Genomic DNA, 1153433 nt, shown 5'->3' on the forward strand with positions numbered 1-1153433 from the left:
CAAAGAAATGTAAATTAAAATTGGATAAAAAACATTCGTTTAGTGCAGAATATTTTGACTGGAATTTCCAGTGGAATATCAACAGCCCATATCATGCTCTTTCCGGGACAGGTGGTATGTCTACACTGAGACATGGCTGAGGAGCCCGGGCATTGCTTAAAGTGTCTGAGGCTCAAGTCCATTTCTAGTCACCATTTTGGGAAGTCAAACATATGGTTTGTACACATGAGCATACACTTGTCTTGTTTTTTTTTTTTTTTTTTGGATGTCAGGAAGGAAAAGGCATTACCAGGAGTGTTTCCAAGGTACCCTGATGCTGTTAGTTTAGCTCCTAGCACTAGCTGCAGGCTCGGTTCTGTAAAAGTATTCCATGCAAAACAGTGGAAAACATAAATTAATGTTTTAGAATGCAAACAGATATGCGCTTCATTCAAAAAAAGTGATGCTGTGGTTGTTTGTTTTTGGAAGATAACGTTTTGTTTTCTGGGTTTCTACACATAAAACCTTGAAGGATCATAAAGCGAAAGCTAGTGAAACCCTGCATTGGCCTCATCTTGTCTTGTTGTACACACTCTGAGGAGATGCCACAGAGACTGCTTCAGCCCTTTTTTTTTGGTGCTTTTGGAAAAAGAAAGGAAGGGTCTCTGTAAATATCACTAGGCCTGTCTGTCATGACACAGCCAAACACGAGTGGAAATAACAAATACAGTGAAAACCAAACCGAAAAAAATCAAGAAAACGAAATCAACAAACAACACACAAATAAACAAAACTTGTCAACCCCAGGGAAATAACACTGCTTGTGGTTTGTGCAAAAAACCGGTACAATACAGCTTTTCACAGAGTGAGAGTTTCCAGTTCAATTTGGGATGTGTGTGTGTGTGTGTGTGTGTGTGTGTGTGTGTGTGTGTGTGAATTTGCAGTTTCCCCTCTCTCATTTGTCAGAAGCATCAGTGATTCTCACTAGCACGTTGACTTCCTGTATTTGATAACTGCCTTGTTCTGTCATGTGAAGCCAGGTTTTAAACAACGATAGGGACGTATTATTGAAACACGACTACCAGCAAAACACAAGTTGATTGTCTGTCTCCAACCATTCTTTCGATCATGAAATATCTTGGTTCAGATTATTAACCTGAAGGTAGAGTCTTACTGGTGTGAGTTCATTAGGACCGGATGCAGGGGGGGCCGGTGGAACTTTCCAGAGATGATTGGGAAGCCCGGCGGGTCAGGGGGGTGAGCGTGGGTTCAACCAGTGATGACGGGGGGAAGAGCTTGTACCAGCCGATGACCATGCTGGAAAGATCCAGTTCCTCCAACAAGATCTGGGCCACGCCCATAAAGCATTTGTGATCCATCCTGCCGTAGTCTCCCCAGACAATCACCTGCAGAGACAGACAACTGCAGTAAAGCCTGAGCTTCTCTCCTTCATGTGTGAACAGTTTAAAGCAAACTATTCTGTAAAAGTGAGCCAGTGAGGGAAGCGGGGGAAGTGAACATAACTAAGACCAAGGAGGTATAGTAATGAAAAGGTACTATCCTTCAGGTACTCCGAGAGACACTTCACCAGGATTTTTAGATGTGATGGAACGCAAATCACGTTTCCCTGGTCAGTGAGGGTTTTGTCTACATAAACCATGTTAAAAATAAATACGCAAGTTTATGTATATATAAATTCAAAACCGTCTTTAGCAACTACGATCTAGTAAGCAAAGTGCAGGGTCACACAGATATACAAATGAAAATGTGTGCAAGCTAGGAGGGCGAAACAACCCAACTCCCTGTACCATGGGGTGCGTGGATGGTGGAGTATGAGCAAAGGATGAGAATATTCATTAAATTTCTTTTAGATTATGGACTTGTTAGTGAAGGGGCAAGTTGAACAATAATTGTAAGCTGGTGCCCTTGAGGACTTGCCTGACAATGTTGACTTGATCAGAAGGTTAATAAGTCAGTGATCTCACTGACAATTACCACCTTCTGTCTCCTTTTGGTGTCAGGTAAGATTTCCATTACACTTGCTCCAGGTTCTGTTTCCAACCCTTTAATCCCCAGTGGAGGTTCCCAAATGAACTCACTCAACTGCTTTCCACAGGCAGGGATGGTGAATCTTCCCTTTACAATTTACTGAGTAACCTTGCCAAGTTATTTAATCTCTGTGACCCTCAGACATAATCGTTAAAATGGGAATAATTGGAGTCAGAACATTTAGAAAAGGAAGCACCTAACAATGTACCTGACATTCAACCCGTCCTGAATGTTTTCTGGTCCTTTCCTTTCTTCCTCTTTGAATCCCATGTCTCACTCAATGAACTAGTATTGGCATTGGTTGTCCTGATTATCTATCTATCAATTATCTATCTATCTATCTATCATCTATTTATCTATCTACCTAGGAGAGGAAATGGATGGGAAATAGAGCAGAAGTAAAAGGAGAGGATGGAGAGAAGGAAGAAAAGGAGAGTGAAAATTAAAATCTTGTTTTCCATTAGAACCAAAAGATATTTTTGATAGTATATATTACTTATATTGTAAATGAACAATTTGGACTTTATTCGCTTCCTGTTGGACCAGCTCTTCAATGTTGATATGGATAATGGGCCTGTTACAGTGCAAAAAGTCAAACCAGCTATGACTGACCTGAAGGACTTTACCCTGTGGACTTTCGTCAAAAACCAGGGACTGTTGATACAAGGGGTCAAGGGTCTTTCGTGCAATTCTTGTCTTCTTTTTGGCTATGCAGGCCCCGTTCTCCAAAAGATACACTTTGACGTATGGAGCTGAACAAAGGTAACATTAACAGATAAGAAGTTAATCCTTCAAGTTAAATTGTTTTTATTAGAGAATGCTTCCTTAGACAAATAGAGATGCTTGTTGAAAGTTTCCCATTGATTATTTAAACCATTTAAAATTTTCAGTGTTCCATAAATTCTATCCCTTAAAACCCATATGTTACCACTAACGCCATTTTCCTCTTTTGAAGTAAATGCATGCAAAGTTATCCTAAGATTCTGACTGACTTGGTTTATGGCTGGCAATACAAAACAGGTTTATATCTTAAAGCACATTTTATATCTAAAAGCTCATCCTTTCTGTGATTAGAACTGAATTTTTATCCCGCATTTATAAATGGGCAGAAAAAAAAAAAAACTGACACAGCTAAGAAGCCATCATAACTAAACTTTGTCTTAATACAACAAGACTCTTCCTAATATTTCCTGACAGAGTAACTGTGCAAGGAAAGCCCAGATCCACTTTTATGATCCGCTTTTCTTTGTTGTTCCTTTTTTTTTTGCGGTATGCGGGCCTCTCACCGCTGTGGCCCCTCCCGCCGCGGAGCACAGGCTCCGGAGATCCGCTTTTCTTTGATCCACATGAAAGAACATAGAAAAGCTGCCTTGTTAATCAATCAGATAATGAAAAAATAGAGCATGTGAAATTCAAATGCAGCCAATGTTTTGAGTTTTTGCCCATGTGAGACTCTCTTGTCCAAACGGCAACACCGCTCCTTACCAGGTGTGGATTTGGATCCAGGCTTTTGCGTGAGGCTTCGTGCTCTAATCACTTCAACTTCTAATTGGCCTTTTTTATCCTCCATTCCAATTTGTATATCACCTGTGAGTGGAGGAAGCAAAATGTTTCAGCTTCTTTGCAGTCACATGCAGTTAAAAAAATAGAGGTCCATAAGAGACTCCAAATTTCATGATCTTCATAAATAACTAATATTTTGAGCTCCCCTATACCATTTTCTTTCCCTACCTCCAAATCAGGTTTTGAAATGTTTCTCTTCATTTTTCTGGTGCTGATCTAACTTATGGGAGTCTCATACTGGTTTACAAATTACTTAACTGCAACAATACTGAAGCATTTAAGTGATTCTTGTACTCTAATAAGATTTCTTATCCTTTATGTCATCTATTATATAATACTTCTTAATAAGAAGTACAATTATCTGTGTTTCCATTATCTAGAGAAAACCTCCATTAATGTTTTGGTAAATATCCTAGCAATTTCACAAGTTCATTCATTCTTTCCTCCTTCTTCCCTTCCTTTCCTCCCTCCTCCCTCCCTCCCTCCCTTCCTTCTTTCTTTATCTCTCTATCACTATATCTATGTGTCAATCTAACCATCTCTATCTCTCTAACTATACGTGTATCTATGTATCTATCTATGCATCTATGTATCTATGTATCTATCTATATATCTATCTATCTATCCACCATGACCATATAGCCTCAATTTATTGACTGTATGAACCACTGAATGGGCATGTCATTACCTATTTAACCAGATCCCTCTGGATGGAAATACAGGTTATCTACATTGCTGTCATCATAAGCAGCATTAGAATGAACAGCTTTATAAAGAATTTTTGCACCCTTGAGCATTTTTGCATTTCTTGAGCATAAATTCCCAGATTTTAAATTGTTAGGTCTAATTGAATGGACATTTAAAAATGCCATGTATATTGCCAACATCCTTTAGAAAGGTTGTGCCAGTTTGTACTGTGACCAGAAGAATCTGTCTTTCCCATTTCCCACAGCCCACTAATACTGTTATGAGCAACATGCCTACTTTTTGCCAATCTGACATTCAAAAAGTTATAAGTAGAATTTCTTTGATTATTAGGGAGGTTGAACATATTTCTAAATATTTTCAATTTTTATTCCTTCTTTTGTATTGCCTGTTTATGTCCTTTACCTATTTTTATAAGATGCTCAACTTTTTCTGAACGATACGATACTTTATCCCCGAAAACGTTAAATATAATTATTTCTAAGTTGTTGTTTTTTTTGTTTTTGCTTTTTGCGCGGACCTCTCACTGTTGTGGCCTCTCCCGTTGCGGAGCACAGGCTCCTGACGCGCAGGCTCAGCGGCCATGGCTCACGGGCCCAGCCACTCCGTGGCATGTGGGATCTTCGCGGACCGGGGCACGAACCCGCGTCCGCTGCATTGGCAGGCGGACTCTCAACGACTGCACCACCAGGGAAGCCCTCTAAATTGTTTTTAGTTGGTTGAATCATCTCTACTTTCTCAGTTGTGAACTCCTTTTACTTGCCTGGTCCATTGATTAATGCTGTGGTTCTGAATTGTTTATCAGCTTATCGTTTATTGTTTATAATAATTCTGTTTCAGACCTTAGCTCCTGGACTCTTGGGTTTTTGTTTTTGTTTTAATCACATACACACATAGTTTAAAGAGTCAAACTGTTCTCTAAGACTTGTTATTAGTATAAAATATTCCCGGCCTTTCTCTCAACCTCTTGCCTTCCAAAGGTCACTGTTTTCAAAATTCTCAGTATTTTAACTGATTTATTTTTTACTTTTTGGCATTTGCATCCCTATCTCTAAATACTGTACATATATTTTCCTTTTTTCTTCAGTTTTAGATATCATTATTGACCCCCAATTTTGCTCTCTCTCACTGCTTCCTACCCCCACCATATACTTGACATTTTCTGTCATCCTATTCTCCCAATATTAATATTTATATTATGATTAGGCATCATTATTTGTAGCCGAGTGAACTGGAGTACCATGATTACTTCTCATTTCTTAGACTCTCTTCTTCTTTCCTACACCCACTAAGTGTCTTTTAAAAAGCCCTTGCTGACATTTTTATGGATGTATCACTGATTCAACCCCTTACTCTCTCCTGGTTGTTTATCTCTTCCATAAAATCAAGTATATCAGATGTTCTATAGATTCTGTCTTATGAATCTGACATGCTATCGATACAGCTTGGACAGGTTTCTTATAAAGCCCGTTGCAGCTGTTTTATTACATTTTCCTTCACTACCGTCCTGGGTATCCCACCCATTGCTCTCTTGTGTGGAAGCATTTATTTACTGGATGTCATATTCCTCTTTTTTTGTTCACAATTTGTACATTCACTTAGTTCATGTTGTTGAAGTATATCCTCCAATAGCTTTCCGAGCACTGTTGGGTATAAGGAAAATGTTTTGAGGCCATTCCTGTCTGAATATGTGTTTATTCTAGCCTCATACTTACTTGATGATTTGACTGGCAATTTTAGTCTCCATTGGAAATCAATTGTTACCCAGAATTTCGAAGGCCATGCTCATCTTCTGGATTCCAGTATTATTATTATTATTATTATTAATTTATTTTTTTTGCGGTACGCGGGCCTCTCACTGTTGTGGCCTCTCCCGTTGCGGAGCACAGGCTCCGGACGCGCAGGCTCAGCGGCCATGGCTCACGGGCCCAGCCGCTCCGCGGCATGTGGGATCTTCCCGGACGGGGCACGAACCGTGTCCCCTGCATCGGCAGGCGGACTCTCAACCACTGCGCCACCAGGGAAGCCCCCAGTATTATTACTGAAGAGTCCAATGAGAAGCAGAGCTTTGATAGTCTGCATAAAATTACTTTTCCTCTTAGGAAACTTGTGGGGTGTTTGGGGTGTTGTGTCAACCTCTGGTGCTGTAAGATCTCTCGATGATGTCTTTGTGTTGGCCTATTCTCACGCGTTTTGCTGACTACTCTATGGGTTCTTTCAAGCTGGAATCTCATGTTCTTCAGGAAATACCTATCTCACGTGTTGCATACAATTTTCTCCATTTATCATCTTTTTACACTTTACATATGGCATATTTTGCTAGTAGACGTTTATCTGGCTTTGGTCTGGAAGTTCTTTCCCACTCCAAGAGTATAGAAACATTAATTTAAGCGATTTTCAGTATTTTCCAGTGTCTTTCTACACCCCGTTTCTCCTTTACAATTGAGTCCAAATTTTTTAAAAAATTAATTAATTTGTTTTCGGCTGCGTTGGGTCTTCGTTGCTGCGCGCGGGCTTTCTCTAGTTGCGGCGAGCAGGGGCTACTCCCCGTTGCGGTGCGCGGGCTTCTCATTGCGGTGGCTTCTCTTGTTGCAGAGCACGGGCTATAGGCACGCAGGTTTCGGTAGTTGTGGCTTGCGGGCTGTAGAGCGCAGGCTCAGTAGTTGTGGCGCATGGGCTTAGCTGCTCTGCGGCATGTGGAATCTTCCCGGACCAGGGCTCGAACCTGTGTCCCCTACACTGGCAGGCAGATTCTCAACCACCGCGCCACCAGGGAAGCCCCCCAAGCATTATTTTTTTTAAGTTCTGAAGTAGGGAGGTAATTTCATTAATATTTTTTTGCATAGCTAGACACTTATGCCAATCTCCTTGATTGAATAATCCATCGTTTTTTCCGTGCTATAAAATTCTACCCTTCTCCTACATTTGGACTTACTGTAGACTCTCTGTCTTAAAAGAATTTTGATAATTCAGAGATTAATGACTAACTTTATTCACTTTGCATATCTCAAGTTAGAAAAATGCATTAGAAATTAGAATAGTCATTTGAAACCAGCAACACCTGAGCTAAAATGTTGCTTCTCTCTTGTATTACTATTATGCTACTTTATTATATTATTTTTTTTTTTATTATGTTACTTTAGATGATCTTATCAAGCATGAAACATCAGTTTAACTACAGAAAAAAATTATTCTTACCCATTGCAGGGGTGGCGAGGGTTTGGCGGCCAACAAGCTGGGCGGGTCCCAGTCCATCGAGAAAATCACTGAATTGACTATCCGCTCCTAGTCTCACTCCAGGAAATATTAAGCTATTACCAAAAGGACAAAAATCAAGACATTAGATCTTCTAGAATTCTTTTCATTAGTTTCCATTAGATGACGAGTTCTGGTCATGAATCAAACAGTACTTAGGCAATCGGTTTACTTACTGATTCTTTGTATTTCCTCTGAACCAAGCCCACGAAGCCCAGCACTGATTGCGAAAAGGTCTAAACTATCAGTTTAAGACCTGATGTTGTTACATAGTATTGAGCAGAGTTCCCTGTGCTATACAGTAGGTCCTTGCTGGTTATCCATTTTAAATATAGCAGTGTGTACATGTCAATCCCAAACTACCAGTTATCCCTCCCCTGCCTCCCTCCCTAAGTTCACCTGAAACTAACACAACATTGTTAATCAACTATACTCCAATAAAAAATAAAAAGTTTAAAAAAAGACCTGATGTTCTATTCAGGAGAGCTCAGTCATAGTTTTTAATGTAGTAATTTTTCTGCACACTTTACAAATACAAATCCCTATGTAAATGTATCACTGACGTAAGATACGAGGTGCAAAATTTTATGTCATGAACTAATACATAAATAATTGCTCATGAGCATTAAGTAACATTAATGCTAAATGTTAAGAAATGGCTAATAATTTCTTGAATATAGCATAGTACAAATTCTTATTTACAAATCAAAATGTTTAATTTCTTCATTTTTGAAAGAATTAAAATTTCATATTACCTGAGATTTTTATTTAATTCAAATGGAAATGAATTGGTTAACGTAGGTCTATTTCTCACAACACCAGGACTGCTTGGAGCCCCAGCCTACAGGCTCTCCCAGAGTAGTGACTGTGCTCTTGTTTACTGACATCTCCTGGGTAACAAGAACCAGGCTTGTTACATAGTTGGACTTCAATAAGTATTTTTTTGAATAAACAGGTTTCTATAAGGATTGATTGTTTCCAGTGTGCTTTCACACATATTATTTCTTCACAATCAAAGGAATTAGGGTATTAATTATTATCCCATCTAGAGACTATAAAATAAATCTATGAGAGGTTAAGTGGCTTATTCATGGTAAATATTATTAGGTTTGTTAATTTTTACTTTTTTAAAATTTTTATTGGAGTAGAGTTGATTTACAATGTTGTGTTAGTTTCAGGTGTACAGCAAAGTGGATCAGTTATACATACACGTATATCCACTCTTTTTAAGATTCTTTTCCCATATAGGCCATTACAGAGTATTGAGTAGAGTTCCCTGTGCTATACAGTAGGTCCTTATTAGTTATCTATTGCATATACAGTAGTGTGTATATGTCAATCCCAATCTAGATTCGTTAATTTTTATATCCGAAAATAGTGTCTCTAGTTTTCTAGTTGTAGATTGCTTCATAATACTTCAGCAAATATTGGTACTTTGTCAGCAAGTTTAACTACATAACATCATGCCTGCTGATTTTTGTTCTTGGCTGTATCTTGCTGGGAGGACGCATATCACTCATTGGAGCAGATAAAGGGATTCACTAGTTTTAGGAATGGGAAAGCCTAGCATGAACATTAACTTGGCAGAATGTGCTTCATTTTCTGAACAGAATAGAAAAATGCCAGTAAAGTAAAATAAATCGTTAATATTAATTAGTAAAAGATATTTGAATGGTAATAAATAATTACGGAAAACTTGTACATGGTCAATCCCCAAGTAACCCACCGTAGGATACTAATTACTTGTTATCTATCATCTTAGTAAAAGTTCAATTTTACCAGAAAAATTCTCAAGCACCGGAAAATGCAGGTTTTGTGCAAGATCTAGATGAAATGGTAAAAATCATGTCAAGTAACCAAAACAAAATTCTAGTTATATTTTTTCAAAATTAATTAATTTCAGGATTAACTAAAATTCTTTAATCAGAAAAATAATGAAGCAGATAGCTCCTGGGCCTTTTTTCCTAAGGTAAAAATGAATTTGTGATGTTTTAAAAACAAGAAGTTTGAAGTTGCTATTATGAGAACGTTAGACTTACAACAACTTAGAGCCCAAAATAGTTTGGAGAAAAGTAGGAATACGGGCAATTAGTTCCACACCTCTAAGTTTTAATTCAGATTTTGGTAACTGGGCCAGACAATGAATTTCCCATATGAAAGAATCCGTTCAATGTGGCATTTCTACAATAAACATCCGGTCATGGTCAGTTTATTCACGTTCACCCGCCCATTTCTTCATCCCTTTGAAATGTCTGTGTGACCAGGGGCAGAGGTGTGTCCGGCCTTGTTGACTGCGCTGTGACTGCAGGACCCTTGGCCCCGGGCCACGTGGGTGTGCAGAAGTCTCTTACTTTCCCTCGGAGCTGTAACTGTTGATGCTGCCGTCCGTAGACTCCCGGCTCGGCTGCCTCACCATCTTTCTCATCTCGGCTGCCATGCCCGTCTCTGTGCTTCTCTGGATGGTGCTTTTTAACTTCTTGTGGCCTGATTCTGACAGGAGAGAGTAAAAGAAACTCTAAGTTTGTTTTAGACGATTCCCCCTGAATATCGATTGATTCCGCAAGTACGATAGTTAATTATGCATATAATTAAAAATCTACGCAGAAAAGTAGTGTCCAAGAGAATACTCTGATTAATTAAATCTCCTTGCCAAAGGATGCTTTGGACAAGGGGGCAGCAGTGGAAGGCAGACCAGCTGTCTGCATCCCAATGAGGCAAAATGCACTCCTTGTACTACTGCTGCTGAAGTTGTCAACTTCAGTGAAAAACTGGATTTTGCACGAACTGTTCTGTGGAACCTAACAGGTTTCTCCTAATCAGGGATGCTCCAACTGCATAGGGACAAACCTAAATGAATGGACCATGTCCTTTAAAAGAGAAGAGGCACTTGGAACTCAGCGTGAAAAATACCGCTGTGTTGGTACTGCCAGTCCTCACAAAGAAAAAAAAAGCAGCACTTTATTTAAAGATTTTTGCAACACCGTAACATAGACGATCTCACCTGACATGACACAGAGGTAACCTATGTAGGCAGAACAGGTACTATCTTAATTCCAGGCTTCGCAGCTATGCGTGGCCTTTCGACCCAGCTGTAGCCTTCTGACAGCAGTTTTGGGCTGTCTCTCTTTTTGCACTGTGAATCATACTGGCTGATTATTTCCTTGATAAACTCTAAGTTCAGAGCAACTTTCTTGAGCCCCTTTGAAATGCACGAGCCAGTATACTATTCATAGCAAGGATATGGAATTCTAAAACATTTATTTGAGTAGAGCAATATCGAAAGGTTAGACAAACCGTTAGACTTTTACAACCTGCCATGCTTTTTCTACCTACACATTCTATATGCATTTCTCGTTTTCTTTCCATTTTATTTTCACATAGTATCATTTAATACCCATGAATGATATATGAAACATGCTCTATGTACATAACCACATCCATAAAATACATACATATGTGTATACATATAACCTTTTCAGTCCTCATAAAACCCCTGTGAAGAAGATGCCTAAAAACATTCCTAAATAAACTGTATGAAAACTGAACGTTTTCCTCTCATTTTGGGTCACTGCAACACTTTTGTAAATTGTCTAACAAAAGATGTCGTGGCTTATATCCTATGGACTCAATGTGGAATATTCTCTATATAACAGCCATGCTGCGTAAATTGGAATATGTCACTCCCTTCTCAAGATCTTCTGATGGTTTATCAATCAAAATTAAAAGAAAGTCCAAACTGTTATCATGGCTCCAAAATGCATATGATCGGGTCCCTGGTTGCCTCTCAGACCTTCCCTCCCCCATCCCACGTGGTCACTGTCCTTTCCTCAACGCTGCCTTCCTTGCATTTGCTTGGACACCCCAAGCATGCTGCTTCTGGGTGCTTTGCCCCGAGTCTGTCCTTCTGATTTTCTTGTTTATTCAGGGCTCTGCTCCAACATCACCTCCTCAGGGAGGCTTTTTCTTATCCTCATCATTCTTTATCCCCTTGCCACACTTTATATTTCTTCATGACGCTGCTCCGTCTGCTAGTAAAGCTTCATTTGTTTGTTTGTTGTTGTTTCACCAATTTGAAATTAATTTCTACAAGGAGGGGGACGTGGGGAATATCCCTCACCGTTATCCTTAGTATCTCGAACAGTGGTATGAGTCACAGCTCTCACAAGAAAGTGCATTTTCTCATCCCACTAAACACAATTATACAATACGAACAGGTCTATATTCTTTTAAAGATGGTACTGTTTCATTGTATGGTTATGTGGCATCACAATTAAACCATCTCTTTACTGATGAGCATTTGGGATGTTTCCAGTGATTACAGGAGTCTTTATAGAGTACATTTTTAGAAATTGAAATGCTAGTGAATGGGTAGGAATCTGTTTGATCTTATTAACTGTTTCTAACTTGCCGTTTAGAAACCTTGCAGCAACCTTCCCACGGACGTACCCATTTTCTCGCCTATGGCTCTGGACTCTCCACCTGTCCTCTTTCTGGTCTCTGTGTTGCTCACTGGACGTGTCACTGTAGAATCTGTACACTTCCTCGAGGCAGGGACTTCACCTTTGGCCACTCTGGGTGCTGTTTAGCTTAGTTTGCGTGTTTATTTATGTGTATCCTGTGCCTCCTTCTTACATGTAGCTCCTGTATGAAGTCACCGTGTAGAGCAATATTCCATCCCTGCGTGCATATTGGCCGCACCCCACCTGAGGGGAAGGGGCAAGCTCCCAGGGCGTATGACCCAAGTGAGCCAACTAGAATCGTGAAAAATGTTTACCCCAGGCAACCTGAGGCAATAAACGAGGGCAGAACACCAATTTCTATTGAAAATCATGAGGTTGACAGCTAGAAAAATGAGGGCAAATTTTAAATCTATATGGTGGGGGAATACTGAAAACTGGAGAGAAACAGTTAAGAGAATCAGCTGCAAGGGGTTCAGGTTAGAGTATCTGTTCATTCAGTTGTTCATTTATTTACCCATCCATGCAACCATCCATCCAACAAATATTTACTAAGCACCAACCAGGTGTCCCACACTGTTCTAGGTGCTGGGTATATACTGATGAGTGACAGGTTTTCTGCCGTCATGGAGCTTACATATGTGTGTGTATACAAGCAAGGCAATGATCAAATCAACAAATATACGTAATAAGCCTGGTAATCTGTGCTACAGATAAAAATAGGCAGGAGAAGGGGGATGGAGAGTGTCGGGGGCAGAGCAGCAATGGTTTTATTAAAAAGGGGGTCAAGGTCTCATCAAGCATCGGTCTGGAGGACGTGAAGGGACTGGATGGTGGCCCCCACGGCTGGGTTGGTCCTGGTGGCTGTACTGGGGAGGCTGAGTGGCGATGGTCAGGAGGGGCCGCTGTCTGGTCAGCAGCCCCCAGTCCTCGGGTTTCCTCTGCAGTGTTTCCGGTGCTGGTTCTGAGTCCGGCCAGGAGGCTCTGTGTGCCTGGCCATCCAGATGGTGGGGAGAGGCTGTCAGAGCCTGGCCTCTCCTGCATTTCCTAACACTGTTACACGTGGTTGTCATGACATACGTGTTCAATGAATGAAAAGAAAAAATTTAAAAGTGAAGAGTTCTTTATCAATTTGTATTTTTACTGGCGATATCAAGTTTTCTCAAAGAAAGGTGTATCTACAGGGTGTTCCCGAATCCTTACAGCAGTTTTAAACCTTCCTAGCTTTCAAAATGTAACTGCTACACACTTTGCAAAACCATCATTTAAGAGGTTGGTTACTGAACTTTCTTTTATACTTATTTAATTTTGTGGATTTGAATAACAGTTTTTCATTTTAAAGTTTTTGTTTTAGTCCTTCTGAAGATGGCAATCATGGGCCGTTACCTCTCGTCTTACTCATGTTAATAGATATGCATCACAAGAGCTCTGATGCACTAGACAATTGTAGAAGGCCCGGGTAACAGCTGGGGAAACAATTCCAGCCATGAATCTGTCTGATTTATATTCCAAGGGCTCTCTTATTATCCGGAATGTAAGGGCTGGAAGGAACATTGTTATATAGATGTGGAAACTGTACGTTTGGAGAAGTATAATTCATGCAGCAAATATCTGTCCAGCACTTGCACTGGTCCTTGCCTTTTCTGGACGCTGGTGATACAGCAGTGATCACAACCGACACGAACCTCTGCCTGATGGAGCTTACATTCTAGTGGGAACAAAGGCTTGTTCAGCATGCCCCTCGTTAGCCCAGAAGCTGGATGAGAAACCTGATGTTCTGAACCACAGTCTTGTGATCATTCCATTATACCACAGTTTAGGAAAACACAGCGTCTGATCTGATTAATTTTACAAACAGAGCAATAGTTTAGCTACACAGATATTTTCATGTATACATTTTCATAAGGGCTTACAAGTTCATCTGAAAACATTGTTAGAATCACATATATTCTATACAAGTGTATATAATTATTTGTATTCATCTCCCTATAATTATAGCATATATAATATGTTACATATGTCATTTTTAATACCAATATAATGTATTAAACCATTAAATATGTTACATATGTCATTTTTAATACCAATATAATGTATTATAATATAATATATAATGTTATATTATATATATTATATTATATTATAAATATAATATATAATTATAATATAATACCAATATAATGTATTAAACCCTTAAATATTAGAAAATACTGTTATGTCTGTTCAAGATACCACCAGTATTTAATAATTACTTGTATCCACTGAAGAATCATTAACCAGATAAAGACATGAAGTTTGCTCTCAAATGATGTCATGAAACCTTTGACCTGAAACTTCTGTCCTAAGTACTATACAAAGAACAAAAGGATTAGAAAACTTGTACATTCACAAACACACAAAAATTAGTAAAATCCAATTACTGGGGTAAGTGTTTTACACATGCTTTAGAAGAGCAGATTTTCTCTCACAGAGTGTTCCAAAATGTGTCCTATTTATATATGAACTCTCCCTTTTCATATTTAGAGATGCTACATTTAGAAACAACTTATTGACTTATTAATTCATTCTATAAATGCTCATTAAGCACCAAGGGCCTATAATCTAACAGGCATCGTTCTAGGTGTTGGAGCTACGCCAGCAATAAGACAGGATATCACATACCATAAATAACTGAAACAGGTCGGGTAACATGATAATTTTCGACAAATATCACATGACATCACTTACATGTGGACTCTGACAAAAAAGATACAAATGAACTCATTTACAAAACAAAAATAGACTCACAGACATAGAAAGCAAACTTAGGGTTGCCAAAGGGGGAAGGGGGAGGGATAAATCAGGAGTTTGGGAGTAACATATACACACTACTATATATAAAATAGATAAACACCAAGGACCTACTGTATAGCACAGGGAACTCTACTCAGTATCTTGTAATAACCTATCATGGAAAAGAATCTGAAAAAGAATAAATAGGTATATAGATAGATAGGTATATGTATAACTGAATCACTCTGCTGTACACCTGAAACTGACATGATATTGTAAATCAACTATACTTCAATTAAAAAATAAAGATAGCATAAATTAATATAACTTAATAATATAAATTATCGTTTTAAAAATGATAATTTTAGATACTGGTAATCATCATAAAAAAATAAAGAAGAGCCGGTCTCAGTCCAGTGAATTCCTTTTGATCAGCTGGGCGGGGGAGGCCACTTGTAGAAAAGGAGGCCGCCGTGCAAGGGTCTGAAGGAAGGATATTCCAGGCAGAGGAGTAAGAGGCGGACCCTGAGGAGGGCCTGACCTCCCCTGGCGGGTCTGAGACGTGCGCGGGGAGAGGCTGGCGGGGAAGAGGCTGGCGGAGCAGCCCCGTGGGCGGCCGCGGGGACTCTGCGCTGACCGTGACGGGAAACCAAGGCGAGGGTCACGGTCTGATCTCCCTTCTCCAAGGGCCCCTCGAGCTGCTGTGTGGGAATGAACTGCAAGAGTAGGAGTGGAAGAAGCAGGGGACGGGGAAGCTTTCCTACCTAAGGAGAGAGAACACGGCGGTCGCGGTCGCGGCTGGGGGAGCCGCAGTTATACGCGAGGAGGGGCTTTGAGCTTGTCCTGCGGTGGAGCTGACAGCCCGAGCGCGCTCTGGTCCAGGAAAACTGGAACAATCACGAGCGTCTAGGTTTTCGGTTAGGATAACTAGTTGGATGACGGTGCCACTTACTGGAAAGGGAGAGGAACTCGTTGTAGGGGGTCGAAATTCTGAGTTCTCAGGTGGACGTTCGGCGAGGGGCGGGGTCCCCGAGATAGCGGCGCGGAGAGTAAAGCAGGAAGAAGATGTACAAGTCCAGGCACGAGAGTCAGCTCAAGGCTGGAGAGGTTGGGAGGCAGCAGACAGACAGGACGCACCGGCATGGGCATGCAGGTGGGATAAAGACCTGAGGTGCCAGTGTTTAACAGGGAGGCAGCGCAGCGGAGCCCGGGGTACATCCACATTTAAAGGTCTAGAAGAAAATCAAGGCTGCTAAGGGGTCTCCAAGGGAAGACCTTTTAAGGTTTGGAGAAAAAGAGGTACGTGTCGCGGTGCGCAAATCAGAAGAGTGAAGTGTTACAGGAAGTAAAATCATTAAGGCTCGATTACTACTTAGAACTTCAGTACGGAGCAGACACACAGACACGATGACGGTGCCTGCCTCCATGGGTATCACTGATTTCGAGGGGGCCTGGGGGCCTGAGGGCCTGAGGGGAAGCATCAATTAGAAGACAGGGCGAGAGATGAGACTGCAGAGCAGCGCCTGGCCCGTTTCCAAAAGGTTTGCAGTCATTGAGAGATAGTATCTGGAGAGTCACATAGGATGAGAGCAGGTTGTCCATTTTGTAAGTCGTGTGGTATCAGAGATTGTTTCTATGCAGGGGGGAATCGACAAATGCCCAGGATGAAACACAACAGTTCCGGGTCTAATATTATTGGTTGGAGAGGTGGATAAAGATAGATCATGTCCGATAAATCATCTTTCAGTCGGAGCGGTCTCTAATGCCAAACGAATAGTCAATTCCATCCATCAACTGGAAGAATCAGTAAAAGAATACCACCTAATGGATTAAACAACTGGAGTCCAAAAGATAAAAGTAATAATGTCCTGTCAAGTCACACAGAGAAACCTACAGAGCAAGTGCCCCTTTCTGGTGACCCTGAAAGTAACAAATGAGGTCAGCGATAAGATTTACTTTTTTATACGTACAGTGACAAAATTCAGTTATTTTTAACAGAAAAGTTGTGGATAATCTGATGTTTTGTTCATTCACTCCTTTATTGACTGATTCAAGGAACCGTTTCCTGAGCGCTTCGGGCCAGTGCTGTGTATATAAACGTGGAGAGGAAAGAGGCCCTGATTCCAAGCAGCTCGCGGCCTCGTAGGAGCGACTGGCAAGTACATGTTTAATTGTGATTCAGTGTAAGTGCAACACGGAGGATTTATTTTATATCTGTTTGGCTTTAGGTATTTACCTTAGGTAAACCCAATAATACAGAGAGAGGAGGAGAGGGCAAGAAAGAGAACAGTTTAAACAGTGAGGGGTGTCTGCGGCTTGCTCTGCCACTGGATGAGCACATAACCGAGCAGAATCAGGAGGTGAGAAATGCAGACGTTCTCTTCCTTCGCTTTATTTCAGTTCCTGGGGAGAATTCCAGAGTTTATGATGAGCTCTAAAATCGGCTGCCTAAACACAAACCAACTACTTCATCTGCTGTGCAAACAAAGCAGCAGCAAAACAATCCAACTGACAGGACTGGACTCCCTGAGACACCGCAGGTTGGAATCCAAGGGATTTTCAAAGGAAAGTTTAACTCCACGCCGATGGTGAAGGGGGATTTATATTTCAGGCCAAGAGAGCAGCATATGTAAAGGTCCTTGAGAGGGATGCATTTACAGGTTGACCCGAGTTCAGTTGAGTGGTGGGTGCGGCCCGGGAGGCCCTCACGTGGCCTCCGACCTGATGCTCTCGGGATGCATGGTTAGGTACCATTGGGGCAGCTGTTATATGAGTAGTGATGTTATATTAGTACTGATTCTTATTGACCTCGAGGTCTTGGTCCTCCCAGTGCCAGCATTAACCACACACAGCTGTGTGTACTTTGTATTATGCACAATACACCACAGATCTCCAGAGACCATTCTTTACAAGAAAAGACCCAGCAATTCTGTTGGTGTCAGATGCTTTCAGTGTCCACATAGTCGGAAAGTTTTATTAGGCAGTCGGTTCCAACAGTGCCATGGTAGGGTTTTTGGGTAATTTTTAAACAAACAAACAAAAATGTTCCTTTTGTGCTGGGCCAAGGTTCTTGATTATATTTCATCCCATGCAAGATAAGTACAACTTGTAAAAGTTTCATAGGTCTGAAGAATATTTTTAGAACATCGCAAGAGGGTTCTTGGACTTTTATGGTTTCCCTCATTCATTCTCCCGTTTAATGCTACAAGCCATAACGTCTACTGTTTCTCTTTCCTCTTCCCATTTTCCAAAGAGGTTTATAATGAAAGATACACAGTGCTCAAAAAGCTAAAAATAGGATGGTTCAGAATCTTTTTGTGAGATGGATGGAATAAGTGCCCTTGATGAGATTTTCAGAATTCTTCCAGTCTTTCCCAGTGATGTAGCCAAGCTCCCTTATTCCATTCCCATAACCCGAAAGAGGCAAGGTGTTTCCTTTGCCGCCACACACCTTAAGTTCTCTGCAGATATGGCTTTAGAAAAGGGGCTGGTCCGTGCTGATCACTGACCTTTGCTTTCCAGCCCATCTGTGGCTAACAGCTGTTCTCTGGTGAGAAGCCCGCATCGTTCTGACTGCCCAGAACACCTGCCGTCAGACCTGCTTACTCCACTCACCATACTGAGCTTTCCAGGAAAACATTCGCTACTGCGACCTCAGCCTTTCCTCTTGCCCAGCTGGTGAAAACGTGAGCAACACCAAGTCCAAGATGGGCTTTTAAATAATCTGCATATTAAATTTAATAAGGCTGCCCCCAAATATTTAGGTAAAGAGGTGGACAGTCACAGAAACACACCACCTGCTCCCCATCCTGTTCTGGCCAGAAGCGTCAGGGAGGGGCATTCACGTGCTGTACAGCTCACTGCTGCAAACCGCTTGGCGTCACAGCCTTCATTTTCCCAAAGTGTGTCCGTGGCCTGGACTGAACTGCATCCCACTTCCCACCCCCTGCCCCCAATTCATAGGTTGAAGTCCTAACCCTCAGCTCCTTACAGGACGACTGTGTTTGGAGATACGACCTTCAAAGAGGTGATTAAGTTAAAATCAGCCCCCTAAGCAGGCCGTAATGCCACGTGACTGGTGTCCTTACAAGGAGAGATCAGGACGCACAGAGAGGCCACGATGCCCAAAGGCAGCAAGACGGCGGCCACCTGCAAACTGAGGAGAGAGGCCTCAGGGGACACCGCACCTTGATCCTGGACGTCCAGCCCCTAGAACCGTGAGAGTATAAATTTCTGTTATTTGAACCACCCAGTCTGTGATATTTCATTATGGCAGCCCGAGCAAACCAATACATCTAGGGAGTGGATACTGTATAAGGTCATCTTCTTGTTCGATAAATGTGATGATTTAAATACAAGTTAAAGCGCCTGGGGATACATAATCACCTAATTTGTCTGAGGATGAGATTAAGCCCCCAGTACTGGGATGGACTTACTGCAGCTTGTCTTGATTAAAAAGTGATCTGAAGCAGCGGTCCCTGACCTTTTCGGCACCAGGGACCGGTTTCATGGAAGACAATTTTTCCACGGGGGTTGGGGTCGGTTCAGGCGGTACTGGCAGCAATGGGGAGCCATGGGGAGCAGCAGATGAAGCTTCTCTCGCCTGCCCGCTGCTGACCTCCTGCTGTGCGGCCCGGTTCCTACCAGGCCGTGGACCGGTACTGGTCCGTGGCCCGGGGCTTGGGGGCCCCTGGTCTGAAGTATTACGTGGATATGCCTAAATTGTTTATTAACAACTCAATGTTCAGAAAATAAGGCCTCAAATTTATTTGTGACTGACGAGGGATTCATCTCCAAAATATACCAACAGGTCATGCAGCTCAATATCAAACAAACAACCCAACCAAAAAATGGGCAGAAGATCTAAATAGACATTTCTCCAAAGGAGACATACAGATGGCCAAGAAGCACCTGAAAAGATGCTCAACATCACTCACTGGTTATTAGAGAAATGCAAGTCAAAACTACACTGAGGGGCTTCCCTGGTGGCACAGTGGTTGAGAGTCCACTTGCCGATGCAGGGGACACGGGTTCGTGCCCCGGTCTGGGAGGATCCCACATGCCGCAGAGCGGCTGGGCCCGTGAGCCATGGCCGCTGAGCCTGCGCGTCTGGAGCCTGTGCTCCGCAACGGGAGAGGCCACAACAGTGAGAGGCCCGCGTACCGCAAAAAAAAACACAAAAAAAACAAAACTACAATGAGGTATCACCTCACACCAGTCAGAATGGTCATCATCAAAAAGTCTATAAACAATAAACGCTGGAGAGGATGTGGAGAAAAGGGAACCCTCCTACACTGTTGGTGGGAAGGTAAATTGCTATAGCCCCTATGGAGAACATTCTGGAGGTTCCTTAAAAAACTGAAAATAGAGCTACCATATGATCCAGCAATCTCACTCCTGGGCATATATTCAGATAAAACTATAATTTAGAAAGATACATGCAACCCTATGTTCATTGCAGAACTATGTACAATAGCCAAGACATGGAAACAATCTAAATGTCCATCGACAGATGAATGGATAAAGCAGATGTGGCACATGTACACAATGGAATACTACCCAGCCATAAAAGAGAATGAAATAATGCCATTTGCAGCGACACGGATGGACCTAGAGATGATCATATTAAGTGAATAAGTCAGACAGAGAAAGACAAGTACCATATGGTATCACTTAAGCGTGGAATCTAAAAAAACGATACAAATGAACTTATGTACAAAACAGAAATAGACCCACAGTCATAGAAAGCAAACTTATGGTTACCAAAGGGGAAAGGTGGGGAGCGATAAATTAGGAGGTTGGGATGGACTTGTACACACTACTGTGTATAAAATAGATAACCAACAAGGACCTACTGTATAGCACAGGGAACTCTACTCAATATTCTGTAACAACCTAAATGGGAAAAGAATCTGAAACAGAATAGAGATATATGTATACGTATAACTGAATCAATTCGCTGTACACCTGAAATAATAACACAACATAAACCAACTATACTCCAATATAAAATAAAAATTAAAAACAAAGAATGAGCAAATACAGTAAAAGTCCTCCTAGACAAAAAATACCAAAACCAAACCAAACCAAAAAAAAAAAAAACAATTTGATGCTTAGAAAATAAAGCCTCAGATTTATTTGCCCAGGAGTAAAATACATCACATTTAGATCAAATCCATTTTTTAACTCTTCTTTGTTCTAAATTAACACTTTAATTGAAGCTGGATTTCACTTATTGAGTGTAAACCTAGAATAGCTACTTAACTGTCTGCCATCCTGACTGTAAAAATACAACAATACTTCAGGCTGAAACCTAGTAAAAAGCAAATGTTTTATTGCATGTTTCAGGTTTTTCCTCAAAAAAACAAAAGTTTAAACTCAAGGGACTACTATTCAGGGAATCTTTCCTCTCTTCCAGTTTCCAAAGGCAGCCTAATACACTCCACATTGGCTGGATCGGAAACGGTTTGAGGGGCAGCTCTGGAGTCAGACCATCTGGATTCAGGTCCCAGCCCCACCCCGTATTAGTTCTGAGCCTGTAGGCGGCTTACTTAGTCTCTCGGTGTCTCCCTTTCCTCCTCTATGAAATGGGGGGATTGTCTTGGGCAGTAAATGAGACGATCAGGTAAAGCTCTAGGGTCGGTTCCCAGCACTATTGAAGTTACCTACTCTTACCCTGTAAGACCTCAAGGTATTTGGCATAGATTAGGTCTCCAAGCTGAATGACTCTAATTCCCCGTGTTCAACTCAAAGCACAGCTTTCTGTATCTTTCACATATTTAACTCAAATGCTCTTTAGAATGAAGCATAAGTAAGTGGCAACATGTCACAGAGACTCTTCATGCCCCAAGTATCCATCCTTACCCTTCTCTCCAGTGATAGAACTTCCCCCATCCTCCCAGCTAAGGCCTGGCCACATTTCCCTTCCCTTCTCCCCTCTCCATGGGGATATGATGGTAGGAGCTGCAGCAGCCACTTTGAAAGTCAGTATGGGAGCATGTGTTGAAGCTGGCAGAGCCTGGGCCAGCCCCAGATGGGATGGTGCACCGGCACTATTACATGAGGGTCTTGATTAAGCCACTCTATTTGTAGGTGTCTTATTACAGCAGCCTATCCTGTACCACAGTACATAGTATTCTAAATAAAATCAGTGTGGATTTGAACAAAGATAAAATAGTAGTTTTGTGAAGAGTATGCTCAATTCTCTAACTTTAGATCTGAGACTTGAATTACTGAATCGACCCCTGACAGTCTCCTATGTAGACAAATAAGGCTCCTCTTCTAACAAGAGAGTTAGTAGAGAATTTTCTTCTCTGTGTTGTTTCAGAGAATGTGGGGTTCGAGGGGGAGAATCTAGCAATAAATAATGTTAATATCATCATTGTGTCAGGTACTCTGCAGGATACAATACATAGAGGGGTCCTTTCCTAGTAGCTTAATATTTTGAAACAAACATGCACAAACGAGGTTCCTAATTATTGTGTGGCAATGACCTCACTGTACTAGTTACTATGGGCAGAAAAGAGAGTTTGAGATCACAAAGGACATGAGTAAATTTTTTTCTATATTGTATAAAACAAAGTAGGTTCCCAGCTTCTCACCACGTTCCTTCCAACCAATTGGATGGATTTTCATCAACATCGGGATAGTCTGATTTGAAATATGGGCTACGTGGCACATTTGAGATTCTTTTCAGGAATTTCAGAGACCCAGCGGGGCAACTTAAAGAGACAGGTGGGAATTCTTGAGAGAGTCGGAGCCAGGGGTACAGCTGATCTCGGGGAGACTTGTCCTATGTAACCAGGCACCACTGATGGAGAGGGCCCCAGGTTGACTCAAGGTCGGAGCATCAGGCACCCTAAATAGTGGGTGATGGGCCAATTGGGTAGTTTCTTATCTGGGGACTCAGTGTAGCTTGAACCGGCCACAGAGCAGGAATTAATTGTGTTCAGGCTTACGACCTTCCCAACCCACAGCGGAAAATCAGGCAGCACATGTGTCTGTGCATCTCTGTACAGAGGGAGGGACATATAAACTCAGAACAACTTACAAGACAATTACTGAAAGGAAGGAATGAATACTGTCCAGAGAAACGGGACAGAATAAAATGGGTTTAACTAGCTCTTAAAGGCAAAGTTCACGTGAAGAGGAGTCTGTGGTTCCCTCCCACCTTCTTAGTTACGCACATTTATCGCAGGGGCACAAGCCGTGATTTCCTACCAGATGGGATGGATATAAAGGGTCTGCATATCCAACAAACTTTGACAAAGATCAAATTACAAAATGAGTTAATCAGTACAGTTAAGTGCAACCTATGATATTCTAGGCACTAAGAAAAGGTCATCTCAGTAGGACCCTTAAATCCTCCATTTGTGCTTTCCAGGGTCCCGCTCAGTCCCTCTATGGCCCTGCTCCTTCACAGAGGATGGAGTCTTTCCCTCCTCGGAGATCAAGAGGATGTGCCCACCCACCTGCCCACATGCCCCCTTCCACACTAAGCCTCCAGATCCTTGGGAGCCTAGAATTTCCTACCCAGATGGCCCCAAGTCCACATCCAGGGCCAGCCCATGTATCTTTCTGGGGTCCAGCCTCCTAAGGATGGACAGCACCACCAATGTGGATGCCCCAAAGTCCAGGTGGGTGCAGGGCAGGGCCAACGGGTGGGAACAGAAGGGGTGGGTGGAGGTCCCAGCAGGAGATGAGCCACCGCCAAGCCCAGAACTCTGCACAGTCAGAATTCTAAATTGAAACTTGACCTCCTTGGTCATTACAAAGATCTTTTTGTCAGTAGGAAACTAAAAGACCTTTTATTGAGCACTTTGTTAGCTTGGTTTACAATTTTTAAGTGACTTAGGGTATGTGGGCTTCTGTTTCTTGATCAGGCCCAAGCCTAGAGTCTCTCACGGATAAAACTGTCCCACACTTCATAATACAAGGAAAACCTTTCTTTGATTCATGTGAAGGATTATTGTTAGAAAAAAATCTGCTGGGTATTTTTTTTCTTTTTTAAAGTGAGTGAGTTTTTTTTTAATTAATTAATTTAGTTTTGGCTGTGTTGGGTCTTCGTTTCTGTGCGAGGGCTTTCTCTAGTTGTGGCAAGCGGGGGCCACTCTTCATCGCGGTGCGCGGGCCTCTCACTATCACGGCTTCTTTTGTTGCAGAGCACAGGCTCCAGACGCGCAGGCTCAGCAGTTGTGGCTCATGGGCCCAGTTGCTCCGCAGCATGTGGGATCTTCCCAGACCAGGGCTCGAACCCATGTCCCCTGAATTGGCAGGCAGATTCTCAACCACTGCGCCACCAGGGAAGCCCCTGCTGGGTATTTTTATACGGAGTTTTGATCAGACTCTGGAACACTTCAGATAAATTTTGATGATAAACCCCCAGGGGAGGTCTGTGGGAGTCACAGCATCCTGTTCTCTTTCGAGGTTTTCCATCCCATCAGTTCAGGAACCTTGGGAGGGGGGAAGTAAGGAGGAGAGGTGCATCACAACAGTTACTACAGATAGTAATCACTGGGTGTGCATCTCTCTGAAGACTCGCTGCTCTGTCCCTCTGGTTGGTGATCTCCACAATGTTGGGACACTATAGACCCAGAGGGAACATTCCTCACGGAAACGGGTGGCGTAAGAGCAGGGCAGCAGAATTTACACTTCGCAGAATAAAACGGGATGTGCTGGCACATACTGTGATGTCTGGTTTACGATCCTCATATACTTGGCTATTTCTCTAGAGTTTTAATAGTATGTGAAAGCGTTATTTGCTAAGATCTGATTAAGCAGAGAGTCCAAAGAAAACGGAGGCACTGGGATCAATCTTCTTGAAGCTATAAATTTGGAAATTGTTGTCTTTTATTTTAACCCTAAAATTTTCAGGAGAAAGTTAATTCAGAGGCGCTAACAGCCCTCTCTTTTCTTTCGCATTTATAAAATTAGGAGGTAAGAAACACAGGTTGTCAGAGAGACCTCTTTCCTATTGGTAGCTTTTAAAAATAATCCAGTTTTCGTTTTATTAATAAGGACATTCAGAACTTCACTGGTCCATGGGATACTTTCAATTCAGTAGCAAAGATTACAAACATGTTCACTGGCAAACTTCCAGGGTGTCAGCAGACAGAAAACGGTGCAGAAATCTCACACAGGTGGTAACTTAGCTATAAAACGACCCGTACTCACTGCCCTATCCTACCCAGACGTTATCCCACTACCACGGAGACCTGCATACAAACAATGGAGATTGTGTGTGCCATTGCAGGAGAAGCAAAATCAGCTGGAGAAAGTAAGAACTGCTGAAGGTGGCTGTAATCTCCCCAAATATTATCATCTGGAAATGTTTCACTTCAGTTTGTTATATCATAATTGGAGGCTTATTTGGATTTCTGTTTACTAACTATATCTGACTGTACAAATTAGTTCATCAGCTTAATTTCTAACGCCTGTTCTAGAGGATGGGCATAACATTTTTTTAAAAAGTAGTTATATCTATTTACTGAGTGATCAGAAAGGTAATTTATGCTTTAAGAGGAAGTAAAATATATCAAGATTACTAGTAGGCATAGAAGGAGTTAAGTTGATTCAAGAGAACAATTGCAGATTCTGAGTGGAAAGAGGAGAGTGTATTGTTCAGTGGGAGAGGGCAGAGGGAGACAGAGAAGAGAGACCACTTTTCCTGGGGCAAAAGAGACCACAAGAGTGAGGGTGGCCATCAGCACGGCGGATTCTGAGCAGCTGGTCTCTGTAAAGCAAAGCGCTCTGACAATTTCATTTCAGGCTGGCACGGAGATCAAACCATGCCCAAGAGGATGAACAAAACAAGCGGCAAAATGGGCAAGTTAAGTAAACAGTGGTAATTGGAGGCCTGGCCACACAGGTCTTGGGAGTAATTTGGGGGCTGGCTGTGCCCCAGTGATGGAGAGAGTCCACGAGTGACAGGGACATCGCTTATGTACAAAAGGGTCAACGTGGGCCGTTTGAGAACCTGCTGGCTGGCGGCTTCTCTCCTGACTGTGGTTAAAATGTGTTAAATAAATACCATATGATATCACTTATGTGTGGAATCTAAAATACGACACAAATGAACCTATCTACAAAACAGAAACAGACTCACAGATGTAGAGAACAGACTTGTGGTTGCCAAGGGGGAGGGGGGTGGGGGAGGGATGGATTGGGAGGTTGGGATTAGCAGATGCAAACCATTACATATAGGATGGATAAACAACAAGGTCCTACTGTATAGCACAGGGAACTATATTCAATAGCCTGTGATAAACCATAATGGAAAAGAACATGGAAAAGAATGTATAATATATGTGTATAACCGAATCACTTTGCTGTACAGCAGAAATTAACACAACACTGTAAATCAACTATACTTCAATTAAAAAAAAGTATAAGTGTTAAATAAAACATAAAGTTGTACATCCAAAGAGCAAGAGAAAACCCTTAGGAAATAAAAGGAAAATGCCTGTTGGATAGAAAAATTGGTAAATCAGAATATTAAAAATTTGGGGTCTTTAATTTTTACCCTTCTACCATCCATCTTTAGAAAATTAGGTGAACAAGAACTTGAAACATACAATAGGATAAAAGCCTAAAATGTGTGCTGATGACGGGAAACTCTGGTGACCAAGGCTCACCAATCTACACTATGGTGTTGCCTATCTCTTAAGGCATATAAGGAGTTAACTGAACTCTGTCAAGCAGTATTTAAAGATTCTGTGGGTGGGACTTCCCCGGTGGTCCAGTGGTAAAGAATCCACCTCGCAGCGCAGGGGACGCGGGTTTGAACCCTGGTCAGGGAACTAAGATCCCACGTGCCGCAGAGCAACTAGGCACGCGTGCCGCAACTACCGACTCTGCGCACCTCAACTAGAGAGCCTGTGCGCCACAACTACTGAGCTCGTGCGCCTCCACTAGAGAGCCTGCGAGCCGCCAACTGCAGAGCCCGTGTGCTCTGGAGCCTGTGCGCCACCATTAGAGAGAAGCCCGCGTGCCGCAAATAAGACCTGATGCAGCCAAGAATAAAAAAATAAGAATAAAAATAAAAAAATAAATCTTAAAAAAAAAAGATTCTGTGGGCAAATAACAAATGTGCCTCAGCGGACATCTAAGCGTTGAGTGAAAATGTTAACCAAATGAGGGATAGGAGTTATACACATATTATTGACACTAATTTGACATCCTTAACAAAGTCAATTCCTATTTGCCTCTCATGTTTCCTGATATTGCTTATTATTCTCAAAGCATTGTCCTTAACTTGGTTGTAAAATGATGACGGTCCTGATAGTTTAACGAGTTAGAGAAGCATTAGGTGGTAACGACAAAAACGTTTGATTTTGGTTTAGCTGCATATATAGACTGAAAGTGTCTCCCAGCTCCCCAGTTCATATATTGAAACCTACAGTGTGGTGGGACTTGAAGATGGGGCTTTTGGGGGGGGATTAGGTCATGAAGGTGCAGCCCTCATGAATGGGGTCAGTGCCCTTACAACAGAGCCCCCCAAATGCCTGATTGCTCCTTCTACTGTGTGAGGTTACAGCAAAAAGATGGCCATCTATGAACCAGGAAGCAGACAATGCTGGTGCCCTGACCATGGACTTCCAGCCTCCAGAGCTGTGAGAAGTAAGTTTCTGTCGTTTGCAAGCCACCCAGTCTACAGTGTTTTTTTTTTTTTTTTTTGCAGTACGTGGGCCTCTCACTGTTGTGGCCTCTCCCGTTGCAGAGCATAGGCTCCGGACGTGCAGGCTCAGCGGCCATGGCTCACGGGACCAGCCGCTTCGCGGCATGTGGGATCTTCCCGGACTGGGGCACGAACCCGTGTCCCCTGCATCGGCAGGCGGACTCTCAACCACTGCGCCACCAGGGAAGCCCCTACAGTGTTTTTATTATAGTAGCTCAAATCGACTGAGACATTACACCTCGTCAGGTGGGAGCAGATAGACATGGCCAAGATTGTAGAGCTGTAACTCTTTTCCAGAAGGAAAACACCCTGATGTAACTGAAAGCAAACCTGACATTTTTTCACTAGAGCAGAAGTAAATTTATAAGAATATTAAATATTTTTCTTAATATATCTTGAGGCTTATGTGATATGAAAGCAGTACAATAATTTCTTTTTGGCAATACTTATTTATTTTCAGTCCACAGAAATGAGGATTAAAAGAATACTAAAAATAAACACTGAGCTGAAATCCTGAAATGGGTACGACAGGTGGATTAAACTGGTCCATTTTAGAACAGAATAGACCTGAAACTTAGCACCGGCACTTTAAAAATACGTGATCTCATCTAAACTCTTTGTTCAAAGAATCCAAGGTACGGTAAGTAATCCTTCGCTGGGGTCACACAGCTTCTAATGCCACAGTGAAGATTAGAGCCTGAATCTTCTGCTGCAAACTCTCTCTGTCTGGCCTTTACTGTAGATAAAACTTCAATTCCCATTTTGCAAAGAAAGAAAAAGTTTCATCATGAAAGCAGTGAGACGATGAGTGGATTGTTTGTTTCAGAAAGAGCAGACACTGTCACACTCCATTTATTCACCCTTTAACAGGCCAAGTCCAACCTCCAGAGACTTCAACATCTGTGCTACAATAAATTGTTACCTAACAGATGGTGCCACCTGGGTGCAGCCATATATAGTGAACAGGAACCCAATCACTGCAGATTAGACAAGGTCCAGAGAGACGGCTCTCCGTTCTGCAGTTCTGAGAGGATTTTGCTTGCAAATCTAATTCTGAAATACTATAGTAAAAGGCTCTCAATAATGCTTCTTGAAATTACCTCTAAAGAAGTACAAAAGGAGAGAAGTACTGTATGTCCCTGGTACCCTAAATGCTTGGTAAGTTGATTTCAGCTGTATTTCTCTGCAAACCAGCAAATTCACATTTTTTGAAACAGAATAAGAAGTCAAGTTCTAAATCAATCTGAGAAAAACACCACTTTTATAGATTTGAAAACTTCATCTACTTTTTGCTAAGTTAAAGGCAAAAACAAAAAAAAATTGAAAAAGATGAAACTTTGGAAGGCAGCGGTGAAGACAATTATCTCACAAATAAACAATTCTGATGAGAAATGACGTCTGATTTTGTAAAAGTTAAATACCGTGGAAACAGAGACCAGCAATTTCAATTGTTGAATGAGATACTTCTCTTCAACCTTTATATTTTCCTCCAAGGGCACTGCAATACAATGTTGAAACGGAAAGCCATTTTTCTGGTTTTCTTGCAACCTAGGGCATAATAATTATATTCACAAAGAATTCCACTATTTGCAAAATATTTTCAATTTGTTGATGAGGGAACCATGTTTTGACTTACTAGGATTTGTAACCGACAGTAGGAGAGCATATGGCTGGGGGGAAACGCAGGTGAAATATCAATTAAACAAAATGTGTAAGAACTACTAGACCCTCAGATCACGCGCACACACACACACACACACACACACACACACACACACAGGAAAAGACAAAGGAAAGGACCAGCAGCTTTCATTGTTACAAGCTCTTTAACTGTTTTAGATCAAAGTTAAATTGACCAATATAGCTTAAAAATTTCAAGTTTTTCACATCAGGAAAAATGCCCTCTTCTTAGTTAGAAGAAGGCACATTTTCCCTCACATCCATTTGTCTTCCACTTTCCTGGGAAGACCGATTTCTCCTACCCTTCCTCTCTTCCGACTCCATCCTGATCTCTGCCAACGCCCTTGTCCTCCTCTTCTGGGGACCATGGTGCCCCTCCCTCACCTTGGCAGCATCCCTGCCTTTCACTTTCTCTCCTCTTCTTCTCTTTAATTTTGCTCTTTAAACCATGGGACTCTCAAAGTTTCTCCTTCCACGAACTGTCTGCCTTCTACACACTGTTCTCTCATATACGTGCATACCTGGCCACCCTTCATTTCCCAAATAAATGTTGACACTTAAATGGCATCCTTATCGGACTGTGGACTCAAAATTGAAAGGAGCTTGCCATCTGGTGGGGGAGGAAGACATACCAGCGATTCTAATTCAGCAGGATAAGAAGTGTAATTATGCCCACGTGAGTGACAGGACAAAGGACAGACTTAACATCCCTTTCGAGGTGAGTTAAGGAACTTCCCACAGAGGAGGAGATGCCTGAGCTGTACATTGAAGGTTTAAGAAACTGCTGGACAGATCAGCAAGGCACAAGGTATTCAGGACTGTGGGGTGAGGGTCCCCCGGAAGCCTCTCCACTAAGTATCAGAACAGCTGTGCCTCTAATTCTTCATTGTCTGGAATATGCACCTGATTCGTTATGTCTGTAATACCTACCATCCGGAATGTTTTATCTTATTTCAAAACTGTACTTTCAAAGTTCACAGTAAAAAACACTGGCCTTTTCTCAGTGCAAATTCTGTTTGGATCTCTGGCAGCAAGATCCCCCAATACAGGCCGAAATCAGGGAACTACAGTGTTCCCTGACTCACTGGAAACCTTGGGAAATTAGTAATAAAGTATAGCAAAGAGATGGACAGCCAAGGCCATGTGCTACTATGGTTCTCTTCCTAGCTCTTAATCTCACCTTTTTTTTTTTTTTTTTTGTATCTTTTAGTCATCTCTTCTTTCTTTTGCCCCTTAAAAATGGTTTCTCCCAAGAATTCATCTTTGATGTGGAAGTTTCCAGCCTCCTCCAAGGAGCTCCCAAACTCTCTTGACTGACATGGATATATCATCCCTATGTGGGTAACTCCTGTCGTGATTTCTCCAATCTCAGCATCTCTCCTGAATTTCCAATATATTTCTGCCCATTTTCACCTAAGGAATCCTACCAGCCTCTTGGAGTTCATAACATGTTGGAAGTTTCTGTTGCTTTTATGATGTGTCACCTTGGCTAGGCTATAGTCCCTGGTCGTTCAATCCAACACACATGTAGGTGTTGCTGTGAAGGTATCTCGTAGGTGTGATTAGAGTCCATAATCAGTTGACTTGTATAAGGGAGACCATTTCAGATAATCTGGGTGATTTAAAGGCTTTGAGAGCAGAAGTGAGGCTGCCCTGATGGAGATGCCCCATGTGTGGGCCGTAGCTTCAGCCAGGGCCCGCGGCCACCCTGCCCTTCCTGGGGCTGCCCTGTGGATTTCAGACGTGCCCCATGATCACATACTATATACCAACTCCTGGTAATAAATCTCTTAATATATGTCTCCAACAGATTTTGCTGCTCCGGTTCAACTCTGACTGGTAGAAGTTTACAGATCCCCAGTGGTCTTCTCTACTGATTTCCCATTTCTGCTAAAGGGACTGCCGTTTTTCCAAGATCCAACGTGGTTATCTTTGCTAGTGTTACCTTCTATCACCCCTACCTGTTCCTTCCATCTTGCTTCAGTTAATCTCGTCATGTTGAGATTCTTGTCATTTCAGTTGGGTTTGTACAACCACAGCAGACTAACTTTCATAAAGATGTCAGTCTCCGGCTCCCATGTTACTGGCCCGTGTTCCCATGTTTTATCCCCACCAGCTCTGCCGTATTTGCCTCTCTTGATTCCCTGATGGCAACCTTCTGCTCCAGCCAGGCTGCTTCCAGCCTGTTCCTGATTTATGAGCTGACATTTCCTGCCTCCAAGCTTCTCACAGCCCCACCTACCTGGGGTACACCCCTCGCCCTGTCGGCTTCCCCTGCCAGCCCTTTAATTCAGCCTCAAGGCATCTCCGTCTACAACCAGGTCAGACCAGCCTAAGTTGCAGTGACACTGCTCTTTCGATTCCTGGATTAATGGGCTCCTTAGAAGTTAATTGGTAATTGACTATGAATTGCTCTATGAAAACACTTAGATGAATGTGATGGACTTTTAATAAAATCCTTCATTTACAGGTCATTTTTTATCCGAATCTCTCCCCTCAGCATTCTCCTGGTCAGAGTGCTTTGTGAGACACGGCTTTCTTGCAAAAATGTTTAACGAGTGAATTGCTGACTGAATCTTAGAAACTAAAGCTCAGAGCATTGACTACACACCTTCACAGAAGCCCAGAGCGGTTCCTAATAATTGGCCAATCAGATAAAGAAATATTCCAGACCACACTGATCCTGTACTGTTGGTCTTACACCAAGTTTAAAGTGTGAAGAAAAAAAATACACTTTTTTACTTGGGTAGAAAAATAATGTCTTGCTGCCCATTAATAATAAGCAGAGATAAGAAACAAGAAGATGTTTCACTCAGTTGCTTGAAGGTGAGGATGATGTGAAATCAAACAGATGTTAAGATTGCTTTTGAGACAAATGACTTCAACTAAATTGGGAATTAGGGGAGGGAAAGATATAAATTACGACGTATTACAGCCATCCTAAGCATATTTATGCCTTCTTTCCATGGACAAGCCATGCTTCTGAAGTTAAGTGTTAATTGGAACTAAAATTAGGAATTAGTCCCATGTGTTACTCAGAATATAAAATAAACATGTAAACAAAACAGAAACACTGTGGCGAAGACTTTTCTTTGCTAAGGTATAAAACCCTTCATATGCAAGCGTCCTCCATCAGATTATGATTTTTTATGTTTTCTTTTGGTTTTTTTTTTAGAAAGAAGGAAGAAAGAAAGTTACAAGTGTTGATTTCACCACACAGATTATACGCTTAGTCTTTGGAGAACAGGACTGTTTTTGAATATATATAAATAAGACTGCCCTTTTCCAGAGGGTTCTCAGAATGGCTTTGACGCAGCTCTCATGATGACAATACTATACTTGCAATTTCAGCCAGACCTTTTGTGACATCAGCATATGAGTGAATAAGAAAATGAATTAGGAAAAAAAATTACCATACTATAATTCTCCACGTGAATTATCTGAAAGCACAAAATGAGGCTATTTTTGAAATTTCCTTACATTCTCAACATGTATGTTTTCTTCTAATCTAAAGATAGTTAAAACATACTTATTATTTGAGAATTTAATTAGTTTCTCTGAAATACTGCTGAGAACGAACTTCATAAATAGGTAGTCTTAGGACAAAAAGTACAAACTATCTTAAATAACACAGTTGGTAAGAGTCATCAGAAGTTATTCCCACAAACAAGTTACATTTCTCTGGTCCTTGCCTGACTAGAACGCATGAAAGGCAAAATTTTTGGAGCCTTATATGATATATAATTTCAAAAGGTAATGAAAATATACTTGTACATTTCCAAAAATAAATGTCCATATAAAAGTAGTATTTCATTGTGGGTAAAAGGGTTCTGTGATATGCAGAACAGCTGATGCAATTTTAAACACAAATGAAATTGCTTTAAAGAAAAAGATAATTTTGTGATAACACGAAGAGGTATGTTTGAGTTGAAGCACCGCCCAATTTTAAATCCAGCTTTAAAATCCTGTAAGCCTAGGTTTAAAGTTTATCATATTTGGACCTTACAATTTTATACATATACCTATAGTAGCAACATCCTTCTATAAGTACTTCATCCGCCACATCATTTTCACGTTTTTTCTTTTTCATTCAATTGTTAGTAATCTCAAGTATAATACTACCTTTGTTTGCAAACTGTTCACACGGTTTTGAAAGCTTCAGACAAACAGGAATTTGGCTTTTGGTTTTAGTTTTCTGAGATGCTGTACATTAACTAACAAACTCCTCTTAGGACTTAGTAAATTCAGATACAGAACACACACTTACCTCGTGTATCTTGAAAAAATGAAGAATCAGCATTAAGTTGTTCTCAGAGGAAAACTGAAGCCAAAGAAGCTCTGACTTCGTTTAAGTAACTTGTGCTGCCTTGGGAAGGAAGATCGGAGCTCTGGGAAGCTCTACTTTCTCTGTGTCTCTCTCTCTGTCTCTCCTTCCCCACCCCCGCCCCTCCCTCTCACACACACACAGGATGATTAAATTGCTTCTGCCAAGAGTGTTTTTTCCAGAACCTATTATATTATACGACCACGAAGTGAAAAATCACTCAGTAAACTTGCTCTGCGTCATCTCATAAATTTGAAAAACTGCTAAATTGTCACAACGGGAAAGCTGCCTCACAGTCACAAAATTTTAAGCAAACTATATAATGAAGACATATTTAAGTCAAATGAAATGAAGATCTGTTGCTTACTTTATGAAATAGCGTGTTGCTTCCCTGGTTATGTAAGAAATACTGGAGAAGTTAAGCTCAGGGCTAACAGATGATTTCCAGGGTAGACCTCTTGAAAGCGCTTTTGCAGGGGCAAGAGGAAGGTCTCACATGGGTGTCTTGCCCTGTTCCCGCACTTGTAATACATGTGTAATACACTAAAGCTGTCAAAATCATCCCCTTCCAGATGCACTCAGAGGTTTCCTTTGCTTCCTCTGCATCCCATCCCCCTGCCAGGAGACAGCGCCAGGGCAAGGGAGACGGTAAAGCTCAGAAAAGGAAAAGGGCCCAACTTCTGCTGAGCATTTTTTTACACACGGGGCCCGATGCTCAGTGCTTTACACACATTTGCATTAACCCTCGTCATAACTGGCCGGTATTGCTGGGGTTGCTGTATTTTACAAGTATGAGAACTCGGGCTCTGGACTTCGGTAGCAGTTAGTATATGGGAAAACTACCACCACCGGCGAAACCAAACCTCCAAACAAAAGCAAATTCCAACTAAGCCTCCCATGCTTTAAACCTAAGTGGCTTCTTAAGCCCTGTTCATGAGGAAGGAAAAATGGCTGGAACAGAACCATTTTACCACCATTATGTTTGGTTTCTTGGGGTAGGAAACAAACGTTTATTTGAAAAATATGATTTTTTTTTTTTTTTTAGCAGAACCATTTCGGAGTGAGGAGTAAGTTGTCAAAAATAACCAAACAAAAACATTTTAAAAATACTGTTGTTACAGGCAGTGGCCCCAATTATATAATTCCTATAATATCTTAACACTACTTAGTAGGCAAAAAGTTTATTGTATTTTATGAGTAATAAATACGAAATGGACTGTATGTAGCTGCCTGTTTTGTATTTCACCCCGACCGTGTTTCTTCCTATGGTCCCTCCTTGCTTCCAAAATGAGCATGAATAGGTGAGAGGTCGTCGGGTGATCATACTTGCCGGTAACTCAGGACAGTCCTGGTTTGCACCTGCTGTTGTGGCGTATTATTAATAACGTTCCCTTTTCACTCTCAAAGATATTCAGCCTGGATGATAAATTACATAGTCCACAAACATATGTAAGAAGCAGAGCAATAACAAGTTAAATTCAACTAACCCTGCCTGAAACCAGTTCCACGTGATATTCTGGAATTTCATTCACACGGTTGTTCAAGTTACAAGGGGTGGAAACGGCGAAGAAGGGAAGCCCGCGGAACTCAAGAGTCTAGCCTGACGGCTCTGTGCATCTGCCTCCCGGGCCCTGAGGTATGTACCTGGGTCTCTTGCACGAGGAAACATTTGTGCACTTCTGTCGGCACAACCGAAGCAGTTGTCTCGGGGCCAGAGTAACGGAAAAGGGACAAGATTATAAGCGAGCTTTCACATATAAAATGGCACGTGGGCAGTCTTTCACAACCAGCGTGGAAGCCCTCAGGCTGCTATTTTCTTTCCTTTGGATGTTCTTAACGGGGTGGGGATGGCAGCCCCCGCGTGACCCCCTGAGATCCCGCCATGAGACCTCGATCCCTCTGATCAAGTGCAGCTGCCCTCAAAGGAATGATAGGAAGTCATTCGACTTTTGACAGCACAATGCGTCTGTTTGGAGGATCTCTTTAATAAGATGCGTTCCCCGTGAGAGCCAACATGAGGACTACAGAGAAAAGTAACCAAAGGGGTTTGGAAATGGGTGGGCACGAGCCTTACTGAAAACTCAGCATGCATCACGGCGGCACGTGGAGGGGGCCGACAGAGGGGGAGGCTTGCCTGTGTGGAATGTTCTGGACAAAGCCGGAAGGTCAAGAGTGAAGTCGGGCCTGAGCCCCAACGGAGAACGGAAGGCACGGAGAGCGGAGGAAGAGGAGGGGCCTCCAGGAGCAGACCTGCATGTCTGGGCGAACCAGGACCAGGGGAGGTGACCTCACCGAGCTTGCGGCTGGTACAGCTGCCCACCTCTGCCTGTGCTGGTGCCGCAGGAACCCACAGGCCGGACGCCCTTCCTGCAACCCTGAGGGGAGACCCCGGGAGGAAGCCACAGGAGCAGGTGCTGTGGGAGCCTTGCCTCCGGCCCCTTGGCCCTCCCTGTTCCCGTCTGCAAGGATGCCTTCTCCCTGCAGGACCCGTGACTCTCTGCAGGGGCTCTGACTGTGGGACCCCCATGTGGAAAAGAGGCCTCAAGTGCCAGGAAGCTGAGGACCCTGGAAGCAGCGCCCTGTTGATGTTGAGTGGGACTTGCTGGATAAATGCCAGCTTCTCCCTCGGGGAGACGCCGCTATGCTGTCTCCCATAGAATCCCAATGGGATGGAGCCCCCGTTGCTTAGGGCACTCATCTACCAAATAACACACCTTATACTGACTTCCTTTTCCTGTCTCGTTGCCCTGGGATCACCTCAATAAACTACCTGCACTCAAACCTTTGTATCAGGGTCCGCCTTCAGGGAAGCCCAACCTGCACGGCTGACAAAGACAAGCTTACTTTATTTTTCAAGGCCGGAGAGATATGTGGTTTAGCCGATGTTTGAAAAATGTGGACATTTTTTTCTTAGCCGACTGATCAGTATTTTATAACCATTAGAATAACGTAAGTTTTACTTGACGTAAACCATGAAAGACAAGCCTTCCACAGACAGCGTGTGACAAATGCACATATGGCGCAGTTTCCTTCAGGTATTCATCCTCTTTCACAGCGTGGACGTTCTTGTACGGCTGTCCATCCTGACTGTTTCTAAAGGTATAAGTATACTTCCGTCAACCGAGAACTATATGCCCATGGTCTGTTTCCTTGTCCTAATGTTAGCAAACAGAAGTAGAAACTAGATCAGAAGGGAAACTAGAGTGAGACAAAGTTAAAGATATGCACAGACCACACAGAAAACATAAACGATGGCTCTGGCAATCTTAGGGCAAAAAAATAGGGGCTCCAGAATTGAGGTATATTCGTAGGAACAGGGACAGGGGTTGGCCTGCAGCCAGGCTGCAACCAGGAGGGGAGACGCCTGGAGGGGAGAAGTCAACGCTTGATGAGAGGGTGCGTTTCCTTGGAAGCTGGTGCGGAGGTGCCGGGAGCCCCTGTGACCGCAAGTCTCACCGCAACGCGGGGGTGGGGCGGGGGAGGGCTGTATGACGAGCCTCCGCCCCACACCGACAGCAAGCCCTAAATCAGATAACCTTCACAATCAGCTAAAGAAGGCCTAGCGCCATTTAAGGAACTTTCTAACTCCCCAGTTATCCCCTTAACCAGTTCCTTGATGCCTCAAATGCCTGTATTTAAGGAAACTGTGTTCATTATACAATTAGAAATCAAATGCAAACACCTGGTCAAAGAAAGCAACTGTAAATGTGTCTCTCAGCATAAAAGCAACCAATCATATGCTTTTTACCTTTTTTGTGTGTCTTAAATAGTGCTTAATGAGTAACTTCTTAAAAGAGGGAGTCACTGTCGATGAAAAGGCATATATATATCAGAATCCTTTCGAAGAGGAGGGGCTAGTTAATAAGTTTTTATTTCAAATCCAAATACTTGCCTTTATCTTAACTCATATTCTTGCATCTACCCTTGCCTTTTCCCCCTTCCTGGTCCCATGCTCCAAATAAACAGGAAAAGCTTTCAATCCGCTAATCAGATCGTTCCCCATCTTTGTTTAAAACCCTTCCATGGTATCCTGCTGCATTTAAGACGAAACCAAGATCGTAAGCGTGGTCCCGAGGCCCCATCGGACCTGGCCCCAACCTGCTCTCAGGAAGGGTCTCACACCACTCTCTCCCTTTCTCCCTAGACTATAGGCTCCTGACCTTTCACCTCCTCAAAATCCCCATCAGCTTTCCCATCGCAGGTCTTTACCCATAATATTTCTTTTGCTGAAATCTCCTTCCTCTGCTCTGCCCGCCCCCGCCCCCCCCCCCCACCGCCTGGACCACCCATCTCGTCCCTCAGGTCCTGGAGGAAACCTCACTGCCTCCAGCCCAGGTCAGCCCCCCTTGCAGGGCTCTCCCGGGGCCCTACAACCCTTCCTAACACCTAACGTGCTTGAGATGACCTTCTGTGTCTGTCTCTCTGTTACACTGTAAGATCCCGAGGGATCTATTCTGCTTATGATGCATTCTCTGAGTTCAGCACAGTGCCTGCCACACGCTAGATGCTGAATAAATATATTCTGAACGAACGAATAAACAAACCAGTGATGCAAGGTCTTCTGGCCCCAAATTCCATATTCTTTGTGTCATCTCTCTCAGAACATGAGGAATTGGACAATTAAACTGATGGGGAAAAAAATGACACGAATAAAAATGAATAAAAAATTGGTTAGAAACCCAACTTGGAAGACATAAATTTGGCAACTACCTATTTATTTTTAATTTATCCCAAACAAATGGAAGTTTTGAATGAGGAATTTTTATCATGCAGCTGTTTTGTTTGATATATGGATATATAACATAACTGAGGATAAAATTAGTGTGGGTTAAATTTGGTACATATTTATGCCGTTTGCTTTTTTAAAAAGTCTGTATGTGGCGTCACTTTTTTTCTCATTATACATAAGTAGGTGCTTTAGTGTCCAATTTGCATTTGTAATTTTGTTTGCTCATTTTTTTTCTTAAAAAGGCTTTCCATTATCTTCAGATCCTACAAAATCTAAATATGCCTATGGTAAGCGGAATAATGCTCCCCTCATCCCCCAAAAGATGTTTGCGTCCTAATCTCTAGAACATATGCTACACTACCTGGCAAGGAGGAATTATGGTTGCAGATAGAATTGTTTGCTAATCAACTGACCTTAAAATAAGGAGTTTATCCTGGATCTTCAGGGTGGAGGGGAGTATAATCCTAAGGGTCCTTAGGAGAGGAAGAGAGATGCAGGTCAGAGTAAGAGTGACGTGATGACTTTAAAGATGGAAGAGGGCTGCGAGTGAAGGAGTGACAGCAGCCCTCTGGTTCTGGGTGGCAAGGAAGTGGATTCTCCCCTGGAGCCTCCACAAGGAACCCAGCCCTGCCCACATCTTGACTCATTTTGGACTTCTGACCTCCAGAACCGCAAGATAATATACTTCTGTTGTTTTAAGCCACGAATCTGTGGTCATTTGTTACAGCAGCAAAAAGAAACGAATACACTGCCCCTACCAGTGTTATTACTCTGCAAAAGAGACCTCCCTAAATTTTTCTTTCATTTATAAGATGATCTCATGATCCAAATCCTGAGAATAATTATAGGAGGTTTCCAAATCATTTTGAAAAAAACTACCATTGATGAGGATTTCTAAGGCCAGGAAACATAATCTACTATAAATGCTATTAAGTTCACACCTACAGGAAATAGAGTCATTTGTGATTAGAACCCATTTTATGGGTTTATTCAGTACCTAAGAAAAACTGTACACACACAAAAAAACACTGCCTTTTCTCGTATCTTTAGATACACACACACACACACACACACACACACACACACACACGTTTTCTTCTTAAGACTACACAAACCTACATTTAAATCCTAACGCTACCACTGCTATAATTTTTGCTAAGTTGTTTAAGTTTTCTCTTGTGTAAAGCGGAAACAGCTTGGTTTTCTGGAAGAAGTAGAAATGATATATGTAAACTACCTAGGGCAGGATCTGATACCTAAAAGGCAAGTAGCTATTATATTAATAATAACTTGGTATTTATGGATTTTTACATGGAATAACATTGTACTGCCAACCCTCTGTGTTTTCTCACAAATAAGGACTTTGACTAGTAACATTTCCGTATATGCTTGAGAACAGTTTTTAACAGGAAGCCTATTTCATCAGGAAGATAAAGACAGTGCTCTGGTCAGAAGCTAGGTGATAAAATATAACATAAATGAAGCTTACACAAAAGGGAACTTCCAATTAGCATTAATTGCGATTATTGAAAGGGTGTTTCTAACCCATTATTTGACAACAATTAGAATATGAGGAAGGCTAGATGCTACTTGCTGCTTTGAAGGTGTGGTGAGGGGCGGGGTGAAATGCAGGAGAGCAGGTCAGTGAGTGAGCAGGAACACTAACCCACTGCTTAGGAATCTGGAAGGACTGTAACATTTGAATTTGAAGAGTCAACAAAACTCTGATGTGTAGATTTTTCTGTTTTCGCCAACCAAGTCACCCCCATTAAAGCTAACATGCCTACCCGATAAATTTTATACAACTTCTGTTAAAAGTCCATGAAAATGATTGCACATTAAAAGTCTCTCATGTAAGGCTGAATACAGAAAATACAAGATGCTTCCAGAAAGTTGGGTAAAACTAATTATTATTTTTTTTAATGTTTGGTCATTTTCATGATTTTTAACAATAATTTTTCAGATATGTACCTGTGGGAAAAAGATTACTTTAAAAACACAAGAACATATATTTGAAACCCAACCTTGGGCAGTACTTTGCCTTTGTAATTAATGTCTCATGAGCATTATGTATTTCACATGACCCTTGAAGGAAAATTCTTGTCACCTAGACGGGTAACCTTTGTTATTTTACACATGAATTAGAAGAAATGCAAGTCAAAATATAATGATTAACTTCCGTGTCCTCGAAAGGTTTTGGTGACTCCATGGGTGCTAAACGTTAATGTAATACACTTTGCCATTTATGTTACTACTTGAAACGCTCAGTATTAAGGAGGGCCATTGAAGATGTGCCTAACTGTCCAGGTAATATTTGGAAAGGTCATTATTTACAAAAATAAGGTGAATTGTTTTCTACTGAGACGAGGCTCACAGAACACAGATGAATGGGAGGTGGGGATCCTGACTTAGGTGGCTTCTTAAATGCCTTAAGTGACATATTACACTTAAGATGTACCATCTGGTCTGATATTAATGGCTGAGGCTGGGTTATCCACCCTGAGAGGCAGTTATCGTGTTATCTGAAGACACATCTATGTAGACAGCACACAGGCAGGTGTGTACGAGAAGCATGATGGACCAGAAGGTCACGGGCCTCTCAACCTCCACATCTACCTTTTCCCTCCTTTTCTCCTCCCACAAGGCAAAGGGTCTCTCCTCTTGTCCGATTAGACGCTGCCCCCTCCTGCCAGAACCAAGCTCTATTAAGGACATTCCCTCTCCATCTTTTTATCCTAACATTTTCCTTTCATTAGAACTTAAGTATTTCAAAACCTATGCTTTTCTTTTCTTTTTTTTGCGGTATGCGGGCCTCTCACTGTTGTGGCCTCTCCCGTTGCGGAGCACAGGCTCCGGACGCGCAGGCTCAGTGGCCATGGCTCACGGGCCCAGCCACTCCGCAGCATGTGGGATCCTCCCGGACTGGGGCACGAACCCGTGTCCCCTGCATTGGCAGGCGGACTCTCAACCACTGCACCACCAGGGAAGCCCCAAACCTATACTTTTCCCTCGCAAACTTAACGGCCCCTTCTTCTGTGTTCATATCGCAGGAAATTACATTTAAATAATGTTTCCTTTATCTGTCCCCATATAATCTCTAGGTAAGTTTAATATTTTGCAAACAAGAATTTCTCCTGAATTTAGCAAAGCAGCCTGGGCTAATCAGAAATTGTGGGATCTCAGCAGCCCCTTCTAAGTATTTCTTTTGGTTCTCATGCCAACATACAATGTTACTTTGCATTAGAAACACTCAGTGGAGTGTTTGTGAGACAATGACGGTTGCCCCAGAACTGTAAACATCTCTCCATCACTTTCATCAATCCACCTCACCCATCAGACACCGTCTTTAATTATACTGTGCTGAATTATTATATTTTCTGAAGCCTATGCTTCTTTTCATCAGTATTAGCACTATTTTTTCCTAACCCTAACCCTAACTTCACTCATTTCTATGAAGGACAAATTACGTTCCTGTAGTTGCGCAGATCCAGCTCCCGCTTTGGTAACTTGCTGTGCTGTTACCCAAGGGGGTGACCCCCTGCAAATGCATCTCTCCAACCAGAAGTGGCTGCATTTGGGGGAGTCAATGAATGATGTGTGAAGGTTAGGGCTGCACAAGAGTGAGCCACGAAGGGAAAAAAACACTAACGGTTTGCTTTTTTCTTTTCCCAATCTCTGCAAATAATCTGACTCAATATATTTTTGTGCTTAGGAAAAAAATCAACAAAACCTTTAGCGGAATGACTGTGGGATTCCGTGGCATTATACCTGGGACAGTTATTAGCATATTTAGTTCCAGGTTTACGGAAATGCTAAGTGTTGAATAGTACATACGCTTAAAACTCAAGTAAAGGAGGTTTGGATGAAAGTCTTTGAGACTTGCTTAGAACCAGGAGGGCAAATAGAAGTCTTTTCTCAGGAAGATCTGTGGAAAAGATCTGTAGTCCTTAGGCTACAGGCCAAACTGGCTCAGGGTGAATTACTGTTAGCTCTGACCGTCAGATTGCGGTGCTAGATGAGGTCTCCAGCTTGTCACCCCTGCTGTCCAGTTAGTTGTGCTTTGCTCTGCAGCCATGGACTGCACTGAAAACCTCTGCTGTTTAACACCCAGGTATGGACATCTGGCCTTCAGATCCTGGCTAGTGATCCCGGGGAATGTAAGCAGTGTTTTAGAGGATATCTGAAGGCAAGGAATAAGCATGGAATTTAGAGAAGAATGCTCTTCCACATTTGCTAGAAGCTTTGGGTAATTTTTATAGTAAAATATACATGAGTATGTAGTCAATGGAAGGCTAAAGTCTCATGAATTTTTAAGCTAAAACTCAAGACTTCAAAAATCTTCCTTCCTGCCGTTTCAGGCTCTGGTCTCCATGGGCTTTCCTTTGCCTCTAGAGGTGTTTCAGGGGAAGAGTTAGAGCAATGTGGACCATCTCTTTATCTGCCCTAGCAGCACATTCCCAAATTCCAGAAAGCGAGTGGTAGAATTTCAAATCTTCTTGGAGCTCAGTGATTTGGAGTTGAAGTAGTCCTCAGTTCATGCATTCCACAGATAGGAAAGAATTATGTCCTGAAGAGAGCAGTAGGGTCTGGAATCAGCATAAAGTGGACATATCTTAGATATCAACACGACAACTCACTGGATGGAGAATGTCGACCCATCTCTGGGGTATCACAGGGCAGCTTAATACCCTGGACTGGGATCACCTTCCAGATTACGAGGAAGAATTAGGTCAGTGATGATATCCAATCTCCTTTATGTGTGTTGAGACTAAGAACCATCTAGTACACATCGATCTAATCTTCTGGGAAACAACCAGGAGTTATTATGTGCACAATAAGAATGTCAAAAGTGTGTTTTAAAACTAAAAACAGAGCTACCATATGATCCAGCAATCCCACTCCTGGGCATACATCCGGACAAAACTATAATTTGAAAAGATACACTCAACCCAATGTTCACTGCAGCACTATCTACAATAGCCAAGACATGGGACAACCTAAATGTCCATTGACAGATGAATGGATAAAGAAGATGTGGTTTAGGGACTTCCCTGGTGGCTCACTGGTTAAAAATCCGCCTGCCAATGCAGGGGACACGGGTTTGAGCCCCGGTCCTGGAAGATCCCACATGCCACGGAGCAACTAAGCCCGTGCGCCACAACTACTGAGCCTGCGTTCTAGAGCCCTCAAGCCACAACTACTGCAGCCCGTGCGCCTAGAGCCTGCGCTCTGCAACAAGAGAAGCCACCGCAATGAGAAGCCCGTGTACTGCAACAAAGAGTAGCCCCCGTTTGCTGCAACTAGAGAAAGCATGGGTGCAGCAATGAAAACCCAATGCAGTCAAAAATAAATAAATAAATTTAATTAATAATTAAAAAAAGATGTGGTTTATATATACAATGGAATATTACTCAGCAATGAAAAATAATGAAATAATGCCAGTTGCAGCAACATGGATGGACCTAGAGGTTTTCATACTAAGTGAAGTAAGTCAGACAGAGAAAGAGAAATATCATATGATATCACTTATATGTGGAAGCTCAAATATGATACAAATGAACCTATCTATAAAATGTGAGTATGTTTAAAACATACTCACAGACACAGAGAACAGACTTGTGGTTGCCAAGGGGGAGAGGGGTGGGGGAGGGTTGGACTGGGAGTCTGGGATTAGCAGATGCAAACTATTGTATATAGGATTGATAAACAACAAGGTCCTACCGTATAGCACAGGGAACTATATTCAATATCCTGTGATAAACCATAATGGAAGAGAATATAAAAAAATGTATACATGTGTATGACTGAATCACTGTGCTGTACAGCAGAAATTAATACAACATTGTAAACCAATTCTACTTGAATTAAAAAACTGTGTCGTATCAGCAAACATGAGATCATGCTCATTATGACTCAATTTTTGTGAGGGGGGAGGAAAAATGGATATAAATAATGGGTATAGAACTTGAGATATAGAAAATTATGAACAGCCCGAAGATTCATCTAACCATAGCAATCAACTCCCAGCAAAGCATAGATGGTAGACATTTACATTCACTAAAATATCATGCAATCTAAAAGTGGAAATATCCAGTGTCTTTTGACATGGCGTTCTCTAACCCAGAGCATCACTGCAGCACTGTTTATCAGTGTGAAAAACAAACTGCTCACGAGAATGGTGGTTTCAGGCATCTTCACGCACACAAAAGAGAGAGACAGAATTAGGCTCTTGCATATAAAGGAAAGAGAAACAATCAAGGGACAATACTTTTAAGAATTAAAAAATCTTTTCAAGTCCCATTAAATTATGATGGCATTGCTTTACAGGTTATTTTTGCTTTATGTACTTTGAGTGTGAATACATATATTCTCTTGTTTTGAGGCATCAGGGCTTAATTGTAAGAGCTCTATCAAGTGAAATTCTCTATAATAAACTAATGTTCAGAAAAGGACATGTAAACTGTAATCCTTAGAGGATCTGTTTATAAGTACAGAACTGTGTAAACTTTATAAAGGGCACAAAATCCAACACAGATCGACTAGAAAATCATCTCATTCTTCCTTACCCTTGTATCTGCATCCTGTCAAAATTAGAAAGTGACCCATGACTGTCATTTAAAACTTTAAAAGAAAACTTTAGCTAAGCTTACAAAGTGCAAGTATTCCTTCTTCTCTCCATATTGTACTACCTTAGGACTCGATGGTCGTACTTTGGGGGCACAGTCACAACCCATAATAGTTTTCTTCCTCCTATTTGGCCGTGTAGGTTTATAAGCTGTCCTTAGACGTTTAACGTTTGAACATGACACCGAGCTCAAAAAAATGGATTTTCAGAAAAAAGAATGAAAGTCAAAATTGGTAGCTGGGTTCTTTGCACAAAGTAGCTATGCACAAGGTAGCTGCATCAAAGACCTCGGATGGTGTCTGGACTTACTTCTGGTCCTTGACTGTGTGACAAGCCCAAAAAAGGTCTAAAGAACAAAAGAGGTTGCCAAGTCCGCTGGGATGTGGCTACACGCTTTACGGGGGTACATACACAAGGTGGACAGACGAAGCCAACCCGTCAAAATCTTTATTCTAATCTGCAAAAGAATACTAGGAAAATTACCCCTATAGTTAAAACGATCAATAGCAATTCTCACTCTTCAGAACTAACACTGAGCACGGGTTACAGAGCGCGTAAGGAACAAAGCTAAGAATACCCAATGCTGGCTCACATAACACAGTTTCCTTTTTGGCTAAAGTGTAGGAAGTGCTAATGTGGTCCTTACAATTATATTAACCACAGCAAGTACTTAAGAGCTGGATTAAAACTCAGCAGCTTCATAACAGAAACAAATCTAACAAAACAGAGTTCGACCTTAAGAGCTCGCACCAGAGTGTTCCTTAGTGAAAACGCTGTCCCTGTTGAGAGGCAGAATAACCTCGTGGCCAAGAGGGCAGATGTTACAGCCGAACTGTTCGGGGTTCAAGTCCCAGCTCAGCCATTTACTCTGGACTGCAGTGTCCGCACGGGGAAATAGGAAAGATGATAACAGAGCCCACCTCATAGGCCTGTTATAAAGATTAAACAGATATTGATGAAGTAACTTGGAAGAGTGATATATAAATGCACATGCTTGTTGTTTAGAGATATGGACAGGTTCCAGAAGAAATAATGCAGGAGCAGAGCTGAGAGAGAGAAGACCAAGACATGTGTGTCCAGTGATCTGTCTGACCACTTCCCATCATCACCTCTCTTCCAATCCCTGCCCCTGATAACATGTTCACCACACACTGCCGAACTCATGCATGTTGGCAAGTGCTGGTTTTCTGTTTGTTTAGTTTGAAAAAGCAAAGAAAGGGGATTAACATATACACACTACTATATATAAAATAGATAACCAACAAGGACCTACTGTAGAGCACAGGGGACTATACTCACTATTTTGTAAAAACCTATATGGGGAAAGAATCTGAAAAAGAATATATACATATATTCAGATATACAGAATACACACACACACACACACACACACACACACACACACATATTTATTTGAATCACTGTGCTATACATCTGAAACTAACACAACATTGTAAATTGACTATACTCCAAGAAAAAAATAAAATTTAAAAAAAAAGGAAAGAAAAGGCTGAGCTTCACACAGTGGTCTATGTAAAATGGGACAGAGGAAGCCGGATTCCAAGAGTCAGAAGAGGCCAAGAAAACTTGAAACTGAGGAATGAACAGAAACCCTGGGGCCAGTTTTGGAGTTTGACAGGCTTTGAAGCTGGGATCAAGAGGCTCCTGGATCACACCGGCTGTGCATGAATCTTACGATAACGTAAGAAAGCACCAATATTTCCAGACTCTGCTTAAAAAAAATTAAACTCTCAAGTGCTTTAACTAATTACAATGGAAGATATTTGAAGGCCCGTGTGTGAGAGCCAGCTAGCTGTCCATCCCCTTCCACTGTATAAAACTGATGCTAAGGGCTGTTCAGACAGAATCCTATTTCCCAGGGCCCATCCCCTAGCAGGCAGGCATGGCCATGTGGTTCATGACGTGTGGCCATTCTAGGGCGAGGCTTTTAAGAACAGACGTACTTCCTCCATCTGCTTTCATCCTTCTGCTATTTGGATTCAGATGACACAACGGCATGAGATGTGAGGACCTGGCTACCTGAGCCACTGTGTGGAGGAGAGTGGTGTCAGCTACGAGCACCTGCTCATGCTGTTGAATGAACAATAAACAGCATTTTACTGAATTTGAGGCTTTACACGTTTTAGGGTCAATTTTTATAGCAAGTAGAAGTATGTTAACTAAGATATCCAGTTCTTTGAGGATGACAGCACAGTACGAAGGCTAAGAATATAAACGTTAGCATCCTAATGGACCAGTTATTGGCTATGTGACCCTGGGCAAATTATTTAATCTTCCTGAGCTTGGGGTTCCTTATCTAGAAAATGGTGGTAAGAATGGTACCTGGTTTAAATGCTAGAATGAGCCATAGTTCAGTATCCAATAAATTCAGCCTTTATTAATATCTATGAGGCTTATCCTTGTGGATAAATGGATCAGTTGAGTGAACAGAACAAATGAATCCAGCTTTCCAGTAAGCGCGCAGAGGCATTCCTCAAGGTACGAATGACTTGCTTATGGCACTCTCCCCTCTTGTCCCAACACAACGGTCTTGTCCTTGACTTACTCTGTTAGGGGACCTTGTAGACGATGCCCTGATACCTTATGGCCACACCCTTGACCCACAGCAGCTCGTCTCTTCTGCTGGAGCCTGACTGCACACAGCTCAGACAGGACCCCAGGGCACAGCTCAGACAGGACAGTGTGCAAACTCCTGTCTCCCTTCACTTCCCTTTGCCAGCTCCCTCCCAGCGCCCCCAAGGAAATCTTTTCTTCTTCACATATCTCCCCCGCCCCACCCAGTGCTCAGAAAGGACTGCCACCATCCAGAGAAAAGCCAGCACCATTCTGAATATGACTCACTGTTTCGAGAGATTATATAATTTGAGGTATGATCCCTTCTTCATATTCTCCCTTCCCCACGGAAAAATCTAGTAGAATTTAGTAAGCCCACAGATGCCCAGCAAACGCGTTTTTGTGACATGAACAAAACTCTTCGGCGGGTCTGAAGACGGTATTAGCGAAATGAGCCCATCAGGTCGCTGGTGGATCGTCCGCCACACAGCTGGCTGACACTGTCCCCTTCTGGGGGAAGTCCGACCACAAGCCCCACCTAGAGCACGGATGCCTGCCCCACTGCTGTGTTCAAGTCCAGTTCTGCCCTTACCAGCGTGACCTTGGGCACGTTACATAACCTACGTCTCCCTTTCCTCATGAGTAAAAAGGGACTAAGAGCAAAGTAATACATATCACCGAAGAAGCAAAAATAGTGGCACGCTATAGCTTTAGTCTCAGTGTGTAAAACAGTGTGGATTTTATAGTTTTACAGTTTTCTCCCTATAAAGGAAAATGAAATCTGAATGAAATATTTTTCCGCTTATATAAACTTATACAGAAATGACAAAAATGCTAACTGTTGACACTGAGTGTTCTGGGTATGTATAGATAATTAAACACTTCACTAACCACTTTAAAATACCCAGACCACATCGTATGGTGGTTAAGGACGACTGTAGTCCATTCAGGATTCTAGGGCAAAAATACCATCCACGAAGTGTCCAAACAACAGATGTTTGTTTCTCACAATTCTGGAGTCTGGGAAGTCCAAGATCAAGGTGCTGGAAGATCTGGTCTCTGATGAGGGCCCACTTCCTTGAAGACAAGTGTCTTCTCACAGGGGAAGGGGCTGTGAGTCTTTGGGGGTCTCTGTTATATGGTCACTAATCTCACTCACGAGGGCTCCACCCTTATGACCTAATAACCTCCCCAAAGCTCCACCTCCTAATACCATCACCTTGGGCATCAGGTTTCCTTGGAGCCTCAAGGACTGAGGCCCCAGCTCATAGCAAAGACTGAGGCCCTGGGCACAAAGATTCACATCCTCTCTGCCACTTACTAGCTGTGTGACTTCGGGCAAGTGACTTCACTTCTCTCAGCCTTTATTTTGTCCTTGAAAATCCAGAGATAGTCACCATACTATGTCATAGCAACCTCCCAGGACTGTTGAGAGAGTTCAACATGGCAATGCACATCAGGTCCTTTACATAGGGTCAGTCACAGGACATGGCCTGGACAAGTATTACCATTTGTATTAGCTATTGATAATCTCGTGATAGATATCTGTGGAGTGAATGAAGTATTTAGCATCACCCAGCAGTACCACCAGTGCTGAGGGGGAATCAAAACGGTCGCCACTTAAATTCACTGGGGAGCGATTGCTGGTTTCAGGCACTACTGACCTAAAGGTTTAATGGTGGAAGAAAAGGTAAAGCTTAAAACAAAAATGATGGCTTCTTCTTACCCTGGGGATGTGAGTATGACATAACTAAGAATGAACAAGACAACTGCTGGCATGGTATGCCGCTAAAAACAGACTCTTGTACAAATTAAAATTTCAGGTGATATGTATGTAAAATTCAAAATATTTATGCTCCTTGCAGTGGTATTTAATTCTCACAATTATTTTCTGGATGGAAAGAAAGAAAACTTATTAAGAATGTATTAAATCTTGTGGAAACCTTGAGGGATGAAGAGCCTATATTTATATTACTTTTCACTGTAAAACTCATTTTCTTCAGGAATCCTTCTTCAATGAATGCATTTCTGATCTTTCCTCATATGATCAGGCTCTTAGTTTAAAAACTTTCAGTAATTTTGCACTCATGAGATGCTAAGTATGAAAGGCTTTATAAACTGTAAAGTTTTATAAGATGGGCTGTCCTTTGCCTGTTGATACACTAGTGAATGAACTTGTAAACAACTCAAGGGCAAGGAAAGTGCTTTCCCCTTCTTGTGGACCAGGAAGAATACTCAGTGCAGAGTTCTAAAGGGTAGAGGCTTTTCTCAAATGCTTAGCTAAAGGGGATGCAATGAGCGACAACTCTAAAAATATAAAAGCAGAACAAAAGAATAAAGCAACTGGCATTACTTTGAATAGCATTAAGAAGCCGTTTACAGAGTGAAAAGATGTGCACTCTGGCTCAGACTGTGCTATCTGGGCCAAAGAATCTAGGACATGCGGAATATGAATTGAAAAGCCCAGACAGGGGTCTGGGGAAGCAGAGGGAGTCATCAGACCCCGGTGATCACCGACTTATTTTCACTCGGACGCAGGCACTCTCACCAAGGGACCCAGGATTCAGGCCACATACACCTTGAAAAGAAAATCAATACTTGCAGTTGCACTTAGACTAAACTCAAGCATCTCTGGGGAAAATGCTGTATCATCCTGGTCAATGCATTTAATGCAACATTAAAATATATTTGAATTCAGCCTTTATTCTTTCATGTTTCTGCATACAAAATTGGGACTAAATTTTCAAAATTATATCTATGCGAGTAGATGGGTTTTCCCCACAAAAACATAATGCTTTTGAGTGTTTACTTTGAAAGAAACAATAAAGAACAATCCATGAGTAGACAGAATTATTATTAAGCATTATAGAAAGCTGAAAAATTCAAAGTAAATTTTTACTTTGGAGGTAAAATTTTCCTACTCTGATCTTGCTGTAAGTCTCCAATATACATGTCAATTGGTCAGTGATTTGCTGAAGACCTAAGAATCTCCATGAAATTTTATGTAATCTTTCTTAAAATGACTTTTCTTTTTCTCTCTCTCCTCCTCCCTTCTTTCCTCCCTTCCTTCCTTCCTTCCCTCCCTCCCTCCCTCTCTCCTTCCTTCTTTCCCTCCCCCCCATCTTTTGTTTTCTTTATTTTCCTTCAAAAAACAACTGAATAATTGTTTAGGTGTATTTCTTGAGGTAGAAGTTGTAAATAAGATTGGCAGTTTTAACAGCAGGTTGACTCACCTAAAGTCAATCAAATACTCTTGGATGTATTTTCCTGTGGCTTCTAATCAATAGGTTTTCATCTCAAGAACACTCCCTTGTTAGCGGCTTCGCATCGATTTTCAGTTTCCAGAATGCAGAGAGGCAGATCAAGGATTCTTTCTTACACATTCAAATTCAGAGCGATAAAAATATTACATTACCATCTTCCTCAATTTGCTTGTATTTCCCAATTAATATACCTCTACTTCATTAGATAATAGCAAAGTGTTTCAATGCAGCTATGTTTATGTATAAATACAAGTTTACTTAGTTATTACGTAGAATTTATAACCTTTTTCATTTGAAATTTCCTAAGTATAATATGATTATTTACTTACTATTTGATAAATCATCAGAGGTTTTAGAGTTTCCAATTAAGAGCTAAAGAAATGTGCTATTTCCATTTACAAAAACATCCCAGGGTAATGAGTCTGAATCTGGAATACTGACTGTCATTTCTCATGCGGTCCTAGAGTATAAAGTCTGTTAAGCCTCACTACAACCATGACTAATCATCGCGTGTACACATTCTTTAGTTAAAGGAAAAGAATCCTTACAATGTAAATGATTTTATAATAAGTATCACAATGTACTGGCTCAATATTAGAAGTTTTATTTTCCACGTAAGAATTCACTAGCTGACTTGCAACGTAGTTATGGTAGGTCCATTATATGCAGAAAGATCCTCTGTTTCCATCCCCATTAAAAGACAGATTTCTAAAAAAATGGACATCTTTGTATTTCTTACCTAAGTATTTTCACAAGGTTAATGGTCAGACCTTTATTAAATGAAGTGCTATACACGAGAGGGTGTTGAAAACTGTAGCGTCATTATAAATCATCTATGCAAATTTTTGTCTCTCGGTAATTTTCTAATAAAATGGTACTTTATTTGACTTTTACTGTAAAGGTAAAGAAGTTACCATCACAACAATTCATTTACTGTCTCAAAACCTTCAAATGATAATTATCTGTTGTTGTTTATAGAAGGATTAAAACTTAAAAGCAAAAAGGTGGAATTACCCAGTAAAATGTATCCGGATCTACGTCTAGGTGCTTCCGAAGTGATGTATAAGCCAAGAAGAGAAAGAAAGGGAAACGGAGGTGGAAAAATAATAGAAAAATCACTTGTACTTATTAAAAAAGAGATGTATGGATTTCCTAAAAATAACAAAACCCAACGTAGAAGAAAAATTGCTGCAACGCTAAAGGATCAATTAGTCACCATCTGAGCATGATGTTGTAACTGAGCAAACATCACGTCCATCCAATAAACGTCTACTAAGATCCTCCTGCCTTAAAGGCATCAGGCTGTGTGGGAGCAAAACATACCTGCTGCATGATTACTGCCCTGGGGTAGCGCTGAAGTTCATCTTGCGATGAGACTTCCACAGACACTTATGGGGCAGAAAGTATTTAAACAGCACCACAGGAGAACCAAAGAAGTCTTACAGGAGTTCAGAGATAACTTTTAGCCCTGATAGGAAGTTGGGATTTGGGTAGGGCTTGAAGGCAGAGAAGGATTTCGACAGGCTAAAAAAATGGTACAAATGAACTTATTTACAAGACAGAAATAGAGTTACAGACGTAGAAAACAAACTTATGGATACCAGGGGCGGAAAGAGGGGAGGGATAAATTGGGAGACTGGGATTGACACACACACTACTATATATAAATAGATAACCAACAAGGACCTGCTGTACAGCACAGGGAACTCTACTCAATACTCTGTAATAACTTACATGGGAAAAGAATCTAAAAAAGAGTGGATGTATGTACATGTGTAACTGATTCACTTTGCTGTACAGCGGAAACTAACACGACACTGTAAATCAACTATACTCCAAGAAAAATTAATTAGAAAAATAAAAGAACTTTCTAGCACCTGTAACGGTGCAAATAAGGAGGCTTTAAGGTGCATTTTATGATCTCAAGGAAGGGAAGTCTGGCTGGAGCATTGCCGGAAATGAAGTGACACATGTGAGAGAATCATTTACTCGTGTCAAATAAAAAATAAACATCTTTACCAATATTTTTCTATTATACACATCTCCGTGGTTTATGCCTGCAGAATACCTGTGACCTATACTGTAAGTTAAATCTTCTCCAAATCAAATTCAGGCCTGTGGCCTTTCTGTGACCTTGGCAAGACCAGTTTGGGGAAACTGGGTGGGCATAATTCAGACTGGAGTGTGAGGGGGACTCAGCAGCTTGTGAGGAAAGAGACAGAACACAGAAAACTCTTTCCAAAGTTTCATTCACTTCAGACAATCTTTGTGTGCCCAGGCCAGGCTTTGCGCTTTGGGCATGTAATCACCAGTGAAATAAAAAAGTCCCTGAGCTCCCAACTGGGAAAATGAAGTGCTTTTGAGGGAAAGTGCTTTTACTACTTTGTGTCAGCAGCTAAGTCAGGGATCACTTTTTCGGGCAAGGCCGAAGAGCTGAAGATTCTTATCCTTGGGGGGGGGGCGGGGATACGCCTTCATTTGGGAGACTCATTTTGTCTAATGAGAGATGTTATTGATGGGTCCATGGTACAAATGTAAACTCTACAGGAAAAAAACTCTGTAAGGAAAAAAATCAAAATTCCTGGTAGTAGTGTAAATTAACCACTGCCTCTGAGATGCAGGGCAAGTGTTTAGTGAGCTACAGGAATGAACTTTGTTCTCTAATAGAACCAACCGCATTCTGTACTACAGGCATCAAATTCTTGGGCCTGCATAAGAGTTATGAAACTTTCTCTTTAAAGGACCAGAGGGTTAATATTTTGGGCCGTGCGGGCCATATGGTTTTTGCCTTTGTAGCAACAAAGCAGCCACGGACCACACATACACGAATGAGCCTGGAAGTTTTTCAATAAAACTGCATTTATGGACACCAACATTGAATTTCATATCATTTGCATGGGTCCCAAAATATTATGATTTTTTCTGATCATTTGAAAAACCATAAAAATCATGCTTAGCTCAAGGGCCATTAAAAAAACAACAGGCTTTGGGCCAGAGTTTGCTGACCCCAGGCCTCCTAGAGAAAAGGCTAGGTAACAAGGCAGAGAGAAGAGATCTTGGAGCAGGCCTTGCGGGTCAGGCCCGCGCAGCTGGGATACCTCAGGGTGTGCACAGTGTGCTGTGTGCGACCCTGTGCAGTTCCCTGAGGCGGGGCTGACGACCTCACCGGGTCCTCAGAGGGGGACCTGCCAGGAGGAGCTTCGGAAGCGCCAATCAGAACTCACCGCCCTACGAGCGATGCCACTACAACTCTTCTTTACCTACTGCTTTTTTATTTGGTTTCTCAGATTAATTAATGAATTGAAATCACTAATGATTATTACTGAGCCCTTCTTATAGGCCAGGTCCTTTGCTAAACTATTGCCACACGTGTTCATTTAATCCTCACAATCTTCTGAGGTCGGTATGGTTTATTATTCCATTTCACAGTTGGGAAGCTGAGGCTAAAAAAACCCTCCACTGTTTGTTTTGCAGATCTTCTTTCCTTATATTCTGCACCTCCTTCCTAAGCAAGTTCACTGACCCCAGTTGCCATGTATAGGCTGATGATACCTAATTGCCTAGAAAACCTTTCCAACCACTGTCCCCACGGCAACCTGGCCAGAAGTGACAAATTAACGTCCTTTCCCGGCAATTGCTCTCTCAGGAAAGGGCAACACCACACACTCTTATCTCTGAAATCCCCTCGCCATGACCCCTGGATGCAAAACACTGTGATTCCTTTTATACTCATCCACCTTTTTCCAAATCCACTCCGGACAAGCCTTCTGCAATGATGTCCTAAGGGGTCGTCCTATACACATGCGTTTTAAAAGTAAAACAAAGGCATGATCATAGAGCAAAATGAAATATTATGAACCTCTGATTGTTTTTAAAAAGCTACCTAAGAAAGGTAGCTCTCTGTGTGTCCACGCAGCTGAATGAGATTACAGTGAAGTGGTTACAAACATAAGTTCTACTTGACTTCTAAGGGTTGTGTGTTCTCGGACGAGTCATGGAACCTGTAAAGTGACAATAATATTCATAATAGTGTCTCAGGGCTGCGTTTTGAGAGCTAGAGAAATTAATACATGCAAAATAATTAAAACACCAGCAGGCAGATGGTGATTAATAAATAATAGTTTTGATTGTTGATGGTTTTATCAATATTAATAGGAACAATGCATAAAAAGATTAGCTAATAATATACTAATATTTTCCCAGTGAATTTGCAATAAGCAGTGGTATTGTAGGAGTCTGATGGATCTTCTTTTTACTCTTCTGTGTTTAAAACTCTGGCAAAATCATTAGTAAAAGAAATCAACCAAAAAGTCTTTACTGAAAACCAGTCTGCATCAAATGAGGATGCACTGAAATTGGTCATCTGCTGGAAGAATAATCAGACACATTTCTTGTTACAATTAAGCTACCTGACATGTTTTATAACACCCGTTCTGAAATCGATCTCATGCTTAAACATTACCTTAGTACAGTTAACAAGAATTATCACCATATATAATTATCTGAATACTCAGCACTGTGCTTTGAAGTCACCTAATAGACGTGTTTCCTTTCTTCCTCCAAATCCTAAAATCCAAATTAATTATAAAAATTAATTCCACTCAAATACATTTTTTTTTCCGCCAAACCAAACTAAAAGTCTATCCACATAGTAGCCACTTTCAAAATTTATAGTTCACAGCAAGGAAAAGAACAAAAATAGAGCAGCTGGCGTATGTTTGAAAATACTAATCCTTATTAGGGCATCTCTTGAGCAGATGAGTTACTTTAGCTGCATTAAATCTCTATTAACAGTAGTGAATTCCTAAGCCAGACAGCAATGGTAAATAAAAGAACCCGTGCTTACATTCATTTGATGGTTTTGCAGACTCGAGAATCACTTCTGGTACCACAATTGTGCGTTCAGGAAACAAAGAACATGAAACATGATGTTCCTCAGAATGTTTTCCTTGTGCTAGTAAATGAATCAAATAAATGAGGCACAGACAAGGAATTTCAGTTTCAGAAGATTTTCATCCACAGGAGCTTTTAGTTTCTGCAACGTTTGGGGGGGCGCCCATCCTTTGTAAAAATTTTTTGCTTCCATCGTTAAAATCCACGGAGCCAAGAAAACTTTTCTTAGAATGTTCAAAAAGATCACTGTAACCCCCCTTCCCACCAGCTGTATAATTACTTGTGCAAAGGAACAGGCAGAGAGTCTGCACAAAGAAACACTAGATTTAAAATATATAGAACATTTTGGTAAATTGGATTGGTTGGAAAGATTAAAAACAAGTCCTAAGGCAAATTAAGACAATCATTTTCTCAAGGTGAAGAAAGTACGAGGTCCACGCTGGCGCTCACTTGGTTTATTTTCTGACTTGCCTTAACTGTGAGACTTTGAGGAGAAGACTGAAAAAAGATCAGCAGAAGAGGATTTAAAATCTTGGACATTTTCTTGAAATGATTATTGCCTAAGGACAATGTAAATTTAAAAATAATGTCTTGAACTCATGGGAACATGAGCTTATTCAAGCACTATCCCTTTAGGTAGAAGTGGGTTACAGTCAGAGTTTTACGTATATTATTCTTTTCTTGACAGTGGAACAAGGGCATTTTTGTTAGTTTCTATTTGTGATTTCATCTTGAAAAGTTAGAGATATGCCTTGGAAATTCATTAACTCTTATTAAGCTATTTTGAAATCAAATATACATAAGTCTAGCTATAACTCCTTAGAATGCTTATGTTTTTGCCTATATCATCTTGTAGGATCATGAACTCTATCTATATAGTTTGCAACACTCTATGGTCCTTCTGAAATGTTTCATCCCCATGATTAAAATGAAATAATTCATTTCCTTGAGATAAATTGCCAAAGCAAAAAAACAATGTCTTTAAGACCCATATTCTGAGTAAGAGTAAGAAAAAGATCTGCTGGCTGCCTTGGGAAGGGGGAATAACAGAAATCCTCCCTTTTTTTTTTTTTTTTTTTTTTTTTGTGCGGTACGCGGGCCTCTCACTGTTGTGGCCTCTCCCGTCACGGAGCACAGGCTCCGGATGCGCAGGCTCAGCGGCCATGGCTCACGGGCCCAGCCGCTCTGCGGCATGTGGGATCTTCCCGGACCGGGGCACGAACCCGCCTCCCCTGCATCGGCAGGTGAACTCCCAACCACTGCACCCCCAGGGAAGCCCTGGGAAGGGGGAATAACAATAGATAAGAGAAGAGGCAGGGCTTTCATTTCCTACAAGGAGACTAAATCTCACAATGGAAAGAGTCAAAGTAAGGAGTAGACGGCAGCTCCAGACAGGTGAACTTCCAACATGAGCCCAAGAGTCTAGACCTAACCAAATCTCATCTCAGAATCCATGATCTCAAAGACTCCACGATGATCTCAGAACTCCTGGGAGGACTTGGAGGTGCAGAAACTTGGGGAACGACGTGAAAGACATAAGAACGGCCAAGATGAACCAGACACCTGCAGGGCGACACTGACCCCGGTAGGTGTCCCTAAAGCTACTTTCAGAGATTTTGCATCGTCCAAACTCAGGTGGCACGTGGGCGTGGCTCGGCTGTACTGTCACCCACACCAGTGGGTGTCTTACGACACTCTTCCTCATCCTGCATCCTCTCTCCCCATCTGCATCGCCCTGACACGCGCTCCCTCGGCTCCAGGACACCACTGCAATGTGCCTCTGGATCTCAACATTTCCTCTTTTCCATCAACTCAGGGAAAGAACCGTCTTTCCCTCTCTCCAAGGATAACCTTGCGTCCTTGAGTTAACTCCTTTGCTCTTTGCGATTTTGCTCCGCTCCTTAAACTTCTTTGTATTGTATCTTGTATCTTTCCATCGCTTCACCTAGAGGTGCTTTTTCCTCCCGGAAGAACACTCAGATCCCCTTTGTTCTGAGACACACAAGTGCGCACACACAGCCCCACCCCTTATTTACTCCTAATACCCCCTCAATTACAGAGTCTGGTACATGAAAAATACTTAAGAAATGCTGGTAGAATGAATGAAAGACAGACTGTTCACATTGAGCTCTTTCCTTTGAATGCTTTCTGAAGACACGTTCATAACAGCTGCCCGTCTAGGCATCTTCCCAGCCCCATCCATCTGAATAAGGTGGCGGGGGAGCCCTTGCTCTATCCCATTGTAGACCCTCCAGCCCCATCCTCTTGGGCTCCCACTCAGGACAAGAGTCCCATCCCAAGTCTCTGAGAGGATGGTCCAAGGTGGAATGAGGACCGAATGGAGAGAGGAACTGGCTCCACCCCTGGTGGGTCGTTGCACACTGAGGCACACCCATCCTTCCTCACTGCTCCAGGCAGACTGATGTCAGGGGCAACCCTTCTGGCCCCAAATCCGGCGATTTTATTCCACTCCCTGGCCTCTTCCGTCTTTCTGTGGATTAAGCAGCCACTCTGGGAAATCCTTTCCCCTCTAGGATCTGTTTCTGCGCCTCTTTGCTCACTCCCTCTTTCCCTGGATCCCGCACTCCGCCCTCCCATTCCCTCACCAGTTATTCCTGAATTCCTGGGCTTCTCACGTTGTCCTCTCTTCACTCAGGCCCCGCCCCCTTTCCCGAATAAGCTCCTTCACGTCCACCTCCACGGTTCCTTCTCCACCCACGTCACGGTTTTTCATTTCATCCATTAGCCTCACCCTGACCTTTCTGCTTCCTCACCGATTTTGCACATCTTGCTTCCACTTGAGCTTCGGGGAACACAGCTTCCTTTTTTCTATCCTCTCCACTAAAAGTTCTCCATCAAACACTGAGCAGAGGCCCTTACAGGGCTTTTAAGACCTGGCCCCAACCTTTTATCCTAAATGTACTTGCCATGACAGTCCTTTCACACACCTTTGCTTGAGCCAAACTGTGCTCATAGGCTGGGTTGAAAATTTATGGAAATACCTACTTGTGTTTTTCTCCTTTCCACACAATTATTAGCCTCTTAATAATTTCCACAAAATTATTTTATGTTTCCCTGATTCAGGGATTCCTGCAGGAAAACAGGGCAGCGGGAAGGCACCAGTAAATCTTCAGTCTTTTGTAAATACCTAAACCCTAGAACAGATGCTGCTATATGTGCCATATCAGGAGGGCAGAAGAAGGCTTAGCCGGGCCTCTGGAGCCGGTGGAGCCTGTAGGGACCTGGGTCCTGCTCCACACACCCTGGTGTAACACAGGGCAAGAGGAAGAATATACCAGAAAGGTAACATGGCTGGAAGGTATTTTTATATATAGACTCAGATTCCTCTACTCAGAGGGACTCTGAATCATTTTCAAGTGATTTGGACAGGGGAAAAAGAGATGTGGATGGAGGGAAATGTTGGAAAGGCACAAAATATCTATTCTTAAAGAAAGATTTTTTTTAGTATGCTTTTTTTTAGAAGTGATTTTTTAGTATGTTCTTAGTACATGATAATTGACTCTTAATTATTTGACAGTATAACAGAGTCCTGCAACATTTTCCATAATTTAATCAGTGCATAACTACCCAAATCCTGCCAGTATGTAGGAAAAAATGATATGAATCTACTTAACAAAGTATCATCAGCTGTTAATGATACAATAAATAATGATTCTATTAAATGGTTAGGCTACGGTTAGCTCTCAATTCTGCATGTGTTCTTATCCTGGGAAATTTAGACCTTTGACCCATTTGTCTTCCCACTTCCTTTGGTACACCGGGTTTTATTATGTTTGGCATTTGGCTTTACATTTTCTTATTTAGTTCTTGGATTCTTGTTTATTTCAAGTGTGAATGATTTCCTTCCGTCGGGGATGATACTTCTAATTTTGAAACACCCACTGTCCCTGGTATAATCCTGGAGATAGAGTTCTTCAACAATATGAGATAAAGTAAATGAAGTAATTTCTAGTCTATAGTGCTAATGATGCTTTTACATTTATAGGTGTTTTCCTCAAAAAAGCTAAAAGTTCTAATCACGATTTTTTTGTGATCAATCATGGAGGGAAGTTATACACACAAACGTGTACACGTATAACTTAGGGGTACATGGAAACGGCTCTAGAAATGCAAATCTATTGGTTTTAGTCACTTAGACTAAATGAATACTTGTCATTCTTATGATACTTAGTATCATAATTATCTTTACTTGTAGGTAATTACAAGGGTGTATGTAGGGGTGATTGTTCTCAGTAAAGCCTTCATTCATAGTGAGGCAAACCTCACACTATACAGGCCGGGCATCTAAACCTACAAAGGCTAAAACTTCCCTCACATCCTAAAGCCTGGCCCTGCGTTTACTCAGAGCTTCATTCAGTCCCAAGAAGCTCCTGGATCAGGAGCTTTTTCCTAAAATGTCCCTTTCCTTCCATACCTCATGCCCTTTTCAATCTAATTCAGTAGCTGTGTACTGAACAGGTTTTGAGTTACGTGCTTGACTGCTTGAAGCCATTTACCAGCAGTAGCATTTTTGGAAACTTTCCTGTTTCTGTCACTCTCCTAGTTAAAAAATATATTAACAAATTTATTCCTACTTTCATTATGAATAAATACTGTGGTAAAGGTAACTTTAAAATATGAATGTTATTTATACTTGGAATATTCCACATAAATAATGATATATAATTGAAAAGCACAGTAAATATATTGAAGCACACAACAAATTACACAGAAAAGGTAAATTTTATACATTTATATGTCACATATGTAATTTACTATATAAATATATCTGTATATAGAGTTTACTATGCTTTTCAAGTTTTGGAAATAAATTTTACTTATTATTTTGAACAAAGAATCAAATATACTCCGTGAGCAAACTTGTGGCTACGTGAAAACAAAAACAGAAAAACGATGTGCTTGAAATCTCCCATTCTAAACAGAGCTGGTTAAGCATCATTTCTAAATACTTCTTGTTTTCCTGATTATCTATCATCTGTGTGGCAGAGGAGACAGAGCCCGTAATCCAGGGCGCCATGGGGTGGATTGGAGACTCACCGCTGGAGAAGCCTTTAGTTAAAGTCTTTTTTTACATTAAGCACAAGTAAAATTTACATTAAACACAATACATGCTATTCCATAGAACACCCAGCTTGTTTTAATAGATAAGCAATGCTGTTTGCCTCTTCCCAATCTTTGATTAATTGACACCATTAGAAAATCTGTCTCAGTTAAATGGATAAAGCAGGTGTGGCACACACACACAATGGAATATTACCCAGCCATAAAAGAGAATGAAATAATGCCATTTGCAGCAACATGGTGGGACTTAGAGATGATCACGCTAAGTGAAGTAAGTCAGAGCAAGAAAAACGCCATACGATATATCACTTACATGTGGAATCTAAAATATGACACAAACGAACTTATCTACAAAAAAAAGGAACAGAGTCAGACACAGAGAACAGACGCGTGATTGCCAAGGGGAGGGTGGGGGAGGGATGGATTGGAAGTTTGGGGCTAGAAGATGCAAACTATTATATATAAGATGGATAAAAAACAAGGTCCTACTGTATAGCACAGGGAACTATATTCAATATCCTGTGATAAACCAAATGGAAAAGAATATGAAAAAGAATAGATAATATACATACATATATAAAAACAATCATTTTGCTGTACAGCAGAAATTAACACAACATTGTAAATCAACTATACTCCAATAAACTAAATTTTTAAAAATCTGTCTTAATTATCCATGCATTTAGAAGGCCCCCTGAAAAGGCTCACCAGTCTGCGATTAATGGATTCACTTCACACTAAAGACATTTAAATCAATTATATTAGTGTTCCTTAAAATTGGACAAATATCACATAGTTTTCTCTGGGATGATGGACCTGGGGAAGAGAGAGTTGAGTGAAAAATTTTTAAAGTAGAAAACTCTTCTAAGGTTTGTAACTATAAAAACTGTGGTAATACTGAAAGGAAGGGCTGGAAATTCAGATTTGTGACAGGGCTACGCTTGTTTAAGGTAGGCCATCCAAGAGGCTCTCTTATAGGAAATTAAAATTAAGGAATATTTCTTGGGTGAGGACGAATTGGAATACAGATTTGATGATCACATGCAAAAGCTGAAGTAATAAAAAAACAAGATTTCTTAGAATGAGAATTCTGAACTTTCGTGTCTCTTCACAGGAGAGAGGACATATAATCATTGATAAAGGGGGAAAAAATCACTTGTAGAAGAAGGAATAGGGAGAAAAACCAGTGCATCCAGTGAAATAAAGAGCAGTGATAACTGAGGTTTGTCACCACTGGTCACTTGCTTTGGGAAGATCAAGAAGAATGAGAAAACAGGTTATCAAATAAAAGGTACAATTATGATGTAGAAAGAGAAGCGTAAACTCTTATACCTGGGAAGTTCAGAGGATGACCTTCAGTCCAATCCACCCAGTAAACAGGTAAGCCGAGCCCCAGAGAGAAAGTCAGAGTTTATTCCTTGAGTCACGTTGGGCTAGAACTATTTTGTTACCTCGGCTTCGTAATCCTTTTCGCTCCTGTACGTTGCAAACTAATCTTTGAAAGTGGGGTCATTCCATGCACGTTACTAACAATGCAAATTTGGGAAGGTAGGTATTATTCGAAGTTCAGCAATCCCTGTAACTGGAATAAAATTTAAACTAACAAAGCAAAGGGGCTTAGTGTTTCAATGACAATCATTTGAATCTATTACCTACAAAGCTGTGCCTCAGGTATAGTTCTTACGTTTAATTATTGCTGTGCTTTACTCTAAGAAAATGTAATTCTACTCAACCAGGGAAAGATAGAGAGGGAACGCACTATCAGGGAAAATAAGAAGAGACAGACTGTGGAGGCTGGGGAAGAAGATAAGCCATCCCCGAACCTGCAGGAAACCCTGGCTCCCTAAAAGGACATCAAAGAGAATTTCCATATCATCCAAGGGATAAAGTAATCTGAAATCTGGTGGTGAAAGTCCATCCACACCCCACACTGGAAAGCATCATGTATTGCACGAACATTACAAACCAAGAAGCACCACCGTCAAAAACAAAACAAGTAAAAGAAATGAAAAACAACTCCTACTCCTAAGGAAGAAACCTGAGCCCAAGGAAGACAAATGATTCCCCTTCACAATGAACAGCTCATCCCCATGGGATGGCGGAGAGGAATTACCACCAGAAATGCTCGCTAATCGAGGGCCATTCTAATCCTGTGATTTTCAGAGAGACAAACCTCTGTTTTGATAAACAGCTGTGTGCACTAGTTCAATTTTTGAATGGCTCAAAATTCCCTATCTCTAATTTATTTGTCACTTTGTCCAGTAGAAGGCATAATTTAAAATACATACTTTCCAGTCTCTTCAATAAGTGGTGCTGGGAAAACTGGACAGCTACACGTAAAAGAATGAAATTAGAACACTCCCTAACACCATACACAAAAATAAACTCAAAATAGATTGAAGACCTAAATGTAAGACCGGACACTATAAAACATAGGAAGAAGAAAACATAGGAAGAGGAAAACATAGGAAGGACACTCTTTGACATAAATCACAGCAAGATCTTTTTTGATCCACCTCCTAGAGTAATGGAAATAAAAACAAAAATAAACAAATGGGACCTAATGCAACTTAAAAGCTTTTGCAAAGCAAAGGAAACTACAGACAAGATGAAAAGACAACCCTCAGAATGGGAGAAAATATTTGCAAATGAATCAACGGACAAAGGATTAATCTCCAAAATATATAAACAGATCATGCAGCTCAATATTAAAGAAACAAACAATGCAATCAAAAAATGGGCAGAAGACCTAAACAGACATTTCTCCAAAGACACACCGATGGCCAAGAAGCACATGAAAAGCTGCTCAACATCACTAATTATTAGAGAAATGCAAACCAAAACTACAATGAGGTATCACCTCACACCAGTTAGAATGGGCATCATCGGAAAATCTACAAACAACAAATGCTGGAGAGGGTGTGGAGAAAAGGGAACCCTCTTGCACTGTTGGTGGGAATGTAAATTGATACAGCCACTACAGAGAACAGTACAGAGGTTCCTTAGAAAACTAAAAATAGAATTACCATATGACCCAGCAATCCCACTACTGGGCATATACCCTGAGAAAACCATAATTCAAAAAGACACATGCACCCCAATGTTCATTGCAGCACTATTTACAATAGCCAGGTCATGGAAGCAACCTAAATGCCCATCGACAGATGAACAGATAAAGAAGATGTGGTACACGTATACAATGGAATATTACTCGGCCATAAAAAGGAATGAAATTGGGTCATTTGTAGAGACGTGGATGGATCTAGAGACTGTCATACAGAGTGAAGTAAGTCAGAAAGAGAAAAACAAATATCGTATATTAACACATATATGTGGAACCTAGAAAAATGGTACAGATGAACCAGTTTGCAGGGCAGAAATAGAGACACAGATGTAGAGAACAAATGTATGGACACCAAGGGGGGAAAGTGGCGGGTGGGGGTGGTGGTGGGATGAACTGGGGGATTGGGATTGACGTGTATACACTAATATGGATAAAATGGATAACTAATAAGAAGCTGCTGTATAAAAAAATAAAATTGTAAAATTAAAAAAAAAAAGTACTTTCCAGGATGCCAAGTTAACTATCAAAAGGATTTCATGGAAGTCTTTTAGTCTAAGTAAATTTTGTGCCAAGACTTTCGCTCTTAAGGAACAATAAATGGAACTAAGATTATGGCAAGAGAAACAGGTGCTGACAATTTAAATCAGTTCAATATTTTACTTACCTTCAGTTTTCCGTAGTGCTAAGCCTAGTAATGAATTATCTAACATGTATGACCAAATGTTATATAATTTTAGGCAGTTTTTTGTATTTGATAATACACAAATAATCATCCTCCCTTCTGTTTGCTTTTTTCTATATACCCTGAGGATATAAAGCTTTTAAGATTTACAAGCAGTAGAAAATGTCTGAAACTCAAATTTGTATTGACATTATTCTTTGCATGAATCCACTGACCCATTTTTGTAAAGTAAAAATAACTGCTGGGTTTTTACTTGCATTGAAAATAGAACAGTCACAGTTCAATTATTACATTCACACAGCCCCCTGAAGACTGTATTTCAAGTTGCACAACTGACCTTCTTTTCTAAAACAATATGGAGATAGCCTAAATTAGAAGTCACTGTATTATGGAATATTTTGAAAAGGAGAATCCTGTTGCTTTTCTTGTATTTCAACCAATTTGGTTCTTTAAGATTTCTTTGCATTTCCTTGCATATTTGTAAACATGGCTTTATTTATTTATTTTTTTTCACGAAATACCTGACCACTTCAGGGATTGACAAATGATACCTTGTTAGACAGCTGTACAGAAAAAAGCACAAAAAAACCCACACATGGAACAGGTTTCCAGAAACAGAGAAACAAACGTTCTTTGGAAAGGAGAATCCGTACACGATACGATCCCATCCCGAGCCATAGCATGAAGGTTGACATTTGTCTCTCCAGCGAGAACTTGAGATGTGTAAGTTGAATTCACTTCACTCACCTGTTTGGCTTAGCTGGGACGTGCTTCTGCTCCTTCGAGTCACGATGGCAACCACTTTGGCACTCAGGCTGGACCTCCTTTTCTTCCCACCTGTTCCAACAGTGCCCACAGCCGTGTCCGACTGACTGCCATCATTATGCTCCAGTGTGTACATCTCTCCACTCACGCTCGTGCTCTTGGTGATGGCTCTTCCTGAAGTCCCCATCCGTCTGCCTTGCATTTTAGGGGTAAATGAACTATATTTACAAAGTAAAAACATATATGCATCCATAAATTACAGGTCAGCATAATCAGAACTTTAAATCTAACTTATTTTGAAATAATCCGGGCAAAATTTTAGAGGGAAAACCCGGCTGAGTAGTAGTCCTACAGCTATGAATATTCTAAGGTCACATCACCGCCCCCAGTATTTATTTATCTATTTATTTCTTTGTGCGGTACGCGGGCCTCTCACTGCTGTGGCCTCTCCCGTTGCGGAGCACAGGCTCCGGATGCGCAGGCTCAGCGGCCATGGCTCACGGGCCCAGCCGCTCAGCGGCATGTGGGATCTTCCCGGACCGGGGCGCGAACCCGTGTTCCCTGCATCGGCAGGCGGACTCTCAGCCACTGTGCCACCAGGGAAGCCCCCCCAGTATTTATTTACCAGATGTGCCTTGAAACAAGAGCATTTCAAGGCATCATCTATAAACTCTTTGAAGATAGTAAAAAGAAAGGCAACCGAGGCTACAGATGGGGAGGTGTTACTGACCAATGTTGTAAATAATTCCTCTGTTACTTTCAGAGAAAAGCTAAAATAGTTCAATCAGTGAGAAAAGTCCATATACATTTCTGAGGAAAAAATATTGTTCAAAACAGATACTCTTAATTTGCCACACGACAAGGTTTAAAAAATGAAACCAGTGTTTGTTCTGGTTTCTCTTTGGGATTCCAGCTAAGAGGTGTCTCTTTTGCTATCCGAGGCTGAGTGAGTCTCGGAAATGCTGTTCAGGAGACAAGCCCTGCTTCTCCTTCCTCCTTCCTCACCACCTCCTGCCCCATCGCCTGCACGTAAGTTTCCTCTCATTTTCAACTTTCAACTCTCCGAACTCACAGGCTCTGGGTCCAGATGTTCCTTTTTTTGTTGTTCTCTTCTGCCAAACTTACTTGTCTATGTTCTGAGATTGCATCAGGTTATCTGAATAGATCACGGTACTTCTCTCCCAAATGAATAAATTACTGTTGAGAGTTTCAGGTACCGTAGAAGGTTGAGGGAAAATATCCTTTCTATTTGCCAAAGTACATGAGTGTCTGTGAGTCAGAGTTACAGGTAGGGCAGGCAACTGGGGAGGTGGCCAGGGATGGTAGGATTCTTCCAGTCTTTAATTGCTCTGCATATGCAGTTATAGTATCCATTTAGACTATCCCTTTCTTGGTCCAATAAAGACCTGTTTGATATCTCTGAAATGACCCTCTTAATTTTATGTGTCCTCAAAATATTTGCAAAAACTGGCTCACATGACCTTTACCACCATCTTGATTTTCTATATTTCTTCTTTGGAAAAATGAAATGTATTACTGAATATAGCTTCTTTAAGTGATGACATTTCATATGCAAATCAGAATAAACCCTAATATGATTAGAAACAGTAAAACAGAAAGTCTTAGCATCACGTAACATGTTTGTGGCCATCTACACAATGAGTGCTTCAGCAGAAAGGAAAATTGGTGCAGCGGCTCAGAATCCATGGAAAAGACAGGACATTTTGGACCTCAGGATCCCTTCAGGGACAGTGAATGGAAACTGGGACCTGATTTGACAGGAAGAATTTGGAATGTTTAATCCCTAGCTGCGTTTCTTGAATTGGTCCACGTCAACATTCACCTGACAATAATAAGGTATTCATAGTCTTTCAATTTATTCTAGTCATCTTTTCATTAACTCAAAAGTTTTTAAAGCCATTGGCAAGCCTAGTAATCTTGCTATGCGTTTTATGCAGTCTCCTTTTCCAAACGGTAATGATGACAGTTTTACAGACGACCAATTCAACACTGATTCCTGTGGGGTTTATATTCCCAACTTTAGTGGACTTTCTTTCTGGATAAATATTACGGTCAATTGCTTTCGTGTTCTCACCTATTCATTTGAATGTATTTCCTAACTCTGCCACCCTCCTTAAGTGTACTCTTAGTATCTGCTTTTTCTACTATTTTACTAGCACAATTCTGCTGAAGGATATACAGAAATGACAGGATTTGGTCAATTTCACCATCATAATATCCATCTTCAATCAAACACCTGCGAGTTTTTCATCTCCTTAGCACACTCACCACAGTGGTTATTGAAAACCTCTCTCCGGTGATCTTGTTTTTACCTTTACAGTAAAGTATGGATAAACTAACATGTACTGCTTTCTCCACAATATTCCCGTGGAAACAGAATTACATCACAACTCTTAATCTGTATTTTAAAAATCACTGCACACAAAAAAAACTATTGTGAAATTTTAGACAGTGTTGTTTAGGTTATAGAGAAGTTTGAAAGAACAGGGAAATGTTTTCTATAATAGTTCTACTATGAAAATGTATCCAAGATGAGCTAGAAGATTCACAAATCTTTTCATGGATACTTAATTACAGCCATGAAATGTTCTACAATGTCAACAAATAAAAATTCTGAAAAAAAATTAGAGAAAACTGTACAGCAAATGATTACCATTTGCAGGGGGTGAATTAAGAAGTTATGTTAAAAAAAAGTTTTGTGAATAAGTAAGATACAATTTTTCCTCAAAAAATAAAATATTTTGTTTAGATGCTCAAAAGTATTCTTATGTAATCTGAGGACAGTGCATAGCTTCCTGAAGAATCTAGAACACCATATTTTAAGTGGAACGTGTTAGGGCATTTTCCATTCTTCTGTTACCTAACTGCGGGGAGAGGTTTGCAGGGGGGTCTAACCACCCAGATTAATTAAATCAATGTGAAGGTCATAGTCTTAGCACAAATCTACTTCTACTCTCCTATTTCTTAGCCTTCTATTTGTTCTGCTTCAATTGCCTGGAAGACTATTCCTGTCATTTAGATGTGCCTGAATCCTTCAAGATGCACTGTAAGGCTTTCCGCCTTATAAAGCTATTCAGGGTCTCTGTAGAGTCGTGACTGCTGTCTCCCGGCCCTCTGATATATTTTCTATCGGTTACGTTAAGATTTGGACGGTTTATATCAGCACGCACCTTATGCATCACTAATGGTTGTAGCATCCCTCCCATTGCTGTGAACTGATGAAGTTAAAAAAAGGGAATTCTCACTATACAAATAGACTGTGATATAACCCACCTTTAGAGACCAAACAAATGAAAAACCCACCTTCCTTCTTTGACACCCCCTCTCCTAGCTACTGATCTTTTGCTGAAGAACCTGAGTTGTTTGTACGTCCTCTCTCTCTATTCTCTTCTGGACTAAACGGAAGCGGGCTTTGTCCCTGCCGCTTCACCCAATAGCCTTTTCCTTTCATCAGAGTCACCAATTATTCCATGTAGCAAAATCCTGTGGTTTCTCAGTCTTTACCTTCTTGACCTCTCAATACACCATGCATGTGACAAAGCGTTTGATTCTTTGATCGACATGCTTTATTCTCATAGATTTTCCCACCTAGTGCCTCCTGGCCGGACATTTATTCTTTTTTTTCGGTATGCGGGCCTCTCACCGTTGTGGCCTCTCCCATTGTGGAGCACAGGCTCCGGACGTGCAGGCCCAGCGGACATGGCTCACGGGCCCAGCCGCTCCGCGGCATGTGGGATCCTCCCGGACCGGGGCACGAACCCGTGTCCCCTGCATCGGCAGGCGGACTCTCAACCACTGCGCCACCAGGGAAGCCCTGGACATTCTTTTTCACCACTAAACACTGGAGCTCTTCAACCCTCCCAACCCTGACCTCTATTCCCCACATGAGACCTGCTCCCTCGATGTGTCATCTGGTCCCAAGCTTTACATCCTTCTATGTGCTGCTGATTCCCAGGGCTTCTCTCCACCCTGTCTCAGCCCTCAACTCTAGATTTACGTACCTACTTGTGAACTGCTAAGGCTCTCAAAAATGTGCTCAACCCAAGGAAAAAACTGCTCCTTGTCTAAACTTCGTATCACATTAAAGACACTCCAATCACCCAGTTGCTCAAAGTAGTAACTCTCTCCTTTCGGTTTAGAAAAAAAATATCTAAACTTGGAAATGAGATTAAGAAAAAAATGGCCTTACATGTTACTGCCATGTTTAAGGATTAATAAGCTCTCTAAGGGCCTAAGGGCATTTGACTCTCTGGGGGAATGGAACATTTTTTGACTTACTATTTACTCTTATAATAATTACGGTCCCAAAATTTTATAACTCTGTAAAAGTTAGATGTTAACTTGAAGATAACTGATAAGGAGCAAATAACCACTACTTAGTAGTGAGGATAACCTCAAGGTTAGGGTTTTACTGATCTAGAGAACATTATCCAGTTTTGAATCGAACTGAATAATGTTTCAGCATTCCCTTTTTTTTTCCAATGACTATATATGTATGTCTACATGTACATCATCTTAGGAACCAGCTTGTCACCCTGTCAGTGTTCTCACTAATGAGTTAAAACTTTGACATTTCCTATCTGTTTTTCTAACAATTTTGTTTTAATTTTGAGAATTTTGCTTTGAGAGTGTTGGAGGTCCCATCAAAATGCCCAGATGGACTTCTGCTGGACCTCTGAGCAGGGTGCCCCATGAAGGCTCTGAGCCCAAGGATGCCTTTTCCTCGCTCCTGGATTTAATATCAAGAGGCAACAGAACATTACTTTCAGTCTCTGTTTTCTTTTTTTGACTCTGGTTTTGTTTTGTTTGCTGCTGGTTCTGGGTCTTGGTAAATCTGTCTCTTCTTCTGCTCTGTTTGTGATGGATAATACATTCCTCACCAGTAGCAGCAACAATAGGGACTCCGTCTATGGATGAAATCTGTTGGATGGCAGACCTCAGGGATGAATTGAGAGCTGGGTGACGGATGACAGAAAATCTTCTTTGTTTGGCTTTTTGCATGTCTGGTCGTTGGCATGTTACAAAAGTTCACATCATTTAAGAAAATGTCTTGTCCACACTAAAGAACAGCCCTTTAAACTCTAGGGTTAGGTTTCTGTGTCAATTTCTGTCTATGTCAAAGTTGATAAAACTGAAACTGCTAGTTCTCTTTGTGTTTAAAAAATAGTCTTTTCGGGACTTCCCTGGTGGCACAGTGGTTAAGAATCTGCCTGACAATGCAGGGGACACGAGTTCAAGCCCTGGTCTGGGAAAATCCCACATGCTGCGGAGCAACTAAGCCCGTGCGCCACAACTACTGAGGCTGCATGCCACAACTACTGAAGCCCACACGCCTAGAGCCTGTGTTCCACAACAAGAGAAGCCACCACCATGAGAAGCCTGCGCACCACAACGAAGAGTAGCCCCCGCTCGCCGCAACTAGAGAAAGCCCGTGCACAGCAACGAAGACCCAACACGGCCAAAAATGAATAAAATAAATAAATTTATAAGAAAAAACAGTCTTTTCAATTGGTGAAAAAAATCTCTTACTTTCTCTGCACCTTAGAGATAGTGGTTTGGGCAGACAGATATTAACTGAACAGAGCTCCCGTTCTGATTGATCTATGTAGACCAATGAGTACTTACATAATTCTCATACAGTTAACTAAAGAATTCCCAGAGAAAAAAAGAAACTGAACTTCTAATACTTTGAATATGCTTGTCTTTCAAGAAAAATCCATTTTCAAGAAATGGCTAACTCAAAAGAATTTTAATATAAGAATCTAAATCCACAATCAAAGTGAATCCTTTGAGATATCAAACTAGTTTGATAAACTTGGCTTAAAAACCCTTTATGAAAACCACGATGAGAGGCCACTTCACATGCACAGGAGAGCTACAGTAAGAAAGAGATGCCTACAAGTGCTGATGAGACTCTGAAGAAATTGGACCCTTCATGCACTGCTGGTGGGAGTGTAAAATTATGTAGCTGCTTTGGAAAGAGTTTGGCAATTTAGTTAAACATAAACATAGTTAAATTAAACTAGAGTTGCCGTACTACTCAGTAATTCCATTCCTAGGTACGTCCTCAACAGAATTGAAGACATATATCCATACAAACACTTACACAGGCACGTTCAGATCAGCATTATTCATAACAGTTAAAAAGAGAAAACAACCCAAGTGCCCATCAACTGATGAATGGAGACAAAATGTGCTTCATCCATACGACAGAATATTATCACGTATAAAAATGAATGATTCATGTTACAAACATGGATGACGTTGAAAACATTATACTCCATGAAAAAAGCCAGATACCCAAGGCTACATACTGTATAATTCCATTTAAATAAAATATCAGATCCAGAGACAAGTGTGGATTAGTGGTCACCAGGGGCTAGAGGAGGGGGGAGGGGCGTGATGCAAAGGGTTATAGGTTTCTATGGGGGAAGATAAAAATGTTCTCGAATTACACAGCAGTGAAGGTTGCACAACTAATTGTGAATATGCTAAAAACCACTGAACTGTACAATCGAACAGGGTGAATTTTATGGTATGTGAATTATAACTCAAATTTTTAAAAGACAGCATTATGTCTTATTCCAGATTTTATCAGTGTAGTATGTAATACGAGCACAAAATTTTATTTTATTGTTTAAGATTTAGGTTGGTTTTCTCATGAGCAGACGAGTGAATCTGAAATTCCTATATTTTCTATATTGATTTTACTTATTGGATAGGCTAACATTTCTTCCAGGAGCATTTAAGATTGTGAAAATGTAGAATTACATAATAAATAAATTGACCTATAGTTCAGAAAAGACTCTGATATCAACAGTAATGAAGTTGGTTGGAGTGTCAGCTTAAACGTAATCCAGGTGATTAATTAGTTATACAGTGGATTTGTCTCTGAATGATGCAAAGCTTTCTCTTCATCTTTGCAACTTTATAGGATACTGTGGGTTGTAAGGATGTTTTATTTTTATTTATTGAGTTATTTTTAAGTTTTTTAAATTGAAGTATAGTTAATCTACCATGTTTCAGGTATACAGTAAAATGATTCAGTTGTACATATATATGTACATATATATTCTTTTTCAGATTCTTTTCCATGATAGGTTATTATAAGACATTGAATACAGCTCCCTGTGCTACACAGTAGGTCCTTGTTGTTTATCTATTTTATATATAGTAGTGTGTATATGTTAATCCCAAACTCCTAATTTATCTCTCCCCTGCCCTTTCCCCTTTGGTAACCATAAGTTTGTTTTCTAGGTCTGTGGGTCTATTTCTGTTTTGCAAATGTTTCATTTGTATCTTTTTTTTTTAGATTCCACATAGAAGTGATATCACATGATATTTGCCTATGTCTGACTTACTTCACTTAGTATGACCATCTCTGGGTCCATCCATGTTGCTGCAAGTGGCATTATTTCATTCTTTTTTATGGCTGAGTAATATTCCATTGTGTATATATACCACATCTTCTTTATTCATTCATCTGTCTATGGATGGGCATTCAGGTTGCTTCCATGTCTTGGCTACTGTAAATAGTCCTGTAATGAACACTGGGGTGAATGTATCATTTTGAATTATGGTTTTCTCAGGGTATATGCCCAGTAGTGGGAATGCTGGGTCATATGGTAGTTCTATTTTTAGTTTTTTAGGGAACCTCCATACTGTTCTCCATAGTGGCTGCACCAATTTACATTCCCACCAACAGTGCAGGAGGGTTTCCTCTGCTCTACACCCTCTCCAGCATTTATTATGTGTAGATTTTAAAATGATGGCCATTCTGACCGGTGTGAGGAGGTACCTCATTGCAGTTTTGATTTGCATTTCTCTAATAATTAGCAAATAATTATTGCGGAGCATCTTTTCACGTGCCTCTTGGACATCCGTATGTCTGTATGTCTCCTTTGGAGAAATGTATATTTAGGTCTTCTGCCCACTTTTTGATTGGGTTGTTTGTAGGATGTTTTATTATGTCTGCTGTAACTTGCTAGGCTGCTTCATTGCTTGCCTATGACAGACAGCCTGTTATGCTCCATTATCTACCTCCAAGTTTTCTCTACAAAACAGAAGCTTAGGTTAAAAGTTGCAATTAATATGGATGGTTCATTCTAAACTAGAAAAAAGTGACAAAAATATGTGACATATTCAAGGTAGTAGATGTGTTTTTATTTATCAAAGGAAAAGAAGGAAGTTGTTTCTTACAGTAAAATATTGGAATATGAATGTGGAGAGTAAAAGACAAAACTTGGGTGAATACATTAAATTGTCAAAGGTTTGAGGAAAAGTGAATTATTTACCTGGTTTATTGTAGTTTTAAACAGTAGGTCTAAAGAGAAAAACAATAGAACTTTGACTAACTATCTCTATTTGATGGAAATATTCATAATATAATAGGGAAGGTCTATGAGTCATTTACTGAAAAATATTACATTAATGCAAGATTAGAATTTAGTTTTCTGTTAAAATGACTAATTGATCTTAAATATTTATCTGAGAACAAAATTTTTTTAATCAGGGATGGCCAGCTTACCATTAAGGGACAAGAGTTGTACTTCATACGCAGACTGCACACCTACAAAGGCTTCACAAAGAACTGGTCTAGTATTTGTTCCATGGCTTACAGGGTCCTAGAACTACAGGTAATGAAGAAGGTCATATCCTGAACTTTAGCAGAATTTGGGGGACCTCATACTGGTAGGTACTGCAAGGAAAGCCTGGTGGTGATATTGCTTTGGCCCAATTATAAATTACACATATGACTTGGTGTGACGAAACTCACCGTAATATGGCAAAGGTGGGAGGAAAATCTATATGCACTGAATCAAATCAATTATGTCATCAGTAGCAAGATACAGCATTATTTTATGGATTTTTAAGAAAGAAAAATGCTGCTAATTAAACCATGTCATGCCATCCATTGTAAAATACATACGGATTTCATATATGATAAAGTACAGACCAGTGTGCATTGTAGAATCAATGAAATGATGGTAATAGACAATGTAGAAACTCATTTCAAATAAGAATTTTTTTTAAATATTGGTAAAATAATATTGAAACATCATGAGCTCATGTTCCCTAAAATAGACAAAAAAGACTTTGTATTACCCATAGACATGCAAGGGATCAATCATATAAGCAATCAGATCTGCACCTTGGGCTTCCCTGGTGGCGCAGTGGTTGAGAGTCCGCCTGCCGATGCAGGGGACACGGGTTCGTGCCCCGGTTGGGGAAGATCCCACATGCCACGGAGCGGCTGGGCCCGTGAGCCATGGCCGCTAAGCCTGTGCGTCCGGAGCCTGTACTCGGCAATGGGAGAGGCCACAACAGTGAGAGGCCCGCGTACCGCAAAAAAAAAAAAAAAAGAAAAAAAATCTACACCTTTAGTTGCCAGATTTTGGTTCCTTATTCTAATGTAAGGTGGCTGGCATGAAATTTTGGAATAGGATAAAAAAATACGGGCCTGAAATATCTTCTCATCTTCAGAAAGTAAGGATGCTTTCAGGAAAGGCCTAGGAGGTACTATGTAAAGATGATTCCCACTCTTAAATTAAGGACACATTTAGCTTAAAAACAATTATAATCAATTTCTATATCTTCAACACACCAAAAGAACATAGAGGCCTATCATGACTCCACAGTAAGCCTAAAAAGGGACGAGTAATTTAAGGCGTATTAAAAGATGGTTGTAATACACATACATTCACTACACCGTTTACAAAAAATGCTAGAAGTCGACTCAAATTATTTGAGTCCTACACTTTAGTTTGGATCAATATACAAGTTACTAATCACAAATGGTCAATACAAAAGGAACTTGCTGATTAAGAGATCATCCCCAGGAATCTAGCTCATAATTTCCAGGAGTTAAAATTCTGGGCCTGTTGACTGATAACCAAGATGGCGTCAAATTTCCTAAGCACGTCTAGTGGAACTATTTTGATAGCAGGCATCACTTAGAACCAAGGGGATGCGCTTGAGTTAGACCACTATTTATATTCGATCCCTTCAAATGGCCAGACCTTCAGAAGTACTTGTCCCTGTGTAATTCTTATTGAATTTCACCTGCACACAACTGTGGCTTTATGTATGAGGCTATAAGTACTCTTCATATTGGGGACTTATATATTGTTAATTTATTCCTACTTATTTAGTTTATTTCTAATTCATTTACCTACTTAGTTTAATTAGGCACTAGATTTATTCCTAGGTATTTCATGTTTCTGATTATATTGTATTGGTGTATTTTATAAATTTCATGTCCTAATGTTTGTTGCTGGTACATAAAAATACAACTGATTTTTATATACTGACCTTGCATCTAGTGATTGCTAAATTCGCTTATTAATTCTAATAATTTTGTGTCAGATTCTTCTGAGTTTTTTATATGTGCAATCATATAGACTGTGAATAATGACAGTTTACATTCTTCATTTATAATCCTTATTGCTTTTATTTACTTTTCTTTGCTATATTGCCACTCTGCCAGGTCCAACATTGGCTAGGACCATCCAAATAATGTTGAGCAGAGGTTGTGAAAGTGGCTTCAGTGAACTCAGGGGAAAGTGTTCACTCTTTCCCTATGAAGTATGATGCTTGTTGTTAGGTTATGGTAGATTACCTTTAACATTTTAAGAAAATTCTCTTTTTAGTTCACTAACATATTTTATCATATATGTGTAATGAACTTTATTAAAATTTTTTCTGTGTCTTCTGTGATGATGAGAGGATCAGAGGATTTCTTTCTTTCCTTCTACAATGAATTACATAATGTTAAGCCAGTCTCTCACTTACAGAACAAAACTATTGTCTTCATAATGTATTCTCATTCTCTCTCTCAAAATTTCTCTGTCTCATAGAGATGGATAGAGACAGACAGACCGACAGGTAGATCGCCCTGTGACACCGATCAGAAGCCTCCCTTTAACCAGACACTGCAGGCAACACTGGCCCGCGGTGCCCGAGATCATATCCAGCCTGGCTGGGTCCCAACCCACAGGGGATCGAACAGACCCCCGATGTTCAAAAATGTCCCAAAATCCCACAGGTGGAATTTTACAAAGTGATCTCTTTCTCTATCTGGATTCAATTGGCTAAAATTTTGCTTGAGGGCTTTTGTCTAATTGAATGAGAGATTTTGGCCTATAACTTTCCTGTCTTCTCCTTACCAAATTTTTCAAGTAGAGGCTTGACTCACAGAGAGAGTTTGGAAGTATTTCTCCTCTTTACTCTCTGGAAATATTGGGTATGATTAAGAGCATTTATTCTTTAAATTTTTGGAAAAACTTACCAGTGAATCCACCTGGGTCAGCAGTTTTCCTTGTGGGGAGGTTTAAAACAATTATAGGATCATCTTTAATCACAGGAGTCCTCCGTGTTTTTATTCCTTCTTATGTTAGTTTTAGTAAGCTGTGCTTTTCAAGGAATTTGTAGATTTCACCTAAGTCAGGGTTAGGTAAATATTTTAGGCTTTGTGGGCCAAACAGTCTCACCTTCGTTCTTGTAGTGGGAAAAGAGCCACAGATGATATATCAACAAATGGGCACAGATGTGTCCTAATAAACCTTTATTCACAAAAGCAGGCAGTGGGCCAGATCTGGCCTGTTGGTCAGTTCGCTGACTTGATCTCAGGTATAAAACTTATCTGCATAAAATTGTTCATGTCATTTAAATATTTGGTCACCTGCACTGATATCTCCTGTTTTCATTCCATGATATTGGTAATAAGCATTTAGTCCGTTTACGTTTGAGGCAATTACTGATACGGCCAGAGTCAAGTCAACTATTGGCTGTTTATTTTTAACGATCACATCCGTTTGTCCTTTCACCTCTCCTTTTTACCGAGCTAGATTAGTTAGGCATACTTTCCTCCACTATTAGGATCTGAGTTGTGCGTTCTTCTAGTATTTGTTAGCGGCTACTCTCAAGATTAAAGTAATTATCTTATCAGAATTTTCCTGAAGTTAGAAATGTTACTACTTTTAGAATAATGCACGAACTTTATAGCAGCTTGATTCCTTTGCTCCCCTCCCACCTTTCACGTAGGTAGTTTATAGGTGTTACTTGTACACGTCTTTACTACCACTGGGTACTGTTGTTGTTACTATTACTAACTCTCCCTGGTTGTTGTTGTTGTTACTGTTATTATTACTATCTCTCCCCCTATGTTGTTGTTGTTACTGTTATTATTACTAACTCTCCCCAGTATGTTGTTGTTGTTACTGTTATTATTACTAACTCTCCCCAGTATGTTGTTGTTGTTAACTGTTATTATTACTAACTCTCCCCAGTATGTTGTTGTTGTTACTGTTATTATTACTAACTCTCCCCAGTATGTTGTTGTTGTTACTGTTATTATTACTAACTCTCCCCAGTATGTTGTTGTTGTTACTGTTATTATTACTAACTCTCCCCAGTATGTTGTTGTTATTACTGTTATTATTACTATCTCTCCCCCTATGTTGTTGTTGTTACTGTTATTATTACTAACTCTCCCCAGTATGTTGTTGTTGTTACTGTTATTATTACTAACTCTCCCCAGTATGTTGTTGTTGTTACTGTTATTATTACTAACTCTCCCCAGTATGTTGTTGTTGTTACTGTTATTATTACTAACTCTCCCCAGTATGTTGTTGTTGTTACTGTTATTATTACTAACTCTCCCCAGTATGTTGTTGTTGTTACTGTTATTATTACTATCTCTCCCCCTATGTTGTTGTTGTTACTGTTATTATTACTAACTCTCCCCAGTATGTTGTTGTTGTTACTGTTATTATTACTAACTCTCCCCAGTATGTTGTTGTTGTTACTGTTATTATTACTAACTCTCCCCAGTATGTTGTTGTTAACTGTTATTATTACTATCTCTCCCCCTATGTTGTTGTTGTTACTGTTATTATTACTAACTCTCCCCAGTATGTTGTTGTTGTTACTGTTATTATTACTAACTCTCCCCAGTATGTTGTTGTTGTTAACTGTTATTATTACTAACTCTCCCCAGTATGTTGTTGTTGTTACTGTTATTATTACTAACTCTCCCCAGTATGTTGTTGTTGTTACTGTTATTATTACTAACTCTCCCCAGTATGTTGTTGTTGTTAACTGTTATTATTACTAACTCTCCCCAGTATGTTGTTGTTGTTACTGTTATTATTACTATCTCTCCCCCTATGTTGTTGTTGTTACTGTTATTATTACTAACTCTCCCCAGTATGTTGTTGTTGTTAACTGTTATTATTACTATCTCTCCCCCTATGTTGTTGTTGTTACTGTTATTATTACTAACTCTCCCCAGTATGTTGTTGTTGTTACTGTTATTATTACTAACTCTCCCCAGTATGTTGTTGTTGTTACTGTTATTATTACTAACTCTCCCTGGTGTTCTCTATTCCTTCCTCCAGCTTAGAGCTTCCAACTGGGGGCATTTTCTCCCAACATAAAGAGCAGGTCCGCTGGTGATGAGTTCTTAGCTATTTCATTCATGTATCCGTGCACTGTCTGAAGGTTATTTTTGCTGGGTAACATGTACTAAGCATAAACAGTGGGTTGGATGTTTTTATTTTTTCTTGCAGCATTCTTTCCTTTGGTCATTCCATTGGTTTGGGGCTTTGATAACATCTGTTGAAATTTCAGCCAAAATCTTACTGCTGCTTCCCTGAAGATAATCTCTTTTTTTCCCCCTAGGATTCTTTTAAGAAAAGTTTTTTTCTTTACTGTTCAGTACTCTGATCATGATATTGCTAGATTTGTTTTTCTCTTCATATATTTTCAGAATTTGAAGGGTCGTTGGATTTATAAAGTTGGAAAGCTCTCAGCCAGCCCTTCAGGATTCAAGGATTGTTTCTGCACTTCCTCTCCTTCTGGGACTCAGTTACACACTCAGACCTTTCCATCACATCTCACATCTGTCCTGTTCTCCTGAAACTTCTCTTCTTTCTCTTGTGTCAATTTATATACTTTCCACTGACCAGCTCACTAATTCTGTTCTGCTGTTTCTAATATGCCATTAATTAATTAATTAAACCCACCTATTAAATGTGTTGTTAGGGTTTTTATTTTTTAGTTTTAGAATTATTGCTCAATTTATAAAAATGGAGTCCAGGTGTCTGCTGAAAGCATCCATTCTCCTTTGTTTGCCAGAACATATTAATCATGGATATTTTAAGGTCCTTCTTTGATAACTGTATTGTTAGTTTTTAGTTGGTTGGTCCCCTTTCTATTAATTTAAAAGTTTTCGCTTGCCTTGTAAATTTAAATTAGATGCCAGACGTTGTGGGTGAAAACCTACCTACAGAGGCTCTGGATGATATTATTTTCCTCCAACAAGGGTGAAATTGCTTTTGGTTGGCAGAGAGAATTAATCCTGTTCCTGTTCAGAGCTGGGCTTGAAGGTCTGCCCTTACTCGTACTGTGTGACGCTTATTCCCAGTTTGGTCCTTCTGGAATTTGTCCAGGACACCAAAGCGTTTCCCACGCACTTGAAGGGGATGGACCTCTCCCAGCACCGGGCAGCTGCTGGAAGGTCTGCTCAGAAGTTCATCTTCCAGCTGCTGCTGTTTGGTTAATTTCTCGGTTAATTTCTGTGCATGCACAGCTCAGCAGTCATCAAATGAGGGGAATCTGTAGCAAATTTTGGGACCCTCCACTCACAGTTTCCAGCTTCTCTGTCAGTTCCTGAACTGTGACATCTGTCTCTTCAGCCCGGGAAGATGCTGCTTTTTGCTTTGCTCCAATATCTGTGTCACCGGGTTGCAAAGTCCTTCCATAGAAAAAGGCGTACATGTGGCATCACTTCGTGTTCTTTCCTTCTTTCAAGGGTTGCAATCCCTCCAGTTTCTTTGTCTGCTATGTTGCTTCCAAGTGCCGCCAAACAGTTTTTTATTTGTTTGTTTCTTCTTGTTTAGCTTTTGTAGGTTTACAGGCGGGATCATCTGATACAAGCTATCCTGTCACACCTACAGCTGGAAAGGCTGTGTCATCTTATTGCTTATTTTCAGATAAGATTAAAATCATCCAGACCAGTGATGTTATCCAAATCTCCACATGATTAGTAATGAAGATGTATGTGTTATGATTGTGCTATAGCAATTTATTTCTCTGCAAACTACACTGAGTGCTGTTGTCCAAATTGATTCCTATTTACAGCTCCCACGCAACCTGGCAGACCAGTGAGGCTTCTCCTCTGAGCAGATGTCAGCTGCTCCTCTGAGGTATGAAACATTGTTTCAGGATGCCCCAGGTCTAGAACTTTCCCTAGTTCTCACAGATCCTAGGTGCGCATTTTCGATTGGGCTTTTTAAGGCTGTACCATTTATTTTGGGGAACTCTACACTATATTCAGTCGCTGAATAAGTCAGTGTCTAGTCTTGGTATTTCTCCTCATTTTAGTCCAGATTTCACTGAATTTGAAGGCTTTTTTCTATAGTTTATAATTTAAGGATGTAGTTGTCTCCTAGTTTCATAGTAGATGAAATTTTCAGTCTTTTTCTTACAAAGTTTGGGTCATTTTCAGTTGGCAACCAGAGAGGAATAAAAACAACTGTCCTCTGTAATCTTCCGTCTGTGATCATGAGTTCTATGTAGGAAGTAAAATCAATACAATTGATGACTGATTTGAACACAAATTCTCAATGTGAGTAATAAGCTTCCAGAGGTGATCACTGGCTCTTGGTGGAGGTGAGAGGGATAAAGAGATCTCAGTTAATACTATGGTTGTGGTCCTCTAAGGGGCCACAGTGTACAAACACAGAGTACCTGTGAGGTTCAAATGTCCTGTGGGGAGGGCTTTAGGGAAAGAGCATCCAAAAGTCTCCTTGGGGGTTGATAATGGTTCAAAGATTGAGAAACAAAGCATTAGCAGGAGGATTGCGGAGAGTTAAAACTAGGGCGGCTTCCAGCTTTTGACTTGGGAACTAAGTGGATAATGGGGTAGAAAAAATGTAATTACACTGTTTAAATACTAAATACTATTAATTTAATTATATTTAATTAATTTAATTATATTAATTAAATATAATTTAATTTAATATTAAATTATATTAAATAAATTTGTTTATTATGTGTTCTAAGAAATGTTTAGGGACCTTAGTGTTTAGGGACCTTAGGGACCAAATGATGAGTTAAACATATATCTGTGTATTTCCAGTCTACCATAAATTCAGTTAAATATATATGCGTACACACACACACACACACACACAGTTGAACAAAAGCTGGTATACAATATTCAGTAAATAGTGAAACATTAGAAAGTCATCTCTCAAAAGGGAATCCTTCTATATTGTTGGTGGGAATGTAAACTGGTGCATCCACTATGGAGAACAGTATGGAGGTTCCTCAAAAAACGAAAATAGAATTACCATGTGACCCAGCAATCCCACTCCTGGCCATATGCCTGGGGAAAACCATAATTCGAAAAGACACATGCACCCCAATGTTCACGGCAGCACTATTTACAATAGCCAAGACATGGAAGCAGCCTAAATGTCTATCAATAGAGGAATGGATAAAGAAGACGTGATAAATATATACAATGGAGTATTACTCAGCCACAAAAAGGAACGAAATTGTGCCATTTGCAGCAACATGGATGCAACTAGAGATTATCATACTAAGTGAAGTGAGTAAGACAGAGAAAGACAAATATCATATGGTATCACTTATATGTGGAATCTAAAAAATGATACAAACAAACTTATTTACAAAACAGAAACAGACTCACAGACATAGAAAACAAACTTATGGTTACCAAAGGGGAAAGGGGGTGGGGGAGGGATAAATTAGGAGTTTGGGATTAACATATACACACTACTATATGTAAAATAGATAACCAACAAGGACCTACTGTATAGCCCAGGGAACTATACTCAATATCTTGTAATAACCTATAATGGAAAAGACTCTGAAAAGAATATATATATATATATATATATATATATATATATATATACATATATATATATATATATAAAGATTCACTTAAAACCACAGAGCATCTGACATACACTATCGTTTTATTCTCACACAGTCCTGTGAGGCAGGAGTGGCAGGTATGATTCTCATTTTTCAGATGACTATACACATAATAAAATATATATATATATATATATATATATATATATATATATAAAGATTCACTTAAAACCACAGAGCTAGGGATCATGTCTGGTTTGCTCCACACCATACAGTAGGTATCAACTATCCTACCTCCATATAATAGACACCCAATAAATGACTGGTGAATGGGTGAATGAGTGAATGAATAACTAAATAGGAAAATAACTTAAGTTCTACAGAAGCTGTGTACTTGGTGAAGGTCTCAGTGTTGGTTAGTGATAGTATCAAAGCAGATATAGATAGATGGACTGATAGCTAGATATATAGATAGAAGATAGAGAGATAGATAGATAATAGCTAGATGATAGATGTTAGACGATAGATATATATAGATGATAAGTGATAGACAGATAGATAGATGATAGTGGCAGCATATATTTTCAGTTCTTTATTTACTTCTGCATATATAATCTATTTCCTACTTTATTTCCTACTAACTAATCATATTAATTTTCCCTTTTCCACACTCTCTTGCATGCCTCAACTTCCTCACACTTGATCTGGCTACGTTCCCCAATGTCCTTCTTCGTATCTGAGATTCACACCTGACAACTTTCTGGAACTAGAAACTTAATTCACATAAAAGATATAACTAACTACAGACTAAACTAATGCTGTAAGTGTGATACTACAACTAAATCATTTTTATTATTTAATATGTGGGAAACATATCACTAAAATTAGACATTTAGCATGTATTTTATATCACTAAAGTAAATGTAAATAGTAAGAGTCTTTTATAGCTTTATCTTTTATACGTTTTGATAAAATCAAATCAAGAATTTATGCACAGATACAACAACGTATTTTGGGCAGATTTAGTTAAAAGTTTTAGAAGGAAATAATACCTGACAGTGTTTTGAAAATAAGGGTAAATCTCTTTGCAGTGATTTGATCGATAATGACCGATCAGAGTTCCCTTCCGAATCCTGGTTTCATAATGACATGGTAGGTTCTGTGGGCACGTTTCCATCCACTCTGAGCAGAGCCTAACACTAGAGGGTCTGTCAACCCTGTCCCACTCTAAAGGGGGCAACAACGAAGATGCAGGATGACAGAGGCAGCCAAAGGCCATAGAGAACTCTGCCCAGAAGAGTGATCTTTCCTAAGGGTCTGGAAAACACAGCCTTTCAGAGAATTCTTGAATCTGGATAAGGCCTCCTTCTCAGGGTTGTTCTCAGTTGTCATACATAACACCTCTTTATACACGTCTACTCCGACCATAAACATATAAGATCTAGATGACCTGCCGTCCCCATTGGCTTCCCGTCCCCGTTTCCAGCAAGGTTTTCTCCACACCTTAAATTTGCACTTCAGACCGAGGATCTCAGTGGCTGTTACCAGGCTTCTGTCCTGGGTTACACGGGTTGCAGCTGACAAAGGGCGGGGCAGCCTCGACTGGCTGGGCTCTGGATGGAATGAAGTCTACGTGATTTCTCACGGCCGTCAGGCGTTTGGAGCGGGGAAGGCTCACTTCAGTATTTCCTAGAGCCTATGAAAACAACTGGACATCTGCACAAACTCACACACTTACATCTGGGGTTTCTCAGCATCACTCACTGCAGAATAGGGACCTCAGAGGGAGGGGTACTATTGGACCAAACCCTTCTGAAGAGCCAAAGCTCTAGCACTTGTCAGATTTTGCGTCTGTCCATATGGCTGTTGGGATGGGAAACTTTCTAAATATGCCCTCGGCTTCACAGGTCTCATCACTGATGTCATTTTAGCATTGAATTTACTTTTTTTTATTTCTGCCTTTAAAAACTTCACTAGTTTTAAAAGATAGGTGTGCAGAGTGAAAAAGAAAAATAACAACAACAAATCTATGAGCTTTACGATAAGAAAGACCTAGAGTCTATTGACAGCATCATTATTTGCTATTTATGGCCCTGGACAATTTCTTCAAATCTCAGATATCTCATTTTCTCATTTATAAAATAAACAGAAACATCTACTTTGTTGGACGATGGGGAATCATCCTTGTAAACTACCTTCAACTATAAAATAAACAGTAGCTGTCCATGTTATTATTCCAAGCCCATTACCTTACTGGCCATGAAATTCTGATAACTGTGGTGCAGTGGTCATTCTTCCAGGTGTAGCAAAATGGTTTTGTATCAATCTACAGAATGTGAAGGCCTGATATTAAAGGGTTGGGTTTTTTTGTTGTTTTGATTTGTTTGTTTGTTTGCCTGTCAGCATCCCGCACTGGCCATGCTCCCCAGGTCCACTGCCACCGTCTGAATAAAGGGGCCCCCGGCATCCGTTGTGCCCAGCTTCATGTGCTTGGTGTCCTGTCACCTTGGCCACAGCAGACTGAACCGAAGATTGGCATCTGAGTCCAAAGCAGCCTCTAAGGACCTCTTTATTCCAGGATCACTAACTGCTCCCTTAATCTATGGCCCACCTGGGCTCCCTCATTAAATTCCACCCCCCCCTCAAGAATCTCTGCTTGCCTCTGGGCTGTAATCTACCTTTGCCCCCATGTCATTTATCCGTTCCCAGCTTCCGTTTCTCCTCACCATTCAAGGGGCCTTTCTCTGCTGGAGCTCCCTCTTTCCTTCCTCCCTCCCTCCTTTCTTCCCTTGGTTCATTCATTCCTTTCTTCCTTCACCTCCCCCCCCCCCCCCCCGCCCACCCCCATCACTTGTCCTCCCGTGCCTTAGATCTCACCACCAGTTCAAGATGCAATTCTCTTTTCCCTGCCCTGGCATTTTCCCTCTAACTTGGTATATGGTCCCTAGGGCCACAGTTCTTCTTGCTACAATTATTTATTTATTTATTTTGCTTTAAATATTATCCTTTTAAGTGAGTAAATTTTTTAAAAATTAAGAAAATAGTAGCACATTAAATATGAACTACTATTTCTAGCAAAGTGGTAGAGGAGATAGTCTGAAAAATCCTTTCCCTCCCCAATACCTAGAAATGATGGGAAAATGACAACAGATACCTGTTAAAATACAAACCTATGTTCACAGGAAAGAAAGGAAAATCCCTGTGGCCTAAAGACCAAGAAGGGACTGAAAACAGATTGCTAAGTGAGTTATGAATGTCTTGGGAGGCTCTGCAGATGAGAAATTTAGAGCCTTGAGTCCAGGGTCAGAGGGGACTTAGAACTGAAATCCCTGCATGAACCAAGACCCTTGGAGAACAAGGGACAATGTGGGTCTAGGTCTAAGTCCTAAGGAATCTTCACTGGTGGCATTGATTTGCATAAATAAACAAACAATTAAAAAAATACAATGCATATATTTCAGGAAGATGGAGAATGCTTCCCAAATGAAGATCTAAGATGCAAGAAAAATGGTTAGCAAAGAAACTAGAAAGTACGTGGGTTACTCTAAAGCATTTAAAAAAATAACATCCAATAATGGGAGAAAGAAAACAATATATAATTAAAACACTGGACAAAAAATATGCAAATGGTGGAGGGATGGTAAAGGAGCTAAAGTGTATAGAGTCATTTTTTTTCCTCTGGGGGGAGTAGAAGTAATTTTAACTTTTAGATTTATTACTTAACGAAATATATATTCTCGAAATACTAAATTAGGCACTAAAATCATAGAAATAATATAATTTCCAGAATAATAGAGAAAGAAATGAAATAAAAACAATTTGATTCAAAACCAATCAGGAAAGAGGAAAAAATAGAATAATAAATATTGAAAACATAAAACAAGATAGTAGAAAGAATTCCAAATACGTAAGAAATCAAAATAAATGTCAATGCATTAGTTAGCCAATTAAATGATACAGATTGTCAAGCGAGAAGGAAAAAAGAAAATCTAAGTCCAGTTCTATGATGGTTACAAGAGATATAACTCACACATAACTCATACCCTTTAAGAGAAAGACTAAAAATAAAAGGATGTGAAAAGTTAGACTGAACACTAGTTTAAAATTTGTCGTGTAAGACAAAATAGACTTTAAAGCAAAAAACTATTATTAGAGATAAAGAGATTCACTACATAAAAATAAAGAGGTTAAATCACAGGGCTCTCAATTCTGGCTCTACTGCCTACTGCCAAGTAAAGTTAATAGGTTGCTTCATTTTATTTTATTTATAAAATGAGATTATTAACTGTTACACTCCTGAGCCGTTACAGCACTCATGATATTGTGTGCTGTATACATGTGTTACGCAGTCATGGCAAAATATGAAAGTGACACGTGAAATAGGTGAAGTTTCGGAAGCACTGGTTTTGAGTGAAAGGATATCGTATCCATTTCAAATAACAGAATAATTACCACAGAAATATGAAGATTTTCCTGAAGCACCGGTATTTAACGTTGATAACCAGAGCTCATGCTTGGTGACCATTAAAACTGTTAGCTACCCATCCACATAATACTCCCAGGTTTATAATCAGCAGTCAGTTCTCCAACATGCAGATATAAACACATAAACACAGAAGATAATTAGAAACTTAAGAATCTGTTAGAAAATTCCCATTTTATATGTCTTGGCATAAAAATATAGTAACAATTTGACGGCCTCTCAAAACAGTCACCCTGCTATTTGATCGCTAATAGAGCACAGAGCATCCTTCACATAGCTGGTCTATGTGGTAATTAGAGCACATCAAAGACAAAAGGGTGGCATAAGTGGCCCTTGAGGAAGCCCTCATATGCTGTGGAAACTACAGAGCACTGAAGCAGAGTCAGTCAGTGTCTTAGCAAAGGAGTGGGTCTCTTACACCCGAGCCTAGCCTGAATCCAAAGCTGGTACTTCTGGACATCGGTCATAGCCCCAGAGTGAATGCACTGCTCCTGGCCTCTGTGTCGAAAGCCAAGATCACAGCTACAAACATATCCTGTACCGTGAACAGGAACTGGAAGCCCAAAGTTGAAATTATTTTCTCTTTGAAAACTATTCCTAGGGAATAAATTGGTTGTATTTGAAAGCTGCTTTAATATTGTCAATTCACTTTAGGATTTATCACCTATGTTATTTTCCTTGCACTTAAAAGATGTATAAACTTTATACCTTTCTAATAATCTATTACACTGAAGATGTGCTGTTAGCAGTACATAAGTTATCGATAATTTCTTGTATATTGTGGGGAAAATAATAATTAAGCAGGGAGAATTATGTTCTTATTTTATTTAACAACGGAATAGTAAATTAAATGTGTAACTTCCTTTAGGATAATTAAATCAAATTGGAAAGTTATACTCACTGTACACAATCAGTTATGATTTAGACAATATCACAAATAGACAATATCACAAATAGACTAACATGTATTACAAGTAAAGTTATTAATATGGTTTGTTTTTGAGCTTTCAAAGATTTTATTTCAGCTTGACTAAGATACGTTTTTACACCCTCTTCCAAACACACACTAAGACTTATTTTTCTCATTAAAGAAAAGTTTCTAATTATCATTATCTACAATTTCCATTGAACGTGCTCTTTAAAATCTTTTAAATGTTAAAAATGATCTAATTTAATCCTAAGAGAAGAAATAAAGCTACAGGGAAATAGATTTCTACAAATAACAAAAAGTCACGACGTACTTTACAACTCCATGTGTAGAGTAGTTATTTTTTCTCAATTGACAGACATTGTCTCTAAGATCTAATTACAAATGATCATTTCAACAAATAACTCCCATCTTCATAAGATATCCTGGGTTTCTATTCAATTTTGAAAACTTTATTATAACTGACCATTTTTATTGTTTATTATACAGGAAGCATTTCCCTAATACTCTGCTGACCTTCCCAGAATTTAACTAAACATATCTTAGTAAATCTAAAATGAATTGACAGAGTAGAACAGTAAGAACAAAGCAGGCTGGAGCTGTTCAAACTGGACCAGCGCAGCTTCCCCTTAAACTGTCTTAAAGGTTTGCAAGGCACGCCCTCACCAGGAGAATCTACTCACCTGCCCCGATAGCTCTAACTGGCTACTCTAAGGACTGTCGTGTGACTTACAGTCATAAGTCAAGAGTATTTTGTTTATGTTACGGATGTGGTGCGGTATAACAATTCAGATGTGTGGCACATTCAGTCATAAGGTATATTAATAAGTATGGTTTAGTAATTTTACCATAAAGGTAGAGAGCTTTTAAAGGGCACATGGTACAGTCTTTCCACCTCTCTACAGCTTTAATCTAGTCACAGGAAATAATAATGGTCCACTCATCAGTCTTGGACAATTAAAACGAAGAAATGCCATAAAAGAAGCCACTAGAAGATCGCCAAAATATATTTCCTTTCTCGGATATTCAGTATCCAGCATCTTTCACTGTGTTCCAGTTTGTTCTCTCCTCCCCATCAAATCTCCATGTCATTTTCCTTTCTTTTTAGTACTTTTGTAGATCTCAGTAGACTTTGTTTTTCTATAGTACACCAGGCGAGCATGCGAAAGTGTGTGGCTAGCTCTAAGAATTCCCTCTTGGGCACTCCTGACTGTATTCAGTGTCAGTAGGCATAACAATGAATAAGTATATAAAATGAAAGCTTCCTTTAGTATTCTGAGCTGTTAATTGCTCAGATGATTTTGCAGTTAAGTATTTTTCAAATGCCATCACAGAAAATCCAGATTCTTTTTACATGGTATCCCGTATTCCCTTGCTGAGTTGAAGAACTATCGTGAAATAAAGGGATCTTCTGTAATATTTTTCAAGCATAATTGCAATAATAAGATTGATTTTCTGGAAGATATTAACCTAGGCACTCATTCTCTATCACAATTTAAAATATCAAATAATTTAACCTACAATGTTTTAAAATCCCCCAATAAATGTAAGCGTATTTCCTTCAGTATACGCTAATTATTACACCTAGTGACATCACCTTCCAGATTTGAGTAAATTTACAGTTGCAAGATTAATATTTGTGTATAGAAGACAACTCCTCTTAAAAAGCTCTCAAGTCTTTCAAACTACGAATGTAGAAAAAGATAACTGCTTTTGAAAATATTCTTTCAAAAGGAGATGATAAAAAGACCAAAAACTATTTGCATCAAAATCCACTTAGATATAGAAAGGCAACGTTACAGATCAAGGCAAACCTTTGTCACAAACGTGAATGCTGCTGGGAAATTGTTGCTTTTGACAGAACTTCTAAAACTGTATAACATCTGAGAGCAATTATAGGATTACGCTTGCATTTGCTTTTATAGCTTGATTTTGTATAAAACATCTGAAATTTGTCTGCCTGGAAAGAAATGGTTATATGATAAAGATGAAAAAAAAAATCAGAGCTATGTCATGAAAATTCAGCCTCTTTTTGAGGTGAACATCTTCTTTGATGTTAAAAAAAGCATAGAGCACTCAAAAACTCAACATATTCCTTCTGGGCTTCTAGTATATGTGCATTTTTATCATCAATTATGCCACCTCTACTAATATACTTTGCATGTTTTGTGGTTGGATAAGAAAACATTCTTCGAGGAATATTTAAGCCAATACGAAATTAAAATTGTAACTCACGTGCAGAACAAGTCTGAAAAAGTAGGAACGTCAAATCTTTATTGATGTTTATTATTTTGAAGTATTAAGTGTTGATTTTGTCCTGTAAGAATCATCCTAGAAATTACTGAGATTTTAAGTAGTTTTAATCCGTGACAACAATTTTAGAATAACTTTTAATTCTTTATATCTACAAAAGGTTAATTACCCTAATATAAACATTATAGTGTATGTTTTTCTACTATAGTTCCCTGTAGACAGAAACTTTGAAAACATGAAGTATGTTTTAGGCTATTTTGAATGAAGCATTTAGCATGCATCTGCGGGGAGAGATGCCCTTTTTCAATTCACACAGAAACACATGGTCTAGCTGGTCCATCCCCAAATGGTCAAGGTATTTTTTGCCTAATCATTATCTCAAACACAAAAGATTCAGAATATGGCCCATGAGTTCCTAATATTCTGAAAATGACCTTTTAGAGATAGATCATCCAAATATATTTGTATTTTTCAACCTATACACATCTGATAAGTGCTTAATTTTATTCGTCCCCCAAACAGGCTTTTTAAAGCTTTCCGTACAGCCTTTTATCTCTTAGGCAGAAGGGTGCTGATTATCTAAAACAGAATTTCCCAAACTTCACTCAAAAACTATGCAACACATTCATGGATGTCCCTGTGAAATAGGCATTCCAGAATGAAATAACTTTGGTATGCGCTGGAATAAGCAAAGATAAACAAGTTGTTACAAGAGAGAACGTCTCAAAATGTTAAGAACAATAGGGTGTACTATGAATCGTTAACAGGAAAGTGTAGCAAGCAGTGTTTGGGAAACGCTGGCCTATATATCATACTGTGCAGACCACTGCTCATTTCAGATGTGCTTATCTTGACATCTTCTTGGTTCATAGCATACTTGGATAGAAGGCGTCAAAACCACACGTGGTACTTTACACACTACGGTTCTGTATGATACTGGTAGGATCAAGTCAGTGGTTTCTCCCTGTGGTCCTTCAGGAGGACAGTGGACACTTGGCTGACTTTTACGTACTGAGCACTGTCTTCAGGGGATGCTACAGTGTCTTCTAAATCCTTCTAATGACTTCCAGATGAAAACCCATCCAAGGCAATGCATAGTAAAACACTTCCTGTGTCACGGGAAGATGTGAGTGAAGACATATACCCCTGAACAACACGGGTTTGAACTGCATGGATCCGCTTACATGGGGATTTTTTCAATAAATATAGTACTAAAATTTTCAGTCCATAGACCTTTAAATAAACTAAGTGTGGGGAAAATTTTGTGTTCAGTTAGAGATCGCAATATGTGGAATCAAAAGAACTAGGGTTTGAGTCCCGATTCTATCCTAACCATTGTTCAAGGGTCAGCTGTGCAGGGAATCAGGATATAAAAACAGGTTTCAAACTCTTAAACAGATTATAATCTCCTTGAGTATGCGGCCTAGATATTATACTTTCACGAAGTCTTGGAAAATAATAGCCTTTACGCTTGATAGGAACTCAAAAGTTTGCTGGTACCTATTATGAAATGTAAATACATCTATTATTATATTGATCACATTTTTCATGTTTTATCCATGAACTTGAATAAATAAAATTTTAAAACCTATGCAGGTGTTAGTTACTAAAAAAAAAAACACAGAAATGCAAAGCAGTACTATATTGAGAAAAATCATTACTCATAGTGTTATAAGAATTGGGAATATTTAAAGTTGAAGAGCCTGCAACTCTTTGATGTCATTTTTAATCACAAACCCTCCTCTCAGGTTTTTACCATAGGGCTGATGGTGGACCCAAAGTAACTCTGTGTGTGTGTGTGTGTGTGTGTGTGTGTGTGTGCGTGTTGGGGGGGTGTACATGTGTGTCCGTGTGCCTGTGAGGATATTTAGGGGGAAGAACATACATGAAAAGATGTAAGAAGGAAGACCTGCCCCTCCCATAGCTCATCTTACCCTCTTTGCTCCTCCTAAGTGTTCTAAGAAATCAAACATGCACCACATATGAAGAATTCCTGATCTAAAGTACGGGACTACGGGAAAATACTTCTTCACGTTAGCTTCAGGGGAAACTTGTTTAGCCATTAGCTTAACTGACTGCATTGACATAATCCACTTACGTAAAAATAACTGAGCTCAAATGTGCTCTAAACCACAGAGAAGGGAAAGGGAAGCCGGAAACAGGGAAATGCCCTCAGAAAACAGATTTGTCATTAAGAAATTTATTTGCACCCTTCCTGGGTCTACTCCATCCCCACCACCTTCAATACGTAATAAAAGTTATATGAATCAAGGAGGCAAAAAATCCTCTATCTTCTGCTTCTTGTCATGATCTAGTTATAGTGAGTGTTATCTGATAAACTAGCATTTTCCCACAGAGTAACCTTGGCTCCAATCACTACCATGAAGCTCTTTCTCTTCCTTTGTATAAAATCATAGTTCCTTGTTGTTGAGGCCCCTACAATTTCTCTGTTCTTTGCTTTCTTCCTCAAAAATCATACAGCCAAATTTCCCCTGAAGAACCTATTCTGAAATTTCAAGAGAATGACAGTGGACCCACATATTATGCTCACAGTTGGTTGGTAACATGAATTCTGTGAATTAGTCATTCTTTACAGCATAGGACTCAGGGTACGTGGCTCTATTGTGAACATAAAATTACTTCAAGATTTACGGTTTTGTAGTTATTGAGTAAATTGTTTTTAGCGACTAAAAGTGAAAAAAGTCTTTAAGCCCTATTTATCAGTATTCTTGCTAAACCGAATAGGTTTTGAAACATAATATCTTAATAATATTTCAATAGAAAGGAATTGATTATAATCGTTTTTACCCCTCTATCCTAGCAGCTCAATACGGTTACATTCCTCAGCTCTTTTCATTCTTTCTTAAATTTTAGAGAACTTAATATCCTATTAGGACCAGATGCTGAGAATATTCAAAATAGAGATAAAACGTTCTCTTAATGTCTTGATCGATTGGAATTGCTCCTGCAGAATCTCAGTGTGGCACTGTTAATTAACAGTAAGATAATTGGTCTCAATTTGCTTCAACATGTGAGCTAGGTGCAGAGAAATCCAGGAAGACGGAATGCCTCAGGATACATCATCAAAACGTGCGATCATAAAAGGCTTTTGGAATATTAGGAAGATAGTTGCTCCTGTTTTGAACATTTATATTTCTTGGTCCTCTCATCAACCCCAAAGTGCCTTCAGTGAAACTTCTACTCCTGGAAACCACTTAAGAACAAATATAAAACATGCCTTGTCCATACTGAGTCTGCTGTACTGAAAATGGCGCCAGAGTCCTGAGGTCTTTTCCCTTTCGGCAGAGTTATTTGTCTTGTGAGAATCAAGATAACTGTCGGTGATTTAAACAAACGTCATACAAACTTCTTACAGCTCCCCTCCTGTAGAAGAGGGGTGTGTATTTTGTTATCACATCCACCTGAAGGCAGACCAGCTGCTATGTGATTGAAGGCATGATCAACAAACTACAGCCTAGGGGAAAGTGCAGCCCGCTCTCTGTTGTTCTGTAAATAAAACTTTATTGGAATAGGGCTATGTTCACTTGTTTGCAGAGCTTCCGCACCTCAGTGGCAATGTAGAGCGTCGAGACAGAGATTGTCCTGCAGAGCCTGAAATATTTACTATGGGGTCCTTTACAGAGAGAGCTTTCTGACACTGGACTAAAGAATGCTTTGTGGATTTAATCACTTTAGAAGGAACTTTAGAGCAATCTCTAAAATATGACTCTGGTTACAGCCCCATCTTATAGTAAGTACCAAAGAGTCCAGGCAACGTTACACAACACTGAATCAACGCCGAACTCACTCTAGTCCCAGTAGTTTCAATGAAATGTTTCTGCTACTTGACCTGAACTCTGTTTGAGTGAGAACACTCAGGAAGCGCGGTGCATTTTTACCCGGTTTGTACACACAGTGGCATCCACTCACCTGGTCCTGCCCCTGGGCCGCTCAGATTGCTCGGACAGGAAGCTGGTGCTACTGGTCCTGGAGATGGCAGACACGTCGCTGACGTCACTGTCTGAGGATCTGGCGGAGACGCTGTCGCAGCTTCGGTACTGATCTGTATGTACGTTATACTAAGGACGGAAAACAAGAGAGCGTGAGCTCTGTCATCGGAGGCTGGCAAACAGAGACACACATGGTTAGGCTAACGGCTACTCAGCCCACATCAAGCAAAAGTGCACTTTCGTAAACACAGGTGTAGAGTCTAAAAGGGCCCAAACGCTAGCATGATACATGGGTTCCAGTATCACAAACCGGCCCCCTTTGAATGGTAAGGAGTGGTTTATAAGGACTGAATCGTAAAACGAGAGTGTCAATGCTTCGGTGGAAAATGCATTGAATAAATGATTTGCACATACTTAAGACCTCAGAATTGTATTGTTTATTTTTTCTAGTACATCAGTTCATCTTCCCTTGCCTGGGTTTTCATCGTTGCCTACAGATTCCACTCACCTTCTACTCTATCCATGGGGTAGACTGCTTCCATCTGTCTGTGCTTCCTGAGTCTAAAACTTATATTCAATTTACCTACACACTTTCCCTATGCTAAGACATCACATTCTTTCAAATGTAACCAAAAAACACATCTCTCTGCAAAAAAGCACTGACATGAGAGCAGAAGGATTGTGCCAAAGACATTGTAGAGAAGGAGGTAAAGACGGGACTTTGACTTTCTTGCTATTATGGCTTAATTAGTTATTTTCAGGTTTAAACTATCAACTAAGTGCTGAAAGTAAAAAATGGATTCCTATTAAAATTTCGAGATACACTATATCTCATATTTAAATGTGTCTTTATATTTGTCTCTAGTATTCATTACCTGAGGTCTTAGAAAGCATTAGGTGAAAGATGAAAACTTGTGAAGATTTCAAAGCAGTTAATCTACTCTTTTTTTCTACTTCACTCTTAGTGCAAAGAATCACACAGTGAAGAGCTTTATACAGTCTCTATTTTTATTTTTCTATGTGTGTTTTAATCATAATAAATAGGAAGGTTATATAAGTATCTACAACTTTAAAATAACAAATATATACTTGATTTTCTATTGTTAGGTACTGGAAGGTAAGATAATATAACTTCTTATATAAAATAAAAGAACACATAACTAAAGGGACACATGACAAAACATTGGGTATTTAAGTTTCTTATCAAGCATTTATGTCCTAAGGTGTGAAAATATCAAATGTTTGCTAAACTTGTAGAAAAACTCACCCATCCTCTCAGTTCCATATCAAATGAGTTTTAATATATCTAAAATAATCCGAACACTCTATTTCTAAAAATTTGTATAAACAATTGTCTTGCTAAAGAGTACTAAATAAAGTGATGCTAAATTGTAGATCTGTATATACAAAAAGAACTATAAGACAATAATACTTTTTAAAAACTTCTAGAGAAAGGATCATGTTTATTTAATAATCCTTCAAGTGTTAGTAGCTCAGGCCTAGGGTATTTAAATGTTAGTTTTAATTTTTCATCTCTCACGTGTATGTTTTGGGCAAAGAATTTCACATCAAGCATGAAAACAATTTCAAATTCATAGAGTATCTATAAAATTATCTTTCCAAAGAATTTTTTCATAATTGCATGATCTGTTTTTGAAAGCCATGTGCTTCATTATAATCCAAAAGGACATGCATATATGCTATTATGTTCAGAACTGAGCTATTTATATAACTTCATGTATGATTTAAAATTAATATGATTTATGATAAAGTAACATGATAATGTTTTAGCACTAACTTCTTTCCTATCTGATAGCGTGGTGCTGACTGACAGGATTCATTTCAATAAGAACTGTTTTTTATTTACAGAATAGATGTAAAAAGTAGGCTCACACAGTGGAATCTGAATTTAATTCTGTTACTGGGGCACAAACATATTTCCTATATGACTTGTTTCTGAAACTATTTTGCTATGTAAATATGTTATGTGATTATGATAATGTCTCCAAACATTGAAATGATAGCTTGTCCATGAGAGAATATGAATGAATTGGTTTCTAATACAATAAAAATTTGCCCAGCTGTAAGAGGTTTTCTGGCATGGCGTGACCCCAGCACAAATTCTCCCCTTATTTGACAAATGCCAATAATAAGCAGTGTAGACTATAACATAAGATCATGTGAGTGTGCATGGAATTATTTCTCCAACTAAGCAAATCCTCCGTTTCTATAAATCATGTCTTCTTCTCCTTTTTGTCTATAGACTTTTGCTATTCCAGCCACGAGATAAAACAAGGGATTTTAAAAGATTCCAGCCACGAGATAAAACAAGGGATTTTAAAAGACTGTCATATTAAAAATTTTTTATATTGGAGTAAAGAATAACCCACCATTCTGACACCATGTCACAGTTTTCTTCACATTGGTTATTTGAAGGAACAGAAAGGCTTTTATACTCACTTTATACTACTACATCTACTTATTTTCAAAATCTGTTAAAAGTTTGAATAATCACTTTGACTTTTCATCAAGCATGATTCTTTAAATTTCCTATTTAACAATTAAATATTTTAATAGAAATACGTTAATTATATTTTGAGAAATGTAGCCTCCTCAGGAGAAATATACACTGATCACATAGCAGGGAAATTTGTCCTTGATGTGAGGGGAAGCTCTCATAACAGGGCTGCTATTTTCATAAGTAATAATAAACTCTTGGTAGCTGCCTACAAAAACCATCACGTCAAACGTCAATCCTTCTTGCTGTTCTTGGGTTACAGAAACACAAGTACTCTTTAAAATGTGAGGCCTACGTGCAAACTCACTCTCCAGTTATGAACTTTACTCCATCCCCAAGGCATGCGACTCTGTCTAACATCAGTGAACAATTAGCACAGTGTCACACTTCAGAGACACGAAGTTTTGTGTTTTCTCAAAAGCTAAGTTAGTGCTAATTCCTTACTCGGGATGGAATTAGGTTCATTTAATACTTTAAAGGAGATGTCAGGTTTGAAACATCTTAGGAATTATACTACATGTGTCTGGTAATTCTTTGCCCTGAAGAAAATCTAGTTCTGTTGGTGTTTGGTTATAAATATTTTGAAAGCTGTTAACCAATTTCTAATTTGGCAGAATTTCAACTAAGGTGCATTGCTTCATCCAAAATGCCAAATGGATTAAAACACTAAAAATAAGTCAATAAAGGAATAAAGTTCAAAATTTAATGTACATTAAATTTATGAAAATACTGGTTCTCAACTATATCAATAAAAATAGATCTTTGTAAAGTAAATTGTAAAAAGGTTGAGGTAAAAGGCTAAATTTAAGAAAGAAAAAAATGCGAGAGGTTTAACTGGAATTGCTACTGGAAACTATTTAAAAATTTTATTGTAAGCATTCATTAGGAATCTTAGAATTGCAGAGAGTACTTACCTTTTACTTAACATATAAAATTAAAAATAAGCTAATTATTTGTTATCTTATATTTTTTTCCTGTCCTATAGTCTTATGTTTGTAAAGATACCATATCTTTGATCTCACACTTATCAATATAATTTATAATAATTTTATTTATGTAATATAGTAGTATCAATGTATGCAGTAAGAGCAATAGTAATGTATTTGAAAGTAATGGGTTTTTTAATATTTAAATGCAATGAGAGAGGAAAAGGAAAAGAATGTCTGTGCAAATAAGGAAGGAATGATAGAATATGATAATTTAACTGCATGCAAATCAAAAGCCATAGAAGAATCTCTGAATCAAACTGGAGTCATGTGTACATTTCATTGATGTCAGAAGAGGAACGAAGGGCATCTAAGTTCCAGATCAGGAGTTCGTGGGCTCACCACTCCCTAGAAAGTCTTTGTTAATGTTGGGAAAGCACCTCCTTTCTTCTGAGGGGGCCTCAGTTTTCATGAATCTGGTAAATAAGAGAGGTGGAATTGAAGATCATTTTGAGGTATTTTCAAGTTCTAAATTTCTACCCATCAGAGAATTTGGAATTTCCCGACCAAGATAAACCTACTTTTTTTTTTTTTTTTTTTTTTGCGGTACACGGGCCTCTCACTGTCGTGGCCTCTCCCGTTGCGGAGCACAGGCTCTGGATGCGCAGGCTCAGCGGCCATGGCTCACGGGACCAGCTGCTCCACGGCACGTGGGATCTTCCCGGACCGGGGCACGAACCCGTGTCCCCTGCATCGGCAGGCGGACTCTCAACCACTGCGCCACCAGGGGAGCCCGATAAACCTACTTTTGATTTCATTATGAATATGTGTTAGTGGTGATTTAGACTTCTAGGGGACTTCATTTTATAGTTTATTTTTTATTTTGTTTTTGATCAATGGATTAATGATGTGAGGCCTAGTTCAGAAAAGGCTTTCAGTCTTTTTACGCTGATTCTTTATTTATCTCTTCCTTGTTTCCTGCACTGGCTCTGCCTATCCCTGCTGTTCTATTTGACCTCGTCCTTTGACATAATGCTAAGAAATTAAGAAAACATTTCCAGCTTTAAAGATCGTTTCTAAATAAGAACATGCAACAGTGGAGGAAGCAAACCTAACTTATGCTGCTTCCTAATTCTTACTGCATTTGTGGTAAAAGCAAGCAAAAATGATGATGATATCCATAAAGACAGACAAATAGCAGATGAAGTAATAATATCATAAAGAACAAACTGGAGGAAAAACTATGTGGAGCTGGAATCAGCAACTCTGCAACATCAAGATATTTTGCTTACTGATTTTTTCTTTTCTTTACTGATTTTACTTTTTAAAATACTGTTTCAGACTCCTTGGGAGTTGAGCCCCGCTGAATCACAGCGACCTTGGACGTTGTCCAGTTGCAACCCTTCTGCAACTAAACTAAGATATAAAGTGATAAGATGGCATCCAGCACATATGGCTCTATGGTGGGCTGGTGACAAATCAGATTTTGTCACCACCTCCATATTTTTGTGTTAGTCCCTGAATATCTGGCTATATAATGAACAACCTCCAATATTTAAAAATGAGTAGGTTTTTCTAGGTTCATATAACAAGCTAACAACGTTTTATTTAATTTTGAATTTCGAAAAGATCATTACTTCCAAAAGTATTCTTGACATCAGATTAAAACACGGGTTTTCCTGTAGTGGCTGCTGCCACTTTTGTAGTATTCTAAAAAAAAAAGGTTTTTAAATAAAGCAGATAATAAATTTAAAATTGCTTCATGAAGTATAAAATTCTATGCATATTTTAATCAAAATTATCAGATGCTAGTTAGCAGTTTATAAACTCCTTATTGCATCCATACAAAATAATATTGAAATATAAATTAAATTTTTATTCACTTGAAATTGTGTGGATCTCAGTTTCTGAGACTTTGAAATCAGTTATTTTTCTCACTAAAGACAGATCAATAAGAAATCTCACATCACATAATTTCTGTCATTCACTAAGAAATCTCATAGGAATATCAACCTCAAATAGTATTTAAGAGTATAAATCTATATCTTAGTATTTAAAATACAATATTAAGTGATATTCAAGCAATACAATGGCTTAAAATGGCTTCACATATCTTGCTTATTTATGTGAATTTGACCACGACAATCGATCATCAAGTGACTTTCATATCAAGTATTTTCATTTTCTTTTTAAATAAAACATTTAATCCAGGTTAATAGACAATATGTTACTAAACATATCTTGTGAAAATATCAAGAGGAGAGAGGTTATGATGCAAGAGCATCACCTGAAGGATAACCTCTCTCCTGTAACCTGGTGCTCACTGGTCCTACCTGCTACCCATAATGTACTTTTTTACCAGGGGAACTATTGGTTGGTTACTGGTTTTACCTTGGAGTATTGTTCGCGATCAAGTTCTCGACTAGAACCAGACCCTGTTGTCTGCTTAAATCGATGCACTTTCATTTTCATCTGTCTCGTTCGCTCCTCCACTACTAAGCTTGCTGCAAAAACACACAACGGGAGTCTATTAAAACACCGAAGCACCTCTGAAGAACCGAATGGTTTAAGATTGCAATGCTTTTGATACGACTTCAACCAAATAAAATTTCGAAATCACACGATTAACCAAAAAAAGGCAGAAGATACAATGCTAGCAACTGTCGCTCTAAAGAGGAACGTGACTCAAATCACACAGAATGGGGGACACAACGGTTAGTAACAAAAGCTAAGGATTCTATGTCTTTATCGGATATGAAATAATCTCAGTTCCATTCATGAGTCATTAAGTGAAACCGAATTTAATTGTGAAAATATGCTTCCTGTTGAATGAACTGGTTGTTGCTTGTACATATAGATAGAACACATCACACAGAGATACACGTGTTTATTTACATGCATGCACACCATGTGACACCCTCAGCTGCAGGAGTCACTTAAAAACTCTTGTAATGGAAGAGCGCCTGCTTTTCTGAGCCATTCTTATTAAATCCTTCATTTCTACCAGCCGCTTTTCATGAATATTTTCCATTCTTAAAAACGGACTTGCTAAGAGAAAAGATTTGTTTTCTATTTCTGAAGAAAACATAAATGAAATTCACACTTTTTGAAAATGTGATATAGAACTTTAGCTCTTTAATTTAAATTTGTAAATAAACATGTGTATTCCAGTTATGCCTTTATCATCTCCTAAGTAACAGGAGTGATTGTTTAGATGCGAAGAATTACAGCCTTCAATAAAGTATGAGCTATTTTAAGTCAGAATCCATCACAAGCAGCTTGGCTTTAAAACCCTGCCTTTAATTTTTACATTCTTACAAATGAAGACTGAAGAATACAGTCGTGTGCGTATACCTGCGTTGTGAGACCTACGTTTATGTTTCACAACTTATCTCTTGCCAATCTCTGCAACAAGTGCTACAATTTATTTTTAAGTTGTGTATATACACCTGTATCTGACCACAACCCATACTGTTTTGTAATTCATGTACTGGGGCTTCTGCTCAGAGGCCCTGTGATTTAAAGGAGAGTGGACATTTTGATACAACTAATTGAGGTGAGTGCTGACTTCCTGTCTTACAAGGAGTTTATAAAGACACTTGTTGACACATTTTTTCCATTGCAGTGATTAAACATGGCCTGTGATCCCTGATAAAAGGCACTGACACTTGTTATAAAAATTCAGTAAATATGTAGCTTTTACTGTGTGTTCAAATACAGGCTCATAGCCCAGGAGATAAATACATGCTGTGAAATGTGTGGGTAAATGTTTTACTTGTAATTTTCACACCAAGCTGTTAGATGTTTAGCTCTGTTTAAATTCAGTAAATTAGACGATTATCAATCCCTAATGTCACAGTTATGTGGATGAAGCAATCACGCACACTTGCTTTGAAAATGTTGACTTGAGACCGTAAGTGATGACTATTATGACTAAAGGATGGTTCAATAGAGATCTTGAGAAAAGCAGTTCAGAAATGTATTAATTACTTGACAATATATAAGGAGTCATAATAAGTAATATAAAGCAAAATGCTACTCAAGAGAATTAGGAATTGAGACAAGTTATTGAAAAATGTGAGTTGTATTTATAGAAGACTGTATACCCAATGAGAAAAATGTACATGTGTCTTCTTTCTGCCATCTGCCTGTGACGTGGTAGCTCCTGGGTCACCTGCTTCGAGCTTTGAGGAAGTCAAATGAACTGTAATCAGCTGTACTGTACGATTAAAGCTTAAAGCAATTCCAAGTAATCTCTATTTGTGATAAAAGCAGATTTAAATGGTGTTAGCTTAATCTTCTCAGCAAAGATATTAATTTAAAGAAATTTTTGACGTTGATTAGCCCATAGCTTTGTGACCTTTACGTTTAGCATCATGTAATTCTTAGGGGGTCAGTTACTGGACACTGAAAAGATTATTTCCCAAGATGTACTGCCTGAAGCAGCTTGAAGCAGTTCTGGTGATTTAACCTTGCCAGGACAACACCTCATTGCTTTAAATAGAATTACTTAGCTTATGATATGGTTGATTTTAAATCTTTACTTTGCAAAACTCGAAACTAAATCATAAGAACACAGTGGTAGCCTAACTGAAATGAATCCTATAGTTTTTCCCCTCTGGGCTTGGGAAAAAAGCTTATTAAGAAAAGATATGGGGACACTGAATTCCTAGGGTGAGCCTGAGGGATGCAGCAGCTGGTGGCCAAGAAGCCATGACAAAATCAAGCAAGAGAATTCAGATTCTTTTCAAGGCGGTGTGTGATTAGCAAAGTACCTGTGGGTTCCAGCTGCCCCTTAGAGAAGACCACGATTTTCACCTCCAAGAATTAAGGACGGCTTTCCATCTAATGAACCTGGAAGACTCTCCAGGCAGATTGTTTTGTCAAAAGCTAGATACTTTCCGTTATACTTTGTTTTTATTCTTTTCTAAAACCAACTGCATCCAGACTAGCAATTCTGCAGGCTTTTGTAAAGTTTACAAAGGTAAATGCGATTTCCTTTCTTTCTTACTCGTTTCATTTCTTTTTTTCCCTTTATTAAATGTGGTCTTTTTTTTTTTTTTTTTTTTTTACTCTTGGACAAGGCTGCTCTGTGTGTTGTATCGCTCTCAAGAAGACCTGCTGGTGGTGGCGACAGCTGTCATTCTGCTTTCAGAGTAAACTCACTGGGTATGGAAGCAGAGGCAGAACAGACAGGACCAAGGCCAATACCAAAGGAAAATGGCAGCAGTAGCAGGTTTTTTAAAGACTTTAAAAAATACCAACAACAAACCAAATCCCTAAAATGGTTTTAAATGACTTCGCTTTGACCTTCCAAAAACGATTCATGTACTATCTCTGTTCCTAAACAAGTGAAATTTGACCTCTTCTAATCTGTCAAAGAAAGGAAATCTCCAAATTAGTTTTTTTTCAAAGTCGTGACTAGACCCCTTGACTCGCCAGCAAAAAGGTAGTTTGTTATGTCCTCACTGTTTGCTCTCGGATTCCAAGATCAGAAGCAAAATGCAAACAGCTTATCATTGACCTACTCATATCAAAAGCCAGATAATTACATATAATTAACATTAAAAAAACCATTTCTCATTATTTCCTGATTATGTGTACACTCGTGTGTATTCTAAAATAATTGTTTATACACGTGATCATGTTTCAGTAAAATCGTTTTTCGTAAACATCAATGAAGAGGCTTCAGTCTTATTTTGCATTTTCTTTTTCAACTGTATATTGTGGAATAAATGGACATCGTTACTGGATTATGGATGTGTCAATCTAAATAGTAAGAAAAATTTATGAGTTAAAATAGAATATTTGTCACAAGTTTGAACCAGAAGACATGATGATTAAGGTACATGATTTATAGAGAGAATAACAGATATTTGGTAATGATTAGAAATTAATTGAATCCTTGGAATATGATTATCTGTTAAGTATCTCACTAAAAGTAAAATTAACCACAGCCCAGAGAGCTCAAATATCTTAATTTGAAAAGAATGATTACTGATCATTTAAAATTTCTATATTAACAATTTTAATACCAATAGCAAAATTAAAACATGAAATAAAATATTTTCTAATTCTTCCACAAATCCTAGCATTAAACTCACATTTTAGGAGCATTCTGAATACTGCTAGCCTTGGAGACCCACAAAACCACTGAAGTGTCAGTTACTATTCCTTTTTAAAAAGATTTTAAATTCGGGGACTTCTGGGTTTTTTTTGTTTTTTTTTTTAAATTTCAAACACTGCTACATACTAGAGAGTGAAATAACCCCTCTCATTTTCTATGACAAATATAATTATCATGTAATTTCACTTAGTCTTTTAATGAAAATATAGCTTACATATAGTACAGCTATTTCAGTTATAATTGCCCCTAGAGTGATAGTAACGTAATTCATTTCTCCTAGCCCCTAGGGTGTAATTAACATTGTAATTTCATACAGAAGCTTTTTTTTAAGAGCTGGAACTTTTCACTGGGCTTTCTACAAGCTGACTGATGTGTTTGATGTTGAATAAATTGTGCTTTTTAAAAAGCAAATATTAATTTACCTAAAAGATATGTATTGAACTTAATCTGTTTTCTTTAGATCAACTTTACTCTATATCCACTGTTATTTTTAAACTCTGGTATTTTTATCCAATGAATGTACATATATCAAATATCAGCTCAACATTACAAGTAAGAAAGTATAAAACTAGAACTTTTTTTAGAGGTTAAGCTAAAACAATACTTATGAAATAATTTCTTGTCTTCTAAACTCAACGAGAATAACTGATTGCAGCATGCAAGGTGAGAAAAGTAAATACAATTTAAAAAGTAATTTATTAGAGTTTTCTAATGGAAAGTCTTAGGTATTATTAAAAATAAAGACATTAAAATAATTACTTCTCTTTTCATGCCCTATGTTTTGCTATGAATTCTAGTATCATAGATGATCTTTGGTGAAACTGAAGTAGCTGAAGTCATTTGCAAATATTGTGTTTGTGTCTGTATGCATTTTTCTAGATCTATCCCTTTCATAAGATTATTAAATAGGCCTGTGACTTAAAAAAAAAAAAAAAAGATAGCTTAAGAATCATGAATAAATCTTCCTTAACCCACCACTGAAAAATTTCTGTAGTACCACCTTTTCCAAAGAGAAATATGATTTTCTGGGAAACTCCTTTGACTTAGCAGACATTCATGACTTGCTTTAAAATATTGTGAATATTATGATTCTGTGTAATTTGATAATTATGTTAAACATTAAATTTTCATAAATGTGGTTTAAATATTATTCACAAATTTATAATTATATAAATACAATTATTTACAATATATAAATATATATAAAAATATATATGCTCTGCTCTTCAAAGTCCTTAAATCTTTCACATTTCTCCCTATGCATCTAGAAATTAACATGAATTTGAAATTTCAAATGCTTGTGTTTATAGGCAAAAAAGATAATCCATGTAATATATTGTTAAGCCTGTATTTTCAAGTGTTCCAGGTGAAATAGTGTAAAAGAGAATAGGAATAATGAAAATTTCTATATTATTAAATATATTGAAGTAAAAAGATTATGAGTATTTTATTTTCTAACAAGGTTAGCTAGTTCATGTGTCAAAGGTGAAACATGGTAACATTTGCACAGGATAACTAAGCTCATCTAGTTAACTACAAAGTGCTGTCACACTTTATGATAGAAAACTTAACGCCTCTGCTTCCTTGCTGTTACTGATACAATGCGAGTTTGGACAGTCAAGCCCCGACCTTGGTCCAGTGCGTGTCTCAGAAAGAGCGATGATAAATGACTACACAACTGAAAGCTGTCAGGTAGAATTAAACAGATGGAGGAAGCACTTGCAATGTCTCAGTTACTGACAGCACAGATAAAACCCCTTCTCCGAAGCATTTTATTGTCAAAAATCAGTACTAGTGGGCACTCAAATACAATAAACAATAGGAAACGTGAAAATTATAAAGTAATAAAAGATGAAAAAATTTAGCTGACTGAATCTGTAATCATTATAAGCTATGCACAGCCTGAAGAGAAAGAAAGATGTTTTTATATTTGAAAATTCAAGACTGCAATGCTAGTCTCTACACACAGCCTTCTAGACTTTAGAGGAATACAAATTGTTAAGATGTGTGAACACTTTCCATACATCTGGAAGCAATGGAGTGAAATGGTCGGAACTCAGGACTGGGAAAGTTCGGCAGAGATGACAACCTTAGTGGCATCAGCATCCGTCACCGTGGCCTTGATCAGTCCTGAAATCTGTCCATTACGGAGTTTTCATTTGTAAAGGGAAGAGAAAGTAACTTAGAGTAACTTCCCACGGTTGCAGTCTATGACTCTGTATTAGTTCAATAGGGTATTGATATTTTTTTCACATTTTCAAAAAATGGAAAACTACAATGACTTACTCTCTTGTAGTCAATTAACTGATTTCCACCATTTTTACTTTTTTTTTATTTGCCAATTTACCAAAACCATGGAAGTTAAGGGGAAAAATTTACTGGTTATATTTTTTGTTATTTTCTATCTTTTTTTTTTTCCAGTTAAAAGATAATGTAGTCCTTTCATGTTCATCCTTATCTTTGGAGTCATATGAGTATAATAAGCAACTTTGATAGAATACTTACACACCACCTCCTTTCCCCTGACATATACAGTATGTATAAATAAAGATTAAATGTTTAAAATATTTTGACTATACAGAAATGCCAGAAATGGGTCATTTTCCTAGAATAAAATGCATTTCAATTTGCAAGGGTAGAAATGTGCAAAACTGTTTCCCTTGCACCCCTGCATGATTCTCTTGAATGTTAAGGATTATGCTACAGTTACATAAACAATAAAATAAAATATAACATCTATCCAGTATGAGAAACATAAAACACAAGTAAGTAACACATTTAGTGAATAACCACATTGCCTTTAAGGATTTTTAAAGAAAACAGCCTGTGTTTTAGTATAGGTAATTGAAATGGAATATTGACATAGGGGAAATAGGTAATTTGTCTGTATCATCACTCAAATCTTGCTGCAGCCCAAACCCCAAGGCTGTCTCTTGTTTTAGCTGATTTTCACTCCACTACCTGAAACAAAGCTCAGGATTTCCAGACCCAGATCTCACTTTCAGTGTCAAAGTTGCCAAGTCCCAGAGTAACACTGAAAATATTAATCAGATACTGGACAGATAAGGGAGTCAGATGAAAATCTGTCATTTTACCTTGCCCTTTTGTGTTACACAGAGTTAAACAGCTTTTTATTTTTAAAAGTTTTTAAAGAGTTTTATGTTTTGTCCTATTTATTATTTTCCTATATCATGTCTTTGAACAAAATGTCTTTTTTTAAAACAAAACTTTTGCTCATGGTGTTTCTAAACAGAACAGAGGCATTAAAAATTGGCTTTAAAATTCTTCTGTTTACATCTACATTGTAACATCTCTCTGGTTTTAGGCACATGATTTTTTTCAGTCTCATCCCTCTTGCTTTTATTTTTGTTTTGATTAATTTTTTAGAATTTTTATTGGAGTATTTACAATGTGTTAGTTTCAAGTGTACAGCAAAGTGAATCAGTTATACATATACATATATCCACTTTTTTTAAAGATTCTTTTCCCATATAGGCCATTACAGAGTATTGAGTAGAGTTCCCTGTGTTATACAGTAGTAGGTCTTTGTTAGTTATCTTACGTATAGTAGTTTGTATATGTCAATCCCACTCTCCTAATTTATCCCTCCCCGAAATAATGCCATATGCAGCAACATGGATGGACCTAGAGATTGTCATACTGAGTAGTCAGACAGAGAGAGTCAAATGTCACGTGATAACGCTTATATGTGGAATCTAAAAAAAGGGTACAAATGAACTTATCTACAAAGCAGAAATAGAGTTACAGATGTAGTAAACAGTTTTTAAATGTATTTCTGTCTTGAAAGAGAGCACCGTCCTCCTTACGAGGCACCGCTTAGAACATACTCAGCATGCAGAGTAGTCCATGGAATTAAGGTTTCTCAGGGAATAACAGACTCACTCCCCAAGGAGTCGTGTTGTTTATCCCCTGTATCTCTAATATGTTTATCCATCATTTTTCATTATTCCAATTATGCTGATGGCAACAGAATCTATCTTGAAAGGCTCAATGTGGCATAACTACTAAATTCAATGTCTCTTCCCTTCTTTTCTGTAAAAAGTGTTTACAAATTTTAAAGCTTGCAAAAAAAATGTACGATATTTAGGGGAAATGTACAGCTTTAGAGGAGAAAAATCAAAGAGTCTGTTCATGGCTAGATATCAGCCTTTTCTCAGCATCCTCTCCTGCACGACCCACAGACCCCAGGGAGGAAGGGGCAACGATGTTCTCCCTCAAGGGGGCATATCTGACAATTTGACCATTGGCTGATTTAAGTGTTAAATACTTTGAAGTTTTAAAAGTCTTTACTACTATTATAAATATTCACATTTGAATCAGCGGAATGGAAAAAAAGGGTCAAAACCGAGAATTTGGAACTGTTTTACATGGGTCGCTTTACTACGTCCCTAAAGTTTAAAGGGAAGGCTAGAATGACAACCATAGTTCTGGGTTTGTGACAAAAAGAGAAATGGATCAATTAGACACTTTTACTAATGGAGCTCTAAATATTTATGAATAAACATTCATGAATATTCATAGTAAGTGTTCAGGAAAAGCAAAGCCCTAGAAGGTTAAGGAACTTGAAATCTTAATGCACAATAACAACAAATGAATCACCTGGGTCACATGCACCTACTCAGTATGCATCTAAGAAAAATGTGAATAAAGTTGGAATCCTTTTCTACTTAATGACAGTTAAAAAAATGCTGCCTGTATAGAATATACATACAAATTAGTTTACTTATTTTGGCGAAAGTCAAGTTGCATAATATTTTCCTATAACGTGTTTCATAACCATGGTATACTACTAAGGGTGCAACTACTTAAACAATAAATAATGTAACAGAAAATTATTAAAATGATTTTTACTTTTTAATATGAATTACACCTAATTAAGGTTCATGCTAATAGCTCCATAAAAATTACATTTTGCATGACTTAACATTCAAACTGCTCTTGTCAACATTTCAAAAAGCAGATATAGGTAATTTATTTGAGCATTTGTTTAATAGAAGTTTAAAAATTCAGTTGACTAGAGATAACTCTTAAGTGGCCTGGTTGCAATAATTATTATATATTTTATTAGCGAAAACAGGAAAACAAAACGCAACAGATGCTATTTGCCCTTTATTCCTGTTTAAACCGTTTAGTCACTTGAACTCTGCCTTTCATTCTCTGTGTGTGTAAATTACACATTTTTTATGATAAAGGGAATTCATATTTGTAGAAAAGGCAGTATAATGTGTTTTGTTATGATTCCAAATTGCCTCCAAAAGGCAAAAAGTTAATGCACTTAAGAAATACTATCTTAAAGGCATATAAATTAGAAATTTATTATGATAATAACATTTTTTCTCACCTTGAAGTCATTTAATTTCTGGTTCTGTTTTGATCTTCTTATATCATTATTTCGATGCCCCCAAACTACATTCATGGGCTCTTTAAAACTGTCCAAGAAATGTAGCAGAGAGGGAAAAATTGGCTTACTTTTAGAATGAATGATTTCAAATATGCCTATAAAACAGTCTGTGAATCCTAAAAAGATAGGGTCTATTAGTTTCCAACATAAAAGGGGGAGGTAAAGGGTAAATAACCTGCTAGGAACATTTCTATTTCCTCAGTTAACTTTTCAGCCCAAAATCTGTGTTATCTTTGTCCAAATACACTGGCTTCCTGTTCTCAAGGCGCAAGCTTCACCTGAAGAGCACGCCAGGGATTGGAAGATTCAGACGCGCGGCCCCAAATCAGGTCACCGGGGGAGGTAGGGCCCCTAAGAGGGCCTCCCGGTGCTGTGAGTGTAAGATGTGACAGTGACACGAGGCAGGGGACAGAACACGGGCCGTGGGGTCACTGTCCAGCTCTGTCCTCTAGCAGCTTTGCTACTGTGGGCGACCTCGTAACCCCCGTGCCCTCTTTCTATAAAAGGAGTCATCACACCTTCCTTAGGGCTGTGCCCAGGTTATTACCGTAATTACGTGGTATTGATGCACAGTGGGTGCTCGGTCAGTGCCGAATGTGGGAGAGGCTGCCTATCAGAGTGGTTCAGAACGAGGTCTCTGGAGTGAGGCTCGAGCCCGGTTCCCTGTCCTACCACTTCCCAAATGAAGACTGACACAGGGCCAGGTTTCGCATCTCTCTGAGCTTCAGCTCTCCTCCGTTGGCAAATGAGGATATGAAGAGTTATGTCTCAGGTGGTTGTACAAATATGAGATGAATACCTGACATGCTCAGTCAAGTCACTGACATAGAGGAAGTGCCCTAGAAATTCCATCTACCATTAAAAATGTTCACGGTATTTTATACCTCGCTGGAAGTGCTTTGCAAAACATGCTGTACAATTACATAGTGGTTCCCTACAGTGAGGGGCACCAACCTTCCCAGTTCGCCCAGAGCTGTCCTGGTTTTAACACTGGAAATCTTGCATCTTGTGAAACCTCGTAAGCCTCAACGAACTGGGAACATCTTCCAAGTTCGTCTTCAATTCATCAAAAACCAACTCTCCCTAGGGGTCGGTGGCCTGTGCCGTTCGCTCAGCATGGCTGGGCCAGGCCCCATCACCCAGGGAACACTCAAGATAACTCAATTCTCCAATATGAGCGACCCCAGAAAAGATCAGCTCACAGCAGCAGGGGTTCTATGCAAAATAAAACGTTTTCTTTCCTATGGGGCAGGTGAGTCTAAAATTGGACTCTAAAGAAATCTCTTGAATTTGCGTCTGTCTTTTCCTGGCTTCCCAAGCTTTTCCTGCTAAGCTGTGCTCCCTTAAATCCCAAGGGGGAAGGTACAGCATCCTGGGCTGCTCTCTGCCTTCCCGGCGGCATTTGGGGATGCGCCTCTTTGGTGGTTTTCAGCCCTGGGGTGCATCCCGTTGAAGCTTATCCACACCCTGTGTCCAAGGCAGACTTGGTACAGTGATGACACATCTCAGCCAGGACACAGTGACCTTGTTAAAACGCAACGACCTGATGCGCTGTGTAGCGAGGCTGTAAAGGGGCACGCTTCGTACACCCGAGGTTCTACAACCCATGAATTTTGTTTTGTTTTGATTAGCAAATTATAGCTTTTGGCTAGTAATAATATAGAAGGAAGAGCTCTCCAGATGAAGAATTATTACATTTCTCTTCCTTTTGGCTAAATGAATGAGCTCATGACCCATCTCCAACATAAAATTTAATGCTTTTAGCAAACTAAAATTTATCTTGCAAATCTAAATAAGTTCTTCTGAATATAAGTACCAATGTATTGGCCATTTTTGTACTACTTAACCTAAATTTGTGTTTCTGATACCTGAGTTAAAAATGCAAGATAGCCGGAAATCTATGTAAAACCTAGGGACCAAAGCATCTGGATCTCACTGAATAACATTTGATTTTTATTAATATCTATTTATTGCCTAGTATGTCAGACACTTTGCCAGAATATGTATTATGTGCCGGAATATAAATATATGTTTATAAATTCAAACTGAGATAAGTAATTGAATATTATCTCCCATTTTCAATCTATGACACTGAGAGACGTAACACATACCTCAATCTACTCGGAGTTAGGGATATGTGTTTGGGATTTGTGCCTATTAAAATAGGATGCACTAAAGTATAGAGGAAGGAGGTCCAAAGCAAGAGCCCTGGGCTTGCAGTCTAGGTCACATCACCAGTATGAATGGGCAAGTCTCTTAATGTCTCTCAATCTGAGTTTTACCTTTCATAAAATAAGGATGATGGCCCTCTCAGGACTAACTCTGAGGGTTACTATGGGCAACAAATTAACTCAATCACGAATCTATAAATATTGAGTAAATACTTTTATTAAATTATGTAGCATTATATAACTTTTTAATATTGTTAATATTATTTCATTAAGCTGAAAACTCCTATTCAAATATTTAATTATCAAGCCAACAGTAACACCAAATAGGGTGGCCCAAGACAGTCGGAGGAGGTCTGCATCTACGTGGGACTCAAGTCCAAAGACCAAACATCAAATGTGATCCCAAGGACCACAAGGCAGGTCAGCAAGGTGCCGACACAGCAGGCTGAACGGTTTCCCTCCTGTGTCCCTCAGGAAGAAAGAACTGATGGGTGTTCTAACCCTCCTGAGGCCAAGAGGAGTAGCATCCCGGCAGCTACTTCCCAGATGCATGACTGCAGCGGGCCAAATACGCCATAAGGTTACTGCTATTTCGAAGGAAAACCCAAGGATTTTCTATTCCTTTGCACCACAGAAGGTACGACTTAAACCCTTTATCTATGAGAGCAGGGGAATGCAAATAAACAAAAACATATCACAAATATGCTATTCTTTTCCAAAGAGAATCGTTTTCTAGTTGTCAGTGTGGATAAATACATTTTGAAGCAAAAATACTCTTAATTTTAATCTTCTCCTCTTTGATGTGAACTGCTCACCATACAAAACGGTTAATACCAAATGCCTTTCCAAATCACTGCATGGAAAAAGCTATCTGTTAAATAGTTTGGCTCATTATTTCAATAAATACAGTTAGATAACTCATATACTATGAGAGAAAAGGAACAATATTAAATTGTTAAAAAAGTTACATTAATATTTACCTTTTGTGGATGAGTTATATTTTTCTTGTTCTTCAATGAATTAAATGCACATAATGATGGAAACAAAAGAAAGAAATCAGCAAATTTATAGTTAGACATGGAAATGTGAATCAACACAACGGCATGAATAACAAAAATACGTAACATATAATGTGACATGGTAAACTGCAATGAGAAACCATGAGGAAATCTCCGATATGGTACTAAAATCAATCAAAGAAAGAATGAATGCAACAATTTAAAGATTTTAAATAAAAACAGAAACATTGGGGAATTAATATTGTATACTTGGCATTTGAAAAGTATATCTTGCGTTATTTTTTTCTTGCCTTTGAAGAATTGCAAAGTATTACAGCACTCGCTTTACTAAGACATTTTAACCTTAATCCATTGTGACTTTTTATTGTAAATGTACTTAAAAGCATATTTAACGTTCATAACTAACATTTTCATTTAAAAAATGACAGCATTTCAGATAATTGAAAAAGCATATAATAAAAAAATAAATTCCATGTTTTTGCTAGATAGTAGGCATTTTCTCTTCACTGTGGAAAATATTCAGGAACATTTTCCACCTGGAAAAAATATATTTTAAATTAAGTAATCCTTTCTTCCTTCTCAAATTACTGTAATTATATTAAAATATCTCAAAGTGAAATTGTTCTTTGCAGACTGTATTTCTCAGACATTTCTTAAGCCTTTCTCTGCCTCCTTGTTGGTGCACCATTTACTGAGAAATAATGGCCTATCTAGATATTTTGAAGGGGAGTGCCATTAGTTCTAGGTAGCAGAATTAATAACAGAACACATAAAACATAACTGGCACATCAAGTGTTAGTTTATAGTTTATGAATGATCTTTAAATACGTCCTCTTAAAAAAGACAACTAGGTTGCACACACACACAAAAATCACTTGGTTGATTTCAGAAAACCATACATTTTTATGCAACCAATTATGTTGCTTTCAGTCTCACTCTACCTAAGGGCTACATTGTAATACAACATTGGAACATACCCAGAGGAATTTCCTGAAAGTTTTTGCTCTCAATTATCACATACCATTTGAGTTACCTAAACTTTAAGGCTACTTTTTAGCGACTTTATCTCAAAATCTGCATTGTTATCACACCTCTTCTTTTCCCCTAACTATACTTCAACATAATCAGATTCCGTGTAGCAAATAGGCTAGCATTACTAATTTTTAAAAGAAACATTAAAATACTTTTTCAAAAATTAAGTGTATCTTTTCAAATTATATGTTAGCTTTTAAAATAATATAAATTGTTTTATCGCACAAGGAGAGAATAGTAAAATTGAATTACAAGAAAAAAAAAACCAAACAAGAAGCATGCAAACAATCTATGGATCCTAAACAAAATAATGTAGATAATTGTAACCAGAAACTGTGTATGAATAAAATTATTTTATAAGTTCATCAGGAAGTTGTATCACTATTCAGGAATCTAAACCATTTGAAATGTTTGCTCCTAACCAACAACTGCTTATCAACTCAGTTATCTTTTTTAAAAAAGAAAATTACCCTTTGTTAAAAATTAAAAAAAAAAACACAAATATACATAAAAGAAAACTGGAAAGAAGTCAAGTGCGGTAGAACTTTCACTGATTGCAAGTAAGCTGCATTCTGCACCAGTCTTCATGGCAGACAGAAGTAAATTTTAACATATTATATGGAAAGAAAAACATGACATGATTCCACAGCCCTAAGAACATCAATGAAATCCATCTCAAATGGATTAGACAACAGCTAAATTCGGTCTAATCCATGAAGCAAATTAGAAGTTTACTTTTAAAAACATATTCTAGGACACACAAAGATGTCATGTAAACTGTCCAGCTTGAAATAGATCCATAATAAGACGAAGGAGGACAGTATCATCATTTACCAAACACCCCAAAGCACATAGTATTATCACACAGTAAACCAGATCCATTTTACTTATAGAAGAATACATAGTTACAATAATACATGTTTGTTGTCATATTTTAAAGGTTGTATCTATATGACTCTTAAGACGATAAACTTCAGGAACCTCAAGTAGCAAGTGTTTAGGAATGTACTTGTGATATTAACTATCAAAATAACTCCACCAATTTCATCCTCAGTCACTCCTTTCTTCCCACCTCAATTCAATCTTTACAAATTGGTGATTTCTCTGAAAGACAACTGTGAATACGAATATCATAAACAGTAATGTTGACTGATATCAACAACAGAACATGAGCTTTTATAAAAATGTCCAGCACACAATCCATCTGACTTTGTAGAAGCAATTCTTATTTCTACAGAATAATAAAACTATAATCTCACTATATGAGCGTTATATGCAGTACCGTTATATACTTTTGAACCGGAAGTGTTTTAGCAACTGGAGGAAATGCAAAGAATTTTAGAAACAAATGACTTTTTGGATATCAATCTTTGGCACGCTATGGCCAGTAACACTGAGTTTGTAGCGGAACACTAGAACCTGTAGTTCTTTTAGTTGTGCAACAGGAGTTCATGAATGGATAAGTTAAATAAACACCACATTTAAAAAAATAAATTTTAAAACAATTTCATCTAGGCTACTGCTAATTACAGTCTTAATAACATTAATTATGAATTATCTTCTCAAAATGTTCCCAGATAAGAGAAAGTCTGTTAAACACATGAACTGAGAATTCCAAAGAATTCATGGTTATTTCAGAAAAGAAAGTCAGAGTTTCACATAGCCTCATATTTTCCTGATTAAGTAAATGAATACCCTTATAATGACCCTGAATACTAAAGTATGATATATCAACAGGATATATGATTTTAAAAAATAATACAAATCCAGAGTTTACTGTAGCAGCATTTTTGTGTCAATATACTGATACTTCTCAAATCTACACTAATTTTTCTATAACCAAGTACTCTGTGTACAAACTCTGCCTGATCAGTTTTTGAAACAATGTATTTATCTTCTTAGACCACTAACACTTCGGTGATACATTCAGTAAAGCTCTTTGCGTGAGTAAAACACATACCCAGCACCCTCAGTACAGAAGGAAATATACAAGTTTTACATCAGAAACAACCAACACTGTTGAGAAAAATATGCAAAATGTTAACCTTCCAGTTGTTTCATAGGGATGAAGAGTTTCAATACATGATTTAAATAGAAGTCCACTGCGTTCATATTACAACCCCCAATTAAACAGTATTTCACTAAACTGCTTAACAAATCTCTGGTAATATTTATGTGATAACATTTACCGATAACAAATCATTTCACTTACTGAGAAATGGGATAGCACCTTGGGTCACATGAAGAAAACAGTGACCCTTTTAACCTGATATTTAAATCCTCTTAGGCCAGGTAGCTTAGTGAATTTAACTTCCACTAAAACCTGCCCACCCCCCAACATCTCTCTTTCTAGGAAGATAAAACAATGTGTACATGCTTAAAATAAGGGAAATTTAAGTGATGTTAACTGATAAAAAACACTCAAATGTGTGTTCTAAGCCAGTTTTTCACCATCAAACTTCTATAAAAAATACAAGGTATTGCAGGTAAATTAAAAAAAAAAACACTAGCAAAGCCTTCAATACGATTGCCTCATTTAAAAACATTTTTAAAGCAAGGTTAAAAACGTCTTCCTTTAACACATAAAATACCACATGGTACTGAGGTTTTTAAAGTTTTATTTTCTTCCTTTGCACCTTTGGAAAAGGTACCTCTAGGGCTCAGTCTGTTCTTTTAATTGACCATCTAAAATTCATTCATTCACTCACTCAGCAAAAACAGCACATAGGCCACGAACTGTTATAACTTGGTGCCGGGAATAAAACTCTAAGACACTTGACTTCTTAGGATTCATCACACTACGTATCATCAAGATACTATTCTTTCAATAGAAGGAGTATAAAAAGAGGTGGCTCTCAAATCCGAGATTTTGTCAGTGCTCTCTCTATGGATACCTTGTTCTGCACTGCCGCTCCTCCCTGGCACTTGTGGGAGCTGCCTGCCCCGAGGGCTGCCAAAGGCTGTGTCTGCGGGCGGGGACCGCGTCGGGCTGGCCTGCCGGTGCACTCTGTGGGGAGAAGAAGCAGGGCAAACGAAACGATGAAATCCCAAAGGGCCTGACAAGGATCTCTTCCTTCCTACTGTTCCTCTTAAAACAGACGTAAAACCCCTACCTGGGCCTTTGGAAGCAAAATCAAGTCCTTTTTATGATGTGTGTAAAAGGAATATTACCAAAAGGGGCTACAAGAGACAGGGAAATGTCTGCTACGTAGAGTTCTGCAGAATGAATTCCTGAACTGGGCAGAAGGGAACGTACTTCTTTTCATTAACTTTCTATGAAGTTGTGACTTTCTGTTAAGTTATCCATTTTTGGTAGTGCTGGACCTAGTATATCTACTCACAGCCTATGAATCTTAACAACATGGGTAAATGATTTAGGAAAGGCTGTTGCCTATATTGCTACAATTAAATCCATATAAGTGATAAGAATAGTTCTGGCTGCAGACTTTTATAAATTACCATTCCCTTGCACTTTATGTTTAAATAGGAAAAATCTGAACAGATATTTATAAAAATAACCTTGGGCACATGCTACGAACTATCCTGGTGAAAAGATCAAAACTACAAATACAAATTTAAGAAGCGTGAAGATACGTCACTATTGTACGGAAGTAAGCTGACCTCCATCTGCTGGCATTCAAACTTTTTTTTTTTTAACTGAAGAACTTTAAAACACTCTCAGCTTTTACTGAACAAAGATGAAAGTTTTCAATTTTTTTTTTCTAATTCCTCTTACACTTTTTAAAGCAAGTACACATTTAATTCCAGGTAATTTCTTATACAGAATTTCACATAATTTAAAATATATATATATATGAATATGCCACAAACAGATGGAAGGACATAACACAGGCAGATTTAATTTTCGATGATGGCTAGTTGGCAGGAAGTATAGAAGAGAATACCACCAGCACAGTGAAGGTAGATGCAGGTAAGGGAGGGTGTGGAGAGGTTAAGTGCCACAAAGAAAGGATTAAGAACTATGGTGTCATAATGAGCGACAGTGTCAAGAGCTCAGGAAGGTACAACACCACACCAAGACCCAGAGGCAGACACGGAACAGCGACCTTGTCAGGAGCGGAGAAGGTGGCGCCGACCCTCCAGGGGCAAGGTGGTGCATAGAACACAGTGTTCTGACACTAGGGTGCTCACTCGAGCGGGAGCGAGCGGGATGTTTTCCCCTAAGGACTAGCTGATCAGTCGCTCTCGGGGCTGCGTATCCCCTTCTAGAAAGACATGGTGGGAGAACCCTAAAACATTAGGGTCAGAAAAGATCTTCAGTCAGCAGGTCACATCCACTTTGATACCAGCACATCTGTCCAAGGAAAACCTGGTTACTCTTACAAGACAGTGATTTTAAAACCCAGGAACAAACCCATCACACAGTTACTGAAATGGACCTCACATCAAACTGATGCGTTATCGCGAACGTGCACGCCTGGTGGTTCTGAGCGGGCCTGTCTGGACTCCTCCAGTGTAACAAGCCTCTCAAGTCCCACAGGGGCAAAGACTTCTGTCTCTTGTTTCTTACTGAGCTGTATCTCTGGTGCCTAGAACACAGCAGCACAGAGAACAAGAGCTCAGTAGAGAGATCTGGATTTGAATGAGTGAACACAGTCAGGACAGTGAACTCAGGGACACTTCAAGCACTTGCCTTCCAGAAGAAGCAATGCACTGGTGAGTTCTGTGTGTACTTTTACAATGTTCATAATTTATCTCTGCAACAGGGAAGTCCATACCAAATAGGTAGCAAAGGGAAGCTGTCTTCTAAGGTTGATTTAAGTAGACCAACAAATTAAAATGATGAAGTAAGATGGGTAATGCTTCATTTTTGAACGGACTAAATGCAGATGGCTGATATATGGATAAAAATATGTCCTCTGATGTATAAAAGTAGCTGAAAAGATATCTGTCCATACATTGACAGCTATCTTAATATAGTGTTCAAAATTATTATGAAGCCAATTTCCGAATTAAGGACCAATAATTAAAAACCGATTTTTATATGTGACTATATATATATATATATATATATAAATATATGCTTGTTTAAAGCAGACACATGTTTTTGCTTTTTTCAACATTTTCAGTACGTATTTTAAATAAAATGCACATTTAAAATACCTAATTTGTATTACTTTTCATAGTGAGAGAAGCCAAGAAATAACACTTCATCCTTTGGAAAACAATGCTATAAAATTCGATTAAGTAATTTAAAGTGTGTGAGAGTCAAGAATCCATACGGACCACAGGAAGTACATTAATTATTGAGTGATTTATTCAACTTGTATACAGATTGACAATTTTTCTCAAGTACCATGATTTTCACAGGTATAATTATTTTGATTCAGGATATCTCCTCTATTTGCAAAGAATAAAATGGGAAAATGTCATATTTTAGGGCATAAAAAGGTACAGCTTAGGTCTTTAATGTGCATTTTATTTTATCGAGCTCTGGATTAATGCTTTATCAGCCCCTAAGGCAGATCCCGAAACCTGGACGGTCACTTCGATTTCAAAATTAATAGAAGAAAGGACTGACCACACATATTAAAGCTGTTCATTCCATCTGGATTGCCTTCTCACATGAACTCAACTCTACAGAATTAATTTATGTGGGAAGGACCAAGGTGTGATCAAGTCCTTTCCAACGATAAATAATGAGTTTCTATCTATTACTCTTTAAAAGCCATTATCATGAGAATAAACTTCAGCACTCCTTGTACGAAATACACTTGAAAATACTTGCTTTGAAAGTTGGATAGAATAGTTTTTACCCTAGTCCTGAGAAAATTCATGGATCTTGCAATTTCACTAAAATTTTGCTTCATTTCTTAATGCAATTCATAAGCACTAAAAGGACTTCTTAATTGCAACCTGAAATGTGAGTAATTTAGGGGGGCCTTATGTGGCCCCAAACTAAATGGAACAAATATAAAAAGCAATTTGAAAGGCAAATAAGTGGCTTTCTAGCTGAATGTTACACAGATCTTCCCAAGCCACGAGCTTGCAGGGCCGAGAACAGTGCATCCTGTTGGGGGTTAATCATTTTGCCCCAGGGCTGTTTCTCCTTTGACACAAGCTACAAGTCCCTCAGTAACAAAACAGTTCCTGCCGCCAGCCAAACGATGACCAATATGAAAGCGTGGACCCAAGGGGGGACAAAGAAACCACTCTGTCTGAGGAAAACCCAGGAACGTGGCAGCAGGGCTGGATCACAGGAGGGGAAACGGAGGAAAGTGAAAATGCAGAGGCTGGAGAGAGACGAGCAAGGCCTTGAAGAAAGAGAAGGTGGAAACAAGTAGAGTTTGTTTCAGACAAGAGGAAAGGAGGGTTATTCAAGAAATGCTGAGGTTCAGGAGTGAAACGTGAGAGAATCCAGGCTTTTCGATGAAATAGCATGTGCTAAGGATGTAAGGGTGTCGGAGGGAAAGAGATCAAAAACCAGCATGTTAAGGAGTGGAGCGGGGAGTGAGTGAGAGAGAAGGAGAATGACGGTAACAGCTATTCTCACTGGGCATCCACATGGCGCCGTCTACACATGCCAGCCACTAGTGTGTATGTGCGTGTCTAGACGTGTGTGTGTATGCATGCATACCACATACCTACACACGTGTCCTTTTTTGTTGTGCATTCTCACAACAGCTCTAAGAAGTGCTATTGTTCCTATTTTATAGATGGAAAAACTGGGGGTCACAGAGTGACTTGCAAATGGGCAAAGAGCTAACATGATAAAGGCGGGACCCACGCAGGTCTATGAAGCTACAACACTGCTCCCTTTTCTGCCTTTGAGACAGGATTGGTTTCTATATCATGAGATGAAACATGGTAATTTCACATCCCTGGATGCATTGCTAATCTTGTAAAACAAAATATAAATATATGAGCAGGTGTCAAATTGCTTGACAAGATTTAATAGAATCCTTTTTTGAGAGTTTATAGGAACAAAATATACGGAAAATGGTATTTAATTGAACATCTACTCTGCTTTTTATGTCTATACATAATATATTTTTGAAACAAAAATAATGAGGGTTCTAGAGCAACGTATGAATTCCAACCTATGACTCCAGTTCACCATCTCCAAACCCATTGCTAAATATTTACCGCTGAGTTCAACCTACGCCTTCTCTCTTCACCTAAAGTCTTAGGTGTTGTGACTTGAACTTAAGTAAAACACATTTCCCACCAAAACCTTAGGTTGTTAGACATTTCTGTTGCTGCAAGCAGATGTGCAGTGAATTGCTTCTATTGCGGCTTAAAAATAGAGTTCTTTTTTTTTTTAAATTACTTGTTAAAGGATAGACATGCATGTGGTATTTAAGGTCACCATGGTTCCTCCCGTCATGGCCATTTCAGGCTTACACGGACTTTTTTCCGGAGTGTCAGCACAACATAAAATGCATAGGCAAGCAATTCTAAATACCAGTTGTTACCCCACATCCCCCAGTTAGGATGCAGAGAGCAAGTTCCACAAGAAGAAGAGACCCCAGAACAGGACGCGCAGTGGTTCCAGCAATCCACAAAGCTCAACTCACATGAGGGTGAAAAGTTACACTTTTATTTACTAAGGAGCTTCTTCAGAGGGTCTGAAGCTCTATTGCAATGGTGAGGCACCGAAGTCAGAAGCAGGTTCTGCCTTTCTTCTATCTAGAACTGGTTACCATATCTTTCAAAATATTTTCTTACACGTCTGTTTCTCGAAAGGTCAAAATTTTGGAGGCCAAACCAAGGACCTTCAAAAAGTATGATCATCGCAGCAAATTCTGCCAGAGGCCAAGGTGTGTCTGTGTGCTGGGGCTCCTCTGGGGAAGCAATCAACTCCCGAAGGCCAAGAATCAGCATCTGAGCATTCATACTCTGGTCTCAATTCATCTGTAGTTACATGCCAACTCAAGGTATCTTCTAAAGAAGTGAGAGCTAATGTAAACCTAGGCCAATTCTTCTTTTGTAACCAGCTATTCAACAATTCACTCAAACGCCAGGCATGTGATTTACACTCTAATAAAAATCAACAAAGAGCTTTAATTATAATCAAACAAATCCGCATACCTGAAAGGTTTGAGTTTTCTATATCAAACCTACAGCAAAGTAAGTAACGGTAAGAGGAATACGAATAGGGTCCTGAAGCAACCATTTGGCACTAGGAGTCGGCTGAATCCCTGCTGTTCCTCCTAGAGGGAAGATTTGTGCTTACAGACGTGTTCAGTGTTGCACGGCAGATGCTCAGATAAGCATGGGCAGTGGACTCTAGAGTCATCTAACGTTTTGTAAAACAGTATCTTATTGTCAAAAGACTTGTTCACTGAAACTGTAAAACTGCACACAGTAGTCACTCAACTAGTAATTGTTAAATGAATGAAAGAAGCCTGAATGGAATATAAAGAATATGAAACTTTGAGGAAAAATTTCAATCTTGTCAAAATAATTGGAATTGTGTGTGCATGTGACTCGGGGGGCTGTGAATGATGGCTGAAGATTTAAAATCATTTACATGCTGGTAAAGAGACTGCTAATAGCTGGGCTGACAGTAAAGAATATATATACAGTGACGTAATCAGTATTGTTTCATTACTTTCCTCTTATCTATCTGTCCATCAGTCATCTATCTATCTATCTATTTCTCTGTCCATGCATGTATGTATGTGTGTATCAATATTTATCTATCTATCCATCTATCTTTCTGTCTTTCCATCTATCTGTCTCTCTCTTTTCCTCTATGTATCTATCTGTCCGTCCATCTATGTATGTATGTATGTATGTATGCATGTATCTGTCTATCTATCCGTCTGGCTGTCCATCTATCTATCTGTTTCTCTCTCTCTCTCTCTTTTCCTCTACCTGTATCTATCTGTCCATCCATCAATGTATGTATGGATGGCTGGATGTATCTGTCTATCTATCTATCTATCTATCTATCTATCCATCCATCCATCCAACTCTTGTAAAACTGAATTTCTACTCAACACTTTTTTTGGTTCCCAGGATTCTTGTTCCATTGTAAGTTAAGTTCCCTAAATAGTCGATATCTCCACAGACCATTAGCCAGGAACCAATCCATCTCCTCTTCACACACAACCCTTGATGTGACTAATACCGACTCAGTTTTCTGACCTCATCTCAGAGGTAATATCTTCTGGAAGCTCCCCTTTTTGCTGCTCGCTATTTTATTCCTCGAAATTAACACATAGTGGTGTACATATTCGTTAACTGCATGGATCACTGAAGTGTACAGACCCCCTCTCACCCAAGCCTATTGTTAACAGCCTAGCTGGTGTCTTGCATCTTACACCTGGGCCCTTCAATTTACCTTCCAAAGTGTTGTTAAAGTGATCTATAATTCTGGAACTCAAAACTAATCATCTACTTCTCACGTTTAAAGCCTGTCCGTGGCTCATGGATGAATAAGGTAGAAGTTGAAATTCTACACCATGGCGCACGAGGTCATTTATAACAGTCTCTAAGGATTTCTCCCATTTTGTTTTCATCCCTCTCTCCCAACTCCTGATAGGAATCCTATTTTCCCTCCCCAAATGGGTATGGTTTCCCCAAACTCAAGAGGATATGTCAAGGCTCAGTGTTCTCCAATACTGTTCCCTTCTCACAGAACACACTGCTCTTCACATGTACTTTCATACACCTGGATTAGCTCAAGTGCCACCTGTTTATGACCTATTTCCTAATCTCATTGCAGCCACCTCTTTTCCCTGTGTTCTCACTGTACGTTGTGCACACCTCTACGGCAGCAGTGACACTCGAAGGAACGCATTCACTTACAACTATATCACCCTGCATGCTCTCAATCCTGGTTGGGTGAGTGGATACACGTTAATTGGATTTTTTGGTGTTTTTTTTGTTTTTTTTACAGCTACGTAAAAAATCTGTCAGTATCTTGTACCTAAAAGTATTTAAAAAATTTGTGGCAATGAATGAATTGCAAACAAATGATCAGTGATCCCTTAATTTCTATATTAACTCAGCAAATATCTTAGGTTGTAATTACAAGTAGACTCTTAGATTATCCATTCGTAGAGGAGATATTTAAGAAGTTGGCGTCATTCAGATAAATAACAGACGCTCAAAATATTTGCATATTTCAGGTAATACATTCATTGGTAACATTTCAATGGTTTCAGAAACTAAGTACTGATGTCTTACTATGGATATAGGAATGCACTGGATTTAATCCTCTTCAGTAATCGGAATGATCACTAAGAGAAATGCATGAGAATTTTCTTAAGCCCTAAGACTTAAGGGCTGCCTTCAAATTACCCATCTCATTTTTTGAACGAGGCTATTCCCGTATAGGAGATTTCTTTACACGAAGTCTTTAAGCATCACAACTGTGTTTAAGCACATGTCAAATGATAGAGAAGGCGCCCCAGAACATCTCAGGGAAACAGAAGATGCCGCACATCACAACACCAAGCCTACCTTTCTGCATCAGAGGCAGTGCCTTTCCTAGTCTGTTTTTGGGTGCTAGATCTTTCAGACTTTCTGGAGTGCCTGTGGAATGAAATGTTAAAGAAATACAAAACATATGATGAATCAAGCCACGGTCATCTCATACAATGATAAAAGCAATAGACATGAAAAATGGCAACTATTGTACCTAAATGGTTTTGTCAGCCCGTACTTTTTAAAATAAAATGAAAATAGAAACCAGAACTGGTACTGTGTGGAAGACACAAGTTTCCCAACAGGAGACACAGAAGCTGGCACCCCATCAGTGTAGATGCGTTAAGTCTACAGTCTTGAGGTCATGGGGGTTCCTGCTGGCAACTGTGCCTTCCTGAGGAAGGAACAAACTCAACGGTGAAACGCAGTGATGATAAACGTGATGACAGTTGTGGTTTAGGTGCTGAAAGACCACACACGGGGGAAGTGCCCTCCACTCTGACAGGTTGAAACGTGGGGCTACAAAGATGTTCTCCTTTGCTTTTTTTCTCCCCCAAAATTATGAAGAAAAGAGAAGAAAAATGCTCTAGGGAAACGTGTTTGACATAAATAAAAGTATTTAAAAATCAACTATTCAAATTACTTTAAAAATGGTCATAAAGATACTTTTGCAGTCATGTAGCATTTTAAAAACTTAATCATACCTCACAAGTCAAAGAACTAATAAAGTTCCTGATTTACTCTATGTTCTAAAGGTAGGTATGTACATCGAACATTTGAAACCCGAAATGCATTTTCCTATAGAAATAATGCTTATACATAGAGTTTATTTCCCCAAGGCAGCTTACATATGTCCATTCAACCTAAAATGTGTCTGGACTACAATATATTTGAAAGAAAAAAAATATTGTGGTCAAGAAACTCACTTCTTTAAAACAAAACAGAGAAACCATAAAAAACATTATAGTTTATCTTGATAATTGATTGTCTACAATTTATCCTTATTTTTATTTCCTGCTATCCCTTCCTTCCAACAATGTTAAGGAGAAAACTGTCTTTTTTGGAGACATTATTAACATGTAACATCGTACTAGCTTCAGGCATATGACATAATTATTCAATATTTGTGAATATGACAAAATGACCACTGCAATAAGCCTAGTCAACACCCACCACCACTAGCTAGAAATTTTCTTTTCTTGTGATGAGAAACTTTAAGATCTAGTCTCTTGTCTCTACTCCTTTTACTTGTTAAGGCCAGATGCTCTGATATCCAGCATAGGTCCAGGCACAGGGATGCACATCAAAGTGCCAGGTCCGCGTCACAGGGCGCGTGCGCTTCTGGGGATGCTCGTCCCGCCCCTCCTCTCTCCCTGCTGCCACTTGCTCGGCTCACATGAGTTTGCCCTCAAACTCAGAATCTGGGTTTAGAATTCGGGTTCCAGCTGTGTATCCTTGAGACTTTCATGACTCTGACATCTCGCTTCTGAGGTGGCAAAAGGGATGTGACAGAGGAGGGGCATCTCTCCTTACCACGTCCCTAGACTCGTTGGAAATCAGTCCATTCCCCAGGAAAACTCTGGGCTTAGAGGGGTTAAGTAATTTGCTCTCACTCACATGGTTCTTACATGTCAAACTAAGAGTCTAGAATCTCAATGTCCATGAATGCGTTGCATCTGTGGCATAAATGACACTGGATCATAGTAGCTAAAAGCACGGACTCTAGAGCCAAACTGGGTTTGATCTCTACTCTGTTTCTGACCAGCTGGATGATTTGAGTCAAGTTACTTAGCCTCTCTGGGCCTCAGTGTTTTCCACCTGCAAAATGGCAATAATAACACTATCACCTTACAGATTTGCTAACTCTAAATATTTCAGTATTACTCAGTATTTGTATTGTAGTATTTGTAGTTTTTTGCAGTATTACATAGAACAAGGATTTGTAGTGCTTTTAGCATTACTTAAAATAGGAAGAGATCAATGCTATAAAAGTATTATTTAAAATGATAATAATATATATTTGTTTCTTGAAGATAAAGACTCTTATTCATGTGTAAGAGTATCAAACTCCATGTCCCATAACTGTATGACAAATATTCATGCAGAGGCTCATGCATCTAACTTTTGTCCTTGTTTTAGTGTTTAACCCATGGATGCCCTTTTTTTTCCTCTTCAAATGCCACAGAAACGTACTTTACTGAAGATTCTTCTAAAGTTTCCTACAAAGGGCATGTCTTTATAATTCTTCTAACCACTTAAAAGAATCTTCAAGTTGAGTTAAAATGACATTCACTTGATTGTAATAATTCAGTGTAAAGCAAGAATAGAGAAGAAAATAGAAAATCCTACTGTCTTTTCTACCCCAAATCCTAAGTTATAGCTATGAATATACTGTATGTTTAAACACAGCTCTTTCTTGGAATAGGGTCTTATGATACGTTAACAGGAGAGGTTAAAACCATCAATTTATATCCTTGTACTATTTCCCTGAAACTGTTGATCATGTGATCATAAAATGGATCACAGTGAAAGGAACTACCTTCTGCCTTACATTACTCTTTCCTAAGTTCCTCATGGGCAGGAACTGTGTTTGGGTTATTACTGTAACATCAACACCCAGGACATAGTAGCTTCTCAATAAATATATGTTGGCTAGGTGGTTAAAAAAGTAATATTTTGTAATAGTCTACTGGAATTTGAGAATCTAAAAGGTTACGACAAGTAAAAACCTAATCAGGGTTATACAGTTCAGCTTACATCAAATCAAATAAATTTAGACATAAAACTTGGCATTGTTTTCTGGTCTTTGGTAAAACCTAAGATACCATAAATAAGCAATGCCCTCTGGTTACTGCCTTATGCATAATGAGGTGTCAGTCATCATTACTGGCCCAACACATGTTCATCATGATGCAACCAGGCAGCATGGACTCAGTTTTAGAGTCTTGAGGGCCATCAGCATTCAGCTAGTCCATCTACAGCCACCTAAATCTACAGATGAGGAAAATAAGTCCCAGGAAGGTTAAGTGACTTGTCCAAGGGAATATGGGTCTGAGTCAGCTGGTGAGGCACCATCCTGGCCCATGGCCCTAGGTTCCCGCCCCCTCTGCCATCGAGCCTCCCAGTTCACAGGGCACAAATTAAGGTCCTTAAAAGCTATAAAGGTATATTCAAATGTAAGGTGTAACAATAATTATTGTATTATTAAATGGAAGCAAGAGTAATAATCAAAAAGTGAGGGCATTCCTAATTAAGTCTAATTTTCTGCAAGTTCCATTTTTAATTATTATTCTCTATTAGATTAAGTGTGAAGATTCATAAAATGTACTAATGAAAAGAAAGGCAATTGTTAAAATCTGTTTCTGGGCCACTTTCCTTTCCTCATCTATAACTAAATTCAGTTAGAGCAACTCCCTGAAGACATTGATAAATAAAACTTTTCTGAAGATACTACAATTCTATTAAAGTGGAAAATTAACATGCTAATAAGATGAAAATATAGTCTGCTTTGGGGAAAATGTAATAAATTCTACCACATAATGTTTTAATTATAATTAACACTGATATCATAAGAATCTTTATGTCTATATTTTGGTTGCCTATCCAGATGGCTTAATGTGAAATGCAAATCTCTATCATCTTGTTTCCTCATAACTTTGGGAAGGAAAAAATTAAATTTAAACAGAATCTACCTAAACAAGAAATGTTCACATACGGTGAAGATGGATGCATACCATTAAGATATATTTACCCTTTTGTTTATTATTGATATTTATGTATATGACTATAGCCATTAAATAGACTCACTAAGTATTTCAGTACATGGGTACATTTCATTCATTTAAGAAAAGGACATCTTGGAAAAGCACAGATGATAAAGGATGTTATAAAGCAAACAAAAATGATTAGTGATACACTGAATTTATAGGTGGTTCTACATTAACTCTGCATCTACGTGGCAAGTATGATGAATTCTGGAAGTGAAAAAGTGGGTCATTTCTTTATCTTATAAATATTTTAAATGGAGAAAGAAGATTCATCCACTTTGAATCAAAAGAAACCCCTTGATATTTAAGGATAAAGATTCCTATAGGCAAGTAGCTGCTTCCAAGTTGCAAAAGAAATCAGAACTAGATTAGCAGAATAATTTAGGAATTAATTTTAAACACAGTGGGATACTTTAATTTAAACTCCTGGAAAATAATGTGATTTTATCAAATATTTTCCATTTTATTTAAGTCACATCAATAAATTGCCTCCTTGAAAATATCATGTACAATGATGCAAAAACATTCCCAATCAAAACAACGGAGTCAGTAACTTCAAGCCAATGAAGTATCAACATACATCCCAAAATGTACCAAGTAAGAACTATCACCTCACATTTATTAGAACGGTCACTATCAAAACATTGTTTTTAATTTAAAAAGAGTATGTTGTGTTTTCTTGAAAAAATATTTACCAAGAAGTTGAATTAGATGGTGATAATAATATTAATAATAACAGTAATTTATACTTGCCTTTCACTTAAGGATGATGCATTCAACTGTAAGCACTAAACTCAAAACCTCAATGCTTCAGGGATCTATTAAAATACATTTTTTCTAACTTGCCACTCACAAATTTTGGTTAATTTGAAGCCACAAGTAGCTCTCAATTTTACTAAGATTCATAACAGAGTTATGTGCACACGGATTCATAAAAGTTACTATTTATATATTAAAATAATGCCATTTACAAAGAAATACTTTGTTATTGGAGTGATGATTCTTAAAATTTTCAATATTTTTAAAATTTTGCAAGAAAATTTTCACTAGAATTTTAAAGTCACAAACATTCCCTGGGGTTCCAAACTTACGTATTTTTTCCTCATCCTTGTTTTACAAAATCCTACAACTTCTAGGAAAATTCCTCCATCTAGAGAAACATGCTTCCATGTTAATTCCAAATAAAGCTATTGTACCACTTGAGATGACATCAAGATTTCTTACTGTTGAAATTAAATTATGGAGAAATGCTACATTAAAAATTGTGTGTGTGTGTGAACACACGCACTGTGTGAAATAAGACGGCAACTCAATGCTTTCCAACTTACTAGAGAGCTCTCTTAAGCAAATATTTACTTACTGTATTACTATGTTAGTTTCAAAATAATCAAATATGCCTTGATACCGGACATCCAAAGGCGATTATATAAACTGTCACTGATTTTAGAATATTTTTTTTTTAGCAACCAGTGACCTAGGGCAAAAGTCACCTGATGGCAAAATTCTTATGAACATTCACCGTCTCCAAATCTGACGCCATGTTCACCTCATTTGTGAATTGGCAGAAACTTCTGAATGAGTAAATGAAGCTAATAGGAGGTGAAATGCAAGTGTTGTGTTCCTGAGCGGTTGCCATGGTTACCTATGAATTTACCGTCAGCTGACGCGGTAATTTCTCTCTCATTTTTAAAAGCACTTATATATTTTAATAATAAAAACTTATTGTAAATAACATTCTGTTCCCAACAGTAATATATCATAGTATCAAGCCATTTAAAATGTATTTCCTTTTGTTGAACACAGAATTTACTTACAAATAAATCATAATGAAAAGTAAACTGTATGTTCAGAATTATGTATTAGGAAGAGTTTCCTTTAATAATCTTATCTAAAAGGACTATTTCTGCCTCTAAAATCTACCTTTAAAATTACATATAAAATCTATGAAATCAAATAACATAATTCACATGTTATTAAAAGACAACTAATCTTCAACTAATCTTCATCTCATGTATGTAAGAACTAAAACTATTTGGATTTCCCTGTTGCTTATCCTAAACCCAGATAAACTTACATTTATATTCACTACAGAGACCATCACACTTAATCGTCTTATACTCTAGCAATCATTACATAAGATGAAATCCAGGATAGTCTCTTATAAGAGGAAATTCTAAGTTCCTTCATGGCCATGACACTGCTTTTCTTAAACACTGTTGTGACTCTAGCCATTAGAATAGTGCACACAGTAAAGGCACAAAAAAGTTTTGCTGAATGAATGAGTAGCAATGTGGGTGCACATTTTAAAATTTTATTTATACTATTATTTTATATTCTTATTTGAAAAAACTTTAAGTTTGTAATAATTTTTACATTGGAGATTTTACTAATTTTTCTAGTCTCATAAATTCTATCCTAGAAATCAGTTAGCAGTAGAAGGAACTAGATTTAAATTCCAAATACGTAAGTCATATTCACAGGTAAAGGTGTTAAAGATTAAAGCATAATAAAATATTCAAAAAGCCTCCATAAAATACCACCTTGGGGTCCAACATTTGTAAGAGGACTTATTAATCTTTTCTGAGTGACGGCGTTTAGTTTTTCTTTCAAATTGAAATATACTAAATAAGATGTCACCCATGTGATGACTGAATTTCTGCTTCACCAGAAGAGAAGCAGTCAAAACACCCATAACCTTTTGTAGCCAGTTGGGAAACGACATGGCCTACGTATAAGAGCCATCACTAAAGAGGAGAATTGGGTGAACAACGCCCAAGGAGGAAAACAAAGCAATGGAAATACATATTGTGGCACTTGTGACATCACAGCATGAAGTAGATTCAAAGCACTGATGTTATTTTTAAAAACCTACCTTGTTGACTGACCCTAGCCCTGGACAATACTTGGCTTAAAAACACAATATTCATAAAATAGATGAGAACGAGGTATTCTGTCTTAAATCAGGGAATAGGCCCCAAAGCCTAAACTTCATTATTAACAAAACGATGAAGATCAGACCATCAACCAGTATAACAAAAGAACAAGCTCTGCGATAGATTTTAATACATTTTAAAGCACCTGAGAATTTTAATTTAGTCAAGTGTAGACAAAATCAATAGTTAAATATGTTTCTAGAAAATCGAAACCCTAAGACAAATGCTCATTAAGAGAGAACTCTCCCGCTGGACCCGACTTTACTGTGTTTAAACCATGCCCTGTGCGTGCTAGCTTCACTTCAGGAAACATTCTAAGGTGCTTTATCAGAGGTGGATGCATTTAGTTTGGGAATCACCACCTCTTACGCTCTGGCCCCTAAAAGGAAGGCATCATAACCACATGGCTCTTGGCTACCCTCCACTTGGTGGCCTGCCGGCCTCTGGAAGCCACTTGTCTGTGGGGAGGAAGTGACTAGTACCTGTCATTCTCCGGAGACGCATGCTGGATTTGAATCCTGGGGCTAGGAGGCCGTCTCCTATCTAGAGAGGGGGACCATCTACCCCTGTTTGCCCAATGAACAAGACAGGAAAAAACAAGACATTTAGTAACTCCTAAAATAAAAGAATATATGGAACAAGAGGACTGGAAAATCACCCCAAAAAGTCAAAGTGTAGATTCTTTGCTCCATAAGTTACTCTTCATTTTTGCAGGCCTTGGAAAGATAAATGACAATATTGTAGGAAAATAAAACTTGCAGCCTTACATGTGAATAGAGAAACAACTTATTTGGGAAGATGTCTGAAATCTCCTGTGTAATCTTGTTCTTTTAAATGTGGTGTGTGTCTGCAAAACTATACCTACACATAAATACATGTGTATAACTTGACAAAGATGCATCCTTAAGAATCAGGCAGATGCCTGAATAAAACAGATTTAAGAAGCCACCAATGCTTATTTGATACGAGGTCTTGAAATTACTGGATAAAGTGGCAAATGAGGTGTGTGAATTTCATACAAAGCAGAAGCATAGTTTAAGTGGAAGAAATAAAACTACTCTCTAGTGTGGAAACAATAACATGAAGAAATGATTCATGGAGACGCTACCAGTGAAGTCTTAACAAGCTTTCTGGGGGAAAACTGCAGGGTTAGTAACTGAAATGAAAAAATTGTCAGCAAAACCCACTGATGGATAAAAGTGGGAAATACAGATAAATGCCATTGTAAAATAGTATTACCTTCAAAAAATCTTGTTAATCTTTACTTGCAAAGGTATCTGTCCATGGGATAAACAGCTGTTTTCTTATTTCAGCATTTACAAGAATACTGTTTTTATGATTAACAGTTAAATCAAAGTTTGAAACTTGGTTCATTCTTTCGTTAAACTATCTTGAGATTCTGTCTCTGCATAACCACAAATTACAGACATCCGGGCAAATACTGAAAAGAGGCCGTAAGGGACTGGACGGTCCAAATTTGGAAATTTTAATATATTCGATATGAACATTTTAAGCAGGATAATTTCTCTGCGTATTGGCTTCCTCATATGCAACAAGGGATCACTGAATGGGGTTTAAGACTCGTCTAACTATACGATTTTATAATAATCCAAAGAAGACCAGTCGTAACATTTTTTAAGAGCCATCTCTTTTTGCCGTTAACTTGGCTTCGTGGACTTATTACACAATTTGGACAAAAGCAGCAGAGGGCTATCAACATGTGACCAGGATACCTTTAGTCAGCAGGTGCTCTTCTCTGAAAGCCCCTGGGAAGACTCTTTGTCATCACTCAGCCTTGGATGGATGGAAGGAGGGCTCTGAGGAAGCCGTGAAGCAAACAAAGATACTTGAAAGCAGAATTTGGGCAGAAGAGAAAACTGTGTGGCATGTCCTCTGGAATGTGTTGTTTGTGAAATTAAAAACAAATTTGCATTCATTTCAAATTATTGAATGATTTTAAGTGAGTATATAGTTGGTCAATCCAATCAGAAGGCTTGAAAATGTAGCTTTGCACCTTACTGGCTTTTGTTCTGCAGACACAATAAAGAAAAACATTTCTAAAACCGTTGAAAACAATTATAGCTAGTGTTTTTCACATGCAGTTGTACTCAGTCATGAGAAAACTTAAGGTGTTCTTTAAAAATACAGAGTTGATATGTTTTTCTTTAAACATTTTTGAAGGAATAAGTAATATTCACTTGACAAGATTATGAATAACCTTGCTTCCTGAGGCAAAATTCCAGTCCTTGTGTTTATTTAAACATGAAAAGTAAAGAAAAATGCTATAATTATGAAACATGCAGTGAAAGCCATGAAAGAGAGGGTGTACGTTTAGAAACAAGGCATTGTGAATGCAAGCTATTAAAAGGTAAACTTTTAGAAATATTTAGCATCATACATGTACACCTGTGCACTCAAAGTCCTTCTGAATATGCTGATATGCAGTCCCAATAACATAAATGTTTGCTTCACCCTCATATCTTTGATGTGATGAGAGTAGGATCAAATTATACCCAATTTTTGTCCAAAGAACAGACATCACATAAGTTTTAATATCATGCATTTGTGAGCTTGAAATATACTAACGTTTTATATGTTTTTAAAATGTGTCCAACTTCTTTCTCTGTTTCTCCTATCACACAGAAGGACCAAAATTAGAATCTATTCCCTTATTATTGAGCAGAACACACACCTTCCACATCCGTTTTCATGCTAGAAGCGAACATGGCAGGCTACACTGGAGTCATTAATCACGAAACTGAACTAAAACAGCCCCTTCTTGATTTTTCTTCCCAACTGTCTTGCCTGCGGGTTACCTTAGTTGCATTATAAGTGCTTTAATCTCAGGTATTCTAAACTCATTAATTCAGAAACATCTATTTGTTGGGAGCCCATCCTTTTCTCTGTGCTCAGAACAGGAGGGGAAGGGTCACTCTGGTGGCTGTGGAACTGAAGGAACAGGCTGGGGCCTCCCCAAATAAGGGGCTACAGTATCTTGTTCTGCTTTGTTTGGGCAGTTACATCAACTACACCCAGCACAGAATAAGTAATGAATAAATATTTGCAAATATTTAAGTAGATAATAAGAGGATAAGATTTGAGGTTTGGGGGTAATACTGGTAAGAAGTAATAAGAAACTTAACTAAGAAATCAACAGTGGTGGTTTTCCCTGGTGGCGCAGTAGTTGGGAGTCTGCCTGCCGATGCAGGGGACACGGGTTCGTGCCCCGGTCCGGGAAGATCCCACATGCCGCGGAGCGGCTGGGCCCGTGAGCCATGGCCGCTGAGCCTGCGCGTCCGGAGCCTGTGCTCCACGGCGGGAGAGGCCACAACAGTGAGAGGCCCGCATACCGCAAAAAAAAAAAAAAAAAAGAAATCAACACTGGTAAGGGGACCCACCGAGGAGATATAAGGACATAGAACTGACAGTCCTCAGCAAGCAATGAAATGGTTCTTACATTGGGGCTCTTCCCCCCAGCAAGGATATACCTTACAACAAAAGTGCGTGTGTTTAAATGTGTCATTCGTATGTATGCTTGCATATTTACACATCTTTCAGTGGTGCATATGTCCTGGCAGAGCATGGCTAAGCAGCTTAACTATCTAAAAGAGAGATTATATGGAAATGTAAACCATTCATTCCCTAGATAGCACACACAAAAAATATCTGTGAAGTTCTGTCATATTAGACACCAAACCTGAACAGACTAGAGATCTGATTATACAGTACATATTTTTATTGTCTATTCCCATTATTCATTTAGTCCTTTGAAACATTTTCCCCAATCCTATTTTAAGTGAAAATTAATATAGGTGCTTATACTTTGGAATAAAGTTTATTTATTTCAATTGAAGTTACAGTTAAGTTTTAAGTAGGAACTTCCTTTCTCTTAGGCCTCGTGTTTCCATGTGGAGGGAAATTCCTTCAAGTCCTACTTTGGGCCTCTCTCCACCCCAAGGAGGGAGGAGGGGGACTTTGTGTTAAAGAATCAGGCACTGATGACTTAGCCCTTTCTGGATTCCTCCTTCCTAATCAGTCTGCCTGCAAACAGCAAACCCCACAGCAAATCAACCTGCACAGCAGCCCTCAGAAGGCAGAAGCCTCTCGTGGTTCAGAAAGTGTGGCAGCCTCTTGGTGAGTCACCGGCAAGCTTACAACCTGAAGTCTAGCTTCTGAACTTGTTCACTGTATTTACGGTGATAATTAGATCCCCCACCTTGCAGTTCTTGGGTCTAGCTCACAACTGGACACAGATTCGGGAGCAGAAAATATGGGGTGTTTTTTAAGTTCCCCCAAAGCCCCAGATGGAACATGTATTAAGTAAAAAATAATAATGCTATCGCAAGAGATGGCAAGGCCAAATACGATCCCTGACCTCCAGGAGTACAATCTAGTGGAAGAAACAAGCGTGACTAAGTGAAATAGAACGCATGTAATGTTACATGGGCCCAGGAAAGAGAGTTAATAATTCTGCCTGGCAAGGAAAGGCAAGCATGTGCGGGAGAGGTTAAGAGAAGTTTTACAGACGAAATGGTAATTTGACTTCCTGTTTTGAAGAATGAGGAGAATTTTTAGGCAGACAACAAAGGAAAAAGGGTATTTCAATTTTAATGGGAAAAAGACTTGAGACAAAAAGGAACAGAACGATTAATAGAGCTTATGAGAAATTAACGGGGCAAGAATGGCATCGGAAGTGGGGATGGGCTATAGTATAATGAAGCGGGGGGGGGGGGGGCGGATCTGTCTTGGAGATTCTTGAAGGAGAACCGATAGGACTTCCTGTCTCATCAAATGAGACGAAGGAGCAGAAGTATTTCCAGATTTTGTGGATGGTTATATGTCAAAGCTGCCAAAGTACTGGGACATTTCGGAAGAGAAAGCATTTTGCTGGCAGAGGATGTGAGGGAGACAGTGCATTCGATTTCGACTTTTGATGCACACAGGGTCTACCAACCACCGAGAAATTTAGGCCTGGTTTGCAGGGGAGGGTCTGGCATGACCAGTTACAGTGGAGTGTTGTCTCCATATGTATTAGTGTGGAAACGTTTTTTTTAAGCTTATTTATTTATTTTTGGCTGTGTTAGGTCTTCGTTGCTGCGCACGGGCTTTCTCTAGTTGTGTCGAGCGGGGGCTACTCTTTGTAGCGGTGCGCAGGCTTCTCATTGCGGTGGCTTCTCTTGTTGCGGAGCACGGGCTCTAGGCACGCGGGCTCATTAGTTGTGGTTCGAGGGCTCAGTAGTTGTGGCTCACGGGCTTAGTTGCTCCGCGGCATGTGGGATCTTCCCAGACCAGGGCTCGAACCCGTGTCCCCTGCATTGGCAGGCGGATTCTTAACCACTGCGTGACCAGGGATGTCCCAGTGTGGAAACTTTTGACTGATAGACATATAATTTCAGGGATGGGATGGGTGGGGTAAAAGAGGAAAGCTGAGGGGGAGACAGAGACAGGGAGGTTAAGCAGCCTGTAAAGGAGACTGCCTCAGCACAGAGGTGTTAGGGAATTTGTAGAGGATGTTGAAGAAAGGAGAGGTTAGATTTCTGGAAGAGGTCAAGAAAGAAGATAAAACATCCGAGGAAAGGAATCATTCTCCAGTGGCTCTAGAAATCAGTGTTTCTGAACACGTAAGCAACATTCTGCTGTAAAACCCGGGAAAGCAAAGGTTAACAGCAGGCCTGGAACTCACTCCTTCCAGATCAGGGAACAAGGGGGAACCGATAACCTCAAGCTGACCTTGACACAGATGAAAGTACAGGGACCTTGACCAGACCTCCTTGTAAGCATGCAGTGGTATTTGCTAGAGAAAAGATAAAAGAGAGTCCTTATCTATCCAAGGTCTTCAGCAGGGTACAACTAGTTTTTCTAGATCTTTCACTGTAAATGAACCCCAAATTTCCTGACTTCTGGGTCATGACTGGATGGGGCAATGGGGTAACCCCTACGTATTTTTGCTAGTTGTGTAATCAACAGAATATATTATATAATGGAGATGCTCAAACACAGAAATTACTTCCTTTGCAAACAGTGTTTCCACGTGCCTGTCTCAAAATTCATCTGTTGACCTGGGCCAAACCATCCCCGTAAGGGAGAAAAGGTCGGCCTGATGGTTTTGGGGTCCTTCGGGAAGAGAACATGCTAACTGTGCCTGGCGCTCCTTTATCTTGGAGTAATCAGTGAAGTGCGGTGTGGGGTACCGAGTCTGCTTTAACAATTTCATCTTTTGTACTAACACAGAACTTCCTTTGCTTTCAGAGTTAGTGAAGATACTCCAGAAGAGGGCATTAAGTAGGTATAACAGCATACACATGTTCATCAAGATAGTTTAGAATCAGCAAATTGTTTGACCTCGATAGGTTACAAGGCTGTGGAAATACTGATAGGTCACCAGCTCAAGAATATGAAGTTATGTCTTTAACAACTTTTCTATAATATCTTATCTACTATGTATATGTCAGGCATTGATCAGCTCTCTGGTCAGTCACCAGAACTAAGTAACCTGGAAAACTCTCAAAGCTTCCACAGTTCCTACTCTCCTCACGTCCTGTCTGGGGACTTACAGGTGCATCTTCCAAAGAGCACAAAGCCCCCACTGCTGGTCCTACTCTGTCCTGTCTTGAAGCTGCTCAGAGGTCTGTGCGCAGAAGGACGGCATCCTCCACACCAAGACACACCTACAGCATCTGTAAATTTCCTGATGAGAACTCATCTCACTTTATTTTCTTCTTGACAACAAATTGACCCCAATAAGTTAAAGAACATTAGTAACACCAATTCCAGTCCCCTTTCATTTTTTTTAAGGGGAAATTTATTTTTTATTCAATAGATAGAGTGAATGTAAGTTTCAATCATATTTTCTCTTCTATCAAAAGTACGTATCATAAGTGAGTGCACTCAGACCTCACTATGACCTGTAAAAGAATCGTGGCCAGATTATTTGTCTACAGGTTGGCCTGTTCTAAGGGTATTATCAGAGATGAAATTCACCAATACATGGATCTGTGAATTCTCTGGCTTCAGAGCAACAAGAAAACACGTGCTCGACAGGCTTCAGTGACAGAATAAAACTGTACTGTCCAATGTAGTAGCCACAAGTGGTCAAGGAGCACTGTGAAAAAAGGAATGCAGGGCTTCCCTGGTGGCGCACCGGTTGGGAGTCCGCCTGCCGATGCAGGGGACGTGGGTTCGTGCCCCGGTCCAGGAGGATCCCACATGCCATGGAGCGGCCGGGCCTGTGAGCCTGCGCGTCCAGAGCCTGTGCTCTGCAATGGGAGAGGCCACAGCAGTGAGAGGCCCGTGTACCGCAAAAAAAAAAAAAAAAAAAAAAAAGGAATGCAAAATATCTCACTAACAGTTTTTAACTGATTATATGTTAAAATGATAATATTTCAGATATATACTAAAGTATTAAAGTTAATTTCATATTTTAATATGGCAAGCAGAAAATTTAAAATTATGCATGTGGTTCAAACTGTATTTCCCTTAGACAGAACCAATAGAGATGACATTTAAGATGTTAGGGTATCGTCGTAGTCAGAAGATTCCGCTGACTTCATTCTATCCTTGTTTTAACACTAACCAGAAACATATAAGGAAATAATAAGAAGTAAAAAAATATAAAAATATTTTTTCTTGCTACTCTTGTATATATTTTTTGGGGGAAATACACAACAAACAAGAATAATGAAACAATTTCAACTGTGATTTTAGAAGAGCCCATTCAACTAAAGAAGAGCCCGTTTCAACTAAAATTTCTTCTACAAATGTAAAGAAATACAAAAAGTTAGATTCCATGGTTTTCTATCACAAATTTTGCAAATACAAAAGAATACAAAATTAAAAAGTAGATATTTTTAGTAGGATCTTATGAAGACACTAAAAAATGAACATGTCTACCTGTACCAATCATTAAATTCCAGAAATAAACATCTCATAAATAAATGAGTAGAATCAGACTAGAAAGATTGCTAAAGGAAAGCTTTAAGCAGCCTCTGAAGAAGAGGAAAAGTGGGTTACATTAACACAACTAAACATTTTCCCTCAGGATTTGTGAAGAGGTAGTATGCAAATTTCCAGTGAATGACTTCTAATCGAAAAGAGATAACAATTATAACCAAGACTATCAATTCTAACCAAGTTTACTGGAATAGAATGTTCCACCACAATGGAAAAATTAGCTGCTCACACTTAGGAGACAGCGTAGTACATGATCATTGAATTAAAGTCAGAATTATTTATTAATCAATCAATGTAAAGTGTTAAGCAAAATTACGTATGTGTGTATATAATGTGCCTTTATTTTTGTAAGGCATCAGGAAATCTATGATAAACATACTATTTTTTGTTGAAATATAATTTAAGGCAAAACGATCTATATCAAAGAGCAAGTTGATTTAAAAAAAAACCCGAATATAGATGCACAAGGGAAGTATTCTATCTAAATAAGATTCTTGTTTTGCGTTTATGGAAGACTGTAGTTGAACCTATAAATACTATTTATCAGCGGAAGTACTAGGAAAGTGATCTTCCCCTTCAGATAACTCACTGGCCCTCACAACCATATCAGCGTACCGAAGGCTCCCTGAGGAGGTGTAAAGAAAACCACTGAACAGCAACGAAAGGGGAAAAGCAGCAGCGAGAAGCAGTTACAAATCACGTCACGCCATTTGCAACGGCATCCACGGAAATGTGTGTATGTGCTCCCTCTGGCTCCGCCACATACACACATCTCTACACAGGCGTGTACAGAAGGGAGGGGAAATGCAGACAGTCGGCAAGTGAACATGGATGAATAAGCCGTGAGACTCAAGGACACAAAACAGAGTGATAGGGAAAAAAATGACTGTACAAAATGACAGGAAATTAAGAAAGTCTTTATACCTTTCTCGTTCTGGTGAATGCAAACTAGCATCTGGTCTCAAGCAGTTGGTACTAGCACTCCTCGCCCTGTCAAGGGAGGGCTGCAGGTCACTAGTGCCAGTGCATTGCATCCAGGGTGGAGGAGAAAGACAGAGAAAACAGAGAGAGGAAGACCAGTTAGAGAGGAAAGCATCGAGTCCTGTCCCCTTTACACAAAGTGCAGAATCACTGCGAGTCGGTTCATAAGGGTGTGAGCGCTGACAGGATGGCCGTGCACAGTTTTGTTTAGAAAAAGACACTAAACAAAGATTATGCTTGAATTGCTTTGCATAATTTTTTTAAAAGGGTCTCAGACTGAAAAAAATGAGGCTAACACACCTACTTATGAAAAAACTGGATACAGAAAGCACTGAAACAAAATGCCTAACACTTCATTACCAAGGACAGATGCCACACCAAAACAAAATGAAGGACAGCAGAGGAGGAAAATTTTACAACTCAGCTATTTTTGGTTCAAACACTAGACAGGGGAGGTGGACGGTATGACGTCCAAACGTCCTTACCTAACCAGAATCTCATCAGTAAACCTCAGTGCTCTCGAGTGAAAGCATTCATGGTGAAGGGGTTTGGTTTTAGTATGTGCAGGCAGAATTGAGCTCCACAAAGTAAAATCGTCCCAAAATAAAATAATATAAAATCAATTCTCATAATTGAAATCAACAAGTAAAACAACAAATAAATGACAAAGACGACAACGACTAGAAATCTGATATTTGAGTAAGCAGATTTCATTTAGAGAAATATTCCCGCGTAGGTTTTATAATTAAAGCGATTTTGACTTTTTTATTGTGTTTTTAAATTAGTTTTTATTGGACTATAGTTGATTTACACTGTTGTGTTAGTGTCTGCTGTACAGCAAAATGAATCAGTTATACATACGCATATGTCCACTCTTTTTTAGATTCTATTCCCATATAATTAAAAAGTAATGAGCAGAGTTCCCTGCGCCATACAGGAGGTTCTTATTAGCTACCTATTTTATATGTAGTAGACTGTGTGTGTCAATCCCAATCTCCCAATTTATCCCTCCCCCCTTTCCCCCTAAAAGCTATTTTTAGAGATCATGAGTTTTCTCTGTATATAATTAATTTTAAGAGGAAATGCTAATGCTTTATTAGAAAGTAAATTTGCTATTTTTAGTTGGTGAGGGATTAGGGATTTGTTTATGACTGAGGCTCACTGTTATGACGCTTACCTGTAAATATTCCAGTGAGAACAGTTCTCTAACAAGGGCATCTTGGGCGGTAATGTTTTAGAGTGCCTAACAAGATGTCTGGAACATGGGAACGCAGACATGCAGGAAACAGAAAAATACATGTGAAGCGAATTTTATCAGGATATGAAAAAAGTAGGAGACTAGAAAGCTACAAACACAGATGGATCTTTTGTTTTTCTCAGAAAGACCACAATAATTATTTGAAGGTAGGAAAAGAACTGTTAAATATGGAATCATGGACATGTCTTCATAATTAAGATGAAGACTTAAGTTATAGTTTAAAAGCCTTAATTTGAAAAAGATTTGAGAACTACACTCTATGAAGTAACCAACATGAAACTTACTATTTAATCCCTGTTTAATATTATACCTGCTTCTATGGAAATAACTCATAGCTAAAAGTACTAAGCAAATAATTTATGAAATTTGGGAATTAATATGACTAAAAAGTTAATAGTCTAATAACAAGCAAAATGCTGACCAGCATTGCAGGGACAAGGCTGGTGACAGTATTGAAGGCAGTAAAGGAAGGAAGATCAAGAGGTGACTGCAGGGCTTCCCTGGTGGCGCAGTGGTTCAGAGTCCGCCTGCCGATGCAGGGGACGCGGGTTCGTGCCCCGGTCCGGGAAGATCCCACATGCCGCGGAGCGGCTGGGCCCGTGAGCCATGGCCGCTGAGCCTGCGCGTCCGGAGCCTGCGCTCCGCAACGGGAGAGGCCACAACAGTGAGAGGCCCGCGTAACGCAAAAAAAAAAAAAAAAAAAAAAGAGGTGACTGCAGTGGACAAGTCCTTTCCATTTGTCACCTTCTGGATACAAATCCAACAGCAGGTAACATTTATCACCAGAAATTGGGTGGGATGGGTATTAGCTGCAACCAGAACATGAATTCTGACTTGGCAGAAACAAGGCCCAACATCATCTGAATTCCTTTAAAACCTATAAGGAATTCTGGACTGTCTATATCACCAAGGGTAAACTTGGTCCTGTCAATGAATGTTTTGGTAATTTAATAATGTTTCTACAAACTTTAACTGTCAATAATGAAAATCTATTGTCCATTTTGGCTTACATTAAAGTATGATAAAATCAGGAATAGAATAAACATTTGCTGAGGAGATATTAAATATCAAACACCCCCGTGGGTTTATTCATGTTTATACTAATGGTTGATTCAGGAAATCTTTTAAAGCTGTGGTTTAAAATGTATTAAAGTACCACATTCAAGCACAGATTGAGGACACTTTTACTGAAGCAAAGGATTCAGCCTGCTTCACAGACAGAATCTTCTTTTCAACTCCTAAACCTTAGGCAACTGTCTTTAGTAACAAGTTGCTATACAACTTTTCTAAGCAATTGGTTCAAAAGTGAATTTTTTTGGGGGGGTTACACTCTAACAGGGGTCAGCAGAGAATGGAAATAGAATGAAAAGTGGCCACAGTTTTTAGTTTGAAGGTCCACATTGGCTTTGCCATTTATTGGCTGTGAACCCGGATGATTCAAGTCATTAAGCCTTTTTCTACATCTATATCATGGAGGAAATAATCTTTCACAGGGATGCTGTGAGGATTAAGTGAAATAACAGGTACAAAGGGTCTAGGACACAGTAAGGAAGCCACAGCATTTTCTGTACAACATGACTGTCTCAGGAAAGGTTTTATGGAAGAAGCATTTGATAAGGATAACAATGGGGGGCGATGAATTAAACAATATGAGACAGATTTCTGTAGTATGTGACTTTGATATGCTGTGCGTATGAAATCTCCAGGGAGTGGCTTTAATTTGCATAGTTTCCAAAATATGTTTGACTCACAGACTCTTAAATTGGCTGAACTTCATGCGGAACCAACTCCTCGGATCACATTTTTGGAAAAACTAGTTCAGTGGAAAACTTCAAACAGACCTGATTTGGAATCCTTGCTCTGTTACATGTCAAATAAAACTTTCTTAGCATCTTTCCTCATCTGTGAAATGAGGATAATAATGTTCATATGATACAACTATTGTCAGGACATGGAGATAAAATTCCTTAAATAATTACCACTGTGCTTGGTACTCAATGAATGTTATTTTCCTTGTTTACTGGAAAGTAGTAAATACACAGGTTTTATTCTTAAAAGTTGTAAGTGAATATGATAGGTTGTATTCTGAAGATAAGATTTTACAAAATGATGAAACTACTAGCTTATTCTGTTGTGCCTATCCTGTTATTTTACCTTCGAAAGTGGGATGTAACGGAAAGAAAAACAATATATTTAGTGATTCTGTTTAGCTTACTGGTGTGAATGTGTTAACAGTACCCACACGTTGGGGGCCAGGCACACACCAGGTGCCTAATAAATATGAAAGCTTTGTTTTGTTTGTGTTTTACAGTTGCAGTCACCCCAACAGGACTATGAGAAAATTTTCTGAATCTGTAAAGAAATCACTCCTATTAAACTATTTGTCAGGACAACAAAGTAAGGCTGGAGGCTTTCGAATTATAAAGAATTGAGCTGACTTTTTACAATAGTTAGGATTTTACATTAGTTCTCCAGTTTGCAAACAGAACTAACATCCCTCATTTTTCCCTGTGGCATCGCACACAGGGCAGTAGTTATCACTAGCAGAGTTTAATACATGTAAAAAGTGAATTCTCATTCGGGTGATCACGTTCAATTCCTGAGCGGAAGCCCAGGTCCACACAGACACAATAAAGCTGCATCTGTGTTTGCCTCGCAGGTTTTCCGGGTACAGCTCTTTCCTTCTCTCTCCTATTTACTCTTTATGGCCATAATATTTGAAAGAGTTTATCTGTGTGTTGGTTCATTGTCTCACCTAGTTATTCTTTACCTTCCATTAACTTCACATTGACAATAAATACACACGGACTGTATTCTTTGAGTAATCTGTAAAAGGACTTATTTGGGATATGAGATCCAAGATGTAATGAGATGAAAATAAAGTGCTAGGTTCTCAGCTCCAATTTAGACGACAATAACGTATCCCCTCTTCTTCTCATCTTTAAGGAGGCTTTATACCGTTACGTGTCGCTATGGGAAACTTGGTAGTGTAGCATTTCTGACCTGGTGAGGGTATGAAGGGAGGGAGGGCTTAGAAGTTAACAGGTCATATATCTGCACTCTTTATCAAGAAGGAAACTGAAGCTCAGCTCTTAAAAATGAAGTGGTAAAGATCTTATTAAAAGCAAATAGAAAGAAAACAACAGTAGAACCAAAACATAAAAATAAAAGAAGGCTAAAACAAAGTGAACTTATAATCACAGAAACAGTAACACTGCCATGCACAGCGGATCAGACCTCTTGTGTCTAGATGTGTGTGTGTGTGTGTGTGTGTGTGGTGGCGCTCACAGCGAGGTTATAGAATTTTAATTGCAGAAATCGGTTCCTCGGTTTTGGAAATGTGTAAACACATTTACAGCCACAGAGGCTCAGCAGCCTCTGGATTTCAAATACTTTGATAGAAAAGCAGTCTGTCTGGATCAGAATTCAAATATATTTGGAACCTTTTCCACAACCTCCATGTAAAACAAAACCAATTTGAACACTGGGGAAATTAATTTCACGTATTCGTAATAATACCGCTAAGGGGGAGACGGAAGCAGAGTAGAATGGAAAGAGTCATCACACACAGTTACCGTCACCAAATTCCTGTATTTACCTGGTGGTGTGTAGGCATTCTGCACTTCGTCCTCGTTTTGCTCTGGGAAGCATGAGAAGCTCACTGCACAGACAGGATGGGTGGTGAGTGAAACAGATAAGTTATGAGGCATTAAATGACATGGGTTATGCCAATGGTATGCCGATGACAACATGGAAAGGGAAGAAACCAGATTGTCTACACTAGCATATTTGCTTGAGAGGTTAAACAAAAATAAACATGACAGTACTTTTTAAATTTTCAACAATAAAGTACAAACATTATGGTCGAAGTCCTAGCTGTTGCTGATTTGCTATTGTATTTCAAAGTGATTTCACAGAGTATCAAGGCAAAACTAAACTAAACTGAACCTTCCCCAAATAAGACATAGAAATCTGTTTCCAATTCTAGACACTTAGGTATTTTAACAACTTTTAAAAGCCCTATAAATCTGGCTTTTCTGATACTAATGGGAACCCTAAATTTTAAAATTTCTTTTCAGCAACTCAAAGCATGACAGCTTTCATGGCTCTCACAGCCTGTAAAATGCAATATCACTTATTCTGTTTCTCCTTTACCAACTAAGAACATACTTGATCAGGAATGTTTTATCTTAAAACTGATACTTTTTCTACACTCAAATTAATTTCACTCTATTGAATGCCCTGGCCCAGAAGTCCTTCTTTTTCCCCCTCCTCACCTAAATTCATGGTGGCCCCAGTGAATGTCAACAAAGGGACCCTCACCTGACTCCACTCCACCTGAGCAGCGGGGACACCCTCCTCCGAGCAGTGCTCCGTCCCAGTAAGTACCACAACCTCATCTCCTGAAGGTCATGGCTCCATCAGGGTGACAGTTAGGGAGCTAAGAGGCTCTCCTTGAGTTCTGTGTCCTTGACTACACAGCAAAAATCAATCATTGTGTACCAACCTCATTCCCTACCCTTCCCTAAAAGTTTCTACACTTCAAAAAGCCAGAAGACACGATTCAACCAGCTGGGAATTCTAACAACCCAAAACAGATCGTGAGCTTGTGGTCAGGCCCATCTTACAGGAGGGGCATTGGTCTGAGGAGAAAGTCCGCGGGCATGTAGAACCATGGAGTCATAACATCAAACAGATGCAGAACTAAGCCTAAGTACACATCCATAGAAGAAAGAATCCATTTCAATATTTTGTACTTTATAGATATTTTAGGTAACTACATTTTATGGGAAGTAGGTGTACTGAAAAATATGACTGCTGAAGTTTTCACAGAAACTCTGCAATAGTAACTGTCTTTCAGATGGCCTGTACCCAAAAACTTTTTATTGCAGAAAAAACATAATTTTATAATTACATAAATAACATCCCAAAGACTGCAACCCACAAGAAATAAAATATTTGAAAATTGCTTATGTAGACTCCCTTCTATAATTTAGGTTAGTATCTAAGTCAACAACAAACTGTACACTTAAAACTGGCTAAACATAAATTCTGATTTTTTTTAAATGCACCTTTTATGACAATATAATATTAGTCAGATATTTCCCAGGGTTGCATTTCTATTAGAATATCTTAAGAGTTGTTCCTTGGGAGAAGTTCAGTTTTGAATGATGAAATACTTTTCCTGTCTTCTGTGCTATACCAAGATACCTATCATAGACGAAAACAGAGCAAAGAAGACATACAGTGTTGAGATCATAACGTGGACAAATACCTCTCTTGTTCTGATAGACACTGACTGTCCACATCTCCGGGTCTGTGACCAACTGGGCTGCAGGACACATCGTGGTGTCTGGTTGGAGAACGTGACCTTCTTGTTGGATGAATTTCATCTAAACTCCTGAAATGATTGCAAACATTTACATGCATCACAATGTACCACCTTCCCCAAACAGGCTGACAGACTAACAGGAAAGAATGGACGGTAATTGGCAAATAACTGACACGGCTTGAAAAGTGCTGGCCTCATCGCCAAATACATGTTTTAAAGGTATTTATTCTCTACCGTTGCTTTGCCTGTGCTGTATTTCTCTAACCTCCTTTGTTTACTTCCATCAGAAAAGGACCACGATTTTCATCTGCATACTTAGTGAAAATTTCAGAAGTGTATTTCAGGGTGAGATGAAATACAGCACGATATAACTTCCATTTTATATGCTTTTCCAAACATTTAAAGTGCTTCAAAGAGACAATCCCAAATTTCTTAAAAATGCATTCTGCCTCAACCTCATCATTTGTGCCACTTCTCTGCACAGGTCTAATTTATTACCATACAATTTCTCCCAACAGGAGAAAATTAACTAGCAAACAGAATACAAGACAGTTATTCAAAAACTGTGCTTGCAACATTCACTTCTTCCACTCCCTGGGAGATTACCTGAGATTAGAGAACAGAATGTTGCATAGGTTGGGTAATGAATAAAAAGGCATTTTGCCTATAAAGGATTCTGAAAAAAATAACTCGATTGACCAAACCATTATTTCATTTCTGTTAGAGTCTTGTGGCAGTTTGCACTGTATTATAATAAAGAGTACCGTCAAGGATGCTAAGCTCTTCTCGAAGCCTACCTCTGTAATGGCACATTTGGTAAACGGGAACGCGGCCTCCCCTGATCATCGCCACGATGAGGAGATACCGACCGTGATCGGTGATGCGTTGTTCTCTGCTGCTCTGGCACAGTTAATGTTGAAGGTTTGCTTTCTCTAGCACTAGACCTATAACCTACTGGCAAGAGTATACACAAACAACGAGTCAGTATTCTTCTATAGTGTCATGTGGAGACATCAAATGACATAGAAAGCGGCCATTGACCTATGAAGATAAATGCCATGCAGTCAGTATTACCAGCCTTATCGACAAAACTACTAAGTATAGGTACAGAATGTAACATACACGTGCATGAGGACCGGGTACAGTTTGGCTCAAAGGTTATCATGGAGATACTCATGACAAATAGGACAGCTGATGCCTCAGACGTCAGGATGAGTTGGGATACTAGTTTACGGAATGAGTGAGTGACTTTCTTAGCAACACAAATCAAGCACTTGACAGTGAACTGTTACTCATATACAAGTCCATGCTTAGAAATTTAGTGTCTCTTCGAATGTTATTGGAATTTTTCTGCCAAAGGATAAATTATGTTAGTTGGATTTCAGATGGCTTCACTAATAAGAAAATAAAGATGCTACCATACCAATTTTAATTGACAAAGAAGAGCAGCAGGGCTTCACTATAACAAACACTGATTGTGAATTTTGAGGACCACAGATAACACTGCAATTTTCAAATGAAAATAGGGTATGGGTGGAGCTGACTATGGCAATAGTGCAGAACAAATCAACCCTCCGAAAGAAACAATTATCAAATCTACCCCAGACATCTTAAACTATTCCACAAATGTGTTAGTAACCTAACATAATTAAGTTAATACAGTTACTTAAAATTAAATTCTAAAAGTCATTCTCCCCTGAAACCAAAAGGTTTCTATGATCTCTGATTTAGTTAAGATAAAACAGCAAACCATAGTAACAGTTTAATTAATGTTTTCACAGGGTTATGGTTGCTATTATTGGAAGGAAAATAAAAAATTCTGTGGCCAAAGGAAAAATAATGATATTTACAACTACATGAAACGTACACAACCATGAAAACATTAAGTCTAACAGGGTAGCTTGAACTGCTACTCATTTATTTACTTGACAACTCTCACATTATTTTTAAAATATGCCATGTAACATCATTATTAAAGGCAGACTAAATTCTCCAACAGTTTATTTGTTGTGATTGTATAATCTTTTGACTAAGCTTAGAATATACAGAAGGTCTTTAAACATTACATAAAGGCCAATTTGACAATATTGACACCAAAGAAGCTCAGCTATTTTGTTACTCTCTAAAAACATCGGTAAAGGACCAAATAATAGAAACATAAGTGGTATAATTTATAATTTCATTTTACGACAAAGATAAGAGCAATTCAGGTACTATTTTGAATTTCATGTAGAAAATTTCCTTGTTCAGACATACAAATATTAAGTCTAGAACGAAACCAACTAAATTCACATGTCGTGAATTTATTTCATCGTTCAATATTAAAAAATAATGGTGGCTGTTTTAAAGATAATTAATCCAAAGTCTGAATTACTTAAAACATTTTAAATTACAATTTGGTATCATTTGAAAACATCTGGTATCAATTATATTGTAATTATGGAAGGTCAGGATTGAATTGGGAACACCATTTCACGATTTCAGTGAATACTCAAGGTAGAAAAATGGAACTTTTCGATTTGGAATAATTAATGATTCTGAAGTAATTTTTAGAGACTTTAGGCATCTTCTGTAAAAGGGTATACTTCATTTTTTTCTTGGATTCTTTGTATTTACACAGAGATTAATGTCTTTTTTATCCTACCCTAATATGCATTCATAGGCCTTTCTCTGCTTTTTATAATAATTCATTTTTTTATATTATGTTTAGTTTACTGTTGACAACATGAACTCTGCCTTCAGAAAAAAGGTAAGAAGGAACTGCTATGTTATGCTCATTTCAATGTTTCAGTTAGTTCAAAGTTATCGGGTTGTTTTTGTTGTTGTTGTTGTTTCATTTTCTGAACTTGCAGTAATGGTCTGAAAGTTGAGGTTGCCAGACGCCTGGCCTCAGATGAGGGCATTCCGTGTGTGGTTATTTTTATTCTTCTTAAGCAGCTGAAATTACTTATTTTAAGTAACAATAAGGCTATGATAACCATAAAGGTAGTAAGATGTAGCTCTGGAGGTCTCAACTGCTTAAAGGTGGTAATACATCAAACGAGGACATAGAACCCTGTGGTCCTAGAGAAGCCAGGTATTAGGAAGTTCAAGGCCCAGCTGCGGTAGAACATCTAAATGACACTTTCCAGCTGCTTCAGCAAACGTAACCAGAAGCTTCATTGAGTGTGTTAAACACACGTAGAACTACCTGGCATCCACGCGTGAACAAATTTCTCCCTATGCTGGACACTAGGAAATCTGTAATCAGCCTCTTAGAATATCTGGTAATGTATCAACACATTTGTTTATTAACTTATCCCCTCACTTTATTTTAGCTTCTTGCCCTTATTTTACTATCTTTCCTCTTCACTTAAAATGTATTGTTTATTATATCTTTAGAAGCTACCATATACACATTTTGAATCACTGAAGGGCACCCCTAAAATATAAATAAATTCCATTATCTTCTTTATTAATTTATGAAGAAATCTCGGGAACATAAAATATTACTGATTGGCTTACGTAATTTATTAGTTCTATTCTATTAAAAGTTTGCCTCGTTACATTTTAAATGCTAAATAAAAATGGATATCATTTGAAACGACAATTCAGACACTGCTTCTCTATGGTAAAAGGATAACCCCTGATATAAACATGTATAATCATATGTTTATATCAGGATGGAATATAGATATATCTAGAATTCAGTGTTCTTTGGTGGTTCCAAACACTAACTAACACCACTGCAGTCGGTCCTATACTTCCCACTTTGGCTGTTACCCATGTGGTCTCTCAGGGAAAAAAGAAGAAACTCATCGTTTTTGTAAGTATTTGTTGAATTAGCCGTTCATTCATTCATTCATTCATTCGCTATCCGGCCTCATCATAAAAATGTGAAATTTTAGGTGAATAGCCTGTGAGAACCACCCACAGAAGTAAATTCTATTCAGATGAGTAAGAAGTGACAACATTAAGACGAATTAACAGCCAAGATTCTTGTTAGAAAGGTTTGTTGACAAGACCCCTTTCCTACGAGGAATCGTCTGAATTCTACTTAAATATGCCAACGGGTACCATGGAGAACTACCTTCCCCCTTTCAATTCCATAAAGACAATATTCTATTAAACTCTGGGTGAAAGTTTCTGGGTAGAGTGTGCCTAATTATTCTGATCCTTTTCTAAATCAACAAACTCAGAGAGCAAAACAGGAACTGTTATCCACAATGAGCCACTATTATTTCAAACTCTCCCTGATGGTCTGATATCAAGGAGTAATATCTAAGTACACAGATATGCACAGAACCAGATTCATTGTTTTTAAGATATCTGCTACTTTCATACAGTGATCAAAGACAATATTTTCTCTGAGTTTCATGGAGCAAATGAAGCTTAATTTTAGGGAACTCTCCATAATTTTCTCCCAGTTTTAATGAAGTCGTATGTATCTCTCTAAATTGCGACCTCAGTCACTAGTCTTTGTAATGTCTACTGACTTTACCAAAACCATTGCCCTCAAATTAAGTGCATCCCCACCTGAGAAATTATGTAAATTAAGGGAACATCTGTCAATACTGTCCCAAAGAAATGTCTTTAAGAACTCCTATTTATATGCCCCAAGATTTTCTCTTTAATGTCTTCTTATTTGAATATCTCCCCACTCTTCATTAGTAAATAAAGGGAACAGGATTAGTGCCAAGAAAATACGTCTTCACTACTTGGTTTGACTCACTTTCTGACTGGATTCAGATGAGAAACTTAGATTTGAACTGCACAGTGTCACAAAGACTTTACTAATTTATACAATGACAAAAAGACAATGACTTCAAACGAATATTGAATCTTTCTAAAGCATTTCCTTATTTTAAAACATACAGACACATTCTGCGTATAATCAGTGCTGAGCATTTCACAAGAGCGTTAAAAGCTAAGCCATGCCACATGCAGTTTTCAACCCTGCCATGCACCTGTCTCAGTGTATTCCATGGAAGGCTACATTATTTTCAGAAACGGAGGAAGCGAAGTCATAGACATACAGTATAAACACAGGAGAATGGAATTTTTATTACAGAATTAACTCTATCCTTTCAAAAGTCATATTTTCACTTCTGCTCAGAGCATTGTGAAATGATGATTTGAACTTTGTTAGCTTCTAAGGGGGACGCTGACTAATTTAAGTGGGGATGTTAAATGAGTATTTACTAGTCCACCTCAAACTTTCTTAATAATTTGGAAGACAAGTCACCATGGAATAGTATAATCCAGACTTCTCCGTGCTCTAAATCTCCCATATGGGACCCAAGGACGTCTGGAAGCTGGCAGCAAAGCAAGCACGGAAGCACAGTGAAGCCGGCCACGTTCCCCCACGCACCTGGAGGGACCACTCCAATGGCATCATCAACCTCATAGTCTGATATGTCACTGTCACTGATTCGCTGGGACCCTGCACGACAGGAAGGCAAACAGATACCTCTGTGTCCGCTCGGGTCAGGAAATGTGGAGGACATGGTCACATTTTTTTTTAAAGCTAATTACATTCTTACTAAATACTTTCACTTTTGGTGAAGTAGAGTTGATTTACGATGTCTCAGGTGTACAGCAAAGTGATTCATTTATACATATATGTACTACGAAGTTAATGCAGAGCTGATGTTTAAAAAAATATTCGTTATCCAAGGATAACATATTCTCAGCATCCTCATAATTACTGAAGACACATAGAAGGAAGAGGATTTCATAGAAGAGCATTTTGACTCTTCAAATTGTTTTTAATTAAGGTCTATAGCAAAGTGTATACTGTTTTCTACCCAATTATGCGCCCTCCTCTGCAGTTCAGGGAGGATGGGGCTGAGCGGAAAGGTTCAAAGAGAACTTTCTTGGCTGGAACTCTACCGAGTTCATATTATTGAAAGGGCATCAGGGCCCCTTATAAAATATTTATGTTTAGCCCTCAAAATTAGCCATCACACTGCATGAAACATTAATTTTGAGGCAATGATTGATCAGAGAAGCACTAATATGAAGTATTTAATTATATGAGGAAAACAATTTGGTTCCAGATTACCAAAATGAAGCTTCTAAGTTTCATCTGTTCAATAAGAGATTTTGTCATTAATTCAAAAATTAATAAGTACAGAAAAAAAATGTGTTTTCCCCAATCACCAGATGAACAACAGCAAACACACTTTACAATGCTTTTGAAAACTTGTTTCTCACAAATAACAACACTAAAAATATCCAGGAATTATACTGTTATTAAGATGTTCTATGCAGCAACCCACCAATAATGACAAAAATTACCCCATCAGTCAACCAATGAACAGCTCCATCAGGACTGGGCAAAGAATTATATTTGAGAATTTTTAAGCTTTCAGCTGTGGAATTACTCCACTGTACTGTATATATTACTTTCATTGGGAAAATGCAGAAAATGGTTTTGCCAAGCCTCTTTATATAGATGACTGATTATTCAATATTTCGATCTCTAATGAACATTTGAAAAAACACCCTGAATGTTTATCTCGGATTCGATCATAACGACACAATTACTTCTGGTAACTGAAAAGAGCCTTAACCTACTTTGCAGCTTTTTGCTGGCGCTCTCCCCGTGGACGTGTCGCCGTGGCATGAAGGGTGATGGCTGAGGCAGAGGTAGTGAGGATTCATCATGAGTCTGAAGTTTATACCAATGAGGCTCATCATCTAGAAGCGCCGTCTCCAACTCTATGAGGATCTGAAAGGGCAGCTCTCGGGTTAGATCAAGCACCGTTCCCCAAATATAATAAAAGCAGCCATAAAAATGCACATCACAGAAGCCTCGTGAGGCGTCTGACCCGGATCTTCACGACACCCCTCACCTCTCCAAGGAATTCACTCTCCTCTTCTTGCACCCTGGGCTGGTCCCACACGGTTATTTCCAACATCCGTTCTCTGAAATCTCTACGATGCACATGTGAATACACAAAAGTCTGGTTCCATTTTGGCTCTAGTACTTTCTTTACTGTTTTGGTTCGCCTTTTACTTTTATCACTGAAAAATAAGTATGTTTTGTCAATGAAAAAGCAAACGCAAGTATATGCTGCCACCTACTGTAGTTCCATGCAGCGCTGCTCTTGGGATGTTTACTCTCTTTCATTCATAACTTTTAATATACAAGTCTGAAAAGACTATCGAGTTTAATAAGATTCTAGTTTTAACTACAATGTAGGCAGTAGTTACGATTATAGAAATTATAGAAACGCATACACAAAGGTACATTCTAAATGATGTGGCTGTCAAAGACTAATAGATGTGGAAACAAGGTAATGGACAATTTTAAAATTGGCAGATTATTTTAAAGAAACACAAGGCTTGAGGGAATTTCTTTTAGGGATAATATAGTTTATTCCCTCATAGAGAAGTATCTATTACATTTTAAAGCTATAACACAGGTGTATGCATATGTGCAAATTCATCAAAATATATATATATATAAAGTATGTGGAATTTTTGGTATGTCAATTCTACCTCGATAAAGCTTTAAAACATATACGAAACCGTATCCCAAGAGAGGAAATTCTACTTTTTTCTAATTAGCAAAGATTTTTGCATACTTTTTCTAAAATTATTCCATACCTTCTATCTGGAAGAAAATACATTTTTACATAGGGATTCCTGGGACGCCCATCTACTCTTGGGGGTAGATCTGTTGCTTGCAGAACATTTACAATCAGCTGGTGGCCCACTTTGTCATACCACAGCTTCACCTAAGAGCAATGGAGAAAGAAATTAGCATTTGTAAAAATCATGAGGCATTATAATTTCACAAAAAATACTAAAATTATTCTTGAAGAAGGAAATTTCAAATTGCAAAATACAACTGAATTATAGATATTATTTCTGCAAAGAATACCAACTTGAAAGCATAACCATTTTAGAACTTGACTTTTCACGCATTTTAAGTGTGACTTACAAGAGGCGGGCCTGCAGTGTTGATTTATAGTCTCTTATATCATGCGATGGAATAAAACTAATGATAAAATTTTTAGAAAAGACTAAGGGAAGAGGGGGGGATATTGAAATAATTGTCCTTGTTTTTAAATGCTAAATGCCAAGTGTTTGGTGATTATACGTATCTTAATAATGATTATAGCATGACTAAATGCATTCTGCAGCGCCAGCTGTAGTTGAAATAAAATGTTTGATGTTGGGAAGAATATACGCAGGTAACTTGGAAGACATCAGGAAACGCATTTGCTGTATGCCTCTGTACACCAGGTACTGCTGTTTTCTGGAATTTTTTTCTTATTTAATTTTTATAATTAACCTATTACAGATAACTTTTCATGAGAGACGTGGAAAGGAGCAAAGGAAGGTACAATGCGTAAATGCCTTTAAACCAAGCGAAGGCCAAATGGTATTTCTCCTACGATACAAGATACCTCAATAACAAAATCCAGGAACATGGCACACTGAAATATTACCTGCAAACTCCTAATGCAGTCAGTGCAGTATTTGTGCTGGCAGGGGACAATGTTAACTTTAATTTTTTTTTTTAATTTAGAAGTTAGTTTTGGGCTTATGGTTAAGTAAGAATTATGATCATGCGTTGTTTAATAGGTATAGATCAGAATACATTTAAGAGTCATTAGAACAAAATAAGCTAATTTAACATGGGAGTAGTAAGGGGCAGGTTAAGAATTCAAACCCGGATCTGTACCAATCCATACCTCTGTTCCTAATTAATACCAGAGGTGTGTTGTTCATAAACCTGAAATAGGTGGAGTGCATGAGAGATTCCCACACACACACTGAAATAAAAAAGACGGCAGGGCAGATAAAATAGCACAGGGACTAGACAAAGATCTTTAACCTACTAAAAACAGAAGCTAAAACCAGGAAGCGTCTCAAAAATCACAGCAAACTTACAGTTATCTTCTTTGTTTAATTAAAACTAAGAGAAGAGCAGCAAAAACAGACTATAGAAATTCACACATTACCGAAGTAGCACATGATCAACTATTTATAGAACAATGTGAAGCAAGATTTTCTTTTAGTTATTAACACAAATGTCCCGTGTTCTACCATAATCTGAAGAAATGTAGCTTTTCCTAATAACTAGCCATGTTTTCTTTACTCCAGCTTTTCCCAGATCACATATAAAACAACAGTGAAGAAAACTGTAGCTTTTTCACACTAGTATCAGCAACCAAAGTTTCATCAAATGTCTTAAGAAGTTAAAAAAATATCTTAAATTTAAGTTTCTCAGGATCCAGGCTCAAGAGGTTGTTAAGTAAACAGCCCATGACTCTCTAGGTTTATTACATCTAACCAACTACTTACCTTAGAAACTTTTATACAGCACACAAAAAATAACTGATACTTTATTATTTCATGTTATCACTTATCACTTACTGTTCAGAACATCTGGCACACTGTAGGCATTCAATAAATATTTCCAGATATATGAGTAAAAGAACAATCTAATAATAAATTAATGAAAACTGGTGAAGTAGATTATGCTGTTAAATGACTCGGACCGTATCACAGCCTTCAAAGAAAGCCACACATTTTAAAGACAGACTCAGAACAGGGAGCTTATACTAATGGTCTCCAACATGTACCAAAGACACATACAGAAAGTTGTCCTGGTAAGACTTGTGGCGCATCTTTGAGAGCTCCAGGGCTTGTTGGAGAAATTACAGAAATGGAAGGCCTTTCCATCTTCTGAGATTCAAAGGAACTAGAACCTAAAATGAGAAAAAAAAATCAAGTACTTTTTAGTAACATATTTGTAACCTATGTGTGGAGAATACATATTTTTCACGAAATGTTAAATGCATCTGTTACTGGTATAAAACCATAATTCAATGGCGTCCATAAGAGTAGGACCTACTATCAGTGGGATAGTCCTAGAAAGTTATCATCGTGCTTTCTTTGGTTAATTGTCTATTTTAAAGGTATTTAAAGTGATATAGTCAAATACTGTATTTATTTGCTCCACTCTGTAAGTACTGACTTTCTGCGTTTCTAGAGGGTATTGGCCTGTGTATGTTCCTGTACAGCCTCGCATACAGTTAAAGGTTTCATGCTATCAGTGATAAGAAAGATGGTACCCGTTGTGTTAATTATCTTAGGATCATCTACTATGAACTGTCCTCACTGAAATTAAAATGAATGCACATATCATATAATTTATGAGCTGCGTGTAAGCCTAGATAGAATTCATCACTGTTTTAAAATACGATTTACATCTCTTTTGATTTTGATCTTACAGACCAATCTCCTGTCTGAGGATGCTGTCTAGTGATTCATGCGTGGAGGAGGGAGGCTGGCTCCCCACTCAGCCCCTCAGGAGGCTCTTCTCCCCCATTTTAAATGAAAGTCCTCTCTTCCCGGGTCACTGATAAAGTGTCCACAAGCAGCAATATGGATGTCTGCAGAATGCTATTACTCCAGCAAGTATAACCTTGAACCTACAGCTATTCAAAACTTAGCTTTATTGAGAAAACACTATTTATGGACCATTTCCCAAGAGTATGTCATCCACATTTTTTTCCATACATGCAACTTACGTTTAAATTAAATCAGCGTCATTCTGTACCTTCTGAAGACTTTTAACTAGACGAAACAGTGCTATAAAATTCTTTATTACTATGTCTTTTCTATGAAGTATTCTTAGGGTAATTTTCTTCTTCGGTCTCAGTACAATGACACTGTTGCTTCTAATAGTCAGTATGTTTCTAATATACCAGTTTTTTTCCTTTTAAATAACATCAACACTATAAATTATGCAATTGGTTCCATTTCCCTCTTTATATTAGAAAACTCAAAACCAAATCTGGTCTCATGTCTAGCAGGTATGCAGAATATGATGCTATGCATTTGATTTACTAACCTAATCTCCACTTCCTTGTTTATCCCATCCATATATTTTCTATCTTCTTATAACCATCACTTGTTTTCCCCTTAGATCACCTTGTATTTTCTATTCCTATAAGCTGGGTTACATAATAAGCAAACCCAAGTATAATTAATTTAACTCCCATCCAATGCAAGGTAAACATTTGAGTTACTTCCACATTTTTTTTGAGGTACGCGGGCCTGTCACTGTTGTGGCCTCTCCTGTTGCGGAGCACAGGCTCCGGACGCGCAGGCTCAGCGGCCATGGCTCACGGGCCCAGCCGCTCCGCGGCACGTGGGATCTTCCTGGACCGGGGCACGAACCTGCGTCCCCTGCATCGGCAGGCGGACTCTCAACCACTGCGCCACCAGGGAAGCCCCATCATCTTCTTTTATCTGGAGTCCCTTTAATGCCCATGTAGATAACTCAACCCTCTAGCCACAGTCCCCTGGCCCTTTATTTCCACTGAAATCCCCCTCTACTCCACCCACTCACTTCCATGATCATATCTGACACCGTTACGTTGTATTAGAATTATTTATGTGCCTGTTTCCTTCACTGTTCATGACACTGAGCCAATTTCCAATCAACCTGAATAATCCAGTATCACAATGCATTTTCATGTACAGCAAATAGAACTGTTAGTATATTAATTTTGCTCTGTGCATCCTGACTGCTATGATGCAGAAGGTTATTGCCAATAAAGACTTTTGAACTTTTGATAGACACCCCCCCCACACACACACACACACAAAGAGCAGAAAGAGAAAAATCTTAAAGCAGAACTCCTTTGGGTTTCCCATGACTGCCATGATTGCCAACTCATTTACATCATATAACTAAAGGAGACAGTAAATCTTATACTCACTGGACTCCAGTGGAGGATGGGAGCTCTCAGGAATCCGTGGAATGTCACTAAAAGAAACAGGGTATGGTGAAAATCCCGTTAGCTTAAGCCACCCTGTCTGAGGCAATCACAGCCACACTTTATCTCAGTGGTGTGGAAAACCCTTCTGGGTCTTTACAGGTGTGGAAATGGACGGGAGTTACCATAAAGGCAATTTCTAATGTGCATGAATGTCAAACACCACACACACAAAAAAAACTGCAGGAAAAATAAGTTTTTATACATTTAATAGCAAAACACTTTAACATGACAACAATCAGAATAATATTGTGGCTAAAATCACCACAATATTTTTACTACCAAAACAGCAGGTTTTGGAAATAAAAAATGTCAAAGGCAATATTTTATTTCAATTCTAGAAAATCAAAATGACACATATTTTACAAATCAGTAATATGCTTTACAAACACATCTGAAAGAGTTTACTGAATGAAAGGGAGGGAAACATCTCTTGATAATAAAATAATATGGTGAATATCATGGGCAAAGTTAAAAAATGAAAAGGATGGATTGCTTTGGAAATTAAAAATGGTTCAAGCTTGCAACAGAAAAGCCAAAATATTTTATATATGTGTATATATAATTAATATACACATATATAACCCTATACAGAGATTCATATTTCTATGCTGAAGTTAGCTAAATATATGGCCATTTACTAGATGATTAGAAAGTGACTTGTAAGAACACCCACTCCTGACACACTCACAAATTGTTCTGAATAAATATTTAATATGACCTCAGCTTCACCCATTATCCACTGTGGGCTTAGAACCCTAGACCAGCTTAGTTTGGAAATTATACTGTAGTAAACTATTTAACCTCTGTTTTCCAAGATATTTTAGTATCAATGTAAGGAGATTAACAATATGCAAATATTAACAGACAAATTAAAGCAGACTGGAGTTAGCTAGTCCCAATAAAATTATCAGAATATTATTTAAGAATTTCTAACCACTTACCTTGTGAACTAACTTCACTTTGCACTTTTGGGGAGAATTGAAACAAAACTCATTTTCTGTTTGATGATTTTCCTGACTCTTCATTTTCACTTTTTTGTGCAAAGTAATTCTCCTAATCACCTACAATTTATACTTCTTACAAATGACAATTCACCCTGTGTTGTGTATTTTATAAATACGTTTTATTATATATTTATGTACAACTAATAATTCGTATGAAATATATATTTTATGTAATAATTAGACTAATTTTCAATACCTAAGACACAAGAAACCAACTATTTATCTTCTGCTACCTTCTCCTGAATTCATCGAGGCAAATAAAATTCAATTCTTAAAAATCTAGAAACGATATTTTTTGGATAGTACAACTTCTTTGAAAATCAGCCTCAAAGTCAGTTATGAAAATTAAATTTGGAGCTCCAAAACCAGACACAAGCTTTGAATTTTATGTGTCTGTGAAAGAAGAATTATGGAGAAGTCGTAAAAAAATTTTTTAAGTGATTTTGAATTAAAATAGATTTAATGTTCATTGCTTCAGTAATATTCTAATGCATAAATGTCCACTTGACATTTACACAAACTTTCTTATATTGTTCTGCTCACACACAAGGTGGTAAAATAGTTTTAATAACAGTTATAAGCATAAAGGTAGGTTGGCAAAAGAGGGCGGTACCTCAGGACGGCTGATGTCTGTTGGACCATGCTGGTCAATGAGCATGTAAATTACATTTGGAATGCTTCTTGGAATCTCTAGCCCACAAAACTATGACTAAATATCTGCTTTCTGCTTTAAATTAATTACACAACTACATTAAACAATTATTAAATATAGCTAGAATTATTCTTCCACGATTCTAATCATTTCCCTATTAACTGGAAAGTTGATGCTAGATTGATTTTTATTTAAATATAAGCTTCATATTCCCATATTCCTCTGAATTCCACAATCCAAGACAGTTTAGGTGTGGCTATGCAAATAATACTTTTAAAATTAATTTTGCACAACACTAAATATAATGAAAGTGTTATTCCAGTCCACTTTAATTGTCTGTTAGTTCTTTTATTTTTAAGTCATCATGAATCAATGGCGTTTTAGCTGATTACTTTTAAAACCACTATATATTTGAAAGTATTTGGCAATGTGCACAATGGTTGATTTTAAATTTTGTTTTTTATACTTTTGATTCATTTTCCAATTTACTTACCTCTTTTCCAGCCTCATATTTACCTCAGCACTAAAACACGTCATGTAAAACTAGCATAAATTATATAGTGTCACTATTTTTAATAAATCTGCATGGAAATGTACAATACTTCTGCAAATGCCTTCAATATTTACTCTTAATAATCACCACTTAAAATTGGTTATAAGTTTGCCTTTATTTTAGAGTTCTGTATATATATTTTTCTTTGGAATATATGATCATACAGTTTCAGTTCTTTGAGAATTAGGATAATTATATTTTCTGGTATGTTTTGCATTGACATATATCCATGAGAACAACAAAAATTTAAGGTTACTAACTCTTCCAGCATAAAAAGTCTTGAATTAATGGCTCTATAATATTTTAGAGCATACAAAAAAGGGAATAATTTCCAAAAATGTACTCAAACATTAAGCCAACTATAATGAGACAGTTCAAAATGCCTTCCAAAAGATTACAGACAGGCAAAATGAATGTTCTGGACTCTGTGGACTTGTTATGAGAATCTACCAATATGGGAACTCTATACACAGAGAAAATATCCCATTGGCTGTAGATAATTAAATTATGCTGAATACTGGAGTTTCAAAAATATCATACCAATTATTATGGCCAATTAAAATGTTTAAATATTTCAAACTTGCTTGATTTTAAATAAAATCTGGAACTACCCATGGGTAAAGATATAGAAAAAATATTCCATTCTTAGTAGAATAATAAAAAGTGCATGTAGACGTATGAAATGATTACTATTTTAAATATCACAAGAAGATGAGTTTGTTAGTGACTCCCTTTAAGGAAATACTATAATAGTTTAGAATTAATAAAAATAAGTAGTTCTACCATTAAAATAAAATATTTTTACTTTATAGTCCACTTCTGAAAAATACAGATCAATACTTTTTGATACTAAAATTGTTAAATTCTGGAGCTTCTAAAATGTAGTGAAGAAAATTCAGTATTCAAGTTTAAAAATTAAGAGATTTAAAAATTCTAAAATGTATGCCCATATTTGAAGAAAAAACTATCCATGTTAACATGTACTGTATGAATGTATAAACTTCTTTTAAAAACCCTGCTAATACATGTAATTTACTAAACTTAAGAAGTAAGTTTTTTTAGCCTTACCCAATAGGCCTTGAAACAATAATTTCAACTTGAGGTTCTGATTTTGATTCTAAAATAATGTTGTAAACTTCTTCATTTGTAGCTCCCGGCAGGGGTTTACCATTCCATTCTAGAACTTCATCCCCTTGAATTTAAAAAAAAGGGTATTTTTTTACCTTATATATTCTGTTTATTTTTATCTTTTCTTGTTTTTTTTTAACAAAGAAATGCAAAACATATACAAATAATTTAATTGTCTAGGCTCTGCTCTTGAAAGCAAATTGATTGCCATATAATGGCAGCTAAATGGTTCTTCTAGACACTTTTTTTCTTCTTCTTCTTTTTTTTTTTTTTTTTTTTTCTTTTTCTTTCCCCAATAGAATATTACTGGTCACTGGAAACAGCACAATACAATCTACCTTTATCTTTTGAGAAATACCAGAAATCATATAAAAATCATCTCATGCTATGGGATGGAATTAGCACAGCTCATTTGGAAACATTAAAAAATAATAATTAGCAGCATGCCCTCCATATAATAAATGTAGGCGGCTCTATACATGAAAGATTATTAAACGCTGCATAAATCCTGCTTTACTTTTAGTAGAAACAGCAGTTAACATTTGTTAGCATGAATTTCCCAACTATAAGTCATGTTCCATTGCCTTCTCCAGATGCACAACAGAATAAAAATGCATGAAAGGATTTGAATTCATACCCAGAGGGTAACGCAAGGAGCTATATGGCAAGTTACAAAGCAAGCAGATGTAAAACTGTTGCATGACAGTTAACCCACTTCCAGATGTTCATAACACACACGTTCTATACATAATACATATTGTGAGCATTAAAGTAAAATTAGAAAATACGTTTAAAGTAATAAAACTACAGTGCTTATTAAGTTGTTAGATAACTGAAGAGTCATCAAGGAGAGTGCTACGATGTGAAAATACACAATGCAAACAACCTATTATGTTAACTAGAGTTTTCACCAAAGACCATTTGGGAAAAATTATTTATTTTCATAAATATTTAGAGCAGTTTTAGGTCTCAAATGCCTCCGCCCAGTATCCTTCAAGTGACAACGGAGGCTCAGCTGAAATATCCCAGGCTCAGTGATACTTTGGAGTGTCTTAGTTTTTTTTCTTATGTTTCTGCTTATTTTGTTGTTCTCAGTGCCTATAACACTTTAGTAGCAAAGGAAATGTGTGGCAAACTAATGGATCAATATCATCATTGTACGTTTTAAAGCTAACGATAAATATGGAATTGTTTCGTTTTTAGCTATGCCTTTAAAAAAAAGTAGAAAAGTTTTGTTTTCCTAGGATTATTTAAAGTAATCCCCCCCCTCAAGTGTTTGCTTACTCAGAAGTAAAAAAGCAAATATTTGAAAAGCATATAATGCTGCTTTGGTATGAGAAAAGAGTATGGTTAGTACCAGTAGTTAAATCACTTCTGATCGTTTGATCTAAGATGTTACCTAGCAGTTTTTCAAAAAGGCGACAAATACACTTCACTATATTAAAAAATAATAATACATATTTAAAATATATTTGCAGTCTTTTAAATTTATTGACCAAGAAAAGAAATAAAGTTTACAGCACGTGAATGTATACATGTATGTGTGTGTACGAAAATATATTTTCTAAAACAATACTTACCCTGATATTTTCTATTCTACCATGTTCTTTTTGTTTTTCTAAATAATGGATGCAACCCATTACATCAACTTTGCTACCCAGTAATGTGCTGCAATGAACATTTTGCAAAAGCACCGCACTATAAAATTCTTCTATTTATAGCCAGCAACCTGGAAGCATAACTTCCAATATCAAATTAACTTAATGCATGTATTTAATTATTTATAAATCAAGAACTCCTAAACTAGACGGTGGTTTCCTTAACAATATTTATTTATATCTGAGTCCTCTTTTCAGGCAGGGATGTAGATGATAAGGATACAAAGATAAAAGAGACTTTCTCCTGTCCTTAAATTTGGTGGAGGAGAAATACAGAAATGAATACCTTTAATCAAATGTTACAGGCAATGATAGGAATTCATCTGAGGAACAGAAGGAATGCCAGGGAGGAAGTTATTAGTTACTGCTCAGGGGAGATGTCAGGAAACCCTTGAGAACTAAAGCAATTTGACGAGGGCTTTGAAGCATGGTGAGGACTTCAACAGGCAGATCACAAGAGCAGCAAAGCCACCACGGACACGAGAGGCACTGGCCAGGTCCTGGAGGTGGAAACAGCTGCCTGGGTGGACCACCATGGCTGGGGATGAGACGACTGGTAAGGAGGTGGCTGGAAGTTGGGGGTAAACTACAGAGCTTTGACCTGAGCAGATGGTGCCTGAGAGACACTGAGGGGTCTTATTAAGGAGAGTGTCAGTGCCAAGTTTGTGGTTTGATCATTACGTCAAGCAGTGGAGCAGGGCACAGACTTAGGGGAACAGCAGTAGAAAAAGCTACAGCAAGACTGCAAATGCTAAGGTCAATTCGTGGGCTGCAAAGGTCACGCTAATAAAAAACAAACAAACTGTACTTTTAAAGGTCAATGCTGTTTATATGCAAACAGAAGGAAAGTAGTTCCTAAATAATAATGTAAATCAAACAGGATATATTATCTAATTTTTAAAAATATGTTTTTCAGTTACATCAATTGCTTCACGTGAAAAGTACACTTATATGTTTTATAGTTATTTAAGTGGAGCTTCTGACGTTTTAAAGTTTCTCAGACTCTAGGCACATAAGGGTGTTAAGTGAAAATCACTACGAGGGATATATAATATAGAAAAACCCCTTCACTGACTTTCTTAAGAAATTGTCTATTAAAACACAAAGAAAAAACCCAAAAGATATCATGTTTATAATCTGATCTGCAAGTTCAGATTTCTGTAGCTAAAGGTATTTTACACTTGAGTAGGCAACAAGGGACTCATACTTTTCAAGGCTTCTTTTCAAGTCATTAAACAAGCAAAGACTCAGGTTATTGACACAGTCACTCCTGATTGAGTTGTTTTCTTATGGAATCATAAATAGTCCCCGATAAGAAACAATAGTGTACAGTACACATCTTCAAAGCTGTGTCTATAGCAGATGGAGAAAAATCCCTCATTTGTTTTTTCTCCACGTACGATACCTGGAGAGCATGTCTCTATCGAAGAAAAAAATCTAAATGATTTTGAACTGACATCCTGATAACTACAACAAAAATGTCCTTAACAGTCATAGAATATTTTTATAAAGGTCTCAATAATTATAACCTTATGGTATAAAAACTGAAAACACAGTCGAAATAGAAACGTTCTCTTTCCATGTGCTACAGGTTATTAATCCTCACTTCGACAGGTCAGCCTACTCTGTTTTCTCTGTAACTGTCTGGCAAATGGGTGAGCAGACACTCTCACCAAAAGATTTCTACTAAACTCTGAAGTACAGCAAACTGGAGACAATATGTTAATATGATTTTTACTAAAATGAAAAAAAACAGTTTCTTGAAAATAAATTTTAAAGTATGTTGCTACTAAGTATGGTATGTTTCAATATATTAAATGATTTTATTATGTCATATTAAGGTTACAAAGTAACATAATGTAAATTTCCAAATACCAAGAAGTAGCACATCTGCGTGAATACAATCTAGGTCACATTTAAATTAACAAATAATATATTACATAATCTGTGTAAGAAATGGGATTATGATTACATTTTATTAAAATCACTGGTACTGAATAAGTGTTTGGGGACCACTATGAAGAACTTTAATAATTACTATGGCTTATAAAATAAAGGACTAAATAGTGATGTTATCTTTTGCACAGGCTAAACTGTTTTGGATTTTTGTAGCAACATTAGGAAGCCATCTACGAAAATTAGTAATCCTTCAGCATTTTGTGTCTATGTATTTTTACGTAAATAATAAGATTCCTACTCATTTTCTCCAAACTGCCATTGAGGTATAGTTACCTATTTTTGCAGTTAGTTAAGTATCCGTATCAGGAAACAAATCTGTATGCATGCATTAAAATTAGTTATTTACTTATGCATAACTTACCCAAAGTTGAAAACCACCATGCACAGAGCACACATTACTTAACTGTTTAAAAGTGAAACTTTACCTGCTCTCAAGTGTCCAACTACATCTGCGAGGCTACCCTTCTTTACTTTGGTGATGAAAGCACCGAGGCGTCCTACGTCAGTCATTTTCCCTCCAACAACCTGGGTAATTATAAATTTGTAAGTTCCCAAGACTCACACTGAGACATACGTTTCTTTGTTTGAGGAATTAATCCTACAGCTTTTGTGAGGTGTTTAGGGTGGGGTGCAGGAACAGAAATGAAGTGCAATCCATTCGTGGTCAAAGGAGCCTGCACCAGGGACAACGCACTCCCAAAAGACGAGGTCTCCCCCTCTCACCAACAGACAGCAGGTGTTTGACACAGTTGACTAACTGGGATTTATTTTTTCTTTACCCTCTAAATTCACTTGAATTTCTACACTCAGATCATGTCCCAATGTGACGTGAGATGTTGATCTCTTTTGTACGTTTTTAGTAGAATGTAGGTCTAAGACAAAGACTGGGGATTTAAACCGAGAACAGGTCTCTTTGGGGAAGCAGTTCACCGTGGTCCAGAGTAATAGCCTGAGTTGATCTCAGCTCCTGACCACCCGAATGACCTCCTCATCTGAAATATCAATACATATAGGATCCAATCGAACTCTCCAAGTCTGAGTTCTATCACTGAATAATTAACACGCTCACCTGGATTTTCCTCCATAACTAAAATTAAACACATCGGAAAGTTTCTAAGTTTAATTTCTCCCAATGCAGGGGCTCAATGTGTATAATTAAAAATGGGAGGGATAATGTCAAAAGTTCAGGTTGATCCATATTCTTAGGGTCACGCCCAATAGTGGAAGTGATCAGAATTATTTCATAGCAGGAGAAACTAATGATAATAATTAATAAGGTGACATTAACTGAATAACAAATTTTTAGTTGGATTAATAGTTGATGGTTTTGAAGAGGTTAAACTAGCATCCAACTATAATACAATCTCTTGGTAAATAATAATTTTAAAGCAACATCTTTTTTTTTTTTTTTTTTTTTGGTACGTGGGCCTCTCACTGTTGTGGATTCTCCTGTTGCAGAGCACAGGCTCCGGACGCGCAGGCTCAGCGGCCATGGCTCACGGGCCCAGCCGCTCCGCGGCATGTGGGGTCCTGCTGGACCGGGGCATGAACCTGTGTCCCCTGCATTGGCAGGCGGACCCTCAACCACTGCGCCACCAAGGAAGCCCAAAGCAACATCTTTAAATGTTTCTTTAAGTTTACGGAAGCAAATGAAACCATGTGACAACACTCGTACACATGCACACACATAAGAAAACAAAATGTATATATATGTTTTTTCTTACCGAAATTACATCTTTGTAATTTATTAGTTTTTTAAAGATTATATCTGTTAGAAGTCAGGTAATATTTGTAAAAGATACATTTTACTCTTTTGGTATTACCATAAATTGTATTGCACTTAGGAAACAATCTCTTTAATAATGTTTGGTGTTGTTTGTCAGGATATAATAAAATTATAATGTCCACATTATTTAACTTTACTACTTTCCATTAAAACCATTTTAATGTAAAAATTGTCCTTGAACTTTATAGTCAGAGAAAAATTATTTCATTTTCCTGTATTTTATTGCAGCTTCCTAAGACATCTGTATGCCATTTTAGCAAATGATTCTAAATTATTACCCCAATAAAAGTACTGAATATACCATAAGACATCAATATATTAACAAGGTATATTCACTAGAAGAACTTTATTTTGAAGAGGAGGAGAAGATACTTAAAAATCATTGTCAGCAACTTTGCTGAATGTAGTCCACACTGTAGTTCAGCCTTTAAGAACATCATAAACCAGCATACTTACTTTCAGACCCAGTAATGCACCTGATTCTTTGGGCATGGTTGTTCTCTTGTTAAGAATAACGCGTCCAATTAATCGGTCCCCCTCTTTAGATGGCTGCCACGTTACAGGATGCTATTAAAACATGAACAAAGTTACAAAAGATAAACCAGCTGTTTTCTTTCCTACAGACACATAATTATTGGTTGTAGCATGGTGCGATTTCCTCATTTAAGGACACTCTGAGGGAATTCTTTATTCTGGTGGGCTCTATCCTTGACTCATAACAATTTTCTTTTAGTGCTATATTTTATTTGCAATAGGTACTTACTATACTAAATTGTTCTAAAAGTAGTCAGTAACTAAGTACATCTCTAAACTATGGTTCTGAAATGAAATGAATTGAAATTTTAAAATATATCTGCTTACCTAAATCAAATCGATTCTATATTTTGACTTGTTAATGTTGACATCATTAACCAAATAATATCTCATCTACCTACAGCCGTTATTTAACCCTTGCTGTTAGTTACTTTAAAATTGGTTATTATTCAGCGATACTGTTTTTTTCTTCAAAACTGTACTGTCAAATGAAATCAATACTTTCATAAAATGTAAAATGGAGCAGAATAAGATTACTATCTATCATGTATCAGCAAAGGATAACGAACAGCACACACAGTCCCTGAATTCCCAAATCTCCCTCCCAGAATGCTTACTGAGCTAATAGGTGATGTTTCCCGGCTATGCCACGTGGCGGGATCCAGCCAGTAATAATCCAAGTCACCTGCATAGGAGGAAGAGAATGAAAAGTGTAACGGCTTTCACGTGGAGAAGGAACACTTTACACGCAACTTCTTCAATCTGTAAAGTAAAGGGTTATGAATATCATAATCGCGAGTGTGTACATCTCAGGATGATACACACCTGCACTGCACAGCCTGTGACCCGGACGCCCGCAATGAATGTGTGCCACAGATGCACGTCATACGAGGGGAGGGTTATCTTTTACTCTCGGTCCAGAAACACATGAAAAGTACAGACAGATCTAGGTTATTCCACCTCCCTCCCCTCAGAGGACTACCCATGCCAAGGTACAGACTGTCATTAGTGATATTGGTTAGAACTGTATTCACTGAACTAAGTATTAAAATTTAGTGCCTCCTCTTCAACTCTTGTGAACTTCATCATATCTTTCAAACTTATTCTCTGGTCTCTACAACTGGGCACACATTTTTTTAGGACATGGTGTTGAAAGTTAAATGTCCAGAATAACGTTCAGCAAAAGACTCCATACAAATGACAAAGTATTCACTGTGACTTAAGTCATAAGAAAGACTTTAAAAAATCCTAACTCTGTAAACATGAACTTATGAACCTTTAGTTTGATTTTTTTGGCTTCAAAATATAATGTGAAAGAAAGTGTTTGAGAAAAAAAAGTTAAGGGAAAGCAGCAGTGCTGTATTTGCATAGGCAGAAAGGCCAGAGTGGGTAACCATATGAGAATAAATGACGTTTTACATTTTAAATATCGGATTCAATCGATGAAAAATTTTCTTCCAAGAGAAAAATATTAGGAGAGTGAGTAAAGCATGCCTGCTAACAGTGAGATGTCTAGCTCACTGTTAGGAAAATATGTTTTGGATGCTGTCTGTGAAGGTTATAAATAAAGAATTTAATGTAGATGACAGGCATGGCAAATTCAGGCACCATAAAAGAAATACCATAGAAAACGAAAAAAACAAGTTTAAAATCTGCAGGCACAAAAAAATCTATATACTTCAATTTCTTAGTAGAATGATATATATCCTACAATAAATACTAAAATGCTCTTCAAATATGGCATGTAGATAACAGCAGTATATTCTATGAAACTATATTCTGTTAAAATTTACTCCACATGGAGTTCATATCCTTCTCATAATCATATACTTTAAAAGGTATACACGGCTTGGCGACTATAGATTTCTAATATTCTTCTGAACCACCTTAGTTAATGGGATATAAGGAAAGTTGTAAAAGGAAAGGTGTTTTTCCTCCTTTATTTTTACTGTTTGTGAAACTTTGTGTGCTTATTTTTAAAGTTGCTTTGCCTTTCGTATTATGGCACCATTCCTCTTGAAAGAAAGACTATTTATAATAATAATAAAATTAAAATTACTACTCAGTAGTAACTACCAAGATTGTTCAAAAGACTGTTGCAATTCATAAGGCTTTCTCCCTAAAATTTCACAAACCTAGTAATAAGGCTGATGACTCATTAAATGTTGATTCATTCTGAAATACTGTGACAAATTAATAGACCCACTGAGATATTTGTGGGGCTTGAAGAAGAAAAATTAGTCATTAAGGTGGAAGCTGCTTTGAGAAGTCTTTAAGGTTTAAAGAAATGACAAAAATCCTTCCTATTTTAAAGGCTTCAAGGAACCAGTTCATCGTGTCTTGAAGGAAATGACTTAGATCTTAGAAACTGGACTCCTTGGGGTCCTTATCTGGCTCATCTTCCAGCTCCTCGTAGGGGGTCCAACCTTGTTTCACTCACCTTTTCCTGAGCAAATCTAGATATTGGTATCTGATGAATGTCTGCTGGGCAAAAAGGGCTCCTTATATGCGAAGAGCGGAAAGGTGATGTTTCCAATTCAGTAATGATACTGAGCACAGTTGATTATGAAAAGACTGCTTTCAGGCAGTGGTTTTCTGTGGTAAGCTGTGTAGGATAATGATGGTGAATGGAGGGTCTAATTAAACTGGCTTAAGATGGGAGATACATATGTATATATACAGCTTGCCGGGCCATTCAGGTGTTCAGTCAGAACTAATTCTTACATTAGTGCTCATATGAATGGAACCGATTTTGCAGCTCTAGAAATTCTGTTTTTCAGTTTTTGGAAATCTACTAAAAATGACTAATAAATGTAAATCTAAAAGAGACATTAAGTATCTCAGCATACACTAAGAGTTGCATATATTTTAGTACACAATTACACTTCCCTCGCTTTCTGAACAGTTTTTGACAGCTTTCTTAGAACTAATTTCATCACCCATTAAAATATAACATTTTTGCTTAAAGATTTACAAAAAATACATTCTAAAATCTAAATATGTAGTTTTAAACTATATGTGTTTCTTCTTTCCATGTATTATTAAATTGTAAAGATATTATTGATGTTTTAAGTACTCTAATTTGTCTTTATAAGACACATTTCTCTATTATTAATAGAAGTGACACTCAACAAAACTCCCCCCTAAAATATTCAGACTCTAGTATTTCATTAATATAACTCATTTTCCTTGATTATTTTCCTAATAGGTGATTAAAGATATTGGTTGCCAGGTGGCATAGCTACAAAATGATAAATGCATATGGTATTTGCTTATGGAATTGATGCAAAAGCATTTTGGTTCTAGTGCTCGATACAACTGTAAAGGAATGAATTTACTATTGTCACTAATTTAAATCCAGGATATAGATGCTTCTGTCAACTGAAATGGCAAGTTCATAAATATCCAAGTCCAATGAAGTGTTATCATTTGAGCATTATTTTTTCGTGAAAACATGAAAAACAGACTTTTATCCTACTCCTTGTGAAAAAGCAGGTTAATTACACTTCATAAGTAAGCAGACAGCTTTCATTGCACAAATAAAAGTCAGCTAAGGACACATGAGCTTTCTGTAAAGAGAACTACCTCTGCCTCAACCCAGGTCATTATGAAGAGTATGTTAACAATGCATAAACATGCATCTCTATGAGTTAAATTCTTGTACCTTGTGATAGCTAATGTCAAAGCACAGTGGATTCCAATAAGACCAATCGAAGGCAACGAACAAAAATACCTTCTAAATAATACAGATGCATGGTTGAGTCTGTATGGGTATATTAAAACTGTCAGGAGAGAACCATAGCTAATTGCACACATTAAATACCTATTTCACAGTCTACATAGCAGCTACCGTTGACCAAGTGGAATGCCCATCTAATGTGCCAGTAGTCAAGGAAAGGTTATCGACACCAAAGCCTTGAAGCATTAGAAAATCTGCACTTTTCCATCACCAGAAAACATACATAATGTATTTTTAACGTCATTATAATGATGATAAAAGATGGGACTCAAAGCAATTCCAAGATCAATTCACAGTAACTGAACAATTTATAATACAGATCCATAATTTTGCTACTTCTCTTCTCAAAAAATCAGTTGTTCTTCCTACATAGAACAGACTGTCACCATTCAAAACAATTGTAAAAATCATGGACCAAAAATCAGAAGAACCGTCCTTCCCAGAGTTTTCGTACACCTCTTTAAATTTTTACTCTTTTATTTTTGTTTATAATCTACAGCAGGATATATGTTGGGACTCAATAAAATTAGATGAATCCTAGGGTACTCTATTACAGCACAACACTAGACAAATTAAAATATTGGGCAAAAACACATTTATTGTATGTCTATACACAGTGCATATGCAAAAGCCAACTCAGTTCTAAGAACGAGGTTTTAATTTGAGACAAAGTTGGGTATTTTTAACACTGTGTCCCATGATTAGCACACAGGTTAACAAATATTGCTTTGGTTATAATATGATAAAAATATCCACTTTAATCCATTTTAATACTGTACAAGGACATTTTCATAAACAGGAAATAAAATGTGAAGTCTAAGAACTGAGATAAAATCTTAACTTCTGATTCATATCACGAAAATGCCATTTTGAATAGTTTCCTCATATTTTAGAAGTTCATTTTAGAGAGTTCTATGCCTGCAAAGGGCAAGTATATTCACTCCTACCCTGAAATTATATACAATAATGGAGCTAACTGTGAAATCAGTCAGCAATAATTTTCTATACAGCAGAGCCCCAGAAAGCCTGAATTTACCAAGTTTTATTTAACAGTCAGGGATAAGAAACAACTATTATTTAATAGGACTTAGTATCCAGGCACTAAAATAAAATGGGAACATGTATGTGTTAAATTTAATCATTAACCACACAATCTGTGAAGTAATAAATACTATGGGTACGGATGCAAAATCAGTAACTTGTCATTCACAATCGAATTCCTGTCAGTCTAAGTTCCTAGTATAGAAAAGCTTTGGTCCTCAAATATTTTTTGGTGATTTCATTCAGAATCCAAGGTCCACCCCACAATTTGATGGCAAACGCTGTGTAATTAAGTCGCAGATTTGTGTCCCCTGAACGCAAGGCCTGAGGCAGGGCTGGTGGCATCTCCAAACTAGTGGCCTTCAAGCAAAAACCTTTTCAATAATTCTAAGGAACTGAAATAATTCTAAGGAACACCAGTTTCTGGTGCGGGCCCAGGTCACACACACCAACTGTCATTTCTTGGAAGAATTACATTGTCTCCAGCTTTTAGGGATTAGTTAAAAGTAGCTGTTCTCCAAATGCACCTTACAAGTTTCACTTTCAAAATCCTCATTTGTTCACAATGTGCTCTGTTTCTATCATAGAACCAATAATACCACCGTCTCTCTCTCTTTGGTTTATTAATTTGACAGTTCAAGTAAATGCATCAACTCTTAGTTATTAAGTTAATGAGGTGTCAAAGATGTTTGCATTCAGAAATTATTTATATTGAATAGAACCTCCAGAGTTGAATTATCTCTAGAGAAAGATTAAATATTTGCTTGAGGACCTGTGATGCCGTCTCTGTGATTTATAATCTTAGGGCACGGGCAAGAAGGCTGGTAGATGATCTGGGAAAGGAGAATTTTGTAAGCATATTTGGTAGAGGTGGTTATATGTATTGTTTGGCGAATTTGAGAGCTAATTTTGGGAATGTCAACCCGACCACCACACAATTCTACAAAGCAGTTTTGTGCAACTCAGAATCAACACTTCTGGCTGAATTCTGAGCTCCACTGTATCAAGTAATCCCTCAACTGTGGAGATAATAACTTCTATAGCATCCCAGTGTTCTTTCAAGGATAGGATGAGATAATGCACATGAAGTGCTATATAAACTGTAAAGCACCCCAGAAATGCCAGCGTCCATTGGAGTGTAAAAATATACACTGAAAAGTATTTCCAATGATAACACTGATACGTGTTTCTGTCGATTCTAACATCATGTAATAATATTTTTTCTGCCCCACAGTTTACTTTTTTGAAACCTTGACTAGTCAGAGAACCTCCCTATATTTTAATTTCTCTATGAACAGTATCATCTAACCTAATATTTAAAATTATGTTGTTTCTATAAAACATATAAAACCCAGCTGTGGTGTAAAAAGAGCACTGCACTGGAAGCTAGAGACTGTGAGTCTCACCCTAACCTGCCATATCAGGGGCTTTATCGTGACACCATCTCTTCATTTCTATAATCCTCGTCCTCTCCTATGAAGTGGGGATGATGCCACTTCCGCACAAAAGTTCCATGAGGCTTAAATGAGATATGCCAGTTTTGTAAACTGTAAAGGACTTTAGAAATAGATTGCATTGTCTAGTTACATAATCGAGATTAGGGATAAGAAATCACACTGTTAGAGATCAGACTGACAGATAGCCATCATAGCTAAAATACAAGTGGTATCAGTAATCTTTCCACTGGATGACTCGAAATGGGCTTAGAAGAACGTTAAAGTCACTCTGTTTATAAAAATTAATAATTGGCCTGGTATACAACAGAGGCTCAAGGGCTCAGAAGAAAGGAGTATTTCTTTAACCCTGATTGTTACAGGGTGAGAAAAGGAGCCATCACACACAGAAACAGTGGTGGGAATCTTCCTGTTAATTTCCACAAAGCCAGTGGGAACCCGGGGGCTTGAGCAAATGGTTACCTTTTTAGTGAGGTTGTCTATACACTGAGATGTATACAGGTTACCCTAACCCCAAATATCTGAAATAATTAATTTGACCAGGTTGCGCAATGTACCCTTCATCTGAAAATAAGCATTTTGTCATTTCTTCTTTATATGATATTTTCATGTGAGAAAATAAAACGTTTTTGGTGTATAAGCAACATATTTGTGACTGAAATCTTCCATATCACAAAACAAGTAGGCTATTTTATCTCTTCATATTTTTTCTCTGATGACTCAAAGATATCCCTGAAAATGTTTTTTTGAAACCAGTCTGTATTATCTTAAAATTATTTTGTACAGATGTTAGTTATGGAATATATTTTAATATTTATATTAAATAGGTTTAATGTAGGTTAAGCTTATAGGTTATAAGATTCCTAACCTTCTAATATTCCCTTTTTTAAGCTTATATTCCTAACAAAATAATCTACATCATAACAAGATTGATGGTTTTAAGAAAAAAACCTGTCAATTTAAATCTGTAACAGGGTCACTCTGGATGCTGGGGCTTTGGGAAAGCACAGAAAATTTTCTGGATTTACTTTAAATGGCCTAAAAGACATGGAGGAATAAAAAGCTATTTCAGAGCGTAAACAGTTTGATTTTCCTAGTTTTAAAGGTCACATAAATTTATATTTTTGAGACTATGTGAAGTTTCAGGGTTCAGAAATACTCCCACATTGGGCTTCCCTGGTGGCGCAGTGGTTGAGAGTCTGCCTGCCGATGCAGGGGACACGGGTTCGTGCCCCGGTCCGGGAAGATCCCACATGCCGCGAAGCGGCTGGGCCCGTGAGCCATGGCCGCTGAGCCTGTGCGTCCGGAGCCTGTGCTCCGCGATGGGAGAGGCCACAACAGTGAGAGGCCCGTGTACCGCAAAAAAAAAAAAAAAAAAAATACTCCCACAGCAGTGATGTCTGTGTCCTTTACCTCCACATAGACCTGATGCCACAGGCTTCCAAAGAAGTCAGTAAATTCAAATTTCTGAAAGTTTTGAGCAACAACACGGAAAACACATACACACACACACACACACACACACACACACACACACCCCTTTGTGCCCTAGAATAATAAAATAAGGATGCTTATGGCCCTCAGGAAATCTACAGCAGACTGTATTTATTATCCATATTACATAACAATACAAATGTACCTAAAGAAAGGTCTGAGGTCACTGATGACAGTGCAAAAGGATGTGCATGGAGAATAGTTTAGAGAAAAATAAATTTCATGCGTAAACATGGTTTGAGGCCCCACGACTGAGCCATTTCTTCCCCAGAATCTACACATAGAAAGCGTAGCGAAGCACCCTTGGGAGCAGATCTCCAAATTCACAATCTTGGGGACGCTGCTTCCCTTCTCCCATGGCGGGGAGGAGGTTGCTGCCTATAGGAGGGAGGTGTCCCTGCCACCTTCCAACTGACCAGGCTTCCTCTGTGACACTGAGCAATCCATTCACGGGCAGACCAGCTGTCACGTGCAAAGTCTTGGAACAACCAGCCAAGAAACCCTGTGGAAAAAAGCGGGGTTTATTTGTTTTCATTGTCTGGGGACTGGGTGTTACCCGAAGGTTTCAGAAGCTGTAGCACTGGGTGAGGTCACAGCATAGACGTTACAAGAAAGAACTCTGGATGCAAATATCTCTGATCAAGGAAAATGCGAGTCTTTATCCAGACCTCATGCCCAGGCAACCCTAGCCAAACAGTATCCACTGCAATAATCCTGACGGTCCAATCAACTTCCGCCTGCCTTTACATCCCAGAGACAGAAAATTAGAGAGATCAATGGAGATCAATACACTATCCTGGTTTTAATGATATAAATAACAAGAATAATACTCAAATGATGACACAGATGAATTTTGAGGGTATACAGAACAAAACGGAAGTTCTTCTGATACTGCTTACCATTTAAAAATATATTGTGAAGCTATATGCAAAGCAGAAATAGAGACACAGATGTAGAGAACAAACTTATGGATACCAAGGCGGGAAGGAGGGGTGGGATGAACTAGCAGATTGGGACATACACACTACTATGTATAAAATAGATAACTAATGAGAACCTACTGTATAGCACAGGGAACTAACTCTACTCAATGATCTGTGGTGACTTAAATGGGAAGGAAATCTAAAAAAGAGGGGATATATATGTGTACGTATAACTGATTCACTTTGCTGTATAGCAGAAACTAACACAACACTGTAAAGCAACTATACTCCAATAAAAATTTTAAAAAATAATAAAAAATATATTGTGAAGCTATAAAATAGTAGAAAATAAATTCACCCTAGCAAACATTTTGGTAACAGAAAGATGTTTTGAAACCAGAGCTTCTTCCCGCCAAGTAAGTTACCATAAATATTGGGTTATTTTCTCCTTTCTTGTTTTCTTTTCTTTTGTTGTTTGTCTTTGTTTTGGCTATGCAAGCAAATAATTTATAGATCTACTACAGGACGTTTTTTTAAGTTGGAAGTTCCTTGACTGGTGGTGGGAAATCACTCGGCATAGCAATTAGGAGAACATTTTATGCCTCCATGTTACTCTAGAGAAAACTGGTAAGTACACCTTCAAAATTATAGCCACGGGAAAACAGGAAGCAAAACACTGCAAGGTCACTGGGCTAGATCTCTGGCGCAGCACCAAAGCGGTCAAGCTGTCCAATGTCACCACCTTTCAGCTGGGCCCCCACTCCAGGTGACGGGAGCAAGCGATGCAGGTAACAAAGCACAAAGCACACGGAGGGAAGAGGCATCCTCGCAAACACGTGAGCACAGGATACGCACAGCTCATTAGCGAGACATCGCACTTCAGAGGAGCTGAAACCACTGACACGGGAAAGGGATTCTCACCCAGAGGCCCCGAATATTTAAGGTTGGGATGGATGAGTCCAGAATTACATTTCCAATATAGTAATTTCAAAATGTATTCCTCTTAGATTAAACCTTCATACCAAAGCCTGTTCCTTTAAAACATCAGGATGCCTCACCGGCCTTCAAAGTACTCAAGGTGGTTTCTTGACTGCTCACAGGTCAGGTGCCGTCTTGAGAAGGACCGGCTTCCACCTAGGATGCCCAGGACGCTGGCTGTTTAAACAAAGAACTCCACAGTCACCCAGCTGCACTGACATACCCAAGCCCAGATCAGGGAGGACATATGCTGGAACACCCTGTCCCTGGATATTTCTGAAATGTTTAGCTCAACACAATGTGCACAGAGGTCTTGGTGAGGGAGATGCAGTGAATCCATTGAGCTGTTCTAAAATCTAGCTGTGCATTAACCGGACCACCAGCCACGTGCCCGGGCTGCGCTGTATCCCAGCCCTGCCCCACTGTTCTTTTACCATGTTGTCCTTCAACATGTTATGTATTATACAGATCATCACGCAGACAACGCTGCTACTACAGAGCGTCTTCTCCATGAAACCACATGCGAGCAGCGTCTTTCTGGTGTCCGTGTCAGGACGAATCAGTGAGCACTCCTACAACTGGTTAACTTGCATGTTATGGATGCTATACATTTTTAACTAATGACATTTTTCTCAAAGCACATGTATTAGGATGTTCATGGTTAAACCTACAGCTGAAATGTCTATCTTCATTCTGTGTCACGGATCTTTTCTACACGTTTTTTTCACTGATTCCATATGGCTGTATTTTTACATTTGGTAGAAACGTTAAGTCACTTTTGGGACAAAGGTAGACTTTAAAGTGGGAATTAAAATAAAACTGAATGAATAGGCACAAAACATTATTTAATAGATTTATTGTAAACCCTGCTTTCATTAAAGTATAGATTTTTCCATCCATCAATCTCAAAATATCTTTCCTGCCATGAGAAATAACTAAAATGCTAAAATAAATATAAAATAAAAAAATATTAAAAAAATAAATATATAAAAAATAAAATAAAAAAATATAAAATAAAAAAATAAAAAAAAAACTAAAATAACTAAAATGTACAGACGTTAGCTTGTCTTGAGCTTAAACCACAGCATTCAGTAAATAGCAAATCATTGTACCTTACTTGGGAATCTTGCCAAAGAATGGAAAGCAAGTGAAAAAGGCTTCACTTCTGGCAAAAACCAGTATCACAAATCTGAGCTCCCAGACTTAATTCATTCAAAAACCCAGTAGGCCTTCACTCATAATTTTAGTCACAATCATAAGACAGTGTCTCTGGCATTCGATCCCACAGGACCACCGAAGATGCACATTGTAAAAGAGCAAGTAAGGGTTGCTACAGACAAGCATATTGGCGTCAATAAGAATTCACAGGGAAAGGGACAGAGAAATTTAAAAGTACAAAAACAAACTAAACAAATTGGTTAAGGCTCTACATGCCCTCGACATTTTGATACTGTGAGTAGCTCTGAGAACACAACAGTTTTACCAGGCAACATAATAAACTGATGTTAAAACACTATCCAAAACTGGACAGCTACATGTAAAAGAAGGAAATTAGAACACTCCCTAACACCATACACAAAAATAAACTCAAAATGGATTAAAGACCTAAATGTAAGGCCAGGCACTATCAAACTCTTAGAGGAAAACATAGGCAGAACACTCTATGACATAAATCACAGCAAGATCCTTTTTGACCCACCTCCTAGATAAATGGAAATAAAAACAAAAATAAACAAATGGGACCTAATGAAACTTAAAAGCATTTGCACAGCAAAGGAAACCATAAACAAGACCAAAAGACAACCTTCTGAATGGGAGAAAATATTTGCAAATGAAGCAACTGACAAAGGAGTAATCTCCAAAATTTACAAGCAGCTCATGCAGCTCAATATCAAAAAAAACAAACAACCCAATCCAAAAATGGGCAGAAGACCTAAATAGACATTTCTCCAAAGAAGATATACAGATTGCCAACAAACACATGAAAGAATGCTCAACATCATTAATCATTAGAGAAATGCAAATCAAAACTGCAATGTGATATCACCTCACACCAGTCAGAATGGCCATCATCAAAAAACCTACAAACAATAAATGCTGGAGAGGGTGTGGAGAAAAGGGAACCCTCATACACTGTTGGTGGGAATGTAAATTGGTACAGCCACTATGGAGAACAGTATGGAGGTTCCTTAAAAAACTAAAAATAGAACTACCATATGACCCAGCAATCCCACTACTGGGCATATACCCTGAGAAAGCCATAATTCAAAAAGAGTCATGTACCACAATGTTCATTGCAGCTCTATGTACAATAGCCAGGACATGGAAGCAACATAAGTGTCCATCGACAGATGAATAGATAAAGAAGATGTGGCACATTTATACAATGGAATATTACTCAGCCATAAAAAGAAACGAAATTGAGTTATTTGAGTGAGGTGGATGGACCTAGAGTCTGTCATACAGAGTGAAGTAAGTCAGAAGGAAAAAGACAAATACCATATACTAACACATATATATGAAATCTTAAAAACAACAAAAAAAAGTGGTCATGAAGAATCTAGGGGCAAGATGGGAATTAAGACACAGACCTACTAGAGAATGGACTTGAGGATACGGGGAGGGGGAAGGGTAAGCTGGGACGAAATGAGAGAGTGGCACGGACATATATACACTACCACATGTAAAATAGATAGCTAGTGGGAAGCAACCGCACAGCACAGGGAGATCAGCTCGGTGCTTTGTGACCGCCTAGAGGGGTGAGATAGGTAGGGTGGGAGGGAGGGAGACACAAGAGGGAGGAGATATGGGGATATATGTATATGTATAACCGATTCACTTTGTTAAAGCAGAAACTAACACGCCATTGTAAAGCAATTATACTCCAATAAAGATGTTAAAAACAAACAAACAAAAAAACAATATCCATTAGGCAACAACTAAACAAATGACTTTATGGCACATAAACTTTTATAAAAACAAGATGAAACATTTTTCTGCCTTCCTGCTTTAAAACAACAACAGAAAAGACAGTAAGCTGCAATTCTGATGAGAAATATTTTAATTAAGAAAATATAAATGCATAGCATCAATAACAAGGTGGCTGGCAAATATGCAGCATATTTGAAAACGCAGCCATCCAGGGATTTGAGGTTGAGTTCCCAGAGTTCCAAAATTAAGTCATTACTCATCAGTACTAGGAAAAACAGAAACATGTAGTAACTGTTTATCAAAAACTGTTTTAGACTTATCGGGTATTAAAGTAAGGATTCATGCCCTTTAAATATTATTTATTTTCTCTCTTTGAATGTTATATTTTGACATTTTGTGAATGCAGTACAAAAAAAGGAAAATATAGGGTTAATTGCTCTTTGTAAAATGTCCTATATACAGAGTGGCTAAACTGTCTTCCAAAGATTCTTACCAAAATAGATGTCTCTCAAGTAAGAACAAAGCAAAGCCAACAAAGCTATCTTTTCTAGGGGATTGAGTATGTAACAGAATTAAATTATGAAGTTAACAGATACTTGGTGAAAACATTGAAACTGAGTACTGTTAGCACTGATATGTAAGATTTTCAGTGACATTGAATCTGAAAATTGAAATTACCTTTATCTCTTTCATGAAATGGTTAAATTGAATGTTATTTCAATAATGCTAAAAGCAATAATTTTTCACATGTGTTTTCTAATGCAAATTTTATAAATCCATAAAAAAATCTTTAATTTCTCCCAATAAATATCAGCACATTCAACATTGATCAAATAACTTCAATGATCTGAAGAGCATAAGGTCATGATACTGCACCTATTTCCATATAAAGAAACCTATATTGTAGCTAAAATGCCTTCCTGATCACAGCAAGAAGGGGCTGGAGAAATGAATAGAATCTACCCGAAATACCAAGATACTAGAGTGAGTATAATCGTTCCAATGTTAAGAAAAAAATCAGAGTTTACCTTAAACTTTCCCCAAATACACAGAGGCTTATTTAATACATACTTTAAATCAAATTAAAGGCTCATCTCCATTTTAAAATGAGTCAATTAGTAGCATCTCCCAAACTCAACCTCATTTTCTTTCTACCTGGCAAGAGGGTAAGTAGCATTTAGTTTTAGGTAAAAATGCCTTATTATTCATATTTGAAATGTAGTTTTAGAGAACTTGGATTAAGGTAATTGTTGCAACTGTATTTTAATGGCTAAATACTTATTTTTCAAAGGAGAAACTCTCTATTACTCTTGCTTGACTAGTTTGTATTTTCTACTGTGGGAAGGGGCCAAAACATTGAAAGACAACATCTTGCTAGCCTTTACAATTTTACTTTTTACTAAGAATTTCGACAGTTCTGTTTTTGTTTTCCAAAGTGATGTACAAACAGTTTTAATGACAAAAAATTACACACACACACCCAAACACACACACACACACACACACACACACACACACACACACATCTTTGGGCCTGCTACCGTCTCTCTTCAGTGTAATTATCATTGCATCACATTTGAGATCAAATATCTAGATGTGCTTTTAAGTCACAGACACAAACAACGTACCACCGCCATCGACCTTTGTAAAAGCAGCCAGGGCTGGTGGAGACTAAACACAGTGTGTTCAGAGATTCTGTACAGCAAACTCAATAGGCACGACTTCAGGCAAAAACTCCAAAGAGGGATTCTTCTCCTCAGGACAAAACCTGGGTTTCTCACCAGTCCTCTAAGGGCCTTCAGATTAAACCCATATTTTGGAGACTTTTAATTTGTGCTCAGTTGTTGTATTACTTTCATGCCTTCACTGAATAGCCGATAACAGTAAAATCTCATAGACTGAAGCAAACCTTACACAGAGATTTCTATAACTATGCGTCTGAGCTAGAATAAGACTAGGCTCTGAAATCAGAGCATCACAGTATATTGGTCAAAGAGATTTAACTTGTCAGGAAAAAACTAGTCTCTGTCAAGCCGTCTGGAACAGAAACAAGCCCTGGCCGGCCCTCCAGGTGCAGTGAAATAATGCTGGCATGCTTTGTTATATTTGAATTTTCAGTCATTCCTAATCCATTTACCTATATCAATATATCTAATCATTTATTTATCTTGTAGAGAGTTAAGCTTGGAAAGGATTTTCTTTTTCTACTATGACCTGCAATAACAGAGCTCACGAAAATATCAAATGGTAATTAAGTTTTTTTAAGCAACAGCAGTCTGAAGCAGGTCTTCCCAGGCAGGGCCTGGGCCCTGGGGCCCACCTCCAGTGGGCCAGGGTCTTTGCTCACCCCAGCTAGCACCCACTGGCAAGGGCCCTGCCCCTGTCCCCCATTCCCGCACAGTGGCTGGAGGACCTCGGGTTTATCCACAAACTGTGGAACAGAAATGGGTTACCTTCAGGTAGGCAGGACTTTTTCTACCACCGAAGGTCAAGTACTTTGCTTTTGTGATCTTTAAGGAAAGCTTTATAATCTGGGTTATGTGAGCCCTTGTACACGGTCTCTGATTAGACCCAGGAGATCAATACGATTCTTCAGATTGTGTGTAAAGTTTTGTGTGCCTAAGTGTTTTTCTGGGGAGAGCACGTTGCCTCCTCTACTTCTCTTAAGGGTCCATGATCCGTACCCAAATTAAGAGCAAAGGATTCACGAGTCTGGATGAAGGAGTGACTCAGCCTGGGACCTGCTATACTGCCCAGGTGCCTTCTCTCTAGCTCCCGGAATGATCCCCTCCTGCAGGGCCCCAGCCTCAGCGGGAGGCTTGAATTAAGACCTCTATTTAAGCTAGACACTCAGGAAAACCAGAAACCGTACTCAGGGAAAATGAACTTGGTGGTTACATACAGAGGGCAAAGGAATTCATATCAGAAAGCAATTTCGTGAGCTATCAAGACTCTAATAAAGCATGTTTTTAAAAGCCTTGAATATCACTAGGCAAGAGAAATACTATATACCGATGTGCTACTCTTCACTGACAAGTGCCTTGACTTCAAAGACATTTGCTAAAAGGGAAAGTACAGAAGAAGCAATAAACTTTATATAATCGAAATAAGTTATGAGAAAACATACTCTTTAAATAAAAGTAAAGCTTCAAAGTGGATAAAAAATTGTTCCAATTTGGACCTGCTTAGAAGTTAAGAGTAAGCTTCAAGGGCTAAGCATTCTCTAGAGAAAAAAAAAAAAGAGAGAGAAAGAAAAAAACATTGCAAGGCTAACAGCTTCTTGTTACGAAAAAAAAACCCTCCAAAAGCTATCAGTAAGTCTAAAATCTATAACAGATCTTATCCTATTGAGAACATGTTTGCTAGAATCCACCATCTGTTACTATCAATGTGCCCCCTTTCTCTGAAGTCAGCTTTAAAATGTGTTCAATGTTTAGGGTTTGTCAGAATTTATCTTCCAGGTCTTTAAAACATATACAACTCACATAAAACCTCCTCTGAAACAACTCATTTAAATTACCTAGGCATTCAACGTTCTCGGTTGCATTTCTGCAACAAATTGACCAACTCATTACATGATTACGACCATTCCCTTCTTAATGACTAAAGATGGCCTACTTGAAGCAGGCTGTCTAAAAACTGAACCCATTTCATTAGCCTGCAATTTGCAGGCAAGATTATTAAGTCTCCTAATTATTGATATTATTACAAGATAACTGCTAGTTCTTTCATTGATTCCTCGATGTTGTCATTTGACGTGCTTCTTCCCAATCTCCCTGGCCTTAGAAAACGGAGAAGAACAGAAAGTATTTCTTTTATTTATTAACAGTGTCTGTGTATTATCTGGAGAAGTATAGGGAAGAATATATGCTTGCTGTTCACTGAGATTTTCGTCTTTGTTTCCCAAATCCTTCCTTCACTCCTCTGACAGAGCTCTCCTCAGGAACATTCCCAGACAGCACTTGAAAATGAGAATATTTCCTTTTCCTGAAGAGCTTTGCAACCACGCACAACGGCTAACTGCACCACGTAAAGTCAGAAAGTTGGGAGAGACCTGAGCGGACCATCTTCTGCCTGACGGAGAATCACTTTACTCATAAAGTCACTGCCCTCCTGTGTGCATGTGTAGAGACTGTAAGTCACACAGACAGGCTCCTCAGAGCTGGACACAGAAGTCCACCACGCTGTTCACCCTTCATCGCTCACACACAGTGTGGGAGTGGAACCATCCGGGCCTCAGGCTTCCCCTAAGGGTGGCTGTCCGTCACCCAGACCCACTCATGATGACCACGAACACAGGATTCACCATCTTCATCAGCGAGGGACGATCGGCCACCCTGCAAGCACGCAGCTCGATTTGCAATCGAATCCTTCTGTTCTCCCCAAAGCAACATTTACTGTGTCTAGACTCACGGACGGGAACTAGCCCTGGACAGGCAGAAACAACTGCTTCACACTTTCTCGAGGGGGAGGTGGCTGGAAGCTGCTCTTCCAGTTGCCTCTGGGCTGTGGATCCTAAGCTTGCCCTCCGCAGAAGGGGACCTCTTGAAAGTCCTCTGCTGAGAAGAGCAGGCGGAAGCTGCCCTAAGAGCACACACTCTGCCTGGGAGGGAGGACGACCCGCATCCCTGGCAGGCGTCCAGAACCTGCACCTCTGCATCAGCACCGCATTGCTGCCGCGGGACCGCGGCGCCTCCCACCCCTCCCCTCCCTGGGCGGCAGTCTGCCAGCAGGTGCCCTCAGGACACTGCAAACTCCTCAACGCCTACTTGGCAAAAGATTTTCAACGGAGCCCAGAGATTTACCAGTTTAATTCAAAAAGGCCATAAGCTCCCTTTCAGAAAAGCCTCAGCTGCTAAAACGCTGTGAAGGGAAGGAAAGGCCAAAAGAGCTCTATGGTCCCCCTTTATTAAGAAGACTGCACCCCTTTAAAACCTTAACAGCAGGCTCTCTTTCTGCACAGACATCACCATCAGACGATCTTGAGCACCTGAAAAATGTGATTCCATCCCTACTGAGAAGACCAGCAGAGTCTTTATCAAACTGGCAGATGGAAACAGAGACCAGGAGGGCTTGCTCTGTCGTCCAAGGCCACACACCCGAACCTGCCACACCCGAAGCACTGCTTTGCCCTTTCCTTCTTTCTGTCTAGGCTCTCTGGTCCCCTTATTCAAGCAGGTTTTCCTTTAGTCCACAGCTTAATGTCACGTAAAAACATAGTTATTTCCACGATGTGCTCTAAAATCAGGGCTGCTGGTCACGGGAAACCTGGCCTCAGCAACCTTTGTCTAAACACTTCGAAATAACAATCTACAGACAAACTTACAACTTTCTGTTTTTAAGAAGATTAAACTATGAAGCTTTCTGATTTCAGTAAAATTCGGTAAACAGGGAAAACAACTGCCTTGGGTCAATCAGAAAGGAAAATACATACTTTCTAAATTAATTGTCTATTGTACAGATATCAAGTCGAGAGTTAAATACTAAATTGTAGACAACGAAATGTACACTTCAGATATTCATTTAAAACATGAAAATAACTTCATACAATGCAAGTAGAGGATTACCACTGCATTTCAAAATGATAATATATCTGTGTAATTTCCATGTTCAAAGCAAAACATTCCTTATTCTCTACTGATAGAATCTAAATGAAGCATTTTAATATCTTACTCTTTTGGATAATTAAACAAATATTCTGGTAATTTTACATTTATGCATAAGATTAATATTAGAGCTTAGTTTACCTGTTCTTGAGTGCAGTGTATGAAGGAGTAGAAGCTGTAGAAACCCAGCAAACATAACAGCAGCATCAGAGGAGTTAAACAGAGGCTGCTGGCATCAGATCACTAAATTCTAGCTAGCAACGCAGCAAATTCACAACGCAATAAGTAATCCACGGAAGTGCAAAAGAAATGTTAAATAACAGCCCCTGCGGTCCTTGCATTCTAAAAAAAAAAAAAAAAAAAAGCCTGTAGTGTCCAACATTATACAACGGTGACACTAATCAAGGCCATAAGTGCTGCTGTCATCAAAACAGATCTCTGCAGTGTGCAGATTCTCAATGATTACCGCATTACTGATCTATAGTGCTCTGTGCTATGCTAAAGAGGTCCCCACTCTAGCAAACACCAAAACTCCAGTAGGTCCGCGATTAACCGTTTCCTGAAACAATGCACAGATGATGCTACCTTCCTGCAGGCAGAGACTCGAAACGCAGTGGTCCCTTAAAGCCAGCACTGGAGAGAAAACTCAGGCGGAGGCTTGAAGAGGCCCTCCTCTTATCTCCCCAGTGACATTTCATGGAGGCACCCAGGGACTAAGATGACAAAGGCCAGCAGCGGACCCCAGAGCACTCACCTAAGATGATTTGGTGCCAATCTCAAACCCTGGCCATGGTCCTGCTAAGCCCGGTGAAACTCATCGTTCCCTCTTCAGTCTCCTTACCTGAAACCTTACTCAGCCCAAAGACAACTGGCCGAAGGAAGCTTAAGCCAGGAGTGTGTGAGCACCTGCCGGAAGTAGGACACAGCGCTTTGTCTAGCGGTGCCAGCCGGCCAGCCAGGTGCTCACGGGGGATCGTCTCCAGGGGGCAAAAGGACAACCCAAACTGGTGTAGCCGGGAGTCGAGGGGAATGGGGTGGGCTCACAGCTCCAGTATTTTTAAAGATGCAAGTCTCTGATGACTGTGCAATCACAACTCACGGTCCACTAGACTTTTCTTGCTGAGACGGGATCACCATCTTCTCACCAGTTCCCAACATTTCTTGATCTCCCTGGACCACATACCACAGAACAGCTGCTTTGAAATGATGTCACTGCTCCAATGTCATGTTTATTGTGGTATATCATTCAGTTTCCAGAAACAACGAACTTCTCTAGTCTAATCCACTAGGGAATATCATTGAAAAGTCGGGGCAGACTGCTTCTAGCTTGTTTTAGAAGATGAAATGATCAAATGAAAATAGAGAATTAAGACCCAGGTGTTGTTTATTTAAACTAAATGCACTGTGTTTACTTAAATTATAGATACTGGTCAGAAATAATTACCAGATAAGGAAAACATTAATACTGAACTATGGCTCACTCATGGTCACCAAAGCAAGTGCAAGATATCAGCCTGAAACAAATGGACTAATGCGAACATTGTTTTCTCCTCTTAAAAAATACAGCTTTGGGACGTCTACTTAGAATCTTTGTTTTTTTTTTTTTTCTTGACCCCAAACTTCCAAGTACGCTTTCATAAACTTGCTTGAATAAAACAACTGGCCACATGGTTGCTGGTTGGAAAGAGAAAGGGAAACAAACATCAGGCGGATGAATCTCTGTCAAATCTTGTGATAAATAGGCATGTTAATTGTGTTCATTTATTTTTCACAGGCATACGGCAAAGTCAATATTATTTACTCCATATTACAGATGAGGCTCAGAGAAGCCAGTTCACTTGCCCAAGGTCACGTGGTTTACCACCAGCAGAGCTGGGATTTGAACTTGGCTTCGTGTGACTGGGAGGCCCAGCTTTCCATGAAACCTGGTAGGTGGGAGCTGCTGTGATTATATCCGTAGGTCACCTCAAAGTGGTACCACCTTTCGTGAAAGTGCCAGTGATTTGCTGTGGAAACTGGTGAGGCCGGGGGCCGACATTCACCCACCTCCACGTGCCACGTGTGGGGCCGGTGACGATTCTCCACACAGGTTTACGGGGCGAAACTTACGGGGCTTGGATTGGTGTCTTCCACTGTGCCTCTGTCATAAAGACGCACAAACAGCAGGGTCTAGAGACGGACGGATACCAAGGAGAACCAGTGGAAGGAGAATCAAAACCTCCAACAACCAGTGTACCCAAGTCCACCCACTGAGCCTGTCACTGCAGAGCTCGATTCAAGAGTCTGTGGGTCTTATATAGGCTTATAAGGCAACGGAATAAGGCAACGCTTATATAGGCAACGGAATTAAAGCACTTACTTACACCACATGAGGCTATCGTCGTGCCTGACTTTTGAGATATTTCTTTTTTGTATTTCTCTTCTCCTATTTCTTTTTTTCCTCATTTAGCACCTGGAATGGGCTTGTTTCAAATGATAAAATCATTTGAATGCTAGTCATCTAATATCTATACATGTATATATATATATATGTATATATATATAATATATACATGATATACATGTATATCTATTATACATTTATGTTAATTTGCTGTAACTATCTTGAGTCCCCTACATGGTAACTAATTTTATTTCTAACCAAAGATGTTTGATAAACCAAGTAAGGTCTCTGAAATGGTACACACAGCTTTCCTAATTACAGATTCAAAACAGGACCTCAAAATTAGGAGAGGCTAAGGTTGACCTTGTTTTAAAGGACCTTTCACTCATATCTGGGTACCACATACTCCAAGAATGAGTAATGAGTGCCCTTCACGGAGGCCACTGTCCACACGTAAGTAGGAAAAATAATCCCATCTTCATCCGTCAATTCAGAAATTTATGTTAACAATATTTACTCATAGAAAACATTTCTACCACTCTGTCCCTTCTGCACCACCCGTATCCCTCTCTGGGGCTGCATGTTTCCTGGCCTGCCACTCAGCTGTGACACCACTGCCACTCCAAAGACCAGCAGACCAATTTCTCTTAGGAGAGAACGTACGAGACCTAACATCGACCGCAATGGTAAGCTTGCTTCATATATACCATCGACCTACGGCACTGTGGTCAGCATCAAGGCCTATGCTCGTGGAAAGCCTTCAGCTCTTTCACAAGCACTCAGGATCCCTTGCTTGGAAAAAGTGACACAAACTTCCTATTTGGGGACTGATTTCCTGCTAATAATGACTCCAACTTATGTCTTTCTCATTCTTTGTTTGAACAGGCGATCGCAAAGGACAGAAAACATTGACTACAAACAAAAGTCATGCACACAATTAAGCAACTAGTTATTGTTTTCCCTTATTTTCAGAGAACAGTGACATTTAATATTTACATGTTTCTGGACTTAGCTATTACGCAAGAAAACAAATCACAAATTTGATTAGTCATCTTAAAATATTTAGGGCTATCTCGTAAATCTCATCATGGCTTTTCAGAGAGAAAGACTGACGATCAAGTTGGTAGCTGGAAACTTGGCTCTGTTGAGAAAATGGAACAAAATCACATCCTACCTGACACACACTGGGAATATTTACTCAGGAAAGACAGAGAGAAAGGGAGCGTTAAACACAGACTTGCGTCCAACCAGAAGAAACAATGACGTGGGATTCCCACGCCCCAGACTCTGGTCCAGCTTACCGGCACCTGCTCTCGGGGCCTCCATGGTCCCCTCTTCCGGGTCTGCAGCCTTCACGTCTTCCCACCCTTCTGAAGACACGGGTATGCCGGGGGCACACATGACAGCAGCTCGCAGAGAAATCCAGCCTGGGGACTGTCAGCCTGGCTTTGAAACAAGTTCAGGATCAACCAGGAAGCGCACACGGTGGCTCCTCCTGCCTTCAGCTTAGGCCGTTGAACCGCCCAGAGGTCAGCAGCAAAAGATGGAAACGAAGGGATGCTGGTGGAGCAGGAGAAAGTCACTCTGCATGACCGGCTCAGGTCATCGCGGGCACAGAGCAGCTACGCAGGCACCGCCTGGATAGGACACCGCGCGCAAGCCTCCGGGCCTAGTGGCCTGGAGCCTGGTAGCACTTACTGAGCAGAAGCATATTGGCATCTCTGTTGGCTTTTAACCAGATCCACGGGATTCAGGAAATAAGCTCTCTGCCAGATGACACTGCTCCCAGCCATTCCTTCTGTTTACTTATCCCCCAGTCACTCTAACTAGTGTCCTTTCTCCTGCTGTGCGCTTATTTGTGGAGAGGGCTAAATAAAGGACTTTTATGACAACCAAATGGCCATTAGCCCATAGGATGACTTCTTAAAGCACAACTCTTCTGCTTTTGTGCAGTACTGTTAAAATCAATTAAGTAATAGCATTCCTTATTATTACAGCTCTGATTTGTGAAGAAAAAAATGTTTCGCTTCTTCCTGAAGAAATACTTGAGGTTAGGCTATTTTTGTGCATATTATATATTCTTTATATAATATGTTCCTATTACATAAACTTTTTTTTTTAACATCTTTATTGGGGTATAATTGCTTTACAATGGTGTGTTAGTTTCTGCTTTATAACAAAGTGAATCAGTTATACATATACATATGTTCCAATATCTCTTCCCTCTTGCGTCTCCCTCCCTCCCTACATAAACTTTTAAAGGTAGATTCCCTCTTCCTATTGCTGTATTTTCCTAGCAGAGGCAAATACATATATATATATATTTGCATATATATATATATACACACACACACACACACACACACACACACACATATATATATGGCTCTGGGATTTTTTTCCTACTATATGTGACAGGGTACAACATTTCCAGACTATGAAGAGCTATACCTTCTTTTAGATAAGATGCAAACTCCTACTTTATGGGGAAAAAAGGAATTAAGGGATTATATTTTCCTCTACCATAACGAAAACAAGAGGTACACATAACTTTAAGCATACGAATGTGCAGGTAATCATTACTTTTTTGGATTTTAATAGAGATAATGCTGTAAATTGTAAAAGTAATGTATATGCAGGTATTTCATATTTCCTAAAGCATGTTCATGGGTTGTAAAACAAATCTGAGAGGTGACCAGGATGGAGAGCATTACAAGAGAATCAACCATTTATGGAAACAGATATGAAGTAAATACCAAGACTGGTCTGTCCTGGAAACTAAACTCCCACATCATCAACCCAGTACTTCCACTTCACCAAGCTTTCATATTCAAATTAAACTTCACTACTAATACAACAGGTAGAAAATAGAGGTAAAAATTATTACAATCAAATGCCAATATTGTTAACGTTGAAATATTAATCCCATATAGTACTCCGGAAATCAGGTGTTTTTTTTCCTCCAAAGTCCTAGTATTAATTCAAAAAAAAAAATCTGATTTAAAATCCAAATCTCTTACTAGCACACTCTGAAGTAATAATCGATATGTATTGAATTTCTAAGTTCTATATAATACTAGCGTATTAAGGAAAGCAGCACTGAAATACTGCGCAGTAAATGTATATCTTATTTCCCAACAGACTTGTCTATGTAATGTCCTCGACTGCTCACAATTATATCTTATAGAAAAAGCGAGGTATGCTTCCATGTCGACAAATATACTGAGTAATTTTAAATAATGAAGTTATAAACTACATTGCAAACTCCTGATGGGATGTAAGTAAAGCATCTACTTCTCTATGGGGCTACAGACGGAAGACCGTCCCGGTGGAAATAACACCTTGCCACTCTCTCTACTGCTTTTACCTGTTTTGTGAGCCACACTGTATTGTTTTAATGCATCAGCACTTAAGAATCAACAGCAGCACAAACTTTGGGCAGAAGAGGATAAATATATTGTCTGCCAGTCTATACATGTGTAAACCCCATATCCTCTTAGTAAAATCAAGGTTCTTAATCTTTACCAGTAGCAGAGTACATTCTCCATGAAAGTTTATGCCATAAACACAAGTTCACGCTCTGAGATATTTCCATTGACTAAACCCAATCCACACGGACCTCTTCATTGTTTTTCATTTCCCTGTAGGTCTTAAAAGGAGAGTCTATGCTGGACTTTATCTTGTTATTCTTTGCAAGGTGCATTGATCCTTGCGTGCATGCATTCATAATTTCTTTCATCCAGCAAGAATTCTGAACACTGAGTACACTAAGCACTAAAGTAAAGAGAAGAAAGCTAAGCCACGTCTCTGCCTTGAAGGTTGAATGCTATTATTCTTCCCATATTACAAAGCAGGAAACTGAGGCTTCCATATAAGTGACACATCGCATCAGTGGCAGAGGAAGAATCTGAATAACAATAATAATTGAAGCTAATCTTGCTTTAGATCACACATCTTTAAATTTGGAAACTAACGTTCCCCTAGTATTAGTATAAGACTGTGCTCTTGGTGGTTTGTGATTGAGATCAATGAAGCTACACCAGTTAAAAGGCACAGGATGCTACAGGCTGAGGTCCTTCATGAGGCTCTGGCATTGCTCCATGCCTTGACCTCAGAACAACAGTTTATGGAAATGTTAACAGATGGTGCACGATGAAAGTGACCCTGATTAAATGTATTCAGGACGCACTGCGTCCATGAAAGGCAGTGAGAAGTCCTACGTGAAGGAAATTTGTAGCCTAAGTTAGCACTGGCCAAACGTACTGATATTTGAGCACAAACACTTATTTTGGGCATCACACTTACTAAACCTCTCACTGCTTTGCAGAAACACTAGTTGGAGAAATGCTATGTTATTAATACTGTTTATTTTGATTTGTTAAGACACCCTAAGCAAAAAGCAAGGGAGGTAAGTATTGGATTCCATTTTGTAGATTCAGAGTTGATGTTCAGGACCACGTAGACCTTTCGGGCAGTTTCTGTAGTGACAGGCACTGTCCCATGTCCTGCTCTGTCACTGGGATGACTGTGACTCTGCTGTCATGAAGCCCCAGCTCAGACACCCTCCCTTCCTGACCCACATGGGTATACTACCGTATCAAGGTCTCCCATTTACTGAGATCTACATACCACACTGAAAAAAATCTTCTGGGGGATTCTAAGTTACAATAAAACAAACGAAACACAAAGTTCAAATGACATCTTCTGGGAAATCCTAATTGTATATATAATAAATCAATGAAGCAACATTCAAAATACAACTAGGGGTCTTTGTGGGGATAACAGTAGCATTACGGCAGGCAAGGTCAGTTCTAAAGACATGAGAATGAATAAAATGTTAGGATTTGGGGAAATAATATATCTAACTCATTTTTTTTCAGGATTGAGAGCTTCTTTCACACTTGCCACTTCCTGAGTCATAAGGTTGCAACCTATCAGGATTTATAGTTTTCCCACAAGGATATGTTGGATTCGAGAAGCAACTCTGTCTATAAACTGTCCAGCCTGAGAAAGTTTAAAAGGTAGAAAAACACTCAAAGAATGTGATGCTATCAAGTATCTTCTGGACTTCAAATCATCCTGAAATTCTGAAATACAGACATGAGAATCATTGTTTTCAAGTTGTTCTAATGAAACCATTTGCTGTATAAATGAATACAGGTCCCCTAGGAAAGTTGCTGTTCTGTCTCACAGTGTGTGTGTGTGAAAGGGATCTCCCGGGGAGAACTGGTCACACAGCTTTCCTTGATCTATGTCGTCTTCTAAGCTGGCGGTCCTAGGCCTCCCAGACCATGAACCATACCTTTATCCGGGCATAGAATAAAGGGGATCGGAATAGCAAATATGCCAAAATGTCAGCTAGTGGCAGGATATGGGCCAGGGTGCGGTGGGAACATTTCAGGGAGGATCTCTTTAGGGAGATGAGGGGAAAAGACGACTGGGTTATGAAAGGGAGAGTCAAGAGAGAACGAAAAGGTAAATCACTGTTAGGGGCGGTGATTACTTTGTAAGCCCAACTCACCCACCACAGAATGTTTCCTCAATTCATACCCTCTGACTGATGCTACATGTTTCCTAGAGGAGACCTAGCAAAGTAGGACAAGTGGAAACTGAGTGCTAATGCCGTTTGCTGCAAATGGATGGCCCTAGAGATGATCATACTACGTGCAGTAAGTCGGACAAAGACAAAGACCATATGATATTGCTTATATGTGGAATCGAAAATATGACATAAATGAACTTACCTACGAAACAGAAACAGACTCACAGACATGTGGTTGCCGAGGGGGAGGGGGGAGGGGGAATGAGTGGGAGTCTGGGGTTAGCAGATGCGAAGTATCATACGTAGGATGGACCAACAACAAGGTCCTGCTGTAGAGCACAGGGAACTCTATTCAATACCCTGTGATAAACCATAAGGGAAAAGCATGTGAAAAAGTATGTACATGTGTGTCGAACTGAATCACTTTGCTGTACAGCAAGAATTAACACAACATTGTAAATCAACTATACTCCAATAACATACATTAATCAAATAAAATGAAGTGAAATTGAGCGCTTTTCTTGGTGCTGAGATATTTTAAAGGATAATCAGAAGTTGACCATTTCAGCCTAAAGCCTGGCATAAATGCTTCAGCCATTACTGCCCTGTTCTGTAAAACACAGAAAACACGGCAAAAGAAAAAGAAATCCAATTGATAAAGCCCAAACATTGGTTCTCTGGGTGCCATTTCTTTTTTTTTTTTTTTGCGGTACGCGGGCCTCTCACTGTTGTGGCCTCTCCCGTTGCAGAGCACAGGCTCCGGAAGCACAGGCTCAGCAGCCATGGTTCACGGGCCCAGCCACTCCGTGGCACGTGGGATCTTCCCGGACCGGGGCACGAACCGGCGTCCCCTGCATCGGCAGGCGGACTCTCAACCGCTGCGCCACCAGGGAAGCCCTGAGGGCCATTTCTTAGCACCTGTCTATTCTTTGGAACTTAAGCCATCAATTATAAAGGAATGGAAGTCTTTTGAGCTTGAAGATATCACTGACCAAGGACCAAATGTAATGTTAATTTCTTGCCTTGAGATTAAATCACAATGTAGGCAATATCAATTCAGTCTACAAAATCTACCTTAGGAACAGAAAAATGTGATTTCAATTTCTTACAAGAGATTTACTCTTTTTTTTCACCCAGGGTTCAGACAAAAACAAGGTTCCTCATTTACCCAAGGTGTGTGAGGTTTCATATTATTTTTGTTTGCATTGTGGGGGAAGCTCTCGGAGGGTCATGGCCTCGTGCAGAGATGCCAGTTCCAATTACCTGCCTCGTGCAGGGCAGCACTGCCCCTCACAGTCTCAGGCTGCGCAAAGCCCCAGGCACCATGAGGTTTCATTCAACCAGAGGCCTTGTTGAAGCATCGCCCCATGTTCTGACATATATGGTTTTCTAGTTTCATTTCTGGCATTTGGATGTTTCTCTTTTATGCAAATTCAGTGATGCCTTGTTAAATAAATGTTATCTAGATCCACCATTTATAGGTTTTTGGCAGTGGAAATTGGCTCTGTTTGTTTTTAATTTCCTTTAGCTTAGGCAACCTTGTAACTATAAACTGGAAATAGTTTCAAATGGTGTGCTACTTGGCGTTTTCACTTTGATATGATGGCCGTTTAAAATCTGATTAGTAAGTTCAAAATCCATTAAGGGGATATATTTATTTGTCTTTATAGAACTACAATTCAAGCAATGCTATCTGGTGAATAATGATAGTTTTTTCTATTAACCTATGGCCCAAATACATTGATTCCTGCAGTCATGGACATGAGTTATTTCTCCACTAAGAAAACAACTAATTCGAGATAGTCTCATCCACCAGAGGGCAGACAGCAGAAGCAAGAAGAACTACAACCCTGCAGCTTGGGGAACAAAAACCACATTCATAGAAAGAGAGACAAGATGAAAAGGCAGAGGGCTATGTACCAGATGAAGGAACAAGATAAAACCCCAGAAAAACAACTAAATGAAGTGGAGATACGCAACCTTCCAGAAAAAGAATTCAGAATAATGATAGTGAAGATGATCCAGGAGTCGGAAAAAGAATGGAGGCAAAGATCGAGAAGATGCAAGAAATGTTTAACAAAGACCTAGAAGAATTAAAGAACAAACAGAGATGAACAATACAATAACTGAAATGAAAAATACACTGGAAGGAATCAATAGCAGAATAACTGAGGCAGAAGAACGGATAAGTGACCTGGAAGACAGAATGGTGGAATTCACTGCTGCAGAAGAGAATAAGTAAAAAGAATGAAAAGAAAGGAAGACAGCTTAAGAGACCACTGGGACAACATTAAACACAACAACATCACATTATAGGGGGTCCCAGAAGGAGAAGAGAGAGAGAAAGGACCCGAGAAAATATTTGAAGAGATTATAGTTGAAAACTTCCCTAACGTGGGAAAGGAAATAGCCACCCAAGTCCAAGAAGCACAGAGAGTCCCATACAGGATAAACCCAAGGAGAAACATGCCGAGACACATAGTAATCAAATTGGCAAAAATTAAAGACAAAGAAAAATTATTGAAAGCAGCAAGGGAAAAACGACAAATAACATACAAGGGAATTCCCATAAGGTTAACAGCTGATTTCTCAGCAGAAACTCTACAAGCCAGAAGGGAGTGGCATGATATATTTAAAGTGATGAAAGGGAAAAACCTACAACCAAGATTACTCTACCCAGCAAGGATCTCATTCAGATTCGATGGAGAAATCAAAAGCTTTACAGACAAGCAAAAGCTAAGAGAATTCAACACCACCAAACCAGCTCTACAACAAATGCTAAAGGAACTTCTCTAAGTGGGAAACACAAGAGAAGAAAAGGACCTACAAAAACAAACCAAAAACAATTAAGAAAATGGTAATAGGAACATACATATCAATAATTACCTTAAACGTGAACGGATTAAATGCTCCAACCAAAAGACACAGGCTCACTGAATGGATACAAAAACAAGACCAATATATATGCTGTCTATAAGAAACCCACTTGAGACCTAGGGACACATACAGACTGAAAGTGAGGGGATAGAAAAAGATATTCCATGCAAATGGAAATCAAAAGAAATCTGGAGTAGTGATACTCATATCAGATAAAATCGACTTTAAAATAAAGAATGTTACAAGAGACAAGGAAGGACACTGCATAATGATCAAGGGATCAATCCAAGAAGAAGATATAACAATTATAAATATATATGCATCCAACATAAGAGCACCTCAATACATAAGGCAACTGCTAACAGCTATAAAACAGGAAATCGACAGTGATACAATAATAGTGGGGGACTTTAACACCACACTTACACCAATGGACAGATCATCCAAACAGAAAATTAATAAGGAAACACAAGCTTTAAATGACACAATAGACCACATAGATTTAATTGATATTTATAGGACATTCCATCCAAAAACAGCAGATTACACTTTCTTCTCAAGTGCTCACAGAACATTCTCCAGGATAAATCACATCTTGGGTCACAAATCAAGCCTCAGTAGATTTAAGAAAACTGAAATCATATCAAGCATCTTTTCTGACTACAACGCTATGAGATTAGAAATCAATTACATGGGGAAAAAAACGTAAAAAACACAAACACATGGAGGCTAAACAATACATTACTAAATAACCAAGTGACCACTGACGAAATGAAAGAAGAAATCAAAAAATACCTAGAGACAAATGACAATGAAAACACGACAATCCAAAACCTACAGGATGCCGCAAAAGCAGTTCTAAGAGGGTAGATTATAGCTATACAAGCCTACCTCAAGAAACAAGAAACATCTCAAATAAACGATCTAACCTTACACCTAAAGGAACTAGAGAAAGAAGAACAAACAAAACCCAAAGTTAGCAGAAGAAAAGAAATCATGAAGATCAGAGCAGAAATAAATACAAACAAAGAAAACAGTAGCAAACATTAATAAAACTAAAAGCTGGCTATTTGAGAAGATAAACAAAATTGATAAGACATTAGACAGACTCATCAAGAAAAAGAGGGAGAGGACTCAAATCAATAAAATTAGAAACGAAAAAGGAAGAGTTACAACAGGCACTGCAGAAATACAAAGCATCCTAAGAGACTACTACAAGCAACTCTATGCCAATAAATTGGACAACCTGGAAGAAATGGACAAATTCTTAGAAAGGTATAACCTCCAAAGACTGAGCCAGGAAGAAATAGAAAATATGAACAGACCAATCACAAGTAATGAAATTGAAACTGATTAAAGATCTTCCCACAAACAAAAGTCTAGGACCAGATGGCTTCACAGGTGAATTCTATCAAACATTTAGAGAAGACCTAACACCCATCCTTCTCAAAATCTTCCAAACAATTGCAGAGGAAGGAACACTCCCAAACTCATTCTATGAGGCCACCGTCACCCTGATACCAAAACCAGACAAAGATACTACAAAAAAAGAAAATTACAGATCAATATCACTGATGAATATACATGCAAAAATCATCAACAAAATACTAGCAAACAGAATCCAACAACACATTAAAAGGCTCATACACCATGATCAAGTGGGATTTATTTCAGGGATGCTAGGATTCTTCAATATACACAAATCAATCAATGTGATACACCATATTAACAAATTGAAGAATAAAAACCATATGATCATCTCAATAGATGCAGAAAAAGCTTTTGACAAAATTCAACACCCATTTATGATAAAAACTCTCCAGAAAGTGGGCATAGAGGGAAGCCACATCAACCTAATTAAGGCCATATATGACAAACCCACAGCAAACATTATTCCCAATGGTGAAAAACTGAAAGCATTTCCTCTAAGATCAGGAACAACACAAGGATGTCCACTTTCACTACTATTATTCAACATAGTTTTGGAAGTCCTAGCCATGGCAATCAGGGAAGAAAAAGAAATAAAAGGAATAAAAATTGGAAAAGAAGAAGTAAAACTGTCACTGTTTCCAGATGAAATGATACTATACATAGAGAATCCTAAAGATGCCACCAGAAAACTACTAGAGCTAATCAATGAAATTGGTAAAGTTGCAGGAAACAAAATTAATGCACAGAAATCTCTTGCATTCCTATACATCAATGATGAAAAATCTGAAAGAGAAATTATGGAAACATTCCCATTTACCATTGCAACAAAAAGAATAATATACCTAGGAATAAACCTACCTAGGTAGACAAAAGACCTGTATGCAGAAAACTATATGACACTGATGAAAGAAATTAAAGATGATACCAACAGATGGAGCGATATACCATGTTCTTGGATTGGAAGAATCAATATTGTGAAAATGACTATACTACCCAAAGCAATCTACAGATTCAATGCAATCCCTATCAAATTACCACTGGCATTTTTTACAGAAGTAGAACAAAAAAAATCTTAAAATTTGTATGGAGACACAAAAGACCCTGAATAGCCAAAGCAATCTTGAGGGAAAAAAACGGAGCTGGAGGAATCAGACTTCCTGATTTCAGACTATACTACAAAGGTACAGTAATCAAGACATTATGATACTGTCACAAAAACAAAAACATAGATCCCTGGAACAAAACAGGAAGCCCAGAGATAAACCCACACACCTATGGTCAACTAATCTAGGACAAAGGAGGCAAGGATATACAATGGAGAAAAGACAGTCTCTTCAATAAGCGGTGCTGGGAAAACTGGACAGCTACATGTAAAAGAATGCAATTAGAACACTCCCTAACACCATACACAAAAATAAACTCAAAATGGATTAAAGACCTAAATGTAAGACCGGATTATAAAACTCTTAGAGGAAAACATAGGAAGAACATTCTTTGACATAAATCACAGCAAGATATTTTTTGATCCACCTCCTAGAGTAATGGAAATAAAAAGAAAAATAAACAAATGGGACCTAATGAAATTTAAAAGCTTTTGCACAGCAAAGGAAACCATAAACAAGACGAAAAGACAACCCTCAAAGTGGGAGAAAATATTTGCAAATGAATCAACGGAAAAAGGATTAATCTCCAAAATATATAAACAGCTCATGCAGCTCAATATTAAAGAAACAAACAACCCAATCCGAAAATGGGCAGAAGACCTAAATAGACATTTCTCCAAAGAAGACATACAGACGGCCAAGAAGCACATGAAAAGCTGCTCAACATCACTAATCATTAGAGAAATGCAAATCAAAACTACAATGAGGTATCACCTCACACCAGTTAGAATGGGCATCATCAGAAAATCTACAAGCCACAAATGCTGGAGAGGGTGTAGAGAAAAGGGAACCCTGTTGCTTTGGCAGGTGGGAATGTAAATTGATACAGCCACTATGGAGAACAGTATGGAGGTTCCTTAAAAAACTAAAAATAGCATTACCATATGACCCAGCAATCCCACTACTGGGCATATACCCAGAGAAAACTGTAATTCAAAAAGACACTTGCACCCCACTGTTCATTGCAGCACTCTTTACAATAGCCAGGTCATGGAAGCAACCTAAATGCCCATCGACAACTAAATGGATAAAGAAGATGTGATACATATACAATGGGATATTACTCAGCCATAAAAAAGAATGAAATTGGGTCATTTGTAGAGATGTGGATGGATCTAGGGACTGTCATACAGAGTGAAGTAAGTCAGAAAGAGAAAAACAAATGTCGTATGTTAACGCATATATGCGGAACCTAGAAAAATGGTACAGATGAACCGGTTTGCAGGATGAGACACAGATGTAGAGAACAAACGTATGGACACCAAGGAGGGAAAGCGGCAGGGGGTGGTGGTGGTGGTGTGATGAATTGGGAGATTGGGATTGACCTGTATATACTGATGTGTATAAAATGGATGGCTAAAAAGAACCTGCTGTATAAAAAAGTAAATAAAATTAAATTTTAAAAAAATCCCCAAAAACATCACTCTATCAGGCAAGTTTTACCCAAATCCTCAAACTGATAGGTAAAAAAGAAAACAACTAATTCAAAGGGCTGAGTAGAAATGTTAGAAATGACAAAACTTCAAACAGCAAGTTATTAAAGAAAGCACATCGTCAAGGAGAGGTGGAAGATTATTTACATGATGCACAAGCTAATTAATTAAATGCTATATAATAACTTACAGTTTTACCTCATTAATACAAGACCTAATTTCCCTATTTATTTTTATCCCATTTGTTTCCCTTTTTTCTGTTTTTTTAGAAGAACTTTTCAAACCTATTTATGAACTAAACAAAACAAAACATATCAGAACCAGTGATTTCCAAGAATATGAGGTTCCCTCAGTTCTACCTCAATTGAATTTCCAACCAAATCACAAAAGGCAAGCATTTTCTTTGTTTTATACTATGATTAAGGGTCACCGCATTTTTGGTTTGCTTAGTCCTCCCTCAATTAATTAAAAAATTGTCTTCTTAAAAAATGATATATGTGCTTCAGGTCAAGATGAAACACACCTTCTCTTCTGTAAAATAATAAAATATTGATTCCAAAAAATAAATAGTAGTTTTACTATCTCTTATCTCTATGGAAGAGAAAAAGCCTATGCTGAACACACTACTAGGATGTCCTGAAAGGAATGATAACAAACTAATGGTATTTAACCACCCCCAGACTCTCACTGGAAGAATCAATTAAAGATATGCTCTGACAAGAAGAAAAATGAAGGTGGAAAGAAAAGTGAGATATAAAATGTAATGATGAACGTGAAATCAGTTAAACATGTTAAACACATTGGTAAATTTACGTAAGTATTATCTACTTATACGAATGTGTAAAGACAACCTGAACCTATTCTAGATAACAATAACATAGACAGTGGAAAAAACAGTAAATTTAGAGGAATGTTAAAGCTTGCTAAAGTCTTCTTTCACAGGGATAACGATTTAATTTTAGAGTTTTGCTAACAAATTATAAAACTAAGTATTGCACTGAAGAGCTCAGCTTTACATTAAAGAATACCAAAGAAAGGGCTTCCCTGGTGGCGCAGTGGTTGAGAATCTGCCTGCTAATGCAGGGAACACGGGTTTGAGCCCTGGTCTGGGAGGATCCCACATGCCGCGGAGCAACTAGGCCCGTGAGCCACAACTACTGAGCCTGCGCGTCTGGAGCCTGTGCTCCGCTACAAGAGAGGGCGCGATAGTGAGAGGCCCGCGCACCGCGATGAAGAGTGGCCCCCGCTTGCCACAACTAGAGAAAGCCCTCGCACAGAAATGAAGACCCAACACAGCAAAAATAAATAAATTAATTAATAAACTCCTACCCCCAACATCTAAAAAAAAAAGAATACCAAAGGAATGTATAATGCGCTACGCTCTAAAATAAGTGAAAAAGCACATAAAACCACCTGATCAATCTAATAGAAGGCATGAAGAGAAAAAGCAAAGCAAAGGAATGAATGGTAACCAGAAAACTCAAATTAAGCTAAAACAAAGGAATATGTTTACAGTAGGAGTTTAAAAATACAAAGAAGACAAAAGGAAACATAAAGAATGTGTGCTGTTTTATAGTCCAGATATAAGTATACTCAACACTTTGATGTACATCCTTCCAGTTTCCTTTACACATATTATGCAAACATTTTTTTCAAAAACATACCATATAGTATACATACAACTAGCAATGCCTCTCTCTTAACCATCACAAACATTTTATGTCATAAATACAAGAATATAGAACATAATTTTTACACAGCATTCCTTTAACCAGTGCCTCTTTTCCTGGAAATTGATCTGGCTTGCAATTTGTGTATAATACACACTATTATAATAAGAAATATTTACCCATATCGAGCATAAAGTGTTTATCCTGCCAAGACATTCTTTGAGATGCAGTTATATTTTATAAACTAAACATCCCGGATTCCCCGGGTCGTGTAGTACTGCAGTGCGCATTTAGTGAAAGAAATCCACATACAAGTGGACCTACAATTCAAACCCATGTTGTTCCAGGGTCAGCTCTACCTGGGTGGGAAACGGCCAACTCTTTATTCCATCCCCTAAACATACGTTGAGTCATTCTGGATGCTTTTTCCAGTCAAACGTGTCCCTGTATAAATAAGCAATTTTTTTTTTCATGGGATGCTCATGTGATACAAAATAACAACTTTCATGGAAGAACCGGCACTTCATAATGTATGAAGGGTCAGGTCTGAGACTTGGTAAGGTCCTTGAAGACGATGAGGCCCTGTCGTCATAACCTTGACCTCACGTTGGAATCACCAAACAGATGCTAAAAACAACAATGATGACGTCTGGGCCTCAGCCCAGAACCATCAGATCAGGAGCTCTGGGCTTGGGGCCTGAACATTAGCATCTTGTTTACGAAGCTCAAGTGATTATAATCCTACAGTTCTCGACTCAGCCACAGGCACTAAAATAAATCAGGGCCTGACTGCTCACTGATCAAGTCAGACTCCCTTTTGGGGCTGCCTCAACACTTTTTTTTAAATTGAAGTATAGATGATTTTCAATGTTGTGTTAATTTCTGCTGTACAGCCAAGAAACTCAGTTATACATGTATATATATATCCTTTTTTCTATTATTTTCCATTATGGTTTATCCCAGGAGACTGGATATAGTTCCCTATGCTCTATAGTCGGACCTTGTTGTTTATCCATCCCATATATAATAGTTTGCGTCTGCTAATCCCAACGTCCCAATCCTTCCCTCCCCCAGCTCCCCTCCCCTTTGGCAACCACAAGTCTGTTCTCTATGTCTGTGAGTCTGTTTCAGTTTTGTAAGTTCATTTGCGTCATATTTTAGATTCCTCATGTAAGTGATGTTAGATGGTATTTGTCTTTCTCTGTCTGACTTACGTCACTTACTATGATCACCTCTAAGCCCTCCAGGAGATTCTAAAGTGCATCCAAGGTTGAGGATCACTGATATGCTCTATCCCTCTCATTCTGTGGCCCAAGGTAATCCGGTCCTTAAAACTGGGATCAAAGCTGTTCTCTTGATCGGTGGCCTCTGGGCTCTTTCCTTCCACAGGTCTGGAAGCTTCCTGCTGCCAGAAGTGGGTGTCTCCCCATCTCTCATTGCTCAGGCCTATCTCTCTGACTCAAATGCCACATCTATTCTTCCTGCCAAATTCTTCCCCAGCTCCAACGCGAAGCCTCAGCATCCCAGCTTTCCCCCTAGTTCCTGTAACATGTGTTATCTATATATCCTATTTGGTGTCACAGAAATAGAAACACTTATTGAGCACTTGCTGTGTATCAGGGACACAGAGCCGTACCCATCACCTCATTTAATCTTTACGAGGACCCCACAGAATGTGTACAGTTATTCACTCCAAGTTCCTAAAAGGATGAACTTGAGGCTTACCAAGGTTAAGAAACATGCCCAAGGGGTCTAGTCCCTGGCAGTGCCTCAAACTATCTGTGTCTTCCTGATCTCGGACAGCAATCCTCTTCGTAACGTAACTACCCAGTAAGATTCTTGATGATCTTATACTTTCCACAGATGAAAACCAATGGAGACAAACCCCAAACAGGAGTATTTACCATGTTCATTAGTATGAACACAGACAGGCGGAGGCCTGGGTCTCTTCCCTCCTGCAAATACTATTAATATGAACGGAATTGTGTTCTACCAGAATTCATATGTTGAAGTCCTCACCCCCAGTACCTCAGAGTGCAACCATACTTGGAGATAGGATCTTTAAAGAGATAATCAGTTTAAAAGGATTTCATTAGGATGGCCCCTAATCCAACAGGCCTGCTGTCCTCGTAAGAAGAGGAAACGTGGAAACACACAGAGAAAAGACAACGTGAAGACTCAGGAAGAAGACAGCCAGGCACAAGCCAAGGAGAGAGGCCTAGACAGGTCCTTCCATGGCCCTCAGAAGGAATCAACCCTGCCAACACTTAGATGCTGCAGTCCCAGCCTCCAGAACTGGGAGAAAGCAAATTTCTGTTGTTTAGACCACCCAGTCTGTGGCACCTTGTGACAGCAGCCCTAGGAAACTGATACAATCTTACTGTGTACGCATCCGCCGCAGAAGAGTTTATCGGAATTAAAATTAGATCTGTCTCTTGGTATGGAACAGGTGCTTTTAAAAAGATCCAAATGCAGAAGTTCAGCTTAGGAGGTAGAACGAGACACTCAAAGAAGAGGGCCATAGGCAGTAACTATTCAACGCAGAACAGCAGTAATTACTGAGTCAGATGCCCCGTAACACAGGAAGAAGAATGATACACAAGGCAACATCTGGATTTCCCATCCGGCAGTCAGGATCAGGGAGTCAGCATCCAGGGACCCAGCTCCTAATTCCTGGACGGGATCGGTGAGGGCCAAGTGTTAGTTCCAGAGGGACTCGGGCAACAGAATTGGACTCAGCCACAAGCCTCCAGTGACGTGGATCTAGGAACCAAAACTAGGCACAAACCAGGGGCCTGGTCTCTGGAATACACTAGAAACCAGATTGCTAGGGCTGGGCCTCAACTGAGGACAGGACAGCAGCAGGACTGACGAAGTGTCCGTTCTCAGAGGTCTGGTGGGATGGTGTGGGGCCAGGATGCATTCCAAGCTCTCCCAGCTACAAATGGAAAATGGCGGCAGGGGCAGGGAATCCAGTGACTTAACACCCCCCATGTTCCCTTCTCTGTTCAGCAGTGTGTGAAAGGGGAGATTCTTTGTCTCCGAAGTCTCTCTCAGGCCTAACATTTGGTTATGCTGTGAAATTGAACCCAAAGTAAGGACAACATTTTCATTCACTGGAAAAAATGGGTCACAAACACGAAAGTATGATTCTGCATTTTAAAAGGATGTTGAAGCACAAACTTATGAGAGAAAATAGGTGGCACTGAAATCTTCAATATCAAATCTTTTTCTAAACGCACTTTGAAGCGCAAATGTTTCCCCTCAAAATGTCCTTCAGTTGTACATCCATTCAAACACTCCACTTTTAAAATTATAAGCATACATGTCAAATTTGTAAGATTAGTTTTGAAAATGAAATGTAACCCAGATTTAACTGAGTGTCTCCTGATTCCAGAATAGAAATCTCTCTCAGATGTAACTAAAAGACTAATGTTTCTAGCCATGAATTAATTTGGGAGAAATATTATTGGATATAATCAGGTGAGATTTACAGACTTAATTTCTTTTCTTTTTATAGAACTTCTTTTTAGTCAGAGCTCCTGTTTTAGAGTCAAGGAGACTTTCCAGTCGTTTATATATTAGGCAGAAATTGTAACTGAAAAACCCAGCTCTTCACCATGATGTTTCCCCAAATTTTCTTATCTCATATTCTTAGAACATTAGGAATTAGCATGCTAGCTCAGAGCCCCCAACACAGTTATTTGTGTCCCCTCAGTATCTTTCTAAGATGTAAATTACACAGATGATTAAAACAGCTAACGTCCATTTCGTACCCACTGTAAGAAGAAATTAGTTCTCAGACTCCCTGGAAGGCATCTAAAACGAAGCACCTAACACTCTAAATCCTGGCTCTTTCGGTAGTTGAAAGGGAGTATTAAATTTCTCTCTCCCACAGCAACAGTAGGAATCAGTGAAAGATTAATGTATAAAAGGTCAAAGAGAAGGCAAGGCTGTCAGAGTTCCACATAGATCCACCGCTGTTCTGAGGTTCTGGTGGGTAAAATTACGTGAGGTCCCAGAAGACACCAAAACTAGTTACTCACAACTTAATAAAGGGGATGTTAGACAGCAATGTTCTGTTTTCCTGTGTTAATGGATATCAACTTCACACACGCACCTGATGAAAATTAGAATAAATAAGGGCTTGCCATGTAGCTACAATAACTCATTTCCCCTCATGGTCTTTCTGCCCACACTGTCAATTCCACTTCCCAAGCTTATTTTCAAGCGTTTACTTTCTTAGTTGTTCTAATGAAAAGCACTCTCATTTTTAAATAATTTTCCTCTATCCATTGACCACTTTAGTTGGGATGTTATCCATTGATTTCCAATTTTATGATATTATCTAAGTAAAAACCAATGAAAGAAGAGACTTTAGCTCACTGTTATGTTGACATCGTTTTGCTTGCAAAAGCCAATAGTTTTATTTCTCCTTATGCATTTCTATTTTTAAGTGGCCTTAATCCTCTATTTCTTGGCCTAAAATTTGAATAGGATCTTGAACATTTTAGATGAGAATATTCATACACTTATCTCTAACTCTCTGTTCTCCAGATTCTCATATCTGTCAGTTTTACCTTTATTTTAACATGGACAAAATATTTATCTTCAATTGTGTAAAAACAAACAAAATATATATATATATAAACTATATATACACACACACACATATATTCAATGTGGAAGGGGGTTGATTCTAAAAACTGAAAACCAGTAAGTGGCATTTATAATATTATTACATGTAAATGCTCTAGGACCAAGTAAAAACCAGTAATTGACATTTCTACAGATGAACTGTCAGGCTTCCTGTTCACTCAGAGGAAACATTACCTAGGTTAATAGTCAAATGGGCTGCATCAACTAATAAAATGATGTCATATTCTTGTTAGCTTCATGTTTGGACCATGATTTTTCTTAACAGTTTTTCTCCCTCAGCTTTTGACTGTTCCTCTTTATTGCTGAAAAAGAAACAGCCTCTCTTTACCGGGTCGATAACATCATGTAAGTCATTAGTCATTGGATATTTCTTGGAATCCGGGATATTCTCCTCAATATTCTCTTTGGAGCTTCCTGGAAATGATCTCCAGTTTTAATTTCGACAGATTGCTTTCTGCACACGGTGTCATTCGGGGATTTCTTTGCACTGGATTCCTGGGTCAGCTCCACTCTTTCTTCTTTCTCATTTGTCCCACTTTCATGATTATTCTTCTCAGTTTTCTTGAGTGCATACTTTTTTTTTTTTTTTTTTTGCGGTACGCGGGCCTCTCACTGTTGTGACCTCTCCCGTTGCGGAGTACAGGCTCCAGATGCGCAGGCTCAGTGGCCATGGCTCACGGGCCTAGCTGCTACACAGCATGTGGGATTTTCCCAGACTGGGGCACGAACCCGTGTCCCCTGCATCGACAGGCGGACTCTCAACAACTGCGCCACCAGGGAAGCCTGAGTGCATACATTTTTAAATCATTTTCTCATAAGCAGATTGCAAAGTAGGTTTTCTGAGAACTGAGAGTTGACTGATGATTTAGATGTGAATAAAACAGCAGTCTCAGAATGGTTTCCCTCCAAACTTTGAAGGCATTGGTCAGTTGTAGTCTAGAATCCATTACTGATAAGAAGTGTAAAGACAGGCTAACAGTTATTGCTTTCTACACAACCTCGTTTATTTTTTAACATCCAAAAGTTTATAGATTTTTCCCTGTTTCCTTGGCATGTTTACTGTTGTTGAATTTCCTCTTATGTTTATAGCTGATGTCTGGATTCATCCTTTGGGCATCCCCAGGGTTGTATGGGCTTCCCTATGGGTTATCTTCATGGTTGCCTCTTTCTGGACCCAAAGGAGTTTACAGGTTTTATATCAGCTTTTATTTGAAGGTCTCAGATCACGATACTTTACTTCCAGCTTAAGATTAATCCATACCTACAGGCAAGTGTGTTATCTTTAGTCCAGATGCACGGTCTTGCATTTTGTCCAAATATCTCTGCCCAGTGTGATGGGTCTGGGTACCCAGAGCTTTCTCTTTGAGTTTTGGTCATAACATTATTATTTAAGTTAGTTATTTATTATTTTATTTTAAATGTCAAAAATATCTTGCACAGAACATATCTGTGCTTGGGTGGGGACGTTGCTCTCCACCCCAGCTCTCTCGCCTCCTTGGCAAGCTCCTCTGTCCCAAAGCAGCCTACTTTCTCTTTCCATCAACTATTCATATTTCACTTCCTTCCCTCTACACTGGGGTCTCATGGGGTAAGAAAAATAAATGCTTACGTTTCAGCAGCCATTTAAAGAGGAAGCCCTTTTAGGTTGTAATTGTTTAAAGGTTACAATTGTTTTAGTGCCTGTAGCCAAATTCTTACCACAGAACCTGATTTTATCTTGGGGTCTCCTGTCTGTAAAGTCCCCGAAAAGAGTCCTCTGGATAGCCCATAAAAATGTCACGGGGGCAGGAACCATGGCTGTCTCTATATGTATCTATGTTTATGTCTGTATTTATTTATTTAATCACTATACCTCTAGCACCCTGTGCCTGGAACGTCACAAATCTTTATACAAAACTTGTTTAACATCATATAAATCATGTAATATTTATGGAATGTCACATAGAAATTAAAACATGACTACATGAATGATGGCCACCTTCTTTAATTGCAACCCCCCTTGAAGTTACAAGAAAAAGCACTAGGAGCATTAAAAGAATATAAAATGCATTTTCTGCTCTCAAGAAACAGAAGTAAATCAACAACTCCTGGGTAGAACTAAAAGTACTATGTGAGGGCTTCCCTGGTGGCGCAGTGGTTAAGAATCTGCCTGCCAATGCAGGGGACACGGTTCGAGCCCTGGTCCAGGAAGATCCCACATGCTGCGGAGCCACTGAGTCCATGTGCCACAACTACTGAGCCTGCACTCCAGAGCCCACGAGCCACAACTACTGAGCCTGCGTGCCACAACTACTGAAGCCCATGCGCCTAGAGCCCGTGTTCTGCAACAAGAGAAGCCACCTCAATGAGAAGCCCGCACACTGAAAGGAACAGTAGCCCCTGCTCGCCACAACTAGAGAAAGCCCACGTGCAGCAACGAAGACCCAACGCAGCCCAAAATAAATAAATAAAATAAATAAATTTATAAGAAAAAGAAAGTACTATGTGAGCCGTAGGCATTATACTGCTGGAGCCCAAAGAGGAAGCTCCCAGTAGTTTTAGTTTAATGACTAAAGAATAATATAAAGTGTTGCATGAACTAGTTACATTTAAATAATTTAGTACCTGATTGTTGCGAGGGTTCTCAGCTTTTGTTCCTGATTCCACAATGTTTAACTTGTCAGGTACCCAAACTTAACAGTGAATAGTTCACACTGCCCACAACCTACACCCTGGTCCCCTGAAACTGTCTTTGTCTTTGGAGGAAAATTCAACCCTGTAATTAAGGGTTGTCAGTCTCACTTTTCAAGCACTCATTGTTTGCTAGCCTTGCAGGTATCATTTCTTACCAGTCATCCAGGTACCAAATGCTCCGACAAGGACTGCTAAATGATGCTTAGCAGTAACAGTTACAAACAAACCATTTAGCCCTTGTTATAAAGGTTGACCTCAGGAGCCATTCACAGAGTGCTCTAAAAGTTCAAAGGCAACATTAATTTGGGTTGTATTTTCCCCATACACTCCAAGTCAGCAAGAAGGAGAGGATTAAAAGGAAAGGAAATCCTGTTATCTAATGCCAGGCTCTTCTTCCAAGGACTTATACTTCAAGTTCCTTGTAAGTATAAGTGGATTAATCCCCTGATCCAGGCAGCAATGCTCTGCTTCTTTTCAGCACTGGTGCTGCTTCCTTCTCTCATCCACATCGGCACTGCCTGCATCTCTTTCTCCTTAAGCCTCTTGACTCATTTCCTTAGGGGCACAGATCTTCACTAGACTTTGTCCCAATGGATCTTATTACACATTTCATGTAAATCCAATTGCTATCTTATTACAAGTAAGATTTAGTTCACTGTTATTCTTCTGCATAGAGAGATTTATATTAGGTAATTCTTATAATCTAAGAAATGAGAAATGCCCAATTTTTCCCAGTTGGCAAAGAGCGAGCAGTATGAACATTGAACAAACAGCATTCACTTTGAAACATGTGGTAGCTGACCTCAATTTTTAGACAAGCCCACTAGATTGAGCTCACTGTTAATCCGTGTGTGTGTGTGTGTGTGTGTGTGTGTGTGTGTAATTACACTACACACGAAGCATCATATTGACTAGCAATGCTGTGTTGTCTTTCAGATGCCATTTGCTCAGGGAACCTTTTTTTTTCTTTTTAATTGAATGTCTGGACACAAAGCAAAAGTGTATCAATGTATCTGTAAGGAATGTTCCTTTGAGGCATTTATTAAATTGTACTTCATTGTGTAATTATTCTTTTTTTTAAATTTATTTATTCATTTATTTTTGGCTGTGTTGGGTCTTTGTTGCTGCGCATGGGCTTTCTCTAGTTGCGGTGAGCGGGGGCTACTCTTCCTTGCGGTGCGTGGGCTTCTCATTGCAGTGGCTTCTCTTGTTGCAGAGCACGGGCTCTAGGTGTGTGGGCTTCAGTAGTTGTAGCACACGGGCTCAGTAGTTGTGGCTCACGGGCTCTAGAGCGCAGGTTCAGTAGTTGTGATGCACAGGCTTAGCTGCTCCGCGGCATATGGGATCTTCCCGGACCAGGGCTCGAACCGTGTCCCCTGCATTGGCAGGCGGATTCTTAACCACTGCGCCACCAGGGAAGCCCTGTAATTATTCTTTATTATTTCTCTCAACAGAACGTAAGCTCCATAAGGGCAGGAAGCATATTTCTTTATTTTTAACATCAGTATATCTACTGAAAGTGTTAAATCCACATTTGCTAATAAACATACAAACCAACTCAGCATAAGGATAAGGATAAAAATATAAATGGTGAGAATAGTACACACATGTTAATAAATGCCTTGTGCCAGTGCTATGGTCTAAATGTTTGCGTCCCCTCAAAATTACTGTGTTTAAATCTTAAGCCCCCCTAAAATGATCGCATTAAGAGGTGGGGCCTTTGAGAGGTGCTTAGGTCACAAGGGTGAAGCCCTCATGAATGGGATTAGTGCTCTTATAAAAGAGACCCCCCAGAGCTCCCCAGCCCCTTCCCCCATGTGAGGGCACAGCAAGAAGGTGCTGACTTCACATGAGTCAGGAAGAGGGCCTTCACCACAACAAGACCATGCTGGAGCCTGGACCTTAGACTTCCCAGCCTCTGGGACTGTGAGAAATTAAAGTTCTGTTGTGTATAAGCTACCTAGTCTGTGGGTTTTTGTTATAGCAGCCCAAACAGATTAAGAGAGCCAGGCACACGTTAAATATTTACTTTATACGTGTAACTGATAAAGCGAACAAGCAAATGCACGGAATATAGGTGAAATGCAGCTTTTCTCTCCCACTGCTCTTGATATTTACTCCATGGGGATAACTTTCCCTGACCCTGAAGGTCACAGCACGGCATCCGTTCTCTCCTGGGAAGACATCTCTTCCCTGATCACTCTTCCTATAAGAAGAGTGATCAGGGAAATTCACCGGAGCCTGTAAGATATAAAACGGGTTCTTTAACCTCTTCTTTGTATATTTACATGTGGGTGATGATCTCAGCTTCACTGCAGTATTAGATCTATGGCAGACATGCCACAGGCACTGCAGGACAGGAAGAATGCTAACTTAGCATCCTGTTATAGATGCATGAGCTCATTCAAACCACTCAGTAACCTGACAAAGTAGCAACTCTTATCTCCACTGTGCCAATAAGAAAATGGAAACTTAAGGAGGTTAAAAAACTTGTGCAGGGTCACAGGGTGCTGGAGATGATCATGGCTGGTCCCCAAGGGAGCCCTTAGTTGTCAATGGTGGGGCCTGGCAATGAAGTCATTAGTAAATATTATAGATGGTAGAATTTCTAACGAAGGCTGAAATCGGAAAACGTCTATGCTACGTTCATAGACATTCAGAATGAGATCATTTATAAATGAAGAGAAAACAGGGCAGTCTGTATCAGATGATGTCTCCTATGTTTCCGGAGGGGAAGACTGAACCCCAGCTTCAGAGGTGTATAAACCCCAAGTGGTCACCCAAGTGCCCGGAATGAGAATTCCCAAGAAAGGGACACAGCCGCTAGAGGCAGTATGTTCTTCGCATCACCCCAGCCCCATCTCTCCACTCACCCACACCACCAGTCATGTTTCTTTCATAATCTGTTGTTACCGTGAATAATTTTGAATTTCAATTCTAATTCCATGTGTCTTGTGATTTATTACACATATTCAAGAGGAGTTGGTGTAGACCCTTCCTTTAAGGAGTGGGAAAATACACATATATAACTATACCTATACCATCCCCATCGGGGGTTATCTGCACACCCATTAAGCATATCCACTTACATTTTTACTTCACACTTACCTTACGGCTTAAGGGGAAAAAAATACGTGTTCATAAAACAATACTAAGGCATGAAAGGCAGCAAGAAGCTACTCACCATCTGACTTTTAAAAAACCTATAGACCATATGCAATTTATAAACATCAGTGATGAGAAGGCGAGCTGAAAAAAACCAAACTCATCCCAGACACACATGCATTCAAAAGACAGCTATTTCCACTTGAGTTGCAGTAATAATAGCGACAGAGTGAGCTTTCTTTAAACTTTTTTTTTTTTTTTTTGCGGTACGCGGGCCTCTCACTGTTGTGGCCTCTCCCATTGCGGAGCACAGGCTCCAGATGCGCAGGCTCAGCGGCCATGGCTCACGGGCCCAGCCGCTCCGCGGCATGTGGGATCTTCCCGGACCGGGGCACGAACCCTTGTCCCCTGCATCGGCAGGCGGACTCTCAACCACTGCGCCCCCAGGGAAGCTCACAGAGTGAGCTTTCTTAATTGTTCCCAAATATAGTATAAGATTGTTGGGGGATATATATGTATGTACATATATACACACACACACACATATATATAGAAAGAAAGAGAGAAAAAGAGAACAGAACGGTGGGAGAGAGGGTGGATCCACATGCACGCAGTTTGCAGGCAGAGAAGATGAGGAAGTGATTCTCTTTATAAAACATAATACTAACTGTGTAATTTACCGATTCTAAAGCAAGTCAAAAACTGTAAAAATAGTCAGTCACCTCAATATATGAATTCGTTAAGAAAAACACCAAGAACCCCAGCACTACAACAAAGACGAAAACCACAACCACTGAATTTACTGCTGTGGCCAGTTTAAATCTAAGGGAACAGCAGCAAAATGAGGAGAATCTTCAAAACAAACACGTGATTTTAACATTAAATTGAAGTATTTTCTAGACCAGTGCCACTTAAAGGCATTTTCTGGAATGATCGCTCTTGAGCACTAGTGGGAGTGGGGTATTGAATTTTTAATTTTATTTAATTTTAATTAATTTAAATATCTACATATAGCTATGGTATTGTACAGTGCAGGTTTAGACAGAAAAAAAAAAGTCAGCCCATCACGAAATGTTCCAAAATCTTTTGGACTGTAATAGGTAAAATGAAATCTGTACTGCAAAGTTACTACCAAAACACGATATATAACATCTGCATGATAGAAACTTTGTAACTTGTTTACAAATTGTAAGAAAGATTCATTTGAAACTTGAAAAACGCTACCTCTGTGACTGGAGCATTACGCCACTGAAGTGTAAAAGAAGGTACACGTCCTTTTGTCAGCCAAATAAACCCACCCCCGAATAATAACTTAAAAACACAAGACTGTGTACTGAATTTCCCAGGATGAGAGCAACCAAAATCATGAAGAACTCTTGTAACCCCAATTTGGCACACGTGATTACGTTTTTTAAATCCCACTTCCGGAAATATATATATATATATATATATATATATATATATATATATATATATATATAAATAAAGGACAACCTTCCATCCGCTGCGAGGCTGGCCAGAGCATTCCAGGTCCCACTTTTCTCCCCCACTTTTATTGAGACATAATTGACACATAGGTCCGTGGAAGTTTAAGGTGTACCCCTAACGACTTGACATACATAGAATGCCAAATTGACTACCACAGTAAGTTTAACATCCATGCCCTCATCCACTTACAAAAAAAATTTTTCTTGTGACGAAAACTTTCAGGATTTACTTTCTCAGCACTTTCTAATATACCGTAGAGCAGCGTTAGATACAGTCACAGTCACCTTGTTGGACATTACCAGCCGCGCTTCTAAATCCTGCACGCGCGCACCTGCCAGCCAGGCACACGCGCCCCCGAGCACCCCGCTCGCGCCTCGGATCCCAGCACACGCGCCCCCGAACCCCCGCTCGCGCTTCGGATCCCGGCACACACGCCCCCAGCCCCGCACGCACGCCTCGGATCCCGGCACACGAGCTCTCGAGCCCCCCGCTCGCGCCTAGGATCCTGGCACACACACCCCAGCCCCGCACGCGCGCCTCGGATCCCGGCACACGCGCCCCCGAGCCCCCCGCTCGCGCTTCGGATCCCGGCACACACTCCTCCAGGCCCACACGCGCGCCTGCATCCCGGCACACGCGCCCCCAGCTCCGCGCGCTGACCTCGGATCCCCACACCCGCGCATGCAACCCCGCACGCGCCCGAGCCCGCGCGGCGCCGCTCACCCTTCTCGCTGACGCTCTCGCTCTCTAGCTCCACGTCCTCGCAGCTCGTGTACTCCGGCGTGGACACGCCTTCCTCCTCCGAGCTGCTCACCGACATCTGGCGCCGCTTGCCGCCCCTCTTGGCGCGATGCGGCTTGGGCGGAGACGGCCGCACGGACTCGGACTGGTCGGAGCTGAGCGAGTCGTTGCGCAGCATGGTCTCCACCTTCTCGCGCTTGGCCTTGCGCACGAGGACGGCCGCGCCGGGGTCCAGGCGGCTCTGCTTCCGGAGCGGCTCCGGGGCCCTGGGCTCCGGGGCGTCGGCGGGGCCTGCGCCGGGCCGGGGCGCCGGCGGGCTGGGCTCGGCGAGCGGCTGGGCGCCCGGCGCCCGGGCCTCCGCGGTCCTCTCGGCCGAGTAGGCGCGCGGCGAGGCGGGAGGCGAGACCCGGGCGGCGTTGGGCGCGCGCGGGCCGGGCCTGCCCTCGGGCCCAGCTGCCGCCTCGGTGCGCGGCAGGGCCACGTCGCTGTGGCGCCGCTCGTGCCTGGCGCGGGACATCCGCGCGTGCATGCGCATCTGCTGCTCCTCGGGCGGCGGCTTGACCGGGTACCGCGCCAGGTTCGGGTCGCTGCGGTACCGGGTCTGGTACTCCTCCTCCTTCCTCTGCTTCTCGGCCTCCACCGCCGGGCCGTTCTCGCGTTTCTCTGGCACGTCGGGGTAGTCCTGGGACCGGCCTTTCTCGAGCCTTCGGCTTTCCCGCCTTTCCTTGCGCTCCCGTTCTTCCGTGGGCCCCTCCGCGGGCTGCCCAGAGGCCCTGGGCGCGCGTTTCCGCTCGCCCTTCGGGGCGCCTTTGCCATTCTGCTCTGCGAGCCCTGGGGTCTTCTTCCTGTGATGCACAAAGGAACGTCCAGAAGGAGAGCAATGTGTAAAGCTCAAGGCGAAGACCAGACTCCAGAAGCATCCTTGGAAATAATTATTTATACTTCGATGTCTAATTAAAAAGCGAGGTGATAAAAGAACTACATCAAACCTGTATATCTGAGTAACTTTCTAAATAAGGCTCCTTTGTCTCACAGCATATTCCGGGCCTTCACAACTGGCTTTCAGACTTTAAATTATCTATAAATTAACTAGATCATTTTAAAAATCAACATTAATTCAGTAAATGAACAAGTTTTATGAACCTCTGCTTGTGAATCAAAGACTTTAAAATGTTCTCGATAAAAATAATATAGGTAATAATCGAGGAGTAAACGGTAATACACACATATCAGTTCAAAACGATATATATATATTTATATATACCTGATATATATTTGGGCAAAATGTATTAACAATCTCTTATTATAACTGAAACTTTTAAAGCAACGTGAATCCAAGTGTGTCCATTTCAGGAATCAACTCCAATAGCACTTCCTCAATAGTAGAACGCAAGTACTTTTTATGAGATTATGTGCACCCCACCACTTTTTAGGGAGACGGTTAGGAAGAATAAATGGCTGAACCTTAGCCTTCATTTTACCTTCCCCAGGCAAATATAATAGAAATCTTGAAATTTTTGAAATAATTTTTACTTTTTCCTCCCTCTCCCCATCCCTGGCCTACTCCCTCATTTCAGAAAACAGTCCAAAATGTATAGCACAGGGAACTGTATTCAACAACCTGTGATAAACTCTAATGGAAAAGAATATGAAAAAAGAAACCCGTTTTGTGTCCTACTTTTCTCTCCATCCTCTGGGAGGCAGTGGCAAAGATAAAGTAACGGAAGAGGGTTTGGCATTCTGAATATTTAAGCTATACTGTTTAAGATACCCCTTCCAGCCCTTCTGTACACTGGAGTCCATCTGATTCGGGAAAGTCCCAGCATCGACCCCAGAAGTTACAAAAAGGGGATACCTCAGGTAAGCATTCAGGCACTGTATGCTGTACTATGCAACTAAAATGGGGGCAACCAAGGCTCTTTTTGGAATCCCGAGGTCCATAGAGAGGGCTTTCCAGAGAGAACATTGTTTGATTGGAAGTCCAAAAGCAGAATTCATGAACAAAATTTGAGAATAATATACAAGATGGGAAAAAGTAGGGCAGTTTCTGCTGTGGTTTTTCCAAAGTAGTAGTTGCTGAGCTGTGGGGTCAGTTTGAGGAGGGTCTGGTGACGATGGAAAGAAAGGGCAAAGGGTTTCCAGTGGCTCAAAATAGCAAAATAGAAGCATGGCCGATGCTGCTTGAGGCATTTAGATCGCTCGGCCCTTTGAAGTGGAAGGGGTTTTCAGGGAGGGAGGAATTGCAAAGGTAGTATTGCCTTTTTCCAGTGTAAGGGGTCTACTATGAATACAATCCGTCATTATCAAATAGAGTTTTCGTAAGAGTGACGAATGCACTGCAAACTTTTAGTAGCTCATTAAGGCAGAGCTGTGCTTGCTGGAAGTTTCTATTGAGTCAGTTTACTTTTTTTTTTTTTTTTTCTGAAATGCTGATAAATGACACTTACCTTGCAGAGTTTGTGTGAGGATTAAAGGAGACACCATCTGTGAAAATGCTTTATGAAAGGATAGAGTATTATGCAAATGGGACTTCTCCAGTCTCTCTGATTCTTTGCTTCACTGAATAGGCCTTTTCTCACCTCTACCTTAATTGTTCCATTCCCACTAGCTCCTGATGAGTGTACAAAGTAGGACCACGAGTTCTTCAGTAGTTTAAACAGACGGCCATTCCTTCTGTCTTCCTTCTCTCTCTGAAGCAGGCCAACCCTGACTGGTACCCGGCTCTCCTTGCCTTTTCCTCCAGCCCCACGTCCTCATTGTTGTCTTAAGTATTTATATAATCAGAAAGGCTATTTGCCCTTATCAGTCTTTTTCAGCTTTCATCAGAAAGCCTCTTCCTGGCCCTTACTCTTAAATTCTTTGTAGTTTTTCACCCTCTATCTGAAACAGGACTCATATTTTCCCTTTAGAGATTTTACAGCGCCCAATTCTTCCTCTTGTTTAAAAGAGATCATTGTTCCTGAGCCATCCTGAACTGCCCCTTCGATATCTTCATCTCCCCTTAACTCAGCAGTTTCTCACCAGTCCTGCCATCACTGAAGTGGCTCTTGTAGTCTTCCTGTCATGGCCTTTCCTGTTCCGTCTGCCCACCACACGTTCCTGGCTGTCCTATAAACCTGAATTCATAAGACACTCCTCTTTCCTGTGGCTCCCAAAGGACTCGTGTTTGTATTTTCTAGCTCTGATCACATCACCTTTCTGGGCCAGTTCACTGCCCGGGGCTCTGTCTTCTCTCGGAGATGGTGTGGTCTCTTCCCCAGGATCTGTGAGAAAAGGGACCCTGTACAAAGCATCTTTATGCCCTCTGGTTCCTGGCGGTGTTCAGTGATGGTAAACACACGGCGGCTACTGGCTGCATTCACTGGAGGCCACCCAAGGGCCAGCTGCTGAGCACACGTGCTCATGCAACCACTGCAAGGTGCCTGTGACCCCTCGTGGCAGAGCCAGGCCTGGAATCCAGACCTGTTCAGCTCTGAAGTCTTTGATCTTACTGTGTGGGTTTTGTTTGAAAAAGATAGCAGAAGACTTCCGTGGGTCCTACCCTCCCACCCAGTGGAATAAATAAGGGTCACACAGACAAAAAGCAGCCACGCTTAGTGATAACCGTCTGGTCCCCCAAACTCACAGCCTCGGGAAGAAAAGGGCCATGTCCTCCTTGTCAGCACTGTTGCCTAGTGCACGGCATCCTGTCTGGTCACAAATCCACTGTTTTTTTTTTTTTCTTTTTGCGATACGTGGGCCTCTCACTGTTGTGGCCTCTCCCGTTGCGGAGCACAGGCTCTGGACGCGCAGGCTCAGCGGCCATGGCTCACGGGCCCAGCCGCTCCGCGGCATGTGGGATCTTCCCGGACTGGGGCATGAACCCGTGTCCCCTGCATCAGCAGGCGGACTCTCAACCACTGCGCCACCAGGGAGGCCCAAATGAATGACTCAATCGACAAATTGAAATAATCTGATCATGTTAGCCCAGGCTTACAATCCTCTGAGGCTTTCCATTATTTCTAAGATAAAGTCTATGAAATTTAACCTGGCTAAAAGGCCCAATGTGACCTAGGCACTCAGACCCTACCAGTCACCTCTTCTCCACTCGCTCCCCTTCTCTGCTACTCACCCCCGAGCCCATAGCATCTTTCGGGTTGTCCCACCGGCCTTGTTCCTTCCGGCCAGGTGCCAGCGCCCTTACCTGGAGCACCCATCCCGCCCTTCACCTGGCTCATCCCTAGTCACCTTCAAAGCTCAGCGTAAAAGAAATGTCCTCTAGGAAGGCTTTGCTGATGCACCCACACACCCTCCAGTGGGTCAGTCCCCCATCCTCTTGTCTCAGAGCACACTTTCAACTACAGGACTCACTCAAACAGTAAATAAATGGTCCAAGAGCTGTTCTCAGTTCAGGGTTGGAAGTTAGTAGTGCAGGTGGGTGACTGAGTCAGATGACTTGTTTACATCCGTGCATGAAAGACAAGCTTCTCGGCAAAGGTCTCCTAAGGAAGGATACATTCTAGACAGAGACAGCCCAGGCCCAGTGTCGCCTTCCTCATGGGCCTGAGAAGTACCCCTTCCACATAGCCTAGCAGTTAAATTCTTGAAGACGGCTTTGCTCTCCATCTAAGACTTTGCCTTTTGCTTAAGAGTTGATGGCCTCTTACCTGTCTCTGGGAGGCTCACTTCTAGACCTGAAAGAAGCCTGCTTCTGCTCAGGCCTCCCGGCTTGCTGCGAGGGCTCAGCCCCCTTTCTCCTGTCGGGCGGCACGCTGTGGGGAACTTGGTCCTGGGGAGAGGCAGTGGCTGTGCTCAGGGGGGTCTGAGACCTAGATCGCTCCTGCAGCCGGGATTTCTTTTCTCTCGGGGCCTCAGAACCAGCGCCTGTAGCTGTATCGCTGAGGGTTCCATCCTGACTTGCCTGCTGAGGGCCGCTTCCGAAGAACCACGCCCCTGATTTGGTTAAGATTTCTTGTTGCTTTCGACACAAATTGCATACCCACATCACCTATTTGAAGAAGAGAGAACGATATAAATTCTTTGCACTATTTGGAAATTATTTATTTTCATCACACTAAAATATCCCTTAAGGAAGAAAGAATGGTTGTCATCTTTATATTTATCCTTGTACATTTCTCATGAAAATGATCTTTGTACAAATCACCGTCAAGTATATGAATGCCTGGACCGAGATGCATCTGAAATCATAGACTTCTGGGAACCAGGGTAGAGTTTTGCTTGGCATTTCTAACACTATGATTCTGAGTTGCATATTACCATGTATCCATCACATTTTGAATGACTGTCTTTGAAGTTTCATTTAAAATAGCTTAGTAAAAATGGTCTGAGCAGGGTAGTCGATTGATTAGAAAAATGTTGTAGGGCACCATAGAATTAATATTTATGTACATAAACCTCAGTGTGTCATAGGATTTAGAAGGATCTACTCAAAAACCATCCATTATTAAAATCAATATGACAAGATATTTACGTGGAACAAACAATGAAAGGTAGGCACAAAAGAAAAGTTCAGGCTGTATATTCTCTCTAGTTTACCAGCAATCAACTAACCTCAGCTAGAAGAGCTCTTTCGGAGCCATCATTTGGAAACACATCTGCTGATAAATTATAAGATGTTATCGCCACTTAAAATAAATCTGTATAGCTGCTCTCCTCGTGGTGACACTTACAACGAATGTAATAATGGCGCCAATGATGGTAACAGGAGTAATGAATAGTACAATAATAACAGCAACTCCCGCCTCAGTGACTTTTCTTGGATCACACTTCAGTTTTTCCTTTGCATTTCAGAAACAGCACCTCCGGGAAAGGCTAATTACCAAACTCTAGGTCCTCATTTTCACTAATACTGACTCAGTCAACAATTGTACAAACATATCACGTAAGGATGAATAAATCCTCGAAACATTAAGTGAGAAACAATATAAAAGAGGAAAAGAAGAAGCATTGTTTAGTTGGCGAAAAGAAGAAAATGTACTCCTGAAAACATTCAGATGGATACAAAGAAAACTATCACTTGTTATTGTTTACAAGACAAAATAAAAGCTAAAGTGAGAATAAGAAAAAGACAGAGAAAATATATTTTTAAAAAGGAAAATATTGCAGATGAACTGTTAAGAATTGCTCCCTTCCAAGCAAGAAAATTCAAATGAATTTTGAAAACTAAGACCAGCAGAGAGATTTGCTATAAAATGTTGAAGATTGATTATGCTTAACTCATTCCTCTACACTTTCTCGGGTTATGAAATGAAGACAACTCGGTCCACAAAAGCAGTTAATTATAGCATCTGCACAATGTATTAGATCACAGACTTCCCATTTAACGAGATGAACAATGCATAGTATACGCCTGTATCAGAATACAGGATCTATGGAATGGAACTTCAATTTAACATGCTTGCCAAATATGGCTATACTGTGCACAATGTATTAATACCACCATCTCTTAGATATCATTAATAAGGTCCCTCAGAAGTCGTGATTGATTGAGAGTGGACGTATCAAAGATGGCGATACCTTAGGACCAGAACTTCCATCAACAGTGACACTGAGTCTCCTCCGCCCAGACCCTGGATGGGGACAGGTGATGTGCTTCCTCTTTGGCTGCCTCTTTGGTTGACAAGACAGTGATGCGGAGGTCTGAATTCATGGAGTTCAAGGAGATTGGTATGAAACTTTGACTATTTTACAGAAACGAAGTACACATTAAATTTTTATTTATTATACTAATAATAAGCGAAATACTACTCTTTATCAAATTACGTCCTTTTCTACAAAAACATTAAAGTGTATTTAGGATAAATATGAATTTCCTTCAAAACCATACAGAACACAACAAAATTTAAAATTATTACAAAAGTTTCAAAAGGGAATTAAGCTGAATAAAGAGACAGAAAAAAGAAGAAAATATGCACTTCTGCATATTTTCTAGAAAGTTGTTATCACAATCTTAGCTTGAGTGTTTCACAGTTTTAAGTGCTATAAAAATGGATCAATAGAAGGTAATTGCCAGATTTGTGCAGATTCCATGTTTTGAATATGTTACAAGTTTTGAATATGTGCTGCAGGATTGATAAAAGCAAACGAAATATAGTTATTATTTATTTTAGTAAGTTAAAATTACAATTAAATTGTAACTAAATTAAATTTTACTTAAATTTTACAATTCACTTAATTCCATTTTTAATTTATTCAAAAGGTTACAATTAGTAGTTAAGAAGAAGCAGCTGTTTTGATTAATGCATTTAATATTATTCATTCTTTTAAATCTGTGATATTTCCTTAATTTTTGTAGAGTTTTAACACTTAGGAAAACTATTGTTTAATTCCAAATTTTCCTATGTATTATCTTTTTGTGCACCATAATATTTTTAGATTTGTATTTAAAAATTATAAGTGTGGTCAACCTATCTGCCAATTTGAAAGCAAAATTAACTGTAAAAAAGTTCAAATATTTTTATTGAAATACTACCTCCCAATATCCATTATTAGTTATATAAATAAGTCTTGCCACAAAGTTTACAAATGAAAAAGAAATTGCTTATATGAGATATAAAAAAATATGAGATTACAGTAGAATATTAGTCATACCTTTCAACACATTTTGTATCAAACATTGCAGACATGTATAAAAATGAGCTAATTCTTTGCTGAGAAGAAACACAGTTATGTGTGTGAGATAGGTTTCCACTGTCTCACAGTAGATGAGATAGTGGAAAATAGTTGATGACAGAGGAGATGAAAATGAATGAGTTCTCTTTGGTGCTTGTTTTGATGTGTGTGTGTGTCTGTTTGAGTGTGTGTCTGTGTGTGTGTGTCTGTGTGTGTATGTCTGTGTGTGTGTGTGTGTTTCTCCTAGTCTTTTGTTATTGTTACTTCATAGGTTTAATTTTTCCTTTTGGAATTTTATTAAATACATAATACGGATTTATGAAATATAAAATATGATATAAATTGCTTCTTTTTAAAGAGTAAAGCACCCCAATCCCACTGTTCCACTATTAATATTTCAGTTTAGTTTTTCTATACAAATTTAAAACAAATTCCACTGTAACTTGGCATTCTATTTACTCACTTAATATTACAGCATAAATATTTCTATGGATTCTAAATGTTTCTAAAACATTTTAATATTACAAAATATTCTATAGACACTGTATACCATTAGTCTAACCCTTAAACTGCTTACATTCTTTCACATTAATACAGAACTCTGCAGTAAAAAAGTGTTGATCAAACTGTTTTCCTATTTAAAGTCATCTATTTTTTAGAATGTATCAGAAAAGTCAAATTACTGGGTAAAATTTTAGAGTGCTTTTAAGGTTCTTCTGCTATAAGCACTATACAGTAGTTTAGGATTCTTTGTCTATTTTGCAAAATAGCCTCCCAAATGGGTTTTGCCAAATTGTAACCAAAAACCTGACAATATCAGCTCTGGATTTTAAGGTCTGATGATTTAATAATGCCCCCAGACCGTGCACTCTCACTCTCATCAATGTTTCAGATTTAAGATAATATAATGAGATCTCACCTAAATAATCACCAAAAGGCATCTAACAAAGTCATAACTGTCCATTCAAAAACACCTCCACATAAGCACATACAAGCACACCCTGAGAAGTCCCAATCAACCTTTCTAATTCCTTGTTTTTGTCTTTGTGCCTTTTTTCCCCTATGGATAGTTAATAAATCATTTTAAAAAACAAACAAACAAAAACCTAGAACATTAAAGAGAAAGGCCAAGATAAATGTAAAGGAGAACTGATTTTGGAAAAGTAAGAGATAATTCCAAGAATAGAAAAGAAAACTTAAAATGGTGTTTAATTAGTGTTCAGATACCAGAACAAAAAGAGCTCTTGAAAAACAATACTAAGATTGTCAACAACAAAAAACGAATTTCAAAGAAGGAGTTTATTAAAAAGTCAAGAGATAAAAGAATATGAGACAAATTCCAGCTAGTTCCAAAAAGAGAGAACAGAACATAGCAGAGAATGAATTTTGCAAAAATAATAGGAGGCAAATTCCCAGAGTGGAAAAAGTCACTGCATTTTAACAAAAAGAATGGAAAAAGAAATCACAAAGAGACAACATTGCTATAAAATTTCAATACACCAAAGATAAAGAGAAGATCCTAAAAGCTTCCAGAAAGAAAAAGTCAGATCCTTTTCAAATAGAATAGATCAGATTTCTCATCAGCAATATTGAATGTTTGAAGACAGGGAGAAATACCTTCAATGTTCTTGGGGAAAACATTGGAGCCTGCAATTCTATAGATAAGCAATTCATCAAGCAAGTGTAAAAGCAGTAAGCAGTATTTTCAGCATTTGGAAGAACTTGGAAAATTTACCACTCACACAGCCTTCCTTAGCAAAACAAAGTCTTCCAAGAAAGAGGAGGAAATGGGATCTAAGAGCAAATGGTCGTTTGCAGAAAGAGCAGTTAAGGGAAGTCCCAGCGTGAACAGCCCCTTCTGGAAGCTTAAAAAGAATCTTGGAGCAATAGTGCTTTGTGACCACCTAGAGGGGTGGGATAGGGAGGGTGGAAGGGAGACGCAAGAGGGAGGAGATATGGGGATGTATGTATATGTATAGCTGATTCACTTTGTTATAAAGCAGAAACTAACACACCATTGTAAAGCAATTACACTCCAATAAAGATGTTAACAACAACAACAAAAAAAGAAACTTGGAGCAAGAGGATGAGGCTCCTGGAATGAGGATTTCAAGAGTGAGAATAAAGTATCTGAGAAAACAACAGCAACAAAGGACCTCATGGAATGCACAGTGTAGTTTACATAAAGAAACTTAGCTGGCTAAAAGAATAACCCATTTGCATCTGAAGGTAGGAACATTCTCCACCAAGTGGAACAATGTATTGGCCCCCTACAATATCATGCATAATCTAAGCCCACCACTCAGCTCTATGGTGGATAAGAACTGTATTATTTCAAGTTGTAGATGTGCCTGGTGGAGGAAATGAACTAATGATTAGGTGGAAGGACAGAGGGGTGTCTAAATGAAACTTATCCTTCTCTGTCACAGCAAGAGTATACGGCTGGGAGCAGCGTTTACTAGCCCTGAACTTAGATGCTCGGTTGTACCTTGTCTCTCATGAATAAACTTGCAGTTGGGAAAGAATATACTTGCAGAGGATTCTTATTTTTGATATTGATATAATGCTTTCTTCTTTGTATTTCATTTTTATCCACATATACATAGTTACATAGACAGGTATATGCGGTTTGATGTCTAGTGGTATATTTACCTTTCAACTATACTCATAATATATGATTAAAAGTAGAATGGCATACCATGATCATTAACTGCCATTTATTGATAATTTTATCACTTCTGTTCATTTCCATGTTACTAATGAGAATGAACGTTTTTCTCAGTGTTTTCCAGATGTTCATTAAGATATTGACTGCCCCAGCCTTTTGTGTCTTTATCAATTGAATTAATACTATTTTCCTACCCGTTTTAATTGATTTAACTCTTTGAGAGAAAGAGTTTTCATACTGTTACTTGTCATTTCAATTATCTTTCTCTTTGTCAATAAAATGGTTTTTCATTTTATACAGTCTAATCTATTGTGCTCTTCCTTGGCAATCCTTCTGTTGTACTTTAGCCCAGAAAACGCTTTGATAAATATTCGCTTTTATTTTTATTGACTAAATACGGTTGAACATTTTACAATTTACTCCTTGGTCCCTCAGAATTTACTCTGATGTGTGACAAGAGATAGGAATCTAAAGTGGGTTTTTTTTTTCCTTCATAGCTAACTACCTCAACATGATTTACTGGATAATCCTTCGTCACACGACCAACCTTCAAAGAAGACTACGTGTCTAGAGTTAAACAGCGCAGGTTCGAATCTCAGACACACCACTTCTTTGCTATTTACTCAGGCCCCCTCCCTAACTCAGTGCCGTCATCGGTAAACTGAGGATGCTAATAGCTCCTAACTCACTGAGATGTTTGGGGTATTAATGACATAATTTATCTGAATCGCTCAGCACAGATCCTGACAGATAGTAAGTGCTTATGAGGCACTAATAACATGATAGTGCCTAATTATTACTAATAACTAATCATTACCATCATCATTACTTTACTAATCATACATATAAAATCTTTTAGGGGATTTCAGCTGCATACAAAGCCAGCAAGATAAATTTTGTTCCTACAGAGATACAGACGTATAAATGTGAACGTAATTCAACCACATCAGCTGCGTTACATTATACAGTTCCTACACCCTGAGATGCTTTCACACAGGCTGTCTGATGGTGTGTCTCTCATTGCTCTTGTCTGTGTAAAAGTCAAACATTTTTCTTATCTTGATTCTGTGTAGGTCACAGCATGTCACTGAACACTCAACACGATGAAAAGAGCAGAACTGGGGAAGTCACACCATCTCTCTATGTTTCAGTTTACTCGTTTGTAAAATAGGGAAAATAATAGTACTGATGATGTCACAGGCTCTGTCAGGATTAAGTGAGTGAGAGAATATATGCAACCGTGTTTAGCACACAGAAAGCACTCAGTACATATACAAAAACTCCCTGAAGATGTGTCTTCAATTAAATTAAATTATTCTTTATTTTCTGTATGAAGTACCATACTCTGCACATATTTCTGATTTAAACAAATATTTCTGTTATGTGCTAGGCATTGTGCTAGGCTCTGGGGATATATCAGTGAACAAAATGACAAAAATCTTGCCTGTGGAGTTTATGTTCCAGTGAAGAAAACAGACAAAAACAAAACAAAATAGTAAACATACAAGGCATGCTGGATAGTGAGAAGTGCTGTAGAAAAAATAAGAACAGGCATTCTGTGTGGCAGTGAGTGGGGTTGACCTTCAAAATGGCTGGTCGGGGAACATTTCACTGAGAGAGAGTATCTGAGTATGTCAGGCTGTAAGAACAGCAAATGAAGATTTTGAACAGGGGTACGCCTGCTGGTTTCAAGGAACAGCTGGGGCCGAGGCAGTGAAGGTGGTGCGGTGTGGTGGGTTCACAAAGCAACAGGGGTCAGACTGAGTAGGTCTTCGTGAGTCACAGCAAAGACTTTGACTTTCACGACGAGAGTGATGGAAGCTCTTGGAAGGTTTTGAGCAGAGAAACGACCTAACGTGTTTTATGCTTTAATAGGATCCTTCTAGCCACTGTGTTAAGAATTAAATGCAGGAGCTCAGTTGCAGAATCTTTTTGAATTGAATTCTAATACTGCTCTTTTTACTCTCTTTAGGCTCATATTTGCCAGATATGTTTCCTAACCCCTTTAGTTTATCTTTTTGTGTCATTTTGTTGGCGTTGCATCTCTTCATATACAGCACAGGACCGAGTTGTATTTATTTATCTAGTCTTTGTGTTTCAGTAGCATCCAAACATGCACTATCCTTATTTTCTATGTCCTGACTCATATTTTTTCTGGCATTCAGTAACTTTATTGACATTTAATAAATTGTGGTAATTATTATTGTCGTAACCTTAATTTAAGGAGCAGAAACTTATCTGTTGTTTGCAAGGAAAGTATCGAGGTACTATGTGTGAGAATTCACAAGTTCAAATTTATCGTTTCTAGTGACAGAAAGTGTATAAAGTCTCATAAAATATTCTACTGTGAGTAAAATGACTCCTATTTTAGATATTACCTGGTCAATAGATAGCTGGTATTATAGAAATTCACAGGTAATATTAAAGTACTTTTTACTGGTTTATAACACTATATAAGTTTTGTGTGTACAGTATTATATTTTGACTTCTGTATACATGACTGCATGCTCACCGCCAAGGGTTTAGTGTCCATGTGTAACCATAGAATTGACCCCCTAACCTCCTTTCCCTCTGGTAACCAATACTTGTTGTCTCTACCTTTGGGCTTTTTGTTTGGTTTGTTCATTTATTTTGTTTGTTTCTTCGATTTATATTGCAATTGTGAGTGAAATCATGTTATTTGTCTTTCTTCATCTGACTTATTTCACTTAGTATAATGCCTTCAAGGTCAATCTGTGTAGTCATGAATGGCAAAATTTCATCTTTTTAAATGAATGAGTAATATTCTATTCTATATACACAAAACACATCTCCTTTATACATTCTTCTGTTGACAGGCACTTAGATTTTTTCCATATCTTGACTATTGTAAATAATGCTATGATGAATATAAGGGTGCCTGTATTTTTTCAAATTAGTGTTTTGTTTTGTTTTGTAATCTTTGAATAAATGCTCAGAAGTGGAATAGCTGGATCATGTAGTAGTTTCAGTCTTAATTTTGGGGGGAACCTCTATACAGTTCTCCACAGTGGCTGCACCAATTTACGTTCTCACCAGCAATGCATGAGGGTTCCCTTTTCTCCACATCCTTTGATTTCTTTTTTGACCCAATAGTTGTTCAGTAGCATGTTGTTTAGTTTGCACATTTCTGTGATTTTCCATCTTTCTTCTTGTAGTTGATCTCTAGTTTCACAACTTTGTGATAAGAAAAGATTCTGGATATAATTTCAATCTTCTTAAATTTATTGGGACTTGTTTTGTGTCCCAAAATATGCTCTATCCTTAAGAATGTTCCATGTGTGCATGAAAGGAATATGTATTCTGTTGCATTTGGATGGAATGTTCTGTATAAATCTATGAAGTTCATCCTGTTTAATATTTCATTTTAGGCCTCTGTCTCCTTGTTAACTGTCTATCTGGATGATCTATCCGTTGAGGTAATGGTGATCCTATACTAGGTGCATATATACTAATCACAGTTATGTCTTCTTGATGAAATGTCCCCTTTATCCTTATGTAATGTCCATCTTTGTCTCTAGTTACATTTTTTTGGCTTGAACACTGTCTTCTCTGGTATAAGTATGTCTACCTCCACTTTCTTTTGGCTGCCATTTGCTTAGCATATCATCTTTCGTCCATTCTCTTTGAGTTTATGTTTGTCTTTAGAGCTATAGTTCAATCTTGTTTTTTAATCCATCCAGCCACTCTGTGTCTTCTGACTGGTGAATTCAATCCATTTATATTTAGGGTGATTATGAAATGAGAACTTAGTATTGCCATTTTATTTTTTCCTTTCTGTTTGCTCTATATCTCCATTGATTCTTTTTCCTTCTGTTTTTGTCTGCCATTTTAATTTGGTGATTTTCTATGATTTTTTTTCAGTTTCCCCTTTTTTAGTGTTTTCTCACTCTGCTCTGGATTTATGTTTTGTGGTTGCCATGAGATTTCTATAAAACATCTCATAGATAAAGTCATCCTTTTTCCACTGATAACATTCATTTTCATTTGCCTATATGGATCTTAACCTTTTTTTCTTCCCCTTTTATGTTTTTGTTGTCTCAAAGTATCCTATTTTATGTTGTAAGTTTGTTACCAAATTGAAGTAGCTATAATTATATTTAACGCTTTTTCCCCTTTAAACTTTATGCTATAATCAATTGCTTAACAACATATTCTGATATAGAGTTGTAATTTTCTGCTTTTGTCTGTCGATTTATCACCTTACTAAAAGTTTTGTATACTTCTGCTTTTTCCTTTCAGGTAGAAGAGCTCCTTCCAACATCTCTTGTAAGGCACGTCTAGTGGTGATGACCTCCCTCAGCTTTTGTTTGTCTGGGAAAGCCATTACTTCTCCTTCATAAGAGTACCTTTATGAAGGGTAACTTTTCTGGATAGAGTATTCTTGGCTGACAGTTTTTATCTTTCAGTATTTTGAGAATGTCATTCCACTCTGTCTTGGTCTATAGAGTTTCTGCTGAGAAATCTGCTGTAGCCTAAGGGCAGGTTTCTTTGTAGGTGATGATCATTTTTTCCCTGGCTGTTTTAAAATTCTTTCTTTGTCATTGACTTTCAATAGTTTTAATATAATGTGCCTTGGAAAAGGTCTTTTTGTATTGAGATAATTAGTTGTTCTCTTAGATTCATGGACTTGTATATCCAGTTGCTTCCCCAGGTTTGGGAAGTTCTTAGCTACTATTTCTTTAAGTAAACTCTCTGCTACTGTCTTTCTTTATTCTCCTTCTGGGATACCCATTATCCTAATGTTGCACTTCCTAATAGAGTTGGATAGTCTTGCAGAATTTCTCCTTTTTTAAAAATCTTAATTCTCTTTCCTCCTCTACAGGTATCATTTCTAGATTTCAATCTTTGAGCTCACTAATTCTTCCATCTGGTCTGCTCTATTTCCAATGCCTTTAATGCATTCTTTATCTCCTTTATTGAGGTCTTCAGCTCCCAAATTTCTGTTTCATCCTTTTTTAGAGTTTCAATCTCTTTGGTAAAGCATTCTTTCTGTTTGTGAATTTTATCCCTAAACCCATGGAGCTGCCTAAGTTCTTGCTCTTCTGCATTTCTTCCTCCAATGGGCTCCGTGAGAGATCACAACTCCTTTAACAAAATATTTTTGAAGCTTATACAATAAATGGGCAGTTGTTTAATAACTTATACTCATGTCTCCTAGATTAACACAGTATTTGCATTATAAAACATGCAAAATATAAATTTAAATGAATGAGATAAAATATAATAGAATTTGAATTTTATATTGTACCCAAATAAAATTAGAAAACACTAACAAAAATTCTGGGAATAGCCTAATTTTGGAAATTAAGCAACACGTATATAAATATGTGAAGGTCAAAGAATAAATCACAAGAGAAATTAAAATGTGTTTTTTGATCTGAATGATAATAAAATACAACTTATTAAAATTTCTGAGATGTGGCTAAAGTACTTTTTAGAAAATTATAGCTTTAAACACTCCATTCCAAAAGAAACAATTATAAAATCAATGATCTAAGTTTTCACATTAAAACAGACAAAATTAATAAAATTAATTAACAAGAATAACGAAATATAGAATAAAGAAGAAAACAATAGAGATTAAAGTGGAAATCAGTCAAATATAAAATTTAAAAATCAATAAAACCCAGATAAGATCAATGAAATCAGAAACTGGGTTATGATACCTCTTATACGTGGAATCTTAAAAAAAATGATACAAATGAACTTATTCACAAAACAGAAACAGACTCACAGACTTAGAGAATGAACTTATAGTTACCAGGGGGGAAGGGTGGGGGCAAGGGATAGAGTAGGAGTTTGGGGTTAACATGTACACACTGCTATTTAAAACAGATAGCCAACAAGGACCTACTGTATAGCACTGGGAACTCTGCTCAATATTCTGTAATAATCTAAATGGGAAAGGAATTTGAAAAATAGTAAAAAAAATTTTTAAATAAATTTTAAAATTAAATTTAATTTAAAAAAAAAGAAAAGCTGTAACATTCATTTCAGGGATCAGCTTCTATTTCAAATGTGCCTAAATGGAGAGTTATGCATTTAAAATGTGGACTATTTTCATGTAAGGGAAACAAAATAAATTGCACTGAGACCCACTTAAACATTAAAAAAAATAAATAAATAAATAAACTGGCTCTTTGGAGGGAGTAATAAAATTGATGAACATCCCACTTGACTGATTAAGAAAAATAACAGAAAATAGAATTACCAAAAGAGGGGACAGCACCACAGATCCTAGACTCATTAAAAAGATAAATAAGGGAATATTATGAACAACTTTATGCCAATAAATTAATTAACATGGATTAGAGAAATTCCATTAAAATTCAAACTACCAAAACTGACACAGGAAGAAATAGGAAACATCAATTGCCCCATAACTAATAAAGAGGTTGTATTCATAATTAAAAGACAATGTACAATGAAAATGTCAAAACCAGATATCTTTACTGGAAAATTCTTTTAAACATATTTAAAGATATCAAAATGATATCAATATAACATGGACTTTTTTTTACTAAAAAAGAGGAAGATTGACCACTTCCACTTCTGAACTCCTTTTATCAGATCAGCCTAGCCTTGAAGCTAAATTCCAGATACAAGAAAACCTTCCTGTAGGAAAATAAAGTTAAAAACCACTATCCCTCAAAAACATAGAAGCAAAAAGCTTTAAGAAAAGTTTATCAAATATACAGGAAACCTACCACTAACAGTGCATTTATTGTGAAAGTCGAATGTTTTCTACCTAAGATTGAGAGCAAAGCAAGGATTTCTGTTCTCAACATCACTATTAACCATTGTAATAGAGATCATAGCAAATACAATAAGGCAAAAAGAAATAAAATATAAATTTTGGAAAGGAAAAAGTAAACGTATCCTTATGGACAGAAGTCATAACAGTATATACAGGAATTCCTAAAGAATCTACAAAACACTGCTGGAACTAATATCTTGTAGCAGGACACAAATTCAATACACAAAAATAAATTTTAATCCTTAAGGATAAATTTAACAACTATATGTGTAAAAGCTCTACACTAAAATTTATAAAACATTGTTGAGAAAAAATTTTTGAAGACTGCTTAACCTTGGACTTCTCAGCCTCATGATAAATAAATGTCTGGTGCTTAAGCCACCCAGCCTATAGTAGTTTGTTATGATAGTTCAAGCAGACTAATAAATGGAGACATATATCACATTTAATGATTGAAAAACTCTGCCTTGTTAAGATGCTATTTCTCCCAAATAAGAAGCATGAGTGGGAGACCAGAGGTAAGCAGAGAGAAGTTTGGGTATTTTTTTCCTCCAGTAGTTTAGACAGTGACTTCATCCCTCTATAGCTCCCCTTGGATGGCGCCTCATTATACCGCCCTCCCAGGATCCAATAGCACAATTTCTTCCCCAGCTCCTCTAGACCTAGATGTGTTCATGGCTTTCCAGCTTCAAACATCTCAGTCTCTGATTGGATGAAAGCAATCTGCCTCTACCCTTACTTCCTGGAAGAAGCAAAAGTACTTGATTTTGATGTAATATAACAACATAAAAACTTCAAATTACATGGTAAGTTTTTCATGAAAAGTAAAGCATCCATCCAAAAATTACTACATATACCAGGAGGCAATAACACATGAAGAAAGACAGAAAGAGATGAAGACAGAGAGACAGGGGCAGGTAGAGAGAAAGAGGAAGAAGGAGAGAGAAACATGTAATGGAAACAGACCCACAGGAGATCCAAATACTGGAGTTGTAAGACAGATATTCAAATATGGTGTTTAATATGTCCATAAGTTAGATGACAAGATGAAGAATCTAAACAGATAATCAGAAACTATACAAGAAGCAAATGAAAATTCTAGAATTGAAAAAGAGTGAACTTAAATAATTAAGAACTCAGTAGATTGGTATCCTTTCAAATTAGAAAAAATAGAAAATAGGATTAGTGAACTCGAATTAGGATAAAATATGCAGGCTGATGTAGGGAGAAGAAAAAGTATTGAATTATAAAATAAGGATGATCATAAGAGAGTTATGAACCATGGTAAGAAGGTTTAGCATGTGTGTAATTGGAGTCCTAGAAGGAGAGAATATAAAGTATGGAACAGAAGCAATCCTTGAGGCCATGATTTTCCAAAACTAGCTGCTATGGACTGAATGGCTGTGTTCCCTCTATATTCATATGTTGAAGCCCTAATCCCTAATGTGGTTGTATTTGGAGGTGGGTACCTTGATTTTGAACTTCCCAGTCTCCAGACTGTGAGGAATGAATGGCTGTTGTTTAAGCACCCCTGTCCATGGTATTTTGTTATAACAGCCAGAATTGACTAAGACACCAATGAAAGACATAATGCCACAGAGTCGAGAACTGCTGGAAACCCTAAGCAGAATAAAGACAAAGAAAACAACACCTAAGTACATCAGAATACAACTATAGAAAACCAAAGACAAACTTTTAAAACAGCCAGAGAAAAAAAGAAACATTATTTTCAAAGGAGAAACCATAGGATTGATAACTGACCTCTCAACAGAAGAGTTAGAAGACAGTACAATTATATTTTGGTGATGAAGGAAAATAAATGCCAAATGGAATTCTATAAAAGTGGAAAATGTTGGGCTTCCCTGGTGGCGCAGTGGTGGAGAGTCCGCCTGCTGATGCAGGGGACACGGGTTCATGCCCCAGTCTGGGAAGATCCCACGTGCCATGGAGCGACTAGGCCCATGAGCCATGGCCACTGAGCCTGCGTGTCCAGAGCCTGTGCTCCGCAATGGGAGAGACCACAACAGTGAGAGGCCCGCGTACCACAAAAAAAAAAAAAAAAAAAAAAAGTGGAAAATGTCCTTTAAAAATTAAGCCATAAAAAAAAAAAAAAAATTAAGCCATTCTTCTTTTTTCATTTCTTTTCTTTTTTTTTTTGGTCCACTGCAGGAAGGAGGGATCTTAGTTCTCTGACTAGGGATTGAGCCCATGCCCCCTGCAGTGGAAGTGTGAAGTTCTAACTACTGGACCACCAGGGAATTCCCCAAAATAAAGCCATTCTGATTCTAATAAAATGTGAATGTGTTACCAGCTGAAGCACAGAAAAGGATATACTAAGGAGAGGTTTTTAGAAGGAGGAGAAGTATACCAGATGGAAACCAAAATACAGGAAAGAATGGAGAGCAACAATTGGTAAATGTAAATAAATATTTATGGCAAGCAAGAATCACTTAAAATATTTATCTTAAAATAAATCTCAATAATAGCATAAATGTGGAGGTGATATATTACATTCATGTGGTATAAGGTCCTTGTATTTTCCAGGAAGTGGTAAATATATTAATAAACATTAAGCATTAATAATATAATAATAAGATTTTGTGGATAACAAATAAAAGAATGGCAAAATAATGTATTACTAACAAGCTAATGGAAGAATAGAAAGCTAAATACAATTAATTCAAAAGTAGGTAAAAATAGGGTAAATAGAAAATACAAAGGAAGAGGGTAAATTTAACAGTACCACAACATAGAATGTAAACAAATTAATGTTCCAGTTGAAGGAAGAAAATCATGAGACTGGATTTTGCAAACAACCTAACCCAACTATATGCTAGTTAGAAGAGATATTCCTTGAATATAAGGATACAGACAGATTAAATGAAGAGAAAGTAAAAGAAGTATCATGCAAACACTGACCAGGAGAGAGCTAGTGTCGTTATACTAACACCAGACAAAGTAGACTTGATGTAAGAAATCTTACTATAGATAAAAAGCACATTTCATTACAGTAAAAGATTAATCCATCCAAAGACACTCATCTCTAATTTTATATGTATTAACAATATAGTCTCAACATATGAAGCATAACTTGACAAATGAAAAAAAATAGGCAAATCTCAAGTATAATGAGAAATAAACGCATCTCTAAGTAACTGACAGAACACTCAGAATAAAAATCAGTAAGGGTATAAAGAGTTGAACAAAATTTGACCTCACCGATACATACAAGCCGAAGTGTGCTCATTAACTGCAGAATCACAAATGTGCAAATGCATAGGTCTAAAAATGCTCTATATGCTTGATGCAATCTTATCCCCAGCACACAAAAAAATCCCACCAAGTTTTTCTGGAAATGCATAAGGTGATTCTAAAATTATTGTAGAATGCTAAAGTCCAAGAACAAACAAGAAAATCATGAAGAAGAAAAATTTCATATTTAGACTCTTCTTACTCCATTATCCCAAATATCAGGTGACTGCTTTTTTTTAAAGTGTCAGTGTCATCAGGCCAATTGCACAGTTATTTCTTTATTATTTAGGCAGATGATTCTTATCTATTAAACAAATTAGTATAAGATGCCTGTAGTGCAAGCCCTGACAACTGTTTTTAAATTTTTTACAATGAAAATGCCCGACTTAAGCTTTGATTATGGAGGCATCCACTTCAAAAATGGCTGTCTCAGATAAACACCTAGCCAGGCCACCTCCCCCAGCTAAGACTCCTTTGTTTTAGAGATCTTGGTTGATTTGATACCTGACCATTTGGGACCCTTGTTTTTTCTCCTCCCATGATTCAAATTCCTCCTCTTTTGTTTTAAATTCACCCATAAAGAGTGGCTAGTGAAACCCTACACCCCCAGCCCCAATAAAATCAGAACTGCAGGCCAAGCTCTCTTGCAGTCTACCTGTCTACCTGAGACCATGCTGTGTGGTCCCAGCTGTGCCATGTAATTTCCAGGACCTGTAAGTAATAAACCTTGTTTTTCTCTTTCCTGATGGTTATTGCTGAGGGCGTCTTGCAGTCATAATAAGAACCACAAGGGTATGGATTGGCTGAGACAGGCAAACAGCAATTCCTGGAAAAGATTTCACAGTGACCATGTGTCTTGGATTTTGCGGTAGTCTTATATTCATGTATTTTAATTATTTCAATAAATATAGATTAATAAAATGTTAATTACAAGTAGACAAATGATTATGCATTTATAAGAATTTCACATTAGCCAACTGACCAGTTTCTTTTTGCCTTAATTTCTCACATGTTGTTGATACATTTTTGCATTCAAATGACTCTCTAGCTTTGTCATCTCTATTAAACTGCAGCTCCTGGAAAGCTGGGTCTTTTTTCTATTCTTTTCATCCTATTGGGCAACCATCATACACTCTATGCATAATTGATGCTCAATCAATTTCTGTTGAATTGTTTGCTTCCTTTTCACTCTACAAAGTTGTACAATCAATACATCCATCCAGAGGTCAGTTGTCAGTAAGCACAGCAACATGCCGCTGCTTCGAGGGGGCCAGAAACTTCAAGCAAAAGAAAAAGAGAAATATTCTGCTTTTTGTAAAAATGTGTAACTCTTTCCACGTGTAATTATCCTTCCAGCTTGCAAATTTATAGCTGTTATAAAAATATATGTGTGTATATATATATCTTTCTTTCCAGGAATCAGGCAGTCTGCCAAGCAGGGAAAATTCATCTCCCTGAACAGCAAAGATATTATAAATCACTTGTATAATCACTTGCATATTCAAGTTTATAATTAATTCTGGGCCTTCATTAGGTGAGAGTTATGTTCTCAACAGTGTTTCCTGCTGCATCTTTTATACCTACTGTTGCACGCAAATAAATTCTGTCCCCTTTATGCCTTGTATGTTTAGAGATTTGATCATTTTGAAATTAAAAATAGTTTCTGTAACATTACAGAATGTTTCTCTAACATTACAACCACCTGTACAAGCAAACACAAAAGTGCAACTGCTTAAAGCATCATATTTTCCAAAATAATGCATTTAAGGAGATAGCATCACAGTTTGGCAGGACCCAGCTATAATCCTCAGTAACCTCGTCACATAATAATATGATGTCAAAATGATCGTCACATCAGATTAAACAGGTCCATCCCATTAGGTCTGCCTCTTCTACCCTCCTCAGGATCTTTCCTAAGGCTCCTCTAGAACCTTCTCTTTCAGGGCAGCAAATACACAAACCCAGTTTTGTTTGACTGCAGGTGTGTTACTGCTGGCTTTACCGGATTGGTTATATAACAGTATAAGTTTGGTTTTGTGACATAATTTTTTGTAATAAATGTATAAGTTATTTATTTCAGTATTTTTAGAGCTAATAGAGACTAGAAAGTGGTCATGTAAAATTTTCACTTACTTTTTAGTGTATCTTGTTATGAGAGCCCGAAGCTATTGTGGTTTTTGGAAACTTAGGGGTTTATTAAAGTCTTGAGGTACAGTTCTTTCAAATGTCAAAAGTCAGCTCTATCCTGAGGAGACATGTCCTTACTGGCTGCTTGAGAAATCAATATATATCCTGATCCAGGTCTAGAATTTCAGGATGAAAAAAAAAAAAATCAAGTCCCACTCCCTTATTTTGCTAATGAGGAAATTGACTCAGAGTGGCTGTGAATTGCTTAAGTTCTCACAATGCAATTAGTTAGGAGTTTGTGTTTTTGAGGGGGGAGTTGTTATATATTCCTTGCTTCCTAATTTAAGGTTCCCCAGTGCCAGCATCTCCACAAATGCTGTGATAATAACAACATACAACCAACAATTGCACTCCTGCACACACACAGGCTGAACCCCTGTACAAACCCCATCCATATCCCTGTCCTTTGAAGTAAAAGCCTGTTGCTTTAGTCTCCCAGGCCTCCCCTGAGTCTCTAAGGCTGGCTCAGGAGTTACTGATTAGGAATGTGAAGATGTAGAAACAAAGAATAGCTCTTGAGCTGGAAAACTGGTAACAATTTAGACTATGGCAGAATCACGGAAGTCCCATTTCCCTGAAAAATATAGATAAAGGCCTGACACACATTCCTAAGTTGTTTTAGAGGAAGCAGACCCCAACCAGATGAAAACTGCTGACCACAAGCACATAGACCCCAGACTGGTTGGAACCAGAAGGTTGATGACGCTCAAAACTTCACCTTGATGCCAACCAGTCCAAGAACTGTGCACCAGCTGATTGCTCACCCTGCAGCCCCCTCCCTCACAATGCGTTTTTAAAACCCCTTCCCTGAAAGCCATCTGAGAGTTGGGGGTCTTTTGAGCACAAGCTGCCCATTCTCCTTGCTTGGTGCCTACAATAAATGCTGCACTTCCCTTCACCACAACCCAGTGTCAGCAGACTGGCTTCACTGTGGGCTGGCGAGCAGACCCAAGTTTTGTTTGGTAACAAGGCCAGACATACACTGCATAAGAACCTTAGGATATCTGTAGTAGAGTTGATACTGCTGGGAACAGAACCCAGTCAAGACATTAAAGATGTTAGAGAAAATCACGCAGAAGATTTCATGGAGAGGAACACACCACAGTGACTGAGAACCTCCTCTGTCACTCCTCAGTCCTTGTGACCCCGGGGCAGGCTACGCACCCTCTCTGTGCCTCAGGTTCCTTGACTGCATCATGGGCTCAATAACGGTGCCTCCCCCTGGGCTTGTTGTGAAGATACTAAATGAATTAACGTTTGTGAAATACTAGGAGTAATGCCTGATGCATGGTAAGTGCTATAAAAATTTTTGGTAAACAGATTAAATGTGGGGTTTAAAAATGACCATTTCCCATCCAACTCATGCTGTCTTCCTTTAAGTAAAAAGGCCTGTCTTATATATAAAGTCATATTATTACACGGGAAAGAGGGTAGTGAGGTGGAGAGAGAGAGATTGTGATGCTCTTCTTGGATCCAGAAGAGAGTATTAGAGGCAACAAATACATACATATTGCAGTGCTGAGGATTAGCATCTGATACAAGGAAGAATTTATTGACAATAAGAGATGCCAAATATAGCACAGATCATCAGGATGGCATGTTTTTCTTCCCCATGCAGCACAGTTTCAGCTGCTAATCTGAGCAGATTGTGATGAAGTTCAGAGAACATCAGAAAACCTCATGATCCCTTCTCTGTAATTTTTAAACACTGATACCACTTCTTTCAATGTTTATCCTGATTCAGTCAACTACTTTTTCAATTAAAATAGGATATATGTCTTTCCACCTTTAAGTTCATTCAAAAATGCTAGACCAGGATGATTGTCAACTGTATTTATTACAGTCACCAAGGTCAACCTGAACCGAATATAACAATAATTCTGGCCATCATTATTAGGTTGCAAAACCTTGGGAAGCAGAAAAGGGCCTCGGAGGGCAACAGTATAATCTGGACCCTGTGGCCCATCACTGTAGAGCAGCCATCCTTAATTTGAGGGCAAGGGCCATGCATGGAAGCCTGAGAAGTAGAATGGAACGAAAACAAAAATTCAGACTTAGGAGAAGACACGTGAATGGTGATGAGCAAACACAGAGAACAGAGAATTACCTCCTATTTCTGTCTGCTTCAATGTCTGCAAACTAAGGTTGAGACATTGCAATGCTTGTAAACTGAACAATTCTGGCTATGCTAGCTTGAGAAATTTCTACACAATAAAATATATTTGTCATTAGTGAAGGCAAGGGGGTCAAATATCCTTTAAAAGTTTTCTCATAAATGTGAGAAAATCTTCATGCCTCAGCTTCCAAGGTTTCATTATCTCACATCCTGACATATGATTAGAATAGGAGGCATCTCCTTTAGAGCTATCATCTCAAACTCCTTCTCTCCCCAGGAAAGAGTTCAATAGATATACACTCTTCCTTGTTAATTCTTGGACAGAGTGAAATCAGCTCCTTTTCTGGAATTCAGGACCATTGCTGCATTGGTGAGAAGTCATTCTGAGTTATTAACCTTTGTAAAAACGTACTTGACTTTAAAGTAAACCATCTTATTAATGACCAGCTACTTGAATAACACTTAATGGAGGCACAGTGGATAGTTGTACAATGAAGTGTTTTCTGTTGTGTCTTAGCTAATGATTTGCAGCTTCAGGAATGTCAGCTGCTGCAGGGGAAGACATCAGGCAGGCATGAATTTGTCCCCAGAAAATTGTCCCCAGATCACATTTACACTTTTTTTAAAAAAAATATTTTATTGAAGCATAGTTGACTTACAATGGTGTGCTAATTTCTGTTGGACTGCAAAGTGGTTCTTTTTCATATTCTTTTCCACTATGGTTTATTACAGGACATTGAATATAGTTCTCTGTGCTATACAGTAGGACCTTGTTTAACCATTGTATACATAATAGTTAGCTCACATTTAGTTATATCTGACTTTTTCTTTCTTCACTTTTCCCATCCTTTTTCCTCACTCTTTTCAGGATCCATGCATAATGTTATTCTTTAATTGTTAATCTGTGGATGGCTCAGAATTCTCATTCAAGTAATAGGACCTTATCCAGTGATGTGTCATGTATCGCTGAAGTGTCACACTTCTAGCAGAAAAGATGTAGAACTGTGATCATGCAGAAGAGGCATTTACTGCAATAAGGAATTAGTTATGTCCCTCCGTCATATTCTGGAGCCTTCCTCTGATCAAAATGGGGTTTGATCTTCACAGGCAGCCCTGAGTATCAGCTGAGCATCCACAGAGCTTGATGGGAAGGAGGCAAGGTCCTGGGATCATCACCAAGGTTTCAACGTAATGCCTTGCTCCCCCTGCCCCCTAGAGTCATAATCCAAGTCCACGGAAGCTGTGAAGCTCTGCACACAAGTCTGCAACCCATTGTCGGCAGCCTCTTGACACCATCCCTCCCCCACAGTCTCTAAAACTGGTCACTCTTCCAGGGCCATATGGTGGAGACTTTCTTGACCCAGTATTTTGCTCTGGAATCCCTTTAGGATTCCAGTTTCCACAGAACAATTAAAACTGACTTTTCCCTCAAACTCTGCACTTAAACAATTCCATATTTTGATATGGTCTATTCATTGAAAGAGAAACAGGACCAACTCCACATCCCAGTTTTTCTAAATTGTCTTCCTTCCTCTGAAAAACCACTGCCGACCAGCAATTGTATATCTTTCTGCTCATTATTTTGAGATAAACATATTCAAGAGCATTTTATGACTAGTCTACATGTTAGAAACAAATTGAAACAGCTTTCAATAAGAAAAGAAAAAAACAAAGAAAAACATAGCATACCAAGTCACCATTGACAGTTTTCTGAACATAAGTTTATCTACTGCATACCAACCTATCATAAATAGCAGACCCATGGTCACCAAAGGACTTGAAAAAGTAGGTTGCTTCAACTATTATATATAGGATGGATAGACAACAGGGTCCTACTGTATAGCACAGGGAACTACATTCAATATCCTGGGATAAACCATAACGGAAAAGAATATGAAGAGTGTATATGCATGTATAACTGAGTCGTTTTTCTGTACAGCAAAAATTAACGCATTGTAAATCAATTTTACCTCAATAAAATTAAAAAAAATAGTTTGCTTCATAAAACTGTACCATGGAGAAAGCTGTTTGCAGAAATTCTCCTATTTCTAATAAATTAACATTGACCTAGTTTTTACCACGTACTTCAAGTACTAGGTGATTTTTTTTTTTTTTTTTTTTTTTTTTGCAGTATGCAGGCCTCTCACTGCTGTGGTCCCTCCCCTTGCAGAGCACAGGCTCCGGACGCGCAGGCTCAGCGGTCATGGTTCACGGGCCCAGCCCCTCCGCGGCATGTGGGCTCTTCCAGGACCGGGACACGAACCCGTGTCCCCTGCATCGGCACGCGGACTCTCAACCACTGCGCCACCAGGGAAGCCCACTAGGTGATTTTTGATCCCCTCCTAACTCCGTATGCATTATTGCTGGTGGACCTGTTTACCAAAAAAGTCATCTAGTTTCAAGGTTTTATAAAGTTTCTGTAAGTGTTCTCCTGCTATTTATTTCACACCTGCTAACATAATCCTTCCTTTATGATGCTCTGTTTAGTTACCTTGGAAATGATATCGTAGCAGAGCAGAAACATCTGTCATTGCAAGATGATTCCTGCTTAATTTTAAGCTGGAGTTAACCTCATTTCTGTACACATAATGGAAAAGTGTGACGACGCAGACTTCACAGTGACAGAAGTCTGCAACCACTCGTTAAAAAATATGTTTTCCTTATTATTGTATATGATTCTGGGAGTAAATTCTGATGGATTTTAGAAATAAATACCAATGGTTATCCACTTTTCTCACTAAATGGAAAGATGTCATATTACAGAGGAGGAATTTACTGTCAAACCTGTTAAAAGACATATTGATTATTTTGAATGTTCTACTTTCTGTCAGAATATCATTTTAAAATGATAACAAAATATCTCATATTTTGTTCCAAGGAGTAAAGAAGATGTTCTCATTTAAAATGGTACAGTGGGGGAATAAAAATACTCTTTGGGGTTAGGTAAACCCGATTTCATGCTCTTTGAAATACTGTACGTCAATTTACATTTACAGACCTAAGTTTCCTCCTCTGTAAATTGAGGACAGTATACTCAGCTTGCTAAATTTGGGGTGGGTGCTAGAAAAGAGAATTTCTGTAACGTGCCTAGCACAATGCTTGATATTTAGAAGAAGGCTGAATTAAGTTAATTGCCTCTCACAAACTCAGTTTACAAAGTTTAAGATAGTGACCTCTTATGAAACATCTTAAAAATTTAAAAGACCCACTAACAGCTAAGTGAAATGCAGAATTTCACTTTTAATGATTGTTTAAAAAGCAGGATATAAAGCATCTTATCAAAATAATGCAAAGTATAAGTATTTTAGTACTAGAATGTGAGAACTTGAAGGAAGTTTATAGGTCATCTAAGTCAACACCCAACACTTCCCAGGAAAGGGAACTACACTTAGATCACTTGCTCACAGCAATGCATTGGGTGCACAGCCACCTGAGGTGAGAACAGACCACTTTAATCAAAGTCTAGTGATTTACCACTTTCATCAACACCCTCCTTTATGCCAGCAGTACTCTAAGCTCTAGGCACATCAAATTCTGAGATATATATTTTAAAAGTATAGCACCAAGAATCCTTATCCTTAAATGCCTACTGAAAAATCTAGAATGTCAGTCTTTACTCTGCCATGGGTTATTTAAATTGTGTGGTAAAGTTTAAGTAACTTGATAAAATGTCAAAATGTGAGGAAAAATCGATCGGGACCCTCTTTCGTCCCCTTCGTTTGAAGGGAATTTGTATTCTTTTGAATACTAAGTGTGCTGGTCATCATTCAATACTATCATTCTTTGAGAAAATGTAACTTTCTAGTGATATTTTTGCCACAAAATGAGGCCTCTAATTTACCAAGTGTAACAAGTATGGTTTCTAACACCGACTAACCATTTGACTTAGATACACATAGCTTGAAAGTATATTTAAACCTTTTATTGGAGGGGGGGATTGGGAATCATTAATAGCATAAAAGCCCCACAGGAGCTGAGGGACGCCAGGCACAGGTGACCTACTCTACATCGCTGGCCTGGGGAGGGGATAGCACTTCACTCACATCATTCCTGGCCTGTGTCTCTTAGACGGTATCACTCCTCAGAGAATCATTACCCAAACTCCGTAACTGTGTTGTTTGATGGCAACTTTATAACTGTTTCAAATAGTTTATTAAACTCATTCTGAAAATGTTACTGAGAAATTTTCTATTCCTAGAGGCTGTGCAGAATGATCTATCAATATGGTGTTGGCAGTATTGGAATTCACATAACCTATATGGGGAAAGAATCTGAAAAACATAGTTGTATATGTATAACTGAATCACATTGCTGTACACCTGAAACTAACACAACATTGTTAATCAACTATACTTCAATTAGAAAAAAATACTGGAATTTGCACCAAGCCCCAAATACAAGATATTTGTAACCTACTGCTCAGCGATTGGGAAAATTAGTAAATTACTGTTTTTTTCTGCCATTTCCAGTGAACATCACCACTGTAAGGAACGATTCCTCCCTCCTTCTAGACTTGTTCCCAACTTTCTTTTCTCACCCCAAAACCCTTGGGAGGAGTATTCACTTTTACTGAAAAGTATACTTTTTCATCTACATGAAGTAAGAAAACAAGTTCATGCAAGTTTTACTTTATTTGTTATATAAATGTTGATGTCTCTTAAGAACGGAGATACACATACGAACTATGATGGTTATTTAATCTTTGATAACAGGAAGGAAGATGGGAAATGCAACTCTAGATGACTTAATTCCTGGTCTGAACTTCTCTGGTCTGTGAGAGGTCTGATAACACACACACATAACAGGGGTCTGCCTTCTTGCTGGAGAAATGAAGTTGCCTTTTCTCATAAAATCAAACAAAATAAAGATAACCATCCTAAGGAACCTAAGACATTAAGTTTTGAGTATAATATTCACACCGGGGGAAATACTAAAGCATAATATGTAATACTACGTAATAGGGATATTGCTTCTTCTCAGTGCTCTGCCACTTCTGCCAGACAAAATAATAAAGTATTCTTTAAAAATTCTAAATATGCTGAAATACTTTAAACTGATTAGATTTCTACATATCCTCACTACAGACTGCTCTGTCTCTGTTTCACTGTGTTACCCACATAAATTCTGCTTCTCACTGTGCTACCACCAGGCAGGTAGGACTACACGTAAACTAGAACAATAGTGTTTCTTGTTGGTAATCATAAATTTAAAGACAGAGATGTAAAGAGGAGAAAAATCTTTTTTTTTAAGAAGAAAGGTTGATAGTTTAAATGATTTTTTTTAAGTCAAAAGGTCGCATTAAAAGAAATCATGATTGTTTATTATAGATCACTGATTAGAACAGTTTGCTAAACCAATATAGCACCACTTAGTCTGAAATCACATGTCTGTAAGAATGAGGAACATTTTTCCTCTAGCATAAAAAGAAGGGAAGCTGTCCCCAGACTGCTTGGACCAATGCTGTCGTTACTCCACAAAGTTAAGTACAAAGACACTAACTTGCTGTTTTCTTCATGACTATTCACGTAAAACCTTAAATCAACATTCAAATTTCTTACCTTATTTAAAACAAAGGCCTTTAATTTATTTCAAGCTTGGACTTGTTTAGGTAATTTGAAGAAACGACTAAAAACACGTTTCCTGGATTACTTTGGAAGGGTGAGAGATTTAATCTATGATTTTTAAAATAATAAGACTGCAATGCAAACATGAGGGAAATACATATTTTTGGAAAAAATCCACTAAAAATAAAGAAATAAAAGTAAAGATATAGATTATAATTGAGATCTGAAATTTTCCTTTCATAAAATGTCTGATAACTATTACAGTCTAGTTCATTCATTTAACATTCAACAAATATTATTTCAAATCCATATTGTGCCAGGTATGAGTCGGGCCTCAGGGGAGTAAGAAGTCCCTGTTATCACGAAGCTTCTATGCCAGTGGGAAGAGGCAGAGGATAAAGGACACACTGAGAGTACATACCACGTGTATAGGTGAGATAGATAAATAGATAGATGGATAGAGTGTGTATGTGTATATACACACATACACATATATGTTCCTGTCTATAGGCATTTTTATTTAGCTATTACAAAATACAACACTGCTCATCTGTAATTTCCCTAGGATTTAAGCGGGGGTGGGGGAACGTGGGGAAGGGAAGTTTGGGATTAGCAGAAGCAAACTATTGTATACGTATAACTGACACATTTGTGGTACAACAGAAACTAACACAACATTGTAATTCAACTCTATTTCACTAAAATAAATTAAAAAAATATAAAAGTAACTCATGGTAAACTCATTTTAAATGTTGACTGATGATAATGAATTACCCTTCAAAACAGGCTGTACTAACTTTCTTTTTTCTTTACAATGGCCCAACTTTTTTTTTTTTTTAATTTGTATTGGAGTATAGTCAACTTACAATATTGTGTTAGTTTCAGGTGTACAGCAAAGTGAGTCAGTTATACATATACATATATCAACTCTTTTTTCATATTCTTTTCCCGTACTAACTTACTTTCCCACTAGCAAAGTATGGGACTGGCCATTTCTTAAAATCCTCGGCAATACTGGGTTTCATCTGTCTAAGGGTTTTTTGTCAGTCTAACAGTGAAAACATATTTCATTGTGCATGAAAGCTGATTTTTCTTATTGTACTCCTATGTTATCTGTAATATGCTTTACATGAATTTCCTGCTTATATTTTTTTGTTGGTTATGCTTCTTTTGTGTTAAAAAGTGTTTACTTGGTTGTCTTTGTTCTTCCTCTCTTGCTTTCACCCCAAACCTCTGATTTTTAACCAAAGCCAACACCCAGACGTGTATCCCTCCTCAGCTTTCTCCTTATTCATACAAATATATGCAAGCCTACTTTCAAACATATATATTGTTTGGTTTTCATTTATTTGAAGAGACAAGACAAGGTAATTTATGGAAACAAAAGTAGATTAGTGGTTGCCTGGGACTGGGGTTGGGCATGGGGGTTAACTGCAAACGTGAATGAGGGATCTTATTGGAGGGATGAAAATGTTTTAAAACTGATTTGTGACAATGGTTTCACCAGACAGTAAAGGTACTAAGAACCACTGAACCGTACATTTAAATGAGATGAGTTTTATATGTATATTATATTTCAAGTTGTTTTAAAGAAAGAAATATACACATTACTCAGTAACTAACTTTTTTCAAATAACAATATATCATGGATATCACTACAAATTAGTACATAGAGTCTCAAAGTCTATCTTTTCTGTACTTTTGATACACACATATACACAGACTCACGTATGATTTTGCATTACTTAGATCATACACACTTTAATTTTTGCACATATATTTGCACCTTAATTTTAACACAGAAGAGCAAAACAACAAAGCTTTGAAAGCAAAACAAAATCAGGAAACAAGACATCGATTCAGAAAAAAATGTATACATATATATATTTATACTGCATTTAATAGATAAATGCTAATATATTTAACCTACAAGAATGCTTACAAATTGATAATAAGAAGACAAACTAATAGAAAAATGAGTGAAGGTTATGAATAAACAAGTCTCAGAAAATCAAACCCAAATTGCCCAAAATATATGAAATAATGCATAAGCTTAACAAAAGTCTAAGTAATACAAATAACTGAATTAATAATGAAATGTTAACATTCATGCATTATGTTGACAGGAATCAAAAAGAATGTCAACATTTATTACTGGTGGATATGTGGGGGAAGTGTACTCTCAACCACTTCTTAATTATTAAAACGTTTTGGGGAAGCAGTTTGGAAAACCTGTGAATGTAGATATACACATATTGAGTTTTGCATGTTTATTTTATATTTAGGCACCTTACTGAATTTCCATTTGTACACAATTTCCATTTTGGTACACGATTTTAGTCAAAAGATACCCCCTTACTTTTTTCTATTTTTATACAAGTTATTTTATTTTCTTGTCTTATCATATTCACCGAAATGTCCAAGACTAAAATAACAATAGTAATTATCCTGAGTTCTGATATTTACTGATATGGCTTTAGTTTTCATCTATAAAAATAATAATTGCTGTTAGTTTCTGATAAATATTCCTGTTCATATTTAGGAGGCTTTATTATATTTCTAGCTTTCTTAGGGTTTACTTAGAAATGGTTGTCAATGTTATCAAATGCTGTTGAAGAATCTATCGATATGATTATATGACTTTCTCCTATACTTGTTTGATACACTGAGTTATGTTGTTAGATTTCCTGATATTAAAGCACTCTTCTATTCCTATAGTGGATGTTACCTGATCATTCTGTTACACTAAATCTTACACTCAATCTTAGACTGATTATTTTAGAATGGGTGTGTAAAAGGTAAACTTTCTGAATATTTTTATGTCCCAAATGTGTTAATTTTGTACTCACAATTAGTTATAGATTTCTAGATTCAGAAAGTTTGTTTCAGAACATTGAAGATATTGCTGTCAACAGTAAGTCAGGTGACTGTCTGATTATCATTTTTTTGTATATAAACTTTTTCATTTTTTTCCTGAATCCTTCTAGGATTTTTATCTTCACCTTTGGAGTAACAAAATTTCATCCAGGGGTGTTTTGTGTAAATCTTTCCTCAATAATTTTTGCTTAGTACTTGATATTTATCTTTTCAATCTCAAGATTCAAGTCTTCCAGCAATTTGGGAAGAGTTTCCTCAATTTTCATATTTATGCTCTCCATGTTCTCTTTTCTTATCTTCTGGAGCTCCTGTTAATTGTCATTAGACTTTGTTGATTAAGCACCTATGACTGGGTCTTCTAACATACTTCCATTCATCTTTTGCTCTTCATTCATGAAATATTACCTGTTTATATTATAGATCACTGATTCAGCCCTCAGCTCCATCTGCTCTATTGATCAGTTCTATTGACTTTTAAAAACAATATTTGCAAACACATTTTAACTCCTAACTCATTCTTATCTGCTTACAGCCCCTTTCCATAGCAAAGCGTTTTCATGGATGTATGCAAATCTCTTTTTGAGTTATATCAAAGCTCACTTAATCATCTCTGCTCTTTCTGGGGTGACTTTCTTCTGTCATTGTGCAGGTCATAGGGCATTGGTGTCAGTGGGTGAGTGTGTTGATTGGCTTGATTTTCACTACTTGAGCATATAACAGATGTGGAGAAAGGCAATAACCACCCATCCATCCCCAAACACACAAAATATTTCTCAATATTTCACTTACCAAGAGGAAATTGACTGTTCTTTGTGAATTGCCCTTAGCTGTAGCTGCTCCTGCTCTCTTCTATTCATGTCAACTTGGTACACCAAGTTACCTCAGGCTCTGTCTGATTCCCTCTCAGACCCTGACACCTCTACTAGGTACCTTCCTCAAATAAATAAATAAATAAATAGAGTGCAGTCAAGTTCTCATGCATTAGAGGACTTGAGCTTAAGAGTCAATGATGCTGCTGCCTTGTTTTGTTAAGTGCATATGTATAGGAGTAGAGCTGGGAGGTGAGGCAAACTCAAATGTCCTTGACATCCTGAATGATGTCCTCAACTAATTGCACTGATGGTTCCCCCCTTTTTATGTTTTTATTGGATATTACCGAGCATAATAATTAACTCTCTAGCTGTTATCTTGGTAATAATTTTCTATTGCTTGTGTTCGGGGCTGGCATATTGTTTGCTTCTGTTAATTACTTCTTTTGGACTTTTGACTCCAGACCACCACAATAAAGTGAATGTCGTCATAAGCAAGGCACATGAATATTTTGGTTTCCCAGTGTGTATAAGAGTTATCATTATTGCAGACGTAGAAAATGGACTTGAGGACATGGGGAGGGGGAAGGGTAAGCTGGGATGAAGTGAGAGAGTGGCATGGACATATATACACTACCCAATGTAGAATAGATAGCTAGTGGGAAGCAGCCGCATAGGACAGGGAGATCAGCTCGGTGCTTTGTGACCACCTAGAGGGGTGGGATAGAGAGGGTGGGAGGGAGGGAGATGCAAGAGGGAAGAGATTGGGGACATATGTATATGTATAGCTGATTCACTTTGTTATAAAGCAGAAACTAACACACCATTGTAAAGCAATTATACTCCAATAAAGATGTTTAAAAAATACAAGGAATTAAAGACAAAAAAAAGTTATCTTTACCCTATACTGTAATCCATTAAGTGTGCAATAGCAGTATGTCTAAGAATACAATGCACATACCTTAATGAAAAAGTACTTTACTGCTAAAAATGCTAACCATCATTTGAACCTTCATTGAGTCTTAATCTTTTTGCAGGTGGAGGGTTTTGCCCTGATGTTGATGGCTGCTGACGGATCAGGGTGATGGTTGCCAAAGCCTGGGGCGGCTGCGGCAGTTTCTTAAAATGAGACCACAGTGACGTTTGCCACAAAGATTGACTCCTCTTTCATGAGCAATTTCTCTGTAGCCTGCAATGCTATTTGACAGTATTTTACCCACAGTAGAATTTTTTCAAAATTAGAGTCATTCCTCTCAAACCCTTGTGCTGCGTTATCAACTAAGTTTATGTCATATTCTAAATCCTTTGCTGTCATCCAACGGGCTTCACAACATCTTCACCAGGAGTAGATTCCACCTCAAGAAACCACTGTCTTTGTTTGTCCATAAGAAGAGACTTCTCATCCATTCAAGTCTTATGAGATTGAAGCAATTCAGCCACATCTTCAGGCTCAACTTCTGATCCTGTTTCCCTCGTTTCCACCACATCTGCAGTTCCTTCCTCCACTGAAATCTGAACGCTCCCAAGTCATTTATGAGGGCTGGAACCAACTTCTTCCAAACACCTGTTAATGTTGTTATTTTGATCTCTTCCCATGAATCACGAATGTCCTTAACGGTATCGATCATGGTTAATCCTCTCCAGAAGGTTTTCAATTGACTCTGTCCAGATCCATCAGAGGAATCACTATCTACGGAAGCTATAGCCTCACAAGATGTATTTCTTAAATAATAAGACTTGAAAGTTGAAATTACTCCTTGATCTGTAGGCTGCAGGATGAATGCTGTGGCTCGTTTGATCTTCTCTCCAGACCAAGAAAACTTTCTCCATATCAGCCATAAGGCTGTTTCTCTTTCTTATCATCCATGTGTGCACTGGAGCAGCATTTTTCATTTCCTTCAGGAACTTGTCCTTTGCTTTCACAACTTGGCTACCTGTTTGGCACAAGAGACCTAGCTTCCTCACTAAGCTCCATCATTTCTAGCTTTTGATTTAAAGTGAGAGACCTGCAACTCTTCCTTTCACTTGAATACTTAGGGGCCATTGTAGGGATATTAATTGGCCTCATTTCAGTATTATTATGTCTCAAGGAACAGGGAGGCCCAAGGAGAGGGAGAGAGATGGCCGGTCTGTGGAGCAGTCACAACATACACAACATTTACTGATTAAGTTCATCATCTTATACGGGTACTGTTCGTGGCAACCCAAAATAATTAAAATATCACCATCAAAGATCACTGCTCACAGATCATCATATATAATATATTAAATATAATAATAATGAAAAGTTGGAAATATTATGAGGATTACCAAAAGGTGACGCAGAGACATGAAGTCAGCAAATGCTGTTAGAAAAATGGCACCAACAGACTTGCTTCACACAGGGTTGCCACAGACCTTCGATTTTGTAAAAAAATGCAATATCTGTGAAATGCCATAAAGCAAAGTGCAATGAAATGAGGTCTGCCTGTACATAGGCATATTTTTATATTTGAATGTGTATATATATATATATACATATATATATCTCATGAGAAAAATTCAAACATTATGTACTTGTTTTTCTATGTGAAGGTAAAGCTTAAATATTAACCTATCAAGTGAAACTATAAACGATCAGAACCCTAATAAATAAATTATGTTGCACTACTGACAATTTGCTCTTTAAATCATACTTGCTTTGCTCCTGTTAGTTTCATTTTAATGTTTGCCAGGTAGCATACAAATATTTCCAACGTGTATAACACACTTGCAATATTGTCTTAAAAGGAAGATACTGAGAATGCCACGTATAATGATTACAATTATCATTTACTGAAGGTCTAATATAAGCAAAACACTATATTATTGAGAAACTACGCTGTTTGACTCCAAATTCCATGTTCTTTTCTCTACCTTGAGCCGCCACTGGAGGGACAGACAGACTTGCTCGTGACGCAACCACTGAGAAGCGTAGTAAAGTCCAATTGCGATGGGCAGGCCAGCTGGACTGGTCTTCCTTGTTTCGACTGTCCGCTGAAGCTGCCACATACTTCTCACCAGGGCACCTGCTACACTGGAGTAGGCTTTCATTTTTCTTCTAATCTACTTTTCCACACTTGAAGACAAAACATCAAATCCAGCTTTTAATAGCTCTGGATAAACTAAGGGACACTAGGTTCTCTCATGAACCCATAGTATGGGTTTAATTGTTTGCACATGGTAAAATCGTATGTGAAATTCCACGTTATCTTTTTGCTTCCTTCCTGGTTCTTACCTGCTTTTCATAGAGGCGAAGTTGATAGAAGGCTGAGGCGTGAATGAACAAGGTGTAACTTTATTACTAAGCCACACTTTGTGTTTAGGATATAATATGATAGCACACAGCAATGCATAGTACTGTTACCTGGACCAGTGTTAATCAGACTCCATGGATAGGTGTCTCCTGACAGATTATTAGAAATGCAGATTTCTGGGCCCCATCCCAAGCCTACTGACTTAGAATTTCTGCAGATAGGGGCCAGAAATCTTTATTTAACTCTACTCTTCAAGTGATTTGTTTGCATTGGCTTAGATTTTAAACTGCACAGATTTGAGTAACAGCCTTCTCCAACTGAAGCACGGAGCAGGTAAACATGACCTTGAACTATGTGCTGTGACTCATCTGCCTCACCGGTCCCATGAAGATAGGACTAAGGTTGTCTAGATGATCAGATAAAATATATGAAGGTATCACATACACACACACCCCCAAGAACACCAGAACCCTGACTGTACTAATATTATGTGCTCAGCAAACATTAACCCCAAAAGTCTGCCTCTACCATTGGTGATATTTTCAAATGATATGTTCTGCAAATCAACTCTCATTATAATATTATTGCTGTCACTAACGTTAATTTGGTCACATTTGGGCCGTCCTCTTCCTATTCTGTCTTCAGGGAGGAAAGGGTCACTTTCCACTCTGCTCAGTATAGGAGGATTCTAACCCCCGTCACATTTGAGAATGCAGACTGATGACACTCTCCTCGCTAATCACAGTTTGTGTAACCAGCAGATGTAAGGGACAGGTCTCTCTCCACCAAAAGAAAGCAACAGAGTTAAAAAGATATATTGAGAACTCAGTAGGTAATTAATCGATGCCTGAGAAACCAAACTGATCAGTTCTTATTTCCTTCTTACAACCCCTTCTCCTTTATAATTTTGTACTTTCTGAACTGTCAAATTTCTTTGAAATAATGGTGTGGAAATTTTCATAATTTGGTGGAGTCCCTCAAGGTTATTTTTTAAAAAAAATTTTGCCAATTTCCTTTTTTAAAAAAATAATTGTCTGGTCTTCTTTTTCTTGACTAGCATGGGCTCTTTTCCAGTGCCTTAGTGTATTTTCCTCAAGGAATATCAAAATTTTAATCCTTTGACCTTTTTCGCAACTTCCCAGATAGTCTGTGGGACAGAATTTTGCCCCTCCAAGATAAATGGTATAGACATGTGTTCCAAAATATGTTTAAAAATAGTGTGTTATCTGTGGAAGAATAAATGATCACTAAAATAATAAAAACACTAAGATAAAAAAATGTACAGTAACAGAATTATGTTGATGCTGCTGTTGGAGAATTTGGTGGATCAAACTACACAATATCCCCAAAACACACGTCTGTAAGAAGATTATCCATCATTATGGCCTATTTCCATAATCAGGCTCTACCTTGATACTTTATTTTAAAAATGAATGTGGAATATACACAATTTATGCTTAACTGCTGTAGCAACATCGATAAAATATTGACCTAAAAATAATCAAACCTCACAGCAAAGGAATGAATATACGAATTAAGTAAAATGATGCTTTATCTGGAAAATAAAGCTGGTGTACCAAATAAATTCAGAAAAAAAAGTCGTTGGGAATAACTTAACACCACGTAAAAGGAAATGCCATTCAAGCGTATGAAATAATCAAGTGACTGAAATAATCACCTAGTCAGAGAGTTTGGGCGGACACAAATAATGGGCAAAGAGAGAGAAAAAGATAATTTTAAATTCAAGACAGCAAGCAAGAGAAGAAAAGAAATAAAGAAATGAAATTCTTCCTAGAGTAACTGAAATAAAATTTGGGTAAGCCCTAATTACTAAAATCAACTGGTTGAAATTGTTTTTCATTCTTTCTAATTATTTTGCGAGATTCAAAATAATGTGGGTAGAAGACAAAACTTGTAAAGGAGGGTCGTGGAAAAGTTGTATCTTATAATATCTGAACAGGAATCACTGGTAACAAACAGTCTAGCTTAGGGTGTTCCGGCATGAAAGGCCAGGCCCCATTTGGGTTATTATAATTCATGGATGCTCTGGGGACAGTGTGGGTAGGCAGCCATAATGTACTGACTGGATGCAGTCACCATTTTACTACAGATGTCCCAAGCTAACAGAGAAACTCTGTCCACTTTTCAGCAGTTTGCAATGAGTAAAAGAAATATAGTTTAATTGATTTTAAGAGAAAAAATCAAATAAAGGCCCAACTGCATTTAATGAGCAGTAATCATGAATGCTCACTGGGCTCTTTCTCTTCCATTTACAACGCAAGTCTTTACGTAAAAAACATGAATAAAAAAAGACTTATACTCGTATAGTTTCCCAATGCCGGAAGTTTCTTACTATCTTTTTATTCAATTTCTCTGAGCAGTCAGTAATGTGTAATAATATTATTTCCATATTAAAAGTGGAAAACTAAATCCAGAGAGGCATGATTTTTTCCCAGGTCATAGGGCTACAACTCCGGCTAAAATGACCCAACTCCCAGGGGCTGCTGTTATCATCACCCCAAACACAGCCATTTCTTACACCCAAAGAAAGTCATGTGGTACATATATATACAATGGAATATTACTCAGCCATAAAAGGAATGAAACTGGATCATTTGTAGAGATGTGGATGGACCTAGAGACTGCCATACAGAGTGAAGTAAGTCAGAAAGAGAAAAACAAATATCGTATATTAACACATATATGTGGAACCTAGAAAAATGGTACAGATGAACCGGTTTGCAGGGCAGAAATTGAGACACAGATGCAGAGAACAAACGTATGGACACCAAGGGGAAAGAGGGGTGTTGGGATGAATGGGGAGATTGGGATTGACATATATACACTAATATGTATAAAATAGATTAACTAATGAAAAAATAAAATAAAATAATTGCAAAAAAATAAAGATGAGTAAGATCCCAGATACCTCCAAATTTCAGAAAGTTGCCTCTAACTTGATAACCTCTAAGAATACTTGATAGCTGGTCTCTTAGCTTGAAGACACAAGTACAATGAGTTGCATGCTCTTGGCTGTATTAAAGGGTGAGGTTTCTCTCTGTCTTTACAGTCTCTTAGTGGACTGTCTGTGATACACATCACATTCTGGCTTAATGCTTATTCAGTAATAAGACTCTTTTCTTTCTCCACTGCCTTTGTGGAGAGGTTTTCTGGGTTGAGGAGAGACTTTGTTTTTAATTTGATTTCCCACAAAGCTGGACCAGAGGCACAGAGCTTCTGCTTCATAAGATTGCCAGGCTGCAGGTATGGCACTGAGCCTCCAACAGATAGTCTCTGTGGTCGCTGTTGTGGACTCAGGGACTGGAGGGGCCTTACGATGGATGCTCTGGTAGTGTATACATAAGGTGCATGTCTGGGGAGGAGTAAATCTCAATGATTTACTAGGGGAGGCTAGGAGGAGTAAATCTCAATGATTACTGAGACTGAATTTCCTGTTGGCCTCCTAGGATGAAATCTCACCCTCAGAATTAAGTTAAGGGAAGTTAAGATGATTTAAGTGACTTCACATCGTTACCACACAGTTAGTATCACTAAAATTGGGGAAATCAAATACAGTGGAGCGGAATCTTTGCACGCAAGATAATATACACAAGTTAAGGGGAAAGAAAACCTTCACAGCATGTACTGCTATCAGACTACAGCATGAAAGAATGCAGATCAGAGTTGGAGAAGCGAAACTGAAGCTCATAAATTAAACGTGCCTGACGTCTTTTCTTTTTGTTGACAAGAAGTAAACATAAAGTATTAACGTTAGTAATACCGTAAGCACCAAAATATCTGGAAAAAATATTTCTGGTAAAGGGGTGTTATATATTGGGCCGGGTGCCCTCCTCTCAGGTGGGGGGGGGCAGTTTCAGGACATGAAAGCAGAGAAGTTTTGAGAAGGAATTTTGGATTTTCATCCACAAAATTATACAAGCTGGAAAAGCGATCCAGAATTGTGTTCCATCAGAATATCGATTTTACCAAGAATGCTACATATAAATGAAATTTGTTAGAAGAAAGAAAATAAGGAAATCTAAGTATTTATATACAGTTTTTATGTTTTTCCCCTATTGAAAATCAACTCTCTCACACTTAAAAGAGAAAAGGAAGAAGTAATTTTTAGCACTCATAGTTTTATAATACTCGTAACTGTAAAAAGATGATTCTTCCTGAATGCACTGAGAACACCTTCTCATCCTTTTTAACTTGTGATATGTCACAATTTATCAATTTTAATGTAATTTTAATAATTTAAGAGTGAAACCAGGGATACGCATTATAATGAGTGTATTGTCAAGGAAATAGGTTTCTGTTTTGCTTTGTGATGAAACGTAGATATCTTCTTATCACAATAAAAAGTTTAAAATGTTAATCATACATTTAGTTTTAAAATTTATACACCAAGCTTCTTAGGATAATTTCTATTATTAATAGAAAGGGACTCCAGTTGGCCTGCATATTTAGGAATCCATGATTTAACAAAAATAGTCACAGATACATACATATATACATGTACATATATATAAGTTATTTTAGTAGTTTATATAATGCATTGTATTAAAAATTACTGGGACTTCCCTGGTGGTCCAGTGGTTAAGACTCCACGCTTCCAATGCAGGGGGTGTGGGTTTGATCCCTGGTGGGGGAATTAAGATCCCACATGCTGCACAGTGCAGCCCCCCAAAAAATTACTTAACTACAAATTATACATTAATGTTGCATATTTTTATATGTGTATAACATTAGTTTGTTAACATCTATTATTCACCAGTTATTTTGCTAAATCTTTGACTCATAATCAGCTTATTTAATATTCACGAGCCAATGAAAAATGTATCCTCTCTCTCTCTCTCTCTCACACACACACACATACAAACACACGGTTTTAGAAGTAAGAGAAATAGTGGATCAAATTAATAATGCAATGGGACTAATTGCTGCTTTTGGTCTGCTCAGGGCCAATTTGTAGTACTGATCTAAAGATGGTCCTAACGTAGGGTCAGCAGCCTGCAGGCCAAGCCCTGCCTGCCACCTCTATTTGAATGGTCCGGGAGCTAAGAATAACAATTACATTTTTATAACGGCAAGAAAGACAATCAAAAGAAGAAGCGTATTTTGTGATACGTGAAAATTATAGTATGTTTCAGTAAAGTTAGACCGCATCAAGCCACATTGACTCATTTACATAGATTTGAGTTGCTGTGAGACACCTAACGTATTTACTATCTGGCCCAATACAAAAAAAGTTCCCTGACTCTTATAGCATATGAAGATTATGAGAATTAAATAATTCTCAAAAATGTAATTATATGGAGGTTTTGAAACAGTAAATCCTGTGGTTATGAGTCCTTGAAAATGCATTCTGTGTTATCTCATCGGAGTGGAACGTAGTAAAGCTGTCTTCAATCTGCTTACAGTTTTCTTGGTTCTGACAATGATCTATTGATCAAATCCTCATTCCTCTGCTTTTTATGAAATCTCAGCCCACACTCAGGATTATGGATTCTGATGTGACACCGCCCACTGTCAACGTTTGCACTGACTCATCTTGATGACTCCTGTTAGCAACCTAACGAGGGCCCCATGGTGCAAGCTGAGCAGTGAGGGGTGGGTCCTGAGACAGCCCACTGCATCCGTCCGTATAAGACCTGAAGGAAGGGTAGTTCAGGTGACCTCACCTGCTAGAAGATGGGTTGGATTTGTGCCTAAACTCAGACTCTCTCGCCTTCACTCTTGTGTTCCTCGCTCTAGTCCAGACTGTCTCAGTGGGCATCTCAGCAATGTTACAAGAAATAACATTAAGTGGGAATAGAAAAAGATTCATACGTTCCCTAAACAAAAATGTAAAGCAATTGTATATCTACATTCTGTCATTATGAATCACTCCTTTGCAGCAACATGGATGGACTTAGAGATGGTCATACTAAGTGAACTAAGTCAGACAGAGAAAGGCAAATATCATGTGATATCGCTTACTGGTGGAATCTAAAATATGACACAAATGAACTTATCTACAAAACAGAAACAGACTCACAGACATAGAGAACAGACTTGTGGTTGTCAAGAGGGAAGGGGAGGGGGAGGGATGGATTGGGAGTTTGGGGATTAGCAGATGCAAACTATTATATAGACAATGGATAAACAAGAAGGTCCTATTGTGTAGCACAGGGAACTCTATTCAATATTCTGTGACAAACCATAATTGAAAAGAATATGAAAAAGAATGTATATATGTATAACTGAGTCACTTTGCCATGCAGCAGAAACTAACACAACATTGTAGATCAACTATACTTCAATAAAATAAATTTTAAAAAAGAATCACTCATGCAAGCCACAGTTTCTACTTCTAAAATATGTTTAAACATGACATTTATATTTGTATCACTGGAATTAAATATTTCAAAGATAATAATATCTTTAAGGCTTTCTGTGAATACAAACAAAAAAATCAGGTTCAGAAGAAAACACCTTAATTCAAGAAATTAAGAATATGAATAATCTTCTTGCTACAGTTATAGGAAATTATTTGTACTGCATAATACAAATTAAATGACACTGACTTTGCAGTTGAATAAAAAGTAGGAAATTAAATTATTTTATAGCCAACTACTTAAGTAGTAGAATTAGTTACACAGTTTTAGTTTTCTGAAATAAAATTAAAAAGAAACAGCACCTACAAAAATCCTTAAAAATCATAAAAGCATGCAGCAACTTATTACAGAAGAATACTATATTAGCATAATATTCTATTTTTTGCTTAAATGTTTTCTAATGCATTAACAAAAAATCTAAGTTGGGAAAACACTTTTTTTCAAAACACTGACAAGGCTAAATAAAGACAATCTCAAATGTCTGGAATAAATATAATCACTTTATAAAGCTAACTTGATATTGTATGTTTTAATTGGCTTATGAAGGATGACAAAAATGCTATTTGCATTATTGCATTATGTATTTGGGTCACATACTTCTAAAAATAAGCTCCTTATGATAAAAGAGTGAATTTAGAGAACAGATAAAATCAGTTTCTAATAATACCATACTTGGCCAATAACATGTTATTTATTCTATACATATCTAAGAAAATCAATGCCTATAATAAGTACTTGACTTTCAACCAAATTCATATGCCTACCAAAGATACAAATCGAAGTAATTTATTCCAATTAATAATAAAGTACCAACCAAGAAGTGTATGGTTAAGAAGCATTCATGAAATGGAAACTAGATTACTTGCAAATCTTGAATGAATAGTCCCAAACAGAAAAATCTATCTGTGCCCATTCTTCATGCATGTACCATTTCCTACTGAAGTTGGTTCAGATTTGAACTTAGTAAGCTGGAATCTTGTGGGGAGCCTCCTTTGATTCTTTTGAATTCAAGTATCTCCCAGGAAAATAAAATATGGTCCATGTCATCCAAGCAGTTAAAGCAAAGTGAAGGAGTTAAAACATGCCCACAAATAAAATGTGAGATTTAATATACCCTTTAAAATCTGTTATAAACAGTAGAGACTGTTTATAACCAGAGAATTTGTCTTAGAAGAAATTAATCACATCACTTAATTTAAAGTCATGAGCTCTGATGAAGGTACCTTGGATTTCCAACCACATCCTATCAACATTCTGATGGAGAGAAAAATCACTAAACTTCTTTGGCCACAGTTTTCATCTCTACCTATAAAGAACTACTATGACTATCAGTGTGGACATAATTTCATGAAATAATGCAAGTTGGAAATTACTTTACAGAACATTTAAAAAGTACTAAGTGGATTAAAAGACAAATTATAAAGTATATCTTTGGTTCATTTGCATTTGTTAAAGTGTGCCAAGTCAAATTCTAATTCTCTCATTTTCTCTAACCATCACAATACTTTACTTCATTAATGAGAAAGTTTCAGTTCAACAATGAGTTTACACAATCCAAACATTTTCCTTTTGAAAATAATTTCAGGATACATCAGAGAACAATTGCTTTAATTGTTCAGCAATGTTTGATATAGTAATATTTCATACAATATTTGCTTTAAATATAGTGTTTTATTAAAAAAACACTATAGAGTACATTATTTTGTGTCCGGATATGTGTTTTAGGGCAAAGAGTAAAATGATCAAAAAGTGTCTTGCATCAAGCTTTTATTTATATAGCATTAACCACTAATTTGAAACTACTTAAAAAATTTCTCTGATATTATAATATCATTGCACATTTGATGTGTATTTTCTCACTGCAATAACTAGGATCCAAACACATTACTGGATTTTACTAATGGGCAAGTCAACCCAGTAAGAGTTGGAGGTGACAAGAATTCAAGAAGAAAAAATTACTCAGGGTTACATTAGAAGAAACTAAAAGTACTAAATTTTTGAAAATACTCACCAAAAAGAGTATTTTTAAAATCTTTTGTGTTGACTATTCCAGAGTAAAATTAACTTTAAACATTATCCATGCCTAATGTCAGCATAAAAACTCTTGGTTTTTAAACTGGGGGAGGGTTTATCATTCTATTTAAGCTCTAATATTCTTTGTTTAAAAGTTCAACCTTATCAAAATTACTCAATAAAATTTCAATTCAAGAAGGCAATTACCTAATCCTCCAAATGTTATAAAAGTACAAAAGTAAGAATATCTGGATATGTTCTGTGAAACAAGGATGGACACCACGAATAGGTCAGAAACTTTGAGAAATTTTTGGAAGACACGGTCCAGGTAAGAATGGGGATACATGTATACATATAGATGATTCACTTTGTTATAAAGCAGAAACTAACACCATTGTAAAGCAATTATACTCCAATAAAGATGTTAAAAAAAATGTAATCCGAAAAAAAAAAAAAATAGAAGAATCAAGCTGAGTAGGACACGGGTGAGGGAAGGCCGGGATGTGGACAGGTTCCCAGAGGTGCTTAAGTTAAGGAGCACGTGGTCATGGAGCAAGGAGGACTAGGGTCCAGTGGGAGAGAGAGGGCAGAAAAGGCCTCCAAAACCGTGCCATTGCTCTGCACGCTGCCCCAGGGCTGCAAATTTTAATCCCCACTTTAACAAGCAAATAGAGCATATGAAGTACAGCGGGGCTTTGCCCAGTGACTTTCTCAAGGCAGGAGGATGGTGCTGAGTGGAGAACAGGTTCTCTGCCCTGCTGACACGAAGCTCACACTACAGACACTAACTGCATCACAGTCACGGGTAACGTGATGTGTCAACTTGACCAGGCCACACAGTACCCAGATATTGGGTTAAATATTAATTCTGGGTATGTCTGTGAAGGCGTTTCCAGACAAGATGAGCATTTGAATTGGGAGACTGAGTAAAGCAGATTGCCCTCCCCAGGGTGGGTGGGCTGCATCCAATCCCTTGAGGGCCTGAACAGAACAAAAGTGTAGAGAAAGGGAGAATTCACTGTCCCTCTGACTGTTTGAGCTAGGGCTTCAGTGTCCTCCTGCACTGAGGTCAGGACCCCATCACTGGGCCCACTGGTTCTCAGGCCTTCTGGCCTGCACTGGAAGTAACTCCTGGTTTTGCTGGGCCTCCCTACCACAGACAGCAGGTCATGGGGCTTCTCAGTCTCCATAGTTACATAAGCCAATTCCTTATAATAAATCACATATATTGGTTCTGTTTCTCTAGAAAACCCTAACACAATCACATAATTTGTAACGTGCCTATCTAAGCCAGGCATTGTTGCTGGCACTGGGAATACTGCACAGAATAAAACAAAGCCCCCTCTTCGCAGAGCTCACATTGAACAAAGAAACAGGAGGGGAAAGTACTGTGGAGAAAAATTAAACATGACACATAGGAAAGGATAGCATGGTAGGGGAGGTGCCTACAGTTTTATACGGGGTGATTAGAGAGGGCCTCTTTGATACAGTAATATCTGAGCAAAAACCAGAACACAGCTCAGGACTAAGGTATGGGCAGCGTGCTCCAGAAGAAGCAGCAGCTGTGCTAGGACCTAGGCAAGTTTTTGTTTAGTGTCCAGTAGGGACAAGAAGAAGACCACCAGCAAAGGCAGTGAGCAGGTGGGAGATGGTGGGAGAGGGTGCCTCTGTGTGTGGGTACAGATCACGTGGAGTTTGGGTACCACTCTGAGGGGCTTTGCTTTTACTTTGAATGAGATGGGAAGCCAACATGGGGTTTTGAGCACAGACATGAGATGGTCTGTTTTCCATTTTAATATCATCACTCTAGCTAAGATTGGGCTTGGGGAGTGGCATTTTGGGGGCAGAAAGGAGAGGTTGGTTAGCAAACCAATGCAATAATTCAGACTAGATGATGTCTCAGAGCAGGCTAGAAAAGCGGAAGTGGTGAGAAGATGCTGCATTTTGGTTATATTTTGAAGATAGAGACAACAGGATTTCCTGATGGGTTGGATATGAGATATAAGAGAAGAAAAGGAAAAAAAAGAGAGAGAGAGAAAGAGGCAAGTCAGGAGGATTCCTGGGTCTTTGGTTTGTGCTCCTTCAATAATGGAGCTGCTGTTTCCTGCAGTGAAGACTGTGCAGTAAGCTAGCTTGGGGGGTAAAAATGGGAGTTGGGTTTTGCATGTGTTAAGTTTGAGATGCTTCCTGAACATCTGCAGATGCATCTGACTGCCAATGTGAGGTCTCCCCCACCCAGAGGCCCCCCCTCTCTGTTTACTAGGACAATTAGAACTCTGACCTGTCACGGACACTGGGAAGCTTAGAGGGGTCTACAGTGGTCAGAGACAAGTCTGATGAACAGAACTATTGGAGAGAAAGAAATATCAATCCTGAATGATACTGAGGATGTTGCCAAAGGAAAGGGGGCCACCTGGAGCTCAAGTCTGAGTGGCAGACAGTGATGAGGCCAACCAAGGAACCTGCCCTGAATTCCCTGCTGCAAAGCTTCCCCCCATAGCATCACACTCACACCGTCCCAAAACCTGACAGGTGGGACTGTTAGAAAATGAAAGCTTTCTTCTTCATCTAAAGCTAAAATTTAGACAAGGGTTCAATCTCAAATTTTGAGGATGAACCAATGGGTGAAATTTTCCTTTGAGAAAAGTAGGATTTTTGTGAGGAATCAGAGCAAATATTTCCATAAGAAACAGCCATTTTATATATTACAAAAATTGGGGGAATAGTGACATAAAAAAGAAAATCCACAGTCCGTATTGTTAGAGATTTGAGAAAACATTTCTTGCATGGAAACAAGACAATCTCATCTAGAAAATTTTGCTTTTGGATAATTCAAAATTCAGTGGAAGGATTATTATGTAAGAAGAGCTTTGAGATTCTGAAAACTATTAGTAATGGAAGGTGGTGAATATGATGAGAAAAAACATGAGACATCATCTTTTAAGACATCATCAAAATTGTTTCTTTTTAAAGAATAATTTCAAAGTAGAAACACAAGAAGTGTTCACTATATAACTTCTACTATCCTTGATACCATCTTTTTTTTTTTTTTTTTTACTTTTTATTTTTTGGTATGCGGGCCTCTCACTGTTGTGGCCTCTCCCGTTGCGGAGCACAGGCTCCGGACGCGCAGGCCCAGCGGCCATGGCTCACGGGCCCAGCCGCTCCGCGGCATGTGGGATCTTCCCGGACCGGGGCACGAACTCGTGTCCCCTGCATCGGCAGGCGGACTCTCAACCACTGCGCCACCAGGGAAGCCCCTTGATACCATCTTTAAACCATGTCCTGTAATTCATCTTAATACCCCAAATTTACTTTTTACCAAAACGTGAAAATAAAGCAAAGATAGAGAAAACAAGTGAGCCAGACATAGGGCAAAACAAGGGGTCTTCACTTGTACTTAACCCACAAGAAAAGCAGGAGGATAGTCCTTCGTTCTTTAATCTCCAAGAGCATAGAGAACTCAAAGAAAAATAAGAAGAGAACATACTATCCTGGTAAATAGAAAGAAAAGGCTGAGTTGGGTGACAGTGTTGATATGCTTCCTAAAATAGTTCAGGGATAGTGGTGATAGTGGCTACAACAGTACGTTATTGGTCAATAAAAATACTTGATTGATTTTTATGAAAATTTAATTTTTGACAACACAGATGTTTAGAAATTAAATGCACAAAGTTCTTTTTTCTTCCATTATGAAACAATTTAAAAGGAATTTTGGAAACAAAATATTTGCTGTTGAAGTTTATGTAAGAAAAGACTCTATTGCATGTACATATTACATAGCAATGAAATACTCAATGAATACATTTATTAAATGCCATAGTAAAGAAGTATATGAAAACGACTTCTTAAGATCTAGGTTCCTAACTTCAGTATGACTACAAGATTTAGAACATATTAAAAATGTTTTAAGTGTCTGCAAAACTACTCTAATAAGTTTAGAACATATTTTATAAACTTTTAAAGATCTCTCTAAGACAGCTCTAATAAATAGAATATGGGAAATAGTCATAGTCTATTAGACTTGTGGCTTTTAAATAAATAGGCGCAAAATACTTTTGGCACTAAAAGGTTTGAGTAGGGATGTTCATAGAATTACCAGATACTTGTCATCATGTACACTAAGGGGAAGCTTTTGAGAAACTATTTCTTTAATGTGGTGTTCCATAAATATTATTATGCATCAAACAGAACACACACACACACACACACACACACACACACACACACACTTTAATCTGAAACTGTTAAATAGTAAGTTCACAGAAAGAATTTTTTATATGAAATTAAACAGAAAGAGTGCATCTTGGCATGTATCACCATCAAAATTGCATTTGTTAAAGCAATTAGTAGTTGATTCTAAAAGAATAAAATTATATATAAAGATCCTATGGGAAAAAATGTAAATTAATGAATGAAAAAATGAAAAATGAATTAAGTGAATAGATGAGTGTTAACATAGAACTATCAAGAGTCTGTTTGAAAGGCACTTCTAGAGGAGCTCTGTAGACTTCCACTCCATAACTGGTGAAAATTACTTTTTAAAAATAACCATTTAAAGTCCCTAGAAATTATCCAAAGGGCATATAGCAAATGGACAAACATTTATTCAAGAAACTCTACTAAATGTCCATAAGAAAAGTGAGGGTCTGTGGCATTTGAGCTACAACCCACTCCCTTCATCCATCCAAACTCAGCAAGATGGAAGTGCCATCCGTGGGTTCAGCCAAGCACATGGGCTCCCTCTTCCCACAGCCCCCAGTCAAGGGCTATAGTTCCTGCTCCAGCAGGTAAGGTCAGCAGCATATCTCATCCCCGCTTCCAACTCTATTCCAGGCAAGTGCCATTGAGTGGTCAAGGGCTCACTTCCTCCACCCATCTGCCAATCCTATGTTAAAGCTCTGCCTCTGCTGTGGCAGACCAAGGTTGCTGGACCCCAAACACCCTTGTCCCAGCTTGCTCATAGGGTGGAATTTCCACATCAGGAAAAGTACATCAAGAATACCAGGGATTACTGACCTCATCCAGTGTGACACTCATGGAGCAGAGGTGTCTATCTGAGAGAAGCAGGCTGCCATCCCTAACCCCAGCTCCAGAGCAGTGGCATGGAGTTCTGACTAGTGGAAGAGACAAGCCATAGAAAGAGAGAGTTTTGTATCTTTCTCTAAGGGAAATGATTTCATTTGGAACAGAGGTTGGGAACACTCAAGCATAGCACCACTGTTAAAAACAATGCAGATTTTGGTGCTGAGCCATAAGGAGAAGACTGACAGCTCCATGATAGCAACAAGGGAAACAAAAGACAAGCAAGAAGCTTAACAGAAAGAAACAGGGAAGCAGATAAGGAGAGTCTGGAATTGGAGCAGACTTTGAAGACTGGCTTCAATACAAGCAGAATACTGAGATCTTAACTGGGAGATCAAGAAAAGAGAGCAGTGGTTAAAGACTGCCTGGTTAAAAACACCAACATCCCTGATGGGAAGGCTAGAGTGATGTGTGCATGCCAAAGCTGTGCCCACAAGTAGCAACATCAGAGGCTGCACACTGCAGGGGAAATTGGTTTCACTGAAATAGTGCAACCAACTCACTAAACAGATAAAGAAGCAAACAAGCAAAAAAAGGCCCCAGGAGTGGGAACTGGGATCGGTAACCAGATTTGCCAAATATATAATCTAAAATGGCCAGTATCCAACTATAAATTATGAGGCATGCAAAGAAATAGCAACATGCAACTCGTTCACAGAAGAAAAAAAAGGACCCCCTTCAGAGAGGGCCCAGATGTTGGACATACCAGATGAAGACATTAAAAAAAAACTGTTGTAAATATTTTCAAAGAGCTAAAGGAACTATGCTCAAAGAATAAAGCAAGTTATGACAACAACGTCTCATCAAATAGAGAAGATAGATAAAGAGATATAGCTTACTAAAGAAATAAAATGATTCTGGAGTTGAAAAGAATAATCAAAATGAAAAATTTACTAGAAGGGCTCAACATTAGATTTGAGCTGGCAGAAGAAAGAATCCATGAACTTAAAGACAGATCAATAGTGATTATGTGACCTAATGAAAAGAGAGAGGAAAGAATGAAGAAAAATGAACAGAACCTCAGAGAAATGTGGGAAACCATTAGCTGCACCAACATATGTGCAGTAGGAGCTGCCATAATGAGGAGAGAGAAAAAGGGACAAAAAAAAATTTCAAAGCATCAAGGGCTGAAACTTTCCCAAATTTGACAGAAAACACTAATCTGCATGTCTAAGAAACTAATGAACCCAACTAGGAAGGACACAAAGAGATTCATACTTAGACAGTTGCACATCACAGTAAACGTTGAAAACGAAAGGCAAAGAGAAATTTTTGAAAGTAACAGAGAAAATAGACTCATCACACACAAGAGCTCTTAATAAGATTAACAGTTGACTTCTCATCAAAGACAATGGAGGTCAGAGGGACTGGGATGGTATATTTGAAGTGCTGAAAGAAGGAAAAAAGAAACTGCTAACCAAGAATCCCAAAACCAGCAAAACTATATTTCAAAAATGAAGGAGAAATACACTCCTAGGTAAACAAAATCTGACAGAATTCATTGCTAGAAGACTCATCTTTAAGAAATACTAAATGAAATTCTTTAGGCTAGACAGTAATATGAATTCACATGTAAAAAAAAGAACTATGGTAAAGATAATAACAGGGATAATTATGAAAGTATACTTTCATATTTCTTCTTTGTTATCTTAAATTATTTAAAAGTAGTATAAAACAGTATTAATATACTAGTATTGTTAAGTCTATAGCATAAAGAAATTGCATATATTTGGCAATAACAACAGCACAAAAGAGATGGATGGAAGTAACTTTGGACTGGAGTTAGGAAATGACAACAGATGGTAACTTGAAGCCACAGGAAGAAGTTAAGAGAACCAAAAATAGTAAATAAGAATGTTATATAACATATCCTGTAAATGTATACTTGCTCTGATTTCTTCTCTCAGCTTCATTAAAAGATAAAACCATATAAAGTGATAGTTACAACAATGTATTATTGGACTTGTAACATATAGACATAAAATATATAAAAACGATAGCACAAAAAAAGGGAGAAGGGTGAATAGAGTTATGTAGAATGGACATTTTTAGCTTTCACTGGGATTAAGGTAGTATAAATGTGAAGTAGATTCTGGCAAGATGGGTGTAATAGATACATGTATCAAATCATCATATTGTATACCTTAGATTTACACAATGTTACATGTCATTATATCTCAATAAAGATGGAAAAAAATGTATACTGGAAACCCTAGAGTCACTGAGAAAATAACTCAGAAAATACAGTTAAAAATCACTGAAATAATTAAAACATGCCTAGAAAATACTCCATTAATGCAAAATAAAACAGTAAAGGAGGAACAGGGAGGAACAAAAATAAAAAAAAAAGAGAGATAAAAAGCACAATGTAAACTAGGAGACAAAAATACAATCATATCAATAAAAACATTAAATATGAATGGATTACAAATCTAATCAAAAGGCAGATATTGTCAGCCTGGATTTAAAAAAAAACCCAAACCTAAGTATACGCTGTTTGTATAAGACACACTTTAGATTCAAAGACAAATGTATGATTAAATTAAAAGAATGGAAAAGGATATACCATGTAAATAGCAACCGAAACAGAGCTGGAGTAGCTATACAAATATCAGATAAAATAGGCTTTGCTTGCGACTAATAATTTATTCCCCACTAGCGGCAGCAATGATAGGGAATCTATCTACTGCTGAAATCTGTTGGAGGAAGACCTCAGGGATGTATGGAGAGTTGGATGGCTGGTGACAGAAAATCTGGTCATCACTGCGTCTCTGTGTGGGTCTATTTGCATACTGCTGAAAGCTTTCATCACTCAAGAAAATATCCTGCACATGCTGAAAAAAGAATGGTCTTTTAGAATCTGGGCTTAAGCTTCTGTGTTAATTTTGGACCTACGGCTGAATGGTAAAAGAGAAGCTGCTAGTTCTCTCCACATGTTTAAAAAATAGTCTTTTCAATTGGCAATGAAAGTCTCTTACTTTGTGTGCACCCTAGGGATAGCTGGTCTAGACAGATATTAGATTCCAAGTTATCCTAAACTCAACAGAGCTCCTGTTCTGATTGCTTTATATAGGTTAATAAGTACTTATGTAGTTGTAACATAAGAGACATAAAGAATCACCAAAGAAGAAAGAAACCAAACTTCTAATGCTTTGAATATGATAGCTTTAAAAAAAATCTATTCTCAAGAAATGACTCACTTAGAAACATTTTCATGTAAGAATCTAAATCCACACAAAGTGAATCCTTGGAGATATAAAACTCGTTTGATAATTTTGGTTTAAAAACAGCTTTGTGAAAAGCACAACGGGATGCCACATCACTTCACAGGCAACATGACGGCTATAGTAGAAACAAATCCAGGTAGTAACAAGTATTGATGAGAATGTGGAGAAATTGGAACCCATAAATACCATCATGCAGCTGCTTGGGAAAACTGTCAGTTCCTCAAATTGTTAAACATAAGGCTATCACGTGACACAGTAATTCCACTTCTAGGTAAATGAACAAGAGATCTGACCACTTAGGTTCACAGAAAGCTAGGCAGTTTGCCATGGGTTACTCTTTAGCTTTGTGAAAGCTCTGCCTCTCACAGTCCCTTTCCTTAAATTAGAAGGGTTTTCTCTACACCTTAAGAGGCATCTGTATTGAACATTGGTTTGTGAAATTGTAATTTCTGGAAACAGGTTTTATAAAGGTTTTAAACTATGATTTCAGGAGTGGGGACAAAACCAGGACTATAAACATCCCAATGATTAATGAATATTAACAAATGTTTCCAGAATAGTAATGCTAAATTCAAGAGATTAAAATTCTATGCCCCTGAAAAAAAGTGTAGCAAATCCCTAAAACTGATTTGTAACAATTTTTTTATTATTTTATTATTTTCATTATCTAATGAAAGTTTTTACAACTTGATGTTTTACTCCTCTCTCAGACAAGCATGACACAGTAAGAGAAACCTTGAAAAATCTAATCAATTAAATTGCTTAATGAATGTTCTCCTCTCAGTGTACCCTAATATTTCCTTATTAATATGTTTATTATTTATAAACTTTTCTACTTAGGCCCATACTGTCTTTCTGGGCAGAATCTCTAAGAGAACATTCTTGCAAAGAAATCCATAATCAAAGCATCTAGTTAAAAAAGAGAGAGAGAGAGAAACATGAAAGTGGACGCAGGCAAACTCTTACAGTCATTTTTTTCAAAAGATTGAAGGTTGAAAATTATGATCAGATGGCTCATCATACTATGGACTAAATATGCATAATTCTGAGAGATTTTTTTCATAATGAGAATAAATATTTAACACAATCATGCAAATCATTTAAAAAATGGATATGATTCTACTGAATTGCCTGTATTTATCTAACCCTAGTGAGAGTAAAAACAAAACAAAACAATTTTGGTATTTAAAACAGAGTCCATGAAAGCAAAGTTCTTTATTGCTGCCAGAATCAACCTCCCTACAGATAACAACTTGGGGTGAGGACAGTTCCAAACTCAGTTGGTGCTGTCCCATTCCACCCAACCCTTACACTTTGAGTTTTTTTCTATAAAAACATACTTTATCAGCATATCATTTAGTATGATTTCTATAAACAAACACCAATGAAAGGCTATGAGGAGCCAGTTAAAAAAATCATGACTTTGTAAACATTGTACCTCATTAATTTTCTTGATATAAAAAAGTTTCTTTGTACATGATGTATAAAAGGTAGATATGTGTAGCTTTCACATTAAAAAAAATAAGAAAATGGTCATGTTCTGTTTTTCAGAATATTGCTGGCATTTATTATAAAATACTCTTAACATATAACACCTGACACTTTTATTTGCATGAAAATAAAGATTAACTAGAAAGGTAGCAAGTTCATTTTTAGTTGCTTTATTCATCAGCCAGTTACCCCCACCAAACAGGAAATACTGATCAAATTTTACAGGAAGTCCCAAAGGAATTGAGTTTAGAGGATGTAATTCAGTTCACTTAGTAAGACTAAAGTGTTAATTTACTAAAGGAGTTATCTAAAGTTATTACCCTGTCATCAAACAGATGATAAAACAAAGACAAAAACAATTTAAAGATATAACAATTGTAAATATATATGCAACCAACATAGGAGCACCACAATACTTAAGGCAAATGCTAACAGCCATAAAAGGGGAAATCAACAGTAACACAAACATAGTAGGGGACTTTCACACCCCACTTTCACCAATGGACAGATCATTCAAAATGAAAACAAATAAGGAAACACAAGCTTTAAATGATACATTAAACAAGATAGACTTAACTGATATTTATAGAACATTCCATTCGAAAACAACAGAATACACTTTTTTCTCAAGTGCTCATGGACCATTCTCCAGGATAGATCATATCTTGGGTCACAAATCAAGCCTTGGTAAATTTAAGAAAATTGAAATCGTATCAAGTATCTTTTCTGACGACAACACTATGAGACTAGATATCAATTAAAGGAAAAAATCTGTAAAAAATACAAACACATGGAGGCTAAACAATACACTACTAAATAACCAAGAGATCACTGAAGAAATCAAAGAGGAAATCAAAAAATACATAGAAACAAATGACAATGAAAGCATGATGACCCAAAACCTATGGGATGCAGCAAAAGCAGTTCTAAGATAGAAGTTTATAGCAATAAAATCCTACCTCAAGAAACAAGAAAAATCTCAAATAAACAACCAAAGCTTACATCTAAAGCAATTAGAGAAAGAAGAACAAAAAAAAAACCCCCAAAGTTAGCAGAAGGAAAGAAATCATAAAGATCAGATCAGAAATAAATGAAAAAGAAATGAAGGAAACCAAAGCAAAGATCAATAAAACTAAAAGCTGATTCTTTGAGAAGATAAAGAAAATTGATAAACCATTAGCCAGACTCATCAGTAAAAGGAGGGAGAAAACTCAAATCAATAGAATTAGAAATGAAAAAGGAGAAGTAACAACTGACACTGCAGAAATACAAAGGATCATGAGAGATTACTACAAGCAACTCTATGCCAAGAAAATGGACAACCTGGAAGAAATGGGCACATTCTTAGAAAGGCACAATCTCCTGAGAATGAACCAGGAAGAAATAGAAAATATAAGCAGACCAATCACAAGCACTGAAATTGAGACTGTGATTAAAAACCTTCCAACAAACAAAACCCCAGGACCAGATAGGTTCACAGGCGACTTCTATCAAACATTTAGAGAAGAACTAACAACTATCCTTCCCAAACTCTTCCAAAATATATCAGAGGGAGGAACACTCCCAAACTCATTCTATGAGGCCACCATCACCCTGATACCTAAACCAGATAAAAGATGTCACAAAAAAAAGACAACTACAGACCAAAATCACTGATGAACATAGATGCAAAAATCCTCAACAAAATACTAGCAAACATAATCCAACAGCACATTAAAATGATCATACACCATGATCAAGTGAGGGTTATCCCAGGAATGCAAGGAATCTTCAATATATGCAAATAAATCAATGTGATAAACCATATTAACAAATTGGTGGAGGAAAACCATATGATCATCTCAACAGATGCAGAAAAAGCTTTTGACAAATTCATAGAATTTTATTTATGATAAAAACTCACCAGAAAGTAAGCATAGAGGGAACTTACCTTAACATAATAAAGGCCATATATGACAAACCCATGGCCAGCATCATTCTCAATGGTAAAAAACTGAAACCATTTCCACTAAGATCAGGAATAAGACAAAGTTGCCCACTCTCACCACTATTATTCAACATAGTTTTGGAAGTTTTAGCCACAGCAATCAGAGAAGAAAAAGAAATAAAAATCCAAATCGGAAAAGAAGAAGTAAAACAGTCACTGTTTCCAGATGACATGATACTATACATAGAAAATCCCAAAGATGCTACCAGAAAACTACTAGAGCTAATCAATGAATCTGGTAAAGTAGCAGGATATAAAATTAATGCACAGAAATGTCTTGCATTCCTATACACAAATGATGAAGAATCTGAAAGAGAAATTAAGGAAACATTCCCATTTACCATTGCAACAAAAAGAATAAAATACCTAGGAATAAACCTACCTAAGGAGACAAAAGACCTGTATGCAGAAAACTATAAGACACTGATGAGAGAAATTAAAGATGATACAAACAGATGGAGAGATATACCATGTTTTTAGATTGGAAGAATCAACATTGTGAAAATGACTATACTACCCAAAGCAATCTACAGATTCAATGCAATCCCTATCAAACTACCACTGGCATTTTTCACAGAACTAGAACAAAAAATTTCACAATTTGTATGGAAACACAAAAGACTCTGAATAGCCAAAGCAATCTTGAGAGAAAGAAACACAGAGCTGGAGGAATCAGACTCCCTGACTTCAGACTATACTACAAATCTACAGTAATCAAGACAGTATGGTACTGGCACAAAAACAGAAATATAGATAAACAGAACAGCATAGAAAGCCCAGAGATAGATAAACCCACACACATATGGTGACTTTATCTTTAATAAAGGAGGCAAGAATACACAATGGAATAAAGACAGCCTCTTCAATAAGTGGTGCTGGTTAAACGGGACAGCTACATGTAAAAGAAGGAAATTAGAACACTCCCTAACACCATACACAAAAATAAACTCAAAATGGATTAAAGACCTAAATGTAAAGCCAGACACTATAAGACTCTTAGAGGAAAATATAGGCAGAACACTCTATGACATAAATCACAGCAAGACCCTTTTTGACTCACCTCCTAGAGAAATGGAAATAAAAGCAAAAATAAACAAATGGGACCTAATGAAACTTAAAAGCTTTTGCACAGCAAAGGGAACCATAAACAAGAAGAAAAGGCAACCCTCAGAAAGGGAGAGAATATTTGCAAATGAAGCAACTGACAAAGGATTAATCTACAAAATACACAGGCAGCTCATGCAGCTCAATATCAAAAAAACAAACAACCCAATCCAAAAATGGGCAGAAGATCTAAATAGACATTTCTCCAAAAAGATATACAAATTGCCAACAAACACCTGAAAGGATGCTCAACATCACTAATCATTAGAGAAATGTAAATAAAAACTACAATGAGGTATCACCTCACACCAATCAGAATGGCCATCATCAAAAAATCTAGAAACAATAAATGCTGGAGAGGGTGTGGAGAAAAGGGAACCCTCCTGCAGTGTTGGTGGGAATGTAAATTGATACAGCCACTATGGAGAACAGTATGAAGGTTCCCTAAAAAACTAAAAATAGAACTACCATATGACCCAGCAATCTCACTACTGGGCATATACCCTGAGAAAAACATAATTCAAAAAGAGTCATGCGGCTTCCCTGGTAGTGCAGTGGTTGAGAGTCCGCCTGCCAATGCAGGGGACATGGGTTCGTGCCCCGGTCTGGGAAGATCCCACATGCCACGGAGCCACTGGGCCCATGAGCCATGGCCACTGAGCCTGGGTGTCCGGAGCCTGTGCTCCGCAACGGGAGAGGCCATAGCAGTGAGAGGCCCGTGTACCGCCAAAAAAAAAAAAAAAGGAGTCATGCACCACAATGTTCATTGCAGCTCTATTTACAATAGCCAGGACATGGAAGCAACCTAAGTGTCCATCGACAGATGAATGGATAAAGAAGATGTGACACATATATACAATGGAATATTACTCAGCCATAAAAGAGACAAAATTGAGTTATTTGTAGTGAGGTGGATGGACCTAGAGGCTGTCATACAGAGTGAAGGAAGTCAGAAAGAGAAAATCAAATACTGTATGCTAACACATATATATGGAATCTAAAAAAAAAGGTTCTGAAGAATGTAGGGGCATGACAGGAATAAAGACACAGATGTAAAGAATGGACTTGAGGACTCGGGGAGGGGGAAGGGTAAGCTGGGATGATGTGAGAGAGTGGCATGGACATATATACACTACCAAATGTAAAATAGATAGCTAGTGGGAAGTAGCTGCATAGCACAGGGAGATCGGCTTGGTGCTTTGTGACCACCTAGAGGGGTGGGATAGGGAGGGTGGGAGGGAGATGGAAGAGGGAGGAGATATGGTGATATATGGTTATGTATAGCTGATTCACTTTGTTATAAAGCAGAAACTAACACACCATTGTAAAGCAATTATACTCCAATAAAGATGTTAAAAAAAAAACCAATTTAAACAGGCTGTGGGGAAATCCGCAGTATCCCTACATATTTAGACTTCAGAGAAGTCTTTCGATGACATAAAAATTATCATTTTATCTCTCAGAGTGTGCACTTTACACACGTAATAATTTATAATGAGATTATTTTGTACATGCGTCAAGTGCAAAGTGATTCTTCATGGCAAGCTGTTTTCTTTATAAGTACACAATCTCCCAAATTACTAGAGGTGATTTAGGCTAAGAGTGAAGTTTTGAAATAAAATATTGCCAGGCTGCAAAAGATGTGATCATTAATACTTTTCACTGGACTCAGTAAAGAAATATTTATGTCCTAGCTATCCTTAGGTCTTCATAACATACACTAGTATTTTAGTCACTTTATTCACCAATTTAACAAACTAAGTAGACCTCATCATTATTTTATTGAACAAGATGGAGATTCCTTTTAGGAAAGTTTTATTCATCCTTATTAGTCTTTGCTTTCCTCTCATAGAAGCACCCCCTCCACACATCTGTAAATTATAATTTCTCTACGAAAAATAAAAGATCTCAGAGGAATAGGGAAAGAAATAGCAATAAAGTACTTTGCTTAATACTTGGCTATTCTCTTTAACACAACTAAGACAAAATCTGGCTTCAGTTTCCTTGGACCAAAATGGAAATTCATCGTCAACCTCAATCAGCTAAGAAGCATTTTAATGAAATTTTGACGGAGTACTTAAACATAAATGGTAGATATATGCGTTCTGATCAAAGTGAAGATAATAATTGAAAGTGATTGTATTTTACAGGTTTTTTTCATTCTATTTTTGACTGACAACCACAAAATCCCCCTGAATTCTTATTACAGAGTCAGTAATCATAACAAGCACAAATACCCTACCTGTATGGGAACAATCAATCTGGCCAGCCCTACGGAAGTAGCTGAAGTCTGCACAACACCAGCATTATTTATGTACTTAAACTTTTATTCTTTAAAGGATTTTAAAATTACCTACATTTCAAACGTAGACTCATCCAAAGTAGTGTTCATGAAACCAAAAGTGTGATAGTCTAATTATGTTTTTTTCCTCATACAATACATTACACGTATCCCCCGCTTTTTAAAAGTTCCCTTCACTCCACTTTGCTTTTACGAAAGAAAAAAGGTGAGATGTGAAAATTAGCGTTCCGTGTTTGTTTTGGAGTGAGCTGTTATAGAGGTAGTACACACCCAGAGCAGAGAGAGCAGCCCTGCCAAGCTCCTTCCCCAGGGACCGCACTCAGCATCTCAGCATCCAGCCACCACAGCTTTGAAATGTGTCTGTGGGCATTTGTGCCTTATCTGATTTATTTTGTGCATTCGTTAGCAAGATATGTCCAGAGGTAATTGTTTCTTCTCTTTATGCCATTTGGTCTTACAAAAGTTTTCATAGAAAATCTCTATTTTCAGATAGTGGGGGAAACCGGTATTGCATTAAAATAATAGCCCCTAGAATGATCTCACGTACCACCAATGGTACAGGCAAACACATTTAGTGAAAATAACTACCCTATATAATACCCTGATTTCTTTTTCATAGAAAAAACTTATGAACATATACTAACATCAAGTTTAAAAACACAAGTTAATGTTCAGCTTAATGTCAGGTTTGCTGCCTACACACTGCAGTATGTAATCTAAACTTTAAAACAGTTGAACAGAGGCAGCTGAGTTGATATATTGAACCCAAAATACTCATTGCCTCAGTCTCATATCGGGAAATTGTAATTTACACCAAATGAAAGTGTATAGTATGTCTGCAAAGGACAGGCTGATGTAAGATTCCACTTGTCTCCTATCTTACTGAGTACATCCTCTGTGATTTCCAAGACTGATAAGAGTTAAAGGTGACCTTTTACTTCCTTAGGAGTGATTTCAATGCATGAGGGAGAAGAAAAGAGCAAAACTGTGGTTCAATATGACAACTCTGCTACTTGTGTTCTATAGAACAATCATTTTATTCTGAGCTCTTGATTTTAATTTGATCCATTCTCTCCACTAAATCAGTACATCCCATTCCTCCTGCTGTAGAGTTTCAAATCACCCGCCATGCGTCCAATGGGTGATGAGAAAGGTAAGGCCCATTAGACTTTATTGTTCCTCAAGGCAGATGAATCATCCTCAAAACTCAGGGAGCTAAGAGGACAAATGAGCTTCATAATGATTTAAATTATGTTAAAATATCACCGTTCCCATGAACACAAACTACCCAGACTTTATCTATTAATATAAAACTCTGTAATGCTCCTAGATGTTCATTTTATTTTTCAATGAGAGCTACGAATGAGCTCTTCCTAGCATGTAATTTCTTTGTGAAATATAGTGATTAACAACACTAGGTGAAACATTCACTTAATAAAGTTCACAGCATTGTAATAACAAACGATAGAAAAGAAATCATGGATTCTAACCACTTTGTCCTCCTTTGGGAAAGCATCCAAGGAAGCAGAGTAAAGAGAGAGGGAAAAGAAGAGAAAAACAAAAATAAGGCATATATTAATAAACAGATTTTAAGAAAGCAATCATGTGTTACTTTAAAGTATAAAAGCACAGGTAGTTTAAAAAGTAAATATTTATTCTCACCAAAAAATAGTCACTGTTCAATCTTTTGTTGAAAATACACATATACTGATCCTGCTATAGGTTAGGTACAAAAGTTGGGCACTATAATTTCAGAACTTTCGAGAACTTGGATTATTAAATCTACATTTAAATCATTCTTCAGAAAGAAAACTTAATTCACTACCATATTTAGTCCACCTATTATTGAAAAGACATATTAAAATGCATAAAATTTGAATGAATAATTATATCAAATTACTCTTAAAATATTTATAGTTATGACCTGGAAAAATCTAAGAATGGGAAGTGTTTGTAATAAATAAAAATGAGAAAAGAAATCTGTTAATCATTTAGCCATAAATTATCCCACAAGGAAGATTTATTCATAACAAGTATTTCAAAATTTACAGTGTCACAGGAAAAAAACAACTTTATACAATTTTGTGTCCTTTGTCCAAGATTAAATATTTTAAGTTGTGCTTTGTTTTGTTTTGTTTTTTGAATATTTTTTCCAAGATTGAATGGGTTTAGTAAAGATGGATGAACTACATTAGGCCTGCTTGTCTGCTCAAAAGCATAGGTACCTCTTAGCTCAATTTCCTTTAAACCCCTCTCCTGTTTAAAATATGAGTTTGATTCTATGTTATTGGATTGCCTCAAACCTATAATGTGAAGTTAAAAGCATTCAACAGCTATGGGCACTCAGCCCATTTGCACCCTAGCGTTCAGCGTCAGCACCCTTTCAGATTGGACAGTACCCTTACTGTATGAGTTGTTAATATTTTGAATACCATCACAGGTCTCATTTGCAAGAATTCATTCCAAAAAGTGTGTTCAAGAACTAAAGAAGGGAAATTTAACAAATAGGTCCTGTGCACTTTTTATGCACCAGACACGATCTCAATCCAAGCTTGTTTTCGAAAGGCTTTAAGGTAGCATACGAGGATTAGCTAAAGCACATAACTTTTAGGAAGACAAAAGAAAACTTATGTGACCATAAGAACGGAACATAAAGAAAAATAAAAGTTGCATAGATTTGAATTGTTTTAATTCTCATAACAACCATATGAATTAATTACTACCATACAGTTTCATAGATAAAGATGCTGTTGCTCGGAGAAGTTAAGGCTACAAAGAAAATAGTAGGCTCATCTTAAGTTTAATAATGCATCTATTTTACTAAATGTCTTAATTCCCCTAGAAGAGATTTTAGAATAATACCCTACTTACAACTCAAATACACTACCAAAGAATACAATGTTGATGGGTAGGTTCACTTTAATTTTAACTGTGATTTTCCAAATTAGGAAGATATAAGTGTAAACCACCACTTTCCCCCACGAAATTAAAATTTTGACACACTCTTTAAATATCCAAATAATTTTCATAAGACTTAGCACTCTTTTCCTTTTTTAACATGATAGCAAATTTGAAGTTACTCTCACAGAGGCTAATTATTGCTTTATACATGATTGCATTGGGTTAAATTTAATGCCACACAATCTACCTTGATTTTATCTTCATTCAATCTGAAACATATGTTGCAGAAATTCAAGGTAGGTTGTTTTGTTCTGCTTTTTTTGTACAAGAAGAATTGGTGGTAACACGCTTCAAGGGTTTCATAATTCACGATACTAAATCTACATTAACTACTTTCTTCAGAAAATAAACTTACTCCCATAGGTAATCTGTTGGTGTTGAATGGGAATCATTTATCGAGATACACACATACAGAAAGCGCATCTTTTATGAATTATCTGCATCGCTCGTCCCCTGCTCTGGTCACGGGGGAGGCGGGGCGCATCCACCTGTGCGCACCGTGGGCGGCTCTACTCACGTTGTTGGACCGCAGGGACACGCGGCCCCCGCAGCGCGCGCAGAACTTGGTGCTGCAGTAGGAGCACAGGTGGCCGCAGCCATCGGCGAACTTGGTCTTGTGGCAGATCCCGCAGGTCGGAGCATCGTCTTTGTGCTCACCCTGGTAACGCCGTGCTTCTTCCCCTATTTTTCTCACTTGCTCCTTATAGCTTTCAAATTGTTGATGCAATCTCCTGGGCAGAAGAGAAAATGGGAGCAAGCTAAGGGAATGCTGGAAACGGGAACAAAATCACTTTTTCGTAGCAGAAGAGACGTCTAGCTTTTGAACTGAAGCAAAACATACGAAGCCACTTTCCCCCCTAACCTTACCACCAGAGGTAAGAAATGTATTAGCCTGTCTTCTATTAGCTCCATTGGGCTTATTAGCACTGAACCGCATATAAATAGACTCTATATAATCATTCCATATAATTTCCCAACAGTGGAATTCCTGTATCCACTCCGTGACTCTGCTTCTTTGACAGGTGACTTTCAAAGTATTTTTGACTGGGACTCCACATCTTACAACCACAATCATGTGTATATAAGGCAAACGTTATACAAGATTCTTAGCCTAACTCTGTAGAATGTGCTCTGATATTTTCTGTCTTATTCTGTTTGAAGTTTAATACAGATTACTGTTTTTAAAAAATTTGTCACAGTAAATTGGTCCCAAGACCCACGGTTGAAGCATGATGCATACTTGGGAAATGACTATTTTAAACTACATTGCTAGGCAAGCTGTCTTCCATGAAGTATCTTCCTTCACTTCCATTCCTGGAGACATCTGTGTGGCATCAAGTATTCCACACAGGACACAGACTGGACTGTTTATACGTATATACCTATATGTGTGTGTATATATATATGTTACAGTTGAGCTAGCTTAGATCTGTCGCATCATATTACAAGCTCTAAACCATACCTTGCAAATACTCAGATTTTTCCATGCCCCAGTTTTGCTTGATCTCTCCCAGGTCATACGTATGAGAGTTGCTATTACTCTTTATTGATAACTGCTAGACTTCGGGCAACTACATTTGTTGAGGCAAAGTATTTCCCCAAGAACATTCACACTTAATATGGTTGAAGTTTCCTCCGCTCCCCATTAGTCCAAACCCCTCTCTCTCAAACTGCTACAAACAGAAACGGTTCCATGTTCTGTACAGAGCACCGTGACAGCCGGTGATTCTCCAGAGAAAGGAAGCCTTCATTTTGTTGATGAGAACTAAGAAAATTGTCCCAGGCTTAATAGTCATTGGCTCTTACACCAAAAGAGAAACTCGTGGGAAATGTCTAAGCAGATGTATCTGTGTATCTAAGCTCGTTTGCTGGATGTGAGTTTCCCCAGGATCAGAGAACACACATGCTATTGTCAGTTAAGGCAGTTAGCGTGATGCTCCACATCTATGATAACTGTGGGGAACTGGGACTCCCTGGAAACTGCATTCAATAAGTGAAGTCCGAGCACTGCAGTGTTTGAAGTACGGGGATTTCATTATATTTTCATTTTAACATCAACAGCTTTTGAGCAGAACTTTAATTATTACTTTAAAAATTCTCAAATCCCTTTCCTGCTTTGCCAGCTGACACTTTTTTCTATTTTAATTCTCATAATTAAAGCAAACATAGTTGCACTAGCGTATAAAGTAGTTTAGAATCTGAAACCCTTCCCAGTTTAAAGGCCAGCTAATTTCAGTTCAGAGAGGATATTGTGATATTTTATTTAATGCATGCAAGAATGTCTGATCAATTTATTGAAGAGCTGTTTGACCCATTCCAAAATGCTGAGCTGAGCAGACAGGGAGTGCATGAATAAATATTTATTGTGAGAACCACCAAGTCAAACATATTTAAATTATATATATATATATATATAAATGAGAAGGAGAAAGCTAGGCTAAAGAAAAAGCTTCCCTATAAACGTATAATGATACAGAACATGTTTTGGTTTGGGTGCTGGCAAACTTTATGGTAAAAGGCCAGTTTGTAAATATTTCAGAATTTGTGGGCCAGGCAATATCAGTTGGCAACTACTCAGCTGTACTGGTGTAGCAGGAAAGTAGCATAGACAATACATAAATTGTAAGCATGGCTGTGTTCCAATAAAACTTTATTTACAAAAAAAGATGGTAGGCCAGATTTAGCCCGTGCACCTGGTTGTCAACTCCTGATTTAGTATATGATTTATACTAAGGCATAACAGCTTGAAAATCAAAGTCATTCTGACTTTTAAAAATTCAAACGTAAAGGACTTTTATCCATCCTATAGGGTCCAATCAAAAGGCATCTGTTTCAGGAAACCTTTGTACAATATATTTGTGCAGAGCACTGAGATGAAACCTTTCTCTAATGCATCTCATAGCGTTTCCTCTGGTCTCTCACAGGCTACTTAATATTATTTCTACCATATATTATTACTGTTTCTGTACATGACACTTCTCTTCTACCAACAGTAAATAGTGTTAGAAGTGCACAGTTCAGCCAGCTAATAAAAACATACATCCCCATAGTAGTAGCCAATACATCTTTGCTGAATGGAAAAGTCATACATATATATAAATATATTTTTTAGTCCGTCTTGAGAAAAAACAAAAACAAAAACAAATGCGTTTATACTGAAGACTAAATATCCTGGAAAATCTTACTGCCAAAAATGCTGGATAAAATATTTAAAAGGATAACTTTTAATTCATGTTTGAGCTGAGGAGAGAGTATGGAGTTGAGTTCCTCAAAGGAGAAGTATGAAACGGGAGCAGTAATTCCGAGATGATATAGCTCTGAAGCTGACAGCTGCCCTGGGGACATGGACAGAGTCTCTGTGAGCGAGAACTTCAGATTTAACTTTTGCACATGTGACTGAAAATAAAAATTCCAGTTAGGCAGCCACCAAAAATTATTGAAGTACAGTGTATAACATCCAAATCTGGAGATAGAAAAATATGGAATGAGAAAAAAGTCAATCGAAAGAAGATAAGAATTGAAACAAACAAACACAGACAATTAGAAATAGAGCATGTGATGGCAGAAACAATCCAACATGTCAGGAGTCACGGTAAGTGTAATGGACTACAGCATTATGAAAAGACAAAGTTCATCAAGTTAGACTTAAAAAATTCAGCTAAATGAGGTTTAGAAGAGAAATACCCAAACTATAAAAGCACAGAATGTTTTAAATAAAATGATGGAAAAAAGATATTCCAGGGAAAGGGTAACAATAACAAAACAGCAACAACAGCAAAACAAAACTGGTGTAATACGTAAGGCAAAAAGCATTACTTGAGATAAAGAGGGTGTTACTATTAAAGAAGTGTTCATTTCGTGTTGTATGTGACAATTCTAAACTTGATTGCATATAATAACCTATAAAGCCAAAAAATTGATAAAACTATTAGGACAGAGAAATCTACCATCAGAGTAGAATATTTTTACACATCTCTCTCTGTGTGGCTGACAGATCAGACAGATCAAAAATAAATAATGATAGGGAGGTTTGAACAACACAATGAACACGTTTCTATATGTATATGTATACATCTGTCCAGTAAACTAAACTTGTTTTAACTTGTTGAGTGCAGTAAACATACTGAACAATAAATGTACTCAACAAATAAATATTTTTTCATAGAGATACGAAATTTTTCCAGCTGTGGGCCTCAAAAGTAATAGAAATGTTTTTTTTCTTAAGCTTCATGGTGAATGTATGATGTATGTTTTGTTCTTTTTCTTTATGCTTTACATATATGTTACATAATACTCCTGTATGTATGAAATATTTTATAATATAAAGAAGGAAAAATTTATTTCTATCCCATTAGGTATCACTGGCTAACAAATGACTGCTATTAAAGAACTGAAAAAGTGAATGTATTTGACAGCATTAAAATCTACAGAAGACTTGACCATTTATGGAACCTAATTTTAAGAAGAAATGCATATGTTTAACCACATAATAACTTTATGAAGTAGACAGTATTATTATTCCCGTTTTATTGAAACTAATTTTGTTTGGGGCTTTGCTTTATTTTCTACCTGAATATATCATTCTAAATTTGCATACTTTAGTAAAAGAATGAAATTAGGATATTCTCTAACACTATATAAGAAAAATAAACTCAAAATAGTTTAGAGACCTAAATGTAAGACCAGATACTATAAAACACCTAGAGGAAAATGTAGGCAGAACACTCTTTGACATAAATCAAAGCATTATTTTTTGGATCCATCTCCTAAAGTAAAGGAAATAAAAGCAAAAATAAACAAATGGGACCTAATTATACTTAAAAGTTTTTGCAAAGCAAAGGAAACCATTGACAAAATGCAAAGACAACCTACTGAATGGGTGACAATATTTGCAAATGATATGACTGATAAGGGGTTAATATCCAACATATATAAACAGCTAATACAACTCAACAACCAAAACAACCCAATTAAACAATGGGCAGAAGAACTGAATAGACATTTTTCCAAAGAAGACATACAGGTGGTCAACAGGTACATGAAAATGTTCTCAATGTCACTAATCATCAGGGAAATGCAAATCAAAACCACAATGAGATATCACCTCACACCTGTCAGAATGGCCATCATAAAAAAGAACACAAATAACAAATGCTGGAGAGGATGTGGAGAAAAGGGAACCCTTGTACACTTTTGGTGGGAATGTAAATTTGTGCAGACACTGTGGAAAACTGTGGAGGTTTCTCAAAAAACTAAAAAATAGAGCTATCATATGATCTGGCAATACCACTTCTGGCTATATATCTGAAAAAAACAAAAAAAACACTAATTTGAAAAGATACATGCACCTCAGTGTTCATAGCAGCATTATTTACAGTTGCCAAGACATGGAAGCAAGCTAGTGTCCATCAACAGATGAATGGATAAAGAAGATGTGGCATATATACAATGGAATATTACTCAGCCATAGAAAAGAAAGAAATTTTGCCATTTGCAGCAACATGGATGGACTTGGAGGACATTATGCTAAGTGAAATAAATCAGACAGGGAATTCCCTAGTGGTCCAGTGGTTAGGACTCAGCATTTTCACTGCCAGGGCCTGGGTTTAATCTCTGGCCAGAGAACTAAGATCCCGCAAGGTGCGTGGTATGGCCAATAAAATAAAATAAAATAAGTCGGACAGATAAAGACAAATACTGTATGATATCACTTGTATGTGGAATCTAAGAAATACTACAAACTAGTGAATATAACATAAAAGAAGCAGACTCACAGATATAGAGAACAAACTAGTGGTTACCAGTGGGGAGGGGGGAGGGGAAATACAGGGAAGGGGGAGTAGGAAGTACAAACTCTTGGGTGTAAGATGGGCTGCAAGGATGTACTGTACAACACGGGGAATACAGCCAATATTTAGTAAGAACTGTAAATTGAGTGTAACCTTTAAAAATTGTATAAAAATAAAATATTAAAAATACATACATAAATAATTTCACATACTTCAGATCTTATATTGAGCTCACACAAAGCATGAGAATAAATGCAGATTCAACTTGCAAATGAAAGTGTTTCTGGACTCAGGAAAGCGCTCACAGGGAGGAACTGTCCGTTTTCGATCGTGGCTAATTGATGGTATGTGAACAAAGCTGACCATGGAAAAACAAAAGGTCTGCCAATGAGCTCAGTCATGATGCTTCTACAGATGCTATAGTCTCAGTCAATTCTACTTCCCCTCATTTCTCAGCTCCTCTATGGTATTTATTCCCAAAATTGACTTCAAGCGACTGTGCCCTTCTGAAACACTCAAAAAGTTATTTTGGTGACTTGGGAACCCAGTGATGGTCCGCTGAGTGCTGGTACAACTTAGACCGTGGGGTCTTCCAGGCCATGCTAGGTGCACAGGAAGCAATGACTCTTTCCCCAGAGGCCACAGCAAGAGGGTTGGTGAGATGAGGCTTCTTGATTGGGGTCTGAGTGAGGTCTCCGGTTCTCGCTTTCTCCATGGGATGCCTTAGAGGGGCGTTCTCTTCCAGTCTCACCAAAAGTGGGGGAAAATCCAGCCCACAGAGTAGTTCCTAAGGACAAGAGCCACCAGGGGACAGAGCTCTCCTCCCAGAAGGATGTGCCCAAGTGTCTCCCCCCACAGGCATCACTCCAGACCCGGCCGGGACTCACAGCCTCCTGGATGCCATGTCTTGGTGGCCTGGACGCATCTGTACCCTCTTCTCGTGTGCATTTAAAATTCTTCCTTGGTTCCAGCAATGGGCCGTGTTCATATGACTGGTTTGGATACCACCACAGGGAGCAGAGTGAAAGAAGCAAGACTGTGCCGTTTCTCAGCACAGAACTCATGTTACATCCTCACACCTCTTTCTTCCTGGGCTTCTTCCTCTACCTATAGACAGGACTCCCTTATTCTGCAATGAAAGAAAAAGCCCAACCCAAGTCCCCATCAACCTGGCTGACTTATTTCCCAGTGTACTCCTCCTTTTTACCAGCAGAAATTATGAAAGAAAAACAGGAAGGAAGGGAGGGAGGGAGGGAAGAGCGGCCTTCATGACTTCCACTTCTTCAAAATCTACTTATTCCATAACCCTGTGCAGTGCTCTACTAAACTATCTCTTAAAAAAACCAAACTTCATGCCCTTTTCTCAATCTGTATTCCCCTCACATCACTCTGAGATCACTCACTGTCAAGATGCTGTCCTCATAATAAGATTTGCTTCTGGAATCAGGATACTGGTACTGAAACCATAAATAGTATATTTATTTTTTGTATCTGATGTTTTAATGCTTTAATCCATATCAAATATGTGACAGTGTTCTACTATGAATAATGCATGGAAATTCATATTTGACTTTATGGTATTACAGTAAATGCAGGACTGCAAATGTAGAATCTTTTTGTGAAATTTATCTGTACATTTCAATTTTAGAATTAACAAGATATTCTTATTGATTAGCAAGGTCGACAAAATATATGATCACAGATCTCTGATTTAAATTTTCTACAGAGAAAATGGAGAGCATTCTAAAAGATGCAATGCTATCAGAAGAAAAGCATTGATATAGAAACTTTGGTTTTCTCCATGGATGTGATTTTTTCCATTGTTTTACTATGTAACAATCATTGTATTATTTTAATATCTGTGTACTCAATTTAAGAAACTCCAAGATTCCAGTTGTAAACAAGTTGTTTGGGTGGTTAGTGGCACGTATTTGAAGGAAATAAAGATGAATGCCTATAAAACTAAATATCATTCTCTATACATCTAAAATATAAATATCATCCTGGGAATTCCCTGGTGGTCCAGTGGTTAGGGCTCTGTGCTCTCACTGCCAAGGGTGCTGGTTCAGTCCCTGGTCAGGGAACAAAGCCACTTGGTATAGCCAAAACAATTTTCCAAAAAAAAAAAAAAAGAATATATATCTATATCACCCTATAATGCAAAATAAATCATTTAAGCGGGAAGTTATTAATAACATCCTTACCAGTTAATGCGTATTTGTTGATCACTTACTATAAATAGGGCACACAGATAGATGCCGAGTGACTGGTGATGGGGGGATGAAGAGGAATCTCTGTTCATTGACACGGCGCCTCATTTACTTCTGTTTTGTGTTTCTCCTTCCTCCATCCCCAAAGTGGTCAGAAGCTAGAGGACCAAAATCCCACCTTTCTTCCCGGCTCTCCTTGGTGAAGTCTAGGCTACATTTTTCTGCAGTAGGAGGGGATGGGAACAAGTGCTTTGAAGTTTCAAAAGCCAAAGTTACAGGTCCCGAAGGAAGATGAGGGCTTTCCCCAAGAGGAAGGGAGGGGCAGAGACCAGAGCAGTTTGCATGTAGCACCTGAGATGGAGAGCTGCTTTGGGACGTATATACAAGGGTACTGAAAAAAGCAAGCATGGTCTATATTTCCTTTCCCAACTGTGGCACAGAACACATACAACAAGCCACGATCAAGGGCCCATGCCAATAGTGATGGGGAGGTTTAAGCCAGGAGAGTTCTTCTGAGAAGGCTGGATCGCTTAAGTGCCTCCAAAGACCTGGGGGATGTATGGGAAGGAGCCCTGACAGTGACCGAAATTAAACATCGGCTAGCCTGATACCCTGGAGGCTTGTTTTAGAAATTTTTGACATCAAACTCTATTGTTGAAAAACTCACCCTAACCTCAACTCTAAAGCACACTTCTTGACTCCAAGGTATGCACACTGTGCTTAGAAGGTAAGTCATATGTAAACATAAATTAGCAGTTTATGGCAACATATATAAAGAACGGAAAGAAATTGTTCTTTAGAAAATAATAATTCTGGGTGAAAGGATCAGGGAGATTTATTTGGCTTAGCTGGTCCAAAACATTTTCCTAGATGAGTTGGAACTTGAACTATTCTCTGAAATAATAAAAATCTGGCTCATGGTGGTATTAATGTAAGTACTTAAGCAAAGAAATAGGAAAGCATGCTAAGATAATAATAAAGTAATCATGAATGCTCCCAAATATCTCAGAAGTGTAGTTGAAACCAAATCACCTTTTAGAGTCTTTGTGTATCAGCAAACAAGCCTCCACTGTGTATGTTCTAGTGAATGACAGCCTGACAATTATACATAACTGCCCATGAAGTCAAAACACAGGTGCAGTTAAAAAATGGTTTCTTGGTCCCAAAACACAATTGTCCCCTTTTTCGTGAAACTGTCTCTTTGATTCTACTCTGTAACAGAGGGGCAGTAAAATTCCAGTGCACTCCAGGGGTGACTAATTTTTTTAAAAAATGGTTGGAAAGAATGGTCCCTTGTGTCAGAATTGGGTTGAAAATAAAAAAAACATCACAGTCTTTTAAGCAAAAAGGTTAAGTAATAGAATTTGGTGCTATAAAACTGTTGGAAGGGGGATAGAAGTGGGTTCTGGGTCTGATCTCCAGGAATGATCTCCAAAACAAAAGCATAAAACCAGCTACTGAAAGGTCCTCAGCCAGGAAACTGTAAGAACAGGGATCCCGGGCTGCACAGCAGGAGGTGAGCGTTGGGTGAGCGAGGGAGGCTTCATCTGCCTCTCCCCATCGCTCACATTACTGCCTGAACCATTCCCCATTTCCGTCCGTGGAAAAACTGTCTTCCATGAAACCAGTCCCTGGTGCCCAAAAGGCTGGGGACCGCTGCTGTAGAATCAGAAAGCCAGTGTCCAAATGGCTGGAGCCCCACCTCCCCGGCTGAGATGCTCTTGTCTGGACTCCACCACCACAGTCACACTGAGCCGCTAAAGAGACCAGCAAGGTCAACGCCCAGATGCCGCGTGGCCCTCCATTAACTCAGGTTCAGTTCAAGTCTCAGGCCCGTGCATCGGACTAGGGGATCCTAAATCACATCAAGGATTCCAGCTGCAAGAGAATCCATGGAATTTAGTTGTTAGGTTTCTGGCTTCTTCATAATACTCCCTGGAAGGAGTCTGGAACAGAGGTTGTGAGGGTCAGTCTTCCACTTTATCTACAATCTTCTGCTTTAGGTCAAATTTCTTAATTCCTTCCACTGCACCTGAAGTGAGCAATAGCTGAGTCTAGGGATTCTCATTCACCTTCATTCATTCTCTCTCTCTCTCTCTCTCTCTCTCTCTCTCCCTCTCCCCCCAAACACTAAGCACCCCTAATGCCCACTCTAGGAAGCATTTAGCCTCCATCAGGAAATTTCTTTTGATAGATGCCGTCCCCTAAGAAACTCACATACACATATATGTATTTGTGTCTGTCCAGTCCTTTTCATCTAGTAAGCAAATTGCAAGACCACAAATCAAGGTAAACCTCAGACTCAGATATAAGACACACATGCAATCAAACACAAAAAAACCTTCCCTCTGTGGTGATGAGATGCACAGCCCAATCTACCACCTGTGATGAAGACCTTCATTATTCTTAGCCTGCATTATTTCATCGACTTTTTACTAGGCTCTGGCCGATGGCTTCCCTCACTCTGGTTCATCTTTCATACTGTCTGATACACTGAACGAATCACGTCAATCGGCTGCTAAAATATGATTTCTAAGGTAGTCCATTGCTCATCCTGGGATCCAAGGGGATTCTCCTTGTTCCCAATTATCTATCAGCACCTCTCACAAACCCTTCTCATATACCTTAGACCTACCATTGCATCAGATTTTCTCCCTAGTTACCAAACACAGTAGAATCTTACAAACAGCAATTCAACAAACATTTATTGAGCTCCAGCTGTACAACAGGCACTGCTTGAGTCCCTGGGGGTACAAAGAGAACAACATAAGAAGATATGAGTTTCACTTAATTTATTACTTTATTTAAGGCTTTTTGATAAATGGTTCTTTTGGTAAAGATAAATGATTCAGATAAATGATAAATGGTTCAGAAAATGGTTCTTTTCTTTTGTATATGGAGATCAGCTTCCCTACATTAGAGATTATTTTTTTCTCTTCAAAGCCTAATGTACACTGTTGGTAGGAATGTAAATTGGTGCAGCCACTGTGGAAAACAGTAGGGAGGTTTCCCAAAAAAGTATAAATAAATCTACCACACGATCCAGCAATCCCACTCCTCGGTATACATACCTGAAAAATACAAAAACACCACTAATTTGAAAAGATACATGCACCCCAATGTTCATAGCATCACTATTGAGAATAGCCAAGATATGGAAGCAACCTAAGTCCATCAAGAGATGAATGGCTAAATAAGAAGTGATATATATCACATCTATCTATCTATCTATCTATCTATCTATCTATCTATCTAATGGAATATTAGTCATAAAAAAAGAATGAAATTCTGTCATTTGCAACAAGGAAGATGGACCTAGGGAGTATTATCCTTAATGAAATAAGTCAGACAAAGACAAATGCTGTATGATATAACTTATATGTGGAATTTAAAAAAATAAAACAGGGCTTCCCTAGTGGCGCAGTGGTTGAGAGTCCACCTGCCGATGCAGGGGACGCGGGTTCCTGCCCCGGTCCGGGAAGATCCCACATGCCGCGGAGCGGCTGGGCCCGTGAGCCATGGCCGCTGAGCCTGCACGTCCGGAGCCTGTGCTCCGCAATGGGAGAGGCCACAACAGTGAGAGGCCCGCGTACCGACAAAAACAAAAAATAAAAAAATAAAACAAATCAGTGAATATAACAAAACAGAAAGAGACTCACAGTTATAGAGAACAAATTAGTGGTTACCAGCGGGGAGAGGAATGGGAGAGGGTCAAGATAGGAATAGAAGATTAAGAGATACAAACTACTATGTATAAAATTAATAACGTACAAGGATATATTGTGAAGCACAGGGAAATATAACCACTATTTGGTAATAACTTTAAATGGAGTATAATCTATAAAAATATTGAATCACTATGCTATTTGCCTGAAATATCATATAAATAAACATAAATATAGTATTGTAAATCAACTATACTTCAATTAGAAAAAGACATCATGCTGAAATCTGAAAAAAATTGTAATGTAATTTGATCATGAAAATAAAACTTGATTTATTTTAACAAAATGTAAACTTCTAGACTCTATTCACAAAATTAGGAAAGGTTTATGATTTGCTATTATTCTTGACTAAATTAAGCATTTTTTTTTGTTTCTTAGAGGAAAAACTAGTCTTGGTTAAAATGTGTAAATGTATTTTTGCAAAGTTTTCAGATTATATTAAACATATATAATGTAACAAGCTGTTTATAGGTGTTTGGCATATGTATTTCCTTTCTTCAAAAGGAAATGATTACAGCTGCAAATTCACATAATTCAAGAGAGATTACTTTCACAGCAGTGTATTTTCCTTCCAGCCTTGAACTGCCTTTTGCAACCTGAACCCCTACCAAGTATTATAAACATTTAATTTACCAATAACTTAATCTAAATTTACTTAGGTTAATTTTTCACTGATCTGTAGGACCACAATATACTAATTCTCTATATGACCATGTTAGCTTTCTTTTGGTACAAGTTCAAATTATCCTACATTTCACCTTTGTTTTCTTTTTCAACCCTGTGAATGGTTCCTGACATTTAAGAAATCCAGGTGTGGGGAATTCCCTGGCGGTCCAGTGGTTAGGACTCCAGGCTTTCATTGCAGAGGGCCGTGGTTCCATCCCTGGCCGGGGAACTAAAATCCCCCCAGCCACGTGGCACGCCGCCCCTCTAAAGAAAGAAATCCGGCTGTACAGATTTGGACCAAGCCCCTTGCTTCTTTGCTAGGACTTGGGGTTCATAACTTTGGAATCATTTGAACCCCATTCTCAGAGTGAGAAAAGATATAGGAAAGATTCCAACACCTGGTTTTAAATGGAAACATTGAGATTTAGGAAAATAGAGACACAGGAGGGACTTTGAAGATCTCTGGGGAGAAGGATCTCATTTTATAAATGGGAAAACCTAGGCCCATACTTTGTTACTTATACAAGGTCGTAAAACTGGTTTGTGAATAATTAGGTCCTGTATTTCCAACTTTCCACTATACCTTCCTATCTTCAGATGCTTATGTGAATACGGCTGAAGGATGGAAAGTTATTGATTTGTGAGGGACGTTTCCTTGGTGTTCTCAAACATAGTAGGTATCAAAATTATCTAATGGGCTTATTAAAATGCACCTTAACCTCAGGTGCTTCTGAGTCAGTAGGTGTGGGGTAAATCTCAGGAACCTGCCTTTTAAATTGTCAACCCAGGTAATCCTGGTGTAGATTATCTGAGGACTATAAAATAGTAGAGATCCCTACATTAAGGTTAAATTAGAAAATGAAGGCATTTTTTTATACATCCTTCATCCTTCATATTACTTGTTAAAAATACTCTTCATCACGTAATTAAATTTTAATTATAAATGCAAAATTTGGAGGACTGCTTGTGTGAAGAGATGCTGAAAATGTAACTATTACGTTATATAATTTAATGTGATATCCACCATTGTTTAAAACGTACAATTCTATGAATCACAGATATGTACATATTAGTATTTGTAGGTTTTAAAAATAATCATAGGAGGGGTTGCAGGGAGAGAGGGATGAATAGGTGGATCCCAGAGGATTTTTAGGGCAGTCAAACTACTCTGCACGATATTATAGTGGTGGATACATCTCCTTATACATTTGGTCAAACCCATAGAATGAACAACACCAAGGGTGAACCCTAAGGTAAACTGCGGACTCTGGGTGATACTGATGTGCCATTGTAGGGCCACTCGAAACAGATGCACCTGGCGGGGATGGGGGATGTTGATGATGGGGGAGGAGTCTGTGCATGTGTGGAGGCAGGAGGTACACGGGAAATCTCTGCACCTTCCCCTCGATTTTGCTGTCAGCCTAAAACTGCTCTACAAAATAAAGTCTGTAAAAAACTTTACTCTCAAAGAAAGGTTGTAATAATATATACATAAAATGAATCTATAATACATTTATATATAGATAGATATATAGATAATACTATACCTATCCTAAACATTTCAGTAATTCAGAAATTTACCCCAGATATTGTTGAGTAATTTAAAATATTACTACAGGTGAAAAAAATATTTTTCACTTTGTGTTTAAGACCATACTGAGTCTTGAAAACGAGTATACTTTTTACTTATTGCAAATGTCCAGCAGATGGCACTGAAGATTTTTATTTTTATCAATCCATTTAATTCTTAGTTGTTGAAACTGTTTTTCTTGAAAATATTGAATGTGTTAAAATCAAACTAGACCAATCAGCAGGAGGTATAACTTATTAGAAAAAAAATGTGTTTTCAGAGGTAGCTGGAAAAGAACAAAAGAGAAATGTATACAGTGTTGCAATTTCTGCTCTTTTGTGGAGGACCCTCATTCCACACGCCCTTACAGAAATTATGCATTAAGGGTTTTGTCATATATTTTTCTTCCTCGTTTGTTTTGTTTTGTTTTGTTTGTTTGTCCTCCATTTAGCACTGTTAAAGATGTAGTTCACCCAATCAGCATCCCACAGGGTTCTGAAAGCACAGAGAGATGACAGGAGAAAAGAGAGCAGAGCTGATGATTAGCTGTGAGTGTTTTATAGCTTGTTACTTCAGTCAAGCATTTATTTTTAATTCCGTTTTCACTTTACCACAGGAGACCACTCCTGAGTAAGCATCAAGTGAGCATCTCAGGACACAGACGCCCCCTCGCACATGTTAAAATTTTTGTTCCACTTCATCTCCCAAGAAACACCCTCCCTGTGGCTCCTGCATATTGAGTGCCTGCATGTGTAGAAGCTTGTCGTAGGGCCTAGAACTATTCCTTCTAAATGATGGGATAATATCGCGGCTTTCTAACGCTTGAGATATACCAGAGCCTAAACCTGAAAACTGTGCCCAAGAGAGAATCATTTTTATACTTTGATAAACAGGTTACTCATTTAGCCACCGGGGGAAGCACATAATTTCGTCTGAAATCTTTTTCAGCACTTTTAAAAATGTTCACTGCTAATTCACCAAACAGAAAGAGAGAAAGGAGATCCTAAAATCTGATATTTTAAAGAGGACTATTATCATTAAGGCTGTTGGAACTGAGAGATGTAGGTTATTTGTATCACAAGCACCCTCAACACTCTGAAATGGTGACTGGATGACTGACACATAGAAAACTCTTAACATGTCAAAAGTCATTTTCCCTTTGGCTTTTAATGTCTGATAAATTTATGCACACTGAATTTATCCTTCTTATTCGTGAGTTAACCAAGTTTTGCTGCTTGTTCTTTTGAATGATAAAATATGATCTGGGATATGGTGGCTAAGGGGACCCTTTCAATGTAACTTGGACATATACTACCTTATACGTGTAATACGCGATCAGAATAATTCCTTTAAAATGTTAACGGCTCCACAAAGCTCTGTAAGCTTCTTTGTTTCCTAGAAACAAAAGAGCCACAGAAATAAGTGAGACAGGCAACATGCTCTAATTTGCAGACACCTAATGAGCTCCTCTGTGAACAAGTCCTCCCAATGGTCAAGGTTAGAGGTTACCCACTCCAGCTATCAGGTCTCTGTTTGGCCACCAGTAACTCTCCTGACTTGTCTGGTCAGACATTCAGTCTCATCCCTAGAAAGAGTGTGATAAAGTCATGCCAACCCTCCTCTGGGTCTGGAAGGGAAACGGATTACCTGCTTCTTGCCCCAGGAAGTGAGGACACCAACATATTTCTCTGGTTTTGAATTTCGCACACACGAAATACTTGAGAAAACAGCAGAGACAGAGCCCAGGTTTCCTGGGGTCAGATTCCTGGGTGCAAATCTTTCCTGGGCTCTTTCTTGTATCAACTCTGTGGCCTGGCAAGTTATTTTACAGTCTAAGACCTCACATTTTCATCTATGAAATGGGGTTGATAATGCCTACCTACTTATGAGGTTGTGAGGATTAAAACAGCTAATACGTGTAGAGTACTTACGGAGGTACGGACACTAGTAAGTACTCCATAAAATACTGGCTCTTTTTATAAAGTACAGAGAAAATAGTGAACTCAAATCAGATAAAGCATCTGTTTTTGTTCTGTGACATCTAACATTATTTTTTAATGGATTGCAATATGTAAGTAGGATTTAGAATAATAAAATAAAGTAACTAGGTTGAGTTCAGATTTTTAAAAGCAGCACCAGTAAATACCCTACTTTTAGAGCCTAAATTCAATATCTGAGGACAAAGACATTTATTGCAAAAAGGCTTCCTTTTTTCCATTTTTTAAAAGCAGGGAAATATCAATACAAGCTTCCCGGATTCTACTTGCACAGTATAGCGAATTAGTCAGCCATCGTTAGGTACCGTATTTTCTAAGCCATTCTGGAGTGCATTTCAAGACAAGTGACAGGATGTAATTTCCTCCCCATTATATTTGCTAATGGTGACATCTGTTTTCATCCTTTAATTAAAATACATTGTTAATATGCATTTAAGATTTAATGATCGTCTAAATAATATAACAGGTGTTGTAAATAACTTAAGTTCTTTTTTACCCATGAAAGGGAGATCAAAAAGTAGATCGTTCACATGGTTTTGCAAATGTTGAGGCTAAAATTCCAGAGAATATCAGAATAATTTTTAATTTATCCAAATGTATGTTGACTCTGTATCTTTCCCCTGTGACCTAGAACCCTGACCACTACTTAATCAACTCCAGACATCTTCTACCCTCGCCAGCCACTGCCTAGGAATAATCAAGTCTCTTCTAAAACTTACCATCTTATGTTATATTTAGAGGCTAAAAATGTGTCACAATCAGCTTTCATTAATCACAAAGCTAGAAAGAGTCCATTTTCCTCTTCATAATATTGCATTACCTATGAAAAACTTTGCATAGTATCAAGGTACTTTAAATTTGAACTGCATTTAATTCAATAGAATGTGGACAGAACACCTTGCAGTTTTTGTCACTGCAAGCGTCCATCAAATTAAGCATCATCTAACTTCAGCTCAACCATCTGGTCACTATTGCAGAGAATGCTTTGCTATACATCAATGATGAGTAAAACCTTATTGTATACTTTTTTGGGTTATTTCTCTTGAGTATTTAATTTCCTCCGATGAGCATTCAAAACTTAATACCGGGGTCCCGTGGTCTCTGATGCACTCAGTGGTTACTCAGTGGTTACCAAGCCCTGTAGAACTGGAAATCAGTAACTATTTAGAGTTTAACTGACCTGGAAGCTAGTCAGTGGAGTAGGCCAGAAAGTCACCTTGTCATCCTACAGAGGAATCCCTTCCTTTTCCTTCTCTTTAAATTGTATTACTCTGCACTCCTCTTTGGGGTAAACTCAGAGGCATAACTGAACATATTGTAGCCCTGCAGAGCGAAATTCATATTTTACCATCATCTGAGGTCTCTGAATGTTAAGTAATGGTGGTTACTGTTGATTCCCTGCTTCTTAAAGCATAGATGAGGAGGTTGGGGAAGGCGTGGCTGAAAGGGCGGACATCGAGTGAGGAGGCAGGAGGTTAGGGGACACGTCCCAGAGGGCGGACGTGGTGGAGGGATGGCAGGGAACGGGTCTCAGGGGGAGGGAGAGCCGGCAAACTGGTGTGGCTGGAGAGCCCTGGGCGGCAGAGGGGGGCTGGGCTGGGGCAGGCTGCGTCCGTCTCCTGGGTCACCTAAGCAGCTGGCATTTCCTCTGGGTGAAGGGAAGACCCTGGAGGCACCAGACGATGGGATGTAGGTTTTCACAGCATCCCGGTGGCTCCTCTGTTCATAATGAGACCTCAGGATGATGTGGGTTAGAGGCGTGGAGGTCTGGACCCCAGCTCGGGGGCTGCTGAGCCCAGATGTTGCTTCTCCCTTTCGTCTGGCTTCAAATATTCCCAGAGCCCATGTAGGGAGGCAGAGTTTTTTATTTTATTTTATTTTATTTATTTTTTATTGGGATATAGTTGATTTACAATGTTGTGTTAGTTTCAGGTGTCCAGCAAAGTGACTCAGTTACATATATACACATATATATGTATATATATATTCTATTTTAGATTCTTTTACCTTATAGGTTACTACAAGATATTGAGAGTAGTTTCCTGTGCCCTGTGCTCTACAGCAGGTCTTTCTGGGTTATCTACTTTATATATAGGAGTGTGTTTTGTAAATAACTCTAAAAATAGAGTTACCATATAATCCAAGGATCCCACTTCTGGGCATATATCCAGAGGAAACTCTAATTCTAAAAAGACACATGCACCCTAATGTTCATTGCAGCACTGTTTACAGTAGCCAAGACATGGAAGCAACCTAAATGTCCATTGACAGGTGAACGGATGAAGATGTGGTACATATATACAATGGGATATTACTCAGCCATAAAAGAGAATGAAATAATGCCATTTGCAGCAACATGGATGGACCTAGAGATTATCATACTAAGCGAAGTAAGTCAGACAGAGAAAGACAAATACCATGTGATATCGCTGATATGTGAAATCTTAAAAAAATGATACAAAGGCAGACTTTCATGACCATAACGTAGTTTCTTTTTCTTTCACCACTGGTTCTCGGGTTGCATCTTCTACTTCGTGCTGTACAGCTTTTCTCAGCATCGATGACAATTATTGCAGAATCACAAGTGAGGAGCGTGGAGCTTTCTGATGCTGAACGACACCCAAGGAAATTGTCTCTGAAGGAATTCCCGCATCCTCAGAAGGAGATGCAGAAGGATGACGATATATCGTCTCGTGGTTAAAAACACCCAAACTGATTAGATGCCCCATTAGAATCAGGGGTGAAGCACCACCTAGCACCTCCCCACCTGCCTTGTCAAAACTGGCAATTACCGAGGCATCAAGGCCGGCCTGAACTGATACACTGACTCACTTTAGAATCTCAAGTCTGGAAACGTCAGGTTAATATGGTTCCCTCAGCTCCCTTTCCCTTTTATTGCTCTGGAGTCAAGCCCCACGGTCCCAACTTTCATGTCCCTGGCAGGAATGGCAGTCCAGATTAGACTAAATGGTTCTGAGAATGTAGGTTCTGTGTGGAAACAAAAGCAAAACGGCTCTAATTTTAAACATTTTTAAAAATATGCTTTTTTTCTGGTTTTTGTAATAGATTCTACCTTCCTTTGGGTTATTTATAGAAACTGAAACTGTGGGGTTCTGAGAAAGTTAACTTCCTCAAATACGTTAAATGCCTCAGCATGCACTGTGCGTGTGAGTGCACGTGCGTGTGTGGTCACCCGTGTTAGATAATCCAGGATATCACAGGCCTCAGGGACTTCATTTTAACGAGTTTGCCTTGTGCGAGGCTGTAAATATTGATACAGGAGGAACAAAGGGGAAACTGGTCCAGATGCCAAAGACATGCTTTTTCAAACAATCCCTTACATCAGCTCCTGTTTTGTTTTCGTTTTTGTTTGTTTCTTTTGTTGGTTTTGGTTTTATTTTGTTTCGTTCTGCTTTGGCTTGGCGTCTCCTAAGTCTAGGAGTAAAGCTAGAGGGAAGGTCTCAGCCGACAGGCAGTGAACTAAATAAACCTGTCCCAACCCCCGAGCAGACGCCAGCAAATCTATACAGATGCCTGTGGTCCATCACAGACCGGCAGCCAAGGTCTCAGGTGGTGGCACCAGGGAAGCCACAGGGCCTCTGCCTTGTGGGCTCTGGGCGTGGCTGCCCCCATCACCACTGGTTTTACAAAACAGGTACCCTTGCCAACGTGACAAGGACATTTTCCTCAGTAAATAGGCACTCTGCAAGATGGACAATACATGAGATATCAGGCAACGGAACTGGGAAGAGAGAGAGCAATCCAGCTCAGTGTGACTACAGGGGAAGAGGAAGGAAGCTTTTCATGTTAATTACTCACATCTAAAGCCCGGTGTGTACAGTATGTCTCCTGCCTAAAAATAATTTAAACAGCCTGGAGCTAGGAGCACCGCTAATTTGTCTCTGTGTACACCTGCAGCTCACCTTTCCCTGGAATCTGTGTAAAACGACACTGCGAAGGCTGCTTTAACCACACCATCCCAGCTCCTCCAAGGGATCAGATCGCAGGCTTCATGTGTAAATACTCTTGGCTTTAACCATACATGAGTTATATATAGTTTTTAACAGATTGCTTTCAAAGCCCAGACGTTTCTGGTTCTCATTTGAGTTTTGAATACCCTCGTAGTAAACAGACGGACAAGGGTATGAGACAAGGAGTTTTATAAGTTCCAGCAAATGTGGCTATGAGCTAAGGTGAAGCCATCCTCTTCCTTTAAACTCCTTCCTGAGTTTATGAGGCCGGGGCAGCATCTCCTGGGTAAACGCAGGACCACCAGATCAGAGACAGGGTTTGAGCAAAGGCTCTGCCAGCGACTTGGTGAGTGGTGTGTACAAGCGGTAGAGCCTGTCTGTAGAGGTAAAGTGAGGATACTGTTACCCCTCATGATTGTACAGGGATGACCTAGTGCGTATGTGATGCAGATGTGACCCTCAGTGAATCTGCAGTGCTTTCCCCACTTCCCCCTTTCTCATCGGGATGGTTGCTCCTTACTCCGTGTTCCTACAGGGAAGGGTAGGGGTGGGTGATGGAAGGACCAGTAAAGGAAGAAGACGTGGGTTTCAGATCCGGTTTTGCCTCTCCCAACGGGGGGAATTTCAGACAGCCCTCAGCACCGCTGAGCCAGGCTTCTTTATCTCCATAGGAGTGATAAACTCGGACCACGTAGAGTCATCATTCAGCAATCTGTAAGCTCAGCAGATTACGAGTAACTACTACATGCCAGGTGGTATTAGAGGTGCTGGTGATCGAAACACAAACATAACTACGTCTCTGTTCATGGGAAACGTGCATTCAACTGAGGGAGGCAAGTGTGAAAACACAGTAACAAAAGAACCTAGGATAAGGTATTATCAGGTAGCACCGAGGGCTCTGGTGATGAATAAAAGAGGATAAAGAACAGAGCCTGGGGCGGGCCGGGGCATGGTTACAGAGATGGGATGGTGGGCTCCAGCAGGGGTCACAGACAAGGTCACAGTCAGAGGATGCCAGGAACACCTTCAGAGCCATGGAGGCGTTTCCGTTTTCTCCTGACGGGGATGGGAGGCCACCGCAGGGCTGAGTGACAAGCTGATATGGCGAGGCTGAGAACTGCAAGAGTCGCTCTGTTTATTGTGTGGAGAAGAGGCCACCAGTCAGGAGAGTGGCACGCTGCGTGGTTCTTTGACTGGGTGCTTGTGGGGAGGAGGGTGAAGTCACACCGTGGATTTCCAAAGCCGTCATTCCATTGTAAACATGTGTCTTAGCACGTCTCAGGGCTCACTCCATCTTTAACCATTTGCTTTGCTCTGTAACACTAAGCAATTCCTTAACCTCCTTAACCTCCTCAAACCTTCAGTGTTAAGGACATAATGTATGTCCTCCCCCAGATTCACATGGCGAAGCCCTAACTCCTGTGTGATGGTGTTTGGAGGCGGGTCCTTCAGGAGGTGGTGAGGCGTGAACGAGGTCGTGAGGGTGGGGATTGCGTGATGGGGTTAGTGCCCTCACAAGAAGGGGAAGAGGCCAGACCTGGGGACCCTCCACCATGTGAGGGCACAGTGAGAAGGCAGCCTTTTGCAGCCCAGAAAGAGGGCCTTTAGGGGAACCAATCAGCCAGCACCTTGATCTTGGACCTCCAGCCTCCAGAACTGTGAGGACTGAGCTCCTCTCATGTCACCCACCCAGCCTACGGAGTTTAGTTACGGCAGCCTGAGCTGACCTAGACACGGAGTGTCCTCACCTGTCAGTGGAGTGACAGCCCCGTCCAGTCCATGGGATTTTTGTGGGGTGTGCATGGAAGAAGCTGAGTAAAGCCCACCGTCTAGCCCACGTTGATGTGCTTAGTCGATTTCAGCAACGATTAGTGTGACTTCAAACTTCCTCAAGTCGTCATCAGTAATATAAGGGTCGACGCCTGGGAATAATCCTTTTGAAAATTCTTAGAGTTTGCCCGTGAATATGTAACATGACAAGAAATGTAGGTCACGTGCACCCGAACAAATGGGTTACACAGTCACAAGAAACTCAGATGAGTGATTGTACAAGTTTATCTGCAGTTACAACTTTGGGTATAAGCAAAATTAATTGTAGTTTTTCAAATCATGTAGTTTTCTTCATTTTTTCATAAAGAAATGATTTACTTTTGTGCCTATTTGAGTGGATGTTTCAAAAGGCTGTCTAAGAGTAGCCTTCAAGGTAGAATTCTGTTGAAAAAATCCTTATTACTTTAAAAAAACGTACTCAGCATTATTGGATAGGTATAGACTTATAATTTGTTTGGACCTTGTGCTATTTAGACCCTTGAGGAAAGGACTTCTAGAGAATTTGTAGATCTAGGGCTTGTAAATATCTGTTTTTATTCTTCTTTTATTAGTTAAGCAGAATAATAATTTTTAGCCTCATTAAGCATGAGATGACAGGATGAAATTCCTTCAGATCAGAGTCCGTATAGACGTGAAAAATGAAATTCACCATCACCAGAACATGACATAAAGTAGCATCCCTTGTTCCAAAGGACAGTCTGAGTTTCCTCTCAAGATTATTCCTGAATGGGTGGACCTCACCCTTTGGAAGGATCCCCTCCCCTACCCACACGGGCTTTTGCATTTTGAAAGCGCAGAGAGGGGCTGATTTCAACCACACAGCGTCCACTAAGCATCAAACTTGGTGTCTGCAGCATCAGTGATTCAGTGATGGGCAATCGCTTGTGTTATTTAGGCCCGGAAGTCAGTTTGCTCCCTTGGAAAGTGCTCATTGGTCACACCCGGTAGCTATGGAAACTGCAGAAATTATACACACACTTTCATTTCCCCAGCTCAATCATCTTGGAGATGTTGACCTGCCATCAGACACAATGTTTCACTCTAATGATGATTTTTAACAATCATTTTGGTTTTGGTTTTGCCTAGATTTCAAACAAAAGATACATCGACAAAATAAAAGTAACTATGAATGCCAGCTATGTAATGCAATCCATTTATGTGAATGAACGTTGCTCTGTAGGTACCTTTTTCCATGAATCTTTTTAGTAAACCTGCCTCTCTCTTACAGGGGACAACATAAGAAACCACAGGAGAGTGTGTCACAGGAAGGACCCCACTCCTTCCCAGCCAAGTACGGGACTTGGGGTTCTGAACAATTTGGGGGTTACGGGCTTCATCGGCAACCTATGGACCCATGGCAACCAACATCTCAGGTTGATGTTTTTAAGCATAGATCATAAAATAGGTAGAATTATAAAGGAAACAAATTATGTTGAAAAAGTTATCCAAGTATTAAAAGAACACATTTAGAATGTAGTAATATGTGTGGTCACACTCTAAGTTCTTGGACACATAAAGAAGAATATCTACAAAAAATAAAACATAGAATAGCATATACTGATGTTGATTTGATGCGTCCAAGCCGCTGCCTGGAGGATGACTTCCACAGCCTCACAGAGCTGGCCGGTGAGGAGACCAGGAATCAGGGAGGAAGAGAGTTACAGAGGAAAAGGCAGAACCTCTGTGCCCACCAGTGGGTAGAGCCTGGGTCCTGCGTGCTGATGAGGGAAGCCGCTCCCTTTGGACGGTTATTTGACCTGGACCCCAGAGTTAACTGGCTTTCCTTGGTGAAATATAATATGGCATGTTCAAGAGTGAGAAGCAATCAGAGGCTCCACATTAAATGTCATGTGAAAGAAAAACAGCCAGGGAATAAGTGTGCTGTATGGCTCTGGATATCAAAACCCATCATTTGGTATGAGAAGTATTTTTATCTCTACTGAGCTTTTGGCTTGTCTTCTGAATTCATCTCAGAGGAAAATTCATGTTGCATTCAGTGTTTTTCTCTTTATTCTGCTAAGCGATGCAGCTCAGTTTGAACCTTCAAATATTTGTTCTGATTTCATTGAGATAAGTGTTTAGCTCTGGCAAGGATATGATTTGCATTTTATTTGTATGAAGAGCCAATACGGATTCACCCGACAAGAGACATTTAGAGTGACAAGAGCTGAAACACAAAGGATGAAATTTCCAGTTTAAATCTTGCAGGTGCTAAAACACAAAACCCAAACCACAATGGAATGGATGACAAAACTACAAATGCTGCTCAAGAAAGGAGCATAGTCTGTAAAAGACACTGCTGAGTATTTCACAGACAGGGCTCTAAATATCCTTCTGAAAGCCCCAGAAGATATTTCTCTATTGATTTTGCCCTCTCAAAGCTTGCAACACAATAAATAATGTTTTATGTTTCTTGAGGAACCAGCGAGTAACAAAAACTATGTTTAGCTTACCCCCTGGTCATGAGGGTTCTGTCTGCTCTATTCACCGATCCATCTCCAGCAGCTAGGACAATGCCAAAGTTCAATACGTATCTGTTCAGCGGGTGTTGGTGAGTTTTTTAAGCTGGAGGAAGCTTGTCCAAGAAATTTTCAGTAACTCGTCTTGTGGCTGAATCACCTAGGGATGAAGCTGCTGTATAGAGAGGCATCGACATTGATTTTCCTGTTACTGGGCTGGGAGTTCCTTGAGGACTCGAATCTGTATTGTTCTCACCTTTGCAACCTCTTGTATTGCATTGCAGTTTCCCATACTAGGTGCTCCTTGCGTGTTGAATGAGTAATTGCTCCAACACACATTTTTTTTCTCCCCACCATCCATATCTCCTACCCTACCCTCCTTGACTGATATTTTCTCATGCTGGTCCCATCACCTACAGCCTCCGTGTTCTTACCACCACCTACCCAAATTAAAACCAATCTTTGAAGCTCTGTTCAGAGCCCACTTCCTTCCTGAAATCTTCACTGACCTCATGCTCTTTGAACGACCGTGGAATTTCAGGCTACGCATCACCCATCCTGATGTTTGATGGGTTTATGTCTTATTTGCCAAGTTCCTTTGTCCCCCTTTGAATCCACATCATGGATTCCCTTTGTCTCGTTCACAATTATAAACAGAATGTTCTGCAAACAGTCAATGCACAAAGAATATCAAAACGCATGCATGACAATTACTCTCTGGGACCCTTAGAGTTGAGAGAGATCTTACATGTCATTTAATCTAGATTTCCTTCTGATTCTCTGATCCCATCAACAACATCCTGACTCAATTCTTCCAGGCTCTGTCCACACCTTCCAGGGAGATAAAGGAATTACCTTCCGAGGCATATAATCCCATGTTTGAACAATAATCCGTATGAGTATTCATTTATACTGAGCCTCAGTTGCCTGCACTCTACTCCTCCGTCACTGGCTTTACCCCTTTGGCTCACACAGAATAAACCTCATGCTTTTCCCATATAAAATTCATCCAAATATTTGAAGAGTGTTATCTGTATGTCCCCTCAGGCTAAGTCATTTATCATTTGGTGTGATTTAGTGTCCCTTCCCCATCCTAATAGCACCCCTGAAAATATTTCAGATGTCTGTTCCATTCTGAAACTAGGGCACCCCAAACTGAAATAAATTATTTAGGTATAATCTTAGCATTCCCTGTTTTATATACTAAACTTCTGTTTATAGGTGTGTATCACAATCAATTTTTAGTGGTCATAATCACACAACTGACATTTATCTGAACTTCCGTCAGCTAAAACTCCGATGTCATTTTTACATGTCCAAAAGCTAAATTGTTCACAATTGTGTGGTTGCTTTATTTAGGCCATGTAGGACCTGAGTATCTTACCTATTGTATTGTATATTGCTACAGTTTGCCCAGGTCTCCATGGTGTCAAGAACCTTCTGGATTGTAAATATCTCATCTAATTTACTGTTTCTCCCAGATTCATGTCTTGTGAAATATGTAAAGAATATTCTCTTCCCACCACAGGTGTACGCAAACCTTTTCCTGTGAAGGGCAAGATAGTAGATACTTGGGCTTTACAGGCAATACAGCCTCTGTCTTGATTATTCAAGTCTGCAGTGAGGAAAGCAGCCATTGACAATACAAAACAGGGGAGGGCAACTGTGATCCAGTATAACTTTATTTTTACACACTGGAACCTAACTTTCATGTAAGTTTCATGTGTTACGAAGTATGATTCTTATATTGATTCTCTTCAATCTTTTAAAAATGTAAAGGCCATTCTTGCCTCGCAAGCCGTTTGCTGACTCCTGATCTAAATCATTACTGAAAGTGATGTGAATGCCAGGGCCTCTGTCAAAGCCCCTTGCCAGGCACCTGGGAACCTCTCTCCATGCCGGTCCTTCATAACTAGTTCTAAGCAGTGAAACTGATGAAGAATTGTTAGAAATACAAGAGCCAAGGCCCAGCCCCTAAAACCTGGTTCCATGGTTCAGGAGAGAAGCTCAGGACCATGTGTCCTGAAAATGCCCTGGATGTTTCTTCATACAGTACATGTTCTAAAACTGGATTCTTTGTTGTTAACAAGAGTTTTTGATTTTCTTCTGAAGAGTGCCTCTATTGTCTTTTCCGCAAAGTACTGAGAATATAATGGTAAGCAAGATAGACACAGTACCTACACTTACAGACTTCATTCGAGAGGTATATTATGTAGAAATCATTTATTACAATGCCTTTCCCCCAGTTGACTAAAACCTCCTTAGGGCTAATGCCACTGTACCATTCGTAATCAGAGATCATTACGTGCTAACAAATAAAATGATATTAAAAATAATTCATATGCTTTTCCAGTTTACCTTTTTTAAAGTGGCAGATTCAACCTATTTTATAAAATTGTCTGTGTGTATGAATTTGTATATAATACATTGTTCACCATTATACTCTTAGTACCTAGAACCCTGTCTAACACATAGTGGCTGTTCAAGTATGTGAAATGAATAAATGTAAAACAAATTATAGGCAAGTTGCTAAAAGAGAAAACGGGAAGTAGTGGTAAACAAAAGGAACGTGTCACATTAAAACGTGTACTGAAGCTTTAGAAAATGGAATCAGGGTGCGGGACAGATTTTCCAGGGGGCAACAATTCACGTGGTTACTCTCAGCTCTACTTCTGCACCCTACCCCCCGCATTATGCCCCAACACACACAAATGAAACCAAATGAAACCAACCATGGGTCCAAAAACAAAAGAAAGAACTCTTGCATGGCTGCCCTCCTAGTCTAAGATAGACTGTTCAATCGCCTGCCTCAGTTTGCTGGTGAAAAATGGAAATCACGTGACCGGCCCCATGCTCAGATATACTGTGAGGATAACGAGAGGGCTTCTTCTCTGTGGAGCATCAGGAAGAATGGAGTTTGGGAGCAGCACTCACAGGGTGCAGACCGTCAGGGGGTGCGGGCTCGGGAAACAAAGATTGCTTTGCATATGCAAAAGAAACAGAAACAATGGGCTTCTTCTGAAAAATCACGCAACATGTATGTTTCATTTTCCCTTTGACAGAGCACTAACCTGCAGAAATAGAGCTTCCTCAAATAATTCCAGTCTGCTTTCTTTTCACAAGCACTTTTCATTTGTCCTACAGGCTCAACAAAACACCAGAGACGTCAGTCAGAGAACCAGGCCAGTGAACCCTGGGTTGGGGGTTGCCTGCCCCTGTGCCCTGCCCTCACGTAGAGGGAGTAGTTGCTGGTCCAGATTTCCCCTCCGCAGCAGCCCTAAGACCTGCAAGGCACCTGGGTGCCCTGGCCTCTCCTAGAGCAGTCAGACCAGCAGCAGGGAAAGCTAGGTGTAGCCTCCTGTGTCCCCCTCAACTCAGCAGTCGGAATCCTTGATGTCACGTGCAACACACCAGTCTCATCCTGAGGGTCACAACCACTGTGAACCTCCACGGTACTTCAGTCGCCGCACCATTCCCAGACACCTCGCCATCCCCTGTCGCCTGCACCATGCTCTGTATCTGTCTTCTGTTCTGGCCTTTCTTCTTCTTCCGCTTGCTTCTGTTCTGTTCCCCTCGACACCTGGAACCTCATAAGTTCATCGCCGGTTTGCCTCTCCTTGCTCATTGTTGATGCGGCTCCAGCCGCCTCCCTTCAATATTTTCATTCCTGCCGACTGTTTCTCTCTCGTTTACCGCCCCCCGCCCCCTGCCAACCCCTTCACTTCTGCCAGCTTTATTGCCGTCTGCTTTCTCTCCCACACCTGTCTTGTGCCTTCGAGGACAGTTCAGCAGACCCACAACGAGTGCCTAAGAATACAGGAAAGATTTTATACAGTGTTGAAGCACGGTGCATTTTTGTGAGCAAACGTGTTCCCGGTTGGCTTGTGTAACAACCACTCATAGTGTATAGGATGCAAATTAGTTTAAAAAGTTCAAAGCCTACGGACAAAGGTCAAAAGAAAAGAGAGTTGAAGCTGGTTTCTTGGCAGTGATCTGGGACGCAGACGGAGCATAATACAATAATGTTGGGTGTTAGAACATGTCTGGTTCTAGAACCTTAGATACCATGGATCCAAAAAGCTTCTGGCCCTGTGGGATGGTTTGTCTTCTCCAGGCATGAACATTCTGAGTGAACAAAGACAAGGCACTGGCCCAAGCAGTGACATTAGCTAAGTCAACTTTGCTATCAACAGAGTGGAGACCCTTCATTTAAACCACATTCTACTGCCTGATCCCGGGACATAGAAACACGCGTTTGGGCCAGCTCTGAACTTCTGATGATTAGGTCATTCTGGGCTAATTATCCACTTAACCCTCAGTAACCCCATCTGTGAAATGAAAACATTGACTTAATAGATTTCATGAGGAATATCTAAGTAAATGTAAATAGAAGGGCAGAACCCACATCAATGGAGACTAGAACAGGTTCTGACTTTTGTAATATAGAGGGATAACTGTTAACATTTAGGAGGACTCTGTATGCTCCAGACTGTATGTTCTTTCTATTCCTTAACTGTTTTTCTTTTTTTTTTTTGGACAAATCTATATTGAAAATGTACCAGGTGCCTGGTCTGTTGTGGGGGCTGGAAATATAGTGTTGAATAAGACAAGTTCCTGAACTCAAGGGGTTTTCATCCTAGATGAAGAGAACACATAGACGGATAAACGTATCCCACGACCAACAACAGGTGCCATGGTTGCTGAGGAAGAGGCTAGAGAGTGACCAGGAATGGAGGAGGGATATTGTAGATAGATTATCCTGAAAAGCCTTGATCCGGCCCCTCCATCGGAACAATGGATTTGAACAGAGATTAAATAAGGTGATGAAGCAGCTCATGCAACTATCTAAGGGAGAATGTCCTAGACGGAGGGAACACAAATGGAGAGGCACCAAGGCAGTGGTGAGCTTGGTGTAACTGAGTATCAGCCAGAAGGCCAGGGGGGCAGAGGCAGGAGAAGCGAGGTGGGTGGAGGTGGATGCGCGTCTACGACCCGGGTCCTATCATCCCTGATGAGTGGCATGGATTTTATTCAGAGTGGGATGGGAACTGACCTTAAGCAGGGGGGAGACATACTCTATTTAAAAGATTTACAGAATCCCTCTGGCTGCCGTTGGGAGGGAAGAAATCTGTGTAGGGTCAGGAGTGCGGGCAGGGAGCCCCATCAGGAATTACTGCAATTGCTCTGGGAGGCAGGAGGATGGCTCGCGCTAGGATATTAGCAAACAAGGTACTGAAAATGGACAGATTCAGGGGCTTATTCTGAAGGTAGAGTTCACAGAATTTACCGGTGGGTTGGCTGCACGGTATGAATGAATGAGAAGATTGAAGGGTGAGTCCTCAATTTATGACCTGAGGAACTAGGTCAATTACAGAGACTGGAAAGGCAGGGAAGGAGCTTATTTGAGGGAGAAACTTCAAGAGTAGTGTCTAGGTCATGTTAAGTTTGACATGCCTCCTAGATATCCGAGTGAAGATGCTGAATAAGCAATTATATGCGAGTTTCCAGACCTCAGGAAAGTAGGTTAGGCTAGAGATGCAAATATGCAGTCTTGTTTAATGCTCACACAGTTCTAAGATGTGGGAACTATTATTATCTCATTCTTTAGAAGAGAAAACAGGCTTGGAGAAACTACATAATTTGCCTCCGAGGGTAAAGAAAAATTACAATTGAAAGCAAAATAGAAGAAGGATCTCAATAGTTTATAAATAGCTGCGCTCATATCTGGGTTGATTGAGGGGATTAATCTAAGTACAGTTCATAGAAAAAAATCAGAAAATGTATGATACCAAAACAAGTTGGTTACTGGCTGAGATTCAAGTACAGCATTAATTATAATACTGAATGACCTCAGAAAGAAGACTCCAGGTGTACAGTCTGTGAAATGTAAGGACATATTTCATTAAGTCACAGATATAGAATAGGTCCAATTTGCCAATTGTGTACCTGGAAAGCAATGAATAAACTTAAAGAAGCCAAATATTTTTATCTTGGTTCACTGCAGATTTAAACAGATCACTGAAATCTATAAATATGTAAGCAGATAATGATGAATCATTTATCCCTTTTGTGTCTCTAAACTGCACGTAAATATCTCAAGAAAGGAGGCTGTCTAAGCCCTTGGAGTAATCAGAATTCCTCCATGGTCTTTCCTTGCATATTTACAACCACCTTGGAGGATGAGTTGAATCAAACAGAAAGTTCACTTCTTCCTGTACATAAACTTGGTGTATTCCCAGCACAGTATAAATTCAGTTGCACGACTGGGATCCAACTTTCCCTTTCCTCAGCTCCTAATACTATTGTTTCTCTCTGGACATCGTTTCTGATTCGTTTCCAGTAAGATTATTCAGCAACTACTATAACTATAGCATGTTTGGTTAAGAGCATAGTCTCCAGACAGTTTGGATTTGAATCTCAGCTCCACCACTAACCAGGTACGTGGTCAAGGGCAAGTCCTATAACCTCTCTGTGCCTCATGAAAACTCTCACCTGCCAAATGATAATCGAACTTTCCTCACATGGTTATTATGAGGATTAAATGAGATACTATAGGTAAAATCCTTGATAAAGTACCTGGCATAGGTAACGAATCAATAAAGTTTTGCCATTACTGTTGCTGTTATTATTACTACTATTATTTTTACATGTACTTTGTTTTGTTTATTTATTTATTTATTTATTTAACGTTTTTATTGGAGTATAACTGCTTTACAATGGTGTGTTGATTTCTGCTTTATAACGAAGTGAATCAGTTATATATATACATATGTTCCCATATCTCTTCCCTCTTGCGTCTCCCTTCCTCCCACCCTCCCTCTCCCACCCTTCTAGCTGGTCACAAAGCACGGAGCTGATCTCCCTGTGCTATGCGACTGCTTCCCACTAGCTATCTATTTTACATTTGGTGGTGTATATAAGTCCATGCCACTCTCTCGCTTTGTCACAGCTCACCCTTCCGCCTCCCTGTGTCCTCAAGTCCATGCTCTAGTAGGTCTGCGTCTGTATTCCCGTCTTGCCTCTAGGTTCTTCATGACCATTTTTTTTTTTTGTTTTTAGATTTCATATATATGTGTTAGTATATGGTATTTGTCTTTTTCCTTCTGACTTACTTCACTCTGTATGACAGACTCTAGGTCCATCCACCTCACTCAAGTAACTCAGTTTCGTTTCTTTTTATGGCTGAGTAATATTCCATTGTATAAATGTGCCACATCTTCTTTATCTATTCATCTGTCGATGGACACTTATGTTGCTTCCATGTCCTGGCTATTGTACATACAGCTGCGACATGAACATTGTGGTACATGACTCTTTTTGAATTATGGCTTTCTCAGGGTATATGCCCAGTAGTGGGATTGCTGGGGCATATGGTAGTTCTATTTTTAGCTTTTTAAGGAACCTCCATACTGTTCTCCATAGTGGCTGTATCAATTTACATTCCCACCAATAGTGCAAGAGGGTTCCCTTTTCTCCACACCCTCTCCAGCATTTATTTTTTTGATGATGGCCATTCTGACTGGTGTGAGATGATATCACATTGTAGTTTTGAATTGCATTTCTCTAATGATTAATGATGTTGAGCATTCTTTCATGTGTTTGTTGGCAATCTGTATATCTTCTTTGGAGAAATGTCTATTTAGGTCTTCTGCCCATTTTTGGACTGGGTTGTTTGTTTTTTTGATATTGAGCTGCATGAGCTGCTTGTAAATTTTGGAGATTAATATTTTGTCAGTTGCTTCCTTTGCAAATATTTTCTCCCATTCTGAGGGTTTTCTTTTGGTCTTGTTTATGGTTTCCTTTGCTGTGCAAAAGCTTTTAAGTTTCATTACGTCCCATTCAAAAAGGTTCTTGCTGTGATTTATGCCATAGAGTGCTCTGCCTATGTTTTCCTGTAAGAGTTTGATAGTGTCTAGCCTTACATTTCAGTCTTTAATCCATTTTGAGTTTATTTTTGTGTATGGTGTTAGGGAGTGTTCTAATTTCCTTCTTTTACATGTAGCTGTCCCGTTTAACCAGCACCACTTATTGAAGAGGCTCTTTTCTCCGTTGTGTATTCTTTCCTCCTTTATCAAAGATAAGGTTACCATATGTGCATGGGTTTATCTCTGGGCTTTCTATCCTGTCCCGTTGATCTATATTTCTTTTTTTGTGCCAGTACCGCACTGTCTTGATTTCTGTAGCTTTGTAGTATAGTCTGAAGTCAGGGAGCCTGATTCCTCCAGCTCCGTTTTTCTTTCTCAAGATTGTTTTGGCTATTCGGGGTCTTTTGTGTTTCCATACAAATTGTGAAATTTTTTGTTCTAGTTCTGTGAAAAATGCCAGTGGTAGTTTGATAGGGATTGCATTGAATCTGTAGATTGCTTTGGGTACTATACTCATTTTCACAATGTTGATTTTTCCAATCCAAGAACATGGTATATCTCTCCATCTATTTGTATCATCTTTACTTTCTTTCATCAGTGTCTTATACTTTTCTGCATACAGGTCTTTTGTCTCCTTAGGTAGGTTTATTCCTAGGTATTTTATTCTTTTTGTTGCAATGGTAAATGGGAGTGTTTTCTTAATTTCACTTTCAGATTTTTCATCATTAGTGTATAGGAATGCAAGAGATTTCTGTGCATAATTTTGTTTCCTGCTACTTTACCAAGTTCATTGATTAGCTCTAGTAGTTTTCTGGTAGCATCCTTAGGGTTCTCTATTTTACATGTACTTTGAATTCCATGTGCCCCTTACCTCCTTTTCTCTAGGAGAGGAAGGAACAATTAACAGAAGATAAACACTTCAGAAATGTAAAATTCCCAACAATGGTCACTTGTTCAAGTTTTAACATTTAAAATAATTTATTTTTTAGAAATCTTTTGCAATTTCTATTGGTAAAATTAAGCAGAGTTATTCTTTCACAGATGCCTTCTGGAGCTCTCAATGGGGTATTATGATCCAACATGACATAAAATAATTCCTTTTGCCAGTTTACAGTAATCCTTGGTACAGAAGAGAGGCGAACCTTGGCAAGAGTGTGGTACCCATTAGGTACCATAGCCTCACGGTCAGGCTTGGGTTTGGAGTAAGACCTTCTCAGCCCCAAAGGGCTCCTTTTCTCCTTTGTGTTAATCCACAGAAGACTTCCCGGGACCTCTTCACTGGGGTGTGTCTCTGATCACAGATGATGAATAACTGATCGTATCAGCATAATTCAGGTGAACAATATAGATATTTTAAACAAACTTCAGATAAGTACCTTCATGCCATCTCTCTCATATACGGAACATCAATAGCACTGATTATGCTCGTACAGAGGTGACTTTGGTATAAGATGAAACACCCATGTCCACGTTATAGCAAACACGTCTCCAAGAGGCAGGCACTGGCACAGACAGCCACATAATTCAGGCGGTGAACGTCTAAACCCTATCCCGAACTCAAATTCATCATTTTAACTTTCTTTCAAACAGAACCTCACACCTGTATTTATACAAGAGGCTTCTAGGTGGTCCTTCAGGGCCCAGTCCATCCCAACACAGCTTAAACCCCCTCACTGCTGCTGGAAATAAAGTTTTTAAAACTTCGTCGTAAAAGAGATAAAGAAAATTAAAGTCTAGCTTTTTATTTGCTAGACAAAGCCCGCTTGAACAAGGTGACATATACCTGGCCGTGATGGGAACCACATTGTAACAGGCTGCATTCACAGCTCCCTATCAAGTGGGCTCATCTTCCCTTCATGTAAACCTTTTCCTTTCTTCCTTCCTTCCTTCCCTCCCTTCTTTCTTTCCTTCCTTCCTTCTTTCTCTCTCTCTCCCCTCCCTCCCCTCTCTTTCTTTTTGCTAACTTACCAACCTCTTCCTATGTTCCTAGCACCATTCCATGGCTATAGAGATGAGAAGTCAAATGCTTTGGGAGCCCTTCCTCCCTTACAGGCTCTTGTCTCAGAGAGTGGTGAGTGCATTTAACCCTGAACTTGAGTGTAACGTGTGCCATCAGAGGGAAATACAGGACCCCGCAGGAACAAGCAAGGAAAAGGGACCCTGTAGGAAATGGAGGGGAGTCACCTGGGAGGAAATACCAGGTAGGCATCTGCTTAATGGATGAACAGGAAAACAAAAACAAAAACAAAAACCTAAGAGAAGAGAATGAGAAAGAGTGACCCGGGAATAGGAAATAGCCTTCAAGGGCCAAGATGCAAGGAAGTTCAGAGAACAGAAAAAAATTCAGGATGGCTAAACCAGACACCAAGAGGGGCAGAGACAGCTGGAGAGGAATTCTGCCTGAGGATGAACATTCCTCGAGTTTCACCCGTGTCTGATTTGGGGGAGATTTCGTATTTAGAATTGATGCTGGACGGGATTATGACTTTGAATCCAATGTGACTTGTGTCCTTACAGAAAGAGGAAATGTGGACACACACAAGTACACAGGGAAGACGATGTAAAGACACAGGGAGAAAACGGCGTCTACAAGCCCTGGACAGAGACTTTTCTCACGGCCCTCGGAAGGAACCAAACCTGCCAACTCTTTGATCCATAACGGGGATCCCAGCCTGCATAACTAAGAAGATAAGTTTCTGTTCTTTAAGCCACTCCACCTGTGGTACTTTGTTACGGCAGCCCTAGCAAACTGAAACAGATTTCAGTTTTTATGGATAAAGCGGATGCAGACTACCAGCTGGACCAGCTTTGAGAAGCAGGCAATGGCTGCGTCATACAAAGCACATGATGAAATGTGGACTTTCCCCCGGAGCACAGGTGAGCTCCCCACCTGGAGCAGGTACCACTGTGGGTGCAAGGTCCCTGCCCTGATCTGCTGCACACAGATCACCTCCTATTTGATGGGGCCTTTGGGCTTTGCTGCTTCCTTGGTCAGCTAGCTTCTCACTAGCTGACATTTATCAGTTCCTGCCGGGCCTGAAGATGTGTCCCGAGTCCTGCTCTGGGTAACACCGACTCCTGGCTTTTAACCTGCTCTGCGTGTCCTTAGCACAGACTGGGCGACACGACTTTTCATTATTGCCAAACAGACTGAGTGCCTTCCCATGTGCACCACCCCACAGCTTCCGGGGGGCCACAATTTCCAAACTCCCAGCACTTCATTCTTTGCCTGAGGGTTTTCTCTGCCCAGGTGAGAGGGGATGAATGCCCCCCGCCCTGTGACCCACGGGGGCCCCTGCACCCCTGTTCCATTGAGGGAGAGAACCCTGAGGCCTGTGTCTTCATACCTGCTGCCAGTGTTTCTTTACTAGAATTAATTTTGCCCTTTGTCTTTCTTCTCTTACTTGTTACGAGTTGAGTTGTGTCCCCCAAGAAGACCTGCTGGGGTCCTGATCTCAGTACCTCAGGAATAGGGCCTGATTTGGAAACAGGGCCTTTACAGAGTCATCCAGTTAAAATGAGCTCCTTTATTGTGGGCCCTAATCCAATGGGACGTATATAAAGGGGGGATCTGGCCACAGAGACGAACCCCATAGGGATGGAAGACGGTGTGAAGACAGAGGGCACGGAAACACACGTCTACAAGCCAAGAACAGCCGAGGCTACTGGAAGCAGACAGAAAGGCTGTAATCATTCTCTCCCAGCTCTCCACAGGGAACACGCCCTGACAGCACCTACATTCCTGACGTCTGCCCTCAGGACTGTCAGATAATACGTTTCTGCTGCTCTGAGCCACCCAGTCTTTGGGGCTTTGTGATGGCAGCCCTAGGAAATGAGCACACCTGTCTATCCAATTAACTATTTGTACTTCAATTTTTATCTTACGGTCTGCTTAACTAAGATGCATTTCCCTGATTAGATTGTGAGATACCTTAGAAAATATATTGAACATTCTACTGCTTATAACCCTCTGATAACTAGAAAATTATTCTCCATAGAATCAGCATTTAATAAAGGCTTGAAAAGGATGAAACAATCTGTGTCTACAGATGAATGGATAAAGAAAATGTTATATATATATATATTTCAGCCATAAGAAAGAAGGAAATCCTCCCATCTGTGACAACATGGATGGACCATGTTGTGTAATAGGTCAGACAGAGAAAGACAAATACTGTATGATCTCACTTATTTGTGGAATCTTAAGGAACCGAACTCATAGATACAGAAACCAACCTGGTGGTTGTCATAGACGAAGGGTGGAGGGATAGGCAAAATAGGAAGATGGAAACAAAGAACAACAAAAAAAAAAAAAAAAAGAAAGAAAGAAAGAAAAGAAAAGGAAGAAAAGAAGTAAGTAGGAGGGAAAGAAAGGAGGAAGGAGGGAGGAAGCGATAAAATAAAAGGGATCTTAGGATGTAAGTGGTTTGTTGCATGTAAACACAGATAAATGAAGACAAACAAGTGGAACTACTGTTTGGAAAAGGCTGGTTCATAGTCACTTCACAAAGACAGGATTGTCACACTTAGTCATCTCATTACTTATTTCCCTTTAATAAAATAAGAAAATAACAACAAAAATAACCAAGTCCTTGATAAAAAATATCTGGGCATTTTCAGAGTCTTATTAGATGTTGCCTAAGTTTAACTGCCATTCATCGTGGGCAACTCCTCCGCTGCAGAGGTCCACTGAGAGGTTTAAAGGGTCACCGGAAACTGCTGACTTTTCCACCCTGATTCAGGGTCAAGCACAGGTAATCCTTATAGCTCTGCTGGCAGAGCTGTGCTGAATAATTACATTTACGCACATTGTGATGACTATATTGTGAGAATGCAATCGTTTCTGTCTTTTTTTCTTTGCGGTATGCGGGCCTCTCACTGTGTGGCCTCTCCCTTTGCGGAGCACAGGCTCCGGACGCGCAGGCTCAGCGGCCATGGCTCATGGGCCCAGCCGCTCCGCAGCATGTGGGATCTTCCCGGACCGGGGCACGAACCCATGTCCCCTGCATCGGCAGGCGGACTCTCAACCACTGCGCCACCAGGGAAGCCCTCCATTTCTGTCTTTAAAAGCAATGAAAGAATCCCTCTGGGGGAAAAATAAAAATGTTATTGTGTTGTAAATCTTTTCTTAAATGATTTAGATTAAAACATTAAAAGAAAATATTAAAATAGATTAAACAGATTAAAATATTAAAAGAGATTAAAATATTAAAAGAAAAATGTTTTTATTTGAAGTTTATGAAGGTACATGTGGCCTGACACGGGCGGCTCTTCACTTTGCTGTTCTCTCTGAGATGCTGAGCCAGACTTTGGGGGACCCTGGGAGACAAGGCTGGTCTCCACGCTACCCCTCCATCCCTCAACTGCACTCTCCTCACCATAAAGAGGGGAGAAGTGGACGATGCCCAGAACCCAGCTTTGGGTAGAAAGAGAAGCAAAGGAGAAGACGGTCAGAAGGCAGAAAGCTGGAAACGTTTGGCTGCTAAGTGAGTTCTTATAAAGGGATGGGCCTCTCAACGGACGCAAAAGAAGCTGTCAGCATACACTCGTATGTAACATATTCTCAATGTAAGCACACCCTTCCAAGTAAGTAACAAGGAGCAATAACTAATCAAATAAACTGTGTAACCAAAAGGAATATTATAATATTTTATTTTAAAGGACTCCCATGAGCCACAAATTCCAAGCGAAACTTCAAGCTTCACACTTAATTCCGCTAACCTAAAATTTAGCACCACGTTACAGTTTAGGAGTAATAATTTTTCTTACAGTTTGGACATGATACTGTTATATTGTCAAGAAAGATATACCATTGGCATTTCATAATTTCTTCTGAATTATTTTCAGAGGGGAGAGCTCTGAAGAACCAAGCTACATCATGGAAATAACTAAAAAAAAAAAAGATTAAACAAGAAGGTCAAATATTTGATTATAGAAAAGGCTCTAGAGCTCCAACTATCACATATTTCACAAAAATCAGTATTTTAAATACACACTTCTATCCTCTATCTAATGAGAATGCAACTATAAATATCAACATCTGTGCTTCAAATGTTGCTAGTTATGTAGAGAATATTGGAACAAAGAAAACAATTTTCTCATTCAACAAATAAAGACTGAGTCTCAAATAAGTGTAAGGAATTATGCCAAGTAGCTGCGAGATTCAAACTGAACAAGATTTAGACCCTAGGGCTTCCCTGGTGGCGCAGTGGTTGAGAGTCCGCCTGCCGATGCAGGGGACACGGGTTCGGGCCCCGGGCCGGGAAGATCCCACATGCCGCGGAGCGGCTGGGCCCGTGAGCCATGGCCGCTGAACCTGCGCGTCCGGAGCCTGTGCTCCGCAACAGGAGAGGCCGCGACAGTGAGAGGCCCGCGAACCACAAAAAAAAAAAAAAAAAAAAAAAAAAGATTTAGACCCTACCTAGCCGTCGACTTAAGTCTTGATCCCATGTAATTTCAACGCTAAGTGGTATATATTCGGGAATTTGAAAGTCAGACAAATCTGTGATATAAGCGTAGGGGAGGGAAGAACCACAACATATCTTGGCTGCTCAAGGAGATACAATTTGAGATGCAAACTTTTAACTGGATCTAAAACAATGGGTCTGGTTTTCGTACATGGATACGGACGAGAAGGAATCGAGGGAGAGGAAAAGCATCAGAAAAGTGAAGATGTATAAAAGTATAAGCCGGGCTCTGGTAACAGCCAGCCCCACTTGACCAGAACAATGGTACCGAGTGGTGAATATCAGATTATCGAGTCAGAATATAAATCACGGTCCATAGAAGGAGCCATGGACCGTGATGCCCCCGGAAGATAAATCTGGAGGCTGAGTGTAGGTTGCCCTGGTGGGTGAGTGTCTAGGTCAGGGCTTGCAAACTCAGGTGCACATCAGGCCAGGGGCATCCTGTGCAAAGCAGCCTGGGGGACCTATGCGGTCCTAGCTCATAGGAAACTCGGCGGGTCCAAGTCTGCCAGAAACCCTGTTCCTTCAGAACAACTGGAAACCCAGATTTTGATGTGAACTTTTCTAATTCCTGGATGTCAAACAATTCAAAAGGAACTTTCTATTGACTGATGGATGGATTTATTGACTTTCTATTTATTGACTATTGATCTATTTCTATTTATTGACTTTCTATTGACTGATGGCTGAAAGCTGAAGTCAGTCCCTGTGCTGACAGCTTTCAGTGGGTCCATGAGTAACAGAGATGTCAGAATGATCTCAGCATTAATTGATAAAGCCTCAAAGGGGACAGTGACAGCATTATTACATGTGTAACCATTTTTTCTTGCAGGTTAATCGATTGGTAAGTTAGCTTTTAATGCATAGTCGTTAACAAATTTAAGACAACGTGATTTAGAAGGAATTTTAAACTACCCGGTGGAAGCATGCCAGAATTACATACGATTTTTGGTTAAAGGTTTTGGCTGCTGTAAAAATGTTATTTTAAATATATTTTGAATTATAAGAACTTTTTGTACTTTTTCCCCATTTAATTGGAATGATTTCCTAGTTTCTGCAAATAAGGTAATTGTAAATTTAAAGCATTAAGCATTTATTGTTGAATAATGTATATATACCTATGCTGAGAAACATAAGTGGGTCAAGTCTAAATAAATTCTTTAAAGTTTACTGTATTGCCAGTGGTTTCACAACTATTCTCTTGTACCTATTTGTCAATTAAGTCAAGTAAAAATGATTAAGACAAAAAAAAAAAAAGGAAATTTACAGTTTGAATGAAAACAACCTAATGGAATCATTTCATAAGGAGATCAAATCACTGAAGAGATCATATATATGACCACGTGACAATCATGAAGTTAAAATTAAAAACAGTAAGTTGAGAAATAAATAAAATAAAGTTCAAAAATTAAAAAATAAAATTGTTATGTCAGAGTTAAAAAAAAAAAGAGAAGTCAATATGGGCAGTAGCTATGTGGTCCCAAATGAAGATTCATTTACTATCACTATTAATATATTAAAATGATTGATTAAATGAAGAGCTCTATTTTAATCCTTTAAACAACCAATCAGAAGGCTGCTTTTCTCCCACAGCTAGTTTTAACAATGCAAATATTTTCAATACTTATCATATAGTAAAAGAGTTCAGTTGGTACTATTTTAATAATATTTTCCAACCAGCTGCATGATTTCCATGGATTATACGAAGCCAAGTCATCTTCATGCAACTCCCTTTGTGTCTCCTGTGCTCACGTTAAGTTTTTAATAAGTCGTGCTCGGAGAATTACGGACATCTCTGGTAAGAAGATAAAGGAGCCTCTGAATGTCCACAGTCCTGCTCTCAATAATGCAGGAAAGAAGTTTTTAAGGAGAAACCAGAGCCTAGAAGAGGAGACTCACTCTCTGCCTGCGTGTCTGGAGGGCACACACTCCTGAGAGCTCCCCTACCTACAAGGCACGGCTGGAACAAGATGGGCTCCGCAGGTGGAGGTGTTCTGAGCACCTGGAAGCCAGTCCAAGCCCAGAAGGGCTTCCAAAATGGTGAGTCAGTCCCACTGGGTAAACCAGGTCACCAAGATGCTTGTCACTGAGCATGCATTCTCTGAGCCTTTTACAAAATTTTGTTTAAATGATAAAGGTGGGGGTCAACTCTGAAAGGAGGACTCATGGGGAGAGTCTGCCTTCTCTGAGGCCAGTCTGAGGTTTCAGTGGGGATGAGTGAGAAGTTCCCCACAGAGGAGGGGACTCTTGGGAATAAGGTCAAGGTCAAGGTCAGAAAGTCATTTTACAAGTTCAGGGTTTGATTTGTTAAATTTTTAAAAGAGAACCAGTGGGTTTCTCTAACAACTTATTATCCAAACTTCAGGAGAATCAAGCAAGTCCTTTAAAAGTCCATGAGTTTGTTGGACATATTTTGTAAAGGAATCTTGATTTATTTCCTGGGCATCCATGCAACTTGCTGAGTAGCTCGGCATCTGCACAGGTGAGGATTAAAGTGTGGTCCTCAGCTGTCACAGGAAGTGCTCTGCAGGCTGCTCTAAACTGGGGTAAGAATGCTGTTGCCTGGGGCCACCACAGTCTCACGTGCCCGGGACGGTCTCTGAATGACAGTTCTTGTCTTGATATAATGTGACCGGTTCTCCTTTTCCTGTCTCAAGCACCCTGAATTTACTGGATTCAAGCACTGCTGAAGACTTTACTCCAGTTCAACAATGTTTTCAACAGCCTTGTTGGCAGGTAGTTTACCTTCCTCTATGTTTGGCTTGTCTATTGGTTCTATGGCCAGAGGGGCAGAAAGCAGTGGTCTCAAACCATGTCACTTCAGCCCTGCCTGAAATCCACCAACTTAAGGGGCCACCCCTGAATCTGTATATATGAAAATTTCTTCTTCAGCATAGCTTTAGAAAACTATGGACAGACTCTTCTGCATGTTTTGTTATTAGAAAAGGTAATGTAGATTATAAATAGTATTTGTCTTGTTTTCACTGCCATCAAACAGAACAATTTTAGAAATCAGGTGTCTAAATCAGTTTTTCCTAAGTATACTTTACTGTCTAATATTTTAGCTAATCTATTTACTTATTTAACCTTTGTTTTCTTACTTTCTGTTATGTTTAACTGACAAGGCACTTCAACTCCTTTTGTAAACTTTAAAATCCTAAATAAATATAAAAATTAAGGTTTTAAATAAATATTCTAAGTCTTCCTTTCATCCTATAGAAGCAATGACCATCTTTGTGTGTAGAGGACACAGGACTCAGAAGGTTGGCATGGTGGAATGAAGCTGATGGTCAAAAGAGTCATTTTCTGAAGTCAAAATATGAAAGGGAAAAAGTGCCTTGTCATGCTGGTTTGGAGCAGGAAAAAAATCACAACTGTCTCAATTTTGCATAATAATGCAGAGATTCCCTTCAGAGTCCTTTTGAAAATGACTTTGGGCTACTAGTGGAAGGACAGACTCTGTGACTTTAGATTAGAAAATTTACCTCCCAGACTCAGATTCTTCATCTTTAAAATAGGGTTAGCATCTCCTTCACGTACCTTTTTTGAGAACTAAATATAATTATATATAAGGAGCACCCAGGAGCGTGTCTGGGAGCAAATGTTCATTAAGTGGCAACTATTATTCTTATTTTAAAAATGAAAGAAAAGCAGCTCCTTAACAATCACAGAAACTACACCCCAAGATCTCCGTGAATTCCCCAGTTCTCAAATATCCCTCTATTACATCATGCGGAAAGTAACACTTGGGGACTGGCCTCAATACTCACCTGAAACCCTTTCACGGAAGCACCATTGCTTCCTTGCCTTTACAGAATATAATACACTTATTCACATCGCATATATTAACCGTCATGAGATCTGATGTCCTACTCTAAGTTTTGCAAACGTGACTTTATTTCCTGGTTCAGAAGCATTATTTTCTCATACCTCTTCCTGTTCTTTTTTCTTCCAACAACAAACATTAGAGTTTGCTTGATTTCCAGGACAGTTCTTCACAAAGGAGTGAAATTACCTCCCTTTCAAGAGTAATTACAAATGCCTCTATGAGCAAAATTCCTGAGCTTTCAGTGAGATGCTAAGAAGACCTGGGGTGCATGGCAAGCCTCCCTCACTGTTCCATCTTTACTCCTGCACAGGCCCTCTCGTTGTGCAAGCAACCCAAATCTGTGCTCGCAAGGTGACAAAGTACCCCAGGGCTCGTTGGGTGACTCATAAAGAGTGAAGCTAACAGATATTAAACCACAAAATCCAAGGAGCTACTGATTCTGTTTAGTGTTTTTTTTTTTTTTTTTTTAGAAATTTCATAAACACAGAAAGAAAGGCAACAGATAGTATATCTAGCACATTAGATCAAAGGAGATGATAGATCAAAGATTTCTACGGGAAGCAGAGTGACAAATAGGTCCATGAGTCTTGGGGGGAGAAGGGAGGGGAGCCAGACCTCTGCTAAGGCTGGGTGGGCTGCAGGCTCCAGCCAGAAAGAAACGTGCAGAGAGAGCCCTGGGCCCTGGACCTAAGTAAACCTGGAGCCTGCTCTTCAGAATTGGAGGGCAATCTTTGAGGAAGAGCCTAAGGTCACCTTGTCTTGTCTCTGCAGCCAGCGGGCTGTCCCAAGTGGGCTCATCAGATGTACCGCCTGGTCTAGCCCAGCCGACCTGGGGTAACCCCAGCGGCAGCCTCACAGAAACCAATTCCCACCAGTTTGTGGGTGCAACTTTGTGGTTTCCCTCTTCACAGCAAGAGTGTGTATTTACAAACTGCATGCACAGCTACGTTTGTGTTACATTAGTAGTCAAGCAACCATGTAATCAACAGGGAAGAGAATAACACATGTTCAAAAAATACAGATGTTTTACATAGAGCATCTATTCAGTTCTCACCGTCACTTGCTAGCTTGCACATTACTTTTACAGATGAGGAAACTGAGATTAAATGAGTCCCCCAAAGTGGCAGAACCATCGAGGGGCAAAACTAAAATTCGAAATCCAGGTCAGGTGGATCTCAAAGTTGACGATCTTTACAGTTTACCACGCTCACCCTCCAGAGAAATCTAAATGATGGATGTTTTCTCATTTGAATAGATGCAAAGGAAGTGAAAGGAGATCACTGAGTGGTCAGGAAAGGAAGCAGGTCTACAGAGAAGAGAGGCTAGAAGTGAAATGTGCAGGGGTCCCTTGGGGACCCCAGACCCTATTTCTCACTGCTCCTCGGGTCTTTCTTTACCCTTCTTCCTGGGATTCTGCAAGACACTCCAGTATCTCTTAGGCAACCCAGATGGGGTTCTCTGACTCACAAAAGGAAACCTGCTCTCCCCATGCGCCGCTGTAGCTGCCTCTGGGGGTGCTCGAAGGCTCTCGCGTTGTAAGGACCACACTTCACCCTGAGCCACACAGACCAAAATTTCACTTGAGAAAAACACAGCTGTGCTGGAGGGCAATTCAACAGTTTTGACCACTTGAAACTTAACTATACGCATCACTGTCCTATTGATAAACAGCTGTAGAAGTCTGGGACATCTACTATAGATTGTGAAATTTTAGCAAAGCCAAATGCATCATGAAGAATACATAAAAATGATACATTTGTCCCCCACCCCCTTGCTTGTATGACCACTAATCTGTCAGCATCATGTTTTTAAATTTCTTTGGTCATCTAATAAATCTATTGTTGATCACCGTAAGGTATACTAGATTTAAAAAAACAGCTAAATGGCCACTAAACTACCTAATACTTTGCAAAATAACATGCTCATTAGACTATAAAAGGAGAGTGCACTAAAATAATTGTAATTTGTTTCAATACACTTTTTATTCTGACAGAAAGTACATTTAAATTTACTGGGATCTTGAGGTCAATGGCTGCTACTGTCTTGAAGCCGGCCCCAAGTTCCACAGTATTATGACTCGGGATTCTCACCATAAGAGAAGTGTTTCCAGGCTTGTCGCCTAGATCCAGAGCCAATTTTCCCAGGATCCTGCCCCTACAAACCCATAACCATGGCCAGGCATCATGTCCTACAAGCTTTGAGGGGCAGTGGTTAGAACTCAGCCTCTGTTGTGAGACTGCCCGGATTTAAATTCTGGTTCTGCCCCTTCTCATCTGGGACCTTTGACAAGTCACTTAACTTTCCTGGGCCTCAGCTTCCAAGGAGTTACAACAGTGCCCCAAACACACAGGAAACTTTCAACACTGCTATGAGAATGCCATGAAGTCCTTCCTTCTCTCTCCACCCCTATAACACAGAACAAGGTTATTGCCAAGACACTGCCTTGTTGAGAAAAGAAACTAAAATCTCCGGAGTCGAGTTCAAAGCAGGTCCTACGGTTCGTACTCTCAAAGACCAAAGAAGCTCCACTGGCTTCTGGCCTTTGTAAGAGTGAGGTAGAGAAGAGCGCTAGGGCAAGAAAGAGCGGTCTTGTGGAGGAGTTTCTGAGCTGAGATGGCGGTGGCTTCCGCTTTACCCTTCTCTGCTAGTCACCTTCCATTCCTCCAAGGTCAGGGAGCCGGACGCTGCCATCCCGCAAGCTGCGGACTGGCAATCACCTCTAGTCCCCAAGGTGGACCCAATGCCGCCGCCACTGGAGCTGCATGCCCATTGCCTGGCAGGGAGAGGTGGCGATAAGGAGGATAAACAGAACCCTTCCTGATGTCCCCACTGGAGCACCACACGTACGCAGTTTCCCTGAGAACCTTCCCACCACAGAAGCCCAGGGGAAGGCAGGCACGTGGACATCATCCACAGAGGGGAGCCGGGGCGGGGCAGCGGGAAGCCGTGACGGCTCAGTGGGGAGGTCAGACGCATCCCAGATGTCCCTGAGGATGGCCTCTTCCCTCTCCCACTGCCAAGGCCCAGCACCAATGTCCAGAGTAGGGAATAGGGAGCAACAGTGTGAGTGCAGACCATGCCCCACGCCCTAAAGCCCAGGCCATCCACCGCGGGGCTCTACCCTGGGTGCTGGATCCCCAGGAGAGAGAGAAGAGAAGTTGTGGGAGGCTGCACTGCACGTCAAAAGCGAGGCTGAAATATTAAAGAGGATGGACCATCTCACTCCCAACACCAGTTCGCTTCTATTAAGTGATCATGACTGGACATGACAGAATCGGACCCAGATGGCTTTAAGAGACCGGTTCGCAGCAGCAAGGAGAGCCCCGTGGAGCCCCAATGAGGTCATTTTTACTGAAAAACGAGGAATAATTTGATGCCTACACCTCACGAGTTGAGACTTCTCAATCAAAATATTTCTTTTAAAAAACAGCTGTTGCCATTTCCGACACAAGTCGCCACGCACACAGCTGTGCTGTCCCTTCGCAGAACCACAGCGAGTGTGCAAACTTCTGATCCCTAGTTAACCTGTCAGCCTCTTAAAAATCGTTCTTCCTTTATGCGGGTTCTCTAAGTTCGGGGAAGTAGAGTCGTGGGCTTCTCTTTAACCTTTCGGCCTTCAGCGTGGCTTCTTCAGTTTTACACCGAAACATGTGCTTTGGCTCCGATAAGCAAGGTGACTGACATATGAGTAGCACACACTTACATACCTATTTATACACATCTATTGAATATTATATATGTAACTGTATCTAAGTTTATATGTATAATAGTAAATAAGTGCTTTCTCTTTGGAAAAAATTATATAAGTATTAGAATAACCTGCTAAAAATAGGTAGCAAGGATCAATCATGGAAGTGTGAAGAAATGTTACACTTAATCTTTTTCCTTACGTTATCCTTGCTACCTCTCCACAAACAAAGGTCATGTGTCTACATAGAAAACTTATACCCGAGGTCTTTTTACGGGCTGTGGGTGAGGCTGGCATGTTTCATGCTGTCCGGGGACCTGACCCTGTCCCTCAGTTTACAAGGACAAAGCCATCTGGGGATTGAACTTGGCTTTATAACTACAGTTAGATGAGCTAGACTCTATAAACTCCAATTAGATGTTGCAACTTGTGGATTATTCTGCAATAAAAGGTTCTCAGTTGTCTGCTTTCACTGCCAAATTGTCAGGAGTTATGAGTTCCCAGATTCCAAGCTCTAAACTCTTGAGGCTGGTTCCCACCTGATAAGCAAACACACAAGGAAAAACAACAAGAAAAAACATCCCCCCAGGTAAGACAGCAGTTTCCAGGTTCTTGTGTCCTTTCTTGGGGCCTCAGCTGCCAGGCTTTGGACACTCTTGCTTTCTCCATGGCTTGTCCCCATGCCAGGTCCCCTTCACTTGGCCTTTGATGTTCCCACTGTCCTGCTCTCAGGTGCGCGGTCCTTCTGGTCTGCTCAGAACTCACCCCCAGGGCAGCATCTCTCCATCTGCTCCCCTGGGTCCTGGGTCCACCTTTGCCCCACCTTTGCCTGCAGCCCTGCCTTTCTCCCATGTCTCACCTGCCAACTCCCTGGATCACGCCCACCACCAGGGCAGGATGCTGGCAGCAGGTCAAAGGCTAGAAGGTCATATATGCTGGGTTTACAAAGACCGCTGTCAACCCTCCTTCAAGTGCTTCAACTGCACTGAGAAACGAGTAGCTTAATCCCAGGCAAGAGTCATGAACGTAGTCGCTTTTGTTTCTCATAAAGTTTAAAGGTAAGAAAGTAACTTTTGATGTGATAATCACCTGTTTCATCAACATCTTTTTGAATTTTATTTTATTTATTTTTTTATAGAGCAGGTTATTAGTTATCTATTTTATACACATTGGTGTATATATGTCAAGCCCATTCTCCCAATTCATCCCCTCCCTCCCCGCCACTTTCCCCCCTTGGTGTCCATACATTCGTCAACATTTTTATATTTAATCCTCTTTCCCAGCAGGCTGTTGATGAAACACTTCACCCACCAGGCACAGTTCCTTCCTTATGATACTATTACCCACTGCTATAAATAGAGTTTGTCCCTTCTCAGACTTCTAATTTTCTCTTTTGTTTTGTTTCTACATCCTGTAGACATAGTCAAACAAGAGGTATCATGTAACCCTTGAGAAAGCCACATTGAGGACACATTCTGTTGCCAGTCCCGGATGAAAGGAAAAGCTTTCCTGCATCTTTAAAGGACAACAGAGCTCGGGAGAAGAGCTGAGCAGAAACACAGAGGCTGTGTGGCTGAGCCCCACGTTTCATCGGGAAACCCTCTCACTTTGGATGCAAGATCCTCTGAACCACTCCCTGATGCAGGGCTAGGTTTTTATACCGCGACCCAAAATAACTCTTGCTGTAATACAGCAAGTGAGGATATCTTTAGTATTTATTTTGTGCCCCCTGTCCACCTTTCCTACTTAAAATTATTACCACACCTAAGGTTATGCATATATTCTCACCACTGTGGCTGGACCATCACAGATTTTAGGTGTCTCAACAAATATGCTATTTTAACCAAAAGGCGCCAGACGGAAGTTTAATGGCCAATCTTCCCTCATCTCACGAGAAACAGAAGGCAAGTCCAGAGGGAACAATTCAGGTTACACTCAAGGCCAACATAAAGAGTGTTAATACCTTTCTTTCTTCGGAATCCCTTTGATCCAAAAATATCCAAAAAAATGACTGTAGTTTCATTTAAGTAATGTAACAGTGCTATTTCGGAAACACAGTCTTTACATAACACTTTTCCCATCAAGCTAAGAATAAGTCTAACTCTGAATTGTACCCTACTGTAAAGGAATAACAAAAGATTTGGGGAGTAAGACAACCTTAATTTTTTGAGAAAAATGTTTTTTTAAGTTAGATTAATACCACCCATCTCTGAAAGATCTCACTTCTCCTTCCCATTTCCCTGGTTTCTAAAAGTAGAATTCGTACCATGGGCATCATAATACAGATCCTTTTTTTTCCCTCAGTCTATCTTTTACATTTTACTCCTGATTTCCTAGAGCCTCAAAACTCACTCTTAAAACAAATATTTGGAGAGGAAATATTCTGAACCAGAACACTTAATGAAGTTTCTATTTTGAGATCTGAGGTGACTTCATCACGATCTCCGCAGACCTTTCAGACCAGCAGAGGCTGAGGTGACGGCAGCTTCCAGTGGAGGAGGTAACTGACATGCCAGGCTCTGAGTAATGACTTGGAGGTTCTCCCGGCACCTGTGAACTGAGGCTGTCCTGGAAGGCCCACTGTGAAGTGACAAAGGTATCACCACCAAACGAGAATGCCATTCCTTTGTAAAGGAGAACAGAGGTAGTCCTGGTAGCTCTCTTTCAGGCAGAAGTATCACCATGGATCATCTAGGAGCTGCTTGTAAACTGCAATCAAAAGGCGCCTGTCAGAACGGCCCTTCTTTTATAGACAACTGACGCCTTGTACTTACTGGTTAACTTCCACTAAAACATGTAGATCTAGTCTGGTTTCAAGAACGGAATTTGACTCTGAAGCATTGGAAAGCATTAGAGGAACACACGCTGACAAGGATGAGTCTACAGTAAGTTAAAGCCATTGTGTTAAATATAAATGACAAAAATTCAGATTGAGTTTTCTTAGTAATTCCACACTTTTATAGGGTAACTTCTCTCTTCTTATTTTCTGAAATATACGCTTTTACCTCCCACTTTCTAATTTTACTGCTGAAAAGCAGATCAGCCTTTCCTTTATGCTTTCCATAAAGGAAAGCAAACCCCTAATTTTACAAAAATGTGCCAGGGCTGCAAACCTTCCTCTGCTCTGGCTTGCTCTCACACCCTTTTCAAGTCCTTGCTTGAATGTCATTTTCTCATCGAGGCAGCCCCAACTATGCTATGTGAATACACAAATACATCCTCCCCTGTGAGACTTTTGATCCCTTCTCTTTTTCCTTTCTTTGGCATTTATCATCTTCTAATATAATACAAAATTCATGTATTTATTTGGTTTATTTTCTGTCTCTCCCTAATATAATATAAGCTCCAGGAGGGAGGGAGTTTTGCTTGTTTTATTCAGTCTGTATCCCAAAAACCTTGAAGAGTGGCAACCTCTCGTAGTTGTTGAATGAATACGTTGTTTTGCTCTTAGTAGCATTGGGTTTAAATCCACCATAATTTGTTTGCAACCTGGTATAATGGAAATGGGAAGCAATTAAAAACAAAACAAAACTGCCCAATAAACTAAAAGGTTTCGGATAATAGTTCCAATCAGTATGCAACTGATTTTTTTTTTTTGTATGACCCACATAAAAGAACACAGATTTAACTAAGACTTCTTGATTAGGAAGATAATGTTAAAAGCCACCGAATACAACAATGTAATTAATGCTACCATGTTTCTTTTAGTGGCCTAGTGTGAATTTTATGGGAGGAGAATTTGGATTAAGTTTGTTCCTCCTCTAGTTTACTTCCTTCCGCATTGTCAGCTAGGTCAGTGTAGCTGTGAAGTAGCCTCCGTAACTTACGGACAAGGCAGGTAAACTTTTTGAAAGCTGTTCTTTGTTCCATTAGCCCCCTGTCATTATGTTCATGTCTTGAAATTTGGGATTACGGAGCATTTAACTGAGGCAGATTAACAAACTCCTTAAGGCTGGTTTCTGGGAATTAAAGTATGGTAGCCCAGCAACATCTTACGTGGTCATCATTTCTAGAATTACTAGAATTACTCCAGCGCAGAATCCCTCCTCTGTAGTACTTAACCAGGTTTTCAAAGAAATTGTGAAACTGAACGTTCCATGGTTTGCATTTAGATTTAATTTGGAATTGTTGAGTGTCATAATGCTGCCTCTGAGAAATAAAGCTCTAGTAGGTAGTTAAGTCTGATGAGCTTATTCAAAGAATCTCTAAACTGCAATGAGCACAAGGAGGAAATCAATCTCTGCAGTGTGCAGGGTCACACAAGAAAGCTGTAAGCAGCTAAAAGGAGAAACCTGGAGTTGCTTTAAAGAATATCTACTGCTTCTTTACACAGGTCACTTCCAATTACAAAGCATATCATTTTACGTTATAAAAAAAGATTTTTTTTTTTGGTAACTGCACATCCTAATCTTCCTATAATGAACAGAGGTATTTGAGTAATTCATATAAATAGTATTTACTTTCCTGAGTCAGATAACTTCAAAATTTAGTTCCTAAATCTAAAGCTGTTTTTAAAAGTATCTATTTTATGTAAAGACTCGAGTCACAGGAGTGTGGCAGAATATAACAGTTTATCGTTAAAGAAGAGGGAAGTATAACTATCACAGCAGAAATTGTTAGAATGGTCTAAAATATCTATTTAATATGGTCTATCGGCCTGAAACAAATATTCCAGGCAAACATTCTACAAAAGTAAAATTCCCCCAGAACTCTGTGTTTGCAAAAATGCAATTTAAAATTTCAGTTCTCAGTATGACTTCTCTAAAGCATCTGTTTGCTACGCATCTCCAGATCCCAAATTATAGCACATAACCTTGCTAAGCATAATAAATAAAAATATAAATAAACACAGTTGGGTAGGTTCCCCTCAAAGTCCTCCGTCTTGTTGGTAAATATACCTTCCCTCTCGCCCCCGTAGGTAATAAATTCTTTCTAACTCAGGCTAATCTCTCTGAGTAGGCTTGCAGCATTCTCAGAGACCCTAGTCCATCAGCTGTCCTCCTTCTCTGTATCTTCAAGCTCTTCCAGAACTATGGATTCTAGCCTCTAAATGTGGTCGTTTCTTCCATGTCAACAGTCCCCCAACAATAAAACCTGCACCCCGTCTCAACCCCACTCCACTCCCTGACTCACAGACTCCCAAAGGTGCATGAGGACACCACCCAGAGCACTTCCCAAACAGACCTTATGGTTACGTAAAGTCAGAACCTGAAATTAAGGTTCATGCCCACCCAGGCTGGTCCCCGGAGTTCAGCAGCTTTCTGAGAGTTCAACAGACACATGACCACTAATCAGTCACTATTGGTCCAATTATCAAACCACTTATCTGTGAACCAGAATATTTTATTTGCTTTCATACGAGCAGCAGTACTTTTTTTAGAAAGAAAATAATCTCCTATGTTTTCTTCTAATAGTTTCCTAGTTCTACCTTTCAACGCTTAAGTCTATGATCCATTTTGAGTTAATTTTTGCATAGGGTGTGAGGTAAAGTTCTTTTTTTCATTTGCATATGTATTTCCAGCTATTTTAGCACTATTTGTTGTTTACCACTGAATTACCTTGGCACCTATGAAAACTTTCCCAGACTGATTTAATGACAAAAAATTATTTTTGAGCATTAATTATTATGTCACAGAAATACAGACTACCTTTTTGGTAAGTCCTTTTACAAAAGATTTTAATAATGTATTAAAATGATACATTGTTATGTGGAAAAAAAGCTGGAAAAGCAAAAGTATATATACATATCTGGAGCATAATATACCAATATACCAAAATATATGTACAGAGGTTATTGAGTTTTGATTATACACTGGGTACTCTTACTTTTCTTTCTTTTTTTTTTTTTTTTTTTTTTGTGGTATGCGGGCCTCTCACTGTTGTGGCCTCTCCCGTTGCAGAGCACAGGCTCCGGACGCGCAGGCTCAGCAGCCATGGCTCACGGGCCCAGCCACTCCGCAGCATGTGGGATCTTCCCGGACCGGGGCACGAACCCGCGTCCCCTGCATCGGCAGGCGGACTCTCAAGTACTGTGCCACCAGGGAAGCCCTTACTTTTCTTATGTTTAATTGCATTTTCATTTTTAAATAAAATTTTTGAAATTTTATCCATTAAAATTTTTGAATCAGAGATTTCTCAGAGTTACATCTTTAACGCTATAGTTAGAAGAAATAATCAGTATGTATATAATAATAATAATAATAAATAAAATAATAAAAATAATCAGAAATGTAGTAAGTCAACAGAAAAGGGGAAAAATCTAGTTAAAAGTACAATTTTCTAAAAACAATGTCAGATTATATTTGACAATTTCATTGTTAAATTGAATGTTCTCAAAAGAACAGACTTAGGATTTTAGAGTTAAACCAAATGTCTCAACAGAATATATCCTTAAAAAAAATATCAATGAATGATTTAGACACAAAATTCCATTGTGTAATCACACCCAATTTTAATGTCCATCAATTTTAATGGTGACACACCCTACGCACTCATCGGCCATCAGATACTTTCTGCTGGAACCAGAGTGTAAGCAAAACAGCAGTGGATAACGGTTTGATTTTTTTTTTTAAGACTTCTTTTCCTAGATTTTAAGGTAGGAAGATAAAAATGACAACTATGAACTGTTCTATTTCTTTATCATTTCCCTTTTTTCTTTTATAAGAGCTAGTTTTGGCAGAGCGGAACTTGCCTTTTCAGGAACTTCTTATTTTACATTCACAATATCAGTGATGCAAATAATCTTGCAAGTGTATGAGTGTGTGCTTGTGTGTGTGAGTATGTTCTATGACTATGGCATTACACACCACGATTCTAAGAAAAACTGAAACATGGCAAAATTATAATTAGTACCAAGTGGGTGTAGTGTAAGAGCTAAAAACGCAAAGTAGGAAAGTTGAAATTCGTTTTCACATTCAATTCAGGTGCTGTCTGAAATTTGCTTTCGGGTGATTTCTGATTGTTAGAGCACATTTTCCAAATGATTAACAATGCTTCACAGCCACATAGCACAGGGAGATCAGCTCAGTGCTTTGTGACCACCTAGAGGGGTGGGATAGGGAGGGTGGGAGGGAGGGAGACGCAAGAGGGAGGAGATATGGGAACATATGTATATATATAACTGATTCACTTTGTTATAAAGCAGAAACTAACACACCATTGTAAAGCAATTATACTCCAAGAAAGAGGTTAAAAAAAAAAAAAAGAGGTGTGTTGAGAGTCTATTTGTACTGACGGTAAGGTAAGCAAGATGATGAACAATACCTGGAATGGTCCTCAGACAACAAAACAACAAAGAGGCTTTCAAGGACAGGGGTGTTAAGAGCTTAAATATATATTATTAATAAAATTAATTGTATCTTTGAAACATCGAAAAGAAACTTCTAAAATTTAAGATTACATTTAAATTATTAACTTGGTGGGCAAAATTAGGAGTGAACAAAGTAAGGTGAGACAATAAAATGTCTTTTACCTAAAAATATATCCATCCAGAGTTAAGAAAAAGCTAGGTTCCAAAGCTGCATCTAAATGTTATTGGATACATAGTGACCTCCTTGGGACAGCATTGTTAATAGGCTGTAAATGAGAAACATGAGGAACAAGTCAAACCACCTAACTTTTAACATACGTAACCGAACCAAAATTATTACTTTAATGGGATAAGTGGGTTAAAGCAATAGCAAAAGTAAAGAACGGGTCAGTGGAAATTGGGAACACTTATTAAATTTATTTATTTATTTATTTATTTTGCGGTACGCGGATCTCTCACTGTTGTGGCCTCTCCCGTTGTGGAGCACAGGCTCCGGACGCGCAAGCTCAGTGGCCATGGCTCACGGGCCCAGCCGCTCCACGGCACGTGGGATCCTCCCAGACTGGGGCACGAACCCGCGTCCCCTGCATCGGCAGGCAGACTCTCAACCACTGCGCCACCTGGGAAGCCCTATTAAATTTATTTTAACTTCCTGGGATGCGTTTGATGATTAGGTGCAGAGTATGGCACTGATATTCTTTACATGGTAGATTCCACAGCTTGCTGAAGCATCCCATCTCAAAAGGACCCATGTACTTCATACAGTAAGAATAATAATATATAAATAAAAAGTACAAATCTTATTTTTAAACTGCTACATATTTCCCCCAAATATTCTAGCCTAGAGCTCTACCTTTTAGTTCAAGAAATTCTCTGACTTGCCACTAGGCCTACCTCTCAGGGCTGAGTACTTCTAATCTTGCAAAACATGGGCATTGGCCTCAATGCTAAGATTCAAACCCTAGACAAGCATTTCCTAACATCACATTATTGTCACGTTGCCCAGAAAAGTCTATTATTCATTAAGTCCTGTTACTGATCTCACTTTGTTCCAATAACAGATGGCTGGAAACAGAAATCAGACAGCAGGGTCCATCTTCACTTGTCTTCCAATGGAATAACCATGGACAAGGGAAAACGAGGCATGAGAAGGGAATAGAGTTTGTAGAACTGCAGCGATAACCTACTTCTTTTCATTTTGCAGATGAGAAGCTAAAATTCATGGATACTACGCACCTTCTATCCTATTTCTCAGAGCCTGTCAGTAGAATATCCAAAATACTACTTTGAAATGCTCCTCGTGTTAGCATTCAAAGCTAAGCGCTGTGAGCGACACTAATTTGCAGTCTCTGTGAATATAAAGTGACCAATCCTGGCTTATATTCTTTGGCTGTGCAAAAAAGAATGAAAAAAATATTAGGGGAAGTATGATGGTAATTGTATGAGTCAGTATTTCTTTTTCTTTGCTTATTAGCATGGTCATTAAGTCTACCTACTAAAGAACGCCTTATTAGCTATACCAGTTTTTTAAAGTGCTGTGAATTCTTTGAACCATTGTACTTATATTAAATAAATCTATTTGACACAATACACATGGGGTTAAAACTTCATTCGGGCTCTTAAGATCAACCATAATCCACTGGTATTTTTTAATATAAATTAAAAATGCAAACTAATAACTGTTCAAATCACAGAACCAGTTAGAGTGCCTGATACTAAGATATATCGTCCTCAACTCCTTGAGAGGCTGAATCACAGAGGGTCCTAGTGCCTGGGAGGAAGGGGCACTTGGTAAAGGGAAGGGAAGGGTTTCCATATTTTACCCACGTGGCTGACTTGAAGATGAAGCCATCAGTTCTGCTGAATACCAGAGATCATTTGAATAGCACAGAAACTTCAGTGTACTTTGATCAAACGATCTGCAGTTTCCTCATACTGTCAAATGAACATCAGGTAGAAAGGAAGATCCACTTCAGAAAAAAAAAAAAAATTACATTTTCTCTCTTAATTTTTCAGGATTAAGAGAACTACGCCTAATAGTTTTTCCTTTTTGTTGCTGAAAACTATGTAAGAATCATTAAATTGATTTCCCTATGATATATACCAATAAGAGTATAATGTTTCACAATAGACATTATTCAAAATAGGTCAGCTGCTAACACACGCCATTACTTCTAAAACGTATTGACATTTCTTCCTCTTGGAAAGCATGTCCTGAATGGTGATTTCTGAGGAAGAAACGATGGAAAAACGAAAGAGCTTTCTTAAACCATGTTGAAACTGTTAGGAAAAGTCAAATCAAGATGATTTATATGTTGACGTCTTGGTGAAATGCTACTTCAATTTATTTTTAGACTATCGCTGTTAATTAAAAGAAACCATTACTTCAAGTTATAAAATGTAAGTGTATCAGGAGACACCCAAGAGACAGCTAGCACTTTAAACAATCATTGCATAAGGATTCTCTTTATAGCACAGCCAGCTCCAGGCGATAGGGAAACACCTCACTATCTGAACTTGAAATCCCAATGCAAACATCAGAGCTCTACATACACCTCATTCCCAGGAGGCTCCTGCAAAACCCAGAGCAGTGAGAGATGCCCTCCTTATTTCCAACGCTGAGGAGGAAAATATGCAGCTCGGCCTCTCTCTCCCAGCCCGGCTGCACCACAGCTGCTGACTTGCCCACACCTCCTCTCCATTCTCTCCCCTGGCAGGGATCTGATTCACAAACGTTCAACACCTATTTTAAATTCCCACTCTTCCTGTTTCAACGTGATGCTACAAATGTACAGTAGTTCAACTTGAACTTATAAATTTAAAGTATGTAAACCCTATCGGGTCTCTAAGGTGACGGGAGCATTTGAAGGATATTCTTATCTTTCAACATTATCCTGAATTCTGAAAACTGGTTTCCCAAAGGTTTTGAATACCATCCTTTTTATGGTTCTGATGTGACAATGCTTACAAATGACCACAGCTTATCAAAAGACTATTTGAAAAAGAGATTTACTATTCATTTTTGGAATTATCTGTGTCATGACGTTGTGCTTCATGTATCGAGATTTTCCATATCTCTCTTGTTTAACCTTCTTTCCTGAAAATTTCCAGAGTGTCTTTTTGGAAACTGGGAGGGCAGAAGTTAATATTTTGTTTGTTCAACTGAGAACTGAATCAAAATGTACTCTCTCCATGTCCCAGAAGATGCTGGAATCACGTTGTCACGTCAATAACACAAGAAGCTCTTCTATCATGGAGACTGCCTGAATTTCTAAAGAGATGAGCACCTCTGGGTGCAGCTCAGAACAGCGGATGCCTCATGAGGCCAAGGGCTAGAGGTAACCAGCTGGTGATGTGGCTCCAGTCAACGTACTGAAACAGCTTCATGTTAACTGAGGCAACTGAGGTCTCTCAAACTGACCCGCAGCAGAAATGCTGGGGTGAAAACTGTTTCCTCCCTAAGAAAAGAAAAACCTAAAAGGGCACACTGTTGACCCACCAAAGCATTGCTTCAAAGCTCAAACTGTCACGCAGGCTTTGCTAATATGCCATATAAATAGGTTGTTATTATTTTTAACTCTTGGGGCTCTTTTCCTCAAACTCTGCTCAGAGTGACAAATTAAGCTATGTGCTTTAGAACGTCAGAAAACCTGGATTACATTTCTCATGACGAGGATACCAAAGTGTTTTTAGAATCCCTGACTCTTTTTTTATGCCTGCCTATACCCGCCCCCAAATGCCACCGAATGCTGACAGTCACTTCCTTCTCCCAATGGCACCTGCTGCCCGCACACCCACCCACGGGCTGCTAAAATCCTCCTGTCATCTCATCCACATGCCAACATAGAAGGCTGCCTGCATCCCTACCTCCGAACCTCCAAACTGTCTTTGGAATAAGGAAACAAACACACAGAGCTCACATTACAAAGGGGCTTATCATGACCAAGGGATGTGGGCCAGGAAGCAGGGAAGTACTTCACTGTCTTCACAGGCCACTTCCTAAGAATACCAGCCACTGGTTCAGGTCTGCACGTGACACTAATTCAGAGACATCGGTTGCTAGGAGAAAGTTCAGGCTAAGATGGATTAATTAATCTAAAAGCAGACACAGAGGATATACCATTCCCCCTACCCCATTAGAAATTCCCATGTTGGCCACTTCCATTTTTAGCCTGAGAAAAGCTTTTTATATGAGTGACAACTTCAGATGGTTTCAGCCTGTTTGAATTTACAAGACAAAATGCTTTTGGAAGAATATCTCTAGACATTACCCTACTCTTGAAACAACTATTTACCTACTGTATGGCCTGCTCTGTGTTAAAGATGTGATCACTGCTAATACAGAGACAATGATTTGCTCGGATGCCCAGTTACCAGGTGATAGCATTGTCCATGGTTTTATTGGATTTCTCTCAGTGCCAGAGTCACAGAACTGAAGGGAGACCTGATTGGAGGCTCTCACGTGAGGTGCAAACAGAGCCTTGAGGTCAGGAACTATGCTTACTTGCCTTTGTAAGCATCTATCAAAATGCATGGTCCTCAATCCAGGTCTCATCAGCAATGCATACATGACACACAAACCCATTTTTAAGCAAACAAATGGGAAGGATTTCCCACAGCAGACATGATTGGCATCACTGCACACCAAGAAGCTGTTCCTCTCTCTGTCGCTCCATTAGGTTCCTTTTTATCAACAGCTTTTGAAAAACAAAGGGAATTGTGATCTAAATTCAAGCTCTTACATTGACAACAAGTAATCAATAGGCTTCCTAATTGTGAACTTGGGACTTCATGTCTGAAACTACTTGTGATGCTCTGGCACAGACCATGGGTCTCACATAGGACCATAGCTATGCTAAGAGACCAACACAGAGGAAATGCATCTGGAAGATGTTGCCATAAATTGTCAGCAGAATTCTGTGACTTTGAGTATTTCAGGAGCACAAATGCAAGCTCTTTGTCTTTCGGTGGATTATATTGGGTTTGAGTCTACAGAATAACAGCTACCTACTTGTTTAGTTAATTTTCAAGGATGTGAAGTCTTGCTTTATTTAAAAAATAACTTTTTCTACACAAAAGTATGACTTGGTCTTTTCTACCCCAAAGTATTACTGAGCTAAATATAGTCAGTCTCCTCTGTGGCTTTTCTGGAATTTAACACACTGCAGCCACTAATTTTGGAAACCTATCCCAAACTTTTATGGTTATAAACCTCTAATTGGAATTATCCATAGTGGGAAGATACTCTTTCATTCCTTCCCATGAGTGAATATTTGAGCCTCTTGGGACATCACTGAGGAACCTGAATGCTTACAATGTCTTTGGGTTTTTTTCTTTCTTTTTATTTTTTGAATCTCTAAAATGATTGTATAACCTCACGAATTCAAACACTAATTTCCTATGCTTTTCTAATTAATCCTGAAAAGATGAAGGGAAATTGGGGCTGAATCTCAGAAGTGGTATCATTGAAGGCAGTAGGAGAGAAATGTGGATCATCGTCTTTGGTTGGTGAAATTGAGGAGGGGGGACCATTACCTTTCAAAAATTAATAAAAAAAAATTAATATAGCCACACATTAAAAATGCTGAGCGTTATAACCTTGAATCTATTATAAAATCACTACATAATCTATATCTAACCTGAAGCCTTTAATTCCATTCTTAACCACATCTACTCTGACTGCGGTTGGGGCATTAACCTCACCATTTGTGGGTATCTGAGGAGCTAACAATACCAAGGACAATAAATCAATAATAAGTAACCCTTCTGAGACCCTGACCAGTGCAAGACACTGTTAGCCGTGCCCTACAGATATTGCCATGTAATTCCTACCCCAGTTTTTGATGGCGCTATCGTCGCCATGGCCCCCCTTTCTACAGATGAAGACACCGAGGCATAGAGAGGTTACTTGGCTAAAGTAAAAGAGCCAGTTGATGGAGAGACAAGGATTTAAACTAAGCAGCATGGCTCTTGGCTCTTAGCAACTGGCAATGGCTGCCTGGTTGAATGTGGTAACTAATTAGCGCTATTGGAAGTTGCTCGCTATGGTCGATAATGCCTAAGCCAATGCATTTAAAAAAGATATTGCATTCCATTAATTTCCTCCTATTAATTACTTAACAGTTATGCATCTTAATTGCCTATGGAAGAGAAAGCATATACCCTCACATTCACACACCTTTTAGCAAAGGACCAAGAGCTGGAAGACTTGAGATCAGTTTCAGCTCATTAACTTGTTAACATTTTAACTTAACAATAAGTCACTTAACATTGAAAGCTGTGGTTGAACTGTAACAAAGATTGTTTAACTAAGAGATCTTTCATATCTTTTGAGCTCCAAATTCCTAGAATTCTGTAATCTCTTGATATTTGTTCTATCTGATAATGAAGAATAATTTTACAGAGAGAGTTTCCCAGTTCTAAAGGAGCTTTTTTAAAAAAAACCTGAATAAGGAAAAGACACTTGTTCAAGGAAAATGTCATCTCCGAGAGCTGAAAAAAATATTTCCACAATCACCTAGTCTGAGAAACACTGATTCAAAGACTTTGTTTGGTACTATAAAAATGTCTTTTAATTGTGAATCATCTCTGAAAAAGAGAAATTTAATCTTTATTACTAATAAGTAGAGCTACCAGATTTAGCAAATTAATATAGAGGACACTCACCCATTTACACTGGAATTTTAGATAAACAATAACTTTTTAGTATGTCCTATTGAGGGACATGAATTTTAATATAAGGATGTACTGTACTAAAATGTTTAGGGATGTACTAGAATCTAGGGACATGTTAACACATTATTCGTTGTTCATCTGAAATTTACATTAAACTGGGCACCTATAGTTTATCTGGCAACTCTACTGGTATAGGACTTGCTCAGTTGAAGTGAAAACATGAAACCCAAAGAAAATAATTAGAACTTATGAACCACTGAATGTGCATCTGAGTGAGAGAAATGCTGGCCTAAGGTATCAGTTTATTTTTCTTGTTCCTCAAATTTTTGTGCCTACCCAATACCAAATGATCACTTACATAGAGAAAGACTAAATTGCATTTCTGGTTACTATTCCAACATGCTACAGGCAGTAGAATCTTTAAAAAAAACATATTCTATAAGTCCGCCCTCAGAGAGTTGCTGTTCTTTAATCCCCTGAGTGGTTTTCTTTACTCATGAGAACAGTAGTAGAAAGGAAGCGTCCATGAAAGGCAAAACCAAAAGCACCTGGCTATTTTGGAGGAAAGAGACAGCCCATGGGATTTGTCATCGAAAAGAGACATGTGATACAAAGACTGAAACACCTAAGTCTATAGGCCTGAATGATAGTTAGGAATCCAGCTCATATAACTATGTGATTAACACAGTACATGCCTGGGGTAAGGCGAGCAATAGGCATTTGGGGGGAAAAGAGCCCAGTATCCACGCAAAGCCCCATCCTGCCGGCTGAAAGCAGCGTAATACGCACAGCTTTAATATGCATGGTTACTGACCGGAGGGTAGCTAGGCAACAGTGACAGAAAAGCTGTGAATCTAAGTTGAATGAGGTAAAAAGCAACAGCTTGGAAAAAGCAAGAGCCGGTTACCAAGAAACAGGCCAGCCTAGAATGTTATTTTCCTTCTTTTAAAAAAATTTTTTTTGACTAAAGTATGGTTGATGTACAATATTATGTTACAGGTGTGCAATACGGTGATTCACAATTTTTAAAGGTTATACTCCATTTATAGTTTTAAAATATTGGCTATATTCTCTATGCTGTACAATATATCTTTGTAGCTTATTTTATACGTAATATTTTCTACATCTGAATCCCCTACCCCTGTATTGCCCTTCCCTGCTTCCCTCTCCCCACTGGTGACCATTAGTTTGTTCTCTATATCTGTGAGTTTGCTTCTGTTTTGTTATATTCACTAGTTTGTTGTATTCTTTTTTTAAATTCCACATATACATGAGATCATACAGCATTTGTCTTTCTCTGTCTGACTTATTTCACTGAGCATGATACCCTTCAGGTTCATCCATGTTGTCGTAAATGACATTATTTCATTCTTTTTTTATGGCTGAGTAATATTCCGCTGTATATATATACCACGTCTTTATCCATTCATCTGTCAATGGACATTTTGGTTGTTTCCATATCTTGGCTATTGTAAATAGTGCTGCTGTGAACATTGGGGTGCATGTAGCTTCTCAAATTAGTCTTTTTATTTTTTTAGATACATACCCAGGAGTGGAATTGCTGGGTCATATAGTAGTTCTAGTTTTAGTTTTTTGAGAAGCCTCCATACTGTTTTCCACAGTGGCTGCACCAGTGTACATTCCCACCAACAGGGTACAAGGGTGTTCTTTTCCTTCTTTGCTTCCTGGAAAATGCCCACTTATCTCAGAGGACCCAAACCCTGTGTCTCTCTGGAAATCTTTCTTAGCCTTTTGTCTGTCCATCTACACAAATCCCTGCAGGTCTGGTCAGCTGGTTTTCGTTAGGACTCCAGAGGACTTTTTATTTACCCCACAATGTGCCCACATAGCTAGTGTTGCATTATCAGATGGAGCTGGGAGTGGACATGTCTGTTTTCCCCTAAAAGGCAAGGACAATTTGAGAACAGGAGCTGCGCTGCTCAGGAGAATCCCTAGACCCTTCTGAACGAATGCATGAGAATGTAAGTGGTCACATGAGAGAAGAGAGAAATAATCAAGACATAGACTGTAGAGTCTGATATACAAGACGTTTTATTCAGATTCACCTCTCCTCTGCTCTGCTGCTTCACATTAGGAATTTATTTTACACATCTTATTTTTAAAAATTCTAATTTTATTCTTAAGGAGTTGGGGTGAAATCTGACTAAAATACAATAAAGCATTTGTACTCACAGAGGACTTATGCCAATAGACCTCTTCTTAAACAAACCCTCATGAATCAATATAAATCCACGATGTTACAGGGGTAACCTGTCTTCTCTTTCTGGATACCGTTTTCAGCTAAAATGGAAGAGCCTAGCACCCCAGGACAAGCGGACTCCAAAGCCATACCTGGGGGAGCAATGTGGGTTCTCTAGAGAGCTCTATAGGAGGGTCTGGACATGCACCCATGAAACGGCCGAGGGAGATCCTGAGTCAGGCATAATGTGCTCTGAGTGGCAGTCAGTTCTGTGCTTTACTCTTAGTCTCCCATATACTCTGTTCTTTCCGCTTAATTCAGGAGGATTTGTTGTTTTTGAAGACCTCACAGAAATACCGTCACACAGACGCACATTTCCAACATACCTCCAACAAACACCCCCCCTCCCCTCTCCCCTTCCTTCCCTCTTCCTCTGCCTGACCCGCCCCTCCCTCTGACATACCTGTACGCCTGTGCTTACACTGCTCTTTAGACCTTGCGTTTCTTCCCCCTTCCTCTCCTCCAATACACAAGCCTCATTGGTCTCCAATGGACCCTTTAGAGAAGACTCCTGTGAACACACCGTTCATCGTTTTCTCCTGAAGCCGATACTTCAGGTTGTAGTATCAAACATTTGCCCATGGGTTCTCGTTACTGTATACGTGCTTATTCTTCATTCCATCTCTATTGCTATAACTTCAAAGGCAAAGCCTTTCTCTTTTATTCTGCTTCTTTTTTCCTCCTTTAATAACAAAGTATATTGCTGTGTACCTAATAAATGCTCAAGTAATAAGCATTTGAATCATAAAGGACTGAAGTGAAATAAGTAGACGTTAAAGTTTAAGGATTTCAGGATGTCACCACAAATGCATCGTCTTGAGCTCCAAAAGCAGGTTTCACCTCTGCCTGGCAAAAACCACCACATACCTTGAAGCCGGACAATCAGGCTGTGGATTTGTGTTTATTGCTTCCTGACCATTTACCCATACGAAGTTTTGCCAGTCCAATTATTTCCCTCAGATTTTAGTTTACATCAATTCAAGAGAATCTGAATTCTATAATTACTTTTCCATATTGGAGAAGATTTTCTATATTTTTAACCCAGTTTCAAGAATAACACTTCCTTATTTAGAATCACTGGAAAATTACACTTGCACAAGATAGACTGCTATTCTAGGCCATAAATGAAAGTACTTTGTTGGGAGGATGAGTTGAAGAATAAAGAATAGGGTGTGGGCTTTGACAGTAGCATCGCTTAATCATTTATATACTGCTAAATATATAGAGGAAGCGGTGGACACCTCCACCAGACAGAAAATGTGGGGTGGGACCTCTCCTTTTAGCACTTCTGTTAATGTAGCCTCAAGCTGTCATCGTGTAGTTTGTTCTTATTTCTATTTATGGCCATTTGTGTAATCTTTGGTCACATGGAGTGATCACAGGTAACCTAAAGGCTTGCAAGAGACAGTTTCATGATCACAGATATAAAGTGGCTAAAATGATTATGCTATGCCTTGTATTTATTCTACTTGTTTGTTTTTATTCCAACAAGATCTCAAAGCCTTCACGTGAGATGTGTTAGAAAAGAATAGTAGATAAAGAATAGAACTAACCTTACAAATCCGCAAAAAATATATTTAAACTGTTTCCGTGCTATTTCTTTCTTTTCTTTTCTTTTCTTTTTTTTTTTTTTGGCGGTACGCGGGCCTCTCACTGCTGTGGCCTCTCCCGTTGCGGAGCACAGGTTCCGGACGCGCAGGCTCAGCGGCCATGGCTCACGGGCCCAGCCGCTCCGCGGCATGTGGGATCTTCCCGGACCGGGGCATGAACCCGTGTCCCCTGCATCGGCAGGCGGACTCTCAACCACTGTGCCACCAGGGAAGCCCCTCTGTGCTATTTCTTATCTCAACAAATAGATAAGTTAGACAAGGAGAATTTGAACTAAATCTCCTTTCTTTGATCTGTGATATACTTTGCTGAAAATAAGAATGGAAACAGAGGTAAGCAATTGAAAGCAACATCTCCTTAATTTTTCTTTTCTAGCTGTATGATGTAGTTGTGTTTAAGCCAATCATATATATTTTGTATTCAAAGGCTTTTTTTACATCACTGAAGATGTTAAGAAAAATAAACCGTATTAAAATTCTCATTTAAAAACTGAATCATATTTCTTGAAATAACTAAATATAACTGCATCTTTTAAAATTCGTAGTATTTTACAATTATAGAAATGATGGCCAAATATCTGCAAATTATAGCAGAATAAAAACCTATGGAAAAATGTCTTTGCAATTGTAAATATTTACAGAACACACATAACATACTTCTTCCATTACATTTTCACAGGTTAGTTTCAACATCCACTACGCTAATACTAACAGCTTTGCAGTTTAAGTAAAAATAAAAAATCATGAGTATACTCTGCGGAGACTGCAAAGTCTCTGTAGTAACGAATAGAGGGAAAGTCTTTTGGGGTCAAGTAAAATAATGTTAGTAATCTAAGCACCGCATTATCAGTTTCCTTCACGACCACATGGCACCTTCCTGACCATCATAAAGCCAGTCTATGGGGGGTTCTGCGATTCTCACAGCAGGGGAGACGCACAGAAGGTGGGCAATACATGGGTATTTATTGAATCTCCACTTTTACTTAGACTTTTCTTTCAGAATCCAGATAAGTCTAAGGAGTCTATCTGTTTGGTGAAAGAAATATGTATTCTGAGTACTTTTAATCCCTGAAATATTTTGAGGAATATCTTATTTTAATATATGCAAAATCAACTAAAATAACTGAAAAATATTCATGCTTTCTTTTGGTTTGTTAGGAGGGGATCTGGCAAAAAGTTGTGTTGACTCATCACCAATATGACAAGGAGGAAGCTAAGAAAGGAAGCATTTCATTTTCCCTCATGTTGAAAACGGTATTGATTTAGGACAAGCCTGTGAAACATTACTCAGCTTCCACTGTTGGCCTGTATAGAAGACTCTCTAGATCCTCCAACTGCATATGAAGTTCCATATCACAGATTATATTTTCAACACTCTATGTAGGTACAATATGAACATAAGACATTTCAAAGAAATCTTTGCATGGTTAAGGTATAGCAATGAAATAATTATATATATATTTATATATATATATTTTTTTTAGGTCAAAATATTTAATAGTTTGACAAATGTATCTAAATATTTACTTCTTATTAAGTGTCCTTTTAGAAACATTACAGTAGAAATGTCACGGCCAAGAGACTACTTCGCTACGTTAAATAATCACTGTAATTAACACATCCAGGTGGAATCCGGAATGTTTTCCTTCATTTTATAACAGTTTGATAGCCTGTACAACCTGAAGTGCATCCGTTTGATTATTTAAACTTTGTATTTGATCTGAATTCTAAAGACAAATAATTTTGCATATTGTTCTCACTGAGCAAAGGCAAATACACACGGAAGTGAAAACTGATGTCTCTGGGCTACATACTGCCTCAATAGCACAGCAAGAGTAAAAATCAAGACCACTATTGTCTAGACTACCTTGAGCGTCTATGAAATACGTATCTCTAAATTGTGCAAAGCAAATCTCATCATTCTTGAGTTTCTAATATCTTCTCTACTCCGATGAAAAAAATGTACAAAAAATTAAAATAGCTGTCATTGGATTAGTTAGGGCACGGGATATAGTCCCATGCGGTAACTTAATGACAGTAAGAAGCTATCATCAAAAAAGGCTGAAACCAAAGCAATTTCTTATAGCTTTTATTGATTTTTATTTTTTTTTTTGCGATACGCGGGCCTCTCACTGTTGTGGCCTCTCCCGTTGTGGAGCACAGGCTCCGGACGCGCAGGCTCAGCGGCCATGGCTCACGGGCTCAGCCGCTCCGCGGCATGTGGGATCTTCCCGGACCGGGGCACGAACTTGCGTCCCCTGCATCGGCAGGCGGACTCTCAACCACTGCGCCACCAGGGAAGCCCTGTATTAGTCTTTAAGAGCACTGGTGGTGGAGATGTGATCACATTGCTCATTTTCTGTAGCTGACCCTCATCGCTGCCCCTTCAGAGAGGCAGACGTACCTTACCCTAGCCACAGGGCCACTTAAGTGGAAACTTAAGTCTTCCAGGCTAATGAACCACAAGGTCTCCGGGCACAGCTCTGGGCACAGTTCTGATGTAAAGCAGATTTTGTATGGTAGCCAATAAACCAGAAGAATGCCAGTTTGGTCTTAGAATGCACAGAAAATGAAGAAGCCACTTTTTACAGGAATAAATTCTGCCTGTCCAAATTAGCTGCCCTAACTGAACACATGAATACATTTTAAAAGCGTTCATCCTTGTATATGTGAATGATTAAAAATGCTTTCATGTATTGTTCTTCATTTATTCATTGAATTTAGGGCTTGAACTGCAATGGATGGGTAAGAACTATTTCCCTATTTCATTTTCCATGTATTTCAAATTTTCTAAAATGAATATATTTTACTTGAATTGGAAAAATGTAAGTTTTGGGAGATTCAAGAATAATTTAGAAATGACTTCTGGCTACAAAGGCCTTAGAGATTTTTGTAAGAGGTGAGATATGAACTCAAAATGTTGACAGGAGGTAGTACTCCAAAACTACCATTACATAACCTATACACACTATTATATATATAACAGATAACCAATAAGGACCTACTGTATAACCAGGGAACTATACTCAATATTTTGTAATAACCTACAATGGGAAAAATTTGAAAAAGAATATATATATATATATATATATATATATGTATTCAGTTATATATAGCTATATATAACCAAATCCCTTTGCTGTACACCTGAAACTAACATAGCATTGTAAATCAACTATACTTCAATAAAAAAATTAAATTAAATTAAAAAAGAAAGAAATACTAAAATAAGTCCACCAAATACTGTATCGTTTTTTGAGGAGCAGGGTGGAGTGAGGGTGGGAATGATCTTCTGTGGATTAGACAAGATTTTATGTAGAATTTGTCATTTAAAATATTCCTGGAAGGAAGGAACAGTAGAAAATCCGGACAAATTTCTCAGCAAAAGAAAAATGCACATACATTACTATGTATACTATTTCACATAATTCCTGATGCTTGAGGACTTCCTGAAACCTATACTGGGCCTCAGATGGGTAGATTATGCCTTAGTAAAAATAATAGTGGAAAATAAAGGGAGAAAAGAAGGTTAGGGACAGAATTTTGGTGACCTGATAATTCCAAGCCCAGGTGTTTGTACTGTGTTCAGTTGTCAATGAAGAGCCGTCACAGTTTTGGAAAAGAGGTCCTGTCTGATCATATCTCTGCCCTTTTAGACACAACACACTGCCTCTCTGTTCCGGATAATGAGAAAATACTGCTGTTTCTGCTGAAAAATGTGGTAGCCAGCCTCCAAGATGACCACCCAAAATCCACACCTCTGGTATTCAGGCCCTTGTAGAGTCCCTTTGCGCATTGAATGTGAGCTGGCCTGTGTGACCTGCAGAACATGGAGGGCATGATGGCATGTGATTTCCAAGGCTGGTCCTAGAGGCATAGCTTCCACCTTGATTTCTCAGATCGCCTGCCTTGGTGGAGGCTTGGCTCCACCTTGGGAGGACACTCACAAAGCCCTGTGGACAGAGCATCTGCAAAGAAACCAATTCTCAGCACCAACTTGCCAGGATGGAAGTGAGTCACATTATAAGTGGGTTTTACAGTCCCAGTCAAGCTGTAGTTGAATGTCACACAGCTGGCGATGTCCTACTGCACCCCCAAGAGAGAATCCAAGCTGGAACCGCTCTCATACTGCTGCTCCCCCATTACACACATCCTCTCACACTGGCCTCAAACCCCTGAGTCAAAGGGGCCAGGAGAGATCACAAATAATTATAGCTGTTTCAAGCCACTAAGTTTTGGGGTAATTCATGCAACTGAAGTAATAGGCAAGTAATACAAAGAGGTCCTAGCCATCCACTCAACTGGGAGTTCTACCAGACGAAATATTATTTTAGGAAATGAGAGCAACTATGTTTCTGTGTGCACTATTGACAGATATTCTAGTACAGGTAGAGTCATGATGTAGCACAGATGACTTATATCACATTTCAGTTAGACTATCATCTGAAGATATAGGAAAACTTTGATCAGAAAATATTATCTTCGCTTTAGAGAAGCAGTAGACACAGGACATAAGAGTTAATTAAGCTGTTTTTGAGTTTCAACTCTGCCTTCTATTTGGGTAAGTCACATCACTTCTGTTCGCCAGGGATGAGTGATACAGCTGCCCTACTTACCACCATACTGGATCCCTGGGTGTAGCCAAGTTTAAAAGAGCAAGTGTGCACAATAGCCTAAAACAAAGGTAAAGAGCACACAGTGAAACGAGCAGAGAATTTAAGGAACCTGGGTTCAAATCTCAGCTCTGTTAATTACTATATTTACATGACATTGCACAATTCACTCTTTTGGAATTTCAGTTTATTGTTTCTCTCTTCAGAAAAATGGGGAATGATTGTGAGACTTAAAGAAGATAGTGTGAGGGACGGTGCCCAGCACACTGCTTGGTGCAGAGCAGTCTTTGAGGGCCTGTTGGTCAACTCCAAGTTACTTTAGTTCTCTGAAGCTGGAAGTGGGTGGAGGTGTCCACTGTCAGGGAGAGGTGACCAGCAGACCCTGGAGCGTGAGTAGGTTTGCGGCACCCATGTCTGATTGGCTGTACTGACAGAGACAGCTGAAGTCATGGGAATTAAGATATTAATACCAATAACAAATGCCATTTGACGGTCAGCACGTCAGGCATTTTATATTCATCATTGCGTGTAATCTACACAACAACCTTATGAGGTCAAGATCAGCATCTGATTCACAAACGAGGAAACCAAGACTGAACAGCATGTGAAATCTGGGATAGAACCCAAGTTTACTGAACTTAGAACTGGGAGTGCATCGTACTAGAAGAAACTTCCAGAAGAGAGGTAGACAGAAGTTGTAAAGAAATCACAGGAAACAGAAGATGCATCTACACCGAAATGAGGAACAAGGAGGTGAAGGAGGAAGATGAAAAATCAGAAATGACAGAGGGGCCTCGGATTATCACATCAAGTGAAGTAAGTCAGACAGAGACACACAAATCCCATATGATATCACTTACGTGTGGAATCTAAAATATGAAACGAATAAACTTATTTACAAAACAGAAAGAGACCCACAGAAATAAAAACTTACAGTTACCAAAGGGGAAAGGAGCATGGGGGCAGGGATAAATTAGGAGTTTGGGATTAACAAATACATCCTATTACATATAAAATAAACAACAAGGTCCTACTGTATAGCACTGGGGACTATATTCAATATCTTACAATAACCTATAATGGAAGAGAATATAAAAATTATATATATATATATGTATAGCTAAATCACTTTGCTGTACAATTGAAACTAACACAACATTGTAAATTATACTTCAGTAAACAAAATTTGAAAAATAGTCAGAAGTGTGCAGGGAGAAAGACACGGCAAGCGGAACACCTGAGAAGCAAAGTTAAAGAAATCTCCTCCATGAACTTACCAATGCATTTCCTTTAAAGATGATTAATACATAAAAATCATGTCTTATATCCTGACTTTTGTGATAACTAACTTACTGAAACCCCAAAGGTGTGTCATTGAATAAGTAGCTTAGCTTCACTAAGACAGTTTTCTCACCAGTAAAATGGAGATATTTGAAGGGCTCCACCTTTAATAAGTTAGCTCACGGTAAACTCTCAGTATAGTGCCCGAAACATAGTATGTGCTTAAAACTTGATTCTTACTAAATACAATTTAAGGCGTAAATATATTTATTTAAATATATCTATGAAGTAAATTTACATATATAAGTGTTTACATATACATATATATAAAACAATTTAACATGAAATAATTTTGGTTTCAGAATTTCACACAAACAAGATACCAACAAAGTATACTATATAACAATTCTATCTGAGACAAATCAATGAAATTCTTGACTCACTAAGGTACAAAGATCAAGGAAATGAAAAAGCCTTATAAAAAAAAAAACCAAAAGTTTTATCTATATCTACATGTTTCAAATAACATATATTTTAAATAATGTAATAATCACTGGAAGGTTTTCTCTTCTCCTTTCTGAAAACAATGACTAGAAAAGATATTTCATCAATCAGATCATATTTTCCTAGAGTAAACATACTTTAAATCTAGGGTGTTTTAAGTGATAAATCCAGCCACTTTAAAATAGGAACCAAAATCCCCTACAACTACAGAAGGCTGTGAGAAGAATTATTGACATTATATATGATTATATAAAACTATAAAATGCTTGAAAGACTTTGATTACATTAGAAACATATTGTGCTATTTATAGACAACACATAAACGTGACGCTGATCTATATTATAAATTAGACCTAAAATTTACATGTCAACAGCAAGCTTTTAATAACATTTTCTTGCTCTTTTAGGATGTAAAAGAGTCTTTTAAATGATTTAGATAACTGAAATAACACTGAAAACTCTCCAAATAAGATTAAACTACAGTTTTCTATTTTTGTTAGTGAATTTCTCTGCTGAAAGCAAAATGCTAAATCAAAATCACTCCAAACTCAGAGCTGTGCTTTTAAGCAACAGCCTGTGACCCCCACCTGCTTCCACAGAAGGAGAACTCATGATGGGTAAACAGCCAGGCGTAAGTGGATGAAGGAGCTAACACTTACACACTTACATGTGTCTGGGTGGGTGGGTGTTGAGTGTCTCTTAGTGGTTCCTATTACATTGTGAACAGATCACTGAAAAGAAAAGTCTCTGCCCTGCTAGTCCTCTCCTTTCCACCCTGGTCTCCTGTTTTAAGGAGGCATTAATTGAGATATTACTCTTTATCTGCACCTAATATGTTCCTGAAGATGTTTTGGATTGTGAATTTTCAGTATGAGCCTATCTTCCAATATGTTATGTGGGAGAAAGTAATAAAGTATTCTTACCCCTCCAGAAAACCCAATCAACGTCACCAAATATGAGTAAAACCCTCTTAAACATACCACCAGGGAAGCCCCTTTAGTAGGTATTTTGCTTGAAGTTAGCAACAATCACTAAAGCATCGAATATTGTTTTCTTCTATATTGCTACAAATACGTGCTGTAATGTAGATGTACATAAACTATTGGAATGTGATAGAAAGACAGATCACCTACTTCACTCCCAAGCTTTTCCACTTCATATAAGCATTTCAATGTAATAATTTGGACACGGTAATCATGATAATGCCCACCAAGTTTGAACAAGGTAAGCACGGACTCCATCCTATTGGGAGAAAGCTAACTTACACCTACAGTGCACTCCATACTCTACCACCTTCACTCCCAAACAACTTAAATATTTCGCTGTCAATGAATGCAAATTGGTTACAGTAGGTTTTCAATTAGACTGTGAACGTTCTGTAAATGTGTTTTGAAAGTCAATATAGTTATAAATTAAAATATCACATGCTAATAATATTATTATTTTACTCATAACATTGACAGTTTCCTCTACTCCCACTCCTAGCTGGGTTGGGTTTTATGGCAGAATTGCTACTTGTCCCCTAATATCCATTCTTTCCATCTTACATTGTAAGAAAAAATAACCTGTCATTTTACCTGGGTACATGATGGTTTGGAATAAAGATGATATTTTACAAACTCCCTTTGCACACATTCCACTTTCAGGTCAAGGGGATGCATGCAGATGTTCTATATGCAACTTGTGGGATTTACTCTTCAAAGGTTTGAGCGAGTCCTGCAGTGTCCCCTTCCTCCTTCCTGCTGGCTTGATGCAGATAAGTGTATATGAGCAGCCAACTTGGACCATGAGTGACTGATGTAGGGAAAGAAAGCTCGACCCAGAGCAGTAACAGGATAGGAGGAGCCTGAACTCCTGACATTGCGAGGCAACGTACACCTCCTAGCTTGATTTACTGCACCCTTTTTGTACTTGAGAGAGAAATAAACTTTGATCTTGTTATTTGGGGCATTTTGTTTTTATGATTAATCTCAGGTAATTCTAATTCCAAATGACACTGTGTCCTTTCTTTGTACACCAGACATCCTGGGCTTAAGTTTACCACAGAGCTTGTTGCAGGCTATTGTGATTATCTATTTGTCTGGATAAGGACCTCAAAGGCAGACACTGTGCCATCTTTGCATTACCCAAGGACCTGGAAAACAGTACAGACTTGATAAATGTTTAAAAGACTCCTTATACACTATATGGAGTATATCACCGGCAAGCCCTGTTCATCAAAACTTGTCAGTTTCAACACTAAAAGCCCTTACAACAGCAGCAAATTTTTCTTAAAGAAGACTTTCTTTAGAAATACATATTTGAGTGTTTTAATTGCAATAGAAGGAAACATTTATTACGGTTATTTTAAAAGGTTCCTATTAAAATAAATTTCACATTTAGAGTCTTCCTGGGTAAAGAATGAAGAGACAATTCCAACCCAACATCAGCCAGCTGTTTAGGTTGTGAAACGGGGCAAGTTCATTAACCTTTCTGTATCCATGGACATGTTTTTACAAGTGCCGCCAAATTAGAGAGGACTAAGTCATCTTCCCTGTCATATTCATTACAACTTTAATTAGAAAATGGATCTGGAATAGCTTGGAATGAAAAGAAAACAGCTTCTGTCCCTAGAACAATCCTACACACACAGTGGGTTCTCTGCTACGGCACATTGAAAGAATGGTTATTAATCGAAGAGGTCTGACTTTTTAGAAAAGAATGAATTATGTAAAAAAAAGAAGCTATATGAGGATGCTGCTACATTTCTTCTGCTGCTGATAATGACAGCCATCAATGTTACCTATGCTATTTATTCAGGCTTATCCCATGTCTGGCACCATCCCAGGAGCTTTACATAAAACCAACTCATTTCACCAAAAGCAGGGCATACTCACTGTCATCATGGGATGAAGACAATAGGATGTGAGGTTAGGTACCTTTGCACGAGTTCGTCCTGTTACTAGTGTGCTTTTGAGCACTCCCTGTCTGCTAGACAATCTTCTGCGGGTTTAAACATCACACCACACCACTAGCTAGAGAGAGTTAGTATTCACCCTTCACAGGTGTGGACAAGGAAAGGTAGTGAAGGTAAATCGCTTGTCCAACATCACAGCCAGTGAGTGGCAGGCTGGGATTAAAAGTAACACAAGGTAGGAACCCAGAGCCCCACTCCCGACCACTGCGCTGTGCTTCTCTCATGGGAACAGCTAGAGCAGGAGGTGTAACTGACCCAGGCCCATCTTCACTGCTCTACAAACCCCTCGCCGCTGTGTGGAGACCACACACACCATGGGCTGCTCCCAGGCCATCCCTGAGCCAGGCAGGGATGCAAAGGCCAATTTTGTTCCCGGGAGAAAAGGTAGTCCCTCACCTCATCACCGATGTTGGCTTAAAAGCTTTCTAAGAGCTTTGTGGAACCTTCTTTAGACCACACAGCAATCTAGGATGTTTCCACCCAACCTCCCCTCCTTCCTTCTTCCACCCTTCACGAGGGGTCAGATTTGCATCCAATGAGTCTCCCAGCCTTTTCTGACTCTACCTTCTCTCATCCTGGGCATTTCCTCTAATAGGATCCTTGCCTCTGTTCTTGGCATCTGCTTCTCCAGGAACCAGACTGACACAGTTTTGATGAGTTAGTTCTCCTTGGAGCTCTTGGGGAGAGGAATTAGACTAGTTCTCTGGTGAGAAGGGAGGGCACTTCTGTCACTGTTCAGACCCTCCTGAAGAAGAAGAAGCCTGAGAGAGAAAAGCTGGGGTACCTCAGGACCCACTGCATCATCGTTGGCAGGAGGAGCTCAGAATTTGGGGGTTGGTTCACCTCGTCTAACGGAAAGCAGAGTAGGAACCTTCAAGGGGACTTAGCCTCTCCAAGACCTCCATAAGCAGTGTTGACAGCTGCTTCCCTGAGAGTCAGTAAGATCTATATAACAAGGCCTGGTGAATAAGTGGACAGATTCAAGTGTTTGGGGAAACAGGGGAGCAGGAGAAGATTTCCATTAGGATGGTGGAAGGGGAAGACAAATGTCTGTCTGTCTACCCATTCTCTTTATCACTAGATTATAAGAGAGGAGATTTGAAACCAAGAGTCTTATTGTATGGCACTGATTGGGTCCCATGCACAAAGAATCTTTCATACCTTATTGCTTTTAGTATTTTTTTTTTTTGGCTACTCTGGTGGGACTTTTAGGATTTTTTTTTTTAATTTGACCTCACTTCAGCCCAGTGAATAAACCCTAGTGAGAAGTCTTTCATGTATGCTGAGAAGTAAAGAGGTCAGCATCCCTGAGACTCTCATTTCTTAGGGAGGGATGGGTAAACTGAGTCAGAACCCCTTCTGGAGTCAGGGATCTTACTCCCACTGTCTTTTTCCATCTAACTCATGTTCTCCAACTTGCTTCACCAATGTCCTTTTTGGGGGTACCCAGAGCTAGCCCACTAAAGGGGACAGCAGTCCTTGGTCATGTTTTACTGTTGCTTGGGAACTGCATGGGAAGAGGATTCCAGCATTCCTGACTTCCCCAGCACATCCCATCAAGCACTGTTTAAGGGTCAAGTGCATGCTTGAGCTGCAAAGAAGAGAAGGAGTTGACCATTGGGTGGAGACTGGGGAGGACTGTGACAGGGTCCCTAGTAGTGGTGCAGCCCCAGAAGCAGGAAGGAACGAGCTCATTAAGGCAGCAGAAAGAAGGCTAGAGCTGTGGAAATCAGCACCGAGCAGATCAAGGCCACGGTTTTTAGATCATCTTATACACGTTCTGAACAGCTGAAGGATTCTTCCCTAAAGAAACCACTGATAGGTTTTAAGCAAGGAGAACTTAGTTTTGTGATTTTAAAGGTTTACTCTGGCTATTGTGCAGACTATTTGAGAAGGACTTTTTGTCCTTCTTGTGCAGACATTTTATTATTTCCAGTGCCTCCAAAGAAACCAGGAGAAGTGGTCTTCTGAGGGCACAACTTGCATCACAGGATATCACGATATTAGTAGTAGTAATTATGAAATGATTGGTATATTATATTAATAAGAGTAAGAATTATATGCAGAACTTGCTTTAAAACTTTGTTTCAAATAAATATAATTAGTCACTTTCAAGTAAGAACACAGGCTCTGAGAGGTGGAGAGACTTTTCATGGAAGTGATGTAGCCAGGATTCGAACCCTAGTTTTCAGTCTCTAAAGCCTAAGCTCTTTAGGAGTTTGTTTCACCAGCGCTCAAATTTATGGTTGATCTGGTACAGCTCAGCACAAAGAGTACATGAAAGAACAAACCAAACTAGGTCAGGCCCCTACCTTCCACAACTTATACGATAATGGGTAACATCACATCAGGACAAAGGTCCTGGGAGATACATGCAAATTCACATGCCTACATGAGAAAAACTGCAAGAAACAGGATTTCAAAGACTAAACTGATAAAATTCCACCACTCTCATCTCCCTTCAAAGACATATAAGCCACACTCTTCCAGAGAGCCAAGAACACAGAAACCAAGGAGAACAAGAAAGGGAAGGCAGATTTAAGTAAATTCTCACCTTCTTTAGTTAGACTATCAAAGTGAAATCCAAAATTAGCATTTTGATTATTCCCTGTTTTGCATTACCTATATCACAGCTTCCCTCAAATTTAAAAAAAAAATGTAAAAGGGTTTTCTGTAATAATCAACCTAACATGTGCACAGATATTTATATATGACATGATAATTTCACCTGTTTTTCCTCTTTGAAGTTTTTATCTGATCCACACTTTTGAAAGAAATGTCAAGTAAAAACAGCAAATATTGATATTAGTGACTTCATTTGTTGACCAAGTTTTGTGTTGACTGCGATTTATAAATAAATCTCCAATATAATAATAGTTTAATATGTAAATCAAATTCTAAATTAAAGGCCAAGAATATTTTTTCTGAGAACATATATGAGAGCACTCATAAGTCTGATTCCACTCCAAATTTATATAAATATTTTCTTCCTATGAGTTATTTTCATCTATGAGTTCAGAGAATTCTCATACCTCAAACATGAATGAATCCAACAAATAGAACTTTTGGCATGAGATTATAAGAGCCATGCAGTTTGTACATCTCACCCCAGAACTCCACAGTGTATCCACACAGGGCATGACTCACGCTGCTACCTCTAGCTACTGTCTCATCTCATCAGGCAGGTCACCTAATGAGCCATCAGAGGACTTAATGCCCAGAGACTGTGATTGTGGTACTTTCTATCATCCACTGAATCATTTAGCAGCATTCTGAAATTCAGAGCAGAATTCCTGTCGAAATGATAAATTCTTCACTGGGGGGAGATTATCTGCCCAATTGAACAGTGATCTTTTTTATGCCGGCCTCTCACTGTTGTGTCCTCTCCTGTTGCGGAGCACAGGCTCTGGACGCACAGGCTCAGCGGCCATGGCTCACGGGCCCAGCCGCTCCACGGCACGTGGGATCTTCCCAGACCGGGGCACGAACCCGCGTCCCCTGCATCGGCAGGCGGACTCTCAACCACTGCGCCACCAGGGAAGCCCCCTAGAGACACTCTTTACTTGGGTTCCAGGATACCATACTCTCTGTGTTTCCTCCTCCTTTCCTAGCCTCTAAACGGTGGAGTGCCCCAAGGCTCACACCTGAGATCCTGCTTTTTTCTACCAGGGTTCTCATCCTTTAAATGCCATCGGTATACTCGTAACTTTCAAAATAGATCTCCAGCTCAGATGTCTCCTTAGACTCTAGATCTGTGTGAATAACTGCCTAACCTATTTCTCCATCTAGGATGTCTAAAAAGCTTCTCAGAGTTTACAGGTCTACCAGCAAACTCCTGATATTCCAACCTCCCCCTACAACATACAAGATCTGTCCATTTAAAAGATTTCCCTATCTAAGTAAATGAAAACTTAATTTTATATTTGTTCAAGCCAAAAAAAAAAAAAAAAACTTAGTCATCATTGACTCTTCTTTCTCTCACACTCTATATTTCATCTGTAAGGGCATCCTTTCAGCTCTACTTGTAAAATAAAGAATCTAACAGATTTTTAAAACCTAGACTTCTACAACTATTACCAAAGTCATTGCTTCTCAGGGATGTTACTGCAACAGCCCCCCCGGTGATGCTCTTGTTTCCATCCCTGCACCCCTATGGCCATGCTCAGCACAGCAGCCAGAGTGATCTCGTTAAAATTCACCTCTGGTCATGTCCCTTCTGGATTTTTCACACACGATTGGAAAGATGGAAAGAATCACATCTAGAGAAGCCCTAGGTATCATCTCAAGAAGCAAAGTGCAGTTTAAGCAGACCACCATAATGGCAACTGTCTATCACCCAATCACAAAAACCAAATGATTACCACCACGACCGTTCTGGCCAGAAATATACCTCAGCCTTAATGTGATTGTGTTAGAATGAAATTAGGTAATAACTTAATCAAAATATTTGAATATTCACACTGAGCAGGGCTAAGAATGAGTGATAAACACTAACAGAAGGAGAAGACTCTTACCACAGTCATGGTGAATGCACGTGTCACTGCCCAGGTCTAGACTACAGGCCACCATGACTACACCCTAAAAGGTGTGTTGCCATATGCACTCTTCTCAAAAGGCAAATTTTTAAGATTTAATGGACTGAACTCAGTTAATAAAACCAAATATTTTACTTCAGTCCATGAACACCTCAGCATTTCCTCACTAGAGCAGAAATAATCAGGACTCCCAGAGTATGACAATTGTCAGGGTCCCATGTCACTGGCACTTACTCGCCACGTGACAGTCAAGTATGTTTTACTTTCCCCATAATAGGCATCTGAGAAGGGTTTTAATTATCATCCGCATCGTATCATCATCTACTTTGTGTTCACATAAATGTACAACAAATGCCTCTCCAAAATTTTGCGGATCATTCTCCTTTCAAATATGGTTAAAATAACACTGCAGAGAGAATTATTTCTAGAAAGGGACAGTTAGGACCTCCCAACATCCTATCCTCCCTAAAATGAGGACACTGGCAAAACTTGTCAATGTTTTTCAGAACTTTGGAAAATAACACAGCTTGCAACAATCCAGGGAGCAATGATTCAAGAAAAATGGCTGACTCTTGGTAAGGACAGTGTGCTTTATGACAGTTTCACTTGCCCTGTTCCCATGCTTCTTCTCCTAGCTTCACAGTAGCCTTCAAAACCAGCTGCCCCAGAACCAATGCATCCGTGAAAACCGGGAGCCTAGGAGTTAGTTTCTTAACCGGAAAAAGAAGAGCAAATGAAACTGAAAGCAAACAGAAGGAAATAAAGAAAATAAGAGTGGAAATAAATGAAAGAGAGAATAGAAAGACAATATTGCCCTGACACCAAAAGCAGACGTGACCCAAAGAGAAAATTACAGTCCAATATCCCTCATGAATATTTATACCAAAGTCATTGACAAGTTATTGATACTAATGAAGTGAATCCAAGCAACATACAAAAAAGATTATATACCAAGACCAAGTGTAATATCACAGGAATATAGGGTTGGTTTAATATTGGAAAGTCAATTAATGTAATATACCATATTAATAGAATAAAGGACCGAAACCACATGATCATCCAAAAAGATGCAGATAGAGCATCTGACCAAATTCAAAACCTTTCATCATAAGAAAAGCTCTCAGTAAATTAGAAATAGAAGATACTTTCTCAATCTGACAAATGCCATCTATGAAAAACTCACAGCTAATACCACACTTTAAGGAGGAAGACTGAGCTCTTCCCTCAAGATATGAAGAAGACCATCTGTTCAAAATTGTACTGGAGGATCTGGTCCAGGCAATTAGGCGAGAACAAGAAATAAAAGGCATTCAGAAAGGATGGAAAGAATACGTAAAACTAATTCTATTTGCAGAGGACAGGATCTTCTACACAGAAAATTCTGAGAAAGCCATAAGAAACTTATTAGAACTAATAAATGATCTCCGCAAGGGTGTAGGATACAAAATCAATATACAAAAGTCAACTGTATTTCTATACGCTAGCAATAAAACATCAGATTCAACAACAAAAGAAATAACCCAATATAAAACTGCGCAGATAATTTGATTAGACATTTTCCCCAAAGAAGATACACAATGGCCAATGAGCACATGAAGCTCAATTTAACTATTCATTAGAGATTTGCCCATCGAAACCACAAGGATATAACACTTCATACCCACCAGGACACCTAAAATTAAAAGAGATGGACAATAATAAGGCAAGCACGTGGAGAAATCAGAAACCTCTTTCATTGCTTGTGGGATTAAAAAATGGTGCAAACATTTTGGAAAACAGTTTGCTATCAAACAGCATTGCCTGCTACAGAGAAACTGTTCCTGAAAGGAAAAGTCTGTTCATGTGGAAAACTTCACTGTTGTCTTATTTTAGAAATTGCCACAGACACCCCAAACTTCAGCACCCACCACCCTGGTCAGTCCACCTCGAGGCACGGCCCTCCATCAACAGAAATATTACAACTCACCGAAGCCAAGGGTGGTTAGCATGTTTTAGCAATAACAGATTTTTAAATTAAGGTATGTACATTGCAGTTTTAGAAATAATGCTATTTTACACTTAGTGAACTATAGTGTAAACATAGCTTTTCTATGCACTGGGAAACCAAAAATTTGTGTGACTTGCTTTATTGCAATATTCACTTTATTGCGGTAGTCTGGAACTGAACTGGTACGATATCTCCGAAGTGTGTCTGTACATCAAAGAGACAAGCTTCCTCTCAGGCCCTGGCTCTTACATCCCTCGGGATGTGCAGGTACATTGCTTCCTTTTCCTCAAGGCTCCACTTCTGCCTTTTTTAAACAACTGGTTATTCATCCTTCAAGTCTCAACGTAAATGCTTCATTCTCAAATAGGTGTGAATGAACCACCCTCACTGTGTCTTCCTATTTACTATATCCTGTGTTCTTTACCTTCATAGAACTGAATTTTTAAACATTTCTCATTTACTTATTTTCCTATTATTTTTGCTTCCGCTCATCTACATGTTACATGTCAGTAGAGACCGAATCTATCTATCCAGCTCACTCTTGTATCCCCAGGATGAAGCTCAGACCAGACAATCAATGTTTTCTAGATGAATAATAAGTAAATAAATGTTGCTCAGAAGAGCTTTGTTCATGAACACAACAGGCCTTGAATTTCAGAGGTACTTGTAACAGAGGCCAGTCAGAGAAGGGTATTACTCACTGGCTTTTCTACACCTGATGGTTTTTCTAAGTCTACTTACTTATTTGAAGTTAAGGAAAAGAAAACTAATTTCTCAGATGATAAATGATTTTTTGAAAAGCTGGAAGCAATAAACTGTCTCCTAGCAATTGATTCATCAGCAAAACTCACTGCTGAGTCCAGTATTAATTCCTCAGGGGTAGGAAAAAGAGGAGCTGTGGCCCTAGCCCTCAAACTACTTAAAATCTAATCAGCTCGGTGCTTTGTGACCACCTAGAGGGGTGGGATAGGGAGGGTGGGAGGGAGACGCAAGAAGGAGGGGATATGGGGATACATGTATACGTATAGCTGATTCACTTTGTTATACAGCAGAAACTAACACACCAGTGTAAAGCAATTATACTCCAATAAAGATGTTAAAAAATATACATAATTGGAGAATGAGAACCAACATGGTGGACAGTTCATTCAAAGTACAGCGCTGTCCATAGTCAGTTGATATAACGAATCGATATTTGACCTCTTTGTTAGGGGCATCCATTTGGGTTACAGTTGTAAAGCAGTGATAATTTAGGTAGAGAACCCAGATGGATTCTGATGACAAGTTTACACACATTTATGCCCACAAGCAAAACGGCATATCTTATCATTTTAGTAAGTGTGGTAAAATCAGGAATCAGTGAAAATAGAAGGAGATGGTCAGGAAGGGGGCTCAACGGCTTCATTCATTACCCACTTATGTACCCACTCAGGCCGGCAGGCAGGCAGGCGTTCTAGACAGTGCTGTGAGAGGACTGAACCAACTGCCCTTAGGGAACTTACGATTTGATACCATAGAAGATAGGACAGGAGTTATCTAGGTACCAGGGCGAGAGCTGCAGAAATACTCAGGAAACTGAGACACTCAAAGGGCTGCCAGGTCTGACAGTGAAAAGATGCCTGAGCACATCGGGTGGTGCCGGATGGTCCCCCGCACACCCAGCCCACCACACGGCACCCTCATCATCGCCTCCTGAGCTATTTTGAGTCCTCCCTCATCTCTGCCCCTACTTCAGTCACTGAGTCGTGATAAGTCACTTAGGATCTGCCCACCCTGTCGGCTGACTGCTGTGCAGACAGCATAAAAGCAGATGCCTCATTAGGGGCTAGAAAGCACACCTGTGACCTGTGGGTGGGGGGTGGGGCCAAGCATCCCGAGGCTAGAGGGCTCTGCTATGAGCAAGGACAATTGCTCCACGGGTCGTTCTCCCTTTATGGGATTTCTGACATGGATTTAGCTATCTTGTTTCAGGGGAATGAAAGGGTAAACAGCACCCCAGGTGACTTCCTTTCTTTCCTGTGTTCTTGACTTTCAACCTCTTCATCTGTTAACCACTCTTATCCCGCCCAATCCTATTTTTGTTGCATCCTGCCTGATTCTGCCCTTGGGTTACCTGTTCACGCCCGGGTCCACAGGCATCACTGGTGATCTCGTTTCTGGATACACAAGTGGTTTGCCTTTGCTCAGTGAAATCTGATTCTATCACTGCCCCCTCCTCAGGCCTACATGCACATTCCCTGCCTGCAAAGCTGTGCTTCTGGGGCCCCCTGCCACCCCGTGCAACTTTGGTTCTTTGTTCTCATTAATCCCACTGAGGTATTTTTAAACATTTTATCATTAGGATGCTATTTTCAACCCATTTTAAAAAAAATTACCTTCCCAGATGTTGAGAGTATTAGTGCCAGGTCTGACTATAATGATGCCAGAGGTGGTACATCACCCTTTATATTCTGTATGTTTTAGAACATCTTTTTGCTGTTAACTTATTTCTCCTCCAGCTGGAGCCTTCTGACAGCTTCTCTCAGTAGGGAGTTCAAGCAGCTTTTTAAATAGTCCTGAGAATCCACATTTCTGGAAAATGTTTTTCTCTGTGTTCTTAACCTACTACCCTTTGTGGGAAAGTTTACAAGTTATAAGTGAAACTATGAGTAGCAGCAAGATGGACGGTGAGGGGCAGAAAACAGCATCAGATTTACTCTCGGGTCTCTTGCTGACACATTGGCAAGTTTTAGCAAAATTCTCCCCCCTACTGTGTCTTTAGTTTTCACTTTTAATTATTTTTAAAAATCATTTGACTCGCTTACATAATAATGATGTGAAGATAATAAAATGAGCATTTTGAGCTCTTTTGAGAACTTCCATGTCATCATCATCCAATTCCTCTATTTTGTGGAAATTTCTGTACCACATTTTGGGCAGAATAAGATCTTTTTACTATCCAAATACCAGCAAGATGTCCCTTGGAACCGACAGCCATGAGCTCTCAAGAAATGTAGCCCTAGAAAGCTATTTATACGGGTGTAGACAACCATAATGTCTAGAGTTTGTATCCAAATATACAGTAGAAATGAGTATTGTTAGTCAAAGTTTTAGACTCAATCTACCCATGGGAATGAATGCTTGCCTTTTTTTCTATCCTTTATTGAACTCTTGTTATTTAGCAAAAATTTCTTGTCTATGTAATACAATATCATATGATATTATTCCTGCCTTTAAGAACACACTCTATGGACTTGAGGACACGGGGAGAGGAAGGGTAAGTTGGGACGAAGTGAGAGAGTAGCAGTGACGTATGTACACTACCAAATGTAAGGTAGATAGCTGGTGGGAAGCAGCCGCATAGCACAGGGAGATCAGCTCGGTGCTTTGTGACCGCCTGGAGGGGTGGGATAGGGAGGGTGGGAGGGAGATGCAAGAGGAAGGAGATATGGGGATATATGTATACGTATAGCTGATTCACTTTGTTATACAGCAGAAACTAACGCAACATTGTAAAGCAATTATACTCCAATAAAGATGTTAAAAAAAACAAAGTGAAAGAAACAGACCTAAAAAAACAAAAAAGAACACATTCTAGTGCATATGGGGGTGGGGGTAGGGAGAGGAGAAACAGGCATAAATAACAATAAATACTAATAATATTGGTTCTAAAGTGGCAAAGACACCACGTACTGTGATCATAGAGTAAGAAGTGCTTATCGTGGGGCTGAGGTTGTATTTGAACTGTGTTCTGATGTTTGGGGGAGGCTTTTTCAGACACAGAGGGTGGAAAATGTAATTCAGGACAAGAGAAGAGCCAAGTGAAACCTACCGACATGCAAGAAAGCATGAAGAGTACAAAGAGGCGTGGGTGGTGGATGCCTAGAAATGGAGCATCTCTCTGTGCAATGCGGCTGCTTCCCATTAGCTATCTATTTTGCATTTGGTAGTGTGTATATGTCCTTGCCACTCTCTCTATGCCTAGAAATGGAGCACGCGGTCAGCCTGCCAAGGGTCTTCATGGTCAGCAAAGGAGGCTGAGTTTCCTTCTTCAGGTTGGCTGAGATTTCTGGCTTCAGGAAAAGAGTGGAACTGATGACTCTAATGGACACTGGGAAATGCACTGACCATAAGCAGAGCACCTGAGTTTGGGTGTTTTACACTTGGGATGACTGAGGAACATACAGGTAGGGATAGTCAGTCAACAGAACACACAGCATAACCTGCCTGTCATGTGTGTCTGTATGTGTGTGCATCACAGTGGTGGCTGAAAATCAGTGAAGAAATGGTAGAGGGGCATTGATGAACAAAGTCCTTGAAGGAAGCCTTGCGGAAGGGGATCGAGGTAATCAGTACTTGTACAAGTAAAGAGGAGAGAATTTCATAGAGGAAAGAGTTATCAACCGTGTCAAATGCCCAAAGCTGAGCAAGAAGTTTGAAAATGAAAGCAAAACAACTGAATTTGGCAGTTGGAAATTATCTGTGGCTAAAGGGGGCAGGTTCCAACATACTGGCAAGGGCAGCAGCCACACTACCGTAGCTTAGAAGCCGCTTCCTTTGATGAGGTTTGGTTAGAAGACTGAGCAGCGGGGCAAGAGGAGTAGATTGACTGGGGGAGGTTGATTTGTTTGTTTGCTCGCTGAGGGATTGTTTGGATAGGTCAACTTTAAGTGTGACTCTAGGCTGAAGAAAAGAAGACCTGCAAAGATGAGATACTGCAAATAAAAGAATGTAGTAGAAACCATTATACCAAGTCTTAGAAGCAACAGACTTATCAAGCACCAGTTTTTACAAGCTATGTTTACATTCTGTTATTAATACAATACAATTTTGTAACTTGAAATTTTTCTGTATCTTAAACTCAAACAATGAAAAATAAATAATTTCCATCAGAAAGTTTGGATTGTTATTTAAAATTACATCCTAAGAATTTTTTTGTGTGTTTGCCTTACTTATGAACCAGGACATTTTTGTTCCTTGACTTATAAGAAGCCCTATGATAGATTGATATCCAAGATGAAGACAGGGTAGAAGTGCAAACTCACACTGCTCCTTTTTCACCTCGTGCCCCAGTTCTCAGAAACTGACTGAAATGAATAAAAAGGACAACTTAGGTTCAAGCAACTTTATCAATGCTAAAAATTGTGAACATTGACTTACTATCTCAAATTTGAGAAGTGTCTGCCAGATAGAGTATTTCAATTCAAATTGTAACGAGATGATGGAAGCTGACATTCAACTAGCCTTCTTTACAGTAGTAACAAGTCACAGGTAGTGGAAGAAATTATTATTTTTAAAATCACACCACCAATTATGAAAGAGGAAGGCTGGAAATCCCAGCGAACTACAAAAACAGAAATACTCCACCAAAATCATCTTATCCCATTACTGACAAACATCAGTGGTGAGACTGGCAGAAAATTCTGGCAACCCTGCCTGCTTGATGCCATGCTAGCAAATATCAATGTTCTACTAGCATTAGTTTAAAAGAGGTGTAATACTTAAATATATTAATAAAAATGGAGAAATTTTAAGTTACCAAAGAACTATACTTCTTTGTCTCAAAATGCCAGACTCAGGTTGTTTTAAGCTGTCAAAATGCTTTCCAACCCAAGGGGGTTGGGATTCTTGCCAATTTATTTTGCAGAAGAACAGAATCTTACTAGGAAAACTTAACAAAAGGAGCACATATAACAAAAGATATGTATTGTAACCATATTTCCATCTGAATCTCTGTATCTCTATGTGTTCCTCTCACCACTAGTAGCCAGGGCCACCCATATGCTAATGCTAGTAGCATCTCATTCAAGCCAGGAGTAAAACCAGGATTGTCATCATCACTATTATTATCTAGTATGTTCTGGGAGTCCTTTACAATGGATTTCAGTAAGGAAATAAGAAATCTAAATATTAGAGAAAAGGAAATGAAGTTACTGACATTTGCTATTATTGTCTACTTTGAATGCATACCAAATTAAAATGAAATTACAGATTAAAATTTTCTTGAGTTGATCAGTTATAATATATAAAAACATTAAAAGAATTCTTACAGTCAAGGAAAAATACTGTAAAAAGGATTCTGTTTTAAAAATGGAGGAAAACACCCACAAAATACCTGAACTTGAATTGTGAAGAATGTATATTATAAAACTACAGAAGTAATTCACGGATAAAGAAGATGTGGCACATATATACAATGGAATATTACTCAGCCATAAAAAGAAATGAAATTGAGTTATTTGTAGTGAGGTGGATGGACCTAGGTTCTGTCATACAGAGTGAAGTAAGTCAGAAAGAGAGAAACAAATACCGTATGCTAACACATATATATGGAATCTAAAAAAAAAAAAAAAAGGCTCTGAAGAACCTTGGGGCAGGACAGTAATAAAGACACAGATGTAGAGAATGGACTTGAGGACACAGGGAGGGGGAAGGGTAAGCTGGGACGAAGTGAGAGGGTGGCATGGACATATATACACTACCACATGTAAAATAGATAGCTAGTGGGAAGCAGCCACATAGCACAGGGAGATCAGCTCCGTGCTTTGTGACCACCTACAGGGGTGGGATAGGGAGGGTGGGAGGAAGATGCAAGAGGGAAGAGATATGGGGACATATGTATATGTATAACTGATTCACTTTGTTATAATACAGAAACTAACACACCATTGTAAAGCAATTATACTCCAATAAAGATGTTTAAAAAAACCCTATACAACTAATTCAATGCATATTAAATAAATAAGAATTGAGTGGAATGCTATCCTTGATCTGGAATTAAAAGACTCAGTATTTAATGAGGAAATTCATTTACAAATTTAGTATTAATCTAATGGTAAGTTCACTGGAATCTGACAGAATTATTCTAAAGCTCATCCTGGAGAAAAACATGTACTATTGTCAGAATGTGTTTGAAACAGTAAAGGAAAGAGGGACTGTTTACTTTTTTAAGTAGGAGAGTACATTTTTGAGTTATAGTAATTAAAACAATATGGCACAAGCAGAAAAGAGACCTGAAACAAAAAGAGACTCTAAAATACACCAACATACAGCTAGATGCATGATAAATGTGGACTTTCAAACCAGTGGGGAAATACGGATTGATTTATTTAGCTTTCCCTGGGGCAGAGACTATTTCCCAAGCATGATGTTGATGGTTATGAGCAGTAAAAAGCCCCAAGTCCCTTGCTTTCTTGGAGTTTACATCCTACTGGCGGAGACAGGCATAAACACACTGCAAAGAGATACAAAACTTAGGGAATGTAGGGATGTGGTGTGTGCCCTAAAGAAGAATAAAACAGCCCAGGGAGGAAGAGTGGGGATGCAGTCACCAGGAGAGCTTGCTAGGCAAGGGACCCGAGCAGAAAGCTGGAGTCCCGGGGACAGCCTGCATCCGGACAGAGGGCAGTAAACAAGGGTGTGAAGCCTGTGTCACAGTAAATATTCTAAATTTCAGGAACAAAAATAGTAAAACTCCAAACAATGTAGGTGAATGTCTCTACATAACATAGTAGAAGAATGCTCAAAGTATCAATGTCAAATTGAAAAGGGGGCCCAGGGCAACAAGGGATCTCACTCTGAGGGCTGCCTCTGTCAGTTTTCTCAGCAATCATTCCACACAGATGTCCTATTTTCCACCCATAATTCTGGACATGAACAAGTGGCGTCTTCTTTCAATCCCTATACATTTTATTATTTCACCATTAGACTTTTTTGGGAAGAGCCAGTTATTTTACTTGTTTTCTGGAGTAGAGTGGCACAGTACTAACTACAAAAGCAAAGTTTAAAAAAAAATTTTTTTAAGCAATGTTGATATATTTTACTCATTTTGATTTCCAATCGTTTGGTTTAGCGTTAGAAAAAGACTCTGTTTCTAGCCTACATTAGCTAGTTTCTCTCCTGCATATTGTAAGCGTGCTGCTGCCCATAATTATGATAAAATTTCCTTCTTTTCACTCATCCCACATAGAAAGCACACCTTGATTTCTGTGATGAGATAAAATTATTTTCATGTCTGCCGTTCTTATGCAATAACACCGCCTTCAAAACACCTTATTCCCAGAAGTCCTATTTAAGTTTTGCAATGATTTTAACATTCCAGCCTAAATGTTCAGGTTTTAGAGAAGAAATTAATGAAAGGGACAAGCATTTAAGGCACAAGAGCTTTGTTCACACTTCATTAAATATTTTAAATGGCTATTTTATTTTATGGCTCTTGCATTCCCTTTGAATTTTAGCTGGCTTGCTTTTTATCACCAGGAATATTGAATCATTCTGCAAAGAAACTTTGCTACACATAAGTATCACCTAGCTTATAAGTATATATATATATATTTTTTTCTATTTTCCATTATTCTAAAGTGAAGCTAAATTTGAAAACTCATGTCCAGGTTTAATCGTTTTAGGGGAAGGTAAAGGAACTCTTCATTAATATGAAAAAGTTTATTTCATCTCTTTTCTAAAATTATATGAAAGTGAACTTTGCCTCCCTCAAAAGTAATTAATTTGCTTCAGTATCATACTTTCTGTGCTGAGCAGTCACTGGGAAATATTTCAGACAAAATATTGCTATTGCTCTAAGGAAAAAGTGATTTATCAAAACAAATGTAAAATTCCAATAAAACTGCATTGAAGCAAATTGATCTGTCATTCCACATGCAAACTTTAAGTTTATTTGTAGTGACAGACCAGATGGTACCTCTGATTGATTATTGCCCACTAGTTATTAGATTGACACATTAATTTCATTGTTAATTTGAACTTTGTATAATTATCAAACCCACTGCAATTTTGTTTGGCAGATTATGAAGTTGCTTTGCACGGACATTCCTTTTTTCCTGAGAATCTCCCACCAGCAGCATGGAGGTCAGTTCATACTATTTTATTTCATCTCTGTCTGCACAGAGTTTTGTGCCAGGCTGGGCCCTTGTTAAGTACCTTCACAGGTGCTCTGTACAAGCCAGGTGATCAGAGGCACTATGGCTGGGAGGTAAGATGGATTCATAGATGTTTGCCATTTTCTGCCATCTTTATTCACAGTGGCAGAGAAAACACAGCCATTGAAAGAGAAGAGAGTAAAGCACAGATTACAAAGAAGAGCCTTGGATCCTGATGGTACTTTTTTAAAAAAAAATATTTATTTTATTTATTCATTTTTGGCTGTGTTTGGTCTTTGTTGCTGCGTGAGGGCTTTCTCTAGTTGTGGCGAGCGGGGGCTACTCTTCTTTGCGGTGCGCGGGCTTCTCATTGTGGTGGCTTCTCTTGTTGTGGAGCACGGGCTCTAGGCGCACTGGCTTCAGTAGTTGTGGCACGTGGGCTCAGTAGTTGTGGCTCACAGGCTTAGCTGCTCCGCAGCATGTGGGATCTCCCCAGACCAGGGCTCAGACCCGTGTCCCCTGCATTGGCAGGCGGATTCTTAACCACTGCACCACCAGGGAAGTCCCCTGATGGTACTTCTTGAGCTATCCCTGAACCCCCAAGCCCAGTATAAATATTTTCTTAAGCCATTCTAATTCTGCTAACTGTAAATTTGAAAACCATAATAATGAAAGTATACAGAACCTAAAGGTATAAAATATAAGCACTTAGCATTAGTTGGGAGGCAAGGTTTTAACATTTTTAATACCGTTTTGAATTTAGCCATGATGCTCTTTAGGACCAACCTCATTAAGTGAATATGGGGTTGACTTAACATAATAGTATATGTTGAAAACAAAATTTTAGGATTGAAGGTGTTCTGAACTGAATGTATCCCCCCAAAATTCATATGTCAAAGCCCTAACCCTGAGTGGGGCTGTATTTGGAGTTAAGGACTCCAAGGATTAAGATTAAGTGAAGTCCTAAGATTGGCGCCCTGATCCACGTCAGGAATTAGGTTTTAGAGACTGGAGCCCTGATCCACGTCAGGATCCATGTCATAGGATTAGTGTCCTTATAAGAAGAGACACCAGAGAGCTTCTTTTCTCTCTCCATCCACAAGGACCAAAGGGAGGCCACGTGACGACACGGCGGGAACACAGCCATCTACAAGCCAGGAAAATACCCTTGCCCAAGACCTACCATGCTGGAACCCTAATCTAGGACTCACGGCCTCCAAAACTGCTAGAAAATAAATTCCTGTTACACCCACCCAGTCTATGGTATTTTGTTATGGGAAGGCAAGCAAATTAATACAGGTAGACCTCGTTTTATTGCATTTTGCTTTATTATGTTTCACAGATACTGCTTTTTATTTTACAAATTGAAGTTTCCTAGCAACCCCGTGTTGAGCAAGTGTATCGGTGCCACTTTTCCAACAGCATTCCCTCACTTTGTGTCTCTTGTCACATTTTGGTAATTCTTGCAATACATCATATGTTCTCATTATTATTATATTTGTTAGGGTGATCAGTGATCTTTGATGTTAGCATTATAAATGTTTTGGCATTTTTCAGCAATAAATTACTTTTTAATTAAGGTGTGTTCATTTTTTCAGACATAATGATATTGTATACTGAATAGACTACAGTATAGTGTAAACATAACTTCTATATGCACCAAAAAGTTCATGTGACTTGCTTTATTACAATATTTGTTTTATTGCAGTGGTCTGGAGATGAACCCACAATATCTCCGAGGTGTGTTTGTACCCAAGGGATCATGTAGTACACACCCTGTACACACTCACACACACACGCACACACACACATACCATATTACAAATCAAAAAACTGAAAAGCAGAGATAAACAACTTACAGTTAAGTTCATATTGCATTACCGTAAAACAGGGTAGGACTTTATCATTTAATACTTTCATCCTTAGAAGCACAGAGAAAATGTAGTCTGAGGCAGAAATGGTTAAGGAACTAGTTTAAATTTGGAAATTCAATCTAGAAGCAGTCATTTCTAAATTATTTTCTTTTAATTTCCAACAGTGCCTTTTAGGTAGCTCAGTCTTGCAGAGTTCTGTCTCATCTTCTCTCTATATAAGAAATAACAGAGCCCGCATGCCACAGCTAAAGATCCCACATGCTGCAACTAAAGATCCTGCAACAAGGATCCTGCATGCCACAACTAAGACCCAGCGAAGCCAAATCAATATATTTTAAAAAAAAGAAATAACACCCGGGGAGTGGCTCACTGGGCTTCCCCTATATCACACGTCCTTTCATCTGAGGAGCAGGGAACCATGGCTCAGCATGCCTGGCAGAAACAGCATCAGTTCTTCATTGTGAAGAAAATTCTATGACCTTAGTCTAGTTCTTGATATGTTAATGGATCTAACACAGTTCAGAAAATCGATTTCTTTCTAACAAAGCCTATCTCTCAGAATCATTTCTTTACTGTTGAGACACAGAAGCAGAATGATGAAATTTTCCTACCAGCAGTATACACACCTCTCCCTCCCTGGGCACTAAGTATCGCTTTGGAGCTTTGGAGATGGAAGCATGCCAGATAACATAATTTAAGGGAGAAATGATCATACATCATTTAAATATGCTTAAAATACAATCTCCATCCATTCCACTGACAAAACTGGGACTGCTGCTTCTGGTTCATTTTATTTTCCTTTCTTCAAAGCATAGCTGTTGACACTGATGAGCCTTTTGGGTGGCTATCACGGCACAGTGGAGCATTACCAGACAGCTGAGTCTAAAACCTACCATTGGGATAAAGCTCAGGAATGGAGTGAGACTCAGTGAGTGAGTGATGGAACGGTTTAGCACATTCCTTGGGCAATTAAAAATCTGTATTTACACCATGACCAAATGTCCCCATGACATTGTCAACTGACTTGTCCAGAGTCCATCAAAATGTTTTAACCGTGGTGCACCCTGTATTTGATGCTTCCTCGAAGCAGCCACTCACTACCATCACATTTATCCTTCCATCCATCACCTGAACTGTTGATTTATTGGCATGTCCACAAATGGCAGGGTGAAGAAGCAGAGGGTTTCTACTACACGTATTTGATGGAAACATTTTCTCTTTTTCTCTAATAAAATGTTTTACCAAACCCCGAAAGGTTTGGGTTTATCTTTTTGAAGATCAAGTTTATAGTAGTAATACTGAATTCCCCACATAAATCCTCTACATTTAAAACGACAACGGAGGTGAAATAAACAAAAGGAGCTGAGGAATTCCAGTTACTATCTTCCACAAGCTGTCTTGATAAAGCCAAGTAACTAATCACTTTCCACTCTCACCGACTTAGAATTCAATACCCTTGAATCGTAGTTACCTAAGGACCATTTTTAGAAAATAAAGCATTGCCAAAAATCACATAAAAAATGTTTCAAGATTTCTTGAACAGTGTTCATTCAATCCATGACACTGTAAAAGAAGTCAGTTTGTGACTATTTAACTGCAATAATACATAATGTGTACATTTTAGCCATAATTTTACAAAGAAATCCAATTTTAAAAATTCTAAGGAAATATCCTCCACCACACCCCCCTTATGTGAAAGCTTAGATAGAATCCCTTATGAACCAAACAGTGTAAAGTTTATAGATTGAAAATAATGATAAACCTGGAAAGAATAACTGTTTATATGGGTTCAACCTGCAACTTATACAAAACTTTCACTCTTTAGAAGTTCTAAGTAGACATGGTCGGCTGGACTAATTTGTGATTACTTTGTCCTTATACACCAAAGACAGGAAGATGAAGAGGAATTTTACACCATGATTGACTTCTACCCAGGAAATCTTCCCATTTAAAAAGTATTCAACAATTAGTCAACGTGCCAATCATACCAAAATAGCAAAGTTCCTGTTTATGTTTCTATTCTGCTGTCATGAACTTTGGGCTTAAAAACAAACAGACAGACGTCAGCAGATTCCACCTGGAACTTTCTTTTCCTTTCCTCATAGTGTTGGAAACAACAACAAAAATTTAAATTCACAGAATGAAAAGGCCTTGACAGACCTGCTGACAAGTTAATATCTGAACCGAAGGCAAAAGAGTCTTCTTTCTTCTTTAAAATGTTGAGGTCTAAAACTCAAAATCATCTCTTTACAGAGCATGCTTATGTCCTAACCACCTGAATATCAGGAAGCAGCTTCACCTATGACTAGTCAACATCTCAACTGATTTTATTAAATCCAATTTCTCCTTACCTGTCTTCTGTGTATTTAGATAAGAAGAATCTGTTTAAAATGCACTTGCTTTGGATTGGAAGAGTCAACATTGTGAAAATGACGCTACTACCCAAAACAATCTACAGATTCAATGCAATCCCTATCAAACTACCACTGACATTTTTCACAGAACTAGAACAAAAATTTCACAAATTGTATGGAAACACAAAAGACCCCGAATAGCCAAATCAGTCTTGAGAACGAAAAATGGAGCTGGAGGAATCAGGCTCCCCGACTTCAGACTATACTACAAAGCTACAGTAATCAAGACAGTGTGGTAGTGGCACAAAACATAAATATAGATCAATGGAACAGGATAGAAAGCCCAGAGATAAACCCACGCACATATGGTCACCTTATCTTTGATAAAGGAGGCAGGAATGTACAGTGGAGAAAGGACAGCCTCTTCAATAAGTGGTGGTGGGAAAACTGGACAGGTACATGTAAAAGTATGAGATTAGAACACTCCCTAACACCATACACAAAAATAAGCTCAAAATGGATTAAAGACCTAAATGTAAGGCCAGGCACTATCAAACTCTTAGAGGAAAACATAGGCAGAACACTGTATGACATAAATCACAGCAAGATCCTTTTTGACCCACCTCCTAGAGAAATGGAATTAAAAACAAAAATAAACAAATGGGACCTAATGAAACTTCAAAGCTTTTGCACAGCAAAGGAAACCATAAACAAGACCAAAAGACAACCCTCAGAATGGGAGAAAATATTTGCAAATGAAGCAACTGACAAAGGATTAATCTCTAAAATTTACAAGCAGCTCATGCAGCTCAATAACAAAAAAACAAACAACCCAATCCAAAAATGGGCAGAAGACCTAAATAGACATTTCTCCAAAGAAGATATACAGATTGCCAACAAACACATGAAAGAATGCTCAACATCATTAATCATTAGAGAAATGCAAATCAAAACTACAATGAGGTATCACCTCACACCAGTCAGAATAACCACCATCAAAAAATCTAGAAACAATAAATGCTGGAGAGGGTGTGGAGAAAAGGGAACACTCTTGCACTGCTGGTGGGAATGTGAATTGGTACAGCCACTATGGAGAACAGTATGGAAGTTCCTTAAAAAACTAAAAATAGAACTAGCATATGACCCAGCAATCCCACTACTGGGTATATACCCTGAGAAAACCATAATTCAAAAAGAGTCATGTACCAAAATGTTCATTGCAGCTCTATTTACAATAGCCAGGAGATGGAAGCAACCTAAGTGTCCATCATCGGATGAATGGATAAAGAAGATGTGGCACATATATACAATGGAATATTACTCAGCCATGAAAAGAAATGAAACTGAATTATTTGTAGTGAGGTGGATGGACCTAGAGTCTGTCATACAGAGTGAAGTAAGTCAGAAAGAGAAAAATACCGTATGCTAACACATATATATGGAATCTAAGAAAAAGAAAAAAATGTCTTGAAGAACGTAGGGGTAAGACAGGAATAAAGACACAGACCTACTAGAGAATGGACTTGAGGACGTGGGGAGGGGGAAGGGTAAGCTGTGACAAAGCGAGAGAGAGGCATGGACATATATACACTACCAAACGTAAAGTAGCTAGCTAGTGGGAAGCAGCCACATAGCACAGGGAGATCCGCTTGGTGCTTTGTGACCACCTAGAGGGGTGGGATAGGGAGGGTGGGAGGGAAGGAGCCACAAGAGGGAAGAGATATGGGAACATATGTATATGTATAACTGATTCACTTTGTTATAAAGCAGAAACTAGCACACCGTTGTAAAGCAATTATACTCCAATAAAGATGTAAAAAAAAATGCACTTGCTCATTTAAATTCCAATTAGCAGTCCACTGAAAATAAAATGTGATTGTTTGAAAATTAAAAACAAAAAGAAAGCCTCTGCAGCACGTTCTCTGGATAAGCTCTTGTCAACTACAAAGCGGCACTTGCCATCCACCTCTACAAGGATTAAACCATGTGTCACTGCAGCTGCTGATTTTCAACCCCACTGAAAGGAGTTCAGGTGGAGAGCAGAAATGAGGCCCTCTGTGCTCTGGGAAAAACTGGCGGAACAGGTGTTCAGATAGTTAGATATTTTCAGGAGCCAATTTTTTCTGGACGCGGTCCTCTCACTGTGGTGGCCCCTCCTGTTGCGGAGCACAGGCTCCGGACGCGCAGGCTCAGCGGCCATGGCTCACGGGCCCAGCCGCTCCGCGGCATGTGGGATCTTCCCGGCCCCGGGCACGAACCCGCGTCCCCTGCATCGGCAGGCGGACTCTCAACCACTGCGCCACCAGGGAATCCCTCATGAGCCAATTTTATGAGCCCAATTCTTGTATCTCCTCATATCTAGAAAAACACTCAAATCCTTCATGGTGATGACTGCTCCTCGTGACTAGCAGAAACCTTCTGTAATAAAAAAATATGTGCTTGATTGTACGTACTCCCCATTCACCAAAATCACATATATCCTGACCTTCACCCCTACCTCTTTGGAGCAGTTTCTCAGAGCTCTCTGAAATGTTGTCTCCTGGGCTCTAGTCCTCATTTTGCCCCAAATAAAACTTAATAGGAAACTCTCACGTTGTGCATTTCTTTAAAGTCTACACCTTGATTGGCATGCGTTGCATTCCTCTGGAAACCTGGCACCGCTCTCTGCGTTGGTGGAAAGCAGGCAGCCCAGCCTCAGGGGAACCACCTGGCTTTACCATCCTCTCCCTGGGTAACACTGGGCAGTGTGGTCCTTTGATCTCTGAACCTCAGTGTCTTGGCACAAGCAGTGAGGTAGATTGGATGATCCTGTAAACTCTGTCAGCTCTAAAATCTGATTTTTCTATTTGATATGATTTTAAGAGTAAAGGAGAACAGACAGGTTAGCACACCTTTGTGTGAGTTGTGGCAGCTGGAAGTAATTACCTAAACTCTGCAGACTCCTGTTACGATGTATTTGTATCTTCCATTCCGTCTGTGACTCCCGTAAATTCCTACAGTACTTTCTTGTCCATTTTTTTTGCATGTAACATATAATACTCCCTACTTTTTAAGTGTTAGACTGTAACTCTGCTACTAAATTGAATATCCTTGAGGGAAGGGAGCAGATCTGATTTCATGGCTGATCCCTTCACATAAGTACATTTTGTACACAGCACGTGCTTATGTTTGATGAGTAAATAAATGTTGAATAAACTACACTCAACTTTGGGGATACTTGTTAAAGATATAGCCATTTATATAACCTAAAAAAAGGATCTGGGTTTTAGGATGTACTACTAAAAGAAAAAAAAAGGACGTGGTCAAGCAAATGGTAAAGTAAATGGTAAAACGTTAGACATTTTTAAAAACACATTCAGATGGTCTGAGTAAATTGACATAAAATACTGTTAAAAATTTGAGGTTTTTTTCTTTTAATGTAAAAGGACAAGTGACTCAGAACCTTGAGGCAATTTCAAAAATAAAGTCTGCAATTTAAAGGAAGTCATTTATAAAAATAAGGCAGTTACTATATGCCTTTCAGTGTAGCTTAGAGAAGAGAGCTCTAAGTAAAAGGAATAGAATTGAGTTGAGGCTGGTAATTTTTACCTTCTAAAAGATCCACTGCTTTTTCTAGATTCATTCTAGTTCTTTAAATATTATTTAAGATCAACATCTAACATTTTACCCAGAAATATATCTTATAGTATCCTGAGGTATGCTTTCTTAGATATGACAACACTCTGTTATTATCTTAACTGTTTAAAATATATTTCATGAAGATATCTAAGACTATGGCCTGATATTATTAATAGATGCTATTATTTTAGAATCTTACCATCAGACTTGGAATAAGCCCAGTCCCTACTGTGTCCTGGCTGAGCTCTGCTCCTCCAATCGCACTCAGGCTACTCCAGCCATCCTGGGCCACGGGACACTGTCCTTCCCACCTGGGAGCTTGTGTGCCTCCTGCTGGGGAAACTCATGTCCCAGCTTCTCACAGGCTGCTTCTCATTTGTGGGGTCCAGGTCTCTACAGAGGCCATCTCTGATCTCTGTGTTAATGTATGCCCTTCTTTTATTCTCTACTATTGCACCCCACTCATTAAATTCCTAGCTCCTATCACAATCTCTAATTTTTTGATCTATTTATTTATACATATTTGCAAACCTATATCTATATAAGTTTACTGGAGTGTCTCCCCGACTAGAATACAAACTCCATGACAGGAGGGGCCTGATGTGTCCTATTCACCGTGGTGTTCCTGGACTTAACGGAGGTGACTGGTATACAGCAGACGCTCACATATACCTGTTGAATGAATGAATCCATCAATGGTCACCACCAAACATAATCAAGAGTCTGTGGCTCATAAATGTCTTTTCATTTAGATAAAAACAGTTACAATTATTTGTCAACATTTTGTATGCAACTGAATTTTCTGATACTGTATGATAAAGTAAGCTATGCATAAAACGTTACTCCACCTTAAAAATACTCTTCTTGGAACAAAACAAAACTTCCTTGCAGTTAAGGCCATAGTGAATGAAGCCTTGTCAATGCAACAACATGTATTATATAATAAATAAATCGTGCACACCAGTGTTTCCGTGGTCCAAACTTGGAGGGCTCAGATGTTGCTTCTAGAGTTTACTGAACTTCAGACAGTCATAATGATCACAAGAGTTACCAGATATTGAGCTGTGTGTTATGAATACCTGTGGTTTACAATGATTGTGCAATAATTAGAATCAGTTCAGCTTAGGCACATACAAGAGACATTGTTGCTGTATTAACAACTGGACTCTACAAGCAGTACCATAATTTATTTAGCCATTTTCCTATTGGTGGGTATTCAAGTTAATCCAATTTGCTGCAGTAAATGTCCCTGTAGATATATCCCTATATATTAGCATTGTATTTCTGTCAGAAATATTTCCATAAATGGGATTACCAAGTCAAGACCAGGGTATACACCATTATTTTAACATTTTTCCTAAGAAAAGAATCTGGGATATATGAATTTAGGTCTCATGGACTCCAAACAGCTTAGTTAGGCAAAGAAGAAATTGGATGGAATTTTGAGGAAAGAAATGATAAACATATGGCAGTGGGGCTCAACCAGATGTGCCCATGGGACTCAGCCTTGAAAGTAAAGCTGGTGATATAACTTGAGGGCACTTAGATGTAGGAAGGGGGTTACTGCAGGTAGGGTAGCCTGGATCTTGATATCAACTGGAAAAATTTAGAATTGCTGCTCTAGGAAGCAAAGGACATTTATAATTATTATGGTAACATTTGCAATAAGAAGGCAAATGATTAAACAACCTTTCAGAATTGTAAGAAAAAAACCCAGTGGTCTGCTGACCCACACATATTTGAGTCTGAGCATGGTGTTCTTTTCTAGGCCATATGGACTCTGGTAGCCTTAGTTTCCTCAGGAACTCCTTGGGAAACAGAACTAGAACACCTCACTGTTCAAACGCAAATGCTTTCTCATCATCTCAGAATTACTCCTATTATCAAGTTGGAGAAATATCACAACAGCAAAAGTGTGCTAGGGACACAATCAATGACACACCATAGGTCACTTCCTATTCCCAGCCCTTTCTTCTCCCGTCACTGGCTGAAGCCAGAGAGGCCGCCGGGCAGTCACCTTTGAGCCCCTGCCTGATAAGCCCTCTCTCCTCCTTGTCTGAATATCTTTGTTTTCAGTCCGAGCAGATCCTCCTGAAGGGATAATGATATTCTGTAACCCTAGTCAACCAATTGGTCCAACCAAGGTGGTCTTCCCATACCACAAAAGGTCAAGCCTCCAGTCTCTGTGGTGCTTGGTATCTTACAGGAGCCCCTTGGTTTAATAACTTCACTTCTAACATAACAATTGGCCCATTAGAAAAAATGTGGAGGTTGAGGCAGAAGCAAGATAATCTATCATCTCCACCATGCACAAAATCTAACCACTCCATCTTTTTCTTTGTTACTATTTTTACTTCTTCTGCTCATCTAGTAAATATTAATATACTCTGTGGATGTATAATTTACCCTCTTCAAATACTCTGCAGATGATCTCACCTACTCCCAGAGCATCAGTGTCTCCTCTGGGTCAAGGACTTCAGACATCAGAAATCTTCAGATGGAAATTCTCTCCTGAGTCCCAGACCCAGAGTTATGGGTTGGACATTGTTGCTGAGTTGAAAGCACTGTCACCCCGTGTCAATGCCTGACAGTTCATAGCTCTTGTCCATTCCGTTGGTTGGTATCTCATTTTAATTGTCAGTGCCCATACTGTAGTGGTGACTAAATATTTTTCATGTCACGCCTGGTCGCAGCACATCAAAGTAAACATGCCCCAAATGGGCCTCTGCGGTTATTCTCACTCCTCCCAACCTGCTGCACATCGTAAATTTCTCCGGCAGCTAACGCCATTACCGTCAACTCCACTGCCCAAGCAGGAAACTTTTGCACCATTACTACTTTTTCCTTATCCACATCTGTATCCAGTGATCATGTCTGGCTGTTCTCTCTCTAGATATTCCCCATTGCCAGGCATTGTCAAGTCCCTGGTTCACACGCTGTCATCACTTATCTGGCCTCCTATCTAGTTGCCCTAATTCCACCATCTCTAGTTTCTAAACCATCTCTCATCTAAAACTTAAAGTTACCTTCATAAGACACCAGTCGTATTATGTAATTTCAAATCCCACAAAAAATCTCCTGATTTCATCCAACAGGAACATGTAGGGATATATGTTAGATAAGGAATAAGAGTAACAGTACAGATATTATTTTTTTAAAAACCTTCCTATTATGAACCATTCTTTGTGTGAGACATTATGAACACCACTGAAAAAAGACCCAGCACCATTCTACTAGGAAGATGAAACATTAAAAAAATCTAATTGTAAAATATAAGACATCCCATTAACATTGAATTTTTTTCCCCAGAGCCAGGCTGCTTTTATTAATGAGCATTGCCAAAGTTTCAGTGAATGTAAAATCCTAATCTTATAAAGTTATATTGGAAAACAAAAGAGAAATTTCTCAATCTTCCTGTAAGTGCTGTTATAATATTGTGTGTCTGTAATTTCCTTTAGTTTTTAAAAATTGAAGTATAGTTGATTTACAATGTTTCAGGTATACAGCAAAGTGATTCAGTTATATATGTGTGTGTATATGTATATACACATTCTTTTTCAGATTCTTTTCCATTATAGGTTATTACAAGATATTGAGTATAGTCCCGTGTGCTATACAGTAGGTCCTTGTTTTTACCTATTTTATATATAGTAGTATGTAACAGTTAATCCAATGTCACTAATTTATCCCTCCCCCACCTTTCACCTTTGGTAACCAAAAGGTGAAACATTAAAAAAAACTATTTGTAGTAGTTAGGGTTACCAGATAAAATATAAGACGTCCCGTTAAAGTTGAATTTTTGATGAGCAGTGAACAATCGTTTAGTATAAGCACATTCCAAGTATTGCACGGGGCACACTTACACTAAAAAATATTGTTTACCTGAAACTCAAATTTTATTTGCTAAATCTAGCAACACTAAGTGTAGTAAACGATGGCGCATGCTATAGTATAGGTAGGCAAATCACAGATCTACTACAAAGGAGAAAAATGAACGCTGTCTGGAAGGCCTCCAAAGTCTTTAGAAAAGAGTGGACCAGTTGTAATGATTAAGAGTGGTTAATTGGGTGGATAATACGTGTGTGCGTGTCCGTGCATACGCATACGTGTGTCAGACAGCATGAGGGATATTTCAGGCATAGGAGAGAGCATTATAAAGGCAGGAAAGAGCGATTTGACAGAGTGTGTTTGCAACAAAAATAGAGCTGATTTATAAAGTTCTCCAATTTCCGTGGTGTACATCCTCCACCCAGGGCAGATTTCAAGCAACAAACATGGCGTCACTTTGACATGGAGTTGGTAAAGGATGTACTCCTGCAGTATTTCCATCCTGCAGATACAACGGATGTGAGTAACTCAAAAGAGTAAGTAGTCACAGGTAGCAGCATAATTAGGAATGGTAAGTTGTCAGTATTTACTACCTCTGTTTTAATGTAATTTACTTAATTGCAAATTTATATAATTTAACTTTTAATAGTAGCTCTCTTTACACAACCAGCTTACGAAATGTAACAGTTGGCTTTCATGAGAACAGGCATCTGTAAGCACAGCCCTGTGTGTTGTGAGCTGCAGGTAAGTCTGTCTGGTGGAGTATAAGGTGTCTGTGTCTGTGTGAAGGAGGACAAGGGTGGAAACTCAGATGAATGGGGCAGGGGGATGCGGGCAGTGTCCGTTGTCCGACATGCCTTTTATACAACTCCCGTCAGGCTGTATATGGACAGATACAGAAAGATGATGATGATGATGATAGATAGATAGATAGATAGACAGACAGAATGCTGAAGGTGTACAAATTCGACTTAATAGGACTCAACTTACAGAATGTCCTCCCCACCAGTGTGCAATGAAATAAAAGGAATATTGGAGTCAGAGGTTTGAATAGTAACTCCATCATTTACTGGTAGCCAGTGTGAGCATCAGTTTTCTCAAAGCAAAAAAGCAGGAAATAATGCCTTCTTCTGGAGGGAGAGAAAATGAACTGAGCTTTAACGTGGCAACGACTTTGTAAAACAAAAATTGCCAGAAGAAAATCCAAGTTGTATCACCGTGGATCCCACTTATCTTTCCAAGAGAATGTACATTTGCTGCTTCTGTACAAGGTAGAGACACACCCTTATCTCTTATAGTGTGGCTGCACCAGTAAAGCTTTTCTTTCTTTTTCCCTTCCTATTCTCTCAGAGATCATCCTCTTAACATTGGCTTGGAGTCCCTCTGGGCATGTTCAAAAACTTTACCTCTCATTTCCCCATCTGGGTCTCCCTCTATGTCATCCATGAATTACTTAGAATTTCAGAGTAGAGAGATGTTTCTCAAGCCTTTTGTCTTCTCCTCAATCTCAGATATAAACACACTGCAGAAATCAGATTATAAAGTCTCCTTGTTTCTAATACATGCTTGTTACAGCCATTAAAATGATCAGCAATAGCAATTTAGAGTAAACCAACCAATAAGTAAAAAACAAATATTAACACATTTCATGAGTTTTGGCATGTTGCTAAAAGTAGTCAGAAACATGTAAGCAAGAGAAACATAACAGAAAGGAATAAAGATGAGGACAAACCACGAAATCCAGACATTGAATTTTAGGCTTAACTTGATAGGTAACAGCAAACCAAAATACTTTTTTTTTTTTTTTTTTTTTTGCGGTGCGCGGGCCTCTCCCTGTTGTGGCCTCTCCCGTTGCAGAGCCCAGGCTCCAGACACGCAGGCTCAGCGGCCATGGCTCACGGGCCCAGCCGGTCCGTGGCACGAAGGATCTTCCCAGACCCGGGACACGAACCCATGTCCCCTGCATCGGCAGGCGGACTCTCAACCACTGCGCCACCAGGGAAGCCCCAAAATACATTTCTGAATCAGGAAGTAATATGATGCAAGTGGGATTTAGGGAAGAATATCTTAAAAGCTTACATAGGATGTTTTGCTATGTAAATAGCGGCTTCATATCTGTACTTAAAATTGAGATACAATTTACTGCCCCCAAATTTTGTTGAGTTGATAAATATAAAATTTGTGCGGGAAAAACATAAATTAGTCCATTTGGCCCAAATCTGAACATTCAAAATAGGGTCTAGGAAGAAAACACAAAGTACATAGCAAGTCGTCATTTTTCCTGCGAATTTTGCAACCTCACTATTTTGGTAACTGTAACCAAATCCTCGTTTACTTTGAATATTTATTGAACTAGCCTTGCAATTTGCAACGTTATCGAAATAAAAACACAATTCCTATGCCAATATTGAAAGAAAGAACATCACGTTCTTGTCAGTAACAACAAAATTTATTTTGTCCAGATAATACAATACTGAGCCTTTCCCTGTGTAACATAACCTCCACATTTCATATTTTAATGACAGATAGAGATAGAAGGGGAGAACAGGAGGGCTCTAGGCGGCTTCATTTTGGTGTCCAATCCCACTGAGAACTACTGACCCTCTTCTACAAGAATTAGGAAACTAGAGAAGAACTAAAGTGGAGCTCGTAAACTCACGGCAGGTCTAAGACACACACACAAGTAAGAGGTGGTTAAGTGATAGGTGCTTTAGGTAAGAGAGCTGTCACCAAAGCTTGGCAGAAGAATAAATTCTGGGGAGGTGGTCGTTCAGGTCAAGTCTTGGAGTAAATGACATGTGAGCAGAGACTTGAAAGTCAGGTGGGTGAGAAAATTTGGTACTGAAACCAGTAGCGGCAAAGGCTTGGGTGGAGACAGGAGGGGAGAGCATCTTCAGTGAAGAGGGAGTAATGCAACTCTGTGAAACGTCTGAACGGGAAAAGACCTCGTGGGAGGTGAGACAGCCAGGCACTGGACAGCACAGGGGCTGGATTATTCACAGGGCGGCTGCCCTGTCCACAGCTGCGTGGGGTGGTGTAGACTAGAGAAAGAAGAGACAGCAAGGTCAACTAGGTTTCCAAGTGAAAGAGAAGGAGAGTATGGAATAAAAGGATGGCAGCAAGGATGCAAAGAAAGAGCAGGTGTGAGAGCTGATTCAGAACTGGAGCTGATGGGACCTAGTGACTGATCACACCAGGGATCCCAAGGTAGGGGGAGTGGAAAATGACCAGGGGTTCCCGTCCAGATGACTCGGAGGGTGGAAATGGCGCGAAGAGAGGAGGGAAGGTGGAGAAGGATGCGCGTTTTAGGTGGGGGGCGATGTGGAAGGATATGCAGAACTCAGTTTTACTCGGACCAAATAACATGGTACTTGAGCACCCTTAGGTATGTAAGGTGCTGTGTTGGTCGCTACAGAGAGTACAGTAGTACATGAGATCCCACTCATTGTAAGTGCAAAAAAAAAAAAATCTAAATTTAATCTATACACAGAGAGATACACACACAATGAAATCTAACTCAAAGTCACACTTTTTCCAAGTGTGAACTTTTCTCATAAATATGGCCCCAAACTATCCCCTGAGCTCTCATAGTAAATGACACTGCAAAGGACCAGCCCAAGTATTTTAACACTCTTAATGCTTCAAAGGATAACAGATGGTGGAAATAGCTCTCTGGTATGTTAAGGAAAGGCAGAACTAGAAAAATCAAAGGAATGAATGAAAGAGACTTTCATTCTCCTCCCTGATTCTCCATATGTATTCTCTAATTTTTCATGTTTATCAGCTCAGTTTATCATTCACAGTAAGGGGGATAATGGAATCCATTTTGGAATCCGTTGTCAATTGGAACCCATTATTCAAATCAAACCAAATCAAAGTTCAAATGAAAAGAAAGCAACTTATGTCAGGTTGCAATGGTGTAGCACAGTATTATGCATTAGAGCAGATCAAGGACTTTCATAAAATACAACCCCCGCCTTCAAGAAGTGAACACTACAGGTGGGGAGACAAAATACAGAAAAAATATGAAAAGTTAATGAAATATTTTTTTTGAAAATCAACTAAGGCAACCCAAGAAAACATGTCCCAAGGCAGCACATAATTTATTGACAAATGACTGGTATACTTTTTTATTAACATCTTTGTTGGAGTGTAATTGCTTTACAATGGTGCGTTAGTTTCTGCTGTGTAACAAAGTGAATCAGCTATACGTATACATATATCCCCATATCTCCTCCCTCTTGCGTCTCCCTCCCACCCTCCCTATCCCACCCCTCTAGGTGGTCACAAAGCACCGAGCTGATCTCCCTGTGCTATGCGGCTGCTTCCCACTAGCTATCTATTTTACATTGGGTAGTGCATGTATGTCCATGCCACTCTCTCACTTCGTCCCAGCTTACCCTTCCCCCTCCCCGTGTCCTCAAGTCCATTCTCTATGTCTGCATCTTTATTCCTGTCCTGCCCCTAGGTTCTTCAGAACCTTTTAATTTTTTTTTAGATTCCATATATATGTGTTAGCATACGGTATTTGTTTTTCTCTTTCTGATTTACTTTACTCTGTATGACAGACTCTAGGTCCATCCACCTCACTATAACTCAGTTTCGTTTCTTTTTTCCATTGTATATATGTACCACATCTTCTTTATCCATTCATCTGTCGATGGACACTTAGCTTGCTTCCATGTCCTGGCTATTGTAAATAGAGCTGCAATGAACATTGTGGTACATGACTCTTTTTGAATTATGGCTTTCTCAGGGTATATGCCCAGTAGTGGGATTGCTGGGTCATATGGTAGTTCTATTTTTAGTTTTTTAAGGAACCTCCATACTGTTCTCCATAGAGGCTGTACCAATGTACATTCCCACCAACAGTGCAGGAGGGTTCCCTTTTCTCCACACCCTCTCCAGCATTTATTGTTTGTAGATTTTTGGATGATGGCCATTCTAACTGGTGTGAGGTGATACCTCACTGTAGTTTTGATTTGCATTTCTCTAATGATTAATGATGTTGAGCATTCTTTCATGTGTTTATTGGCCATCTGTATGTCTTCTTTGGAGAAACGTCTATTTAGGTCTTCTGCTCATTTTTGGATTGGTTTGTTTGCTTTTTTAATATTGAGCTGCATGAGCTGCTTGTAAATTTTGGAGGTTAATCCTTTGTCAGTTGCTTCATTTGCAAATATTTTCTCCCATTCTGAGGGTTGTCTTTTGGTCTTGTTTATGGTTTCCTTTGCTGTGCAAAAGCTTTGAAGTTTCATTAGGTCCCATTTATTTATTTTTGTTTTTATTTCCATTTGTCTAGAAAGCAGGTCAAAAAGGATCTTGCTGTGATTTATGTCATAGAGTGTTCTGCCTATGTTTTTGACAAATGACTAGTATACTTTTTTTTTTTTTTTCGGTACGCGGGCCTCTCACTGTTGTGGCCTCTCCCGTTGCGGAGCACAGGCTTCGGACGCGCAGGCTCAGCGGCCATGGCTCACGGGCCCAGCCGCTCCGCGGCATGTAGGATCTTCCCAGACCGGGGCATGAACCTGTAACCCCGGCATCAGCAGGCGGACTCTCAACAACTGCGCCACCAGGGTAGCTCTAGTATACTTTTAAAATACTGCAGAAGCTCATCTTTAATTTAAAATTAACCTTCCCTTTCTTCAAGCAAAGGAAATAAGAGTCCACTTACTTCATATATGAGGAAACTTAGGTGCAAAAACTCATGAGAGTAATTCTGTCCATTCTTCTATATCTATCAGATTTTATAACCTCCATGAATGTGTTTCAACTTGGGGTGAATGTCACGGAGAATGTTACTTAATAACTGATTATATATATTATGTCCACCAAACTCCCAACTATTGTGAATTCAATGAATCAAGAACACTGACATCACAGCAAAAGAAACCTATGGAATGGGAGAAAATATTTGCAAATGATGAGATCGACAAGGGAGTAATATCCAAAACATATGAACAGCTCATACAACTCGATATCAAAAAAACTAAAAACCCAATCAAAAAATGGGCAGAAGAACTGAATAGACTAAAGAAGACACACAGATGGCCAACAGGCACATGAAAAGATGCTCAGCATCACTAATTATTAGAGGAATGAGAATCAAAACCACAGTGAAGTATCACCTCACACTGGTCAGAATGGCCATCATCAAAAAGTCTACAAATAAGAAATGCTGGAGAGGGTGTGGAGAAAAGGGAACAACCCTCCTACACTGTTGGTGGGAATGTAAATTGGTGCAGCCACTGTGGAGAACAGTATGGAGGTTCCTTTAAAAACTAAAAATAGAACTACCATATGACCCAGCAATCCCACTCCTGGGCATATATCTTGGAAAAACAAAAACTCTAAGTCAAAAAGATACATGCACCCCAATGTTCACAGCAGCACTACTTACAGTAGGCAAGACATGGAAACAACCTAAGTGTCCATCAACAGATGAATGGATAAAGAAGATGTGGTACATATATACAATGGAGGGTTACTCAGCCATGAAAAAGAATGAAATAATGCCATTTGCAGCAATGTGGGGGTCCTAGAGAATAGTATGCTTTGTGAAATGTCGGAAAGAGAAAGATATATGATATCACTTATATGTGGAATATAAAAAATAATACAAATGAATGTATATACAAAACAGAGACAGACTCACAGACATAGAAACCAAAGTATGGTTACAAAAGGAAGGGGGACAAATTAGGAGTTTGGGATTAACACATACAAATTACTCTACATAAAATAGATAATCAACAAGGCCCTACTGTATAGCCTAGGGGACTATATCCAATATCTTGTAATAACCTATAATGGAAAAGAATCTGAAAGAAAAACTGAATCACTATGCCGTACACCTGAAACTAACACAATATTGTACATTAACTATACTTCAATTAAAAAAAGGACACTACGACATTCTTGTCTTCTAACCTCCTAGAGCACAGCCCAGGATTGAGCAGAAAGGGAGCCATCAGTGGGTCCTCACGTGGATCCTGAAATGAATTACCAGCAGTGCCTGCCTCTGAGCAAGCCTGAAGCTTGGGGTCTGGCATCTTACTGCCTGGCTTCGAATCCTGCTTCGCTATCAGTGGGTGTAGGCACACAAGCGAGTCATTTACATTTCTGCACTTCAGGTTCCTCTTTATAAAATGAAGATAATCATTGTGCTTTATAAAATTTTGTGAGGGTTAAATGCACATGAAGTGCCTAAGACTGAAGAGTATATGATTGCAGTTATTGTTACCACAGTGGATAGAGAACCAGCTAAGAGCGAAAACTAGACTTTCTTCTGCCCTAACCTGATGCATAACTGGTGAGAGGTTCTGAGAATTAGGTATATATTCTTCTCCTTTGTGATGCTACCATATAAAGTAGCTCTCTCCATTGTGCCAGAGAGACTTCTTTCTTATGGATTTCCCTAAGGCAGCAGAAAAAAAAAGTGTTTATTTTAGGGAATGTAATTCCCTAGAGCTACATGCCTTTTCCATTTCCTTATTTTTTCATTAACTTTCCTAAGGAACTCCCAGGCTCAAATTCTTAGATATTTTTTGAGTCTTTCCTCTCTCTGTTCCTTTCTCTGGTCCATTCACTCATCCCCAAAGCCACTGCTTTTCCTCTCAGATGCTCTCTCTCTCATCTATTTCTTCTTAACCGCGATCATTGTTCTTACTATTATTAACTATGTCTGATCTATTTTAATCATCTACTAATTTGTCTCCTGCTCTCCAGGAAAGCCCTATTATCATCCATCATGCATACTTCTGAAAAATCCATCATCCTGAAACGTTCCTTTCAACTGGGTACCTCCACGGTCAGATACTTTCATGTGTTCCTGCAGAGTAAAACGAGGTTCTTGATCCAGGACTGTAAGGATGTTTATAAACTGGTCCCAGCCTTCCTTTATCAGTTTATATTCCCCAACTCCTTTGCCAAACATGCTTCTTGAGCCAGATTGCATATTCAATGCCCCCTTTGCCTGACTGCTTCATTCTCACTCTGAACTGTTACCCAAGTCGTTTTCTTAGTCTGGGATGCCCTAAACTCTCCTTTCTATCCAATGACTACTCAGTCTTGATGGAAATCTGAAGTGCTTCTTTTCCCCCCGTAGCTCTTCCTGACTCCACACCACTCGAGCCACAAGTATTGATTTATATACCCCGCTTTGAAAAAATTCCACATACATTTTTTAAGGAATTCACCTGATTTTTGTAAGGTACCTTTTATACCTACAAAGCCACCAACTTATCCATCTACCTGTCCATCCGTCCATCCATCCATCCATCCCTCCCTCATCTCCAACAGTTAAATTATAAACTACTTGAGGGCAGATCCTATTGCTTAACATTATTTTGGGACGCTTCCCTCCCTCATCCTCTAATTTAGTACTGTATTTAGAACATAGCTTGGGCTCAATAAACATTTTTTTTTTAATTACAGAAAAAATATCAGATAACATATAATTAAGTATTAATATAAATACAATGAAATGCTGAGTATTACTGGCTCTAACAAGTTTTCCTCACCTCCCATTTTGAGTTAGGTTCCTCTGTGCTTTCATGGCAATCTGTAAGCCCTTTCATAGTCTTATCCTCATACTTCATTGTAAGTACTTGTTTACCTGTCTGTCAGCCCAAGTTACGCCTGCTTAATAGCTTTATAAGTCTACAACATTTAATATTTGTGAAATGCATAATAGATGAGCACATTCATTGATCTACCCAAATCATTTTTCACTAAATAAATATTTGTTTGCTGCATAGATTGCCAAGGTCCTGGGCATAATCTTTTCCTTTTATTTAATACCTTCCTTCTAATACCAGCAGAAGTAGCTGTGGGTACAAATTCTCCTTTGACTATAAGCTCCCTGTTTCTGCACAACGACCATCTATTCTCCTGGCAGAGGCAGACCGTTCTTGTCCTGGACAAAAGACTCTGTAGAAGAGCAGAGGAAATAGCAGTGATTCACAGAGTAACCAGGCTGGGCCCTGAGGCACAGCGACTTTCTAATAATAATATTGCCGGTATTTATTTCCTCTCTACGTGAGTTTTAGAAGAGAGGTAGAATTCAGTGATGCTCACATTAATTTTAGTTTATGAAAAGATCAGTCATCCCAGCAAATGTTCATTTTCACTGAGCATCTCAGTGGTACATACCAGTGGTTTTAAATCAGGAGCCTACGTCAGGATAACTTGGGCAAATGATCTAAATACACATTTCCTGGCCTCCCTACTCACGCACAGCAGGGAACACTGGATAGATGATGGGGTGGTATGAGGTGGGGTCTATGCTTTTTAAAAGTCCCCCAATGCTTTTTTTTTTTTTTTTTTTGCGGTACGCGGGCCTCTCGCTGCTGTGGCCTCTCCCGTTGCGGAGCACAAGCTCTGGACGCGCAGGCTCAGCGGCCATGGTTCACGGGCCCAGCCGCTCCGCGGCATGTGGGATCTTCCCAGACCGGGGCACAAACCCGTGTCCCCTGCATCGGCAGGCGGACTCTCAACCACTGCGCCACCAGGGAAGCCCCTCCCAAAGCCTTTTTATACCACTCCTCTCAATAAGAAACAGTAATAAATAAGAAAAGATACAGTCTATGTTTTGACTGGATTAGCCAAAATTTATATATATATAAAGACTTGGTGAATATTTGGTAAATGGATAAAATATTATTGAGATTATTGACTTCCACTTTTGTAGAATAATATTTATATAGTACTTTATTCACAACTCTCTCATGTACTTTACCTCATTTCATACTCAAAAACTCTCAATGAGATAACTAGAAACGATTTTCTTCCTATTCTCCAGATGAGAAAACTAAGGATTTAGGAAGTTAAAAGAACTGGGCCAATGTCTTCCAGCAAATGAGTAGCAGAGCAAGGACTGAAAATATATAGTTCGAACCCTTAAAAAGCTAGAATTTACTCAATATTCCCTGAAGAACTGCAAAATTCTTCTCCTTGGTAATAATGTGGATTACCTGCATATTTTGAATCCGTCCGCTATTATGAACCCAGATAACCTGAATTCTAGACCTAGATCTGCCCCTTTCCTGCCGAGTCACCCTGGGCAAGCCACTTCCCAGGTCCATGTGGGGTCCACCATACGCAGCCCAAGTCCATACGCCCTCCAAGCTTGGTTGTTGACCGTATCATGTGGCTCGACGTAAAGCTGACATTAACTCAGTCGAAGATTTTCTGGAGCTTGTGCAACCTTAGTTTCCTTAGGATATCTTTTAAAAATAATTATTTGGGGGCTTCCCTGGTGGCGCAGTGGTTGAGAGTCCTCCTGCCAATGCAGGGGACACGGGTTCGTGCCCCGGTCCGGGAAGATCCCACATGCCGCGGAGCGGCTGTGCCCGTGAACCATGGCCGCTGAGCCTGCGCGTCCGGAGCCTGTGCTCCAAGAAAGCAGAAGGGATGAAGATCCACTAAGCTGGCTGCTTGGGGCTGGCCCTAGGCTTAAGGTAAACATGACCTTTCGGCTTCCTGATAGAATCAACATGACGATAAAGAATAGGATTCAAGTCAGATGCTCTGCACAAGAGGGGGAAAAATTGCATTTAGCTAAAACATACTCTATTCACAGGAACAAAGGACAGGGACAGTATACAGGGGATAAAGTCCTCCTACATCAGGGTCACCAACATAGGAGCTGCTCAGAGGACCATTAAAAGAGGACCTAGTTCAGTCAGCAAGGGATAATTGGTGAAAGGAATTAATCACTAGTAAATTTCCACAAAACATAGCTGTTACATATAAAACTACTACAGCTCTACTCCTAAAGACAAAAACTCTTTTAATTCCCGAGAAGAAGTCGTCTTCTCCTCCGAGCACTCAGACAGAGATAAACACAATATTATCTTAAAATAGTTACAGCAGAAAGAGGAGCTTTGTATGATTTTGTAAACTGGCATAGAATGACTTGCAGAAACCAGCACATCACACAAAGAGAATGAGGTCTATAAAAGCCACATGATTAAAAAAAAATCCTGTCACTTCCTAATTATAACCATGAATCGGAAATGTCAGTGTTCTCAGTAGTCTCTATTTTCAAGTTACTGGCTGTACTGACTTTATTCTAAAAGACAAAACCATGTTTTTTTTAGTTGGAACTTTTTTCTATTATCACCTGATCAATATGACCCCTGCTACAGTTGGTAATAGAACTATAGACTATGACATTGAATACCTCTTATAGTATAAGAAAAAAAAAGTGAACTTAACAAAAATTGAAACTCATCACATTTTGATGTAAACATGTGGCTGAAAATAGTACAGAAACGGCTGCTTGTCTCTGAATAATACCTTCATTCATAATAAAATACATAATAAATACATACATAAAATAAAATACATAATAAAATAGCTAAAAGATCCTTTGCAAACGAAAACATGATCCCTTTCTTCTTGGCTGAATTTTACTCAGAAAAATGAGACACCTTTCAAAAAAGGAGCAATATTTTTAAAAGTAGTATATATTTTAAAATATTCATTTCCTCTAGTGTATCCAAACACCTACAGAATTATTAAATCTATCCCAACAGAATGTCAGAGCGAAAAAAAATCACACAAGAACAAATTTATTTAAAATGGTGAAGTCTAATCATGTTTCAATTATTACTCAATTTTACTTTTCACCATTTTTCACCTTCAGTACTTGAAGGTCTTTGCAAATTTACCTAAAGTGATAAGGTGTGATTTCTAAATTTGTCACTTACATACGCCATTGAAGATACATTGAAGATACATAAACAGGATGCTTAAGACTTTATGTAAGATGTTAAAAAAAATTAATAAATAAAGTAATTAAATAAATTTTTAAAAAGAAAATAATATTTTTCAATACTCAAAATAAATTCTCTATTAAATAATAAAAAAAGGCTTTATGAGAACATGTTCCTACACACTACGCATTTAATGCACACAGGACCGATCACGCATGACTTGAAGCCCCCTCCCTCCAGTACACAGCAGAAATTCCTCTTCTCTTTCATTGCTTCCAAAGCTTCCTTAAATTCCACTAAAGTTCACTGAATTCCACTTGCTCCACCTCTATGGCCACCAGCAGAGTCCAAACCACCGTCATGTTCTGCCGAAACGACCACAACTGGCTCCCAAAGTCCCTCGTCTTCTTCCCACCCACTGGCCAGCTACATTCGACCATGATCCTCCCTTCTGTGAATGGCTTCCAGAGCTTCTCCACAGACTTACATAAAATCCAAAGGCCTAGATGGAACCCTTGCTCATCTCCTCCACTGCCCACCTCATCCTCGATTTTCTCTGCCCTTCCCTAACCACACTACACTGGTTTCCTTATAAGGTCCACTGCACGTACCATCCTCTCTGTCTCAGTTGCCTTCTGCTGGCTCTTCTCAAGGCCGACTTCTCAACTTTCAAGTCTCTCCTTAAACCTCATCTCCTCCCAGAGCCTTCCTTGACCTTGAGTCTGCTCCCTGAACAGCTTCCCCTGTGTGGTCTCCTTCCCTGCACTTCATTTAGGCTCTGGTTAAAAAGGAAGAGCTTTAACATGTACGTTAGTTTGTTGTTTAGATCTTCTCCTCCTGCATGCTAAGTTCTACAAGGACAAGGACTCTGGTTTGTTCATCATCACCACAAGTGCCTGACGCCAGGCTCTGTGCACGACACAGAGTAAATAAATATTTGTTGAAGGGAGAAGGACTAGGCCAGATTCACTGTAGAGCCAGCAGTGCTTCCCCACCACACACTCTTCCACCAGCTGAAGATGTTCAAGTCCCTTTTGCTCAATGGTACCTTCTCATCCGAAGCTGATTTGTCTTCTTTGACCACACCTGCACTGAGATCAAAATTCAGGAGAATATGGAAAAAATTGAGTATGAAATCTGCAGAACTTCAGGAGCACAAAACACCAGGAGGCTCAGGGGGAGCAGAGGGGCAAGATCAGGGAAAATGGAGAAAAGCGGAGGCTAAATTCCAGCATCCGCTGTCTCTCTCAGACCACTGAAAGGAGCCCCTGGATCCACGACAGAGGTGTGCCTGAGGTGGTGATGGTCTGCCAGTGGGTTGCCAATTTTCAGTGTTAGCCATGGACCTTCTTCCATCTGCTACTAGTGCAAGACACAAAGCTCTGGGCATCAGTACACACAGCCTGAAGATCACGTGTGGTGAGTGGACCTTAAAAGCACAGTGACACAATGACAAGGGCTGCTGTCCAACTGCTTACAACTTCAAAGACAATTTTGTCTACTCTGTTATCTACTGCAATATTGATATATAATTTTGCTGTTAGATACGTGATTTTTAATGAAAAATCATATTTTCAAGTATACACATATATGTAGATTTCCCATACTATTATGGGAAAAGTAAATATATTAATACATATTTTTCTCAGTTATATTTTTGGTCCTCAAGGTTGACTATTTTAAAATTAGGTTAACTATAAGCTGCCACATTTCCATGATTAAATTAATTCTAGTCCCGTACATGTTGATCCTCAGAAGTCCCTATGTTATAATCAAATCTGAACAAAGATTGTTGTTGCTGAAACAAGCCATGCCCTTGAGATCTGAAAAATTATGTCTCTTAAAAGAAAAATATGGAGGCAGGCTCCCTGTCAATTCAAGGTTGACTCATCTGAAGCTGTGAGAAGGGAAAAGAACGGTGTGTGTGACACACATGCCCAAGTCAAAAGCCTCAAGGCAGATGGTACCGGATGACCCAGTCCAAGACGTGAGTTACCACTGCACAGAGAGAACAATTCTGGAAAAGAGGAAGTAGAAGGGACAAAGACCGAGTGGCCAAGGAAAATCCCGAGACTCAACAATCTGAATTTTTATCCAGACATAAATTCATTTTCTGTTAAATGAATGAAATTGATAATTAATTACAGGACTTATAAACATCTAACTAACAAAACAAAAGAAAAATAGGTAAAAATAAAAAACAGTGTATCAAAACCAGTTTCTCAGTTTTTCTAAAGGTAATCAGAGAAACTCAAACCAAAGAATCTCAACAGTATTCAGGAACTTGTATCTACAAGGTCTTTTAGATACTAACTTTCTTTCTGATTGGTCTTTAACTACACAGAACCTAGACTCTGAGGTTACACTGGTAATTTTTATATGATTAAATCAGTCCTGCACACACACACACACACACACACACACACACACACACACACAGAGAGGAGAGAGAGAGAGAGAGAGAGAGAGATAATGTTAAGTTTATTTTCTGAAAATTAGAAAGCAAAAGTATCTATAACCTCAAATCATGAAAGGTTCAAGAGTTAAATAGAATTGACTTTTGAATGTCAGTTGTTCTGAAGATGTGGGGATTTCATATGATACAGTTACCTATACATACATACACAATGATACAGACCCATTACAAATGTTCAAACAAGAAGGAACTTAATAAGCATTTTTAAAAGAAACTTACAACAAAGAGAAGATGATGGCACCACTGGTGAAGTCTACCAAACATCTGATGAAAAATTATCTTTCACAAACTTTTCCTAAATAGAATAGTAGGGAATACTTCCAAGTTCATTCTATGAGGCTAGTATCACCCTGATACCTAAATCAAAGACATCACAGGAAAACTACAGACCAGTACCCCTTATAAATACTTACACAAAAATCTTCAAAAATACTAGCAAATCAAATAAAGCAACAAATAAAATGGATAGCCAAGTGGGAATGCAAAATTGTCTCAACGTATGAAAATAAAGCAGTACACCATATTGATAAGATAAAAGACAGAAAAGCACATTATCATCTCAATAGGTTCAGAAAAAGCAGTTGAGAAAATCCAACATCCTTTCATGTTATGAACACTCAACATACTAGAAATGGAATGAAACTTTCTAAACCTGATAAAGAATATATACTAAAACCCCATGACTAATATCATATTTAATAGGGAGAGACTGAAAGCTTTCCCCCTAGTATCAGGAGCAAGACAGATATGTCTGCAATCACCACTTTTTGACATCTGGATGTCCACATGCAAAAGAATGAAATTGGATCCCTACCTCACACCATCTATGAAAAGTAACTCAAAATGGATCAAATACCTAAATGTACAAGCTAAAACTAAAACTCTAAAACTTCTTTCTTTTAGAAAACCTAGGGGTAAATCTTTATGACCTTGAATTTGATAATAATTTCTTAGATAAAACACCAAAGCTACAGGTAACCAATGGAACAGAGAACTATTCAACTTCATCAAAATTAAAAACTTGTGTTTCAAGATACCATCAAGAAAATGAAAAGACAACTCACTAAATGGGAGAAAATATTTGCAAATCATTTATCTGACAAGGATATAGTACCCATCATACATAAAAAAACTCTTACAACTCAATAATAAAGACAAATAACCCAATTAAAAATGGACAAAATATTAAATCAATATTTATCCAAAGAAGCAATACGAATAGCTAAAGAGCACATGGTAAGATACTAAGCATCATTATTCATTAGGGAAATACAAATCAAAACCACAATAAGATAACCATTCACACACTCCACACCTACAAGACGACTATAACTAAAAAGACTGACAATAACAAGTGTTGACAGGATGTAGAGAAATTGGAATCCTCTTACATTGCTGGTAGGAACGTAAAATGGTGCAGCTATTTTGAAACACAGCGTGACAGTTCCTAAAACATGTAAACATATAGTTGCCAAATGACTCAGAAGTTTCATTCCTAGGTTTATACTTAAGAGAACTGAGAACACACGTCCACTCAAAAACTTGTACATAAATGTTAAAAGCTGCTTTATACAGCATACAAATTGGAAACAATCCAAATGTCCATTAACAGATGGATAAATTAAAAAGTGGTATATACATACAATGGAATACTATTTGGCAATAAAAGGAATGAAGTGCTGATACTTGCTGTAACATGGATGAATCTTGAAAATATTATGCTAAAGGATGAAAAACAGACATAAATAATCGCATATTATATGATTCCGTTTATATTAAATGTCCAGAATAGGCAAATCCACAGAGACAGAAAGTAGGTTCGTTTCTAGAAGCTGGGTTTTGAGGGGAATAGGGAATAGTGCTAGTGGATATTAGGTTTCTTTTTGGAGTGATCAAAATATTCTGAAATTACGTAGTGGTGACAGTTGCACAATTTTGTAAAAGCTAGTAACTTTTACACTTTGAAAAGGTGAACTGTATGTATGGCATATTAATTTTTTCTTAATTTTGAAAAGCAGTCAATCACCAACAAAAACAAAGGAAAACCAAAAAAAGACTGAACAGAAATATGATCTATGTACCTCTCTGGATTCGACTTATTCCTGATCATGTCACCGTCCACAGGAATGTAAACATTGTCTAAACATAGTTTTCCCTTGGCTATATACTCTTTTTCTAGATTTCTGCTTTCACATTCCAACTTTAGCATTTCTAATCTGACCAGCCATCCCAGTTTTCCCAGGACTGAGGGGGGTTCCCAGGACATGAGACTTTCAGCAGTAAAACATGGAAAGTTCCAGGAAAACTGAGACAAGCTTGTTCTTGTCTGATTTTGTATAATTTACTTAATTCCTTTTCTCTTTGTCCTGTGATGTTATCTATCCTGCCCCTTCCATTCTTTCCTTCAAACTGACACCTTCTCCCTGTGCTACTCCTTTTTTTTTAATCTTAAAGTATTTTAATAATGAAGTTATTTCTAAAATTCACTTTTTGGAGACATAAAATTAGTCTTATAGAAGACATACTTTTTAAGCTCTGTAAAACAACTTTGAAATTAAATTAAATTTATCATAAACTATTTTCTATTAAATATGTTTTAATTTTATTTTTTATTGGAGTATACTTGATTTACAATGTTGTAGTAGTTTCAGGCTTATGGCAGTGATTCAGATATATATATATATATTCAAATTCTTTTCCCTTATAGGTTATTACAAAATATCGAGTATAGCTCTCCATGGTATTTCATTTATGTTAATGGTTTTATTATAAAGCAATTGTTCACAAATTAGTATAACTCATCTAAGTCTCTCTTGAGTTTGAGGTATGAATAGCCAACTGTCTTTGGATGTTTCAATCAGAGATATCTTTGGACACTAATACATACATCTAATGCTAAATCTAAACTAGTTTTACTGCCTAAATTAACTCTCTTCCTGACATGATCACATCCACTCAATCTCTTGAGATAAAGTGAGTTATCTCCTCTTCACTTTGCTGTATTATCACAGCTAATGAATCACTGTACCCTAATTACACCACCCGGCAAACATTCTCAAATCTGCCCTACCCCCTACCTCTCCTGCTTAGACCTGCTTCCATCCATGGCTGGAATTGATGAGTAGATAAACGTTTCTCAGACTTTTAAAATCCATGATCACTTTGAAAAACTCAAAAACCCCATAATGTTATGTCAACTTTCAAATATCGTATTAAAAATAAAACCAAAGACAAGACCCAACATGTAGCTTATGTCCTCCAAGTTAGAACAGTGTCCTCTTCTTCAGAGATGTCGGCGCTGCACCTTCTGAATCCTTTATTTCTCTCCCACTCACCATCCGTCACACACGCACTCTCACCCACACAAGCAGACAACATACAGATACGCACACGTGGACGCTCACAGGCTTCAGCAGTGAGTACATGTTGTAAATCATCCCCCACAAGCTGATGTTTTGGGGCCTCCAGGCAACTGTTTCCTCCTTCTGGAGACCGTATTCTAAAACTGCTTCCTATTCAACTACTCATCCTTCAAAATTCATATGAACCGTCGCAGGCTCTGAAAGTCCTTCTCTGACCCCGTCAACCACAAGGAGATTGAATCATTTTCTCTGTTTTAAACATACTTCTAATGTTGCAGATATCATGTAGTAATACCATTGAGTGGATTACGTAATGCTGCCCCCAACTTGGGAAGGAACTGCTTTATCTATGCATCTTATACCTGAGGAATAGCAGCCATCAAACTCAATTTATTGAACTCCACTAATGTTTTCAGTACATTTATTACTTTGATTAAGTGATGACAACTTAGGCAGCATGCTTAAAATATGGGACATTTTAATAACTGAAAAAAGAATCTTCCGAGAGTTTACACACACAGTTATCAAAATATAAAGTATATTGACATGTGCAGCCATCAACCTAGACTTGCAAAATAGAAGATACAAGTGACCCAAGTACAGTCACCCTACTCCCTCTCCACCCACTAATAATCTATCTCTGTTTTCCTACTCACTATGCACAATCAACATCTCCTTCTCCAGACTTCTCATTTTCTCGTCACACCTATAGAAATAGAGTATTTCCACCCACTTATATGCTAAAACTGTTATGGCAAATGCCACCAATGACCCCTCTGTGGCCAAATTCAATGCACATTTTTTTTATCTCTTAAATTATTGATTTTCTGTGGCATTTGCTACTGTTGGGCATCCTTCCTGAGTCCTTCTACCACCGTGGTTTCTCCTGCTTCTTTGACCATTATTTCTCAGCTGAGCCAGGGGAGCTTCTTCCTTTACCTACTCCTTAAGCATTGGTTTTACCCAGGCGCTCTGTTATTTTTTCCAACTCTGTACCCTTTGTGGATGTTATCTAGTTCCCCAGCTAACTGAGTGCTTCAGGTTCATGTACCCAACTTTTTCTTCGACAGGTACCCTTAGGTAATGCACGGGTGCCCCAAATCATCGTATCACAATCTGAACTCCTCACTGCCCAGCTACCCACAGGCCTGATTTGCCTTTTTATCTCCCCATCTCAGCTGGCGGTCCTCAATCAACCAAACCATTGAAATGACAGCCCCCTAAGCGCTTTCCTTACAAAGCATATTCAATTGACAACTAAGCACCGCCTGTCTGCCTTCTTACTAAGCTCTTGAAATGTTTCCTTCCCACACCCTCTGCTACTCCTGTAGGTCAAGACCTTCTCTGGACTGTTGCAATAGTCTATTAATTGACTTGCTTGTCTCCAGCTGTGTCCACATCCTGTTCATATTCCATTATCCCTACTTCTGCCAAAGTAAGTAATATATATTTTATATAAACACACACACAGTGCAAATCTGACTAATTAAAATCCATCAGTGCATCATCATAATTTAAACAAAAATAGGGTGAGCGAAGGGATTGTCAGAAAAGAGGATCCAGCAAGATGACAGCTGCTTCTTCTCAGCCACTCTATTCAGAGGGGCCACCAGGAAAGTCCCACTAGGTGCATGGTAAGTTACAACAAGATTTCCACAACTAAAGTCTACGGAGAGCAGAAACAAAGTAAGAAAAAACATTATCTAAAGTCTCATTGGCAAGGATGCCAATAGCTGTTTCACATCTAATAATTCCAGTTTTAAGTGGACATTGGAATAAGTGGGACCAATTAAAATGGAACCTCAATATGTGGAATAAAACACATCTTAAAATCAACTTTAATTCCTCAAAGAACTTTCCCCAAAGTTGCTTGAATCCTAATATAAGTAAAATGTTTTCTAATGCCTAGAACGTAAGATGGAAAGTGGGGATCATTATATTTTTTATGAATTATCAACCAAAGTTCCACCATCAGGAAAAAGGCTTTATAGCTAGAACATTTATAGAAAAAAATGGCAACATCATTAAGAGTACTTCTTCCAACTTAGAACTTTAAAAAATGTAATTATAAATCATTTTTACTGTGGCTAAATCTAAATTATTTGTATTCCTTGAAAAGTACTGACTAAAGGTAGAAGACAATATTCGAGTATACTTATTGAGATAAAGTCTATAACCCATCTATGGAGCCTCTTGAAATTTATTTACCAAAATTTTTTATCCTAAAACATAAATAATTTTGAATCTGTGATTGTATGTAACATACAAAATATAAGCATTTAAACGTCGTATTTAATTTCAGTCTTTGCCAATGGGAATAAAACCGACATAGCAAAAGAATTACAAAAATTTACTTTTCTTCTCATAGCCTTTTGACAATCTTCTTACTTTATTTTGGTTTCATTTCAAAGAATTCTCAGACAGCTAAAAAAACCTATAGAAAATCACTCTCAAGACACATTTCTTCAATGGCTTTTGCAAAAAAACTTGGAAGGAGACATTTCCCCGGTAGTAACTACTTGGCTGTAATGGCTATTATAACAGCACTGCTGAGACATTTTCAGGAAATGTTTAATTTTTCTTACCAGGAGCATAATTCTTTTCAAAAGATTGAATATATCTTGCTACTCCGCAGAATTTTAAAGCTCTTCAAGTGTCATCTCATCAAAACCCACATTTTCAACATAGTTTACTTATTTGGTTTCTCCTCTAGTTCCCTTAGGTTGGTCATTTAACCCTTCACGTATCCACACTCGGGGTTACAATCACAAAAACAAAACCAATGGGCCATCCCTCTTTTAGATTGTCCCTTACCTTTAAATGACCCAGTGCGAGGTTGGCCATGAACTAGCTATGTACTTCCCTTATTCACAACAAGGAAAGTAGCCCTTTCTGTATCTTTTCTCCATATTCCTAGAGTCTTAGGCTCCGATCCACATACATTCTAAATCCAAAATGTATAGAATTTCTGACACCCTAGAGCCCTAAAAAATGTGTCTCTTTCCTCTAATTAGCTTTATGCTTCCCATATGACATTAGAAACAGCACTTAATAAAGATGCTTGATACACAGAGCTCCTGTTTCCAGATCATTTTATCTAATTCAATAGTAGCTTTTTACCCCCCAGAGACCCCAGAGGAGCCACAGTTCGTACACCCGCATGCAGTGTAAATGAATACATATGTAACCAGTGATGTGTGTAAGAGACGACATTTTCAGTCAATAAAACCAATGCCATACTCACGGTGAAGGCTGGTGGGGCTGGTGTTCAACATTTCTTGGGGTTTTGCAGGCAGCAGGCTTCACCATGTCCCTGACCACACACCTGGGGCGCATGATAGACAGCACAATGCACTATTAATTATAAAACGGGGAGAAACATCTGGAAATTAAACATGGTACTGAAAACAAGTCTAAGGGAAACTCTTTGCAAACCCCTTAATGTTAACCTGGAGTCCCTGGAAAGCCCTGGGGGTTGGAAACCTTCAACTCAGCCTTCCAAGAGCTCAGTTACACCCAGATGAAGTCCGTGCTGGCCTCGGTATTGGATTTCCCTTTTAGTACCAATAAAATGATCGTCAGCAGCCTTCCCCATAGGAGCAAGGCTACTAAAAGCTCTGGCCTCACTGTATGAAGACATCTGAAAGCTTAAACATAGGAACGGCTGTTGTGTTTAAAACGCGCAGGACGTTCTGTGGCTTTGGCTATTTTACTAAAAGACACGGACTCTTGTTTCACACCCTTTATCATACACAGGTCTTTTTCTTTATGAAAAAAGAGATCTGAGAGCCTTCAAGACACCCCCCAAGTTCAAAATCCCTTCAAGCTAAGAAAAGAGGAAGAGTCAGAAGGAAATGTGCATAAATAAAGTGTGTGTATGTATGCGTGTGTGTGTAAAATAAATAGAGAAGATACCTGCATAGTGTGAAAATAAACAGGAAAAGGTCTTTGCGTCTTATGTTCTCCATCAAAGAATAAATAAATGCAGAGGATGGATCACAGCTCCAAAGGGCAGCAAGAGGAGATGCCTTTAGCCTCATGTCAACAGGGCTTACAGAGTGCTGGAGAGATTCATTGGCATAAACAAGAATACATCCCCTTCTGAGGCTGTCCTTGGATGGCTCAGATGTTCCTTCACTTCAAAAGCTTTGAAACAACGCTTGCTTTGAATAGGGAAGCCCTGATCATAAAGCTGGGGCCCTACATCTCAGACTTTGCTACATGGAAAAGCCCCTTAGGACACAGCATTCTCAACCATGAACCTGGTTAACATTCATGGCAGCTTTGACTGCCCTTGGAGGTTTGACTACCCTGCTGATGTTTAAGGCCAGTCATGTTATTCCAGAAGTGGATCAGGGGTGAGGCAGTGGCAGATAAACTGCTTTCTCAGAGCTAAAAGCTGCACGGCAAAATTCTCCACTTCTGAAAGAAATGATACAGAGAAACATCGTGGACACAATGCATGGAAACGTGCACACACACACACACACACACACACACACACAGAGCTCATTCCAAACAAAATCAAGTGAGACTTAGAAATCAATGTGTAATGTGACGAGAAAAGAAAACAGGGCCATTTCAAAGCCTTCCCTCCTGGGCTCAAAGGAAAGAAACACAGTGTTTGTCTAGTGCAAGTGCTAAACTCTTAATGGACTGGTCACCAGTCAAAGGAGGAGAAGGTCACTCAGGCAGCAGGGTTCAGAGAACATTCAAGCAGGCAGTTGCCAGGGAGAAGTAATACCCCAGGGTTTCTGAGCTCTGAAATGTTAATATAACTTACACCAGTACAGCGCTCAGGAAGTTACATTTCATAGCACTGGGAAATCTTTAGCAATTCCCACTCAACTAAAAACAGCCCACGCGGTATGTTGAATCTACATGCACTGGTTTGCGAAAATATCGGAAATATCACCAACTTTGGAAAAAAATTTGAAGAATTGTATCTATGAGAAACCATATGCAACCTCTGTCTTAGTTCATTCCTTTTTTTCTTCCCCTAAAGATTCAGGTATTTAGACAAAGCTTTGGGAAAAAAAGAAATCTGTCACTTAGAGTTTTCCTTCAATATGCTTTTAAGTAACTCTTTCTGAATAAATGTGGAATGTCAGCCAGCACGAAGGGTAGGTTTCTAAGCAAAACGCATTTGTGCGTGTGTGTGAAAGACCATGTCTATGTAAGGAAATTCTCATCTAATCTCAAGTACTCAGTGGTCTTGTTTTAAAACTATAATAGCTGGCATACTTCACCTGTCTGCACATGCTATAGAATCTTCTAAGTAGAAACTTGTATTTCTGAACTTTAAAGTTTCATTGGATAATGAGAATAAACACACCAATACTCAAAAGCAATATACTTAGAATTTAAATGTACTTAATTTAAAATATACTTACTTAAATTAATTAATATATTTTATTTTTAAAAAACAAGAAAAAAACATATTTTTCATACTGACCTATAATCCTAACCTCAGTTCCAGAGTGAGGTAGCTAGCTATTGAATCTGTTTTCATGGAGAAAGCTGTCTGATTGATTCAGATTGCTAGTTATTCAAGCAATTTGAGGGAGCTCTAAACTATGGCAATATGTATTCCTACAACTTCTAATTTGACTTCTTTTAGCTGAAATTGCTTCTAGAGAAAGAGAAGGAAAAAAACCCTACACTCAGAACAAGATACATAAAATAATACAATGCACTCCTCAGAATTTTGTCAGCCTGGGTGGATGAGCATTTCTTTAAAGTTGTAATTGGATTGTTGTGTCTGGCCTATTGCGGTTTGAGGGATAAACCATAATGGTGCTGCCAGTTGTAATATGTGGAAACTGTTCAGCTCCAGGAGTTTCCATTCTCTCCCAGGCATTAGACTTATTATAATAACACGGACCCCTCATACTTTAAGAAACACAAGAGTGTTATGTCAGCAGGTTGTGGTGATCAAGGGTCTTTCTTACGTATGATTTATTCCTTCAGCCAGACTCAAGGAGGCCACAGACAGGCCACAATGCCAACTTCCCAGAACGGTTATGGATGGAGAGACCAGGAGTCCAAGGTGGTGACCTCTTATTCTTGCAACGTCTTCGGTTATTCAGGGGGTTATCAGATGTGGACTCTTCACAGCCTCGGAAGCGCTTGTGAGCATCCCTCACCACTCAAGCATCACTGAGGATTTATGCAAATGAGGCATCCTGCAAGCATCTCAGGGAAGCTCCCCCTGACTCCGCCCTCCACGCGGCTGGGTTTTATGAATGACTGCAATCAAGGCTGAACGGCTGCCAACTGCCCACTCTTCCCTGCACGTACACACAGAGAAACCTGCCCGGCCGCAAGCCTGCAGACGAGGCCGTGGCAACGCTTTCATCCCCCCAGACAGGAATGAAATGTGCTTGCGGAGACTTAAGAGTATGTGAATGAAAAATTCTCAATGCCTTCGAAAAACACAATTTACATAATTACTTTCTCTCTTTTGAGTTTCCATTTTGGTGCCTGCAGTCACCAGCCCCCTTCTGCCTCCCCCTCCCTGCAAAAACTAAAAAACAAACAAACAAAATCTCACTATTTTATGAAATTTTAACTCAACTGAACTTGATGACAGTGTCAGGAGTCTAGTGACTGGGCAGTGAGCTGTCACATAGATGATGCCACCTTTGCATTTCTGTTCACATCTTTTGGGTTTGGGAGTTTACTCGGGTTTCTCCTGTCATTGATGGAGACAATAAACAGTGCTGGGGGAAGTGTATGTGTGCTTGAGGGAATGAAACACTTTTCAAATACACAATCTTCTAATTTGCTGATCTCTGATCAAAAACACAGAAACAAGGAAAAACGGGCAAGAAGAGACCTCAGGGGCTCTGTAAGCAGCCATTTGTTTCTAAAACTCTCATTCAGCGCTCCAGACTCCTCTTCCATAAGACATTACCCAAAAGGACCCAAATATCTGCAAAATTCCTGTCTCCAGCCTGACCCTCTCTAACTCCTGACATCCAACCGTCTCCACAACACTTTTGCTTGGCCTTCCAGCAGGCCTCTCAGAATCAGCATTTCCAACTGGAATCCACCCTGCCCCACACACCTGACCCTCCACGGCCATCACCATCTTGGCTGACTGTAAATATGTTTCTCTAGCTGTTCAGGCCAAAAGCTTTAGACTCAAAGCCTCGTTTCTCTCACAACTGTGTCCAATCCATCACAACGGTTCTCCTTTCCAAAAATGTGCAGAGTCTGTCCATTCCTCCTCTGTCCCCCATGGCCATCCTGGTGGGGCCAGTATGGTCTTTTCCTTGGATTCCCACAATAGACTTCTCCCTGGCTGCCTGAAAGAGACCCTTTGGAAAGATAAATCAGATCGTAACTCCTCTGCTCAAAATCTTGCAGCAGTGCCCCAGTTTACTCACAAAAAATGCCAGAGTCCTTAGAGTATAATCTGGCCTCCTATAACTCCCAGAGTTCTTCTCCTACTATCCCCTCCCCAGCACTCCCCGCCCCATTCACTCTACCCCAGCTGCAGTGGCCTTTTCTTGTTGGTCTTCCTCAGATGTACCAGGCTTGGTTTTGCTCAGGGCCTTTGCACCAGCCATTGTTTCCATTGGGAATGCTCCTCCCTGATACGGGTAAGACTAACCCCCTCACCTCTCTGCAGTCTTGGCTCAAACATCAGTGTTTGGTGGTTCCTACTCTGATTACCTGCTTATGACTACAGTCTGCCCCCACCAGACTTTCAGTGCCCTTCACCTTGCTCTACTACTTACTACATGTGCCCCTCCCCGGGGCCTCCACCCAGGCTGAAATACAAGCTGCTCAGGAGGAAGGATCTCTGTTTGCTTCAATGACAAAGGTCCAGAGCCCAGGACAGGGCAGGATGTAATAGTCACTCACTACATATGTGTTAAATGAATGAATAAGATAAAAAGCTGTTAGTACTCTAACATGCTAAAACACAGTGATCTGCAAGAGATTTAGGTAATGCTTTTTTGCAAGATTACAGCATATTTCTATAAAATATCTGCAAAATATAGATTAATCCATGATCAACACATTTTATGATTTGAATAATCCACTAAATTTGTTTTTATATGGTTTGACTGAGGGTCATTCTCTTTCCAAACAAGAAAAAAAGACTTATTTAGTGTAAAACACTCTTCAGTGTCACATTATTGCTTTGAACAAATGAGACACTATCTAACATTTAGTATACTGCTATTTTATCAAATAAAACTTTAAAATAATTAATTGTACATGAGGTAATTCCTTAATAGTAAAGAGAGAAAATTAATCCCCTTTTCTTTTGATTTTTCTAAACAGGGTAGGAAAATAAGAAAAACTGTTTACTGTCATCTATTATGTACTAAAATGTCCACAGATATTTAGATAATATCTTATTTAATCTTCACACTGCCCTGCAAAGGAGATGCGATTGTCCCATTTGACAGATGAAGAAAAACTGCTAAGATCTAAGAGATTAAATTTATTTTTCCAGTGATAATTGGAAAATGTTGATATTTTAAGAAGCCAAGATTTGTATCCAGGTTTGTTTGGGACCAAAGCTAACGTCCTTTCCATCATTCCAAGGAGCGTTCTGACATTAATACTTAAAAGATAAATGGAAACTAATAAAAATCAATCATGAAGTTACAGAGTCCAGTATCCTCTGATATGTTTCAATATCACTGATTTCATGACATAGGTACATTATTGAAGCTATTCAAATAACCTCACATAACTGAGCGTTCTTGAAACAGTATTCTAGTATTTATTGCAAGACCATATTCTCCAAATATATCAGGAGAACAATGGTGATAGCAGGGTGTCAGTTTGGCTAAATTGAAATGCAGAGTGGCCTTGAGACGAGTGGGAATGTGAAGTGCATGGCATGTCATCTGGTATAGAGAAAAACAGTTTATATAAGAAAAGGAATCAAGAAAGCGAAAGAGATTTAAAAGATCATTTGCGAGACACATATAATTCAATTGATAAAAATCTTTTCAAAAATGTTTTTCAAAGGAGGTCATCAAAAGTGATCTTCTCATCTCCACTTACAAATACTAAAAGAGGAAGAGCTGAAAAATGTTATTTTACAAAATGAATTTTAAAAATTGCATATTCATGTCAACTTAACAGTGAACCAATCAGTATGATGACTGTTACCACTAAGATGAAGACGAGACAGTGAAAATTCTCTACCAGAAGGGGAAAGTGGATGTTGGTATTTTGAAAAGCCAGATGTACTAATCACAGATCATCAGGGCCTGGTCCACCTCTGATGTATATTCAGGGAACCCTCAGAAGCTACGTAAGAGTGACTTTTATTTTAAAAAAGACACGGAGGACAGGCAAGGTAGGTTCCTAATTACAAGAAAAAGGAAACCATTTTTCACAGTGAGTGGTGAGGGCTATTAAACCTCCCTTAACCAGGCCAGGAAATTAGTCACCAAACCAGACACAAAAGTATAGGATTCTGAAATAAAGGTGATTACAAGATACAGATTCACTACAGAGAGTAATGGGTGATTTTAAAGTTTGGAAAAACAAATTTTTCAAAGACTGATAAGATGGTGACCTAAATGGGAAGGAAATCTAAAAAAGAGGGGATATATGTATATGAAGAGCTGATTCACTTTGTTATACAGCAGGAACTAACCCAACATTGTAAAGCAACTCTACTCCAATAAAAATTTTTTAAGTTTTGATAAGAAGGAAAATCATAGGCAAGAGGTCAAGTCCTTGGTCTTCTGGGTTATTCACACCTGCCTGTTTATCACCTCTTATGTCTCTGGAATGCTTATAGGCGTAGTTCTACAAGGTCCTAATATTGCCTCCAATATGGAAGCAGTATGGCCAATTAACCTCTTTTTACCCAAGCTATTATTCTCTGTTAACACAATCAGTTTCTTTCTCCAGACCTTTGGATTTATATCTGCTACCATCCCCCGCATGCCATCCTGTTGACAATTTCCTACTTACTAATCTGTGTGTATTCTCCAACAGTCACCTGCTGCTTGCAAAATACAACACAACTTTCGAAAAATCAAGATCACCAGAAAATACCTTCCACTAAACCTGCAAGAGAGAACGACTTCTGTGCATTCCACAGAGCGGGGGGGGGGGGGGGGGGACCCTCTATCTAGTGAGAAGCACGGGACTTCCAGAGGCAGGAAGCAGCCATAGCGTCAAGGCAGCAGGTCCTGAACCATCCAAGGGTAAAGAGAGAGCAGCTCCAGTGGAAAGGCGGATGGTTGAGGGGAAAGAGGGTGATGTGGAAATAGAGAGTGAGGATAATTGCTCAAATGTCGACAAAAGGCGGGTTTTGAGAAAAGAGGCATGAGGAAGGGAAGACGGTTTTCTATGTCTATGGGCACAATTCTAGGTGAGGGAATTTGCTTTGGGAAAGACAGAAGCTAAAGGGATGGGGGGAGGGGCAGAGGACACGGGGAGGGGCACGGGGGCGGGGAGTGGGTAGGTGTTTAGAGAGGAAACGAAGTTGCTGGGAGACTGAGAGGGATGGCAATCAAACAGGAAACAGGTAGGGGATTTGTTCCCAAATTGCCACCTTTCATTGGACCATAACTGTCGCGTCCATTTCCCCCCAGAAAAGATTCTTGCAGGTTAACGCGCCATGAGATTCATTTTGAGAAGCTTTTGGAGAGTGAAAATCGTCTCTCCACCTCTCCTCCTATTTTTAACTCTTCTCCTAGAGGCAGAAACTTCTGCTCAGAACTCCCTCCTCACTCCTACCTATGCCAGGGGTGGGAAGAAGGCTTGAAGAAGCACCCATCTCCCAGCAGCAAGGCAACAGCATTTATGTTTTCACTAGTGAGAAGGGCTACCACATCTTACAAGCAGGAACGAGTTGGCCATTTCCTCCTTCACTTGCTGAGTGGAGCCCCCAGGGGCCTCTCTTCCCTTCTTCCTGACAGTCCAGCCGTCCTGCAGGAAGCAGCCTGGACAGATCTGGGAGGAGCAGACTCTGCCGTGTTTCTAACTCCATCTGCTTCTTTCCCACTGACCCAGGTCTACTCAAGCTATGTAGGTAAACACATCTGAAGCCTGCTTAGAAGACTTGGTCCTTTAGTTTCAGAGTGAGTTAAAAAAGCAAAAGCAAAATCACCACCACCACCTCAACTGGGAGTGACAGTTCACAGCAGTAAGAGAGAACATCAGAAAACTCAATGATATCTGATTTTCTCTAGCAAGAGAGGAAGCATCATCTGAATCCAGAAATTCAGCCTGTTTTGCGCCTCTTGCCCCCATGATGGTACTTCTCTGTGGAACACCATGTCACAGGCTCTAGTTTGCACACAAAAAAAGCCCCACCCGTTTTTGTTTTCCACTAAAGAAGGCATATTGGTCTAAAAGTGAGTGACGATGATAGTATCATGAAAACGTCTTGGAACCAACATAAGGTTATCTTAAAGGGGAAATTGTTGACAGCTTTTAGTACTTCAGTTCCATTCATAAATAGGTCCTAATACCCCTCACAGCCAACCCCTGTGCCTTACAGCCCAGCTGGGGACCACTGCTCTAACTGCTGGCTCCATCCCAAGCCTGGCGGAGGGTGGTCCCTCCACCTAAACAAACAGCCTCTGGCTTGAATGCCTGAGGTGAGAGAGACTGTTGGATCAGCAATAACAACACCAAGTTAAATGAGAATAGTACCACTCAGAGAGTCAGGTAAGTGAAAAGTGTCTTCATTAAATCCAAAAGGCAATTCAGCAAAACAAGATGAATTTCAAGAAATGGAAACCTAGTCAGATATGAAAACTGCAATAACAGGACAGGAAAAGGACAGAAAGTAATATCAGCTAACATTTCTGAGTGCCTACAGTGGGTCAGGAGCTGAGCTAGGCGTCCCGCATGCCTTTGGCTATGTCATCTGGTCACAGGTCACGTATGGTACTTGCTGTCACCCAAGTTACACATTGGCTTGTACAATATCACCATTTCTTCTTAGAAGCACAACTCATCATTTCAAAAACCACATGCTATCTGTGAAGTGCTTTGTTTTGAGCAAAAATATTATTTCATTGTCATTCACGTTTTAGCACAAGGCACAGGACTGTAATTGAATAGTTCAGGTTCTTAGCACCTCACATCCTCTTGCTACATTTCAGGGTCCTAGAAGAAAAGAGAGTTGTCTGATCATGGTTATCTACAGTTAAATGTCCAGGGTAAAGGGTGCAATTTGGTAGTAAAGGGAGATGAATGGTATTTGTAAGGATTATTGCCAGAGCTTCTTTACAACTAACGATTTTTCTGCTTTTTATTTGTAACACAAAACCATAGCTCTTTAAATAATGATTTTTCGCTAGTTCTTTGTATGCCATTTCTCCACAGGCATTCACTCTCCTTGCTCATGGGGAGCCGGATAGCTAAATAAATACCTACTAAAAGGTCCATAATAGTTCCTTCGTGGGGTTTAAGTTGATTTTAAACAGATAAAATAAAATGGAAAAATGAAACTTGGAAAGGCATTAATGTAATATTTCAGGCATTGCTTTCAATTAATTATAACTACTCTCTCAACTAATTCACCTGCCTGGAAAGTTAGAGAGAAACTGGACTCAACCAGACATGAAAATGTATTGTCCATGAACTATTATAAACATGAACATTCTGTATAAGAAATATGCAATATTCCTTTTCTATGGTAAATGAATGTGTCTTTATTTTGTCAAGAGGCCATGATGCTTCTTTTACTTAAAATATGACAAAAGGATGAAACCAAATCACTTGAGCATGTCAACAGGAACTTTAATTAATACCTGAATGGGATTGCTTTTTGCTCTAAACATTTTTGGCATTTAGAGTGAGAAAATTAAAACATATTGGAAATTACTTTTTCCTCCCTTTCAACCAAACTGAAGAAAATATGAACAGATATTTAGAAAAAATATGAAAGGTATGAGATTTGGAAAGATAATCAAGTGACTAGGACTTTTCATTCCTCACTGATAAGGGCGAACATTCTCCAAGCCCTTTTGACTTGATAGGACTGTCATTACTGTGGCTTCAAATGGGCTGATGCTTCCTGAATTGTCATTTCCAGCCCTCACTTCCCACTATCTATCAGGTCTGAAATCTGTATGTACCTAAAAACCTTTCTAACAACTGAGCCAGAACAGGCTAACATACCAAATTCATATTCCCCCTCCTATTACACTGAAACACCTCACAAGGTCTACCTGGTCATCAGTTAAATATTCCCATTACTGATGTCTGCAATCTCGGCACCCTATGACTGCTTACTTTCCCTAACGGCCAATGAAGCATCGAGTCCTCTGACTATGCCTTTGAAGCAGGTCTAGAAATTGCCCGTTCTCATTTATGTCTACTACTTCCGAAGTCATTTTCTCTCTTCAATGAAAGAATTAATGAAGACCCTTTTCACTTACCTGACCGGGAGAGTGTTACTATTCCCCTTTAACTTGGCGTGATTGCTTGATTCAGTCTTCCTCAAGTGCCATTTGTTCCTGCTAACAGATTCTACAGGGGGCTTCCCATCCCCGCCCACATCAAATACACACACCGCCGTCTACTTCCGGGGTCCCTCGTTCACACGCCTTCGTTCACTAATCTCTTCCTCTTAATTCCTCACAGAGCCTGTTTCTCAAGTACATCTATCTCAATATTCTGGAACATCATTTTGCCACTTCCGTCTCCATTCCATATGCCACATTTCTTACTTAAAGTGATATGCCTCCTTTTCCCTCTCCATTCATTTTTAGTTCTTTCTAAATTCAACTCAAATGCACTGAACACTAGGAAGCCTTCCAGGCTAAGGACTCTCATTTATTCTTCACCAATATCTTCTAGAAAAATTGGTCCTTATGTAGGGATGAGAAATTTTGTTTAATAGCCGCAGCCTAAGCACTGGGAAGACATTCAGGAAATGCGTGCTTTGGAAATAGGACACGACATGGAAGCATGTTCCGTAGGCCTGGCTGGGGACGCTCTGATGATCATGACATCTTTGCAGTCAATGAACAAACACTTACAGGACACCAGCTCTGTGCCATGCACTGTGCCCAATGCTACATCACCACCCCAAAGCTAGTCAGCCTGTTCATCAATAATGGTAGTAATAATAATAACTACTTACATTTATTGAGCATTTATTGCATGTACTCTTTTAAGCTCTTTATACGAATGAATACATGTGATCCTCACAACAACTCCATGTGGTGGGCAGGTTAAATGACCACTTGGTGTAGCATTTACAAAACCCTGTCATGTGTAAGTTGCAACAGTATTCATTCTACAGCTGAACTCTATTAATACACCATTTAAATTCTTTGAAATTGCTTAAATTCCTCCTCTCATTAGAACTTTTTAGTAAATCAAATATCATCTTCACATGCAGTAAAAACAAGATTAAGTGCAGGAATCCAGATTCATAATGCAATGAAGGCTGCTTCTCCCCCTGCAAAATGTTAAATATAATATAAAGTATATTTATTTTGAAGAATAAAACTGTAGTCTATTATACTTTTAATGTATACATATACTGTCATGACACTTAGTGTTCTCCAAGGTCACAAAATAATTTCAATTCCATTATTACATATAAGCAACGTTCACCTAGCTTTTCAGTCACCACTCCCTGAGTCCCAGCTACTCACTACTGGAGTTCCCTTGGAATACACCTCTTATTTACAAATCCATGGGTCAAGACAAACATTAGACATTCTCAAACTCTAAGACTGAAATTCTTCACCCAAATCACTAATTTCCTCTATAGCTCTCACACTTCCACTGTAGGCAAACCTAAAGCCACAGAGAACTCACTAGCCTTGAGATAGCTAACTTTATTGTTAAAGATTTCTGACTATTGGAATACTCTTTTTTTAAATGTTTACTGCAATCTGCCCCTGTTAGCTCCCACACATGAGTCCTAACTCAGCCCTTGAAAAGTCGTGTGGATCAAGTTCGCTGCCTTATAAAAACACCGTCTCTCCATGAATTCAATCTCCTGGCTTCTTTCTCATCAGCCCCTCAATTACGTTGCCTGAGGCATGAGCTCCAGGGACCCACCCACTCTAGCTGCACTTGCTTTTGTGAACAACTCTCTCAAAAGTTGGCTCCCTTTGTTGTGCAATATTTTCACTCTACATCCACAGGAAAGAATGCAAACTCAAATTTTATAACCCCCTCTAATAACCAGGTCCTATAAAAAGGCCAACTGACAGAAGTGAGATTCAGGGGAAATTATGAATGTGTGGCTTCCAAAACCTGGTCATACATCACTAAAGAGGTTTTTACAGAGACAAATACTTCGTGTCCCAGCAGAGGCCTTCAGAGCTGAAGTTTGGGTCCAGGGATTGGCAAGAGAGTAGCTTCCCTGAGCGATTCTAATATATCCAGATAGGCATTTGGAAACTGCTGAGGAATGAGCCATTCAGCTGCTGCACTGGATGCAGTCCTGTCCTTAACGTGGAGCTAAACCACAAGACCTCTCATAGTCCCTCATAAAAGGGCTTTCTCTGAGCTACATTTTAACGTTATACCCTCAGCTTCTATGACAGGTCGATACAAGACATAGCTGTATGAAGTTGGTGTCTGCCTTTACTGTGAAATATTGGTGAGGTCAGTGTCTGTTACATCGTTTTAAGTCCTTTCTGTAAGAGTTTACATTCATCCCACATTCTTGGTGTTTTTCCAAAATTTAGCACCAAGAAAAATGTCATTTCTTGTTTTTTACAAATACCTATCATAATTGCTTTTGGTCAGGGTTACAAGGAACTTAAAGCTTATCATAACAACTCTGTTGACATGGTAAGCATGTTTATAACCTCATTTTTTTTTTTTGCTTATGTTTCAATTTCTATATTACTAATGTTTTATGTTGCAATCTTTTTGAGAAAAGCAAAAAGAGAATCAGAGAAAGAAAAAGGTTAACACTTCATCTCTTACAGGAAAAATTAAAATTTCAATTTTTCTTAAATTTGAAAACTAATATGCCTTAAAGACCATAACTGGCATCTAATATATATGTAATATATAAATGTAATCTGTATAATACATATAAAATCATAATTATGATGATGATGACATCTCACTAAAGCTGACATGTTATACAAAAGTAGCATTTCAGAAAGAATTTCTTAGTTCAGGGAAACATTCCCTAGGAATTAAGTGTTACCACACAGAAAGGAAATGGTTTCCTGGTCAAATAAATTCGGGAAACATTAAGTTAAACAGGTTGAGCAGGTTTTCTTATTGCATAAAATTTCAGAATCTTCAAAATGCATTGTTCTCTGACAACAGACGCATAATATGTAGCATTTCCCAAGGAATAGTATCCAGTTTGGGAGGTGATGAAGTGACACTTAGTAGTTGCAACATGAGAAATAAGCATTCTACGAGGGATAGAATCAATGCTTGGTAAATTATTCCAGATGATAACACAGAATAACAACACTGCACTTAACCTCAGTAGGGAAAGTTTTTAAAGAGACAAATTCTTTGGTTCCCAGCCAAGGTCTACAGAGCTGAAGTTTGGGTCCAGGGATTGGCAAGTGATTAGCTTCCCTGGGTGAAAGTTCATCTTCCAAGTGAGATAACATGGTTTTAGAGTACACATTTTTCTCTATTCTTATCTATTAATTTCACAGAGAGAGGATACCAGAAGTTATGTAATAAATTCTTTCATGATTAAGCATCCAATATCAACTCATTAAAGGGGCAGATTTTGACCTAAACTAGCAATTCTTTCTAAAGCTTTTGTATGTTGGTTGGTTGGTTTTTTACACAGGTAGCAATCAATATACTTATGTAAACTTTAAGAGAAATAAGTAAAAAGGCATAGACAGATGTAGAGAATGGACTTGAGGACACGGGGAGGGGGAAGGGTAAGCTGGGATGAAGTGAGAGAGTGGCATGGACTTATATATACTACCAAATGTAAAATAGATAGCTAGTGGGAAGCAGCCGCATAGAACAGGGAGATCAGCTCAGTGCTTTGTGACCACCTAGAGGGGTGGGATAGGCAGGGTGGGAGGGAGATGCAAGAGGGAGGAGATATGGGGATATATGTATATGTATAGCTGATTCACTTTGTTATAAAGCAGAAACTAACACATCATTGTAAAGCAGTTATACTCCAATAAAGATGTTAAAAATAAATAACTAAATAAAAATTAAAAGGCGTAGAAATCCCAACGTACTTCTTTGCAATTCCTAAGTAAGATGTGTGGGGAATAAAAACGTAATCATTGGAGTAGGTAAAGAATATCTGTCACCCTAAAGAAGAGAGGAAATACTACAAACTCAACATTTTTACTGCTCATACATACATTCTATGCATTTATTTTTCAGGCAAATTAACTGTATATCTTATTTTACCTGTAGAGAAATTTCGAGGTACAATGAGACATTTTCTCTAAAACCACAATTATCTTATTGAAAAATTTTCTAGTTTTTCTCTTATGTATAAAATTAAGTAGTACATTAACCCCAAAGATATGACATTGGCAAGATTGTCTTTGTGTATTTAAATTACCCATAATTTTATTGCTCTGTAACTCAAAATGACACACTTACTTTGGAAATAATATTATAGGTTTTGATACTAAGTAATTAAAAATTACTGATCCTTAACCAATGATAAAAATTTTAAGATTTGACTTCATTAATATTAAAAATTTTGCTCCCCAAAATACACTATTAAAATAATAAATAAGCAAGTCATAGACCGAGAGAAAATATTTACATTATATATCTTACTTATAAACTAAGTATATGTACATATACAGAGCTTGTATCCAGAACATATATTCTTATAAATCAATAAAAAAGCAACCTATTGTATGAGATCTATTCCTAGGTGTTTACTCAAGAGAAATGACAATATATGTCTACAAAATGACTTGTACAAGAATATTCATAGCATGAAACTAGAAACAACCCATCAATAGAAGAATTTATCAACAGGAATTTTGGTATATTCATACAAGGAATGTACTATCAGTGTGTTCAACAGCATGAATGAATCTCAGAAATATTTTGTTGAGCAAAGAAGCCAGACATAAGATTTCTTACTGTATGATTCAATTTTTATGAAGTTCAAGCAGAGGTAAAAAGCAGTCCATGGTGACAAGAACAAGAAAGAAGTTGCCTCTGGGTGGGGTGTGTGGAGTAATAGGAATGTATCTTGTTTTGAGAAGCTGTGACACAGGTGTATATAAATGTCATTATTCATCAAACTGAATACTTCAGATCTGTACATTTCATTGTATGTAAATTACATCTTAATAAAACAGTTAAAAATGAACGACAAAAATAACTGATAGCTCAAAGAAAGAAGGCAAAATTCTCATAATTTAAGGATATGTCATCTTTCATGTAAGTACAATATAATTTAATTTGCTTTGGAAAACAATAATTCCAACAAACAACTATGGAAGTCAGACAATTAATACACTTTTTCAAAGCAAACAATTTATTCCTTTATACCTTGTCAGAACCAGAATGATAAGTATAAATTTAGTTAAAGCTAAGAAATCCCTTTTCTGTGTGTCGAAATATTTTTCATCAAGATGAATTATTACATATATTTGAAGAACTTAAAGCAGCTTTTAAAATAGAGTTCAGGAAAAGGACAAATGTGGCACCATGGTTTAAAAACCATGTTTAAGACATTACCTGTCATACACTATATCTAAATTATTTAAAAGGTAAATTTGCTTCCAGTATTTCACACAAAATATTACTTAAGACTTGTACAAGCATTTATGGGTAGAAAAAAATCCTAAAATTGGTATGTTGAGAGACTCAGTCTACATTTGACGTAGAACTGAAAATATGTCTTATATCGTATGCCTTATGATAAGGCAAATGACATTTCTTTTCTAAGCAATTCTGACCATTAGCTGCAATTTCTAAGAGCAGCATCTTATACCAAAAGTATAAAACATATTTCTTATTAGAAAAATACTGAAAAATGAAAAAAGTCATGAAAATCACATCGATTCCTATTCCTTTAAAGTTATATAAATAAGTGAAAGTTAGCCATCACTATATTCCGAAACTCTTTTGCTATCTCTTCCATAGACATGTATAGTTTAAGACTCTAAAGGCAATACTGTACACAGAGCAATCCTGTAACTCCAGTCTGTTTGGTAGAGGAGAAGCATGAGATGGTGTCAGAGCTGGAATTCTTTTGTTTTTATTAGAGCTGTTGCAACTCAATCATCTCAGTAGAAGAGCAGGTGCATTTGCTTTGCTTTCTTCCTACTGAAAACTCAGCCCTAAGTGGTTTGAGAATCCAGGAGAGTCAGCTGGCAGTCACTACGTGAAGCTATTTCGATGTACCTTTATTCTAAGAGAATGCTTTTTTATGTTTTTTTTTTATTATTAAGGAAATAAACTGATTTTGAAAGGGAAAAGAACAGTGGTAATGGGAGGGTATGAAATAATGGAAAAAATAATGAGAAATGTCAGAATGTTCTCATACTTTCATAGACAATTTAACATCAGTGGATCCACTTCTTTACCCTGAAAATTCTCTTCTCCTCTGTGACTGACTAAATTATTGTTCCCTCTCTCACTCCCATAGCCCTTCTGCACTTCCGTTTTTGGGTTTAGCTATGCCACTTCCTTCAGCATCATGGCAAAGTGTACCTCCTGTCCCTTGGTTTTGGACATGGCCATGTGACTTGCTTTGGCCAACACAACGTTGGGGGATTGGCAAGCTGTGTCAAAAAGGGCTTGAAATGTTCCTGTGCCTCCAAACACGGGGGGTCCGCCCTCTTGAACACCACTACGGTGAGACAAGCCTGAGACACGTGGAGAAAATCTGGAGCCTGAAGCCAGCCCCTTGTGAAGCCCAGCCTAGGTCACTTCCATCCACACAACATGCAGAAGCATCACTGGCTGTGACACTCCAGCCATCCCACAGACATCTGAGAGGTAAGTGCTCAGGTCCTGAGGGTTTTATGGCCGGTTTCTCCTTTCCTCCAGTACAACAGCCAGTCCCCATGGGAGATACCCACGTACACAGTTTACAGATAAACTCCCCTCCCAGTTCCGGTAGGTCCAACCTCTGCCTGGCACGTTCTTACTATACCCAGGCGTCGGGGTGTTTCCTGGTAGAGACCACCCATAGGCCTGTTCTCTGACGATAGGGCCCCACCTCCCAGTCAACCACTTATCACTCTTTCAATATGGTTTCCCGAGGTCCTCAACAATGTCCTGATTTTAGCTGAAGCTAATTCATAATAACATCCATGAGAGTAAGCAACATCTCCATGAAGGTCAGGACTTTGCTCATTTTACTCATGGTCGTATCTCTAGTGCCTAGAAAATTGCCAGGTGCATGATGGATAGGTGCTCAAGACCTATTTGTTGAATACATGAATAAACCCGCTGGATCTTTTTCAGCGTGGATGGTGGCTATACTGAAGCTTTAGTACATTCACTCCAAGGAAAGAATTAGAGCATTCTGGAAGACAAGGGGCAGAAAACTGATAGGGTCACAACGCTTCTCCTGGAGTTTTATAAATAGCCCACGAAGGTTTCCCATCAGCTCCATGTAATAGCACGTGACACAGCGCATCGTCGTGACTCCGTGCAAGCCTGACAGAACTGCCATGTGGACCTCCATCAGCTCTCACCCCACGAGATCTGGGTGGAAAAACACAACAACTGCCCACCCGAATCCAGCTGCCCAATTTTTATTTTATGAGGAGCAAGAAGGTTATTAGACAGGCAATATGGTAGAGCACCGGGGCAAGGAGTCAGAAGAACCGAGTTCTAGGCATATGCCGGCCACTTACTGACTAGAAAATGTTAGGCGAACAACTTTCTGTGTCTCTTTATTGTCGGATACAGTGAGTATAACGACATCCTGGACCCTGTCTGAGAGCTCTTAGCAGTAGCAAATGAAGTGCTGTGTCTAAATTGCATTGAAGACACTCAAGCATTATCAAATTGTACAGTATTGTCTTGAAAATGCATTCTTTAACCCCAGTTGAGATACGACGTTGGAAACAGAGGCACTCCACAGTTGTTGTATGTGAGAATGTAGTTGAATACGCATCATCATTTTTACTAATGGCATCACTAATAGGGGTGTGAGGTCAGTGCCAGGTGGTTCTGAGACAAAGGAAACAAACAAAGAAACACACAACCTCCTGCAACAAGGAGCTAACCAATCTGAAGCTAAAGTAGGACCTAGATTGGAAAAAAAAAATAAGGAAAAAAGTCTGCACTTATCATGTTATCAATCCACTAAAGGAAACACGATCTAAACAGCCCATCAAAGATCAGGGTAGAGAACAGAGTACAGAAGCAGCGTCCTAATCTTCGTGTATGCTTATTCTGATTTCTCATGTTTTCCAACCTTCCCAGTCAACTAACCAACAATATATTTGAATCTTGCATGCTGGTTTTGTTTTTGTTTTTGTTTTTGTTTTTGTTTTTGTGGTTCGCGGGCCTCTCACTGTTGTGACCTCTCCCATTGCGGAGCACAGGCTCCGGACGCACAGGCTCAGCGGCCATGGCTCACGGGCCCAGCCGCTCCGCGGCATGTGGGATCTTCCCGGACCGGGGCACGAACCCGTGTCCCCTGCATCGGCAGGCGGACTCTCAACCACTGCGCCACCAGGGAAGCCCTGCATGCTGATTTTACGAACGAATTTAAATGCCAAGTATTACAACTACTTGCAGTATGATTTCACACTTTAAATATTATCTTGTCTTAGATTTCTGGCTTTCTTGGTAAAGGCAGTCTAATAAAATATGTAAACATGAAAAACAATATGCACAAAAGGCATGTTGCAGGCATTCCTTCTTTTGAGTTTTCTTCCTTCTGTTTTTTAATGAGGAAGTTTTTGTTATTTCATCACCTTGGATAGAATGCATCAGACTATAGCACTTTAAAACTGACTTTAAAGGTAGAAGCTCTCTCTTAGTAGGAGAAAAATATTTTTGGAACAAAGCTTAAATAGCAAATTATTTTTCAAAATAAAGTCTTGAAACTCTTGGACAATTTATAGTTCTCAAACACTCATACACAAATTTTGGAAGGGACTTCTAAAATTATTCTAATAAACCTGCAACTGCAGATTTTCTAAGAAGTTGCTGTTTTTGAATTCACATTTTGACTTAATTCGCTATGACCAGATCCTAATTAGAGACTCACATGTACAAGTCTCCACTGTCAGGGAGGCTGAATGTCTAATATCCAAGCTCTTGGTTCCTTCTTCTAGAATGATTTTCTGGGTTGCAAATTCATAACTAGTATGTTATGTTCTCCCTCCTCAGAGGTTTCCATGATAACTGCTTCCTTAAGTTTTCAAAATTGAGATATAGTTTACATAGAATAAAATTCACTAATTTAAAGTTTAAGGTTATATATACTTTGACAAATGTATACAGCCTTCTACCAACCATCACAGTCAAAATATGGAAAATTCTATCACCCCAAAAGTTCTCTCCTGTATCCTGTGGTCCATCTCCTCCCCTGTTCTCCCCTCTGCCCCCACTCTACCCCATGACAACCACTGATGTCTTTTTTTTTTTTTTTTTTTTTGCGGTACGCGGGCCTCTCACTGTTGTGGCCTCTCCCGTTGCGGAGCACAGGCTCCGGACACACAGGCTCAGCGGCCATGGTTCACGGGCCCAGCCACTCCGTGGCATGTGGGATCCTCCTGGACCGGGGCACGAACCCGTGTCCCCTGCATCGGCAGGCGGACTCCCAACCACTGCGCCGCCAGGGAAGCCCTGATGTCTTTTTTATCTCTATAGTTTTGCCCTTTCTAGAATTATCCAATTTGCAGTCTTTTTGTCAGACTTCCTTCACTCAGCGTAAGGCTTCTGAGATCCACTTGCTGTCCCACGCATCACCATTTGGGTCCCTTGTCGACCCTGGCTGAGTTGAGCAGTATTCCGTGTATTACGGGTGTAGCACAGCTTGCTCATCCACTCACCAGCTGATGGTCATTTTATTGTGCCCAAGGTTTGCTTAGATGAATAAAACTGCTATGAACGTTGAGGAGAGATCTTTGTGAAGGTTTATTTCTTCATTTCTCCTACAGATACACCTAGGAGTGGAACTGGCAGGTTATGTGGCAAGTGTATGTTAATTTTGCAGGAAACTGCTACACTGTTCTCCCAAGTGGCTATGCCATTTTACATTCCTGCCAGCAGCATAGGAGAGTTCCAGTTACTAATTCCTTAACCATTCAATGGATACATTATAATTAACCATTGTGTATAAGACCACAGGGTGACTTGACAATTCACAGCCATCTGAGTTCCTTTAGTCTAACAATTATGGAGGTTATGAGTTTGCCTGCCTCATTTCAATCTTCCTGTATCTCCATGAGGAGAGAATACTTAGTATCTTCATTTTTCAGATGAGAACACTGAAGCTTAGAGTGGCTAATTTACCCTTGAAACAAGAGACAAATCTGGAATGTTATTTGAGGTAGTGTGATTCCAAAGCTCATTGCAGTGTGTAGCAAACACATGGGGGGTTGCCTACAACAATATATTTAATGATACCTGGAAAATAGAGCATAGAGTTGTTCTGTCTCACTCTGTTTTCCTCCTGACCTTTGGAGCAAAAAGAAGTCATACTACACGACTTAAAGGGCCTTTCTTGTTAATTCTCTATGCCCAGACCCAGGATCCAGGAGGTGACATTCCCAAGGAAGCTGACATCACGTTTGCAAGTCATGTCTGTTCTTCCATTCCTACTCCGTATACACCCTGAATCTGCATTAAGATATTTCATTGAAAGTCATAAAAATACACCCATAAGCACTTAGAGGGACCAATTCTCATACTACAAAAATGTCCTCCGCACAGTTTGAAATGCACTTGTCAAATCACCAGGGACCAGATGATGGGTGTACTCAGGGTCCTGCTAATTGCCCCCTGCCTCTGCTTTGCAGGCCTGAATCAGCTATGCCCTCGCTCTATTTATAGGTTTGATGAGTAAACTTAGACTCTTTTAATGCATAAAGACTAAAAACATAAGTGGACATGACTCGGCAAGGTCAGAATTCTAGCCTCTCTACACGTCCCCAGGGCATCCCTGCTCTGAGCGCCCGGAGGAGTTCCCAGGTCACCTTAGCCTGCAGTGTTCTTTCCCACCTTCCCTCAGACCAGCATCGCCCATCCCTCCTACCCTACCTTCTCCCATCTACATCCATGAAAGACCCATGGAATATTACTAGTAATAATTATGAAACACATTTTGCACATGTGTTACGTGTCAAGCACTTTGTTAAGTGCATGAAGAATCATCTTCACAGCACCCTTCTTGTCTCTAATTTACGTAGGGGGAAAGTGAGTCTTAGAAAGCTATGTAGCATGCCAAGATGACACTGATACCAAAGTAGGATTCAGATCCAGGAAACGTTACTCCAGAGGCCATGCTTTCCCCCACTTCACTATGCTGTGTCCAAAGCTCTAGAGTTGGTCCAAGTGTCCGTTGTGGGTATAAACATGTGTCCCCGAGTCAGGGCTTTCGCCATGACTCACGCTGCCCCTCACCCTGCAATGCTTCTCCAACTCTCTTCTGCCTGAGGACCCTTTACCGTTTTCTTCAAGCCCAAATTCCTGTGTTACCTCCTGAATCCTTCCCTAACTCATGTAGAAGTTTCGTTTTCTGTGTTCCTATGTCTCTGCCACCTCTTTCTAGATCTTTCTGAGATGCTTTATCGTAATTTGCTTTTAAGACTGCCTCCTTCATTAAACCAGGAAATCCTCAAGAGCTGAAACTCACTCTCATTTATCTTGCTGTATCAGTCCACATCAACCAAGTTATGCTGCATGACAAACAGCTCCCGAATCTTAGTGGTTGGAGATCATGAGGGCTGACTACCCACAGATTTTGCATCAGCTCAGGCAGATGGGGCTCTGTTCCACCTCCACGTTGCTCTCATTCCAGGAGGCTTCAGGGCACTTGGAGGGAAAGAGGCAAACTGAACACAGGCTCTGAAGTGCCTGTGCTCAGACATATGGACTGTCACTTCTCTTCCTATTTCACTGGCCAAAGCAAGTGTCATGACCATCCCTAACTCAGGAGAGTGAAGGGTAATCCCAGCAAGTGCCTGGAAGAAGAGAAACCAGACATATCTGATGAACGGTCACGATGATCTCATTTAATATTTTCAGGACGTAGCAATATATATATATATATATATATATATATATATATATATATATATATATATATATATATATATATAGCGTAGTTGATGCAGGCTGAATAAATGAACTAAATGGGTATTTTTAACCTGTGATGTATTAAAAACATCACAGATTGTGACTACATGCTTATAATTGAAATATGATTTCAACTGATGTCATCACATTAATCTCATTATTTACTATAATATCTTGAATACATTCATTTCTCCATCTTGAATAGATACACTTACAACTCTTTAATAAGTTTTTAATGAGAGGCTACTTTATGGAGATCAGAGTGTTAGATATTATTTAGGCTTATACCATTATAAAACATAATACCTGTCTACCCTGTCTACTAAGAAAGAGTGTTTACACAAACATGCTATGCATATATATAATTAACATATGTATACATGATATGTACATAATATATCTGTGTACACAAGTGAACGTATGTGTTTAATACATGTCTTTCCTTTATTCAGTCAAGAAATGATTGAGCACCTATGGTACGCAATGCACTGTTCTAAGAACTGGAGTGATAGAAGGGAGAACAAGGTGGACGAGGTCCTGGCTCTTGGGAGAGGACAGAAAATAAGCATCTGATACATAAATAAATAAGGTAATTCTAGGTAATAAGTGCTGAGAAAAAACCCATTAACGCCGGGCTTTGGGAAGAGTGACTGGTGGCGTGGGGATGTGTGTGGCTGGACACCTTTTGTCCACCTCTTCAGATCCAGTGCCTCTACCTGTCCTCACTGCTCTGGGGCTGCAGGGGCTCAGCTACTCAAACCGCATCGACGAGATTCCTTCCCCTCTGGTGCTGGGCTGGCCTCGCCTGTGGCAGGTGGCTGCAGCCGATCAGGACAGGAGGGAACTGTGGTGAGCTGTCCATCTCCCTAGCACCCCACACCCCACGGAGGACAGCAACCCTATTTCTCTAGTGAGGACCACAGACTGAAATGTGCCCTGCCCACGCAGCGCCCTCTGGCTTCACCCTTATTCCTCCAGGGCCAGGGAGGCAGACCCCTACCCCACGGTCACTGGCTCTGGGTTCCTTCCCCATCCCTTGCTGAAGGTCCCATATCACTGCCCCCATCTTTGCAGTTAGTCCTTTTATTAAACTCTCTCCCAACTACCCACTTTCTCACGCCATCTGCCGTAGGACACCATTTAGGTAGAAGTCTGGGAAGTTCACATTCACTGTTTCCAGATGTATAAAGAAAGCACAGGTGTTGGACTTTTCTGTAAGTGATCATATCTTCTGCAGGACCCATTCCTACAGGCGGGAACCAGTGGCCTTCTGGATAAATCATGAGACGTCAGTGGAGCATGGTTGAAAGGGGGCTATATTTGTGATCTGAGGACCCGAATTCCAGTTCAGACTTTATAATACTTTAGCTGAGTATCTCCAGGCCAGGCATCTCACCTGATTTCTGTGTAGATCGCATAAAGTCCACATACAATGGGAGGGATACTTTTTATTGCTATTGTTACAAATCCTTCAGCCTATGACTCAGAGACACCTCCCAGCCTCATTTCCCAGTATTTCCTCCGCGTGAAGCCCTTCTCACTGTCTCGTGACCCTTCTGCCCACACAAAGGGGTCTCCCTTTCCCTCTTCCCTCTGACATCTACCTCAAACCAACTCCACATTTTCTAATACCACTCCATCCTTCACAGCATCTTCAAACGCCACCCTCTTTCACGTGGCAAGAAAGCCAGGCTCCAAGCATCGCTGAGCAGGCTGGCTTTCTGCCTGAAGCACCACCCATGGTGTGAGAGATGGCTCCCCTCATGCCACGCCTTCCAGCAGGGGGCAGGCGAAGCCCCAAGAGGAAGAGGTGCCTGTTTGTAGCAGCACAGTTCTATACTTATACATCTATTTTCTAGCAACGTTTTCTTTTAAAAATATGTCCACAGTATTCACTTAAAACTCTTAATGCAGACTCACACACAACCTATTTTAAGTATTAAATGTTTGCCTAATGTGGTATTTTTATTTGTAATAAGACACATTGTAAATATGAAAATAAACTCAAATGCCTCTCTGAATTTATATTAATCGCAATATGATTTTACCAAGTAATAAAAAAATGCATAAAGGAAGGAGAGGCATCATTTATTTTATGTATTGTATTTTACAGAAGCATGTGTTCCAAGAAAATTAAGAAAAACATTTTCATGAAAAATGCTTTATTGTGACCACCTAGAGGGGTGGGATAGGAAGGGTGGGAGGGAGACGCAAGAGGGAGGAGATATGGGGATATACATATATGTATAGCTGATTCACTTTGTTATACAGCAGAAACGAACACACCACTGTAAAGCAGTTACACTCCGATAAAGATGTTAAAAAAACTCAATTAACAATAATAACAAAAAATGCTTTAAAGAAATTTGCTTTCCTTTATTATACATTAAAACTAGTAGCAAAATAGTCCATGTGTTGAGTATTATAAAATATTTTGAGTCTATCAGTTTGCCACTTCCTACCACTTAATAGGTTTAAGCCATGCAAAAATCTGGATTGGCAATTTTACATTTGAGGGTTGCAACTCAAAGAATGGATCACAGCTTTGGCGTTTAAATACTCCATCAGAAAGGTGATATGCTCAAACAGCTTGGGAGGGAACTAACCATGACAGCTACAATTTTGACATTTATAATAAAGTGCTGCTTTTGAGAGGAGAAATTGCTTATTGCCTGTATTATATGATACGTGCTGAGCAAAGTTGAGCTGCCCTTAAATAACCAGCCTGCATTACGCTGCATCCACTTTAAGAGCCGGGCTTGAACGTGCACAGAATCAGTGCACAGTCAGAATTACTGATTATTAAAGCAGTGCCAACTTTGAGCACAGGTAAAATTCAACAAATTAAAGAGGAAGTTTTGTCCTTTTCAAAGAGTGGATGGCTCCTAATCCTTGCGAAACATTTTTTTTCACAGAAATTGCAAACTCTTGCCCCTCCAAGAACGCTGAGTCTGTGGGCAAAAAACTGTCTAGAGACATCCCAGCAGGAGATGTATAAAGCAATCGCTACCACATGAGGACAATTCAACAGCATCGTTCCCAAGGGAATCTCGTTCTGCTTGGCCACAAACATCACAGGTTTCAAATAGTAAGCATAGCCAGAAAATATAACCAAATTCAGAATTTATAGTTAAAATTTGAGGGTGAAATTTCACCTCTAAACAGCTCAACCTATAAATGAATGTTAATTATTTACAACTCAGTGGCAGATAAAGTTTTTGTTTTGTTTAATAAAGACATCAGTACTATCTTAGGAGTAACTACAGTATGTAAGAACATGTACAAGTAACCTAAACTTTATCTTGACTCTTTCAAATACTAGCTACATTTATTTTTTGAGTCAAGATTTGAACTTACCTCTGATCTTAATACACACATCTTTTCCTTTTAGTACACATTTTCCGTTTTTAATACACAAGTCTTTAAACACCTATGGTTAGTTTTAATATTTACATAAATTTACATTTAATATTTGCACACCTTTCTCATTTGAAATAGTGCAAGTATATTTAGATAAACTGTGCATGAAAAACTACTAATATTCAGACACTCAGAAAAATTATAATATATAAACATCTAATTTTTATATTTAGTACTGCTTAGAATCTTTGATTCTAAGTTATATTTTTTGTCACTTTGGTGTCTTTTTATAAAATATCAAGCAATTTCTGGTAATATAGCAACAGATAATACATTTAAAATATTTCTCCAGGGTTCTAAAAAAGCTACCTGTACCTGTTTGTTGTTTGATAAATGTCACAATTAAATTTAGCACAAAGCAAAAACGCTAAAATACATAATATGATAAAATACGTTGCAGAAAAATAACAAATAATTTACTCTACAAGTTTGAATCCTTTGACATTCAAATAAAAAATCCAGAATCTATGTATTATGTATATAAACAAAGGGAAGTGACACCTATTAAAAATGATATGTGATCACATCTAGAGTGATCAATTTTATGTGTCATTTACAACCTGCTCGTGGAATCTAGCCAAGGGAGGATTAACGAGTTTACTTTTAATCCTCATGTTAGTAACGGAGCAATAAACACAGAATTGGTTGCCTGTCTGACTCAGCACTGAGCTGATGTGGAAGTACCTGGCTAGTCTTATACACAGGTAGAGTAGGCCATCGCCCTGTGCTGTGAGGACAGCTATGACAGGGGCGCCATGAAGACCTGCTACCAGGAAAACTTGTCCCCCTGGCACCATGGTGCTAAGGCTGTCACTGCTCAGCATCTAAAGCTGTTCCAGCAAGGACCCAAGGAAAGGAAGGAAAGATAACTTGGAGAATCAGTGCCCACATGTAATCTACCAAGGATTCGTTTTTCAAAGGTAAGGGGTCAGTGGTAGATAGGGTGGTCCTGTAGGACTGGCATCACACTTAGGAGACTAGTGACCAGAAATTACTGTGGATTTCCTCCCTGGACCCGGGGCCCCTGTTCCCAGTCAGAAAGCCTGGCCTCGGATCGGGGCAGCACCAGGTCGGAGATGTAAAGCACTAGACATGAAAGATAATGCAATGTCCCCCAAAAGCCAAGCAGACGGCTCAACCCAAGTTTTAATCAGAAGAGGCCCGGCAAAGAAGCAGCAATTTGGTGTGTGGAAAACGGAGTCAGCACAGATATGTAATACGGAGCAAAAGGCTCGATCCACGGGCAAGAGATACTGTGGAAGCATGAAACCAAAGGGCTGACTTCTACGTCACAAGAAACAGAGGCAAGAAGGAGGGAGCTCAAAAGAGGACCTAAAAAACCCTGCAAATCAGACCCCCCCCCATAAAAATTCAAATTAGTCCGTGTTCCCAACGGGAGGATTTACCTTAAATTTGGAAGTCTGTGGTCCATAACCTCTAGACAGACCACACAAATGCTCTGTAATAAACCCCTAGAGAGTATTTTGGAAGATGTCCAGTTAAACTCTGGTTTATCATATCCCCCCAACTGCACCACATACCGGTTCATAAAAATAGTAACTACTGACAACGATTTTTCTCCTTAACAGAACTCTACTCAGTTTCCTCTGGATCTTCTTCCCAGCTAGTTCCGCACTTTTGGACTTCTGTGTTCGTCTCTGCATTATCCCAATTCAGCCAGAATCCTGCTATGTGAGTTTAGCCCAAATCTCCTATCCTCCACATCCAATCATCCTTCATATCCAATGGGATTCCCCACCCTCTACATCCCCAACTGACGCCCGGTCCCCCTGGTCTGCCATCAGCAAGACTTCTGTTAGGTCAGTTTAGTCAGAACCTCCATTACCCCGAGGTTTTCTCTTAGTAATTTTTCTTCCACCGACCCCCATCCCACTCCTTGGCTATAAATTCCCACCTGTCTCTGCTGTATTAGGACTTGAACCCAGTCTCTCTCCCCCACCACAAGCCTCCATAAAAACCCAAAAGGACGGTGTTCATAGAGCTTTGGGGTTGGTGAACACATGGAGATTTGGGACAGTGATGTGCTTGGAGAAGGCATGGAACCTCTGTGCCCTTGCCCTGTGCATCTCTTCCATCTAGCTGTTCCTGAGTTACATCCTTTTAGGACAAACCAGTGATCTAGTAACTACAGACATACCTCATTTTACCGTGCTTCATTTTGTCGAAGTTTCGCAGATATTGCAGTTTTGTTTTTTTTTTGCAAATTGAAGGTTTGTAATTATTTGGGGGCACCATAAAAGGTGCCCACCTAAGATGGCAAACTTAATTGATTGCTGAAATGACAGCAAAGGCTTTAGATTATTACATAATCTTAGTTGATAAAGCAGTGGTAATGTCTGAGAGGACTGACTCCAGTTTTGAAAGAAGTTCTACTGTGGGTAAAATGCTACGAAACAGCATTGCAGGCTACAGAGGAATGGTTCCTGAAAGGAGGAGCCAATCCAGGTGGCAGACGTCATCGCTGCCTCACTTTAAGAAACTGCCGCAGCCGCCCCACCTTCGGCAGCCAGCACCCTGATCTGCCAGCAGCCACCAGCACGGAGGCAGGACCCTCCACCTGCAAAATGAGTACAGCTCACTGAAGGCTCAGAGGACGGTTAGCACTTTTAGCAATAAAGTATTCTTAATTTAAGGTAAGTACATTGTTTTTTTTAGACATGATGCTATTTCACACTTTATAGGCACAGTATAGTGTAAACATAGCTTGTATATGCCCTGGGAAACCAAAAAAGCCACGTGGCTCGCTTTATGGCAATGTCTGCTTGATTGTGGCGGTCTGGAATCCCACCTGCAATATCTCTGAGGTGTGCCTGTAAAATCCTTCTCTTAGTTCTGCGAGCTGCTCTAGAAAATTAATCGAACCCAAGGAGGGGGTCACTGGGACCTCTGACCTATAGCTATGGAACCTTATAGCACAGGAACCTTACAGCAGTAGAGTTGGTCAGAAGCCTAAGTGACAACCTAGACTTGAGATTTTCCTCCGAGGCAGGGGTGGGGCAGTCTTGCCGGATTGAACCCTTGACCTGTGGGATGTGACCCATCTCCAGGTCCACAGTGTCAGAGGTGAGTTGACGGCAGGACACCCATCTGGTGTGGGAGCACTGTTTGGATGTGCGTGAAAAACCCTTCCACACAGACTTGGGAGCCAACACTTGGGGACCAAGTTCAGCTGAGAGTCCAGGGGACTGAAAAGGGTTTACGGGGTCACTTCTAATTCCGCTGAACGTACAGAAGCTCCACTTCAGTAAAGGAAGGCTCTCCGAGGCTTCTTATTCTGAGTCAGTCTTGTGATATGGACACACCACTGGCTAGAAGAGTAGCCACTGAGGGGCATTTTGTTCCCGAAAGTCAAAGCCATCATTCCAGAACTTCTCGCATCTACCAGAACATTTTCTACATTCAGCTGTCTGTGTGCTTCATCCCAACCGCACAGTCTAGGGCAGGTTCCACAAAGGAAGCTCTACTTTCCTTCTCAGGATAACTCAGCTCATGGTTCTAGCTCACTGCTTCCAAATGGGAGAAGTGAACTGGACACTGCTTCATGTGGGTGTTGTACTGCCTTCTTTGTCGATTATTTTTCCTTCAGCGGTGCAGGTAGGCACGCGGCTCATTCATTCCTGCAGAATCCTTCCCCACACACTTTGCGGCTTTGGCGTCTCACCACAGTTCCCTTCAACGCGCGACTGTGTTCCATCGGAGCCCAGAAGATTCTGTCGCTGGGATGCCTCAGTATTTCCCTCCTGAGATGTCAGCTGGAGATGTTGCTAGGTCGGTCTCCAGCTCCAACAGCCATGATGCATTATTCAGTATTTCCCACTTTGCATCTTGATACCTTGATGCCCACAATGAACTATTAGTTCATGAAGAGCTCGTATCTGTCGTATTTCAGAGGGAAGGGTAGAAATCATGACAGGGAAATTTCAAAGTCATGTTCATAGAATTTACTTTAAATTTTTGGTATCCTGGCTCTGACAGGGCAGCAGAAGGTCCAGCCAGTCCCTGTGGCCGCAGGTCCCATGTGTACGTGTTCCCATTTTTAAGGGCATATCAGGCTGGGCTCATTGAGAAAGGATGCTGATAGCAATGAACTGGGAGAATGTCAGAAAGCAAATGGGCCACAGGGCAACCTATATGCTTTCAACAGCTTCTTCTTTCCCAGGAAGAGCAGGCTGCCTTGCTCCTGTAGTTCACTCACCAGCCATGTATGTCTAAACCAAAGTGTAGGTCACAGAGAGAAACTTCTGCTTTTTAAACAAATCTTTTTCTAGAGGCTAATTATATGACTATACATTTTTCTTTATTTTTTTCTTATTACAATAATGACAGCACATATGTGAAAATATATGGTATTAAAAAATAACCCATAGCACTTAAATCAGGTAAGATTGTGTTCTGACACATTTGTAATTGGTACATCAATTATCTTTTCTGGTTGACAGACTAAGATGTGGAGTCGGTGGAGGAGAAATCCATTCGACTTAATAAAATATTCATCCCTCATCTCTGTTTGAATTGAAGGGCTTTCAGTATAATACTAAATTAAGTGTTTCTCTAGAAGTGAGGGGAAAGAGTTCATCCTCCAGATTATTCTCTTGTCTCACCCAGAACGGCAAGGAAACCTCCCAGGAAACCAACCCATCTAGCTATCTTTCACCTCTTTCTTGCTCTATTTTATTTTCTTTTATTTTTTCCAACTCTAGCTGCATTTACTTTACTTTGTCCTTTTATTCAATATGCTTGCTCTACCACTGGTCTCAATGTTAACAGTAGTTGAATTTTATAGAGCTTTAATTTTGAGTTCCATCTCAACCCTTGTTTTAGGGGAAAACACACACACATTAATTCTAGAGGGAATGGTGGTCTGCCATTGTGGATAAGCATAATAATGGAAGAGGTTTTTTGAGCTCCAAAAACCAGACAGTTGTGCTAGTAAAACAACCCCATGTTTGGGATCTTTAATAGTAAGCAGTAGGAATCTGACATCATTTGACACCTACAACCTAGGGCTCAGAGTCCAGGATCAAAGTCTGCAGTACGGTTTTTTTTTTTTCCCTCTTCAGTCAGCAGCACTGATATAATCCAGCTAACATAGACTCCCCCTCCTCCAACAGTGACTAATCTATAAATCCCAGTATGCTACTGATGGCCACCCACAATTAGTGTGATTAGTGAGCTATTATATTTATCTCAAACTACAAACATATGCCAATTAAAAGAAAATTTATAAGTAAAAAATATTGAAGGGTGCTAACATTACAACCTAAAAACAAACATGTAACAGCTCTCGAAGTTTTTCAGGTGGCAAGCAGGGTACACAGTCGGGAAGGGGACAGGGTTCAGTAGGGTATTTTTAGGTCGATAATTGTAATACTTGAAAGCTGACACACTGATTCATCACTAACTATATTCAGTGTTAATATGTTTGGCTTTCATATTGTTCATCTTTGGCTTTCATGTTCAGTGCCAACAGATTTCAAACTGCTCTGACTATACACTTGAAACCAAAGACAACAGCCATGTGTTTCAAATGATTTGCTGAAGCAAATACCAGAGGTAATGCTGGGTCAAGTTGACACAAAGCTCTTCTAGTGAACTCTTGGAATTTATTTTTAACTGTGTGAACTAAGCACACACTGATGCTCATGCTTTTACTCCCATACCCCAGAGCTTTCGCACAGTCTCAAGAGAGCACCTAAAACAGTACTCGCCATGGAAACTTGAGGAGGTGAGGGCCAGGGCACGGGGGTGCTCTCCAGGCACTAATTCAAGTACATTTTCACCTGCAGTTTTCATGCGAAGGCATGGGTTTCCCTCTAGCATCCAGTAAGGCCCACTTACTGGATGGGGGCTGTGTTGGGTTTTTGTTTTGCAGACTGTTTTTAGAACATTATTAAATAATTATTTGAAATTATTTCCAATAGTCAGCAACTTGACGGAAGCAGCTCTGGCATCACACGCTGGAGTGGAAATCTGACTGGAACACAGGCCTATGGAACTGTTCTCAAGATAAATTCCCATCTGTTTTTAAATCCAATTTCATCTACTTGTGATTGAGGCAGAGCTGACAGACATTTAGGGAAGGACCTCCCCTCCCTGCCACTGGTATTTGGTCTTAAAAAATTCAAAGATATTTCCAATCATTATTTTCCAGTCAAAAACGTCCATTTGTTTCTAATGTAGTGCAGATGGTCAAACACAGAGATGCTGTTTCTCCACCACTGAACGCTTTGTCAGATAACCGCTATCATATTCATCAAACAAACACCATAGAGCACCCGCCCTGCGCCAGGCACCAGGGCTGGATCTGGGATGCGAGGATTCATGGCTCAAAGCAGCTCAGAGTCCAGGGGTGAGAAAAGGCAGGAAAACAAGGGGGAAATAGAGTGAGACAATTACCGCAGAGGTGGGAATGGACAGACCTACTAGGATCCACGAGAGGAGCTCATGCAGAGGCTGCATCAGAGGCTGCTCCACAACGGATGCAGCCCCAGAACTCAGCCTTGTTCTCTCCCACCGTCTTTCTGCCCTTCAGGGCTTCCTGTTCTATCTGCTTTCTCTCCAACTTACTCCCCACCATCCCCTTCTTTGTAAGCATTCAAAGCGCTGATGTGCTTTTGACGGTAAAAAGTACGTACTGCTAAAATGGATTACTGGCCATCTGAGTCATTGTTCTATGCCCTAATGTGTAGAACAGTGCCTAGCACATAAGTATGTGCTCCATAATTTTCTTTTTTAAAGGGTTAGAGGGTCTTCCCTGGTGGCTCACTGGTTAAGAATCTGCCTGCCAACGCAGGGGACATGGGTTCGATCCCTGGTCCAGGAAGATCCTACATGCTGTGGAGCAACTAAGCCCGTGCGCCACAACTACTGAGCCACACACCGCAACTACTGAAGCCTGCATGCCTAGAGCCTGTGCTCTGCAACAAGAGAAGCCACCATAATGAGAAGCTTGTGCACCACATCGAAGAGTAGCCCCCACTCGCCGCAACTAGAGAAAGCCCGCATGCAGCGACAAAGACCCAACGCAGCCAAAAATAAATAAAATTAATTTTAAAAAAGGATTAGAAGCCCAATAAAGACTCTTTGATTTATGTTCCCTTCTTCTGTCCTTTTCATAATTTTATTCAAATATGTAACTTCTATCAAGTGTATTCCTCCGAGTGTATATACTTCCCCGATCGCACTCCATAACAGATTATTAGAAGATCTTCCCATCCATAAAAGATGAAAAAAATCCAAGGCATGTTGTAGAACATTTGTATGTCAAGATATGTATCCTAGAATTGTATCATCACTAATGATAAATTCATCATTATCAGAAGAGGACAGATTTTCTAATTTGTCTATGAATGGCTATCCTTAAATTCCTTTATACATGGTAGAGTCTACTCATTGCAAAGTAAGATTATATTTCTTTGGGTCAATTCTTAAGATATTCCTTTCAGACTTTCTTTCTGTTCCTTCTTTTACATTTCATAAGCATATTTAAATTAGAGTCTTGATATAAATGTCCTGTGTTTAAATACAAAACATTAAGCAAGTATTTCTCCTGAGGTCTTACATGACCCTCTAAAATGAAAGCGTAATAACTTCCTGATGAAATTATTCAGAAAGTCCGATTTTTGAACTGAGAGAATTAAGCTCCTTAGGGTCAATGGCTCTGAGTTTGGTGTTTTCAACCAGAGTTAGGCATGAATACATGAAATTAGAATTATAAAAATCTATTCCAAAAGTCAAAAAAAATAGTGTCAATGGTACATAATTTACTTATATAAGGATTTATTTATATTTTTAGTGGCTTCATAATAAAAAAGGGTAAACGTGTGGCCAATCTTTGCTTTATATTTTTAGTGGATACTGGTCTTAGTGTTCATGCTGGTTTTGCCTTTAATCCAAGCTGACTTTTCCAACCTGACCTTTAACTTAATATAATCTAAACACTCAGACCAGATATCTTCCGCTTCCGGCTGTGCTAACATCATTTCCATTTGTACATCTTCGGGCAAGCTTTAATGTGGAGGAAGAGGATACTTTTTATTTTCGTGATGAAAAGGAATGCAAACAAAAAGGGGGATTGCAAAGGACAAATACTTGGACCTGATTCACTTAAAAATCAGTAAAATGAGACACAGAAGAGCAGTAAGCTAGGAATCAAGGGAACGAGGATTGTACTCACGTCTCATCATTATGTAAGGAACTACCTGTTGGGCCTTGGTTTTTCATCTGTAAAGCAGGGTAATGGACTGACTAATCTCTAGGGTCCTTCCCCCAGCAGTATAATTCTGATTCTATAAAATGTTCATACGTCCTAAAATCTGGGAAACTATCATAGTGAACATGATAACCCAATGAAATTGGTTTTATTATAATAACCGTGTCATGTGGTAAACATAAATTTATTATCTTTATTTGCAAAATACTCTACAATAAATTAAGATGGATGAGATCATATTTAAGTAGTCTAAATAGTAACTAGAGCTTTTCTTAATGCCATCATTTACTATTACTAAAACCTACACCTTGGTCCTCAGCAGGCACAGAGTGAGAAATGGTGTTATTAGAAAGGAAAATACTACAGAATAATGAACTACATACATTTCAACAGGCCATCTACTTTCTTTTATTAAGACAATTAATCTTTTATTTATTTTATTTTATTTTATTTTTATTTTATTTTATTTTTATTTTATTTTTATTTTATTAAGACAATTAAAATCTTTTATTTATTATTTTCTTTTATTAAGACAATTACTTTTAACAAACCAGTGTTGCCCTAAAATTCAGTTTTAAAATAGCCACTTGAAGCCACAAATACTCGATCCCTTTGTGTGTGTGAAAAGACATCCTTAGTGAGGCCTATACATTGCACTTATAATGATAAAAAAGTATAACACAGGGATAACTGAAGATGTCCATAATAAACTGGAGAATAAAAACTACATAAAAATAGTCTGGCTTTATTTTTTGGGACAAAGGAGCATGGTAAAAGTATAAAAACAAGTTCATGTCACCCTTACATTTCTTATGATGACAATTTAACACTATTTTGGAAGTAAGGATCTAAAAGTATATGATATAAATACAGGGAAATGACTTATTGAAGATAATTATGATGGTAAATATGACAAAAATACTTTCCTTTTTCACGATCCATATCTTCATGTACTCACACCTTTATTCCCACACACTTGGGACTTTCCTATTTCTGAATTTACACAGTGGTGAAATCAAGTCTATCTTAATCTGACAATGTCTGTCATCAGCTATATCATGTCTTGGACCATTAAAATATTATCCTTAATTTCCTCAGATATACAAATACAAATTTGCAAAAATAGCCTGAAATATGCTCTTCTTTCTCTAGCAATTGAACTGGATATTTCACACCAAGGTCTTAGAGTCCTGGAGCATGGCAGAACCATTCTTATTCTTTCCTGAGCCATGCCTGTCCCATTAATTTTAATATTAGGCATTAAACATGATGATACTCATACCTTTAGCTATCTCAATTGAACTTTTAGAATATTTTCTTATAGTTTAGTTTCCAAACTTTCTGCCAGTGTTGATCTGACCCTTCTGGGTTCTTTTAGACACCATCTTCATTCCACACGAAATCTCCATTCTGACGAAAATGGATTTTCATGGAACCAAGTTTCCTTAAAATTACTTCTTGCTTAAATACAAGACAAGCTTTTTAGAAAAGAATATAATAGTTCTCTGAAGAATGTGTTCACTACCATGTTAAAAAAAAATGTCTTTTTTCTTCTTAGTAATCTTCTTTATCATCTTTTTCTCACACTTTCCCCATTTGTATATGATGCACAATCACCTTTCTCCCAGACATTTTTCTTATAGAAAATCCATTTGGAAGTGAAATACATTCTGATATCTCTCCAAATAAAATGTACTTTGTTCTCAATCTGGCTTACAAGGGTTTTACAGAGAGTGAACAGAACCAATCTGTTCCCATGGTGGTCATCTCTATTCTTTAAATACCTTTTACCCTCCTTTGAAGGACCAAAGTCATTCATTCACGAGCCACTACCAATGGAGCGCCAGCTGTGTCAGCTCTACCCCTGAACCTGGGGAGGGGGCTCTGCTCTCAAGGAGGGTCCCCTCTGCCAGGAGACAGAAGCGTGAGTCAAAGAGTGATGCCAATAAATAGAAAAATAAAACGCAACCCTGACAAGTGCTATGGAGGAGAGGTGCCACGTGCAATTACAGCTGGTAACGGGCTCAGTTCTGGGCCCAGCAAGCTGCTGCAATCTCTCCCTTTACTTCCACGAACCAAATTAAACCAGAAAAAGGAGAATTTCAGTCTCATCCAAAAATTTAGCACGTTTTTCACATATATCAAATTCTTGATGACAGACGAATCTATTGGAATTTTTTTCTTGCTTCCTGTCTATTTCTCTCCAAGAAGCATCTCAGTCCAAACAAGCTACTCTTTCTAAGTTAGTGGTTTTCAACATCGGCTCCCACTGGAATCATCTGGAGGGCTTTGCAAAGCCTGGGTTCCACCCGTTACAGATTCTAATTTAATTGATGCAGTCTGGGAATCATGATCTTAAAAATTTAACATGCAGCCAAGATTGAGAAGCCCTGCTGTATGCAGTGCTTTCTACAAATGCAAGGATCTGATGAAGGAAGGCATTATATTAGCTGGTTTATTGTATATATGATTGGTTAACAAATAATGTACAGATACAAACGTTATTCATGGGAAAAGTTTTAGTTTATACATCTTCTTTCTCCTAATTTTCTGTAATTCAGTGATTCGTACTGATTTTAGTATGTATATGAATATGATTATGTTATCTTATACATATTTATATAATATAATCATATTTAAGTTGGAGAAGACCAATTCAAACTTAATTACTTTAGGGGATATATGTTGAAAGATATTCTTTGAGCATTACTTAAAATAATGAAAAGGAGATGCTATTAATAAAGAAGTGGTTAAATAAACATTGTTACATGATACAGTGGGATAACAGTAAAAATAATAAGGTCATTCTACACATTCCAAAGGAAAAGATGTCCAGGATACACTGTTAAATGAAAAAAAAATCAGATTTCAGAACTGTTTGAATGAAACCAGTTCTCGTTTGTAATTGTATGTGTATGTAGGGATGTCTATATAAATCTCGATAAATCTGTTTATAAATACAAAGAGCGGCATCTGGAATCCACACACTGCGGAATGTGGTTACAGCTGAGTGAAGAGTTTCCCTTTTCTTTCATACACTTACAAATTGCTCAGCTTCTTAAAGGAGTAAGCAGGAATTCTTTTATTTGAAAACGCTAGGTTTTGATTCCCACAATTTCTACAGAGCGAGATAACTTGCCAGCTTATAAAGAATATGAAGAATCTTCCTATTCAGTCATAAAACAACTTAGAATTTTATATAAAAGTGTGTAGTTTCAGAAGAAAATTGGCCAAGTGGCAATTTACAAAGGCCTTCTACTTACCTGGAAATGTAATATATCATTCTTCGAATGTTATAAATTGGTGTATAACTTTTATTTTATGATGTGAGGTTTTGTGATCGTGATGCCGAGGTATTCCTCCATTAGCCCCAAGAGTTAACCATTACTCGGTACATGGCCAGAATATTACAGAGTGTAGACTTCCCTAGCAATTAAACAATATACTTTAATACCAAGTAATCAAAGAAAAAAACCTACCAGATATCCACACACCCAAGTTCACAGTCATATATGCCAACTGCGGGTCCTTAAGAATTTTGCTGAATTTTGTCTAATCAGTCAATTAATAACATCTGCCTTTATTCAGCCAAAACTGGTCTTTCAGTTCTAATTCACTGTGACTGTCTATTCATCACAGAATACACTAATACATATTCAACATTGTTTGAGTTTATTATGTTCTGCAGTTAGCTGCAATAATTTTACAAACCATTGCACAGAACTGCAGAATAACAAGTAAGAAAACTGTGAGTCAGTCAGCTCTAGATACTCCAGATGTTTTTATTTGACAGAGTAACTCTGTTGGGCGTATACAGAAGAGCCAGGCTCCACCGGTGTAAACCACCCGGTTACTGAAGGTCAGGGTAGAGCCGTACACGGGGGTTGAGGGGTATTCTCCTCTTCCCCTATTGTTCTATCTTAGAATAGAAGGAAAAGAAATTATTAATTGCCATTCATTTATTTTCACATTTCTTCTGCCTTCTTTCTCCACCTCTAATCAGTTCAGTTAAAGTTCTTTTTTTTTTTTGGCTGTGCTACGCAGCTTGTGGGATCTTAGTACCCTGACCATGGATTGAACCCGGGTCCTCAGCAGTGAAAGTGTGGCGTCCTAACCACTGGACCACCAGGGAATTCCCTAAACTTCATCTTGAAATGGCAGCAACTTGGAGTGGCAATATGGCCAAAAAAAAAAAAAAAAAAAGGCAGCCTTGGTTTGCCACTTATCGGGTGTTATGTTGTGCTTCCCTTGGTTTTCTAATATGTGAAATGAATTTAATAATATTTTATTCACCATGTCCCAGTGTGGTGCCTACAATCTGTGGGGATCCAGGTGGTAAGTAATTAACATGAATATACTGCTTTTGTAAAGTCATGCCATGAAATGTATCTGTATAAAGTTCACGTCATAACTAAGATTGAAGTTACCAGGTTGATGCTAACAAGTAAAAGTATTTGGGCTTCTGTTATACTGATATCTTGAATTCTATAAAAGTTGACTCATTAAATTAGTTGAGGGATATCAACTCTCCCCTTAATGTGCTAGCAGTATTTGGTCTTTGATTCTGCTGATGACATGAGAAAGTGTTTCAGGTTGGATTGTTCAATGCTGAGCAGAGAGGATGGGAACATCTAAAGACTGCATTAGTGTCATGTATGTGATTCTACGATTGTGTTTTTAATGTGTGTTATTTCATACTTGATAATATTTAATCTTTAAACTCGTGTTTACATTATAAATGTGAAACTGACCTATAAGACATCTGTATCAATATATATGGAAAAGTTCCTTAGAAAAGTATATTTTGATTTGAACAACCCGAAGTTCATATCTACACTGGCTGAATCAATCAAAATTTACCAATTCTCCATCTGATTAAACATGTAATGGAGTCTATGCCTGTTATAAAGAAGCACCAGATACACCGGCTTTAAGATCACAGAAATAAAATCTGTAAAAGAATATGTAGGTAAGACGATGACATGGCTGACTAAAGTCAAAACCACTCAGACTTATGCTGATTCTTAGTTTTGAGTGTCTTTACAAAGACCTAACCTTATTTTGGTGTTTAAATTTTTCTCCATTTCTTCAAATTAGATTACATAGAAAAGCAGTTATTATCTTAAACAGGTGGACTATTTTGTGCCTTTGCTTCACTCACAAATTCTGCTGAGGATGTTATAATTTATAATATCAGCCGATGTCATTGTTAAGTGTTTCACCTACACAGTCATTTTTCACAAACCATGTCAAACAAATATTCCAACTTAACAGGACACCAGTTATTTATTAAATCGTTTTTCTCAACTGCATTTATACTTGAATTCCTGCTTTGCAGCCTTTTGACAACCACGTGTCCCATCCATCTTCCCCCACAACTCCTGATTCAAACAAGAGAGAAGGAAAATAGCATTTATCAGATGCCTGACCCTTTCTTAACTTCTTTTCTCGTAAAAACTCTGTGAAGTCTCATTATCTCTATTTTACAAATGACGAGTGGAGCTCTGACTCAGACGTCATCACATTGATTTCACTCCCTTGCAGCTAGAGAGGCAAGGCCAGGGGTGGACTCGCTCAAGCAGAGGGCCCAAATTGACAAATCCAGTTGTTGAAAGGTGTTATCATGCCATAATGAATGATGACAGAGAAACCTCAAAAGTGGAATTAATAGCCTTCCAAAATTATTCCCAATTACCCATCAGCACTGTAAGAAACATATTGCATGTTACCATCTTGTATAAGCAGTTACCATGCGTTGGTGCACACACACAAGAGTATTCAGGAAGCACCCACCGGGTTTCACCTGCCAAGACTGCCCTGCACAGTCCCTGCCACTGAGACCCTCAGACCCTGTTACAGAACATTCTTCAACAGGAGCACACTGAACATCTAAAAATAAGAGGTGGTGTGTCATTGATCAAGGTGACACCCTCAAAGACATTTCTAGCAATATTTTCTTGTGTCTAAAACAAATGAAGGGAGAGGGGAATGCAGAGACAGGAACAAACCTTTATATTTTATTGACTTGTAATAAAGTTCCCTTATGGGGACCCTTTGGTATTCTGGCACAAATGTATTTATTTATTGGTACCTGCAATGACAAGGTTGGTATTTTCCCATGTTGACATTATGTATGTTGTAGAGCTTAGTGTTTGTCTAAGTACAGATCATATGTCAGCAAATTAAGCTTGAAGTGTTTCAACAACAAGAGCAGCAAATATGTCTTTAAAGGTGATGTTACCAGACTGGTTATTGGGTCAGCAGGGCCTGTTTCCCTCAAAGGGTGGCAAGTACTATGAGCTTGGACTTGGTAACATGCCTTCTTTCAAAACAGATTTGAGAGAATATTATTCAGCTACAAAAAGGAATGACATTTTGATACATGCTACAACGTGAATGGGCCTGAAAACCTTATGCGTGGTGAAATAAGCCAGACACCGAAGGATGGATATTGTAGGATTCAACTTATAGGAGGTGATGAAAATTGACAAGTTCATAGAGACAAAAAGGAGAATAGAGGTTGGGAGGTCAAATAGGGGATGGGAGGAGGGGGTGAAGGGGAGAGTTATTGTTTAACAGGTAAAGAGTTTTTATTAGGGATGAAGAAAAAGATCTGGATGTAGACAGTGGTGCTGAGCACTTCAACTTTGTGAATGTATTTAGTGCCATTGAATTGTACACTTATGAATGGTTAAAATGATAATTATTTATAACTGTATTTTACCACAAGAAATAAAAGAATTTGAGGAAGGAGTGAGATGCACACAATGACACGTGCGTGTGTCTGTGTGTGTGAGAAAAGTGGAACTAAGTAAAAATAGGAGAAAATAGGTGAAATTGGGTCAGTACACTTGCCATATGCCAACACAGTGGTTAAAGGTGAGATGCAAATTTTGTTCCGATTTTCTTAACAACCAAAACAAAAATCTACAATATCCATAACATAACAAACAAAGCAACTGCCTGGGAAAAGTAATGGTAAAGAAACCAGAGAAGAGTCACCAGGGATTCTCATAAAGGAAATACAGCATGATGTGGTGGCCACTTTCCTCAACTGCATTTGCATAATAGAAACCAAAATAGGTTCCTTTTTTGTTGGTATTTGTATAAAATGACTATTTTTTTATATTTGTGGTCCCCACTAGAGAAAATGTAGTATGCAGGCAACTTTTTTTAGATTCTGAATGATTCAATAACTGTGCAGGAAAAAGCGTTCCATAATTTGCCATTTCTTTCTCATAAGCAGTTTTGGTTTCCACGCCTGCTAACGCAGCAGGCAGACTTCTTCTATGGCCAAAGTGCAGGTCAGTGAATGTGATTCTCCAAGAGCGCCACATCATGGGGTCCACATTTGTGAGTCACGGTGCCCAGCACAAGTCATAGCAAAGGGTGTAAAGGTGGTTGGAATTATCTGGAAATTTTAATACGCTATATTTGAAAATAAAAGTTGGAAACGTGAACTTCCCTTTGCAAGCAAGTGGCTGAAGGATGGAACGCATTCAAGACCAGAGGTTTGCTTGCAACCTTCAATGAGACCAGAGGGAGAGGCTCCCACCTCGGCTGCAGCAATGAACTTCTTTCCAGGACTACAAGGAGGATGGCCTTGCTTTGGGTTAATGGGGATTATAGATGCAAATCATTACCCACTGAGCTGAAATATGTCTCAGAAAAAGCAAATAAGTCCTTTTTTTAGTTAGAACACTTTACAGTTGACTCTTGAACAACTCGGAGGTTAATCTGTCTATAACTTATAGTCAACCCTCCTATCTGAGGTTCTGCATCTGTGGCTTCAACCAACCACAGACCATAGTGATGTACTCACTATTGAAAAAGATCCACAGACAAGTGGACCCAGGCAGTTTAAACCCATGTTGTTCAAATGTATTTATTGATATTTGTTTGTTTGTAAACAGTGGTTACGTCTTTTTCTAGTGTTGAGTTTTTAGCTAGGAAAAACATAAATATAAATTACTTTTATGAAGAAATACCAAATGCAAATACAAAACTACAGTTGATTTCATTGTGTTTTAATGTTTTTGTGGGAAACGATGAGTTCCATGTCCTCCTCTGCCATCTGATCCCCTATCCAATTTCATTGTGTAAATAAGCTCCTTTGGTGCTGGCTGTTTAGGCAATAGATCAAAAAGTCAACTGGAGAAAGGAGGCGACTTGAAGGATATTTTATTCAGTTTTACTCTTTAGTCTCAGAACAACAATGCCTCATTTATATAAAAACACCTGAGGACTGAGTTAGTTCTCAAAAATAAAATTTCCATTAACTAAAATTTACCTATGAAAGCAGCAAGAGTTTATTCATTTAACTATTTGGGTTTAAAAAATCTGTTTATGTTACACATACCTCTAAATTTTGGGGTCACATGTTTTATAATAAATTTTAAAATCTGGAATAATTTTAGATTTACTGAAAAGGTGTAAAAATAGTAGGGATTTCATTACCCTTCACCCAGCCTCCCTTAATGCTCCATTGTACATGGAATATTATATTAAGAAATTAGCACTGGTGCATGACTATTAATTAAACTGCAGACTCGATTTGCATTTCACCAGTTTTTCCACTACTATTCTTTTACTGTTCCAAGAGCCAATTCAGGGTCCACAATGCATTCAGCATCACTGATTTTTAAACCAATATTTTTAATGTAAATTGATCTTTTCTTAAAGACTCATGTTTCAATATTATAAACATCAATTATACTATACCATAATTTACTGATTCCTTCAGGGTTTGCTGAAATGAGTTGCACTCTTTGAATCTCATACTAACTGGCGCCAGTCAGCTATAAATTTGAGTACATTCTCATGTTCATGGTGTTTGCGCTGTGTTTTCTGTGCTGGTGATAAAATATCGCTGTTGAATTGTTCAAAAAGTTGAAGTTGTTGTGATGGCTGTTATTGTCATTGATGCTGTTTTGCTATCGTCTATCAATTGTGATTTCTTAGTTACAAAATCCAGTGGCATATTTTCAATCCTTGTTTGTAACCTCTTTGAGTCCTTTGATGTAATTAAATAGTGCTTTCATTCAAAAAAAATTTTTTTTTCTTAGATTCAGGGACATTACAGTCTCCTGGGCTTGCTCTGTGGTGACCTCACTCCCCCTTATTTGCCTTAATTTCTGGCTATTTCCCCTCACAGAAGAAAAATGTGTCACAAAGACTCTCACTAGTATTATTTATTTCTCTCTCACACCCACCCTTTCCTTGGCATCCTCACCTGGGCTCACGACTCCTACCATCAGCACTGATGACCCCCAAGAGCCAGGCTTAAACTTCAGATTGCCAGCTGGATACGCTGAAACTGAACTGATCATCTTCCCGCCCATCCTCCGTCCTTTCCTTCCTCTGTCCTCAGTTTACGATGTCATAAATAACACCAACTTCATCATTTTCTGACTCTCCTTTTTCTTCTCCATACTACGTGCATCGAATCAGTTGTCAACATTTATTGACTGAAGCTCTGCTAGATTTTATTAATTTTCCCCATCAATCCTTTTCCAATGTCACTATTTTCCCAACCATGGTGGGTTTTGTAAGTTGTAAACTGAATGTAAATCGCTCTCTGTCTGTGCTGTTAACCTGTCTCTTCCCCAGACTCTTCCTCCTCTCTCCATGGGACCTGGGCTACATCATTTCTCCTCCCAAAGCCCACATCTGATGGCATCATCCGTATGCCTTTAAGTCCTGCTCTCCTCCTTGCTGCCAGCTGAATGAAAAGCCTTTGTTTGGCATTAGATTCCTTTCATCTGGTCCCAGGGGGTTCAGAGTGATAGGAAAAGAACAAATCTACACATAGAATAGGAAGCCTTGGGTCTGTATGCATAATTTAGCAATATTTCTGCAATTGGTATTATAATTATGAAACCAAGCTTCTCAAACAGGATTAAATCAAAGGAGTATAGATGCTCAGATACTCAAATTCACTAGAACCAGAACTCCTTGCTGAGTTCCACTGTATTTTAGGCACTCTGGTTGCACTGCAGGAAACACAAAGGTCATCAACTTAGGATGACCCTGACCCTCATAAAACCTAAATCCAGCAAAAGAAGCCCTATATTTGTAGCATGTTTTATGTTTCCTAATATTCGATTTGTTTGGATTTGAGAGGCCAGCAATCAGAGGCCATTTCTCCCTAAAGAGCTATGTTTGCTCAATAAAGAGCAAAAAATGAATTATGGTGCCTTGGATACATCTCAAAGCTGTTTGGCAAAATGAGATGGAGACTATAAAAATTTCCCACCTGATTCTGATCGTTTTATAGAGCGAGAAATCTATATTTTATAATCACTAAACATTAGGCAGCATTGGCATATGAACATATCTATGTAGCTCTTACTTTAAATACCAATAGAAACATCTAAAAATAAATTGACACCTTTCTTATTAAAGGTTCATATTTAATCTCACCTTAGTTCCCCCTTCAGTTATTGAGAACTAATTCATCCTAACCTTTTCACTTAGTATTTTTTCATTATAAGCTCCTGAATATTTGAAACACACCAAAAAAAAAAAAAAAAAAGACAATTTTATAGTAGAAACGCACTCCATCTGGGCTATGGCAAGGCCTGGAGTTCATATTTTCCTAGTCCCAGAGGAGTATAAAAGTCATCCTCACAAGATGAACAGAAATATATAAATATATATATGAATGTATGTGCGTGTGTGTCTATACATACATATATATCTGTGTATATATATATATATATGTATGTGTGCATGTATACGTATATACATATATGTGTCTGTAAGTGTGTGCATATATACATATATGTGTCTGTGTACACGCATGTGTATATATACATACATACATATCTGTGTATATATCTGTGTAAGTGCATGTGTGCATATATACATATATGTCTGTAAGTATGTGTGTATATAGAAATATATATGTCTGTAAGTATGTGTCTGTGTGTGTATATATACATACATATATATTTGTGTGTTTATATATGTATGTGTGTATATATACCTATATGTGTCTGTAAGTATATGTGTATATATGAGTGTATATATACATTTATGTGTCTGTGTATGTTTGTATGTGTATATATACATACATATATATCCGTGTATATATATATGTGTGTGTGTATCTACATATATGTGTCTGTAAGTATGTGTGTATATATACATATAAGTGTCTGTAAGTATGTATATGTATATATACATACATGTGTCGGTATGTGTGTATATACATATGTGTCTGTAAGTATGTGTGTATGTGTATATATACATGCATGTGTCTGTGTGCATATATACATATATGTCTGTAAGTATGTGTCTGTGTGTGTATATATACATATATGTGTCTGTATGTATGTGTGCATATATACATATAGGTGTCTCTGTGTGTCTGTGTGTGCATATATACATACATGTGTCTGTATGTGTGTATATATACATATATGTGTCTGTAAGTATGTGTGTATGTGTCTGTGTATATACATACATATATATCTGTGTATATATATGTCTCTGTGTATATATACATATATGTGTCTGTAAGTATGTGTGCATATGTGTGTATATATACATACATATATATCTGTGTATATATATGTATATGTGTGTATATATACATATATGTGTGTGTGTATATATCACATCCCATTCATCCTGAAACAGGAAGGGCAGGGGTCTCCATGTGTCCTAAAATGGACCTTGGAGAACCGATCGCAGGTGGTCAGCTGGCCTTACTCCTCTCCCAGCAAGGACGCTCACCTGCTCTCTGAAGGAGCTGGTAGGTGGAGATATGCATGGAAACCTGGTTATCATTTTCTAGCAGGCCTGAGCGGTTGAAAAGGGAGCATCCCTCTCACCCCACACCCTGTGTGAACCTGTGTGCCCTGGGGAGTCCTCAGGAGTCCAGGGGACCAGCAGATAGGAGAAGGTTCAGGGCTCAGGGGAAGGCCGGGACTTCACAGACTGGGAAATGACTCTTACATGCAAGTATCAGAAATCACATGATGCAAACCCATATGTCAGAAATCTTTCTATAAATTTTCTTTTCTTTACTTTTTCTCTTTTACTCCTTAAAGGGAGGTCTGGAGTCATTTCTAAGTCCTTTGAATAGTCCCTTAGCAACCATTTTAAATAGGATTAGATGCGACTGTTCTCTATTTAAGGGTGCTACATTATAAAAATCCCAGTTTAAATAGAAACACCCTGGGGGATGGTGTGTAGAGTATATTTTTCAAACACTTTTAAAGAAGATTATAGAATTTATAAAAAGATAAACTGATTTTCCCAAAACAACATTGGAGTCTAAAAAAATCAGTGTTTGTCAAACTCTACTTGGTGGTCTACCAACTGGCCTGTCCTTCCAGCCTCCCCACCAACCCATGAACATCCATGAAAATTTGTCCATTTGTCCTACTGATGGATGAGATAAGCTGAACTATCTCCTAGGAACATTTTATCATAAGACCCTGTTTACAAGTATTTTTCCATACAAAATTATATTCCTAATAATTTAAATGACATAGAATACTTTACCAAATAAGTATAATAAGTCTTTTAATGCAAACCACACAACTTAGAATTCCAAAGTGTTGTGGCTGTATTAAAGCATTAGCACACAGATTTAATAATCAGATAAAGGTGGCTGTTGGTTAAATAAAAAAAATAAGTCTGAGTTTGTTTCCCTTAAAACGTTCAAACTATATCTGATTGCAGTCAGTTGTTTTCAGAACAAAGGATAGTGCATGAAATTCAAGAAGCTTGCATGAAGTTCATTTTTCACATTTGTTTTTACCAAGGATTTTGTAATAAAGGTATTTGTCTTTTATTTGCAAAATAATACCAAAACAACAAGTCCTTCTTTCCCATGACACTGGGTTCACAGAAGACAGCAAATCCTTCTCTCCCTTAAAATTCTATGTATTTTAATAATAGATTTTTCTGTTGGGCAGTATGATTCAGCACGTGACACATAATACTTACTCAATAAATATTTGTTCAATTAAATTGAATGTTTAAGCTTGTGTTCATTTCTAAGGGCTAATATTTGCCAAGACCTCTGAGAATCTTTTTTTTTTACCATTAAATAGGTTCCCTCTCATTACAAGAAGTCATTGTTTGGGGAGGATTATGGATTACAGCCTTGGGAGTAATGCTATGAAGTTTTAAATAAATAAGTTAGCATAGGAAAGAAGGCCATTAAAGCTAAGAGTCACTACAAATAAATATATTTTTAATAATTGAATAGAAATTATGATAAACCACAGCAATAAAAAGGTAGGATATTTAAATTCTATTCTAGTATTTTAGGTATCAGTGTTTTGTTTTTTGCTGTTTTTGCTGTTGTTTATTTACTTATTTATTTATTTGGCTGCATGGGGCCTTAGCTGTGGCACACGGGATATTTGTTGAGGTGTGTGGGATCTTTTGTTAAAGCACGCGGACGTCTCTCTAGTTGTGGTGTGCCGGCTCCAGAGTGAATGGGCTCTGTAGTTTGTGGCACGCGGGCTCTCTAGTTGAGGCGTGCAAGCTCAGTAGTTGTGGCGTGCGGGCTTAGTTGCCCTGCAGCATGTGGGATCTTAGTTCCCGACCAGGGATTGAACCCATGTCCCCTGCATTGAAAGGCAGATTCTTTACCACTGGACCACCAGGGAAGTCCTGGTGACAGTGTTTTATATTTGCTTTACGGGAGACACAGTGTTGCAGGAAACAAAGAACCCAGGGAAGGAATGAATGGTGAGAAATAAAGAGTTAATTTGAGGGTCAGGGATTTTGTTTCCAAATGTTTCATAACAAAACATATTTTGACTAAGTGAAAAACTTATTACCTAAAACAACAAAAGAACCAGCCCTGGCTCTTTGAAATACATTCTTATATTCCCTTCTGATATAAGTTCTTAGACTACAGAAAAGGCAAGGTTGAGTGCCAGTGTTTTAAACCTATTTCTTCGTCTTCAGATTTTTTTCTATACTTAATTCCAAATTCCCCTGTGTACTCGAATGACTCGTATGACTCGATTCAGGATATGAGCTTGAAGATTTAATAAAAATCTTCTATGAGGGGGGAGCAGCAAATATTTGAGAACGTAAGGCCACTCTGTCTGACACTGAATATGAGCGCTGGCCCTGGAGAGGAGAGAGCATTTCCTCCATTCCATAGACACACCACTGAGAGGAGTTCTCGCTCCAGGGTCTTAAGTGGAGATGTGATGAGGTCAAGTGTAAGAGAAACAGCAAGGCCAGGTTCAAACAGAAGCCCTATCAGGGCTGCAATATGTGTTCCTTCTATACACTGACGTACCCGGGGCCAGAGGATGTCTCATACTTTGCAAGCACCACCAGATTTTTGACAAATAAATGCTCTTCAATGCTCCACCATTAAACTGATGTGTGGTAAGGAAGCAAAGGTTTCAAAATTTTTGCAAGTCTCTGGTGAATGAGATTTTGTGAGAACAAAACTAGCTGATTCCTGCAGAGGTAATCCACCCAATGGATATCCAAGGGAAGAATCTTTACCAATGAACATTTTTATTTCCAGTGCTAAATCCACCAAGAAACAAGAGTATGAGTATCTCAGGGAAGCTTCTTTCCTTTGCTATGGCTAGTTGACCACAAAAAGGTACATTTGAATCCTACAAGCATTTAACTTGTGAGAATTGAACCACATGTATGTGATAGAGATTTAGAAAAGAAGATTGACTCTCATCCACAGAAGACCTCTCCAACTGAGTGACACTGGTAGTCAATGAATCCAACCACACACAGACACACATATTTTATCCAACATGGACCTTAAAGCACAAGCCGACTGCATCATCTGGTGCTCGACAGAGCTGCATCCTCCAGGGCCGGAAGGTGAACACCTGTGTAGATGTGACAGAGAGGATGTGTTTGCCTTCAGTGTGGCTCCTTCCAGAGGAGTTTTCCAAAGTAATTTCAACAATACAGTAAGTCCCCGACACACGAACCTCCAAGCTGTGAACTTTCAGAGATGGGAACGTGCATCTGGTTCCAGCAAGGAACCGGAACCTGTGCCATCCACATCAGGCATGAGTGACATTGCAGCCAGCCCTCCATCTCCTGTTGCTGGCGATCCTTCAGCTCTGCCATCTCCCACCTCCTCCAGTTAGTGTCTCTTCCCGCCTGTTCACTCGATGCCAGCCCCTGTGTGCCAGCTGGTGTACTGGACTACTGTACTTTTCCAGGGACTGTACTGTAAGATTAAACATGCTTTCTTGATTTTTTTGTGTGTGTTTGTTTTTTATGTATTATTTGCATGAAAAGTATTATAAACCTATTACAGTACAGTACTGTATAGCCGGTTGTGTTAGTTGGGTCCCTAGGCTAACTCTGTTGGACTTACGAACGCGCTCTCAGAACGGAACTCATTTGTATGAAGGGGATTTACTGGACTCAAGTTTCGCCCGACCTACTGCACTGCCTTGGGAACCAAAGGCCCAAATTAGAGTTGATTGCACTGTCGTCCTCACCCTTGCAATCTCTTCTAACCCAGTCCCCCTCCTGGAGCCAGACTCAGACGCCAATCGTTCTTCAGAGCTCTGAGCTCTCTCAGGCTCTTCTTTGTTGTTTACTAGCCCAAAGGAGTGGACAAGCTTATTTAACCTTTGGCTTGGGGCAAACTTTTGAGCTATCGGAGGGTACCTTTTATGCACCTTCCCTGAAATATCCAAATCTACTTAGAAATAACCCCAACGAACTTCCTTTGGCCGCTGTGTCTGCACTCTACCCAAGGCGCAGAGCATACATGGAAAGGTACCTCCAAAACGACGTTGTGTGTACCACACACCATCAAAAACGTATACAAAGTATGTCGAAAAGCAATCCTGGATCACAAAGGATACAGAACAGAGCAGAGGGGGCAAGTACCTTGATGAGACCAAGAAAGTGAGCAGGAAGGAATACGTTCAAGTCATAAAACTTGGGCAATCATTCAGAGCGGCAGAAGCAGGCATTTAGTTGACTTCTACCAACGTGGCCTTAAGAAATATAAATCCCTCACTTCATAATCTTAAAAATCTGTTTTAAAAAAACCCAAATGCATATGAAAATTGCCTAGCATTGAAAATTGCAAATTATCAGTATAGAATATGAGATATTCCGAGGGTTTGGTAAGCATACCATGGCCCAGTGTGTATTCATGGACTGGGTATTGTGTACCAACTGGACCCCAGCGGCTGTACCAGCCCCTGAGGTCAGTCCAGGGACCTCACAGACAGCATATAGTCTAAACTATGTCCAGTCCAAAAATACACAAGATTTCACTGTGTTCCAAAGCTTCCACGGTCAGGCAAATACACTGAAACCCTTGTTTTACTTTGTTGTCTATCCGCCTAAAGTTACATATTTAAAAAATATGGAATGTTCTGATTTCACCCTGAAGCCTTGGACTGTCAGCTTAGCTGAGAGTCTATCAAATGGGCAGTAATCTTCCATTTTCTCCTGATCCGGGAACAAATGTGTGCAGAGAAACACCTCTCTCTCTGTTTGATTTCCACAGCCTTCCAGACTGTCTAGCACTGAAAATTTCTTTCCTGTGTGTAAATGAACTTTCCTCTGCTGCAGCTTAGGTCTCTGAACAGAAACCTGGATTCGACCATCCCACTCAGAGCAAATAATCAGTGTTGAGAGAGAGGTGGACTGAGTCTGCATCCAGGTGGCTTCTGTGTTCCGTGGGAGGAGGGCAGAGGGCAGGACATCTTCAATGTGGGGAGCAGGTGCCAGGAAGTACAGTTCAGACTTCAAATTGCATTGACTCAAAGGCTGAGTCCATACTATTTTTTTTTTCTGATCCAACAGCATACATTCTATGATCAGCATTACCAATAATTACAAATCACTTCAGATAAATTAAAAACTCGCTCTGACATGTACATAAAAACCAGACCTTCCTGAAAGTTTAATAAGATCAGCAATAACCTGCAATGTAATGGTTGCTCTTTTTTTTTTTTTTTAATTAATTAAGTTATTTTTTGGCTGCGTTGGGTCTTTGTTGCTGCACGCCAGCTTTCTCTAGTTGCGGCGAGCGGGGGCTACTCTTCGTTGCGGTGCGCGGGCTTCTCATTGCGGTGGCTTCTCTTGTTGCAGAGCTCGGGCTCTAGGGTGCGCGAGCTCAGTACCTGCAGCACGCAGGCTAAGTAGTTGTGGCTCGCGGGCTCTAGAGCACAGGCTCAGTAGCTGTGGCGCACGGGCTTAGTTGCTCTGTGGCATGTGGGATCTTCCCAGACCAGGGCTCCAAGCCATGTCCCCTGCATTGGCAGGCGGATTCTTAACCACTGCACCACCAGGGAAGCCCTGTTGTTCATTTTAACTATTGTTCAGTACACTTCTGCAAGCTAGAGCCAGAACATTATTTTAATTAAGCAGTTAATGAATTAAAATGAATGAAACATTCTTGAAAACTCAGAGACCCTAGAGGGTTAGATTAGAGATAGTAGAATCGGGTCTGGAATCCAGGATTTCCTGAGCTAAGCTGTGACTAGGATGTGGGGTTCCCCACAGATTTCACGAGCTCAGAGTTGGGTCTTCGTCTTTGTCAAGGTGCAGGTCCTCAAAGGGAGGCCACTAAACTCACTCGTGGTTGTGTCCATCCCGTAGCATTAGGAAAAGACAGATTCAGAAACATGTTCGATGAAGGTAAGTAGGAAATAAACCCTAAAGACAGTAGGATCAAAGAGGGAGGAGATATGGGGATATATGTTTATGTATAGCTGATTCACTTTGTTATAAAGCAGAAACTAACACACCATTGTAAAGCAATTATACTCCAATATAGATGTTCAAAAAATATTGGTATATGGGCAATCAAGGAAGTGGAGATTAAATGAGTTTTAACTTTCTCATTTTACCCTCTAATCATCTCGTCTGAGTTGAATACATACTCTGCAAAACAAACACTGACTTTGCCTCTGGGTCTTAATTTTCTAAACAAAAATATATGGTGGTAGGGGAAACACTGTAAAAATGTTAATTACCAGGTACAAGGTTCATTTAAGCTTGAGCAAAACATATTGTAACATCACACTGAAGGGAAAATAATAGGGGGTTGCCCAAACTTTACCAATGACTGTGCAGCCAACCCAGCGTCTTCTTCCTTTCTAAATATGCTGTACTGCCTCTTCCACAGTTTCTGTTTTGTGTACCTGTAAATTAAGTACCCCACCTGCAGCCTCCCAAAAAGTCAAAGACGCTGATTTCACCCTGGGAGGCTGACTCTCCCAGAAGGAGCTCACGCCTATCAGCCTGGCTTCTCTCCTAAAAAGGTTTTCCTTGCAGCAGCCGTCTGGGTGGATGGCTCAAAGAGTTGGGTTTACGCAGCAGGGGAGAGCCCAAGGGCCAAACAAGAAAAATCACTTCTCCCCGGAAATGACTGGCATTGCAGAGGAAGGGATACTTCACCTCTCTCTTCTGGGAAAATTCCCCACCAAGGCTCTCAGATTTCTGTCTCCTGTAATCAGGAGGAAGAGAGAGCAAAGAAAGGAAGATGGAGATAAAGTGCCTAAATTTCCGCCCAAATTACCCATTATTTCTTCCCTAAAGAAAGAGAAACTGAAAGCCAAAGAGTTTCCTCTTTGGGGGTGGAGGTGCAGGAACACCGGAACCAAGAGTCCAAAGGGTAAATGGACACATAGTCGTACACCTTCACATCGTCCAGCCCTCGTACCAACTGGCAGCGTGAAAGATTTAGTGATGCCTGATGGGAAAAAGGCAAACACGTCAGCCTCTTAATTTCAAATTTGAAGGAGACAAAATTGAGGATTAATTCTCAGACTTATATTGATTCCTTTAAGTCACTGCTATATTAAGTATAAAGAAAACTCTAGAAGGAAATGTATCTTTTAGAAAATTTGCATTACATGCTATTACCAGAGTTTCAGCAACAAAACACAGGCTGTTATTATGGGCACTTGATTTTCTCATGAGTTAAAAGCAGGCATTATGATATATGTGGTGTTTTATATATATATATGTGTGTGTGTGTGTGTTTATATATATATATATATACATACATACATATATATATATATGCTTGTTATGAGCTAGAACTTGGTAGTGATAGTTAGATGTTTTTATTATATATTTTTCTGAGTATTTTTATTATACCTTAATCTCAACAAAGGTGCAGAACTGTGACGTATACGTCTTTTTAAAATATTGGAAAACTACTCTCATTACTCCTAATTTTGTATAAAAATATCCACATTATTCCAACTATTCACCAGTATAAGTTCATACTAGCCTTTCATTTAAACAGTGTTTTTGAAGACAATTTTTAATATTTTATTCAGAATTTATTATAAGTATTTACTCAGGAGTACCATTGATTCAATGTGGAAATCTGTTAATTTTTGAAATAAGACAGTCTTGTACAAAGATTATGGTATGGTTGGAAATAGGATATTTGAGCTTCAATCTGTCTCACTGAATATAGACCACATGAATTATATATGTAAATCCCTATGCATTCATCTGAGATTATAGACTAAATAGGTGAGTCAAATGTTTCCTTAGTAAAACAACAAAAGGGAAGAATTAAATCTGCAGGCATAATGCATGGTAAACCTATTCCAAATTGCTGATAAAATAAGGATATTACCCTAGGTGGATAGAAGAAAGCACCCACCTTCTTCTGTGTGTTCCTAAAGCTCAGGTAACCGCATTGTGTTAAAACCACGCCAATGAATAGGGGTATTCCGCCTCAGCACACAGTTGGAACGGAGGCTCCAATTGTGATTCAAAATTCCTTTGTGTAGCATCAACACAGCAAGTTCTGTACTTCTGAGCGGGAACAGGGCTCACACAGCGTAGATGCACCTGTCTTTATATTCAAAGAGATGTGAACACTGGGTGCACAGAATCAATACTATTTACAGTCACACTGTTATAAGTCACGATTATTATAGCCCAAAGTTGTTAACGTTGCCCATGGATGAAGGGCTGTGTCAAAGGCACCATATAACCATTGTTCTCTTGGTTATTCCTCCGCCCAGCCCCGTACCATAGATGAGACCCTGCAGGGACACCGGAGGGATCAAGGTCACCCAGTGAATCCTGGAGCCCGGGATGCACAGCCAGGCCTCTTTGATTCCGAAATGCACACATTCAGGCTCTCCCTCCCCTGCATCCCATAATAATTCCTACTACTAGTAGTGGTAAAACTGCACATCAGACAGACTCTTCTTTATGACCCGCATTCAGTATCTGGTTGTAAGAGCATGACGATGAAGTTTATTTCCCAGTTCCTGGAGCATTCAGTGCTCATGCTGTGTAATCTTGACCTAAATCATTTTTCCTCTATTTTCTTTTATGTAAGCAGGGATAGTAGTAATAACTGTCTTACTTACTGACTCTACAGAGCCAGAAGAAGAAGCAACAAGGATTGTGTACGCAAGCACTCTGCTTTAGGTGCAAATGTTAGTTGTTGATAATACTCGGTCATAAAGAAAGCAAAGTGCACTCTGAGAGGAGAATTTCTTGGCCAATTAGACATTAGAAGTGAGGAAAAAGGAAGTCCAAAAGATGCTCATACCTTGGACTTAAAAAACTTCAAGGAGGTTTGTGTTCCTTCTCCAAGCTAGAAGCCATCTTCCATGGGAAGTGTGGACCCTCCTGAGCTAGTCATGTCCATGCTGGGATTTTCTACATGTCTTCAGAATATTCTCAGTTCACAGTCTCCTTGTCATGTCAGGCAGGGCCGAGAGACAGGGAAAGGGGTTCTAGATCTTATCTGGATGCTGGGGAGGCACTGGCACTCTCTGGGATACGCCAGGGTGACCTCTCGAGCAGGACAGGGGCTCTGTCCCCACAGCCTACGTCAGGGCCTGCTGCATAGCAAGTGCTCAAAGATATTGGTTAAAAGGATGAATAAACCTCCAGAGCTACAAAAGGGGTGAACTGGAATGGATGAGTAGTTTTCAGATATTTCCTTTTGCTGCAGAACTCTTTTCATCTTCAATAAGATCCCCCAAAGGCAAAATATCAAGGAGCTAAGGCCAGGATCTGGGGATGCAGCAGCTATAGCACTACAGCACCTATGTACCCAGACCCTGCCCACCACCCTTCTCCTTGTCTACTCACTATCACTCCCCCAAACTCTGGGGCAAATCCACCAGACAAGTGTGGGAGCCAGTGGTTTGGATACAGAAGTCCCTTGTGACTCCAATTCCATGAGTCTAAATATTGATTTCTATCTTCAACGGGTTGATATGTTTATATCGAGGAAAGTAAACTATTTCCTATCTGGAATCAAGGGGCTTAATTAATAAAATACTGACTTTGTAATCATTCTCAATTGCTCGCCAATATCCACGTGCTCTCTCACATTTCCTCTCCTCTCTCGCAGCTGCCTGGCCCTAGCAAGTGGCCCATGAGCAGTAGTGACATACGTCCATTCGATGCCCCCCCATCCACCTCTTCCCTGACCATGGCCACGTGTTCTGGAGGTCACACTACCTCCTGATGGAAGAGGCCACCCAACCCACAAGGAGCTGTGCAAGTGAGAAGTAAAGTTTTACTCTGTTAAGCCATGAAAACTTGAAGGTTGCTTGCATTATTTTTTCTGACAAATGCATACGTTTCATTTAATGGGGATATTTAGACTGAACACTGAATGGATCTTCTAAAATTCACTTCTCTGTTTTCCGACATGACAAGGAGTCCACAGAGTGTACTGCTTACAGAAGGCAAGGATGGTTGGGGAGCCGTGGTCTAAGTAGGAGGAGTGGATTTTCCAAGAACTCTGTGCCATGGTTGCCCCCAAACTTATGTCACTCAGTGAAAATCCCATCACTGAATATCTTCCATACTGTCTGAGGTTCCAGGTGGATGGTGCTGTTTATAGAAAATTGGTGGGAAGAAATATTATAGAGCTAAATAAAGGTTTCATGAAGGCATACCTTCCCAATTAAATATAGAAAAAAAAATAGAGAAATCAGTTCCCAAGGGAAGTCACCACCCTCCACAAATCTTATTCATTGCTTCGCAGGCACTTCCCAATGTTCTATAGATTGACTTAAAATGTAAGATTTGGGTGATACTGTCCAACTCCCATAAGAGTCGTACAATCTGGACACTGCTAACAATTGATTTAAATATTCAATTTTGCTCATAAATCATAGGTTTATCTTATTAATTAACTTCATATTTAACCTTTGGCTTCCTTAAGTTTTTAGGCAGTTAAGAAATGTTTAACTCTACCAAATTTCTTATTTTGATTTTCAGCTAAAATTATTAAGTGATGCTTTGCAAAGCTGCCCAGATGCCCCGTTCAAGGTGGGGGATTTACTCCCCCATATGTAGGGGGTGCTCTTAGCTGCCAGCCCTCCCTTTGAATTGTCCCCTGCTAACGAGAGCCGGGTCTCCGACGTCCAGGTCCCATGCCCTGGGCGGCATGAGTCCGGTGACCCATCAATGCAAGAATATTGTAACTATTTTCAAAGCTCCCAAGGGGCTGACCGAGGCCTTACTGGACCTGCACTGCAGCCCACCTTCTCCCACGTTCCAACTTGCTGCTTCCCTTCCCAGACAGATGTTAATCCTGAAAGCACTGCTTAAGAAACTTCTTGCACAAGAATTTCCATCTGAGTTTGTTTCTAGGGAACCTGACCGACAGTAAATCTAGATTACTCTCTAACCACGAGGACAGAAAACAAGTCACTGGAGTGGTCAGAGCTTTTCCCATCACACCGTGTGTGCCAGGCTATCCCTCATGGTAAAGGATGTGAAGCGAATCATGTCACTCTCTATTCTGTATCCCCAAATGCATTCAAGTCAAAATAAACAGAAGCATCCTGAGAGAGAGGACAGAACATGAACTGAAGAGACGTGTGTGAAAAAGGAGCAGGACGGTGTATCTTGATAATACAGTGCTCATTTACGGAAACTTCATATGCATGTGCATACACACACACATATACATATTAATATGAATATATGCACTCATTACTGAACTGAAAAATATTTTTTCTGAATGTGAAAACTGACAATACAGACTTGAGAATATCTAGTGTCTCTAGTGTAGAAAAAAGAAGAACTACAAAGCCCTAATCAGGGCTCTCTCTAGGCTGGAAGAAACAGAAACCTACTCAAACTCCATCAAGATGACACAGCCAAGTCTTCAAACAGCCTCACCGTGACTCAGCCCAGAGCTCAGGATCAAAGTCTCTTTGCTTGGCGTCTCGAGGGCCAACAGGCCTCTCTCATCTGCACGTCTCGTATCTGAAAGTCTCCCTCCCGCTGACTCCTCTTGCACGTGGTTTCCTCTGGAATCTCCTGGTACATCCACACTCCTGCTTTCCACCTCAACTATTTCAGGCTTTCGTCCTCACCCTCAAATCTCCAACCCCCATCACTCTCAGAAGATGACTCAAATCCTACTTCCCAGAAAAATAGAAACCATCAGACACGAGGTCCCTCATCTTTCCAGTCACAAATGTACCCCCTCTGTTATTCAAACCATCTTGTTTTCTACATTCATTCCATCGAGTTTCAATCAATATTCTTAAATTTATTTTATTTAAATACTATTTTAAAGAGGCCCACATTAGACCTACCTCTCCTATCCCTCCTGGTATCTCTCCATGACCCTCTTCCCAAACTTCTGGAAAGATTTTCCCATTTTAATTACATGTATTTATCAACTATGTGCATGTATAAAGTTACCAGTGATATCTCCTTGTTATTGAATCGAATAGCTATTTATCAGTTTTCCTTGCATTGGATGTCTCAGCAGAATTAGTTTTTTAGTAATTCAGATATAATTTACATACAGTGAGATGCACAGACCGTAAGTGGACAGTTTGATCGGTTCTGAGGAATGCATACATATGTATAATATACATCCCTATCAAAATATAGAGCATTGCTTTCCCTCCAGAAAAGTGCCTCCTATCCCTTTCCTGTCCAGCCCTCACCCCTGCTACCATAAAACAGAAAACCAATCTGGTTTCGAACATCATGGATTAGCTTTACCTATTCTACAGCTTCATGGAAATAGAATCATATGGTCTGCACTCTTTGTGTCTGGCTTTTTCCACGCTGCGTGATGTTTCTGAGATTCACGTAAGTGTTAATGTATCAGTGGTTTACTCCTGTTCATTGCTGGATAGTGTTTCATTGGGTGAACATACCATAGTTTTTATTTTTTTTCCAGGAAAGTAACAAAATATATTTTATTCATTAATTACTTGCCACATCTCTATTATTATTATTCTTTTCTACATTTATTGGTTCAATAATATTTGATTGCCTCTTTTTAAAAAAAATTTTATTAGAGTATAGTTGCTTTACAATATTGGGTTAGTTTTTAAGTTGCTAGGTTTTAAGTTTATTCTTCTGATGATGTATATCTGGGCTATCTCCAGTTTAGGGCTATTATGAAGAAGGCTGCTATGAACATTCTTGTATAAGAATTTTTGTGAATAAATGTTTTCATTTCTCTCTATAACTAGAATTGCTACCTCATAATGTAGAAGCATGTTTAATTTTTAAAGAAATTGCCAAACATTTTTCTAAGCTGGTTCTACCATACTACGCTTCCATAGACAATGTATAAGAATTCTGGTGAAATTCTTCCTCAGCATTGAACGCTGCCAGTCTTTTTCTTTTTTTAGGCATCCTAGTGAGAGTGTCTTATCCTCCTCGAAATACTCTCTTCCCTTTTATTTGGTTTAACACAATGTCTCCAGGGTTTTACCCTACCTTTCTTTCTCTTTAATGTCTTTGCAAGGTCACTGCCCTCTTTCAGCTTTGAAAAGTGAAGATTCCTTAAGGCTCATTCCTGTATCTCATCACTCATCCTCACCAGTAGCTTCATTGCCACCTATGCAAGGATGCTTCACTGGGAGTTTACATTTCCAGCCATCTTCTCTTCTGAGTTCCCAGCTTATTAGCCTGCAGAAGCCAAATGACCAAGACCAAACTCAGGGTCTCCCTTCCTTTCCTCCAGATACTTTCCAAATCTGGTGGCACAAGTCAGAAGTCTACTCATAGTCAACCCATGAAAAGGAAAAACGTGTGGCTTTTGCTTCCCTAATCTCTCTCCAATCCAAACATTTTGCCAGCCCCACAGAAGCCACTGCTCCTAGCATCTCTCACCTGGGTTTTCTGCAATAGCCTCCCCTGGGTCTGTACACACCCCTGGGCCTTCAATCAATCAGTTCTTGATACTGTAGCCAGAATGATCTTTTAAAAATACTAATAGGCTTATATCATATCTCTCTGCCAAAGCTTTTAGTTCTTTGGATAAAGATAAAGCTCTATTCCATGACCTGGAAGACCCCACGTTGTCAAGCTTTTGCCTATTTTTCCAAGACCCTCTCAGGCCATCTCCCTTTCTGCTCTTCCACGACACTGGCTTCCTTCCACTTTTTCAGACTCACCCCTTCCGCCTCCCACCAGGGACCCTCTGTGCTCCTCGCCTGCTGGGTACCTCACTCCCTATTTGCCTGACGGACTCCTCTTCATTCTCAGACCTTAGCTCGGTCCCACTGTCGTTTCCAGGGAGAGCCATTCCTGGCCAGCCTGATCTCCATCCGAATCTCTGCTTTATATTCGCTGATCAAAGTATCATATATTGTCCTGCATTGCATTCATCAGAGACATTAATTTCACATGGAATTTTAATTTTACCTAAGTAAAATGTACCTCCTCCTGCAAAGATCACGGGCTCTGGATAGTTGTATTAATTTCAGCACAGTATCTGGCACATAATAAATGCTCAATCCATTTTTGTTCCAAGAAAAAAATGAATGGGTATCATTCACTCTCCTGACCCCCTGACTGTTTCTTATTTCTATTTTGAAAGAGAACATTACTAGTCCTTGGCTGGCCAATGAATCATGAGGATTTGGATCATGTCCGTCTTTAGTCCAATTAGCACGGCCAGGGTGGGAGCATATGGAGATAGGGCTGCTTCTTCCAGAACGGCCACTGGGGCAAAATACACAGTAACTGTTGTGGTTACAAAAAGTAAGCAAATCATGTCTAGATCATGCGAATTCTCTGAATGAGATAAAATTAACTTCCTTAAAGAAGACTTTACAGAAAGAACACTTTAGTTTTCAGGTGTATGGGTGTGAGATTTATACGTACAGGTGCATGGGTGAGACGGGAGTGTTCCCAGAGCTGTATGTGGGGTGCCATCCCTTCCCTATCCCCCTGATTCTTTCTTTGAGTCATTGACCAACAGTCTAGCTGAAGCCGAACCTCCAAATGAGGGACAACCAAGGAAAGTTCTTCTCACAATAACGAAAACCACCTGGCTTTCCTAAGTGAAAAAACAAGACGTGATTTCAATCTGTACGTAATTCAAATGCATGGTAGGAAAAGCTATTTGGAATCATAAATAAATTACTGCATATTGAAAACATTGTCTCCTTCAGAGATGTATTAAAAATTAAAAATAAAATGATCACAGTTAAGAAGTATTGATACAACTTAAATATAATTGCAACAAATACCACTGTAAATGGAATCCTTAAATAAAGTATTTCTTGATCCCTGTAAATGACCTACTTATTTTGATTAATATGAAATATAACCAAATTCAAAATCAACAAAGTAATTAGAGGTTGCCTTGGAGTTTTCCATAATAGGATGTAATCTTACAGAGCAGGTAAGTCAAACCAAAATTGAAAGAAAATTAATTGTTTGAATTTGATGGTAGCTAAAATCAAACTGTGGGGAGGTAGTGTGACAGTGGAAAAAATACTGGACCAGGAGAAAGAAAATCCCAAGTCTTACACTTAGCTCTCTCACTAATTAATAATGAAAAGCTGAAAGGATGTCTGGGCTTCAGTTTTCTCTTCTTAAAAGTGGAGTTGGAATAAATCTTCAGTGGCTAAAGCGTGTTATCTTGATTGCAACGCTCATCAGTTGATGGCTTGGAGTGCCCCATCTAGAAAGGTTCTGAGGCATCCAGCATTTATCAGCGACGCTGCTCCATCTTCAGGAAGTTGCCTGTGCATTCTGGGTATTTGCCAGCCCTGGACCAGGCAGCCTCCAAGCTCCCACCCATCCCCATCTCAGCTCGGTCTAGCTGTCTTGTGTCAAAGACCAGTGCTTCCAGGGAGATCAGTTCAGTGCTTTGAGACCACCTAGAGGGGTGGGATAGGGAAGGTGGGAGGGAGATGCAAGAGAGAGGAGATATGGGGATATATGTATACCTACAGCTGATTCACTTTGTTATACAGCAGAAACTAACACAACATTGTAATGCAATTATACTCCAATAAAGATGTTAAAAAAAAAAAAAAAAGAAAGACCAGTATTTCTGTGCCCTGGGTCTTCAGACTGTGCAGCTCAGCTCAGCCAGCATGTGCTGAGGTCCCACTGTGTAAGAGCCACAGGTTAGGCAATGGGAATACAAAGATGAGTAAAAGAAGACACCTGCTTTCAAAGAGTTTAAGTCTGGAAGAAGATGGATAAAGATGTGGTATATATATACAATGGGATACTACTTAGCCATAAAAAAGAATGAAACAATGCCATTTGCAGCAACACGGATGGGCCTAGAGATCATCATACTGAGTGAAGTACGTCAGAAAGAGAAAAACAAATACCATATGATAATCACTTACAGGTGGAATCTAAAAAAAGGATGCAAATGAACTTATATACAAAACAGAAATAGACCCACAGACCTAGAAAACAAACTTACGGTTACCAAAAGGGAAGTGGGGGGTGAAGGATAAATTAGGAGTTTGGGATTAACATATACACACTACTATACATAAAATAGATAATCAACAAGGACTGTATAGCACAGGGAACTCTAATCAACATTCCCTTATAACCTATAAGGGAAAAGAATCTGAAAAAGAATAGATGTATATGTATAATGAATCACTTTACTGTACACCTGAAACTAACACAACATTGTAAATCAACTATACTTCAATCTTAAAAAACGTTTAGAATATGACTTAACGAGGGAGCATTTTTTAATTAAAAATATAGTCAGTATAATACTTTACGGTCATAAGCATCTAATCTAATTCTGAACATCAAATCAGAGAACCCATATTATGCTTTACACTCTTCCTGAAGTTAATGATGTTTTAATTCAAAGGAAAAGTTTCCATTACGCTTGTCTGTCTAGAGGATTAATTTTTAAAATATATTGTTTACATCCTCCAACACTGACATTCAAGCACTTTCAGAATGTTGTCCTTCCAAAAGCCATGAATGATAAATTAAGAGTACAACACACCATCTGAAAATCCTATTTCAATTTCACCTTGTAATATCTAACAACCAGAATGTTCTCCTCATAAATTCTGGCCAACCTGCTTCTCTCAATAGCCAAAACACTCAGCTCATTTTTTGCTTTCAGAATCTGCTGATAGAATTCTCCTGGTTAGAATAAACTTCCCACTCCAGCCACCTACTCATACCCTGTGAATCCATCCAGCAGCCTCAGATGACTCCTCTGTTCCACATCCTCTGGATGGATTCATTCATTCTCACACACTGTTTAGAAAATCCAGGAGCCTATCACATGGCAAGCACTGTGCTCATATGACAGATACAAATGAGAATGACCCTGCTTTCAGGAGCTGACGCTGAGGTGACAGTGTCAGGGGAACAAGGTTACAGAAAAGATGTGCACAGAGGACAAACATAAAACTTAATCTGGAAAGTCCGGGAAGATGTGCCAGATGAGGGGTCATGAGCTAATTTGAAAGGCTATGTAAGCATGAGGTAGATGAAGAAAAAGGAAATTCCTGACAGAGAGGAAAGCACAAGTGGAACCACCAAGCTCTGAGGCAGCGATGGCGCCTTGGGAACGAGGCCCTAAGGCACTGGCAGGAGGCTATGTGTGGACCCCTGAGAGGAGATGCAGGTTACAGATTAGGAGGTTTAAACTTTACTCTGAAAGCAAAGGGGTTTTCCTGATGGGACGTGATCAGATGGATTTTAGAGAGGTTCCCCCGACAGCAGTGTGGGGACCGAAGGAGGTCTGGCTGGTGTCAGGGAAAGGAATTAGGAGGTTACTGCAGGCATCCAGGGGAGCAGGGATGAGAGTCTGCATTCAAGTAAAGGCAATGGAATTGGAAGAGAAAGGAGAAATTCAAAGAAGATGGAATCTGAAGAATCTGACAACAGAATGAATGAGCAGTTGCAATGGTGATCTACCCACAGAGACAGGGATTATAGAAAAGCATCAAGTTCAAGCAGAAGGTCAAGAAATGGATGATGGGTAACACTCAGCTTGAAGCACCTATGGGACATCCAGGTGGAGACATTTAGCAGGTGGTCAGGTACACAAATCCAGAATTTAGTAGAAAATTCCAATGTAGTAACACAGACTTGGGATCATAAACACATAAGTGTGACTGAGTCCATGACTAGAAACTGCATAGAAAAAGGCAAATCAGAAGGAAATGGAATTATAGAAGGAAGCACAAGAAGAGCTCTCTCTCTCTCTCTCTCTCTCTCTCATATACATTCTTTTTTTGTATTCTTTTCCATTATGGTTTATCACAGGACATTGAAAATAATTCCCTTTGCTGTACAGTAGTACCTTGCTGTTTATCCATTTGGACTGTGCTTTTTTTAATTGCACGTGGGACTCCAGGAATCTTCCACCTTGCTATCTTTATAGAAGGCAGGACTAGAAAGCCATCTGACTGATTTTCAATCATAGTTCTACTCAACATTGACGATTACAGCTACAAATACCACGAAATCCCGTTCTAATACCTGTGTCTGGGACAATACTCAGATGATACTATCTTTTCCAGACTGGTATCAAGTTTTTACTCCAGGCTGCTATATATTAGGTCACTATATTTGGCCTAGGGAACATAGACATCCATAAATTGAAATATTCAGCCTAATTGTAAGAAGATTTTGTGGTATTTTATTTTTCCAAATTACATTTTATGACAATTGTTATGATGATTCTGAAGAATATCAAAGTAGGATCTCTTTATAATTTTTACTCTTATCAAAAATGTAATATCTAAAATATATCAGCCAGCTCATATAGATATCCCTTTATTTCAGACACTGGAGTGTAAAATGTATCATTTTCTTCTCAGAAAAAAAAAGGTTAGGAAAGAAGACTTAAGCTCCAATATATTACAAGACAGAGATAGCTAAGGCAGATAAACCTGCTAAGCATTTTTTTTTAAAAAAAGGAAAGCCATTGGGTTACTTTACTTCTGTTTCCATCTCTTTCTACTAAGACACTAACCTTTCTGACCTGGACAGAACTTCTGAATGTGTGTATATATATATATATATATATATATATATATATATATATATATATATATATATACACTACCCTATATATAAGGAAAACTGATACATTGATTTATGAATTCCATAGATATTACAAACACCATCTGCCTAATTTTTCTAAAATGTAAACCCCCTAAATCAAAAATGGAACAACTAGCCACCTAAACAAAGAACTTCTCCTTGCATGTTAAGAGCTATGTTTAAACTACAAGAACGATAATGTGTCGTGTGACATTTGTGCACTGATCACTTACAACTTTGAAATAACTCGATATTCTTCAGACTATACTACAAAGCTACATAATCAAGACAGTATGGTACTGGCACAAAAACAGAAATATAGATCAATGGAACAGGATAGAAAGCCCAGAGATAAACCCACACACATATGGTCACCTTATCTTTGTTAAAGGAGGCAAGAATATACAATGGAGAAATGACAGCCTCTTCAACAAGTGGTCCTGGGAAAACTGGACAGCTACATGTAAAGGAATGAAATCAGAGCATTCACTAACACCATACACAAAAATAAACTCAAAATGGATTAAAGACCTAAATGTAAGGCCAGACACTATAAAACTCTTACAGGAAAACATAGGCAGAGCACTCTATGACATAAATCACAGCAAGATCCTTTTTGACCCACCTCCTACAGAAATGGAAATAAAAACAAAATAAACAAATGGGACCTAATGAAACTTAAAAGCTTTTGCACAGCAAAGGAAACCATAAACAAGACCAAAAGACAACCCTCAGAATGGGAGAAAATATTTGCAAATGAAGCAACTGACAAAGGATTAATCTCCAAAATTTACAAACAGCTCATGCAGCTCAATATCAAAAGAGCAAACAACCCAATCCAAAAATGTGCAGAAGACCTAAATAGACATTTCTCCAAAGAAGACAGACAGATTGCCAGCAAACAGGTGAAAGGATGCTCAACATCACAAATCATTAGAGAAATGCAAATCAAAACTACAATGAGGTATCACCTCACACCAGTCAGAATGGCCATGATCAAAAAGTCTACAAACAATAAATGCTGGAGAGGGTGTGGAGAAAAGGGAACCCTCTTGCAGTGTTGGTGGGTATGTAAATTGATACAGCCTCTATGGAGAACAGTATGGAGGTTCCTTAAAAACTAAAGATAGAACTACCATATGACCCAGCAATCCCACTATTGGGCATATACCCTGAGAAAACCATAATTCAAAAAGAGTCATGTGCCACAATGTTCACAGCAGCTCTATTTACAATAGCCAGGACATGGAAGCAACCTAAGTGTCCATCGACAAATGAATGGATAAAGAAGATGTGGCACATATATACAATGGAATATTACTCAGCCATAAAAAGAAACAAAACTGAGTTATTTGTAGTGAGGTGGATGGACCTAGTGACTGTCACACAGAGTGAAGTAAGTCAGAAAGAGAAAAACAAATACCACATGCTAGCACATATATATGGAATCTAAAAGAAAAAAAAAAAAGGTTCTGAAGAACCTAGGAGCAGGGCAGGAATAAAGACACAGATGTAGAGAATGGACTTGAGGACACGGGGAGGGTGAAGGGTAAGCTAGACAAGGTGAGAGAGTGGCATGGACATATATACACTACCACATGTAAAACAGATAGCTAGTGGGAAGCAGCCACATAGCACAGGGAGATCAGCTTGGTGTTTGTGACCACCTAGAGGGGTGAGATAGGAAGGGTGGGAGGGAGACGCAAGAAGGAGGAGATACGGGGATATATATATGTGTAGAGCTGATTCATTTTGTTATAAAGCAGAAACTAACACACCATTATAAAGCAATTATACTCCAATAAAGATGTTAAAAATAAATAAATAAAATAAAATAACTCTATATTCTTGAGATTAAGAAAACTGCTCACATATCGATCAAGAATGTTTTGCGTGCAGAAATGTAAGTTGGGAGCTAATCGAATAGACTCCATAAAGTCTAGCAAATACAGACAGAGAGCTCCATCAATATAGGAGTTCCCATGTGTGAATATGCAGACCATGCATGAGAGTCCATGAAAAGAAGCTAAGCTGTAGGACATTTACATGACAGTACAGACATCTTAATTGGTTTTCAATTCACATCCCTTCTCTATGTAAATATAATGACTTCTCCCAGACAACCATTATCTGACATAATGATGGGAAATATAAAAATATATACTAAATACTATGTAAATCATTAGCAAGGTATTATCATTTACACTACATAAAGATATCTGTTTGGTTCATTGTGTGTCTTTAATATTGAATTAAACACTTTCCTTTCAAATTGCATGAAATTACTTTCTGTAATATTATCTTATTTTACTATCTAAACTTCAGAAGAATGATCAGAATATTGCATCCTAAAATCCAGTTAAATGTCTTCTCTAAATCACAGGCTGCTCCTTTGCAAGGCCCGAAGAAAAATCTTCAGAGAGAGAGCCCTGCACGAGGTTGCATTCCTCGTTACTATTATTTGAAAAGTGTTTTGAACTTTTAAATTCAACTTTGTCATAAAAGGTAGCATTCCACTGAGAATCCATTAAAGAAAACACATGATTCTCAGCAAAAGCCTTTCCATTTACCAAAAGATGATTTTCAAGATTCTGCATCTACAACTCGCTTGTGTTACTTATTGATAATTACTAATTGCTATATTTTATGACAGTTAACTGCTTAACTTTCTGAAGTGTTAAATGAATAATTTGTTTCAGGGAAAGCAAAATTTATAAAGAGGGAGATAATTTAATGTATCATCTGGATTGAAATTCAAAACTGAGAGAAAGGGGTACTAGCCATAATTACAGCACAAATGTGGCATCAACAGATACTGTCCTGGCAAACCAACATGTACAGCCACTTTCTTTTGAAACATTCTATTTTTTATTTAAATAAATGTTCCTATGTACGAGAAGTTTTCACAAGTTAGCAAAAGATGAAGGAATATCTAAAGGCAATTCTGCAGACCTAAATAGACATTTCTCCAAAAAAGACATACAGATGCCCAACAGGCACATGAAAAGATGCTCGACATCTCTAATTATTAGAGCAAAAATGTAAATCAAAACTACAATGAGGTGTCACCTCATACCGGTCAGATGGCATCATCAAAAAATCTACAAACACTAAATCCTGGAGAGGGTGTGGAGAAAAGGGAACCCTCCTACACTGTGGGAACGTAAACTGGTGCAGCCACTATGGAGAACAGTATGGAGGTTTCTCAAAAAACTAAAATAGAGTTACAATATGATCCAGCAATCCTACTCATGGGCATACACCCAGACAAAACACTACTTCAAAAAGATACTTGCACCCCAACGTTCATAGCAGCACTATTTACAATAGCCAAGACATGGAAACAACCTAAATGTCCATCGACAAAGGAATGGATAAAGAATATGAGGTACATATATACATGGAATATTACTCAGTCATAAAAAAGAATAAAATAATGCCATTTGCAGCAACATGGATGGACCTAGAAATTGTCATGCTGAGTGAAGTGAGTCAGAAGGAGAAAGACAAATATCATATGATATTACTTATATGTTGAATCTAAAATATGATATAAATGCATTTACTCACAAAACAGAAACAGACTCACAGACATAGAGAACAGACTTTGGGTTGCCAAGGGGGAGGTGGGTGGGGAAGGGATGGATTGGGAGATTGGGATTAGCAGATGCAAACTATTATTTACAGGATGGATAAACAACAAGGTCCTACTGTATAACACAGGGAACTATATTCAATATGTTGTAATAAACCATAAGGGAAAAGAATATGAAAAAGAATATACATATATATAAAAAACTTAATCACTTTGCTGTACAACAGAAACTAACGCAACATTATGAATCAACTGTACTTCAATAAAATAAATTTTTAAAAAGTAAGGTTAATTCTGCAGTATATTCCCCTTTCACCATCCACAGAACACTGACCTAGATCAAAATAAATGTAATAAACCTGAAGTAAAAGTGTAAGAATATACATAAGAAAGCCTGAGACATCCAGCACAGAATCTTAAAAAGTTCTTCAACACATACAATCGATTCCATCTAACCCATACCCAACAGTAAACTGATATGAAAGAGGAATTACTACTGGACAAGTATATGGCCCCTTATTCAGCTAATTTAAAGTGAATAACATTAAATCCAGTGACACTAAAATCATCCATCTGTTTCTCCCAACTTTTTTCTAGCAAAAGTTGAGGGAATGACCCTAAGCTAATTTCTCTGCTTACTTTTGAATTAAGGTTGCCTTTTAGGTATTTCAAACTCTATCACTTTGCCCACATTGCTTTTTGTGCTAAAGACATTTACGTGCTATTTAATGAGAAAGAAAGAAAAATGGAAGGAAAGTAAATATAACCTCAGGTCAAACCCTGGACTCATTTTACCTTTGACCTCTTCGCCAAATTCTCACCCTGGTGGCTGAAACCCTGAACACACCTCCCTGCTAGCACGATGTGATGGATGGATTCTTCTACAAGAACCCATCTCCGCGGGACCTCTAGTAGCTGCAATCGTCACAGGAAAAGATGCTCTGGGGATTCTTCTATAGTTTTACAAAGTAAAGTTAATAATGCCACCCTTCCTTGGTACAGCACTTTGAAGTTTAGGGTGCCTCTACCATCATGTTAAAGCCTCGTAGGTTAGAAGGGCAGACATTATCTCTTTCACCTTACACAGGAAGAAACTGGGGTGCGGATGAGTTAACTTATTGATGTTTACACCTATAGAAAGTGTCAGTGTTAAGAGCAGAATCTAGTCCACTGCTCTATCTAACTATCTGATGCTCACCTCCCCTTCCGGTCACGGCAGTCTTAAAATGGTAGGAACTAAGCCAATGTCGGGCTAAGGCAGAAGACTCTCTCTTTACTCTACCCAACAGCCCAATTCCTGACCCAAGTCTCATACCTGACACAGTGGTCTTATTGTTGAACTGAATAACACATGATACTTTGTTAGAAATAGCCTACCGAACATACAAAATTCAGAACAATAGTAGAGAGAAGAGAGAACCTCATGGTGGAGGAAAGATGCGGAGGCATTCGAGAGCACTGACAGCTAATGAGTCAGATCAGAGAGCGCAGGTGCACACGGGGTTAGCCAGTCACCTGTGGCCCGTTCCAGAGCCTGGAGACTGGAGTTCTCGGGAAAAGGCTGGAAAATGCCACTAGCCACGTGACATCTTTCTTGCTCCTTTAGTTTAGTTTCTGCACTCCAGGATCAAATGTCATAAGGAAAGGGTTTGGAAGGCTTTGAGCTAGTTCTGGGAATTTCACTAACAGAAACTAATAAAATAGTCACAAGGTAGACCTCTCAAGAGGTGAGCATATGGGGCAGAGTGAAATATGTAACGTATCCAGCCAAATGCCTAAATGTTAAGCCCCTTCCCCAATGGAAGAGGGAAACAAACCGTAAGAGCCAAAGCTTAATGCACTTTTGGAAAGACTTATAAGAACACTAAAGGTTTGGAGTCCACGTATGTGGGTTCTGGGTTCTATTACTTTAGTTGCCTCGTGCCTCAGGCCAACTTAGTTCAACTCTCAGGACCAGCTCGAAAATACCCAACTCCCATCACAGGACAAAATGTAGAAGTTGTTTAAAGATATAAAATAGTCCATAACGATAAATGAACTGCAGTTCAATGAACTTTACAATCCATGGTACAGCAAGTTCATCCATCTGCATATTGCAGATGTAGGAAGATAGTAATATTATTGCAGGAATTGCTACTTTATATCTTTGCAGGAAGCTGGCTCTTACTGCGCAGGTTAAATTCAAACCACTCTCTCATCTGACCGGTTGAGCGAGTAACACTCCCAAGGTGCTGTGTTTCTATTCAAGTCTGCAGGGGCACCTAGAGCCCACACTGGTTTCCATATTCTACTCCAGACTTAGTAAACTATTTACCTCAGCAATGGTGCCCCTCACTTCTGGTTAAGAAGGAATAAACAGAGGTGAAAGAGAGTCAAGCCAGGTTGGCAAAAATGTGAACTAAGTGTTATGTTTCTTACCCTCTATTCTCTTTGACAACGCCTTACTTCTTTCAATTTTTTTTTTTTTTTTTTGTAGGCTTCTCTTTTCTGAATTTTCTCCATGAGCATTTGGGCATGCACATTTACTAAGACAGGTTGTTGTTGAAAGCAGAAAACTGCAATGGTTCTGGGATAACCTTCCCTAAATGTAACCCTATCCATTAGGGGTGTGAAGGAGACTAGACATTTCCTCTCCCCGACTTTTCTACTTAACACAGCATCTGGGAACATGTAGACACCTGCTCATGCTTTAGCAGTTTCTCAAATTACTCTTTGCTTTTTCTCTTTTCCCTTCTTACCCACCTCTGCCTCAGCAACATGAGAGAATATTTTGGGGTGTAAGACATGAAAATCTTGGCAAACCTCAATGAAAACATGATAACCTACATTCTGGGGACTCTGTCCTCACTCTACCCCAGCTGCCCCCAACTACCTTTCCTTCTTTCCCAGTTGCTAACTGAGCCTTCTGGATACATTTTGGGTCACAATATTATAATTGGTTGGAGGGAGAAAAAAGAGATAGAAAAGCTGAAGGTGCAAGGGTTCTACCCCTCTACTTTGTCTCTCCTCTCACAAAGGAAGTAGGTATTACAGATGTTTGAAGAGCTAGTGGGCGTGAGCTTCCCTGTTAAGCGACAGGGAGAATTCCAAAGTCAATATTCTTTATAAATCAAATCACACAATGAATTGTAGGATTTGTAAGAAAAAAAAAAACCTCCTAGAATCCCAATTTAATTTTCTTGCCCACATGTATACAATTTAAGAGACAGGACTAGAATCTGAACCCCGAATGCTCAGGTCCAACATTAATGGACTTACCATTGTGCTTTTTATTATCTTCAAACTGGGGACAATTCCCTCGCCCTCAATCCACTGGGAAATTCTATTAAGGGCGTGGGTGAAGCTCCAGGGTCTCCTAGAATCAGCAGCTGATCTTCTGAATCAGCCTAACCTGTCAAACCCCTCCTCTGAAACTGAGGGACGAACAGACATTAATCTAAGGAGTAGGTAGGTGAAGTACAGGCTTCTTGTTGGTAAAAGGACAGTGCAGCATGTGGGATGATACTTGGACTTGGAATAAAAGGTCTGGGTTTGAATCCTGGCCGGGCCATATTACGTGAGTAGGTTCAAGGTATTCCAGGAACCCTCTAAGGGCAGGATGAGGATTTGGGGGTTATATGACCCCACTTACCTTCTGCACAAGCTGTTTGTGAGAATCCAAATATACATATATTGAACTTGAACACAGTTCAACTCTTTGGCATTTGGTTCAATAACCATTTAGAATAATGGCCAGCATGAGGTAAATGCTCAATAAATGTTAGTAATTCTATTAAATATTCCCACATGGTTCTCAATTCCCAGCCACTAGCCATTGTTTTCAGTCTCTGCTTCTATGTTTTCTCTTGTCTTGCTACTCTATAGTTCCTTTCTCTATGAAGCTTTTATAAAAATGAAATAGGATTTTAGATCTAATGAGATCTTCTCTGATTTAGGTCCCAGATAACGCAGTTTTCAACCCATGTAATATACTGGCTCTTGGGGTCTGGTGACAGTTACTTGAAGGAGTATTCATGGAGGAGGTTAGGTTTCAAAAGACTTCTAGAACACACACTCACATCCACACCTACACACATCTACACACACCTACACACACACCCCAAAACCCTACCAAGATGAAGAAAGACCTTCTTTCTGCAGGGAATTAAATCAACCATTAGAAATTATTTGCAAGAGTCAACTATTTTTCGTTAGATGGCAATGGTATTTGAAATCAGTGCACTTTGCCAACAAAATGAATTATTTTTAGGACAAAGTACTTACAATTTCAAAGAAAAATTATTCCTGAAATCTTGAGGTGAAAGCAGCTTCATTATCCTTTTCCATTTATACATATTTAAAGACATTATCGAGGCCAAATTCAAGTAGTAATATACAACCAAGGCTGATGAAACTGTACGAGTATATTTTAATTGATATCTTATAACGTTTCTTTGGCGTGTTCGCCCATCAGTTTTCTCTCTTCTCTCTACTAGCGCCTGTTTTTACAAATTGTGAACAGAGAGCACACACAGGAAGTAGGGAGCTCAGCCGATGGCTCTGCAGTAATGACCAAGGGGAATTTTAAGTCTAAATGCTGAGTTACCAGGACTTTCGCTTCGCAGGGCCTGTTGTGGGACTAAATTCTCAGATATGTGATATAACGACTCCGTGCTACCGCCAAAACTCATCTCCAATTGAACGATTATTTCAAAGGCTGTGAAAAGCCTCCTGTTTTCCAGTTTACCTTTCTGCGAAGTTTAGAAAGGGCCACCACCCATGACTCTGTGTCATCAAGTTCCCATATAGGTGTGTCATCTGAATAACCCCTACAGTCCCCAGTTTCTAAGACATAAGCTGCCCTCTAGAAAAAAGTCCATCTCTGTTCCACTAATTTGTGGACAACAAGACAGGCTTCCATGGCAGCACACTGGGATTCCACAACATCCCCAGTCTGCCACCACACAGAAGGCCAAGACGTTAGCAGCGGAGGCTGATTGACAAAGTTAGTGCCGAGGCCTGCGATTGCAGAGGCTGTGGTGTGACAGCAGCACACACTGCAATATTTAGAGAATCCTTGCAATAAAGGAACACCACGTGCGTGCCAGGGAGAGCCGTCATGGCACAGCAGTGGGAAAGATGCTTTTGACGTGAACAGTTGGACGGTGTCCTTCATTTTTATTTGTCCATAGAAGCCTGTAGGATCTGATCCCTCCTGGAACTGCCCCTTCCCCACTTAGAGCCCCTCTCTCCACCAGCCCTGAAACAGCCAGTGAAGAGGAGAGATGCCCACTGGCTTGCCCTGCGCCTTCCCTTCCCACTCAGGCAGCAGCCCATGTTTCCCATCGCCTGCTGGAGGCCTCTGTCCACCTGCTGTCTGCAGTGAACACCGAAAGGAACGGGAGCAAAACTGTGCATCCTGACCAGCAGAAGAGGTGTCCGGGACAGGTGGCGGGAGGCTGTGACGGGTGAGGACAAGACGGACTGACAACCAGACAGACAGACAACAGCACCAGCAGACACCATGCATTACTTCCAGTCTCAGACGAGGGGAAGCCTGCAGCGCCAGGGACCTTCCACCAGGGACAGGCAGCGGATTAACGAGGTTCTGCTTCCTGCACGCCTGCAGGCTTCAAGTCCCTGCTTTTTGGCTAAGAAGGAACAGGGAATCCAGAAACCTGCTGCTCTTCAGAGAACCAGGCCAGCTCCGGCCTTCCCAGTTAATGGCCCCTCTCTCTGCGTCTACGTTAAAAGGGCAGGGATGACTGGATTTCTCCTCTTGTGCTGTGACCAACCCTCACTGCTCTCCCTCAACGCCCCCTCTCCCATCTGGGCTGCAGCTGCGCTAGTGGAGACCCGGCAGGCTGGGGATGCAGCCCCTCCAGCTCTCTGCTGCCAGGCTCTGCTGCCCCAAGGGGGAAGAGGGAAACTTCCCTCCTGTGACAGCATCTTCTCTTCAGGAGGCCATCCCGAGGGTGGGCGGGGGAGAGGCGGGAGGGCGTGCGCTGGGCCCGGGTTGGGGTATGGGGGTGCCGCCCCCCCCTTTGCTCTCCGCTGTAACTCCACAAGCAACAGGCTCCCTCCGGCTCTTCTCTCCGATCTTCCGCCCCAGATACACCTTCTGGCCTTAACGCGGGGAACCAAGGCACAAGTCCCCATCAGGGCCTCTAGATTTCCTCACTGCCAAGTTGAAAACTTTCCCCAATACAGGAGGACCTCTCGGGGAAGGCAGGGTTCACGTCCGGGCAAGGCAGGGTTCACGTCCCCTTCAGCTCCACTGCACGGGGATGGGAGGGAGGCGGGAGGCCAGCACCTTGTGAGCAGTTTCGCCCGAGACTAAGGCAGGTGGCAGGGCATTGTCACACGCGCCTGCCTAGCCAGCCACCAGCCCCGTCCCATCCCCAGACCCAGGAAAACTGGGCGCTGGATGGAGATCCCCTGAAGGGTTGATGGGCTTTAAAGAAGGGGGGATGTGTGCAATAATCAGTCCCCTTATGGTACGGCTTGCACCAGGAAACGAGAAGGCCCTGGAACTCCCTTGGAAACCAGTAAAGAGGAACCTCTATTTCATTCAGGCCAGAGTCCCCATCAGCTTCTCCCATGATTAAAAACTTTGCATTGCCAATGGCATTGTATACGGGGAGGAATATCTGTCTTCACACAGGTATTCCGTGCAGAAGACCCCGAAGCAAAGGTTAGAGAGACGCTGAAGAAGCAGGTTACCAAAGATGGCAACTGCCCAAAAAAAAAGACCCAACCTCGAGCTGTGAGATGAATGAGTAGCAAAATGAACACTCACAATAAGCATTTTTCTTACACCAATACTGACACCCTCGGCTGGGGCAATCCCAGCCGGCTCGACAACTCCAGGGAAAGAAGAGCTATTCCCAGCAGCTCTTCGCCCACCTCCCCTTCCTCCGCTCAGCCTGTGCCCCTCACCTGCTCCCGGCCCAGGGCCCTTCCTTCCACGCGGGCGGAATCGGCTCTTTTCAGCCTGGCACATCCCACCCCGGCTGGCGCCGTCCCCCCAGTCCTCCCTGGCACCTGGGTCCCCAGCCGTCCTTTCCGGGCTCCCGGCTCAGGGCTCAGCGCATCCCCGCCTGCCACCTGTCCTCCCACCCGCCTCCCTGCCCCGGCCCCGCGCCCCCGGCCCCCAGGCGGGCGCCTCCGCCCGCACCCGGCACCCGGCCCGCCTCTGACCCGCACGCAGCCGGTAGGAGCGGGTGACGGCGGGGAACGGCCCGATGGAGGCACGGATGGCGCGGCCGCGCAGGCTTACTTGAGCATGGCTTCTTCCTTCTCCTCCTCTTCTTTCTGCCGGTCCATCACTGCCATGATGATGTTCCTCTCCTCCTCGGTCAGGTGGCTCAGGTCGGGCAGCTCGGGCATCGGGGGAGGCACGGTGGGCGGGCGGGGACCGCGGGGCCCCACGGCCGAGGACATCTTCGCGGCCTGCCCGCCCCTCGGCTGGCCTGGGCTCGGCGCGGGCGCACCTTCCGACGCACGCCCGGCGGCTGCGCCCCTGCTCGGCTCACCGCGGAGCCCTCCCGGCGGCGGCGGCGGGGCAGGGGAGCGCGCGAGCCCGGGCTGTCATGGTCCTCCGCCTCCACCCAGCCCCGGATGCTGCCTTTGTTTTGGTGGCCCTGGCGAAGCGCGGGCGCCCGGGCGCTTCCCGCAGCCCAGCCTCCCGGGCGGGGGCGGGGGCGGGGGCGCGGGCTCGGGCGCGCGGGGGGCGAGGATGCTCGGGCTCGGCCGCCTCCGTCCGCGGTGCGGGAGGAGAGTTTGGGTGTCGGTTAGGCGGAGTCTCGCGGCTCGGCTCCGGTGATGCTGCTGCGCTCGCAGACACGGCCGCCAGCCCAGCCGCTCGGCCCGGAGCCGCCCCGCCCACGGCGCCCACCCGCCCACTCCCGGTCCCAGTCCCGCGCCCCTCCGCCCCCGCGCGCTCCAGCCCAGGTACCCTCACCCGTGACTCATCCTACCTCGCCGGGTCCCCCGTCTCTGTCAGCCTCGCCAGCCCTATTTTTCCACGGGTTGCATTAATCATCATCATCCTCGCTCCATCTTCATCGTGGAGCCTTAGTATTATCGGAGCACCCTCGATGTTCTAAACAGGACGGAACACCCTCTGCATGCATTTCCCCCCTTCCACCGTATCCTTCTCATGTAGTGGTCAAGTGTTCGTAGCCACAACGATGTGGCTTTTAACATAATTTTGCTGCACACACACCCCTCCAACAGCCTGGATTTTCTGGGTCCATTGTACACAGTCTTTCTTGACCCGTCCTCAGTAGGACTGCTCTGCAATGTATCTGAATTGCCCCTCCAGAGACCCCACAGCACGGCAAATCTTTAATTTGTCATTTTGGGCTCTTGGTCGCCCATCGCATCACATAATCGCACTTCTCTGCTGCTTGCAAATGGATTATCTACTCTAATTCCTCTAATGATGCTCCGCTACCACCATGCACTCACTTCTTAGCCGCTGTAGGTACTTCTCAAGAAACACTGATCCCAGATTAAAAAACAAACAAACAAATGAACAAACACACCGCAGCCTACTGTAATGAGCTTCTGCTTAATGCCTGGCCCAATGATAAGCATTAAGGATGAGCTCCTCTCGCTGGTAAAGGCAAAAATAAATAGACAATCCTTTCAAAACAGTTAATGTTATCAGCTTTCAAACCTGGAGACTGAATTTTGCTAATATACTTATAAAAGAATCAATCTAGAGAAAAGCTCAAATCGAACAAAAATTTCTCTTCACAATGGTGATGAGAAAAATTGATATGTTTCTCTCCTGCAGAATTCTTTCTATAATTCCAGGAAGAATCTAGCATTGATTTTTTCCCCTCCAAACCTAACTTTGTTAATAAAGAAGATAAGGATGATATTTATGAATCCTAAAATCTTCAAGTTTTTTTGTGTGTGTGTGGTACGCGGGCCTCTCACTGTTGTGGCCTCTCCCATTGCGGAGCACAGGCTCCGGACGCGCAGGCCCAGCGGCCATGGCTCACGGGCCCAGCCGCTCCGCGGCATGTGGGATCTTCCCGGACCGGGGCACGAACCCATGTCCCCTGCATCAGCAGGCGGACTCTCAACGACTGCGCCAACAGGGAAGCCCCTAAAGTCTTCAAGTTTAAAAAATTTAAGAGCTTAATTACGTGACCACCTGCTGAATGTGGGTGTTGCTTCTACCTGGACACATCCATGTGAATAATGTCGGTAATGGAAGGCTCACTACCACTCAATTTTATCCCTATGTCTAAAGGCCCCTCCTACCTGAAAATCTTTCAACTCCTTGAGACGGCCATCATATGGCCTTCAATTTTCTCCAGAGTAAAGCTTCCCAGTTTACCCAACCAGTAACCCTGTAGCATGATTTCAAATTCTGGCCATTCCGGTCACCTGCCTTTGGACACACTGGTTTTTTTTTCACTAGCCTTCCTGATTAGTGGTATCAAGAATACACGGAAAGAACTGAGAACAGTGCCTGGCACTTAGTAACTGCCTTATAATCATTGTTTTTATTTGCACAGCTTAACATTGGCCTAGCTCTTTGGTAGCCATGTCGATTCTGAGGATGTCTCTGAAATAAACACATAGTCCACTGAAATTTCCAGTCCTTTTTCGTAAGTGTTTCCGCCTAGCCAGATTTCCTTTTTCCTCTAATTAAGCAATTGATGAAAACACTCTAATCAATATCTTCTCTTCATTTTTAAGAAATTATCACTATTTCCCTCAGACCAGCGTATTTTCAGGAGGGAAAAAATGAGTTTGAATTCTGGCTCTAACCAGTGATTTCATGATCTTGGCCAAATCACTTATCCTCTTTGAACGTCTGTTTCTTCACCTAAAAAGAGGGGTAAGGATTACCTCAAAATAGAAGAGGGATGTTAAATGAGAAGTCATATTTGAAGTATTTAGCTACGTGCCTAATACTTTCTAGTTCTCCTTTTCCTTTTTTCTTGCTCTCTCTAAGGGGTGCTTTAGGCCATCTGTCCATGGTTAATGTATGGAGAGGAGGAGAAATGTAGGTGATATATTCATTCTATCAGATGCCTGCAGCTCTGCTGGTCCATGTGGTGATACAACAAAGGCTTCCTCACAAGGTGGACAATTAAGTTGATCCTCATGAAATTCTTCTAAGATGCAGATCAAGAAATGAGAAATCTGGGCTTCCCTGGTGGCGCAGTGGTTGAGAGTCCACCTGCCGATTCAGGGGACACGGGTTCATGTCCCGGTCCAGGAGGATCCCACATGCTGCAGAGTGGCTGGGCCCGTGAGCCATGGCCGCTGAGCCTGCGCGTCTGGAGCCTGTGCTCCGCAATGGGAGAGGCCACAACAGTGAGAGGCCTGCGTACCGCAAAAAATAAAAAAAAAAATTTAAAAAAAAATGAGAAATCCTCGGTAGCCATTACAACTAGCTGAATAAGTTCTTGCAGGCAGGGGCCTAATGAACAATTAACAGTGTTTTTGTCTGCTGGGGCTGCTATAACAAAATACCACAGGCTGCGTGGCCTAAACAACAGAAATATATTTTCTCACAGTCCTGGAGGCTAGAAATTCACAATCAACGTGTTGGCAAGATTGATTTTTCCTGAGGCCTCTCTCCTTGGCTACCTTCTTGCTGTGTCCTCACATGGCCTGTTGTCTGTGCATGCCCATCCCTGGCATCTGTCCCTCTGCTTATATGGACAACATTCCTGTTGGGTTAGGGCCCACACCCTTATGACCTCATTTAACCTTAATCACCTCTTCAAAGGTCCTATCTTCAAATATAGTCACCTTCTTAGGTACAGGGATTAGAACTTTGACACATGACTTTTAGGGGGCACACAATTCAGTCCACTGCACATGGTTTCCATCTATTAGAATTACTTTGGGAAATGGTGATGGATGTGTGTTATCTAGATGATTTAATGAAAAGAAGTCTGGTCTCAATCATCTTTATATTCATAACTCCTTCCTTGCTGCTTGATAACTGTGTGTGAAATCAGTGAGTGAGTGAATGAATGAAGAAGTGAATGAATTGACCAATCAATTAGTAGATGCCATGGTACACCCATCAGTGTCTCCCTTTCTGTCAGGGATCTCACCATCATGGAGGGGTTGAAATGCAAGAGAAGTATACTTCTACCCATTTGCTTCCAGGAAAGCAGAACTTACGTGCGCTTAAGTAAGCAAATAAACACTGAGTAGATGTACCAAAGTGTGTGGCACAGATGATTATTTCTTGAAGATACTCTACAAGAAATACCCTATAAACTTAGAAAAATGTGCACAACACCTCCCTCTTAGAAACTCGCAAGGCACCTTAACAAATAAAAGGTTCTAAGAAGCAATTATTTACTGCAGTAATGAAATGTGTTTTACTCGGTTTGGCTTGGCATTTCCTAAATGTATTTGGACGGTAATAAAACTACCCACTCCCCTAAGGGAGGAAACATGCTTTAGACAAGTATTGGGGAAAATCCCAACTTACGAGCTTGGTATCCAGAGATATTGACTTGAGAGGCCATGAAACTTCTTCTGTGATGCCCCTTGCCCAACCAATGAAGTCTATAGAAAAATGTCTTAAATCTCTATTCATAAGATATGTATCAGATGCCCTTCAGGTCAATTCTAACCTTATGTTCAGGGTACAAGTCAGACGTGATGACTTAGACACAGCTCCTCTCTGGTAAACTTATTAGCTCTCTCTTCTACTGATACTCTAAGATCATCTCTCAGACTATGTCTAAAATTGGACATCCGTGTTACCTGCTAATTTAACTTAATAGCTAAGATTATAACTTCAAAGTGGAAAATCATTGAAATGGGGTCATGTTCATATCCTTACCCTACCATCTGACAGATGTAGTGGGTTTAAAACTGTGCCTCTCCCCTCCAAAAAAAAAAATTTATGTCCACTCAGAACCTCAGAATGTGACTGTATATGGAAATGGGCCTTTACAGATGAAATTGGTTAAAATAGATCATATTGTATTAGGATGGGTGCTAAATCCAATGACTTTTGTCTTCATAAGAGGAGAGAGGCACAGACACCCAGAGAGGAAGACCATGTGGAAACAGAGGCAGAGGAGGAATTGATACACCCCCAGAGCGAGGAACGCCAGGAGACCCCGGAAGCTGGAAGAGGCAGGAAGCTTTCTCCTCTGCAGACTTCAGGGGAAGCGTGGCCCTGCTGACACCTGGATTTTGGACTTCTAGCCTCCACAGCTGTGAGAGATTAAATCTCTGTTGTTTCATGTGGCTTTGCAGCTGGTGGTACATTGTTACAGAAGCCCTAGAAAGCGGATACAATATTTACGTGAGTTTGGATCAAGTACACCTTGCTGAGCCTTCTTTTGCTCATCTATAAAATGGAAATAACACTGTCTGCCCTCCACGGCTTTGGTAAGGTTGAAAGCTGGGCGCTGAGGCTATGGGAGCGAATGTCGAATTTAAGGTAATCGTCCTATAGGGACTGGCCAAGTATGGCGCATGGGTCAAATGCAGACCAAAGCCTGTTTTTGTGAATAAAGTTTTATTGGAGCACAGCCACATCCATTGAGCCATGTATTATCTCTAGCTGCCTTCATGCTACCATGGTAGAGTGGAAGCCACAGAGACCATATGTCCAGTGAAGCCTAAAATATTTACTATCTGCCTTGCTGCAGAAAAGGATTTGTCCACCTCTGCCCCAGCTGCTAACAATGCGGTTGGAAGAGAGAGGCATAAGTAAACACACAAGAACAGCTGGACTTCGGTAATTGTTCTAGAAAATACCTTGCTGGATAGAGTAGAGAGTAAACTGCGGGAAGTGGGCAGTCATGGCGTCCTAAGCAGGGGTCCTGTGAGCAGAGATATGAAGAAGAAGAAGGAATTCCTTAAGAAGGGCTGGGCACAGAGTGTTCCAAGGTGAGGAAGGGCAGTCGACACACGGCCCCAAGTCAGGAAGGGGCAGAGCCCTGGAGGAACAAGAGGTGGGCCAGGGAGGCGGGATCCCTGGGAAGAGAGGAGAAAACGCGGGAGATGAGCTCCTGCAGGGAATTTCTACTCCACGGAATTAGCAAGTGACTCTGCTGTGATGTCAGAATTCTGTATAACTCCAGTTATAATTATTGAAGGGTTTTTAATTTCTGGAAAATAAATGAATTAGGAATATCTTCAACATCAATTGAGAAGCAGTCTTGCCTACCCACTGAACTGCAACATTGAGTTTTGATTTAAGTTATCACCACCTCATCCTAGATATTATTCACATCATTGGCATGGGCACCACCATAATCTGTTACACAAGAACAGTTTCTATATAAGGTGATCATGTGTCCCGGTTTATCCAAGATCATCTGAGTCCATGCTTCCTGTACTGGCATTATTATCAACAGCATCTTCTTTCACTTAAAAGTGTCCTAGTTTGTATGACAAATTATATGGTCACCCTATTTACACATAGTTATAATAATTTGCAAAAATGTCGTCTTTCTGGCTTCAAGGAACATTGGGCTCTCAAATGATTTCACTCAAAGTATTTGGCTGAAACTAGATATCAGATTTTGGCTCAAATTCAGCCAAATACCTATTTTAATCTGATTTTTGGTAACATTCCACTGTTGTCATTTATTTTGTGAGGAACTGAGTGTCTGGGAAGGCCTTTGACCTTGGACTTAGAAGAAGGTACATCATTCTGTTCTCTCCAGAGGGGTTACAACAGCCTTGGACATACTTCTTCCAAGTAATTAATATTCTTTTTATTTTAACATCTTTATTGGAGTATAATTGCCTTACAATGTATTGTTAGTTTCTGCTTTATAACAAAGTGAATCAGCTATACATATACATATATCCCCATATCTCCTCCCTCTTGAGCCTCCCTCCCACCCTCCCTCCCACCCCTCTAGGTGGTCACAAAGCACCAAGCTGATCTCCCTGTGCTATGCGACTGCTTCCCACTACCTATTTATTTTACATTTGGTAGTGTATATATGTCCATGCCACTCTCTCATTTCATCAGAGCTTACCCTTCCCCCTCCGCATGTCCCCAAATCCATTCTCTACATTTGTGTCTTTATTCCTTTCTGACCCCTAGGTTCTTCAGAACCTTCTTTTTTTTTTTTTAGATTCCATATATATGTGTTAGCATACGGTATTTGTTTTTCTCTTTCTGACTCACTTCACTCTGTATGACAGACTCTAGGTCCATCCACCTCACTACAAATAACTCAATTTTGTTTCATTTTATGGCTGAGTAATATTCCATTGTATGTATGTACCACATCTTCTTTATCCATGCACCTGTAGATGGACACTTAGGTTGCTTCCATGTCCTGGCTATTGTAAGTAGAGCTGCAATGAACACTGTGGTACATGACCCTTTTTGAATTATGGTTTCTCAGCGTATATGCCTAGTAGTGGGATTGCTGTGTCGTATGGTAGTTCTATCTTCAGTTTTTTTAAGGAACCTCCACACTGTTCCACATAGAGGCTGTATCATTTCTCCACACCCTCTCCAGCATTTATTGTCTGTAGAAGTTTTGATGATGGCCATTCTGACTGGTGTGAGGTGATACTGCATTGTACTTTTGATTTGCATTTCTCTAATGATTAGTGATGTTGAGCATCCTTTCACCTGTTTGTTGGCAATCTGTATATCTTCTTAGGAGAAATGTCTATTTAGGTCTTCTGCCCATTTTTGGATTGGATTGTTTGTTTTTTTGATATTGAGCTGCTTGTAAATTTTGGAGATTAATGCTTTGTCAGTTGCTTCATTTGCAAATATTTTCTCCCATTCTGAGGGTTGTCTTTTGGTCTTGTTTATGGTTTCCTTTGCTGTGCAAAAGCTTTTAAGTTTCATTAGTCCCATTTGTTTATTTTGTTTTTATTTCCATTTCTCTAGGAGGTGGGTCAAAAAGGATCTTGCTGTGATTTATGTCATAGAATGTTCTGCCTATGTTTTCCTGTAAGAGTTTTATAGTGTCTGGCCTTACATTTAGGTCTTTAATCCATTTTGAGTTTATTTTTGTGTATGGTGTTAGAATGTTCTAATTTCATTCTTTTATATGTAGCTGTCCAGTTTTCCCAGGACCACTTATTGAAGAGGCTGTCATTTCTCCACTGTATATTCTTGCCTCCTTTATCAAAAATAAGGTGACCATATGTGTGTGGGTTTATCTCTGGGCTTTCTATCCTGTTCCACTGATCAATATTTCTGTTTTTGTGCCTGTACCATACTGTCTTGATTACTGTAGTTTTGTAGTATAGTCTGAAGTCAGGGAGCCTAATTCCTCCAGCTCCATTTTTCTCTCTCAAGATTGCTTTGGCTATTTGGGGTCTTTTGTGTTTCTATACAAATTGTGAAGTTTTTCGTTCTAGTTCTGTGAAGAATGCCATTGGTAGTTTGATAGGGATTGCATTGAATCTGTAGATTGCTTTGGGTAGTATAGTCATTTTCACAGCGTTTACTCTTCCAGTCCAAGAACATGGTATATCTCCATCTGTATCATCTTTAATTTCTTTCATCAGTATCTTTTAGTTTTCTGCATACAGGTCTTTTGTCTCCTTAGGTAGGTTGATTCCTAGGTATTTTATTGTTTTTGTTGCAATGGTAACTTAATTTCTCTTTCAGATTTTTCATCATTAGTGCATAGGAATGCAAGAGATTTCTGTACATTCATTTTGTATGCTGCTACTTTACCAAATTCATTGATTAGCTCTAGTAGTTTTCTGGTAGCATCTTTAGAATTCTTTATGTATAGTATCATGTCATCTGCAAACAGTGACAGCTTAATTTCTTCTTTTCTGTTTTGGAATCCTTTTATTTCTTTTTCTTCTCTGATTGCTGTTGCTAAAACTTCCAAAACTATGTTGAATAATAGTGGTGAGAGTGGACAACCTTGTCTTGTTCCTGATCTTAGTGGAAATGGTTTCAGTTTTTCACCATTGAGAATGATGTTGGCTGTGGGACTGTCATATATGGCCTTTATTATGTTGAGGTAAGTTCCCTCTATGCCTACTTTATGGAGTGTTTTTATCATTAATGGTTGCTGAATTTTTTCAAAAGCTTTTTCTGCATTTATTGAGATGATTATATGGTTGTTCTCCTTCAATTTTTTAATATTGGTTATCTCATTGATTCATTTGCATATATTGAAGAATCCTTGCATTCCTGGAATAAACCCCACTTGATCATGGGGTATGATCCTTTAAATGTACTGCTGGATTCTGATGCTCGTATTTTGTTGCAGAGTTTTGCATCTATGTTCATCAGTGATATTGGCCTGTAGTTTTCTTTTTTGTGACATCTTTGTCTGGTTTTGGCATCAGGGTGATGGTGGCCTCATAGAATGAGTTTGGGATTGTTCCTCCCTCTGCTATATTTTGGAAGAATTTGAGAAGGATAGGTGTTAGGTTTTCTCTAAATGTTTGATAGAATTCACCTGTGAAGTCATCTGGCCCTCGGCTTTTGTTTGTTGGAAGATTTTTAATCACAGTCTCAATTTCAGTGCTTGTGATTGGCTTGTTTGTATTTTCTGTTTCTTCCTGATTTAGTCTCAGAAGGTTGTGCTTTTCTAAGAATGTGTCCATTTCTTCCAGGGTGTCCATTTTGTTGGCATATAGTTGCTTGTAGTAATCTCTCATGATCCTTTTTATTTCCGCAGTGGCAGTTGTTACTTCTCCTTTTTCATTTCTAACTCTATTTATTTGAGTCTTCTCCCTTTTTTTCTTGATGAATCTGGCTAATGGTTCATCAATTTTGTTTATCTTCTCAAGGAACCAGTTTTCAGTTTTATTGATCTTTGCTATAGTTTCCTTCATTTCTTTTTCATTTATTTCTGATCTGATCTTTATGATTTCTTTCCTTCAGCTAACATTGGGTTTTTGTTTTTTTTATTATTCTTTCTCTAATTGCTTTAGGTGTAAGGTTAGGTTGTTTATTTGAGATGTTTCTTGTTTCTTAATGTATGATTGTATTGCTATAAAATTCCCTCTTAGAACAGCTTTTGCTGCATCCCATAGGTTTTGGGTTGTCATGTTTTCATTGTCATATGTTTCTAGGTATTTTTTGATTTCCTTATCGATTTCTTCAGTGATCTCTTGGTTATTTAGTAGTGTATTGTGTAGCCTCCCTGTGTTTGTTTTTCTTATTGATTTTTTCCTGTAATTGATATCTAGTCTCATAGTGTTGTGGTTGGAAAAGATACGATTTCAATTTTCTTAAATTTACCAAGTCTTGATTTGTGACCCAAGATATGATCTATCCTGGAGAATGTTCCATGAACACTTGAGAAGAATGTGTTTTCTGTTGTTTTTGGATGGAATGTCCTATAAATATCAATTAAGTCCATCTTGTTTAATGTATCATTTAAAGCTTGTGTTTCCTTATTTATTTTCATTTTGGATGATCTGTCCATTGGTGAAAGTGGGCTGTTAAAGTTCCCTACTATGATTGTGTTACTATCTATTTCCCCTTTTATGGCTGTTAGTATTTGCCTTATGTATTGAGGTGCTCCTGTGTTAGGTGCATAAATATTTACAATTGTTATATCTTCTTCTTGGATTTATCCCTTGATCATTATGTAATGTCCTTCTTGTCTCTTCTAATAGTCTTTATTTTAAAGTCTATTTAGTCTGATATGAGAATTGCTACTCCAGCTTTCTTTTGATTTCCATTTGCATGGAATCTTTTTCCATCCCCTCACTTTCGGTCTGTATGTGTCCCTAGGTCTGAAGTGGGTCTCTTGTAGACAACATGTATACGGTCTTCTTTCTGTATCCTTTCAGCCAGTCTATGTCTTTTGGTTGGAGCATTTAATCTATTTACATTTAAGGTAGTTATTGATATGTGTGTTCCTATTACCATTTTCTTAATTGCTTTGTGTTTGTTATTGTAGGTCTTTTCCTTCTCTTGTGTTTCTTGCCTAGAGAAGTTTTTATAGCATTTGTTGTAAAGCTGGATTGGTGGTGCTGAATTCTCTTAGATTTTGCTTGTCTGTAAAGGTTTTACTTTCTCAATCGAATCTGAATGAGATCTTGCCAGGTAGAGTAATCTTCATTGTAGGTTTTTCCCTTTCATCACTTTAAATATGTCCTGCCACTCCCTTCTGGCTTGCAGAATTTTGCTGAAATATCAGCTGTTAACATTATGGGGATTTCCTTGTATGTTATTCCTTGTTTTTCCCTTGCTGTTTCTAATATTTTTTCTTTGTATTTAATTTTTGATAGTTTGATTAACATGCATCTTGACATGTTTCTCCTTGGATTTATCCTGTATGGGACTCTGCACTTCCTGGACTTGGTTGACTGTTTCCTTTCCCATATTAGGGAAATTTTCAACTATAATCTCTTCATATATATTCTCAGTCCCGTTCTTTTTCTCTTCTTCTTCTGACACAACTATAATTTGAATGTTGGTGCATTTAATGTTGTCCCAGACTGTCCTCAATTGAGGACTGTAACTGTCCTCAATTCTTTTCATTCTTTTCTTTATTCTGCTCTCCAGTAGTTATTTTGACTATTTTATCTTCCAGGTCACTTATCCGCTATTCTGCCACAGTTATTCTGCTATGGATTCCTTCTAGAGAATTTTTAATTTCATTTACTGTGTGTTCATTATTATTTGTTTGCCCTTTAGTTCTTCTAGGTCCTTGTAAAACATTTCTTGTATTTTCTCCATTCTATTTCCAACATTTTGGATCATCTTTACTATCATTATTCTAAATTCTTTTTCAGGTAGACTGCCTATTTCCTCTTCATTTTTTAGGTCTGGTGGGTTTTTACCTTGCTCCTTCATCTTCTGCGTGTTTCTCTGTCTTCTCATTTTGCTTAACTTACTGTGTTTGGGGTCTCCTTTTCACAGGCTGTAGGTTCATAGTTCGTTGTTTTTGGTGTCTGTCAGCAGTGGCTAAGATTTGTTCAGTGGGTTGTGTAGGATTCCTGGTGGAAGGGACTGGTGCCTGTGTTCTGGTAGATGAAGCCGGATCTTGTCTTTCTGGTGGGTAGGACTGCGTCCGTTGGTGTGTTTTGTGTGTCTGTGACCTTATTATGATTTTAGGCAGCCTCTCTGCTAGTGGGTGGGGTTGTATTCCTGTCTTCCTAGCTGTTTGGCATAGGGTGTCCAGCACTGCAGCTTGCTGGTCATTGAGTGGAGCTGGGTCTTAGTGCTGAGATGGAGATCTCTAGGAGAACTTTCACCATTTGATATTACGTGGGGCCAGGACGTCTCTGGTAGACCAATGTCCTGAGCTTGGCTCTCTCACCTCAGAGGCATAAGCCTGACACCAAGGCAATGTCAGCCACATGGCTCAGAAGAAAAGTGAGAAAAAAAAAAAAGAAAGAAAGAAGGGAAGAAAAAAATAAAATAAAATTAGAAAGTTAAAAAATAAAATAATATTAAAATAAAAAGTAATAAAAAAGAAAAAAAAGAATGAAAGAAAGAAGAGAGAAATCAAACCATAAAACAAATCCACCAATGATAACAAGCGCTAAAATTTGACTAAAAAAAAAAAAAGGACAGAGAGAACCCTAGGACAAATGGAAAAAGCAAAGCTATACAGGCAAAATCACACAAAGAAGCATACAGAAACACATTCACAAAAAGAGAAAAAGGAAAAAAATATATATATATATACATATATATAAAGAAAAAGAAGAGGAAGAGAGCAACCAAATCAATAAACAAATCTACACATGATAGTAAACTCTAAATACTAAACTAAGATAAACATAAGACCAGAAACAAATTAGATGTAGAAAGCAAACCCCAAGTCTACAGTTGCTCCCAAAGTCCACCGCCTCAATTTTGAGATGATTCCTTGTCTTTGCAGGTATTCCAGAGATACAAGGTACTTCAAGTTGACTGTGGGCATATAATCTGCTGCTCCTGAAGCTGCTGGGAGAGATTTCCCTTTCTCTTCTTTGTTCACACAGCTCCCGGGGTTCAGCTTTGGGTTTGGCCCTGCCTCTGCGTGTGGGTCTCCTGAGGGCATCTGTTCAGATAGGACAGGGCTAAAGGAGCAGCTGATTGGGGGCTCTGGCTCACTCAGGGTGCCAGGAGGGAGGGGTATGGAATGTGGGGCGAGCCTGCGGTGGCAGAGGCCAGCATGATGTTGCACCAGCCTGAGGCGTGCCGTGCATTCTCCCAGGGTAGTTGTCCCTGGATCCCGGGACCCTGGCAGTGGCGGGCTGCACAGGCTCCCAGGAGGGGAGGTGTGGATAGTGACCTGTGCTCACACACAGGCTTCTTGGTGGTGGCAGCAGCAGCCTTAGCATCTCATGCCCGTCTCTGGGGTCTGTGCTGATAGCCATGGCTCACGTCCATCTCTGGAGCTCATTTAGTTGGTGCTCTGAATCCCCTCTCCTTGTGCATCCCCAAAACAATGGTCTTTTGCCTCTTTGGCAGCTCCAGACATTTTCCCAGACTCCCTCCCTGCTAGCTGTGGCTCTCTAGGCCCCTTCAGGCTGTGTTCACACAGCCAACCCCAGTCCTCCACCTGGGGTCTGACCTCCATAGCCCGAGCCTTAGCTCCAAGGCCCCAACCACACCGGTGGGTGAGCAGACAGGCCTCTTGGGCTGGTGAGTGCTGGTTGGCACCAATCCTCTGTGCGGGAGTGTCTCTGCTTTGCCCTCTGCACCCCTGTTACTGTGCTCTCCTCCATGGCTCCAAAGCTTCCCCCCCTCCCACCCCCGTCTCCACCAGTGAAGGGGCTTCCTAGTGTGTGGAAAATTTTCCTCCTTCACAGCTCCCTCCCAGAGGTGCAGGTCCTATCCCTATTCTTTTGTCTCTGTTTTTTTCTTTTTTCTTTTGCCCTACGCAGCTACGTGGGGAGTTTCTTGCCTTTTGGGAAGTCTGAGGTCTTCTGCCAGCGTTCAGTAGGTGTTCTGTAGGAGTTGTTCCACATGTAGATGTATTTCTGATGTATTTGTGGGGAGGAAGGTGATCTCCACATCTTACTCCTCTGCCATCTTGAAGGGCTCTCCTCAATATTCTTAAGTGTTCTTTCTTTATTTCAATGCTTGTCTCCTGATTAAAAAATCACAGTTCATGGCCACTTTTCATTCTTCTGAAACGGATCATCTTCCATATTAGTCAAACTTAGAATATTTAATTGACACTTTTAGAGAATAATTTCTCCACATTCTCTTCTCTTCCAATTTTCTCCTTTGCATTGAGTAACTTCCTGAGAATTCTTCCATTGTGATTGTGTGTGATGTGAAGAGTGTCCTTCTTAGATGCCCTAAACATTTGTTAGCTTCCTTCTTCTGAGAGTGCCTTCTGAGAGTTTATACTGGTTGGGTTGTGTTGCCAAAGTCTTAATGCCATCCTCCCTGCTGTGTGAGTGAATTTCTCCACTATATAAGATCAATCTCTTTATGGAAAAGAATGACACATTGAATTGTCTAAAAAAGAATGTTAACTTTTACCTACCTACAAAGCTAAAAACATCTTAAGTGGAAAATGGATTTGGAAAATAATTCTGACTCTTTCTTCCCTTCTCCACCTGCACAGATACTTGTGGATTATCAGTCTTCGTCAAAATCATGGGAGGAGCCAAAGCAAATTAGAAAATATAAGAGAAGGAATTTAAACCTAATGCCATATATGATTTTATTTTAGCTCAAGAGGAACACTATCAAGCAGTTAAATTCTTCCCAGTTCATTCCCTCATGCTAGTATCCATTTCACTTCTAAACATGTTCTCTTGCCCTTGGGTCTGCTGCTCTCTACTTCTCTCTACTTCTTCTGAGCAGCTCAGACCTCCACCCACCTTTCTCCCAACTGAAGTTTGTATCTACCTTTATTCATCCTTGGTCATCCCAGGGATGACCACCCCTTCAACTGTACATGTCCCAAGGAATCCAGCTAGATAGACCTTGTAATGCTTTGTGAAGTTAAATATGAATATATAAGATCTAATTATCCTCTGGTTAAGGGTATCTGAAGGCCAGGGTGCTAGAGAAAGTAGTGAACGTAAAGGCATTCATCAAACCACACACACATGTGCACACACACACACACATGCATAACTACAGTGCAGAATTTAACTGGAGTAAAAATCAAGCAAGAGCTGGGTATTTGAAAGAGAGGCATATGACCAGAAACAAGTTTGAAAAATGGATCGGGAGGAGAGATGTTTGTAACTCTTAGTCTATCAGTAAACACATAACTGTATTTTGAGCACATGCTATGTTCAGGGGAATATGCTTGATGCCAAAGGAAGTAAAAAGAAACACGTGCACAGGCACACACACACACGTCCAGCTCAGCCAGGGAGACCAAACATCAAGATATAATGGTGTCAAAAAAGGGGCTGGACCAGGACACTGTTCATCTGGATTCTGGTTCCAGCTCTGCTCGTGCAATCTTGAACAAGTTACCTAATATTTCTAGAACTAAGTTTCCTACTATGTAAAATTAAGGATTCCACCAGAGTTTTTAAAGGTCTAGCTATTGCTCACATTATAAGGAACAAAAAGGCAATAAACAATATATAGCAGGCAGTATTTACTAAATCACTGAAGAACTTTTTTGTGAAATAAGAGTATCATTATAATGGAAAAAAATGTATGCAAGAAAATCAGAAACATTAACCTAGAGAATTTAGTTGAGTCATACCTATCAATTTATCCACATCATTAGCTATTAGGTAAATGCAAATTAAAGCCATGATGAGATATCACTATATACTTACTAGTACATCTAAAATAAAAATAGTAATAATACCAAATGCTGACAAGAATGCAGAGAAAATAGATCTCTCACACATTGCTGGTGGAAATGTAAAATCTTGCAGTCACTTTGGAAAACTGTTTGGCTGTTTTTTCTAAAACTAAACATATACTCACCATGAGACCCAGCAATCACAATCTTGAGGGTTATTCCCAGAGAAATAAAAACATATGTTCATACAAAAAAAAATATGTACAAATGTTCACGGCAGCTTTATTAATAATAGCAAAAAAGTGAGAAAACCCAAAAGTCCTTCTCTGGGTGAATGGTTAAAGAAACTGGTACGTCCATACCTATGGAATGCTAAGCAATAAAAAGGAGTTATATTAATAGTTATATTAATACATGCAACAACTCAGATGGCTCTCAGGGGAATTATGGTGAGTGAAGAGATAATTCCAAAAAGGTCACGTGTGGTATGGCTCCATTTTATAACATTCTAGAAAAGATAAAATTACAGAGATGGAGAATAGTTTAGTGGTTGTCAGGTGGTAAGGATAAGGGAGTAGGCTGGGTGTGAATTACACACACACACACACACACACATGCAAGTACACAAATGTATATTTTTAAATGTTGAAAATGGACTAAGGTCTAGTTAATAATGTACCAATGTCAATTTTCTGGTTTTGATACTTTACTACAGTTATATAAGATGTTACCATTAAGGGAAGCTGGGTGATATACCTGAAACTCTATCTACTAATTTTGCAATCCTCTGTGACTCTATACATATTTCAAAATAAAATCTAAGAAAGCTGATGACAACATTTATCTTATTATTTACCTCAAATGGTGCTCCCATCTGCATCTGTTACTTCACTCTTTGGAGTGAAGGCTTTAGGAATTGATCCCAGTTCCAGGAAGTTGCCTAAACCAAGGGGTAAACTTCATTTCTCTTTGTCATGGGGCATAGCATTACTTTGGCCACAGGGACTGATTCAGGAGTTGGCATGTGGTCCTCGACAGGTAGACAAATTTTGTGGAGTTACATTGAAAATAGTACATCATTATATTCTAGTTGGAACATGCTTCATCCCCACAATAAGTTGTATATATATTTTTAACATCTTTATTGAGGTATAATTGCTTTACATTGTTGTGTTAGTTGCTGCTGTATAACAAAGTGAATCAGCTATACATAAACTTATATCTCCATTTCTCCTCCCTCTTGCGTCTCCCTCCCACCCTCCCTATCCCACCCCTCTAGGTGGTCACAAAGCACTGAGCTGATCTCCCTGTGCTATGAGCCTGCTTCCCACTAGCTATCTCAGCCATAAAAATAAATGAAATTGAGTTATTTGTAATGAGGTGGATGGACCTAGAGTCTGTCATACAGAGTAAAGTAAGTCAGAAAGAGAAAACAAATACCGTATGCTAACACATATATATGGAATCTAAAAAAGAAAAAAATGGTTCTGATGAACGTAGGGGCAGGACAGGAATAAAGATGCAGATGTAGAGAATGGACTTGAGGACAAGGGGAAGGGGAAGGGGAAGCTGAGATGAAGTGAGAGAGTGGCATGGACATATATACAATAAGCTGTATATTTTATCCCTTCTCTGTTATAGTGCTACAACATAAGGAAAGACTATAGTCTAAAGACAGTGATCCTACTTCAAGGTCAAGGTGAGCATAAAAGAATTATGGAACCTGAGTTGTGACATCACTGGTCCCATTCTGTCCTGAGGAATTCTAACATCCGTGACAACAGTGTCATCCCCATTTCCCTCAAAACTTAAGTTCCTACATGTTTTCCTCAATTCACCAAGTTTTTTTCAACAGACTCTACTTCAGACACCTTGAATATAGTACTTGCTGTTTTTAGAAATGTAATCTATACTCTAGTGGATATTGTCAAGTTTCACTGAGATCCTCCTTCAGAACCGAGGCCCTTATTACCCCTCATGTCAGGAGTTTGGTTGCTCACAGATACTTAGACTAAGAAAGCTGCCTCACCTTATCTTCCCTTCCTAGAGGAGGCCCTCATTCAATGACTGGTCAAGGCTGCAGCATACAAAGATCCAAGCTGTTTACTTGGTATAAAAAGGGGGGCATCTTTAGAGATCCCTGTGTAATTGGTAGCGTTCACTTTTGCACCTGTGTGGCCGTTCAAATTTTCTCCCCACCCAATCCACTCTCCTTTGATTCCTCACAGGTGTTCTCAAAAGTACAACACGATAAATCTCTAGCATGCCAATCATAGAGTTTTTGAGTCTGTTTCCCCGGGAACATGAACCACAGCAGTTGCTATCAGGAGTGGTCCAGGGAAGTGGACTTAAAAATGGGATTATGATGCTGACTCCCCTGCTCGCCAGCTGGTGATAAAGAGCCCATCGGAGGCAGGTAGAATGCATATAGTCCCCGTCACTCAGCAGCAATACCATTGTTCAAATTTTCACTGGGCATGAGCTCGGCTGGGACACCAATCCACAGGATGACTCTGACAAGTATGATATCCCTGACATTTGAGAGACATGAAAGAATTATAATTATAAAGACTATGGAATTGGATGGCTGCTGCTGGGTGCGATTGATTCACTGGATAAAGATGTTAAATGACTGAAGGTGATTAATTATCAATTAAAGATCAGGTGTGAAAGTCAAAGGGCAGCCTCTATGAAGAGCCTTATCTCCGGCAGTTAGAAAATAGAAAAAGATGATATTCAGACCAAGACTTAATTATGAGAGTAGTAGAAATCCCTTAGCATTTGAATTCTCAACTTCAGTAAGTCTGCTATACCAAAATCAGAGCCTGAATTGGGAAAGCTTGGATCTCTGAGACATGGGATGAAAACATCTGGGACTATGCACTCAGAAAGAGTGAATCCCCAGAGGACCTTCAACTCTCTGGACAAGTCAAAGTGGCTCACTCTCTTGTGTTAAGTGCTAGGGCTACCCCTGACCTGAAGAGAGATGTAGTATCTCCTATAAGATGTTACTTTGCCTCCCTTCTTGGCCATTGGACCAATAAAAACAGGTTTAAGTCACTATATAACCAGCTGGGGTTTTGTTGGACCTGCTCAGAGAGAACAGGGACCACACCCTGAAGGAGCTATAGGTCTGGCCACCATACACCAGGAGGAGCCAGGGAAGTCCATAGGGGGCTGAATCCTGACTGTGCTGGATCAAGCAGGGCTGGAAAGTCAGAACACTGAGAGCTTATTAACATGGAGATGGACATCCTTTCTCGTGATACAAGACAAAACACCCTGGTGGGGGTTTGGGGAGGCATTGGTGACATATTCCTGGGATGGCCCTTTGAAACATGGAGAAAGTGAAAGTCCACACTAAGTGGGTTAGAAACACCAGAACTGCTGGGGCAGACAGTGGATCAAAAGACACAGAGAAAGAACTTGCTAATGTGGGTATACCATATAAGGCCATAAAAACCAAGAGCCAAATATCTTCTGAACAAGGGCCTGGAGGACACTCCGTTTATCAAAGCAATAACCAGTAAGCTGGTGGAAAGAGCACTATAGCATCTATAAAAAAAAACCTCAGTGGTGGCTTCTTCTCCAGTCCAGAGGTGAGGGTAGGAGATGTATTATAGGACTAGGCTCCCTGACAGAAATAAGCATCAGAGGATCCCAAAATTATAGAGGTCAGGTGGTGTTTAACCATCAGAAACAAAGCAGATACATTATAAGAAGCATCATGGTAGGAGGTGCAGCAGCTATGGAGATGGCTTTTTGCTCCATCTATATAAATACAAAAAATAAGGATTTCCTCCATCTATATAAGAAATAAAAGATAGACAATCAGGAGACAAAGGGTAGCTTCCCTGGATGAGTTTTAAGACTTGGAATCCATTGGTTAAAAATGTCCACATCCCCAGGTATGAAGACTGCAAAGCCCTGACAGGTCCATAATGGTAATGATTCTCCAAATGTCCTACACTCACCCTCTCAGGTACCTGTGCACTAAAACTATAGTTTTTCAGAACTTTTAAATAGAGGATTTGAGTTGACATTGATAATCAGGGTAAGTATCATAAATGACCTCTTTTTAAAAGTAGAGATGTAGGGCTTCCCTGGTGACACAGTGGTTGAGAGTCCACCTGCCGATGCAGGGGACATGGGTTCGTGCCCTGGTCCAGAAAGATTCCACATGCTGCGGAGCGGCTGGGCCCGTGAGCCATGACCGCTGAGCCTGCGCATCTGGAGCCTGTGCTCTGCAACGGGAGAGGCCACAACAGTGAGAGGCCCACATACCGCAAAAAAATAACCCCAAAAAACAAACAAACAAACAAACAAACAAAAAAAGTAAAGATGTAGGGAACTTCCCTGGCAGTCTTGTGATTAAGACTTCACCTTCCAGTGCCCAGGGTGGGGGTTCGATCCCTGGTCGGGGAGTTATGACCCCACATGCCTTGTGGACAAAAAAACCAAAACATAAAACAGAAGCAATATTGTAACAAATTCAATAAAGACTTAAAAAATGGTCCACATCAAAAAAATCTTTAAAATATAAAAAATGAAAGTGGGGATGTATAAAGTCTTAATTTAAAAGAAGAAGTCCTGACACAGGTGTGGCTTATATTCCATCTACTGGATCTGGCTTACTGTGGTTCCCCTTAGTCATTTCCTTAGTTTCTGAATATAATTAAAAGAGACATAATTGGTAGTTGGCAGAATCCCCAATTAGTTCCTTGGCCTGTGAGATAAGAGCTACTGTAGCAGAGAAAGTCAAGTGGAAACTTCTTCAACACTCTCCCACTAGACCCAGACAGTGAACAAAAACAGTATTGCACACTGAGGAAGAATGGCAGAGAATGTGGCTACTTATAAAACCTTAAAGGCAATCTATTGTCTATAGGATGGTTAAACAACAAGGTCCTACTGTACAGCACAGGGAACTATATTCGGTATCCTGTAATAAACCATAAGGGAAAAGAATATGAAAAAACAAAAATAAAAACAAAGATCTTGAAGGCTATGGGATTGATTGGTCTCCTCATGTACTCATTTAATTCACAAAATCCTAGAGAATGACAATGGTCTTGCCCAAACTAAATCAAACAGTAGCCCCAATTTTAGCTGTTTTGTCAGATATAGTAACTTTGCTAAAGCAAGTTAACAGGGCTTCAAGTTCATTGTATATGGACATTGATCTAGTGAATATATTCTTTTCCATTACTCTTCTGGGAAAGAGTCCCAGAAGCAGTTTACCTCCAAAGAAGACATACAGATGGCCAAAAGGCACATGGTACCACCTCACAACAGTCAGAATGGCCATCATTAAAATGTCTACAAACAATAAATGCTGGAGAGGGTGTGGAGAAAAGGGAACCCTCTTGCACTGTTGGTGGGAATGTAATTTGGTACAGCCACTATGGAGAATAGTATGGAGGTTCCTCAAAAAGCTAAAAATAGAGTTACCATATGATCCAGCAATCCCACTCCTGGGTATATATCCAGACAAAACTATAATTTGAAAAGATACATGCACTCCAGTGTTCATTGGAGCACTATTTACAGTAGCCAAGATATGGAAATAACCTAAATGTCCATTGAGAGATGAATGGATAAAGAAGATGTGGTACATATATACAATGGAATATTACTCAGCCATATAAAAGAATGAAATAATGTCATTTGCAGCAACATGAATGGACCTAGAGATTATCATACCAAGTGAAGTAAGTCAGACAAAGACAAATACCATATGATATTACTTATAAGTGGAATATAAAAAATGTTACAAATGAACTTATATACAAAACAGAAATAGACCCATAGACATAGAAAATAAACTTATGGTTACCAACAGGGAAAGGGGGGGAGGGATAAATTAGGAGTTTGGGATTAACATATAAACACTACTATGTATAAAACAGATAACTAACAAGTTTCTACTGTATAGTACAGGGAACTATACTCAATATCTTATAATAACCTATAATGTATAAATGTATAATGGTAAATAATCTGAAACATTTATATCTATATATATATCTCCAAATCACCATGCTCTTCACCTGAAACTAACACAACATTGTAAATCAACTATACTAACTCTACTTCAATTACAAAAAATTTTTAAAACGCAATGGACAAGTGTATCCATGTACACCTCATAACAGGGCTATGTTGACTCCAGTAATCTTTCTGTAATAGATTTCAAAGATGCTCGGACTGTGCAGCCATCCCATAGAACATCACATTTGTCCACGACATTGGTAACATCATGTTAATCAAATTTGAATGAGCAAGGAGTCACAAATACATTGGAACCATTGTAAAATACATGTGCTTCAGAGTGTAGAAGATAAACTAAACTCTACTAAGGTTCTGAGGCTTGACACATCAGTGATGTTTTTAGGGTCTAGTGGTTTAGAGAAAGCTAGAACATTCCAATCCATGTAAAGGGAAATTTACAGCATCTTTCATCTCCCACAACTGATGGGTCTCTTTAGGTCCTGGAGACAAGGTGTTCCACACTTGAGAATAATGCTTCAAGTCAAACACTAGATGACACAAAACGTTTTGAGAAGGGCTTAGAGCAGAAGTCTGTGGATTAAGTCTAGGTTATGGCTCAATATTCCTTCCACTTGGACCAGGTAACCCAGCAGACTCTAGTATTAGAGTATCTAATGAAAGGTACTATATCTTCAGGGAAAGGATGTCATGTCTCACCCTCCAACAGGAGAATCATAATATGGATCTCTGGTGCTTGGCTAAGGCCATCCTATCTGAAGTAGCAAGTTATACACTATTTGAAAATAAAACAAAAAAACAACTCTTGGCATGACACAAGGCCCTGGAAGAAACAGAGCACACTGACCACAGGATACCAAGTGACAATGCAGCCCAAACTGCCCATCATGAGCTGTGTTATACTGGCCCCGTTGTGTCATAAGGTCAGAGGGTCCAGAAGTAATACTTCTAAGACATAAACTATCTGTTATTAGACATAAGTAGGACCCAAGGGCACAAATATGCTGCATGAGCTGATGGCCCCAAATCCCATGTCATACACCAGCTCATGACCATGTGGCATGAGAAGTCCCTTACGTCCAGTTGACCAAGGTTAAAAAAAAGGCTGACATAGCTCAAATGTAGGTCTTCCTTGCATCGCTGTAGGTCTCAAGGGTGACCATGAAAGATAGCATTAAGGGAAAATCTCTTCATAGGCAGAGATTTGGGCAGTACACTTGTTATCTATTCTGTATAGAAAAAGATTGGCTCAAGGTAAGAATATGTAGAGTATCACGGACAGATGAATGACTTAGTGTTTTGCTTAGGGGCCTGGAAGGAGAAATATTGGGGACAAGGGGATCTAGATAAGAGGCCTGTAGACTGAACTGTGAAGGTGGGCACAAAGTCCGAAGGTTTTTGTGTCTCATGTTCACGCCCACAAAAGAGCGCCCATAGATAAAAGTACTAAACAGATGAGCAGACAGAATGATTGAGGCAGTTGATGTCTGTCATCCCTTGTCACTGATGCTCCCAAGGCTGGTATAATAGGCTCATAAATAGAGTAATCGCTGATGTTGAGATGACAGATATGCATGGACCCAAATGTATTTTTTCCCACTCAACAGGTCTGATCTGGCCTCCTGTTGCCAAATATCCAATATTCCAGAAGCAGAGGCAAGTGTTGAGCCTCCAAAATACCACCATCTTTTGAGAATATCAACCAGCCACTTGGATGAAAGTTGATTGCGTTGAACTCTTTGCATCCTGGAATGGGCAGCTATTCACCTGGATGGAATCAACACATATTCTGGTTATGAGTTTGTCTTTCCTGCTCACCAAAGTCCAGCAAGTACACCAACAAAGAGCTTATAGAGTTTCTGAACCACTGACACAGGATCCCACATACATCCAAATAGACTAAGATATCCACTTTATAGCAAAGGGAATGGGCACATGGTCTTAGGATCTACTGGTCCTATTACATACTGTACCACCCCTGAATTACTGCCCTCATAGAATAGAATAAAAGAAGAGTCATTTGTATGTGCTTCTAAGGCTCCAATGTGGAAATAATTCTGTAGAGAATAGAGTGCAATATTCCAAAGTGCAATATGCACCCTAAAATCAATGACCATAATATCATACAGTATCTCTGGTAATCAGAATAAGTCTAGGCATCAAGAGGTTGAAGTGACCCCCCTACACCATCATTTCTAGTGGCCCCTATGGAGAATTTGTGCCTCCTGTCCCCCCATGTTTAGGCTCTGCAGGTCTAGAGGTTCACAGAGAAGGAATATTTCCTGTCAGGGACACAGAAATATTCCCATTAAACTTTAAGCTATGGGTACCTCTTGGTCACTTCCAACTCTTTGTGCCAAGAAACCAGCAATAAAAGGAGTCTATGCTGGCAGACATCACTGGCTCTGGTCATAAGCAGGAAGCTACACAATGGGGGTCAGGGAACATAGTGACATTTTTGACACTAAAATGATGTGCTGGAATGTCTCCTGGGACTCTCCTGTCCTTTTTAATGGAAAATTGAAAAGATCTCTAGCTAAAGCCTGAGAAAAGTATGGTGATCAAGAGACCAGAACTTTTAGGGATAATGGTCTAAGTCATCCTACCAAATCAGCTACTAGACAAGTAAAGGTGCTCACCAAGGATGCTGTGAACTGAGTGGTGGAAGAAGGAGGAGGTGAGTATCATTTATAGCCTCTAGACCACTAACCTTACTCTTGTAACCTTAGTCTTGTAGACTAACCAGGATGTTAGTTACCAAGTGGAATAAACACACTATCAAAGCAAGTGGATTCAAGCAGAAAAAGACGTAGACTGGAGTGGATTCCAGGGTGTCCTCCTAGGTCTCACATTTGGACTGAGGCATGCATTTCCCATCTGCTGGGAGTATTGGCTGTTGATGGCTCACAGAGTCATCTCTCTCTTGGAATTGCCACTGACCTAAGGAATCTGCCTCACGCAAGTTCACACCATCTCCTTGGGGGAGCTCACATCCAATAACTGTCCAATGTAGGCATTCAAGGGTCTGATCCTCTTGCTTCCACTGGTGACATTTCTGAAGGGACTTCTTAGTTTTGGAGTTCCTGGTGGACCTCGACTGAAAACTCTGTTCCAGCTCCCTCCCTTTGCATGCTGTCCAGTCCTCCTTCCTATGTTCTCTCCCAGTGTTGATCCCAAGAACACTTCATAACAAACTCTTTCTGCACAAAAATATCAGATCCACAGTCTGCTTCCTGGGGTACCTGGTCTGGAACCCATGTGCATCACAATCCCAAAGTCTCATGCCCATTCACTCCCATCAGCCTCTCCAGTCTCTGGATCCCCCCACCTCCCCAGGAGGCCCATCTACTCCTCCTTTTGTGGATGGAATGACGGCCGACCAGCCTTGGCTCCAGGATCTTTTGCTCGGATGAAACCCTCACTTATAGGCTACTTTGCCCCTTTTCCTCCTACAGTGTTGACTGTGTATGTCCAACCCTGGTTAACTTTGACTTTCTTTAGCAGGATATTGAATGAGGAACTTTTCTGGTTGGACGGGCCTATCGCATGACATTGGTGGCTGCACCCTCCTTCCACAGCCCATCTTCCTGGCCTTCCATGACATTAAACAGTTTTGGAGCTCTTTCAGTCTCACTGGCTTTCCTTTGCCTGGTTTAACCAATGATTTCTCTTCTCTCTTCTCATCTGTGGTGACACAATTTTTTCATGTGGTCTCTGCCTATACTATTTTATAGGTCTCACTGACTGCCAACACTTCAACTCTTGGGTTCAAGCAAATGACTCTCACATTTCCAGCCTTGTTTCCTCTCCCAGACTCAGTTCCATATTTCCAATAGCCAAATGGCCATGACCCAACCATTCCCCCAAAGACAAAATTCTAATATTAAAGTAATAATAAACTTTTTACCAAAACTAGTTTCTTTCCTTGACTCCTATATTCAAGCATTTTCTTAATGGAAATATTTTTAGTCCCACAGAGTTATCTTTCCTTTACTTATTTATTTATTAATGCTTCTTTTACTAAATAAACTTTTAATGAGCACCCATTTAGTGCTAAAAATGGGAGTACAAATATAACACCTGTCATAATAAAGATTACAACCTAGCAAGAGAGAATCAATAAATCAATCATTAATTACAATGATCAATGGCACTATGAATGAGAGTGAATACACAAGAATCTAACCTAGGTTGCATTTTAAGTCTCCTTCCAAATGAAATAAGGCAAAGACATGTAAGAAATTATAAGAAACAGCTAGGCAGAGAGATGGGGACAGAGGGGATGTCTGGAAAAGCTTTCAAGTGAGAAAGTATTTAGAGGAACTGAAGTAAGGCTAGTCTATGCTGACCAGTACTGCCCCAAAGAACCTCATGCCTCGATGGAAATGTTATGTATCTGCACTGTCTCTCACAGTAGCCACAGGTCACACTTGGTTGTTGAGCACTTTAAATGTGTCTAGTATAACTGAGGAACTAACTTTTACATTTTGTTTAATATTAATTAAATTTAATTGTGACAAGTGACTACTGTGTTGGACACCGAAGATATAGATATTGAAATGACCATTGTCACAGAGAGTTCTATTGGGCTTTGCTTCTCTAAAGAATAGTAAGTATGAGATAAGACTGGGGAGGTAGTTAGGGCCAGATCAAGCGAGGGCCTCATAAGTATCATGAAGAATTCTGGCCCTTATCATAAGGGGAGGGGAAATCACAGCAGAGTTTTAGGCATGGATGATATGGTCAGAGTGCCCTGTACAGAGATTACTCCATGAGGTTTGGGCAGAGGCAAATGGACCACGTGGATGTATTGATAAAATCTGTCACATGCTTAGTGAAGCAGACTGAGGCAGCAAGCAGCAAAATGGGCTCCGATTGAATGAACTATTCTGAGATAATTTACCAACACTTCAGTCATAGTCAGCATTGTCCTTGGCTGAATTGGCATCTTCTGAAGTCTGCAATTACTTTGCTTCTCTTCGATTCATAGTAACTAGTGTTGAGGCTCATCAGACCTCACCATGACCCTTAAATTATTTTTATGTTTTCTGTTTTTTATTTTATGAAGTTTGGCACCAAACTCTTCAGTTTCCACAATGAATTGGGCAGATGAGGAAGTTAACCAACCTCCTCAAGCTGTCTGGCCACATTCAGGAAAAAGAGAGAAAATGATCTGTCAAAAGCAAACTTGGGTGTGGTTATGGTGTCTCTGTCCTCTGGGCCCTTGTACGTGCTTCAACAGTCCTATTGGTCAGGCTTAGCCTGAGGGACCTCCTAAGCCTTTGACTTCTACTTGTTCTCTGTGTCTAAGCAATAGTCTGGTATTGACCCCCGGCTGTCGACACTCTCCAGCTTCCAAGTGTCACCTGTGTTCAGGTGACCTTCTCAACACAGTTGTATATTTCAGACAAAGGTTCCATTTTTTGCTATCTAACCTTTGCTCTATGTTCCAAAATTTCCCAAAACATCTCTCAACCCCCCTCCCTGGTTCTTCCCTTTATTCTCACTTTCTGCCTAAAATTTGAATATGTTTCTAATTGTTAACTCTAATTATAATAATGCCATTATTTCCTAAAATAAGAATTAACTACTCGCATATCAGAACCCATCATTGATATTTTTTGAATAAATACATCACCTGAAGTTGGATTATACTTAAATCATAAAAATATATTTTGTAGAATATTTTCTCATATCAAGGAAAATGCTCAAACTGTCTGCCTAGACAACAAAAGTCTAAATATTATTTTCTTGGTAATGTTTTCAGACCCAGCAACTGAAAAATATAGTGGAATTTACTTAAATATCATGATTTCCAAGAAAGGAACTGACCTAGTTTTTTCTTTCATATGTTTGTAATAATAGAATAGACTTGTTTTACTCAAACTAGGAGATGAGTCTCCCCTGTTGTGATCTAAATATTTTCTAGGAACTATAAAGAAACTCATATTTTAATGCCAAGAAAAGTTGAGGTGATTTTTCCCTTTTCCTCTTTCATCATCCTTATATAGGACTTCATCAAGATAGAATCATATATTGAACCAAATGTTGATAAATGTGATCATCTTGACAAAGGTCAACTTGACCTGATGCATGGAAAATGAAAACAGTTCCTTGTCCTGGTGCCATGTTCATGAGGAGAAATTGGGGTACCATGCAATTGTGTGGGTAAGCACCACCAGTTCACCTGCTATAGCAATTGATAACACTTTCCCTACTGTAGTGATCAGTAGTCCCTGACTTGATTGGATCAGTATGTACTGAGACCCCGTGGTGGTCACTGGGCAGGTAATTTATGGTGGTAGGGAATGAATGATTAAAAACTCCATGGGGACATTCAGGTTAAGCTTTGCCATGTAAAGAACATGGAAGTTGTCACTGTCAACCTCACAACAAGAAAAAATTAATTGAAAGGTAACAACTCTTCATAGAACCATCAAAGAATTGAGGTCACAGAGCAAATTGCCACGGCGAAATCTGGAGAGACAGGAGGATACAGAGACTCACAGCTGAGACCACAGCTCACTGGGAGCAGAACCAGTAACTGGTAGGAACATTTAAATGGTAATTTTGACAAACTGCTGGAGGATGAGTGTAGACTAGTGTGAGAATGAGAAGCTCCTGGAAGCTGCGGTTTTAAGGGAATCCTCCATTCTTCACCTACTTTACCTTAAAATACCCCACCAGGTTCTCACGGTGAAGAGATGAGAAAAATCCTCTCATGGGTCTAGAAGGGGGAGAGAGAAATACCATTTTCAAATATAACCTGAGTGTGCTCCATTACGAAGGGTTACTCTCCAGAAAAACAGATTTTACCACAGCCTTATCCCACCTAGGGAGGAGCATATTTATCCAAACATAGAATCTTTTATCCTTGCTGTCTCACTGAAGGGGAGGGGAAAAGTTAAGAAACACGTGTTAGGGTCACTGCCTAGGGAAACCGGCTCAGTAAAAGAATAAGATTTAATCATAAGAATATAGAGCACCCCCCTCCACTACAGTTTATCACCAAATTAACAGAGTTTCAGTATAATAAGAATGGATTACTAATGCAAGAGCTGCAAGCAAATACATTATTTAAGGAGGAGTTTCTAGGAAGCCCAGAGACAAAAGAAGAGACTGAAACAAATATCCTAGAGGAATTTGAAACATCTGAGGGCTACAGCTACAGAAAACATTTTAATGTTTTCACAGCCCACCTCCTAGTCAAATTAACACAAAATCTCACACTAAAGTTCTTTTACTTTGATTCCTATTACCAATATGTCATATCTGCTTTTAACAAAAAGTTATAAATCATACTAAAACTCAAGAAAGGAAGAATATAAAAGCAACAAAGAACAAATGTAACCAGTGGAAAACAGATACAGATGTGGTAGATACTGCCAATAATGTTTTCAAATGTGAATGGTTTCAATACATCCAATAAGGACAGAAGTTTGTCAGACCCAACTACGTTGTCTATAAGAAACTCACTTTAAATACAGAATCACCTAAGTTAAAGTAAAAGAAACGAAAAAGATATGCAATACTAACACTAATCAAAAGAAAGCTGGAGTAGCCATAATAATTTCAGACAAAATTTCAGAGCAGGGAAATTTATCAAGGATAAAGAGGGGCATTAGACAACAATAAAGGGGACAATTCTCCAAGACATAACAATTCTTAGACTGCATGAATCTAACAACAAAGCATCAAAATACATTACAGAAAAACTGATACAACTTCAAGGAGAAATAGACCATCTGTTATTATAGTGGGAGACTTAAACACCACTCTTGCAGTAATTGATAGATCCAGGAGGCATAAAATTAGTAAGGATAGAATTAACCTGAACAGCACTATCAATCAACCTGATAAAATTAGCATTTAAACACTACATCCTCAATTTTTTGGAATAATATGAGAAGGATATGTATTAGCTCACTTTTAAAAATTGAAATATAGTTGATTTACAATGTTGTGTTAGTGTCAGGTGACAGTAAAGTGATTCAGTTAAATATACACTATATATATTTATAGAATATATATATATATATATACTACATATATTTATAGTGTGTGTGTGTGTATATACATATATATATATATATAAAATGTAACTTTTTTGGATTCTTTTCCCTTATAGGTTATTACAAAACACTGAGTAGAGTTCCTTGTACTATACAGTAGGTCATCATTGTTTATCTATTTTATATATAGTAGTGTGTATGTGTCAACCCCAACTCCTAATTTATTGCTCACCCTCACCCTCTTTCCCCTTTGGTAACCATAAGCTTGTTTTCTATGTCTGTGGGTCTATTTCTGTTTTGTAAATAAGTTCATTTGTGTCTTTAGAATTTCTCTGTAAAGTCTACAGTCCAGGACCTAATTAAACATAAAAGCTTTTTCACAGCAAAGGAAACCATAGACAAAGCAAAAAGACAATTTATGGAATAGGAGAAAATATTGGCAGATGGTATGACTGATAAGGGTTAATATCCAAGATATACAAACAGCTCATACAGTTTAATATCAAAAAAGCAAACAACCCAATCAAAAAATGGTCAGAAGACCTAAAAAGACATTTTTCCAGAGAAGACATACAGATGGCTAACAGGCACATAAAAAGATGCTCAACATTGCTAATTATTAGAGGAATGCAAATCCAAACTACAATGAGATATCTCAGAAATGGCCATCATCAAAATGTCTACAAATAGCAAATGTTGGAAAGGATGTGGAGAAAATGGAATCTTTGTGCACTGTTGGCAGGTGTGTAAGTTGGTGCAGCCACTGTGGAAAACAACACGGAAGTTCCTCAAAAAACTAAAAATAGAACTACCATAAAACCCAGCAATTCCACTCCTGGATATATATCTGGAAAAACAAAAACACTAATGTGAAAAGATATGTGCACCCCAATGTTCATAACAGCACTACTTAACAATAGCCAAGGTATGGAAGCAACATAAGTGTCCATTGACAGATGAATGGATGAAGGAAATATGCTGTATATATACAATGGAATATTATTCATCCATAAAAGGAATGAAATTCTGTCATTTGCAGCAATGTAACCAGACTTAGATATTATTATGCTTAATGAAATAAATCAGACAGAAAGACAAATACTGTATGATACCACTTATATGTGGAATCCAAAAAATAATACAAACAATGTATATAGCAAAACAGAAACCGACTCACATATAGAAAACAAATTAGTGGTTACCAGTGGGGAGAGGGAATGTGGGAGGGGCAAAATACGGGTAGAGGATTAAGAGATACAAAGTACCCTGTATAAAGCATATAAGAAACAAGGATATATTGTACTGAACAGGAAATCATCGTCACTATTTTATAATAACTTTTAATGGAGTATAATTTGTAAAAATACTGAATCACTATGCTCTACGCCAGAAACTAATATAACATTATAAATCAACTATATTTCCATAAAAAATAAAAGTAAAAAAACTTGCAAAATCCTTTTTTTAAAAAAAAAAGCAGCTTGGTGGGATATTTATTGGAGTTGAATTGAATCTATATATCAATTTGGAAAGAATTGACATCTTGACAGTATTGAGTCTACCTATGAACATGGAATATCTCTCCTTTTATTTATATCTTCTTTGACTTCTTTCTTCAGTATTTTGTGATTTTCTGTATATAGATTCTGTACATATTTTGTTAGATTTATATCAAAGTATTTCTCTTTTTTTGTAGTGCTATTGTAAATAGTCCTGTGTACTCAAATTTCAAATTCCAATTGTTTATTGCTTGCATAGAGGAAAGCAATTGTATTCCATGAGTTTACGCTTATTAGTTCCAGGAATTCTTTGCCTGTTCTTTGGGACTCTTTACATAAACAATCGTATCATCTATGACCAAAGACATTTCTTACTTCCCAATCTGTATATGTTTTATTTTATTCTCTAGCTTTATTTCACTAAGACTGCCAGTATGAGATTGGATAGGAGTGATGGGAAGGGATACCCTTGCCTTGATCTCAATCTTAGGGGGATGATAAATGTCCTGCTTTTTACCACTAAGTAGAATGTTAACTGTAGGTTTTTTGTAGATGTTCTTTATCAAGTTGAGGAAGCTCCCCTTTATTTCTAGTTTTTTTCAGAGGTTTTGTTGTACGATTTTTTTTTTTTTTTTTTTTTTTTTTTTGCTGTATGCAGGCCTCTCACTGTTGTGGCCTCTCCTGTTGCAGAGCACAGGCTCCGGACGCGCAGGCTCAGCGGCCGTGGCTCACGGGCCTAGCCGCTCCGCAGCATGTGGGATCTTCCCAGACTGGGGCATGAACCCATGTTCCCTGCATCAGCAGGCGAACTCTCAACCACTGCGCCACCAGGGAAGCCCTGTCGTAAAATTTTTTAAAAGTCCATTTTATCAATATTTCTTTCATAGATTAAGCTTTTAGTGTTCTTAAAATGTCAAAAACATTTAAAATACTTTTTTTCTGCATTAATTGATACAGTCATATCACTGTTCCTTTTTATCTTGTTGATGTATAGCTTCATTATCTGATTTTTGAGTATTGATTTGGCTCATATACGTGGAATAAATCCCACTTGGTATAATTCTTTTTATTCATTGAACTTGATTTGCTGATATTTTCTTGAGGATCTTTGCATCTAATGTACATATGAGATATTGGTCTCCACTGTTCCTTTCTCATAATGCCTTAGTATAGTTTTGGTATTAGGGTAACACTGGCTTCATTGAGTGAGTTAGGAAGTATTCCCTTAGCTTCTATTTTCTGGAATAGAATGTGAAGAACTGCTATGATATAACACCTTTCTCAAATGTTCAATAGAATTCACCAGTAAAACCATTTGGGCTTGGTGCTTTACTTTTTGGAAAGTTACTAATTATTGACTCATTTTATTTAATCAGTATAGGCCTGTTCATATTATATATTTCTCCTTGTATGAGTTTTAAAAGTTTGTGACTTTCAAGAAATTGGTTTGTTTCATTTAACTTATCAAATTGGTGAGCATGGAGTTATTCATAGTATTCACTATATGTTTTGAGCTTTATGACTTAAGTAGTGATGACTGCTCTTTCATTTACGATATTGGTAACTTTTGTTCTCTCTCTCTCTTATTTTTGATTAGTTTGCATAGGGGCTTTATCAACTTTATTGATCTTCTCTAAGAATCAGAATTTGGAATTCCTTGATTTTCTTTCTTGTTTTCTATTTTACTGATTTCTGCTCTAATTTTTATTTCTTTTGTTCTGCTTGATTTTGGCTTAAATTATTCTTCTTTATCTAGTTGTGTAAAGTGGAAGCTTAAATTACTGACTTTAGATCTTTCTTCTTTTCTAATATATAAAACGAATGTTACAATTTTCCTCTAAACACTACTTTGTTGCATCCTCCCCAAATTCTGATAAGGTGTATTTTCATTTTAATTTAGTAAAAAATATTTCTTAATTTTATTGAGACCTCTTTTTGGATCCATGTGATATTTAGAAGTGGTTATTCAATGCCCAAATAATGGGGGATTTTCCAGCTCTCAGTCTAGCATTTGTTTCTCATTTAATTCCATCATTGTATGAGAACATTTTTTGTATTATTTCTATTCACTTGAATTCATTAAGCTATGCTTTATGCCCAAGAATATGCTTTTATTGTTCAGTGTTCCATATGAGCCTTAGAAGAATGTGTATTCTGCTGTTGTTGGATGCAGGCTTTATTTTTTTTTTATGGAAGTATAGTTGATTTACATGATTATATTAGTTTTGGGTGTACAGTCTAGTGGTTCAATATTTTTACAGATTATACTGCATTAAAAGTTATTAAAAAATAATGGTTATAATTCCCTGTGCTCTACAATACATCCTTGTTGCTTATCTACTTTATACAGAGTACTTTGTATCTTTTAATCCCCTACCCCTTTCTTGTCTCTCTCCCCTTCCTTCTACCCACTGGTAACCACTAGTTTGTTCTCTACATATATGAGTCTGTTATGTATTGTTATATTAATTCATTTGTTTTATTTTTTAGATTCCACATATAAGTGATATCATACAGTATTTGTCTTTCTCTGTCTGACTTATTTCACTAAGCATAATATTTTCTAGGTCCATCTACATTGTTGCAAATGACAGAATTTCATTCACATTTTCTTTGTCTATTCATCTGTTGTGGACACTTGGGTTGCTTCCATATCTTGGCTATTGTAAATAGTGCTGCTATGAACATTGGGGTACATGTATCTTTTCAAATTAGTGTTTTTGCTTTTTCTGGGTATATATCCAGGAGTGGAATTACTGAATCATATGGTAGTTCTATTTTTAGTTTTTTGTGGCACCTCCATGCTGTTTTCCACAGTGGCTTCACCAATTTACATTCTTACCAACAGTGTAGGGGTGTTCCATTTTTCCTCACATCTTCATCAACCTTTGTTATTTGTAGACTTTTTGATGATAGCCATTATGAAGGTGTGAGATGATATCTCATTATAGTTTTGATTTGCATTTCTCTATTAGTTAACAATGTTGAGCATCTTCTCATGTGCCTGTTAGCCATCTGGATGTCTTCTTTGGAAAAATGTCTATTTTTTTTATTGGGTTCTTTGCTCTTTTGATATTGAGTTGGATGAGTTGTTTATGTATTTTGGTTATTAACCACTTTGGATACCACCAAAAACCTTTGGATATCCACTAAAAAACTATTAAAACCAATAAATGAACTCAGTAAAGTTTCAGGATATGAGATTAATATACAGAAATACATTACTTTTCTATCCACTAGTAATGAACTTTCAGAATAAAAAAATTTTAAAATCTCATCAAAAAGAATAAAATACCTAAAAATAAACTTAAACAAGGAGATGAAAGACCTATACTCTTAACACTATAAAACATTGAAGAAGGAAATTGAAGATGATACAAAGAAATGGAAAGACATCCCATGCTCTTAGATTGGAAGAATTAATATGGTTAAAATGGCCACACTACCCAAAGCAATCTACAGATTTAGTGTAATCCCTAACCCTGTCAACATACCTATGACATTTTTCACAGAACAAGAAAAAATAATCCTAAAATTTATATGGAACCACAAAAGACCAGAAATTGTCAAGGCAATCTTGATAAAAAATGAACAGATGTGGAGGTATCACCCTCCCAGACTTCAGACTATAATGCAAAGCTACAGTAATCAAAACAACATTGGACACAAAAATAGACACACAGATCAATAGACTAGCGAGAGAGCCCAGAAATAGACCCATGCACCTATGGTCAATTAATCCACAACAAAGGAGGCAAGAATATACAATGGAGAAAAGACAGTCTCTTCAACAAGTGCTGCTGAGAAAACTGGACAGCTACATGTAAAAGAATGAAATTAGAACATTTCTTCACACGATACTCAAAAATAAACTCAAAATAGATTAAAGAATATAAGACCTGAAACCATAAAACTCCTAGAAGATAACATAGGCAGAACACTCTTTGACATAAATAGTACCAATATATTTTTTTAGATCTGTCTCCTAAAACAAAAGAAATAAAAGAAAAAATAAACAAATGGAGCCTAATTAAAGTTAAAAGTTTTTTCACAGCAAAGGAAACCATTGACAAAATGAAAAGACAACTTACAGAACAGGAGAAAATATCTCGAAACAATATGACCAACAAGGGATTGATATCCACCAAGCTGTTTTGTCGATATCTACAAACAGATTCTGAAATTTGTATGGAAAGTCAAAAGACCTAGAATAGCCAAAGCAATACTGAACACAAAAAGCTGTAAGGCTCAGACTACCCAACTTTAAGACTTACTACAAAGCTACAGTAATCAAGACAGCAAGGTATTGCAAAAATAATAGAAACATAGAGAGAAGGAACAGAACATGGAGCCCAGAAAAAAGTCATGTTACAGGCAGCTAATTTTTGACAAAGGAGCAAAGTCAATTCAATGAAGGAAGAATAGTCTGATAAAGAAATAGTTCTGGAACACTTGGACATCCATATCAAAAAGATAAACTAGGTATCAATCATACTTTCCAAAGATATTAAGTCAAAGCTGGTAATAGACCTAAATGTACGATGCAAAGCTATAAAACTTCTAGAATAATGCATAAGAGAAAAGCTTAGTTCTTGGTTTTAATGATGAGTTTTTAGATATCATCAAAAGCATGATCAGTAAAAGAAAAAAATGTTAGATCTTTTCAAAATTAAAAACTTACTCTTGATGAAAGACACGGCTAAGAGAATGAAAAGAAAAGCCAAAAGCTGGGAGGAAATATTTGCAAAACACATATCTCATAAATACTTGTATCCGAAACACACATAGAACTCTTAAAACTCATCAGTAAGAAAACAACAACCCAATTAAAAAAATGGACAAAAATTTAGAACAGACACCTCACCAAGGAAGATGAGCAGATGATAGAATAACATTTGACAACATGATTTGTCATTAGGGAATAATAAGTTAAAACAATGAGATGCACCACACAGCTATGAGAAAAACTACAAAAAAAAAAATCCTAAAAATGATGGCAAGGATAGCAAGGATGCAGAACCACAGGAATTCTCATCTGCTGCTGGTGGAAATACAAAAAGGTGCAGCCACTTTGGAGGATAGTTTGATAGCTACTTACAAAGCTAAATAAACATAGCCTTCAGAAATGATACCTTGTTAATTCAAAATCCAGGATGACTGGGTAAGAAGTAGAAGAGGGCTCTACTCCTGGTAGGAAAGTCTTCCGGAGTAGGTGCGTCACACCTTGCAACTGGACCAGGGCACCAGGTATCACTAGGGATGTTTTCATTCAGGCTGTGGAAGAGCCTGAAAATGCTTTGCTCGTGGACAGCTTGGGTCCACAGCTCTCTTGGATAGAGTAGGAAAAAAGTTATAAGTGGTCATTAGTCCAACTTCCCTATAGGAGTAATGAAAGGCTCCTCACTAGTGAACCAGACCCTCTTTGTTATAAATGGGGGGGAGGTCCCTGAGGAAGGGGCTGGTCTGCATGCCTGGCTACTGTATCACCTGGACTTCACCCCCTCCTGCCACACATACCATTGGGACAGATTTGTTCCAGGTACAGACCCTTCAAAGGAAGGGTATACAGAACAGTGTCTATGAGTTGAATTCATCCCACATTCTCCTACACCTGAGCTGCGGGGGCACAGCAAAATCTTCATCCCCCAATTCCCTGATGCAGCCTGTGATCTTTAACATTTCCAGGCACACAAGGAGCAAGTCCTAACTCCAGAACCAAACTCTCTCTTATACCCTTCTGCAAGCTGCACTAAATACAGTGAAAAGATTTTGACTATTTGTAGTTTTACTTCAACCTACCTGAAATAGAGCCCTGAGCAAGAAAGACATCGTACATACCACAGTTATTAATGCATTCATCAATTAATGAAATATTTGATGAATGCAATTTGGTTGGCACTGTTATAGGGGCTGGTGACACAGAAATAAACAAAATAGGCAAAAATCATTCCTTTGTGGAGTATATATGTAGACAGATGAGAAAATAACCAAATAAGTACAATATATAATATGTCAGAGATTGTGTCTCAGAAAAATGCTTTGAAGAGTAGAAAGTGAATATTGAAAAGTAGGAAGAGTAGGTAGTGAAATGTTAAATAAAGTGGTTGTTGGATAATAAGGCCTCCTGAGAAGATGCTCCTGAGCAGGATCTGAAGGAGGGAATGGAGGGAGCTGCATAGACCACCAAACATGACACAGGATGAGAGCATTAGGAACTTTCTGAGGGAGCAGACGCTGGCTCTTACCATCAAGTCAGATGGTTAGACCAGTGCATCTACTCTGGAAACTGTACTGACATCATCCTGTGGAAAAGTTATTTGCCACTGCTTACGTGATACTGAAGATATGCACCACTGTGGCGAATGAGGTCTAAGTGCACAATATACTATGACTATGTGTAGCAATAAGAAACAAAATATAAGTAACATGGGAAAATACAGGGATATTTTACTGGAAAAAACACTATGCACAGACATAATTTTTGGTTTCTTTATGGAGCAAAATTTTTTCTTAAAATTTTCCTGTAATTACAAAGATACACGCAGGAAGAGAGAAAGCAACAAATTCTTATTAATTCCACTAAGTAAACTCCAGAAGTGCTGTCTGAAATAGTCACACTTTATTTAAAGCTGGTAAAGTAAGTGGTTGTACAGCTATAAACAGGGTGGAATATGCTGTGTGTAGCTTTTATCTGTCACAGAAAATCTGCAAAAAGTAAAGCCAATCATTAGTTAGTCTGTGATGTCACGGAGTTAGTCTTCAGGGTCACCTGTTTCTGGGCCTGCCTGATTTGTGATTTGTTTATTTACGTACAAACACTTACATGGCATTTCTATGTGACAGGTGCTAGTGATCTTCCCTGATGAGACGGTGATAATGCTGGTAACAGTAATGGCTCCCCATGTTGATGGCTGTTGAGAATGAGATATTGTGCTTCATTTGATCTCCTGGGCAATTCCTGGAGGTAGGTGGCAACTTTTCCTCATTTTCACGTGAAGACACTAACATTTAAATAGGTCGTGACAGATCGAAAACCTATGGGATGCAGCAAGAGCAGTTCTAAGAGGGAAGTTTATAGCTATAAAAGCCTCTCTCAAGAATCAAGAAAAATCTCAAATAAACAATCTAAACTTACACCTAAAGGAACTGGAGAAAGAAGAACAAAACCCAAAGTTAGCAGAAGGAAAGAAATCATAAAGATCAGAGCAGAAATAAATGAAATAGAAACAAAGAAAACAATAGCAGGGGCTTCCCTGGTGGCGCAGTGGTTGGGAGCCCGCCTGCCGATGCAGGGGACACGGGTTTGTGCCCCGGTCTGGGAGGATCCCACATGTCGCGGAGCGGCTGGGCCCGTGAGCCATGGCCGCTGAGCCTGCGCGTCCAGAGCCTTGTGCTCCGCAACGGGAGAGGCCACAGCAGTGAGAGGCCCACGTACCGCAAAAAAAAAAAAAAAAAAAGAAAAAGAAAACAATAGCAAAGATCAATAAAACTAAAAGCTGTTGCTTTCAGAAGATAAACAAAATTGATAAACCATTAGCCAGACTCATCAAGAAAAAGAGGGAGAGGACTCAAATCAATAAAATTAGAAATGAACAGGAGAAGTTACAACAGACACTGCAGAAATACAAAGCATCCTAAGAGACTACTACAAGCAACTCTATGCCAATAAAATGGACAACCTGGAAGAAATGGACACATTCTTAGAAAGGTATAACCTTCCAAGACTGAACCAGGAAGAAATAGGAAATATGAACAGACCAATCACAAGTAATGAAATTGAAACTGTGATTAAAAATCTTCCAACAAACAAAAGTCCTGGACCAGATGGCTTCACAGGTGAATTCTGTCAAACATTTAGAGAAGAGATAGCACCCATCCTTCTCAAACTCTTCCAAAAAATTGCAGAGGGAGGAACACTCCCAAACTTATTCTATGAGGCCACCATCACCTTGATACCAAAACCAGAAAAAGATATTACAAAAAAAGAAAATTACAGATCAATATCACTGATGAATATACATGCAAAAATCCTCAACAAAATACTAGCAAACAGAATCCAACAACACATTAAAAGGATCATTCACCATGATCAAGTGGGATTTATCCCAGGGATGTAAGGATTCTTCAATATACATAAATCAATCAATGTGATACACCATATTAATAAATTGAAGAATGAAAACCATATGATCATCTCAATAGATACAAAAAAAGCTTTTGACAAAATTCACCACCCATTTATGATAAAAACTCTCCAGAAAGTGGGCATAGAGGGAACCTACCTCAACACAATAAAGGCCGTATACCACAAACCCACAGCAAACATCATTCTCAATGGTGAAAACTGAAAGCATTTCCTCTAAGATCAGGAACAAGGCAAGGATGTCCACTCTCACCACTATTATTCAACATAGTTTTGGAAGTCCTAGCCACGGCAATCAGAGAGGAAAAGGAAATAAAAGGAATATAAATTGGAAAAGAAGAAGTAAAACTGTCACTGTTTGCAGATCACATGATACAATACATAGAGAATCCTAAAGATGCCACCAGAAAACTACTAGAGCTAATCAATGAATTTGGTAAAGCTGCAGGATAAAAAATTAATGCACAGAAATCTCTTGCATTCCTATACACTGATGATGAAATATCTGAAAGGGAAATTAAGGATACACTCCCATTTACCATTGCAACAAAAATAATAAAATACCTAGGAATAAACCTATGAAGGGAGACAAAAGACCTGTATGCAGAAAACTATAAGACACTGATGAAAGAAATTAAAGATGATACCAACAGATGGAGAGGTATACCATGTTCTTGGATTGGAAGAATCAATATTGTGGAAATGACTATACTATCCAAAGCAATCTACAGATTCAATGCAATCCTTATCAAATTACCAATGGCATTTTGTATGGAACTAGAACAAAAAATCTTAAAATTTGTATGGAGACACAAAAGACCCCGAATAGCCAAAGTGGTCTTGAGGGAAAAAAAAAGAGCTGGAGGAATCAGACTTCCTGACTTCAGAGAATACTACAAAGCTACAGTAATCAAGATAATATGGTACTGGCACAAAGAAAGAAACATAGATCAATGGAACAAGATAGAAAGCCCAGAGATAAACCCATGCATCTATGGTCAACTAATCTATGTCAAAAGAGGCAAGGATATACAATGGAGAAAAGACAGTCCTTTCAATAAGTGGTGCTGGGAAAACTGGACAGCTACTTGTAAAAGAATAAAATTAGAACACTCCCTAAGAGCATACACAAAAATAAACTTAAAATGGATTAGAGACCTAAATGTAAGACCAGACAGTATAAAACTCATAGAGGAAAACATAGGAAGAACACGGTCTGACATCAATCACAGTAAGACCTTTTGTGATCCACCTCCTAGAGTAATGGAAATAAAACCAAAAATAAACAAATGGGACCTAATGAAACTTCAAAGCTTTTGCACAGCAAAGGAAACCATAAACAAGACCAAAAGACAACCCTCAGAATGGGAGAAAATATTTGCAAATGAATCAACAGACAAAGGCTTAATCTCCAAAATGTATAAACAGCTAATGCAGCTCAGTATTAAAAAAACAAACAACCCAGTCCAAAAATGGGCAGAAGACCTAAATAGACATTTCTCCAAAGAAGACATACAGATGGCCAAGAAGCACATGAAAAGCTGCTCAACATCACTAATTATTAGAGAAATGCAAGTGAAAACTACAATGAGGTGTCACCTCACACCAGTTAGAATGGGCATCATCAGAAAATCTACAAACAACAAATACTGGAGAGAGTGTGGAGAAAAGGGAACCCTCTTGCACTGTTGGTGGCAATGTAAATTGATACAGCCACTATGGAGAACAGTATGGAGGTTCCTTAAAAAACTAAAAATAGAATTACCATATGATCCAGCAATCCCACTACTGGGCATATACCCAGAGAAAACCATAATTCAAAAAGACACATGTACCCCAATGTTCATTGCAGAAATATTTATAATAGCCAGGTCATAGAAGCAACTTAAATGCCCATTGACAGACGAATGGATAAAGAATATGTGGTATATATATACAATGGAATATTACTCAGCCATAAAAAGGAACGAAATTGGGTCATTTGTAGAGATGTGGATGGATCTAGAGACTGTCATACAGAGTGAAGTAATTCAGAAAGAGAAAAACAAATATCATATATTAACTCATATATGTGGAACCTAGAAAAATGGTACAGATGAACCAGTTTGCAGGGAAGAAATAGAGACACAGATGTAGAGACCAAATGTATGGACACCAAGGGGGGAAAGCGGGGGGTTGGTGTGATGAATTGGGAGATTGGGATTGACATGTATACACTGATGTGTATAAAATTGAGGACTAATAAGGACCTGCTCTATAAAAAAAATAAATAAATAAAATTCAAAAATTAAAAAAAAATAAATAAAACGTCATGCCACTTGCCCACCATGAGAGCTGGAAAGTATCAAAAGCCATATGCAAAACTCGATCTGTCTGATCATTCCAGTTTTAATCACATAGGAGAAGGCAAAATTAAAACATACCTAGAGGACCAAGGGGCACTTAAGTTATATTTTAGGGGAGTCCTGAATTGAAGGTAAACTGGAATTAGCCATTGTACGATAATCTGTGTGTTGGGGGAAGAGAGAACAGCAGGATGTGGGATGCTCCAGTTCAGAGCTTGGAGAGGACAAGTCAGGCTCTGGCCCGGGGTCGGTGCTGGCGGGTGGGGTCTTCCGAGGATGAATGGGAGAAGCTGCTCCACTCAGGGCTGGCCCGCCTTTCTCCCCGGCCTCCTCATGTTTCCCTTCCCGGGAGTGGGTCAGACTCCCCTCCCTTCATTGTTATGGTAAGTGTCTCTGCGTTAGTCTCACACTACTCTTGGAGCAATTTGCCAAAAGCTTAGTGGCTTCAAACAACAGACATATTCTCTTACAGTTCTGAAGCGTGGGAACCCCAAATGGCTTGCCCTTAGCTGAAATCAAAGTGTCAGCAGACTGTGTTCCCTGGAGGTTCTGGAGTAGAATCTGTCCCCTTGCCTCTCTGTCCAGCTGCTGGAGGCCTCCTTCATCCTTTGGTCCACAGTTCTCACGACTCCAACATTTGCTTCCATTGTCACATTTTCTTCTTACTCTCCCATCTCCTTTTTCCCTTTTAAAGACACTTGTGATTGCATCAGGTTTACCCAGATAATCCAGAATAATCTCCTCAAGACCCTTAACATAATCATGCCTGCCAAATTCGTCCTGCCAAGAAATGAAACATATTCACAGATTTTGGGGGTCAGGATTGTACACACCTTAGGGGAGGCATGATTCTGCCTACCACACTCTGCCTTAGTTTGTATTCTTAGTTTTTGGAAACATTTAACATTTTATTTGACATTTAATAACGTTTCCGAACATCATCCTTTCCCTCAGCCATCTTAGGACACATCCTGGGCCATCTTACTATTTCCCTACTCTTGGTTATGAAGTTTTTAGTCAACTGTACTCCAATAAGTTTACGTCTAAACACTTGATTGTTGGCTTTTTCAAAATGATTTCTTTAATACATATGTCTCTTGGTGTATTAGCCTGGAAAATCAAATCCATGGCTAATCACCAGCAAGGTGACTTTGGTTAGGTTAAAGTTGCAAGTCAAACAAATATATTTTGTCCTTCGGTTGGTCAGGTTTAGACCTAGCACAACCATCCTATGCTTGAAATACTCATCTGGAAAAAAGGAATGCAGGAAGTAATTGTGTGTATTCCAACTGGAAAGAACGGAGAAATTCTTTGGACCTAACCTGCATCTAGATGTTAAAATAAAGGTCACTCACCACATGTCCCAGTCCCTAAGAAGCTTATGAGCACTCAGCCAAGGCCCCCCATCAACCCTGCACACTGGATGATGAGACACATCAGAAGCTTCTTAGTCTATTTACCTGGAGACATGCAGATGCTCTTGGTGGGTAAGAGCCCACTGTGGAGTGAAGTACAGACACACGAGGCGGCATGGATGGACCTTGGAAGCATTAGGCTTAGTGAAAGAAGCCAGGCCCAAAAGAACACATATTGTATGATTCTATTTACATGCAATGTCCAAAAAAGGTTAAATTTATACAGAGAGAAAATATATTAACATTTGCTTAAGGCTGGGGGTGGGAGTGGGAATGACGGCATAAGATTTCCTTTTGGAGTCATGAAAATGTTCTAAAATTAGATTGTGGTGATGGTTGCCCAGTTCTATAAACACTCTAAAAATCACTGAATTGTATATTTTATAATATATAAATTATACTTCAATAAATCTTTTAATAACAGAAAAGCCCAACATGTTGATTATCTACCAAACATTGATTTCTAAACACATTTTATCAAAAAAAAAAAAAAACAACCCTATTGTAGAATGACGATCGATGTGAAGTGTTCTATAAGAGAGAAGAGTTATATGTAGCTTAAATGTTCAACAATAGGGATTAGTTAAATAATTTATGGTAGAGCTAGGTGAGGAGTTTCTGTGTAGAGATGATCAAATCATGTTTAGAAGATTAATGAAATGAGAAATGTGTTCATGGCACATTGCCAAATGAAAAAACAGAGGCTGAAATCTCTATGCCTTATGACCCCAAGTTTTAAATGATGTAATTATAACACGTGTTCACACACAGTGTATGTTGTTCACCCCTTGGGTTATTTCCGTTACTCCTTTCATGGATCTGGACAGTAGTTAGAGTCTTTGGTACTGATGGTTACAACTGTACTAATTCTAAGGGAATCGACACAGGACACCAAGAAGAAACACCCTGCCACTTCCTACTACAAAGTCTTCTAGGCAGCAATGGCAGTAAATAGAACAGTTGAAATATGAGAATTTTAATTGCTGGGGCAGTTGGCTCTGGCTGAGACAACCACTGGGGGAAACTAGTTCATGCCATACCCCAAAGTTCTCTGCCAGGCAGGCCTGCTCATACCAGCCTACACAGAACACAAAGTCTTCCCCCCAAAGATCTCAGACTTTGACCAACACAGATGCCTCCCTGCCAACCAAGATGTTGTCTGCATCTACTATTTATTTCACTTGCAAGTGTTTGTTTTTATCTTCTCATTGAACACTGTCATAAGATCATAGATCCATTGCTGGAACCACAGGAAGTTGGGGAGAATGTTTTAATCACTACAGACACTTCACTACCTCATTCAAAGTATGGTTTTGGCTTCCTGTCTCCTTGTTTGTCTCTTCCTAGGTTCTCATTAACCTGTACATTTCTGCTTTATATTTACTAACTTCTCTCATGTTATTTCTACCAATTAACCTCCATGGCTTACCCTCTCCAGTGCTACAGATTCCCCATCTGATTAATCGTGCCTTTCCAACCTATTTGCACACAAATTACTAGTTAAACATTAAAAGTTTAATAGTGGTTACCTCTGGATGGCAGGACGACTAGTGAATTTTATTTTTTTCTTTCTACCATTTGGCATATGCCAAATAAATTTTCCACACTGTACAACTTCCAAAACTATGTTTTGCAGTTGTAATCTAAAAAGTAATGCCAATTCATTTCTTACCCATATTTCTTTTGCTTCTTAACATTCACAAGAAATCTGCCATCAATAATGGTCCAGTGAAGAGTTTCTTAATCTCATCACGATTGACATTTGGGGCTGGATAATTCTATTTGTGGAGCTGTCCTTTGCATTGTAGGATGTTTGCAGCATCCCTGGCCTCCACTCACTAAATGCCAGTAGCATCCTTCACTTGTGACAATTAAAAATATCTCCAGACATTGACAAATACCCCCTGGCATGGGAGTAGGGGGGAGAAAATCACCTCTGGTTGGAAGCAGAAAATCACCTCTGGTTCTAGCAGTTCCTTCTATGTCCCTTCTACACTATTTCCCTTGTGCATCTTCATCTCTTTCATTTCCCTGTAGACATAGGATGTGGTAGGGCCTGGAGACCCCAGTATGGAAAGGTCTCTGTAGGCCCCACGATGTGCTCCTCCAGAGCCTGAGAACCTGCAAACAATTGTCCACATAAATTCTTAGAACACATAAGTTCTCACAATCCCTAGGTGTTTCCTGTGTCTTCTTCCAGCCCATGTATTTGCCACACTTGGTCAGTGATGAGTATTAAATCATATTGATAATGTCAACAATCAGTAAGGAATGCAGTTCTTGTCACAAATTACAATTCACTATATGGAGCCTTGAAATTTATATATGTATATATATCAGCTACTATACACAGTATTTGCCTCGGCCTGTTTGGGCTGCTGTAACAAAATGCCATAAACAGGGTGGCTTATAAACAGCAGAAATTTATTTCTCACCATTATGAAGGCTGGAAAGTCCAAGATCAGGGACAGAAGGATATATGGTTCCTACTTGCTATGTCCTCATATTGTGGATGGGGCGAGCGGGCCCTCTCAGGGCTTCTTTTATAAGGACACTAATCCCACTCACGAGGGCAGAGCCCTCATGACCTAATCACCTCCCAAAGACCCCATCTCCTAATACCATCACCGTGGGGGTTAGGATTTCAACCTATGAATTCAGCAGGACAAAAACGTTCAAACCGTAGCAGTATTTACCCTTAAACACAGATTATATGTCATTGGTTCTTTTCCTCACTGTCTTTCCCACCTTTTTTCATAGTAAAAATTTTACCTTAAGGTTCTGAAATCATCATGAACTTTAGGGCAATCGATGGGGCACTTTCCTTTGTTATTTGAACATTTGATTAATAACAATGTTTTTCTTCAAATATAAATATCTGGCTTGTATACTCAGATGCATGAATCATAAAAAATAAAATGCTTATAAGTTCAGTTTTAGCAGTTTTAAAATTCAATTGCTTGCTAAATCAATAATTCACAGTACATCTGTAAGAATCATTGCATAATGATCCTTTTAAAAAATCTGTCTTCAAGTTATGCACTGATTTTAAAAATGCTTTCATCATACAATAATACAAATGTTAGGCTAAATTCACTTCCTTTGTAAACACTGAAATACCAGATGCTTTCTATAACTAAACAAAAGCATGAAACTTTAATAATTTATCACATAAGGTACCTAATTTTCATTATTGCATTTGAGTATTGCAGAATGATAATAATGACTTCAGAACTACTGTTCTCTCTGACCCATACAACCTTCCCCATCATCTCTGCCTGGAAAAAATCTATTCTCTCCTCAGATGCCGGTTTATTTCTCCTCTGTCTTCGTGAAATTCTTCAGGACTCCCTGGAGCAGAGTTAATGGTCCCCCTGATGTTACTATAGATTTTGCATCTGTAATAACTCTTAATGCATTGTCTTTTCATCACTTCTTCCTATGTTGCTTTTCCCACTTTACATCTATATCATAACAGAAGGCAGATATCTCTAATATTTTCATCCTTTAATAGGCATTTATTAAACACCTAATTTGATGCAAGCACCATGCTAATAGCTAGAGATACAGAAAAAAAAGAAAAAGAAAAAGAAAAAGTTTCCACTTACAAGTTGCTTACAGTCCAGGAAAGAGACAGTAAAACAGTTACAATACAACAAGAAGAGGGTCGTGGGTGAGTAGAGCATATAGATTGAGCAAATTCTCCCAGATAGGGATTCAGGAGAAGCTCACTGAAAGAACATCTAAACTGAGTTTTGACAAATGAGGAGGCATCATCTGAACAAGGGGAGAGTGGCTCCTAAGAAAATTTGGGGTGGAATCAGGGACAAGGCTTAGCGGCAGGTGGTTCAAGCAGGAAGGTTGGAGATGGGAAGCTAAGCTAGTGGTCTTGGACTTCTCTCTGCTTCATCTGTGCCTCCTGACTACTTGTATCTTTGAAGTTATGAGCAAGTTTTATCTTACCCCTTGAGGAGAGCTCAATTTTGATTTGACAGTGTGATCTTCTGTGTTATCTCAAAATTGAAGAAAAGCAGGTAACAATTGGTTTAGAGATTTAGTTCATCCTAGAGGTGAACATTGAGGAAATCCCTGTTTGATAACAGAAGAGGGGAAGATACTCTCTTGAAAGTAATTCATGAGAGGAGAAAAGTCACTTCATTATACGACTCTTGTGGGAATGGGGAATGGATGTGTTTGGAGATGTGGACAAGGGCCCTAGAAAAGCTTGGCTGAAGCTACAGGCCATGAGAGTCTCGTACCCCAATCTGAACTGAGTTTTCTCCAACAGCATTAGGCAGACTGGGTGCAGGAGCAGAAAACAGAGGACTGCACTGACCCAAGGCTGAGATGTTCTACCTCATGTGTAGTGTATCTGTATTTTGTAAAGATAAAAGTCGAGAAAGTATGGGGTATTGACAAGCATTAAAAACCAAGGTCACCATGATACATAGAACTTGTGCAAAAAAGGCAGCACCACAAATGAGGCAAAGCCATCTTCATGAGGAAAGAATAGATTGCTTAGAAATTATGGTTTACAATATGAAGAATAATTAAGTTAAATCCTTACCTTACACTAAATACAAAGGTAATCTTCAGATAGCTTAAAGATATAAAAGGAAAAGGCTAATGGAAGAAGAAGCAGGAGAATATCTTTGTGACTTAGGATGGGGAAAGGTTTCTTAAACAAGATCCAGAAATAAAAAACTTAAATCACTAAGATGTATACTTTAAATTTATCTTATTGGACAATCATACCTCAATAAAGCTGAAATTTTTTAAAAAATGAAAAAAAAAATGCCAAGGTCACTTTATTCTTTGCACGGCACCCACCATTCCACTGATATGAAATATAAACACAGGTTTCTGCTTAAGGACAAACATAACAAACATATTTAATATATAGAGGGAATAGAAGGATGATCCAACTTCTCTCATTTAATAGAATATTAGCCAATGACATTCTGCAATGAAGCCTTTTAAAGTCATTGCCAAATGTGGGTGGATCTCCCCATAAAAAATAGATGCATTCCCAAGAAATTATGAGCAAGCTTAAGTTTTATCAAGAAGAGTCCCTAATTCCTCCAAAAGGCCTACTGTTGAAAACACTCTTATTAGAACACCTAAGCCAGAGGTTGGCAAACTTTTTATGTAAAGATCCAGATAGTAAAATCTTTAGGCTATGCAGGCCGTGGTGTGGTCTCTGTTGCAACTACTTAATTCTGCCCTTCTATCAGGAAAGCAGCCACAGACAAAATGCAAATGAGTGGACATGACTATATTCCAACAAAAATTTTTGTTAACGTTTTTATTGAAGTATAATTGCTTTACAATGGTGTGTTATTTTCTGTTTTATACGAAGTCAATCAGTTATACATATACATATATCCCTATATCTCTTCCATCTTGTGTCTCCCTCCCTTCCACCTTCCCTATCCCACTCTTCTAGCCAGTCACAAAGCACAGAGCTGATCTCCCTGTGCTATGCGACTCCTTCCCACCAGCTATCTATTTTACACTTGGTAGTGTATATAGTAGTGTATATACCAACTACCATAGTGTATATGGTAGTTGTTTTTCTCTTTCTGACTTACTTCACTCTGTATGACAGACTCTAGGTCCATCCACCTCACTACAAATAACTCAATTTCATTTCTTTTTATGGCTGAGTAATATTCCATTGTATATATGTGCCGCATCTTTTTTATCCATTCATCTGTTGAGGGACACTTAGGTTGCTTCCATGCCGTGGCTATTGTAAATAGAGCTGAAATGAATATTGTGGTACATGACTCTTTTTGAATTATGGTTTTCTCAGGGTATATGCCCAGTAGTGGGATTGCTGGGTCGTATGATAGTTCTATTTTTAGTTTGTTTTTTTTTCGGTATGTGGGCCTCTCACTGTTGTGGCCTCTTCTGTTGTGGAGCACAGGCTCCGGACACGCAGGCTCAGTGGCCATGGCTCACGGGCCTATCCGTTCTGCGGCATGTGGCATCTTCTGGGACTGGGGCATGAACCCGTGCCCCTGCATCAGCAGGCGGACTCTCAACCACTGTGCCACCAGGGAAGCCCTATTTTTAGTTTTTTAAGGAACTCCATACTGTTCTCCATAGTGGCTGTATCAATTTACATTTCCACCAACAGTGTATGAGAGTTCTCTTTTCTCCACACCCTCTCCAGCATTTACTGTTTGTAGGTTTTTTGATGATGGCTATTCTGACCTGAGTGAGATGATATTGCATTGTAGTTTTGATTTGCATTTCTCTAATGATTAGTGATGTTGAGCATTCTTTCATGTGTTTGTTGGCAATTTGTGTATCTTCTTTGGAGAAATGTCTATTTAGATCTTCTGACCATTTTTGGATTGGGTTGTTTGCTTTCTTGATACTGAGCTGAATGACCTGCTTGTAAATTTTGGAGATTAATCATTTGTCAGTTGCTTCACTTGCAAATATTTTCTCCCATTCTGAGGGTTGTCTTCATCTTACTTATGGTTTCCTTTGCTGTGCAAAAGCGTTTAAGTTTAATTAGGTCCCATTTGTTTATTTTTGGTTTTATTTCCATTTCTCTAGGAGGTGGGTCAAAAAGGATCTTGCTGTGATTTATGTCATAGAGTGTTCTGCCTAAGTTTTCCTCTAAGCGTTTTATAGTGTCTGGCCTTACATTTAGGTCCTTAATCCACTTTGAATTTATTTTTGTGTATGGTGTTAGGGATTGTTCTAATTTCATTCTTTTACATGTAGCTGTCCAGTTTTCCCAGCACCACTTATTAAAGAAGCTGTCTTTTCTCCACTGTATATTCTTGCCTCCTTTATCAAAGATAAGGTGACCATATATGCGTGGGTTTATCTCTGGGCTTTCTATCTTGTTCCATTGATCTATATTTCTGTTTTTGTGCCAGTACCATATTGTCTATATTACTGTAGCTTTGTAGTATACTCTGAAGTCTGGGAGCCTGATTCCTCCAGCTCCGTTTTTCTTTCTCAAGATTGCTTTGGCTATTTGGGGTCTTTTGTGTTTCCATACAAATTGTGAAAAATTTTTTCTAGTTCTCTGAAAAATGCCAGTGGTAGTTTGATAGGGATTGCATTGAATCTGTAGATTGCTTTGGGTAGTAGAGTCATTTTCACAATGTTGATTCTTCCAATCCAAGAACATGGTATATCTCTCCATCTATTTGTATCACCTTTAATTTCTTTCCTCAGTGTCTTATAATTTTCTGCATACAGGTCTTTGTCTCCTTAGGTATGTTTATTCTTAGGTATTTTATTCTTTTTGTTGCAATGATAAATTGGAGTCTTTTCTTAATTTCACTTTCAGTTTTTTCATCATTAGCATATACAAATGCAAGAGATTTCTGTGCATTTATTTTGTATCCTGCTACTTTACCAAATTCATTGATTAGCTCTAGTAGTTTTCTGGTGGCACTTTTAGGATCCTCTATGTATAGTATCATGTGATCTGCAAACATTGACAGCTTTACTTCTTCTTTTCCAATTTGGATTCCTTTTATATCTTTTTCTTCCCTGATTGCTGTGGCTAAAACTTCCACAACTATTTTGAATAGTAGTGGTGAGAGTGGGCAACCTTGCCTTGTTCCTGATCTTACTGGAAAATTTTCAGTGTTTCACCATTGAGGATGATGCTGGCTGTGGGTTTTTCATATATGGCCTTTATTATGTTGAGGTAAGTTCCCTCTATGCCTACTTTCTTCAGGGTTTTTTATCATAAATGGGTGTTGAATTTTTTCAAAAGCTTTCTCTGCATCTGTTGAGATGATCATATGGTTTTTCTCTTTCAATTTGTTAATATGGTGTATCACATTGATCGATTTGTGTATATTGAAGAATCCTTGCATTCCTGGAATAAACCCCACTTGTTCATGGTGTATGATCCTTTTAATGTGCTGTTGGATTATGTTTGCTAGTATTTTGTTGAGGATTTTTGCATCTTTGTTCATCAGTAATTAGGCCTGTAGTTTTCTTTCTTTGTGACATCTTTATCTGCTTTTGGTATCAGGGTGATGGTGGCCTCATAGAATGAGTTTGGGAGTGTTCCTCCCTCTGTTATATTTTGGAAGAGTTTGAGAAGGATAGATGTTAGCTCTTCCCTAAATGTTTGATAGAATTTGCCTGTGAAGCCATCTGGTCCTTGGCTTTTGTTTGTTGGAAGATTTTTAATCACAGTCTCAATTTCAGTGCTTGTGATTGGTCTGTTCATATTTTATATTTCTTCCCTGTTCAGTCTCAGAAGGTTGTACATTCCTAAGAATGTGTCCATTTCTTCCAGTTTGTCCATTTTATTGGCATAGAGTTGCTTGTAGTAGTCTCTTAGGATGCTTTGTATTTCTGCAGTGCCAGTTGTTACTTCCCCTTTTTCATTTCTAATTCTATTGATTTGAGTCTTCTCCCTTTTTCTCGTGATGAGTCTGGCTAATGGTTTTTCAATTTTGTTTATCTTCTCAAGGAACCAGCTTTTAGTTTTATTGATCTTTGCTAGTGTTTCCTTCAATTCTTTTTTATTTATTCCTGATCTAATCTTTATGATTTCTTTCCTTCTGCTAACTTTGGGTTTTTTTGTTCTTCTTTCTCTAATTGTTTTAGGTTAGATTGTTTATTTGAGATGTCTCTTGTTTCTTTAGGTAGGATTGTATTGCTATAAACTTCCCTCTTAGAACTGCTTTTGCTGCATCCCATAGGTTTTGGGCCGTCGTGTTTTCATTGTCATTTTTTTCTATGTATTTTTTACATTTCCTCTTTGACTTCTTCAGTGATCTCTTGGTTATTAAGTAGTGTATTGTTTAGCCTGCATGTGTTTGTTTTTATTAACGATTTTTTCCTGTAATTGATATCTAGTCTCATAGCATTGTGGTCAGAAAAGATACTTGGTACAATTTCAATTTTCCTAAGTTTATGAAAGCTTGACTTGTGACCCAAGATATGATCTATCCTAGAGAATGTTCCATGAGCACTTGAGAAGAAAGTGTATTCTGTTGTTTTTGGATGGAATGTCCTATAAATATCTGTTAAGTCCATCTTGTTTAATTTATCATTTAAAGCTTGTGTTTACTTATTTATTTTCATTTTGGATGATCTGTCCATTGGTGAAAGTGGGTGTTAAAGTCCCCTAATTTGATTTTATTACTGTATATTTCCCCTTTTATGGCTGTTAGCATTTGCCTTATGTATTGAGGTGCTCCTATGTTGGGTGCATAAATATTTACAATTGTTATATCTTCTTCTTGGATCAATCCCTTGATCATTATGTAGTGTCCTTCTTTGTCTCTTGTAATAGTCTTTGTTTAAATGTCTATTTTTTCTGATATGAGAATTGCTACTCCAGCTTTCTTTTGATTTCCTTTGCATGGAATATCTTTTTCCATCCCCTTACTTTCAGTCTGTATGCGTCCCTAGGTCTATAGTGGGTCTCTTGTAGACAGCACATATACGGGTCTTGCTTCCATTTCCATTCAGTGAGTCTAGGTCTTTTGTTTGGAGAATTTAATCCATTTACATTTAAGGTAATTATCAATATGGATGTTCCTATTACCATTTTCTTAATTGTTTGGGGTTTGTTATTGTAGGTCTTTTCTTTCTCTTGTGTTCCCTGCTTAGAGAAGTTCCTTTAGCATTTGTTGTAAAGCTGCTTTGGTTGTGCTTTATTCTCTTAGTTTTTGCTTGTCTGTAAGGATTTTAATTTCTTCATCAAATCTGAATGAGATCCTTGCTGGATAGAGTAATCTTTGTTGTAGGTTTTTCCCTTTCATCACTTTAAATATGTCCTGCCACTCCCTTCTGGCTTGCAGAGTTTCTGCTGAAAGAGGAGCTGTTAACCTTACGGGGATTCCCTTGTATGTTATTTGCTGTTTTACTCTGCTGCTTTTAACATTTTTTCTTTGTATTTAATTTTTGATAGTTTGATTAATATGTGTCTTGGCACGTTTCTCCTTAGATTTATCCTTTCTGGGACTCTCTGAACTTCCTGGACTTGATTAATTATTTTCTTTCCCATATTAAGGAGGTTTTCAACTATAATCTCTTCAAATATTTTCTCGGTCCCTTTCTTTTTCTCTTCTTCTTCTGACACCCCTATAATTCGACTGTTGGTGCGTTTAATATTGTCCCAGTGGTCTCTGAGGCTGTCCTCAATTCTTTTCATTCTTTTTTCTTTATTCTGCTCTGCAGTAGTTATTTCCACTATTTTATCTTCCAGGTCACTTATCCGTTATTGTGCCTCAGTTATTCTGCTATGGATTCCTTCTAGAGAATTTTTAATTTCATTTATTGTGTTGTTCATCACTTTTTGCTCTTTAGTTCTTCTAGGTCCTTGTTAAATGTTTCTTGTATTTTCTCCATTTTATTTTGAAGATTTTGTATTATCTTCACTATCATTATTCTGAATTCTTTTTCAGGTAAACTGCCTATTTCTTCTCCATTTGTTAGGTCTGGTGGGATTTTACCTTGCTCCTTCATCTGCTGTGTGTTTCTTTGTCTTCTCATTTTGCTTAACTTACTGCCTTTGGGGTCTCCTCTTCACAGGCTGCAGGTTCGAAGTTCCCGTTGTTTTTGGTGTCTGCCCCCAGTGGCTATGGTTGGTTCAGTGAGCTGTGTAGGCTTCCTGGTGGAAGGGACTAGTGTCTGTGTTCTGGTAGATGAGGCTCGATGTTGTCTTTCTGGTGGGCAAGTCCATGTCTGGTGGTGTGTTTTGGTGTGTCTGTGGCCTTATTATGATTTTAGGCAGCCTCTCTGCTAATAGGTGGGGTTGTGTTCCTGTCTTGCTAGTTTTTTGGCATAGGGTGTCCAGCACTGTAGCTTGCTGGTAGTTGAGTGAAGCTGGGTCTTGGTGTTGAGATGGAGATCTCTGGGAGATTTTCGCCATTTGATATTATGTGGTGCTGGGAGGTCTCTGGTGGACCAATATCATGAACTTGGCTCTTCCACCTCAGAGGCACAGCCATGACTCCCGGCTGGAGCATCAAAAGCCTGTCATCCACATGGCTTAGAATAAAAGGGAGAAAAAATGAAAGAAAGAATGAAAAAGATAAAATAAAAGTTATAAAAATAATTACTAAAAATATTTTTAAGTAATTAAATAAAAAAGAAGAAAGAAAAACCAAACCAAAAAACAAATCCACCAATTATAACAAGCACTGAAAAGTATACTAAAAAAAGAAAAAGAAAAAAGAAATAAAGGACAGACAGAACCCTAGGATAAATGGTAAAAGCAAAGCTATACAGACAAAATCACACACAGAAGCATACGCATACACACTCACAAAAAGAGAAAAAGGGAAAAAAATATATATATATATTATTGCTCCCAAAGTCCACCTCCTCAATTTGGGTTGATTCGTTGTCTATTCAGGTATTCCACAGATGCAGGTACATCAAGTTGATTGTGGATATTTAATCCGCTGCTCCTGAGGCTGCTGGGAGAGATTTCCCTTTCTCTTCTTTGTTCTCACAGCTCCCGGGGCTCAGCTTTGGATTTGGCCCGGCCTCTGCGTGTAGGTCGCCGGAGGGTGCCTGTTCTTCGCTCCGACAGTACGGGGTTAAAGGAGCAGCTGATTCGGGGGCTCTGGCTCACTCAGGCTGGGGGAAGGGAGGGGCACGGAGTGCGGGGCGGGCCTGCGGTGGGAGAGGCCGGCGTGACGTTGCACCAGCCTGAGGCACGCTGTGCGTTCTCCCAGGGAAGCTGTTCCTGGATCCCGGGACCCTGGCAGTGGCGTGCTGCACAGGCTCCCGGCAGGGGAGGTGTGGATAGTGACCTGTGCTCGCACACAGGCTTGTTGGTGGCGGCAGCCGCAGCCTTAGCGTCTCATGCCCATTTCTGGGGTCCGTGCTAATCGCCGCGGCTCGCGCCTGTCTCCGGAGCTCATTTAGGTGGTGCTCTGAGTCCCCTCCCCTTGCGCACCAGGAAACAATGGTCTCTTGCCTCTTCGGCAGGTCCAGACTTTTTCCCGGACTCCCTGCCGGCCAGCCGTGGTGCACTAACGCCCTGCAGGCTGTGTTCACGCCGCCAACCCCAGTCCTCTCCCTGTGCTCCAACCCAAGCCTGAGCCTCAGCTCCCAGCCCCGCCCACCCCGGCGGCTGAGCAGATGAGCCTCTCTGGCTGGTGAGTGCCAGTCGGTACCGATCCTCTGTGCAGGAATCTCTCCACTTTGCCCTCCGCACCCCTGTGGCTGCGCTCTCCTCCACGGCTCCGAAGCTTCCCCCCTCTGCCACCCGCAGTCTCCGCACGCAAAGGGGCTTCTAGTGTGTGGAAACTTTTCCTCCTTCACGGCTCCCTCCCACTGGTGCAGGTCCCGTCCCTATCCTTTTGTCTCTGTTTATTCTTTTTTCTCTTGCCCTACCCAGGTACGTGGGTAGTTTCTTGCCTTCTGGGAGGTCTGGGGTCTTCTGCCAGCGTTCAGTAGGCGTTCTGTAGGAGTTGTTCCACGTGAGATGTATTTCTGATGTGTCTGTGGGGAGGAAGGTGATCTCCATGTCTTACTCTTCCACCATCTTGAAGCTCCTCCCAATAAAACTTTATTTACAAAATCAGGTGGTGGGCTGGACTTAGTCTACAGGTGATAGTTTATCAACCCTTGATCTAAGCTAATGATTTATTTCTTCTCTGTAAAATGAGTAGTCACACTCCAATTTATTCCTATATAAATCTTTATTTTTATGTTGCTTGCTTAAATGAAGACTCACCTGTATTTTAAGTAATATATTAATCCAAGTAATTATAAAATTAAAAGACAGAGATGTCATGATTCAATAACACATAATGAACAGAAATGTTCATAGTTAATCATTAGAAAAATGCTTTTTGGAATCTCTAAAATTATATCTGGAAGGCCTATACCATAATGATTAGCAGATATACTGAATACGGAATGACTAGGTTTCTAGATGGAGTACTATTTCTTGGATCTATGGAGAAATGCTTTGTGGAAGCAGCATAATTACAGATAAGGAGCACAGCATTCACCCAATTTTTAGGGAAATGGTCCTTAGCCTATAATGACAGTTTGAATATGCTCCTTTTCAGAAGAAACTGGAAATTATTATGCCTTAGAGTTAACTGCCATGGTTTTCTACTTGATGTGAGAATAAGTTAAACAACAGTTCAGTAATAATTATACTATTACAGTTCTTTAAAAAAATTCATGCTTATTAGCATGCTTTATCTTGATTTATTTCATGATATAGTCACGGCAAGATAACCAAATGTCCAGGCAGGAGGGAGCTTATTCCTTATAAAGGTGGCACAGCTCCAGTTCTGGCAAGCCTGTGCTGAAGGTAGAGGTGAGCTCCTTAGGGAGAGAGAGTCCCAGAGCCCTGAAAGCAAAACAGAAGCCCCCGAGACTGAAGCCGTCACCAGCATCGGAGAAGGTGTGGGTGGGAGAGGGGACTACCTGGCGAAGGCTTTGGAGGCAATATTCTCAGAGCAACCAGCACCAAGGGTCAGTTGTCTAAACACATGCCCTGAGGTGCTGGCTGAGAGGTTAGTTGTTCTCAGACTCCAGCTCAGAAGATCCTTGATGCCAAACTATTTACCATGAATCGTGACATCATGGAATTTAATGCATTCAAATAATTCTCACATTTCTTTCATGCACTGAATTTTTAATCTCAATTATGATCTCTCTTCTTTTCTTACATGCTATACCTATAAAAAGAGCAGGCGTATAGTCATTCTTTAAAAAGGGAAAAGAGATAAAAAGACACTAGGGCCATGTCTTACATAACAGCTATGTTTCCTCTCTTTTGCATCTTAGCCATTTATTTCTCTTATATAGTGATACACATAATATAGTCATGCTGGCTCAAAAAAAAAAAAATCCCACTATCCTGAGACGTCATGCACAAACATGAGCAGGTATTTTGCAGCATGGCTTGAAATTCTGAACAAGGCCCATAGATCTGACATCTACAACCTGCTTTTTCACAGCACTTTACCTGCCAATACAGGTAAGGTGTCACTGTTTGCATGGGATAATGATATTCATAAGGAATCATTGATTTAAAATACGCAAACTTGTAAGCTTTAATAAGTGGGACACTCTAAAGAAAACATTAGTGTGACAATTTATTCTCAGGGAGTTGGGGGTCGGTTATAAGGAGTTCGAAGGTCAGGATAAACTGTTGCAAGAGACACCTTGGCATGCTTCCACAGGACAGGGAGGAGAGAAGAGGCACATGGGGTCTGGGATGGGAAAACCTGGTACTTTAATAGCAAGTCACACCTCAAAGTCCTTGTAATACTACTGATTAGGCAAAAATAGTCTTAGGATAAAGATGACTCTGTTAAAAAACTTAGTTGATTTATTTTTTAAAATTGAAATGAATAACTTCAGATATCTAGCAAGAACATCTGCAAAAAACATACAGCGAACATCATACTTAATGGTGAGAAACTAGAAGCTTTCCCTCTAAGACCAGGAACAAAGCAAAGAAGTCCCATCTCAGCTCTCCCTTTCAACATCATACTGTTAGTCCTAACTAATGTGATAAGATAAGAAAAGGAAGGAGAGGATATACAGATTGGGAAGAAAGATACGAAACTGTCTTTCTTTAAAGATGACATGATTGGACTTCCCTGGTGGCGCAGTGGTTGAGAATCCACCTGCTGATGCAGGGAACACGGGTTCGTGCCCCGGTCCGGGAAGATCCCACATGCCGCAGAGCGGCTGGGCCCGTGAGCCATGGCCGCTGAGCCTGCGCGTCCAGAGCCTGTGCTCTGCAACGGGAGAGGCCACAACAGTGAGAGGCCCACGTACTGCAAAAAAAAAAAAAAAGATGACATGATTGTCTACGTAGAAAATCAGAAAGAATTGACCAAAAAAACCCACCCTGGTACTCATCAACAATTATATAGCAAGGTTGTAGGATACATAGTTATCATACAAAAATCAATCATTTTTCTATATACCATCAATAAACAAGCAGAATTTGAAATTAAAACACAAAATCATTTACATTAGCATCCTCCAAAATGAAATGCTAAGAAAATATGTGTAAGATCTATATGATAAAAATTAATTCACTACTTGTGAGGATACAAAATGGTACAGCCACTTTGGAAGACCAAATATACTCTCATCGTATGATCCAGCAATTGTATTTCTTGGTATTTACCAAAAAGAGTATGTCCTCATGAAAAGAAGCACACGAATGGAAATTTATTGATAATTGCTAAAATTTGGAAGCAACCAAGATGTCCTTCAGTAGGTGAATAATCTGCATATATCCAGGCAATCAAATACTCAGTGCTAAAAAGAAATGAGCTATCAACCTATTAAAAGACCTGGAAGAAGCTCAAATGCCTATTACTAAGTGAAAGAAACCAGTCTGAAAAGGCTACCTAGTGTACGCTTCTAACTCTATGACATTCTGGAAAAGGCAAAACACTGGGGACGGTAAAAGTATCTACGGTTGTTAGGGGAAGGGATGAATAGGTAGAGCACAGAGGATTTTCAGGGCAGTGAAACTATTCTGTATGATACTACGTGTCATTGTACATTTATCAAAACCCATAGAATGTAGAGCACCAAGCGTGAACCCTAATGTGAACTACGGACTTTGGGTGATGATGATGAGTGTAGCTTCACTGATTACAACAAATGTACCCTCTGTTGTGAAATTTTGATAGAGGAGGAGAGTCTGTATGTATGTGGGCATGATGGGCATATGGGAAATCTCTTAATTTTGCTCTTAACCTAAAACTGCTCTAAATCTATTCTTTTTTTTAATGAGCATGAGACTTGTTAGACGTTTCTTCAAAGAAGAAATACATATAGCTAATAAACACATAAAAAGAGGCTCAACATCATTAATCATTAGTGAAATGCAGATCAAAACCACAAGATACCACTTCACACCTACCGGAATAAAAAAAAAAAATGGAAAACAAGTGTTAGCAAGGATGTGAAGAAATTGGAACCCTGTGCACTGTTAGTGGAAATGTAAAGTGGTACAGATACTACGGAAAATAATTTGGCAGTTCCTCAAAATGTTCAACATAGAATTAGCATATGATCAAGCAATTCTACTCCTGGGTGTATATCCCAAGGAATGGAGATCATCTCTTCCTCTTCCTGCCCACTTCAGGCAGTTCTCCATCTTTTATTGATTTGCATGTAGCTCTCACCTGATGCTGAAAGCTGACGTTAGTGCATTTCACTAAGGCATATGTATGGAAAGTTTACCTGGAGAAAAATTATTGGGAATGGACACATCTTCTGACTTTCAGCAAATAATTTCAGAAAAATATCTTAATCATGAAAGTTTAGTGTTTGATGGGGAATTAAAATTAAGTCCAACCTTTTTATTTTAAAAGCCTGAGGAGGGAGTAGAGTTTTCTGATTGAGAATTATCATTTTAGTTGCTGAAATATCAAAGATAGATGGAAGGTACTTGTTTTTCTGATATTTTCCTATTATATTCTTTATACAGTTTAGTAATTTTATAAGTTGATTAACTCTTGGAAATACAATTTGGGATCCCCCTTTTCTCTTTAGTAGTTATAGTTATCATATGGACAAAACTTATTTTTTCGGACAAAACTTTACATTACATATGTAAAGAACTGAAGATTTTCACTCACAATATTCTCCAAAATAAAGCAATAGTTTACTATTAAAATGTAAAATCTAGAATTACAAATTATTATGATTATACCCAACAAAGCTTTAATGCTTTCTTAAGACATAGGACTTCAGGGAACTTTCTCTCTGCACCCAGTTATTTTGACGGACACAAGAAGTTCGTTGTGGTAAAATGTAACAGTGGCACGGGTTAAAAAAGTATTTCAAAAAAATTTTTTTACAAAAAAGAATGCTCTAGTCATTAAGAGGGAAGTAGAAGAATATTAATGGCAAAAGGTAGTGACTGTGTTCCAATAAAAGTTTATTTGTGGATACTTGCATTTGAATTTTATATAATTTTCAAGGGTCATGAAATACTATTCGTCTTTTGATTTTTTTTCAATCTTTTGAACATGTGAAAAACATTCTTATCTCACCAGCGGTACAAAAGTCTGGTGGGCCGGATTTGACCTTTGGGCCTGATTTTGTCAATGCTTGCTTCAAACTTTCAACCTCAGGACTTGGATAAATGTCCTATTTTGTAAATCCTTTACCAATTCCTTTTCTAGCCACAGCCTGGGTCCCTGAATCAGCCTAAATCAGGCTGGCCGATTCCTGCCAAGCCATCACAAATGTGCCCTGTCACAAGCATTGTTCGCTTCAAAGAGCAATTCCTTAATACGGACAGACTTATTACACAAATAAACAAAATGAAAAGAAAAAAAAAAAAGCAGTGTTCTCAGTCTGCCTGTCAGTATGAACTTATGCTAAAAACAACAACTATATAGTTTTTAAACTCCAAATTAATTTAGGTCTATTCTATAGGATTGATTTTTTATTAGTTCAAAGCAGAATTTTATGTTATTTTGTTTAGATTTCATTTTAATTCATTATTTCTATGGATTGTGTTTTTGTAAATTTCTGATTTTGCCACTTAACATGTTAACCACCCTCCAAATTCTGCTGTGCCCAAATTCTGTACTAAACATGGCATGTTTTTCTTCAGTTAAGTTGATGAAAGAGTAAACACACAGAGCCCAAGACAGAGTTACATGAACCCTCTAATCAAGGCCAGGAATCAACTTCACAATTTATTTCCTTATGTCCACAATGTATTCATAAGAGAATTTTCCAAATGCCTCAAAATACACTATATTTTCAGTATTTTTAGAAGGAAATATAGTTAATTTGGTTAATATGATTTGCTCTTAGAAAATTCATGATGGTTCTAGTAAATCCGTTTTACCAGTATTCACAAGCCATCTGCCCAATAAGCAGTTCTAGAATTTTATTGAGAATCTATGTTTCACATTATTTTGGAATCCACTGTCTTCCTAAATTTTAGAAACTAAAACTTTGTTCATCTCATATTCTATCACCTCTACCTTGATCCATAACTCCATATAATTACCAGCATTGTAATCATATTTTTAGTACCTTGGAATGAAAGTCATTAAATCCCGGAAACTTGAACTCATTTAAAGCAGCTAGGCATAAGGTGTTTTTTTTGTTTGTTTTGTTTTGTTTTGTTTTAATAAAATCAACTGATACAATCCAAAAATATTCCCAATCTGCCTGTAGCTCTCAATGTATCTTCTTGGTCTCTGGTCAGGCTGTCTCTTCCCTTTCCAATCCTGGAAAATGGCCCCCTCCATTTCCCAGAGTGATCTCAAAATTTTAAAAGGTCAGAACCCTTAAAATTCTCACAAGATAACAAGTGTTGGAGAGGGTGTGGAGAAATGGGAACTCTTGTACATTGTTGGTGGGAATGTAAATTGGTTCAGCCTCTACGGAAAACAGTATGAAGCGTTCTCAAAAAACAAAAAAATACGGGCTTCCCTGGTGGTGCAGTGGTTGAGAGTCCGCCTGCTGATGCAGGGGACATGGATTCGTGCCCCAGTCCAGGAAGATCCCACATGCCGCGGAGTGGCTGGGCCCGTGAGCCATGGCCGCTGAACCTGCGCGTCCGGAGCCTGTGCTCCGCAAAAGGGGAGGCCACAACAGTGAGAGGCCCACATACTGCAAAAAAAAAACCACCAAAAAACAATAGAACTGCTATATGATCCAGCAATCCAACTTCTAGGTATTTATCCAAAGAAAATGAAATCATTATCTCAAAGAGATATCCAACCCCTGTCCCCCCACCCCATGTTCATTGTAGCATTATTTACAATTGCCAAGCTATGGAAACAACCTAAATCATCAACAGATGAATGGATAAAGAAATATATATACACACACATGCACAGAGGAATATTATTCAGCCACAAAAAATAAAGGAATCTTGCCATTTTTGACACCATGGATAAATTTGGAGGGTGTAATGCTTAGTGAAATAAGCCAGACACAGAAGGACAAATACTGTGTGATCTCACTTATACATGGAATCTAAAAAAGTCGAAATCATAGAAACAGAGAAGAGTGGTGGTTGCCAGAGGATGGGGGGTAGGAGAAATGGGGAAAAGTTGGTCAAAGTGTACAAAGTTTCAGCTGTGCAGGATGAGTAAGTTCTGGAGACCTAATATACAGTACGTTGACTACAGTTAATAATACCATGTTGTATACTAAATGTTTGCTGAGAGAGTAGGTCATAAGTGTTCCCACCACACACACACAAAAAGGTAACTATGTGAAGTAATGGATGTGATAATTAACTTGGTTGCAACAATCATTTCACAATGTATACATATATTAACTCATAACATTGTACACTCTAAAAAATAAATAAAAATGTTTTTCCTTTATACGCTGTGTCAAATAGAAAACAGTAGCCATAAAGAAAATTTTTCATTTTAGTAGATTTATCATATAATTTTATTAAAGATTGGACTTTGACAAGGTGAACATACAATAGATGAATCTCCACTTCATGTATGGGGATTCTGTAATAATCTCTCTGAATCCCACAGTATGAAAACATCGCTTCTTGTAAGTTTTAAGCTCAGAGTTAGCATGCATTACTTCTGAAACTTTCTGTTTCTGAGCATCTGAAGTTCCTGATCTGGCTCCTGACAGACTGTGATTCAAGGAAGTGACCAAAATAGAAACAGGAAAACTTCACAAATTTAGACTAACCTCTATCAGTATAGTCTCATAAAGATTTGTGACCTTTGAGACCAAGACGTAGGGTTTTTAATCCACACTTTTTGAGACAGGATCTACTAAATGAATTATTAATATTATGTATAAATAATATGAAGGGGAGCCTAAGTCAATGACTTAGAACCAATTTCAAAAGCATTCCATAAGCACGCAATTAGAAAAATGTTGATGTTCTAATTATAAACAATTCTTGTTTAATAAGGTAGGTCAGCTTAGTTCAGTTTTATGTGTGCACTTGAAATGAATGATTTATATTTTTAAAAGATTTTTTAGGATTTAGGCTTCCACAAAATCCCAACTCTTTTTGTTTTCCTAATTTACTCTAGGTATTGTAAATATATCATGTAAGAGCTGCTTTTTGAATACTCGTCAAATGTATCAGACCTAGAAAATATCAATATTGCACTTGGATAACTCACTTTCACTAATACCTACAGTTCCAACACTTGATCCACCCTCTTTTTCTCAAAAGCACACCACTTTGATAGACTAAACTCTACAGCTCCTCCGTGTTGGTTCCATTAGCCTTGCAGCCCTTCACTTCCTATGCTCTGACCCCAAACACAGCTCCTTGGGCAGTAAAGGCTCAGCCATATCTCAACATGTGGACTTAATTCTGATCACCTTACCTCTACAGAATCCACTCTTATTCTCTATCTCCTTACCTGGCTTCTTTTTTCTTATTGAAACCTGCAGATATGTTATACACCCAAATAAATTTTTGTATGTCATCTGTTTTTCCCTAAGAATGTGAGCACAGTGAAGACAAGGTCTTTGTCTTATTCACTATACTGTTTTCAGGGCACAGAACAGAACCTAGCACATAGTAGGCACTGAATAAATATCTGTTCAATGAACAAATGACTGAATTGAAGACATACACCAGGAAGCTGAATTGGGCCTTTCGTTCTGGGTAAAAGATTCTCAGCAGATAGTCTCTGTTTTAAGTGCTTTGGCTCAGAATGTCCCAGAGGTAGTAAAATATAGTAACAGATGTCTAAATACCCGACCACCTCATTTCCTCATCAAGCATGTACTTCTGGAGTCTCTCACCTTAGTCAACCTGGATCCCGCCAGGGAGGTATACACTGAAACAATGACCCTCCCACGGCATCCTAGAACCCCAAAGGCCTTAAAAGTCCTCAGGTGTGTAAGGAAGGGCTTGTAGGATGAAGCAGCCTGTCCTTAATGAGTTATTCATGATTCAGCTAAAGATATCCTGTCTCCAAGGTTTTCTACTTAAGGAAGCATTCAGAATTCTGCTTCCACTTAGGATATAGAAAACCTTAAGAAAACATTGCTCCTAGCCTGGGAAAGAAAAAAAAAATCTGAATAAATTTCACAATCATCATTAAAAAAAAAAACCTTTTATTTCTCTTGTTTTCTCACTTTTTTTCTCTGAGCTGAGGTCACAAAACAAATCAGATGAACTAAGTTCCAAAAGAATTCCAGGGAGAGGTGGCAAACACATTTACCGTCAATAGAACATAGGAGGAGAAGGTGGCATCCCTAAGAACAGGTAAGGAGAAAACAACTACATTATTCACAATTCTTAAAGGCTAAAAGTGGGCTAGCATCATACTTCAGAATCCTTGAGAGCCTCAGACAAAGGAGACTTCTCACCCACTTGCCGTCTCTTTTGCACAGGCCTCCACCTGGGGGAAAAGACCTGAAAAATCTCACACAGGCTCAGGTGCTCAGGGTCAGGAAAGGTTGAGGTAGCAGCAGCAGTACCTGGAGAAGCCCATCCACATCCCAGGCACACAAGAGTATGTGGTGGGCATCTCTAGACCCCTCACTGGCACAAGCTGAAATATGTTGGCCAATGTGGGAAGGTCGGGAAAACCTCCAATTTTCTCATGGAAAAGATACAAAGGTAGGCTGTGGCTGGGGGAAAAGCAGAGATACTGCCCTGACCCACTGTTCATTGATGCCAGGAAAAAGCCATATGCTACTGGGGAAAGGGTAGGACATTTGTGATCCCCACATGACACAGGTAGAGTTTGGTTGCCATAGGAAAATGTGAGAGCAGGAAACCAACCACACTCTAACCCTGCACTTAGTAGGAGAGAACAGTTATCGGCTACTGATGGAGAGGCAGGAACACTAAGACTGCCTTTCTGTGAGGCCCAGGTACAAGGAGTGGAAAAGTCAACACTCCCACTGTCCAGCTCACACAGAGAGCCCCGACCTGGTTAACAGCAACAGCAGTCCACTACAGAAGGGTGGACAGAGCAGGCTGCAGGGGCACACATGTGCAGGGCCTGGTGACATCTGAGGGTGGAAGCAACACAGATGTCACCAGGCCTTGCACATGTGTGTCCCTGCAGCCATTCGCTCCTAGCCCTGGTCTCTCTTGAAGCATAAGGTATCAGCAGTTTACCAATGGAGGAACTGAAACTTACGTGTCACAGAGGTAATGATGCAACTTTATGCTAATGAATTTGACAAATGAAATGAAATGAAATTTGTCAAATGAAATATATGTTAATACATATATTAACAAAGCTCATACTAGAAGAAATGGATGACCTGAAAGCCTTATATTTATTAAAGAAATAGAATTCATTAACAACCTTCCCTCCAAGGAAACTCCAGACCCAGATGGCTTCACTAGCAAATTCTACCAAACATGTAAGGAAGAGATCATACCAATTCTACAAAACTCTTCCAGAAAGTAGAAGAGATAAAACATGTCCAGTACATTTTTGAGGCCAATATTACCCTATACAAAAATAAGATAAAAAGCTACAGAGGATGTCTCTCATGAATACAGATGTAAATTAAACATCTTTAACAAAATGTTAGCATACTGAATCCAATAATACACTAAAACAATAATATATCAAGACCAAGTGGTATTTTTCCCCCAAATATAAAGTGGATTCAACAGTCTAAAATCAACCAAGGTAATTCACCAAATCAACAGACTAAAAAAACCCCAAAAACCAAACAAACAAAAACCATATTTCAACAGGAAGGCATTTGACAAAAATTCAATATCAACTCATGATCAAATATCTTAGCAAACTAGTAATAAAGAGAACTTGTTCAAAAGTTGATTAAAGAAATCTAGTAAAAACCTACAGCCCACATCATATGAAATGATGATAGATTGAACACTTTCCTATTTTAAATTCATCATTGTGCTAGAGGTCTTAGCTAACACAGCAAGACAGAAAAATGAAGAAAGGACATGTGGATGGGAAAGGAAGAAGTGCAAATAAAATTCTAAGAACCTATAAAAAGTTTTCATAACTAATAAGAAACTTTAGCAAGGTGATGGAAATCAAGGTTATTATACCAAAATGAATTATATTTCTACATATACGTGGTGACTTTTGCTTTTATTTTTTCTTACTACCCTGTCCAGGATTTCTGTTTGTCTGTTTTTTACTTCACTTATTTAAGATTTCTTTTGATTATTTTCTCTTCTTTTTCTAGTTTCTTAATTTGACCACTTAGTACATTTGTTTTAAAGCTTTCTGTTACAGACCTTTAAGGATTTAAATTTTCCTTTGAATTTGGTTTATGTAGATGCCATAGGCTTTTATGCAAAGCCTTTTATGCAAAGTCCTCCTCTTAAATTTTTAACTATCCTGTGTATCCTGTAACATTAGTGTTGATTATTCGTTTTCAAGAGGCTAACATTTTTGCAGGGGAAGACCATTTTTTTTGCTTGTTTTTTGTCTTATAGATTGTTATCTATAAAGTTTTTGTTTAAAAATAATTATCAGTTATTAAATTGAACCATATGAAATTACTGACATTTGATTATTCTTGATCTATAAAAATGACTATTCATATCATTCGATCTAATATGTGATCAATTTGGGGGACTGTTTCATGGATATAATAAAAAATGTTTTGAGTATAGGTACACATACATACATACATATACATGTGTACATACATACATGTATATATGTATATACACACACACATATGTTAATAAAATTGAACTTGTTTAAGGAATCTCCAAATCCCAATGCTTTGTTTTCTTTTTGTCTGATTTTTAAGTTCTGAAAAAGATGTATTAAAATCTAAAACCATAAGTTTTTAGATGTTTGCAGAATTTTAGTTTTTTATGTATTTCTAGAAAAATTTGTTTTTTTAAAAAATTTATTTATTTATTTATTTATTGGCTGCAGTGGGTCTTCATTGCTGTGCGTGGACTTTCTCTACTTGTGGTGAGCGGGGGCTACTCTTCCAATTTTGCAGTGCGTGGGCTTACCATTGTGGTGGCTTCTCTTGTTGCGGAGCACAGGCTCTAGGCACACGGGCTTCAGTACTTGCAGCACTTGGGCTCAGTAGTTGTGGTGCACAGGCTTAGTTGCTCCATGGCATGTGGGATCTTCCCAGACAAGGAATCAAACTCGTGTCCCCTGCACTGGCAGGTGGATTCTTAACCACTGCACCACCAGGGAAGTCCTAGAAGAATTTGCTTTATGTGTGAAACCACCATGATGTTTGGGACATAAACTATTTGTAACTATTATTCAATTTGGTGAAGCTCTTAATAATGAGATTAATGAACTATCTTGTGAATGTCAGTCACTCTCTTTACTCAGCCGACTGCTGCTTCCTAGTGGACCATGTACAGTGGCTGTGGAGGCAGTGATGGAGTCCATATGTGGGATGAACGGCAGGGGCCCCTCCTCACCAAGTGTGACGTAGCCACCACCACTGCTAAGGGAGCCCCCAACCTACATTAGAAGCTGGTGCTGAGTCTGCAATAAGTCATCACACCCTGGGGGATCAGCTGCCCCCTGGGCTCCCCACTGTAATCAGTAGACGACATTGGATGCCTTTGATCACAGAAGAGCAGAGATTTGTCTTCATAGCCATCGACTGATGTTCTTGATACAGATTTGTTTTTCCTGGCCACCCCATTTCTCTGTTAGCACTTCCACTCATGGACTTTCAAAAAGCCCAATGCACTGTTTCCATTATTCCCCATAACATTGCTCCACTCGAGGGATTCATCTCACTACAAGGGAAGTGTTACAACTGAACCAACACTCTTGAATTTCAGCAATCTCTCTCCTCACTCTGCTTCTCAGATACTGAAGTCCAGCAGAATGATGGAATGACCCAGAGAAGACTCAGTTATACTCCCAGCTGGGACATCACACCATGCAGAGTTGTTATGCCTTGCCATAGAATATGGTATATTTCTTGATACAATAACAAGTATAAGCCGCTCTTCCTCAATAATAAACACTTCCAGGAACCAAAAGTGGAAGTATTATTTTTCCTAGTCATCTGCACAGAGGTTTTGCCTCCTGTTTTTGCATTCTTGGTCTCTGTTGGTTCAGAGGGCTTTGTTTCTAAGAAACACTTGCATCAGCAGACGCAATAAAGGTCCCAGCAAACTGGAAGCAAATGGGAATGTAAGACAGCATAATTACGTCCCATGGATGCAATATGATGGGCAGTGAGACAATTCTCATAAACAAATTTTCTTACTATATTTTTTCTCTACCCTGGCTCCTCTCCGTGTATTTGTGACACTGTGAACTGCGACTTCTGCTCTGCTCTGTTCCTTCCTCATTCCCAGCACCTGTTCCCAGAGAGGGCAGCCCCTACCCTTGCCATTGCTGCCACTTTCGAGCAGAGGAATCTCAGTCCAGAGGTCTGCAGCTCAGCTAGTTCACTCACCTCCAACCATTCACTAATCAGAAACTTCCTATTCCTTTAGAGTCCAGGACAGTTTCCCCCAAACTGAAAACTCACTAAATAAGCCCCTGGGATTTTTCAATTGTGGAGTTTTGGTACCTAAGTTAGACAAGAAAGACTATCTAAGAGCAAGATGTAAGCTCCAAACTTTGAATTTGAATAGTTTTGAATTTCACCTCAAACTCCCAGAGCTGGACGTATTAAGGCCATGATATTAACTCCACGATATTGTGTAGATTCTCCCTTTCCTTTAGGACTCAGTGGTCTTCCAATCTGACTTGCCCTATAGACAGGTTCCTATGACGCAGAATTCCTTCCTTTCAAAGTTACCAACTCAAGATCAGCTGACACATAGTTAACACAGCCTCTCACCTAAGTCTTTCCCTTTGGGATAACAGTGGCATTGCTCATCCCATGAGCTCCTTCTTGGTACTGGAAGCTTTTCACAGCCAATCTAAAGTTGGTTTTTAGGGTTCTACATAATTTGGTTGTCAGACAGTGAAAACAGAACAGAATTTTTGTTGACGTTGTAACAGGACTTTAGAAAACAGAGTTCGTGAACCATATGTGTCTTCTTGGGAGACCAGAAGGCGTATCAGTACACTTCCAGTCCTGTTACAGGAGCTCAAGTGCCACTGACTCATGCATACATGGGTTTTAAGACAGCTATTTTCTCTACAAGTCATCTGTCCTTTTTTATGTGCTTCTAAATTCCTTGTTTCCTTCTGAATGTTTAAAATTGAAGTCTGACTCCTAAGTGATTTGTTCCATCACTACGAATAATTAAGTGCTCAACTGAGTCTTGTGGACTCAGAGTCTATAGCACTTTAAGAGTAGGGAATAACCCTGAAGACTTCCTATAGGGGTGAAACTTTAGCCCTGCCTTGAATAGATGAGGGGGAGGTAAGGAAGGCATTTAGGGAGAAAGATGCAACATGGACAAAGGCAAAAATGGAGAAGGCAGCAAATCCCTATTAGTGGGCACTAATCAGCTTAGGCTGTGAGTAGGGGAGGGTTTATTTTAGAAAATATTGATGTGAAATATAACATAACATTAAAATAAGCACAGAATATGACAGGAGTTGAATTCCTGTCAATTTTTTTGCTGTTCTTCTACTTGGTTCTCCAAGTTCACCACAAATGAAGGTATTTTTAGTTTATTTTTGTTTTCCTCTCTTAACTCTCGATATTTCATTTCTGTGTGTCCTATTTCTTAACATCCTGCCGTCTGATGGTATAAGATTTCTACTAGTCTTTCCTCATTCTCCTCTTTTATCCATAATAATGTACTGGTTAGTTTTGCATGTTTGTTTAATTTTATATAATATATTATGTATTATTCTCTGGGTTGCACTTTTAGCTCAATATTTTTTCTGAGATTTCTCAATGTTATTGCATATAACAGGAACTGATCAATCTTAATTACCCTATAGTATTTTATTTTATGAATATCCTACAGTTTGCCCATTTTACTTGCAAAGTCATTCATGTTGTTTATACCTAAAATTTAATACCTTTGTATCACAGAGAGTACTTATATAAATATTTCTGCACCTGTTTGTTCCCAGGTGCAGTTTCAGTAGTTTCTGTATTATAGGTACCTAGGGTTGTAGGGTATGTGCATCTCCAACTACAGCAGATATGCCAAATTATAATCCAAAGTTCGTGTAACACTTGCACATGTAGTACATAAGTGCTCTAAACTGAGCACCACATTCTCCTTGATACTTAATATTTTCAACCTCTTTTTCAACTTTTAAAAAACTTTTTGTTCTTTTTTTAATAAACTTTTTGTTTTATGGATTCTCTCTATTGTATTTCCTATAATATTAACTTCTGCCTTTATCTGTATTATTTCCTTCTTCTACTTCCTTTAGATTTATTATATTTTTCTTTATTAACTTCTTGTATTAGATGTTTAGTTCATTCATTTACATAAGTTCTTCATTTTTAATGTATGCAAAGTCTCTAAATACTATTTTAGCTGGACACACACATTTAGCTATTTAATAGTTTTATCACTCAGTATTTTCTGATTTTCATTGATTTCTTCTTTGATCTATGAGTTATTTAAAAGCATATTTCTTAATGTCATATGTATAGAGTTTTTCTAGTTTTACTTATCTAATTTATTACTATTATAGCTGTGTTTTGGTCAGAGAACAAGGCCTGTAAGATATCAATTCTCTGAAATGTGTTCTCACTTTCTTTGGAGCCCAGAAAGTAGAAAGTTTTCCATAATATTCTATGTAATATTCTATGTGTGCTGAAAATAGGATATGTGTTATGTAGTTGTTAGAGTCCAAGATTCTTTTACTCTCTCTCTCTCTCTCTCTCTGTCGCCCTGTGTGTGTGTATTTGAAGAAACTTAAATTATGCTGTTCAGTCTTCAAATCATTACTTATTTTTTATTTACTTGATCTATCAATTCCTGAGAAAATTATGTTAAAATCTCTGCTGTGATTGTGGAATTAACTGCTTTTCTGTAAATTTACTTTATTCATTTAGGAGCTATGTTATTAGGTGCATAGAAATTTATTTTTTTAATAGTTTCCATAAGTTTCTTTTTGTTTGTTTGTTTTAATTTTTAATTAAAGTATAGTTGGTTTATAATGTCGTGTTAATTTCTGACATACAACAAAGTGATTCAGATATACATATATATTATTTTCAGCTTCTTTTCCATTATAGATTATTACAAGATATTGAATATAGTTCCCTGTGCTATATAGTAGGACCTTGTTGTTTATCTATTTTATATATAGTAAGAGTTTGTATCTGTTAATCCCAAACTCCTAATTTATCCCTCCCCCTTTTCCCCTTTGGCAACCATAAGTTTGTTTTCTATGTCTGTGAGTCTGTTTCTGTTTTCTAAATAAGTTCATTTGTATTATTTTTTAGATTCTACATATAAATGATACCATATGATATTTGTCTTTCTCTGTCTATTTCACATAATATGATGATCTCTAGGTCCATCCATGTTGCTGCAAATGGCATTATTTCATTCTTTTTTATGGCTGAGTAATATTCCATTGTATATGTGTATCACATCTTCTTTATGCATTCATCTGTCGATGGACACTTAGGTTGCTTCCATGTCTTGGTTATTGTACATAGTGCTTCTATGAACATCGGGGTGCACGTACCTTTTTGAATTAGAGTTTGAGTCTTTTCTGGATATATGAATTTTCAATAAAGGCTTAGGTTTTACCCATTTTTTTTGTTTGTTTACCCTTGACTGTTCCTAATTGAAAGACAATTCTCTTTTACAATAGAGACACAAAGTAATCTCATTAAGTATTTTAATAGATATTCAATTTATGAAATACAGTTAAAAATATTGAAAATATATGCCAAAACAGAAGCTAAATTTTTAAAAAATACATTGAAGATATTTCATGTTCGAAGATTATCAGAGGACACTATTCGATTTCCCTTTTGCAGTTAAAATATTATTTTACTTATAAACTTTTATTTACATATAAATTTTAAACTATTTGTTTAATACTTAATGCTAATAGACAAAACATATGTAATAGAGAAATTCATTCATTCATTCAACAAGTATTTATTTAATGACTTTTGGGTTCCATGTTGTAGGAATACAGCAGTTAATCAAAGAGGCCAAGTCCCCGATTTTCTGGAGTTTTGTTTTCGTTTTTTTTTTTTTTTTCTAGAAGGCAAGCAGTCAATTAGAGACAATAATAAAATTGATAGATTTGCAAATACATATCTATTATCCAGTATTTATTCAGTCATACCTAGTCAAGAAGGAGAAGACTTCTCAATCAAATCACCCATAATATTATAACCCAGGGCCAGTACCATCTGTAATATTTTGTTAAGATGCTGTCATGACCCAGTTGTGAGGTTCTGGCTAGAGGTTGATCAGTTTTCCTTCTTGAGCAGCCAGTTAAGTCCACACCCCCACCCACTCCCCTTCAGGGCTCACACACTTCAGGGCACTCTACAGCCAACCCAAAAGCCCAGGCAGGGCCACGTACCAGACATCTGGCATCAGCCTCCGTACCACAGGGCCTGCTGAAATTTGTCAAACTAGCCAATGCTAAGCCTGTTTCCCCTGCATCACCTGTTCTTCCCACAGAAACTGCAATAAAAGTGCTTCCCCACAGATCCCTCTCCCTCTGCCCGTGACCAACCCCAGTGGCCTGCAACCTGAGAAGCTGTGCTCTTCCAGGGAATGTGAGTAACAGAACTGTGACACTCTCCTGGCTTCTCTCTTGATCTGGGTCTGGTGTCGCCATACCTTGCTCAAGGTAATATGGTTAAAATACTATCCTATGTGGCATTTTCATGTTGTATGGAAAGCCCTTTGCCTCTCTGTTCTTCCCTCCAGAAGAAATCCATATTGTCATAACATATTAGCATCTCATGGAATTGGACTTAAAAGTTAGTGTACAAATAATTGCAGCTGGTGTTTAAAAATATGTATAACTTTGGTTCACCAAGATAAAAGAGTTGTTTTAGTCAGAATCAAAAAGAGCATAGGGCCATAAAACAGAAAAGCATTTTGAAAAGAAAATAATAAAATGAACACACTTTCCCCACAGAGTGATATGAGCAGAGCTAAAGGAACTCCCTGTGTGCTTCCCTGCTAAGCAGCAGCCCCATGCCCCTCCCAGATCCCAGCATCCCAAGGTCACTTTTGAAAGTTGGAGATGCTGCGTCTTTGGATAGCTTCTCTGTATTTACCACTTAGCCTCCTTCACTTTCTATACATTCCCTCTCATCTTTGTGCACCAAGACAAAAGGCTGTGTAATTGGCACTGTTTTGAAATGTATATTTTTTAAAGGCTGAAAACTAACTTAGCTTCACTTCACTTTAGGTGTTCCTTTTAATATATTTTTAAATATCCAGTTATCTCTTAGAACGATGTGTTTCAGGGTTAGATTTAGGAACACTAAAAATTCAGGGAATTATTGTAATCCAAACCTATGATGTTCTGCTTTAGGATTTCTAAATCAGTCTTTATATCTGGGGAAGTGGTAAATTAGTGTCAGAATTTACTTTAAGGTGAATAATTCAGATAGAGATGAGATAAGCTTTGAAGTAAACTGAGTTGGAGTCATGCTTAAATTTGTGGGAATCCTGGCCCAGAGTTTCCGTCCTTGGTGGTAACTGCCCACAGAGAGTTAATCCACAAAATATGCTGAGGAGGAGTCGGGGGACACCCCCAAACTTCCCCTTCTTTCAAAGCCTACACGTCTTATTTTGCTTCTGGAAAACTTTCACATCATGAATTGTGGACGCAGATGGTCCATAAACCTGAAGGTGATGATGCTGGTGGTCACCTCAAGGGTGGCTTGCAACATACTAATTCACGTTTAGAAAACGTGGAACGCCAGGTACATAGTGCTGGTGGCTGTGGTTGGGCCACCTCCCTAGGTTGCCTAAATGGATGTTGTTTTCTTCTGATCTGTCAAGGCTGTTTGAATAAAGGGCAAGAACAGTGAATTTCTTCTAAGATGGGGATTCTGTGTCGTGGTGAACTTTTCATAAAGGATTTAAAAGACTTTGGACCAGTCTTTCTCCATTTTACAATATTAGGAGCCATCAGGTGAATGAATGAGTTATTGATTTTCCAAAAGAGGTTAAAAAAAGAGTGTCGCGTATATTTTATCAATAAGTCACTGGCACTGCAGAGGTAATTCTTGCTTTCTGTTGTAAACTTGGGTAAGAACCATGCCTTATACTTTTCTATAATTATCTCTTTTCCCATCCTATTTCTAGCACCATGTTTCACACATATTAGGCTTTTAACATGCATTTGCTGAATAAATTATGGTTTCAGAAAATACACTGAAGCCTTTCAGTAGCAATATTTTAGAATATTGAGCTTCTGCTTTGGCTTAAAAATTGTTCTGTTTCTCAACAATTAGTTCTTCACCTTTCTGAAGCTGAAAGGAAAAGACTACCTCGCAATTCTAATTTTCAAACTTTAACCATAATTTAACATGTGAATTTCAGTTGACAGTTGGTTCATGTTTTATATCCTGTTCATTGCAAGCTCTCTAAAAGGTGATATCCAAAAATAAAAATTCAATAAAAGATGTGTGAAAAATAAATGTCACTTGATTTCAGTATTTACCCTGTGATGGAATTCTCACTTCTTATTTCTTGAAGCAGATTCCACTTTTCTAAATGTTGCCTTCCCAAAATAAACATGTAAACAATGAAATCAAGATGACAAATGTACAGCCTAAGAGTTGGAGAAACCTGAAAAAATGAATGCTGCAGTTTAGACACAAAGGACTCAGTCTTGAGCTCACAGAGACATGTGTAACCTTAAGACCCTTAGTTCTAATCTGTCTGCTTACATTATAGACTTGTACGGTAGATTCTCTCAAAATGCAGCCTTATTGCAAACATGCTAAAAGATAAATTGGGAATTTGAATGTCTCCAGGCAAAAAGCACAAAGCAAAACCTTTTGGTCATTTAAGACATGTATATATATAATGTAGAAAAAACATGTGTGTATGCACACACACACACTCAGACTGTGTCTTTAGCAAAAAAGAAAAAGAAATATCATTTCTGGGTTGCATACCTATGCATAAGATATGCATTTTGACCCCACCATCTCATCTAGCTACTTTCTCTTCCATCCTCTGGTTAAACAGTGTACCTGCCTGAATATTTTAACCTAATACTTCCTTCTTAAATCCTTCCCTATCCATCAAAATTATTCTTCCCCTTTCACTCAAAATATTTGGGAAGCACATTCAAAGAATTGTCCAGAACATGGGTGGGGGTGGGAATAGGGAGTGAGGCAGCCCAGTGAGTTGGGGAGACCATCTTCTAATATAGTGTTCAGTCTCATAATTTTCTAGAGCACTCACTCCAGACCCCATAATTTTCCAAACTTCATATTAACATGTAAAATAATTATCTGAAGTAAAACATATCTGCAAAGTACCTAGAATGATGACTGCCCCACAGTAGACACTCAGTAAGTATTTATTGAATGACTAAGTGTTTGTGGAGTAGATAAGTGAACAAAAAGCATATCTTAATGGAAATTGCTTTTATTCGGATGGCCCAGGATGATGGTGTTAACAGAAATAATGAATCTCTAAATCCTGTGTTCTCAACACTGGGCACATCCATTTCAAGTATACAGTCGTCCCCCCCCCCCCTTATCCATGGGGCACATGTTCCAAGACCCCCACTGGATGCCTGAAACCGTGAATAGTACCAAACCCCACATATACTATGTATTTCCCTATGCATACGTACCCACTGGATGCCTGAAACCATGGATAGTACCAAACCCCACATACGTATTTCCCTTTGCATACATACCTATGATAAAGTTTAATTCATAAGTTAGGCACAGTAGATGATTAACAACAATAGCTAATAATAAAGTAGAACAGTTATAGAAATACAATGTAATAAAAGTTATATGAATGTGGTCTCTTTCTCAAAATACCTTGTTGTACTCTTCTTACCCTTCTCCTTGTGACGATGTGAGAGGATAAAATGCCAACACAATGAGATAAGGTGAGTGAATGATGTGGGCGTCGTGATGCAGTGTTAGTCTAATACTGACCTTCTGATGAAGTACCAGGAGGACCATCTGCTTCGGGTGATCCTGGGTCCTGGAACCATGATGATGTCAATGGTTGGGGATCCCAAGAGGAATGACATGAGATTTCCTCATGCTACTACTCAGAATGGCACACAATTTAAAACTTATGAATTGTTTACTTCTTGAATTTTCCATTTAATATTTTTGGATTGCAGTTGAACACCGGTAACAGAAACTGCAGAGAGTGAAACCATGTGTAAGGGGAACTATTGTATTTCTCTTTTAGATTCAGATTTTTCTAGGATTTGTGACAAATGTCACTAACATTTCATGTGAACATATTAAGTCTTTTCCTCCGTGATAGAAAGCTTAGTATTCCAGCATGTGGGAGCTTTAAAGAATTTTACAAATCATACTGCACAAACTCCCCATTTTACACACAAGGAAGCTGAGACCTGAGGTCTCAGTGCTTAGTTCTAGAACCAATACTAATATGTACATCTCCCAAGTAACAGTCCTGAAATTCTTTATTGCTATCTTAGGTCAACATGAAAACACAGAGACCACGGTTAGATGACATATTTAAAGGAAAAAGAATTTTAAAAATGGCATTCTGGAGCTCACCATGTACATTTTATCATCTACTAAATTTAATTCAAGACTTGTACTGAAATATACAAGTCCAGTTTGTGACTGGCAGTGGATCCAATATAACAAAAAGATAGGAGTGAATTAGTGCAATAGTGATCTTATACCTAGGAATAACCAGGAGGGAAGAAAAGATGTTATCCTAAAGCAGTGATGCTATCTTTGGGTCACACGGTCACCACTAGATTATCTTTTCATAAGGTTAGTTGGTTACACATTGAGCAGTGACAAACATTAAAACTTACCTTTTCCAATCTGTTCAAATGATCCCTTCATATTGGATGCTGACATGCCACTTCATCCTCTTGTTTTATAAAGAATGAAGACATCAGAGCTTAAGATAAACTCAAAGTTCAAGCCAAAGGACAAAGGTTTTCTCAGTCCTTTAAACATTTTTTACAATATTAGACTCCTAATTGATGTTCAGAAATAGTGGGGTAAATGAACACAGATAGCAAGGTCAAAACTACAAGGATGATTGTTGAAAGCTTCCCCCTGGCAGCCAGAATGTTCATATTTTATCAGACAGAAGCCAGCTCTCTAATCACGATTCTGAGAGCTTAGTGTATGCCAACTCTGGACTGGGATCAGACTTTAAACACTGCCTTTCTGAAAAAATGCATAATGACCTACCTAAAATTTGATAACACCAAAAGACATTAATGAAAGGATACAAAAGGGATAAATGCCTCCTGGATTGTTACACATCTGTTACCTGAGTGTTTTCAAGGTGTCAGTAGCCCAACAATGCACAACTTGCTTTCATCTGTTTTTCATATTGAGTTTCTGTGTAGGAGTTTACTGAAACAATGAGTCTGCATCCAAAAAGTAAAAATAAAGGTAAGAAGTGTTATTAGGGCTTCTCTCCAATAGACATCAATGAAGAAAAAAGCTATAAATGTGATAAAAATCAGACTCACCTATCACATGCCTCCTTATAAGTGTGATCTTGACTGTCGCCAAGAAGGATATTGATAGACTGCTTCAGGGAAGATCCTTCCTGAGTCACGTTTGCCTCAGCAAAGCAAGACGCTTTATTTAAGTAACCACTTTCATAAATAGATAATATAAGTCATGGTGTGCTTTGGCTTGGAGCACATAGATACTCATATAAGTTACATTTTAAAAATCTCTGCACCCACATTAAAGTTACCATTTATTCATAAGAAGATTCACTTTGTTACAACTTATAAAGTCTTAAGTCTAACATAGAGAAAGCAATGGCTACTGCTATTTTTGACTAGTACTCAGCATCTTTTTTGATTACAACCTTATATTGGTTTTAAGAAAAGTGAAAAGCAGTAAAAAAAAAATCTATAAAATTGAGAAAAGGAGTGTGTCTAAAACTATTTTAAAAATTGGATAATGTAGATAATTCTAGGGAAATTTCATGCCAAAGCGATCATTGACACAAATGGTTTTCTATGAATCAGAAAGCTATCTGACTGGGAAGTCTAAATACAAGAGTACAGGGAAGTAACAAGAGAAAAACATCACATCAATGATTTACAAAGCATAAATTGAATCTGCTATTACCTGCTGTAAAAATACACTGAAAGCTAAAATGATATACCTGAGAGCAAATGTGTGGAAGCAAAGACCAAGTTTTCCTATAATTTAAAAGCAAACTTCAAAAATAAATGTCAGGTCTTTTAAGTCAGGTCTTTTTACTGTAGTAAAAGGGGCTGGAGATTTACCCTCCCACCTGAAATGACCCCAACACCAGCCAAAATATCTGAAAAACCGTTCTCAATTTGATACCAGACATCAAACAACAAAGAGCAACACTCAATGAGAGACAGAAAGCAAATGAGGAGAGTCCTATGATTCCCTAAGCTCACTTTCTTGAAAGAGTTTTCAGGATGTAGTGAAGGGAGAGTTAACCCAGGTGGAGTTTGACAGATGCTCTGAGTTGAAGAGATGGGACTGAAAGTCCAGGGAGACCAACACAGAGTATGCAGGGGTACAGGAAAGGAGTAGACTATACACAGAGAGAACTCTGGAAATCTGCAGAAGGTCCCTTTCAAATATTCAGCTGAGTACTGACCAGTCCACGTGTATAAGGAAACAATATCTGTGCTCACACAGGGCTGAGAATTGCCTGTTCTCACCAGCAAACTGGATTACCTCCCAATTCTTGGGACACTGAGTCAAAAACTCAGAATGTTCTTGTGTACTAGCTGGAAATAATTTGCTCTATACTAACCATTGAAATGTTCACATCTAATGATGTTATAAACACAAAATTAAAGGATACATCTATTTGCAAGAAACTTAGCTGCATCTCAGCACAAAGCTCAAGAATATTTATAAGTATGCAAGAGTGCCTAGCTCCCAACCAAGTAGAATCCACAATCTCTGGCATTCAATCTAAAGTTAGTAGATGTACAAAGAAGGAGGAAACTCTAACCTATAATGAGGGGAAAAGTCAATCAATTGAAACTGATTTGAAACTGAGATACATGTTTGATTAGCAGACAAGGACAGGAAAAGACATTAAAACATATTTCATATGTTCAAAAAGTTAAGTGGAGATATGGATGATGCAAAAATACAAATAAAACTTATAGCAATAAAAATACAATGTCTGAGATTATGCTGGATTGGATTAATGGAAAATTAGACACTGTAAAAGAAATGATTAGTAAACTTAAATACATGGCAAAAGGAACTATACAAAATGAAACATGGTGAGAGCAAAAAGGAATTACCAAATGAAAAGAGCATCAGTGAGCATGGGGCAATAAAGCAGACCAATATATGTGTAATTGGAGTCTCCAAAGTAGAAGAGAGAGAAAGGGGGACAGAAAAAATATTTAAGGATATAGTGGCCAAAAATTTTCCATAGTTGATACAAATTATAAATCCATATGTATAGGAAACTGAACCATCCTAAGCACAGGTAAGGTGAAGAAGATTGCACCAATGCCAATCTAATCAAATTGCTCAAAACCAGTAATAAGCTGGACACACTACATACGGACAAATGAAGATAAGGATGACAACAGATTTCTTTTTAGAAATAATTCAAGTTGATAGGACAGTGGAGCAACACTTTAAAAATACTGAAAGAATCAGTAGTTGCCTGGGAACAGATAGAAAGTATTAGTAATGACTAGACACTGGACTTTCTCATTGCCAGTGTGTAAGGTTGACTAAAATTTAGGGTTGTACAGTTGGTTACATACCAGATCCAGGAAGGAGTAGGCAAGCATGGCAGATGAGACCAGGAACTCCCTTAGGAGGAAAAGTGAACATACCAATTGAGGATGCTTGGAGCTATGAACACCCCCCATCACCACCACCACCCCCCACTGCAAAGCCTAATTTAGCAGTGGTCACATTCTCCTAAGTTTTAATGAAATAAGAAGGAACTCCCTCTAACACCAGAAGATCATCTTAAAGGCATTGCATCATGGAAAATATTAAATTGTCTTTTCAACTTAGCCTCTCTGATTGCAGGAGAAACCAACCATAGCACCTTGACACATCAGCTTGTCTGGGCACTGTCACCAGGGCACTGTTCATGATCTGTCCCTTGCCTCTGCTTTCAGTCCCAACTCAACCCATATTTTAATCCACACCGAAGAACCATGCTTGTTCACAATTCCATGACTTCATATGAAGTCTTTGACAGATGTTAAGACATTTGGATTTTAGTCTGAAGGCAATGGAAGTCTTTGAAGCCTGTCAAGCTGGGCAGGGACACAGTTCATTTGCATTTTGAAAAGATGAGTCCAGGCTTGAGAGGAGGTTGTTTGGACAAGTGAAGCTATGTCTATAAGAACATTTTATAGATTGCCTGTGGTCTCCTCTGTGGTGGGAATTAGGTGATAAATATGCCACAGCATCCCTTTCAAGAAGAAAGAAAGGACAGTTAGATGGGGGTGCATATTTTGACAGGTGGGTAAGTCAAAGTCCTCATGCTCAGTGGGCTCAGAATTTTCCTGTAGCAGCAAATTGTTTGTATTATCTTTTAATGAGAATCTTAGAGGTTTGAAATGATTCTGAGAAGTTATGAGAAGGTAAATAGTTATTTAAGATTTCTAGGCTGCAATAGGGCTGGTGACCATGAATTTTTACTGGAAGCAAACCATACAATTATGCACATATAATTACATTATTTAACAGCTTGACTCTAAAAGCAGAAAAGACAGAGAATGTATTGATTTAGTCTTAGGGGTTGGCTGGGTAAGTGTAGTGGAAATGCCAGAATTTTTTATGAACATGGAGATGACACCAGAAGTCTATGGTTAAGTTTGGAGGAGCAGAGGTGGGGGAGGGGAGTGGGGAAGGGATAGGACTAATGAAATGAGCTTTGGGGGACAGTTCCACACAATTGGTGTTAGACCCACTTCACCCGCTCTTGTTTCCTCCCACTTAAACCAAACTATTGCAACTGCTTCACCGAGGTACATGGTGCCTTTGTCACAGAAACACTTTTCTTCTCAGTCCTGATCTTCCCTGACCTCAGGAAACCCAGATGCTCTCCTAAGCCTGAGACCCACACACAAAATGTCTTTAAGAATGCTTCATCTTGGATGTTTGAGAGGGACCTCAAATTCTCCAAAACTTTTCCTGCCTAACCTGCTCATTGGCCTGGGATTTTAATCTCAGGAAATAGAACCATCATTAACCTAGGCATCCAAGCCAGAAATTTAGAAGATTTTTCTCACCCTGCACATTCAGACAGACCCTAATTCCTGGCAGTTATAACTCCTAAATATCCCTCAATCTCATGCTTTCAGTCTTAAATTGGCAGGCTCGTCTTTTGCAGTGGACACTCTTGACCATTCTTCCTAAAAGGCAAATTATTCTTACCTCTATGGCAGATACTCTACTAGTTTGCCTCATCCACTCTTAACCTCTTTCTCGCTTTTTTGAGACTCCTCTTTCTATCTACCCCTCAAATAATGACTCTCAGACCTTCTGACCTTCCCTTTTTTACACATCCTCTTTGACTACTCATTAACCTCTGTGTCTTCTTAGAATTTACATTTTTAAATGTACACCTAAAAGTTACACTGGCTTCCTGAACTTCAGACTAACTGGCTGCTGGTCATGTTGGACTTACAGGCCCTGGAAACTCAATGTTTCCAAAACTGACAAATTAACACGTTCTCCAAACCCACTTCTCTTTCAATACCCATCGTTTTATGACCATTTCTTTCCTACTCACCTGATGCAACTTCTTAATTGGTCTCCTTGCCTCTAGTCTTGCCGTACTGTAGCCAGAATTGCTTTTCTAAGATGCTAATTTGGTCTGGTCACTACCCTCCTCAAAAAGACAAGGGTAGGGGCTTCCCTGGTGGCGCAGTGGTTGAGAGTCCGCCTGCCGATGCAGGGGACACGGGTTCGTGCCCCGGTCCGGGAAGATCCCACATGCCGCAGAGCGGCTGGGCCTGTGAGCCATGGCCGCTGAGCCTGCGTGTCCGGAGCCTGTGCTCTGCAACTGGAGAGGCCACAACAGTGAGAAGCCTGCGTACCACAAAAAAAAAAAAAAAAAAAAAGACAAGTGTGGCTCCTTGTTACACTTAGATTAAAATCCCAAATTCTTAGCCTGTCTTAAGAGCTTGTCTCTGAGCACCCTGCCATACTCTCCAACAGCATCCATCTCCACTAACCCCACCCATTCTGTGCTCCAACTTCTGGAAACTCTCAATTATGGACTCTTTTCATCTTGTGTCTTTCACACCTTGTTCTCTCTTTCCCTGGAGGTTTCTACTTATTTTCTACTCATTTAGGATGTGGCACATTTTGCATTTTGTAGGATGTAAGTGTCTGAATGCTGACCATCTTAACTCATGAGTTTATACTGAGACAACCCTAAATGAACCAGGCAGATTATACACATGCCTTTATCCCTGCTCAAATACAAACCTCCCCCAAACTGTCAGTAGAGAATTAAATAGGGTTACAAAAGAAATAGTAATACAAAACATTTCCTGAACCTGAGCTGTGAGTCAATGGGTTAAAATGGTCTACCAAAGCCAAGCATGATGAAAGAAAGAAAGAAAGAAAGAAAGAAAGAAAGAAAGAAAGAAAGAAAGAAAGAAAGAAAGAAAGAAAGAAAGAAAGAAAGAAAGAAAGAAGGGAAGGAAGGAAGGAAGGAAGGAAGGAAGGAAGGAAGGAAGGAAGGAAGACATACCGAGGCAATGAATCATGAATTGCACAACATGAAAGGTAAAGAAATTTATCCTCAAAAATCTCCAGTGTAGAACACACATGGATTACATAAAAAGGAATACCAATTAGAATAACATCAGTTTTTTTGAATCCACATTGAGAAGCAAAAGACTTTCAAAATTCTGAGTGAAGTAATTTTCACCCTAGATTACTGTACACAATCAGAATATTAATTAAAGAATGTGGAAGAAGAATAACAAAACTTTTAGATTTGCAAGATATTGAGATCTTATCTCCCATGCATCCTTTCTCAGGAATCAGCTCTAGGTGAGGGTGTGAGCCATCAACACAAGGAAGTTAGCCAAGAAAAGAGGACCCAGGATCCAGGTGTCTGGGGGTTCCACAGAGAATCCAGGCAGAAGGATGCTCTGGGTGCTAGTGTAGGGACGTCCCAGGGTGACAGATGTGAGCAGGCCTGACAGCCACCCACCCACCCACCTTGAAGTGGAAGACTCAGACGTCCAGGAGGTGAAGTCTCTAGAAAAACAATTAAATGGAACATTGAACTTTATGGCAAATTGCATTGAGAAATTGTTAGAAAGTATGGAAAGAATGAGTGATCATTACAAAACTAATCAAATAACAAAACAAGGTAAGTATGGGCTTCAGAATTAACAAAAAATTGTACAAGAAAATAAACTCTGATGCAATATTTGGCTGAGTACAAACAGCATGTGCATAGACATAGTGATTTAAACACAGAATATTGATTTACCTTTATTGGGAAAGCAGCAATGCAGGCAAGAGGTTGCTGGAAAACTATATCCTCTACTCTCTTCAAACAAATACGTCATAGCTAAACTTCAGTAATGAATTAAAAAAAAACAGAAATATGAAAGTAAATGCCAGAGAAAGAGCTACAAGAGTTGAGTGTAGGTGCTTCTGACCATCAAAACCAGGCGACAAGGCAAGGGTGGAGCACAAGCCTGCCATTTAGGACACAGTTCTTTTCAAAGCTATGTAGGTATTAGTTTTGCAAACATCTAAGCAACTATTTTTTTTTCATTTAAAATCCATTTTTTAACTTAAAGTATATTTAATTTAACAATGTGTTAGTTTCAAGCAAAGTGATTCAGTTACATATATATTTTATATATATAATATATATATATATATTTGATAGTTCTAAGTATCACATTTTCCCTCTCATTCTCTTTAAAATGACTTTCAATTTTAAAAATAGTTTTTTTAGATTTTACTCAGCCAATAAAAAAAAAATGAAATAACGCCATTTGCAGCAACAAGGATGGACTTAGAGATTATCATACTAAGTGAAGTAAGTTAGACAGAGAAAGACATAGGATATTACATGATATTACTTATATGTGGAATTTCAAAAATGATACAAATGAACTTATTTGTAAAACAGAAACAAACTCACAGACATAGAAAATAAACCTATGGTTACCAAAGGGGAATGCGGGGGACGGAAGGGATAAATTAAGGAGTTTGGGATTAACATATACACACTACTATATATAAAATAGATAAACAAAAAGGACTTACTCTATAGCACAGGGACATCTACTAAATGTTTTTTTCTTCTTTTTTTTTAACATCTTTATTGGAGTATAATTTCTTTACAGCAGTGTGTTAGTTTCTGCTGTATAACAAAGGGAATCAGCTATACATTTACATGCATCTCAATATCTCCTCCCTCTTGTGTCTCCTTCCCACACTCCCTATCCCACCCCTCTAGGTGGTCACAAAGCACCGAGGTGATCTAGCTGTGCTATGCAGCTGCTTCCCACTAGCTATCAATTCTACATTTGGTAGTGTGTATATGTCCATGCCACTCTCTCACTTTGTCCCAGCTTCCCCTTCCCCAACCCGGTGTCCTCAAGTCCATTCTCTATGTCTGCCTCTTTATTCCTGTCCTTCCTGTAAGTTCTTCAGAACCATTTTTTTCCTTTTTTTTTAGATTCCATATATCTGTGTTAGCATGTGGAATTTGTTTTTCTCTTTCTGACTTCACTCTGTATGACAGTATCTAGGTCCATCCACCTCACTACAAATAACTCAATTTCATTTGTTTTTATGGCTGAGTAATATTCCATTGTATATATGTGCCAGATCTTCTTTATCCATTCAACTGTTGATGGACACTTAGGTTGCTGCCATGTCCTGGTTATTGTAAATAGAGCTGCAATGAACATTGTGGTACATGTCTCTTTTTGAATTATGGTTTTCTCAGGGTATATGCCCACTAGTGGGATTGCTGGGTCTTATGGTAGTTCTATTTTTAGTTTTTTAAGGAACCTCCATACTGTTCTCCATAGTGGCTGTATCAATTTACATTCCCACCAATGGTACAAGAGGGTTCCCTTTTCTCCACACCCTCTCCAGCATTTATGTTTGTAGATTTTTTGATGATGACTATTCTGACTGGTGTGAGGTGATACCTCACTGTAGTTTTGATTTGCATTTCTCTAATGATTAGTGATGTTGAGCATCCTTTCACCTGTTTGCTGGCAGTCTGTATATCTTCTTTGGAGAAATGTCTATTTAGGTCTTCTGCCCATTTTTGGATTGGGTTGTTTGTTTTTTTGATATTGAGCTGCATGAGTTGCTTATAAATTTTGGAGATTAATCCTTTGTCAGTTGCTTCATTGGCAAATATTTTCTCCCATTCTTGGGCTTACATTTTTGTCTTGTTTATGGTTTCCTTTGTTGTGCAAAAGCTTGTAAGTTTCATTAGGTCCCATTTGTTTATTTTTTATTTTATTTCCATTTGTCTAGGAGGTTGGTCAAAAAGGATCTTGCTGTGATTTAGGTCATGGAGTTTTCTACCTCTGTTTTTCTCTAAGAGTTTTATAGTGTCTGGCCTTACATTTAGGTCTTTAATCCATTTTGAATTTATTTTTGTGTATGGTGTTAGGGAGTGTCCTAATTCCATTCTTTTACATGTAGCTCTCCAGTTTTCCCAGCACCACTTATTGAAGAGGCTGTCTTTTCTCCATTGTATATCCTTGCCTCCTTTTACAAGGAGGGTTTATCTCTGGGATTTCTTTCCTGTTCCATTGATCTATATTTCTGTGTTTGTTCCAGTACCATACTGTCTTATTACTATAGCTTTGTAATATAGTCTGAAGTTAAGGAGCCTGATTCCTTCAGCTCTGTTTTTCTTTCTCAAGATTGCTTTGGCTATTTGGGGTTTTTTGTGTTTCCATACAAATTGTGAAATTTTTTGTTCTAGTTCTGTGAAGAATGCCATTGGTAGTTTCATAGGGGTTGCACTGAATCTGTAGATTGTTTTGGGTAGTAGAGTCATTTTCACAGTGTTGATTCTTCCAATCCAAGAACATGTACCGTCTTTAATTTCTTTCATCAGTGTCTTATAGTTTTCTGTATACAGGTCTTTTGTCTCCTGAGGTAGGTTTATTCCTAGGTATTTTATTCTTTTTGTTGCAATGGTAAATGGGAGGGTTTCCTTAATTTCTCTTTCAGATTTTTCATCATTAGTGTATAGGAATGCAAGAGATTTCTGTGTATTAATTTTGTACCCTGCTACATTACCAAATTCATTGATTAGCTCTAGTAGTTTTCTGGTAACATCTTTAGGATTCTCTGTGTATAGTAACATGTCATCTGCAAATAGTGACAGTTTTACTTCTTCTTTTCCAATTTGGATTCATTTTATTTCCTTTTCTTCTCTGATTGCTGTGGCTAAAACTTCCAAAACTGTGTTGAATAATAGTGGTGAGAGTGGGCAACCTTGTCTTCTTCCTGTTCTTAGTGGAAATGGTTTCAGTTTTTCACCATTGAGAATGATGTTGGCTGTGGGTTTGTCATATATGGCCTTTATTATGTTGAGGTAAGTTCCCTTTATGCCTACTTTATGGAGAGTTTTTATCATAAATGGGTGTTGAATTTTTTCAAAAGCTTTTTCTGCATCTTTCGAGATGATCATATGGTTTTTCACCTTCAGTTTGTGAATATGGTTTATCATATTGATTGATTTGCATATATTGAAGAATCCTTGCATTCCTGGGGTAAACCCCACTTGATCATGGTGTATGATCCTTTTAAAGTGCTGTTGGATTCTGTTTACTCAATGTTTTGTAATAACTTATAAGGGAAAAGAATCTGAAAAAGTTATATCTATCTATCTATCTATCTATCTATCTATCTATCTATATATCACTTTGCTGTACACCTGAAACTAACACAACATTGTAAATGAACTATACTCCAATTTAAAATTCTTCATTGAATGAGTTAAACCTCTCAGTGTCATCTGCTTTAGTAAGATCACACAGAGTGTGATCAGCTCGGGGAGGGGGGCAGTATTCTGTGTGACAGACAGGGGGAGTGGAGAGGGAGGGAAAGGAAGATTTCTGTCCTCAGAGAAGCCACCTCCTTTTGGCTATACTTAATTATGTCTTTTTTTTTTCATTTCAAATATTGATTTCAGGGCCCTCAAAGATACTTAGAGTTTCCTTCATGGTGATCCACTGATATTTGATACAGAATTTGAATTTATCACAATTGCAAAATCAAAAAGCCCACTAGCTACATGGTCCCTGAAGACTTACTCTGAACAAGACTTGAAAATCTCTGCTTTTCTAACCAAATACGAACAAAGCTGCTTGTTGTGATTTTCTGTTGCATATCAGGGAATCCACACTGATAGTCTGACCAACAGATTTGGGGCTGAGCTGCCAGGGGCTGGGGCTCATGGGCACCTCAGTTGAAAAGCATGACCATGTTTCAGATGTGTGGAAATGAGAGCATGGCTTGATACAAATAATTTTGCTTAATAAGCATCCTTACTGGAGATAGAAGGATACCACAAATACCTTCTTATCGTCACACAAAGTAACAGTGAGGTAGGTGGTGAGAACAATGGCTCAGCGGGAGCAGTTATTCTGCGCCAGGTAACTGATATTATAACAATAACCCCTGAGAGTTTGGAATTCACTATTTTCAGCTCTTTCCAAAAAGAGAAACTTTTAGAGTGTGTGCACACTTCTCTCCTCTCTTTGGGAGCTGTCTGTCTGAAGGGGAGCCTTGCAGAGATGGTCACTGGCCAGCTCCCTGCTTGGCTCGTGTGCCTGGGGATGCCGCGGGCTCCACGCAGGTGGTTGCCCCTGCCCTGCAATTACAGCCCATTCTCTTTATAAGCATACTTCCCCTTCTCCAGACCTTTCCTTTGGAAGTGCTGAGTAAACCTATCACCTCCAAGTGTGAATGACAGATTCTGTTGTCACCTCACTTAGGGTGGAGTGTTTAATTTAGAATGAGAGAGAGGGCCAAGGATGACTGGGTTTCCTGCCCTGATTTATGGGAGGGTTGCTTGGGGTCAGAAGGTCCTACCCAGTCCCCATCAGATGAGACTTTCATATTCTGACAATGCTTGCAAATGTGGATGCAAACTTCACTGCTGTGCTGCTTGTCTTGTAGAGGGCACTTAAAATATATTTTTTCATTTAATAGAAATACTTACCTTTGAAAACTTAAGAAGAGTGCTTCATAGAGTAAAGTGGTGGGCTTTTCACCTCAACTCAGACAGGATTTCTTGAAGATCCAAGGTTAGAGTTTAGAATCAAGTTTAGACACAAGTAAAAGTTACTGAAGGAGCAGGGAGAGACAAATCTAAGCGTAGGGATTATTTTGAGCAAAAATTCAGAAGCAAGATAGGTGACCCATGTAATATTACTGCCATATAGTACCCAGGGTGAGCATCTTACAACTTCAAAGGTGCCATAAATACTGATGATTTGGCAGCAAGAGCAGCTTCAAGTGGCCTCTTCAAGGTCTGTGGGACTTCTTCACATCTCCCTCTCTTGTCTCTTGCTGCCTCACTCATTCGATTTGTAGGCAGCAGTAAGTCACTCCTCACCCCTCTCCACCCCTAAGTAAGCGGCCCTATGACCTTCTTAGGGGTGGAAATCTAGATCAGAGAGATGAATTTTAAAAAGCAGAACTAAGTGCGTTTTAGTTAGGTATCAGGTTGATAGCTTTATGCTATCGATTAAAGCTTTATGCTTTAATCTATCTATAAATAGATTTCTAGTCTTGCAAATAAAAGACGACAATCACTCAAAAATAAAAACAGCGCATGAAAGACTCAAGAAATTTCATTCCCTAGCATAAGATGAAAACAAAATGGCTCTTGTGGTTGTGCAGGAAAGAATATGCAATAAAAATAGGTGATTTGATCATCCTACAAGTGGCATTGAGACAGATCCTCTTTAATATATGGATGTGGGACTGGATGCAGAGGCTTATAAAATGGAGCTTAGTGTGCCATGCATGTCTTTGTTTCTGGAAACCCCTCTAATCACCTTCAGAGCTAAAGGTGAGAATTGGGTAAAAATAAAATGAAAGAAAATAAATTTTCTATTATCCTTTCTAAAGCTCACACCACCGGCTCTTAGTGACCGACTCACAGCTGTGATCTGCCCTGCCTCTGAGGCAAGAGGTGACCCCTCCCCACTTCCTCCCAGCCTCGGTGCTGTGTAAAAAAGACTTGGTCCACAAAAGCCAACCCGGTCACTTAAAGCATCCCCTCTCTCAAAAAGGACACATACAAAGACTATTTTATGGTTTCATATATTTTTATAAACAGCAGGATATTTAAACCTGACCCATTTTTTCCCCTGATATAATGAATTGTCAGGAATGGCTATACTAGTAGAGACAAAGTTACTTTTATTCCTTGTTGTGTAAGAAAAAAATAATCAAATTATTTGGTCTTTCACTTTGTTTTGCATTTCAACAACCTTAAGAGTTCACATGTTGGCAGTGCATTCCTTCTGTTAAACAAAATAAAACCTATAAAATACAAGTGTATTAACCTTTTTTTGATGACTGATTAATATTGGCTCCTAAGTGGTAGACGTTTTCTACTTCCTTAAAGGAAAAAAGGGAGGAATTGTGATGATAGCAAAAAGAATATGCAATTCAGCTTCGTCAGACTGGAATTCAGAGTCTTGGAATGAAGAGAGATCTTGGAGATCACCTGGTGCTAACTGAACCCCACATTATACAAGTAAGGAAACTGAAAACCTGGAGACATGGAGCTGGAAGGCTGCCTCTCAGGTTTTCTGTCCATGAAGAACTGTCTCTGTTGCCAAGCTCAGGTCCGGCTGCTCGCCACCCAAAAGCCAATAATCAAGGAGCAAGTGTTGGTAGAAAGGAAAGATGCTGTCATCAGAAAAGCTGGCAAAGTGGGGAGAAGGTGGACTCGTGTCCAGAGGTCAGCTCTGGAGATTCTGCTCAGCCGTGACAGTTTTTAAAGGGAAAAACGGGAGATGATCTCAGTGAATCATTAAGGCAGGAGGTCAGATTCTTCATCATTTTTCCACTGCGTGCAGACCTGCTGACTTCTCCTGACCTTCCTTTGCATGCTATCTGGCCCAAGTGGTCTGGCTGCTCCCAGTGGGTCCACCTGCAAATTTTCTAGGGAGAAGCTAGGCGTAGAGATTCAGTCATTCTTTAGCTATTTAATTCTTCATTCTTACTCCTTCTAATCAGGGAAAGGAATCAACAGATTAGTCAAGGCATTGCGTACATTTAGTAAAGCAGAAATCAGGGGCTAGGTTAAATGTTACCTAGTGATCTCATCTTTGTGATGAAGTCTGAGGAAAACATGGATGAACAAACAGAAAAGGGGCAAAGGAGCTGCTTACATTTCCCTGGCCCAGTGTCTTACCTTCTTTAGACACCTGGCTGTGAACAGAGGTTGGGGGGGGGGTGTGACTCAGATGCAGTCAGGGATTAACATGCAGCAACTTGCCTATCATGTGATATACCAGGTTAAATATGATCATGAGGAGGAATGCCTGCTTTTGGGGAATTGAATTCAAATTAAAAGGACACCAATGTCAACAATAAACACAGGTGTTGGCATTCTTCCTAACTTGTCCCCACTACACAGTGGGTAGGCCATACTTCCCTCCAGAGCTGCAGTGCCTAGATTTTCCAAGGTACCTTCAAGATCCACACATACAGCTGTTATGAAAAATTCCCAGTTTCCAAAAATTCTGTGATGCCATCCTATAAAAACACCTCTCTGGTTTACATTGTCCCATATCATTGTTCTGTGTTTTCTATCTTTTTCTTTAAAAGGTAGCAGATAAACAAAAGAGCAGACAACTCATCCTTATGCTGTTAAAAGTGAAAACCAAATAAACAAGCTTTACAGACTTTCTACTCAGTGGCAGATACTGTGTAAAACATTTTTTGCATATGTGCTCTCAATGAATTTTCACAATAGCTGTGTGAAGTAGGCTTATCATGTTGTTTAACAGGTGAGGAAACTAAATTGCAGAATGGTAGAGCTACTTCCTCAAATTCACTTGCCTCAAAAATAAAAAAAGTTCAGTTTGAAACCCGGATCTCCTGTGTTTTAGCTCAATGGTTTCTTACTAAGCCATAATTTTTTTTCTAGTAAGAGCAGATGAATACCATCCCTATGGAAACCCATTTCATACAATGAAGTGAGTTCTTAAGTCTTGTTTGCTGCCAAAATGCTGGACATAAACGTAAAATTTAAATGGGGAAATAAAAATACTGGTATTTCCATTATGCCAGGCTGAATGATACGAATTTAGTAATTCATTATTTGGCAGACGGTACACCGGATGCAACCTTATGTGATGTATTAGTTTCTGAAGTTGTTCATCTTTGCTTTTGTAATATATTAAGAAATATTCTTCTCTGAATAATTTTAGTGATTCAACCTTCTCTCTAATTGTTGACATGAGAGATTCTGACAAAAAAACTTGGTAATGTTTCACCCAGGAAGTAAAATTTGAGCTGGGATTTAAAGAAAGTTCAGTTGCTTGTAATTTCCAATCTGTTACATTACATTTTCTGGCCCTTTCCCCAGGAAAACCTCTGTAAACCAGAATTTATACCAAAACAAAAACCAACAACATATTTTAGTGGAATCAAATAATGCATCAAATAATGCAATCTCAACACTTTAAATATTTCTTTCATAATTGAAATAATTACTCTCATTTTTCACCCTGAAAATATGAATCCTTGCATGTTTGCTCTAAAGAAAGTGGGGCACATCTCTATTATTGAAGACTGCACATAAATAGAACATTCAGATAAGGAATGAGACACTGAAGAGATTATTGTCTGTATCAAAACTACACACCTACTCTGAAGATGGTCTCATTGTAATTAGTTCAATGTCTCTCTGTTTACCTGTTTTTATTTTATCCTCAAATCATAACTAAATCAGCATCCTTAATAAAAGCTGGTCAGGGCACATGGACTATAGCCTGCAAAAAAGGAATAAAAGGGAGCTAAAAATAAACAGAAATGACAATGTTAGATTTCACCAAGTTTAAAACCCCTAAAAGCTTCTTTTCTGATGATGATCTGATTCTCCAGCCCATCATGTTTCAGCAAAGGCTGAACCAAATTACCTCTGCTCTACACCTCACCCCATCTCAGGGTTATGTTTTTTATTTTTCTTTCTTTTTCCTTAGCTCTCAAATCTCCCTGTCTTGATGTCTCTGAACCCAGGCTGGTAATCAAATTTCAACTCCTAGTTGCATCCTTTGCAGGGTAAATTGATTTGAGGAGTCTTCATTTTGGTCTCTGCCTGGACTCGTTAACTCAATTCCAGTGACTCAAGATACCTCTCTTTTCCTGATTTCTCCAATTCAAGTCGGTATCAGCTTCCTAATCCTAGTAGTTAGGCACAGCTTTACACATTTTCTTCCTTGATTGCAATACTTGTTGGATTATGAATAGGATCTAAAGTATAATAGGTCTTCAATAAAAACTGGTTAGACTTTTTTTCCCCAGAAACTTGATGTTCCATTATTAGGTAATACCACTATGGTCAATGTGGTGATTGTTTTGATGTTCAATTAAATTATTCTCTAAACATGTTTATTGAATAACTGTAATAGGGAAGAACAAATCTGACTCCATAATGGAGCTGCTTCTTTTACTTTAATCGTAGCATTCTATTGCTTTTCCTTTGAGTTAGGAATGTTGCCTATAGCCTGAATGGCCATTATTAAAAAATCTAGAAACAATAAATGCTGGAAAGGGTGTGGTGTGAAAGGAACCCTCCTGTACTGTTGGTGGGAATGTAAATTGATACAGTCACTATGGAGAAGAGTATGGAGGTTCCTTAAAAAACTAAAAATAGAACTACCATATGACCCAGCAATCCCACTGCTGGGCATATATCCTGAGAAAACCATAATTCAAAAAGAGTCATGTACCACAGTGTTCATTGCAGCTCTATTTACAATAGCCAGGACGTGGAAGCAATCTAGGTGTCCATCAACAGAAGAATGGATTAAAAAGATGTGGTGCATATATACAATGGAATATTACTCAGCCATAAAAAGAAATGAAATTGAGTTATTTGTAGTGAGGTGGATGGACCTAGAGATTGTCATACAGAGTGAAGTAAGTCAGACAGAGAAAAACAAATACCATATAATAACACATATATATGGAATCAAACAAAAAAAAAGGTACTGATGAACCTAGTGGCAGGGCAGGAATAAAAATGCAGATGTAGAGAACGGACTTGAAGAGGGAGGGGGAAGCTGGGACGAAGTGAGAGTGGCATCGACATATATACACTACCAAATGTAAAATAGCTAGTGGGAAGCAGCCGCATAGCACAGGGAGATCAGCTCGGTGCTTTGTGACCACCTAGAGGAGTGGGATAGGGAGGGTGGGAGGGAGGGAGACGCAAGAGGGAGGGGATATGGGGATATATGTATGCATATGGCTGATTCACTTTGTTGTGCAACAGAAACTAACACAGTATTGTGAAGCAATTATACTCCAATACAGATCTATTAAAAAAAGAAAAAGAATGTTGCCTCTAGCCTGAAATCTACAGAATAGCCCATTCTCAAGGCTCTGACCTTAAGGGTGTGACACTTCTCCATTCATATAGAGATAAAAAGTTGTAGAAGAGAGGATAACATTTGTTTTGTTGGAGGTTTACAGGAACATCTTGACCTGACCTACGGGGACAGCTGCGAGAACAAAGGATAGTACACAAAGAAGTTTGCAACCACTCCCTTCCTTCACCTGGCCTTTGCTGAAACCCGTCAAGGAGTTCAGGGTTTGGGGAGGCATGAGCCACCCGCCTCCTTACATGGCCCTGCAATAAACATTTCTCTGCTCCAAACTCCAGATGTTTTGGTTTGTTTTGCCTCACTGTGGATAGGGCACGTAAACTTGTACCCAGTAACATAATGACTGGAGGAAAATTTTTTTAGATGTGTTTCATTAACACTGAAGAGAAGAGTAGATATAAGACATTAACTTCAAAGAGTTTAAAGTTTCATGAGGGTAACAGTTGTGAAAACAAATCAGTTACAACTCAAAATTCAGTAAAAAATGGAATCGGTGTCATGAGTAGGCAGGTGAATATGAAGTTAAGTTTAGGGGTTTAGGAACATTTAATCAAGGAAGTGGCATTTGAATTGAAACTTAGAGAGTGAACATCATTTAACAGCAAGGCGTGACAATGTTGAAATACAATGTGTGTCAGGATTCTGTGAGGTGTCACTGGAGCTGGGGCTGTAGTAGGAGATGTGTCAGAATTGAATGTCACCTCTGTGAGGATCCTTGTGGACACCAAGCAACCAGAATGAATGGTCTCTTTGTGGGGAACATAGCACACCAGGGGGTATCTGTTCCATTCAACCAAGCTCTGTCTTTTTCCTGGCACGCCATAAATTGCAAGCACTTGTAGAATATGTTTGTATGCCAGGACCTCTTTAGGGGCCACTTGCTCCCTTTTCAAAAGTGGAGGATTTCCTAACAGACAAGGAGATCGGAAGTTTGGTCTCTGCCTTTGGCCTAGGATCTCTCTGGAGCACCTTGGCCAGCATGGAAGGTCTCCCTGCATGTGCTGGCTCCCCCATGGGTACTCTCCAGTGCTGCATATGTACCCTGTCAGAGCCACAGTGTATTTGCTAATCCACTCCCCAGCCTGCCCCTGACCAGAAGCCCAGGATGAAAGGATAGAGTCAGAGAATACCCCCTTCTTCCCACCATACCCTCTTTGTCTCCACTAGTTAATACTCCAAGTGCACATTCACATACACATTCCTTAATGATGGGGTACAGGAATTTCAGAAAGGAATTTTAATATGAAAATAATGAGGTAAAACTTCTAGTTACTGCAGTCTTGCCCTTAAATCTCAAATTCTAAACCGTTTGGAACAATGGGCTCAAAAGAAGTAAGAAGACTTCAGAAAAAAACCCTTTGGAGAGATTGATCAAGAAAGGTGTTTATGGGCTTCCCTGGTGGTGCAGTGGTTGAGAGTCTACCTGCTGATGCAGGGGACACGGGTTCGTGCCCCAGTCCGGGAAGATCCCACGTGCCGCGGAGCGGCTGGGCCCGTGAGCCATGGCTGCTGAGCCTGCACATCCAGAGCCCGTGCTCTGCAACGGGAGAGGCCACAGCAGTGAGAGGCCCGTGTACCGCCAAAAAAAAAAAAAAAGGAAAAAAAAAAAGAAAGGTGTTTACGTAAAAAATGGAGAGAATTGTATCTTAGTCCTTAGATAAGTGGCAAGCTGTATATTTGATACCCAGAATAGGTTATTTTTTAACATCCCATCTCTTCAGTAATGATCATAACAAAAAATAATAATATTAGCCAGAAAAATAAATGCATATTGTGAAATTTTTTTCTTGAGCTTCACATGCATAATTATGTCAGGAAAGAATAAATTTAAAATAAAATTAATATTATAGTACAAAAAGAAAAATACAATGCATTAACACCTTTAATGTATATTTTGAAATATTTATTTTGAAAAAACATATCTACATATCTGTCACAGTACTGAATTATATTACTATTTAACACAAATAACAAATAATAAGAAAAGCAATTTTAAAAGAAGAATACATTTCAATTTTAAAAGTATTAATAAAAGTCAGTGAAGCATTTCACAGGTGAACTAAAATTTGTACTTACCAAATAAAAATATTACCCCTTGCAACTTACACCTGCTTCACTGTTTTACATTTTAAGCACAAAAACATTAAATGGTCACAACGAATAACAGAATTAAAGTAACATCTGCTCTGTTCCTTTGCCCTTATGATCATTGTGCTATCGTTGTTTATTTTTGAATTGTGAAGTTTTGAATTTTGTAGAACTATTCTGTAGAATAGAAGTTGGAGACACAAATCACACTTGAAGCGCACTCAAACTTCTCCAAACTATTGTGAAGTTACTCTCAAAGTGAATCAATGCATTTGAATCTATGTCTGGCAGGGGCTACTGTATACATGGGAATTCTCCCAAATTAATGTCCTTGTAGAATATAATGTTTGCTAAAGGATAAGTAATAACAATGTGCTATTTTGAAGCCCACCAATGTATTATTGATACTCATAAGGTATTACTATTGCAGGTATTATTTAGAATTTAGACCAACAAAAGATTTTTTCCAAGAGGAATAATTTATCATGACACTGTTTAGAATTGTCGAAGCCTGGTGATAATTAAAAACATACATTTTGTCAGTTCTATTATTGCTTTAAATTTCCTACACAAAGTACTCTTCTTACCATCTACATCCAGAGCAGAAGCCCCCATTGCCACAGCCCCAGCTCAAGGGTGACTGAGCTGCAGAAATGGGAATGTTCGGTCTGCTGAGATGTTTGGAGGGTACAAAAGGGATATTGGGCACCCTTGACATCCGCAGCCCAGAATAATAAGGCTACTTGTATAGCCTTTCTATACGCCAATAGGAAAGGTCAAGATTGCAGCTGAAGGCGGGAGATCAGACAATTGGCTGGAGAGAAGCCATCCTCACCAGAGAAGGATGACGTGTGGAGGTTCCCAGAAGCAATATTTAGAAAGACGTCCCATGGAAGAATTCATATTTGTTTACCTGCCATGACAGGCCGGTCCCCAAGGAAGAATTTCAAGCTGCATTTGCTGAATAAAAGTTACTACTCCTTTCCTTCTTATTTCTCTTTCTTGCGGGTCCTCCTCCTTCAAACTCTGACAGAGAAACAGCCTAGTGCATGGGAGAGAGAGAAGTGTAGGACGAAGGTTGAAATTGTCTCCCATCCACCTTTACTCCCTCTCCCTTATGCTGGTCCCCAATCCATAGCTCAAGCTTGGCTCCTAAGGAAGGGAAAATCTTAGAATGGATTTAAACTAGGCTGGAATTTTACTGAAAATGGATCTGTTTTTCAAACCTGAAAGTGACCTATAATCGGTCAAGTGCCGGAGGTCTGACTGAGCCTGTTCCAAGGCAAAGGTAGAGAAAACTGAAGCGTGCCCTTCTGAGCTTAGCCCACGGATATACTGGATACAGCAAAATCCTGTTCCTACACTACACGAGTCTGTGGATGATTCAGGAGGCTGACAACCTGAGACCCTTGCACATCTTTGACGTTGTTCATAACATCTGCAGAGGCAGGAGATCCTTCTGCTTCACGGGCCCTTACCTGCTCCATCAACACAGCCTCTTATCTCTCCAACCAGATGTGGGAGACGACAGCTCTGCCGTCTTCCAGCTCTGCGTTCGCCTCCTTGACGACTCTCGCAGCCCCAAATGCCAGACGAACGGCTTTGCAGAGGGAAAAGGAGAAGATGGTCCCTTTTCCTGCCTCCCTCTTTCTCCTTTCCCAGTGCACCCCACACATGCTCCACGTGGGAGAGCAGTCACCTCAGGTTCAGAGAAGGTCAGCCCCTGACGCTGAGTCCGCACCCGCCTCTCGGGAGCCCTCTGTTCCACGCAGGCCTTGCCCCCCCTGGAGGCACCAAGTGTCCAGCCCCCCTTTCCTCCCCGCTCACTGATGCTCTTCTTAATTCCCTCTTCCGCCTTCCTGGCACCTGGAGTGTTTTCACTTATCTCAAGGAGTATCATGTAATTCTGAGAAAGTCTCTAGGCCAAATCAAATTTTAAAGCACTTGAATTTCAATAACAAATCTATGCTTTGCGGCATTTCAATGAGGGTAGTATACTGCCGGTATACTAGTTTGTGTTAAGACACAGGTGTACATTCCCATTTGTTTATTTTGTTATTTCTTGCAAATTAAAAAAAAAAAAAGGTCGCATTGTCTGAGGAGTGCACTCAAATGTTGCAGAAAGGGGTCTTTAGATGTTCTGGGTATCACAGAGATGGGTGTTAGCTCAGTGAGTGGAATGGAGCTGGAAGGGGGCTGGGAGGAACAAATAAGGCCTTTGTTACATCATGGGAAATATTTCAGGGTTTGATGGGAATTTGCTGCCCCATAACTTTTAAAACTTAGTGCGTTATACATGCGAAGTGTTGTGCTAAGGACTCTGTGTACATAATTTTGTTCCGTATGTGCAACAGCCTTATAAAATGAGCACGACTTTACAGGTGAGGAAACGGAAGCTGAGAAAGCTCTTCCAAGCAATGGTCTGCAGATGCAAACAATTCTGAAACCCTCCATCCTGGGAACTCACCCTAGAGATCTTTCCATAACATGTCATTCTTTTTTTTTTTTCTTTAGCGAAAAAGTAAAAATATTTCTGGTGAGTCTATCTTCCTTCATCGGGGGGTGGGGGGGTGGGGTGGAAACATTGTGTAGGGTAAAGCTACCTTTTATTTAGCATCTTCTGTATTCAGCAACTTTACCTATGTGACTTCTAAGCGTCTCAACTGCTCTGGAGTCAAGTGAAAGTGTGCTGGACCCAGCTCGTACCAGCTCGAGAGTCGATTGTTAAATGTTCAGGGCATTTTCGGAGCCAGTTAATTAATATTATCATCATTAAATAGTAAATTATATACCCTTATATTGAAAATAAATTGAGTTCAAAAGAAAAGTAATAAACATAAAAAACCCATGACTTCCTAGTTATTTTAGTATGCTTTACAGTAAATAATACTCTTGAGGTTCTTTTTTTTTTGCTTTTTTAAAATTTTATTTTATTGTAGTATAGATGATTTACAATGTTGTGTTAGTTTCTGCTGTACAGCAAAGTTATTCATATATATATATGTGTATATATATATATATATATATATATAAAAAATATTCTTTTCCATTATGGCTTATCAGAGGATACTGAATATAGTTCCCTGTGCTATGCAGTAGGCCTTGTTGTTTAGTTGTCCTATATATAATAGTTTGCATCTGTTAACCCCAAACTCCGACTCTATCACTGTCACCTTTCTGTTGCTTTAATCTAATCTTCATCAAAGAAAGAGATAGCAACCATTTATTGCTTCTACTTAGCAGTGGTCAAACCTCAATGTTTATCCCAAAGTCTCTGTATGACTCCCCTATGGCTTCCTCTCCCAATGTTTGAAAAGGAAGAGGACATTGAAAAAAAAATCATAGAAGATGCTTCCTTGTTTTTAAAATAAGGACTCCCTATAACTTTGAAAAAATCTGATTAAAATTGTGCATACGTAAAATATGACAGGCATCTAAAAGAACTTGAAAATGTATATGTACAGTTTGAAGGAACAATAACAAAACAAGCACCTGTGGGCTTTATATCTTCTGCTTTGGGTCAAGATGGAGGAAGGGAGCCCGATTTGTCCTCTCTCCTGAAACAACCGCCGTAAAAAGAGAAACATATTTGAAAAAACACAACTGGACAAGAAGCTGGACATCAGAAAACAAAGGACTGTGATCTGTAAGAGACAGGGAAAAAATGAGGTGAGCCTTAAACTCGTCCCAGCTTGCTGTGTGGAGAGAGGAAGAAGACAGGACTGTCCCAGAGGACACTCTGGACTGGGGAGATGGAGATGGTGTCTGGGGAGACCAAGGTGGTCAGAGTTCACAGAACAAAGCACTAGAGCATCCCGCAAACACATAGGACCCAGAATTAAAAAGTGATTTCGTTTACAATCAAGCAACTGAGAACACATCTAATCAAAATATATACTTAATTACTCACTATTAAACTGTTAAAACTATTGAGAAAATTTAAAGAATACTCAAATGAATGGAAAGGTACACCATATTCATTCATTGGAAGACTCAATATTTTTAAGATGTCGAGACCACTTCACTATCACCGGCATGACTAAGAAAAGAAAAAGGGAAAATCGACAACTTTTAAAAATGTTTGGCAATATCTACTAAAGCTGGCCATGTGCATGTATATTACCCAGCAATGACACTCCTACAGATTCGTGTAACTAAAGTGCATATATATGTTCACCAGGTGTGTACTGGAATATTCTAGGAACTATTCATAATAGCCCAAAACTCCAAACTACACAAATGTGTATCAACAGTAGAACATACAAATAAAATGGAGTATATTTCCACACTGGAAGGCTGCACAGCAACAAGAATGAACAATCTAAAACTACATGCAACAATATGGAAGAAACATAAACACGTAAGATTGATAGATACATGACATAAAAGAAGCTATATACTATGATTTAACTTAGTTAAATACATATACATAAAATTAGTCTGTGTGGTTAGTTTGGGTGTAAGTGACTAGATGGGAACATGAAAAGTCTTCTGTTTCTGCTGTAGCTCTGTTTCTTGATCTGAGTGCTGGGTACATGGGTGTTTTCAGTGTGTGGAAATTCATGGAAAAGTCCACTTTATGTGAACATTTCTATATGTATGTTATGGTTTAATAAAAAGTTTTAAAAGTATTTGGCATCCAAAGTATCAGCTTTATACCACTCTGTAGAAAATGCTACGGTTCTACAACTCTAAAATTAGAAAATGTTTCATAGCCAGAGAAAATAAATAAATAGACATAGAACGATCTTCTAAATAGCGTATTTTAAACTATTTGCTGCAATAGTTGGTACATCGACAAACACAAGTTCACAAACCTACTTCTGTTTTCTGGCAGCCCATTTTCTTTTTTCAAAATTGCTTCTTTTAATTAAAAACAAATAAAATACTTACCATAGAGAATTCCAAAAAGTGTAGAAAGGTAAAGGTAAGATTATATAGATTATGGAAGTAACTTGTACTAAATACAATATTTCAGCAAATATCATTTCAAATCTCTGTATATATATTGTCTATATTTATAATTTATATAGTTCTGGTTCTTTCCTCCAAGTATTAGATGCATACTCTATATTCCATTTTGTGTGCTACTTTTTCATACTAATGGACTATGGTGTGAATACTTAAATGTAATTAAAAATTTTTTTCTAAGCACAATTTTAATGAATATATAAATATCCATCATAATAATACACTCAATTTTAGTTTTCTGTTTTATTATTTGAGAGCATTAATTTGCTTCCAAATGTTTTGTTTTTGTAAAGAACATGGCAATGAACATCTTTGCACATAAACCTTTATTAAATACTGTTTACTTAGAATAAATTTATTAAAGACAAATTATTAGGTTAAAATATGTAATTTTTCCAAGATTCTTCAATAAATGTATATTGTAAAATGATTTTTGAAGGCTTTGGACAAGTACACATTCTCAGTAACTAGTGTTACATTCCCTCTTTGATGGTTAGTGAAGGAGACCATGGCCTCTGACCTTGGGAATCACACGACCAGCGAATGGACAAGATCAAGATATCCACAGGGACACTAGCTCCTTTGCAAATGGTACAAATATCTTGACATTCAATGATTACAAATCTGTCCATCACACATATCAATTGGGTAAATGCTGAATAACTCAAATGAAGAGAGAAGTTAAAGGTGGAAATTATCCTTTAGAGACACTATTTAGCCTATTTTGTTCTGAATCTCCACATTTTTTTCAATTATTTTTCTGTATCCGTTGATTTTTTCCAACTTAACGTTTAAATCTTCATCTTACCCAGTCATTTCCTTATTTTTTATAAGCAAGTGCTGATTTTCTCCTTTTTGATAAACATGATAAATCACGACAGAGAAAATACAAGCAAATATCTGAGAACAGTGTGAGGTGGTGTAAAGAAACTAAAAGGACACCGGAAGCAGAAGTGTTGGAGCCTCTGGCAGCATCTTCCAGGCCCAGCGCTGAGGACCACTTCCCGTTGCTCACCTGCTCCGAGGGAGGGGGTTTCATCTCCATTCCCTCTCGCTGCTCCAACTTCACATCTAAAACCTGGAGTGAAAAGATGTGATTCAGTAGTCTTAAGAAACTGAGTTGGCTCCTTTCTGAGATGCCCTTATCCTGAGCTTTTTCCAGAGTGTGTATTGATAGCCACTGGTCATTTCCATAAGTTGTCTCTAAAATGTAGCTTACAGCCTAAGAAAACTAGAGCTAATTATTTTATTCAAAGAGGCTAGCCTGGTTATAACCAGTGTTGTTAACACCAGCACCTCTGTAGCCAAAAATAAACAGGAGGTAGTTTTATTCACAGCTTTTATTTAGAATTATTTTTCAATTGTTTTTTTCTACCTAAAATACTAGAAATCCTTTCTGAGAAACTCACCCTGATGCCCAATTTCTTAAGTTATATTATAGCTTCAAAAGGGCTGGTCCTGTGCCTTAATTGATCTCCGATCCCAGCACCGACTCTCAGTTTGGTACCCAGTGGGTGCTCAGTAAACATGGAACGGCGTTTAATTTAACCCAGTCCGTCTCAATACCGTACAGTGGAAAGTTAACTCTAAACACCAAGGAATAAGAAAACATTTTCAACTTCGTTTCATACAGGTACTTTAAAAAATGTTAATGGTCATACTGGAATTCCAGTCTAAATTATAATTTTTGGAACTTTAATATAATGTACTATCAGTCTGGTAGTATCTGTATGATGCAAAACTATCTGCAGGTAAGGTGTTCTCTAGCATCTATGGCATTAATATAGTCTCTTTAACCTCTATCAGGGTACATTTAGCATCTCCTCCAGGGAGAAGATGTAAATGCTTTCTCTTTCCCACTCTGTCTCCCTAAGAACATGCCAGTGCATAATAATGATGATGTTAGCACTTGTGATGCAGTCATCAGCTCTAAAGGGATTAGTAACCAAGGAAAAATCATCTCTAAATGAATTCTAATAGAAATCACAAACAATAAATTAAAATAAAGAGAAGGAAACAAACAAAAACCTTCTATAATAAGATCCAGAGTTGGGAAAGTGTGATGAACTAACTTTAACTGATTTTCCTCTTTAAAGGTTCAGACTTGGAAAAGAGTAATCCAAAGTGAAAAATATTATAAAGAAATGAGATATGATGCAATTTATATTAATACTATGCCTGCAGATTTCAGGTCTGAGGCAGCATCTTAAGACATGGAGGAGCACATACGTCTCAAAGCGGGTTGAAAGGGCGGGGATAAGACCAAGTTCAACAGGTCGCCGTAGCACTGCCTCTTCTAAGCCAGCCTTCAGCTACTTCACCTCCATGTGCCACCACTTGTTCTTAATTTCTGTCCTCTCCCTCTCAGGATGTGACATTTCCTGGTTAGCTACTCACATTAGACCCTAACTTCATCCCTTCCAAGAAGCTACTGCCCACTCCACCACCTGGCCACTCTGTTTCTCTGCATGGCCCTTGAATGTTTCTGGTTTTGTCCTGACATGCCCTCTCGTCACCATGGCAACACACAGATGACCTAAGCATCGTGAAAATAACATTTAAAGACTAGGGCATTCTGTGTATAACCCCATGTAAGAAACAAAGGAATCTTCCATATGCCTTTTTTTAATGTTATCTACCTTCCTTTGCATTTTTAACAGGTTAATTTATCTACAAAATATTTGTAACAGAGTTGTGTTATGTGCTAAGTGATATTGTACCCTACTAGCAAGATAACAAGTTAGCCTGCTACAGTTTTATGGATGCTGGCAGAAGACAGCCTGGTTCAGAGACAAACAACTTGATTACTCATAGCAATAGCAGTAGCCAGAATACCAGCAATATACGCCAGTTTCCTGAGCCCCAATTCCACAGTGTGATGTGAAGGAAACCAGGTGATGCTTGTGGGTTGTGTTACAGGAAAGAACCCAAGGTTATGGAACCCCAAACTTTTATAATTGAGAATAAGCCTATCTGCCCTTTGCCCTGGAGGAAGAAACTATATTATAGAGGACAACAAACAAATCTGCTCTTCGATTTGGAGGAAGACGCTACTTTTTTCTTCTAAGACTGTTGTCAGTGCAAACATTCTTAGGAAGATAATCTAGAACAAAGGCAATCAGTACCTCAGCTCACAAAGCAATCAGAAATATGAGACACCCATTGAGATCAGCTCGGTGCTTTGTGACCGCCTGGAGGGGTGGGATAGGGAGGGTGGGAGGGAGGGAGACAGACGCAAGCGGGAAGAGATATGGGAATATATGTATATATATAACTGATTCATTTTGTTGTGAAGCTGAAACTAACATACCATTTTAAAGCAATTATACTCCAATAAAGATGTTAAAAAAAACAAAAAAACAAAAAAACAAAAAAAAGAAATATGAGACACCCATAAAAATTTGCCTCCTAACAGTGAGGTACCAAGATCAGGGCAGATGGGAGAGGTCTGCCCTAGAGCATTCGATAAAGGCAGCCAGCAATTCTAAATAATGTCATTGATAAAATATTCCTTCCTGAAACAAAACAAAAACTTTTGTGGCTCTAAATTTACACTTGCTGCAATTATAGTTGAGTGTTGAGCTTTAATCTGCATGTAATACTCAAATTAGCACATATTATTGTTTATCCTTAAACAAAAATTATATATATATATATATATATATATATATATAAGTTAATTTGAGGAAATTCCAGTTATAAAACTAATCTCCCAATACATAAGGACTCAGTTATATGTCTATATTTAAAGGGTAATTTTGCAACAGTTTAGAGTAATTTGAGGTCACTCAGGGTGCAGTTGTATTTCCAACCCATGAAGGACTATATATCTCAGTGTTTAAACAGTTAATAGCACAATGATGGTAAAAGATGAAGAACTAGAACTTGAATTACTTCAATTCTGCCATTTTATGTGACTATTTAGAGTTTTTAATTGTGTTTAAATTACTTTCCACTGCTAATATCAATCCTTGGGAGAAAAATGTTGAAATTCTAGAATTTATTGTAAAATGAGATTTGACAAATTGTTGTCAATGTATCCTTACATATAAAACTTTTCCTAATAAATTGAGTATCTGTCACTTTCTGAGAAAGAAGGTTTTTTAAATTAAAATTAATAAAAAGTGTTCTTTGATGAACTGTAAGTGAAGATTGATTGACAAATCTACTTATACCATACAATAACATGCAAAAAAATCAATTGTAACAAAATCATTGACAAATTTGTAAAAGATAAGCCTTGAAACAGAAGCTGTAATTTTGTTATTCATTACTGTGACAGACCATTATGTAGGTACAGGTTTAACCCCCGTTTCAAAAAATTTATTGTAATTGAAGAGTATTAAACAATGTGGTTTTTTCCCTTTTTTGTACTTTAAAGTTATTTTATTTTAATTCAACAATTTCACTGGCATGATTATATACATGGAATTGAGTAAAAGAAAAATGTCACTGTCTACATTTCTTTTGTGGCCATTAATATGATTTGTTTCATTTTATGATTGTTACTGAACAGTTTTATTGTATAGAGGAGAGGGTTAATAAAATATATATACTTCTTCTCTGGATGTCAAAAAGCTTGGCACCACCAACAATGAGCATCACAGAGATTATGACCAACCACTTCTCTAAATAAACGGAACTAGGTCTTGCATCTTAAAGAACAAAATTAAAAGTGACTAAAAATCTTAAGGTTGCCATATTCAGACCAGCACTATTTACAGTAGCCAAGACATGGAAGAAACCTAAGTGTCCATCAGTGGATGAATGGATAAAGATGTGGTACATATATACAATGGAATATTACTCGGCCATTAAAAAGAATGAAGTAATGCCATTTGCAGTAACATGGGTGGACCTAGAGATTATCATACAAAGTGAAGTGAGTCAGACAAAGAGAGACAAATACCATATGATATCATTTATATGTGGAATCTAAAATATGACACAAATGAACTTATCTATGTACAGAAACAGACACACAGACATAGAGAACAGGCTTATGATTGTCAAGGGGGAGGAATGGATTGGGAGTTTGGGGTTAGCAGATACAAACTATTATATATAGGGTGGATAAACAGCAAGGTCCTACTGTATAGCACAGGGAACTATATACAATATCCTGTGATAAACCATAATGGAAAAGAATAAGAGAAAGAATATATATATGTATAACTGAATCACTTTGCTGTACAGCAGAAATTAACACAACATTGTAAATCAACTATAATACAATAAAATAAATTTTAAAAACTCATAGCGTTGGCAGGGACTGTAGTTGAGACATTACCTTGCAGAGGGTAAGTGGAATTCTGCGGCACACAGATGTGCTGGAATGATCAGGTTGTTTCTTACAATACCTCTGTAAGCCTAGGCTCCTCCTTATGCGAGTTACATTCTATTTCCCTGCTTATCTGTCAATTAGGAGTCCTTGAAACAATCTTTCTCTATACCCTAATAGTTATATCAGTTACCAAGCCTTTATCGTGTTGTACGTGTTTTATTAGTACATGCCTTATTTCACGTAATTGTCCCAACAATCTCAACATGCAATTATTACACCCATTTTACAGCCCAAATTATTTTACCAAACATCCTCCTTTTGTGAAAGTGAACCAGAAGTGAAAACTGTTCTCTAAAGAGCCCCAGAAAATGCACTGTAGCTTCTACACACGTTAAAACAGATGAGGCAGAATTTGCTAAACTAGTGACTAAAATATGTAAATAAATGGTACATACAACTGGTATATCATCTGCCTTCACTGGACCTATATTTGTTGTTAGAAAAATATACATTACAGAGGAAGTGAATTGTACTTATTACACAGATAGGTAAATTATTGTTATATCAATATTATGTAGATTGGATTTAGACAGAAAAACAACATCACACGTGCGCTAGATTTCTTCTCCAATCAATTTTCCTAAGTTGGATGTTGTTTTATGCAACCTTAAGCTTATAAATATTTTTATTGTTTCTTTTGTCACATAGATATTCATGAAATATTATGTATAAAAAACTAAATTTTCATAAATATGACAGTTTTAAGACCCTAGGAAATAAATTTAGTAATTGTGCTATATCAAATTTAATGAAGCATTGCAATTGTCACCTCTTTATGCTAGCGTGTAATTTAGTCCAACATGATGGGATGAGGAGATGGGCTGATTTTTGCCTCCTCCACCTCCCCCTTTTTAGTGAAAAGAAAGAAACAGGTATTTTTCTTCAAGTGACTGGAAATTACAGGATAAAATGTAAAATACCTGTTAATATTTATAGGACCTAGATTGCTTGATCTAAATAAGATATTAAGAGTTCAATATGTCTTCCCAATGCACAGAAAAATAAACAAATAAGGAAAGAATAGTTCCAAATGTTATTCTACCACATTTCCCTTATATTTTATCTTTGATTGCATTACTTAAACTAGAAACAATGGTAAAAATAAGTCAGTAATAGAAAGGATTAGAAACCTTAATATGTGAGTAAACACTGCTGGAATTCTTCAATAAGTAAAGAGTAGCTATATATATAATTGGATATTAAAGATAAACTCTACTTTGTAAGGAATTTATCACAGTGTTTTAAAGCTCTTCTTGCCCAATTTAATGTGATTTTTACCTCTTTCTAATGATATAAATAATCAATAGTGAGAGAGGAATCGATCTATTCTCAGTTTTGGGGCTAGACAACCTTTGGTCAGTCATCTCCCAAAACCTTTGAAAGGTTCTGAGCTCTCAGGCAAAGATATAGACCCCCAAGAAAACTAAACAGAAGAGGAGAAAGGTGATCAGTTTCTTACTCTCATTAAGATCCTGTGCAGGGCTTGGCTGCTGGAATAATCCTCGTGGCCTGATTTATTTAGAACCCTCTCTCTGGCACACACACATACACATCCCAGAAAAGACTGATGCAGAGGAAGAAAAAAAGTTTGCTAGATCCACAAAAGTTCAGACTGGAGAAAGAATGTAGGACTCAAGGTAATTTGTAGACAGTCCCAAATCTCTCTAGACCACTTGGAAATATACTTGCCTGGAAAGCAGTATGGGCTGAATTGTGTCCCCCACCCAAATTCATATGTTGAAGTCCTACCCCCAGGCCCTCAGAATGTGAATGTATTTGTAAGTAGGGTCTTTAAAAAGGTAATTGAGTTAAAAATGACATCATTGGGGTGGGCCCTAATCCAATATGACTGGTTCTTTTAAGAGTAGGATATTAAGACACACACACACACACACACACACACACACACACACACACACACACACACACACAGAAAGAAGACCATGTAAAGACACAGGGAGAAGAACCATCTCCCAGTCAAGGAGAAAGGCCTTGGAAGAAAACAGCTCTGCTAACGCTTGATCCTTTAATTCAACGAATGTTTTTTGAGACTCTGACATGCACCTTGCTGAGTTTTCAGGCTACATAGGTGAAGATGATAACAAGTCCTTCAACATTACCATCCTTGTAATTTTCACACGATGCCATGTTGAGGGCAGTGAAACCCCAGCACTCTGTTTGTAACGACTGGGTCCCAGGAAGCTGTCTTCCCTCTCATGTTTGTTCTGGAGCTTCTTCCCCTAATCCCTTGTTTGAATTATCCACAACCTCAAGCAGCAGCCCTGAAAGCTTTCTGACTTTTAAACATCTGCACAGATGTTCACCCCACTAATAAAGGAAGCGCAAATGGAAAAAAACAGTAAGATGCAATCTTTTAACCCTTCAGCTATGCATAGTTGGAAGGTGCAGGTTATGTCTAAATTATCTACAGAAATAGTTTCAGAATATATCAATATTATGGTAGTGTTCCTTGAAATATTATAAATGATTCACAGCCACGAGGAATTTTATTTTGCAAATTCTAGATTAAACAAAGAAAACAGGTATTTTTACTGCACTACTTCTCAGAGTTGTTATCTACAAGTGTGTTTAAGGATCTCTACAGCAGTAGTTATCAGTGTTAACTACACCTTAAAATCACCCAGGGAATTCTTAGGAATTCTGATGCCAGGGCCTGACCCCCAGAGATTCTGATTTAATTGGTATGATATGTGACACAGGCATCTCCCTGGGTGAGTTTAATATGCAGGCAAAGTTGAGAAGCTCTGTGCTCTGCAGAAGGAAAGAGACAGGGTTTTGCTGCTGTGAGGCTGAGTGAACAATCACCTCGCAGCATCTTTGAGAATACCGTTATGTTTCATGACATGAATTAGAACAAGGTCTTCTCTAGATTGGATAGGAGAACATTGCAATTTCAACAGTTGATGACACTCTTTCTAGTGGCCCACACTGGAGGCCACTTCTCTTACATTTAGACTTATCAGATGCATTTAATATTGTTGATAATGGGATTTCAATAGTTTGATTATGATTCCTGCTACATCTGCATGTCCAAAGCAGTATAACATTCAAAAGCTGCAGATGGTCCAGGAATTTTATTGCTTAAGGGACCAACATGCTTGAGTATAAATCCATTACACTGCTACAAAAGACAGAGATTGGATTATTAACAGGCATTCACTGACCAGCGTGGCTCAGAGATTTAGTAACAACTTGTCATTCTATCTTTCACCTGTCTAGCTAAGCCAATGAAATTAAAGATCCCCACCTCCCCTACCCCTTTACCCTATGTTCCAACATTTTAATAGCCAAGTAGAGCACTAAAGAAAGAGGACTCATAAATTCTGCTTAAGAACTCCTTCACGCTCAAGTTCATTTCCTCAAGTGTTGCGATTCCCAGTGTACTGTGAGCACAAAAACAGAGGTGTCACCTCCCTGTCCTTTTATGGAGATAACTTCTCCAGCCACATCTGCTTACTCCAATCCTTCTCTTCCTCTAATCTCTCCCATCTCTGTGAGTGATGCCAACAGCTACTCAGTTGATCCGGCTGAAGTCATCTTCGATTTCCCTCTCTCAGGCATAATTCCAACATCCAATTCATGACCACAGTCTCTACTCTCAAACATAACTGAAAGTTCCCTTTTCCTCCAAGTTCTCTTTTTCTCCACCACTAAAGCTTTAGTCCATGCTACCACCTTCTGTCATCTGGACCACTGCTCCAGGCTTTTACCCTGCCCATCTCCTCCCCAGCCCATAAACTACATAAAAGCCATTTTTACTTTTATTCTTCCATTTAATACATATTTATTTTGAATGTACTATGTGATAGCAATAAGTACTCTCTTTGGTCTCGGGGATACACTAAAGACCAAAACAAATCATCATATCCTACACTAGAGGAGATAATATTCTAGTAGGGAGCTAGACAATATACTAGATAAAGAAGTAGCATATACTGTACATTAGTGATAAGTGTAAGAAAGAAATAAAGCAGAGAAAGAGGGATATGAAATGTTGGAAAAGGAGGAGGGAGGTAAGGGTGAAATTTTATGTAGGATCTCAGGGAAGTCCCTTTTACCAAGATGACTGACATGATCCTTTTGAGGAGTAATTCATATCATATCACTCTCCTGCTTAAAGTCTTTTATTGGCTTAATTGAAAATAGAATAAAAACCAAACACCTCAACCACTAAAGCTTCTCCTACTGCTGTAATGCCCTCTCGTGCTCTGCCCTCATTTTCTGTGTTCCAGGCAAACTCAGCTGCTGCTGATGTTCACAGAGATGACTAGCTTTCTCCTATCCCCATGCCATCATGTAGGTTTCAGTACAAAAGTTCAACTCTTCATGTTAGATCACTTTCCCCCTCTACCATCAACTATTCTGTTTCAGTACATTTTTATGATTTTTTATCATCTTTTGAAATTATTTATTTGGTTGTTTGTCTACATGTTTATTATCCATAACTCCCTTAATATTGGAACCAATTGTAAGCTCTGTGAAATTAGTGGTCTCCACAGGTCGGCTTCTCTAGGAGACAGATGATGAAACGCAGATTTGCGTGCAAAGGGTTTACTGGGGATTGCCCTTTGGACCACGTATGGGGATCAAAGAAAGCAAAATTTGGCAGAGGGAGAACTTGAACTGCTGTGCAGTTGGTACCATGGACAGCTCCGGAGTTGAGTTGACCTTCAGAGACATGGCAAATCAAGGCAAGGGGACCAGAACTTCATATTTGCATTGACCAGTGATTGGATGAAGGCTCTCTCCAGAAGGCATAACCCTGGGTGAGGTCAAAGGCAGTTCTCATATAGGAACACAGCTGTGGAAGCCTCAGCAACCAACATCCCAGAAGTAAGTGGAATGAGCTCTCCCACCCAAAGGGGATCTAGATAGTACACTCCAGCTTCCACTGGAGTCCACCCCTTGTAGCACTCAAATTTCTGTTTCACATATTATGCTTGCCATGAAAACAAGACTTCCAGTATTCTAATTGGTCTCTTCCACTAGGAACTCAAAAAAAGAAAATTAGTAGGAAAAGCTACAGTCCCTTGCACCACAGCTGACCTCAGGATTACAACCGATGTTCAATATTTACCTTTTTTACTACCTATTTCTAGGTTCTGTTCAGCTTTGACCAGTGCTGCTGCTGGGCTACATGGTTGGGTGATCCAGACGTCATCCCTCAGAGGTCTGGGCCCTTAACCAGCATGGCCTAAGGAGATTCTGGTTGCTGCATTTTTCCATTTGCCAACAAAACTGGTCAGGAGACTACCAAGATCATTGCCAGTGAAATACCTGAGTGTCAAACACATCATTCACTGACCTCGTTGTGAAACCGAAGCCTTATTTCATCCTAACTATCAAGGTCTACTACCCTTAACATTATGGTGACTCCTTCCTTGACTGCTAGCTTATTGACCGAAGGAACCTGAAGCAATTGGGCACCTGTATTGGCTTCAAGTTTAAAATGACTCTTGCTGTGTCCTATGGTAGAAGTATTACTCCTCTGAGCACTGGAACCTCTAGGCATTTGGTACCCAGGATTTCAGGGTTAGGAGGCACGGAATCTCCAACTTGATTAAAGAGTAATGGCAAGTGGAGCCCCATTCCACCCCTTGGGTCTCAGACCCAGGTATTCTACACACGGGGGACACAGCACCATTAGATGCACAATGATTTAGAGTGTGCACTCCCTCTTGGAGGATGGAGCCCCATTTTTACAGGTTATAGTCACCAAGCTGGAACTTGGCCACACTTTCCAAAGCCATCACTCTATCAGGTCAACAGCTTCTGCCTGGGGCACCATATGATGAAGCCAGTGGACCCCATGGTCATTTGCCCATGGCCAACCTCTTTGTTATCAAGTGGGTCCTGTGGTCTCATGCAACGTTAAGCAGTTTCCCACATTGTTAGACTAAACACTGTAATCTTGGTGCTATCTGCGCCTTGAAGGCATGAAAGGCAGACAGATACCTGATATACCCGTCAATTTTTGTCAAGATGAATTGCCATCTGTAGAAGGGTAAAAGGGTTCAATGACATCAACTTCCACCAGGTGACTAGTTGGTGTCCTCAAGGAATGTTGCTCACCTCAGGAGCCCAGCGATGGTCAGTGCTGTTGGCTTAGCATCAGCAACTTCTTTGTCAGCTTCAGTGTGAGAGTCCACAAGGCTGAGTAGCCTCTACCCCGTACCAGGGTACTCTCTTCATGCTCCTGTGGTGCTAACACTGGGGTGACAGAGGTTGTGTAATGACAACAAACTGAGTCATTCTGTCTTTTTAGAGATTAAGTGTCTTTAAAATTTATTAATATATGATACAAAGATCTTCACACTCTGTACCCTCTTACCTTATTTATGCCCAATAACAGATACAGTACTTCTGTATTATGACAGAAGTACTGTGATTGTATTATGTATTACTGTATTATGATTGCTCCTAGGCACACATAACCCTTACAGAATCCAACTGATAATGCGTAGCTATGGTCACATGATCACTGGTCACTGGTCCCGGGGTCAGGCACTCTGTCTCTGCCAGGATGCAACAGCATTCTAGGAGCGGATTTTTGAATGGCTTGATATTTTCTGCTGGAGCTGGCACGGCCTTGTTCTACAACCCTAGGGGTCTATGTTATGATCCTATTATCTGGAGATTGCTACGAACTCCACATGGCACCCTTCCCACCAAGTTACCTCTAACAGCATGGGGTCTGCTGTGTCCCATGGCCCAAGTGACAGTGACACTTTGAGTGCAGCCAGTAACTCCTGGATCTCTTTCCTCCTCTGGGCCCACTAAAAGCTGTAAGCCTTCCATGTCACTCACTAAACGGGCCTGAGCACTATTCCTAAGTGAGAAATATGCTCCCTCCACAATTTGAGAGCCCAAGGAAACCTACTGCCTGTTACGCGATGGTCTTAGGTATGGGAAGTGAGAAATTCAACAGTATGTTCTTTAATTTGTAGGGGAATATTTCTGCATGCCCCAGACAACTGAAAATCATACATTTCACTGATTTCATGGGCTTCTGACACTCTGAAGACTTTATCTCCAACCCTCTGGAGCACATAGTCTTACCAAAGCCTTCAACATACTTGCCAGTTCTGGTTCTTCTGTTCTCATTGACATGAAGTCATCAATGTAGTCGACTGGCAGACATTCAATGGGTTGTCCGGATGGTCCAGGTGCCCTTGAACTATATCCTGACAGAGGATGGGAGAAGTAACAAGGGCAAGACTGTAGGTGTAGGTGCATATTCTTTTCCATTCCTTGTGAATGTGAACTGCCCCTGGCCTTCCCTCTGGATAGAGATGGGGAACAATGTACTCACTAAGTCAGTACTGGCACTACTTACATTTTGGACAAGACATTCCATCTTTGTTGTGGATGTCTGTCCTGTACATTTTATGATGTTACCAGTATCTCTAGCTTCTCCCTACTAGATGCCCATAGCTCCACCCTAGTCATGACAATAAAAATGTCACCCACCCCCAGCTGAGAGCCACTGTCTTAACTCAACTGCCATATTTAAAACTGAAGCTACAGACGTAAGCTATTATATATAGAATAGACAAACAACAAGGTCCTACTGTATAGCACAGAGGACTATATCCAATAACCTATGTTAAACCATAATGGAAAAGAATATAAAAAAAGAATGTATATATATATATATGTGTGTGTGTGTGTGTGTGTGTGTGTGTGTGTGTGTGTGTGTGTGTGTAACTGAATTATTTTACTTTACAGCAGAAAGAGACATTTTAAATCAAACATACATCAATAAAAATACATAAATAAGTTAAAAAGCTAAATAAATAAATAGATAGCTGAAGCTGTGTTAACCTGTTCTAGCAAAGACATCATAACTGGCAGAGCAATTATAAATGGGTCTACTGTTTACTTGGTTAAGTTTGTGGTAGTTCACTGTTGCTCTCCAGGATTTGTGTGATTTATACAGGGGCCAGATGATGAATTAAATGAGGATATGATGGCAACTCCCTACCCCGTGCATTTTAAGGTCCTTATGAGTGACACAAATCCCTGCCGTTTGTTTTAGGATGCAATATTGTGTTTGATACATTGTCTTAACTTGGGGATGGGGAGGGGTGATGGTGTGATCAGAAGTTTATACTTGGCTCCGATGATAGCTCTTACTCCACAGGTCAAGAAATCAATGTGGGTTTCTAGCAAATACAAAATATGTCCATTCTAATTATACATTGGGGAACCAAGGAAATGATCGTTGGGTGGGTGAGTGGACACATGGAGCCCACGGTGAGCTGAACCTGAGCCAATATTCCATTCATTACCTGTTGCTCATGCACCTCCTACTCTAACAGGAGAAACAGGATGACAAAATTTGGGTAGGTCTCTGAAAATTTGATTTGTCAAACCAAATCCAGTATTCAATAGTCCTCCAAATGTCTAACAGTATCTTTTCATTAATGTGTGGTAACTTCAGTACAGGGCTGCAGGTCTTCTGGGAAAAAGGGAAGCAGGAATAATTATTGTATGCAATGGCCGTGGTGTTGCAGGGACTTTCCTTCTAGAAACCCAGCCTCTCCTTCAGGTGTGGCGTCTACATCTGAAAACTGGATCAAGTCCAGAAACTGGCCATGAGATTGTAATGTTTTATTGGGGTGGCTGGCTTGGCCCCTTAAACATCCATCCTTTCCTCCTTTTATTTGTGTAGATTAAACAAAATCCTTGCTGGGTTCCCGTCTATTTTACTTCTGGGATTATTGTATTTTCTTGAACATCCCCATAGCTTTGTGTAAACCAGGCTCTCTTGGATGGCTTCCTGTGCTCGCTGTTTGTTACAATGATTGTGCAATTGTGCTTACCTTACTTTTGAAAGGTAAGGACCATCACCTGAACTCTAGTATTCAGGACTCTATCCTCCCCTTTTCCTCCCCAGGGTCACAGTTCTGTCGATCCTATGGTCGGACCTGGCCACAGGAAGCAGGCTCCCTTGAGTTCTCAGTGACGCCAATGTCCCTCACCAATGCGTCCCTTATCACTTCGGTGAGCAGGTCGTCTGAGCTTCCTGCATTGTACTGCCAGCTTGCAGGTGTTTAGCCCCTGAGCATGCCCACTTCAATGAGCCTTTGGATTCCCATTCTTGCCATGACAATTCCAGTACTTCTAATTCTGTTATCATAGATCCTTGCTTTCTCCAGGCTCTGAGGATTTCCACCCCAGCAATACGTTAGTACCAACTCCCAAGGTTCTTCCTTCCTAGAGTGTTAAATCCTGTGTAATGGGCGATGGCCTCCATATCAGTAAACTCTCCCTCATTCAGCTTTCTGTTCTGTCTCTTCTAATCTACGATGCTCAGAATCCAGGCGCCTATATACTCTCCAGCTTCTTTACTATGTGTTGGCCGAGTCCCACAGTTCCTTCAGGATACTTATATATATATATATATATTTTTCCTCTTAGCACTTTCCCAGCTAGCTATATGCTGTGATTTAGTTATTGTTCTAAGGGGAGGTGGGGTTACATCCTGAGAGAACATGGATGCCCTGCAAGACAGAGACCTTTGCATTGTCTTCAAGAAGTTGGGGAGGAGTGGGCCACCTCAGCAAAGAGCATAGGAACATCCCAATGGGTTCAGGGATTTAATATTTTCAAGTGCTTCTAGCTAAATATCCCTTTCCATGGCTCGGATTCTCACCTCACTTCAACCAGGGTTTTCATAATAGATTCGTTGAAGTTGGCAAGTCAACACCTTTGTGATTGTTATTATCCTTATAATTAAGTTTTGGACCTGATGTCTCTCAGCTTTTTTCCACTTTCAGACTGAAATTGATGAAAATCTCTGTGTAGGCTGCCAAAGGGGCCCTTCGGCTTTCACATCCTGCATTAAATTGATGGTTAATTGTACTGATCCTTTCCATTGTCTTCCTCCAATACATTTATTGACCACGAACGATAGATAGTTAACTCCCTAGTCCTTATAATTGCTATCTCTCCTTTACCTCTCAAACGAGAGATCGCACCTGCCAGTGCAGTCCCCTACACTGGTATCTCGCCCCAGGTCGCAACTGGAGGAATTTTGAACTGCATGTGTGGGGCTATCCATCATCATCACAAGTGGTAAGGTCTTCCTGGCCAGTCAGACTATTGATTACCAACTCCAAAATATGCTTCCTAAGATTCCTACTGACATTTCTCAAGTCCCCAGGATACTGGCTCTGAAACTTTGAGATACTGAGGAAGAGCTTGCTGTGAGTACTCTTGGAGTACTACTTGGAGGGAGCAAGGGAAGCAGAATTGGGCAGGAAGAGAACCTGGGCTTCACTGCAGTGACAGTGCCTCGCGGCTGATCCCACATGAAGCTCCAAGATGGAATGGCTATTCACAGATGTCCCAAATTAGCACAAGGGAGTCGGGCCTTTGCACCCTTTGCACTAGTACCCCATGTCTACTAGTCATTGAATGTGGGATGCTTGTGGGGAGTAGATGCAACTTTACATAAAGCTGCTTCCACTCATGGAAATTTCTGGAAAAGGACACAGCTGTGAGCCGTCTGCAGCTAACATGTCCAGCAGCTGGGGAAATTAGTTCCTCAGTCTTGAAAAACATCTGGACAGTCAACACAGCATCTGCTAGAGTGAATTTCTCATATTCACTATTGTTTCCCTTACAAGAATAAAGATCATTATGGCAGAAAGGCCAAACTGGAACTTCCTAGAAATGCCCCCTCTTTACCAGTGTAATAAACCAAAAATATTCATATCCCTGGAAAACATGCAAATTAGTGCCACCATTAAAGACTTGAAACTGCTAGTGTAGTGATAAGTGTCCCATTCTCCTTTAACCCTCCTATTTTGCCCATGCAGAAGGTGGGTGGTTTTGTAGAGTGACTGTGAATTACCATAAAATTAATCAACTGCGACTCCAACTGCATCTGGTATCCCAGATGTATATGTTCCAAAGCAAATCAGTGCCGACTCTGACATCTCTTATGTAGATATGATGAAAAATGTTTTTCCTCCATACATATATTCAAGGAAGACTAGAAGCAGTTTGCTTTTCCCTTCACATTCTGACACCAGGAATGAGTCCATTCACATACTGTAATGTAATATACAAGAGACCCTGACTCTCCTGACATCGTACCCAATATTTCACCAGCTCCCTCTCTAATTAAAATATGCTAACTGGACCCTATTAGCTGATGTAATAAGTATTTTAAATGCCTTAGTATGACATATTTGAAGTGTCAGAGATAAACCACACACAAATGTAGGCACGAGCCACCTCAGTGTAGTGGTCAAGAGCATGTTGAGATATTTCTTCTAACATAAAAGACAAGCTGTACCATCTTGCACTACCCACCACAGAAAGGAAGAACGATGATTAATGCACTTTTTTTGAATTGAGGAGGCAACATATTCCATGTTCAAATGTGCCAACTTGACACATTTATCAAGTAACTCATAAGTCTTCCAGTTTGGAGTGAAAAGCAGAGCGAGAGAAACTTTGTAGTAAGTCTAAAGGGCAGTGCATGCACCTGGGCCCAATGACACAGCAAATCCAAAGATATTCAAAATGCATGGCAAATAGGGTGCTGTATGGACCCTCTCACAAGCAGCTATGAAAGAATCAGACCTCTAGGGGTGTTGATCAAATCTTGGCTGTTTTCTGCATATAACCATTCTTTTTGAGAAACAGCTTCTGCCTTATTATTTCGTTCTGGTAGAGACGGAGTACCTAATCATGTGACGTCAATTGACTATTCTACGCTGAACGTTATCTGACCTGCCAAGCCTACTGATGGCCATATACAGCTACAATATATCAACAAATGCCTTAGTGTGATATGTGAAGTGTTGGAGATAAGCTACACACAAACGTAGGCATGAATCACCTCAGTGAGCATGTTGAGATATTCCTTCTGATGTAAAAGACCAGCTGTGGCCTCTTGCGTAGGCTTGAGCAGGTCCAGAAGGCCAAGTAGGTTGTATGAGCACAAGTCTTTGACTCTTTGGCACCAAATCCTGCTTCAATGAATCCCTCCCTCAATTGACACTTATGTCCCTTTGGGGGAGTTTCTTATGACCACTTAATGGAGGAGGAAAAATAATGGCTCTGGTTTCCAGATCCTTGTGCATGAAATGCTGACACTAAATAAGAATGGATATCTGTACTGTTAAAACCCCACTGATAGATGGCCTGAGGGAGAACACTGAAGGGAAATCTTTCAGGGCGAGGAGCTCTGAGTGGTGTATTTTGTTTTCCACTCTGTCAGGAAAGAGATGGTCATAAGTACATATCTGCATGGATTTATAGGCGGTAACTAATGAGTTGGCTGGATGGTCAGGAATTTGGAAAGAACAGCATTGAAATGTGGTAATGAGAAAATCCAAGGAAGAGGCAAAAGAAGGATATCTCAGAACAGGCACAGGAGGTAAGGACTGTTCTGTTCCATATGAATCTTCACCAACGGGCATCTACTACAGAGAAAGCTTTCCATGATAAGACAGACAAATGCATGCTTTGTGTCCATCATTCTCTTTCCCCAAACACTCAGTCCTTTTCCAGTGGGCCATGTAAAAAGTGACCCTCACTAAGCCTGATCCGGCTCCCATTGGGGGAGAGCACCACACCGACCAACAGCAGGAATGAACACTGAGACCCTAATACGGCACAGTGCCTGGGGTACGAGGCAGCCCCTCGATGGCAGGTAGGTTATATTGGACCTCTTCCATCATGGAGGGGGACATCGTCCTCACCAAAATACATACCTGTTCTGGATATATGGTTCTGCCTTCCTTGCCCATCACACATACACCCACACTACAGTCTGCAGAGTTCTAGGATGCCTTACTTACCATTAGGACATTCCAGACAACGTTGTTTCTGATCAAGACGCTAGCACAGCTGCCTGGTGGTCCTTCTTCAAAGGTTTGGGTCTCAGCCTCACAGGGTCACTCTCTGAGCTCAGAGATGCCCCCATCAGGACCACAACAAATCCTCCTCAGAGGTACGAGTTTCAGCTTTGTGGAACTTCTCGAAGTTTCTAAGTTTTAGTTATTTTAATCTTTTCCCTTGTTCCTTCAACCCTAAGGATGGTAGTTGCTTTCTACAGCTGCTCTTATCATGGCACTCAAAACTTTGCTTTGACCTTCTCCAGTAAAATATTATCATTTAATCATCTAGCTAACGATTCTTTACACTACATTCCTTCTGTTCCCATAACTGATGTAACTTCTGTCTCCTGACTGAGCTCTGGTTGATACACACAATAAATATTTGTTGAATGGATAGGTACGTGTATTCCTACTGGGACTCTGCCATACACTTTTCAGGAAAACTGCCCACAGGACTCTTAGTTTGGAAATTCTTATCATCTGGAGTCTTATTTCATTTTTAGATCTAACTTGGAGACCAAAATTTCATGGTTTCACTTCCTTACTGTTCTTTTTGTGATTATCTCTATGTTGGATGAAAGTGTTGTGTTGTCTTCTTCTACAGTTGCTCACCTAAACTAAATGGGAGTTTCTGTTCCATATGAAGTAGTGCCCAGAATCTAGAACCAGTAACAGAAATACACTTCTCATCCTTGTGACAACACTGCTATACAGATAAGCCACTATGTCCCAGAATCACTCTCTATATCAGTGTCCACAAACATAGAGTACATCTTATTACTTAGTGGTAATCAAATGGGCTGCTGATAAATAAATTAATGCAGAGAATTTGGTTCTTAAGCTGCTCAGAACCCTCCATACACCTAAGCATGAGTTTTCCCTTTTTGTAATCTTCCATTAAATGCAATATTGAGAATAATCCAAGAATAATTTTGAACATACAAGTTAATATTACACAAATGATTTCATTTGGGTTCAAAAAAAATTTGCTTCCGAACAATCTGACAACACATTGCTGAATTAAATGTGGCATCTCCCTGGCAAATTTACCAGTTTTTAAATCAGAAACCAGAACAAACTGGAATTTAAAGCAACACCATATGAAGTAAGAGAGAGCCACACACTCCTCTGATTTCTAACCTGTAAGAATAAATTAAATAGAAGCTGGCATTTATGTAAAGCTTAATTGGACATTTAATTTGCTTCTAAACATCAGATGAAGTCTTTGATATGTGAAAGCTAAGAAGGGGGATCGGAGTTAATGCTTCTTAATCCCATGTAAATTGTTCACAAAGATACAGAGGTAGGAAAATAGTCTGCAGGGGAAAACATGCCAACTCTTTGCAGGTGCAGAATTTCTGCGAAAGAAATGCATCAGCCATCTGAAACGCATTTCCCTGCTTTCTTTTGTGTGAAAGAATTTTCCTTCATTTTGTAATGAATTTTGCACTAATCTTGATTTAAGAATGAGCTCCTTAATAATCACTGACTTTTATTTACTAGGTCTGGTGATCATTGTGAAATTGGAGATGGAGCAACTAAATATTTAGTGACTTCAAATAGGAAACCCCGTTCGGAATAATATCATTTCATCTGAATTCTCCCTACTCTTTTCTATGTCCCATGCCTATTCCCTGGTGAACTATTTAAATGAGGCACCCTCTCAGAGAAGAGGATGCTCTTGTAGGAACAGACCACAAGGTGAAGGTTTAGGGAGGACCCCATCATCCCATGACTTGGATGATCGTCTTCCCAGACCTTTATTTTCACCTATTTGGACTCTTCTCACCCTTCCTCGGTTTAACCACTCCCGCCCCCCGTGGGCTTGCACCACTGCCTCTGAGGCTACACATTCCTGTGATTAAAGGACAATCTTGGCTCAGAGAGGTCACCCAGTCACTCACTCACAGGTGCAATATCGATGCCAACCCACTGGCGGTTCCAGTCTCAGTACCTCTCAGCGCAAGGAGGAGTGCAACATTTTATTCTCCCAGCTCTTTAAAATTTTCCACAGGAGGAGAGGCGTGATATTGGTTAAACATGTCACTGGAAACATGTCTCTAGTAAAACAGGTATATTTCTGCAATCCCATTTCAAAGTTAATAAAATACAAAGCAAGAAATGTGCAAAAATAACAGTAGGTTTGTGTTCTGCTCAATAAAAACAAGTTAAACCCAAATTTAGGTCCTAGCCACGTCCTTAAGCAGGCTCCAGTGGTTCCTAGGTACCGCTGCCCATATGGTCTGTGAGATCCCCCACTGTCTTCAGGCCCCCCTGTCTGATGACCAGATGGGCTGGCTGAGGTCCCAGGGAGCAGGGAGGCAGCACAGACCATCCAGTGCCCAGCATCCCAAAGCATCTCTGCCTCGTGCGTTTACCAAGGTGCATTTTCCCTAACTATAGTTTACTTAGACCTATAATTTAGTATATTATTTTCAAACATTTTAACTTTCAGAATACATTTAAGCTCTTTACCCTGATTACACCCAATGTCATTTCTTTGAACACCAAGGATAGAAACAATATATGGCCTAAAATAAAATTTTATTAGCAAAATAAAGTTTTATAATTTTGATAATATTAATTTAAGATTTTCAGGCTTGATCAAACTGTAGTGTGTCTCCTTATTTAATTGTTCAATTAGGTATTCTTTGTAAGAATTTATTTTTAAATTCTTTTCCAGTTACTAAAAAACCCAGGGCAAAATTGCTCAAATGTTTTATCTTTAGCTTTTATAGTTTTATAGTACCAATGAAATTATATATATTATATAAAGTTATATATATTATATAAGAGGGACATGTATATGTGTATATATTAATATATATACATATATGTATATGTATTCTGAGCTTATAGGGAAAGAAATAAGTAAAATGGCTTCAAAGTCTACTATGTGCCAGGCCTATGTCTTGCACTTTTAATATATTATCTTATTTAATTGCTGCAAGGTAAGAGAATTAAGCATAGGGCAATAAGGACATAGAAAATTTAGACTGTATTTCAGTCTGTTATGTTTTGATTTGCCCTTTCATCCTTCAAATAATATATGAGGTTACAAATAATACATGAGGCTCTATAATATATTATGAATTTTGTAGTGGTTCAAATTGAACTTCAAACAGACACAATTATGAGGAAAGACTGAAGATGGAAAGAACAGCAATTCAGATCAGAACTGAGTTCTAATCTCGCTGTGCAGCTCTGAGCAAATGACTTACCTTTCTCATCAGTAACAAACACATTAACAAGACATTGATAGTAATGTAGTGAAGATTATTTCAAGTAACTTATGAAAAGCTCTTGACTCACGATAATCACTCATGCAATAAATACAGGTCCCTTCCCCTTATTAGCTATAATATTTGGCAATTTACACGTACTCTTGGAGAGTCAGTTTCCTGTAAGTATGGGATAATAATTTCTATCCTCAGAGTGACTGTGAAAATTAAAAAACATTATATGTGTCAATTCAATTTAATATACAATAAATTGTTACTTCTGTTACTGTCTAGGGAACGATAGAGCAAGCATTTCTAACTAGAAACCTATGTTATCGAGTAAAAGCCATTATTATTGTAGATATTCTAGCAGTCATTACCTCCCTTTCCTGACCCTCAGAATAAATGTCCTCACGTGTGTTTATACTGTGACCCTGGAATGACAAATCCAGAAGGTTTCAACAGGGAGAGGCTCTCCTATCAGGAACATTTTTTGGTTAAAGAATTCCCAGTGCACTTCTCCAAATGGCTATGAAGAGAGACCTCGCCTAGTATTAGTACCGCCTGATCATTGACAAGTTGAAACAGACAATTCTGCACAATATTCTGGCGAATCACCCCTGCCCTCATGACTGGTCTTGCAGAATGTAGTTACAGTTTAGATGTGCAGACAAAAGGTAACAGTTCATCCATATAAGATTAGATATTCTTCAGAAGTGCTCACCTACTGGCTGTCAGTTTTAGCCACGCCGTCTCAGGAAATCATGTGTCTTATTCAGCTGCGTGTTGCTTGTGCTGGTCCATGGCTGGTGGAATTTACAACTGGTGGGATGTACATGGCTGGTGGGATGGCCTCGGCTTGGTCGGAGCTGGGTGCAGCTGCCTGGCTGGCTGGGTCCCTTGACTCTGCACACACGTCCTCCATTCAGTGTCCTGGCCTGTTCAGTTACCTTCAGCCTCTGTTGCCACAAAGGACCTGATGGCTGACCCTCCACAGCTCAACTTAGCATCCGTGTTCCATGGTAATTCTGGGCAGCTTGGAGAAGTTAAAATGACTCATGCCTTTAATTGCTAACTGAGCCTTCAAGTTGACACTACCAAGCCCTAGGTTGTTTAAGGGAAGCTAAAGAAAGAATTTCCTTCCAGAGTCCAAAACTAAGAGCACAGGCGAGAACCTCTCCCCACCCCACCACCTAGCTTGAGACCCTCACTGATCAACTTTTAGTGAGATGAACCCATAGGGAAAAAACCTCGGACACATACAACTGGTCAGCTCTCTCCTCTGTGTGCCACGATCCCTGGGAAGAGCCTGAGAGTTTCCTCTTACTTTCCCCATGTGAAATTCCTCTTCTGTCTGACTCCAAAGCCAGCTTAAATCCTTAATATGCTAAATTGGAGTGAAAAGAATTTGGGAAATCCTTTTCCAGAAAAATAGCATGGCTTGAAAAGTTATTCCCCCACTCTGTCCAAAATTGCATATTACCTATACCTTCCTCTTTAGATTCATCTTGTTTTAGTGTCTCTACCCCATTTTCTTTCCCCAAAACATGGCTCTGGGCCAATGAGGATGACATTCAGGGTCATGAAAGCAGAGTAAAAGAGACCTATCAATCATTGCTTTTAGTAAACATGGTAGGTCTCGGAATAATGAGAATGGAGGCTGGGAGCCATTTTCTCTGTTATTGTAATCCAGCAGGCCCAGCAAGATGGGGTCAACAGAAGGAACTACACAGAAATGTATTAGCATTAGATACTATTTCTTTTCCTATTACAAAATAAAATCAATCATTTTGTCTATAAACACTCTCCACGGTCTGCTATGTTCCTGGCACTGTGCTGCCTGTTGGTAACAGAGGTATGCAAGGGCCTGCCCTGGAATTCCAGGAACTCACAGTTTGGTAGAGAGAAGAAAGCATCAGTTAGGATAAATGTAAGTCTTCTTGGAGAAGCCTGATGTCGGTGTACTGTGAGATGTGCTCAAGGAGCAGATAAAACACCGTCTTCCTTAACTTCTGTGTCCTCCGCTATCTTTATTACGTGCTTTCAATTCTGTTGAACTCATTTGAATGCTCCAAAGTGTGACCGAGAAAGAAACTTCTCAGTATTGAAAAACAGATTACTAGGAACTTCTCTTACCATTTCTAAGATTTTGAGGTTCTATCCAAGGGAATAGGAAAAATATCTCCTTAGGTTTTCTTCTCCTTGGAGACATTAACAAAGTATTCCCTGTTGCGTCTGAAACATCCAAACAAGTCATCTTCAAAAAGTCTAAGTTACTGAATATGTTCACATCCACTCCTCTAAATTTTTTATACTGTGGCAATATGGTTTCACTTGTCTGCTACTGACCTCACTTGAATAAAAGGGGGGTTTCAATATTTACCTAGCACGAAACTTTAACAGAAGCAAAAGGGTCTCAGGAAACAGAATCACAGCAAGAAGAATCTTTCCAACCAGCAAGTGGGAAACCTACCCTGTGATATTAAAAACACACACCCATTATGAAAAAAACTAGAAATCTATTGCTCCCCAATTCTTCCCTATTAGAAAAAGTTTTACAAAACCAAGGAATGCTCTTGCAAATTTTCAGCCCCAGAGTCACAAGAATATTCCCAAATAAGAAATTTGCTTAGGATTCCATTTGTTTTCACGCTTTCCTAATTAAAAACCTGTCCATGTACGCAGCTAAAATTAAATGATAAACACTAACCAGGGGTATTTTAAAGTTTTAATTTTCAGTTTGAAGCTTTTGAGTTTTGGTCTTCATACAGGGAGAAGTTCTTTAGGGGCTTTACAGCACAGAATTTTAGAACATTTTTCTTCCTTCCACCAGGGAAATAAAAACAACAGGCAGCAACAAGTTTGTGTGTTCGTGTGTTATTGGTGTAAATCTTTTCACTCCCAAATCTTCTGGTACAGAGATTTCATAAGGAATAAAAATGAATCAAGATTGTCCGAACACACAGTACATACTCAGGGAGTCCGGGCAGCTCCACGGGCACGTGGTACTTCATGAAAAACTGTAATGAGAGTTTTGGTACTTCACACAGTTGCTCCTCTGACAATAAAAATGACTAAGCTCAAAGGAATCAGTTCGAGCTGAAACCAGGTGACAAACCTTTGCATCTGCAGATACGTAAGTATAAACAAATATGCCCTTCCTTTAGATATTAAGTAAATTTGGAACTTTGGAAACTGATAACCGACAGTTTGTTTGTTCATTTTTATTGACTTACAATATTATGTTCGTTTCAGGTGTGCAACATAGTGAGTTGATGTTTTCTTACATTACAAAATGACCACCATGTAAGTCTAGTTACTATCTGCCACCATACAATTATTGATTATGTTCCCTGTACATCACATACCCGTGACTTATTTATTTCATAACTGGAAGTTTGTGCCTCTTAATCTTTCTCACCTATTTCAGTCGTCACACCAAGCCCCTCCTCTCTGGCAACCACCTGTTTGTTCTCTGTATCTATGAGTCTGTTTCTGTCTTATGTTTGTTCGTTTTTTAGATTGCACATATAAGTGAAATCATATGGTATTTGTCTTTCTCTGCTTGACTTATTGCACTTAACATAATATCCTCTAGGTCCATCCATGTGGCAGCAAATGGCATGATTTCACTTTTTATGGCTGAGCAATACTCCATTACATAGATAGATAGATAGATAGATAGATAGATAGATAGATAGATAGATGTTGAATTTTGTCACAAGATTTTTCCACATCTTATTTAGAGGACCATATCATCTTTATTCTTAAATTTGTTAATGTGATGTATCACATTGATTGATTTGCAGATACTGAACCACCATTTTAATGTGTTGTTGAACTCAATTTGCTAATGTTTTGTTGAGGATTTTTCCATCTATGCTCATCAGGGATATTAGCCTATAATTTTCTTTTTGTGGTGTCTTTGTCTGGTTTTGGTATCAGGGTGAAGCTGGCCTCATAGAATGAGTTTGGTAACATTCCTTCATCTGAAATAATTTTGGAATCATTTTAGAAGGATAGGTGTTAACGCTTCTTTTAAATGTTTGGTAGAGCTTATTATGGTCCTACACTTTTTTCTGTTGGTTTTTTTTTTTTCTTTATTGCTGATTCAGTTTCATTACTGATAATTGCCCCCTTTGTATTTTCTATTTCCTCTTGAAATAGAAAGACAAAACCTCTTGGGAGATTGTACATTTCTAGGAATTTACCCTTTTCTTCTAGGTTTTCCATTTTATTGACCTATCATTGTTCATAGTAACCTTGTATATTCCTTTGTATTTCTGTGGTGTCAGTTGTAACTTCTCTTTCCTTTCTGATTTTATTGATTTGTGCTTTCTCTCTTTTTTCTTGATGAGTCTGGTTAAACAATTTTGTTTATCTTTTCAAAGAACCAGCTCTTATTTTCATTGATGTTTTCTTTTTCTTCTTCTTCTTTTTTTTTAGTCTCCATTTCATTTATTTCTGCTCTGATCTTTATAGTTTCTTTCATTCTACTAACTTTGGGTTTTGTTTGTTCTTCTTTTTCTAGTTCCTTTAGATGTAAGATTAGATTATGTATTTAAATTTTTCTGGTTATCTAAAGTATCTCTCTTAGAACTGCTTTTGCTGTATACCATAGATTTTTGGCTTGTTGTGTGTTTTCATTTGTCTCCAGGTATTTTGTTTTTTTAATTTCCTCTTTGATTTCCTCAGTGACCCATTGATTGTTTAGTAGCATATTGTTTAGCCTCCATGTGTTTCTGTTTTTTCCAGTTTTTTCTTATACTTGACTTTTAGTCCCATAGTGTCGTGGTCAGAAAAGATGCTTGATATGATTTCAGTCTTTTTAAATATATTAAGACTTGTTTTATGGCCTAGGGTGTGATCAAACCTGGAGAATATTCTATGTGCACTTGAGAAGAATGTGTAGTCTGCTGCTTTTGGATAGAATATTCTATATATATCTATTAAGTTCATCTGGTCTAATGTGTCATTTAAGGCCAGCATTTCCTTATAACTAGCAGTTTAAAGCAAGAAAAAATAATTAGCTTGTTACAGGATGGAATTCCCTTTCCTGAGGTTTTATCTCTGTACCACAGACTCTGCAGCATTTTAATAATTCAACTTCTCAAACTTCTAGTCTACCTTTTAAAAATAAATATAAACAATAATGTTAAATTCCCTTTTAATATTTTATTGAATTGTTTTGATCATAGGTATGGTCAAGTATGATCAAATTTGTCCACAATTCTTCTCATATCAAAATGTCTTTAAACATTTCTTGTTTAAGAATTTCTTAATATAGTCCTTTTAGTAATAAATAAATATGGGGTATTAAAAACAGGAAAGAAAGCTATGCCCCAAGAAGAGCCTCATGTATGCCTCCCTGTTAAAGGAATTGGATCAGTAAACTATTAAGAAACAAACAAAAAAAGGCAGAAAATGTTCTTGGCACACCTGGTTGATTAAATAATTGGTAAAATCTCAAAATGATTGGCAAAATCTAATTCACATCTATAGTTCACATGATAACACATCTACTTGTTAGCTCAGGGTCTTTTAAGGACCTGATTTTTTTAGCCAGTCATTTTGCACTCTCATTCTAGAATTACAGACACTATTGCAGCAGCACTCTCATTCTAGAATTACAGACACTATTGCAGCAGCAGATACAGCAGTTTGTCCAATGACCTAAACACCAAGAAGGGTGTGGCAAGTTTAGGGGTCAATGTGTCCGCCTCCTGAGGGCATTCTGGCATTCGCCTCTGTAGCTGTCGCTTCCTCTCACAGGCTATGTGCATGATGGAGTCTCCTGTTCTGCACTTACCTCTGGGGCTGCCAGAGTCTCTCTCTCATCTCTCTTTTTTAAAATTAATTAATTAATTAACTTACTTTTGGCTGTGTTTGGTCTTTGTTGCTGCGCGTGGGCTTTCTCTAGTTGCAGCAAGTGGGGGCTACTCTTCATTGCAGTGCGTGGGCTTCTCATTACGGTGGCTTCTCTTGTTGCAGAGCACGGGTTCTAGGTGAGCAGGCTTCAGTAGTTGTGGCACGTGGGCTCAGCAGTGTGTGGCTCACGGGCTGAGTTACTCCACGGCATTGGGATCTTCCCGTACCAGGGATCAAACCCATGTCCCCTGCATTGGCAGGCAGATTCTTAACGACTGTGCCATGAGGGAAATCCCTCTCCCTCATCTCTGATGTCATCCCAATGCCTCCAGAGAGAAGAGAAGAATGTGGGTCATCCAAGGGGCTCCTGAATGGAAACCAAAGTCACAGAGAGAGGGAAGCAGCAGAACTGGGAGGAATATAGATGGAGAGAACTGTCACAGGAAATATTTACATTTTTTGGTCCATAGAGCTCATCCTCTTACCTCCTGATCTTCGTATTATTGACTCTCCTACAATGCGAGTATCATGGAAAGAGCTGACTGGCTTGCTTTCGAGTCTCAGCTCTGGCACATACCCACTGACTGAACTTTGACAAACCAGCTGACATTTCTAATTTTTCTTTTCCTTTTCCATATAGTTCAGTGATAAAAATCACTATTTTCTTGACCTCACCAGGCCTGGATCCAGATACAATGAACTTACGTGGAACTTCAAGTATTTTACAAGTGGAATGTTTTGGTAGAGGTCCTTAGCTTGAGAACCGAAGCTCACTTACCATGCAGGGCATTTCCCAGTAATAGGCAAGGCTGGTGAAGGAAACAAATTCAAGATCAGAATATCACTAAATAAAATAGCATCAAAAGAAAGTGGGAAAGGATGGTCACAAAGTGCCAGAGAAATAACCCACCTTACATAGGAGGGATGTTTTTATTTAACTCAAGAATGGGTAAATGGGTTTATGGTATGAGAGCATTCAGAATTATGGTGAGTCATGAGTCAGAATTATCAACTTCTTGTTCTTTGGCTTTCTTTTTCATAGACTCCATACAGATCACTCACTTCCTGGTAGCAAATTCCAACCAGATCCTCTGATTATTACCTATGACCCAGTCACTATCAGTTACTACTAGTACTACTTATCAGATACTTCATACTAGTCATGTAGTCCAATAGAGTTGTAGGTAACAATCTCATTATATTTGTTACAGTGAAACTCCTCTACTTGAAAATATGTTCTATTCTGTCAAATGGAGTCTTACAAATGGTCACCACTGCCACCATCTAGTAGAGTGAGTTCCTTCTGCAAAAGGTTAACCTCATCCATTATTACCTTTAATTTCAGAGTCACCTTTCCTGAGCTTGTTCGTACCCTACTGTGTTCATGTACGATAAAGGGGGTAGGTCTTCTATCTCCGGGTCAGTTGAAATGCTAGAATTGTTGAGAGTCACATGACTTTTGCTGTACAGGACAAAGAAATGTATGACAGATGCTGTCAGTACAGCCTGTGTGAGTGAGGCAGAGCTCCTTATCCTTACCGTAGGGAATGTAAAAGCCTGAGAAGTTTGAAGGGCACGTCAATCAGCAAGCTTCTCAGTGCCCTGGCAGTTGAGTCTCTTGTAGACCAAAGCCTGCATGGCCATTGGTACAGCCCCTTTAACAGCCACTATGTAGGCAACGGCCATGCAATTGGCAAATTATCTCACAATCCTGACCTGGTACCCACCTCTCCTCCAAGTCTCATCTTTAGGGGCACTTCTTAGGATGTGGGAAGGGGAAGAAAAGGAGAAGAGAGCTCTCAGTCCCACTGAAAGTCCTTGAGGTCATCTAATCCTGTGTAGATTCATCTGGAGCTGAAGACATGGGATGCTTATGCTGCACTTTTGAGCACTTCTCTCCAGTTTTAATGTGCTGTTTCTCCTTCCAACAATGGCTCCTCTCTGTTTATGTAACTGTTACGTCCACCTGAAGCCATACTTCCTCCTCGAACCCTTCCCTACCTGCTTCATGTTGCCCTGATTGGGCTCTATCCTCAAATCCTGCAGGATATAGGACTATATCATAACTTAGGGCACAATTTCACTATTTTGAAACTTTCTCAAATTTTCTGTATGCATCTCCAACTAGACCAAGATAATTTTTTAAAAATTTTTATTGGAATAAAGTTAATTTAGAATGCTGTGTTAGTTTCAGGTATACAGCAAAGTTTATCAGTTACACATATACATATATCCACTCTTTCTAAGATTCTTTTCCCATATAGGCCATTACAGAGTACTGAGAAGAGTTCCCTGTGCTATACACAGGTCTTTCTTAGTTATCTATTTTATAGATAGTAGTGTGTCTAAATGCAACATAATCTAATCCAGGGTCTCTCAACCGTGGCACTATTGACATTTGGGACTGGATATTTCTTTTGGGGGTGGGTCCTGTGCATTGTAGGACTTTGGCAGCATTCTTGGGTCTACCCACTAGATGTCAGTAACATCCTCCAGTTGTGATGATCAAAAATGTCCCCAGACATTGCCAAATATCCCCTGGGGTAAGGTTGAGGGCAAACTTACCCTTGGTTGAGAACCACTGATCTACCCTGATTTTGGAATATATTTTTATACTTATTATTAAAATGTAAATTTAGATGTGACACTTGATTTCATTGACCATACTTCCATTACTGAAATTGTAGAGGCTGGCCATTTGCATGTATCTGAAGTTGACTACACCCTTTGGGGGCCTGGAGCCTCTGAGAAGGACATCAGAGTTGAGCCCAAACATTTGGGATGTGTTCAGGTTCTTCCTGGTCAGAAGACCCTAACAGTAAGGAAGGCCAACCAGAGATGATAAACGCCCCTTAAAGTCCAGAGCTGATGGCTGAGCAACTTGGTTAATGCTGCATTGGCTTGAAAAGTCCGATGAAGCCTTTGGAACTGTTGGTGCCACAAGTTTCCCTGGGTGTTTCTACTGCTGGCCTCAGGAATTCTTCTCCATCAGTGCTCCTGGAGTGGTCTTGGAGACCTCTCCTCCCCCCATGCCACTTCAGAGTGCAGCCTCAGCCTTGGTCACTGGTGATAGGTAACCTACTAGGTCCTGGTGCATAAGATGAGGTAGCCCTCAGTCAGCTTTGTGGGCTGCAGGGCTCAGGTGACTGGGCCCTCAAGCTGCATATTCCAGAACTGAAACCCAGTACTGGCTTAAATAGTGTATTGCTCACCGATGAGTTGGTTAATGGCTGAGGCCCAGGAAATTTGTTAGATCTTTTGTGACGACCATATGTCTCTGGTCGATCATTAAGGTCAGAGTCAGCAGGCTGTTTGTTTTATCCCACTCCTGAGCTCCAGGCTTTTGAAGCCCCAGAATTTCTTTCCAGATTCTATTCATAGTACTCTTCTGTCTGGACCCTTAAAAACTAAAGAAATATCTGTTCATTCCGCTTCCTGAACACCCTTAAAAAAGTAGGTCGTCTTGCTGTGTTTTAATTATAAGGTATCCTGTGAGTCTTTGGAAAAGAAGCCAAGTAGATGCTTGTTGTTGTTAGGGTAATTATTTCCTAAAGAATGCACACACTTTGGCTTTCCCAACAAAATAACTCCACAAGACATGTAATTTAAACCTCCATTTTATATTATTCATTGAAATTAAGTAACAGGAGGAAAGCTTATTTTAAATGCTTCTTTAAAACAGGCTGAAAAAGAAAGTCCAGAACTTTTACATATGATTCCTACACATGAACCTTTGCCTTACAATTATATTCATTTCAAATTATTGTTGTCTTATTAAAATCAATGCATCCATGAATGTAGAATGCTGAGTGGCACTATAGAGCACATTTGTATTTCTTTTAATGTGTTTTGCTCATTTACTTTTAATGATGCTATTGTCTTCTCATGATAGAAATAAAGAGATATAAAAACTAGACTCAAGGAAAAAGTACAAAAGTATTTCCCCAACACGGGATTAATCATATAGTTTCACTGGTCATTTCTGCGTGGTCATATATGTCCAAGTCAGGAATCACATGGAGTACTTCTCTAGAGGGTCAGGTTTCTTCTCCACGTGGCCTGTGTTAAATGGGTTCTTTCCAGCAGGGAGTGAAGCAGGTGGTCTATGTCATGACCCTAGGGGTCTCCTTCAGGAGAAGACACAAGAATGTGAAAGACAAAGAAAAGGAAGAATGTATTGATCAGCTTGACACAAATCATCTGGAGAAAGCAATCCACCAAGTAATTGAAAACAGCAGTTAACGGTTTTTAATTTTTATGAACATTTTTGGTCTTACAGACAAATGTGGCAGGAAAATGATTTTTTAAATTACTCATCAAGATTTTCTTTTTTTCTTTTAGAAGTCTCTGAGGACTTTGTGTTGCCCTGACAAAGCTGCTTCCTTGTCCTAAAGTTCACTTTTTGGATGTTCAGCCACCCTGAATGTCAACCCTTTCTTGTCTACAAAGTTTTAGAGCTGTTCCTGTCATTTGCCCCCTCATCTACTCCTATTGAGCTGATAGGAAATGATCAGAAACAGACCCATAGACACAGAAAACAAACTTAAGGTTACCAAAGCGGGGAAGGGAGTGAGGGATAAATTAGGAGTTGGGGATTAACAGACACACACTACTATATATAAAATAGATAAACAACAAGGACCTACTGTATAGAACAGGGAGTTCTACTCAATATTTTGTAATAACCTATGAGGGAAAAGAATCTGAAAAATGTATATATACATATAACTGAATCACTTTGCTGTACACATGAAACTAACACAACATTGTAAATCAACTATATTTCAATTAGAAAAAAAAAGGGGGGGGAAAGAAGGTGACCAGATGTGTGGCTGGACTGAAAGGCAGCACTTTTTTTTTTTCTGAAAGGCAGCACTTTTAAACACTGGTTCTCTCCCAGGTTAATGTCGACCATAAGTTCATCCCAGTCAGTGGGAAGGAATCTCAATACAGGAGTTTAGGCCATTTTATAATCATTTAGGCTTAGAGGGGAAGCAAAAATTGGGGGCCATTTCATAAATATCCTCTCTTATTTGGACACTTCCTGAACAAAACAGAAGCAATATGATCTTACTTGACCAGAGGATTAATAACTTTTGAGGCTTTTGTTTTTAAGAGTAAAAGGACAAAAATTTGTGGATTTTTCTCTTTAGCTAACTGTATCAACAAATGCGTCACTTTTCAATCAATGTAGCATCTTTTCCAAAAAACTGGAATACGCTACCAGTTACTGTGTTCATGTGCCAGAATCTGTGATGAGATTTACGTAATTATTAAAACTAGGAACTGTGTTAAAAGAGGCCTTTCTAGAGTTGCCAGCTAAAATGCTGAACTGTTGGTTACATTTGGATTTCAGATGAACAAGGGATACTTTTTATGTTGCATGGGACATACTTACACTAAAAAATTATTGTTAATTATGGTTTACCTGAAATTCAAATTTAACTGGGCTTTCTATATATTTATTTACTAAATCTGGCAACCCTAAATATTGGACTTTATAGGTTAAATTTACAATGTGGTAGAATTGGGTCCACAGACTTCCAGAGACAGAAGCAAGACTTATATTGGATATGGGATTCATAGCTCAATCACATTAACTAAGTTCATCAAAGTCTATTTACTAACATTAAAAAGAAAATAATGGGTCACTGAAGACCCAAGTTAAGAAGATAGGCCCACACCATCTCTATGAGCTCATTGATTGACACCACGTTTGTCCAGGTTAAACTGATTTTCAGCCACAAAGTGCATAAGGGAATGAGTGAATGTCTTATGGTTTAAGACTAAGACAGGGCTAAGAGTTAATCCCCTAGCTGGGAACTTGGCTATAGGACCTTAATACTTTAAAAAATCTACTGGCTTAAATTCCCTGTTTTCTGAAAGTGCCCAGACGGGTGCTGCTGGCATTTGTCTCTACGGCTCCTTTCCTAAGCCCCCATGGGTTGCCTAATCCCATGTGTGATGCATCCTTCCGTGAGCTGCATTAATAGTTCCCATTATATTACGTCAATTCCTGCTGCTAGAAGAGACAGTTTTTATCCATTATGTGATGATTGTGAGGCTTAACCCACAAAAGGCAACTGTGTTTCTCTTGCTTCTGAATTCTTGAAGAACATTCTGCCCCTCATATATTTCCTGAACTTACTAGACAGGTAGAATTGTTCTAATACTGTTCTCTTTAAACGAGGGCCATGCTGATAATTTGTTTCAAGCCAAATTTTTATTGGTATAATCTCATTTAATGTCCCCTACCATCTTGGGAGGAAGGTAGCACAGTTCTAGAGTAGAAGAATAAATATCTAAATTTAAATGTGTCTGATTGGAATCTATTGTACCAATGTAGCTCTAACTCCCACTTCTAAGTAAAATATTCACTGTGTATTAATATATTAAATTTCTTTTAGTACACTTTTGTACTAAATTTAATATTAAAATATTAAATTTCTTTTAGTGGGAAGCTGCTGTATAGAACAGGGAGCTCAGCTTGCTTCTCTGTGATGACTTAGAGGGATGGGACCCAGGGTTGCGGGGAGGTCCAAGAGGTAGGGGATGTATGTATACATACAGCTGATTCACTTCATTGTACAGCAGAAACTAACACAACATCGTAAAGCAATTATAATCCAATTTAAAAAAATAACAAATAAATAATAAATTTTTTTTACACTGGATGAATTCAGCTTGTTCTGTGGCTGAACCATCACAGGAATCATAAATAAACCGTGGTTTATGATCATGCTGATACTATAAGGAAACGAACATAGGCTTTGTAGTAGAAAAGATGTAGATTAGAATCACAACTGACACACTACCTACTGTTTTATGTTCATTCTATAACGCACATTCCTTTTATCTCTGAAATTGGTACAACCAGTAACGTCCTACAATGATAATCAGAAGTAGTCATACACAAAACAGAAGTGTGCCTTTCAATCAATGGCATCTTAGATTAAATCAATGTCATTGCTAAGCATAAACAAGTTTCCAGGGTATTCTTTTCCATTTTGAGCATCTTGCCTAGTCGAGCTTTGAAATTTTACAGGGTCATTTCTTCAGAGGTTGTCGTTGTTTACTATTTTCTATTTGCTGTAGACACATTGCTTTTTCTCTCTGTTGATCATTTGAATGCATAGGCATTGATCTGTTAAGACAAAGAATCTGTACTCAGGTATGAGATTATCAGCAATAGTCATTTCTTATTTTTTCAGCTATCTTTTATGATTTAAGTGCTCTTAACTTCCTAATGTCAGGACAGGAATAAAGACGCAGACGTAGAGAATGGACTTGAAGACACGGGGACGGGGAAGGGTAAGCTGGGAGGAAGTGAGAGAGTGGCATGGACTTATAAATACTACCAAATGTAAAATAGCTAGTGGGAAGCAGCCGCATAGCACATGGAGATCAGCTCGGTGCTTTGTGACCACCTAGAGGGGTGGGAAAGGGAGGGAGGGAGGGAGATGCAAGAGGGAGGAGATATGGGGATATATGTATATGTATAGCTGATTCACTTTGTTATAAAGCAGAAACTAACACACCATTGTAAAGCAATTATACTCCAATAAAGATGTTTAAAAGAAACTAAAAATAAAAACTAAAAAATTTTTTTTAAGTGCATGGCAAAAGTGTACTAAAATTGAAATCTTTAGGATAGAAGACCCCATCAATACTCAATCATATCGTACCTTTGCAAAAATACAACCCAATAAAGGAAAACAGAATTTTACTCTAGTGCAACGATTAGGTCTTTTCTTTGAGTAACAAAGAACTTTTTTCTTTAGTACTTAAATAGCATATTAAATTTCCAAAGCACTTTATATTCATTAATTATTCCTCTAAAAACCCAACTAGAGAGATGCTTTGAGCAATTTTCAATCATGTTAGTTGGTACCAAATTTAGGGATAAGGAGCAAGGATGAAAGTAATTTGGCTCCTGCAAGGAGTCGTGAGATGTGCAAAACACACACCTGAAAGGACAGTGGTCTGTTGTTATTACTAATTGTTTTGGCCACATTAGAGTTCCCCCATATGGCACATTCCAGAATAAGTTTCTGTCAGAAATCCATTTTTCATGTTATACTTCTTGATTGCTAAGGTATATATGAAAATTTCAGTCAACTGCACGCCCCCTAACAATTAACTAATTAGATTGCAAAAGGTATATGGTACCAAATTGATTCCAATAATGGAGGTGGAAATCAATGTAACACAAATAGCACATCCAGGGGCTTTAAGTTATTTTCTTTTAACGATTTTAGCCGACCCAATTGCATTTTGGTATGTAATATTGATTGAGGGCAATTGTACTCTAATACTATGCAGAGGGTTTGAAATGTTTGTTATGATTTTACTGGGCAAATAGCATTGTTTGTATGCAGTATTGATTGACAGCGTCCCACAGAATCAAGAGACACATTTTGGTCTGTACGAGATTTTGAACACCAAAGATCAGTGCGAGTTCACATGTTTTATTGGTGTAGGTCTCAAATCAGTTTTTATTTGTTTGCTTAAGGAAATCCTAAAAATTTAAAACATAGCTGAGACAGTTTTTATAAATAATATATACTTCTAGAGAGAAATCTGGATTAATTATTCACCATATATCTTATCATTATTAGGTAATAGGTTTGCTCTCTGAATGAACGACTGGAGGCATTAGGCAGTTTTCAAGCTATTCTGTGTCTAAGAATGACCTGGGAAGCTCGTTAAAAAATCAGATTTAAGAGCAAAATGGCACAGTCCCTTGGGAAGACAATTTAGCAGTTTCTTATAAAGTTAGACATACACTGTCCATATAACCCCGTCATCCAACTGTGGGGAAATAAAAACTTATGTTCTCACAAAAACCTGTACTCAAACGTACACAGTGACCTTATTCATAAATGTCCAAACCTGGAAACAACCCAAATGCCCTTTAATGAGTGAATGGATAAACCAACCCTGAGAGAGAAAACTGCTCAGCAGTGAGAGGGCAGAACTGCAGATTTGTGCAACAATGGTATGAATCTCAAAGGCATTGTGAGGAGATAAAGGACACAGTCTCAAAACATAGCATGATAAATGCTCCCATCTATTTACAGTCCTGACAAAAAGCAAAACTCTAGCAACAGAGAATAGACCAGCGGTGGCAGGGGTTACAGGTGACAATGTGATCACAAAAGGGTAGCATGAGGAACATTTTGGGGGTAATAGAACTGTTCAGTATCCTGATTATATTGGTGCTTATATGAATCTATACATGTGTTAAAAATCACAGCACTGTACACCCCCAAAAAACTATGTTATTGCATATTTTTAAAAATTCCAGAATCTCACCTCCAAAGCACCTCAGGAGGTCTGAGGTGGAAGCTAATAATCTACATTTTAGCACATACACATATATGTGCATTTTAATGGTTCTGACAAAGATGGTCCATACTTTAAGAAACACCATTTTAGCAGAAAATGTGTTGGACCGAAAGTTAGAAAATCAAAGTACAGAATCCTGCCAATTGATAGCTGTGTGTCTTTGCATGTTTGCATGCTGTTATAGGTTGACTAGTAGCCCCCCCAAAAAACCCTTTCAAAAAATACTTTGGAGCTCTAACCCCCAGTAACTCAGAATGTGACCCTATTGGGTTTTTTTTTAACTTTTTATTTTATATAGGAGTATAGTTAATTAACAATGTTGTGTTAGTTTTTGGTGTACAGCAAAATGATTCAGTTATATGTATACATGTATCTATTCCTTTTCAAATTCTTTTCCCATTTAGGTGTTTACATAATCCTGGGCAGAGTTCCCTGTGCCATATTGTAGGTCCTTGTTGCTTATCCGTTTTAAACATAGCAGTGCGTACATTTCATTCCCAAACTACCTAACAATCCTTTCCCGCACACACCCTTCCCCCCCGGTAATCATAAGTTCATTCTCTGAGTCTGTGTGTCTATTTCTGTTTTGTAAATAAGTTCGTTTGTATCATTTTTTTTAGATTCCTCATATAAGCGATATCACATGATATTTATCTTTCTCTGTCTGACTTATATCACTCAGTATGACAATCTTTAAGAATATGACCTGATTTGGAGACTGAATCTTCTTTTTTTTAAACATCTTTATTGGAGTGTAATTGCTTTACAATGTTGCGTTAGTTTCTGCTGTATAACAAAGTGAATCAGCTGTATGTATACATATATCCCCACATCTCCTCCCTCTTGCATCTCCCTCCCTCCCACGCTCCCTATCCCACCCCTCCAGGTGGTCACAAAGCACCGAGCTAATCTCCCTGTGCTATGCGGCTTCTTCCCACTAGCTATCTATTTTACATTTGGTAGTGTATATATGTCCATGCCACTCTCTCACTTTGTCCCAGCTTACGTTTCCCCCTCCCCACATCCTCAAGTCCATTCTCTAGTAGGTCTGTGTCTTTATTCCCACCTTGCCCCTGGGTTCTTCGTGACCTTTTTTTTTTTAGATTCCATATATATGCGTTAGCATATGGTATTTGTTTTTCTCTTTCTAACTTACTTCACTCAGTATGACAATCTTTAAGAATGTGACCTTATTTGGAGACTGAATCTTTATAGAAATGATCAAGTTAAAATGAGGTCATTAGGTTGGGTCCTAATCCAATGTGACTGGTGTCCATTCTTTTTAAGATTTCTTTTTTGAAGCAGTTTTAGATTTACAACAAAGTTGAGAGGCAGGTACAGAGATTTGCCATATATGCCCCAACCCCACGTATGCACAGTCTCCCCATTACCAACATTACTCACCAAATGGCACATTTTTTACCAAGGAGGAGCTTACATTGGCATATCATGATCAGCCAAAGTCCACAGTTTACAGCAGGGTTCACTCTTGGTGTTGTACATACTATGGGTTTCAACAATGTATAATGACAAATATCCATCATTACACTATCAATAAGGACCCTGAAGGGGTTTCAGGGATCTCCAGTCCAGGGATGAGAATGATTGCTGTAAAAAAATTGATATCCACTTTGAAGTTTGGGTGACTAAAATTCTGCAGCTAATAACGGTTTAGACACGGAAAAAGGGATAAAGCTCCTCGTTTTACAGATGAGGATGCAGGCATGCAGAGACTTTATCCAGTTACGCTGGGAGTTCTTTCATTCATTCATTTGATTATCTATGGAACACGATATGCACAGAGCTAGGAAAAGAAAAAGTTTCTCATCCCGTGCTCCTTCCACATATGCGTGTGCTCTGCTGTCTCCTAACAAAACCTCAGATCTACCCTTGCATTTATTAGTACTTTCTTGCTTTACTTCCTTGTGATCAAGCTTTTTAAAGAAATGACTGATATCCAATTGTTTATGAAGCCAACCAAAGTGGTACCATACGACAAAGAAGTACAATTGAAAGCATTTGTTGTCCTTAAACTACCAATAGAACTTTTCCATTTCATATGAGCTTCTTTGTAAAACCGGATATTAGGACTTGGGGTTCTGTGGCAGAGACGTTTACTTCTCATTGAATAGCCATGTAATCCTCCCAATTTCCCAGTTCCTGTGAAAGCAGGGGCCATGTGACTGCTATGTAAAGAGACATGACAAGTGTCACTTTTAAATGAAGGCATCTTTCTTTTTACTCTTTATTGAAGTATAATTGAATTACAATGTTGTGTTAGTTTCTGCTGTACAACAAACTGAATCATCTATATGTGTACATATATCCCCATATCTCCTCCCTCTTGAGCCTCCCTCCCAACCCCCATCCCACCACCTAGGCGTCACAAAGCACCGAGCGGATCTCCCTGTGTTATGCGGCTGCTTCCCAGTAGCCATCCATTTTACGTTTGGTAGTGTATATATGTCAATCCTACTCTCTCACTTCATCCCAGCTTCCCCTTCCCCACCATGTCCTCAAGTCCATTTTCTACATCAGTGTCTTTATTGCTGCCCTGCCACTAGGTTCATCAGTACTGTTTCTTTTAGATTCCATATATATGTTTTAGCATACAGTATTTGTTTTTCTCTTTCTGACTTACTTCACTCTGTATGACAGACTCTAGGTCCATCCACCTCATTACAAATAACTCAATTTCATTCCTTTTTATTGCTGAATAATATTCCGTTGTATATATGTGCCACATCTTCTTTATCCATTCATCTGTTGATGGACGTTTAGGTTGGTTCCATGTTCTGGTTATTGTAAATAGTGCTGCAATAAACATTGTGGTACCTGACTCTTTTTGAATTATGGTTTTCTCAGGGTATATCCCACTATATGCAGTAGTGGGATTCCTGGATCATATTGTAGTTCTATTTTTAGTTTTTTAAGGAACTGCCATAATGTTCTCCATAGTGGCTATTTCAATTTACATTCTCACCGAGAGTGCAGGAGGGTTCCCTTTTCTTCACACCCTCTCTAGCATTTATTGTTTCTAGATTTTTTGATGATGGCCATTCTGACTGGTGTGAGGTGATACCTCATTGTAGCTTTGATTTGCATTTCTCTAATGATTAGTGACGTTGAGCATTCTTTCATGTGTTTGTTGGCCATCTGTATGTCTTTTTTGGAGAAATGTCTATTTAGGTCTTCCACCCATTTTTGGGTTGGGTTGTTTGCTTTTTGGATACTGAGCTGCATGCAGCATGGGCTGCTTGTATATTTTGTAGATTAATCCTTTGTTAGTTGCTTCATTTGCAAATATTTTCTCCAATTCTGAGGGTTGTCTTTTCGTCTTGTTTATGGTTTCCTTTGCTGTGCAAAGCTTTTAAGTTTCATTAGGTCCCACTTGTTTATTTTTGTTTTTATTTCCATTACTCTAGGAGGTGGGTCAAAAAGGATCTTGCTGTGATTTGTGTCAGAGTGTTCCAAGTCATCTATTTTTTTTGACCTTTTAAAAATGATAGAACTTTACTTTTTTATTGAAGTATAGTTGATTTATGATGTGTTAATTACTGCTGTACAGTGAAGTGATTTAGTTATACATATACATACATTCCTTTTTTTAATATATTCTTTAAATCATTATACTAAGCGAAGTAAGTCAGAAAGAGAAAGGCAAATAAACCAAGGCGTCTTGAAAGTTGATGCACTCAAATAACCAGTCTCCCTTCTCCTGTGTGGGTGCATATGGAGGCCCCAAAATGAAGGACCAGCCACACCTTGGAACAAATCTACACATGGGAACCTGGTGAAGGAAGGTTGCAGACACATGAGAAATAAACTTCACCATGTTTAGCCTCTAAGTATTTATTTATCACTACAACATAGCCTACACTTTCCTGACTCATATATGGGCAAAACAAGGAAGATTAATTCGATGATTAGAAGTAACCAAATGTACCGTTTAATTAAATGTTTTTGAGTCTGATAACCGTTCTAGTTCCCAGTATTGCTGCTTTCTCTTTTCTTCTAGAGGAAGGAGGAAAATGTGATGAATCATAAACTTCTATAAGGAATGAGAGGAAGCAAGAGTAATCCCCCCGTAGTCTCAAAAATAAACAAGAAGTTAACTAAAAACAAGCAGGCTCATAAAAACACAGATTGTGTTTAAAACATTTGCTTCACCTTTTAACAGCTTAAGAACTCTAAATTTTCATTACCTGTCCCAAATTCATAATAAGACAATATAAGTACAAAACAAAACAAATAATAGGCAAAACCTATATTGATTAGCATCAGAGTCATAACTTCCCTCAAGAAACTTTTTCTATCATCATCTGACAGAGGGAAAATAAATCAAGTTCTATTTGTGAACGAGGACTTCATGTTGTTTAACCAAATTACACAGTAGTCCCCGAAACAGCAGACAGCCCACTAATGTTCATTGAAGGAGTATGATTCTCCTCATGAAGGAACCCTTAAGACAGAGAAGAATCCAACCTTTCACCCTGAGTTACTGAAATGTGCTCTATTTAGAGCCCTTCTGTGTAAAATGTAAATAATAGTTTAAAATTCAATTTTGTTATGTGTTAGTTTTATATTGCCACTGTGACAAATTGCCACATTTTAACTAGCTTAAAAGCAGCACAAATGTATCATCTTACAGTTCTGTAGGCCTGAAGTTTGCCACAGATCTCAGTGGGCTGAAATCACAGTGTCTGTAGGGCTGCACGACTTTTTAGAGGCTCCAGGGGATAATTCATTTCGGTGCCTTTTCCAGCTTCTAGGTGTGCCCACATTCTCTGGTTTGTGACCCCCTCCCTCTATCTTCAAAGCCAGTACCATTGCATCTCCCTGACCCTTCTTCACATCTCCCACTTACTGCAACTGGGAAAGGTCCTCTGCTTTTAAAGGTTCCTGTGATTAGCTTGGACCCACCTGGATAATCCAGAATAATCTTCCCATTTCAAGGTCCTTAACTTCAATCACATCTGAAAAGTTCCTTTTATCACATGTAGGGTAACATACAGGTTCCAGAAATTAGGACATGGACATCCTGGGGTGGGGTGGGAGGCAGCAGCTCTGCCTACCATGTTGTATATAGAACCTGAGGCACTGGAAGAAACACATCATTTGGAACTCAGAGCGTTCTGCTCTAGACGCACTCCTCGTTTCAGGTCAACTGTGGGCAAATAGTTAATTTTCTGGGCTTTGCTTAGGCAAAATATAGATGATACCTCCCCTGGCTAAAGGTAGAAAGTCGGACAGCATAATTTAGTGTGGGTTTTTCTTGCTACAAAATCAGCAATCATATTAGTTCAGTGTGGGGGCTCAAGTTTATATTTGGGTTATATATATATAATTTTTACATTTAATCATTTACACCTCCTTCTTCTACCTCATTAAGCTTCTCAGTAGCCTCCTCCCAGCAATATTTCTTACCAAGCTCCACCTTTCCTAGTTCCTTTCTTTTGGGGTAATAGTCTGCATCACCTGAAAGGGAGCAGTGTTAAACTAGGCAAATGAACCAATTTAGCTACTACTTTGACAAATAATGTGTCTATTGTGCCTTAATTATACAAATAGAAGACCTTGAGAAGTGACCTGAATAGTAGAAATACCAACAGAATGACAACCTTGGTTGACAAGTCACTGACGGACTCTTCTTATCTCAGCAGGTGCTCTGTGGAAAGGTGGCTACAAGGACATTAAGAGAACAAAGGCTAAGCTCAGACTTAAGTTTAAATCAAGTCCCTTCTTTTCCAATTGCCAGTTATATTTGTGACAAATTCCTTAAAACTTAACTTCAATGTCCCTATACCTCAATTGCATCATCTGTAGTAGTACATAATTCATGGGGCTGTTGTAAAGATTAAATGAAATAATGTATATAAAGTGGCTAGAATGATACATGGCATAAAACTACAGTCAATAAATAATGACTGCTCTAGATGTTTTTACTGCTCCTGCTTTGCTGTGTCAACCAAACTTCCCAATGGACTGATGCCCTCATGTCTCTCAGTTCTTCCACATTTGTTCTCCAAGAATTCTTCCAGCATCCATTTATTCTGTGCAAGTTACCAGGGATATAGAAGAGAGAAAACAGATCCGATGCCTCCTTAGTGGAGCTTACGTTCTAGTAGGGGGAGGTAGACAAAAACAAACAAAAGGAAAACAAAAAGAAAAATGGGCACACACAAATAAACACTATTATTTTAGACTGTAATTAGTGCTCTGAAGGAAATAAACAGGGCAGTGTGACAATGAGTATTTGGTGGTCAGGGAGGAGACCACTAAGGAGTGACATTTCAGCAGCCACCCAAAGGATCGCTCTGAGTCAGGCAAGTGAACAGCAAACACAAACAAACCAGGCAGGACAGAGTATGGTGTGTTTGAGAAACAGAAAGGCATCTCGTTGAGCACGGTCTGGGATGCAACAGGGCAGGTGGTATGAGATGATGCTGAACACTTGGGCAGGGGACCAATTTACGGGACCTCGGGACCCTGCGTGAGCACTGAGGGTGTTTGCATTCTAAAAGCAGCAACAAAACGTTAAATCATAGGATTCAAACTTAACTTGCTTTTAAGTATATACATCTTTTATAAAGATGATGGCTGCAAGGGAATAGATTTGGGTCTAGAAAGTAAGAAAGGATGGGTTGGCAAGAGTGCAGTCAGAGAGGCTGTGAGATTATTTCACATCCTGGGGAGAGACTGGAAGATAAATCCAGGATGAGAGGAATGGCTACAGCTCAGAGATACACATTCTTCCTAAAACACTAAGACTTGCCTTAGATTGAGGAGATGAGGGGAAATTTCTCCTCAAAGGAGAGCTTTCAAGGATGCTTCCTAGACTTTTGCTCAAGGATATAGGTGTGGTGGTGCCACTTACTCCATTAGATGGGAAAGAATGAGAGAAGAATTTGGTTTGGAGGATGTTTGGAAAATAGAAATGCTGAGCTCCATTTGGATGTATTTTTGAGCTGCCTATTAGACCTGATAGCAGCATGTTCCAGGTTCATAGAAGTTTTCTAAATGGGAACGACAGTCAATTGCTCCCAAGTCTGTATGTCTTCCTTTTTATACCAGTAGTATCTTGGGTATACCAGTCACCCATCACCCTGCTCTGTGATGAGTGCACCAATTTCTCAGGCCCCACTAGTCTGGGTGAGATCCTGGAGAACATCTTTGTATCCCTAGGCAAGACTCAGTGCCAAGCCTGAAGTACTGGCCCAGGAACTGCTCTGTGAATCGATGAATGCATTGGTGCTTTGTCCTTTAGCTTACCATTTCTTTATCTGAAGATTCCATTCTCTATGAGAAAAGTGTCTTCTCTGAAGATAACTACGGTCTTCTCCAGCATCCCCAATAATTTAGTGGTCACTGCTTCTTTCCTTTCATGTACATACAAAGTTACCAGTAATTTTATCAACAAATTCAAATCTGATAATAGAAAGGACAGCTATTTCCCTGTGGTCCAGGAAGAAGATGGTTAAGTAGAGTGGAGTGCGGGGAAGAGGCACAGAAGATAAAATTTCCATTTGATTCCTGCAATTGGATGGGATTCTTTGCTTCTTCAGGCCGGGCCTGTGGTTCTTATAGTGGAAGGGCAGGAACCACTCTTAGAGTGGATGGTCTTACAGGGGATTCTCATAATACATTCCTCTGCATATCAATGGAGAAGAAGGGGGGCTTCCCTGGTGGCGCAGTGGTTGGGAGTCTGCCTGCCGATGCAGGGGACAAGGGTTCGTGCCCCGGTCCGGGAAGATCCTGCATGCCGCGGAGCGGCTGGGCCCTTGAGCCATGGCCGCTGAGCCTGCGCGTCTGGAGCCTGTGCTCCACAGCGGGAGAGGCCACAGCAGTGAGAGGCCCACATACCGCAAAAAAAAAAAAAAAAATCTATATATATCTATATATATCTATATCTATATCTATATATATATATATCAGGGCAGAAAACCTTGCCAGCATGCAACCCCTTTGATGGAGATTCTCAATGGCTGTTAAACACTCTGGAAGACTTTTGTTTAACTCTGACTGACAGAGAATTCCCCAGATTTATTTGACCTCACAATACTCTTTTTTTTTTATTTTAATTTTTTGGCCTTGTGGCTTGCAAGATCTCAGTTTCCCAACCAGGGACTGAACCCGGGCCATGGCAGTGAATGCCCAAATCCTAACCACTAGGCAGCCAGGGAACTCCCAATCCTTTTTATTTTGAATGACACTTTTTAAAGTACCTGAGAACTAGTGTTTTTGGAACATCTGTAGCTATCACAATAGCTTAAGTGATTGATGAAAAGGCATACTCAGGCCCAGAATACATGTGCTTTAAGAGAAGGATGTAATAGATATCTCCACAGAACAGGGATACAGTCATACAAAAGGGCCAGGTATCAATAATTCCACCTGATTGGAATGAGGCTTCCAGGAAGCCCTGAGAGGCTCCCTCCTCAACCACACTGGCTCTATGTCTGCCTGCTTCTCAGGTGAGGGGCACTTACCTGGACACATCTGTGGCTCAGTCCTGAAGGTTCGGTACCCAGGTGTCCATCCCTCTGCCATGCCTGGGAACCACTCTTGCAACCCAGGCATTCTCCTCAGTTAATATCCCACAGTATTAACTCAGCAGGCTCATCTCTCCTTGTCGCCATAAATTATTCCTTACATCTCAGCCAGAGTAGAACCAACGCCCCTCACCAACGGGTCAATAACTACTTGAACAACTAATGAGAGGATTATTCTAATTAAACCAATCAAAGTAGTCCATTTCCTTTAAATTGGATAACTTCATTCCTTCTTCCATCTGGGAGACACTGGGATCATATTAATTATTATTTATTTATTTATTTTTGTCTGTGTTGGGTCTTCGTTTCTGTGCAAGGGCTTTGTCTAGTTGTGGCAAGCAGGGGCCGCTCTTCGTCGCGGTACGCGGGCCTCTCACTGTTGTGGCCTCTCCCGTTGCGGAGCACAGGCTCCGGACGCGCAGGCTCAGCGGCCATGGCTCACGGGCCTAGTTGCTCCACAGCATGTGGGATCTCCCCAGACCAGGGCTCGAACCCATGTTCCCTGCATTGGCAGGCAGATTCTCAACCACTGCGCCATCAGGGAAGCCCCTGGGATCATATTAAATTAACTCATAAGGATATAAACAATCTTCTCTAGCAACTTACGTCATTTTAGTCTTTTAGAGCATTTGTATGGGCCCATGTCCTTTCCCAAGCTCTCAAGCTGGTTCAGATGAACTCTACTCACTGTTTTCTTGTAAATACTCAGACGATCAGCTTAGGCAGCCAGCAGCATTCACTCCCTGCGCATCAGTTTACATCGTCTAACATGGGCACACCACGCTCCGTCCCTTTCTTGCAGGAAGCAAGAAAGCTTCCTGCTTTCTGCTAATGGCACCACTGCTCATCTGGACTTCTTTTGTCCCAAGATATGGAATCAGATACTCTTTTTTTAATTTGTTTGTTTTGGTTTTGTAGTGGAGAACGATATTAGCTAGAGGTGAACAAGTGCACATGTACAGGTTAGGTGGGGCAGGGGACAGAGGAGCTGTTAGAACTCTCATAACAGAGCACACAAGTAACCATTTTCTCAAAAATCATGAGTCATGGTGATGTTTTAAATTGATATTTCTTTTTTTTCAGGTTTTACATATCCACGAAAGTATTTTTGCCATAGGTATAAGATATGAAGTATATGTCCTTTTTAAGCAAAGAACATCCTAGTACCTTTAAATCTTCTTTTGTGACCATTCTTGATCTCCCCAACATCTCAGTCAGCCACTATCCCACAGTATCTGTAAAACAGTTTTACTGTGTATCCCTAGTGTTGCATCCCTAAACAATACATTATTTAGCTTTATCTATTTATAAGCTTTATAGAACACATATATTCTTCTGTAGCCTGGTTTTTGCTCATCGTTGTTCTTGAGACTTATCCTCATTGACACACGCAGCTGAAGGTCATTCATTTTCACTGCTATACAGATTTGTTATTGTCTGACATACCATGGTTTATTTATTCCCTGGTGGATGGAAATTTGGATTCTTACCAACGTTCTATTCTTACAAATGCTGCTGTTATGAATATTGTTGTATCTATCTTTGGGTGTATATATCAAACAATTTCTTTAGGACATATGTTTCAAAAATGGAATTTCTACAGTAAAAATAAGTGTCCATTTTAAATTTAGGGGGAAACAACTAAATGTTTTAGGACGTATTTTTAAATTTAATATTCCCACCAGTAAGGTATAAAGTGTCCACTTGCTTCCTATTTATGGCAATATTTGTCCATCTTTATGATTTTTGCTAACTACATAAATGTGGAATGGTATCCTGAGTGGTTGAGCTTTTTCTATGCTTATTAACCATTCAGATTTCCTCTTCTGCCAGTTTTTTTGTGACTCATGGACCAAGTGCTCCAATCTTTCTCTTAATCCTTCAAGAATGATTTCATCCTTCTATGTAGATTTTAGACTCAGCTAGTCAATTTCCACTGCAATGCCCTATTGGGATTTTGAATGGAATTATTCTGGATCTATAGCTCAACCTGTTATGTTTCATAAGTGTGTCTTTTTATCCATAAACATCTATCTCCATTTATTAGATCTTCTTTAATATCTTTCAATAAAATATAAAATTTATAATTTTCTCATAAATGCCTTGAATGTTTTGGTCCAGGTTTTTCTAGGTATTTGACACATTAGTTTTTTTTGTATGTTTTTATAAATTACATTTTTTTTGGTGTTTAGAAATGCAATTATCTTTAATTTTGTAACCAGGAACACTGTAAAACTACCTCAGTAGTTGTAATATGTTAATTATGGGATTCTTTTGATTTTTCTACATAGACAATCATGTTAACTGTGAGTAATGGTGGTTTTGTTTCTTCCTTCCCAATCCTTTTACTTTTCATTTATTTTCATGTCTTACTTCACTAGCCAGGGCATTCAATTCAATGTTGAATGAAAGTAATGATAGCAGTTATTCTTTCTTTGTTTCTGATCTAAAATGGAATACTTTAAACAATTCTTTATTAACCTGATATGTCTGCAGATTTATTTAGAGGAACGATTTATCTGGTTATGGAAGTTCCTTATGCATAAAAAGACAATTTAAAATAAAAAAGATTTTACAATGGCCCTTAAACATATGAAAATACACTTAACCTTCCTCATGATTAGAGAAATGAAGATGAAAACATTTCCTATCTATCAGACTCATGAATATTAAAAAATGTGACAATGTAATTTGTAGTGAGACTATTGAGAAACAGGAACTGCCACATATTGCTGCTAAGAATGCAAACCCTTCTTGGAGGTACGATGGCCAGGATGTGCCTTTCCATTCACATGTGAAATGCTAACCCCTAATGTGATGATGTTAGGAGGCGGGGCTTTGGGGGGTGATGAGGTCAAGATGGTGGAGTGCTTATAAAAGGATTGGTGTCCTTATAAAAGGGATCCCAGAGAGGTCTCGAGCTGTCTTTTCTGCCACTTGAGGATACAGAAAGGTGGGCATCTGCAACCAGGAAGAGGGCTCCCACCAGGACCTCATGACACCCTGATCTCAGGCTTCCAGCCTCCAGAACTGATAGAAATAAATGTTTGTTGCATAAGTTGCCCAGCCTGTGATAATTTGTTATAGAAGCCTGAACAGACTATGGCAGAGGGGAATTTGGAAATACCAACAATACGCTTTATGCACTGAATTTACCCTGAAGAAAAACTTTCAACAACCCCAAAGTACATATGCAGCACTGTTTGAAATTGCACATTATTAGTAACAATCTGAACATCCATATATATGAGAATGGATGGATAAACTCTAGCCAATCCACAGAGTGGTGTTCTATGAAGCTGTAAGAAAATGAAATGATCTCTAGGAATGGATACAGATATGTTTCCAAGATACACTGTTAAATTTAAAAAGTAAAGTGCAAAAGATTATCTACTATATGCTATCTTTCACCTAAAAAAGAAAGGGAAATTAGAAAATGTAGATGTGTCTGCTCATTCGTGAAAAGAAAATCACAGGAAAGGTCAATTGGACACGAGTGACAGTGTGTACTGTGGAAGGTTGGGAAGGGCTCCCTAAGATGTCCTGCTCCCCAGAACCTGTGGATGTTACCTTATTTGGAAGAAGGGTCTTTGCAGATGGGAGAAGAATCTTGAGGTGGGGAGATGGGCCCTACATGCAGCCACAGGGTCTTTCTAAGAGAGAGGCAGAGGGAGGTTTCACAGGGACGCACAGAGGACAAGACAAGGGGGAGACAAAGGCGGTGCTTGGAGGGATGCAGTACAAGCTAAACAACTCTAAGGATGCCAGCAGCCACCGAAGCTGGAAGCAGCAAGGAGGGGAAGCTCAGAATCTCACAGAGCCTCTGGAAGGAGTGCAGTTCTGCTGACACTTTAACTTTGGACTTCCGGCCCCTAGAGCTGGGAAAGAGTAAGTTTCTGCCTTCTTAAGCCATTACCAAAATTGTGGTAATTTCCTACAGCAGCACCATGAAACAAATACAGTTACCTACAGAGGCAGGGTGGAATGAGGTGGAAAGAAAAGAAAATGGAAATGGGGTCGAAGGGATGAGGGGAAGTGAGCAGACCTTCCGTGAGCATATTTCTGTGAGCATGTCTTTTTCTGTAATTCTGACTTTTTGAAACACATTAATATTTCACAGACTCAAAAAATAATATGCGATTAAAATCAAGCGAGATGCAGAAGGAACCCCAAATGGAAAGTAAACATTTACAAATTGAGTCTAACTGTATTGTAAATGCATAACATAGCAACACTGAAATGGCGGGAAGAAAAGAACAAACATAAGTAATTTGGGGGAAAGTATGTTGACAACATATTCTGAGACTGAAGATGAAAGTGCTGTACACAAATATTGTGCTGTAGCTAGTAAACTTGTTTTTTAACAAGTTAACTATGTGTTAGCAGTTCTGAGACTAATTGAGGTGAGTCCCAGGGTTGAGAAATAAGCAAATCGTGTGTATAACAATGAGCCACGTTACTCATTGTCAGAGAAGGGTATTTACAAGTAAGGAAAGGAAACTAGATGGATTCTGAGGTGGGGTTGAAATCAATGGTGTCACTATGAATTCATTATTTGTAATATACATTTATAAACAGATGTGTATACATATGAATATTTATTAACATATGTCAATATTGATATTCCCTAGTTCTGTTTGCTGATGGGGGTCTAAAAGCAATAACACCCCAGTGGCAGTGAGCACATCCGGTACCCAGACCTTCATTTTCAAGGGTTGCTCTCCAACAAAAAGTACCAAAGATCCTTGGAGAAATGGCTGATTCTGGGGCTGGAACAGGACAAGTACAATATAAGCCTGAAACCTCTTTTCAATTCAGGAAACCAGAAAAATGTTCAAAAAGTGATGGGGATATTTCAAAGTAGAAGCAAACTCGCAGTGGTTCCCAATGGCCAAAGCTAGGACAATATGAGCAATAGAAGAAATAATGAGAGTAATGAGATATAACTCATAGGGTAAACAAATATTCACAAGTTCATGATGATATCAATAAATAATTGAATAAATGAAAGAGGGAGAAAGAAGAGCTCTTCCTCGCAACAGAAATTTAACTCTTTAAAAAGAAAGAATTGTGCAAGTACATCACCATTTTAGCAAACAACACAGAAATAATTCTTGCAGTAAAACACCATCAATGATATTAAAATTCGTGTGCAAATATACCATGAGATATGGGATATTTACATAGTCACAAAGAATCTCTCCATGAGACAACTATTTATTTACAAAGGGAAAAAGTAGTATCTTTGCAAAGGAAGGACAAAGCAGACGCTACTTTAACAAGTTGGTAAGGAGAGCATCCCCATCAATGAGGCATAGCAACATCACATGTTTACTGAGATGATGCACAGGGATAGCACATCACTTCTCTGCTATTCATGCCAGAAACATATAACTTGAATTTAATCAGTAGGGGGCATAAAACAAATATAAATTAAGGAATATCGTACAAAATAACTGGCCAGTACTCTTCAAGAGTATCATGAACCAAAAATAAAGTGAAAATTATCTAAGATTAAAAAGAGACTAAGGAGATATGACTATTAAATCAACAGCTAATCTTGGATTGAATTCTGGTTTAGAAAAAGTAAATTAGTGGGACAATTAATGAAATTTGGATAAGGTTTGTAGATAAGTTAGTAGTGTTGTGTCGATGTTAATTTCTGGGTTCTGATAGCTGCACTCCCATTATGTTAGATCTTAACCCCTGGGTAAGCTGAGAAAGCATGTATAGAAATTCTCTGTACTATTTTTGTAAGCTTTTGGTAAGTCTGAGCTTGTTTCAGAATGAAGTAAATTAAAAATAATTTAGAGATTAATCCTTTGTCAGTTGCTTCATTTGCAAATATTTTCTCCCATTCTGAGGGTTGTCTTTTCGCCTTGTTTATGGGTTCCTTTGTTGTGCAAAAGCTTTTAAGTTTCATTAGGTCCCATTTGTTTACTTTTGTTTTTATTTCCATTTCTCTAGGAGGTGGGTCAAAAAGGATCTTGCTGTGATTTATGTCATACAGTGTTCTGCCTATGTTTTCCTCTAAGAGTTTTATAGTGTCTGGCCTTACATTTAGGTTTTTAATCTATTTTGAGCTTATTTTTGTGTATGGTGTTAGGGAGTGCTCTAATTTCATTCTTTTACATGTAGCTGTCCAGTTTTCCCAGCACCAATTATTGAAGAGGCTATCACTTCTCTATTGTATATTCTTACCTCCTTTATCAAAAATAAGGTGACCATATGTACATGGGTTTATCTCTGTGCTTTCTATGCTGTTCCATTGATCTATATTTCTGTTTTTGTGCCAGTACCATACTGTCTTGATTACTGTAACTTTGTAGTATAGTCTGAAGTCAGGGAGACTGATTCCTCCAGCTCCATTTTTCTTTCTCAAGATTGCTTTGGCTATTCGGTGCCTTTTGTGTTTCCATACAGATTGTGAAACTTTTTGTTCTAGTTCTGTGAAAAATGTGATTGGTAGTTTGATAGGGATTGCATTGAATCTATACATTGCTTTGGGTAGTATAGTCATTTTCACAATGTTGATTCTTCCAATCCAAGAACATAGTATATCTCTCCATCTCTTTGTATCATATTTAATTTCTTTCATCAGTGTATTATAGTTTTCTGCATACAGGTCTTTTCTCCCCTTAGGTAGGTTTATTTCTAGGTATTTTATTCTTTTTGTTGCAGTGGTAAATGGGAGTGTTTCCTTAATTTCTCTTTCAGATTTTTCATCATTAGTGTATAGGCATGCAAGAGATTTCTGTGCGTTAATTTTGTATCCTGCTACTTTACCAGATTTATTGATTAGCTCTAGTAGTTTTCTGGTAGCATCTTTAGGATTTTCTGTGCATAGTATCATAGGTCATGCAGCTCAATATCAAAAAAACAAACAACCCAATCCAAAAATGGTCAGAATACCTAAATAAACATTTCTCCAAAGAAAATATACAGATTGCCAACACATGAAAGAATGCTCAACATCACTAATCATTAGAGAAATGCAAATCAAAACTACAATGAAGCATCACCTCACACCAGTCAGAATTGCCATCATCAAAAAATCTACAAAAAATAAAAGATGGAGAGGGTGTGGAGAAGAGGGAACCCTCTTGCACTGTTGGTGGGAGTGTAAATTCACACAGCCACTATGGAGAAGAGTTTGGAGGTTCCTTAAAAAACTAAAAATAGGTCTGTGTCTTTACTCCCGCCCTGCCCCTAGGTTCCTCATGACCATTTTTTTTTGATTCTGTACATATGTGTTAGCATATGGTATTTGTTTTTCTCTTTCTGACTTACTTCACTCTGTATGACAGACTCTAGGTCCATCCACCTCACTACAAATAACTCAATTTCATTTCTTTTTATGGCTGAGTAATATTCCGTTGTACATATGTGCCACATCTTCTTTATCCATTCATCTGTTGATGGAAACTTAGGTTGCTTCCATGCCCTGGCTATTGTAAATAGAGCTGCAGTGAGCACTGTGGTACATGACTCCTTTTGAATTATGGTTTTCTCAGGGTATATGCCCAGTAGACAAAGTGAGAGAGTGGCATGGACATATATACACTACCAAATGTAAAATGGATAGCTAGTGGGAAGCAGCTGCATAACACAGGGAGATCAGCTCGGTGCTTTGTGACCACCTAGAGGGGTGGGATAGGGAGGGTGAGAGGGAGACGCAAGAGAGAGGAGATATGGGGATATATGTATAACTGATTCACTTTGTTATACAGCAGAAACTAACACACCACTGTAAAGCAATTATACTCCAATAAAGATGTTAAAAAAAAAAAAGAACAATTGATCGGTAGTGATTCTCTAAAGACCTGAGTGGAGAAGAATTTTGAGGCCTCAACAAGGTATATTGGGCAAAAGCATGATGACTGCTTAGCGAGGTATGCCATGAGAACAGGAGGAGAGAGTGGCACCATACTTGTTTGATTGTATACGCCTGATCTAAATAATTCTTAGTTACTTTGAAAGAGAGACCAGCAAGCTAGCCAAAGAACACTGGATTTGCACAGACTCTGTCTGAATGTTGGCTCCACACATTTTGTTTAATTTTTCATATTTTATTTTAAAAATATTTTACTGTAATAAAATGTTTGTAATTTAAATGTTTTCAATATTTAATGAGCAGCTACTATGCATCAGTCACTGTTTTAGGTAATGACACAAAATGCTGAGTGAAAGAAGCCCTGGGCCCTGCCTTACAAAGTGAGCAAAATATTAAACAAACAATCATAAAAACAAGTGTGCATTACAACTGAGGACAAGCATTAGGAAAGAGAGGGACTAGATGTTATGAAAGTCTGTATTGAGGAGATAGACCACTTACTAGCTGAGTGACCTTGGACAAGTTACTTAACTTTCCTGTGAACCTGCATAAAATGGGTACTAACAATATGTCTTAGGGGTTTACAAAAATTAATTGACAATGTATCCAGTATGTATAATATGTATAGATATATTGAATATAATGTATACACATGTACATATAATTTGTGTATATATATGTACAGATATATGGATATAAATAAACACATGATTTATAGAATTTATACATGTCCACTGAAATATCCTATTTAGTAATTGTACATGAAATGGGGTATTAGTTGCTGTGAATGTATGCAGACATTCTATTTTTTTTTGTGTTATGTCCGCATTCTATGTATTCCTCACAACCTATGTTAGCATGCTGGTGGACAAGGAGAATTGGTATAATTCCAGGAAACAAGACTTTCACTAAGGGAAGAGTAATTATCCCTGACAATAACACAAAATAGCTAGGTAGAAAGAGAGCCCAATATCATGTTGTGGAGTAGCCGAAAATATCAAGAGGGTGTCCTTCCTCCTGGGAGATAAGGAGTTTGCTTAACCCCACAATTAGAATGAGATGATAAAGACACATTAACAGGGAAAAGAGTAAACTAGGAAGGGGCATCTGACGATAGGGGGACAATAGGGCACAGCAGGAAAGAAGGGAAAGGCAGGAGCAAGTGGAGACCCTCCTCCTAACTCAGCCCAGGGAGCCTTGACTCTGAGAGGGACACATCGCAGGATCTAATCCCAACTGTGCTAATATCCACGTGCGTAACCTCAGGGAGGTTATTAATCTCCCTGTGCTTCAGATTCTCGTCTGTAAAAATACAAAACATAGTAGGGCTTCCCTGGTGGCGCAGTGGTTGAGGGTCCTCCTGCCGATGCAGGGGACGTGGGTCCGTGCCCCGGTCTGGGAGGATCCCACGTGCCACGGAGCAGCTGGGCCCGTGAGCCATGGCCTCTGGGCCTGCACGTCCGGAGCCTGTGCTCCGCAGCGGGAGCAGCCAAAGCAGTGAGAGGCCTGCGTACTGCAAAAAAAAAAAAAAAAATACAAAACATAGTAGAACATATCTCACTGGGTTAAATGAAATGATATAAGTAAGATATTTAGAACAGTCCTTGGATCATAGTAAGTGCTATATGTGTTAGCTATTATTATTAATATATTTCTAGTCCTTTAGATGAACGCACCAAAATGGGAATAAAACGTGATAGTGAGAAACCTAAGGTGCTTACACCTGTGATTTCTAGTCATCAAGTAAAATCAAAATTATATCAGGAATGTTTTCAGCTGCAAGTAACAGCATATCTGAGGAACCAAGGCTTAATTAATAAGGACATTTAATTATCTTATATATAATAAGAATAGTGGTAAAGCGTTACTAATTTGGTGCAGGAGCACAAAATATTATTAAAGACCAAGGCTCTTCTTATCCTTCCTATCTGCCATCCTCAGCTTATTGGTTTTTTGCCTCATGATCACAAGATGGCTGCCACAGCCACACACTTAAAATCCCCTGGCTAAGGAGAGTGAGGTTTTCATTGGTAGGAGCTAAACAGGTTAGAATTAGAAATTACAAAATTAGGATTCTGTTAAACAGCAAGAAGGGGTATGGCTCCTGGGTGGGCAGCTAACAGTGTCTAAATGTTTTTTCATGTTTTAAAAATGTTCTGAGTTATCATTTTGAAGGCAATTAAAATCATTACCTGCAGCAAGTTGAAAGTATATAAGTATATATGTATTTATAATATTTAGATACAAAGATCATGATGTGTCTGGATGAAAGAAGATAGGAACACTGTCAGTGCTTTGGGCAAGTTTTCCACAGTGAATTTTAAGTATAATTGTATGCATAAAAACATAGATTTATTTTCAGAAATGCAAATGAAACAGCTGGAATAACTGAAAATAATACCGCTGTGTTTCTTCTATTATCACCCTCCACCATATGTATTATCTGAATGACTAAAAGTGTTTCAAACTGATATTTAAACTAGATCTTCTTCTAAAAATCTGCTCTCCTTTTTCTGCCTTTGTATGCAGCAAAACTCTGGAAAGAGCTGACTCTAGTTTCTCTCTGTACTTCTGTCCTCCCTTGAACACTCTCCAGTAAGTCATGTGTCACCACTGCTCTGTCTAGTCTCCTCTTGTCAATGTCATCAGTTACTTCCATGCTGCCAAATGCAATGGTCACTCAGTATCTGACACAGGTCATCACTTACACCTTAAAACACTCTCTTCATCTCCTGACATTCTGGCTGTTCCCACTGGTCCTCCTCTACTAGATCCTCCTTAGCTTCCAACTTATAACTGTTGGAGATCCTCTTTGGGATCACGTGTAGATCTTTGAGACCTCTTACCTCCTTCAACCACACACCTCCTCGAGATGGTACACCCAGTCCTGTGGCTTTAAATACCATCTCTAATGCCAAATACTTCAAAAATTAGCTCTCAATTCAAAACCTTTTACCTGAAATCTAGTCACATATGCCCAACGGACATCTCAAACTTAACACACCCCAAACTATACTCCCAACTCCCTCACCACCACCCCAAAACTTGCTTGTTACATGGGTTTTTCCTAGAGCAGTATTTGATCCTACACTTTACCCAGTTACTCAGGCTCTAAATGTTGAAATCATCCTTGACTCCTTTCTTGGTTTCCTGCCCCTGAGCCAATCAATCTGGAAATTCCGTAGGCTCTATGTACAAAACGTACCTTGACTGGGACCACTTGTTATCACCTTTATGCTACCCTCCTGCTCCAAACCTCCATTTTCCGCTTGTAGCTACACTGGTCTCCTTACTTGCACCTTCCCCCCCTGCAGTCTGTTCTACACACAAAAGCCAAAATAATCATTTTAAAACAAAAATCAGGTCATATCACTCCTCTGCTCAGAACCCTCCAGTAGTGTCTGATCTCCCTCTGAGTAAGTCCTAAGCCCCTACAGTCACCTGCAAACCCCTGCCTGATCCATCCCACCAGAAACTCTCACCACCTTCTCCTCCAGCCCACGCTACCTTCCACTTGCACCCTACATGTCCCAAATGTCCCATTCATGCCCTGCTCCCTCTGGCTGGCATGGTCCTCCCTAGATGACCACGTGGCTTGTCTCTCTTTTCCTCCAGGCTCCTCTTCAACTTCTTCCCATCAGAAAGTCTTCTCCAACTACTTGTCTAAAATGCTATTTCCTGTTCCTTTCAGTCTTTATTCTGCTGAATTTCTCTCCACAGTCACTGTAACCACTGACCTGTGTGCATGTGTGTGTGTGTGTGTGTGTGTTGTCTGTGTTCTCTGCCAGCATGTTTGCAACACAAGACCAGTGATGGAGTCTGCTTTGTCCACTGCTGTGGCTGGGATGTGGACCAGTGCCTGGCTTCCAGGAGATGCTTCGGTCCATGTGCGTTGAAGTTAGGAGTGAATCAGTGAATGGCTGTTTGCCAGTAACCACTTTATTTGATGACTATATAAACCTCATAGCTTTTGAGTGTTTTTACTCTTGATTGAAAGTCAATGTTTTCAACAGGCTCCTTTGTTTCAAACAGGTAATGAGACTAACCTTTTGTTATGGTATTTAACAAAGTATAGGAGTTCAGGTTTTTTGAGCACAAACCACCTGTTATCCTTGCTTGGTCCTGCAATAAACCTTTCTCTGTTCAAAACAAAAGAAAACAACAACAACAAAAGAACATAGTTTAGAACTTACCTTGTAATTTCCATTAATTTTTTTGTTTTATTTTTACCAACATTATGTTTCATATATTAATGTCTTCTATAAACTGACTTGTTTGGTATAAATGTTCTATTTATTCAAAAAGATCATATTGAAATCATAATGCTTTGAATTAAATCATCTTTGTTATTTGGGGGTCATTTTTCTATAGCCCAATATTTTAATAATCTAATCGAAAATCAACCCAAAATTAAATGCTGTGAGTTTTCTGAATATACCAGTTAACACCTTGAAAACACAAGGTACTTCTTATATCTGTTAGGCCTGACACTATTACATAATTTGTTCCTATTTTATGTAAAATATTTTGATGAACTAGTTTTAGCACATTCTCATTACTGTTGCAGCCCTTATACAAATGTTAATAGTGTTAGGGACATGCATAAACACACACAATAATATCTAAATATATTTCATTAAAAGGTATCTTTAGAAGATGATGGAAAACTAATCACAGACAAAGCTTTTGTTTTCTGGCTACTAGTAATTTCTCACATATGCTAATAAAAATTACCCAAGTAAAAATCACCCAAATGGAAGAGAATTTTAAAACTTGCCTTGGAATGTCTTTTATATCCTGCCCCCCCCCCATTGTTTGTATCCGCTTTCCAATGAGAACATTTTTTTTTATTATAAACTGAAATAGTTCTACAAACTGTCTACATTTCTATTCATGGAACATTCTCTCCATACATGGTGCATCTTTCTCTCACCTCCTCTCACTCAGCCCGTTTCTTCTTCTTCCTTTAATCCACCAGCTTCCTCACTCCTGCTATGACCTTGGACTTACTGATCACTTATCTACTGATTACCTTCTCACATGTCTCTTTATTGTTTGGAAATAACAGTGAAGTTTCTCTTCCTCAGTCTCTGCCCTTTGTTACTTTCCTTCCTTTCTCTTAAGATGATTTCACCTTAATCACTATTTAACTATCCTCTATGCAGTAAATTATCACAACATTTTGGATCTCAATATGAAACTGACTTCACCCCGGTGACTAATGGCAAACTCAAGTCAACATCACTGAAAAAGATGAAGGACATCATTTGTCCTTTTTTATTGTCATTTTTCTGATCTATGTTACTCATTCCCTTCTGTGCTACTCGAACTTAACAAGTGTGGTGTAATTTTAGCCTGCCGTTGTCTTCAAAACTATAAGCTTTGGGCTTCCCTGGTGGCGCAGTGGTTGAGAGTCCGCCTGCCGATGCAGGGGACACGGGTTCGTGCCCCGGTCCGGGAAGATCCCACATGCTGCGGAGCGGCTGGTCCCGTGAGCCATGGCCACTGAGCCTGCGCGTCCGGGGCCTGTGCTCCGCAACGGGAGAGGCCACAACAGTGAGAGGCCCGCGTTCCGGAAAAAACAAAACAAAACAAAACTATAAGCTTAAATCAACTATACTTCAATAAAACTTTTAAAAAAATTTAAACTATAAATAAGCTTATAGATAACCTGTGAATAAGTGCTTATATATAACAAGTTTCTTTAAAATAGGTTAATTTTAATTATAAATGGTGCTGCTGTGCTTAGACCAAAACATACAATTATTTAGAAGACCATAACTGCAAATAAAACAGTGTAAAATTATAAGAAAAATTAGGCTCAAATTATTCTACTAGCAAGGTAGGTCAGGTTACAATAAAATTTCCACATCCTATTGATACATTTTCCCCCTCAGCTTTAAAATCTATGCTTTCCTTTCATCTTGTTTTCATATAAACTTTCATAATTACTTGCTACCCGCTGGGTGTTTAAGCTTGTTCACTAATCCTGCTCAGCTGTGTAGTGTTTAAAGTTTGAAATCCACATTTACAGCCCCAAAGGTGGTGAACTTCATAACAACAGGAGATAAACATCATTTATCATTCTCCATGCATAGACAAGGACAGAAAGTACAGAAAGGGGCTCAGAAAAGCTGTTTTTCTAACTGATGTCATGTGTCTTAGAAGGGGCAGCAAAACGAAAAGCAAGTGTTCTAACCCCTGGACAATAGCTGTCTTTGCCTGTCGTCCCACAGGCGTCTGTAGAGCAGAACATTCATTAAAATAAACGTGCAAACGTTCAGTCAGCCCTGCAGGGATTAGGGTTCCACGGTGACCTGACAAGTAAACAAAATGTATTGTTTCTCTCTCTACATGCCAGCAGGTGCTTGTTCCATTTCTCTTTCTGGGAGATGTGATTTTGCTTTGTCCCCATGGAGTGTTTAGTGACATTATCCTTATGTTTCTGGAGAGAGATAGACGTAGGGGATGTTAGAGACCCCAGTGTCCAGATTGCATTTCTTATTTCAATTGGGTAATCAGGTTGGAGTTTATAAGTTTAGCATAGAAAGGGGGAAAAAAATGCTGAAGTATCATGGTCTTGTCATTTTACCTTTCGGGACCTCAATTTTCTCATCTAATAAAATAAAAGAGATCGACTCAGTAATAATAATCATAGGATAGTAAAAATGAAACCAACCTCTAATGAATTCAGTGCTGACTTCAGGCCAATGATAAATCTTCACATCCATGATCTCATTTAACATTCATAAGAACCCCTCTAGGAGGAGACTTATTATCTCCATTTTAGAGACAGTGAAACAGAATCTCAGAGAATTAGGTCCTAAGATGATAGGGCTGATGAGAGACAGAGGAGCCAAGTCTATACTCATAACTCCCAGGCAGTGAAGCCCCTCATTGCTGCACCACCTCCATGGTTCCTAAGGGTTTGAGGATTAACAGATACTCACTACTGTATACAAAATAAATAAACAGCAAGGACCTGCTGTATAGCACAGGGAACTCTGCTCAATATCTTGTAATAACCTATAAGGGAAGAGAATGTAAAAAAAGAATATATATATATATGTATATATGTATATGTATAACTGAATCACCTTGCTGTACATCTGAAACTAACACAACATTGTAAATCAACTATCTTTCAATAAAAGCATTTTTAAAAGAAAGAATATTTCATTGTTCTTTTCTATTAAACAGACATGGAATTGTTTCCTGTTTTCTCATTACCTGTTGAAACATTTGGGACTTGTTTCCTTAATTATAAATCAATATTTGTTGTTTAACTTAAAGAACTAGGCAAGGGACTGATAAATGGAAAGTCATTGGAAGTTCTTAAATTGATGTTGGATGTTGCTAAATTAAGAAATCTCATCAGTCAGGGAGAGCTTTGTTAATAAAACTTCAATTAAATTAAGATTACATAGTTCTATTAACTGTAGCAATGAAAAATATACTCCCAACAGCTTCTTCCTCGTGAGAGCATTACATCTGAATAACATTCAACATTCAACATTCATTGCATGTTCATGATGCATGCAATTACAAGTTCTAGATTTCTCTCCACAAACATTTAAAATATATGCACTTATTATTATTTTCAGTTAAAGAATATTAATATTACATTAAACATTTTAGTCTTAATGATACCACAAAAAATAACCCACAGCAAATTTTTTTCAATATGGTGTTTAAATTGAAAGAAAACCTTGTTTTTAAAAGTATTGGCGATTGTTATTTTTCTTGCTGGAAGTGACACAGGTATAATACTAAACAGAAGTAATACCTATCTCGATAGTCCTTTGTTTTTGTTTTTTTTTTACATCTTTATTGGAGTATAATTGCTTTACAATGGTGTGTTAGTTTCTGCTTTATAACAAAGTGAAGCAGTTATACATATACATATATCTCCATATCTCTTCCCTCTTGCGTCTCCCTCCCTCCCACCCTCCCTATCCCACCCATCTAGGTGGTCACAAAGCACCGAGCTAATCTCCCTGTGCTATGCGGCTGCTTCCCACTAGCTATCTACCTTACATTTGGTAGTGTATATATATGTCCATGCCTCTCTCTCTCTCTCTCTCTCTCTCTCTCGCTTTGTCACAGCTTACCCTTCCCCCTCCCCATATCCTCAAGTCCATTCTCTAGTAGGTCTGTGTCTTTATTCCTGTCTTACCCCTAGGTTCTTCATGACCTTTTTTTTTTTTCTTAGATTCCGTATATATGTGTTAGCATACGGTATTTGTCTTTCTCTTTCTGACTTACTTCACTCTGTATGACAGACTCTAGGTCCATCCACCTCATTGCAAATAGTTCAATTTCGTTTCTTTTTATGGCTGAGGATTCCTTTGTTTATAAGCAACTAAAGATGAGATTCAGAGGGCCACTAGTTCTAGCCTTAATGCTGAAGTCGTTTCTTATCTTGAATGTAATCTTCATTTTCATACACTTTGATGTTTTTACTATTAAAATTCTGCTGCTGAGGAAAGAGAAATATATTCAAGGAAATAAGTTAGTCTGTATAGATAGGCCATTTGATATTTTTCTTTAAAATAAAATTTGAGTGTGTATGTCTATGTTACAGAGGCAAGGGAAACAGTGGAGAAATTTAAAAAAAAACAACTAATGCATATCACAATTTGGGACTGGGGAATATTTCAATTATTTTAATTTTAATTAAAATATTTTCAATATTTTAAAGTAAAAAGTGGTCAGACAATTCACACTAAGAACTTAGAGTTTCAGTTTACAAATCAAGAAAGCATAAAATCGTGAAAGCATTGACCAAGTCTGCCAGGTAATAATTAAGGATTTGAACTTATTTTTATTCACAATGTCTTTTGAAGAACTTCTGTTCTATTGGTACTTAAAAACAATATTCAATAGTAAATAGAAGGTAACTGGTCCCATAAAATACCTATCGGTCTTAAATACGTACCATGTCATATCAATCTTGAGCCCACTGTAAAGTGCTGTCAACATTCCCAGACCAAAAAAGTGACACAATTGCTTATAACGAATGTTAGTCATGTTCAAGAGGAAGAGATCATCCTCTCTCCAAAAATCTAGATCTTCAACAACTTCCTCTTATGGCCAAAGCCCCATTGATTAGGTTATCAAGCCACTGTTTATCACTATATTAGGCCGGGCTCCAAATCTCCAACTGGTTTCTTGCTTTTTCAAAAATCCCACACATGAATCTCTGCGATCTTTGGCTATTTTAGTGCCAGGCTCAAACCAGACCCAGAGGTCCTTGCACTGCGCCCCCCTGGGTGCTACTCTAATTACTTTATCATTGTTAGGACCCCAAGTCCTGCAATTGCAAGTCTATCTACAGAGAAGTTCCACCCACACATCCCTGAACCTTCATCCCTGCACTGAAAGGATGGTTTCAGGAAAAGATCCAGGGCCGAAAAGGTGAGCCACTGACACTAGAAAAAGGAAAGTTACCCAGAAAACCCAAAGACTCACTACTTGGACATTTTAATCCAAGAGCGTATTTGCATGGCCTCAGGCGAGCAGGCTGGAAAAATACCCATAGCAGCTGCCCCAGGTCAGAACCCTGTAGAGAAGGATTCCTGAGGCAGGAGATGCGAAAACAAGGGAAAATTCAACGTGGGAAGCAAGAGATACAGACGTCAGGGATATCGGAGCGTGAGGCAGAGGAAGAGACGAGGGTCCGGGGACATGGACTCCAAGCAGAGCTCGATGGATGAGGAAGGAGAGGACTCAGCAGAGGATGGTTGGGATTAAAGCCTTCATGTGGCTTCTGCTGAAGGACTTTCTAGTCTTCTCTTCCACCATTTGCTGAAACCCCAATCCTGCTTTCCACAAATTTAATTCTTAAGAATAAGTATGGATTCCAAATGAGGAGATATTTCTACATCTGGAAAAAGGTGAGTTCTGTCCTTGAAATATTATGTTCTGCTTGGTCTAATCAAAGACTGAATAAAATCTTTTGAAAGGAAACCACAACAATCTTTTTTTTTCCTTCTCTTCACAAAAGGGAATTCATTCTGTCAGTCCTGATTCATTAAAACAGATTGGAATTGTGTCTGCTTTGTCTCTGTTGACCTTCATCTTTGAATGAGGCTTCGTAAACTCTTATAATAAACTTCTCCTGAGATTTTCGGCATCAGTTGTGTTTTCCAGGAATTAATTTTTAAAAAAGGATGTTCTGAGACAATCATAAACAGATATTGAGAAACCCTATTTCCTCTTTTTTCAGGGTATTTTATACAATGGAATGAGCTTTGGATAAGAATCAGAATTTAGAATGAATTCCCATGTCTGCAACTTCCTAGATGTTTGACCCCTGGAAAGTCACTTAAGATTTCTGAGTCTCAGCTTCCTCATCTGGCAGGAAAAAAAAAAAAAAAAAAAAAAGATGCTTGCTGATTCAAAAAATAAATAACATAAATATAGCTAATAAACACAAAAACGTTTAACTTAATGGGTCATCAAAAAATAAAATTAAAATACCTGTCAAATTAGCAAATGATCTCCCACATACTCTGTTGGAAACAAAATGTCAGCCTATACCCGGAAACTTAAAAGGGTGGGTGTGATTTGACTCAGCAAATCTCCTTCTAGGACTCTATCTCAAGGAAATCATTTGAAAATCACAGATGACACTTTATTCCCGAAGACAGTTACAAAAATTATTTATAACAGTAGAAAGTTTGAATCTTCCTAACTGTTTGGAACAAATCCAACAGTGAAACTGACCGTAAGGGGTACACAAGAAAGCAGCCTCAGAATGTAATATATGTATATTGATAAATGCACGTGTGGAGGTTAGCTATTGATCTCTAACGAGCAACAGAGATCGTTCAGCCTGCAGAGCTTTAAAATATTTACTGTTTGGCCCTTTGAATAAAACGTCTGCCCGCACTCCATCTGAGGTTAGAAGTCCCTGTTGTAATTTATCTCACTGGTCGCCCCAGCTGCTGAATAGGAAATGAGCTTAAATGTCTTTTTATGTTCTATCTTAACTCCAGTCCCTACTGGTGCATTTGTCAACAGTCTGCAACTGAGAGCTGTGATGGTGATCAAGTCTCTTCCTGAGCTCAGCCCAGGAGGCAGCAGATTGCCGCGGTCAGAAGTGGCCAAGTCGAGTGTCCCAATCCCAGCTCTCAGGAACTTCCAGGCCCTCAACGGAATCACTCATGGTGACCCTACGCCCTTAACCACGGGATACTTCATGCCTCAGAAGTGAGGCGTGACCCCAGCCACCACCCATGTGCTCACAGCTCAAGAAAGAAGACATTGTCCTTCCTGCCCAGGTTGACTGGGAGAAAACCCACTGCATTTTTGGTGATCTTATCCCTACCTATAAGGTTGTCTGACTCCTATACCTGGGACCAGAGCTTGCAGCCCACTTCTCAAAGTTTGGGTTAATTGATTTTAAATAACGTCCACTGTCCAGTACATACAGTGTTATACAAGCTTCTTCCAGTACGCCGTTTGGAGAGGTAAACAGAAGATCAGGCTTGAATATGCCTCCCACCATAATCCGAATCCTGATTTCCGATGAGCAAATTCATAGATAAAAAGAGGGGTGAGGCAACAACTGAAGCAGTGAAGCACACTAGGCTCATTGGCAAAATCTGGCCAGCTGCTTAGTTTGGTTTTGCTTTTGTTTTTGTTTGTAATTGAAATATAGTTGATTTACAAGGTTGCGTTAGTTTCAGGAATACAGCAAAGTGATTAAGTGATATATATATATATAAAATTTTCCATTACAAATTATTGAATTTAGTTCCCTATGCTATACAGCAGGTCCTTATTGTTTATTTTATATATAATAGTGTGTATTTGCTAATCCCAAACTCCTAATTTATCCCTTCCCCCCACTCTGCCCCTTTAGTAACCATAAGTTTGTTTTCTATGTCTGTGAGTCTGTTTCTGTTTTGTAAATAAGTTCATTTGTATCATTTTTTAGATTCCACATATGACTGATATCGTATGGTATCGGTCTTTCTCTGTCTGGCTTACTTCACTTAGTATGATAATCTCTAGGTCCATCCACCTTGCTGCAAATATTTCATTCTTTTCTATGGCTGAGTAATATTCCATTGTATATATGTGCCACATCTTCTTTATCCACTCATCTGTCAAGGAACATTTAGGTTGCTTCCATGTCCTGGCTATTGTGAATAGCGCTATGAACATTGGGGTGCATGTATCTTTTTAAATTAGAGTTTTCCAGATGTATGCCCAGGAGTGGGATTGCTGGATCCTGTGGTAGCTCTATTTTTAGTTTTTTGGGGAACCTCCATACTGTTCTCCATAGTGGCTGCACCAGGTCACATTCCCACCAACAGTGTAGGAGAGTTCCCTTTTCTCCACACCCTCTCCAGCATGCATTGTTTATGGAATGTAGGGGGATGGCCATTCTGACCAGCTGCTCGTTTTGTAAGGTTTTATAGGAGCGTAGCCACGCCCACCGTTTTACTCGTAGGCTACGGCTGCTTTCGTGCTGCATTGGCAGAGTCGAGCTGTTGCAATAGAGATCGTTCAGCCTGCAGAGCTTTAAAATATTTACTGTCTGTCCCTTTGAAGAAAACGTCTGCCAGCACTCCATCTGAGATTAGAAAATGTAGCCTGAGCTTAGAAGCTGGAAAGCTAGCCCCCTGGTGAAAAAGGCAAGGCACCTAAATTGAACCTGCCCTGTGGAATTATAGACAGGATACAAAGAGGCTCAAGGAAACGAGCAAGTTAAAGGAAGGTGGCGGAGGAGACTGACCCAGAAGCTCACCTGTGAAGTTCACCACCTACTGGGGACTGACCAGTGCAGAGTCTGACCGCAGCGGTGATGACACAGGTTCCGGGATTGCTCCTCAGTCACGGGACGCTGGTCTGCACCTGCCTGACTGTGGCCCTTGTCCAGAGCCGCCGTGGGGAGAGAATACTTACACTTCCCTTCTTCAACGATGGAATGGACCTCAGGGGCTGGGCTCCAAGGTGGCGGCTCACCAGGCCATACAATGTGCACAGAATGGGCGTGCTCAAAGGGTACCTTGGTCTGTTTCTCAGAAACCAATCGAATTCGTATTCTGACACCTCCCTCTGCCTTTTCCCTGAGATCACCTCTGAATCCACCCAGAGCGTCCAGTGCACATGTGTAAGAAGCAGGGTCAAGGGAGTGCAAAGGGCCGAGGTCCCCAGCTATCGAGTCCCTCAGTCAGCCATTGAGTCCTCTCTTATTTCCATCTGCAACTTCCCTACAGATCCAGTATCAATCTCTGCTATTTTCCTCAACTCTCAGGCATAAAGGACTCACCCTGTCCCCACACCATGCTGGAGAACTAGAAACTTTATGAGGCTGGCTGGGGTCTGGGTTCAGGGCCACACTGTACTGTTTCCTGGCAATTGTCACAGCCCCAGGAAATTACTGAGGGGTCAACCAGGAAGGGGGGCCCCAGGTTCTGTCTTCTCCCAGATCCCACTTACCCTTCAGGGTCTGTTCCTGCACATACACCCCAGGGTGGAAGGGAGGAAGACCACCCCTCACAGGCAGCTCCCTGCTCTCTCAGAGCCTTTAGATTCCCTCCCTCTAGTCAAAGGAACATTGCTTTTCTCTAAAATTGGGGGCCAGAAAGACTAGGACTGATATCATATTTTTCGCTCAAGACTGTTGTTTATTCCCTTTCATCTATTACTCACAGGGCCTGAGCTCTTGTAACTCAAAAGCCAGAAGTAGCAACTCCTCTCTGTTTTTTGCCCAAACATCTTTTCCCTAAAGCAATGAGTCCAGAATAACCTTTTGCCTTGAACTGGGGATAAAGGAACCGAGTGGAACAAGAAGTGTCCAGTGATATTGTTTGAAATTTGGTTACTATTTCAAAAACATAATCTCACTGAAACCAATTACTCAAGTTATCCATCTCTGGCAGTGGAATACACCAAAGATGATGGTGCCAAGAATCAGTGTGTATTACGCTGCACATTGCTTTTTATACACACACCCCCAACATGTAATCAAACACACAGTTAAAATGCCAAGGGCATGAGGGAACATTTTCGCAATACCCATAAGAGATCAAAGTTTCTATCTATCTAGATCAAGATAGCTACACAGTAAGATACACGTCAAAAATTTATGTATACAAGGACATATCAAGATTTGTGATAAAGCAATAAAAAATAGTAAAGGAAAACATTGGCAAAGGACACAAAGTAGCAACCTACAGAAGATGGAATACAAGTATGTAAATGTGTACCAGAAATATTAACAGTAAATAGGGATAAAATCACTGAGAGATATTAATAGGAACAGAGCTTCCTAGGGCCAACCCTGGTGTACTGACACAGAATTTTGAAGGAGAAGCTTGGGAACCTGCACTTTCACTTAAGCTCTCCCGAATATTTCTAGAGCCTATTAAGGTTTGGGTCCCATTGGTATTGAGGAAATTATACTTGCTCAGAGTCTGACTAAATTAAGGCGACAAATAATCCTACTCGGGAAGCGAAACTTTAAATTCTCTAAAGTAGGAACCAATACACTGTCGACTAGAAGAAATGCACAAAGTGAGAGCTGTGAGTTAAGTTTTATTTGGGGCAAAATGAGGACTACAGCCTAGGAAACAGCATCTCAGACAGCTCTGAGGCACTGCTCCAAAGATGTACAGGGACGGCGGAGGGTCAGCGTTATATATGATCTCAGTGAAGGGGGCACTTGCAGTCAAGCACACATTTTGGTAGAAGCTTGCTGCTAGTTCCTAGGAGCAGATGTCACCATTGACGACTTGAGTGCTTTTCTAGACGTGAGGAGATGCAAGAAATTGGGCTCGTAAAATCTCCTGGAAATATCTAGCTGAAGACCTGTTCTGCCAGTTTTCCCAGAGCACGGAGCGCCTCACTCCTGATCTCCACCCTGGACTCCTTTCAGGGGGTGTTGAAGGTCAGCGGCTGCGGAACTTTATGGCTTTAGTCCTTGTAGAAGCAGATGGCAAGTACCAGTCTGTAGCTTGCGCTGCCTTCAGAAGGCAGACATCACCACACCAACAGCAGCAGTACTCCCAAAGGAGCAGCAGCCACACCTGGAGATGGAGGCTTACGGAGAGGACATTTGCTTTTCACCCCCTGTACTCCCTCAACCTTTTTCTAAATAAAAATGGTAACTACTTCTATTAAATTTCAAATATTCGCATGCCCGCGCATCCTCCTTACCTAAGAAGATTTCTTTTGTCTCAACTGGGAAAGGAGAGCTATAGCTACTGGTATCTAGGTTTGGTGACTTGTACACGCTGCCTTGATTACTTTACAGAATTCCACCGATAGCACGGAAGCTATCTGAGAGCGTGGTGGCTGCCTGAATAAACATATGCCTCACGTGAAACTCAAATATGTGCTCAGTGGGTCGTGTTACTCGGTGCTACCTACATGCGTTCAGAGGAGGTAACACCATGATGACATTCCGTAGAGAAATGTCAGAGTAGGTAACACAAGGATGACATTCCGTAGAGAAATGTGGGTTAGCGTAGCCTCAATGAAATTGTCTGGAAACACATTCCTTTAAAGTGGCCTGCTCTGTGGTAACAATGGCATTTGCATTTATTAACCAAATGTAAACAAGATAGGCTATAAAGGAAAGGGAAATGAGAAACAGGTCTACCATCACAAAATGATTCTATTTAGAGCACTGCCATCACGTCTTGGCAGACATATATTGTTGGCTTCATTCTAGAGCAGATTGCTTTGACTTTTTTCCCCATTCCAAAATTTGGGTGCCAGGCTCTATAACCAGCACATTAATGCCAATGTTTGTTAACTGACCACAAAACAAGAAAAAAAAGTCACACGCTAGTAAACTATAGCTGTGTTTTTAGAACAGCTCTCATCTCTAACCCATAATTGGAAAGACTTCATAAGGGTCTGTAGGAAAGTTCTGTAATGGAAGATTCTAGAATATGCAGGTATACTCACCTGCTCTGCGTCTTTCCTCACCTGCTCTGCATCCAATAATACTGACTCCCTTTTCCATGTTTAAATAACCCTTTGAAAATTCCTCTGTTATTGCACAGGTTATGTTGTGTCATAATCATCTGTTTAGATGTCTGTCTCAGCTCCTCAGTCACGAGCCACGTGAGAAAGCCATCTCTGGCTTTGTTGCCTGTAGCACAATACAGTCTAATAAATGCTGACTAAGGAACTGAGTGATTCCACAGCAAAGGAATAACAAAACCAGGCTTACATATTTAAGTCTAACCAGGCTGTGTAAAAGCAATGAAAACAAACCATCTTACTCAGCGTGTAAAATGGACACCAATAGCATATGTTAATTCTTATCAGACATAAAATTCAGTTAACGTTTCAGTGCAAGAGCCACAGAGTGTGAGTGTTCGTTAAACACTACCAGGTGATTTGCCTTTCTATTTGCACGTGAAGGAGTTCTGAGTAAAGTCTTCTAGAGGTTAACCCTGATGGGGCTGGCTCAAGTGAGCCTACTTGGTGCCAGTGTTAGGCTTTCTTTATTCACTGTAAAGAATCCTCTCTCACCAAAAGCAACAGCAAGAAATATAGATCGGTCCCAAAGATTGTTTTCAACAGGTTTACTGAAGATTTGGAGGGAAAATAGAGATAGTTAACATGCACACACTGCATCAATCAGCTTAATTTATTGATGCTTGACAAATTCCTTATGTCTGTCCCTCCGCAAGTCATTCTTCTGCCCCGCTACTCTCCAGCACTTCCTCTGACCTTCCATCAGCCCAATGGCCTTGTCCTCTGCAAACAAGCACCTTCCAGACGCCTCGCACACAGATCCCCCCTAACCCCCAAACACGCAGCACTACATCCGGGTACACATTGGCCAGCTTCCCTCTAGTTTGACAGAACAACAGAGGACAGGTCATCTTTCAAATAAATAAAAATACCATCATCTCATTATGTCTAAAATTTCTCATGAAGTAGCAGCTAGTTAAATAAAGTTGATGACAGTTAGAAAGTAATTCACTTCTGGTATTGGAGATTCTAAATAAAAAATAGTTATTAAAAATTTAAGTTAACCCTTAACAAATTCTAAATATTCTGAAAGGGACTGATACCTGTTATTTAAGAACTTTTTCTAATTCTAATAATCTCATTATTCCTGTCCCAGATTTACAGGACTAAGACCTCTTCTCTAATAGACTCTAGAATAGCTAGTGTCACAGGAAGAGATGGGGTATGTGTACCACTTAATGAACTTATTCGACTCAATTCCTTTCTTGAGGACAGTGCTAGGTGCAAAAAATGTGATCCAATATTCACTGATAGTAATCTTGAGTGGTAAAAACATGTGTGCCTGTCTTACTTTCCTTTATGTTTTTCTTCATTTAAATCTTTTTTCCAAAATTATTTTCATAACCATTATGGGGTAAATCAAAGATCCCTTCCACCAACACATCGCTTTCTTCTGTGACATGCGGTAACTTTCTTCCTTCGACTTTCCAGACACTCCACTCCCAATCCTCTCCTTCCTCCCCCTGCCCCTCATCTGTAAGAGGTTCTCCAGGCCAATTCTTGAAAATCCCACAAAGAGGGGACCACCTGCAGGAACCAGGTGCCTGAGGAGGTGAGCAGAGCTGGAAGGTAAGAGAAGAGCATTGAAAGCAGTTCAGTTATTCACCTAACATGAGTGTGCTTACCTAAAGAGATGCTGTTGCCAAAGCAGGGGAATAATTGACACAAGCTGGAAACGTCTGTTATCAAGAGTAATTATAGCACAAAGCATTGGGAGATAAGGCTTAGAAGCAGTAAAAATCAGAAATCATGGAATGGCAACCTTCAGTAGGAAAACTCTTATTCCAAAAGTAATCCCTCTAAAAGCACCCTGAGTCTTGGAAGTGAATGACCCCAGAATCTCCAGACTCCTCAGAACTAACAAGGAGTTAGGGCGATCCCCCTCCCCACGCAACTGAACAGAAGAAAATCCTGTCTCTGACAGTTGGTGATGCAAAGCCTACCAGCATAGCCTAATTTAAGGGCAATCTGTCATTATCTTATGAATCAAATGTGTAAGGAAATTAAATATCTTGACATCAAATTCATGTAATACTGATAGTTTCCTAGTGTTACAGCAGGCAGGTAGTTGTCTCACTGTGAGCAGAGAAATGGGGGCAGGAAATCATGCCTTGCAAACAGCGGGGGTCCGAGGGCAGACAAAGAAAAGCAGGAACCTCCAGGCTGACAGGAAACCACACGTTTTGGGTGATAAGCATCCTGGAGGCAGACAAAGAAAGGTGGGGAAAGGCGGGAATCTCCTGCTTCTGAATGTAACCTGTTGCTCATTATACTCTCATTACAATAAAATTAGCCTTGCAGATGAGAAGTTCCCATCATGCCCTGAAGCCATGACACTTCTGATAAAAGCTAAATAAAAACAAAAATCCCTCCTCCCCTTGGGAAGATGGAACTGGGATGAAAATCAGGGAATATGACCCCCCAATCCCTCATTTTATACATATTACTGAGGGAAATTACCTTTTTTCTTTTATGGAAACAGTCATAGCGAAAACTTCACCACACTGTTAAACAGGAAAGAAGATTATTCAAGACTGTTGCAATAAGAGAGAGAGATTAGAACTCCATCTAAACTCGGCTGTAAGCCAGGGGCTGGAGAGTTTTTGCCTTACTTTCTCAAATCTTCATGTCAGGAGGTAGTTTTATAACTTGGAGCAAAGCACCTAAGGAAGTGAGTTCCTCCCCTCCCAGGGTCCTGGGTGATAGCTGCTATCTGATGCCCATAATACCAGCACTATCTTCCTTATGATTGCACTTCAAAGGGATGGCCCCCAGGTCCTTGAGAAAGACATTCCTGAGGTGTAATTCAGGCAAGAGGCCAGGGAAGGGTTTACATACCTTTCAAAGGGGCAGAGAAAGAATTTGCAATTACAAGTTTTCTGAAGTAAATGCTCTAAGAAAAGGGAGGTCGGGGGGCTTAGAGTTAAGACCCCTCAGTCAGTATTTACAGGGCTTCTTTGACTCTCTCTATTCAAAGAGGATAATTCATGCACTATTTAAAAAATGGTCATTAGAGTAATGCCAACCCTACAGCTATGCCTCCTCTTAATAAAAGTTGTAAGATTATTGTCAGTGAAATCCCATTTGGAATCCATTGTCTTCAAATTAATGAAAAAGAAACATGTTTGTTTTCTAAAAGAACTACTTACTCTGCAAAACTATGCAGAAACCCTACAGTGGCATCTGTTATGATTTTGAAATGTTCCTAGGGTGACAAACGTTGTTTAGTGCTGAAAAGAATTTAATTGTACTAAATAGCTTAGAATAAACTAAGTGAGTTTTATTTGGATATATCTTCATTCAGTGGTTCAAGGCATTCATAAAATGTCTGAAAGGTACGTTCAGTTTGGATGGGTGAAAATTTTCATTTTCCCCTTCTTCAGGAGATACTGTAGTTCCATCTCAACAAGTGTTTTAAGCTCCTGTTGGATTAAAAATTGAGTAAGGCTAACACTTGCTCTTAAACTCACGCTAATACAGTAGACCATGCAAGTCACCAAGCCTCTCTAATACAAGGTAGATTGAAATTGCTGCCTTAAAATAATGTAAATTGCCATGGCATTACCAAAAGAAGGATAAATTAAGTCCTATTAAGTAAGTCTCTTCTAGTTCACAAGTACCTTAGTCAAGCATTAAGAGGCTGCAAGTCACATAAACTCCTGAATTCTTTCAAAAAAAAGGATGAAAAACTGGCCAAAGTAAATGGATTTCATGGAACCCAAGGCCAACTCTCTGGAGAAGATGGATCCAGAAACTGGATAATAAAAACACCAAAATTGCTTTCTGTGTCTCTCTGGATTGGCATGGTCTCTTGTTCCTGCTTCTCTCCCTTTATTTTTCTCTTTCTCTGCAGAATGGTTATATCTACTTTGGCAGGCACCAGGCTAAACATGGCTGGCCCAAATCCTAGTTTGCATCACTTTTCAGTTCAAGAGCTAATAAAGAATGACCTATGTCTTGGAGACCCAAATCCAAATACCCTGAAGGGCATGTCTAAGGGCCCAGCTTGGGCCAGGAGTCTATCCTAGTCAACAGATAGCTAGAGGTTAAGGATACTGAGGTGCAATGAGGTTCACTTAGTGAGGGGGTGAAGTGCTCCTAGATGAGGGACACATGAGTTAGGACATTAATGCAAAATATGCCTAAGACAATGAGAGATGCTAGACCAGGAAGTAGTTACCACCTTCCATCAATAGACATATTCTATGGAGTTGTCGCTTAGCAGGGCTGAGGTTCTAAACTTGGCACACACTGAAAAACCACTTATGGACAAAATTATCTTTGAAATATCTTAAAAAGCCCTAAATTCTACCATACAGGTGTTTTTTTGTTTTTTGGGTTTTTTTTTTTCTTCTGTATATAACCCTGGTATCCTATGGAATGCATTGGTTGCAGATAATAGATAACCTCGACTCCATTGGCTTACACAAGGACGAAAACTTGTCATCTCACAAACAAATGGTCCACGGTTCGTAAACTCAGTTGTCCAATGTCATTACAGTCCCAAGGTGCTTTTGGTATTTCCCTTCTGCCATCCTTAGCGAGTCTGACTCTCCCAACTTAGCACCCCTCATGCTCACAAATGGTCACATCAGACCAGGGAATCGATTCATCTAGGAAGATACACAAAGTCTTCTCCTGGTTTGTCTAATTCAAGGAATGCTGTAAACTCTTTCCCAATGCCCCCTACCCTTAGTAGACCTTCCCCAAGTCTCAGTCAGGCATGGGGCAGAGCCCACTCTAAACTAACCCCAAGTAGAAGACTAGAATCAGTGGAGCAAGCTTATAACAATCAGAATTTACTCGGGAGCCACGCTGGGCAAAGCTGGACACATACAGAAGCAGGGTTCTCTCAACCTAAAAGAGGAGGAAATGAATAAAACTCACAAGACTCTTGGCTCCAGGCATGTTTAGTTTAGGTCTGATTTATAAAAAAGAAAAGAGTAAAAATAAACCTTAGACTTCACCAGGTCCAGTGAATTCCAAGACTAGCAGTTGTGTGTGTATGTCTATTGACATCCTGTGACCTGGGGATATTCTTTCTGAATATTCTGGAATATTCTAGAATATTCTTTGGGAACTTATTGTCCAGGCTGCAAGGTGACACTCTCAGGCCCAAGTGATGTTTTAAAAAGTGAAGTAAAACTGCTATTTTATTCCGAAGGTAAATGTCATGAATAAACTTAGGCAGCTTGTGAAGAATCCATGTGGATAGGATGGGAGAGCTATTTTCACTCACCCGATCATTTTGTTACTTATCCCACAGGGGTTCGTGTTTCCCTGAGGCCCTGGAGGGGACTCCCCAGGGAAGGCTGAGGGTTACATGTCATCCTCTTCTCTAAGACATCAACAGGTTCACAGTCTGGTTACTTGAAAATAGCCACACCATTTTGCATCTGTTTGCCCTAAATTCCCACTCAGTTCTGAGAAACACTGCACTATTCTGTAGAAATTTGTGTTCAGGTAGCAAAAAAAGTTTTATCTTAAATTCTTGCCCACATGTCTTACTGCAGATTTGCTTTTTTTAAAAAGTAATTGTTTGTCATGCTTAGTTATAACCTTCCTGAAAACAGGTCTTTGATACTCACAGCGTCAAGTTCAAGGCCAGGGTCACACTGATCAGAAAGTGTTCAGTGAATGAAAGAACACATTTCTTCACCCAGTGCTGCACCTTTACCCAAGCCAGTTGCTTTATGAATTAGTAAATGTCCTTAACCGAACATATGACTCCCTTGTAAAATGATGCACAGTGACAGATACATGTATCAAAGGCTTAATGTTAGAACGAAAGAAAATATACAGTCGGTCCTCAAGGAGAGCAAGACTCCCCAGACCCTAAGTGTGGGATATGCACAAGGACTTCCTCCCAAATAATGCATCTGGGAAAGGGGACAGAAAGAGTAAGTTTTCAGTGGAGACACTTGACAGACGCTACCTCAGCTAGGTGATCAAGGTCAAAAGCAAGAGTGAAAAGTCACGTTGATAGTATGTCCCTTTATAGGACGTGATATTTATGGCACCTTACCTCTGTGATCCTCTTCCCAAAACACAGCCCCAATCTAATCATGATAGAAACACCAGCAAATTCCACTGAGAGACGTTCTACTAATATTATACCTGACCAGGACTCCTTGGAACTGTCAAGGTCATCAGAAACACAGGACGTCTGAGAAACTGTCCGAGCCAGGAGGAGCCTAAGGAGACATGATGACTACATGCTATGTGGTGCCCTGGATGGGACCCAGGAACGGAAGAAAGGAACTTGGGTAAAAAGTATGGAAAATGAACCAGGTAAGGACTTTATTTAATAACAATGTATCACTATTAGTTCACTAATTGTAACAGATGTACAGATGTACAAATATACTAATGTAAGAAGTTAATAATAGGGGAAACTGGATGTAGGGTATGTGGGAGCTCTCTGTACTATTGCAACTTTTCTGTAAATCTAAAACTGTTTTACAAATAAAGATTATTGTTAAAAATTGAAATTTATCCATAGGAATTTGTCATTTTTGTAGAAGTATTGAGATGGGTCACTCGAGGACACGAATGGATCAGCAGTGCAGACACATTTACCCAGGATCTTTACCTCACATAAGTCTGGAGTGGAGAGGGAAGAAGAGAAAGGCAATTGTCAAACGATGTCCTTTCAGTAGATTATCACACACCCCGCCGTAGAGGAATGGATCAATGTCTGTGACCCAGCAAAGAGAGAACGCATGCCTTCCTCGTGGGGAAGAGTGAGTAAAGGGTGAAGCTGGAGGACAGGAATGTCAACCTAGTGGAGGCCACTGCACACAGTGTTAGAGGAGTACCACCCACCGCAGCTGCCCTCCGTGGGCAGGAGGGGCTTGGTAGGAAGACCACTAGCCCTGATTTAAGACCTGGCAGAACTGACCCAAACGTTCCAGGAACTTTTATCTTCTCCCAGAGTTTTGTCTCCTCAGAACTAATAAAGACAACCTTTTCTTGAATGAAAAAAAAAGAAGTATATTATAGTACTGTTCTTCCCAAATAAATTTTTAAAAAATTTTAAATCAGTTCTGTCCCCAACAAACCAACATATAAACAAAAAGAAATGAGATAAAGGGTAAGGTTGTTCAGAGCTGGCTCAACTATCATGTGTATCGGTTATAGAAAGATGACCTTCTAATTTTTTACCTACAGACTTTGCAAACATTGAAAGGAAAGACTGAAAGACTTGGCTAAGTAGACTGAAGGAAAATGCACAGTGTAAGGCAGTGATCCCCCAACTTTTTGGCATCAGGGACCGGTTTCCTGGAAGACAACTTTTCCATGGACAGGGTGGAGGGTGGGGGAGTGGTTCAGGTGGTGATGCAAGCCATGGGGAGCGGCAGAAGAAGCTTCACTCACTCATCCACTGCTCACCTCCTGCTGTGTGGCCCGGTTCCTAACAGGCTGTGGACCGGTACTGGTTTGCAGCCCAGGGGTTGGGGACCCCTGGTGTAAGTGTTGTGAGTTTAGGCTTCATTTAGGGACCTTGCTGAGGACTAGAGTCTGGGAGACAGAATCTCAGTCGCTGTGGGGGAAATGCTCTGAAGACATAGGGGGAACACTTGTTTATATAAGATTTTGGCTGGGGATACATGCAGTCAAACACCCACCTGCCAATGCAGGGGACGCAGGTTTGAGCTCTGGTCCTGGAAGATCCCACATGCTGTGAAGAAACTAAGCCCATGAGCCGCAACTACTGAGCCTGTGCTCTAGAGCCTGCACACGCCACAGCTACTGAGCCCGCACATGCCACAACTACTGAAGCCTGTGCACCTAGAGCCCGTGCTCCACAACAAGAGAAGCCACCACATTGAGAAGCCCATGCACTGCAATGAAGAGTAGCTCCCACTCGCTGCAACTAGAGAAACCCTGCACACAGCAACAAAGACCCAATGCAGCTGAAAATGAATTAAAAATCAGAAAAACATACAAATCAGTAAAAGATTACTGCTAGTCACAGGAACAGATATCTCAGCGTAATGACCTTAGTGACTTTCTATGTATGGGAAGATGCAAAGATGTGAGTTCATTAAAGACCTAAGGAGGCTGCTTGTCCACAGCACAGAGCATCATGTTACTGTCTTTATCTCCTTTCTGAGTGCACTGTCGGTCATGACTGCACTGAGTTACGACTTAATCCTTGTCGGGCTGAGTAGTGAGCAGCGCTTTACTCTTCTTTGATTACAGCTGCCTAATCCAGATGCCTGGTTTTCCCTGAGGAGTCCTCTCATACAGAAACCTGTTTAACTTTGCTTAACCCAGCCTTTTTCAACATTAGTTGAACAGAGAATTTATTTCTCTGGTTATCTCACAATGATAGAATATACGGAAATCCTCCTAAATTAAAAGTTGTAAGAAAACTAGAGTTGGGTCATGACAGTAAATCAATGAGCATATATATTTTACTCTGCAGATAATTCCCAGTAAATAAACAGGTATTGTGTCTCCCTGACTGCCCCGTATGTTCTGACTAAAAATTCCCAGCCTGGATTTGCAACAACTTGAAGAGGAGGAGTGGTCTTTCTCCCTACTAGGAGCCTTCTTCCTTAAGAGGGGAAGATTTGCAGTGTGTGTGTGTGTGTGTGTGTGTGTGTGTGTGTGTGTGTGTGTGTGTGTGTGTGTGTGTGGTTATCTACCTACCACTTTAAAGGTTGGGGATTGCTTGCTCTTTGGGGTTATCTTTGTCACTGCTGCTTCCAACTATTCACTGATCCTTTGTTTTTAACTGTCTGCCCTTGTTGGTCCTTTCTGCATCTTTTCCCACAGTGTCAGATATAGAGGTGGGCGGACAAACATGGCCCCGCTACTGCCCTCTATAAGTTCTCATGGCTAACCAGGCAAGTTTCCTCATTTATAAAAGTTATTTTAAGGGAGTTCTAAAACTTTAGGTTGTAAAGGATCAATATATATTCTCATTTGTCATTCATTCACTTGACAAATCTTTTCTTGAGGACATACAGTATGCCAAGCACCACGGTTCCAGGTACTGGAAATACAGTGATGAGTCCAAGTCCATGCACTCATCCTTGTGGGGGAGACAGAAGGAAGCAAATAAGTGTTGGGGACCTTAAATGCCATAAAAATGAAGCAAGGTAGAGTGGATAGAAATTGGTAAGGAGGGTGCTAGTTTATATAGTGATATCAGGGAGGACACATGGATAAAGCGACATTTGAACATAGACAAGAAGGCAATAAAGGAGCTGGCCATGCAAAAACTGTGGGTAGAAAAAAAAAAGACTAGGTCCAGCAGGAGGGCAGAGCAGGTGCAAAATCTTTGAGGAGGGAGGGTACTTGGCATGTCCTAGGAGTAGCAGAGGAACCCAGTATAGCCAAGGCAATGGCGGAAGAAAGGGGAGCGCTCAGGAGATAAGGGCAGGAAGCTTGTTGGTTGAGCAGAGGCAAATCATGCTGAGTTTCTCACCTGCAGTAAAAACTGAATTTTACTTTGATGCAAAATGGGAAGCCATTATAGAAATTATTGTAAAAATCCTATATGGGGGGAAATGCCATTAATTTCTCTGACTTAGTCATTTTTCTTTTGCATAAAACTACCAAGGTACAACCATCAGCAAGTTTACAATGACACAATATACTCATCAAAATTAAATTCTGAAAACTGTTTCCTCTTGTTCAATATCCTCCCTTTATCTTAGCAGCACCAAAATACTACTACCTTCTCCAAGTGTTACGATATTGTGCCACAGAGTTTAACCCCCCCAAAAAGACGACATTATCCTATCTCCAGCAATGACTTCAAACTTAGCCACTTCTGGCTAATTTTATTTTTATGATTAACCATTCAAAAAGTGTGTATCCTTTCTCTTGCATTTTTATTTCAGATCTCAGATCCTCAAATACTTGGGTTCATCCTGCCTAACCTGCTCAAGTTTCGTATTTCCCAGAATTGCTGTGGTCCAAGAGTCTTCTTTCCTTACAATAGTACTTTTCTTCACTGAGTTCTCTTTTCTGTCTTCAACAGTTACTTGTCCTTGGCTAATGTAAATTACGACAGAAATCCGCAGCATTTCAAGGTAACCTTTTCCCATCAGCCAAGGTTGGTTACCTGCCAAGAAACCCTTGGGGAAACCAAGTTACTTACTAAATCTTGATAAAGATTGGAGAGGTCTAGAAGTTGCTTCCTTCTGTTGGGCAGCATATAAATGTAGCAATTATATTGTGTATCCCAAATTCATTACCAATTATGGGCATATCAGATATTTTGTTTTGGAATGTGGTATGTGTTAATTCACAGAAAAAGAATTCCAAACCCTGCCACCAAATTCCTTCTTCATGTCACTTGAAAATGAGGCACTAAAATAATTACAACCCCTATATATATCCAGGGGATATATGTATGGATAGATCACAAGCCATACATTTTATATAGAAACTGAGAATTTCAAAAGCTTAAAGCGGTTAAGTAAATAGTTGCTTAAATTCTCAGCCAAAACCATCATTTCGATTGGAGAAAGACCACATAGTAAGTTTAATCTGTGACCTTAACTTAAAGGAAGCCATCTGTTGTCAGTTTAAAGTAGCATGAAAGGACTTTTTTGTGTGTGTGTGGACAAGCCCAGATTGCTTATTTGAAATAGATAGATTTCTAATCTTTCTTCAAAAATTTCTTTAAGTTTCATTTTTAATTAGTAACAAAGATGCATAAAATATATCTGTGACAAGTTCCAATTTCTTGTCTTTTGGCTTTTGAAAACTGATTTTAGATAGATAGAGAGAGAGAGAGAGAGAGAGAAACTCCTTGAGGGTCTTTTCTACACTGTCTACCTTTTACCCTCTTAATACAGGCTTTCTCCCAAGTCTATATTTAATATTTACATTGAAATATGGTAGTTGATATTAATGTCTAAAGGAATCTCAGTGCATGGCTTAAAGAAAGAGTTTTAGCCAAGGTTGCAATAAAAGAGCATAAAAAGAGATAATGAAGAAAATACAGCAATGATGTTTCTTCATTCATTCATTCAAAGACACTCTTTGCTGCACTTTACTGGTGCTCTGCTAGGCCCAATGGGGGGTGGAATAAACCACAGGGTTCTGGATTTCAAGTAGCTTCTCAACAATTAAAGATATAAGGTGTACATGTGAGGTGTACTAGACACAAAGTCGGAATTGAAAGGTATATTGAGTGACAACTGAAACATCTGGGACTTAAGGGGAGGTAGAGATGGTTTCCAGTTGAGAATGTTCTAGACGCTGCTTGTAAATTGATGATAATTAGCATAGCTAAGTTAATACTTACCTCAATGGACTGAAGAGAAAATAGAGTGACAGTGATCAAAATTGATTCTCTGGATCCTGTCAGAATCTTACTAAAATAGTGTCAGGAGAAATATAACAGGAAGCCCATGACTAAAAGACACCTTGCTTGGGTGGCTATGATTTGCCAATTAATCAATCTGACAATCTGATCGATGTGATCCCTAAGAGTTTTATATTAGTTTTACTTAGACATTTTGTTATAGATTGTCAATCTTTTTCATTTTTTTTAATCTTTTTCATTTTTAAAGAAGCTGTTTATTTCTAAATTATGCAAACTTCATGCCAAAAATTTTGCAACATTCAGGTTGCTCAGTCATGGCTACAAAACGTCTAGCATGAAATCTAAGGGTGTGCAATAAAATATTTAGCTAGACATATAAAACCCTAGTTAACATTTAACAGGAAACACATAATAAAAATGATGCTAATGAATGTGACTCACGATAAACTTTAGACTTATAAAAAATGAAATTAATGATGGTTTAAAAACATAAAATGATCATTTCAAAGGAATAAAATTAGGTGGGGTGTTTTTTGAATTTTTGAAACTTATTTTATTTATTTTTTTATACAGCAGGTTCTTATTAGTTATCCATGTTATCCATATTAGTGTATACATGTCAATCCCAATCTCTCAATTCATACCACCACCACCACCCACCCCGCCACTTTCCCCCCTTGGTGTCCATACGTTTGTTCTCTACATCTGTGTCTCTATTTCTGCCCTGCAAACTGGTTCATCTGTACCATTTTTCTAGATTCCACATATATGTGTTAATATACGATATTTGTTTTTCTCTTTCTGAATTACTTCACTCTGTATGACAGTCTCTAGGTCCATCCTCGTCTCTACAAATGACCCAATTTCACTCCTTTTTATGGCTGAGTAATATTCCATTGTATACATGTACCTCCTCTTCTTTAACCATTGTATACATGTACCTTGCTCTTCTTTATCCATTCATCTGTCGATGGGCATTTAAGTTGCTTCTATGACTTGGCTATTGTAAATATTTCTGCAATGAACATTGGGGTGCATGTGTCTTTTTAAATTATGGTTTTCTCTGAGTATATGCCCAGGAGTGGGATTGCTGGGTCCTATGGTAGTTCTATTTTTAGTTTTTTAAGGAACCTCCATACTGTTCTCCACAGTGGCTGTATCAATTTACATTCCCACCAGCAGTGCAAGAGGGTTCCCTTTTCTCCACACCCTCTCCAGCATTTGTTTGTAGATTTTCTGATGATGCCCATTCTAAGTAGTGTGAGGTGATACCTCATTGTAGTTTTGATTTGCATTTCTCTAATAATTAGTGATGTTGAGCAGTTTTTCATGTGCTTCTTGGCCATCTGTATGTCTTCTTTGGAGAAATGTCTATTTAGGTCTTCTGCCCATTTTTGGATTGGGTTGTTTGTTTTTTTAATATTCAGCTGCATGAGCTGTTTATATATTTTGGAGATGAATCCTTTGTCCATTGATTTATTTTCAAATATTTTCTCCCATTCTGAGGGTTATCTTTTCGTCTTGTTTGTAGTTTCCTTTCCTGCGCAAAAGCTTTTAAGTTTCATTAGGTCCCATTTGTTTATTTTTGTTTTTATTTCCATTACTCTAGGAGGTGGATCAAAAAAGATCTTGTTGTGATTTACGTCAAAGAGTGTTCTTCCTATGTTTTCCTCTAAGAGTTTTATAGTGTCCAGTCTTACATTTATGTCTGTAATCCATTTTGAGTTTATTTTTGTGTATGGTGTTAGGGAGTGTTCTAATTTCATTCTTTTACATGTAGCTGTCCAGTTTTCCCAGCACCGCTTATTAAAGAGACTGTCTTGGGCTTCCCTGGTGGCACAGTGGTTGAGAGTCTGCCTGCTGATGCACTGGACACGGGTTCGTGTCCCAGTCCGGGAGGATCCCACATGCCGCGGAGCAGCTGGGTCCGTGAACCATGGCTGCTGAGCCTGCATGTCCGGAGCCTGTGCTCTGCAATGGGAGAGGCCACAACAGTGAGAGGCCCGTGTACCACATAAAAAAAAAAAAAAATAGAGACTGTCTTTTCTCCATTGTATATCCTTGCCTCCTTTGTCATAGATTAGTTGACCATAGGTGAGTGGGTTTATCTCTGGACTTTCTATCCTGTTCCATTGATCTATATTTCTGTTACTGTGCCAGTACCTTATTGTCTTGATTACTGTAGCTTTGTAGTATAGTCTAAAGTCAGGGAGTCTGTTTCCTCCAGCTCCGTTTTCTTTCTCAAGACTGCTTTGGCTATTCGGGATCTTTTGTGTCTCCATACAAATTTTAAGATTTTTTTTTTCTAGTTCTGTAAAAAATGCTACTGGTAATTTGATAGGGATTTCACTGAATCTGTAGATTGCTTTGGGTAGAATAGTCATTTTCACAACATTGATTCTTTCAATCCAAGAACATGGTATATCTCTCCATCTGTTTGTACCATCTTTAATCTCTTTCATCACTGTCTTATAGTTTTCTACATACAGGTCTTTTGTCTCTTTAGGTAGGTTTATTCCTAGATATTTTATTATTTTTGTTGCAATGGTAAATGGGAGTGTTTCCTTAATTTCTCTTTCAGATTTTTCATCATTAGTGCATAGGAATGCAAGAGATTTCTGTGCAATTAATTTTCTATACTGCACCTTTACAAAATTCATTGATTAGCTCTAGTAGTTTTCTGGTGGCATCTTTAGGATTCTCTATTTATAGTATAATGTCAGCTGCAAACAGTGACGGTTTTACTTCTTCTTTTCAAATTTGTATTCCTTTTCTTTCTTTCTGTTCTCTGATTGCTGTCGTTAAGGCTTCCAAAACTATGTTGAATAATAGTGGCAAGAGTGAGCATCCTTGTCTTATTCCTGATCTTAGAGGAAATGCTTTCACATTTTCACCATTAAGAATGATGTTTACGGGCTTCCCTGGTGGCGCAGTGGTTGAGAGTCCGCCTGCCGATGCAGGGGACGTGGGTTCGTGCCCCGGTCCGGGAAGATCCCACATGCCGCGGAGCGGCTGGGCCCGTGAGCCGTGGCCGCTGAGCCTGCGCGTCCGGAGCCTGTGCTCCGCAACGGGAGAGGCCACAACAGTGAGAGGCCCGCGTACAGAAAAAAAAAAAAAAAAAAAAAAGAATGATGTTTACTGTGGGTTTGTTGTATATGGCCTTTATTATGTTGAGGTAGGTTCCCTCTATGCCCACTTTCTGGAGAGCTTTTATCATAAATCGGTGTTGAATTTTGTCAAAAGCTTTTTCTGCATCTATTGAGATGATCATATGATTTTTCTTCTTCAATTTCTTAATATGGTTTATCACGTTGATTGATTTGCATATATTGAGGAATCCTTGCATCCCTGGGATAAATCCCACTTGATCATGGTGTATGATCCTTTTAATGTGTTGTTGGATTCTGTTTGCTAGTATTTTGTTGAGGATTTTTGCATCTATATTCATCAGTGATATTGGTCTGTAATTTTCTTTTTTTGTAGTATCTTTGGTTTTGGTATCAGGGTGATGGTGGCCTAATAACATGAGTTTGGGAGTGTTCCTTCCTCTGCAATTTTTTGGAAGAGTTTGGGAAGGATGGGTTTTAACTCTTCTCTAAATGTTTGATAGAATTCACCTGCGAAAGCTTCTGGTCCTGGACTTTTGTCTGTTGGAAGATTTTTAATCACAGTTTCAATTTCATTACTTGTGATTGGTCTGTTCATATTTTCTATTCCTTCCTGGTTCAGTCTTGGAAGGTTATACCTTTCTAAGAATTTGTCCATTTCTTCCAGGTTGTCCATTTTATTGGCATAGAGTTGCTTGTAGTAGTCTCTTAGGATGCTTTGTATTTCTGCAGTGTCTGTTGTAATTTCTCCTTTTTCATTTCTAATTTTATTGATTTGAGTCCTCTCCCTCTTTTTCTTGATGAGTCTGGCTAACGGTTTATCAATTTAGTTTATCCTCTTAAAGAACCAGCTTTTAGTTTTATTGATCTTTGTTATTGATTTCTTTGTTTCTGTCTCATTTATTTCTGCTCTGATGTTTATGATTTCTTTCCTTCTACTAATTTTGGGTTTTGTTTGTTCTTCTTTCTCTAGTCCCATTAGGTGTAAGGTTAGATTGTTTAGATTTTTGTTATTTCTTGAGGTAGGTTTATATTGTTATAAACTTCCCTCTTAGAACTGCTTTTGCTACATCCCATAGGTTTTGGATCATTGTGTTTTCATTATCATTTTTCTCTAGGTATTATTTGGTGTCCTCTTTGATTTCTTCAGTGATCTCTTGGTTATTTAGTAACATATTGTTTAGTCTCCATGTGTTTGTGTTTTTTACATTTTTTTTCCCTGTAATTGATTTCTAATCTCACAGCGTTGTGGTCAGAAAAGATGCTTGATATGATTTCAATTGTCCTAAATTTACTGAGGCTTGATTTGTGACCCAAGATTGATCTATCCTGGAGAATGTTCCATGTGCACTTGAGAAGAAAGTGTAATCTGCTGTTTTTTCATGGAACGTCCTATAAATATCAATTAAATCTATCTGGTCTATGGTGTCATTTAAAGCTTGTGCTTCCTTATTAATTTTGTTTGGATGATCTGTCCATTGGTGTAAGTGAGGTGTTAGAGTCCCCCACTATTATTGTGTTACTGTCAATTTCCTCTTTTATAGCTGTTAGCAGTTGCCTTATGTATTGAGTTGCTCTTATGTTGGGTGCATATATATTTATAATTCTTATACCTTCTTCTTGGAATGATCCCTTGATCATTATGTAGTGTCCTTCCTTGTCTCTTGTAACAGTCTTTATTTTAAAGTCTGTTTTATCTGATATGAGTATTACTACTCCAGCTTTCTTTTGATTTGTATTTGCATGGAATATCTTTTTCCACCACCTCACTTTCAGTCTGTATGTGTCCCTATGTCTGAAGTGGGTCTCTTGTAGACAAAATATATATGGGTCCTGTTTTTGTGTCCATTCAGTGAACCTGTGTCTTTTGGTTGGAGCATTTAATCCATTCATGTTTAAGGTAATTATCGATATGTATGTTCCTATTACCATTTTCTTAATTGTTAATTGGGTTTGTTTTTGTAGATCCTTTTCTTCTCTTGTGTTTCCCACTTAGAGAAGTTCCTTTAGCATTTGTTGTAGAGCTGGTTTTGTGGTGCTGAATTCTCTTAGCTTTTGCTTGTCTGTAAAGCTTTTGATTTTTCTGTCGAATCTGAATAAGGTCCTTGTTAGGTAGAGTAATCTTGGTTGTAGGTTCTTCCCTTTCATCACTTTAAATATATCATGCCCCTCCCTTCTGGCTTGTAGAGTTTCTGCTGAGAAATCAGCTCTTAACCTTATGGGAGTTCCCTTGTATATTATTTGTCATTTTTCCCCTGGTGCTTTCAATAATTTTTCTTTGTCTTTAATTTTTGTCAATTTGATTACTATGTCTTGGCATGTTTCTCCTTGGGTTTATCCTGCCTGGGACTCTCTGTGTTTCCCATATTTGGGTGGCTATTTCCTTTCCCATGTTAGGGAAGTTTTCGACTATAATCTCTTCAAATATTTTCCTGGGTCCTTTCTCTGTCTCTTCTCCTTCTGGGACCCCTATAATGCAAATGTTGTTGCATTTAATGTCATCCCAGAGGTTTCTTAGGCTGTTTTCATTTCTTTTATTTTTTTTTCTTTATTCTGTTCCACAGCAGTGAATTCCACCATTCTGTCTTCCAGGTCCCTTATCCATTCTTCTGCCTCAGTTATTCTGCTGTTGATTCCTTCTAGTGTATTTTTCATTTCAGTTATTGTATTTGTTCATCTATGTTTGTTTGTTTTTAAATTCTTCTAGGTGTTTGTTTTTTCTTTAATTCTTCTAGGTTTTTCTTAAACATTTCTTGCATCTTCTCAATCTTTGCCTCCATTCTTTTTCCGAGGTCCTGTATCATCTTCACTGTCATTATTCTGAATTCTTTTTCTGGAAGGTTGCCTATCTCCACTTCTTTTAGTTGTTTTTCTGGGGTTTTATCTTGTTCCTTCATCTGCTACAAAGCTCTCTGACTTTTCATCTTGTCTACCTTTCTGTGAATGTGGTTTTTGTTCCACAGGCTGCAGGATTGTAGTTCTTCTTGCTTCTGCTGTCTGCCCTCTGGTGGATGAGGCTATCTGCCCTATGGTGGGTGAGGCTATCTAAGAGACTTTTGCATGTTTCCTGATGGGAGGAACTGGTGGTGGGTAGAGCTGGCTGTTGCTCTGGTGGGCAGAGCTCAGTAAACTTTAATCTGCTTGTCTGCTGATGGGTGGGGCTGTGTTTCCTTCCTGTTGGTTGTTTGGCCTGAGGTGGAACCTACCCAGCTCTTTGGTGGGATAATGGCGGACTCTGGGAGGGCTCACACCAAGGAGTACTTCCCAAAACTTCTGCTGCCAGTGTCCTTGTCCTCACGGTGAGCCACAGCCACCCACCGCCTCTGCAGGAAACCCTCCAACACTAGCAGGTAGGTCTGGTTCAGTCTCCTATGGGGTCACTGCTCCTTCCCCTGGGTCCCAATGTGCAGACTACTTTGTGTGTGTCCTCCAAGAGTGGAGTCTCTGTTTCCCCCAGTCCTGTCAAAGTCCTGCAATCAAATCTTGCTAGCCTTCAAAGTCTGATTCTTTACGAATTCCTCCTCCCATTGCCGGACCCCCAGGTTGGGAAGCCTGACATGGGGCTCAGAACCTTCACTCCAGTGGGTGGACTTCTGTGCTATAAGTGTTCTCCAGTTTGTGAGTCACCCACCCAGCAGTTATGGGATTTGATTTTATTCTGATTTCGCCCCTACTACCATCTCACTGGGGCCTCTCCTTTGTCTTTGGATGTGGGGTATCTTTTTTGGTGAGTTCCAATGTCTTCCTGTTGATGATTGTTCAGCAGTTAGTTGTGATTCCAGTGCTCTCACAAGAGGGAGTAAGCACATATCCTTGTACTCTGCCATCTTGAACCAATCCCTCCAGAAAATTAGTTTTGTGTGACCATATGCTACAAATTCTGAATAGAGTTAGAAACCATCACGGAGCAACAAGATTATAGAGACAAAAATTCTTCTTGGATTTGACTCATATATCGCCAAGTGATTCCCCACTGCCTAAGGGTGATCCCCTCCCCACAATTCTCAGTGTGGGATACAAGCCCCTCAACACTCCTGTCCCTACCTCTTTTCTAGTGCCCAGCTATTCTACCCCCCATTTTAGCAAAAGGCGACTTGCTCTTCTGGAAAACCACCATGGGCCTTCCCGCATCATGACCTTTGCAGCTGGAGTAGACACCCTTCTCCACATCTCTGAATGGAGCAAACACATCAAGGCCCAGCTGACCCCTACTTCTGCATGAAGTAAAATAGTCTCAGCTATTACAGGCTTCAACTTGACTAGGTATTATGCAAACACACTCTACAATTCCTGAGGAGCACTGGGGAGACTGTGGACAACATCTCAAACCAAGGAGCCCTTAAAAGACTCAGCTGCCAGGTGTGCAGTGATTCCCCAGGATAATGGACCAGGGGGAAAGAAAGAAAATGGGGACCATGCAGGATAAGGAAGATCAGAGAAAATGAGCTCGCTCAGTCTGTGTGTGTGTGTGTGTGTCTCTGTCTGTCTGTGTGTGTCTGTGTGTGTGGATGGGTGCATGGAGAGGGATAAACAAGAGTGCAAGGGGTCACCAGGAATCCCATTCAGGAGTGTTGCAAATTCAGACTTGGTTCCTATAGAGTTCAATGTTTTCCTATGTTTGTGTGTTCTTGGTTTTGTTTTTTTTTTTTTGTATTTTAGCTTTATTGAGATATAATTCACCTATCACACAATTCACCCACTTAAAGCACACAATTCAGTGGTTTTAATAAATTCATAGACATGTGGAACCATTTCCACCATCAATTTTAAAACATTTTCATCATTTCAAAAAGAAATTCCTTATCCTTTATCCATAATCCCCCCACTGTAACCCCATACCAACAGCCCTAAAGCATTAATCTGCTTTCTCTCTCTGTAGATTTGCCTTTTAAAGACATTCATATGAACAAAACTCTATACTCTTTGGTCTTGTGTGCTTGGCTTCTTTCACTTAGCATTATGTTTTCAAGGTTCATCCATGTTTTACCAGGGTCAATATCTCAGCAGGTGGATCATCCATTGGAAGTGGCAAGCAAGAAACCAGTCCCTACAAAAGGTCCACCCTCTCACGGCAACCTTGTGAGAATTAAGCAAGGTGTGAGGAGCAGATCTCGCTGTCCAGGGAGGACTTCAACACTAGAAAGTATAAACAAAGCCCAAGCCTAGTTATGTAGCCTAGGCCAGTAAAGATGGAGGTGCAGGTGTCTCTCCTGACCTCCAAACAGGAGGCCTCTGGTAACAAAACAAGCTATAGACCCAGCTCAATGATTGTAGTCACTTCCCTCCTCCTGTTTTCACATGATGGACAATAATACCAGTTACCAACAGCACAAAGATCAGGAACAATGCAATAGGCTGTTTTGGTTATTATAATCTATCAACACTATTATCATCATGAGAAATAGAACCACCTCAGCACAGACTTTTTAATGAAGCAACAATACTTTGTCCAATTTGGAAAAGATGTATACATTTTGTATAGCATCTGTTCATTGTTTATATATTACTTAGCTTTCATAACACTTTGTCCTTACCAAAAAGAGACACACAAACTTCTTACCTGAAATTTTGAAATAATGATACCTTTTGACCTACCAGATTCCCATTGATCTTAAAAAGATAGAATACTTAATTGTGCAGGATTTTTTGATTAGTTTACTGTTAATTTGAAAATCATTCATAAAAAAGAGGTGTTCCAAATTCATAATAGTTTTACTTTAATATAAAGTATTAAAAACTAAATATTTGATTAATCTAAATAGACCTTTGTATTCTTTAATGTTTCTAATTCAAAGCTTTCAGTTATATAATTCAACAACCTATGTCTTTTCTCTACTGTGGAGGAATGAGATGTAGAGGGGTCTCACATCCAGGCAGTTCATGTTAGTCTTTTCACTAATATATGATTTTAGGTAAAATTTTTTAATTTGACAATTTTTAAAAACATTATATGACTGAGTTTATTATTATTTTAATGAAAGTTTTGTGATATAATCAACATGTCATAAAGTTCACCCCTTTATCTTGTCCATTTTAATGGTTTTTAGTATGTTCACAAAGTTGTACAACCCTCACCACTGTGTAATTCCAGAACATTTTCATCACCCCAAGATGAAACCTCATTTCAGTCAGCAGTCACCTACATCTTCCACTACCCCAGTCCTAGCAACCACTAATCTACTCTCTGCCTCTATTGATTTGCCTCTTCTAGACATTTAATATGAAAGGAATTGTATAATATGTGGCCTTTTATTTCATGGTTCATCCACATTTTACCTTGTATCAATACTTCACTTATTTTCATGACCAAATAATATTCCTTTATATGGACATACCACATTTGTCTATCCATTCATTACTTGTTGGACCTTTGGGTTGTTTCCACCTTTGGCTCTCATGAATAATACTACTATAAATATTGTGTACAAATTTTTGTGTGGGTGTATGTTTTAAATTCTCTAGTGTATATATTTAGGAGTGAAGTTGCTGGGTCTATGTTTCACTTTTTGAAGGACTGCCAAACTACTTTCCTAAGTGGCTCCACCATTTTACATTCCCACCAACAATGTTAAAGAGTTCCAATTTCTCATAGGCACATGAAAACTTGCTCAACATTGCTAGTTATTAGAGAAACACAAATCAAAACTACAATGAGATACCACTTCACAGCAGTCAGAATGGCCATTATTAGAAAGTCTACAAATAATAAAAGCTAGAGAGGGTGTGGAGAAAAGGGGACTCACCTACACTGTTGGTGGAAATGTAAATTGGTACAGCCACTATGGAGAACAGCCTGGAGGTTCCTTTAAAAATGAAAATTAGAGTTGTCATATGATCCTGCAATCCCACTCTTGGACATATATCCAGAGAAAACTATAATTTGAAAAAATACATGCCCCACAATATTCATTGCAGCACTATTTACAATAGCCAAGACATGGAAGCAACCTAAAAGTCCATTGACAGAGGAATGGGGAAAGAAGACGTGATACATAGCTACAATGGGATATTACTCAGCCATAAAAAAGAATGAAATAATGCCATTTGCAGCAACATGGATGGACCTAGAGATTATCATACTTAGCGAAGTGAGTCAGACAAAGACAAATATCATATGATATCACTTACATGTGGAATCTAAAAATGATGCAAATGAACTTATTTACAAAGTGGAAATGGACTCACAGATATAGAAAACAAACTTATGGTTACCAAAGGGGAAAGTGGGAGGAGAGATAAATTAGGAGTTTGGGATTAACAGATATACACTACTATATATAAAATAGATAAACAACAAAGACCTACTCTATAGCACAGGGAACTATAACCAATATCTTATAATAAACTATAATGTAAAAAAACAAAAGAGTTCCAATTTATCCACATCCTGTCAATATTTCTTATTGATATCCTTTTTTTTATAGCTATGCTAGTGGGTATGCAGTGTTATTTCATTGTGGTTTTGATTTGCTTTTCCCTAAAAACTAATGATGTTAAGAATCTTTGCATGTGTTTATTAGCAATTTGTATATCTTCTTTGAAGAAATTTCTATTCAAAACTCTTGCCCATTTTTTAGTTGGGTTATTAATTTTTTTTAACCATTGAGTTGTAAGAGTTCTTTATGTGTTTTGGGTACCAGTCCCCTGTCAGACATATGATTTGCAAATATTTTCTCCCATGGGTGTTTTCTTTTCAATTACTTGATGGTATCCTTTGAATCACAATTTTTTAAATTTTAATATATTTCAATATATCCATTTTTTCATTTGTCAGTGATGCTCTTTGTATTATCCATGAAATCATTGCCTAATCCAAGGTAATAAGATCACTTTCTATGCTTTCTTAAAATGACTTATAGTTTTATCTGATACATTTTGAGTTAATTTCTGTACATGGTGTGAGGTAGGAGTCCAAATTCATTGTTTTGCATATGTATACCGTGTTGTTCCAGCACCACTTGTTGAAAAGACTATTCTTTTCTCATTAAATTATCTTGACACCCTTGTTGGAAATCAATTAATTGTAAATGTAAGCATTCATTTCTGCATCCTAAAATCTGTTCTATCACTGGCTTGATTACTGTAGCTTTGTAATAAGTTTCAAAATTGGAAATGTGAGTCCTCCAACTTTGTTCTTTTTCAAGATTGCTTTGACTATTTTGGGTCCTTTTCATATCTATATGAATTTTTAAAGTTACAGCCAAAATTTAGGAGCTTTTTTTTACATTCTTTGTGATTTCCTATGTAGATACTATGCTATCTGCAAATAGGGATAGTTTTATTTCTTTTTTTCTGAGTTGTATGTCTTCTATTTAATTTTCTTAAGTTATTGCCCTGGCCATATCTACTAGTATTATGTTGAATAAGTTTGTAACATGAACATCTTACCTTCTTCTTGATTGTAGGTAGAAAATATCCAGTCTTTCACTGTTAAGTATATGTTAACTGTAGGGTTTTGTAGATGTTCTTTATCAAGTTGAAGAAATTCTCCTCTATGCCTATTTTATTGAGATTTTTGTCAAAAATGTGTGTTGGATTTTGTCAAATGCTTTTGCTGCACTGATTCATATGATCATGTGATTTTTCTTCTTTAGCCTATTAATATGGTAGATTACATTGATTGATCTATTCTTAGACAGTGGAACAGTCTTGCATAACTATGATAAACCTCTCTTGTTTATGGTAAATAATTCTTATTGCATACTATATTATTAATATTATATACTGTATATTACATATTGCTGAATTCTACTTGTTAATATTTAAGAACTTTTACCTCTATTCATGAAGGATATTCATCTTTATTTTTCCTTTTTCGTAACGTGTCTGTCTGGTTTTGATATCAGGGTAATGCTAGTTTCATAACATGAATTAAGGACGTGCCCCTTTCTCTTATATTTTCTGAAACAGGTTGTGTAGAACTGGTATTAATTCCTTTGTAAACATTGATAGAAACTATCAGTGGAACTATCTGGACCTGGAATTTTCTCTACTGGGAGTTTTTAAATTAGAAATTCAATTTCATTCATATTACAGAATTATTATTTTTAATATTTTTATTTTATATATTATTATTATTAAATGTATGTATATGTTCTTAACTTTTTAAACTATTTTTAAAAATTTAAAATAAGAAAGTTCCTTTTCTGACCCCTTGACCAACACCTTCTTCTCCAGTAGACTTGGCAGTTCTTGGTCTCTCTCCGACTGGTTACTCACTCTCCTTCCCTCGGAAAGTCATGAGGCTCTGAGTTTCTACCTTCACCTCTCTAGGAATATAGCCTCTCCTATCCAACTTTTTAGGTTACCTCAAATCACCACTCCCTCTTTTAGAATGTCTTCTCTCCTCTGAAAGACACACACCTATTCCAAACAGGAAATATTATCAAGTATTGGCTCTTTTGGTGGTCTTCGTGCTTTTGGTCAAATACCTTCTCTATTTGTTTTCTGAAAAGGAGGACAGTTCTAACAAGATAATATCTAAGGTCTTGTCTAGATTTAAAATTAATTACATGTTTCTAAATACAAAAGCACCACTTTCCTTTGAAGTCAACACCTCTCATTCTATAATGAGAAACTAGAAATCTTTCAGTTTTATATTTTCCCTTCTTTTTGCCTTCTTTATCAAATGTGTCACCATTACTTTCCATTCATTTTTGAAGTGTTCACTGGTCTCTTCCCTGTGGTTGGACCCATCATTTAGTTCCTTCCACTATTTTCTTTATTCTTTCTTTTTTTCTCTCTCAGGAATGCCCTGTCCCTTCCTTCTACTATCTAAATTGCATTCATCTGATATCCCATAACACTGTATCATATAAATATGCACATATTGTATAAATGTATGTACATTTAATGCAAATATTATAAATATGTATTAAACAAATACACTACAAGTCATCAATGTCTTCAAATTTGTCACCTTAAAAAATCATACATTTTTGTTAAAGTAACCCTATATTGGTAACGTCTTTATTGGAATGGCTCTCATATGCTTGGGCATGTATATAATTTTAATGTTCTCAGGGTGAGAATGTAGTCTTAAAACAACAAAAGTTAGTGAAAGTTGTCCATCAAACTGGCTAATAACATTTTCAGGGCTTTTTAAAAAGTGTGTCAATAAGAGATAGGTATTCTTATGTTTTTGTAACTTTCTCTGAAAGCAAATCCAAATGACAGCATTCCAAAATTGTTATGCTGTGGCAATGTCAGCAGACTTAATAGATAGTTTGCCAAAGTAGCCCTTTGAATGACAATATTCTTTTGAATGTATAAATTATATTTTGTATTTTAATCACAACGACCTGCCACATATTATTCAAAAAGTATTTTATACATTATCTTCTCTAAATCTTGGATTATAAGCTCCTCAAGGACATATTTTTTGCCTCACGTATATTTTGCAATGCTTAACATCTTTATTCCTTGTGAGATGGCCTGTGTGTACTACCTGACAAAAGTCAGTGCAATGTGTACAGTGCTTCAGTGTATAATTCAAGAATCAAAGAGATAGCCTTCGTATTGGAAATAACTCTTGATTTTGTTATGAGATTTATGTAATGATTTTGCATTATCAAAGATAAAAGTCCCCAAAGGACAAAGACAAAAGCAATTTTTTAAAAAGAATGAACTGGTAAACTGCATTTGTGGAATTGCTTTTGGATACTGGAATGTACACAAAATGAATTAATAGATAATACTGAAGTGACAGTTTTAATATTATGGTTCCAAGAGCTGTTATGAAACATGCAAAACTAATCAATTTAGATTATTTGGTTTAGTTATTAATTTCTCTTCAGGGGGATTCCTGAATCATTAAACTTAGTAATTTCTATAGCTACAATGGGTATCTGATTAGATGGCTTACCTAATGAAACAGTAAACAGTTTACCAAATTAAAAGCCCCCAAGGGGGAGAAAGGCTAAAATCTTCATCTTTTCAAATTTCAAATGTTTAATCAGGAATACTAGCTATGTAAGGTAGGCTTAATGAAGCTTCATCATGTAAATAAATTCAAGTACAGAGCATGATTTTTTTAATATTTTATTTTAAAAAGCATTACATAAGACAGTTTTGTGATATTTAGAAATGAAGGTTTACAAGAACATAAGACTTGATATAACCATTATAGAGACAAGGTATTAGTTCTTGAAGTTCAAGGAAAAAGCTGAAACTACAATTGTACAATAAATGAGTGCTTTCCCAATCTTACCACATTTATGCCTGGTTCCCTTTAACCAAGTAAACATATATCATGAGTTCCTTCTGGAGGTGTCAGTCACACCATGAAACCCTCTTACAGGAGGGGTTCCCCTCCCTTAATAATCATTTTGACCAGGACTGCGTGATGAATCTGCGTAGAAGCTGACCCCATTGGAGCACTTCTCATCCAAAGCATTGTTATCGAATCAGGTCCACCTGCTGGCCGCTTAAAAAATCAGTACTTGCAAATGTTGGTAGAAAGGAAAGTTGCCTTTAATCAGAATGTTCACAATCTGGGGAGATGGTGGACTCAGCATCCCCCAAAATCCACCACCGAAGATGCTGCTCCGCCATGAGAAAGTTTTTAAATGGAAAAAGGGAAGTAATCTCAGTTAATCATCGAGATAGAGGGTCAGAGTTGTAACCATCCCCCACTGTGTACAGACTTGTGTGCAGCCTTGTCAACTTCTTGTGATTTTTCTGTAGATACTATTTTTATTTTAAATTATATGAGAATATATTTACTGACATGAAAATATGGCATGCCCACAAAATTGTATCAAATGAAAAGAGAAAATGCATATGTTTTTGTATGTACACATTAAGTGGGCACTACAGGGAAATACCTGGATTAAAAAGTTTTTTGCATGTTTGTACTTTCTCATTTTTTGGGTTTTGTTTTATTTTACTTTTTATTGGAATATAGTTGACTTACAATGTTGTGTTAGTTTCATTTCAGTAAAATGAATCAGTTATATATATATATATATATATATATATATATATATATATATATCCACTCTTATTTTAGATTCTTTTCCCATATAGGCCATTACAGAGTACTGAGTAGAGTTCACTGTGCAATAGAGTAGGTTCTTATTAGTTATCTATTTTATATATAGTAGTGTGCATGTGTCAATCCTAATCTCCCAATTTACCAGCCCCCCATCCCCTGGTAACCATAAGTTTGTTTTTTACATCTGTGACTCTACTTCTGTTCTGTAAATAAGTTTATTTGTACCATTGTTTTTAGATTCTACATATAAGTGATATCATATGATGTTTGTCTTTCTGTGTCAGACTTACTTCATTCAGTATGACAATCTCTAGGTCCATCCATGTTGTTGCAAATGGCATTTGTTCTTTTTTATTGCTGAGTAATATTCCATTGTATATATGTACCACATCTTCTTCATCCATTCCACTGCTGATGGACATTTAGGTTGCTTCCATGTCCTGGATATTGTAAATAGTGCTGCAATGGACATACATTGGGGTGCATGTACCTTTTAGAATTATGGTTTTCTTGAGTATATGCTCAGGAGTGGGATTGCTGGTTCATATGGTAGCTCTAGTTTTAGTTTTTTAAGGAACCTCCATACTGTTCTCCATAGTGGATGTAACAATTTACATTCCCACCTACAGTGTAGGAGGGTTCCATTTTCTCCATATCCGCTCCAGCATTTATTGTTTGTAGATTTTTGATCATGACCATTATGGCTGGTGTGAGGTTTTACCTCATTGTAATTTTGATTTGCATTTCTATGATTAGTGATGTTGAGAATCTTTTCATGTGCTTTTTGGCCATCTGTATGTCTTCTTTGAAGATATGCCTATTTAGACCTTCCATCCATTTTTTTATTAGGTTGTTTGTTTGTTTTTTTGATATTGAGCTACATGAGCTGTTTGTAAATTTTGGAGATTAATCCCTTGTTGGTTGCTTCACTTGCAAATATTTTCTCCCATTCTGAGGGTTGTCTTTTTGTTTTGTTTATTGTTTTCTTTGCTGTGCAAAAGCTTTTAGGTTTAATTAGATCACATTTGTTTATTTTTGGTTTTATTTTTAATACTCACAGTTTTGGAAGTCCTAGCCATGGCAATCAGAGAAGAAAAAGAAATAAAAGAAATCCAAATGGGAAAAGAAGAAGTAAAACTGTTACTGTTTGCAGATGACATGATACTATACATAGAAAAATCCTAAAGATGCTACTAGAAAACTACTAGAGTTCATCAGTGAATTTGGTAAAGTTGGAAGATACAAAATTAATATACAGAAATCTCTTGCATTCTTATACACTAGCAATTAAAGATCAGAAAGAGAAATTAAGGCAATGATCACATTTGCCATTGCATCAAAAAGAATGAAATACCTAGGAATAAACCTAGCTAAGGAGGCAAAAGACGTGTACTCAGAAAACACTAAGATAATGATGGAAGAAATCAAAGATGACACAAACAGATGGAGAGATATACCAAGTTCTTGGATTGGAAGAATCAACGTTGTGAAAATGACTGTACTACACAAAGCAATCTACAGATTCAGTGCAATCCCTATCAAATTACCAATGGCATTTTTCAGAATTAGAACAAAAAATTTTACAATATGTATGGAAACACAAAAGACCCCAAATATCCAAAGCAATCTTGAGAAAGAAAGACAGTGTTGGAGGAATCAGTCTCCCTTACTTCAGACTATACTACAAAGCTACAGTAATCAAGAGAGTATGGTACTGGCACAAAAACAGAAATATGGATCAATGAAACAGGATAGAACGCCTAGAGATAAGCCCACACACCTATGGGCACCTAATCTATGACCAAGGAGGCAAGAATATACAATGGAGAAAAGACAGCCTCTTCAATAAGTGGTGCCAGAAAAACTGGACAGGTACATGTAAAAAAATGAAGTTAGAGCACTCCCTAACACCCTAAACAAAAATAAACTAAAAATGGATTATAGACCTAAATATAAGGCTGGACACTATATAACTCTCAGAGGAAAACATAGGCAGGACACTCTGTGACATAAGTTGCAGCAAGATCTGTTTTAATCCACCTCCTAGATGCTATCTTGTTCACCCAGTTTGTTCATGACATTACTGAAGGGGAAGCTACGGAAGAGATCTGGTCATCTGTTAATTACTTACTCTTCAGTTCTACTTCTTTGATGTACTGAAAGAACCAACAAGTTAAGCAAGGTATTGTGTGATCAAAGATTTGAAAGGTGTGCTAGGGCAGGAGATGAGTAGAGCATGGGTGTGCCTGGTTAAGATTAGCAACAAGACAAAGGGGCCTCCTGCAGAGAGTTCTTTTATGCCAAAAGCTGCTTACAGTGTATCTTTTAAGTCTGGTAGCTGGTTAAGTGGGAGGTGAATTTTCCTGTATACAGAAGTTGACTTGTGACTTTTAAGGTACAGGGATGACGGTACTGTGCAGTTCAAAGACATATCTAATAGTAAAGTGTTACAGTTGATAAACAGATAGAAGAAGCTTGAGCTCCTAATGCCAACTGCAGAAAGTTAAGCTCTGTAAAATCCATTTAGGCCAGTGGGGCATTGTTTTTAAAAGGTTAAGCCATTTAGAATGAAGTTCCTTAACTTTAGTCAGGGTTGCCTATTCTTTTATCACACTGATCACGTCTATCTACTCTATTTTTTTTTTTTTTTTTTTTTTTTTTTTTTTGCTGTACACAGGCTTCTCACTGTTGTGGCCTCTCCCATTGCAGAGCACAGGCTCTGGACGCTCAGGCTCAGTGTCCATGGCTCATGGGCCCAGCCACTCCGCGGCATGTGGGATCTTCCCAGACCGGGGCACGAACCCGTGTCCCCTGCATTGGCAGGCAGACTCTCAACCACTGCGCCACCAGGGAAGCCCTATCTACTCTATTTTTATTAAAACTCTCAAATGTGAAATATTTGTACAAATAATCCATATATATTTGGTTTAGTCTGTCAACATTTGAAAATTATTCTGAAATGAAAAGTGTACATACAATGTATTAAGGAATTAAGCTGTTTTGTTTTAAAAGAGGGATCCTTAAAATACTCTTGTATATTTTGGAGATTAATCCTTTGTCTGTTGTTTCATTTACAAATATTTTCTCCCATTCTGAGGGTTGTCTTTTTGTCTTGTTTATGGTTTCCTTTGCTGTGCAAAAGTTTTAAGTTTAATAAGTCCCATTTGTTTAATTTTGTTTTTACTTCCATTACTCTAGGAAGTGGGTCAAAAAAGATCTTGCTGTGGTTTATGTCAAAGAGTGTTTTTCCTATGTTTTTCTCTAAGAGTCTTTTAGTGTCTGGTCTTACATTTAAGTCTTTAATCCATTTGGAGCTTATCTTTTGTATGATGTTAGGTAGTGTTCTAATTTCATTCTCTTACATGTAGCTGTCCAGTTTTCCCAGCACCACTTATTGAAGAGGCTGTCTTTTCTCCTTTGTATTGTATTGTTCTTGCCTCCTTTGTCATAAATTAGGTGCCCATATGTGTGTGGGTTTATCTCTGGGCATTCTATCTTGTATCATTGATCTATATTTCTGTTTTTGTGCAAGTACCATACTCTCTTGATTACTGTAGCTTTGTGGTATAGTTTGAAGTCAGGGAGCCTGATTTCTCCAACTCCATTTTTCTTTCTCAAGATTGCTTTGGCTATTCGGGGTCTTTTGTTTTTCCATACCAATTGTACATTTTTTTGTTCTAATTCTGTGAAGAATGCCATTGGTAGTTTGATAGGGATTGCATTGAATCTGTACATTGCTTTGGGTAGTATAGTCATTTCACAATATTGATTCTTCCAGTCCAAGGACATGGTATATTTCTCCATTTGTTTGTGTCATCTTTGATTTCTTTCAACAGTGTTTTATAGTTTTCTGAGTACCAGTCTTTTGCTCAATCTCCAAAATATACAGACAGCTCATGGAGCTCAATATCAAAAAAATAAACAATCCAGTTAAAAAATGGGCAGAAGACCTAAATAGACATTTCACCAAGGAAGACATACATATGGCCAAGAGACACATGAAAAGATGCTCAACATCACTAATTATTAGAGAAATGCAAATCAAAACTACAATGAGGTATTACCTCACACCAGTCAGAATGCCATCATCAAAAAAATCAACAAAAAATAAATGCTGAAGAGGGTGTGGAGAAAAGGGAACACTCCTGCACTGTTGGTGAGAATGTAAATTCATACAGCCACTATGGGAAACAGTATGGGGGTTCCTTAAAAAACTAAATATAGAACTACAATATGACCCAGAAATCCCACTACTGGGCATATACCCTGAGAAAACCATAATTCAAAAAGAGTCATGTGCCACAATGTTCATTGCAGCTCTATGTACAATAGCCAGTACATGGAAGCAACCTAAGTGTCCATCGACAGATGAATGGATAAAGAAGATGTGGCACATATATACAATGGAATATTACTCAGCCATAAAAAGAAACAAAATTAAGTTATTTGTAATGAGGTGGATGGACCTAGAGTCTGTCATACAGAGTGAAGTAAATCAGAAAGAGAAAAACAAATACCATATGCTAACACATATATATGGAATCTAAAAAAAAAAAAAAAGTGTGGTACTGATGAACCTAGTTGCAGGGCAGGAATAAAGAGGTAGACATAGAAAATGGACTTGATGACATGGGGTGGGATGGCGAAGCTGGGGCGAAGTGAGAGTAGCCTCGATATATATACACTACTAAATGTAAAATAATTAGCTAGTGGGAAGCAGCCGCATAGCACAGGGAGATCAGCTCGGTGCTTTGTGACCACCTACAGGGGTGGGATAGGGAGGGTAGGAGGGAGGGAGACGCAAGAGAGAGGGGATATGGGGATATACGTATAGGTATAGCTGATTCACTTTATTGTGCAGCAGAAACTAAGTATCGTGAAGCAATTATATTCCAATAAAGATCTATTAATAAATAAACATATGAAATGGGGGAAAAAAGTACTCTTGTAAAGGAAATGACATTATGAATTAGGTGAATGAACAGACTCCCTGTGAATGTGTGAGAATCACTTGATCTGTTACTGCTCTTGTCTTTGCCCTGGGTGTCTACACTGCATGCCACTGGGGACCATAGAGTCTGGCAGTGCACACATTGAAAACCCAGACTTTCTCTGTAGTTCAGCCACTTCTATTTGATATTTTGTATAAAATAATACAGTGGCCCTCCACTTTTATATCACCTAAGTTAAACCTATGACAGGACACAGTAATATTGCCAGTGAATTAGACATCATGAAATGACTGTATTTACATGCTAAGTTCAGGTTCCCCTGAACTTTTTCATTAAACAAATCCTACTCTTTACCCTTTCTCTAACTAACTCCACAAGGAAAAAATATATAAAAACAAAGAACATATCTGAGGCCAAACTAAAGCAAATTGTTTTCCAATGTTTGTCTCATTTTAAGTAGATATTGGACTCCTCCCAAGGACACCAGCTTCCCCCCTTGTGTCTGGTATCCCATGACATGCCAGTCTACAGACTGGCTCAGGGCTTCAGTTTATGCTATAAACCACTGCATGTGATCCAATTGGCATATGCAGTTCACTTCATTTGAAGCAAATTCTGTTTTTAAAAACTTTTATTGGATGCAGTTGATTTAAAATGTTGTGTTAGTTTCAGGTGTACAGCAAAGTGATTCAGTTATACATATATGTATATATTCTTTTCCAGACTCTTTTCCATTATAGGTTATTATAAGATATTGACTATAGTTCCCCGTGCTATACAGCAGGTCCTTGTTGGTTACCTACTTTATATATAGTAGTGTGTATATGTTAATCCCAAACTCTTAATTCCCTCTCCGCCTTTCCCTTTTAGTAACATGAGTTTGTTTTCTATGTCTGTGAGTCTGTTTCTGTTTTGTAAATAAGTTCATCTGTATCATATTTTAGATTCCACATATAAGGGATATCATATGATATTCATCTTTCTCTGACTTTCTTCACTTAGCATGATGATATCTAGGTCCATCCATGTTGCTGAAAATGGCATTATTTCATTCTTTTTTTAATGGCTGAGTAATATTCCATTGTGTGTACACACCACATGAAGCAAAATCTTCTTTCAAAAGCTTGAGCTTGTAACATTGTTTATTGAGGCCCCATTTTTTGATAAACAGTGTTTCTATTTACCTTGGAGAAATAGGGCTCCACAAGGACTTTGCAGTAGAAGTTCAATAAGTACTTGAAGTTGAACTGATTCCACATTAATTATTCCTTTGCAGGAAAAGTGGTCATCCAGAAAGACTTCACCTCTCTGAACCAAGGAAGGTAAGACTCTAGATATTTCCAGAGAGCCTAAGTTAACCTTTGCCTGGTTCTTTGTGTTCAGTATTTATTACTGCCTTGTATGTGTTGTTGGGCAAGACAGGTTCCCAAGGAGGCCATAGTCCAGTCAGAGAAGATTCAAGTAAACAAAATCATCTCTCCACAGGATGTCTGCTGAGAATGGTCAGGATGGAAGACTAGAGCAACCGAGAAGGAACACAACATTTGGGAGAAAATGAAGGTGATCAGTCAGGGGGGACTTCTGAGAGGAGGTGACTTTTAAGTCACTGAGTTTGGGGAGGTAGATGTGGAGTAAAGGTAAACTGAATGAGGGAGGAAGTGCCTGGCAGAACAGGAGTGCATGCAGCGCCTTAGAGACCTGGGCAAGGAAGGGTTGCCAAGGGACTCCTGATAACTCAGCTTAGGTAGAATAAGGTGACCGCGGGGGGGGGCTGGTGGGGGAGGGGTGAGGAGTAGGGAAAGGTAATAACTTAATTTGCTATGTTAGGGAGTTTGGGATTAAGCCTTCAGGTGATGGAAAATCGTAAAGTTTTGTGAACAGACCTGATCTGATTGCAGTCTGAGCAGTGCCCTAAGTCATTCCCAGCCTGGAACAGGGGACAAGAAAGCCACTGGGCCAGCGGGAAAGCAGAGCAGTGTAGAGCTTTACTGTGGGGTCTTCACAGTCAGCTTTGAGCCTAAGGAACTTGACTCATGTTAGAATCGCTAGTTGATTTTTTTTTTTTTTTTTTTTTTTTTTTTTTTTTTTTTGCGGCACGCGGGCCTCTCACTGTTGTGGCCTCTCCCATTGCGGAGCACAGGCTCTGGACGCGCAGGCTCAGCGGCCATGGCTCACGGGCCCAGCCGCTCCGCGGCATGTGGGATCTTCCCGGATCGGGGCACGAACCCGTGTCCCCTGCATCGGCAGATGCAGACTCTCAACCACTGCGCCACCAGGGAAGCCCTCGCTAGTTGAATTTAAACATCAGTCCTCTTTCCCAGCACCATCATCCAGGGTCCCAACCATGGATCTCCACACTTCCCTCTATGTGTGTTGACCTCTAATATGGGGTAGGACACTCCCTCTGCTCCAGCAAAGTGCCATGAGGAGAGTGGCAAAGTGCTTCCTGGAGAAAGAGCCTGAGTGATGCCCCAGACAGTCTAGAATCAAACCTTGGCTTTGTCAGCTTTAGCTGTGTGGCCTTGGGAAACCACTTAAACTCTCTGAGCCTTGGTTTTCTCACCTAAAGATAGAAAACAAAAGAGCCGTCTGGGAAAGCTGTAAGAATTGAAGACCATTTATCTAAGGCCTCTAGCATGGAGGGAACCCTCCATGGGCAATGTGTACAATTAACCTTCTTACTCCCATTTGCAGGCTGCTCCAGAGAAGCAGCTGCCTTGTCCCGGGATGAACGTTGTTCTGGCTCCCTGATTGTGGTCCTGACCAGAGCCCCTTCCAGGGAACAGAGACCACGAAATGGAGACTGTCTGAAGCCCTGACTCTCCCAGCTGAGCTTCCAGATATTTCAAAGAATGCAAGCAAGCAGAGTGGTTTAGGAGAAGGGAAGCTAGCACTTCTCTCCTATTTTCACATGACTCTAACGAGGCAGCCCACACCGTTTCTGAGGGTAATGAGGATGTGATCCATAGTTTAAGCAGAAAAACCTGCTTAGAGAAGAAATGGGGGAAATCTACCCTGAGCAGAGAGCTCGGGGAGCTTTGGGCAGAAGGAACGGAGACAGAGACAGAGGGACTTCTATGTGATTGGCTCCCAATGCACATTCACTGAGGACTTTTTCTTCCTTCCGTCCCTAAAGGCAAGAAAATCAGAAAAATCTTTCCCTCTGTCTCTACAGTTGGCATTTTTGCAGTGATCATTAGTAGAACATGTTGGCAGTGGAAGATAGGTTCTGCTTTGCCAGAACTGGCAGTCATTTGTGCCCAAAGCAAATAGGAATAGAAATAATGACACAATATTGTAGTTACCGTACCAGGAGTGAGCCAGCTCTTCTGGGCCTACAGGTTCCATAAGTGCATCGCAGCATCCTCACGTGGCCTGACCTCTGGGCATCATTACACATGTGTGACCAGAGAACAGAGGGGGCAGGGCAGGAGGTACAAATCTGGGACCAAATGCAAGCCGCCAGCAGACTCAGCAGCCCAGAACCGTCTCTTCCCAAGGGGTTTACCTCCTTTAATTGCAGGAAAAGCTTGAAAATTAAGCCTACTTTAACGGAAGTATTAATTGTTAGAAATCTTCCTGAAAGCAGTTTAGAGAATTGGGCTATTTTATCAATAGCCTTTGAAAAAATGTCATATGTTTGATCCAGAATGTCATTTCTAAGAATATACCTTGACATAATCATTTAAAGTACACACAACGATGTTTTAAGTACAAAAATGCATATTATAGAGAGCTTTTAATAAAAAAGCAAACATTTTGAATAAATAGCAATAAACTGTTAATTTAATAAATTGACATTATCCATATTGAATATATTCAACTATTAAAGGAGATTTATGGGACTTCAAGTGAAAATATTTATTGTTTAAATTTTCTCTTTTTCTCACTTCAAAGAAAAGGGATCTACTCAAACTATCCAGTAAGGGGGACTTTTCCCCTTTTCACAGGACACATGTGAAATGAAACTAGCGTGGAATTTTAAAAAGTCATTAGGAACAGAGGTGACTTTTGCAAAAGAGAGAGAGAAAATCAAAAATACAATCAGGAAGATGGTTAATGACACAGCACTAGAAAATTGGGAGAAATGCCTGCTGTCTTTACGACCTCACGCTGTATTGTTCCAGGAGCATTAACCACTGCAGTTAAACAAGGGGAAAAAAGCAGGAAGAATGAATATTGTAAAGTAGGAAACACAATTATTATTATTTAAAAATGATATAATTTTATATTTGAAAATTACAGGACATCATTTCTAGAAAGTAACAAGACAATAAGAAGATTTAGGAAATTAAAACATAAAAAATTATCAGAATGTATAATAAAAAATCAGAAAAGATAAAGTATCTAAGAATAAACATTTGAGGAACCCGCAGGAAGTCAAGTGGCATGGGTGCCTGTGTCCTGACCACAGCGGAGTGAGTGAGGGCTCTGGAAGCCATGATTTGGTCTATTTTTCCTCCATTCTTAAAGTAGTGAAAAATCTCTGAAGAGTTTCTAAAGGAGACCTGAAGATGATATTCTCCCTCTGAAAGGGTAGGCTAGCTGTAAATGAGGAAGTCGTTTTGAGGTAAGCCGCTTAGCTATGGAGAGAGAAGTTTTAGGTGTGGACTCATTAGAATAGTGTCTGCAGTAGTAAGAAATCCAGACAAGAGATACTAGTAGTTTAGACAGGACAGGAAAAACTGTACTAACCTCGTGATGTTTAGGAAACACAATTAATAGGGCTCCGTAATGAATGGGGTACAGGGATGAGTGGGAACAAGCTGCCCGGCTGACTTCTGGCTTTATGAGTCACACAGATGTGTAGATGGGGATGCCCCTTATGTGAGATAGAAAACACTGAAAGAGGGCATATCTTGTTCTATTGCACTTCACTCTATTATACTTCCCAGATATTGCAGGTTTTACAAATTGAAGATCTGCGGCAACCCCGCATTGTCTGATAATGGTTAGCATTTTTTAGCAGTAAAGTATTTTTAATTAAGGTATGTACATTGTATTTTTAGACACAATGCTATTGCACACTTAATGGACTATAGTATAGTGTAAACATAATTTTCATATGCACTGAGAAACCAAAAAATTCTCGTGACTTAATTTATTGCAATTTTTACCTTATGGCAGCGGTTTTGAACTGAATCTGCAATATCTCCGAGGTATTGTAATTCAAATAACTCAAATAGTGTAACTCAGAACTCAAAAACTTATTTTGGCAAAATGATTTCTCTAACATGAGTTTCAATAGCCTATTTTGAAACTCAGAAAACTGGTGAATCATTTTTTTTAGTTCTCTCCTTTACTCTCTTAAGACATGGGATGGCTCAATATTCTGTAATAACCTAAATGGGAAAAGAATTTGAAAAAGAATGGATACTTGTATGGGTATAACTGAATCACTTTGCTTACACCTGTAACTAACACATCACTGTTAATCAACTATATTCCAATATAAAAAAAAATTAAAAAAAGAAACACACAGAACATTCATAAAAGGTTGCTTATGACATAGAACTAAAGTGTCTATGTGTTAAACCTAAAATAATGTCTCAAAAAATTACAAAAGTCTGAAATCATACCTGTCACATTTTGTAATCACAAATCAATAATATCAATAATCGTGGATTAATAAGTTGAATAGTATTGGATTAAAATAATATCAATAATACTGAAGTAGAAATCAATAATAAAAATAGAAAATTTTAAAAAAGACATGGGATGACATCATCTGATGGGGGATTGTCAAAAGGCAATTAAAAGTACATTTAATTAAAAATTAAATTACATTAAATATACATGTATAAATATGCATTAAATATACATCAAAATTGCTTTTTAAAATACATTTAATATGAATTAAAAATACATTTTAGGTGTATCAAAATATTACCATGAGAAATATAAAGCTTCTATTTGAGGAAATTATAAGCAGTAACCTAACGATGCCCTCTTCTGGAGAAGTACCCTGAGACTTAGTAAGAAAAGCAAATTTTATTTTCCTTAAGCATCATTTGAATGTTTTGCATGAGTTTGTATTTCTGATATAGTAAAAAGAGAGAAAAGAAATTGTCATCTTGGAAAAAATAGAGATGTTGCTTTTGTTTAAAACAGAAAAAGGAGAGACGGAGGAATTGTCAAATAGTCATCAAATGCTGGTCAGAGGTCAAGCAAGGCAAAGGCTAGAAAGTGCCCACTGCATTTAGGAACACGGAGGCCGTCAGTGACCTGGTGGAGGTCACAGTCAGGGTGGTACAGAGAGCTCCGGGAAGCAACAGCTTGTGAAGTGGCCGGGGATGGTGGAGAACAAAGCACCCAACCCACTGGCAGGCAGGTGGAACAACAGAGAGTTGGTAGCAAGAAGAAACTGGAGTCTAGGAATTTATTGCCATTGTTTAATTTTAATAAATATGTAAACATGTTTGCATTCTAATGAGGAGGCTATCAAGAGGTGAAATACTAGAATGAAGCAAATTATTAAGTAATTTTTAGAATCATGTAATGAAATAAACCAAGATAAAAAAGTATTATTTCGTGCCTGGATATTGGGATCTAGCACAATTTTGAAGCCTTAAATAAAATGATAGGAATTTTAAAAATTTACTGTAGTGAACAAAGCTTTATTTTATATTCAGAAAAATGAGGACCGTGAACTTGATTTTACAAAAGAAACAAAAGGATGCTGGTCAATGGGGCGCAGTTCTCTGGGCATGAGCTGGGATGCTCGACATGTCTTATCGACATGGGTACCACTCTGTCCTGACTCCTCCTTCCCACTCGGAACTTGACTGATGTAAGAATTTCACACTGCATGAAGCTGGACAGCTAACAGTTTGCAAAATCATGTTTAAATGAAGGATAAGCATTAAAAGATAATGAGTGTTTCCAGTTCCAGATAAGATAGAATACAAATATTTCACCCAACTCCTCTCTGCCTCTTACATCTAAAAACTCTGGATGAAATACATAAAACAAACATCAGAATATTCTGACAGGTGAAAAGAAGGGGTAGCTTTTCTAGGGACCTTGGGACTCAGGGAATGACCTGGCAAGTTCTGGGGTTTTTTCTGCCTCCTAGATTTCTCATCCTGGGCAATGGAAAATTTTGTAAGCTTGAAAGAATAGTGCAGACAAAAACTGAAAACAAACAAACAAAAAATAAAATAAACCTGGCTTCCTTAGCCAGAGGAACTGGAAGGGAGTGGCCACGTAGGGCATCGCCTTTTGGACAACACCGGACACATGCCAGGAAAACTGCCTGTCCCCACCCTGTCTTCTGTGGCAGCTGACATCAGGACTATGTGAGCAGAGATCTGATTACTACCACAACCTGGCAGTCAGGACATGGCTCCTCATCCTGGCGGGCAGGTGTCTGTGAGACCATGAGTGTGTGCAGAGCCTGACGGGCATCCATCTCTGAGCAAAGCAAGGCAGCATCTTTCTCTCTCCTGAAGCTGGGTGTCTTCAGAGGCTGTGTGTATAAGTAGAACCTAACTAATATCTTTAGTTTCGTATGATCGATTAACATCATCTAAATACAATAAAAATAACTTCTTATACCAAGGACCAGGAAAATCTCAAGTTGAATGAGAAAAGACAACCAAAAGAGACAACACCACAGGGGCATAGATATTGGAATTATCTGACCAGGATTTTTAAAAAAGCCAATATCATAAAAAATGTTTAAATGAACATTTATGAACACTCTTGAAAGAAATGAAAAACATAGAAGTGCTCAGCAAAGGAACAGAAGATATAAAGAAGAACCAAATGGAAATTTTAGAGCTGAAAATATAAAAAGAAAAAATATAATAAAGGTTTCCATTTCCAAATTGGTGGAATAACATGACCAATACTTCCACCAAGAACAATTAGAAAATTTAGACAAAAACACAAAAACATCTATTTGAAGGCATCAATGAAATACCAAAGGAGTTAGGACCTGAGAAACTAAAATTTCAGAGAGAAGAGAAACACATTGAGGTAAACATTGTATTTTGTAGCACTTTTCCACTTGAAATATTTACTGATTCTTAAGCTGAGAAAGGAACAGCAGAAAGAGACCGCTAGCATGTAGGTACTTGAGATGAGATTTTGAAAGTCTCCCAAGTCTGGGGAAGCAAACTTGGAGTTCAGGACTGTGATGACAGGCAAGACTGCAGGGTAGTTATCCCAGAGAGAAACAAAACATGGGAAGGGGAGCCCAAGACTCTGCACCATGTTCCGCCTGAAGAAATTCATGGTCTTCCAAGCAGCATAGGGACTGCAGTCTAAGATGCCAAGAAGAAAGTAATACGTAAGTGTCTGGAAAGATGACCAAAGCTCTTGGAAAAACCAAAAAACTAAACAGACAAAAATTAGAGTTCAGAGCGCACCAAGGAAGAGATGCCCCTCCTCCTCATAAACAGCCAAGATTTCCAGGTAAGAGCCAGAAAGGACAGCATCATAGGAATAAGAATACACCTGAGATAGAGTAGAACTCACAGAGCTGGACCAATTCCAATCCAGGTTGCTGTTTTCTAACTGCCTGTAAGAAAGCAAAGGAAATCCTCTCAGGGGATTAAAACAGTGACAAAAGCCTGAAAATATCCCTAATATTATTCATACATATTAGTCAACCTTCAATCAAATACCTTTAGGAGTGCCAAGACACAGGACAAAATAATTAAAAGCCAAGATAAAAGAAAAGCAATAATATATGTCCAGCTAGTCAAGGTATTGAACCTAAGTGACAGGGACTTTAAGATAACAATTAAAAAGTTCAGAAAAATAGTTGAAAAGATGGAGAATTTTATCCTAATATTGGACTCTATTACATAATCAAATCAAATCTATAAAAAATATAAAAATTAGTAAAATGCAAGAGCTGATTTTTAGAAACAATGAAATAGAAAAAATTAAATGACAGATTAGATACAGCAGAAGAGAGGACTAACAAACTATAAGACAGGTCAATAGAAAATGTCCAGATTAAAGGAAAGTAAAAAATATGGAAAATACAAAAAACAGCTTGAGAAACATGTGAGACACATACTTTTAGCATATGTACAATTGAAATCCCAGAAGAACAGGAGACAGAGAATCATAGCAGAAGCAATATATAAAGAGATAATGACCAAAAATCATTTCAAAATGATGGAGTATATCCAGCTGAAGATTCAAGAATCTCTACAACTCCAAAGATGGATGGACTGATAGATAGATAGATGAAAGATAGATGCATATATTCATACATAAAACATATATACATACATATATATCACACATGGGTGCACAGGTACATTATAATTAAACTACTGAAAGTCAAAGACAAAAAAGGATCTTTAAAGCAGTCACCAAAAATGGTATATTATCTTCCAATGAGCAACAATGATACTGAAACTAACTTCTCAACAGCAATGATATAAGCCAGAAGATAGAATTATATCTTTAAAGGGATAAAAGAAAATAACTGTTTGCAAAAAATGTTCTTAAAAATAAGAGCAAAACTGAGAAGAAGTGAGAAAGTTCTTCTACAATGGAACTCCTCTAAAACAAAGACAAAAAACAGTTCTTCATACAAAAGAGAAATGGACCAAAGTGAAAGCTTGGTTCAGTGTAGGAGGGAACTCAAAACAATGGAGAAGTTAAATGTGTGAGTGAGTCTAAATCAATATATTGTCTGTGTAACAATGTCAGTAACACCTGTGTGATTAAACTATATGTGGAATAAGAATACATGACAAACAGCCCAAAAGGTGGGACAGGGTTAGAAAGAATTAAAATGATCTAAAATTTTTACATTGTGTAGAAAGCAATAAAAATAATAATTATAAACTTAGATAAATATTATAATCTAGCCTCAATATAAATAATGGAAATATGGCTAAATACTAAAAGAGAAAAAATAGACAAATCCAAAATCATAGTTGAAGGATTTAATGCATCTCTCTCAGTAATGATGAAACAGGCAAATCCAAAAGATATAGAAAACTTGAACAACAAAATTAGGAAATTTGTTTTAATTGAGATATTTAGAACACTGTCTTCAACATTGGCATTTTTCTTAAACATGCATAGTATATTGACTCCAAAATTAACTGTATATTTGAACCATAGAACAAGTTTCAAAAAAAGGTCAAAGAATTGACAATGTTATACATAAGGTCCTGGTCAATGCAATAAGGTTAGGAAAAAAATTTTTAATTCTAAGAATCTGAAAAAAAAATCTTTATTATTCCCAGACATTTTGTATATGTAGAAAATTCAAAAGAATCTACAAGCTATTTTAATTTGCAAGAGAATTTAGCAACATGGCTAGATATTAAATCATATCTATCTTTACATACCAGCAACATTTAGAAAATGAAATTAAACCAACAAGATAATGTGAACAAACAAAATTAATTGATAAAAGAGAAGGAAGAGATAAAAGAAAAATCTTATATAATTAGATATTGAGAAAAATGGATAAAATATAATATGAAAACAAAAGTAGCATACACAGAACAAATGAAGATATGAAACTTTCTTTAATAAAATAAATATATTCTCAGTGAAACTAAGAAAAAAACCAAATGATAGCAAACTTAAGTTCTGCCAAGGACTAATACCATCTGCTTGCTTTTAATATATTTTTCTATAGTCTTTTATCCTTTATTGGTTTCGTGTTTTCTTCAACTTTAATCTTTTTTCGCAGTGTGTTATTCTGCTTTCAACTCATTTTTTCTAGTTTTAGCCTTTTAAATTCTCAATTTAAATTTTATTTATTTAAATGTTTTAAAGTTTTCTGTTTTGCCTTAAAATATATGCAAACATTTTATCCCACAGCCTCATATAGTTGTTTGTTTTATTATGTGATATTATATAATAACATATATATGTATCCTTAGATTAATGAATTTATAATTTAATTAATGTTTAGCTTCCTCCTCTGAAAGTAAAGTTGATGCTCTACCAGATTTCCCCCTGAAATCTCAAAAACCCAGGAGATACGTGTAGCGGAGCTTGTGGAGCTGGGCCTTATCTGATCCCCCATTTTGAAAGTTAATTGGGAGACGTGTAAGCCCAAGGATGCTAGAATTTGGTAAGACAAGTCTGATGACAACAGTCAAGTTGACTTGGATACTTGTTCCAGAAAAGGGACGTACCTGTGGACACTCCTGGATGCGTTAAAGAACGCCAAGGCCCAGAGGTGAGGTGCTTCTGGGAATAGGCTGATACAATTGTATCAGAGGTGGTTATGGGTCTCGTGAGGGTAGAAGACAGTGAGGGTTGCAAGCTTCACCTTTTTAGTGCTGGTCATTCCATGTTTCTTCTTCCTCCTCTGATTGTCCCTTCCACTCAACCTTCTAAGCTCATCTACTCTTTCATCCTCCTTGTATGACTCCCCACATTTTCCCACAATATCTTGCCTCCAAGCTGTCAATGCTGTTGTCCTGGTGTTTGCGTTATAAGGAGACTTGACCTAATACAAACTTTGATCCCTAAAGTATACCTCCAAGGAGATACATGCATGACATCCTGGATCATATGATTAGGCCAGTGAAGGGAGCTGGGTGAACCAGTGTGCTCCAGAATACACTCGGGTGAAATGACCTTGCTCCTTATTTAAGGAATAAAGAAGTGGAAATCACTCGGGGAGATGATGCACTGTTTAATGTAGACTGGTGTTACCTATGTGTTCCATCAGCCCATTTCTTCATTTACCTTCTGTGTAAGCTATGTAGAGAAAACAAACATGTGATAGTGAAGCTCTTACATGCACTGGAGTAATGTATTAGTAAGACATAAAAATAAAATGCATTTATGATTATGAAAATTTTCATTTTTATTTTATAATGTATTTCCTTATGAGAGCTCTAGAAGTCATTTAGAAAGACACTTCTATTTTTTTATAAGCTTCTCTCTGGAGTCACTGTACTGTGCTCTGCTGTTTTGATACAGGAAATGAAAGTTTTCATTCTGAAAGGAAGCTTGATGTTCTATAACCCACAAGCCATGACAGAATGTTCTAGAAAGTGTGTCATGGCCTTTTTAAACCTCTTTTGATAGTTAATCAATTTCCTCCAACTTACAAGTATCACACAAATATAATCTTTTCCAAAGAACATACACTGAGAAAGAACAGAAATTTGTATAAACTTCATTTTCATGTGTCCAAATGTGGGCATCTCTCAAAAGTAAGTAAAGGGGGTCCAGAATTCTAAATTTCTGTGAAGTTTTGAAATTTTTATTTTTGATTTGTATTTACTCATTATTTGGGAAAGGAGCTCTAAGATACTGAAGAAGACAGTCAATTCTAACAAACTACACAATCAATAGCAATCTTTAACTCATCTCATTTTCTTTACTAAGAACAAATAAAGAAATTTCCTTAAAGAAACTAATATATGAATCAATTTTCATGTAATTATTGTGGAATCCAAAATGCAAAAGACTAAAGGCACTTTAGGACAGTTCTTGAGCCAAAGAACTCTCCCTTTAAGTAGAGAAATTGGACTATCACTGGTCAACTGTGACAGTTCCTAGGGTCCCAGAAGTTTGCTGTGTCCAGTTCATAGTGGAGACCCCCTTCACCACAAAGAGATCTGGCAATCAAGAGGCTTACTAATCTTTTGATATTTCCCTCTCTTAACTCCAAGTGTCTGTGTCAATCTTTTCAAATTTTATTTACTGTACAAATCTCTTGAATTTTCCCTCTGCTTAGTTGTAGTTCCAATCCAAAGCTACAGATTTAAGACCACTCCTGCCACTTCAAATGTAGATTTCTACAGAAAGCAGGTCTCAGATAATAATCATTGCAAAGATCCAAATATTAGTCCGTAACATCTTATGGAAAAACCCAAACGAACTTTTTGGCCAACCCCATACCATGACTATATCTTCTTCCTTGAAAAATTCAACACTTGAAATTAACTAACTGAAACTACCGTGACTAATACATTTTTGACTATACAACTTGTACTGATTTTCCTTTCCCTAAATTACATCAACAAAACTGAAGAAGGAAATATGAGTTATGGGGAGAAGGCAGGAGTTTTAAAAACTCACTTTATTGCGCTGCACCATAATTCACCCAGAAGAGAAGTTTGCTCATTTTACACTTCACAAAGCAGAAGGAAACCATCAGACACCCCATATTATCTGACTCAGTAGTTTTTGGGTGGAGCCCAGGAATATTTATTCAACAAGCTCTTCAAGAGATTCTTATTCCAGCGAAGTTTAAGAATATTTAAAGGTAATATTCCATTGTATATATGTGCCACATCTTCTTTATCCATTCATCTGTCTATGGACACTTAGATTGCTTCCATGTCCTGGGTATTATAAACAGAGCTGCAATGGCATGGATATATATACACTACCAAATGTAAAATAGATAGCTAGTGGGAAGCAGCCGCATAGCACCGGGAGATCAGCTCAGTGCTTTGTGACCACCTAGAGGGGTGGGATAGGGAGGGTGGGAGGGAGATGCAAGAGGGAGGAGATATGGGGATATATGTATACATATAGCTGATACACTTTGTTATACAGCAGAAACTAACACACCATTTTAAAGCAATTATACTCCAATAAAGATGTTAAAAAAAAAAAGAATAAAGGGGTCAGAATGGCTGGAGATAGCAGAATTTTGAAAAGATCCGTTTTGAATGAACATGTCTTTTTCCTTAAAAATCTTACACCTGCTTTTTTCTTTTGGCCATATCTTCAAAGAAAAAATATTTTTTGAGGCCTCTGATGCCATAGAACAAGTGAAGAGAGAAGTCCCTGGGAACGCTGCTGTATCCTTATAGTCTATCGTTCATAACAGCCTGGCAGGCAATGTAGAGCTATAATTATCCTTGAGGCACAACTTGGAAAAATAGTTCACCAATTTTTCTTCTTTTGGATTATTTTCAAGAATATCACTTTTTGTAATAAAGTAACTATTATCACTCAGAAAGATGCTTAATACCATCTACAGAAATTCAGTCTTAGCCCTTAAAGTTCCAGTTTGATCTTCACTCTTGCCTACTTGTCTGAGTCCTGGAAACACTGATCAATGGAAAACAATTTGCCATCCCAACTATAGTAGTACAATTTCCTTGTAGGACTTTAAATCCAAGGTATATCTATATTCATCATTTTATGCATGAAAAATGTAAGAGAAATAAACATTTGTCCATAATATCAACTACTTCTGCTCCTCTAGTTTTCAAGCATTGGCTGGATTCTCAATCCTCTGTTGTTTTAGAATCCTAAGGTTCTCTTTAACAAACAGAAATCTATTCAGATAAAAACCTTCAATCATGTGGCCCAAATGTATAGATGCTATGTAAACTTAGTGACCACCCCCCGCATCTGTCAACCTTGATCACTCACTGCCTCATGCCATGGGTTTCCATATCTTTTTCATGAATTCTCCTTTGCTGGTTATTTTCAGAAACACATTTTTAATCCCCCTTTCTGAATTATACAGTTAATTACCTTTTATAATGATGATTTTCTTGTTGAATGCTAATTTCTTTTCCATCATTTGATGGCTTACCCTTACCTTGGGAACTTGAAATGCATGTCTAGAATCTGAAGTCTCAACATCTTCAGATGTTATACATGTAAACACAATAACGTGAGAAAATTGCATTGTGTTCTATTCCTGTAGTTTGTTGCTATTCATTTGTACTGTCATTGTTTCATTCATGAATACATGAATTAGATTGATCTTTGCTTCATAGGATAAACTGGACTAAAGATAATTAAATAAAATACCTCTGGTCTTCCGCTCTTTAATCCTCCCTTCACCCAACAGCCAGAGTCCCTTATCTAAATGCAGATGTCACCATGACATTCCCTTTAATGACTCCCTCATTGTGTACTTATGTGAAGCCTGAGCACCTTGACATGACATACAAAACCCTTCATATCTTGGTCATATTTGTCTCTGCTCCTTACCTTGTGGTTATGCTTTAGCAAGACATACACTTGATTGTAGTCAAATCAAACACACACACACACACACACACACACACACACTGTGTCCTGCCCCTTTGTGTACAGTCTACAGTTATGTTGGTCCCACTGCCTGAAATGTTTCTTCAACCTGTAAGACACATCTCAAGCCATTTTCTAGAAAGCCCTTCTTGATCCCACTTCTAGATTGAATTAGATGATGCATCTTGTGCTCCCATAACTCTGTGTCTATTTTCTATCCGTGCGTTTAACTCCACTGGGTTCTCATTTTCTATAAGGACGTCTTCTTGCCCAGTATGAGTGAACTCCTGGAGGACAGGGACTCTGTTTATTTGCATGTTAGTCTTCTGGCTGGTATCCATAGATGCTCATAAATGCTTGTTGAATGAATGAATTAAAAAAATCAGTCACTGTTGTAACCTATTGGAGGAAAAGTACTTAAATAAAACAGTTCCCCTGTTGGTAAATAAGCACATATACTTAATATTCAAAGGACATAAAGAATTTTTGTAAGATTCCTTCATAATTAGTGATTCTTTCAGTTATCCATTCTTTTTTATTTTTAAATCCTTAATTATAAAATAAGGAATAAAATATTCTGTCCTCTTTTTTTCAGAGGTAGCGTGGAGGTTGGGGAGAACACAGAGGGTGTGGATTAATGCTGGAACACCTGACTGATGTCCAATCTTTTCATGTCCTGGCTGTGAATTTGGTTAAGCTTCTTAGCTTCTCAGAGTCTTAGTTTCTATGAGTAAAGTGATTACCCAAACGACTCATGAGATGCCATTGCAGATCAAATGCGGTAGATGTGTGAGAAGATAAATAAAAAGTACTTTTCTTCTTCTTTGCTAAATACATCTCTCAGTTCTACATGGCCCCAGGTCGGTACGGAGTTACATTTAAAGAAACAGCTCAACAACAAGAATAATTAAATATTTTTTGAAATGGTCATCTGTGCTCCTCACTGCACGTGAATTTGTAGTCCACAACTTCTTAAAATTCGTTCTTCCGTCCCCATTCTTTCGCACTTGTCTTTTATTCGTATCTGTCCCAAAGCTTCTCTCCTCACACCTCATTCTCAACGCTCCGCTGAAGCTCCACTCCTACCGAGAAAGTGCAGGCTTTCTCTTCCTTCCCTTCTCTCCACCAACATCTTCTCTCAGAGGAGCAGGAAAACACCTAGCCCATGAACAGTCAAACACTTCTAGTTGCAGTTCCTTCTTTATGCATGTGATGCTCAGAGCTCTGGAGAAGATGCGTGTTTTTGCCCACGCAGGGATGGTGGCTCTCAAGATTCTCTGTGAACCAGCGGTGCCTTGATGGCACTAAATTGTCACATCCCAGCTCTCAGCACGGGACCAAGCTCAGGCGCCCCTGTTGCTAATTCATTCGTTCACTCATTCACTCAGTACTTGTAGACACCTATTCTGTGTCAGGCACTACGCTAGCAATGAAAGTCCTGGCCTATGATTTCAAGGACTTCGTAGTGGAAGAAAGATATGTGCAAAGAATGTTTACATCACTGTCTAATAAGTAAAATAATTCAAATAATTAAGCTCCGTTGTTCTCCTTTGTGCTAGGCAGTGTGCAAAGATCTGATGATGTAACAGTGGACGGTATAGACACTAAAGATATAAACTCAGTACAAGGAACATGTTGGGTGGAGTGTAGTTTAGGAGACCAGGTAGACATCCCCGAAGAAATGATAGTTAAGATTTTATCTGAAGAATGACTGAGATTTTGCCAGAACTGAGGCAAAAACTTGGCATGTGTGAAGGCCTAGAGGCTACATAGAGTTTGCACAAAGCAAAAGCTAATAAAAATTTATGATCTCAGAGGCCTACACTGATGGTGGGAAGAGGGAAGACTGGAGGGGTATGAATGCACAGGCCCTGCGCGGCCAAATAAAACCAGCTTTACCCTCAGGGCAGTGGGAAATCGCTGAAGAGCTTTACACAGATTGGATTTGCATTTTTGGAATTTCATCCCCTTGATTCAGGATGGATCGCAGACTACTTTGTATGTTTTTTAAAAATTTATTTGATTGAAGCATAGTATATTTACAATGTTATATTAATTTCTGCTGTACAGCATGATTTAGTTATAAATATATATACATCCTTTTTCATATTTTTTTCCATTATGGTTTATCCCAGGAGATTGGATATAGTTCCCTGTGCTATACAGTAGGACCTTGTTGTTTATCCATTCTGTATATAATAGTTTGCATCTGCTAACCCCACACTCCCAGTCTATCCCACCCCCACCCATCCTCCCCCTTGGCAACCACAAGTCTGTTCTCTATGACCATGGACTACTTTGAATGCTAGGGGACCAGTGCAGGGGTGACTTCTCTGGTCCAGAGAGAGGCTGGTAGTGTAGACTATAGTGGTGGCCATCAAGATGGGAGAAGATTGATGTATAGAGAGAGTTACAGAGATAGAGAGACCATAGAGTTCCAGGTACATAGAGAGTTATGGGGGTAGAATGAATAGCACTTAAAATTGATTGGACAAAGGATATGGGGGAGAAAGTGGGGTTTCCGGCTCAGAAGAAGACAAACAGTGACCTGGGGACACAGACTCCTCCCATCTTGTGGTCCCACCAATTTCAATACATGGCTTCTCAGGTCAGAAGGGCCAGAAAGAGGGAAGTTTTGTAGGAGAGACTTTTCTATGAAGCACACATAGAAGGAGCATTGACCCTTCCATCCATGTGCAATTGGCCATCAAATCAAAAGGCCAAGAGCTCACCTGAAAGGAGCTAGGCAAGTGTTTAGCGGGCACCAAGGAAGACGGAGAGAAGCTTGAAAGTTGGTGAGCTTCAGCATTTCCTGCTCAGCACGTGATCATGACCAGCTTTGGCGGGAAGGGAGCGGAAAGGGGAGAACAGAGAGGACAGTCCACCTGAGCCTTGAAAGATTCACGGAGAAATCAGGGGCAGCCTTCCAGGCGTCAGGAAGGGAGTATGTCAAAGGGCACAGCTTAGCGAACGTATGTGTAGCAGTGATGGGGGCAGATGTGGTCCAGAGGGTGCTGGTCAAAGTATTATCTGAAATAGGAAGAAAAGCTACTTTCCTGAAAGCTCGTCCGCACATCCTCTCAACAGTCTTTCCAGACAAGTCGGCAATCCACCTCCAACGTTTGCTCTAGGTGCAAACAGTAGAAGAATAGGGAAGAAAGAAACCTTGTATTTATTTTGTTAGTTTCTCCTCCTTTCACCCATGCTTATTATATTCTACTGCCTTCAGGGGTCTAACACATAGAAATGCTACTCACGGACTTTGTGGTTAAGTTTTATTTACTTCCTTATTGCTTCTCTGTGTCCTCCCCTAATTTTAGTTTTTAATCCTCAATGAGGAGTAAACTTCAACTCTGAGTCTCAGGAAACTTTGTGGCCACTTTCCTATCAGAATTCCATAAAAAATATGAACTTACTGAAATGTGAGTTGCTATCATAGCTCTTTTTAATATTTTTTCGTAAATAATTTTTAAACATTTATGTAGGTAGAGAACGTGTAAAGGGCACATTGTTTCGTTAAGAAGTGACAACAACAAAATGTGCTCTGTGGTGCTAATAGGGGTAATTGGAAGTGTAATTATTCCAGAGAATTTTGGACTTTGTCACTTCACTGCCTATTTATTAAAATACCTGCCAATCTCTCTCCAAAGATGTCAAAATCAATGGCAAAAATAATGCTTGTAGCACAGGGAGATCAGCTAGGTGGTTTGTGACCACCTAGAGGGGTGGAATAGGGAGGGTGGGAGGGAGGGAGACACAAGAGGGAAGAGATATGGGAACATATGTATATGTATAACATTCACTTTGTTATAAAGCAGAAACTAACACACCATTGTAAAGCAATTATACTTCAATAAAGATGTTAAAATAAATAAATAAATAATGCTTGATGAATTGATTTGAGAAGTTGTATATTTTAAAATTAACATGTGACCCAGTATATGCCATAATTTTATTTACAGGTTTTATATATTTCAACTATTTCCAGGACACATTGAATTGACTGTAATTAAAAGTTATTAACTATATATTTTTGTTGTTTTGTTTTTTTAATTTTATAACCATTTTTTGTTGAAGTATGGTTGATTTACAATGTTGTGTTAGTTTCAGGTGTACAACGAAGTGACTCAGTTATACACACACATATATATATATTCTTTTTCATATTCTATTCTCTTCTTCAACTATACAGTTTAAAAATCCTTTTCTATGATATCTTCTATTGTATGGTTTTGAGATTACAGACCTTAATATTCCTGTTTCCAAAATGAAGGTTAAATAACGTTTTAATTTAAACAGATTCAGTAGATGAGTTTCAAACAAACGCAATGTATAGAAAATTTTTTTACAATCGTTCCCCAGGAGTAGAAAACTTTAAATAAAGAAATTAGATGGAAGAATCGCGAACAGACACAAAAATTTACCATGGTAAAAAAGAGTTCCAGACTATCACCCCTACAGGTAAATAATCTCAATTACTCTGCTTCTGTTTTCCATGTCACTTGAAAATTCTCCTTCCTAGCCTTCCATCCACAGAGACAGAAAAGCTACACTGCCTCAGGGTGTATCTATTTGCGGTACCTCTGGAGGAAACACAAAAATTCAGCAGTAATTCCAAGTATTAGACGCTGCCAAAGAAGACAGAGCGCCACCTAGTGAGCCCCTCGAGGAATCTCTCCTACAGTCAGTCATTCAATCAACGTGCTCTGATGGGGCACCTTCTCTGCGCTGCCTGCTGCGAGGACCCTTCTCGGAAACCACTCACGCTAATGTGTCAGCACAATTAAGTCCTCCCTCCAGGCTTCCCACTGCCTCACCCTTGCACTCTAGGTCCTGTGTCTGGGATGTCCAGGACATATCCTCACACCTGCTAAAATTCTGCTCGGTTTGCAAGACACTTTTTAAATGGTGCCCCCTCATAAGATTTCCAAACGCCCCTCTTGTCACCAGAGTTGCTTTCTGTGTGTCCCGTGCTTCTGTGACAGTATCTATTGTCTTCCTCTCTCAGATATGTGTGTATGTTATCTATTCAGTTACTATTTTTTTACGTGTGGGAGATCCCACTCGACTATAGTTTTAAGAGCAGAAACAATGTCTGCCATGTGATAAACACTCGATAACAAAGAAGGATCATGTTCCTTTTGAAATACTATTAGCCTTTACCCTGCCTGAGCGATGCACATTGTAGAATACGTTTTGATATTACCAAGGGTGCTGATGACCGCTGCTGTTGTATCTTTTCATCGGCAGTAGGCTACCTGACTCTCAGAAAACCATCCACCTCCCTTGGCTTCTAGATGAAAATGCTATCAACTTTGATTACTTTATAAAACTAAAAATAGACTCCCAAGATACTCAGTGAATGTTTCTTAATGAATTAATAACTTGATGATTTTAAGAGCTCTGTCAGTGTAAAGGGCTGCATCAGAATGAGAGGCGACCAGAAGATGGTCACTTCCAGCCCTAGAGATGCGCTGGTAAGAAGCTCCACACTCCCTGCCCCTCAGTGAACCCCGCACACACCCTACCTCAAAGCTATGCCATGGTGTAGAGAAAGCTGACTGTCAGAGGCAAGAACAAGGAGAGGTGAAGTTAGTCCAGCAGAGCCTGACAGAACAAGGCGTAGGAGAGAGCCACGCAGGTGGCTGGAGACCAGGTCACAGAGGAGCCACAGACGGGGGATCAGGGCTTAGTCCAGTGAGAGCAGGGAAGGGGTGCTCCCTGGCGGGCAGGTGGGCGGGTCCCAGTGTCCAGAAGGAAGCAGGATCCTCAGATGGAAAGGAAGCAGTGGAGGGATGTCTCAACAGGCACGGAACAGAATTAAGAACGTAGGTGAGAAGGCAAACGTACTCTTAATCGGAGTTGAGCCACAAATGTAGGTTAGAGCAGGAAAGAATCAGCAAAAAAGAGTTGAATCCTGTCCCAAAGGCCTTCACGGCTGGAATCTGTCTCCTATGAAGAGCAGCCTGGCCTTCAGAGCAGAGACAGGGCAAGTGTGACAACTGGACATCAGTGTATCTCAAACTTGTCTGAGACCAAGATTCTCTCAACCAAATTCTAGCCATGCTCATCTGAGCCCTGTTCTCTACCAGCCCTCAACCTTGGCCTATGAAGACTTGCACAAAACACTAACCTGTTTCTAACAGTTCAAGCCGCATCCCTAGGATGACCCAAGCTCCCCTTAAAGTGCCTGCCTGAGAAAACTCAAGGCTGCTGGGGGAATTTTGTTCCAGCCCAACCTGAAGATGGGCCCTGGCTCCAAGCCTCTGTGGGCGGCCAGGAGCCTAACTTCCAGAAGTGCCCGTTAACCAACCCGGATGGGTTTACTAGAGACCAGCCCCTATCCCTTCAGTCTCCTGTACGGTCACCTCTGCACAGGTGAGCTCAGTTCGGGCTGGACTCTGTTCCCCGTTGCAGTCGTGTATTCTTGATTAACATCTGCCCTTACTTTAGTGTCCAGCTTTGTTGATCTTTGACAGCCGGACACATTTTGAAAATTCCCAGTCTCCAGACCATGCCCCATATCCATGAACTCAGAATCCCTGGGGTTGGGACCTGGGTTTCAGAACTTTTTAAAAGCAGCTGTGTGATTATAATCACCCCCCATGGTGCTTGGGTGACAGCCATGCAGAATAAAATTCCTGTGTCATCTCTGAAGGAAACCAAGCACCCAGGCTAACCACCAACCAGCAGCCTCCAGGCCGTGGGCAAGACGAGGGCTGATGCAACCAGAGGTTTAACATCATGTTGGTCCAAGATGGGGTCAAGGATGCTGGGTGATGGCCGAGGGCCCAGCCCAGAACAACCACAGCAAGATTAGAAGCAGGGAGATGCAAGCATGACCTGGGCTCTCCATGGAACCAGCAACCAAGACCCAGCTGTGGATCAGAACCAGTAGACAGGTCGTGTGGGATCACAGACGTGCTCGGAGATTAAAGCAGAGCCATCAGTGGAAGCATCACTTTAAAGTCATAAATATTGTATAGTACGCAGTTCCTGTGCCTTGGTGAGTTCTTGCTGAAAGAAATCTACAGTCAGAAGGTCTGTTTATTTGTTTCTTTTGTTTTTAAGTCAGACCTCTGTGTGGAGGAGTGGAAGGCTAGACTAATAGATTCATTTTGTGTAGTTGAAGGACTATTTAAATAAACTTTTGAGTTAGAAACATGCAAAATAATGTCAGTAATTATAAAGTTTAAAAAATGGAAACAAAAGCATTTCATGGAATCCCTTTTATCTTTATGGTTCTTATTTTCAAGAGACTTTATTTTAAAACATGGATTTGAGATTTACTTTTATATCTAAAAATAATATCTAAATATTTAGAATTAATTTTGTTTATGGTACTTTTTATTCTACAGCATATAACTCACTTAGAAAATGAAGCTGCTTTTAAAAAAATACATGCATAAGCAATTCCCATCAAGCAAAATAAAGATGCATAGAAGGTTATAAAAACTGTGAGATGATATATAATTTTGCAAAACAGACTGTGGCATTTTCTGTCAAAACTGTTATAAATTTACAAACATATATGGGGAATAACTTAGCATGAGCTGCTGTCACCTTTTAATACCTTCTTGTATCTGCTTGGAAATCTCTAGTTGAAACATCTTTTTTTTTTTGAATCTCTAGTCAGAACATCTTTTTTTTTTTTTTTCTCTGTCAGGAGAGAGCAATCAGCAATATCTTTATGTAATACAAAAGGAAAACAATAATAAAATTAATAAAATCCTATTAACCTATACCACAATGAAGGGAAACGATCTACAAATACTTGCAGCCATATGGATGAATGTGAAAATTCACTGTGAGGTAAACTCCTGGTAGGTACATCTTTCTGTGCATCTGACATGTTTCGATAATTTTTTTTCTTTTCCATTGTGGTTTGTCACAGGATGTTGAATATAGTTCCCTGTGCTATAGAGTAGGACCTTGTTGTTTATCCATTGTCTATATAATAGTTTGCATCTGCTAACCCCAAACTCCCATTCCAACCCTCCCCCAAACCCCTCTCCCTTGGCAACCACAAGTCTGTTCTCTGTCTGTGAGTCTGTTTCTGTTTCATAGATAAGTTCCTTTGTGTCCTATTTTAGATTCCGCATATAAGGGATATCATATGGTATTTGTCTTTCTCTGTCTTACTTCACTTAGTATGATAATCTCTAAGTCCGTCCATGTTGCTGCAAATATTTCATTCTTTTTTATGGCTGGGTAATATTCCACTGTATATATGTACCACATCTTCTTTATCCATTCGTCTGTCAATGGACAATTTAGGTTGCTTCCATGTCTTGACTATTGTGAATATTGCTATGAACATTGGGGTGCATGTATCTTTTCGAATTAGAGTTTTTCCAGTTATGTGCCCAGGAGTGGGATTGCTGGATCATACGGTAGCTCTATTTTTAGTTTTTTGAGGACTCTCCATACACTTTTCCATAGTGGCTGCACCAGTTTACTAAAATGTTATTTTTTAAAATCCCACCAGAAGTGCCTCCACATGTCCGTTTTTCAACATAATGGGCTAAACCAGAAGCATGTGGAAGGCAGGTTGAGCATTTTGGATCTGGAGTTCTGGTGGCCTGTGTCCAAGCCATGCCTCTGTCGGTCACTGGCTGTGTGGCCTTTGGAAATGACCCAGTCTGTCCGGAACCCAGGAGCCTCATTGATAAAATGGGGATGATCAAAGCCCCTCCCCAGCCAGTTATTGGCAAGCATCAGTCAGGTGATGACTGTAAGAGTGCAGTTTGCAGCCCACGGCTCTATAAATGTGAACTGCAGCTGGATTATACATTTCTTGTACTTATAGGAATCCTTAAAACAGTTCCTAACATCCACTAGGATTGTAATTGCGTATCTTTCCGTGGTTTCTATTCTAATCACCCCTCCCTCAACACTAAAATAAACTCAGTAAAGTCAGGGAGGATGCCTCTTCACGGAAATAGAGAGTTCAAATGATTAAAGGTGTCAGGCAGGTAACATGAATGGGAGTCCCCAGGTGATAGTGAGGGAGTTGTGGGCCTGGAGCACAGCCCCTCAGCGGCCTGCAAATGAGGTGTAAATATATGTAGACACTCCGGCACCCAAACAGAACACCTCTGCACAGGAGGATTCAGTCCCTGGGCTTCTGACCCCCACCTTGGACACCACACTCTATCATGGCCATTGCAGTCAGGAGTTACATTCTAGCTTTGCCTCTTTCTAGCTGTTTCACCTTGCGCAACTTATTCTACCTTTCCAAGCCTCGTGGTCTTAATTTGTGAAATGGAATTTATAATATCTTACAGGCTGCATCATGAAGATTAAATGGAATTGCTCTGCCCATGCCCGACACACAGCTAGGTTAGGGAATAATAGTCATCTTCTCCACCTCCCAGCCCCTTGATTGAGGAGAAAGCACTGAAAGCCAGGAAGCTAAAGTGATACAAAGAACAAAACCAAATACAAAAAAGCAGCCCCATGATTTGACTGGTTGACACCAATGGAGTTGCACTCTGCATATTAGAAAAGTGATGTGCCTTTTCTCTTCAACTCAATTCCTAATGAAATTTGACTGCTGAAGATGCAGACTATTCAAAGGATATTTTTAAACACGTGATTTTGGGCTTCCCTGGTGGCGCCGTGGTTGAGAGTCTGCCTGCTAATGCAGGGGACACGTGTTCGAGCCCTGGTCTGGGAGGATCCCACATGCCACGGAGCGACTGGGCCCGTAAGCCACAACTACTGAGCCTGCGTGTCTGGAGCCTGTGCTCCCCAACAAGAGAGGTCACGATGGTGAGGGGCCCGCGCACCATGATGAAGAGTGGCCCCCGCTTGCCACAACTAGAGAAAGCCCTCACACAGAAATGAAGACCCAACACAGCAAAAATAAATAAATTAATTAATAAAAACTCCTACCCCCAACATCTAAAAAAATAAAATAAACATGTGATTTTGATTTATTTTGCAAAGACTCGTGATTCAGTTTTGTTAATGTGTCCGTATTTGTTACTCATTCAAGACTTTGGTTCAGAGAATGTGAAAACGTGAAGCCCTGGACCTGACTATGGTCATGATATAGGGTGATGTTCTCCAGTCCCTGACCTCGGCTTCCCCAGGATCCATTAATTCAACTTGAACAACATGAAGCATCTAGGGTACGGATGCACACTGATAAGCATAGAAGAAGATATAAAGGTTCTTAAAGCTCAGCTCCTCTTGAAAAGAGTCTTGGAGTGAAATAAAGGGAATAAGTTATGTTTAGAGCTAACTACCACAAGGCAGACTTGACCAAGTGCAATCTTTTAAGAGAAAAGTCCTTTGGGATCATAATCAGGGCAGTAAAGTTGTCATCCAGGCAGGTGTGGTAGAGTGAAATATATGAAGGAGAGAACTTTGGGGGAATAATCTATGTTTAGGGGGTGGAAAAAGAAAGATGACCAAGAAAGAAGATATAAAAGCAGTAGACTCAGAGACAGGAGGAAAATCGTGAAAACAATTCATTCTTTGAAAGTCCGTGGAGAAGAAGCGTTTTAAGAAAAGTTGGACAGTGCCTTCACACATGGCCGGGGGTGGTGAGGACAGAGCACAGACCATCAGATTTGCTCTGACTTGGTCTTTGGGGTCACCGGTGACCTTTCTGTGAGCAGGTTCCATGGGAAGCAGGAAAGAAAGGAGCAGCACAGGGGAGGAAGGAGGTTAGATTGTGGAACTTTTCTCTGAAGGGAGGGAGAGGAGGGAAGGGCCGTCATAGCAGATAATAGTGGTATTTTCCCCAAAGCAGGACCCCGTCATCCCAGAGGGAGGGCGCGGAGATTGGGCCGAGCTCTGAAGACTGAGTAGGGCTTCTTTAGAGGAAAAGAGTCAGGGAACCGTACCCTGGGCAGAGAAAACCACAGACGCGCAAACCCTGGGAGGGAGGCGGGGCATGGTGAGGACCCAGGGCTGAAACCAGCAAGAGCTGGTCGGTTAGGGAGCACAAGTCACACCCTTAGAGCAAAGGAGACCACTGAACTCCTCAGCGGGAGAGGCTCGGGGCGGGATTCGCATTTCCCAAAGACCGTTTTGGGTGCAGGGGTGGACGTCTGAAGCGCTGTAGGAGCCCCTATGAGAAGGTGGGGTTGGGATTCGTGGGCGAGGGGCGGAGTGATGGAGGCAGAAAAGTGGGTGTATTCAGGGTTCCCTGAGAGGTATCGCTGCTGGGGTCTCCCGTGGGTCGGATAAACAGGCAAGGGCGAGGGAGGGGGAAGAATAACCACCCTGCGGCCAGCTTGTTCAACAGGCTAGGTGGTGCAGCTTTGGGGGCTGGGAAGGAAGACAGGAGCTTCGTTTTTGTCATATTCAGGTTGCCACAATCACCGTAGATACCCTTACATCATTTGTTTGGCATTAAGATAATCAGATCAATAAATTTGTTGAGGTGCTAAATATAACCTCCATCCTAGCATTGGGTTCTGATCTTACCTATGTCTGTTTTCAGGTTTTGCCTTTTCTATCAATCATCATTCGTGAGATATACTGAATGAATACCTTCTCATCTGCAGAGAAGTTGTGGTGTGAGGACGTGATGCCTATTAGGAACCTGAAAGCTAACAGCGTTTTGTGGGTTAGGAAGTTTTGGAAGACAGAAGAGCAGAAGCAGCCTCTGTAGGAAGGATGCTGCGGTGCTGGACAGCTCCACAGTTAACTGGCCTCTGGACTCCAAGCCAATCATTTCACCCCTTCAAACCTCAGCTTATTCGTGCTTGAATGCAAGACAGAAAAGTGAGAATACATGGGCTGAATCATGATCTCCCAAGTGTCTCCCAGCCATAACACTGAAAAGAATTCGTTCTGAACATAAAGGTACACGGTAAATAGCTGAGGTTTATAGTCTGTGTTCTTAGATTTCTGTGTGACATGTGAAGCCACAGTTACTTCCCCAAGAGATAAGTAGAAAAAGTAAAATGAGCAGAAAGAAACATGCCCTAAAGTGAATAACTTAAAATAAATGCAACAAAGGTCAAGATTTTTAGGAAAGAAGAGGAAAAAATATAGTAACATATATTATCAAGAAATCTAATTGAAGGAATAAGTTACATATGTTTTACATGTCAAGAACAAGACCACTAAATAAATAAGCGGTAGAAGGATATTAGGAAAAATAAAAAACAGTAGAAAGATGACAGCAATTAGGAATTGACAATATCAACAGCAAAAACCATTTGCTGTTTATTGGGACCCGCTATGCCCTATAAGGGCAAACCAGAGTTGCCTGAGTGTTGCTATTATAAATCTAAACAGGTTTTGCAACACTTATGTTTTTTTCTGATTTTCAAAATAATTTATAGAATTTTTAAAATTATATAAAATGTAATATCAAAATTAAACAAAATGTAAACATAACACTCCTAACTCCATTCACTCCAGAAATGAAAATATTATTATATTTCCTTTTACCTTTTGAAAAACCTTTTGAATGTCAATAATTTGTATAAAGATAAGATTGAAATAATACATAACACTACAATGGTATGTGCTGCTCTAAACATTTTTAAACGTTTATATTAAAAATATTATTTTAAACATTTCTATTTCCTAAATATTTTTCTGAACATTATTTTTTATACGTGGTTAGTAAATAATTATCTAAACGTAAATATACTTTTGCCTTTCCGGTTATGTAAGCCCATCCCACTACATCCCACTATGTAAGCCCATCCCACTACATGCATCAAATGGCATGAACGGGTTTTACCTTTTATATATATTTAAATGTTTTCATCTAAATGTATATAAAAACTTTATTGAGGAATAATTGACAAATGTAACTGTGTTTATTTAAGGTGTACAAAGTGATGATCTGATTCATATACATATGAATTGTGGAATGACTACCAAGATCAGGATAATTAGTACATACATCACCTCACATAGTTAACTTTTTTGTGTATTGTGGCGAGTTCTCAGGAAGACCTACTGTCAGGAACTTTCAAGTATATACTACCCTGTTATTAACTATAGTCACCATGCTGCATATCAGATCTTCAGAACTTATGCTTCTTATAACTGAACATTTCTATTTTTTGATTCCCTGTCTCCTCCTCCCCCCAGCCCCTGGCAACCACCATTCTACTCTTTATTTCTATGAAATCTGTTTTTTATTTTATATTTTATTTTGTTTTATTTTGTTTTGATTCCACATATAAGTGATACCATAGAGTATTTCTCTTTCTCTCTCAGGCTTATTTCACTTAGCAAAAGGCCACCCAGACTCACCCATGCTGTCACAAATGGCGAGATTTCCTTCTTTTTTATACCTGAATACTATTTCATTGCATACATATATACACAGTATCTTCTTTATCTGTTCATCCCTCAAAGGACATTTAGGTTGTTTCCATGGCTTGATTATTGTCAATAATGTGGCAATGAACACGGGAATGCAGTTATCTCTTCAAGATACTGATTTTATTTCCTTTGGGTATATACTCGTTAGTGGGATTGCTGGGTCATATGTTAGTTCTATTTGCAATTTTTTTGAGGAAACTCCATACTGTTTTCCCCAATGGCTGCACCAATTTACATTCTCACCAACAGTGTAAGAGGGTTCCCGTTTCTCTACATCCTCACCAACATTTGTATCTCTTGTCTTTTTAATGATAGCCAACCTGACATATATGAGGTGACACCTCATTGTGCTTTTGATTTAATTTCCCTTATGATCAGAGATGCTGAGCACCTTTCTATGTACTGTTGGTTATTTGTACGTCTTCTTTGAAAACATGTCTATTCAGGTCTTTTGTCCATTTTTGAATTGGACTACTTGCTTTTTTGCTATTGAGTTGTATGAGTTCTTGATCTATTTTGGATATTCACCCCTTATCAGTTACATGGTTTGTAAATATTTTCCCCTATTCGGTAGGTTGCCTTTTCAATCGATTGATTATTTCCTTTGCTGTACAAAAGCTCTTCAGTTGTATGTATCTCACTTGTTTATTTTACTTTTGTTGCATGTGCTTTTGGTGTCTTACCCAAGAAATCATTGCCAAGACCAATGTCAAGGAGCTTTTTCCCTATAGGTTCCTCTAGGAGTGTTATGGTTTCAGGTCTATGCTTAAGCTGTTAATATATTTCAAGTTAACTTTCATGAACAACAGAAGATAGAAGTCCGGTTTCATTTGCGTATGTTGATTTTATATTCTGCAACTTTACAGAATTTTATTAGTTCTACCAGTTTTTTTGGTGGAGTGTTTAGAGTTTTCTGTATATAAGATCATGTTATCTGCAGAGAAAGTTTTACTTCTTCCTTTCTGATTTGGGTGCTTTTTAATATCTTTTTCTTGCCTAATTTCTGTGGCTAGGGCTTCCAGTACTGTGTTGAACAGAAGTGGCAAGAGTGGGCATCTTTGTCTTGTTCCTGATCTTGGAGGAAAGGCTTTTAGCTTTTCACTAAGTATGATGTTGGTTGTGGACTTGTCATATGTGGACTTTTTACTTTCGATGTACATATCTTCTAAAACAAATTTGTTGAGAATTTTTATTTTGAAAGGATGTTGAATTTTATCAAATACTTTTTCTACATCTATTTAAATGGTCATATGATTTTTATCCCTCATTTTATTAATGTGGTTGATTTGCATATGTTGAAATTTCCCTGCATCCCAGGGATAAATCCCACTTAATCGTGGTGTATGATCCTTTTAATATGCTCTTCAATTCTGTTTGTTAGTATTTTGCTAAGGATATTTGTATCTATGTTCATCAGGGATATGGGCTTGTAATTTTCTTTCCTTGTAGCGTCCTTGTTGAGCTTCAGTATTGGTATAGTTAAGTGTTTCTGTTACTTCATGATTCAGTCCAGGTAAATTTTTTTTTCTAGCAGTTTATCCATTTCTTTTTCTTTTTTTTCTTTTTCTTTTTTTTTTGGTACACGGGCATCTCACTGTTGTGGCCTCTCCCGTTGCGGAGCACAGGCTCCGGATACGCAGGCTCAGCAGCCATGGCTCACGGGCCCAGCCGCTCCGCGACATGTAGGATCTTCCCGGACCGGGGCACGAACCCATGTCTCCTGCATTGGCAGGTGGACTCTCAACCACTGCGCCACCAGGGAAGCCCTATCCATTTCTTTTAAGTTATCTAATTTGTCAGCATATAATTGTTCATTGTAGTCTCATGATCCTTCGTGTTTCTGTGGGATCAATTGTAATGTCTCCTCTTTCATTACAATTTTATTTGTCATCTCTATTTTTTCTTAGTCTAGCTAAAGGTTCAATTTTCTCTACCTTTTAAAAACACAACTTTTCGTTTCTTTAATCTTTTCTCTTGTTTTTCTAGTCCCTATTTCATGTATTTCTGCTATGATCTTTATTATTTCCTTCCTTCTGCTAACTTTGGGGTTAATTTTTTCTTTTTCTAGTCCATTGAGCTTTAAGGTTAGATTGTTTGAGATCTTTCTTGTTTGTTTCTAGTGTAGGCACTTGTCACTAGAACTTTCCTCATAGTACCTCTTCCTGCATCCCATAAGTTTTGATATGTTGTTGCAATTTTCCTTTGTCTCAAGATTTTTTATTTTTATTTTTTTTTTGGCCACACCACTTGGCATACAAGATCACAGTTCTCTGACCAGGTATCAAACCCATGCCCCCTGCAGTGAAAGCACAGAGTCTTAACTGCTGGACCACCAGGGAAGTTCCCTCAAGATATTTTTTTATTTTCCTTTGTTTTCACCTTTGATCCATTCGTTGTTTGGGAGCATATTGTTTAATTTCCACATATTTATAGATTTTCCTACTTTCCTCCTGTTACTGAATCTAGTTTCATACTACTGGAGTAAAAAAAAAAGAAAACACTTGATATGACTTCAGTCTTCTTAAATTTGCGAAGACTTGTTTTGTGACCTAACGTGATCTATCCTGGAGAATGATCCCTGTGCACTTTAGAAGAATGTGTATTCTGCTGCTGTTGGATGGAATGTTCTGTATATGACTTCAAGGTTCATTGGTCTAAAATGTTGTTCATGTCCCTTATTTCCTTGTTGATTTTCTTTCTGAATGATCTATCCATTGTTGAAAGTGGGGTTTTAAAGTTCACTACTATCATTGTTGTCAGTTTTTGCCTTCATGTCTGTTAATAATTGTTTAATATATTTAGGTGCTCTAATATTGTGAGCATATATACTTATAATTGTTATATCATTTTAAAGAATAGATCCCTTTATATCAATTATATAGTGGCCTCTCTTTCTCTTGTAATCGCTTTGACATGAAGTCTATTTTCTCTGACATAAGCATAGCTACACCTGCTCTCTTCTGGTTGGCATTTGCATGGGATTATTTTTTTTCCATCCCATCACCTTCAGCCTGTGAGTGTTCTTAAAGCTTAAGTGAGTGTCTTGTAGGCAGCACAGAGTTGGGTTTTGCTTTCTAATCTATTCAGCCACGCTTAACTTCTTTTAATTGGAGGATTTAAACCATTTATATTTAGAATAATTATTGACAGGTAAGGAGTTACTATTTTCATTTTGTTCATTGTTTTCTGATTTTTCTGCAGTTCCTTTCTTCCTTTCTTCTGTTCTTGCTGTCTTTCTTTGAGAACTGATTCTATTTTCAGTGTCAGCTTTGATACTTTTTCTCTTTATCGTCTTTGTGTCCATATAGGTTTTTGCTTTGTCATTACCATGAGGCTTTCATAATATATATTGTAGTTATAACAGTCTATATTAAGCTGAATATTTAAGTTCAAGTTCTACACATTTACTTGCTGGGGGTGGGGAGAAAGAGAGAGAAAGAAGAAGGAAAGAGATAAGTTGATGGGGGGACAGAGGGCAGCCCCACTCCCTTTTGCCTCCTAGACTAGCCTCCTGTGTTTTTCTCAGCCATAATACTCATCGTCAATCTCACTTTGTGGAAACTGTTATTCACCCATAAATAACTACAATATAAGAATCTTATTTTTTTTCCTCCAGTTTTATTGAGATAAGGATTCTATTTGAATCATCTGTAGTGGCCAAAAGGTAGGAAAAGCAGGAACACCTTGCTTTACATAAATGAAATAAAACTCATAATAATAAAAAATAACTAATCTTAATTCGTTACCCAGAAATAACACAAATGCAAATCTATTAAAATCCTGAAGAACAATTTTAAAAACAACTTTAATTTGCTTTACTTTAAAGGCCCAGGGATTATGTACTGTGCTTCATGCAGACAGCTTTCAAAAAATAATAATCACTTTAGGTATATCTGTAGCTCCTCAAAATTTCATACTTTAGGCAGCTACAAAAATCCCTTTCCTTCCTCCTGGCCCCTTCACTGCCTCTGAGCTCCCTCTTCAGCCCTGCCCTCTGCCTCACATCTACTTGGGACCCTCCCTTTCATGCTCAGCCCTCAGTCTGGTTTCTGGTCTCCAGTGCTGAGAATCTTTCCTTACAGGGAACAGCTCTCTGGAATTCTGGTGAAGAACTCTTCCACTTTGTGAAACAGAACTGTTCGTTCAGGATCTAACTTTCCTGCTAGAGTAGAAGCTCCCTGTGAGCCAGCAAGTTGTTTATTCATGATTCTATATCCATTATCTAACAGTGCAGAGAACATAGTTAAACTCAAGAAATATTTGTGGACTGAATGAATGTCTAGACTTTCCTACTGTACAGTGGGAGAGGAGCTTTGAAAGGAATATGACCAGGATAGAACAGGAAAATGATAGAAGGCAAGCAAAGGGGAAGGCAAGAGGCAGAGTAGAGTATTCAAAACATAGACAGCACCTTCAGTCATGCCAGAGAATCTCTATTTTCTGACCCATTCCCTTCTCGTAATCCTGGAGATCCATTTATCAGTTGTGCTGTGAAAAGTGCCAGGACCAGGAAGTGGTCAAGGTTCTCAGACCTAAGAAGCTGCTCCCTGCCAAGATGCCAGGTCCCCTCCAATCTCTCAGTAACTGCTCTTGCCGTTGTCTGCGGATACATTCCTGCAGAAAAGATAATTGCAGATGTTGGTGAACATCCTGATAAAGAGTTTCCATCTGAAGTCACAGGAACTAAAAGGGCTTTGAAATAGAGAGCCCTTTAGAGATAAAGATGGCTGATGTCCAAGGTGTTTGTGTGTCATGAACAAATACTCATGCTTTGTCCTTTATTGTGGTCTTTTGAATCTTATGTTCATGGGGAGAGGATTGTGAGTTTTTCTTGTCAGAAAACATATATAGGAAGAATTGGTGACATTCAACATCATCTAAATATCAGAAATTTATTTTAAAAATGTAGGACATGGAGAACAGACTTGTGGTTGCCAAGGGGGAGGTGGACGGGAGAGGGATGGATTGGGAGTTTGGGGTTAGCAGATGCAAACTCATATACAGAATGGATAAACAAGGTCCTACTCTATAGCACAGGGAACTATATTCAAAATCCTGTGGTAAACCCTAATGGAAAAAATATGAAAAAGAATGTGTATATATATACATATATCTGAGTCACTTTGCTGTACAGTAGAAATTAACACAACATTGTAAATCAACTATATTTCAATAAAATAAATTTTTGTAATGCAGGGAATTCCACTTTTCAGAAGGAAGGTTTAGTTTTGGGTTTTGTTTTTTTTTTTTTTTGGCTGTTTCAAGAAAAGAAAATAAAACTTTTATTGTGTTTTGAGATTTAGTTTGCAAATATAATCATCTGAATTTAGTTTTCAGTCAATTCAGCTTAATTTATATCTTAAAAGTCCTAAAATTGGCTTAGAAAAAGTCATCACTCTGGCATATCCCAAAATAGTAAAGACAAAGAAATGTGGGAGAAAAGATAGGCACCAATACCTTTTTAAAAAATCATATCCCTGTATAACCAACCACCAGCACCAGTAAGAAATGGAACACAATTACCTATCAGAAGGCACAATTAAGGGAGTTGTACCCAGCTTGGGTGGTGGAAGGGGGGATTCCCTGCATTCTCAGCTGTCCGCATTCCAGAATCAATTAGTAGTAGTAGAGGTATTCTCCCAAGTCTAATACGCATCCTTTAACCAACTTCCCTGTGTGAGAAATATTACCCCCCCTTTTTCACAACCACAGCGCCTATTCCTCCCACGCAGGCAGTGCCTATTATTATGCTCAAAATAAACCTCATTTAATTAAATGAATATTAAAAACACTTCTACCTAAATACAAATAACAAGAGGTGGTACGTGTGGAAGGAAAGGAGGAAAAGCTACAGAATATAGGAGAAAATCTCCTACATCATGTCAGTTTAACCCACACAGAAATGATTGGTTACGTTTGAACATCTGAAGGAATTTTGTGGTTAAACCTCTACAGAATGCAGCCCACAGACTTGTCCGTGTTATCACTGACCCAAAATCCTTCCTAGATATCATGATATCTTATACAGATTCTCAGAGATGCAGGTATATTCTCTAAGCTTAGGCAACCTCAGATATTAGTGGAATGAGGCACCCACCTGACTGCCTAGGGAAAGTGTTGCCTTAGGATATGTTACATTGTGTCATAGCCAGCTCCCCTTCACATGTGGGCTTGCATTAGGATCAGCCTTTGGGGACATGAAACAGTTGATTATAATGCATAGCAGACTAAAGGTTTCCCAAGTGAAGTTCACATAACATGACTGTTATTACAAAACCTAAGAAAATCACTTTGGAAAGTAATATGCCTACGGAATAAATAGCTATTGGAAAAATACATCTGGGTTTATTAACTGAGCTAATAGAGTAATATATTATGGCACCTTAGGAATATAAATTTATTTGAAAACAGACAAACACACAAACCATTGCAGTGGGCTGGATGGTAACCTCAAGAAAAAGTTCATCTATGTCCTTATCCCTGGAGTGTGTGAAGAGTACCCTATTTGGGAAAAGGGTCTTTGCAGAAGTGATCAAGATAAAGATCTTGAGATGAGGAGATAATTTTGGATTATCCAGGTGGGCCCTAGATCCAATGACAAGTGTCCTTATAAGAGACATGAAGAGGAAAAACCAGCCAGTGGAGGAAGGCACTGCGAAGACAGAGGCAGTGATGTAGCTACAAGCCCAGGAATGCAGGTGGCCACCAGAATCTGGGAGAGGCAAGGAGCAATCCTCTCTTCCAGCTCCCAGAGGAAGTGCAGTCCTGCAAGATTTTGAGCTTCTGATCTACACAACTGTGAGAGAATAAATTTCTACAGCCCTAGGAAACTAGCACAGCCATTTAGATTATTCTGTAGTTTAAATTTATATAAGGATTGAATTCTAGCTGTAGAGAAAAGCCTGGACTGATCCTTAGGGTTTTGGCTTCTTATAAAGTTTCCATCCAGAATTAACTCTGTGACCCTGAGCAAGCATCCTAGGTTTCCTGTTAGTTAATGTCTTTATGTGCAGTTACACTAGAGTCGCTGAGAGCTTCCTTCCAGCTCTCAAATCTACATTTTTGCATTAATACAAATCTACGTTAATAAGTGACACAGTAGAAAACTGAGCAAGGAGAGGCACAGCTAGCATTGTGTAAACACAGAGTCTCACACACCCAAAGCTCTCAGATATGCACACATTCTCTTTTCTTAACTTTTTATTTTATATTAGAGCATAGTTGATTAACAATGTTGTATTGGATTCAGGGGTACAGCAAAGTGATTCAGTTGTACATATACTTGTATCTATTCTTTTGCAAATTCTTTTCCCATTTAGGTCGTTACATAGTATTGAACAGAGCACACACACATTCTTATAAACAAAGTTTAGGATTTGTGGTAGGAGGAGAGAGCGAAGAAGAAACGAGATTAGCTATCATTGCTTTCATTTATTATGCCAAATGTTCCACGTTACCCTTATGATAAACTTGCTGTCGTAGCAGTCTGTGTCCAAACAGGAGACAGAAACCACAGACGGTGGTTTAAACAGGGGAAGTTCATAGAATAATTAAACTAAGATTGAGGAAAGCAACTGTAAGATAAGAAGAAAGCCTGTATAGAATCCCAGGGCCGAGGGAGAGTCCATAAGGAAGGACAAACATGAAAGGGGGTCAGACCTCACTGGAAAAGGTGTGGTTCAGCCACAGGACAGCAGAGAAGTTTCCTGATTTGACCCGGCTGGAGAGGGCCTGAGGTTGCTGGGCAAAGAGCTGGCACCCTACAGAGTGCAGGCGGGGAGCCCAGGATCAGCAACCCATGAGCTAGGTATGCAGGGGGGTGTGGGCGCCAGCTGGAACAGAGGCCTTCAGAGCACAAGGGCTGCCACAGAGTTTGCAGAAGGAAAAACCACCTGTTTATGTGATGTTCTAGACATGACAGCTGCATGCAGGCTGCATGAAGCTCTGGGTTCCCTGTTGAAAGGGCTGCAGAAAGAGCTGCAAAATCACTGAGGGACTGCGGCCTGGGCCTGTGACTTCCGCCAGGTGGTCTGACACCTTCACTGCCCATCTCACTAGCCCTCACCAGAAACTGCAGGAAGCCTCTTCTCCCTCAGGGTCTTTCCAGACCCTCTATTAAGAAAACTTCACGTTGCACTTAATTTGAAAGAGAAATGCTCAAAGGAATTCCATTATTACAGAATACATTGAAGGGTGCATTTGGAACTGAGAGGAAATAAATCGATACCTGACACACTCGCATGGTAATGCTCAGCTATTATATAATCCCACATGTGGACACCAAGGCTGAGAGGTGATACAGCCACTAAATTGCAGGGCTGAAAATTCTGTCCAGAGCCGTAAATGATTGATAATCCCTGAAACTAGGCTCTGAGCACACCCCACAAGCAGTGTGATGAAAATTACCCACTTAAAGTCTTTTGTAGATGGTTCCATATTTTGAATCCATTATTATAGTTACTATGATCATATGATAAAACTTCATCTGATAATAATTTTTCTGCACAATTATTTTAAAGATAAAATACCAAATGACAAGACCAGGTCATATTACATGTCTTCTTTCTTTGTTAAGTGGCCCCCTCCTCCTAGCAAAGGCACCATGGATTTCTTCACAGCATTCATCACACTCCGATGTAATTAACTGCTGTCTATGTGTTTCTCACACTGTAGAGGCTGAGCCTTACACATTCTTCTTTGTAGCTAGGCCAGTGCCCTGGCTCGTGAGAGATGTTTAATATCAGAGAATTGAATTCAGTCAAAGAGAACAGATTCATTTCAGAGATTCCTTCTAAAAAGTCATTTTTAGGCTATAACCCAGGATGAAGACTGTTGATCAAGCAGTTAAAGGAACACACCAGTCAGTCCCTGGAGACCCTTGATGGCATAGAAGGTCTACTTCATGGATCAGATCAGTGAATTTTAGGATCAGAGAGTGAATTTCCAAAGCCGTGTCCTGGAGGGAGGCCCAACATACCTGGAAACGGTCCAGTCCAAACAAGAACTAGTCCAAACAAGAACAATAATCAAAGGCAAGGTGGCAAGCACCCAAAGGGGAAAATCTGGGCATCTGTAGTTAAAGGACTTGAAGTCTGGAAACAAGAAGAGTTAATATTACTGAGCCCAAGCCCATACTGCTTGCCACACGACAGGCCAATAAATCAAGAGACAAGTTGCTGGGACAAGGGATAGCAACTTTATTCAGAAAGCCAGCAGACCAAGAAGGTGGTGGACTCATGTCCCAAAGAACCATCTTGCCTGAGTTAGAATTCATGTTTCTTTTACACTGAAAGGGGAGGGAGTAAAGTCAAACATTTGCTGGTTCCCATCAGCCTTCAGAGTAGATGTGTTAATATCTTCCTCCCTGCCATCATTCACAGGTGGGCCTGGTCAGGATGTTTCCTGTGAGGTAAACAAAGGTATTTTAGCTGAATGCTCATTACCTGGGAGGCAGGGTTCCCAGAGATGGGCCATTGTGTACACTTTAAGCTTATAGGCAACATCCCTTTTGTGATTAACTTGTAATGGAATACAAAAATTCTTCCCTATTACATTATTACTGAAGAATGTTGTGAGCAGGTTAGTGAATTAATCCCAGAGTGACATATCTCTGACATCTTTTTAATGACCTCTTAGTGTACGTTTGTGGAGTTAAACAGAGTTGGTTTAAAGGGTCTGAACTGATACAATCAGCACATTCTCCAAAATAACACAATCTGCTTACTGCCTCGAACACTCTCACTCTGGGGTCTAAAGTTATTTCTATATTTAGGTTTGAATCCACTTAAAACTCAGCAGACCACCCCACAGTCTTCGGCAAAGTGCTGGCTGAAAGCACATCCTCAGCTCTATAGCAAGTACCTTCTTGCATCAAGTAACTTCCCAGCACTACTAGGTATTTTCACTTTTATTTTAACTAAGTCATAACTACATATCAGTATATTTTAGTGTACAGCCAAACGACTTGATACATGTACATTTTGCCAAATGATCACCACAATAAGTTCAGTTAATATCCGTCAACACACATAGCTACACACCTTTTTTCCTGTGATGAGAACTTTTAAGGTCTACACTCTCAGCCATGTTCAAATATACAATACAGTATTGTTAACTGTAGTCACCATGCTGTACATGACATCCCCAAAACTTATTTATCTCATAACTGGAAGTTTGTAACTTTGACCCCCTTTGCCAATTTCCTGCACACATCCCACCCCCTGACCTCTGGTGACCACCAAGCTGTTCTCTGTACCCATGATTTCTGGGTTTTGTGTTTTTTTTAGATTCTGCATAGAAATGAAACCATATAGTATTTGTCTTTCTCTGTCTGACTTACTTTGCTGAGCATAATGCCCTCAAGGTCCACCTATGTTGTTGTAAATGGCGGGATTTCCTTCTTTGTCATAGCAGAATAATCTTCCATTGAATACATATACCACATTTTCTTTATGCATTCATCCATCGATTGATATGTAGGTTGTTTCCATGTGTTAGCTGTTGCAAATAGCGCTGCAATGAACATGGGGGTGCAGATAATCTGTTTGAGTTAAGGGTTACTGTTTCCTTTGGATAAGTACCCAGAGGTGGAATTGCTGGATCATGTGGTAGCTCTATTTTTAATTTTTTGAGGAAGCTCCTTGCTGTTCTCCATCATGGCCACACTAATTTACACTCCCACCAACAGTGCCCAAGGATTCCCTTTCCTCCACACCGTCCCCAGTGCTCGTGATTTCTTGTCTTTTTCATCACATCCATTCTGACAGGTGTGAGGTGATATCTCTTTGTGATTTTGATTTGCATTTCCCTGATGATTAGTGATATTGAGCATCTTTTTATGTATCTGTTGGACAGTTTCATGTCTTCTTTGGAAAAATGTCTATTCAGATCCTCTGCCCATTTTTTAATCTGATTGTTTGAGTTTTTCCTACTGAGTTGTATGAGTTCTTATATATTTTGGATTTTAACCCCTTGTTTTTTCATCTTGGTCTCCTCTTCTCATTTGCCCACTTCCTTGAAGAAAGAGGCCTTTCCTGTCCGTACTCTGTCTTCTTCAGAGACTAAAGTTCTAATTTCCATGTGTCTACCCATGTTACTTACACTGAGATTTCCCAAAGATCTCTTCTTCCTGGATCTGGAATTTTTCTCTATTTGCTGCCAAATCTCCTTTCTACCTGCAAGTCACTTATTGCATTCTGTTGGATTCTTGGTTGTCAAACCCTCACTAGCCAGGACCTTTCCTACTGGCACTACTGAAACCTTCTCTTGACTATATGCCAGGCTTTGCTCAGGAATATGTCTGTGCCCAGTCTCCTAGATGCCAAATATCCTTTATCTGATCAATGTATTGACAGCTGAGCTGCATTTCACTACATTGGCCACATCTACTGTAGTATAAAGTGATTATTGATATTCAACACTTTGACCTGGATATATGACCAGAATCACAGATATATGAGAAATACTAAAATACATTGAATTTTCTCTATTACCAGGTAAATATATAAAGTATTAGAAAGATATGCAACACAAGGCATGAAATAAGATATATCAAACATTAATTTAACCATCAATCTAATTTATCATAACATGTATTACACCCAAATATTGTCAGTTATCAATTATAACTCCATTCAAACTAATGTGTACGTGGTTGTATGTACATAAACATACATATCATGACGGTTTTTATCCCAAATGCAGTTAACAGTCTTCCACACCTGCTGGTCCTGAGATTCTTTTTTTGTCTCATTCCTCCTCATAAAACGTTGATGTAAGGACAACAGAATTTTGGAACATCAGTTTTTTCAGTGGAAAGATATAATGAGGATCTGGAAGAGATCCCTGTTCTCTTCACAGGGCTCACAGAACATTTGAATGATTCCAGATTTGGTTCTGAGCACAAGGAAGTGTCTCATAATTTATTATAATCACCAAAAGTTTTCAAAGTTTTATCTTATTTCTGGCATATCTAACATCTGAATACCTGGACTTTCTCTTCCAATCAAGGCAGGTAACCAGAGCCAGATTTACTCTCCATCCTTAGATAACTGAAGAAAAAAAAAAAACAGTCTAAATATATGTGGAGTAACAACTTTTAGACACTGAGCGACAGACAGAACAGGAAACAAACAAGGTGAGCCCCCAGGATTTGTCCAGCTCTTTTCTGCAGGCAGCAGACTGTTTCAGGCCACAGTGGCCCTCCTGAGCAAGGAGACAGAGGTGAGGTTTCTAGAAGGCACAGGTGGCAGGATCTTCAGGCAAAATCCTGGATAGGAGGGAGAAATGTACAAACAGGGGAGAAATACAGATACACACACACACAGAGTTCGGCCGAGGGTTCCCTTTGAATTGTCAGCTGGGTGCTGATGGGAAACCAGGAAGCAGGGAGAGAGCCACCAGACAGGAGCAGGAGAACTGAGCTCCTACAGGGCAGAAAATGCTTCATATTCCCACAAGCCAGAGTAGAGAAACAATCACAGTGCAGAAGGCGTCAGGTCAAATATTTAGAAGAGCACGGCCTCAGCAGTTGGGAATATTTTCCCTACATTTAAAGGCTACTCTGATCTCACTTAACTAAGCTTAAAAAGAACAACTTAAACTCTTTCCAAGTAACTTAACTGCAACCCAGAGTAAAGGTCAAGAATATTTAAAAGAAAACAAAAGTGTGGGCACTCAACAACGTAAAATTCATGTGTAGCATCCACTTAAAAATTAAAAATATGCAAAGAAGTGGGAAAATATGACCCATAATGAAGGAAAAGAAAATCGATCAGTAGAAACAGCCACCAAAATGGCACAAATGATAGAATTTGTAGAAAAAGAACATTAAAGCAGTTATAACTATATGCCATATGGTCAAAATCCGAATAACTTAATTACTCTTGGCAATAATACTGCTCATGGAGTGTTAGGTTTCAGCTATACGTACAACAAAATCGTGTTGATTTTGTTGTTGTTCTTGTTACAGAAAATTTTGGAAAGGGTAACACCTAAACAGAAGGGCTATATATGTTAGTTATTCTTTTTCCTTGCTTTAATAAGAATATGTCCTTCTGTATTGGGTTCACTAGAAAGTTGGCAAAGCATTTCTGTCTGCCACAAAAAAACACTGTATTTCTCTTTGGACTTATTTCATTGATTGATGGAACTACTTGTGTCAAAGCACCTTGGGATCATTGGGAAAAATTAAAAGCATGAATTATTCAAAATGACCATTGGTGTAGTGAGAGTTCATTAAGAGCTAAGGTGTAAGTGGAAGAAGAAAACAGATCATCAGAAGTCAGATTCTACTGCCATACTTAGCAAACAGGAAGCAAGTTCATGGTTGTGGTGTATGTTCACAAAAACGATGGCTTATCCTGAATTATAGCCAGGACCAATGAGCCTCAAGGTGAGTAAGGTGCATGGGTTTTTTTTGTTGTTTTTTTGTCGGTTTTTTTTGCGGTACGGGGGCCTCTCACTGCTGTGGCCTCTCCCGTTGCGGAGCACAGGCTCCGGACGCACAGGCTCAGCGGCCATGGCTCACGGGCCCAGCCGCTCCGCGGCACGTGGGATCCTCGCGGACCGGGGCACGAACCCGTGTCCCCTGCATCGGCAGGCGGACTCTCAACCACTGCGCCACCAAGGAAGCCCTAAGATGCATGTTTAAGCAACAAATTACACCTACTCCAGGTATCAAGGGTTTTATTCATTTGCTTTCCTGGCTCAAAAAATAATCTCTTCCCAGCTGGCCAAATTACCCAAACCTGTTAATGTGCCCACAAATGGGACGCAGTCAAAATCCTTACACTGAATCACAATGCGCTCCAAGGGGAAGTGGGTAGCACTGAGGTGAGGGTGGTCTATGCTATTCCACTTTTCACCATACCAAAAACATGTCCATATTAGAGCTAAAAAATGCAGAGAGAGGTAAGAACTTGGTGAACTTTTTTATTGATGACTTGTCCTCACTTTCATCCCCTTCTCCTCGCTGATTCCGTGAGCTCATCCCAAATCCCTCTGTGCACCTGTGATGCTGCTTATCCTTAGATACTGCTTTCACCATGTCACCTGGAGAGCTGTAATGGCCTTCTGTCACCCTAAGGCAACAAGTCAGAACTCCTGTTTCTTACGAAGAAGCCCCTGGCATGCGGCCTAATGGTCTTGTAGAAGGAGCCTAGACTCAGTAGCCCAGCTTTCTAGGTTGCCACCCTGACTCCACTGTGCACTGGCTGTGTGACCTCAGGCACTAAGCCTCAGTTTCCTCTTCTGTAAAATGGGGATAAAAATAGTGGTACCTACTTCACACGTCTTTGGTTAAGACTGGAATGAGATAATTTATGTAGAACACTTAACATAGGAGCACTTTATAAATAGTAGCTATTTTTACCTATTCAAATATATTTACCTGAATTTCATCATAGGAACAGCCCCCTCCCTCCACAGGACTTCTTATAACCTGTCCTTGAACAACACGGACACACAAGGCACACACACGAAACCTGCATTCCCGTCTCCGCTTTACCTAAACTTTCCTTTTCTAAAATCTCCTTTGTGTCACCACATGATTAATGTATCCATTCTTTAAGGTTCATCACAAGTCCCACCTTTATCATTAAACCACTACTGCTCTAAATCCTTATTATAATTCTTCTTTGAAATTCATGACTGATTGTATTCTCTAGTAAAACAACTTATGTATGTTGATTTTTAATAAAGAAAAATATGTGATTTTTTTTCCTGCATCTTGTCTTCCCAGCTATGTTTTATGTTTGTTTGGTTAGTTGTTTTTTTTTTTTTTTTTACAGATAATTCTTTGTCCCATATGGTAGATACTACACTGCTGGATGCAGCAAGTCATTGCTTACTTATGATTAAAGGCAAAAATTCAAAAGGCATGGAAAATATTCAGGGAGCTTATATGGCAAGAGATTGTTTGGAGGAGTTAAGAAGAACCAGGTGGCGGTTTGACCTGAGTGACCCACCTAAGAAGAAAGGATGAAGGAATGAATATATAGTGCATTTGGGGTTTCTCTTCTGCTTCTGAAGTTTGCAAATGAAGCGTAGTAATCTTTTCACTGTACGTGGTTTCTATCATTCAGCTTTAATCCTGATACACTCATAGCCTCCACTCATCAAAGATACCTGTTCAAGCAGTTCCCTTATTGCCTGGCCCCAGGAGTACATTTAAAGGCTATAATTAGTAAGCAGTGTCAACCACCAAAATCTAAAACTAAAACAAACAAAAAAACCCCCCAAAACCTGGATGAAGAGATAAAGTGAAGGAAAAAATTATCCTTTGAAATCTAACAAAAATCAACAAACGATGGATCATATCAGCTTCACAACAGTAACTTACAATGGGAAAGATTTCACCATTTTTTTTTTTTTTTTTTTTGCGGTACGCCGGCCTCTCACTGTTGTGGCCTCTCCCGTTGCGGAGCACAGGCTCCGGGTGTGCAGGCTCAGCGGCCATGGCTCATGGGCCCAGCCGCTCCGCGGCATGTGGGATCTTCCCGGACTGGGGCACGAACCCGTGTCCTCTGCGTCGGCAGGCGGACTCTCAACCACTGCGCCACCAGGGAAGCCCTCACCATATTTTTTGTGAAGAAAACAAGAAACCCCTGCACCCACTCGAGAAGACGACAGTGTTTCTTTAATACAACATACATGATTACAGGTCTAGTGTTACAGAAAGCTGTGGCCAAGTCAGTCACAATGTAATGTAGCCATCTGAGATAAGGATATGTTAAAATAAGCCCAAAAGATTGCACAAATTCTAAAACCAGGAAGCCACGAAGCAGTGAATGATTAGATTATATTCAGTTTTCTCCAGAAGAGTAAGTTTCTTCTCACCCTCAAGGATCAATATGTGTCATTGAGGTGGAGATATTTGCAGATTCATAAAAAGAGTGGGGAATCCACTAGTCTAGGCTGTTGAAAATGCCCCTGAAGAATGATGATGACCAATCAGCAATGTGATCCCTAATTTGATTTCCTAAATGGATTTAACCAACAAGACTGGGATCGGAGGCACTGTGAGCCTGTGGTCAGTTGGCTGTTGTGCAATATTTAGAGTTTGGTGCATATTTATAATATGATATCTGGTTGAAAATGAGCTTCTTATGAGTCTGGGTATTATGTGTCAACCTGAGACTCATTTCACCTGTGGGAGAAGCGATGAAATTGTGTCCTGAACATTAGAGCTTGGGTGCAGTCCCAGAACCTAAAGTGACATGTCAGGATATGACCAGCCCAAAGGATCCAGCCTCCACCCACAGGACCAGCCTCCAGTCATAGGACCCAGCCTCCACTCACAGGACCAGCCTCCACTCACAGGACCCAGCCTCCACTCACAGGACCCAGCCTCCACTCACAGGACCCAGCCTCCACCCACAGGACCAGCCTCCACTCATGGGACCCAGCCTCCACCCTGGCAACCACCATCCATTTTTTGCTTCCTAGCTCTTGAAATACAATACTGCCCTATTTAGAGAGATCACTTGTAAAAAGAGTTAGCAAGAAGGGCAAGGTTCTCAAAATCATAGAGCTCCCTTCGCCTTCTCAGGCTCCAGTGATGCTGAGTGTATGACTTGCTTTGTTCCCTGAATCACGATGTCTGTCATTTCTCTCCTTCTACCAGGAATGCCCTTTCCCTCCTCACAGTTTGAATGCCTTACACTCACCAACTCCAGGAGGTTTTCTTTGACCTAATTTCCCACCCCCACACACACCGGATTAGGAACTTTTATCTGGTGCTCCTTAGAAACAGTCTTGCTACTGCATCTCCACATTGCTTTAAAATGATCCATTTATTGGTCGGCTGACTACAATGCTCCTTAAGTGAAACTTAGCCCTTATTCGTCTTTATGTTCCTAGCACCTTACATTATGCTTAATAGCCAGGAAGCCCTCAATACATTTTTTATGAAAAGAATGCCCTGCTAATTCAATTATATTTCCCACTAGAACTCAACTTTCATAACATTTGCACAAAATGACAGTTCCCGACATGGGGTGATTTTTGGGTCAGCAAATGGTTATATTTCCCAGTAAATACATTTTAAAATGCATATTTTGTAGGATACTTGTATATATGTCACTTTCTATGCACCAGGAGTTATTCTAAGAGCTTTATAAATATTAACTTGAATTATCTTCATATCAAACTTCTGAAAGAGGTGGTATCACTACCCCACTTAGAGTTGGTGAAACAGAGATACAGTGAAGTTATGTAACTTGGCTGAAGATGGCTCAGCCAGTAGGGGGAAAAAAACAGGATTTGAATCCAGGCAGCCTGGCTCAGAGCCCAGAGCCTTCCCTGCTGGCCTAATGGATTTTCCAATAAGTCTTCATCCACAGAATGAGTGGCCATGCTTGTACGAAGAAGTCTGGATGTATACGTCATTTCCTCTCTTTCCCCCTTGCTTTGCCTTCTAAAACGGATGTCTTTTAAATCTCTCACTTTAGACAAGCATTTTATTGAAGTACTTTCCTCTAAGGAGCCTGGCCTATTTTACAAAAAGGAAAAATGAAAAACAAAACCAGGAGCTCAATAATCCTCATGAAATCCATTGAGGAATGTACATTGTAAGAAAAGGAAATATTTCTAAATGGGTATTTAGCTGGATTTTTATCCCCTTAAGATAAGACTGAATAATGATTTCATTCTGCCCTGGGATTGGGAAAAAAACGCTCTTGTAAGTCTTGGAAAGGAAGCAAAAGGATATAAGTGCTCTTCATGAAAATGTTCTATTTCCATTTTTTTTGAAGTTCAAATTCTGTGATGATTAGCTGCAGCTGACCTTGACTTTCCACACTGCTTCAGGAGGCATATGCTATCATAGAGATCAGAAATCAAATGAATTAGGCTCTCTCTTCAGCTCAACACTTAAATTACAGCTGGAAGAAGCCATCTTTAGGACAGTCAGCCCCCAAAACATTTCTTCAGAGGTTTCTTTGCCAGAGGGAATGGGGCTTCTTTGCTGGCAGTGCAATCGAGTCATAAAGGAGAAAAACATTGAGACGAAAGCTGCCAGCACTAATTAATAACAATTAAATTGTTATGTTTGTAAATGGATCATTATGAGTTAAAGGAAAGATGCTTTGCCACTGTTTAGAAAACTGACCAAGAAGACTCCTCAAGAAATTAATTTGGAAAATCGTGTCTTTAGCAAGCCAATAAGTAAGGTGCAAACTGTATGCCCTTATGTTGTCTATTGGAAAGAAGAAAATTTTCATTATGAAAGAAGATTGAGAGGGACTTACGTTTTGCAAAGTTAAGATATCAGGGACCAGATTTATCTTCCAATCAAAAGAAAACCAAAATATACAAGTACTAGACCTCAGGCAACAAAATACAGTGACCATCGAGACACAAGAAGTAAATAAGATGAACTTATATTGCCCCAGTTTACTTCTGGGAGGGGTAAACCAAGTAGAGACAGGCGACTCTCTACGTTGGGGAGACCAGGCCAGTTAGTTTTCAGGAGAGAATACTGGAAAGCAGAGAGATACACAAAGAATTTGAGATATTTGCAAAGGGCCCACTAAAGTATTCAGCTGAGTACTGTTCAGTGCTTTAATGTGAGGAAATTACTCTAGTCTAGAGTAAGAACTACCCAAAAGGATTAAAGGGAATAGTACTTGTGGCTCACATCAGACCAAAAATCATACTTTCTCATAGCAGCCAGACTGGACATTCTCAGAGCTCACAAGGCATTGTGTAGAGCACTCAGACGGATCTTAGTTCTTTCAGTGATGAATGACTAGCCTTGGACTAAACATGCTCTTGTTCCACATAACACATCTAAAAAGAAAGGCCAGAGAGGATCAAACTCTTTGCAAGTAACTTAACTGGGTCACAGAATAAACATAAATAATATGTATAGGAATACAAAAATATCCAGCCACCAACAAGACAAAATTCACAATGCTCGAGAACCAATAAAAAATTTCTAGTCATGGAAAGAAGCAAGAAAATAGGATCTCTGAGGAGAAAAAAAATCAACTAATCAAAACTGATCTAAAACTGATATAGATGTTAAAATTGTCAGACAAGAGCCTTAAAACAGTCCTGACTGCTGTAGTCCAGATATTTAAAAGATAAGAAGAAACATGGAAAATATTTTTAAAAGACCCAAATCAAACTTCTAGAGAAGAAAAATACAATGTGTGAGACGCATAATGCACTAGATGGGGATTTATGACAGGTTAAACATTGTATAAGAAAAGATCAGTGAACTTGAAGACATAGCAGTGGAAACTAACCAAAATGAAACAGAAAAAAAAAAAAAAAGAAAAAAAAAAAAAACATTCAGAGTATCAGTGAGTATGGGGCAATTTCAACCCAAATCCCTGAATGGAAAGAAAGCAGAGAGAAAAGAAAAGTTAGTTGAAGAAATAATGTCTAAAATGATTCCAAATTTGTTGAAAACTATAAACCCACATATCCAAGAAGTGCAATAAACTCCAAGCACAAGAAACATAAAGAAAACTACACCAAGGCTTACATCATAATCAAATTGCTCAAAGCCAGTGATAAAAGGAAATCTCAAAAGCAACGAGAGAATAAACACATTACCTTCAGCATAATAAATGTAAGAATGACATCAAGTTCTCATCAGAAAAAATGCAAGTGAGAAGAGAGCAGAGCAACATCTTTAAAATACTAAAAGTCAATAAAAAGCAACAGATAACCTAGAATTCTATGCCCAGTACTCAACAGGAAGACAAAATAAAGTCCTCTTCAGACATACAAAAGCTAAAAGTATTTGTCATCAGTTTCTATCTTAAGAAATTAGAAAGAAAACATAAAGTTAAGCCCAACATAGGCAGACTAAAGGTGATAAAAATTTACAGTGAAAAATAATTAAATAAGAAACAGAAAAGCAATAGAGAAGAGCAATGAAATCAAAAGCTAGATGTTTGAGAAAATCACTAAAATTAATAAACCTTTAGCCAGACTGATGGGGAAAATACCCAGTGGACACAATTACCAATATCAAGATCAATAAAGGGGTAGTAACTATAGACTCTATAGATATTGCAAGGATAGTATATGAACATTAATATATGAATAACATAAACAATTTTATGCCAATGAAATCTACAACTTAGACGGAATTGATGAATTTCCTTGAATGATACAAACTCCCAATGCTCAACCAAGAAGAAAAAGATAACATGAGCAATCACATTCTTTTTAAAGTAATTGAACTTGTAGTATAAAACTTTCCCACAATGAAAACTCCAGATCCAAATGGCTTACCAGTGTATTGACAATTTTTAAGAAGAAATAATACCAATTCTAACCAACTCTTTCAAGAAAATTGAAGAGGAGGGAATACTTCCCAACTCATACTATAACCTGCTACCAAAACCAAACAGTTATAAGCAAAGATAACTATAGACCAGTGTCCTTCATAACCATAGATTGAAATTTTCTATCAAAGACCACAATGATCAGCTCAGTAGATGTAGAGAAGGCATTTGACAAAATTACAGTTATTCCTGATAAAAACTCTTGACAAATGGGATAGAAGGGAATTCTCTCTGTCTGATAAAGACATCAACGAAAAGCCTATGGTTAACATCACATTATATTTAATGTGAAAGAGTTAGTGCTTTTCTCTTAAATTAAGAATGAGACAGGGGCCTCTGCTCTCATTACTTTTATTCAACATTTAACTGTAGGTTTTAGCCAGTGCAATAAGGAAATACAAAAATGTAAGGCATCCACACTGGAAAGGGAGAATTAAAATTTCTTATTCATAGGCATGATCATCAATGTAGAAAATCCGATGAAATCTCAAAAAAAGCTCTTAAAACTAACAAGTTTACCTAAATTAAGACCTAAATAGACATTTCTCCAAAGAAGATATACAGAGTGCCAACAAACACATGAAAGAATGCTCAACATCACTAATCATTAGAGAAATGCAAATCAAAACTACAATGAGATATCATCTCACACCAGTCAGAATGGCCATCATCAAAAAATCTAGAAACAATAAATGCTGGAGAGGGTGTGGAGAAAAGGGAACCCTCTTACACTGTTGGTGGGAATGTAAATTGATACAGCCACTGTGGAGAACAGTATGGAAGTTCCTTAAAAAGCTACAAATAGAACTACCATATGACCCAGCAATCCCACTACTGGGCATATACCCTGAGAAAACCATAATTCAAAAAGAGTCATGTACCAAAATGTTCATTGCAGCTCTATTTACAATAGCCCAGAGTTGGAAACAACCTAAGTGTCCATCATCGGATGAATGGATAAAGAAGATGTGGCACATATATACAATGGAATATTACTCAGCCATAAAGAGAGATGAAATTGAGCTATTTGTAATGAGGTGGATAGACCTAGAGTCTGTCATACAGAGTGAAGTAAGTCAGAAAGAGAGAGACAAATACCGTATGCTAACACATATATATGGAATTTAAGAAAAAAAAAATGTCATGAAAAACCTAGGGGTGAAACAGGAATAAAGACACAGACTTACTAAAGAATGGACTTGAGGCTATGGGGAGGGGGAAGGGTAAACGGTGACAAAGCGATAAAGAGGCATGGACATATATACACTACCAAATGTAAGGTGGATAGCTAGTGGGAGGCAGCCGCATAGCACAGGGAGATCAGCTAGGTGCTTTGTGACCACCTAGAGGGGTGGGATAGGGAGGGTGGGAGGGAGGGAGACGCAAGCGGGAAGAGATATGGGAACATATGTATATATATAACTGATTCATTTTGTGAACCTGAAACTAACATACCATTGTAAAGCAATTATACTCCAATAAAGATGTTTAAAAAAAAAATGTAGAAAATCCGATGAAATCTCAAAAAAAGCTCTTAAAACTAACAAGTTTACCTAAATTTCAGGATTCAACCTGAATATACAAAAACCAATTATATCTAGGTATTTTAGCAACATACTATCAGAAATTGATATTTTAAATATCATGCCATTCACAATAGTATCTTAAAAATAAGAAATTGTTAGGGATTAAATTTGACAAGAGATGCAAAAGACTGGTACACTGAAACTACGAAATATTGATGAGAGAAATTAAAGAACTAAATACATGTAGAATATAACATGTTCATTAACCAGAAGACTCAACATGAAGAAAGCAATTATCCCCAAATTGATTTATAAATTCAACATAATCCCTATCAAAAGACCCAGAAAACTTGTTATAAATGGACACATTGATAATAAAATTTGTATGGAAATGCAAAGGACATAGAATAGCCAAAGCAAACTTGACAAAGAAGAACAATATAGGAAGATTTCCATTACCTGATTTCAAACATTGTATATGGCTACAGTTAACAAGCAGTGTGCTGTTAGCATAAAGAAATAGATTAAATTATTTATGGACAACTGATTTTAACAAAAGTGTAAAAGCATGAATGGAGAAAGCATAGATTTTGTTTTCACAAATGGTGCTGGAACAATTGGATTTCCATATGAAAAGAAAAATGAAAAGGTACTTCATATTTTATGCCAAAATTAACTCAGAATAGAGCACAGACCTAAATGTAAAACCTAAGACTATAAAATAAAGAAATCATTGATACCTGGAGTCAGGCAAAGATTTATTAAAGACAACAACAGAAGCACAATCCCTAAAACTAAAAGTGATAAAATAGACTTCATCAAAATTAAAAATTCCTGCTTATCAAAAGCAGCAATTTTTTAACTTCTGTTAAAAAATTAAAGGACAAGCCACAGCTTGGAAGAAAATATCATCAAATAATATATCAGATAAAGAATATGTATTCAGAATATATAAACAAGTCCTTCAGTTCAATAATAAGAACATAAACAACCCAATTAAAAAATGAGCAAAAGAGTTGAATAAGTATTTTGCCACAGAAAATATAAAAATGGCCAATAAGTATTGAAAAGATGATCAGTATCATTTGTCATTAGGAAAATGAAAATTAAAACCACAATTAGATGCAACTACACATCAACCAGGATTGATATAACCAAAAAGACCAACAAGGGCAAGTGTTGGTAGGTTGTGGAAAAGCTAGGACCCTTGTGTCTTGCTGGTGGGAATGTATCAGGTACAGCCACTTTGAAAATCAATAGGTCAGTTTCTTAAATATTAAACCTAAACATACCATACATTTCAATAATTATATTCTTAGATAATAACCTACCTGAAAGAAAGGTCCACAAAAAGGCTTGTGTATGAATGTTCATAGCACCGTTATTCATAATAGTCAAAAACTGGACACAATCTAAATGTCCATAGAGTGAGGGATGTACCAACAAAATGTGAATATCTATACCATGGAGTATTATCCATCAATAAAAAGGAATGAAATACTAATACATGCTATAACACAGGTGATCCTCTAGCCAGGCTCTCAAGGCTATACTGTAGGATTCCATGTATCTGAAGTTTCCCATAAGAATCCATCTATAAAAACAGTAAGCAAATCACTGGTTCCCTCGGCCTTGGGTTTGGAATAATGAATGGTTACAAATAGATTTAAGGGATCTTTTTCAGTGGTGGAAGCTTCTAAAACTAGATTTGGATTATGGTTGCACAATTCTATAACTTTACTAAGAATCATTTAATTATCACTAAGAAGGATCTTATTATATATAAATTAGGGTGTTTACTAAAAGACTGTATGAATATCTATTCTCACATTCCTTCCAGATTGCCTTAAGCAAACTAATAACAAAAGTAAATGTAATGACTTTATATTAATGAATTTTTCAATAAGAAATTTTATAAAGAAATAGCCAATCTGGGCTTTTTTTTTTTTAGTTTGGATAACTATATAAACTACTGCTTTTCTTTTCCAGAAAACAAAACTGTAAGCAAGCAAAAACTTTGCAAGACAAATTATTCATCTTCAGCAGTTTTACACCAGTATATATTTGTCAAACTCTTTAGAAGCTATCACAATCCTACAGTGTAGATAGATGAAACATTTTGGCTCATCTCAAAAGAAACTTAAGGCAGCATTGAGTCTCAAAAGTCAACTAATCTCAGAATTGAAAGAAAACTTTGTCCTTAATGGCAACACACTGACGTCTAAATTCCCCCCTTGACCACTCCCAAGAGCTCATCAGATCTCTGCTGGAGGACTTTTCATAGAAGCGGAGAACTTGTTGTGCCCAAGAGGGAAAATTTCATCTTTGCAAAGCACTGACAGTCAGAAAAACCAACCATGGACTTTCTGTAGCTTCCATCCACAACGTGAAGCTGATAGGAGGGAAGAGAGGTACATCAGTCTCTAGATGCCCTGGCCTCTATACTTCACACATGCACACCACACAAGTAGTGTATATAGAACACATGGATGGAAACAATCCATATCTTAGAGTCCAGAATCTCCTTTGGATACAAGTTCCTTGAGAGGAGGGACAAAGTTCATCATGTTCACCAGGTATCCATAGAGCCCATCAGTGTACCTGGGAATTTAGGGACTCAATCAATAATTTCCAACTAAACTTATAATTTTATAACACAAACAAACATCTGTAAATCTCCTGAACAATTTTCCCACATGTCTATTCGATAGACATTTATTTTATGTTGTTGTTTTGCAGAAATTAATACTTTTTTTGTTATATGTGATTTATAAAAAAAAATACGGGAAAGTATTAGAATAGGTTGTTAGGGACAAGGTGAGGAAGTTAGTAATTTTACTGATGTGACTAAAAATGACCCTGGAACTTGCCACATGATGGAAAGTGAACTTTGTTTTATAGCTACTTTTAGTATTAGAAAATACTATTGTGACAGTGTTTATCACCAAGTTATCAGAAGGCATAAATCATGAGGATTTTTTTAAAATATTGGAGTATAGTTGAGATACAATGTTGTGTTATTTCAGGTGTACAGCAAATTGACTCAGTTATACATATACATATATCTATTCTTTCTCAGATTCTTTTCCCATATAGGTTATTACGGAATATTGAGTAGAGTTCCCTGTGCTATACAGTTGGTCCTTGTTGATTATCTATTTTATATATGTATATGTATATATATGTCTGTATATGTTAATCTCAAACTCCTAATTTATCCCTCCCCCCGACCTTTCCCCTTTGGTAACCATAAGTTTGTTTTCTATGTCTGTGAATCTCTTTCTCCTCTGTAAACAAGTTCATTGGTATCATTTTTTTACCTTCCACCTATAAATGATATCATGTGATATTTGTCTTTCTCTGTATGACTTACTTCACTTAGTATGATAATCTCTAGGTTCATCTATATTGCTGCAAATGGTATTATTTCATTCTTTTTATGGCTGAGTAGTATTCCATTGTGTGTATGTACCACATCTTCTTTATCCATTCATCTGTCAATGGACATTTAGGATGCTTCCATGTCTTGGCTATTGTAAATAGTGCTGCTATGATCATTGGGGTGCATGTATCTTTTCAAATTATGATTTTCTCCAGATATATGCCCAGGAGTGGGATTGTTGGATCATATGGTAGCTCTATTTTCAGATTTTAAAGGAACCTCCATACTGCTCTCCATAATGGCTGTACCAATTTACATTCCCACCGACAGTGTAGGATGATTCCCTTTTCTTCACACCCTCTCCAGCATTTATTGTTTGTAGACTTTTTGATATGGCCATTCTGACTGGTGTGAGGTGATACCTCATTGTAGATTTGATTTGCATTCTCTAATAATTAGCAATGTTGATCATATTTTCATGTGCTTTTTGGCCATCTGTATGTCTTCTTTGGAGAAATGTCTATTTAGATCTCTGGCCCATTTTTTGATTGAGTTATTTGTTTTTTTGATATTGAGCTGCATGAGCTCTTTGTATATTTTGGAGATTAGTCCCTTGTCATTCGCATTGGTTGCAAATATTTTCTCCCATTCTGTAGGTTGTATTTTCATTTTGTTTATGGTTTTCTTTGTTGTGCAAAAGTTTTAAGTTTCATTAAGTCTCATTTGTTTATTTTTGTTTTTATTTTCATTACTCTAGGAAGTGGAGCAAAAAGATATTGCTTCAGTTTATGTCAAAGAGTGTTCTGCCTATGTTTTCCTCTTGGAGTTTTATAGTATCTGGTCTGACATTTAGGTCTTTAATCCACTTTGAGTTTATTTTGAGTGTATGGTATTAGAGAATGTTCTAATTTCATTCTTTTACATGTAGCTGTCCAGTTTTCCCAGCACCACTTATTGAAGAAACTGTCTCTTCTCCATTGTATATTCTTGCCTCCTTTGTCATATTAATTGACCATAGGTGCATGGGTTAATCTCTGGACTTTCTATCCTGTTCCATTTGTCTACATTTCTGTTTTTGTGCCAATACCATACTGTTTTGATTACTGTAGCTGTATATATAGTCTGAAGTCAGGGAGCCTGATTCTTCCAGCTCCGTTTTTCTTTCTCAAGATTGCTTTGGCTATTTGGGGTCTTTAGTGTTTCCATACAAAATTTTAGATTTTTTTGTTCTAGATCTGCTTAAAATGCCATTGGTAATTTGACAGGGATTCCACTGAATCTATAGATTGCCTTGGATAGTATAGTCATTTTGACAATATTGATTCTTCCAATCCAAGAACATGGTGTATCTTTCCATCTGTTTGTGTCATCTTTGATTTCTTTCATCAGCATCTTATAGTTTTTAAAGTACAGGTCTTTTGCCTCCTTAGGTAGGTTTATTCCTAGGGTTTTGTTTGTTTGTTTGTTTGTTTGTTTTTAATGTGATGGTAAATTGATGAGCTCTAGTAGTTTTCTGGTAGCATCTTTAGGATTTTCTATGTATAGTATCATGTCATCTCCAAACAGTGACAGTTTTACTTCTTTTCCAATTTGGATTCCTTTTATTTATTTTTCTTCTCTGATTGCTATGGCTAGGACTTAGAAAACTATGTTGAATAAAAGAGATTAGGGTGGACATCCTTGTCTTGCTCCTGATCTTAGAGGAAATGTTTTCAGTTTTTCAGCATTAAGTATGATGTTAGCGGTAGACCTAGCTGTAGGTATATGGCCTACCTATGTTGAGGTAGGTTCCCTCTGTTCCCACTTTCTGGAGAGTTTTTATGACAAATCGGTGTTGAATTTAGTCAAAAGCTTTTTCTGCATCTATCGAGATAATCAAATGGTTTTTATTCTTCAATTTTATAATGTGGTGAGTCACATTGATTGCTTTATGGATATTGAAAAATCCTTTCATCCCTGGGATAAGTCCCACCTGATCATGGTGTATGATCCTTTTAATGTATTGCTGGATTTTATTTGCTAGTATTTTGTTGCGGTTACTTGTGTCTATGTTCATCAGTGATATTGGTCTGTAATTTTCTTATTTTGTGGTATCTTTGCCTGCTTTTGGTATCAGGGTGATGGTGGCCTCATAGAAAGAGTTTGGGAGTGTTCCTTTCTCTGTAGATTTTTGGAATAGTTTGAGAAGGGTAGGTGTTAACTCTTCTCTAAATGTTTGGTAGAATTTGCCTGTGAAGCCATCTGGTCCTGGACTTCTGTTTGTTGGGAGTTTTTTAATCACACTTTCAATTTCAGTACTTGTAATTGGTCTGTTCATATTTTCTATTTCTTCCTAGTTCAGTATTGGAAGATTGTACATTTCTAAGAATCTGTCCATTTCTTCTAGGTTGTCCATTTTATTGGCATAGAGTTGCTTGTAGTAGTCTTCTTTGTACTTCTGTGGTGTCTGAACTGTACAGTGATAACAATAGTCATAGGAATCACCAACCTGTGCTCCTGGGTGTGCTCTCTGAATTATTAAAGTAATTATAAAGTAATAATACCTGTTACTGTTCCATATAGAGAAGCAACATTTGTAATAAATAAAAACACCCAATTTTAGAAGTCAAAAGTCCCACATTCTTAAATGAAAAACCATAGGCAGTTCTTTCACAACAGAAGTAATTCTTTCAACTTAAAGACAATTGCTGAAATTAAGTTACTTTGTTGCATGGTACATCTTCTTAAAGAGCATTAAGTCCAGTCTGGATCACTCTTTTACACTTTGATTGGATGATTTAGTAAAGAATATATTCTGTATAACTTTTTTTCATGGTCAGCAATTCTGGATTAAATAACCTTGTCAAGGGCTCTATTTAAATCTTTACATTTCAAAGATGGAATTTTTAGCCTTAAAGTTTATATTCTTAGTCCTTTTCAACCAGTGTGTCTCCTGAACCAGCTTAGTATAAATAGGCTATAGAAAGTCTTAGAAATCATTGAAAAATTTGATTATAAAAGAATAGCAAAATTATATTTCCTGATTAAAAAAAAATTGGTTAATTACTTTCATTTCTCTTTGAGGACCAGAACCAGGAAGGTTACATCTAAAAATTAGTCTGTGAATTTTAATATTCACCTAGCATACAGCATAAAGTTTCATTTTTTGTTTTCAACTTCCTCTTATGCATGTGCTTTAAGGGCAACTGAGATTAAAAAGGAGAAAGGAATCGTTTTTATTTTGACACTGTTACAGTTTTGGTAACTAGTATTCAAAAGGGTGGAAGTATTTGCCTCTTATTTCCACTATGAGAGAATTTAGTGAGGTCATTAAGACTATGGTCCCACAGCTTCAACTGCAGTATGCCAGATATTATATCATTAGAGATGTCAAATGTGCAGAGGCTTTTCGTATATAATAAAAGCAGAATTTTTGAAACTCTGAGTACAAAGGAGCCTGATTGACATTATCTATAATCTGAACAGTAAAATCTTCTCTTGCAAAACTATCAGTACACTGCTGAATTTATTATGCATATTATTTCTAACATCCAAAACTAAATACTTGATTTTTTATAATACTTGTTTATTTTATGATATTACTATTAAATTTGTATTATCTACCTGAAAAACAAATCCACATTCAAGTCTGGCTCATATTAGCTGTGGTCAAATCATGCAACAACTTCACTTTGCTTGTCTGACCACAGCATTATAAATCCTGTCACAAATGCACCAAAAGACAGTTGTGAAGATTAAACAAGATAGTGGACATGAAGGTGACTGGGAAGCTCTGAAGTGCTGAACGAAAGTGAGAGAGAAACCTTGCGTTAAATTGCTGGAAATGCGCTTATCCATGTTTATTAAATTATGTAAGATAATTCTTTGATGACCAAAATATTCAATTCCCTGTGAATAGCAGAGTTGTTCTATTTTTTTCATGCCTTCAATTCTACAAATGACTGTCATTATTCAATGGGACAAAGCACATGCCTTATATACTAGAATGAATACTTTATACCAATAAAGTACAGAGCATTCTTTCCTTGTAATAAACACTTAATAAATATATTTATTTGAAGAGGTGCTCTCCAACATCCTTAAATTATCATTTGGGAGGAAATTCTTTCTAGGACAGCTTTTGCAAATGATCTATATGTTCATTTATTTTCATTTAAAATATAGCATGCATAATTCTTAAATGATTTTTAAATCTTGAACACTTTTGGGAATCTCAAAAAGTGAGAAAATCTGTACCTAGTAAAAAGTATATATGCATACACATTTGAAATTCTGCAATTCTGCTTACAATATCAGGAGATTCACAGACTCCATGCAGCCTAAGAATTGACCTGTAGTCTACAGACCCCAAGTTAGGGATCCCTGCTTTAAACTTTTATAAAAATTCTTAATTAACACAATTAGAAGCCATAGAATAAATTAAGCCCCTCCACATATGGGGGGGCTGTTTAAACAGGACTTCTGTACATTTGCAAATTTGCATCTCTTATCCTGGCTGGAAGGGTTTATCCAGCAAACAAACAAGCACAAAGTCATTAAGTCATTATTCAATATGAGATAGCATTTGTAAACAGTAATGAGGTAGAAAATTAATTAAATGTGGCTGAAAATTATAAATTAGTTAACGTTACCTCAAAATTCTGTTAGTTAATAGATGCTGCAGGATGGGGTGGGGATGGGGAATCTTTCTGAAGCCCTTTACCTTTTGCAAAAGTATCTCTGGAATTCAAAACAGCAGCCATACAAGAGTTCTGGGTACTCAGGTCAAAGCCTGTCTTTCCTTTCTTTGGAAATTAACAATAGTACCAAGTAATCTGCATAATTCCTATAAATCTTATGATGTGCTGTCAATGAAATCTAAGTAAGTTTACTAATGTATCTAAGGACCCCAGCTCTTTCTGCCATGCCCTGCTGGGAATTTGACTCTCTCCTACAATAGTACTAATTAAAATCTTGCCTACAGACATCCAAATTCAGTGTGCACTAGATTATTTTCCATGAAAGGAAAACCGTAATTTTAACAAGAAAAAGTGTTTTAATTCTCAACCATTTCTATACAAGTATAATCACCAGCATAAGTGAGACCTCCCCCTGGATTAATCAGGTAACTAAGCCACATATACCTGTTTGGTTTTGCTTTCTATTTCAGAAAAAAAAAATACTCTATGGAAAACAGGTTAAGTTCTTTACCTGAATCAATCTCTCTTATAGTTCTCTGCAGCTAAAATATTTCACAATTAACTACAATCAGATTTTTTCTTTCATTTAGAAAGAGCTTTTATACATGGCCCACCTGGAAACTTCCTTTTGAGCTTAAAATTGATATGTGCTTATATTATAACAGATTGTGTAATCACTGGATCTAAAACACTCAACGGCCTGCTGTGTTTAGGAAGTAATATTCATATCCCACAGGTAGGCTCCTTGTCAGGCTTTTCCAAGGAATTAGTCTTTATTTCCATCCTTCCTTATCCAAAAAACAAAACAAAACAAAAAACAAAAACAAAAAACAAATTTTTCCTGAAACTAAATTTGTTTGAAGATTTTTTTCCCCAGACACCCACAAGTCCAGAATATATTGTTTTAACCCTAAAACATTGAACACTAATATAAAAAAATCTAACACTTATATGTTAGGAAGTACTCTGTCTTTAGAAAAACCTTCAATTTTAGTAAAACCTTCAGTTTTAGTAAAAATACTAAGTTGAACCAAGAATTTGGCAGCCAGAAAGATTTGACATATAGATATTTTTTAAATATTTAAAAATTTGTAGTAGAAACATTCTTTCTCACCCCTCCCATTGCCACACCATTCCCTCATGTCAAATCAACAATTTTGATACTATTTCAAAACTGCTACAGAGAGAAACACGTTTTAAGAGCAAGAAGCAGCCTTTGTCAAGTGGAAGGGTACCTCTTTCCTCCAGCCAAGGATTAAGACTGAGCCTGGCCTCCCAAAAGTGCGATACATGTTTCAGTGTCACCAGGAGATTTGAGGGAAGTGGCAGAAGGCAAAGTGTCTCTCAGGCTCCACCTGGAGCTTAAGTAGACCATTGCGAAAACCCAGCAAAACCTAGGAAAATGTCCAGAAATACTTATTTGGTACCATCCTTTCCCTCCACTCATCTGGTTGGTCTTGCCTTCCCAACCTCAGGAAAATCTAGCTACGAGTTCATCTGTGCCCACAGCGCCACAAAGCCTGCACAACAAATGCTGACAAAGGACGAGAATTATGCCTGTGATGTCTGCAAAGGGGTTGACCCACCTGCTCTGCTCTGTTCATCTCTGCATCTCTGGGTTCCAGCATCTGACCTTCCTCATCACAGATGCTCAGTCAACCCTGGTGAGGACGTAGGTGAATATTGACTGAAGACACCTTGAAAGTATCCATCCTCTGCAGGGGATTGCGGGATTTAGCATGTGTCGGAGCGGCAAGCTGAAGTGATATAGACTAGGAGGTGGACTTCGATGACCAGTCAGCCTGGTGGCACATGCACAGGTGTCCCAGGAGACCACCAAAGGCCCAGGATCACCCCGTGAACATACCTCTCGGGAGGTTCTGCCTCTTAGGGATGGGTGCCCCCTAGATGTCTTCTGGTCCTCCATTAAAGGATGGAAGAAGCCCTGGCCCTGACTCCGTTATGTTCTCCCTCAGGTCACAGAATGAGCTAGTAGGTGCTGTGGACCGAATGTCTGTGTCCCCTAAAATCTCCTATGCTGAAGCCAGCCCCCCAATGTGATGGTATGAAGAGGAGGGGGCTTTGGGAGGTGATTAGGTCATGAGGGTGGAGCCCTCTGGAGTGGGATCAGTGCCCGTATCAAAGATGCCCCACAGAGCTCCCTGGCCCCCTTCCCTGGGTGAGGTTATAGCGAGAAGACGGCCATCTATGGACCAGTAAGTGGACTCACCAGAACCTGACCATGCAGGCACCTCCATCTTCCCAGCCTCCAGAACTGTGAGAACTAGATGTTTATTGTTTAAGCCACTCAGTCTATGGCATTTTTGTTATAGCAGCCTGAACAGACTAAGACACATGGCAAAGCCTGGTAGGTGGGCTGGGAGCAGACTGTGGACACAGGAGAGAGTGCCTGGGGAACTTGAATGTTTGAAGACAAGAGAGAAGGAGCTGGCCTCTTCAAGATGTTTATGCTCTAGGAAACCTGGGAAGGCATCCCTGCTTGATCCAGGCACCGGCAGTGGACCAGGGAGGGGAGGGCCGGGCCCTATGCCGGCTTCAGAGATGGAGGCAGTTCCTTAGAATCCCACGTCCCCTGAAGGGGAGGCTCCCCCCTTGGCCATCCCCAAACGTGGGCAGGCACTGGACACCTGCGAATTTCTCTTTAGCAGGACAGGAAGCCCTTCCTTCCAACGTCTCACCCTGGCACTCCGTCTCCTGCGTGTGTACTTTCATCTCCAGGCACACCCCACTTACGCCCTGCTCCCTCATTATATTTCAGCATTTTGTGTCATTATTATTTTGCTAATTAGCTAGATTTCTAAGACACTGAACCAAATCGGCAACCTTTTCCACTGCTGTGCCCCATCTGTCGTAGTTACACAGTTTTAAAGCGTTACTCACCAACCCCAGAGACCTGGCGATGGTGAAGAGCGCATCTCCCTTTAGAAAGGTGTGCGCCTGTGCTTGTTTCTACCCCTCGGCAGCGTTCACAGGATCGTGACTCACAGAAGTGATGAGGAAACACGTGAATTAACAAGGTGACAGTTCCTGAGCCCTGCTCCCAGTGTGATTCAACCGCAAACTACGGTCGGGGGGGAAAGGGGGTGGAGAGGCCAAATGAGAAACAGTCATTTCCACGGCGTGGGAATTGTTACATTTTTGACACTAAGTCAGACACATGAGTACCAGAAAGGCGATGCCCCTTATGCCCTCAAAGAGCCCGCAGTGTTTTTGAGGGTTTTTGAGCACCCGGGATTATAGGACACTATAAAGAAGTCGCTGAGGGGTAGGTGGTTGTTGAAGTTTGGACACAGGTTATTTATTTAGGAGTGCCGACATTGGGAAAGTCATTGCTGCGGTTTGAAAGAGAAGATTAGTGAATCCTAATGGTAAACCGAGGGGCCTGGGGCGGGGTCTTGGAAGTGGGTTAGAATTCTGCAGAACTGGACTCTGGTGGCGAGAGGGACGGGCCCTCAGCACCCGCTGCATCGGGCTCTGTGGTCCGCAGGGGCAGGTCCGACTCCCCCGGACTCGGGCATCCACGTGGACTCGCGCTTTTCCTCTCCTGCTCCTCGAGCCGCCACAAGGAACCCCTGACTGGGAACCCTGGGCCTGCTCCCGCGGCTGGGCCGAGGTAGAGTGCAGGTGCTTCCTGGGCGCAGGTGCCTCCGTGAACTTGGCGGGAAGGAAGGATGTGCGCCTGGGTCCCCACCGCGTGCGCGGTGCGCAGAGCGCAGAGGAGGCCCCCGGTCCACATGTGCGCCCCGCCTGCAAGTTAGCGGCTACTTGAGTTGCTGTGGGCGCCGTCACTCTGCGCCGTCACTGTGCGAGGTCACCGTGTGTTTCAATTGCTGTTTGCTGCTAAAAAGAGCCCTTTGGAAAGAGGCCACCAGATTTTCCCTATTTGTTTCTTTTTGTTGGTTTGTTTGTTGTTATACACAGCTGACTCACTATGCTGTACACCTGAACCTAACTCAACTTTGTAAATCAACTATACATGGAGATATATATATATGGCTCATTACATATGCAAATTAATTTTGGTCATCCCTAGGATTGAGAGGAACTAATTTGAAAGACTTGAAGATGCGTGGCCCACAATACATATTTTATTGTCTATTGTTTCTTAACACCTTGAATACAGTGTAAAGATCTACACTTATTGTAGGAAAATGCACCATATTGGAAGATAAAGACAACACAAGAACTGCACAAAAATTCTTGACAGTATCATTGCTGTCCAAAAGAGACAAGAAGAGCTCTTGAGAAATGGCAGGTTATGTGACTGTAGCAGTTTGCAATGCACAAATGTTTCTAAAACTCTCCTGGAATTCCTGCCTGGTTGGTTTAGTACCCAGACTGCCCACTGTGTTTTCCTGTGATCAACCCAGCTTAGAGCTTGAGAATCCTGTCATCAAGATCACTGAGCTGACTGGTGGCTTCACACAAGACAACCGACAGGAAACCCGGCATAAAGAGAAGACAGACTCTCCGGCCTTTCCATACTGAACCTCATGAATGTGAAAACTTATTTATCATCCATTTTAAGGGGAAAGATTTTTGGTGGAGCTGAGCACCAGAAAACCACGGAGTTATGCCAAAACTATACCAATTCCATTAAAATGGAATAACTTTAATAATAATTTCAGCCGCCAGTTGAGTTACTAGGATGCTAGGAAATAAGGCAGTTCCCTTCAAGAACTGCTTTATAACTGTGCGGCTGACTGGGTTCCTTCAGTTTTCCCAGCATTAAGGTCTATGCTCACAAAAAAAGCATAGAGGAGATACTCATCATTTGTGGACTAGAACATGTAATTATTTTAAGTTAAGATTGAAAGAATGTAAACAAAGCAAGCCGGAGTATTCAGAGAGGAAAAGTTAAGTCAACATATGCCAGTGTTGTGGCTGGAAGATGCTCCCTGGAGGGCTCTTCCTGGCAGTGTTAGTAGAGAGGGAAGCCTACAAAATCTAAATCAGCCCCTGGATTAACAAAGACATGCTTCGTACATCGAAGTAGGGATATTACAATTGAAGCCTTCCTCACGTTCAGCACTCTACACGTGGGTAGGACTATCTCAAGATTGGTTGTACAAATGAATTCTAAATATCGTGATCTGGTGTAGAGGCTATAGGAGTTCCAAAGTCCGTCAGGTCTCCACTAAGAAACATCTCTGTGACTTGGACCTCCTAGTACCTTCTTGATGCCTCAGATTCCTCTCTTGGAGACTGGAGGAGCAGAGAAGATTCCAAAGGCTTGTCCATATCTGAAATTCTATCATTCTACACATGTGCACTGGAGCAGTGGAAGGCAGGAGCCTCACTAGATGGGTGGGGGACCAGCTAGGAAACAGTAGACCGGCTCTGACAAAAAGTGAAGGGTAGAAAGGGTGAGAAGGCCTTTTTAAGACACAAATTGATTCAGCATAAGTCACAAAAAAGAGAAGCTTGAGGTAGTTAGTAAGGAAACCATGCTTTCATATCCATTCAACAAATTGATTAAGTGTCTCCTCACCTGGCCAGGTGCATGGAACACACAGTAGGATAAAAGCAGATGGATTCCCTGCTCTCACTTTTCTGATAGCATAATAGATACAGACGTTGTAACTTGTAATTACGAGTAATGACTGTATCTATTGCAGATACAGGTAGACAGTCATGAGTGATGTTTATGGCTCTATGATTCATTCTCTGTGTTTTCTAAGTTATCTACAATGAATAGGGATTGGTTTTATAATGAGAATATATGTTTACAAAAAATCATAAAACGTCAGGTTTTTTCTATATCAGGATGATTTTACATAATTACTTTAGGAAAGAACAGACTGCTCCACAGATGAGCAAGCCGGGGCTTGGGTTAAATGACTTATTAAGATCATAGAACTGTAATGAAAGAAACTAGAAGAAAGACACAGTGCCATGCACATAACTACATCTTATTAGACCTTTGGTTTTTTTTAAACGGGGGAACTAGGCTTAAAACCTAAGTTCTTTAAATCTCCAAATCCCAGGCCCTTTCCATCACCAGACATTGACTGTTAATAACCCCAATATGTGATCTTGCGGATCAAGGTAAGAAGTACAATATATTCAGTCATAAAAAATGAAACGAAAGAAACTGACATAAGGAAAACCTCTTCAAAAATTTGAGTCTCACTTCCTTGATTTCACTCTCCTATATCACTCTTCCTTTTAATTTAAAATTTTTTTCCTTTTAATTTTTTTCTATTTCCATTAAAGATATATCCTTAAAATACTATTTAGGAAAGACATAAAGGAAAAAATTACATATTTGTTCTATGCTAAAAGACTACTGCTGATAACGTGGAATTATTCATTTTACTTTGTTCCCTAGAGTTAGGTTTTTTAAATTATTATTATAATTATACTGAATACCCAATAATAAGTTTTTAGTGGATTTCTGCTGTAATTACCCAGTTATTATGAAAAATTGAGTCAACAATAAGAAAATAGCCTGAAACTGAAAAGTCAATAAATATGTCATATAAGCAAACTTAGATCAACATTTCCTTAGGCGTGTACCATAAAACTCTAGATCCACAAATTGTTCATTAAGAAAAAAATTTAGTGGTAAAATAAGTTTAGGCGACATTTCATATTCTCATCCCACTTTGGAGATTCACGATGTACTTTACAAAAATCTGAGAGAGGCAAAAAGTGTTAAAGAAAAGGAAAAATTTGTTTAAACTTTATTTTGCTCATTTCCTAATGAACATAACTATTGTACATAACTATTTTTTTCAGAATATTTTACACTTGTTAACATCCTCTGGAATAGGAACACACTTGGGTATACACTGTGTTTGCTTCTTCCCCAGAGCTGTTTCCAGCGCTGGCTGTTCTTAGGCAGGGCTGCGATGGCCTTGCAGTGCTCAACAGGGAGAGACATGGGCAGACAAGGAGCTTCCAGAGGGCTGGGTCAGAGGGCGAGGGAAGGGGGCTTGGAAACAGCATCTACGGATGTGGCGATCAGCATTCAGGCTTTCCCATGTCCTCGAAGTCTTTGTTTAACATGACATTTCAAGATCTTACACTTTCCCCGTCACAGGTGTCAGCCATGGAAGAAGTCTGCAGAAATCACTAGTGGAAAGTGAACCACGGGCACTGTTGATAAGTCTTCCTTTTTACCTGCTTCCTTCTTCACCTTGAAGCCTCGAAAGCACTCCAGTTTAGTTTCACACCACCCCGCCCTCACATTCAAGCACAAAGGTCTGGTGGTCTTGCAGCTGGACTAACCCTTATGTCCTTCCTGTCCCCTCTCCTCCCACCTTCTCTCAACTCTGTGGGGGGCACCTACTCTGTTCTCAGGAGACATTCGCCAGAGCTGTGGTCTCTGTCCTGGAGAAGCCCAGCTCTGGTGGCAGAGAAACCCGCCTCCACTCAGGTCTCACCGAGACCACTGGATTAGGTCTCCTTGCCTCCAGGCCCGGTACTCTAGTGCATCTTCTGAACTTACCGTGATAACCCATTCAGATTTATAAAAGTTGGCCAGCATAAGATGAAAACAATCAGTCATATGGAAATACTAGCACTGTGTCCCACATCTGATCAAAAGTCCAGGAACGGCTGCCCAAAGTGTCTGTATACCGTTATGTTGAACCATCTGAAATTGTCAATATTCCTACAAAGATGACAATGTCATGTGGCTCGACACAATAAGATGAAGTCTCTGCTTTTCAGTTTGTTGGTCACCATATTATGTAAAAATCCTGAGATGGATTTTTTCCAAATCTGAGAGGCATGTTAGGGATGGTCAGACTCGGACTGTGAGGCATGCATAAAATCCACTTTTTGAACCCAAATCCAAAGCCATCAGGCAAACTCTGCAGTTGCTGGCAGTGATCAAAGATCCAGACGCTTCTCATGCAGGCAACTCTACACAGTCTGCTCCATGTGCCTCAAACCCAATGTTTCCAGAATGTTCCAGCTTCTTTTTTGTATTCTACTTCCTCATTGGGTTATTGTGAGAATTAAAAGACAAAGAAGAAATAATCTATGTGAAGTGGGTGGAAAATTACATTTGCCATTAGCAATAGGCCTGACAACTTCTCACTTTTTCTGAGAAACATTCATTTCCAACCCTCTGGGAAGTAACCCCTCCCCCCTTACTGTTCTCCTAGCATTTCCTTTGTACCTCAAATAAATCACGTATCAGAGCCTGTCTTGAGTTAGAATTATTTACGCATGTGTCTATTTTCTCCCGTGGATTATGGACCCCTTCTGAGCAGGGATCATATTTTATTCATGCGTCTCACCCACATTGGGCAGGGACCCTACACTGTGAAAGCAATTTGCCAGGCATAAAGCACAATCGTGGATGGTGATTTCCATCAAGCATATTCTGAATTGTGTTTTATTCTTTGTAAGAGAAGGCCATGACCACTCTTCTCCTGGAGCAATGTTCATGAAGTTAGAAGTCAGGAAATTCTTTCCACGAAAGGCTTGCCTGGATGGTAGAGAAGCGGAGCTCAGAGGCATCTTCGTACTGCTCTCCCTGGAACAATTCCAGTTTCCTAAAGATGCAATTTTCTTTTTGCCTTAGCCATGGTGTAAACAAATACAATCACCTTTCCTTTCATTTTCCCTTTTATGGTTTCTTAGACAAAGGCATGAATGCATAAAACTTCCAATTATCAAAGGAACTGGGTCAGTGAAGAGTTAAGGAAATATCCAAGAAAATGCAAGCTTCCTTTTCAGTGTTTTGGGAAGCTATTAAGAAGGGCAAGCCATAGAAGGCTATTCCTGTGAATGGGCTCCACACTCAGTCCAAGCCTCCCATTCACAGTTAGGGAAAACAAACTCCAGAGAAGTGAAGAAATATGCTTAAAACTTGTGTGGTAGGAGGGAATGTTTCTGTCCTGAGAGGGATTTAGGGCAACCTATACCTCAACCAAATTTAGGTCAATTTGAGATGCTTTCAGAATCTTCTAAACTTAGGCATCATACCTCACTAATTCCAAGAGTTCTCTGGTCCTAGTGGACAAAAAGCTGACCAAAGGAGTAGCCAGGATAAACAGGAGAGTGAAATAGCAGCTTTAAATGCTGCTCTATGCAATGCTGTTCTTGGTGGTGTCCAGGCAGCCAAGAAGAGACTGCTGAGGAGAACGTCACTCTGACGCGCAAGTTTTTGAGGCGCAAGTTTTTGAGGCCATCGTATGCTCTTTTAGGCCTTAGCGAAATCATCTTCATTGTCTTATGGAACTTGGAGCTCATAGGACCAACTGCAAGGTGCCAGGCAACCTTGACTCACCTGACGTGGAGCCAGAGGAGCCACAGGTATGAAAACATCATTTTCTGTCCTTCCTCTTCACCACACGTATTTGCTCACCATGTCAGCTGCGCACGGCTCAAACCTCCTTCATCATGCTCCTTTCTCCAAGTCATCACCTCCCCATTCCAATCTTCCACCCCCATGCTCGTGCCACACTTTCCCTCTTGTTTCCGCCACCAGCCTCCTGTGCCTCCCTCCCTGGATCTAACCACATCCAGATGGATTTCAACCCTACGTGTTCCAAAATGCAAAGGGGCAAAGCAAAACCCCTTGACCTCCATCACGAACAGCAGAAAATCACACGTGTGAAAATTAAGTACAAATATACGTGACGCTTTCTCGGAGGCGGTAGAGGGCTGTGAGAGAGAAGGCTCTGGAGGTAAACCGTGGTTCAGACCATGGCTCTATCACTCCATCACTTAACCTCTGTGTGCCTCAGCTACCCAGCTTCATAGTGAGGTAGTAACCAACTACGTCAGCTAGGAAAGTGGTTTGGCTGAATATGTAAGAGTGGAAATAACAGCCCCTTAAATGAAATGGAATTTGGCTTCTCTCTGATGGAGGAATGCAGGGTTGATAAGGGGGCCCCATGATCTGTGGGATTAGCTCCTCTGTTTGCTCTTTAGCTCTTCTCAATCTGCGTCCTCCATCCCGTGGACCATGATGGCTACCCCAGCTCACGTCATGATGTTCACACTCTAGCCAGCAGGAGTAAGACAAGGAGGAACATGCCCTCATTTCCTATAAGAGTGTGACCCAGAAATTCCCCCGCATCACTTCCCCTCATATCTCATTGACCAGAATCCAGTGAATACTCACATCTAGTTTCAGAGGATGCCATATGCCTTGTAAAAACTTCTATTACTGTGTCAAAACAGGAGACTAGAAATTGAAGGGAAACCCAGTAAACTAGGCCACACCAATGCCATAGCATTCTAGAGATTATATTAAAACAGTGCCTAGTGCCATAGTAAATCCTTGATGGTCATTAGCTATTAACACAATTACAATATTAATAGTTAGTTATTATGGCTGTTTCTTGTCTGTGTTTTTGTACTATATGTTCACAGGCTGTGAGAATCATGTGAAGTATTTATACCCTTTAATTTTAAAAATAGCCATTTATTTATTAATATGAGATGTATGTTAATTTTTTTTACATCTTTATTGGAGTATAGTTGTTGGCAATGGTGTGATAGTTTCTGCTTTATAACAAGATGAATCAGTTATACATATACATATGTTCCCATATCTCTTCCCTCTTGTGTCTCCCTCCCTCCCACCCTCCCTATCCCACCCCTCCAGGCGGTCACAAAGCACCAAGCTGATCTCCCTGTGCTATGTGGCTGCTTCCCACTAGCTATCTATTCTACATTTGGTAGTGTATATATGTCCATGCCACTCTCTCACTTCATCCCAGCTTACCCTTCCCCCTCCCCATATCCTCAAGTCCATCCTCTAGTAGGTCTGTGTCTTTATTCCCGTCTTACCCGTAGGTTCTTCATAACATTTTTTTTCTTAGATTCCATATATATGTGTTAGCATATGGTATTTGTCTTTCTCTTTCTGACTTACTTCACTCTGTATGACAGACTCTAGGTCCATCCACCTCACTACAAATAACTCAATTTCGTTTCTTTTTATGGCTGAGTAATATTCCATTGTATAAATGTGCCACATCTTCTTTATCCATTCATCCAATGATGGACACTTAGCTTGTTTCCATCTCCTGGCTATTGTAAATAGAGCTGCAACGAACATTTTGGTTCATGACTCTCTTTGAATTATGGTTTTCTCAGGGTATAGGCCCAGTAGTGGGATTGCTGGGTCATATGGTAGTTCTATTTGTAGTTTTTTAAGGAAGCTCCATACTGTTCTCCATAGTGGCTGTACCAACTCACATTCCCACCAGCAGTGCAAGAGTGTTCCCGTTTCTCCACACCCTCTCCAGCATTTATTGTTTCTAGACTTTTTGATGATGGCCATTCTGACCGGTGTGAGATGATATCTCATTGTAGTTTTGATTTGCATTTCGCTAATGATTAATGATGTTGGGCATTCTTTCACATGTTTGTTGGCAATCTGTATATCTTCTTTGGAGAAATGTCTATTTAGATCTTCTGCCCATTTTTGGATTGGGTTGTTTGTTTTTTTGTTACTGAGCTGCACAAGCTGCTTGTATGTTTTGGAGATTAATCCTTTGTCAGTTGCTTCATTTGCAAATATTTTCTCCCATTCTGAGGGTTGTCTTTTGGTCTTGTTTATGGTTTCCTTTGCCGTGCAAAAGCTTTGAAGTTTCATTAGGTCCCATTTGTTTATTTTTGTTTTTATTTCGATTTCTCTAGGAGGTGGGTCAAAAAGGATCTTGCTGTGATTTATGTCGTAGAGTGTTCTGCCTATGTTTTCCTCTAAGAGTTTGATAGTGTCTGGCCTTACATTTAGGGATTTAATCCATTTTGAGCTTATTTTTGTGTATGGTGTTACGGAGTTTTCTAATCTCATACTTTTACATGTACTTGTCCAGTTTTCCCAGCACCACTTATTGAAGAGGCTGTCCTTTCTCCGCTGTACTTTCCTGCCTCCTTTATCAAAGATAAGATGACCATATGTGCTTGGGTTTATCTCAGGGCTTTCTATCCTGTTCCATTGATCTATATTTCTGTTTTTGTGTCAGTACCATACTGTCTTGATTACTGTAGCTTTGTAGTATAGTCTGAAGTCAGGGAGACTGATTCCTCAATCTTGAGATTTTTCTTTCTCAAGATTGCTTTGGCTATTTGGGGTCTTTTGTGTTTCCATACAAGTTGTGAAATTTTTTGTTCTAGTTCTGTGAAAAATGCCAGTGGTAGTTTGATAGGGATTGCATTGAATCTGTAGATTGCTTTGGGTAGTAGAATCATTTTCACAATGTTGATTCTTCCAATCCAAGAACATGGTATACCTCTCCATCTATTTGTATCATCTTTAATTTCTTTCATCAGTGTCTTATAATTTTCTGCATACATGTCTTTTGTCTCCTTAGGTAGGTTTATTCCTAGATATTTTATTCTTTTTGTTGCAATGGTAAATGGGAGTGTTTTCTTGATTTCACTTTCAGATTTTTCATCATCAGTTTATAGGAATGCCAGAGATTTCTGTGCATTAATTTTGTATCCTGCTACTTTACCAAATTCATTGATTAGCTCTAGTAGTTTTCTGGTAGCATATTTAGGATTCCCTATGTATAGTATCATGTCATCTGCAAACAGTGACAGCTTTACTTCTTCTTTTCTGATTTGGATTCCTTTTATTTCCTTTTCTTCTCTGATTGCTGTGGCTAAAACTTCCAAAACTATGTTGAATAAGTGGTTGAATAAGAGTGGTGAGAGTGGGCAACCTTGTCTTGTTCCTGATCTTAGTGGAAATGCTTTCAGTTTTTCACCATTGAGGATGATGTTGGCTGTGGGCTTGTCATATATGGCCTTTATTATGTTGAGGAAAGTTCCCTCTTTGCCTACTTTCTCCAGGGTTTTTATTATAAATGGGTGTTGAATTTTGTCAAAAGCTTTCTCTGCATCTATTGAGATGATCATATAGTTTTTCTTCTTCAATTTGTTAATATCGTGTATCACGTAGATTGATTTGCGTATATTGAAGAATCCTTGCCTTCCTGGAATAAACCCCACTTGATCATGGTGTATGATCCTTTCAATGTGCTGTTGGATTCTGTTTGCTAGTATTTTGTTGAGGATTTTTGCATCTATGTTCATCAGTGATATTGGCCTGTAGTTTTCTTTCTTTGTGACATCCTTGTCTGGTTTTGGTATCAGGGTGATGGTGGCCTCGTAGAATGAGTTTGGGAGTGTTCTGCCCTCTGCTATATTTTGGAAGAGTTTAAGAAGGATAGGTGATAACTCTTCTCTAAATGTTTGCTAGAATTTGCCTGTGAAGCCATTTGGTCCTGGGCTTTTGTTTGTTGGAAGATTTTTAATCACAGTTTCAATTTCAGTGCTTGTGATTGGTCTGTTCATATTTTCTATTTCTTCCTGATTCAGGCTTGGCTGGTTGTGCATTTCTAAGAATTTGTCCATTTCTTCCAGGTTGTCCATTTTCTTGGCATAGAGTTGCTTTTAGTAATCTCTGATGATCTTTTGTATTTCTTCAGTGTCATTTGTTACTTCTCCTTTTTCATTTCTAATTCTATTGATTTGAGTCTTCTCCTGTTTTTTCTTCATGAGTCTGGCTAATGGTTTATCAATTTTGTTTATCTTCTCAAAGAATCAGCTTTTAGTTTTATTGATCTTTGCTATCGTTTCCTTCATTTCTTTTTCATTTATTTCTGATCTGATCTTTATGATTTCTTTCCTTCTGTTAACTTTGGGTTTTTTTGTTCTTCTTTCTCTAATTGCTTTAGGTGCAAGGTTAGGTTGTTTATTCCAGATGTTTCCTGTTCCTTAAGGTAGGATTGTATTGCTATAAACTTCCCTCTTAGAACTGCTTTTGCTGCATCTCATAGGTTTTGGGTCATCTTGTCTCCATTGTCATTTGTTTCTAGGTATTTTTTGATTTCCTCTTTGATTTCTTCAGTGATCACTTTGTTATTAAGTAGTGTATTGTTTAGCCTCCATGTGTTTGTATTTTTTACATATTTTTTCCTGTAATTGATATCTAGTTTCATAGCGTTGTGGTCGGAAAAGATACTTGATACAATTTCAATTTTCTTAAATTTACCAAGGCTTGATTTGTGACCCCAGATATAATCTATCCTGGAGAATGTTCCATGAGCACTTGAGAAAAATGTGTATTCTGTTGTTTTTGGATGGAATGTCTTATAATTATCAATGAAGTCCATCTTGTTTAATGTATCATTTAAAGCTTGTGTTTCCTTATTTATTTTCATTTTGGATGATCTGTCCATTGGCGAAAGTGGGGTGTTAAAGTCCCCTACTATGAATGTGTTACTGTCACTTTCACCTTTTATGGCTGTTAGTATTTGCCTTATGTATTGAGGTGCTCCTATGTTAGGTGCATAAATATTTACAATTGTTATGTCTTCTTCTTGGATCGATCCCTTGATCACTATGTAGTGTCCTTCTTTGTCTCTTCTAATAGTCTTTATTTTAACATCTATTTTGTCTGATATGAGAATTGCTACTCCAGCTTTCTTTTGGTTTCCATTTGCATGGAATATCTTTTTCCATCCCCTCACTCTCAGTCTGTATGTGTCTCTAGGTCTGAAGTGGGTCTCTTGTAGACAGCACATATAAGGGTCTTGTTTTTGTATCCATTCAGCCTGTCTGTGTCTTTGGTGGGAGCATTTAATCCATTTATATTTAAGGTAATTATCCATATGTATGTTCCTATTCCCATTTTCTTAATTGTTTTGGGTTTGTTATTGTAGGTCTTTTCCTTCTCTTGTGTTTCTTGCCTAGAGAAGGTCCTTTAGCATTTGTTGTAAAGCTGGTTTGGTGGTGCTGAACTCTCTCAGCTTTTGCTTGTCTGTAAAGGTTTTAATTTCTTCATCAAATGTGAATGTGATCCTTGATGGGTAGAGTAATCTTGGTTGCAGGTTTTTCTCCTTCATCACTTTAAATATGTCCTACCATTCCCTTCTGGCTTGCAGAGTTTCTGCTGAAAGATCAGCTGTTGACCTTATGGGGATTCCCTTGTGTGTTATTTGTTGTTTTTCCCTTGCTGCTTTTAATATGTTTTCTTTGTATTTAATTTTTGACAGTTTGATTAATATGTGTCTTGGCGTGTTTCTCCTTGGATTTATCCTGTATGGGACTCTCTGTGCTTCCTGAACTTGATTAACTATTTCCTTTCCCATATTAGGGAAGTTTTCAACTGTAATCTCTTCAAATATTTTCTCAGTCCCTTTCTTTTTCTCTTCTTCTTCCGGAACCCCTATAATTCGAATGTTGGTGCATTTAATGTTGTCCCAGAGGTCTCTGAGACTGTCCTCAGTTCTTTTCATTCTTTTTTATTTATTCTTCTCTGCAGTAGTTATTTCCAGTCTTTTATCTTCCAGGTCACTTATCCGTTCTTCTGCCTCAGTTATTCTGCTATTGATTCCATCTAGAGTATTTTTAATTTCATTTATTGTGTTGTTCATCATTGCTTGCTTCATCTTTAGTTCTTCTAGGTCCTTGTTAAATGTTTCTTGCATTTTGTCTATTCTATTTCCAAGATTTTGGATCATCTTTACCCTCATTATTCTGAATTCTTTTTCAGGTAGACTGCCTATTTCCTCTTCATTTGTTAGGTCTGGTGGGTTTTTACCTTGCTCCTTCATCTGTGGTGTGTTTTTCTGTCTTCTCATTTTGCTTATCTTACTGTGTTTGGGGTCTCCTTTTTGCAGGCTGCAGGTTCGTAGTTCCCGTTGTTTTTGTTGTCTGTCCCCATTGGCTAAGATTGGTTCAATGGGTTGTGTAGGCTTCCTGGTGGAGGGGACTAGTGCCTGTTTTCTGGTAGATGAGGCTGGATCTTGTCTTTCTGGTGGGCAGGTCCACGTCTGGTGGTGTGTTTTGGGGTGTCTGTGGACTTATTATGATTTTAGGCAGCCTCTCTGCTAATGGGTGGGGTTGTGTTCCTGTCTTGCTAGTTGTTTGGCATAGGGTGTCCAGCACTGTAGCTTGCTGGTCGTTGAGTGAAGCTGGGTGCTGGTGTTGAGATCTCTGGGAGATTTTCACCATTTGATATTATGTGGAGCTGGGAGGTCTCTTGTGGACCAGTGTCCTGAAGTTGGCTTTCTCACCTCAGAGGCACAACACTGACTCCTGGCTGCAGCACCAAGAGGCTTTCATCCACACAGCTGTCCCACTGGCCCCACGACTGTCACGGCTTCGGCCACCAGGGCCCCTTCAGAGCCGGCAGCCTCAGTGAGTCTGCCCTCCCCTAGGGCTCCGGGGCAGTTCCGTGACGGCGGAAGGAAGAGACCCCGAGCTGGGAGTTCCAGCTCTGCGGAAACGTGGGCTCCGTTCTGGGCACAGGGCGCATGTTAATTTTTTAAAACAAAAATAAATCCAAGTGAAAAGAAAAAAATACGACTCACCCATCAAAATTTCAGTTATAACAAGCTGCATAATTATAATAGGAACAGTTTTGAGCAATAGAATTTTTGTTATTTTCAGAAAATCTATATGTATACATCAAAGTATTAACTACTTTGAAATAAGAAAACTGGAATCCAGAAAAAGCAATGTTTGCTTTGGCATATGTTTGAAAGGAACTGAATTTCTTAACAAAGAGAGTTGACAATTATAGAGGTATTTTCTTTACAAAAGATCAAAAGATTCAATTTGTTAGCCCAGTACCTCTTTAATCCGGGAATATACCCAGCAGAGTTCACTAATGCCTCTGAGTACTTCTCAGAGGATAAAGACCCCCTGATGGAAATGTGGAAACAGAAGGAACATAAATGAAGGCAATCTTTTAATGCAAAAAGTGGCAAAACGTTGAACAGATTAGGTTTGCATAAAATAGAGCTTTTCTTATAGGCCAAATCCTTAGGTCAAAGGGTTCACAGCTCTTTGGGAGAGTGCAGGAGGCACTATGTTCTACCCTGTGGTTGAACATATACTTTTTGTGTTGTTTAGTACCATAGAGCCTTACTGCATCTTGGAGACGTAGGTAGAACAGGGCACTGGCTTTAGAGCCAGATCTTCTGGATTGAAATCCTAACTTTACTTACTGGTTGTATGACCTTGAACATTTTTTGCTACATTGGGTCTTTGTTGCTGCAGGAGGACTTTCTCTAGTTGCGAGCAGGGGCTACTCTTTCTTTGCGGTGCGTGGGCTTCTCATTGCAGTGGCTTCTCTTGTTGCGGAGCACGGGCTCTAGGTGCACCAGCTTCAGTGGTTGTGGCATGCGGGCTCAACAGTTGTGGTGCACAGGCTTAGTTGCTCCATGGCATGTAGGATCTTCCGGGACCAGGGGTCAAACCCGTGTCCCCTGCATTGGCAGGCGGATTCTTAAGCACTGTACCACCAGGGAAGCCTGTTTGTTTCTTTTTGAGGTATAACTGACCTACTACACTTTGTTAATTCCTGGTGCACAGCATAGTGTATAGACATTTCTATACATTAAAAAATGATCACCACGATAAATCTAGTTACCATCTGTCACCATACAAAGATATTACCTAGTTACTTGATATATTCCCCACACTGTACATAGATTTTATATATATATATGATTATTTTAAGTTGATAATCTCTTAAGTTCAAACGTGTTTTAACAACCCTGAATTTTTACTACCCACCCCATGTTTACTGTTTTTGACATCATGTTTTACATCTTTTCTGTACGTCCCTTAACTACTTACTGTGGATATAGATGATTTTTGTCTTTTAACCTTCCTAATAGCTTTATGCATGGCTGATTTATTAACTTTACTGTATATTTGCTTTTACCAATGAGTTTTTTCCTTTCATAATTTTCTAGTTTCTAGTTGTGACCTTTTTTTTTCACTTGGAGAAGTTCCTTTAGCATTTGTTGTAAAGCTGGTTTGGTGATGCTGAATTCTTTTTGCTTTTGCTTGTCTGTAAAACTTTTGATTTCTCTGTGAAATTTGAACAAGAGACTTGCTGTGTAGAGTATTCTTTGTTGTAGGTTTTTCCCTTTCATCATTTTAAATATCATGCCATTCCCTTCTGGCCTGCAGAGTTTCTACTGAAAAATCAGCTGATAGCCTTAGGGAAGTTCCCTTGTACATACTGTGTTGCTCTTCCCTTGCTGCTTTTAATATTCTCTCTATATGTTTAATTTTGGCCATTTTGAGTACAATGTGTCTTGATGTGATCCTCTTTGGGTTGATTCTGTTTGGGACTCTTTGCTTCCTGAACCTGGATGTCTGTTTCCTTTACCAGGTTAGGAAGTTTTCAGCTATTATGTCTTCAAATATGTTTTCTGCCCCTTTCTCTCTTCTCCTTCTAGGACTCCTATAATGTGAATATTAGTTTGCTTGATGTTGTCCCAGAGATGTCTTAAACTGTCCTCACTTTTTAATATTCTTTTTTTCTGTACAGTTTCAGTGATTTCCATTCCTCTGTATCATCTAATCTACTATTAATTCCTTCTAGAGTATTTTTTCATTTCACTATTTTATTCTTCATCTCTGCTTTGTTGTTCTTTATATTTTCTAACTCTTTGTTAAGAACTTATAACTTCTCACCCTGTTCCTCCATTCTTCTCCCAAGTTCTTTGAACATCTTTATGCTCATTACCTTGAACTCTTTATTTGGTGGATTGTTTATCTCTACTTCACTTAGTTCTTCTGGGGTTTTTTCTTGTTCCTTTGTTTGGAAGATATTCTTCTGTCACCTCATTTTGCCTAATTTCCTGTTTATATTTATATGTATCTGGTAGGTTGGTACATTTCCCGACTTTGGAGAAACATTCTTTTGTAGAAGATGTCCTATGTGTCTCTTCACTCTGGTCACCAGAGCTATATGCTTCTGGGGTGCCCCCTATGTGGGCTGTGTGGTTCCTTCTGTTGTGGCAGGGTCGATGCCTGTGGGTGGTCTGGTTGGTGTGGCTGGCCTCTGGTTGGTTTCCAGGCCCTGCCTTGTGCAGAGGCTGCTGGCCACTGGTTGGCAGGACCCGGTCATGAAGCTGCTGGTTGCAGGGCCCCAGAGTGCCTGTGGCTAGTGCTGACCCACTGGTGGGCAGAGCTGTGTTCTGGAGTGGGTGGTTGTGGAGCTGGAGGCCCTGGATCTAGGGTCAGCCTGCTTGTGGGTGGGCCCAGTTCCTGACAAGCCTGGCTGTGGGGTCCAAGGTGTCTCAGAGCTAGTACTGACCTGCTGGTAGGTGGGGCTGGAGCCCAAGGGGTCCCAGGGCTATGTAAGCTCACTGCTGGGTGAAGCCAATTCCTGGGTCTCTGGTTACAGGGCACTGGGGGTTCCGGGGCTGGTGCCAGCCTGCTGATGGGTAGGCTGCATCTTAGTTGGGAGACTGCAGGGCTGTGGTGGTCCTGGGGCTGGAGGCCACTTACCTGTGGGCAGGGCCAGGGCCCAGGGAAAGAGGCTCGCTCTTAGCCCATAATCTATATCACTCTCCACTTCAATTTCTTAAAATGGACATTTTTAAAAATGATGAAATCACTATTTTAAGGACCCTCTTCAAACCTGGTTGCTGCTCCTCTGTCCCACCTATACATGAATTCTAGACGTGCCACTGGAAGGAGGCTTGAAAAGTTCTTACAAGGAGCAGAGCTGAGAGGCACGTAGAGGAGGCCAGGTGCCCAGGGGAGGGTGTGTTCTCCATAAGACTGCTTAGTGGTGGCATGGCCACTGCGGGTACACAGGGCAGCTCCAGGAACAAGTTTCTGAATCCTGGTAAAGGCAAAAGACAAAAAAATCTTACTTCCTAGAGGCAAGAGTTGGCCTAGTTCCCATTTCTGTCTCAGTGTTGAATCCTGCCCATCTGGGAACCCATGACTCTTTCTTTCTTAAGGTCCACAAGGTCCCTTTTGTTATTACATGAGTGTCTCTAAATAATGTGATGGCATCTCTGTTGCTTGCAACCAAACACTCAGACAAGGAGATATGTAAATTATCAACTAAGACCTCTGTTAGGGTTTTTAAATAAAAACACCCTCTATTTCACCTATGAAACCACATGAACAGAGACAAAGAGACAGCAGACCTTCAAGGAGAGGGGAGTGAGGCAGAGACTCAAAGAGAAGCAGGAAAAGGCACAGAGTCAGGATCCCTCCCCTCAACCCTCCCTTCCCTGCCGTTTTCTGAGACACCCAGTGACCTTGGGACAAATCCTGCTTTTTGGCCCAAGCTAGCTCAAGTCAGATTTCTATAGTTTGCAGCTAAATATAGAGCTAATGCCTCTATTTCTTATCCTATATTTCTGTGGGGAAGTCAACTGGATTGACTCTTGATGTGCAATTCAAGTGTGAATATATATGTATACAGGTATATAGAGCCCCAAACAGGCTTCCTGAGAAATCTAGGAAAGCATTAGGTCTCGTTGAAGACCCAGATCTTAAGCTTAACTGCCTAGCTGATGCCAGTGAAAAAATGTGGAGGTGCTGAGCTGTAAACCTGCAGAATATATTAGTGTGCGTAGCTAAAAGTTGTCATGGGTAACTACAACCCCTTTTCTTGCCTAACAACCAGTCTCTTTTCATCCAGTCTACTAACACTTTAGTTATATTCACTGGTGTTACACAGTGAAACACAAAATAAAGATGACACATCAAGACTATCTACAAAATTTTACTGTCTATTTACAGAAGAAGAAAAGCATACATATCATTAAAACAAATAACACGCTTTTTCTCAAAAAAATGTCATGGACTCCAATGATATTCAAATAGGGTAACATAATTGCTGGTAGACAATCTTCCATGAATATCGTAAAGAGCTCTGACATCCGGGGTAAAGGATGCCTGAATAGCCACCCTAAAGACAGAGCCCCCCCAGAGCCTGTAGGGATTTGTCTCCCTGGAGCCTTTGTTTACATTAAGGGGGGGTGGAGCTAGTGAGTCCAGAAGGCCCCTCCCCAGGGAGGGTTGGTCTACATACAGAGCAAAGGTCTCTCTCCTCCCCCCCTTTCCCCTCCCACCTCCCCCTCACTCTGCAAGTAGAGCCATAGCTCGAGATCTGCCCTGTTTTCAGACTTCACACTGTATCCCAGATCACCCAAGACAGTCCTGGTTTACACCTGTTATACAGAATGATTATGAATATACTTCATTTCATTCTTAAAAATGTCCCCCTTTGGAAGGTAAATAATGATACATCCCACAAGATTTCAAGAGCTATTCTCAAGGAAGTACAGTATTACCCAATTTTTTAACGTTTTTGATATTTGGTGATTCATCCCTTTAATTTGCCAACTCTAGTTACCCTGGTTGTATTGCCATTGAAATAGTCAAACTGCCCCTTGAGCCTTCTCACCTCAATTCTCCTAGAACTTGACGCCCATGCTGCAGCACACCTCACCTTCTGCTTTGTTATAGAGTATATTTAGGGACAATTTGTGTCCCCTGCATTTGTCCACAATATTTCTCTTCATACGTGTCAGTGTCCACTGACATTCCTAGTCTAGAATTAAACAAATGAGTGAAATAGCTTTTGGATAAAGCCAGTGATTATCCCCAAATTTATCTGCATAAAGATTCAGATTGTTTCCAGGTTTACTAAGAATATGGTTTGCCTACGCCCACGTTGTACAAGCAGCAACACTCATGTTGCAATTTAAACAGGGTTGACATTGGTTTTCCTCTACAAGTGGAAGATTGAGACCCAACATTAAATAGTTTAGCCCAGGTTAATGGTAAAGGGAAAACAAAACCACAAAACGTAGCCAGCCACTGGTTTTCCTGTTGCGTGTTCTATCCTCATTATGAAGTGGAGCTGTACCCTCTATGGTCTTTGGCCCCCATGTCCTCAGCCTGCCTTTTGTCTCTGAAAAAACTTTAGCCAAAGAATAAGTTTAATCAGAGAAATGAGAAAACGCAGAAACAAAGGAAAACAGTCAAAGGAGACCAAATAATAATAGTTTAGTCATTAAGCAAAGTCAAGGACTTTTAGTTTCTCCTCAAGGGCTATAGAGAATATTCTGAGCCATATCCTGTGAGCTGTCTTGTAGATACTGAAAGCCCCACTGGGTGGAAGAAGTTAACTGCATGATGACCCGAGTGGAACCATGACAGAAGCTGCCCCAATTCTGAGAACTGGCCTCAAAGAAATGGGAACAAACTGACCCTGGAACTAAAGAGTAACTGTACTTAAAACAATCAAGATGACGCTGGTCAGACAACCAATGACCAATTTCAAGATGACGGTCAGAGCTGCCTGTGCTGTTTCTGCATGTGCCCCCCTCCCTCCGCCTATAAAAGCTCTTGACCACTGGTTGTCAGTGAGGGGAGTCGGCCTTTGGATGGGAGTCTGCCCTGCCCCCCAGCCCCGGTTGCCGGCATCCAAAGTAAAGCAAACTTCCCTTTCCATCAAACTTGTCTCTATTGACTTTGGAACAGCGAGCAGCCAGACCTCCACTTTTGGTTACAAGTATGACTGTGTGTTTTCTGTATTTTATTCATTATAAGGTGCGTTTCTGATATATTGGTCCTGCCATCAGTCTAAAAATACAACATTAATAATAATTCATTCTTAAGGACCATGTTTTATTTCCAAAAGATAGAAGAAATAAAGCTGAAAGAGATAGAGCTAAAAAAAAGTACAGAGGTAAGACAGCTGGAGACTTTTGGTAAAATTCAATCAGAAACTGAAAAAAAAAAAGTAAATATATCACTGCTGATGCATATTATACACCCTAGAACTAGGAAGACAGATAGATCCAGCATGAGAAATGTTTGCTTGCCCTAGAATGAGAATGCATTTAATTATATTACAAAATTTTCTACCACTAGCTTCAAATTACAAAACTAATATATATTTAATTTAATTTAAATGACAAATTTCTACAATTAGAAAAGAGTCTGGGTTAACGCTCTTAAATTACAAAAATATTATTTGCCCTTTGCCATTTCATTACCAAACAAAATAATTTAAGCTCCTCCCAGACAACCATATAGCGTCCAGTGTCCCCCTTATATTTATGGGGGAATCTACCTATTGGTAATGATTTATCTATCTTCTTTAACTCCTACTTTTCATTCAATGCTTAACCACCATCACCTCTTACCCCTTACTTCCCCTACCCTCCATCTTGATCCCTGGACATCTATTTTCCTTGCAGCGGCAATCCTGTCCCTTGTCCTTCATTGGTCTTGAATTCTGTAGTCTCTTGCCTACTGCTGTCTGCGGGACCCTATGTCTCCTCCAAAGATCCTTCCCCCAACTTTTCATGTTCCAATCTACCTGCCAACCAGCTATATGAACCTCATCGGAAAATTCTGCATCTTATCACTTTTTCCTCCAGAGTAATTTCCTCTCTCTCTGTCTCAATTTCTCCCACCCAAATTTGTCATATGGTCTTTTATATTACGATTTTTATGTTAAAAGAAAATATAAGTTGTCTTCCCAACAGGAAGGGCAATTATGTTCAGGGGTAATATTCCAACTTTTTAGCAGAAAAAAATGACAAAATCACCAAGCTACCGGAACTGACTGCGGCAACGCTGCAACTCTGAATGACAACCCAGCAGGAAGAGATTCCTCTGACCTCTTAAAGCAGTGATTTGCAAACCTGTTGCATATTGGAATCACCTGGGGAACTTTTCAGGCCCACCGGTGACTGGCACCAGTCCCAGTCCAATTCAACCAGAATCTCTGATGGTGGGTCCAGGTGTTGCTATGTCTTAGAGCCTTTGCAGCTGATGTGTTAATGTGCAGAGACGGTAACAGCCGCCAGTTTGGATTACTGAGATGAGCAGCCATTGCTGTCACTGCTCAAACTGTAACCAGTTTTTATTTGGGGGGGGGCGCTGCATCGGGTCTTAGCTGCAGTGCACGGGATCCTCGTTGACGCGTGCGGGATCTTTTCGTTGCGGCAAGGGCTTCTCTCTCTAGTGGCGCACTGGCTCCAGAGCACGTGGGCTCTGTAGTTTTGCAGCACGCGGCCTCTCTCATTGAGGCGTGTGAGCTCATTAGTTGTGGCGCGCGGGCTTAGATGCCCCTGTGGCATGTGGGATCTTATCTTAGTTCCCCGACCAGGGATCGAACCCGCGTCCGCTGCAGTGGAAAGTGGATTCTTTACCACTGGACCACCAGGGAAGTCTCATGTAGCCAGTTTTTGAAATGGATGATTTTTCTCAGGCCCAAAGGAGTGATGTGAATTTAGCAAATTCCACACAAGAATCAGTGGCTAAGTAGAAACTCTGTCTTCACCCTCTGACTCCCAGGGAAGTCTTCTTTCCAATGTACCAGACTCCGACTGGACACACTCAGCATTCCTGTGTATTACAACCACATCACACACGCATGTTGTCGTTGTTGCATGTTTCTGTGTAGATCTCATTGACCTACTTTCCTGAGCCTTCATCAAAGGCAGCTACTGAGGATGACGAGGCTACAGCCCTATTTAAGACTCACCATGAAATGTCTTTCAATAAGCAGACAGTCTGTCATTACAAGCTGACAGAAACCAAAGAACAGAGCAGAGGGGAAGCCCTCTGTTACTCTGATCTCATTGCAGGATCCAGATGGTGTCTTGTACCAGGAGGATTCTGTGGGGATACAGGTGAGCAGTATTTACAGCATCTGTGCAAGGGGGTAGCTGAACTGGTAACACGGATCCAGAATGAGTAGAAAATAGCCTTGTTCAGTTTATTCCCTTATTGTATAGGTGAAGCCAAACTCATGCAGTGGGCTGGGATGCAGAGCTAAAATTAGAAATCATGTAGCCTGATCATCACTGGAATGCTACACCAACTCCATTGTGATGCAGGGGCAAGTGCGCCTTACAGTGTTCCTTATGAAGGAAGGGAGAGAGACAGAGAAAGAGAGACAGAGAGTTATCTCCTGTATTCACTGTACTTAATCCATCAAGGTTGTTTGTCCCTGATACCTGATTTCAAATTCAGGCAGTCTACCTCACTACAAATAACTCAATTTCATTTCTTTTTATGGCTGAGTAATATTCCATTGTATATATGTGCCACATTTTCTTTATCCATTCGTCTGTTGATGGACACCTAGAGTGTGTCATACAGAGTGAAGTAAGTCAGAAAGAGAGAAACAAATACCGTATGCTAACACATATATATGGAATCTAAGAAAAAGAAAAAAGGTCATGAAGAACCTAGAGGTAAGACGGGAATAAAGACACAGACCTACTAGAGAATGAACTTGAGGACACAGGAAGGGGGAAGGGGAAGCTGTGACAAAGTGAGAGAGTGGCATGGACATATATACACTACCAAATGTAACATAGATAGCTAGTGGGAAGCAGCCACATAGCACAGGGAGATCAGCTAGGTGCTTTGTGACCACCTAGAGGGGTGGGGTAGGGAGGGTGGGAGGGAGGCAGATGCAAGAGGGAAGAGATATGGGAACATATGTATATGTATAGCTGATTCACTTTGTTATAAAGCAGGAACTAACACACCATTGTAAAGCAATTATACTCCAATAAAGATGTTAAAGGACAAAAAATTCCGGCAGACTAAAAGAAGAACTCAGACTTTTTCAATCCTATGCTAAACGGCCTCCCCAAAGGTATTTAATAATTCTAATAAATAATCTGTATATTGCCTTTCAACCTGTCCATTTCATGTAAATATATAATAATATTAATTTGGTGCAATGTACTGTCACCGGCCTATCAGGGTTGGAAATATAATCCTTCCATGATACTATTTAGATCATAGAGACTGTGAGATAAGATTAGGGCAAAAGGGGTTTCTGGTTGCTTTCTCCTCTTTTCCCAGAGGTATGGGGAAAAGTATTATGTGCAAAGTGCCTTAGGGTCTTCAAAGGAGAGCTGCCGTAACAATATAAACGTATAACTGTTTTGTACGTGAAAAAAGAACAGGAATTCTAGGATTACTAGGAACTAAAACAATTCTGAATTTTGAGGATAGAAACCTGCACTCTAATTCCTCCAAATCAGTCTTGGATATTAAAAAGTACAACCCAATTATAAAATGTTTCATTACAGCAACCGAGCAATCTCGTTTGCCACTCACCTAGCGGTGTGCCGAATTTTCCTCTGACTATAAAACAGAGATCTTGTAACCCATAAGCAGGAATGTGAATAGCCCCTGCTGTGATATTTAATTTACAGGGAAAAAAAGAAAGAAAGGAAAACCAAACTGCAGCCTTGGGCTGGCACTCTGTGGCTCAGACACGCTACATTTTAACCAGCCTAAAATATTAAATGTTTAGGCTCAGGGGATCTGTGATAGTTTAGACCCAGCTGTAATATCGGTTTAACAATCAGAAAAAAAAATAACTTTTCATTTCGGAAGCAAAATTAAACTGTCATTAAACAATGTAATTGACTGAGCGTTATAACTTTGAGCTATGACTCAAATAGAGGTGAGCACAATCCCATTGTCTCAAATTGTCAGTAATTACAGTCATCATTTAATGGAATTTATCTAGCAACCATTAAATAACCCAGGAATGGGAAAGCCTAATAAACTGTATAAACGTATTTTATGGATGCAAAGTATTTTACGTAACTCTATGTGTACATATAAATAAACCCCATTAATCCAGACAGGGGAGAGTGGATTTATACAGACACTGAATATTGTTGAAATTGTTCAGACATAAGATCTCTGTTGGGATTAACGATGCAGCATTAAAGTGATTTGAGTGCTGAAAGGGAAAAAAGAGAACGCCCAACATCTTAGAGATCTTTCTAGGTTAGATTTTTATAACAGGATTTACTCTTTTGAAATTAAAGCATTCATTGTAGAGTGTGTTGAAATTCACTGAATGAGTGTATTTGGGAGGCAGAATGGCATGGGGGTTAAGTTGAAGCTAAATGGTTTGAATCCTAATTCTGCCACTTACCTCGCTGGGAGGTTATATTTAATGAAATGCCGCCTTTAATGAACAAAAGGGGGAGAGTGCTCGCCACTGTGTCTGCACAGGAAAATCTTGATCAGATACTTATTGCATTTAATGTCCTTATCCAGACTCTGGCTCAAGGAGACACTGATTCATTAAATAATAGAACCCAAAAGTATCCTGATACTCAGACATTGATTCCACAAATGAGCCCATCCCTGGTCCAAAGCTGTCCTGAAGCAAGGCTGCCTGTGGGGTAGAAAGGCAAGATTTGGGGTCCACGAAGGCTGGGAGAATTGTGTAATTCTGACAAGTCATTGAACATCTCTGAGCTTCATCAGCCTTTATTGGTAAAGTGGAGATAATGCCAACTCAGGATTCAATTAAATGAAAGAATACTTCAATACATGGTAACTTTTATTGAGAGGTAAGGTAATGATATTAGCATCATTTTTAAAACATGCTGTCTAACAGAGAGAAAATGTTTTAACAGTAGTCATTGAGCATAACCGGGGTATTGAAATTCAGATGATCCATTATTCTGAGCTGAATGCGGCCTCACCTCTTAGCCTAATTCTAGGGTCATTCAGTGGTTGCTAGATGTGAGCTACATTACCCTTAATCTTTGCAGGTCCAAATTCAAAAAATAAATAATTTGCTCAAGCCATATAGCTAGATAACATCCCAAGTGTATTAGTCATGGTGTCCAGAGACACAGACCCAGTAGGAGATATACAGATATGTAAATACGTATGTGTGTAAGAGACATTGTAAGGTGTGGTTTCAAGTGACTGTGGAGGCTGAGAAGTCCCAGGACCTGCCCTCTGTGAGCTGGGGACCCCGGGAGGTGCTGGTGTAGTTTGAAGGCCTGAATGCCCAAGAACCAGTGGTGTAGATTCCAGCCCAAGTCTGAAGGCCTGAAATACAGGAGCACCAAGGGTGACGTTGGATGCTCACACAGTTAGGGGAATTCAACCTTCCTCTGCCTTTTTCTTCCACTCAGGCCCTCCATAGATTAGATGAGGCCCACCCACGCTGGAGAGAGCAGTCTGCTTCACTCAGCCTGCGATTCAAATGCTAATCTCTTCCAGAAACACCCTCACCCAGCAACTATGTTAACCAGCTAGCTGTTCATCCCCTGGTCTGCTCGAGCTGACACAGAACTAGCCATCACACCCATGTCTTGGCTTCTGTCCGTGATTGTGCTATTGTAAAAGTGGCTTTTACTCCGGCTCTCTTTGGTTCTCCTTATTTTTTCCAAGAGCAGAACAATTTTGTTTTTCAAATGAAATACTACTTGGACTCACAGAAAAAAGTGGGAAGGGAACTTTAGCCCTTCACCAACCCTCCCAGACCCCACAGGCTTGAGACTCCTTTGGGGGAACCCTAAGGTTCTGTGGAATCCAGATTGAAAAGCACTCTGTTCCACAGTAGTGCACTGTCTCCACAGCCTATTGGGGAAGGGGAATTCAAGAACTGAATATTCTTATGCGCTTTTGAAAGTAATAAATCTATTTGGACATTATACTAAATTTAGCAAGTCTTCTATTATGAATTATTAAAGGAATGTCAGATTCATGTATTAAACTTCTGAAAAGGCTTTTTCTTCAAGGAGATTATGTGATAAAATATGATAAAATGTGACAAAAATCTAATTTAGAAGTGAGTACGCTTTTCCATGGGACTTTCTAGTACCTTTAATATCTTTTATGCTACTCTATTTCTCCTGAAAAAATGCCAATTAGAATATGAGAATATATGTATACACGTGTGTATACATCTTGCTTTTGTGTATGGATAAAAGACCAAGCAAGAAAGAAAAAGGCTAATACCGAGCCTTGTCGTTTATTTTCTCACTTGAATCTTGACTACACCCAGGTCTCAAATGCCCATGGCTAAGCATGAGGTCCTTTTATGTTAATAGTCAATCTCGCTTGCTGTTTCTTACCTGCTCAGTACAGACCTCCCAGTCTCTTGCGGACCTGCACTCACGAGCTTCTACGTACACTCATGAGTATGTAGCGCGTGTGCTCACAAACCCACATAAGCGATCACCTGTCATTGGCTTCTGCCCCTCAGCCCTCCCAGCCTCACCTCAGCATCCTCCGCTTCCAAGAAGAGCGGAGCCCTTCCAGTTCACCTTTGGCTGAGAAGAAGAATCCTCAACTGAATTACATTTGCACTCTTGTCACACAAATATGTGTTGTCCTCGTATGTGCGGATCTATTTCCGGATTCTCCATTCTGTTCCAGTGCTCTACTTGCCCACCTTCATGCCCACACCACGGTGGCTTGGGGACTGTTACTCTACAAGCAGTCTTAAAACCTGGTCATTTTAGTCCTCCAACTTTGTGCCTCTTTTCCAAAGTTGTTTGGTCTATTCTCGAGCCTTCACATTTCCATGCAAATTTTAGAGCCGGTTTTTCCGTTTCTACAACAACAAACAACCACAAAGCACCCTTTTGGCATTTTGTATGGGATTGAATTGAATCTATTGATCAGTCTGAGAGAGTTGCCATCTTGACTACACTGAGTTATTGGACCCATGATACATTCTATTTCTCCATTTATTTAGGTCTTGAATTTCTCTCAGTTAGGTTTTGTAGTTTTCAGTCAATAAGTCTTGGACATCTTTTGTCAGATTTATCCCCTGGTGTTAAGTATTTTTGATGCTATTATAAGTGTTTCTGTTTAATTTCAATTTGTGATTATTCATTGTTAATATATAAAAATACAATTGCTTTTTAAAAATTGATCTTTTATCCTGCAACTTATTTGTCCTATTCATGTTTTTGTAGATTTCACCTATCAGTTTTTGCTTCATATATGTTAAAGCTGTGTTATTAAATGCATAAACATTGAGGCTCATTAAGTCCTCTTGATCAATTGCCTCTTTACCATTATGAAATGAACTTCTTTATCCATGGTAATATCTACTGCTCTGAAATCTAGTTTTTCTGCTACTAATATACCCAGTCCAGCTCTCTTTTTATTTATTTATTTATTTATTTATTTATTTTGCGGTACGCGGGCCTCTCACTGTTGTGGCCTCTCCCGTTGCGGAGCACAGGCTCCGGATGCGCAGGCTCAGCAGCCATGGCTCACGGGCCCAGCCGCTCCGCGGCATGTGGGATCTTCCCGAACCGGGGCACGAACCCGTGTCCCCTGCATCGGCAGGTGGACTCTCAACCACTGCGCCGCCAGGGAAGCCCCAGCTCTCTTTTTCATTAGTCTTCATATGGTATATGCTTTCCAAGCTTTTATTTTTAACCTCTTTATGTCTTTATATTTAAAGTGTTTTCTGTAGGCAGCACTGAGTTGAGTTTTGCTTTGTTATCCAATCTGATCATTTCTGATTTAATTGAATTTTGAGGTAATCTACATTAAATGTGATTTCTAATATGATTAGATTTAAATCTATCTATCTTACTATTCATTTTATATTTGTTCCATCTGTTCCTTGTTTTATTTTCCTGTTTTCCTATTTCTTAAAAATTAATTGGAGGGCTTCCCTGGTGGCGCAGTGGTTGAGAGTTCGCCTGCCGATGCAGGGGACACGCGTTCGTGCCCCGGTCCGGGAAGATCCCACAAGCCGCGGAGCGGCTGGGCCCGTGAGCCATGGCCCCTGAGCCTGCGCGTCCGGAACCTGTGCTCCGCAACGGAAGAGGCCACAGCAGTGAGAGGCCCGCGTACCGCAAAAAAAAAAAAAAAAAAAAAAAAAATTAATTGGATATTTTAGATGAGCCCATTGCATCTTGCTTTTTGGCTTACGAGAGCGCACTCTTTGGCTATTTCAGTGGTGGCTGAGGGTTAATGGTACACATCTTTATCATATTTGCTGTCTACTTTCAAATTATATTATAACACTTTAGTAGAATGTTAGTGTGAGAACCTTGCAGCAGTACGCTGCGGTTTCTCCCATCCTGCTTTCCTGCTATTATTGTGATCATCTTACATTTGCAGATGCTACAAATTCCACACTGCACTACATTGCTGTCATTTTTGTTTAAACAGTCAATTGGTATTTAAAGAGATTTTTTAAATAAGAAAAAAAAAAGATCTTATTATTCCCCATGTAGTTACCCCTATCGATACTCCTGTTTCTTTGTGTAAATCACTATTTCGACCTGGCATCCTTTTCCCTTTGTGTGAAAAATTTTCTTTAGTATTTCCTGTAGTGATGATAGATCTGCTGGTGTTGAATTTTTTTTAGCTTATTTGTGTCTTTAAAATTTCTATTTCACTTATTTTTTGAAAGATATTTTCACTAGTTATAATTTTGAGTTAATTTTTTTTCTTTTAATACTTGAAACTGTTGTTCTCACTTGCATTGATTATAAAAAGAAATCTACTATTATCCTTATCTTTATTCCCTCTTAAATTATGTGTCCTTTCTCTGATTGATTTATTATTTTATCTTAGCACTAGTTTTTCATAATTCGTTAATGATGTGTGCCTTCATATAATTTTCTTTGTGTTTTTTGTGCTTGGAACTTACTGAACTTTTTGACTATATGGGTGTATGGTTTTCACCAAATTTGGAAACTTTTGGCCAGTATTTCTTTAATTATTTTTTTTTCACCTCTCCTCCCTGAAAGAATTTCTATTGCACACAAACTAGGCCACTTAATATTTCCCTACAAGTCATCAATACTCTGTTCATTTTCCTTTGATGTTCTTTTCTTTGCGCATTTCTCCTTGGATAATTTCTACTGCTTTGGCTTCAAGTTTACCAACCTTTCCTTCTGCGACATCTGATCTGTCATTAGTTCCATCCAGTGTTCTTTTCATCTCACACTTTGTGGTTTTCACCTCTAGAAATTCAATTTGGATCTTTCTGATATTTTCCATGTATTCACTTAGCTTTTTGAATATGTAAAATACAACCATAGTAATTATTCGATACCCTCCTCTGCTAATTCTATTGTCTGTGTCAGTTCTTCATCAGTTTCAATTGATTAACTATTCTCCTCTGTATGGACCATAATTTCCTGCTTCTTTGCACACATTGCACATTTTTTTAACTGGCTATCAGACATTGTGAGTTTTACCTTGTTGAGTACTAGATATTTTTGTATTACTAAAAATATTCTTGACTTTTATTCTAGGATGCAGTAAAGTTACTTGCAAGCAATTGGACCATTTCAACTCTTGCTTTCAAGATTTTTTTAGGTAGTCCAAATTGGAAATAAATGTTACCTTGTCACTAATTCCAGATGACATGATATTATATACAGAGAACCCTAAAGACTTTCTTAAAAACTGTTAGAACTAATCAACAAATTCAGTAAATTTGCAATATACAAAATCAATACACAAAAAAGGGTATTGTATTTCTATACACTAATAACAACCAGAAAGAGAAATTAAGAAAACCATCCCATTTACAATTTCATAAAAAAGAATAAAATACCTAGGCATAAACTTCACCAAGGAGGTGATGGACCTATACACTGAAAACTATAAGACATTGATGAAATGAATTGAAGAAGACACAAATAAATGGAAAGATATTCCATGCTGATGGATTGGAAGAATTAATATTGTTAAAATTTTCATACTACCCAAAGCAATATTCAGATTCAATGAAATCTGTATTAAAATTCCAATGGCATTTTTCACAGAAATACAACAAACATCCTAAAATTTGTATGGAACCACAAAAGACCCAACAGCCAAAACAATCTTGAGAAAGAAGCCATCACACCTCCTGATTTCATTCTTTATTACAAAGCTATACTAATTAAAACAGTATGGTGATATTGGCATAAAAACAGACACATAGATCAATGGAATAGAACAGAGAGCCAGGAAAAAAGTCCACACATATAGAGTCAATTAATTTACAACAGAAGAGTCAAGAATATGCAATGGGGAAAGGATAGTCTCTTCAATAAATGATGTTGGGAAAATTGGAGAGATACATGCAAAAGAATGAAACTGGACCACTAGCTTACACACACACACAAATTCATTCAAAATGGATTACAGACTTGAACATAAGACCCGAAACCGTGAAACTCCTAGAAGAAGACATAGGCAGTAAGCCCCTCAACATAGGTCTTGGTGATGATTTTTTTAATCTGACAGCAAAAACAAAAGCAAGAAAAGCAAAAATAAACAAGTGGGACTACATCAAACTAAAAAGCTTCTGCATTGCAAAGAAAACCATCAACAAAATGAAAAGGCAACCTACTGAATGGGAGAAAATATTTGCAAATCGTATATGTGACAAGGAGCTAATACCAAAACACATAAAGAACTCATACAACCCAAGAGCAAAAAAAAAACCCAAACAATCCGATTTTAAAATAGGTAGAAGCCTTGAATAGACATTTTTCCAAAGAAGACATACAGATGGCCAACAGGTAAATGAAAAGATCCTCAACATCATTAATCATCAGGGAAATGCAAATCAAAACTGCAGTGAGATATGACCTCACACCTGTTACAATGGCTGCTATTGAAAGGATAAGAAATCCTTCCAGAAGTTCTTTTCTGGGCCTGGAGCAGTTTGGATACACTGATCAGGACTCCCCTAAATATTCAAAGGACACCTTCTGCAGCTCCTTACTGTTCTTTCTTAGTACAGACACGTCCAATGTTCTGTCCAGCAAACTCTAGACTCCTTTTTCTCCTGGACTTTCAGCACTGACCCCTCAACCCAGGGAGTTCACTAGGCTTTCCTCCCTGCACTGCAGCCTGGAGACCCTCTTAGAGCCCTAATACAGGGCAGTTATATGGACCACTATTTTCATTTGCTCCCTCTTTCAGGGATCAATATGTGTCATTGAGCAATGTCCAATGCTGTGGAAACCATTGTTTCATACATTTGGTACAGTTTTTTTTGTTTTTTGTTTGTTTGTTTGTTTCAGACCAGAAGGTAAATCCAGTCCCTGTTACTATAATCTTCATGAAAAGTTTAACTTCCTCCTGATTTTTTAAAATTGGAAATCTGGCTCCTTTAGATGCACTGGAGAAAAAAAAAAAAAAGCCAAACAGAAAGACAAACGTGAATAAGGTCTACCTTGGAGAATCCAAGGGCAATATGAAGATACCAGGGGTAGGTGAGTATATGGGGAGAGAGTATGTTATGAGTGGTTCTGGATTCACAAAACACAAAGTTTTTTCCTCTTAAATCATCACACTGCCCAGCACGAACAGCCTCACATGGTTGCAGCACCTGTTATGTAAGGCTGACCTGCCTTAAAAGTGTGAACCAACCTTTATTCAGAATTAATTTTTGATCCTTTGACCTTTTATAAATTCTTAGCTTCAAAATGCCAAAAAGCTTCAAAAGTTTAATCAAAATGATGTCATTCCTTTTCATGGTCAGATTCTGCACACAGCCTTTTAATAGTGGCTATGATTATTACAACTAATGGTTTTCATTCTCATTAACACACTTGTATTTCTCATAAAGTATAAAGAGACCAAAAATGCTCATACATCGATTAAATGTACCACAATGTCACATCTAAACAAATAACCAAATTATTTTGGAATTGATGTCAGAAAAAAATGCATGGGCCCACAAGAAAATCTGTCCAGTTGTTTTGCCTTTTCATTCCTGCCTACACTCTTTGCTTCTTTTTTTTTTTTTATTGGAGTATAGTTGCTTTACAATGTTGTGTCTGTTTCTACTGTACAGCAAAGTGAATCAGTTATATGTATATATATATATATATATATATATATATATATATATATATCCCCTCTTTTTTGGATTTCCTTCCCATTTAGGTCACCACAGAGCACTGAGTAGAGTTCCCTGTGCTATACAGTAGGTTCTCATTAGTTATCTATTTTACACATAGTAGTGTATACATGTCAATCCCAATCTCCCAATTTATCCCACCCCTCTTTCCCCCACTGGGTGCCCATACATTTGTTCTCTATGTCTGTGTCTATGTCTGCTTAGTAAATAGGTTCATCTGTACCATTTTTCTAGATTCCACATATATGCATTAATATATGATATTTGCTTTTCTCTTTCTGACTTACTTCACTCTGTATGACAGTCTCTATTTCCATCCACGTCACTGCCAATGACACCATTTCATTCCTTCTTATGGCCGAGTAATATTCCATTGTATATACGTACCACATCTTCTTTATTTACACTGGCTATTGTAAACAGTGCTGCAGTGACTATTGGGGTGCATGTATCTTTGGGAATTATGGTTTTCTCCAGATATTTGTTCTAAACTTTGCCCTGCAAAGCTTGAGCAAGCAGCAGAACCCAAGGAAGGGTATTGTGGTAGTCACCTCGAAGAGCTGTGCCAGGTGGGTGCCAGAGGCCACGGGGGCTCAGTGAACAAGGCCAGTGAAGCCCGTCAAGAATTAAGGTGACTCCAAATGATTTGTGTTCTAGTTGCCTAAGGCAGTGATGTCAGTGTAACATAGGGATACATTCCTGAGCACCATGGGTATGAATCATCAAACTTGAGTAGCAGAAAGATAAGGAATCACCATATGCAGTAGAAATTCAAGAACCCAGGGCACTACAGAAATAGTACTAGAGGTCTTACCCAGACTTTTGCAGCTCAACAATCACAGACAAGTTTTTAATGAATTATACCTAAGACACAAAAAGTGACCATTAAGGCTTACCAAGTACCTGGCACTGTAGTCACAACCTGACACATGTCTCATTCTAACCTCACAGCAGCTATGGAACTGCGAGGAATTGTGTGCACTGTGGCCCACATTTCACAGATGAGAAAACTGAGGCCCCTACTATGTGGCAGAACTGGTATTTGCATCCAAGGCTAATTCCAAAGGATTTTTCCTTCTTTTCATTTATTCATTTTTGAATACACAATAGATTCACATGGTACAGAACTGAAAAGGTAAAAAATGCCATAAAATAAAAGGTAAGCCCCCCTCCTACCTCTACACAGCTTCCCTCCCAAGGGGCAGCTAATTTATTAGTTTGTAAACACTTCGAGAGATGTTTACCAGCTCCAGCAGTGAACCTGTCTCTTCTTTCAGTTCTGTTAGTTTTTGCTTCTTGTATTGAAACATTTTGACGGTCTGCTGTTAGGTTCATAAAAGTTTAGGATGGCTGTCTTCTTAGAGGATGGACTCATGTATCCTTATGTAACGTTCCTCTTTATCACTAATAATCTTCCTTGTTCTGAAATCTACTTTGTATGGTATAATATAGCTCTTCCCTCTTTCTTTTGATTAGTATCAGCTTGGTTTACCTTCCTCTCTTTCTTTGCTTTTAGCTTACCTGAGTCTTTATGTTTATAATATATTTCTTGCCTGCCACCTCAATTCTCTGATGCGGCCAAGAAAGGCATTTATTTTCAGTTGTTCAAGCTTCTTGTTTAAGGTTGGAAACAATGACTTCCAAGCTGTTTACAGGTCAGAGCTGAATCCAGAAGTTTTTCTCAGCCCAATCATTTTTTAAGATAGTTCTCTCTTAGAGACAATGAACATACATTTTTTTTTTTTTTTTTTTTTTTTTTTTTTTTTGCGGTACGCGGGCCTCTCACTGTTGTGGCCTCTCCCGTGCGGAGCACAGGCTCCGGACGTGCAGGCTCAGCGGCCATGGCTCACAGACCCAGCCGCTCCGCGGCATGTGGGATCTTCCCGGACCGGGGCACAAACCCGTGTCCCCTGCATCGGCAGGCGGACTCTCAACCACTGCGCCACCAGGGAAGCCCTGAACATACATTTTAATAAACAGAAATTTTTACCTTTCTGTTGATTAGAGCAGTAGTATGTGCATTGAATTCACTTGGATTAAATGCATTGTTTCAAAGCATAATAAAAAGGAGAAAAAATAGGATTTGGCTCTATATATCATTTTAAGATTGGACTTACATTTGTCACAAGACTGTTCTTACTAACTATGCTAGCACTACTACCATATAGTAATTACTACTACTATACTTACTAACTATACTAACTCTGTGAAAGCACTAAGATCCAAGGAGCCTAAGTTAAACAATTCGACCTGTAGTCTACTTTTTTTTTTTTTTTTTTTGGAAAAGAAAATGCCTAAGATTAACTTGGAAAAAAAGCTGCAGGCAGTCTTAAAGTGACCTTAACTGCTTCCTGGACCATAATTTTCCTTGGATCTGCAGACTCTTATAGTTTGGTAGCATAATATTTTTGTTCTTAAAAAATGCCATGTTATAATTTAATAAAGAGAAACCACCTATACATTTTATAGAAAAGTTCCTGGATCTAACCATCCCCCCTCCCCCGATGGGAAATCATAAATAGTGACTATTTCCAGGGGCAAAGAGGATCTAAACAATTGAGGTAACAATAAAGCATCTTTTAAGATATTCTTCTCTTGCTCTCTTTTAAGTGATAACTCGGATCTCTTAGAGTGGGTAGGGTTCCTAACCATCAAAAAACAATCTCTGAAATTTACAGACCTGACATAGTTCATGGGAGTTTTGTACGACTATCAGATTTCATTCATAAATGTAGATTTGTGATACCTTTTGCTTACATCATATAGTTGGAAAAAATATCGTGCCTAAGCTATGACGATTCCTGCCCTTAAGAGCATTTCTGATTGAACTTTTAAAATTGAACAGAGCATATTATTTCAGTCATATATTGCTGATGATCTCAATGTTATATATTGCTAAAATGTAATGACTTAAACTACACCTGTTTATTTCTTCTTAAGGTCCTGTGGGCAGACGAGTGGACTCTTCTGCTGTCTGGCCTGACCTTACCTGGGGGAGGCCTTCAGCTGTGGGAGCCTGGATGCCTCAACCATGAGAGGTGGGGTTACTGGGCCATGATTACCATGTGTGGTAATCACGGTAATCATGATTACCACGTGATTACCACCCTCCATCCCAGGTACCATGTGTGCTGATGTCCCACTGGCCAGAAGCCATACAGCCAATGGGAAGGGGAATTTATAAGAGTCTGGACCCTGGGAGACTTGATTCATTGGAAGCCATTGCTGTAAAAACATCCTGCTCCTTTTGACTCCATGTGTTCACGTATTTCCCAAGAACCCCAAAACCGCACCTAATCGCTGCACACAGTTCAAAGTCCAGGATCTAGTAGTAATTAAATCGAATAAAGATCTAGTAATATGGATCTGGTAATCTGCCCCAGATCCTGATGCAAATGAGGCTTCAGAAGTGAGTTTCTCAACTGCAGCTCTTTGGACTCCTCCTAAAAATGGATCTGTGAATTAAATAGTTACTTTAGTTTTGCCCCATGCACCCAACATATATTGGTAAGATAAGGAAAAGATAACTTCAATTAGACACCCACATTCCAAAAAGAAAGGAACAGAGACACATAGCTTCACTGGTCCATAACGATGATGCAATCCTGCCAGGCACATGCTCTCCAGACCCACAACTCTAAGAACAGGGAATGTTCCTTATTCCTTGACAGAGAGAGGGTCTGTCTAGTGCTTCCCCGATCTTTTATTTTCCTTAGCCTTCTGTCTGATTTTTAGCCATTTTAATATGGAGTGAATTTGCCTGGATCTAGTAGCGCTTCTTTTGGAGAAGTCACCGTTGTTATGCCCATAGATATTCCTTCCACCTCATCCTCTCTCTCCCCACTTTTTGAAATGTCATTTATACACACATTAGATCATCTCACTGAGTCTCACACTTAACTTCTGTTTTCACTTCCTTTTCAGGACTTGTGATTTCTTCATGAACAAGAAGGGCTGGAGCAAACACACTCAGGTGAGCCGAGATGGAGCAGAATGCCCATCACCTGTTCCAGGTGAGTCTGTGGGCTTCATGGACCTTCTGTCTGGGAATAAGAGGCTGACTTTACTGTTGGGCAACAGCTAATGATATTCTGTGGCTGGAGAGAGAGAAATTAGATGGATAGCAAACAAAATGGAAGGCTCTTTACTGGAAAAAGGAATGGGGAAAAAAGGATGAGACAGGGTGCTTTTGGAGGGGGATGTATCATGTGCAGGACCTGGGTTAAGAAGAATACTAGCACTCCTATTTCTATATGTAATAGTTGGCATCAACAACAAGGTCCTGCTGTATAGCACAGGGAATGCTATTCAATATCCTGTGAAAAACCATAATGGAAAAGAATATGAAAAAGTGTGTGTGTGTGTATATATATATATATATAAAAATAAAACTGAGTCGCTTTGCTGCACAGCAGAGATTAACACAACATCATAAATCAACTGTACTTTAATTTAAAATAAATGAAAAAAAGAAGACAAATGTTAACACTCCTGTGTTCAACCTCGCATCCTTAGTCCAGACCATGTTTTCTAGACAATTTAGTTCAGCACAGTGTCTTATCATCCCGTGCTTATCACTACCCAGCTAGGAGAGAAAAGAAGAGAGGACAGATAAAGAAAGAATGCATACGTGACACTTCATCAGTCCTCAGTAATTTAGGACTGGAAAACTTCCCTAAGATTTCCTGACTGACAGCTGCTCTGCAACACATGCCCCAAGAACATGCTGGATTTTCTGCACAGCCCCTCTCCCCACTATGCATCATTTAAATGAGAGCTTTAGTTGGTAAGGGGATGGAGTGAGTGTGTATAAGCCAGCTATTGATACTTCCCAGGTACCACTCTCTTCTCATAAAAAGATGATGAGGGGGCTTCCCTGGTGGCGCAGCGGTTGAGAGTCCTCCTGCCGATGCAGGGGGACGCGGGTTCGTGCCCCGGTCCAGGAAGATCCCACATGTCGCGGAGCGGCTGTGCCCGTAAACCATGGCCGCTGAGCCTGCGTGTCCGGAGCCTGTGCTCCGCAGTGGGAGAGGCCGCAACAGTGAGAGGCCCGCGTACCGCAAAAAAAAAAAAGACGATGAGGCAAATCAGCATCTTGCAGTAGGCAGATTTGGTAGGAAAGTAAATTGATTTTCTCCTTCACTTGAATGGAAACAAACGAGTTCTCCTGCATTCACCAAAGATATAAGACTTTCTTAGCACAATGAAGATATTCAAGTCTGATGTTTTAAAACAAACAAGAAAATAAATGAGCATCCAAGAAAAAAATAATTTTGATATCTGGTGTAGCCGAAAAGGCACTGCACTTAGGCCTCCAAATCTCCCAGATGAGTCACTTACTAGTTTTTGCCAAAATACTTAAACACATGAAGACTCAAACTGTACAGCTGCAAAGCAGAATGGGACATGCATGCAGACTCTACCTCCATTACTATTTTGTTAGGATAGTACAGATGAGATAATGCTCATGAAAGCATTTCTTTTAAAGCCTGCAGCATCACGCTGATGTAAGACATTATTTTTGTACTGACACCTATTATGAGAAAAATAAAAAATTAACTCAAGACCACGCTGTATGGTTATCGGAAACACCGTACTTTACAATATTTGGTTATTTTAAGGATCCCCATTGCCGTGGGCATAAACATTTAATCAGTCACTGGAAGGAAAAAAAAAATACCCCAAAAGTGCTTTGCCTAAGAAAAGCTGATAAAAGAGTCATGCCCTGTTTTCTTCTTAATCTTCCTGCAGCATCTTCCCACCCTTCCCGGCTGCATACTTTGCATCCTTAAGAGTTTTAGGCCATTGAGAATACATATATATATATACATATATATATATATATATATATATACACACACACATATATTTATATATATGTGCACATATATATACACATATATTTATATATATGTGTGTATATATATTTATTTATTTATTTAATGGCATTGATGTAACAGAAATAGGTGTCATTATCATTGTCAGTAAAAATCTAGCTTCAGGGCCAGAATCTGCAGTCAAACGTGCGACCAGCCATGTAAAGCTTGGTTCGCTCTGTGACAGAAAAGGCTGCTGAGTCTGCATGGGAGTCAAGAGCATTCTCTCCCTCAGGACTCTTCACTTCTGTTGCTACACCTCACCGGTTTGATCATTCACACAGAGTCTCTAAAACAGGAGGAATAGGAAATCATGATACAAGAATAGAGCACATGGAGGCTACCATAAAAGAAACTTCATTTTGCAACTATTTCACATTATTGCTAATGTAGGCATGAAACAGACACACACACTTCTTGCTTACCTAGCAATGTCCTATTTTCCTTAGCTATTCTTAAAGACTGAATAAGGACACCTTTTTACTTCCTTCTCCTTCTTGATTCTAAAAATACTAGGCTGAAGTAAAGTGATAGTGAGAATATAAAAATAGGTACCATTTATTGAGTGTCTGCTCTGGACCAGGCAGTTCACGAACATTTTCCTAGTACGTTATGACTCTTTGGGATGATTCCAGATTGATATCATAATTCTCACTTCCAGACCAGGAAAATAAGTCTCTGAAAGGTTAAGCAATTTGATCAGGTAACACAAGTAGCAGGAGGCAAAGCGGCAAAAAGAGTTCTTTAAAAAAATTGTTTTTAATTTTTTCAGATTCTTTTCCATTATAGGTTATTTCAAGATATTGAATATAGTTCCCTGTGCTATACAGTAGGTCTTTGTTGGTTATCTATTTTATATATAGTAGTGTGTATCTGTTAATCCCAAATTCCTTATCTATCTCTCCACCCTCCTTCCCCTTTGGTAACCATGAGTTTGTTTTCTATGTCAGTGAGTCTGTTTCTGTTTTGTAAATAACTTCATTCATATTATTTTTTTTAGATTTAACATATAACTGACATCATATGATTTTTGTCTTTCCCTGTCTGACTTACTTCACTTAGTGTCTCTAGGTCCATCCATGTTGCTGCAAATGGCATTATTTCATTAAAAGACATCTTTTGGAATGACTTCCCATTTGCTAGTAAAATCTGTTAGCTAAGTAGCAGGGCATTTGGGAGATGGGAATACTGCTTTCTTTAATTTTCTTTATAACTGAGGAATACCAGAAAATGTGTTGTTATAACCATTGACACTGAACATCTCATAATGTCCATTTTTCTGCCTTTCTATGTAGTGGATGCGGCCAGTTTAAATTCTCTTGAACTAAAGACAGGAGTAGAGGAGACGGAAGAAGGGAAGGAAAGAGGGAAGAAGGAAGAGGGGGAAAAGAAACCTAAACGGAATTGATTTTCCCTTATTATTCCCGAGCATGATGTCGTCATTTTATGCATCAATTCTAGGTGTAATTAAGGTGCAGAATATAGGGGTGATTCTCTTGTGGAAAGCTGTTTTATTAGTCGGGACTCTTTTAGCTGCAAGAGAAATAAAATTCAAATCAAACCAGCTTGTTGGGAACAAAGAGAGAAAGAGAGGATATTTATTTGGCCCATGTAACTGGGGCTCTACTTCTAGGTGTCAGGAAACTTTAGTTTGAATATGATACTGAAAATTTGGTACATTTCAAGGGTTTATGGGCACTAGGATATTGGTAGTTTATAGGGTGCCATGAAATGTACCCCCCTTCTCAAAAACTGGGACCTAAGATCACTCTCAACAGAAAACAGAGTCATACAGAATCACAGTAAAGATACTAGCTCCAGGTCTGCCAGGATTGTCTGTTAGATATTGAGTCTTCTCAGTATAAAGAAAGAATATGTCGGAAGGGAACTGATCAGCTGTGGAAGCAAAAGGAGAAAGGAGAACATTACCATTATTCATCTAAGGAGTCTCTGAGGAAAGGGTGTCCCTGAACAGATACGCAGTTGTTGAGATGCCGCTCATACAGTGGAAGGACCATGGGCTCCAGTCAGATAAACCATTCATCCTACAGATACTTCCAGTGTGCCCACTACTTTTTCTGGACAGTTAGGATGTGTCCACAAAAAAAAAACAAAGGTCCCTGCCCAAGGGACTTCCCTGGCAGTCCAATGGTTAAGATTTCGCCTTCCAATGCAGGGGGTACGGGTTCAATCCCTGGTCGGATCCCACATGCCTCACGGCCAAAAAAACAAAACGTAAAACAGAAGCAGGCAGCTGCTCAGTTGACGCTGCGTGTCCTGGGCTGGCTTCCAAGGTGCCACCAGGAGTTATTGGACCCTCTGAAGACCGTCCCTGGATCTCGGGTTAAAACTCTGTATTCTAATCTGAACTGTGGGAAAAAGGGTTAGGTCGTTGGTGATATTCCTACTTGAAGGACATCATGTTTTCCAAACTAGCACATTTGCAGACTGTTGCTGTCCTTAGTGGAGTTCATTCTTCAGTGGCTTCTGCTACATCTGTTGCAACTAAAAAACAGTCCAAGGCCCTCCATCCTCTGATTACATTTTTGAACGGGAATCTAAATATGGTGTCCACAACTACCATACTTTCCCTGTAGCCCTGGAGAAAGGAAAAGGTATTTGCGTATGGGATGTAGAAGGCAGAAAACATCTTGACTTTCTGAGTGCCTACAGTGCTGTCAGCCAAAGGCATTGTCATCCAAAGATTGTGAATGCTTTGAAAAGTCAGGTGGACAAATTGACCTTAACATCCAGGGCCTTCTACAATAACGTGCTCGGTGAATACGAAGAGTATGTTGCTAAACTTTTCAACTACCACAAAGTTCTTCCTATGAATACAGGAGTGGAGGCTGGAGAGACCGTTTGCAAACTTGCTCGTAGATGGGGATATACCGTGAAGGGGATCCCGAAATACAAAGCAAAGATGGTTTTTGCAGCTGGAAACTTTTGGGGTAGAACATTGTCTGCTATCTCCAGTTCCACAGACCCAACCAGTTATGACAGTTTTGGACCATTTATGCCAGGTTTCAAAATCATTCCATGTAATGATCTGCCTGCTCCTGAGCGTGCACTTCAGGACCCCAACGTTGTCGCGTTCATGGTGGAACCAATTCAGGCGTTGTTGTTCCGGATCCAGGCTACCTTGTGGGCGTGTGAGAGCTCTGCACCCAGCACCAGGTTCTGTTTATTGCTGATGAAATACAGGCAGGATTGGCCAGAACTGGTAGATGGCTGGTTATTGACCACGAAAATGTCAGACCTGATATGGTCCTTCTAGGAAAGGCACTTTCTAGTGGTTTATATCCTGTATCCGCAGTGTTGTGTGATGATGAAATAATGCCGACCATTAAACCAGGGGAACACGGTTCAACGTAGGGTAGCAATCCTACGGCCCTGGAGGTTTTGGAAGAAGCAAACCTTGCTGAAAATGCAGAGAATATGCGTATCATCTTGAGAAATGAACTCATGAAACTACCTTCTAATATTGTAATGGCTATAAGAGGAAATTTACTCTTTAAATACATTTAAATAGTATTAAATGCTATTGTGATGAGAGAAACCAAAGATTATGATGCTTGGAAGGTGTGTCTGCGACTTCAAGATAATGGACTTCTGGCCAAGCCAACCCACGGTGATATCATCAGGTTTGCACCTCTGCTTGTGATCAAAGAGGATGAGCTTCTGGAGGCCATGGAAATCATTAACAAGACCCTCTTGTCTCTCTGAGGGTGACAGTTTTCAGTGGTGCCTGGGAGCCAGCTGGAGACAGGCAGTTCGTAAAACTCTGTGTTTCTGCATTTAACGCAGACATATTCCACTTCCCCCATGTTAAGGGCTTTTTAAAAAATATATGCTTTTCAGTTCATATATAATAGAATGACATTTATAAAAGTGCAGTTTGCTGTGTAACATAACTAAGAGAATGTCCTGGCATCTTGTATTCGATTAAGTGTTTGTGTGTGTGTGTGTGTGTGTGTGTGTGTGTGTGTGTGCTTTCTAAGGTGAGATGCATCTCTCTATATAGACAACCTTTTAATCAAGTCCCTCAGCACAATTTATATATGTTTTAATAATTTCCTTGCTGGTATAAATTGTTTGTATTTGAAAAAGTTCTATGAGAGTATTGCATAGAAGATTAGCTTAACCTTATACAGTTGAATCATAATCATTGAATTTTAGGAAGGATTAATGGTTAATCTTATATAAAATACTAGATTTCAGTAAACTCCATATTGGCTAGCACCAAGATGTATTCTATGATTGTCATTACTTTGAATTAAGAATTATTGTTTAACATTCCTAGATTATGTTTTAAGTGTTTGATATAATTTGTAAACAGTGTTTATTTTCAGTGTTTCTTTAAATTTAAAATAAAGCTCGTATTTAAAATGTCTACATTGGGAACAGTGTGTGATTACTGCGGTGTTATCAATTACCTCACATTTTAAAGTCCTCTGAGAATATTTTTACCTGTTTTATTTCATGTGTTTTCTAAGAACATTTTGGTTTCTTTGGTAATCTCTAGAAAAACAAATTATGAAGTCTCTTTAAGTACTACCTTTTCCACTTTCAAAATAACTGCTTTTTTCCCATGTGTATGCTAGTATTTACCATTTTTATTAATGTATCCTTCTTATGCATGGTAAAAAAAAAAAAACAGAAGCAATATTATAACAAATTCAATAAAGACTTAAAAAAAAATGGTCCACATCAAAAAAAAATCTTTAAAAAGAAAAGATCCCTGCCCAATATCGTAGACTATAAGCATTAAACCTAATAAATAAGTAAATCATATAGTATGTTAGAAACCAAATAAAAAGGAAAACCTAAAACAAGGTATGAGGAGTCAGGAGGGCCCAGGAGGAAGGGTATGGTGTGATTTGAATTTGAACGGTCGAGGAGTCCTCATGGAGAAGTGGTATTTGAGTGGTGAACGGAAGGTGGTAAGGGAGTTTGCCAGTGGATATCTGGGGGAAACATTCCATGCAGAGCAACTGTCCAAAGATAGGAGCATTCTTGGCACATTTGAGGAATTTCAAGGAGGCCAGGTTGGCAGGAGTTAAGTGAACACAAAGGAAAGTAAAAAGAGATAAAGTCAAAGGGAGATCACCATAGGCCACCGTAAGGTCAGCTGGAACAATTTAAGAAATGATGGTGGCAGGGTCTGGGTGGTAGTAATGAGGTTGTGAGATACTGTTTGCAAAGCATCTTGTTCATGGCAGGAACCAAACCCTGTGGTCGTTATAAGGCACGTCCCTTTTATGATTCTCCGCTCATCATATCAACTTCAGAATATGATTCAGCCTCCTATCATGTTTACTTCCAAGGAAGCCTGCCTCAGCCTCAAAAAGCAAGAATCTAGTCATCTTGTCCACTTGACAGTTCTGGTTTTCACTATAAATGCACTGTTATTCCAGGTGTATGCTTGAGTCTTTCAGAGCCCCCGTCTTGCCAGTACAACTCTGAGAGATCAATGAATCCCTAGTGGTCTGAGGGTTGAGCCAGGGGGGTCCACACTGGTACGTAAATTATCCCCCGAAGTCTGCCATTTCTGAAGCCCTTTGAGTGGACAGTCTCTCCTGGGCGTATCCTGACTTTACCAAGTGTTTTTCTTGAATCGAATCACAATAAACATCTAGGATTGGGAGTTACCTAGAGATCTGGGGGAGTTCAGCAACTTTGTTACTTTAATTCCAGTAAGTTAGATTTAGAGACACCGATTGTGCCCTACAGTCTGAAAATCTGAGAATATTCATTTTTTTCCATTTTTATTGCATCAAAAAGGAACATTCTGGATTATGGTTATATCAACATCAAAGAACGTTACTGTTTGTTGGACCCTTTCCATGTAACAGGCACCGTATTAGATGTTTACATTGTGTAATGTCCCAGCCTCAACACAACCCTTCACAGCACAGTTAGTTTAGCTGGACGGGCAGGACCCTGACATCCTGGAGGTCCAGCGCTGGTGCCTGCATGTAGTCCATCAGCAGAAATACACCTGTGAAGACAGGTCCCTCTATTGCTTTGGTCCATGCTGTTGTTTCCATTTATTTGCTTGTTTAATGGAAAGGAGAGGAGGTTGTTTCATTTTGTCTGGCTTTGTTTTGACTATATTTTTACCATCACACGAATGATGGCTCTTGTTTACTTTTAATTTTGTTTGTTTATTTGTTTACTGATCTACTCTTCGTCTTCAACCAGACCTCTCAGCAATAGGAGTAGGAAAGACACCGAAAGTAGCCACAGTTCCCAAAATATATACTGCAGAGCCCTGGGCTTGCAGGCAGTCACCCCCAAAATGGCTCCTTGGCCAAACAAAGTCTTATAGTAAAGAAAATATTTTTAATCATGTTTCATCTCGTAGTTTCCAATATTATTTGCCCACACAGCCCTTTTATTGGAAAATAACTATTAAACCTCCAAGACTAGTTCTAAGGGGCAAACTTGGGGGCTGAGGAGATGAGGAACAAGAAAAGTCATTTGTCTGCTTTCTCAGAGGGTTCAGGAAAGAAAAGTGAAAGGTTTTCCCATGAAAATAAGGTGTTGAAATAGAGAAGAAACAGGAGGCATTTCCTTGCTACGCGATTCAAATTGCGGAAAAATCTCTGCAATTCAAGGCAGAAAAGTGAGCAATGATGCTGTGCCTGTGGGATGACAGATCAAGCATTAAACTTAGAATGTGAACTGAGAAGCCACTCAGGCAGCTTCAGGGACGTGCTGTGAAGTCCCATCCGCAGACGCACCCTGCAGCCCTCACTGAGCGCTGACCCGCACCTCAACCCCAGGCCAGAGATAAATGAACATGTGGAAGGGCAGCCAGCCTCCCCTCTCTGTTGCACATCTTCAGGAAGAGTGTGAAATTATCTTTCTTCAAGAAAGGAAGCTGCCTCCTATACCGTTTCTCACCCACCTGGACCAACCGTGGGCAGAGCACCTCTGTCCGTGAGGCCACCGCCTGGTACCACCCCAGATCTGAGGCTTTGCTGGGGACGCCCCGCCAGCCACTGATGAGAGCCAGCCCCACTTCAAACAAGCATAGATCCTGCTCCCTGGTGTTGGAATTAAATCAGTGATCTAAAGTACTGATTTTATTAACTTAATGATTAAATTAGTTAATATCTAGAAAGATTTTTCTGTGCTCTGAAAGGAATAGCATCGTCATTTTTATTTTATTTAATGTTTAACACATTAAACTTACAACTAATTACCAAAACTATGAAAATTAAAATTTCTTAAACAGTTAAACATTGATTAAAGTCTGAAATAAAATCGCTTAAATGATTTAAACAATAATTGTAAATTTACTATGACTAATTCTTTTTTTAAATAAATTTATTTATTTATTGGCTGCGTTGGGTCTTTGTTGTTGCACGTGGGGCTTCTCTAGTTGCGGCAAGCGGCGGCTACTCTTCATTGTGGTGCGCGGGCTTCTCATTGCGATGACTTCTCTTGTTGCGGAGCACGGGCTCTAGGTGCATGAACTTCAGTAGTTGTGGCACGTGGGCTCAGTAGTTGTGGCGCATGGGCTTAGTTGCTCCGTGGCATGTGGGATCTTCCCAGACCAGGGCTCAAACGTGCATCCCCTGCATTGGCAGACGGGTTCTCAACAATTGCGCCACCAGGGAAGTCCTGAATATTTTTAAATATTAACTAACTCCAATTAAATATTTAAATAACTCCATAAACAACAAAATGTGTACAATTACAATGAGAATAATGCACTTACAGGTATTTTGTAAAAATTAAGACCCAGGGTTTATTTTTTTGTCTGTATGTCTTCATTATTTTTTCTCATTATTGTTTATATACCTTCTTTTGTTATACTTAACCTGCTTCTTCCCTCTCACAATTAATGTCTCAGATTAGTTGAGATTCTAGGATTTGGGTGACCAAGAAGTAGAATTTTGGCGGGAGTGAAGAATCTAGTTGCTTCTCTCCAAATAAGTTACATGTGAACTGGTAGTCATTTGTCTGAGCTGTTTGTTTGGCTTTTTACCCTCCTTTTTTTCAGACACTAAGACCTTTAAATGCATGCTTTCACCTAGGTTTTTGAAACCTGGCATCTCACTCCCTTATGTATTTTTTTAACTCTTGCATGGCTGGTGCAGCCCGTCCTGTCACAGCTCTTGTCATGCGGAGTAGATAGATCTAGTCCTTTAAGATCTGGTGTTAGGAGAACCTCACTTATGCTTTGTTATATCATAAAAGAGGTACCACTGAGTTTTCATCTCCTCGAATACAAGCCATAGGGTTTGCCTTCTTAGTGATTCTTTCATGTCTTACCAGCTAGTTAATTCATTATCTTAGTACCCTCAATGTTTATTCTTTTCTACCTGGTTGTTTTGTGACACACTCCTTGTGATATGTAGGAAACCTCTCTACCTGGTTGTTCAGTGTACTCCCCAGCATCAGAAAGTCTTACTGGGTAGCAACATTTGCCAAGAAAAAAAGTGCATGTCTATACTTTCTAAATATAAATTTAATAGTAAGCTAAATATAAATTTAATAAAAAACTTACATGTCCGTGCATAAATAGTCCTCTCCTTATGAAAATCAATAAAATAAATATATACCATCACATTTTTCTTTCTTTTCTATTAAAGTTACCGTGCCCTTTGCATTAACTTTTCTGGAATTTTCTAGGACTTTCAAAAAACCACTCATTTCCATTAATTCTGATCAAATTATCACAACTTGACCAAAAGGGGTCTCTTTATATTGCCCCTAGATTCTTTAGCACTACCCCCAACATCCTTGAAAACATCCCCTGCTTTCTAGCTACAATAAGATGGATTTTGCTCATTCTGGATTCTCCTTTGACCATGATATCAGATCAGCTGCTCCCCTGGGAGCCCGGTGTTCCTCTGTGGAGACAAGTGCACGAGACCACATCTATGCGTGGGAGTGTGTAGACTTAGAGTGTCAGCCATGTACACGTGCACTGCTGCTCCTTTCAGCCACTCATATGGAGCTGGAGAAGATATTCATTTTTTTTCTATTTATGTTTTTCTTGCAGTTTTTTATTGAAGTATAGATGATTTACAATGTCGTGTGAATTTCAGGTGTGCAGTACAGTGATTCAGTTACATATATATCTAATTTTTCAGATTCTTTTCCGTTGTAGCTTATTACAAAATATTGAGTAGAGTTCCCTGTGCTATACAGTAGGTCCTTGTTGGTTATCTATTTTATATATAGTAGTGTGTATATGTTAACACCAAACTCCTAACATCTCCCTACCCCGTACCCCTGTGGTAACCATACGCTTGTTTTCTATCTGTGGGTCTATTTCTGTTTTGTGGACAAGTTCATTTGTATCATTTTTTCAGATTCCACATATAAGCTATATCATATGATATTTGTCTTTCTCTGTCTAACTTACTTCACTTAGTATGATAATCTCTAGGTCCATCCACGTTGCTCCAAATGGCATTATTTCATTCTCTTTTATGGGTGTGTAGTATTCCATTGTGTACATATATCACATCTTCTTTATCCATTCATCTGTCAATGGACATTAAGGTTGTTTCCATGTCTTGGCTATTGTAAATAGTGCTGCTATGAGCATAGGGGTGCATGTATCTTTTGGAATTAGAGTTTTCTCCGGATATATGCCCAGGGGTGGGATTCCTGGATCATATGGTATTCTTCTTTAAGGACATAAGTTTACTTTAGTTTTCCCAGTAAGACCCATAAATTGTTGCTCCCTTACATTTCTTAAAGACCAACTTCAAACCACACTGACACACTCCAGATTCTTAACACCCTGAGTAGTACGGGGGCTTCTGCCTGGGTCTGGCCCACATGCCCTCCATGACTGGAGTTGCTGAGGTCCCACCATGCCAAGACCGTCGTCCCTTGCCATCTAATTGCTTGCTATGCATAGCACATCATCTCTTCAAAATTAAGTCTGAAGTTTCCACTCATCCTTTTGTTTCTTCTACCCGTTGAGCAATGAAGATATCCTCATGGAAAAGTCAAGGCTTTTCAGACATTTTGCTTTCAGCAGAATTATATTTCTGGCAGATCATTACATTTGTGTATCTCTTTTTCTTCTGTAAATAAAATTCCCTTCTCAGTGACATGCTCTCTTAAGAATCAGACCCCTCCCAAGTCACGAGGCTTCAGAGGGGTTCAGGATGAGGTCCCTTGTCCACCCCTCCCAGTTCCTCAAGTGACATTTCAGCTCATGAACAGGAACGGGAAGGTGGATCCATGGGCGTACCACTTAGTAAATGTACATTCTGAGAGGCAGCAGCTCTTCCCCTCTGAGTATTCCCCCAGGGGACTTCATTCCCCGAATGGAATACTTTTTCCCGCCATATCAAGAGGCACTTAGTCCTTTGGCAAATCTTAGTCATTTGTTATTTTCTTGCCTAAGTAACTAGGATAAACCTGTCTCCTTCTCTGAGATGCCATCCAAGTGTCTCCTAGAACAAACAAACAACCTGGAGAGGTTAATATTATCCCTTATTATTGTCATTAGCTTTTGGAGGGTATATCACTAATTGCTTATGGTAGTTCCACGTCATCTCAATTAATCCCAACTACAACCACCTGCAAGAGCATCACTTTTATTCCATTTTCCAGATGAGATAACACAAACAGCATTGAATTAACCCCGCTTGGAACTCGCAGGGCAGGGATTAGAACTCACGGCTTTCCCAGAGTCTGGATTGTTAGCTACTAGCTCTGCTTCCTTATTCCTTTCCATCCTTGCTTGTACCCTCATTTTACATCTAGAGAATGTGCCGCCTAAACAGATTTTATATTCCATTAGCCTAATCATCACACAATTAAATTACATACCCTCCTAGCAACTGCCACTGTTCCTTAGTTTTAAACTGTAATTTACAGTAGCCTGGAGACCACATGCTGTTTCCAAACTATGCCCATTAAGTGTATAGACTGTCCACACTCAACCTATCCTATCCTACTGTCCATCTGCAGCTTCCCTCCTGGGCCCTTATCAGTGAAATCAATTACAGCTTCATGTCTTCGCCTTTCACGTGCCGTCAAATCCATTCTCACACTGCACACTCGGGCTAATTGTGTGAATGCCTTTCCCCGGAGTTACTGGGTTTGAACGGTTGCTGAGCCCTGTCACCTCTTGGCCAGCAGCGCACACAATATTCCCACAGTGGTGTGTTGGCCTCATTTTGGATGAACCCTTTGGTGCTGCTCTGGGTGTATCTCTTCTTCTCTCCGCTCCAATTTCCCCTTCCCCAGCAACTTCAGGGGCAGATATGGCTCTAATGCTGATTTGTCCAGAGTCTGTGAATAGAAAATAGTGAAGCTGAAACTATAGGAACTTCTATATATATATCAACTTCTTGAAATACAGATATTTGTTAAATACAAAAGGTGGGAAGGAAAAGAAGGGTACAGCAGAACTCGATGTATATATAACATATAACTTGTATTCTCTTCGACCAACTCAGTCAGCATTTTGAAATGGTGCATGTTTACACATTCAGTAGACTTTTGTAATAGATACCATTAAGGGCTTTTGTGTCTCTCTTCCGTTTCTATCTTCTTCCCTAATGCAGGCTTTAAATTCTCATCTATAATGTCAGTGTCAACTGCCACAATTATGAATATAAAAAAATAATGAAATATCAAAGTATGCCTCCTAAGTAGCAAGTGGAATTTGAATGGTACTCTTAAAACATTCTAGAACATGTTAGATATTTCTAAATTTGGAAGAGGTCTAGAACAATCCCTTCATTTTTCACATAAGAAATTTAGGTGTTTGTTTATATGAAATAATGGAAACAGCTTTTTTGTTAACAAGAATATAGTTAATTAATAATAGTAATTCTGGAATCCCTGACCAAATTTGGAAACAAATATAAAACTCCTACGTTGAGAGAGTGGGAAAATGTGAAAATGCCAGGATCAATTCCATTTCTGAAATAATACTAGCTCCATCTAGTGGCCAAAGTAATAATTTCCAGTTAGTAACATCTGTGTTTATGATTAATGAACTGTGCTTTTTTTTGGGGGGGGGGGTGTTTGTTTGTTTGTTTAATTGGGGTATAATTGCTTTACAACGTTGTGTTAGTTTCTGCTGTACAATGAAGTGAATCAGCTATATGTACACATACATCCCCTCCCTCTTGGACCTCCCTCCCTCCCACCCCCCCTCCCACCCCTCTAGGTCATCACAGAGCACCGAGCTGATCCCCCTGTGCTTTATAGCAGGTTCCCACTAGCTAGATATTTTACACCTGGTAGTGTATATATGTCAATCCGGATCTCCCAATTCATCCCACCCTTCCCTTCCCCCCTGTGTCCACATGTCCATTCTCTACATCTATGTCTCTTTTCCTGCCCTGCAAGTAGGTTCATCTGTACCATTATTCTAGATTCCACATATATGCGTTAATATACAATATTTGTTTTTTCTCCTTCTGGCTTACTTCACTCTGTATGACAGACTCTAGGTCCATCCACATCTCTACAAATGACCCAATTTGATTCCTTTTTTATGGCTGAGTAATATTCCATTGTATATATATACTGCATCTTCTTTTTGGGTCTAAATATTTGAATAATTTAGACTACAAATGTAGTAAATGCTACCATTTCTGCCTGTGATTAGCCTCTTCCAAAGAACATAATGATTCATAAATTGTTGTTTAAAGTGAAATTGGAAAAGACGCAAAATTCAGTACAGAAAACATAAGGTATTTCCTCAATTATCTTCCAAGAAAAGTTTGTGTTCATCTAAAAATCCATTGATATATTTATTATTAAAAACAGCAACAAAATACTATTTTTAACCAAGGCAATACAATTCGTACCAATTTATTATTTAATATACATTGCCAACCAAAATGTAAAACACATAAATTATTTATTGATTCTAAAAATCCATGGGATTAGTGCCTTATTATCATTTTCCTGTTCTTTGGACTAATAAACTAAAGCATAATGAGTGGATTGCTGCATTTGTATAGGGAGGGAAAGCCCATTTTGTGTTTATCTAGCGCAAGAGTTGTTACCTAGAATTCTGTGAAAACGTAGACATTTCAAGCTAAACTTTTTGTGTTTGTGTGTATTTGAGAAGAAGAAACTTAAGCTCTCTTCAGATTCTCAAAGGAGTTTCTGGCACCTTAACTGTTTATGAAACCCAGAGCACCAGTTACACAAGTGGGTTCAGTGAAAATTCATCAAGTTGTGTGCTTGAGTCATGTTATACCTGAAAAGAAATTTTACAACTTTAGGAACCATTGTTTTTTTGTTCCCAAACTTATATAATAAACCCTCACCATGTGCTGAGATAAATATGTGGTAAAGGTTATTAAAGCCTTTTGAGGATCAAATTCTCCAGTGGTAAAGTATGAGGAACTTCCCTTGGGTTGTTGAGAAACCTACTCTAAAAACTACTATAAAATTAAAACTTTCTGAAACTTGATCCCTGCTTCCAAAACCCACCCATGCTGCTTCTTACTACTTCTTCCTCCACAGCTGGTAAAGTGATGTTTGGAATCTTTAATGCACTGCCTGAGGAAGAGAATTAGATGCTTATTGTCACTCTCCCACAAGAAAGGAAAAAGAACTTGGAAAAATAAAGAACATGAAAGATATGCATGCTTTAGATTTGTATTATAGCACCAAGCCTGTGCTGGTGATCTATTTCTCATCTCTCACCTTCAGATTCCGCTTGTTTTCCTGCTCTGTGAAAGTAAACCTGGGCCTTTGAAATATTCTTCCTCTGCCACTTGAGCCTGAAGCTTTGTGAGTAGAAGGTGCCAGGGAGACATCGCAGGAGGAAAAGAGTTTTGCTTCCTGGTTGCAGGGTGCTCACCCAGCAGGGTCCTGCTGGTTCGGGGCTTCTCGGGTCCCAGGCTCATGCGGCGTCCAGCCCGGGCAGTGCCTGGGGGTCAGCGCACTCAGCGGGCAGCAGCTTCCTCCAGCCCCACCCCTATGGTGCATGCACACACACACACACACACACACACACACACACTCGGTGCTTTTGTAGCAGAGCGCCTGACTCATCAGGGTTCAGCTCCTGCTGATGGTGGTGCGTGGCACCCAGCAGCCAGCTGCCTCCTGGATGGCCCCGTGTGGGGTTCTGGGTGGACGTCCTCCTCTGAGATGCTTCCCCGTGAACAGCTCTCCCTGGCTCTCTGGAGGGTGGATAGCCAGCAAATCCTGCCCGTGGGACCCCACTGGGACATCCATGCTACGCACGAGCCAGGGCAGTGAGCAATTCCAAAAGGGTCTGTGTCTGAGCCTGGGGTCTCCTCTTGGGGCACTTCATCCCAGCCCCAGGGACCCTGACCGGTCCTTATGCTGTTATTCCTGTATTCTTCAGAGTTTTTTCCAATTCTTAGTACCCCATCCCTCACGTTCTAATCCCCTGGTGTAATTAATAATTCTTTGTGTTAAACTTACATGGTTCGGGCTTCCCTGGTGGCGCAGTGGTTAAGAATCCGCCTGCCAATGCAGGGGACACGGGTTCGAGCCCTGGTCCGGGAAGATCCCACATGCCGCAGGGCAGCTAAGCCCGTGCGCCACAACTACTGAACCTGCGCTCTAGAGCCCACGAGCCACAGCTACTGAGCCCGTGTGCCACAGCTACGGAAGCCCGCGCACCTAGAGCTTATGCTCCACCACAAGAGAAGCCCGCGCACCGCAGCGAAGAGTAGCCCCCGCTCGCCGCAACTAGAGAAAGCCCGTGGGCAGCTACGAAGACCCGACGCAGCCAAAAACAAATAAATAAAAAATTTTTAAAAACCCAAAACTTACACGGTTCAACTTATTGTGTGGTTGTCCTCTCCTCAGTGGACCCAGAGGCTGTTACAGCCTCAGTCTCCACTCAGCTGAGATGTGCTAAAGGAATCTATCAATATGTGAAGAGAATAGTAACTAGATTACATTAATTCTATAGAACAGTTAATCTGGTTAAACACAGTTGTATGGCTTGCTACCTCCTCTTTACAAAGATTTCAAATACATGAAGAGTAGAGACGAATCCTTAATTGACAGCAGTTATGCAAACAGGACCAATTTTTGTATGTGCAATTCAGAGAAGCTTGTAAATCAGATATTTGTACAATGGAGTAGCGTTGAAAGGTGTGAAGATCAGAACTATGGAAAAATATCTGAGAATTCTTAACCAGTCAAATAACTCAAATATGGTTCTTTTCCTTTAAAGTCCAGAGACATCTTAACAGCAAAGAGCGTGAGTGGTATGGTGGATGGTAATTTGGGGTTATTGCAGCAGCCATTTTCCACTGGTCCACCATTCTCTCTCCGCCAGTGGTTTGTGGGAGTCTGACTACCTAACACCTCCATCCTCCTCCGCCCCCTCCAAGCCCCACCCTATGTATGACATGAGTCTGGTGATCAGCTCTCCCACCCTCTGGCCACGAAGATTGGTGTAAAATGGGCACAGGACACAAATCTATCTAATGAGTGTGAACCTGAGCACTTGACTGGAATGTTTTGCAAAGAGAAGATCTCTTTCTGCTGGGCTTACTGAACAGCTAGGATGTAACCCTGGATGTGCTGATCCCATCTCAGCCAGTGCACAGGAGAAACCTGTCTGATAAAGAGGGAAATGGGAAAGCAGAGCCAGAAGATGCAAAAAAAAAAAAAAAGAAAGAAAGAGAGATTGCTGATGACATCATCTGACAACCTGGATCTGGCCTCCAGCTGCAGGTCATCTAAAGTTTTCAGAAACAGGAGATGATGAAAACAGGTGATGATGAAAACAGGTCAGTAAGAGCTGAGTTCTGTCCCTGGTGGTCAATATAGTCCTGACGGCTACTGTCACTGCCAGTGGTTTGTGTGCCAGAGGCCCTTTGGTCGGTCGTAGGCGAGAGCGAGTGAGGTTCAGCCAGGTTTGTATTAAGCGCCTACTGTGTACACAGCTCTCTGTGCTAGAGAATGAGCATTGGAATGATCACATCTGACAAGCTTTTCAGGGGCGGTTGGCATCCTTACCAGAGCAGACACTTCTACCCTCAGTGTTCAGTAACAAAGTGTCACTGCTCTGGATGAGGCAAGCTTCCTTAGAATATTTGGAAAAAAACACTTGGCAAAATGGCAAAACACAGTTTTTACGCTGCAATTCTTTTTTCTTTTTTTTGCAATCTCTGATCTATTTTTTTCTCACTCTTTTACCAGTTGATGGTGGTGGAAATATTGAGATAGAAATAACCCGCCCAGATCCAGGCCAGACTTCAGGCAGACCTGAAGCAGAATAGGGAAGCTGGTGAGAGGCTGAGGTAGCCGGCTCCCTTGTCCTCTTCACATACATTTAAAGTTTTCACCACTGTCTTTGTTTTTATTTTTTATTTTCAAGACTGCTTGTCACGCGCCCCAGATCCGGGAGAGATTTGTATAAAATATAAAAGCAAATTTTAAAAGAAATACAAGATGTGACATAGTGACAAAAGCCAGAAAATAGTGCCTTCGAACGGACCTGTCCCTCTTTCTTTGGGTCCTGCTTCGTCTTCTCCAGCTGGGGGGTGACAGTCTGAGGGCCTGGTGTCTGTCAACGTTTCTCACAACCCTGATATTTAAACACAGGCCTCTTTGTAGTGATTTTCTTCCGTGCAGTCTTTTTTGGAAATGCGCCAGAGACATTTAATACAAAAGGTCAAGTTTTCTCCCCTGCCTTCCATTTAAAGCAAAATATTTTTTCTTTATTTTATTTATGGAAGGGTTAAGTTCATTATTCTTATCATGCCATCCTAGGTTGCTTCATTACAATCCATAACTAGTGTCAGTTTTTTATAATTTAATCTGTTCTCGGATGTTGACATTTTCTCCTAGATGCTTATCCCTATTTGTTAAATTTCTTTTTTTTTCTTTTTTTCTTTTGTACTTAAAATTCAAAACTCAGTGCCAATCTTTTTTGAAACTCTGTATTTTTCTGTTTTGCTACGAATGTTTTTTATGAGGGAAATATTCTTAGAGTGGTGGTTACACGACAATCTGGGACTAAATGAATGCTATTTGCTATATAATCTCATCTTCTAAATGTATCATTTTAAATAATTCTATCAAAAGATGGATTCATATGAAAGTATTCTAGAACACTACTCATTATGTTACAATGTACCATATGTTAGCAGTAAACTGTCAGCTCTAAGAAGTACAGTCTGCAAGTGATCTAATCATAAAGCAACATACATCGGGTGCTGTTTATTGGCACTTCGTCCTAGAAGTTAACATTTACTCTTTGTCTCAAAATGAACATTAGACATTACAAAACTAGAACCTGTTCTCCAAATATTCTAAAGTAAGATAACTTAATACCTGTCACTCCGAAGTGAACAGAACACATCTCATCTGCTCACAGTCTCTTCTCTCTGCAAAGGACCTCTTTGTTGACAGAGCAGGTGTGGCTACTTTGGACAAGAACATCAAACTTTCTGTAATTCCTAAGGATGTACCATTGACTCAATGAATGCCTCCCCTCAAAGGCTGTAAAGGGAGAATTTAAGCAACATTTTCACCTGCTGGAAGTTTAAATGTTTGTGAATAGTTAAAAATGCAAATATGTAACAAGATTGAGTTATGGCTGTTCTACAGTTAGTTACACATTATTATTTAGAGCATGTTAATTTTAATCCACATGCTTTCTAACGCCAAAAGGATTTGAAAGTGTTCACAATAAAATATGTGCCTTTACAGCAAGGTCCTACTGTATAACACAGGGACTATATTCAATATCTTGTAATAAGCTATAATGGAAAAGAAACTGAAAAAGATACAGATATAGTTAGATAGATATACATATAGGTATAACTGAATCAATTTACTGTATACCTGAAACATTGTAAATCAACTATACTTCAATAAAAAACAAAAATAAAATAATAAAATCCACTCATATCATAAATGAAAAAAAAATGAATAAAACATATGCCATTAAAATTATCAGGATAAAACATCATAATCCAAGAAAGGAGATATTAACATAATTGTACCAGGACAAAAAAGGCTACAAACACCTAGAATAAATTTTGCCAGGCAAGGCAAAAAAACAAAGCATAATATATTGTATAATGATCAGCCAGTGAAAGGAAGTGTAATCCTTCAAAAGACACAAACATTTTCCAAGCACTAATCTCTAAGATTGATTGCTCAAAGTCTACAGGAGGAAAAATTAAGTATATTACAATCTATAAAAGTTTTACAAATATACAAAAATCTATCCTATGACCAGCTTTTACTTAATATCAATGACAACCAAGGAATAGATGTTAAGCCTTCCTCTTGTGAAAAAATGTTTTTGAAGCACTAACATTATATTTTTAGGTAAATGATATCAATTGGTGTGTAGGTCATACATAGAAAAGATCAGGATAAAATGGTTTTCAAATTGTTCTGGATGGAATTCTAGAAATTTCGTGCTGGAGCCTCCAGGCTGAGCCGGTTGTGCTCCGCAGAACCCCCCATTCTCCCCACCCTCCCCCATTTCCACAAAAGCAGCTCCACCTTTATATGTGTAAGGCTTCTGCAGATGATCGCACCAGAGGCACAGTTTCCAAGCTAAACAGGGACCGTCAGGGTGAGTACTCTATGCCAATCAGGTTCTAGCTCAGGTAGCCTTTATGCAGCGTGTTTCTTCACCATCACTTGCCGATTCTTACAACAACCCTAGGAGGGTGTCATTATTATATCTCTTTTACTGACACCAGGAAACTACGACTTTGAAAAAAGGCATTTTATGAGTGAAGAAGAGGGGAGGTTCCTGGAAGCCCAGGTCATTGGGATTTTGAAGTCATCAGGGAGAATGACAGGCGTGGCTCTGGAGAGTGGAGGTCTTCAAGAAATGAGGAGAGTGGCATTCACAGCAAGGAGTGGCCAGTAGAATCTGTGGGGGAAATTCAGCACTGGAGATTTCTAGGAAAGAGAGAGGGCCAGTGAGGACATCTGTTCTCCCTCCCAGATCAGGGGCATGAGAAGGATGGAAGAAAACATGTCCTGGGGGCCCAACCAGGTGTGAGGACAAGATTAAGGAAATGTTCAGGAAGTGGGTTGGGGACCATGGATTTGTACTGATGACTAACCACGAGGTCCAGGGCCATGGAAGAAGAGCAGGTGGAAGATGAAGTCAGAAGTGGGAGGGGCAGAGCCATGGGAGCTTCTGCCCGTGGTTGACGTAAACAGAAATACGGGCCATGGTGAGATTTTCTTGATGGACCCATCAAAGGGGTGGGTTTTTAGAAAGGTAAGTTTCTTAAAGGAGAACCCAGATAATTAGAGCTTCCACTTGACCCCTGCTAATAGGGACATGGACTCTAGAGAAGCGTGGGCTTGCACTGAGTGCCTGGCTTCCCCCTTAAATTCTGCAAATGGGGCTTCAAACTCGCAGAAGGGCCATCTCACCCTACGGTTCTGCACCCACTCCAGTGTGTGGGCTTTTTCCCCACACCAGCAAGCAATTCTCTGACACCAGCAGGATGACTCAGTCCTGAGGCTATCCACCTGGGGACACCATCAGGTCCCACACGTTCAGAGCTAAAAGACTGCCCTCCCCCTGCTTCAGATGCCAATCTCAAGTGCAGGTTGTCACCTGTGCTCCCAACCAACCCAGCTATAGATTGGAGGTTCTGAGGACCCCACTCTTTGGGTGTGATTAATTTGCTAGAGCAGCTCACAGAACTCAGAGAAATAGTTTACTTACTAGATTACTGGAACAGCTAGATGGAAGAGCTGCACAGAGCAGGGTGTGGTAAAAGGAGACAAAGCTTCCATGCCCTCTGCAAATCTCCATGTGTTCACCAACCCGGAAGCTCTCCAAACCCTGTCCTTTTGAATTTTTATGGAGGCATGTCACATAGGCACAATTGATTAGGTCGTTGGCTATTGGCCATGATTCAACCTCCACCCAGAGGTTGGGGTGGGCAGTGACTGAAACTTTCAACCCTCCAGTCACATGGCTGGTTTTCCTGGCTACCAGCCCCCATCTTTAGATACTTTTGAAAAGTCACTTCATGGACATAAGCTCAGCTGTAATTGAAAGGGGTTTGTTATAAATATCAAGACACCTTTATTTCTCTTATCACTTAGGAAATTCCAAGGGTTTTAGGACCTCAGTGCCAGAAATGAGGACGAAGACCAAATACATATTTCATAATATAGACCACAATATCACACACCCCAAGGATGAGGGGGCTCCCATTTGACCCTTTCTAGTAGAGAAATGGAGGCCAGATGGAGGTGTCCTTACTGGGAGCGTCATGAGTGGTTCCTCTTAACATCTACCAGAGCAAGCAGTTTTTGAGCTTATAAGTTATAGATCTAGCTGGCAAGATAGTCCTATTTCAAAAACTCTCTGGAAGCAGATTCCTACTGGTCCAGTTTAAGTTTGGATCTAATCATCTGTGACCAGGGCCTGTGTGATCCTGTCGCAAAAAATGGCTTCCAAGAGTCCAGGGACATGACAGAGAGAGGCAAATGAGGGCATCCTTGTGTGCTGCTGCGCAGACCCCAACAGATGTCCTCTGGGAATCTGATCAAAAAGAGAGTTTAAAAAGACTTTTAGATTTCAGGGCTGAGATCTGTCAACAATAAGTGACAGAAATAGGTAATGTTAAACGACCATGTTTACCTACACGTGTGCCCAGCTTTCTGCCTGCTGCTACTTGATGGGGAGAGTTTTTCTGACCAAATGCTCAGACTCTCTCCCTTCCATATCATCCAGAAAGGGATATTTTATTGTTAAAGAGAAAATTTGCCTTTTGCAATGCAGAATTAAGAGACGAGAGACTGATGAGTGACCTAAATCTGCTGGAGAACTAGCAGCTTTTTGGGGAAAAAAAAAATCTCTGGGAGTAGCCAGATGGGGTGGAGGTAAAGTAAATGGGAGGGGAAAACAGGATTTTAAGAAACATTTACAAGGACCACATACTGTTTCATTATGTTTAATGACCAAAAGAAAATAATTTCAGCCTTTTGAGAATACTTTTGGCCGGTGGAATGTGTTCCTTTCTCATAACACCAGGCTCAGGCCACACCAAAAGAACGGAGGCTCAGTGTTGGGCTCCTTTAAAAAGGGATCTTGTGCTGTGACCACTGGAAGTCAAGGCAGAGACATCTTATTTCAGATGGAGATAAAGATGCAGAGTTCGAATGAGAGGTGGTGCTGGAGTAATAAATTTGGAATTTCTATAAATAGACTTAAAAGTAAACCTTGAGACTGAATTTGTTATGCACATACAGAGGGAAAAACAGACTGTGAGAGACCAAGCCTCATAAAAAACCCACAACTGAGAAGCACAGAATGAAAGAGAAAACATAAAAAGTAGAAATATCAAGAACTAGGAGGCTTACGATGAGAGGTGTCAGAGGAAATTGTCCAGGAACAAGGAAGACGCCATATAGCATGAGTTTCAAAGAACTCAAGAAGTTACCTGGTTCAGCCTCTTGCATGGAAAACATTCACTGAAGCGTCTTTGGTGAGTGTCCTCCTGGCTTCTGGGTGAACATTTCCTGTCACAGGAACTCCTCTCAAAGACAGTCCCTGCGATAGACTGACTCAATGGCGATGATATTGTCCCCAACAGGGGGGAAATTAATTCTCAAGGGGGAGCCAAAAAATCGTACTCTTCTGGAATCTATGGTATTAAAATGTCATTGTTGGGGGTGAAAGATGGTGGCCAATGATTAGGAAAAAAAATGTCTCAGAAGTCTCCTTGATGCAAAATGGTTAAGAAACACAATTTATACTAATCTGCAAGTTAAATCCTAGTGGCTTAAAGGAACAACATGTATGTGGTTACAAGTCCTTCATTGGAGAGTGAGGGATGTGACGGTAGTGGTTTCAGGAGTGTCCAAGTTACACTTGGACACAGGCTGACAAGGCTACACAATTTTGGGACTGGTGCCATTGTGGATCACTTCCTTGATGGGGAGGAGATGGACTGGAGAATCGTGGGCATTTTCTCTCTCTGCCTGGAAGTCACAGCATCTCTTCTGCTCACATTTCATTGGCCAGAAGAAGGCACAGGCACTGTCTAAACTCAGAAGGACCAGGAAACACGTCCAGGGAAGGAACTGACTATTTGGCCAGCATCACTATGTCTGCCACAGAGTTGTCTCTCCTTGTTTGGCATCTTTGAGCAACACATTGCCACTTTATCCCCTCTTCTACAAAAGAGAAACTTAATTATCTCTAAATTCCTCTCACCATTTCTGGCATGAGAAGATCAGCAACACATATATCAAACTGTGTTTCCTCCTCAAGACTCTGTAATTTGTCAATGACTATTTAAAAGCATCCAATGGGACTGCAGTCCTTAGTGGGGGCGCATGTGGCAGTGACCCCAGACCTAAGTATGAATTCTTCGATGCAGTCTAATTTTTTTTTCATCTTGCCACATTATTCTGTGCACAGATACTAAGCTCAGAGTCAGCCAAAATCCTGGGCTACTTTTTAGTCTGCAGGAAAGCAAGAAAGTCTTTTCTTGTTTGTTTGTTTGTTTGTTTTATCAAGGATTAGAAACTGATGGATAAAATTAATCAATGTATTATCCAAACAATGCACTTCCAATAATAGATTTTTAAAATTTGTTTGTTTGCTCTTTTGTGTAAGAGAAGATGAAAATAAGGCTAGCAAAGCAATGGCTATTTAAAACAAGTTATAATTTATGGTTCTTAAAAATATTAGTTACATAAGCATTGACCTGTGGTTTGGTGTTTGTTTTGCTGGGGTTTGTTGTAAGTAAAATGCCTTCATGGAGCTATTGAGGCTGACCCAACACAAGTGGCTAATCAAGGAGGTGAAACCTCAGTGGCTGATGTTCTCAGCAGCTTTTATTCTCAAGACAGTGTCTCAAGTTTCTTCTTGATTTTAGTGACAATTATGATTGTACTTCCTGTCCTTTTTTTATACCCTTTCCCCACATTTCCCACAGAAATTAGAACTCACACAGTGAAATGGATCACTGTGAAAGACAGCCAGCTGATAAAAAAAATTACCTTCTAATTTTTTAGATCAAAAAATTCTTACATCCTAGAGATTATTATATTAAGTAAAGTAAGTCAGACAGAGAAAGACCAATATCATATGCTATCACTTACATGTGGAATCTAAAAAATATATAAATAAACTTATTTACAAACAAAAATAGACTCACAGACATAGAAAACAGAGGGGTTATGTTTACCAGAGGGGATAGCGTTGGGGGGGTGGGGGAAGATAAATTAGGAGTTTGGGGTTAACATATACTCTACTATGTATAAAATAAACAACAAAGACCTACTGTGTAGCACAGGGAACTATATTCAATGTCATATATATATGTATATAAAAAACTGAATCACTTTGCTGTACAGTTGAAGCTAACACAACACTGTAAATTAACTATACTTCAATTTTAAAAATGGTTTAAAAGTACTTAGGTGAAAGACACAGCAACTGTGAAAAATAAACTTTACAAATAAAAAATTTTCTCTTACCATAAAGTTTCTTACTTCCTTTTCAGCTTTCAAGGACCTTACATACAGAGAGCACATGAGAGAGAGAGAGATAGGGAGAGGGAGAGAGAGAGAAAGGAAGGAAGAGAGGGAGGAAGGAAGGAAGAAAGGAAGGGAGGGAGGGAGAAAGGAAGGAAGGAAGGAAAGAAGGAAGAAAGGAAGAATAACCAAGATAAGCATCAAAAGATTTGCAGAGGAAACTAATGGACTTTACATGGACTAGAATCACAGAAAAGAATCCATAGAAGGAGAGTGCCTTAAAGTTTGTCTGAAAGAAAGGATATTACTTGGAAAACTGTGCGATTGGGACAAGGCATTCCATATTTTTCCATGTGTGGGGTCTAGTATGAACAAAGGTGAAGTGGTAATGAGAGGAAGTTGCATGAGTAAGAGGACAAGGAGTAGGGAAACTTTACCCAAAACCAGAGTTTGTGCTGAAAGTCCTGACAGATAGATTTTGAAAGATGTGTGCGTCACGTTAGGCTGATGAGAGTTTAGACTTGGCATTGAAGAGTCACTGAAGGCTTTTGCAAGAGCAGCGTTGCGATCAAAGCCAACTCTTATGACAGACATTGTGACAGCAGTATCTCAAATGGATTGGGTAGAGACAGGGTAGCAATAGAGCGAGGAATTAGAAACCAAATGCATTTATCCTGTGTGACATGGCTAGAGGCTGCACCAGGGACTAGAACAGTAGTGAGAACAAAAAGAAACACTGGATAGAAGAAGGGTGACAAAGGGAGGAATAAAGGTCAGACTTCATCAACTGACTGCAAGTGGGAAAAGAACAGAAAAGAGGCTTCCAGTCAACATGGAAGAGTAAGATGCTGAGCAAAATACCCTCCCCCATTTTAACCACTAAAAACTACACCACAGTCACAAAATAAAATCCATAGCTGAGCTGAACCAAAAGTCAGAGTGGTAACAGGGAGGTGAATCTGAAGGATTAAGAAAGAATCAGGATGGATGGTAACACTTGCCCTGGGAAGGTCACTAGAAGCTGGGACTGAACTTGTGAGATGCAGCCTAGAATCAGGAAGGGCTGCTCTGGAGGTGAAACAGACATGAGAAATCCTGCACCCACCAGCCCTGGAAGGCATCTAGGCAGCTTGCCAACTTCCTAGAGCCATGGGTAGAAAATATTTAACTGTGAGAAACACAAAACACAGGCCTGTGATGCACACATGTGTAGTCTGAGTTAAAGCAACCCATGTAGTAGAAACTGCTTTCTGAGAAATTGTCTTTAAAACTGAGGCCAGGGAAAATCCACAAGTCCCCTTCAGAGGCAAACACAAATCATTCTCTACATTTTCTCATACAGCTTATGGCAGAAATTACAACTCACACAGTGAAAAGGATCACTCTGAAAGATAGTCAGCGATGAAAAAAACAAGCAATGAGAATTTGTACTCATGAAACACAAGGTAATAGAATTTTTAAAAGAAGGCAGAGTCAACGATGATTGGACAATCAAACTTGAGTGGCTAGAAAAATGGCTAAAATTCCTATAGAAGCATTACTCATCTCCCTTATGCCAGAGGAAGAGGCCTCAGGGCAACCCAGGCTGTGGGGAACAGGAAGGAAACCGAGAAAGTGGAGAGCCAGAGAAGCAAGATCCCAGATCCCGTGCTTAAGTTCATCTCCAGTCTCTGGCTGATCTCTGAACTACACATTCAGAAGACAAACAGAAAATAGCTTGCAACTCAGACTGGACTAATATCTGAGCTGTCAACCACTATAGACATGAAAATGTGCTGCTGGAGCCTAGCCATGTCAGTTTCCTGCCAAAACAGAAAATTTAACACTCTGTGAAGCAATATAACAGAATTCAGAGTCTACACAATGTGATATTCACAGTAGCCATGATACAATCCAAATTTATTCAGCATAGAGAGTCAAGAAAGTGTCACCCCTTGCCAAGGAAAAAAAACAATCAAGAAATGCTTATTAAAGCATTTAGCTTGTTAAAGATAAAGAAACATATTCTCATAAGTGAAAAAATAGAAAAATTAAAAAGAGAATTAGAAAGAGTGAAAAAAAAGAATCTAAATGAAAATTTTAAGACCAAAAACTAAAATATCTGAAATTTAAAATATAAATTAAGATCTTAATAGTATAACAGAAATACCAGTAGAAAGAGTTGGTGAACTTGAAAATAGATCAATAATAATCAATTAGAAAAAGGAAAGGCAGAGAAAGAGGAAGAGGAAGGAGAAGGAAAGAAGAAGAAGAAGAAGAAGAAGAAGAAGAAGAAGAAGAAGAAGAAGAAGAAGAAGAAGAAGAAGAAGAAGAAGAAGAAGAAGAAGAAGGAGAAGGAGAAGGAGAAGGAGAAGGAGAAGGAGAAGAAGAAGAGGAAGAGGAAGAGAGGAGGAGGAGGAGGAGGAAGAAGAAGAAGAAGAAGAAGAAGAAGAAGAAGAAGAAGAAGAAGAAGAAGAAGAAGAAGAAGAAGAAGAAGAAGAAGAAGAAGAAGAAGAAGAAGAAGAAGAAGAAGAAGAAGAAGGAGAAGGAGGAGGAGGAGGAGGAGAAGAAGAAGAAGAAGGAGAAGGAGAAGAGGAAGAGAGGAGGAGGAGGAAGAAGAAGAAGAAGAAGAACAAGAAGAACAAGAAGAAGAAGAAGAAGAAGAAGAAGAAGGAGAAGAAGGAGAAGAAGAAAAAGAAGGAGAAGGAAAAGAAGAAGAAGGAGGAGGAGGAGAAAGAAGAGGAGGAAGAGGAAAGAAAACAGAGAGAGAGGGGGAGGTTATACTAAGCAAAAACAGAGCTTTAGGGATCTGCAGGATATTTTCTAAAGATCTATAATTATATATGGGTAGTTGGAGTCTCAGAAGCAGAGGAGCTAGAGAATGGGGCTGAACAAAACATTTGTAGAAAGAATGCCTGATAGCATTTTTTTTAAATTGGTGAAAATCATAAACTTACATATTCCAGAAGCTCAGTAAACTCCAAATAGGATTAGTTAGAAGAAAACCATACTAGAGCACATCATGGTCAAACTGCTCAAAACCAAAGATAACAAGAAAATATTGAAAATGGCCAGAGAATGACATTACATACAGGAAAAGAGTGATTCCAATGGCCACACGCTTCTCATCATGAATGTGTACAACTGTCAAAACTCAACACAATATGCACTCAATGCATGTATTTACTGTACATAAAAAAGTACAGTAAGAAACTGCTAAGAAATGATAAGAAAAAATAGAGTGCCTTTAATTTAAGAACATGAATTATATGATCTAATTTTTCTAACATTTTAAAATTTATCTTTCTATTGTTTTATGCAGAGGTTTCCTGAGTGATATGCCTCAAATGTGTGTGGTGGTGATCTTAAGGAAATGGAAGGCTGGAAATGAGGTTTTTTTTTACTTTTCTATATTGCTTACATCTCTTTTTATAATAGCCATATATCTTTTTTACTAAATCAATAAATTTTTGAAAACGAATTGTTCACTGTTAATGAAGAAAAAAAACATGATGGTAGAACAATTTTTTATAAGATTGACAGTAAATAGAAGCAAAAATTTATAATCATGAGGCATATTCAAAGAGGGGAAGAGCATTCACAAAAGGGAAGTATCTATAAATAGGTGAAACAGAGCTGTGGAGGGGCCCTGTGCTTTTTCCTTACAGCCCTTTCCTTTTCCCCTAAACTCTGTGTTCCCAGATAGCAGCTACTCAAAATGTGAAATAAATTCATGCCGACAGGCAAATAAGTACAAAGATTTTCCATCAGCCTGTGTCAAATTTCCTCTTAGCTGAAGCCAAGGAGATCCAATGCCTTCTTCTAAAGAAGAGGTAGTGATGTTGCAAAGTACGTAATCTGAGAATACAAAATATGGCATGAAATAGGTGCTCAATACATATAATTTGAGTAAACAGGTGAGTATATGAATGAAGACAGGATAGCTTTCCAGCATCGCTTAATTTATGCTCTACCAATAGGTGCACATGGCACACATCTGGTCCACCTTTCAAGCCCTTTAAATTTGTGATGATTATTGACGAGATCAGTTTCTCTAATGATAGGTCCTTATAAAGTATCTCATTATACCGTAGGTGAGATTTTATATTTCAGTGATATTATGACACTTGTGTGTATACTGAGGGACCTACAACACTATAACCATTAAGCTGGAAATTCTAAATCAGATTCTAGTTTCTCAGCAGTTTCTAAGACTGAATTATAACATCCAACAGTAGAAACTAGGCTCCCATGAAACACATCATGCACTAGGATAGTTTGCCTTTTGAAGCATCTAAACATCCCCTCATCAGGTTTTACTGTTTTATTCATAAAACAGAAATATAAATCTGTGATAGGAAATTTAAAGACTGACATCTAAGAAATGATGAAAAGTTCAAAGAAATTTTTGAATATTATGTTTATAGTCATGAATATCTAGATATTTAAGTAAATGAGGTGTTTCAACTGCATTTTTTTCCTTTTTATCTAGGAACTGGTTATTCTTAAAAGTCCCTGTAGGCATGTATTTGTGAGTTTTCCCAAAATAATCTATTTCCGTGACAATTATTTTTGGCCAAAACTTGAAACAGTTGGTGCTGTTGCCATTAGCAACAAAAAGAATACATAACTCAAGCCGTATCCATTCGACAAATCTGACAAAATGATGGGTCACACTTATGACCCAGGAATCCTCATTTAAGATTCAAAGATGTGAAGACCAAACCAATTTGAGGCCATAGCCTGGCTACTCTGGGGAACTAATAGTAAATTGTATGAGACGGATCTACCTCCAAGAGGAAAGAAAAAAAGTATGGTTCTGAATTGTCTTAGTATCAAGAGATTTTTAGTTACATAACTAGAAAGTTAAAAATAAAAACAAAAACTTAGGCCTGGGTCCCATTCCTAGGTTTTCTGGTATGCGGTGTGCCTCGTCATGGGGATTTTTAAGGACTCTTAGATGGTTCTCATATACAGCCAAGTATGGGACTCCTGACCTGAGTGCCCTGAAATCTTCCTGCCCCACAGCTGACTTTTCTGGCGTAAACACAAAGGAAATCTGCTTTTTCAAATAGTTGTATGTAATTTTACCTTTATCCTGAGGTACTTGTTCTGCTAGCAAGAAAGAAAGGGTGACTCAAGTTTGGGGATAAGATTCTATAAGGGCTGGAAAGTAAGAAAGTCAATGAAAAGTTTAAGAAATTACGTTTTTCCTTACAAAGAGCACAAAGCGTCAGCTTGACATACACAACTCATATCTGAGCTAAAAAATTTAAACTTTACTATTTTAAGTTGCAATACCAAAAAGTATGTTCCTAAAATCGAAATATGCATATGTGTATAGGCGATAAATATGTATAAATGATAAATACGTATCAGCTAACAGTCCTGTCCTCAAGAAATAACTCTTAGAATTATCCTCAGCTTTTTGAGAGGTAAATTTTCATTTTCCAATTTATATATTGATATATTTGTATTTAGTATAACTGTAATGCACACACATGAAATAAGTTTTGAAATGACCTAGAACTGTTATACTGCATTTTATCATTATCAAAATTTTCAAACATTCATTTATGTCCAAAGAATAACTTCTAAAATGTAACTATCGCCTAGATTTTCTTTTTTAATTTGTCTGCGCCAGGTCTTTTTGCGGCACGCGGGATCTTCTTTGCCGCGTGCGGGATCTTTGTTGCAGCATGCGAGATCTCTTAGTTGCGGCATACGAACTCTTAGTTGCAGCATGCATGTGGGCTCTAGTTCCCTGACCGGGGATTGAACCCCGGCCCCCTGCATTGGGAGCAGAGGGTCTTAACCACTGGACCACCAGGGAAGTCCCCATCACCTAGATTTAACATACATTTTTACTTAATAAACTTTAGCTTTAGAGCAGTTTTAGGTTCACAGCAAATTGAGCAGAAAGTATAGAGTTCCCATAAACCCTTAAAAGAAATCTATCAACAAGTCCCACCAGAGTGGCATGTTTGTTACAACCAATGAAACTACACTGAGGCACCACTGTCACCCAGTGTCCATATTTCACATTAGAGTTCACTCTTGGCATTGTACATTCTTAAAATATTATCTTGCCATGCCATGCATGCACACGTGCACACACACACACACACACACACACAGCAAACACGGCAACCTATTTCCCTCACAATCTTTGTAGAGGTAAACAGCATTTTAAGGTTGATGGGTGTCCTTTCACCCCATGTTTTCAAAACTTTACTGCATCTGTATATGTGTAGTAATACGTATTATGATTTCTTAAACTTACAGTTGCCTTTCTCAACTGAATGTATTTAAATTTGGCATAAAGAAAATCATGTGACACATAATTTTGTAACTTGCTTTTTTTCACCTGACATGTTTTCATGATAAATCCATGCTGATAAATGTAGATCTAGTTTATTGATTGACACTGCCATGCAGTATTCAGTTCTCTGACTATATCAAGATTTATTGATTTTTCTGCTGAGGGATATTTACATTTTTGTGCCTTTTGCATTTATAAACAATAATACAAATAATAGCTATTTCTTGTGCATACATATGCTCACGTGTCAGAATTTCACTAGGTTAAGTATACCTAAAATGGAATTTTAAGGTTTTAAGGTATTCACACCTTCAGCTTTTCTGGGTATAGATAGGCAAATTGTTCTCCAATGTGATTATACCAATTTATGCTCTCATCAACAGTTGGCATTTCTAAACTGTTGGTATTATTAAACTTTTAATTTTGGTCTTTGTGATAGTTTGAAAAGTGAACCTTGTTTTGAATTGTGTATCTATACAAGTTAAGCTGGACTTCTTTACACGATTACTAGCCATTCAGGTGTCTTCTTCCAAGAACTGCTCTGTTAACCTTTGCTTGTTTTTCAGTTGGGTTTCATATATATATATATACACACACATATACATATGCAAAGTTTTATTGAAGTATAGTTAATTTACAATGTTGTGTTAGTTTCAAGTGTATAGTAAAGTGACTCAGTTATGCATATATATAAATTTCCATTATAGGTTATTACAAAATATAGAATATACTTCCCTGTGCTATACAGCAGGACCTGGTTGTTTATCTATTTTATATATAGTAATGTGTATCTGTTAATCCAAAACTCCTAATTTATCACTCCCGCCCCAGCGCCCACCCCCCCGCTATACCCTTTGGTACCCATAAAGAAGATGTGGTGTGTATACACAATGGAATATTACTCAGCCATAGAAAAGAATGAAATAATGTCATTAGCAGTAACACAGATGGACCTAGAGATTATCATACTAAGAGAAGTAAGTCAGACAAAGAAAGACAAATACTATATGATATCACTTATATTTGGAATCTAAAACACAATACAAATGAACTTATTTACAAAACAGAAAGAGACTCACAGACGTTCAGCTGAGTTTTAAATCTTTTTCACATTGATTGTGGGAGTGCAGGACTTTGTATTTTGGCTACTAATCTTTTGTCGGCTGCAAGTGGTTCAAATGTCTTTCCTGGTTGATAGCTTGTGTTTTACTTGGTTTATGGTGTCTTATGCCACAAAAATTTCAATTTTAATATGTCACATCTATCAATATTTTCCTGTACAGTTTCTTCTCTTTGTGGTTGCATCTAGATTTATTTCCATGAGGTAGAAAGGTATTTATTTGGTAAAAATGACTGTAAACATTTTGAAGTTCTTAACAAAATGGGTAAATTATTTTCCAAAGTCGTTGAAGAGTTAATACGTCTATCATCAATGCAAGTGAATAGCTGATTTACTATGTTCTTGTGAGGGTTAAATTTATGTGTCAACTTGGCTAGGCCAGGGCACCCAGAAAGTTGGCCAAACACATGTGGATGTTACGGGGAAGGTATTTTCTACATGCGATTAACATTTAAATCAGTAGGCTCTCAGTAAGTAGATTACTTTCCATAATGTGGGTGGACCTCATCCAGTTACGGGTCTTAAGAAGAAGACGGGCCCCTCCCAAGGAAGAGATTCTCCCAGCAGACGGTCTTCAGTCTCCAGCTGCAACGTCAGCTCTTCCCTAGGTCCCCAGCCGGCCCGCCCACCCTGCAGACTTTGGACTTGACAGCCTCCACAATCACATTGAACCAGTTCCTTAAAATACATCTTTCTCTATACACACGTCTTATTGGCCTGTGTCTCCCGAGAACTCTGGCTAATGCACTTCTTTACACAAGTTTTATTTTTCACGTAAATAAGAGAGATATACATCCCAGTGTCGTTCACAGTTAATAGGAATTGTCGGGCTTTCTGATTCCAGGCTTCTATTAGGATAATTTTTTAATTTTATTTCAAACGTAGTATTCTATCCTTCTGCTCCTTTTATCACCATATTTGTCTTTGCCTTGACTTGGCTGGCATTTCATTTGGATGGACATCTTGTGATACTATGTCCCTATTTATAGTTTTTGTACTTGGAAAGTTTATTTCCACCTATCACATCTCCTTATATGACTCTGAATTATCTTTTCTTTTTTCTTTTTCGCTTTTTAAACTATTGCTCTGAATCATCAAATCATTTGGCATATGCCATCAATTTGCTGGAGTACATTTATGTTTTCTTATTTTCCAGCAATCGAATGGTGGTGTTTCAATAAAATAGTACCTTATGAAGCAAAAAACAATTTCTAATTACTTAATTTAAACTGGTTGACTATTGTTTAAGGAGAAATTTGTACATCAATAAAGACAGTAATGCATTTACTTTCAGATTTAGGAAATGTTTCTCAAAAAGTATTTTAAAAAGTGACTTCTGTAACATTTAGTATACGGCTATAACTACAAGAAGGTGTACAACAGAATCATTTCCTGATCTATGTAAACTACTCTACTTGAATTCGATGATTTCTTTAAAATATAGTTTGAAAAGCATAAGGAACTTTCAGTAAACAATCTCAGGGACTGAAAATGGGAAACTTGCCATTGTTTCAGCTTCCACAGTAACCACACCAGCCTTATTCACATTCTACACCAATAGCCAAATGCCATTCAGGAGACAAAATAATTGCTGATAGCAACAGAAATATTTTTAAATTCCCCTCTTCTTTTTACTCACATCTGTTCGGTGTTTGGATGAATTTTCATCTTGTTTTAGAACATGTGCTTAACTGTGTATTAAGTAGCTGGGATCTGTGTGTGTGAATGAGCTGAGAACAGCTGACACGGAGTGAATCACAGGACTGAAACATAATACGGCCCCAGTGACCCACGATGGTCTTTGCCTTGAGGGATCAAGTGTAAGAGAATTCTTTATTAGTTTTCCAAACATAAAGAGTCCACATATTTGTGTGCCTTATCATTTTTGAATCGTAATGTTATTCTTAGAAATACATGCCGGCATTAAAAATAGGTACTTAATTCCTAAGCACAGGGCTTGATTGTATAAGAGTGAAAACTGCCTTTTGATTTTACTGTTTACAAGAACCAAATCTCCTAGGTGGGAAGAATAACAGTTGAGAAATAAGCTGCTTTTTACTGTTGTCTTCATGAAGCAGTAACTATAACTGATGCCCAGAAAATCTTAAAGTCCTCATAAAACACAAACATTTAAGAGAAAAGAGCTCCTCCGTAACTGTAACCCTAAGCAAATTTCTTTCTCTGAAGGAAAGAAACTTCTCTCTCTGAAAATCAGTTTCTCCTTTAAGGACCCTGGTTGGACTCAGTCTCCCCTAGTCTACACCCCCATGGACAATGTCCTTTGCAGCTCTGATCAGGGACCCTTCCTGAATCACAAGTTCACACCACCAGCCTGGTGTGTGCCGGCATCTGCTGTCTTTCTCCGGGAGAAAAGCTCTTATGAACTTGAGTGAGGGCACTAGACTCTTAAAGCTACAGAGTGCTGAATACTTTTTAAAGAAATTCCCTATAGAGCGTGTCATTTCACAAGGATAGATTCAGTTATTATTTTGTCTTTTCTTTCTTTTTTTTTTTTTTTTTTGCAGATAAAAAATTGAAGCCAAGGGTGGTTTCTCAACCACAGGTCTCACAGCTCTGCGTTGTCCTTGGTTCCACTTTCCTTCACACTCCAAACCCAACCCATAAGCAAGTCTTGCCAGCCTGCCTTCAGAATGTACCCCAGATCCATCCACTTCCGCCATTACCATCCTAGTTCAAGTGGCGACTCTCTCCAGCACCACTGCATCAACCTCTAATTGGGTGCATCCCCACCTTGTGACCACCCAGTGTCCACACAGCAGCCAGAGATCTTTCTAGAGAGTGAATCAGATCCCCGGTCTCCTCCGTTTACAAATCTTCCGGGACTTCCCATGACCTTCAAGGTTTTTGGTGAGCTGGCCCTGCCTGTCTCTCTTACTTCATCTTCCTCAACCTTCTCCCTAATTCACGGGACTCTAGCCAAATTGGCTTTCCTTCTGTGCTTCAAACATGCTCAGTTTTTTCCTGGCTCAGCATCTTTGCTCCTACTGCGGCTTGTTTGGGGGTTTCTCTCCCTGCCCCAGACCTCTCCACGGTGGCGTCTTCACGAACAGTGGTGTCTCAGCTCAAGTAGGACAAAAGCAAAGCACTTCCTCCACCATCCCTCTATCAGACCGTCCTATCTATCTCTTCCAACACTATACTTGAAATTATTCACTTTATTCATGTATGTGTTTATTGGATCACTCCCTCTACGTGTTACCAATTGCTGCACGATAAATTACCCCAAACTTAGCACCTTTGAAACAGTGACAAACATTTAATATCTCACACCGTTTTGATGAGTTAGGAATTTGGGGATGCCTGCACTGGGTGTCTTCAAGTCTCACGTGAGGTTGCAGTTGGATGTCAGCCAGGCTGCTGTCCTCTGAAGGCCTGACTCAGGCTAGAAAACCTGATTTCAAGGCAGCTGACACACATGACTGACAGGTATTTGCTGGCTGCCAGGCGGAGGTTCCAGTTCCCATATGGATTTCTCCCTAGGGCTGCTGGGGCGTCCATACAGTATGGCAGCTGGGCTGTCTGAGGGCAAATCATCCAAGAGAGAGCGAGACAGAAACCACAGTGTGTCTTAGGACCTAGACAGAGGGGTAACACACAGCGGTCCGGCGATATCCTATGATTACACAGGTCACCCTTATCCCGTGTGAGCTCTGGACAAGGGCATGAATACCGGAGGCAAAAGTCACTGGGGGTTCATCTGGAGAATGGCTGCCACAACCTGGATGTCACGGACTCTGTCCTGTTCAACAGCATCCCTGTGACTAGGAAAGCACCCGATACCCAACAAATGTCTCATTAGCAGTAGACAAACTGGGGAGGGCAGACTTGTGTCTCAGTTTCTGAGTTTGGGCCCATGCACGTGTGTGTGTAAAAAAAAATCCTAACTGGAAGATAAGGTACTGGGTTCCTTCCAACTCTGTCCCTACTTGGTCATGTGACCTTGGATAAATCACCTAACCTCCATCATCTTTAATAACTGTATCTATGAAATAGAAATAATATCTATGCCGACACATTCACCGATTTGTTGTAAACAGTCGGTAATAGAAACGATTCAGCTGGAGTTCAGGAAACCGGCTCTAGATTCAACTCTCGTGGTTTTTAAATTATGTTACATTGGTCCCAACTTCCATTCCCTCTGTGATAGAACAAATAGGTTAAATTACATCATCTATAATGGTCTCCCAACCCTCAGATTCTACAGTTTTTACTGGCTAAAGCCACAATGACATGTTAATTTGGAGGCACTTGAAGAACCAGTATTGTGTCCTTTAGCTAAGGAACACTATTATTATTGCCAAAAAAAGCCAAAGTATAAGCGTGCTGTCTCTGAAGAAGTTCTTCTGATGGAGGAGGTAGGGCCGGCTGGTACGGCAATGGCACACACGGTTAGAAAGGGCCTGGGGACCATTGGAGGTGGGATTGGCCATTACTCACAAACCTGACTTCAAGTCTGCAGCTGCTATCACTACTCAGGCCCCGGTTCAGCTGCTAAAACCTTGCCTTTGGCCTCTGTGTTTCCTGACTTGAGGGCCTGGAGGGTTCAAGAAAGTGTGAGGAAAGCTTTGGCACCAGGGCCCAAGAGGGCACCCTTGTACCTTTCTCGAAATGAAGGGGAAACGGGCATAACTACAGGTCAGCCCTGATACACAGTATTGTGTGTCCTATAAGGGCACACTTATTCAGAAATGCCCTGCGTATACTCACAGATGTCCACCAAGAACAAACTTGCCCCTTGAAATTGTAAGGCATTTTCTAGCAGCCACCAAATCATGAAATGCTAAGACTCCTAGGCCACAGGATTTCACGAAAGTCCTCACTGCTTTTGTTTTTAAATTGTTGACCAGAAGTCAGCGGGAAGCGAGGCAGTAATACCGACCATATTTGCACTGCAGTCATGTTCGTTTCCTCAATACCATTTTGAAAACTAAGACTTGTAGGTTTTATTAAAGAAAACCATTTGTTGATTTGGCATGGAGATACGTTTAACTTTTTGATCTCTCACTGATTGCTTTTCTTACCCAAAACAGCTTCAATCTGAAGTATTCATAAGCCGTTCAATCCTCATAGTAGACAATACAATTACCAGCCTGTGTGTGTGTGTGTGTGTGTGTGTGTGTGCTTGTATGTATGCGTGTGTATATACACATTGGTTTTGGTTTATATTGTGACAGAAAGAGAAATGCCTGAAGGAATTTTAATGATTGTATCTTATAAGAATACCACATTTCCCATGCTTCTAAGAACTCAGAAACGTCTTTCATTTGTGTTTAGAAGAAAATCTGGGATGTAAAATTCTGAAGGATGTTGTAACTGATATAGCTGAACAAACATCTGTAGGGCAAGACCAAGTGTCATTGATTGGGTTGTGGAACTGAACCATTTAAAGTCAAGTATGAAGGTCTTAGTGGCTTATTTGCTAGCATTCTTACCAGTTAGTCAGTTTGTAATAAGCTTAACACGTCCAAGCACATTAGCGCAGCTCTGAGCCTAGGACCCGAAAGAAAACATTGGGATTCAAAGCCATAGGAAACAATGCTACCAATTGCACCGCATTACACGGCCTAAGTGTTTGATGCTTAATCCCTCAAAGCCACCTTGAACCACACACTGCAGCCATCAAGAGTGTAGAATGAAAAAATCCAAGGGATTAAGGAGTCATTGCCAGGAGAGGGAAACACATTTTCCCAGCTGTTCTGGTTTCAGTAAAGAGGGATTTTCCCTAAACCCTCCTGCCCGCTTCCCTTTCCCTTTACTCCCTTTTCCCCCTGGGGGGGAAGGAGAGTAATTTATCAGGTTGGGAATTTAAAATAAATTTGGCATGCAGAGCTCAGTCCCACAGACTATGGGAGAGAGGTCCCTTGATCCTTCCATTCTACCCGGCGGGCCTCACAGCTGGGAGACCCACCGGGCTCCAGCATTGCAAAGAGGGTGGGTAAGTCTCTCTGAGGTGCAGTTCATGGGGCCATTTATCTCTCATGAAGTACAACCTTTAACCTTGCCAATATTTTGGGTTTCCACCAGTCAATCTCTACCTTCCTTCCCAAGATCCCAACAGTTTCTAACAAACCCCTGAATAACCTAATTAACAGAAATGTCCTGGCAAGTTTCCACACACTTTCACATCCCCTACACCAAGCCCGTACTTGCCACTGTGTACCAGGTTTGAAATGTACGTGCTACAAAAGTACTTAAGGTTAAGACCAAAAAATGGCCCTGACACATTAAGTGGAAGGAGTAATGGAAAAGTTTTTATATTTTAAACATTGCAAAGTTCTATGGAGGTCAATTTTTGTGCATATTCATGAGTATTTCTATTGGCTTTTTTAATTTGTATTTTTATTTATTTTTTAACCTTACATCTAAATTCTTACCTATTGGCTTTTATAAAAGATTTTTTATGTTTTAATTAGCTCTCTCTGTATCAACCACGGTAACTTTGGTATAAAATATTTAGCTGTTTTCTATAATTACTTGATTTTAGGCTGTTAAATGGAACCTTAGAAAAGAGATAATTGTATTTAGCCCAAGAACCGATTCAAGGGGAAAAGTATCTATAGCAGCCAAATACTTGTTTTATGATCAGCGAAGGCATCATCAGAGCTATGCATTATTTATTTTATCCAGTCTCCGTGGAGGGAGGGAGCCTGACAGTGTTCCTTCCGACCTGTGTTTCTTTCACTTCTTCGCCCCTCGCTTTGAAATCATGGTCAAAAGTTCCACTTCCCGGGCTTCCCTGGTAGCGCACTGGTTGAGAGTCCGCCTGCCGATGCAGGGGACACGGGTTCGTGCCCCGGTCCGGGAAGACCCCACATGCCGCGGAGCGGCTGGGCCCGCTGAGCCTGCGCGTCCAGAGCCTGTGCTCTGCAGCGGGAGAGACCACAACACTGAGAGGCCCGCGTACCGCAAAAAAAAAAAAAAAAGTTCCACTTCCCCAGTGACGGTCAGTGTCGGGGACTCCCCCCCCCCGCCCCCTCCCGTGCATTGGGCAGAAGTTAGCCCAGGTTACTCACATCTCTGAGAGCTTCCTCATTTCAAGCACACACGCAAGTCCACGAGAACGCCACAGTGTGACCTGAATCCTTCCGTCTTCTGTCCCTGAGATTAGGCTGCCACCTTCACCTTGAAGCTCGGCGAACCCCATACGCCTCATTGAGGGTGGACGCTCCTGGTATGACCTTGAAACTACAGAAACCCCTTATCTTCTACTACAGAAAAATGTTATGTCACTAGCCACTTAAGTGTTTCTTTGAAGGTCTGAATTTATTAATAAGTTTACATTTTTAGCCTACACTCTGTCCACAGGCTAGTTAGAAGTGTGCAATCTTTTTTAGTACCTATACATCTTGAATCCCTCTGTGTGTGTGTGTGTGTGTGTGTGTGTGTGTGTGTGTGGAATAGGCGTGAGCTGGGGATGCTCTAATTCATGCTTAGCTTAAATTCCTACATCACAGACTGTTCAGCTTCTCCCATAACCCACCTGCGTGTCAGCTCCCTGCTTCACCCACCTGGGCGTCTAAACGTACTTTCTCAGGCTTTACTTGAGAATCATGAGACATCATTTCCTTTCAAAGCACTCCTGGTTTTGAGATCCTCAGATAACAACAGCTCTCTTGTCCTACGTTTTCAGGATATAACAAGGAAGGGCGATCTACTACTTTGTTAAATAGGCTTCCTCTGAAACTACTTAAGGATTCTGAAATTACAGCAGAGGAAAGCCTTATCATGACTTGCTTCACAGGGGAATGAGCCGGATGTGGCAGGTCCCAGCGTGAACGGAACGGAGGGGAAATGGACAAACGGGAGACGCTCTCTGGATTCAGCAGGGAAAGTCGAAAGGAGGGAATGGAGACCCTTTGTCAGCATTAAACGACTTTTAATTGACTTGGACTCTAAAGAAAAACACGAAAGCAGTTCTCCATTTGGTTCACCGTGCCAAGATTTTCATTTCCTTCATGATTCTTATTTGTTATGAAGGGAGTATTAAAACAGCATTATAGGAATTCCTAAACATGAAGAACCCTGTTTCCCATTCTCCTCACATACTGGCTCTCCATCCGTTCTCTTCCACCCTCAGACCAGATCCTGTGCCCGTTTAAAGCTCTCTGCGTTTGCTTTCACAGACTTAGCCCAGCAGAGCTTAGATGCTTCACCCTCTATTGTATGCCCAGCATCTAGTGTAGACCGTGGCACATAGTAGGTATTCACTACATGATTTTGAATAACAAATGGATGCATGAATAAATATTCCTTTTAATTATTCATCCTTGAAACCCGCACGTCTTCCTGTCTCCCCAGTTTACAGCTGCAAACAACAGCATTTAAACCATTAAACTGATTTTCGTTCTCTCTAAGTCACCACCTGCCCATGCAGGAGATCCTGGGCCCTAAAATGTTCCCCCTAAATATTTAGATTCCCAAGTTTCTTCCTGGGCCCCGCTGGTCCAAAGGGCAGTTCTCTGTCAATCATACCAGCCCCAAGGCTCTTAATGCCACCCGGATGGAAGACAGTAGTCTCTTCCGCCCTCTCCCGCCTCCCCTCTTTGCCCACAACAAGACCCCTCGGGCTCTGCAAAGCACAAAGATTAAGGGGCACACAGCCCACCTCCTCCCCACTGTAAATTCGTGTAGGCAGAGACTAGTCAACTGATGAGGCGACCAGTAAGAGCCAATCGGTGCAAACAGATTCTAAAAGGCAAGTGGTGTCTTCTTCCCCGGCAGCTTTTACACCTTTGTGTTTAGGAAACCGGTTCACCCAGCGGGCTGGTCTTGAGAGGGACATGACGTGTGGGAGGTTTTTGTTGTCCTTTTTTTCCTATCGCTGTATTTAACCATAAAGTGTGGGATTTTCTTTTACGGTCCCTTCTTATCTCCGGAAGATCCCGTAACTTCCTGGTCCCTTTCAGATATTAGAAGAGTATCATTCAATCCTTCTCATTTTAAGTTCTGCTCTCATATTTTCCCTTCTCCGAAGTTCAGCCTTGATCGTTAACCTGTGTGACCCCTGGTTCCTAAGAGGCGTGGTCTGCTCTTTTCCTCCCCCAGTCTCCTTCCTATGAGCCGTCATGTAGGAAGAAGAAATAGAAAAGTGGGAGGGGTCTGGCACGGCTGGCTGCCTGTTGATGGGAGAAGATAACCGTCCAGTGGACTCCTTGGGGTCTCCACCAATACGATGGCCTCTGAGTAGAGGCTGTGTGTGATTTTTCAGGGGCTCTGTTCAGCTTCTCCTTGATTGAGGATCCCTTCAGGGAGGGGCAACCACATCCAAGGACCACTGTCTCCAAACACCTCTCAGAGCGGGGCAACCTCTCATCCTCTTCAGACTGCTGCCTGAAGACCTGCGTATCTTCTCTGACTGTACGTACATCCTTGCAGAGCCTCAGGGTCCTTTGTGGGTCCTCTGATGGATCGGGAGCCTGTCTCCATTTTCTTCCTGCGCATCCAAAGCCAGGTTGCCACACGCTGCGTGATTCCGCAGCTCTGGTGGGACTTTTGCCTGATGAAACCACAGGTGAGAAGTAGCCTTAGTCTCCATGCTCACATCTGGCCCCCTGACTTTGGAGAACACACATCAACATCTCATAAGATCCCCGTCACCTTCTGTCCCAGGGGTCATGCCAGGATGGAGCTGCCAGCTTTGCAGCTCAATAAACGTTTAGATGAGAATGAGGTGCCTGGGGTCTCCTTCTTGCAGTTCAACCTCTGTCCCTCTGTCCTCCTTGAAAGGAGAACTCACTGTCTGTGAAAATGCTACTTCCCGTCTCGTGTCTCTGGGAGACCATGACCCAGAGGGAGACACAGGCATGTAGGTGGGATTTATGGGACTCGATCTGACCCCTTTCCACTGACCTCAGTGGAAAGACAGTGGAGGTCATGTGTCACCTCCAGGTCTCGGCTCACAGACTTACTAGACAATGGACTTGAGGACGTGGGGAGGGGGTAAGCTGGTACTAAGTGAGAGAGTGGCATGGACATATATACACTACCAAATGTAAAATAGACAGCTAGTGGGAAGCAGCCGCATAGCACAGGGAGATCAGCTCAGTGCTTTGTGACCACCTAGAGGGGTGGGATAGGTAGGGTGGGAGAGAGGGAGACGCAAGAGGGAAGGGATATGGGGACATATGTATATGTATAACTGATTCACTTTGTTATACAGCAGAAGCTCACACACCACTGTAAAGCAATTATGCTCCAATAAAGATGTAAAAAAAAAAAAGATGCTAGTGGCTTCTTGCTTTCTTTTCCTCATTCTGTCAATTCAATGCAGAGGACTGTTATGCCCGGAGAGATGGTCAGAGCACAGCATGCAAGGAGCTTTGGCTCCTAAACATCTGCACAGAGGAAAGCCACCCTCTGACCAATAGCACTCACATAGAGTGCTGTTGTGTGCTGCCAACCCCACATCCTGTTACAGTACCCCAAACCACCCAGCCTAACATCGAATGTGTCTGTGAGAGAAGGCAAAGAATTTTGTGGTGTTCCCTGGAGCTGACACGGCCAGTTCTGCCCCCTGTAAATGAGGTCTAGAGATACCTTGATCCCACTGTGGAGGATTTTCTTTAAAATACGGATCACGAACTGGCTTCCTTTTACTCAGCTTTGAGCCTTAATCTTTATCTTCATCGTAGTCATTATCACCGTCCTCATAGCTGAACTTTATGGGCCAGAAACTGTGCTGATTCTCTTATAGGTATTAGCTCATTTAATCCTCACAGCAACCACATTTCATAGATGAAAAAATTAAAGCACAAAGTTTACGGAATCCACTGAAGGTTATATACCAGGAGGTGAGGCAACCAGGATGCAAACCCAGGCTCTCTTGCCCTAAAGCCCAAGGTTTTAATAAATGAAGTACACAGCCTCCGATTTCAAAGTGCTGTCCCTGGTTCCAGGACTTTGAGAAAAGTCTATTCAGCATCTTCTTCTATGCACATTTTATGTGGTTATATGACTCCTGTTTCCTCAGACCTCACGGAGGGAATATACACCCTGAAGATGCAGTGGAGAGATGAATTTTGTCCCATTTAGTTCAGGAGCCATGGGCTTCCAAATGGCCATCATACTCCTTTCTCTCCGCTAATCCCATCTGCGCTGGCCACAGCTGGAGTCTCTGTGATGGGTGTGATTCTGGCCTCACTTCTACACAAACCATTGCTGCTCTGAATAGGAAAAATGGTCCTCCCCTTGACATCATTAAAACTCCCAACACAGAACAGGAAATTTTTACCTTCTTTATATCACACCCCTACACACACACACACACACACACACACACACACACACACACATTGTTCAGCTCATTCTTTGACTCATTTTCGTTTTCAGTTTTACCCCAAATTTGGCGCAAGTGCTTGGGAACGGGAGAAAAAAGCTATAGAAGAAGTTGTGTTTGAAGAAAACACCAAATGGTCGTTGTTAAATATTGTGCTCAAAATAGAGCCCACCATCACCCCAGCCCTTGCCCTCCCACCTCCATCCCCTCCTTCCCAAATTTTCATCAGTGTCTCTACACAAAGCTTGTGTATCATGACTCTCATGTTTTTCTGGTAAACTTCCCAATGGCAGCTGCAACCCTTCCCCGCCCGCCTTCTCCATATTTAGTGCGAGGCTTGGGGATTAGGATCAACCATGAAGACCTTGTGTTCAACTATTTCCTCTCTGGGAAAGCTGTCCAAGTTCTCATGGCAATGAATTCCTCAGCAGCACCCACCTTTGAAAGTCCATCCAAACATGAAGAATATTCTTTGATCAACCTTCATTCACAACAGCTATACCACTGAATTCCCTACTCAGGGGCCGTGGGTGGGATTTTTAACCTTAAAGGAAACACCATGTTCTGCTCTTTCTTGTAGCATTATTTCATGCTAATCTTCTATGCTCCAACCTTGTCTTTCTAGTTTTTATTTTAATAGTTGCATGAGATTACATTACACAAATAAAAAAATAATTTATGTAGCTACTCTTTAGTTGATGAACATTTAGGATTTATTTACGTCCAGCTTCATCTTATTTTCACTAAGGAAAAATGACTACCATGGTATCTTCATAAAGACAAATTATTGAAATATAATTAATCCTAGCTCTCTAGAAAAAGCCTACCTCTATGAAGTAATGATTTCCTGCAGTATCTCAGAGTATCAGCTAACAGCTTCCAGGCACTATAACCGGGTCTGTAAAAACTAGGTGTGCTATGTTAACAGTTACCTACTTGTTAATAATGAACTTATTAACAAGAATTTTCCAAGCTTTGTTCACTTGGCAATTCAGCACCCATGAAAAATCCAAGTGTGGAAATTGCTTAATAATCCAAGTATTCATAGAATTTCACAATGGTTTTTGATGTTGGATTATTAACCTTGACTTTGAGAGAGAGAGAACTTCTGATGATGGCTTTCCCACCCTATTGCTATCACCACCTAAGGGTGTTAACCTTCTCCCCTACCCCACTGCTGAGGTTTTGGGGTTGAATGACCAAGTAAGGCATTCAAAAGGTACAAGGCCCCTGGGTCCAAGGCTGGAGCCTGAAAGGAGAAGCTGAATCGTCCATGGATCACAGTTTGGGAACGGTGCTCCATGGGTCCAAAAGTGACAGTGGGGAAAGCAAGGCTGAGGACCATGCCCCAGGACAGCGAGGGAGAAAGCAGAAGAACTTGGAACCATGAAACAGGGTAAGAATTCCAAAGAATGGGGTGTTAGGACAGGACGTTCAGAACCGGTATGAGAAGTTGATTGATTGCTTTTTTATCAGTGACTATTTTTATTAAACTCCACTATGTAAGAGAGGCCTGGGGAGAGCTGTTTGTGGGCCCCATCAAGTGTCCCTACGCTGAGGCAAGCAGGTCCGGCAGCTGAGGCTTCTAGAAGCACATGGGTTTTCAGTTTCCCTCTGCTTCAGACACTGCCTGGCAGCCGCAGGTTCCCAGTTTTTGTCCAGATGAGTTTGTTCCTGCCATGCTCTCAGACAGAAATCTGGGTCTCCGGGCCAGGCCGCTTTGAAATGAGGCCCCCGAGTGGCTTTGGAACAGGTCCTCTAGCTCCGCTGAACTGACGGTCCATTGCTTGGAAGTCACCTCTGCCTCCGCCCACAGCTGGGTCCTTTCCTGCCACACTTTATTAGGAAAGTGAAACAGACTCTATGTACAGGACACATCGGTGTCAGGGGTGAGGGGCTCTCTGGAATTTCTACAAGGAGGCCCACGGCTGGAAGAAGTGTTCTTGTCCACCTGGTGCCTGGAGAAGGGCCAGGTGCAGCCCGCTACTCAATTCCTTCTTGCTTGTCTCTGATGGCCAGTTGGACGCGCTCTTCCAGCAGGAAGAGCTCACGGAAGCGGTCTGTGATGGCATTGGGTGAAGGCTGGCATCCCGTGCGGTCAGCACACGATGAGGGTCTTGTGCTGCAAGGGATGGGGGACTTTGTAGCCAGCAAACAACACCTGGGGGGCCTTCAGCAGCTGCGATCTGATGATGTTTCCTAGCGCGTGGTCCTCCTTGTTGGAGGTGAACAAACAGGCATCGGGTGCCTTGATCTTGTTCTCGCACTCGAAGAACAAGAACGACTCGAAGGCGGGAGAGGCATTCATCTTAGCATCGCAGCGGCCGCCGCAGCTGCCGCCGCCGCCACAAGAAGTAGACTTGAAGCATCTTAATCAGGACCGTAGCCTGGCGCTCGGTTAACAACTATAATTACAGGTGACTGATGATCTATTTATATAACAACCTGAAAGTGATATAAGATCTCAAAAGTGCTTCCAAATGATCCAAAATAGTTCATCCAATCGAGGATGCTAGTTTGTGTAAGATGCGTCTGAATGTTTTAAATGAAATTTTAATAGGAGCAAAATGTAAAAGCTAAATATAAAAACAAAAGAATATGTAGAAGACTATGTGTACAATTTTGGTCAAGGGAGAGACCTTAAGATAGGTAGGAGACTTAGAAAGAAATGCAGTTATATTTAACTGCATTTGAATATATATATTTTATATATACATATATATGTATGTAAAACATATATGACATAAATATGTATATACATGTATAAAACATAAATGTAAATGTTTTATAAATGTGTATATGTATGTAAAAACATAAATGTAAATATGTTATATATGTAAAACATATAAATATGTATATGTATGTATAAAACATATATATGTATGTAAAACATATATATGTTTTAAATATATATGTTATAATAGAGAGAGAATGTATATATACATTCTATGTTATATAGAGAGACTATGTTTGTTCTATAGTCCCTAAAGAATACTATCTGTATTGTTGTTTTAGTTGGGTTGGGCTAGACCACAAGGACCAGATATTGACCCACAAATCTCAATAGTGTAAGCCAGTGAAGGCTTCCTTTTCATTCACATCCAGTCTGATGCCATCCGGAAGCTTCCCCCCCCTGTGTCATCAGCAGCACCAGACTCCCTGGCCACTGCAGCAGGGAAGGGATGAGGCTGTGGGCAGCCTCGGCCCAACGCCAGCCCTGTGCCTTCTACCCCTAGCCCATTGCCAGAGTGGTCGTCTAGGCAAACTGAAGGCTACTGCATAAGGCAAATTACCCAGCTGGTTAATAGCAATTCTCATTTTCTAAAACACATAAGGGCATATAGCTTTATTTTGCTTTTCTTTTCTTCTTAATTTTATTGAAGTAGAGTGGATTTACAATGTCAAGTTAGTTTCAGATGTACAGCACAGCGATTCAGTTATATATGTTCACATATATATGTACACACACACACACATATGTATATATTCTTTTGCGGATTCTTTTCCCCTATAGGCTATTACAAAATACTGAGTATAGTTCCCTGTGCTATACAGTAGGTCCTTGTTATTGATCTATTTTATATATAGTAGTGTGTATGTGTTAATCCCAACCTCTTAACTTATCCCTCCCCCTTTCCCCTTTGGTAACCATAAGTTTGTTTTCTATATCTGTGGGTCTATTTCTATTTTTAGATAAGTTTGCTTGTATCATTTTTGTGTGTGTGTGGATTCCACATATAAGTGATATCACGTGATATTTGTCTTTCTCTGTAAGGAAATATATCATTAACAGTGAATATGATTTCATTCTACCCTACACACAGTTCTGAAAGATACTTTGCTAACATGTTTTAAGCCCAGACAGCTAGCATTAATGTTATTAGTAAGTATTATTCACCAGAAATCGCTTGAAGTCTTTTATTCAATCAATTCACACCCCCAGCAGCTGGGTAGCCAGCATACTTCACTATAGTTGTATGATGTTACTTGTTTGTTTGTTTGGCTTATGTGGTGAGTTAAAATTTTCATCTGATTTTTGTATAGTTTGCACTTCTGATTCACTAGTGAGGAAGAAAATCTTTAGAGTTTATTTTCTTTGGTTTTTTTTCATTTATAACTTGCTTTTTCTTTTATCAGTCATTCGTATATTAGTAAGAGCAACTTGTTATATCTTCTGATAGTATTCTAATTGCATATATTTTTCCCAGTTCACTGTTTTGCATAAGATATGTATTAAATACATACATACATGCACATATATGTGTATATATATATATATGTATTTCTATAGAGAGACAGGTTAAATATAACTGTGTCTTCTAAGTTTCCTACCTACTACCTTAAAATCTTCCCCTTGACCAAAATTTTACAGATATTCTTCTACATATTTTTTATCTTTTTTTTCGTTTTTATATTTTATTCATATTAAAATTTCATGTAAAGACAGAGTCAAGGAGGAACCTCTAGAAGCCAGTCACCCTTTTAATTTCCAGGATTTTCCCCCACATCTTCATGTCACTCCTTGCCCCCAGGTCATTTCCTTCTAATCAAAATACCTCTTCTAAGTGTTTCCATTAGTATATTTGGAAATAGCAAACCACTTTTCTCTTATAATAGTCCATAGAAATTTTTCTTGACTTTCCTCAAATAAATTAAAAAATTTTAATTCAACAAGCACTTACTGTCTACTGTTGTCTTCTCTGTGTCCAGTGTTGGGGAAACATTGCCAGAGACACAAAAAGGGGTTTATGTGACACAGTGATTTCCTGCAGGCCCTTCCAAACTCGTCAGATGAGATGTGACACCTGAAACCAAGACTCCACAGACTTTACAGAGTTAAGCTTTATATGAAGGGGCCAATTTTTCATCCTCTGATCATCATTTGGAATTTGGTGGTGGGAAGGGTAATGGCAAAAGAATGTCGTATGGGGGAAGGGATTGTCTTTTCTGTCCTCTTGTAGGAAAAATAAAATAAAATCTAATTTTCACTTCCTTTTTTTTTTTTCAGTCTGTATGTGGTTTAGAGGAAGGAAGTGTTTAGGGGCAAAATCAGTTTCCTAAAGTTTCTAGAACCAAAACACTTAGGAGACTGGCTTTTTCTTTTGCTAAAACAACAACTGCAAACAGATATTTATATAAAGAGTTCAGTCAAACTTAAGAGCTTATTTTTAGATTTCTGCTTGGCCAAGGGGGAAACATGATAAATGAACCTTATGTTCTTAAATGGGCAAGCAGTTGAACTCAAAATATTTGAGCAATCTGACAGAAGTCACCAAAGAATACAGCTTCCTTAGGCATTGTTAGAAATCCCCAAACAATGACCCTATTACCACGGCTTTCTTTTCTTCCTTTTTTTTAAAACTTACTTTCAGTTTTAGTAGTCAGGATATTTTTAATAGTTTTGAAGATACCAAAACAAAAGAATAAAGACTATGTAAACATAGAGATGTAAATAGAAAGTCCAGTAACTCTGGCTGAGCCGGCGCAGGGCTACACTCTCCACTATGGAGGCCACCAGCCATGCATGGTTCCCAACCACGTGAAAGGTCCTAATGGAGCCGTGCAGAAGTGATAACTCCTGAAGTGTGTAAAGAAGACTATTTTCTGTGATTACATATTGAATGGTAACATCTTAAAGATGATTGGTTAACTTAAATATATGATTAACATTAACTGCACCTTTGGGGGAGGGAAAGATTGGGAGTTGGGGATTAGCAGATGCAAACATATAGAATGGATAAACAATAAAGTCCTACTATAGAGCACAGGGAACTATATTCAATATCCTGTGATAAACCATAATGGAAAAGAATATGAAAAAGAAGGTAGATATACTGAATCATTTTGCTGTACCGCAGAAATTAACACAGCGGGACTTCCCTGGTGGAGCAGTGGTTAAGAACCCACCTGCCAATGCAGGAGACATGGGCTCGAGCCCTGGTCCAGGAAGATCTCACATGCTGCAAGAGCAACTAAGCCTGTGCGCCACAACTACTGAGCCTGCACTCTAGAGCCCATGAGCCACAACTACTGAGCCCGCGCACCACAACTACTGAAGCCTACATGCCTAGAGCCCATGCCCCGCAACAGGAGAAGCCACCGCAATGAGAAGCCCATGCACCGCAACGAAGAGTAGCCCCCGCTCGCTGCAACTAGAGAAAGCCCGCGCGCAGCAACGAAGACCCAACGCAGCCAAAAATAAATTAATTAATTAATTAATTTTAAAAAAGAAATTAACACAGCATTGTAAATCAACTATACTTCAATAAAATGAATTTTAAAAATTAATTGCACCTGTTTCCTTTTTTTTTTTTTTTGAAATATGACTACCAGAACATTTTAATTGCATATGTGACTCAAATTCTTTCTACTGTGTAGCCATGTAGTAGGACAGTGGAATTAAGAGTGGGGCTCTGAAGTGAACCTACCTGGATTTAAACCAGACCACAGATGCCCCAGCCGCATGACCTAGGTCAAGTTAGGTGGGCAATCCGTGCAAGTCGTCTGTTATGTAAATTGCGAATGATAAAATATTCCGTCTCTCATAGGGCTGAGTGAGGATTCACTGATCAGAGGCTGGTGCAAAGCAAGAGCTCACTAAAGCTCGGTTCTCTCATTCTTACTTCAGAATCCAGAAGAGTGAGAGAGTTTTTTCTGCATGAAGACACTCTCAGAAGGAATGGAAAAAAATAAGTTAAAAGCAGGGATTTGCTGAAGTGATGCTTCCCCTCTCCCCCTTCCCCATCCTCCTGCACAGCCAGTTTATTGTGTCGAGAAGAAATCGAACCATCCTTCTAAAAATGGCATCTATTCGGGATTTGTAGATTCTCTAATTAGGTGTGTTTGACCCTCCATAGCTTGACCCAGTTCCCTGAGGAGGCCAAAGCAATTACACAAAACTGCAGATGTTTCCTTTCTATGGGCACATCTCATATACATATATACATGGATCTGACTTTAAAAAATTAAGAGCATGTATCTGATGCCCCTGAAATCATGGGTCGTACCCTGTAAACAGCAGTAATAGGTACTTCTGTTGAGCTCTTGCTATGTATTTAGCATCATCCCTCAGGGCTTTGCATGCTTTTTTTCATTTAAATTTACACCACAGCTCACTGAAGTGGGTATTATTATTTTCTCCATCTTATGGTGAAAAGGTATCTCAAAAAGGTTAAGTAATTGCCCGAAGTCACATAGTCAGTGGTGGGCAAGGATTGATTCTCACCCAGGTCTACCCGTGGACAGATATTTCCAGGGGGTCTTTTCATTTCTCAGACAACTGTCAATAAGTCTGCGTAGCATAGATCACAGCCCTGTGGAGAAAAAGAAACGCCCTCAATCTATAGCAAAAATATCAGATTAGTGAAAAAGGAATACTTATTAGAGTCATCACATTGTTTCTGCCTGAGCACGACTTCAGAAATTATTTTCAAAATTTCCCGAGTAGTCCACTCAGCATGAGGTCTTTGAGGGAAAGCCCAGAGTCCCTTATCTCTGCTGTCACGCCACATAAACCAACACTGAGCACTGAGTGCCTACTTAATGACTGGTGAATGAATAAGTGTGTGATTACATGTGCCACTAGCCAGGGCTTGTCATCTGAACCTCAGAACACAAAAGTCTTTTGAGTGAGTATTATTCAATTCTCCCAAGTATGTACATAACAAATGCCATTCTAAATCCACAGGAGAGAAGTGGAGTCATTACATATAATGGATGCTTTAGGACATTAGGGCTTAATTCCCTCCTGGATCCCCGTGGAGAACCATACTCGGATTAAGCCATAGTCATTGAGGGTCACCTTAATTTCAGTCGGGGCTGACAAACTACAGCCTGGGATAAATGTGACTCACAGCCTGTTTTTAGAAGAGCTCTGAACTAAGAATGCTTTTACATATTTAATGTTTGTTTGTTTGTTTTTAGTAAAAGAATATGCAACAGACCATACGTGCCCTGCAATGTCTAAAATACCTACTCTCTGACTCTTTGCAGAAAAATGTTGACCCCTGCCTGAGGTCAAAGTGGCTCTATATTCAAATGAAGAAGGATTAACTTACCTGGAAATATTTAGGAAGCCCTCTATGATCTGTGGTCCCCAAACTCTTCCTTACCAATCTATCTTCAGACATAAAATTCTTATCCGCTTTCATTGGTACAATGGGGCCAAAACAACAGCCTTGTCACCTTCATCCCCTGTAAAAAGGCATGTGTCCCCCAGCAGCTCAGCCTAGAGGGTGATGTGATGCCTTGGGCTTTGAGTGACATGAGTTCCAATCTCAGCTCTTATTAGGTGTTGCTTGTTGGGTGAGAAAGTGGAGCATGTCAGTTCGTTTCCTTATTCACCAGCCGTAAGGACAGTAGACTCCATCAGTAATGCTTCTCAGTATACAGCATGTGTATTGGTCATCTACTGCCGTGGAACAAATGACCCCCAAAAGTAGTGGTTTAAAAGAAAAACCACAACAGCACTTACTATGTCACCATTTTGTGGTTCAGGAATGCAGGCATGACTTAGCTGAGTTCTTCAGCCCAGGGGCTCTCACGATGTCAGTGAATCTGCAGTTCAATTGGGCTGAGACCTGACTCCAAGCTATTCATGGGTTGTTGGCAGGATTCTGGTCCTTGGCAACTACGGGTGGCTTCTCTCAGTCCGCTCCCCAGGACCTTCCCATAGAGCAGCTCACAGTAAGGTAGCTGGTTTCATCAAGCTGAACAAGAGGGAGTAGGAAAACGCAGCAACACAGAAGCCACGGTCTTCTGTAAACTAATTTCAGAAGTGATATTGCATCACCTCTTTTGTAGTCTATTCGTCAGAAGCAAGTCTCTAAGTCCAGCCCAGGCTCAAGAGGAAGAGATTACGCCAGGGCATGACCATCAGTATGGAGGGCTGCCCTACATCATGACTGCCACGGGGCAGGGAAAACAAAGCGTGAATCCAACTGGCCGGGTGGGACCAGAGAAAAGGCAAAGCCCAGGGGTGCATCTCAGGAGGACACGTGCTGAGCATCACAGCTCTGAAATAAAACAGAAGTGAACACACTCTCTTGTTCTATGACTTACAAACTGGAAATAAAACAGAAGTGAACACACTCTCTTGTTCTATGACTTACAAACTGTGCATCCCTGGACAAGTGACTTTGTGTCTCTGAGCCTTTATTTCCTCAGCTGTAAAATGACAATCGTAATACCTACCCTGCAGAGTAGATGTAAAGATCAGATTAAATATGAATCGAAAGCACCCAGCCCAGGACTTGGCATACAGTATATGGTCAATAGCAACAGTTAGTATTTTCCTTCTTACCTACTAGTCTATCAAACTAGCAGTCAATCCTTTCCAAACCTCAAAGCTCTGGATGAAGAAAATGACACCCAGGAAGGATGCGTCAGAGAAAACCGCACTGCAGTAAAAATCAGACCTCACATCAGTTTTGCACTTTGCAAAGTGTTTTCACGTGTTTGTTTCACCTGCTCCTCGCAAGCCCTGTGTGGGCAGCTTGCAGCTTACCTAGACTCCTATTTGTAAAATGGGAAAACCGGGAAACAGAAAGATTACATGACTTAACCCAGGATTGTGCAGTAAAACAGTATATAAGGAAAAGAGCCCTGAAAAGATGGGGAGGGGACCAGGGGTGTCCGGTGGCTCCAGGACCAAGGACAGGCTGGTGCCAGGAGTCCCAGTGAGGCAGGGGGCCATGTCGTCAGGAATCCTGAGGGTCCCCCAAGCCAGACAACAGAGCAGACCAATGAGTCAGCAGCGAGGAAGCAAGTGGCGGTCAGGGCTCGCCCAGACCAGAGCTCAGAGCAAATTCGTAACAGAAAAAAAGGCAGTCAGGAAATAACCATGCAGCGAATGCAGAAGAGTGAGGCTGGCAGAGGCCAGGAGGTGACGAGTCCAGGGGCCCGGGTGGAGAACAAACAAAGGGGACTTGGCCGCCGAGGGAGCTTCGAGTGGAGCTTTGATCGCCAAGCAGCAGCCAGGAGGGCGCTGGGACGGTGGCATCCCTGGGGTGATGGGCTTGGAGAGGTCATGACCGCAGGCTGGTTGGGGGGGGGGGGGGCGTGGAGGGGAGGGGGCGTGGGGCGGAACTCTTTCTTGATGGTAACCTGGTTCCGGAGTCTACTCCTCCGATGACACCACCAGATTTGTATGTTAGAAAACTCGGCTGGCGTCAGAAAAAAGGATGGAATCATGGGGGAAAGATTTCAAACAAAATAATTTATTCCCAGAGAAGGATCTGAGAAAAGGCTGTACCAGATCAAAGCCATCTAATCATAGGCACATTTCTCCACTGGGTGCTTCCTACCTGGTCCCACTGTTAACGCATTGTTAGTGATTCCTGTCTGTTTTAGGCTAGAAACCACTTTAATGGGTACCTGGATTGTGAATCCTCTTCTGGATGTGGGGAATTATGATTCACTTCACTTATTCACTAACCTCTAGAGACACATTGCACTGGGGTTTGACGGCCACTGGATCTTTTTTTTTTTGTTATTTAGAATTAGGTTTACATTCTATTTCAGCAATGATAACTGAAAGAGAGTTTGTTTTTATGGAAATAATGAACCAGAGAAGAATTTTTTACCATTTGTTAGTGGCATCTGCCAGTCTGCTTGGCAGTGCGTGGCTACAAGTACCTTTCTTGCTTTATAGAAATGACAGATTTAAATATGACTTCATTTTAAAATGCATTGGTAAGGGAAGGAGACACATATCACATGGATCACAAGCACAAAAGAGCAGAAGAGGGCTATACCAGCCTCTGCAGGCTTCTTTTGCGGTAAGAAAGAGAAGGTATGGAAATTACCAAATGACACACAACAGCCAGCTGCCATTCATAGAGCTGAATACATAATTCTGTGGCATTAAAGAAAGGGGTGTGTGTGTGTGTGTGTGTGTGCATGTGTGTGTGTCTGTTGGGAGAAATAGTGTCACAATGTTCAGAAAACAAAAATGACATCATGGACCCATGATTTATGCCACAGATGATCTCAATTTTTGTTTTTTTCCTATTAGTTTCTTAATTTCCAGAGCTAAATACCAACCCTTGATAATGGATGCTGAATAGTAATCCTGAGTGCTGTTCACCAAGAATTTCTGGTTCCCTTTCCAAGCACGAGATAGGACAGTAGTTTCCTGTCCCCTTGAAGTTAAAGAAAACACCCATGGAGGGATGGAGTGGGAGCTTGGGGTTAGCGGATGCAAACTGGTACATATAGAATGGATAAACAACAAGGTCCTACCGTATAGCACTATAGGAACTATATTCAATATCCTGTGATAAAGCATAATGGAAAAAAATATGAAAAAGAATGTATATATATATATGTTTAACTGAATCACTTTACCGTACGGCAGAAATTAACACAACATTGTAAATCAACTATATCAATAAAAAACAAATTTTAAAAAAGCACACGTGTGACTCACTTTGGTCAATGAAGTATAAAAAAGTGACATGTATCATATATGAGGACAAGCTTTAAGGGGCAATGGCTCTCTTATCCCCCTGACGTGGCAAGAGCGTGGCCACTCCATCAGTCAGGGTCCCTGAGCGACCACCAGGGGCCCACTGTCAACCAGGTAGACGTGCAGCATAAGCAAGAAATGAATAAGAATGTTTTGTGGCAAAACTGGTCTGTCCTGATAATACTGACATTGATCCCCTGACATGGAGTGCTACCATCGCCAATAAGCCTAAAATATACGGCGGTGGCCAAGGGCTGGACGGGGGTCAGTGAACCAACCAACACTGGACACCAGAACAATGGTCATCCATGTAATAGGGGAGTTTTACCGAAACATTTGGTGACACTGTTGCCTGTGATAACATAGCAGGAGAAAATGTAGCTCTAGAGAAAAAGATTAGAAAGCAGTGTTAGTGGCGTGTATTGATTACCAATTGGCTGTATTTCACAAGGCACCGTAGAAGGAGATATCCTCCAAAACAATCAAGCAGTTTGCAAACACCCATAAGAGAGAAACAGGCAGGGTCCAGAAATATGGGAAGCCTAAGGGTTAGAAGAGGCAACTTCCTCTCTCCAGCAGATGAAAGGTGAAGCTAAAGGCTTTGATGCCCAAAAGCCCATTGGGATCCCGCTTTGTGATAGGAGTGTATCGAGTGCGCTGGACTGCGTTCCCCCCAAATACATCTGTTAAGGTCCCAACCCCCAGAACCTCAGAACACAGCCCTCGTTTGAGAGGGAGCTTTCAAATGGTGATTAGGCTACAATGAGGCCATTAGGTTGGGGCCCTAGTCCGGTAAAACTGGTATCCTTATAAGAGGGAGACACAGAGGCCGAGGGCCCCGAGGGAAGAGGCCGGGTGGGAAGAGAAGGCAGCCTCCGTAAGCCAAGGAGAGAGGCCGCAAGAGAAGCACGCCTGCCAGCACCTTGATCCGGGACTCCCAGCCTCCAGACTGAGCAGAAATAGAGCTCTGTTCTTCAAGCCCCCGAGTCTGAGACACGATGTTAGCGCAGCCTCAGCAAATTAATACAAAGCAAGTGGCCAGCACTCTGCTGAATGAAATAAGGTGTTTCAACAAAAACCAGTACATGTTTTCGATTGCACCAGCTATTATCACAGAGCCCAAAGTTCTAAGAGGTGTCACCTACCAATTGACACTTGCCATCTACCTCTACAAGGATGAAATCACGAGCCACTGCAGCCGCTGACCCTCAACACCCCCTGAAAGGAGTCCAGGGTGGAGATCAGGAGTGAGGCCCTCTGTGCTCTGGGAAAACTGACAGAACAGGCCTTCAGATAGTTAGCTATTTTCAGGAGAAGATTTTATGAGCCCGATTCTTGCATCTCCTTTTATCTAGAAAAGCACTAAAATCCTTCATGGTGACATCTGCTCCTAGCGACTAGCAGAAACCTTCACGAGACCAGCAGAAACCTCTGCAAAAAAAATGGGCTTGATTGTACGTACTCCCCCTTCACCAAAGTCACATATATACTGACCTTCCTCCCTACCTCTTTGGAGCAGTTTCTCAGAGCTAGCGGAAATGTCTCCCGGGTTATAGCCCTCATTTTGCCCCAAATAAAACTTAACTCACAGCTCTCACGTGCATTTTTTTGTTTTGCAGTCAACACAGTGAAGAGAAAGAGAGAGCCGTGGGGATAAGAAAGCACAGAAATAAGGCACATCTAAGAAATATGTCAAGAAAAGAACGGTGGGTGAGGATACGTACAGCTGTTTGGAATCCAATAAGTAAGACGTTGTATTAGTCAGTATGGCAGGAAGCAGACAACAGACACAAAGTCTTTAACGGGAATGGAATAAGGGAATGGAGGGAATGGAATAAGGGAATGGAGGGAATGGAATAAGGAGGTGGCTGACAGTGATGTGTCAGAGTGAAGGTATCAGTTAGAGATGACCAGCAGCAACAGGAAACTTCCCCCAGCCAGGGCCCAAAGGACCGAGGGAGGGTGCAGCTGGCAGGATTCTGGTGGGGTCTGAAGCCGCGAGGAAAGGGTTCAAGATAGAATTTGGGACCACAGAGCTAGGAGCCCCTGCAAGGATGCCTGCAAGGTTAGGGAAGGGAGCTTCAGGGTGGGGTAATTACCCCAAACTCTCTCAAATCCTGCCCTCCAACTTCCTACCTGTGTGCTATGGTCTCAAGGTTTATGCCCTCTCCCCAAAATTCGTATATTGAAATCCTAACCCCCAAAGGCGATGGTGTCTTTGAGAAGTGCTTAAGTTATGAGATTAGTGCCTTATAAAAGAGTCTGCACAGAGTGCCCTGGCCTCTTCTGCCGTGTAAGGACACAAGGAGAAGCCGGGGACCTGAGAGGTATCACCCGGCCCCCTGGCTCCCTGATCTCAGACTTCCCACCTCCAGACCTGTGAGCCATATATTTCTGTGTTTAGAAGTTACCCGTTCTGTGCTGTTTTGTTACAGCAGCCTGAACAGACTAAAACACTGTGCTTCCCACTCAGCAAATCGACAAAAGACCAGAAGGTCAGAGAGTTTTGGTGATGCGTCCCTAGAGGGCAACTCCTGGGCATAAAACAAGGCAGGGAAGGGAGCATATTTGTCAGAGAATAACCAACACAGAAACTGACTAAATCTGTAAGAGACGTATGGACAGCAAAGAAAGAACAGCCTTGAATGAAGAAGCGAGTGTCTGAGACATAAAATGACCTCGGGCCCCCCTTCTTCTATTGGCCGGAAGTAGAAAGCTGCTCGTCTCTTTCTCCTTGGAGAATCTGGGCTCATCACGCAAGCCCTGCTGCCCACCACCCAGGGCATCGCTTCTGCCCTCAGGTTCTAGTAGTTTCTATGGGTCAGGGACCACCTTGTGTCTCCTCTTCTCTCCTTCCTGACGGCCCGGCCGACATCAGTGCTGCTCTGCATCTCTCTGCATTCCTCTAACCGGTGACGTGACTCGCTCTCAGCAATCAGCTGAGAGTGGGGTGACACGTGTCCCTTCCAGTGGAGAAAATTCATCCCACTCCTGCCCTTCCTTTCCCTCTGGCCCAGCCACTGGCAAGTTCCAAACGGCGAGTCCTCTATCTGATTCGGCCCCCGAGGCCCTACCACAAGCAGAAATGATGAACGTGGGTTGTGTGTTTTAACCCCACCCTAACTCGGGCAATCCTGGCTGATCGGTGTAGACAGTGACTTAACAGCTACAGTTTAGACTGTGTCATAGTGAGTGCTAAGGTGGAAACAATCACATCAGAATCCTTAACATCGACATCCCTGTCATTCTTTAGGGCCACATGAATTGGGAACCAGAAGGAACTGGATTCCACTCTCTCCATCCTCCACCGCCCTGCCCTATGCCTCCTCCAAACTTCAGCTTAGGGTGTGGCTGTAATCGGAGCTGAACTGAATAATAATAGCTAATAACAAGCGCTTACTTCTACTTTCGCCGGATCCAGGGAGATCCTCCCAGGACCGTCAGCACAGTTCTTGGCCTCAGGTATAACACAGTAGACTGGATGGGACAGGGAAGCCCCTGCCTTCCTGAAGCCCACCTTCTTTCTAGCAGGAGGCAACCTCTCGCCAAAGCTCAGACGCTTTAGCCAGGAGGTTGGAGAAATCTTCTCTGAAGAGGTGATACTGAAAGTAACATCAGAATGACAGGGAGCCAGCCACCTGAAGACAAGGAAGAAGGGAATTCCAGGAAGGAGAGCAACGAGTGCAGAGGCTCTGGAACAGACGGAGCTGGGTGTATCCTAGGAACCATCAAAAGGCCACAGCCAGGGCTGGACAGGGCAGTGGAAGGTACAGTAATGGGAGGAGACTTTCAAGGGATGGGCGAGTCCAGATCACATGTGGCTTTACAAGTCATGGTCGGAGTCTGGGGTTTATTCTAAACACAATGGGAAGGCACCAGAGGATTTTAAGCAGAAGTTATTTCCTCTTACTAAATTGCAAAAGGCTCCCCTTAACTGATGTGCGGGGAAGGAGTTAAGAGGACACGGTATGGGAGCAGCTGGACAGGTGAGAGTGTTCCCTCTGCTCGCCGCACTACAGGCCAATGAATCGGAGACGAGGTGTCGGTGCAAGGAATACGACTTTCTTCGGCAAGCTGGCCGACCGAGAAGATGGCAGACGAGTGTCTCTGGCAAACCATCTTATCGGGGTCTGGATGCCAGTTTCTTTTATAGAACAGAAAGGGGGAGGAGATGAGGAAGTAAAGTTAAAAGGCCATAAGCTTTGCAAATATCCCCCTGAAAGGCCAGCCTCGGGGAGGGGATGTGTTAATTTCTTCTTGGGGGATGTGTTAATTTCTTCTTGGGGGATGTGTTAATTTCTTCTTTCTTGCAGCCTTCCAGGGGTGGACAGGGTCAGGATGCTTCCCTGAACAAAGACACTTTGGTTTAACATTCAGGCAGAGGGGCAGGGTTCCCCGAGGCAGGCCATTGTATATAGACAGTATCCTTTTAGTGAACAAAAGCAATGGGAAGCAAAGGGTAAAGTAAAAGAAACAGATCCAACATGTAGTCAGATTTGGCTCTACGCTGTTACAAGAGGTCACGGTGATGCAGAGAAGAGGGCGGATGCGAGATGTTTTCATGTGGATTTTGGCACCTCTGAATGCTAAATTGAATGAAGAAATGAGAGAATCAAGAGTAACTCTAAGATTTGGCTTCGGCAACTGGATGGAGGTTGGTGTCATTTCACCAAGCTGGATGTCAGTTGAGGTGCTTTGTTAACATCTGTATTTAATTGTGGCAGTTACTGCCTTAACCCAGGATGGTGAGATGCTGAGAGACAGTGCCTCCTTCTTAAAGAAAGGAAGGAGCAAAAGAAGGAAGGAAAAGAGAAAGAAAGAAAGAGAGAGAGAGAGGGAGGGAGGGAGAGAGGGAAGGAGGGAGAAAGGAAGGAAGGAAGGAAGGACGGAAGGAAGGAAGGAAGAAAGAAAGAAAGAAAGAAAGAAAGAAAGAAAGAAAGAAAGAAAGAAAGAAAGAAAGAAAGAAAGAAAGAAAAGAAAGAAAGAAAGAAGGGAAGAAAGAGGGAGAGATGGAGGAAGGGAGACAGAAAGACAGATTTTCTCACTTTAGCATGAAAGAAGGATCTCTTTATGGTGTGAGGTGATTTGACCTCAAAGCTTTAGTCTTCCTGATAGGTTCACCCTGTACCCTTGGTGAAATCTTACCTTTTGGCCCAAAGAGTGAGAAGCTAGGGGAAATTCCTATTTCCCTTTAAGGTTAGATCCAAACTAGTAAAAAAATGATTAGAGAAGACAATTGGGGTGATACAAACAAACTTGAACATTTGGTGAGGCTATAGCCACCTTTTGGAGAAGTGCTGCCCAAGGCTGAAGCCAGGAAGCTTTTGTAAGATAAAGAAAAAGGAAGAGAAGATGACTGGCCGGGGCCACAGACTCCACTTTGCTTGAGGTGACAAGGCCTGGATTTGGGATCGGCTGCCTGGATGCCCTGCAATTCTGGTCCAGCAGATCATTTACAGGAAAATGACCTAAGTTTCAGTTTGCTGACGTGGCACCCTCGGACCTGGAAAGTTATTTCAACACAACAGCTGCAGGACCCTTTCCTTAGTAGCTTTGGAGCATCTCTTGGACAGAGAGAACGTTCCAAGGTGACTTCACTAAGGGAAATGGATGGAGGGCAGAGCATGAAACTTGCTTTTCCAGTTGAACAAGACCTAACTTATCTTCTGCAGCTTGTTGCCCACAACAGGACAGGGATCCTTTGCAAATTCCCAGTCTGTCCCCTGGAGGCAGGGATGGGGGGCGGGGCCCCCTACCCAGAGCCTCACACCAAGATGCTACTCTCATGAGTCTGCTGCTCAAAGCTTCCCTCCTTTTCTTGCACAAGGCCTCCTCTTTCCTGGATGATTGATGCTGGCGAGGACCCTCTTCCTACCCAGAGGACTGTGGCATCTGGACTTCAAGTTCAAAAGAGCCAGACGTGAGCTCTACCTAGACACTTGCTGGACCAGAAGCGGTGGGGTCTTTTCCTGAATTTAATCTTTTGGCATCTCAAATCAGTCCATGTCAAAGCGTTCTCTCTATAAACACCTACTCTAGTAGTAAGAGCTCAGACTGGGGAGACACTACCAGTTTTCACAATTAGCCCAGCTGCTTGCTAAATGAGTGCATTTGAGCATGTCCTTAACCTCTGTGAGATTTTCATGTGAAGATCAAGGGTAATAACAGCACCAAGCTCACAGGGCTGTTGTGAGGATTTAAATGAGATAATTTAAGTAGAATGCTTAGCCCACTGACTGGTACTTATTAAATTCTCCATATACGTGAGCTATTTCTAGTATCACCATCCCAGTCCTTTTTGAAACCAAAGAATGTTTGCAATGTTTTTAGAGTGTCAACCCAGAATTAGAGAGCTTTAAAGCAATTTCTGGAGAGTGTGCCTAGATGATTATCAAAAAGTAACTCAATAAGCATCTTCCTGTATTTTTTCCTGTCAATCCAAAATTATTTAGCTTCCTTAGGTGCTTAGAAGAGTTAAATTTGTGATTTCAAAAGCAACACATTTAAAAGTTTTAAGGTACCCACTTGATATTAACTCTATTATTCATTGGTATTAAAATTCTCAATGCTCAGCTCATACTATTATCTCAATGCTCAGCTCATACCATTATTACGACTAAGAGTGACCTCTTTCATAGTTGCTGCCATGTAATACCAAAGGAGCTCCCTTCTCCTATAAGTTCACTACAGAGTAGCTGTTGGCAGATTACTTTTAATAACAGTGCAGTTGAGTTCTGAACCTATGATTCATGCGTCAGGTTGAGAACTAAAAGGCCAAAGATAAACCATAAATCCTGGTACTAGAAGAGAGACTCAGGATATTCAAACAGATGGACCCCAGACATCTAAGACTTGTGATCTTCTGGGTCCTAATCATTATTCTCAGCAGCAGAGAGAATTAAAAATAGTTGGACGTCTACGATGAACAAAGAGGTAGTTTACACAAGATCTTTCTATTTGGGTTAAAAATAGAAATATAAATAAAAGCAAAGCAACCACCAAATAGTTAAGGCCCACTAGAGCAAAAATAGCTACTTCTGAGTTCAGCTGCATTTGCAATAAGGCCCATGACAGCCCCATTCTAAAATATCCCTTCATTTTACTCTTTTTTCTCCTTAAAAGACAAAAATGAAAGCAAAACAAAGCAAAATGAAACCAGAAAAACAGAGGAGACAAGTTATATAATCTAACACTGGAAGACTAACCATTTTTATTTCTTATTGCAATTTGAATTGGAAAGGAACACTCAGTCCTAGGACATGGTAATTCATCTCCTGTTTCTTTGTCCACAACTACAAGTAGGAGATAGTTCAGAGCCATTGCCAATCAGAAAACACAGCAAAGCTGTATTCGCTTCTCATTTGTTTACTGGCCATCACAGGCCCTCTCCTCAAATCTCAGATATCCTTTTCGCTCCTGGAGGCTCTACCCAGGCATACATAGAGCGCTTCGGAAGACAAAGGGCGTCTGAAAAGTCTCCTCTTTTTGTTCGGTGAACATGTCATAGTTGAGTTGAGTTTTTAAAATACTCTCCACCCTTGTTTGTTTCTTAACGCTGCACCAAAATGTAATTTGTATGGAAGCCAAAACTGCAGACATGCTGAATCTGTGAATACCGAGGAAGTGGTTTCCTTAGCAATAACTGGCATGTGAAAGTCAAAACTTCCTCTCCTTTTCATGTGACCTTTTTTCAAAGCAATTCAGCTCGAGGACAATGGAATTGAATTCCAGGCACCCACAGTGTTCATGAATTGCTAAGCAGTGATTCACCAAATACCCAAATTACCCTAGACGGCTTGAGCATTTTATTAGTGAAATTGCTTTGTATTTAAATGTTCTTTCCTCACTTTGTACATCAGTTTTCCTCATTCCTGAAGGCCACTTCCTCCCTACTCTGAGACAGTGAAGATAAACACTGGCCCTTCTTAGGGATTAATATACGGACTCTAGAATGTTAGAAGTAGAACGTTACATTACCTACAATAGTCATAACTATTTGCTCCCTTTGGATACCTTGGATATTAGATAGTTATAGGAAGGTTGGTTTGATAATTAAAGTCTATTATTTGCTCAGAATAAGTAACATAATTTAATTTTTTGGCAACTCCTTGAACGATATTTTAGAAGCACTGGGGTTTTCACTCATTCCAACGACCAATTTATCTTTATCACTCTTCCTAAAAAGAGTGCTTCATTTGGCTTACAAACTGCACTTTCTGCTCCGTCCTCAGAGGTTCAATGGTGGTAACTTATTTAACAATGTACCAGCGAGCTGGGACCTGAGGGTATCATGCTCTTTTGCCTTTAATTAAATTGCAGCATTCTTGAGGAACATAAACAATGCTGTCCTAGGAACTCTTGATTTCTCTTTCTAGCCTCTGAGTCGTGAAGCTCAAAATTCCTAACGTTACTCAGCTTCCTGCCACCATCATTCTGTGAAGTGACTTTGCAGTGAGTGTCGCCAGACAGACCCAAGACCCGTGAGCTGGGCGCCCTTTCCTCTGCGACCCTCATGTGCTCTGGGGCTGAGGGTGACCCTAGTGTTGGGTTATTTTACTCACAAAGTGCATAAAGAGAGTGGTCGCCGGTGGCCTCGGTCTGCAGTGGCTTGAAGCAGGGTTTCAGTTCCCGGCCAGTGATTGAGGTCGGGTCGCAGCAGTGAGAGCACCGAATCCTAGCCACTAGACCAGTGGTCAGTGACAAGGCCCTGGCCCTACGGCTTTGCAGAAGAGAATTCCCACAAAGGCAGAAAGTAGTGAAACAGGGGAAGTATTTATTAGGAGAAAAAGAAGTACAGTACATGTGGATAGACACACAGGCAGGATCAGAGAGAGAGTTGCCACGTCGTGGCAGTTTGAATCACTTTTATGGGGCAATTTTTCCGGGTTTCCTTTGGCCAATCATCTTGCTTTGTCTGGTTCTGAGTCCGTATCTGGTTTATCTCAGGGTCCTCCCGTGTGTGTGCACATGTCTCTTAGCCAAGATGGATTCTACCGAAGAAGCCTATGGGTAGCTTAGCATCACTCCCCTTGTGACCTCCAAGGAGCCTTTCTGTGCATGTGTAGTCGGGGAGGTCTCCTGACTTTGAGAATGAGGAATATATGGCCTCTTATCTTCTATCTGGGCAGGGCCCAGCCTCCACTCTCGATTGTCCTGTTATCCCCTACTCGGATGGGTCCACAGGGAATGAACTCAAATCATTTGTCCCAGGGGCCATCCGTCTCCTGTCTCAAGAGGACCCAGCAAAGTGAGTGTTGCGTAACAGCTGGTCAATAAATATGGGTTTCGCTTCTGTTCCCTACGTAACCGCTCCATTCTGACCTTTTTCATTCCGTTTATGCTGAGCTGCTCCTGGTTTGATGGCTCCCCTGGACTCAGAAGTGATCCGGCCTAGAACCTTCATGTTCCAGTGGGCCCCAACTGTTATCTTCCTTGATAGTAAATTAAGGATGAATCCTAATAGCCGTGTAAGGCTCTCCGGAGAATTCACTCCACCGTGCTTGTGAGATTGTTTACCAAACACAACCTGAGCTGCCCAAGCAACTGCAGTAATTTTCCACACCCTCTGACAGAGACAGTGGACAGTGCAAGCCTGCGACGTTCTCATGGGCCCAGCACACACCGCACTCTGCTGGTGAGAGAGGTGGGGTTCTGGGGAGCTTATTTCTCCACCTGGACGTGTGTCCCACAGTGTGTGTGCACCGGGTACCCTCCATGAGAAGAGGGTCTCGCTTTTAGGGCCATCGATCCTATGAGCATCCTCTTCATTTCCTGACCAAGGCTGGCTTGAGGGATGGCGGTGGCTCGCGCCACTGATTCCACTATTCCTGCTGCCACTGGACCCAGAGTCACTAGGAAAGTCCTTGGTTGCCTTTTGGAGCAGAACATTCAGGTGAAGAGAGTGGGGGAAAATGAACACCGTGGTAAGGAATTGCTTGCCAAAATACGCTTCATGTTTATCTGAGGTTGACTCGGCTGGTTGGAGCAAGGTGACTCCAGGAGTGAGGAGTGACCTTGACTAAAGTCCTTTATCTCTCTAGGCTTTGGAACCCTGGATTAACCCACAAGTGTTCAAACTGCGTTCCTGCTGGGGGCAGTTGATAAAAGAGACACTTAGCAGGTGGGCTTCTGGGTGTCTGGGCTTGGAGAAGCTCTGCTTTTATCTGATGTTATACACTGTTTAACTTGTTAAAAGGGCAAAAAAGGGCTTCCCTGGTGGCGCAGTGGTTGAGAGTCTGCCTGCCGATTCAGGGGACGCAGGTTCGTGCCCCGGTCCGGGAAGATCCCACATGTCGCGGAGCGGCTGGGCCCGTGAGCCATGGCCGCTGAGCCTGCATGTCCGGAGCCTGTGCTCTGCAGCGGGAGAGGCCACAGCAGTGAGAGGCCCGCATACCTCCAAAAAAAAAAAAAAAAAAGGAGGGGGGGGGCAAAGAAAAAGGGAAAGATATAGGCTAGATATTTTCTAATTTCCTTTCAGCCTTGACATTCTACAATTGTACTTATGATAAGTATAATCGAACCAATTAGGAAATCAAAAACAACCACAAAAACATGAACCACAAACTCTGTTTCATGACCAGAGTATTCTAAATCTTAGTCAGAATCCTATTCATTCCCATTTGGTCCAGAGTGTGGAGAAAGATGTCATAGATAATTCACGGTAAATCTGTGGCAATTAGTAGAAGGAAACAACCAAAAAGGCAGTACGAATGTGAGGTTTATGTGCTCATGATGCAGTACAGTTTTCCCTATTATTCAGGGGGAAAAAGTCCCTAATACCAGCAAGGCGTTTGGAGCTATCTCACATTGACCGAGTTTACTAATTCTTTTCAGCCTTTGAGAATGTCATAGACGCTGCTGGGTGTTCAAAGTGAAGGTCTGAAAAGTAGATGATACTCTGTCCACGTGGCCAGGCACCGTGGGAAGAATTACGGCCACAGGGAGGGGCGGTTGGTTCTCTCAGAGACACAGTTGGGCCACTCTCTGCCCAGCCAGGTTTTTAGGCAGTGAACTGCTTGATACCTGTTCCCTATCATTCAGTATCTTCTGAAAAGGCTGCAAGTGACACAGCCAGCCTTTCTGGCATGGTTTTACCCCGACTACAAAGGCTATCGTTGAACTGGTCCAATCGGGATGCTTTGATTGTTAGCAGGTTCAGCAGGCTGTGATTACAGTAATTACAGACCTGTGAAGGTCAAATTGACAAAACTGAATATAAACCCACTGCCCTGCACTCTTTGGGATTTGGTGACAGTTGTTGGAAGATTTGCCAAGTGGTAAATCTGTAATAAAAAATAGAAAGGAAAGTGGTTGATTTCACAGTTTGACTTTGACTCCTTCGAATCACAATTCCAGGTCCTGACGTGAAGGCTATGCTGTACTTTCAGGTCCAGGTATAATTTTGGCTCAATCCCCTCCCTCCCTAGTCGTGACCTTGAGTTTGTGTGATGTATCTAGGTACTTCTTAAAGACTGTCATGACTCTTCAGTGTTTTCCCCCCCTTATTTTTCTCTTTGCATGAGTGTGATGCTGGATACAAATGAATAGATACATTTTTTTTAGCTCATCTGTGTATTGTTTCGTGGAATATTTAGCAGAAACAGCTCTCAAGGAAAGAGAACACACAAAATTCTATGAAAATAAATGAAATGATCTCCCTATAATTGCCTAGCTAAAGACTAGAATAAAGCGACTTCTCAGGGACACTAAATATAAACAAGTCTTTGTTTTCCTTTGCCCTTATGGTGGCTACAAGCAATAGTTTAAGTAATAATTAAGTAAAAACAGAGTCCATTATCAGGTATACTATATGGAGGGGTGGAGACAGGTAGGGAAAAATCCTTTCTGTACAATAGATGACAGTGTTTGTGCACTGGAACTAGGAACAGGTAAGGGGTCAGCACAAAGGCTGTGTCTGGATGAAGCTGAAATAGAAGAGGCGGATGGAAATTAATCAGTTCAGAGAAATCCAGATGTTTTGCACACTCAGAGCCAAGTCTCTGAATCTTGGCTGCTGGAGATTTTCATGTTTCCTCCAGATGTTTGCTTTCAGGTAGACATAGTCCTCTCCTCACGCGCCTGATTGCATCATAAATCACCACATTGTTCAAAATGTAAAGTGGCTATGACAAGAATAAGCATAGGATAGTGCAAGCCATGGCTCATTGCAATAAGCCATTGCTCATTGGTCAATGAAACATTGCTCATTGTTTCAGTAGAGAAGACATCGCTGAAGGACACTTTTTTTAAAAAGAGGATAAAATCATGCCTCTCATACAAATGTCAGATGAATGCATGTCACAGATTTTATTTAAGTCATCAGTTAATGAGGAAAACAGTAAAATGTTACAGCTAGTTCGAAGGAGAATTCTTAGTAACTTATTTGGGTGTATGGAGAGACAGAGATACAGATAAAGACGTAGATATAGATAGACACAGATATTTAAGGGCATTTTGAAGTGAAATTGCACATAGATGCAAAGTGGGTCTATCCACAGTTGCATTTTACCAGACATGATTATTTTTATTTCTATGGACAAGAGTCTTCTGCGTTATTATCAGTTTCTGCAAGTACAGAGCTGTATAATAACTCAAAGACAATGAAAGGCAGAGATAACCCAGAAGAATGTGCACTAAACAGGACACTGACTTTGTTTACTAACTTAAAATTATTGATGCCTACAAATATTTCCGAACTCCCACAGGACTTGTACCTAATGTCACCTAATTGACCGCTTTCTCAGACACTCAGTTATATTATTGATTCTTGTATATGTCTTACCCTGCTGCAGCTCCTTGTTTCATTGCCTCCTATTCACTCCGTTGATGAGGGAGGAATTCCTGCCCTCGTAACCCTGGGGGACGGCCAAACACACAACCCCGACACTGGGCAGACGGCTCGAAAGCAATTTCTTAGTCACATATGCTCACGGCCAGGGGAGGGGTATACCATGCCATCCAGGGCCACACAGGGCTGCACTCAGGAATGGAGTAAACATACTGGGCTGTGGGAAGCAGGCTTTGTAGTATCAAGAAGATGAGGTGCCCCCTGCTTCCCACAGGAGGGCGTGATCGGTTTGTTTAACTAAATCCACGGGCTAGAAAGGAACTGAATCCCACTACCCAGGGACCAGCAAGAGCTTCCCCTGGTCTGTTTGACCAGGAGGGTTGATCGACTAGCACTAGGGTTGATCTGCTGGCACGCGTGGGGAGGGAGACCCGTGTTAGCCCATTCGAGGTTGTCCCACTTTTACCCACGTAACAGGGAGCCTTCATCTCAGGCCTGGCGTCGTGCTTCTAAAGAGTAACAATCTATCCACTGAATAAGCAGTTTCTGGAGCTCCTATTATGTGCCGGGTTCGGTTCCAGGCTCTGGATGTGCAGCAGTGGGAGATAAAGATCCTTGTCTTACATTCCAGGAAGAGTCAATAAGCAAATGTAAAATACTTGGTATGACAGAGTGAAAAGGGCAATGAAGAAATTGTAAGCAGGGGCTGGAGAGAGGAAGGGCAGAGGGATGGGGGTAGGGGCACTGCTTGGAAATTTTAAATGTGGTGATGGGACATCTCACACAGCAAAGAAGACATCTGAGAAGAGAACTTGTGAGCCAGGAGGATGTCTGGTGAGAGAGCCCAGAGACAGAGAGACCAGCAGGTACCAGAGATGTGTAGCAGAAGGATGTCCTCAGGTTCAAGTGTCCAGGATGGATGACTTGAGGAATGAGCTTGGGAGGAGTGGAAGGAAATGGGGTCCTGCTGAGACACAGAGGTCAGAGCTAGAACTGGGCAGGACTTTCTAGCCTTCGATTTTTACTGAAAGGTTTGGGAACCCATTGAAGGCATTAGGACCATCATTTGACTAGTCATTCTCTTTCATCTTTCGGAGGAAGTACTGAGAGTATAAAGGCTACTCAATAGATTGTTGTCAGTTCATTGCAAAGGAAGCAAAGTCTTCCTTTACTGCTTTCCAGAATTTTCTACCATGATCACAATGAGATGTAGGTGCCTTCTCCCCTAAAATATATGCAGAGAAACGGATACTCAGGAAATTCAGCTTACGTAGAGTTGAGGGGTTTTTTTGTTTTTGTTTTTTGGCGGTACGCGGGCCTCTCACTGCTGTGATCTCTCCCGTTGCGGAGCACAGGCTCCAGACGCGCAGGCTCAGCGGCCATGGCTAACGGGCCCAGCCGCTCCACGGCATGTGGGATCTTCCCGGACCGGGGCACGAACCCGTGTTTCCTGCATTGGCAGGCGGACTCTCAACCACTGCGCCACCAGGGAAGCCCAACAGTTGAGCTTTTGTACCTATTTCTCCCCTCTTCGCATCCCCTAGCATATCTGGGCCTTCTTGCCACAGAAAGTGGAGGAAAAGGAGAAACTAATACACTTACGTGCAGCGAGGGATATAGTCTTTCCCTTCTTGTACAAAATGTAGAATTTCCCGCGGCCCTCTCCTACAGGACAAGGAATGTTTTAACTTGAATGCATTAAACATATCTCAACTAGATTTTCTCCTTCATAAATTTTATTTATGTGATGGAAGTATATTTCAAACTATATAGCAGTTATAAATTTATACTGGTCTGGACTCTTAACATTTTTCTTTCTATGAACAAGTTCACATATAAAAACAGCACACGTTATAAATTCTGAGATCAGTAACTAGACTATGCATAGTGCAGTTTGACAGACAGGACTCATAATTTTGTCCACTCATGCCTTTCCTGAATAAATATATATCTATCACTGACACAATTTCCCCATCTTCCTGTTTCCCCTCTTTGGCCATGGTTTTGGTGTTTTCACCATGAGCATTTAGAGAGAGTGGTTGGTACATATAATACAATACAGAGTTCGTGATGACGAGGGAAACTTGGAGGCATCAGTTCAGCGGCTGCAGGAATGTGTGATTCTGAACCCTGAAGCTGCTGGTCTGGTTTTAACGAGGTTAAACAGCAGTTATCATCAAGACTCAGCTTAAGCATAACTCGATCCTAAGACTTTTCTTCCTCTTCTCATCCCTCCTAGAACCCACCATGCACTCACTGGACCCTATCTTCATTACTATCATTCTGTATAAGGCACTCTGTATGTGTAAATCTGTTTCTCCTGTTAGACCAGAAGCAGTCTGAGGGCAGAGGCCACAACTTCATCATCCTTTTATCCTGAATACTGAGCCTGATGCCTCGCACATGCAGGATTCAAGAAATATTGTCGGTGGTCCAATACTGTCAGACTCACGAGGCGCGACGCTCTACCACGTGAGCATGGAGCCTAGTTCCGCTTTATGATTTGAGGAAGGTCATTCTTCTTTTTCAGAGGCAGCATCATGACACAACAAAGCCACTAAGGGCAGTGGAGTTTGGTATATAATAAAGAGAAATGGGATCTCTAGTCTTTAAATAGTTCCCTTTTTCAGCATTACGTTACAACGTATTTACTTACTAGAGGTTGTCTCCTTTTTTCTCCAGCAGCATCATAAAGGAAAAACCCACTTTCAGTGGCTCTAAGGTTCCAGCTGATAGCTGCCTTTGGCGCGACCTCTTGCTTTGTGTGCGAGAAACCAGTTTGCGGATCCTTTTTTAGTGACACGCATGCAACCACCACGGTTCTTGGGAAAGCCCTGACTGGTGAGATATCCAAACGGCCATACCGCAGAACAGGATTTATGCATACTACATTCTATTTTTTTTTTTAAGTATTGGATGCCTTTTTGGAAGCTAGCATGACACTGCTTAGATTATTATGATATTCGATATTTGATCATGCTTTTTGCTTCCACATACAGGCCTAGGGTGGGGAGTTGGGGCTTCATGTTCTTGAGGAGAGGCCTAAGGAAGGGTAGCCCAGGGCAGCACACGTGTCAGCTTCAAGGCCAAGGAGGGAGGACCACGGGGGTCCTTTGAAAGACCTACAGAGACTCTGACAGCGATCCTTTAAAAGGTTGCCCACCCTGTATTAGAAATGCTGTCCTGTACCCTCCGGGGTTTCATTGATTCTGCCAAACACTGTAGCTTTGGGTTCAGGAAAGAGACGGCTGGTGGCAGGAGCCTGGGAAAGGACAGAGACGGCCGGTGGGCTGCGGCTCTGGAGCGGCGGTCCCCTACGGGAACTGACCAGCCGAAGCCAGAATAGCTTTATGCGAAATGGGGACCCTCAGAAGGATGCTCATTCACGTTGGAGAAGAGCCCTGGGCTGCCTCTGTGAGGCAGGCTGGGGACCAGCTGGCTGTTTGTCCAAAGAAAGGAGGTGCCCTGGCCAACGGGAGAAACCGGTCTACTACTGGGGTTACAAGCAGATGGCTTTTCTCAAAGAAAGTTTCAGGTAAGACTGAAATAGGTAGTGTCCCTCCTGAGGGGCAGAGCGTTTCAGGGTGGGCCGCATAACTCTGTCTTTACTCCTAGACCGAAGCAAGGGTCTCCTGGACCATTTGTGGCCCTGCAGGCCCACAGATTCTGAGAGAAGCCACACGTCTAGTCCAAAAAGCAGGTGAACGACAAAGGCGTGGGGACACGGGAGGAGAGGGAAGGGGGACAGAGCGGAATAGACAGTCCCTGGGGAGGGGGGAGAGAATTGCTCAGGGCGCTCTCGGCGTCGCACATTAAGTCAGGGTGAGGGTTGAGCCTCCAGGTGCCACGGCACCAACGCAGACCAAGGGGGGACAGAGGACCGCACCCCCGAGGGGCCGGGCTGTCTGGATGTCCACTGTGGGTCCTGCACACGCCGGCGGTCTGCAGGCGGCCCTGCGCATTGGCCCTGATTCCACCGCGCAGATCCGGGGATCCGAGGTCCGGCCTCATCACGGGAAGCATCCTGCCCTGGGGGAGGGGGTCTTCTGAAGGTGGAATGAGGAATTTCCCCACTTGGACAGCCTCCTCCCCCCACATGCCCTTTTGCCTCCCCACCCCTCTTTGCTGGGCTCAAGTCAGAACTGTTTCCTCTCCCCGCCACTTTCCAGTGTGTACTGGGTGAGCACTCAGCTCTTTGGAATTCTGTGGGTGGCAGGGACTTTCTCCTCCAGCTCATATGCCCAGCGATGTGGAAAGTGAAGAACTCCGAACTCTGACACTTTCTTTTTTGTGAGCATTTTGATGGAAGGACCAAGGATAGTCACAAATCTTCAGGCAGGTGGCAGAGATGTGGAAAGCGCCTTATTGATCACCCACAGCAGCTCCTTTCTGGACCATCCTAAAAGGCTGGTATGGGCCCAACAGGCCAATTTGGAGAGAATCCTATTTATTCAAGCCCCGGATAGAATAAGTCAGGCAGCGGGTCGTTGCATAAATAGCCATTCTCTTCCTTCGCTGAGCCCTAGATCTGTCCCTCCTGCACTGGACCATCTTTGCTATTTCTCTCTTTCATTAAATGCCTTTGAAGTGGTGGATTATTTTCTCTGTCTCTGAAAATTCCTTCTGGCTCGTGGATTTCACAAGTGCAAGTGCTTTAAACTTTTCCCTCCTCTTCTGAATTAATACTGTACTCCACGTTTTTTTTTCCTTTCCATTTTAGGAGACCAACTACTGTGTTGTTTCATATTACATTTTCATTTCAGAACTGTTTGAAAATGGAACTCATGCCATGCACGTGAATATTTTGCCTCCTCTTGGCTGATTTAATCAGCATGGTTACCATTATTCATGCAATTGCATGAATAATTTATTTCACTGTTGTAAAAGTTTAATAAAAGTTTTCTTGTCTTTATCAAATTCCATGTTACTCTTTGTTCATTTTACAGCAGCAGCACAATCAGAATATAAAGCAGTGAATGGCTTAGACTGCAGCACTGAAACTCTTGGGTCTGTTTCATTACAATTTTACCTATGATTAAATAAGACTTCATACATGGAGAAAATAGAGTAGCTCTATAGATCTAAGTATGCCCAGCACTCACTGATCAGTGCCACTCATAGGTTAGAAGAAATTTGGAATCACATTGTCACAACTGAGATGCCAGCCTCATTGGTACCATCTGACAAACAATGTGGTTCTTGTGCATGTACGTGTGTGTGTGTGTGTGTGTGTGTGTGTGTGTGATCTTCCACCCATCATGTAACACTATATTGGTGATGAATTCCTAATCCAGGATGGGTATTATTTCTTACATGAATAGCGACACTAAAAACAAATGTTTGTTCAAAGTGAATCTTTCTCTTGAACTCCAATTAGCCACTTTTACACAGTCAAATTACCCACTTTTACACAGTGAAATTACCCTATAGATTAAAAGTATCTTACTATTTATGTGTGTTTCTTCAATGCTAGTGTGTCAGCCCTTATAAGCAAGAGCCGGCAACATTTATATCTGCACATGAGTAAAGTCACATTATTATAAATCTTTGGTTGCTGAAATTGCATGCACACTCTTTTCATGCAGTAAGGTACCACATAGTTGAAAGGTAGAAATTAACTCAAGGTGGCTATGAAGAATCCAAGAAGGCATTTATCTGATAAAGGATGGAAGTATATATGGCATATGATGTAACTACAGAGGAAAAAGAGCTGGTAGCAGTCCAGAAACTGTTCATTTTCTGGCACAGATGCACAATTGCTTATCTTAAATTCTTGGAGCCAGGATGTGTCTTATAAATCAGGATTTGGGGGATTTTAGAGAAGTAATATAATAATCTACTGTGTATCATGTAACATCACCTGCGGGGCCGAGAGCAGCCCCCTAGAATAAAATGTTTAGTACCTCTTCAGCCAAAATTATAAGTGTTTATTATATGTGGGTAATGAATAACTAGAAGTACTTTTGTGTCAGTTCAGATCAGGTTTTGTTGCCAAATGAGCTCAGATCAGGTCAGGTTTCAAAGAGCCAAAGTGATTGGCCACCTTAGCTCTTTGAGTTTGTGGATTGGTACCTGCATATCAGTAAACATCTCTGAGTGCCTTCCTGGCCTGGGTTGTATGCTAGATGCCCTGCTTAAGTCAAACACGACAAAGCCCCTTCTCCCAAGGAGTCTAGTTGATGAGACACTTAAGCAAACCAATATTTACATGTTTGTGTTGGACACCAAAGGTAAAAAGAGAAAGCATCTGGATGACACTGGGGAATCCGGGAAAATTCCTAAAGAAATTGCTATTGCTAATCTCATAAGAAATATTTTTCATGAATGAACATATATAAATATTTTACATACTTCCAGAAGAAGTGTACTTCTATACTTGCTTTAGGAACCAAGCAATCAATACACCATAATATTCTAATCCTCCAAAATCCCCTGTGGGTAAAAGTAAACTTTTACTAGATTATGCCACAGTAAGAAACCATTTCTAGATTTCGGTGGTTTACAACATAAATGGTTTTGTTTCTTGTTCATGTTACATATAGCTCGTTCCATGTGTTTTCTTTTTTCTGGGATGTAGCCTGAAGGATCAGTTCTTACCTGGGACATTGCTACTCTTAGAGAAAAGGGAAGGGGATTAACGGCAGAACCATGCCAGGACTCTCAACACGTCTGCCCAGAACCGGCATGTGACACTGATATTCATATTACACTGGTCAAAGCAAGTCACGTGGTAAAACCTGATATCAGGGAAGCATAATTTTCCCACATGGATGTCCCATAGTAGCGCCCCATAAAAGAAAGGTAGCAAATGCTGACATTAATATGTCAATGTTATATATATATAATATTATCAATGTAACTTTAATATAATCTACCAAATGGCTTCCTCATTCTATGGTCCATGTCCTTCATTGACCAGCTGCCCTGTGTGCTTGAATCAGTAGCAAGTCTCTCTCTACTGAACAAGTGGTGAGTCAATTCCCTCGACTAGTGAGAGGGCCATTCCTATCAAATGGAAAATGGGTCTCAGGTAGTGAAAATGGGAGTTTGGAAAGATGGAGGTTGATGAATATACTAAAGAATATAACAATTAGAAGCTTAAGAAGAGATATCGATAAACAAAAGGCAACTGGGTCTTTGGAAATGGGTAAAAAGTTCAACAACAACAACACAACAACAGTAGCAAAAGAGACCAAACATTTCTGGAATCATATTTTGAACTATTTCAATCATTTAAAGAATAAAACATATCTGCATAGAGCTATCATTGGATGAATGTACTGTGATCATTCAGAAAGATTCAAGCTGGAAAATTCATACACATATTTGACAACCTAGAAACATTTGTTTCCAATCATGTGTCCACTGGATAAGGAGCATAAAATAAGATGCAAGGATGGGAGACAGAGGATTAAGCATCTGTTTCCAAGTTCAACACATGATAATTTAACAACTTTTTGTCTGTGGAATATATGGTGATCCGTGGAGGAAAGAGAAGCTTTATAAAAGATAATAATACTAGTAAATATACTGCACTCTGTCTCTCTCACTCTCTTAAACACAGTATCTTGTTTTGGTCTTCCTATGATCATAGATTTATAAGAAATTGTAGAGGTCCCAGAAAAGAGGAAGAAAAAAATTACTAATGGTATCAAAATAGGTATGTATATGAAATATTGCATATTGCATGTATATTATATATAGTAAGTGAAAGTCTGAGGCTATATAAAAAGATTATGTTCCTATATTTATGAAGAAGGCTAACTATAAGTTATACTTTTTTAAAAAATCTTGCTTCAAGACAGAATCAAAAGAAATGGAATTTAGTTGAATCAAAAGATTTAAGATCTTGAAACATTAGTCATACACATATGTATTTGGTTATAGTGATTTCCTATAAATATTATTTAAATATTACCTGAAATTCAATAATCTCATAATTCAATGTATGTGATTATGATTGTTAACATATTTCTGTTTTTTAATATTTGATGAATAATATCAATTCTGGCCCTTGTTTGCAAACAGCAGAAATAACTTTGACTATTCAAAGCAGAAAGGGAATTTATTATAAGGGTATAGGTGCTTCTGGTTAGGATGTATAAACCACCGTTCCCACTCTAACAAAGAGAACAAGGCAGACAAATTATAAAATTATGGTTTTGTCTTTTATTCCTTTAGAGAACGGAAGATAAAAAGATACATAAATGAATTACATTCCAGAAAGGGAAGAATACTTCCTAGGAGAGAAGAAGCCCAACCCATGGGCACAGAAGAGGAGGGGCAGATACACCATAGACAGAGGTAAAGAGGAACTAGCCAAATTTTTAATAAACCTGTACTAGCCACACATGGCTGTCGTGATAGGTGGGAACCCCAAGGAGGTCCTGTGAGAGTGTATTCATCCATGATCATCAGCCTTACCCCACAGGGCCTTCCCTGAATATATGTATGGTCAGCTGGAAGCAGAGCAGAGGGCCAGAGGGAGATCCTGGCCCTGAGGCCTTACAGCCACACAGGGCAGTGCTCCAAAGCCTGGGGACAGGGAAGAAGGGAGAGAGAGGTTTCCTGGAAGGCGAATAAGTACATAGTACCTGAAAGCTGGGGACATGACAGCAGAGCTAAGAAATATCATCCCTCATGTCACTCAGGGCCTTTATCCCAGTGCAATGCAGTAGCAGGCAAAAGCTAAGGGCAAATCAGCAAAGTAGAAATTGATTTTGTGAGGCTCAGAAAGTCAGAAGTGGAATGCAGAGCCTGGAGAATACCACGGGAACCCCCCCAAAATGGGTGGCATGGAAAGAGAGTCATTGGACTGTAAAACATAAAGAATCACATTGGTGCTTAGATCAACTAGTCCCAATCCCTCTCATAAAACATTTGAAACCTCTGGTGAACTGACAGATCTAACAAAAGCCACAACAAACCTCAAACCCAGCTCAATGTAGATTGGAATTCTTCTACTTCATCCTCTGCAGCCTGACACAGGCAGAGGAATTCCTTTTTCTTGAGTCAATAATATTGACAGTCCTTTTACCCACAATTTCTGACATGAAATGAAAAATTGTGTGGTATGCAAGCAAGCAGGGCAATTTGATCCATCAACACAAGACACATAAATGTATCTCTTCTTCTCTCCTAGGAAGTATTCTTCCCTTTCTGGAATGTAATTCATTTATGTATCTTGTAGAAGTACAGTAGAAGTAAACCCAAATGTGTCCAAAATGTTGGAATTAGCAAATAAGAATTTCAATATAAATATCTTTTAAAAACTAAGGGAAAAGGTGGCTGACATGTGGAGAGAGATGGGAAATTTCATTTCAGTCTAGTACTAGGAGCTCTTACCAAATTTAAAAAAAAAGAAAGAAATTCTAAGATTTATAAATACAATATCATAAATATTGAATTCATTCAACTTATTTTACAGGAACCTAGAAAAGCAGAAGAAACGATCAGTAAATTCAGAGTCAGATGAATTGGAATTATCCAAACTAAAATGAAAGGAGAAAAAAAATGTTTAAATAACTGAGAAAAGCATCCCAAAGCATCAAACGTACATGTATCAGATTCCAAGAAGTATATTAGGAAGAAAATGGAGCCAAAGAAATGTTTGAAGAGATGGCCAAGAAGCGTCCAAAGCTGATGAAAGATATCAACTCACAAATCCAAGATTAAAACGTAATGAATCTCAAACAGGATAAATACAAAGTCAAACATCTGAACACCAAAGATAAAGAGAATATCTTAAAAGCAGATAACACACACAATACATTCTGGTGAAAAAAAACAATAATAATTGTAGTAGACTTCTCATCAGAAATAAAAGCCATATGACAATGGCATAACTTTTTAAAATGCTGAAGAAAAAAGAAAATTGCCAGTTTAGAACTCTATACCTTATGAGAATAGCCTTCAAAAAATAAGGTGAAATGAAGTTCTTTTCAGACAGATGAAACTTGAGAGAATTTGGCTCTAGCAGAAGTGCATTTAAAAAATGCTATAAGAGGGCCTTCCCTGGTGGTCCAGTGGTAAAAAGAATCCACCTTACAATGCAGGGGACCAGAGTTCGATCCCTGGTCAGGAAGCTAAGATCTCACATGCTGCGGGGCAACTAAGCCTGAGTGTCACTACTGAGCTCGTGCACCTCAACTAGAGAGCCTACATGCCACAAACTACAGAGCCCACATGCCCTGGAGCCTGCGCACCACAACTAGAGAGAGAAAACCCGCATGTCACAACTAGAGAGAAGCCCATGTGCCACAACAAAAGATCCCTTATGCCGCAAACAAGATCCCACGTGCTGCAACTAAGACACTACACAGCCAAAAATAAATTAAATAAATGAATAAATAATGAATCTTTTAAAAATATGCTATAAGAGGTTCTTCAGTCTAGATATATCAGACAATACCCAGTGAAAAATAGGTTATACAGCTCAGGTCCTGTGGTCATCTCTTGTTCTCTGTTCAGGTGTTCAGTGTCTGCAAAGTCTCAGTAGCAAACCAAGAGTTATTTTTTCAAAAGAAGAAGAGTAACCTGAGGAAGAGGGTGTGACTTTTCTCCAGGCTTGCTGTTCTGATTTTTCTGTGAGCTCTTTACACACACTCCATACCCCATCCTGATCTACCATAAACATTTCGAGTATCATTGGATCCACTGGCCCTGAGTCAAATGGTGGAGGTGATTCCATGAAGCCAGACTTAGCTAAAGACTCTTTTCTTTGCTCTGGAACATATTTCTTGCAAAGATATCTCAAAATGTATCATGAAAATTATAGTTGAAGCAAATAACACATGTATGATGAGTTATAGCATCCTCTGAAATAGTACAGTAGTTCACTGGCTAAACATCCTGTTCCAATCATTTATTGCTGAGTGAAAACCACCCCAAAATTTAGTAGTTTAAAACTGCAACCATCATTTGTTTTACTCACAAATCTGCAATTTTTCATGTCCTTGTGAGACGGGGACAGCTCATATTTGCTCCACACAATGTCAGCTTGGAGTAGCTCATTTAGTGCTAAATAATGTACGTCCAAGGTGGTTCAAGCTCACAACTGTTAAGCTGGTGGCAGCTGTTGCCTGGAGACTTAGTTGAGGCAGTTGTTTGGGGGCCTCCGTTCCTCTACTCTGAGCCTCTCCGTGTGGCTGCTTGGGCTCCCTCACAGCCTGGTAGCTCAATTCCAAGAGCAAACATTCGCATAATACAGAACATGGAAGTCTCCCATCTCCTAAAATCTGGTCCTGGAAACAGTCACAGCATCACTTGTGCTGTGTTCTATTGCTCAAAAAGTCAACAAATCCACCCAGAGTCAAGGGACAGGGCAAAAGTTTCACCTTTTAATGGGAAAAGTGCCAAAGAAATCCAAGACTATCTTTAATCCACCATTTACCCTTTAATCTATCCTCTACCCTTTACATCTTCATAACATTTGATAGTTTACAAAACACTTTCTCATATGTTTCTCATTTGATTTTCACACCTGCCATTCATGTAGAAAGGATAGAAATATTTATCCCCAGTTTATATAAAAAACTGAGGTTCAGAGATATCGACTATCTCAGCTTATCCTATGATGTCAGAACCTGACTTTAACTTTTCCGATACCAAATCTAGATTTGTTATTATCTATATTCTAATGAAGGCAAAAGATTTCTATTTCAGGCTCAATGTGTACTAGGAACCCTAAATCTCTATTTTTTATGGATAATGAATTTGTCATGCAATCCCAGAATCACGTCATTGTAAAATTAGATAAGAATGCCTCAACCTCACTATTACGATTGTGGGAGGGTCTGGAGACCCTCTCTCCATAAATCATCTTGCCTTGCTTTTTTGGTTTTGGCGCTGGATGTTCAACTTGTCTCAAATATACCAAATCTTTCCTTTTATCAAGTTGCATGTCAAGTCTTGCCTTCACTGCTAAACCTCCTGTAATTGCTGCAGCTGGAGGCTCTGTATCCTTTCTCTGGACTTAATCCCTGCATCATTTACGGCTCTACAGCTCTTGGTATTTATCATACACTATTTCACGTGATGTATTTGAGTACATCTTGCCTCTAAAATTAAGAACCTGGAGGACACAGGCTATAAGACAGTGACTCATATCTCTTTCTCATTGCTTACAGGGTCCAGTGTGGTAGTTTATACATTTCAATGACTCAGTAAACACCTGTTGAAGAAATAGGTAAGCAATTTCAAGTAAGTGTAGTGCAAATGGTTTCCAGAAGTATTAAAACTCCTTTATTTTATTGGTTCTAAATTAGCCTTTCTCCAGCTTCACTAGGCAAGCCCTGTCCTTGGTTATCTAGGATTTAGCAATAGAAAGAGATCACTGAGATACCATTTAATAAATAAACTGTCTTTATTTTGCTTTAATGGAAAATAAAAATAGAATTTCATTACCTAAATATGGCTTGTTTTCAGTCGTAAAAACTCATGAGTGGGTTATGTAGGAATAGCTTTCATGAATATAAGGCAAATTTTTCCTGCTTTCCTCTAACATACATGAATTAGAGCTGCAGAAAATCATGTCTTTAAGCTAAAAACACATTTTAAAAAGATCATTACTGGGACAATGGGTGTGAGATGGCAGCTTACCCTCCAGCCTTGTGTTAGTTTAGGTAACACTAGCTACAGTCACAGATTAACCACCAACACTTAGTGGTGTCATGCTGTTTATTTTTCACTCATCCAACAACCCATTGTGGATGTTTCTAATCTCAGTGACCCAGAGACTCAGCCTCCTTCCACCTTCAACATATGACTCTCAGGTTCATCTGGAAATCAAGAAGAGAACAAAAAAGATTATATAAGACAATCAATCCAATCTTTTAAAAAATGTTCCCTCATTCAATAAGCAATAAACTAACAGGTGGATATGAACCATTAGGGCTCTAAATTTAAAGATTTGGGGATGAAATGAAAAACTGTTAATGGATATTAAAGGCAGCATAGTTCATGAGCTGCCACATAATTGTCCATATAATAGTCTTGCATCTCTGCCTTGATGAAAAACTTATAGCTCTACTAAGTAACAGATTGTATTTTTCTTTTGCCATTTTCTAAGGCAGAATTAAGATTCTCTGTTGAAATCAATTTTTATTGTGTTCTATGAAATGTTATTTTCTGCTGAATTAAAGATTTGATTTACTGTTTAACAATTCCATTTAAAACTTAAGAGTTTTCAAAATGTGATGTATCCCATGAGAAAATTAAATTGAACTATGGCTTACAATGACTCCATCACAATCACTCAGGTAAATTCATTTTAATTCAATGCTTATGACTTTAATTACAAATAAACTGATACCATTATATCATTGCGTACAATATATAATGGAAATTTTTGGTCAAGATAGTGCCATAACTTTATACTCTGATACACTCCTCTGCTCCAAACACATGCCAATAAAATGATTTAAGAAAATTTAAAGAAAAATAATAGCCAGGTTTAAAAATATGATATGATAAACAATTCTGTGGTTCATAAATAGTAGAAATACAAATCAGTGAGCAAGGGAAAGCTACAGGCCTGGTGGTTTCCTAGTGCAGAAGCAGGCAGTGTTCAGTAAGAGTTTGTTCCTGAATGATATCAATAACAGGGATCTGCACCAGGCATTAAATGAAGCTAGCGGGGCTTCCCTGGTGGCGCAGTGGTTGAGAGTCCGCCTGCCGATGCAGAGGACATGGGTTCGTGCCCCGGTCCGGGAAGATCCCACATGCCGCGGAGCGGCTAGGCCCCTGAGCCATGGCCACTGAGCCTGCGCGTCCGGAGCCTGTGCTCCAGAACGGGAGAGGCCACAACAGTGAGAGGCCCGCGTACCGCAAAAAAAAACCAAAAAAAAAAAAAAAATGAAGCTAGTGGCTATGATGTTTCTGCCTTCTCTGATAAAATAGAAGCTCGGAACATACTACTAGTCTTCATCTACGGCTAAGCATTAACACCACGAATCTAGGGAGCCTAAAGGCGGGAAGGGCATTGGGATTAGAAGAACTCGGTTTCTCTATCGATGTCTGGATGCACAAGCACCTCCACAGTCACCAGGGGGGAAAGAATCATCAGCCTAGACTGCACTGTAAGACTGGTTTCTGTACAGCAGAGCTGGTCCCCAACGTTGGTAACTACGAAACAGCCAGAAGGGAGGGGAAACAGTGAGAGAGGGAAAAAAAGTAAGAACAACACATCAAACAAAAACGTTTCCACTCAAAATGAGGCTGTAATCCACAGTTTGAAAATATATGAAGAAACACAGTTCTAAGAAAGCCCTTCAGATGAAATTAATTTTGTAAAACAGTCTGACAAACTTTTTTAAAATATAATTGTGGCTGTATTCTTTCCAGTCTTTTTATTTTTATGTATTTATTTATTTATTTTTGGCTGCATTGGGTCTTCGTTGCCGCACGTGGGCTTTCTCTGGTTGCGGTGAGCAGGGCGACTTTTCTTTGCGGTGTGTGGACTTCTCATTGGAGGGGCTTCTCTTGTTGCGGACCACGGGCTCTAGGCTCACGGGCTTCAGTAGTTGTGGCTCGCAGCCTCAGTAATTGTGGCTCACGGGCTCTAGAGTGCAGGCTCAGTAGTTGTGGCACACGCGCTTAGTTGCTCCGTGACATGTGGGATCTTCCTGGACCAGGGCTCGAACCAGTGTCCCCTGCATTGGCAGGCAGATTCTTAACCACTGTGCCACCAGGGAAGCCCTGACAAAGACTTTTTAAAAGTATGTTTAAGATGACCCAACGGAAAAAATAATGAGGTCCTATTATTCATTTAAAGCAGGGTTCTACACATTTTCTGGGTAAAGTGACAGGTAGTAAATATTTTTTGGCTTTGCTGGCCATTCTGTTTCTTCCGTAACTGCTCAACTCTGTTATTATAGCAAGAAAGCAGCCATACATAATACATAAATGAGTGGGTGATGCTGTGTTCCAATAAGACCGCATTTATAGAAACGTCACTGAGCCAGGTAGGGACTGAACCATTGTTACAGGCTCCTGATTTAAAGAAACATAAAATTATGAAACAAAAATAGGCAGAACTGTGATAGGAACTGGTAGATATAAAAAAGAAAAATAATTAGAAATCTTGAAATAAAAGATATGATCATTAATGTAGAACTATGGTCAAAAAAAGAATTGACAAATTGTTTTTAAAAAACAAAGCCAAAAAAAAAAAGATATAGTTCTAAAGACCATTAGGGTTTCTGCTGAACTTGGGTGGAAGATAAAAACATTACATGCATTTTAGAGTTTATTAGGAAAATAAGTATAATTAAGTGGTCATGTTTAAAACATATTTAAGGAAAACTATTAAAATAATAATACATTTTACAGCTTCTATCCCAGCAGAGGGGAACAGAGTCAGTATGACCAGGTACAAACATCCTGTTCTATGTAGACACACAATAGCATTGCGTTTCCCAGCCCATTTGAATTTAACAGTGACCAACTTCTTCTGGTTAGTGAGATGGAGGTGGAAGTGGCCAGTGTCACTTGTAGGTGACAGCCTGAAGAGCTGTGGTGTTGGGCATATTCTCTTTTCTCTGCCTCTCCTACAGAAGCACGTGTCCAGATGGAGCCTGCATTGGTTTGAGTTTCTGTGAGTGAATGAGCCAGCCCACAATGATCTTGTAGAATGAGTAAAACATAACCTCGATTTGAAGCAACAACAGTTTGGGTTTGGTTATTCCAGTATCCCAAGAATTTCTAACTGATAGGATTTAGCAGTCCAATTGAAACCATGAAAGCGGAAAGTTCAAGGTAAAGAAAAAGGCTGGTGAACAGAAAACAATGCAATAGTAAGACTGAATACATTACATTGGGTTGGCCAAAAAGTGCCTTTAGTTTTTAAGTAAAAATAAAAGACACATTTTTCATTTTCACCAAGAACTTTACTGAACAATGTATTCACCCTTTTGTTCCACTACCCTCTGCCATTTTTCAGGCAACTTCATAATTCCATCTTCCCAAAACTTTTTACCTTTTTGAACAAACAACTGTTCCAGGTGCCTTTTACAGTCTTCCAGAGAATTGAAATTTTTTTCCATTAAGAGAATTCTGTAAAGACTGAAATAAATGGAAACCTGAAGGTGCAAAGTCTGGTGAATAAGGCGGATGAATCAGATTGTTCCCAGCCAAGCTGCAACAGTTTTTGTGTGGTCTTCAAACAAACACGTGGTCTTGTGTTATCCTGATGGAAGATTATACGTTTTCTGTGGACTAATTCTGGATGCTTTTCATCGAGTGCTGCTTTCAGTTGGTCTAATTGGGAGCAGTACTTGTGGGAATTAATCGTTTGGTTTTCCGGAATGAGTTCATAATAGAAGACTCCCTTCCCATCCCACCATATACACAACATCACCTTCCTTGTTTGAAGACCAGCATTTGGTGTGGTTTGTGGTGGTTCATTTCACTTGCCCTATGATCTCTTCCATTCCACATTATTGTACAGTATCCGCTTTTCATCGCCCGTCACAATTTGTTTTAAAAACGGAACGTTTTCATTATGTTTAAGTAGAGAATCTCATGCAGAAATATAGTCAAGAAGGTTTTTTTTCGCTTAACTTATGTGGAACCCAAACATCAAAGCGATGAACATAACCAAGCTGGAGCAGATGATTTTCAGTGCTGAATTTGGATATTTTGAGTATGTCAACTATCTCCTACCTGGTATAACATTGATTGTTCTCAATTAATGTCTCGATTTGATTGCTATCAACTTCAACTGGTCTACCCGACGGTGGAGCATCCTCCAGTGAGAAATCTCCAACAGAGAATTCGCAAACTACTTTTGACACTTTTGATTGGTCACAGCACCTTCTCCATACACTGCACAAATTGTTTTTTGTATTTCAGTTGCGTTTTTACCTTTCTTGAAATAATAAAGCATAGTATGCTGAAAATGTTGCTTTTAATCTTCCATCTTCAATATTAAAATGGGTACACAAAAATTCACCAATTTTGATATCATTTTTTTAAGTTTATTTATTTATTTTATTTTTGGCTGTGTTGGGTCTTTGTTGCTACTCACAGGCTTTCTGTAGTTGCAGCGAGCGGGGGCTACTCTTCGTTGCGATGCGCGGGCTTCTCATTGCGGTGGCTTCTCTTGTTGCGGAGCACAGGCTCTAGGTGTGCAGGCTTCAGTAGTTGTGGCACACAGACTCAGTAGTTGTGGCTCATGGGCTCCAGAGCGGCAGGCTCAGTAGTTGTGACGCACAGGCTTAGTTGCTCTGTGGCAGGTGGGATCTTCCCAGACCAGGGCTCAGACCCATGTCCCCTGCATTGGCAGGCGGATTCTTAACCACTGCGCCACCAGGGAAGCCAAATAAGTCTTTATTAAATGCATGCTGATATGACAGCTGTCGCATACAATCTAACAAAATTGTTTCGAATGAAGTTAAAGACAACTAAGTGCTACTAGAGCCATCTTACAGAAAAAAACCTAACGAACCTTTTGGCCAACCCAATAAATGACAATAAATCTAAGTAGATTCAACTCATCTATTAAGAGAAAGACTTGGACAGAAATTAAAATTATATGCTTCTTAATAACAGGCTTTAAAAGCACACCCAAACACTGTGCATTAGCTCAAATTTTCTAAGAAGCAGTCACGAAGACAGGATTCAATGTGTTGGAAATCTATTGGATAAACACCTGTTCAGACAAAAGGGAAAGGTGCAGAATGTGGGGAGCCTTCTGACTGTGATGCAGGCCTGAACCCTGTGCAGGACAGGAGGCAGGAAGGACCCAGCAGGAGAGTCTGGATTGCAGTGCAGTTCCAGGAATTTGTGACACTAATTGAGAGTCCCTGAGGCAGTCACCTGGTTTAAGAGCTCTGCGTGTCTGAGAAGTACACCTGCATTAGTTCCACTGATCTGCTCAGTCTTCTGCTGGGAGTGGCCAGTGGAAAACCTGGCTCATTATGAACATGGTGGTAGATCCAGAGGAGCAGCTGCTGGGGCACTTGGTCAATTATGCTTCCTGATCAGAGACCTGAGCCACACGTTTCCATGGCTACAAAAACCAGAAAGTTACATATAAAGGGAAGGGAAATTTCTATCAAACAAAACCTTAACAAAGGAAAGCAGCATAAGAATATTGACATTAGACAAAATAGTTAAAGGCTAAAAACATTTAAGGGACAAAAGAAAGAAACTAAATAATAGTGTTGCAGGCAAAAAAATGGGGCGAGAGAGGATGGTCATGTCCCAGGTCTCAGGTGAGACCCTGGGATGGGCCGCCAAGTGACGGTCTTTAGCTTCACGCAGGAAGGAATTCAAGAGTGAGCCATGAGCAAAGTGAAAGCAGGTTTATTCAGAGAGATACACACTCCATAGATAGCATGTGGTTCGTGTGCCCAGGCTGTGCGGGGTAATTTCATAAGCTAATGAGTGGGAGGGTTATCCCAACTATTCTGGGGAAGAGGTGGGGATTGCCAGGGAACTGGGCCACTGCCCACTTTTTGGCCTATTGTGGGCAGCTTCAGAACTGTCATGGTGCTGGTGGATGTGTCATGTGGCTAATGTGTTACAATGAGTGTATAATGAGGCTCAAAGTCCACTGGAAGCCACATCTCCTGCTGTCTTGGACCTAGTTGGTTCTAACCAGTTTATGCTGTATCCTCAATGGCTGTGTCATTCTTTTAAAGGTTGTGCTCTACCCCCTTCCCTCCTGTCTCAATAGTTCCAAAAGGAACCCATGGTGGCTTAGCACTGTGTCAGCCCAGCTAAACTGGAGCTCGGCTTCTCAGAATTCCTTTCCACGTTTGTTTCCAGATGAGGGTTGGTGTCAATAGAAATTTGCATGAAATTGGGAAGGCAGAAGTTATAATAGTCACCTTTGTGCTCAGCTCAGCTGCTACAGCGCCTGGGACAGCTCCTGGGTCCAGAGCCTCTCTGACTTCTGCACCAATGTCCACAGCTGGACAGCTGGGGCAAAGGGCACCAGCTTCTTCTGCAGGTCAGCTGCATCACAACAAGGTCAAGGCTTGCAGGCAGTGAGATACAGACACAGGTTCCAGCTTGTGCCCACCAGGTTCCTATTTATTCTTGCTCTGCCCACTTCATGGCCATTTCCTTCCTGGCTCTTGCCCCGCTGCCCTCAGGCCCAGCACCAGAGGAGACACAGACAGTTTAATCAGAGTCCATGGTCACATTCGGTCAAACCTCTGCACTGAATCCCTCCTTCAACATTCCGCACAGAGGTTCTGATTCTCTGACCTTGCCCTGACTGATAGAGAAGAATCTTCAAAGACAATGGGATGATTAAGAGGGATAACAAAGAGAAACTCAAAAAAACACAGTCATGGTAGAATTTAACACACTTCTATTAGAAACAGAAAGATGAAGCAGACAAAAAAAAACAGTAAATATATAAAAGATCTGAACAACAATATTAACAATATTGATTTAACATGTACAAAAATGTTTATACATGTTAAAATATATATTTTATACATGTATTAGATATATATATATATATATGCCCAGAAAATAGAAAAAAAAATTTGTACACAAAAGATATTGTCCACAAAGTAAGTTTCAATAAACTGTAAAGAAATTATATTATATACAACATGTTTCAGATCATAATTAAACTAAGTTAGAAACTATGAATAAAAATATAGTAAAATATTTATGTGTGTGGAAACTAAAAACTGCTAAATAATCTTTGAACCAAAGAGGAAACAACGACGGAAGTTACAAAGTATTTAGAGTGATTTTTCTACATGCTACATATAAAAATATGTGTGGTAGGGGGCTTCCCTGGTGGCGCAGTGGTTGAGAGTCCACCTGCCGATGCAGGGCACACGGGTTCATGCCCCGGTCCGGGAGGATCCCACATGCCACGGAGCGGCTGGGCCCGTGAGCCATGGCCGCTGAGCCTGCGCGTCCGGAGCCTGTGCTCCGCAAAGGGAGAGGCCACAACAGCGACAGGCCCGCGTACCGCAAAAAAATAAATAAAAAAAATATGCATCAAGTATTCAGCTCAAAAAAACTAAAAAAGAATGGTTTACTTTATTTTTTTTTTACTAAAGAAAGTAGAAGAAAGGAAATAATAAAAATAAGGGGACAATTAATAAATGCAAAGCTAAGAAATAATGGAGTGGATTAAGAAAACCAGGTTGAACCTCCAGAAAGACTATTCAAGAAACAAAGAGAGATGATATGCCAAACAGTGTTAAATTAAAAAGGACCAACCACAGATACTTGAAAGATTCTAAAACGTCATAGGACGTACTAGGACAATTTTTGGCAATAAAAAAAATTTATAATTTTGATGAAATGAACAATATTTAGAAAAATATAAATCACTGAAACTCAAGATAAAATGGAAAACCACAATAAAGCAATGAACCTTACAGAAATTGGATTATTAATAGTTAGATTATTTGTTAAATTCCACAAATGATCCAAGGCCCAGCTGGCTTTCAAGGTAATCTTGACTCCAAGGAAAAAATTATTGTTTTATATAAACTGTTACAGAAAACCACAGGAACAATAACAACAAAGCAACAGTCAACACCACCAAGGAATATATAAGAAAAGTATAGACCAATCTCACATATAAACATAGATGCTAAAACACACAATAAAATGCAAGCAAGTATAAGTAAGCTATTAAAAATCAATATATCATGAACAAGAAAAATTTATCTCAGGTGTCAAGATGGTTCAACATCAGAAAATCTATTATTTACACACCATAGTAACGAGTGAAGGAGAAAAATGATACAATCGTCAAAGTAGGTGCTGAACATATAATAAATTATGTTTAAAATTATGCTTAGAATTTAAAATTTTTAGTAAACTTGGAAAAGACGGTTATTTCCTTAGTCAATGAAGAATATCTGTGAAAAACCTAAAGCAAGCATTATCTTTAATTGTAAAGACAAACACATTATTTTAAATCAAAAATAAGATAAAGTTGACGATCATTACCATTTTATTGAACATTTTACTGGAAATTCTAGCTACCGCACTAAGGTAAGCAAAAAATAAAAGATACAAGCATTAAAAAGACGCAACTATCTTTATTTACAGATGACCCAATTGCATGGAAAATCCATAGAAATGTACAAATTATTTAAAATATTGGCAAGTCAAGAAAATTCAGTGGTTGTGATATCAGTGCACAGAATCAATAGCAGTTCAATACTCTAACAGTAACCACTTAGAAAATATAAAAGAAAACAAGATTCCATTCAAAATAGCTTCAAAACCTGTAGATGTTACGGTTCTACCCAACCAAACATGGATGGGGAGACTCAAAAATATGAAGTTTCAATTTCCCCAAAATTCATCTATAAATTCAATGTGATTACAGTAAAAACTCTAACACATTTTTAAGGAATTTGACATAGTTATCCTAAAATTTACTTGGAAAATTAAAAGGCCAGGAATAGTCTAGACAATTCTGAAAATGAGCATTAAACAGGGACTTGTCCTATGAGATAGAACTTCCTATATTATTGTAATTAAAACAGTGATGTATTAGGCCAAGGATAGGCAAATTGACAAAGCATACAGAATACAAAGATCGGAAACAGACCCAGACATACATCAAAAAGTATTGTGTAATACAAGTGTCCTTACAAATTAGTCAGAAACCACGAATTATCCAACAAATGGTACAGGGACGGTTGGTTTTCCTTATGTGGGAAACAAAAGGTATCTACCCCTACTATACACAGAAATAAATTTCAAGTTCAGTAAATACCTAAAAGTGAAAATTAAAACTTTAAGAAGAAAAAATGTAAAAAAAAAAAAAACTATGAGCTTGAGGAAAGGGAGAATTTCTTAAATGACACTCAATGATCTCTTTTTATTTAAATGAATAGCTGTATTTGACCAGTGGACATTGCATCTCTGCATGACTAATTTTCTAATTTTTAAGCTCTAATAAACATTGAAAAAACTTAAAATTCTAATTAGTTTTATGTCAAAGGTATTTGTGGTCATGCTTCCACCTTTGAAAATGTTTATATAGCATTACCTGGAGTAACTCCTGTCACTTCTGAAATACGCAACAAATGTAAATCAGATGAAATGCCAGGGCTTAGCTTTTATGGCGTCAGTGCATCAGTGACAGTGCAGGAGCTCTGTTCCACACAGAATCAAGTCAAACAGAATCCTCACGGGAGTTCAGTGTGTGTTCTGTGAACTACAGTCTCAGCTGAGGTCCGCTTCATCCAAAATGTACCTTCCAGTTACATTTTCTTTCCTAACCCTGCTCCTTAATTATTTGGCATAGACAATTTTTCCAGGCCAGTAGTAAGGACTTTTTTAATCGGCTGGAGAATGGTGGTGTTGGGAGCTTGGGAAGTCTAAATTACTAGCACTGTTACCCTCCCATTCCTAGTACCATATGGTTGAAATATGCTGAAGGGAAAAGCAGCAGATGGTTTATTTCTCTCCCCAGAAATTTCGATTTAGTAGTGACATACTTGGTAGCAGTTTGAAATGGAGAGACAGCATTTAAAGAAAGCTGAATTAAGTTGTTCTATTAAATTCTGCAGACACACCGGTGTAAAAGGGGGCAGTTCCAGCGCCTCCCACCGTCACCGCAGGAAGAAACACGGTGTCAGAGAAACAAGGACATGGAGACAAGGGAATCCCTGAGTGAAGAGAGTCACAGCATCCAGTGACATTTACAAGGAAAGAGGTAAATGAAAAGAATCATTAACCATAAAATTTCTCACCTTCCACTGTGCTTCAATTACAACTCGAGTCAATGGAGTGACTACATTCAGTTAAGTGATTAGAAGAATAAACCATGTTCTGTCCAATTCAGAATATGCTTTTGTTGCATTTTTGATTGCCTATATAATTACTATAGCACCTGTATGCTTTTGATGCCATGACAAGATTTTGGATTAGGATAGAAGGGGAGAAATTTGCTATTTGTGTGTGTGTGTGTGTGTGTGTGTGTGTGTGTGTTCGTTCATCTGGCTGTCTCTACAGACAGGATTCACAGTAGAAATCAAGCAGATTTTGGAATCAGATGATCCTAGGTTGAATCCTACTTCCTCCAAGTACGTATTGTGACCTGGACAAGTTACTTAGTGAATCTCAGTTTTCTTACCTGTAAAATAGAAATTATAATACCTACCAGACATTAGTTAAAAGAAAGGATTGCTTAAATGCATAAAGTATAACAATAACATAACACAATAAAAAATTGTCTTCTCTGCTGGTGGGGCAAACTGATGATGGACTGCCATTTCCTCAGTATTCTTACCAGCCTTTTAAATCTTTGGGGAAATGCTATTTTCTGAAGGTACTGAAATATGTCTACAATTAGGTATTAACCACATGAAAGAAAATTCCTTAAAATATAATTAATTATTTTGTTCTTGTTACACTTAAAGTTTGTGCTTATCACAATTAAAATTTACCAAATCTTTTAAACTGGTCTAAAGGCTGTTTATATGAATTTCTACCTAGATATAGCCACATCTATCAACTAGAACATACTATTGCACTTCACAGGGATCTTCTGAGTCTTGTGAAATATTGAGCATGTTCTTGATTGAAAATCTAGAATCCAGAAAATAAAAGGTTCTTAGTTTTAATTTCAGAAGGCTTAATCTAAAATCCACGCACAATAGATTAGACTGTAAGATCTTCAGCAATAGATTGAAAGCCTTTGCTTTAGACGACCCCATTTCTTCCATTCATTCAGTTATTTATTGATTTATTCAATCAAGAAGTAATTACCAAGAGCCAACCAGATTGTAATTACTCTTCTATTTGGCCCCTAGAGAAACAAGTAGCTCACACTCCAGGATCTTCCATCTCCATAGCTGTTCATCATCCAGCTAACTTCTTCCATTTAAGCCTCTTCAGAATTACCAATTCCTCCCAGAAATCAAACTTCATGCAAACCTGCACACTCTCCTTGACACTCCTGTATTTAATCACACAACCCTCGGGAAGCCCCGAAGTCCCTCCTTCACAGACACATTAATAAGTTGTGCGATGGCCAGTATAACTCACCAACTCATTCAGTAATTTCTAGGTATCTGTGTTATTTGCACTGATATCAATGGTATTTTTAGAAAGGAAAGAGATTACTGATTAACTTGCACCTTGTAAGATAAACAAGGCTGTCACACAAAAGTTACCTAGTTCCTTTGTGATCATAAATACTAACTCCTTAGCTGTATTTCTTTTCCCGTTGAAGGCAATAGTTATTATAAGAATATAGAATGACTATGGGTTGGACACTGGGATCGCTTGCTTTTAAGAACAAGCACAAGTTAGGGGAGAGAGTTTCAGGAGAGCAGGGAGATTTAGCTGTGAGCCCTGGTGGTGGTGGGGTGTGTGTGTGACGGTGCTTCGCGGGGATAACGGGATGACCTAGAAGGAAACTGTGATGGGATGACTCCTTCTTCTGTGCCATGAAATCACTTGAACTCGTGTTAAGTAAAATTAAAATATTCGAAGGAAATAAAAGTGATACAGATTTGAGATGGCCACAAAGGAGTGAAAGAAAACTCACCTATTGGGTCAACTGTAGGTTTTGTTATAATTCAGCAGACGAAATCCTTGCAAATCTTTCTTTGGTTGGCTCTCACCACCAACAGGTCTCCATCTGCCTACTCCAAAAATTTCACAGATTATCGTTCTAACTGCTTTCCTAGTTGATAGATTAATCATTGATCATTTACTAATCCATGATTACAATAGGTTCTACTTTTATTTGACTATCACATCATTCGGGGGACTTTTTATTTAAGTGCAATACTCATACAAAAAGCACGTGTATCCTAAAGGTACTCCTTGACGGATTTTCACACAACGAACACAGCTGGGTAAGTAGAGCCCCGACAAAGATTCAGAACATTGCCAGCACCCTCAGAAGCCTTCTGTAGAGGAGGGTAACAGTTTTCCTGACTTCTAACAGCCCATATTAGTTTTGCCACTTTTTACACTTTATAGAAATGCAGTCACACGGTGTGTATTCTTTCGTGTGTCTGACTTTTTTCACTTGATATAACATTTGTGAGGTTCAACCATACCACGGCAAGTAGGGGTAGGTCTTTTGCTTTCATTGCCAAATGGCATGATATTAGGCGAATGTACCACAGTTTGTTTTTCCATTCTAACGTTAAGGCCATTTGAGTGCTTTTCATTTTGAAGCTACTAGGATAAGTACTACTATGAACACTCTAGTGCTGTAAAAACCACAGTGAGCTACCGCATAAAGCAATGTTTCTCGGGAAACAATATGTTTACATTTTCAATCTACTAATGCTTACTTGTTATTTGCTACACACTAGCCCATGTTCTCAGTACCGTATAAGTTATTTATTTATTTTATGATGCTCTTGACCATCTTTTGAGGTTGCTACTATTATTATTCCAATTTAACTTCTGAGGAATTAAGATAGCGCAAGATTCTGGAAAGTCAGAACTTGGATTCAGGCAGCCTGGCCCTGAAGTCTGAGATGGACTTTTTGTTTTGGTTTGGTTTTTGTTTTTGTTTTTGTTTTTTGTTTTTTTTGCGGTACGCGGGCCTCTCACTGTCGTGGCCTCTCCCGTTGCTGAGCACAGCCTCCGGACGCACAGGCTCAGCGGCCATGGCTCACGGGCCCAGCCGCTCCGCGGCATATGGGATCTTCCCAGACCGGGGCACGAACCCATGTCCCCTGCATCGGCAGGTGGACTCTCAACCACTGCGCCACCAGGGAAGCCCTGAGATGGACTTTTTAAAATACATCTAGTAAACATTAATAGATATTGAATAATGATTAGTTGCCCTCGTTTCTTGGCACCTGGGGAGACAATGGGGGTTAGACAATTAGAGTCCAGGGCATCTACCTTGAGTGAAACTCTGGGATATTTCCTAGTCATAGGAACTTTTTATTTTTCTTTCCTTGGCTCCTGTGTATTGGCCGAACTTTTTTCCTTTCCACAGAAACTGAGCTTCTAAGGAGGTTCTCTCTGCTCCCCACCCAATGGTTTCACAATTTCTCCCTGCATTCTCATAGGCGTTGGGAGATTCTGTGCCAGCAGAATTAGGAGGTCTACACGTTCTTCCTTCTTAGGACAGCCTACCCACAGCTGTTTTCCAATCTCACGGCAAGACAAGAAGCGTAAATGTATATTCTCCCAGTATTTATAACTCTCTTATTCATATCACAAATTTACTTAGCACTTACTACGGGCCCAGAAAGTGCTAGGCATTATGGTAAATATAAAATGGAATAAGACAGAATCAATGATCTTAAGACGCATACAGTCTAAGAGAAGAAATAGGATTTCATTTTGAAAAGTATGGTATATGAAACATATGTGAAAAAGGGGTGATATTGAAAAGGTTTAACACCTAGGAAGGTATGAACACTGGTCAATTAGGATGCATTTCAGGTGCAGACGAGGGCATGGCTGACCAGTTGGGTAGCCCCTGAATAGCTGCCTGACGTGTCTGAGGGATGGGACTGGACAGGAGGCTGTGGCCAGAGCAGGGAACGCCTCGGATGCCAAGTGACATGGCTTGACTTTTTCTCTAAGCCCCATGGAGGCACAGAGCAGCCCTGCCTGCGCTTAAGCTACAACAGGGCTATGTTTAGGGCCTGTTTCTCAGCCCTTTAGCCTACTGGAGACCCAAAACCACAGAATAAAGAGGATTGTTCTTTCCTATTCTTGTGACTTTATTTCTCAACAACCCATGACCTTAGAATTTTTCCACTCACTACAGCTTGCTCGAAGTCCACACAGAGCAGATCTGGTGAGCTGTGTTTGGACATTTGGAATATTGCAGAGTTGTCATCCCTGGAGAAGCCAACAGCCAGCTGAGTCTTTGACTTGTGTGTGCCAAAGAATAACTGGAATGAAAACAGCACAAACGGATGCACAAAGCAACTGGAATGTCCCTCAGCCAGCTTGCCGCTCTGACACTTGTTCTCCTTTTCACAATGTTTCCCACTTTTGAATCTACTAAGTAAGCCAAGGAAGCAAAGGTTAAGCTGGGGGCTGGGCCAGTCCCAGTGGAGTGAAACAAGCAAAGGAATGGGGAGAGAGATCTCAAAGAGACACTTCTTTTGAATTAACCTCCATAAGCATGTCCCCTTTAGCACTCTTATTTTTTCTTGAATGTGTCCTTTTGGGAAATGGTTTGCTAATTCTTCCCATATGAACTGAGCGCTGTTTCGTCCACCAAGGATTAGTTGCCTAAGCGCATCAGCTTGGTTTATAAAACAGGGTTGAAAATCTCTTGGATCTCTCTGCAGGAAGGACGGCATGGGAGGGACAAGTGTGACCACTGGTCTGAGACTCCTTTGGGTGTGACTTTGGGCTACACAATACGCCTGCTCTAAGGTCTTGGGAGGGTTTCTTACTGTCATTTTTCTCATCTGTAAAATGAAGATGATGATGTTAACTGCCTCGTGTGGAGTACTGAAGATTAGATGAGTTATATATAATATGTGTAGAAAAGAACTCGACATATAGTACGCACACAAAATGTGAGTTGTTTCTATTATAAGTATTAATATTCTGTGTTTTCCTATGTGTCTTTCTATTCCACAGTAAGAAAGTATAGCCACCCCTTTGTTAATGAAGCCTAGCTATCTATTACCACAAACTCCTAAAGATGCATGTATCTCTCCAAACCACAAATCACTAAAAGAAATACTAAAACTTTTAGAAATGTAATAGAAATTCAGAGGTTTTTGCATACATTTTCCTCTGAAATGGTAGGTCTCTATAAAGCCCTCTTTCTAATTATCTGGACAAGCCAGGGTTCTCTGAATGAAAACAACTAGTCAAAGATAAGATCATTAAAATACCTGCTAGCTTACTGGATGAAGATGTTTAATCGATATTATTGATTATTCGTAAAAGAGTAATTGTGAGGGTGTGTCATCTGGCTGAACAAGTAAACCTTTCCTCCTCACCACTCCTCAAAGTGTGCTAGCAAAGATGTGCTTTGCAGACAGAACCTTCCCAGAGGGAGCAGCAATGGTTAGGGACGGACTTTACAGTTATAAACACCCATTAAAGATAGGAAGTTCACACAGATGCTGAGAAATGGGAGAAACCATCTATCCAGAAATCATGTGACTTGGATTGCACTATTGATTTGGGGAGTGCCCTTCTGTTCAACTACAGCACAATTCCCTTGCTTTTTGCTTCAAGGTGGTCATCTGTAAGATGTTACGTTTTCCTTACTGTGACTCTGAGACATTTAACCAGATGAAAAGCAAAATAAAACTGTGAAGTGCTTTGAGTTCCACAAAGCAATCAAGGACAGATACTAGAGAGTATCACCCATATGGACAGATGGCACTCTGTTAGTTTCAGTAAGATATTCAGGACCAGCTAATTGTTGTTTTATGAGGAAGTAGGTCAGCAGGAAGCACCAAGCTACAAAAAAAAAAAACAAACCACAAACACCAACAAGAACAGCAAAAAATACTAGCATGTGTGCGATGAACAATTCTTTGAATTATTCATTTTCATCACTGATTGCTTAATTGAGTCGTATAGGTTACAAAACTCCAAAGCACCCTCTGGAACTCAAGATATAGCAAGTCTTTCCAGCTTGAAAGAGTCTGTCTGAGATATACAAAGGGCTCTGTTTTAAAGGGGAATCTGGCTAGGAGGACATAAGGAAGCTTTTCACAGCTTCTCACCCAAATTTGTTTAAAATTAAAGAAACAGTTGAAAATACAATGCAAGGAAATTAAGACTCTTGGGCAAACCTGTGCCAGAATCTGAGAGGGATTTCCAGGAACGTCAAACTACTGGGCAGAGAGAAGAGCCCTGAGATCAGGGTGTGCTCGGTGTTTTAGTTGCTCACAGACAACTTTCCAGATGAGCAGAAAGTCAGGAATGGAGATTCAGGAAAAAAAGACTCCATCATAAGCCAATGGAATTGTCAGGTAGAACATAACAGTAATAATGGGGCTAAAAGGTGGTAATTAGCTTGTCTAACAGTAGAAAAATAGTGGTGCTAAGGTCTACTGACATACCATTTGCATAGAAAAAGTAGGCTATTTATTTAAGTGAGGGTAGCGACAAAAACTTCAAAACCTACAATAAATCGAAAATGGTGCAATTAAAGGAAAGGGGGAAAGGAACGTAATTCTTAACTCCTGTATTAAAAACAGACCCCTTGACATTACTTAAACTACTTTAGAATGATGTTTGTCATCCTCTAAAGGATGTGAGAAAATAGTTCCTGTATGAAATAGGAGAGAAGGTTATGAAGAGAATGAAAGAAAAGAAAGTCAGATAAGATTATGAGACATGAGTGATAACAAAAAGACATACAAGAAAACTAAAAATGCAGTTGTAACTCAGAAATTCCACTCCTGGGTGGGCACCTAAACCTGGAAACCTTCTTACACAGGTGTGTGAGGGGTTGTAAATAGGGATGTTTATCACGTGGTAATTTATCATAGCAAAATCTGACAAAAACCCTAATGTCCATCAGGAAAATAAAGAATAAATAAATAATTTTTAAATATTTAATAGTTGAATTAAATCCACAACAAAAGCAATAAGCCCCAGAATTTGCACCTTGTTAAATCAAATCAGAGATCTTAAGGACAAACTTGAGTAGTTTTCTCAGAAAGCGGAGGAAAATGAAGAAAAGATGAAAATTCTAAGAAATAGGTCTGTAGTCATGGAAGACAGAGAACCAAAATGCAACCCAAGAGTTATAGGTAATCTCAAGAAAAAGAAAACTACTGGAATAGATGTGATCATAAAAATATTCCAGAGGGGAAAAAAATCAATGAATAACAGCACTAAATGATCTGAGTATTAAGATCAAAAGTGTTCACCATATTCAAGGCAAAAATTCATGAAAAACAAGAAATAGAACCACACTAAATTATGTTCTGGAAAAAAAACAACTTTGAATTCAGTGATTAAGAAAGTTTATTTTAAGCATTCAGGAAGGAAAAGAATTAATGACTTCTAATAAAATTGAACCACATGCTACTTATAAGACTTTATTTTCCACAAACAAAATTATGGAAATCAATGCAGCAACATCTCTTAAGGGAAAAATTGTGAGAGTAAAAGTTTCAAAAATTGTGTTCCCAGAGAATTTGACCTTCAGGTAGGAAGGAAACAGAGCTCAGAAACTGAATTATCCATGTGAAAAGGTTAAAGTTGTACTTCTATCAACCAAGAGATAAATCCTAACAAAGACCTCAAACAAAGGAAGTTACGGCATTCATCAGACCCATTCAACAGAAAGGTAATCTCAAGAACTGTTGCTAATATTGTTACAGAACAGAAGGCAAACTTATCAAGTATTTAGTGTAATTATCTAGGTCTATAATTACACATTATTGTAAGGGAAACACAAAAGTGAGGAAAGGTCAAAGCTGAGAAGGAAAATGAGTGAAATTCCTCATTGTGTATGAAGGTAGTCAAAATCTATCTTGTCTTTTATTATCCTGATAATTAAAAATATGAGTAAAAGTACAATTTTGAAAAATCCAAAGGTAATCTTTATACAGAACAAATACTAGATAGTGTTAAAGCTTAGGACATAGCGATATTACTAAGACAACATGAGAAAAGTCACCAATCAAGATAAAAGAAATGAGTAAACATATCACTTACCATAATAATTGGAGTAACTGAGAACTCTATAATAGAAGGCAAAAACAATTCAGATCTAGTTTCAAAACCATGAATCACATGATACTTATGAGAGAAACTCTGAAACAAACCGGTACAGACAAGTAAAAAGAATGTGCAAGTATACATCAGGCTTTCACAAAAGAAAACAGGAGACAATAATTTCAGAAAAGGCAAATGATATTAATGGTGACCAAAGGGTCATCACATATTAATAGAGATACGTATCTCAAGAAAACAATAATCATTCAATTTTATAAGTGGAATGAGATAATATCTCTACAGAGAGAGCAAGTATTTGAAATGTGGAAAGGAAACCATGTCCTTATTTATGGGAGACTTCAACATATCTGTCTTAGCCCTTGGTAAAGAAATAAATATGCCATGTATATATATGTATATGTATGTGTGTATGTATAAACAGAACACTTTTACTATCTCAGATTTATTATCTCACGCTTTTGTGGGTCAGGATTTCAGGGCCATCTTAGCTGGGTCCTCTGCTCAGGGTCTCACAAGGCTACATCCAAGGTGTTATTACTGGGGCTGGGGTCTCACTGGGGGCTCAGGGTCCTCTCCCCAGCTCATGTCTTTGTTGGCAGAATTCATTATCTTGCAACTGTAGAACTCATGGCAGCTTGCTTTTTTTCAGGACAACAAAAGTGTGCTGTTGCTATCAATCTCAACTTCATTCATCTCTGATCTCTAGACCCTCTTTTAAAGACTCACCTGATTAAGTCAGGTCCACTCAGGATAATCTCCTTTAAAAGAAAAAAAATCTCGGGGCTTCCCTGGTGGCGCAGTGGTTGAGAGTCCGCCTGCCGATGCAGGGGACACGGGTTCACGTCCCAGTCCGGGAAGATCTCACATGCCATGGAGTGGCTAGGCCCGTGAGCCATGGCCGCTGAGCCTGCGCATCCGGAACCTGTGCTCCACAACAGGAGAGGCCACAGCAGTGAGAGGCCCGCGTTCCGCAAAAAAAAAAAAAAAAAAATCTACTTGTTTAAACTGAAAACAGAAACAAAAATAGTTCACCCATTTCTCCCACCTCCCACCCCTCACCTCTGGCAACCACCAATCTGTTCTTTGTATCTATGAGCCTGGTTTTATTTTAACATATATATATTTTTAGATTCCACATCCACATGTAGGATAAATCAACTGGTATTTGTCTTTCTCTGTCTGACACATTTCACTTAGCATAATGCCCTCGAGTTCCATCATGCTGTAGCAAAAGGCAAGATTTCATTCTTTTTTTATGACTGAATAATATTTCATTGTACAATGTATATATAGTTGTCCTTCAGTATTACCAGGGGACTGGTTCCAGGACACCCCACACCAAAATCCCCTGGATGCTCAAGTCGCATGTAAAGTGGCAAGTACAATGAATACAGTTGGCCCTCCATATCGTTGGATTCCCCTCAGACCCAACCAACCACGGATTGAAATTGGTGGAATCCAAGATGCCAAACTAATGGAATTGAGGGCAGACCTTATCCTACAATTTCTTTATTCATTTATCTACTGACGGACACTTAGGTTGTTTCCATATCTTGGCTATTGTAAATAATGCTGCAATGTACATAGGGGTGCATATATCTTTTCAAGTTAATGTTTTCATTTCCTTCAGATAAATACCCAGAAGTGGAATTGCTGGATCATTTGGATCATATGGTAGTTCTATTTTTCATTTTTTGAGGAAACTCCATACGGTTTTCCATAGTGGCTACACAAATTTACGTTCCCACCAACAGTGAAGGAGGGTTCTTTTTCCTCCACATCCTCACCTACATTCTTATTTCTAGTCTTTTTGATAATAGCCATTGTAACAGGTGTGTGCTGATATCTCATAGTGGTTTCTATGTGCATTTCCCTGATGATTAGTGATGTTGAGCATCTTTTCATGCACCTGTGGCCATCTGCATGTATTCCTCAGAAAACTGTCATTCAGATCTTCTGTCCATTTTTTAACAATCAGGTTTATTTCTTGCTAAAAAAAAAAAAAAAGAGAGAGAGAGACTCTCCTTTCCCCATTTTATATTCCTGACTGCTTTGTAATAAATTAATCGACTATATATGTGGGTTTATTTCTGGGTTATTTGTTCAGTTCCATTGATCTATGTGTCTGTTTTATGCCAATACCATACTGACTTAATTACTATAGCTTTGTAATATAATTTGAAATCAGGGCACATAATGCCTCCAGCTTTTTCTTCTTCCTCAAGATTGGTTTGGCTATTTGGGGTCTTTTATGATTCCGTACAAATATTAGAATTGCTTGTTCTATTTCTGTAAAAAATGCCATTGGTATTTTGACAGGGATTTCACTGAATCTGTAGATTGCTTGGATAGTATAGACATTTTTAAAATATTAATTCTTCTTATCCATGAACACAAAAAAATCTTTCCATTTCTTTACGTCTTCTTCAGTTTCTTTCATTAATGTCTTGTAGTTTTCAATGTACATGTCTTTCATCTCCTTGGTTAAATTTATTCCTATTTTCTTCTTTTTGATGAAATTCTAAATGGGACTGTTTACTTAATTTCCCTTTGTGGTAGTTCATTATTCATGTGTAATAATGCAAGAGATTTTTGCATATCGATTATGTATCCTGCAACTTTGCTGAATTCATACTAGTTCTAACAGTTTTTCAATGTAGTCTTTAAGGTTTTCATGTCATCTGCAGATAGTGACAGTTTTACTTCCTCCTTTCTAATTTGGATTCTTTTATTTCTTTTTTGTGCCTAATTGCTCTGGCTAAGACTTACAATACTATGGTGAATAAAAGTGGCAAGAGTGGACATCCTTCTCTTGTTCCTGATCTTAGTGGAAAAATCTTTCACTTTTTCACTGTTGAATATAAGGTTAGCTGTGGGTTTCTCAACTATGGTCTTTATTACATAGAAGTACATTCCTCTTATATACGCTTTGTTGAGAGATTTTATCATAAATGGATGTTGGCTTTTGTCAAATGTTTTTCTGCATCTACTGAGATGATCATATTATTTTTATCCTTCGTTTTGTTAATTGTTGTATCATCACACTGACTGATTTTCAGATGTTGAACCATCCTTGCATCCCTGGGATAAATCCCACTTGATTATGGTGTTTATCACAGTGTATAATACTGTTAAGGTATTGTTGAATTCCATTTATTAATATTTTGTTGAGGATTTTTGCATCTATGTTCATCAGGTATGTTGGCCTGCAACTTTCTTTTCTTGTGTCTTCCTTGTCTATATTGGTATCAGGGTAATGCTGGCCTTGTAAAATGAGTTTGGAAGAGATCTCTCCTTTTCTATTTTTTGGAAGAATATGAGAAGGACTGGTATTAATTCTTCTTGGAATGTTGATAGAATTCACCAGTAAAGCCATCTGGCCCTGGATTTTTGTTTGTTGGGAGGTGTTTGATAACTGATTCAATCTCCTTAGTAGTAACTGCTCTGCTCATATTTTCTATTTCATCATGATTCAGTCTTGGTAGGTTGTATGATTCTAGAAATTTATCCTAGAAACATAAGTAGATTGTCCAATTTGTTAATATAATTGTTCATATTAGTCTCTTTTGATCCTTTGTGTTTCTGTGGTATCAGTTGTAATACCTCCTCTTTGATTTTTGATTGTATTAATTTCAGTTTTCTCTCTTATTTTCTCGGTGAGTCTAGATAAAGATTTGTCAATTTTATTTATCTTTCAAAGAACCAGCTTTAGTTTCATTGATCTTTTCTATTGTCTTTTTAGTCACATGTCATTTATTTCTGCTTTAATACTTGTTATTTCCTTCCTTCTCCTGACTTTGGGTTTTGTTTGTTCTTCTTTTCCTAGTTTTTTGAGGTGTAAAGTTAAGTTGTTTTTTAGAGAATCCTAAGAAGAGAAAAATATAAATATACATGTATATTATTTTCAAGACTAATATAACTTTAATAAAAATACAAGAAATACTGCCACAAAGAAAATGTTCCATAGCCAGACAGATCAGAAATTATGGAGGCTACATTCTCCAACCACAATGCAATAAAACAATATATTTTTTAAAATATAAACAATCAAAAACTCAAACACTTTGCAAGTTTCAAATGCCTTCCTAAAGTGCTATTTAGGAAAGAAAAACTAAAGGTAAATTTACAAACTGTTTAAAATAGTGAAAATATAACTATGCCTTATCAAACATTATAGAAAGTGTCCAAAGGCAAATATGTGGCCTGAAGTACTTTACGTTCTAACTAAAGCAAAAAAAAATTAATAAACTTGAATGTAACTTCAATTCAAGAAATTAAAACAAAATGGTGTAAGAGATTAAACAAATGTATAAATTAATGCATGAGCAAGCAGAAAAACAGTATATCTGTCATATAAACTACAGTACTGAACTCCTAAAGAACAAGAACGAACAACAATCTGAAAGTGCTAACAAATCTAATCAAGAATAAAAGAATGTACAAATAAATAAAATCAGAAGGAAGAATATATAATATTTAAAGAACTTATAACAGATCCAAGGATAATTTTAAAACATGATTTTAAAAGTATTAGCATAAATGAATTAGCTTAGTAAAGCTAAAAATCTTAATGATGAGAATTCAAAGGTAATGAAGGAAAATGGTTGTGAGCTGGACCTAAAAATATCACTATCTATTAAAGAATTGAAATTGAAAACGTGTTCAGCAACTACCTTCAAGGCAGCTGCAGAGTCAAGAGTTTTATCAATGGTTACTTTTCAACATTAGAAATAAAGTACTCCTGCGATGTATACTCTTCTTGTCCATACTAAAAAAAAAAAGTAGGAAAAATGTTCTAACTCATTTTACAAAGCCAGGATGACCTTTATAGCAAAACCTAAAATGCTTAGTATAGATGCAAAAGTTTGATAAAAGATTAGCATACTTAATTCAGATTATACTTAAAAACCCTGAATATTTGAGGATTGTCCTAGGAATTCATGAATATAATTCTGAATGAATAGATCACATCAATAGGTTGCAAAATAAACATCGCAATAGATCTGGAAAATAATTTGATAAAATTTAATGAACTCCTTTGGGTTTTGAAACTTGCTTAATAAGCTCAGAATAAAGTGATAATTCATGGACATAATAAAGAATAATTATCTTTAACATACAGCCAACACCATATTTTATAACATCATACAGGTGGAATCATAAACAAGTCAAGAATATCTATTATTACCACCATCTTTCCAACTGTTCTAGAAATGATAGCCAAAACAAACAAAAAGCATAAACATAAGGTGTATTTGTCAATTTTAAAAAACTGGAGAACAGATACATTTATTTACAGGTAATATGATTACCTAAGTAATCTAAGGGAATCAGCTGAAAAAAGTATTGGATCTAATAACATACTTCAGTAAAGTGATTAAATGCAAAATAAATGTACAAAATCAATCATATTTCTCGTGTTAATAATATACAATCAAAATATAAAGAAAAATATCTTGTTCACAATAATAACCAAATATCATAATACACAATTACAAAAAATAATCTTAAAAAAAGAATTGTATAGGACCTGTATAGTGAAAATTACAAGAGGGTATAAAAAGAATAAAAAGACTTTCATAATAGAAGAGCACACCTTGTGACTGAATGGGGAGAAAATAGGTTTAATGTAATCCATCAAAATTCCAATAAACATTCTTGGAGTACCAGTTAGAAAGAGTATCTTTTCAAGATAGTTCCAAAGTTTATCAGAAATAAGAGGGAGAAACTAAAAAAAAAGTTTAATGGAGAAAGTTTGTCCCACTAGATTGTAGTGGGATGTGAAAATAAGTATAACAATGGAATTAAATATCAATAGACAGACAACCAGCCAACTCTAGTAGATTAAAAAAATAAAATAATGACCAGAATAAAAAAATCCTGTGTGAGATAAGGGTGACATCATAAGTTCGTGAAGAGGATTCACTGAGTGCGACAATTATTTAACAAACTGAAATAAAGTTAGGTTCTCACTTTGAACCATAAAACAAAATAAACTGTAGACTGATTAAATATTTTAATGTTAAAAACTGAAGACACACACAAATCTAGAAGAAAATGTGAGCACTTACCAGATCTCAGGATGGGAAAGTGTTTTCTAACTAGTAAAAGCACTGAAAAAAATCATATAAAAAGTAGTATACATTTGATTATGGAAAATAAAATTAGAAATTTCCCTACAATAAGAAAGATCGTCAAAAACTGAAATGAAACCTCCATCATCATGAAAAAAATAAACATAATTTTAAAAGCACACAACTGGGAAAAATACTTGACACAAATATATATCCAGAAGTTTAATATAGTTAATATAGAAAGAGCTCATGTTAACCTTAAAAACTTAAAAAAATTGGCAAAGACTGTAAAGTATCTATTCCAGGAAGGAAAACAAAGAAGGAAGAGAGGGAGAGGGGAAGAAAAAGCGGGAAGGAAAAAAGGAAAAGTTAAACATGAGTGAAAAGATTACTCAATTTCAGCTACTTTTATTTTAAAGGCTATTTTTTAGTTATCAAATAAGTGAAGGTTAATTGTAAAGTCCAGTATTGTTGAATGTGAGAATAGACATTGGAACAACTTTTCTGGAAAGTAATTTTGATGATCTAAATCAAGAAATAATGTCCTTAGATTTAATAGCTCTACTTTTAGCCATTTGTGTTACAAAAATAATTAGGGGGCTTCCCTGGTGGTGCAGTGGTTGAGAGTCCGCCTGCCGATGCAGGGGATGCGGGTTCGTGCCCCGGTCCGGGAAGATCCCACATGCCGCGGAGCGGCTGGACCCGTGAGCCATGGTCGCTAAGCCTGCGCGTCCGGAGCCTGTTCTCCGCAACGGGAGAGGCCACAGCAGTGAGAAGCCCGCGTACGGCAAAAAAAGGAAAATAAATAACTAATTAATTAGGGAACTTTTGAGGACCTTCATTGCTGAATTAACTTGTCTTTAGTTGAATTTAGTGTTAATCACGTGAGATGTCATAAAATATCCAACATCAGCTGTGAAGTGTGTCACAATTTGTTACTACTAGTATTGGAAGTACCAAAATGTAAACAGTAACTGATGAATTAGTCCAGTCATTATCTCTGCAATGTTACTCTTGCTGGTATCACAATACACTGTATGAGTGGGAATTAAAGACAGAGCAATGCCAAATGCCTGGGAAATTGGTATAAACCAGAGCCTTTCTTAGTTATGGGCACATCAGAACTCACTCAACTCACATCAGAACTCATCAGAACTCTCACGGAGGAGAAAAAAGCAGAACCACTTACAGAATTGTGTTAGGTGTGGCCATTTAAAATACACAATAGAGGGCTTCCCCGATGGCGCAGTGGTTAAGAATCCTCCTGCCAATGCAGGGGGCACAAGTTCGAGCCCTGTCCGGGAAGATCCCACATGCCGCGGAGCAACTAAGCCCGTGCGCCACAACTACTGAGCCTGCACTCTAGAGCCCGCATGCCGCAACTACAGAAGCCTGCGAGCCACAACTACTGAGCCTGCGCTCTAGAGCTCACGAGCCACAACTACTGAGCCCACGTACCACAGCTACTGAAGCCCACACGCCTAGAGCCCGTGCGCCACAACAAGAGAAGCCACCGCAATGAGAAGCCCACGCACCGCAACGAAGAGTAGCCCCCGCTTGCTGCAACTAGAGAAAGCCCGCATGCAGCAACAAAGGCCCAACGCAGCCAAAAATTAATTATTTAATTAAATTTATTTTTAAAAAATAACTTAATTTAAAAAATAAAGTACACGGTAGAGACACCATAACCTTGTCTGGAAGAAGTTTGGTGAGGTGTGCAACTGGTCAGTCTATGTTGGAAGCAGAGGCAGCCTTGGGCACAGTGACCTCCGTTTCACAGAAGAACCAGAAGGAAGTTGTCCTGTGTTAGAAGTGGTGCCTTCTGGGATATCTTTTCTTTTTACACTTTCCTGAATCCTCCAAATTTGAAATAGTGAGCAGGTATTATTTTTATGAGCAGGAAGAAATTATTGTTAACAAACAATATTGTAAAATAAAGAAGTACGTTTACAAAGTAATCCTGTAATCCTCTTTCCCTCCGGATCCCTACACCAATTAAAATGTATAACGCATATTTACAGAACAGGATTTATGCCTTTCTAATTAACCTCCTAGAATCAATTCTATCCCGTACTAGAAAGAGAGCCTCTGACAGCATGAAGTAACTTGATCTTCAACATGTCTTCATCTAACCTGCCAAAGACAATTTTGTGGCTTTTGAAGCATAAACATTTAATTAAAAACTAAACCAAAATATAATCATGACATATCACTTCACCCTGTGTGAAAACATACCCTGTTCTTTGAGGAAAGGTGTAAGTAGTAAAGAACAGATGGGTATACTTTAGCTAACACTCTTCATTCTCATTTACAGGGAACCAAGTTAATGCCCTCTCTAGGGAGAAAAATAAAAAGCACACAGTGACCTTCACTGGACGTCATGCTCTAACCAGCTAAAAGCATATTTTTAAATGCCCTAAAAAAAAATGTTTCAGGGTTGTGGGGTTAACACAGTACAAAGTGTGGCCACATTTCCTGTTATTGTTGTTGTTTTCTTAACCCAAGAATCTTCCTAGGAAAACACAAATCTCACGTTGGGATGGCGGGGAGGAAGGCTTCTGCCCTGCATCCACGGATCTGGTCCCAGAACTGCCTTCCTAATAACTCATGGTTCTGAAGGGCACATAAAACATCGTCAGAAGTGCATTTTGTGTTTTCATTTATTTCTTGGGAGAAGAGCAATCATTATTAATGTATGTTCTTGACATATCATTGGATTCCCATTCCCAACTGTTTTGAATTACTACCTAAAATATTCTTTTGAGGAATGTTTAAAAAAAAAGAAAAAAAAAAAAGCCTTTCTCAGCTAACTTGCTGGAACACATTTGTTTTCCCTGAGCTAGATCATTTCAGTTCTGCCTTCTCAAACCCTGTAACAAGCTACCTTAGGATCCTTAATTTTTAAATATTATATTATAACACAAAAATGTACTGGAAATATTTCTACTTTTGACTTTTGGGGAAGGAAAATATCACTTCTATTTTCCATTGCTTGAAAGAAAACATATAAACAAGGATTGTTTTCTTTTTTAACCTTTTCAAGTTGATGATGCCATTTTGTTCCTATGTAAATAAAAAGGTGTCCAAAGCAGGATTTCTCAGCCTGTGCACTGGTGACATTTTGGGCTGATCTTTTATGGGGGGGCGAGGGGGGTGTCCCGTGGGTACACTGTAGCAAGTTGAGCAGCATCCCGGACCTTTAACCAGTAGATGGCAGTAACACCTCCCCGAGTTGTAACCACTATAAGCGTCTGCAGACATTGCCAAAGTCCCTTGGGGGGCAAAGTCTTCCCTGGTTGAGAATTCTGCTCTAAATTATATCCCCCGCAGAGAGCTGTATTACCTGTCTTCTTTATATACCACAAAATCTTCAAAAAGTGAAAATTCCTGTCTTTCAAATGTTGGGACTACTTGCTACTCTGTATTTTGTTATCCTTAAATATTCTACCTAAAGTGAATAAGTAAGTAAGATTTTCCATATCCTTCAAAGCAAAGCAGCTGAGCAAAAAACTGAAATTTAGATTTTAGAGGTAACTGTCGCACTGAAAATTCATTTCACTTCTCTTTATATGATTTCCTTGTTTTGACTTGGTCACAAAAGTCATCTAAATAATGAATATTCAAACGCTTGTTTCAAAAGTCCAAATAAAGAGATTGTTCAATAAGAAGATGATAATTTAAGAGAATTCATATAATCCATACTTTTTTATTCATAAACTTTATAACTAATGTAGCAGTGAAGTGAGTTTCTGTATCAGTGACATACCTTTGAAAGAGATTTTTAGGATTTTAATTGAAACGTGTTTATTGGAAAGTTTTCAGAAAATACAGAAAAGTATGTATATCACTATAAGCCTACATAACAGGATCACGTAAGTGTTGATCATTCTAGATTGTATTTTATGCATATAAATATATCCTATACTGTATCCTTAACAGCTTGCCATTTATATCCCCCTCTGTAAATTAAACACGATGTTTACTTGATGATAAGGGCAAAATTTGCAATGATAAATATACTCGGCTTTCAAAGCACACAACGCTGGATTACCTACTTTCAGCAATAATCTCGACATGCTACAATTTTCCTTTCTGTTTCTCGACCCCATAGGCTTTAGCAGTAGTAAGTCAGAAGTGGGCCCTCAAATACAATTAGAGCTTGTCTCTTTCTTTTTCATTCTATTCTATGTGTCATCAAGATACAGATGTCCAAAGCCCTGCCAATTTTTCTGAAAATTCTGGGGGAAGAAAAAGAGGGTCTTCCATTTTCATGGTCACCTCTTATTTTCCTTTGCTCTACCGGGATCCATTGAAACAAAACAAACAAGTTACAACAACAGTAACAAAGCTGTTTATGTGTTTAGAAGATGTCACAGAACATTTGCCCTTTAACCTTAGAAATCCTGTCCCTGGAGGACAGAAGGGACCTGGGTCCCCCACTCTTGAAATCTTCAGGAACTCTTTCATCTTTTGTGGTCCCCAGTTCACACCATCTCCCTGGTTCTCTGCACCCTTTCTTTTCTCCCAGGAGCAAGGAAAATTCCCCTGTTTTCTACACAGGGCTCTTTACCCACAGCCCTGGCTTCCTGTGACCCTCCAGGTCTTGTGAGTGCTTGTGATTAATTAGGAGGCCTGGGCACTAGGGCCATGGACCCAACCGTATCTGTCTCTCCTCTCCATTCTACATAAAGTGGGAGATGCCAAGAAGAACATTACTCTGACTCTGATGGTATTGGACCCTTAAGGATTCGCTCTTTCATGGTCCCTCACATTAAAATTCTTTTGAATTAAAAATAAAAGAACATTGGTGACCCACATAATGGGCTGCATAGCATGTTCAAACAAATTGGCCTCTTCCACTCTCAAAACAATACAGGGAGAGAGATACAGCATCTATTATTATTATCATCCTCTGTATAGGTCCAGAGGAATTAGTGGCCTCGTTGAGACCCATGGAAATAGCAGAGCTCAAAAAAATGTCTTTGAACCCAAGTACTACACCAAGCTGTCTTCTCCTCATCTGGAGGGAAAGTTATGAGGATTTAATGACATTACATATGTGAAGCTTCTTTCCAAATGGAAAAAAAAAAAGAAAATTCAACCTCTACTTTCAGGCAATTTTGTATTTCTTTTCAGACAACTTTGGAAAGATGCCACCGACAAGACAATGCTTTGGTTAGAGTTCAGGTAGTTTCCACAAATATTCTCTCCAAATGGCACAGCACATTATAAAATAAAAGTTTACATATTAGAATTAAAAAGCATTACACTCTGACAGTAATTTTTACTCCCATCTTGATTCTTTAATGTTTTCTGAACTTGCTTTTTAGATTTATCCGGCTCTTTACCAACTGGCAGATGATCCAAATATTTGGTGATCCAAACATTCAGCTTAGTCCCTCACACACACACACACACACACACATATATTTTCTTCCTCTATGGTTTCTGGTAATGACTTTTTTTCTTGCCTTTGAATATGATTTACAATGCAGACTGCCAGTCCAGCAGATTGATTTCCTCTTATCCAAGATGAACTGATTCTAAGAGACCCCCCTGGAGCATCTCACAATGGCTCTGATATCCTCCTTCACTGGCACACAAAATTAGCAATGAATTATATCTGAAAACTCTGGAACCCCCCCAAACTCAGAAACGTCAATTCCTCAATTATTCTATGTTCCAGATTTCGAATTCCTTCTGTAACTTTCCACGGAATCTTCTGCATAATTTTCATTCATTTCTCAAGCTACGGAGCTCACAATTGAACACATTTTCTATTGAGTCTTCCTGTGTGCTGAGTCAAATGGTTTCAAACGATGCAATTACTTCATCAAAAAACAAACGGGCATTTAACAAACTCCCTCCAGTACCCAGTCTGTGGGCTCTAGAGGCACAGTTGTTCTCAAATACAAAAAAAGATAATCTGCTACATTATGAATCGTTTTTGAAGAAAACGTAGTATGTTTTCATGATGTATCCATTATATTTGCTTTCTTAAAACTACCATATATTAATACATTCCTGATTAATGCTTGTATTTAAGCACCCTGGGGTCCTAAACCCGGTATTTATCCTACCCTAAGTACTTTACAACTGTGGTTTCCCAACATATATTGATTCCCTCCATTTATTTTTTAATAAATTTCATGCTAAGCTTTTTCTGCAACGTTGAAAATTTTTATCAAAAGAAATGGTACAAATGAACTTATTTAGGAAACAGAAATAGAGTCACAGATGTAGAAAACAAACTTATGGGTACCAAAAGGGAAAGGGAGGGATAAATTAGGAGTTTGGGATAAACATATACACACTACTATGTATAAAATAATCAACCAGGGCCTGCTGTTCAGCACAGGGAACTCTACTCAATACTCTGTAATGACCTATATAGGAAAAGAATCTAAAAAGGAGGGGATATATGTGTATGTATAACTGATTCATTTTGTTGTACACCTGGAACTAACACAATAGTGTAAATCAACTCTACTCGAATAAAAATTATTTTTTTTAAAAAGAAACACTATTCACACTTTAAAAAAAAAGATCAAATAAGACAATATTCCTCCTCACACCCAACGGCAACACCGCCCAAAAGAAAAAGTCTTTCAAGCATGTCTGTTTTTGGTAAATGGAATAATAACCTTATTTGAAAAAAATATGAAATTTAAAGAATGAAATAATATATGTATTATTTGTCTTTTATGTCTTTCTATGTGCTTGACCCTTGGTTGTGTAAAATGAGATTTTAGTTCCTTTACTCTAGTCCTTTCCTCAATACCTCCTGGATAATTCCATTCTTATTTTAAGTTTTGTTTCTTGTAATTTAGAAATATCTACTGACACTGCTGTTTCTCGTCTAGTAAATTTTAGTCAGTTTCTTGATACCCATCTGGGGAAAATAAGCTGTTAAAACATCTCCCCATCTCCCCGTCTCCCCACTTTTCTTCCCTTCTCTCATCTTCCACCTCCTGTCAGCGAGCTGTACGTTTATTTTGTCACGGTTGTAAAGTACACTTAATTATGCGAGTTAATAAAAGTGTTTTTATATTTAAGTCAGGCTGAGTTGAGTTTTCTTCACTGAGCGCCTCCTACGTGTCAACCTGCTGGCCAGGAAAGAGGGTGCTACCATCAACTTTGTGTAAATCAGTCGATTTCAAAAGGATGTGTGTCCTTTAACCTGCGAGTTAGAGTTAATTAAAATATAGCTCATGAAACAAAACAAAGTGATAAGATGAAGTTCTGCAATGGTTGAATATTATTGGAAAACAAGGGGATGTCTTGTTTATTTTCTAAAAGAGACTACAAAAATTGAAGGAAATAGGTGTATACTAATCCTAGTGGAAAAGTTTATTGCATTTGAAACGTATTCTAAGGGTTATTGTCTTAAGCATAAAGGCTACTTATGGGTAACACGGGAAGTGACCATGATTTGAGCATAATTTATAATATGCGTTTCAGTTTATATTTAAGTCAAATATTCTATTTTTTAAGTAAACCCCTGATTTTGCAGAAAACATCCATAAATGTGTGCATCCTATAACTTTTAAAATTAAGTATAACAAATTTTTCCCGTCTTGTCCCGCTATATTTTTCTGCCTCTCTGAAAAAGGTTTTGAGATGTGATACCTGGTGAATCAGATTCTGCTTCCTCTGTGAGGGGACCACAGAACCTCTTTCTTGTCCTCATCACACATTCTGCTTAAGTGAGGTCAGCTCATGAGACCCAGGGTTTAGGTGTGGCTCAAAACATGTTATAATGCATTTATACTTCACCTCATTTCAGAAAGTAGTTTAGATAGCTTAAATAAAACACATACATATAAATATAAGCTATTAATGTATAGGGTGAAAAATAATAAACCAAGACAAGGTAAATATTATGTTTATAAAAGAAAAACCACAATGAAGTAGGCCATAATACTTTCCTAAATTGAGCTGTAAATTTAGTTCAGAGCATCCTGATGGCTCAAATAAGGAGAAGTTAAAAAGATTTAATTCAGAGGAAAAAAAATCTCTCCTAATACTAAACTCTAAAAAAAATTTCCTTAGGGACTGCGGCCCAAGATAAAATGGGGAAGGAAGTCTAGTGTGCCCATCACCAGTGTTTTCTGGAATTTTCTCTCTGTTCCTCCATATGTTTATAAAAGATTCTTGCCGTAAATGTATCCCACAACAAGGAAACTCACCAGGGTCAGGTTCAAGAAATAAGAAAAATGGAAGTTTTGTAAAAAGGGAGTTAAAGGCATCTGATGCTGTGGTTCACAAAATGATGGTGGTCCCCCCATCCATGTCCAAAATAGAAAGAAAAATGAGCAAATTATTTTTCTGTTCTCTCTCTATAGATGTTATTTCACCATTCCTAATAACAACATTTTCAAACCAGTTAATGGGATTCAATGCATTGAAGAGAAGTCACGTGGGAATCTGATTTGTCCAAGACACACAGAAATTCAGAGGCAAATCAACGATCAGGGTCCAGAAGATGGGAATCTGGTTATTTGTTATACTCATTGATGGAACGATATTAAGATGACAGTATCTTAAATGTGAAAATCCAGAGAAAATAATATTGTCATTGGTCATATTACCACTGATCATGTGATGCAACTTAAAGACCTAATGTCTGTGTATTAAAAAAATTATCTTTACAAATGTTACATGACCCCCCAAAGTCACAGCTTCTCTAGTAAACATTTAAATATGTTTTAAAACAGATAGCTGTCTAAATCAGTGACAGCTCTCCTGTTCTATATTGGACAACTGACTGAGGAAAATCTTCTAAACATTAGTGAATGAAATAATACCATGGTAGAGTCATGAATATTATGTAGAGAATTGATAAAATACTCATCCCCTGTAATAGATTGCTATTACCAAATACTGGTTTTGAGTTACACTTACTATGTCAAGCCTATTGGATTCATATTCATCAATTCTTCCATGATTTTCAATCAGAAAATTAAATCAGAAAATTAAATCTAATTAATTGAAAATAACAACTGCTGGTTCAATTAAATTTAGCAAATTTCACATTGTAGTGTTACCATATGTACATTTGTTTGAAGTAATAATTAAACTTCTGTACTAGACTGCATATTTTGGAACAAAGTAAACAAATTACATTATGACACATGGAAATATCTCTAAAAATACGCATTTGATTTCCTCTTTGAAAATTTAGCAAAAATGCCTTAAGTGAATCCCTAATAAATGCCTGAAAAGTTATTTGATTATATGGGTATAAATTTGACCCAGCCATTAACAACTTCCATGTATTGAATAAAATTATGCACACTGGCAGTCATAGGATACATTAAAATTTTCTCCTAACACCTTCTCCATGAAAACAGAGAGAAGAAAGAAAGAAAGAAAGAAAGTAAGAAAGGAAGGAAGGAAGGAAGGAAGGAAGGAAGGAAGGAAAGGAGGGAGGAAAAACTCTGGAAGTACTACTTTGCTCTACAATCAAGAGGCAGGAATTTCATTCACATCCAGTTTGAAGGAAAACTGATGGGTTTAAAAGAATAGATATATGTATAACTAACAGAATCACTTTGTTGTACACCTGAAACTAGCACAACATTGTTAATCAACTACACCCTAATATAAAATAAAAAGTTAAAAAACAACCTGTTGGGATCAAAAAGTATTTCGGATTGAAAAAATGTGTCAGAGGAAATATTAATAGACTGTTATTGGGCAAGTACCTTGACACTTGCTTGTAGAAAAGTAGAGAAGGAGACTAGCACATTTAAGGCTGCCATGCGCTTGGTACAACATCCTACAGAAAACACACTGTTGACAAAATGCTACCTTGGTTGGATCTTGCAGCCTCTCTATGAGGCAGGCAGAGTCCAGAATATTGACCTTTCATAACAGACTTAGTCATTAAGAGATTTGCTCAGGGTCAATCCAGAAGCTGAATCATCTGACAAATCTTAGCCTTGGGTCCATGCTATCCCTCGAAGCTAATAAGGTGTGGTAAGATGCAATCATAAAAGCAAGATGGTAACATAAGCCATTCTTTACCGGTTTGATCCCTGTCTCTCTCTCTCTCTCTCTCTCTCTCTCTCTCTCTCTCTCTCTCTCGTCAACTATCTCTTTCTTCTTTTGGTTCATCGCACAGATCATCATTAAAAAAAGAAATCTTGTCACCAAAATAATTTATGCAGAAGGAACAGGTCACATCTGTACAAAAATGTTTAGATGCAAAGTTTATTGCCAGAAGAAATAAACTGAACATGACAGCTATTTGAAGTACAAATAAATGCGATTAGATTTTAACATTTGCAAATATGTGTTACCAGCACTGTTTTCATCATGTGTAGTACACTTTCAGTAAAGAGCTCAATAAAGTTTACAAACATTATATGACCAACAACAAATGGGCAATCTTATTCATAGCAAATAAACAACAGTACAGTGCCTATTATTTGCAAGGTTTTATGATTACCAGCTCCAGTCTTTTGTAACCCGTGGTTTACTCAGGTCTCTCCTCTTTCTCTGTGTTAATATTATATATATACACACATATAATATTCTACTCAGCCATATCATTTAACCTCCATTGAAGATAGTGTGTGACTTTCGTACAGAAATAAAGCTCACAGTAAAGACGACTTGTATACAAAACTCCTATATTATTTTTCATTGCAATTTTCTTTTAGAAAGGAAAAAGAGCTGGCAGTGCCATGAGCGTCTGCGTTTTGGAGCAGGATGGAAACTGACGCCCCGCTGCAGATCCCTGGCGTCCTGGCGATTTTATATTTTCATTTTTTAATTTTTTTAACATCTTTATTGGGATATAATTGCTTTACAATGGTGTGTTAGTTTCTGCTTTATAACAAAGTGAATCAGTTATACATATACATATATTCCCATATCTCTTCCCTCTTGCGTCTCCCTCCCTCCCACCCTCCCTATCCCACCCCTCCAGGCGGTTAAGGACACAAACAAGAGCTCAGGACTGCGATGCAGCACCTCGAGCGCTGCCCGGAGGGCCCCTTAGAGCAAAGCCCTAAAGGGAAGGAAAGGCCTGAACTTGGACAGTCACCGGCTGCAGCGTGCTTGTGCAGCTTTCTCTCCTGCGTAAACTTTCGCCAGAAAATGAGTGTAAGTTCGGGGTGGGGAGTCAGATGACCTACAAGGAGGGGCGTCTAGTGTCCCCACTTTCGTCTACACCTTATATTACAGTACAGTCCTGTAGTCCCCCAACAGATCCACGCTCGGCTGCTCCGCCTGGCCAGACCCACTCGCTCCGTACGCGGTCCGATCCCGCAGCTGCGCTCGGAGCGCTAGGCTCCTGGGGATCAGGGCGGGTGTGTTGCCGGAGTCGCCTTCTATTGGCTCCCCTCCAGGGACGGGCAGCGCTTCCCGGCACCCGATTGGGCAAAACCGCCCACTGCAGGCCGCGCTCATTGGAGGGAGCGGGCTGGGGGCGGGGTAGGGGAGGAGTAGGGGCGGGGCGGGCCAGGGTCCTGACGGAGCGCGCCGGCGGCGGAGCCGAGCGGATCGGGCGCCCGACCCGGGCTGCTGCCGGCGCGGGCGGCGCGGGCGGCGGAGGGCCGAGCGCCGCGGGGCCTGAGCGGGGCCGTGCCGGCGGCGGGGGGGCGGCCGTTCCCGGGCAGTGCCGGCTCCCCCGGGGCGGCCACTCCGGGACGGCGTCTGTCAGCGCTCCTCGTCCTCCTCGGCGGGGCCGCGCACCCGGCGCCGCGGCCCGTCAGCTGTCAGGGGGCGGCGGGCTGCGCGGGACACAAAGAGCGCGCGGGCGGCCGTTGCGGGACGACTGCGCCTCGCAGCCGCGCCCGCCCGCCAACCGGTCCCGACTCGACGGCCCCGCGGCCCCGCGCCCGCCCGGGAGCTCATCGTCCGCGGCCGCGGGGCCGGGAAAAGTTTGCGGCGCGTCCGCGGGGCCCCGACCAGCGGGGACTCTGGGGCGCGTCGTCGGCGGGAGCGCGGTGAGTTGGCTTCGGGCCGCCGGGGCCGGGAGGGGGCGAGGAGGGGGTGAGGGACGGGGGCCGCGCCCGGGGGATCGCGGGGCGGGGGTCCGGGGCCCGGACGGAGTGGAAGGTGGCGCCCCCGCCCTGGAAGGACAGGCCCGACCCGGGACGAGCGACTTCGCACCCGCATCCCCTGCAGGGGCTGCAGCTGCGCGACCATCGCGCCCTCCCGATTACGAACCGGGCTCGGTTCGCGAGTCTGCCTGGGCCTCAGCGCGCGGGGCCAGATCACGAAGCGCCGGGCGGGGACCTTGAGGTGCGCCCGGAGCCACCCTTCAGCCCCCCGAAAAGGAACTTGTCAGCCGCATGTTTTCAGACGTCCATATGTGAAGGTCGCTCTCAGTGAAAAATCCATTACCCATCACTTCTATTTAAAGCGCCTTACGACTGGCCAGCTTGGCGGCACCACTAGAAGTTGTAGGGCCAGGCTGGGTACAGAGCCAGGCTCAAGATGAAGTGGCAGGTGCCCCAGCAGCCCCTTCATGCCCTCCGGACTCAGTTTAGGGGGAAACCAGGGCTTCGGTTATACATGGGAGAGAGTAAACAGGACAGCTGCTTTTTGTTGTTTTCGTGTATTGCTTCTTCTTTCTGCTGAAAACTTCCTTGTGGGGTCCCAGGGGGAGCGAATTCTAGTTTCTGACATAGAAGGAAAAGAAATTGTCACTTACAACCAAAGTAAATCTTAAACTAATGTAAATCTTCCTTACAGGAACAGTAACACACAATGCAAGTACATCTTGATCTAATTTTAATGAAGGATTGAAAATAGCTGCTGTGTTCAGTATCACTGACGCCAAAACGGCTCACTTACATAATCGTCTTTGTTGGGATGTGTTAGTGGCATGTATAATTTTGATAAATGATTAATGTTAAAGGTTTGGTCTGGCAATGGTATTGAAATAACGTCTTGACCGGTTGTGTTGCAATACAGTGCAGTGTGAACTTTCGGTTATCTTGATAACCTGCATTTTTTCCATACAAAGTGAAATCAAACATTTTCCCTAACCAGAATTCTTTCCACTATGAAATGTAGACTTATCAGTACTGAATACAGGAGAAATTATTTTGTTCTCTCAGTGATAAATCCCCCCAGTTTTCTTACCATTCAAGCAGTGCCTTCTAGAGGCCAGGTGCTCTGCTGGGCATTTTTCTGCTCATGGAGTTTATAATAACAAAAGTTGATTTTTTTAAAAATGTGAATGCATAAATGCCGATACTCAGCAAATATTTGCTGAATAAAATGCCAGGCACTCAGATAAAAACAATTAAAAATTCTTCTTGCCCATCCTTAAAGAGAAGTATTACCGTGCTTTAGGGGAAAGAAAGAAGGTATCAGAGAAAGATCTGGCAGAAAGACTGAGCTTAATTCCAGTATGTAGCCCGAAAGTGTAGAGCTTAAAACAAGGATACAGATTTGGAAAGAGACAAAGAACATCGATAGGGTTTCTAGGAGAAAGATAGCAATATTGTTGTAACATAATACATTTTATGACGTAGCTGTCTTTGAAGAACACAAACCTGTGAAAAAGTATGTTTCTTAAATAATCAGTAGCTGTTTGCCTTGTGACTGAATGTCTAAATGCCCTAATCGTGTCCTTAATATTTCACTTGAGTGCTGTTTGCTTTTTAAACTCATTTTTTAAATAGCATGAAGTAAACCTTTCAGGGCAGTTCAGTTGCATGAAGAAAAGTGTACCTTTTGAAATCACCTAAATCTGCAGTGAGAAAGTCATCTCCAGTCTTACACCAAATAGAAAGTAAGCACTGGCAATAGCATCTTGCTGAGAGGGTCTTCACTCCAGACAGGTGCCGTGTGTGTGTGTTGAGGTCCTTTGGGGACTGAATTGTGTGTGAGATACTCTGTTTTTCCTAAAGGGCCTGTGTCATAGTTTATTTGGTGACATTAGGAAAATAAGTCCCCAACATTTGTGAGTGTGGAAACTTCTGGAAAGCCTAGTGGCCTTATTTAAAAGTGACCACTCCACCCAGAACCTCGCACTGCTATGTGAACAAGCTGTCTTTGTAGAACGTGTGTCCTCCTGAGAGCAGGTCTGTTGGTTGGGCAGCTCTGTAGGGGGTCAGGGCTGTATATCAGAGATTGAGATCCTTAGACCCCCGTATCAGGACCTTCTGTAGTTCTTGCAAAACTTCAGACTCCCAGGCACCTTTCAACCCTTGAAGAGCCAGAATGTCTGTGAGCAGAACCTGGAATCTGTATTCTCAACTGGAACCTCCCAGAGAGAGTTTATCACACTAAATTTGAGGATTAGTGTTAGTTTTCTTGTCAGTGTTTAGTGGCAACTGTTGCTTTTCCCCAGGAACATTGAACCAGCCTCCCGGCTTGCTCCCTGCTCATCACTTCCCCTCCGGCCCTAGGCATGTTGGCTTCATCTCTCAGTGGGGCCCCGGGGCCACAGAGCCCTCAGGAACTGCTCCTGTGAGCAAACGCACTGCAAGCGGACGTAAGGGTGCCTTGGGACACAAGGCCCTAGACACCCCTCCCGCTATGGGACCTCCCGCTCCTCCAGCCTGTGTGAGATCTGCGGGGGTCCCAGTCCCAGCTGCCTCTTCTTCAACTGTCCAGCTAAGGTTTCAAGCAGATAATTGGGAAAGGACCCCAAGGGACAGGAGGCCTGGGAGAGATCAGAGCAAGAATGCCGAGTGGAAAGCGGTCCCCTGGACACAATGCCGCACTCACTGGGGAGACTTTAGTCCGGAGGCTGACACCCGGCAGGCACGGGTGTGCCTGAGCCCGGGTCCTTTGCCCTCTGTTGTCAAAACTTTTGTCTACAAGCCTGTATCATGGCTCCTGTAACTTCTGTATCCCTAAAATCCCTGGCACGGAAGCCAGGATTTTCACGTTTGTTGAAGGAAAAGGGGAAGAGTTTAGGAGGAAGGTTCAAAGCGTAGGCGGAGTCCGGCACTCCCGATTCAAATCCTGGCTTTGCCGTTTGCGACCTAGGTGACCCCGTGAGCTTCGGTTTCCTTACTTGAAAAATGAGGATAATGGTACTTGCCTCCTGGGAGTTGTTTGGGGAATTAGGTAAGATTATAAATTATGTAAGGCGCAAATTAGTGACAGTAATAACTGTCACTCAGTATCTACGCCACATGCGCACCTTTTAATTTATTATGGTAACTTTTCAGAACTCCTTTTTTTAGCCCTGGGGCGTCGCTGTAGACGAGCGAGGAAGTCGGCACAGAGAAGTGGACACGGAAGGTCACCTGCTGAGTAGTCAGAGTGGGACCCAGGGTGGGACCAGGGAGGGTGATGTGCAGGCCCTGACGCCCGCTCACAGCCTGGCTGCTCCGGTGCTGTCTCTTCTCCTGCCCCCTTTTTGTACCACTTTACTGGGCACTTTATATGCTGCTTTGACTCAGTGAGGGAAAACATGGATCACGCGGCGGTCTGCCTCAAAATTGTAACCCTGGCCTCGGATTTTAGTATCAGGGATCCTCAGCCTACAGGGACGTCAGGGTGGAGGCTGTCCCCCCACCTTGGGATCCAGCTTTTGGAATTATTGAAGGAAAAGATTTCTATCTCTGATCCCATAGGAGAAGATCCAGAACACAGCTCCAAGTTTGCCTTTGCAGAGAAGCGTATGCTGTCAAGCCACGGGGCCGTGATTAGAGAGGCTCTTGTCCCCTGACTTTTCAAAACATCTTTACTTTCTAGAGCTTTTCGACTTTTCAAAGTGCTTTTTCTCACATCAGCTCATTAGTTCCTAACAACAGCCCTGTAAAATATTATGAATATTACTAGACCCCTAAGAGGCACTTCAGATCTTTCTGTCTCCCCACCTCCATTCCCTCTTGCAAACCTATTGCTAGGTTAGCCTTTGCTGTCTTCGTGTCAGTTTTCTAACGTCGAAATCCTTTCATCACTTTGTCTGTCCCTCCTCCGCCTGTTCCTAAAACAAGGGTCTCCATCCTACTGTACATAGTGGCCTCGCTCACCAGGGTGCCTTAGCTCACCCTGCTTCCCTCCTTAGTGATGCCTCCTCTCCAACCCTCTGCATCCTACCCATCTTCAGTTCCCAGCTCCCCTGGGAGCCTTCCCAGATCATTAACATCTTAAACATTCCGTCTTCCTCTGAATTCCGATGGTAGCCACAGCTATTTGGTCAGTTATAACCTGGTCTCAAAGTCCTAATGGAGAACAAGTCTATGATAGATCTGATACAGACAAGAAACACTGGACTAAAAGTAAGACTGGACTTGCAGTCTGGTAGGGTACCCTGGGAGCTTTATGGCTGCACGTCTCCTGAGCTGTGAATGTGGAGAGGTTTGGGCCAGATGATGTTGACGATCCCTGCTCATTCTGAGGTTCTGTGACAACTTGGCCTTCCTTACGGGCGTGGGATGGGGACTCTTACTGAGTTCCTGGATGAAAATGTCAGGAATGGGCGCTGGATGCCTTCAGGCCTTGTTGTGTCCCACAGATGCTGAAGTGGGCAATTTTTGAATGCCAGGTAGCTTTTGGGGTAAGCTTTTTAACCACAAGCACTCAGGGAAGGTTAGTGGGCGAAGAATTCGCAGGATGGTATATTAGGGACGATAAAGGGTGAGCTCGTGAATGACTTCCTCTGATGGAATAGATAGGATAAGCTGTTGGATATGCCTTAGTCTTAACATTTATGATTTACTTTGCGTTTCATCTTCATCGGATAATGCTGTATAACAAACAGAGTTCGGTTTTCTTTTTAATCGTTTCGTAACTTGAAAAACATTAACATAGTCAAACTCTAGGATAGATGCTGGATGACTTTCTGTAGTAATCTGGCTGGTGACGTGTAAGTCTGCATTTATGTGCATATACTCACATGCACATTACCCTTAAATTAAGAAGGGTACCCCTAAGTTGTGAGGTACTGTTATACACTGACCAGACTTAATCTTAGAGTATCTTTTTAAAGTGTGTTGACATTTAATTGACCTTTGAAAGTTCATTCTGTTAATCATACTCAAAGTGCTAAAGCTATGGTTGACTGCTCTGGTGTTTTTACATTCAGTCGTGCTTAGCATATAAATTCTTCAGCATAATTGCCACTTATTTAGCAAGAGTTTCCTTTCTTCCCTGAAAATGTGAGTTGTGTTTTATTTTTGTATTTTTTTAAAATTTTGCTTCAGGCTTGAGAGTGTCAGAGGTTTGAATTGAAATGTTTTCCTGTCATTGGTTGTATGGGGTGTGACTTCTTAAGATAGGAGTAATGGAAATTTCTTGCTTAGTCGAGGCATACTTTTCCTTCTGGCAGAAGTTAGAACTCTTCGAGGTATAATGCTAAAATTTAGAGATGCTTAACACTGCTACACTACATATTTTTAACATAATAAACTTTGAAAATCTTTCAAGTCCATTTCTGTAGATTAAAACTATCAGTGCTAATACTTTTTATTAAACAAGGATTCAAAGGATTTATTTTTATAGCAAACTCTAATTATATTCCTTGAATTGCTCTGAGTAGTATTTTGTTTTATTATAGATGATGTATTTGTTTAAAAAAAGTCAAATATATTTCTTTGCTAAAGCTTAATGTTTTATTACTATCACCAAGAGAACGTCAGCTGAAATGTTTAAACATTTCTGAGTATTAAATTTATGAAATCAATCTATGGAAATTTTTAATATTGTTAGCTGTCTTACAGGTTTCTAAATTAATATTTCTAATGATCCTGGAAAGGTAGCTACACTTTTTGCTAAGTGTTGATAGAAAAATTAAATCATGGAATTGCCAATTTGGGGTAACTTACCTTTGAGACTGCAGACATTTTTTTCAAATATTTCTCTCTTAAAAGCAATTTTTAAATAGGGAAGATCAAATTAAAACCAGAGCTTTTATGTTCATGAGGTAATTATATACTTTTCAAATATGGAGCTCCATATTTGGAATGCATTTTGTTCCCTGTTTATAATAAGCTTTGGAGTCATTATAACATTTATTCAGTCACACATTACGAGCATGGGAGATACTCCTGTTCCATGAAGCTGACCTTATTTCTCATCACTGTCTCCCCTTCCTTCCATGTTGCCCTATCTTTTTTTTTTTCTGCCCTTTTCTGTCCTTAGTTTTACAACCTGCAGCTGTCCTTTTCATATCATTATAGCCCCACCTCCAAAAGAAAAAAGTCCTTTTCCCGGAAGCATTTAACTTCAAACTCTGTCATTTTCAAGAATATACAATGACGCCTCTTAAACAATATTATCTAAATAATACATAAAGAGTGCAAATGACTGCAGTGCCGAGTGGTCAGATACGGGATATCCCAGGCTAAGTGTGAACTCTCACACTTCCATTTTGGAATGTGTGGTTTCAACAGATTCAATTCCTTCCTCGCTATCGGAGTGTCTCAGGACCAGGCTGGCAGTGGTTTTACACAGAACATGAAGATAAAGCCTGGTTCCTTGGGCCATCCCTCCTGGTAATCCTCCTGGCCTGGTGACCCATGGTGACAAAATCAATATATTTGCTCTTCTTTTCTGTTTGAAGTCCGTTTTGTCATCGTGAAGAGCTTTCTGTCCTTTGAATCCAGATATATGTGTTCACAGATAATTTATTTTATTTTCATTTTATTTAACCAATTCTTATGTCATACTTTGATGTGCCAAACACTCTTCTAAACACTTTACAAGTATGAGTTTGTGTGGAGGCCTCTTAACCCTGCGCTTATTATGTGCAGTTACAGTCATTATCCTTTTACCCTTGAGAAAGCCAAGGCACAGAGTTTTGTTGTAGGGCCAGGCCTTGAGTTGAGGGTGACTCGTAAGTGTAGGCAGAGTGGATAACTTGACAGCAGTGCTAAGAATCAGCAGAAAGCTGTGGCAGAGTTGGGGGAAGATGAGTGTCCGTGGAAAGATCGGGCACTCAGCTGGGCCCGGCCTCACCGAGGAGCACGGCTTCCTTCCTCGACGTCCGTGTCTGCCTTGGGCTGTGGACACAAAGGCCAGGCAGAGAGAGAAGCCACCCCAGGCCTGGGAAGGGGGAGTCCTGTCCAAACCGTGCTCGCCACGGGCCTCAGCCCGCCCTCAGCCTGGGGGAGGCCGGGCTAGCTCCTGGGGATGCTCTCACGCTGTAGCACCTCTCTGCCCCACTCCTCCTAGCATTTCTGGGCCTCCAGCTTCTTCTCCCCCAGAGGCCTCAGCCACTTTCTCAGCTGGAAGTTTGGGTGTTACAGATACTGGTGGAGACGTTTTTTCCCCAGTCTTAACCCCGGCCCACTTCGTTCTCGCTCTTTGCCCTCCTGTGTGTAGTACTTTGAAAACGTTATTCCGTGATGTGTGCGGGGAGTGGTCATATGACGTCCAGGGACTGGGATGAGCAAGGAAACTGCAGGACAAACCTGTCTTTTCTGTAGGAACTGGGGATGGAAGAAGAGGAGAGAACAGCTAAAAGTGGGGAATGCAGAGGCAGGAGAGAGACAGGGAAAAGAACAGATGCATTGAGGGGAAAAAAGAGGGCGAAGAAACGAAGAAAAAGAATCACTGCTTTGCTTCATACCCACATCCCCTCCCCACCTTCACCAAAACAGAGGCAATTTCACTCCCTTTTGCCTGACCTGAGTTTTGCCAGGGAGTTAATCACAGTGGGAGTGGAAAATTTCTCCTTTTGCATTTTGAGACTTGGGTGTGCTGCTTTGAGATGCCACTGGGATCTAAGTAATATTTGTTTATACTGGATATTTTTTTCTGTAGCCTCTGTGGATGGGGCTTAGAATACAAACAATACTGTTAGCAGAACTGCAGGTACTCAATTGCTGTGTTTATTTTATTAGTTAAAAAACTGCTGGAGCCCTAAGAGTTCCGAGCATATTTTTAAAATACCAGAGGCAATTTTAAGAAGTGCTTTAGAAAGAAAAAGTAAGAAAAGTTAGGACTTTCAGGCTCTGGAATGCCAACCAATGTGGTAGTTTTTTAAAAAAATTCATGTTTTCAAAGACTAAATCAGATTCATCAGTTATTTTTTTTTAAGTGGCTGTAAAGTACTCTTCTTGTATATAAATCCTCTTAATAGTTTAGGTAAAATCAAAGTGTGGCTCTTTTGTTCCATAGTATGTAAAACCGAGGTTAATTCTTTTGGGAATCTAGGATTTTTTGGATGCTGTTTAAATCATCTCTAATGACTTTACTTGGTCAGATCATAGGTGTGAAGGTATTTCCTATGGATTTCTGATTGTATTGGGACAGAATCATTGTAATTGTGACGCTTCCAGAAAATCCAAAGTATATGGTTAATTTTACCCTTAAACTTTCTGATGCTTCGTTTCTGATACGTCCCCTGAAGTCTCTCTTTATCCTGCTCCTTGTAGAAAGGTACACTATTCAGTAGCATTTATGAAAAACACCTGGTTTAAATAAAAAATGTTGAGCTAATCTAAATGATAAAAGTATTGATTTGAAGAAATTATTTTTAAATAGTTATTCATTTCCCGGATAGAGGGTCCTGGTCTTAACAGGTTTAATTAGATCCCTCTCAGTAAAACAAACTAATTTTTGTTTTTGATCATTGCATGGCAGTAGCATAAATTCTTGAAATAACAAACATTGCAAGAATCACTAATGAATTACCCTTAGGAAGTAGAAGGGGGAGAAGGGAGCTTTTCTCTCTCATCTTTTCTTTTTTCATTTATCCATTTTTCCCCCACTTGTCCATCTTTCCTATAATCATGGAAATTTTTATCTTTCTCCACAGTTCATCAAATGTTCTCCATTTGTATGTCCTAGATTACGGCCACACCAGGTTTTCTTAAAATTAGGAACCTGAGTCTCCGGAAGGTAATGGAAACCGTCGCACGCTTTCTCAGACTCTCTCTCCTCCCTAGAAGCAAGAGGGGCAAAGCAGTAGTTGGTGGTTAGTCACTGTTGCTTCTGTGGCTGTTTGGTTGACCTAAGCATTTGCACCTCCATACTTAATACTTACACCCACAAATGGAATTAGGGCCAGTCGCACTGTGTTTCCATCATCTGCTATCCCTTGTGGTTCAAATTTAGCACAAACCTGCTGTGAGTACATATTAATTAGGTGAATGTAATAGGATGAAATTATAACATGAGCTTTTTAATAACTCTTCTTCTTTGAATTCAAGTGTGGTTTTTATCTTAGGAGTTTACAGCTATTTTGTTGAAAATCTAGAAAATCCTTCCATGAGCAGCTAAGCCGCTGTTAGCCCAGAACAGTGTAAGTCAAACATTAACTTGCAGTAAAACCCTGATGAAAGTGTCTTTGATTCTGAGATGCAGTGAGCTATGTCAGGTGAAGCTGCCCGTTCTCCATATGGAATGGTGAGGAGGCTGGACCCTGAATAGACATTTTTTGTCACTGTGTGCCACAGGTATAAGGTATATGAACCTCTTTTCTTTTGTGGCTTACAGCCCAGTTCCCAGGCCAGATAGTATTGGAGACAATTAAGACCTTCCGTAGAAAGCTTCCTAAGTCAGCTGCTAACTGCTGTGTCTGTCAGTGTACTCTCGTCCATTTTGTAGTCTGCTATTTTAGCATGTGGGGGTGTGGGAAGTGATGGTGGGTGAAGTCAGGGTTATTGGTGCTCATTTGTACTAAGAAAACTCACACTAGTTAAGGGAGGTCGGCTTCCATGATTTGTGTATGTTCAGTTTTTAAAACATCCTTCCGAGCCTCTCCAACTCCAGTCCCCACCCCTACCTCATAAATTCAAGCAATGAAGGAATTAGAGGCATAGGGTGTTAGAGCTAGAAGAGTTTTAGGGTCTGACTTACCCTCTCATTACAGTTGAGAAAATGAATATCCAGTGAGGTAAAACACCATCGCGCAACTAGTTTAAAGGCCCAGGTGACATTAGAGGTTTACCTCCGTTAATAACCACTGTTCTGATGAATCTGCCCTAACATGTTCACAATCAGAAGGCAGTAAGAAGGAAACCAACTAACATGTGGCTGGTACTCTCTCATACAGCTCTCAGTCACTTCTCAGAAGAGCTCTGCAAGGTGGAGAGCTAAACTACCATTAGTCTCCATCCACAGAGAAAATAGGCTGTGTGATGGGCAGAGGCCTGTCCAGGGCAGTCATCCACCAAAAGGGCCCAGGGATCCCCGTCTTCCCACCTCGGCAAAAGCATCAGCTGGTCTCAAGACAGGTCCCCTAGACCACAGGACAGGGGATCCCATCTTCATTTTATTGCTCGGGCGCTAAACTTGGATCAGTCATTAACTTTTGTCTATTTCATCACTTTTAAAGGTGGAAAAGACACATTTTAAAGAGCTGGGAGCTCATAAACTTTTCAAAAGAAAGATCCTGGATAATTATGAATAAGGTGTGTTTTGAGAATCTCCTAATCAACATTTCAAACATTTAGCCAGAATATATTGATCACCTACCGTGTGTAAGGCACCCACGGGCCACTCCAGTAGCCTTAGCAGTGACTGACAGAGAATCACAGCCTTCAGGGCAGAGATGTACGCAATCTTCTCTCCCTTCAAAGATTTATCTAGACAGAAAACCGTTTTTGAAAAGCGTCTGGTACTGTCTACATTACTCTTGAGATGCAGGAGATACTAATTCCTATGTCTGAAATGGATCAATATTTTCTAAATATTTGTATTAAAAGTATTCACATTAAAGAAAACTTGTAAAATACAGAAAAGCAGAAGGAACAAATCGTATGTGTGTATTCTGAATTTTTAACATGATAACGTTTATATCATACATATAGTTCTTTCTTGGCTTTTCCTTACCTTGCCGGGATAGCTAATGTTCTATATCATTGCGTAGCTTTATAAATAAGTTTTAATGATTACGTAATCTAATAGGTTTGATTTTTTAAAAAAAAAACAAGGACTGGTTGGAATTCTGAATTCTGCCATGTGGTTATTACAGTGAAATTCATCTTAAATTCACCTAATGACCCTTTAGAAATAGATCTTCTGTTTCAACAGGAATGGGCCGATGTTCCCAGGTGAGAGTTGCTCTTTGTGGGGTGTCTAAGGAGCTGGGGCCCCTGAAGGGGGGGCAGCTGGGCCAGCAGGCAGCCTGTGGGCTGCGGCCTGGGAACTGCTGACAGTGACCAGGGATGGGAGGAGTGGGACGGAAAGTCCCTGATGAGCCTGGAGGCTGGGATTCCCTGGGTCTCTGGAATCCCCCTCCCTAGTGAGGACGCAGCCCAAGTAGGAGAGGAGGGGCTCAGGCAGATGGGGGGCAGCGGGGTGCAGGGGAAGAACAACCCAAAACTCTCTGATAAGCCTGGAGAGCCCCTGTCTGGGGAACCCTGGCCTGGACTGTAAATCACTATCATTTTTAAAGGAGAGTTTGGCAACACAACATTTTAAGTCAACTATACTCCAATAAAAATTAAAAAGAAAGAAAGAAGCGCCTTTTGAAAAAAAAAACAACATTGTAAATCAACTATACTTCAATAAAAAATTAAAGAAAATTTTTTTTAATTTTTAAAAGAAAAAATATCTGGAAAATAGATGTGCTCATTATTACTGGGGCCATAGATTTTAGGCCCTCTTAACTGACAGAAAAAATATATACATATGTGTATATATCGACCCATGAGTGTACGCATTATCTATCTATCGACCTAATAATATGTGTGTGTATCTCCACCTGTATTGATATTAAACTAAACATGGATTCATAAAAAAATGAATAAATAAAAGCGATTCTGGCAAATGCATAAATATATGATGAACAAATTAGTGACTAAACGAATTGTTTTCTCCTAAAGGATCTAGATATTTGTTTCTACTCTTAGACGTTTTCTTCATTTATTAATTTTTTGCACCCAATTTACAATGAAAACAATTTTTATTGAATAATAATTAACTAGCTCATATTTATTCCAGCCCACACCCTCCCCGACTCCACAAATGATTCAGAAAAGCTTACAATAAGCAAAACATCAGAATGGGAGAGTGAGTGATAGATGTGATTCCAGCTCTCCAAGCCTGATGTCCCTGCATGTGTAATGATGATGACAGTAAATGCTTCATCATACCAGGGCAGGGTTAAAACGAGGTTGTGCGTAGACATTGCTCGCAATACAACAAAAAGGTTGTGTTAAAGTTAAGGGTGTGGGAATTCCCTGGTGGTCCAGTGGTTAGGACTCCATGCTTTCACTGCTGAGGGTCCAGATTCGATCCCTGGTCAGGGAACTAAGGTCCTGCAAGCCATGCAGCCAAAAAAAAAAATTAAGGCTATAAACTTGAGAACGCGTGGTTTATCTAGCTTAATTCTTAGAGAATGCTAACTGAACAAAAAATATTTATATTAATTTCTGGAGTAGAAGAGACTTTACTCTTTTTAACTCTGTAAGCTCTCTACTATTCCAGGCAATGCTTTTCTTCCTAGAATTTGAGTTTCTTAATTTTCCACGTGGGTACAATCCATGGGAAATTGTTCCCAGTCGATTCCTACAGCCTTCAGCCATTTTCAAGAGGCAAGAACCTGGCAGGTCTGTGTTCCTATTAATTACAAAAAGAAAATAGCAAGGGAAAATTCATCATTGCAGTTATTAGCAAGAAATATAATGAGCATTAGAAGCCTTTGAATTAGCCTAGAAACAGTGTGGACTACTAAATATAAAGTATAAATAGAAGATGAAGATGAATTTTAAAGGGCAGAATTTTGTTGGTACATTTATTTTACTTCCATTTCAGATTAGTTCTATGTATGCTTTCTACAAAATGAAGCGGAGACCACTTGTGTTTCTTGTCTTTAGATGGGTTTTCTGAAGGAAGGGCTGGGGCCAATGCCAGTACTGTTGATGCTGTTGTCTGGGCCCCTGGCCCCCAGAGAGATGATGGGTGAAAGGATGCAGTGCAGAGCCTGGACGCTGGGTCCTGTGCTGACATGGAATGCTCCCTTTTCCGCAGGTACCACTGCAAACGCTCAGGGACCAGAGTGGTGGAGGTGGACGGACCTGGGGAGAAAGGGGAAGCCAGGGGAGAAGCATCATTCTACAATGGAGTAGGCCACCCACATTGCACCTCTGCATTTCCATGGCCAAAGGAGAGTCCTAGTATCAATCAGTCAGTCAACAAATAAAGCAATGATAACATCTGCCACCTGCTGATAAGTGCCTGAAATCTCACCATCGAGGTTGGGCCGTTTAATTTAAATACTCTTTGGGATATATGTATATGTAGAGCTGACTCACTTTGTTATAAAGCAGAAAGGAACACACCATTGTAAAACAATTATACTCCAATAAAGATGTAAAAAAATAAATAAATACTCTGATTCAAAATCCAGAGAATTAGGGTTAGGAGGTGAGGGAGCTTGAGTGGCTGTACCATTTTAAGCTGTTCTTATTTATGCATAGCTTAAGAAAATCATGATTGTAGAGTCAAGAAGAGGATTTAAGACTGAATGGTATAGGGTAGCTAAGAAAAAACTGTAAATTTTATCTGGGGCCAGTGCTGTACTGTCCACCATCAGAAGAAATTAATGCTTCAAGTAGTTAAAACGAATGTGAAGAGATTATAAAATGTGACCAAGGTATAGACATCCAGAGCTGCACATTTGGGTGGGGAAACTTTTAGGAGCTTTGTCTTCCTGATTCCAATGGTTTTGAATTAAGTAGTTTTCTGTGAGTATTTCCAGGTTATAGAAGACAAATGAGGGTCTGTTGTACTGGACGCAATTGAATCTTACTCCACCATATTTGTTATTAATTCATGATTTTTGGGTGGATTTATCGGTCACAGTTCTCAGGTAGTGGCAAGATATTTTAGTCTTGAGTAAATTTACTTAGTTCCATCCTTCTAGATTAGTGGTTCTCTGCCAGGAAGGTACAGCAGAATCACTTTATAGCTTTTGCCAAATGCACTCAGTGACCTCCCCACCTGAATGAGAACTGCAGAGTGTTTGGGGCAAGAAGCAGGCCCGGTACATGGGGTTAGAAGAATCTGTCCTGATAAGCCTGTTACCACCCTCTCATTTTAAGAACTGCTGTTCCAAGTGGAACCGATGTTGCTTAATACCAGAAAACAAGGAAATAGTTTAAACTAAATAACTTTGAGTCTCACTTAAACTGGCAAAATTGTTCAGCATTTTGTTGGGATAAATCTGCTTTACCTTTCACATAGATTTCCTTGAGCTGGTACCTTGCTAAAAAGGAAGCCTGTATATACAGGCAATGAAGTGCTCTATCAATGCCTGTTAAATGCCCTTCCATTTACAACTCCTTGTAACTAAGATCTTGTGATCTTTCGTGCTTTATTTGGAGGATTTTTTTTAATGTTTATTCATAGAGCTCTGAGCAAAGCCTGGATTTTCCCAGCCGTGTGAAGGTTTACTATCTCTTTCATCATTCACTGAATTGTTACGTGAGGTGGTTTGCCTAGTTTGTGCTGGTCATTTTTAATTTACAGCCATTATTGAAAAGTGGTAAGATTCCAAGGCAAGTAGGGGCTCTGTCACTTGGAGAAAAATTTATGGGAGTAAAAATATTCTTTTTGTAAACAGTTACTGCTCTACAATGTCTTCACAGGGTGTAAGGCTTGGTATTCATCTGTTTTAATTAAAGAGTATCCTGCCTGTCTATTTGTGACCAGCTCATAAGAAGGGGGTGTCTTGGTGAGAAGTTCACAAGGTTGGAAGCTGTAGCTGCGTTTGCTGAACCGACTCAAGCCCTAGTCAGCAGTGGTATATGAATGCCAAGTACTAAGAATTTCTGGAATGTAGAATCGCACAGCACTGATAAAGTTTGCTTTGTTCCCCTATGTGACTTGACCCATTGAGAAAATGTGGTTCCCTAGGAAGTTTTAATAGTTCAAAGTCCTTAGTTAATAAAGCAAAAGGCCACAACATAATTCAGCTTGTTTTCACCTGCTGCCTCAAAGATTAACTTTCTTAACCTTAATGGGATAGAGTTACCCTTTGCTTTGAAGTAGTCGTTTATGGAGCTCTTCACGTTTGTTCGTTTCAGTAAACATGACACTGTTTGTGTGGATTTTGTTTTTGTTTGGGGTTTGGTATCACAAACTAAGACTTCTGCAACTTAAGAACCTTCTGGTAACATCATCTAAAAACAAATCTCGGGGAAAGGCACACCCACTTCTTTGTATCAACTTAATGTTTCACTAGGCGTGGAAGGGTTTTGAATTACTTCAGGAAAGCAGTGACTGATAGAGCTTACCCTTCAGTTTTCCTCATTTATTTTCATAAGAGAATGGGAGTGGAATTCAAAACATTCAGATCTGGAGTTAATGTACGTCACCCTGTCGGCAAGTGATAGGTTCTGTGTTTTTCCAGTGGGAAACTTTGACCCACAAACTGATATATGCCTGTTACAGACCTTGCTATTCCTTCTATTTCTCTCCTGATGCTTACTCTTTCAAAAACCAGCTGACTGTACAAGTTGCCTCTGGGAGCAGATTTCAGAGCAAAAGTGATATACGAAAGCAGCGTGTAAGTCTTTTTTTTTTTTTTGGTCAGAAGTTATAGTGTTTGAAATAAACCTTTTATATTTTCATTGAGAGTCTAAGGTCACTTAAATGTAGTATTTAATGTTAAAGGTGCACTTTATCTTGTTAGCATAATTTAACTTGTATGTTTGGTCACTTCACTCAAAGAAGGATTTTAATTACATCACGCATGTCAAGTAACCCTGCTATCGCCTGTGTGTTCCTTGTCTCTAACAGTGACGGATGAACGCCATTGACATATGTTGTCCTAGATTATCACAGGATTTTATAGGAATCTGGTAGCTGAATAACAGACATGCATGAAGCTTTTTTGGGCTTTGAACTGGAGACATTCCCTAGAATGTTTCTGGTTTGGGGTGATAACTTTAGTGATGTGCAGAATTGTGTCCCGTCCGTCTTAGGAACCCTCCAGGTAACCGGACAGCCAGAAGGAGTGTCCCTGTGACAGTGAGCGGCTGTAAACATCCTCGACTGGAAGCTGTGAGTCTGCAGACGGGCTTTCAGTCGGATGTTTGCAGCCGCTGACTGCCCTCTTGCGTCTGGGGCCGCCTGGCCGCCTTAGGCGCGGAGGCCGCCTTGACTCCTCTGGACACCTTGCTCTCCCTGGGATGCATGGTCCAAAGCTTGCGTGAGAAGGGAGTTCACATTCCCTAGCACCTCCCCTGTTAGTTCACATTCCACCCTCCCCCCCTTGCCTCAGTAACTTTTAAACCATCTCTGCATTTTCAGCAGGGCAGGAGGAGAGGTGCTCTGTGTGGGTAGAGATTTTGCAATATCAAAAGAAAAAAAATAGAAAGAAAAAGCCAAAGTATTCCCGAAGTGAGGGAATGTATTATAGTATTTTTGTTCTTAGAAAAAAAAGTGTACTAGGGCAGTATTTCCACAAATCATTCTCAAAAGGGATTTGCTTTGTCCTGCTGTTTATATGTACCTGTAATTTCAAAATAAGTGTTTTTTACAGACATTTGCATATATTTCTATCAATAAATCTCAGTTACTTGAAAAGAAAAAAAGTAAAGGCCAGAGTGAAGCGTTAATTCACTTTCACATTATTTGGATTAAACCTCTTTTATATTTTATAGGTTCAGCCTTTAAGCAGTAAAGTAGTTTTCATTTTAACCAAGTGCCTAAAATAAACTAACATTAACTGAACTAACTCTTATTTGAGAAATCTATTTGTTCTTGTTTTAACTGATGAGAATAGTATTTTAGGCATTTGTTGATGCTGTCTCCATTCAATTGAACTGTTAACTTTGCTTTATGTAATAGCATACATCTCTTAAAAATAATACATGAATCAAATTCTATCCTAAATATAGGAAGGCAGCCTAAGATGTTTACAAGATTCCTGTTGTGGATCTCTGTGAAGGACCTAATTTCTAACTTGTCCTTTTTGTAAACCTGTATTTGTCTTATGGCAGATTTGTTTAATATGAGACATTTAAATTGTAGAAAGGAGACACTTTAAGCGGAGATGAAGGTGGCATACTTTGCCATCTAAAATGTAGTATCTTCCACACACACAGTATTGTCATCCATGTAGAAGTTATAGTTTCTGTTCCCTGTTCAGCGCCTGCTGATGTTGTCGATAAGAGTTGTTATTGAAACAGTGGGACTGTACCACTACTTAAAATGTGGCCAAACTACAGTTGAACATTCTGATTAACTGGGATGGAGAGAGATCTATATAGAAATGCCTTAAATTTTCCACATACGTAAAGCCTTTAAGAGAAAAAACCCCATCAGTCACACTGGCCACGAGAGGTCAGATTAGATGCCGCTGAGCTGGGGCAGGAGGGTGGGGCTTCTGTCTGCTGGCCCTGGGGTGTGGAATTGAGAATGTGGCCTGTTCTTTAATAGGTAAACTTGAAACACTTCGGGCAAATACCTCAGCCCTGTCTCAGGGAACTATTCCCCAGGGAGCTGACCGCAGGTCTGGAGGAGGGGTGAACCCTCCCTGGCTCTTTGACCTTCACTCCCTTTAGGCTCTCCTCCCATGTTAGTTCACATTCCACCCTCCCCCCCCTTGCCTCACTGCCCTCTAAATTTTCCATTTCCCACTTCTATTTGGTTATTTTCTTCATTTAAGTAATTACTTGTTGGAATATTTTACTATGTAAAAATTACAACCTTCTTACATACTCTTAAACCAACTACAGGCCTCCAGAAAACCTTCTGGGTAACTCTGAAATTAGTGCCTATTATTCATTATGTCATGTGCCCCCGATTTCCATAGTAACAATCTAAAATACTATGTTAAGATAGTGTAAAAAGTGTGCTATTTATATTTGGAGTAAGATCTAGATACAATTTGTTTTAATATCACAAAAATATCCAACTTTAAAAATTTACAGTATTACACACTACTATGTGTAAAATAGATAACTAATGAGAACCTACTGTATAGCACAGGGAACTCCAACTCAGTGCTCTGTGGTGACCTAAATGGGAAGGAAATCCAAAAAAGAGGGGATATATGTATACGTATAGCTGATTCACTTTGCTGTACAGCAGAAACTAACACAACATTGTAAAGCTACTATACTCCAATAAAAATTAATAAAACAAACGTACACAGTTAAAAATAATTTACAGGATTACACTTCTACAACTACAAAGTTATTGTGCATGTAAGATAATTTTTTTTAATTCCGTGTTCATAACAGCATAATAAAATATCATATATGATCTAGAAAATAAAATTCTGGAACTGGACCACAGTAGGTCAGTTACAGAGATGAAAACACTCTCGAAATATGTGCTAGATAAATGTAACCTGTGTTGCTGTGAAGTTTGTAATGCTGAAAAACAAAACAAAACAAAACAAAAAAACACCACACTGAGCAATCACCACAACTATTTTATGTTTAGTTTTTATTTATGATGATTTGCCAGAATAAAAGTTGGAACATCCCTGAAAGGGAGATTTCTAATGAAAGTGTATGAGGTTCTAAAAGTGGCAGTGGTGACTCATTTAAATGATACTTATTTTTCCTGACCTTAAAACTCTGATTTGAACCCGCGCTCCATTTTGTAGTGATGCTATCTGTAAATGCTACACATGCGGAACCATTCCTCTGCTAAAGAATAAAACCAGGGGCAAGGACTCTGGTGACAAGGGAGCCTGCTCAGAAGGCCGTCCCGTGTGGGGAATCGGCACTCGGCCTCTGAAACCCAGTTCTGCCCAAACACATTGCCATCAGAATTGCCTTCTTTTCTCTCACTAAAGTTGTAGCTAAATTACCACTGGAGGAAAAAAAAAATCTTTCTTGAGTGGTGTCAGTTTGAGGTGGCTTAAAAATAATGATGCAGACATACCAGTTGTTTTTCTATATCAGAAGAGTAACCAAAAATGAATAATTTCTCTTAATTTTTGAAGTGACTTATTGAAATCTTAAAGATGGTTCTTAGTGAACTGTCTTAGAGTCTGACTTCAGTGATGCAGAAGACTTTCTTCATCTGGTCCTTTATCAGAATGAGGACTCTAAGTAGATCAGGAAGGTAAATTTGATAGTGTGTACTGCGGTTGTCTGTGTGCACAAACTAAGCTGTGAAACCAGTCAAGAGACTGGGGTTGTTCTGATTATTGGTTTTCCCTTTCTCTCTTACTCCTCTTAATGGCAAGAAGCCAGTAAATAAAATGAAAAAAAAATCTCATCCTCTGGATGTGCTTATTATTAAAAATAATAGTCAATGAATTAAAAATTCTTTAATAGACTTCTTCAGTTTTACGCAAACAAATACCTCTCACTGATGTGCACTTTCAATCTTCAGCGTGAATGTGATGAAGTTAATGTTGCCGAGGGGTACTCAGTCTGCCTTTCCTAACTGGTGTATCTAATTATTATATAAAGTTGATGATGCAGTACTTTGAGAGCAGAGACTTTTTAGAGTTTTTTTTTTTTTTTTTTGCGGTACGCGGGCCCCTCACTGTTGTGGCCTCTCCCGTTGCGGAGCACAGGTTCCGGACGCGCAGGCTCAGCGGCCATGGCTCACGGGCCCAGCCACTCCGCGGCATGTGGGATCTTCCCGGACTGGGGCACCAACCCGTGTCCCCTGCATCAGCCAGCGGACTCTCAACCACTGCGCCACCAGCGAAGACCCGAGAGTAGAGACTTTTTAATATAAATTAAAACCAAGTAGATTGGGGATTCATCAGCACAAACACTAAATGTGAACTTACTGTCCCCAATTCAGGGCCCTACGTGGTTGGAGAAATTAATGAACTCCTTCAAGTACCCTAACAACTCTGAGTAAAATCAGAATCTCTCCCCAGCTCCCATTTCAAAAACGACAGCATGAGCTCTCAGGATATGCGATACCTTACTGGAAAGTGTGTTGGAAAACGTTAAAGGTTATACCGTGTGATAATGTGTCATAAGCTCGTTAGTGGCAGTGTGCTTCCTTGCAGGGACTGAACTACCATTTCTGCATTTTGGATTCAGTGTTTTTAGCTAAAGAGTTAAACTCTTGAAAAGAGCAAATGCTTATACCAGTGAAGGAAAACGTGTGTAAAAGCTAAAGAGATGCCTGCAGTTAAGTATGTAAATAAATGTCTCAACGCCATGAAAGAGTGGCACTTGCAGTCAAGATTCCCGCGGTAGAAATACATTGATTTGCAGCATGTGTGATGTTGATGAGTAGAAACATTATGGCCCTGTTGACATGAAGATTTGCACTGAGTGTAAGCATGCTGCCAGATGAGCCAGAGAATTGCTAGAAGTTGCAAGTTCAGAAATTCAGCTTCGAGTATTCATGTTTTGCACAAAACAGATCTTTCTAAGTGCATATTAAGGAAGTGATTTTGCTAAATTCCTTACTGATTAATGATCTTGTTAGATTAAAATGATCTTTGGAACTACAGTCTTTCAACTATGGAATGCCCATCTGGAAAATTTAATTTTGAAAGTTACTCTTTTTCATGTACTCTCAGGGGTCTTCTTGGCCATGTCAGATATATAGTTGTCTTTTTCCAGTCCTCATTCTACTCTCTTACCACAGTAAGTAAGTAAATATTTCACTTAAAATAAGTTGTGACAGTCAGATATTGAATAAGAAATTAGGAACTCTGCGTACTGTTTGTTCAGAATAAAGCAGCAGTATCTTGACCTAATCCTCTAATCTTTCTACTCTTTTTTTTTTTAACATCTTTATTGGAGTGTAATTGCTTTACAGTGGTGTGTTGGTTTCTGCTGTATAACAAAGTGAATCAGCTATACGTATACATATATCCCCATATCCCCTCTCTCTTGCGTCTCCCTCCCTCCCACCCTCCCTATCCCACCCCTCTAGGTGGTCACAAAGCACCGAGCTGATCTCCCTGTGCTATGTGGCTGCTTCCCACTAGCTATCTGTTTTCTGCGCTGATGTGATTGATTCCTTGTAACTTGCTCCTAAATCTCTGAGTAATTAAAAATAAATCGTCATGAGTTATTACAAATTCTAAAAATCTAAGGTTGTTTTAATAGTATAAATTGGATTTGTCAAAATGTAATTTACTGAAATATAACTGATCTCTTTTTTGGTATAGAAAAGAATCTATTGATATTGTTGGTACAAGTTTGCTTCTCATTGAATGTGTGTGATGTGCTAATAGCTAATTAAAGCCGACTTTGACAGCTCACTCAGTTTCCCAGCTGGGATAGCACCAGGAGGAGTGCTGGCAGAAGTTAGGCTTAGGGTCATGCTTAGGGTTGGAGAACCAGCTCCAGGGGCTGGTGAGTAGTCCTGTCCCCTGAATCTCGACATGGTAGCTCACTCTTCCTGAAGGAAACATAAAAGCCCTTGAGGTGACTTACACCCAGCACTGCTGATTACTTTTAGGTTAGGGAGGCCTAGGAGAATACCAGTGAGTGCAGAAGGATTGTTTTCTCATGAAGAATGATCTATATCTGAGATTAAGATATTACTAAAGGGCTACAGTGCATAAGTGCTGTACCACCCCCTTTTGGAGCCTCTTCTAAAGGAGGCTTCATGGTTTGGTTCATGCCCCCTCTTCTGCTGTCCCCCAGCTTTCTAACCTCCAGCCACACTGACTTTTAATTCTTCAAACAACTTTGCTCTATTCCTTTGCACCCCGAAGCCTTTAAAGGCCTTAGCCCTTCCCTCTGCATAGACTGAGTACTCTCACTTTACCCACATCTACCCCCAAAAACATACGGCCGTGCACACACACATACACACTCACACTCTACTTTAGGTCTCATGCTTAATGTCATTTCTTCAGAGGAAGGCTTATTCTTCCCTTTTCTTCATGCCGTGGGCTCCTTCTTTGTCCTGAGATGGAAATCTTGAGAGGCAGCCCATCATGTGAAATTCTGGATGGAAAAGAATTCCAGGCAGAGGGAACAGCAAGGGCAAATGAGCAGAAGTTGGATCAGGCAAAAATTAGGAAGTGTTCTGGTTCAGAGCAAGCAGAACAGAGTCAGAGAAGTAAAAAAGGGGTGGGCAATATAGGCCCATTAGATCATAGTGACAAGTTTGAATTTTACTGATGAACATTGGATTAGTACTTGTTATCATGAAAAGTTCTCTGAATTTTAAATTTAGTTTAATTAGATGATAAGATCTCAGTCATAGTGACTCTAGCAGAATGTGGGTAACCTCTTTTTTAAGATGAATAACAGCTCATTTCAATAATATTGAAGGCCTCCTACTGTAAAGAATAGTGAAGTTAGGGGCTGAAGGATACAAACTTGAAAAAGACTTGCTCCCTGTGATTTCTAGTAAGGGTGGGATATGAGATGTCATGTGGACCAGAGATGCAGGATTACCCAAATTCCACCTGAGACCAGCCACCCCTCCCTGCAAAGTCTCGTAGGAAACACAGGTGGCCCTTGAACAACACGCGTTTGAACTGCATATGTCCACTTATACACAGATTTTTTCCAAATACATTAGAGAGTTTTTTTGGAGATTTGCAAAAATTTGAAAAAACAGATGAACAACATAGCCTAGAAATATCAATAAAAATTAAGAAAAAGTTAGATATGTCATGAATTTGTAAAATATATGTAGATACTTGTCTATTTTAACCTTTACTACCATAAAATATACATGAATTTATTATAAAAAGTTAAAATTTACCAAAACTTAGGCACACAGGCACTTGCAGACCGTACATAGCACCATTGCGCACGTGTAAATGTAAACAGTGTAAACAAATGTACAGAGGCTGTATTAAATCATAATGGCATAAAATTAATTTCGTGGCCACCTCCTATTGCTATTGCCTGAGCTCAGGTGTGGGAAGTTCCTGCTTAAAGTGCCATGTGACACTAATCATCTCTGCATGAGCAGCCTGTCTCTTCAGTAAACTGTGTATGGAAATAAAAAGTGATCTCTCGTGGTTCTCGCGTATCTTCCATCATGTTAGTGCAACACCATAAACCTTGAATAACACCATGGGACCCACTAATGATGCTGGAAGTACCCCCAATACCCAGAGAAAATTCATGACGTTATGAGAAACAGTTGAACTGCTTGCTATGTACCATAGATTGAGGTCTGCAGCTGTGGTTGCCACCACTTCAAGATAAATGAATCCAGCAAAGGGACCAGTGTAAGAAAAAAAAAAAGGAAATTCATGAAGCTGTCAATGCAGCTATACCAGCAGGTGCGAAAACCTTGCATTTTGGGGGGAAAACCTTTTCTATCATGTATTGAAAATGCAGCTCTTATGTGGGTAGAGGATTGCTATAAGAAAGGCATATCTGTAGACTCTAATAAGATTCAAAAAATGCAAAGTCATTATATGACAACTTAAAGCAACAGGAAGGTGAAGGAGCTAAAGCCAGAGAATTCAATGCCAGCAAAGGATGGTTTGATAACTTTAGAAAGAAGTTTGGCTTTGACAGTGTCAGGAGAACAGGAGAAGCAGCTTCTGCCGACCAAGAGGAAGCAGACAAGCTCCCAGACACATAAGAAAGTAATTGAGGAGAAAGGACATCTGCCTGACAGTTTTTTAATGCAGACAGAAGTGCCCTATTCTGGAAGAAAAGTGTCATAAGGGCATTTATTAGTAAGGAAGAGAAGCAAGCACCAGGATTTAAGGCAGGACGGGATAGCCTAACTCTACTGTCCTGTGCAAATGCAGTCAGGTTTATGGTCAGGACTGCCCTCATCTATAAAGCTGCTAACTCCTGAGCCTTAAAAGGAAAAGATAAACACCAGCTGCTAGCCTTTTGGTTGGACATCAAGAGGGCCTAGACGAGAACACTTTTTCTGGATTGGTTCCATCGATGCTTTGTCCGTGAAGTCAGGAAGTACCTTGCCAGTAAGGGACTGCCTTTTAAAGTTCTTTTGATCTTGGGCAATGCCCCTGGCCACCCAGAACCCCATGAGTTCAACACTGAAGGTGTCAAAGTGGTCTACTTGCCCCCAAAACACATCTCTGATTCAGCCTCTAGATCAAGGGGTCATAAGGACCTTTAAGGCTCATTGCACATGGTACTCTATGGAAAGGATTGTCAACACTATGCAAGAGAATCCCGATGCAACATCATGAAAGTCTGGAAGGATCACACCACTGAAGATGCCATCCTTATTATAGAAAAAGCCATGAAAGCCATCAAGCCCGAAACAATACATTCGTGCTGGAGAAAACCGTCCAGATGTTGAGCATGACTTCACAGGATTTACGACAGAGCCAATGAAGGAAATCATAAAAGAGATTGTGGATATGGTGAAAAGGTGGAAGTTGAAGGGTTTCAAGGTATGGACCTCGGAGGAATTCAAGAGCTCTTAGACACCACGCCCAAGGAATTAACAGAACCTGACCCTATGGAGATGAGTGCTTCCAACCACTGCCAGAGCATGAGGAAGAAGCGGTGCCAGAAAACAAGCTGACATCATATGATCTGGCAGAAGGGTTCTGATCATTCAAGACTGCCTTTGGCTTCTTTTGCAAAGTGGGCCTCCTATGATACGGGCACTGAAAGAAAAGCAGACAGTGGAGGAAGGATTGGTACTGTTTAGAAACATTTTTAGAGAAATATAAAGCAAAAGAGTCAAAAATGATGATGTGTTTATGTGAAGTTACTCCAAGTGCGCCTGCCTCTCGTGCCTTCCCTTCCCTTCCTCCCACTCTGCCACCCCTGAGACAGCAGGACCAGCCCCTCCTCTCCCAACCCCTCCTCAGCCCACTCAACACGAAGACAACACGGATGAAGACCTCGATGATGACCCACCTCCACTTAACGAGCAGTAAATCATCATCATGCCACACAGTTGATAAACTTACCTGTGGTATGTGTGTGCATGCCGTCGTGTGAAAGTCTAAGAAGTGTATGGCAAGAACTGTAGAGACATTTTTGTGTCATCATCACCATTATCGATCGTGTAGCACATCGCGTGCAAGACTTGTACGGAAGTGGATAGCCTATCCTTACATAGGCGAGTGATAAGGTGAGTGATATTTAATATAAAATTAATAATGTGTTAGTTTTCTCACTGCTTTATAATTCTGCTCTCAAAGAATTACTATACAGTGTGCCTCTCTCAGAATTAGAAGAATTATGTATCATTTTCAAAAAAAATGTTTCCAATTCTGTATTATGAATATGACTATAATACTGTATGCCATAAAATTTTTAATAACCATTTGTTAGGGTATAAGCTAAGCTACCATGAAGCAATCATATCGATTACAGGAGGCTACCATAAAGCAATCTTATTGCTGCTTCTTTGTTATCAATGCATGAATCTTTATACCTGTAAATAAATATGAATTTATTTTTCATATTATCTTTTCATTTTTGCTGTCTGGTGTTAGTAATACATATAACATCTGCAGTGTTTTGTATCATATAAGACAATATTGGTATTGACAGATGATTCATCTTATAAACAGATAATGTAAATTTACAGTATCGATAAATACAGTACAGCACTGTAAATATATTTTCTTTTATGATTTTCTTAATAGCATTTTCTTTTCTCTAAGCTTACTTTATTGTAAGAATACAGTGTATAATACATGTAACCTACAAAATGGGTGTTAATTGTTTACGTTATAGGTAAGGCTATTAGCAGTTAACTTTGGGGGGAAGTCAAACTTGCATGTGGATTTTTGACTGCATGGAGCCCCTAACCACCGCATTGTTCAACTGTGCATGCTAATTAAAGGGAAAACAAACAGAATAATGTCACTAAGTAGAGCGTTCCCTCCAACCCCAATAGAGAATGTTAATGAGCCAGGCTGCACTAAGGAGTCATTTATTTCACACTCCTTCAGCCTACAGCCCCAGGTGGGATATATGAGGGATCCTGAAGAAGACAGTATCTGACAACATGGAAGAGAAATAAATATAGGGACCTCTCCCAGAGTACCCCTTACCCCTTACTCTTGGGAGGAAGGACATCCAGAAGAAAGTTTGTCCGATGGGGCAGACTATGGCCCTTTCTTTGTGCACCTTCAGCTGAGCCCGGTGCCCGCCATCCCGCCTCTGCCCGTGTGTTTGGGTGGGGCCACAGCAGCATCCCACTCTGCCCGTGTGTCTGGGCGGGGCCACAGCAGCATCCCACTCTGCCCGTGTGTCTGGGCGGGGCCACAGCAGCATCCCACTCTACCTGTGTGTCTGGGCGGGGCCACAGCAGCATCCCACTCTGCCCGTGTGTCTGGGCGGGGCCACAGCAGCATCCCACTCTGCCCGTGTGTCTGGGCGGGGCCACAGCAGCATCCCACTCTACCTGTGTGTCTGGGCGGGGCCACAGCAGCATCCCACTCTGCCCGTGTGTCTGGGCGGGGCCACAGCAGCATCCCACTCTGCTCGTGTGTCTGGGCAGGGCCACAGCAGCATCCCATTCTGCCTGCATGTCTGGGCGGGGCCACAGCAGCATGCCACCTCTGCCTGCATGTCTGGGCGGGGCCACAGCAGCATGCCACCTCTGCCTGCATGTCTGGGCAGGGCAGGGCTGCAGAAGAGGGAGGAGGGAGAGAAAGGGTTCAAGCAGGCACCCAACTGCCCCTAGATGCCAATACGTGCCCTCCAACAATGTCTATTCAGGTGGAGTTGACAACATACATGTAAAATACATTAACAGTGGTGCGTGATGCCCTAAGTAGCTGCAGGAACAATGAACTACGGGCTGGCATTTGTTTATTGTGTGCTTTGTGCCAGGCGTGTTCTATGTGCTTTGTACTGACTCAGTTTAACCCTGGCAGGAGCCCCATGAGGTCGGCGCTGTCATAAGTTTACAGGTGAGGAAACTGAGGCACAGCAGGGCTCAGGGACCTGCTCAAGGTCACTCAGGAAGCGGCGGGAACCGAAAGTAAGAATAAAAAGTGCTGACCGTCACCGAAGAATGAACAGCCGGTTGAAGCTGGAAGGATTGCGGAAGGCGCCTGAGCTGTGCTCCGCTCACACCGAGGACGAGGAGTAAGGCGCTGCGTGTCTGGGGACAGGCCCCGAGTCAGGAGGGTACAGGGCCGCAGGCCGCCGCCTCCCCGGCCTCCACGTGTCCCAGGGGCTCGGGGACCCGCCGTCAGAAGCCGCGCTGGGACGTGGTGGAGGTCCTGAAATGGGGACCAAGGATATCTCTGTAAGCGTATGGCAAGCTCCGCTTGTAAATAGTGCTGAATTATAGGATGAAGTTATTATGCAGAAATGTTTTGTTTCCCTTGAAAGCGAGAAAACAAGGGCCGGCTCCCGCTGCATCTCTAAATAGGCTGCTGTTTCTCTTTCTTTTTGTCGTTGGGAAGAATCATTCCTGCCGGCGTGGCTAACGAGCTTCCGCAGCTGTTGAATGCAATTATACATTCTGTTCCACGAGGCCGTCGTGCGGCCATTGTCTCGGGGGGGCTCGGTGTGTGCTCCGGCCCCGGGATGCTTGGACGGCACAGCGGCCCGAGCTGGTCTTGGTCCAGGAGGCTCTGAGGTCTGGGGTCAGGCGGGCCTGCAGGAGGAGAGGCTGCTTGGGCACAGGGGGCCGGAGAAGGGCGCTGTTTTTCTACATCACAGCTGCCCTCTTCAGCAAGGACTGAGGAATGCTAGAGGAGAACCGGCCACCGTTTTCTAAAAAGGGTCTTCTATTAAAGAAAAATTATTATCCGACCGATTCTACCTAGACACTAACTTTCAGTCCTCCAGGTGCGGCCGTTGAGCAAGTCCGCAGCCGGCCAAGGCTGAGGGAGCCGCGTCCACCCAGTTCCTCGCCTCCTCCACGCCTGTCGGCGCCGGAGCTCCCTGGTCCGGTCTGTTCAGTAGAACTTGGAAGATTTTTGAATCTCTCAGTCTCCTGTTGCTCTAAATTCAGACCTTCACTGCCAGTGTCCCTCAGCTGTTTCCCCGCGGTGATCCCTTGCCTCCTGTGCACTCCCCAAAAATACCAGTTCCCCTGGTGCCGCCAGGAAGGCACTCCTCGTCCTGGGGCCGCCAGGCTCCCTCTGGCTCTGAGGTGCAGACTGCTGCCGCTCCTGGGCTCTGCTCAGCGGGGACCTGCCCCGGCGGGGGTGGGACTGCTTACAGCCTGGCACTTCGGTGCAGAGGAAGTAACTCAGCTTGGGACTGAGGGCCAGAGTCTCTCATGACCAGGGAGTTATGAAAACCTGTGCTTCTTCATGAACGGCCCTCTTCCCAAAGGCCTAATCCTCTCTGCTCCTCCACCGAAAGAATACGTGGATTTCTTTCCAAACATTTCCATCATGTATTTGCCGTAGGAAAAAAAAAAATCTGGGCAGTATCTGACTACCTGCCACATGAAAAACCAGGTCCGTGGTTTCTGGGTTACCACAGATAATGAATGCACAGTTCATCCTGGTGAAGTGTTAACCAATCAAATGACGTTTAAGAGTCAAACATAAGAGAGAGCTCACAAATAAGCACGGGAAAGAAACAGAGATATTTGTGCCGGTAGATGAACGCAGACACGTGGGTAGCTGCGTGTTCTTAGACTCTCCATTTCTTTCCATCCCCTCCTCCCTTATGGACCTTCCACTGGTGGCCAGTTGTTATTCATAAATTTGAGCTGTTTGCATAATAGGAGTTGCAGTAATCTAATTATACTATTCTGATCACCAGTTACATTCATCTGCTCCTAGTACTATAGCAGTATATACACACTCTGTAACCTCTTCGCTTTTGCATCTCTTCACCTTTGAAAAAGAAAGTCAATCTCAATGAACAGTGCTGAGGAAAATATTCTTGAAGAGTAAAAACAGTGTTTAATAAAAACAGGGCTTTCCAAGTCCTGGTCTCTGTTTATATTACTAAGGAGATGTTAAAAATATAGTCTGGAGAGACTATCTTATAGTCTATAACTGGAGCATAGCTATCTGCTGACACACAGGCCACTTCTGAAATACTGCTTCACACCCACTTTCAAATAATCTGATGCCGTCTCAGCCAAATTAATCTCTGACTAACAGGAGTCCTTTCTGGATTTACATATAGTCTCAGAGATACATAATAAATGGTATATATCGAAGACAGCTGCCGTGAGAGTGTTTATGCAGCTTGGCTAGAAACAGTCGCTCTCTTAACATGCTGGGTGTTTTACATGAAGACCGTCCCTGGCATTGTGCAGCCCAGCAAGAACGCTGGCCCGCTGACTAAACAAATATGATTGCCAAAGTGAATTATTAAATTCCAACCGGCCTCACTTGCTAGAGAATTTCTCTCCTCTTTCTCCCACACAGCTTCCTACTTTTTATTAGATGAACCCTTTTCAGCTCTTGCAAATAATTGCTATCTCTTGCTAGTCATTGCTACAGCAGTTTCCCACTGTTTATATTTTAAAACCAGCACTTGGATGAGTCCCGCTGAAGTAGAACAAATAAATATGTGTGTGCATCTGTGCAAATATTTATCTAAAATTGCATTATGAAAAGTCCTAGTGAACTCTGGGTCCCACTGTTGCGCCCTGGATCCCTTCTGAGACGATCCCGCCATCGGGCTACTGTTACTTGACTACACATGGGTGACTTCAGCCCAGCATTTCCTTTGGAGGCCTATCTGGGACACTCCCTTCCAATAGAGGAAGTGGGCTGATGAGGGCCAGTGTTCTCATTCCAGATCCTTCACATCTCTGAAAAGCTGCATCCTTTGTAGAAAATAGATCTGTACGTGTGCCAGAGTGGAACCCTGATGTTCATGGGGGGGGCGGGGGAGGTCACAGATTCCTTGTCTGTTTCAGCAGTAATCCTCCCATTTGGCAGGAGTCCGAGAGGAAGTATTTAACAATGGGATTTTATAAAATTCAATGTAGTAAAGAACGGTTTTAGATTTGAATGGATCTAAGGATGTGTTCTTTCTTTCCCCCTGATAAGTGGAGGGTATTTAAGGGTAACGGTATCTCTGGATTTGCTGGGAGGATTTGGCTCTTTTATTGGACTTTGTAGAATGATAATTTTTCCATGTTATCATTTCCATGAAAGGTAATCCTCAGAAGAAAAAGCTGTAGTCTCTTACCTCCATACTGATCTTAAACATTTTGCTTAAGGGGAATTAGTGAGGAAATAACAGTTTCTCAGAAGGTTTAAAACTGTGATTTCGTTCAACATCCAGTGCTCTTTGAATGTCTCCAACGATATGCCAGAAACTGTGAAGTGATTTTCTTTCACACACTCGCCACAAGACCTGGTGTTTTTTAAAGCCTTAGACACAAAGAGCTTTATGCTAAAAATAAAAATTGCACAAAGCAGAGGAAAAGATGTTCTTGTCATCGTTCCCTGTTTGCTTCTAACCACGTGAAGTCTCCAGGGGAGCTTGCTGGATTCAGATGAGCTCCAGTGGTGGGTTAGCAGCCACAGTAGAAAGTTAGAGGCCGTCCGCTGAGGAAGAAAGACCTGCCATGTGTACAGGTCTAGGATACAAGGATGGCTTAGGTCTTCATCAGCCAGTGACCCTTGCCACCCTAACACAGAACAATAGCTACCCAGGAGTGTTTATGTCTACTGAGAAAAGGAAGGGCAAAACAATACCACCGATGTACTTTTTAATTTATTGTATGGTCTATTTAGACTCTGTTAATTTCTAGTCTTTTAAAAGAAAGCAAGTTGAAGAAGATTTGCTTGGTACAGAAGCATCATAACATCACAGACTCTTCCTCTTGGCAGGGGCATTAAGTCCGTTGGCCCACATCCCTACCAGTGGCAGCCTGAGTCAAGGACCTCATTACTGGCATCCTCCTTTGCACACATAAAGTTTATCCATCCCCTCGATAGATGTATATTGAGCCCTTCCCACACAGAGATATGGCAGGGAACGATGCAGCCTCTTATTTCAAGGAGTTGGCTATTTAAAAGAAGATAAAAACATGGAAAGCAGTGATTGCATGAGAGAACCTATGGTAAAAGGCCTGTTGAGAGTTTTAGGAGACGGCGTGTACAGAGAAGTTCTATTTAGCTTAGGGTTAGAATCAGGAAACAGTTCAAAGAAAATTGAACATATTGAAGGACAAATGGACCCTGGGCAAGTGGACCCGTGGAGCAGACACACCAGAAAGGTAAAGAGCTTGTGCAGAGGATGGAGGTGTAGAGAGCAGAGCCTGCTCAGGAAGAGCAGCTGGTGGGTCGGGCTGCCTGAGGAGGTGAGAGAGCAGGACCACGGACAGAATCGACGGACGGGACACTTAAAGGTGGGCAGAGGAAGATGCTGGAAAGGGGCGGGAGAGGAGGAGGGAACCTCGGCTGGCGGTGTGAGGGGCAGAGGGTTCCAGGAGGGGGAGTCCACAGCATCAGCGCTGCAAAGGGATGAAGGAGCCAGCCTGGAACAGGGGAGCCGTCTCTCTGTGGAGAAGGAAGGACGGGTGGCCATTCGAACAGATTTGAGCTGGGGAGCAGTCACGTGGGGGCAGAATGTACGGCATGAAATAGGAAGTGAGGTGGGTAAGTCACGCCTGCGAGGGATGAAAATAGGGAAGAGGGGGTGGTCTGGAAAAGCTGCCGTGAGCACAGAAAAAGCTGATGCTCTGTGTGCCACTGAGGGGCCAGCTGAGAGCAGAGGCCATACGCTCCCTGGAGAGGCAGGAACCCGCTTGGGGGTGTGACGTTTTCCAGCCTTAAGTGAAAAGTCTACACGTAGGCACCAAGGAGGGAGAATATTGTGCGCTGCGACGCCACTGGGTGTGTGGTGCGCTGTCGCTGTGAAGAGTATGTGCAATAGGGGGTATTTTGGTGAATTACATGCTTGACTTATCGAAAAGCCGCGGTTTCTCCCTCTCCTCCTATGAGCACTCCAGAGTCTTTGGTTAGGCCTTGACCTCAAAGTCCTCAGAGCCCACGGATCTGGCCTGGCTCGTAGAGAGTTTGGGGTGGGAGTCGTTGTTTCCCTGATTTCTCGTGCATATTCCCCTCTCTTCTCCAGCATCGTGGATTGACCTGTGTACTTCAGCGCTTAACTATATACAGTAGTATCTGATTTATTTAACCCCATTCAGGAGCGAGCTGATCCTCCTAACTGAAGTTTCCAGATAAGTGAATTACATCCCATTTAAAACTAAACAAAAAAGGCAATTTCTATGGTGTATTCCTATGACTTGGTCTCTACAGAGAGTAATGGACCTTATTTGCAGCAGGTTCAGGATGACTTTGGGCCATGGTTCTAAATAGCAATGGACTATGCCTTTCAAGTGACCTCAAGCCTCCAATTTTTTGTTTTGTTTTGTTTTCTCTGTCTGCCCATCCAGTAATCCTATCAAAAAGGGAGGAAATAAAAATCAACACCCGTTTCATGTAAATACCTGCCTGCCTTCTCTCCCTCCCAGATCCTTCTCGGAGAGGATGAAAGATAACTTTGTCTAAGACAGAGGATTTCAGATGTCAGTTTATTCATTTAATAAATATTTATTAAGCAGCTACTCTGAACCGAACCCTGTGCTAAGAGATTAGGATACAGCTGTGAACAAGCCAGACATCGTCCTGTCTCCCCAGAAATGTCCATTACTGCCCGGCTGCCCTCAGAGAGGCTGAAGGGTGGAGCTGGAGTGCAGAACATCTGTGGTAAGTGGTCGACAGACCAGAGCCAGGCACCAACGTGTGCAGAAGCAGAAGCTTTTCAAGTTACTGATATTGTAACATAAAATATCTAGATGGACTGGGAAACTAGTTGAACCGTGCAACACATAAACCCTAAGGAGCTGAAGTGTGGAGCAACTTGTTTTCTAAAGCATCTGGGGTTAACAGATTTTTCATGCAGGTAATTCAAGTGCATACGAGCGATGGCACTCACACACACTGGTTAACATGCTATACAAATGGCACTGTCATCTGAAGCCAGTGTCTTTGAACTTAAAACTGCCATATAAGAATTTTGATTCTTTTACCATGGGGCAGGGTGGGGCAGGGGGGCGGTGAAGCCCTAGCAGAACAATGAATCAATTTTTTACTACATTGCCTAAGTCTAATGTTCTTCGGAGAGTTTTCAGAGAATTACTTATGCAATACCCATCTCTCCCGCCGTTGGTCCCGAGGGCTCAGTGTCATCGTTTTCTGAAAGTCGTCCTTTGTTTAGGTGTGCACTACACCTGGGCTGACTCTTACACAGACTTCTAAGTTAACCATACCCCATGCACCCACCTCAAAAGGACTGTAGGTGGAGAAACAAGAGATAGTCAGCCCAAGACCCCTATTTAACCGTAACTCGGTTCCTTTTCCCCTTTTCCAGGGCAGCTTATCCCTGGGTCTAAAGTTCAGTAGCCTCACTATAAAAGGCTGAGAAAAAACAACATCCATTCCTCCTTTGCAGTCCACTTCTCACAGGAGCCCACCCAGATGCCCGGCTATCCTTCCACCTGGGATCCTCTAGGCCAGGGTGTTTGTGATCCACACCAGAAGCTGCATGCGAGACCTTTCCAGTTGGCCAAAGAGCAAAAGATTTCCTTTTCTCACTATCGCTGTTTTCTTCCCTCTTTCTTTAAATATTTTCCTGCGAGCCTCTTCACTTCCCAGGCTTCTTTCACACCCCTGTGTCTCTGTACAGCAGCTTCCTGTACAAATGTGTGTCACACGCGGATGTGGAAACTTGCCTAAATGAAATTAGGCAGACAGGTGGCGCCAGAGATACACGTGCCTCACTCCCTTGCTTCATTGAGTTTCCTGTTCAAATGTCACTTTAGTAAGAAGGGCCTTACCTGACCCCTACCTCCGCCAAAAATAGTTATCCCGCGCAACTGGTCACTTAAGCTGCTATGCATTCCCTTGAAGCATCTATCACGCCTGTCAAATTACAGGTTAATTTCTTAATTGGTTTTATTTGTCTCTTCGTGCACACTGTGAGATCAGGGACTCACTGATGATTCATCCCTATGGTATAGAAAATTGCCTGGTACATAGTAAAACCCTTCCAGTTTTGAGAATGAAGTGCCTATTTTGACAATTCAGAACCTTGAGGTTTATCTTAATGAGGGAGCTTCTGTGATCATCGTCTTTGTTTTAAAGCTTAGGCTGTTGAAGCTCAGAGCATGCCCAAGGTCGCATAAGTGGTAAGTGGAACCAAGATCCACACCCGCATCTGCTGACTCTGTTTATTCAGGTGACTCTATAAAATGCCTCCAAATAGAGGTAAATTAATTTTATAAATATTTATTGGTACGTCTTTATAGAGAAGGCATAATGAACATAAAGGGCCGTGCATTAAACTTTATGACAAGCAACGGCTTATCAGAATGAATGAGGCCAGTATATCAGTGACAGTTCATCTGAAGGTTGCATATCAATCAAGGGCCCCAGTTTTTCTCCATGATGTTTTAACATGGAATGTTGAGGAAAAAGACATGGCCCATTCGATTTTCCTTTTCATTTCTTTTGCCCAATTCTAAAGTGACCACTCATTCCTCAAGATTAACCTGGTGTTGCTTTATTTTCCTCCCTTTTGGAGAGAGGAGAGATGGTGGGGAAACACATCTTTCAAGTTTATAAATTAGCCTCCTTTCATCCCCACAGATGGCTCTTGCTTCCCCCAGAGACACTCGGGCATTGGTGGTTAAGCAAATAGATTTGGGGCCAAGTCAGACTTCTGTTGAGGCATTTGAACGCATTCTTGCTTCCCTTGCAAACTCCTCAGGCTTCAGCTGAGTTGGAAAGGAAACGTACAGTTCTCAGATGAATTTTCGGGTAACGGGATTTCATCTTTGTTCAAAGATTTTCTTGATGGGGAGGAAATAGGGTGCACGAGGTTGGTAGTTTTGATTTTGCAAAGGTAACAAGATAACATATTCTTTTATCATAAGACTTTTTATCCTAAGTTTATTTTTTTTATCTGAAACGTACTTTCAATTTTAATATAATGGGGGAAAAAGCTATGATAGATTTAATCTTTGTGTATAAACACAATTAGAAGTACATAAAGATTAAGTACTCACTGTGACAAAGCCCCCAAATATCTTAATACTAATTAGCCTTAAAAATTTCAGCACATTTTCCTTTGCGCTCAATTCTACTGGGTTCTGTTTTCTATCAAAAGAAAACATTCTGTCATGTTAATATACAATAGCAGCAAAAAGCTGCACAAGGGTACCACCCTCAGTGCTGCTGAAAAGAAATAATTTTCAAAAGTTTTCTTAAAATATAAGGAGTCCCTTTTTCAGATTTTACTGAATGTAATCAGCCACCCGAAAAGTTCTTGTATTTTGCCCACTATTTTAAAAGTACAGTCAATTATTGTGTGGTGAACAAACATCTTTTATTTGAAGTACCTAAAAAGAGCATTACATTATTTACCCAAGTTTCACCATTGGGAGGCAAAGGTGCTCTCGTGTCCTTCTCTGTCTCCTTAAAAATTGTTGAAGCATTGAGAAAACAGTAACCAAAAAGTCCTCGAAGAAAAAGGATTCATAATCCTACTATTCACACCCAAATATTTTAGGTTTTGCCTTTAGTTATTACCTTGTAGTGCCTGACCTTTTTTTTTTTTCTTTTTTTTCTCAATAAGCCATGAGGCATCGCTTTATTACAGAGTAGTGTAATAACAGCTGTTCCTAACTGTGTTCCGGAGTCTCTAAGCCAACCACCATAGCACCTTTTGCTTTCTGGTATCTCAATACTTAACAAACAGAACAATAAAGATATCTTTCTATGTCTTTTCCCTTCTTACATCACGAGCTGGCTTTTTACATCCATGGCCCTGGCACCTAGCACAGTGCCTAGTTCATGGTAGCCACTTGTAATTACTTGTACAGTAAATGGCTTAACAAAATGGCTAGCAATGTGGATAGACAGACAGATAGATAGATAGATAGATAAAAACAAAGACAAGTATTGCTTGCCTGCCCATTTTTATGCAGATGAAAATCATGTGGCTTTTTAAAAATATTATATTGTACTGAGATATTTAATCACTTACATGACTGTACTATGTTGATATCACATTGTACCAAATTACTGTTTGAATTGTTTTCATTTTGACAACTAATATTCTCATACACTTTTTGGTTCTATCACTGTATTTTCTCATGATAAATTCCCTTAAGCAACAGCACCAAGTGAAAGCCCCTTTTTTTTAGCTACATGTGAGTGTAACAGATTTGCTGCAGCCATGCCTATACTGTGTATGTTTGAATGTTGCTAATTTAGTAGTTGCAAAATGCTAACTCAGAAAATTAATTTACTTGAATTTTTTAATCACAAAAAGTAGTGATCTCTCTATTTTATTATTTGTATTTATTCTTTGGGGGGTTATATGCTCATCAATAAGTTCATTATTGCATAATGGAACACCGATAGGCAAGGAATGATAAAGACATTGCATAATCCCCAGATAATTAACTCGAAATGTTATATAGCACCCCATGTAGTTGTAAGAGACTATAAAGCCTCCAGATGTATCTGAGTCTCTGGTACTTTTCTAATATCAAAAGATATTCATATAAAGCTTTTAGAACCAGAGTGTACTTCCGTTCTTTCACACTTTCTCTGTTTATGTTGTGCATGTTTACATAGATGCTGAAAGAAGTAAATCTGAGCATAAATCTGAACTCCTGTGTGATTTTGAGCAAGTTTAATCCTCAATTTCCTCATCCATCTGGGTTTATTTACAGCAGTAATGTAATTAACATGTAGCACAGGGCTTGGAACATGGAAAGCATTCAAACATATTAGCTATCATTATTAAAGTCTGATCAATCATGTTAACTCAGAACCGTTATAACATGTGGCTTATTCAGGTAATTTAACGGAATTAATTTTAATAAATGCATTTTCTTGTTTGACCTATTTGGGGAATTTATAGTAGTCAGTGTTAACAGTAACTGACAGCGTTATAGCTGGAAACATGTTGTACCAGATCTGTCTCCTAAAGCAAATCCAAGTGAAAAAAAGCGTGTTGTGATTGTGCAGTGCATGTGAAACCTGGAGGAGTGTAGTGCAGTAAATATGAGAGCTGCCCATGAAGACTTTATAACCTAAAAGGCAACACAGTGACAAAGACAGAGACGGTCGCTGTATCCTTCATAAATTGACAATGGATAAATTGTAGGAGACTCTACTTAATAAGAAACAATCCGTCATAATGGAAGGTAAACGAACAGATTAAAGCTTACTCAAGAGGAAATGTAGGATCCACCGTGGACCACAGGTTGAATAGCTATCAGGAGCTCAGGCATCCTACTGTCGAGTGGGAGCGTGAGCTGTGAAGTCACACAGACCCAGGTCTGAACTTCTCCATCCCTCACTAGCTCTGTGACTCTGCAAAACCTCACTGAATCTCAGAAGGAAAAAAAAAAAAGAAAAAAAGGTGTTTCATTTAAGTTCACGATTTGTTACTCAGTAGGCACTTAGTACATACTTCTTTGCTTCTTATCTCCCTCTATTATTCACAAAAGTAAACGAAATACATACCGACCATAAAACAGTTGAAAACTGGCAGTAACTCCTTCAACATCATCATCTAGCAGAATATAAGAGAACTGGAGTTATGAAATTTGGAAGCTCGTTTAAGAGAAATGACTTCTTTTTTAATATGAGCATTTAAAGCTATAATTTCCCTCTAAGCATGTCTTCACTGCATCCCACAAATTGTGATGTTGCATTTTCATTTTCATTCAGTTCAAAATACTTTATATCCCTTATCACTACTTTTATGACTTGAGGGTTATTTACACATATGTTGTTTAATGTAATACAATTTTTGAGAATTTTGTAGATATCTTGGTTACTATTTTTAATTTAGTTTATTTGTCGTCAGAGAACATGTCCTATATAAATTCAGTCCTTTTAACTATATTGAGACTTGTTCTGTGGTTCAACATATAGTCTGTTTTGATTGATGTTCTGTGTGTACTTGCAAAGAATGTGAGAGCTGCTGTTGTTTGGTGGAGTGCTCTATAAATACGTATTAAACCAATTTGGTTCAGACTGTTGTACAACTCTGTCATTATTGAACTTCTGTCTACTCATTCAGTTACTGAAAGAAGAATATTTAAGTCATCAACTTAACTATATTTGTAATTTTCTCTCTCTCCTTTGAAGTCTGACAGTTTTTTGCTTCATGTATTTTGAGTTCTATTATTGGACACATATGTGTTTATCATTGTTACAAATCCCTGCTGTATTGACTTTTTTATCATTCTGAAATGTCTTTGACTTTGGTAATACTTCTTGCCTTAAATTTTATTTTGTCTGACCCTAATATAGCCACTGAAGCTTGCTTATGCATATTGTATACCTTTTCCAACCTTTTACTTTCAACCTATTTGTATTTTTATATTTAAAGTGTTACAGGTAGCATATGGTTGAGTCTAGCTTTTTTATAACAGCTTGGCCCCAAAACATCTGCCCTTTGGTTAGAGTATTTAGTCCATTTACATTTAATCTAATTAGTGATGTAGTCGAATTTAGGTCTGCCCTTTGCTGTTTGCTTTCTGTTTGTCTCATGTATTTCATGTTCCTTTTCTGCCTTCTTTGTGTTAACTATTTCATAGTCTAGTATATTTTAATTCTGTTGGCTTTTTATAGCTATATTCCTTTGCATCATTCTTCTAATGATTACTACAGGGATTACCATATGCTTCTTTAATTTATCACAATCAACTTAAAATTATTATTGATTAACTTTGGAGACATATATATGGAGATTAGATATAGAGATATAGGTATAGATATAGATATCTTGCAACTCTATAGCTCCATTTACCTTCCCTCCAACCTTGGTGCTATTACTGCAATATACGTATTACATCTATAAACAGGCACACCTCGAAGATATTGCAGCTTCGGTTCCAGACCACTGCAATAAAGCAAATGTTGCAATAAAGCAAGTCACATGATGAATATTTTGGTTTCGCAGTGCATATAAAAGTTACGTTTACACTATAGTCTGTTAAGTGTGCAACAGCATTGTGTCTAAAAACAATGCACATAACTTCATTTAAAAATATTTTATTGCTAAAAAGTGCTAACCATCATCTGAGCCCTCAGCGAGTTGTAATCTTTTTGCAATAGTAACATCAAAGATCACTGATCACAGATCACCACAACAAATATAATAATAATGAAAAAGTTTGAAATATTGAGAGAATTGCCAAAATGTGACAGGGAGACAAGAAGTGAGCCAATGCTGTTGAAAAATGGCACCAATAGACTTGCTCCACAAAGGAGTGCACAAACCTTCAATCAGTGTAAAAAAATAAATAAAAGCAGTATCTGCAAAGCACCATATAGTGAAGTACAATGAAACAAAATGCCTGTACTTTAAAACCCAAAATACAGTGTAATTAGTTTTGTGTTAAGCGGTCATATATCTTTAAGAAGAGATGAAAAATATAACAATGATGTTTAAATCCCTGGGTAGTCGTTAAAATAAATTATGTCTCTAAAATAAATATTATAATTCATCATTTTAATTTTATTAGTTATGAGAATTTCCAATTGTTAGTTTTTACTACTTTTGAGATGTGTATCCAATATCGAGCTGAGAACAAAAAAAGTGCTGGGCAGTCAGCTGGACTCATTGCTCCCTGAATAAATCTGTCTCAGTCAAATGACAGATCACCACAGTCATGACTTCAAGATTGCCTCTCAAAAGGAAAAACTGAAAATATTAAATCCTTGACCTCCAAAGGTCTACTTACTGCATTTTAAATCATTTAGCATTCATCGTCGCTATTTATAATTTTTTAGAACTTGAAGCTTGCGGTAATCCATTTATTTAGAGTTCAGTAACTGTAGTTTAGTAACTATGACAATATAAATTATGGACATGGAAAGCCTTGTAAGATGGTATCTGTTGGTTTGTAATGTATACATTTCTTTCCAAATGAAGAGAAACGACCAGCAGAACTTTAGGTTATAGTGACACCTGGTGGTACTGTTTTTTTTTCTTTAAGAACATTTTCTGATTTGATCTGTCTAGAATTTTTATTAAGTAATCGTTTTATCAGCTAGGATGTGCCTTAAGAGGCCCTTCCCTTCCTGACCCACATCCCTTTCCATGGCATGGTCCTTGGGCCAGAAGCCCTACTGGTAAGCGCAGCCAGCGGCCTTCACGTTTCTACCTTGGGCTTGAGAAAGAGATCTCATTACGGTGGAATGAATAGACACTGTTAATGCTAAAACTGGGAATAGTATGACTAACAACATGTTATGAAATGCTTCTGAGGATGTGTAGGTACTGAGAATGCACCTGGCATACCCATGCAGTACATACCATATTACTGTATCATTTTATAGAGGGGATTCTGCAGAATACCCAAGGTCACAAAGTTAACCAGCTTGATTAAGTCTCTGGAGAAGCCAGAGCTTCAGTTTTGACTGAATACTAGTTCTAATTTTGAGAAAGAATTTTAATTGTAATTTTAAAAGTATATATATTGCATGAGTACCTTCTGTTTTTAAGAAATTAAATTATTTCCGATAAGGTTGAAGTCTTTGCTACCCAGCCCAAGTCCCCTCCTTCTTTCCCCAGAAATAACTACCACTCTCAGTTTGGTGTGTAGCTTTCCAGAACCATCACACACACACATACACACACACACACACACACACACACACACACACACTTTATATTTAATATAGAGATAGATGGTTACTTTCTTGTGTGTTTGGTACATAAAAGAGAGTATTTGGCCAAAGTGAAGGGACCAGCCTCATCAAAATATGAACTTGTGCCACTAAGTATTATTATAAGTTGAACCTCTGTAGCATTGATAGTTATTTCTGAAGTTATCTCAGATGTCTCTAGTAAATAGTCAAGATTTAACTAGAATATTGGCTGGAGCACCATCGAGTCTCCTAACGAATGTCCCAGTGTGGCGACACTGCCTGAATGCGGTTGTCAGTGTGACACTCCCGCCACCATGGCTGGACCCAAAATGAACAAACATTTATTTCTGTGTTATTTAATTGAACCCATGATTGTTTATTGAGGCCAAGATCGTCAGAATGATCTGTCGTTTGTACCCTTGCTCACGGAATATATGGAGAGAGGACTCACATAATTGTCTTTAATTTTTGTTGTTTGAATCCAGCTTTTTTACCACTCTCATTGAAAATCTACATGTATACTTTTTAAAGGTTTTTTTTTTATTTTGACAATGTTTTCTAATTTAAAAAAACCTTGAAATTTGAATAATTAAAAAGAAACTAATTAGAATGATAGGCAGTAAAAGTATTAATCCATCCACATTCTCTTTTTTCCCCTTCCAGGCACAATAACTTAAATGAAATAGTAAGTGTAAATGAAAAAAAAAAAATTAGAGGAGTCAAGAGCCCAAAGAATTTGTCAGGAAAGCCTGACTGAGTAGGTTACATCCCCCTGACCGAGCTCCTAACTCTCTGAGTTTAGTCAGTATTCTACGCAAAGATGACGTGAACTTCTGGCTATCCCCTCACACTGTGGAATTTACTAGATTTTAGGTTTAAACAGGTGATTTGAGCTACAATGAGAACTTGAGACAGAATCACCCAGATTCGAAGTACAGCACTTTGGGGCCAAGGAGGAGAGCTATTTCCACAGGATAAACATAAGAACGTTAATTAAACAGCGAGTGGACTTCTCAGAACAAATGATTTGAAAATGTGGAATGTTTGAGTTGGATAAATCTCCATGAATTTTGTGAACATATTCTGTACTTGTATCTATTTCAAAGTCACATTGTTGTTGATTATCCATGTATTGTAACCCTGTAATGAGGCATTCTATGCTTACAGTTTTCCTTTAGGATCTGGGGTAAATACAAACTAAGGTAAGAACCTTTCAAGTTACTCCTATAAATGAAGGAGTGCGTACTGTCACATTTGCATTGTGATTTTTGCAGAGTCGTTCTCTGGAAATTTCCATATAGCTCATTATTTTTTGAGAGTATGTTTGTCAGATCGTGGGAGGTTTGGATTTTGTTTTCAACTGTGGGGGAAGGGTGTGACAGTGCCTGTTAAATGTTCATCTCACACAATGGGCAAAATGAAAGCGAATGAATGGCGGGTTACATGGCAAATGTGTGGCCCAGGAGAGAGAAGGCAGTGGGTGGCAAACAGCTTATGGAGACATGCCTGTAGAGTAAGATGCAAAGCTGGCACGCTCACCAGGGAATCTGTAGCAGCTTCACAATGCAGCCATGGCAGGAGATCTGGAGCCTGACTAAACAGTAGTAACACCCATGATGGGGCAAGAAAAGCCTGCCTACAACAGACACGTGAAGCTTCCAAAGTGGTACCGGTGGTTTTTCTCCAGTCAGTCAGTCGTGGCTACTATAAAGCTGCTATATTTTAACTTAAAAATGAGACTTGGAGAAAGCTACTGTGTATCCTAAAAGATGTATGTACTATTGCAGGATTTATTTTTTTAATCAGATAACAGATGAAAATATTTTTAATACAAAATGTGCCAAATACCATCAGATCTAATGTACACTTGAAATAACTATATTCTTACATATATTTTTAATAAATATTTACTTTTGGTCACTTTAAGCAAATTACTACGTTATCAGAGATTGGTTTTATGTAACTAAAATGCATATTAAATCAGAAAGCCTACTTGAACAAAAAAAGTAGATTTCATGTTATAACAGGAACTTCTTGGACTTGTCTTTGAATGGTTAAAATCATTTTATGTAACTAAAAAATCATCATTTTATGTAACTAAAATTACTTTAATCACTGTATTTAGCCAGGGTGTGGTTCTTTCCAGTTAGAACATTTTAAACTCTGAAGTGATTATTCAATAGCTAGACTCAACTATTAGGGCCATTTCCTTTCTTACTCGTCCATTTATAAACTGTTTACATGCACTTCTGCTCTGCACTTATTTTGTACCCTGATTTTCCTTCATTTGGAATCCAGCACAAAAAAACAAATAAATCACGCATTCCTCCTGAAAAGTTAACTTTCTAAAAGATTTCACTGTCATTTAAGGAAAGACTGCTTGTGATGCAGTAACTTCTGTTCTTAGCCATGAGTTCCTTGGAAAAGTAAAACAGCCTAACCTTGAATTACAGTCGGCCCTCGGTATCTGCGGGTTCCCCATGCGCGGATTCCAAACCGCTGTTGGTTGAATCCGCAGATGTGGAAGCCGCCGACACAGAGGGCAGACTACTTCACCATTTTTATAAGAGACTTGAGCACCCGTAGATTTTGGTACTTGAGGGGGTCCTGGAACCAATCCCGGGGGACCATTTGGGAGCTTCAAAACAAAATTTCAGAAACTGGTAAATGCTTATTTAAATACTTAAAACCTAAATAATTATCCCCAAAGTATTAACGAATTGCCAGATGGCACATGGCATTATACATTCACGCAGTGCTTCATTCACCAAACATTTCCTGGGAACCTCCCATCGTGCCAAACTCTGGCTACATGGTTTTGAAATTTTTTAATGAAGTGGCATGAAACATGGTGTTTAATCCAGAGATGGACAGGTAAGCAACTACAGTACTTGCGATAAAGTGTAAGCTCTGTGGTAGAGGCTTATGCAGGGTCCCCGGGTGGTCGGAGGGGAGCGGACCTTGCTCCCCAGGCTGGGGGTGCCGGGGCAGCCCTTCGGGGTGGCCGTGACCCGGAGGCTGCCGAGGGCGCGGACCCTCGCCAGCTAGAGGGTCTGTCGGCAAAGTGCAGAACCCACAGAATAAAGAACAGCCTGTCTGGGTTAGACCTTCAAAATACCTCCATCCCTTCGGTCAGGATGGAATTAAACAGACCTTGGACGTGGCTTCCTAACCTCCCAGACCAGATCCACGAAGGCACTGGTTGGAAGGCTTCCCAGCCCTTTCCTTCACGCCTCGCTTCACCTGCTTCGTGTTCCTCCTCTCCCCGAGGAGAAGCCTTGTCCCCCGGGGCCTTGTGGCCCACGACTCCCGCCTCCACTCAGCCAGCCCCTCCGGGAGCTCTGCTCTTTCCCTCTTTCTCAGCTCTCAGATCTGCTTGCTACGTGTCCTCACCGCTGCCCCCCTGAGTTAGGCTCCCAAGCGCTCCTGCACCTGGCTGCAGGCATCCTTTCCCTCGTCTTCTTTCCCCGCAGCCTTGCAGCTGAAGTCCCCTCCCAAGGGCAGGCGTGGCCGTGCCACTTGCCTCCCTAGTTTGGAGATGATGCCCAAACGTCTTCGCCGGGCGTTTGGGGACCCGTGGCATCCTCCTTCTGCCCCAGCCCCTGGCCTCACCTCCCTTCACCCTTATCCACATTTGCCCCCCACTCTGCTGAATTCTTGAAGGTGCCCGTTGTGTGGCTGTTCTTGAGGTACACTTGCAGCCCCCCATCTCCTTCCCTGCCCACCCCGTCCAAACCCCCATTGGCCCCATCTCCACTTGGCTAAATTTGTTCCATCTTTAAGACTCAGCCCAGGTGTCAGCCAACTGGGAAGTGTCTTTTGACCGACCGCGGCACCTGTCACACTTAACGACAATGGTTTACGTGTCCTGAAGACCAGGCTGTGTCTCTCTCAAGGGCAGGGATGACCCCGTTCATTTCTCACCACTCAGAATTTAAAACATTGCTGATTTATGGTAGGCACTCACACGTGTTTGTTGAATGAATGAATGAACAGTGTCCAGTAAGAGTTTGATATCCGATGCCACTTTGGTTTACGGTGTGGTGTTCTATCACCGAGGGTTGTTTTGTAATGTATAGTACTGATGACTTTCACACAAGCATTTTGTGCACCATAGATCAATCTAGCAAATGAAGTCCAAGAACCATTTGGATAAATCTTTCTTCGGAAAGAACTTTAGGTATCAAGTAACTCCACTCATGTATATGCCTCTAATTACAGATTTGCTTCCTTCCAAATATTAGATTTTTTAAGTTTCAGCATTATGTTAGCAATTTCCCATACACCATCTTTATGCATATAACTTGCATCCAATCATATTTACTTTTTGCTCATTTGACTGAATTTGTGGATAGGTAAAGTAACTAACTTTCAGTAATTAAACTGACAGGTGGTCTTCTGTCTGCAAGTCCATTGTTCTGTTATATGCGGGAGTGAGTGGAAACAAAGTTGCAAGGCTCAGAGAGTGAGCCACTGGATTCTACACCCAGAAACGAAACGTGCAGCCATTTAAGGGGTGAGTGAGTCTTTTGAGACCATTTTGGAAAATCCTAGAATATTGAAAATCCCATGTTTACAGAATCCACGAGTGTGCAAAGGCCAAAGCTGCACACCTCGGGAGAATCCACACCTCAGGAGAATTCCGTGCAGAGCAGGAAGAGGACACCAGTCCTCAGAGAATGATGATTTAGTCCCAAGAATGTTTTCGGGTCCTTTCCCGTGACACTTTATGGTATCTTGAAATGATGCTGGGTTTCCCAAGGCTTGCACTGCTGCCCACCAGCCCTGCCCCAGAGAGCACTGAGGGACAGATACTGTAAACACCCTACACTCTCAGCTGTGGACAGTGAGAAAGCTGGGAGAAGGCTGTTTACTCTCTCTGCCTTGGAAATCAACTAGAGAGAAGCGGGCTGGGAGTATTTTTATATGTGTCTTGTAATTGATCCTACCCACTATTTATTTATGAGGTCATCCCTAAAAAGAAAGAAGTAAGTTGATTGAATCATGCTAACAAATATAAAATAATTTGTAAGATTTATCTTTGACATCATCTGGGGGAAAGAAAAACCAAGATTACCATAAACGCGAGAAGTGAAGTTTCTGCTAAAGTTACTTAGGTGGCTGAGGCTACATTATGTCAGTTGCTGTAGCCTGGTCTGAAAAAGCAACAAAACATTAACTGCCTGCACATTGAACCAGAACAGCATTTCTACACTGAGCTTAGCTTTTTTTTTTTTTTTTTTTTTTTTTTGGCGGTACGCGGGCCTCTCACTGTTGTGGCCTCTCCCGTTGCGGAGCGCAGGCTCAGCGGCCATGGCTCACAGGCCCAGCTGCTCCGCGGCACATGGGATCTTCCCAGACCGGGGCACAAACCCGCGTCCCCTGCATCGGCAGGCGGACTTCCAACCACTGCGCCACCAGGGAAGCCCTACACTGAGTTTAGCTTTTATTGAAGCAGAAGTTCTGGAGTCCTGGGACTTGCTATTTTGTCAAGGATCAGATGCAGTTCGGAGCCCCAGTTTGGCTTAAAGAGTGATAATGATGAACAGTATGAATAGGGCCTGCTATTTAAGGCCAGAATATAGTTACACATTCTGAGCAAAGACTGGATTGTGGGAGAGGCAGGTGGGATGCAGAAAGAGAATTGTAAGAGAAATCTACAGAACTGACTCCTAGGTTCAGCCTTCACCAGAAAACCCATATCTCTTATATTCCTTGTTGTCTGTAAATAGTTTAAATCAAAGATTTATTGAACAGCTAGTCTAGAATTTGACTTAACCCAACTTTGTGTCCCTCTTTTATCAATATTAGATGAGTTTTCTTTGTAAGGAGCACATTTAAATGAGAAGGTATATTCTAATAGAGCAAGCCCCTAAAAGGGTAAAATAATTAACTTAATGCCTGCTTTGCTATTACACAAATCTAGACACAGTTACTTGTATATGTTGTCTTGGTGTGTCAACAGTGCCGGTTGTTTAAGCTAAAAGATACTCTACTGCTTTAAAGGTATTAGAGAAATTTTTAATTCCACCTTCTTGCTGAGTGTGGACTCTAAGACAATAGGAAGAGTTGTTTCATGTAAGTGTAACCAAAAATATGTATGAATACGATTGCTTTAGCATAAGACAATAGGAACAATTGTTTCATGTAAGTGTTACCAAAAATATGTATGAATACGATTGCTTTAGCATGTGATTTCAAGGAAGTGTCTGCACGAGCTGGCCTTGCAGCAGTGGACGGCACAGCTGAAGTGCTGGCAGCACAGCTCCAGCCTGGGCGAGTCATCAACCATTGCAGGCCTTGCCTCCAGGCCCCGGGAAGCCCTCTGAGACAATGTTCTCCAGTCTTCTCAAAGAAATAGTTATTGTGAAGGTTTGAAATTGTGCTTTCTGCCAGGAGGTGCAGATCACATGAGTAAATGCAAAAACAGCTCAAAGTAGGAAGAGAATGACCTATGTGCTTTTCCATAGCTTTTTAGTTATTCTGCGTAAATATTCAGGATGTCGCTTGATTTTTGACTTTCAGTCATGAATATAGCTGTTCCAAAGCTTATTGACATACGTGCTGATACTCATTCCATCATCCACGAAGTGTTTATTGAGCACCTACTCTGTGCCAGCTCCAGACACTGAGGATAAATCAGTGAACAGAAACAAAATCTTATCACATGAACCCACAAATAAATATGTATAATGTATCAGGCTATAAATATCTTGTTTATTCTGTATGTCTATAATATCTAATCTTATTCAATGGTATCATTCATTGCCTTTTTCAGTCTTTCAAAACTAAATGAATTTAAATATCCTGGAACATTTATTTCACTGTCTATGAAAAACATCTAGATACAAATCTACATAATATTGTTCACTTTTGCATTATTCTTCCAAGTATATTCTCATTGTTCCTGGTCTGTTTTGTGACATGAATAAGTAGTATTAATTAACATGCTTGAGAGGTCATGTTATATATGTATATATATTTACTGAGAAGATATTGCCAAGCAGTTATATAACTAAAAGGCTAAAGGTATCTGTGTTTATATGCATGTTTGTATGTGTATTTATTAAGTATCTTATATACATTCAAACTATCATTGTATATAGTACAAGTAAAGTTTATTAATTTGAACTTTACTCTTTGCAAGTTTACAGTTCTCCAGGTACTGATAAGGATGATTTATCTTTATATTACATTTGTATGTTTATTGTTTGATAAGCAAATGTTATAAATACCTTTTTAAAAACTATTTTTAAATGTAAACATCCATTTATATTTGAAAAAAATATAAGCTTTAACTGATCATTCTTTGAAAGCTTGTGTCATAAAAACTCAACAGAAATAAAAGTCTAATATGTGTATTATTTGTTTATGGATCCATGGTCTCCTTGTCCCTATTTGTTTAAATTAGTAAGTCTTTATAATATAAATGTTTATGCCTACTGGTGATCTGTTTCTATAAAACTCAGGCTTAGATTTCTCTGGATTTAAATAGAGTTCTCCTCACCTCTTCATTTTAAAAGTGCAGAGAGTGAGTTATCAGTCCACGACAGTGGCTTTTGGGTGTTATTTTCGTTAGCTCTGTCGTTGAAAAGCTATGTGAATAATACCCAAACATCAGTGATATTTCTGTATATCAGCAACAAACTAAAATGAAATTTAAAATAGCAACAAAAACTATCAAATACTCCTAAGATATATCTGACAGAAGTTTTATAAGCCCTCTACACTGCAAATTAAATATTGTTGAGCGAAATTAAAGACTTGAATAAGATGGAGAGATATACCGTGGCCATGGAGAACAGGATTCAGGATTGTTAAGTGGCTAATTCTCCCCAGGTGGGTGAAGTAGATGCAATGTAGTCCCCAACAGAATCCAAGCAGGAGAGAGAGAGAGAGAGAGAGAGAGAGAGAGAGAGAGTGTGTGTGTGTGTGTGTGTGGAAACTGATAAGCTAATTTAAAAATATATAATTTCAGTGACAAAGGCAATCTTGAATAAGAGATGGATAAATTACCCTACCAAATCAAGACCTATTATAAAGTCATAGTATGGTAAGGTATTTGTGTAGCAACAAACAGATAGACAATAGACATACAAGTGGAATAAAGACAACTTCGTGATAAAGGTGACACCGAGTGCATTGGAGAAGGGATGCTCTTTTCAATAAGCAGTCCTGGGTTAATTTAATACTCTTATTGAAAACAATGACTTTTTGGTCTCCAACTGACACCATGCATAAAAGCCAATTCCAGATGGACTGTAGATCTAAATATGAAAGATAAAACAATAAACCTTCTCAGAAAAAACATAGAACATCTTTATGACCTTGGAGTGGGCAAAATTTCCTTTAAAAGGTTCCAAGACAACACTAACCAGAAGGGGAAAACATGACAATTTGGAAAATAATAATATCAAGAAGCTCTGTCCATCCAAAGACATCATTAATAAAATGAAAAGACAATGTATAGAGTAGAAGATATTTGCAGCAAATACAACAAACAACTTGTACCCAGAGTACATTAAAAATTTCCTACAAATTAATGACTGACAACCCAGTAGAGAAATGAGCTGACTTGAACAAAAAGAGGATATGCAAATGATCCATTAACATAAAGAGTTGCTTAGCTCCATCAGTTATCAAGTAAACGCAAATTGAAATCTCAGCTCGATGTCAAGGCACACCTACTAGATTGAGTAAAATTAAAAAGAAAAAAAAATCTAACATTGGCAAGGATGTGGAAAAACTGCAAATAGCTGCATTAGTTTGGACACCCACTTTAGAAAGCTGTTTGGGGCATCCACTTGAACTTCATGCGTCCACGCTCTATGTCCCAGCTCTCGTCTGTCCCACAGAAACGTGTAAAAACATCCCTCAAAAGATATGAGTAAGAATGTTCATTACAGCACAATTCGCAACAGCCCCAACTTGGGAACTACCCAAAATGCCCATTAACAGTAGGATTTATAAATTGTGGTGCATACTTACAACAGAATACCACTCGGCAGTGAGAATGAATGATCTACGACTTCACCTGAAATTATCAGTAAATCTCACAAGCATACAATTGAATGAAATAAGCAGGACGCAGAAGAGGGCATGCTCTATGTTTCTATTTATGCCAATTTCAAGCACAGGCACCTCTACATCTATGGTGATAACACTCAGGATGTGGTTACCTTGGGGCATGGGGACCAATGCCTGGAAATGGTCGTGGCCTGTCCATTCTGGTCTAAGGACTGGTGTCACAGGTGTGATAGCATGAAAAGTCTCCAAGCTGGGCTTCCCTGGTGGCGCAGTGGTTGAGAATCTGCCTGCCAATGCAGGGGACACAGGTTCGAGCCCTGGTCTGGGAAGATCCCACATGCCACGGAGCAACTAGGCCCATGAGCCACAACTACTGAGCCTGCACGTCTGGAACCTGTGCTCCGCAGCAAGAGAGGCCGCGATAGTGAGAGGCCCACGCACCGCGATGAAGAGTGGCCCCCGCTCGCCGCAACTAGAGAAAGCCCTCGCGCAGAAACGAAGACCCAAGACAGCAAAAATAAATTAATTAATTAATAAACTCCTACCCCCAACATCTTCTTAAAAAAAGAAAAAGTCTCCAAGCCAAAATTTATTTTTTAACTTTTCTGATTGTGTGTTATGCTTCAGTGAAAAGTTTTAAAGAGTTAAACATTTAAAAGTCAAAGCTGTATCACCTGATCTTCAATCAGGCAGGTAGAGCTCTTGGTCAAGCAGTCATAGGAGAAATTCTTTCTCTCAGAGCATTTTTCAAAACACAGCGACAGCACACATCTTGAGGAACGTTCTCTGAAACTGGCACAAACTTCCACCATCCAGAAGTTCACATGGCAAGTTGACTTTCAAGCAAACATCCTCTTTTCTTAGAGATTCTATTCTATTTTCACAGACCGCCACTCCTCTCAAAAGCTCACTGGACTAATTCAATCCCCACTTTCCAACGTCCTGAAAGATCAGGGTGAAACAGCTGATGATGAAAGGCGTCCATCTATGGCCACGTTGCCACATGGCTTCAGCTACTATGCGTGTTTCAGGGAAGCAGTCAAGCCATCAAAATATTAATGGGCTCACCCAGGGTCCCACAGGCACCAGTCGCCACATAAGAACGGAAGGAGGGGCTGCTAGCTGGACCCTGATGCCTCAAAGTAGTTCCCAGGACTGGGCTAGGGAAATGTAAACCCTCTACCACTCACGGTCAAGAATACAAACAGACTGTAAATATGGCGTTTTTATTTTCATCTTTATAACGGTTATTGTAATTGAATTGTTGTCTTTTCTTTGACTGAAGGAACGTTTTGTGGTTGTCTTTGAAATTTTATTTTTTAAGGAAAAAAAAGAAAGTTTTCAAGTTCAAACACCAGCTTGAGGGAGCTTTTATATTCAGCCCAAACTAGAAAATCTCGACTCCTTCCTATATCAAGTCACGTGTGCTCACTAGCTCGGTGTAATGCTTCTCATCTGGGAACAGCACAGCCTCACCAGGGGGTTTGGAAACGTGTGCCCGCATTTCTTGTTGTCACAATAACTGGGAAATGCCACTCTTACGGGGCTTGGGAGAGTCTCTCTCTCTCTCTCTCTCTCTCCCTCTCTCTCTCTCTCTCTCTCTCTCTCTCTCTCTCTCTCTCACACACACACACACACACACACACACACACACACACACAAACACACACACACACAATAATTTTGGTCAAAATAACAGTAGTTTGCCTGAAGATAAACTGACATAGTGTTAAAGAGAACTGACTTTCAGGAACCTTTGAACTCTACACAGCTTAGGGCCTTCAGTTTAACACACCTCTGTAGTGTTCTCCCTGGGAGCCTGCAGGGCTAAAACAGATAAATATGTGATCTGGATGATCCTAAAAATAATCACAATTAAAGAAGAAACTTTGCCTCCAGACCGACTAGAAAAACACCCTGTGATCTTGGAGTGACAGCCAAACATTCTGTAATGTTGAGTTCATCACCTGCTTCGGCACCAAAACGTCAATTATGACATTGAAGTGCTACCTTTTTGGCCCAGAGGGAAAAATACACCCTATTTTAACCTCTAAGCGTCATAGGCTAAAAGGCATTTCTGCAGTTTGGTGATGCCCATCATTGGAGGGTCAGACAACATCCAGGACTTCGGGTGCGGTTCAGTCACTGGAAAGCTGTGAACTCCTAGATGTCCCGAAAAGCTTTCAACACCTAGGCTAAAACATTCCTAAAGCAATGTCTTTACCACCACCTTTGCCTTTTTCTTACTGTTGCTGGCCTGGTCGTGGAGGGACCCAGCTTTCCTCCTGGGAGCTCGGATCAGACGGTGCTGGTTACCCGCAGTCACGGCAGTGATGCTGGGCCCCCCCGGCCCTCCCGCCCCCTCCTGTTCCACGATGCCCCCCCGCCACCCCCCGTGTCTGCAGAACACGCCAGCGCAGCGATGCCACTGGGCAGCGGGGCAGACACAGAGGTGACCCCGCTTCAGGAGGCCGCTCATCTGGGGGCACCGTTCCAGCTGCACTTACTGCTAAACGTGTGCTTCCGTGAACCTCTTCACATTCCACAGGATCCACTGCAGCTACCAGGTGGGATCTGGTTAGATGTGATTGACGTTTTCTTCACAAGTATTCATGACGTCAGTGCTGGACAACAGCAAGCATGGCCTCCATTCTGGTATCATCCTCATCTTGAGCGCCACCAGCCCTCCCTGAGGAGTCTCTGTTCCAGAAGCCACGTCTGGGGCCAAAAGCAAATACCCAGTGTCCTTGCTGTGTACCAGGGACTATTCAGGGTCCAGGCAGGGTGGTGTCAGAGATCACTCCTAACCATTCAGCCACGAGCACAAGACCCTCTGAGTCGAGTATTATTGTCCCAGTTTTTCCAGGGGAGGAAGCTGAAATGGAAAGAGTTAAGAAAATGTGGTGGTCACTGGGTTGTCTACAGATGGTCCAGATCTCCTTCCCTTCTGAAGGAAAGTAGCACTTCTCTACGTCCTCAAAGGTGGGGTGTGGCTCTGGGACCAGCTTCGGTCTGTGAAACGTGGACGGAAGTGCCAGGGAAGCATCGAGAGCCTTCAGACAATTCACCACATCCCTTTCCCCTGTGCTGGTGAAAGGCTCGTCAAAGTGCAGCCTTTGTCATCCCAGATCCTTGAGCGACTATTGGAAAGCATCGCTCTGCTGACCAGTATGGACACTCAGACAAAGGGAATTTTTGTTCCGGTAAACTCCTGAGATTTGGGTTGAGGATGGAGAGAGTGTTTGCAACCATAACACAATCTGGCCTAAATTTAATAATTTGCTTAAATAACTCACCCCAGCTCCTATAGCGTGTTGATGCCAGATTCATGTCTCGAATGCAGGTCTCTCTGACCCAGCAGTGCATGATTTTTTCATTCATGAGCTCTCCTTTGGTATTGTAGGTCTGTAGGAACCTGAGCTTAGCTCTGTCGCTTGCCTTCTAGTTTTATTATAGAAATGAAAGTGATTTTAAAGTGCAATCTGTTGTCTGTGGTTAGTCCAAGATTACGAGCATGTGGAAGAAAATTCTCTCATTCTCTGGCCCATGTGTTTGGTCTGGAGCTTTAACGCCATGATCTGCCAGCCTCTTGAGAAATGTTTCTGCCTTTCTTAATTCTGAGATTCAAGTTCTGGCAACAAACTGTCAGCAACAATGTTAGCTAAAGAATGCACACCTGTCCTGAGTGTTACTCACGTTTCTCACTTGAACTTGTAGTTTCTATGGCGCGAGCTGGTACATGACTTCAACCATCTTTACGTTAACTGTCGCTCGAGCAGTATGACTCTGTAAAGTAACACCATCACCCATGCATGTATTGCTCTCTCTCTATATGCAATCCCCCAATTTATCCAGGTTCTCATGTTTAAATTCAGAGTTTGGGGACTTCCAAATCCACCAGCGAAGTACGCTACACAGCTGAGTAGCACCGGTCACCATGACAACCAACAAGCGAGAACAACCTGAGGTTCTGAACCTCCCTCTCGAGCTCCTTCCTCTGAAGCCCAAGTGAACAGAAGACCCCAGGGACCCAGGCATTACTTGAGTTCCTGAATGACTACAGGCAACAGGTGTTCATGCAGGGTGGAAAGGACAAAGAAGCAGCATCACCCCCTAAATTAGCAGGGTTGCCTTTTTAGAGGCTTGGGGTTTTCTCTTTCTCTTATTTGCAAAAATTGATTCTGTTTGGTTACTTTAACCCTGTAAAGTTATTTAATCACAAAATGCCTAAACCTTCATTCGATAGCTCTTTTAAACTATTTTATTTGTTTATAATCCTGCCTCATTCCATAAATGGTTAGAGAAATTATTGTGTATATGTTTAACCTTGGCAAATATCTAACTTGCAGAATGATCTCTACAATGAATAGAATGTATAGTTTTTTCATTTCTTATTTTGAAATAATTGTAGATATTTAAGAAGTTGCAAAAATAGTATGGGGTGATCCTATAACCTTTCACTCAGTTTCCCCTAATAGTTACATCTTAAAAATTATAGTGCTCTATCAAAACTAGAAAACTGACATTGGTACAATGCACGTGTGTAGTGCTCTACCGTTTTATTACACGTACATAGATTCATGTAACCACCCAGGCTGTTAATGCACAGACTATCCCATCACCACAAGCATCTCTCTCTTTGTGATCACACCCACCTCCCCTCCCTCTGCCATCCCTATGACTCCTGGCAACCACTAACCTGTTCATCCTTATAATGTTGTCATTTCAAAGACATTCTATGAAGTATTATTTTTTAACAGAAAACCTTTTTAAGTTATTTCTCCTGTTACTTAAACCACTAGAAATCTGACAGATCTCAAATACACCAAGATTATTATTCATACTCAACAATGATGATTAGTATGCAAATTTGTCTGGGAATACCATTTTTGATCATTTTTCTATAACCTACATACATATTAAATGTTTTGTATATTTTAGAGGTGAAGACTTCCTTGATGACTCAAACAGCATCAGCATTTTCTGTTGGTAAGAGCAACTAGCAAATAAAGTTTAGGTAAAACTTACATGCTGTATTGGCTCTTCTAATAGGCCTGGGTCTGATCTAAGACCTCCTTACTTATTGTGAGCCTTTGGGTTGCTTGGTTATGGGAGTGGGCATTTTTTAACTTTCATTAAAAAAAACTTGATCTTCCATTGAGAACAACATGGGCGTTCACTGTATTAAGCTTACATGGATGTGTATTATGTGGGGGAATTTTACAGAAGATAAATTCCTATAACACATATTCATTGCTATCTAGGTTAGAAACAATCTTTTTATTCCCACCATATGTGATAATCCCCCAGGTTCAGTGAATAAACTGTGATTAGGTCACAGTCTCTTGTTAGGAACATATATGCAGCCAACTGGCCGAGGGACTATCATCCTGCCTGAGGAGGAGAAAGAAACACCACTGAGGTAACATCAAAATGTCCATACATGCTGAGAAACAGCTCATGAGAGTATGTGGCATTACCTATACCGGCGACACTCAAAATCAGTGAAACAATGGTATCTATTAAAAAGAACGGGGCTTCCCTGGTGGCGCAGTGGTTGAGAGTCCGCCTGCCGATGCAGGGGACACGGGTTCGTGCCCCGGTCCGGGAAGATCCCACGTGCCGCGGAGCGGCTGGGCCTGTGAGCCATGGCCCCTGAGCCTGAGCGTCCGGAGCCTGTGCTCCGCAACGGGAGAGGCCACAACAGTGAGAAGCCCGCGTACCGCAAAAAAATAAAAAAATATTTAAAAAAATAAAAAGAACGTGTATGAATTTTATTCTTTGAGAAATGGGCTAGGATAGGGGTAGAAAGACGGGGAAGAATGAAGACTTGGCCTATTGAAAGTGGAGATTATTTGACCCGTTTATCGGAAATCAAAACTAAAAATTTTGTTTTACAACATTTTCAAATATTTGGCTACGTTTTCAGGTGGGTACACATTAAAGAATATTAAATGGCTAAAGAAGAGTGTTGTATTCTACCCATAATTTGTCGCACATCTTAAAAAGTATTGCTTTAAGAATCACCAATTTAGAGGGAAAATTTGAGTGGCCACAGGACTGTTTTCAGTCCTGTCCGACTGCATTTTTACGTTCACTAAGATAAAGGCATTGTTGGAGTCGCGAATAATTTTTTTAAAGGAAGCAAGAGCGTTACAGTAGGTGGATCAAAGTCCAGGTGAAATCTGAGTAAGGCAAAAAGATGCACCAGGTTGGATACAATGGATTGAATGGATAGAAGTTCAGCCTCTGGAATCAGACACCTAACTGAGCAAGGACTACACAGGGCATATGACTTGTCACCAGCACATGCGGGAAAAATTAGGCTTTTCCTAACCATTGCCTCTGTGGCCCAAAGAGCAACATGACAGTCCAAAAAAAGAAACCCACAATGCAATTACATGCAATTTACATGGTATATGGTCTAATGTTCAGACTAGGACAGCACATTATTGTTGTACTCTTACATTGGCCAGATTTTTCCAAGATGGTGTTCCTTTCTGTAGAGGTGTAAGTAAACTAGGACGTGTCTGTAACAACACAGCCATTTCTTGGTAAAGGAGATGCAAGACTAGGATGTGTTTCTGACTTCCAACGATAAAGGACTAGAACACAGAGCAGGGTTTACACTTGAGCTTTACTTGCACGAAATTGACATAACTTTTACCAGCGCCAAAGATATACAGAAGCAGAGTTCAACATAGCATAGGAAAGAACTTTTAGCCACATTAGAGCATCCAAAGATGGAGCAGGCTCACTGGAGGCAATGAGTCCCTTAACACTGGAAATATTCAAGCAGAAGTGTCCGTAGCCACTGTGGCTCTGTGTCATAGCAGTGATCCAAGCAACAGAAATGTTCTCCTCACTTTAATCCCCAAATTTTATTAAACGTGTATCAGCAATTCCCGGCGCACCACTTACCAGCTTCTTGGTATCACTTAACTTCTCTGGGCCTCAGTTTCCTCCTATTTAAAGGACTGAGGGTTGACAGTAACTTATAAAGAGCTGTTAGAGACATTAAATGAGGCTGAAGCACAATAGTAGCAGCCTGATTCCAAATCTTCCCATCACATTCCCAAAGTAACCGTAAGATCAACAAGTACAATTAAACTAGACAGGACCCATGATTTAAGCACTGTTAGGAGATAGAGAACACTGCAACCTTCAAGTCACTTATGAAGGAAAAAAAGAAACAAATTCTAACAAAGCTTCCAATACCTGCAGCCCTTCCAGTGAGCCTGTGGGTACCGGCAGTCATGATCAGGGAGCCAGTAGGAGGAAGTAAAACACAAAAATGGTGAACACAGGTTGGGATTTGGCAGTTCACAGCCCCGGCTACAGGGAAGGGGCTTAAAAGTGTGTAGGGCCTGAAGTGGATTGGATTAAAGAGATTAAGTGGAGAGGATTAAAGAGAGGAAGAAGAGGTTGTGTTCCTTAGGCATGAAGTGGAGGAAGGAAAGAATGAGTGAAAAAAAAGAAGAAAATTAAAGATCTTGTTGAATAAGATTGGTTGATTGCATCAACGTTATTATGATTATATTATGATTATGATTATAGATTGTGCTTATAAATTTGCAAGATCTACCATTTGGAGAAACTGCAGAAAGAGTACATGGGATCTCTCTGTATTATTTCTTATGACATCATGTGAATCTCCAATTATCTCAAAATAAAAGGTTTTATTTTAAAAAACTTATTCTGGAAAACAATACCATTTACAATCACATCAAAAAGAATAAAATACCTAGGAATAAATTTAAACAAGGAAGTAAAAGATCTGTACACTGAAAACCATATGACATTGAAGAAAGATAGAGAAGACACAAATAAATGTAAAGATATTTTATGCTTATGGACTGGGAGAATTAACATTGTTAAAATGGCCATATTACCCAAGACAATCTACAGATTCAGTGCAATCCCTATCAAAATACCAATGGCAGTTTTCATAGAACGAGAACAAATAATTCTAAGATTTGTACGGAAACAAAAAAGATCCCAAACAGTCCAACCTATCTTAAGAAAGAAGAACAAAGCTGGAGGTATCGTGCTCCCTGATTTCAAACTATACTATAAAGCTGCAGTAATGAAAACAGTATGGTGCTTGCACAAAAAAAGACACATATATCAATGGATCAGAAGAGAGAGCCCAGAAATGAATCCACACTTATATGGCCAATTAATCTATGACAAAGAATGCAAGACTACGCAATGGGGAAAAAGACAGCCTCTTCAATAAATGGTGTTGGGAAAACTGGACAGCTAAGGTAAAATGATCATCCTGGACTACTTTCTTACACCATATAAAAAAGCAAACTCAAAATGGATTAACAACTTAAATTAATCCATTAAATGCCTAGAAGAAAACATAGGCAGTACATCATTTGACATGGGTCTTAGCATAATTTTTTTGGATATGTCTCCTCAGGGAAGGGGAAAGAAAGCAAAAACAACTGGGATTACAGCAAACTAAGAAGCTTTTTCAAAGGAAAAGAAACTATCACCCAAACGAAAGGGCCACCTACTGAATGGGAGAAGATATTTGCAAGTGATATACCTGATAAAAGGTTAATACAAAAAATATACAAAGAACACATACAACTCAATAGAAGAACAACAAAGAACCCAATTAAAAAATGGGCAGAGGACCTGAATAGACATTTTTCCAAAGAAGACATACAGATGGTCAACAGGTACATGAAATCTGCTCAACATCACTAATTATCAGGGAAATGAAAATCCAAACCAGAATGAGATATCACCTCACAACTATTCGAATGGCTGTTATCCAAAAAAGAACAGATAACAAGTGTTGATGAGGAAGTGGAGAAAAGGGAACCCTCATGCACTGTTGGTGAGACAGTAAATTGGTACAGCTACTATGGAAAACAGTATGGAGGATCCTCAAAAAATTAAAAAGAGAACTACCATACAATCCAGCAATTCCACTCCTGAGTATTTATCTGAAGAAAACAAAAATACTAATTCAAAAAGGTATATGTACCCTTATGTTTATTGTAGCATTACTTCACAATAGCCAAGATATGGAAACAACCTAAGTGCCCACAGATAGATGAATGAATAAAGAAGATGTAATGGAATTTTCTCAGCCATAAAAAAAATGAAACCTTGCCATTCATGACAACATGGATGAACCTTGAGGCCATTATGCTAGGTGGAATAAGTCAAACATATAAAGACAAATACTATATGATATCACTCATATTTGGAATCTAAAAAACAAAAGAAACAAAAAAAACAGAAACAGAGTCATAGATACAGAGGACAAACAGGTGTTTGCCAGTGGGGAGGTGGGCAAGAGAAGAAGAGAAGTAGGTGAGGGAGATTAAGAGGAACAAACTTCCAGTAACAATAAATGAGTCACTGGGATGAAACAGACAGTGTGGGAATATAGTCAATATGATGTAATATCTTTGTATGGTGACAGATGGTAAATAAACTTTTCGTGGTGATCATTTTGTAATGCACAGAAATATCAGATCACTGTGCTGTGCACCAGGAACTAACATAATGCTGTAGGTCAATTATACTTCAAACACAAACAAATAAACCAAAACAAACTCACAGAAAAAGAGATCAGATGTGTGGTTACCAGGGGTGGGGGATGGGCAGAGGGGGAATTGGATGAAGGTATCAAAAGGTACAAACTTCCAGTTATAAGACAAATAAGCACTAGGGACGTAATGTACAACATGATTAATATAATGAACACTGCTCTATGTTATATATGAAAGTTGTTAAGACAGTAAATCCTAAGAGTTCTCATCACAAGGAAAACATTTTTTCTTTTTCTTTCTGTCTATGTGAGATGATGGATGTTCACTAAACTTATTGTGGGAATCATTTCATGATTATGTAAGTCAAATCATTATGTTGTACATCTTAAATTTATACAGTGCTACATGTCAATTATATCTCAATAAAACTGGAAGGAGAAAATTTTAAATAATAAAGTAAAAAAGAAATTAATGAGTAGAGAACACAGAAACAGTAGGTCATATTAAAGTCCTTGTTCCTTGGAAAAATAAACAAAAATAAACAAACCACTAGAAAATTCAGTGAAATCACAAAGTATACAAAATAAGAAATTACAAGTTGGAGACAGCCTCTTCAATAAGTGGTGCTGGGAAAACTGGACAGGTACATGTAAAAGAATGAAATTAGAACACTTCCTAACACCACATGCAAAAATAAACTCAAAATGGATTAAAGACCTAAGGTAAGGCCAGACACTATAAAACTCTTGGAGGAAAACATAGGCAGAACACTCTATAAGTCACAGAAAGATCCTTTTTGACCCACCTCCTAGAGTAATGGAAATAAAAACAAAAATAAACAAACAGGACCTAATGACACTTAAAAGCTTTTGCACAGCAAAGGAAACCATAAACAAAATGAAAAAACCCTCAGAATGGGAGAAAATACTTGCAAATGATGCGACCAACAAGGGTTTAATTTCCAAAATATACAAACAGCTCATACAGCTCAATATCAAAAATAAAAAAAAAAAGCCCAATCAAAAAATGGGCAGAAGATCCAAAGAGACATTTCTCCAGAGAAGACATACAGATGGCCAACAAGCAAATGAAATGGTGCTCAACATCCCTAATTACTAGAGAAATGCAAATCAAAACTATAATGAGGTATCACCTCACACTGGTCAGAATGGCCATCATCAAAAAAATCTACAAACAATAAATGCTGGAGAGGGTGTGGAGAAAAGGGAACCCTCCTACACTGTTGGTGGGAATGTAAATTGGAGCAGCCACTATGGAGAACAGTATGGAGGTTCCTTAAAAAACTAAAAATAGAGTTACCATATGATCCAGCAATCCCACTCCTGGGCACATGCAGAGGCAGAACTATAATTCAAAAAGATACTTGCACCCCGATGTTCATTGCAGCACTATTTACAATAGCCAGAACATGGAAGCAACCTAAATGTCCATCAACAGATGAACAGATAAAGAAGATGTGGTACATTTGTAAAATGGAATACTACTCAGCCATAAAAAAATGAAAAAATGCCATTTGCAGCAACATGGATGGACCTAGAGACTATCATACGAAGTGAAGTAAGACAGAGAAAGACAAATATCATACGCTATCACTTGTATGTGAAATCTAAAAATATGATACAAATGAATTTATTTACCAAACAGAAACAGACCCACAGACATAGAAAAAAAAGCTTATGGTTACCAAAGGGGAAAGGGGGAGAGCGTTTTGGATTAAAATATACTCACTACTATATATAAAACAGATAATCAACAAGGAACTACTATATAGCACAGGAACTATACTCAATAGCTTGTAATAACCTATAGTGAAAAAGAATCCAAAAAAGGACATATATATTTATATATATATATATATATATATATATGAATCACTTAAAATTTATACCTGAAACTATCACAACATTGTAAATAAACCATATTTCAATAAAAATTTTTTTAATAAGATAAACTTTCATTAGAATAAAAAGTAATCTATCTCTATTTGCAGATGACATGATAGTATGCATGGAAAATCCTGTAGAATGAGTGATAAAATGAACTTAAACAATAAAGGAATTAGTACGGTAGTAGGATATAAGATTAATATGTAAAAATCAGTAGCATTCATATGCACAAATAATAACGAGCTAGAAGGTATAATTAATGAACAAAACCATTCACAAGGTAACAAAAAAGATAAAATTTTAGGATCAAACTTCATAAGAAATGCTCAGACCTTATATGAAGAAAACTGTAACACACTTCTGTAAGACACAAAAAAGAAAAAATGGAAAAACATTTCTTATTCTTTATTAGCGTGTCTCAGCATCGTCAAGATGTCGGTTCTCCCTAAGTTAATTTAAGAATATAATCTGATTCCAATAACAATTCCAACAGGGTTTTTTATAAACCTAGATACACTGGTCTTAAATTTCATATGCAAAATAAAGACAACAGGGTCAGAGAGATGCAGGGGAAGAGGGAGCAGAGGAGAGCTGAGATGGAAGGGAAGGGCTGAGAGATTCAAAGCATGACAATGGCTGAGCTGCCATTGCTGTCTTGAGGATGGAGAAGGGGGGTTACTGGCAAAGGAACAGAGAGAGATCTTAGCAGCTGAGAACCACCACCAGCCTATGGCCAGCGAGGAGGTGAGGAACTCAGTCCTGCGACCACCTGCAACTAAAGTCCTATAAACAGAATGGATGGTCTTGGAAGCCAGTTCATACACAGAGCCTCCAAAAAAAGAATGCAGACTTGGTGTCATCTTGATGTCAACCTTGAGAAACCAGGGCAGAGAACAAGCGAAGCCAACCACAGGTCTGACCTACAGAAACATGCAAGTATTATACGCAGACCAGCGTGAAGAAAATGACCAAGTCTGCTGAGGAACATGAAATGAAATGAACAAATGGGGTTACTTCGGGACAAAAAATTTTATTAGATTACACTAAAGTTCATCTATTATAAAGCATAGGTGAGAAGAGTCAAGAAGATTTCGAAAGAAGTATATTGTGGGAGACTTGTCTTACCCAGATATGGAAATTTTTTTAAAGCTACAATAATTAAAATGCAATAGTACTATCTCAAAAATAGACAAATATAATAATGAAATAGAAAAGAAAGCCTGCATTCAAAACTGTGTGTATGATAAAGATCATTATAAAGCAATAGAGAAAGAATAAATTACCTAATAAATAGTGCTAGAAAAATTGGTTAACAGAAAAAAAAAGGTAGCTCATATTGTATAGTAAAATAAATTGTAGCTGGACTAGAGAGTTGAATATTTCTTAAAAGCCGAATAGGTGAATATTTGTATGATCTGAAGGTGAGAGGAAACCTTCCAAGAATTAAGCAATTTTTAAAAACCCACAAGATGAAGGACCAATATAAGTAAAGATAATTAAGACCTTACATATAAAAATATGCCAAAAATATGAAAAATAATAATTGGATGAAACATCCACAAGACTTATGACAGTGAGAGTATAAATAGTCATAATATGTGAAATATTTTAATAGAAAAACAGGAAAATATATCAAAGGATAGTTCACAAAAGAGGACATAAAAATGACTGGTAAAATGCTTAAAAGCTTCAATAGCAATAATAATCACGAAAGTTTCTAGAATGAAAGTTCTCTATCATTGAGGGCAATCTCTTCTGACTGAAAGGTTAAGCCTTCATGAGATGGTCCATTGGCTTATCATAGCCACAGGAAATTGAGTAAAGTGATGTGATATGTCTCTTGAGATACATTTTTTAAAGCTTTGGACTATGTCAGTCGAGTATAAAATTCTATTGATCAACAATTATATGTGATTGGCCTTGAGATTACAAAACTTTTTCCACAATTAATGGAAAGAATGGCTGCCTTTTAGGAAATCCTATTGGGAATATAATTTTTAATGTTAGTTTATGCCAGAAACAAAAGAAACTATACTATGATGATGAACATAAGATTTACAGGGTCCAGAATTTTAAGAGCTAATGGACGCTCATGGACCACTGACGTCAGCAGTTATGATCTTTTGAATCACAGATGTGAAGCAGGTGAAATTGACCTTAGTTTAGCTTATTGTAATGTAAATTAATGTGAATTACCGTGATGAAATCAAGGTTGGTTAGTCTCTGGCCTTCTCTGGGGCTCTTCAGGATAGACCCAAACCCAAGCAGTGGACTACAGTTGTCTTGAGTTTATTTTAGGGCCATAGATATACAATTGAGGGTTCTCTTAATCCTAAGAGTGTTGAGCTAAAAGCTTGTTTTCAATTGCAAATTCCAGGTCTATGAAGCAGAACACGGTGGTGGCCTGGTTTTCCTTTCCCTGGGTAGGGTGAGGGATTGGTGAGAGATGAAGAGTAGGAGGAATGAGGGAATATTAGGAATAAGGCAATAAAATAAACTTGTTCAAGGAGGTGTTACACTGCAATCATTTCCTTCTCTACTCAACTCCTATAGACATTAAATAGGTGAAGTATTTTTCACAGTCAGGAATAAAATGGCTATTACACCCCCTTGTTTGCAAAAGCAGCTCCCACAATCCAAGATTAGTATGACTTATTAATGATGATATAGTGAAAGCCACCTTTGTGTTGAAGAAATGTTTAGTTTTATTAAAAACTAACAGAGGGTTGCAGGTCAATTATACTTCAGAAACAAATAAAAACAAACAAACTCTAAGGAAACGACAGTAAATTTGTGGTCACCTGAGGCGGGGTATGGGGAGATGGAAAATTGGATGAAGGGGGTAAAAAGGTGCTAACTTCCAGTTATAAGATAAATAAGTGCTAGGGATGTCATTTACAACATGATACATATAATGAACACTGCTGTGTGTTACATATGGAAGTGGTTAGGAGACTAACTCCTAAGACTTCTCCTCACAGGGAAAAATTCTTCTTTTTATTTAATGTTGTATCTGTGTGGGATGATGGGTGCTCACTAAATTTAGCGTGTTCATCATTTCATGATGTGTGTAAGTCAGATCATTATGCTGTACACCTTAAACTCATACAGTGCTGTGTGTCAATTATATCTCAATAAAACTAGAAGGAAAAAATAAATAATCTCCCTCAGTTTAAAAAAAAAAAAGAAGAGTGGTCCAACCTCTAGGGAGGAGAATTTGAGAATGTCTAATCAACTACATGTAGCCAAACCTCAACACGGAATTCCCTCCATGAATTTTTCCTGAACACATATACCCAACAATATGAAAACACGTACTGCCCACACAAAGTTATTCAGAGAATGTTGTTCGTCACTGTCTAAGTATAGGAAGCCAATTGAATAAACCATGGTACCTACACACAACAGAGTGCCATGAGGGGAGGAGAGAGAGGAGGAAAGGGGAATCTAATAATTTATAAACACAACATTCCACTGTGTACCCTCAGTCTTGGGGTAGAGGGGGAGAGAGAATGTCAAACAAATTCCAAATTCTTCTTAGTAGGTTGTTTATAGTAACGGCATGTGCAAAGCAATTCTGGAAGCATTGAACAAATGAGTAAGTGTGTTGATGTTGAAGCTAGAGTTTTCACTACAGAAAGAAGGACATACAAATATGGGATGCTGAGATGCAGAAGAGAACCCTTTGGCAGCGGGTTAGAACTGGAGGTATTGGTGTGAACTCAGGTACCCACAGGCCCACCGGCTGACAACACAGCTGTGAGAGCCTGGGGGAAGGTACATCAGAGACTCATCGCATCATCATAAAGTAGTGCTTTATCATGTCTCAGGTACCCGCCCAGCCCATTTACCACCAGCAGATTGGATTGGTGACGCAGCTCTGTCCGCAGCTGAGACTCCGTGTCCTAGGATGCAGGGCAGCCCAACCGAGGGAGACCCAGGGAGGCACAGGTCGCCCTCTTACCCAAACTGCGGTCCCCAAGACGGGCCTTCCACCTACCGGAGGTGATCTGTGCTCCGATCCGGATGCCCTGACTTGGGGGAGCAGGTAAGAGCCGTCACCACCCAGACAGGCCATGTCTCATTCCTTGGAGAAGAGTTGGTCATTCTTCCAGGGCTTCAGGAAAGGCCAGAGGGTCTAACTGACCGGCCCCAGAAGGACCTGTGTCTTAACGGCGAACTCAGGGGCTGTGGTTTCGTTAAGTGTGAGCTCACTATTCCTGGGCGGGCCGCTCTTGCTTCTGCTCCAGTTTTCCTTTTCTGCGTGTGTTCTTACGGCTGCTTTTGCTGATTAATTCTGGCACACAAGGGAGCTCAAATGGCTGTGTTTTTAAGTGTGAGGCTCATCCAATGCTAATCTCAGTTCCAGGCACCCCATTGTCCTCGGTTTTGAGGTTTGCTTAATTTGCTTTTCTCTGGATGAAAAGAAAAGGGAGGAAACATAGATTTTCTTCTTTGCAAAGGAAACATAGATTTTCTTCTTTTCCCCTTTTATCCCTGAACTGCCTCATACAGTCCTTTCAAGTGGCTTATGCAAAGGATTAAAAGTGCAGGGTGAAAACGACAAATAGAAGCTGGTTCTTTGTCAGCCTGTGAAGTTCCACGAACAAACTGAAAGTTCAGCTAAGGTCTATGAAAATGTTAGCAGATGCCAAGATGCTGGCAGCCAGGATCTGTGTCTTTGTGCAGGAACTGAATAGCTACCAACAGCTAGAAAATTTTTAAAACCTTGGCAGTGATGGAATAGTCCTACGAAAAAGACAGTGAGAAAGAGAGAAACATTCTTAAATGATTCGATTTATGGACTTATAAAAGAAGGTTCTCTACAGATCCTAAGCCTCTAAGCATGTAGATAACTGAAATACTAAGACTTGGAGACATTTATTTTTTAATGATGCTATTAGTAATAGTGGTTGGAAAGAATATGACTTAACTTGAAAATTTTTGTGAAGGGATATGCATAATTATTAGTCAAGATTTAAGTCTGCAACAAGCAAAAATGTAAAGTTCTAAGATAATTCTATTTTTAAGTTATTCAGAATGCTAATCACATGACATCTTAACAAGAAGGAGTTTTTTTTCCCAGTAGCAAGCTTAATTAATTACATTAATATGATCATGATTAGCCCTTCTTAATTATTTTATGCTTCTGAATATTTAAATTGGAAATATATCTACTGGATTCGTCTTTTTAAAAAGACATTAGTCAACCTAGCGAAAACATTTAGGCTGCATAAAATGAATTGAAGCCAATATCAAAAGTTGAAACTTCTCTTTATAAAGTAGAATTTGCATTTTTAAGATAAAATGTGACAAAAATATAATGAAGGCAAATAATTGGGAATTTATTTACTCATCAAGTTATAAAAGGTGTAAATACTTCCAAAATGCTTAGTCAAGGATGACTTCCTTTTTTATAAGTATAATAGTTTTAATTTAGCTTGATCAGAAATTAATTTTTTGCTTTTATTTCTTTAAGAACAACTTTTCTATTTAATCAAGTCTTAATAGATATTTGGCTGTAATGATGGAAAAGAAACAGTAGAGGGCACTTTAATTCTCTAACAAAATAAAACCATCCTAAAACCTTGTATAAATCAGTAAAACAGACAATGGGGAGATTTGAACTACTGATATCTGGTAAAGGTTAAACAAAAACCTGAAGCAAGTTCCTCTGCTTCACGTAGCCTGATAAAAGATAACTCAGATAAATGGTGACTTCTTTCTTTAATCCATCGGTAAATAAACTGGATAACATGAAAAACAAGTGTTCTCAGATCTGCAAATTCACGAGTCCATCAATTCAAGAGTATTTCATTTAAAAATCTCACGTTTATTTGGAAATCGCCTGATCTATTAAATGTACTGATTGAAATCAGTAAATTCGCGTTATCCAGGATTTTTTTTTTTTTTTTTTTTTTTTGTGGTACGCGGGCCTCTCACCGTTGTGGCTTCTCCTGTTGCGGAGCGCAGGCTCCGGACACGCAGGCTCAGTGGCCATGGCTCATGGGCTCAGCCGCTCCGCGGCATGTGGGATCTTCCCAGACCGGGGCACGAACCCGTGTCCCCTGCATCGGCAGGCGGACTCTCAACCACTGCGCCACCAGGGAAGCCCTATCCAGGATTTTTAAGAGGTAGCCTGAGTGCTCTCAATATGTTAGAAGCAGCACTGTGTAACTGTCTATTTCCTGTCCTATACCCACTAACAATTAGCTTTAGTTAAGTCACTTAATCAGTTTCCTCCAAAGTTATCTTTATCATCATCATCATCATCATTTCAAAGCAAGGTCCCTGCTTTCAAGTTGCTTCCACTCTATTCTAGCTGGAAAAGGTAAAATTAACATGCGAAACAGCAAACAACAGAGAAGACAAGGCATGATTAAATCTAAATTGTGTTGTTTAGTGTGTAAGTGACCCCAAGCAAGTCATTATCACCCCCAGGGCCTCAGTTTTTACATTTGATAAATGCGGTTCTGTACTTGATGATCTGACTAAAACACTATCATCCATTCTTATTTTGTATACTGGTCTGTCAAATTTGATCAACCAGTGCTCAAGCTCTCAACAGCTTTATGGTGGTTCTGAACCTTTTGGGGTGTCAGGACCCACTTGACAATCGCACAGGAGGGGTGGAACTTATCCCCCCAAAAAATGCTCTGAGGTATGTCTTACTCTTTCAGGAGATTCAAGGACCTTCAGAAATCAATCCACAGGCTCCCTTGTGGACTGTTGGGCATAACAGTTCTTACCTGTGTCAAGAATCTGTAAAGGAACACAAATTATACAGCTCCCACATATTTAGGGGTCATTCCTAGACACTTTACATGTTGTTGTTGGGTGAAGATGGGGGATTACGCTGGAAGTGCAGGGTGCGCCACGCCAAGCAAGGTCTGACTCTATCCCATAGGCAACAGGAAGTACAGGAGTGCTGCAACAGAGAGGTGGGAGATATGCCTTCTTAACAGCAAAATCGGAGAGAAGGATGCAACATAAAGAGAAGAAAGACAGAAAGTGGGAGATCCTCAGTGACTCTGCCGGCACAGTCATCTGGGAGGCTTAGTGAGAGCCCGTTTGGGACCTAGAGATGATCATACTAAGTGAAGTAAGTCAGACAGAGAAAGGCAAATACCACGTGATATCGCTTACATGAGGAATCTAAAAAAATGAACTTATCTATGGAACAGAAACAGACTCATAGACTTAAAAAACAAACTTACAGTTACCAAAGGGAAAGGGGGAGAGGGCTAAATCAGGAGTGTGGGATTAACGTATACACACTACTATATATAAAGTAGATAACCAACAAGGACCTACTGTACAGCATGGGGAACTATATTCAATATCTTGTAATAACCTATAATGGAAAAGAATCTGAAAAAGAATGGATTATATATATGTGCATAACTGAATCACTTTGCTGTACACCTGAAACTGACCCAACATTGTAAATCAACTATACTTCAATTAAAAATGTAAATAAAGTAAAATAAAATAAAACCTTCCCCAAATTAGGGATGCCCCCTTTTCTAAGATAGGCCTAGTGTGATTCTGTGTCATAAATAATAAGATAAATTTGCAAACCCCAAGGGACATGATGAAAACAGATAAAGGGCCGTCCTCCAGCTCCATTTATTTTCTACGCAGGGCAAGAGTGGACCCTAGCAGCCTGCTTTTGAGTTTTTCTCTCAACGTGGGGGACTTCAATGGCCCAGGGTCCACTGAGGGGATGTGGCACCTGCCTCCAGAACGGGCAAGACCAGAGGGCTTTGCTTCCCACCCACATCCAGGCCACGTGACAGGTGTTCTGTCTCTCCTCATTGCATCCTTCAGGGCAGAGATGATGCGCTACTCATCCTGTTACTTGAGGCTGGACCCACATGGAAACACCTCTGCATTCTGTAGCAGCCAGAACGAGCAAGCAAAGTTTCTGCACAGGGAGGCTTCTCACAGAACCTTAGTGAAAATTTAACGAAAATTCATATTTCATTATGTACATGTGTAATGGATATATTTATATATTCATTTATTTATGAATTTAATATATATTTAATTTCATTAAATTATAGGCGTAGATCGATAGATTGTCTTCAGGGAAGTTTGCACAAGGATCCTGGCACCGCCACCTGTTGTCAAACCTTGTTTCCCGTAAGAGAGGGAAAAGATCGTGAATTTAGAGGGAAGAATTGGATACGGAGATGTTCTTATTCTTATAAATTTGGGATTTGGCCAACAGCCCCCAAGAATAGAGCCAGAAAACAGACAGGGTCTTGGAATTGGAGAAACAGGTTGGATTCAAGCGTCGGTCTGTTGATTCTACTCAGAAGGTGGTGTATAGCTAGATGGAGGACACGACACAAGCAAGTCCAAACCATCTACAGGACAAACATGCCCCCTCCTTGGAGGTACCTCGTGGTCTGGCCCAGCCCACCTTCCCTCCTCCCGCCCCCAGCCGCCCACCACACAGCCTGTGCTCAGTGACACCAACACCACCAGGTCCCCGTGAGTTTGTGCATTTCTCACCCCCACTATGACTCTCCACCCGGTGAAGTCCTGGCCATCCCCAAGTCCAGCCCCAGAGCCACCCTGTCCGTTAAGCCCTCACTAACCCCCTCTGCCCACGTCCTGCAAACTAAACAAATGCCGCTCCCTCTGGGCCACTGAGGACCATGCTCACCCGTGTGGAGCTCCCAGAGCATCGGTCACGCCCTTCCTTCCCCTGCACAGGCGGGCCCTCCAGCAAGGAACCTGGCCTAATTCCTTTGGTTTCCCAAGATCCTAGCACAATATTGAAACATAATAGGAAATAGATGAGTATTTCTTAAAGAAAGAAAGGGAGAGAGAGAAAGGAATTCCAGTTAAAGGCCTTTATAATCAGAATCCAGTGGAAGTCTCATGTGAGCCTGAATAGGAAAGTGGCATTAGGAATGGAAATTATGAAGAGATTGGGTGATTGAATGCAGGGAATGAGAGAGAAGGACCTGAAGATGATTTGACCACATTTTCTGACCTAAGAGAGGAGAGAACATAAACAGGATATTGATTGAAAACACAGGAAGAGTAGGAATGGGGTAGGAGGTGGTTTCTCTTTCAGACGCTACACTTGATAGCCAGGGGACCATCCACGGGGAGATGCTTCACAGACAGGTGTGTATTCAGAGCTGATGCCTTTGAAAAGTTCAGAGCTTAAAGCACAGCAGTGGAAACGACAGAGTGGGTCCTATAAAGAGAAAAGGACCAACGACTGAGTTTGCTGTTCTGCCTCTAAGAACGAGAAAAAGAAGAGGGGGCGGTAAAAGAATCCGGTAAAAGCCAGATGAAGGCATCCAAGAAAACACAGTGTCGCAGGAGCCCAGGAAGGAGCGCGATTCTACGAGAGCAGGAGGCCAAAGGTACAGGATGCTGAGGATGAGCCCGAGGAGGACCGATGGAGACACTCGGGGTAACCCCAGAGACGGCACCCTCACCAGACAGGGCAAAGGTGGAGCCGTGGCCATTGTAGCCCCAGAGACGGCAGCCTCACTAGATAGGATGAAGATGGAGCCGGTGGAGGGAGGGAGGGAGGACATTCAGTGCAACCTGCTCTTCAAAACGTTATGTTTAGTCATAGCAGGGGTGAGGGCTGTTTCCATTCATTCCGTAAATTATTTCTAATTGTGACCTCCTTTGGCCTTTAATTGAATATTGACTTAAGTTTCATTAAAGTTTCAATTGCCCACAACTACTAAGATAATTTTTGCTTTTTTAATTGAAGCAGTTAAAAATAGAATCTATGTAGAGGTCTGAAGTTGGAGTGAAAAAGTATTGATAGTTTGATGATTCATTTATACTCTCTTTTAAAGTATATCATTTAATTCTAAAATGAAGCAACTGATTGGTTTAGTTTTTTGCTAAAAAGATGAACCCAGAAGAACTTAAAGAGACCCTTCCAAAAGAGAGAGAGAGAGAGAGAGAGAGAAGGAAGGAAGGGAGGGAGGGAGGAAGGAAGGAAGGAAGGAAGGAAGGAAGGAAGAAGGAAGGAAGGAAGGAAGGAAGGAAAAGAGAAATAAAGAAAGAAAAGAAAAGAAAAAAGGAAAGGAAAGAGGCTTCCATTAAATCCAGCAGGTGTGGTATCCACCTAACTGCTCTGGAACTGGACCCTGAAATGGGGTCAGGGTTGCGTTGTGAGTCCTACACTCTTGAAGCCATCATTTCTCACTTGGCTTTCTCCTTCTGTCACTCTGGATTGCAGGCTGTATTGTTTAATGTAGCAAAGGGAGGATTGAAATGTCTGCCTTCCTTGCAATTTAAGTACTTTTTGTCTCATTGCGTAGTTATTATAGAGGAGATCATAGGTTTAGATGGATTTTAGATCATAATCAGTGGAACTCAGGGCCATCTGTATCCAGTCCATGCCCATCTTGGTAGGTTTATTCTCCTGAATTTAGAGTGAAGACCTGGGTGTTTTAATTTGGGTTTAGCCAATTATATTTTCAATACACTTGCTGCACTGATCTGGGGAAACTTATTAAGATCTGGTTAAAAAACAGGCTTTTCTGAGATCAAAGATATTAACTAAATAATATATTCAGGGTCATCTCACTCTGTCAGTGACTTCCTGGAAATTACACTTGATGAATTTTTACAAAGGAAGTATTTCCTTCCCAGGGAAAGAAACAGGCAGCCAAGATGAAAGACGCTAAAAGGGGCTAAGAAAACAGAGGGAAAGGGCTTCTGCTTCTGCTAATTCCTGCTAAAAGCCAATTTTAAGAAAAGCTGTATTCTATATGTAACATATTAGATATATAATTTACTGGTAGATTTTGTTTATTGCTTATGTACACGTTAGTGTCTCCCCAATAGAATGTAGGCTACAAAAGGGCAGGAATGTTCATTTAGTTCGTTGATGGGTCCCTAGCACCCAGCAGGGTCTGGCACATACGAACTGCCCCACAGCTGCAGCATGTGTAAATGAATAATCGACAAATGCCCAAGTCCTGGGAGTGTTTCACTTTCCTACCACAGGGGAGCCCTCTTCAGCATCCCCCATCCCGGCTACTTTCCCCTCTAAGAACCCCTCTCTTCTCCCAGGCAGCACACATCTGAAGCATCTCATTCCCCAGAGAACAGAGTCCTGGGGAGAGTGGTCCATCTTCTGCTCTACCATTTAGGAGAGGGCATCCCCCACCTGCCTTTTGTGGAGGTGAGAGAAAGGAGGCGAGAGCCCACAGGGTCTTGGTTGAGGCAGGGAGGGACATTAAAAAAAAAAAAGCAAACACCTGGACACCAGTCTTACGACGTAATTCCACTGAGACCACAAGCTGAGAGACACTGGGTATATTAGCCTAGTTTCTGTTGCCGAGTATTCTGGGCTCTACACTTAAACAACAGGCTGTCGTTTTGATGATGACGTTGTCGATTGCCCCAAGACAAAAGGTAAAGGTTATGGTAAAAAGCCATGTATTTAACCTCTGTGGGTAATGTTCACTCCACCCAACCCCCTTACTGAACAATTGAAGCGGCTACAGTATGACGGGGAGACAGGAGACTAAGCCACACATGTACGATATCATATTACCCGTCCCTGTGTGACGCTTGGGTGGGGCAGAGTCACACCGGCCAAAGAGTAGCAGCTCTCAAAACGTGAGGAAGCAGGAGAAAACAGGAGGACGTGCACTTTGGCACCAACAAAGACCCTCTTATCCCAGCGTGGTGGCAGTGGAGACCACCGCTTAGATCCCCTTCCAAGAAACCCTGCCTGGGGAACGTGTTTGACTGACAGCCTCCAGCATCTTGGAATCCGCCCCAGCACTCGTGGCTATCTGTATCCAGGCAAAGGTGGGGCAGGCGGGGTTCCTAGAGGTCAGCCAGCCTCCTGCTCAGCGTAGAGCTCCTCTAACACAGAGCCTTCGCTCCAGGACTCCATTGGGCTGGCTGACACTTTCTAGAAAGCACTGCAGTGTAGACTTCCTGTCCAAGCCTTCCTTCCCTCTCTGCTTTCAAAGGCATCCGATCTACTTCCAGGTCTGAAGGTTCACCTGCCCCCTCCTGCCCCCTTCTGGTTTCTCCTTCACGGGCACTCCTCCAGTGACTCTCTTGCACGTCTAACCCTGTCTTGGCATTAGCTTCTCGGAAGATTTGAACTAGTATACCTCCAATTGCCAGTAGATCCTGCTAAGCACACAGTCCTTGATCATCAATGTTAAAGAAAGTTACTATGGGTGAAGATAGCTTCTAAAAGCCTTATTGGGGATAATGCACCCCCAAATGTAGGTGGCAAACACCATCTCTGGTTATGTAATGGAACCAGTCAAGGAAGGTCTTGCCCTGGGCTGCAAGGTGACTTCAGGAGGTCCTAGACCCGTTAAGTATACGTGTATTATGTTGAGTGTGTGTCCAATTCTGCCTGAAGACCTATAGGTTTCATCACATTCATCTACAGAATTATCAACAGAGGCAACTAATTGTCAGTGAACTCAGCAGCTGTTACCGTGAAATCTGTATCATGAACTAACTTATTTTACACAAAGTTATAAAACTTTTCACCCCAAACTAAAGGGGCTTTAGTCATTGTTAGATCCCTGCAACCTAAGCCTCTCATACAAAGAAAATCAGTACTGCATCTTCATCTGATACTGAACTTTAAAAAGCCATGCTCTAATTTAAGGAGTTATTCCATGAAAGAAGTAAGTCATCGAACAAGCAATAGGTTTATTTTTTCATATCAGGGGCCAAATCTCCTGGTGGATGCTCCAACTCTCAGCCCAGATGATGCTTCAAGTTAATCCACCGGAAGATTGTGGAAAAGTACCTCTAGCAGCTGTTCTCAAGGAGGAGGTTTATGTCAGCACCACTTACATCAGCTGAGCTCAGAACTTTTGTGTCAGCAGCATAAATGCTGGCATGTCAGCATCTCTATTTTATACCCCCCAAAATGTGTATAGTTTAATTAGACCAAAGACAGGAAACGGTTTGTTGAGAGCTCAACCTGGATGTAATGGCTTCCTAAGGAGACATTCCCATCCCGCCTGGGGGACCATCGAATATGTCAGTAAAAAGCCAAACCCTCATGACTTGCCCTTTACAGGAAACTATTCTCAGAAAGGAAAAACTTTACCCCTGAATCCAGTGGAGTATTTATGGTGAGTTGGGATAATTTGTCCACACACCCCCAGACATTTGTGCTCTGCTATCACCAACTTCAGTCCTGCACTCTGAATTCTTCCTTCGGCAGGTGGATCTTGTTTCCAGGCTCAATTTAAATGTGAAAAAGGCTTCTTCGGAGAGAACCAGCAGATCAATCCACAGACCAGCCCTCCAGCCCGCTGTCATGCTGGAACAGGCTGGTCCTTCGAAGGTGAAGCAAGTTCCCGGGAAGGAAGGGTAGACTCGTGAACAGCAGACGGCTTAAGGACACATACGGAACTCTCTCCCTCTGCCGGTAAATGTCCTTTGAATGTACTTGCCTCTTACTCTGATGGAAAAACTCACGCTCAGTACTCAGCTTCTCAGTCACTGGCAGCACCGTACGATCATTTTAGGAAGCAGCTCAAGTGCATCCTTGGGAAACTTGGAGAAGAGATTTTTGTTGGGGGCTGGGGAGGGCAACAGACGTATAGGCTGCTGTCTATTCAGCCACCAAGGGGAGAATTAAATCCAGTAAGTTTTAGAAAATATTAGATCATTTGAAACCCTTTCTATGGAGAGCCAGGTAGCGGTAATAAACAACAGAGGAGAGTGAAAAGCTGTGCTCAGACTTTTGAAGTAGAAACCAGAGACTTCTACCGTTACCTCCTAGCAAAGTTCCTTTCTGGCCACCTGAGTCCCTTACTTATATTTCTTTCTTTTTCTAAAAGGAGCAGTCACCTTCATTCTGAATGACGGCGTCTGTTCTGAAACACACGCGCGCGCGCACACGCGCACACGCTCTCCCAGCAATATTATTCGCTGTAGCATCTAATGGGGTAGATCCTGATGGTCACTGTAATGATCTAGGCCAAGTGAGGGCTCTGGTCTTGGGTTTTATACTAAGAAATCTGTTTGCTGAGAAACCAGGACAGCGACCCCAGAGAGGGTTACAGAATTCGCAGCTTGGAGCTGCCAATATCCTCAACCAATTGCAGTTAATGCTCCCCAAATGCCCATGGGCGTCACACCCACTGACTCTAATTTTTTTTTAAAGCATAAAAATCTTTTCTTCCAGTTTGACCAATGTCTCCTGCACATTTAAAAACTTTTACTTTTATACACATAATCCTGCAGAAGCCAGAGCCATGGGCATGAGGATCCAAGTAAAATATATTAGGTGTCATATGTAATTCTGTTAACACAGAGTCATGACTTTTACTTGTACTGCATCTTTTTTTTTTTCTTTTTTTGCGGTACGCGGGCCTCTCACTGCTGTGGCCTCTCCCGTTGCAGAGCACAGGCTCCGGACGTGCAGGCTCAGCGGCCACGGCTCACGGGCCCAGCTGCTCCGCGGCACGTGGGATCTTCCGGGACCGGGGCACGAACCCATGTCCCCTGCATCGGCAGGCGGACTCTCAACCACTGCGCCACCAGGGAAGCCCCTGTACTGCATCTTTTTGAAGGACCACAAATTGCTGTACTGTTGTCACTACAGAGCCACTATGCTAGATTTCTGAGGAATATAAAGGACACACAAAAAACCCTCTGAGGATGAAAGAAGGGAAATTCTGTCCCTATCACAGGAAATTAGAGACAGCTGGACTTATGTGTGTACCAGAGTGAATGATCAAACAAGCCATTACAATACTGTGCATGTAGCTGTGAACATAACTTTTTGGAGGACATCATACTAAGTAGGATTTGTAGGGGTGCTTTTTTAATGACATGAACAAAGCAGTGTTAATACCAGTAAGGTTTCTGGGTCCACTGTGTTGAGCAAGCAACATGGAACTGTGGATCTAGCCGTGGCCCTTCCACGGACAGCCCACGACGCTCTGAGTGAGGCACCCATCCTTTTATCTCTTGGATTCTCCTCCAGCAAAATCAGATAATACTTCCTACTTGTCAATACACCCTGGAGAGCCCTTGAGAAGCTTAGCCCTGGGATCCAAAATCCCAAGGATCTTCGTATTTCTCATGGATGCCGCCTGGGGTGGCTGCCTAGCTCGCAGGCTCCCCAAACTAGCCCCTGTGATGCAGGAAGTTTGTCATAGAAAATGGTCATTTCTGGACTGCAGGAGGCTAAGCGCTTATCCACAGCTGATTAGTACAGGCATAGACACTTCATTCAAACTGGGCTGACTAAATTCTTCTCCCCGGACACCAAACGGAAAGACGGAAAGGCACACAGAGATTGGAAACTGTCCATCTAGAGAGTCGGAAGACGTTTCTTTAAAACTCTCAGCTCCTCCCCACACACATTGGAGGGGATTCCTCACCGGGCCTACAACCATCACAGCCGGGGCCTGCGGTGGACCACAGGGACCCATCCCCCCCCATCCCTTTGGGGGGCTCCATTCGGCAGCCCTCCACCCCACCGAGGGTCGATCACATGCCCCCAAGACTCATGCCTCTGGGTAACCCAGGAGCCCCATGGCTGGACCCTGGTTCTGGAAGTCGGCCTGGTGTGGGAATTACTCTTGCCGGCACAGCATCTCTTTTGTGGGACTGTAAGAGACTGAGCTGCCGGGATGCTGCTGACACACTGATTTGGGAGCCCTACACACGCTATCTGTCCCTGTCAGAGAGCATCTCTAGTGGTAAGAATAAAGTTTGTTTTGTGAGACCTTTGTTTCATATGTATGTCTATAGGATTTGTATATATATTTATATAAATATTATTGATATTATATAATATATAGAGATGTTTATGTGAATTTGTTTGTTATAAATTTATATTTATATATATTGGTATATAATAAATATCTTATTGTGGGTCATAGTAAAAACAAATGCCCTTGCTGAACTACCCCATTCACCTGAAAATAGATTAATATCTGTAAAACCAGTGCTGGTAAGCAGGCAGTAGCAACACGTGCTACAATGTAAAGTTTATCTCCATCAAAACAACTTAGGAGAGGTAGAAACAAAGGAGAAACATCTAGAGCAAGATGTTTATTTACAATTCCATTCACACCATTCCATTCACAATCCATTCATCATGAGTCAAACAAACAAAATAGATACGTCCTTTCTTTTGTAACTGGGCAGAGCTGGACACCCTTAGCTCAAAAGGGACAAGTGGTAAATGCAGACAGGTTGGGCTTCCCTGGTGGCGCAGTGGTTAAGAGTCCGCCTGCCAATGCAGGGGACGTGGGTTGGAGCCCCGGTCCGGGAAAATCCCACATGCCGCGGAGCAACTAAGCCCATGCGCCACAACTACTGAACCTGTGCTCTAGAGCCCGAGAGCCACAACTACTGAAGCCTGCGTGCCTAGAGCCCGTGCTCCGCAACAAAGAGTAGCCCCCGCTCGCCGCAACTAGAGAAAGCCCGTGCACATCAACAAAGACACAACGTAGCCAAAAAATAAATAAAATTTAAAAAAATAAATAAAAGATAAAATAATCTGTTGTTTCCGTTTTTAAAAAATGCAGACAGGTCACACAGGCCTTGGTTCACAACTGCCTCTCTTAAACAAAGCCAAACAGAGTATCACCTCTAAGCCCATTCAGACATCTGAGTCTGTCATTAACACAAAGATCTCAAAGTACGACCTTCACATGTCATTGCCTCTACCCCATCTACCATTTTGCCTGGCTTTTAAAATCCTATCATGTTACTGATTAATAATTGAAATGTAAAATCCTATAACTGAGTTATTTCTATTAGATTTTTTCATTCCTATGGAAAATAAAATTAGTCAAGATAAGTAAAAAAAATCAAAATTCCAAACAATTTTACATTTGCATGACTCCTAGAAATGTCAAGTCTATTTTTAAATCTTCCTTAATCCATTCAGTCATTCACGTTGAGAGTCAACATGTTAGCACTGTCTGACCAGTGCCTGGTCAGGCCTGAAAGAAACAGACTCTATGAGTCGAGGCTGAAAGGAAAGTTCTAGTGCACGGAAAGCTGTCAAGTACCTCATGATTTCTTCCAGTTTATGGGTGCTCATTATAACAGCATCCATCCGTCTTAAAAATCCATCCATGACTGTCAGATATTCTTCCTTCAATTAAAGGTTATTCTCCCTGATAATGTTTCCAAAAGGATGCTCCTCTTTTCTTTAAAAAGTGTGGACAGAGGGGCTTCCCTGGTGGCGCAGTGGTTGGGAGTCCGCCTGCCGATGCAGGGGACGCGGGTTCGATCCCTGGTCCGGGAGGATCCCACATGTCGCGGGGCAGCTGGGCCAGTGTGCCACGACTGCCACGACTGACGGGCCTGCTCTCTGGAGCCCGCGAGCTGCGACTGCTGAAGCCCACATGCCTACGGCCCGTGCTCTGCGGCAGGAGAGGCCACTGCAATGAGAAGCCCGCGCACGCAACGCAGATCCAAGGCAGCCAAAAATAAATAAATAAAACAAATAAATTTTTAAAATTTATTTTTAAAAAGTAACTCAGGAATATACAATAAAAAAAAAGAAAGTGTGGACAGAGAAAACAGATTTGATCATCACATTCTCTGACAGCTAGCATCACCCAGCCCACTATTTTCTTCTTTGAGACACCACAGCCTTTTTATGTTGGTGCTGTCTCTGTGTTTACGACACCTGTCACCACGTACCTGTTAGGATAAAGCTATGACACCACAGGGAGAGGCATCGCCGGCCAAATCCCTTGTAGGTTATGTCAGGGTGAGTGATGGTGGTGGAAGCGTGGAGAACAGCAGAAACTGGGAGATTCTAGGATGCTTTATCGAGATCAGAATTTGTGCAAAGCTCAAGTGTTGAGTGTTTCCTTCAACATTTTTCATATTCAACCTAAGCCAAAATTTTATCTTTAAGCCCAGATCATTCCAAAAACCAAGTGACTCAACTAAGGGTATTTTTCAGTATTTCGTTATCCAGTCTGATGGGTCCACAGTAATTCAGTATTTAATTCTGAACCCACTTGATATTTTTAGGAGAGGATCACAGCCTTATAAAGAAAAGGATATAAAGAAAGGGAAAATGCAACGATTGGTCTGTGACGGCTAAGCGCTCTTTTCAGAGAGGGGAACTCTTACCTTAAAGCACCGCGCTCCTCGTGCAATTAGAGGGCCTAGAGGAGCGCCCTCTAATTACGGTGGAACATCTATAACCATGTCAAAGCTGGGTTGTGGGGATTCTCTCCAAATGACACTATACACAGAGTCACAGAAATACACCGACAGCGTATTCATCATTGAACTCTTGGTCACGCAATTTTAAACATGCCCCATTTGCTGGCCCATTGGGCCTTGGTGGCTTTCAAAAATAAATCCTGTGATCTCCAGTGAACAGCACTTTTTGTGGGTGTGGGTGTTCATGGTTTTGTTAAATGTAAGCATTCAAAATAGATCACAATTTTCATGAATTTGTTTTGGCATTTCCTCAATTTTTAAAAATCTGGGACCTTCAGTAGTTGGACGTGGCCGCAAGCTCTCTGCTGTCCTTTCACACACCCCAACCCTAATCCTGCTTTGGTCCTCGCTGTTCCTTTCTCCCTTTGCTGTTCCTAAAGAAGCAGGTCCAACTGACCTGCCCCCCTCACCGCAGAGTCAGCAATCCCCTCCCCTTTGCTCTTTATTAAGATGCCGTCACAGTCTGCGCTACATGTTTCATATGAGCGTGCCTGTCCCTCCATTTGCTGCGAGGACTCAAAGGCAGGGATGTTACCTCTGTCAAACTCAACAGTGTTCTTCATTCCCCTCCTCAGATCTGCTGGTACCCAGGGCCCGCTATGCACTGTGGCTGCCTGGCGCTGCTCACAATGTTTACGCCCTTGTCGCCCCTTCTGTGTTGTATACTAATCAAGAGTCAGTTCCTTTTATTCCCACCAGACTTACAGTTATTGTAAGTATGTGATTTCTTTCAACACTAAGCAAATATAAAATGAGTGCAGCAGAAATGAAACATTTATTTTTGTGAAATGTATCCTGAAAGTTTGGGGGAAAAGTAGATGAAGGTGAATCACACACACACACAGAGCTGTCAAATAAATAATGAGAGATACCACTATACACAGCTGAGGGGAACTCCAACACCTAGAAGGATTCTGTCCTCCGACTGACTGTAGGCATCTTTAAGTCTTTGCTCCATCTTAAAGAAATCACTGTTGAACAGGATAATGCATGAAGGTCTGGTTTCTTTCGAGAACAGGATAGAGATCCAGACTGGGAAAAAAAAAGTCTTGGCTTTCCATCAAAAGATCGGCAAATTAATTCAAGTTAAAAGGAAATGTTTCAGAAATATCCTCTAAAGTTTTCCCTTCTTTAACCTGCTTTTAAACATGAACTGACGAATTCCTGATAAAAGGTCTTCTACTGAACCTTGCGCTGCCCCTGTGAGTTTGGGTAAAAACTGAGCCAACTAAAGCTAAGGAGGTTGTCCCTCCCTGACGGCGAACCTGAAATGTGACCTGAGGTACTGCCAGTGGCCCTGAGTCTCCTCTTGGAGGACGCGGAACAAATCAGGGATGAGGGATGGAGATAGGAAGCCTGTGGATCGGGGTCCCTGAGTATTTCTCCCGAGGCCAGGCCTCCACCCTCCATCCCACGACTGGTGACATGATGGCATCTTTTCCTTCCGCTTAAGTTCACTCAAGTTGGGGTTTTTTTTAAACAAAGAGTCTGATCAAACAAAAAAAAAAGACACCATTACTTTATATACTGTCATTACTACAGAAGTTGTCAGTTGACTCAACAGATATTACTGGACATCCCCTCTGTGCCAGGCTCTGAGCTTGTGAACAAACCAGACCAAAGGCTAGACTCTCACGGAACTCGTAGGCTAGTGCCCTGACGGCCGGCATGCACTGCAACTGTTCATTTTTATTTAGCCCACACTAATATTTGTATCATAATATAGATGTGTTTGTTATGCATTAACGACTGGTAGACCCAACATGGACATTAAAGAAAGAATATTTTCAAGGGAGCAGCCATAGTCCTGTAGTACATATTGTAGTATATAGTTGAATAGCAGAGAGAATAACTACACGCTCTAAATCATATCCCCGGGCAACTGTCCAATGCAGAATTTGGTGTTGGAAGAACCGTGAGATTTAATAAGCATGGAAATTCCTTACATTAGCCTGATATAAATATACACAGGCCTCGTTTGGCTTGATCACCGCTACCACAATGCCTGCAGAGTTGTTAATCTGGGAGACGCCTACAAATAAGGAAAGTAGAACCCAGAGAAATCAGTGGTCCATTCATGGTCAGCCAGACCGCCCGGGGCGCAGATCCCAGCAGGGTGAAGACACCTGGTAGATCACCATCGGTTGGAGCTGTGTCACTGAAGTTTGTCACCAGTAACACACAACAGTGACACCTGGCTAGCGAGAGAGAAAGGTGTCAGCTGTTCCCTGCCGGTGAGCGGGGAATCGTGCGCCCCCCGGCACAGCCTGGGGAAGGGCTGTGCCCGTCAATATCATAAGTCAGGCGTCTCCTGTCACTGGGGCCCCAAAGCTGACAATCACGTGAGCTGGTGGAAAAGCCAGGACTCGCCCCTGCGTCCTGAGGCTTTTCTGAGAGTTTCGTCTTTTAATCAACTTATGAAAAACGATAGGATACACTCTCGATCTTTAAACATGGAGAAAGAAGAAAATTTAACTCATAGTTATGCGTGGCCCAAGGGCAATAAACCCGTATCACACGGAGCTCAGTCTGTGGTGTCTGCAGACCCCGTTCGGGCTCTGTTCCTCAAAGAGTAATCGTACTGACCTGGAGGGAATTTTATTTTTCTTCTTTCTTACTTAACTTCTGCGGTGGCTGAGGAGGTTAGTATCCTAGCTAAACTTGGACCTCGTAACGTGATACCGGAACAGGCCAACTAACGTCTTATTCAAAAACCTAGGATGGGGCTTCCCTGGTGGCGCAGTGGTTGAGAGTCCACCTGCCGATGCAGGGGACGCGGGTTCATGCCCCGGTCCGGGAGGATCCCACGTGCCACGGAGCGGCTGGGCCCGTGAGCCATGGCTGCTGAGCCTGCGCGTCCGGAGCCTGTGCTCCGCAGCGGGAGAGGCCACAGCAGTGAGAGGCCCGCGTACCGCAAAAAAAAAAAAACCTAGGATGAAACAAACATCACTGACTTGGGCCTGCTCCTGTAAACCTCAATTTCCAAAGCTTTCGGTGTCAATAACCTCCCCAACAAAGCCGTGTGCTGGCCTGACAACACTCACAGCGCCGGATCATCGCGGGTCTGTTTATACTTCCCAGAAAAATCTAATTTCTTGTAGTTACCGCTGAGACTCAGGCTGCCTTAATCAATTGAATTCCGAAAGAAAATGAGCATCTCAGAAGTAAACCTGAACTTATTAAAACAAGCTTCCAATCAAAATTCCGGCAGCAATGGGGCTTCCTAACTCAGTGCATGCAAGACATGCTACTCAGCAGTTTTAAGGAGACGTTTTCCAGAACACAGTGAGACCTCTCCCCGTTAGAGGGGGAGAAATGGGATAGAATACAATTCATACGATATTAAGAACTTGCTCTGCTTTACAACTTAGTGATAAAGTTACTTATCCTGCCAGAGGCGTTTCGTGACATTAGCAGTGGAAGGATAGCAGAAGGCAGGTGGACCGGGCCTGCACGTTTACACACGGCAGTGCTGTGGCTGCCCTGCTAGGTGCAGAGCAGGCCTGCGGCCAAGGTGCCGAGCTGGGACAACACCTGTACGCCAGCACACGGAAGGAGAGACAGACTCTAAACCAATCTCCAGCCTAGCTTCTGGGACGCATTCATAGCAAAAGTTATCATTTAGATTACTTAGCCTGGACATATATCATCTAGCTGCCACACACAAATTCATCTCTTTCCCAGGTCAAATGTATTCTTTCAAGATTGGTTTTTTTTTATTGTATTATAGTTAATTTGCCACGTTGTGGTCGTTTCAAGTGTACAGCAAAGTGATTCAGTTACACGTATACATTCAATATATATTCTTTTTCAGATTCTTTTCCATTATAGGTTATTGCAAGATATTGAGTAGCGTTCCCGGTGCTGCACAGTAGGCCCTTGCTGGTTATCTATTTTATAGAGCGTAGTGTGAAATATATTCTTTCAAGACTTAATTACACATTACACCTAGCTCCTGTTACATTAGCACAAGTTAAGCTCTCAACCCTGCTGCCGCCACACAAGTATATTGTTACCTTAGATTAGGCACTGTTTGATATTACATTCTATTATCACCACGTCATATATTTATTGTGTATTATGTTTCTCAGATCCAATTCTCAGCACCCAGGAAGCAATAATTACATCGCATCCTGTGTCTCTCTGTCTCTCACAGTACCCCACTGCAGTAGTGAATCAAAGACCAATGCTGCAGAGGTGTTTGTCAATAAAGAAATGCAGTGCCGAAGTGCTGTCCGACATAAATGGCTCTCACAGAGTCATTTTCCACGATCAGGTCTAGGACGTGCAGACGGAAGGAAGTGGTGACAGAAATAATTCAATAACTCAATCTTCAATAATTCAATATTAAGGCTGGCCACCGCTTTACAGAATAGCCCATTAGAGACCAGCCCACAAACGAGGAGTGGTGTGCTGTGGTGAGGGAAAACGTGAACGGGGCATGGGAAACATCTGTCGTATTTTGTCTACCCAGCTTCCTTATAGCATCCTAATATCCTCCTGCGTAATTATCTCCCTTCTCACGTGCAATCCTGCAGGGAAACTGAATCCAGGCATCACTGGAAGCGCCTTCAACTAACTTCCTGGTAAAACTTCCTGGCACAGCTAAGGGCTGGTACAGCACTTACACCTGGCCAATCAGTTCCTCTTTTCAAGAACTTTGAATTTCAGGCTATGTTATGCACAGGCGGAAAAGAAAAAGAACATTCCAGGGCTGGCACATACATGGAGTGTCCTTTGGCTTCTGCTTCTGAGACCCTCTGGAGGGTCTCTGGAGACGCGTAGGTCCCATAAGTTCCAAACAGGGCTGTTGTGATCTACCCATAGTTTCTAATGAATTCATTTTAAATAGAACTTAATAATCTGTTGTTTACAACCAACACACTCTAACAACCATGTCAGGCCAATGCTTCCCCAAGAAACGTAGAAATGGAAAACCAGGACACAGTATAGTGTCTGCGAGCGTCGAGTCTGAGAGGATGCCATGAGTTAGAAAAGGGCTCAGAGGAGGCACAGAAGCGAAGGAAGGCTGTGATTATGCCCTGGTCAGAGACAAGGAAGGGCAGAGGAAGCTGACTCACGGGGTAAGTACAAGGACTTATCACAGAATCACAGAAAGGAGCAGATATGCCACAAAGGTCCATGACTCTGACACCTTTGAGTTGGCCTGGCTCCCAGTGGGGGCCCAACTCCCAACCCTTTGTCCCAGGAGAGTCCACTGCCTACTTCCCTGGAATGTCCTCGTTTTAATAAGCCCCTCTGTGCTCTTCCAGAGCTTTCAAAAGGGAAGAACAGTGGTTAAGGTGTGAGTTATAGGGTCTGCCTTCGTTCCACCTCTCACTCTTTAAATTTCCCCAACCATAAATTCAGGTGCAAATTAGCTACGTCAGAGGGTTTGATGAGCTCTCAGTTAGATAGTCCAGGAACGGTGCTCAGCCCAATGTTATTCCGATGCATCAGTCACAGATCTCATGAACCTCTTAGACTCTCTCTACCACACAGCCTGCTTTGCTGGGAAGGCAGGGCCCACCCTGCCAGCTCGCCACCCCAGGCAGCTGCACCTGAGCAGTTGCTGAAGATGCCTCCTGACAGCCTGCAAAAGAGACAGTCAGCGCCCCAGGGGACAGACTCCGATCAGTGGCAAAGGATGTGTGAGCCAGGCACACACAAAGCCCTCCTTCCTGCATCCTGGACCCTCAGAGGTGCAGCTTCTCCGTTGGACCTGTCTGCAGGCGGAGGGCGGGGGGCGTCCCTAGAAGACCTGCTGTGTCTGTCGGGCTCCCACGAAGCAGGAGCCATGGTGCAGTGTTTCACATCCCACCCTTCGTCATTCTCCGCAGAGCTTCCTTCTTCCCCACTCTGGCGCCCCTGGGGTTGCACCTCCCAAATCAACTTCAGGTTTTAAAATTCCTGCTTGCTTCAATCTGTAGATAACTTGGTCTAAGACAGCTACTATTCATTATTAATTGAACTAGTTTGATGGGGTCTCCATTACTTGAAACAATGGGATCCAGAATCAGACAATGAGGCAGAGTACATGTTATAAGTTCAAACTAGATACTAAGAAATAGGTGAAGTACTCTATGGCTCAGAGCTCACACCTAAAGATTTGTTTTGAAGTTTGAAGGTAATTTTGAAGAATTAAAGTAAATAATTCCTTTTTTTTTTTTTACATGAGGTAGTTAACACTTTATTATAAAATAGGCTTTAGGGACTTCCCTGGTGGTGCAGTGGTTAAGAATCCACCTGCCAATGCAGGGGACACGGGTTCGAGCCCTGGTCTGGGAAGATCCCACGTGCCGCGGAGCAACAAAGCCTGTGTGCCACAACTACTGAGCCTGCTCTCTAGAGCCCACGAGCCACAACTACTGAGTCTGCGTGCCACAACTGCTGCAGCCGCATGCCACAACTACTGCAGCCCGCGCACCTAGAGCCCGTGCTCCGCAACAAGGAGACGCCAACGCAATGAGAAGCCCGCACACTGCAACAGAGTAGCCCCCGCTCGCTCGCCGCAACTAGAGAAAGCCCTCGCACAGCAAGACCCAATGCAGCCAAAAAAAAAAATAATAAATTTATTTAAAAAAATAAAAAATAAAATAGGCTTTATGTTAAGATGATTTTGCCCAGCTGTAAGTTAATGTAAGTATTCTGAGCATGTTTAAGGTAGGCTAGGCTGGGGACTTCCCTGGAGGTCCAGTGGTCAGGACTCCAAGCTTCCACTACAGGGGGTGTGGGCTCAACCCCTGGTAGGGGAACTAAGATCCTACATGCCATATACACACTACCATATACAAAATAGGCAACCAACAAGAACCTGCTGTACAGCACAGGGAACCCTACTCAATACTCTGCAATGGCCTAGGTGGGAAAAGAATCTTAAAAAAAAAGAGTGGATATATGCATACGTATAACTGATTCACTTTGCTGTACACCTGAAACTAACACAACACTGTAAATCTTAAAATAGTTTGCTAATACATAATGTACAAGATGCTTTATGTTAAATCACAGATTTTTCAAATGTCTGTATATATATTTGAGTGAAAATCTTAGAGAAACACACATTTAATCAGGGAAACAAAACATTTATTTGTTCTCCCCCGCTACTCCTGCCCTCAAGGAAACTTTCTTAGGCCGTTTACCTGTTTCTCCCCCAAACACTGTGGCTCGAAAGTCTTATTCTCTTGAAAAGAAACATTTGAAAGATGATGGTTTGCATGGAAGATGTTATGAAGAGTGTTTAATAATGCTCTGAAAATGGTTGATGGGAAAGATCATCAGATTATATGTCACAGGCCTGTTTTACAAGGCAGAAATGCATCTTAAGGCTGAAAGGAAGTAAATAAAAATGTTGACAATGGCAGTTGGTGGTTGGTAAGTGAAAAAAGTAACCTTAGAGTGGAGACAGGTACGGACCCTAGAACCAGGCAGAACAGGCTCAGACCCCGCTCACGGCTTTCTAATTACAGGTCCTGGGCCAAGTTACCTTCCAGCCCTCAGGTTTAATTTTCCTCTCTGTGTTGTAATCGCTATAGGAATATTATAGGATAGACAGGGGTTAGATATAGAGATCCATTGAGATCTAGGATGGGGTAAACTGGGATTAGGTGGGATAATAGAACCCACCACAAAGGGCCACTGTAGGGAACAAAGGGGGTTTTTCTCATCTCTGGAATCTTGCTATTACTCACCTCGCTGCTCATCCTTGGTTTCACTCTGTTCGCGCCTTCCATCCCTCACCTCCCACATGTGACCCATCACAATTCCTGTGGGCTCGCCCTCCACAGAGTATCCTGCATCCCTCTCTCCTCCACCTCTACTGCTAAAACCCAATCCCCCATCAACCCTCTCCCGATTATATACCACACCCCCAGACGCCCCATTATGCACCACGCCCCCAGACGCCCCATTATACACCATGCCCCCAGACACCCTATTATCCACCACGCCCCGAGACGCCCCATTTTACACCCACCCACCAGACGCCCCATTATGCACCACGCCTCTTGACGCCCCATTATACACCACGCCCCCAGAGGCCCATTATACACCACGCCCCCAGAGGCCCCATTATCCACCACGCCCCCAGACGCCCCATTATCAACCACGCCCCCAGACGCCCCATTATACACCACACCAAGTGACCTTCTACAGCACGATGCGCCACGTCACCCCCTGCTCAAACGCCCCGGAGGCCTCTAATCGCCACGGTCCACGGGCGCTCATGACCTTGGTCTGCCTTTCCCATCTCCTCCTCGCCCCCAGCTCACGTCTAGACTCTAACACACTGGCCTCCTTCTGCCCTTCGAAGACCTCAGGTCCATTCCTACCTCAGGCTCCTCCTGCCTGCTCTTCCCTTGCCTGGAATGCTCTGGCCCGGGGTCCTTGCATGGCTCACGCCTTCTTATCATTCAGGTCTCTGAGTGCTGCCTTCTCACACTTCACCTCTTTCCTTAGCAGAGCCCACACCATCACTCTTTATTCCTTAACGGTGTATAATTTCGTCAACTGACTTACTGTTGACAGCCCTCTGTTAGTTTGTTCCCTCTTTACTGCATTAGAATACAAGACCCAGGAGAGCAGAGACGTTGCCTAACTTGTTTTCTGCTCTCCTCCCAGTGGGGAACGAATGAGTGAGTGACCATGTGCTGTGCTGAGTGTAGTACCATTTTCCCCCAGCATCTCCCGAGGTTTCTACAGAGATCGTGAATTGCTTTTAGAATGGCAAAAAAAAAAAAAAAAAAAAAGAAGCTACTTTTTCGTTAACCAGGAAATGTTATTCCTTTAAAAAAAAATTCATCTGTCCAAACACTAAGTCTTTGGAAAATTTCTTTCTCTATTGTTCTTTTATGGAATCTTTGGATTTCAAAATGGGACCTAGTTTCTAAAATACCATACTGTAAGCAAGACAAAGTTGTGTGCCCAGAGTCTAGGCAGAGTGCACAGAGCACACAGCAGGTCAGCTGGCTGTGGTGGACAGCATCAGGGTGGGTGTCCAGAGGGGAAGGTCACAGACACCAGATGTCAGCAGACAAGGAGCTGGCCTCCAGCCTGAGAGCCGTGGACAGTGGGAAGAGCCTTATGCTGACGATGCAGGTACAGGGCTTTGTAAATGAGGACAGCGTTCTTTAAACTCAAAAGGAAGAAGGAAGTCACCTGAGTCAGCAAGGCGGGCTGGAGGCCAGCGCCCTCGCAGGCAAGCCTCCCCTGTGCGAGATGAGTTAAGTCAGCTGCTCTAAAAACAAGCCAAGAAGTGACTGAGCCCTTTTCCAGAAGGTGGTCTGGATGTGATGTCCCACATTGAAATTGTTGCTGTCAATTCTTTGGGTAACACCCAACTAAGGGCATTAGGTGATGCTAGGCCAGGTGAGTCCAGACCTTCTCGGGGTTATTACTCAGGCCCCCGTGGGCTCACTGTGGGTGTCCTGGACAGGCTTCTGGTATCCCTTTATGAGTGTCGCCTTTGCCAGCAATCAGGGTCCCTTGCCCTGGACTCCAGGTCAGGATTGGAGAAAGAAAGTAAGCTGGAGGTTGCCATGAGGTCCAACCTCAGTACTCATGGTCAAGGATCCAGGTTCACTCAGCTAGGGCTCCACCAGAGAATGAGGCTAGTGTGAGATCTGCAGTCATTCTCTAAGTAACTGAAATAACTCCCCAGCCTGAGCATGAGAGATCTGAAAAAGTCCATGGGAGACCCATAAGTAAAGAGAGAAAGCTGGTTGTCTGCCAGGAAACACTGAGCTTTGCTCCCAGACACCGTCCACGCCACCCACCGCCGGCTGCCTGGTGGACTGAGTGCTGGTCCCAGTGGTGCAAACCCCAGCATGGTCCAGATCCTGCCAAAGCAATTAACTTACATCAAAGAAGTGGACTCAAAATGAAAACAAAGGGATTTCAAAAGTTCAGCTGTGAGTTAAAAAGTGCACAGCTAGGGTTCCCTGGTGGCGCAGTGGTTAAGAATCCGCCTGCCAATGCAGGGGACACGGGTTCGAGCCCTGGTCCAGGAAGATCCCACATGCCACAGAGCAACTGAGCCCGTGCGCCACAACTACTGAGCCTGCGCTCTAGAGCCCGGGTGCCACAACTACTGAGCCTACGTGTCACAACTACTGAAGCCCATGTGCCTAGAGCCCGTGCTCCATAAGAGAAGCCACAGCAATGAGAAGCCTGAGCACTGCAACGAAGAGTAGCCCCCACCCGACACAACTAGAGAAAGCCGATGTGCAGCAACGAAGACCCAATGCAGCCAAAAATAAATTTAAAAAGGAGGGAAAAAAAAGCGCACAGCTGCTGGTACTAAGTGGGTAAGCTGCTTTGAAAATTGGTGTTGGGCTCATAATGGGACTTGATTATTTCCACATGTACTTAACAGGCTCATGAAATTCCTCTAATAGGAAAGAAATGTATTTTAAATGTTGGCTGACAGGGAAAATAATACTTTAAATTACTAAAAAATGCAAAAAGATATAGTATGGCAACTTAAGTATATTATATTGATTTTAAACTGTTCAAATAAGACAGAATTGCTTAAGTGACTTTTTGCTATTAATATGTACCCAGTTGATTAGCATGGAGCCTTTTTTGTTTCTAAGAAACTATTTTAGACTTTGAAATAGACTTCAATTATATTTGAAACTGTTGACCTGAAACAAATAAACTGCCAAGTATTTCTCCAGCGAACATGGGTTTACTCAGGATCAGCAGAGAATTGCAATTCGGGGTCTGCAACCGTGGTGAGCCACGTGGAAGTCCCCACACGGTAAGGGAAGGAGAAGGCTTTTACAGAGGGGAAAGGAAGGTGGGAGGGCTGTAGTAAACAAAACATCTACGGCTTTTCATTGGCTGAGTCCTTGTCAGGAAAGAAGGGGACTCTTTTCTCCCTCCTGTTGGGCTCTGCCATCATCAAAGGGTGCGAGAGCGCCCCCTGCTGGCCTCCGCACTCTAATTTAGGTTTCTGTTTATTAATTTTTTTACAAAACCTTCCAGCAAAACGTTCACCAGAGATTTCCCAGACTCCTTGAGCTAGACATCCTTTGCTGTCTGGATTAATGTCTAACATCTGGACACTTCTGCCTCTGAATTGTGGCTGGGCCATTCGGCTCTGTTTGGACTTGTTGACGTACACGTGAACAAGTAACCGTCTTACAACAAGTAAGATGTTGCTAACATCTTAAATCCTGGAGTCAGACTCTCTTGGTTCAGATCCTAGGCCCCTTATTAGCTGTGTAACACTGAGCAAATTACTTAACCTTTCTGTGACTTTTTCTCCTCTGTGAAATACAATACTACCTAACGTTGGGAACCAAAACAAGCAAACAAAAACAAAGACCCCATCGACAGGGTCATCCAACTAAAGCAAAATGTATCTAAGATTTGCACTGATAAACACCCTAGGCCTCCTCGCAGGCCACTAGCTCCTAGTAATTGGTACCAGCTTCCCCTCCTTCCAATCTGCTCTGCTCTGACCAATGACTGGCACAAAACACTCGATAAATGTGGACAAACATTAGCTGCTCATCTAGAGTCCTTAAAAGCAAATTCATTACAGCATACCACGCCTGGGGCCCCAAGACACACTGGAACTACTGACAGGGCCAAGGCCTCAGGTACAGGTGGGCAACAGCAATGAGACATGTCTTGGGAAATGTGTGCCTCTCTGCTTGGACCACATAGTTACAGCCCTTAGAAACAGAGACGGCTCCACTTTCTGAGAGCTACTGTATGCAAGGCACTGTGCTTATCATTAATACGATCTCGTTTCATCTTTGCCTTTATCTTTGCATTGCTGTGGGAGAAACAAAATCGTCAGCCAACCTCTGATGTTGACTCTTTAAGAACAGATAATTCCATTTCCCAAGTTCCTCCACTAATTTTTCCGTTCTTTGTGTCAGGGGCTGATGGGCACAAAATGACTCTGTATTCAATTCTGCTCCCACTCAGCATTTTTATCAGAACTACTGTCTTATTTTAAAAGCCAGTATGTAAGGTACAGCAAAGTTTAAACCCATTTTTTTTCTGGTTTTACCTTTTATTTGAAGTGTGAGAAACATAAGAAAAAAATGCACACATAATAACTAGACGGCTTGCTGTATTTTCACAGACTGTAAACAGCACCCAGATAAAGAAACAGAACGTGGACAACATTGTGCACTTTCTTCCTGTCACCAGCCATTCCACGATGGTAACCGCCATCCCAACCTGCAGCTCCACTGACATGGTTTTGCCTGTATTTGTCTCTATGGGATAGAGTCACAGAGGATAAAAGTCTTTTGCATCTGACTTATTTCACTCAACTTTCTGTTTGTGAGAATCAGCTCTACTGCCACGTACAGTTGTAAACAGCCCTGATCATTACTATATAGAATCCCATTCTTAAATACACTACAATTTATGTACAACTTTTAAAGGCAGTTTGATGGGCAGTCTGGCTGTTATGAACAGTCTATGTCCTTTGGTGCACATATGTGCCCTTCCATTGGGCATCCACCTAGGAGTTCAAGGGCTGGGCCACAGGGTGTACATATGTTCTGCTTCAGCAGCTACTGTCAAATGGTTTTGCAAAGTGGTTACACCAGTTTACATCCTACTGTTTGTGAAGGAGCATTCCAGTTCTTCCACAGCCAAGCCAACACTTGGCATTTCCCATTTTGTAAACTGTAGCCATTCTCATAAGGGGATTTTAGCTCATCTCTGCCTTACTCTTAAACCCACACTTGCCTCCGTGGCTGCAAGGCACAGCATGTTCCCTGGCGATAGTACAGGATCACCACCTGCCCAACTGCACTAGGCCACCTGGAGGACAAGTGACATGGCCTAAAAATAACAAATCCCACCCCGAAAGCCTGGAAAAGCAACAAGGCCTCCACCTAGTCTCCTGAGAAGGAGGCAGAGAATCAGGAGACACGATGCACAGCAGGATGTCCTGCAGGAACACTCAGCACCGCCCCTCCCAAGCCCCGCTGGCAAGCCCTTCTTCCTCAGGACCCCACCTCTGCTCTCCTCAGCGCTGGGCTCTTCCTGCCGTTCGCCCGTCCTTGACGACTTCGGGGCTCTCTCCGCCTCCTCCTCACCGTGGACAGCACCCCTCGGAGTCCACGACACACCGTGTGGCCAAAACCCGGTCCCTCCTCCCTCGAGGTGGGAGGAGCTGCAGATCATAAACATCATACCTGGACATTGCCCCGTATTACCTGTGTGGTGGGGATTCAACGTGCTGCACTCGTAGTTTCCCCCTGTCCCCTGTTCCAAGCTGGTGGCCTGTCCTGGTAACCACTTTCCATGACGACTTGGTGGAGGAGGCGGGAGGAGGAGGAGGGGTGGGAGGAGGAGGAAGAGCAGGAGGGGGAGGGGTGGGAGGGGAGGGGCGGGAGGAGGCGGAAGTGCAGGAGGATGCAAGGTCGGGAGGAGGAAGTGCAGCTAGTCGGCACCAGAAGACTTTTTCCAGCGGGAAAAGCCTTGGCTCCACCCCCCATTTCCAGCCCCACTCCCCCCCAACCCCCCCCAAAGATGTGGGCAGAAAGGAAGAAGCTTCTGAGCAGACCTGCCTCTGTCCAGCCCATGCCCAGTCGGGGCCTGGTGAGCATGCGGGCCCTGCGCCCCTCGCCCTCCCTCCAGCCTTCTGTGCAGATGGACACGAAGCGCACCACTGCCCAGTGACCCAGGAAGATGCAGCGAGATCTGGGGATGGTCACTGATCACCGAGGGAGGAGGCACCCCGGGTGCTGGCCCCCCTGCCCCACTGCTGTGGAGTGGAGCCCGGAACATTCAAGGCAGCTCCGGTTTTGAAGGTTAACTAGGATATGTCAGCTGGGACCACGATGGCCTGGCAACTAGAGTCCCTTTCCTGACCCCGCTCCCTGTGACCCCTGGATGCTGATTTGATCTGAGGAGCATCTGGGATGCCGACACTGACTGAGATGGGGTTCCTGGAGTCTGATACGGTTGGAGTCAGTCTTTTTCATTTGACTTAAAGGTAGTAAGAACTGGGATATTTCTTGTACACCTGAGTTTACTTCCCACACCTGTGACACATGAAGTTCCTTTTCCAAATAAACCTATTTTGATTAGTGAAACTATAAAATTGAACTTGCGGAATGACAGTGAGATAACTCCTGTGTAGGTCTGAACAAGAAGATTTTTATTTAGCCCATGTGAACATTCGAATACAATCAAATTTGAATGTAATCCCGTACATTTTTATATGATAATTGTTCTTAACAATAGGCTATAATTCTCATCACATAAAACATGGGGAATTCAAGATCATAATGAGTAAAGATCTGACATTTCCAAGTATTCACGTGCGTATTTAAGAAGATTACTTGTCAATCAATGGTTTCTCTTTGTTCCACTGCTTTTTAGATTGCTGTTTGTTTTTCTTTTTTTCGTGAGAAACAGAAACACCTGAAAGAAATATAACTGCTATCACATTAGCACCTACTCTGAACTCTCTGCAAGTGTCTGCAACTGAAATGTTTATTTTTGAACACACAGCAGTAAAGTGTTTTCATGACACTGAAGAGTGGTAGTTGAATAATATACAGCCTGATTTTGAGAGACCCAAATTAATTATGATTGAAAATGAGAATTAACTTCAAAGTTATCGTGAGGCACTACAGTCACAATCAGAAACATCCAGAAACACAAAGAAGAATTGTTAATGTTATTCTCATTTAACCTAGAATAAGTATGATTTTCTAATAGCTTTTCCTTATGAATAAAGGTCTGGGTAATAAAACAAATATTTATTAAAAACTTGCAAAACATTTTTCTTATAAATTTTTCATAGAAATGACTCGGAGAAGGATTATTTTATATTATGATAGTGAATAAAATCATAATAGATAGTAAGAGTGACAAAAATCTGATACCTCAATTATGCTGCGGATTTTTAGGTGCTGTTCCTTTGAAAAGTTTGAAGTAGTTGAAAATGGATTATCTTAAGATATTCTATTTTTAGGAGGATGAAAAGGCAATATGACTATCCCCAGTGCATAAACAAACTGGAACACAAAAATTTAATATATTCCTCAAGACCACAGTCAGCCTTTAAATTATTCATATACATGTATACTTTAGTGCTTCTATGTTTTTCTTTTATCATAGGATTTTTTTCCCTTATTCTCTGTCCTTCAAAATGCTTTCTAAAATCTAAGACCAAACTGAAATATCACCCCTTCCATCAAGCCCTCGCTGACCCTCAGACAGAAATAACTGACAAGGCTGGGTGTTATTCACCAATTCCATTTGCCTTAACAACTGAATCTCATCCCTTTGGATTTTGAAGAGTCTTCTTAAATTATGCCTAAATACAAGCCAAAAAGGAAGAGTAACTACGCCAGAATTGTTAGCCATGATTATGTGTGGGACTTGTACCGTGCCTAACTTTTAACTTTATATTTTCCGAATTTTCTCTAAAGGCCCTATAGTTTATAATCAGAAAAAGCAAAACAAAACAAACGGGGAGAAGTTTTATGAGCCATCGCTTTAATTCACAGCTAGGAGAAGGCAATGCTTCAAGGCAAGAATATAGAGGAGACGTCGAGGAGAGGGCAGAGGCCTTTGGATGGAGGAGCAACGAAAAAGGGCCCCCCCCAAGATTTTACCTGCTTCACATGTTCTGTCCAGATGTGACCCCATTCCTCAGGCAGCTGGGGAGACATGAGAACAGCCGCTGGGAATCCGTGCATCTGTTTCAAGAAAGTGTGAGACAAAAGGCCAAATGGACACGTGGTGTCTGAGGACACTAGTCTGCCTTCCTTAAGTAAAATGAATAGAGAGGAAGAAGAGAGAGAAGTAAGAGGCGGTGACAGGACATCTCAGAAGGCTGAAGCCCAGCTGCAGTTTCCTTGTGAAGTCATTCTGAGGACGGGCAGCAAGTCTGCTCGCGTGCTGGTTGGGAAAATGGCCACCGAGGTGAGGGGTCTGGTCTGTGGGCAGCTCCGGACCCTCATCGAGCCACGTCTTTCCTTCCATAGAGTGTCCATTGCAGGGCGGGAGCTAGAAAACTGCAGGCCTGTGCGCCAAATCCGGCCGCCACCTGTTTTGTCAAGAACATTTTATTAGAATCCAGCCATGCCTATCTGTTTATGCGTCGTCTTTGGGTGCTTTCACAACACGAGGCAAAGACTGGCCGCAAAGCTGGGAATATTTACTGTTCACCCGTTGACAGAAAATGTTTCCCACCTCTGTTCTGGGGTGTGGACCTGGCTGTGTCATGGAAGCTGGGTCGTGGGCGTGTGGAAGTTCCAGCTTGTGAAAGGCAGCACACGCCCAAGTACAAGGTCACGCCCCACGCCCCACACCCACCCAGAGTAGCACCGTCCCTGCTGGACTCACGGGGTGGTAAAGAGTCTGAGACATGACACTCTGGCTGAACCGTGGGTGACACTCTGGCTGAACTCTTGCTGCCAGTGGAACAAAGGGAGAAGAAGTTTCCAGGACAGCCAACAGCCTCCATCACACACGGTGTTTGTTTCGTCCATTTGCCTTAACGTTAATCATTTAAAAGTAGCATCTATCCACGTGTGTCACGTCATAGGCAAATGACCACATTTTATCCACACAGGAAATGCATTTTTACTACAACCAAGCCTATACACTTTCTAGTATCGATTGTCAGACAGAAGATTGATGAGGTACAATTTGGTGCAAGGTAGGGGAGCTCTAGGGAATGTAGAGCCAAAGCCAAGACAGACAGAGTTTCTACTGGGACGTGCAAGGGCGCGAGCAAGCTGGTCAGGACGGAACATGGCTCTTCCCAAACAGCATCGTGGTGTCAAAGGGCGGCCTTGGGAGTGTGCCAGTGAGTCTGCAGGTGGAAAAGGTGCCATGCAAAATTCTGTTTTGTGAAACCATTCCTTAAACACAGAAGACTTTGAGGCCCATTTAAAAGATACCACGGGCTTCCCTGGTGGCGCAGTGGTTGAGAGTCCGCCTGCCGATGCAGGGGACGCGGGTTCGTGCCCCGGTCCGGGAGGATCCCACATGCCGCGGAGCGGCTGGGCCCGTGAGCCATGGCTGCTGAGCCTGCGCGTCCGGAGCCTGTGCTCTGCAACAGGAGAGGCCACAGCAGTGAGAGGCCCGCGTACGGCAAAAAAAAAAACAAAACAGACCACGTGCAAAATATTCTATAAGTCTCCAACCAAGCTCCATTAAAAAGAAAAAAAAAAGTGTATATAAAAAGATCTAATGAATAGTCACAATTCCCATAGGGGACTTCACAGTCCATTTGCTCCACCACCTTATGAGATTAGAAGAAGAAAAGGCATCTAAACTAATCTTTCTGCTAGGATGTCTCCCTGAGAAAGTTTCACTACCTTCTCGGATTCAATTCTGAATGTCTGGAGCAATGCACTCTCCTCGTCCTTGTCCTGGAGGCAATTCAAAGTCCTGTGTAGGATTTTCCCAACACCCCTGGTGAAAAAGGAAAAAAATGAGGAATGGGGGATAGAAGTCTGGTCTTCACTCTTCTGCTTCTCAACCACCAGCGCCTGCATGATTCTTTCCTCATATTCATTCAATCCTACTGGATCGATGTCAGAGACAGAGCCCCAGCCTCTGAGAGTTTATAATCAAACACAGGAGAGGCTGCAGCAGGAAGGAAAATGCTGTGGCAGGTGCAGCCACGTCAGCTGTAAGTGATGGTGGAGGAGAGGACCTGCCAGCTGGCATGGAAGGTTGGTGAGAGGTGGAAAGGCCGGGTCAGAGGCAAAGCATCCCACGTGGAAAGAGGACATAAGCAAAGGGGTAGGGAGGAAAGGATGTAACGAAGGAATGCCTGGGTGTCAGGCTCAGCTAGAATATGGCACTCACAGGGGAGCAGTGAGAGGTTAGTCAGGAAAGATAGTAAGGACCCAAACTGGGAAAACAAATTAGTCTGCTGTTAATTAGTAAGCAAAGTGAGGGGTCCTGAGAAGGGGGGTGATTTGATCAAGGACAGACTTCAGAAGGATTACTCACACGGTGATTTGTAGACTGGAGCGCGGGTAGGGAGACTAGTTAGAAACTAGTTAGAAAGCTAGGACAACAAGACAGATGTGGGAGAGATTACCAATAAAGAACAAATCCAAGGAATTCTTTTCCCTGTGCTGAACATGATCCAATCACTTATATTGGAGACGCCATTCATGAAAAAATGATGAAGCGACAAAATATAACACTTAATTTGACAGAACAAAGAACATTTGAAATTGAAAATGAGGGGGCTTCCTGGTGGCCCAGTGGCTAAGACTTGGCGCTTTCACTGCAGGGGGCGTGGGTTCGATCCCTGGTCGGGGAACTAAGATCCTGCAAGCCTCTCAGGGCACAGTCGAAAACAAAAAATGAAATTGAAAATGACTAGAAATGCATTTGAATTTTAGCCATTCGATTTGATGTTTATAAAGATGTTTAACTCTTCTGTAAGCTGCAACAGGCAGTAACCTGAAACCCTGAGAAGGGTGAAGGAGCCTCCTGCTTACGAAGAGAGAGAATTACTGTCCTCCTCAGTCCTTCACACTTATTCCAAGTTAGAGGGACCGTCTAGGCACTACTGTTCCTGATTTTAAATGGGGAGGTAGTCTATTTCATTTATTTATTTATTTTACTTTGTTAAACTATATCCTGCATATAATAAAATGCACCTATTTAAAATGTACAGTTTGATACGTTTGGCAATGTATACATCTATATAGTCATCACCATAATTCAGTTACAGAACATTCCTTGGACTTCCCTGGCGGCGCAGTGGTTAAGAATCTGCCTGCCAATGCGGGGGACATGGTTAGAGCCATGGTCTGGGAAGATCCCACATGCCGCGGAGCAAGTAAGCCCGTGCTCCACAGCTACTGATCCTGTGCTCTAGAGCCCGCGAACCACAACTACTGAGCCTGTGAGCCACAACTACTGAAGCCCACGTGCCTAGAGCCCGTGCTCTGCAACAAAAGAAGCCTCCACAATGACAAGCCTCCACAGCGCAACGAAGACTCAATGCAGCCAAAAATAAATAAATAATTGATTTTTTAAAAAAAGATACAGAACACTCCTGTCACCACCTGGCCCCCAAATTCCCTCCTAACTCTGCAACTGACTCCAACCCATCCTCAGGCAACCGCTGACCTGACTCCTGACACTATGGATTTAGTTTCGCCTGTTCTAGGACTTCATGGAAATATTATACAATCATACACACACGTTCTTTTGTGTCTGGCTTTTGCTCAGAATGTTTTTGACATTCATGAATGATGCTACATATATAGTTTCTTCTTTGTAAATTACTGGATACATTGTATGAATATTCCACAAATTGTTTATCCATTCATCTGTAACTGGATGTTTGGGTTAATTCCATTTGGGGGCTATTATGAATAAAGCTGTTATGAACATTAGTGTACAGACTCTTTGTGGACATAGGTTTTCATTTCTCTTAAGGAAATACCTAAGCTTGAGTCATATGGAAATTTATGTTTGATTTTATAGGAAACTGATGAAAAGTTTTCTGAACTATTATAGTGTTTTACATTCCCAACAGCAGTGTAGGAGAGTTCTGGTTGCTCCACATCCTTTCCAACACTTGATATCGTCAATCTTTTTCAATTTGAACATTCTGGTAGGTTTGTAGTAGTGTCTCATTGTGGTTCTAATTTGCATTTCACTAATGATTAATGATGTGTTCATGTCTTTATTTTCCTGTCCTCACCATATATATATATATGGTGTGTATGTGTGTCTGTGTGTGTCTGTGTGTGTGAAGTGTCTGATCAAACCTTGTGTGTGTGTGAAGTTTCTGTTCAAACCTTTTGCCCACTTTTTATTGTCACTTGTCTTATTTTTGGGTTGTGGGAGTTCTTTACATGGTCTGGGTATGTCCTTTTTCAGACATATGTATTGCAGATATTTTCTTCTGATCTGTGCCTGCTTTTTCATTCAGTTTCTTAGTGGTATCTTTGGAAGTGCAGAAGGTTTTAATTTTAACAAAGTCCAATTTATAAATTTTTACAGATAGGGTTATGTTCTCTTTACAACATCTTTGCCTGCCCCCAAATCTTGAAAAATTCCTATGTTTTCCTCTAGAGGTTTTATATGCTTAGATTTTGTTCTAGGTCTCTGACCCACTTTGACTTTATTTTTGTGCACAGTATGAGTAACATTCAATGTTCACTTTCTTTTTTCTATTTCAATGTCCAGATGTCCTAGCACTACCTACTGACAGTACTATTATTTCCTCATCAAATTACCTAGGCACGTTTGTCAAAGATCAATTGACTCCGTAAATGGTGGTCTATTTCTGAACCCCTTTTTGCATTCCATTGACCTATTTGTTTATCCTTCCACTGAGGCCACAGTCTTGATTCTTGAGCTCTGAAGTAAAGCTTTAGAATCAGGAAATGGAAGTCCTCCAAATTTATTTTTGTTTTTAAGCATTATTTTGGCAATTCTGGGTCCTTTATATTTCCATATATGCATTAGAATCAGTTTGCCAGTTTCTACAAAGAAGTCCTGGGGCTTCCATTGTATTTATAGATCAGTCTGGGGAGAAATGACATCTTAACAATGAGTTTTCTAGTCCCAGAATATCTTTCCTTTATATTGTCTTTTAAAATTTCTCTTAACAATCTTTTGTAGTTTTCAACGTAGTATCTTGCACGTGTTTTGTTAAATTTATCCCTCAGTACTCCAAACAGCCTGCCTTAGAAGTTGTCTATTGCAGAAAGCAATCTTCCATTATTTATTAGTTTTATTAGTTTAATTCCCAGAATAACGATTTCTTCAAATTGATGGCAGAGGAGGGGTGGTAATGGGGGAAGGGTCATTCCCAGTGGGAAGCATTTCCAGTTACAAGATAATTCCCTGCTGTATTAGAAAAAGGTATCTCTGGACAAACACTCACTCCACCCCATTCAAGGGAGACTGCAGACGTGAACAAGTCTCGCTGGTATCAACAACGAAGCTACTTACTAAGACAATTAGATCTTTAAAGTTGAAAGCAGCTCTTTTATGGATTCCTCCATCTATAGATCTATGTGGAGTTACCACTCAAAAATTATCTAATTTATGATGGTAATGGGCACTTAGAAATTTTTTTCCTAGGTCTAGATATTTCTTTTCGCAGAATTCCCGTACTTTAGTTTGAATCGGCAATGGCATTTGTGCAATTACAGAGCACTTGTAGGAGGCTATAGATTAAGAGAAATGTTTATCAGCAGAGTTTTACCTAGATGCACAAAATTCTCTTGAAAACACTTTTGGGAAGTGTAACTACCCACTGATGTTTTTGCTTTGCACACAAAAATGTTGATGATAAAGAGGAAACTAACTTTCTGAACCATCAGATATTATATTATTTATTCCTCTCACCAAATCCCCTGATGGGTAGTTTATAGATTTTCCTTCATTTAAAAAGTAGATTATTCAAGATTCCTGAAAGAATTATATTACAAATATAATAATAACACATTAACTTACACAATGCTTCTTCTGTGATATCAATTTTTTCCTCTTAACCATCAAATTAGATAAAGAAGGATCAGGTGTAATCTAATCAGGACCCCCCCCCCAACCCTAAAGACAAAGCAAAGAACAATCTGAAATGTTATACAGAGCTCTGGTTCTGTGTTTTTCTTTATTCCCTTTCTTCTTTACCTCCATCTTTCTCTCTTTTAAATTTTGGCCTTTCAAAGAAAAACTCAGAAACCACAAATATTTAAGAAATACCAACAACAATTATAGTTTATTAACTGCTCTGTGCCATGAAAACACAATGCAATTCTATAACTTTCAGTTTCCTCCAAGGTGAATATTTTTGTCCCCACTTTACAGACAAAGAAGCTGGAGCTCATGGAGTATCAGTGACCTTCCCCAAGGCCACGTGGCCCACCGTGGAGACGGGATTCAAATCACAGAACCCAACGTTTATCACACAGATGACTCCAAAACTAAAATATTTACTTAATTAATTCAACCAAAGGGTGAATAAAAAGGGAGAGTTTAGCATTTAGTTTAACAGATCTTCCAACCTGCATCTATTTAGGAAAATACACATACAGAAAAGGTGACACCACATCACGGAAAGAGCACAGAGCTAGGGGCTGGGAGCTAGATTCAAGCTAAACCAAAGAGCAAATTGTCACAAGATCGAAGAAACTCTTTAAACGTGTTTCTTCATGAGTAAATGCCAACGTTGGACTTCATGCTTTCTAAAGTCTATTCCAACTCTAGACTCTACCAAACACCACCACCAACAACAACTTTGTGTCTATTATTACAGGGATAATATTCTTTTCTCTTTTGAGTTTTACGTAGGTGATCTTTTCAACTCAGACTGGAGCCTTTAGAAACACCATAGACTTCTAAGGAGGCTGGAGTCATCGGGGCAGGTGCCCCACTTTCCTGGACAACCTCTGTGGGCTGAAGCCTCCGGGAGACGCTGCTTAGAAGCTGCTTCCACCACAGCCTGGAGCCCAGAGCTGAGATGACCGCAGACAGGAAACTGAGCCCGTACGTATCAGTACTTCTGGTTTCCCGGTGACCACGAGGGCCCAGGGGAGCCGACGTGTCCGTGACCCACGGAGGCTTGGGGTCTAAATGGTGTGCCTGCTGCTCTACACTGAAGGCTGTCAGCTCCATCGCCGGCACCACTGGCCTCAGTTCCAATCACCAGCTGAGACCTTGAACTTCAGCAGTTACCACCTTAGCAGCAGCCTAGCCCAGCCACTCCACAGGCCTGCCCAGAGGACACCCCGGGCATCTTCTCACCTGTTCTCCTCTGCTGCCACAAATGTGCAGCGAGACCACGTCAATGCCCACAGATACCTTCCTGAAGAAAAGAGAGGGGGGTGTAAAATCCTAATGACCAGTCCCTTTACCAAAAGAAACAGGGTCATTCCAAGGAGGCTGTCACTCCAGCCACGACCCAGAATTTGAACAGTCTGGATGTTTAACCCCAAAGTAGACATATGAACAAGAGTGACATAGTTCCCGTTGACAAGCCTAAGAGGTCCCCATCAATCAGCAGGGTGGGACTCACGAGGAAGATGCGATGAGCTATTGCGAAACAGATGGTCCACTTTCTCTACGTATCTCATTTCACTGTGACTGGTTTTGTGACCTCAAACAATTTTAGCATTTGAGTTCATTACCATCAGCGAAAAAAGGACAAACAAAATGAGCAACCGCCCTCTTCGCAAAGTCATGTCCGGCTAGAGCGCTTTTCTAAGTACGTGGCACACTCAAGCCTTTCCTAGGATGGCCTGTAAAAAAGTTCATGGAGGTCAAAGGAACCTGGGCAACCGTTTACTCCATCCATGAAACTTCCATAGGGTTTCCATTCAATGAAACCTTAAGATAAGCGAGTTCTGAGTTTCCATTGGTTGTCAACGTGTAGGAAAAAGAAAAGCTCACATCAAAGAAGCAATACAACTGGAAAATGAAACATTAAGGTGAAAAGCCATTTCTTCAAGTGTAGCCTTTACTGTCAATCAGAATTTGGTCTAAAGTGTGAAACCAGAAGGAAAATGTCAGCTCCGCTGTGAATTGCCAAGGAATTGCCTTTATTCTGCCAAAGCTCCAGATGCTTCTCTTACAGAAACACTTCTGTCTCGTGCTCTCGCTTGTTTATTTCCACGCGCACAACGCAGCCATGCACGGAAACAGGTACTCTGTCAATCCACCAAGTGTGATGTTTAAATTACTTCATCTTAGTTCAGATTTCAAACCGGGCAGGAAAAGTAGGACCGACCGTGTACTCCCCTTTCTTTTTTTAACCTCGGATTTGAAACTTCCGAGGTTCAAAAAACTTTAAACTGTTTTAAACTTAAATCAGTTTAAAAGCGATTGATGACATCTGTTACTAAGTGACCCCAAATCAGGAAGAAAGTATGATCCAAGTGTGTCAAACGAAGCATTAAATACTTAGGAAATGTTTCAATATAAATCTTTGTACAGTCATACAAATAATTCATTTTGAAAGCTCTTTGTCTTGTGGAAGACATCTAATTTCAGAAATGGATCCAGAAATAGCTGTCCATATATTCACACTTGTTTCAAGGTATCACTGCTAAACATCTTTTTTAATTCAGTGGCTGTTGAGTGCGTATTATGTGCTGGACCCTAGGTTAGGCACCCGAGATACAAGACACACTGTGGCGTCTTGGGAAGGCTGCATTCTCTCTGCAGGCAGAGGGAAATTTAGGAGTCTTTACACTAGATAAAGGCCTACAGAGGCAGCAGGGGTGCCAACGAGGGGGTGGATTGCAGACAAACTCCAGAAGCAGAATCCAAGAACTTGTTGCCAAACCGGATGAGTTGACAAATGAACGTTCCCACGTAGCTCCCTGGCTTCCAGGTCCTTCGGGGGATCAGGTGATGCCATTCGATGAGCTTGGAAAGGTCGGGGGCTCAGCCCAGCCAGCTCCGTGTCATCCCAGAGGTGAGCTTGTGCAGAAAGGCACACGTGGGAGGTGACGACAAAGTCCACTGGCAGAGCCCCGGTGGGTTCTTCCCCAGTGGAAATGTTTGAACCAACTTGAGAGCCTGTCGACGTGAACACTGGCCAGTGGAAAATGCTCGGGGCGGTGAGAAAGCCACTCTCACGGACAGGACTCTAGTCTTGGGTGACACCGCTGCACGGGCCAGCCCCCTGTCTAAGCTGATGCTTTTTTTTTTTTTTTTTTTTTTTTTTTTGCGGTATGCGGGCCTCTCACCGCTGTGGCCTCCCGTTGCAGAGCATAGGCTCCAGACGCGCAGGCCCAGCAGCCATGGCTCACGGGCCCAGCCGCTCCGCAGCATGCGGGATCCTCCCGGACCGGGGCACGAACCTGCATCCCCTGCATCGGCAGGCGGACTCTCAACCACTGCGCCACCAGGGAAGCCCTAAGCTGATGCTTTTGAACCCTTCCAGTTCTCCGACGGCGCTCAAGGGTTACAGGGCGAACACAGTGAACTGGGAGCCCGGGCTCCGGTGCCACCTCAAGCTCTTGCATCTGCAGCATTTGAGGGAGGACAGTTGTGTCCCCTCTCTTCATTTTCTAGGACATTAGGATTCACACTGTCAACTACGGAAGTCTATAATATCCCTTCCCATTTCTGGACAGGGAAACAGGCAAAACAAGGGGGGAATTGGTCGAAGTGAATGCCAGAGGGAAAAGAAAATATTCAGCTTCTATCGGCGTCAATGAGAATTTATTTCCTATCTTATTGATAGTGTTGTGTGGCGCATTCCGAAACGATTTACGGTTGAACGAGACAGCGGCCCAGGAACTCTGGTGACCCCAAATTTAATTTAATTTAATTTCCCCATTTAACCTGAAGATACTTACAGGTTAGAATTCTGAAAGATGAATATTTATTTAGCAGAAGATTATTCATCCTCCTGGTTCTGGTTGTTAGAAAACAATGGCAAGAAGGCCACCAAGTTCACAGAATTGATCGCACGCACGTTTTTAAACAGTGTTAACTGTTAAGTGGCCTTCTACTAACGTATGACGTAAATGTCTATTTGGAGGGTTTTAAGTTAAAATTTCCTGCTTCCCATAAGAATCAATGCTGATGGCGTCCTAAAATAAACTAAGATCATCTTCTGATCCTGATCAAAAGGCTTCAGCTCTGTCCCACACTCCAGCTCTTTCTTGGCAGAGAAGGGAAACCAGTTCAACAAATTATTCAGGAAGTAATAAAGGGCTATTTTGTACATTCATTACATTCACAATGAGGGAAATTTTCTATCCTGTGAATATCAGTGTGTCTAATATAAAATCAACCATTTTATACCTGGTAGCTTTTCTAGTGAGAACTACATTAAAATAATAAACAAAGCTTAAGATGTTTATTTTGATCTATAAACCCTGTAAACATAGATGAGGCGAGATTGACTTCCATTGAGACAAATGCTGCACAATGTCTGTGGCGACCAAACATCTAGATTTTCTCTAGAATGCTAGCAACCACTATACAGAAGTGTCTTGAATATGTCCCTGGCATTTCACCCACACTCTAATTCTCCCAAGAAACTCACAAAGTAGACACTGTTGCCAACAGGAGACCAGAGACCCTGAGAACTTACGTGACTCACCCAAAGCCACACAGCCAACTGTAAGTGACCATGTTGCCACATGGACCCAAGTCCACCTGGCCTCCAAGCCAGCTCTCCTCGGTTAGACAAAACCCTTCTTTGCCCTTACTTTTTCCTCCTTCAGGGATTTTTCTTGAAACTCTCTTCCTGGCAACAGTGAAATCATCCATTCGGGGATCTCAGACACCCTCTGGGTCCTAAGGTGAGCCACCAGGGCTCCCTTGTTTCACATCAACCACCACTTCTCTGTTTATTCTTTCCTCCTCTACCCTCTTCCTTTTCTCAAGCTGAGAGTAGAACAAACAAGCTATTTCAATCACAACAAAATATGTTACACACCATTTGAGAAGAACATATTTGTATATTCCTCGGTAGTGCTGAACATACATTAAGGTTATAAAAATAGTGGAACGCTAACTATTATAGCAAAATTAGTAAACCCAGCCTTCCTTAGTAAAGTCAGATCCACGCTGGCGTGCTAATCTCTCTTGTGAATAACCTATTTTTAAAACGCTCTTCCAATTAATCCCACATATTCACGGGGGTAATCCCAAGGGGAAGGATCATCCTTTCACGTTCCCTGTAATCAGCCCAACTCCTTAGTCAGTCACAATCACGGAGCCTAAACTCACCCACGAGAGGCCGCCCTGACCGTTGACACTTTTCTCCAGGCTGGGATTTCCTGCCACCCCTGGAACACCAGCTGGCCTTCTCTGCATCCACTTGAGGCTTAAAATAAGGAACGTGTTTTAAATCTCTTCTGTGAACTGTCTCCCGTATTATTTAGATCTTACATTCTTAAAGAAATGTAGACTCAGTCCTGCTTTTTTCACTCTACTGAGAATCTCCATCTTTTTAAGGTCTTAGGTTGCCTTCTGACATTTGACCCTTGGGGAAAAGCAAACATCTCTATTTTCTGTTACCAGAATGTGTCCGTTCTTCCCTTAGGACGATAATTGCTTGTGTGCGTTGCTCTCTCCCTAAACAGCTCATCCCAAAGGCTGCAGTTAAAATCATGCTTGCTCGCCACCATGGCTGTGGTTTGTTCCCTCTCTCTCTCTGAGTTTCTCAATTATGCACGATGTGATTTCATTCTGACTCTTACTAGTTTGTTCTTAGTTCTTTCATACGCTCTTTTCCCGCCTCTACAGGTCAGCGCAGGCAAGCTCCAACGTGATGCTCTTCCTCACCTTCATCCCCGCTGTCCTGCGGCATCTCGAGCAACGTCCTCAATTGCATCGCACAGCTGCATTTTTCTTAATCAAAAAATTGTTGTTAGAAGACTAGCTCTATTAAGTGAAAAAAAATCTGTCCCCTCCATGAGTTATTCATTTTCAGTCATCTATATTAAATATACTTTTAAAACTCTGCATTAAAGTGAAAAAAAGAGAGAACAGTAAACATCCAGGTACTTACACGTGTGATCTGCCCTCCAAAATCTCCCGACAAAAATAACTGCCTGTGTAAATAAGATTTCACTCTTCAAAATACAATATTTATTTTAGGGGATAAAAGGGAAATAATGTTGATCTCATACCATAACCATAAAAAAAGTCTAATCATAGAAAAACAGCAAAGTCATTTGTTCCAGCTCTTTAAAAATATTTTAATCATGCAAAATCAGCATAATGCTAAAATGTTAAGTAAGATGAAGTGGCTTTTGGTCGTTTTACAGGATGTATATTTGGCAATAGTTATTAAAAATAACAGAACTCTAAATATATAGATTCAGAAACGATATTTTTAAATACAGCAGTAAACAACAGACACTACTGCACTTTATACATTTTCTGGCATAACACTGCCATACAGTTACAGGATTATAAAATAAGTGTTTCATAGTACCATACAGATCCAGAAACTGGTTACAGCTCCTACCACATACACATGGTATTGGTGTGCACAGACGTGCACGGCGTTCTGTAATTCATCCTGCAGGAGATGACAGAGCACAGAGAAGGCCCACGGCTGCTGGAGAGGCAGCACTCATGCAGGAAGGAAAGCACACATCTTTCTAAGAATCTACCCATTTTCCTGAAATACTCAACATACAAAGGACACAACAGTTTCCCGGCTGAAGTGGTGACTGGACCCAGTTGGCCGTCTATCTTCTTAGGTAACACGGAAGAGGAGTGGACAGCTCACTTGGGAAACACGGAAACAACTTTCTTATAAAAAGGACAGGGCTTCCCTGGTGGCGCAGTGGTTGAGAGTCCGCCTGCCGATGCAGGGGGCGCGGGTTCGTGCCCCGGTACGGGAAGATCCCACATGCCGCGGAGCGGCTGGGCCCCGTGAGCCATGGCCGCTGAGCCTGCGCGTCCCGAGCCTGTGCTCCGCAACGGGAGAGGCCACAACAGTGAGAGGCCCGCGTACCGCAAAACAAAAACAAAAGCAAAAAAGGACAAAGAACAAAACGCTTGTCAAACCCTTGCTCTGGTTTGTTGCTCTTAACGGTGGTGCCACACGAGGAAGACGCCATCGCTCTCCCGGCGTGGGGTACAGTCACATGGTTAGAAACAGCCTAGCGCGGGACCTCCTTCCCGTCTCTGCAGCCACTGCCTCCACTTAACTTTCTGTCAGTAGAACCACGGGCACAGGAATTCAACCTGGTGGCGCATCATGTGATTATTTCTCTCAGTCTGTGAAAGGTTTCCATCTACTGTGGAGTAAGCGGAATCCAGGCTGAAAATGCGAGCATGAATGGCATTGCTTCCCATTCACACCAGTCCAGATCTCCCTGGCACGGATGACACCGAGCACGTTCCCACCGTAAAGCTTCTGCATCCTCATCTGTTCCTCATTCCAGTAAATTCTGGCACTCCACAAACCTACAGTCAGTTACATCTTTATTTCTATAGTGAGTTTCTCGTGACTGTTTCTAATTTTTTGTTTCGATTGTTATTTTCCTCTTCTCCACATGAAACTAAACCCACCAGCACTGAAAAAGGTGTGCATCTGACCAATGACTGCAGACCTTGGACACTTCTTAGGACCAAAGCTTATTACACAACGAATCTCTCTAGTTAATGTAACGGTTCCACAAACTCCATTATAACTTAAAAACAAAAATATGATAAACTTTATAGCTTCAACATATTTTTCATATTAAAATATATAAGGTTTCTGATTTGTCTAAAAAAGGTCTCTCAGCATAACAAGTGCGCACTGGTGCCTTTTCCCTTTCACTTCGTCTTTACACTAAATCATTTTATGGAGAATTTTATATAGAGACCTCTGAAAGAACAACCCCAAATAATTTTTGATGGAAATCAGAAGTTTTGAACTGGCGAGAGGGGTAGGCAGAACTGGTATTTCAATGTTTCCCGAGATAGAAAGATTCAGCTGTAATTTACATAGCAGGTATCCAACTGCTCACAATTTCCTAAACAACTGCAAAATGGTGACGAATGAATTATAACAGGTATTTTATGAAAATTGATACCCAGTGAAACTGTGCATGAAGTCCAAGGTGGCCCACCTTCCTCAGAAGACCGCGATCACGGGGTCCGACACCCTCGGCATCCAGGGGAGGCTCCGGAGACCCCTCCTCTACTGGAGAGGATGCAGCCCAGTGTACGTGCCCCTTCACCAGGACGCCCACTCTGGTTCTCAGCCACCTCCCCATCTCTGAACTCAACCTCCAGGCAAGAGTTTGGGCCATAAAACGAAGCAGTTAATTGTATCCTCCACGTGAACACTTTAATTCAAGGAAACAAACATATTAAGAAGTTATTTCCCACAAGTAACTAAAACAATAAACTTCTCAACAGATGAGGGAAAAAGCAGAAGATGACAAAAAACATTCTCTCTAATCTAGGGAAAAAGCAAGAACAAGTACTGTTTAAATGTTTCTAATAAAACTACAGCATAAAAGTCCAAATTAATTTCAGATTCCTCCAACTATCTACTGGAATTAAACTTTTAAATCATTTCTCTAATAGAATTCCATTCTCTACATCCCTCTGTATCTAAAAGCAAAAGTAAAACACAGATTAATATTACTTGTAGTAACTGAGAGATGTTTACAATGAAAATTACAGGGTGTAGCAAAATTAGGCAGAAGCATAAATAAATGTAACAATGAAGTTAATCTTTCTGCTGTAAGATCTTACTTCTTTCTCAAATGTAACACATTTTTGAACACTGTGGCTAGTACACTTCCTTTTGAACTGATGTTACTGATACAAATGGAAATGTCTCCAAAATGAAAAAGCACGAAAGTAAATTTCATTAAATGAACTGATCTTCACGGTTTGGAATGTTTCTTATGGCAAGATTTCATAATGAAGTAAAAATTTAAACTTCTGAATGAAAAGCATTTACATTAGTTAAGGCACATCTGGACACCTCCAGGCATTCATATTTATAACTATATTATTCTATTATTAACTTCGGTAATAAGGAATTTCTAAAACGTGGTCTGTCCCTAAGCACAGTCTGCTGGGTGGGCTGGAACAGGCAAAGAGGCAGGGTGTACTCACTGTCACCCTAGAGATTACTCAACAAATATGCTCATGGAATAAACACTAAAGAATTCTAAATTGAAAGAAGTCAACCCTTTGTACACCCCTAATTTTCCAGATCCAGCTGACCCAGGCCATCATTTTCTACAACTGCACCTACATTTGAAATGATTCTTGTCTAACTTGTCTAACTTGTCTACCTTACCTTGTCTTACCTTGTCTAACTTCAGCCTACCTTACACTTAATGGATATACCCCAAAGGAAAAGAAAATTGGAACTTTTTAAGTGGGAAACAAAATAGAAATCTTCAAAACTACTCCTATAACAAAGAGTCCCCACTCACCCCAAATAAACTTGAGAGACCCACAGATGCAATTACAATCAAGCAAGATCAAGAACGCCCTTCTTTTCTCAGGTTAGAAAATAAAGCTTTTAGAAGAGCCTCAATTATAGAAAGACAAAGAAACTGGCTTGATTTAGTTACTCAGTACATTATACACTCAACCATAACTCTACTATAAACCTGGGAAATTTAACTTGAAACAATTAAACAAATATTCCCTCTCCATCAGTTCAACCAGTTTTTGACAACTTGATAAGGAATTTTACTTTCTAAAATGATTTTTTAGAGAGTAACTCAAAAGTAATACTGTACTACAATATTTTTCCTTTTTCACCAGAGCATTCCTTCTGTCAGGTTAAAGTGTAAAAACTAGAAAGAAAGTAGGTAATTTCTAAACACAATCTTTATATTTTTAATACTTAGCAAAATATCTTAGAACTTCTCTGGTAACTCCAGAGTCATAAGTTTTGTTTTCTCCTTGAAACTGAAAATGGTTGTTTCTCAAAACTAAAATCCAAAATAAAACTATACCAAATAATTTTTGAACTGAGAACTGGACATGACTTAGAGAAAGCAGACATATTTTCAGTTCTGTCATGATTCTTTTCAGTTTCTTATGAGATTGAGCATGAGGATGTATAATGGTACAATACTCTTAACGTTATAAACTTTTTCTCTACAGAAATATATCTTGTCATTATATATCACTTTACAGTATTTCAAAATATTTTCACATATATCGTCTCCTTTGGGATATGAAAGCACAAAATATTAGAAATATACTAGACTAACCAAGCGGTGTAACATCTATTTGCCTGAAATGCAAATTAGTATTTTATCAATAGCCAATACTTAGTATATTCACAGTCCATGGTACAATGATAAAGTCTATATATTCACAAAAATTCAATAAAGTTTCTAGTCATTTGGCCATGCTCCACTGCATTTTGATAACAGCTTCTTAGTTTCTGCAAGCACATGGTAGTTCTTAAAAATACAAAACATCACAGTCAAACCCAGAGGGCTGTTTCATGTCGTAACACACACACCTAAAGACACACCTACAGATCTTATTGTAAAACTATTGAATGTACAGAGTATTCTTAATAGAAAAAAACTCTAGACGTTCATAATTTTTATCTGCAAAAGGAATGCCATCCTCTCACTTGTTTCCACTGAAGAATTCTCTCGTAAGTTATTTACAGATTATGCGTAGGACTCATACTGTTTCACGTGAGTATGCATTTCAAAACAACATGGTAGAAAAAGGCCACTGTTTTAAGTGGAAGCCAGGCAGTTTTCCCTTGAGACTAAATATTCTCAAATTAAACAGTACAATCTAATCAAACCCCTAATTAGGAATACGCTAAAAGTTAAATTATTGAATGAAACATTTTTACTTCTAAGCGTTCTGATATACTATTAGTTTCTAAGTGATTTAGATTATACCCATTTCTTTTAGTATCTGTCCACTTATTAATATTTTAATATCTGGTCGCAAAATTTTAACATTATGCACTTAGAAAGTGGTGTGAACACTTTATCATGTATGCAAAATTGGTAAGGTATTTCAAATGAATCATATTCCTACAGTTCAGCCCAATGTGACAACCTACTCTCATGTCCTAAGCTGTAGAACTGTTTATTGAGCTCGATGGGGCCATTAGAGGGTCCATGTGAAAAAACACAGAAATTGAAATGCAAAAGCAGAATGGTTTCCCCAAATCCTAATGCTCACTTCACAAAACAGTAGAAAGCAAAAACTGTCATATTATGAGAAATGATAGTGAAAAAATATTCTATATTTATTGGAATACAATATATAACATGAGCGTTACTAACATTCATATAAAATAAGTCAGATTTGAGCAACAATGCTGTTTCATGTAAACTTCAGGGCAATGTAACCCTTCTAAAGCATACTACTTGTGTGTCTATTTTCTAGAAACCCTCTGCTAAAAATCCTCTGGTCAATAAAGGTAACAGAAGATGACATAATGTGATTTAAAAATAGGACATAGTAAAAATTCTCTGAGGGTTAAAGTGAATAGAACTTCCCTTAAGGGCCTAAGAAACACACAAAAGCCAATTCCTTTCTAAATGAAATGCAGTGAAAAAAAATTTTTTCTGTGAATTGCTTTCACTATATGTGTACGTATCCTCTGAAGTTCTCACCACAGTGTTTGACTTGTTTTCGAATGTGTAATAATTAGTAATAATAGTATAAGCAAGAAAGTTATTTGCTCTTACCCAATATTAACACATTCAGTGCTTACTAAAACTGAATACATGGGATGTCCAGTCTGTTCTCAATTTCGAGCTTTGACAACTTAGAGACGCAGCAGATTATATTTTTTCTAAAGATATACTGTGGACTAAGCCATATTAATGTCATAGTCTACATAACACTGAGATATTCATGATTTTAGGGACCACTGCCTTGTTGCCAGTGCCAGATGCGTGCCTTTTGAAAACGAGTAATTTCCTTTCTTATTTTTTAATTCTTTAGTCATTTGCATTCAGAAACAAGCACCAAATTTGTACAGAACAGCCACAGAAGGCAAAATTCTCTTCTTGGACTTTTGCATCGAAATTTGTTTTTAAGCACTTAACACAGAAAACCATTTTTATTATTTTAAAAAAATTCTTGAAATAATACAGCCGACAGTTCCCTCTACGCCACGTAAACGTCACTGTAGTAGATCATCCGAATGTACACTAGAAATGCGCGTGCCCGCCGACACAAGTGGCCAACGAGGGAGAGAACGGAGAGGGGAAGAGGAAAAACAGCAGGACCGACAAACGGGGAGGGGCAAGTATATCTCCCCAAGAACATCCATCCCACTTACCAGAAACTAAAAATAAGCATGCTGAGGTGCTGTAATGAAAAGACTCCCAATTTCTTCCGAATACATCTGAGAAGACCAAATTCTTTCTCGCAGCTTAAAAACAAAGGAATCCATAAAACGGGCAAAGGGGTGGCAACCTAACGAAATTATCCACTTGATTTTCTTCATGTAGAGCGGAGTCACTCCAAAGAATTTATTTGCTGTATCGAAGACTACATGGTTATTTCCAGATACACTGAAAAGAATTTAAAAGTAATTGTTGTGTACTGGATTCGAAAACTCACGTCCCCAGAGTGTTACAGAATGCATTCATGAATTGGGTCCTGTCTTCAGACTTCTGGTTAAATATTAAATTCACTGTCATCCAAAATCAAAACCAAGTGACAACTGAATGCTTACAACAGAGATCACCAACAGCCGGCTACCCTCCGAAACGTGGCCTCTGTTCCTCACCCACACGGGTCTGTGGGCTTCCTGATAATTCACTGTAAGAGTGCGTCATCGTGGGAACCTGTCTCTCCGGGACTCTCACAGTCCTTGTTACGGTTTTCACGCTCTTCATCTTTTTCAGAGGGAGACGCACTCTCCTTTTTCTCCAGCGCATGCGCAATTGTCTCTTCTGGTTGAGGACCGGAATTGTCGGCATCACCCTCCCTCTCTGGGTCTCCGGACTTGGCAGCCTCGCTGCCGGCCTCAGAGCTGGGCCAGTCTGTCTCCTCCTCCGGCTCCCTAGGTGTCACTTTTTTGTCTTCGGCAGCTTTGCTATTTACACGCCCAGCTGCAGAGGGATTTTTGGAGTCCTTGGGTTTTTTGTGCATAGACGTCTGGCTGTGATGCCCCGAGGTGGGCGGGGCGGGGGTCTTCGGGGCTTTGCTGCCCTCGGGCTGTTCCCTCCTGGGTGGTCCCCAGATAAAATTCTCCGAGGGCGTGTAATGTTTCTGGGCGAAGCGCAGGAGTCTTCTCCTTTCCCTTCTGTCTCTAATTGTGTACACGAAATACTCCAGGGCGCTCTGTTTAATGTTGGGGATGGTATTTTCCACAAGAGCCTCATGAAGGATAAATTTTACAAGAGGAGATTTAAAACTTTCATATCCAAGCTCGCCGAGGCTTTTCAGAATACGAGTGATCCTTAAATAGTTGTGCTGAGACCTGGAAGAGGATTGAATACAACGAAGGAGGAAAATTAGGTGGCGGAAAGCAGGGGCATAAAAACCACTGGGAAACTATTTCTGATGGAAGGGTAAGCTGGGAAAACATGCCTTGTAATGACTTGGCTAAAAGTCGTAGTAGACACCGCTAAGAAGAATAAAACAAGATGTGAAAACCCTGTACCTCAGTGTAACGCCAATCTATGTAAAACTCCAATGCGTAAAATAAATTCTCCTTTTTCCTTTAGTTCTTTGTACTTGAAAAACATTTAGATTTTCAATGTATTCCCATGGATGTCGAATGGCTGTTTGTTTGTTAAATACACTGAGGATGACTATCTACTACACAAACGTATCGTACCTGTCACAGGTAAACAGTGCCGAGCATGGGTTACCAGCCGAATGTACGACTTACAGGGTCAGCGGGCCAGCAGAACCCACCATATCAACCCTCAGAAGGAAAGCAGCAGAAACCGTTCTACCTTGCTGGAACAATTCCGACAAAGGAGGCAGAAGTGACATATTTAGCAGAGCAAAGAGTATAGGCTTTGGAGTCAGAACCGAATTCACACCCTAGCCGTGCCACCAACAGCTACATGAGATCACGGCACCCCTAAGGCTCAAGTACCCACACCTCACTGCACTTGTAAGCATCAAATTAGCTGACATATATGCAGAGCATGTGGAACTCAATAAATTTCAGGCACTATTTAACATCAGTATAATTATTGGTATTGGTATTATACAGATTTGGTACTAAGGACTACCTTATGTGTACCTATCCCACCTTAATCACCTCATTCTCTTCCGTCTGTGGCCTCTCTCTCACCTCCTCTTTCCCTATCACAGAATTTAAAATTTTACTTCTAATGGCATTGACTGCAAAGACTCCTCTTTCCCCAGATCGCACTAACATCTTTCTTTTCTTGTCCCAAAACTAAAGCCATTAGCAGATGAAAACTTTCCAAACCTATTTTGTCACGATTCATAATCTTGCCCCCCTACCTCACTCAGCCCAAGAGTTGCTTTATTACAAATACCTGGCTGCATCCTAAGGGAACCTTCAGGTCCATGTATTAATCATGTGTGTCATCACCAGCCCGGGTTAGTTACTCACCCAATATTGCACCACTTATTCCTCACTTCCCCAAACCTGTCTATACCTCAGACACTGAACTTTAGACAAGCATCGCATATACCTGCCTTGGCTTCCACAAGCGCTTGGTATTCACTTAGGAATAACTAGCAACTTATTTGGGAAGCATGGAAGAGGATACTGAATTATTTGAGGGACGGAAGGGCGTGGCTCCATGGCCTTATATTTTAAGAAGAGAGTTAGTTTGGACAAAACTAAACCCTTAATGATGTGGGCTCACCAGACGCTAGAAATGACAAGTCCAGCAGTTTTCATTATCTCCAGCCTCCTGGATGTTTACCAAAATAGTGTTCTCTTACTATTCGACTCTTTGAAGGCCAAAGGGTACAATGTAGCACAGATACATTTCAGTCTTATGAATCTGTATTTTTTAATAGTTAGGAAGTACCAGTCTTTTGAGACAATACAAATTTGAGTGAAGTTAAGACAATGTCTTTATCAGCAAGACTGATCCAACGTAGAGTTTGCATACTCTAAACACTTGGTGGTAAAAATCCCAACATCTGCTTCATAAGTCTATGAGAAAGAGAGAGATGGAAAAGCAGAAGAATGTTTTCCCTTAAAAATCCCAAAGAAGAGTTAACACGACACAACAAAATTTACTATATTTGCAAGCAGCTCAGTTTCACATATCCAGTCCAGGATGAATGACCAAGATAAAATTTCTGTGCACACTTATCTGTATCAACACGTTCTCCAATTAAAAAGTTTACATAACAGTAGAAAAGGACAAACACTTGGGTTAAAGAGAATGGAGATCCGGATTATAGAACAAAATTATACAAGAAAGAAATCGGGTGTTTCAGTATGATTTGAAATAAATGTCACAAAGAAATACAAAAAAAACACCCTACACTCCTAGAGTTGTGAGTAGACTTTGGGGTCGCGTAGCAGATCAAAGAGAGAAGCTGGGCTTCCAGACAGCGGTAAGGGTAGTAAGAAGGGCTGAAGCTGTCAGGAAGAGCAGGTTAGCGAGGAAAGGACACACAAAAGCCAAGAACCAGGAGACAGAAAGTAAAAGGGAGAGGGGATTCCAGGGTCTAAAATACAGCTCCGTAATCCAAGGTGATTACAAATAAAATTGGAAATCCATCTTCGTGGTTGGTCTATATGCCTGCACTCTCGTGTTTGAAAATGTTTTACCTCTTTTAGTCATGGTCACTTGTTCACTAAACTTTATTTCACTTGATTTTCATTCAATAGTTTTTATCCGCTAGGCTACGAGAAATGTATTGAGTTCCCTGCTTACTGTGAAAAACTCAAGATGTCATTCAGCTTAAAACACAAGTAGAAGCTGTAAGCAATACCCACGGAAAGGAAAAATGATGGTGGAAAGGGAGCAGCATGGGGCAGTAGGGGTCAGGCTCCCCTCCCCACACCAAGCTAGGACATCACTCAACGACAGTCTTCGGAAGGGCGGCTTCCAGCTACTAATCTGAGGACCTGACAATAAAACCCCAAGGAGGATTTAGGCAGACAAACCTGTTTTGTTCCTCATTATTCATTCAACAAACATTTACTAAGTATGATTGCTATTCCGACCAAAACAAAACCAGGTGGAAATTCTCTAAAACGATAGTCGTGGGTACATGGAAGATGAGATGCTACCAGATCCTCTTCAAAGGCTGCCTTCTGCCAGCCTTCATGTCAACAGGCTGCTTGCACACAGCCTTCTGTGACAGTCTGACATAAGTGCTTAGAGACTCTGTCCAGAGATAGCTACCTGCATTGCCTAGGCAGAGGCATATATACTTCTACTATAAGTGCTCTACAGAAATCAAAGTGAACTTGAGTTATGAGTTAATGGGTCTTCTCGTCAAGATCATAATGCTTTATGCCCATATCCTGCGTGTTTTAGTGCAAGCTACCATTTTAACAGCGTTGATTATGACTAATAAAGTAAACGGAAGGCTTAAACATTAATATTGTACTCATACTCATTTTACACAAGCAAGATAAAAGTTCTAGGAAAGCACAAAAAATTTAGTTAAGCAATGCAAAAAATTCTGTTTGGGGCAAAGAAAAATGTCTTAGGTTAGTTTTAATTTTGTTTTTCTCTTAGTACCTGCCCAGTTCAGCTAATTACAATGTGCTAAAAATGTTTAAAGTTGGTTTTATAGTCCAGTGCTCATAAGTCACCCTATAATTAAAAAGAAAAAAAAGCCAGTTTGCATGCAAAGAAAATAATAATAAAAAAAAACCAACTTTGGGCATATGTGTTAATGAAAGTTATAAATATCCAAGCAAAAGAATATAGCAGGGCTTCCCTGGTGGCGCAGTGGTTGGGAGTCCGCCTGCCGATGCAGGGGACACGGGTTCGTGTCCCGGTCCGGGGGATCCCACATGCCGTGGAATGGCTGGGCCGGTGAGCCATGGCCGCTGAGCCTGCACGTCCGGAGCCTGTGCTCCGCAACGGGAGAGGCCACAACAGTGAGAGGTCCGCGTACCGCAAAAAAAAAAAAAAAGAAAAAAGAATATAGCAAATCAATTCCAAATAAACTGGTAAAATTTTCTTCCAGGTGTTTGGCTTTATTAACCAAAAATGGGCTTCTGGTTTTGACCTAAATGGCGAAGATTCTAATTTTCCCTCTTTCTTAGTAAAATGTATGAGTACCTGTCAGTCTTATGAAATGATTTGTATATGTCATAGGCTTAATTCATGGATTTAATCTAAGAAAGCACTGTGCCTGGGAAGCGTGCTGAGCTAGCAGAATCTCACAACCTAGGGGATGGGTCTGGAAAAGTGTCCACAAACAACAACCGCAAAGGTCAAGCAACGTGGGGTAAAGAGGGGGCGAGGCCACACTTGGCTGGGGGCAGCGGAGATGCTTCAGGAAGAAACAGCTCTGAAACCGAGCAGCCGCCTTTCTACCGGGAATGTCATTCTTGTTTGGCTGCTACTTTGTTTTGCTTTAGAATACAGAACAGGAATGAAGTGCATCTCAGACGAGCTTTTGAATGCAAATTCCCGAGCCCATCTGTTGCTTGTTCTACGAGCCATAGAGAATTCCAACCCGGGGAAAACACCACGCCCGCCCGGGGTTGCACTGCGGGGCTTTACTTACTCGTTCAGGTGCTGAAACCTTTCCTGCCAGTTAACAGCCCGAGCAACATTTCCAGTTTTATCTATCAGTTTTATTCCAAAAAATTCCAGCATCATTTTATAAGCCAAGAGGAATCTTCTAATGGCCTCTTTTGTTTTCTTGAATTCCTAATGAAAAAAGAAAAGTCAGCTGGGTGACTCGGACTTATCAGGGCCATCGAACGGCAATATAATTTGGCTAATTCACACCAAATGAAATGAGCTGGCCTTACCTCGATTTCATACGTAGTTAGTTCTTTAGCGTAAAAGTTCAAGCCTTGTTCTCTCAGGGGGAAAAGCCTACGTTTTAGAAAAATAATATTTTTACATTAATGTTGCCTGGGAGACACACATGATGAAACAGGTGCGAGACAGAGCACACGACTGACCATTGGATGTAGGTATGGCTGTATTCCAGCTTCTCGTAATCTCCTTTCCACTTACTGAGAACTTCTTCAATGTAAACACCTAAAGAGTAAAGATTTAGAACACGAACCAGACGTGTAAAACATTGTTGGAGGCATTTTAAGACTGAATCGCTTAAGCCTTATGTTAAAACTTAACGACAGCACACAACAACAATGCTTGTGTAAGATGAATACCCTATGCCATATACTCTGCTATGTAATAAGTCTAATTCTAAAAACAAATTTATGGCACCTCAGATCGGAGAAAGCGCTACTGGACAGTTACTCTAAAGCAGAGGCTGGCAACCTATGGCCTGCCATCTGTTTTATAAATAAAGCTATATTGGAACACAGCCAGGCACATCCATTCACGTATTTTCTATCATAACAGGGGAGTTGAGTAGTTGCAACAGAGATTGTGTGGCCCACAAAGCTGAGGATATTTACTCTCTGGCTCTGTACAGAGAAAGTTGGCCAACCCCTGCCCTGGAGGGCCATAGAGTTCTTGAAATACTAGATCAAATAAAAATGAAATGTATGCCAGGCAAAAAGAAAGGAAGGAGACAAAGATGGGAAGAAGAGAAAGGAGAGAAGCAGGGAAAAGGAGGAAAGGGAGGAGAGAAAAGGGAAAGGAAATGGTGGTGAGCGCCTCCTAGCGGCGGGGGCCGGGATTACATAGGGTGTAGCCAGCCCGCTGAATCCACCCAGCACTGTCTCAAACCAGCGTCACCAGCCCCGCTTTACCACTGAGGACATGGTGTGATTTGCTCAGTCACACATTAACAAAACCAGGAGTAGAACACAGGTCTTTCTGGTTCTGAAACGTAAGCCCTCTTCTTCACCACATCCAGTTCTTCTCCTATAGGAACTTATCACGGCAAAATCCTCTGCTTCCCCAAATCTGTCTAGTCACAACTGACTGTGCGGCCACTTAGTCAATTTTATAGGAAAAGACACAACAACCTAATATCTTTCTAGACGTAACTCATCTCCTTCTCGTTTCCTCCAGAGATCACCAGTTTGTACTAGAGGTCCACACTCAGGGTTTTTGGTAAAAGGCTGTTTTTTAATCATCAGCATGTTGAAGCCATTTACCTCCATAATTTCCCATTTGTTTCCCCTTCCATCTATCCCTCCTCCTACTTAATAAGTAACATACATCATTGCAGCCTTATGCTTACTGACAAGCGTGGTGTGTGTGTGTGTGTGTGTGTGTGTGTGCGCGTGTGTGCGCGTTCACACATACTGGGAAGGAAAGTGAGAGTTGATGTAATTTATATAATAAACTAGAATAACATTTTATGTGACCTTAGCTAAAACTTCTGACCTCCACCAGTCTTACAAGGTTTCCAAATAACTTTTGTGATAAAGATTACAAAAAATTAATGCATTGCTTTAAGTTATCGCTCTAAATTACCACCTCAAAAATAAATTCACTGTTAGAAACATAAAAATAATTGAGTTAAATACTGTCATTATCTCTATGTTCAATGTTTTTAATATTTTGAAGGCATTCCTTTGGGAAAAATTTTTTAAATTCACATCAGAGTCAAATTACCTATCTATCATTGCATTTCTTCAAAAGGTTTTCTTACTCCACATCCTAAAAAACTAACTAATTTAATTAATACTATTTCAACTAGTAAATAAAGCAGTACCTTTCTACCATTAGTCAATACAACAGGGCATTTTTATCCAGAGGGCTCCTTCCAAAACAGGGCAGACTTCTGGGACACCAGAAATCAACTAAAGATAAGGGGATCTGGCCATTGCAGCAATGTTCTTACATTCTAATTTCCAACTGGTGCGTCTGCCAGTGCACAAATATAGGGAATTCCTTAGATATTCTTCAGCCAGTTAGCTCATCAAAGACTGCAAGGTCCTGCCACTCGGAGAGCTTTGCAATCCATGACCCTCGTCCCCTGACTCACGCTGCTGGAGATTTGGCTGGGTTTCCACTGAGAGTGAAAAGCAGCGGCCAGGGCCATCTGGTCATCTCACAGAGATAAGGGCTCTACGGACGGGGAGCAGCCAGCTTTCTGGTTTGACCTGGATAAAATGAGGACGCCCACCGCGAACCACGGCCTGGTGCCTGGGTGAGTCATGCGTATCACCACAGAGACTGCACCCTCTCACTAAAGGTCTAGGAAAGATCCTGGGAGGGCAACTGTAGAGTGTGGAGGAGGGCCAGTATGTCTGACAGAGCTGCGTGGAGATCTACAGTGTGTGCAGTTCCCTCCCTGGGATGCTGGAACGCTGAACTGGGGCTGCTCTAGCTCCCTGACCTTGAATCTGAAAATCGACAGGAAAGATTATTCTAATAGAAAAACAACCACCTTTCAATTATGTTCCAAAGATTTTCCGGGTTTGGCACAGTGAAAAGAACACCGAACTCTGGAGCCCAGATCCAAGTCTATGATCAAGTCTATGATCAAGTCGGTCATCAAGACCCAGCAACTTCATCTTTAAAGTGAGGAAACTGAATTTGATCTCCCTTATGGGTCCTTAATAATCTAATATTCTATGGTTCTCAAAATCTCTTTTCCTCTCACAAAAATGGCCCCCACTACCTTTCAGATAGTAGTCGCCACTGTAAACAGGTGGTGGGAAGGATGGCTAATCCTCAAGTTACTCCCCCAGAACCTGCTGAGCAGATGCTCACAGGTCAAGGGTCTAGGACTCTGGGGACACAGTGGACGGCAGGGCAGAGGAAAGCCAGTCAATGAACAATGAATGCACTGACCATGGAATGAACAAAGAATGACTAGCGGTACTACTATTTAAAGTTTGCTTTTTACCAAGGGAGCGGATTACTCACCATCAGGCTTAAATGGAATTTTATTCTTATAAAAACGAAGGTTGCTCAAGTCATTTTGATATCGGATATCTTTGAAGTTCTGCTAAAGGAAAAAATAAGTCAATCTCCAGCATATGGACATACAAAAAAAGGCACAGGGGCTTCCCTGGTGGCGCAGTGGTTGAGAGTCCGCCTGCCGATGCAGGGGACGCGGGTTCGTGCCCCGGTCCGGGAGGATCCCACATGCCGCAGAGCGGCTGGGTCCGTGAGCCATGGCCGCTGGGCCCGCGCATCTGGAGCCTGTGCTCCGCAACGGGAGAGGCCACAACAAACAGTGAGAGGCCCGCGTATAGCAAAAAAAAAAAAAAAAAGGCACAAGGACCTTCCTTGCACATTTGCTCACTGGCACCACAAAGTAACAAAAACAGAAGGGAAATATTTTACATTTTAGAAAAAAAAATTCTATAGTCTTACTGGGTACTGGTGTCGGTATTTGTACAAATCCCTCGCAGCATAAAAACTTCTCTTTGGTTTGGCAGATACTTCAGTGGAATCAGCCTCCTAAAATAAAAAGTGAAATTCCATTTACGTGTTGAAGCAAGATAATTTCACCAAGAAGTTTCCAGAACAAACTTAAAATAATGAACATCCATAAAGAAAGCCTGAAAAGTGTCAAGATGTCCAGATAAATGAAGGATATTATAAACGTCCTCTTAATAATGCTTACAAGCAACATTTGTTGGCATTCTCGTTTCCTGAGTGGAAGCCAATAACATTTGTCCTAAGGTGTTTCACTAAATAAAAAACTTTATTATTCGCCAAAAGCCTATAGAGGCCAAATGTTATGGATCGGTATCCAGTAGAAACCTGAAAACCTTAGAATTCTTAAAATGAATTCGAGACCTATATTTTACCAGAGGTTACACAAGTGATTCTTTGACCAGACTTATTTTAGAATACTTTACATAACACTAAAAAAAAAAGTGTTAAGATAATAAATCAATTCCTCAAAGAAAACTATCATTAATTTTGCAATGTTTAGCTGCACTTGGAAGTCAAGTAATATTAATGCAAGGAAAGGGGGCTTTTAACACAAACTAAATAGCTTTCTAAATTCCACCCTTTACAGCACCATAACAAGTACACAAAGGTATGAATAACCTTCCATTAATTCAGTGATAATACAATGTGATTAAAGCTAGAAAATTTCAAATATATACACACAAAGCAATAAAAGCTCTCAATTGGAATGAACTTCACATTACATTGTAGTAACTTATATGTGGTAGTTTACTCACATTATTTAAATTCTAAACCAAACTCCCAGTCCCATGACATAATTTTGAAAATATAAGATACAGGTCAATATAATCAGTTCGCATTCTCTAACTCCATGTATCAATACTATTATAACGTGCAGGAACGTGCTTTGGGTCCAGTGTCACGCAGAAGGGCAACAAGACTGGTGACAATGATGAAACAGATGACAAAGTTTAGGTCTGAATATTCATTAAGAGCTTTGCCCCTCCCCTTTTCTCCTCAGCCCCCACCCCCATATGTGCTGACAGACTGGCATCCTCTAGGCAGTTTTCACACGTTTCTGAAGTGGCGTGATTCTCACTATTACTACAAGTACACAGGTACTTACCAAACTCGCTGGTGTTTAACACTGGCTACTCTGTCACGTTACATAAGCGAGGCAAAGCTTACGTTCTGATCCTTGCCACACGTTTCAAAATAGCTCTGCCTAGCAGGTTTCTGAATCTATTTAGCCTGAGCTACAACCCCATGACTCATCATCCGACATGTGTACAGAAAGCACTTTTCCATGTACGAAGCACATATATTATTTCCTTTGATTCTTATAACACACCTGGCAGGCAGTTAGGAGTGCTTCCATCTTAGAAACAAGGTAACGCAGGCTCGGAGAATTTCACCAACACCCAGAGGCCAGCGACAGCGGAAGAATGAGAACCCCAGGCTCTGGGCTCCAAGTCTAACTAATTAGGTCTGAATCAGTTTCAGCTCCACCAAATGCGAAGGATCATTATAGAAACCGTGGTGTCATTTCAACAGCCCCAAACTGGGAGTCAGGATACTTGGGCTGAGTCTTCACTCTGCTGCTGCTTTGTGAAGCTTTTAACTGAATCCTAGTTTGATCATCTTTGAAATGAGGAGAATGACTCACCCCCTGCCTATTTCCCAGGATTATCACGGGAACGCCCACCTCCTCCATCCTCTAAATGTGCCAACCTGCAGGCAGTGTCTCTGCTCCCCCCCCACTTCCCGCTCCTTTGGTCTCTCTATTCCACCCCCTTTCACCTGCTCAGCCACCGATTTTGTTCCTTAACATATTATTCCTAGTTCCTGTGTCACCAAAATGTCCCTGTCTTTTTTTTGGGGTTTTTTTGCAGTACGCAGGCCCCTCACTGCTGTGGCCTCTCCCATTGTGGAGCACAGGCTCCGGACGCGCAGGCTCAGCGGCCATGGCTCACGCGCCCAGCCGCTCCGCGGCACGTGGGATCTTCCCGGACCGGGGCACGAACCCGTGTCCCCTGCAACGGCAGGCGGACCCTCAACAACTGCGCCACCAGGGAAGCCCTGTCCCTGTCTTCTGGGTCATTTCCTTCAGCAAACATGCTGTAGTATCTCTCATCTTAAAACAAACATACAGGGCTTCCCTGGTGGCGCAGTGGTTGGGGGTCCGCCTGCCGATGCAGGGGGCGTGGGTTCGTGCCCTGGTCCGGGAGGATCCCGCATGCCACGGAGTGGCTGGGTCCGTGGGCCGTGGCCGCTGGGGCTGTGCGTCCGGGGCCTGTGCTCCGCGGCGGGAGGGGCCCCAGCGGTGAGGGGCCCGCGTACCGCAAAACAAACAAACAAACAAACAAAAAACCTACACAAATTGGAACTGACCCAAACCCCATCTGAATGACAGATCCATAGATCTGCTCCCTTTCACAGTAAAGCCTCACCGGAGAGTTGCCCAGAGTCCCCGTCCATCTCCTCTTCTCCCATTTACCACCCAACCAGGCTTCCATCCACAACCAAACGACTCTTGTGAATGCCACCTAACAAATTTCCATCTCACTGAGCATCCTTCTTGGTGCTCAACTCAGGCAACCTCCCAGCAGCATGGGGCCAGCTAAGCCCTGTCCTTCCTGAAACACTGTCACCTGCCACAGCTGCCCTGGTTTCCGTCCCATCTCATCAGTCGCCCCTGGTCAGCCTCATCTCTGGTTCCCCCTCCTCACGTGCTCTCAGTGGAGGAGTGCCCAAGGCTTGACCACATTTCTCACGCTCCTTGACGACCCCGTATCTTCCCAGGACTTTCAATACTTCCACTCGTACATGCTGATGACTCCAGTCCTGGACTGGGGCTCCACTCGTAATTAACTACTCACCAACTCCACTTGGCTGTCTCATAAGATATTAAACCCAAGAGCATTCTTGACCTAACCTCAGATGCCGCTTTCCCCCTAGACTTCCCCATCTCAGTGAATGGCACTGTCGTTTGTCAGCTATTCAGTTGGACTAGGAATACAGCAATGGAGCTGGTAAGAAGTAGTCGGTCTGGGATAGACTTTAAAGGTAGCTCCAGTAGTTCTTGCAAATGACTGTGGGGTGTAGGGAACAGAAGACGTGGACAGTCAAAAGCAGCATTAAAAAGTAGAAGTTACATCAAAAAACAAACAAACAAACAAAAAGTAGAAGTTACATGGTGATACAGAGAAGAAAAATTAATCATTCAAGGGGAAAAGGAAGGGTTGGCGCCATTTACCATTTACTGGGGTTGCAATTAACTGATAGAAACATTAATTATAAAACTGTTTTATATAGATGGACCAGGTGAGTTGGACTGAATCTGAGCGGTGTTTTTTGACATCCCAAACTTCTTCAGAAGGTTTCTTCATTTGGAGACAAGTGGGAGAGAAAAACACTGGAATACAGTGTCTCATACTTCCCTGAGGTTGAGCTCCCAAGGCAAGATGACCCAGCAGCAAGGGGCAGAGTTACATTCACGACTCCAGCACGTCCGAAGTTCTGATGCTGGTGACAGGCGTACATGGGTTTGCACCTCTCTCTCCCTGGATGATCTTGGGCAAGCTTCTACTAAGCCTCAGTTTTCTCTAAAGTGGGGACTCAAAACAGGAACTCCCACCGCACCCCACCCCTAAAACTGCAGTTGATGGAAATGACCTGGATAGCACAGAGCTTGCACTAAGACTGTTTCCTCCTGACCCAAAAAGAAATGAACGTCAAGATGTAGAAGGCAGCCTTTCTATAAAATATACCGCTGATTCCTCTCCTCAACCCAAGAGCCCATGGTTACATCAGATTTGGGGCTCCACTTCCCACCCTCATCCCCCCATGGCTGATGGAAAGGAGGGCCTGACCCGGGACCACCAGCCTGTCAGAGCTCCGCCAGGCACACTTCTTCAGAGGCTCGGCCACGCAGCTCCTCCTTCTGAAGTTTTCTGGATTATTTTCAGTCCATCAGAGGTTAAAAGGGATATTTATCTCGTTACTAACCCCTCCTCCGAATTGTAGTGGGCAAATGACTTCAGCACAGCTGGATCAACAAGTCTTCTGGGTGAAACAGGAATTTTGAAGCGTGCCCTGAACTCCTGGGTTGGAAGGCCTGACTTGGAATAGGAACCCTGGTGTTTTAACGTTGGATGGGGACTCCCGCCGTAGGGAGACGGCTCGCTGCTCCATCGTAGTCCCACCTCATTCCGGGTTGTTGTTGTTGTTGTTGTTGTTGTTTTAACCAATAACACGCACTAGATGGGTTTTCACAATCCTCTGTTCTGAGGCAGGTTCCTCCCACCCCGCCTTCCATCACCCGTCTGCGGAGGCAGAGAAGACACCCCTCCAAGTTGGGTTCTGCCCGGAGGGACCGCCTCGTCGCGCCCGCGCTCAGGCCCCAGGCCGGCAGCGGACGGCTCCGGGCGACCGCCGCGCGCAGGCCTGGGTCCCGGGGCAGCGGGACGGCGGGGGGAGGACGAGGCGCCCTGCTCAGCCCCCGCCCAGGCCCCGCGCGCGGGGAGTCGCCCGGGGCTGCCCCCTTCCCGGCAACGTCCCCCCCATCCCGGCCCGAGGCCCCCCGGCCGCGTACCTGCTCGGCGCCCGCCGCCTCGGCGTCCCGGTCGGGCGCGGGGCTGGCGCGGGGCCGGCCGCCGGCTCGCTCCGGGGGCTCCGGGGACTCCGGGGGCTGCGCGGGCTCCCGCCCCGGGCCCTCGCCGCCGCCCGGCCCCGGTTCCTCGGGCTCGGGCTCCGAGTCCGTCTGCCAGGTGGAGTCGCAGTCCTCCACTGTGGTGGGCTCGCGCACGCCGACCCCGCCGAGCAGGTTGCCCATCGGAGAGACGGGCGCGGGCGGGCGCGGGGCTCCGGACTCCGGCTGCGGCGGCGCTAGGGCCCGGGCAGGGCCGCGGCCAGGGCGCTGGGCGGCACCTCGGCGCCCAGCCCGCTCTGCCTGCGCGCGGCGAGCGGCGGGCGCAGGGCGGGGAGGAGCCCGCGGCCCCGGGACCGCCGCCCGCGCCCGAGCCCGCCCATCGCTCCCGCCTCCCCGGCCCCGCGCGCCGCGCCCGCCGCTCTGCCCCCCGGAAGGCCCGCCTCCCTCGGCCTCGGACGTGCCCGGGGGGCGGATCGGGGTCCGAGGAGGCGTCGCCGTCTGCGGGCGAGTCCCGTCCACATCCTCCCCCTCTCTCCCGGCTGGTCCGGGAGGAAGACGGATTGGCCGCGGCAGAAGACAAAGCTGGTGGTGACCGGGCAGCACATCAATAGAAACCCCGAGCTACCGAGACTGCATCTGGCCAGCCACCCAGAGTCCCCGCGGACCAGAGAGTCAAAGCTGTCTGCTACCTCATCCAAAGAGCAAAAGCAGCAATAACCATCAGACTTTCACCTGCATCCGTGGATGGTTTCACTAACACCCACTCCGCATCTGTGCTCGGAGGAAAAACTCAGAATCCTCGGCCCCTTGGTCTGTTCTGTAAATGGAAGGACAGCCGGGGAAAACGTGTTTTAGAAGTACCTAAAGGTGAAACAGCACGATGGAACAAGTGACTCCTGTAAACTTTGCATTGTGGCCTCCGGCTACAGGAGGCCACGCCTGCACGTGCGCAGCCCGGCGGGTGCTCAGCTCACATCTACAGACTGGGGGCTGAGTAGACAGTTTCGACGTACACGTCTAAAGCTTCTTTCTAAATGTTTCGTGGTGAAATAGGAGACCACAACAGGGACGATGGGCTGTTTCTAGGGCGAGGATAGGTGAACAGGATGCCCATTCCACAGGTAAATCAGGACTGCCCGTCTTTAAGCACTATGGCTGTGGCTCTGCCCCTAATCAGTTTCTGGCCTTGGACAGGTCGCACAGCTACTTTAAACCTAAATTTCCTATCAAATAGGACCCGATTTTCTCTTCCACGTCCCTTGCAGCCCTGACTTACTATGATCCACGAATGATCTAAAACTAATAAGTAACAGACACACAAATAGACCTGACACACAAAAAAGACTTGTTGGTCATAACGGCTTAGTGAAGAAAACATGGGGCAGGAGTAGGCCACACGAATCTAGCTGGTCCGATCTGGGAGTTTGGAGTCATCATCCCATGGCAGTGGACCAGAACACGTTGCAGAAGTAAATGCTGTCCGTCTAGCCGTAAGCATCCCAGAAAAGAAAGTCTAGTGATAGTTGCTGTGCCCTTGTGCTCCTGGTCTGGCTGTGTGTAGATTACAATTGGCCTCATGTTCTTTGCTCACCTCCCCTTGAGAGGTACAGTCTAACTCCCTATGCTTTGAATCAAGGCTGACCACAGGGGCTTGCTTTGGAAAACAGACTGCGGTGCGGAGGATTTTCCAGAATATCTGGAACTTGCAAGGTAAAGCCTATAAGGAATCTTGCCTCTTCTCCTGAGGTCTCAGGAACGTACTATTGTGTAGCCCTGAGCTGCCATATAAGAAGTTCCACTCCCCGGAGACTGCGGGAAAGGCCGCTGTGTCTGTCTTTTGGTCGCCAGTCCCAGCAAGGTCCTGCCTTCCAGCAACCCCTGCTGCATCCTGCTGGGTTTTACTGGATACTCCAGACCAGCCCATCTGCCCGCTGAATACCTCTCAGTGACCTCCACTGTTGCCATACGGAACAAAAGAGCCACCCAGCAGAGCCCTGCTCAATTTCCTGACCCTCAAATAGTGAAAACAATAAAATGGCTACTGTTTTAAGTCACTAAATTGTGCAGTAGTTACACAAGCGATGGCACAATGAAAAATGTCTGTGAAAGCCTATATGTATTTGTATGTATAACTGCTGCAATTGAATCTTTACCTTTTCCACCACCTTTTGGCAAATGTTTTTATAGGGCAATAGGATTTTGTGCCAAGTTGTGCAATATATTTTCTAAAGAATATAATTTTACATGAAGTATTACCAAAAACCTTAAGTAGTGATTTTTAAAAGTAAGTTTGGAGCAATAATTGATCACACTGTGTCCAATCTATGTTAAGAAAGTTAATCCTGGAGGTCTCTCATCTCCAGGTTCTGTATAGGAGTTACCCTACCGGAAAACCTAAATTTCTTCATTATCCCTACATTTGAGAGCATTTAACATTCCCTCATTGACACTAAAGAAGTATGTCTTTGCTTCAAATAAAAAATCCAACACTTAGGGCCATGCACATATTAATTTATCAATACATATTAACTCTAATCATTATTCACCAGTATATCTTCAAAGAATATTAAACTCAGCAATTAAATAGATATATATGGAACGAGGAGAAACTACTATCATAATGTCCTATTGCAAAGTATAACTTCTGACTCCCTGTACCCAGAATCTACCCTAAGCTCTCCAGATACTATAGCCATGCTCCAGTGTAACTGTTTCAACCTTGTCATGGTTTCAACCATGTCCTTGAAGGGTAAGGCCATGGTCAGGAGGACATGGTACTTCAGGAACTAAACTTTTTTGGCTAGAATCCAAGATACATGTGACATAAATTTTTTTATAGTGAATTGTGTTTTAGGGACTTTAAGAAAGAAGGTTTATTGTTATAGAATTTCCTTTGAGAGCCTTTCATATAAAAGGAAAAGGTAGATCAAAGGCCATTTCATCCAACCTCAGGAGTTAACTTCTCAGTAGCTCCGGGGAATTTTAGACCCATGGAGAAAGGAAAAAAAAAAGAAACGTTATAAAAACAAAATCACCCTCTTTTATCAAAAGCAGCTCTATTTCCATTACTTCCGAGGGGACACTTTTTGTTTTATCATTTTGTATTAAGAGGAAAAGTGCAGGGAGTAGATAAATGACATCCTCAACAGAAGTAGGGAGTCGGAGCTGCCCTGGCGGTGGACATCACGTGTCCTCTGCAGCCCTCTCCAGGCCACTGGAGTATTTGGCTAAAACCCCAAGTATGAACGTACCATATTCAAGGAGCCTAAGAAGCAAATGATTCTAAGATGCATCTTATTCCAGAGATATTTAAATGTGCAAAACTGTACCTTCTACAATTCATGCAATATGGCGGTCTGCTACAAGAGAGGTTTAACATTTTTAAAGGACTCATTTATTTCTAAGAAATAGTTTACAATTCGGAGGCCAACTCTAGATTCATATCCAATACTGAGTATTTTCACCGCTTAAAGCCCTTTTTTCCCAATCGCACGAAAATTATTGACAAAGCAAAGGTAAAATGCTCATAGAATTTATGAGTGTTGACTTAGTGGATAATAAGATATCAGTGGAGGTAAGCTGAAATTAATGTGATAAGAATTTGGTAATAAATTATCATTTGCATAACGAAACAAATAAATTCAGCCTGTAGACTAAAATTAGAGCCATGTTTTAAAAGTAATAACATTTGTTCAATAACAATGTTTGGAGTCCTTAGTTGAACAATTCAGCAGCATTTAGACCCATATTTTGGATTTTGATTTAAGATGCTGTGCTGAAAATAGAAACTGAAAAGATCTTTTCTAGCCATACTTTAAGCAAAACATTCAAAATTTTTAAAGAAAATTAGTATAAAAGCTATTAAATACAGGAATTTTGACGTCAATCAAAAAAGGAAAAGAAATGTTGCCTATCACCTCCAAAATTATTACTTATTTTCCATGAATAAAATAGATATGTATCCCCACATTCCCTTTTTCCAATTATTACCATTAAGTATTTGTTATTATTTTATACAATTCTTTAACTTGGGTGGCCCTTTAAATTTATCTGATCACTTAAAAGCATTTCAGTAACTGAATAAGAAGTGGATATGTAAACACATTCTGGACTTTTCCCCAGCTCAGAAGGGTGCTTGTTATTAAATTTACAGCCAAGGAATATGTGATTCTTGTGCATTCCTCCAGTCTTCCTCGGAGTTTCTGCCCTTCTCATTTACAGTTACTCTTAACCTTGTGAAAAGACTCCCCGAGGCATGTTGTAGGAATGGATCTCTTCCAGGCTTCTCAGAGCACAGGCGCCCCTATGAGGACACATCAGAACCAGCAGACATGCTGTCACTGAGCCCAGGGACATGCCAGAGAGGATGCAGAGAGACCAAAGGCAAGCATTCGGAGCTCTAGCCCAGGACTTAATGGCGCCTCAATATAGCAGAGGAAACGAGTCTTGCTTCTGCCCAAAGACAGGTATAGGCTGGCTAAGCCTCAATCAACCCCGGACTCTGGTCTGGCCTTCCATGAGATGGCTGTGCCGTTTGGGAGGTTAAAGCGTCATTTCTCATAGATTGTCAGCAACTCCATTGGGAGATAACTTGGGCCTGGGTGTTGGTGACAAGGCACACTCCATCCAGATGGCCATCTCTTCACAGAGAGGCACCGTCCTGTTTGGCAACAACCGTTTCTTCCAGGCTTCAGAGCTCACAACCACCTTTAGATGAATGCCAAGGGATAGCTTTGTCTCAGTTTGAAACTTTGTTTTCTGATGGCTAATCATCTATTCTACCCCGTTTCCGAGATAGCTCTAATCATCCCCATTGCTTGATATTCGTGCCCTTGCAAAGTCCCTTCCTACACTGGATGAGGACTGACCCTGTGTGGGCAATAAAATATGGCGGACAGTATAGCACGTGACTCCTGAGGCTAGGTCACAAGAGGCACTGGGGCTTCCACCTTGAGCCGGATCGCTTGCTCTGGGGGAAGCCAGCCGCCATGTCCTAAGGATGCTCAAGCAGCCCTGTGGAGAGACCCACAAGGAGAGGAACAGAGACCCAGCCAACAGGCAGCACAGACGTGTCACCATGTGAGTGAGCCACTTGGACATGGGTCGTCCAGCCCAGCCATGCCTTCAGATTCCTGCAGCTCCAGCTGGGCGCTGACAATGACCACTTGAAAGCTGCGGCCAGATGCCAGCTGAGGCTTCCCTCCAACAATGAGAATGATCCAGCCTAGCTCTTCCCAAATTCTTGGCAAAACAGAAACCGTGAGAAAAACCGTGAGTGATTATTGTTTTAAGTCACTACATCTTGGGGTGATTTATTACAAATCCCTGGGGTAACTGGAGCACCATCACCGAGTCAACACCGGTCCCCAGCTTCATTTATGCCGCAAACTTTTACTGAGCATCTACTATATGCCAGGCCCTGGGCTAGGCTAGGATACACTGGATGCTCTCAATCCCTTGGGAGCACAGATGAGTAAATACAAATGACCACAGAAGATCTTACAACAAAATCCCAAGAGAGTCCAAAAAAGGGGGTGATGATTTTCTTTCGTTCGTCAATAAGAACTATTCTTTCTTTCAATAAAATGTATTGCATGCATTCTGGGAACCAGTCACTGTGATCTGTGATAGACACTGGTGTGTCTATCCTACTCTCAAGGCCAGCACCACAGGCTGAGGAGATAACATAGGGAAGGAAAGTGAAGACGGGGTAGCTGAGTTTGGCACACTGTGACCTTAGTGAGAGCAGTTTCTGCAGAATGCTGAAAATAGATAATAAATTAGAATAGAAAGAGGAAGCTGAGCCTGCTTGGGGTAGAATTTTTTCTTCAAAAATGTTAGTGGCTGAGGAGGACAGTAAGGTCAAAAGCTTGGTTCTCCTTCCCTCCTGTACCCTGGGTTCCGCCAGCCCTACTGGTTTCACCCCATGCTGGTCACTGCCTCTTCTTCATGGTCAGCAGACTGAGCTCATTGGAAACGCTGGCTAGCTTTTACTCTGAGAACTTCCTGGGTGGCACAGGCAATGTCTGCAGGGCTGAGAGGCCATCCCAGCCACACAGGCCCAGGATCTCTAACTTGTCAGCATCACCCAGTTGACCTAAGGACTGAGACAGCATGACATCAGGGCAGGGGACACTAGGTACTGGGGTCAAAGCCCACTGCTTCCTCTCATATGTGATGGGGACAGAGCCGGGCACCCTCTAATCCAGGCACCGTTCTTTTAGCCCCCTTGTGCCTCTTAGACACTGGTTCTATCTGAAGGTCCATCAGGGATCAAACGATCCAGGTGGATTATTCAGGGAGGATATTCCAAGTCTCTGAGAACCCATCCAACATGGGCTGTAGCCAGGCTGAACGCCCGCAGGAGGGCTGGAGGGTCCGCCAGCTGCTGGCTTGTGGGAGCTCCAGGGCAGCTGGGAGAGGGCCCTGGGTAGGGCCAGGGGTGGATCGTGACAACATGACAGCTGCGGGACGGTTTCAATTTCCAGCTACGGTCAGGCTGACTGTCAATCTCCCTCGATTATGTGAACACCTTGGTGGGGGACAGGCTCCCTTGGAAGTCCTTCTCTTTACGGTAATCGCTCATTTCAACCCAAGTCCATTTAATGCTGAGTCAGAATTTTGTTCTCAGAGGAAAACTCTATTTCTAAGTTCTTGAAGATACTCCATTGTTGCCGCAGGTATTATTTCTAAAAAAAAGGCAGCAAATTGCAATGGGGTTGATAGTTTTCTTCCTCAGAGCTCTCTATAGCAGGTGATACATTACAGGTATTTTTAAATGCTCTCTAACAAATTATTAGATTAATGAACAAACAAGCCTAACCCAGTAGCAGTGTGTTCCTTTAAGCTGATATCTATGACTTTCATCAAAATCTGTTAACGAACAGAGTATTAACACAAAGTTAACTCACCGAGCTCCTTGTCGTTGGGAGCTCTTAGCAGTGCACGGATTTCAACTACAACACATTCACTCACTGATTGTAATGACATGATATCTCTAGCTGTCTTTGCCATTACGAAAACACAGAAAGGGGTGATTTTTGTTTTGAGTTTCAAAAGTGGAACAAAAAATAAATGAGACAAACATTTCATTGTGTCTGTGCTATAGGTTCAATCATTCAGAAATCCTTGGGGGGATCACAGACACAGCCCAGTCTGATCCCAAGTACAGGAACCACAGCTGCCAAATATAAAAAAATAGATGCATTTTTTAACTTCAAAATAATTATTAAGTCATCTTGTCATTTTTCCTCCCAAAGTAATGGCATGACTCCCTGGTTGCGACCAGTTCTTCTATTCATGTGATGCTGTATCTAGCAATCCAGTTAAGTGGAAACTTTCCCCTCTAATTTCTTCTTTTATATTTTGTCAAATAGAAGGAACAAAAAACTCAGAGTCTAATAGATTTCTGGGCTTGCACTTGGGAGTCGTGGGAATCTATATGGAATAATTCCCAAGAGGGCATTTTCAAGGTTCTACCTTAATAAGTAAAATGCCATTCCTAGGAATTTATAGTAGAAACCAATCAGCTGCACTGTCTTTAATCCCTGATACGAAGGGAGTTTCTCAAGGAATATTAATTGATGGTGACTGAGAATATTACATGAAATGTTTTGAGGTGAGGAGAAGCAAACCTGGGTAAATTCAATAGAGGAAATTGATCGAGAAGCATTAATTCCACTTCAGAAGAATATAAATACTCTAACAGTTGTACAGTTTGGTTACAAATCCAGAGGTGAAGACTGAGGGGGAAAATAGAATTTTGCAACCTCCCTCCAGCCAAGACCTAAGGGACCTTGCTATAATTTCTCCTGCTCTTCTTCCAACACTGTCAACCTCTCCCTCTTTACTGGCTTACATACACGCCCACACACACACACACACAAGCCCCCACACACAAGCACACGCACATGCACACACACACATGCACACACGCACACTCACGCACACACACACGCACATGCACACGCACACATGCACACACGCACACACACATGCACACGCACACACACAGATCTTCCCCAGCTTAAAAAACAGTAACCTTGACCAGATACTGCTACAGCTATTATCCTAGTTTTTACCTTCCACTCATTACCAAACCTCTCCACAAATGACAAATGATCTACGTGCTTCCACATCTTCATGATTCACTCCCTCCAAAACTGCATTCCATTCCCCACCACTCCATGGAAACTGGAAGAAGTTACTGCATAAGCTTCATAATTTCTGTGACGTGTCACTCTGCTCGCTGTATTTACCTCTTGGGTGACCTGCTCCATCTTTAACCCTGTTCAGGATCCTACCCCATTCCGGCTCTCCTTATACCACCTCCCAGTCTTGCCTTAGTTCTCATTTCCTTGGATACCCACTTATTTCTCTCTGTACTGACTCCTTTGAAAAAGTCATCCGTTGTGACAATATCAACTCTCAAAATCTAACCTCTCTGCTGATGCGCACCATTCTATACCTTCAGTCTCATCCTCTCTTGGGGGTTCTATTGTTGGCCCAAAAGTCTGGAAATAAATCTTGTTACTTAATGTTTTCACAGGTTGAACTCTCTTGATCACTTCTTGAGTAAGTTAAAGTTTTGTTAGTGAAAACCAGGGACACAAATCTTCCAGGGAAATGTATGACATGCATACGTGCATTGATGGAAATGCTGCATTTTGTGCAACATTCACTGCCGTTTTGCATGCAACATGCACTGCTCAGAAGGAGCAATATAATGAATATATCATTAAATGCTACTGTATGTATTACAATACCCTAAATGATTTATTATGCATATTTGCTTATGTTTACAGACCTTATGGCCATCCTATACTGTACCTTTGAACGATTACGATATAATTCCTATGGGTTACTTCTCACCATCTCAAAGTCTCAATGACATTTATTTGAAGAACAAGCATTGGGTAGCAGGTGCTGGGCCAAGGGCTGGGACACAAAGATGAATGACCCAAACCCATGAATGAGTTTGATACCATAATCCAAACTCATGACCTTTCTCTTCTGAAACCAGAGGCTTTCCTAACTTCTCTGCCATTCTCTTAATCACCCAAGTTGGGGACTTCCCTGATGGTCCCGTGGTACAGAATCCGCCTTCCAATTCAAGGGATGAGGGTTCAATCCCTGGTCAGGGAAGTAAGATCCCACATGCCACGGGGCAACAAAGCCCACGTGCCACAACTACTGAGCTAGAGTGCCTCAGTGAGAGAGATCACATGCGGCAAACTACAGAGCCCACGCGCCCTGGAGCCCACACGCCACAACTAGAGAGAGAAAAACCCACACATCACAACTAGAGAGAAGCCCGCGCACTACAATGACGAGCCCGTGCACTGCAACTAAGACCTGACACAGCCAAATAAGTAAATAAATAAATATTTTTTAAAAAAATCACCCAAGTTAAAAATCTTGGCATTATCCTTGATTAGTTCTTCCTGTTTATTTCTCATATTGGTAAATCTTCAATACTGGGTTCATTTCTTTTTTTTCTTTATAGTGGTTGTCCTAACTGTTCCTTTATGTTTCCATGGCCCATTGTCACAATGCTAGTTTAAGCTCCTGACCCTGCAAACCTGAATTACTTTGATAGTGTCCCAATTGCTCTTTTTTTTTTTTTTTTTTTTTTTTTTTAACGCGGGCCTTTCACTGTTGTGGCCTCTCCCGTTGCGGAGCACAGGCTCCGGACGCGCAGGCTCAGCAGCCATGGCTCACGGGCCCAGCCGCTCTGCGGCATGTGGGATCTTCCCGGACCGGGGCACGAACCCGCGTCCCCTGAATCGGCAGGCAGACTCTCAACCACTACGCCACCAGGGAAGCCCCCAATTGCTCTTTGTGGTTCTACCCTCTCCCCTTCTTCTAACCCATGGAGTATATCATTGCCAGGATTATCATCCATAAGAGTCCATTTAGGGCTTCCCTGGTGGCGCAGTGGTTGAGAGTCCGCCTGCCAATGCAGGGGACACAGGTTCGATCCCTGGTCCGGGAAGATTCCACATGCCACGGGGCAACTAAGCCCATGGGCAACAACTACTGAACCTCACGTGCCTAGAGCCCGTGCTCCACAACGAGAGAAGCCACTGCAATGAGAAGCCTGTGCACCGCAACGGAGAGTAGCCCCTGCTCGCCGCAAAAGCCCGCGTGCAGCAGCAAAGACCCAACGCAGCCCAAAAAAACCATGAAATTAATCCTAATGAATGTGTTTAGTAAAAACTATTCTTATAGCAGTTAAAAATCTTATAGTCCTCTCTTAAAGGATAGTTTCTGTGTAAATATATTTAGTGCCTTTTATATTGAGATAAGGAATGCAAATGTTCAATAAACACTTTCTGAGTAACTACAAAAATACAGCAAATGATATCTGTAATATTTATTTGCAAAATGCAAATACTTATGAGGTTTTTTTGATATTTATGAGTTTAAAATGATAATTATGAGACAGAAACAACGTGCATAGTACTAGGTAATAAAAATAATTATGATAGTGGTTATAATAGCTATGAATTAACAGATCAATTGTAGGTATAAAGACCACCATATTAGTTAATTTAAAATGTTATGTTAAATGTTCAGTGAGGATACAGTCTGTAAAGAAAGCCCGTACATGTTTGAGGATGTACCACTGTGGAGAAATGCCAGGTGACACAGATAGCAGAAAAATCTCTGTGAATTTGCTTATACAGGTCTTCCCAACACAGAGGCTTGCACAGAGTTGAAAATCACAGAAGATCAACCTTGATCCCCAAAAAGAGGATATCAAGTTTTTCATAAAAACTCAATATACACTTTATATCTCTAATATGCCTTACTCTCTGTAAGACATTCAATATGTATTTATTGAATACATTTGAATTAATCTACTGCAGCAAATATAAAACTAAACAATGCAAATTGAATTTGTGAGAAAAAAAAAAAGAAGCCCTGATGTGTAGGGAGATAGGACATCACCATGGTGACTGCATTCTAGATGCCAAGAACCTTCCACAGTCTTCCTGGTCTGCATGTAAAAGAGACATGGATATGACTCTTCTTCAGGACAGTCCAGGGAAACTACAACCAAACCTGCCTGCTCTGAACTGGACATGTGACTGACGGAAGCCAATTACGAGTCTGCTCGCCAACAGCAGCGATGAGCTGGGTTTGTGGAGTCTGCGTGTGCATGCAGTGTGTGTGTATGCAGCTGAAGTTCTTTTGTTAGTACAACTGTTACAAATCAAAGATTTGGCTCAGGGATGTAGAGGACTTAAAAGAATGTCACTTCTTCATCGCTCATGACAAAAAACTGTCAAAATGGCCGCAAGTCCATCATTTTTCTTGAACTCATCAGAGAGCTGAGGTTGCAGGACAACCAACCAGCCCCTGATCTAGGGAGAGACAGGTTTCTGCAGGGAGGGACGAGCCATGGCCGCCTGCTTCCCCAGGTCAGACACAACAGACCCTCAGCCAGACTAGTTAACAAACAGGCAGAGGCTGAACATGGGGTGGTGAGAGACGTGGAGCCCCTGAAAACTGGAGGTGGACGGCGTGTGCCTTTGCTCTCCACGTGTGCTTTTCTCCATGAACCCCTCCCAGAGGGGACTGAGAACGTGCCCCTGGCTGCCAGAAGAGCAGTCTCTCCTGGAGGGGTCAGACCGCCCCACCCGGACGCTTCTTCCTCAACTCACCTGTGCAGCAAAAGCCTTAAGGTCTAAGAGAGGCAGGGAACAAAGGCTGTCACCCTTAGGACATGGGTGGAAACCTGTTGCAGCTGAGAAAGGGAACAGAAAATAATCCTTGCACCCCTAGTTTCAGTTCGCATTGGACAGACTGGGGACTTTCAGCATTGAAACTGGGGAAGTCCCTGCAAACTGGGAGGAGGCAGTTACCCTAAGCCCGGCAAGGCTCTAGAATCCGTCTTGGGTGAAGGACCACAGTGTGACTGAGGGCAGGACAGGAGCACAGCAAAGACCACAGCCCCAGACACGGTGCCTGCCTGACACGGAGGCTTCACAGCACCCTTCCCACCCTCTCCCACCCCCAGGCTCACAACCCGAGTGACAGGTGGCGGGGATGCTGCTGGAAGAGGGTCTGCAGCTGCAGACAGACCCTCCCAGAGGTGCAGTGCAAAGGGGGAAACTACAGCAGAGGGTGGAGCAGACATCGAGAAAAAGTACCAGCAAACTCGCCCCCAGCTGAAACACAAGGAGTCGCTGAAGGGATCTGATGCGTGCAGCACACCAAAGAGGAAAGCTCAGACTCCTCCAATCCCAGCTCGAATTCACGCACTGAAATTCTAGTTGAAGGACGGGTGTGTGCATTCCGAGGCATAAAAACGATGCTTCTCACCTCTAGCGTCCTCAACACGGTGTCTGGCTTTCAACAAAAAATTATGAGGCATGGAAAAAGGTGAGAAAACACGACACACTGTCAAAACATAAAGCAATCAACAGAAGCAGATTCAGATATGCAGAAAGGTGAGAACTACCTGACAGGGGATTGAAAATAACTGAGTAACGTGATCAAGCTCTAGTGGAAGAGGACAGTATGCAAGACCAGAGGGGTAATTTCAGCAGAGAGATGAGAATTATAAGAAAGAATCAGGGCTTCCCTGGTGGCACAGTGGTTGGGGGTCTGCCTGCCGATGCAGGGGACATGGGTTCGTGCCCCGGTCCGGGAAGATCCCACATGCCGTGGAGCGTCTGGGCCCGTGAGCCACGGCCGCTGAGCCTGCGCGTCCGGAGCCTGTGCTCCACAACGGGAGAGGCCGTGGCGGTGAGAGGCCCGCGTACCGCAAAAAAAAAAAAAAGAAAGAAAGAATCAATCCAACTGAAATGCACAACAAAACCACAGTAACAGAGGAAAAGAATGCCTTCAATGGGCTCTCAGCAAACTTAACAGAAAACCAGTGAACCTGATGAGTGGTTAGTAGAAATTACCTAAACTGAAACACAAAGAGGGAAATACATGTTGAATCTCCTAGGTATTTACCCGGGAGAGTTGGAAACTTGTGTCCACACCAACACCTATCCTATCCGTATTCATAATCACCCCAAATAATTTCCAGTCCGTGAACAGAAGAACAAGGCGTGGTACACCCACGTTCTGGAAACCTGCTCAGCAATTAAAAGGACTGAACTATTCACATTGGCAACAACACCGATGACTCTCACATATATGTGCCAAGTGAAAGGAACCAGACCCCAAAGGCCATACAGTATATGACTCTAATTAAGTAACTGGAAATAGCCCAAATAGAGACAGAAAATAGAAGCATGGCTGCCAGGGACTGGAGTGGTTGTCTGCAAATAGGTAGCCCGAGGGGACTTTGCGGAAGAGAATTACGCTGCCTCACGGCTGCGGTGGTGGGTACATGGATCGAAGCATTTGTCAAAACCCAGAGAATTCTATACCACGACGAGTGAATTTTACTCTAAACCAAAAGAGACCAGGATGTGGGAGGGTACCCTCAAAGGGAATACAAACTCTAACAAATGCTGCTCTCCTAACCTATGAATATGTCACATCACCTCCTAACATGGGGGGGGAAGGAAAGACCCAACCCAATAACTTTGGAAAGCAGTATTTTGATTGATGCTATTAAGGCTAAGACAAAAACGGTTGTACAGATTTGCCATCCTCTAGTTAGTAAATGTGCTCCTCACAGAAGTATGAGTTAGCAATTCTGCACATCCTTGTGTGAGCTAGACTGAACAAAAAAGTAAATATCCTGTAAACCCTGAGAGCGAGGTTTCCAAATGTCAGGGAAAGAATAAACCCCGTCGTATTGGTATTGGATTGAAATTGGATTGGAAATGTAGAAAGATCGATAGATAGATCAATCACTAGATAGATAGATGATAGATAGACTGATATATACAGGCCAATAAAGATATAAACATAAATGTGTTTATTTACACATGCATGAATGTGTATCTTCATTATAAGTGTGCATGTGGGGTTAATATTATACATATTATGTATATACACACGTATATATGTACCTACATATTATCTATTTTTTGTTGATTCAAATTCATGTGTCTCTTTAACGCCAGCTCAGTGCCACCTTCTCCATGAAGCTTCCCAGTTATAACTTTGTAGATCCCATGCACTTTATAGCTCTTACAGCACTGATCAGATATGTCTTGTACTTTTGTTCATATCTTACATGTCCTTCCAGAGAGCAAACTCTGAAAGGTCTTGCTGGACTTTTGTCTTTTATGACACCCATGATCTCTTAAATGATACAGGTCCTCAGAAAATTTCCTGAACGGAATTCAACACAGATGTCTATACGCCAATCTGAATGTCTAGGAATCAACGTGCCCTTGGGGTAACAGTTCTCTTTAAGCTAGACTGCCCAGGGCCTTAGAAAGTCCAAAGATACTCTCTAGGCTTCAGTCCTGGGCCCTCAACTCTTCCCATTCTCTTCAGTACCATCTGGTGCCGATGGCCATGGGAATGAAAAGGCAATCCTGGTGACCCTGAATGTACACAGCCAGCCTTAACTTTTCCCCCTCCTCCTGTGCTCCCTCCCCATCCCTTGGTCCTCACCCACCTCCACTCCACCAGGAGGGCCTTGCCAGCTCTCTTCCAGTTCTCCCCAGGGACACCCTCTTGCTCACCACTGCCGGAGTCTTTCTCTGAAACTTCTGAAGGCTTTGGGGCTGATCATACTGTCATACACTCTTTATTTCATTTCAACTCATTCTGTATGAAGCAGTTACAAGGATTATTTAAAATCTAAATCATATCACCCATCGGTTGACAATTCTTCAGTAGCTTCCCATCATGCTTAGAGTAAAATCCAGTCACTTTATTTGTTTGTTTGTTTATTTATTTTTTGTCCTCAAGTTTCTGCACACAACTACATGCCCAGTCCAGAGCCTCCTGTCAGTTCTCAAACTCAGCTGCCTCTTCCCTTCCTTAGGGCTTCTGCATCCTCTGTACTTCTGCTAGAGCACAGCTTCTTAAATGGTCTGCAGTAAAAGATCAGATCTCTCCCCCGCCCTCAGTCTATCACGGAACTATACTTTGTAAAATATGGTAAAAATCAAATACCAGAACAAAAATTTAAAGACGTTTTATTTTTAGGTTGAACAGACGTCAGGGTAGTCTATCAAATTACTATAAATGTTTTCAAATGGTTATTCTCAATTTCTGTACAGATCTCATTAGGGTTCAAGAACAGTTTGCTGACGTGGGCTACTGAGTCACTCTGTGTATGACTGGTCCCATCTTCTCTTTAAGGTCATGGCTTAAATGTCACTTCCTCCAAGAATCTGCCCTGACCATGCTGTCTAACTAGGCCCACCTCCCTCTATAACATTTTCTATGACTGCATCCTATTTGTTTCATTCATAACACTTATCTAAATTACACACACACACACACACACACACACACGTTTCTCTGCTTACTTTTCCCCCTGCCTCTTCCTCGTAAACTCCATATGGCAGGGACTGTGACATTCTTTTTTCACTAATGCATACCAACCGCAAAGTCAAAAATGTCGAATTCTATTGGAGACTAATGAATTTCTCGGAGACTTTACTGTGCTAATATGAACTGTGCAATTCCAAGAAAGGGTTATAAAGTACAGTTTCCCAAACTCATCTGACCAATAGACCCTTTCTTAAGATGTATTCTGTAGAGTACATTGTAGAAAACAATGACCTAAAGAAACACCCAGAAACGTTGTATACGCTGACACTGCTTTCACCAGGTTATAAAGTTTAAGTTGCATTGATATTTAAACTTAATCTGCCATCATTATTTCGTGGGTGGAGAAAGTAGAGAATTGCAATCATACCACAGACTTGGGGGGATAGAGGTGTGTGACCCTCATTGGCCCATTTTGCTCTCAGCTTCCCTTCTACCTTTTCGTATTCTGGGGCTAAAACACTTATAATTAAATTTCCCAGACTTCTCAGCTAGATGACTTCTCTGGATGGGCTCTTCCAAAAAGAGGAGCTAGAAGGAGACTGGGAAAGCTGAAGGAAAAGGAAACTTCTTTCAATTCTGTTGCTGACAGCAGTGAGTGGCCTCAGGCTTCCCTTGCCCTGTGAATGATGTCTGGTGGCTGCAGCTCGGGCACGGTCCACAGGTCCAGCAGCACAAATCAGCCAGCCAGCTGTGCCCTCCTCAGCCTTCTGCAGCTGCACAGCAGCGGCAACGGGTTTTGCAGTGGCGTGGCTTCTGGGCTTCAGCAGTGTCTGCTGCGAGCATCCTGCCGGCTCTGGCAGCACTGCCCCCTCCCTTGTGTCCCCCCAGCCAGGGCCGGGAGTGACTTCTGTCATCACTGACTCTTCATTAGCCTCTGCCTTCGGCCTCTGCTCCATCAGACCTTCCACCACTGTTGACACCGATACCCTGTGTGAAGTCCCCTCCATTTGAAACACCTAGAGTGAGTTCTAACACTGACTGATACGGGGTCAGAATGGGAAAAGGTGATTCTATCTTCCAAACTGTTGGGAAGCAAATATCTTGAATAATATCCCCCAAACTGAGAAAGAACTTTAAGTCTGAAAATGAAGCAGGCAACCCCATGAAGTGCAATTATGAAGTTTATCATGGAGAACTACATAGGGGCAGGATTGGGCGGACGATGACCCAGAGGCATTTGCAGCTGCAGTCCCTGCACCTCCAAAAAGGGGTACAGGGGGACTTAAAGGGACCAAAGCTAAAATCAGAATCTGTCTACTTGGGAGAAGTTCCCGTGTCTGCACCAACGGGAAGAGGGGCTTTTCCTCTTCCTGGGGGTTCTCATGATTATTAACCACCTGAGTCAGCAAAAGGCACTCTTCAGTTTTCATATCAGATGAGGGCAGAGGTAAAGGTTGATGGGGAACTTATCTGGCTTTGCTCGATCCCTCGTGAGTTAGGCTAAAGCTCAGTCATGCAGAGGGGGTGCGGGTGTGACTGGGGGCTAAGATGGAGCTGACAGAATGCAGTCAGTGTGGCTCAGCCCCACACAAACAGATGGCATGAGGGTAGAGAAGTGTCACCTGTTCTGCCTGACGTCAGTATGAGTCAGGAAGCAAACATTATGAGAAACTTCCAGAGCAAAATTGAACAATGAATCATGGGAACAAAACCATGAGTGGAGACAGAAGCCCAGGATTCTATCCCCATCAATCACGGCGTGACTTTTGCAGTCACTTCTCCGTTCTCCCAGCTTGTTCCAACACCAAGGGGTGTACAGAGGCCCATAGCCACGCGCCCACCATCTCTATCAAGCCCCCCCCAGAGCCATGCCAGATAAGCGATCTAAGTAAAGGCCACGTGTTCACCCTGCCAATGCAGCTGCAGGACAGCTCCCAACTCTCTCTCCAACTGGACTATCGCCCCAAAGCGCAAGTAGAAAAGCTGGAGTTGCCTCTATTCAACATCTATTAAGTCCTTCTTTTGTGAAGCACTGGGCAGGGATACAACTCACATAATGATATGTGGGAGACAACGATGTGTACAAACAACAGGAAAGCTCTGAGTGAAACAAGACCTATCACTATCGTAGAGGGAAGAATAAAGGCAACAAGGACTGGCAAGAGGGAGCAATGAATTCTGTAGGGATCCTTCCAAAGGCTTCACAGACAATTCATTGCATGCAGTGGAGCACAGGGGTCACGGGCCAGAAAGGGGGAGGGGGAGTCCGACTGAGTGGGACCATCAGAGGCCAGACCCACAGTACCATCCTTTATGGCACTAGGAAGCTACGTGAGGTTTTTAAACTGAAAAGGAAAAGAAAAAAAAAGACACTAAAAAGGGATGTGAAAGAGTTTTAAAACTTGAAATATATAAATATAGGAATAATGTTACTTGAAGAAGAAAATACTGAGCATTTAATGCTATTCTTAAGCATCTGCTACACTGAAGAGTATATGTATGGTATCCCACCAGTAGGATGCCCGAGACATAATCAGCAAAAGGACTGTCCCATAGCAATGACACAACCAGGTCAACTGACATGTTGTTGGAAAGAAATCATTATGCTGAAAGACTAAAAATGCAGTTGCAAGAATTTAATGTCTCTTTGAACAATCTGGAGTGAAAACAATATTTTTTAATCTTCCAGATGTTACTGATTTTGAAGGACACTGAGAAATGATAATAGTTTATGGATGTAAAGAAGCTGGAAATGTGATTCAGTATTGCATAATAAGAAGCAAATTACAGAAATATATTCTGAACTGATTGAATTCCTGCATGTTCCATGACCAGGTAAGAAACGGTAATGGCACAGAGACTTAGAATGCCATTACATGGGAAATTAGTTATGAGCTTTCAAAGGGAAATGGTAGAAACACTGATAAAGTCAGCACTCTTCTGAGCTATATATAAATGAGGATGTAAATGAGGAACTCTAATCTAGGTGAGGAAATTCTAAACCCTCTCAAACAACCTTAGGATAAACTGCGCCCAAAATATCTCATTTACCTTTGATTAGCACTTTATCAAGAAGATGGAGACAAGCTGAATGGGGAACTAAGAAAAGCAGCTTAGTACTGAGGAAATTGATTTATGAAAAATATTATAGGAACAAAATATGTGCAACTTTGCAAAAAGATGACTAAGGAATTACGACAGTCTATAAATATTTGAAAAGTATAAACATCCAGTAGGGGAGGAATTATTTAGCATGTTATAAAGAGCTATAATTACGGTTTATGGAATGAAATTAGACAACCAAGATTTAAAGCATTTGAAGCCAGCTTCCTTGGGATACTGGAGAGGTGTATTTGAAAAGGTAAACAGTGTGGCCTTTTGGGACATGTGAATGCTTTTGTCTGCTTTGGTTGTTTCTATTTTTAAAAAAATATAATTGGGGCTTCCCTGGTGGCGCAGTGGTTGAGAGTCCGCCTGCCGATGCAGGGGACACGGGTTCGTGCCCCGGTCCAGGAAGATCCCACATGCCGCGGAGCAGCTGGGCCCGTGAGCCATGGCCGCTGAGCCTGCGCGTCCGGAGCCTGTGCTCCGCAACCGGAGAGGCCACAGCAGTGAGAGGCCTGCGTACCGCAAAAAAAAAAAAAAAAAAAAATATATATATATATATATATATATATATAATCAATGTCATGAAGAGAGAGGCATAAATCTCTCCGTAAGTGTATTTTATTATTTTATTTTGCACACTCCCTTGTTCTAAAAGAAGATCAGGTGGCTCACTCAACTGTTTGGCAATAGAATACAGAAGACATACACAGACTCCACGAACTTCTTCCCCAATCAAATGTTAATCCTTTCCACTAGACCTACTTACTAGCAATGAACAAAACTCACTAACGGGAACTTTGCCTAAACGTTACTAAGGGATTGTAAAATCGCTGGTCTGGACTCATCGGAGTTACGTACCTAACTGAGGTAAAGACAAATGCCCGCTCCTTTACGTTGAAAAGAATGAAGACTTGGTTCACGCTTGACACTGATTACCGCCTCTTTCTTGAATTGTTCCCGTCCCTGTGAAAGACCTAAATATGCAGCCACAACGACTTTGCAGTGCCAGGTTCCATATCTTACCCTGGACGTCCTGCGGTCTCCTCCCACTCAACAGGCTCCGGATCCAATTCATTTGACAAAATTAAATGTACTGCTCACTTTGTGTGTGCTGGCCCTGTGGTGCCCAGTGAGAGATAAAACCATGACTGTGAAAGAATCCCTAGGGGAGGACCCCTGCATCTTATCTCCCCGCATCATGAGCCATTTCCCAGTTTTAACCTACATCGTTCTGTTATAAACACTATCTAAGGCTGAGTTCCCAAAAAGTACAGGACTTGCTGAGACTGTGGTTCATGATTTATTGAGACAGCATCTTTGGATAAAAGGAGTAAGCGAGATACGGCGGATGAAGGAGCTATTTGATAAGGCTGTGGTACCAGGTGGAGCCCAGCTGCGGCCTGATCTGTGGGGAGCTCTGGAGCATTAATTGTACCAGTGAGTTGATCCCACCCTGAGGCCACAAGGACTGAGTTTTGGATGTGCACGTCAGTTATCACTGACCATGGGCTGCTGTCTCCCTGTGAGCAGAGCATGCCCCCTCTCAACGTTTATACTCCCTTTCTTTTAGCAGATGGCAATCTTCTGGAGAAGGAGGCAACTGCGAGTAGTTATAGCCAGCTCTCAGAGCAACTGGGCACGGATGCATTGATATTATCTGATGTAGGACACCTCACTGGCCACCAGCCATGCCCACTATAAACATCACCACTGTCCAGCCACTTAGGGTCACAACTGCTATTCCTATCAAGCCATACTGGAGTAGTCACTGAATCTTGAAAAGTCTTCCGGTGCACTTTGTTTCCCGTGTTCTTCCCTTCTTGTTTTTTTCCCAGCCACCACTCAAAGCCATCCAAGTTCTTATGGACTCACACTTAAGCTTCAATCACATTTTCCTACTAGTCTCTAGACTTCCAGAGGCAAAAAGGTATCATTGGTGGGCAGAGCCATGAAGTGGGGATGAGGTATCCTGGAAAGCACAAGCTCTGATGAAATCATAGCCATCAGTCAGCTCCAGACGTGGGAAACTGCACCCAGCACTGCAGATCTTCTGATATTTTAAGTCAGAAACCCAAAATTTTCGTGAAGTCTTCTAAATTTCATATGGGGCAAGTGATCTCAAGTTGTTTTGTTTTTAACGTTGTATGTGAGGTAACAAAGAAAAAACATATCTGCAGGTCAAATGGACCCACCATAGCCCTTTTGCAAATTCTGGCCAAAAGCCCAGGAGAAGAGATGACATTTAAGTTGACAACTATAGTTCAAAGTGAAGGGAGACAAACATTTCAAAGGAGACCCAGGTAAAGTACTGTAGAGGTCCAGGAGAAAGGAACCAGACCCTGAGCCTTCCTGAATAAGGATCTTGTCTTTATTAGGGTTTCCATCTCTGGTTTCCAGCACAGTGCATGGAAAAAATCCTAAACAAATGTTGAGATGAATAAATGAACGAAGGAGCAAACAAGGGAACGTATATCTCTGTACGTCCTTGAGAGGGAAAGGAGCGATGCTACAGTCCACGACCAAGCGGCCATCACAGCACCCGCCAAGCACCATGCTGACACTGTCACAAAGTCCTCTGGCAGTTCCGTCATCCGGGGTCACTTAGAACACCCCCAAACTCTCCTCCTCCTCTCAGCCTCACTTCTAGAACAGAAAGCACAGGTCAGTGAAGTGCTGCTGGATGCTGCTCCGAGCCTGCCAGCAACAGCAGCAAACAAAGAAGACTCTGGAATTCGTCTCCAATCGTAGACTTGGGTCAGGTCCATTTGTGGCGCACAGCAGCGGCACCCACCACTGCTCACCTCTGTCTCCACAGAAGTGCCCTGCATCTCCCAGCACACCCCAGCATGGGGAGCCCTTGGTTTTCCTGCCTGAGAACCCTGACTCCAGACCTTCTTAGAGGACCTGAGTCAAGAGCAGCTCTGGGAGCCACTGCAAACGGACGGTGACTTTGGACTGAAGTTCAGCATCACCTCTCCTCCTGAGTGAGCACCATCCTCTAAGTCCTCCAGACGCCTGAGGAAGGGACCTGAGCTGCCAAACGCCCTCCTAGAAAAGCTGAGCGGAGCTGAGGCCAGGAAAGCACTGTGCCCAGTTGGCCGCTTCCAGTAATCTCAAGCCCTTTTCCAGAACAATCCACATTCTCATGCATCTTTCCCATCACAGTGGGGCAGTTCCACAGCAGTGTTCAGTCCAATGTTTCTCTGCCCAAACTGGCATCTACGCATGAGGCTTCTTCATCCAGTGGGCCCATCTCTTTGTTGTCTGGACCTACTTCCCTAGAATGCTTCTCTACTGCCTGCTAAGACTGAGTTTACATAGGAGAGAATCCCTACGTTCTGGAATCCTCAATTGCCCCAGCTTTAGAAGGGGGCATTCGGGGCTTTCCTCTAGCCCCGAGTTAGATTAATAAATCCTGAAGTGTCATTCAAAATGCAGCTTACAACCCTCTTGCCTCTTGCTTTGCATTAAAAAAATAATAGGTTTAGTTCATTATATAATTGAAATTCTTTTCACTATTTACAGAAGTAGCTTTTGACGAATTAGTCTTCTACTAATTGGCCTGCCTCTGCCTTCCACCCTTTGCGCTCCCAGAAAATACCTATTCACCTTTTGCACCACCTGGAAAAAAACCCCATCTTGGGGAAAAGAATTTGAAAAAGAATAGATACATGTATATGTATAACTGAATCACTTTGCTGTACACCTGAAACTAACACAACCTTGTTAATCAATTATACTCCAATATAGAATAAAAAAATTTAAAAAAATAAACCCATCTTGGATGAAGCCAACCCTCCACCTGCCTGGCCTCTGCCTGGATTGCTGAGCGCTGAAAAAAAAAGTCACGCAACAAAAAAAAAAAAAAAAAAAAAAGTCACGCAACAGAAACAAACCGAGTGCCAGAGCGCTTGCTTCTTCTCTTTCCACAGACAGGGGCAGGCCTCTTCCTTCCTTCACAGGAATGAGAAACTGTCAGTCAGGCACTTCCCCAAATTCCTGCCCCAACGCAGCCAACGGTAAGTACCTCACCTGCCCCCTCCTTCCTCCTGCTGTGTCAGGGGAAATGCCCTCTTCTACGGAATCATTCCCTGCTCTCTGGAGTCTTCCTTTCCACATCCTTCCTCTCCAACTGCTCCCTCGTCACGGCCACCTTCCCATCAGTCTTTGAACACGAACACATCCTCCTCGCTCTATACCTGAGCACTACAAAAGGGACCTTTGATCTGGTGTCACTGTTGGGTTGTTACCCACCTACTTTCCTCTCCTTCACCCCCAACTTCGGCAATCCCAAAGCCTGCTGCCACTGTGCCTCACCTCCCTAGTCCACACACTGCTCTCGGGCTCCAGCCCCCATCAACCTCTGTGTCACCAGACCCAGTGGGAGCATCCATCCCCACCAGGCTTGCTTAACCTCTGCAGCATCGGATACAGCTGCTCTCATGCTGGCCCTACGGCTTCCTGGTAACAAACGCTTTCCTCTTTTGCCCTCCTGTGCCCCTTTTTGCACCTTCCTTTTAACTTTTGATTTGCCTCAGGATCCTATCCTGGTATCTCTCTTCACTTTTCACTGCACTTTATCTCAAAGTAACTTAATGAATTCTTGTGATTTAATTTGCCATATGTATGCTGATAGCTTTTGAAATACTTTTGTATTTATTTTTTCTAACAGTGAGACATGCACAGGAAATCAAACAGTTCTGAAAGTTTACGAAAATTCTCTGCTCTCTTTCATGACTCTCACCTAGAGCCCCACAGATCAGAAGCACCCTCTTTATTTATGTTGGTTATCTCCATCACTCTAAGTAGTATCATTTTATTCCTAAGTCATGAGTTATCACATTTAGACAATTTCCCAACGTGAAAGGTGAAAATAAGGCTCACTGCACCCTCATTTCTTTCTCCTCTTCACTTTTGTATCCATCATTTTTAATCACTTTTTTCTATCGGTTATCCTTGTAGCTTTAAGTAATAAGAATTAAATCTCTAAATTTTTTCCATCAAACTTCAACGGTATTTCTTAACTTCCCATTCTGTAAGATCAGAATATGAGTGATCCTGTCTCCCCTTCTCCCCTTCCACCTCCCATCTTGCACCAACTACACTGGACTATACGTTTTAACCTTTCCACCATAACCAAATCTCTTGCTTCATTTATAGCTTCATGCTAAAGGATGGAGACCGAAAAACAAACATTATATTACCATTACTCTGTAAATATTGTTCACAGTTGAGCCAAATGGTGGGCTGGAATTTTACTTCCTTCTCCAATTTCATGACCCCTATGCCACTGCTGGACAGCCCCAAGCACCAAGGTCAGATGGATTACTGACCCCAATTACTTAAAAGTATGCAACATTAGGTGACTAGACCTTTGGGGGTGATCCTTTTGTGGTGTATACTGATGTCGAATTAATGTTGTACACCTGCAATTTATATAATTATTACCTAGCAATTTTACCTCAATTGAAAAAATTATGCAACATTCTAATTTCCTTCATTTTTGAATAATGACTTTCCTATATATCTTTGCCTAAAATTTTGAATTGCTTTCTTGATTCCTTGCATCACTTGCCTTGATCGTCTCCTTCACATTTTCAGACTCGACCTCCTATTAGTCCACGCACTCCCGTTGTCCCCAGACCTCCACTCTCCTGCTCAGATCTGGCCGGCTTTGTCTTTAGTCTCCTGCATACCGGTTGTCCCAGAACTTCGCTTTCTTGTCCTTCCGTGAAATCAGTCTCCCAAACCTGTCTTCCTTTTTCTTGGTTATGCCTTTGTTTTCCTGAAGTATATACATTCTCAGGTAACTTCTTTCAAAAAGGTATGTATGGGGCAAATGATCTGATTCTCTCCGTGTCGGAATGTCTGGTTTGGTTTGCTCTGCTTTCGCCCTTGCCTGGGAGTGTGGCTGAGTGTCATCTTCGAAGGCATCCCTCCTCTGCCTTCTAGCCTCTGGGGCTGCGGATGTCAGACGGATTCTCGCTCCTTTCTAAAAGAATTTTTCCCAAATGAAGCTCTTATAATCTTTCTTTACCTGGTGCCTCGAAGTTTCATGCTGATATGTCTAAAGAACCGTCTTCTTCGTTCATTTTCCAGCAGGTCCTGGAAGGCTCCTGGGGCTGCAGATGGCTCAGTTCACTCCCGGCGCTGGCCCGGTGGGCCAGAGCCATTCCCCCACACCAGTCTGATCCTCCTCCCAAGAGGCACCGCCGCTCTGTGACTCGGAGGAGGAGCGAGCCACAGGCGGTGTGCCTGATGGGTGGTGTGACCACGCTCCTGACAGAGATGCTGTAACCGGGAACCACGCCGGGAGCACCGGTACTTTTCTTCCTGGGCGCCACCTGGCCCCGCGATCCTGCGAGAACTCCCGCGGTCCCACGAGAACTCCCACGATCCCGCGAGATCTGGCTTCTCTCCGGGAGAGTGGTCGTGCTGCCGCCACAGCGCTGACACAGGTAACCTCTGAAGTCTCCTGTCTTGGACTGGATTTCCCAGGACGTGGCACCTAGGTAAAAGCTTACTGCTAGGCAGTGTTTTGCCAGAGAAGCAGGGAAAGAAGACGGCGTGTGGCGAGCAAGTTGGGGGAGCATGACTGAGAATGCTGCAGCCACTCGCAAAGCTGACGGCTGGGACCTACGGGGCATCTGCACCGAAGAAGCGTGAAGCTGTGCATCTCCGCAGCGTCCCTCTGGAGGGTGCGTGTATTGCCCAGTCCCAGCTCCTCTTGGTCAAGGATGGTCCCATGGGGTAGCTCCTCCACCATGGCAGGTCACGTATTTATTGGTGCCGAGGAGTTCCTTGGCAACTACAAGGAATCCCTGGGGTCGAGGGCAGGGTGCAATCAGCTGTGCCCGTGGGGGACCTGAGGGGCCTGGGTGACAGCGGGCCCCTCTGTAGTAGCAGCAGCAACAGCGACCTGATTCCATAACCATGGGACAGCGCCAGTCGCCCTGGGGGTGGTGCATAAGCCAGTTTCCATGCAACTACTATTTTGGTAACTAGGATATTGTGGTCTGGTCCTTTAATTGTTTGGTTTTTCTCATTCAAATTTTTAACAGCTAAGAGGGCTTTCCAGGTCTCTGTTTACACTTTTCTCAGAGCATCCTTTTCTTGTTTTAAGGCAGTAATACTTTCTCAAGATCCGTGAGAATATTCGTTAGATCTTTAAAGTTTTCTGCTGTGGGGAGCAATCTGCATAGTGGTTAAGAGGATGGACTCTAGAACCAGACACACTGGGTTTGAATCTCAGCTCTGTTATGACTTTGTGGACTTGGGGAACTTTCTGTCTTAGGTTTTTTTTCTTTTTCATTTTCTTTCTTTTTCTTTTTTTTTCTCTTCAAACAAATAGATAATGCTTGTTATACAAAAGTTCACTAATTGCCAAGCTACCAGTTTGTTAAACTTAGAAAAAGTGTTAACTTATTTTACAACTCTAAAAGGAGAACTTTACATTCCTATGACTCAAACTAACTGACATCCGGGTTCTAAAAGTTGTGAATCAGGGGTTTAAAAAATGTCACTCTAACATTGTCCCAATTAATTTTGATATGCCATAAACTAAACCTTCTAAATGTTTTGTGCATTCAGTGAAATAATGTTTCTAACATAAACTTATTTAAATAGCTTTGACATCAGTAATAGGCCAACCTGTAAACTAACTGCCCTCTTAGTATAAACAGGAAATAATAACGGCAGTGTCAGTGTGGAATGTAATATCTCCCGATTCACATGCAATTGTAACGAATAATCAATCGATTAGGCTAGTGATATTTAAAGAACGTAGTTGTCACTGTGTTTCCCAGAATAACTGAATATTAACATTCTCATCAACTGTATGCCAAGTTCATTATCTCATATTCTTCTCTAGTCTCTTTGTCTGCAGATTGGAATAGCCCCATGTGGAATATGAAGCAGTGACCCAGAACTTGATGATCCTACATCTTTGGGCCATTCTTTCCAACCTTTGGTAAAAGTTTTGTAAAGCCTAGAGGGATCTACTAACATTTTTTCACTCTTTTCTTGCTTTTCTTGTAATTTTTCCAGTCTTTTTTGTTCTACCTTTACCTTTTCCTTTGCCTGTCTATCTAGAATTTTCAGTTCAAGTTTATGTAAATCTCTTTCTTGAAACCTGAAAATTGCATTGGCAACAGTTTTCCTTTTTCTGCCTTGTCTAACTTTTCACTTATTTCTTTTTCAAGCCTCACAAGTTCTTCCTCTTTTTAATTCTTCTTCTCGATGTAACGTAATAATAGTAATCTTAGTCTAAACTGGCATTGGTGCTCTTCTGCTACTTTTGCTCTTCCTTTTCTTCTTCTTTTAACTTCTCTTAAATATGAGAAACATATCTCATTGACATTTAGATACTTTTCTATTCTTCCCAAGCTTCAACTGACAATTTATGATTCTTCTTTGTTCCTGTTTTTCCTTTCATCATCTTCTTGTTTATTGTGAAAAAGCATAGTTATATTCTCTTTCTTAAACTTGACGATTTCCTCTTTTTTTTGCTGCTTTTAGCGTTCCAATTCTGAATAGATTCTTTCTTTTTTCTACAGTCAGAAATTTTTGTATAATTTCTCATGTTGTTGCACTTAATGCTGTGTTCTTTCAGGATAAGGTTCTAGAATTTCTCCCATAAATATTGTCTTCTCTTTATGTTTGTTTCTCACTTTTACAAAGGTCTGATGATCCAAGTCATCCAGTGCCCTTGTTGCCCTCCTGTTTGCTGAAAGAATTTTTCAAAATCTACCATTTCTGCTAGAAGAGTATGTGATGGTACTTTGTCTACATGAACCTTACCTGACATTGTTCTGAAAGCTCTCTGCATTTCTGAGTGACCCAAAGTCCACATGTCAATTTTTCTGGATACGGCAGCCAACTCAGTTTTAGTTGTTTTCTTTAATAAGCTCTTCATGTATCAGTCTCTGCTCTTATCTAAAAGTGCTTATTGCATTTTCCATTTTTTTCTATTATTTCTCTGAGCTTTCAGCAAAATCAGGTCTAAGTGTCACTTGTTTTAACTGATGGTGAAGTCTCTTTACATCATTATGTATTTTGGCCAATTGTTGCTGGACTCTTGCTTTTTCAATTTTTCCTGCTGATAATTTATTTAAAATTTTTCCACTACACTATGCTCAATAATGAAGTCCTTTTTTTTTTTTTTTGGTGGTAGAGATAACCGTTTACCTTTTTCTATTAATAACTTGATTTTTTAAATTTTCTGCTGCATGTATGTTTTTTGCTTTTTAGTCCAACTAGATTTCTGCTTTCAGATTTGAAGCTGAAAAGGTTGAATTCCATCCAAAGTACTAAAACATACATCATTCTGTGTCATGACTACCGTGAGTGTGGCCATCTTTCTGGTAGAGTAACTGGGGCCACAGAGGGCCCACAGCCTAGGGTGTCATACAGGGGGCAGTACAGAGCCAGCAGATAGTTCCCTGCATGCAGACATGGGACTGTGGATGTGCCAGAGGGAGAGGGAGAGCTGTGCCTTAGTTTCTTCATTCATCAAGAGGAGCAGGAAGACACTGAGCCCACCTCCTCCCACAGGCACAGAAAAACTGCCATGACATACAGAGCAACTGTTGATGAGAACGACCTGAAGACTTTCCATGACTAAAAGTTTAAAGAAGGCACCACAGCGAGATGGCTAAGAGAGGAGGAGACACTATATATGGTCAAGACCCACACTCCCAGGTAGGTGATTCACAAATGAGGGGATAACCACAATTTCAGAGGTTCTCCCCAAGGAGCAAGGGGTACACCCCACCACAGCCTCCCCAGAACGTCTGGCTTTGAAGACCAGAAGGACTTGTATATGGCAGAGCCAGAGGGCTGTGAGAAACAGACTCCTCTCTTAAAGGGCGCACACAAAATCTCACATGCTTTCAGGGAAGAAGCAGTAATTTTAAATTAAGTAAGTGGCCTGGGTCAGACCCACTTGCTGTTTTTGGAAAGCATCACAGAGAAGCAGGAGACAACTTGACCCCCCTGGGGATATAGACATGGCCACAGCCTTATTTGGGAGCTTGTTCTACCATGAGGAAGCTGGTACTGCCAAGTAACATTTGGAGTCCTCTCTTAGTCTATTAGCGCTAGGGACTTGCCCACCCACCAGTAAGTGACAATAGCTCTGGCATGCCCCAGGCCACACAGCCCACTGCACCAGGACCTGGCACCACCAACCAGCAAGCTGGCATCAACCCTGGGGGCAGTACACCAGGACCTGGTCATACTTACCAGTGGACTGTCACCAGCCCTGGGGCCCCCTGAGCCTCGCAGCCAGTTGCTCCAGGACCTGGCCCTGCCTATCAGTGGCTTGGAAGCCACTGCACAAGGCAGAACCTGGTAGTAAACTGGGCAAGAGGCCGGCCGTGCATTACCAGCACATCCAAAATAGTTGGCTCCACCGCAGTCAAAGGGCCCACACAGGGGCACCCTAGAGCATATAGCTCTGGTGACCAGAGGGAAGTGTGCTGCCAGGCATCATAAGGTGACTCATACCTAAGGACATTTCTCAAGGATTGGAAACGTAACCAATATATGTAATACACAGAAATAAACAGAGAATTAGGCAAAATGACAAGACAAAGGAATATGTTCCAAACAAAGGAACAAGACAGAATCTCAGAAAAAGAACTAAATGAAGTTGAGATAAGCAATCTACCAATAAAGAGTTCAAGGTAAGAATCATAAAGATGCTCAATGAACTTGGGACACAGAAGTTTAACAAAGGGTTGGATACATAAAGAACCAAACAGAGCTGAAGAATATAATAACTGAAATAAAAAATACACTGCAAGGAATCAACAGTAGATTAGATGATACAAAAAAACAGATAAGCAGTCTGGAACACAGAGTAGTGGAAATCTACCAGGCAGAACAGAAAAAAAGAATTTTAAAAAATGAAGATGGTTTAAGGAACCTCTGGGATAACACCAAGCATACAAACATTTGCATATAGGAGTTCCAGAAGGACAACCGAGATAGAAGAGCAGAGAAATTATTTCAAGACATAGTAGGTGAAAACTTCCCTAACCTGGGAAAGGAAACAGACATCCAGGTCCAGGAAGCACAGAGAGTCCCAAACAAAATGAATTCAAAGACTTCCACACCAAGACATACTATAATTAAAATGGCAAAAATTAAAGGTACAGAGTTGTAAAAGAAGCAAAAGAAAACAACTAGTCACTTACAAGGCAAATCCCATAATACAGTCAGCTGACATTTCAGCAGAAACTGTAGGCCAGAAGGAGTAGCACAATATTTTTAAGGTGATGAAAGGAAAAAGAATAATAGAACCAAGAATATTCTACCTGGGAAGCTGTAAACAAAGACTGTAATAAGAGACAAAGAAGGACATTACATAATGATAAAGGGATCGATCCAGCAAAACATAACAATTGTAAATATGTATGCACCCAACATTGGATCACCTATGTAGATAAAGCAAATATTAACAGACATGAAGGGAGAAATTGACAGTAACAAAATAATATTAGGAGGCTTTAACACTCTATTTACATCAATGGACAGATCATCTGGAAAATCAAAAAGGAAACACTGGCCTTAAATGACACATTAGACCAAGTTAAATTAATAGATATATATAGAACATTTCACCCCAAAACAGAATAATACATTCTTTTAAAGTGCACATGGAACATTCTCCAGGATAAATCACATTCTAGGCCACAAAACAAGCTTCAGTAAATTTAAGAAAATTGAAATTATATAGGGATCTTTTCCAACCACAACTCTAAGAGACTAGAAATCAACTACAAGAAAAAAACTGCAAAGAACACAAACGTGGAGGCTAAACAATATGCTACTAAAATGGATCACTGAAGAAATTTTTAAAAATACCTAGAGACAAATGAAAATGAAAACACAATGATCCAAAATCTGGGACAGAGTAAAAGCAGTTCTAAGAAGTTTATAGTGATAAAAACCTACCTCAGGAAACAAGAAAAATCTCAAATAAACAACCTAACCTTACATCTAAAGGAACTAGAAAAATAAACAAAACCCAAAGTTAGTAGAAGGAAAGAAATAATAAAGATTAGAGCAGAAATAAATGAAAGAGACTAAAAAGACAATAGAAAAAAATTAATGAAAGTATGAGCTGGTTCTTTGAAAAGATAAAGTATTGATCATTGATAAAACTTTAGCCAGGTTCATGAAGAAAAGAAATGAGAGGGCTCAAATAAATAAATTCAGAAATGGAAGAGAAGCCATTACAACTGACAACACAGAAATACAAAGGATTATAAGAGATTACCATAAAAAAAGGTATACCAGTAAAATGGACACTCTAGAAGAAATGGACAAATTCCTAGAAGTGTACAAACCCCTAAGACTGAATCAGGAACAATTAGAAAATATGAGCAGACTGATTTCTAGTAAAGAAATTGAATCAGTAATTTAAAAAAAAACCCTCCCACTCCCAACAAACAAAAGCCCAGGACCAGATAGCTTCACAGATAAATTCTACCAAACATTTAAAGTATTCCAAAATATTAAAGCGAAAGGAACACTTTCAAACTCATCCTACAAGGCCAGCATTACCCTGGTACCAAAACCAGACAAAAAGACACCACAAAAAAAGAAAATTATAGGCCAATATCCCTGATGAACATAGATGCTAAAATTCTCAACAAAATATTAGCAAGCTAATTTCAATAATACATTAAAAGGATCATACTCCATGATCAAGTGAAATTTATCTCAGGGATGCAAGGATTTTTCTTATCCACAAATCAATCAATGAGATACACCACATTAACAAATTGAAGAATAAAAATCATATGATCATCTCAATAGATGCAGAACAAGCTTTTCACAAAATTCAACATCGATTTATGTTTAATAACAAACCTACAGCCAACATCATACTCAGTGGTGAAAAGCTGAAAGCATTTCCTCTAAGATCAGGAACAAGACAAAGATGCCTACTTTCACCACTTTTATTCAACACAGTATTGGAAGTCCTAGCCACAGAAATTAGTCAAGAAAAAGAAAAGGAATCCAAATTGGAAAGGAAGAAATAAAACTGTCACTTTTTGCAGAGTGACATGATATTATATACAGAAAATTCCTAAAATGCCACCAAAAAAGTATTAGAACTATTAAGAAATCAATTCAGTAAAGTTGCTTTATACAAAATTAATATACTTAAATCAGTTGCAATTCTTTACAGTAACAATGAATCAGAAAGAGAAATTTTTAAAATTCCCACTTACAATTGTGTCAGAAAGAATAAAATACCTGGGAATATACCTAACTAAGGCATTAAAGACTTGGACTTGGAAAACTGTGAGACTCTGAAGAAAGAAATTGAAGACAGCACAAATAAATGGAAAGATATACTGTGTTCGTGGACTGGGAGAATTAATATTGTTAAAATGACCATACTACCCAAGGCAATCTACATTCAGTGCAATCCCTATCAAAGTACCAATGGCATTTTTCGTAGAACTAGAACAGATAATCCTAAAATTTGTATAGAAACACAAAAGACTCCAAATAGCCAAAACAATCTTAAGAAAGGACAGAGCTGGAGGTATCATATTCCCTAATTTCAAACTATACCACAAAGCTACATTAACCAAAACTGAATGGTACTGGCACAAAAACAGACACATAGGTCGATGGAACAGAATAGAGATCCCAGAAATAAACTCATGCTGATATGGGCAATTAATCTATGACAAAGGAGGCAAGAATATACAGTGGAGAAAAGACAGTCTCTTCAATAAGTGGTGTTGGGAAAACTGGAGAGCTATATGCAAAAGAATTAAACTACACTGCTTTCTCACACCATATACAAATATAAACTCAAAATGGATTAAAGACTTTAAATGTAAGACCTGAAACCATAAAACCCCTAGAAGAAAATATAGGCAGTACACTCTTTGACATCAGTCTTAGCAGTATTTTTTTTTGGATATGTCTCTTCAGGCGGGGGAAACAAGAGCAAAAATTAACAGATGGTACTACATTAAATCTAAAAGCTTTTGTACAGCAAAGGAAACTATCAACAAAACAAAAAAGCAGGCTGTGAATGGGAGAAGATATTTGTAAATGATACATCCAGTAAGGGGTTAGTATCCAAAATATACAAAGAACTCATACAATTCAACATCAAAAAAAGAACCCAAACAACCCATCAAGAAAAACAACAACAACAAAATGGGCAGGGGACCTGAATAGACTTTTTTCCAAGGGAGACATAGATGGCGAACAGACATATAAATAGATGCTCATCATCACTAATCATTAGTGAAATACAAATCAAAACCACAATGAGATATCAGCTCACACCTGCCAGAATGTCTATCATCAAAAAGACCACAAATAATAAGCATTGGCAAGAATGAAAGAGAACCCTCATGCACTGTTGGGATTGTTAATTGGTGCAGCTGATATGAAAAACAGTATGGAATCTCCTCTAAATATTAAAAATACAACTGCCATATGATTCAGCAATTTCACTTCTGGATATTTATGGAAAGAAAACAAAACACTAATTTGAAAAGATATATACACTCCAGTATTCATAGCAGCACTGTTTACAGTAGCCAAGATATGGAAGCAACCTAGGTGTTCACTAATAGACAAATGGGTAAAGAAGATGTGGTATATATAGCCAAAAAAAAAAAAAATTCTTGCCATTTGCGACAACATAGAAGGACCTAGAGTCTATTATGCTAAGTGAAATATTTCAAACAGAAAAAGACAAATACTGTTTTATTTCACTTATATGTGAAACCTAAAAACTTACTAACAAACAAAACGAAATGAAAACAGTCATAGAGACAGAGAACAAACAGGTGGTTGCCAGAGGGGAGGATCTTGGGGGAGGGAGAAATAGGTGAAGGGGATTAAGAGGTACAAACCTCCAGTTACATGACAAATAAGAGGGGGATGTAATATACAGAATAAGGAATATGGTCAATAATATTGTAGTAACTTTATATGGGGACAGATGACTGTTAGGCTTGTGTTAATTTCATAATGTATGCAAATATTGAATCATTATGTAGTGCACCTGAAACTAACATAATATAGTGCGTCAATTACAGCTTGATAAAAATAAATAAAAATAAAATTTAAAATACAACAAAATGGGGTACTACAGTGCCTACCTCATAAGCTGTATAATGATTGAACTTATACGTAAACTTAGAATAGTTTATTCCAAGTGTATATTTCTAGTTTTTATTATCTGTAGCTCCTCATGTCAGTTTTTCTGCATATTCGCCTTGCTTATTCTTTTTAATGCTGCTGGTATTTCTCACATGCCTCCTCATCCTTGGATGTCTACTCACTAGAGTTTCTTCTGCTCTTGTATGAATGGGATGAGAAGAGTTCTGACCCAAACCTGCATGCACATGAGTGACAGGGCACATCCACAGAGCCTTCACTTTAGGGGCTGGTGAACAGGAGAGGAATGTCAGGCTCTGGATCCCCAAATACTATTGGCTTTCATACACATCATATCCCTTTCATAGATTTTCAATTAATATGGCATTGAAGGGGCATGGTAATAATATCCTAAAGTGGTGGATATTGGGAGCAGAAAGTACAAAATACAAATAAAATCTTTACAGAAGTCCTGCGCTTAGGTAAAAGAGAAGAATCAATGGCTTAACTACACATGAAGTGTTTTTTTTTTTTATCACTTCGAAATAACGTCCTAAGATTTTTGGAAAGTGACTTGCAATTTGACTCTCTAGAATGCAGGGTAAGTATAGAATCGCTGTGATTTTTTGTAGAATTCTAAGATCACTTGGGATTTATTGTAGATTCTGTAATTTTGTTGATTCAAAAACAGGACAATAGCTTTTTAAAGTTTTTTCCCTAAGGTAATGGTGTGTGTCTGGGCCACTTGCAAACTGTGGAAGCCAGGAGAGGAGGATGAGGAAAAATAGAGGAAATATTCTTCAGTAAACAAGCCTCATGACCCAAATGTGGAGTCAGAAGTTTGTGTCCCAGTCTTAGGATGTGGTCAGTAGATTTGCATACTTCTGTACTGAGTTAGGTTTCACAACTTCCTGGGATGTCATTTGTTTTCTCCCCCGCAGCTTGAATTAAGACTTCCCTTCCAGGCTCTGCCGAGCCAGTTTCCTTTAGACCAATTTGTAATCAAGTATTTCTACTAAAGGTTCGTGAAAAGAGCACTGAATTCAAAACCAGGATAGATTCCTAAGTCCAACTTTCCTTCTTACTGTCTGACCTTAGGGACCAGTGTTCACACCAAGCCCTTATTTCCTGAACAATTCATATTCTTGGAAGGGGGAAAGAGCTTTCTTACAAGTAATGAGTTTCCTGTCACAGAAAGTGTCCAGAAGATGCTCGAAAAACCACTTCTTAAACTCTTGTGAATGTTTATGTAATAAGAAGATGGGACTTAATTGTCCTGAAAAATCCTCTGAACCCTTCTGAAACTCAGTAATTTTCTGCTCCAGTTCTAGGAAAAGAAAGGAGGTGGGGAGGGAATGAGGAAGGGAAGTAGCATATTTATCCACATCGCGTGGATTTCAGCCTTGGCGTCTGGAGTCACTCCAGGCTGCCCGTTCTGACTTGGATGAACACTTCTTGATGTCTGTTCGTTCTCTTCCAGCAAGTCCCTGGAAGAATGTGTAAGTCAAGGCAGGCCGATGTATACCATCCGTCAGAGGGGTGGCCACATCGGTGCAAACATAAGATTTCTTTGCATTCTTACTCTTCACTTTAAAGAATCTATGGAAATTTAAAACTATGTCATATATCTGTTTCTGTTTTAATATAAAATAGTATTTTAAATTATCAATCACTGGGAATGAGGGGGAGGGTAAAGAACTTGACTCTCCATCTAGGAACACGTTCCTCAGTTTCTTCGTATACAGCTGCTCTCCTGGTTAGGAAGCTCGGGTCAACACGCTGGACCTGCTGTCTGGATTCAGGTTGTTATCCATGATCTTCCCACAGCCCTGGGAATCTCCAACACACCAGGAGAGCCCAGCTGTGATTTCAACAGCCCCTCTCGGTTCATTCATGCTTCTCTTTTCACTTGGCTTTGTTTACGATGACATATTTTAGTAGAATTATTTCAGAACCTGCCTTAACTCAACGTGAATGTGCCTCACTGACTGATAAAACCCTTGCCCCTGAAAAAGGGCATTACATTTTGCTACAATTCATGATACGTCTTTGGAGAAGAATTGTGCATTTTATACAATTTGTCAAGGACAGTTTCAAAATGTGTAACGTCATCAATCTCACTGACAGCATCTCTAATGGTTTCACTCTGTAGTCAGAGTTTTGCCAAATGCAAGCCAACATGCAGACCATCACATACCTGCTCCCTACCTATGGTTTCAGATGTGTTATCTACTGGAAAGACAACCAAGTTTAGGGAAAGAATTCATCCTTGAAGCATTTCTTTCCTAATTAAGACAACAGATGTTGCTTGAAGTCTCTACCTGGGGAATTGATGACTTTGGTTTTAAAAAGTAAGAGGAATTCACAGATCTGCATTCATAATAATAGGTTTTTCTTAATCAATGTAGCCAGCCTGGTGGTGACTTACAGTAGTCAAGAGTTAGTGATGGTTGTCATTTTCAACAATTTAATGGCATTTTCTAAAAGTGCTTTTACTTGAGTTATTATTTAGACTTGTTTGCTCCCCAGCTGGGTTTCTGATCTCCCTCTTGTGGCAGGAGGCTGGACAGAGCTGACCTGGCTCAAAGAAGCTTTAGGGACCAGGGCAGCTGGCAGGAGTGGCTCTTATGGCCTCTGTGGTTACATGGAGGCAAAGAGCAGACAGCAGGGTGAAAGGTCACAGTGAGAAATGCACGGCTAAACCAATCGACAAGGCAAGAAGAGTCTGAGGTGGGCAACAGACTCACCTCAGGTGGGTCAACTGGTGCAGCCTGTGGGTCAGAGTCAGGGAAACTGAGAACCAAGACCCTTCACTAGGAAGAGGCGCTCAAGACCATAACCCCGGTGAACAGCCGAGAGCTGAGCTGGCGCCCTCCTGTGAAGTGTAAGGCCAGGACACAGGGCACCCAGGGACCCACTGAGGCTTCAGTTCCTTTACTGCGTACTACTCTCCCTGCTTATAAGGATGTGGCAAAGATTAATTCAGTCCTGTATGTGAAGTCTAACTGTCATTATTAGTTGTTAAAATTATATGATATGTGATATAATTGAGAAATATATGGACAGATAACCTAAAAAAACTCAAAAAAAAAAAAACCAGCTGCATGGTGAGAATATTTTCTTTTTTGTGGCAGAACAAAATAGAACAGAGCACTTTGGGGTGTTATGTTCTTTAAATTTAGTCTGCCCTTGTGAGTTTTTAACCAAAGTGTTTAATTAGCATCTGATTGCCAAACATTTGCGATAGTTATAATCTGTGAACAAATTGTTGATTCTTACTGTGGCAAGTTTGGGTAAACTCACATATCAAAATTTATATACAAGGAAAAATCCCAACATGAAAGAATTAGATTCTTTTAAACACCAGGTCTCAAATTATCCAGCTACTTTGACAGTTTTAGTGCCTTGACTAAATATTTTATGATGATACTACTTTTAAGATAAAACATAAAAGCTAATTTATAGTGACGTCTCTTTATGTAAGAGGTTCCCAAGCTGATTTATTACCAGGTTGAAGCATGTCAGTGAACACAACCGTCCCTTAAAGTAAAGAGACTTCACAATTTTCTCCCACACTCCTAGTCAAACAATTTATATGAAAAACGAGGTCTTTAATTTTACAAGACTCCACTTCATTTTCCTATAATATCTCCTTTAGTTTCATTCTTCAATTCAATTTAGTACCTGCTATGTTCTGTACTAATAAGTTTGGAACACTGTGCCCAATTATAATTCACTTTAATATCTGCACATTTGAGGAAACTTAATGCTGAAGATTCAGACTTAGTTCTTCTCAGACTTGATTATTCACTTATCATCCTCTACTCACCAGAAAAGTAGTTCATCACCTGCCAAATTGACATTATGTTTTTCAGTTTTCTAATTGCCTCTCACCATCCCGGTTTTGTCTTCTTCTAAATTTATTACATTACATCATCCTGAAAGGACTTCGGGGAAAATATACGCCTATATAATTACTTAACCATATTTTTGGTTGGGGTGGACGGGTTTAAGGGACTACTTCTAATGCTTTATTTACAGTTACATACCGCTATTCGCCAATACAATTAATAAAATAAAGCATACAAGGATGATCTATAAATTCAGAACATTTGTGTAGTGTTAGATGAGTATTATTCCTGAGGCTTAAGAGGATTTTTATAAGTAAATGGATTTCAAGGATTATTAAAGAGGGGAAACAAATAACATGGGATTTTATATTGGGAGTAGTTTCTGTTCCAGGAATATTGGAGGTGTTGTAAAATAAAGAAGTTGAAGAGGATGCTATAAACAGGACAAAGAAGAGACAGCAGAGCTGGGCAGCGGCTGGAGGAGCCCTTGCTCGTGGCGCATCGCAAGTTCCTGCGGGGCAGCACGTGATGCAGAAGGCGGCAGCAGCAGCGGTACCACAGGAAAGAAAGACGTCTTTGGTGGCAGCATTTTGGTGGGAGGGAAAATATTAAGGACAGAGAGACCAGATGGTGATAGCATGGGGCCCGAAACCAAAATGTCACGGACTCAAATCTGAGCTGTAAAGACCTAGTAGAATGGAAAAATAATAACACAAATAGAAAAAAAAAAGGATTTATCTACATCCATTTAATGTACTTACATTTTATTTCATGTAGAAGGTATTTGAGATGAATTCTCCAAAAAGAGAAGGAGGAGATATTTACAATAAGATTCATAAAACAACCAAAAGAGGGAAGGAGAAGCATACGCCAACCATTAGGGTCAACAGAGTGGCCGCGTTTGAGCAGAAAACCTGGAGCTTCCTCCCAGCCATGATGAAGAGGGAGACTGTATACATTACGAAATCTTAATTAACTACTGTCATCTGAAATAATCGCCTTCAAATATTTGGGGGATAAAATTAAAAATGGTTAGAGACATGGCTCCTGGGTGACAATAGAATAAGATATAATCAATAAGAACCTCAGTATTGGCTTCACACCAAATAGATAAATTTGCCTGACTAGTTTTGAGAGCAGCCTAAGATAAAAACGCATGGCCAGCAACTGAGAGACAGTTCTACAGAAGCAGTGACAAAAATGGCATGGTCCAAATGGGTAGCCTCCTTGCGATATGGTTGATCCAAGGACATTGGTTCGTAATTGACGCTGGGTCCTGGGACACATCTGTGAACAAAATAGCCATAGTCCCTGCCTTCAAGAGGCTTACGTTTTGGCAGGGGAGTCAGGAAATAAAGTTAACAAGATATAAAAATAAAATAATTACAAACTGTGAGAGATGCTAAGAAGAAAATGAACGCTGCTGTCAAGAGTTAAAGGGGTGGAGGGGTGCCCTCTTGTTTCACTCTAGTATCAGGGAAGAGCTTTCTGCGGAAATGACATGAGAAGGCGACTTTGGGGTCCACAGAGCAGTGAATGATGCGTAACCCAAGACAGTCTTTCCCCACTGCCTCTCTCCCAGACTTTCAGTGTGCATCATCTAAGCAGGGTGTTTACGACTATGCACTCTAGGCAGTTGACCTGCAGTGCAGACATTCTGTACGGCTAATTAAGGAGGTTTCAACGAGCTGGTGATTAGGTTAATATCCTATTATAAAAATTAATAAGCTTAACCAATGTTTTAGCTCAAGTGAAGTTTAGAGACATGCTATGGACTGAATTGTATTCCCCACCCCATTTCATATTTGAAGCCCAAACCCCCAAGGTGACGATATTTGGATATGTGCCTTTTGGTAGGTAATTAGGTGTAGATGAGGTCATGAGAGTCAGGACACAGTGAGAAGGGAGTCATGCGCAAACCAGGAGAAGGGCTCTCACCAGAATTAGGGAATGGAGTCAGCCAGCACCTGGCACCTTGATCCTCGACTTCCCAGCCTCCAGGGCTGTGAGAAATACATTCCTGTTGTTTAAGCAGCCCAGTCTGTGATGCTTTATTATGGCAGCCAGAGCTGACTCACACAAAGATGGGGCTGAAGAAACAGTAGGATTTAGAGACGAGAGTCATAAGGTAGGAAAGAAATACAGAAATGTGCTCCAGATACTTGTTCTAAGTCCTGATTATGCTACAGACAAAAGTGGAGTGAGTCCAAGTCGCTCTCTCACACTCAGAGGGATTCTCTGGGTCTCAGAAGGGACTCCAAGCTGCCCTGCACCGAGCACCCTGATTCTCACAAGCCCCCAGACCAGCCAAAGGGTCCTGTCGCCCCGTATTGAGGGGTCATCTCACCCCCACCCCCACATACGAGGAGCCAACAGTTCTCATTAGTTCGTAACACAATATGGTACCATTTTAATTGGTTCCTTCTTATTGAAAAGAATTTTTTTGCATAAAAAATTAAGTGAAAACCAATGTACAGTGTAAAGTAATTCTTCTGCCAATCCCAGTCCCAGAGTCTCCAACCTCCTTCTCCAAAGGCTACCAATGGTAAACGGTTTTTTATGTATAATTCAAGATATACTTAAGGCACACACAAGTACCAATATTTGTATTATATTTACACACACATTTAAATCCAAATGGCAGAACTGTACAAGTAATATCCTATGCCACCTTCTCTTCCAATCAGCATGTATCTTGGAGGTCGTACAGTGCATTTTATCTTAATTTATTTAACCTGTTCCTCCATCTATATTTGTGTTCCCAATCTTTGCTATTATTAACAATGATGACGTGAACATCCTGTGTAAATACTGTGGTGCACATGTGTGCGTATATCTTGAGGATAAATTCCTAAATCAAAACAGCTGGGTCAAAATAGATATGCATTTTAGACTTTGAAATTTAGAATTTTTAATTTTTCCATACATTTCTCAAATCTATCACTAATTCTAACAATTATAATAATATTGGTATATCAGACTTCACATTTAAGCAATTGCCAGGTTGCCTTCCAAAGAGGGAACATCCATTTATACTCTCACCAATGACATGAAATGCCTCTGTGTCCAGCTATGCTGTGAATGTGTCCAGCTATGCTGTGAATGTGTTGCTTCAATAACTCATAACAACCTTAGGAGGAGGTGTGAGAATTATTCCCAATTTAAAACTGACTTAATTGAGGCACAAGGTGAAGCAACTCGACAAAAGTCACACAGAATTAAGTGACTAAAGTGAGAGCTGTGTTCCCCCGACCCCTCTCTTACCCGTTATGCTCTATGGCCTTCCAGAGTTTCAGCCCTAGCTCACACTTGAAGATGACGACCTCAGCCAAGTTATTTACCTCCCATCCATGATTTCTGTATATGTAAGAGGGAGATAAAATTGATACAAAATAAAATAAGACAGTGTAAGGGAAATTCCATGAACAAGGGGCTTTAACATAAGTTCTCCTCCTCCCTGTTGAGATAATATATGAATCTGGGGGAAGAGTAAACCATGGCTAGTAAACCCTAGCTAATCCTGTTCAATGACATGGAAATTAAAGAAGCAGCTGTGACCCTTTTCAATGTTAATGGTACAGCAACAAAGCCCACGGAAATGAGGCTTTGTGGCGTACCTCCCTCCCTCCCTGTCTTTCTTATTCAGTATTTAATTCTGACTGGTTAGTCTTGGCCCAGCTTATGCACAGTGTTACATAAGATTTCTAGCCCCTAGAAACCAGACATTCGAACCTCCTAGAACTGGTCTTTCCACCTATTCAGGGAATTTTTCAAAGTTCTGTTTGCTAGCAACAGTCTTTGGCTAATGATAAACTGAGAGCAGTGTAAGCTATGAAGAGGAATGAAAGGGAACACATTTCTGTTCGGGTACAGAGTAGGCTGTGGCTTAGAGCCTACAATTCAGAATTCAGAGGAAACTTTGTACTGCTGAGTGAGCCTGCCCATCAAAATATTGTCACACCCTCTATTGTTAAATTTTGGGTTTTTTAATATGATAAGGCAATTGAGTCAGTATTGAGTGAGCAGCTCTTTTCTTGGGAGTGAGTCTTAAGAATGAGCAATCCAAAGAAAGGTCCTTGTTTCCCACAGGCCAGTTTAGAAAGGGTGGCGCCCCTGCTCTCAGGCACAGGGGCTGAGATGGGAGCAGAGCACAGGCTGGGCTGCAGTGACTCGGCCACAGTCATTCTGTCTGGTTGATTCCCTCAGATCCAGCCTTATTTCCTTGTTTCTCCTCTAGGGGCTTGGGTGGGAGAAGGATTGGTAAAGCTGAATTGCCTGAAACTGCTAACCACCCATTCCAAGACAGCCCTGAATGGACCTTCTCTTCAGGACCCACAGTCCAGAGACCACACTCAGGGCGATGACTCATGCACTCTTTCCTCCATGCCAGTTCCTTGTACACTGTGCAGGATGTCCACATATAACCTCACGCTGTGGCCTGTCTCTCCTCACCTCTGAGTGATGAGCAGAGCTCAGTAAAGTAGGCTCAAAATGGGAGGCAGCATGTTTAGACATGGCTGAGTTGACATAATGGTTTTAATGTGACTCAGGAAACTCACCACCACATAAAAATGTCAAAATCAAAAAAAATCACTGTTTTTTACAACCAGGTTATAAAACAACCAACACCCTGACAATTACACTAACTGTATCCTTCACCTTCACTCCGCACTCTCACCTGATCCATTACCCTATGTCTGAGCCCCAAGGTTGTTCTGTCCTTACCCCGTCCCACCCCCAGCATGCTCCCTGACACTTTCCCTCTGCTCCAGCGGTGCCAACCAGCAGTGGGTGAGGCTTAGACAGTTATCCAGATATTTTGGCCACAAATATTTGCTAAGAGCTAGGCACTATTCAAAGCACCGCAGTGAATGTGCTCTTTCTTCCTCACTTTCTTTTTTTCTTTCTTTTTTTTGAGGGGCGGGGGGAGGTTGTGTTTGGTTTTTCTGCACATTACAACTTTTTTTGTGTGTGGCAAATTTAATCTTTTGTCTTTTTTAACTGAGTGAAATATGTCTAATTTCAAAATAGACAAGTCACAATATCATATAACAACAAAAAGTGCTTCAACTCAGGAAAAGATTTCTATATGATGTAATTTAGGAAAAATAAATAATTGCAGATAGGCAAATAATATTTTAAATGACCGTATGGACAAAAGTATCTGTTCTCATTCGTACCACCACTATTGTACATTTTAAAAAATGTTTCAGGGACTTGTACAAAAAAAATCTGTCTCTGAATGTCCTACAAAATTTGGTAAATCTGGATATCTTACGATCACCTGTTTTAGCTTAAGAACAAATACAGTTTACTTATTCACTTATAAATTTTATGTACTCTGGTCAAAATAGAACAGTTAGTTCATGCTTCAATATGCCTCCCCTGATCTAATACATAGCAAAAGTATAAAAATATAAAAGGAAAAACCCAAAACACATGTTTGGGTTCAAAGCCTATTAAGCATCCTTGTGCACCAGGAACAGAGGAGAAACACAGAGTTGAGCAGAACTGAGGCTGCAGCCGTGCTGGGCTCGAGTCGTGAAGACGGCAGAGGCAGCTGGAATTCAAGGGAAGGAAAACTGAGGGTGTCCTGTGGAAATCAGAGGACTGCAGCCAGCTTGTAAACAGGGGCTAGGTGGGTCTCCTTCTGGTGAAAATCTGCACCCACCCACTGCTGGGGCCGTGACATTGTAGATGCTTCACAAGCAATAGGACAAACCACACCTTGCACCCGAGGAGCTGCACCAAATGCCCCTCACCTGGGACCTGATGTCATATCTCTGCTCAGACAGTGAGCAGGTGCTCTGCAATCCATAAAATATCTGGGTTCAGGAAGTTGAGAGACTGAAGCTGCAAATCCACTAGACAGAGAAGTGTGAAGAAAAAGAAAGAAGGGGAAATCTTTCATTCAAAATGAGGCTGCAAAACAAAATTTCAAAAAGCATGGAGAGTTCTAATGCTGTGAAAGGGATCCAGCCAAAAAGCAACAATTGCAACATAATTTCACTACAGGTGAAATTTTAGGAAACTGTCTAGCCAGAATTTTAGAATAAGGATGCTTTCAATGCTTAAGGATAAAAATGAAAACAATTACATAAATTTTTTTAGAAAACAAAAAATATGAAAAACAAAAATGAAACAAATCAAATAAATCAAAAGCAGAATGACTAGATAACCTAGAAATTAAAAATCTATTGATTGAAATAAAAAATTCAAAAGATGGAGTAAATTTTGGAACAGAGAAAATAATAAATTGGAAAATATTACTGAGGTTTTCACCAGGTTCACAGCATAGGGAATAAATTATGAGAGAATGTTAGGTAGAGAGATCATACACCCCAGTATATCTGGGAGAGTTCCAGTTTACATCTGTGTCCTGATGTCATTATTAGTGGCACTCCTTTTAACTCCCAAATATGTCCCAGCTTAGACAATAAATTATATGGACATCCAAGTGTTAAAAATATCTAGGACAGACGGAAAGACAAATAAGACTGCCAGAATGAAAAAACAGAGAGAATCACAGACAAGTAATATTTGAAGGAAAAAGAGTTGTGAATTTTCCAAAACCGAATGAAGACGTGTGTCCTCAAATTGAAAGTGAACTATAAGAGCCAAGAAGGATCTATTAAAATATATTCACACCTAGACTCATCACAGTGAAACTGGAAGACATCAAGGATTAAGAGACACTCTTACCAGCTACCAGGAAAAAGGGAGATTACCAAGAAAAATGGTAATTAAACATTAAACCAAGCAGGATTCTCACAAACAACATTAGATGCCATAAAACAATAGGGAAATATATTCAACATAATGAGGGGAACTGTCAATTCAGAATATCATACCCATTTAACTAGGCAACAAAAACAAGACTCTGGAAAATAGATATTCAACCTATAATTGACATTCTTAGTTTTTTCAGTTTGAGAGGAGGATAATTCTAGATAACTTCACATATTTTTAGAAAAAAATTATAGTTTACTTACAATTAATTAATTTTACCCATTAATTTATAGCTTGTATGTTGAAAACTTTAAGCTATTTTATGGAAATTAACAAATAGGATCTAATTTATCGATACATGGAAATGTAAAGGACAAAGACCAGCCAAGATCATTTTAAAGAATAAAGAATTAAAGAACTTGCTCTGAGAGTTATCAAGGTATATTGGCAAAGCTACAATACATAAGACAGTGTGGTATGAGCATAAGAATAGACAAATAGACACATGGAACAGAATAGAAACACATATGACCATTTGTTTGATGATAAAGTATAAGACAAATGAGAAAAGAACTGTTTTTTTTTTTTTTTAATAATGATGGTGGGTCAATTGGTTATATGGGGAAAATAATCTTGATATCCTACTTCACATAACACACAAAAACCAGTTCCAGAGCAGAAGGCAGATATATGTCCATGTGAAAGGTAATAATAAAACATCAGGAAAATAACAGAGAATATCTTGACTTCAGGATCGGCAAATAATTTTAAAATGCTAGTAAATGAGACATAATTAAAATTGAGAACATCTGTTTATCAAAAGACCCCAGTAAAAGAGTGAAAGAGAAAGCCAAAAACTGGAGAAGATAATTTCAATATTTTATCTGACAAAAGATTATTATCCAAAATATGTAAAATGTTCCTGTGAAGTAATATAAAATAGCCCATAGAAAAATGGGCAAAAATTTGAACACCGAACAGCTAACTCATGAAAGAGATTAGATAAAATGGATAATAAGCATATGAAATACTCAACATTATTGTTCGTCAGGGGATTGAAGATGGTGCACATATTCATGCACTGTGTATGGGACTATAAATTGGTACAACCACTTCAGAAAACTCTTTGGTGTTAGCTACCAAAGCTGAACATATGCGTAGCCTATAAGCCAGCAATTCCAGTAATTCATTGCTACAGGTTTACCCCACGTAAATGTGAATGAAAGACAGAGACAAGCACATTCAAAACAGCATTATTCATAATCCCCAAACACTGGAAACAGTGTAAATAGCCAGTACTTGCAGGATGGATACCTAAGCTGTGATGTGTTCATACAGTGGGATGCTCCGCAACAGTGAGGTGAGTCGGTGGTACATCCAACAGTATAGATGAGCCGAGCAACATGGCATGGAGCAATAGGCGTCAGACACAGAGTTCATATTTTAGTTCCATTTATATAAAGTTCAAAACAGGCAAAGCTAATCTATGGTAAGGAAGACACAGCAGTGATTAACCTTAGGAAGGGGAGAGGAGAGACTGGGAGGGAACATGAGGGGAGCCTTTGGTGCTGGTAATGTTCTACTTTTTTTTTTTTTTTTGCGGTACACGGGCCTCTCATTGTTGTGGCCCCTCCCGTTGCGGAGCACAAGCTCCGGACGCGCAGGCTCAGCGGCCATGGCTCACGGGCCCAGCCGCTCCGCGGCACGTGGGATCTTCCCGGACTGGGACACCAACCCGTGTCCCCTGCATCGGCCGGCGGACTCTCAACCACTGCACCACTGGGGAAGCCCTGATGTTCTACTTCTTGATCTGCGTTGTTGCACAGGTGTATTTACTTTGTGAAAACTCATTAACATACACTTATGCGTATAAATATGCTCATTTCTGTATATTTGCTATACATAAAAGAGGGGAAAGGCAAACCCCAGGTAACCAATGTAGAAGTAGAAATCATCTTGATACCTTCCAGACCACTAGATGAATCCAAAGGAGGACAAAATAAAAGGATTTGGAGGAGGAGGAGGAGGAAGAAGAGGAGGGGGGAAATAAAGAAGAAAAAGAAAAATACCACACCCTTTATCAATGCAACAGAAGGTAGGATAGCAGGGGCAAAAGAGAAAATGGATGGTACACAGAAAACACAAGGAGGTGGTAGAAATAAGCCCAAAGAGTGAATGTATTGATAAATAAAATTCACCTATTAAAAGACAGAGATTACCAGACAGAATAACAATAATATAAATTCAGCTATGAAAGGCATACTTAACAGCAAGTCCAAAAGAAAATTTGAACATTAGGTTTTGAAAAACTAACTAGCTTTTATGGTAAGATGCATTACAAAAAATAGACAATAATCCCCAAGACAATAAAACAATTTTGCACCTAATGTAACATTACATTAGACAGAGCAAGCTGACAGGATTACAAAGTACAATTGACAAATCCAGAACTATGGTCGGAAGTGCCAAACCCTTCAATAAGAAACATAAGCTCAAGTAGAAAAAGCTATTAAGAACATAGAATATTTTAACAGCTAGGCCGTACCCAGGCCCAGCTTAGCTCGCTCCCTGCCCCTACCCATTTCCCAAACCTTCAGGCCACTGAGAAGTGGGTAGAATTCCATAACCAGCTCTCAAGCTCTATCTTGTAAGGAAAGATTCTCAGATTCAGAGAGTGTGAGAAGGGACTTAAGGAGAATTCACCCAGAATAACAGAAACAAAGTCTAGATATAGGACTCATTGGGAACATGATGTTGGTGAGAAATAACAACATGAGAATTATGCAACTGGAACAAAAAATAATTATGAAAGAAATGCTACAGCAACCAGAGTCTAAAGAACACAGGAAAACATCTCACCAGTGTTTCATACTATAGAAAAGCTTATGAAGAACGCGAATTGCGTAAATAAGAGCTTAAGTGTAAGATGATAACAACAGAATGAAATAAAAATGGAAATTGAAAATATAAGGAAATTGAAATTCAAATAACACCATTATGGAAATAATAAACAAATTACATACAGAAAAGAGTTGAATGGATATGGCTGAAAATACACAAAGGAAAGGCTTGAGATAAGCACAGTAACATCAAAGGAAAAAGACTAATGGAAATAGAAGTTAATGGCTATGGAGGAGTGACAAAGATGACATTACCCAGGATAAGGGTGTGTGAACTGAAGAACTCAATGGATGAATCAGAACAATAGAAAAATAGAAAAATAATCCTGAAATACAGGAAGAGGAATACTGAAAACTTCATGTCATATTCCAAGACAAATACATTTAACACTATCAATTCTAAATCATTTTCTTGTTGTTATTAAATTTTGAGGATGAGAAAAAAATCCTCCAGACATTCAGACGCAAATATTGTCTCTTATAATTGAGAACAAAAACAGACTGGCCTCAGTCTTCTCCAGAGTAGGACTCCAGAATGGAGGCATTGGGAGCAACACCTACCAAACTCTAAAGGAAAAAATGTGATGAAAAATACTGTGTCCAACCAAGATTCCATTCAAGTATAAAGACCAGAAACAGATGTTCTAAATAGGAAATAATACAAGGGTTACAGCATACACCAGCTTTCTGGAGGAGGAGAAAAGGACTAGGTGATACAATCTAACTAATCAAGAGCTGATAAAGAGACCCATGGTAAGAGGTGTTCCACCATGTTGAATTCCATAGCATCCTGGAGCAAGTAAGTGTGACCAACGTGTTCTGTAACCTGCCAAGTGGTTCTTCAGGTAGAAAGGCAATAGACACATGTCTGCTCTAGCATGAAAGAACTCAGGGAATACTGTTATAGTATTTTTTAAAATAAACTCCTTGAAATAAAATCCATCCAGTAAGAGGAGAATCAAAATGTGGAGCTTAGGAATGAAGATGTAGGGGGAAAGAATGGTGAGATTTATGGTTACGAAGCATAAGCATAATATGTCATAAAACTTTTTTTTTTCGCGGTACGCGGGCCTCTCACTGTTGTGGCCTCTCCCGTTGCGGAGCACAGGCTCCGGACGCACAGGCTCAGCGGCCATGGCTCACGGGCCCAGCCGCTCCGCGGCATGTGGGATCTTCCCGGACCGGGGCACAAATCCGTGTGCCCTGCATTGGCAGGTGGACTCTCAACCACTGCGCCACCGGGGAAGCCCTACTGATTCTTCTTTTAAGGAAACAACTTAAACATAATTTCCAGTCCAGTTTTCCATTATTCTAAAGCAATGAACAACTACGAATTATGTGACATGTGAGGGAAAATGCTTAAAGAATAAGACCAAGATAAATGTGATAAACTACCTCAGAGAAACAAACATAATTTAAGAAATGAAAAAGAACTTTTAAAATATTCTAATCAATATACTAGAAATTTAAGAGAAGATTTTGCATGCATATAGGAAGAATAGAATCTAGGAAAAAGGAACCGTGAAACAGCAAAAAAGAACACTTAGAAAATTAATATATGGCTATTGAAAACAGTGAGACCAGGGAGAAGAAAAATATCAAAACTGTAATGGTCAGGAACGCCCCACAGCTGAGGATAGATGTAGGACAGGACCAAGGAAACGTCCAGCACAAGTGAAATAAACATCCATTCCTAAATATAATATTGAGAGATTTGAGAACTAGATTCAAGAAAAGATCCTAGGAGTTTTCAGAGAGAAAAGATAGCAACACTGGCCACAATCATGCAAGGCGCACTGCCTACAAAATTCCAATGAAAGCCAATGTTGAACTTAAAAGTCCTGAGCTACCCAAATTATTAATCGAGTATGATGACAGAATAAAAGTATTTTCAAATATCTAAGAACTCAAAACATTTATCTCCCATGCATCCTTTTTCACAAGGTTCCTTAGGCTGGGTCAGAAAATGAGAAAATCAGGAAGAACGAGAAAAGATGCAGGAAACAATGATTCTAACCTGGGACAGGATTGAGGAGAAGCCCTCAGATGGTCAGTGGGCGGCAGCATTGGTCCCCAAGTAGGCTCTAGAAATAGGGATGCAGTTAAAAAAAAAAAAAAAAAAAGAGGGGGAATGTTCCATGGACTTGACAGTATCCTTCAAACTGGAAGAACAAACCTAAAGACTGCATAAAGAAAAAGAAGAAAGGAAATTAGAAATCACATGTTATCATGTAATCGGTAATCACTGCTTGTAACGAGCCCCACTGACATAGTTATGATCATGTGAAGCAATACTTGTCAAGTTTTCAACTTTTAAAATCTAAACAAAGGCCAGGCATGGAAAACTTCACTGTAGTTATAGAACAGAAGGCAATTTTTTCAGTCTTGCCAATATAAAAGTAGAAACAAAGCTTGCAAAAGTCAGGGTCTGGAAGTGGGGGAGGGATGGAGGACCCCACCTCACAGGGTAAGGAGTCAGGATTGAGTCTCTCTCACTAATGGAACAGACAGAAAGGGAAAGTATACAGGATTGGAGGTACCAACGTGATTAAAAGAGAAACTAAGAGTAGTGACATAGTTACTGTGTCAGGAGGGAGCGAGGGAAGTGTAAGTGAGCTAAATCCTCATTTGCCGTGGCCAGAAGTCAGTAGACAGTGTTTAAAATAGATAATCCAAAAAACATGACTAATCATTTAGTATTTTAAACATCCAAAAATAAAAATATATGATCCTATTAAACAGTATCTCTTTTTATAAAACAATTTCTGCTGTCTTTTAACCTATCTAAAGAAATGTATCGAGATATTTACAATAATATTCACCTAATATTTCCAAATGGTGGGACTTGAGAGAGTTTTTTTACATCGCTATTGGTATCTTTCTGTATTCTGTGGATACTTTGTACCTTTATATCACTTTCATAACAGTGACATCATTATTTTATACTCTGGATGCTGGGAGGGTAATTGGTTATAAAAGGATAAAAGTGGAAGCAGGGAGCCCACCTGAGAAAATGTAGTGGCGTGTACTAGGTGCTTACACTGGGAACAAGGAGAAAGCGGCCTGATTCCTGACGTACTTTTAGAGGGAGAATAAACAGGCCTCACTGGCTCGAACATTGATGGTAGGCAGATGGGGAATCAAGGGTGATGCTGAGGTTTCTCACTCTAGCTCCTGAGAGCTTGGAGGTCACAGAGAGATGGAAACGGAGTGTGTTCTGTGTCCGCGTTGAGAGAGGTGGAGAGGAGTCCAGAGTTCGGCTTTATAGGACCTAACCTTGAATATCTGAGAAACATACAAGTAGTAATCATGCAGTTGGTTTCTTACACAAATTGGAGCTCAGATAAGTCCATGCTGGGCATATAAATTTGGAATTTGTCAGCAAATAGGTGGGATGTAAAGCTACGAGAATGTATGAAATCTCTTAGATACAGGGAATGAAAAAAATAGAATAGGAGCTTGGACCAAGCCCTGAAGACTCCCAAAAATGACAGGTCGGAGGGAGAAAGGAACCCTGGAAAGGAATTGAGAGGAGAAAAAGAACAATTTGTAGATTACATTCCAGGAGTGTGTGGCTTCGGGGATGCTGAGGGAAGAGGCTGTAAGCCTTGAAGTCCTTGAGAATGTGAGTAAGATGGGGCTACAGACCCAAGTAAAGAGGGTTGCTTTTCACTGGAGAAGGGACACCGTGTACACTGTAACAAGAGGAAAGAAGAAAAGGTTGCAGGTATCTTTTGCAGTTTCAGCAGTGAGAGGATGGGGTCTGATGGGGCTCTCTCTCTCTCTCTCTCTCTCACAAACACACACACACACACACACACACATACACACGCTCCCTGCATTTAAAAAAATATCAGAAAGGGCTTATCAGACTCTACTGATTTCAAGTAAAATCCTGGTCTTTGTCAGTTTCTTTCGGCTGGAATATGAGACTATATTGCAATATTGCGTGTGCCGTGCTTCAGGAGACTTGTGTAATTTGTAAACGTAAAGAACAAAACTCTATTGAATGTATCGTGAAAGACAAGAATCTTTTCACTGCCTATATTACTGAACGATTCATCTTTTTTTATGTTGGCAATTATGATCTTAGATACATAGTATATCGTCTCCCCTAATTCCAATACCTTTGTAAATTTCCACACAGAAAAATTTCCAAGAGGAGGGGAAAATTGTTCCCCACTTGTATTTTTGTCATTTGATTAATTTTTTCAGGTTGCCTCCGAATGATTCTCCTTGTTTTTCACACTCCAACAGACAGCCACCTGCCACCTCCTTCATACAGAAAATATCCCATCAGATTTTTGACTCTACGTAAATTACTTCTGTCCTAGGAGGAGGGGAAATGCAGAGTGTTATTTACCCTTATTTTTTACAAATATTTCCCTTGGACTTTGTAGTGTTGTGCTAACATAGTTCTGCCTTTGCATCGTATTTAATCCCTCCCATTTTTCTCTGAGATCATAATGAATCCCTTCTACTTAATTTTATGTTGGATAGTAAATTTTATTCATTTTGAAAGTGTTCTTTGAAATGTTTTTCTGTACGCTTATAAAGCACCCAAGTGGTTTTGTAATTAAAATTTTCTGAACAGTGTTCTGTTAGGCCCTATAACCACTATGTACCCCCCAATTCTTGCTTATTTCACTCATCCCTACCTCTGCAAGTGGGCCAACTTAAGGAAAGGTACAGTAACAGAATAGCAAAAGTATCTTTTCCTCTTACTCTTACAGAACTGTGCATGGCGTGGGGTGGCTAGAGAGGGCCACAAAGCATGGTTCCTGTATCCCTGGCTGCTCAGCAGATCTTACTGAAGACTTGGGAAAGGACCGTTTTGTATTGCAGTGACAGCCAGAGATGGGTGTACCGCGAAAATAATGAAGACTAACCCCTAGTAATGTGTTCACGTGGTGACATGCTTTAGAAAAATTTGCAAATGTAAAAGCTATTTGTATTATAATCAGTTAAGACTATTGTCATTTTCTACCTCAGTGTCCCCTGCATCATACACTCCCTCCTGGCAGGAGGTCCTAGAGCCGCTGTGGAAGGTGTCGGGTTCAGGGGATAGACTTCCTTGGCCCACGGTCAACTCCATGCCCAGTCACCACCAGCTACCCTGCCGAGGACTTGCTTCCGGAAAAGCTCCTATCATTTCCTGTAACAACTCACAAAGGTGCCCACAACTCCTAGTCCAGAACTGGGTGGGTAGTGAAGGAGAAATAAGGTTTGAGACATCTGGAAACACAAATTAGTCTGAGGAAGATTCTTCCAATAACAAGATGCAATAAAACTATAAGTGAGGGGTTGGCTTTTATTAAACCTCAGTCAAAACACAAGTTCTCTCCTATCCAAAGGGTACTCAATAATGATCTAATATCTTACAATTCATACATAAGAGAAACTTGGTGGAGATGTTTCCAAGCTTGACAGCAATCTTAAAACTTAAGGACATTATCAATAACAAGTTGTGGAAGCAGGACATTTTTGAGAAATTGAATTATATGAATTTAGATCAGCAGTGCTTAAGGAAAGACTGAATTCAACTTTCTATTATCTTTGTAGAAAATATTCCAAAATTGATGTTCCATGAAAAGACGATTGAAAGATTACAGCCAAAGAATAAAAATATGCATTATGCAGTTGACTAATAAAAATATTATTTTCAGGATTTTTCCTATTGTTGGTACTAGTTAGCTCTTTTTTTTTAATTTTCCATTTCTTTCTTTATATAAATTTATTTATTTATTTTTGGTTGTGTTGCGTCTTTGTTGCTGTGCACGGACTTTCTCTAGTTGCAGTGAGAGGGAGCTGCTCTTTGCTGCAGTGCGCGGACTTCTCACTGCGGTGGCTTCTCTTGTTGCGGAGCACGGGCTCTAGGTGCGTGGGCTCAGTAGTTGTGGCTCGCGGGCTCTAGAGCGCAGGCTCAGTAGTCGTGGTGCACAGGGTTATCTGCTCTGCGGCATGTGGGATCTTCCTGGACCAAGGCTTGAACCCGTGTCCCCTTACTAGTTAGCTCTTAAAAGTTATACTTAGATGTGACTTCTTTCCCATCCTAAATAAACATGCATATTTATACCTAATTTTCTATTCATAATTTTTTATTACTTTTCTGAAAATGAATCATAAAACAAAAATCGTATAAACTTCAGGCTCCAGAAAACCTTGATCCTGTTGGTGACAACACAGCTCCACTAGCCCAGATGGACATTCTACTTTGAGTTAGGCACAGTCCTGGACAAAAAGATAAAAATTAAAAGAGAGACTAGAAGAGACTTCCTCCCCACCCCTCACCATGCTTTGGGACTGTATGTTGCAGTAAGTCCCCTACATACGAACCTTCATGTTCAAAGATGCGAACGTGCCCCTATATGCTAGCTGATTTATTATACTACTGTACTTTTCAAGGTACTGTACTGTAAGATTAAATAGGCTTTACTTTTTGTGTTTGTCTTTTATGTATTATTTGTGTGAAAAGTACTATAAACCTATTACAGTACAGTACTATACAGCCGACTGTGTTAGTTGGGTACCTAGACTAACTTTGTTGGACTTACGAAAGCGTTCTCGGAACGGAACTTGTTCGTGTGTAGAGGACTTACTATATTTACAAAAAGGGAAACTCTGAGATTCAGTAGAATAAAAACAGTGTCTCAAAGTTTTTAACGATGTTTTGCATTTTAACAATGTTTTGCATTTTATCTGATTTCTCACAAAGAAGATGATCAGAATTGATTCTCAGAAAATTGGTAAAGGGAAAAAATCGAAGGGTATTCTACCTGCTGGTTCATCTCACTGGCGAGGCTAGAGGTCACTAATTACAAAAGGACAGCTCACTTCTCCCACACACATGAATTTGGCCCTGGTCATGAGTTACATGGGCTTCATATCATACACTTTGCCATTTGGAGAAGTGATGAATACGTTTAAGGAAAAACCCTAAAACAAAATAAAACCCTAAAACAAAATAAGGTTAGGGAAACCAGCCATTCAGAGACCATATATTGTCATGGAACAGCTCATGATTTTCTAAAGTGCAAACTACTAATCTAGTCAACTTTAATTGCCCCTACGGGGTAAGAAATATGCCTCAAAGAGACAGGGATACTTAAATCAATGTAAAAGTCTTCCAATATGGGTGTTTTGTTTAAAGACACACTGAGAAGAGCTGGACCCCCTCAAAAATGTGTTTCCAATCTAAGAGTCATTTGTTACCTTTTCCACAGTCTCTCTGAAGATGTAAAACCCTTTCAGAGGTATGACAAAAATGAAGGCTCTTCATTTTAGGGAAATTCTATCACAGCTTCCCTCCTTAACTAGAACTGGGCATTAGGGATTGAAGAGGGCCTTGCTGTCTATGAAAGCAGAGGTGAGGGACTGAGGAAAGGAAGCACAAACATGAGACTATAAATTTCCACTCTTGTAATTTGGGATGGGGCCAATCTGAACGCAGTCTCTAAGGAAAAGTTGCTACATACTTCTTGAATGTAAATGATGTGAAATTGTCTTGGGATGCTCAACAGAATAGAAACATGCTCAGAAAAAAAAAAACAAAAACACGTTGTTTTTTCCATGTGATTTGTTTTTCCTCGATTTTTTATTTTAAAAAAGTCAAACCAAGAAAAAAATGTTAAAAGCAGAAACCAGGGCTTCCCTGGTGGCGCAGTGGTTGAGAGTCCGCCTGCCAGTGCAGCGGACACGGGTTCGAGCCCTGGTCTGGGAGGATCCCGCATGCCTCGGGGCAACTGGGCCCGTGAGCCACAACTACTGAGCCTGCGCGTCTGGAGCCTGTGCTCCACAACAGGAGAGGCCGCGACGGTGAGAGGCCCATGCCCCGCGATGAAGAGTGGCCCCCGCTCGCCGCAACTAGAGAAAGCCCTCGCACAGAAAAGAAGACCCAACGCAGCCAAATAAATAAATAAATAAAAAGCAGAAACCAATGAACATCCATATACCCTTCACTTAGATTCACCAACTGTTAACATGTTGCCAAGTTCGCTGTTTCATTTTTCTTCCTATGTATTTCTTCCCCCGCCCCCCTCCACCTCAGCGTCCTGGAAACATTTGAGAATAAGTTGCAGCTCTCCACCTGTGTTAGTACTTCAGCGCTGAGTACTTGCCACGTGTCACCTAAAAACAGGCATTTTACTTCATAAGCACAACATCTTCCCAACAACCATATTCATACTGACAGGGTTCTCGGCCTTCCGCAATCAACAGAAATTGACTAGAGGCCAGACAAGAAATTCAGGCAAGGCTTTACTGGGGCCTCTCCTGCAGCAGGGGGGAGCGAGAACACACAACACGTTCCCTTGCTTGCTTGCTCCCGGAGAGGAGGTGAGCTTGTTCCTCATGTGGGGTGAGGGTAGGCGTGTGTCCAGGGGTCGGGCCAGAGGGGTGACTGAGGGGGTGTGCCCACCGCTTTGGTGGTGTTGTGAACAGGGGGCATGCGCTGGACCCTGCTCTTGCTCCAGGCTCTTCAAAAGTGGCAGCTGGGTTTTTTGGTCTCTTTGTATCTTTTGTCCAGGATTTGCCCTAACTGTGCATGCACACCGTTGTCTTTAGTCCCATGTAGTTTCTGTGTGTTTTGTTGCTTGAGGAGAGGTGTGTCCAGGTGCAAGCACTGCAGCAAAGGGTCCCAGGTCCCAGTCTGTGTCAATACCATGAGACCGTCACTCACAAGGAAATTCACACTGATACAGTAACACCATCAAATTTGAAATCTATATTCAAATGTCCTCAATTATTCTAAAATGTCTCCTATATCAGTTTTATTTTCCAAGATCTAATCAAGAACCACTCATTGCAGTAGTGTTCCTTTCTCCTTAGTCTCCTTCAGTACAGGAAATTCCTCCTCGCCATTCGTTCATGTATTCATTCATTCGTCTTTCATGTCATTTGTTTCTTTTTTCTTCAACATTTCAGGCCAATTGTCTTATATAGTGTCCCAAATTTCAATTTGATTGTATCTTTATGATTTAATTCATGTTAGACATTTTTGACAAGGATACTTTGTAAGGATACTTCTCACTGCTTCACATCAGGAAGTATAGAATGTCGATTTGTCCCATTATTGGAAATACTAACATTAATTACTTAGTTATGGTGGTGTTCCTCAGATCCCCACATTGTAAAAGAATCTTTTACACTTGGAAATGAATATATAATCTGTGGGATAATAATCTGTGGGATAATAATCCCTGTGCCAGGGAGTCCCTGTAAGTATTCTATGCCCAAGAATGTTCACTCAATTTTTTTACCATTCATTCATGATTTTTGCCTGAATAAATGATTACACTGGTGTTTGAAAAATATCTAATTCTTTCATTATTTCTACATTAATTAGTTGGCATTCTTTTGTAAAGAAGTACTTTTCATACACTTCTGCCTTCTTATCAGTACTGCAATGGATTCATGGCTTCTTCTTTTGTTCACTACATTGTAATCCATTGCCTACATTATTCTTTTTGATACTCTAATTGTCCAAAATGTGGCAAGTAAAATTCTATTAAAACATCTCTTGAGTCCTTCTGACATGTCCTCATACTTCTGGCAAAAGATGTCCCAGACTCACCTTGAACCTTCCTGATCCTTCTCTGAACCAGGTGTTTCTGCAAGGAGCAGCCCTGATGCCTTTTAGTGGGGAATGTACTTAGAAACTGAGATCAGGATGCTGGGTGTGTGGATGGCTAGTGAACGTCCTTCTTCTAAACCAATTCAGTGCATAGAGCTAAAATGTGAATATATATACTGATACATATATATCATATATATGATATATATATATATCAGGAGTTCACACTGATAGCTACAATTCCATCCCAACACCTCTACTCATTCCAAACTAGTACCTCCTCTCTTAAGGAAAACATGGGTCCCCAAAAAACATCGTTTGCAAATATTTTCTCCCTTTCTGTAGGTTGTTTTTTGTTTTGCTTTGTTTATGGTTTTCTTTGCTGTGCAGAAGCTTTTAAATTTAATTAGGTCCCATTTGCTTACTTTTGTTTCCATTTTCATTGCTCTAAGACGTGGATCAAAAAGCTATTGCTGAGCTCAAGATGGCAGAGTAGAAGGACATGGGCTCACACCTTCTTATGGAGACACCAACATCACAACTAACTGCTGAACAGCCATCAACAGAAAAGTGCTGGAACCTACCAAAAAAGATACCTTACAGCCAAAGACAAAGAAGAAGCCACAACAAGACAGTAGGAAGGGCTCAAAAGCAATAGGACCAAATCCCATACCCACTGGATGGGCAACCCATGGACTGGAGAGCAATTATACCATGGAGGCCCTCCCACAGGAGTGAAAGTCCTCAGCCCCAAGTCAGGCTTCCCAGCTTGGAGGAAAGGCAACAGGAGGAGGAGCCGCCAGAGAATCTGGCTTTGAAGCCCAGCTGGGTTTGATTGCAGGAATTCCACAGGATGGGGGAAACAGAAACTCCACTCTTAGAGGGTACACACAAGGTCCTGTGCACACCAGGACCCAGAGAAAACAGCAGTGACCTCAAAAGAGAATGGACCAGACTTTCCTGCTAGTATTAGAGGGTATCCTGCAGAGGTGGTAAGCAGCTGTGGCTCACCGTGGGGACAAAGACACTGGCAGCAGAAGTTCTGAGAAGTACTCACTGGCATGAGCCCTCCTGGAGGCCACCATTTTCTTCCCAAGACCTGGCCCCACCCAACAGCCTGTAGGCTCCAGCGCTGGGTCACCTCAGGCCAAACAACCAACAGGACAGGAACACAGCCCCACCCATCAGGAAGCCTGCATAAGCCTCTTAGATAGCCTCATCCACCAGAGGGCAGACAGCAGAAGCAAGAAGAACTGCAATCCTACAGCCTGTGGAATGGAAACCACAGTCACAGGAAGTTAGACAAAATGAAACAGCAGAGGAATATGTCCCAAAATTAGGAACAATATAAAACCCCAGAAGAACAACTAAGTGAAATGGAGATAGACGACCTGCCATAAAAAGAATTCAGAATAATGACCTATGATCAGTTAATCTGTGACAAAGGAGGCAAGACTATACAATGGAAAAAAGACAGCCTCTTCAATAAGTGGTGCTGGGAAAATGGTACAGCTATGTGTAAAAGAATGAAATTAGAACACTTTCTAACACCATGTACAAAAATAAACTCACAACAGATTAAAGACCTAAATGTAAGACCAGATACTATAAAACTCTTAAAAGAAAGCATAGGCAGAACACTCTATGACATAAATCACAGCAAGATCCTTTTTGACCCACCTCCTAGAGTAATGGAAATAAATTCAAGAATAAACAAATGGGACCTAATGAAACTCAAAAGCTTTTGCACAGCAAAGGAAATCACAAGCAAAACAAAAAGACAACCCACAGAATGGGAGAAAATATTCTCAAACAATGTGACCAACAAGGGATTAGTCTCCAAAATTTACAGACATTTCATGCAGCTCAATATCAAAAGAAAAAAACAACCCAGCCAAAAAAAGGGCAGAAAATCCAAATAGACATTTCTCCAAAGAAGACATACAGATGGCCAAGAGGCACATGAAAAGATGCTCCACATCTCTAATTATCAGAGAAATGCAAATCAACACTACAATGAGGTATCACCTCACACCAGTCAGAATGGCCATCATTAAAACTCTACAAACAATAAATGCTGGAGAGGGTGTGGAGAAAAGGGAACCCTTTTGTGCTATTGGTGGGAATGTAAATTGGTACAGCCACTGCGGAGAACATTATGGAGGTTCCTTAGAAAACTAAAAATACAGCTACCATATGATCCAACAATCCCACTCCTGGGCATGTATCCAGAGAAAAACATGGTTCGAAAGGATATATACACCCCAATGTTCATGGCAGCACTGTTTACAATAGCCAAGACATGGAAGCATCCTAAATGTCCATCAACAGAGGAATGGATAAAGAAGAGGTGATACATATATACAATGGAATATTACTCAGCCATGAAAAAGAATGAAATAATGCCATTTACAGAAACATGGATGGACCTAGAGATGATCATATTAAGTGAAGTATGTCAGACCGAGAAAGACAAATATCATACGATATCGCTTATATGGGGAATCTAAAAAAATGATGCAAATGAATTTATTTACGAAACAGAAACAGATTCACAGACTTAATGAACTTATGGCTACTGGGGGGAAGGGTGCGGGGAGGGATAGATTGGGAATTTGGGATTGACATGCACACACTGCTATATTTTAAATGGATAACCAACAAGGACCTACTGTTAAAAATAAAATAAAAAAGCTTTTGCTGTAATTTATGCCAAAGAGTGTTCTTCCTATGTTTTCTTCTAAGAGTTTTTTAGTGTCTGGGCTTACATTTAGGTGTTTTATTCATTTTGAGTTTATTTTTGTGTATGGTGTTAGGGAGTGTTCTAATTTCATTCTTTTACATGTAGCTGTCCAGTTTTCCCAGCACCACTTATTGAAGAAGCTGTCTTTTCTCCATTGTGTATTCTTGCCTCCTTTGTCATAGATTAGTTGACCATGGTTCATGAGTTTATTTCTGGGCTTTCTATCCTGTTCCATGGATTTATATTTCTGTTTTTGTGCCAGTACCATAGTGTTCTGATTACTGTAGCTTTGTAGTATAGTCTGAAGTCAGGGAGCCTGATTCCTCCAGTTCTGTTTTTCTTTCTCAGGATTGCTTTGACTATTCGGGATCTTTTGTGTTTCCATATAAATTTTAGAATTTTTTTGTTCTAGTTCTGTGAAAAATACCATTGGTAATTTGATAGGGATTGCATTGTAGATTGCCTTGGGTATTATAATCATTTTCACAATATTGATTCCTCCAATCCAAGAACATGGTATATCTTTTCATCTGCTTGTGTCATCTTTGATTTCTTTCATCAGAGACTTATAGTTTTCAGAACACAGGTCTTTTGTCTCCTTTGGTAGATTTATTCCTAGGTACTTTATTCTTTTTTTTTTTTTTTTTTTTTTTTTTTTTTGTGGTACGTGGGCCTCTCACTGTTGTAGCCTCTCCAATTGTGGAACAAAAGGCTCCGGATGTGCAGGCTCAGCGGCCATGGCTCACGGGCCTAGCTGCTCCACGGCATGTGGGATCTTCCCGGACCGGGGCACGAACCCGTGTCCCCTGCATTGGCAGGCAGACTCTCAACCACTGCGCCACCAGGGAAGCCCTATTCTTTTTGATTAGATAGTAAATGGAATTGTTTCCTTAATCTCTGTTTCTGATCTTTCGTTATTAGTGTACAGGAATGCAAGAGATTTCCGTGCATTTATTTTGTATCCTGCAACTTTACTGAATTCATTGATGAGCTCTAATAGTTTTCTGGTAGCATCCTTAGGATTTTCTATGTATAGTATCATGTCATCTGCAAACAGTGACAGTTTTACTTCTTCTTTTCCAATCTGGATTCCTTTTACTTCTTTTTCTCTTCTGATTGCCATGGCTAAGACTTCCAAAACTACATTGAATAAAAATGGCAAGAGTGGATATCCTTGTCTTTTTCCTGATCTTAGAGGAAATGCTTTCAGTTTTTCACCATTGAGAATGATGTTAGCTGTGGCTTTGTCATATATGGCCTTTATTATGCTGAGGTCCTTCAATTCCCACTCTCTGGGAAGTTTTTATTATAAATTGGTGTTGAGTTTTGTCAAAAGTTCTTTCTGCATCTATTGAGATGATCATATGGTTTTTATTCTTCAGTTTGTTAATGTGACATATCACACTAATTGACTTGCAGATATTGAAGAATCCTAGCATCCCTGGGATAAATCCCACTTATTTGCAGCAAAATGGATGGATGCAGAGATTATCATACTAAGTGAAGTAAGTCAGACAGAGAAAGACAAATATCATATGATATCACTCATATGTGGAATCTAATTTTTAAAAAATGATACAAATGAACTTATTTACAAAACAGAAACAGACTTACAGATATTGAAAACAAACCTATTGTTACCAAAGGGGAAATGTAGGGGGAGGGATAAATCAGGAATTTGGGATTAACTTATACACACTACTATACATAAGATGGATAACAAACAAGGACCTACTGTATAGCAGAGGGACCTCTACTCAGTATCTGTGATAACCTATGTGAGAAAAGAATCTGAAAAAGAACGGATATGTGTATATGTATAACTGAATCATTTTGCTGTACACTTGAAACTAACACAACATTGTAAATCAACTATAATCCAATAAAATTTTTTAATTCAGCATTTTCTCAAATGTCCTACTCTTACATTAATTACATTAATGATGTAATTTACAGTAACAGTGAAAATGTAAAGAGGAGTGATCCAGACTCTTTCAATGTATATAGAAGTCAGTGAAATAGTTATTTGCATTGTTTTAAAAAATGTACATAAGAGGGGAAAAAAATGGCTCCTTTTTCTGATTAATCTTAAGGCTTTGGAACAAAGCCAAAGAGCCCCTTTCTGATTGGTTATATAGCAAGATATATGTATATGTGAATGTTTGTGTGTGTGTAGAATGTACATATGATTTTCAACTTCAGATAAAACTTTAAATAAAACAAATTTCCACTTGGGGAAAAAAATAAAGTAAAATGTACTTTTGTGCTTTTCAAGTATATTTTAAAGCCTTTCTTATATAGATTTTGGGCATTTTTTTAAAGTTTATATGTAAGTATTTTCTATTTTTCATTGTTGCAAATGGAATTTTTCATCTATTATGTCTTTTAGCTGGTTATTGTTTATTTATATGAGGTTATTGTTTTTGTAGGTTAGAATTGTGTTCTGTACGTCACAGAACTTATGTTAACTTATGGGTCTCTCGGGTTTTCCAAGAATATCATCGATTGCAAATGAGGCTAGTTTTATTTCTTTATTTTTCCTAATTCTCATACCTCTGCTCCTTTCGTCACGTCTGAGTGCAATGTTTAACCGTCCCAATTTGACATGAAATAATAGTGGAGGTGGGGGCATCCTTCTTGGGGCAGTTTTTCAGGCAGATAAATGTAGCGATGCTCTATTCCCCATAGTATAGTGAGTGAAATCTGCTAGAGCAATAAGCAGGTGTCCCCAGGCAGGAAACCTGCTTTATTTGTGACACTACAGAAGATGTGTTTCTGTGGAGTTAAATTTAAGATCCAATTTTCTTTCGAGACGGAAATAAAGGGAACTTTCTGATATTACCTCAAAGAAGTCTTGGAGAAATCCTTTTGAATTACATGCACCAGATTGCTGTCTTCCTGTCTCTGTGTGGATGAGGTGGTTAAGTCAAAGCCATAGAGGTCCTGCCAATAAGAATAGGATATGCCTCTGTGAGAGCAAGTCTCAGGGCTAGAGGCAGATTCCCATTACAGTAGGATAATGGAAAACTGAATTCATCTGGGTTTTTATGATTTTAAGGTATTTGATCCACTCTCCTTTTTTTTTTTTTTTTTTTCTTTTTGCAGTACGTGGGCCTCTCATTGTTGTGGCCTCTCCCGTTGCGGAGCACAGGCTCCGGACGCGCAGGCTCAGCGGCCACGGCTCATGGGCCCGGCCGCTCCGCGGCATGTGGGATCCTCCCGGACCAGGGCACGAACCCGGGTCTGCTGCATCGGCAGACGGCCCTCAACCACTGTACCATCAGGGAAGCCCCACTCTCTTCTTAAATGTGTATATGAATGGAGATTATTTGGTGTCGGCAACATTGAAAACAATTTTTTAGTCACAGGGCAGCAGAGAGTGTACCTTTTATAATATGTTTCGGCCAAGCTCATGTAGTACCAAGGCTGTCACCTCAATCTCAAGTCGCTATTGCAAACACATGAGCATAAATAGGAACACATTGGGATCTTTTTAATCACAGGGACTCCAGTATAAGTATTGTACTTAGCAGATTTTCTGAAAATTTTATTTAATAAGGTTTAATCCTTGGGAGTAGTTTGAAAAAAGTTATGTCACACCAAAGTAGCACATTATGCAAATTAATAATCAAATTCATAGTAAAAAATATATGCTATAATGAGATATCAGTATTTATACATATAAAGCCACTCGGAGAAGTTCTTATGATGTGTCAGCTCAAGGAAAACACTGGTTTAAAAATACTAGTGTTTTTCTTACTGCTATACTTATAAAGAAAAAGTATTTTTCCAGGAAATTGGTTAATAATGAAAAAAATTCTGTATGAATGCAATATAGGAAAAAAATGTCCTTGAAAGAAAACGTTTTTATCAAAACTTTCTTGAAGTCTCTGTTAAATTTACATACTTATTTTGATGGCATATAAAAGAAGTTCCGTGCACAGGGGAAAGTCCATATTTTAACAAAGAAAACTCCAAAAATAAAATAGGATAAAATAAAAGTTTTCTTATTTTTGTTACAACTTTAAAACCTTTAGTGTTTTAGTGGTATCATTGGGTTTATATTTGTTATGTTAAAATAAAATTTTGCCCAATAATATTCTAATTTTTGAGGCAAATGACTTTGTAACTTGCTTTCACTCTAACCTTGTGTTATCTACATAGCTGCCTCAGTATTTCTCTTTTCAAGTGTCAACACAGCTTTCCAACATTTATTATGTACCATGATGCTGGATAGATACAAAGTGGTCCTTGTTTTTAAGGAGCTCACAGACTACTGGCAGGGATAGAAAAGTAAGCTAATAACTGCAATTCGGAGGCTAAAAAGGAAAGCCTGGTGACCTGAGAGGCAGGATCAATACTGACGGGGGACATCAGGGAAAACTCTGTAGTCATGGAGACATGCGTGCTAGAAGACGGATCACAGGAGAGCAGGCAAGGCCAAGAGGAAGCAGGAATCCACTAAAAACCATGTGTTTGAGAACGGCAAGTCATCCAGAGTGGTGGTAACTAGTTGTTCAACGTCCATCCTTCCAGATAGGTTTCAAGATCTGTAAGGCCGAGAACAATGTCTTTCTTGTTCAGCAGGATGTTCCTTTCCATTGTCTAGCAATGCCTGGCATTTTAAGAAACTCAATGAAAATTTCTATTTTTCTAACTGTTTTTTTTTTTTTTTTTGCGGTATGCGGGCCTCTCACTGATGTGGCCTCTCCCGTTGCGGAGCACAGGCTCCAGACGCACAGGCTCAGCTGCCATGGCTCACAGGCCCAGCCGCTCTGCGGCATGTGGGATCTTCCCGGACCGGGGCACGAACCGGTGTTCCGTGAATCGGCAGGCGGACTCTCAACCACTGCGCCACTAGGGAAGCCCAATTCGTCTTTTTTTAATTGATCAAGTTGTGTGTTTTATTGATTCAGTTATCAGTTTTATGTGTTGTAAATATGATCTCTTTTTACTTTGATAAAAGATATAATTGTCATATATAATCAATCTTTCTCCTTTTTGGTTTGTTCCTTTTAGGTCTTGTGTAAGAAATACTTTCCTACTCAGAATTCATAATTATATATTACCTTATGGTTATGTTATATTTATTCCAAGGTCTTCAGTCCACTTAGAACTTATTTTTTATATGGTATGAAATAGGGATCTGAAATCTGATTTTGTTTCATTTTTTTAAAATGATAATTCCCTAAATAGCCATCCTTTATGGAGTAGCCCATCACTTCCTGCCCAGACTACAATGGTGTCTTGACCACACACTATATGAGACACATGGCTCTGCCCTGCACTCTATTCTGTCCCTGTTTGCTTTCCTGTCCCTGTGCCGGTCCGATGCCAGGTCAACAATTTGCGCTCGTAAAGTCTGCATAACTCGTAGAGAACTTCCCTCTTTCTCCCCCTCTTCTTTTTCAAATTGCCTTATGTCTTTGGGCTCTTTATGCTTGCATACAAATTTTAAAACTGGCTTTTAATGATTAATAAGTTTGAAGTTTTCTACCTTATTTTGTGCTTCTTGTTTCCCTGAATTTTCTATATTTTTCCTTCTTTTCTGCCTTGTTTATAACTGAGGCTTTTTAAAAATTGGTTACAAGTTACACAGGAACCTCTGTGCTAATAAATACAATAATTAACTTTTTGCTCTCCTATCACCCTGTGAAGTAGGGATTGTTATTTTTCCACTTAACTTTTTTATCACAGAATTTTCAAACATATATAGAAATAGAGAGAATAATATAATTAACCCAATGTAACCTGGCTTCAATAATTATCAATACATGGCCAGTTTTTCTCTATCTAGACTTTTACTTGTCCCCCCAAACACTCCATCTCCAGATTATTTTAAACTGCTCTTCCTTTAACAAAACCATAACACCTTTATCGCACTTTTAAAAGTTAAAATTGAATCTTTAATATCATAAAATATCCAGCCAATGTTCCTAGTTCCCTGATGATTTTATACATTTTTTTCTTAAAACAATAAATATCAAAAAAGGGTCTAGGCCTTCCCTGGTGGCGCAGTGGTTGGGAGTCCGCCTGCCGATGCAGGGGACGCGGGTTCGTGCCCCGGTCCGGGAAGATCCCACATGCCGCAGAGCGGCTGGGCCCGTGAGCCATGGCCGCTGAGCCTGTGTGTCCGGAGCCTGTGCTCCGCAACGGGAGAGGCCACATCAGTGAGAGGCCCGCGTACAGCAAAAAAAAAAAAATAGGTCTATACTTCTTGGTTGGTATGTCTCCTAAGTCTCTTTTAAACTGTGTGTTCTCCTTCCTTTAATTTAATTTAATTTAATTTAATTTGATGTGTTGAATAAGCTAGTCATCTGTCCTCTGGTTTCCTATGGTGTGGTTTTTTTATTGCATCACGTGGTGCATTCAACACATCCCTCCATCCCTTTGTGTTTCCTCAAATTGTTCTCTAGAGCTAGAGCCTTCCCCAGATTTTGGTTCAATTTCCCCACTTTAGCAAGGCCACCTCATAGATGGTGGATTACACTTCTACTGTCACATGTGACATTTGGGTTCTCTCTTTTCTATGGTCTTGTCTACCATTGATGATCATTACCTACATGAATTTATTCATCAGGAGTTTTTTAAATGGTGCCATTAAAATTGTTTTAACTTCTACATTTATTTTCTAGAATAATTTTTATAAAGAACAACAAATTTTCATAGTCTGAAGACTCAGAAAATCTTTTAGGAAATACTTTTAGGATTAATTATTGATTTTTTTTCCTTTTTTATTAGTTTCCATAATAATGAGAATGTTCTCTAGCACCCTCCAAAGGCGACCAATGAATTTATTTCTTTCTTTCTATAAATCAAAAATAATTAGTATCATTTTGAACCTCTGAATTTAAATAATTTGATGTGCTTTAATCCATCCCAGTTGTTATCTTTGTTGACACTTAAGTTTTCCCATCTTTGGGCAGTGCAGCCTAATCAGATTAGTTCACAAATCCTTTTGTCTTTGAGTTTCTTTGCTTTCTGGTATGAAGATATGCCAGGATCATCTTATACATTTTCTGTCCCAGACATAGAATCAGCCGTATTTCCAATGGGAATACTTTAAAATTTTTTCATTTATTCTCTTGCTGCAGAAGATATATATTATATTTCCATTTTTAGTGACTTCCAAGAAAAAATTCAACCTACATAGTTTGCTTAAAAATATACAGTCCTATCTTTGTATATAATATAAAGATTTTAGAACTCTCATCACATGGGAAATTTGACTCTGAACACTTCTGTATCTGTTTGCAAGGGCTGCTGTAACAAAGTTCCGCAAACCAGGTGACTCAAACAACAAAATTGTATTGTCTTTCAGTTCTGGTGCTAGAAGTTGCAGATCAAGGTGTCAGCAGGGTTAGTTCCTTCCCAGGGCTGTGAGGGAGAGTCTGTTCCATGCCTCTCATGCTTCTGGCAGCTTGCTGCTAATCTCGTGCTCCTCAACTTGTGGAAGCATCCTGTGATCTCTGCATTCATCTTCACATGGTTCTCTTCCTGTGGGCTGCCTGTGTCTGAATTTCTTCTTTTTATGAGAACACCAGTCCTACGGGATTAGGCCCACCCTAGTGACTTCACTTTAACTTGATTATCTTTGTAAAGACCCTATGTCCAAATAAAATGACATTCTGAGGTCCTGTGGGTTAGGACTCCAACAGATCTTTTTAGGGGGGGATATAATTCAACATGTAACTTCCCTCTCATCTTAAAAGTTATTATTATGAGATTTTTATACCTTTACCCCCAAATAAAAGTTATTTCAATTTTTATCCACTCCATCTTTATATTTACCCTCATGTTTAGCAATTTTTTTGGTACCATTTTTCTTGAATGTTAGACCTTCCATCTGGGATCATATTACGCCTGCCTTAAGTACATCATTTTGGAATTCCTTTAGTGAAGTCTATTGTGGTTAACGCCTATAATTCATGTTTGTCTGAAAAATGTCTTTATTTTGTCCTCATTCTTGAAAGATAACTAACTTTCCGTTTTAGATTAACTTTTATTTTGTCTCAGCACATTGAAGATATGTTTCTATTCTCTCCAACTTCCATTGTTGCTGCTGTGACATCAATCTAATTTTTATCTGAATGTAGGTTGCCTGTTTTAACAAGTTGCTTTTAATCTTCTCTTGTCATTAATGGTTTCACTTTGACTACAATATGACAAGGGTAAGACTAGTTTTTATTTATTCTGCTTGGGATTTATTGTTTCCCTAAATCTAAGAATTTGGGTCTTTCTCAATTGTGGAGAAGTCTCATTTTTTTTAATATTAATATTTTTTAAAACATACTTTCTCTTCCTCTTCTCACCCCTCTTCTACTCTGGAACTCTAAGTAAGCATGTGTTGGACCTTCTTATCCTGTCTTTCATGCCTCGTAACCTGTCCTCTGTATTTTCTTACTCTCTCTCTGCTAAATTCTGCAGAATTCTACCAAGCTCTTCTCCATTTAATTAATTTCTCTTCAGCTTTATCTGAAGCTCTATCTAATGTTTAACCCATCCCCAGAGTTTTAATTTAAATGAATACATTTTACTTCTATAAATTCTCTCCAGTTCCTTTCCAAACGTATACAATTGTAAAAAATGTTCTCTCGGTCTTAGTCTTTGGTCATATTTACGATATTCTTTTTTTATTTACAGAAACATTTTAAGCTTACTTATTGTACATTCTGCATTAGGTAATCTCCACATCTTATGTGCTCTGTCAGGTCCTAAGTCAGGTCTGTAATTCACTGTTTCCTAGTTTGTTGACTCTGCTCACTGTGGCTTGTTTCCTCCTATTTTGCTGACCTTAATTTGAAGAAAACAAGTTAAGAATGCCTTTCTCCAAATGAATATATATTTGTTTCTGGTCGCCGCTCTACCACACTGGTACACTACCTACCTGGAAGTACTTTAACTTAGATTGTTAGCATGGTGATTTTCGAACTGTACGTGTGTTGTAAATTATCATGTATAGATAGGCTGGTAATTAATTTTCAGGTGAGACATTTTCCCCCCTGAAGCCAAGGACTAAGAATTTATTTATTATTTTTGTTGTTGTTGCAACCTTATAATTTCTTCTTTAATGGCAGTCGAGTTTAAAAAAATGTATAGTTCAACTTATCCATACTAATCCTTTATAAAATGCAGATTTCAGGTAAGCTTCTAAATGCATGCATAATGTAGAGGCTAATATTTTCTCGTAGTCCTTGGTTCCTGAAAGTTGAACTTCATCAGATGTGTCTTAAACGTCTGTGAAAATTGTCATGAAGGATATGTTATTTTTGCATAATGAGGTAATATCTCAGGGGCAGGCCCTCATCCTCTTAAGACAGTGTAAACCCACCTGTCTAAACATGCCTCAGACTGTGGGCTCTGCAAAATGCCACCCAAGGTTTCGGGTCAGTGAATATTTAGTGGAAGGAATAACACTTACATTTAACTGAGCATTTTTCTGTAATAAGTACCAAAGTCAGTTTTTGTAGCTGTAAACTGTGTACACTGATAACTATGGGCTATTTTGTCCTGTCATGGAGCTGAAAGTTTCACCTGGAAAACAGAACCTACCTCTTTGCTAACCCTGCATTTTCAGTAACACAGTGGAGAATATTGTTAGGAATAGAGAAGCAATTCTATGCCCTTCAAGAACTAAGAATTTAAAAATTTCCTTTTGAATCCCTTCAACAAGATATGGATATTTTTTCCCAGCTCAGCCTTTCACTGGGGGTCTAGCCCTTTGAGCATGCTAGCTTTATGCATGAGTCTTAGTTATCTGCTCATCTTGCTAGACAAAGGTTCTAGCCCCTATTTCTTTATGAGGCTATCAAAACCCTGGTCTATGTTTCTGGTATTGTAAACACTGCCAGGGAAATCAGAGTTTCTGTGCTAGCTTACCACTCTAATTTCCATTTTCTCTTTGAAGATATCCATCTCGTAACTTCCAGATGCCATTAGTGGGAGAATTTTCACAATATCTAGCCCAAAAGAAGTGGGAGTTTCTCTACATCTCTTTAAATTACAAAATTTCTCAACTCCATTCTAGCAAGACTATCTCAATAAATGAGAAAAATTTAGAAGACTAAAACTATATTCTACATGTAAAGATTTTACATCTTTAGAATGAAATTTGAATTATTGTAGAGTTCATATCAAGAAAGTAAAGTTAAGGAATGTCAGGATTATTAAGACTAGTAGCAACATTTTATTGAATAAAGGGTCCTTCAGCATTTTCACAGTGTTAGACAAATTATGATGCAAATTTTGAACCGATCAGCCCAACCTGTGATATTAATCATATAGAACTCATTCAGTGGAAGAACAAATAATAATAACCTATTTATACAACTTCATTTAACTTTCATTTCTTCTCTCTTAACTTCAATATGTAAAATGTCCTAAAAGATAAAGCATCTATTAACACTGCTATAGATTAGGCACAGATATACATTTAAATAAAGAGACTGAGAATTGAGCTGAAAAGAGTATCTAGATATAACTTAACTGGTTAACCATTCGTCAACAAAATTTTCCCAAAACGATTCTATTGTTAGAGATCTCTACAATTTCTCTCATAACCTGCTCTAATACAGAAGAAAAATTTTCTGTATCAAAATCTCTCTTTTTATTTAAGCTAATTTAATCATTTTCAGGTTCACAGTACATCATAAATATTCTTTATTCTAGGAATTCTATCCTCATGTTTAGTTAATTTCACATACCTTAAGCTGGTAACAATCGCCAAGGGGTAAGAAATCTCTAATAACTAAAGAGTCCCCTGAAGCTTTTTCCTGTTGGCATTAGCACAGTGTTTACCTTGGTGATAAAGAAAGAGCAAAACGAGAAACCAAAGGACATAAAACATCAGGTAGCGTTTTTAATATCCCTGGCAAAAATTCCTGGCAGTAGCAGCATATAAGCTAGAATTCAGAAAAGTGCATTAGCTCTGGTTTTATACAGACTCCTACAAGGAGAGGGGGAAAGGTGAATGTGCAGTTGGCAACTTAAGAACAGCTGAGGTGTGGGTCAAGTTTTGTCCCACTGGGTAAACAATAAAACTTTATCAAACTTGGCACACTGTTGCATGGTCAGTAATGACCTACTTTATTTAGAGAGGTTGCAATGGATTCATACAGACAGATAAAGAATTTTCATTTTAGATTATCAATCAGATCTTCCAGCACCCCTGCTTATAACCCTTGAGGCAATTGTGTAGCTTTCAGCATAAAATCCAAATTTCTTATCAAGGCCCATAAGACCTTAAAAGGTTTGGCACCTGTGTTTCTCTCCAACAACACGATACATCATCTCCTCCTTTCTTGCTCTATTCAGGCCACACTGACCTCCTTTCTATCTGTGGAATATGCCGAGTCCTTTCTCAAGCCAAGATAATTCCACAGGGAAAAATGGTCTTTAAATTATGCTGGAAAAACTGGATATCTTTATTTTAAAAATTAGCCTCAATCCAGGCATTACACCAATAAAAATTAACTCAAAAATGAGTAATAGGCCATAACATTGGAAGCAAAACTATAAAACGTTTAGAAGAAAACAGAAAATCTCTGTGGCTTGGGTCCAAGATTTCTTAAATAGGATACCATAAGCATGACCTATGAAAGAAAAAACTGATAAAATAGATTTCATCAGAATTTAATACTTTATTCTTAGAAAGACATAATTGAGAAAACAAAAAGGTAAGTCTAGACTAGGAAAAACAAATTTCCAAAATACGTCTGATGAAGCCTTGTATCCAAAGTATAAAAAGAACTCTTCCAACTCAGTAATAAGGCAAACAATCCAATAATAGGAAGACAAAAAACGACTTGAACAGGCACTTCACAAAAGAAGATAAATGACGAATAAGAACATGACATCGCAAGTTATCAGGGAAACGAAACTAAAACCAGGATAAGATAACACGACACACCACTAGAATAGCTTGAATTAAAAATACTGACAACTCCACATGTAGATGACGCAATGACAGCTCTCATCTGTTGCTGGTGGAATGCAGAGTGGCACAGCCGTTCTGAGTTGATATCGCAGTATCTTACAGAGTTAAACACAAGTTCCAGCAATCCTACTTTTAGGCATTTATCAAAAAGAAATAAAATTGTGCATCCACATGAGGACTTGGACCAAACATTCACAGCAGCATCATGCACAATTGTCCAAAACTGGAAACAGGGCTTCCTTGGTGACGCAGTGGTTAAGAATCTGCCTGCCAACACAGGGGACATGGGTTCAAGCCCTGGCCTGGGAAGATCCCACGTGCTGTGGAGCAGCTAAGCCCATGTGCCAAAACTACTGAGCCTGTGCTCTAGAGCCCGCGAGCCACAACTACTGAGCCCACGTGCCACAACTACTGAAACCCACGCTCTGCAACAAGAGAAGCCACCTCAATGAGAAGCCTGCGCACCACAACGAAGAGTAGCCTCCGCTCACCATAACTAGAGAAAGCCAGAACACAGCAACGAAGACCCAATGCAGCCCCCCAAATTAATTAATTAATTAAATTAATTTAAAAAAAACTGGAAACAACCCAAACATTCACCGACATGTGAATGGATAAACTAATTGTAAGATATCCATATCATGGAACACTGCTCAGCAATTAAAAAAAAATAAAATCTTAATACACACAATAAGATGGATGGATCTCAAAACCATGTTAAGTGAAAGGAAACAAACACAGGAGACTACATACCACTTGATTCCATTATATGAAATTCTAGAAAAGGTAAAAAGCATCCTGAGAGAAAGTAGATCAGTGGTTGCCGGGGACTGAAAGTCAGAGCACAGGCTCCAGTGCAAAGGGGCACAAGGAAACTGTTCAGAGTGATGGAAGTGTTCTATATCTTGAGTACAGTTACCAAAATTCATCAAACTTTGTGCAAGGTCCAAGAGTCATTACAGGTACACTTGAAGTAGGTGACTTTTACAGTATGCCAATTAAATCTCCATAAAGCTGGACACAATTAATAGCAACCACAGTTATTTAGAACCAGATCAATTTAATGTTTGAGAGCAGAAGGGTGTTTTATCACTTCCATTGTTTGGGACTGCTATCGTATGGCAACAATAAAAAGCAGGTCAACTTTTGGTCTCCTCCAGAGGAGAGTGGAAGGAGAGGTAGTAATGGAAACAGGGTTTAGTGAAATCTCCTGCGTGAGGAGCAGGTCGCCACCCCTTCTCCCATGCTGCTTGTAAAATACTAGCTGTCCTCGTGGCCCCCAGCAATGGAGGGATTCTTTACTATCAAAGTAAAGTAACCCCAGAGAGTGTTTCCCTGGTGGCGCAGTGGTTGAGAATCTGCCTGCTAATGCAGGGGACACGGGTTCGAGCCCTGGTCTGGGAGGATCCCACATGCCGCGGAGCAACTGGGCCTGTGAGCCACAACTACTGAGCCTGCGTGTCTGGAGCCTGTGCTCCGCAACAAGAGAGGCCGCGATAGTGAGAGGCCCGCGCACCGCGATGAAGAGTGGCCCCCGCTTGCCGCAACTAGAGAAAGCCCTCTCACAGAAATGAAGACCCAACACAGCCAAAAATAAAAATAAATAAATTAAAAGAAGGCTCAACATTTAAAAAAATATATATATATAACCCCAGAGAAAATTTCTTTGGATACTAACATGGGAGTTTACCCAGAGAAATGGGTCACATTCCACCCCCTAGAGAAAAGCCCTACAAAGGGCGACACCAGCCATGCACACAGCTTCAATTCTCTCACAGAAACATGCGGACGGCCCAGAATCATCAAGGATATAGGATGAGACCTGCCATGTCGGGAGGAGGCCAAGTAAAAACACACAGAGGACACAGAAGTGACGTATGAAACAGAAGGAACCTCCAGAATGACTTCATTAATTCACTCAACAAACATTGGGGAGACTCTTACTGCAGTGTTACACCATGCTAAGCTTTGGATTCTTTGTTAAATTAGATGGAATTAACTTAGTGGAAAAGTACAGACATAGGTGGCACAAAATCACTAATAGCGTGCTTTTGGGCAAATTGTTTATCCAATGTGGACCTCAATTTGCTGATTCCTCAACTGGGCACAGAGATATCTGACCCTGGGTGTGGGCCATGACTTGAAGAGGCCATGACTTGAAGAGGCCCAAGGTATCTCCTGGAGTCCGGATGAGGTTTTGTTTCCCTTCTGAGGTGGATGTGTTTCCTGTATTCTTATGACTTGTGCACTTTTTTGTACGTGTGTTATACATCAGTGAGAAGGTTACCGAAAGGATGAATTTCAAGGCCTCTTCCAACCTGAGTGAAACGCTCCGATTCCATGACTGCTTTAAGTAAACCATTATGGTAGAGAAGAGAAACCTGAACAAGACGTTCTAAAATGTAATCCTAGACCCTTTTAACCAACTAGCTGTAACCTTAAACATTTTCTCATCTACACATGGAGAGGTGGAATCAATTTAGGTTTTCTGTGATGTCCCCCACTCTCTAAAATCTATGATTCCTGTTATAAACTTTTAACTCCAACTGACGTCTCTCCAAAGTGTGGTCAAGTAGCATTGCTCCCAGCTCTTCTGTTGTCAACAAAGAAGTACCGAGTGAGACATTTTTGCTTTGCAAACTGTGCTGTTAATGATAAGCATGACTTCTTCTCATAATTAAGTTCTGGGTCCTACCTGGAATAGTCTTTGTGCTATTAATCTGCTTAGAGAACCGTTCTCTAAGTAACACAAAGTCAGGATTCAGTGGTTTTATCATCCGTCGTAAATATGTTCTCAGGAGCTCTCCGAAAAATACGGTTACTCTCCCCATACGGCTTTTGTCTTCCCCTTCCCGCTCTTCTCTTTTTTCTCTGCAGAGAAAGAGGCTGACCCTCTAGTTTTACTTCTCCGCTTGAAAAGCTCATACAATTTTTTAATTTAAAAATCGTGACTCTTTGGATCTGCCTATGATTCTTTATTTGGAACAGAGAAATCACAGGAGTTATTTGGGGGTTTTGACAAAGATTGTAAATTCTTTAATTCCTTTCTCTGTAAACCATTTCGTTTATAGCCCTCGTTCAGGGGTGAATGGATCATCTAACATGAGTTGTTTCTTGCCTCCGGGTGAGCAGGCTTTTCCCCCCAAACTTTAGAAGTACTTCTTAAAGTACTAGTACTTCTTAAAGTACGTAGTGTTATTATCACTGTTACGAAAGATGAAGTTTTCTGCAAAAGTGTCAGAGTCGTGTCTCGCTAAGGAAGCCTCTTTGGAGACCCCCGAAGGCTATTATTGAACCTTCTTTGAACTCTACTTCTTTGAACGCTACTTTCGTACTTTCTCTGGGAGGAAGGTGGACGGTCTGATGTTGCGATTTCTTTCTGAGCCCCGAGCGTGCGGACGATGCTCGCTTCAATCTGGAGATGATCTGTCTCTGAGAGATATTTGGTTCTTGGTTCTTCAGTATCCGCCCCTCTGTAGAGAGAACATTGAGGGTAACATCTCTAGGAGTTCGTGCTTAAGGCAAACAACCTCATGGGAAACTACCTGACATGCTTAACAAATTAGTTACTAACGTGTTCTCAGGACATCTTGCTTCCGTATTCACTCTCCTTCCTTATTTCTTAGAATTCTCAGTCCTAAAAAATTAAAAAGGGCAAGAATCCACTGTAAAAGATAGCTTGTCGCGTTGTTCTTGAAGTGGATATACGTTTCTATTTTCCCTCACAAAGGATATAGACTCGGCGAAGAAACTGAAGAGACCTTGAGACGAAATGCCCCTAAGTCATCTCAGAAAGGTAATTCCCTCGCAGCATCCAGAAGCCAACCCAGCTTCTGTTGTTAACAGGCTGGGATACCTCTAACCCTGGAGCGGACATAAAACTCTTCCCCTGCTCTGTCTACCGTCACATTTTTCTTGCTTTGCTATCTCCCCACTTTGCCAAACAATATCCCTTTTGTAATTTTAGGTCCACTTTTCTTGGTCCTCTCCTTCCCAGAGAAGATGGACCATAGAAAAACAAGCATGTGTTTCTTAGAGTATCTAGAGAATTCTTGTCCTAAGGACAAATATTCAGGTAGGAGAAGTCTTGTCCCAGGCTGTGGTGCCTCAGGACCCTCCCACCGAGATCTGGAACAGAAGCCTCTAGGCCCCTAGATCAGAATTTGCAAACTCTAAGGGAATAGCAAGGCTTACCCCCGAAAGGATGCCTGGCCATCCTTCAGATGAGCCAGGCTTGAGTTACATGATGACACCACCTTCACGGTGCACCCTGCCCACCCCTCCCCAACCCTGGCCTCTCCGTGCAGGCCCCAGACCAGGCCCTGTGAACACCGCCAGGCCTGGGAGGGTCTGTAGTCAACAAAACCATCTTGTTTGCCTTATGCCCATCAGCTCTTTTAAGCTCAGAAGGATCTTTCACAGATGTTACCAGGTATGACCTTTACAACGACCTTCTGTGGAGGGCGGGGCAGGAAAATACTTTTCCCCCTATTTTATAGAAGAAAGAGACCTTATAGTGTGAGAGCACCAACGTCAGTTGCTTTTCAACTCAGAACCCAAAGAAGCTTTTCTTTAAACCATTGCCAAGTGTCAGGTTGTTAATTGTGTTAAATTCCTTTCTCCAAGAAAGTCCATGTGACCTTATTGAACTTACTGATGACACGTGTGGCAGGCTTCATCCTCTTACTGGTCAACGGGAGGTAAAGTCATGGTGTACGGTTTGAGGAAAATGATCAATTACATGGCCAGATCTGAAACATCCTAGTGAGGATGGGACTCCGCCACCACAAGTGAGGCAGGATTTGAAACACTGGGAGTCAGTTCTTAGCTCCCAGCAAGCTGAGTTCTAGAGCCGTCATTTTCCCTGAGCTGATGGGAAAGCAAAGTTTTAGCTGCTGTGACTTCTCACCCCTGCATCTAAGAACATCATTAACAAGGAACACCGTCCCAGGACAGCTGCCACCGGCAGAATCAATCCCTGGGGTGGCTAATAAGTGTTCTGTCGGCCTTGGCGTGTGTCCTTGCACACTCAGCAAGGGAAATGCACTCCAGGGTGAGCAAGCTCGTCAGCGTTTGTGGGATGCTTGTGTTTGACTTTGAGACTAAAGGAGATCTCAATAAGAGTAAGCATTTCTTAGGTACCTGGTATATGCAGTGCATGGGGCCGGGCTTGGAAGATACAAGGTGGCACCAGACACTGTTTTTACCTAAAGGAGCTGACGATATAGCTGGAGATGTGAGACGTGGGTCTAAAAAATGGAAACTACAGTTGCCAGAGAGGACCTTTAAATCCAAAATGAGTGGTTTGCAGAATAAGCGTTATGGGAGCTCAAGGGTATAGAGCAGCTTGGAGGGCTGAGATGAGCAGGGGAGCCCAGAAACGCTGGGTGTGAAACTTACAGGTTACACTTCCTGCGAATTCAGTCCTCATCATGACCAAATGAGACAAAATACAGTGATTGCCTACCTTTCTCCCCCATTTCACAGATGGGAAAATTGAGGCTTGGAGCTAAGTAACTTGCGTAAGTCACACAGCTGGTGTCGAGGCTCTTAACGGTGATCCCAGATGTGGGTCTTGGACTTGAAGGTGATGGGGAAATGGTCGCAGTTCTGGGAGAAAGACCAGTGTAGCCAGTGGAGTTTACAATGAAACACTACAGAGGCAGTGGTTGGCTTTGCCAGTCCAACGCCAGGAGGCGAGGGTGACCCCACAAGAGTCACAGCTGGAGCCCCGAGGCGGCAAGACCGCTAAATCAAGCAGGCAGCACCTTCCAGGACGTCAGAGAGCAGACTGGAATTCAGGGCGAGAACCCTGGATGGGGCAAAGCATCATCTTAACAGACACTGATGTATCAAGGTACCAAGGGAACTACTCCCAGGACCTCCCTGGTGGCGCAGTGGTTAAGAATCTGCCTGCCAATGCAGAGGACACGGATTTGAACCCTGGTCCGGGAAGATCCCACATGCCGTGGAGCGACTAAGGCCGCGCGCCACAACTACTGAGCCTGCGTGCCACAACTACTAAAGCCCACGCGCCTAGAGCCCGTGCTCCGCAACAAGAGAAGCCACCGCAATGGGAAGTCCACTCACTGCAATGAAGAGTAGCCCCCGCTCGCCGCAACTAGAGAAAGCCTGCACGCAGCAACGGAGACCCAATGCAGCCAAAAACAAATAAATAAATTTATTAAAAGAGAGAGAGAGAGAGAGAGAGAGAATGACTCCCACACAGAACATGACAGGGAGGAGTGGAGACCTAGAGTCACCCACCCCCAGGGCAGGACAGGCGCTGCGGGGACAGGGTCTGTGACAGACGCCGCAAGAAAGGTCAGTCTGGCAAGCAGAACTTGACAGCCAGGGGTACAGCATGACCTTTTTAGCATAAAGTTAAACAAGATACACCAAACCGCCACCTGGTGGGGAAGGGCACTAGATTCATCATCAGAGTAACTGAGTAGGAAACCAGAGTCCAGAGATAAGGCCCAAGGACAGAGCCTGAGTAGCAGCAGAACGAACCTGATAGCAAGTTATACGTGTTCCTGGCAAGAGGCCTAATGACTCTTCCATCTGGGCGAGAATTGAGCAGAGTCGAAGATGGGATTGAGCCCACAGGTCAGGATCAAGGACCCTAGTTATGGATGAACAAGCCTCCTAAAGATGGGAACCAAGCAGCACTGATAACCCTTTAGACCCATTTTTACGCACATATTTGGTGAGTGCCTACTCTGCGCTGAGCACTGTTCTGAGGGGAAGACAGACAGGCCTAAGCTCCCGCGGCATCACATCCCAGGGGAGCACCAGTACATCATTAAGATGAGGCAAAAGAGGGCTCCAGGAGAAGGGAACGGCTTTGCAAAGAGACAGAGGCGGAAAATGCCAGGGGTTGTGTGAAAGAGAAATGATTCGTTTGTTTGCACCAGAAGGTTTCTGGAAGGAATCTAGGGAATTCCATTACGGGCTGTACCCGGAACCACCAAAGTTCCGGATGTTTGGGCCAGAAGAGCCTGTCGACCACCTGCCACGAGACCACCCTGCCCAGGGAGTTGGAGTGAGAGGAAGCGCACGACACACAAGTCCTAGAGTGGACGAGCCCTGTGGCAGTTACGGTGACAGCAGCTCTCTGAATCGTGTCCACCACACCTGGAGTGGCCTAAAGAAATGCAAACGGCCCAGGATCCAGTCAGCGAAGCTCTTTCCCTTATCCCCAACATTGAACAAGCCCCAGAGCTTTGCAGGGTTGAGGTCGATTCTCTCCAAGGCCCCTTCCAATTCTGACATCCTTTAATGCCTCAGACGATGCTCTCCTAGTTGCCAGCAATGAGCCTTCAGTGACATCAGAGGGGCGGGGATGGAGGGGGCACGGGCAGCCAGCAAGCAGGCAACAGGATCCAGGTTCTGTCCTGATCTGGGCTCTGCTGTGGCCTTGAGCACGCCGCATAACCCTCACTGCCCTCATTACAGGGTGCAGGGTCTCAGCTCTCCTGTTCATGGAGCTGAGAATCTCAGCTTGCTTTGACAGTGAAAAGGACAAACACAGCTGAGGTACCGTTTTTTTCCTTTTTTTCCAACTTTACTGAGATATAATTGACATATAACATTGTATAATGCTTCATTTCTTTAACATGTTTATTGGAGTATAATTGCTTTACAATGGTGTGTTAGTTTCTGCTGTATAACAAAGTGAATCAGCTATACGTATACATATATCCCCATATCTCCTCCCTCTTGTGTCTCCCTCCCACCCTCCTTATCCCATCCCTCTAGGTGGTCACAAAGCACTGAGCTAATCTCCTTGTGCTATGCAGCTGCTTCCCACTAGCTATCTATTTTACGTTTGGTAGTGTATATATGTCCATGACACTCTCTCACTTAGGCCCAGCTTACCCTTCCCCCTTCCCGTGTCCTCAAGTCCATTCTCTACATCTGCATCTTTATCCCTGTCCTGTCCCTAGGTTCTTCAGAACCTTTTTTTTTTTTCAATTCCATATATATGTGTAAGCATGTGGTATTTGTTTTTCTCTTTCTGACTTACTTCACTCTGTATTACAGACTCTAGGTCCATCCACCTCACTACAAATAACTAATCATTAGAGAAATGCAAATCAAAACTACAATGAGGTATCACCTCACACCAGTCAGAATGGCCATTATCATAAAATCTACAAACAATAAATGCTGGAGAGGGTGTGGAGAAAGGGAACCCTCCTACACTGTTGGTGGGAATGTAAATTGGTACAGCCACTATAGAGAACAGTATGGAGGTTCCTTAAAAACTAAAAATAGAATTACCATATGATCCAGCAATCCCACTACTGGGCATATACCCTGAGAAAACCATAATTCAAAAAGAGTCATGTACCACAATGTTCACTGCAGCTCTGTTTGCAATAACCAGGACATGGAAGCAACCTAAGTGTCCATCGACAGATGAATGGATAAAGCAGAAGTGGTACATATATACAATGGAATATTACTCAGCCATAAAAAGAAACGAAATTGAGTTATTTGTAATGATGTACCATTTTTTTAAAAAAAATACCAGCTCTCAATGAAAACATCTTCAAAGAAACAGTGTTAATTGCCTGCCCCTTACACCTCACCTTCCCCACTGGGGCTCGTAATCTTGCGGAGTCCGTGGCGTGAGGCTTGAGTTCCAATGCTTCCCTTCAGTGCTCCTGCAGCATTTAAGTAAATGCTTTTTCAAGTACAATGCAAAGGAGCGAGTCCAGAAGGAAGACAAAGTCAACAAATTATTAAATTTATTTTGCATGAATTAAACTCATTGCACCACATACATGGGATTCTAACGCAACCAGGACTCCCGGGCGTTTTCCCACTTGGCTCTGTATGTGCCGTCAGCCAGCTCAGCAAGTTTAGAGCCCATAATGAATGTGCCTGTGCAGACAGTACCAGCAGCTGGTCCTGAGCCAAAGGCCGTCAAAGACTTTCCTTTTCGTTTATTCTAGGTGGGAAAACACCCGACTCTCAGGGAAACTTGGAATTAGAGGAAAAGGTGACAGGATGTTGGCTAACTTGCCTCCCTAAGGCCGCTTGCAAGTCCTCACCTGTGGTCTGTTTTATTCTCCCAGTTTTTCTAATCACAGCTAAAACCATGGTGAGAATTCAAGTGAAATCTTACAGCTATAAAGATATACTTTGTTTATTTCATTAAACAAAGGACCCAAGTGTACAGACAGATTCAGAAAACGTGCACATTTCTATACGCCTCAGCGGCCAGCATTTCTTAGCCTGGCGCTGAAATTGCCACCCTGCACCCTCTGGAGAGCAGAGGTGATTGTAGCTAGCATGTAATGGGTGCTGCCTCTGTGCCAGGCACTGTGCCGAGTGATCTACCTGTCGTGTCTCATCCCAGCCTCCCAACAACCAAACCTGCGTGGCAATAAAAGTGTTATCCCCTCAAAGCCAGCTTCTGCCTCTGGTTTTGCTATTTTGGTAAGTGGTACCATCCCTCCACCCGCTACCTAGGCCTGAGACCTGAGGTGTTCTTCCCAGGTGCACGGAAGAGATCCAGGGACAAGCCCTCTTGGATAACGTCTGTCACTCACACGTTTTCCAGTCCCTTCCCTGCTCTCACTCTCTTCCCAGCTTCTCCACTGACCTCCTCTACTCCTTATCAAAAAGCTTCTGGTGCCCGAAGGCTCAGCCCAATGCCTCGGTCGTCCCCGCAGCCTTCCCTACACACACCTGTGTGTGCACCTGCGCTGGCCCCAGGGAATCTCCACCACGAAAGCCCACCCACCTCTCGCCCTCCCCGCGAGCACTGACTTGCTTGTGCAGTTGGCATTTTTACTTATGCTCACTATGGGGTCTCTTTCCAAATAAATCTCTTTCCAAATAAAGTGAAATTCCTAGAGTACAACCATATCCGTGTAGCCCCCAGCCCAGCGGTACAAACAGGCAAATCGGGAAAACCAAATATATCAGGTACGTGGGATATAATAGACCCTGCAGTATTAATAATGTTAACACTTACGTCGTGTTTGCGAGGGGCCACTCTTTTTCTTCAGGATTTTTTAAACCATTTTTACAGTGAATATAGTTAATTTATAACGTGTTAGTTTCAGGTGTACAGCAAAGGGATTCCATTTTACGTATATAAATATATATATATTTGGACTGTCTACCTGCAAATACATCAGTATATTTTCTGTTCCCTTTCATTACATGTTCAACTTCTGATAAAATAAGAAAACAGTTGGCCCGATAATCACGAACACACTAGGTGTCTCTCATTTCCTTGTGAGAAACGCATTAGCTTTTGATGAGTGAAAGGGGAGTTAGAGTTGGAATTTAGCCTGATGTACTTGGGCACTTCTCCATTTGACTAATTTGCTTTTATTTGGTCTGAACCCAGAAGAGTGTGTGCCCAGGGAACAGGCTGAGGGTGCTTCAACCTTGGAGAAAGGAGACACTTGCTTGGGTCCTATCAGGACTTGGCTACTTTCTGAAATTCCACCACCGTAGTTTCATCCTTTAAAGTTTCAATGTCTGTCAAAAGTAAAATGCCCCTGGAAGAAGAAGCACCTCACCTGCTGCAGAAGTCATTTCAATAAAGAGCTGAGATTCCCTCTCAATTAGTGGGGTAGGCAGTGGAGTATTAACCACCTACTGTGTGCAGAGAGGTAGCCTAGGATTGGAAAGCGTACATATTTTAGAATACCTGGATTCGATTTTGAACCTTGGTGCCAAATCTGAGAAACCGTGGGCAGCCAGTGAGGTCCCCAGGAGTCAGTGTCAGCTGCACAAGGAGATGCCTGAGTGAATGAGTGATATATAGGACGTCTCTCGGTTACGGGACACACCCCGCTCTGGTGTGTGCTCGCTCAGGCAGAGGCCGTGTACGTGCTGAGTCAGCTCCGAATCCCAACACCCAGAACATCACGGACACTCCAAGGAGTGACTGAATCACTAGTCTTTTCTCTTCCTTTAATTTTATTTTTTCCAAACGAAATGTAATACTTAAAAATAAATTTTTTTTTTCATGGAAAGGCCTTTTATTTTAAATATAGCAGTAGAGCTGTGAAGATTGGCTCTTCCAGGGCCCCGGACCTTTATACTCAACTGCCTTTCAGACCTCGTTACCCAAATAGCTCATTTTCATTTAAAACCCCAAATGTCTGAGACCCAAATCACCACGGTCCTCCCAACACGAGATCTTTCTCCTCACATCCTCATCAGTATCCTTGGCTTAAACATTTCTGACACGTTGAAATTCTATGGCTTGAAATTATCCGCATCTCCTTTGCTTCTCTCTCTGAGCAGTCCTAAATCCTATTAATTCTTTCCCTAGGCTTTCTCAGCTCCCATCTCTCCTTCCTATCTCCTCTGCCCACGCCCGGAATCACTCTCTTTACCTCTCCGTGGCACACCTTATGTCCTGGCTTTCCCTCTTCTAGACAGGCCAGCCACTTTTAACTTTCCGACACAAAGTTTTAAGACCATCATCGGCTTCCTCAAAATTCCTTCGGCAGCTCACCAGTGCATGTAAATGTTTGATTCTGTCCCATAGCCTCGGGGACAAACACAGCCTGCAGCAGCCGGCATCCAATCAGCAGGCAGAAAACACACCTATCCTTTGAGCTGGTAACATTTAATATAAAGAGTTGTCAGCAAGGTGAAGACGGTTAACTACGGAAAGGTATAAGCTCTAAAATGTGCAAAGGTAGCAACTTCAAGAGGCAGCTACTGTCCTTAGGGCCGAGGGAAAATGTACCAGGAAGGAACTTGCAAACCTAGAGGAAAGGGCTTCCAATAATATCCAAGAATGGACATCATTACGTCTACTACTCTGTCCTACAGAATGTAACCCTGTCTCCCAGCTTGGTCCATTATGGCTGGTATAATTCTGTGTAATTCTGCGTGCAATATAATACGTAAAAATTACTTATAATTTTATGACAACTGTATATGCAAATGTTTTGTTTATTTATTTACAGATAAAATACCTTGTGTGCTCACACCGATACTCCCAATTCAAAATCCATATTTACGGAAACTCTTTTCTCTTTCATCCCAATCTTCTGTCCACAGCAAGAATCCTGGGTTTTTTTTGATGTCACACAAAATGTCCTCAGATGATTACTTTATTAACTTTCATGTTTCCTTCTAATCTAATACAAACACTTAAGGCTAAAAACTTTCCTCTGGCACTGCTTTAGCTGCATCCAACAGGTTTTAATAAAAGAATTTCCATTTTTATTTAGTTCTAAATATTTCCTGATTTGTTATGATATCTTCAGAAATGTGTTCCTTAAATTTCAAATCCTTTGAAATTTGTTGAGACTTGCCTCATGACCCAGTATGGATCAATTTGTGTAAATGTTCCATGGGTCCTTTTTTTTGGAACAGAATCCTTCCATTAGCTGTTTCTTTTTTTAAAGTTTGATCCACATTTCACTTTTTTAAAATAAATTTATTTATTTATTTTTGGCTGCGTTGGGTCTTCGTCACAGTGCGTGGGCTTTCTCTAGTTGCAGCGAGCGGGGGCTACTCTTTGTTGCGGTGCATGGGCTTCTCATTACGGTGGCTTCTCTTATTGCAGAGCATGGGCCCTAGAGCACACGGGTTTCAGTAGTTGTGGCATGCAGGCTCAGTAGTTGTGGCTCGCAGGGTCTAGAGTTCAGGCTCAGTAGTTGTGGCACACGGACTTAGTTGCTCTGCAGCATGTGGAATCTTCCCGGACCAGGGCTGGAACCCGTGTCTCCTGCATTGGCAGGAGGATTCTCAACCACTGCGCCACCAGGGAAGTTCCCTTCCATGGGTCCTTGAAAGGAGTAAAATGTGTGTTCTGCAGCTGGTGATACAATATTCTCATGTCCATTAGATCGAGCTTGTTAATTGTGCTGTTGAAATGTTTTATAACCTCATTGAGTTATTTGTCTGCATAAAATAGCTCAGAAAGGATACACAGGAGACTAGTAACATTGGATGCTTTGAGGAAAGGACCCAAGTGACCTTGGAGGGGTGCAAATGGGTCCCCCAGAGCTCTGTTCATTTCCCCAGGCCTTGACCCTGCCATTAGGGTGATTGCAAAGAAGACCCCTGGACCTCCTCCTAGTCCAGGAAAGACCCCCAGCCCCTGACACACAACACTCCCAGCCTCACTACACTACAACAGTCTGTTCAAGATCGTAATCTTATGAAGGAGGCTCAAATTGGATCTGATGGTACCTTTTCCCCTAAAGGAGCATGGGGAGCAAACCCATGCTTCCTCACGCCCTTGTCTATTTCAGTCACTGTGAGCAATTCTAGGTGCCAGCTCACCCTTGGTATCTGTCCACCGTTCTCATAAATTCCATACATCCCATAATCTGACCCAATACCACGCACTTACTCACCCAGACAACCTTCACTGGGCCCTCAGGAACCAGCCACAAAGCAGCAAAACCACTGACACCTTCTTCATCCTCTTCCTGGAGCCTGCCCATAGGTTCCCACTGGTCTGGAACCTGCCCCTGCCTTGTATTCATCCCTCGGGAGAGCAGCTTGCTCTTGCACAGCTCTGCATCCCCAGGGTCTGGAGTCGAGTCAGCCTCTCACCACCACGCTCCCAGCCTGGCCTGGACCAGCAGCCACTTCATCACCGGGGCTGGTTGGCAATATGGACTCTCGAGCCCCACCCGAGACCTCCTGAGTCAGAAGCGGCTCTCTAACGGGATGTTTTCAGTGTCTTGCCTTTACATCCTAATCCCAGTTTCAAGCAAACCACACAAAGTTAGGACAAAACCGCACCAGACGTTGCCCCCAGTGACCTCTATGGCCGATCCTCGTCTTCCCACTTTTTCCTCAGCTCCACTCAGGCTCCCTGCCTGTCGCTCCTCAGACACAGGACCCTGTCCCTGGTCAGGGCCTTCCTGCTGCCTGGGACACTGTTCCGTCAGCATCAGGGAACCTCGGACTTCCCGGGTCGTCCAGTGGTTAAGACTCTGCTGCGGGCTTCCCTGGTGGCGCAGTGGTTGAGAATCTGCCTGCCAATGCAGGGGACACGGGTTCGAGCCCTGATCTGGGAAGGTCCCACATGCCGCGGAGCGACTAGGCCCATGAGCCACAACTACTGAGCTTACGCGTCTGGAGCCTGTGCTCCGCAACAAGAGAAGCCACGATGGTGAGAGGGCCACGCACCGTGATGAAGAGTGGCCCCCGCTTGCCGCAATTAGAGAAAGTCCTAGCACAGAAATGAAGACGCAACACAGCAAAAATAAATAAATAAATTAATTAATAAACTCCTACCCCCAATATCTTAAAAAAAAAAAGACTCCGCCGCGCTTTCACCGCAGGGGTCACCGGTTCGATCCCTGATCGGAGATCTAAGGTTCTGCAAGCTGCGCGGTGCGGCCAAAATAATAATAATAATAATAGATGATAGAATCAGAGACCCTGCAAGTACACTCACAACACAGATGGACTCATGTGGGAAAATATCTGGTAGAACTTTAATTGTAGTGGTTTCATTCCTGCAGGAGGATGGGGGGAACCATGCTTTCTTACACTTGTTTTTCTCAGAGCCTAATACACTCAGTGCAGTTACAGCTTAGTTCCACATCCATTTCTCAGAGCACCCTCCTTGGTCGCCCTGCAAATATACAGAATTTCTCTGTCTGCCTCCTTCTAACTATTGCCTACTTTATTTTCTTCTAAGAAATTTAATATATTTTGTTATTCAACTATTTGTTTTATTTCTTTATTGTCAATCTCTTCTCTCTCTCCTTCTCTCTCTCTCTCCTTCTCTCTCTCTCTCTCTCTCTCTCTCTCTCTCACACACACACACACACACACGCACACACGCCACATCAGCAGGAACTTCTTCTATTTCATTCACTGTTGTTTCTCCAGTACAGGAATCAGCATCTGTATATTGTAGATGTTCAATAAAGTGTTTTCTAAGAAGGTAACAGACAAAGAAGAAGCAGAGAGCAGAAGAACATTTTTCACTGTATAACATTTTATACCTCTCAAATTTTGAATCATAGCATGGATAGAATTATCTACTCAAAATATAAATTACTTAAATGTTTTATAAAGTTGTTCTAATATCTCTCACTTCCTTCTGTTCAGTCTCGGAGGAAGACAGGTCGCCCTGCGGCTGGAAGACAACTCACTTCATAGAGCCTCTATCCCGCTCTCTCCTAAATTCACACGGACCTGGCTCCAGCAATACTCCCTCTCCCCTTCACCTCCACAGACCCACCACCAGCCTTTAAATGCACCCCGAAGCCTCCTTCCGAGAAAGTGGACTTCCTGCCGCAGCCTTCTCCATCTGCGCTCACCCAAGCTTCTCACCTGCCTTCACTTCTCCATTCACTGCAGCGTGGCCCTCACTCCCTAACCCACTAACCCCTGAAACTAAGACGCTGTTACCCCTTCATGGCCAGATACACTTCCTGGCTTTAATCCCGGGGCTCCCCACGGACTCCGCAGTGCTGCTGCACTGTGGTCCTCCTACCCCGCAGTCTTTTTCTTACCCTTCCTCGAGCACCCACTGAGTGTCGATGTTCTCCCGTGCTCTCCTCAGGCTACTCTATACAGACCCTCCCCCACTGGTCACTTCCATTCTGCGGTTCCTACTACACGTTGAGGACCTCCAGACCGCTGATGCTGTCCCCGAGCCTCCCACGCATTTCTTCCCTATAAACAGGTAGAGACATGGAATAAAGTCCACTCCTTGGAGAGCATGGCGTACGAGGTCCTCCTTGGAATGGCATATGGACCCTGCTTGTCTCTCCAGCCCCATAGCTGCTTCTTACTCCAGCGACTCCCAAACTGTTGCTGTTTCTGGCCCCATGCTTCTGCTCGCGCTGGTCGTCATGCTTGTTAACACCCGCGTGCCCCAACTGCACCCTTTTCTTTGAACGACAAGCATTCCTGTCTCCAGGGTGCCCCTGGTACCTTCTCATATTCACTATGCTCTGTGCATACCTCTCTCAAGGCATCGTGTCTATGGTACCAGAATCACGTCCTAATGAATCCGTTCTTGCCCGTCATCTGTGGGGATCCTGAGGAAAGTCATTGAGGTCCACTCATCCTGGTATCCCCAGCACCAAGCACAGAGCCTGATGTATAAAAAGTGTTCAACAAACAGGTGTTGAACTGGGCTGGTCGTTGCGCTGACTATATTAGGCTCTGAGAAAAACTGATGTGACAAGACATGGTTTCCCCCAGTTCTCCTGTAGGAATGAAACCACTACAGTTAAAGCCCTACCACATGTTTTCACTTGTGAGTCCATCTGTTTTATGAGTGTACTTTAAAAGTTGTTTGCTTAGATCAAATCAGGCTGTAAAAAGAGCGTTGCACCATGATCAGGGGCAGCTAGAGTGTGGCCTTCTTTACAAACAATGGACAACTCTGGTTATAGACTGTTTCTAGGGAGGGGCACACTGGTGTTGCACCGTTGTGTTACAGAAACGTACTTGTGTGAGAGCAGACGTGAATGCTCAGTCCCTCTCTCTCAGCATGAAAGAGCGTGTCCTGCAAGAAAGGATAGCCTGAGTTTATTAAAGAAATAAAATTCTTCATAAGATCCTACCAGTACCTTTAAAATAAATAGAAAGCACCTCCAATGACAGATGAGATAAATTTTATCCAAGCTGCCCTGGAGCTATTTCCTATATATTTAAGATAAATAAATAATGGCTTATTGTACTTTCTAAAACAGGTATTAAAGGTACATACTTCTTTACCATGATTTCATTCCTCATTTACACAATTTAAAATTACTTTTCTGAGAAGTGGTTTCACATTTTCCCATTAAGAAGTAAAAATGAGGATTTAAACCAGTAATAAAATCTTCATAATGTCTCTTTAAATTTTTATACTGTCCCCACCAGCAACTTGCGGTTAGTGGATTTCATATTTGACACTAATATCCATGTTTAAAGAGGTATCTGGTCACTTACCACAATTTCTTTAATCCTTTTAGCAACTTATTTAAATTCTTAAAATGTCAGCATTATTAAAAGCATCTCAGATATTTTCTTGCTTTTTTCCTAGTACAATTTTACAAACTTGAAAGCGCCACGTAGCAAATGTATCTTCCACTTTTACTCCTTGGAATTAGAATATTTTACTTCCTAGGAAGCAAATGCCGTTGAAATATATACACCTTGGTAATAATCGGTAACATTAAGTAACTTCAAATGTTATTGGTAAGAAGGAACATATGATAATGTTTTCTTATTAAAGAAAAAGAAAAGGTATTACAGTGTAATTTCATAGCTTGTTGTCATGACCCATCAGGTATGAAAGTAGGAGAAGCTGCACAATCTACAGTTAGTGTTTTCAATAATCAAGAATAATAAAACCTGTTCAGCATCCACCCTCTCCCCTGAGAATGTTCCCTTTTCCAGCAGATGTTTCAGAGCATAATGAAGTACAGAGCGCTGGAGGCATTATTTATGATCCCTTAAAAAGAAACCAGACTCTTTTCACACTAGGTATGTTTCAATAAGGGCCTATCAGTGGATTTCAGGGACTATTTTCACCCAAAATTGTCAGTAAAAAAATTTATGTGCATTTTATTGAAGAGAGGCTCAGCAGCTTACAACAGATTTTCATTGATGATTAATAAGAGGCTAAACTCCACTGAAATAAATAAAACCTGCTTAGGGTTATTCCTCTTTCTACCCCTTCTCTCTTTTCTTCAACCATCTTCTAAACTCAAAACTCATTGAAAACGCCTTGAACTAGAAATTGCAAAACCCAGACCCTAGTTCCAAACTCTATTATTTACTATGAACCGTGTGGCTTTGGGCAAACAGCATGTCTCCAAGATTTAGTTTTCCTAACCTAAAAAATGGATAATAATGCCCCAAGTTTCCTCCAAAATGGGGAGGGCATGGCCTGAGTTGTCCAAAGCCAAGAGCCACCACCAGATTCTAATTCCCCAAATGGAGATAGACATATCAATACATCAAAATAACAATCTGAATATGAAGAAAGAAATCATTTTCAGGGTTAAGACGCTTTTTTAATTCACTCATCAGCTCTGTACTGAAAAACAGATGTCAAACCAGGAAAGAAAAATGTGATGTAATTTGCCACTGCAGAGGAGAGACGCCATTACCTGGTTTCAAACTGTGCTGGCTCAGACTGACAGCAGTGGACGGCTGCACCTGGGTGGCGTTGCACCTGTCAGCAACCTTATTGACATTCTTTATAAGGTACATGTGCCTACTATTGATTACATTTAATTTATATTATAAATGATAGTAAGGTAGCTGTCACTAACGAAAGTGTCACTCCATCTGTATTCTGAATTACTCCATTTTATAGCCTTTGTTTATTGTGCTGTCTCAATCATGCACTGTAGTCCATCCCATACGGGACACATCACGGCAGCAGCCCTTTTGGTGGTTAAGATTCTCAAATAAAATAACACACGCATAGAGCATTTGGGAAGTCCTGTGGAATGAGGGATCCTGGCATGTTTTTCCCAAACTTTCCTGCTAGTAAGAATGACCTGGGGATTAGGAACCAAGATGGCGAAGCAGAAGGACCTGCTCTCCCTCCCTCTTGCGAGAACATGAGAATCACAAATAGCTGCTGGACAATCATTGACAGGAAGACACAGAAACTCCCCCCAAAAAGATACCCCACATCCAAAGACAAAGGAGAAGCCACAATGAGACGGTAGGAGGGGCGCAATCACAGTAAAATTAAATCCCATAACTGGTGGCTAGGTGACTCACAGACTGGAGAACACTTATATCACAGAAGTCCACCCACTGGAGTGAAGGTTCAGAGCCCCACGTCAGGCTTCCCAACATGGGGGTCTGGCAACGGGAGGAGGAATTCCTAGAGAATCAGACCTTGAAGTCTAGTGGGATTTGATTGCAGGACTTCAACAGGACTGGGGAAAACAGAGACTCCACTTTTGGAGGGCACACACAAAGTAGTGTGTGCATCGGGACCCAGGGGAAGGAGCAGTGACTCCAGAGGAGACTGAACCAGACCTACCTGCTAGTGTTGGAGGGTCTCCTGCAGAGGCAGGGGGTGGCTGTGGCTCACCGTGGGGACAAGAACACTGGCAGCAGAAGTTCTGGGAAGTACTCCTTGGCTTGAGCCCTCCCAGAGTCTGCCATTAGCCCCAAAAAGGAGCCCAGGTAGCCTCCGGTGTTGGGTTGCCTCAGGCCAAACATCCAACAGGGAGGGAACCCAGCCACACCCATCACCAGATAAGCAGATTAAAGTTTTACTGAGCTCTGCCCACCAGAGCAACAGCCAGCTCTACCCACCACCAGTCCCTCCCATCCAGAAACTTGCACAAGCCTCTTAGATAACCTCATCCACCACAGGGCACACAGCAGAAGCAAGAGAACTACAACCCTGCAGCCTGCTGAATGAAAACCACATTCACAGGAAGATAGACAAGATGAAAAGACAGAGGGCTAGGTACCAGATGAAGCAACAAGATTAAACTCCAGAAAAACAACTAAATGAAGTGAAGATAAGCAACCTTCCAGAAAAAGAATTCAGAATAATGATAGTGAAGATGATCCAGGACCTCAAAAAAAGAATGGAGGCAAAGAGCGAGAAGATGCAAGAATTGTTTAACAAAGACCTAGAAGAATTAAAGAACAAACAAACAGAGATGAACAATACAATAACTGAAATGAAAACTACACTAGAAGAAATCAATAGCAGAATAACTGAGATAGAAGAACGGTTAAGTGACCTGGAAGACAGAATGGTGGAATTCACGGCTGCAGAACAGAATAAAGAAAAAAGAATGAAAAGAAATGAAGACAGCCTAAGAGACCTCTGGGACGACATTAAAAGCAACAACCTTCGCATTATAGGGGTCCCAGAAGGAGAAGAGAGAAAGGACCAGAGAAAATATTTGAAGAGATTATAGTAGAAAACTTCCTTAACATGGGAAAAGAAATAGCCACCCAAGTCCAGGAAGCACAGAGAATCCCATACAGGATAAACCCAAGGAGAAACATGCCAAGACACATAGTAACGAAATTGGCAAAAATTAAAGACAAAAAAAATTATTGAAAGCAGCATGGGAAAAATGACAAATAACATACAAAGGAACTCCCATAAGGTTAACAGCTGATTTCTCAGGAGAAACTCTTCAAGCCAGAAGGGAGTGGCATGATATACTTAAAGTGATGAAAGGGAAGAACCTACAACCAAGATTACTCTACCTGGCAAGGATCTCATTCATAGTCGATGGAGAAATCAAAAACTTTACAGGCAAACAAAAGCTAAAATAATTCAGCACCACAAAACCAGCTCTACAACAAATGCTAAAAGAACTTCTCTAAGTGGGAAACACAAGACAAGAAAAGGACCTACAAAAGCAAACCCAAAACAATTAAGGAAATGGTCATAGGAACATACATATTGATAATTACCTTAAAAGTGAATGGATTAAATGCTCCAACCAAAAGACACAGGCTTGGGCTCCCCTGGTGGTGAAGTGGCTGAGAGTCTGCCTGCCAATGCAGGGGACATGGGTTCATGCCCTGGTCCGGGAAGATCCCACATGCTGTGGAGCGGCTGGGCCCATGAGCCATGGATGCTGAGCCTGCGCATCCGGAGCCTGTGCTCTGCAACGGGAAAGGCCACAACAGTGAGAGGCCTGTGCACCGCAAAAAAAAAAAAAAAAAAAAAAAAAGAGACACAGGCTTGCTGAATGGATACAAAAACAAGACCCATATATATGCTGTCTACAAGAGACCCACTTCAGACCTAGGGACACGTACAGACTGAAACAGAGGAGATGGAAAAAGATATTCCATGCAAACGGAAATCAAATGAAAGCTGGAGTAGCAATACTCATATCAGATAAAATAGACTTTAAAATAAAGAACGTTACAAGAGACAAGGAAAGACACTACATAATGATCAAGGGATCAATCCAAGAAGAAGATATAACAATTATAAATATACATGCACCCAACATAGGAGCACCTGAATACATAAGGCAACTGTTAACACCTATAAAAGGGGAAATCGACAGTAACACAATAATAGTGGGGGACTTTAACACCTCACTTACACCAATGGACAGATCATCCATAATGAAAATAAATAAGGAAGCACAAACTTTAAATGACACAATAGACCAGATAGATTTATTTGATATTTATAGGACATTCCATCCAAAAACAACAGATTACACTTTCTTCTCAAGTGCACACGGAACATTCTCCAGGATAGATCACATCTTGGGTCACACATCAAGCCACAGTAAATTTAAGCAAATTGAAATCATATCAAACATCTTTTCTGACCACAACGCTATGAGATTAGAAATGAATTACAGGGAATAAAACATAAAAAACACAAACACATGTAGGCTAAACAATACGTTACTAAATAACCAAGAGATCACTGAATAAATCAAAGATGAAATCAAAAAAATCCTGGAGACAAATGACAATGAAAACACAACGATACGAAACCTATGGAATGCAGCAAAAGCAGTTCTAAGAGGGAAGTTTATAGCTATAAAAGCCTACCTCAAGAAAAAAGAAAAATCTCAAATAAACAATCTAACCTTACACCTAAAGGAACTAGACAAAGAAGAAGAAACAAAACCCAAAGTTAGCAGAAGGAAAGAAATCATAAAGATCAGAGCAGAAATAAATGAAATAGAAACAAAGAAAACAATAGCAAAGATCAATAAAACTAAAAGCTGGTTATTTGAGAAGATAAACAAAATTGATAAACCATTAGCCAGACTCATCACAAAAAAGAGGAAGAGAGCTCAAATCAATACAATTAGAAATGAAAAAGGAGAAGTTACAACAGACACTGCAGAGATACAAAGTATCCTAAGAGAGTACTACAAGGAACTCTATGCCAATGAAATGGACAACCTGGAAGAAATGAACACATTCTTAGAAAGGTATAACCTTCCAAGACTGAACCAGGAAGAAATAGAAAATATGAACAGACCAATCACAAGTAATGAAATTGAAACTGTGATTAAAAATCTTCCAATAAACAAAAGTCCAGGACCAGATGGCTTCACAGGTGAATTCTATCAAACATTTAGAGAAAAGCTAACACCCATCCTTCTCAAACTCTTCCAAAAAATTGCAGACGAAGGAGCACTCCCAAACGCATTCTATGAGGTCACCATCACCCTGATACCAAAAACAGACAAAGATACTTCAATAAAAGGAAATTATAGACCAATATCACTGATGAATATAGATGCAAAAATCCTCAACAAAATTCTAACAAGCAGAATCCAACAACACATGAAAAGGATCATACACCATGATCAAGTGGGGTTGATCCCAGGGACGCAAGGATTCTTCAATATATTAAAATCAATCAATGTGATAAACCATATTAACAAATTGAAGAATAAAAACCATATGATCATCTCAATAGATGGAGAAAAGCTTTTGACGAAATTCAACATCCATTTATGATAAAAACTCTCCAGAAAGTGGGCATAGAGGGAACCTACCTGAACACAATAAAGGCCATAGCAAACCCACAGCAAACATCATTCTCAATGGTGAAAAACCGAAAACATTTCCTCTAAGATCAGGAAGAAAACAAGGATGTCCACTCTCACCACTATTATTCAACATAGCTTTAGAAGTCCTAGCCACAGCAATTAGAGAAGAAAATGAAAAAAAAGGAACAAATTGGAAAAAAGAAGTAAAACTGTCACTGTTTGCAGATGACATGATACTATACATAGAGAATCCTAAAGATGCCACCAGAAAACTGCTAGAGCTAATCAATGAATTTGGTAAAGTAACAGGATACAAAATTAATGCAAAGAAATCTCTTGCATTCCTATACACTAATAACAAAAGATCAGAAAGAGAAATTAAGAAAACACTCCCATTTACCATTACAACAAAAAGAATAAAATACCTAGGAATAAACCTACCTACGGAGACAGAAGACCTGTATGCAGAAAACTATAAGGCACTGATGGAAGAAATCAAAGATGACACAAACAGATGGGGAGATACGTCATGTTCTTGGATTTAAAGAATCAATATTGTGAACATGACTATACTACCCAAAGCAATCTACAGATTCAATGCAATCCCTATCAAATTACCAGTGGCATTTTTTACAGAACTGGGACAAAAAATCTTAAAATTTGTATGGAGACACAAAAGACCCCAAATAGCCAAAGCAGTCTTCAGGGAAAAAAACGGAGCTGGAGGAATCAGACTCCCTGACTTCAGACTATACTACAAAGCTACAGTAATCAAGACAATATGGTACTGACACAAAAACAGAAACATAGATCAATGGCACAAGATAGAAAGCCCAGAGATAAACCCACACACTTATGGTCAACTAATTCATGACAAAGGAGGCAAGGATATACAATGGAGAAAAGACAATCTCTTCAATAAGTGGTGCTGAGAAAACTGGACAGCTACATGTAAAAGAATGAAATTAGAACACTCCCTAACACCATACACAAAAATAAACTCAAAATGGATTAGAAATCTAAATGTAAGACCAGGCACAATAAAACTCTTAGAGGAAAACATAGGTAGAACACTCTATGACATAAAACACAGCAAGATCTTTTTTGATCCACCTCCTAGAGTAATGGAAATAAAAACAAAAATTTTAAAATGGGACCTAATGGAACTTCAAATCTTTTGCACAGCAAAGGAAACCATGAACAAGACGAAAAGACAACCCTCAGAATGGGAGAAAATATTTGCAAATGAATCAATGGATAAAGATTTAATCTCAAAAATATATAAACAGCTCATGCAGCTCAATATTAAAAAAACAAACAAGCCAATCCAAAAATGGGCAGAAGACCTAAATAGACATTTCTCCAAAGAAGACATACAGATGGCCAAGAAGCTCATGAAAAGCTGCTTAGCATCACTAATCATTAGGGAAATGCAAATCAAAACTACAATGAAGTATCACCTCACACCAGTTAGAATGGGCATCATCAGAAAATCTACAAACAACAAATGATGGAGAGGGTGTGGAGAAAGGGGGACCCTCTTGCACTGTTGGTGGGAATGTAAATTGGTGCAGCCACTATGGAGAACGGTATGGAGGTTCCTTAAGAAACTAAAAGTAGAATTACCATATGACCCAGCAATCCCACTACTGGGCATATATCCAGAGAAAAACATAATTCAAAAGGACATATGCACCCAATGTTCCTTGCAGCACTATTTACAATTGCCAGGTCATGGAAGCAACCTAAATGCCCATTGAAAGACAAGTGGATAAAGAAGTTGTGGTACATATATGCAATGGAGTATTGCTCAGCCATAAAAAGGAACGAAATTGGGTCATTTGTAGAGACGTGGATGTATCTAGAGACTGTCATACAGAGTGAAGTCAGAAGGAGAAAAACAAATATCGTATATTAACACATACATGCGGAACCTAGAAAAATGGTACAGATGAACTGGTTTGCAGGGCAGAAATTGAGACACAGAGGTAGAGAAGAAACGTATGGACACCAAGGGGCGAAAGTGATGGAGGGGTGAGTGTGTGTGGGGGTGATGAATTGGGAGATTGGGATTGACGTGTATACACTGATGTGTATAAAATTGATGACTAATAGGGACCTGCTGTATAAAAAAATAAATTAAATTAAATATAAAAATTGAAAAAAAAATACACATAAAGACCTCCTCCTGCCAGCGCTTAGTTTAAATGATCTTGCACAGGATACAATACTTTCTACCAAAGTAGTGTTTTCTCTCCTTTTTATCCTTCTATCTCTCTCTTTCGTTCATTCTCTCAATAAAAGACAAAACTAATATAACAATAGCCAGCATATAGTAGAACTAACTATCTGCCAACCATTTCACTCAGCACTAGTAAATGTATTTATTACTTTAATGAATTATCTTGTTTTAAAAATGAGGAAACTGAGGCATAGAGAGATTGTCACCCTTGACCTAAATGTTAATTGATGGAGCCAGAATTTAAGCTCTGATATCGGCTTCTGAGTCTCAGCTATCAAACAAAATGTGGCAATGAAGTAAGGATAGACTACTGATATTCATACAATAGTCAACAGGTATTTCTTGAAGGCATCAAAATGGCAGGATTCTATCTTCTAATACTGGAAATATAAGGGTAAGTAAGATGCAATCCCTGCTGTCAAGAAGCTTACAGTCAGGGGGACCTTCAAGATGGCAGAGGAGTAAGGTGGAGATCACCTTCTTCCCCACAAATACATCAAAAATACCTCTACATGTGGAGCAACTCCTACAGAACACCTACTGAACGCTGACAGAAGACCTCAGACCTCCCAAAAGGCAAGAAACTCCCCACGTGCCTGGGTAGGGCAATAGAAAAAAAGAAAAAACAGAGACAAAAGAATAGGGACGGGACCTGCACCTCTGGGAGGGAGCTGTGAAGGAGGAAATGTTTCCACACACTAGGAAGCCCCTTTGTGGGAGGAGGCTGTGAGTGGCCTGGGGGAAGCTTTGGAGCAACGGAGGAGAGCGCAGCAACAGGGGTGCAGAGGGCAAAGCGGAGAGATTCCTGCACAGAGGATCAGTGCCGGCCAGCACTCAGTAGCCCAAGAGGCTTGTCTGCTCACCCGCCAGAGCAGGTTTTTAGCACTTGTTGGATTCTTTGTTTCGGTTGCTCTCTTCTTTCTTTTTACTATTACATTTTTATTTTTTAATTTTTTATTTTAACAACTTTATTTATTTTATTATTTTCTTTCCTTCCTTCTTTTTCTGCCATTTCTTCTGGGCCATGTGGTTGACCCTGGTGTTCCAGCCAGGTGTCAGGCCCGAGCCTCTGAGGTGGGAGAGCCAAGTTCAGGACATTGCTCCACCAGAGACTTCCCAGCCCCTCGTAATATCAAACAACAAATGCTCTCCCAGAGATCTCCATCTCAATGCTAAGACCCAGCTCCACTCAACGACCAGCAAGCTCCAGTGCTGGACACCCTATGCCAAACAAAAAACAAGGCAGGAACACAGTCCCACCCATTAACAGAGAGGCTGCCTAAACAGAGAATAAGTTCACAGACATACCAAAACACACCACTGGAAGAAGCCCTGCCAACCAGAAAGACAAGATCCAGACTCATCTACCAGAACATAAGCACCAGTCCCCTCCACCAGGAAGCCTACAAAACCCACTGAACCAACCTTACTCACTGGGGGCAGACGTCAAAAAGGATGGGAACTATGAACCTGCAGCCTGCGAAAAGGAGACCCAAAACACAGTAAGTTAAGCAAAATGAGAAGATAGAGAGATACACAGGTGATGAAGGAGCAAGGTAAAAACCCACCAGACCAAACAAGTGAAGAGGAAATGGGCAGTCTACCTGAAAAAGAATTCAGAGTAATGATAGTAAAGATGATCCAAAATCTCGGAAATAGAATGGAGAAAATACAAGAAATGTTTAACAAGGACCTGGAAGAACTAAAGAGCAAACAAGCAATGATGAACAACACAATAAATGATATTAAAAATTCTCTAGAATAAATCAATAGCAGAATAACTGAGGCAGAAGAACGGATAAGTGACCAGGAAGATAAAATAGTGGAAATAACCACCACAGAGCAGAATAAAGAAAAAACAATGAAAAGAATTAAGGACAGTCTCAGAGACCTCTGGGACAACTTTAAACACACCAACATTCGAATTATAGGGGTCCCAGAAGAAGAATAGAAAAAAAAAAAAGATTGAGAAAATATTTGAAGAGATTATGGTTGAAAACTTCCCTAATATGGGAAAGGAAATAGTCAGTGAAGTCCACGAAGCACAGAGAGTCTCAGACAGGATAAATCCAAGGAGAAACATGCCAAGACACATAGTAATCAAACTATCAAAAATTAAATACAAAGAAAAAATTTCAAAAGCAGCAAGGGAAAAACAACAAATAATACAAGCGAATCCCCATAGGGTTAACAGCTGATCTTTCAGTAGAAACTCTGCAAGCCAGAAGGGAGTGGCAGGACATATTTAAAGTGATGAAAGAGAAAAACCTACAAACAAGATTACTCTACCGTGCAAGGATCTCATTCAGAGTTGATGGAGAAATTAAAAGCTTTACAGACAAGCAAAAGCTAAGAGAATTCAGCACAACCAAACCAGCTTTACAACAAATGCTAAAAGAACTTCTATAGGCAGGAAACATAAGAGAAGGAAAAGACCTACAATAACAAACACAAAACAAGTAAGGAAATGGTAACAGGAACATACATAACGATAACAACCCTAAATGTAAATGGACTAAATGCTCCAACCAAAAGACAGACTGGCTGATGGATACAAAAACAAGACCCATATATATGCTGTCTACAAGAGACCCACTTCAGACCTAGGGACACATACAGACTGAAAGTGAGGGGATAGAAAAATGTATTTCATGCAAATGGAAATCAAAAGAAAGCTGGAGTATCAATTCTCATATCAGACAAAATGGACTTTAAAATAAAGACTATTACAGGAGACAAAGAAGGATGCTACATAATGATCAAGAGATCAATCCAAGAAGAAGATATAACAACTGTAAATATTTATGCACCCAACACAGGAGCACCTCAATACCTAAGGCAAATGCTAATATCCATAAAAGGGGAAATCAACAGTAACACAATCATAGTAGGGGTCTTTAACACCCCACTTTCACCAACGGACAGATCATCCAAAATGAAAATAAGTAAGGCAACACAAGCTTTAAATGATACATTAAACAAGATGGAATTAATTGATATTTATAAGACATTCCATCCAAAAACAACAGAATACACTTTCTTCTTAAGTGCTCGTGGAACATTCTCCAGGATAGATTGTATCTTGGGTCACAAATCAAGCCTTGGTAAATCTAAGAAAACTGAAATCTTATCAAGTTTCTTTTCTGACCACAACACTATGAGACTAGATATCAGTTACAGGAAAAAAAAAACTGTAAAAAATACAAACACATGTAGGCTAAACAATACACTTCTAAATAACGAAGAGATTACTGAAGAAATCAAAGAGGAAACCAAAGAGTACCTAGAAACAAATGACAATGAAAACACGATGACCCAAAATCTAAGGGATGCAGTAAAAGCAGTTCTAAGAGAGAACTTTATAGCAATACAATCCTACTTCAAGAAACAAGAAACATCTCAAATAAACAACCTAAACTTACACCTAAAGCAGTTAGAAAAAGAAGAACATAGAAAACCCAAAGTTAGCAGAAGGAAAGAAATCAAAGATCAGATCAGAAACAAATGAAACAGAAATGAAGGAAATGATAGCAAAGATCAATAAAACTAACAGCTGGTTCTTTGAGAAGATAAAATATATTAATAAACCATTACCCAGACTCATCAAGAAAAAAAGGGAGAAGACTTAAATCAGTAGAATTAGAAATGAAAAAGGAGAAGTAACAATGGACACTGCAGAAATACAAAGGACCATGAGAGATTACTATAAGCAACTCCATGCTAATAAAATGGACAACCTAGAAGAAATGGACAACTTCTTAGAAAAGCACAACCTTCCAAGATTGAACCAGGAAGAAACAGAAAATATGAACAGACCAATCACAAGCACTGAAATTGAAACTGTGATTGAAAATTTCCAACAAACAAAAGCCCAGGACCAGATGGCTTCACAGGCAAATTCTATCATATATTTAGAGAGGAGCTAACACCTATTCTTCTCAAACTCTTCAAAAATATAGCAGAGGGAGGAATACTCCCAAACTCATTCTATGAGGCCACCATCACCCTGATACCAAAACCAGACATAGATGTCACAAAAAGAGAAAATTTCATGCTAACATCATTGATGAATATAGATGCAAAAGTCTTCAACAAAATACTAGGAAACAGAATCCAACAGCACATTATAAGGATCATACACCGTAATCAGTTGGGGTTTATCCCAGGAATGCAAGGATTTTTCAATATACGCAAATCAATCAATGTGATACACCATATTAACAAACTGAAAGAGAAAAACCATATGATCGACTCAATAGATGCAGAAAAAGCTTTTGAAAAAATTCAACACCTATTTATGATAAAAAAAAACTTTCTAGAAAGTAGGCATAGAGGGAACTTACCTCAACATAATAAAGGCTATATAGGACAAACCCACAGCAAACATTGTTCTCAATGGTGAAAAACTGAAACCATTTCCACTAAGATCAGGAACAAGATAAGGTTGCCCACTCTCACCATTATTATTCAACATAGTTTTGGAAGCTTTAGCCACAACAATCAGAGACAAAAAGAAATAAAAGTAACCCAAATTGGAAAAGAAGTAAAACTGTCACTGTTTGCAGATGACATGGTACTATATAGAGAGGATCCTAAAGATACTACCAGAAAACTACTAGAGTTAATCAATGAATTCAGTAAAGTAGCAGAATACAAAATTAATGCACAGAAATCTTTTGCATTCTTTTTTTTCTGTTGTTTTTGTTTGCGGTATGCAGGCCTCTCACTGTTGTGGCCTCTCCCGTTGCAGAGCACAGGCTCTGGACATGCAGGCTCAGCGGCCATGGCTCACGGGCCCAGCCACTCCACAGCATGTGGGACCTTCCCGGAATGGGGCACGAACCCGTGTCCCCTGCATCGGCAGGCGGACTCTCAACCACTTTGCCACCAGGGAAGCCCTGCATTCTTATACACTAATAACAAAAGATTAGAAAGAGAAATTAAGGAAACACTCCCATTTACCATTGCAACAAAAAGAATAAAATACCTAGGAATAAACCTACCTAAGGAGAAAAATACCTGTATGCAGAAAACTACAAGACACTGATGAAAGAAATTAAAGATGATATAAACAGATGGAGAGATATACCATGTTCTTGGATTGGAAGAATCAGCATTGTAAAAATGACTATACTACCCAAAGCAATCTACAGATTCAATGCAATCCCTATCAAACTACCAATGGCATTTTTCACAGAACTAGAACAAAAAAATTCATAATTTGTATGGAAACACAAAAGACCCCTAATAGCCAAAGTAATCTTGAGAAAGAAAAATGGAGCTGGAGGAATCAGGCTCCCTGACTACAGACTATACTACAAAGCTACAGTAATCAAGGGAGTATGATACCAGCACAAAACCAGAAATATAGATCAATGGAACAGGATAGAAAGCCCAGAGATAAAACCATACACCTATGGTCACCTTATCTTTGATAAAGGAGGTAAGAGTATACAATGGAGAAAAGACAGCCTCTTCAATAAGTGGTGCTGGGAAAACTGGACATGTAAAAGAATGAAATTAGAACACTCCCTAACACCATACACAAAAATAAACTCAAAGTGGATTAAAGACCTAAATGTAAGGCCAGACACTATAAAACTCTTAGAGGAAAAAATAGGTAGAACACTCTATGACATAAATCACAGCAAGATCTTTTTGACCCAGCTCCTACAGAAATGGAAATAAAACCAAAAATAAACAAATGGGACCTAATGAAACTTCAAAGCTTTTGCACAGTGAAGGAAACCATAAACAAGATGAAAAGACAACCCTCAGAATGGGAGAAAATATTTGCCAATGAAGCAACTGGCAAAGGATTTATCTTCAAAATATACAAGCAGCTCATGCAGCTCAATATCAAAAAAAACAAACAACCCAATCCAAAAATGCACAGACTTAAATAGACGTTTCTCCAACGAAGACATACAGATTGCCAACAAACACATGAAAGGATGCTCGACGTCACTGATCATTAGAGAAATGCAAATCAAAACTACAAGGAGGTGTCACCTCACACCAGTTAGAATGGTCATCATCAAAAAATCTAGAAACAATAAATGCTGGAGAGGGTGTGGAGAAAAGGGAACCCTCTTGCACTGTTGGTGGGAATGTAAATTGATACAGCTACTATGGAGAACAGTATGGAGGTTCCTTAAAATACTAAAAACAGAACTACCATACGACCCAGCAATCCCACTACTAGGCATATACTGTGAGAAAATCATAATTCAAAAAGAGTCATGTACCACAATGTTCACTGCAGCACCATTTACAATAGCCAGGACATGGAAGCAACCTAAGTGTCCATTGACAGATGCATGGATAAAGAAGATGTGGCATATATATACAATGGAATGTTACTCAACTATAAAAGAAATGAAATTGAGTTATTTGTAGTGAGGTGGATGGACCTAGGGTCTGTCATACAGAGTGAAGGTTAAGTCAGAAAGAGAAAAACAAATACCGTATGCTAACACATATATATGGAATCTAAAAAAAGACTAAAATGGTTCTAAAGAACTTACAGGCAGGACAGGAATAAAGACACCGACACAGAGAATGGACTTGAGGACATGGGGAGGGGGAAGGGTAAACTGGGACAAAGTGAGAGAGTGGCTTGGACATATATACTACGAAACGTAGAATAGATAGCTGGTGGGAAGCAGCTGCATAGCACAGGGAGATCAGCTTGGTGCTTTGTGACCACCTAGAGGGGTGAGATAGGGAGGGTGGGAGGAAGACGCAAGAGGGAGGAGATACGGGGATATATGTATACATATAGCTGATTCACTTTGTTATACAGCAGAAACTAACACACCAGTTTAAAGCAATTATACTCCAATAAAAATGTTAAAGAAAAAAAAAGAAGCTTACAGTCTATTGCTATGCTGTCCATTATGGTAGCCAAAAGCCACCATGTGGCTATTTAAATTTAAATCTAGATAATTTTACTTTTTTTTTTTTTTATTATAGTACGCGGGCCTCTCACTGTTGTGGCCTCTCCTGTTGCGGAGCACAGGCTCCAGATGCGCAGGCTCAGCGGCCATGGCTCAAGGGCCCAGCCGCTCCACGGCATATGGGATCTTCCCAGACTGGGGCACGAACCCTCGTCCCCTGCATCGGCAGGCGAACTCTCAACCACTGCGCCACCAGGGAAGCCCCTAGATAATTTTAATAGGCAATTTAAAGTATTTAATTTATTTATAATTTATTTATAGCATTTAATATACTTTATCATCTAAATTTAAATAATTTAAATAAGTATACATAATTTAAATGAAATAAAACTTGAAATTGTTTCCTCAGTCATACTTGCCACATTTTGAGAGCTAAATAGCCACATGTAACTAGTGGCTACCACGTTGAACAGCATAGATTAGAACATTCCATCGCTGAAGAAAGTTCTACTGGGCAGTGCTAGCTATGTTTGAGTGGGAATCAAGGGGACAGTAAAAAGGGAGATTTAAGGGAAACTGAATAGCCCTGTATAAGTGCTCTGTATTGTGGTAGGGTGTCTTAGGAGCAGAGAAAATGGCCCTGACTCAAGCTACAAGGTCCAGAAATGCTTTCCATTATAGGTGACATCTAGGCCAAGACCCAAAATGTTAAGTGAGAAAATGGGATATTTCAGGCAGAAGGAAGATACTTCTTAGCTATTTTCTAGCTTGACTTTTCCAGATCAAACATTTGGTACTGAAGTTCCATCCTCAAAGATCCTGGAGCCAAAATACGTGAGAGCCGAAGTGGAAATGGGTTGTGGGATGGGGAGAGGACCCACCCTTCCTCATCCTAATGCTTTATTCCCTGTAGTGCAGAGATGCTCGGCTGCATCACACAGTGCAAGGCCTACTCGGGCTTTTATCCTGTAACCCCATTAATTAGAGATTTTCATCTCTCATTTCAAATCACATCAATGTGAAATTGTCCAGGTCGTCACTCAGTCCTCTTAGGGTAGGTTCTGTTTATTTTGCTTTAGTCTCTTTCTTACACTGGAGAGAATGTCAGAAAGCAGTGATAATTATGAGGACTTTGAACGTTTCTTTGCCCACCAAGCCAAGTTCCTAACAGCTTGATGGAGTAGGTTTGTATCACTCATTATTTTCATAAGAAAGAATAATGTAGGGCTTCCCTGGTGGCGCAGTGGTTGAGAGTCCACCTGCCGATGCAGGGGACACGGGTTTGTGCCCTGGTCCAGGAGGATCCCACATGCCGCGGAGCGGCTGGGCCCGTGAGCCATGGCCACTAAGCCTGCGCGTCCGGAGCCTGTGTTCTGCAACGGGAGAGGCCACAACAGTGAGAGGCCCGCGTACCGCAAAAAAAAAAAAAAAAAAAGAATAGTGTAGCATGACACTTTTGCAAGAAAGATTATTGAATATTGAAATGATAAACTTGTAACTTTTCCTCCACAGTTCAAGGGCATAAGTTTGGTGCTTTCATTAATATGGTAAAATCATAGCTATTAACAAGGATTTAATAACCTATATACACAAAAATCCATTCTCAAAGGAACTCACTTAGAAGAATATTATCCATTTATTCATTGGTGAAGAATTCTATGAATTCACAAAGGAATTAGAACTGAATGACTTATGAGATTAAGTAAAAGCATAGACAAATTTTCACATCTAGGTCATCAGTTTTCATTTTTCTGAGTTGAATAAGACTAAGGGAATTTTTGACCAAAAATAAACTTTGCCATATGAGTTATGTCTTAGCTTAAATTGGCCCCATCTTTTCTCTAATCTTTATTTACCTGGCAAACCCCATGACAGTGGTTTTGTTTTGTTCTATTTTCTAACTAGAACCCTATGTTTTTCCTTCTTGTGTAAAAATGACAACAGGAGAGGGAAAGCATGGACCAGGTCTGGGATCAAACATTTAAACTTTATTAGACCCTGAATTTTTTAAATAAATAACTTTAGGGCTTCCGTGGTGGTGCAGTGGTTGAGAGTCCGCCTGCCGATGCAGGGGACATGGGTTCGTGCCCCGGTCTAGGAAGATTCCACATGCTGTGGAGCAGCTGGGCCCGTGAGCCATGGCCACTGAGCCTGCACGTCCGGAGCCTGTGCTCCGCAACGGGAGAGGCCACAACAGTGAGGGCCCGCGTACCACAAAAAAAAATAAAAATAAAATAAATAAATAACTTCAGCATGTGCATCTCTAGCTGTTTCCACCTACTGTTCTGTAAGCTATCAATACAAGAACCTCAGTCACAAACTCATTAATTGCCTTTAACAGCACCTTCCATTGCAAAGCTTTTGCAGAACACAGCACAGTTGCCTATTTATTATCACCCTGGATCCACAGAGGAGGCTTATTATGTAGATGGAACAATTAGCATCACCTCCATCTTAGAAAGGGGACACCAATCTCAGATGGGCTAATGTGAGAGACCACTCACGCCTAGCAGTAATGAGAAGCCTCACTTGGTGTCAAAGGAAGTCAAGTGAGGAATCCAGACTCCTCCTTCCCCTTTCCATCTGTCATTAACAAGGAAACACCCTCCTTGCCCCTGCTTCAACAGAAGGTTTAAATAAGGTACAAAGTCTTGAAATAATAAAATATCCAGATTTCAATTAAAAATTACTCACCATACCAAGAACCAGGAAGATCTTAAAATAAAAATAAAATGATAGAAAAATGGAAATGAAAAAATAAAATGAAAAAAACCTAATGAGACATAAACCTACAATTTGAATATAAACCAAAAGAAATCCTTGCCAAGGCACATCATAATTAAACCTCTAAAAACTAAAGACAAAGAAAACACTTTGAAAGCCACCAGAGGAAACTCACATCCTACCTATTGGGGAGAAACAATTAGAACAGCAACAGATTTTTCATCAGAAATCACAGAGGCCAAAAGAAAGTAGTATAGGCATTTTTCAGGTGCTGAAAGGGAGGAGCTGCAACCCATAATCCTATACCCAGCAAAAATATCCTGCAGTGATGAAGAAGAAATCAAGACATTTTTGAATGAAGGAAATGAAGGAAAACTAAGAGGATTTGTCACCAGCAGATCTACCCTATAAGAAAAGCTAAAGGAGGGCTTCCCTGGTGGCGCAGTGGTTGAGAGTCTGCCTGCCGATGCAGGGGACATGGGTTGGTGCCCTGGTCTGGGAAGATCCCACATGCTGTGGAGTGACTAGACACGTGAGCCATGGCTGCTGAGCCTGTGCGTCCGGATCCTGTGCTCCGCAACGGGAGAGGCCACAACAGTGAGAGGCCCACGTACTGCAAAAAAAAAAAAGAAAAGCTAAAAGAAATTCTCTAAACAGAAGGGAAATGATAAAAGAAGGAATGTTGAAATATTCGGAAGGAAGAAAGAATACAATAAACAAACAAAAATGGAGAAAGTAACAAGCTTTCCTTCTCCTCTTAAGTCTTTAAATTATGTTTGACAGTTGAAGCAAAAATTATAACACTGTCTGGTGTGGGTCTAAGTGTACAGAAAATATGTAAGACAATATTATTATAAATAGGGAAGGGTGTAGGGATGTAAAGGGAAGTTAGATTTCTATACTTCACTTGAACTAATAAAATGGTGACACCAGTAGACAATGACAATTCTGTATATAAACTGTAATACCTAGAGCATCTACAAAAAGACTGTAAAAGAGATACACTCAAAAACACTGTAGAGAGCTTCCCTGGTGGCTCAGTGGTTGAGAGTCCACCTGCCGATGCAAGGGACATGGGTTCGTGCCCCGGTCCGGGAGGATCCCACATGCCACGGAGTAGCTAGGCCCGTGAGCCATGGCCACTGAGCCTGCGCGTCCGGAGCCTGTGCTTCACAACAGGAGAGGCCACAACAGTGAGAGGCCCGCGTACCACAAAAAAAAAAAAAAAAAAAACACACTGAAGATAAATCAAAATGGAATTCTACATTGAGTTCAAATAATCCACAGGAAGTAGGGGAAAATAAAACAGAAGAATTAGAGACAAAATAAAATAATAAAATGACAAATTCCAACATATCAAAATTACATTAAATATAAGGGGTCTAATTACATCAATTAAAAGATAGAAATGATAAATGCTGGAGAGAAGGGAACCCTCTTGCAATGTTGGTGGGAATGTAAATTGATACAGCCACTATGGAGAACATTATGGAGGTTCCTTAAAAAATTACAAATAGAACTACCATATGACCCAGCAATCCCACTAGTGGGCATATATACTGAGAAAACCATAATTCAAAAAGTGTCATGTACCACAATGTTCATTGCAGCTCTATTTACAATAGCCAGGACATGGACGCAACCTAAATGTCCATCCACAGATGAATGGATAAAGAAGATGTGGCACATATATACAAAGGAATATTACTCAGCCATAAAAAGAAATGAAATTGAGTTATTTGTAGTGAGGTGGATGGACCTAGAGTCTGTCATACCGAATGAAGTGAGTCAGAAAGAGAAAAACAAATACTGTATGCTAACACATATATATGGAATCTAAATATATATATATATATATATATATATATGGTTCTGAAGAACCTAGGGGCAGGACAGGAATAAAGATGCAGACGTAGAGAATGGACTTGAAGACACAGGGAGGGGGCAGGGTAAGCTGGGACGAAGTGAGAGAGTGGTATGGACTTACATATACTACAAAATGTAAAATAGATAGCTAGTGGGAAACAGTCACATAGCACAGGGAGATCAGCTCGGTGCTTTGTGACCACCTAGAGGGGTGGGATAAGGAGGGTGGGAGGGAGGGAGACGCAAGAGGGAGGAGATATGGGGATATATGTATACGTATAGCTGATTCACTTTGTTATAAAGCAGAAACTAACACACCATTGTAAAGCAATTATACTCCAATAAAGATGTTTAAAAAAAAAACAAATTGGCAGAGTGGATTTAAAAACATGTCTCAACTATGTGCTGTCTACATGAAACTTACTTCAAATATAACAATATAGGCAGGTTGAATGTTTAAAAAATGAGAAAATACATATCATATAAGCATTAATCAAGGATAGCATAACTGACTTTGTTACTATCAGATAAAATAGACATCAGAGCAAAGCAAGTTATGAGAGACAGAGAAGGGCATGATACAACGATAAAAGAGTTAAATTCACCAAGAAGATATAAAAATCTCAAATGTGTATGCACCAAATTAAAAAATTGGAAAATACGTAAAGCAAAAACTAATAGAACTAAAAGAGAAATGTATCATCTGTAGTGATAGCAGGAGACTTTAACACTTCCTCTCAACAATTAATAGAACAACCAGACAGAAAATCAACAGGATATAGAACTCAACATCATCACAATCTAATCAACATTTATAGAACACTCCACCCAACAACAGCAGAAAATACATTATTTTCAAGTGCCCACAGAACATATGTTAATATAGACTATATCCCAAGCCATAAAAATACCCCAACAAATTTAAAATAATTGAAATCATACAAAGTGTGTTCTCCAACTTGAATCACTCTAGAAATCAAAAATAGAAAGAGTAAGAAATTTTTGAAACTCTTGGAAACTAAACAACACATTTCTAAATAACCCATGGGTAAAAGAGGAAGTCTCAAGAAAATATTTTTAATACATTGAATGAAAATACAATATATCAAAATTTGTGGGACATAACTAAAGCAGTACTGAAAGGGAAATTGATAGCACTAAGTGAAGATATTATAAAGAATAAAAGTCTCAAATCAATCATTTAAGCTCCCATTTCAAGAACCCAGGGGGGAAAAAAAAAGGAAAACAAAATAAACTGAAAGCAAGTAGAAGTAAGGAAATAATAAAGGTAAAATCAGAAATCACTGAAATTGAGAAAAGAAATCAATAGAAAAAGCAAACACCCAAAAGAGCTTGAAAAGATTGATAAAACTTGGCAAGACACTACTTACGTTCATACCAAACTTTGTCTACAAGTGTTTCTAGTGGATTTTTCATGATAGCCAAAACCTGGAGTTAGTCCAGGTGTCTTTCCACAGGCGGATGGTGGTGCATTTATATCATGGAATACGATTCAGCGATCAAAAGAAACAAACTATTGATACCCACAACCAACCTGGGTGAATTCCCAAAGGATTACAGAGTGAAAAAGCCAGCCCCCAAAGTTGCATAGCATATGATTCTATTATATAAGATTCCATTTGAAAATGACAAAATTACAGAAGTGGAGAACAGAGTTGTGTTTTCCAGGGGTTGAGGAGGAGATGAGGTGGGTAGGAAGTGGCTGTACAAGGGCTCCTTGTGGTGATGGAAATGTTCTCTATCTTGACAGTATCCGTGTCGATATCCTGTTGTGATATTCTGCTCAAGTTTCATAAGATGTTTTCACTGGAGGAAACTGGGATCTCTCTACTATTTCTTACAACTTCTTGTGAATCTGCCATTCTAAAAAAAAAAAAATCAATTTAAATAAATAGAATAGAGTAGACTAAAGAAGAGGCTATAAAAATGATCAAGAATGTTTAAAGATTAAAGGGAACTTTGAGAAGTTATGTAAAATTTCTGGGTAAAGACAAAAGAATTTAACACAAGCATCCACCTTTGCTCCCTCCTTTAATCACCAAAATTCCTCCTGCAAAGAGTAAGACGTGGAAACTGCTGCTCGGGTTTTGCCTGGATGAGGGATGGGGATGGTGGGCTGGGAGGACAGGAGAGCTAAGCACCCCTCCCCCCAGACACACAGCACTCACTCTCCTTACAGCTCTTGATGCAGAAAGAGCAAAAGCCCCCGAAACAATCCCTGAAACTCAGTTCTCGGTGAATTGTGTCTCCTGGACTCTGCCTAAGTAGCTTCTTGGGGTTGCTGGCAACATGTGGTATTTATTAAACCTCTCACAGACTTAAGCCCCAAAGACAAATTTCTGAAAATTCCCCCAACACTAGGAAGGGTTGGAAGGGATCTGCAGAGGCCCAGACCTCTGATGCCCTCAGCAGCGGTTCGCTTACTAGGAAAACAGGCTCAAACAGCAGCAGCAGAGCCTTGATTTCCAAATTGGCCTCCATGCCGTCTCCCCCTTCGCCTGTGCATGTCTTAAAACGTCCAAGGGGCCACACAGCCAGGGTAGAGATGGGGAGTCCAAGGGCATAAAATAGGGTTCTCCCCAGGGCCTGGCCACCCTTTCTCTGTTAGGTCACTCCCTGCACATATACAGTAATCACTCACAGTACCACTCCTTCATCTCTCCATCCAGGCTTTTCCAAATCAGATCTCTAGAACTTTCTAAATCAGAGCTAACCAAACCTCCTTTTATTACTGTGGGCCCCGAGACGTTATGAAAAACAGCTGTCAGATCTTGGAGTCGACACCCGCTCTTTCCTCTGGTGCCAGCGCACAGGAGTTTGAGCTCAAATACAACTAGATGAAATGGAAACCAAGTGAGAGCAAAAGATATGTAAATATTGTTGTCTAGTTGACACTACAGTGTAAAAAGGTACGCATTGGATTCCTTGAACATTTTAGTTATATACCCACATTTTTTCCTGACAGTACTTGACGTGAACTTCAATAGCTTTTGTGGAGGGATTTGAAATGTAAAGCCACGACGTAAAATCTTATGATTTAGAATGTTCTGCTTTCGGAATAGAAGAGTCTGTTTATAAGGCAAAACCCCCTGGAAGGGGGAAGTAGCTTCTGTTTTTTTCTATCAACATATTAGTAAGCAAAGCAGGGGTGAGTTTTATTATGTAAATAATAACTCACTCACAGTTGGACTCATAACCCTTTGAAAATGCTCTCATTAGAAGTAAGAAGTGTCCTTCACACATATTCTCCTGTGGAAAGTTTAATATTTATTCAAGAAGTCACCAGTTAGCAAGTAGTTAGCAAGCCCAGGACTCATTAGCTATATGACAATATATTAGCTGTGTGATCACTTATTAGCTCCATGACCTTGAGCAAATCACTTTTTCTCCCCCTGTTGGAATTTCTGCCCCTACCCACTTCTTTTTTTTTTTTTTTTTTACTTATTATATTATTTTTTTTTGGCTGCATTGTGTCTTCGTTGCTGCACGCAGGCTTTCTCTAGTTGCGGCGAGCGGGGGCTACTCTTTGTTGTGGTGCACGGGCTTCTCATTGCGGTGGCTTCTCTTGTTGCGGAGCATGGGCTCTAGGCATGTGGGCTTCAGTAGTTGTGGCTCGTGGGCTCAGTAGTTGTGGCTCGTGGGTTCTAGAGCACAGGCTCAGTAGCTGTGGTGCACAGGCCTAGTTGCTCCACAGCATGTGGGATCTTCCCTTACCAGGGCTTGAACCCGTGTCCCCTGCACTGGCAGGTGGATTCTTAACTACTGCACCACCAGGGAAGCCCTGCCCCTACCTACTTCTTGAAGCTTATGATGGGGCAAATCTCCGTTTCACATTAACACCTAATTCCACATATCCTGTTCTATTCCATTCCACAATATGAATTAATTGATTTATGACCCAATTCAAAATATAATGAGGAATAAAACCATATTCCTCAAGCTCAGTTTTTGATAAATGATGTCTATTTGAAATAAAATCATTGTAGTTAAGGTTTTGATTTGAAATAATTTCTTTACTCTAAACAGATTGCAAGGAAATCTGGTGTGTGGGCAGAATTTGCAGAGACAAATGGCTCACAGAGTAGAAAGTCATTTAGCGGTAGATTCCTAGGAAGTTGCATTTGGAAAAGATCTTAAAAAGCATTTGGTCTAATCCCAGAATTTTGTCTCCCTGCAGCTAGAGTAGATGGTTTCCTGATGAGTCCATGAGTACTTCTTCATTTGGCTGGTTAAAGACCACGCTAGGCAGCTCTCTCGTTCCTGGATAGTTTACTTAGAAATATTTTCCTTGGGATGGACCCATTTCCCTCGTCCTAACTGCCAAATGCTCATCCTACTTCTGCCTCTGTTGTAAGACAGAAGCGCTATCCACCTTTCCTACATGGCAGCCCTTCCAGTGTCTGCAGACTGTCCGTCTGTCTTCCCTAGGCTTCTGGGTTGCAGCTTTAATCTCTGTGTGAAAATCCTGGCACATGCAGAATGCTCATAACAAAATCAATGTAACTACTTTGAAAATACCACAACAGAGAACCAGGGTAAGATCTCAGGGGAAGCATATTATCGGGAGTTGGACATTTGGACTTGGGTCTTAGCTCCAGTCATTTCTAAATATGTGACCTTGGGGACGTCCTCTAACTTCTGACTCCTTGCATTGCCATCAGAATGTCTTGTTATCAACGTGAAGGTAATTTGATCAAATGGGTTGGGTGGAGTTTTCTTTTTTCCTATAATATGGAAGCGTTTGTACATGAGGTCTGTCTCAAGTGATGAAGAAAACAAAGTTCTATAAAGTGACAAATAAGAGTTTGACAAATTCCCATCGGATAAGAGATCTCCTTTCAAACCTACATTTATACCAATATTAACCAAGAATTCTTAATTAAACCTCCATTCTAGTCGGAGTATTGCAAGTCCTTGTTAAGGGAAAATGTAAGATAAATATATGTGGGTTTTAACGGAAAGAGTGAATCTATAGGGATAGAGTTTCTAACATTTTTAACCACTGCTCGATTTTATATAAATATATATATTTTAACCATCACTGATTTATATACATATATTTTAACTATCAGCCAACTATATACGTATATATGTATATACTTACATACACACATGCATACTATATATATATATATATGTACATACACACATACTATATATACATATATACATGCAACAAAGTGGTTGCATAGCTCAGGCGTTAGAGCACTGGTCTTGTAAAAGTCCGACAAAGATTAAACAGTACATACTCTTATTATGTGTGATGCACTATGGTATTTTGTATTCTAGTCTAGTCACTTTCTTTATAAAAACATTCTTTTTGAGACTGACTTTGTTGATTTCATGACCCATTAATATGTTGTCGGGTATGGTTTAAAGAATTCTATTTTAGGGGTCTTGGGGATTTTCTTCAGACCATGTCATTAATTCCCTGTATGACCAAGTCACTTAACATTTCTGTGTCTCAGTTTTCCTGTAAAATGCCATTGAGCTTATAGATTTACTTTAAGAATGAAATGAGATCTAAGTTTTAAGATTATTTTCCAAGAGGCAAAAAGACTAAGAAAGGAAGAAGGTTTTATTCAGGGATTAATATCAGAGCCATAACTGCTCCAGCAACTGGACTTTGCATCATGATACAAAAATGTACAGTAGGAAAACAACGTTAAATAATGAGTTTAAAAGATTAAACAAAATATGCAACTACTGTGTGACCCAGCATTGCACTTTTGGACATTGAACCCGGAGAAATAAAAGATCATGTTCACACAAAAACCTGTACATGAATGCTCATGGCAGCCTTATTTGTAACAGCCTAAAACTGGAATCAGCCCAGATGTCCTTTAGCAGGTGAATGATTAAACAGACTCTAATGCATCCATACCATGGAACACTGCTTAGCAATATAAAGAAACTATCAATATATACATCAGTTAGTGTGAATCTCCAAAGACTTATGCTGAGTGAAAAAAGACAATCCCGAAAGGTTACAGACTGAATGCTTCCATGTACGTAACATTTTTGGAAGGACCAAATTTAGAAATGGAGGACAGTTCAGCAGGAGCCAGGGCTGAGGAGTAGGGTGAGGCTGGAGGAACCAAGTGAGGGTGGTTTCAAAGGGCAACAGGACAGGTCCTTGTGGTGATGAAGCTGTTCTATATCTTTACTCTGATTGTAGCCACCCAAACCTACGCATGTGCTGAACGTGCATAGAATACACACCTACACAAAAGAGAGGGCACATAAACCTGGGGAAATCTGCATCTGCTTGGTGGGTTGAATCTATGGTGATGTCCTGTTCATGTTACTGGAGTATAGCTGTGTTACGTCTGTCCAGCCAGGGAGCTGCACTTGGGGCCAGGCAGGGCGTGTGGGATCTCTCGGCATTACAGCCAAGACGGGAGTCTGGTTACGTCAATAAAAATTCAATTAAGAAAAGGTTATACACCAGTAGTGTGTGTCCTCATAAATGCCCCACACGCCTCTTCACATCAGGGGTGGACTCTCCCCAGACTATCACTGGGGCCGTCCTAAAGAGCCCAGGTGAAGAATTCCTGTCCATCTCCACACCACCACCCCTGCCCCCTGTACAGACGGTGGTCTGCTTCCCACCCCACTCCACCCTGACTGGAAACACTCCATGCTTCTTCCCCATCAAATTCATTAGTTACTCATTAATTAAAATAAGCAATCCATTTGAAAGCATAAGGCAATTAGAGAGCGGCGTTTGTGGTTCAGAATGTTATAGGCCATCTGGGAATCACAGCGGCCAAGTGTAGTGGACACAGGTTTCTCTCTGGCTGTGTGCTGAGGGCTTGCTTCCCCGGGGAGGGGAAGAGCCGCAGAGAAGGTCGGGGTGAATGGCCAGGACACAGGCCAAGTGTTGCCAGGTGCTGCAGACAGGGTCTATGAGTTCCGGCATTATGAGCAAGGATTTCATTTCAGAAAGCAGTACTTTGGGAAGGTATCCAGGATGGCAGGGGAGGAGGGGAAGGCAGAGACAGTGGGCTCCAGAACGGGACCCCGGAACACCCCAAGTGTATCCAGGCACCAGAGACAGCTGCTGTGTCCAATCTGCAAGGAGGTTAGTACAGGAACAGCAGTGCAGGTTTAGGAACTTGGTGTCTCACCACGGATTGCTCGAGAAGCTACCGTGGACATCCAGAGGTGCAGCAATGTGGGCCTCAAAGTGAAAAAAGAAACCTGATGGAAGCTGGTGCATCAGATTTGAAGTCATGCTGAAGATTCGAGCTAGGATGTACATCATAAGCTGTTATCAGAATACTGGAAGAAAAAAGGACTAACTGGGAAAACATTTCCCCAAAACAACGATAGAAGTTTCTGAAAAGAAAACCACAAGAATTCAATCCTTCCCTCTTTCTTCCAGACAGGTACACTATTATTTCTCAAGACAACATTAACTGAACAAGGAGTTTTTCAAACAAACACTCAGTGAAGGAGAGAACGGGCATAACTGATTTTTTTCAGTCTTTTATATTTTCAAAAAAGCCATTAGAAGACTTGGATGCTTGAGGTATTGCATAAATTATCCTATTATTTTAGTAATGAAAGGATTTCACACCCATCCATTTACTTCTGCTTTTATTTCTCTCCATGAATATTGTTTTTGAAAAATATTTGTCAGGCTGCAGATATAATTCACATTGATCAAGCAGTGTATTTAAAAGGTAAGATTTTAAGTGCCTTATTAGAAGAAAAAAAAAAAACTTGGCCTCACATAGGTACTTAACAATCTACTTCTTTTCACAGTGTACTTGCCAGCCACCTTTGAAAATTAATCATCCTTAGAAACTTACAATAGAAAGGTAATTTCGCTGCACAGCTTACAATTTGGATCTCTTCTACCAAGCAGGCTATCTGATAAGTGACAAAGGGTGTGCGAACACTTGTTGATTTTTCATTGCTGGCAGACTCTGCAACTTAAAGGAAAAGTCATCAGCACCGTGTTCTGGAATAGTTGTTACAGAATGAAACACGCACGACTAGATCCCAGGATTGCACAGAGCTGATCTTTGAGCTGTCTTCCCTCTGTTTGGGGTAGCCCTTCTTCCCACCGACTCCCGCCCAGTCCCATTTACATCCAGGTCCAGTGCCTCAGGAGGGCGCAAATGGGCCCTCCCGCTGAAACCCCAGCCTCAGTTCCCAAAAGCCCAAGAGCAGAGGATTGAGCAGGCATACCATGAAGAAAGATGGATTTCAGACCAAGCTTGGAAGGACGAACAAGGAAAACAGAGAGCAGGAGTCCCCGGAGAACAGAGAAATGGCCAGACCCCAGAGATAGCGGCTGCGCTGTGCATCCAGGAGACAGGACCATGGACAGGGCAGGGGAGATCCCCTACTGATGGCACCAGGGAGCGGGAAGTCGTATGTGAGGAGGCCAGGGGTTCCAGGACGCTGAGACTTCAGTGGGAATACAGGGACCAGGGACCATCCCCCTTTGCCGCTCAGCTCCTGAAACTGGAAGGACCTTGGATGATGGAGTAACACCAGGGAGGGAAGCAGGGAGAACTCCAGGAAGGGCTGGCGTCGAGACTTCACCCACTCCCAGCACACCAGGGCGCAAGATCAAAAACTGAAGCTGGGTTGTAGAATACAAGGTTACATTCGTTGCCCACCTGAGATTATGGATTGAGGTTCAGCCCACCACAGATAAACACATGCACACACAGCGTGTGTGCGCTGTACCATATTCGTGCCACATGACAGTTCCTACTTTTCGTGTTTCATTATGGGACAGGTCCAATGTGCTACATCATTAAAGTAATTCCCATAGATTTCTGAATTCAAACTGCCTATAAAATGGTTTGTACTAAAGGCAGAGGAGTGAGTATATGCATATGTCTGTGTATATGTATGCAGGTGCTGATGGGGGCTGGAGAAGGAGAGATGTCAGGGGAAGAAAGATGAACCTCTGAGTCCCTTAATTCAGAATTTGAATGCACTCTAAATGGTTCTCTCCACTTCTTCATTATAGTGGTCTAGTCCATCCTTGTTCACAGAAAAATCATTGGAACCAGAGTAGTTTGATGCAAACCAGCAGATTTGCCTAAGTCTCTCACAGTCACCGAGGGCAAGCTTTTTGTACTATTACATTTTAGTCCTAAATAAATGCCTTTCCAAGTTGATCTAGGACAGGGGTAGTGAACTGGTTTTCATACCTCATACCTACCCAAATATACCTGCGAAATGATCTCTTCCTCTACATATGCTATCACCAACACCAAGACATGCTTGCAAACTCCTAAATAGACACATCAGGGCTTCCCTGGTGGCGCAATAGTTAAGAATCCACCTGCCAACGCAGGAGACAACAGTTCGATCCCTGATCTGGGAAGATCTCATGTGCCGCAGAGCAGCTAAGCCCGTGCACCACAACTACTGAGCCTGCGCTCTACAGCCACGAGCCACAGCTACTGAGCCCATGAGCCACAACTACTGAAACCCGCATGTCTAGAGCCCGTGAGCCACAACTACTGAGCCCACATGCCACAACTACTGAAGACTGTGTGCCTCAAGGCTGTGCTCTGCAACAAGAGAAGCTACCTCAATGAGAAGCCCACGCACCACAACGAAGAGTAGCCCCCGCTCACCGCAACTAGAGAAAGCCCACATGCAGCAAGAAAGACCCAACGCAGCCAATAAATAAATAAATAAATTTATTTTTTAAAAAGACACATCAAACTATAAATCACAACGAAACCAAAAGGGATAGAAAGGCTTGGAGACCTAACCTGTTTTCCTCTAGGCTCTGAATTCATTATCTGGCAAGTGGTCTTGATCCAAGAGAAGAAAACCATAGAATAAACCAAAATTTTGAGTAAAAACCCAATTTTAAATGAAGCTATCAAAACAGGCCTAATGAGAATCAGCAAGGTCATTCGATTCGTATCAGCAAAAATGCAAAACGAAACCAGATCAGTCAGCGCCTGAGCGGTTAGAAACATGAGCAAATTGGAAAGCACCTCAAGTTTAGATACAAAGCAGTTACGACCACGAGACGTGGCTGAACAGACCACAGTGCACCTACGGCCGATTAGCCCGTTTCTGAAAACTTGAAAGGAAAATCAGAAACAAAAATGGCATTTAAATTTGAAAATGGCATACTCGGGGTGGGACGAACGGTCTTCACGATACCCCTGTTCCCCCAGAGCACTGGCCCCAAATCATGTCCTTCACGCCCTGGATGTTGCTGGTCAGACCTCAGAGCCGTAGTCCTTTCTTCCCCTCGCCCCCCATGTCCATTTCTGTTCTGACTTTTCCTGCAGAAACATCTTCTCTCCAAGCATCTGGACACCCAAGGCCAGACACACATGACAGGGCAGGTGCCCGCCACCAGCTGGGGTGCAGGGACGCTAGGAGCCGTCTCCACAGCCATCACGAGGCACACGCAGGCACACATACACACTCCACACACACACGACAGACACATGCACGCACACATACACACTCCACACACATGACACACACGCACGCACACATACACACTCCACGCACATGACACACACACATGCACACACACTCCACACATACACATTCCACACATACTCCACACACACGACACACATACACACTCCATACACTTACTACACACACAGTCCACCCACACATACTACACACACTCCACACACACACACACACACACACACACACACACACACACACCCTATGTCCTAAAGTACATGCTCACCAGTCCTACAAAGTCTAGAACTCCTCCCCCCCGGAGTGCCTCTTTTGAGCAAAATGGTTATATTCAGAAACCCCTGTGTAAAGCGCACTCCTCTGGGGAGGTGAGCCCAGGACCTAGTCAGTGTTCAGCAGAGTCCACTGGAATATTCAACTATGGGACAAGGCACAGGGGTCTCTGCCTGGGGAAAGGGGGACAGGGTTCCATGGGGGACCCCATGTGCAGGAGCTGGACTTGAACCAGTCAGGGGCCTGAGCTCCCAGGGGCCAAAGGGGGCTGGAAGAAGGGGGAGTCACCCAGGCCTTCGCTGCTAGGGACACTCACTTCTCTTAAGGGCACAAGGTTGGAACCCTAGTCCTGTGACTAACTGGGGTACAGTCTTCTCACCTGTAAATGGAAAAATGAATGAACTCAGATGGTTATAAGGGCTCAGAGGATAACTGTTCACTTCCCGTGCACCGGTTACTCATCTGGACTGTGTCCATGCTTCCCAAGTATCCTGGGGCCTACAACATTTGGGCATCTTACTGAAATGCGGGTGAGTCCGTCCACCCACGTGGGGCCCAGGAGTCGGAGTTTCTGGAAGGCTCCCGGTTACTCCACTGTCCTGACCTGCAGAGTACACTGTGCGGACCAAGGGCTGACATCACTGAGTCCTCCAGCAAACATAGGAAGGCGGACTGTTACTATCTATGCAAAACCCACCACAGATAGGCTAAAAAAAAACCCCACAGATGCTGCCATAATGATGAAATTCTTTTAAAATAAAGGGTTATGCTGGCTTGTGTGTGGCTTCTTACTGCTCAGGGTGGAGTATCACCCAGAGCTTGTTAGAAACGCAAAATCGCAGCTTCCACGCTGGACCCACAGACTCCAAACTGCATTTTGACGAGATCCCAGGTGAGTCACATCAACAGTAATGTTTGAGAATCTCTTGGTTATACGACAAGTGGCCTTTTTTTAATAGGTATGCCTATTGCTTCTAAGAAATTTTCTCTATATCCAGTTAAATTTTGTATAGAATTAAGAAGTATAATTTTAAATTAAGGGGAAATGGTGAAATAAATTCCCAGCCTTACTACCCCCCCTACGCACATATATACACATACCTGGTAACAAGTGGAAAACATCTTTTTGTCAGAATGGCTGAGAAGCACTCTTTCCTGAGGTCAGCAATCCTGACCGCCCCCCCAAGAAAAAAGAAGAAGAAAAAAAAGAAAAATCATACTGACCTCCCCACCGCCAAAAAAAAGCTTTTCAAGATAACTTTATTTCCTACAAGTTATCAAATGTGTGGAAAGTTAATAAAAAAAATTCTCTTACTCCATTGATGGTACTTGAAATTCACAGCTGGGAATAACATATGTCCCACCCCACACATCTATGAGGCTTCTCTCTCTCTGGAGAGCCTCTCCCACAAAGAAGAGCGGAAGCTGGGAGGCTCAGACCCTGCATTCAGGGAGCTCACTGTATCTAGAAGGTGATATAATTTGCGAGGGACAGCTACAGAGGCAGAGGAAAAGGGATAAAATCAAACATCGGTTGAGGAAAGGAGTCTTTACCACGTATTTGTGAGGTCTGGAAATTACCAGCGAGAGAGTCACTTCTTAGCAGAATAGTAACTGACCTTGGCCACTGCACCCGGGCCTGGGGATTGGGTGGGCCTGACTGAGCCGCCTTCCCCCAGGTTCTCTAGTGAAGGAAGAAGGGAGCAGACATCAGAGACCAGGTCTGGAGCGCGCGCTGTGGTTCCTCGCAAAGCAGGGGAAGTCGATGGTCATTAGTGCCATTGTTACTCTCATCAGATGCGGCGCGATAAATATGTCCAGCCAGGAAGGGGCTGAGATGCAAACAGTAACCTCTGTGAGGAGAGCATCCTCCCAAATCCACTGCCCCCTCTCGAGGTCACCTGCCCTCCCTTTCCCTGGAAACGCTGACGCCAAGAACAAAGACGGGCAAACTGGACCCACCAACATGCCAGGCGTCGGACACACACACGCATTTTTGGCTTTTGCACCAAGAGTGTTAGGCAGGAAATGAGCAAGAGATGCTGTCTTTGTGTATTTCAACTCTCTCCATTTTCCCCTCAGAAAAACCACTGGAAATCTGTGTGTCTGAATGTATATTTGTCTTTCATTTACATTAAGCCTGCAAACTTTTAATTACTACTGTTAATGGTGGCCACTGGCCGCTTGCTGTGAAAGTGCAATTTCTCCCTGGAAAAGGAGAGTAAGGAAGCATTTCCAGGCCCACACTGCCACTCTTAGCACTTTTAAAATTACCTGTCATTTCTGGTATTCAAATTGCCATTCTGCACTTATTTTGAATCTGGAACGCATATTAAACTTTCATTTGAATAAATAGTAGAAATGGAGCCGTGGCTGCCCGAATCATCGCAGCTCCCAACTACAGTTCACGTCCATGAATTCTGAACACTAGCTATGCACGACGCAGAGAGGGCAGTGGGCGTGACAGGAAGCCCAAAGAGGTGACCCAGCCAAAGCCCTGTCCTCTGGGGTCCTGGTGTCCTCAACTTCAACTCTGCCGCAAAGTGAAAGCGACTTGTTTTTAAATAAGGTTCTGGCCTCCCTTCAACAAGGGCAGGTCCAGATTAGGGAGAAATGCACGCGTGCCGGGACTCAGATCCTGCTCTGTGGTGGTGGGGGACCAGGGGACCCATGCCCACTTGCAGTCTCTATAACCCAAGGAAGAATGGCTGACCAGGAGCCGTCCAGCCTCAGAGGCTTTCTGAAGGACAGTAGAACTTGGTTTCAGCCGTGAAGGACCAGTGGGCTTCAAAAGGTAGAAAGGAGGGAGGGCCACCATCTACATAAGGAAAGCAGCCCTGCAGGGATGTGACCAGGAAGACCCCAGACTCCGGAGTCAGGCTGGGTCCCCATCCTGGCTGCCCCACCGACCAGCTGATGCTCTGGGTCAGGTCCCTCACCTGTGCGCCCCTCGGCACCTCCTAGATGCTTAGGCGGGTTCAGTGCCTGCCAGCGAGCCCTGGGATCCGGTCTAAAAAGGTAAACTGGGGTTGGCTTGCTGAGGTCCTTGAAGGGATATGCCCTGGGCTTGTTCTGAAAAACAACAGGAAGCTGTTGAGGACTTTGAATGGTGTAAAAGGCAGAGCAACACAGACCTCTCTCCCGATGTGTGAGCGCAAGGGTTTCTCCCTGGGTCCTTTCCTCCGAATCCACTCTTTTACGTGGACCTTGGGAAACACTCCTTTTTCTCACTCACCATATCTTTCCATTCCAGTTCTCACTCCTCTTTTCATTTTTATAATTGTTTTGTTCAAATTTGTGAGGGTTAATGCATTCACATTGCTTTAATGATCCTATAATTACTAAGCTAAATTACAAGAAAGCCTGAAAATAAGATGTACCACCACAAGAGACATTCCCAACCTAACTGCTCCGAAGAAGAATGTCTGTTTAAGCAAGCACGCCTTGATGTATTATATCCCATTATCAGCAAAATATTAGGTTCACTGAGTTCATAATTTATAAATGTGAGAACAGTGTCCCAGGGGTCTGTTTCAAATGAGGCTAGACTAGGGAATACAGAATTAATCACCCTACCTAGTGTTCAAACCGCAGATTTATTATATTTAATTAACTCAATGATCTCTCTAACTCTGATGAGTTGTCTTTATATGGAAATATGGAAATACAGATTTTAGCAGTTAAGGAAAGTGGACAATCTTCAAATGGGATCGTCTTCCTTATGAACAATTTTTGTCCTTTGATCTAATTTTTTTTTCAACTGAACGCTGGTAGCCCATGTTGGACACTCTGGAACCCGGCCCCACGGCCTCCTGTGCCCCCGGGGGGGGGATCAGACACACCACCAGCAGCCCCTTAGAGCTCTGCCCAGCCCCACCTCACAGCACCTCTCCCCCAAACACCTCCCACTGTCCGGGCTCGCTCAGCTCCGCACAAGCCCCCAGGCACCTGCGGGGGACTCAGCACCCGGTGGGCGACCCTCAGCCAATGGGAGCACAGATGAGCAGACGCCCCTCCCCTTCCTCCCCAGGAGGCAGTTCTGACCAGCATCCTCTGCAATGCCTAAGGATGCCAGTGGTGCAGCCTCAGTCCCTCGCAGCGCGGACTCAGGACTGTATCCTCGCCTGGGCTCGCCCTCTCCCCATTTCACTTCCAAGCTCACTCCCGACATAGACTACCTTAACCCCTTTTCCTCAGACTGCTTTCAGGGGTGCCCTGAAATACAGGGAAATAGAGTCTATTGGGGCAAATTAAAGTGATGTCAAATAGGCATAAGAATCTATAACTATGACCTATAATATTCTAATATTATAGAAGGGACACATTGTAATTCAGAAAAAGAGTGTTATATAAATATTCCCAGCAGCAGTGTGACTTCATTTCCTTCTTTTATTACTTTAAAGGCTGTTTGAGGAAGTTTTGAATATACAGCCGTCATTGCGTCGCTGCCACTCACATTTCCCCAGATCCTCCTTGGCAATCCCGTGTTAAATCCATAAATGTGCTATACTGGGTGATCAGGCAGCAGGTAGAGTTTACACTAGATACAGTGGCTGTTTTAGACTTTGTCTTACATCGGGAAACGTCAAACATGACTTCTTTATGAATATTCTCTGATTACTAAGCAATGCCTTGGCATTATCTTGGCAAAATAACTTTTTTTTTTAATAAGACGCGCAGCTCTCCACCCCATCACCACTCTTTTTTTTTTAATAAATTTATTTATTTATTTATGGCCGCATTGGGTCTTTGTTGCTGCGCGCGGACCTTCGCTAGTTGTGGCGAGCGGGAGCTACTCTTCATTGTGGTGCGCAGTCTTCTCATGGCGATGGTCTCTCTTGTGGAGCACAGGCTGTAGGCACGCAGGCTTCAGTAGCTGTGGCTCCCGGGCTCTAGAGCACAGGCTCAGTAGTTGTGGCTCACAGGCTTAGTTGCTCCACAGCATGTGGGATTTTCGTGGACCAGAGTCGAACCTGTGTCCCCTGCATTGGCAGGTGGATCCTTAACCACTGTGCCACCAGGGAAGTCCCCCAAATAATTTTTATACAGGAATATCATTACTAGTAAAGAGAATGTGTTGAATACAGCCTTGTGAGAAGCTTCATTATCACAGGTAGAAATAATGCAGGAGGCTGAGGAATGAAGTCTAAGATATGAGGACAGGGGTCTTTGTAGAAAAGTATCATCAGATAGGGCTGCATATAACCTTGAATATGCAAAACGAAAAGTGCCCAGCACGTACCTGCTGCATATGAAGATTAGTAAATATTTGTTTCTCATGAGTGAATCAGTGAGAAAAGGTCACCATTGGCGGCTTCCCAGTCTTCCTGGGGCATCAACCCCTCTCTCCCACAGAAAGATTCACACTGCAGTGACCCCTCAGGGTGAAACTCAGAACTGGCTTGGCCAGTAGTGTGGTACCACGGTATCCCTGGAGTGTGCACTGATGAAAAACCTCTGCCTGGTGCCTAAAATGCCTTCAGTGAGAAAAGGTTTTAATTCCAAATCAGAGACTAAACGCTTTAAAAGAAAATACCTACTGGAGATTACCATGCACTGAAAGTCATTGCTACATTAACCAGTCAGATCATGAGTGTAGATGACAGACACAATGTTTTCTCCTACTTCACTGCTTTGTTGGATGCAAGCTGTCGGCTAGCCAAAGATCTCGACCTGAACGGCCTCCATGAGGGACAGGGCAGTTACCCAACAGGGGAAGGGACAGACAGCAGAGCTGCCATGTGAAGAAATCAGCCCCTGGAAACTGCATAGCTGCCTCTGCGAGGTGCAATTACCTTAGACTGAGCCATGGGAAAAGAATCAGCTCGTGGAGGAATTGCTACCAAGTATGGCTTGAAAGACCCATAGCTCTGTTTGATGGCTCTGTTTGATAACATGGTCAAGCTCACAGTAAACAAGACTCTTTTCTAGAAGTCTCATTATGTAAATATGTCAGTTGGTTTCCAGCCAGGGAAAGAGAAAGTTTTCTGGTTATTTCGAACGGAGTGATTAGTAACAAAAATGTGAAAACAGAATTGTGACGGTGATTTGGTTGTAGACATGTTGGAAGGACTGAAGAGGCAAAATGGGATGGAAGTGGTACCCAGGGCCTAGCACTGTCACTGAGCAGGGACGCAGGGGGCCCAGAGCCCACAGGCCCACTGGTTCTGCTGGAACCACCACGGCTCATCCTGACGACCCCCGCACAGCATAGAGGTCATCCTACACTGACCTCCTAACCGCTGTCATGGTCAGGTGGTGGGGACTCCAGAACGGGGGAAGGAATCATAGTCGGGCAGGTGATTATAAAAGTCCGTAATTAATTGGGATACATTAAAAAGGTCCTTGTGGAGGAACAGCTAAGATGTGACGTCCTGTATTTGAAATGAAGACCTAGTGACCTAGTAAACTATATGATCGCTGGTCACTGCAGTTACTGTGAATACTAACGGCATATCTACTCCTGGCACTACGACGTGGTGAAAGAATCTAATTCTATGTTGAAAAGACAAAGGCTGTAGGTAGGCTCTAGTTTGATCCTCAGTAAAGTGACAGGAAGGAGGTTAGGGGATAACCTCTTCTGAAGAAGGGGTTAGTGAGTTTCCAGTGGTATTCAGTAAGCTGTATCCTGTAAGGCAGAATTATGACCTCATTGTTTTCTATTTTTGGGGATTGCGTATGGGCTAAGGAGCTGTGTATGGATGCCAAGTACACAAGGGAGTGAACTTGTTCATTTTATGTGTCAGTTTGACTGGACCACACGGTACTCAGATATTTGGTTAAACATTATTTCTCGGTGTGTCTGTGAGGGTGTTTCTGATGAGATTAACGTTTGAATCAGTGGACTGAGTAAATTACGTTGCCCTCCCAATGCGTGTGGGCTTTGTCCGATGCTTTGAAGACCTGAATGGAATAAAAGGCTAAGTAAGAGAGAATTCATTCTCTGAGATGGGACATCAGTCTTCTCCTGTCTTCAGACTCGGACTGTAACTTACGCATGGCTTGGCCATCAAGCCTTCAAACCAGACCGGAACCACACCATCGGTATTTCTGGGTCTCTAGCCTGTCAACTGCTCATCTTGGTCCTCTAAGCCTCCATAATCAAATAAGCCAATTCCTTAGAGAAAATATAAATATATGTATTTAAGGACTAAGCATCTAAGGACTAAAACGTTCAGTAGGTGAATTGAAGAGGAAGAAGGTCCTGACGGAGAACCAGGTTAGGGAATCGCAAAGTCAGGTGGAAGAAATGTCTCAAAGCTCAAAGCAAGCAGATAAAGATACAGAAATAACCAGGGAGAAAACGAACCACTTGGAAGATGAACACAGGAGACCTAAACACCTCCAGAATGGAAGACAGGAACAGAATGGAAGATGGTGAGACACGGTAAAGACCAGCTCTACCATGAGTAACAGTCTTGGCGGAAAATGAGTAGAAACAGATGAATGGCCTTTGGAAGCCTTCAGAGGAGACTGAGTTAAACAGCCAAAGAGAAGGTGGAGCTCAGGGAACATTGTCAAGGAGATGATTAAAATGTCGAGGGATAGAATTGGAGAAAGGTGTGTCAAAGGCAATCAGAAAGCCCAGGAAAGGTCTGGTGTGTGTGTGTCTGTATGCGTGTGTGTGTGTGTGTGTGTGTGTGTGTGTGTGTGTGTGTGTGTGTGTATACACTTCTTTTATTCACAAATGGGTACAAATTATGTGCTTTCTAGTGATGCTGGCCATAGGACTGGATGGTGGTATGAAAAGAAAACTGGAATCAAGGACATATGAGTTGTTGTCCTAGTTCTGTCCCTAACCAACCCTTGGATAAGTCATTTAATTCCATTAAATCTAAATTTTTCCATGATACACAATCCCATCTCTTCAGACTTTTATTAAGTAAAAATGTAAGACCAGATCACTGGTCCCCAAACCAGAATCACCAGGGGAGATTGCCAGAGCCACGCCTGAGAACTCAGCTCCGCCAGATCTGGCCTGAATTCAGTCGTATGAATTTTTTAAAAGTCCCTCCAGTGATCCTGAAACAGAGCCAGTTTTGGAAACCACGGGTCTGTATAATCTCTCCAATCCCCTCCAGCTCTAAAACCCCAGAGTGATCCCTGAGTCACCGAAATCAAAGGACTGAGATGCCCATCATCCAATTGGGTGTTGAGTCCAATGAGCCACAGAAGTAGCAGGGCTGTTTGGTTTTCAGATAGATTCACTTACTGGGCACTGTTAATTTTGTTTTATTAGTTGGTTGTAGGGGAGAAAGGGCACGTGGCATAAAACATCTGCCTTTGCCTTTGAGTTCACAACGCACCTCCAAACCAAACAATTACAAGAACTGAAGGGAACTGAGTAGAGTTTGGGAGATAAGCCTATCTCAAGAGCTAGAAAAAGCTGGTACTTTTTCAAGAAACTGAATGTAAGTCATAAGTGTAGAGACAGCAAATGTTTTCATTTGATATTAACTTTCCTTTTCTGAGATGCCACGCTGGGCTGTGCAGTGGGCTGGCACAGGCAATGACACACACGAGTGGTAGTCTGATGATACAGTATCTGAGGGGAAATATCTCATTTAGGACCATCCTCATCCCTCAGTTCTATTAGTTACACTCACTAACGGTACAATTATTGCTGGGCTTACAGCTCTGTTAGGGGCTTCTTACAACCACAAACATGAAGATTTTTTTTTAACATCTTTATTGGAGTATAATTGCTTTACAATGGTGTGTTAGTTTCTGCTTTATAACAAAGTGAATCAGTTATACATATACACATGTTCCCATATCTCTTCCCTCTTGCATCTCCCTCCCTCCCACACTCCCTATCTCACCCCTCTAGGTGGTCACAAACCACGTAGCTGATCTCCCTGTGCTGTGCGGCTGCTTCCCACTAGCTATCTATTTTACGTTTGGTAGTGTATATATGTCCAAGCCACTCTCTCACTTTGTCACAGCTTACCCTTCCCCCTCCCCATATCCTCAAGTCCATTCTCTAGTAGGTCTGCGTCTCTTGAATTATGGTTTTCTCAGGGTATATGCCCAATAGTGGGATTGCTGGGTCATACAGTAGTTCTATTTTTAGTTTTTTAAGGAACCTCCATACTGTTCTCCATAGTGGCTGTATCAATTTACATTCCCACCAACTGTGCAAGAGTGTTCCCTTTTCTCCACACCCACTCCAGCATTTATTGTTTCTAGATTTTTTGATGATGGAAACACGAAGATTTAATTTTGCACAAGATATATGTATTCTGGCTTATCTAGATTTAAATTTTTACTTTGTAGCTGAAAAACATTTTGTTATTTGTGACTCCTTTAAAATATTTTGAAATCTCCATTCCAATTTAAAAAAAATCATGTTATGTTTCCTTACATAATGTCAATTAGGGTATGATAATTCATTTTCTCAAACCTCGCCGGGATATTCTGAGACGTTTATGGGCTCACCACTATGATGATTTGATTTTCATTTATAAGAGAATATTACCACCTAGTGATCCCTATTTTTAAAGAAACACGCTCTCTACTCTTAAATTAGAAACCAGGTATGAATTTTAATCTTTTTGGTTTGTGATAAAAGTGTTTTAAAGGCTTCTTTTCATAAACAATATTATTATTTCATGGCTTTGAGTTGTCTAATTTTGGAAGATATCCAGGGGAAAAAAGTGTCTATGAAAAGCAAATTAACACCACGTACTGCCATGCATATTTGACACTAATTAGCTTCTCCCACACTCATCGGCTTCTCACTAGCTCTTCAGCCTCGTGACACACAGACTCATCCTCATCCAAAGATCTGGAATGACAAACTCCTGGTTTCTGAGAGCTTATCCAATGCAACTTCTTCCTTATTCGGAAACGTATCTATATTTCTACCCTGAAACATGGGTACCCAGTTTCTGCTTGAACTCCTGGGGTAAGGAGACAGCCAGCACCAATGTTGGAAACCCTAACAGTTACTTGGGAAAAGCATCCTCATTTAGAGCTGCACGGTTCTGACCTCTGAACAACAGAAAAAGACTACTCTCCTTACCTGAGAGCTCTCAAAATATTTGAAGACTGCTGTGCCTACCGAGACACCTTGAGGTTGCACGTGCCTACTGCTGCCTCTTCCATAACACAGTTTCTCTGGGTCCCTATCACCCAAGACTTCTTCTAGCCCTACTAGAATTTCAGGAATGTTTTGTCTATAGAGGAAAAAATTAAGGGTTCATTACAGAAAAACCAAAGATTGTGTTTTATACCGTATAAGGACTTACAAGGCACCACATGTCCTATTTGTGATCTTCTTAGTCAACGGATTACTGCTCTCAAGCAGAGAAAATCAATGTCTTTTTGCATCCTCAGAAGCTAAAAAATTACCAGCATATGATGAACATTCAATAAATGTTTGCCTTAATTAATGAAATCTAAGATGCCACAGTTGAATTTTTAGAAATGCTGTCATCCTTAATTAATTGCATAATAAACACCTCTCCAGCCCAAGATCTGCAAATGAATGAAAGTCCAGCTGTTGGCATAAAACAAAGGGGTTTTGTGGATGCAGCATTAAAGTTATAAACTACTATTATTTCCCCACTAATTTTTCTTTTGTACAAAATCCATTATTTTTCAAGATAATATTATTTTCACTACTTTTCTGATCATTTTTCAAAGCCAATCCAGGTATTATACTGCCTTCCCCATTTTATAAAACATTATTATAGAGGTATGTTTTCCTTTAAAAGCCTATTTTTAAAATAATTTCATTCACTAAGATATTCTCTATTAATAACAATGACCAAAACATCTTGCAGCTGGACACTTTACACTTTTCAAAACACCTCCAAATATATGACATTATCATCAGCCAGTCCTTGTGAGATATGTGTAATTCTCTAGTCTTCCTTCCTTTTATAAAGAGAAGTCACAAAATTCCCTTTTAAAAAAATTTCTTGGCCTAAGAAACATCCCTTTAACCCTTAGTTGTCACATTCTAAACTCTCCTGTTATTTCCTGACCTGAAGGAGCAAAGTATCTCTGAGACCAAGGTTATTTTGTATCCAAAGATTGAGAATGGCTTAGCCAGCCCCACGGGAAGCCAAATAGTAATCCCTCATTTCTGTAACAAGTTTATCTAGGCCTCAGAGACCACCCTCCATCCTGTCTAACTTTAAGGATGAAATTAGGGTAAACTTTGGGTTTATGTAAACTTCAGATCTCTTCAGAGCAGGCCATGCAAATTCTCAAGGTGATAAGCCCCAGACAAAGCATCCAGGAAGTGTTACCAAGCCCAAACTCCATTCTTCTCTCTGCACGACAGGCCAATAACTCGGGAGAGAAGATGCTGGGGCAAGGAATAGAGACTTTATTCAGAAAGCCAGAAGACTGAGAAGAGGTTGGACTAGTGTCCCAAAGAACCATCTCACCCAAGTTAGAATTCAGGCTTCATTTTACACTAAAATGGGACAGGGTGGTGGTTGGTTGCTGCAAACTTCTTGGTACTGGAACCCTTTGTTCTTGCAGCTGTCCAGGTAGGTCAGGTCACATGTTCCTATAACCCTCCAGCAAGACAAATGTTATTCTCTGTTTTGCAACTTCTTATGTCTATATGAATGGAAAACTGTTATACCCTTAAAGGTCACAGCCTTGAGAATGGGCTATACTGTATATTTCAGGCTATAGGCAACATTCTTAACTTGTAGCAAAAGCAGTAGAATATAAAGGTTACAGTAAAATAAACAGATCCAATATAGTGTCAGATTTGTCCTTTCCTATTACAGAAGGATAGCCTGCTCCACTTCCTGCTGATGATCTAGTCCTGTCTGCTGAAAGGTCTCGCTGCTACAAAGGCCTCCAGAATAATAGTGCTCAATCCCAGCCCCACTGAAGTGATTTGACCACTGTAGCTAGAAACATGGAAAAAATAGCAATTAGGAATAACTACATTCCCTAAAAAAAAAAAAAAAAATTCAAAAAATATATTATGTTCCCCCCATGTAACAAATAATTTTTAAAACTTTAATTTTGAGCAAATTAAACTTCCTTGCATCTTTCCTCATAGTGACATATTTCTGAGAACCAGAGGAGAATTGTCATTTACTTGTCTCAGGCAAGAATCAAGCCTGTATTATAGGTTGAGGTGTCAGTTTTCAAAATATCTTTTTGTTGATTCTTATCTTTTTTATTTCTTCTTCCTCATGTTATGTAATCATCTTGGCTAAATCCTTGGGCCAAAAAACCTCCCATGTTATGTTTTTGATCATTTGCAGTATATATGGTTTTCATCTGCCTGGCAGGTTATAACCTGACAGTGTTCATTTCTTTCATTAAAGCTCCCATATTTCTGTTTAAATATAACCAGATTTTGAAACTCATTAGAAAACATTTTAAAATAAAACTGTATAGACTCTTACTGATAGTGATAAGGGGAACACAGTGACATAATAAATTCAAGATTCAAACCTAAATAACCTCAGGGGTAGGTACTCAATCAAGCCATGTTTCATCAGACAGACCCCTGTCAACTAAATGTCATAATTTTATTGGCAGGAAGAAATTGTAAATGTCTCTGAAAGAAAATTATTTTGCAGAGGTGGAATTATTAAATACAGAATTGTAAACTGTACCTATAATATTTCAGATGTTAGAAGAACAAAAGATTTCACATGCAAATCCAAAAAAGGATATACAATAGATTTTTCTCCTGAGTTTCATTTGTTCATCAGAAATTTAATATTTTAAAAGTGATATCTGCATGAACTTATTACATAGTTATATTTAGAGAAAATCAAATAAAAGATTTTGGAAGACAGAGGGAAGAACATAAAGACATAACATAGAAAGAATCAAATTAATGCATAAAAAGAAAGAAACAGTTGACAATCATTGTCCTTGCCAAATTGGTTCCCAGAAGGTATCTCAAATCAACCGCAAAGTTTGTGCTATAGTCAACAATTTTTTATCATGAAACTTACTGTCCTTCCTACATTTGTGCCAGTTCTAAAGATTATCAGAAATTTTCTCCATTACAATAATTACTGCATGGTAGAGTACAGCCAGTCCATAATTGTATAATATATGCATATATTCAGTCAAAAATATTTACTGTGTACCTACTAAGAGCCTGGCACTGGGCTAGATGCTGGAGATACAGCTGAAGGCAAAACAGACCTCCCTCCTTACCCTTGGGGTTCTTCTAGTCTAGAGGGGCAGTTAGACATTCATCTCACAAGCGTGTCATTGCAACAGTGCTTAGTGCCAAAAGGCAAAGGTCCAGGGTGTTATGAAAATGGCTGTCCAAGGGACTTGATCTAAAGTGAGAGGATGAACAAAGGCGGTTTGCCTTCTGAGTGTCCAGGGAGACAGTGCAGATGAATGCAAATAAAGTCCTAGGGGCTTGTTTTGTTTCCTGTTTCTTAAAGGTCTGCTATCCTAGTGGATTAAATTTGCTCAAATTAATGTTATATTATACTGTACTATTATTCCTCCACCACCCAGGGAATAAAAAAGATTTTAAAAATCAAGGTGCTTTCTTGACCTCTATGCAAAGGATCATGGTGTAGAGTTCTTCTCTGAGACTCTTCTCCAAAACTATGCTGACATTGTATTTTTTTGAATGCCTACCACATTATAAAACAGGGCTACAGAATGAGGAAAGTGGATGTCGTAAAATTACCTCTTGTTTTGTATAATAAACTATTTATTATGATAAATAATCTTGATTTTGACAAAGCACATCAAAAAGAGATATAATTCACATAGAGCAAAAATTTACATGCTGCAGAAACAGCAGTATTAATTGTCAAACATCAAAAAGATGGCATCATTTTGTCATGGTTATATTGCCAAAATAAAAGTGTTTAAATATCCAAAAGCTTTCCAATTCTGCTCAACACTATTTAGAAGTTTAAAGATAAGCTTAACTTTGTGAAAATATAAGGCTAATTCATCCTGAAATTTTCTGTGCTTGTGAACTGAACTTAGTGGATTGGAAAGTTTTGATATTTTTTCCAGTTTTTTTTCTGAAGTATAGTTGATTTACAATGTTGTGTTAACTTCTGCTGTATAGCAAAGTGATTCAGATATATATATATATATATATATATACACACACACACACACATTCTTTTTCATATTCTTTTTCATTATGGTTTATTACAGGATATTGAATATAGTTCCCTGTACTAGACAGTAGGACCTTTTTGTTTATCCATCCTATATATAATATTTTGCCTCTGCTAATCCCAAGCTTCCAATTCATCCCTCCCCCACCTCCCCCTTGGCAACCACAAGTCTGCTCTCTATGTCTGTGAGTCTGTTTCTTCTTCATAGATATGTTCCTTTGTGTTGTATTTTAGAGTCCACTTATAAGTGATATCATATGGTATTTGTCTTTCTCTGAAAGTGTGAATATGTTAAAAATCTAAGATGGATAAGATGTATTCAACCTCCTTACCTTATCAGATACCTTTTGTTCATTACTAAGAAAAATGGGGGATCAGTGCATGTACATGTACATTCAGAGAAGCATTGTTTCTGCTTGGATGCTCTGAATGGCTTAGCCTTGAGGGAATGTACACAGCTTCCTGGTTCCCTACTCCCCTAGTTCAGTTCCTCTCCCCTTTTTTGTTACAGAATCTTTTCCAACTTCCATATCTTTTCACCTTCCTGCTAATGAGCTCTGAGAATATGGGCTCAAATTCTGGCTTATCCAGGTATTATATGTCTCCATTTCTAAATATCAAGGAAAGGACTAGAGCTTACTTCTCCTGTCCAAGTTCAGAAAGCAAGAAATATGAAAAATTAGGAACTTCCTGGCAATATGACAGACTGTGCTAATGGAACCCCAAGTTTCTGGATAAAAAACAAGATTGATGATTGAAATCAAAGAACTGAAAACATGGAAAGATATTCCATGTTTGTGGATAGAAGACCTAAAATTGTCAAGGTGTTGGTTCTTCCTTACTTGATCTAAGGGTCAATGTAGTCCCAAGAAACATCCCAGCAACTTGTGTTATGGATATCAACAAATCGATTCTAAAGTTATCATGGAGAGGCAAAAGACCCAAGACAGCCAGCACAATGTTGAAGAAGAGCAAAGTTGGAGGACTGATGCTACCCAACTTCAAGACTTACGCTAAAGCTACAGTAATCAAGATGGTGTGGCATCAGTAACAGACTACACAAAAAGAGCAATGGAACAGAATAGAGAGCCCAGAAATAGACGCCCACAAATAGGGTCAACTGATCTTTGACAAAGGAACTAGTGCAATACAATGGAGCGAAGATAATCTCTTCACCAAATGGTGCAGGAAAAATTGGACATCCACATGCAAGAAAAATAAATCTAGACACAGACTTTACATCCTCCACAAAAATTAACTCAAGATGGATCATAGATCTCAATGTAAAATACAAAATTATAAAACTCCTAAACGATAACAGGAGAAAACCTAGATGACCTTGGGTATGGTGATGCCTTTTTGTATACAACACCAAAGACAGGATCCATGAAAGAAATAATGAATAAGCTGGACTTCATTAAGATTAAAAAACATCTGCTCTGCAAAAGATACTGTTAAAAGAGTAAAAACACAAGCCACAGAATGACAGAAAATATTTGCAAAAGACACATCTGATAAGGGACTGTTATCCAAATATACAAATAACTCTTAAAACTCAAAAATAAGAAAACAAATAACACCATTCAAAATTGGGCCAAAGACATCAACAGAGACACCTGACTAAATAAGATATACAAATTGCAAATAAGCATATAAAAATATGCTCCACATCATATGTTATCAGGGAAATGCAAACTAAAACAAGAATGAGACACCACTACACACCTATTAGAATGGCCATAGTCTGGAACACTGACACCACCAAATGCTGGAGAGGATGTGGAGCAACAGGAACTCTCATCATTGCTGGTGGGAACGCAAAATGGTGCAGCCACTTTGGAAGACATTTTGGGCAGTTTCTTACAACATTAAACTTATGTCCACACAAAACCCTGCACAACGAGGTTTATGGCAGCTTTATTCAAACTTGCCAAAAGTTGGAAGCAACCAAAAGATGTCCTTCGGTAGGTGAATAAATTGAATAAATAAACTGTGGTCCACTCAGACAATGGAATGTCATCCAGGGCTAAAAATAAATGAGCAAGCAAGCCAAGAAAGGATGCGGAGGAACCTTAAATGCATACGACTAAGTGAAAGGAACCAATGTGAAAAGGCTCCAGACTGTGTGATCCCAACTATACAGCATTCTGGAAAAGGCAAAACTAGGGACACAGTAAAAGATGAGTGGTTACCAGGTGTGGGAGGATGGAGGGAAAGGGAGAGGTGAATCGGCAGAGAACAGAGGACTTTTGGGGCAGTGAAACTGCTCTGTATGACATTATAGGGATGGATCTATGTCATTATACATTTGTTCAAACTCACAGAATGTACAACACTACGAGTGAACCCTAAGGTAAGCTATGAACTTTGGGTGATTACAGTGTGTCAGCGTAGGTTCATCCTTGGTAAAAAAAAAAAATGTATCATTTTGGTGAGTGATGTTGATAATGGGGATGCTGTGCATGTCTGGGTGGAAAGGGGTATACAAGAAATCTCTGTACCTCCACCTCAGTTTTGTTGTAAGCTTAAAGCTGCTCTAAAAAATAAAGCCTTGGAAAAATAATAGCAATATCACGAAGCATAGCTTAGGCAAAAAGACAGAAAGGAAACCCCAAGTGATCAGAAACCATAAAAAACTCAAATCCAGGATGAAAAGCAAAGCTGATGATGTACAGGGACTGGGGGAATCAAAAGGACATGGGCCATGGTTTCCTTTGATGTTTGTCTTAAATTTCACTCATCCTTATACCAATCAGTATTCTCTCTTCTTATCACAAAAGTTATTTTTATTTTATATGTACCCAAATAATTTTTAAAATATTTTTATTACTTTGAGAACTGTATTAACTTGTGCTCTTAACATTTTATAAAAGTTAGAAGAAACATGATTCTCAAAAGAGTGAGAAATCTTGTAAAAATTTTTTTATATAATTAATGTCATTAACAGGTCTACTTTGAAGAAGATACACTTTAGTAATCATTAGAACCATACTATATAAATTAAAATCCACAGGTTTCAATTTCCACTGGCTTGACTATAACTCTGGGAAATTCACTTGATATTTCTCTGTCTCAACTTAGCCATTTGTAAAACCAATTTAATAATATTCTTAATTTACTTCTAATGTCAGTAGAAAACATAATTAATGTTGGTAAACTAATTTTCTTTGCTTAAAAAGGCTAGATAATTATGCACTACTTTTTAATTTTGAAAGTACTTTAAGATGTTTAAATGATTAAACCTGCAAAGTTTTTAAATGATCTTTATTTTAATTCAATTAATCACAACATATTTTAATTTTTAAAACATATCTATGGCTTTTCAAAGTGACAAAATCTCTTAACATTCGACTTAATACAAACTACACCAAAATATTCTCTCCTAAATTTTAAACTTTATGTACCTCATTTCTAACATGTATCCATTGTTCTGTTTTTACTTTTGTTCAAAGCCAATATAATTGACATAAGGGGATTCATTTGTCAATTAAGAATATGTATCAATAGATTGTAAATGAGCTTTAAATGCTCACCTCATTCATCTTATTCCTTCAAATATGGTGTGAGGGGCATCCCTGGTGGCGCAGTGGTTGAGAGTCCGCCTGCCGATGCAGGGGACACGGGTTTGTGCCCCGGTCTGGGAAGATCCCACATGCCGCGGAGCGGCTGGGCCCGTGAGCCATGGCCGCTGAGCCTGCGCGTCCGGAGCCTGTGCTCCGCAGCAGAAGAGGCCACAACAGTGAGAGGCCCGCGTACCTCAAAAAAAAAAAAAAACCAAATATGGTGTGAATATATGTGTATATATGTGTATGATGGGGTCAGGGGACAGATATAAGTTCAACATATGTGTGTTAGAAGTAAAGTTCATGACAAATGTAAAGAAAAATAGGTAAAGAAAAATAGGACTTGGGTATTTAAGAATAAGAATATATATTGTCTTATCATATCTCTTCTTCCAATGAGTTAACAAAGAAAATAATTTAAGGAAAGTGATTTTTGCCTGTGGTTTATCACAGTGCCCCTTTCTCCTAATATCCTAGCCTTGGTTTTGCCTAATGCATTTTCCTCACTTCCTTTTATGCCCTCAGAAGATCAGATCTCCTTCTGAGGAAAAGCAATGCGGAGAAAAGTGCCTTAAAATTAGCTTTTCACAAAAGATGACATAAAATATCACTGCAAAGAAAGAGATAATAGGAGATCTAGGGAAAGCATGTCAGAGTAGGTATTCTGCAGCATTTCCCTGCCTTTCATAAAGAAAGACAGAAATTGTCAGTCCACTAATAATAATTTTGATGAGATTTGGGTGTTCCGAGAATGGTGCTGAGGGATGTTGGTAAAGTCTGCCAGCACCAGCTGAGTTGCTTTCTACATTCCCTGGGTAAGGACAGCCTGTGTATTCACCTCGTCCCATTTAAGAGCATCTGTGCTCATCATGGGCTTGGTGCCTCTGTGCATTCCTCAGCCATTAACCTAGCGACCTGTCCTATCTCACTAAATCTCTCAGCAAAGCATTTGTTTGTGCTTTGGAGGAAAGACAAAATGCGGTCAGGTCTCAGCTATCCACATGGAGATTCTATGCTACACATCGTCCTTTTACCCCCTCTCTGCGAAATTAAAGGGTGTGTGAGGAAGGGTTACATGATATAATGCTGGAAAGATGTGTTGAAGTCAAATCACGGAAGCCCCCAATGTTGCCCCAAGGAACTCTGTACCTGATGAAGGACGGCAGTGGGGAGCCACGGAAGGGGTTTGAGCAGGGAGGGTGATCTTCTAATTGTACTTAGAGGAGATATGGAGAAGATTAAGATAATTTAATATCATTTTTTTTAAATTTACAACTAGAGAAAATCACAGAACCCTGCTGGCCGGTCTCACCTTAAATTTACAAGAGATCCTAAAGGGGTGTTCGGCATTGCCCAGGTATGAAATCATCTTGTGTTAATTTCATACTTAACTCTCTACTCTCGGACATTATTTTTTATAACTTCTTTCTTCTTAAGACTCTAATCCTTCTCCCCTTTTAATGATATTAAAAGATAATATCATTTTATCTTAAATAGATTAAAAGGATGGGGGTTGAAGCAGGGAGAGTAATTAGGAGATCGTGTTCATCAGTGGTCCCAAACTAAGAAGACGCTATTGGAAATGGAAAGAAAAGGGCAGAGGGGCGGAGACCTCAGAAGTGGAGGTTGGAAGAGTCAGAAGTGACCCCAGGGCTTTGAAAAGAGTGCCTAGGAGGACTGGGGTGGTGATAACAGAAGGAAGACCTGGGCGTGCTGAGGTTTTAGAAGCCAGTGGGTCAGCCAGGTGAGAAGGGAAGGGGAGGGAGATACAGGCTACTGAGAGCATCCCCAGAGCATCCCTGAGGTGGAGAGAGGGTGCCAGAGCCCCGGAGACAGCAGGGGGAGGGGAGGGGGCAGGAAGTCCACCCCAGGGGGAGGTAAGGGGGGTGTGGAGTGGGCAAAGTCCACCAAAGAAAGTTCAAGAAGGAGAAGAGTTCCCCAGTCTCAAAGGTGGTGATAGGTCAGGGAGGAGGGTATGAAGCGGGGCTGCGGCCTGGCCAGCTGGGAGGACCGTCCACTTCTCAGGTGTCCACGTCACCACTCTCTCAGGCACGAGGGACTGAAATAGACTCTAAAGGCACATCAACACTGCTGTGTATCACTGCTGCTCTTCCCCTTGTTTTATAGCCAGTTGTCCTGCTTTGTCCCTTGAACCTGGATTGTAAAACCAACTTTGAGAATCTCAGTTGCACCTCAGTTCCGTAGGATGCCGGGTACCTGGGGTCTGAGTGACACAGAGTGAGCACTGCCCACTTAGGTCTTCTCCAAGGAGAAGTCCTTGGTTAGCATAATCCTGGTCCTTTAGAGGAGTGGGTAAAATGCTTTATTTCAAAACAGAGCTTTGGTTTTCTGGGAAGGACTTTTTATCATAATTGTGTAAGCACTATTCTGGGTGTAGATGCCAAATGATCTGTTCAGAACTGACCATTTACTTAAAATAAGTGGGTGACCTCTTTCCATCCATCGCACAACAAGTATCATGTTCGTCAGGCCACTGCTGTCTGCTTCATTACCTAAGTGGACACGTGTGCTTAAAACCATGGCTGGCCAAGCAGCAGCCTTTGCCACGTGGTATTTAAAATCACCTCTCCTCTAGCAAAAATAATGGCCACCATTCTCCCCGCTTATATCACAGCCAGCTCCATAGCTCTGGGCTGGCATGATACTGGGCTCCAGCCGGGTAGACCGCCAGATGCCAGTGTGGTGTGTTTTACTCTCAGAGGTTGATTTACTAAGAAGCTAATGAGGGTTAAGCTTGCACAGGTCCGTTCCATGTCACCTGTTATTATTAAATTTGTAAAACTGAGAGATTTTAATACTGATCAGCATTGGGCACTGTCTCTTTCCACCTTGACATCCCTCCTCCCCCAAACTCAATCTCATGTTCCCTCCTTTCTGATGGTGTTGGGTATCTTTGGAATCCAGCTGAGAGGAACTCGAGTTTGGGAATCGTTCTGTTTGAGATGTCACTTCCACGTTATTGCCAGCTGTTCTGGTGGAGGAACGGCCTCAAGAAGCACTCCCCCCACGCACTCCTGTGCCCAGTCCCCCAGCAACACAGCAGGAAATAGGGCTAGAAGTCACATTGCTGCGAGATCATGTCCTAGAGAGCCTAGCACTGGAAGCGTGCCAGTGACACGAAGCCTCTCCATGGAAAACACATCCCACAGCTACTATGAGAAAGAAACTCAGTGCTTTCCCCAGATTTGACAACAGCCCTGAAAATATGCACAACAGCGAGTTGGATGCTGAAACTTTTTTCTAAGCCACCAATAATTCA

The 1153433-nt window shown here is 40.0% G+C and overlaps 2 protein-coding genes, 4 long non-coding RNA genes and 3 pseudogenes across 63 annotated transcripts; 4 read left to right on the top strand and 5 right to left on the bottom strand.

Moving 5' to 3' along the window:
• Positions 1-237: 237 nt before the first annotated feature.
• Positions 238-474014, bottom strand: RIMS1 (regulating synaptic membrane exocytosis 1). Of its 50 annotated transcripts, none has more exons than XM_067702789.1 (31): positions 473416-474012; positions 398723-398803; positions 278113-278326; positions 218555-218895; positions 213891-214753; positions 167195-167262; positions 166500-166610; positions 164683-164782; positions 160581-160704; positions 157244-157290; positions 155109-155221; positions 153108-153238; positions 152351-152522; positions 152073-152226; positions 150865-150936; positions 146312-146468; positions 145458-145583; positions 143781-143843; positions 138868-138957; positions 130476-130559; positions 123330-123401; positions 116963-117145; positions 115790-115902; positions 99516-99628; positions 93661-93809; positions 65120-65328; positions 9903-10041; positions 7495-7607; positions 3514-3615; positions 2641-2780; positions 238-1385 (listed from the first exon to the last, which is right to left on the bottom strand). In XM_067702789.1, the coding sequence occupies exons 1-31, from the start codon at positions 473577-473579 to the stop codon at positions 1167-1169; spliced, it is 4827 nt and encodes a 1608-aa protein (XP_067558890.1). In that variant the 5' UTR covers positions 473580-474012; the 3' UTR covers positions 238-1166. The 50 variants fall into 50 exon arrangements, with proteins under 50 accessions (XP_067558890.1, XP_067558889.1, XP_067558888.1 ...); XM_067702788.1 differs by having other exon boundaries at positions 65120-65355; positions 146312-146465; positions 473416-474011; XM_067702787.1 differs by having other exon boundaries at positions 65120-65355; positions 473416-474010.
• Positions 473324-498412, top strand: LOC137204842 (uncharacterized). 3 transcript variants are annotated; one of them, XR_010933866.1, is made up of 5 exons: positions 473324-473507; positions 478398-479853; positions 490418-490475; positions 496393-497462; positions 498290-498412. It is a non-coding gene; the product is annotated as an uncharacterized lncRNA (long non-coding RNA). The 3 variants fall into 3 exon arrangements; XR_010933865.1 differs by having other exon boundaries at positions 478398-478584; positions 479751-479853; positions 496393-498412; XR_010933864.1 differs by having other exon boundaries at positions 496393-498412.
• A 276554-nt stretch (positions 498413-774966) lies between these two features.
• On the top strand, positions 774967-777004 carry LOC137205072 (ornithine aminotransferase, mitochondrial pseudogene; annotated as a pseudogene).
• A 14213-nt stretch (positions 777005-791217) lies between these two features.
• On the bottom strand, positions 791218-821430 carry LOC137205074 (uncharacterized). Its single transcript, XR_010933990.1, has 4 exons — positions 821292-821430; positions 819546-819668; positions 794103-794181; positions 791218-791589 (listed from the first exon to the last, which is right to left on the bottom strand). It is a non-coding gene; the product is annotated as an uncharacterized lncRNA (long non-coding RNA).
• LOC137205073 (DNA-directed RNA polymerase II subunit RPB11-a pseudogene) lies at positions 816321-817171 on the bottom strand (annotated as a pseudogene).
• Positions 821431-887406: 65976 nt separating the features above from the next.
• Positions 887407-935488, top strand: LOC137204843 (uncharacterized). The gene is made up of 3 exons (XR_010933867.1): positions 887407-887754; positions 932503-932628; positions 934301-935488. It is a non-coding gene; the product is annotated as an uncharacterized lncRNA (long non-coding RNA).
• LOC137204844 (uncharacterized) lies at positions 902982-912938 on the top strand. The gene is made up of 2 exons (XR_010933868.1): positions 902982-903182; positions 907161-912938. It is a non-coding gene; the product is annotated as an uncharacterized lncRNA (long non-coding RNA).
• Positions 935489-994288: 58800 nt separating the features above from the next.
• On the bottom strand, positions 994289-1014501 carry OGFRL1 (opioid growth factor receptor like 1). Of its 7 annotated transcripts, XR_010933869.1 has the most exons (8): positions 1014178-1014501; positions 1009536-1009622; positions 1009083-1009164; positions 1006247-1006325; positions 1006091-1006157; positions 1005841-1005986; positions 1000472-1001620; positions 994289-996512 (listed from the first exon to the last, which is right to left on the bottom strand). XR_010933869.1 is itself a non-coding variant. In XM_067702838.1 (7 exons), the coding sequence occupies exons 1-7, from the start codon at positions 1014415-1014417 to the stop codon at positions 1000954-1000956; spliced, it is 1365 nt and encodes a 454-aa protein (XP_067558939.1). In that variant the 5' UTR covers positions 1014418-1014501; the 3' UTR covers positions 1000231-1000953. The 7 variants fall into 7 exon arrangements, 6 of the variants coding, with proteins under 6 accessions (XP_067558939.1, XP_067558938.1, XP_067558941.1 ...); XM_067702838.1 differs by lacking the exon at positions 994289-996512 and having other exon boundaries at positions 1000231-1001620; positions 1009083-1009161; XM_067702837.1 differs by lacking the exon at positions 994289-996512 and having other exon boundaries at positions 1000231-1001620.
• Positions 1014502-1040577: 26076 nt separating this feature from the next.
• Positions 1040578-1042066, bottom strand: LOC137204907 (coiled-coil domain-containing protein 112-like; annotated as a pseudogene).
• Positions 1042067-1153433: the final 111367 nt, after the last annotated feature.

This window comes from Pseudorca crassidens, chromosome 13 (assembly GCF_039906515.1).
Source record: "Pseudorca crassidens isolate mPseCra1 chromosome 13, mPseCra1.hap1, whole genome shotgun sequence".
Classification (NCBI taxonomy): domain Eukaryota; kingdom Metazoa; phylum Chordata; class Mammalia; order Artiodactyla; family Delphinidae; genus Pseudorca; species Pseudorca crassidens.

Coding starts and splice junctions, on each gene's coding strand:
- OGFRL1 (XM_067702837.1), bottom strand. CDS start 1,014,417: ATGGGCAACCTGCTCGGCGGGGTCGGCGTGCGCGAGCCCACCACAGTG. Junction 1,009,165..1,009,535: donor AATACCGACACCAGTACCCA/GTAAGACTATAG, acceptor TTTTTCCTTTAG/CAGAACTTCAAAGATATCCG. Junction 1,001,621..1,005,840: donor AGGTTTCAGCACCTGAACGA/GTAAGTAAAGCC, acceptor ATCCTCTTCCAG/GTCTCAGCACAACTATTTAA.
- RIMS1 (XM_067702787.1), bottom strand. CDS start 473,579: ATGTCCTCGGCCGTGGGGCCCCGCGGTCCCCGCCCGCCCACCGTGCCT. Junction 153,239..155,108: donor TCTTACCAGGACAACTTTCT/GTATGTGTCTTT, acceptor CATTGCTCTTAG/GTGAAGCTGTGGTATGACAA. Junction 146,469..150,864: donor CATTGGAGTGGTCCCTCCAG/GTGCGTGGGGGA, acceptor TACTCTTGCCAG/TAGGTTATAGGTCTAGTGCT.